General features: G+C 40.0%; 3 protein-coding genes and 1 non-coding gene across 6 annotated transcripts; 3 read left to right on the forward strand and 1 right to left on the reverse strand.

Annotated features, from left to right (window-relative positions):
* The first annotated feature begins 13,086 nt into the window (after nt 1–13,086).
* LOC136863162 (transmembrane protein 17) lies at nt 13,087–59,621 on the forward strand. 2 transcript variants are annotated; one of them, XM_067139514.2, is made up of 4 exons: nt 13,087–13,289; nt 24,951–25,054; nt 54,661–54,774; nt 58,854–59,620. In XM_067139514.2, exons 1-4 carry the CDS (start codon nt 13,187–13,189, stop codon nt 59,127–59,129), a joined length of 597 nt encoding a protein of 198 aa, XP_066995615.1. In that variant the 5' UTR covers nt 13,087–13,186; the 3' UTR covers nt 59,130–59,620. The 2 variants fall into 2 exon arrangements, with proteins under 2 accessions (XP_066995615.1, XP_066995616.1); XM_067139515.2 differs by lacking the exon at nt 54,661–54,774 and having other exon boundaries at nt 58,854–59,621.
* Nucleotides 59,622–161,966: 102,345 nt separating this feature from the next.
* On the forward strand, nt 161,967–688,819 carry Cht6 (Chitinase 6). Its single transcript, XM_068226058.1, has 19 exons — nt 161,967–162,095; nt 352,524–352,584; nt 422,872–423,072; nt 438,575–438,834; nt 495,301–495,425; nt 515,102–515,231; nt 520,611–520,796; nt 542,014–542,139; nt 551,038–551,177; nt 552,134–552,462; nt 563,053–563,175; nt 571,995–572,363; nt 580,620–580,782; nt 602,695–602,814; nt 608,596–608,922; nt 643,565–645,180; nt 672,283–672,570; nt 682,205–682,444; nt 686,253–688,819. Exons 2-19 carry the CDS (start codon nt 352,524–352,526, stop codon nt 686,765–686,767), a joined length of 5,319 nt encoding a protein of 1,772 aa, XP_068082159.1. The 5' UTR covers nt 161,967–162,095; the 3' UTR covers nt 686,768–688,819.
* LOC136865069 (U6atac minor spliceosomal RNA) lies at nt 654,470–654,572 on the reverse strand. The gene has a single exon (XR_010859454.1). It is a non-coding gene; the product is annotated as a U6atac minor spliceosomal RNA (small nuclear RNA).
* A 64,506-nt stretch (nt 688,820–753,325) lies between the features above and the next one.
* Nucleotides 753,326–854,758, forward strand: LOC136863164 (protein-L-isoaspartate O-methyltransferase domain-containing protein 1). 2 transcript variants are annotated; one of them, XM_067139517.2, is made up of 6 exons: nt 753,326–753,464; nt 753,981–754,333; nt 780,472–780,606; nt 819,655–819,758; nt 852,346–852,493; nt 852,580–854,758. In XM_067139517.2, the coding sequence occupies exons 2-6, from the start codon at nt 754,027–754,029 to the stop codon at nt 853,749–853,751; spliced, it is 1,866 nt and encodes a 621-aa protein (XP_066995618.2). In that variant the 5' UTR covers nt 753,326–753,464; nt 753,981–754,026; the 3' UTR covers nt 853,752–854,758. The 2 variants fall into 2 exon arrangements, with proteins under 2 accessions (XP_066995618.2, XP_066995619.2); XM_067139518.2 differs by lacking the exon at nt 753,326–753,464 and adding an exon at nt 753,567–753,868.
* The last annotated feature ends 298,675 nt before the right edge of the window (nt 854,759–1,153,433 follow it).

Below are 1,153,433 nucleotides of genomic sequence, written 5' to 3' on the forward strand. Positions count from 1 at the left end.
TTTTCAACGGTGAATTCTGATTGCTAAATTCTCTCATAATACTCACACAGGTCACAGATACATATATTGAGCAATTACCTTATCGGGTTCAGTTGGTGAAAGGTTTGTTTACAAAATAAGCTCGGGAGGGAGGGGAACAAAATATTCAAGGCCGGCGCGCATAAGATAATACAGTTCCAAGGTTGCAGGAAAGTCATTTTATCAGGAAATTAGCACCTAAGTGTTGGAAATCCAAACCTCAGAGACATTGAATCCTGTGTTCAAAACACGGCGAAAAGAAGACGTCAGTGTACTGTTGCCAGGAGTGTGACTTGAGTCCCTGTCTCCAAGAGTGCTTCGAACTCTATCACACGGAACTAAATTACTAAGGAAATGTGAAACTATTATGTAATTATCTGCATGTACATAGTTCTGTCATAAGGAATTCCAAATTTCGTGAAAATCGGGCTACTCTTATACTTGTAGTAACGCTTTAAGTGAATCGATGTATTTCTGTCGCGCGTAGTTGAAATCTCATCCGGCCGCGGGATAGGAAGCTATTTAAATGGCTGCGACGCTGAGGGGTTAAGTAAATATTTCGTCGCAAGTATTTTTCTACGTACTTGTAAGGGAGCTTCGCAGGATTCGACTAAAAGTGCATTGGTAGGTGTGGACTTTAAAGCTCCAATACAGGAGCGTATTGCTTTATATTGACAAGTGTTAAGAATATTCAAGTTAGTATTCGATGCCAAGTCAAAAATATGTGATCCGTAGTCCAATATCGATCTAATAGTGGTTTTGTACGAAGACAGCACCACAACTGGATCTGCCCCCCATTGCCTACGGGTTACAGCTTGTATTACCTGAATATACCGTTCACTCTTCGAACGCAAATATAAAAAATGATGTTTCCATGTAAGTTTTTGATCGATAAATAACCCAAGATATTTATGGTGACTAACCACTGGTATTTCATACTGATCAAAAGCAAGTGGCGATCGGTCATAGGTTCGGTGATGTGTAAATATCATCGCTCGACATTTCGCTATGGAAAGATTTAACCCATGGGCCTCTAACCATGTTCTAGCTTCATGAAGCGTGAAACTAATATGTTGTCTACAGAGCTGTAAATCTTCATGTGTATAATAAAGCAAAAAATCGTCAGCATACGCCTGTAGTCGAGGATGACGTAAAATGACCGTTTCGAAATCTTTCATGAAAAGAGCGAAAAGAATACCACTCAGAATATCGCCCTGTGGCAACCCATTACTTACCTGCCGGGGCTGGATTGTATAAGGTGTCGATTTAAATCTGAGTGTTCGATAAGTCAGAAGTTGTCTGAGAATGATAATAAATCCCTCAGGAATCTTAAGAGTTGCAAGTTTTTCCCATAATATGTTCAAAGGTACGGAATCATAAGCCCGTTGAATATCAAGGAAAACCGCTATGGTACTATGTTTTCTATGACGAGCTAATAGTAAATCGATAACAAAACTATTAAATGCATCAGATGTACTGCGTCCCTTAAAAAAGGCATATTGATATCGAGGCGTCAAGTTATAGTATTCTAATACCCATATGATTCTTCGAAGTAAGATCTTTAGAAAGACTTTACGGAGGTACGAACCGAGTACTATACCGCGATAATTACTAACCTCAGTGGGTAACTGCTTATTTTTAAGAATGGGAATTAGAAAAAATTCATTCCAACTAACAGGTGTACTATGATTGCGAAGAATATCATTATACCTGTTTAATAATGCCTTCTTTGCTCTAATAGGTAATAATTTGAGCATTTGATATGATACATTATCTGGACCTGGGGAGGAATTTGAGCACGACTGGATTACTGCCTCTAATTCCTGATAATCGCAGGGTTGTAGCAATACGGAAAAAACGTGCGTCTAGTGGGTCTTGGGAATGAACATACTGTGGTACAACAAAATCTGGCGTCTCTCTAACAAGAAAATCAGATAATACCTGACCTGGGATGGTCTTGGCAGGGGAGTGCTGCGTAACTCCTGTGATTGCCCTGATGGCATTCCACAAGTCTGCAATTGGAACCTGACGCTTGAAGGACGATATAAACTCCCTCCAAGCGACACGACGTTTTTGATGGAAAATTCGGCGAGTTTGTGCTATGTGTCGTTTGATCCGGAAGTAATTTTCAGGTGTTGCGTGCTGCCTATATTGTCGAAAAAGTACTTTGCGGGTTTGAATCAGCAAATGACATTCCTCGTCCCACCACTTAACGTGCGCAGGTTTCCTAGAAGATAAAGGGGGTGAAACGATGATGGGGTGGTGAAGATTAATATAATCTGTTAAAATCTGCAGTAAAGTTTGATATGATAAATTATTTTCCGGTATTTTTTGTAACGCATCCTCAATGTAAGCGGTATATATTTGCGGTTTAAATCTCCTCAAAGATCGAATCATGTTATTTTGAAATGTGTGCTGCGGTGGAGAAAAGGGTCTGCCTACACCATAAGAAATAACAATAGGGAAATGATCACTGGAATAAGTATCACTCAAAGTATGCCATGTAGTGATAGACACAATATTTCGCTTACACAATGTTAAATCTACTGCGCTAGGAGGGGCAGAAGGCGTAGTCAAACGCGTAGGAGAGCCATCATTCAATATAGCAAGAGCATGGTTATTTACTGCATTAAGGAACTGTGTACCTTGAAGTGTATCCAAATTTCCTCCCCACAGTGTGTGATGAAGATTAAAGTCCCCAAAGATAAAAACATATGGTTCGGTAGTAAATTGTTGAAAGAATTGGTTCCATTGTCTCTCATTAATGGAAAATTCAGGAGGACAGTAGATATTCACAAGTAAAATATGCACATAATATAATCCTATAACATATGTATGGGGTATGGCCTGAATATTCGAATGAATGCGATATGTCACGGACGAGTGGACCAAAAAGGCAACCCCACCGTAACCGGGTCCATCATTACGTAAAACTTTGTAATTAGGATACGTACTGCGAGTCTCAAGATTAAACCAAGTTTCTTGTATAGCTAAAAAGTGAGGTACTGTTTCCTGAATTAATTTAAATAGCTCATGACGTTTGTTCATGAGACTTCTAGCGTTCCATTGAGTGATTCTGATCATAGAATTGAATAAAACTGCAAACCCTGTCCCTTAACTGGAATACATTATGAGCTAACGCGGGGTGATCACCCAATAATTGTACCAATTGCTGAATAGATTGATAAAGACCACTTTGAAGATATTCTCTTTGCCTATGAAATGACGAAAGCTGTTGCGCCATTGAGGCGCTACTCGTGGCAACAAGTTCGTCCAAAGGTGCCTCCATCCGCCGGCTTGCTCCACTGGAAACAGGTGTAACTCTTGAAGCTGCCAGCTCCATGCGGGGAATCTCTCGAACCAAATTTTGATAACCTTCCTTATCATATCCTGGGGCTGGTACTGGTCCCGGTGATTTTAAAATTACTTGTGTGAATTTTCTCTTACGGGGATTCGACTGTGTAGGAGTCTGCTCCTCCCCAGTTAAAGGGGGAAAATTTTGGGAATTGTATACTACATTATATTCACTAGGTTGGACTTTTTGTACAGTGTCCTTGAACGATAAGTTCTGATGGCTCATGATCTTTTTAATGTGGACTTGCTGTTGGTGAGTTGGACAGTCAACATCAATTGGACGGTTATGAATACGTCACAAAGAACCCAAGAGTTGTCATGCTTTCTTTCCAAACCTATAGAAAGGATATTTATGCTCCTTCTTCTCTGTTCGATCACTCTAATATTCACTTCGTTACCGTATTCTTAAATTCAAACTTTTATCCATATGAAAATGCTGTGGCTAATGTTAACAATGGCGATTGCAGTGAATTGTATGATATGTTCATCAAGTTTCGTAAAGCGTATTATCAGCTTGACGATAATCGTTCTGAACCGAATATATCACGAAGTGATTTTCAATCGCATTGTCCTATTGTTATTATTAATTGCATGGAACAGCTAGAATCGATCAAATCTTCCTCTGTAGATGTTCGCATTGAAATTGAAACAATCCAACATATTCCAGCCAACACTACTCTACATTCCATCATTATTCATGATCGCATAATAAATTATAAACCTCTAACGAATGAAGTATTTTTCTTCCAATAACCTTGCACGAGTTTTTCTCCCTTTTCCTTTTCCTAACATTATATATAAACGATAGAGAGAGGATTCTCAACTTCAGTTCTTCAATATCGGTCACACTGTGGGTGCAAAACCTAGAGGAGTGATTGTTGATATTCAGAAATTACATACTGGAGTTACGAGATAGCTTGTTGTAATATCGATTCGCCTGCAGATGTTTTATCTACAGCAATATTAGGTATGAGTGTACCTAATTTTGATTTCACGCTTACGTCGTTCTTCATTCTTCTCAGTGATCAACAATACCAATATATGGTTGTGTGCAACTGTGTTAATGAATTACGTCCAATGGCACTGCGAGAGTATTTTCGTTCATGCATAATTGACTTTAACACTATGGAAGGATTGCCCGACCTAAAAACAATGCGTAACGTGTGTTTAACTGTTGATTCTCCGCATCATTTACCACATGTTGCAAGGCATTCAGGCAGTTGTGCTATATCCAACGTTCACGCAGTTCATAGTTGATTAAAATAATCAGATGGTGTGACGAGAATGGTGTGTTCAGTAATAAACAAATTAAATAACAGAAGGTGTGAGCAGATTCAATAAATTTGAGTCGGGTTTCCTCCCTGAAAACATATTAACTATTTACGAACATCAGTTAAGTGCACTCTGGCCGTTTCTGCCAGATCATCTTAAGGCATACTTACACCATCCCTGTCAGGAACTACTATTAACGCCCGAGCTTGACATCAGCTACTAATTCAACAATTATTAAGGTGAAGAAAGTAGATAATGGCTTCCTTTTTCTTACTTGATTTTTCTGTTTTATTCTGCTATCAACTAATTATCTTTTTCTTCTCTCCAGGTCTCCTTGTGGTACAAGAAGTGCGAAGAATGTACAAAAAATTATTTTAAAAATCCTTTACTTATTTCTGTAGTTTTATATTTCAAATAAATTAGTGTAATTTAAAAATAAATATATATTTTTAAATTCTCCTACACCTACTTTAGTCAGAGTAAAAGGAATAAAAGAGAGGTTGTGCAGTAACTAATAGGGTAGGATAGTTGAAAAATCTAACAACTTTTGATCATCTAGTTTGGTTTTCATTTATCGAAAAAAGATTAATAAAATTGAGGTTTACAATTAACTTTAAGTAAGAAAGTAGCAATACAGTACAATACTTTAAATAAAGAAAGAATGAAGGTTTACAGTGCACTTCGAAATTGAAAGTATGAATACCGTACAATAATTTGAATAACGGAAACTCAAAAGTTAGTTTAATGATTATCTAGTTTGTAATCCTATAAGATTACAATTCTCTCTAAAATGAAAAGATTGATAAATTGAATACAGAGGAAACAAAAATAAGTTTTTATGTTTAACTAGTTTGCAATTCTATAAGACTGCAATTCTCTTAAAGAGATACCGGTACGTGATAAATTGGAGATAGTGAGGATGCACATTTTTCTACTATCACCTACAGAGTAAATAACATTCTTTTTGCATACGGAAGGGTAAACTGATGAGGAAGAGGAGGAGGTGCTTACAAGGAAAAGATTCACAAAAGGGGGCCTACCATGCAAGATAGCTCCCTCGTGCCAAAATATCTGCAGTTCATTGGTTATAATTTGTTGATTTAAGATTTTCTCCTTCTTCATTTCGCCTATTCTTCCTCTGCAAGACTGTAGTGTCCAAATGGTAATGTATTAATTTTGTTGTCTGTGATGTACCTTTTGTCATCATTACATGAGAGTTCTAGTTTATTTGGACTAACCGTGAACACGGAATGAGAAGTAGAAGTAATGCACACTTGTAGTTTGGTCAGTCGTTCACATTCATACAGACAACGTCTATACTGATCAACTGAAAGGTGATCTACATTTTTTGACACCTTTAGCTTTACAAGTAGGTTTCTCTTTTTCACACAACTTAATAGCATACATCTTTGGTCGCAAATCTACAAATTCTTCAACGATACTTCCACCGTTTTCATCCTTCATTAAACCTATTTCAACTATTTTTTCTTTCAATTTGGAAAGGATTATTTTCGCCATAGTTTTCTGTGTCAAAAACTGATTTTTCCTTCACAAAGTCGTACATATTAAATGAAAAATTGTATCTTAAACTGTCGGTGTCAGTGTATAGTATTTGTCAGTATGAATCAGTGTTTCTCAAAATAACGTTGTAGTGAAAATCATTCATTTTCATTTTTGACAATTCTAAAAGTGTAGCACCGAGGGAAGCCGGTTGATTGTGAAGAATTTGAAGTTTCTCCATTTCGATAATCATACACTGATCGTCCACTATGATACGACGTTTGAAGTTTGCTTTTTCGATCGACGTACGAGCACCAAAACGACCCTCCCACTGTGTGACCCATTTGATGTAGCGTAGCTTCCTTACGTTCATGAAAGAACGACCAAAATTGGCGTTATTCATTAATTCATAGAAACTTTTCTCGAACTCATTTTTTGATAGCTTACGTTTCTCTGTGTTCAAACCAATGTACCATTTTAACCATGCGCTCTGATTAAATTGAATCGCTTTGTAAATGCTAGCTACTTTCATACCTAATTCTACACACTCTTTTAATAGTCTACAATGAAGAACATACCGTTCCTTGTTGTAAAGAATGCTCATTAGTTTCGTGTATTTTTTGGGCACAAAGGATAATCGGCATGTGTATCATGAAGCTGTGGGGGTAAATTAATTCAGCCTCCAAAATATACCTTATATCTGCTTCATCTCCTACATTCATAATGTCCAAATTCTTGACGTTCTTTACCTATTGAAACCCGCCCGTTGGAAGAAACTGTTGCATAACGAATCCATACAAATTTTTCACGTCAAAGTACATTATGTATGATTCCGGTTTTGACTCATCGTATGTTGACATGTAGGTACTTGTTATTTGCTACTGCATGCCGCGTAACGCATTGCACATTGCCACCGCGTATATAGTGTTCGAAAAACTGTCAACATCTTGAAGTAATTCTAGCTGAACAGCTGTTATTTTTTGCATAGCAGTCCAGGCCGTAGACGGTGCCGTATAGAAATGAGCGGCATCAATACCATATGTCTCTTTTCCACTCAATCTAAAAATTTCGAACACATCAGCCAAGAGTAATGTGTCAATTTTCAAGTAAAGATCGGAGTATTCACCCAATGATTTACAGTTAAACTTAATCCACATGAGGTGAATAAACGCGTAGTTTTCTTCCGACACAATTTCACCCTTTGCAGAGCTGAAGAATGAACTCCTTGGCGGCAAACTACTGTCGTCTAACACCTCCATACTAGTGATGTATTCGTATGGAAGCATTCCTTTCCGAGAAGCAAGTTTAAACTGTAAATCATCGGTGAAATACCGTCTCTTTATAAGGTTTGAGTCCTCACTAAGTAATAGTTCCATTTTGTCCATCGAAAAAGGAATAAAGTTGTATGTGTCTATGAATCTTAGTTCAACTCGTTGTCTTGGGTTATAACGTATAAAATTTGAAAATCTCTTGTATCGCTCCAAAATTTGGCGCAGCATCCCCTCTCTTCCTATGCAGTTCTCTACTTATAAAATGACAATCATAGGCTGTCAAATTATGGAATGCTACCGGCAATGTAGAAATTTTACGATACTGTAAGTTACACAATTGATGTGCTGATCACCTGTAAACACCCGTTAAATGACAATGATCGCAAACTTTAATTTCATTATCTGCGATTTCCTTATCAGATATGTGACACAATGTAAACAAGAGGAAATCATTTTCTTGCTCAACAGTTAATGGTAACATCGGTTTCGTTTCAAAACAATTTGGTCTAAGCATGTCTACTAAGTTATACATCTCATCTACGAACCATTTAACACAATCACTACCTCGATAGAGTTTGAAAGAGCACAAATCTCTGTCAGAATTACAGTGTAAATAATATGGCAGGCCGTATGGCACATGTTCGTTCATTGGAGTTGAATGCTATGTGTTATCATTTGGGAAACAAGTAGACACAGGTTTCAGTATGCATTCTGTGTCAGCATAAAATAAAAGGCACTGTCTCCTTAACCTTATACTCTGCAAAGTGAACTAGTCGTTCACTATCCGAAGGCATTATACTTCTTATCACCGGAAATTGTTTACAGTCATTACTGTGCATATCTAATGTTTGCTCATTACGGAAGTAAGGCAAACATCGTCTGCAAATATAAATTTTATTTTGACGCTTCAATGAGCGCACAAGACGTGAAAGATTCTTAATTAAACAGAAGTGATACTTCTCACTGTCATCAGTCTGAAGCATTAGTAAATATACTTTCTTTTCACACGTTTTCTGTGAAACGTAAAAAGGTACAAGAGTAAACTCTTTAGTAACTTCTTTCTGTCCTATGTACGTACACCCAGTTGTCTTCATCGTACTGCGCTCCAAATACATTCACAGAGATTTCGTTTTGATCTTCAAATTTTCTAATATATCTCATTTCCATCGGGGTTGGTATGTCTTTTAAATTTAAAATTAAATTATAATGTGGATAAGAAGAATTGCGATTCACATTATGTTTAGCTGGAACTAAGCTAGCAACTACACTCCATGCAAAGCAAGCTACCGTTGTGTTCTACAGATTAATAACTGCATTCTTGTCTCTAATTGCTGAAGGTAAAGTTAGACTACTCTGCGACTTGCCCACGTGAAAACCAATATATTTATTAATGTTTATCCGCAATTCATAAATTCGTAGCAGAGACCAACCCGAATCACGAGCCTCGAACTCTGTCAATTTTTTCAGAATCGGTTTAGTTACACGCTCGTTGTACCACTCTCTTAAATTCGTACCTTCGTTAATTTCTGCATTCCTAGTATGAAAATAATTGTTAGAAATTTTATCGCGAAGAACATGTTGTGTGCAGAGAACAGTATTTACTTTTAATGCTTGTATGTTAAGTGCTTTCTTCACACATTTATTAAACCACACGTATGATTTATCTAGGAACTCTTCGGGAAGTAAGAAATCATTTTTAACATTTACCACCTCTAGTGTGTACACTCTGCGACGAAAGGCTTCCTCAATTTGCTTACACTGGAAAACAGACAGATCTTCTTATCTGAAGAGATAGCCCATTAACGGTGGGAGCGTGTCAATAAATTTCTAACATCCGATTACGCATTTCCTCTAGCTCGTTGAGATTTTCAATCAGCTCGAACTGAGCTTCTCCTTCTCGCTCCTCGCTGGGTTCGAACTGATATGAAATTAGTATTGATCCATTTACCTCCCTCATAAACTCACGAATGCGTTCAAACGCTCTATCAAAATGAGCTTGTATTCTTCCGTCATCTTCATCTGTCTGTAAATTAATGTCTAATTTTCTACGTTTGCTCGAAGGAAACTCCATGACTAAAAAAATGTCGCCACAAATTACGTTTTGGTGCTAAAGTTTTCTGCGTTCTCGAGACAAGTTCTACAGTTGCTGCAGCAACGACTTATCAAGAATGTACAATCCGTTATCACACAGTATAACCATCGAGCCAGCTCACTCCCTACTACATCTAGTGAACAGTGAACAGCTTCACTTCGAAACTTGTCCTGAAGCTTTCCTAACAATGTAGTCTGATACTAAGAAATTTTTGTCGATTCTTGTGAGGAAAATAAAAATTCAATTTTGTATATTTCATCGAGTGTGTTGTAACCAAGAAACAGTAAAAATGTTCATTACTTGAAAATTCGGTTACGTGAAATCGCCCTACAGCAGCTGTTACCTCCTGCTAGCTTTCATATGCTTTACTAAGATTCGTCACATATACTGTGAAATTAAAAAGTGCACACCCTCTGTTCCATAGTTCAATACAATTACCAGACAGTTCATGCTGTTGTTCTGCGCTCAAATGTCCCGCTTCGCCTTGATCATACTGTGCACTTGCGTCGACTTCCTCCCCTCTATGTAACTGAAATCGTTGACTCTGTACGATTAGATATGCTTGATTTTCGGATCTAGCCTTAATCTCCACTTTCTTCCACTTCGTCGTAGCATCATGGACCTGAAAAGAAGCAGCACATTCTATTTTAAATTAACAAAACTATTATACACATAAGGATAAAAATACGTTACATATAAGAAAGAAAAGACCTTCTGCATACTTAGTTAAAATAATTGTTGTAACTGTCGACATTCTACTGTAGGAAGCACTCTTGATAATACCGCGCATCTATGCCTTTATACATCATTTTCAGGTTATTTGTTAATAAACTCATTTCTTCTAATTCTTCTGCAGAAAGTTTCGCAAATTGCACTGGTAGGAAATCACTCACGGTCTCCTCATCTTCAACCTCAATATCGGCTATTACGTGTTTCTACGGCTCTCAGTTCTTTAACCTTAAAAGGATGGTTAATTTGCAACTTGCTTAATTTTCTGTTATGAAACTGAGGTGCCTTTGCTATCTTATTTAATTTCAGTAGCATATCCATTCTGCTGAAATTGGCAGGCTATTGCTTTTTAGAAATAAAAAACTAAATAAACTTAAAACTCACTTACTGAAGAGGAAAGAAAAGTAGTGGAGAAATTCTCTTCCAACTAATGATGGTTAGCATGCCGTGCTCCGCTCCTTAAATACTCCCTGCCACCACCTTCATTCCTCACCAGTTGGGTGGAGTCGTCGCTGGTTAGCCTTCACTCAATCTTACAACTTGCCATAAACATCCTGTTCACCTTTCGCGGGTAGATGACCTTCAACAAGCTGCAAAGCAGATCTTGCCTATTAACAGCTGCACTGCACTTCTCCTTTTTCCCTCACCCACAGTAGGGGGGGCCTTCAGTACAGAACAAGTTGCTTCTTGCATAAAATAACATCCTGTTCACCTTCCACCAGCAAGTGAACTTTAAAACAAATCCAGTCGCCCCATGGTCACTGCACCTCACCCGCAACAATAACCTTCAGGAAATAATTGCCTCTTACATAAAGACCCCCGGTGTGTAGTTAATATTCCGCACACGCCTAGCCTGGCCAGTAGCGGGCCCCCAAAGGGAGCGCTAACGCCCGTGCTTGCGCAGAGGTTGAGGTGAGCTGGATCCATTCATTCTCACCTACTATTAGCCCTGACATCTAATACGTTTGTGCTCAAGTTTTAGTTACTTCATGAATATCACTCCGCACACCTGCATGGATCAAGCCGAATGCCAGCATTATCCTTTCCGTATGATTCGCTACATTCGTATCGGGACTCCATACTAAGAAGTCTCACATTGCCTTCTCATACCTTTTCTTTCCCCCATACTATTCTACACACCCCACATCATTATTCCTTCCGCTACTAATTATAGCGGAGCTAGAAGTGCTAAGGAACATACAGAGGTGGTAACAGAAAAAATGAGATTTACCCATTCGGAGTGCGGTATAGACATCTACAGTATACGGACGGCTCCAAGACCAAGAATGGTGTTCGAGCGGCAAATATTCAAGTCACTGAGCAATAAAGTTTACCGAATTATTTGCCATACGGCAGGCCCTCTTATTTGCTAAAAAACACGCTTTCCCTAAGGTTACCATTTATACAGATGCACTAAGTGCCTTGCAATCCCTATCACCAAAATGGTACATCTATAATGTTAAACACCTTATTTATATGTTAGAACATTCGGGGGTTTGTCTCACTGGGCATGTTGGAATACCCATCAATGAAAAGGCAGACTGTTTAGCAACTAATGCTGCTAGGACTTCTACATCTCACATTATCGTTGCAACTCCCCCAATGGATTATATTCCAATCATAAAAGATGCGGCATATCATGACTGGCAAGAGGAGTGGCAAAATGTAACCAAAACCAAAGGACGATATTATTATAATTTATAACCTCGTATCCCACAGAAATCCTGGTCCTTGAAGGGTTCTTATTCTCGCCGTCATATCACTAATATAATTCGTTTACACTCCAATCATGCTCTTACACTCCAATATAAATATAGGTTTCACATTGCTAACTCACCCTACTGCGCCTGTGGTGAGAGTGACGGAGACATCCATAATTTATTTTGTCAATGTCCATCGACTCATTCTTTTCGTCAGAAGCTTCTGCAACATCTCGTACATCTCAAACACCCTTTCCCTACCCGAGTTTCTTGTTTGTTATATAATCCTACCAAAGATATAATTGTTCTGATCAATAAGTTTCTTGACAATTCGAACCTTGAGTTATAACAAGTTGTACCGTTATTACCTTTTCCATGCAGATACACTCCTGTTCCCACTGGTGATTTCTGAACAATATATTTTTACGATACACCTTCTGTAGGTAGTTAAATATTCAGGTAACCAACACGATCAACGAGTGTAGAGGACAATTTAATACCGGTATATATATTTCGGGTGTGTTTTTTATAGAACCCAAGAGTTTTTTACCTGGCGAAATATAGGATCCCATAAACATCAAGAAGCAGCTGCAGAAGAAGAAGAATTGGGTGTTCACGTGCTGCTGTGCTCCTGAGAGCCCACAGCCACTGGTAGGGAAGATCACAATATGACCATAAATTTGGAGGTCAAGAGGCGAATTGGGACAATATTCCTTTATAAGAATAGGAGTGAATGATTGCAATAATTTCCCAAGGAAGAAGTTGGATAAATTTCAAAATGCTTTGATATTATTAAAGGCTAGGCAAAAATTGATAGGAATTTGCCATTAAAGAAATTTTTTTTGCTTGTGGGTTTACGTCGCACCGACACAGATAGGTCTTATGGCGACGAAAATTTGCCACTTGAGCGACTTCCCTAAATGCAGATCACTGTCGAGTGATTGATTTATATACCGTATATCATTCAGCTGCATTTAAAATATTGACTGCTGTTATCTTCCATTAATTTATTCACCTCGAGGAATAGTTAATTTTCGGAATATTTTGTTCCTATTAAGACTGATAGTTAACGAGGCTCGAATGAATTGCAAAACATCCGATTGGCCGACACTGTTTCTCTCAACCTACCATGGTTTGTTTAGAATGGAGGCATATCCGAAAGTAGTTTTAGGTTGGATGTAATGTATTGTTAAATGTAGCGTTTATAGCCGTTGTTTTTTTATGTTCCTCGAAGTGAAAGTTAAATAAATATGTCGGAAATGTTAAAGCGTAGTGTTACGAATATGTCAGAAACGTTGTTTCCTGGAATAACGCACCAGGAAGTGAGAACTAATACGTGGTTTATAAAACCAGGTAATGCAGAACCGAGTTGGCCTGAAAACTTAGTTGTTCTATATATTTATCCTTAATTATTTTGTACCATACTGTATATCTTAAATTACTTCGGCGTCAGGAAATGTACGTGGAATACGTGTGGCTTAATAGTAGGCCTGAATATTATTGTGAACCGACTTCGCATGTTCTGCAGTGAACTGAATATTGTCAAACTCAAGTGACGTCTTAGACGTTGAGGGATAAGGATGGAGAAGTGAGGTGGTCTGAGCCATGCCACGTTGGATCTTTAACCTATTCTTCAAGGGAAGGGTCAAAATCAAATCAAATCAAAATCTCTTTATTTGCAAATGAGGTGTCTACCTCGGTGGCAAATGGTACACTAAAATACATTATTGTCAAGCACTAAATATTAAATTAACAAGAGAAGAAAATTTTTCCTATAATACAATATTATACAATTTACGCTAACAATGTTTTCTATTAAACACACAGCTCATCCTTAATAAATTTATATTGTTTACAAAATTCTACTTATAATATATCCTGTCCTACTTACAAATATAGTCAACTGATATATAGTATGTGGAATTACTTCAAATGATACTATACAACTGGTATAAGATTAATATTTACATTGCATTTATTTATTTACTTTTTTTTTTTTTTTACCCGTTCTGGATCCTAAGTAGCATAACGACCTGCTGCGTCTTAATGCGTCCCGAAGCCTTTCCCTCGAGTTAATGACCATTGACTGCCCTACACTATGTGACTTTATAAAAAAAAATCGTGAATTTCACACCTTCTGTACTTAATATGTTTACGTCACAGATACAGCACTCACATCTGGCACATGCCATGTTCAAACTTTGGGGTTTAATTATTTTCATCGAATGTAGCAGCCCTAAGGAGAGATGTGATTCAAGCTCTGTCGGAGTCAATAGCAAACATTTCATCATCACATGGCACCCAATGCAGCCAGTACATTTCGTTGATTAATTTTTATATTTCTTATATAAGTAAGTAAGGGGCAGGTTGATGGGTCTCTGGCAAGCATAAAAGAAGGATCTAACCTCTCTGCTAATTCAGGTGTTGTTTCACATAATTTTTACACATGTTTCTCATTACTAAACTGGCACCCCTGTCTACCAAACAAGAAATCCCATGGATATAATTCATTATGCAGAAGAAAATACCATAACTCATACGTAATTATAGAGTGCGATTATTATAGAGTAATTATAGAGTGAAAAAAGAAAAGTCTCTTCACCACTATCGTAGATATTTTCACATTAGACTGTCGTTCATGAAATTATTTATCTGGAACATGGCATGCTATGTGGGTGTAAAAACAGATGGTAACTGTTGCAAAATGAAAGAGAACATTGGCTTAAGGGAGATGGGTCGATCGGATCCCAGTTAAAGAGGTGTTGAACCATGTAGGTTTGAAGAAAATGTTTGGCGATATTTGACTCGAAGGAGAAATAGTCTTGTTGCAGGACTTGTTCATTTAGCTTTCAAGGGAGGCATATGGAATAAAAATGGAAACCAAGGGATCAAATTGATAAACAGATTAAGATCATTGTAGCATGTTCTAGGTATGTAACATTAGATATTGGCATAAGATAGGGAAGTGTGAAGAACTGCATCAAACTAGGCCAGTCAAACTATACCTAACATTCATGTTATTTGGTAGAATCAAGGAATAGGCCCTCCCTGCGTCACTCGGGTACACTGCAGTGGCACGCACATGGCACGGAGGACTATGCTCTGTTTTTGCTAGCACCTTACTGAGTTGGTCATAGTGCTACCAACTTTTGTTGAGGCAGTCTTTCTTTATTGGCCTCTGCATGTCCTGACTGGTGACAAAACCCATTTGTCTAACATGTGAGGGGTACACAGCATAGAGCATCTCGAAGGGAGTGCTTATGGGGGCACTGCTTCATGTCAGACCATTGTCTTAACAGCGATACATTATTGAAGAGTTTTTAGAGACATCTGCCTGCATTGAATTCTGGGAGTGATGCTGTACCAGTATGCAATGAATTTCAGCCAGTGGCAGTGGCTTTTGACGCCAGAGGTGTTGAAAATGTAATACAATTTCTGATATTTTCTATAAAGGTAGATAGATAGATATGGTTTATTTTAACTGGCAAAGTTAGGGACACGTGTCCTTGTCTTACACTTAACCAGTGAAATACATAGATAAACATAAAAATGTATAAAATACTGAATAAATGAAAAAAGAGACTGAAACAAATGAAATGAAATTAAAATTAAATTAAAAAAACAAGGTAAATACATTCCTTGGGGTGGGTTGGTGGTTCCTGTTGTGTTTGTCAACTTCGGTAATTTTAAAGGAGAAGGGTAGAGGAGAAGAACAGATCCCATAAGAAAGGTATTGAGAGATGAAATACTACGGTCTTCAAATACAATCAGAGTTTATTCCTTCATCGGTAGATTTTCTTAGGGAACAACAAAACAAGTTTCAAAGAAAAAGTCAGAGTAGAAATATCAGATGCATGCTTTTGCAAGAAAAGATAATAAATAATGTTATGTTATAATGTTATTATTGGTTTTTTATCCCACTTACTACTTGTATGGTTTTCAGAGATTCAGAGGTGCTGGATTTTTGCCTGCAGTTCTTTTACGCCAGTAAATCTACCAACATAAGGCTGACGTACGTGAGCCACCTTCAAATACCACCGGATTGAGCCAGGATTGAACCTCCTCAGAAGGCTAGCGCTCTACCGTCAGAGCAACTCAGCCTATCTACAAGAAAATGAGTTTTAACAAATGATAGTCAACAATAATAACCATATTGGACCTAGTTCATAGCAAGAAGGGTGGCGATGGGGGCAAGGGATCCAGCCTTAGATGCCAGGACCTAACAAGAACACTACTGTACAAAAATCATGTATATTACCACAGTTGGTCAGCAGTAGTAATACCATATTCGAAGGGAAAAGAGATATGTACCAGGCGTATGCATAAGTTTCTGCCAGTTTTCGTGGTAAAGGAAACACGTAATTTTCAAGGGAAGTTCATTTTCTGCTCATTTGAAATATAAACCATCAGCTTCTACAAACTTCACCCATCTTTCAGGTAAGTTATGAATACCATGCCAGAAAAACTGTTTGTCTTCTGCAGCAAACCATTCATCGAGGCATTTTCCAACTTCCTCGATTGCTGAAGTGCTGCTCTGCAAGCGCATGCCCCATTGATTCGAAGAGGTGATAGATAGATGGCGCCAGGTCGGGGGAGAACGGCGGGTGCGGAAGGATGTCACACCCAAGCGATTTCAAGGTGTCTTTCTCTGGTTTTGCTATGCGAGATGGTGCATTGTCATGTAACAAAATCACTTTGCCATGTCTTCTGGCCCATTCTGGTCGTCTTTCGATCATTGCGTGATTTAAATTAATCATTTGTTGGCAATAGCATTGTGCATTAACGGTTTTGCCATAGTTGCTCGTCGCACTTTTGTGGTCTTTCACATTGAAATCACCACATTTAAATTGTCGACCATGTCTCACGTGTACTAATTGATGGAGCGTGTTCACCATGTTTTTACCAGCAAACGATGACTTTCCACAGCCATTTTCTTTTGATTAAATAAGAAAATCAGTGCGTGCCACAAATGTTCTTTTTCAGGCACAAACGTCGACATGATCATTGAATGATACAACACAGATGCCAGTGTTTGGCGGACTCAACTTGTGTGTGTCAGTAGGTTAATGTCAAACAAACTGACGTAAGTTTCAAATTCATACGCTGCGTACTGTTCGTTGGTGCCATCTCTTAGTGAAACTGGAAACGCGTAGACCTGTTCTAAAATACCACATTTTTAGGATAGCCTGCTATAAAATATATTGCAATAAAAATAAGGTACCCTAACAAACTTCCTAAATCTTCAGTTCATCATCATCATCATCATCATCAATTCCTCTTTACCAGCTGACCCTGGGTGGGGGCAAATATAGTTTCTCTCCACTTCGTCGTGTCTCTCCACCATTCCTCATCCAACATTGTGTTCCAGACCAGGTTCCGTTGTCCTATGCTGTTCTTTACAGAGTCCATCCATCGTAACCTTGGTCTCCCTCATCTTCTCTTCCCTGTCACCTGTCTTTCCAGTGCTTGTCTTGGCACCAAGCTCGATAGCTGCAGTCGCTTAAGTGCGGGCAGCATCCATTATTCGGGAGATAGTGTGTTCGAACCCCACTGTCGGCAGCCCTGAAGATGGTTTTCTGCGGTTTCCCATTTTCACACCAGGCAAATGCTGGGGCTGTACCTTAATTAAGGCCACGGCCGCTTCCTTCCCACTCCTTGCCCTTTCCTGACCCATCGTCGCCGTAAGACCTATCTGTGTCAGTGCGACGTAAAGCCAATACCAATAGCAATAGCTTGTCTTGGTAGTCTTTCTTCTTTCATCCACTTGACATGTCCAAATCACCTCAATCTGTTGTGTTCCAGTTTCATTTAGTTTTTGCACATTTAGCTCCTTTTTGTATATATTTATTACTCTATCCCCCCTTGTCTTCTGTGCCATATTCCTCAAGAATTTAATTTCAGCTGCCTGTATTCTACTCTCATCTCTCTTGAGTCATTGTTCAGGTTTGTGCTGTATGTCATTATTGGTAAGTAATATCCCTTTTACATTACTTCCTGATCCTTCATTGGCACATCTTTATTCCATATTAATTTCTGTACCTGGTAGTAAAAGGCACTCCCCAGTTAATTTAATTTTGTGTGGCTATTTCTAGCCGAGTGCAGTCCCTGTAAGGCAGACCCTCCAATGAGGGTGGGCAGCATCTGCCATTTGTAGGTAACTGTGTGTTATTGTGGTGGAGAATAGTGTTATGTGTGGTGTGTGAGTTGCAAGGATGTTGGGGACAGCACAAACATCCAGCCCCCGAGCCATTGGAATTAACCAATGAAGGTTAAAATACCCGACCCGGCCGGGAATCGAACCCGGGACCCTCTGAACCGAAGGCCAGTACGCTAACCATTCAGCCAACGAGTCTGACACTGCCCAGTTGTATCCTCCTAGTCATTTCAGTATTCAGTCTTCCATTTTCTGTCACTTCACTTTGCAAGTATTTGAAGTGTTCTACTATTTCCAGTTTTTGGCCTCTAATTTTGATAGCTCTTTTTCCTTCTTTACTTCCTATGCACATCACCATGTCTTGCTCTTCTCCACATTGATTCTCGATTCCCATTGCTCAATCCTTCTGTTAAGTACATTCAGCTGTTGTACCTCCTCCTCATCTTCTCCCCAGATCACATCATCATCCGCAAGCTTCATTACATTCATTCTTTTCCCTCTATAACCTTCCCTTGCTGTGCCTTTGCGATGTCATTCATCACCATTATTTATAGTATAGGTGACAATACATTCCCCTGTTTTAACCCATTGCCAATTCCAAACCCTTTTGTGTTATCCACTGTTGTATTCACACAGATGTAACAGTTATCATTCATATAGTGTTTGTTCCTTGCCAATGCTGCTGTGTGTCAGGCTTTCCCAAACTTTTGATCTGGGGTTGCTGTTGTATGAACTTTGTAAGTCTGTAAAAGTCATTACTATATCCTTCCCATATTCCCAGCTCATTTTCATGATCTGTCTCAGAATGAAAATGGGTTCTGCTGTTGGCCTTCCACTTCTGAATTCAAATTGTTCCTCTTGTAACTGACTTTCCACCTTTTCTCTGATTCTTTTTTCCATTATCCTGGCAACATGGGAGAGGATGGTGATTTCTTAGAAGATACTGCACATCTTATTTCCTTTCTTGGATATTGGTGTTATAACCCCGTTTTCCCAATCATCGGGCAGTTTTTCCTCTCTCCAAACACACTTTACAAAAAATGGGGGTGGGGGGGGTGGCTTATTCTGAGTAAACCTAATCTCTAGTATCAAAAAGGTTACACAAGATAATTCAGTACAATTAGTCTAATTGCTCAATCTGAGCTCTACACAGAGTGATTAATGTTTTTAACTCATAGAGTGAGAAACTAGATCAGGCATTGCTTATGAAGAAACCTTGGTGCAATACCATGACAAGATTGAGCTACAGAATAGTTAACCTTGAGCCTCTGACACCAGACCAAGTATGAGCAGGTTGGACTGCATAGAGTAAACTTTTTTGAGGCACAGATTAAAGATTCATGTTCCTATCTTAGGGATATTTAAAATTTCAGACATAACTACTCATATTACACCATTGACTGAAGTACATTAATAGTGAAAGTCTACTTCCTCCTGTTTTCAGAACATTTGGAGGGAAATATTAGAGGGATGCACAAACAAGCAAATACCCAGATTTATGCCTGCATTCCACTGGATTACTGCGCCACCCAGCCGCTAACATAAAGTTTTTAATGACTAAGTTTATAACTTATCAACTGGCCAGAAAACAGCCGACAAATACACTTGAAAATAATTGGCCCGACCGTAAATGAAAAAAACTAGCGAAGCATATGTTACTGAAGTGACAGACTGATATTAGCGTCTGTGTTTACAATTCAGTTCTCAGTCATTATATGGCTCTAGTATACATAAGTGGTCTAGGACAGTGCTGGCCAGCCACGAACCTGCTACGCAGACGTAGCAAGGGGACAGGTGATACTCCCACGTGGCGCGTCCGAGGTTGCGGATAGGGGGGTCCTAACCGGCTTGCCGGCGGACTTGAGGGAAATAAAATACCTCTCGTGGACCAAACACACTACCCCCTGCGGGTGGGGGACGCACATGTAGAATACACCCGCGGTATCCCCTGCCTGTCGTAAGAGGCAACTACAAGGGGCGACCAAGGGATGATTGAATTAGAACCATGAAACTACTCTTGATTCGTATCATCATGCGGGGAACACCATGAGTTGCATGTACTTGCGAGTAGTATCACAAAATTGGTACGAAATAGGTTTGTGATTAGTTGCAGTAAAAAGCCTGGCCTTGTGGATTCCAGTACCCATGTGTTGTACCCATGTGGGCAATACCGCGGGTCTGGGCGTAGCCTGTGAGTTGTACCGCTATATGAGCGGCACTGTGGGTCAGTGTTGCCTGTGATTGGTACCCGCTATGTGAGGAACACCACGGGAATACCGGCGCCCGTGACTAGTACACCTAGGTGAGGAACCTTACCGGTTTGTATTGGCTATGAGTGGCGCCATTGTGTGAGAATTTCTTAATGGACTTGACAATAACATTACCTTCACAAAGGAAGATGAAACCAACAACTTTAAATTTCCTAGATGTAACCATAAATAGAGCCAGTAATAAATTCAAATTTTAAATCTATAGAAAACCCACTTTCGCCCCTCTATAAGAAATGAATTTATGCATGCGCATTCTCAAAAAATTAGCAACTTTCTACAGCTTAATCCATAGAGCATTCAAAATTCCCCTTTCCAATGACAACTGAAAAAAAAGAACTACAATATATTAAAGAACTGGCTAAACTTAACGGCTACAAACCAAACACGGTTAATACAATTATAAACAAAATCAAATTAAAAACTGCTACTAACCTAGCCCCTGAAAGACCTAAAAAACCCCAACATTTTGCTGCTTTTACCTTCACAAATCCAGCTCTATATCAGATCACCAACCCAATCAAGAAAGCAAAGCAAAGTCATCTCCGTACAGGCCATGAAGGCCCTGGGAGTGGTGGAAGGTAAAGGCTTCCACTATTTGTAACCGCGGCACTTGATGGGGTAGAGGGGTTAGCTCTACGCCCGACCGCCTTTGCCCCCAGGAATTAACTTGGTACTCATTTTTGGTGTAGGCTAAGTGACCTCAGGGCCATATGCACCTCCGGAGTGGAAATCGTATTTCTTAAATTTTACGACTTCCTGACGGGGATTCGAACCCACGTCCTTCTGGGCGAACCGAGTACGCCTTTACCGCCTCAGCCAGGCAGCCCCTACCCAATCAAGAAACAGGACATCCAATATTGCATTCAAAACCCGTAATACTAACAGAAATATATTCTTTAACTCCCATACAGTAAATTCAACACACAACCGATACTCCAATTCAGAAAGTTAGACTGAAATGCACCCAATGTGAATTTCTTATGTTGGACAAACTGGATGCAGTTTTCATACAAGATATTTAGAGAATTACAACGCATCTAAGCACAACAGACACTCCGCTATGAGTATTATGAAAGAAACAGGGCATAACTTCATTGTTTTGTTGTTGCTATTTTGCTTTACGTTGCACCGACACAGATATGTGTTACGGTGATGATGGGAGAGGTAAGGCCTAGGAATTGGAAGGGAGCAGCCGTGGCCGTAATTAAGGTACAGCCCCGGCATTTGCCTGGTGTAAAAATGGGAAACCACGGAAAACCATCTTCGGGGCAGCCGACAGTGGGGCTCGAACCCACTATCTCCCGATTACTGGATACTGCCCGCACTTAAGCGACTGCAGCTATTGAGCTCGGTGGGCATAACTTCACTACTATAGACCAGGACCTTCAAATCTTAAAGATCATTAATGAAGGTAGTCTAATGACTGAATTTGAAAATACCAACATCTTTTTAGACCAAGACTTCAACAAAAATCAGAATCTAAATGACATCGTGGAAACAATGAGCCCGGTCACGGAACAAATTCCTAACTTATTGTCATCTCTTAACATAAACAGTAATAATTTTTTTTAAATCTTCAACTATAAATCCAACACTAATACCCATATATCAACAGCAGCCATTGCTCCCTCGCCCAGCTACACCCCTTTCCCCACTTGCACCAATAACGATTTTAACGCCCCGCCCAACCCACTCCACCCAACACACTCCCGGCCAACTATGACACGCCCCTAACAATACGAGAAGCAGAGATAAAGCGACTGTTCAGACCACCTTACATAAGCTACAGAACCAGATTTCCTCCTAACGTCTAAAGGGTAAGTGTCAAGAATATTAAATCCACTAATAAACCATCCTAATATAGCACTCGCACACTTTTTCATTTTATTCCACAGATTTCAACACACTCGCTAGACGCACACTTACATCCAGAATCCAGTTTAACTCCTCTTCAGGCTTACACGGAATAACTTCAAAAGCTTCACAACATAAACAACATACAGCTTATTTATACGGAGATGAAATAATCCGTTATTTAATGAAACTCAATCAAGCTCTCTACCAGCATTCTTGCCATCCAACCGGCATCCAACTTTAATAGCGATTCTAATTCTTCAAGGAAGTCATATTACTATAGAATATGTAAGCCATCCCGAAACCATATAATCTCAATGTGTGTGATCTCCTACTAATGTAAAAAGAAATGTTTAAATGTTATGATCCAATAGACTACAATTGCTATTCTAGCATCGGCCGTATGTGTGTTGATATTTTGTTTTATCCCCATACGACGTGGACATGAGTAGGGCGTCCCATTGAAGCTTTATGACGGGATCAGCCAGTTCATTTCCAAATTGTACCATATGTTGTATATATTAGTGGAAATTGTGTAAAAAAAATAGTTTTTAAGAATAGTTTTGGTACAAGTTAATCTCCTAATAGACTGTAAAAATGTACAGATGTTTTAAATCCCACTTGTATCATTCCGTTCTCATTACCGGCATATGAGAGTTGACAGTTAATATTATTTCCATTGGATGTGAACTTATGTTGGACATCACATTAGAACTTTAAAACAAAACAGCTTGTTCACTCCAATATGACCTAATGTTCTTGTGCTTCAGTGCAAATTGTTATAAAAAATATTTTAGAATAATCCTATTAAGCATCCACTCAGAGCTCTGACTTGGAGTTAGAATTCATGGCTGACGATGCTTGCAATGACAGGCGAAACATGTACCATACTTAAACTTAATATAATGACAATGTTGTAGTCCTAAAGACTACTAGTATTGAATAGGTGGTTTCAATAAATTAATTGTTTAACGTTCAATAATTAAATTTCAATACTGTCAAAAGGAAAGTAACCACTTGTAAGTGATATGTTTTGAGCTGTCAGTGGAGAGATGGCGTTGAATGATATTAGTAGACAAATAAGTTTAAGTGGTGTCTTTAAAAGTAGGAAAGATCACAATATGAAGATAAAGTTGGAATTCAGGAGGACAAATTGGGGCAAATATTTGTTTATAGGAAGGGGAGTTAGGGATTGGAATAACTTACCAAGGGAGATGTTCAATAAATTTCCATTTTTTGCATCCGGGAGATAGTAGGTTCGAATCCCACTATCGCCAGCCCTGAAAATGTTTTTCCGTGGTTTCCCATTTTCACACCAGGCAAATGCTGGGGCTGTACCTTAATTAAGGCCACGGCCGCTTCCTTCCAACTCCTAGGCCTTTCCTATCCCATCATCGCCATAAGACCTATCTGTGTCGGTGCGACGTGAAGCAACTAACAAAAAAAAAAAAAAAAAAAAAAAAATCCATTTTCTTGGCAATCATTTAAGAAAAGGCTAGGAAAGCTACAGGTGGGGAATCTGCCACTTGGGCATCAGCCCGAAATGCAGATCAGTAGTGATTGATTGAACTACTTTTATGGTTTTTCAGAGATACTGACGTGCCAGTAAATATACCGACACTAGGATGACATATTTGGAGACCTTCTGTTACCACCTGACTGAGTCAGGATCAAACCTGCTGGGCTCAGAAGGCCAGCGCTCTACCATCCGAGCTACTCAGCCTGACAATATGAAGATAACATTGGAATTCAAAAGTACAAATTGGAGCAGATATTCATTTATAGGAAGAGGAATTAGGGACTGGAATAATTTTTCGTGGGATATGTTTCATAAATTTCGAATGCCTTTGAAATCATTTAAGAAAGGACTAGGTGAACAACTGATATGGAATCTGCCGCCTGGGTGACAGCCCTAAATGCAAATCAGCGGTGACTGATTGTGTGATCCCTTGTCAGATTATACACTTTCTTCAGTAGCTTCCTGTGATTCACAGTGTTGTATGCAGCTATGAGATCAATAGAAACCAATTACTTTAAAGGTTTAAGGGATTCCAATTACCAAATACCAAAATTTTAACTTGCAGGAATGCTTTCACATGCTGGTAAATCTACTGACATGAGGCTCGCACATTTGAACACTTTTAAATAACACTGTACTGAGCTGGGATCGAACCTGCCTACTTGGACTTTGGAAAGTCAGAGCTGTACCATCTGAACCACTGAGGCTGGCATATGTATACCTAGCTGAAATCAGGCGAGTGAGCTTGTAATTATTATTATTATTATTTTTTTTTGCTATTTGCTTTACGTCGCACCAACACAGATAGGTCTTATGGCAACAATGGGATAGGAAAGGCCTAGGAGTGGGAAGGAAGTGGCCGTGGCCTTAATTAAGGTACAGCCCCAGCATTTGCCTGGTGTGAAAATGGGAAAACACAGAAAACCGTCTTCAGGGCTGCCGATAGCGGGGTTCGAACCCACTGCTCCCGGATGCAAGCTCACAGCTGCACGCCCCTAACCGCACCGCCAACTCGCCCAGTAGCTTGTAATTTAACATGACTTGATGTTGGGAACATAGCTATGGGACCCTCAATTTTACATGGAATTTGAATCACAAAGACATGACTTTTTATTTTTAAAATATTGTATATGTATTGGACAGTATTTGAATTGCAGCTGCCCCCACATTTATAGTTCACCTGTGTGAAAAATTGACATAAATTTCAACTGTTTCAGGCTATGAAATGGTATCATCTCTACCTTTGCAAATGGCATTGTATTTCAACGTCATCCTTTTTCCATTCTGGCTTGCAGTTATCATCTTTATGGCTTATGTGAAGGTAAATCTAAGCCAATTGTTAATACTTATCATTTAAATGTTCAATTTTCGATACAAAAATTGATTGACTCCTTAATATAGGCTGTTGTTTTCATGATATTGTAACAGATTGTTGTTGCTTCTGAACAATCATTCTTAATCAAAAATCCTAACTGATCACTGGGCATGCTATATTAGAATCTTATTCTGGCTGATACATTCAATTGAAAATTTTCTAAAGTCATTGACTCACGAGAAGGAGATATCGTCATTCATAATTTCGGCCTTTCAAGATAGTGCACTAGATTTTTGTGAACAAGTGTCTGTAATCCTCATTGTTTATCTTGAGAGAATCTGGTGTTAGGTTTTACTCAGAATTTGAGAAAGATAATTCCTTTCAGCCATTCAAATGTGATGTGCAGGTAATACCTCCCTCTGGCCAGATATCACAGAGTTAGTAAAGAAACTAATGTCTTGTATGTTTTGGGATGCAACTTTACCAAACGGTAAAGCCTAGGCCTCGCATAAAGCCTGCAGAACATGCACTTAATGATCGGGTGATATGCATAAAAGTGAAGTGCTTACTCGGATTTTCTGCTCACTAGCGAAAAAGGAGAAATACTCAACTGAAAAACAGTAAACATCTTGCTGTGTTGCTAAAGTCTTTACTCAGTGGTCTGAGAGACAGCAGTGAACTCACTGCTGCCCAAACTTGAGGCTCATTGAGGCAAGGTGAGGTGAGGTTGTGGTTTCCAGGATGCACTCAGCAAGTGGAGGAGGTGGGCACTAAATTTCAGGCAGGTTTCATCTTATTTTCTTAATCTCAGCTACCAGATATTTGATTAGAAGAGAAAACAGCAGCATTACAGATAATCATCTAGGAAACCAAAACTAAATTTGGAATTGAATTATCGGAAGATCAAATGTCAAAAAGAATCATGTAAAGAGGATTAAAGTAAAAAACAGATTGAAAAAACTGAAAACAAACCAGTTCATGTACAATTGTGGGAAAACACTTGATTGGATATAATGGAGAGCGACTCAAATCCATCAATAAACGGACCACCAGGTAAGAGAAAATGTTATGAAATAATAAATTATTTTACTAAAATTAAAATTATTTTTATTACAACATGAATCCTTTCTTCTTTGCAAAGATCACCACCTCATGTTTCATAATTTTTGTCTACAAAATATTGCACCATCTACTGCATCTGGAGCACCCATAAAATAATTCATCATCACACACACACAGCCCTTATAATTCCTTGTGAGTGAACTGCAGAGGTACCTCTCTGATTTTTTAGTATAAACTATCACCATTTGATCTTTATGCACACCACAGTGAAGCAAGCACTTCCAAGCACAGCACCTACCTGTCCCCACTGTACTGGGTGACATCACACACAGTGAGCGAGACTTCCCATTCATTCTTTTGCATGTGACTACAAGTTAAAACTTCAATTACGTGAGTAGAGAGTATTTCCTCTTCTTTATGCATATCACCCCTTGTCTATAAATTGACAGTAAAAATACATTTCATTTGTAATAGCAGTAATTTGGTGTGGTCTTGCAAATAATTATAACTCCTACTCATGAGGTATGAAAGGGAACAATATCTTATGGATCTACCTACTCTAGATTCTGATGTTTGTCTTTGTTGTAGACTTTTGCTACATGGTTTGGTAGATTGTATCTTATTTTAGTAAAAATATGTGCTTTCAATGTATTATTGTCCTTACCTTCCCTCACTTCAGAAAAGAAAATATTCTGATTTCCTAGCTTTGTGTAGAAAAAAGTTATTTAATATTAAAAACTTAATATTTGGTCCATATTGAAAGGAGACTAACATACAATAAAGGAGAGTACAAATGATCCACCTTATATCAATACAAAATATGTTGCTAATACAAGATCATAACATTTTTATTACCTACTGGTTTCGATGTCTTTGGACACCACCATCACCCACAATAGGTCAAATGAACGAAGATATATATATATATATTATAATACAAAATATAGGCTATTAGTAATAAAATGACATTAATTGGATGAAATATACAATGTGATGGTGCTTAAAAGTCATTCTTACAAAATTTACAAGTTAGGAACTTGATGGTCAAATAAAGTAAAGTTATGCATTCTTAATAGCCGAAAATGTAATGCTGATAATGTATGTTTGGTCATGTTTCTTCAACTACTGAGTCTTAAGAGAATCGTACAAGAAAGGGCATTTAAACATTAAGACCTTAAGTAGCGTTAAAACTTGCTGCGTAATTAAATGGGAGTTATTTGTTAATGTATCAAATGCTTTAATGGATTCTTCCTCCAGAACGGAGATGAACTGTATTTTGCTCAGTGTTCATGAACCTTGAGGAATTGCATAAAAATCTTGAACTACTTTTTATCAAAAAATAGTGAAGATCTAGATAACTGGCAATCTTTTGGTGACTTGGATTGAACTGCAAGGTCTACATAGGAGAAATAACTGCAAAATAAATTGAAATGAATATAATAAATATAATCAGTTTTAGTAAAGTTCAAATAATATTAATGCTGGCATGGTCAGCATACTGTGTCGGAATGTAGGGTGGCCAGACATCCTTTTATTTTGCAGGATTGACTCCTATGTCATTTAAGTATCTCCCCCCCCCCCAAAAAAGTCCCGTATATTATAATGTACCGTATTTGAATTTTGATTACTGCAAATCATTGATGTATATTTCTCATTGTGTAAAGTAATTACAGATTGTTTGGTTGGCAGTAATGCTAACAAGAGTGTCTTTTATGGATAATCTAAAAGCATAATTCCCATTTCTGCAGTTGGAAGAACAGAGTAAGAAATAATTTTGCACGTTGTGTATGTGTTTTTCAATCGACCATGAAAGCAGATCAGATGTAGTTCAGCACATCAAAGTGAAAAAAAAAAAAAAATGCTTGAAAGTGTTAAAACTGATTATATTAGACACTTTTGCAAAATTACTAACTGGTTTGATAGAAGGCAGTTTGAATTTAGGAAGGTGAGGCTCAACTTGTAGGATTCCAGCAAGACATAGCAGATATTTTAGATTTAGGAGGTCAAATGGACTGTATTGATATCGACCTATCTAAGGCTTTTGATAGGGTAGACCGTGGGAGATTACTGATGAAGATGAGGGCTATTGGACTTCACAACAGAATGTTTGAATGCATGGCTAAATTTCTAGAAAATAGAATTCAGAGAATTAAGGTAGGTGAAGTGTTATCTGATCCTCTAATGATTAAGAGTGGGATCTCATAGAGCAGTATTATTGGACCTTCATGTTTTTTGCCTGTTGTGAAAATGGGTAACCAGAGAAAACCATCTACAGGGCTGCTGACAGTGGGGTTCAAACCCATTATCTCCGTAATATGGTTGTAAGTTTCAGTGATGATAATGATGTTTATTGTTTTAAGGGACCTAACAGCTGGGTCATCGGCCCCTAATGGTAAGAGGTGCAACGAAATGAAACGATAATTAAAACTTGAAAATGTATCCACTGACTAAAATATAAAATGAATGATGATGAAAAAATGACCATGAATCCAAAACAATCAGTGGATCCAATTCACAATGCCTTCTTTTCTGAGATGATGCTTGTTATAAAAAGAAGTCCAAAATTCAGGTCACTGGCCCCTCATAATAGTACTAATCACTAGTAAAGCAGAATCATTGTGTTTCTCCTATAGTGGTACTAATCACAGGTAATTTAGACTCGTTGTTCCTCGTGTGGTGGTACTAATCACAGGTAATGCAAACCCATGGTATGTCACACATAATGGCACCACTCGTAGGCAACACAGACCCATGGTGCTCCTCACATAAGGGCACCACTCCCAAGCAATGCAGACTCATGGTGTTCCTCACATAATGGGACTAATCATGGGCACTGTTATTCCCGTGGTGTTCCTCACTGAGTGGAACTAATCACAGGCCACGTATACTCTTGGTGCTGTTCACTTGGTGGCACTAATCATAGGCAATGCAAACCCATGGCATACCACACATGGTACTACCCACAGGCAACACAGACTGATGTTTTTCCTCACATAATGGTACTCTCTCAGGCAACGCAGACCCATGGGGTTCCTAACATAGTGGTACTAATCAGAGACAACGTAGACCCGTGGTGTTCATCATACAGGCTCCGTGCTTATAGCAATGTGCTGCTGCGGGTGGAAATTATGAGAACTAATTAGGGGCAACTTCATCAACAGCTGACCATAAGAAGCTGAAATATGTGTGATATTTACATACACATATTCAATCATTTTATAGTGGCCCTCTATCTCTGAATCCCTTTCTATGTTTTTGTATAAAGCCATTATTAGAATCTAAGACCACATTCCCTTTGTGTTGATCTGATCATGTTTGTGATATAGATAGCCGCCATGATGGATCACACTGGCGTGAAGGGTGGAACCTTGTGTCCCTGTACATTCTCTATCCCAGGTTTTGTTTTGTTTTGGACACAGTATATGATACCAATGTATGCTTTTCAGGTCATTTCTTATCTCCCCCTCCTTTTACAATTAATATTATCATCCTTCAGAGTTTTGGCTTTACTCGATAAAACGACTAGTGGCTGGGTATAATGTGAAAGCGGAACCCAATAAATAAATTAAGAAGGAGAATAAGTAGAAGAAGAGGAGGAGAAGAAGAAGAAGAATCATTTTAAAATGCTGTCTTCAGATGATTATTTTTTAATGTCATAACGTTCAGGTATAACTATATGCTTGTTGCCTGCATTAATAGATACTGTGATACAAAGGTTTTCTTCATGACCTCATGAAATGCATTTGAAAAGACGGTGGATCATACCAGTAAATAGCAGGAAGTAATTAGAGATTTATACATTTTAATTAATACAGAATAACTCCTTAGAACATGTATTTTAACCATTTCACAAATAGGTTAATAATTAGAAACAAATTATTATAGCAGTCTTATATTTGCAAAGGAAGCTGCAGTAGGCCATCTTTTTAGAGCACACACATCATGATAGATACACACTGTATTGTATTGCCATAGTCTTAATTATAGCCAGAATAATAATAATAATAATAATAATAATAATAATAATAATAATAATAATAATAATAATAATAATAATATTTGCTGTACTGTACTACAGACAAAAGTGCAAAACTTAACAAAATGGATTTGGAAAGGCAGTAGACAAATATAATTACACAAATAGGCCTCCATTAAGCAATATCAATAGCTCACAGAAATACCGTATTTTATTCTTTTTCTTAATCCGCTTACCCTCCAGGGTTGGTTTTTCCCTTGGACTCAGCGAGGGATCACACCTCTACCACCTCAAGGGCAGTGTCCTGGAGCGCGAGACATTTGGTCGGGGGATACAACTGGGGAGAATGACCAGTACCTCTCCCAGGCTGCCTCACCTGCTATGCTGAACAGGGGCCTTGTGGGGGGATGGGAAGATTGGAAGGGATAGAGGGAAGGAAGCGACCATGGCCTTAGGTTATGTACCATTCCGGCATTTGTCTGGAGGAGAAGTGGGAAACCACGGAAAACCACTTACAGGATGGCTGAGGTGGGAATCGAACCTACCTCTACTCAGTTGACCTCCTGAGGCTGAGTGGACCCCGTTCCAGCCCTTGAACCACTTTTCAAATTTCGTGGCAAAGCCGGGAATCAAACCCGGGCCCCCGGGGGTTGCAGCTAATCATCCTAACCACTACACCACAGAGGCGGACAATGCCATATTTTACATCCGTAAATTCATGTCCTCATTCCGAGGTGAAGCATTTCTTTCCAAGCACATCCCTATTGGAAATGAGCTGTATGCACCGTTTTAACCACATACCAACCCTCATGCCAATCTTAAGTTTCTGGCAGTGTCAGGATTCAAGCCCGGGCCCCTGAGGAAGGCAGCTAGTAGTGCCAACCGTTATATTACAGAGGTGGACTTGATCATGTTATAAATACAGATACAATATAAATAATCACTTATTGGCAACTGTAAGTGATTCTGAACTTTTGTTCTCATGCATAATTTTTGATAGTGTACATGCAGTTACAATATCAGGAATTTCAATAGGTCCAACATCAAGCCTGAGCCTTTTTAACAGAAAAAGTTCCTCTACTTTCTTCCCCCTGTTGTAGTTCTCTTTCCCTACGTTTGAGATGCGAGGTCGAGACCATTCATACGGTCAATCAGTACACGAGGTGACATATTCTGAGCAAAATGCATAAACAACAGCTGAAATATGCTCACATTTCATGGAAACATTTATTCGCCTTCATGAAATAATAACGATTGTTACCAAGGCCTTCCGTAGAAAACATGGTTATGTTTTAAATTAATTTAAATTAATAATTAATTGCCTCCCTAGCAGCATTAACCTATACTAACATGATATCATATTAGAAATAGACCAAGGTTAATTTTCTGAAGACAGCATTGCTGAATGTGTATATGAAAATTAATCTCGTTATCACCACTACTAATACATAAATTACTATGTTGCCTCTATCGTGAAATGGTAGGATATTTAGTGAACCAATGTTTCTTTCTGATCACATTTGCAGTTATTGATCTGTTGTTATTTCCTGTGAACTGTTTTTCTTGTAAATTGATTACATGACCACTTTCTGCAAGTTTGGAATAATGTGGCCAATTGTTGTTGCATAAAACACTCTGAAATCCCACTGTTATTATTTAGTTGGCCATGGCAGCATGCAGTGAAACAACAGCGGATATGTGTGCGGTGAAATGCATTAACTTACAATGTTCGCCACTCGCAGCGCAGCGGTGCATTTCTCCCATCAGCGCACGGAGCCTATAGTGGTACTACTCATAGGTAATACAGATCCATTCTGAACATAGGGGAACCGACACATTCCAGCGCAGCATACGACATCTTTCCTCGCATGGGCATTAGTCCCAGCCAAGTGCCTCCACGCCCACCTGCCTCGGTGGGATACACACGATGGTACTAACCACAGGCAAAACCCAGACCTGTGATGTTCCTCACACAAGGGTACTACTCCTAGGTAATCTAGATCCATGGTGTTTCTCACATGGTGGTACTAATCACAACTAACGTCGACCCATGGTGTTCCTCACGTAATGGTACTAATCACAAGTAGTCTCATGGTTCTAATTTCATCATCCCATGATCGCTCCTTGAGTCACCTCTTAGGACAGGGGGTGTATTCTTCGTTTGTGTCCCCGACCCACGGCGGGTGTTGTAAGTTTCACCAAGAAAAAATGTCGTCTCAGTAAGATCCAAATTAGAGTACCGGTATTGTTCTAGCGTATGGGACCCACACTAGGACTGCTTGATATAAGAACAAAGATCCAGAGGAAAGGTGCAGGATGTGGCCTGGATTATTTCTGACACAGACGAGTAGTGTTACGAAAATGTTACAAGCTTTGGGCTTGGAAAACTTGGGAGTGAAGAGACGAGCTGCTCAACTAAGTGGTGCATTCTGAATTGTCAGTGGGGAGATGGTGCAGAATGACATTAGTAAATGAATAAGCTTGAGTGGAGGTTTTGAAAGAAAAGTAGGAAAGATCATAATTTGAAGATGAAGTTGGAATTCAAGAGGAGAAATTTTGGCATATATTCATTTATAGGATGAGGAGTAAGAGATTGGAATAATTTATCAAGGAAATGTTCAATCAATTTTCAAGTTCTTTGAAAACTTTCAAGGTAAGGCTAGGTAAACAATTGTTAGGGAGGGAATATGCCACCTGGGTGAAAGCCTAAAATGCAAATTGATTGATTGATTGATTGATTGATTATCAAAAAGTTTAAACCCACCTTAAGAAAACTCCAGTTCTTGTTATTTATTAGGCAGTAGATATGTGATATTTCAAATGACATATATTTTAAATTAAAATACAAATATAGGCATCCATTATATACAAACTGACTCATTATAAAGCAATTTATGGTTAAAATAACAGAAAACAATGTGTTTTAGAGCTACACTGTTTAAGCTCTGTGCTCATCTACTTGTCCTACTTCTGCTCCGATTACTGCTCGACAAATACATGGCATTCTTCTGGTTAGTTGTTCGACCATCTCTGTGGTTATAGTTCCCCATGTTTGCAAAAGACACTGCCAGAGATCTTCACATTTCTTGACCGGAGAATGTTTTGCTGTATAGTCGAGTTCACCCACAACTTGACAGGTGATAAATTGGGCGAGTTAGGGGGTCAAGTCATTACTTGTTGAACTGCTGATGATTCTTTGCTTCTTACACTCCTTCGACATGAAAATGTATGCCATTGTCTGTTTCCGTCTACTTGATAATCCACCCAGCATAAACACGAAAGCATGTGTAGTTTACCCATTGTGACCAGTTAAGGTGACTTTCTCAGTGAATGCATAGCATGAATTGTCATATTTATTCCCTGGAGTAACAGACATTTTCTCCATTAATAGATCACATTGTTTTCTTCACTGCTAAAGAGATCAGCTTTTATTTTGAGGGACTTAATAACACCCTGTGGAATGCCAGGCTGTAAAGGAATATTTTGAACTTTTCATCAAAGTATGAAGGCTTTCACAGCCGGTGTCAATATAATAAAAATCTTCCGGGCTATAATGGCGTGGTCCACTCCTCTCATTTTGTCCAGACGTTTCGACTACTGCTGCGGTAGTCATCTTCTGTGGCGTCGTGTAGTTACTCTCTCCTGTATCCCGCTGGCGACTGTGACAGGAGAGAGTAACTACACAACACCACAGAAGATGACTACCGCAGCAGTGGTCGAAACGTCTGGACGAAATGAGAGGAGTGGACCACGGCATAATAGCCCGGTAGATTTTTATTATATTTTGAACTTTCCTACGAAGGGTTCTTAGGGAAGGTCTTGGATAATTTTGCTATAAGAGCACTTCATAGCCTGTAATTCCACAAGAAAATTCTCATTTGTTTATTTGAGAGAGTTTTTGATTGTCACATTTGTCCAGAATGTCTTTTTCCCACTTAATAAACAAATCTGATCACTCAGCTTTTTCTTTATGCTGTGCTTATCATTTGTTTTGCTTTGTCTGATAACATGTTTAAATTTAGAACATGTGTGTTTCAGACTGTGATTTTGCTTCTTGTGCTTTTTGTAATGGTTTTCATACCACTGCAACTTCTCATTCAAAGATTTGATTGAGGCAGGCTGCAACTTGCTATTGTAGGCTCGTTCGGTGAAGCAGTTGTTGAGTTAAAAATTACAACATTCTCCTCTGTACCTATCAATGCAGTGTCTGATAGATTAGAACATGTATTCTCCTCTCTTCCTGCATGTTTCTTCTTTTTTGGACCGTATGGTTTCTGAGTGGTGTGAGGCTTCCTTCTTTTCGGAAACTCTCGGTGAGGGGAAAATTTGTGGGGACGGTATTACACCTCAGAATTATTTTGCCATCCTCTCGTACATTTTCCCACATATGCAGCTCACAGTGTTCCTTGTGAAATAAAATAACATGCCGGTCATTCCAGCCAACTATATTGTGGGTACTTAGATTGCCTTTAAAAATATTAAGTATCATGGACTTGCTTCACATAAACACAATGGGCAGTAGGAAACCACCCTTCTCTTTTAACCAATGCATCCCGTTGCTTTCTTTGAATTGGATCTCTGGAAAATACCTTCATGACATATCCTTTCTCTGGCCGGTTGGTATACCCGAAAGCACTACAACCTGGCATTTTCACCAACTCTACTAACTACGACCGTTAAAACAATGTGTTTACAATACAGTGCTAGGGACGAATATGGCAGATCAAGTGCAGCTCCAGGCACAGCCAGTCAGATATCAAACCGAGTTGGCCGCACTATATATAATTACTGTACCGTAGGCTATGTGTAACAGAATTTATTTAGATTAGGATTGGGGAAGGTGCCTTCGTAATTGAAAATTCCAGTGTTTACATTTTCTGGAACGATTGTGGAAAAGTCTAGCTGGAAATCACAGGCAAGACAGCCATTCACAATGCCAGCAATCAAATCTCAGATCACCAAATAGTGCATCTGTTCTATCCTGGAGAACGAGTTAATAAACTCGGCCAGAACTTGGATGTTATTGCATGTGTCTGCTAGTTTCATTATTAGCCTGTTTTAAGTAATGAATATGTAATAGAAATTCTGTGTGTTGTCTTAATTCATATTTTCTTCACTTTCTTTGCCCCTAACATTACAGTGATACAATCAGCTGTTGGAATGGTTGGCCACACGGACTTGGCCACATTTTATTAAATATAGTCACTGTAGCCTACGGCCACAAATTTCACACTGAAACTAGTGGAGTTACTTTCTAATCATAGAAGTAAGTGAGACTGATGACTAAAAGACATCCCAAGTTCCGAATTGAAGATCTTCAAAAGGTTTCTTTTTTATTTATTTTTTATTATTAGTTGCATTATGTCGCACCGACACAGATAGGTCTTATGACAATGATGGGACAGGAAGGGGCTAGGAGTGGAAAGGAAGTGGCCATGGCCTTAATGAAGATACAGCCAATTTGCTTGGTGTGAAAATGGGAAACCACGGAAAAACATCTTCAGGGATGCTGACAGTGGGGTTCAAACCCACTATCTCCCGTATACTGGATGCTGGCCGCACTTAAGTGACTGCAGTTATCGAACTCGGTAGAAGTTTCTTTAAATACTGTCTCAGTTGCAACCAGGTCTTTTCATGCCAGTCATTGTGAGCTTGAGATTTATCTCACTTATAATTTTCATTATTGTACTCATCTGGTGCCCATGATCATAAAGGCGTAAAATCTTTATGGTCTGACACCATGGTTAGCTGGTTTGAATCCTGTTGGGGGAAAATTGTCCTCGTCAGAATGTTGCCAAGCAGGGTAGGAGAGGTGGTAGTATACAGTTTCTAATCCCCAGATTGCATGCCAAAAGTCTGGGTTCACTTCTAAACCTCTCTGCAGTGTTCATATGGCATGAAAGCACGTGACTCTGTTGATGGTGATTCATCCATCAGAATGGGACATTAAACCTTGAGCAGACCAATTTGTGTTATTCAACAGGTGTAGGCTATATGCCGACACTGGGTTTCACCCTCTCCCTACATCATCATCATCATCATCATCATCATCATGACCATCATCACCACCACCACGTACTCAGATGCACAGGTTGCTCATGGGCGTCTAATAGAAAGACTTGCACCAGGCCTCTCCAGAGGCCACACACAATCAATCAGTCAGTCAATCAATTTTTCATTATTGTCAAACTAAAATAACATCCTGTTGAAATGTTGTTAGCTCCTGAATAAATTGCAAATGATATTATTATCAATTAAACCTCATGAGCCTCCCACAAGGGAAACTTCTCGTCCACGTCGTGGGAGGTAGGCAACGGCATGAAGTATGGGACTGCCTGTAGGGGTGATGTACTGTGGGGACTGTGTGTGCCCCATGACTGCTACGGTAGCTGTGAAGGCCCTACAGGAACCCTGAAAAGTGACGGCTAATGGGGCTCTAGTGAAGACGTCAATGGCAGCAACGGCGGAGAAGGAGTCTTTTGGTACGGCGAAGCTGGCGGATGAGGCAACCCTTCTTCTTGGTGATAAATAAAGAAGAAACCACTGCCTTGTGGTAAAGAGGGATCTAATGGCTAAGGGAGATAACCCCTACAGAAAAATCCTGTGGTCTAGCGCAGACAGGAGGCAGCCCCTCAACTGGACTTAGGGTGCTGTGGGCTAATAACTCACACGTCTGAATTAAACTTATTACAGAAACCAGACGAAATGTATACCGACCGGATTTTATGGAGACGACTTTTGCAATGAAATACAGGAGACGAATCGGATTCTGGAATGTGAAAACTATGTATGAAACTGGCAGACTGAGAGAAGTAATGGCAGAAATGAAAAGGTATAAACTGGAGATACTTGGGTTGAGTGAAACAAGATGGACAGGCTACGGAGAGGTGAGGACAGAAGAGGGAGGTGTCTTCATTTACTCTGGAAGAGAAGAAAATGATCAGCATTCAAGTGGAGTGGGTGTCTTCTCGCAAAGAAAGCAAAAAATGGCATAATGGAATGGACCCCTGTAACACGCAGGATAATTACAGTACGAATAAGAACCAAAGTTAGACCTGTGACAGAGGTAGCAGAAGAGGAAGAGAAGGAGGAGTTTTATGATAGGCTGACATCAAGACTGGCAGGGATAAAGAAGAAGGACATTGTGGTATTGATGGGAGATCTAAATGCAAAAATTGGTAATGAAAATGAAGGAAGAGAAATCATCATGGGTAGACATGGATTAGGAGAAGTAAATAATAATGGCCAGAGATTCATAGACCTATGCAGTAATTTTGGACTGGTTATAGGTGGATCATTGTTTCCACATAAGAACTGCCACAAGATCTCATGGGTGTCACCTGATCTCCAGACAGAAAACCAAATTGATCACTTGGCAATAAGTAAAAGATGGAGACATTCACTCTTGGGATGTGAGGAATAAACGTGGAGCAGATGTAGGGAGCGACCATCACCTTATGATTGCTGATATTAGATTGAAGGTGGCAGCACCAGTAAAACAGGCAGCAGTACGAATGAAACGTTTCAACTCCGGGAAATTTGGGAAACTTGAAGTGCAAAATGAATTTAAGATACATTTGAAGAACAGGTTTGAAGCCCTCGCCGAACAAGCAGATGAAGATGTAAATACCAAATGGAACACAGTCAAGGAACTCTTTCATGACACATGTGAAGAGATAGTGGGGCTACGGAGAGCCAGGGAGGAAAGAATGGATATCGGATGACACTTGGGAATCAATCCTAAAGCGAAGAGAGTGTAAGGCACTTGTCAATTCCAGTAGAACAAGAAACCAGAACGCAGTAGCAATGGAAAAATACAGGGAGGCCAACAAGGAGGTTAAGAAGAAAGTGAGGAGAGATAAACAAGCATTTACAGACCAACTGGCAACACAAGCAGAAGAAGCAGCAAGAGTCGGCAACAGCAAAGAAGTATATGCCATTACGAGAAAGCTTTCTAGGAGGAACTTAATCAGGGCAGAAACCAGTCAGAGATGCAAACAGAGTAGCCTTGACATCTGAGACACAACAATTGGAAAGATGGAGACATCACTTTATGGAAGTACTCAATAATCTTGGTGAGGAATCGAGAACTGAAGAAGTTGAAACCATTTTGGAGAATCCAGACATCTCCGTAGAATCACCAACACGACAAGAGATTGCACAAGCAGTGAAACAAATGAAGAGTGACAAAGTACCAGGTGTAGATAACATTATCCCAGAAGCCCTAAAGGTAGATACAGATTTAACAGCGGAAATCATGGAGCCACTTCTAACACTAATATGGAACGAAGAACACCTTCCTGAGGAGTGGAAGAAGGGTGTCCTCATCAAGATACCGAAGAAGGGTGATCTCTCAGATTGCAATAACTGGAGGGGAATAACGTTGCTCTCATATGGGGGAAAAGTTATGTCAAGAGTCATACTGAACATAATAAGCATAGCCGTTGACAGGAGACTACGTCAAGAACAGGCAGGTTTCAGAGAAGGTCGGTCTACTATGGATCAGATTAACACACTAAGGCTAATCATTGAACAATTTGCTGAGTATCAGACATCTCTGTATATACTTTTCATTGATTTTGAAAAGGCCTTTGATTATGTCAATCGGAGGAAAATGTGGAAAGCTATGGAAAAGTTCGGAATTCCACAAAAGATAGTCCGTCTTACACAGGCAATGTATGATGGATATACTTGTCAAGTAGAACATAAAGGGAAGCTGTCTGAACCTTTTGCTGTAAAATCTGGGGTAAGACAAGGATGTCTATCTGTCGCCAATCTTGTTTATCATGACACTGGATTGTATGCTGAGAGAGGCAACGAATAGAAAGCGTGGCATTCAGTGGGGATTAAATAATTGATTGGAAGAACTGGATTATGCGGATGATCTCTGTCTTCTTGCAGAATGTTTTCGGGACATGGAAATCAAACTGAATGACTTAAAAATAGAAGCTAAAGAAGTTGGCTTAATGATTAATAACAAAAAGACTAAAGAAATGCGCATAAACCACCGTAACAATTGTAGCTTGACTAGATGGAATGGATATATAGAAATGGTAGAGGAATTTTGCTACTTAGGAAGCATGGTAAGCCCGGATGGAGGTGCTTTTAGAGATGTGGTGAGTCGTATAAATAAAGCCAAAGGAGCTTTTGCACAGTTACGACCAATATGGAGATCCCCTCACATTTGTATAAAAACGAAACCAAGGATATTCAACTCACCCCCTGTGGGTGGGGGACGCTCATGAAGAATACACCCGTGGTATCCCCTGCCTGTCGTAAGAGGCGACTAACAGGGGCCCAAGGGGCTCTCAACTTGGGAGTGTGGATTGGCGACCACGGGGCCCTTAGCTGAGTCTTGGCATTGCTTCCACTTACTTGTGCCAGGCTCCTCACTTTCGTCTATCCTGTCCGATCTCCCTTGGTCAACTCTTGTTTTTTTTCTGACCCCAATGGTATTAGAGTATTCGAGGCCTAGGGAGTCTTTCCTTTCACGCCCTTCGTGGCCCTTGCCTTTCTTCATCCGTTACTTTATCTTTCGAAGTGACGGATCCCTTCTTTCTTCTTCTTTTCTCTCTCTCCTTACCCCCTGTGGGTGGGGGACGCAGACGAATAATACACCCACGGTGTCCCCTGCCTGTCGTGAGAGGCGACTAAAAGGGGCGACCAAGGGATGATTGAATTAGAACCATGAAACCACTTTTGATTCGTACCATCATGCGGGGAATACCATGGGTTGCCTGTACTTGCGAGTTGTACCACTATATTCGGTACGAAATGGGTTTGTGATTATTAGCAGCCTGGCCGGGGGGTTTCCAGTACCCGCGCGTCGTACCCATGTGAGCAACACCGCGGGTCTGGGCGTTGCCTGTGAGTTGTATCACTATATGAGCGACACCGTGGGTCTGCGTTGCCTGTAATTAGTATCCACTATGTGAGGAAAACCACGGGGCCTGTGGGACCGACACCCGTGACTAGTACGCTTAGGTGAGGAGGCTCATCGGTTTGCATTGGCTCTGAGTGATGCCATTGTGTGAGAAACACCATAGGTCTGCATTACCTGTACGAAGTACAATACTTGTGAGTAGTACCATCTTGTGTGGAACACCGTGAATTTCGCTACTTTTGATTAGTACCCCAACATGACAAATACCATGGTTCTACTTTACTCGCGACATGTACCATTCTGTGGGGCCTTAGACATGGATTTTGCACCCCCTTAGACATCAAGCATCATTGTGCTTTATGAGTGGTCCCTTGGTCAGTAATTCTATTATTTACGATCTTTTTTTTTTTTTTTTGGTTCATGTCCATCCATTCATTCTTCATGACATTTTTTATTTTATTTTATTTTGGTCAGTGGATGAATTTCAACCTTTTGTTATTTCATTTCGTACCATTAGGGGCCGATGACCTCGATGTTAGGCCCCTTCAAACAACAAGCATCATCATCTGATATTCAACTCAAATGTTAAATCTGTGTTACTGTATGGTAGTGAGACCTGGAAAGTGACCAAAGACATTACCACAAGGTTACAGACTTTTATAAATCGGTGTTTGAGGTACATTATGAGAATATGGTGGCCTAAAACCATCTCAAACAAAGACCTTTGGGAGGCCACAAGTCAAAGTCCCATACAGGAACAGATAATGAGAAGAAAATGGAGATGGATTGGGCACACCCTGAGAAGACCACAAGAAAGTATCACAAGGCAGGCATTGAGTTGGAATCCACAAGGCAGTCGCAGACAAGGCAGACCGAGGATTACCTGGAAGAGAACCATAGATAAGGAGATTGCTGGAGTTAACAAGACATGGAGGGAGGTGAAAGCATTGGCGGCAGATAGAACAGGCTGGAGAAATTTCGTCAAGGCCCTGTGTTACCTGGAATTAAAGGAAATAAGTCAAGTCAAACCTGATGATATAACAGAATTAATCACAGAGTTTTTATTTTATCAAAAGTTTGTCATTGGTGTCAAATGTCAAGAGTCATGTAAATATATTTTATTTCATACTGTGCTCAATATCATATGATTACATTCTTCAAAATAATTTTGAAAGTGGAATTTTTTAATACTGTAATTTACTGCACTCACTGTCTACTTACATAAAAAGCATACCATCAGAAACTATTTTCAGTGCATGTAAAGCAGTTATTTAGATACATACCCGATGGTGAAATGTTTGCTTTTTACTTCTGTTGGTTAAGATGATGTAGAAATGCCAGTCAGGTAAAGTTAAAATGAGCCAGGGAAGACCACAACCATTCTCATTCTCAGCTGTAGTAACATCCAACAGTTAAGTGAACAGTATGAACAGTACTTAAAAATTGTAAGAATAATCCACAATGTGCAATCATAAATCATTGCCGAAATATGCTGGGCAATTTATAGGACTCCATGGAGGGTACATGGATAGAGTAACTTACAGGAAATAAATAGTTAAACAAAGGAAGAAGAAGTTCTTTAAGACATTATCTTATGATTTGTAAAAAGAACGAATGAATACATGCCTCATAACTTTTTATGATTTAGAAACATCAGATGCTTGTATAACAAGGCCATTTATTGCAGAAGATGTTTAAACATAAGAATAAATACAGTGGATGACCACAAAAATTTCAATAATGTGATTAGAATCTAATAAAAATCTGAACATTAACAATTAACAACATTCCTAGACTAGCAGAAACAAATGTACAAATAGAGTATTCTTCAGACCAATTAATGCATTAATAAGATTGGCAAACATTATTAGGCTGTACCTGTACTTGAAACATCATTTGAAGACCAAGTATTTACAAGATTCAAGAGAAAAGGTTAATTTTGAAGAGAAGTAAAGAGGATGGGAGAAAGACTCTGTAGGGCCATGAGAGAAGGGATTGTCCCTAGAGACATTTAACACCATAAGCTAAGTGTTACTAGAATTTAAAATCCAATTAACGGAATAAGTAACTAAGATCTTCCAACTGCAGAGTCCATTTCATAACATTATTTGAAACAACTTCACAAAATTATATGTCAACCACTCGTAAATAATATGGAACCTTTTCTAAATATATTCGACTTGAAATTGAGGTATAAATAATAGTGTCTCTTTAACTCACCCCATTATTGAGTCCATAAACAAATTTCTCAGATATATGGGGAGAACCGAGCGAGTTGGCCGTGCAGTTAGGGACGTGCAGCTGTGAGCTTGCATTCAGGAGATAGTGCGTTTGAACTCCACTGTTGGCAGCCCTGAAGATGGTTTTGTATGGTTTCCCATATCCACACCAGGCAAATGCTGGTGTTGTACCTTAATTAAGCCCACGACTGCTTCCTTCCCACTCCTAGCCATTTCCTATCCCATTGTCATTATAAGACCTATCTGTGTCAGTGCGACATAAAGCAGATTGTAAAAGAAAAAATACAGGGAATGAACAAGAGAGGAGCAGCACCCCCCCAACCACATTGACGATTAGGGCGGACTGTCTTACCAAGTGGTTGATCGGGCATATTTATACCAAAGTGCACGGAACTCACTGGAACACTGATGGAAGGTTAAATCATCTGGAAGTTTGGAGAAGAGTGTGACTTCACAGGTAACGTAGATCGTAAACTCATGCCCCAGTAGTATTGGTTCAGTTTGTGATTCACGTCAACGAATGCTTGTAGTTGTCATTGATGCTTTCACGGCCCGTACTTATAGACATGATACAGGCTTTTGGGCTTATGCCGTGTCAAGAAAATAAGGTGAAATTCTTTATGTTTCGCAGAGAACTTTGCTCTGCGTCATCAGAATAAAATCTCGACTGTCTCCGAGAAAGGCTTCTCGCGATACGTAAAGAATTTCACCTTATTTTCTTGACATGGCATAAGCCCAAAAGCCTATACCAATGCTTGTAGTATCAGGGAGTGATGTGATTGCACCAGTTTTATTCACTATCGCATAATTTGTAATGATATTTATTTACTATCTTTAAGGTTTCATATCCTAATCTGATCTTTCCTCCATCAGTTGACCAGGCTCGTAAACACATCATTCAACAGGGAAAAGAAGGCAATTATCTCACCAAGACATATGTAATTATGCAGTGGCGGCGCGTGACTTTCATCGCTGGGGGTTCAAAAGAAGAAAAAGTTACCTCCCCCCCCGACCTCTCCTCTCCCCCTCTCAGCCAGCTTCTCTTCCATCGTGGGCCGTAACCTCCTAAACTAAGATGACATAAGTTCTAGAAATGTGATCAAATACGAGAGGAGTAGAAAATACGGTAGGCCTACATGCCGAGTTTTACCACATGCAAAATAAGAAATAACTGCTTCATTGAAGTCCGCAGAGTCTCGAACAAAGTTCCTTTCAATTGACAACATAGCAAGAGCAATAAGTCTATCCTCGGTCATTGAGCTATGCTAGAAAGTCTCTTTATTCTCTTCAGGGTAGAGAAACAACTTTTCTGGTTCCGATGTCATGGGAATAGTAACAACTATATTTAAAAATTTTCATTGGTATTACCTTGCCACTCTATTCTTTGCCTCAATGATTTTTGAGTTAAGTTTCTCTCCAAAAGGTAATTATTCCAAAGAAGGCAAATGAATAGATGTTTAGTAAGTAATGATGTATTTGGGACAAGATATTAATTGGAATTTGACAGTTTAATGTGACTTTTGGTAGTAACGATGCTTTTCAACACTAGCGCTAGTTACGTGCACTATTCTCTGTTGCCTAGTCAAATTCCCGTAAGGCCAACAGATGGCAGGCACATACCCCAACCCCAACAACACGACTAGCTAGTCTTGAGACAGTGGCCTATTGCGCATGCGTAAAGAACAGAGATCCGTTTCTGCGATATCCTGGTCTTGCCTTAGTGCTGGCTTTCGTCCCCCCGCACCTCGCCACTCCCTTCGCCTATGTACGGACGGAGAGATCGCCTTTGCAAGGGGGTTCATTCCAGACAAGTATCCAGCCACAGACCTTGCGCAGGTCATATGAATTGAAAGCCAGTACGAGTATATTACGGATAGAGGGACTTAGCAAGAGCTTCGAGACTGACAACGGAGTTATGAAAATTACGTAGTTGAGTACAATTTGATATAAACTGGAGGTTCATTGCTCCATTGCGCTATACCAGAAACCGCCACTGCAATTATGGTAATCTTTATTGACAGCTAATCAAATCACAAAACATTGATTAATAATCAGATACTGCCTAGTTCAATAAGCAGCTTTTTCCGTAATAAGAACATTTTAACATTCACATCATTCTTTCTTCACTTTTTCAATGTTTTTTAACTGTGATGTATGTCAATTTTTAGCAATCTATTGAAGATGACCCAATTAGGATAAAAACTTGTGTAGTTGTGACAAATCTGAATTTTAAGTTTTAAAAATTCACATTATACCATATTGAATAAGGAGGATACTATTTAATAATAAAACATTGCTATAGTGATTCAAAGATTATTAGTTTAGCTGTCAAGACGGAAACATATTTGTATTTTGTGGTATATTTTTGTTGATGCTGGGATGAGATAGGACTAGGAAGGTAATGCCCATGGCCTTAATTAAGGTACAGTCCCAATATCTGCCTGGTATGAAAATTGGAAAGTATGGAAAACTGTATTCAGAACTGTTAACAGTGGGGTTCAAACCCACCACATCTCAAATGGAAGCTTATAACTTAAAACAACCCATATTGCATAGACAACTTGCTTAGGGCAATTTGTGAGTGGAATATTTTAGTCCGTTTCCAGCAATGGGAACTCCTGACTTCCGTTCATCTCTGGCAGTTACACAGTAGAGGGGATATTAAAGCAACCCATGTACTTTCTGAAGATGGTATCATGCATTCTTATAGTATAGTTTGATGTGTTAGTGCGAGATAAAACCACGAAGCTATACTTTTGAAAAGAATGTGATGTGCCCTCCAGAATGTTGATACAGATTGAACTGACACCCCGCAGGGGGACTGTGATTGATGAGTCCATTCTACGAACTGAAACCAAGCCTGTGCGCAAGTGCCACAACTTCCTGGCTGAGCTCTACCTCCAAGGGTTGGCATGACCTTAGACCTGATTAGATTAGACGATGTCTCTATAGATTTTTGATAGCAGCAGCAACCAACAGTGTTATGCCTGCTAAAGGCTACATGAAATCAGGATGGCTTACATTGTATCTCTGTGCAGAACCCATGATTGTGATGTTTCAGAGACTATTTTGAAAGAGAGCAATTTCACCGTGAATGGGAGGAAGAAGAAGAATTGTCATAAGACGATGAATATGTATGCAAATGCATAATTATTTAGTTTTCATATATTATGTAGAAACATGATACAGTTTATAATCCCTGGCACGTAAGCCTATACACTAAGGGTACAACATTACTCTTTCTCCCCTTTTAATACTGAAGGCAGTGATTTTTAATTATTTTCTAACTGTTGGGTTCACCGAGCTCGATAACTGCAGTCGCTTAAGTGCGGCCAGTATCCAGTAATCGGGAGATAGCGGGTTCGAGCCCCACTGTCGGCAGCCCTGAAGATGGTTTTCCGTGGTTTCCCATTTTCACACCAGGCAAATGCTGGGGCTGTACCTTAATTAAGGCCACGGCCGCTTCCTTCCCACTCCTAGCCCTTCCTTGTCCCATCGTCGCCATAAGACCTATCTGTGTCGGTGCGACGTAAAGCAAATAACAAAAAAAAAAAATCACTAATGCTACATTTGTGGGTGTAATTAAAGAGTATTTTCATTTTCTGTGGGATTGTAAGTCTGTTTGGGTAATACCAGGTAAGTAGAATTGTGACATATTCGAATAATGTGTTTAATGACATAGTTGGTGTGAAATGACAAACTCAGCATTGTATAAATTACGGACTTATTTCGTCCAATACTTATGTAAATATTTCTGTTAGGATGTCTAAGAAGCATGAAAAATCTGCAAGAACTCCTCCAAAAAGGAAAGCAACATTACCTCCTCCCTAAAGATCAGTTCAGTTCAAATGGAAGGAAATTTTATCAACCTAACTTAACCTAACCTTGTTTTGTCACGACTTAGGTATGATTTGCAGACTTAGCCTTTGTGTATTCTCATTTACTTACAACATATGTACATATTTGCTTGTGTATGTTATTAAAGTGTGGTTTCTCTTCAGTCCAATAAGTAATAGCAAATTTCAAGAAGGGAGCTGAATTATTTACACAAGGCAAACACCGAAGAATATGGTTTTAGTAATTTGTATATCAAAATAGAGACAGAAATATACGAGGATTGGGGCTAAAGTCATGGCAACAATTTTTTTAAATTGTAGATATGTGTAGGGATCACAAACACATATGTGTCGTGTGGAAGTTCTGCAGGCATAGTGTGTATGCAGAACAACAAATGGCTCTGTGATAGCTGGTAGTAGCGCAGCAAGGGCTGTGAAATCAGTCAGTTGGTGAGTGTCGTGCAAGATGGAAGTAACCCGTGTTGAGCACCGTGCTTACATCAAAATAGCCGTTCTCCGAGGGAGAAATGCGATGGAATGTCACAGTGAATTAGTGGAAGCCCTTGGGAATAATGCCGTACCATACCATACAGTAACACGGTGGGTAGGAAACTTTCAGCAAGGACGTATGTCAACCAGTGATGAGCAACGTTCAGGACGACCTGTCAGTGTGCGGACCGATGTGGCACGTGCCGTCATCGAACAGCTCCTGGGTGAAGACAGACGATGGACGCTACTCTGGAGTTAGAGAGAGCAAGTGGCATCGAGAAACGCACCGTCCACAGGATATTGCATAATAAGCTGCAACTGCACAAAATCGCGTCGCAGTGGGCACCGCATGCACTGACAAAAGTTCAAAGGTGGGGGAGCTATGCAATATATTCTGACCACCTTGCACGCTGACAACAGGACGGCTATCAATTCTTGTCACGAATAATTGCCATCAATGAATCTTGGGCCAGGGTGTACGAACCATAACTGAAACGTCAGTCCGCAGAGTGGTGACATGCTGGATCACCAAGGAGGCAGGTCCGTCAGAATCCTTCCCCAGTCGGATTGATGGTGATCGTCGCATATGATGTCAGGGGTGTCATTTTTTGCCACTTTGTTCCACATGGCAGAACAGTGACCGAACAGTACTACAGGGACTTCCTGGTGCGACAGGTACGACGTGGCGTTTGGGAGAAACGCCCGGATCTTATGGACAGTGCAATAATCCTGCACGACAATGCAAAACCACATAAAGCAGTGTGTGTAGGGCAGTTACTGCGACGTTGGGGGTAGGAAGAATTGGAGCACCCACCGTACTCTCCCGACATATTGCCCTGTGACTTTGATCTCATTTGAAAGATTAAGGAACCACTACGTGATAGGCGGTTTACAACATGAGAGGACATTGCTAATGCTGTGCGCCAACAGGTGACCCGATTCACACATGGTGCGGCAAATGCTGAGGCAGATGGTATTCTGCGCCTCCCACAACGTTGGCAGCGTGTGGTGTCAGTAGCAGGAGACTACTTTGAGGGTCTTTAGGCCCAGGTTTTTCCTGTCAACTTTGTGTACGGTGTTGTCATTCTTTTGCACCGGGAAGGCCATATTGCCCTGTATACTACCGTAATAAATTGGTGTGTTACGTTATTTCAGTGCTATTCATTGTCCACACATGTAGTTAACACCTTGTCCTTTCGTCTGTATATGTCACATTTTCTAACCAGACTGGTATCTTCAAGAAAAAAAATTGTTGCAACGACTTTTGTCCCAACCCTCATATAACATTAAATTGAGTGAGGTGTAGGTGTGTGTGTGCTGTGTGCGTGCGTGCATGCATGCGTGCGCGCGCGCACGTGTGTGTTTTCCCCTTAATTCCTCATTAAGCCTAAAAACTGACTTCTTATGAATATCTTGATTGATCATTTATTATCATTTACTTGGGTAAGGGAACCTCCATTATTGATACTTACATTGAGGTTAGTTTGATGATTGTTATGTCTCGCGATTTCAATATGTAACTAGTCAAGTTGGCAGCAGTGTTGAGTGATTAAAAAAGAAGAGAATAGGGTGGCGATATTTACCTTTTTGTGTATAGCCTTATGTGACAAGTACTATATAAATTTTTCTGTTCAATGTGTAAAGTTTTATAGACCACATACAGTATTTCCATATTTATGATATTGTTGCATATTTTCTGGTTCTTCCATAATAAAAAGGTTAGATGTTTTAAAAATAGAAATAGGAAAGGAGAGTAATTACGAATTTTACATTATTGAGAAATGGAGGTACCATGAATGTCTCGAGGTGCTTGGTGAAATGCCAATAACTTCTTCACTAAAAACATGTTGCCGTGTGGTTACGGGTGTGCAGCTGTGAGCTCACATCTGGGAGATAGTGGGTTTGAATCCCACTGTTGGCAGCCCTGAAGATAGTTTCTCGTGGTTTCCCATTTTCACACCAGGCAAATGCTGGGGCTGTATCTTAATTAAGGCCACAGCCACTTCCTTCCCATTCCTAGGCCTTTCCTGTCCCATCGTCGCCGTGAGACCCATCTGTGTCGGTGCAACTTAAAGCAAATAACAGAAAGAAGAAAAGAAAACCTGTTGATCCGAAATGATGTGTCAGCCAGCCACATCCCAGTGAATGGAACTTGATCTATTTGGCAGCCATTATTCATGGACAGTTTACTTAGCTCTCCGAAACCTATGATACTTCAGTCAGTGACTCTATAAAGTAGGGTAGAAGAACAAATACACTATTATACCATGTCACAACGCCACTAGATTAACTCTCTAAATGTGCTAAATTTTGTCAGTGGATTAGAGACTTTTGGCTAACAGATTTTACAACTGATACAGAGTGGTGTATTTTTGTCATTTGAGTGATAAAGTAATCCACTCACCTGGAATATGACATCCTAAATTATAGTCTGTTAATTGCACTTGAAATATCTTTGTTTCCTCCCTGGTCATGATAGCTACAATCATATTGGGTGGTATCATGGTGAAAAGACGAGTCTTCCATTATGCATTATCACCATACTAGACCACAATCTGCCCTTGGTTCTCATAAGCACCTAGTAATATCTATGGTATTTTGATCAGCCATTATTACATTTTTGTGGTGTTAGAGCCTATTTTTATTCCTTGCATTCTGGACAGTTTACTTTTGATGAGAGGTGACATGCAGAGATTACCAATTTCATCATGTTTCATCTTGTTTTTAGTCCTGCACAGTCACCAGATCTGCCGACTGTTGAGGTTGGAAAGAAAATATTTCTAAATGTAAGCAGTCACCTATAACCCATTTCTATATAAACCAGCATAAGAGGTTGCCTGGATGAATAGGATTAAATTGAAAAAACCTTTTAAATGTGTATGCTGTAGAGTTTAGTACTGCAGAGTGTGGGCTCCTACCGAGCTAGTTACCCAAGCGTTCAGGTCACGTAGCTGTGAGCTTGCATTTGGGAGATGGTGGATTTGAATCCCACTGTCAGTGGTCCTGAAGGTGGTTCTCCTTTATTTCCCATTTTCACACCAGGAAAATGCTGGGGCTGTACCTTAACTAAGGCAACGGCTACTACTTTCCCAATCTTAGGCCTTTTCCACTCTTTCGTTGCCAAAAGCCTCCAATGTGTTGCTGACACATTCAATCATTAGTTAAAAAAGGAAGGCATGTGCTCCAAGCCAGCAATAAAAGATTGTAGTAATTTTGCAACACCACATTGACTCTCTAATAACACCAGTCAACACTATTTTTGTGACTCAGTTCTCCCTGTGTATAGCTTGGTCCTTTTGTCCTAAAATGAAGGAAAATCAATGGTATAATGGTCCTGATTTGATTTGCTTGCAGGGCATTAATTTTTATGCTTTCTTTTTTTAACCAAGGTTTGCTCCGGACAACCAATAACATTTCTCTCCAGCCTAGGAGGCCCGAGGGATTCCCTCTACATTAGAAAAGGCATTGTAGAACTGTTGCGGAGTGAAAATGAAATTTTATGACCTTTGGTTTTTGAAAGAAAAGACAACAGTTGAATGGAAAGATCTTCATTGGGATAATCACATTAATGAGGTTGTACATAAAGGTTACAGATCTCTTCATATGGTTATGTGAGTATTTAGGGGTTGTAGTCAAGATGTAAAATAGAGGGTGTGTAAGTCACTGGTAAGATCCCAATAAGAGTATGGTTTCAGTGTATGGGACCCTCACCGGGATTACTTTTACGGGAACTAGAAAAATTGAAAGGAAAACAGTTCGGAAAACAACCCGTATTGAACTTAATACTAATTGTTACAATTCTTGGTTTATTTTCCGCCTAATTCAATACACCTAATTTGAAGCTCTAGGTGGAGAGATTGCATGGAACGACATTAGTAGACAAATAAGCGTGAATGGAGTTTTCTTTAAGTAGTAAAGATCGTGCTATGAAAATTAAGTTGGAATTGAAGAGGACAAACTGGGGTAAATATTTGTTTATAGAAAGAGGTATTGAGGCTTGGAATAATTTACCAAGAGAGATGTTTGACAAATTTCCAAGTTCTTTGAAATCATATAAGAAAAGACTAGGTAAACAACTGATGGGGAATCTGCCACCTGGGATGACAGCCCTACATGTATATCAGTGTGATTGATTTTTTAATTTGAATTATTCTTTTTTGCTAGTGGTTTCATTTTGCACGAACATATTGAAGGTTTTCAATGACACAAGGATGGGAAAGTGATAGGACTGAAAAGGCAGCGGCCATGGCCTTAAGGTACAACACCAACATTTGTCTGGTGTAAAAATGGAAACCACGGAAAACCATTTTTAAGAGTTGCTGACGGTGGGATTTGAACCCACCATCTGCCAAATGCAAGCTCACAGCTACACGACCCTAACCGCATGGCCAGCTGACTCTGTAGGTGATTGATTGATTGATTGAGTGATTGATTGAGTGATTGATTGATTGATTGATTGATTGATTGATTCACTACTTTCATTGGTCTTCTCTTCTAGTACTGTATGTGATGTCAAATGTGTTCATAGAGATATGATTTTCGTCCAGATTGACAAGATTCACATCAAGAATGTGAGCTTGTTAATTGTATACATAAGACTGTAATTCTTCTTGTGAATGTCATCAGGATATTCCTGTCTTGGAATCTTACAATTTGAAAAAAAAAAAAAAAAAAAGGAAATATATTCATAGTTGAAGGTACCACTGTTGATTCGATGCTGTTAGCTTCAAGGTTTCTGACAATATATGCATGCATACATACATACATACACACATACATACATACATACATACATACATACATACATACATTATCATTAGAGACTGCTATGCCTTTCAGCGTTCAGTCTGCAAGCCTCTGTGAATTTACTAAACGTCGCCACAATCCTCGATTTGCAACTAGTGTTGTGGCCTCATTTAGTTCTATACCTCTTATCTTTAAATCATTAAAAACTGAGTCTAACCATCGTCGTCTTGGTCTCCCTCTACTTCTCTTACCCTCCAAAACAGAGTCCATTATTCTCCTAGGTACCTATCCTCCACCATTAGACTCACATGACCCCACCACTGAAGCTGGTTTATGCATACAGCTTCATCCATCGAGTTCATTCCTAAATTAGCCTTTATCTCCTCATTCCGAGTACCCTCCTGCCATTGTTCCCACCTGCTTGTACCAGCAATAATTCTTGCTGCTTTCATGTCTGTTACTTCTAACTTATGAATAAGATATCCTGAGTCCACTCAGCTTTTGCTCCCGTAAAGCAAAGTTGGTCTGAAAACAGACCGATGTAAAGATAGTTTCGTCTGGGAGCTGACCTTCTTCTTACAGAATACTGTTGATCGCAACTGCGAGCTCACTGCATTAGCTTTACGACACCTTGATTCAATCTCGCTTACTATATTACCATCCTGGGAGAACACACAACCTAAATACTTGAAATTATCGACCTGCTCTAGCTTTGTATCACCAATATGACATTCAATTCTGTTGAATTTCTTACCTACTGACATCAGTTTAGTCTTCGAGAGGCTAATTTTCATACCATACTCCTTGCACCTATTTTCAAGTTCCAAGAAATTAGACTGTCAGCATAGGCTAGACTGCTTACTACATTTCCACCCAACTGAATCCCTCCCTGCCAGTTTATACCTTTCAGCAGATGATCCATTTAAGCTACGAACAGCAAAGGCGAAAGATTACAGCCTTGTCTAACCCCTGTAAGTACCCTGAACCAAGAGCTCATTCTACCACCAATTCTCACTGAAGCTCAATTGTCAATATAAATGCCTTTAGATTGATTTTAATAATCTACCTTTAATTCCATAGTGCCCCAGTATAGCGAATATGCTTTCTCTAGATCTACGAAACATAAACACAACTGCCTATTCCTCTCGTAGCATTTTTCAATTACCTGGCGCATACTGAAAATCTGATCCTGACAGCCTCTCTGTGGTCTGAAACCACACTGGTTTTCATCCAACTTCCTCTCAATGACTGATCGCACCCTCCCTTCCAAGATGTCAGTGAATACTTTGCCTGGTATACTAATCAGTGAGATACCTCGATAGTTGTTGCAATCCTTCCTGTTCCCTTACTTATAGATAGGTGCAATTACTGCTTTAGTCCAATCTGAAGGTACCTTACCAACACTCCATGCTAATCTTACTACTCTATGAAGCCATTTCATCCCTGCCTTCCCACTGTACTTCACCATTTCAGGTCTAATATCATCTATTCCTGCTGCTTTATGACAATGGAGTTTATGTACCATCCTTTCCACTTCCTCAAGCGTAATTTCACCAAAATCATTTTCCTCCTCTCCATGAGCATCCACCAGGATGATTTCCTTGTACATTGAGAAGATGTTCAAAATATTCCCTCCACTTCTCCAGTAATTCCCTGGGATCTGTTATGAGTTCACCTGAATTACTCAAAACACTGTTCATTTCCTTTTTCCCTCCCTTCCTAAGATTCTTTATTACTGTCCAGGATGGTTTCCCTGCTGCTTGACCTAGCCTTTCCAGGTTATTGCCAAAATCTTCCCACGATTCTTTTTGGATTCAACAACTATTTGTTTCGCTCTGTTTCTTTCATCTACGTACAAATCCCTGTCTGCATCGGCCCTTGTTTAGAGCCATTTCTGATAAGCCTTATTTTTATGTTTACAAGCTGCTCTCACTTCATCATTCCACCAAGATGTTCGCCTTTTCCCATCTTTACACACAGTTGTTCCTAGGCATTCCCTTGCTGTTTCTACTACAGCATCCATACAGCATACAGTATCCTTGTACTTCTGTCTAATTTCCTCGTCCTGGATATTCTACCCTTATTCGTTTGCAGACAGATTTCACTTTCTCTACCCTAGGCCTAGAGATACTTAGTTCACTACAGATCAGATAGTGGTCTGTATCATCGAAAAATTCCCGGAAAACTCGTACATTCCTGACAGGTTTCCTGAATTCGAAGTCGGTTAATATAATATAGTCTATTATGGATCTGGTACCCCTAGCCTCCCACGTGTAGCAGTGAATAGCCTTATGCTTGAAGAATGTATTCATAACTGCTAAACCCATACTAGCACAGAAGTTCAGCAAACGCTTCCCATTCCCATTAGCTTCCATATCTTCCCCACATTTACCGATCACCCTTTCGTATCCTTCAGTTCTATTCCCAACTCTCGCATTGAAATCGCCCATTAGCACTATTCTATCCTTGCTGTTGACCCTTACCACGATGTCACTCAATGCTTCATAAAATTTGTCAACTTCATCCTCATCTGCACCCTCACATGGTGAATACATGGACACAATTCTTGTCCTAATTCCTCCAACTGACATATCTACCCACATCATTTGCTCATTTATGTGCCTAACAGAAACTATGTTGCATGCAATGGTGTTCTTGATATAGAGCGCTACCCCAGACTGCCCTTCCCTTTCTAACACCCGTCAAGTACCCTTTATAATCTCCTATCTCTTCCTCGTTATCTCCCCTTACCCGAATATCACTTACTCCTAGCAGATGCATCCTCTTTGCTGACTCAGCCAGTTTCTTCCATAAGCCCCATTAATATTGATAGCTCCCCATCGAATTCCATTTCGTTTGCCAAGTTGTTTCCAAGAAGTCCCTCGCCTGTCAAACGGGAGTGGGACTCCGTTACTCCCATAGGTCCGAGGCTTGTTTAAAATGTTCTGAGCTTGGTAAATTCATGAAGCAGGATGCTACCGTACTTGCACATAGTCCAAGTGATGATCTCTCCTCTAACGGGTATGGACCAGCGGTGAATTGTATAGTCCTAGCCGCCTGAGCACAAGGGGGGCCATGACTCAGAATATGTCCGAGTTGCCCACTCCCATTCCATAGCAACTGGTATCCCGACTCTCAGGACCACTTACTAGGCCACGCAGCCGTTGCCCATGGTTCACGAACTGGGACGTGACTACAGTAACCCACACCATGAACCATGCAATTAAATAAATTGAAGTTGCTGTAATGAAATATTGCTGGTATATATTTTTGTAAAAGGAGTATCCTGTTGTCATTTTGGGAACAGCACCTTATGATTTTTGGGTTAAAACAATGAATATGTTCAGATTCTCATTTAATTCAGTTATTTCCCATTCCAGTTTGAATGCCTTACGTATGTGAGTCGCTTCCTCCTGGTCACTGTGTTAATTGCAGTAATTTTAAATGAATGCCTTCGGCTATATCTAGGATACTTGGGAAACTTACTGGAAAAGGTAAGTGCACATACAAAAATGTTATATTTCAGAAGTTTGAACATGTTATGAAGAGTAAATTTTAACCCTTATCATGTGTATAGATTTTTTAAACACAGAGGGAGAATCATTTGCAGCTATTTTAGCAGTTCATTAGAACAGTTGTTACATAATCATTGGGAGTTTGAATGAGCAGATATTTTATAATAGTTCAGGGAAGAAAACTGTGAAATAATAGTCATACTGTTGAGCCCCTCTCTAATTTGCATGGCCTTCTTAATAGATACCCCTGTATATAACAATTATCTGAACTTTATTAGGTAATTAATAATGATCTACATAATTACAAAATGGAGGGTAGCAGCTAAAACAAATCATAGTCCAGTTTTTGTTGAAAACAAGTTTGTACAGCCTTTGTATAGCTTAATACAGACAGAATGCAAGTACAATTAAGTTTGTCTAAAAACAGTCGTAGCCTGCTAGGACAGTAAATAAAGTGGAAAGATATGAGGTAACGGCTAAAAGTGATCAAGGTCCACGTGCTGATGAGCAAAACCAATTGGCATCTGAATACCTCCCCTCCATTTTTAATGTATTGAAGTACTGTTGGGGGAGGGGGGAGTGGAGGGAGGGCAGAAAAGAAACTTCACTCACATTGAAGTTCGAAATATTATTCTTGAACAGAAAATCCAGAAAAGAAACTATGAAGAAAACAGAACTTGAGGTGGTTACTCAGAAGATCTTGCCCACTCCGAATATTACCTTTTGTCAGATTTCGCATCATTGTTTTGCACATATGATCAGAGTAATGCTCGAAAGTGTGACTATGTTTGCTCAACATCTGAGCACTTTGAGAACAATTTTCTGCAATTCTTGTGCTGGCCAAAACAAAATTGTAGTTTGGCACTTTCTGCACTACCTACTTCACTAGAAAACCGTTTCAACAGTGTGAAAGTTCGATTCCCAATATAGGGACATTCATATATGGCAGGAGACAATAATAAGAGCCTTGTTAAAGCAAAATCGTACTCTGACACACCAGATAACTGGGGGGATGTGCTCAGAAAACTGTGCTTCTGAAGTCAATTTTAAAGCCTCTATAGACTTTTTGTTCAAGCTATACAGACCAAAATGCCCTATGCCTGCAAGACCCATCAGAGTTATGAAAACTGATGTAGAACAGCCGATGTTCATCTTACATACGATGTTTTTGGCAATGCACAGAAAGAAGATGCAGATACTGAGTGTGCAGATGATCCTCTCACAGATGACAGCACCTAACTGGCAAGAAAGATCAATGTCCTGTATTTTTTTTCTGATAAACATTTGTTTTTCATTTTCTATACATAAAAACTAGTTTTATTCACTTTGTCTGTAATAAAATGAGTTGTGTTTTGCATTATGTTTAATTTTTTCCCCCATACTTTTAAGATTAGGTTATAGAGTTACAACCTTAAAATTTAAATCCTGAAGAATGAGCAAAATATGACTGATTGTATTTAGACTTCACCCTTAAAATGACAACAAAAAAGCTGATCTTTATAAGTTTGTAACAACTTGTTGCAACAGTAAACAGGAAAGAAATAGAAAGAAAACAAAAATGGGCACAGTGAGCCGTGTAATCTTACTGTGGTTAGTGCAAGCTTGGCTTGAAATTTCCCCCTTATAATATCCTTATTATAGAGATTATTGTCTCAAGTTCCCAATTCAGGTTTGTTTATCTCAAACTACTGTATTAGAATATGTTCTAAGGCATGTTGAGGTAAATTAATGTAGAATTCAACAATTCATTTTTATATTCTGAAAGTAGCTTAAGTCATAGAATTGAAAAATAATATTTCAGACTTCTGAAAATGTCTTCAGATATTAGTTCACTCCACTTTCTTGTTCTCCCTCTCCCATTTACTGTCAGTCTTAATCTTCATCACCCCCTTCCCCACATAACCCTCCTCTCACCTTGTGACATGGCCAAACAATCACAATCGTGCCTCTTGAATGTTCCCTGCTCTTTATGCAACCTAAACTGTCCTTTGGATATGTTCGTTTCAGGCATGGACCAATCTGGTTACTCCGCACATCCATCTCAATGTCTTCATTTCAGTCACGCTCATTCTGTTGATATGTCCTTTATTCAAAGGCAAGGTTTCAATGCCATACATCATTACTGGCTTCACCACTGTCTTGTAATCTCCTCTTTTAAGCCTGACTAGCACCCTTCTATCTCAAAGCACCCCTGTTATCTCCTTCCAGTTCTTCCAGCCAGCCTGTATTCTGCTAGTTAGCTCCAATTCTACATTTCCAGGTCTTCCAAGACTGGCTTATTCTGTTGATGTCTTCACCATTCAGCTGCAGGTTTTCTCAATTTTCTTGTACCACATGAAGAGGCAGATATTCTGTTTTTGTCCTGCTGATCCTCAACCCTCTCTCTTCCAGTGCTGAGGCCTATTGGTCCAGTTTCCTAAGAACTCCTTCCTTAGTCTATGAACACAGTACCACGTCATCTGCATACATCATACACCATGGTGCCGCTTCTCTCACCATCTCGTCATCACATCCATTACTATGTTAAATAGGAATGGACTCAAAGCGATCCCTAGTGCAACCTGACATTTATTTCTGTGTCTTTAAACACCAATTGAAGATTTCTTTACTTTTCCTGAAACCTGTCCATGATTTGCCTCAGTCCAATGATTGGGTCTGCTGTGATCCTGCCAGGCACATAGCCAGATTGTTCCTTTGATACAGTGAATTCTTCTCTAAGTCTTTAATCTATAATCCTTTCAGAGAGCTTCATAGTGTGAGATATGCCTCTATAATTAGAAGAACAATTTTGGGCATCTCCTTTGCCTTTAAAAATCAGTACATTTGTGCTGTTCCTTTATTCATAAGGCATTTCTTCTTGCTGGTAATTTTTTCTCATCAGGTCCTGCAACAGTTCAACACCCTCATCACCTAGTGCCTTCCATGCTTCAAGTGGATTTGCTGTCAGGGCCAACCGCTTTTCCACTCTTTATTTTTCTCAAGGCCCTTATCACCTTTCTTTTCTCAATATCTCCTGTCACCCCTTCGTGGAGTGTCCCATTTTCTCTGTACCTCCTTTCATTTTCTTCATTCAGAATTTCCATCTATTTTGAATATCTTGTTCTCTTATTAAAACTGCTTCATTTGCCTCCTTGGTTGGTTTCACTTGGGATATGTCCTTTGTTGTTCTATTCCTTTGCTTAGTCATCCTATAGATCTTCTTTTTTCCTTCCTTTGTTTTCTGCTTCTGGTATATTTCATTATAAACTCGGGCTTTTGTTTGAGCTACCATTTTCCTTGTTACTCTCTTCTTATTCCTATACTGATCACGATCTTCATCTAGACAAGTTTCATGCAATTTTTTTCGCTCTCTTCTTCTCAAGGTCTGCTTCCTGCACATTTAAGTTCTACCACCAGCCTTTCTTTATTTTTCCATAACTTTCCAGATGTATCTCCAAGGATAGCCACTGCACAGGATCGAATAACCTTTGCATTATTTTCCCACCATAGCTGGACATTTTCCAACTCCCTGGAAATACTTACGAGAACTTGCTCTTTAAGTTTGGATCTTTTAGTTTAAACCACTTTATTTGCTTCTTCATGTTTTTCACTGTAGTTTTCTTTATTTCCTTGATTTGTACCTCAAGATGTAATAAACGTTTGTTGTGGTGCCATGTTGTCCAGGCATAACAGTGCAGTTCTGTACTTCATTAATCTGAAGGGGCCAGTGACCTAGATGTTAGGCTCATTTAAACAACAAGCATCATCATTAGTCCGAGCTCATCTGTACAGGGTATAATCAATCAGGGATGTATTTCCTCCATTTTTATTTATTTATAAGATATCCTTGAAAAATGAATTAACAATGGCCATATCAAATGATATTGTAAAATCTACTATCTTCTCTTCCTCCTGGTTTAGAATTCCCTGGCCATGTTTTCCATGCACCCTTTCTGCTCCTAGATACTGCATCCCTATGTGCCCATTCAGATCTTCTCCAATCTCCAATCTTCTCTTGATTCTCTACCATTCTCATTTCTGTTTACAAATCATCAGTATACTTTTTTTTCTTTTTTCAGGTTCCTGAATTAGTGGCATTCTGGATGCTGTCACTGCTATTGCAGTTACCATGTCAGTTATTTATCTTGTTTAACAGAGCTGCTCCACTGCTCCCAGGTGAAAAAACTGTTCATATAGTCATGATATTGTTACTTCTATCTCAGCTTGCCTCGGGATATACTGCCCTACGATCATTATGTGGTCAGCAAGCAAAACGATACCAAATGATGCAGATCCGCTTAGCACAGCAAAGGAAGGCATCTGGAGCAGCCAAAGAGCAATCACAGAATAATTAACAGGAGTGAGTAGTGATAGTGATTTGGAGATTGTTAACCATTAACATTGTCAAAATGCTAAATTCTGACTTACTCGTGTGTATTCTTTACCCAAAGCATCCTACTCACATCTAAGCATCATAAATCTCATAAATTAGTCGTTCATGACAAATTGCTCCCCAAAGAAGTACAATCTTCAATGCTGATGTCCATTACATAGTGCTAATGAAAATGAATATGAATGGCAAAGACTCCACTATTTTACACCAAGCAAGTAACCTTGTTGTAGGTTGTTGATTTTTAAAATACTTATTAACTGCATGATGTATGACACTGTGGGAGTATTTTATTTTCACCATAACTGTTTATTAGTGCAGTGGCTATTTCAGATTTTGTACATTATCTATACTCTGTAATAAACTATAATTTGATAATCAAATCTTTGAATTACTGGTATTTGGAGTTTTGCTGATGTGAAAGTTTAAGTACAACACTTTTTACTACTTTGGACATGTCTCAAATAAAAAAAGTTACTATTTTCTCAGCTACACAGAGTAACATTTAATCATGGATATGTTTTTAGGCATAGAAGACAAAGTAATTTGCATTTTTCTACAGCCTCTCTCTATAGGTCTAATATATCCAACATCAACATTTTCCAAAAATATGTCTACCTGACTACCAAAATGGCATCATCCTTCCATCCATATGATGTACACAGATTGCCTGGTTACAGTGTTGGATTTTTGTCCACGCAAAACTGTCCGCTCTAATTTCAGATAGACCCCAGCCCGAAAACGTATCCCTGTTAATAAAACACAACTTTCACTTCATTTTTCGAAGTATTTTTATTCCTCTTCAGAAAAAAAAAATTACATAACTTTGTTAAAATCTGCAAAACTATAGGTATATTCCGTAATGTTAAAATGTCCAGGGTCTGCATACGTGTGTTTCAAGATTTATTATTTTGGTGGGCGAAGCTGTAGACATAAACCAGTTTCAGTGGTAAGGTAATGTGAGTGAAATAAAGGAGTATAGGTTACCTAGGAGAATTACGGACTTGGCCATGGAGGGTAAGAGGAGAAGAGGGAGACCAGGGCAAAATGGGTAGATTCAGTTTTTATTGATTTAATGATGGATGGTGAGGAAATAAACAAGGCCACAAAGCTAGTTAGTTTTATGAATTACACTTTTTACTGAGGGATCTCAAGCATGCATAAAGAGCAATATGGTAAATATCTTTCAGTTAAATGTTGTTATTGCCATTTGAGGAGAGAATCCCTATCTCCTTGCCTCGTAATCATAAAATATTGTGCATGCTTAAGTGAGGTCAGTCTGGTATAAACAAACATGGATCACATTTTTTAATCTACACTTGAATATAGATTTCACAAAATGTGGACAATGCACAATTTTTGCACTTCCTTTGAATGTTCAGCTTTTGGCAACTGACCGACCAAACACACAGTGGGCCAAATCCATATGAAATCTCGACCCCTATAAATTGCGAAAAGGTTGAGGAAGTAGTAGTAAACGATCGCAAACTTCTTCATCAGGAACTTTAAAATAATTATCTTATTATTTCACTAGTTTATGTATTTCTTTCCAGTACTGTTCCTGTCCAAGAGTAGTGGAGTTATGCACAACTGCTGTCAGGTAAACATTTAAGTATTCAAATCTTTTATCTTCCTTAATCCATTGACAATGGCAGAATTGTCATCCATGTGCACGTGTCTGTGTTTGCCTATGTTTGTTTAGCTCATTATCATTTTGTTCCATTTGTCGTTTCACACACATTTTCTACTTCATGTATTAAAATGTTCTAGCCATAAAAGAACACATTTACCAGGCGAGTTGGCCATGCGGTTAGAATCGTGCAGCTCTGTGAGCTTGAATCCGGGAGATAGTGGGTTCGAATCCCACTGTCGGTAGCCCTGAAGATGGTTTACTGTGGTTTCCCATTTTCACACGAGGCAAATGCTGGGGATCTACCGTAATGAAGGCCATGCCCGCTTCCTTCCCAATCCTAGGCCTTCCCTATCCCATCGTTGCCATAAGATCTATCTGTGTCGGTGCGACGTAAAAAAAAAATCACTTGCCTGCATAAATCTGGTAAGTGCATATACCTTCATCTTTGAATACTGTTCATTTACTGTACATCAAACATTTTGTTGTCTTACCAAACTTGGAACGGACAAGGGGGGTCAACAACAGTGTGCATGGTTGTGAATCCTCCCATTGAATAATGAATAATCGACTGTAACATTGTGCTTACATGTTATTAATAACCAACATCTGTAGCTTTATTAATGGACAGTCGTCATACTACACCATCTCGAAATACACCCCCCCCCCCCCCGACTAACCGCTTCATTATATGTTTTAATTTTCAGTGTTGAGTCTGCAAATCTCTCTGAATGAACTGTCTCCACAGTCTTCCACAACTCATACTTCAAATCATTACAAACTTAAGTCTAACCTCCGTCACCTTTGTCCTCCTCTGCTTCTCTTTCCCTCCATGACTGAATCCAAATTTCTCCAAGGCAGCCTAGTATCCTCCATTCACCTCACATGAAGCTGGAAGCTGGTTCTTACCCGCAGCTTCATCCATCAAGTTCATTCTTAACATAGCCCATATGTCCTCGTTGCATTTGCTGTCCTCAAAGCCTATATCTTGGAGCTTGAAAAGAGGTGCAACAAGTATGATATGAAAATTAGCATTTTCAAGGCTCAAGTGATGTCAGTTGGGAAGAAACGTAAGAGGATTGAATGTCACACCAAGGATATAAAACTGGAACTAGTTAATCATTTTGGGTATTTAGGCTTTGTATTCTTCCAGGATTGTAGTATACTAAGTGAAATGGAATCAAAAGTGCAGCAAAGCAAATGCAGTGAGCTCGCAGTTGCGATCATCAGTGTTCTGCAAGAGATAAGTGGGTTCTCAGACGAAACTATTCTTACATTGGTCTGTTTTCAGACTGACATTGCTGTATGGCAGTGAAAGCTGGGTGGACTCAGGATATCTTATTTATAAGTTAGAAGTAACAGACATGAAAGTAGCGAGAATGATTGGAGGTACAAACAGTGGGAACAATGGCAGAAGGGTACGCGAAAAATAAGGAGATGGAGGCTAAGTCAGGAATAAACTTGGTGGGCGAAGCTGTAGACATAAACCAGTTTCAGTGGTAAGGTAATGTGAGTGAAATAAAGGAGTATAGGTTACCTAGGAGAATTACGGACTTGGCCATGGAGGTTAAGAGAAGAAGAGGGAGACCAGGGCAAAATGGGTAGATTCAGTTTTTATTGATTTAATGATGGATGGTGAGAAAATAAACAAGGCCACAAAGCTAGTTAGAAATAGAGGATTGTGGAGGCACTTAGTTAATTCACAGAGGCATGCAGACTGAGCGCTGAAAGCCATAACAATCTATAATGGAGGTGTATATATGTATTTACACTGTAGCAATGTCGTCAAACTCACCTATCCAGAGCCTACGAGGCAGACTTATGTCGAAGTTCCCAGGAGGAATCTTCTAAGATAGTGAAGGTCATCAAGGAAAATGCAGTTGTGGAATCTTCTAGAACATAGAAACTATAGAAGGTGGTATATAAACTGTTGGGTCAGTCTTCATCCCGTCTTTGAGTAGTTGTAATTGAGGAGTTAGTGAGACCCAGCTTTCACTGCAGTGACGAACGATCAAAATTAATTAGTTTTAGGCAAATAGGAAGAGACCAGCAGAACTTGTAGAGACAGAACACTAGTGAGAATACGAGAATGATAAATATTCCAAAGGAACTGGGAACCTTCAGAAGCGTATATGTTATTAATGACTTCCAACCTGAGCATCATCAAAGAAGGAAAAGAGGATGAGTAGAGAGGACTAGGGTATATTCCTACTAGTCTAGTATATTAATATTAATAATTCCTTTAAATAATTTTACTAAAAAGAACGTGAAAGACATTTCCTACTCCAGATGTTGTATTATAGTGTTGAATGTAATACAGTGCACACTGCATTCTGTGATCACAGATAATGTTGTCATTTGAATACTCTTATCACTTTCATGAAGACCCATCTGGACAAATATTAAAACATTGAAAAATGTTGTTTATTGTAATCAATAATTTGGTTTATGTTTTCACATTTTTGCCTTCATTACACTTTTGTCTGAGAATATCTGAGGTGACTTTTGCATTCACACCTGTAATTCTTTGTCCCTCTGGTCAGTTTGTTAACAAGTTCTGAAGAACGCAGTGGAAGAGTGTGCAGTTGGCTATTCACCCACTCATCTTTCACTTTCGTGCAATGAATCCATGTTCAAACCTTCAGTATAGCTACACTTTTTTCATTCTGAACTTTACGTATTGTAGTGAAATTATGGCTGGTATGAAGAATAAACGAAAACATTTCATCCTTAAAGAAAAAATTCAATCCTAGAACGCTATGACAAATTGCCTAAAACGAATCAGTGCAGCTGTGCAGTTACAGATTTTGCAACCTCTTCTGTGCATATTGCTAAAAAATTGAGACTGGTATTGAGAGGGCTGGAAAAGAAAAGCAAAATTTGAACTGTCAGAGATTTTATGGTGGAAAAGACTATGAGGTTGAATCAGCTTTAAAACTTGGTTCAATAATGTTCATGAACAAGATGCTCGTGTTGATGGACCTCTGATACAACAACAGCAACAATAACAAAAGAGCAGAACTTGCTAAGAAAATGGGAAAAGATGATTTTGTAGCAACAGAAGGATGATTTCATCGTCACTAGAAATGAGAGAACATTGTATATAAACGATTGCATGGTGAACAGTGGGATGCCCATTTCTCTGGTGCTAAAAGGTGGATTTGAAGCAATGTTTATGATATCAACAATGGCTATATTGAATAGCAGGGGGCTGAGTGGATCACCTTGCAGCACTCTATTTGTTTGCATTATGGGACTGAAGGGAGCCTCCGTGCTCAGACAGCAGCGCGTCGGCCTCTCACCGCTGGATACCGTGGTTCAAATCCCGGTTACTGCATGTGAGATTTGTGCTGGACAAAGTGGAGGCGGGACAGGTTTTTCTCCGGGTACTCCGGTTTTCCCTGTCATCTTTCATTCCAGCAACACTCTCCATTCTCATTTCATAGCATCTGTCACTCATTAATATGAATCACTTTGGAAGTGGCGACCCCATCGTAATAACAGCCTATATATGATTCATTCATTACATCCCTGACCCGGTCAAAGACTGGAAAACAGGTTGTAGGTTTTCATTTTCATGGGACTGAAGGTGTCTTGAACTGTGACTATGTTGTGTGCCAGGATGTTGTTTATCATTATGGTCAGCGGATTGTCTGATCCAATTATGCTTTCCAGTTTAGCAAGGAGTATTTCTCTATTTAGAAGGTCAAAAGCTCTCCTAAAGTCAACAAAGGCAGCGTAAAATTTCTCGTTTGGATGTCTTGTTGCATTCTGTATACTGTCGATGAAGTTTTGGATTGCATCAAGAGTTCCCCTACCTTTCATTAAGCCGCACTGCAGTTCGGGTATCAATCTTGCCGTTTCTAAAACGAGTCTGTTCTCTAGAATCTTGGTATATATCTTGAAGATGTTATTTTCAAGAGCAATGCCTCTATAGGCGTCAGGGTCCTCTCTGTTTCCCTTGCCTTTATAGAGCATCCTTATATCAGCCTGTCTCCATATTTCTGGTATTTCTCCTGTTGTCAAGCATGTGTTGAACAGGGTGGTACATATATATATCACCGGGCGAGTTTGCCGTGCAGTTAGGAGCGCACAGCTGTGAGCTCGCATCCGGGAGATAGTGGGTTCGAACCCCACTGTCGGCAGCCCTGAAGATGGTTTTCCATGGTTTCTTGCGAGACTTACTTATTTAGTAGATATATCCAGTCACTTGAATGAATCAAATTCAAATCCGCAAGGAACACAAGTCTTAATCTTCACAGTCCAAGACAAAACACATGGAACAATAGCAAATGAGTAAAGAGGCATGCAGAAACAGCAAAACTGAATTTGATTCTTCACCAATACTTCATGATTTCCTGTCTGCTAATGAAGAAATACTACCACACAGGGTAAGTGATGTAATAGTGAAACACCTTTCTCCTATACCCTGCCACTTCTAGATTGGCAATACAGTGTTTAATGTCTTTCATGTAACTTCACTTAAACCAGACCTAAAACGTGTTGTCTCTGGAAAACAGCACCATCTGTCCAATTATTCCAACAACTGTATGAAGTGAATTTTCTCAATTAAGTTTCCATTTCCAGACTGTTGTAATTATTAGCTAAGTGTCACATTGTTTTATAACATTTATGTATTTAGGAAGTATGTTTAAAGTTTAAAAGGAAAGTAAGTACTAGGCATATATTATAAAATAAAATTAAACATGGAAACAATATGCAATTCTGTCTTTTGTTTACTGAATTAAGTATTATGTTTTGTGGCTAGGGGTTCATTGGACATGCCATGCAATGTGCCGAGGGGGCCTTAAACATACAAAGTTTTGGAAACCTTGCTGTAAGACATGAAGGGAATGGTGAACTGTCTTGTGGTGCATAAATATGCATGGTGACAAAGAAGGGCTTCTGTTAAGTGGCAAAAGCAAGAACCCACAATGTTTTAAAGGTGTGAAGAAATTTCCAGTAGACTATCATTGAAACTCTAATGCATGGATGACTGCATTAATGTTCAAGGAATGTTGTTTGAGTCATCAGTCTATAGACTGGTTTGATACAGCTCTCCATGCCACCTTATCCTGTGCTAACCTTGTCATTTCTACATAACTACTACATCCTATATCTCCTCTAATCTCCTTGTCATATTTGTACCTTGGTCTACCTCTACCATTCTTACCACCTACACTTCCCTCAAAAACCAACTGTACAAGCCCTGGGTGTCTTAAGATTTGCCCTATCATTCTATTTCTTCTTCTGGTCAAATTTAGCTAAATCGATCTCCTCTCACCAACTCAGTTCAATACCCCTTAATTCGTGATCCTATCTACCCATCTCACCTTGAACATTCTTCTGTAACACTACATTTCAAAAGCTTCTATTCTCTTTCTTTCTCAGCTAGTTATTGACCATGTTTCACTTCCAAACAGTGCCACGCTCCAGACAAAAGTCTTCAAAAAACATCTTTCTAATTCTTATCAATGTTCAGAGTGAACAAATTTCTTCTCTTAAGAAAGGTCTTCCTTGCTTGTGCTAGTCTGCATTTTATGTCCTCCTTACTTCTGCCATCTTTAGTTATTTTACTACCCAAGTAACAATAGTCATCTACTTCCTTTAAAACTTCATTTCGTAATCTAATATTTCCTGCATACCCCGACTTTGTTCGACCGCACTCCATTGTTTTGTTTTGGACTTATCTATTTTCATCTTGTATTCCTTCATCAAGACCCTGTCCATACCATTCAGCAATTTCTCCAGATCTTTTGCAGAGTCAGATAAAACAACAGTATCATCGGCAAATCTCAGGATTTTGATTTTCTCTCCTTGAACTTTGATACCCTTTGCAAACTCCTCTTTTATTTCCTTTATTGCCTGTTCTATGTAAATATTGAAAAGGAGAGGGGACAAACTGCAGCCTTGCCTCACTCCTTTCTGGATTGCTGCCCCTTTTTCAAAGCCCTTGATTCTCATCACTGCAGACTGATTTTTGTATAGATTGCAGATGATTCTCCTTTCTCGGTATCTGATCCCGATCACCTTCAGAATCTCAAACAGCTTGGTCCAATCAGCATTATCAAATGCCTTTTCTAGATCTACGTACGCCATGTACATGGTCCTGCCATTCTTAATTTGGTCTTCTAAGATCAGACATAAAGTCAAGCTTGCTTCACGTGTTTCCACATTTCTTCGGAAGCCAAATTGATCTTCTCCCAACTCAGATTCAACTTGTCTTTCCATTCTTCTGTAAATAATATGTGTTAAAATCTTGCAGGTATGAGATACTAAACTAATGGTGCGGTAGTTTTCACACTCGTCAGCACCGGCCTTCTTGGGAATAGGTATAACAACATTCTGCCGAAAATCAGATGGCACTTCTCCTGTAAAATACATCTTACTCACTAAATGGAATAACCTCTCCATGCTGGTTTCTCCTAAGGCAGGCAGTAATTCTGAGGATATGTCATCAATTCCCGGTGCCTTGTTCCCACATAGGTCTCTAAAAGCTCTGTCGATTTCTGACCACATAATAGGATTCCCCTTTTCATCAGCATCAACAGCCTCTTCTTGTTCCAGAACACTATCATCTACTTCTTTACCTTGATACAACTGTTGGATATGTTCCTGCCATCTTTCTAACGTGTCTTCTTTCCCTATAAGTGGTTTTCTATCTGAGCTTTTAATATTCATACACCTACTTTTCCTTTCTCCAAAGGTTTCCTTGATTTTCCTGTATGCAGCATCTACCTTTTCTAGGGCCATACAACCTTCAACTGGCCAAGTTAGCCGTGCAGATAGGAGCGCGCGGCTGTGAGCTTGCATCCAGGAGATAGTGAGTTCGAATCCCACTGTCGGCAGCCCTGAAGATGGTTTTCCGTGGTTTCCCATTTTCACACCAGGCTGTACCTTAATTAAGGCCTCGGCCGCTTCCTTCCAACTCCTAGGCCTTTCCTATACCATCATCACCATAAGACCTATCTTTGTCGGTGCGACGTAAAGCCAGTAGCAAAAAAAATAAAATACAACCTTCAACATCCTTGCACTTCTCTTTCAGCCATTCTTCCTTAGCTGTCCTGCACTTTCTATCTACTTCATTCTTTATTCACCTATATTCTTTTCTGCCCTCCTCATTTTTTGCATTCTTGTACTTTCGTCGTCCGTCAATCAGGTCTAGTATCTGTTGAGTTATCCATTGTTTCTTAGGTGATCTTTCCTTTGTTCCTAACTTTTCTTCAGCAGCCTTACTGATCTCATTTTTCATGACTGTCCATTATTCTTCTACTGTGTTTCCTTCAGCCTTTTCATTTAGTCCCTGTGTTACATATTCCTTGAAACAATCCCTAACACTATTTTCTTTCAACTTGTCTAGATCTCATCTCCTTGCATTCCTTCCTTTCTTCAATTTCTTCAGATGGCATTTCATGACCAACAGGTTGTGGTCAGAGTTGACGTCTGCTTCTGGGAAAGTCTTGCAATCCAACACCTGGTTTCTAAATGTCTGCCTAGACATAATTAAGCCTATTTGATACCTTCCAGTGTCTCCAGGTCTTGTCCATGTATACAGCCGTCTTGTGGTGTTTGAACCAAGTGTTAGCCAGGACTAAATTGTGATCGGTGCAGAATTCAACCAGCCGGCTTCCTCTTTCATTCGTTTGTCTCAATCCGAATTCTCCTACTGTATTACCTTCCCTTCCTTGGCCTACCACTGCATTTCCGTCTCCCATCACAATTAGATTCTCATCACCTTTTACATACTGTATTAAATCTTCTATCTCTTCATATATTCTTTTGATTTCTTCATCATCCGCTGAACTAGTAGGCATATAGACCTGGACTATTGTGGTGGGCTTGACTTGGTGTCTTATCTTGGCCACAATAATCTTTTCACTATGCTGGTCATAGTAGCTTATTAAACCTACTCCTGCATTTCCCCTGTTTGATTTTGTGTTGATAATTCTGTAGTCGCCTGACCAGAAATCCTGCTCTTCCTGCCAACGTACTTCACTTATACCAACTACATCTAACTTTAGTCTATCCATCTCCCTTTTCAGATTCTCTAACCTACCACAGCAATTCAAACTTCTAACATTGCACGCTCCGACTCGCAGAATGTCAGTATCCATCTTCCTGATGATTGCTCCCTCTCGTGTAGTCCCCACCTGGATATCCGAATGGGGGACTATTTTACCCGGGAGGAAGCCATCATCAGTACATCATTCATACAGAGCGACCTGCATGCCCTCGGGACTTAGTTACGGCTGTAGTTTCCTTTTACTTTCAGCTGTGTAGCAATATCAACACAGCAAGCCATGTTAAGTATTATTACAAGACCATATCAGTCAATCATTTAGACTGCCGCCCTTGCAATATCCGAAAGGCTGCTACCCCCCTTTCAATGAACCATTCATTAATCTGGTCTCTCGACAGATAGCCATCCGATATGATTGAACCTACCGCTCGGCTACCTGTTTCATTGGGACATGCAAGCCTCCTCACCGCAACAAGGTCACATGGTTCACAGGAGGATTCATGGAATAGGTATTAAAATTTGATAGTAGGTTAAACTGGAAGATTGTCTTGCTGATTGATAATTGTACAGCACACAGTGTAAGCTGCGAGTTTAACAACAGCAATCCTGTGTTTTTACCTGCCGACACGACTTTACTGATACAACCATGCAACCAGGAGATCATTTGAACCTTAAAGGAAAGGGATATTATAACCATGAGATGCGCACAAGAATCTTAGAAAACATGGATAATACAAACAAAAAAAATTAGTGCAAATGACCTTCCAGAACAAATGTTCTTGAGGCCCTGCATCTCCTGACCATGCCGTGGAAGTACAATTCAGAACTGTATCACGCATGGGCGGTTTTGAAAACGGGGTCCCAGAATCTGAAGATACAACAGATATTTGTCCATTGAAAATGACGACATGAATTCCAAGAATTGTTGTTGATCGACTAAGATATAATTGTTGCTACACAAGGCTGAAGCAGAAGAAGATGATGCTACTGGATGTCCTCAACCTTCGACGAATTCAGCACAGGTCAGTCGATTTTCAGAAACATTATGAGTATGAACACTTCAGTCTCAACCAATCACTACTGATCTGCATTTAGGGCAGTTGCCCAGGTGGCAGATTCCCTATCTGTTGTTTTCCTAGCTTTTTCTTAAATGATCGCAAAGAAATTGGAAAATTATTGAACATCTCCCTTGGCAAGTTATTCCAATCCCTAACTCCTCTTCCTATAAACAAATATTTGCCCCAATTTGTCGTCTTGAATTCCAACTTTATCTTCATTTTGTGATCTTTCCTACTTTTAAAGAGACCCCCCAAACCTATTCGTATACTGATGTCCTCCCACGCTATCTCTCCACTGACAGCTCGGAACATACCACTTAATCGAGGAGCTCATCTCCTTTCTCCCAAGTCTTCCCAGTCCAAACTTTGCAACATTTTTGTAACGCTACTCTTTTGTCGGAAATCACCCAGAACAAATCGAGCTGCTTTTCTTTGGATTTTTTCCAGTTCTTGAATCAAGTAATCCTGGTGAGGGTCCCATACATTGGGACCATACTCTATTTGGGGTCTTACCAGAGACTTATACACCCTCTCCTTTACATCCTTACTACAACCCCTAAATACCCTCATAACCATGTGCAGAGATCTGTACCCTTTATTAACAATCATATTTATGTGATTACCCCAATGAAGGTCTTTTCTTATATTAACACCTAGGTACTTACAATGATCCCCAAAAGGAACTGTCACCCCATCAATGCAGTAATTAAAACTGAGAGGACTTTTCCTATTTGTGAAACTCACAACCTGACTTTTAACCCCGTTTATCATCATACCATTGCCCACCATCCATCTCACAAAACTATCGAGGTCACCCTGCAGCCGCTCACAATCTTGTAACTTATTTATTACTCTGTACAGAATAACATCATCTGCAAACAGCCTTATCTCTGATTCCACTTCCTTACACATATCATTGATATATATATAAGAAAACATAAAGGTCCAATAATACTGCCTTGAGGAATTCCCCTCTTAATTATTACAGCGTCAGATAAAGCTTCGCCTACTCTAATTCTCTGAGTTCTGTTTTCTAGAAATATAATCACCCATTCAGTCACTCGTTTTTCTAGTCCTATAGCACTAATTTTTGCCAGTAGTCTTCCATGATCTACCCTATCAAATGCCTTAGATAGGTCAATCGCAATGCAGTTCATTTGGCCTCCTGAATCCAGGATATCTGCTATATCTTGCTGAAATCCTACAAGCTGAGCTTTAGTGGAATAACCTTTCCTAAACCCAAACTGCCCTCTGTCAAACCAGTTATTAATTTTGCAAACATGTCTGATATAATCAGAAAGAATGCTTTCCCAAAGCTTACATGCAATGCATGTCAAATTGACTGGCCTATAATTTTCAGCTTTATGTCTATCACCCTTTCCTTTATACACAGGGGCTACTATAGTAACTCTCCATTCATTTGGCATAGCTCCTTCAACCAAACAATAATCAAATAAGTATTTCTGATATGGTACTATATCCCAACCCATTTCCTTTAGTACCTATATCCCCAGAAATCTTATCAGTTCCATCTGCTTTTGTATTTTTCAACTTTTGTATCTTACTGTAAATATCATTGTTATCATAGGTAAATTTTAATACTTCTTTAGTATTACTCACCTCCCCTATCTGGACATCTTTACATACTGCTGACTGAATACTTCTGCCTTTTGAAGATCCTCGCATACACACTCCTCTTGTTCATTAATGATTCCTGGAATGTCCTTCTTTGAACCTGTTTCTGCCTTAAAGTACCTATACATCCCCTTCCATTTTTTACTAAAATTTGTATGACCACCAATTATGCTTGCCATCATGTTATCCTTAGCGGACTTCTTTGCTAAATTCAATTTCCTAGTAATTTCCTTCAAGGAACTTCATTAGAGACCTATTGGGCTGAGGCAAACAACAATAACAGACTTTTTTAATTGATGGTGATGCAGTTGACCTACAGTTAAGTCTTTGTTGTACTGTACTGTGTTTCATTATGTAGTGTACTAGCAAGTACATTTTCAGAAACATTATGAATATGATTGCTTTGTTGATGACTCTTGACGAGTTACCTTTTTTTAACTAAAAGGTCTTAATAACCAGCAGCTTTACTGCCTACTCTCCATCCCCAGTCTCTTGGTTATCTAGGATCATTTTTTAATGTCATATGGCCTCCAGAGAAGCTTGGTGAAGATCTTCCAAAGATTACATGAAGGAAGAATGCAAAATTTAATTAAGGGTAGTGGGAATGAAACAATAGAACAAGCTTCTACTGTAGCACAGAAGGAAGAAATTATAATCCCCTCCAATCAAGCAAAGCATTAACTAATCATCCAAGAATGGAAGCTTAAAGTGAGCACTACACGTCAACGGGTACCACAAGGATTAACCGTGCACAAGCCAATTATCCAGGCTAATATGAAGGAAGTATGTATATTATAGGTTTAACCATGAAGGACATGTGGCATGCAAATGCAGAGCTCATACTGTCTTGCGGAAAGAGACAGAAAAAAATTGGGTCACACAGAACAGGTGTGTTAAAAGAAACAGAGGAAATTAAATGCAAAGAAATACAAAAATTGGACAAATATTTCAAGTTCTCTATGGGAATCAAAATCTATATCATCTGATGGCCTAGCAGGCATCAATTTTTGTAAGTGAAAACCGGGTGTCTCATAGTGCATTGGCACTGCCTATGGCTCCAAGTAGGTAGTCTTATGCAGTGTCATCCACTATATGGACTAGCCTTGTGTATTGGTAGGTGAGCTAGTTACCAACTGACAAGCCCAAATTTGCACACGGCCAAAACGCTCATGACCTAAGAATGAATTAGCTGGAAAATTTATAATTTCCTAACAGACCATTTATATTGTAATTAGAGGTGTTGGTTGTCACTAATATCTCATTGGAGTCTGAAAGAGGAGTGGTTGTTGAGTCGGAGTGTCGAGTGAGTAACTGGATTGAGGATGGTTGTTCGCTGCCGCCATTGTCCCACTGGAGTCAGGGTATCATCCGGTACAGAGCGGAGGAGAGAGAGAGTGTGTGTCTGTGCACATGCGTGCTTCTGTGGAATGAGGACAGTCATAGAATCAGCAGCTGGAGCAGCCATCATGAGTGTAATTGGAACAGTGTTAATGGTCGTTTTGTGAGGTGTATTGTCCTGCTGTTTAGCACTGTTAAACAGTTGCTGTTTAGTTGTTCATTGTATGTGACTGGAGTTGCTCAGGAGATGAACCAAGGAAAGTCATCGTGTGTTGTGTGGCCGGTAATCCTGTGTTCAAACCTAGCCGTCGGCATGCACCTGCATTATGGGGTGAGTGTAAGTGAAAGGCCTGTCAATCAGGATTATGGCCTGCTTCAGGTAACGACTCTATACCTGGAATCTCTGCTGTGAGAGACTTGTAAATAGGCAGCAATTAGCGAGTGTGGTCATTCGTGGTTGAATGGAATAAAATTGTGTATGTGGATATATGTATGTGTGCATTTATTGGGTCACCCTGAAATAAATAGAGAAATAAAACATACAGTGTTTTATTCATAACAATACATTTTTGAGGTGCTCATTGCAAATGTCATCTAAGCCTCATTCCCTTTTGTCCTTGGAAAATGCTGATGACTGTCTCCACTTTCATAATGGTGAACAGCATAATATATGTAAATAACAATAACAACAATAAATAATAATTAACCATTGCATTATGGTCAAAATAATCAAATATGAATAGCATAAAATGCTTAAGGGGGACGTATGCGATGTTGGGTCATAAATGCGACTTTTTGAAAACAGTGTTATTATTTAGTTAGGTTGACAATATATTCCCAAAGTTTCGTGATATTCAGCCTACAAGTGTGTCAAAAGTAATATTTTGTTTCGACGTGCATAAGGCCACGCCACCTTCGTGGTAGTCATCATGACATAAACTGAAATATTTTGTCCATTTGGACGGGCAAAATTTGAGACAATTCTTACTGGGCGATCAAGAAGGCTGTGACAACTTCCGCCGTATTGCCGCGTGTGCATAGCCCACTTCCGCTGTAAACAGAGTTGCAAATTGTTGTTGTTGCCAGATTTTAAACCAATTTCTGAAGTGAGCTGAGTGAGTTGAGTTTTATTACTTTTGTGGGTTTCTTCGCCTTTTATAATGCCCAGATTTAGTCCGCGAGTTTTTAGAAAAGTGAAGAAGGCCCGCATTTTACGAATTCGAAAGGAAAATACAAACGTCGTGTGCCAGGAACCAACTCATGACTGTGAAAATTCACCTGTGAACAATGGTAGTGCATCAAAGAAGAAACTTGGATCTCGTATATCCTCATAAGACAGCACGGGACGTAAAGCAACTAGTGGTTAGAGATTTACAGATTTAGGAATTCTAAGCAGTGTTAGGTATATCTTCTTCTTGTACATGTGCTGTTTGTGGAAAAACATCACTGAAACTCTTTGACAGTGAAGACAACATCGGTGTAGTATGCAAGTTACATCTATTTTGTGAGACCTGTCAGACTGATATACCATTTTTTACATCTACCTCACACAATAAGGTTTTTGAAGCAAATTTGAGGTTATGCTATGCCATGAGATGCATTGAGGTGGGGAGGGAAGGTACAAATTTGTTTTGTGGTTTGATGAACATGCCACCACCATCAAGCAGGTTCACTACCCTCAACAATCACATTCTTGGTGCCCTAGAAATTGAAAGTAAAGAGAGTATGGCTGATGCTGCTAGAGAAGTAGTTATCTTGAAGAGGGAACTTTTAGATAATTATTGTCCTGCTACTGATCTGGCCGTTTCATGTGATAGTACTTGGATGAAGCGTGGCCACACCTCCCTTCACTGTGTCACCTCTGTAATAACCATAGATACTGGAAACATTCTTGATCTTCAGGCAATGAGTAAATACTCCAGTGCATGTGCCTTGAGGAAACCATCTGAAGATAAGGTGGAAGAAGGAAGGTGTTGGAGAAACATAAAATGTTTTGTGCCCGAAACCATTCAGGTACGAGCTGTGCAATGGAACCTGCTGGTGTGAAAATAATTTTTCATCAGAGCCAGACACTTCACAATGTAAGATACACAAGGTATTTAGGAGATGGAGATCCTCTTCTTTCAAATCTGTATTTGAAAGTGAACCTTATGGTTCAGATGCTCCAATCAAGAAACTTGAGTGTGTAGGTCACATTCAGAAAAGGATGGGGCCGATGACCTTCGATGTTAGGTCCCTTAAAGAAACAAGCATCATCATCAGCAGCAGAAAAGGATGGGTGGTAGACTGTTGAAATTAAAACGTGAACTGAAAGGCAAAAAGCTTGAAGATGGGAAACCAATTGGAGGCTTACACAGGCTCACAGATAAAGACATACACAGTCTGCAGGTTTACTATGGAAAGGCCATAAGAGACAATGTTGGAGATGTCAAAGCCATGCAAAAAGCAGTGTGGGAAATATTTCTTCAAAGCTCTCTACTGATGAACATACAATACATACTCTTTGCAGCATAACCTGGTGCAAATATAAACAAGCACGGGCAGAAGGAAGATCGTATAAACATAAACACAATCTTCCTGAAGCTGTAATGAATGCCATCAAGCCCACATTGCGGATTCTAGCACACTCAGATCTGTTAAAAAAATGCACCCATGGCAAAACTCGAAACGCGAAATGAGAGTTAGAACCAGTATGGAAAAGGTGTCCAAAAACAACATTTGCTGCTACTGATATTGTTAAAATTGCTGCATATGATGCATGTTTGGTGTTCAATGATGGAAATAATGGAAGAATCAAGGTCCTTGAAAGGCTTCGTTTTGATGCTGGTGCTTACACGCGGACAATTCTGGGAAAGGTAGACGACCAACGCATTGCTGCTTCAGAACTATCAGGGGAAATGCGTATCAAAGAGTCCAGGCAAATGAAGCAGGTGAAAAGGAGAGGTTTAGAAGAGTCACAAGAAGAAGAGGAATATAGTTGTTTGTTTCTGGTAAATAACATTTCAAATTTTCTGTCTTCATTTCCCGTAAATTACATATTGCAACATATACCGGTACGGAACAATTTCTCCTAAACTAACAGGGCTATTCTACTGAAATTTGGTACAGTTATTTCAAATAACTAGGTCTACAATACCCTCGGACAGTTTTTTACCTAAATAAATTTGGAAAGAAATTGTGCATTTATATATACCTATAAAAGAGGTCAATATTTTTTCTAGAATTGAAAATATAATTTATAAAAAACAAAAACATTTTGACTAATTCTGTTCGAGAGAATTTTCAACTGCTTTCTTAGAGTCTATATACAAAAGTTCAAGATCATAGCAAAGACAATTTTTGAGTGAATGTTCCTTACATCATGACAAACTTTTCAAATTTTGAATTTTCAGAATTTGAGAAATATTAAATATTATATTTTCATGTTGGTGGAAAACATTCCTCTGACACCTATTTATGTGTATACAAAGTTTGGTAAAGCTAACTCTAAAATGCCCTGAGTTATAATAAAAATGCTGTTATACTGTTATATCGCATACGTCCCCCCTTAATCGTCTCATGCTTGGGCGTAAATTGTAAACTAATTAAAAATATATGAATAAATAACTGAATAGATTACTAAGATAAATTAATAAAAAATATTGATCGAAATATCCGTAGTATAGGCACCAAAGTTCACCAGAATTGATCCCTCGAATTTTGATAGAGCATGATAATTCTTTCTCTGCTAACCTTTTGAAAACGACACAATAGGTAGGAACTGCACTTAGGTTCATCAACAACTCCACTGATTCGTAAATAACTAACTATATTCTAAATAACATCCGTGCATGAGCTCCTCATCAACACACAAAAATATATAAAATACACTCACAAACTACCGCTGGAAGACTCCATATTTACAACAGCAACAACAACGAAAACAGTGGGAAAACAAAAGCAAGGACCAAGCTACCATTTGTAGTCAGACCATTGAACAAAGCACATATATGTAGATAAGTAATCTTCTCTGTCTGTGTATCAATACGACTTGCAGATTCTCATAATTGGCACTTGTTATATCACATAGATACTGTAACTTTATAATACTGTGTTAACTGAGTCTAACACTTGGTTTAAAGATAGATTCACTTGAGCAACACACACTTGTCGTTCTAAAACGTAAATTCTGGAATGTCTGAGATACAGCACCCCACAGCTTTCACAAACACACAATACCAAGCCGCCACAAGTGATAATATAGCCAGTGCCTAAGCACTCCACAGTTGTAGGTCAGTCACATTCCACAAACATAATAAGACCCCGTTCCACCAAAGTTTGAAGTCCAGTCCAGTATCGGAAGTTGTAAGTCACTCCAGTATAGTGTCTGCCCGCCATATGATCACATGCCTATATAGATCTCAGCTTCCCCTTCCTCCCACATGATACGTCTAGATTGGTCCCAGCCAGCCAATCATGAGTAGATCCTCTTGTAAAGACCACGCCCTGAACCTTATCAGACTGGGCTATTCACGAGTTATACAAAGTCTCCGACTACAACATCAACAACGCCACCTCATCGGACTCAGGGCCGTTCCGTATGAATCATAGAAAGTTCCCGAGTTGTAATTAGCACTGGTTTTTCATCCGTTTGTACAAAACAAATTACTCATACCACCTATGGAGACCTTCCGTCTTACAATATTAAGAATAAATATACAAATGCAATAATGATAATAATAATAGGATTAATGACAATAATATTTCTCTCTTTTGCATACAGTGCGAGGGTGTGATATGTGTACTATCACGTAACGCCCCCTTGGTGAATCGATGATATCACATATTGTAGTTCACCACAAAACAGAACGTCATCAGTAATCCTAGAATGACATAACTGAACACTTTAACTACTGTGATAAAGATATATATATATTGCATCGAATTCGTTATATTCGCACACGAAAAAACAATGTGTCCAAACAATAATAATAATATGGCTATATACAAACATATCATTGTTTCATACTTCGTTGAATATGATCCCTTCTTACTACTGAACACATAAATTACTTTGATAAAGATATGTACATCCAATGTGCAGATCCTGTCTCTTATATCTGCGAAGACTATAGATATATGTCCCGAGGACGTAGTTGTCAGAAGTTAGAAGCCGCTAAGCACACTTGCCTATTATACTGTCCACAGTATACTGACCCTGATATACCTGAAAAACTTTACATAAACTTAATTTCAGCATCGAAAGACGAGGAATGCGTACCGGTACCGTAATAAAATCTGACTATATCTAGAATCCAATCTATGTCACACACAAACCTTAATCCCATCCTGTCACACAAGAATCATTCAAGATTTCATTTGGAACATTCATAACAAAGTTCACGTTCAAAAAATGCCTATTTCTGAAATGCGCAGGAAGTTCACTAGGTTTTCTCTTCCACAAACCCATAATTAATGCAGGCAAACAGATCACATTATTTTTCTCACATCCCACATCGACATCATTCAACACGTCATTCAAATCATTCACACAACTCTCAGCATTAAATAGAACATTAAACACTCGCTTACAATTTTCACACATAATCGGCCTAACCTAAATCTTCTCACGAACACTTACATCAACAAAAACATCCTCGTTCTGATGTATTCTCCGTAAACACTCTTCACTCACTAAACAACCTTTATCACTTTTACGAAAAATTCACTTTCAATTTCAGTAACTTCCACAAGATTGTCGATCGCAACACCGCTATTACCATCACCTCTAGCTCAGAGTAACTCATCCGACACATCTACCTTAATTCCGTCACGCCTCCTATTCTCAAAATCTCTCTGATCACAAAACCATAATTCAATAATTCCTCTTTCACGTCTACATCGTACCGGTACCTTACCTGTTGCATCGCGTAAATAGGAATTTCGGTATCGGACTGCCTATCTGACCCAACTAAGAATTCCGATTCCGTTTTAAATTACCGGTACTTGACGTGGCTGATCACACTTACCATGCCTCTGCACTTCATCTGGAGGTCTTTGATCCGTACGCCCTCTACTTTCTGATTCCCCTTGATTAGAGTGTATGTTTCCCCTTCCGTAATTACCACGCTGATTCCCTTGCCTAGAATGACTGAAATTCTGATTATTTCTATCTCCCCCTAGCTGATTACCTTGTCTCCCATTATCCCCATAATTTCTACCTTAACTTTGCCTAGTCCTCCCCTGCCCTTCCAAAGCATCAAACCTCTCTAAAAGCTGCTCTAATTCCTTAATCGTAACGATATTCTGCATTCATACAACTAGCCCGACCTTCTCAGGAAAATGCCTCAACATCTGGCGGACTGTACCTCTCTCCGATGTTAGACCTTCAATATTCAGGCTGATCAGAACATGCGCCAAGATATACTCCGTCATAGACACACCTTCGTGAGGTCTATATTTGCCAAATAGCACGTGATCCTTTTCCCTTCCCTGAATAGCTTCACCTTCACTCCAAAATTTGGAACTAAATTTCTCACTAAATTCCTCCAAGCTCGAGATACCCTGTCCATAGACTTGAAACGAAGATCTCGCTTCTCCAACAAATGCAACATCCAACATCTCATCAACCATACTCCACTCAATCAAACCATCTTCAAGATTCTTGGAAAACCGTTTCTCCACCATTTTCAAGAATTCCACCGGATTAAACTGCTGACCATTAAACTTAGGTAATTCAGAGTTCTTCGTACAAGATACGTATTGTGACCGTTCGTGTGGGACGCCTGGTTCGAAGATATTAATAAATTTCATAATGTGCTCAGCTAGAATTCAGTGGTTTACATGATCCTCCACTCAGGGCATGGCCCTTCGGAGAGAAAGCGGTCACATCCTATCAATAGTTAATCCGATAATGATCCAACATCTGTTCAATACACCAAGTTCACTTAAATTAGGCATAAAATGAGAATTGCAATGAGAAATTGGAAGGATAATAACTTTAATTAAAATAAAATTAACCAGCTATAATCAGACAACTGGATAAGCAACGTAATAACAAATATACTCGTGCATTATGAATCGCACTGCACTGGAAAATCAAGTCCTTCTTGAAAATTGTCAATCATTAAATTCAAATCTCATCATCGCACAACACTTTGATTCATTTTAATAATTATGAAATATAATGGAAATCAGCAGTTTAAGTCTATTTTCCTTCATCTTGTTTGTTCATTCACTAACACATTTATTAGCCGAACCTGTCCTCCCTGCTCTACCTTTTTCTTTCCTTTTGCTTCATTATAACCACCTAACTAACTAAATAATAACTTGAATTTCCTAACGGCTCTTTGATAAACATCGAAAAACATTCCAAATACACAACAATAACATTATCGTTCCATAATTAGGTAACTGCATGTCATCATCCAACCTACGGCATCGCATGGCTGCACCTGAAATCAAGTATTAACTACTGACATATACAAGGAAATGATCAAATGCCAGAAGGTCTGCGTTGCATCTACATCTCTCCAACCTGCTAAAAAACAACTCTACAGCACCAACTTACTACCTCAAGCAATGCTACAAGTGTTGATATACAGTACAGGTGTCAATAATCTCAAAATCCAACTAACGTTGTTTAAGATACTACTTATGTGTTCACTCAAAACATTCCGCTATTTATGTGATATTAAACTTAACTCAATCTCTTCGTACGCATTCAATCAATGCTAAATAAATCGCTCATTTATCATACTCAAATATACGCGGCGGAAATACCTTTCAATAACACTATCCTAACCTACTGGTCATCTCGAAGAATTAATCTATTACCGCAATACACAATTCAATAAATCGTTCACTAATTATACCGTCAACTATACCTTTAGATGACCCTACATATTTACGCTACACAATATACACCGCATAATGAAAACAATCATCATTCCCTAAATAAACAAGCAAACGTCATTGAAGAGCTTCACTATTATTCATACAACCAACACTGAATCTGATTAAATAAACATATCACAACACTTCGCGGAATTATTTATATCAAAGGATCACCACATCAGTTATCTCACACACTGGTACATTGAAACTTACCTGTAATATTCATGATCACTCATTCACTCCACAGTTATTCTATAATACGGAAACAACACAGGAAAGATCGCCTAACTCAAATATTTTCCGACGGTGGACGATATTCTAACATACGCAGACGTATAATACAACGTTAAACTAACACCGTTAACACGTTAGAATATTCAAGTTATTTCACTTTATATCACCTGTGTGATATTAAAAAAATCTACGTCTACTATAAGCAGCTACTAGTAAAGCAAAAAGGGCAAGGTTCGTCTACTCATCTGGTCTTCACTTCATCGTAAGGGTATTGGTAGTCAGGTTATTTTTCCAACCATCTCATCCATTTCGGCAGAGCACGGATCCACCAGGATCCTATCAGTTTACTCGAACATTTTCTCCATATAGCTTTCCTGGTTCACAAATGTAAGTGACATCTTTGGCTTTAACCTGAAACTCGTATAGAAACGGTTAGAACGAATTCATACAGATTTACAAGTCCACTTTCATAGATTAATACTGGCCTGTATAAATTAACGTCGTTTAGAGCTATTTTAAGCTTGTTAAATATTATTTAGCCCTCAACTTTACCAATCTTGGGTGTTTAAATACGTATACAAGAGCTGTGTTCACTATTTGCTTCTCGATCTTTTTAGTTATTCAAGGATTGGCATAAAAACAAAATTCTAACGTCATTATTTACAACAATAATAACAAGGTTGCTTTCCATGAACCAGAGAGCCACTATCTTAACTTCATTACATGTGATTTTGACATTTGAGGAACTCGTTATCACAGAGATTCACAAAGGAACACACGCTACTATTGTTTATTCTTCTCCACATGAAGTACGTCACACCATACGCCTGTTAGATGGTTAGCTGCATATAATTCCAAGTCACTCCATGGCCTTCTTAACGTCTCTAAGGCTAGATATGATGCCTGGCCTTTCTTCTTCTCAGTTGTTACCGTAATTATTTATTGATACCCGCTTGTGACTAAGCTGTTTTTCATGTGGTCCGCTGTATACCACGGGGTTCTGAGCTTGATCTTCCGATTCTCGTCCATAAGATCTACCATAAATTTGCGAGTTGTGTCGACTCATATATTACGAACATATAAATTTGCCGTGCGTCGACAATTTATCTTACTTCCATGCCGTCCACATGCATCTATTTAACTTATGACCTTCAATGACTCCCTGACATATAATTATACGTCATTGAAAGGTAATAGTATCTACTACATATACTGCTACCTACTATACATGACATGCTTTAATTCCTTCTTCCACTACCATTCCGGCATTTCCTTCTACTGCATTGAGCTCTTTCTCCAATTTCTCAGTCTTCTCATCTATTCACTTCGCTAAACATTCTGACTGGTTTTAATTCTATCTAGTTCTTCGACTTTATCTTCCACTATTTTGAGGCTATTCTCTTATCACATTCCTTGTTGTTTCCAACAAATTAATTCTTAACTACATTAAATCGGCATTCAAATTTCTCGGTCAGTTCCAAGCATTGAGCTTCTACTCATTGTTGACTTCCTGAATTTCCCTGCTTTGATACTCAAACTTCTGGTTTAATTAACCTATTCTACCATTCACAGCACTGCTTAAACTATCAGTCTTACTAAACAGTTCAACACTCACTGAATTTAACTCCTTACTCTGACTATCACTCTTACTGGACAGTTCCGTACTATTTGTGCAGTAAATGGCCCTATACATGCATCTGTACATAGCAAATATCAAGTAACTTTCTTTATTACGGTATATTTTAAGTTGAGTAGGCTACTATTGGCTGCTTTTAGGGGTTTTCACTGTAGATATTCCAACATATTTTATGAAGGTTACATGTGTGTATATCTTTAGACTGTCATGTGTAGAATTTTGTGGGGGTATGAAGTACTCATTATATCCTAAAATAGAGAAGGGTATATCCCTAATGAGTTGGGTTTCAGATAGTATTATAATGTCTGGTTTATGGTCCAGTTGATGTAACATAACTAGCATGCTTTCAAAATTTGTTATCATGCCACTTATATTCATGTGCATAATTCTCATTCCTGCAGTATAGTGGATTAATTTGTTCAAGTCTTCAGGGGTGTTTACAATGCCTGTGGTGATATCATCTTGTAAGGTAAGCCCTAACTCATGATCTGGTTTCATATCCATAGCCTATTACTATTTGTAACTGCTTGCTGCACACTTCGAGAGAGAACTTCAATGTAAGTATACAGTATTTATGAATCACTTGGCTCAGGTATACATACCCTAACTTGAATCGTCAGTCTCTCTGATTCATAGGAGCTGCTGGTAAGTCCGCTGCAGTCTTGATTTGCAGTATGGGGCTGTCCTCGTTTTTCCTCATGAAGATCTTCTCGTTCTTGGTCCAAGCGAATTTGTAGTTCATGGAGTGTTTCGTACTTCTGGCTAACCAATATAGATTTTGGTTCTGTTTTGTTAGGTGTTCATTTATATATACAGATGTGTCGCCACTGACTTTAATCAAATACAGTAGAGACAATATGCGACACTCAGCGAGATATCGAGGGACAGCTATTAGAGCTCTCTCTAGCGGGTAGACCTGAGAACTACTGATTCTGTCATAAGAGCACGTGTATTTGTGTGTGAAGTTGTTGGTGTTATTTATGCGTTTTCAGTGAGTTGACATAATTAAATGGTAGCGTGTGTCATTCCTTGATATCTCCTCTCAGCATGAGGGGAAAGGTATGCGCTGTGTTTGGCTGCAGTAACTATGAGGTAGAGAAGAATGCACGGTCTTTCTTTCGCTTCTCTCATGACAAGAAAATGAAAGTAATATTGTGTTTGCATATATATTCTTCCAGTGACAAATAGATTTTTATAGTACTTCATAATCTTCAGACCTGCTCGACCCATATTTTAATTGGCTTAAAATATAATAGGCCCATTTTATTGTATAGTGCAGCAGTTAACCTTCAATACCGATGTGTTGTTGTAGGTGTGATCTGTGGGTTTTGAAATGTCACAGAAGTGATTTGGATAAGGTGTACTAGAAAGAAGGGACGTTACGCTTATATAAGAATTATAAGATCTGTTCAGATCATTTCCAGGCCAGCGACTTTAGAAATCCTCTACTTTACAGCCAAGGGTATATTACATTTTTAATCTAATTGTACGCAAATATTCCTCAAAGCATCACTATCGACAACATGTTCATACTTTTCTTTCTTTTATCCCTCTTCTCAGATTAAAGCCGGGATTTTATAGATTTTCTTTCTGTTAGTAGGCTTCATGTTGAGAGGAAAATTGTCCAACCTTTAAATGTTAATTCATGGCATCACGTGTGCCGATATTTTTATACAAGTGTCTTAATGTGATCATACAATGTTTTTTTAAATGACAAAAAAGACAAATCTAACCGTAAACGTTCAGGCAGGAATGCTAAAGCAAAAAAGTAATGCATAAATGAAAGATCATGCCATATCACATCTTGTTTATGTGTCTAATTTCAGTCTTTAAATAATAACCTTTTAAATAAGTCTTCATTAATTTATCCAGAATTGCTTTAGCTACTTCGAAGTTAATATCTCAATAATACTTTCTTTCTAGACGTAATTTATTTATCCATTTCCGTACATACATTTCCATTGATATTTGAATTTAGCGCGACTTTTCAGGTCAAGTCACTATGAGCCCCACCGTCGAATTGTCTCCCATTTTAACAAGGCTAAATCCGTAAGTTTCGCGTATTGTCTCTACTGTATTTGCTTCAATATCTGCACAGAGAAGTTTCCCATGCTTTCTTTTTCGTCCATGATCATGTTTTTTTGTTTTAAGCGAATAGAATTTCGCAATTATGAGAGGAATCTTCTCCCTTCCGTTCTTATCTGTTGCCGCTGGGAGTCGGTGGCAATATTCAATGTCCCGGTCAGGTTGAATGTACACTCCAACTGCACCTGCAACTTGAGTTACTATGTCATACACATTCTCATCCTTAGAGACGGGTATGCCGGCGATTTCTAAATCATAATTCTTAGAATACTGTTCAAGATCATTGATTTGATCCTTCAAATGATTATTTTGTTCTTTGAGAGCACTATTTTCAGCCTTGCTTTTGTTCACTTCGCTGGTTAAATGGTCTATGCACTTTTTAGTTCAATGTTTTGCTGTAGCAGGTCATCAAATTTTCTGGACTGAAATTCCACTGAGCTGCAGACATCTTTCAGGATTTTCTGCATGTTGTTCACAGCTTCACATTGGCTTGTATTGTCCGCGTTGACTGTATTCTGCTGAAAAGGGTATGAAGGCGGTTTAAACGAAGTAGGGTTATGTTTGCATTGTTTACAATACCACAAAATTTCCCCCGGATTTGACAACATTGCCTTAAAAACAGCATTTGAAACACGCGCACAGTTTAAATGGAACGTTTCACAACACTTTCCGTCACACTGTACATAATTCTCGGTCTCCTTGAGTAACACTTTGCAGGAACTGCTCATAACATTGCTGGTATTACTAAAATAAATTAAATTAATGAATATAATTGATCGAAATATCCGTAGTATGGGCGCTAGAGTTCACCAGAATGGATCTTTCAAATTTTGATTGAGCATGGTAATTCTTTCTATCCCAGGGTGTGTACATATAGCTGCGTACTGGTACACTGGCTTCAGGCCTTACCTAACCTTCTGAAATAGGTAGGAACTGCACCTAGGTTCATCAATAACTCCACTGATTCGAAAATAACTAACTATATTTTAAATATTGTAAATAACATCCGTGCATGAGCACCTCATCAACACACAGAAATATACATAAAATACACTCACAAACTACCGCTGAAAGACTCCATATTTACAACAGCAACAACAACAACAACAACAACAACAACAACAACAACAACAACAACGAAAACAGTGGGAAAACAAAAGCAAGGACCAGGCTACCATTTGTAGTCAGACCGTTGAACAAAGCACATATACGTAGATAAGTACCCTTCACTGTCTCTGTGAATCAATACGACTTGCAGTTTCTCATAATTGGCAGTTATTATATCACACAGATAGTGTTCCTTTATAATACTGCGTTCACTGACTCTAACACTTGGTTTAAAGATACATTCACTTGAGCAACACACACTTGTTCTAAAACGTAAATTCTGGAAAGTCTAAGATACAGTACCCCACAGCTTTCACAAACACATAATACCAAGCCGCCACAAGTGATACAATAGCCAGTGCCTAAGCACTCCACAGTTGTAGGGCAGTCACGTTCCACAAACAAAATAAACCATGTTCCACCAAAGTTTGAAGACCAGTCCAGTATCGGAAGTTGTAAGTCACTCCAGTGTAGTGTCTCCGCGCCGCATGACCACATGCCTATATAGATCTCAGCTTCCCCTTCCTCTCACATGATACGTCTAGATTGATCCTGACCAGCCAATCATGAGTAGATCCTCTTGTCAAGACCACGCCCTGAACCTCATCAGACTCTGGGCTATTCACATGAGTCATAAACATTTTCCGACTTCAACATTAACAAGGGTACCTCATCGGACTCAGGGCCATTCCGTATGAATCATAGAAAGTTCCCAAGTTGTAATTAGCACTGTTCTCTCATCCGTTTGTACAAAACAATAATAATAGGAATAATGACAATAATATTTCTCACTTCTGCATACAGTGCCAGGGTGTGATATATGTTCTATCACAACAGTTCTGAGTTTTCCTAGATTCTGGATGAAGTTGCTTTATCATTGAGTGGTCAGACATCTATCTCCTGTTGGACAGTACTTAACTGATTCTCCCATACCTATGGAAAATTTGTAGCTTTTGATTCAACACTCTCTATGACACTGTTCTGCCTCCTCCATTAGAGCATTTTTCCTCTTCCTGATATAGTTTTTCCTTTGTACTTTATCCTCATTTCTGCATAAACATGTTGTTGTAATTTGATACTCTTAACCAAATTGCCTCCTGACTAGGAATGGGACGAACGGTTACTTTTCAGTATCATGTTCCTGTGTATCCATTACAGTGTAGTATTAGGTTGGAGTATTAGGATATACAAGTGACAATACAAGTTGCAGGTCAATTTTTTGGAGGAACATCCACTATACCTGCTGCCTCTTGCAGCCCCTAAATGCACCTTAGTAAGTACTTAGCAATAAGATATACCAATACTATATTTTCATTTTGCTTTCTTCCCTCCCACTCGCCTTTCGCCAGCTCGTTACTCAAATTCTTGACTATTCCTGGGAAATGTTTGTAACGACCCGTCTCCCCTCCGAAAACTAATACCACTTCGAAACCTTCGTTTGTAAATATCTCCGTCCCTCTGTGTATTCCTAGAGTCCAAGGATCTGTATTTAAAAAAAGACTCGAACCTGACATTTTAAAATATGTTGATGAACGAGTGTCATATACGCTTCAGATGCTGCCGGAATAAGATATGAGAAAACAGTCATATCAGGCAAGACGTAAGCAGAGTTTAATTCAGAACTCTTTTTTGTTTGTCCTTTTTTATGTTTCACCGACACAGACTGATCTTATGGTGACGATGGGAGAGGATAGGACAGAACTAGGATGGCAGCGACCGTGCCCTCAAGTGAGTAACAGTCCCAACTTTTGCTTGGTGTATACATGGGAAAGCACCGAAAACCATCTTTAGGGCTGCCGACAGTGGGGTTAGAACCCACCATCTCCCGAATACAAGCTAACAGCTACGTGATGCAAACTGTGTAACCAACTCGCTCTGGAAATTCAGTATAAAAGTCTCCAAAATCTTCGTCTTCCACCATAGGATGAAGGTTGGGAATATGCGGTCAACAGTGTGTAAGTGGCTTGTCCAGCGTTTTATTCTGTATTGTGTATTCTGTATTCTGTATTCCCTTTGTACTGGTAAAAATTATAAGAGCTGTTGCTGCACTGCCTTCCAGATTGCAGTCGACGAGAAAGTTTCAGGAGGGACAGATACACGTGATAGCACTTACAATGACTTTTCAGGACCTGATATTTCAGTACCATACGCATTAATGAGAACTACATTAACCAGTTAAATTTTTAAATTATTATTAATATTGTGTACATTCTTAAAACGCGTTTATAAGAAACCGCTTCCCTGTAATTGAGTTTTTGTCCACATCAATCGTATCGGGCTTTTAGCTCTCTGTCCACAATACGGCGTGAAACATGAGATGAAAAGTGGGAAGACCACCTGTAACAGTTTCGAGGAACTACACTTCTGTATGTATCACCACCTGTAAGCCTTAAGAGAGCACTCTGAATAACTAAAGAATATCTGTAACCAGCCAGCAAGTAACGGGGAGGGGCAGTCTTTGCTGAGCTGAGCTAGTGAGCAAACGTGAGTGGTAACGGTCCGGAAGTGCAGGGAAAGCAGTATGGGCGTAACAGTGCAGCAATATAGGAGTGTGATAGGGCGATGGCACAACCGGGTCAAGTGGATCAAGAAGGAGTGTAAATTAGGAGTTAATAAAGGAATAGGACTGACAGAACTGTTGATGGCGGCAGCTATAGTGGCTACTCTATTAGTCATCGGAGGCGTCGAGATGAACCCAGGCCCATTGACATGGGAGGACATGGAGAAAATCAAGGAAGTTGTCCGCGATGCTTCTCAGGCTGACCAGACCAAAGAAATTTTCGAAGCACAGTTTCAACAAATCAACGATATGAAGGACAGCATAACCAAAGATCTAACAGAAAGAAAGGTGAATATAAGAGAATACAAGGAAGAGAGAGCTATAATAAATCAGAGAATAAAGGCGCTAGAAGAACAAGTTCAGGTACTTCAACGGCGAGATACCAGAAGAACGAAGGAGGAGAAGGGAAGAAATATTATTATTTACGGACTGGATGAAACGGAAGGAGAATCTACGATGGAATGTATGAACTCAGTCCTTAAGCTAATGAGAGAGAAATTGGGCATTGATTGTACTGAAAAGGAGATAGATGATTCGTATAGGATGGGAAAGAATAGAATTTTGTTTCCTTATTAATGGCAAGCCGAATTTTGAATAGTGCGAGGAACTTGATGGGCAGCAGAGTTTGGATAAAAAGGGATATGGACAGAAAAAACCTCCAAGAGCAAAGAGTTCTATAATTCCATTTACGACAAGCAAGAAAATCGAATCTACGGGCATTTATATGAGGAAACCGATTGCATATGACAGGAGATACCTGGGCGAGAACGTGGACGGCCAGTGATCTGGGTGATATGTTCAAAGAATGAAATAAGCAGTTTGGGTCATCAGCGAAAGTGCATCGTGAAGGAGTGATATCACAAGGGATTCCTGAGTATACGTGCGATGTTGGTGTTGATAACCCTGGGCAGGTGATTCAACGGTCTACGTCAGATCTTCCAGTGGAGTTAAATAACAGTGGGAGGAACGACGAGGCGAGCTGGATGTCAACAGCGGCGCCGCGTGGAGGAGCTGAGGATACTTCCTATATTGCTGCACTGTTACGCCCATACTGCTTTCCCTGCACTTCCGGACCGTTACCACTCACGTTTGCTCACTAGCTCAGCTCAGCAAAGACTGCCCCTCCCCGTTACTTGCTGGCTGGTTACAGATACTTACTTTTTTTCGGAAGAAGGGGATGGGTTCAGATAGTAGATTAAAAATCACAGAAGAACTATCTGAGAAGGACGTTACTTGCTCTCCGGAGGGGAGTTATAATGGAAGTGGAAAGATCTAGAATGACTAGAAGTAAGTCAGGGAGTTTAGAACATAGAAGTAAAAAATAACTAGACTTAAAGGTATCATGTGTTAATATTGAAGGAATATGGAACAAAATAGGTAACGAAGATTTTAAAGAGCTACTAGAAGAAATGGACATCCTTGAGCTTGTAGAAACTTGGGATGATTACAAGAAAGACTTAAAGATAGAAGGGCGTATCGTATGGAGTCAATATGTAGCAAGGAGATCCAATAGAAGAAGGATATCGGGCGGAATTTCGGTGGTAATAAAAACAACTTGAAAATAGGATACAGCTCTTAGAATCTGAGTTTAAGGAATTAATCTGGATAAGAATATTAGATAGGGTCAATTGCAGGAATGAAATATGTATAGCTTTTATATATAATCAACCTCTGAGCTCCTCATTTGCGCAGAATGATTTTTTTTGAAAATTTAGCGACAGAAATTAGACGAATGAGAAGTACGCATGATCAGGCAAGCATTGTTATTATTATTATGGGCGATCTTAACGCGAAGATAGGGGACAAGAAGCCAGTTTACAGCCAACTTGAGGACGGGGTGTAAGTAGTTAATCGAAATAGCCAGGATAAAGAATGTAACAGAAATGGAGAGAAACTACTGGAATTATGCGCAGTAGAGGAGCTTTATATATTGAATGGATGGTGGTTCGGAGATGAGAGTGGAAAACTAACCTATATAGTAGAAAATGTGGGCAGTACAGTTGACCTAGTTGTATGCCCTAGGGATAGTTTGCAAATTATCAAAGAGATACGCATTAGGGATTGGGCAGAGGAAAACCATATGCAAGTATCTATAAAATGAATGGTTCAAGAGACAAGAACGCAAGAGATCGTTTACGATAGCGTAAAATAGAGGAAAATATCTAGGTATCATTGAGGAGAAGAACTAGGGAATGAATTCAGAGAGTACCTTAATGGAGTAAATTTTGAGATTTGGAAAATAGGTATTGTAAAACTGATAGAAGAGAATAGAGTTGAAGAAGCCCTAACCAGGATAGAAAATTTAATAGGAATGGCAGGAAAATGTACGAGGCATAATCTAAGTAAAACACAGATAAAATGTGGATGGTATAAAACAGAATGTGTAAAGAAAAAGTCACTAGTTATGAAGTCACTTAGGGAGATACAGGGTGGATGGTGGTCAAGTAGCTAGAAACGAATTTTGTAAAAAGGAAAGAATACAGAAAATTCTTAAGAAAGACGAAGTCGGAATGGCGACAAAAGATGGCTGCAGACATAATAAAATGTAAGGACAATGATAGCAGGAAAGTATGGGATAAAATAAATCAAATAACCAAGAAGAAGTCGGGTTCTGGGGGGACCAATGTAAGTCACAGTACATGGGTCCAGTATTTTGAGAAATTATTGAATAAAGAAGACAAATGGAGAGTTCATCTTGAGGTGATTATTGTTTCGGGGGGTTTGAGTGTCGCTTTGCCTGAATTAGATGAGGCTATTTTGACACACGAAATAAGGAACCTGTTACAACGGGCCAGAAAAGGAAAATCAGGAGCTATTTCGGGTATCACATATGCATTTTGGAAAGAGGTGGGAGAGCGAAACGGCATGTCGGAAATTTTGACAAGGATATTCAATAAAATCTTCGAGAAAGTTATATTTCCGAAAGCTTGAAAGATGGGTTAATATGCCCTATATACAAAAATAAATGGGATAGAATAAATCCAGGAAACTTTAGGGGAATTACCTTATTAGATACATTGGGGAATGTGTATACGGGTATACTAGCAAATAGACTAAGGAACTGGGCAGAGAGTCATTCAATCCTGTCGAAATTTCGAAGTGGTTTAAGAAGAAGGAGAACAACACCAGATAATGTTTTTATTGTGAGAACTCATATATATACAACTAGTAAGATACCCGTGTTTCGCTACGGTATTATAATGACATTCATAATTGAATGCTTAACGTTTTATATATAATCCGTCGAAATTCGCGATCTAACTCGTTTTCTGACAGAATCCGCCAAAATTCGTTATCTGGCTCGTTTTCTGAGAGATTACGGCAAAGTTCCTCCCATTTTTCAATCTTTCTTTCCAGCAATCGATTTCGTACTTCCCGGGCTAGGTCCAGGTATTGCACTCGGCCAATTGCGCCCCTAAATCATTGCCACCTTTTCCTATAAGCATTTTAATATGGATCAAATCCTTGAGGAGATCCGGCGTGGTGTCGTCTTGGGTGCATTAGCGGTACTGAACCCGCGGCCGGACTGCAGTCGTAGTCATTACCTGGTCAGGACCCGTTTCCAGCGCGGTCCGCACTTTTTGACGACGGTCCAGAACATTATAATAATAATAATTATTTATTATTATTATTAGGGTGGGTGATATTAATTGAATTTACGTTGTTATTATTATTATCCTGTGTCACTGTCATTGCTGACAATGTGACCAGCACCATCGTCGCGCGTAGGTAAGTGCGCGAGATTACTGGCGACACGAATGATATACTTCCGTGAATTATTGACCTTATTGTTGATTTACCCCCCCCCCCGCAAAAAGGCGTGTTTCCTTATGTTTAAAGGAGATTTCAAATACCAATGTTCACGTCTGTTATCTTCATTTCAGAGATATAAGTATCCCCATGAAAAGATTTCACTTTCTTCGCTTCCTTTCACACTCCCCCATCCCCCTTTGTGAATTTCCCGTTAAAAATACTTGTCTCTTTAATAGTAAAGGGATCTTCTAAAAACCAATTATCATACTCTAACATCTTCAGTTATTGAGATATGTGTCCACATAAAAGGAATTCAACTCCTTTCACCCCCGCCCCCAAAATGATTTCGCCCAAAAACGCTTTTTTTCTTTGCTTTTAAAGGAGATCCAAATATCAATGTTTACGTCTGTAACAACTTTGGTTTTTATTAGGTGTAAGTAATCTCATAGAATTAATTCAATTAATTTTTCAATTTTTCACCTCCGCCCCCCCCCCCTTCATTGGAATTTCCGAGAATACGTGTTTGTTTAATTTTAAAGCAGATTCCAAATACCAATTGTCACGTCTGCAAAATCTTTAGTTTTTGAGATAATAGTATCCTCGTACAAATAATTCAAATAATTTTTCAATTTCCCTCCTCCCTTTAGGTGGATTTCCGAAAACAAAAAATACATATCCCTTTATTTTCAAAGGAAATTCCAAATGCCAAATTTCACGTCTGTAACATCATCAGCTTTTGAGATATCAGTATCCTAATTAAAAGAACTCAACCCCATTTTCAGTCACTTTTACCCCTCCGTCCAAGTGGGTTTCTTCAGAAAACAAAAAATACATGTTTCTTTATTTTCAATACAGATAAAAATACTATTTTTCACTTCAGTAACATGTTAAATTTTGGAGATATACTGAAGAAATGCTCATTTTAAAATTTCACCCCTTTTTTGTTCCCCTTAATTGGAGTTTGCAAAAACAAATCACCTACGTTTCTTTACGTTTACAGGAGATTCCAAATACCAATTTTTACGTCTGTAAAATTTTACGTTTCTGAGATATACTGTAGATATGGTCTTTCTAAAATTTCACTCCAATTTCTCACTCCTGTTTAACCCCCATTAATTAGATTTTCCCAAATCAAAAAGTACGTGTTTCTTTATTTTCAAAGGAGATCCCAAATACCCATTTTCAGGTCTGTAATATATTCTGTTTCTGAGATATAAGTATCCTCATTTAAGGCATTCAATCCCTTTTTCACCCCTCCTATTGGGATTTTCCGAAAAGAAAAAATATGTTTTCCTTTATTTTTAAAGGAGATTCTAAATACCAATTTTTACATCTGTACTCTTTAAAAGTTTTGATATATATACACTGATTTTAAAAATTCACCCCCTTTTGAACCGCCCATTAATTGGATTTTCCAAAAACGAAAAATATTTGTTTCTTTAACTTTCAAAGAGATCCCAATACCAATTTTCAGGTCCGTATTTTCTTCAGTTTCTGAGATATAAGTATCCTCATTAAAGGCATTCAACCCCTTTTTCACCCTTTTCCACCCTACCTATTGTGATTTTCCGAAAACAAAAATACGTGTTTCTTTATTTTTAAAGGAGATTCTAAATACCAATTTTTACACGTATAAACGTTAGAAATTTTGAGATATAGATACACTCATTTTAAAATTTCACCCCCATTTTCACCTCCTCCGCGACAGAATATCCATGAATCCTCTCTTAGCGAGTACCTGCATCTTAATATGAATGTATCCCCAAAGTTTCATTTCTTTACGCCCTGTAGTTTTGGCTCGGCGATGATGAGTCAGTCTGTCAGTCAGTCAGTCAGGACAAGGGTGAAAAACTGGTTGAATGCCTTTAATCAGGATACCGGTACTTATATCTCAGAAACTAAAGATATTACAGACCTGAAAATTGGTACTTTTGATCTCTTTAAAAAATAAAGATGCATGTACTTTTTGTTTTTGGAAATCCAATTAATGGGGGAGGTGAAAACGGATCAAATTTTAAAACGAGTGTATCTATATCTCAAAATTTTAAACTTTATAGGTGTAAAAATTGGTATTTAGAGTCTCCTTTAAAAATAAAGAAACAGGTACTTTTCGTTTTCGGAAAATCACAATAGGAAGGGTGGAAAAGGGTGAAAAACGGGTTGAATGCCTTTAATGAGGATACTTATATCTCAGAAACTGAAGATAATACGGACCTGAAAATTGGTACTGGGATCTCCTTGTAAATTAAAGAAACACGTATTTTTCGTTTTTGAAAAATGGAATTAATGGGGGTTCAAAAGGGGGTGAATTTTTAAAATCAGTGTATGTATCTCAAAACGGTTAAAGAGTACAGATGTAAAAATTGGTATTTAGAATCTCCTTTAAAAATAAAGGAACACATACTTTTTGTTTTCGGAAAATCCCAATAGGAGGGGTGAAAAAGGGATTGAATGCCTTAAATGAGGATACTTATAACTCAGAAACAGAAGATATTACAGACCTGATAATTGGTATTTGGGATCTCCTTTGAAAATAAAGAAACACGTACTTTTTGATTTGGGAAAATCTAATTAATGGGGGTTAAACAGGAGTGACAGATTGGGGTGAAATTTTAGAAAGACTATATCTACAGTATATCTCAGAAACGTAAAATGTTACAGACGTAAAAATTGGTATTTGGAATCCCCTGTAAAAGTAAAGAAACGTAGGTGATTGGTTTTTGCAAACTCCACTTAAGGGGAACTAAAAAGGGGGTGAAATTTTAAAATGAGCATTTCTTCAGTATATCTCAAAAATTTAACATGTTACTGAAGTGAAAAATAGTATTTTTTATCTCTATTGAAAATAAAGAAACATGTATTTTTTGTTTTCTGAAAAAAATACACTTGGATGGAGGGGTAAAAGTGACTGAAAATGGGGTTGAGTTCTTTCAATTAGGATACTGATATCTCAAAAGCTGATGATGTTACAGACGTGAAATTTGGCATTTGGAATTTCCTTTAAAAATAAAGGGACATGTATTTTTTGTTTTCGGAAATCCACCTAAAGGGAGGAGGGAAATTGAAAAATTATTTGAATTATTTGTATGAGGATACTATTATCTCAAAAACTAAAGATTTTGCAGACGTGACAATTGGTATTTGGAATCTGCTTTAAAATTAAACAAACACGTATTCTCGGAAATTCCAATGAAGGGGGGGGGCGGAGGTGAAAAATTGAAAAATTAATTGAATTAATTCTATGAGGATACTTACACCTACTAAAAACCAAAGTTGTTACAGACGTAAACATTGATATTTGGATCTCCTTTAAAAGCAAAGAAAAAAAGCGTTTTTGGGCGAAATCATTTTGGGGGCGGGGGTGAAAGGAGTTGAATTCCTTTTATGTGGACACATATCTCAATAACTGAAGATGTTAGAGTATGATAATTGGTTTTTAGAAGATCCCTTTACTATTAAAGAGACAAGTATTTTTAACGGGAAATTCACAAAGGGGGACGGGGGAGTGTGAAAGGAAGCGAAGAAAGTGAAATCTTTTCATGGGGATACTTAAATCTCTGAAATGAAGGTAACAGACGTGAACATTGGTATTTGGAATCTCCTTTAAACATAAGGAAACACGCCTTTTTGCGGGGTGGGGTTAAATCAACAATAAGGTCAATAATTCACGGAAGTATATCATTCGTGTCGCCAGTAATCTCGCGCACTTACCTACGCGCGACGATGGTGCTGGTCACATTGTCAGCAATGACAGTGGCACAGGATAATAATAACAACGTAAATTCAACTAATATCACCCACCCTAATAATAATAATAATAATAATAATAATAATAATAATAATAAAAAAATAATAATAATTATTATTATAATGTTCTGGACCGTCGTCAAAAAGTGCGGACCGCGCTGGAAACGGGTCCTGGCCAGGTAATGATTACGATTGCAGTCCGTCCGCGGGTTCAGTACCGCTAATGCACCCAAGACGACACCACGCCGGATCTCCTCAAGGATTTGATCCGTATTAAAATGCTTATAGGAAAAGGTGGCAAATATTTAGGGACCCAACTGGCCGGGTGGAATACCTGGACCTAGCTCGGGAAGTACGAAATCGATTGCTGGAAAGAAAGATTGAAAAAAAGGGAGAAACTTTGCCGTAATCTCCCAGAAAACGAGTCAGATCACGAATTTTGGCGGATTCTGTCAGAAAACGAGTTAGATCGCGAACTTCGACGGATTGTATATAAAACGTAAAGCATTCGATTATAAATGTCATTATAATACCGTAGCGAAGCGCGGGTATCTTGCTAGTAGACAAATATGTAAATAAAAATTGTGGTAAGCTCTATATTATATCAATAGATTTAGAAAAATCATTCAATACTGTGAACAGGGGTCAGTCGTTACTAGATTGAGACAAGTAGGAGTGTCATGTAAAATTATAAGGTCTATAGAAAAGATGTATGTGTACTGTGAGAGTGAAAGAAAGAGTAGTAGCAGGAGAGATTATCTCTAAAATGGATCTGAAACAGGGGTATAAATTGTCACCGACTTTATTTCTATTGTTCATTAACGATATACTAGTATTTGAAGTTGAGGAAAGATTTACACTGCCATGTTTATAAAATCAGGATATTCCTGGTCTTGTCTTTGCTGACGACATACTCCTGTTCATACTAACGCTAGTTGCAATGCAAAAAAGTATTGATGGTATCGAGAAGTACTGAAAGGAATGGAATATGAATATTAACGCACAGAAATCTAGGGTAACGGTGTGCAAAAAAGGGAACAAATTAGTAAAAAGGAAAAATGGTATCTTGAAGGAGTAAATCTGGAAGTAGTTAACAAGTTAGAATATTTAGGAATTATCATATCAGGAAATGGAAATTTGTCTGAACACGTCAAGAGGGCAAAAATGATTGTTGCAGCAGCCCTAGCTAGTATAAGAATATTAGATAATAAGATGCCTAATATTGATTTTAGGGTATAAAGAAATGCATTCAACGTTGTGATTAAATCTAAAATGTTATACGGTGCAGAAGTATGGGGCACAGAAGAGAAAATAATAATGCTCGATTCAGTCACTAGTAGATTTATTAAAATAATTACAGGCTTACCAATATGTACAGTGAATAGTGGAGCAAGATTACTGTGTACAGACATTAATATACAAGTGGATATAATTAAGAGACTAATAAAATATTGGTTTAGGTTAAAAAGGGGAAGAGAGGATGAAAAAATTCTAGTTATAGGTTACCGACACCAAATGAGGTACCAAGATGTGTACTGGGCGGGCAACTTAAAGAAAATACTAGAAGGAATCGGTATGGGGAACTACTTGGACAACGATGTAGAAGAAAGAGAAGTCTGCAGGAAAATGGCACAGAGGGTAGCAGATATAGAAATACAAAGGTTAAGAGCTGAGGGTAATAATAAGAGAACTCTGAAGGAATTCATGAATATATATCCAGGTATGAAAATAATGCATGATAAATTAACCAAAAGAGAATACAGGAGAATGATATGGTGGTTGATGGGAGTTTATAAAAATAAGGCATTTACAGAAGTTGCAAATACATGTTTATTGTGTGAGGAGTTAGGAAATGCACATTTCTTGAGACAGTGTGAGAGTGTAAGAGCATTATGGGTTAAATTCTTGCAAGCGGAAGAGATAAATAAAATGGAAAGAGAATCTGAGTACTATACTCTTGTCAAATTAATAAACAGGGAATGGAGAAGGCCAGGGAAACTATCGAAATTATTGACAATTGTAAAAAGCTTGTGGGAGAAAAATTAAAGTGGTGAATGAGGAAAGGGGCACATGCTGATGAAGATGCGAAAAATATTAAAGTGGGAAAAGAGGGAATAGTACATGCTGCAGAAGAATATGAAACAGCGAAATCAACACGAGTACACATGGTTAAAAGGATATTATGGGACATTTAAACTACACATACAGGAATGTATGCTAATATTTCAGGATGAACCATGTCTCGGCTCTCCTACCTCGGACAACCGAAGTTGGAAGAGGGAGACTCCGAATCGATCAGTTACCAGTACACTAAATAAGCAGTTTAAAATTGATTATAGTGAGTAGAAAGAAACACGGAAAGCATTTATCTCTGAAGTATCATCTCTGTATGGGCTAATAATAACGAAGTTTTGTAACCATGTATGCATATAAAGCAACTTTGATACACAGATATGGAACATTATAGAGTTCAAGTCACTAATAATACAATCAATACTGATCTGCATTTAGGGCAGTCGCCCAGGTGGCAGATTCCCTATCTGTTGATTTCCTAGCCTTTTCCTAAATGATTTCAAAGAAATTGGAAATTTATTGAACATCTCCCTTGGTAAGTTATTCCAATCCCTAACTCCCCTTCCTATAAATGAATATTTGCCCCAGTTTGTCCTCTTGAATTCCAACGTTATATTCATATTGTGATCTTTCCTACTTTTATAAACGCCATCCAAACTTATTCATCTACTAATATCATTCCACGCCATCTCTCCGCTGACAGCTCGGAACATACCACTTAGTCGAGCAGCTCTTCTTCTTTCTCTCAATTCTTCCCAACCCAAACATTGCAACATTTTTGTAACGCTACTCTTTTGTCGGAAATCACTCAGAACAAATCGAGCTGCTTTTCTTTGGATTTTTTCCAGTTCTTGAATCAGGTAATCCTGGTGAGGGTCCCATACACTGGAACCATACTCTAGTTGGGGTCTTACCAGAGACTTATATACACTCTCCTTTACATCCTTACTACAACCCCTAAACACCCTCATAACCATGTGCAGAGATCGGTACCCTTTATTTACAATCCCATTTATGTGAATACCCCAATGAAGATCTTTCCTTACATTAACACATAGATACTTACAATGATCCCCAAAAGGAACTTTCATCCCATCAACGCAGTAATTAAAACTGAGAGGACTTTTCCTATTTGTGAAACTCACAACCTGACTTTTAACCCCGCTTATCAACATACCATTGCCTGCTGTCCATCTCAGAACATTTTCAAGGTCACGTTGCAGTTGCCCACAATCTTGTAACTTATTTATCGCTCTATAGAGAATAACATCATCCGCAAAAAGCCTTACCTCCGATTCCACTCCTTTACTCATATCTTATATATATGTAAGGAAACATAAAGGTCCGATAACACTGCCCTGAGGAACTCCCCTCTCAACTATTACAGGGTCAGACAAAGCTTCACCTACTCTAACTCTCTGAGATCTATTTTCTAGAAATACAGCAACCCATTCAGTCATTCTTTTGTCTAGTCCAATTGCACTCATTTTTGCCAGTAGTCTCCCATGATCCACACTATCAAATCCTTTTGACAGGTCAATCGCGATACAGTCCATTTGACCTCCAGAATCCAAGATATCTGCTATATCTTGCTGGAATCCTACAAGTTGAGCTTCAGTGGAATAACCTTTCCTAAAACCGAATTGCCTTCTATCGAACCAGTTATTAATTTCACAAACATGTCTAATATAATCAGAAAGAATGCCTTCCCAAAGCTTACATACAATGCATGTCAAACTTACTGGCCTGTAATTTTTAGCTTTATGTCTATCACCCTTTCCTTTATACACAGGGGCTACTATAGCAACTCTCCATTCATCTGGTATAGCTCCTCCGACCAAACAATAATCAAATAAGTACTTCAGATATGGTACTATATCCCAACCCATTGTCTTTAGTATATCTCCAGAAATCTTATCAATTCCAGCCGCTTTTCTAGTTTTCAACTTTTGTATCTTATTCTAAATGTCATTGTTATCATATGTAAATTTTATTACTTCTTTGGCCTTAGTCTCCTCCTCTATCTCGACATTATCCTTGTAACCAACAATCTTTACATACTGCTGACTGAATACTTCTGCCTTTTGAAGATCCTCACATACACACTCCCCTTGTTCATTAATTATTCCTGGAATGTCCTTCTTGGAACCTGTTTCTGCCTTAAAATACCTATAGATACCCTTCCATTTTTCACTAAAATTTGTATGACTGCCAATTATGCTTGCCATCATGTTATCCTTAGCTGCCTTCTTTGCTTGATTCAATTTTCTAGTAAGTTCCTTCAACTTCTCCTTACTTCCACAGCCATTTCTAACTCTATTTCTTTCCAGTCTGCACCTCCTTCTTAGTCTCTTTATTTCTCTATTATAATAAGGTGGGTCTTTACCATTCCCTACCACCCTTAAAGGTACAAACCTGTTTTCGCATTCCTCAACAATTTCTTTAAACCCATCCCAGAGTCTGTTTACATTTTATTTACCGTTTTCCACCTATCATAGTTTTTTTTAGAAACTGCCCCATGCCTGCTTTATCAGCCATATGGTACTGCCTAACAGTCCTACTTTTAAGACTTTCCTTTCTATCACATTTATTTTTAACTACCACAAAACAGCTTCATGATCACTAATACCATCTATTACTTCAGTTTCCCTATAGAGCTCATCTGGTTTTATCAGCACGTCATCCAGGATATTGTTCCCTCTGGTTGGTTCCATCACTTTCTGAATCAGCTGTCCTTCCCATACTAACTTATTTGCCATTTGTTGGTCATGCTTCCTGTCATTCGCATTTCCTTCCCAATTTACATCTCCCAAATTCAGATCTCCCGCTACAATCACATTTCTTTCCACGTCGTTTCCCACATAGCTGACTATCCTATCAAATAATTCCGAATCCGCGTCAGTGCTACCCTTTCCCGATCTGTACACTCCAAATATATCAAGTTGCCTATTCTCTTTAGAAATGAGCCTTACACCTAGAATTTCATGTGTCTCATCATTAACTTTTTCGTAGCTTACAAATTCTTCTTTCACCAGAATGAACACTCCCCCTCCCACCATTCCTATCCTATCTCTACGATACACACTCCAGTGCGGTGAGAAAATTTCTGCATCCATTATGTCATTTCTCAGCCATGATTCAACTCCTATTACAATATCTGGTAAATATATATCTATTATACTCCGCACGGCCTTACTTCTAAATTGAAGTTTCGCAAAACAAATGAGCATCGCCTTCCCTCTGTTGCCAGCGCGCTACGCCTGCGAGAACAGCTGATGCAATATGACCGCGGTAAACAGCCCTTTTAAATTGTAATACAGTACTCAGAAAAACGAATGAATATGGATTGAAAACAAATTCACAAGAACTACACTTTCTAACAATATCTGGCACTAAAAGAGAATATATTATTAACAATAAAAGAGAATGAGGAAATAACACATCACTAACGGTTAATGGCTGGCACAGAAAGGAGGTTATGGCCTACAAAGGGAACACTCCACTGATCTCAGAGTCACTGGAACCCTCCAACAATATGAAAAACACACTAAATATTGAAGGAAAATGCAAAAGATCGCGAACCGTACCGAATACCATACACGCTGAGCGAGATAGGTTAACCACGTGGCGAATGTAAATATTAGAGTTGGCAACTAGGTTTCGAGATCGTGCTGTGCCGATATAAATCGATATGAATGACAGCTTGGGATTGGTTGGATGTCTATGCTTCAGCGCATAACCACCAGACAGAGCCAAAATCTGCTGAAACGTCAATTTAGAAGTAGAGCCGTACGGAGTATAAATTACTTAATTATATTCCTTTCTTTACAATACTTCTACAGTTCAACACTAACAATTTTATGTCATCCCTACTTGATTTCCAGTTCCCTGTTCCCTTAAAACCGCTCCCTAGGCCATCCCGTTTCCCTGAATGTACCTCCCTATTACCCTTCCAAACAAATTTCCTAACTTATACGTACCACTGCGGTTTAAATGAAGGCCATCCGAGTGCAGATCCCTATCTCCTACCCACCCATTAGGATCTAGAAATTTCACTCCCAGTTTCCCACATACCCACTCCATAGTCTCATTTAAATCCCCAATCACCCTCCAGTCAGTATCCCTCCTACACAATATTCCACTAATAACAATCTCCGCTTTCTTAAACTTCACCCGTGCTGCATTTACCAGATCCCACACATCTGCAACTATGTTGGTACTTATATCAGCTTGCCTTACGTTGTTGGTACCAACGTGAAACACTACCACCTTCTCCTTCCCCCTCCTCCCTCTCTTCTACTTTCCTCAACATCTGCCTCAACCTAATTCCTGGATAACATTCTACCCGTGTTCCCTTTCCTCCACACACTTTCCCCACGTGTCTAACGATGTTTCCCCCATGACCAGAGCCTGAACCCTACCCACCTCATTTGATCCCCTCCCCTCCTGGGCAGCCCTGTCTTTCCTGATAGCTGCAAAAGCTACTTCCTCCTCCCTTTTCTCCTTCCCATGACCCTGTTCTACCTGTCTTTTCCTATCCTCTACTCTACATTTCCCTTTCCTACTTTTTCCCTTCCTCCTACTTCCACGCATCTCAGCAACAGTTCCCTGTCCCTCATCTTCCCTCTGTTGTTCTACCTGGAGTGACTCGTACTGATTTCGCACAGACACCTGTCCTGAATTCTGAAGGGCAACAATAATTATAATTTTAGTACGAAGTATTATGTTTCGTTCTTATACTGTTCAGTTTTGTTCCTTTGTTCTTTACGTATTGTATATTTTCTAATTAGATTCAGTTCACTGATATGTAAGCCGTACTGTATTCCTTCTAATGAGGTTGTTTGTTGTTTGTCTGCCTTTTTCCGTTTGGTTTTGTTAGTTTGTTTTGACTGCTGATGTACAGTAGAGCTGGAAGAGGGTGAGATAGACCTGACCTATCTCAAGCGAAAGTGTTGATTCGGTACGTCTGCACATGTAGAGTAGAGTAAGGTAGGGAATAGTGTTAGGTTAGAGGAATTAAGTTGTCAATGAGACAGCGAAAGATGAGGCGAGTTATGGAATCCGTCTCGGCAGAAGAATACAGGCGTGTCAGCCTACATGTAGAGCTGGGTGATCCGCACACATATGGGCTGTTACATGAAGAAGTGGTGAGGAAATGACATTGACAGCTTAAGGGGTCTATGAGGTATCGGTTTCCGAGCCTCATGAGACATGTCTGGTCTTGACAGCCCAGGGAAGGGTGGTAGCAGTTCCTCACCAGGGGTGATGTCGCGGACAGACAGATTTAGAATAAAATTAGTATATATTTAATGTAGTAAAGTAGTTAGTTTAGTTATAAGTAGAGGTAGCGTGTTGCATGTGGAGCTGGCTATCCGCCCATGTGCAGGATGCTACATAGTAGATTTAGAGGTAATTAAGTAGTTAGTGCTTTGCTAATAAATAGTCTGTAAGTGTTTATTTTTGAATTGCATATTTGGAGCATTGTAACTTGGCGAAAGCCTGTTATGTTCAATTGAATAATGTTCAATGTTCAAAGTAACGGGGTAAGAATGTCAATGTTGCCTCTAAACTGTTACAAAATTATCGCTCGCGCCTGCGCAGGAGTGTGTCCTTAAAGCGAGCTGTTATGCTTCCTAATATCCGTTAGCCAAACAGAAACTCCTACCCTCCCCTTGGTTTCGCTCAGACAGTTACTTTTGTGTTAGGGTCTCCGGTGGAACATTATATTTCTGGAACAGCTTACACTGACGGAATAGGATACAGTATCATGGTACGATATGTAATTCCCATCTCTACTCCTGACTAATGCTGTTGACCGATACATTACAACGTGTTATGTCAGAAGCATGCTTACCCTTCTCGAGAGTCTCACGAGAAATGTCTCATCATTAAACCATCGGCAATTCCTCAGGCTTCTTGAGACATGACCCTCTTTTCACATCGCTACTGTCCCGCGGTTATATTAAGCAAGGAAAATAAATATTCCTTCCATGTCATTTCTTGAGATATCTGAGACGAGATATTAAGTACCGGTACTTGTCTTCCCCAAATATTATCTCTACAGTGTTAGTAATTCCTTCCCTGCGAGGTTGAGAGCAGACCTCAAAAATGCTTTCCTTCCTCAAATATTATCATCCCAATGAGGTCATTGATTCATTTCCTGCTGCACATGCCACTGTACCGCACGATAAGTGACGGGGAATTTTCTTCCAATTGTAACCAGGCACATGCCTTGCAAAATGCATTTGGAAATAAATGTTTTTAGTGGGACATAAATGTAAAAAAATCCTGCAAACGTAAAATTTGTTTATTTATATTAAATTATCTATCAGAAATTATATTTTAGTTTAATGCACTCCGTTTTTTTGCTAGTGGGATTTACGTCGCACCGACACAGATCGTTTTTATGGCGACAATGGGAGAGGACAGGCTTAGGAGTTGGAAGGAAGCGGCCGTGGCCTTAATTAAGGTACAGTCCCAGCATTTGCCTGGTATGAAAATGGGAAACCACGGAAAACCATCTTCAGGGCTGCCGACAGTGGGATTCGAAACCACAATCTCCCACATGCAAACTCACAGCCGCGCTGTGCCGTTTTCACGTGACATTCATATGAAATAATCACAGTAAAACAGCACAAGTACTGGTGCATGGAACCAAGATCTGCTGGACTCACAAACATGGCGCTGGAGTAGCCTTGATATGACAATATGTACACTGACTGACAGAGCAAATGCAACACCAAGAAGGAGTGGTTCGAAAGGGATGAAACTTGGAGAAAAAACAGAGACGGCACGGACGAATAATTGATGTTTATTTCAAACCGATATGCAGGTTACACAATGCGCACGGCATCGACTCAGTAGGATGTAGGACCACCGCGAGCGGCGATGCACGCAGAAACACGTCGAGGTACAGAGTCAATAAGAGTGCGGATGGTGTCCTGAGGGATGGTTCTCCATTCTCTGTCAACCATTTGCCACAGTTGGTCGTCCGTACGAGGCTGGGGCAGAGTTTGCAAACGGCGTCCAATGAGATCCCACACGTGTTCGATTGGTGAGAGATCCGGAGAGTACGCTGGCCACGGAAGCATCTGTACACCTCGTAGAGCCTGTTGGGAGATGCGAGCAGTGTGTGGGCGGCCATTATCCTGCTGAAACAGAGCATTGGGCAGCCCCTGAAGGTACGGGAGTGCCACCGGCCGTAGCACATGCTGCACGTAGCGGTGGGCATTTAACGTGCCTTGAATACGCACTAGAGGTGACGTGGAATCATACGCAGTAGCGCCCCAAACCATGATGCCGCGTTGTCTAGCGGTAGGGCGCTCCACAGTTACTGCCGGATTTGACCTTTCTTCACGCCGACGCCACACTCGTCTGCGGTGACTATCACTGACAGAACAGAAGCGTGACTCATCGGAGAACACGACGTTCCGCCATTCCCTCATCCAAGTCGCTCTAGCCCGGCACCATGCCAGGCGTGCACGTCTATGCTGTGGAGTCAATGGTAGTCTTCTGAGCGGACGCCGGGAGTGCAGGCCTCCTTCAACCAATCGACGGGAAATTGTTCTGGTCGATATTGGAACAGCCAGGGTGTCTTGCACATGCTGAAGAATGGCGGTTGACGTGGCGTGCGGGGCTGCCACCGCTTGGCGGCGGATGCGCCGATCCTCGCGTGCTGACGTCACTCGGGCTGCGCCTGGACCCCTCGCACGTGCCACATGTCCCTGCGCCAACCATCTTCGCCACAGGCGCTGAACCGTGGACACATCCCTATGGGTATCGGCTGCGATTTGACGAAGCGACCAACCTGCCCTTCTCAGCCCGATCACCATACCCCTCGTAAAGTCGTCTGTCTGCTGGAAATGCCTCCGTTGACGGCGGCCTGGCATTCTTAGCTATACACGTGTCCTGTGGCACACGACAACACGTTCTACAATGACTGTCGGCTGAGAAATCACGGTACGAAGTGGGCCATTCGCCAACGCCGTGTCCCATTTATCGTTCGCTACGTGCGCAGCACAGCGGCGCATTTCACATCATGAGCATACCTCAGTGACGTCAGTCTACCCTGCAATTGGCATAAAGTTCTGACCACTCCTTCTTGGTGTTGCATTTGCTCTGTCAGTCAGTGTATATACGTTACGATTGGAAAATGTTAATCGCGAGGAATAGACCATATTAATATTTTAAAATTCAATATTATATAATATTTGTTATTTAATGGTAATCTTAGGTGTTATACGTACTGTAATTCGTTTATTTCATAAGACGAAACTAAAGGAGATGTATGTAGATAAACGTCACACATGGTAAGGTATCGATATCATGAAAACACAATGGTGGCGATATCTATGTCGCAACTAGCGAAGTGGGTTTCCTTGAAATAGTACGTAGTAGATGTTATTAAGTTAAAGATTCCGTTGCATGTCACTATCAAGGCCCTACACCGCTGGCTGCGCAGAAGCCTGTGACTGGGGAAGACATGGCCATGCGCGTACCGCCATGTTGCGGGCGCTCCTCAGCTTGACGCAGGAATCGTATGGAATTCATGCTTTAACTTGCATTTTGCACACATGAAAACATTCGCCTTATAAAATTAATGGCAGCCTACACCGACTACCGTGTACACACGCAATAAATATACATAATATCAAGACTGTGGTAATATTAAAATATACTTCTGTATAAAAAACTGAACAATCTACACAAATCCTTTGCATAGCCTATAGGTGGCGCACCTAAAATAAGAAACCTTTAGCAGACTGAATAAGAAGACTGAAAAATACGCTACTACAAAAGTACACTTGCGGTACCTCGAAAATGATCATGTCGCTCACTTTAATATAAGGTTCATGTTTGTAACTGATGTGCTTGAACATTGTACGTATGGCTAGAAGGCCAGACTCAAAGGACGAGAATCACGTGGCAATCTGTCTCTTGAGAAACCTAGGATCAACAATTATTTAGCTTTATTGAATATATGAAGACATGTTCAAAAAGCGGTCTACAACTTAAGTATGATTTTACATATCGTGAGATAAAAAAATTACCTGTCTCTCAGCAGACTAGCGAACACATAAATTAAATATTGACAAACTCCTGTACCGGTACCGATAATAATAATCTTCAATATCAACAAAAAAAAAAAAAAAAAAAAAAGAAACCTGTGAAATAAAATCTTTCTATGAAAGGTGAATAGCTTATGATTCCTCTCAGATATGTTTTTGCTAGTGGATTTACGTCGCACCGGCACAGATAGGTCTTACGGCGACGATGGGATAGGAAAGGCCTAGGAGTTTGAAGGAAGCGGCCGTGGCCTTAATTAAGGTACAGCTCCAGCATTTGCCTGGTGTGAAAATGCGAAACCACGGAAAACCATCTTCAGGGCTGCCGACAGTGGGATTCGAACCCACTATCTCCCGGATGCAAGCTCACAGCCGCGCGCCCCTAACCGCTCAGCCAAACAGCAAATTTTACTCAATTATCTGAACAGATTGTTTAAAAAGTACATGACTGCAGAAATATTTCTAAAACAATCAGATACATGTTTTATCATTTTCTGAATATGAAATACCGGCTCTGCGGTGTAGGGTTAGCGAGTCTACTTCTTACCCGAAGTCTCCGGGTTCAATCCCCAGCCAGGTCAGAGATTTATACCTGGATCTGAGTGCTGGTTCGAGGTCCACTCAGCATACGTGATTACAATTGTGGAGCTATCTGACGGTGACATAACGGCCGAGAGGATTCGCCGTGCTGACCACATGACACCTCGTAATCTGCAGGCCTTCAAGGTGAGCAGCGGTCGCTTTGTAGGCCTGTTGTGCCATGCGGTTTGTTTGGATATGAAATAACGTAATTGGATGAGTAGAAGTTAAATTATCATGTTTGTGTGATTTGGATTTAGGTAAATTCTGCCTGACATTCGTTACACTGGTGCTAGTCTTCTGTTGTGTATTTCTTAAAGTGAAATTAATGTCGGGTTAGTTTGAGTTTCTCTGCGAGGTTTAGGCTTAAGTTTTATTTTTTACAATTTGCTTTACGTCGCACCCGCACAGATAGGTCTTATGGCGACGATGGGGTAGTAAAGGCCTAGGAATGGGAAGGAAGAGCTCGTGGCCTTAATTAAAAGTACAGCCCCAGCATTTGCCTGGTGTGAAAATGGAAAACCACGGAAAACCATCTTCAGGGATGCCGACAGTGGGCTTCGAACCCACTATATCCCGGGTGCAAGCTCAAAGGTGTGCGGTCCTTACCGCACGGCCAACTCGCCCGGTTAGGTTTAAGTAAGAATGTTATCATTTATGATGTAAAATCCTCCTCATAATATTATCTTCTTAAATATTACTGCTTTTACAAACTCATTCTGAATTAACATAATCTGAGCACATACAAGTTGAAAGTGCGTTCTAATTTTTCTCTAATATGAGCACCATGGTTTACACAAAAAAAAAAAATGAAATTGAAAGTGAAGCACTTGCAAACAAAAAAGATTAATATCATAGTGAAAAGTTAATTTGGTTAGCGTTTTCTAATGCAGACTAGGATTGACAAGATTGTAATGAGCTTTGTTTAGACTTTATATTGTCAGATTTTTCTGGAATAGCGTATTAACAATTGTATTCTTTTATTATAAAGCAAGTGGGGAAGAACTGGAGAAAATAAGACATATGATACTAATAAATCATTTTTCAAGTAATTGATAATTTGAAGCAATACCTTACCCTACATAATATTAGAAGGTTTTATCAAGTTGTATCAACCATATCTTACAGATTCTATGCCCAGGTTTATCAAATTTGTAATACCGCTACACAGTTTGTATAAAAAATATGTAGTCTTTTTCAGAACAGCTTTTTAGTTCTAAAGAATTATCCCCGTTGAATTGGAAAAAGGCAAACAAGAAAAAGAAGCCTAAATGTGCTAAATTTCATGTCCATTCGTTCTCTGAATCAACCACCCTATAACCTGCTTAGTTCTCGATTATGGTAAATGAAAGTTATTTTTTAACAGTTCAGTTTCTACTCACATGTGAAAAGAAATACCAGATCCCTTCTGATAGCAGTCTGTACAAATGAAGGCTGCACACGAATACACCCTCGTGAATATCTTTCCATTCCATAGGTAATGCCTAACTTTAGGCCTAATATAGCCGATCAATTTAACTAACGTAAAGTATCAGCTCTCACATTCCTTGAAAATATTTGACAATATATTATCACTCCGTCACATATAATACCAAACCAGATCCACTAACAGGCATGATTCAAATCGAAAATATGCAAGGGTCTGTAAACATTACCACGTGCTAGTCATGCATTCGAAGCTGAAGCGCCCGCAACATGGCGATGCGCGAAAGTGTTCAATATTCCGCTTAGCATCAGCGCGCTCTGTGAGTCTAGATAAGTAATATTAAAGTCTTTGGTCACTATTAGGATGAAAAAAATTGTAATGTAGGTGATTATTGAGAGGTTATTAAGGTAGAAAAGGCTTTTGAGTTGGCAGTGAAGAGATTTATGACAAGCAGAAGAGTTAGAATTACCCAGTAAAACATACTGTTGTATATGAATCTAATAATCTCAATCAAGATTGTTACAGGCTCATTCTACTCAAGAAGAACGCATGTTTGGAAAATAAGCCGAAGTAAAGAGATTGAGGGCTAATAGGTAGAGTAAGCCCTGACCGCAGAAAATCATGGGGATACGAAGAGGAAATACCGGTCCATGGCAATTCTAACCCTGGTCCACAAGTCAGTTAATCTTTGTATATTACTTCGAAACAATTTTCTTTCTCGAAGTTTATATTTCTCTTTTATAGACGTAGTATGTAATCTCATGTAGATTTAGATGTCCTGAAGTAGTTCGATCCGATACGGAGCAAACACATAATGAGCAATGGCAAATATTGTTTTGACTGAACATATTGCGACGTGTATATATTCGAGTGTGTAATTCATATTTTAACAAGTATGTGCGGGATTATTTATTGAGATGTTCCGACTTCGATGGTCTTAATAACGGCTATTATTATTATTATTTCTTGTTGAACAGTGCAACGTAAATACGTGTGATGTGCAGTGATTTAACGATAATTTATATCGATATTCCTTAAGAAGTGCTAACAATATAGGAGGAAATGATGATGTGCCTTATGATATGAGTCGTTATATGCGAGTGCTAAGAACTAGATTATTGAATTAATTACTTAATATTACTCGAGGCATGGCTTGTGATGATACAATTATGTCAAGTGTCACATACTATATGGGGTCAAATTTATATTACGCGGGTAAGTCGTGTATTTGGTGTTGATTTGTGGTTAATACTAGACATGTGCATTTATATTAGTTGGTCTACGTTGAAGTAATGTGTGAATGATAATTGAGTATCGATGGATGGTGATGTTAATTCAAGTATATTTTAGAATAGGTTGATTCAGATTTTATTTCCTTTTTGAGTTTCAATCGCGAAAGAATATTACTGATAGGATCATGTACCGAAAGCAAATGTCAACTACCAAAACTTTTATACATATAAATTAATAATCTCGATATATGTAACGGAATAATATTGAGTTGTGAGTGACCATTATTAAGAAACAGTTTATCATATTTAGGTTTATTAATATCTGACGAAATAATACATCGCATCAATGGTAATTGAAAAGAATATTATTAATGGTTATTGTGAACTAGTGTTCGTTAATGAATGTGATGACTGAAATTCAGTAGACGACATATAACATTGTTCTCTGCATTACATTGAGATAGGTTTGAACTGACAATGGATTTCAATCTTAACGTTTTAATTCTTATATATTTGGATTTCATGTCGATCCTTGGTTTCGTTTAAACTTATTCAGGGACGTTTATTTTAATAAATGTGTTCCAATCCAGAATATCTCAGTTGTTATTAATGTAATTTAGACATTCTCAACCATCCCTGGTAATTCATTTTGATATTGTATTCGTTATTATTTATTAGCCAACACCAATGTTATGGGCCTTAACAATCTTGAAACGAATACCAAATATGCGATTATGTGGGATATGAATAGAACAGTGAACTCGAAATTATATACTACACGAAACCAATTTGACTGGTTTGATGAACCGAATTCCTGATTTGACATTTCGATCTTCTAATAGGATTATCAACCATTGTTATCGTAATTTTTCGTCGTCAATCAACTCAGGAATGTAAATAAACACGTTTAATCACCATTCGGGCACCATAGCTAGCTGAGGCGTTTAACTTACCCGATGTCATCTTATAGTAAGAAGAACCTGTTAAGGCCCTGATGCAGAGTGCTCGTGACTCTGACGTTGTAAAAGGGTGCAGCGCGCCCCTAACCGCATGGCCAACTCACCTGGTATAAAATTTAGAACACTACAATTTTGCTACAGTGTGGTTTAGTACATGCAATATGGTCTGGTATAACAGCATGTCCTGAGCCATGCTATGTAAGGGAAGTGAATAATAATAATAATAATAATAATAATAATAGCCCGAAACAGAGAATTCAGATGGCTTTTGTTTATTTACAGGGGCTTTCAGTCTCTATGACAATGGGCAGGAAAAATATTTGTACGTCTTTCCTGTCCTGTCCAAAGAAATCTGAACTAACCATATGCGTTTTTCTGAACGTTTTCAGCCAAACTTAGTCTACAATCTACTTCGACAAAGAGCAGTATTTACGAAAATTTTGCTAACTTTGTTCTGGGAAGAATTAGGAGTAAGTAGACGAACAGTTCTACTAAGTGGTATGTTCCGAGTTGTCAGCGTAGAGCTAGGGAAACAGCCTGTGGGATGGGTTTAATGCAATTGCTGAGGAGTGTGAGAGTAGATGTGTACTTTTAAAGGTGGTAAGGAATGGGAAAGGCTCAGTTTATTATGGCAGAAAAATAAGGAGTTTAAGAAGAAGGTGCAGATTAAAAAGAAAGGGGAGATTGAAGAAACCCACAGGAAATTAATTTAGCAACAAAAAAGTCAGTTAAGAATAGCATGATGAAAAACATAACTGACAGTCATATGAATTTTAGGGAAAAATGGAAAGGTTTCTACAGATACTCTAAGTCGGAAACAGATTCCAGGAAGGACATTCTAGCGATCTTTAACAAATAAGGGGAGTGCATATGTGAGGCCGTACAGAAGGCAGAAGTATTTAGTCAGCAGCATGTAAAGGTAGTTGGATGTAAGGAAAATATCTAGGTAGATGAGGTTACATATACTCGTGAAGTACTGAATTTTACGTATGAGAATTAAGTTATGTACAGAAAGGTACAAAAGTTGAAACCTGTGATCAGCTGGGACTGATAAGATTACTGGGGATATAATGAAGGCAATGGGTTCGGATATAGTGGCGTATCTGAAATATTTATTTGATTACTGTTTGCATGAAGGAGCTATACCTAATGGAAAGAGAGTAAATATAGTAGGCGCAGTGCACAAGCAAAACGATGATCAACATTAACCATCTTACTAATAAAAAGTCCTTATACAGTTGTTTAACACTTGTATAGTTATACAGTGAATACTCCCTGTATAAGCGTTTTATATTTTTCCTACTAATAAACGTGGTATACGCATTGTATTACTATACAGCACGTATACACTCGTTCCAAGGCGTAGGAATCTCTTCCTGCAGTTCACTGGCGTTTTTCGCACGTTCACCGCCTGTATGATCGCTTCTGCTGGTTGTGTACGAGCAAAACTTTCCTGAAAGTCGCAGAGTAGCACGGCATATCGAAAAGGTAGTGGCAACACGAAGTGAGACAGCTGGAAATTGGCTTATACTGACTGGTATCAACATTTCTTCAGCTTGCTTGTGTAATGAACGCCAAAAAAGAAATGGAAAAGCTTAAGAAAAGATCGAAAGCTCCTACCTAGGATATTTCGGAAAACGTAAGCAATTGTAATTTAATCGACGAATTGAAAAGGGTACGGCACACATTCCAAAATCCTTACTTTTCAGGAGAAAGGAAAAACTGTTTTGTAGTTTAAAAGAAGGGTTTGATCAAAAAAGTTTCTATTAGGCATTTATACATCATATTTCTGCGTATTCAACTACAAAGTATGGAAATCATATTTCGTACGGTTTTCAAGTTATACCATTGTTTATGTCGAGGAATATGTCCCTTTTTAGGGTACTCAAATTTGATAAAGATCTTTGTAGAGGAAGATAATGTATAAGTTAATAAACTCGCAATTTCAAAAGTCTATTAAGCAGTAACGCATTATTACACAAAAATACGCCCAACCATCATTTCTTTTATAGTCATTCATTGTCATGCCGTCTCTTTAAATTGTTTTACTTTATGAAGATGTCTAGCCTCCATAACCTCTGAATGGTGTATGTCTTCTATGTTTAAAATACCGTGAAGATCATCAACGTTGTCGTCCATTATTTTAATGTGTGTTCAATGTTATACGGATAAGCCGAATATTTCACCACGATTATATTGCTGTAGACAATAAATACCACGAAAATAAACTGCTCACTCATTTCATTTTCCGCTACTCGCTACTATACAGCGCTGATACAAGGGTCCTGGTCTGTATAAGCAATTCAATGAATAACTATAACAGATGTATACACAGGAGGCTTATACGCGGTTTATTAGTAACGAATGTCACATAAACGGTGTTTAAACCTTGTATAAATGTTATACACCGTTCATTAGTAAGACGGTAAGCAGATAATTACAGGCCAATCAGCTTGACCTGTGTTGCATGTAAGCTCTGGGTAAGCATTCTTTCTGATTATATTAGACACATTTTCAAAATTACTAACTGGTTTGATAGAAAGCAGTTTGGGTTTAGGAAAGGTTATTCCAGTGAGGCTAGACAATAGAACTCTGAGAATTAGAACAGTTAAAGCATTATCTGATCCTCTAACGATTAAGAGGGTGGTCAGGCAGGGCAGTATTATTGGACCTTTGTATTTTCTTATGTGTGTGTGTGTGTATAAATTATGAGTAAATAACTGGAATCACAGATAAGGTTAGTTGCAGATGATGTTATACTGTATAGACGATAGAATAAGTTATAGGATTGTGAGAGACCCCAAAAAGACCTTGACAGTGTTATGATATGAACAACAGACAACGGTATGATGATGGTAAATGTGTGTTTCACCAAGATTCTCAGATTTCATTACAATGTTGATGGGGTAAAAGTACCTCATGGGGGTCGCTGTAAGATATTTACCGGTAGGTGTTAATACAAGTGTTACGGTAAAAATGAAATGGCGTATGGCTTTTAATGCCGGGAGAGTCCTAGGACATGTTCGTCTTGCCAGGTGTAGGTCTTTTGATTTGACTCCCGTAGGCGAACTGCGCGTCGTGATGAGGATGCAATGATGGTGAAGACGACATATACACCCACCCCCGTGCCAGCCGAATTAACCAATGATGGTTAAAATTCCCGACCCTGCCGGAATTGAACCCGGGACCCCTGTGACCAAAGGCCAGCACGTTAACCATTTAGCCATGGAGCCAGACAGTGTTACGGTAATATCGTGGATTGCAGTGGTTAAGAAGGTGCGGGCGTGAATGGGTGGACAGAGGAAAGTTAAGAGCATAATTAAAAACACTAAAATTTGAAATTTCATTTCTTTCCTTCTTTTTTTCTGACTTTAAACAATTAACAGTTAAGTAGAATTACGATGAACTCGTCAGCTCTGGTAACAAGAAAAGCTTAAGTCACAATTCAGATACACAGTAATTTACAAAATGAGCTTGTACCTCGAAAGTTACACTAGTTCAAAGAGCACTTTTGCTCCACTCAATTTGCACTCTAGGAGACTGAACTCCAAAATTTACTACAGTTCGGCCTCTCAAAGGCACAAGTTTCTTATCCAAATTGTACACTAGATAAACCTTGAAAACTGTGTTCACTGTCAATTCAGCTCGAAAGTCTATTACACACTCATCCATAATTAATGACACTTTAAACTGAGGCAATAAGTGCCCATTCTGAATGGCCTTAGAGGTCAAAAGAAAAGGTTTAAGAAATCGGCCATGATCAAAATGCTAGGAGGTGAAACATTTGCACTCCTTTTGAAATACACTTTGAAAAACATTTAAGATCCTATATGGGCTTATGGCCCGAAGTTACAGAGGCTAATACTATAAGCACTAGCAAATTCCCTTCGAGAAATTGTCTGTCCTCTCACCAGAGGGGGCACATAGGTCAATAGTAGAGACATCTGAAGATTAAAGTTCCAACTTCTTCTAATACATAGTTTCAGAGTGATAACACAGATGGCCTTCTAAAAGGCGCTCAGCTCAAGTGCGCGGAGAAGTTGTTCCTCCGGTACAATAAGGAATGATCTTCATTGGGGTAATAGCATTAACGAAGTTGTATATAAAGGATACGGTACAGATATCTTGATATGGTTATGAGAGGGTTTTTCCTAGAAATTGTTTCACATCGCACCGACACAGATAGGTCTTATGGCGATGATGGGATAGGAAAGGCCTAGGAGTGAGAAGGAAGTGGCCGTGGCCTTAATTAAGCTACAGCCCCACAACTTGCCTAGTGTGAAAATGTGAAACCACGGAAATCCATATTCAGGGCGGCCGACAGTGGGGTTCATACCCAGTATCTCCTGGATGCAAGCTCACAGCTACGCGCCCTTAACCGCACGGCCAACTCGGCCAGTATGAGAGTATTTAGGGGTTGTAGTAAGGATATAAAGGTCAGGGCGTATACGTCTCTGGTAAGACCTCAGAGTATAGTTCCAGTGTATGAGACCCACTCCAGGATTACTTGATACAAGAACTGGAAACGATGCAAAGGAAAGCAACACGATTTGTTCTGGGTGATTTCCGACGAAAGAGTAGTGTTGCAAGCTTTGAGCTGGGAAGACTTGGGAGTAAGGAAACAAGCTGCTCTACTAAGCAGGAGCTGTCAGTGAAGAAATGGCATGAAATGACATTGGTAAACAAATAAGCTAGAGTGGAGTTTATATAGGTAGGAAAGATCATAATATGAAGATAAAGTTGGAACTGAAGAGGACAAATTGGGGCAAATATTAATTTATAGTAAGATGAATTAAGGAATGGAATAATTTATCAAGGGAAATGTTTGATAAATTTCCAAGATATTTGAAATTATTTAAGAAAAGACTAGGTAAACAACTGATAGGGAATCTGCGCCAGCCTAAATGCAGATCAGTGGTGTCTGATTGATTGGTAAGTAAGCTTAACTGACGTCAATAGCTGATGACCAATATTGTACTTAAATCTTCACTTTGAAGAGGGGAATAAATTACAAAATTTCAAAAGAGAAAAGTTTTTTGTAGTCGTTGTATTTAGGCATTAACTCATCCATCAGCTTTGAGTAAGCAGCGAAAACCACGCTTGCTGCGGATTTACAAGCCTAGAATCATACGACAGTTTCTTTTTTTATATTCCTGTCTATAACCGCCAGATGACAGCACACTCAGTAAGCGAATCACGCTCGGTGGCCATGATCGTTAAGGCGTCAACTCTAGATGATCTGACACCGTGGTTAGCCGGTTCGAATCTTGTTGATCGAAAATGTTCGCCATCAGAATGTTGGGCGTCAGGCAAGGGTGCCCATAGGATAGTTTGTAGGGGAGGGCCTCGACCTGAGGGTATGTAGTATTTTTAATATTTTGGAAGATGAATGGCGACTTGTATTCCACGGTAGAGTACCACCCACGGTATCCCCTACCATTTCTACGTAATACCGACTTTTAAATAATTTTCTTGAAAGAAACACACCTGACTACATTAGAATTGTTCTTTTCCCTGAGAGCTAGTGGGGAGTGGGCCCTAGGCATGGGCGCCCTTGGCGTCAGGGTAGGAGAGGTGGTGGTATACAATTTCTTATCACTAGATTGCGTGCCAGAAACTTGAATTCAGTTCCAAACCTTCCCGCAGTGTTCATGTGGAGTGAGGGCATGTGACGCTGTTGATGGTGATTCGTTCGTCGGATGGGTATGTAAAGCCTTGAGATGATCGCTTGGTGCTATTCGACTTGAGTAGGCTATGTGCCGGCACTGGGTTTCACCGCCTCCTTCAGTCATTCCTCACGCCATTCATTTCATCTCCTCTGATGAGGATGATGTCAGGAAGGGCATCTGGTCGTAAAATATCGGTACGAAGATTCATCTCTCTTCATACCCGACCCCGTAGAGAAACGGGAGAAGGGTTGGACATGCAATCATAACCCGACTGTAACGTTTCTTATATCACTAACGGTGATACGTGATCGTTACTAAAATCATTGTGAGTCATGTAAAGCACGAGGGGCTGCGTCAGGCTAGCAATAACCACACGAAATTATTATTTATTTATTTATTTATTTATTTATTTATTTATTTATTTATTTATTTATTTATTTATTTGTTGAGCATCAGTTAAGATCAGTAGCGGTTAGAAAAATTGCTGTATGAATAACGGTATAGATATCATATTTTTTGAAGTGCATTGTAAAACTATTGTTTCAAAGTATTCAAACTACAGTACTCGCTACGAGAGAAGGCTCATTCAATGCTCTTTATATCAAAGGTACGTCAGCGTTCGAAAGCAGTAGCCTACTCCAGCTCACAACCTCTATTACGGTATCGCAGAGTTTTGGCATTCTCATCTACGACACACTTTTATACTCTTTAGGTCATCGACCAGCTTTCAGTGGAGACTGATTATTGGCCCTGGATTGACTATTGTCGGTGCCATGGACAAATTCCCAGGCCAAATGTAGGCTGCTCAGGACTCCCGTCAATTTTCAGAACATTTTTTTTCTACCAAGCATACCTGGCAGTGATGTGTTTTATTATTAATGCTTATTATGCTCCCTCAGTGGTTCAGTGACAGGGGATCGGCCACCAGATTCCAAGGTCGCGAGTTCAAATCCAATAGAGGTAGTTGTATTTTTGACGGGTGGAGGTAAGTTCACTCGGCACACCTTGTAAGATTTCAGCATATAAAATATCTCTGGTGACATATTCGGTGTTTACCCGACATTTTTGTTTTTTTACGTCCCACTAACTAGACCTACTTCCGAAGGCTTTCAGGGAAGCTGAGGTGCCGGAATTTTGTCCGGCAGGAGTTATTTCACGTGATATTAAATCTAACGACACGAGGCTGACGTATTTGAGCACCTTCAAATATCACTGGACTGAGTTAGGATCGAACATGTTAAGTTGGGGTCAGAAGGCCAGCGCCTCAACCGTCTGAGCGACTCAGCCCGGCCCCGACAAAATTAATTGAAACATGAATGGGACACCAATAGAGTTCCGGTATCTCTGCCATCTAGCAGGTAAAACGGAACGTCGAAATTAACACGCCGGCAGTCTAAGTGGAGTCAAATGAAAATGTCTGCTACACGATAGCTGAAGCTATCCCCCCCCCCACCCGAACCTCATGGCACTACAGACCTGAAGGGCAATGGCCTACCAAGCGACCGCTCTTCAGCCCGAAGGCCTGAAGATTACGAGGTGTCGTGTGGTCAGCACGACGAATCCTCTCGGCCGTTATTCTTGGCTTTCTAGACCGGGGCCGCTATCTCACCGTCAGATAGCTCCTCAATTCTAATCACGTAGGCTGAGTGGACTTCGAACCAGCCCTCAGATCCAGGTAAAATTCCCTGACCTGGCCGGGAATCGAACCCGGGTCCTCCGGATAAGAGGCAGGCACGCTTCCCTTTACACCAAGGGGCCGGCTGAAGCTATACGATAATTATTAATATTATTTTTTAGTCTTTATGGGAATCGTAGTTAAAAGCCTCATACAATTAGAGAGAACATTTTGGATTCGAAGAAACAACTTTTGCACCACAAAGTAGGCATAGATAATTTTCTTATTTCTGAAATCAATGATAACATTCATTTATCTGTAAAACTCTTCATTTGTCCGCTATGTTATTAACATCATTATTCTGCCAGCACCTTGACGTCGCAGTAACACTGATAGGTTTTCGGCGACGATGGGATGGAAAAGTGCTTGGACTGAAAACGAGGCTTTAATATTAAGGTATAGCCCAGGCATTTGAGATATCACGGGAGACCATATCCACGCTCAACCGCTTGTAGATAAACGGCTCGTTCCTCGTAATCAATTCGCTTAGTGTTAGAGACCTGTTGAATTGGCTCGAATAGTTTCACTGATTTGGATCCTTTATTGAGACCAATATGGACATCATTCCCAGAAAATTATTGATGTTCTTTTGAATTTCGAAGTGAAATTGCCTAGAGTAATCTCCAGATGACGTAATTTATTGGCGCAAATGATCCGCATCTCACTAACAGAACCATAATTTGTTATATAGCTGTTACGTTCTGCAGTCTGTCGGAACTGATTTATGGAAAAATATATGAAAAAGAAAACATAATAATAACATTATGCCTGAGAAAGAAACAACTTAATTAAATTAGAATGATATGTTTCTTTCTTAAAATAACATCCGATTTTGTTAAAACCTGTGTCTACTCTTACAATAATTGTCCTTCTTCTTCTTCTTCTTCTTCTTCTTCTTCTTCTTCTTCTTCTTCTGCTTTGTCTTTTTACCCTCAAGTGTCGGTTTTTCCCTCGGACTCAGCAAGGGATCCCACCTCTACCGCCTCCAGGACAATGTCTTGGAGCTTCAGACTCTGGGTCGGGGGATACAACTGGGGAGGATGACCAGTACCCCACCCAGGCGGCCTCACTTGCTATGCTGAACAGGGGCCTTGCGGATGGGAAGAGTGGAAGAGATACGATACACAAGGGAGAAGGAAGAAAGCGTCCGTGGCCTTAAGTTAGGTATCATCCCGGCATTTTCCTGGAGGAGAAGTGGGAAACCACTTCCAGGATGGCTGAGGTGGGAATCGAACCCACCTCTACTCAGTTGACCTCTCGAGGTTGAGTGGAGCCCGTTCCAGCCCTCGTACCATCAAATTTCGTGCCAGAGCCGGGAATCGAACCCAGGCCTCTGGGGGTGGCAGCTAATCACACTAACCACTACACCACTGAGGTGGACTCGAATGTTGTAACTTATATTAATGAAGCACTCGTTAATGTGGTAATTGATGTAACTGAACTTTCGAGTTTTCGAGCTGCTCGATCTGTCCAGACTCGTTTCTACTCATTGTAATCAGACATCATGATCATTTCGGTAGACTAATTTGTTCAGTGAAATTGGGTGCCTTTCCGAGTTTGGTCCTTGCAGACACTCATTGAGCAGGAAGTTCTGATAGAATCTATCCTGAGTGGGGCCCATTTCTTGTAAACGACGTTGAGCTAGTCTACACGTCGTTTTGCACAGCTCTATCACAGATGTCAAGATACTGGCAGAGGTATCGGCCCCCAATTCTTGTTCAAGAATTCATGACTACTAGCAGATTCAGAATTCATCTCCAGAGACACGAACCTGTGTTAAGTAGCATTACGTAATATAAGTAGAACATAGTATAGAGTGATTACTTTGGAAACTCAATCTATAGGACTGTGCTAACTAAGCAGCCATGTGTTGGGGTAAAAGGAATGGAGTAAAAACAGAGTCTTGTGAGGTCAGAAGGTCTTACGAGTAAGTCGATACACGCAATCTAAATAGTCATTCATTGGTACACTGTTGCCTTATGTATTTCTTCGAACATCTTTCTTGTACAGTCACTGTTTATAACACTCGTAACGCACACACGTGGAGCAGAAACATGGCAACAACTCGCAATTTGAACACACTATCGAGTGAATGATTTATTGAGTGGTCTATAAACCGAGTTTCAAGTTTAGGTCGACTCACACTGCTCATCGTTCAAATATCGCCCATTTCGACTGAACAGCATTGAGTCTGGTTCGAGTCTGTCGACACTCGTTAATTTATGAGTCTGTCTGTTCGTTCTAGTGGCAGGCTCGTTTTCTGCTCTAGTCTGAGCAGCGTTGGCAATATTTATAACTGTCTTTACTAGGGAGTCGTCGCTAACTTGGTATAGTTTGTGCAGATATTTTGGCGTGAGGTAATGCCTACGAAGGTGCAGTGGTAGTTCCAGAGTTTTCACCAGTATATCGTTGGTTGGGAGGGAATTCATCGCTCCGATACACGTTCGAAGAGCTCGATATTGGCATTTGTCAAGTTTACTGTGGCAGAAGCCGAGCCGAAGCATACACTACCATAGTCGATATGAGGGCGCGTCCACGTTCTGTAGAACAGGAGTGTTTTCCTGGGATCACAACCCCAAGATGAGCCAGCGATTGCATAGAGTTAATTCAGAGCGGTTTCGCATTTATTAACAGTATGTATTATGTGGGCAGACCAAATCAGTTTGTTATCAATCAAATGTCCTAAATATTTGACTGCTTTTTATAGGGAAAGTTTTCAACGTCCAGTTTCAAGCTCTGTAAGTCTGGAAAGAACCGTCGAGAATAGACGGATGCTGTTGAATCGCATGGTGGGATGATAAGACCACGTTTAGGAAGCCATGACTGAAAGGTTCGCATCTTCCTGTCGGTTCTTCTTGACATCGTTCGTTAGATCTGGCTGCTATGTGTAACTATACCGCGTGATTCAGTCGCCCCTTCCAATGTGGTTTTATGCAACCCACAATATCCATTCCGTCCTGAAAATATCTGCCCTGCCGGTATGCTCAGAAAACACAGCCGTATATCTTGGTATTTACCGCCTCAGCATTATAGGACGCCGTAATGTTATACCTATTCACATTAAACGCTGGAAGACATGCATGTGCCTTCTAGAATATATGAACCTGACACGCCGGCGAAACACTAAATTGATATTGTGACCGCAGTAAACCTAATACTTGTTATAAGCTGCCCAGTGTGCCGTACGGAACCGTAGCGTAGTTGGTAAAGGCGTGGGGGAGCGGGCTTGCATGTCAGGTGGGAGGTTGGAGTCCGGGGCGAAGATTACAATTTTTGAAATATTTATCTAATACATACCCCATGCAATGTAAGTTCAATACCCGCTGCCATACAAACTGTGTGTGAATAAATGTGTTGCTGGAACTGGTCGGGGTTTTCCGGCGCTTGAGTGTAAACGACGTTCTTCAAATGTCCCAATAAGAAGAAGTCTAACGGCGTTAAATCCGGTGATCTGTCGGGCCAAGAAATAGGGCCTCCTCGTCCTGTCCATTTCCCTGGCTGTTCCTCCTTCAGATGGTTACGAACGGGCAAAGTCGAATGTGGTGGAGCTCCATTCTGTTGCAACCACATCGTCAAACGATCGTGCAAGGACACATCCTCCAGCGGCAGTGGGAGTTCCTGACGCAGAAAGTGCAGGTAGCGTGGACCCGTCCAATGGCCCTCAAAGAAATACGGTCTAATTAGGGGATCCCCCAAGATTCCACACCAAACATTCACCCCCCCCCCCCATCGTACTTAATGGGCCGCCTGTCGCACCCAGTGACGATTGACCAGACTTCAATAGTGCATGTTATGGCGATTGATGTTCCCATTATTGTGGAAGCGCGATTCGTCCGAGAACAAGATATGGCATACGAATGTTGTATCATTGTCCAGCCTGCCTAATAGCCACCGACAAATCATTCGAGCTTCGAAATCCCGCCCATGGAGCTCTTGGTGTAGCTCAAATTGGTATGAGTGAAATTTATATTCATGCAGTATTCGCCAGACGGACGGCTGGCTGGTTTTCACCTGTTCTACTATCGCCCTTGTACTGATGTGTAGATTATTACGAGCTGCCTCCAGAATAGCGTCTTCTGTTTCACCCGATGTAAGGGGCCTATCGCGGACTGGTGGCTGGTTGGAAATCATGCCTGTTGTCCTTAGGGTTCTTTCAACACGGCGGAATGTCGTAGCAGCCGAGTGTCGCCTGTCTGATACCGTTCCTTGTCCAGACGTAGTGCCTCACACGCGTTTTGTCTTGCTTCCCCATAAATGAGGAGCATGTCAACGTATTCCTCTGTGGAAAACATGCCGAATGACAGCAGAGATTACAGTACATTCAGGCCCTAACCAGCGGAGTATGCGCAGGGCGCAAGATGAGTAACAGCGTCATTCTACTGTTTGAATGTGGCAAACTTTGGCCTGTGTTTACGTATTCAAACATCATACCGATGCAAAATTATTAGAACGATGTAGGATTCGAACCGCCGCTGGCACATTCCGTCGCTTGCTAGGCGAACGCCTAACCACACCGGCTACGCTACACTGCTGGAAACATGCTGGTAGTACGACGAGAACAGAGTACATACGCCTCCCGTTCGGTGACTAAGACATTAATTACTGCACTGTCACCTAGTTTTATGCATTGATTCCCCTCTTCCTTACACCCGGTCACGAAGCACGACACATTAACATAGTTACATGGTAAAATGACTTGTTACATGATTTCAAGGTGTCATGTTTTGCGAACGGATATGATATAACATTCCGCTAGGTTTCACAATAGTGTGCAAAATATTCTAACTGAACATTAGTACCATACAGTACGCCTGCAGGTGAATAGCACCCATCTAACCATGTGCACGTTAGTTGGGCTGCAGCAAACTCTATTGGAAGGGGCTGCTGAATCACATCTGCATATTGAAGGATGTGTATATCGTGGTGGAGTATGCAAGAAATATCTTCAGTATATACGTTAACTAGAAGGGGTGCCAAAATCAAACCTTGTATTAAGCCGATGGAAGTAGTTCTTGGGCCGATGGTTATATTGTTGTACATAATAATAACATGCTGGTCGCTGAGCAGAGCAAAGAGATTTCCTGCGAATGCTTTTGGAACTCCAGACGTTCGTCGTTTGGATTCTAAGACAGGAAAAATGACACAGTAAGCCGCGGTGAGGTCTCGGTATAAAACGGTTTCACAATAGGGAGCAGGCGAATTAATTTGAAGGCACTCGGATTTGAGCGGTCTGGCCACAATCTATTTAACAAGTTCAACAGATATTTATGACCATACAGAGGCATTTGAAAAAATCATTGGATAATGAGTGCTATCGTGTTCAGGGGCGGTGCTAGAACTTGTTTTCAGTGCTAGAAGCAGTTATTCTACGTCGAAAGGGCATAAGCTGCTCTTTGCCATGCCGAGAGGCAAAGAGTCATACAGCAGTGATAGTCTGATGAGTGTTCCCACTCCACCATAACAGTCAGTCCGATCAGAGCGAATGAAACTGTTAACCGGAAATCGAAAAGTGGCTGTTGAATTTAGCCATGCTTTTTACACTGCACAAACAGGTACTGAATGTTGTTGTAAACGAACTTCTAAACTATGATTATTCGACCGAATATACCACGGGTTCTATTGCATCAAACATTGAGTGTTACGTTGTGTCGCCATATTGGTCCTTGGAGAAGATAGAGGTGATAGTGTCGTGAATTAGGAGAAATATTTTTTTTCCTATTTGCTTTACGTCACAGATAGGGCTTATGGCGACGATAGGAAATGCCTAGGAAGTGGAAGGAAGCGGCCGTGGCCTTAATTAAGGTACAGCCCCGGCATTTGCCTGGTGTGAAAATGGGATACCACGGAAAACCATCTTCAGGGCTGCCGACAGTGGGGCTCGAACCCACTATCTCCCGATTACTGGATACTGGCCCCACTGAAGCGACTGCAGCTATCGAGCTCGGTTTAGAAGAAATCCCCGAGTCTGTTGATTGAATGGCATTTGAAACTATCTCTACCAATTTATTCGCAACTGCAGTACCGTGGCATACCCAGGACCGCATGGGTTATATCCTAGTGGTGAACTAGGAGGATTTATTTGTCCATTGTAAAAAGTTGTCCATGAATTGCGAGCTGTTTGTCGTAGTGGGTGAGTTATCTTTAGAGGGTTTAAAATACGCTTCGGAACGATAGCAGATGCTACTGTACTAACCGCCCTTTCGACCTATATTGATGTGGTCGTTAATGGGATATCAGACCCCAAAGAGTGAGCCTGTGGGGCCAATGGTGGGGACACTTTAACATAGTCTTGAGGAGATGGGATGTTTTGCCGAGTAGTATTGGAATCATGTATGTCCCGTAATATTTGGTTGTGATCTCTTTCTTCAGACTGGTTTAATACTTGATTCACTTAATTCCTCCGTTCATTTTTATTTTTTGATATACGTATACCATTAGTAAGCTATCAACATATTCCTTTCAGCACACCCCCTGTGGGAGGGAGACGGAGATGAAGAATACACCCACGCTATCCCCTGTCTGTCGTAAGAGTCTACTAAAAGGGACGACCAAGTGATGATAGGATTTGAACGATGAGATTACATGTGATAACACCATCACGCGAGGAACATCATGGGACGACTATACTTGTGATTAGTGCCACTATGTGAGGAACACCATTGGTCAGCGTTTCTTTTGATTAGTACCATTATGTGAGAAACATCACAAGTCTGGGCTGCTCCTGTGATTAGTACCACTATGTATGGAACACCGTGAGTCTACGTTACTTGTGATTAGTATGGGTCTGCGTTACATATGAGTGGTGCCATTATGTGAGGAACACCATTGGTCTGCGTTATCTGTGAGTGGTAGATTACCTGTAATTAGTACCATTGTGTGAGGAACACCGTGAGTTTACGTTACTTGTGATAAGTAGAGCTACAGGGGGAACATCGTGGTTCTACTTTGCCAGCGATTAATACCATTATGAGGGTCGGTGGTCTGGATTTTGAACCCCTTTAGCCAACAAGCATCATCAATTTAGGATTTTGCTTCGGAAGCAGTCCCTTCTTCAGTTTATATCGTTATTTTATTGAAAGGTTGGGCAGTGCGGGTCGGATCCATAATCATTGTTCGTCGCAGTTTTTTAAAATTCTGGTCAGTCGATGGATTATGGAATTATTTTTAAGTTTCAGTACTGTGAGTTGAATCCGCTGCTTATTTTAAATTCATATTCATCCATTTATTCTTCATCATCATGTTTTGAATTCTGGTCAGTGGATGAATTTTGGAATTTTAATGGTCATAACATTTCGTCTCATCTCGTACCATTAGGGGCCGATGACCTAGATGTTAGGCCCCTTTAAACAACGGGTATCGTCATCACATCACATTCTCAGCATTTTTCAAAATGTCCTCAAGATTAGGTTTACTGTATTAGCATCCAAACTGATCAAATTGCTAAATTATATAACTGTTCCCTCTCGTCAAAACACTTGGGGAGATGAAAGTTATTATCTTGGGACACATGAATATTAAATAAACTATTTGTGGCTTGCCCGCAAATTGCCACGCAAATAGAAACAATTAACATTCCATGGTTCCCCATTTTTCTATGTAATGTTTGGGCGCCATGGTTACAGTTTTAAATAAAACTGTAAACCAAAATTTATATTTACTAGCATAGAGACTTATACTTATATCACAGGGGTAGGATTTTAAATAATTAACTATTAAGTATCGCTTAAGAAAGAAAATTAACGCAATATAATATACAAATGAATTTATTATACAAAAAAAATGAGATGAATCGGAAAAGTTTCCTTAAAGCGTGGAGGAATTTATAATTTACTGAATTTACTATTGCTTGCTTTATCTAATTGAAGCTCACCAATTGCAGCTTCCGTTGAAGTCATCTGGTTTCCGTGGTTACTCGTTCTCTTCTTCTCGATGTAGACTTTGCTCCTTGGATATTCTTCCTTCCTTCTTTGATATGGTACGGGCTATCTGGACTAGCACTCCCTACATGCCTAGTCTTTAAATTAGACATTGGCCCTATACTTGTAAAAACTGATCAGCTTTGATCGTAAGAGGAGAAATTTCAGAGATATGAATTTTTCCATATTAGTAGAAATCTCAATCCAACTGAGCTATACTATTTATACGGTACAGACTTGTACCAAAATTCCGTAGACTTGAACTAAACATAGTTCTTCGTCCACAATATTTACTGAATATCACACAAGCCATAAGCTTGTTTCGTTTCTCGTAGATCCGATAACATAACCGAAACGACAAAACATTGTACACAAATAACTATGTCGCGGAGCGACCACACACTGTTTCAAATATCAAATCACGTCGTTCAAAGTAGATTTCACAGTAGAAGTAGAAGTGATGGAGTATCCGTAGTTAGGTTGCAAGGTTGTAAGGTCGTAAGGTCCCGTTCTCGTGTTGAGAATCAGTATATATCCGGGCTCACCCCCACTCTTGGTAACAGTTCAATCTCAAAAACTCATATACAACGAAGTATCTGATTCGATAGATCGAAGCATCAACTCCCTTTCTCTTCTTCCCCGACAAGTCCAGAAGGCGTGGCGATGATATAGCTGACCAGCTTGCAAGCCTCGTACACGAGTCGCTGTTTACTAGCCTTGATCATAAAATAAACCCATGACTCACGCAAAATCCCAAGCTTCAAGAATAACCCTCCGTATACACAAACATGAGATGAAATGAAAACAACTATGTCTCAACATATTGACCGTATTTACAACATAATGAATTCTTATCCTACATAATATAATAATTTAAATAATAAAAGGATGTTATCATATATACAATACGATTCCAAAATGCCTTGATTAAAAATGATTGACGTTGAATAAATATGGTATTACAAATAATTGCCGATGGCGGATAAACTTGATATCAAATGATATCGCGTAAAATGATATTATATTAAATTAGTAGGGCTGGAGAAGCCTGGACGGTTACAATTAGTACAGGAATTTTTCGATTTTATCACTCCTACGCTCGAACGATAAAAGATGTTAAAGCTCATATTGATCTCAGTGATGCTACTCCTGTTCGTTCCTCGCCATATCATTTGATTCCTCACAGGAAGAAAATTGTAAACTAGTTAATTGGAAAAATGTTGGCTGACAGAGCATTATTGTTCTTTCTTCTTCTTGTTTTATTGTTGAGTATATAAAAGGTAATTGTAAAATATTCTATGATGCCTATCCAATGCCAAATTTACTAACCGTATTTCAGCATTTTACAATTGCAAAGTACTTTTCTATCTTAGACTTAAATTCTGTGTATCACCAAATACCTCTTGATGATACAAGTCCTAAATACAATGCATTCATTACTCCTAATGGTTTATTCCAGTTTCCAAAGTTTCCTTTGGGTTAAATTTAGAATCACACATCATACAGCGTTTTGTTGATTCTCTTTTTGCTGACATAAAATACCAATACCTCTCTCCGTATGTGGATGATATTCCTGTATGCAGTCCCAATTTTGAAGACCATATCCTGCATTTGCATTTGCGAGAAGTTCTTTCTCTTTTACACTTTATTAATTTGACCGTTATTGTGATCCAGTTTTATGCATCCCTTCACATTTACTACATTTCTGAAAGACATCGGTCCTTATGCCTAAACCTGGGTAATATAACGAGATGTGTGTTTATGGGTTAGAAGACAGCAGGAATCATGAGCGCCACTATTAATTTATTATGGGTACCTCGAATGAACCCGTAAAACTGGTAGAGATACGCAGAACACGTACTTTAAAACAGGAGGTGGACGCACAGACCGGGAGCACGGTACTGTATAGACCGAGAAGTGGGTGCCGTAGGTCAAGTGTCGCAGTAGCTCATATGGCAAGCGGGCGGTAAGATAGTGGACAGTGCTCCAGGTAGGAGGTTTGAATCCCACATAAGGATTTTTTAACAGTCACTTGCCCAGGATGTGGTGAGGTTGCATACTTGATAGCCTCCAAGGACTGATTTGTTTATTTGACCCTGTAAATGACCGTATGTATCGTTGAATTGGGTAAAATGTAAATTTCTTCCTCTTCTTAATCTGCTCACCCTCCAGAATCGGTTTTTCCGTCGGACTCAGCGAGGGATCACACCTCTACCGCCTCGAGGGCAGTGTCCTGGAGATTCAGACTCTGGGCTGTAGGATACAAATGGGGAGAATGACTAGTACCTCGCGCAGGCGGCCTCACCTGCTATGCTGAACAGGGGCCTTGTGGAGGGATGGGAAGACTGGAAGGGACAGGCAAGGAAGAGGGAAGGAATCGGCCGTGGCCTTAAGTTAGGTACCATCCCGGCATTTACCTGGAGAAGTGGGAAACCACGGAAAACCACTTCCAGGATGGTTGAGGTGGGAATCGAACCCACCTCTACTCAGTTGACCTCCCGAGGCTGAGTGGACCCCGTTCCAGCCCTCGTACCAATTTTCAAATTTCGTGGCAGAACCGGGAATCGAACCCGGGCCTCCAGGGGTGGCAGCTAATCACACTAACCACTACACCACGGAGGCGGACAAAATGTAAATTTCTCCGTTGTTGTAAATACGTTCTATCGTAATTTTCTCTGTCTTTTATAGAGATGACATGCTGGCGCTTTTGTGGTGTGATGCTGAACTAGGATCCCACCACTCGGTATTTGTTGATTTGAAGTTGGACAACCTGAAGCTGCGTTACAGTTGTGACCGTACATGGTCTTGAGAATCCACTTCCAGAAATTTCAAGTGAGTTGTGTGTCACACCAAGCAGCCTTGGTGCCGGGATGTGTCCGAGGACTTCGGCTCGCCAGGTGCAGGTCTTTTGATTTGACTTCCGTAGGCGACCTGCGCGTCGTGATGAGGATGAAATGATGATGAAGACGACACATATACCCAGTCCCCGTGCCGGGGGAATCAACCAATTATGGTTAAAATTCTCGACCCTGCTGGGAATCGAACCCGGGACCCCTGTGACCAAAGGCCAGCACGCTAACCATTTAGCCATGGAGACGGACACTCTACGAATCATTATGGTACATGCAGTCTAATATGGAAGCCCCTCAGGAAATTAAATTATGGTCTCCAAAGCCAGCGTTTCTCATCATCGTTGTTATTATTCGTTGTTTCTAATGGAAATGTATGAGTTCGTTGATCAGCTGATGTGAAATGTCATACGTTTTCAGATTTCGTTTCAAATGTTCAGTAAACCTACACTTTTAAGTTAAACAGTCGTCGAGTTCACTCATTGTAGACATTAATTTTAAATGACTGAAACCTACCTCTTACCCAAGCAAGTGACGAAGAACCCGTAAGCGATCCAAGAGAAAGATCTCATGCCGATTGCTGATAGGTAAGGAAGGTAGGTATCCTTCAAATGGCCTTAGAGTACCTCAACATCACGCAGACAGTTAATAGAGACACGTGCCATGTGTGAACGAGCATTGTACGGGTGAAAAATGACAACACGATAGTGTCGCATGAGAGGTAACACATGAAGACGCAGGATGTCCGTGACGTACCGTTGTGCCGTCAGAGTTCCCTCGATCACTGCCAGCCATGACCTGAAGTCATACCTGATGACTCCCACACTATGACGCCAGGAGTAACACCGCTGTGGCTCTCCAAACATAGGAAGAATGGGACCTCTTCCCAGGTCACTACCATACTCGCAGACGACTGTCATCCGGGGTAGTGCAGAACCGCGATTCTTCGCTGAACACAATGCGACGCCATTCATCAGCAGTCGATGCTTCCCGGTCACGGCACCACGGTATTAAGGGCAGCCTACGTGTGGGACGGTAATTCCCTTGTCCGGTTGCTGCTAGTCTCCGATCAATGGTCCGGGATGACATAGAATGTTGCAGGGAGCCCAGTACTTGCTCTCGGATGGCAGACGCAGATGTGAATGGATTACGATGTGCTTGGTTCACAATACGGCGATCTTCCCTTATGGTGGTCAGACATGGTCGACCGGAAACTTGACGACGAGCATGCCTGTCCTCACGTGCCCATGCAATCCAACAACGGGCTACTGTCACATCTGAATGCCCCACAAATCTGGATATTGCACGATTCGACCAACCGGTCAAATTGAGATCCCACAATGAGGCTCCTTTCAAACTTTATCAGGCGCTGATTACACTGTCTCACACGAGTACGTGGTATCTCCCTGTCCTTCACAGGGATCACTCAACATCTGATGCGGTTCACGCACCTTATATACACTACCAGTCCTGGTAACAACACTGAATACGAACACGAATGCACTCTGGTGGCCGTTCTACCTGTCACAGAGAATTGCAACTCTAATTATTTACATACCCGCCAATGGTGTCCACGTGTACGAAGTTACATTTACATCCGACCATTTCTTCTGGGTGCTTGAATGTTTTTGTCAGGCAGCTAAAGTATATACTAGCAGTTACCCGCGACTTCGTTCGCGTGGATTTTGTATTTTGATAAAAGTAATCATTCCTCGGTACTGTACTAAGACATTATCAGAAAATCCCTAAAGTATAAAAACTCACCGAAAAACTGAGTTTCATTTACCCCAGAAACCCTTTGTAAACCAGGTTTGTTCTATTTCCTTTTGGGACTAAGAAGACCATATGACATAGAACTGTACATGAGAGAAACAGTCTTCTCTCAAATCGAAGAAATAAAACCAACGTGTTTCTTTATTTTTAAAGGAAATCCTAAATACCTATTTACATGACTGTAACACATTTTTAAAAGATATAAGTATCCTCTTACAAATAATACAACTAATTTTTCAATTCTTTCACTCCCTTCAGTGAATTTATAGAAAACAAAAGACGACGTGTTTATTTTTAAAGGAGATTCCAAATACCAATTTTCAAGCCCGTAACATCTTACGTGTTTGAGATATAAGTATCCTCATACAGAGAATTCAACTAATTTTTCAATTTATTCAACATGCTTGGGTGGATTTTCCGAAAACAAAAAAGTGTTACTTTATTTATAAAGGAGCTTCCAAATACCAATCATCACGACTGTAACATATTCAGTTTTTGAGATGTATGTATTCGCATAAAATGAATTTAACTCCTTTCTCACCCCTCCCCTACCCAAATTGATTCCCCCCCACAAAAAGTGTGTCTCTTTATCTTTAAAGGAGATTCCAAATATCAATTTTTACGTCTGTAACGTCTTTAGTTTTTTATGTAAGTATCCTCATACAAATAAATCAGCTAATTTTTCATTTCTTTCACACCACCTTAAATGGATTTTCCGAAAACAAAAGAATACGTGTTCCTTTATTATTAAAGGAGATTCCAAATACAAATTTTCACATCTGCAACATCTTTATTTTTGGAGATATAGGTATCCCAATACAAAAAAATTAAACTAATTCTTCAATTCTTCTCCCCCCCCCCTCTAAGTGGATCTTCCGAAAGCAAAAAAATACGTATTTCTTTATTTTTAAAGGAGACTCCAAATATCAATTTTCACCACTGTACATCTTCAGTTTTTGAGCTATCAGTATCCTAATAAAAATAACCCGCTTTTCAGTCCTTTTTACACAAAAGTACATTTATCTTTATTTTTAAAAGAGGTTAAAGATACCAATTTTCACGTCTGTAACATGTTACGTTTCTGAGATATACTGTATATACAGTATTTTTAAAAATGTGTGCCCTTTTTCAGTTCCCGTCAAGTGGATTTTCCGAAAACAAATTATCTGTGTTTCTTTATTTTTACAGGAGATTCCAAATACCACTCTTCACGTGTGTAATATGTTACGTTTCTGAGATATAGTGCTGTAGATATAGTGCTTTTAAAAATTCACCCCCCTTCTCCGTTCCCCTAAAGTGGAGTTTCCGAAATCAAATTATCTGTGTTTCATTACTTTCATAGGAGATTCCAAATACTAATTTTCACGTCTGTAACCTGTTACGTTTCTGAGATATACTGTGGATATAGTCTTTGTAAAAATTCACCTCCTTTGTCACTCCTGTTCACACCTCCCCTCATTAATTGGATTTTCCAAAAAACAAAACGTACGTGTTTCTTATTCTTAAAGGAGATTCCAAGTACCAATTTGTACGTCTGTAAACTTTTAAGTTTTTGAGATATAGATATACTTATTTAAACAATTGACCCCTCTTTTCACCTCCTTAGCGACGGAATATCTAAAAATCCACCCTTAGTGAGCACCTAAACTCTAATATAAATATATCCTCAAAATATAATTTCTTTGTGTCCAGTAATTTTGGCTCGGCGATGATGAATCAGTCAGTCGGGAAATGTTATTTTATATATATATATATATATATATATATATATATATATATATAGATAAGAAATCATAAGGTCCAATAATATTGTTGTACGGAACCTCATTTTAATCACGGCAGGATCAGATATTGCTTCACCTACTCTAATTCTCTGAGTTCTGTTTTCTAGGAATTTAGCCACCCCATTTAATCACTCTTTCGCCTTGTCCAATAGCCCTAATTTTCGTAACTACTGTAGTCTTCCATGATCTACCCTGTCTGACCCTTTGTATAGGTGACTAGCGACACAGTCAATTTTACCCCCTGAATCTAAAATATCTGCTATATCTTCCTAAAATCCTTCATGTTGAGCCTCACTTGAATAACCTTTCCTTCTATCAAACCAATGAGTAATTTCGCAAACATGTCTAATGTAAGAATGCTTTCCCAGAGCTTACATGCAACACATGTCAAGTTGACTGGTTTGTAATTATTCACTTTCTCTTTATCACCATTTCCTTTGCACACTGGTCCTTTTTTTAAGTGCTATTTGTTCGGGGCGTCGACCCATGTGGATCTTTTGCCCCTAAACACTGGTCCTACGATAGCAACTCTCCATTACTTTGATATAGCTCCTTCATGAAAAAAGTAATAAAATAAGTATTTAGATATGGCACTACAGTACATCTCGTACATCTCCAGAAAACTTATTGTCACAGAACAATAATGTACCATGGAAGGGAGAAGCCCACACCAAAGGAAAATCATACAAAGGCCGTGAACTAGTACTTACTAACTGCTTCAGCCCTCCTTGCCATGTCATATGAAATGAGGCACACTGTAAAACTTAAAAGGTTTTAATAAAAGCATTCATAATTACGGATAATAAATAAAAACATACTAAGGTAAATGAATAAATTAAATAACTAAATATCTTGGCAATTTAATTAATATTTGTAGAATTAATAAAATCTGTAGGTTGAAATAATTATAAATAAGAAAATAATTCAAGGGTGAGGTACCTCAATATTACCTTAACTATGATAATAAAAACTTATTACTATGGGTTAGTGTACCGTATCCGGAACCTCAGAATCACAACAGGCCTTGGTTAAAAAGAGAAATAATGTAGTTAAGTGCAATTAAATATTACTTCTTGAACCTGCACGATCCACTGGGAAATAATAATAGACTGACTAGCTTAAATAAATCAACACACAGGATCCACATTTAACTGACTAGTCAGCAGAATAATATATATATGGTGATCAGTCAACCATTCCATCCTTCAGTTACATTCGAAGACAGTCATCTATTTTTCAACAACAGAGAGGGTAGAAAAAAAACAAATCATCATCAAACAAACATCGTCATCAGGCAACAGGCCATAATAATAGGCAAGGCAAATAGCACAGAGAGAAAACTAGCCTCATGGCCACTAATAATTTTGAGGTTTCGTTTACATTAGAGAAGAATAGCTCGAAATGCCGTTTTACATTTTTAGGCCTAAACTCACCATACGACGTTCACATAACACCTTGAATAAACTTAACCACGAATTAGAACCATAATATAGCTTTTAAAACTTACTAGAAATGATGTTTACCGAATTAAGGTAATCATTTTAGCAGTTTTTTAAGGATTCCAAACAGAATAATTGTGAATTACAGGTATAGTTCATTTGACGATAGGGCGGCCACCGGAACCAGTTCCACACATAATTTTGATTTACAGCATACAAAACGATTACATATATATTGAGGTTCAGGCTACCATACTACTTAATTAGAAATAAAAAATAGAATAAAACTAGGTTACCACATGGGCACGCGAAAACTGATTTGCCCTAAAAAGTAACCGTAGTAAATCAAATAATTGCGACTTAAAGAAATCATCTTGAGAATGATGAAACCTTTTCTGTCACACAAACCAATAGATGTCCGACTGAACTTCCATCTTGACCTCGACTACAACGGTCATTATTCACTTGGCCAATTCAACTATTTGCTTCATTGTCGCAGTTCAGACTGCCAGCCGCGAGGAGCGCCACCAACTGGATGAGGCTTTATATTAACGAGTTGCGCCAACAGGCGGCGCTGCGATGCACACTGGCTTACATCCATTCTGTGATACGAATTTTAAATCACTTGCCAAATGAGTCCAAGTTCCTTAATAATGTCACACTTATCAATTCCAACTACTTTCCTAGTTTTCAACTTTCGTATTTTTAAGAAGTATTTTCATTATTATATTTAAGTGGCATATCCTATGCTACTACCGTTTAGCCAACCGGAATTCTATCTAGTTGGATACTTTCGACCAATAGTAGTTCACGTTTGCTTCCCCTTGAGGCAATGGCGGTGCTTCAGCGCTCCATGCGAACAGTATGTGAAGCTTGTCAGTTATGAGCGTAGTTGGCGGTAGTTATACGTATAACAGACCAGACTAAAAGAAATTCGTGTAAGTCTTCCTGTCTCTTTGCCTTCGTCTCTACACAAGTAGGAAGACTGATCCTTCGTCTTATATCACCTCCTTACCTGCACGCAAGTGAGCTGAATTGGCCGTAAATGAAGCACGTGTGATTTCTTAAACACTTCCTAAATCGTTACTGCTGATCGAAGATACATATTGTACCATAATTATATCATTTATCACTATTAAATTATATTTGTTGCTGTATCCGTTTCAATGGCTAAGTAGTTAGCGTGATGGCGTTTGGCCCAAGAGACCCCGGGTTCGATTCCCGGGCGGGTCCTCGATTTTGACATTCATTGGTTAATTCCGATGGTTCGGGGACTGGGTGTGTGTGCCGTCTTCATCATTAGAAATCGTTATTGGTAGGGCCTCATTCTCATAGACACGCAGGTCACGTATCAGTCGTCTACTCGAAAGATCTGCACCAGGCCTCTCCGGAGGGAGGCCACACGCCATTATTATTATTCCTTAGGTTTTAGTTCATTTGTATAAGGTGTTAGAGGTTTTTATAATATTGGTCCATGCATTTTACCTACAGTTTTCCGATTCCGCGGTGGATGTGTAAGCGCCTTCGGCCACATGCTCGAAATACTCCTTTAACACGTAAAATAGAGCAATTTTCGGGCAAATCATTAGAGTTACGAAGAAAAGGCATGTGAAAATTTGTATTGGAAATATAATTCTAAAAGCTGTCTGTCTGCTCCTCTTGGTTGCAAGACTAGCAATCTACCCATTATTTTGGTTTTCATCGGATGAAGCATGAGCCGAACGCAGAAAAGGTTTTTTCCTGGAAAAAAGTTTCGAGTCACGGAGAAAGTACATAAACACATTTTTTCTAGCAAATGGATTTCTAGGTACACAAATTTAAGTTTTCATGTGAACTTACCGGCGTAGTAATAATAATACATTGCTCCAATGTCTGTACATGAATTCCGTGACACTATTCCTTATTGTGCATGTCGTCTATGTGTCTCTCCAAGGTGGTTTCCGACTGTGCAAAGTAGAAAACTCGTCTATTTGAATTGCACTGATGTTTGTTTTTGGGACAAAACTATATTTTAAAATACATTTTGCCTTTATTGTCGGACAACGAACTACAGTTTGTAGTTTCGATTCATGCTAAGGAAATCCTTTTAGTTGCTATTTTATTATGCTTCTCGGCATACGAAGTGAATTTGTAACTAAAGACAACACGAACGCTCATGCTTCAGGCTAGACACGAAGTGGAAGCACACGTGTTTCGACAGTTTCACAACTTCACTCCTTGACCCTGAACTGTACATGCCGGTGAACGAAGATTATGCCTAGTGTTTGGTCAGTTTCCCTCCGAGTCCCTTTCCGACGCTCCGATCTGGCCCCGTGACGCGTTCCTTTCTCCTCTGCTTTCTTGTCCGAATTTATTTGATCAGCGGTCATAGGTTGTCGAAGGCCCACCTTACCGCGTTTCATGGCCATTTTCTCTTCATGTTATTTTTACCTTATTTCTGGTAAGGGTTGCATGTTCGATTGCACTTACTTTATTCCCTGCTTATCTGAGATGGTGACGTATGGGTGAAGGTGCTGCAGTCCATCTCATTATGGTGTACACTGTAATTACACCCGTAAGAGTTGAGGTTTGGTGTCTTCAAAACGTGGCAGCTCAGCATAATTCCTAAGCTGGGGCCGTTCCTTCCTTATGCAGGGACCTGGCATCGTTTCTATGCTACCTACCTCATTTGTTACTATTGGCTTTTAATTCCCTAACCCCCAGTCTCTTGAGGATGAAGAGCCTCTCATTTATTACTTTCACCCATGGTCATCCTCGTTACCGGGAGCCAATAACCACGATGTTAGAGCCTTTAAATCAACAATAATCAACATGATTCTCGTTTTAGCTATTCCTTGTAATAATAATAATAATAATAATAATAATAATAATAATAATAATAATAATAATAATAATAATACTGAGTTTCCGTCGCACCAACTACTGTTTCACAGAGCAAGTTGGCTACTTGGTTTGGGTCACGTAGCTGTGAGCTTGGATCCCGGAGATGGTGTGTTCGAACCTCACCGTCAACAACTCTGAAGATGTTTGATGTAAATCCATTTACACACCGCGCAAATGCCCATAAATAGGCCTAAGATCATGGTCGCTTCCTTCCTAATCCTAGCCCTTTACTGTTCCATCGTTACCATAACACTTGTCTGTGTCCGTGCAACGTTGGAGAAATAGCAAAAGAAAGAACTATTTTTACGGTTTTCGGAGACATGTCTATTTCGTGTAATTCTGAAGATATCTTGAATTTATCAGTTTCAGTGGTAACACTTTCCTTACCTACGTGTTATTTAAAAGAAAGAAAGAAAGATTCGTATAACGACAATTATCAGTAATTATTAGTCCAATAAAAATGGCTGGACGCAAAGATGAGTTCGTCCATAAAACCGGGTGACTCGATCTTAGGCTGCGATGACTTCCGCTGACCATCAGAAGATTGAATCTCCCCCCATTTCTCCTCTTCTTACAGTCGTGCTAGCTTACTGACATAGCGCCTCATCATAAGCTTCCTAACACTACCCAATCCTAGGCTCAAATCTTTGCAGAATTGTCGTTGACTTACCTGCGTGTGATTGAGGTTAATTATGCCGACTTTGTTTGTAGGCTTCAAATTTTTACCTCTTACCTCGTTTGTTTTAATCTCGGATTAGGTATACAGTACAAAAGTCGAAAGTAGATTCTTCTCCTTCTCCTTTATCCGTTTACACTTCAGGGTCGGTTTTTCCCCCGGACTCAGAGAGGGATCCCACCTCTACCGCCAAGGGCAGTGTCCTGGAGCTGCAGACACTGGGTCGGCGGATACAACTGGGGAGGATGACCAGTACCTCGCACAGGCGGCCTCACCTGCTATTCTGAACAGGGGATGGGAAGATTGGAAGGGATAGACAAGGAAGAGGGAAGGAAGCGGCCGTGGCCTTATGTTTAGGTACCATCCCGGCATTTGCCTGGAGGAGAAGTGAGAAACCACGGAAAACCACTTCGAGGAAGGCTGAGGTGGGAATCGAACCCACCTCTACACAGTTGACCTCCCGAGGCTGAGTGGACCCAGTTCCAGCCCTCGTACCACTTTTCAAATTTCGTGGCAGAGCCGGGAATCGAACCCGGGCCCCCGGGTGTAGCAGCTAATCACACTAACCACTACACCACAGAGGCGGACGAAAGTAGGTACAATTGGAATTTTGTCTATCTGTTAATTTGCTTGTTTGTTTGCTATGATATCGCTGGAAAATGACCCAACAAAATTTCTCGAAACTCGGTATTTAAGTTCAGGAATTGCCGGGTTGGGCACGAGGCAATATGTTATATGATTAGTATTCAGTGGCACAACAATATTAAGAGAATCAAATTAGGAAATGTCAAATGTCTCCCTTAATATTAGCTGTACATAAGAAACGTTGTGCAAAATGTAATTCCCCACCTTTTATGTCTGACATGTTTCTATCGTACGAGGAATAATAGCGGAGATATTCGTGATTATCAGCTTTTCCACAAACGTCAACCAGAAATATTAGGTCGATCTAAAACACATCTATGCAACAAAATATGGAAAACTGCGCGAATGGCTACGCGGTTTAGGTCAAGCAGTTGTCACCTTCCATTCGGGAGATAGTAGGTTCGAGCCCCACTGTCGGCAGTTCTGGAGATGGCTTTCTATAGTTTCCCATTTTTCACAAGGTAAATTTAGTTGACGGTTGCTTCATTCCCACTCTAGCCCCTTCCTATTCCATTGTCACCATAAAACATGTCTGTGTCAGTGCGACGTAAATCAAATTGTACAAAAATATACAAAATGTAGTTTCTAGTGTTTTATATCTGATAATTTGTTACCGTACGATCTATAATAATGGAGGTGTTCACGAATTTAGATTTACATTGAAAATCCGTCAACGGTGAGCATCGCTGATTTGGAAATATTGCCTACTGGTCATGATAACGAACTAACTGGCGATGGTAGTGGTTGTTGTGATTGTTTTTATAAGCTGACGTGCAAGATAGCCGTGCTTCGCTACGGCTTTTAAATGAAAGTTATTATTCACAGTTTTACTTTTTGGAGAGTCCACTGTCAGCTGAGCCTGTAAAATACCACCACATTCCGTACTGTACCCGCTCAAAGCCTGAGTCCCAACCAACATTTATCCCAAGGGTGTTACGGTTCAAATCTAACGCAACTAAATAAACAACAACAGATATATGAAGATACGGAATCTCCAATTTAAAATCTGGGTGCATCTAATTAGTACGACAGGGTTGAACGGGGCACTCAAATTATTAAATTTAAGGCTCATCATAAAAACAAACAAAGTACATTAAAACAGATGAAAGGGAAAAATTGGAGGCTCCGTCCTAGGAAAGTGGACGGATATTTTAAATGGTCACCAAGGGTTTACTATTCTACAAGAACAAGAACTTGGAACTGTTTCCTTGTAAATGCTTAAGGAGCACTTTATTAAAAGATGAACTGGAACATACACAAATTTGTTTTGACCCTTATCTTGCCCATAATTTGGCAAATCATTCCTGAAAATTTACATATAAATTTCACACTGTAGACCACCCATCCACTTGGGTGGTTGAACCGTTGGTTGCCGAGAGTTGAAACACGACCCTCGTGACAACACCACGACTTCTTATGGTCGAGACCCATTACCTGTTGGCAAGGTGGGCGCGATCACATGAATTATGTCATCGCCTCCACCTTACTTGAGATGAGACCGACCTGGGATAGCACAATACCATCCCCGGGTTCCTAACCAAGATATGCTATCGTTAACTGAAGGAAACGGAAAAGAGACTCTAACCTAATGATCCAGATGTAGGGATTTGCCATCACATTTGACATCACAAACTTAGCTTATTATTTACAACAAATCGACATTATTACGTCATTTCGCCAGCTGACTTCCCTAGTCTCCGTCCACATCATCATCTGGAGTAATTTTAAAAATTATTATTATTATTATTATTATTATTATTATTATTATTATTATTTTCATCAGTGGAGATCATCATTAGTAACACTTAATCATCATTGATTTAATATTTTAATTTCATTTTTCACCATTATTCTTCTTCTCAGAAATAATATAGTAAATTCTTCTTCTTATGCCTCTTCAAATTATTATTATTATTATTATTATTATTATTATTATTATTATTATTATTATTATTATTATTATTATTATTATTATTATTATTATTATTATTATTATTATTATAAATTAATTTCACTTGTTACACGGCAGTTAACTATTATTATTTTAAATGCATAGCCCTTTACGGTTCCGGTCTTGTTTGGCACTAAGCAATCAGTTAAGCACGATTTACTTGGATTATTATTACTATTATTAATTTGAATATTTGTATTTTAATTTTCAATCTTTATAATTTAGTCACATATGTTAAATCCCATATGAACAACCAAGATCCGATTTCACATGGGTCGGGACACAATAACGGTATTCGAAGCGCAACATTACTTCATTTCGTACTGTCATTAATTTATGGGGACACCATGTCCTCCCAAGACAAATCTCAAATCCGATGGCGCCTCGCGGCTGGTAATATCCATCCAGTCCCTGCGAGTGCTAAATTATTCCTACCTTCTCATGTGAAGTCCACATATTCCACTGGAACTCTTCAAAACATTTTATTTATTAATCCTCGGTGCGTGGACTTTTCTGCCACTCATAACACCGGAATCGGCATATAACATCGACGTAGGCCTTGGGATTCATCTATTTTATCACCAATATCAGTACGACTCAATTTTATCTCATGCCGGATGTTTGTCCAGTTCGACTTCCAAAATAAGAAATGGGCTTAACCAACTCTGGGCCTTCAACATAGCGTGATCATAATATACAAGTGACTCTATCGCTTCTAAGCCATGTTATTATGATTATTGTTGAGTCCAAAATCATTAAATCAACAAATAATATTAAATCAAATTTACTGCCCGAATTAAAGTCTTCCACGTGCCACGTGTTATCTCCCCATTTAAATTACTTTAACTTGCAATCATTCTTTAAAAACTAGGCCCGTGCCTTATTCACAAAGCATTATTATTAAACACTCGTTTAGACATATCCCGTCCATTATCACTCCGATATTTCTAACGATTATAATTATTGCTGTCCACTGGCGACACTTCGCGGTACATTGTCCCACAACATTTAAATTCACTGGCAACCCTATACCTCTCGATAATCTTACAACCTGCCTTAATATCTACACAATTTACATTAAACTGGCCTAAGTCAGACAAACACATCTGGAGCACTTCTAACATGAATCTTAATTTCTCTTTACGTGAAACATGCTCCTATACAATCAATCATGAACACTTCAAGCACTTGAACAAAACAAATCAACCCTAATTTACTCTACTAAAATAATTAAGAATATTACGAGTGCTTGATATAATTACAGTATTTACATATTAATTTTTTTGCTATTTGTTTTACGTCGCACCGACACCGATAGGTGATATGGCGACGATAGGATAGGAAAGGCCTAGGGATGTGAAGGAAGCGGCCGTGGCCTTAATTAAGGTACAGCCCCAGCATTTTCCTGGTGTGAAAATGGAAAACCACAGAAAACCATCTGCAGGGCTGCTGATAGTGAGGTTCGAGCCCACTATCTCCCGGATGCAAGCTCACAGCTGCGCACTCCTAACCGCACGGCTAACTCCCCTGGTACATACATATTAATTTGTCCCTTTGTCTACCTATATCTGAATTGGAGACGAGGCGTGAAGCGGCATCGCTCGACGTTCAAGTCACCATTTTAAATGATATGATTTTCCCGTGAACGTTAGGAATCTACATAATTTAATAGGTACTTATACTCATCTCAGCCTGTAGTCTGCTAGACCGGACGAAAAGCCTCATGGCCCTTCTCCGTCTAGCACTGCATTCTGTTAGCTGTCATGTCAGCTTGAAGAGGTAATCCAATGCACTTTGGAACTTTACACATTTTTACGTATTAAAATTTTAACATATGACAATTTTACACTCAGAACTTATTTAAATGAAACAACACCTCTGGCCTTATGTCTGACCCGCTTAATTAACACATACATATCCTCGTTCCTTCGCGGCACTTAAGAACTGGTGATATTAACGCGATCACCTTAACGGCCCGTAGCGCACTCGGTTTCCGAACTTGGCACTCCAGTGATATTGGCGTCCTTGTCTACTAATGTCCGTGAGATTGACCAGGACTGGTTCCGAATCTGCGAGTCTTCGCAAATGTTTACGAAATGCTATAAATTTTCCGTTAGGCAATTACTGCTGGTGACTCTAAACTTTATGGAGTCGATTGGTTACACTACTCTAAAGACGTAGTAACAGCTCGAACAAATGTTACAAAGTGTATTGCTTACACGCACTGACATCGTGGTCGCTCGACCAAAATTTTACAAGTGTGTACACGTACTCAGGTAGTAACTGCTCGAGGAACTTTTTCCAAGTGTCTCCTCAGTAACCTTGACCTGCTATTTAAGTGAATATTCATCCCCTCTCCGAGGTCACGAGAGGTCACTTTAGAGTGAGCAGTTCCATTTCCCCATTTAACTATATGCAGACCTGCCAGTGGCTTGAACTTGGGATCCACTGATGTGATTATACAATATGATTCTTGCCTCTATATCAAATTTCGACTCATTTCGATCGCTGGTAATTTTGTGAATTTAGCTCCTGTATTCTTGGGGGATAAATACGCGCCATTTGTGGCGTCACGAGCCTTCAACCTATCAGCGAATAGCGTTACTGATTTCTAAGAATTATGGCAGTCAATCTTCATTAATTAATAACTTCTAACATTTGGTCATGATTCTAAATTTTTCCTGATTTCGAATCTGTATTCAGTTTTCCTTTATAAATTTAATCAGTGAAGTTACATTTGATAGCGCCTCCTATAATATGATGTTGGCTTGCATGCTTCTCCGCAGAGAATTTTACTATTGGTCCATAGCTAAGCGGCAGTTTGAAATCTCATGTTAAAAAAAAAATACCAACTGCACGCTTCACACCCGTCTGCAGCCCTGGCCTTTCCCTGACGTCATTACCAAGAATCTTGCGCGCCGTAATTTTCTTTTTATAAATATCACTTGGCCCTCAGACTCGGGATTTTACATTGACTCGGAAATAAACATCCCCTTCTCTTTCCAGCTTGGCAAAAAATTCTGGGAATACTAATTTTGCTGGCCATTGTGTTTCATAATCTCTAGTGGAGACAGAAGTCTGTGGTAGGTTTCACAATATATTCCCAACTGGTCAGTAGGCCTACAATATTTAATGTAAGATATTCTGGCTTACCGAATGTGAAATATGTATATTCCATAATAAATAATTATAATTGAATGACGCAGCTGACACCCCACCAGGGTACAGTACGTCAAATGGTTTTGGGGGAATTATATTTATTTTACAATATAACACTCACTTGAACCTCGTACGGAAGAATTTGAATGTTTTAACCATATCTGATTTAGCATCTATGACGTAAAAGCGACCAGCCTTTGATTTTTTATTTCTACGTCGAACAATAATGGAGGAATGAATACTTTCTTAAGGGGTGAATGTTTTGAAATGTTTATTAACATCTAGGATATAGAAGACCACCCTTCTTAAAAAAAGTTATGTTCGTGCCTGAAACGGTTTCGGAAGAATGGATATTATGTTTCTGAGAGTCAGCCACCATCTAAACCTCTTAGGGGAAAAATGTCTTGAAGTATGTGTTATTTTACACCTAGGACATAAAAGAAGCCCCTTCTCGTAAAATTACAACATTGTACTTCAAACGGTTTTGGAGGGATGAATAATTTAGTTTACGGAGCTAACCTCATTTGACACTTAAGCGGTGGAATGTTTAAAAATATTTCCTATTTCACACCTAGGATTTAAAATATATACCGCTATTTGGAATTTTATCTCCGTACGTTAAACCGTTTCGGAGGAAGGAATTAACATATTTGTTTTTGGATCTTAACCCCCATTTAACTCTCGGTTGGGTTAAATTTGTTCCAAACCTTCTGTTATTTAACACCTAGGATATCAGTTGACATTTTTAACTTCGTAATTCAAACGGTTTCATATAAACGTTTATTTTTGTCATCATTCCTCATCCCCCAGTCAAAACCCCTTAGCGGTGTATTGTTTTAAGTCCACTTCTCTAGTCATAAAAATAATTCAACTCTTATTACACCCCCTTAAATGGACTTCCTCCCCACCTCCAACAAAAAATGTGTTTCCTTTTTAAAGTAGATACCAATAACTATTTTCAAGTCCATAACATCCTTCGTTTTTGTGATATAAGTATCCTCATACAATGAATTAAACTCATTTTTCAATTAATTTACTCACCCTTATTTGGATTTTCCGGAAACAAAATAATGCGTCTTTCTTTATATTTAAAGAAGATTCTAAATACAAATTTCGTGTCTGTGACATCTTCAGTTTTTGAGATATAAGTACCCTCGTAAAAATAATTCAACCCCTTTTCAGTTCTTTTTACACCCTCTTCAAGTGAATTTTACGAAACGAAAAAAACGCGTGATTATTTTTAAAAGAGATTCCAAATACCAATGTTCACGTCTGTAATATCTTCAGATGTTGATAACCCATCTTTCAGTCCTTTAGTTGATTTTTCCGAAAACAAAGAATATGTGTTTCCCCCTCCCCACTCCAAGTTATTTTTCTGCAAACAAAGCAGTATGCGTTACTTTATTTTTAAAAGAGATTACATATCCCAATTTTTACGTCTGTAAGATGTTCCGTTTTTGATATACTGTATACTCATTTTAATAATTCACCCCCTTTGACAGTCTTGTTCAGCCCCACCCCTTAAGTAGGTTTAAAAAATGTGTTTCATTGCTTTTAAAGGAGGCTCCAAATAAATCTTTTGTTGACAGTAAAATATTCAGTTCTTGAGATATAAGCATACTAAAAAGGTATTCGATCCCTTTCTCAAAATGTTCACCCCGTTTAGAGGATTTTTCTGAAAACAAAAAATACGTGCTTCGTTATTTTTAAAAGAGATTCCAAATAAAAATTTTCACATCCGTAACATCTTCAATATTTTATGTATAAGTATCCCTATAATGAGAATTCAACTAAGTTCACTTGTCTTCACCCACCCCACAATTTAAGTGGATTTTCCAAAAACAAAAACAAAATACGTTTTTCTTTTTTAAAGGTGATTCCAAATGCCAATTTTTATGTCTGTAACATCTTCAGTTTTTGAGATATAAGTATCCACATAAAAAGAATTCAACCCCCTTTTCAGTCCCCCCCCCCACCCACTGAAATGTTATTTCCGAAATCAAACAAATACGTGTTACATTTATTTTTAAAAGAGATTAAAAATACCAATTTTCACGTCTGTAAGGTGTTAAGTTTTTGATATATATTGTATATATGCTCATATTAAAAATTTACCCCCTTTAACACTTTCCTTTAAGTGGATTATTAGAATACCGAGCTCGATAGCTTCAGTCGCTTAAGTGCGGCCAGTATCCAGTAATCGGGGAATAGTGAGTTCGAACCCCACTGTCGGCAGCCCTGAAGACGGTTTTCCGTGGTTTCCCATTTTCACACCAGGCAAATGCTGGGGCTGTACCTTAAATAAGGCCACGGCCGCTTCCTTCCCATTCCTAGACCTTTCCAATCCCATCGTCGCCATAAGACATATCTGTGTCGGTGCGACGTAAAGCAAATAGTAATATATATATATATCATAATACAAATTATGCGTGTTCCTTTACTTTTACAGGAGATTCCAAATACAAATTGTTTCGTCTGTAACATGTTACGTTCTTCTGATATACTCATTTTAAAAATTCACCCACTTTGTCACTCCTCTTCCCACCCCTTAAGTAGATTTCCAAACACACACAAATTCGTGTTCCTTTATTTTCATAGGAGATTACAAATACCAATTTTTATGTCTGTAACATCTTCAGTTTTTGAGATATAAGTATCGACATAAAAGGTATTCAACAACTTTTCCCCCTTTTTCACCCCCCTTAATGGGATTTTCCGAACACAAAAAATTCGTATTTCTTTAGTTTATAGGAGATACCAAATACTAAATTTCATGTCTTTAAGCAGTTCAGTTTTCGATATATAGATATACTCATTTTCGAAATTCACCCCCCCCCCCATTTCACCCCGTTGTCGACGGAATATCCAAAAATCCTGCCTTAATGAGCACCTGTATTGTAATATGAATTTATCCCAAAATTTCATTTCTTTATGTCCAGTAGTTTTGGCTCGGCGATGATGAATCCGTCAGGACAAGTTATTTTTTATACATGCTAGCAAAATACCCGTGCTTCGCCACGGTTTTGAACAGGAAGTTATTAGTCAAAGTTTTACATTTTGGAGAGTCCACGTCTGGCTTAGCCTGTAAAATACACCCTCAATTCGTACGTCAAACGGCTTTGTGGGAATGATTATTTATTTTCTGATCTAACACTCATTTAGAAACCCGTGCAGAAGAATTGGAATCGTTTAAATCCTATTTTATTTAATATCTAGAACGTAAAAGAGACCAACCTGTGAAATTTTTATTTTCTACGTCGAACAGTAGTAGAGGAATGAATGCTGTTTTAGGGGGTGAATGGTTTAAAATATTCATTAACATCAAGGATATAGAAGACCAACCTTAAACAAAATTTTAAGTTCGTGCCTGAAACCGTTTCGGAAAAGTGGATATTGTGTTTTTGAGACTCAACCACTATCTAAACCCCGTAGGGGAGGAATATTGTTAAGTATACGATATTTTACACCTAGGACATGAAAGTAGAACCTTCACGTAAAATTACAACTTTGTACGTCAAGAGGTTTCGGAGGGATGAATAATTTCGTTTCCGGTCCTAAACCCATTTTAACACTTTATGTGTGGAACGTTTAAAAATATTTCCTATTTCACACGTAGGATTTAAAATATAGGCTATACCGTTATTTGGAGCTTTGTCTTCGTATATTAAACCGTTTGGGGGGAAGGAAGGAATATATGTTTCCAGATTTCCACTTCCTTTCATCGACCACCCACATTATGTGAATTTTCCGGAAAAAATGAGGGTGTTTATTTATAAAGGAGATTCCAAATACCCATTTTCACGTTTGTATTGTCTGTATTGTCTGTATTGCCCGTATTGCCTGTATTTCTGTAACATCTTCAGTTTTTGAGATATAAGTATTCTCGTGAAAAAATTTAATTCAATATTCACTTCTTTTTACCCACCCCTTAAGGGGATACTCCGAAAAGAAAAGAATGTGTGTTTCTTTATTTTTAAAGGAGATTCGACCTTCTGTTATTTAACACCTAGCATATCATATGAAATTTGAACTTTGCAATTCAGAAAGTTTCATATGAATGCATATATTTGTCATTATTCCTCACTCCGCAGTTAAAACCCGTTACGGGTGTATTACAGTGTATTTGTTTATTTAAAATCTAAAACAGAATTTCATATTTATAGAGGGCAGCACCGATCTCTAATAAAAATCGAGATTATTACTTAGGCCTAGTATATGTATTAGGCTTGTGGAATTTGATTGGTAATATGTGAGGTTTAAATCTTTAGAAATGAGACATTCAGTGTGCGCAAGAATACGTAGGTTCCCACAGTTATGTACTAAGTTTAAAATTACGTCAGTTAAACCCCTAAGTTTAATAAATTAATAATTTTTGCAAGAAAGATGCGAAATCGGAAATTCGGTTGAGTACCTTAGCTGTTGTGAAGACTTAGTTTTATAACTTCAACTTCTACATGGTCCAATAATTATATACTTGAACTATTTTGAATTATATCATAATTGACACCTATGATATTCACGAGTTTTCACCCCCCACCCCCACCCCAGCCAAAATCCCTTACGGGTGTGTTGTTTTAAGACCTGTATTATTTAAAATCTTAAACGTATAGGAGAAACCATCACGTGGAAGTTTAACATCTTATGTCAAACGATTTCAGAGAAATGAATATTTACGGCATCAGGACTACCGTGCCCCCTCCTCCCTTCCAGTTAAAACCCAGTAAAGGAGTGTTGTTTTAAGGCCACTCCTTAGTTAAACTGTAAGGCAAACAGGAGCAATCATCATGTGAAGTTTCAACCTCGTACGTCAAGCGGCTTCAGAGAAATTAGCATTTTATCATCAGGTCCCAAACCCCGATCAAAACCCCAGTAGCATATTAAGTTTTTGAGATATACTGTAGATATGCTCATTTTTTAAAAAAAATCACCCCTTTTCTCTTCCCCTTAAGTATATTTTCCGAAAACAATTTATGCGTGTTTCTTCACTTTTACAGGAGATTCTAAATACAGAATTTTCATGTCTGAAATATGTTACGTTTTTTACATATACTGTAGATATACTCATTTTTTTCAGTAGTCAGGATATGTTATCTATTATATAAAATAACACGTCCTGACTTACTGACTGACTGACTGATTCATCATCGCCGAGCCAAAACTACTGAACATAATGAAGTGAATTTTTGGTGATACATTTATATTAGGGTGTAGGTGCTCAGTAAGAGAGGATTTTTGGATATTCCGTCGCTAAGGGGGTGAAAAGGGGGTGAATTTTTAAAATGAGGATATCTTTATCTCAAAAACATAAAAGTTTACAGACGTAAAAATTTGTATTTTGAATCTCCTTTAAAAATAAAGAAACACGTATCTTTTTGTTTTCGGAAAATCTCATTAGGGGGGATGAAAAAGGGGGAAAATGGGTTGAACACCTATTATGAAGAGACATATCTCAAAAACTGAAGATGGTACAGATATGAAAATTGGTATTTGGAATCTCCTTTGAAAATAAAGAAAGGCGTATTTTTGTGTTTTTGGATAATCCGACGAATAGGGGTGAACAGGAGTGACAAAGGGGGTGAAATTTTTAAAAATACTGTACCTGCAAATTATCTCAGACACGTACCATATTACAGATTTGAAAACTGGTGTTTGGAATTTCCTGCAAAATTAATGAAAAATATTTTTTTCGGAAAACCCACTCAAGGGGAAATGATAAAGGGGGTGAATTTTGAAAATTAGCCTATCTACAGTATATCTCAAAAACTTAACATGTTGCAGACGTGAACATTGGTGTTTGGAATTCCCTTTAAAAATAAGGAAACACGTATTCTTCAGTTTTCGGAAAAAACCTTAACGTTGGGGTGAAAGAATTGAAAAATTAGTTGAATTATTTGTATGAGAATGTATGTACATATACCAAAAAATCTAAGGATGTTACAAACGTGAATACTGGTATTTGTAACCTCCTTTAAAAATAAAGGAATACACATTGGTGGTCGGGGGGATCAACTTGGTAGGAGGTGATGAAAACGGAGATGAAATCCTTTTACGAGGATATACTGTATATATCTCAAAAACTGAAGATGTTACAGTCGTGATAATTGGTAATTGGATACTCTTTTAAAGAAACGGGTACTGTTTGTTTATAGAAAATACACTTGAGTGATGGGTGTGAAAGGAAGTAAAAAAATGAAGTCTTTTTCTGGAGAAACTTATATCTCAAAACTGAAAGTTACAGACGTGGAAACTGGTATTTGGAATCGCCTTTAAAAATAAAGAAACACGCATTTTTGGGTGGGGGGAAACGAACTTAACGGGTGGAGGTGGAGTGAAAACGGAGTTGAATTCCTTTCATGAGGATACTTATATCTCAAAAACTGAAGATGTTATAGGCATGAAAATTTGTATTTGGAATTTTCCTTCAAAGTAAAGGAACACGTATGTCTTTGGAAAATCCACTTGGGGGAGGGGTAAATTCATTGACAAATTACTTGAATTCTTTGTACTAGGATACTTATATCTCAAAAACTAAAGATGTTACAGACGTGAAAATTAGTATTTGGAATTTCCTTTTAAAAATAAAAGAACCCGCATTTTCTGGGTGAAATCAACTTGTGGCGGGGGCGGTGAAAATGACGTCTAATTCCCTTTTACGAGGATACATATACCGGTATCTCAAAACTGAAGATGTTACTGTCGTGATAATTGGCATTTGGAGGCTCCTTTATAAATAAAAGAACAAGTATTTCCGGTTTTCGGAAAATTCACTTAAGGTGTGAGGGTAAAATGAAGAGAAAAATTTTAATTATTTTTGTGGAGAAACTTATATATAAAAAACTTTCGGTTACACACGTGAAAATTTTTATTTGTAATCTCCTTTAAAAATAAAGAAACACGCATTTTTTGGAGGGGGGAATCAACTTAACAGGTTGGGGTGTAAAATGAGTTGAATTCCTTTTATGACGATACTTATATCTCAAAAACTGAAGATGTTAGAGGCAGGAACATTTGTATCTGGAATCTTTTTTCAAAGTAAAGGAACACGTGCTCTTTTCTCTTCGGAAAATCCACTTAAGGGGACTGAAAGAATTGAAAAATTTGTTGAATTCTTTATATGAGGATACTTATATCTCAAAACTAATGATGTTAAAGACGTGAAAATTGGTATTTGGAATCTCACTTGAAAATAAAGGAACACGCACTTTGGAGAGGGGAAATCAACTTAGCGGCTAGGAAGGGTGGGGGGAAAAGGAGTTGAATTACTTTTATGAGAATACTTATATCTCAAAACTGAAGATGTCATAGACATGAAAATTAGTATTTGGAATCTCCTTTAAAAATAAACAAACGCACATTTTTTTCTTTCAAAAAGTCGACGTAAGGGGTGTGGGGTTAAAAATAAGTAAAGAAGGAGTTGAAATATGTTTATGAGGATACTTTACTTAAAAACTGAAGCTGTTACAGACGTGAAAGTGGGCAATTTGAATTTCCTTCTAAAATGAAGAAACACGTATTTTTTGTTTTCGGTGAGTCCACTTAAGGCGGGAGAGGGGTGGAAAGAAGTCAAGAAGAAGTTGAATGATTCTCATCAGTATACATTTATCTCAAAAACTGAAGGTGTTACAGACGTACAGACATGAAAACTGGTATTTGGAATCTCCTCTAAAAATAATGAAACATGTATTTTTTGTTTTCGGAAATCCAGTTAAGGGGCTGAAAAGAATTGGAAAAGCGGATGAATTTTTAAAATGAGTACCGGTATATTTACATTATATGTCAAAAACTGAACATGTTAGAGACAAGAAACTTGGTATTTGGATAGTCCTTTAAAAATAGAGCAACATGTACCTTTTTGTTTTCGGAGAAGGCACTTAACCGGGGGTGAAAAGATGTGAAATGTAGTCGAATAATTTTTATGAGGATACTTATATCTTAAAAACTGAAGATGTAACAGACGTGAAAATTGGTACTTGGAATCTCCTTTAAAAATAAAGAAACATGCATTCTTTTGTTTTCGGAAAATCCACTTACGGGGGTGGGGTGGATATATCAAATACTGAAGATGTTACAGACGTGAAAATTTGTATTTGGATCTCCTGTAAAAGTAAAGGAAGACGCATAATTTGTTTTATGAAAATCCACTTAATGGGAAGTGTTAAAGGGGGTGAATTTTTAATATGAACATATATACAGTATATCAAAAAACTTACCACATATTACAGACATGGAAACTATCATTTTTAATCACTGTTAAAAATAACGTAACACACATTTTTTGTTTCGGAAAAAACACTTAAAGTGTGGGGGTTGTAAAAAGGACTTTACAATAAAAGGGGATGATTCCTTTTTATGAGGATACTTATATCTCAATTATTGAAGATGACACAGACATGAAAATTTGTATTTGGAATCTCCTTTAAAAAAAACACGTATTATTTTGTTTTCGGAAAATCCAACTAAGCGGGAGAGGGGAGATAAATTAAGTGAAAAATGAGTTGAATTCTTTGTTCGAGGATACTTATGTCTCAAAAACGAAGGATGTTACGGACGAGAGAGTTGGTATTTGGAATTTCCTTTACAAATAAAAACACACGTATTTTGTGGCGGGGGAGGGGTGTGGAATCAACTTAAGGGGGCATAAAAGAGTTGAATTGATTTTATGAGAATACAAATAAGACGTGGACTTAAAACAATGCACCCCAAAGGGGGTTCTTTCTGGGATTGAGGAATGATGGCAAAAATATGCATATATATGAAATCGTTTTAATAATGAAGTTAAAATTCCATATGATATCCTAGGCGTTAAATAACAGAAGGTTTTAAATAAATTTAATCGCTCAGAGAGTTAAATGGGCGTTAAGATCCAAAAACAAATATGTTCATTCCTTCCTCCGGAACGGTTTAACTTACGAAGACAAAATTCCAATTCAAAATCCTAGGTGTGAAATAGGAAATATTTTTAACATTCGAACTCTAAGTGTTAAATGAGGTTGGCTCCATAAACGAAATTATTCATCTCTCCAAATCTGTTCGACGCACAACGTTGTAATTTTACTAGAAGGGTGTTCGTTTATGTCCTAGGTGTAAAATATCGTATACTTCAAAATATTTCCCTCCTAAGGGGTTTAGATGGCGGTTGACCCTCCGAAACCCTTTCAGGCAGTAACATATTTTTTTATGAAATTTGGTCTTCTGTACTCTAGATGGTAATAAATATTTAAAAACATTAACCCCCTTAAAAAGTAGATATTCCTCCATTACTCTTCGACGTACAGAATCAAAATTTCACAGGATGGTCGCTTTTACATTCCAGATTTTAAATAAGATAGGGTTTAAAACATTCAAATTCTTCCGTATGGGCTTCAAATGAGTGTTAGATCAGAAAAAAATGATTATTCCCCCAAAACGTTTGATGTACGAACTGAGGGCGTGTTTTACAGGCTTAGATGACAGTGGACCCTCCAAAAAGTAAAACCTTGAATAATTATTTTCAGTTTAAAGCCGTAGCGAAGCACGGGTATTTTGATAGTTTTATATATATAGACTAGCAGTTACCCGCGGCTTCCCTCGCATCGATTTCGTAATTTGATAAAAGTAATCGTTCCTCGACACTGTACTAAGACATTATCTGAAAATCCCTAAAGTATAAAAACTCACCGAAAACTAGAGTTTCATTTACCCCGGAAACTCTTTGTAAATCACGTTTGAGGTATTGCCTTTTGGGGCTAAGACGACCATGCGACACACAACTGTACATGTGAGAAACAGTCTTGTTTCAAGTCGAAAAAATACACGTTTCTTTATTTTTAAAGGAGTTTCCAAATAGCAGTTTCCATGTCTGTAACATTTTCATTTTTTGAGATGTAAGTATCCTCAAAAAAGAATTGAACTTTTTTCAGCCGCCCTCAACCTCGCCCGTTAATTTGATAACCACCCCTAACCCCCCACTAAAAATGGCTGTTCTCTTTATTTTTAAAGGGAATTCCAAATACCATTTTCACGTCTGTAACATCTTCAGTTTTTTAGATATAGGTATCCTCATAAAAAGAATACAATTCATTTTTCACCCCAGCCCCCACCCGTTAACTTCATTCCCCCTCAAAAATACGTGTTTATTTTTTAAAGGAGATTCCAAATACAAATTTTCACGTCTGTAACCTTCCATTTATGAGCTTTCTCCATAAAAATAACTCAACGTTTTTCACTTTCTTTCACATTCCCCCCTTAAGTGAATTTTCCGAAAACAAAAAAATACATGTGTCTTTATTTATAAAGGACTTCCAAATACCATTTATCAGGTTTTGAGACATATTTATCCTCACAAAAATATTTCAACACCTCCCCCCCCCCCTTCCCAAGTTGATTTTCACACAAAAATACGTGATTCTTTATTTTTTTCAAAGATATTCCACTTACCTGTTTTAACGTCAGTAATATCTTTAGCTTGGGCCGATGACCTTCGATGTTAGGCCCCTTTAAACAACAAGCATCTCATCAATATCTTTAGATTTGTTTAGATATAAGTACACTCATACAAATAATTCAATTCTCTCATCCCCTTAAGTCGATTTCCCGGGAAAAATAACTACGTAATTATTTATTTTTAAAGAAGACTCCAAATACCAATTTTCACGTCTGTAACATCTTCAGTTTTTGAGATATCACTACCCAAATAAAAAAATCAACCCCCTTTTCAGTCCTTTTTACCCCCCCCCCCCTATGCGGTTTCTTCGGAAAACAAAAATACATGTTTCTTTATTTTTAAAAAATATCGATTTTCACAACTTTAACATGTTAAGTTTTTGAGATGTTCTGTAGATAAGTCCATTTTAAGAAGTCACCCCCTTTTTCAGTTTCCCTTAAGTGGACTTTCCGAAAACAAATTATCTATGTTTCTTTACTTTTACAGGAGATTCCAAGTACCACCTTTCAACTCTATAACATGTTAAGTGTCTGAGATATATTGTAGGCCTAGATATATTTTTTTTAAATTCCACCCCGTTTGTCACTCCCGTTCACCCCTATCCATTAGAATTTTCAAAAACAAAAAACTCCGTGTTTCTTTATTTTGAAAGGAGATTCCAAATACCAATTTTTATGTATGTAACATCTTCAGTTTTGGAAATATAGGTATCCTAATAAAAGGTATTCAACCAATTTTCTTCCTTTTTTCATCCCTGTTAATGGGGTTTTGCGAAAACAAAGAAACACGTGTTTCTTTCTTTTAAAGGTGATTCCAAATACCAACTTTTACGTCTCTAAACGTTTAAGTACTTGAGATATAGATATCCACATTAAAAAACTTCACCCCCTTTTCACCCCCTTAGCGACGGAATACCCGAAAATCCTTCCTAAGTGAGCACCTACATCCTAATATAAATGTATTCTCAAAATTTCATTTCTTTATGTCCAGTAGTTTTGGCTCGGCGATGGTGAATCAGTCAGTCAGTCAGTCAGTCAGTCAGTCAGTCAGTCAGTCAGTCAGTCAGTCAGTCAGTCAGTCAGTCAGTCAGTCAGTCAGTCAGTCAGTCAGTCAGTCAGGACATGTTATTTTATATAGATAGAGAGAGCAAAATACCCGTGCTTCGCTACGGTTTTAAACTGAAAGTTATTAGTCAAAGTTTTACATTTTGGAGAGTACACGTTTGTTTGAGCCTGTAAAATACATCCTCAATTCGTACGTCAAACGGCTTTGTGGGAATGATTATTTATTTTCTGAACTAACACTCATTTTGAAACCCGTACAGAAGAATTGGAATGGTTTAAATCCTGTCTTTAATATCTAGGACGTAAGAGCGACCAACCTGTGAAATTTTTATTTTCTACGTCGAACAGTAGTAGAGGAATGAATTCTCTTTTAGGGGGTGAATGGTTTAAAATATTTATTAACATCTAGGATATAGAAGACCACCCTTTAGTAAAATTTCAAGTTCGTGCCTCAAACGGTTTCGGAAATATGGATATTGTGTTTTTGAGAGTCAACCACTATCCAAACCGCTTAGGAGAGAAATATTTTTAAGTATACGATATTTTACACCTAGGACATAAAAGTAGAACCTTCTCGTAAAATTACAACTTTGTACGTCAAGCAATTTTGGAGTGATGAATAATTTCGTTTCCGGAGCTAAACCCATTTTAACACATTAAGGGTGGAACGTTTAAAATTATTTACTTTTTCACACGTAGGATTTAAAATATACGCTATACCGTTATTTGGAACGTTGTCTTCGTATATTAAATCGTTTGGGGGGAAGGAAGGAATATATGTTTCCAGATCTTAATCTCCATTTAACTCTCTGAGGGGTAATTAGTTTGAATCCTTCTGTTATTTAACACCTAGGATAGCATATTAAATGTGAACTTCACAATTCAAATAGTTTCATATAAATGCATATTTTTGTCATCATTCCTCACCCCGCAGTAAAAAACCCCTAGGGGTGTATTTTATTGTATTTGTTTATTTAAAATCTAAAACAGAATTTCATGTTTATAGAGGGCAGCACCGATCTCTAATAAAAATCGAGAAGAAACCTCCATTATTCCGGTCTAGAAAGCCAAGAATAACGGCCGAGAGGGTTCGTCGTGCTGACCACACGACACCTCGTAATCTGCAGGCCTTCGGGCTGAGCAGCGGTCGCTTGGTAGGCCAAGGCCCTTCAAGGGCTGTGGTGCCATGGGGTTTGGTTTGGTTTAACCTCCATTATTACTTAGGCCTAGTATACGTATTAAGCTTGTGGAATTTGATTAGTAATTTGAGAGGATTAAATCTTTAAAACTTAGACATTCAACGTGTGCAAGAATACGTAGGTTCCCCCAGTTGTGTACTAAGATTAAGATTATTTCAATTAAACCCCTTAGTTTTATAAATTAACATTTTTGGCAATAAAGATGCGAAAAAGGAAATTCGGTTCAGTACCTTAGCTGTTGTGAAGACTTAGTTTTATAACTTCAACTTCTACAATGTCCCAATAATTATATACTTGAAGTATTTTGAATTATGTCATAATTGACACCTATGACATCCGTGAGTCTTCGTACACCCCCCCCCCCCCTCAAGCCAAAATCCCTTACGGGTGTGTTGTTTCAAGACCTGTATTATTTAGCATCTAAAACGTATACTAGAAACCATCACGAGGAAGTTTAACCTCTTATGTCAAACGATTTCAGAGAAATGAATATTTATGGCATCAGGACTACCCCACCCCTTCCCTCCGTCAGTTAAAACCCGGTAAGGGAGTGTTATTTTAAGGCCAGTCTTTAGTTAAAATGTAAGGCATACAGGAGCAATCATCATGTGAAGTTTCAACCTCGTACGTCAAGCGGCTTCAAATAAATTAGTATTTTATCATCAGGTCCCCAACCCCGGTCAAAAACCCTTAGGAATATATTGTATCAAGACCACTTCTTAATCTAAGATATAAAGGAGCAACAATCATGAGAAATTTCAACCTCTTATGTCAAACGGTTTCAGAGACATAAATATATTTGTCATCGGGCATAAACCCTCCCCAGTCAAAACTCCTTAGGGGTGAATTGTTTGAAGATGACTTCTTATTTAAAATCTAAGACATTGAGGAGTAACCACCATGTGAAAATTCAACCTCGTGTGTCAATCGATTTCAAAGGAATGGATATTTTTGTCATCGGGCCTCACACCAATCCCCAGTCAAAACCCCTTACGGGTTTATTGTTCTGTGTTTCTTTATTTCTAAAGGAGATTACAAATACCAATTTTCACTTCTGTAACATATTTAGTTTTTGAGATATAAGTATTCTCATGAATTTTTAAAATTCATTTTCACTTCTTTTACCCACCCCGTAAGTGGATATTCCGTAAACAAAAGAATGTGTGTTTCTTTATTTCCAAAGGATATTCAAAATACCAATTTTCACGTCAGTAACCTTCCACTTTTGAGATGTAAGATGGAATTCAATCTTCCACTTCCTTTCACCGGACCCCACCCTTAAGTGGATTTTCTGAAAACAAAAATGTGGGTGTTTCTTTGTTTATAAAGGAGATTTCAAATACCCATTTTCACGATTGTAACATCTTCAGTTTTTGATATATAAGTATCCTGACGAAAATAATTCAAGTCATTCTTCCCCCTCCCCCCGCTTAAGTGGTCTTTCTGAAGACAAAGCACGTGTTTCTTTGTTTATAAAGGAGATTTAAAACACCATTTTTCACGACTGTAACATTTTCAGTTTTTGAGATATAAGTATCCCCATAAAAAGAATTCTTCATTTTCGAAGGAGATTCCAAATATCAATTTTCACGTCTATATTATATTCAGATTTTGAGATATCAGTATCCTAATAAAAGACGTTTGACTCTTTTATCATTCCTTTTTATCCCCATTTAAGGTTTTTCCGAAAACAAAAGGTACTTGATTTATTTTTAAAGGATATTCCAAATACACATGTTCACGTCTGTAACATGTTAAGTTTTTGATACATACTCTAGATATGCTCCCTTTAAAAATTCACTCCCCTTTCTCTTCCCCTTAAGTGTATTTTCCTAAAGCAAATTATGCGTGTTTCTTTACAGGAGATTCTAAATACAAATTTTCATGCCTGAAATATGTAACCTTTTTAGATATACTGTAGATATACTCGTTTTTGTAATTCACCCCCTTTTCTCGCGTTTGTGTTATTGATTTTTGGGCCTAAGATGACCATCCAACATAGAACTGTACATATGAGAAACAATCTTCTCTCATATCGAAAAAAGTTTACTTTTAAAGAAGATTCCAAATATCTATCTCCATGTCGTAACATTTTCAGTTTTTGAGATAGGCTATAAGAATTCCCATAAAAAGAATTCAATACCTTTATCAGTCCTTCACCCTTAAGTAGATTTTACAAAAGAATACGTGTTTCTTCATTTTTAAATGAGATTCCAAATACCAATTTTCATGTCTGTAACATCTTCAGTTTTTGAAATATAAGTATCGACATAAAAGGTTTTCAACCACTTTTTCACCTTTTTTCACCCCTCTTAAGGGTATTATCCGAAAACAAAAAAAATACATGATTTTTAATTTTTGAAGGAGTTTCCAAATGACAATTTTTACGTCTGTAAACTGTTAAATTTTCGAGATATAGATATACTAACTTTTAAATTTCACACTTATTACCCTCTTACCGAAGGAATATCCAAAATTCCTTCCTTAGTGAGCACCTACACTGTAATATAAATGTATTCCCAAAATTTCATTTCTTTAAGTCCATGATGAGTCAGTCAGTCAGTCATGACATGTTATTTTATAAATATAGACTAGCAGTTACCCGTGGCTTCGCTCGCGTGGATTTCGTAAAATAATAAGAGTAATCGTTCCTCGGTACTGTACTAAGACATTAAAGTATAAACATTCACCGACAAATTGAGTTTCATTTACCCCGGAAACTGTTTGTAAACCACGTTTGTGTTATTGATTTTTGGGCCTAAGATGACCATGCAACATAGAACTGTACATATGAGAAACAGTCTTCTCTCATATCGAAAAGAGTTTACTTTTAAAGAAGATTCCAAATATCTATCTCCACGTCGTAACATTTTCAATTTTTGAGATAGGCTATAAGAATCCCCATAAAAAGAATTCAATCCCTTTATCAGTCCTTCCCATTCTCCGAAAACATAAAGAAATACATGTTCCTTTACTTTTATAGGAGAATCCTAATACTAATTTTCGCGTCTGCAACATCATCAGTTTGTGAGATATAAGCATCCTCATTAAAAATTATTCCCTTCTTTTTTCACTTCTTTTCACCCCCGTTAAGTGCTTTTTCCGAAAACGAAAGGTGCGTGTTCCTGTATTTTTAAACGACTTTACAAATGCCAAGTTTCATGTCTGTAACATGTTAAGTTTTTGACATGTACTGTAGATATACCGGTACTCATTTTCAAAATTCACCCACTTTTTAAATTCTTTTCAACCCCTTAAGTGTATTTTCCGAAAACAAAAAGGTGCGTGTTTCTTTACTTTTCAAGAGGATTCAAAATACTGTACCAACTTTTACGTCTGTAACATCTTCAGTTTTTGAGATATACTGTAAGTAACCTCATAAAATGAATTCAACTTCTTTTTCCCTTTTTTCACCCCCTCTCCCTTTGTGTGGACTTTCCGAAAACAAGAAATATGTGTGTCTTTATTTTTAAAGGAGATTCAAAATACCAACTTCCACGTCTGTAACATCTTTAGTTTCTGAGATATAAGTATCCTCTCAAACAGAATTCAACTCCTTATTTACTTATTTTCACCCCTCCCCCAAGTCGATTTTCCGAAAACAAAAGAATACGTATTTATTTTTAAAGGAGATTCCAAATACCAAGTTTCATGTCTGTGACATCTTTAGCTTTTAGAGATATAAGTGGATTTTCGAAAACAAAACAAAAGATGTGTTTCTTTATTTTTAAAGGAGATTCAAAATACCAATTTTCACGTCTGTAACATCTTATTTAGATATAAGAATCCTTACAAAAATAATTCAACTCCTTTTTCAACCCACCCTCGTTAAGTTGATTCCCCAAAAATGCGTGTTTCTTTATTTTTAAAGAAGATTCCAAACACCAATTTTCACATCTGTAACCATCGGTTTTTGAGATATAAGCATCCACATAAAAAGAATTCAATTTTTCACTTCCTTTCACCCTCCCTCCTTATGTGAATTTTCCGAAAACAAAAAATGCGTGTTTATTTATAAAGGATCTTCTAAACACCAATTATCATGACTGTAACATCTTCAGTTTTTTGAGATATGTGTCCTCATAAAAGGAATTCGATACCTATTCATCCCCTCCCCCCTAGTTTATTCTCCCCCTAAAATGCGCGTTTCTTTATTTTAAAGGAGATTCCAAATACCAATTTTCACGTCTGTATCAACATTAGTTCTCGTAAGATATACGGGTAAGTATCCTCATACAAATAATTAAATAAAATTGTCAATTCTTTCACCCCCTTAATTAGATTTTCCGAAATCAAAGGATTATGTGTTATTTTATTTTTAAAGAGGACTGGATACCAAAGACCAATTTTCATGTCTGCAACATCTTTAGTTTTTGAGATATAAGTAGACTCATACAAATAAATTAACTACGTTTTCAATTTTCACCCCCGCCTAACTGGATTTTTATAAAACAAAAAAATATGCATTGCTTTATTTTTTACGTCTGTAACGTCTTCAGTTTTTGAGATATAAGTATCCTAATAAAATAATTCAACCCGCTTTTCAGTCCTTTCTACCCTCCCCTAAGTGGTTTTTCCGAAAATAAAAAATACGTGTTTCTTATTTTTGAAAGTGATTAAAGATACCAATTTTCACTTCTGTAACATGTTAAGTGTTTGAGATATACTTTAAATATGCTCATTCTAAAAATCCACCCCCTTTTTAGTTCCCCTTAAGTGGATTTTCCGAAAAAATTATCTATGTCTCTTTACTTTTACAGGAGATTCCAAGTACCATTTTTTAATCTGTAACATGTTAAGTGTCTGAGATATATTGAAGGCCTAAATATTTTTTTAAAATTCCACCCCATTTGTCACTCCCTTTCACCCCCTATTTATTGGATTTTTCAAAAACAAAAAATACGTGTTTCTTCATTTTTAAAGGAGATTCCAAATACCAATTTTCATGTCTGTAACATCTTCAGTTTTTGAGATATAAGTATCCTCATAAAGGTATTCAAACAATTCCCCCCCCCCTTTTTCACCCCCTTAATGGGATAGATAAATAAACCTCATGGACACTAGGCCTTGTTATTCAGGAAGATAATGACCACGTGAGAAGAAAAACGTGAATGAACAATCACTCAAAGGATGAGGAATTATAAGTGTGGGGCGAGGGGATGGTTGAAATCATAGGCTCCGTCTTGCTGGAGGTAGCAGATGATACACAATGGCCCCAGCCCCGAAAACTTACCACCAGTAACAGCGCACTCACTGACTATTGTTAGCTGAGATGCGTTCTGTCTTTTCTGCTGCCTCATCTCCGCTGGATGGCTTTGCAAGAAGTAACCCGTCAACGACGGATTCTACAATAAGATTATATATACATTTATTTCTGTTCTGTAAATAGCTTCTTAGTATCGAAACATCAAGTAAAAATAAGATTATACGGTACGTATTATCCGCGATATACGTATACATTTCTTCAGCCATTATTGTAGAACGTGATAGCGGGAGGTTTTTAACTGCACTTGTTCATGCTTGCGAGAATGTCAAGGAATTGTAGCTCATCCCCTCCACAATAAGTACCCAACAATGAATTCCCCTCGATTTCTCTCGTGCATCCCCTCCCTCCCTGCCCCGCCAAGCCCACAGCGGCTTGGAAATCGCCTCGCCAGTGCCTAGCCAACGACCGTTCATATCACCACGGGTTCGGTCTTAGAATGTGACAGTTCTTGTCAGACACGAGTGAAATACGGTAAGACACTAGTGAAAAGGAAGTGTTTGCGGGAGAGATCTTCACGGCGCCCTACAAGAACCTACGGAACAGCCAAGGTAAGGAGCAGACAGAAAACTTAATGGGGCGAAAGATCAGCGTTAACTTTTACTTTCTGCAACAGCGGAGTGCCTTGCTCAACTTAACTCATTGTATTACTTCGTTATGGGAACTGTTTGGATCAGGGAACCCACGGATTAGTCTATAACTTTGCTTGGAAGACCGGCCGATGGGCTCCCTTAAGTAAAATCCAGTTCCATATACTTAACATTTAAAGTTTACGATTAGAAAAGGAAAGATTGCCCTGAAAAGTTATAAATCAAATTTTATATATATTTATATAAATGAAAGAATTGAAATGCAAGGCAGTCGTTGTGTTCCGTGACATCTCTGTAAATAGCCACATTGATCTTAACTGCAACAATTCATATGCGCGCCTTCTCTGCAAACCCACCGAAGTATGCGAGCTTCCGTAATTAGATTGGGAAGTCTTCTCTACAAATTTGAATGCCGCTTATCAACAGAAAGTTAGTAAAATTCCTCCTCTTGTAATTTCTATAGCTTTTTTCCATATACATGCTCGACAGAATATTATTAAAACTCTTAGCTTCTTCCTTCGAATGTAAGAGACTAAAGCACTCCATCAGGTATATATGGTCATAAAATGGCTGAAACAAACTTGGTAACACTAATATTGGTATGCAACTCGTTTGGGAAAGGAGCAGATAAAGTACGAAATATTTTTATCGTGTACGAAGCTGATTAGTAACGACGTTAGAATCTGGCCTAGTTTCTCTCTTGGAATTGAAAGGGAAACTGAATTGCCTCGGGTAGTTTTTGGAGCGTGTACTGAGAGCGAAACTGCAGTCAATTTAAGATAGAATCTATTCACTGAACTGTTGCTTTTTGCTTGGAGTATACCAGAATGTTCGGAATATAGAGTAGTTTCAATTATCACTGCGGAGATTGAATGTACAGTATTGTTAATTCATTCTGGGGCATGGTTAGTCATCATAATCGTAACTGGGGAATACTAGGACCTACCAGTACATTGAGACTAGAAACGTGGCTAACTTCAGCACGAAGAACGATGTGTATAATGCTATACAGAGCAGACTGAAATAAGGTGAGAGTATTTTGTTGTGGCGTCTCGAAATACCGTTATATGCCAGTGTTGAGGGGAGAAGTATTGACCCGCAGAACATGTATCACAGACCGAAAATTCGTTGATATAGTTCTTGCAATACTGAACGTTAGATGACAGAACCTTTCCGATCAGTTCTAAGCAGAAATATAATCACATAGCGGTCTTTCTAGGTCCAACGACGATTTCTGTTGTCAAAGATGTCCTATATTGCATGTCCCATCAGGGCAGGAAAGCATGGGAAAATACGGCTCCTCTTCCTTAGCATATCAAGATCATAGCGGCTTACTACCTTTGAAATTTGTCATTTTCAGTGTGATGAGGATCTCTCTCGATGTAGTATCGTGCGAAGGAGAACGTTTTCTTATGTTCCACGAATGATTTATAACTATTCCAGACCGAGCTCGATAGCTGCAGTCGCTTAAGTGCGGCCAGTATCCAGTATTCGGGAGATAGTAGGTTCGAACCCCACTATCGGCAGCCCTGAAGATGGTTTTCCGTGGTTTCCCATTTTCACTCCAGGCGAATGCTGGGGCTGTACCTTAATTAAGGCCACGGCCGCTTCCTTCCCACTCCTAGCCCTTTCCTGTCCTATCGTCGCCATAAGACCTATCTGTGTCGGTGCGACGTAAAGCAACTAGCAAAAAAAAAAAACTATTCCAGAAGTAAAGTTTAGCTCCTAGCCATTGTGCGAACACATGCCTAGTTTCGAATTCATACTGAGATTAAAAACACAGGCAGTTTCAGTATGATGCTGAATTTGGAGTTTATTTTCGGGGAGGGTTTTAGAGTATCGACCGAAGAAGTGGAGTCTCCAAACGTGTCTCTCTCCGCGCCATCCCTGCGCTTCAAACTATCTTACTGAAAGTTGACTCAAGTGGTCATCATGAAGTACAAGCCATGTCACGGAAACCTGATGTTGACGGCGGCAACGCTCGCTATGTTGACTGCGTGATACATAGTACAGAATTAGGGCAGGAAACTGTCATTGAATTTTGATTACAAGTTGCTTTACGTCGCACTGACACAGATAGGTCTTATGGCGACGATGGGACAGGAAGGGGCTAGGAGATGGAAGGAAGCGGCCATGGCCTCAATTGAGGTACAGCCCCAGCATTTGCGTGGTGTGAAAATGGGAAACCACGGAAAACCATCTTCAGGGTTGCCGACAGTGTGGTTCGAACCCACTATCTCCCGAATACTGGATACTTGCCGCACTTAAGCGACTGCAGCTATCGAGCTCGGTACTGTCATTGAATACAGGGCTGTAAAAGTCACATTTTATTTTTCGCACAGAGAACATATTTGCTGGGTTCAGAGCTTAGAAGGCTTTGTCTAGAAATACCCTACCTCCAGCAGGGCAGCCTACAGCAGATGTTTCCTGTGGCATTACTTGTGGAGGCACTCTAGCCCAACTGTAACGTGCGATTAGTAATAAGCATGTACAATTGAACCGTATTACATCACTTACTGACCGTAGGGGACGGTGGATTCTAACTTACGGAGGCCCAGATATATGAAGGATTGTAATTAACCTGGCCGAATTAAAATCAGAACAGTTATAACTTCCGGTGGGAGAGATCAAGTTTAAATTAAATTAAAGAGAATTATTTTATAATTATTCCTACACATTTTGACGGTAACAAAGTACTTCTTCCAAACTGGCTTCCTCGTATCTCTTCTCTGCATCATATACCATCCGCGACTCTATATTCATTGTAACCTTCATATTTTGTGTCTCCTCCACCGAATTCTTACTACTGTCCGCACACTTTATCTTGATGCATTTGTGTACGGTGGTGAGGAGTAAGGAGGGAGCTGTCCCGGTATCGATAGTGCTGCCTGGTGCTGCCAACTGAATGAAAATGAAATCTGAATTGAATCGAGAATATGATCGATCGATATGAAATTTCTAAACCGTTATCATCTTAAGCCAACAACTATGTCACATACACATTATATAACATTATAAAACATATCTCTCGATGCGAATCTTGTTCCTAGCATGAATTCTAAACTTTGGCTTTGATGTGTAAACAACAGTACGAGTACGTAATGTGTACGCCAGATGTCGCACAACGATGCTTAAGCGATTCATAGTTTGTGTTTCAAAGGTTGCCAGTACGAATCTCGAAGATCGCCGAGGTCGACCGATTCAGCACTAGGATGTAAATGCACCAAGATAAAGTGTGCGGACAGTACATCTTCCCAGTCTTCCCTTTTTCGCTTTCCGTTACTTTTCGAATGTTCATAACAAATATACAAGGGCTCAAACATCAAACCTGCTCGTCATTCCTCGCCATCGAACTGCCATATATAATAACGTATTTTCTGTGTCTGCCGCACGAGAATGGAACCGTTTACTGGACGACATCATAATCAGAATACCAGTCAGAATGTCATTTAAAAGAGCGTTAAGAGGTACAGCAGGATTAATTTTACAATCGTGTAAATATGTATGTCTCATTGGGGTGGAATTTAATTTCAGTTATAAAAAAATTTGATTGTTTTAGAGTAACTGTGCTTTATTTAGTATTATTTACGATAATTGGTTGAGTGTAAGAGAAGGCCCAATTGCCTTAACTACGCCAATAAAGCCATCCATCCATCCATCCATCTATCTATCTATCCACCTATCTTGAGTTTCCTTGTTGGTTATAGGCTGAACAGCTGCTGTCCTGGAGACAGTGACGGAGTTTTCAAAACTGACCCTTCTTGCACCATACCATCACTCACAAGACATTCAACGGTATCTCTCACCGAGGGACTCGAACCATTTCCGATACAGCACTATACCGTCTCGATCGTAAACATCTTTTAGAGAAACGAATTATTATTAGAATTACAGCTGGTTCCAACTGGGTGTGTTTTAATAAATCTAAAAATTATAATTAGGGCTGCTGGCCTATCCTGTCTCCTCCTAAAATCTCTCACGGTGTCACTGAAAAATTTCTTTAGGTAGACATGTTCAGAATTATCAAGAGATTCTCTGTGGCGCACAGGATCGCCCAGGAGGAAACCTCCCCTGTTGATGTGACAGGCGAATTTTCTGATGATCCTATCAGTTCTATTACGGTCGGAAATATCGTCAGTGTGAATATAGTTTTTTCCAATTCAATCAAGTGATAATTGGTTCTGAGTAATAATGTGACATTTTAGGTTAATATTTTGACGTTGTGAATCGGTACTAGTTTCCACGCTGTGAGATACGAGGTGGGGGAAAATATTAAGGTGTAATATATGAGTTAGTGACTGTAGTATTTATATCTGAAAGATTCTTGATATCTGATTTCGGGATTAGATAATTGGTTTGTATAGAGACCAGCGTCTTATCACAGTCGCAACTATGTGGTCAGATCAATGGTCTGAATTGTTATGACGTGGATACTTTCTTTACCGACATGCGCGAGCTACCGCATATAGTGGACAGAGCAACTGATGACAGATGTCGTAGAATACCGGTACTCCTATTTCTTCCTGATAATAAACCTCAACAACACTCCGTCTTCTTGAAATCATCAGTTGAAGATGTGAATGGCAGTACAAAGTGCCGATGTAGGACGCGGTAGCCTAATCTCATTTCTTATTATCCCTGACCCGACAAGGAGAAATAAATTCCATTGGTTACTTTTCTCCGTTGTCTGGCTCTTAAAGACATAAGGACATCATTCAATATTTCCAAGAATAGTGCTGAAAGGTGTAGGTTTCTGGTTGCTCAGACACTGAGGTTAAGTTACGGTCCAGTCAAAAATGCCGATCATTATGGGGTCATATGGAATGGGAATGTTCGGGCACATTTTACACCTAGGACGAAAATAGTCATAATATAACTGGAGTGTTTCATTCTTCTTAAGGAATGAACGGTTACAGATACCCATCAATATGACCTCATCGTTAAGCGGTTAGGTATTGCACCTCTAGAGATATTTAATAATGAATGAAGCTGTAAGCAGCAGAGCCTCACTATGTCAATGATTGCACAAGTGCCGCTCTAACGGGGATCCGTTAGCTCATCGCTCAAGCAAGGTAGGCTTGGTAGGGGAATACACTTGCCCTTTCGTGAGGCAGGCCCCACACAACATTCCTGCGCGCCCCAGACAACCTTCCTCTGAGACAAGGAAGGAGAAAGTTAGCAGGTCGAACACTGCTAGACCATTTAAAAGGTATTTCCCATATTACTGAAAACTGTGTATTATGCCAAAGACAAGAACACCTTGTCTTGTTGAATCTTGAGAAAATTCATCTGTAGTTTTCGATTATTGAGATGAATACTAACCTGTTCTTATAGAAGATACGGAGCTGTACTGGCAGCAGTGTTGGTGGACAAGGTTGAGCCAATCACGCCTGCATAAAGTCCAGGAACATACATAGAACTGTAGTTCCATTCCCGTGCAGACGGTGGTTCATCGCCGTAGGTAAACCATCAAGATTATATACTAGCGAGCAGAACATATGCTCGGACACTTCCGGCACAAAAAGAAACGATAAAAGAGCCCTGTATATTACGATACTGGTATTACCTGCATGTGCGACGATTGGCTATTGGATGATAAATAAAGTGAAATGGGTGGGGATTATTAAGGAGTTGTGGCTTATATCCCCGTGAAAGTCATCAAGAACATTATCAAGAATTGTGAAGTATCCAAACAAATTTTCATAGTAAATGTATTCTATGCGCTTGAGTTCGCGGGTGCTCTTCTGTTCCCTCGCCACCAAATATACTCGCGAACACACCACCACTCGCTTTCTCAAATTTATGAACAGTTGAGATCGTTCCTTAGAGATGAAGGATGGACAGCGAGTCTTAAGGTTCGGTTATATCAGCTGATCTTCGGCAAGCAAGGATCTGCTCTGTTATTGATACTGGCTCCTAGGTGACCAGAATACAGACGGCTGCATTTGGAGTAGTACGGTAACCGGGATCAATGTAAAGATGACGAGTGACGTCACATCAATTTCAGCGACGAATGACGCTTATGCATTATCACAGGTGATCATCGTGTGAGAGTACTGTGGCACCGAGATAGAGAAAACATCCCGCCAGTGATGTGGAGAGACAGACTGATATCACTACTGGCATCTTAGTGTTTGTAGCCATAGTGTATGACTTCATTTATCACCTCTGGTAGTGATCTGGGAGATCCTAAAGGCACAGCAGTAGTCAGTGACATCCAAGCGTCATCATGGGCCACCCCTCACGAGACAGAACCATAAAACCGAATTTCAACAAGGCAACGCTCGTTCACACACGGTACATGTGTCTATTGACTGGACGCCTGATTACGTTGTATGGTGATTGAAGGGACATTAATCACATAGCATGTATATTGCTAGCTTACAAAATATTTCATAATTTCTGGTCGAGTCACCTGTTACTGCTTTCTGACATAATCTATTTACGGTCCTCTTTCCATTCGTAATTCTATTATTATTATTATTATTATTATTATTATTATTATTATTATTATTATTATTATTATATGTCCGCCTATGTGGAGTAGTGGTTAGTGTGATTAGCTGCCACCCCTAGAGACCCGGGTTCTATTCTCGGCTCTGCCACGATATTTGAAATGTCGTACGAGGGCTGGAACGGGGTTCACTCAGCCTTGTGAGGTCAACTGAATAGAGGGGGGTTCGATTCCCTTCTCAGCCATCCTCGAAGTGGTTTTCCGTGATTTCCCACTTCTACTCCAGGCAAATGCCGGGATGATACCGAACTTAAGACCACGGTCGCTTCCTTCACTCTTCCTTGTCTATCCCTTCCAAGATTACCATCCCCCGCAAGGCCCCTGTTCAGAATAGCAGGTGAGGCCGCCTGGACGAGGTACTGGTCCTCCTCCCCAGTTGTATCCCCCGACCCAGAGTCTCACACTCCAGGACACTGCCCTTGAGGCGGTAGAGGTGGGAACCCTCGCTGAGTCCGAGGGAAAGCCAACCCTGGAGGATAAACAGATTAAGAAAGAAATAAAAAGAATTCTATATTTTAAAATTGCATTTAATAATTTATGTTATACTGATTAGATTTTTAAAATATTACTTTCATCTTCCAAAGCTTTCCTACCGGGCGAGTTGGCCGTGCGGATAGGGCCGCGTAGCTGTGAGCTTGCATCCGGGAGATAGTGGGTTCGAACCCCACTGTCGGCAGCCTTGAAGATGGTTTTCCGTAGTTCCCCATTTTCACACCAGGCAAATGCTGGGGCTGTACTTTAATTAAGGCCACGACCGCTTCCTTCCCACTCCTAGACCTTTCCTATCGCATCGTCGCCATCTCTGTCGGTGCGACGTAAAGCCAATTAAAAAAAAACAAGCTTTCCTATGTTGTCTACTAAGTTCACTTGATATCCGAAACGCTATTCACTTCCATTTCCCCTCTAATATTATTTAATACTCTTCAGGCACGTTTCCCTAACACGTGATTACCTTCAATTTTTAGGTTATTTTCTAAGTTTTATTTCGGTTTCTCTCCTGTTATTTATTTCCTCTGTTATTCACTTTGCGTGGAGTCCAGTCTACAACGAATTTTTCTTTAGCCGATTTTTTAATATAAAAGCGAAAGCTAAGCAAAGTTATCTTTGTACAGGCCATGAAGGCCCTGGGATGGGTGGAATGTAAAGGATTCCACTATCCGTAACTTCGGTACTTAGCGGGGTAGAGTGGTTAGCTTTACACCCGGCCGTCTTAGTCCCCAGGAATTAACCTGGTACTCATTTTTGGTGTAGCCTGAGTGAACCTCAGGGCCACGTGCACCTCCGGAAGTGGAAATCTTGTGTCTTAAATTTTTCGACTTCCTGACGGGGATTCGAACCCACGTCCTTCCGGGCGAACCGAGCACGCCTTTACCGCCTCGGTCAGGCAGTCCCTTATTAATGTACAGCGGGGTTATAAAATGACTATTTTGAACGGTTATGATAGTGCCTAGTGTATTTAGAGGTTTTCTAGAAAAAATATGCAAGCAGGAAATACGTAACCTAGCAATATTCATTGCTTTTCATTATGCTGGTACCGAGCTCGATAGCTGCAATCGCTGAAGTGCGGCCAGTATCCAGTATTCGGGAGATAGTAGGTTCGAGCCCTGAAGATGGTTTTCCGTGGTTTCCCATTTTCACACCAGGCAAATGCTGGGGCTGTACCTTAATCAAGGCCACGGCCGCTTCCTTCCCACTCCAAGCCCTTCCCTGTCCCATCGTCGCCATAAGACCTATCTGTGTCGGTGCGACGTAAAGCAACTAGCAAAAAAAATTTTAAAAAATAGCACTATGCTGGTTATTTACAGGAAAACTTTGTAGGATTGTTTCATACGCATCAATCTACAATTAGTCGCTGCCTTAAAAAACAAAACAGAGAACAGTGTGGTAATCAACTTGTGCAAAGAGGTGGACAGGAAATACATATATATTAGTGGAGAGACAACGTAGAAGTAGAAAATTAAAAGTGATTATAAACTGACGAACTGAAGGTGAAATAAGTGCACCGTGCACAGTATATTGGTTATATGCCCATAACAGTGACATAAATGGAGCGCCCGAACAGGAGCCACAGCTAGTGGTAACCGGCACCAGCAATCTACTAGCAGAAGTATAACTATGGAGAAACGACGCAGAAAATGTCTGAAGTACTCACTCCTATTCTGTAACAACAGGTATTCCGACTCTCAGGACCAGTTACTGAGCCATCGGGCCGTTGCCTATCGATCACGAAATATGACGTGACTACAGGAACCCACGGCACGTACACGTGGAACAAAAGAACATTCAGGAACTGCAGTTGATTGGTGCTTAGAAAGAATAGAGACATAATATTGTGAAGTGATGTTGACGCACTACAAACTGGAGAGCGTCCTTCCATCATTCATAAACAAAGGCAATTCGGACGCTTTGAGTTCATAAAATGTCTTGTCGCCACGGCCGGTTGATATTCGCTAGATTTAAAAGAACACACATGAACAGCGAAACAGGTAATACTCTGGAGTGGAACTGGGAGAATATGCGAGCATCTCGTTGGCAGAGGACTCATCTAATATTATATACTATAATTACATATTATATATTAGAGAGCATATTTGTCTCTGGTGAGACCCCAACTAGAGTATGGTTCCAGTGTATGGGACCCTCATCAGGATTACTTGATTCAGGAACTGGAAAAAAATCCAAAGGAAAGCAGCTCGATTTGTTCTGGGCGATTTCCGACAAAAGAGTAGCGTTTTTTGGGCTGGGAAGACTTGGGAGAAAGGAGACGAGCTGCTCGACTAAGTGGCATGTTCCGAGGTGTCAGTGGAGAGATGGCGTGGGAGGACATCAGTAGACGAATACGTTTGGATGGTGTCTTTAAAAATAGGAAAGATCACAATATGAAGATAAAGTTGGAAATTCAAGAGGACAAATTGGGGCAAATATTCGTTTATAGGAAGGGGAGTTAGGGATTGGAATAACTTACCAAGGGAGATGTTCAATAAATTTCCAATTTCTTTGCAATCATTTAAGAAAAGGCTAGGAAAACAACAGATAGGGAATCTGCCACTTGGGCGACTGCCCTAAATGCAGATCAGTAGTGATTGATTGATTGATTGATTGATTGATTGATTGATTGATTGATTGATTGATTGATTGATTGATACTCAGATCATCGCTCTGGTGATCTCATACGAGAATTCCAACCCAGAATCGACCTGGGTTCGAACCTCGGCCGTCTGGACGGACAGACAGCAGCTAAACCACTCAGTAGAACTAGGCGTGGGGTAAGATGAATATTCTGTACATTCCATTACAACCTTAGTTCGCTAGGCTCTTTTGTTACACATATAGATTACTCTATATTTCGAACATATTTAAAGTGTTACAATTGCCTTTTAACGAAACAGTGACTTGAACACCCGTGAACACAGAAAATATTCAGACACTACTGTTATCACATCTTTGATGTGGACTCCGAAAATAACTGGTGTGCGTATGTTTCCCTCTTTTCTGTTTATATTTAATGTCTACCAATGCATTAAGGATACCTATAAGTGGTACAATCGCGATGAAGCTTGTCTGTAATGGTGCGGCTCGCATAATTGGCCTTCGGATGGTTGGGGCTCTGAGTAGCCTAATTCATATCTGGGCCAATGTGCAATAATAACATGGAACATTTATGCCACCAGATTACAGAAAATAAATATTATTGAAAAGGAGTGTACAAGACAATTCATGTCACAAACTCAACTATCGCATGATATCCTACGGATAATTAGGATAGCGAAACCTTGGTTCTGGCCCAGAAGTGGGTAGATCAGGCGACCTGGGCAATACGAAACGCGTGACAATTACGTCAGAGCAAATTTCTAACCCCTGGAACTAGGTCTCACTTGGATACTTCAAGGTGAGCTGTGGAGTGGCCGGCTGACCTTGCTACATACTGATCAGCCCGTTCCTTGGTAAGTAGTCCGCCGTACGGCCATCAGGAGAATCTGTTATAATTAATCTGTAAACCTTTGTAGGTCAAGCTATGGCAGTTCTGAAACATTAAGGCGATTACGGTGATATGAAGGAACAAATCTTCTCTGATGAACCAGGTGCAGAATGGTAACACTTACACCTTCTGCGTTATTCACACGTAAGCACATCTTTAATGTGGACTCTAAAACATAGAGATGGTGTCAAGAAGGTCATCCGGCAGTAAAACTTGGCCAAATACAGGTCAATTCCGACCCCAATAAGTTGGAAAAAATGACCACATAGAAGAATAAGAATATGGACTCAGTGAAATAACTGCGACTTCTTCCGTTTGAATTTAAGAACGTGGACAACTCTGTCGTACTGTACTTATCCTGGAGGTCAATATGTAAACCAGATGGAGGATAGTATACTTATTGCTTTCGAATTCAACACTAGTTTGATTACTGCAACACTAAAAAGGGAACTGCTTGCATTGGACCACACCGACTGCGATGATATTTGTCAGAATGATCAATATAGACATAATAAATTTAATGTTAATAGTAATTGTGCCGTAAAATAATATATATTTTTTTCTATTTGCTTTACCTCGCACTGACACATACAGGTCTTATGGCGACTATGGGATAAGAAAGGCCTAGGAATGGGAAGGAAGCGTCCGTGGCCTTAATTAAGGCACAGCCCCAGCATTTGCCTGGTGTGGAAATGGGAAACCACGGAAAACCATTTTCAGGGCTGCCGACAGTGGGGTTCGAACCTACTGTCTGCCGATTACTGGATACTGGCCGCACATAAGCGACTGCAGCTATCGAGCTCGGTATTTATTTATTCAAAAGGCAGTAAATTGTTGCTGAAGATTAAAGTGGAACGTCGTGCATTGAAGGTATCGATTGCAGAGAAACTTGGTAAGATGATCAATTAAGTCATTAGAATCTCGCTGCACTCCTGCCGTTATTATTGGTGTCCACAGCATGACAAAATGAGTGATTCTGTATAGGAATAGCCTGAGTTTCCTCATTTGTGCTAATAAAATGTTATATTATTAACATGCACGTTTACACACGATTGACCAATATTTCATTCTAGGTCAGCTGTCATTATAAACGATACAGAAGTATATTTTAATATATTAATATACTGTACGTGTTAGCAAAATATTGAGTTGTCAGAATCTCATTTATCGAAATGAGGTGCTTACTGCAACTTTAAAGTAAAACTATTGGTACATTTCTACAGTGCATACGCTGTTCTAAGTCATCATCATACCACTGTCTGCTGTCCACCTTACCACTTCATCGAGGCATTATTGCAGTCGCTCACAATCCTGTAATTTATTACTTTACACAGTACAACAAAGTGAATGGTCAGCGTTGAGGCCTTCAGTTCAGAGGGTCCCGGGTTCGATTCCTGGCCGGGTCAGGGATTTTAATCGTGTTTGATTTTTTTGCTAGTTGCTTTACGTCGCACTGACACAGATAGGTCTTATGTCGACGATGGGACAGGAAAGGGCTAGGAGTGGGAAGGAAGCGGCCGTGGCCGCGGCCAGCGTTTGTCTGGTGTGAAAATGGGAAACCACGGAAAACCATCTTCAGGGCTGTCGACAGTGGGGTTCGAACCTTATATCTCCCGAATACTGGATACTGGCCGCACTTAAGCGACTACAGCTATCGAGCTCGGTGTTTGATTAATTCTTATGGCTCGGGGACTGGATACTTGTGTTTGATCCAACACTTTCCTCTTCATATTCAGACAACACATTGCACTACCAATCACTACAGAAACACGCAATAGTGATTATATCCTTCAGTATAAGATTGGCGTCAGTAAAGGCATCCCGCCGTAAAACAAGGCCATATCCACATGTGCGACACAGTTCGCACCCGCAACACCACAGCTGTGGAAAAAGCGGTAGACGTAGAAGAATAATAATAAGCTAAAGTATAGCAACGTTTGCAAAAAGCCTTGTCTATGATCCCAATTATTTACTCGCATCGTATATATATAAGGAAATATAAAGGTCCAATAGTATTACCATGCAGAACGCCCCTCTTCATCATAAAGGATCAGATAATGCTTTACCTACTCTAATTCCCCGAGATTTGCTTTCTAGAAATTTAGCCACTCATTCAATCAGGCTTTTGTCTAGTCCAGTAGCCTTCATTTTAGTCAGTAGTCTTCATGATCTACCCTGTCAAAAGCCTTGGATTGGTCAATTACGATTCAATCCATTTGACTCCCTGAATCTAAAATATCTGCTATGTCTTGCTGGAATCCTACAAGTTGAGTCACATCGGAACAACCTTTCCTAAACCCGAACTACCTTATATCAAACCAGTCAGTAATTTTGCAAACTTGTCTAACGTAATCAGAAACAATCTTTCCCAGAGCTCGCATGCAACACATGTAAAGCTGACTGGCCTGTAATTACCCGCTTTATGTTCCTTTGTACACAGGTGCCACTATAGCAACTCTATTCGTTTAGTGTAGCTCCTTAATGTAAACAGTAATCAAATATGTTGTCCTACTTCAGATATGGTTATTATACCCCAATCCATTGTCTTGAGTATATCCACAGAAATCTTATCAATTCCAGTCCTTTTCCTCTATTCTCAACTTTTGTACATTGTTGTAAATATGCTGTATTTGTTATCATAGGTAAATTTCAGTACATCGCTAGTATTAGTCGCTTCTACTGGACATTATCTTCATATCCAACTATCTTCACATACTGCTGTCTAAACATTTCTGCCCTCTGTATAACCTCATAGGCCTATATACACTCCTCTTTTCCATTAAAGTTTCCTGGAATGTACCTCCTTTAACTTGTTTCTGCCTTATAGCACCTATACATACCCTTCCAATAATCGCTAAAATTCATTTGACTGCCAGTTAGGCTTGCCATCTTGTTGTTTTAAGCCGACTTTTTTTGCTAAATTTGCTAAACTCAATTTCCTGGTAAGTTCCTTCAATTTCTCCTCACTTCCACACCCATTCCTAACTCTATTTCTTTCCAACCTGCACCTCCTTCTTGATCTCTTTATTTCTCTGTCATAATACAACGGGTGTTTACCATTCCTATGGATCTTTAAGGGAACACATCTGTTTTCACGCTCCTCAACAGTAGCCTTAAACCCATCCCATAGGCTGTTTACATTTATATTTACCATTATCTATCGGTCGTAATTACTTTTTTTTAAACTCCCTTATCCCTGTCTTAACAACCGTGTAGTACTGCCCAATAGTCATAATTTTACAACATTCCTTTCTATGGCATTTACTTTTAACTACGACAAAAGTAGTTTCGTGATCACTTATACCATCTTTCACTTCGGTTTCTCTATAGAACTGATCTGGTTTTATCAGCACCATGTCTATTTTTTAATTTTGTTTTACGTCGCACAGACACAGATAGGTCTTATGGCGACGGTGGAACAGGAAAAAGCTAGGAGTGGTTAGGAAGCGACCGTGGCCTTATTTAAGGTACAGCCCCACCATTTGCCTTGTGTAAAAATGGAAAACCACGGAAAACCATCTTCAGGGCTGCCGACAGTGAGGTGCGAACTCACTGTCTCCCGAATATACGTCTAAAATATTATTCCCTCTAATTGGTTTTATCGCTTTCTGATTTCCTCTGCCCTTCAGATTAACTTATTTACCATTTGTTGGTCATGCTATCTCTTATTCGAATGTCCTTCCCAGTTAACATTTGGTAAATTAAAATCACCCGCTACAACAACGTCCGTTATTTGATCATTCACCCAAGTTTCATTGAAATTTGTCTGGGCCAACACAAACATTTCCCTTGTTAAGTAGGGTGCTATCTCTGGCAATGACATCATACCATATACGAATTTAGATTTTTTGCAGTTTTTTGGACCCAGTATAAAATGAATAATGCTATTTGTCTAATGGCCCATAACATTGCTATACATTTTAAGAGACACTGGAGTGTTGGATGTTTGCCCATAGGAGTTCTTTAAGGTGGCGGGAGCCAAGCACACGGAGTTGTCCCACTTTAACAGCCACCGACTTTATACGAAATCGAACCCACTATGTAGGGAGTAGAAAGACAACGGCTAATCAACTATGCCGCTGAGAAGACAATCTATCGGATCTCCCGACGACAATCGTGACGAAACTGTCTGTTACGAACAACCAAGAAACCAAAGTAACTGGTGTGAAGTGTGACATTTCGCAATTTCCCGCAACCCCTAAAACAAGGCTTATGAAAGTAGGCCGCGCGGCTGTGATGTTTGCGGTCATAACGTGCCAAACACACTGTATTTGTGAAATATGAGAGATGAATAATGTAGCTTCAAAGAATAAGGTAACAAGAGCTCTCATAAAAACAGTTTATTTTACAGGCAGATTTAAGGATACACAGTAGTAGAATACTGATACACATTGCTATCCTACAAGTCACCATTCTTGTCCATGCAAGAGATGGAAATCAGTGGGTACCAGGTCGAGACTGTATGGAGGATGGTCTAGATACTCTAGATGGTTTATTTCCTCACTGGGGAAGCGATAATGAATGCTGTCTAGGGATAGCAGTTCGCTAGAAACGACTTGGACTTATTTCAACATGCATCGTGTTGCTGTATGACAACCCCGGGCCACACACAAGCAACAGAAGTCGTGAATTGTTGTGGTGCTTCCGGTGGAAAATACTGAAACGTCCTCCCTACAGCTCCGACCTGGTACGCAGTGATTACCGTCTTTTCGGACCGTTGAAGAAGTACCTGAGTTGTAAGCGATTTAATGACGATGCGGCCATTTAGAATGCCGTCAGGATGTGGCTTCAGAGACTGGACACAGGTTTTTTCCATGCCAGCATCGATGCCTTGATGTGCCGTTAGATCTAGTATCTGTACCCTTAAGGTTTATCCTTATATCTGCCTGTAAAATTAAGTTTCCACATGCGAGCTCGTGTTACCTAATTTTTGAAGAATAAATGCTGAGATCACACACAACATTTTCATTTTCAAATGTCATACACACACCTCGTTCTACATCATGGTAATGTGATGTGAGAAAACAGTTCTGCATACAAAGTTGCATGTGAGTGCTGCATGTGCCACGAACAGCTACATTGCTAACCAACATATTACGAAAAGGAAACGGCGTGTCCCGTGACACGTATCCAGACGCCTTCCGCGCGTAGTGAAACATTGGCTGGTTCTGTGGTGCACACAATTGATTGTACAGGGTGGGAGGAATATAACTGGCCCGGGAAATATTTATAAGACTGAAGGGAAATTGACCCATGTTAATGAACAGGAGAACTGCCCATCACAGGAAATGCTGGAAACCGTGACTTCGATGCACCAAACGGTTGCTGTCGCATGTCTTTGTGTGCACCTCCCACATCTCCCGAGTACGTCACTATGGCATTCCGTGTGAGTGATTGAGAGGAGCAGAAGTGTTTAGTGACCAGTTGAATGCAACACAAAATGGTGCCCACGGTAAAACAGCGTGTGTTCATTGTCGAGTGTATTGCGAAGTATGATTCGTGGAAAACCTGTGCGGAACTGTTTGCACAAGAGTTTAAGACTGGAAGTGTTTTGGCAAAATCTCCAGCAAAGTCTGCAATGCAAAACTTAGTGGCAAAATGGTGTGAAACGGGCTCTGTAGCGAATAAAAACAGTAACTATATATAGAAAAAGAGTTCGAACACCAGAAAACTTTGCTGGAGTAAAAGAAAGCATGGAAAGAAGTCCGACGAAATTTCAGCGCCGTTTATCTGTGCAAGTGGGATTTAAGAGATTATCGTATCGATGCATTTAAAAAAAGACCTGCATCTGCATTCTTACAAATTTACTGTTGTGCATACGTTAAAGCATGCAGACGAACCCTCGTCTGTTAATTTCCCCCGGTGGTTTCTGAGTGAAGTGGAGTCAGGACTTTTGGATCCTCAGTTTTTCATTTCTTCAAATGAGGCCATTTCCAGCATCTTCTGTGGTGTTCATTAACAAGGGTCAATACCGTGTCAGTTCTATTGTAAATATTTTCCAGGCCAGTTTCATTTTGCCTACTCGGTATAAAAAGGAATGAAATTTGAACATGGTCCTATTATGCAAGCTGACGGCATTCTTCTCATCACGATTTATCTAGTCTTCCATGCATCGTGCAAATAGTTTGTACTGGAGAAAGAAATGGACGTCAACAGCTGGACAGTATTTTATGATGTTAGGTGGTATGATTTGTGTATGCAAATTTCCATCCCTGTGTCCGAAGGCTTTGATCAACAAATTTGCATCAGTTTGACCAGACCATGAATTCAGTAACAGGAACGATAAGAGAGCTGTTGACATCTTAACTTCTGATGCTGCAGTCGTATTCTATATTTGGAGATTGGTTACGTTGTTTTATGTCTGAAACGCGTTTGACAAATTTACCACCCGCTTTTTGAAAGCATACGTACAGTTTCCTTGCGAGGCGTACTGGCATGAAAATAAGCACCTGACTGGTGTAAGACTGGGCAGTAGATGAAACGATTTGAACAGCAGCTTCAGTCGTCTTTTCCCCGATCATTGATAGTGTCCTATTGACCTAAATTAATACATAAGTCGACTTTGTTTCTTATTGAACACCATGTCGGCATGGATTGCATTAGCAGAAATAAAAGCCGTAACTTCACGAACAAACCCCCATGCCATGGTCCTTAGGGTGGTGTCAAGAATAACAACCCGCCTTATAAGGATCTTTGTGATCCTGCATGATGCTATTTTATAGCGGCGTTTGAGATCGTGCTGGAAATAACTATTGGCTTTAAAATTGGGAATATCCAGCAAGATAGCTGCTTCTTTCGGCCACTTATTTAAATGTCAGTAGCGAAGCGTGTATCTCATGCCACGCGCATTCCGGAATTTGGTGTACGTATGTTCATACATTCATGTGTTCTCGTGTCCCTTCTCTCTCAAGCGCCTTTATTATTTGCCTCATTTCTTCCGTTGATATCTTGAATTTTCGGGCAGTTGTTGCACGGTTTTCTTTACAATCTTGATACTGTAAAGATTGTTCGAGAATATATTTTCGTTTCACTCTGGAGGTGAGGGGTGATGTTTCAGAGGAACTGGGATGGGAACTGGTTGCCATGTTGTGTGCTGCAGTTGTCGGCTTATCACTGTCTTAATATGAAGTGTTCGATGTTCCATCACTATCACACCAAAATGCCCGTCCTTCATACATGACAGCGCCGCCATGGACATCTTACTCCAATAAGTTATATATCCCCCGTGCAATGTGTCTGTCGATGTAGAGGTAATAATAAAATTATTTAGATAGTTACTTATTATGAAATTTATTCAAAATTTTAGTCAATATCATTAAACGAATTTCTGTAGGAATAGGAGATTAAGCCTTAGAATACATTACTATTGAAGGAATCTATATTATCAATAGAACTCCTTGTTATTTTAATCCTCCAGCAGGCGTGCGTAAACATGATACTGTACGTGCCCAGGCGCGTGATGTACTTTATACCCTACACTATAATATCACATATTAGTGGAATATAACTAATTTTCACCAAACTTTATTCACGTACATCACTAATAATTGCATATTTTATCTGTAACAAGTGAAAGTCCAACAATAAAAATATTTACACGCTTGAAACCTATTCGATGAAGATGATCTGTTTCAATCAAGCAACTGCCAATATATATGAAGTTCCGTCTATCAAATCCATGAACTAACTTTAGGATGAGTATTCATCGTCTTTTTCACTTTTGCAAGTATCACACTTGTACATACATTTTACGTGTTTCTTGCAAGCAAACTGTTTACAGGAAAAACACTGAATGGTAGTACAAATGTATTTTGCTCGACTACATAAGCAACATCCTCCATGTTTCTTCTTCACTGGTCCGTCAAGGCTTACTTCATCTACTGCAGGTCTACGATATGTCAAGGATTGCCCTGACAATGTATGGCAGTGAGTTTATGGTTGCTCTTTGTATGAGGAGCGGCTTCATAGCAGATGAAGACAATCACTTCAGGAAATTTATCCTGGTTATCTTACAATTTTTCGATCTGATCAGTAGAGAGCTTGAATTTTATACCAGCTATGTTCAACAATGAGTAAAACCCTGCCATAGGCCATCACCTCATAATGCGTGAAACACTGAAAATGTTGCTCATTTGTCGTGTCTACGCCTCCTTTGGTCATGTAATAATCCATTATTATCACAGATTTCCCAGACTCGGTATCAATTTCTGGTTTATCGTGCATTGTAGATATCAGAAACCGGTCCCGTGGTGTAGGTTTAGCGTGCCTGCCTCTCGCCCGGAGGTCCCGGGTTCGATTATCGGCCAGGTCAGGGACTTTTCTCTCGACCTGAGGGCTGATTCGAGGTCCACACAGCCTACATGATTAGAATTGAGGAGCCATCTGGCGGTGAGATGGCGGCCCCGGTCTCGAAAGCCCAGAATAACGGCCGAGAGGATGCGTCGTGCTGACCACACGGCCCCTCGTAATCTGCAGGCCTTCGGGCTGAGCAGCGGTCGCTGGGTAGGCCAAAGCCCTTTCAAGGGCGTTAAGTGCTGTGGGGTTTAGGTTTGGTTTGGTAGATATCAGAATTACAGCTCGATTTTTTTATGAAGTGAGACCCTCCTACTCGGATTCAGTCCCATTGTCACTTCTCGTGATGACTTCACATTTTTCATCTGATCTGTGTCCAGGTTGTCTTCCTCTGACTGCTCGTGAAGTAATTTGGCTATATCTTCGGCGTCAATGACTTAAGTAAGCAGAAAAATATTGTAATTGAAGGAATAGTTGTTAATAGTATGTTTTAAACGCTGATTTGTTTGAAAATATTGAGAAATTCACTTAGTCGAAACACTTACTCCATCGGGCGCGTGGGGTATATTGTAGCTCACCTGTGACTCGTTCCGAATGAATGCAACAATAGAGCCGCTCAGGTTCACCCACAGAGAGTCCAGCTATCACATTCAAGAACCAAGTTCACACCAGCAAACAGCACTTGGAAGACTACAGTGTTGCCAAGTTGGAAAAGTTATTAGTAGTGTACTGTATACCCCAGTGCGCCTCTTGGAGGGTTAATTAATAAACAAACAAACAAACCCCATGGCACTACAGCCCTTGAAGGGCCTTGGCCTACCAAGTGACCGCTGCTCAGCCCGAAGGCCTGCATATTACGATGTCGTGTGGTCAGCATGACGAATCCTCTCGGCCGTTATTCTCGGCTTTCTAGACCGGGGCCGCTATTTCACCGTCAGATAGCTCCTCAATTCAAATCATGTAGGCTGAGTGGACTTCAAACCAGCCCTCAGGTCCAGGTAAGAATCCCTGACCTGGCCGGGAATCGAACCTGGGGCCTCCGAGTAAGATGCAGGCACGCTGCCCCTATACCACGGGGCCGGCAAGGTTCATTAATATAGTAGTAAATATAGATAAAATGATGAGAAACGACATTCTTAACGCAACAAAATTATTGGGACACTGTTTCTCATCCTGCTTTGTTCAGCCCCGGAGGGTAGTGCCCGTGAAGGTACAGAGTTCCAGCAACATGTCAGTGAGCTTAGTAGGGTTGACTTTGCTCTCATTGAAACAGTCGTATGTTACGGAAGGCAAAGGAGACGACATTTAATCAAAGACATTCAGCAGTATGGCATCACGAGAAAGGCAAAAGCATTAGAAACATTTGCCGAAATGCTGCGAATGAACACAAGTACAGTGGCCAATATCATCCATAGATATAAGAATGAAGACAGGATAGAGCTGAAACAACACACTGGCCGTCCCAAAGTTTTCACAGACAAAGAAGAATCATTAATTGTTAGACAAATGAAAATAATTCTAGGATGCGTGGTCCACAGTTGGCTATCGAAGTTCAATCAGCCACTGGTAAGAGAATCCACGCCCAAACAATTAGGAGAACACTATAAAAAAAGGACGGCTGCAATGGTAGGGTCGCACAAAAGGAGCCCTGCATATGCAGGAGACAGGCGTAACCTCGCAAAGGAGTATGAAGATAAACAAGAACTTTAGTGGGAACATATTGTTTGCAGATGAGAGCAAATTCAGCTTGCATCGTTCATATGGTGGGCAATTAGTCTGGAGAAAACCTGACCAAGAGCTAGCAACCAGCAATTAGATCGGGACTGTGAAGCACGGCGGTAGACGTGCGATTGTACGGGGCTGTATGTCACCGTCGGGTGTGGATGAGCTGGTGTTTATTGAAGACATCTTGAAAAAGGAAGGAGATCTAAAACATTCTTCAGCAAAATGTATGAAAAAGTGCAGAAAAACTTGGAATTGCTAGGAAGTTCATGTTCTATCAAGACAACTCAAAGTATAACTCCTATATTGTTCAGATGTATCTGCTGTACAATTGTCATAAGGTGCTCCATCCTCCACCACAAGATACAGATATGAACCCTACCGAACACCTATTGGCTGATTTCAACGACAACCTAGAACTCCAGTATCAAAAGAACTGAAAAAGGGACTTCTCGAAGAATGGGAAAGAACCTCCTTAGAAATAAGAAAACCTTTAATGCACAGCATGCCTCGACGTTTCAAGGAGTTATATAGCGGAAGGGTGGCGCAACCAGTTATTAATCTGGAAGTATGAAAGTGAACTTTATTTTCATTGATGTGTGTCCGAACAATTTCCTGGTCAGGAATTTATTGTTATTTATTTTCGGATTTCGATTATTATCGGAAATGTTAAGTAATTTAATTTTATCATGATTATTAGCCAATAGAGAGCCTCCGTGGCTCAGACGGCAGCGCATCGGCCTCTCACCGCTGGATACCGTGGTTCAAATACCGGTCACTTCATGTGAGATTTGTGCTGGACAAAGCGGAGGCGGGACAGGTTTTTCTCCGGGTACTCCGGTTTTTATCTTTCATTGCAGCAACACTCTCCATTATCATTTCATAGCATGTATCAGTCATTAATATATCACCTTGGGAGTGGCGACCCCATTGTAATAACAGCCTATATCTGGTTCATTCATTACATCCTTGACCCGGTCAAAGACTGGAAAACAGGTTGTAGGTTTTTTTTAATTAGCCAATAGAAGCACACAATATCGATGAGATATATTAAATGTTCATTTTGTTTACAAAATGTGTATAAATATATGGCAATGGCAGTATTAAATAGCACGTGTCCGAATAATTTTGTTATTATCTGTATGTTGGAGGCGTGTAGGGGCTGCCTGGCCGAGGCGGTTCGCCCGGAAGGACTTGGGTTCTAATCCCCGTCAGGAAGTCGTAAAATTTAAGAAACGAGATTTCCTCTTTCGGGGGTGCACATGGTCCTGAGGTTCACTCAGCCTACACCAAAAATGAGTACCAGATTAATTCCTGGGGGCAAAGGCGGCCGGGCGTAGAGCTAACCACTCTACCCCATCAAGTGCCGAGGTTACGGATAGTGGAAGCCTTTATCTTCCACTCCTCCAAGGGCCTTCATGGCCTGTACGGAGATGACTTTGCTTTTTTTTTTTTTTTTTTTTTTTTTTTTTTTTTTTTTTTTTTTTTTTTGGAGGCGTGTTGTCCGCTTGGTAATTCCGCATAACCCCATTCACAAGAATCTGTACCACAGCTTGAGGGTTGCAAGTACAGTAATTTATTTTAAATACACAATAGTATACACGTATTTCACACATTATTCGCTATCGTACGAACAGGCCTACGCCCTGAATCAGCTTAGGGACTAAAAATATGAAAGAGCAAGTGAACAATAATCAAGGATTTACGAAAGCGCACGCACGCACACACACACACACACACACACACGTGCACAGTAAATATATGGGGCTGCTGACCACTACCAACAACATATTTAACAACATATTTCTAAATGATTTAACCTCGTACTAACTCAGAAAGGTTTTCGGCGACGGTGGGAGAGGAAAATGCCAGGACTGGGAAGGAAGCAACTGTTGCGTTAGTTAAGGCAGAGCCACAGAAATTGCCTGGTGTAAAAATGGGAAACCGCGGAAACCCGTCTTAAAGGGTTGCCGACAGTGGAATTCGAACATACCATCTTCTGAATGCCAGCTTACAGCTGCACGGACCGTACCACGCAGCCAACTCACTCGCCAACAAGAAGTTACACCGAGTTTTAAATATGATAGTACCGCAGCATTCTTCTGAAGTGAGCGTGGGGGAAAAGCATACGCAGAATAGTCGCACTCATCTCCACGATACGGACTATAGCTTTTCGAACGGTTACAGCTTCCCAGCTCTACCGTAAAGAGCGACTTACAGTGATATGATAAGCTATGGTTTAGTTGCTTTAGCTTTACAGTAGGTAGAGAATCTGTGTTTGTTGATATGTAGGTGTTTTTCATGTACTTGATTCGTGTGAGTGTGTGAGGAGCTGGGAGGAGCATGCAGGAACCGAGCTCACTCTTCCGGACATGTATGTCAATATTTGTTGTGTTGTAACAACGGTACTCCATATTTTGGATGTTTTAACTTCAAGCTCCTGGGATGTGACCTTGGCTGCAGCGAGTGGGAGCGCCTTCTCCAACAACAGCCTTTGAAGGTCAGCGTAGTCCATCGCTATAAAATAATTGAGGAGGCCCCGAGGTTCTTTCAACTATTCAAAAACATCTGAAAGACTAAAATGTGGCTCCACCGCCATGTCCTAGTTTCCCTTACCATAGCTATATAGAAGATAACTATTATATCATTTATTCTGAAATCATCGTTTTAGTTAATAAGTAACCTTTTGAGAGCTGGATCTGTGTTTGAGAACACATTTATTTATTTATTTATTTATTTATTTATTTATTTATTTATTTATTTATTTAGGATTGGCGTCAGGAAGGGTATCCGGCTCTTAAACTGGGCCAAATCCATATCATGTGCCAACCCCAGTAAACTGTGATTAAGGCCAGGAGGAGAAGAAGAAGATATTACACATCATCCCATCTGTGTTGAACTGGGTTGGAGGCTAAATGCGTTTCGAGAGTGTTGACAACTCCAAATAATAACGACACGCAGTAGAGACATAAGTATCAGGAAATCGGATGCTAACTGACTAGTACAGTTGGTTAGAGGCTTGTTTTCTCTGTTCAAGATTGTATGGCATGTAATTTGCACACAATCGTTTGACATTTAAGAATACGCTAGCGCGAAATTTTATTATTATTATTATTATTATTATTATTATTATTATTATTATTATTATTATTATTATTATTATTATTATGTAGAAGCGGATGGCACATGTCCAGTCAAGACATCCTTATTGACCTGCAATTTTCTGCAGATGGCACGGTGTGAGACCTCACATTGTCTTGTTGAAACACAACGGAGTTTGTGTTCGTCAGTTCTGACACCTTGTATTGAAAGGTATTGGTGTAATTTCTCTAAATGAAGACTAATCTTTGTAAAGAAGCTAAGTACCATTTAGCTCAAAATTGACGTTCGACTTTCTAAAGTGCATATGCATATGGCTCTAATAGTACATTAAACAGATCATAAAGAATTACAAACCAGTGTTTCACAATAATACAAGCATAAATGGGTGAAGGTAAGTCTGCACTGAGATCTTTATATATCTCACATGCCAAGATAAACTTCGGTAATATTAGATGTCCTTACAAAGTCAGGGAGAAAACTTATCAAAACTTTACAGAGCCACAGTTAGCTAGTACATCGTTTCCCAAGCATTGTTGCGAAATTCTGGAAAGGTTCGCCACAGCTTTTCCATAATGGCGGAGTTTGAGGTTATTGCTTGTTCTTGTTACAATTACAATTTACAACTGGAATATCTAACTGTGGCTTCTATTACTCCATATTGTTTAGATATATTGTTTTCAGTTCTTTGAAATGAAGCGTGTGTTTAGATATTTAGTGACGAGTAGTTTCCTTAGTCTGTTAATAAGAGAAGACATAGGTTGTGGACTAGGAGATGCGTGCCGGCCGATCGCAGGGAGGAACAGATGAGCAGGTACAAAACCATGATTTGGTTTTATGCGATTGAATAATGACAGGGAGTTTGAAACGACAGTCTGTCATAAAGACCAGACTTGTTTGTATAATAATGTGACTTTAAAGATAGGAAAATGTGCTATTGTATTCTTCTTCTTCTTCTTAGTCCGTTTACCATCCACGGTTGGATTTTCCCTCAGACTCAGCGAGGGATCACACCTCTACCGATTCAGGGGCAGTGTCCTGGAACGTGAGACATTGGGTCTGGGGAAGGAACTGCGGAGGAGGTCCAGTACCTCGCCCAGGTGGCCTCACCTGCTATGCAGAACAGGGGCCTTGTGTGTGTGTCGGGGGGGGGGGGGGATTGGAAGGGATAGACAAGGAAGAGGGAAGGAAGCGGCCGTGGCCTTAAGTTTTTTTTTCTAGTTGCTTTACGTCGCCTGTGGCCTTAAGTTAGGTACCACCCCGACATTTGCCTGGAGCAGAAGTGGAAAACCACGGAAAACCATTTCAAGGATGGCTGAGGTAGGAATCGAACCCACCTATACTCAGTTGACCTTTCGAGGCTGAGTGGACCCCGTTCCAGGCCTCATACCACTTTTCAAATTTCGTGGCAGAGCCGGAAATCGAACCCGGGCCTCAGGGAGTGGCAGCTAATCACGCTAACCACTACACCACAGAAGCGGACTACTGTATAATTATCTTACATATTTAATTTCGGCTTTCGTGTTTTAAATGTAAACTTAATGCATAATTATTTGAACTTGCAGTATTTAGTTACAAGAGTTTAAAAGTTTTGCGTCATTTTGGAGGGAGGGTCCTAAAGTAGGCCTCTCGCCACCCCATTGTGCTAGGTTAATTTGAAGTTATTAAATATTACGTTTAATTGTAATAATGGCATGTGGCCTTCGAAAAGGCCTGGTGCAGGTCTTTCGAATTGATGCCGTGCGCGTCAGTGAAGACGGGGCCATACTTATGATGAATTCTAATGATGAGGACGGCACAGATATCCAGTCCTCGAGCCACTGGAATTAACCAATAAGAATTAAAATCCCCGAGCCGGCCGGGAGTCGAACCCCGGACCTCTTGGGCCAAAGGCCAGCACGCTAAACATTTAGCCATGGAGCCAGACATGATGTTGACTAATGAGGGGTTCGGACAACTCAGATCTTTGTGAAAGGGATACGCCAGTAGAAAAAATTAGGAATCACCCTACTGAAATGACGAATCCACCGCCTCATTGAGTCTCTCATGATACAACAGTCCAAGGACCAGCGTCGATGTTCTGTGGCGTAGGTGACACTCTCAACCTAATGCTTGTCCCCCATATACAAAAGGTCACCCCGCGTGCGATGTCACTCTTCGGTTTGTTGTATAGATTTTCTGACATCACGATTAACCATGCCCTCAGAGCTTACTACTTATCTTGTACCCTACCGATTATTGAATTTGCATCTCTGATTTGGTTTACCTCTTCACCCACTAATCATAGTTGCGTTGACCACGCACAATCATTCTTCTGTGCCATTGTTAGAACAAGCAGACTTTAAATTCCTACATAACGCAGTTAACGGTTTATTTCGTTATTCTAAACCAGAATCCTTCTTTTCCATGCATGCCTCGACTCGCAAAACGCGGATACATCCACCTCTTCATATTCCGTACTCCCACCTGTCTCTTGCTGAAAGAACTTTATTTATTCACATTCCAACTCTCCTTAACTCTTTTTCTTCTGACAGGAACTTGGACGTTTTTTCTTCGTATGCCTCCTTAACTTAACCTACAGTAGCTCCTTTCCTTCATCTTCCCTGTTTTTCCTCTTCTCAATGCTGTCCCCTCTATTGTACAAAATGTATTCTTTTACTAAACTGTACCGTTACATATGCGTCATATCAGTAGTTATCTTACTGTGCCTAGCTAACATTTTCCTTTCAGTTTTATTTTCAATCTTTAAATTTCCTCATTCTTCTCATTTCCTATTATTTGTGTTGTTAATTGTTGTTTCACTGCATTTGTCATGTTTTTAAATTTCTTCTGCTGCCTTTGCTGGCGAGATGTAGTGTTTACAGTGCACTACTATGTCTTCTGGTATGGGCTAGAATAAATGTGTTACTTTAACTGACCTGTCTCAGTCTCATCCTTGGCTTTGACAATATGAAAGTGACCGAGGTATGAGCGATGCTAGTAATACCATTGCTTATGCAGCTAGTCCCTGTTATAAACGATGCGAAAATATCGCTCATAGGGTCGGTTGGTGCATGCATTTCAGTGGGCTTGGCAGACTGGTATGTAATAGCAACTTCTGGCTCTGCGAGGAAAGCAACGGGAAACTTACCTCACTCCTCATTTCCTAGCATGCCTCTTCAGTGACGCATAGGCTATCTATGACAGCTGTTGGCGGAGCTGTGGAGGATCAAACCAGCCTTCGGGCTGAATACCCATCATACATACACTTTTGTTATTAGTTGATTGTTTTCCTTCGTTGCTCTTTCATTTATATTTTTTAAGTTTGCATTGTATTACTTCATTGTAAATATTGTCCGGCTCCATGGCTAAATGGTTAGCGTGCTGGCCTTTGGACACAGGGGTCCCGGGTTCGATTCCCGGCAGGGTCGGGAATTTTAACCTTAATTGGTTAATTTCGCTGGCACGGGGACTGGGTGTATGCCTCATCACGACGCGCAGGTCGCCTACGGGTGTCAAATCAAAAGACCTGCACCTGGCGAGCCGAACTTGTCCTCGGACACTCCCGGTACTAAAAGCCATACGCCATTTCATTTCATTTTTCATTGTAAATATTTATTTTACTGAGGAACTGTATATTTCGACATCTCGCTGTTTTAGTTTCCCAAATAAATAAATAAATAAATAAATAAATAAATAAATAAATAAATAAATAAATAAATAAATAAATAAATAAATAAATGCTGTTCCTTCGGCAATGGTCTCTCTGCTGCTCATCTGCTACCGAACTCCATATCGTTCACTGTGTGTTGATTGATGAACTGAGCGGTAGCGACATTGAATTAGGATGTAATTCGATATAAGCTGCACTTTCATTGACGAATTATCGTCCTCAGTCGCTGATGGTTCCGTTATTACATCACCTGTGACCGCCCACAGTATTCACGTACTACTGATGCATGCCTAGAATTTACATATTCTTGGCATTCCCGTGCCACTTTACCCGCGAAAATAACAAAAGAGTATAGGTAACCTCGAAAACAGATTATCCAGTCCTTCGAATGGTGATAAATTCTGTCCATCTTCCATGGTAACCACTAACACATACCGTATGGCGTAGCTATTTCGTCATACTTGCATTTTCATTTCACTGGCATATCTCAAATTTTGAGCTCCAAATGCTCCAAGTATCGAAATTTAACCGTAACATAATGAGTATAATACATCATTCCACATTCCGGGAAATACTGAAATGATTAGTTACCTCGTCCGCCTCTGTGGTGTAGTGGTTAGCGTGATTAGCTGCCACCCCCGGAGGCCCGGGTTCGATTCCCGGCTCTGCCACGAAATTTGAAAAGTGGTACGAGGGCTGGAACGGGGTCCACTCAGCCTCGGGAGGTCAACTGAGTAGAGGTGGGTTCGATTCCCACCTCAGCCATCCTGGAAGTGGTTTTCCGTGGTTTCCTACTTCTCCTCCAGGCGAATGTCGGGATGGTACCTAACTTAAGGCCACGGCCGCTTCCTTCCCTCTTCCTTGCCTATCCCTTCCAATCTTCCCATCCCTCCACAAGGCCCCTGTTCAGCATAGCAGGTGAGGCCGCCAGAGCGAGGTACTGGTCATACTCCCCAGTTGTATCCCCCGACCAAGAGTCTGAAGCTCTAGGACACTGCCCTTGAGGCGGTAGAGGTGGGATCCCTCGCTATGTCCGAGGGAAAAACCGAACCTGGAGGGTAAACAGATGATGATTAGTTACCTCAATGTTGCAATTAACACATTTGTCAATACTAATCTCAAATTCTTCCGAATACACATGTTCGAAATTTCACAAAAACAAAACTTAAGATAGCCACCGTAATTCGTCATAATCCGAAATCAAACTATTTAGTTTTTGATTTCATTGTCCTCTCATGGTACAAGTCTTACTATGATTTACCATAGAGATAGGCCTAGGTAAAAAATAATCCTGAAATAGAATTGTTGAAATGAAATAAAATGGCGTGTGGCTTTTAGTGCCGGGAGTGTCCGAGGACAAGTTCGGCTCGCTAGAGATGCAGGTCTTTTGATTTGACACCCGTAGGCGACCTGCGCGTCGTGATGAGGATCAAATGATGATGAAGACGACACATACACCCTGTCCCCGTGACAGCGAAATTAACCAATTATGGTTGTTACTTAACGTAAGTAAGAAATACTCGTACCGTCTTGCTGTAGGTTTAGTGTTGAGCGAAAGTCCAGGCACTGCGTCTGCTCCCAGCATAGCCCTCTGATTATTGTTCACAATGAACGACAGCCTCGTGGCCACACTTGGTGCATTTAGACATAATCCCTCCATGTCGATGATATTAAACACAATTTTTTTAAAACTAAAGCAGGCAATACCAGTTTGACGGTTAGACCGTTAGCTCTGGGAGGAACCTAAGACCAGGGTGAATAATGCTACCCACTTGCCCGGAATTTTGCTAACAAGACGTCCAGTGATTCCTGAATCATCTACTGTTATAAGTTGGTCGTTTGAGAGTTACAAAAAGTCCGTTTGAAGTAAGTCATTACTACGGAAAGGTCCATTCCTACGGCATATTAGCTGACATTCGGCTCCCATCCATGTTACCCAACCGGAAGACAAATCGCCGTTTTAAGTAATTATGTGGAATCTGAGCGTTAGGCCCACTTTCCTTGGAGTCCACTTTCTAAATACCTCTGAGATCCTTAGCATTCTCTGTTGGAAGAAGCTGATAACGATATGATTTCTACAACGCAGGAGTATATTATTACATTTCACTTGATTGGATTATTATTATTATTATTATTATTATTATTATTATTATTATTATTATTATTATTATTATTATTATTATTATTATTATTATTATTTCGTTGCTAAGACTCCGGCTGTTTGATGGTCAGCGCAGTGGCCTTTGTATCATAGTGTCCAGGGCTCGATTCCGGGCGGGCCAATAATTTTAACCGCGTTTGATTTATTCCTCTAGTACAGGGACTGGGTGTTTGTGATCATCCTAATGCATGTCTTCATTTACATACAACACATCACACTACAAACCCCCTACAGAAACACCAATAGGGAATACCTACATCCTTCCACATAGGTTTGGCTTCAGGAAGGATATCCGACCGTAAACATGGGCTTATTAGTGCCGATCACAGATAATTGGGGAAAAGGCAAGGAAATAAGAATAAGATGATGATGATGATGATGATGTTTTATGTGCCAAGACAAGATGAAATATTTCATTCTCTGGGACGAAATATTTTACTCCGCTAATCTGAAGAGGATTCCCCCCTCCATGGCATAACAGCCCCGAAGGGCCACGGCCTACCAAGCGACCGCTGCTCAGCCCGAAGGCCTGCAGATTACGGGGTGTCGTGTAGTCAGCTGGACGGATCCTCTCGGCCGTTATTCTTGGCTTTCTAGACCGGGGCTACCATCTCACCGTCAGATAGCTCCTCAATTGTAATCACGTAGGCTGAGTGGACCTCGAACCATCCCTCAGATGCAGGTAAAAGTCCCTGACCTGACAGGGAATCGAACCCAAGGCCTCCGGCTAAGAGGCAGGCACGCTACCCCTAAACTTTGCTATTTGCTATTTGCTTTACGTCGCACCGACACAGATAGGTCTTATGGCGACGATGGGACAGGAATGGCCTAGGAATGGGAAGGAAGCGGCCGTGGCCTTAGTTAAGGTACAGCCCCAGCATTTGCCTGGTGTGAAAATGGGAAACCACGGAAAACCATCTTCAGGGCTGCCGACAGTGGGGTTCGAACCCACTGTCTCCCGGATGCGAGCTCACAGCTGCACGCTCCTACCCCTAAACTACGGGGCCGGTTGAAGAGGATGCTTAATTATATAATAACCCATTCGAGTAGTAGTAGTAGTAGTAGTAGTAGTAGTAGATTTTCGTTGTTGCTTCATATGACAGGCTTGGGACATCGCGTACACTGAATAAGTTAAGAGTCTGCCTGGTATTTGCTCATCATTCTAAAGTTAATATGATCAAAGTATGAATTTCCTATCTCGCAAGTCTGGTTTTCTAAGAGAAAACAACAACAAGAATGTGAAACTTTCTCTGTTGTTGCAGCAACTTCTTACAAATGATTTGGAATATCGTGGTCAGCTTCTCCGTACACTTTCGAGGGAACATCGGCAATGGTTAAGTCTCCGATCGCGATTAAACTTGGAAAACACATTGAGGTACACGTAAAAATGATGTCAGCATCAATTTTGGGTGCTGACATACATTAGGGCGTTAACTAAGGGGCCTAAAATTAGCGACATTTCAAGTTCTGCGCGAACAGAGATGAATACCTGCTGGCCAATGCTAAGTCTGCCTTATGCCACACCTCTGCACCTCCTCTCCTCTCCTCTCCCTTTCTTCTGGTTTCTGCCACACGTTTCCTTTCTCCCCGCACCTGCCCGTCTGATTAGCTGTTGAACGGGACCTGTGCTACACTTTGCGTACTCTATCAGCCTTCCTCATAGCTAGAGGCATGACTTTTCGCATTAACGATAAACGCGACGAAAAATATTTTGAAGCGATTTTGAAATATCTTAGCGAATCATATGGTTCTGGTTAAAAAATTAGTGATTTTGGTTTCGCGAATTACAGCGAATTAAAGCGACAAGGTCAGTTTAAAGCGAAATTGACTTATTTTGCGATAAGTGCGAAAATGCAGCGAAATTCAAGGAAAATAACGATCTTGAAATTGTATTCCAATATCACATGTGTGAAGGGAAATAGAAGACAGAATAAGGATTTCTCGTTCCGACAGAAGCATTTCTTCACTTTAATATTCTATAAAATCCCTTAATGGTATGATCATATAAAGTGAAAGGGTAATTTGTTATGTAATCATGATTAGGGCTATATTATAGTTGTAATTAAGAATACATAGGGAATAATGAATGATTATTATCGATATTGCTTGTCTATATTTATTTACCTTTCACATAAATAATTCAAAACTCTCACAATTAAAACTTTTGATGAATACTTTAGGAAAGGATTAAAGCGATGGGGTCAGTCCTATTTCGCGAAATCATCATCATCATCATCTGTTTACCCTCCAGGTTCGGCTTTTCCCTCGGACTCAGCGAGGGATCCCACCTCTGCCGCCTCAAGGGCAGTGTCCTGGAGCTTCTGACTCTTGGTCGGGGGATACAACTGGGGAGTATGACCAGTACCTCACCCAGGCGGCCTCACCTGCTATGGTGAACAGGGGCCTTGTAGGGGGATGCGAAGATCGGAAGGGATAGACAAGGAAGAGGGAAGGAAGCGGCCGTGGCCTTAAGTTAGGTACCATCCCGGCATTTTCCTGGAGGAGAAGTGGGAAACCACGGAAAACCACTTCCAGGATGGCTGAGGTGGGAATCGAACCCACCTCTACTCAGTTTACCTCCCGAGGCTGAGTGGACCCCGTTCCAGCCCTCGTACCACTTTTCAAATTTCGTGGCAGAGCCGGGAATCGAACCCGGACCTCCGGGAGTGGCAGCTAATCACACTAACCACTACACCACAGAGGTGGACTATTTCGCGAAATAATACGAAAAATTGTTTCCTTCTCGCGAAACCGAACAAAAATTAATGCGAAAAAACCATGCTTTTACTCATAGCTCTCCTTTGTAATTCCCACATTGTATTTGTCAGTTTACTTTTTCTGAAATGATTATGAAAACATTTGCGACGATTACTTAAGCGTAATGTCGTTGAGCCTGTGCTCCACAAGGCCTGTTCAGCATAGCAGGTGAGGCCGCCTGGTCGAGGTACTGGGCATTCTCCCCAGTTGTATCCCCCGACTCAGAGTCTGAAGCTCCAAGACACTGCCCATAAGGCGGTGGAGGTGGGATCCCTCGCTGAGTCCGAGGGAAAAACCGACCCTGGAGGGTAAACGGATTAAGAAGAAGAAGAAGAAGAAGAAGAAGAAGAAGAAGAAGAAGAAGAAGAAGAAGAAGAGTTACTATCGCTTCATTTCAATAACCAGGAATGTCTTTGGTCGTAAATTCATATAATCACAGAGTAGCAACAACCTGACAAAGTTTTCTTTTGGTACAATGATAGTTTTTTTAACTAACAATTTTAGTCTAGGATAAACATAGTTGTTTGCTCCGGCTCCTTGGCTGAATGTTCAGCGTACAGGTTTCCGTTTCATAGAGCCCGCGATTCAATTCCCGCTCGGGTCGGGGTTTTTAACTGCGTCAGGTTAATTCCTCTGACTCGGGGCCCGGGTGTTTGTGTTTGACCCAACACACTGCTCTTCATCTACACACAACACACTACCAACCACCACAGAAACACGCAATAGCGAATACATCCCTCCACATAGGAATGGTGTCAGGAAGGGCATCCAGCCGTAAAAATGTGGCCAAATCCACATCAAGAATCGATTCCAATAAATTTGGAAAAGGCCAGAAAGAACAGAAAAATAGTTGAATCGGGTTCGGACCCACCCTCTCCTGAATACAAGCTAACAGCTACACGGCTCCAATCTCACAGCCAGTTCACTCGGTATAAATGTAATTATTTGGACCCAGGATTCTTATAGTTGATGTGAGGACCTATCTCAGCATTTACTCAGCGTAGGTGTAGAAGTCCCGGTCTAGAAAGCCTAGAATAACGGCCGAGAGGATTCGTCGTGCTGACCACACGACACCTCGTAATCTGCAGGCCTTCGAGATGAGCAGTGGTCGTTTGGTAGGTGAAGGCCCTTCAAGGGCTGTAGTGCCATGGGGTTTTTGGTATGGTTTAGGTGTAGAAGTATCTTGATGAGAAATTGCACTCAGGCTAGCCGTCGAAATTGAGTGCAACCGGGATCGAACAATCGAACCTGGACTACTAGTCCTATAATAGTGTGTGTGAGGTGATAGAAGAACAGGTCATTATACCAGGCGGAGTGGCTCAGGGGTAGAGAGCTGGCCTTCTGAGCCCAAGATTCCGGATCATTCATTAGTGTTGGGATGTGCACAAATACACAAGCCTCATGTCAACAGTCACGAAACAGAACTCCTATGTGATAACATTTCGGCACCTCGGCGTCTCCGAAAACTGCAAAAGTATTTAATGGGACGGAAAACCAACAGCATTATTATTCATGATCAAGTTGATCTATCAACATTGATAACAATGCTGATACCCGTAGTTATTGATACCAATACGCTAGATAAATAGTGCTCCAAGAACGAATAAAGTACTCGAGTACCTTTGTGTCTCTAAAGTGAAATTTGATAAAAACTAAGAAGTTCTCTTAAATATCCCCAACTTTTTAAATATCCCTACTTTATAAAATTATTACGAGGTCTTGAATCAACTTAATTATTCAAAATATAATGAAAATTCGACTTTTACACAAATTAAGAATTCTCCGTCTTTCCACGTAATGCTGGAGTGAACTCGTGCTGGGCCGACTGTAGAAAGTAGAGGTGGTCCTGCATTTGCTGGTAATTGGCCTACATAGCAAGCAAACAACGTTACCGTGCATTCAGTAAGAACAAGTTCAATTCGTTACAAACGACTGCTTCATGTCATCGGGCTGTCATTATGTAAATTGCTACAAAGACTTATTTCATTGATGAGTGAGACAGCTTTCTTAAAACTAATTCGGGTTCATTGTAAGGCTAGATTTATGGTGCAGTGATCTGCCAGAAGTCTGCGTCGAGGAGTTGGTCACCAAAAGCTTCTGAGAAGGTGGTTCAGTGTCATAAGGAGCAAGCTACCGTATAACTCCCTCCTCTGAGAGTAACTTAATGTACGGTAGTAATGACAAAGCCGCCTCTGTGGTGTAGTGATTAGTGTGATTAGCTACCACCCCCGGAGGCCCGCGTTCGATTCCCGGCTCTGCCACGAAATATGAAAAGTATTTCGAAGGCTGGAACGGGGTGCACTCAGCCTCGGGAGATCAACTGAGTAGAGGTGGGTTCGATTTCCACCTCAGCCATCCTGGAAGTGGTTTTCCGTGGTTTCCCACTTCTCCCCCAGGCAAATGCCGGCCACGGCCGCTTCCTTCCCTCTTCCTTGTATATTTTTTCCAATCTTCCCATCCCCCCGCAAGGCCCATGTTCAGCATAGCAGGTGAGGCCGCCTGGGCGAGGCACTGGTCATCGTCCCCAGTTGTATCCCCCGACCCAGAGTCTGAAGCTGCAGGACACTGCCCTTGAGGCGGTAGAGGTTGGATCCTTCACTGAGACCGAGGGAAAAACTGACCCCGGAGAGTAAACAGATAAAGAGAGAGACAAGAGAGAGGTAATGACAAAAGTCTCTGTTGTTTATGACTATGGCAAACAGGAGTGCGCCAGCCTGTGGTTAGGAAAGAAATTCTAACTGGCCCAGGCGGTAGAAACGCTGGTCTTCTGATCATAAGTTAGTGGGTTCGATCTCGGTTCTGTCCAGAGTTGTTTGAAGGTGTTCAGCTAAATCGGCTGGTAGTCGGTACATATACTGGCACGTAAAAGAACTCCTGTGGGACAATATACTAACAGGTAGGGCACTAGACTACAGTACTTTCCAGTAACAAATAGAGGCACCTAGCATGTGACTCCAACCGTGCGTTAAACAAAATGGATTTACTGTCGCCCGAAAGGTAGTTATCGATATTGCATTAGCTTTGTGATTGGTTATTCTTTCACTGTTGTTAGTATTGCACAAGGGAGTCGGCAGTGTGAAGAGTGTAGGCACGATAGCCGTGCCGTATCGTCGCTAGCTTTTCACCAAAACACTCGTGGATCGAATCCTGGTCAATGCGGCATTTATGTGATGTAAAGTCGCGTCACTATGGTTTGAATTCCACGTAAATCTAAGCTTGCTTATTTAGCTGTAGGGAAGTGCGATAGATCACGTTAGTGGTAGCAAATATCTGACAGTAGGTATCACTTTACCTGACTGAAGTGAAATGCATTGTGCTACCAATTTTCAGTTTTAAAGTCTGCGCGATGTCCACTGTACAACTTTGTACGTGGGATGTTTTTTTGGCTGAAGATTTTTTGAACTGACAACTCACTACGTTTCTTCATAGTGATCAACCAGTGTAGCTTAGTTCAAGCCTCGTGAGCACATAAAGTATTGAGGAGCTACTGAAACGATGGGTTCGAAAACTGACGTAACGGAAGTGGGATCCATAATTCTCAGTATTATCCCGAAAACGGCACGCGTCAGTTGGTTGACTGTCCAGGACACAAATGCCGAGCTGTTTAGCTTTTGTGTGCTAGTTACTCTACATATCTCTGCTTGATATCATTGTCTTGTAAATGAACCCGGATGTCTCATTCTGTCGTCTCGGGCTTTTTAAACCTTAAAAATGCTTATTACCTACTTCAGTACAGAATATTAAACAACGAAATTAGAAACGAGAAGTTAATTTAATTCTTGCTACGTTCCCGAATTGTATTTGTGTTTCTTTAATATCATGAGCAATCACACTACTTGCCTTATATGCCGAGCAAGTGGCCGCACGGTTAAGGGCGCGCAGCTGTGAGCTTGTATTCGGAAGATAGTGGGTTCGAACCCCACTGTCGGCAGCTCTGAAGATGGTTTTCCGTGGTTTCCCATTTCCATGTATGTGTTTAGTCATCAGCCCGAAGGCTGGTTGGATCCTCAACACTTCCACCATGAGCTGTCATAGATGGCCTAGGCATCACTGAAGAGGCGTACTAGGGAAATGAGGAGTGAGGTAGTTCCCCATTGCTTTCCTCACCGAGCCAGAAGTTGCTATTAGATATCAGTCTGCCAAGCCCACTGAAATGCATGCACCAACCGACCCTATGAGCAACAGTTTCACACCATTCATACCCGGCAAATGTTGGGGCTGTACCTTAACTAAGACCACGACTGCTTCCTTCCCACTCCGAGCCCTTTCCTACCCCATCGTCGCCATAAGATATATCTGTGTCGGTGCCATGTAAAGCACACTGTAAAAAACTTGCGTTATAATTTCAGCTTAAAATAATATGTGTGCATATGGAACCAAAATACTTTTATATATTGGAGGGTGTTTGAGTGTCATTATATAAGGTTCTTGTAAAATACATTTGAATGAAAACCGGTCGTTGACTGGGTCAGGGATGGAGGCGAGGATAGGAATTGTGCCGGCTGCCGAGGCCTGTCGCACTCCTCTGGGGCAATGATTAATGACTGACAGATGAAATGAAATGATACTGTAGACTGTTGCTGGAATGAAAGATGACAGGGAAAACCAGAGTATCCGGAAAAAACCTGGCCCGCCTCCGCTTTGTCCAGCACAAATCTCACATGGAGTGACTGGGATTTGAACCACGGAACCGAGCGGTGAGAGGCCGACGCGCTGCCGCCTGAGCCACGGAGGCTAGACATTTGAATAACATTTAAAATGAAATCGGCTATGATTTTGCCCCTTAAAATAACTATCTTGTTCATCATCATTATCAACATCTGTCTGGAGTTCGTCATTTCGTACGCAAGTGAATATTTATTAAAGCTTTAACCCCCCACCCCTACCAATAGTGGAGGTGGGAGCGCAGTGCTCACATGCTATCTCCCCGAGTTACCAACAGATACTAAAATTTTGTTTTCACTTGCTGTGCCATCTACTTCTCAGTTTCATTTACAAACCGCAACTTACCTCCACTTTAACTGTTAATTCCTAATGTTTCCAGACTTTTAATTTCTTTTGTAACACGCTGCATACTACAGAAGATCCTGGAAGGTTGTTGGTACTGTCAGTCAACTCCCAAAATATTTTTTTGGACAGCTAGAAGTATTTAGAATGGCTTTTATTCCTTTAAGGAACGATATATTGACTAGGAACCTTATAATGGGACTATATAAAGAAGACAAGTAAGCTTGTAGTTTTACGTGATTGTGGGTACCGTTATCATTGCCACGTGAAATCTGAACCACAAGGATGTGACTTTTAATTTCAAAAGATATTTATCAAATTATTTATTTTTCTGTCAGTTTGAGAAAATGAAATGGCGTATGGCTTTTAGTGCCGGGAGTGTCCGAGGACAAATTCGGCTCGCCAGGTGCAGGTCTTTCGAATTGACGCCCGTATGCGACCTGCGCATCGTGATGCGGATGAAATGGTGATGAAGACGACACATACACCCAGCCCCCGTGCCAGCGAAATTAACCAATTATGGTTAAAATTCCCGACCCTGCCGGGAATCGAACCCGGGACCCCTGTGGCCAAAGGCCAGCACGCTAACCATTTAGCCATGGAGCCGGACTCAGTCTGAGAATTCTAACATCGTTTAACTGCGCTTCTGGACCTGGCCAGACTGCCAGGTCCAGACTGCATATGTGATTGCTGTAGAAATCACTGTGACCGTTACCATGTGTACTGTCAACTCAGAGGAAAATCTTTAATGAAATTCTGTTGTGACTGCTCTGTAATGTAGTGTATCATTTTAATTTATTTATGGCCATTGGCTGCAATGAATGTTTCATTAACTGCGCTTCAAGAAACTACAAGGGGAGATTTAACGGAAGGATTACAGAAAGAAGATGATTCCTGTCAGTGGGCGATATCAGGAAATGACTACTCCAGTATTACTCTAAGTATCTGTACGAGAGGGCGTTGCCCAGTTGCATGCTCTCACGGATTTGTACACCAAGCATTTCGCTGTAGAGGGAGTGGCTATTCGTATAGAATTAGTCATATCCTGGAATTTTAACCTCAGTTCCATCGACCAATTATCTTTCTTTTCATCATGCAATAACTCGTGCATGTCATCCATATTAACACAGCATGCTCAACACTGAGGCCTCATAGTGTGTATGCTTAATATCTGCCTGCTTGATATGAAGTACAGCGCAAATCTGTGAAGATATTGGATATTTAATTAAAGTCTGTTATTTAGCACATTCATCTTATTTTGATCAACCCAGTTGTGTAGAAATAGCGTGGCTACCCTTTTCTGGTGGCCCTGAATTCGATTCCTGAACAATCCTACGATTTTAGTACTCGAATGGAAGTTGAAATGGGTTTCGTAAAGATCGTGAAACCAACTGAGGAGCTAGGCGATATGAGAAACATTGGACCCGGTCATGTAAACCAATGAATACCGTTGAGGACATTGTAACACTGACGACGAGGCACAACAGCATCTGCAGGCGAAAGTCTTGAATTGGGCTGTATGTGCAATGCGTTCGTTCATCTTGATTTGTTGACCGTGTTCCATTAGAACGTTTTACAATGTATACAGGTAAAATATGAAAGGTTGGAATCAACCAGATACGTCTAGAATTATATTACAAGAAACATAACTTTCAAGGTATTATTTCTTCATGGATCACTTCCGGATTGATGGTTTCCTCATAGAAAAAGACAAGTGTGGGTCGATTTGGATTTTTTCTGAATAAATTTTAGTTGTACTGCACACGGTACGGCGACAGGTGGTCATTTCAATTCACCTGGACATTCTACACGTTGCGCATGCCATGATGTAGCTAGGTAGAACAGCACCTCACAGGTTCTCTTGCGACCCGGGTTCGTTTCAGGGTACTTTCAGAAATTGCCCGAAGGCAGGTCCGAACCTCCGCAGAGGTGTTCCTGAGCCGGAGTTTATGTGCGGTAGGGTGACCAGTTCCTTTCCGCTCCTCCATTCCCTTCCCCCTCCCCAACAGCGCGTGGTAACCCATCCAACTCCTGACCACGCCCAATGTTGCTTAACTTCGGAGATCTCACGGGATCCGGTGTTTCAACACGGCTACGGACGTTGGCAAGAGATGTGGTATGCGGTTAAAAGTGTACATGCAGCTCACCTCCATCGGAGTCTGACTGGTTGGCTGAATGGTCAGCGTAGTGGCCTTCGGTTCAGAGGGTCCCAGGTTCGATTCCCGGCCGGGACGGGGAATTTTAACCTTCATTGGTTAATTCCAATGGCTCAGGGGCTGGGTATTTGTGCTGTCCCCAACATCCCTGCAACTCCCACACCACACATAACACTATCCTTCACCACAATAACACGCAGTTACCTACACATGGCAGATGCCGCCTACTCTCATCGGACGGTCTGCCTTACAAGATCTGCACCCGGCTGGAAATAGCCACACGAAATTAAAAATTAAAAACCTCAATTGCACCACTTCGGGACGAGGACACGTGGAAAACCATATTACACTGGTCTTACAGTAGAAACTTCAAATGCTCAGATGGTTGACAAACTACTGTCTCTCATTCTCACCACTAGACCAAATCAGCCCGGGTTTTGGAAACAATTGCGAGAAGTCAAATGAGCATCTAGAAACCAAAGCAGAGACTAAAATATTAAAATTGCTCGAATACCACAGGACGATCCATGTAAACATTTCAAATTTTAATTACTTATAACTTCAGAACAAATAATAGCAAACGTGTTTCCGCGTCTGATTCTTTCAATTCAGTTCGTCTACTCCTACTGCATGCACTCTGCACGGTGTACTCGTAAGCCCGATTCTTTTCACCTCTCTGGCATGTGCGATATGAGTGGCCTGTTTTCTAGCTCAATAGACGCAATGCTTTCTGTGGCGAGTTTACTAAGTGTCCTCGGCTCCGTCAACAACACAATGCTGACTTCTTCCAGGTCTGTGGTTTCCATTCTCGCTGAGGAACGATCCAGTTGTCTAGCTTTTTTACCATCGATAATATTGTTTGCCTGGGTGAAACATTGCGCACAACGAAATCTCTTCGAAATACCCATTGTGTTCCAATTATGGAATTTGCCTTCCAATACATTTTTGGTTGCATTCGGGCGGGCGGTTCGAATTCCACCGTTGGCAGCCGCGAAGATGGCTTTTCGTGGTTTCCCATTTTCAAACAGGGCTGTACCTCAATTAAGTCCACGGCTGCTACCTTCCCAATTCTAGCCTTTCTCCATCCTCCCGTCGCCGAAAACCTTTTATGTGTTAGAGGGACGTTAAACCATTAGCAAAACAAGAAAAAGTAAGAAAGTTACATTTTCACGTTAAAACTCGCTGCCGAAGAAAGTACTGCATGTTCGTGTAATAATTGCAAAAATTAGAGACTCTGATAATAATAATAATAATAATAATAATAATAATAATAATAATAATAATGAAAAATGAAATTAAATGGCGTATGGCTTGTAGTGCCGGGAGGTATCCGAGGACTTTGGCTCGCCAGGTGCAGGTATTTTGATTTGACTCCCGTAGGCGACCTGCGCGTCGTGATGAGGATGAAATGATGATGAAAACGACACATACACCCAGCCCCGTGTCAGAGGAATTAAACAATGTTGGTTAAAATTCCCGACCCTGCCGGGAATCGAACCCGGGACCCCTGTGACCAAAGGCCAGCACGCTAACCATTTATCCATGCATCCAGAAATAATAATAATAATAATAATAATAATAATAATAATAATAATAATAATAATAATAATAATAATAATAATATCCAACAGTAGTCAACAATGGATGGAAGGGGTTCCAATATAGATTCTCCCAGAGCCACTGAGATGATTAAACTCAATTTCAAGTTTACACTAGCTTCCAGAGGGAAATTATAACTCATTACAATGTTAAACGTTTATGTTGATCGCCTCGTACTAGACGTGTTTATAGCTTACAAAAACCCAGCCCGAAGCCTGAACCCTGGGTATCTAGTATGCTTATTAGCCTGAAAACAGGCGGAGATAGAAAATGGAAGGACGTTTCTAGTTTTATGTGCCTGTTTATATCATGATCATAGCCACAGGACTTCAATCTTACGTGGAATCCGAACCACATGAACGTGACTTATTTCAAAACTGCCACAGGCACTGACTGGTATTCGAACTGCAGCCGCCTTGGTATCAAGCTATTGCCAATGATACTCGACTATCACGCTTCCAAAGACACAATTTTCAGGACAAAAGGCATATTAAAATTGGGCTTAAAGATAGTCTCGCTTAAAACGGTCATATATTGTGAAAGGGTTAAAAATGTGACCACAAGATGCTCTCCTGAAGGGTTTCTCAAAGACGAGCTACGCACGAGATGTTCATAGAACCGATTCTTGGTTTAGAATACCCCTCTCTGGTGCGAAATCGACCTATTCCCCTTGAAGTATACCCCTCCGTGGAGATACATCTTCCTATTCTTGTTGTAGAGTACCCCTCCGTGGGGAGAAATCTACCCATTCTTTTTGTAGAATATCCCACCATGAACCCATTCTTGTTGTAGATTATCCCTCCGTGGAGATACATCTTCCTATTCTTGTTGTAGCGTGCCGGACTGTGAAGAGAAATCTGCCTGTTCTTGCTGTACAATATCCCTCCATGGGGAGAGCAATCTTCCTATTCTTGTTGTAGAATACCCCTCCATGGAGAGAAATCTTCCTCTTCTTGTTGAAGAATATCCCTCCATGAAGAGAGAAATCTTCCTATTCTTGTTGTTGAATACCCCTCCATGGAGAGAAATCTTCCTATTCTTGTTGTAGAATACCCCTCCATGGAGAGAAATCTTCCTATTCTTGTTGTAGAATACCCCTCCATGGAAAGAAATCAACCTATTCATGCTGTTCAATACCCCTTCATGGAGAGAGAAATCTTCCTATTATTGTTGTAGAATACCCCTCCATGGAGAGAAATCTTCCTATTCTTGTTGTAGAATACCCCTCCATGGAAATAAATCTTCCTATTCATGCTGTTCAATACCCCTTCATGGAGAGAGAAATCTTCCTATTGTTGTTGTAGAATACCCCTCCATGGAGAGAAATCTTCCTGTTGTTGTTGTAGAATACCCCTCCATGGAGAGAAATCTTCCTGTTCTTGTTGTAGAATACCCCTCCATGGAGATAAATCTTCCTATTCTTGTTGTAGAATACCCCTCCATGGAGAAATATCTTCCTATTCATGCTGTTCAATGCCCCTTCTTGGAGAGAGAAATCTTCCTATTCTTGTTGAAGAATATCCCTCCATGGAGAGAGAAATCTTCTTATTCTTGTTGAAGAATATCCCTCCATGAAGAGAGAAATCTTCCTATTCTTGTTGTAGAGTACCACTCTATGGAGAGAAATCTTCCCATTCTTGTTGTAGAATGTCCCTCCATGGTGAGAAATCTTCCTATTCATGCTGTTCAATACCCCTTCATGGAGAGAGAGATCTTCCTATTCTTGTTGTAGAATATTCCTCCATGCAGAGAAATCGTCCTATTTCATGTTGTAGAATACCCCTCCAAGGAGAGAAATTTTCCTATTCTTATTGTACAGTACCCCTCCCTGGAGAGAAATCTTCCTATTTATGCTGTTCAGTACCCCTTCATGGAGAGAGAAATCTTCCTATTCTTGTCGTCTTGAAAGTGGAAGAATCGAGGTTTCAGTTTCGAGATTGGTTACATTTTTAACTCTCTCGTTTTACGTTAGACTAAGTAATACTGTGCATTTTCTTCATCGCCCTTAACTTGGACAGATGACTGCAACTGACATTTTCTCATTGTTAGCGTGTTGTCTCTTGTCTCATGCCACTCCAGTAGTTTGAGGGATTATTTTTTCGAGAACTGCGTATTAATTAACACGCACGGTAGCACCTTTTCTGTCACGGATGCGCTTCTCAGAATTATCGACAAATGCACTTCTCAACCCACGGAAGATATTACGAATGACAAGCCTGATATTGTTACTGTTGTTTCATATAGGAATTCGAGAAATTATAGTTACCATCAGCGTGTACTCACTATGGAAAATCGGTCTGTTATTATTACTGAGTTATTTTGTGTACCCGTAATTTAGACAAGAAATCTGAAGAACGTCGCTGTAGCCACGGAAAAAAAGCACTATCTCAGCATTTTTCCTGGAGTTAGACTATTTGAAACATAGCCTACATTGAAATTCGAGCTTGCTCCATTCAAAATCCACGTATAGTAAAAAACTGGCACTGAACTGTCGTTGTTGGGGTCTGTTGTTGCATGGCTGGTGTAGTAAGTTTATTGGTATACTGACATTTGTTTTCTTTTGCCTGGAATTATTATTATTATTATTATTATTATTATTATTATTATTATTATTATTATTATTATTATTATTATTTTACAAGTTGCTTTACGTCGCACCGACACAGATAGGTCTTGTGGCGACGGCGAGGCAGGAAAGGGCTAGGAGTGCGAAGGAAGCAGCCGTGGCCTTAATTAAGGTACGGCCCCAGCATTTGCCTGGTGTGAAAATGGGAAACCACGGAAAACCATCTTCAGGGCTGCCGACAGTGGGGTTTGAACCCACTATCTCCCGAATACTGGATACTGGCCAGACTTAAGCGACTGCAGCTATCGAGCTCGATTATTATTATTATTATTATTATTATTATTATTATTATTATTATTATTATGATTATTATTATTCCTTGGCACCGAGCGGAGTGGTCGTGCGTGTTAACGGGCTACGGCTATGGAGCAAAGCTCTGCATTTGGGAGACACGTGGGTTCGAGCCCCCACCGTCGGCTGTTCTGAGAATGGTTTTCTGTGGTTTCCAATTTTCACCTCCAGGATAATGCCGGGCAGTTCCTATTCATAGGCCGTAGCCTAGTCCTTCCACCTCCTTACCCAATTTCATTCATAATCATGCATTTCATCTTCATTAGCTCTGCAACTGAGGTTGGCGTCGAGAAAGGCACTCGGCCGTAAAACACGCTATATACATTCCTATCACCTCATCCCCAACCCCGTATCAAGAAACGGGACTAAGCGGGAGATATACATGATTATTTCTTGGACTTGGGGTCGACACTTCGGGTAGATTATAGCCGGATGCTTTTACTGACGCCAAATCTATGTACAGCGATGTATTCACTATTGCGTGTTTTCGTGTTGGTTGGTTGTGTATAAATAAAGAGGTTCGTATTGATGATGGTGGATGTGCTTGTTTTTTAAAGGGGCCTAACTCTAGGTCACCGGGCAAGTTGGCCATGTGGTTAGGGGTGCACAGCTGTGAGCTTGCATCCGGGAGATAGTGGGTTCGAACCCCACTGTCGGCAGCCTCGAGGATAGTTTTCCCTGGTTTCCCATTTTCACACCAGGCAAATGCTGGGTCTGTACCTTAATTAAGGCCACGCTCGCTTCCTTCCCACTCCTAGGCCTTTCCTATCCCATCGTCGTAATAAGACCCATCTTTGTCGGTCCGACGTAAATACAAATAGTAAAAAACGTCTAGGTCATCGGTCGAGATTCGTCTTAGGACAAACGCAAACACACGACGGGATTTCATACAAGACTGACTGCCCTGTGACTTACGATCATAAGCTTAACAGTCATGTAAAATGAGCTAGAGGGATTAACCATATGTGGTTAAAATCCTTAGCCCAGTCGGAAATCGACCGCACGGCCCTCTGAACCGAAGGCCATGACGCTGCCCATTCAGCCGGATTATTATCATCATTATTATTATTTATGGTGGAAAGAGGAGAAAAATAGATAAAACAGCAATGAATCCTTTCTGAACCAAACAGACAATTAATTTGTCCTTTTACATGACTTAATCTTGTCATCTTAAGCCACGGGATTCAAGCCATGGTTGGAGGCCAGTAACGATATCACCGAGCTCGATAGCTGCAGTCGTTTAAGTGCGGTTTTCCGCGGTTTACCATTTTCACACCATGCAAATGCTGGGGCTGTACCTTAATTAAGGCCACGGCCGCTTCCTTCCTACTCCTAGCCCTTTCCTGTCCCATCGTCGCCATAAGATCTATCTGTGTCGGTGCGACGTAAAGCAACTAGCAAAAAAAGTAACGATATCACTGAACTATGACGCTCCTCTTACTTTTCTAGGACAGTGGCTGAAATTTTTACGACTTCGTTCGTACGCCGAGTGCGATAGAGTAGTTGACACCCCCATTTGCACCCAGAAATTTAGCCTGATACTCATTTCTGTAGTGGGCTGGGTGAGCCCCTGAGTCATGTGTCTCTCCAGAAGAGGGAGTTCCATTCCTACATTTCTGGACTTGTTGATATCCTTCCGGGTGGACCGAGCATGCCTTCATCGCCTCGGCTTATTAACGTACCCAATGGAATAATAATGGCGTGAGGCCTCCGGTGAGGCCTAGTGCAGGTCTTTCGAGTTGATGCCCATGGGCGACCTACGCGTCTGTGAGGATGGGGCCCTAACCAGGATGGAATGTAATGTTAAAGATGGCACACACACAACCCCACCCAGTCTCCGAGGTCGATAATCGAATCCTGAACCCCTTTGACGGAATGCCAGCATGGTGACCAGTTAGCTGCGGAGACGAACTACTCACTGGTAATATTTCAAACTAATATGGATTATGATCTTGTAAATACACAGTATTTCTTCTTGGTTCATTTCCAAATGCTTGCGGCATTATATTTGAATTAAGCCCTGTTTTGTCCGACTCGTTGGCTGAATGGTCAGTGTACTGGCCTTCGCTTCAGAGGGTCCCGGGTTCGATTACCGGCCGGGTCGGGGATTTTAACCTTAATTGGTTAATTCCAATGGCTCGGGGCCTGGGTGTGTGTGTGTGTGGCATATTCAGCATTAGAACTCATCCTAGGTAGGGTCCTCATCTTCACAGACATGCAGGTCGCCTAATAGGCCGTCTACTAGAAAAAGACCTGCACCAGGTCTCCCCGGAGGCCATACGTCATTATTATAAGCCCCGTTTTACGGTCGGATGCCTTTCCTGATGCCAATTATACTGTATGTGGAGGGATGTATTCACTATTGCGTGTTTCTGTGGTGGTCGGTATTTTTTTACAATATGCTTTACGTCGCACCGACACAAATAGGTCTTATGGCGACGATGGGATAGTAAAGGTCTAGGAGTGGGAAGGAAGCGACCGTGGCCTTAATTAAGGTACAGCCCCAGCATTTGCGTGGTGTGAAAATGGGAAACCGTGGAAAACCGTCTTCAGGGCTGCCGACAGTGGGGTTCGAACCCACTATCTCCCGGATACAAGCTCACAGCTGCGCGCCCCTAACTGCACGGCCAACTCGCCCGGTTGGTAGTGTTTTGTGCAAATAAAGATGTGTATATTAAACACAAGCATTCAGTCCTCGAGCCGGAGTAATTAACCAGACATGGCTAAAATTCCCAGGCCAACCAGGAATCTATCCGAGACCTTATGAACTGAAAGCCTTTACGCAGACCTTCCATTCACGGTGCTAGACGATTTTTTTTGCTATATGTTTTACGTCCCACCGACACAGATAGGTCTTATGGCGACGATGGGATAGGAAAGGCTTAGGAAGTGGAAGGAAGCGGCCGTGGCCTTAATTAAGGTACAGCCCCGGCATTTGCCTGGTGTGAAAATGGGAAACCACGGAAAACCATATTCAGGGCTGCCGACAGTGCTAGACGATTTTGAATGTATGTATGCTACCTCTTAGTCCCCTTTCCTGATACAGGGGCGGCGTGTGAGGTGAGATAAGATTATATGGCATGTTTTACGGCGAGATGCCCAACCTCAGCTGAGGAGATAATGGAGATGCATTGAATGGTGTTGATTGAAATTGAGGTCTGCGAATAGGAACCCTCCCGGCATTTGCTTGGAAGTGAAAATGGGAAACCACAAAAAAGATTCTCAGGACAGCCAATGAGGGGGTTCGAACCCATTAACCTCCTGAATACGGAATGCTTCGTTGCAGAATTGTAGCAAGTTAACACGCGCCGCCACTCCTCTCGTTACAGACGTTATTGACCAGGAGATAAAATACGTATTTATTATCTAATGACCAGTAACGTAATAATGGGGCTCACAGCTACTTACAGTACGTGTTGTTTTGAAATGTAGAAAAATGTTTCAGGAATGTACTACTTCTAGGTAAAATTGCGAAAGGGTCAAGCTAAGATTTTGAGGGTGTAAAAGGGCACAGTTGACTTATATTTGAATTCAAATGCTGTAAGGAGTGCCATCAATACTTTTACCCGTTGGCTGGACATTGCTACTATCTGGTGAGTCGCCTGGGTTCATAATCTTAGTGTGTACTACAACACACTTACTGTAACGGGAATGTTATATCGTGTTACGAGCCTTTGACACCTGACTCTACTACAGTTTATATAAATCAAAAAGAGAGCGCAAGTGAAAGTTGAATGGTCCAGATTACTTACGCTTAGAACAGCCTCTCAACGTAACATCAATAATTAGCAACGAAATCTGACCCGACAGCTTAGAAGAACTTCCTTCCGCAAAGATTGAGACTGATAACATGGGCTGCTAATCTGAAGTGTTATTACTCTATATTCTCATTTGCAATAAAATTCAATGATGATATTTTTTAAACAGCCGCTGGAACTCTGTTGTCATCTGTGATACAATAATAGATCATTAACAAAATTTGTAGGTAGTTATTACTGTGAGTTAACTTAAGGACTGAGAACATACGCGCAGAACAAGAAGTGTTCGTACACTATGTGTTTTCGATGTAAAAAAAGCCAGATTTAAAGTTTCCTTATTAGCTTAATTTCATCTGAGGCGTGTCTTGAAATAAGTTTTTTTACAATTTGCTTTACGTCGCACCTACACAGATATGTCTCATGGCGACGATGGGATAGGAAAGGCTTAGGAATGGGAAGGAAGCGGCCGTGGCCTTAAGTAAGGTACAGCCCCAGTGTTTGCCTGATGTGAAAATACGAAACCACGGAAATCATTAAATAGTTACTACCATTATGCACATATGCATTGCCGTCTTTCTCCTTGTGCACACTTTCTGTCTGTATTACATTGCATTATTTATAAAACGTGGTGTTGATGCAGCACAAAATGTCTTCTTTCACCTAACGTACAATGTAAACAAATAAGGTGCAACCCCACCCTCTTTTCCCAGTACAGGCTGTGTTGTACTGCTCGTGCGAGTTGACCGTGCGGTTAGGGTTGCGTAGCTGTGAGCCTGCATTCAACACCATGAACTAAAAATTATCGGGTAAAACTCCAAAATGTGATACGATTTTTGGAGCGATAAATTGCGGGCTTCTGTGATGGTTAACTTTTATACCACTTGGTTTCGTTCATATATCTTTTGCTGAGGTTTTCTCTGTATTGTGGCAGGCAGACTATGTTTCGAGATTAAGCAGTTCACATTTCTGCTTATTTTGCAAAAACCGGGCGAGTTGGCCGTGCGCGTAGAGGCGCGCGGCTGTGAGCTTGCATCCGGGAGATAGTAGGTTCGAATCCCACTATCGGCAGCCCTGAAGATGGTTTTCTGTGGTTTCCCATTTTCACACCAGGCAAATGCTGGGGCTGTACCTTAAATAAGGCCACGGCCGCTTCCTTCCAACTCCTAGGCCTTTCCCATCCTATCGTCGCCATAAGACCTATCTGTGTCGGTGCGACGTAAAGCCCCTAGCAAAAAGAAAAAAAATATTTTGCAAAACAATTACATCACTGAACTTGCCGCTCGATTCTTAGTTGTTCTATTGGGTGAAGTTAGGTCCTTGGAAAGCAAAAAGCGGAGGACACTGTAGGCAACCCACGTTATACAGTGTTTTAACTATGGAGAGAAATTCCTTCTTACGTGAAGAATATGGTTTCTTTGAATTCGGTCTGCTTTTGACGTCCTAATTTACTATTTGTATGTTATACCGATATGCCATACCGCCCCAATTCGACCACTGGCTACAGGTGAATTTTTTTTTTTACAAAGTTACTTGCTTTACGTCGCACCGACGCAGATAGGTCTTATGGCGACAATGGGACAGGAAAGGCCAGGAGTGGGAAGGAATCGGCCGTGGCCTTAATTAAGGTACAGCCCTGTCTGGTGTGAAAATGGGAAACCACGGAAAACCATTTTCAGTGCTGCCGACAGTGGGGTTCGAACCTACTATCTCCCGAATACTGGATACTGGCCGCACTTAAGCGACTGCAGCTATCGAGCTCGGTACAGGTGAATTTTGAGCACGTACTGTGAACGTAAATTTTCAGCGCTAATAAATAGGAAAGGTTCCAGAAATGTGTACGTGCAGTGCCGTTGCTCCTGGAGATGGAATGGCGATGCTCTTTTTTCACGTATTCTTTCACTTACAGGAGATTTGAGTTGAAGTCACTATTTTAATATGTACTCGAATACGTCACCATCAATCGCGATGCACATCTGCAACCTTCTGGCGAGAGATGCGCCAACTGAAGTGATTCCCTCGATATCGTACGACATGCTGCAACGATGCAGCGCTTAATGTCACCTGGAGTCGTCAGGGCTTGCTGGTAGACTTTGTGCTGCAGTGTGCCTCAGAGAAAAATCTAAAGGAGTCAGATCGGACGAACGTGCTTGCCAACTAATTGTGTCTCCTCGCCCAATCCACCGGTCGGGGAAAGACCTGTTTAAGGCTTCCCTAGCAACGAGTGCGTAGTGAGCAAGACACCCGTCATGCTGAAACCACATGCACTTGTGTATGTCGGGTGGAAGAACTTCGAGGAGAAAGTCCGTAAGAAGATATGCGTATCTGTGACCTGTTAATGTACCTTCCATAAAGTATGGACTGTACACAAAGTTTTCCGGTATCCCACACCACACACCAACACTCCACTGCCTCTGCTGTACCACCAGCCTCAGCCATAGCGGGTTCTCCGTAGCCCAGTTTTGCATGTTCCTCAGGTGTACGTTGCCATGGTTGCTAAACGTGGCTTGGTCGGTGAAGAGAAATCGCTCGAGGAATTGCCTAGTGTCTTGTACTTGCACAAGAAAGGACCGACAGAATTCCACCCTCCTTTCATAATGACGATCATACATTTGCTGGTGAAGTGATATGTGGTACGGTTAGTAATTGTGTCTCTACAAAATACGAGCGACACTTGGCTGGCTTATTCCTGTGCTCCTCGAAATGTCCGTTGTGTTCATGTGTGGATTGTGCGCAACTCCCTCAAGAACTTCTATTGTCATCGTTTCACCTGTTGCTGGTTTCTTTTGTTTCTTTCCCGAAGCATCCACTTTCCCTCTCATAACAATTTCCTACACAATACTCGAAGGGCAGTTCGTGATGAACACTGCCGCAACGGATAACTCTCCGCGTATAACGCTACCGCTGACGTCGCACTTCTTTTACATTCGTCATAAATAAGAAGCATGCCCAAAATTTTCCCGTTGCTGTCGTACATTTCACTCCACTCCAGCAGTAGCCTACATAGAACATAATCGTACAATGGTAGCAATTTTTTTCCGGGTATCTCCCGAAGTTCGCATTCCACGCGTGGTGATCATCTCAAGCTACATCGCCTCCGGCATGCTTTTATTTCTATGAAGAGAAAGACGCAGCAGGAAAGATTGGAACTGTGTGATACTGCAAGAAGCACCTGCCTGTCCTTATGTCAGACATGCTACCAGGCCAGATGTGGTGATGAGGTATGATAGTGGTGTAATCGGGCAGTAAGGGCCAGGAGAAAACCACATAGACAAAAATAGAAAGATGCCTACATGTAAGACCTGAAAAACTGCAGACAGCACATGCAAGGATGAGGGCTGGAAATGTCCAGGTAGGCTAATATTGTTAGTTAGGAACAGGTAACATGTACAAGTCAATTGTCTATTGTCTTGTACATGCACAAGGAACGACCGACAGAAGCCGGTCAAGTTATTCGGGGGATCAGTCCATCTAGGTACTTCTGTAGCTAGCGTGGACCTTGCCGGTTACTAGGCCATTCCGCGAGAAATCCAAAGACCTGCTGCACAGCGTGGTCCCCTTGGGGTCCATGGTGCCTAGTCTCCGATCCCGGAGAATGTGGCCGTGTCCGACTAGGCTGAGACCTAGTGAAGGGGCAACCACGTGGCGACGGGCCTCCTTCCTCATTGCCCGAGCCATGGCTCTATATACCGGGTAACTGCGATGAGAGGCTGGATGGCCCACCGCGCAGTTGGCGCGCACAGGCGCTTCCCTAGGTACTGTGCAAGCTTTGTGGTGGTGATCACCTAAACAGCGATTGCAGCGTACCTGGAGCCCACAGCTAACCTAACGATGGCCCTACCTCATACAGCGGAAACACTGCCAAAACTGTAGAGGGGACGTTTAAATCTTACCTGATTGTTGTGGTCCGTTGAGTCTTCCCTTGACTGGTCCGTGGGTTGACTGCCTCTTCTTCGTTTTCCTAGTGCGGGAGTGGCGTCTGCTTCCTGACAACAGTCTCTTCTAGACAGAGGAAGCGGGGGAGGGGGTGGAGAAGGAGGCCTCATCCTGGTATTGGCCCTTATCCCGGCCTGGGAACCGTGAGGGGGCGGGTAGCCCAGCTGGAGTGCCCGCTTCTCCTTCCTGGCTGGCGGTGTCGTCGGCGTCGGTAGATGCTGGCACCTTAGGGTTTGCGCTGCTCTGTAGGACACACATTGATGTTTGCGTCATGAAGTTTGTGCTATCAAGCCTTGAGGCCTGGGTAGCAGCCTCGGAACGCCAGAGGGCCTACGTCTTCAATTCCGTGTGGCCATCCGCTGTCCGGAGCTCCGCCTTCCTGCTTTGCGTCCGGATGGCTCGTGCAGGTGGTTAACGTTCCGGGCTAGCGGCCTTGGGCGTATCCGTGCCCACCTCCTTGTGTCTCTGCCTCCTGGTTTTCTGCGTGGTGGTCGTCCTCATCGTCTCAGGCCTGATGACGTCTGACGTCTCTGGTTTTCCACCCGCTCTGGACAGCTGATTCATCTGCGTGGAACAGGAGGGTATACATTTGCCCGTAGTCCTCACGGACTGGAATGCGGGGGATGCTTTTCTCGTAGTGTAGCATGTGTGGAATGTCGTCTCTTACGTACGTATGCATTTCCACCTCTCCAACTTGCCCTGTAACCTAATGGATATATCAGGAACCACCTGGAGTGCATAGGATAAATAATAAGCAATGTACTCTTACAGTATTGGCGAACATGAGAAAATTGAATTAATTTACACATTAAAAATAACATGAAACAAAACTCGCCCATTTAGTTTATTGTGAACGTTTCGTCAAATTTTAATTCTTACGAGTCTGGTTAACCATCAAACACTTCGAGAATGTACAGTACCATCACAGTATGCTATGTATGGAATACGTTCTACATGTGTGTGTATCAACTAGGCGTGAGTCACAAAGGAGAACCATTCCCCGACGTCACAGCGAGTAGCGCAGCGCTTTCTGTGTAGTGTCCCTTAATATTCCAAAAAGTACTTGTCGGATTTGCAAAATAAGCACATCACTGGACTTGTCGCACAATTCCTAATTGTTCTATAGGGTCAAAAAAGTGCAATCCTATTTTTCTTAAACGAAGTTGCTATCGGTTACTCGGTAATTACGTAGGTCATGGAGACGAATTGGACAGTGTTTTATGAGCCCCTCATTACAATTTAAGAATTTGAAAACAGAATGTCTAGGGTATATCTTTAACGGATCAGAAGATATTTGAGGTGGACAACGTAATCCTGTATATCTGAACTGAAGTTTGAGTCATGTTCTACGGAGCACAACAGCCACAGTGTAGCTAACACTGGACAATCTCAGGGAACTAGGAGCAAGTCCCTTCGTGCTTGCAAAATATTGTCTTATTAAAATGTACTGTATTAGTTTAAACGTTCCTAGGATCAACGCTTAGGGTTTTTCGCTTATAGTGTTAAAACATCCCATGTGCAAAGAACCTGAAACATAAGGCATTTCTTTTGTAAACCTGAATTACATTCTGTATTTATAATGAAGCGCATGCCATCACTCTGTGCCATGACTCACGACTTCATGCTCACAAAATGTGCTACCGTGATCAGTCATGTTGAAAATTTAGTACAAATTCCACCTAGATGTGCATAATTCTCGTCATTGAGTGAATATCTTCTTCCTGGATATCTCAGTTGTCCTCAGTATCTTGTGCCCCGCCTCTAGCGCTCTACTCTGAGATCATGCTCGATTTGCGCTGATAACAGAATACGTGGACCCATTTCCTGGTGCAACTGACATTTATCAGTTCTCCTTGCATGTAGAAGCAGGTGGAGATATTATTTGTCCTTACCCAACAGACCTTGACGCAAAAAAAGAAAGAAAGAAACGAAATGCACATGCCTTTTATTTTCACGACTTCTTGCGGGAGCCGCAAACTCTATGGCTTGACAATTGACCATTGAAAGTTATTCAGGCAGCAATACTGTGCAAGGAGTCGCCGTTATCTAAACGTGAACATTGTTGGCTTTCATTTCGAAGATTACCGGCCCAGACCAAGACCTAAGATTGGACAGAAACACAGCTGAACCTTAACTCAGGGGATCATTTCCAGGCAAAAAATGTGAAAAATGTCTCATTAAAACATAGACTTTCCTAGTTAAAATTACAAATAATCTATTACAATAATCGCGTCAGATCCATTTTATTTGAGTGTTTAAATAATTATCTGTATTCTGGTAAACGTTTCCAGTTTTGACACCCCACCGTTCAAAACTATTTTTGGAACTTTTTCATTTAGAAACCTGTGGTTTGTTGCTACCCCTAGACAATTCTATTGTCTTTGCGTTGCCTACGCTGTTAAAGGCAAATGGCTGCCGGTTGATGGTTTGTTGTTGAGTTTTGAAGCTGTACATTTTCAATTGCTGTCAACTTCCAACTTCAACTTGCTTTTCTGAAAATTTACGTTTTTCAAAACATATTCTTTATTTGTGGAACCATAAGACCCAGACCTCTGAAACTTTTATAGCAGTTTAAGAATACTTCAGAACATAAACTGAACATGTAAAGATTGATAATATGGAAAATAAAAGGGAATTGTGTCTTAATTTTTTCTTCAAAATTTAGCCTGTCATTGAAAAAATTCTAGATTTGGAAAACCGCCAAGACATGACGGTCAATGGGGTGAATATTTAGTGCAGGATTTCCTTCTAAACGACATTCCTTGTACTTCTACTTCATATTATTTTACATTTTTCCTTACGACACAGATAGGTCTTACGTCGACGATGGTGTAGGAAATGGCTAGAAGTGGGAAGGAAGCGACCGTGGCCTTAATTAAGGTACAGCCCCAGCATTTTCCTGATGTGAAAATGGGAAACCACGGAAAACCATCTTCAGGGCTGCCGACAGTGGGTTTCGAACCCACTATCTCCCAAACCACGCAGCCACTTGCTCGGTGCATTCCTTATACATTTACCTTTTGGCACTATTGTAACTTTAAAAGATCGCTCTCTTGACATTGCAACATTTAAATGCTGAAAACTGCCTGAGGTAAACAGAGACCTTCGCGTCCCTTGAGGTTTTTTGTTGCTATTTTGCTTTACGTCGCACGGACACAAATAGGCCTTATGGCGACGATGGGATGGGAAAGGCCTAGGAATGGGAAAGAAGCGGCCGTGGCTTTAATTTAGGTACATTTGCGTGGTGTGAAAATGGGAAACCACGGAAAACCATCTTCAGGGCTGCCGACAGTGGGGTTCGAACCCACTATCCCCTTGAGGTTTATTTATCGTGGTACAAACAGCTAAGCGAATTGGAAACTGATCCCTCTTGGAAGAAAATGGAGTGTTTTATCGGATGTTGTTAAGTCAATTCGAGGCATTAGAGCTCTCTGTCATTGTTTATCTCCACTTATTACTTACAAATCTAATTAATTTTCGAACATACTTCTTACAATTAGGCCGTAATCTGGTTTCGTTTAGGAACCGCTGGGAAACGTTCCGGTTTCTAAGCAGTATAACTATGGCTCCAATTTTGAGAATAAGGATATGTGGAGGCAAACCATTAATTCGAAAGAATTCAATAATTATGCAGGAGAAAAACTAGCTATCTTTCATATTCAGTATTAACCTGTTGACGCTAGTGTATGGTTTTGAACCACCCAGTATAAGCCCAATTACTTTCAAATTAATTAAGAATGGCAACTTTCGAAAAAATGACGTCATCTCTCGCAGAAGTGAACATTTTGCTATAAATTTCAATCACGATATCATCATGTGCTAAAAATCTGGTTGGTAGTTCAATAACATTTGATCCGTCACCATTTACAGAGGAGTAGTCGCCGTTACTGATTTCTTACAAACAATCAGCGAATTCCATTTTTATGTGATTTTGCGCGCATATTTTTATGTAAGGGGCGTGCTTTGAAGAAGGGTCAAAGAGGAGACTGTTTAATACTGTTATACCTAAACAAATGTTTGACGATAAGTATGTGGCAAAACAGGCAACACCATTATGAAATCTCCCCCAAGAACAATAATTTGCGCACCGGAAGGAATAGAATGTCGTTACCTATGATATATTTTGCAAGACGATCCACACAAATTAATAAATAACTATTTGGCATTGGGGCTTTAATCCATATTGAGCCATGCTTATCGATTACCGTCAGCTGCTTTGGAATTAAATTTTAATCCAGACACCGAACTCTCATTTTAATTTAGAGGAATTTTGAATGTAATATGCACTGTTCAACTGCTGGGGAGCAAAACAGCGACAATTCCTGTCCACGACGTACAGCTGACCAGTAAGATGTCTGACTGTGCATGCGTGCCTTCCCTCTTCGACCTCCTCTATCGTGCCACCAGCTCAGCGCTCACATGGTTCAGGCGGCCTACAAGTACATGCGAGCGCATTGGCCAGTGAGAATATTACTTTTTCTCTAATAATTTAAACATATACGGCAAGAGATTTTTATGATTTTAAAGACCTCTGAAAATCTACAGGCCAAGAGCTTTCGTCAGAATACTTTACGATGTCAATCGGTTCAGACGTTCTCTCAAATTCGATATAACAAAAATCAACGTAGTGTTTAAATATGTAGATATATCAATTTTACATTTGAAACGTTCGGTATAATCTAAAGATAACTTTAAAATGACTGCAAAATTCTTAGAACACTACCACTCAAAGATTACGAGAAAAAGTATGTTGACTATGACTATTTTAATATTATCGATATACTGTAGGTGGCACAGTCCTTTTAAGACAAGTTTGCGTAACCACATATTTACCGGAGTTGTGCCTCAGAACCGAAAGGTCCAATAGGGCTGTGGAACGAATAATAATAATAATAATAATAATAATAATAATAATAATAATAATAATAATAATAATAACAATAATTGGTTTTGCGTTCCACTAACTACTTTTAAGGTTTTCGGAGACGTCGAGATGCCATATTTCCCCCCACAGGAGTTCTTTTGTGTGACAGTAAATCTATCGACACGAGGCTGACATATTTGAGTACATTCATATACCACCGGATTGGTCCGGGATTTAAACCGCCAGATTGCTGTAGATCCATTAAATAAAGATCCTGACATAAAGTTCGTTTTATTGAGAGAGATAGAGCTATCACATTCAGGAAGAAACCCAATTCGTCTCACACAAGCCCACCATGTGGTCATTTTTGTTTTCACCTGTATTTTTTTATTACATACACCTTCCAGGTGTAGTTCTCACTACAAGTCAGTTTATGCATAAGATATCCTAAGTCTACTCATCTTTCTCTCCTGAAAAGTTACAAATTCAGTCATATCTGCCAGTTAAGAGTACCGCACTGTGAATGCCATTCAAGACAGGATGCGACTACGGGTTTCTTGTCCAACAGTGGAACACTTGTTGATCTCGAAATTCACCTGTTGCTGGTGCATTAACCGCCACGCCCTGCCTCATAGGCGGCCTCGACTCATTCCTACAAAACTGCTCAACTCTCACTGATTACAGGATCCTTGTAACTACTGAGTTGTTGAGGTACGAAGTGCTTTATTATCATGCAAAGTTTAAGGCTGGAATAAATCTCCTTGATTACGTAGCTACTACCCTGAGAACGTAGAGATGATGTTCTACCAACCACAAGTCAGAAATCACCTTAGGACTGACTAAGTAGATCGGGATGATACAACCGGTATCCGCACAAGTCAGTACAGTATTTAGCACCACACGTTTAAAATAATAATAATAATAATAATAATAATAATAATAATACCGAGCTCGATAGCTGCAGTCGCTTAAGTGCGGCCAGTATCCAGTATTCGGGAGATAGTAGGTTCGAACCCCACTGTCGGCAGCCCTGAAAATGGTTTTCCGTGGTTTCCCATTTTCACACCAGGCAAATGCTGGGACTGTACCTTAATTAAGGCCACAGCCGCTTCCTTCCCATTCCTAGCCCTTCCCTATCCCATCGTCGCCATAAGACCTATCTGTGTCGGTGCGACGTAAAACAACTAGCCAAATAATAATAATAATAATAATAATAATAATAATAATAATAATAATGGCTTCTCACCAGGGTGGCTGCGGTTCGAATCCCAGCCTATGCATGTACGATTTTTTAAATGAAATATCACATCCTTGTTGTTCGTATTTCAATTAGGTTTAGCATTCCTTCAATTACATAGATATTAAGAGATCCTACGTTGTCGGAATTGTGTCCCGCTGGAGTTCTTTGACTTGCCGGAAACACAACAACACGGGGTCGTTGCGTTTAGTTGCTCTCAAATGCCACTGACCTCAGCTGGGATCGAACGCACTATCTTGGGATAACCACCTGGGCCACCGAGAGCGGTGCAAATGTGTGGCGGGGATGTGTAGATATACCAAGCAATCACTGATCGATTAAAATACAACGAATAATACCTTGCTTGTTGACTACGTGGTATAAGTCTTGTAGTTATAAGCTTCCATTCGGGATGTGGTTAGTTCGAGCCTCACTATCGGCAGCCCTAAAAATGAATTGTTGTTTTAAACCAGGCAAATTGGGGTATTATACATCTAATTTAGGCCACGGCTGTTACAATCCCAGTCCTAGCCTTTGCTGTAGTAGCGTCGCTCAAAATCCATCTGTGTTAATGCGATGTTTAAGTTGATGTCAAAAAATTAAGTTACTGGAGCTAGTTCCAATGCAAATTGTTTTATGTTATCCTGAGTGGACGTTGGAGTACGCGTCTATCCTTTTTTTCAATTTGCTTTACGTCGCACCGACACAGATAGGTCTTCCGGCGACGATGGGATAGGAGAGGGCTAGGAGTGGGAAGGAAACGACCGTGGCCTTAAATAAGGCCTGGTGTGAAAATGGGAAACTACGGAAAACCATCTTCAGAGGTGCCGACATTGGGGTTCGAAACCATTATTACCGAGCTCGATAGCTGCAGTCGCTTAAGTGCGGCCAGTATCCAGTAATCGGGAGATAGTGGGTTCGAGCCCAACTGTCGGCAGCCCTGAAGATGGTTTTCCGTGGTTTCCCATTTTAACACCATGGAAGTGCCGGGGCTGTACCTTAATTAAGGCCACGGCCACTTTCTTCCAATTCCTAGGCCTTTCCTATCCCATCGTCGCCATAATACCTATCTTTGTCGGTGCGACGTAAAGCAAATAGCAAAAAAACAAAAAAACAAATAGCGAAACAACTATCTCCCGAATGCAAGCTGAGAGACGTCTATCCTTAATTTCGTTTTCAGTTAAAAGCAATTTGACGTCTATTCCGTGAAATAACTTTATGGTGTAATTGTCTTCACATACTGCGTATACTGCTCGTTTCTCTCTTTCAACTGAAATAGCCTGTTCAGGATCATTGTTTCCGAAATGGATAGCGGGTCCACAGTGCGATCTTCCGATCCATTTTACGAAAAGCTACAATATCACTGAACCGACTGTACCATCACAATCTACTGTGATGACTTTCTCACAGCAATCAAATCCTACATTAACCAGTAGTTTCTTGAGTTTGACTCTATGGTGGCGAGAGTGAACAAGTAACCCATTATGGGATCAGCTTCCGTTTACCTGCTCGATGCATTTGCGGCAGAGGGTTGATTCGCTGCTCACGCCAGGCACTCCACGAAGGTTTGGCATGACTGATATTAAGTTTCATTGCTGCAGTCCATTCTTAATTTGAAAGTGTGTCTTTCAGTGATATAATACTGTTAGTCTTTGGGAACACTTGACACTTTGTAACACCTATTCCCTGCCTTTTTTACTACTCCATCTTTGGAGTGATTTAATTCTACGATCCTGACGCATCGTTTTAGATGTGTTGAAATAGGTACCAAATGCTTCTTGATAAAATAGTATTTCACAATCAAAGTCTACAATTTTGACTACCAAAGGGTCCGCTAAAGCCTTAACCTCTGCATTATGGAGAAATGTTGGAGATATTTTTCCCACATACTATTTAAAATTCCTGGACATCTTAGCCGTCGAAGTGAATAGAACATGGAGTAGATATATTCGCTAGAAGCCCAGTTATGTTTTTGAATCTGCTTAAATGGAATTGAAAGGTTTGTGTAAGGATATTTAATTGACGAGCTCCTTTTCAAACATCTCCTAATTCATTTGTATTAATTGTTTTGGTAATAATTCCTCCTACAGCCAACCAACGATTTAACGATTGACCGCGAGCTGAGAATCAGCGTAGTGGCTTTATCGCACAAAGAAACAAATCCCGTTGCCTACAACGTCGCTAAAAACTGGCGTTAGTGCCATAACAACTTAACAGACGATACTGTATTATGTTCCCTAGCCCAGTACACTTCAATCGTTGCCAATTAAGTCTAACTTGGACATCACTCATTTGTTTTTCTAAAAGGAGCTGTTCAGTTTTGCTGTGTTGTTTTCAGTTTTCAATTCACATGTAAAGTATTTTCAAAATGAGGCAGTAAAGCTTTACTTACGTTCCTTTGTAATCAATACTATTATTTTTCTTTTAAAACTATAAACCTCCCTGTACAGTATTTAGTTCGCCTGTTATAAACACATAGCAAACTCAAGGGATACATCACATTGTATTTAGGAGACATGCTTGTACTTACTGTATATTGCGAGGATCACAACAAGGAAATAGCCACTAGAATCGCAAGTTGAAGTACAGTATTGCTGATATTGATGAATGAATTCATTACATGTATTAAGTCGTATTAATACGAATTTTTCTGCTAGTGTCAGAAGTCACTGTAGTTCCACTTTAAAAACGAAGTTGGTGCTGATATCTCCGTTGTTGATGATCCCGTGAAAGAATGAAGCACAATGTTCCACGAGCCCCTTAATGCCATTTAAGAACAATAAAACCGAATATTGATGTCTTCAATAGATTACAAGTTTTTCGAAATAACAACTTCGGTGAATAACCATGTATAACTCACTACGAGCTTGGCCTACCAGGACGGCTGCTACTCATTCAGATGTCCTTTAGATATCGGAGTGTCACGGGTTCAGCATGTTTTGCTTGGCTCTCATATCAACAACTCCTTTGCTGGAATCACGAAAATGAGTGAACCTGTTCCGACCCTCAGTCCAGGACTAAAATCCTTGAACGAGCCGAAAGGAAAGCAAGCCTCCGTAACTGAATAAACGAAAGGTTTGATCCGAACTTCTTTGCTTGCCCTTGCTACTGACAGTTTCATATACTATCTCGAATTAAATCGTGGAGATACGCGATATTGCTCTAACATTCATGCCTTCTATTCCGCGGTATTGCAAAACTTAGTATTCCCGGTCTCCTATTGGTCTATTTAAAATGCCACTTTATCCCACTCCCGCGCACCTGTTCGGTAGTGCCAATAGTACAAAAACCTAAAATTGAGATTTTTCGTCAGATGCATGGTATTACAGTCGCAAGGAAGCTATGTAATTTCTGAAAATATTTCTCCGTGAGTGCTGAGTAACTAAAGAATAAAATATGATTTTGAACTTGAAATGTAAAGAGAGTTCTACAAACAAAACAAAAATAATCTTATAAATCCTATTTCAGTGAAAGAAGTGCAAGGATTCTAAATGTCGAGGGATAAAAGATATCTTGTCTGTCTGTTTAATCATCATTTCAGAGACTAAGCGGTTCCTCAAATAGCACCACCGAAGCTTGTAAGGAAACCGCGCTAAAATTCGACGCACTGCGCAGAGTGAGATTAATGAGGTAGTTGCCATGGCTTTCCTCAATGGGAACTTAACAATCACTTATTGAAAAGAATTAATGATAATCACTTATTAAAGGATAATAGCTATATCGGTGCAGGCTATGAAGGCCCATGGAGAAGTGGAAGTTAAAAGTTTATTTTTTCTGTTTTACGTCGCACCGACGCATAGAGGTTTTATGGCGACGATGGGATAGGACTAGACGAGGAATATGAATGAAGCGACCGTGGCCTTAATTAACGTACAACCACATTATTTGCCTGGTGTGAAAATGGGAAACCACGGAAAATTACCTTCAGGACTTTCGACAGTGGGGTTCGAACCGACTTTCTCCCGAATGCAAGCTCATAGCTGCGTGACCCTCACCGCACGGCCAACTCGCTCGCTAATACGAAATGAATAATCATTGTAACACATTTCATCGTTCTGAGCGTAGGTTATGTAGGTACTAAATCAGTCGGGTTCGAATTCGCCATCTTCCGAATGCAAGCTTACAGCACAGTCAGCTTGCTAGGTATGTGAATGTTATCCACTATGAGGGACAGAGTAGTCGCCTTAGCCCTCAGCAATTAAGTTAACATACAAATCATTTTTGTGTTAGACACAGTGATCCTTATGGCCACTTGCCTCTACAGAATTGCAAGTTATGTTTCTAAGCCTTCTTAACGAGGATTTTAAGCACGTTCTAACGAACTATCCATGACGTCAGTTAATAGACACAGACCATTTCTTTGTACTCCAGCTAGACCACAAGTGCACAAATGGTTGTCATCTACCTTCTGAAGTTAGACGATTATGCTGGATTTCTGCTACTTATCCTGGAAGGTTTAATCAGATGTGCGATGTAAACAAGATTTGAACCTACTACACAGAGCTACGCAATCAGCATCTCATCCTATATAACAAATTATTATTAACTATCATTCTTCGTGCATAAAGAGCCAACAACCAACGCGAATCGTGAATGTCTTGAAATTCACCGGTCGTGAATCTCTCAATAATAGTACATTGCAACATTGAACACGATGAGCCATAATATTACAGAGAGTATTATGTTTATTATAAGGGCTATTTAAGTGACACATTATCGTGATGAATAAGTATTGGGGAGAAAGTTCACAGATCACAGTTGTGGTGTTTTCTGTGGACCCATGTGCACTTACACTTGTTAGGACTGTCCGTGTGTCGCTCACCAGAGGTAAACTCCATAGTTATTGTTGCTTGTCTTCTCATAATTGATAGGTGCCCTGCGACTTCAGGTATGATACCATCTAGAATGAGTGTTAAAACCCTCTGGAGAAATTAGGGCTTTGATATTTTTACGTTCGTTTCATGGAAATTAAGCCATTCATGGAGATATAATGAGGCTTAAAAACAAGAATTCACATAATTTGGACACGGACAATTGTGAGAGTCAGCTCAAGCAATTACAGATTTGGGGAGAGGGAAGATACCGTGTAGCGCAGTTAGTGGGTCAGCTAGTGCAGTGCGTAACCCAAGAAGGCAAAGCATGTGGTAGAATTGTTAAGCTAGAAATGGCCGATGATGTGTTTGATTAATAACAAGAATAAGAATACATGTGCTATAATTTCGGTTTCAACTTAATAAACATAAAATGCAGTGATCTACTTCTGGATATCATAATTTCTCTGTTACAGTAATATACGACCACCATGCCACGAGGTATATGACTTTTAAAGTACATATTTAGTAATTGGCTGAATGGCCAGCGCAGTGGCCTCCGGTTCAGAGGGACTCGGGAATTTTAACTGAGTATCGTTAATGCCTATGGCTCGAGGCTGGGTGTTTGTGTTCGTCTCAGTACACATTTTCATCTATACACAACGCATTACACCACTAACAACAACAGAAGCACGCAATAGTGATAACATTGCTTCGCATAGGGTTGGCGTCAGGAAGGGCATCTGGCTGTAAAACTGGGCCAAATCTTAGTACGTGCCGACCCCTAGAAATTGGGAAAGTAGCAGGAAGAAGATGATTATTTAGTAAAACATCACTCCTCCTACCCTGGCCTCCATAGCAGTGTGTACCAACTAACATCAAGGAAGGACTCGTAATCTAGAACAAAGAGACTTTCGGAGACCACCCTGGGCTGTTTGATATGCGTCAAGGAGCTGCAAGGTTGCATTTGACACAGGGTAGTTTCGAATTCCCCAACATCGGCAGCCCTCAAGATGGTTTTCCATGGTTTCCCATTTCCACACCAGGCCCAGTCCAAGTATTTTCCTCCCCTATTGTCACCGAAAACCAATCTAGGTTAGTGCGGCATTAAACTACTTACCAAAAAAAGTTAATTAAATAATTTCTTAAGGAATACAGATTTTCTAGAATTTTGTCCTCAGATGGGTTCTGTAGTATATCTATTGATACTGATTTGCCGATTTTAGCACCATAAAAGTACAATGGACTATACCAAGATTTGATCCCACAAAAGAATAGAAGACGAGTCCCAAACCAACTGGGATCTACAATGAGTTCATCTGATTTACTCGAGACGCTGCTCATTTCCTTTTTTCCTCCAAGATTCTTTATTACTGTCCAGAAAGGTTTCCCTACCGCTTGACCTAGCCTTTCCAGGTTATTACCAAACGTCTTCCCATGACTTCTTCTTGGATTCAACTACTATTTGTTTCGCACTGTTTCTTTCACTTACGTACCATTAATTCTCTGTCTACATCAGTGCTTCTTAGAGTCATTTCTGATACGCCTTCTGTTTTTACATTTACAAGCTACCCTGATTTCATTATTCCACCAAGAGGTTTGCTTTTTCCTGGGCATTCCCATGCTGTTTCTACTACAGCATCCCTGTGTGCCACCCATTCTCTTTCTATATCCTGAACCTGCTTACTGTATATCGTTTGGAACTTTTCACTAACCATATCCATGTACTTCTGTCCAATTTCCTTGTCTTGGAGATTTTCTACCCTTATTCATCTGCGGAAAGATTTCGCTTTCTCTGTCCTAGGCCTAGAGATACTTAGTTCACTGCAGATCAGATAGTGGTCTGTATCATCGAAAACTCCCCGGAATATCCGCATATTTTCTGAATTCAGAGTTTGTAGTCTATTATGGATCTGGTGCCTCTACCCTCTCAAGTGTAGCGGTGAATAGCCTTTTGCTTGAAGAAGTATTCGTAATTGCTATTCCCATACTAGCACAGAAGTCCAGTTCCATATCTTCCCCACATTTACCCATCATCTTATCATATCCTATCCTATCCTGCAGCTCTATTTCCAAACTCTCGCATTGAAATCGACAAGTAGCATTGTCCTATCCTTGCTGTTGACCCTGACTAGGAGGTCACTCAGTACTTCATAACACTTCTGAAATTCGTCCTCATCTGTACCCAAATATGGTGAATAGACTGAGACAATCTTCTTCTTCTTATACCGCTTTTCCCACATCTGTGGAGTCGCAGGTGCGAACTGTGTCGCGCATGTGGATTTGTCCTTGTTTTATGGCCGGATGCCCTTCCTGACGCCAACCCTATATGGAGGGATGTAACCACTATTGCGTGTTTCTCTGGTGGTTGGTAGTGTAGTGTGTTGTCTGAATATGAAGATGAAAGTGTTGGGACAAACACAAACACCCAGTCTCCGAAGCAGAAGAAGTAATCACACGTGATTAAAATCCCCGGCCCGGCCGGGAATCGAACCCGGGACCCTCTGAACCGAAGGCCTCAATGCTGACAATTCAGCCAGTGAATAGACTGAGGCAATTCCTGTCCTAATTCGCCCAACTGTTAAATCTACCCAGATCATTGGTTCATTTACATGCCCTACAGAAGCTATGTTGAGTGCAATAGTATTCCTGATGAACAGTCCTATCCGACACTCTGCCCTTCCCGTTTTAACAATTGTTAAAATAATACTTTATAGTCTTCTACCTCTCCACTTAACCGACTGGAAAAGGGAGCATCCTCTTTGCCAACTCAGCCAATTATTCTTTCCTTTCTTCTTTGTTTCTCCCATATAATCATAGCTCGCCATAGAATTCCATTTCGTTCGCCAAGTTGTTTCCAAGGAGATACTCGCCTGTCAAATGGAAACGGAACTCCATTACTCCTATAGGTCCGGGGCTTACATAAAACGTTCTGAGCGTGCTCAGTAAAATATCTATGAAAAAGTACGCTATCCTACTTGCACACAGTCCCAGTGAGAATCTCTTCTAACGGGTTAGGGAGCACGCGTGGACTGTATAGTCTAGTCGCCTAAGCACAAGGAGGGCCATGACTTTTTTACTAACACGTACATTTGAGTACATAAATATATCAAATGCTTTAATACTTCTGTATTATTTTGTATTGGAAGCTAAAATATAGTATGAAATAATTATCACCATTATTATTATATTTTAAGGGGCCTAAATTTTTTTCACAACTTGCTTTACGTCGCACCGACACAGATAGGTTTTATGGCCACAATGGGATAGAAAAGGATCAAGAGTGGAAAGGAAGCGGTCGTGGCCTTAAGTTACCAGCATTTTTCTGGTGTGAAAATGGGAAACCACTGAATGGTGTTCGAACCCACTATCTCCCAAATGCAAGCTGATAGCTACGTGACCCAATAATGATGATAATAATAATAATAATAATAATAATAATAATAATAATAATAATAATAATAATAATAATAATAAAAATAAATGTATTTAACTTCACCCCATTCGCTAAAGATTTTGAAATACGTCAACATGCCCTGAAAAGTGGTTCCTTAACCTACCAGTAAATTAACTGACAGAGTTTTCTCGCATTTAATCACTTGCCAATCCGTTCGTGATATAAAAGACTCATGTGTCTGACTTCTAGAATTCCTTACAGGAAGTACAATTTTCTAATTATTGAATAGATCCTATCATTAGTGTATTAAGTATGTTACTATTTGAGTGGCAAAACCGTATAAAATAATACACGAGCAGTGTGACATCCGGGATTCAATGCGACGGTGGGCTGATGCATGTAACATTGCTAATGGAGAGCATTTTGAATATTTCATGTGATATGCCGGTACCTACGTTCTGTTCCCGTGTGTTTCCCATTATTAATGCACTATGTAGTGTTGTTCAAAATGAGTTCTATTGTTGTTTGATTCATCAGTCCATAGACTGGTTTGATGCAGCCCTCCATGCCATCATATCCCGTACTAATCTATTCATTTCTACGTAACTACTACACCATACATCTGCTCTAATCTGCTTGTCATATTCACACCTTGGCCTACCCGTACCGTTCTTACCGTCTACACTTCCCTCAAAATCAGCCGAACAAGTCCTATGTGTCTTACTCGTAAGATATGGCCTATCATTCTATCTTTTCTTCTCGTCAAATTCAACCAAATCCATCTCCCCTCACAAATTCGATTCAGTATCTCTTCATTTGTGATTAGATCTATCCATCTCACCTACAGCATTCTTCTGTAACACCACATTTTCAAACCTTCCATTCTCTTTCTTTCTGAACTAGTTATCGTCTACATTTCACTTCCATACAATTCCACGCTCCAGACGAAGGTTTTCAGAAACATCTTTCTAATCAATAAATCAATGTTCGAAGTCCGACTCGTTGGCTGAACGGTCAGCGTACTGGCTTTCGGTTCAGAGGGTCCCGGGTTCGATTCCCGGCCAGGTCGGGGATTTTAACCTTAATTGGTTAATTCCAATGGCACGGGGGCTGGTTGTATGTGTTGTCTTCATCATCATTCCATCCTCATCACGACGCGCAGGTCGCCTACTGGAGTCAAATAAAAAGACCTGCACCTGGCGAGCCGAACCCGTCCTGGGATATCCCGGCACTAAAAGCCATACGACATTTCATTTAATTGCGATGTTCGAAGTGAACAAATTTCTTTTCTTGAGAAAGGCCTCCCTTGCTAGTCCTAGTGTGCGTTTTATGTCTTCCTTACTTCTGCCGCCATTATTTATTTCACTATCCAAGTAACAATATACATCTACTTCCCATGAGACTTTATTCCCTAATCTAATATGTCCTGCGTCACCTGGCTTCGTACGACTGCATTTCATTACCTTTGTTTTGGGGTTATTTATTTTCATCTTGTAGTCCTTCTCCAAGACTGTGTCCATACCATTCAGCAATTTCTCCAGATCTTCTGCAGACTCAGATAAAATGACAATATTATCGCAAAATATCAGGGTTTTGATTTCGTCTCCTTGTATTGTGATTCCCTTTCCAAACTACTCTTTGATTTCCTTTAACGCCTGTTCTATATAAACACTGAAAAGGGGGAAGGGGACAAACTGCAGCCTTGCCTCACTCCGTTTTGGATCGCTGCTTCTTTTCCAAAGCCCTCGATTTTCATCACTGCAGACTGATTTTTTTACAGATTGTACATAATTCTTCTTTCTCGATATCTGATCCTGATCACCTTCAGAATCTCAAATAGCTTGGTCCAATCAACATTATCGAATGCCTTTTCTAGATATACGTGGTCTTGTCCTTCTTAATTCAGTCCTCTAAGATCAGACGTAAAGTCAGAATTGCTTCAAGTGGTCCTACATTTCTTCTGAAAACAATATTGATCTTCCCCCTACACAGGTTCATTCATCCTGTCTTTCCATTCTGCTGTAACTAATACGTGTTAAAATTTTGCAAACATGAGGTACTAAACTAATGGTGCGTTCATTTTCATACTTGACAGCACCTGCTTTCTTGGGAATAGGTAAAACAACATTCTGCCTAAAATCGGATGCACTTCTCCTGTATCATACGGCTTACATACTAAATAGAATCACTTTGCCATGCTGGTTTCTCCTAGGCAATCAGTAATTCCGAGGGTATGTCATCAATTCCAGGTGCCTTGTTTCTATTTAGATCTCTCAATGGGCAGTCAAAATCTGACCTCAAAATTGGGTCTCCCATTTTATCAGCTTCAACATTTTCTTGTTCCAAAACCATATCATATACTTCTTTCCCTTGATACAATTGTTTAATATGTTCCTGCAAACTTTCTGCCGTGTCTTCTTTCCCTAGAAGTGGTTTTCGATATGAGATCTTAATATTCGTACATCTGGGTTTCCTTTCTCCAAAGATTTCCGTGTTTTTCCTGTATACCGCATCTACCTTTCCTAGGACCATACAACCTTCAGCATCCTTCCACTTTTCTTTCAGCCATTCTTCCTTAGCTCTCCTGCATCTTCTATTTACATTCTTTAATCGCCTGTATTCATTCCTGCCCTTCTCACGTTTTGCATTCCTGTACTTTTGTCGCTCTTCAGTCAGGTCTAGTATCTCCTGAGTTATCCATTGAGTCATAATTGACCTTTTCTTTCTTCCTAACCTTTCTTCAGAAGGCCAACTGACCTCATTCTCCACGACTGTCCATTCTTTTTCTGTTGTGTTTTCTTCAGCCTTTTCATTTGGTCCATGTGCAACATGTTCCCTGAAACAATCCCCCACACTCTTTCCTTTCAACTTGTCTAGATCCCATCTCCTTTCATTCCTTCCTTTGTTCAATTTCTTCTACTTCAAATGGCATTTCGTGACCAACAAGTTGTGGTCAGATTCCATGTGTGCTTCTGGGAAAGTTTTCCAATCCAGCGCCTGGTTTCTAAATTTCTGCCTAAGCATAATGAAATCTATTTTATATCTTCCATTGTCTCCAGGTCTCGTCGACGTATACAGCCGTCGTTTGTGGTGTTTGAACCAAGTATTAGTGAGGACTAAATTATGACTGGTGCAGATTTCAACCAGCCGACTTCCTCTTTCATTCCTTTGTCCCCAGTCGAATTCTCCTCTTGCATTTCCTTATCTTATTTGGCCTACCACTGCATTCCAGTTTCGCATCACAATTAGATTCTCGTCACCTTTTAGGCCAAAATGTTGTATTCAATCTTCTATATCGTCGCTGTCGGAACAAAACCTCCTATGTGAAATACTTTAGCTTAGAACTTTGGCCGGTAAGGTTCTGTCATCTAAGCTGCAATATTGTGTGAATATGGTCAATGCATTCTCGCTCTTCATAATGTACGTGCCGCGGGTCAGTATATCTCCAAAAATATTATCACATAGGAGGTTTTGTCCCAGTAACGACGATATATTATTTCGATTTTTTCATCATCCACTGAACTAGCAGGCATATAAACCTACACTATTGTGGTGGGAATTGGCTTGGTATCTATTTTGAGGACAATAATCCTTTCACTATGCTGGTCGTAGTGGTAGAAGTTGTCAGTTCGTAATATAGTGCATGCCAAGTAAGATCTATGCTCCCAATGTTTGTATTTGAGGTTACAAGAGATTAATATCTTTCTTTCCAGTTGGTATACCCGTGGGCCGTCTAAATTACCAACCAAATATGTTTTTCAAGGTCATAAAGTGGTGTTTCTCCTGGTTGTTTCGACGATAAGAATAATTCTGTTGGCGTTTACGTGCTATTGTAGTTATATTTCCATGTGTACTACCGAAATATCTTCCGAAGATATACATAATAGGTTTGGGATTGAAACTTTACGGAACTACTTGCTTTTACTGTCTCGATTCACCAGTGGAGTTAGAGTGTGAGAAGCAGTTCAGGGGGAGATTGAGGGCATCATTGTTATTCAGGTGGGGTGATGTGATGGCCATAGACCATAAACCGCGGGAAAGTGCAACTTTCGGCCCTAAACCGGGGAGAAAGTTGGTGAGCTTCGGGCACGTTCTCAAATCAGTCGTGGTCGCTAGTGATTTAGGCTTGTACAGTAACTGTCCAGCTGGTACGTGCTTCCGACATGGCACGGTAGTCGCATGTACCACACAATTTAATTAAGAATATTTTATGTACCGTGATAATATTGACGTGTGGCCTCCGGAGAGGCCTGGTGCATCTCTTTCAATTTGACACCCTATAGGTAACCTGCGCGTCTGTGAGGATGGAGTCTCTACCTAGGATTAATTGTAATGTTGAAGACGCACAAACACCCAGCCCCGAGCTGAAGGAATTAATCAATTACGATTAAAATCCCCGATCCGTTCGGGAATCAAACCAGAGACCCCTTGGACCAAAGGCCATTTAGCCACGGAGCCGGACATATACCGTTATTCACTCCGACCTCCATTATTTGCACATGAGCATCCCACCAGAGGAGTATGAAATCAAATTTGAGAAGTTCAAACCTTGAACATAGCTCTGCTTCCACCCTGTATCCCTTTCCTTGGGACTTTCTCCTTGAACGTTTCACAATAAATTCGTGGGATGAAAAATATTTAAATCCAAATCATCTTGCCAAATCCTGAAAATGAAAACCTACAACCTGTTTTCCAGTCATTGGCGGGTCAGGGATGTAATGAATGAAACATATATAGGCTGTTATTACAATGGGGTCGCCACTCCCAAGGTGATTTTTATTAATGAATGATAAATGCTATGAAATGATAATGGAGAGTGTTGCTAGAATGAAAGATGACAGGGAAAACCGGAGTACCCGGAGAAAAACCTGTCCCGCCTCCACTTTGTCCAGCACAAATCTCACATGGAGTGACCGGGATTTGAACCACGGTATGCAGCGGTGAGAGGTCGACGCGCTGCCGTCTGAGCCACGGAGGCTCTTCCCGAATCCTAGTCCCTATAAAACACGAATACTCCACGAATAATTCAAAGACTAGTGTGCAGTATTAGCATACCACGGGAGTAGCCATAGGTTGTGACAGGACTTCATGAGAAACAATTATTTTTATTCTGCTGCTGTCACTACAGCCCGCTGTGAACCTCGGGTTCTTTCAGTACTGTTCTGCCGACATCATGACCCCGTGATTTTCTTCAATACATCCTGATGTCAATTGCTCTCGGGTCTCACCCCACCAACTTCATCTTCCTAATTTTAGTTTAACTTTTCTGACTTCTGGAGCGTTTACATTTTACAGCGAGCCTGATATTAGCCATCCATCTGTCTTAATGTCTGATTTCCCCCCCCATGTCACGTTCATTGATGAGTTAATTTAACCCACTGCTGTATTATTTTCTCTCCCAACATCTCCGTTTATCGATCTATTATTATAATATGACAGGCTACGATGGCCTACATGTTACGGTCCGTAAAACAACACCACCACCACCAACAACAACAGCAACTACTGCAAATAATAATAATAATAATAATAATAATAATAATAATAATAATAATAATAATAATAATAATAATAATAATAATAATAATAATGTCAATCATAACTTAAACTTTATTGTCCATTCATGTACACGTAGAAAATGTCGATCTTATTTCGTAAAGGTCTTATTATCATTGCCAGTATGTCCTTATAGATCTGATACGCATTTTATAGACAATTTGTTTGTCCTGATAATAGAACCCGACAGGATGACAGATACCGTTCTTGTCATTCGCCAAAATGTTGATCTTCACTTGACTAGTTTTATTGGGTAACATTTGATAACACTCCAGCAGTCCTCATGGTAGTAGTGCAGGCCGGCAGTGCATACGAATACCATTATTCAAATGGACTAGTTTCGATCTTCCCACGCTCGTTCTATGCTACTGAATATTTCAGTCCGCAGAGGTGGTCAGTAATTCATATCTGAATTTGACTACGTAGGCAAATGAAGAACATATTCGGAACTTTTTAATGTGCCAGATTTCAGCTTCCTTCAGTACTGTAGTAGGTTATCCCTTAGGGGCCGTGATAGCCAAGTGGTGGTGTCACTAGGTTCGTTCCCAAGCGACCGCGATTCGAATCCCAGTCAATGTACGTGGTAGTTTTGAAATGAAAAGTAATATCCTTGTGGTTCGAATTCGACGTAAATTTGGAGGTCTCGTCCTATGACCGCCACATCAACAATCAATTGTCCAAGATAGCGGGTTCGATTTCATTTGAGGGTGTTAACTTCCGACACGGTAAATAACTTCTCTGGAATAAAATCTCGACACGTCGGTGATTCTTAAAATCTATTGCAATTGAAGGGACGTGAAACAATTCTTCTTCTAGCTTATTATTATTATTATTATTATTATTATTATTATTATTATTATTATTATTATTATTATTATGTCAAAAAGCTTCCGTGACTCAGGTGGCGGTGCACCGGCCCTTCACCGCTGTGTTCCGTGGTTTAAATCCGGTCACTCGATGTGAGATTTGTGCTGGACAAAGCGGTGGCGGGACAGGATTTTCTCCGGGTACTCCGGTTTTCCCTTTCCACTTTCATTCTAGCAACACTCTTCAATATCATTTTATTTCATCTGTCAGTCATTAAGCATTGCTCCAAAGGACTGCGACAGGCTTCGCTATTTGCTATTTGCTTTACGTCGCACTGACACAGATGACGATGGGATAGGAAAGACTTAGGAAGTGGAGGAAGTGACCGTGGCCTTAATTAAGGCACAGACCCGGCATTTGCCTGGTGTGAAAATGGGAAACTACGGAAAACCATCTTCAGGGCTGCCGACAGTGGGGCTCGAACCCACTATCTCCCGATTACTGGATACTGGCCGCACTTAAGCGACTGCAGCTATCGAGCTCGGTGCGACAGGCTTCGACAGCCGGCAAAATTCCAATCCTCGCCACTAGATGGTGGCTTCATTCATTCCTTTCCTGACCCGGTTGAATGACTGGGAACAGGCTGTGGATTTTCATTTCTTTCGTTATTATTATTTCAGGGAACTAACTTTTTTTTATTATATTTGATTACTCTTAACTTAGTTCACTACTTACGTTCCCTTCGTCATTATCAATGATACTGCTCGTGTAAAGAACTTAGCGTAGTATGGATATCTAACGTTTAGACTCGCGGTAACTTGTTCATTGCCGAGCTGTTCTGAATAAAATACCGATTGCAAAATTCTCTGCTCTCAAAGTCTCATGACCTCTAGCCTGTACCCTATCACGTTGTGGCTGCCCCTGAAGATGTTCCTCTCGCTTTTCTCCCTTCTATATTCTACCTACGATTACATGTTTTTCATTTTTTAACATTCATTCTGTCGAAATCAGCGACACCCTACCTACCGCATCATCCTGAACTTTTTTCTTTTTCTTTTGGATAGCAAGGAAGAATTAGCGTCCCAATCTCCACATTTACCAAATTCTTTAGAAAGTTATTGTTACATCCTCTTGTACTTACTGTGTGCGAAGTTTGTTCTAGTGTGTGTATTTGTATGTAACTAATAACTAATTGGATCTATGATCTGGAAAGAAGCAGCCATTAGGTATCATCGCATTATTTTTGAGGAGTGGGGAAAAAGCCCTGTTGATACTCTTTGTCGTGTGAAGTCGGCATATAAAAGATGTCTGGTGACACATTTGGCGTTTTCCCAACAAAATTAATGAATAAGGCAATTAATAATAACAGTAGTCTAATAATAATGGTGTGTGGCCTCTGGAGAGGCCTGGTGAGGGTTTTTCGGGTTGACGTCCTGTAGGCGACCTGCGCGTCTAAAAGAATTAATTAAATATCAGGTATAGATCGCCCAACACAGATCCTTCTTCCTCTGTCACGTGGCAGGGTAAAACGGAACGTCGAAATTGACGCACAGGTAGGCTAAATGGCGTCAAACTAAAATGTCTGCACACAATAACTGATATCATACGATTAGTAGATGAATATTATTAGTATTTTTATTGTTTTTGTTGTTCAGCTACGCCTGATGATTGATTAGGGAAAAAGAGCAAGTTTTTGGCTTTACGTGTATGTAAGTATCGCGATAATAGCCACAGGATTTCTAGTTCTGCATTAAATGCATAGGACAGAAAACATTCACGACAGACATTTCACATGCACTGATCAGTATTCGAGCCACGACAGTCTAGGAAAGAATTGAGTGATTCTGTCACTTACCTATCGCGCTCATCACGAAAGAGGAACAGCAAGAGAGTGTGAGCTGTGCTGAATCTCCAAGTATAAACAAAGTACCAATATGAGATACATAAAGACACATTATTAAAGGAATAATCCGGCAGAAATTCTATGGCTGGCTACTGAAATTCGCTGTGGACCGGCATTAAATCACTCAAATTTGGCTCCTTAATCTGCACATTATACACATATTTGAGAGCAGGTCCTATTTTACTAAATAAGCAACGAGGAGTAACCTCATAATGTTCTCAATTACTTTCAAAACTTTGTCGTAGAATGTGTGTTTACGTGAGGTCAGCAAGACTACGATGTGGCGTAGTCGACCCAAGAGGAAATTTACACCCGATGTGTCATTTCACTCACTTAACAAACATCCAGCAAGAAATTCCTGAAGTATGAAACCTTAACGACATCCTGCGTTTCAACAACGTCGCTGATTCTGGTCTGAATGAATGAAAATGAAAACCTGCAACCTGTTTTCCAGTCATTGACCGGGTCAGGGATGTAATGAATGAAGCATATATAGGCTATTAGTACGATGGGGTCGCCACTCCCAAAGTGATTTATTAATGAATGATAGATGCAATGAAATGATAATGGAGAGTGTTGCTGGAATGAAAGATGACAGGGAAAACCGGAGTACCCGGAGAAAACCCTGTCCCGCCTCCGCTTTGTCCAGCACAAATCTCACATGGAGTGACCGGGATTTGAACCACGGTATCCAGCGGTGAGAGGCCGACGCGCTGCCGTCTGAGCCACGGAGGCTCCTGCTGATTCTGGTCTATAACGGAATATTTTCAAGGCTGTTGTTGGCTAGGATGTCCGTTAGTGAAGGAAGCGCTGTTAGTTTGAGGCTTCTGCAACGGTGTGTTTCGATAAATATATTGCCATAGCTTCTCCCATTATTTGCCTAAAGTGATTGCGGAGGAAACTACAGAAAAATCTCAAGATATATCCGTGTTTGGACCGGTGTTTCAATCCGAGGTCTCTAAACAGTGCTGTTTCCCAATCGTGTCGTTGAACCGAATTTAATGGAAAGTTCTCTATTTCCCGAGTTCAAGAGCACTTGTCTCATAGGCTGCTTATCTTAACATTCGTGCTAAATTAGCCCACGAGGGAAATCCATTCTCACGTTGAGTATTCTTCTTAACAGGAGCAAGTAGTTCTAGTGTTGACGTCGGTGATGTTACTTCCTTATTAGAAAACATTCCAGGTATTTTCTTACGTAATAATAAGATATCGATTGTGCAGTTCAATTTGCTGCATTTCCTCGTTGACGTAGAACAGGTTCTTTCGTAAAAGGGGGAGAAAGTGCGTGAGTGAAGTAGCACACGCGTCTACTTCAGCTATTATCCGTTCACGTAAGGACTTTGAGAGTTCATTCTGTGAACGAAAAGCACAAGTTCAGTAGTACAGTAGTACGAATATGTATATATATAAAATTGGTTTTACGTCCCACGAAATATCTCTTATGTTCTTTAGAGACGCCGAGGAGCTGACATTTTATCTCGGAGGAGTTCTTTTTTTCTTGCTATTTGTTTTACGTCGCACGGACACAGATAGGTCTTATGGTGACGATGGGATGAGAAAGGGCTAGGAGTGGGAAGGAAGCCGCCGTGGCCTTAATTAGGGTACAGCCTGGTGTGAAAATGGGAAACCACCGGAAACCATCTTCAGGGCTGCCGACAGTGGGGTTCGAACCCACCGTCTCCCGGATGCAAGCTGGAAGAGTTCTTAATTCGCGTGGCGATAAATCTACTGTCACGAAGCTGCACCTTCAAATACCAACGGACCGAGCCTGGATCGAATCCGCCAACATACAATAGGTCCAGAAGGCTAGAGCTCTACCCTTTAAGCCATTCAGCCCGGCTTCGCTGTTACTAGAGCAAGCATAATTTCTGTCATTGTGTTATTATAACCCAGATCTATGTTATAACTTACATTTAGTGTTAGCTGTCTGTCTGTCTGTCTGTCTGTCTGTCTGTCTGTCTGTCTGTCTGTCTGTCTGTCTGTCTGTCTGTCTGTCTGTCTGTCTGTTAAGTCTTCAGCTCGGAGTCTGGTTGGATCTTCTAAATCACCACCGGCACTAACTGTTATGCGATTGTGCGATTGTCCTGAAAGTGTGTGGGAAACACCAAGGGAGAAGCCACATTCAGGCTATTCCGTGGTTTCCCATTTTCACACCAGGCAAATGCTGGGGCTGTACCTTAATTAAGGCCACGGCCGCTTCCTTCCAACTCCTAGGCCTTTCCTATCCCATCGTCGCCATAAGACCTATCTGTGTCGGTGCGACGTAAAGCCCATAGCAAAAAAAAAAAAAAAAAACATTCAGGCTACAATCTATCAGCGTCAGGTTTGAGACCTCGAATACCTGAACGTACAACTTCCCAGTCCTACTGTCGAGCGGACAAATCTACTCGACTTTGAAACGGAATTAGAATATTTAATCGTGTCTCATCAACTTTAATATACAGAGCCAAACCAAACCAAACCCCATGGCACTACAGCCCTTGAAGGGCCAGGGCCTACCAAGCGACCGCTGCTCAGCCCGAAGGCCTGCAGATTACGAGGTGTCGTGGGGTCAGCACGACGAATCCTCTCGGCCGTTATTCTTGGTTTTCTAGACCGGGGCCGCTATCTCACCGTCAGATAGCTCCTCAATTCTAATCACGTAGGCTGAGTGGACCTCGAACCAGCCCTCAGGTCCAGGTAAAAATCCCTGACCTGGCCGGGAATCGAACCCGGGGCCTCCGGGTAAGAGAATATACAGAGCCATTGAGTTGAAATCGTTGGACTCACTCACGGTTGTGAGCGTTTGTGAAGATCACCTGCGATTGTAAAACATTTCTGGCTTAATCAGCAGAATGGTTACGAGCCTGACTAGGAACTGGGTGTAATTGAGTGGATAATATACACAATTTTAAAGAAATTAAAGCTTGTTTCTGTAAATATAGTATTCACATCTATTATTATTATTATTATTATTATTATTATTATTATCTTGCTAGTGGTCTAACGACGCACTGACAAATGGAAGGTTTTCGGTGACGCAAGGATGGGAAATGTAGCGGACTTAATGAAGGTGTGAAAATTATAAAACATTAAAAACCATCTTCAGGGCTGCCGACGGTGTGGTTCGATCCCACTATCTCCCGAATGCAAGCTCATAGTTGTAATCATACATCTATTACCGCATACGTCTATTACCTACCTCCATAAGTGCACTCTCTGGCTTTCGCGGCTGAGCCTCTGCTCTCAGATAGCCTGTCTGTCATAGATTATTTTAGGATTTAATTTTCTGTATATATGAATTGCTAGTAAATACCGAGCAGAGAAGGATCCAGTGTATCGAATTTAAGTTGACTACTGAGCAGCAAACTGCATCATTATATTTGGGAGTTCGGTGCTGATGAATTCTTTTAAATAGACGGAGTTATGTAAAGTTTGTGAAAAAACAGTGAAACTCGAAAGAAAGTACGTTTTGACAGAATATATTTCTACGACCAGGCATAAATCTCTGCATTGTCATGTTCTTATTTAAGCATATACAATTAGCGATAATGTTTTAAATTGCCCTTTTCATAATTTGAAGTGCCTATTTTACATACTTTCCCTGCTCTTCTTTGCCTGCCTATTTTGACAACTTTCAGTCCCTAAACATCCAGACTCTAGTAAAAATAAACAGTTCTGGCGCTGACGAAGGGCGCATGGGGAATCAGTTGCAGTTTTCTACAATAATAATAATAATAATAATAATAATAATAATAATAATAATAATAATAATAATAATAATAATAATAATCATGTTACTCCTTTTACGACCTATTGACTACATTTTACGGCTTTTGGAGATGCCAAGGTGCCGGTATTTTTCCCCACAGGAGTTCTTTTACCTGCCGGTAAATATACCAAAACGAGACTGGCGTAATTGAGCTCCTTCAGATGCCACCGAACTGGGGCGGGATCGAACTCTCCAACATACAGTAGACTCAGAAGGCCACCAGAGCTCTACCGTCTAAGCCATTCAGCCCGGCTTTGCTGTTACTAGAGCAAGCATAATTTCTGCCATTTTGTTATTATAACCCAAATATGTTACTACTTACATTTAGTGTTAGCTGTCTGTCTGTCTGTTAAGTCTTCAGCTCGGAGGCTGGTTGGATCCTCTAAATTACCACTAACTCTTATGCGATTGTAGGGAAACCGCAAAGAAACCAATGGCGGTGCCATGATAAGGCATACGAGGTATGATGAGTGAGGTAGTTTGTCATTGGTTTCTTTACTGGTTCAGAAAGTGCTATTGGAGCACGATTAGCACTATCAGTATTGCCTTTCATAACATTCATTCGCACTAGCCGTGCTTCGAATGTCATTAGTGAGCACCACTCACGCCTCAGCAGCTTCCGTATTGTCGCAGCCATAAATGAGAATGAAACTTCACTGGAAGCTACATTTTGCTCTAGCCTGTGCCAAAAGGCGGATGCAAAAATATTTCATCCATCCAGCAATAACAACAGATTAACATGCAGTGTTATTACAGTCAATTGCTATTATTACCTGGAGTGCATTGGCCGAGTGAATTTTACTGGAGTGTATTGAAACTAGAACAGAGAATTTTTATGTAAGACTCCTATGTAATAACAAGTCCATATAGGTAGATATGTGGATGATTTTTAGATAGAGAGCGAGTTCAAAATAACAATACACAACGAAGATTAGTTCTTAGAGTTAGGAAAACAAGAAAACTGAACGACAGAATTCCTAACAGACGGTGTCATCCCGCTGTAGGAGTATTAGACTCTTCTCCAAATATCAGGGCATAAATGGGAAGAGCCACGGAAGCAGAGCTCTTGTGGGTGAATATAAATTGCATTGGAATTTGTCAGGATTGCACAGCTGCTGATGGATACCATTTCGTACCATTCCGATAACACAGGTCAGCCCTCAACACGAAATAGGAAAATATGGTGTACATCCTACTCGTCATTATCAAAAGAAATTCTGTTGTTGAGAAGTCTGTTGTGGGACACACTTTTATAACAGGGCTAGAATTACCCGGGATATGAAGTTAGGAACTATTGAAATACTTGCAGGAGTGACGTAAGGGGCGTAAATTACCTACTCACGTGTCAGAGAACAACCGCCGCCGCCCAGATTCGATTCACTCAACTATGGTTTAGTAATTCTCGCACGGATTTGGAGGTTCGCAGAATGGACAGTATATGGCTGGAACAGTTTTGTAGCCTCACATGTCTACTAATGTTGAGGTAGGTCCTTAGAACCATCATTCAGACCCACTATAAGTGTGCAGACGCCGCTGCAATGCTGGCCCGGTTGCGTCACGAGCCAAGGTGAATAGCAGCAGGCGAGTAAGAGCGACTAACGGGCCCGAACTCGTCCCGACACAGATCGAAGAGCTCTCCACCGCGTCGCGTCGAGAGCGAAGTGATCTGCTTTTTGCGCGACCCGGTTACATACTTAGCAGGAGGGACAATTAACAACTACAGTTCCTCCATTCTGTATGGCCGTAAAAACATGCCATAAATTTAATCTCGGCTCATCCCCAACCCCGTATCAGGAAACGGGACTAGGGGAGAGGGGATAGAGATAAATGTTGATTAAAATTCTCATCATGGTATGGCTTCTCCAAGTTTTAAACCTACAAATCCAAGCTCACAGCTGCGCACTCCTAACCACATGGCGAACTCGCTCGGTCAGCATTTTGTTATTTTGTTTTTGAATCAGAAACACAATTTATGCGGATGATTCATTTAATAAAAGGAAACGGGAGAAGGTGAAAATTTATTTATTTATTTATTTATTTATTTATTTATTTATTTATTTATTTATTTACTTATTTATTAGATACAGCCTATGGAGAGACATTTTACACTAGTAATAATAAGTTTAAATAAGTATAAAAGATCAAGGTAAAAACAACAATATTAAGTAACAACAATAAATTAACAGTTTTAACCGTAACAATGTCACAACAATGACAACGATAACTGGCAAGTGTCGGTTACAGAAATTAGGAAGAAAAAAGGTCGAGGGTTGGAGGGACGGAAGAAAATGGAAACCTGGAGAGGACTTCAAAGGAATCTCTTAATTTTTTGTTTGAAGGATGCGAAAGGTGTGAATATGTCGATATTGGGTAGTGAGATAATTAATGTTAATTCTATTAAAAGAGTTCTTCAAGTGGGAAAAAGAAGTTTCATTCTATTGGTAAGGGTTCAAAATATTCTGTTTTCAAACTGAAATTATAAAGTGCGTTTTTCCAAGTTGAGAAAAAGAACGTTCATTCTACTGAAAAATGATTCTAAAAATAAAATATATTCTTCTTCTATTTTTAACGTACTTTCTTAAATTATGTATAGGAGAAACTGAAATGAATATTTTTCTGAAAATAAAACTAAATTAATAGTTCCACGTCTTCGTTACTTACAGGAACATGTTTCTTCTCTGGTTCAGGCCTCAAAAATGTGATGCATGGGTCTGATGATTTCCAATGCAGCCAGCCAGCTTAAAACGGCGTTGCAGCTACATTTTGTGGCATATTGCGATGAAAACACCAGAAAATGTAGTTTATTGCAGTAGTTTGACGACAATGTTTTAAATACACCGGAAATAAGTGGAGCTTTCTTTATAAATCTAGATGTGTGTGAAATTCCACGAAAAATTCACTACTTTGGTCAAATTATCCCTCCTAGATAATGTCCCTTTCGCCAAGCAACTGTTTGTCGCGTGCTTGAGTGTATTTACAACAGCCATGTAAGGGTGGCTAATTTCTTGAATAATGTAAAAAGGTGCATTCTTCAAGTGGGAGAAAGAAGTTTCATTCTATTGGTAAGGGTTCAAAATATTCTGTTTGCAAACTGAAATTATAAAGTGCGTTTTTCCAAGTTGAGAAAGAGAACGTTCATTCTACTGAAAAAGATTCTAAAAATAAAATATATTCTTCTATTTTTAACGTACTTCCTTAAATTGCACAGCTGCTGATGGATACCACTTCGTACCATTCCGATAACACAGGTCAGCCCTCGACACGAAATAGGAAAAATATGGTGTACATCCTACTCGTCATTATCAAAAGAAATTCTGTTGTTGAGAAGTCTGTTGTGGGACACACTTTTATAACAGGGCTAGAATTACCCAGGATATGAAGTTAGGAACTATTGAAATACTTGCAATAGTAGTGAACTTCATGTAGTTAAACTTTTCTCCTTTTAAAATGGAATTTACGCATTACAAACAATTTTTATTCGGGACACCACTCTCACTGCCGGATTCTATGGCTCATTTGCTGTAAGAAAGAGAACCGGCAAAATTGACACTATCGTGAAATTTGATTTTTCACTGTGCGTCGGGTTGCCGGAATTTTGTCTCACATGAGTTCTTTAATGTGTTGGAAGCCAACGACACGGAGTTTTCACATTTAAACACCCTCAAATGTCACTGATCTCAGCCAGTACTGAACCCGTTATCTTGGAAAAAGGAGAGCAGTGGCTAACTGAATGCACTACCGAGGTCGGCTTTCTATTTCTTAATTCCAAATTTCATCTGAGACCGTGGATACTCTGACCCAAATAGTAAATCTGCCAATGTCGGCACTAAAAGAAAGCGTAGCAAAGAATATATGGGAAGTTTTACCAGAAAGTGTGTTTGAATGCCAGGTATATGTTTGTCACCGAGAGGGCAGCGCCGATCAAGGCTAGTGGTTATGATGCAACCTCCGTGAAAGGTGATGCTAGGTAACGGTCTTCCCCGGCGTGGCGTCAGTTAAGAGACTGTATTAGCGTGGGCAAGGATGTGTTGGATTTGGTCGTGGCAGTGTGGGATATCATACCATGCTTTTTTTCATAATATAATTATGAGAAATGGGAAGGAAATTAAATGGGGTAAAATGGCATATAAAAATCAAAGACAGAGACAATACTTACATGAACCACAGCGTCCAATTTTTATATATTTTGTACGGTGTATTTAGTGTAATTAATAAATTAGTCATGAAATGTAAAGTATCTTGGCCTTCCCTTTGCACTGAATGAAGAATATTTATTTGGAGTGTGGAAAGAGCTAGGCCTCGTGCGGTATGGTCTACTAATTCGAACACGAGACCGAACAAGGGTCTTGTAACCTTGCGTTAATTAAGGACTAGCGGCCAGAAATATTAATTTCAGGCAAGGAAATCTGTACAGCCCTGAGAACGCCCAGCAGAGATATACACTCTCTCTCATTGGGTAGATTAATCTAGAAGTGTAACACATGTACGTATTTGAAGAGCGAGGGGTGGTGGAGAGAGAGAAGGACAGGAGATCTAGTAAGAACCAAACACGCGTAGAGGTAAAGGTACTTGCTTCGCCGCTTGCTCGCACGATCCCTTGGCTCGACTTTGAAGATGCGCTAGAGAAGGGAACGAGGTGTGAAGGAACCGCACGGACTCCTTGGAGGTAACAGACGTAGTGTCGTATGTCAACTCATTAGGGGTCAAATTACCCTGTTTCTTTGTAATCCTTGTGTGCGAAGGTCGGCTGAAATGTTAGTGGTCTCGACCATTACTTTATTATCAAATGGCACAGTGCTCAATCATTGTAAGAAAACTGGCCCTTGTTTTCGTCAATATAGGCCCCATTAAATTAAACTACGTTAATACTTTTCAAGCACTGTCAAAATAATAATGTATTTTGCACTAAAATGTGCACGTATATCAAATTGTGATTCAAAAAATTATGATAAAAGAAGGTAACCTTTACTAAAACGCGTAGTAACGCGATTTGTATTTCATTTAAAGACACACTCATTTACTGGGATATCATACCATGCTTTATTTCATAATATAATTATGATAAATGGGAGAGAAATTAAATGGGGTAAAATGACGTATAAAAATCAAAGACAGAGACAATGCTTACATTTACAAATACGTGTAAATGAAGAATATTCTTCAATATCCAAAAAATAATAGTAATGATAGGTGATATTTTAATAAATTTAATTTGCATAATATAATAAGCTGCCTTAAAGAAATAAAGGAGTACATATTGTAAGACGCCTCCGTGGCTCAAACGGCAGCGCGTCGGCCTCTTATCGCTGGATACCGTGGTTCAAATCCCGGTCATTCCATGTGAGATTTGTGCTGGACAAAGCGGAGGCGGGACAGGTTTTTCTCAGGGTACTCCGGTTTTCCCTGTCATCTTTCATTCCAGCAACACTCTCCATTCTCATTTCATACCATCTATCAGTCATTAATATACATCACTTTGGGAGTGGCGACCCCATCGTAATAATAGCCTACATATGATTCATTCATTACATCCCTGACCCGGTCAATGACTGGAAAACAGGTTGTAGGTTTTCATTTTTCATTTTGTAAGACATAAATTAAATGAACGATTCCTGCGCACGAAAATAATTAAAATGACCTTAATCAATGCGGTAATTTTCCACAAAAATAATAATTATATAACCATTCAAATAATTGGAGGAAACTAATCAGGGAAAATGGAAACTGAATGGTTCTTCATCACTTGATTAATGGGAAAGGATTTCCATTTCTGGCTTTAAAAATAGCTCTTTCTTGCTCCCTTGTTGTCTTCTTGGGTTGCCCCGACTTTTTGCGAGTTTTAAGGCCCTCCGTTCCCTCTTCCTGGTATATTCTTATCCAAAACCGAACTGTATCTTCTGTGTGACCGACCACTTCAGCAGTATTTGATATTGGACGACCACCTTCCCATTTACCTACAATGCGTTCCCTGGTAACCTCTGATGTATAGGACATGACGGATGATGTGTAGGAAGTGGTAGGAGTAACGCAGGTATACCCCATTCAGTTCAACTTGGAGGGAGTGTTATTTCAAACTTCCACTCGTTGCAGAGTTTATGCACTTTCATACGATTGGTTGTGTCCGTGTTTTTCCACACCTCTTTCCCCCTAGCGCATGGATTGTGAAGAGAGATGGCAGAAAGACGGTAGAGTAAAAGCACCGAGAAATGACAACTGTCACTGACTACTGAAGCACTTCAACGCCTGTATGCAACTCCAATATTTTAGAAATTTGGAAATACTGAACTTCATGAGATATTGCTATTGCTATGAAAATGAAAATCTACAGCCTCATTCCAATCATTTGACAGGGTCAGGAACGGAATGAATGAAGCCCCATGTAGCGGCGAGGATAGAAATTGTTCCGGCTGCCGAAGCAGTGCTATTGATAATTTGCCGCAAATACATTGCAGGTCCATAAGTTATTCACAGGCGACAACGTACTAAGTAGGTCAGTCTTTTCTGTCCTTTTCTTTTCGTTTCCTTTCATTTCTTTACACGAACTGCCATGTGATATAAAAATATTCTTTCTTATTATGACCATTTGTCTCCCTTATAACGCGGTTGAATTTTAAATAATTGCTGAGTTTATTTCCCAAATGGTGTATTATTATTATTATTATTATTATTATTATTATTATTATTATTATTATTATTATTATTATTGATGGTCTGGAACCCATAGCAAGATGCAAGACCGCTACTTGGCGGGAAATTATATCCTCTGCCATTGTCGTTGCTGACAATGTGACCAGCACCATCATCGAGCGTAGGCAAGTGCGCGAGATTTCTGGCGACACGAATGATATACTTCCGTGAATTATTGACCTTATCATAGAGGTGAACAATTGCGCGGTCAATATCATTCATATCGTTTATTTCAAATGTGTTTATATTTTTATTTATATGCCGGGAGAATCTACTGTAATCTAACTTTATGTACTCCAAAGGAAATGATGGTTCTTGAAAACGAACCCAGGAGAGATTAAAAATGATCAGTTTATGATCAGAATAAGTACATTATGAACAGTAAAATCAATTGGTCTCAACTACTCCATCACAGTGTCGTTCCGTTGATCTACCCCCTCCCCCTCCCAAAAGAAGGCAAGTTTCCTTATGTTTAAAGGAGATTCCAAATACCAATGTTCACGTCTGTTACCTTCAGTTCTGAGATATAATTATCCCCTTAAAAAAGAATTAACTTTTTTCACTTCCTTTCACACTCCCTTCCTCCTTAAGTCATTTCCCATTAAAAATACTTGTCTCTTTAATAGTGAAGGATCTTCTAAATACCAATTATCACGACTCTAACATCTTCAGTTTTTGAGATATTTGTCCACATAAAAGGAATTCAACTCCTTTTCACCCCCGCCCCCGAAAATGATTTCGCCCAAAAACGCTATTTGTTTTTGTTTTTAAAGGATATCCAAATATCAATTTTTATGTCTGTAACAACTTTAGTTTTTATTAGATATAAGTATCCTCATACAATTAATTCAATTAATTTTTCAATTTTTCACCCCCCCCCCTTTCATTGGATTTTCCGAGAATACATGTTTGTTTAATTTTAAAGCAGATTCCAAATACCAATTTTCACGTCTGCGAATCTTTTGTTTTTGAGATAATAGTATCCTCATACAAATAATCCAACTAAATTTTCAAATTCTCTCCCCCCTTTAGGTGGATTTCCAAAAACAAAAAGATACATATTCCTTTATTTTTAAAGGAAATTCCAAGTACCAAATTTCATGTCTGTAACATCTTCAGCTTTTGAGATATCAGTATCCTAGATGTATTCTTTCTATAAATTCACCCCAATTTGTCACTCCTGTTTAACCCCCCATTAATTAGATTTTCCACAAAATAAAATATGTGATTCTTTATTTTCAAAGGTGATCCCAAATACCAATTTTCAGGTCTGTAATATCTTCTGTCTATGAGATATAAGTATCCTCATTAATTCAATCCCATTTTCAGTCACTTTTACCCCTCCACCCAAGTGGTTTTTCAGAAAACAAAAAATACATGTTTCTTTATTTTCAATAGAGATAAAAATACTATTTTCACTTCGGTAATATGTTAAGGTTTTGAGATATACAGTACTGTAGAAATACTCATTTTAAAATTTCACCCCCTTTTTAGTTCCCCTTAAGTGGAGTTTCCAAAACAAATCACCTATGTTTCTTTACTTTTACAGGAGATTCCAAATACCAATTTTTACGTCTGTAACATTTTACGTTTCTGAGATATACTCTAGATGTATTCTTTCTAAAAATTCACCCCAATTTGTCACTCCTGTTTAACCCCCCATTAATTAGATTTTCCACAAAATAAAATACGTGATTCTTTATTTTCAAAGGTGATCCCAAATACCAATTTTCAGGTCTGTAATATCTTCTGTCTCTGAGATATAAGTATCCTCATTAAAGACATTCAACCCGTTTTTCACCCATTTTCACCCCTCCTATTGGGATTTTCCGAAAACAAAAAAAATACGTGTTACTTTATTTTTAATGAAGATTCTAAATACCAATTTTTACATCTGTAAACTTTAAAAGTTTTGAGATATAGATACACTCATTTTAAAATTTTACCCCCCTTTTCATCCCCTTAGCGACGGAATATCCAAAAATCCTCTCTTAGCGAGCACCTACATCTTAATATGAATGTATTCGCAAAATTTCATTTCTTTACGTCCAGTAGTTTTGGCTCGGCGATGATGAATCCGTCAGTCAGTCAGTCAGTCAGTCAGGACAAGTTCTTTTATATACATAGACTAGTAATTACCCGCGGCTTCGCTCGCGTGGATTTCGTAATTTGATCAAAGTAATTGTTCCTCGGCATTGTCTGGCATTGTCGACATTATCTGAAAATTCCTAAAGGATAAAAACTCACCCAAAAATTGAGTTTCATTTACCGCGGAAATTCTTTGTAAACCATGTTTGCGGTATTACCTTTTGGGGCTGAGACAACCATGCGACATAGAACTGTACATGTGAGAACCAGTCTTCTCTCAAGTCGAAAAAATAAATACGTGTTTCTTTATTTTTAAGGGAGATTCCAAATACCTATTCCCACATCTGTAACATCTTCAGTTTTTGAGATATACATAAGTATCCCCATAAAAAGAATTCAATCCTTTGATCAGTGCTTCCCGCATCCCCATCCCCATCTAAGCGTATTTTCCGAAAACAAAATTGCATGTTCCTTTATTTTTAAAGGAGATTCTAAATACCATTTTTCACGTCTGTTACATCTTCAATTTTTAAGATATAAGTATCCTCATAAAAATTAATTCAACTACTTTTCACTTCTTTTAACCCCCCCCTTTAAGTGCCTTCTCCGGAAACAAATAGGTACATGTTCCTGTGCTTTTAAAGGACTTTCCAAATTCCAAGTCTTTTGTCTCTAACATGATAAGTTTTTGACATGTAATGTAGATATACAGGTACTCATTTAAAAAATCACCCACTTTTCAAATTCTTTTCAGCCCCTTAACTGGATTTTCCGAAAACAAATAAATACGTGTTTCATTATATTTAAAGGAGATTCCAAAACCCAGTTTACCGAGCTCGATAGCTGCAGTCGCCTAAGTGCGGCCAGTAGCCAGTATTCGGGAGATAGTAGGTTCGAACCCCACTGTCGGCAGCCCTGAAAATGGTTTTCCGTGGTTTCCCATTTTCACACCAGGCAAATGCTGGGGCTGTACCTTAATTAAGGCCACGGTCGCTTCCTTCCCACTCCTAGCCCTTTCCTGTCCCATCGTCGCCGTAAGACCTGTCTGTGTCGGTGCGACGTAAAACAACTAGCAAAAAGAAAAACCAGTTTTCATGTCTGTACGCCTGTAACACTGTCAGTTTTTGAAATAAATGTAAACCCATAAGAATAATTCAACTTCTTCTTCATCTTCTTCTTCTTGACTTCTTTCCACCCCTCTCCCGCCTTAAGTGGACTTTCCGAAAACAAAAAAATACGTGTTTTTTATTTTGAAACGAAAAACAAAATACCAACTTTCACGTCTTTAACAGCTTCAGTTTTTAAGGTAAAGTATTCTCATAAACATATTTCAACTCCTTACTTACTTATTTTCAACCCCACACCCCTTCGTCAATTTTCAGGAAAAAACAAATGTGTGTTTCTTTATTTTTAAAGAAGATTCCAAATACTAATTTCACGTCTGTAACACTTTCAGTGTTTGAGATATAAGTATCCTCAAAAGTAATTCAACTACTTTTCCACCCCCCTTCCTACCCGTTAAGTTGATTCACCCCTCCCCAAAAGTGCATGTTCCTTTATTTTTAAAGGAGATCCCAAATAACAATTTTCACGTCTTTAACATCTTTAGTTTTTGAGATATAAGTATCCTCACACAAAGATTCAACTACATTTTCTATTCATTCACCCCCTTAAGTGGATTTTCCGAAGACAAAAGAACACGTGTGTCTTTTCTTTGAAAGAAGATTCCAAATACAAATGCTCATGCCTCTGACATCTTCAGTTTATGAGATATAAGTATATTCATATAAAGAATTCAACTACTTTTTCACCCCAGCCCATTAAGTTGATTACCCCCTCCAAAAAATGCGTGTTACTTTATTTTTAAGGTGATTCCAAATACAAATGTTCACGTGTGTAACCTTCATTTTTGAGGTATAAGATTCTCCGTAAGAAGAATTAATTTTTTCACTTCCTTTCACTCTCCCCCTTAAGTGAATTTTCCGAAAACCAAAATGACTTGTTTCTTTATTTATTAAGGATCTTCCAAAAGCCCATTATCACGACTGTAACATATTCAGTTTTGAGATATAGGTATCCTCATAAAAAGGGTTAAACTCCTTTTGCACCGCCCCCGTCCCTAAGTTGATTCCACCCCCCCCCCCTTCCCACAAATGCGCGTTTCTTTATTTTTAAAGGAGATTACAAATACCAATTTCCACGTCTGTAACCTTCAGTTTCGAGGTATAACTTTCTCCAGAAAAAAGAATTCATTTTTTTACTTCCTTTCACACTCCCTACCCAGGTGAATTTTCCAAAAACAAACAGTACCAGTTTCTTTAAAAGAGCTTCCAAATACCAATTATCACGACTGTAACATCTTCAGTTTATGAGTTATACGTATCCTCGTAAAAGGAATTCATCTCCGTTTTCATCCCTCCCGTACCAAATTGATCTCCCCCCAAATGCGTGTTCCTTTATTTTTATAGGGGATTCCAAATACCAATTTTCACGTTTGGAACATACTTAGATTTTTTGGTATATATACATACATTCTCATACAAATAATTCAACTAATTTTTCAATTCTTTCATCCCCCCCCCCGTTAAGGGATTTTTCGGAAAACCAAAGAATACGCGTTTCCTTGATTTTAACGGAGATTCCAAATAACATGTTGCAGACGTGAAAATTGGGAAGTTTTTGAGATATACTGTAGATAGGCTAATTTTCAATTCCTTTTCAGTTCCCCTTAAGTGAATTTTCCAAAAAAATTATGTTTCTTTAATTTTACAGGAAATTCCAAATATCAGTTTTCAAATCTGTAATATGTTACGTGTCTGAGATAATTTGCAGATATAGTCTTTCTAAAATTTCACCTCGTTTGTCACCCCTGTTCACCCCCTATTCATCGGATTAGCCAGAAACACAAAAATACGTGTTCATTTATTTTCAAAGGAGATTCCATATACCAATTTTCATGTCTGTAGCATCTTCAGTTTTTGAGATATACGTCTCCTCATAATAAGTGTTCAACCCCTCTTCCCCCTTTTTCATCCCCCCTAATGAGATTTTCCGAATAAAAAATACGTGTTTATTTATTTTTAAAGGGGATTCCAAAAACCAATTGTTACGTCTGTAATCTTTTAAGATTTTGCAATATAGATATCCTCGTTTTAAAAATTCACCTCCCTTTTTCACCCCCTCAGCGACGGAATATCCTAAAATCCTCCCTTAGCGAGCACCTTCATGTTAATATGAATGTATCCCCACAATTTCATCTCTTTATGTCCAGTAGTTTTGGCTCGGTGATGATGAATCAGTCAGTCAGTCAGTCAGTCTGTCAGTCAGTCAGGACAAGTTATTTTGTATATATAGATAGGAGTTTTGTCTGTACATTGCTCAGAATTTGAAATGAATGGTATTTCTTTATCCGTCATGTCCATAGTAACAAGGAAATGCAATTTTTACTTTTCCGTAATTTCTGTCTGTATGTCTGTATGTATGAATGTATGTACACGCATCACGAGAAAACGGCTGAAGAGAATTTAATGAAAATCGGCATGTGAAGTCGGGGGATGAGCGACTATAATCTAGGCTATAAATCATTTTACTGACACTGAGTGAAATGGTAGTTTAGGGGAAGACCTAAAATGTAGTTCTCAAATATGTATATTATTAGTGGTCCTATCGATAAGTACTACATAACTAAAGTTATATAGAATTTAATTTCCAATCATTTATGTCATACATTGTTACCGTACCGGCTTTGATAGCACAGATATTCATGAATTTGTCTTTTTGTTGCCAAGTCCATATCAACGCCGAGCCACGAGAAAATGGGTTACCAGAACTTGATGAAAGTCAGTAAATAGAGTTGGGGAATAAGAAACTACAGTCCAAGTTATAAACAATTGTATTCGCCCTGCATGAAATTGTAGTTCAGGGGAAGGTGCCTAAAATTTAATTTTTAAATACCAATGTTATTGGTCCTATCGAAAAGTACTACATAACAAAAATTATAGAGAATACAATTTCCGACCAGCAACAAGCAACGTTTACAAGAATTACCCGATGTTCTATAAAGTCACAAGTCTATTGACTACACGGCAGAGCTTTGAAAGCCTTGGAGTCACCTGGAGTACCCTCGAGCATCTTAGAGCGGACGATTGTGGCACCAATTATCCTTCTTAAGAATAAGAATCCTGCCCTCTGCAATGAACACGACTCGGAAACTGATGACTAATACTATTGAAGCCATTCTCATGATTGGGTATTCCGCGAGCGAAGTAATATTCATTTTATTCAGTTTTAACGCACAGACTATGATAAGAGTGGTATTTCAGAGTCGGAGGAAAACTAAATATGAAGGCCTACAATATTGAAAGCGCATGACATTGATCAACAATAACATTACATTGACCATTGTTTGTGGTGATGTTCTGTGTCTCTTATGCTGCCGCTCAACTCCGATAGATGGGATTACTGCTGCGTACCAAGTATAACAGCCTGACTGAATATTGGCAGGAAATAGTTTGGGAGTCAGAAAACTTTCTTCTTTAGCATGTCATTCCTCTGGTTCATACATTTTCTGATAGCGTAATGCTGGTACGTAACTCACTGGTTCATCATAGTATTCCAGCTATTCGATTCCTACTCTGACGCGTTGTTTTGAATGAGCAGTGTGCACTCTTACGGCAGAGGATCACTTAGTAGTAGTAGTAATAGTAGTAGTAGGGTTGTTCTGTGAGTAGTATGACCTGGTCTAGAATTACAATTTAGGCATATTCCAAATTATAGCACCACAGGTCACTAAATAACGCAAAATTCAACCCTGAAAAGAGCCGTTTGTTAAAGAGAGCTTCTTCCTCTTCACTTTTATTCAATTCTACACTCATTGTATTCAAAATTAGCAGTGAAGAGGGGGTTTCTCCTCTGGCTTGGAGGAAAAAAATTGCCTACAAGTCAGATAAATTTTTCCGCCGCCAGTATATTGAATTGAGATTTTCCGACTCATCGGGTACTCCTAGGAAATAGATTAGTAAAAAGGGCATAGTTTTTGCCCTAGGACTCTCCACTATTCGAACCCTCCCCCCCCCCGAAGAAAGACTAAGAGTGTTCACGGATCACGGCTGTCTGCGGCCTGGTCATTCCAGCTCTGGAACTTTGGACTGTTAGATCGGCAGCGTAGTACTGTTCATTAAAAGTGAGAAAATGTGTGGTTTTTCATTTGATCGAGTATTTCATGTGAAATCATTGCTTTTACTCGCGCAATTCCTACTGGCGTCATTGTAATGACCTATGTTCATTTCAGTCGGGAAAAGGCAGGTGGAGTGTGTGTCTGCCATTACAATGCAATTACCCAACCTGATTGTGACTGACGGTAGGGGAGCGGGCCTACCATTACAATGAAAATTCCCTAACACAATCTTCATATGAGAAAAGACTTTTGGTGATTTCTCCGTCGCGTTTGTAGGGTAACGTTAAGAGCTATGAAATTTAATACTGTCTTGCTCACAACGCGTACACTATCTAACCTAGAATTCTGTATAGAATGTAGAATTCCGTAGCGAAGCACGGGTACATCAGCTAGTAAAATCTATAAAAACTGAAACTAACAGGTATGCTGCTGTGAGTATTTCAGAAATGCGGCGAGCTGGAACATTGAAGCCGAGTTCTACCTGGAATAAGAAGACCACAGTGAAATTATGTGAACTGTATTATTTTTCGGCATAGTACTTCATATGTGTATAGTGAAATTGCCAAAACTAAGCGATTACTGGAGAAGGCCTAATCATCCCGTAATTCAAACCGCATTCGGTAGGAATTTACTGAGCAGGGATCGATTTTTCAAATTCTAAATGTGCTAAAAAGCACAGCAAAAGCATAGTCACCTCCGTACAGGCCATGAAGGCCCTTGGAGGAGTGGAAGGTAAAGGCTTCCACCATTGTTAACCTCGGCACGTGATGGGGTAGAGTGGTTAGCTCTACGCCCGGCCACCTTTGCCCCCAGGAATGAACCTGGTACTCATTTTTTGTGTAGGTTGAGGGCCATATGCACCTCCGGAACTGGAAATCTCGTTTCTTAAATTTTACGACTTCCTGACGGGGATTCGAACCCAGTCCTTCCGGACGAACCGAGCACGCCTTTACCGCCTCGGCCAAGCAGCCCCTCTAAATATGCTGCACGTAAACAATAATGACACTTTTATACTCAGAAATCTTTCTCACAAATTACGCCCATTTAACAATGTTTTAGTTGCAAAATGCCGTACATCATTCTATCCAGAACGTAACTTGGCAATTGATAATGGTCTGGATCCATTTCGAGGCAGAATTTCATTTCGCGTGTACATGAAAAACGAACCCCGTAAATACGGGATACAATTTTACATGTAGTAAACATAAAAATGTACTCGGGAGGGGCCGGAAACGAGGATAATTCCATCACAACATTGGTTAGTAAACTTTGCGGCAACCTATTAGGGCAAGGTCATGTCATCTATATGGACGCACAAGCCTGGCATTATTTGATGAGGTATGGAAGGAGAAAAAACATTGCGGTGGGTAGCGTAATGAAAAATAGAAGGGGGATTCCAAAAGACCTCATGAATTTCCCACTGAGGAAAGGAGAATTTTCTTTCCGTAGAAGTGATCACTTGTTTTGTTTGAAGTGTGGGGGATACGCGTGATGTGTACATGTTGTCGACAGCACATAGTGTTTCGGCCTCGACAGTTAACGTAAATACTAGATTTGCTGCAACAGAAAAAGTGAAGCCATACGTTGTCTTAGAACATAATGAAAACAAACCTGGTGTGAACCACAACGACCAGCTACTAGCTTACTATCCATTTGGTAGAAAAACTTTGAAGTCGTGGAAGAAAGTCTTTTTTAATCTCTTCACCGTGGCAGTGGTCAATTCCTTCATTCTGTACAAGAAATCGGGAGATAGCAATAAGATTTGTCATCTGTATGAGTACATGAAGGCTCTTTTAGCTGCATTTGCGGAGAAAGGAGGAGAGGAATTTCAGAAATATTTGCCGTTGCCACCATCTTCTATCAACCGCTTCGCAGCTCGCCAATTTCCAACGAAAATACCATCAACAGAACGTAAGGCAAGACCTACAAGAGTGTGCAAAGTTTGCTGAGAAAGATCACTAATAGAGACGATCTAGGAAAGAGACGCGATGGTATTGTGAAAGCTCCAGCACGCCTCTCTGTTTACCTAAATGTTTTGAACTTTATCACTCGAAGTCAAAATTGTATTAACTGGGACTGGTAAGAAAATATTATATTGACAAATAACATCCTCTATTCTCTTATATAAGTGCAGTAATAGTGGACCAAGGTAAAAATGTTAGATTTTACATATTACAAACAAACAAAATATTACAAAGATGATTTGAAATGTTAAAAAAGGTTCAAAAACGTTATAAATATATTGGCCCCCTTCATATTCCCCGGTGCAATAAATACAAAAACTAAATTAGGTCAGTGCCGAGACAGATAACTATAGTTTTAGATAAAACAAGAATAATTCATTTATCTCAACAAGTGTTGAAATTATAAAGTCTCAAAGTATGGCTAAAATGTTCAGGATACGTCAGTTAACAAGTTCAATGTGTTCAATGTGTTAAGCCTGTTATGCATGATTTCATATTAAAAACCATGGCTAATGTGCATATGGTTTGCCCAGTCCCTCGTCTGTTATTCAGGATCATATCACGCACTTGTTCAGTATTGGCGTCATGTACGGCTGCAGATGGTCGTCCGCCTCATCCTTCACGCTCGTGCAACCCCTTTTGAACTGTTCAATCCACTGTAAACATTTTGCTGTGGCAAAACATTGTCCCCGTATTGTGCTGAAAGTCTTCTATGAATCTACGCTCCTGGTACACCATCAGACCACAAAAAAACCGATTGAGGAATGCTGTTCTTCCTTGGTGCAAACAGAAAGTGGCGCGGTCATCTTAAGGTCGCAACAGCGCAAGCTGTACTCAAGGTTCTTAAGCACTACTAAAGGTTGGGTCCAACGCGAGACGAGCTGCTATTGTTTAACGAAATTACGTCACCGTAGGAGCAAAACAGCCGAGCCCTGAGCGCGCGACACGCAAATCAGCAGGAAACTCATAACGAGAACAAACAAACATTACAGTTTCTCAGAACTCACAGCAGATCATGCAGATTACTGCTGTTATAAGATGGAAAGATGGTACAGCATAGTTAGTTTTCATTATTTATATTACGAATAAAGCGTAAAGGTAATATGTGAATACCTGACGGTACACTGACCAACGGTCGAAATTTATTAACATCTTCAAGTTCTTCTATAGTTTAAGGAAGGTTACGTGGTCTCAAATCTGTAAACATAAATATTTAGAGATATGAAATGTTTGTAATATTAAATGTTGACAGTAAAAGCTTGGGAAATGGAACTACCGTATGTTAACATACGATATACTGACACACTTCAGCAGGTATCGAGTTTAAAGCTAAAACTTATTATAACAGCAGCAGAAGCAAGTTCATATTCGAAACCATGCATAGATGTTTCTACTTTTTTAAATTACAGAATAAGAAAGAAAAAGAAGACTGTGGAATTGACGATTTTTTAGGAATGCTTGTGCACTTACTGGACTACTACTGAAAAGATGTTCCCGGGAAGGTTCTCTGTAGGTACTGCATCTGTTTTCAAGATCGTCTTGGGAGAAAAATGCAGCAATTCTGCTCTTAAATCGCGAACATAACTGGCTTCCGTAAAATGCCGTGAACACACAGCAGATGTAGCTACATTGAAGACATCCAAGATATCCAAACCTTTTGCAGGTTTGAATCTTTAGGGAATGCACGATACACGCTATCTCTTCCTTTCGTCTGCTGTATAACAGACAGCCAGTTACTGCACATCCAGGCATTGTTGTCAGTTATTTCGAACAGTTATCATCTGTTATCATATATTGCTCCTATGATGACGTCACGAGCAGGACGAGGGGAGAACTAACATCTACTGCTCAACCAGTCTGGGCCACCCGTGGCTGTACTGATCTGATAACGCTGAAGTATCGCAAAAAAAAAAAGAAACAACAACACGTAAATATCTACACTACAGTGATACTATGAACGCAGAGAAATTTCACTCCAGCTACTATTATAATGTTCACGCAACTAACGAAACGAAAATAAGTTCTCCTCGCTGCACGAAACACAGCAACTTATCAGAGATCTCATAGAAACGAACTACAACACACACACTACGAAAAACACAGTAGACCACTATTCAAACCAATTGCAATATTAGGAAGGAAATTACATATAGGTATTACGTGGAAATCGTTTTTTTATAAGACAGACAGCGGTAAACAACATGCGCGGTTGTATGCAGTCACGGTGCTCCTATGATGATGTCACGAGCAGGACGAGAGGAAAACTAACATCTACTGCTCAACCAGTCTGGGCCACCCGTGGCTGTACTGATATGATAACGCTGAAACCTACCACAGACGTAGACAACGGTGCCATCTAGCGGATGGTGAGCACACAACGCCATAGAGCCAATCTAAAGACAATGAGAGCAAAATTGCAGGCACTTACTGACTTGCCTACGTATTTAGTATTGCCAGTCATCATAAAAAACCAAAGTAAAATAACCTGGCATTAAATATTTATCATCAGAGACGCAAGGGTGTTTGAAAGTTGTTCCTATCGAATTATTATCAGCGCTGATCAAATGCTGATCACATCGTGCACATTTCTTCACAATAAAATTACAGTTAATTTACTTCCTTGATTAGGAAAAGCCAGCACAGCCAAAATGAGTAGACAGAGTGCAAAACACACATAGTGATTTGATGAACAAAGAACAAAGGAAGGGGAAGCGGGTTGAGGGAGCAGTAAGAACACAAAGCCACACCTCCTGAAAGACGATATCCGATTTTACTTACCTCTTCTCCATCCTCATGTTTGCCAAAAAATTACGCTCAAACGTTACTCGTTTCCCTTTCCACCCGGAATTCTTTTGATCATGAGTTTACATTGCGATTTAATCAATCTTTTGCTTAGCTTTCTCCTGCTTCAATACACTTTTAAGTCCAGCTCCTTGTCTGAATGGTCCTTCATTTCAAATAGCCCTGGGTTCATTTCTTGGCTGATCTTTTTATTTTGCCGTGTCCGCTTAATTCCTGTAACCCAGGAGTCTTAATAGACAACTTCATTTACATACAACACATCACACTACTAACCACCACAGAAACACGCATTAGTAAATATATATCTCCAGATAGGGTTGGCGTCAGGGAGGGCATCCAACTGTAAATCTGGGTCAAGTCCACATCAAGTGCCGACCCCAATATAGAAAGATTAAAATGCTAGGAAGAAGAACAAGTAGTAATTTCGATGTTGCGTCCTCCGTCTTCAGATAAGGGCACATTCAGTTCAACCAGAGCCAGAATTTTGTTGCAATAACATTACAGTATATTTCCATTCTACGCGGAAGATGTTCTGTTTGTAAATAATTAATGAATATTTGCACTGTCTACGTACTAAGGAAGACCTCTAGCTTCACTTTCACCCTTTTAAAATATAGTTTGCTTTTCGTATTACAGTTGAGGCTAGCAGCTTTCTCTTTCTCTTGTTGATTATTTTGTTTGTGCTTGCTGTTTGTCAGCGCGTCACTATTGCTACTGCGAAGTTACACGCTGTCACGAAAGAGCCAAAGCGTCTGCGATACAGGTCATGAAGGTGGTTGGAGGGTTGGAGGTTAAGCCTTCCACTAAGCACAACCCCGGGACAAAGTGGGATAGAGTAGTTAGCTCTGCGCCATAAGAGAATACGCACTGATAAAGCAATTATTATGGACATGATGCACTTTATGTGAATAATTCTTGCGGTTATGCATACATTTCGAAGAACCTAAACACCTGTATCAAAATAATTAACCTTGCCTCCTTCTCATCTCACACAGGGGGCTACTGACTCGCGTATTAAGGTGTCATATTTTAAATAGATGGAAAGAAGTCCTGGTAATTATTTATCATTTCATGAACCTCAACAATATTTGAGCTTGTATATGGCAATAATTCAATCCTCAATAATGTTTTGTTTCAGGTTTATGAAGGATAATGAAGGGTGTACAAAAACGAGTTCAGTGCTAAAAATCATACTGAAGTGCTTACACTATTAATAAGCGCACTCGGAACAAAGACGTGCTCTATGCTCATCACACATTGTCCTTTTACAACTCTTACAACACATTTTTCTCTTTCTGTCCCTTTGTCTTGAGCACAACGAACATTTTAGCGGTTCTGGTCTGTCAGGAGCAACATAGTCGATTTGCATTATTTCTTGGAGAGTTCTCCAGAGATCTCTCCTGAGTGTGGGTACAGTCGGTTTGTTTCTCAGCTATTGTTCAATTACATTCCTCGACAGGTCATTGAGAAATTTCAACTTGGTTTCAGTGTTGTCACCGGTGAACAGCACCATGGCATTTATACCATATTGATCCAAAATGCCGCAAAAAACCCCTCGTATGCCATCTTCTTGTTGCACGTGTTTTACAAAGCTGATCGAAAGTGTCTGTTACACATTTGTTCCATTGTTGCCTAATAATAATAACAAGAGATAGAATTTTCTTAATGCGAGTTTAAACTTTTTGGTACTACACCACATTTTTGTTTGGTTATGAACGACATCATACTTCGGGAAGAACAATGGCTTGAAAGACCAAGCTTCAATCAATCAACCAACCAACCAACCAACCAACCAACCAATCAATCAATCAATCAATCAATCAATCAATCAATCAATCAATCAATCAATCGCATCTAGGGCTATAGGGCTATTTTCCAGGTGGCAGATTTCCTATCAAATGTTTACCAAGCCTTTTCTGAAGTATTTTCAAAGAACTTGGAGGTTTATCAAACATTTTCCGTGATAAATTATTCCAGTCCCTCCCCGTCTAATAAATGAATGAATGAAAACCTACAACCTGTTTTCCAGTCATTGACCGGGTCAGGGATGTAATGAATGAACCATATATAGGCTACTATTACAATGGGCTCCCCACTCACAAAGTGATTTATTAATGAGTGATAAATGCTATGAAATTATAATGGAGAGTGTTGTTGGAATGAAAGATGACAGGGAAAACCGGAGTACCCGGAGAAAAACCTGTCCCGCCTCCGCTTTGTACAGCACAAATCTGACATGGAGTGGCCGGGATTTGAACCACGGTATCCAGCGGTGAGAGACGGACGCGCTGCCGTCTGAGCCACGGAGGCTCCGAATAATTGAATATTTGCCCCAAATCGTCCTCTTGATTTCCAGCCTTATCTTTATTACGACCTTTCCTACTTTCATAAGCTCCAATCAAGATCATTCGTCTACTAATGTCATTTCACACCATCTCTCCACTGACGGCTCGGAACATGATGAGCAGCTCATTTCCTAACTTCCATGTCTTACCAGCCCAAAATTTGCAGGTAAAACATCAAGAAGAAATTGTGCTGCTTTTCTTTGGATCTTTGGATCTTTTCCAGTTTTCCTATCAAATATTGCTGGTGTGGGTCCCGTACAATGGAACTATACTCTAATTGCTTCATTACCAGAGACATGTAAGTCCTCTCCTTTACATTCTTGGTACAACCGCTAAATACCCTCATGACCAAGTGCAGAGGTCTGTAATTTTTCTTTACAACCTCGTTAAAGTGATAATACCAATCAAGATCATTCCTTATATTAACATCTATGTACTTACAGTGATCCCATGCGGTACTATCAGCCCATGAACATAGTAATTTAAAACTTACAGGACTTTTCCTCTTGGTGAAACTTACAACCTGGCTTTTCATTCCGTTTACCATCATACCATAATCTGCTGTTCATCTCACAACCATGTCTAGGTCTTTTCCGTAGTTACTCGCAATCCTGCAACTTATTTATTAACCCATACAGAATAACATCTTCCCCAAATAGGCTTATTTGTGATTCCAGTTCTTTAGTCATATCATTTATATATGAAAAAATTGAAGGTCCAATAATACTACCTTGTGCGATCCCTCTCGTAATCATTATAGAATTAGATAACACTCGACCTACTGTAATTCTCTTTATATTTTTATAAATGTATCCACTCATTCAACCACTCTTCATTAATGATTTCTGGAATGTCCTTCATGGAACATGTTTCTGCCTTAAAGTAACTATGCATATCCTTCCATTGATCCATAAAGTTCATATGACTGCCAATTATGTTTGCCATCATGTTATCCTTAATTGACTTCATTAACCGCAACAATTCCTAACTATTTCTCTCTAGTCTGCACCTCCTACTTAATCTCTTTATGCCGGGCTGAGTGGCACAGACCAGGCACTGGCCTTCTGACCCCAACGTGGCAGGTTCGATCCTGGCTCAGTCCGGCGTTATTTGAAGGTGCTGAAATACGTCCGCCTCGTGTTGGTAGGTTTACTGACACGTAAAAGAACTCCTGTGGAACTAAATTACGACACCTCAACGTCTCCAGAAAACCGTAAAAGTAGTTAGTGGGACGTAAAGCAAATAACATTATTATTCTCTTTATTTCAGTGTTATAATGCAATGGATCTTTACCACTTATAAAGGGCATATGCATGTTTTCACACTCTTCAAAAATTGCTTTAAGACCATCTCATAGGCGGTTTACATTTTTATTTGCCATTTTCCATTGATCATAATTGCTTTTTGAAAATTTCCCCTTGCCTCTCTTATCAAACATATGATATTGCCTAATAGTCCTACATTTGCAATATTTTTTCTGTCACATTTTTTAAACTACGACAAAAACAGACTCATGTTCACTTATACTATCTATCAGTTCAGGTTCTCTACAGAGCTCATTTGGTTTTATCAGCACCAGTTGGTTCCGTCACTTTCTGATTCAGCTTCTCCTTCCCACATTAACTTATTCACCATTTGTTAGTTGTGCATTCTGTCGTTCACATTTCCTTCCCAATTAACATTCGGTGAATTGAGGTAACACGCTACAATAATTTTCGTTTCTGTGTCGTTCCCCACATAGCTAATTATCTTATCAAATAATTCCACATCCGCGTCAGCCTTGCCAGCTCTGTACACCCCCAAAACTTCAAGCTGTCTTTATTTTTAGAGATAAGTTTTACACCTAGAATTTCATGTTTCTCATCCTTAACTTTTTCGTAGCTTACAAATCTTTCACCAGTAGGAATACTCCACCCGCATATCGTTCCTAGCCTGTCTCTACGATAAACGCTCCACTTCCGTGAGAAAATTTCCGCATCTGTAATATCAGTTCTTAGCCATGATTCAATTTCTATCACATCATCTGGTAAATATATTCTATTAAATTACTTAATTCTATTCCTTCCTTTGCAATACTTCTACAGTTCAACACTAACATTTTTATATGTCCCGCCCCGCGGTTCGATTGCCGGCTGGGTCAGGGTATTTAAATTGTAAATGGTTAATATCCCTGGCCTGGGGACTGTGTGTTTGTATCGTCCTTAAAGTTCCTTTCCTCACATTCAACACTTCCAGATCCCTGTAACTTTATCACCGCTCCCTATACCACCCCGTTTCCCTGAGTTTACCTCCATATTACCCTTCCAAACAAATTTCCTAGCTTATATGTACCACTGCGGTTCAAGTGAAGGCCATCTGAACGTATATCCTTACCTCCTATTCACCCGTTACGATCTACAAATCTCACTCCTAATTTCCCACATACCCATTCCATAGTCTAATTTAAAACCCCAGTCACCCTCCATTCACTATTCCTCCTAAACAGTATACCACTGATAACAATCTCTGCTTCCTTAAACTTCTTCCGTCGTTCCGTGACCAGATCCCACGCATCCCCAACTTGCTTAGTACCTATTGCTGCTTACCTTACGTTGTGGGTCCCAACGTAGAAAATTACCACCTGCTACCTACCTTCAATTTTCCTCCACATATGCCTTAAAGCTAATTCCTGGATAACACTCTACCCTCGTTCCCAGTACTGTCCAATACTCCGCGCACTTTCCCCACATGCCTAATAATTTAGTCACCCATGACCAGAGCCTCAACCCCACGCTCCAAATTCTCCTCTGCTGGTTTTCCATAACTTCTCCGACGCCTGAAGAACCTACTTCCTCATCTCCCTCTCAATACTCTGTTCCACATCCCTCTTCCAATCCTCTACTCTACGTTTTCCTTTTCTACCGTTCTTGTACTACCTCCCTCTTCCAATCCTCTACACTACGTTTTCCTTTTCTACCGTTCTTGTACTACCTCCCTCTTCCAATCCTCTACTCTACGTTTCCCTTTCCTACCGTTCACTTTCCTCCTTCCATTCCCCTCCTCTGCAATACTTCCGTGATTTCCATCTTCCCTCCGTTGATCCACCTGCAGTGACTCGTATCGATTCCTCACCGTTACCTCTCGTGGGCTCACACCTCGAGAAAACCCTTAGCCCACATTTTCTTTCGCCTTTAAAGATTAGTCCACCTGTCTTCCACACCATCTCCCCTTCCTTCCTCTCCCTCTTCCCCACCTACCGTATCCTGTACATTCATTGAGGCAGACCTATCTTCATTCCCGTCCTCCGTTACAAGCATAATTATCTGCCTCAGACTCGCTCTCTTTTCCTTCATTTTTCTCAATTCCCACTCACACGAACAGTCCTTACACCTTCCTCCCTCAGCTATTCTTTTATATCTTCAAATAATATTGGAATATCAACAGAAATAATATAGCGTATTCTACGAATAGAAGCATATACAGGGAGGCTCACCAGCCCCTTATTTTTTCGGAGGTAGGCAACACAACTAACGCGTATGTCACAGTCATCCGGAAAAAAATTAGTACTTGCTTTTTTTATCGCCTTAGTACAACCATACCGTTTATATAATACTCATGAATATGATAGAAATCATTAACGGCAGTGTTATTTCTATTACCTAAATATTATGAATGTGGAAAACTATCACAGCCGCGAATAACAGCATCTTACGTTTGGACACGAGCAGCGTACCGTGGCTCGCGCTAGCTAAGGTGGCTAAACCGCGCGTCTCTGCTGTTGCGTTAGCCAAGCTGTGTGGTAGTACGTTAGAGTCGCAGGCTGGTACCCTTTTTTAAATATTATTAACGCCGTTTATAGTGACTGTTATATGGCCGCATATCATCCTGTTCCAAAGAGTGAATTTTTGTTTGGTCCTGGAAAGGACCGTTTTAATCCGATGTTACATAACCAGGTTGGACTACGACATGATTGTCTGTAGGTAGGAAGTAGGGTACCCTGCATATTTAGAGTAACAAGTGTTTGGAATGTTGACCACTTTACCATTATGGCGCATGTGGCCTACATTTTAATTTGACTGTACTTCTTTATATATTCATTTATTCCTTAATCCGTTATCCTCCAGGGTTTGATTTTGCCTCGGACTCAGAGAGGGCTCCCATCTCTACCGCCTCAAGGGCCGTGTTCAGGAGCACGATACTTTGCGTCGGGGATAAAACTGGGGAGAAGGACCAGGACTTCGCCCAGGCGGCCTCACCTGCTATGATGAAGAGGGTCCTTGTTGGAGGATGTGAAGATTGGAAGGGATAGGCAAGGAAGAGGGAAGGAAACGGCCGTGGCAACATCCCGGCATTTGCCTGGAGGAGGTGGAAAACCACGGAAAACTACTTCGAGGATGGCTGTGGTGAGAATCAAAACCCTCTATTCCACCTCCCGAGGCTGAGTGGACCCCGTTTCAGCCGTCGTGCTACTTTTGAAATTTCGTGGCAGAGCCCGGAATCGAACCCGGGCCTCCAAGGGTGGCAGCTATTCACACTAACCACAACACCACAGAGGCGGACTCGACCGCACTTTCTCAATAAATATGCAAGAATTCAACATACTTTTCATATGAATACATCGTGAGGAAATCAATAAGTGCTGTGATGTGACCTGGTAGGTGTGGATTATAATTTGTGTGCGTTCGATTCCGTAGGTTGTGGATTCGAATCCCATGCTGGCTGTCGTGGAAATGGTATTCTTCGATTTCCCATTTTACCACCAGGCGAATGCTGGGACGGTAACTTAATAAAAGACCAAGGCAGATTTCCTTCCCAATCCTTCCCCTACCCACCTTCAAGGGAAAGGCGCCAAATCAGAGCGAACCCCCCTAAAACGAACAGCAAAAATTATTGTTCTTTCTTTCTTAATCTGTTTATCGTCCAGGGTTGGCTTTTCCCTCGGACATAGCAAGGGGTCCCACCTCTACCGCCTCAAGGGCAGTATCTTGGAGCTTCAGACATCGGGTCGGGGGGTACAACTGGGGAGAATGACCAGTACCTCGCCCAGGCGGCCTCACCTGCTATACTGAACAGGGGCCTTGGTGGGGGATGGGAAAATTGGGAAGGATAGACAAGGAAGAGTGAATTAAGCGGCCGTGGCCTTAAGTGAGGTACCATCCCGGCATTTGCCTGGAAGAGAAATGGGAAACCACGGAAAACCACTTCCAGGATGGCTGAGGTGGGAATCGAACCCACCTTTACTCAGTTGACCTCCCGAGGCTGAGTGGACCCCGTTCCAGCCCTCGTACCACTTTTCAAATTTCGTGGCAGAGCCGGGAATCGAACTCGGGCCTCCGGGGGCGGCAGCTAATCACACTAACCAATACACCACAGAGGCGGACAAAAAATTATTGTATTATTTATTATTGTATTATTGTATCCCCGCTGAAATGGAGCACCTCTGTCGTTCCAAAAATTTGCCTTCTGCTGGATTTGAACCACTACGATGCCGATGCTTGCACCTCTTGTGCTCCAGCCCTTAACTGATGAAGCCACGAAGATAACACGCATGACGTGTGCTAGAGGTTTAGTACTTAAAGTACGGCCGCTTCACCTCCATTGTTAACATACGTGTCAAAGTCTTCAATGAAGGTTGACAGTGTTCATTTAACTTCTTACATTACAGAGCACGTGGCACAAACTATTAATTCGATCTATTACGGGTACCTGTGTTATTTCAAGGCGCAATAAATAACATGTTTGCAGAATAAACTTTAGTATTGGGCTCGCAATTGTGCATAGTATTTTATCTTTTGCTAGGTTCATGGATCAATTTACAGTGATGATACACAGGCAGGAGAGAGCCTTACTGACCTTAAGGAGAAATTTCAATTATTTGGTGTTAATGAAACTAAATTATTATTATTATTATTATTATTATTATTATTATTATTATTATTATTATTATTTTTGCTATTTGCTTTACGTCGCACCGACACAGATAGGTCTTATGGCGATGATGGGATAGGGAAGGGCTAGGAGTGGGAAGGAAGCGGCCGTGGCCTTCATTAAGGTACAGCCCCAGCATTTGCCTGGTGTGAAAATGGGAAACCACGGAAAACCATTTTCAGGGCTGCCGATAGTGGGGTTCGAACCTACTATCTCCCGAATACTGGATACTGGCCGCACTTAAGCGACTGCAGCTATCGAGCTCGGTGAAACTAAATTACATGGATCTTTAGGTTATATGCGTTTTTTGGGTTGCCTATCTCCGAAAAAATAAGGGGCTGGTGAAAAACCCGGTATATCAGGGTTAGAAAATAATTTATACTACTCGAAGATTTCGGGACAAAAATTCAAGCAAGAAACTAACTGATAAAATAACTTCTTCTTCTTCTTCTTCTTCTTCTTAATCTGTTTATCCTCCAGGTTCGGTTGTTCCCTCGGACTCAGCGAGGGATCCCACCTCTACCGCCTCAAGGGCAGTGTCCTGGAGCTTCAGACTTTGGGTCGGGGATACAACTGGGGAGAATGACCAGTACCTCGCCCAGGTGGCCTCACCTGCTATGCTGAACAGGGGCCTTGTGGAGGGATGGGAAGATTGGAAGGGATAGGCAAGGAAGAGGGAAGGAAGCGGCCGTGGCCTTAAGTTAGGTACCATCCCGGTATTTGCCTGGAGGAGAAATGGGAAACCACGGAAAACCACTTCCAGGATGGCTGAGGTGGGAATCGAACCCACCTCTACTCAGTTGACCTCCCGAGGCTGAGTGGACCCCGTTCCAGCCCTCGTGCCACTTTTCAAATTTCGTGGCAGAGCCGGGAATCGAACCCGGACCTCCGGGGGTGGCAGCTAATCACACTAACCACTACACCACAGAGGCGGACTGATAAAATAACTACACTACAATTATTCTACTTAGATGTATCATAATTATACAGTACTAGGAATAACAGAATAAATATAGAAATATGTAGTTACACTAAGTACTGTACGCACATGTATAGACAGATTACTACTACTACTGCCAGACGGAAAAAGCAAGGAAGAAAAAAAGCTACGCTGCAATAGTAAACTGAATTGAACCTATCCTAATTACAACAGGTTAACTGAAACAACAGAATTCTAGTAATAGCTAACTTCCTAGAGATATTTTACCCTACTACACAAATATTACGCAATAACAAAATAATCACGGTAATTTCTAATCAAACAACTGCAATAAAATAATTCCAAACTGCGTTTACACGTATCCTAATTTTGATTGGTAAACTGAAACAGCAGAGATGCAGTTAAAATTAAATCCTTATTAGAAAGTTTTCTTTTTATTCGTACAAGCTAAGAGAAATTATACTGCCTTTAAATGCTGAAATATCGAGGGTGTAAATTATAAAGTATGCCGGAGACTTGAACTACCTACTCGTAACTGCAGATACGTTATCGGAATACAGTAATCACCTGATTATTATTTTTGTTTTCTCGAGTACACTATAGCCCTTGAACGTATGCCTCATGATCATGAAAAAGAGAAATATTTCATGAAGTGATGAATTGTTGACTGTAGAAAATTTTGAAATTGGTAGTCGCTTGCAAATTCTCCTCTTCTTCATGGTCATAACTGGTTTTATTATTTTCCAATTTTGCTGAAAGATCTGGAACTTTAACTACAGGGATTCGTACCACCAAATGCAGCATTTTGTGAGATTGATGCACCTTATCTCTGAATGCTGCAACGTTCCAATCCGTTTGTAGGGTGAACCACGGCTATAAAAATTCGTTTGCACCCTATATTATAATAATAATAATAATAATAATAATAAATAATTATTGAAATATCGAGGGTGTAAATTATAAAGTATGCCGGAGACTTGAACTACCTACTCGTAACTGCAGATACGTTATCGGAATACAGTAATCACCTGATTATTATTATGATGATGATGATGATTATTATTATTATTATTATTATTATTATTATTATTATTATTATTATTATTATTTACTACATGCATAATTCGTTCATCTTATAGTGATACCTGGACGATGAAGCAAGGAATGTGTGAACCACTTGAACACTTGTCCCGGTGAACCCCCTGAGGGTAAGTAGAACATGTAAGTTACGTGAGGAATAAGAAGTAGGTTTATCTCCTCGAACTTTGGTATATTGAGAACGTGGCCTTGCTCTATGGCCCTCCCACTTCTGAGCATTGTTACGCGGTATAAAATAATCCACGTCAAAGCTATGTAGTAGTTTCCATTTCATTTATTCGCGAGCATAAGCCACCCTTCAGGAAATAAGAAAAAGGAGTTGTGAACAGCATCTCCGCTTTATGAGTGTGTTGCCCCCTAATAATGATAATTCTCTTGTAAGATGTTTGGAAATTTGAATCGGAGGTAATCAAAACGAGGTAAAATCCGTACAGGCCATGGAAGCCCTTAGAGGAGTGGAAAGTGAAGGCTTCTACTTTGGAACTTCGGCACTCTCTCCTCCTGACCCGGTTGAAACTGGAAACAGGCTGTAGATTTTCATTTCATACAGTGTAATATTTGTAGGAGGTTGCCTAGTCTACCTGGTGGGTGTGATCGTTTCAATCGGAAGGACACTAACTTCAAGCAAGACACACGGTCCTGGTTTTCACTCAACAAAAATTAGTACCAAGAGAATTCCTGGAGGCAAAGGCGTCCGGACATAGAGCTAACATACTTTTCTGTTCAGTGCCTAGGTGTTTTTTACCTTTCACTCTTCCTGGAGCCTTCATGACTTTTTCCTTGATGTCTTTTCTTTTGTTTTTCATGGGCCATTTTTATAAATTAGTATTTTGCGTTAAATACAAACCACTTCTCTCGAATTCCGTCGTGGTTTGTTACCTGTTGACTTATGAAAAATAATTAGAATACATATTCTAGGACAGATATACCATCACATGTTATGGTACTTGAGTTTGGTTCACTCCTCTCTCGTATCACTAATACTTGGGTTAAAATTAAGTTTAGTTGACTTTGGACCGGGCGAGTTGGCCGTGCGCGTAGAGGCGCGCGGCTGTGAGCCTGCATCCGGGAGATAGTAGGTTCGAATCCCACTATCGGCAGCCCTGAAAATGGTTTTCCGTGGTTTCCCATTTTCACACCAGGCAAATGCTGGGGCTGAACCTTAATTAAGGCCACGGCCGCTTCCTTCCAACTCCTAGGCCTTTCCTATCCCATCGTCGCCATAAGACCTATCTGTGTCGGTGCGACGTAAAGCCCGTAGCAAAAAAAAAAAGTTGACTTTGGAACATGTTTCAACTGATGTAGATATTTATAGTTGTTAATTTAGGACTTCTGTGAGATCGCATCTGGGAGATAGTGGATTCGAATCCCACTGTCGGCAGCCCTGAAGATGGTTTTCCGTGGTTTCCCATTACCACAACAGGCAAATTCTGGGGCTTTACCTTAATTAAGGCCACGGCCACTTCCTTCTTATTCCTACTCCTTTCCCGTCCCATCGTCGCCATAAGACCTATCTATGTCGGTGCGACGTAAAGCAAGTAGCAAAAGAAAAAAACGGACTTGTGAAAATTTTAGTCGTTACATCTGCACACTTAAAATTTGTGACTGATGTCTAACAGTTGTTCTTATCGCGTTGTGTGTTAATATAATTATTGTGATGTTAGAATTGGGGAATCTCTCCCATAATTTGAATTGTGCTTCTACCGTCGACATTTGTCTGGAATGAATGTAGAAAGCCTTGGTAAAATCATATTATGTTTCTATGTTAGCATGAAAGTCACTGGAAGCGACCGAGGTCCAGGATCGATTTTCTGATTTCCTTAAGTTCGTTTCTTCAATAACTGCACTGCAGTAGAGACAGATATTAAGAAAGAAGAGTAATATGAGTATGAGGAGCTGACTGTAAAATAGGAGCAACTAAACCAGTGCTTGTAATGGACCTGTACATCTTTCTTAGATTACTGGCTGCACGCTATTATCTACATCGACCAACATAAATCGATTTTCTTTGAGCATGGTCTGACTAATGGGATCCAAGACAAACAGAATATAGGTAGTATATATTTCTTGAACAAATGAAACTACAATATAAACTACATCTAACAAGCTAGACCAAGCCAAGCGAAACAAAGGAAAGTAAGAGTGTACGGATACATTTATTACCTCCTAACTTTCACACCAGATTTCATTTAATGAAATAAAGAAATAAATGTTTCTTAATGGTAAAAGTATAACGGGTAATTATTTCGTAACCCTTAGAGGACTTCATTTTATGCACATCAGATTAAAATGTAAAAGGTTTTAATTCCTCCAGTGGGTATAATTCATTACATTACTTTCATGTTTGTATGTCATAAGAATTCCACAGTCTGTGGTTTAATCAGACTGTGCTCAACTTTGATATTTAATCGATATATACAAACTGCATGTCCCATTGTTATTCCTGGTTTCTGAGGCGTGAAATTTAATATTTGCCTCTTACAGAGATGGTTACTTTCAAAGTGAAAGGTGTTTGACACGGTAGCCACACGACTATAATAATAATAATAATAATAATAATAATAAGAAGAAGAAGAAGAAGAAGAAGAAGAATATCCACAAATTTATGAAAAAATCAGATACATGCTTCATGACTGCATACACTTTTTTAATATCTTGAAAAATAAACTTCTACTTTCTATTTTGAAAATATTAAAAAATACACTTTAAAGCAGAATTACAGTATGCTTCTTGCAAGCATGCTAAATTCTATTTCCACAGGATATGTAGATGCCGAAATGTAACTTGTCAAATACCACTCGCTTTTTACTATGGAAGTGGCGTTATGTTATATGTTATGTTATTGAAGGAACTTGTAAAATTTGCGAAAGAATCGGTCGTGAATGTGTGAATATTTAGCATGTCGTTTACACGGGGATTTATCTCCACGTGCAATCCTGCACTCATCCTCAGTTTTTATACCAATAGTTACGCTTGTCTTGTCAGGAATAGTCTTTCAACTCTCGATAGTGGCCTAAAACCATGGCCATGGTTAATTACGTTTTGAAAACGCGCTAGTTCTCATTTTCACATTATTATTATTATTATTATTATTATTATTATTATTATTATTATTATTATTATTATTATTATTATTATTATCATGACAATTGTACAGACATCGAAGGAGGACCCTTTCCTACGCTACAATGTTTTTGTGTATCGTACGCATTGTGAATAAAAGAGTGATTGATCTCTTACATAGGCCTACTTTGTCGAAGGAACGTCTGGGGAAACGTGTGCAAGAATAACCAAGTACTTGATATCCGAGATCATCAGATAAAGATAGACTAAATGAGCGATTGTGTTTAGAGGAATAAAAGAAAAGATAAGGGGGAACGTGAATACCATAACCGGACTCGGAAAAAATGAAGATCTTGCCCTACCAAACACTACATACTGTATTTATCATTGTTGATAAAGATATGGCACAGAGTGAGTTGGCTACATGGTATGAATCGCGTAGCAATTAATCTTACAGTCGGGAAATGGCGGGTTCGAACTCAATCGTCGATAGCTCCGAATGTGATTTTCAAGGGTTTCCCATTTTCACACCAGGCAAACGGTGGGGCTGTTAAATTAAGGCCACGATCACTTCCTTCCCAATCCATCGTCACCGGCTATCTATTGATTGAAGAAGGACGTTAAGCACATAGCAAGAAACGAAAGAAAGATATGCCTAAGACACTATTTATACCCATACGTCATATCTTAAAACAATAACATTCTTATAAGGGATCTTCATTTCCCAATCGTTTCTGATACTACACCAGTTTGTCTCTTTCAGAATATCCACAGGTCACAGAGTGACCTACAGCATTAGAGCTATAAAGTGAAGAGGTTCCTTTCATCTGCTGGGAGATGAAAGACTCTTACAATCTTCATAAGAAGCTGATGCTTGTTGTTTAAAAAGGACCTGACATAAGGGTAATTGGCCTTTCTTCATAACAAGTTAGACATCAGCCTCCATTGAAGATTTGTGATAGATACTTTAAAAGAAGTAGATTTCATATGTCACTTGCCTCTATCACTGACGAAGGCTGCCTTCAAGAGCAGTAACTTTTACCATTCCTGAAAACACATTAGATTGTCATTAATAATTCTACTTAACCAGTCACAGTTGCTCGGGTCTGAACCACTCAACCTTGATATCCTAATTTTCTCATAGCACAAGGCGAAGACTGCTTGGCAGCGAAGGGGCAGCGATAGTGGCCTAAAACCATGGCCATGGTTAATTACGCTTTGAAAACGCGCTAGTTCTCATTTTCACCTTATTATTATTATTATTATTATTATTAGTATTATTATTATTATTATTATTATTATTATTATTATTATTATTATTATTATTATTATTATTATTATTATTATTATTTACACGGCGTGTAATTCAAAGCGTAATTAACCATGGCCATGGTTTTAGGCCACTATCGAGAGTTGAAAGACTATTCCTGACAAGACAAGCGTAACTATTGGTATAAAAACTGAGGATGATATCAAGTACTTGGTTATTCTTGCACACGTTTCCCCAGACGTTCCTTCGACAAAGTAGGCCTATATAAGAGATCAATCACTCTTTTATTCTCAATGCGTACGATACACAAAAACAAACCTCCCAATGGAGGTGAGGTACTCATTTGGTCTATCTCTATTCCCCGGAGATTTGTTTGCTGGTGGTTTATAATTGAAATAACAGTCCGACTCGTTGGCTGAATGGTCAACGTACTGACCTTCGGTTCAGAGGGTCCCGCGTTCGATTCCCGGCTGGGTCGGGGATTTTAACCTTCATTGATTAATTCCAGTAGCTCGGAGGCTGGGTGTTCGTGTTGTCCCCAACATCCCTGCAACTCACACGCCACACATAACACTATCCTCCACCACAATAACACGCAGTTCCCTACACATGGCAGATGCCGCCCACCCTCATCGGAGGGTCTGCCTTACAAGGGCTGCACTCGGCTAGAAATAGCCACACGAAATTATTATTATTATTATTATTATTATTATTATTATTATTATTATTATTATTATTATTATTGAAATAACACATTGAAGGTTGTCAGCGACGCAAGGATCGGTAAGGGCTAGGCTTGGGAAGGTAGCGGCTGTGGCCTTAATCAAGGTAAAGCCCAGAATGTGCTTGGCGTGAACATGGAAAACCACGGAAAACTATCTTCAGGGCTTCCGACGCGACGCGACGGTGGGATTAGAATCTAACAACTCCCGACAGCAAGCTTACAGTAACGCAATCCACACCGCGTAGCAAACTCTCTGGGTACTGGGGAAATAAAGTTAATGAAATCTTCCTGTGCTTGTATAGGCAGCACTGATCCGCTGAATGGACTTCTAGTCGCCAGGAGGGTAGGATCCAGTAAGGTGTAATTTAACCTCATTTTTCCTCTAAATACATCAATTCTCTAATTATTCAACGATCAGATGGCCTAATGATATAAATAAGGACCTCAGAGTGAATGCGATCAGCACAAAAGCCTCTGCTCACCCAGATTTACTGGCTGTGACAGCCCGTTTAAAAGGTACCTATGAAATATCTCGTCAGTCGTGGGTCAAGATGTGCCAACTATGACGTTGTTTTCCTTCCCATCGCTGTCATTCTTCTTGACTTGCCCAATCATTTCGTAATCATCAGTCTCATTAGCTCTATTCTTTTCAATTAAGTTATTAATAATATCGTAATTATACACGTAATTGAGCGCTGTTACAGCATGTCCTATTTGTTCCTTCCACCACAATTGCTTACGTTCACGATGTACAGAGTGTCTCTGAGATGAGACAAATGGGCTATCTACACTTCTTGACAAAAAATGTGTTTCTTAGTCCCAATTTCATTTTTCTACAATTGGCTATAGAACGCACGACACAGATAGGTCTTATGGCGACGATGAGACAGGAAGGGGCTATGAGTGGGAAGGAAGCGGCCATGGCCTCAATTAAGGGACAGCCCCAGCATTTTGCCTTGTGTGAAAATGGGAAACCATGAAAACCATCTGCAGGCCTGCCGACAGTGGGGTTCGAACCCATTATCTCCTGGATGCAAGCTCAGAGCTGCGCGGCCCTAACCGCACTGCCACCAACGCCTTAATATTCATGAAGATACTGATGAAGATGATGATTATGATGCTTGTTGTTTTAAGGGGCCTAACATCGAAGGTCATCGGCCCCTACATGAAGATACTCAACCCATCTAACATTGCTAGTCCTTAAGGCTGATATTGCTCTGTTTGCTACCTACATGTAAGTAATGTAAACCGAGCTATATGTTCACAGGAAAAATGACTTTATATACAATCTTCGTGCCAAGACGAATGGACCACTCAATATACGTACTGTTTACTGCGTGTTCATATAATACAAGTACTGCGAATACGATGGAGTTAGAAAATTGTTTAAAGTGATAATATTGTGATAGAACCTAAATGAACGCTGAATATTATGAATGAGGTGTGACACGGAAATTAATGCATAGGTGAAAGAGGCATGCATAAGCAGCGCGCTTCCTGCGAACGACGAAAAATGAATCCACAATCTGTTTCCAGTCATTCGACTGGGTCAGGAATGGAATGAATGAAGGCCCCATCTAGCGGCGAGGATAGAAATCGTGCCGGCTGCCGAAGCCTGTCGCACTCCTCTGGGGCAATGATTAATGAATGACAGATGAAATTAAATCATATTGGAAAGTGTTGCTGGAATGAAAAATGACAGGGCAAACCGAAGTACCCGGAGAAAACCTGCCCCGCCTCCGCTTTGTCCAGCACAAATCTCACATGGAGTGACCGGGATTTGAATCACGGAACCCAGTGGTGAGAGGCCGGCACGCTGCCACCTGAGCCACGGAGGCTCCTGCGAACGATAAATATATCGTAAATGTGGATGAATCTGTAAAGTACCAGTGATGTATCTGAGATTTGAAAATTGATTTAAGGTTCGGATCCTGTTCTATGTAGATAATCTGGATAGTATTTACAGCTTTATTGTACCTAAATACGGCAATGTGCCTCATTTGAGACAAAGTGTTATGTCAAGCACTTGTGCTGCATGAATTCCCCAGCTATTGATAAAGTTCACAGCATAAATCTTATTCATTCACTCGTGTAGTAGGAGCGAACATTCACGACGTATTCCAGTGACAAATGCGTCGATATATTACTCATCTGTGGAGATGCATGACAAAAGTCATTACAGTTGCAAAACCTGCATCATAAGGGATTTCCTTAGAGAAGGAAACCTGCAGCCAGTATGTCCCGCAGCCTTGAACGACGTTTGTATTCAGCAGGGGAGGAAGGAAACCTCCTGTTTAGAGATACTGCTGTAACGTCTGGTCAGAATGAAGAGTACGCTGTTCGGAATGTCCTTCATATTTGTTGGTGCACAGGCACTTGTTCATCAGCCGGACATCTGGTATGCGAATATTACCTAACAATATATTATTTCATCCGCACCATGCTTCGGGAATATGTTGCAAAGGATATTACACAGAGTGAGTGGTGATGCAGTCTTTTTATCGGATGGATCACGCTACATAACATCCATGGACCTTTTTAGGGACAAATAAAATATCGTTCGTATGTGCTGATACCGTGTTCACAGTAATAGGCAGTTGAAAAATTACTGCCTGGGATTTAAACAAATCTCTGCACAGCCTAGTTTCTTTACCATACAAGTGCGTGCTTTTGCCGCCTTAGCTCGGTCGAGGCTTAGCAGTCAGGAGAAGTTCAGAGTATATTGTATCTGTTCATAGGCGTAATGTACCCTGCCTGTTGTTACTCGCAGCTGCGATCGTTACAGTTTCTATACTTTGGCGCAAACGATTCCGTCTGTATTGTCGAGATTAAACCCAAACATATCGCTGTACGAACAGGGACCCTTATGTTTTAGGTTGTCTATAAACTACCTGTTGTATGAAGGTGCTGGTGGACCGCTCTGTGTATTCTTAAACTTGAAGTCTATGGAAGGACGAATGCATTTTTGAACCACTGTATATAATATACAGATGCTTTAGTTTTTTTTTTAAATCGTTCACTTCTGGAGTACTGAACTGCTCAAACAATATTGCAATCCCGGCTATCCTACTGAATGGTAACAGTAAAACAGCTAAAAATCTCGGCGTAATTATGAATGAAACACTTGATTGGTCTGATCACACGAAAATCATCTGTAAAATGATTTTTGGAGCGCTTCACCCTCTTAAACGGCAAAGGGATGTATTTCCATTTGAGCTTAAGGCCAAACTAATACAGGCACTGGTTCTCCCTATTCCTGATTATTGTGACGTTGTTCTAGTTAATATGACAAGAGAAGAAACACTTAAACTTCAACGAGCACTGAATTACTGCCTGCGATTTATTTACAATATCGGGTACGATGTTCATATTACCCCATACCATAAGGCTCTCTCATGGCTGAAGCCTGATAAACGTCGGCAGCTACACATTTTAACGATGGTGTTTAGAGTACTAGCGGAAAGCCAGCCACTGTATATTTCTTCTAAATTCACCTTTTTATCATCATTTCACAACTTAAATACACGTCCCAGGTCCTCTCTTTCTATTCCAGTGCACCGCACAAATAAAATTAATAGATCATTTGTAGTGACCGGCGCCAGATTATGGAATTCCCTGCCAGCTCAGGTCAGAGAAACTAGCTCTTTATAAAGATTTAAGGTCACCTGCCGAGACTACTTGCTGAGGACAGCTAACTGAATGGCTGAAGTATGAATGTGTGCGTGCCTGAGGATTAGTCATTGTTAAGAGTTCATACTATTAAATAGTTTTATTATTAACTTTTATTATTTAAATTTGTTCTCAATTCTCTTAAATTTGTGTTTGGTTTTAACTATTTTAAATATCTCAGTATTTTATTTATGATTTTGATTAGTATGTGGTTAAGTGGAAGAGAGGGCCTCGAGCCCTAACTTCGTCACTGAAAAAAGGCATTAATAAATAAATAAATAAATAAATAAATAAATAAATAAATAAATAAATAAATACATTCTGCCATAACCTTGCACCGCTGTACCTTCCTCACGCAGGCCTCGTCCATGGCACTTCCAAGCACTGGAGCAATTCAAACAATGTGATCCTAAAGTGCCCTGCTTTTACATTACCCTTACGGAAAGCTTCCAGAACTCTTTACAGACAGGCTGGATTCCTGTACACACCTCCGATTTTAATTTGCAAGAGAACGTATTTCCAAGCATCTGATAGGTTGATTACAGTATTGAGGAGGAACCAGCTGAAGTGTTGACAACTTCGATATTAAAAAAAAAATCCTCAGAACCAGTTTTACAAACTTCCAAATAAACAGTACTCTATCAAGTAATACAAATCGATGGTCTAGCCATCTAACGGTAGACAACAAAATCTTTGGAAGTTTACAAGTTCAAGTCCGTTGGCATAGATGGCCTTAGAGAAGGCGCGCAGTTTGACTAGCCGGCGAAGGTCTACCCCTGGTACAACATTCACTGCAACACGCCTTAGTTATCGTGTCCGTGTGCACGAAGTTCCGTGTAACAGGCATTAAAAGCAGAAAGTATTAGTGTGCCACACCGTCCTCGAATGGAACATGACCAATTAAACCGGTCTGTATGGTTTGTGTATGTCAGAGACGTCTTGGCCGAGCCTAGACAGCTGGACGTATAGTATGTAGAGTTGTTCAGAAAAGATTGAGCACATGTTCATCGCATTTAATAATTCATCAGACTTAATTTGAACTAATTATCAAAATATAATTCACCTTCCATGTAGATACATACCCTGTGGATGCCCACAACAAAAATCATCTCTCTAGGTTCAGTTGTTTCTGAAAAATGTGTACTTGCAATGAACTTATACAATACAATGCGCTCATTCTTTGTTTTGAGCTACTGTACAATTCTAAGGCACGGTATTGGAAGGGTCAGTTTGTGTTAAGTGCTACTAAACAAGTACATTTCATTCCTTGGGGTACATCTGCGCATGGTTCTGTTACTATCTAACCGCCCGAGATGGCCGTGCGGTTAGGGACATGCAGCTATGAGCTTGCTTCTGGGAGACAGTGGGTTCGAGCCCCACTGTCGGCAGCCCTCATGGTTTTTCGTGGTTTCCCATTTTCACACCAGGCAATTGCTGGGGATGTACCTTGATTAAGGCCACGGCCGCTTCCTTCCCGTCGCTATAAGACCTATTTCTGTCGATGCGACGAAAAGCAAATTATAAAAAAAATACCTAAGTACCGTTTAGAGACCTACAGAAAATGCCGGAATCGTTTTGTTAATCGATTAAAGATGTGTATTTAGGCATCTTCAAGATAAAATGGTTTCTTCTGAAATGTTGCAACAACTTACTTTACCTCATTCAATTAGATTTGAGTCACATGTAGAACATGAACATAAAAAAAAGGCTAATCCTTTCATCAGGTGTTCTAGTCCTTGGAATGCAGCTGTTTTGCCATATGGAGTGACTGTTCACATTCTTCAGTCACCTTTCCCGAGGAATGGAGCTTAAGTTAATTTCTTCAGTTCCAGATCTATACGGAGGAAGTCTTGCAGTAGGCTTTCCTCGACGTTCATCCTTCCCTATAAAACGGTGAGACGTTATTTTAAAAGAAGCAGTTCATGTTTGATGAAATAATAATAATAATAATAATAATAATAATAATAATAATAATAATCATCATTATCATCATCGCATACCGAGCTCGATAGCTGCAGTCGCTTAAGTGCGGCCAGTATCCAGTATTCGGGAGATAGGTGGTTCGAACCCCACTGTCGGCAGCCCTGAAAATGGTTTTCCGTGGTTTCCCATTTTCAGACCAGGCAAATGCTGGGGCTGTACCTTAATTAAGGCCACGGCCGCTTCCTTCCCAGTCCTAGCCCTTTCCTTTCCCATCGTCGCCATAAGACCTATCTGTGTCGGTGCGACGTAAAGCCAATAGCAAAAAAAAAAAAAAAAAAAATCGCATGCGGAGTTGCTTCGGGCCCATCTAGGAGGCCTGACTAGACATTCCGACTGTGCTGCTGTCTAGCAGCAAAACCGGAATTCTATTGGACGGTTTCTATGGTTGAGTTAATTTTATTCGCTAACACTGAGTGCGCCACCAGAGATTTATTTTGCTATTTGTTCTACGTCGCACCGACACAGACACGTTTTTGGTGACGGTGGGATCGGACAGGGGTAGGACTGGGAAGAAAGCGACCGTAGACTAAATTAGAATACCCCAGCATTTGCCTGGTGTGAAAATTGGAAACCACGGAAAACCATCTTCAGGGCTACCAACAGTGGGGCTCGAATCCAGTATATCCCGAATGTAAGCTCTCGGCTACGTGGCCCAAACCGCGCAGCCAACTCGCTAAGTCCAGAGATATTTAACACACCATGAACAATGATATGGAGTGCTAACATTTTTGATTGCCCTTCAAAAATTGACTACCCCAGCAAGGATTGAACATGGTGATCATGAGTCAAACACTCATTAACACTGATCCAACGAATAGAGAATATGTAAGATAAACTTAAATATATAATAAACAAGTAGTCCGCCTATTCAATACAATTTATAATTTATTATTATTATTATTATTATTATTATTATTATTATTATTATTATTATTATATTCTTAATATAATATATGTAATATAATAATATTATATATAATGCGCTCATTCTTTGTTTTGACAACTGAAGAACGTAGTATGGATGTATGTGTACAGTATGTAGAGTTGTTCAGAAATGATTGAACATATGATCATCGCATTTAATAATTCATCAGACTTAATTTTAATTCTTCTAATTATATTATATTATATTACATTATATTATATTATATTATATTATATTATATTATATTATATTATATTATATTATATTATATTACACTGACTGACAGAGCAAATGCAACACCAAGAAGGAGTGGTTCGAAAGGGATGAAAGTTGGGGAAAAAACAGAGACGGCACGGACAAATAATTGATGTTTATTTCAAACCGATATGCAGGTTACAAAATGCGCACGGCATCGACTCAGTAGGACGTAGGACCACCGCGAGCGGCGATGCACGCAGAAACACGTCGAGGTACAGAGTCAATAAGAGTGCGGATGGTGTCCTGAGGGATGGTTCTCCATTCTCTGTCAACCATTTGCCACAGTTGGTCGTCCGTACGAGGCTGGGGCAGAGTTTGCAAACGGCGTCCAATGAGATCCCACACGTGTTCGATTGGTGAGAGATCCGGAGAGTACGCTGGCCACGGAAGCATCTGTACACCTCGTAGAGCATGTTGGGAGATGCGAGCAGTGTGTGGGCGGGCATTATCCTGCTGAAACAGAGCATTGGGCAGCCCCTGAAGGTACGGGAGTGCCACCGGCCGCAGCACATGCTGCACGTAGCGGTGGGCATTTAACGTGCCTTGAATACGCACTAGAGGTGACGTGGAATCATACGCAATAGCGCCCCAAACCATGATGCCGCGTTGTCTAGCGGTAGGGCGCTCCACAGTTACTGCCGGATTTGACCTTTCTCCACGCCGACGCCACACTCGTCTGCGGTGACTATCACTGACAGAACAGAAGCGTGACTCATCGGAGAACACGACGTTCCGCCATTCCCTCATCCAAGTCGCTCTAGCCCGGCACCATGCCAGGCGTGCACGTCTATGCTGTGGAGTCAATGGTAGTCTTCTGAGCGGACGCCGGGAGTGCAGGCCTCCTTCAACCAATCGACGGGAAATTGTTCTGGTCGATATTGGAACAGCCAGGGTGTCTTGCACATGCTGAAGAATGGCGGTTCACGTGGCGTGCGGGGCTGCCACCGCTTGGCGGCGGATGCGCCGATCCTCGCGTGCTGACGTCACTCGGGCTGCGCCTGGACCCCTCGCACGTGCCACATGTCCCTGCGCCAACCATCTTCGCCACAGGCGCTGCACCGTGGACACATCCCTATGGGTATCGGCTGCGATTTGACGAAGCGACCAACCTGCCCTTCTCAGCCCGATCACCATACCCCTCGTAAAGTCGTCTGTCTGCTGGAAATGCCTCCGTTGACGGCGGCCTGGCATTCTTAGCTATACACGTGTCCTGTGGCACACGACAACACGTTCTACAATGACTGTCGGCTGAGAAATCACGGTACGAAGTGGGCCATTCGCCAACGCCGTGTCCCATTTATCGTTCGCTACGTGCGCAGCACAGCGGCGCATTTCACATCATGAGCATACCTCAGTGACGTCAGTCTACCCTGCAATTGGCATAAAGTTCTGACCACTCCTTCTTGATGTTGCATTTGCTCTGTCAGTCAGTTTATATTATATTATATTATATTATATTATATTATATTATATTATATTATATTATATTATATTATATTATATTATATTATATTATATTATATTATATTATATTATGTTATATTATATTATATTAGGCTATGTTATATTATACTGCATTGAATAGCCAGACCACTTGTTTATTATACTTACGTTTATCTTAAATATTCTCTATTTGATATATAGTCAATACTGGATTATTATTATTGTTATTAGAAATGAAGCTGTTAAAGCTTGTTACTTGTACCGATCCACCGAGGCAGCTATAAAATTCAAAATTTCGATGTGGTTAATACATTCGAATGTTAACTACTTTCACCATTTTTTTCTATTCGGAATCAACTTGCTAGAATATAACCGACATATACGGTAGCACCTAATACATGGACCACCGGGCGAGTTGGCCGTGCGATTAAAGGCGTGCGGCTGTGAGCTTGCATCTGGAAGATAGTGTGTTCGAATCCCACTGTCGGCAGCCCTAAAGATGGTTTTCCGTGATTTCCCATTTTCACACGAGGGAAATGCTGGGGATGTACCTTAATTAAGGCCACGGCCGCTTCCTTCCAACCCCTAGGCCTTTCCTATCCCATCGTCGCCACAAGACCTACAGTATCTGTGTCGGTGCGACGGAAAGCAATTAGCAATACATGGATCTGGATTGTAGTGCTGGAATCAAGAAGCGTCGTATACATACTTCTTCTGTTTCTTCCCCTGGGCTTTTCCCCAATTTATCGGGGCCATAACTTGATGCGGATTTGGCCCAGTTTCGTGGTCGGATGCCCTTCCCGATATCGACCCAATGTGAAGTGCTATGTTCAACACTTCGTGTTTCTGTGGTAGTTGATAGAGTGGTGTGTTGTATATAGACGAAAGAATGTGTATGAAGACGAACACTAACACTAAGTGTCGAAGATAGAGGAATTAACCACATGCAGCTAAGAATCCCCTGGCCTGGCCAAAACTCGAACCAGTAACCATATGAACCGAAGGCCAGTACGCTGAGCATTCAGCCAAGGAACTAGACTACCGTTTTCTAACTACCAGTATGAAGCAGCCTGATCAGTTTGGTTACGGTAGAGTATGTATGTGTTAGTAATTAATTGAGGAAATGAGGAGAGTAGCCTTAAGAATGATTCCATCCCAGCTTGGTTATTGAATTAAAAGAGAAAGCCACAGAAAACTATTTTGAGTTTAGCTGATGGTGGATTTGATATCACGTGTTTTGATCCATTTCCAATATACATGCAGGTCGTGGCGAGAACTTTCACCGGTTCAAATTGCAAAGCGCAACTCTCAGCCAGTTCCGAGAAAATGAAATTTGAATATTTCGGGAGTGCTTCACAAGACCAGCACGCATCAAATTTCCAAAACAAACGTTTAGCGCAACGAGAAATCTTTTTCACAAACTTGTGATCAACGGATCGAATCTCGCTTCCATAGGCGTTTTAATTAAATAGTATAAATTATTGCGTCTCTTGTCTTGTGATCAGTACCACCCAGGTTCATGTAGCAATCTGTAGTCGAAAACACAACTTTACAACAAGGCATACCGTATTATAAATGACAGACAACGAATATATCGACGAAGATGAGTGAAAAAGATTTTGTGAAAGCTTTGGTCAGAGCCCTTTATCAATACTCTCAACCATCAGCTATAACTGTACCTACGTAGTTCTTGAAAAAGTCACCACTTAACAAATTGGTTAATAATAATATTATACCCTGCGAGTTGGCCTCGCGGTTAGGGGCGAGCAGCTGTGGGCTTGCATTCGGGACATAGTGGGTTTGAACCCCACTGTCGGCAGCCCTGAAGATGGTTTTCCGTGGTTTCCCATTTTAACACCAGGCAAATGCTGGGGCTGTACATTAATTATGGCCACGGTCGCTTCCTTCCCTCTCCTAGCCATTTCCTGTCCCATCGTCGCCATAAGACGTATCTGTGCCGGTGCGACGTTAAGCAACTTGTAAAAAAAAATCGTTTCCATGAAACAGAACGTCTGGCAGAATGGGTGAAAGCGGTGTTCACAAGTTACGCCCTCCATTTGTATGATAAGTGATCATTTGACACGTCAAAAATTACGGGAACGTCTCAGTGATCAGGTAAGGAAGACAAACAACTATTCATACAACATTGTATCGAACGAGTTGACCGTGCGGTTAAGGTCGCGCAGCTGTATGCTTGGAATCGGTAGATAGTGGATTCGAACCCCGTTGTCGGCAGCCCTGAAGATGGTTTTCCGTCGTTTCCAATTTCCACACGAGGTAAATGCTGGGGCTGCATCTTAATTAAGACCACGGTCGCTTCGTTCACATTCCTGGCCATTTCCTATCCCATCGTCGCCGTAAGACCTGCCTGTGTCGGTGCGAAGTAAAGCACCTTGTAATGTTGAACTGCTGCACAATATGGTGGTAAACAGCTTTGAAGGAAAGTCTAGACATTGCACAAAGAGCATGAATTGCGCTTGCGAGCCGGCAGTGACCCAGTAATAGCATGATGCGAGTATGTCACTAGCTCACAAGAGAATCATGTCATCTATCAGGACTTCCTTCCATTGTTCTATTGTTGGAATCCCAGCCCAATTTTACTCCTAGATGTGAAATTGAAAGAAAATGATATTTGAGCTGCATTCGCACGATTCTTATAGGCCTACTGAATCCTTAATTTCTACGGATCGCTATGCTGAAAAATTGACTAAGTGTAACTTTTAAACAGATCTGAATATTGGAGACTAGTATAACATTTACAGTTAACACAAGACGGGAATGTAGTTTCGTGCTGTCGTCGTTAACAACCAAAAGTTCAGAGTTACGAGTAGATAACTCATGATCTCATGAACTATTGTAGTTGAGGTCGCCACAAATAAATTCTTGAGTAATTTGAGATGCTGGCTATGTAAATATTTCAAACATTATGTTTGTGAACGCGTTACGATCACAGCCTATTCACACTAGGCCGTCCTTCCTGACGCCAACCCTGTTTGGTGGGACGTATTCACTACTGCGTGGTTCAGTGATGATTGGTAGTGTGGTATGTTGTATGTGGGTGATGATAAGTGTGTGAAGACGAACGCAGAAATCCAGTCCCCAAACCAGAGGTATTAACCAGACATAGTTAAAAGCTCCAGCACGGTCGGGAACTGAACACGGGCCCCTCTGAACTGAACAGGGTAAGCTACACTGACCACTCAGCGAAGAAGCCAGACAAACACTCGCCCTCTGGAGTACAACTGAGATGGGACGTCGTCCTAAAATGTAACTCCAGGTGGACACAGGATTGGTTCCTACAAACCTACAAACACACAACAGGCACACGGAAGCTCCGTGACGGTGATGTTACCATGAGATCTGCAATTGTGTACTTAGTTGGACCAGGACTTGTGTAGGTGGCCCGGGACTTAAATGCAGACCGAGTGAGTTGGCCGTACGATTAGAGGCGTGCAGCTGTCAACTTGCATTCGGGAGATAGTGGGTTCGTACTCCACTGTCGGCAGAGCTGAAGATGGTTTTCTGTGTTTTCCCATTTCCATACCAGGAAAATGCTGGGGCTGAACCTTAATTAAGACCACGGACGCATACTTTCAACCCCTAGCCACTTGCAGTCACATCGTTCCCATAAGACCCGTTCTGTGTTGGTGCAACGTAAAGTCAATTGTAAAAAAATATTTTTTAAATGGAGGTTTTCCTTTTTGCTATTGGTTAACATCGTACTACCACGTACAGATTTTCGGCGACATTGGGATGAGAAAGAGCTAAGATTGGAAATGTAGCGGTCATGGGCTTGATTGGCCTAGTGTGAAGATGGAAAACTATCTTCAGGGTTGCCGATTATTGGGTTCGAGCTCCTCATCTTCCGAATGCAAGCTTACAGCTAAGCGCTTCTTACCTTGCTCGGTTCATAACAAGGCACGCTCCCGGACTGGCTTGAAATATAGTCATAAAAAAATCCTACCTCGTATCTCAGAACAGCGTAGGAACCCAGTGCTATCGAAGAGCATGAACTAATGGAATTGGCTGCAAATACTGATACAGAGCGAGTTGGCTGCGTGTTTCGAGTCGTGTAGCTGTAAGCTTGCATTCGGTAGATAGTAGGTTCGAGCGCAACTGTCGGCAGCCCTGAAGATATTTTTCCGTGGTTTCCCCACTTTCACACCAAGAAAATACTGCGACTGTACCTTACTTAAGGACACAGTCGCCTACTTTTCAGTTCTAGCCCTTTACTATGCCACCGTCGCCAGAAAAGCCGTCGGAAATGATACGACGTTAAACCGCTAGCAGCACCGAGCTCGATAGCTGCAGTCTCTTAAGTGCGGCCAGTATCCAGTATTCGGGAGATAGTGGGTTCGAACCCCACTGTCGGCAGCCGCAAAGATGGTTTTCCGTGGTTTCCTATTTTCACACCAGGCACAGCTTAAGGCCACGGACGATTTCTCCCTACTTCTAGCCCTATCCTGTCCCATCGTCGCCATAGGACCTGTCTGTGTCGGTGCGACGTAAAGCAACTTGTAAAAACACACTAGCAAAAATAGTTAACAAAGGCGGGTTTGTTTGATATTCCTGTACAAGTTTTGGTTACCGTTTACACATACGTGATCAGAGATTACAGATTGTCATGTCCGCCTCCGTTAAGCGCTGTATAGCTCCTGTACTCCGAACCCCGGGTTCGTTTCTCCGTACTAGCAGAAGCTGAGATTCACACGAGGACTGGTATGTGGTTAAAATGGTACTCGCCACTTACCTACAATGGGGGTGTGCCTAAGAAGATTTGCACCACGTCGGGATGAGGAAGCGAATGTTGTCCGGCTCTATGCCAAGTGGTTAGCGTGCTGGCCTTTGGTCTAAAAGGTGTATGGTTCGATTTACGGTCGGGTTGGGGTTTTCAACTTAATTCCTTTGGTTCGGAGACTGGATGTGTGTGTCGCCTTCATAATTAGAATTCGTCATAGGCAGGGCTCCACCCTCAAACACACGCAGGTCGTCTATAGGAGTCAACTCGAAAGACCTGCACGAAGCCTCTCCGAAAGTTTACGCCATAATTATAGATAGCGTCTTGATTCCCATATACGATACAGTGGTAATAAGATAAGTTCCTACAGGCTTGGGTGTTAGCTTTACATTACCATTCATTTCATACAATATGCCTACAGTTCATCTAGTATTTCTTATACCTTGCCTCTACGGTACTACGTGTGCAGATCACAGATTCAGATCTAGATCGTGTGAACGCTGGGTGCTAGAGGCGAGAAAGTTTCACCTGTGGAACGTTAACGTGGATTACACAACACAGTTCACATTTCTCGTAGGAAGGCTCTCTCGGCGCCACTGGACCGTCGTCGTGTAGTCGTCAACACAAGTAGGGATAACGTGAAACTTTGAAGGCGGCAAAATTATATGTATATTCTCAAAAGAAGTTAAACATATACCAGATCTGTTGTGCTGAGGTGGAACAGATATCATATTATTTAATGTGAAACTCAGAGTAGTAAATACAGCCAAAACGTACATTTCTCGGTAAATTTGCACCCAGTATGAAAAGAAAAACAGACAGTATTGAACTAAAGCAAACAAATTAAGGAACCTCCTCCGTTAGGACGAAGACAGATTTCAATGCAGTCACATGAATTAATAACGTATTGATCGTCCACGAACCCTGAGATGCTCTTGAGCATGAGGTAAGCGGTCCCTCTCCTCGATGGCAGCATATTTTAGGGCCTGAATCACTGGTGGCGGATGTTGGCGGTTGGAAATTGCTCTTTTAAGAAATGTCCACTTATTCTTTATGCAGTTCATGTCCGAGGAAGACATTCTACAGATTCCATGTCCCTCCACGTGCCCATTCACGGTTGCTGGACGATGTGGACGAGCGTTATCGTCCTACAGTATAAACCCATCTCCTACAGTCTCTGCAAAGGCACTGAGAATATTGTGTTCGTACACTGCGGCCATGTTTCCTTGAATGTAAATCAGTGGTCCACGGCGGCCGAATATTGTATATGCCAAAATAGTGCTAAACCTTGAAGCTGTTGGTGACGTTCTATTGAGAATGATTCATTGCAACGTTCCCCTCTTGCCCTCCATATGCGCCGAGAGTTTGTCATTAGGGTGTAAACCAACTCGTACTTCATCAGTGAAAACTGTTCTGGATCAATGATATCATTTCCAAGTCTGATGTGCTCTAGCCCATCAAAAGCGAGCCATCCTGTCATATCGTCGAAGTGGAGGAGTCCTGAGGGGTCTACTTGAATACAATCCCCCTCATCATGGAGTCCACTGTAGTGCGCACAGTGTGCGTCTCGAAGCTCGTGGCGCAGAGTAGTAGCTGTGCGTGAAGGGTGTCTATGTGCAGATATGCGTATATACCGGTCTTGAGCTGCTGTTGTTTTACAAGGATTGCCCGTGTGATGCCGATCTGCTGCTGATTGGGTGTCCTGGAACTTTTTCCACATCCTTGAGACAACACTCCGATTCACGCGAACAGTGTTGGCAACGTCAAATTGTCTCATGTTCGGTCGCATCAAAGTGAAGATTTTGATGTGATCTGCCATAGACAGCGTACGATGAGGTATTTTATTGTACAGTGCATAGAAGCGAGCTCTAATGTAATTGTTTTCCAGTCGTAAGTCGAATGCCCCTAGCTGTGACTAAAACATGGTTGCCATGATTTAAACAACGTACTTACTATTTAACCATATCAGAAATATAAATATTAGACCCTGATGGGTGAACTGTACATATGCCTAACTTATTTATCTCGTCAACCTTACATGACTGGCGGGCAGCATTGTAGAGGTATTGCTAACATCTTTACAGTTGTGTACGGTCGTCCATTCTTGATGTCCGTCATAAAATCTTTTCTTAGTCTTCCTCCAACTTCCCTCTATCAGACTGGTGCACCGGCTCGAATCTCTTAGCAGGTGCCCTATGAATCTATTCCTTCTACTTTCTATTTTTTTACCAGCCGGTATTTTCCACTCAAACTTTTCAGCACTTGTTCATTGCTTACCCTACTGGTCCAGGGTATTTTTAGCATGTGGCGCCAGCACTACATTTCTAAGGCCTGGATTTCCTTTTTATCCCTCTCCATGGGAGTCCAGCCATCTGACCCATGCAGTCCTACACTCCATACAAATGTTTTAATGCATTTCTTTCGAACATCTATGCTACTTGCCTTAGATGTCAGCAATTATCTCTTCTTATAGAAGGCTTCCTTGGCGTGTGCTCTTCTGCTTTTTATCTCCTTTTCTCTCCTCCCATCAGATTAAATTAAGCTGCCAAGGTAAGGGAAATGTTTCACCTCTGGCTGAGAGAAGTAGACCATCAAGTCAACCAGTGAAATTGCTCGCTTCTGAAGTAAATATAACTCTTTTCCCTTTATTTTTAACTGTCGATTATTATCGTCAAAAGTCCGGCTCCTTGCTTGGTTGTTTTTAAGTTATTTTACTGGATTGGACCCTGTTGTTTTGTTATGCACCTATGTACAATTTTGCCGACGTTTTGAATACATTGTAGTATGTTTCAAGGCGGATGCAGATTCTGTAGATGAAGATACGTACAAAGACGAACTCAAATTCCAAGCTCTCGAGCTGGAGACTTTAACAATATGGAATTAAAATCCCGACCAGGCCGGGAATCGAACCCCGGCCGCTCTGAACTTACGACCAGTGCGCTGACCATTCATCCATGAGCCGGACATTTGATGATAAAAATCGACTGTTAAAAAAGGAAAAGAAGTTCTATTTACTTCAGAAGTGAGCCATTTCACTGGTTGACTTAATGGTCTACTTCCCTCAGCTTGCGATGCTTGGCATAAGAGTTAGCAAGAAAGACAATATTCTTCTCTACAAATAAATATAACAACGCAATGAAAGTTACTGTAAGAAATCTGGACCAGTCAAAGTGTGTGAATGTCACCGACTGCGAAGTGAAAAGATCATTGTATAGCTCGCTTCGTTGAGGCAACTTTCCAATAAAGTGCTTAATTCTGTTATATTACGTTATGTTATGGAGGGGAGAACGAGAAAGTATTGGGATCTAAGTATCTGAGTTCGACTTCGCATCATGACCAGTTGCTAGTAGGTGATGGGAGTTACATTTTGCAAAGTTAGACTTCATAAAATAATCAAAGCATATTTTTAACTTGCACGTGAGAAGCGCATGAAAAATAAGTCCCTTCACTAATAAAAAACGTGTGGTGTGGTGCGGTGTGGTAAAACATTCATGACGATCAGACGAGGGATCACTCGTGAGGAATGCATATTGAATCACCTCAATCATCCTGAATGGTTCACCATACTGAGGGAGTTCGCCTTTGATAAAGATGAACTTTTGCAATGACTCGTTCTGTAGGTTATAAACGAGGAGGACGTCTCGTACCTCGAAATATCCAGATCAAAAGCGTTGTGAGGTCAATGAGGAAGTCACCTTATCCGATTGATTTGATTACGAACCAATCAGAGGCTGTGAAAGTATCAAGGTGCCGTTCATACGTGCTTCTAGTATTGTTATCTGTCCATCAGCCGCTGGACTGGCGTTAAAGGAATGAGGCCAAGATCCATTACGAGTTGAAGGACTGAGTGGACTGTGATAAACTGTACAGTATCCACTAGGGCCCGGATTTTGATGACATTCATCTCTTAATTGGTTCATGGCCTCAGGATTACAGAAATGCATATTTGTTAAGTCATATTTTCGTCATTTTTGTATTTTATATTTAGGTTATTTTTCGCTCATTGTGTCGTAATTTTGTCATTTATAATTTTTGTTTTTTCGTATTGGTGATTTTTAAGTATTTCTCCATTTTTACGTCATCTTCCAACCAGTTTCTTTTTCTACGTACTAGAACGTTAACGTGAATGTTTATCTTCGGAAGTTAGGAGTACGGTTACCTTTATAGGAAAGTTATTTTCATTCTCAGATCATTTTTCTTTATGGACTTTTAACTATGTTTGTAATATTTATCTTTGTGTATTCACGTTCTCTTTTTTTTTTACTTTTAATTTGATTGAAATATACGTTTTCACTTTAAAGGCAATGCCTTATTTAATTGTATTACATTGTAATTTATTTTTAAATAGTTGTATAGCACAATAATGCATTGAGAATTAGATCCATTGATTATTTTAAATACTTAATCATTCTGTTCAGCATTCGTTTTTAACTCCTGGCCAGTGGATAATTTTAAATATTTTATTATAATTTCATTTCGTCTCATCTCTTACCATTAGGGTCCGATGGCCTGGATGTCCCCACATTTTGTTTCTAAGGAAAACTGAGGTAAAAAGAAGAAATGAGAACTGAAATATTGTAAAAAAAATACAAAAAGTATAGATTATGTATAATGTGCATACCTCTACATATACATAATACAGTTTTATTTTTTAACAACAAACCGTTGTCATAGGTCATTTTTTGTTAGTTTTAGGACATTTTTTAGCATTGTGAGGTCATTTTAAGTCACTTTTTTTAACATTGTTAGGTCAAAGAAATCCGGGAGTGGGGATTTATGATACGAAACGCCTTTGAGAGACATTTGTCAGCTTCTTCACTCCATGGTAAATTGAGTGTTGTAATATCTTTGGAGTCGATGCCCTTCCTTAATTATTCTTTGATCCAATGTTATTTCCACTTCCACCATGTCAGGAGTAGGTGATAGTAACAGTTCTGTTCTTCTCTTTTTTTTTTTTTTGCTAGGGGCTTTACGTCGCACCGACACAGACAGGTCTTATGGCGACGATGGGATAGGAAAGGCCTAGGAGTTGGAAGGAAGCGGCCGTGGCCTTAATTAAGGTACAGCCCCAGCATTTGCCTGGTGTGAAAATGGGAAACCACGGAAAACCATCTTCAGGGCTGCCGATAGTGGGATTCGAACCTACTATCTCCCGGTTGCAAGCTCACAGCCGCGCGCCTCTACGCGCACGGCCAACTCGCCCGGTGTGTTCTTCTCTAATTCGATAATCATTATCTGTATATTCACTTCTATACTGCCATAAACACTGCTTTCTTCATGCTAGTTGTTATCTCTGAGTCACGGTTGTTGTCTTCCTCCGTGGAAAGGTAGATGTAGGCAACTGTGACACTGGTTCGGAAGTAAGCCAGCAGCGTATGTCTTGGGACATCTGGGACTATCTTACATATATTACGTATAATAAAATTTGGTTGTGACGATGTGGGATGTATTGAAGAAATTTCCTTCGTCATCCTGAAATCTACAACATGCACCAACCAACCAACCAACCAACCAACCAACCAACCAACCAACAAACAAACACCGGGTAAGTTAGCCGTGCGGTTAGGAGCGCGCAGCTGTGAGCTCGCATCCGGGAGATAGTGGGTTCGATCCCCACTGTCGGCAGCCCTGAATATGGTTTTCCGTGGTTTCCCATTTTCACACCAGGCAAATGCTGGGGCTGTACCTTAATTAAGGCCACGGCCGCTTCCTTCCCATTCCTAGGCCTTTCCTGTCCCAACGTCGCCATAAGAGCTATCTGTGTCGGTGCGACGTAAAGCAACTAGCAAAAAAACAAACAAACAAACAAACAGACAAACAAAACTGAGGCATTGGTTGCTCCTTCAAGTGAATTTCAAAACGCAGGTCCAATATCGATATTTTAATATTGTCTTGCTGGCCCTTCAAGTATTTACACTCTACTTGCTCCTGGTTTTATTTGCTGGGATATTCTGTGAGAATGTGGTAGCCAATTATATCTCTTATTGCTGATGTGTAGATCCATTCTACTCCTTGTAGGCCTACTTGGCTGAAGTGCGATATTCTCTGTAAGAATATTTGTAATTAATAATTTATGGATCTACAGTAAATGTAAAGAAAAATTAAAAATATAATTATCCTGGCGAGTTGGCCATGCGGTTAGGAGCGCGCAGCTGTGGGCTTGCATCCGGAAGATAGTGGGTTCGAGCCCCACTGTCCGCAGCCCTGAAGATAGTTTACCGTGGTTTTCCATTTTCACACCAAGCACATGCTGGGGCTGTACCTTAATTCCTTATCACTGCTAGGCCATTCCTATCTCATTGACCTATCTGTGTTGGTGCGGCGTAAAACAAATTGGATCAGAATATAATTCCGTTATTTTTTGCGATACCAGAAATGAACTGTCATCGCATATACTGTAGCTGCATCTAACCAGACAAGTCATTACAATTTTTATTAAAATGAACACCATCTAATTGTTAACAAGTCAACTGTAAGCTGCTGCACTGCAGTAAACATGATTTGAAAGTGATACGCCTCTATCTACAAATTTATTTACTAGTTTAGAAACCATAGCTTTAAAGGAGATATTGTCTATTTTCTCTGGCTTTTTGCTTGCGGTGATCGGAGAAATCCATGACATACCGTTGGCTTCATAGCACTTCTATCAACATCTCAGAAGCCACAGCCAATTTCTTGGTCTTTCGAATGAAACTGAAGAAAGTTCAATCGAGTTTGGCTCATTGTACCAGTCACGACTTGAAATCAGGACCGCAGTTCATACATATTCAAGCGGCTTTCCTCCTGCCTTATATCCAACTTGAGGACATGTAATGAATTCGCAATGAGTCCTCTTATGTATTAGACTTTAGCTACAAGTGTCTGAATTAATTCATCCCGTTAATATCTACGTTAACATCAGTATTTAAGACCCCAGAATGGTGCCCTCAAAACATTTATGTGAGGTAGTTTAATGGACTGTCGTTAATACCGCCGTTAATTGACTTTGATACGAGGGCTATATTTCACAATATATAGTTGTTGCTGTTGCTTCATCATAGAGTAGGGAGGCCGTTGCCATTAGCAACAACATTTGAATGAGTATGTGGAAGTTCCTAGATAGTTTGCCTTAGTAGTGAACGTGATGGTGTGAGTAGTGTCTGTATGAGCGTAGAAAATGCCACGAAACACCACAGGTTTACCAAGTACGTCCCGACTGTCGAGGAAAAGTCTATATTCTGTTTCGGAAGGGAGAAATATATCCTTTGGTTAAGTGTAATGGATCATAATATATCTTGTCGGTTAGGGACGCGCAGCTGTGGGCGTGCATCCGGGAGATAGTGAGTTCGAACCCAACTGTCGGCAGCCCTGAAGACGGTTTCCCGTGGTTTCCCATTTTCACACCAAGTTAATGCTGAGGCTGTACCTTAAATTAAGGCCACGACCGCTTCCTTCCCATTCCTAGGCCTTCCCTATTCTATCGTCGCCATAAGACCTAACTGTGTCGGTGCGACGTAAAACAAATAGTAAAATATATACATTTTTTGGCCAGTCTGAAGTTCACTCTCGAACTTAGGGCGACAGGTGAGTTTGGATTATTTTTAAAATTATTATTTTCCTCTTTTTTCCTCATTTCAGGAACATAAATACAGGCAGACAGACAGATAAATAAATAAATAAATAAATAAATAGATTATTTTGATGAATGGACTTAAATCGACTTTCCGTAATGCTCCACGAAGACTAATGAAGCAACTTTCAAAATAAGCCAGTAAAATTCAAATATGCTAACGTAATACACTAGTCGTAGGTACCGGAGTACGAAATCTCTAGAACTTCGAAGTTATGCAACGTTGGATATAGAACTGGGACGTGATTGGGACCTATCTTACGATGTAGGAGATGGAGGGGCAAAAGTAAATGGCCACTCTGCCTCTGGCTCGCAGCGCTCGGTCGTGAATGTGGTAGTGACTTTGACCTTTTTAGACTCACTTTTCATGCAGAGTAGAGTAGTTTTGACACGTGTGCCGCGTGCCACTGTTAGCTGCTGAGAGAGGAAATGGTTTTGAAAGGAGTGCGTGGATCGAATACTACCTTGTTCTTCTCTACGAAGGGAAGGAAGGAGTTAATCTCACTTTGGATAATTGAAGATACTTCTTTCAGGTGTGGATATATGACCTGACATGTATTTTCTGAGAGATCGTTTGAGGGATCTATTGCTATTTGCTTTACGTCGCACCGACACAGATATGTCTTACGGCGACGATGGGATAGGAAAAGCCTAGTAATTGAAAGGAAGCGGCCGTGGCCTTAATTAAGGTACAGCCCCGGCATTTGCCTGGTGTGAAAATGGGAAACCACGGAAAACCATCTTCAGGGCTGCCGACAGTGGGGCTCGAACCCACTATCTCCCGATTACTGGATACTGGCCGCACTTAAGTGACTGCAGCTATCGAGCTCGGTGTTTGAGGGATCTAGAAGCAAAACGGGCAATCTCCACTTTTTGGCGAAAATGAGTTAATGTATGGATAGCATTCTGCGAGGTAAGTGCCATCTATGGCGAAATTGTTGAATTGGGTAACTGACAAAATCCTCATCAAATATAACGTTAAACATTGCGGTTAGTTGCAGGGTAGCTTTGAGTTGCCAAGTGTTTCTTTGTAACTGGAGTTAAAACAAATCCGATAAGCAATTTGTTAGTCCGAGGAGAGTCTCATTATTGAAGTGACGTAGGGGTGGCTAACAGTGTTTGTAAAACTGGCAAAAATATAAGAATTACTAATCCCACTGTAATTGAACGAGGCGTTAAAGTGAATGCTTTGAAACTGCGAGACGTCGGCAAATTGTTGATCAAACATTACGCCAATCAGTGGAAAACGTTTGACAGCCACCAGTTTTACACAAATTTTCTGGACACGATGAGGAATGATGTGACAGCGAATGAGGAAGAAGTCATTGAGGGAGAGGAAGATTTTGTAGAATCAGATTGATTTGATGGCTTAAATGCTCTATTAACGTGATTAAACGCAGCTAATATGCACTGAAATCTTATTTGATCATGATTTTCTGTTATTTCACTTGCAATTACGGCAGTCTCCTAAGAATGTTGGATGCAGAAGTGGAAATCTCCACCTGTTAGTTGCAAACCTGCCAGTTTCCAATTTTACTAGCGTCAGGGCTCAAAGTTTATCATAGATATTAGATTATGCTGCATTTTTAAATGTGTAAGAGTAGAAGGGTGATATTCTGTTAAATAAAATCGTACGTGTATCTCCTCCAGTTACAGAATTCCAATACATGCCTCTCTCCTGTAAAATTAGGTTGATTGGACATTGCCAGATTTGGTTCTAGATCCCCCTGCCCGACTCGTTGGCTGAATGGTCAGCGTACGTTCGGTTCACAGGGTCGCGGGTTCGATTCCCGGCCGGGCCGGGGATTTTAACCTTCATTGGTTAATTCCAGTGGCCCGGGGGCTGGGTGTTTGTGCTGTCCCCAACATCCCTGAAACTCACACACCACACGTAACACTATCCTCCACCACAATAACACACAGTTACCTACAAATGGCAGATGCCGCCCACCCTCATCGGAGGGTCTGCCTTACAAGGGCTGCACTCGGCTAGAAATAGCCACATGAAATTATTATTATTATTCTAGATCCATAATTCATTCTACGGTTTTGATTATTAACTGATGCTTAGTGCTCCCCTTGTCCGACTCGTTGGCTGAATGGTCAGCGTACTGGCCTTCGGTTCAGAGGGTCCCGGGTACGATTCCCGGCCGGGTAGGGGATTTTAACCTTCATTGGTTAATTCCAGTGGGCCGGGGGCTGGGTGTTTGTGCTGTCCCTAACGTCCCTGCAACTCACACACCACACATAACACTATCCTCCACCACAATAACACGCAGTTACCTACACATGGCAGATACCGCCCACCCTCATCGGAGGGTCTGCCTTACAAGGGCTACACTCGGCTAGTAATAGACACACGGAATTATTTATAGTGCTCCCCTTCAGTGTTCAAGGTTATAGTATAGGTCTTCAACACAATCATCATCATCGTCATCATCATCATCATCATCATCATCATATTATTATTATTATTATTATTATTATTATTATTAGTATTGTATCACTTTTCCCACACGTGTGGGGTCACGGGTGAACATATGTGGATTTGGTCCTGTTTTACGATCGGATGCCCTTCCAGACACCAACCCTCTATGGAGTGAGGTCACCACTATTGAGTGTTTCTGTGGTGGTTGGTAGTATGGTGTGTTCTTTGAATATGAAGGGGAAAGTGTTGGGACAGACGCAAACAACCAGTCCCCGAGCCAGAAGTATTAATCAAAAGCGATTAAAATCCTTGACCCGGCCGGGAATCGAACCCGGGACCCTTTGACCCCACTGACCATTCAGCCAAGGCGTCGGACCGGTTTCAACACAATCCGTTGTTGTTTAAGGGTAATTTAATGGAAAAAGTCCATATCGGTAGATTTTCAGGCACACAGTAAAAGTCAAGACAAACTTCTGATGTCCATAACAAACACATAGTCGGTAAATAATTACATAAATATATGAATAATAATAATAATAATAATAATAATAATAATAATAATAATAATAATAATAATAATGCATGTGTGTACAGTTAACAGTGTTAGCAGATACCAGAAATTGGAAATTGTACTGCAGAGTTACTGAACGTACGTGTCACATCTTTTCTTGACTAGTGGTTTGATGTCCTTCTAACTCATCGAAGATACTCAGCGACGCAAGGATGGGAGAGGGGTAGGTATGGGAAGGTACTGGCCATGGTCACTTAAGGTACAGACAGCCCCAGCATTTGCCTGATGTGAAAATGGAAAACTAAAGCAAAACGATGTCAAGGGCTGCTGACAGTGGGATTCGAACCCACCATATCCCAAATGCAAGCTAACAGATATGCAACTCGAACCACACAGGCAGCTCGTTCGGTGCGGTGCACGATAAAACACCTTGAAATACCAATTAATTCAGGAAGGATCAAACCTCTAACAGAAGGCCAGCAACTGGTCAACTGGGCCAGTGAGATTGGTTGTAAACTATTATTAATAATGTTATTTGTTTTTAAGTCCCACTAACTACCTTTTTACGATTTTCGGAGATGCCGAGTCCCGCAGGAGCTCATTTACGTGCCAGTAAATCTGCCGAAACGTGACTGATGTATTTGAACACCTTCAAATACCACCAGACTGATTCAGGATTGAACCTGCCAAGTTGGGGTCAGAAGGCCAGCGCCTCAACCGTCTGAGCCACTCAGCCCGGCAAACTATTATTATTATTATTATTATTATTATTATTATTATTATTATTATTATTATTATTATTATTATTATTCACGAGTTGATACCTTTCAAAACTGTTGTTCAATCATAAGTAAAGGGCCACTTTGTCTTCGCACCAAGGAGAAATCTGTTTATCTGACAGATCATTTCTACACCCAGAAACGTACCATGGAAAAAGTTATTTGGCGAAATTTCATCTGCTTGCAGAGAATCGATTTTCTCACCAAAACGTACTTGATAGTTTTGTGACATCGTCGCTAGCTTTTTACCAAGGTGGCCACCGTTCGAAACTCGTTCTGTGCAAGGGAGATTTTCGAACAAAACAAATTGACGCGCACAGATGTAATTCGGTTTCCACCTGAAACTGCCGAAGTTACGTCTTCTGACTATTTAAACCCAGATAAAACTAAGCTTAGTTGCACAATTAAGAATGATATCTGCCTACACGGGCACCATTTTGTGATCATACTGAACTGTAGGGCAATGGTAATATTCCAGTTCATAACAAGTTGTTTGAAACAGATTTATGAATGGATGTTAAGGGACTTTTTCTTTACTTATGACACTTCATTAACAAGAACACACTAATATGTCGGACTTTTCTAATCCTCTTGTAGCTGCAGATGTTCCGCATGCCTAGGTGGACTCGATAGCGTTCACATTAAGTAGGTTGTGGGGCCCCACATGAAAGTTGTGTTCGAAGGTAAAGCACACGGAATGCTATAGTGAGCTGGAATAGCTAAGTAATCTTATAGTTTCTCTAGGCCCATTGTATTGAAAAAGGCACCATCTGTCACAAGAGTAAATGTGACCAACATGTGGTCATTATCCTAGACCTAGACAATTAATGGATTTAGTGAAATGTACAAAGCAATTCGTTGCTTCGTTTAATCATTCTAACTGATTGTCAACCAGTATGCCTTACTTTTCTTTGTGTAGAAGAGTGACCATGCTTTAAGCTCGAGAGTGTATCTTAAGGGACATAATGTCAAATTGGCAATGTATATCACTCTAGTTTCTTGATGTTAGTTGGGGCTGTGATTGTCTCTTAGTGAATTACGCCTCGATATTACTAAGAATCAGGCCAAAAACGTTACCGAATTCTGAATGTTTATATTTAAGTAATGAATTCGACAGGCATGATTAAGATATCGTTTACGGGTCAATAGTCTACTCATCTTACAAGCTTTCTGCTGAAGGAGGTACTGACTCCTCCACTTTAATTGAATTTACTATAAGAGAAAGGAAAAATAAAACAATTATATAGGATTTCAGCAAAAGATAATTATACGCTAATGCTCTTTAAGATAATTTTTTAATTCTTAGGTCGTATGATAGAAAAATAATACGTTTTTACGTTTTGGAATTATGTAAACCTTCAATAAGGAGTATATATTTTAGAAAAAATAATTTATTTTCTTTGATAATAATGTTTATTATATATTTTGTAATAATAATAATAATAATAATAATAATAATAATAATAATAATAATAATAATAATAATAGGTACAGAATCGCCCAGTTTAACTATAGAGAGAGCTTTACGACCCACGATTGCTCTAAGATATAGACCTCAGTTGTAAAATAAATACAATGCAATGATTGGGATATGCACTACTACTTTAATAATATTAATGATCGTAATGACCTTAAATTGAACGAAATACAGCTAAGAGGTGTCAAGGCTGAGAAAAAATATCTCAGCCACCACTGTCTTTCTACGCATTGAGCAATGTAAGTTAATTTTTAACAACCAATCCATGTCAATTAAACGATAAAAAATATTACAAACTACTAGGTTTATATGTTAGATTTTAAGTTTCAATCAACATTTGTCTTCGTGAATAAATTCAGTTATACGCTGTGGGACACACAAAAAAAATGCAAACATTCACTTACCTTAGATCAAGATGACTTAAAACAACGTTTCCATGTCTAAAATTTTCAAAAACAAAGCTGAATGAATCTAACTTACAACACAGTTGTGAGCTCCACTGAGACTTGGCCTTCGAATTCTCCACACGATGGCACCATCAATCGAGCAGATAAATGACGATCGCTTTGCCCCGGGGGATCATTTAGCCCTTGTCTCCCCTATCCTTCTTAGTTATTGTTTTGATTATCGCCAGGCTGAGTGGCTCAGACGGTTGAAAGCGCTGACCTTCTGATCCCAACTTGGCAGGTTCGATCCTGGATCAGTCCGGTGGAATTTGCAGGTGCTCGAATACGTCAGTCTCGTGTCGATAGATTTACTGACACGTAAATTCCGGGCTGTTGACCACAATATTTCAAGAGAAAACAACGGGAGCACTATGATATCGAGTTGGAAGGAGAATAGAATAATTTGCCAATTACGTACAGTATATTCAACAATCAAAAAATACAGCTTATCAGGGGTTTGCTCTATAAAACCAGCGTGTCTTAGGCCTGACACTAGACTCATCAGAATGGAATGTGTCAAGCACTATCCACTGACTGACTTTTCCCCCAAAAGTTTTATTCCCCACCCTCAAAAGGTGGGATGGGCCACCTAGAGGGTGTCGCCCTCTCCCTGGCCAGGTGAATGAATTACTACTACTACTACTACTACTACTACTACTACTACTACTAAACGTTTTCATTCCTCCCCTAAAGGGGGAGGCGGGCCTCCTAGACGGTTACGGCGTCTCTCAGGCCGGAAGATTTGTTACGGTGAAGGAGATGTGTGGAGAAGGTGAGGGGGTTGGTGGCCGTGGCCTATAATACGAACTGTCCCGGCATTCACCTTAGTGCAGGAGAGTGGAAAATGACTGAATGTATCAGAACCCCATTAGTAGAGGCACAATCTGATAACTGCATGCGAGAGATAAATCTCCACAATGGAATTATTTCCCCCTTAGCAATTTCTAATGGAAAGTCTAAGTTGCTTAGTTGGAAACACGTGAAAAGATGCAGGGCAACCGCCAGGCCATTAGCTGCTGATGTAGGGTGATAAATAGAATGAATGACATTCTCATTAAGAGTGACACAAATGTGATCTGTTTCCCAATAAGATGAAGATGGCAACCGAATTTGGAAGGTAGTAAGTAACCGTGGAAGTAGGCAGCGATTCGTGTGACCCACGCCCAGAGCGTGACTCTCGAATAGGCTATCAGCTGGAAGTTGTAATCAGGCAAGATCTTTGAGTGGCATTCAGTAAATTATTGGTCATTATTTGAACAATAAGAATCATGGCAGATTGGTTAGTTTGAGGTTGACCACGGTCGTCATCGTCCACAGGTTCAGTAACTGGTTAGGTACAAATATCTCCGTTAGCTATTTTTGAAATATTCTCTCCGTGGATTCCAGGTTTTCACTGAGAATGTGGCAGAAGACCCCTTTGTGACAGAACAGCTGGTCCTTCCACATGCTGCTCTAACAATCCTAGTTCTCACCCTGGGCTGAGTGGCTTATATGGTAGGGCGCAGGCTTTTTTGGGAGTCCGGCTCCTTAGCTGGATGTACTGGCGTTCGGGCCGGAGATGTTAACTGTGTGTGATTAATTCTTAAGTTTCGGGGCTAGTTGTCTGTACCCGAACACATCACACTACCAACCAACACAGACACACGCAATGGGATGGAATACCAGCCGGGCTGAGTGGCTCAGACGGTTGAGGCGCTGGCCTTTTTATCCCAACTTGGCAGGTTCGATTCTAGCTCAGTCCGTTGGTATTTGAAGGTGCTCAAATACGTCAGCCTAGTTTCAGTAGATTTACTGGCACGTTAGTGAACTCCAGAGAGACTAAATTCCGGTACCCCGCTGTCTCCGAAAACTGTAAAAGTAGTTAGTGTGACGTAAAAACAGGAATATTATTTATATTATGGAATGCCTCTTCAGTGACGCCTGGGCCATCTATGAGAGCTGATGGTGGACCTGCTAAGGATCAAATCAGCCTTCGGGATGAATACCCAACATACATTCTGTCTGGATATTTGAGGTCACGAAGATTTGCGGTCACCGCAAAATCACGGACATTTGCGGTCACTGAGATGTGATTGTTTCCGAGTTGGATCGGTAGAGGCGCGAGAGATTTGCGGTCACGGAACTTTGTGGTTTCCAGAAAATCACGGTCTTTTGCGGTCACTGAGATGTGTTCGTGCCCGGGTTGTGTCGGCCGAGGTGCGAGAGGTACCTGCCTTCGGAGAAATGCGCTCATCACTCTAGTCGACCAAAATATTATGTGTACTCCAGTTTGGAGGTCGTTTATGAAATAACCAATAAGCTTACGGAAATTCCAATAACACCAACATTTTCCTCGTTTTATTTCAGGTTAGTTCATGCAGGTTTGGAATCTCTAACGTATATTTTAATATTTTTTTATCACAGGTGGAACGCCAAAAGTGCCGGTTTTTAACCGTGTTTGAACCATGCGTCAACTTTAAGACATGGTTTTTCTAAATCCCGTCATGTACCTGGAAAATTCAAATTATGCAATTTATAAACAAAATATAAACCATCCCAATGTATATTTTGTTAAAAGTTGGATTACAACAGATGATGGTTTTTTTATAAACAATGCCTGAAAATTAACGCATGGTTGAAGCACATTTAAAAACCGGGCACCAGACCTACATGTTTTCTCACAGAAAGAAAAAAATGGCTTCTCAGAGAAGATTTATAAAATTGCTTTGATAGACCTGTCCATATTTAAATTGCGCTGAAATGTGACTTTGCCTATTTTTAGCCACTTGCGACTGTTTGTTGCACAGAGGATGAATAAATTATATCCGATTTAAATATTTTAAAACAAGAAAATAAAATGTATTTACTTAAAAATAGAAAAAATGAGACTACCTAACACGTTAAAAGTTTGGATTCTTATATTCGCTAAGTCCTGATAGACGACACTTTGTTCTCTGAAGAAAACAGCGGTTACGTGAACGAAGCCGATCCACGTAATGTCACTGTAATATTTGTCCCAAATGAAAGATAATAATTGCTTTTACTCAAATACTGTGTAAAATCTGCGGTAAATTAAGAAATGGAACGAAATATTTTACGTGGAGAATAATATGGATACATACTTCACTACTTTACAACCATTGTTTCTGCTACGTCGCAGCGCTTCCGTATGTATTTTGTTTGTCTAACACTTTCGTGTGTGATGTCTTTGCTCACTGAAGTTGTTTGAATTAATTAGGTGTCTTTTTCTTCGTGTTGCTCATTCGTATTGTGCTCTAACTCATTCATTTATTAAGTGATATATTTATTGGTCCACGGATCATGCTAATTTCCTTTCAACAATGCTATTTTCCTTTCAACAAAAAAGAAATATACTTATTGGTCCAGGGATCATGCTACAACTGCCCACGCTAGTCATATAGACAATGATAATGGGAATGCACAGACATAGCACTCCCATTCGTCGGTGCTAGCCCTGGACCTCAAGAAAGAAACAAAAGACGGCACGAGCAGCGGAATGCAACATAAGGGGAGTACTGTCTACAGTCTGTTAAGTACGTATACATATTTCTTTTTCATATTTCTCTTTTTTTTGCTAGTTGTTTAACGTCGCACCGACTCAGATAGGTCTTACGGCGACGATGGGACAGAGAAGGCCTAGGAGTGGGAAGGAAGCGGCCGTGGCCTTAATTAAGGTACAGCCCCAGCATTTGCTTGGTGTGAAAATGGGAAACCACGGAAAACCATCTTCAGGGCTGTCGACAGTGGAGTTCGAACCCACGATCTCCCGCATATTTCTCTAGTAACGACGGTATTTCTTCCTTCACCGCCGATTTTACACTTTATTTGAGTAAAAGTAACTATTATTTTCCATTTGGGACAAATATTACAGTGATATTTCGCGGATCGGATTCGTTCACATAACCGAAAACAGGCCATGAAGTCGTACAAACCAAATCAAACGGTATATAAGGTGATGTAAAGTAGGAATATACACAAAAAGCTGTGTAAATTAAAACGTGCATTGGGTCTGAATGAACATAGCTGCAGTCCTCGAACGGACAAAATGTGAGCTGGGCTGAGCAGGGCCCCGCTGTTGTGACGGAATCAAAAACACGCACTCATATGGTAGCTATATGAAAGATAGAGAATAGGTGGACCAAGTTACTGAATCAATCAATTACTACTGATCTGCATTTAGGGCAGTCGCCCAGGTGGCAGATTCCCCATCTGTTGTTTTCCTGGCCTTTTCTTAAATGATTACAAAGAAATTGGAAATTCCAAGTTTATCTTCATATTGTTATCTTTCTTACTTTTAAAGACACCATTCAAACTGATTCGTCTACTGATGTCCTCCCACGCCATCTCTCCACTGACAGCTCGGAACATACCACTTAGTCGAGCAGCTCGTCTCCTTTCTCCCAAGTCTTCCAAGCCCAAACTTTGCAACGTTCTTGTAATGCTACTCTTTTGTCGGAAATCGCTCAGAACAAATCGAGCTGCTTTTCTTTAGATTTTTTCCATTTCTTGAACCAAGTAGTCCTGGTGAGGGCACCATACACTGGAACCATACTCTAGTCGGGGCCTTACCAGAGACTTATATGCCCTCTCCTTTACATCCTTATTACAACCCCTAAATATCCTCATAACCATGTGCAGAGATCTGTACCCTTTATTTAAAATCATGTTTATGTGATTACCCCAATGAAGATCTTTCCTTATACTAATACCTAGGTATTTACATTGATCCCCAAAGGGAACTTTCACCCCATCAACGCAGTAATTAAAACTGAGAGGACTTTTCCTACTTGCCTACCTAGCTGAGTTCGGTGATATTTGAGGTGATAAAATACGAGAAACTCAGTGTCGATAGCAGGCTGAATTCTGGCCGAGGTCGGTGATATTTGAGGTGTTAAAATACGAGAAACTCAGTGTCGATAGCAGGTCGAGCCTAGCTGAGCTCGGTGATATTTGAGGTGATAAAATACGAGAAACTCAGTGTCGATAGCAGGCTGAATTCTGGCCGAGGTCGGTGATATTTAAGGTGTTAAAATACGAGAAACTCAGTGTCCATAGCAGGTCGAGCCTAGCTGAGGTCGGTGATATTTGAAATGTTAAGATACGAGAAACTCAGTGTCGATAGCAGGTCAAGCCTAGCTGAGGTCGGTGATATTTGAGGTGATAAAATACGAGAAACTCAGTGTCGATAGCAGGCTAGAGCCTAGCTAAGGTCGGTGATATTTGAGGTGTTAAAATACGAGAAAATCAATATCGACAGCAGGTTCCAGCATAGCTGAGGTCGGTGACATTTGAGATGTTAAAATACGGGAAAGTGTCGTTGTGTTTCAGCACGTTAAAGAACGTCTGTAGGAAACATTTCGGACATTGTAGCGTTTCTTAAAATCTACATAATTGAGGGGACGTCAGACAAATATTATTATTATTATTATTATTATTATTATTATTATTATTATTATTATTATTATTATTATTAATATTATTATTGATTAATGAAACTAGTCCATAGAGATGTAAATCTGGACACGCCGCAGAGCGAATGAAGAGGCCAAGATACGTGACAGATCGGTACTTCTACTGACTGTACTTCATTCATTATAAACAAAAGATGTATCTTTAGTCCTCAGTCCGGAGGCTCTTTGGATCCCCAACAGTTACACCATCAGCTTTAATGAGGTGTAATGAGGGGTGTAATGAGAAGTAAGGTCGTTTTCCGTTGCTCTCCTCCCTGATCCAGAAGATGGTATTACATATCCGTCCGCCAAGCTCATTGAATGCACACACCACCAGACAGCGAGCAACACTTTCACACTTAATAAGAGGGAGTGGCTGCGTAAGGAATGGCATCACTCTCTTGTCACTTTCATATTGACAAAGCCAAAGATGAGATTTAGACAAGTCAGTGAAAGTAACAAACTTCCTCTAAGTCCATACCAAAAGACAGCTGTATCTCACCAGGACTAAAGATAGGCTTGCGAACGAACTAGAATATGTTAATTTTGATTGACTGTACATATTTTCATCATTGGTGTTGTCATATCGTAATTAATTTGAGCAACACGGTCTATAGCTACATTTCTAAAGATAACACTCGATCGGCTGTAGCTGTAGAATAGTGAAAACTTCTGGAGATGAAGTTTGCATACCTGTGAGTTATGTTACACGAGGTCCTCGTAACACTTCATTACGTGAAATATGTATTTCTTCGTACTGTACTACTTCCATACGGCGTGATAGCCGAATTGCATGATTAACGTCTTCTAACCAAGGCAGTCGAGATTCGAACCCCGGCCAATGTATGTGGAATACTTTAAATGAAGAATCATGCCCTTGAGGCTCGAATTCGACGTCAGAATTGAGGCCACGTGGCAATCATCACGAAATCAGCAGTCATGTAAAACTATAAGCTTGGCCTTTCTTTGGCTACTTCCAACTGTACTTTCATCTTCAGAAGTTCTGGTGCGTTATTTCTCAGTTCAAAGCTTTGACTTCGAAATCTTCAAGCTCCAACTTTACGATCGTGACAATATGTTACATTAAGATTAGCGCATTGCGGAAGGAAGGATAGTAGCAGACTGCTACGATTGACTATGAATGGCTACAGCTGGTAAGAGGCAGACATTGTTTTAACGTCTGTTGTTACGTTTGCATTGGTAATGCAGTCTGTTATGGAAAGTGCCGTCAGCAAACGGTGACGTTTCAAGGTCATACACCTAACTGTATACGGAACGTTACGGTAGAGTAACACGGCGTTCTTTCACGGCTTGACCATCCCTCTCCGTGTGGGCTTCTCAACAGAATTATACAAAATATGATTCCGATTTCATCACTTATACGTAGCAGAGTTTAACTTGTTCCCTCTATGATGAGAACGTCACTGAAATGGTGCATTCCCTGACCTCTCACCCATGTGACGTAAAATGTCAAGGAAAATCTTGTACGTCAACTAGAAGCTCACTCTTCCGAGGTATCTTAAGACCGCTGTCTACTTCCGTAGCATAACGGTTTGCATTGTTAGCTGCCGTCCTCAGAGGACCGGGTTCGATTCCTGGTACTGTTAGAGATATAGGAAAAGCAGGAGGGCTGGTATGTACTTAAAATGATACGTGGTTAAATTAGGTAAAATGGTACTATATACCTCCATTGGGCTTATACATGAAAGGAGCTGTACCACTTCGGGAGGACACACGTTTATTTTAAGACCGCTTAGCTGTCGGGGATCTTATACATCGACTATAACACAGCGTGTTCCTGCTACTGCTACTGTTTCATGTAACAAAACTGGATCATCAGACCCGTGAACTTCGAGTGAGTCAACTAGAGTGGTAAGATGAATGAACGTGGTGTCACCACAAGTTCATTCGTAATCAGCTGGGGTTAGGACTGTGGACCAAGTATGGATGCAGTCCCGATACTCGCCTCCCATTGATGTCTACTAGGATGGCACGAGTGGGATTTTAACCCAGTTCCTTTCTCAATTACGTTGCCTAAAACTGAATTCACTTAACTCAATTCTTTCACACAAGTCTAAAGTTCGTGCCATGGAATGGAACGTCTGTCAACTGTGTGGTTAGTTACTTTGATAACCCGTTGACCACTCCTCCATTAAATTATACAAAATATTTCCAAGGAGTTGAGCCTATATTTCTCTCTGTTGTGGACATAGGACACAGAGATCAATGAGTCCCATTACTACCCTCTCTGCAGGAGAAAATTAATCGACATTTCTTCAAACGTAACACAGTATTACTAGCAATATCCTGTTAATAATCCCGTATGCTTTGGCTTACCAAGACGACTTCTCCCCGTCCAGATGGCCTGCAGATATTGGTGTGTCACGTGATCAGCGTACCGACATTCTCAACCATATTGCTTGGCTTTCGTGACCGTTTCCACTGATTATCGCAATATACTGCGCTTCAGTTGGCCTCATGAAGCTGACAATGAGTGAAACACGTTCTAGCCCTCAGTCCAGAATTAAAATATCTGGACTGACAGCGAATCAAACCTGGAGCCTCCAAGGTAAAAGGCAGGCAAACTACCCATATACCACGGTGCTGGCACGACACAATCCTATAGACAACCTCAATTCTTCCGTCCTCGGCATGGATAAAATTCTTGAGCCGTGTATAACTTATCAGGGAAACTACTCCAGCTGCAGCCGTCTGAGTGCCAGCGAATGGCGCTCTACATTTTGTAAAATTGTTAAATTGCGTGCTCGACCATACCAATACCACTCATATGAGCCTGACACTAAATTAGGGAATTCGTTTTTAATACTTCTGAAACATTCGTAATGATTCTGAGCATTAATAATAGTCTGTCTTACATTGTGCATAACTCTTGAGAACTTTTACTAGCTTACGTACTGCATCTCTCAATAGCGTGATTTGTTATTAAATTATAATCTTCCTCTGTATCAAACGCATTTGGTTTCAACCGTCATACTTTACGCGCAGGGCTATGTATTTGTGGAACTGCTCGTGTCGCTTTCTGAGCGGTGACATTTAAAGTAATAAGATTTTAATGCAAGTTCATAATGCTAATTTTAAGGCTTAATTGATAATGTACAGTCGCTCAAAAAATAAAGAATGAGGTCATGGTATTGTATAAGTTCCTTGCAGGTACGCTCTTCTCAGATTTTATGTTTGTTGTGGGCATCTACAGGGCTTGTGGGAGATGAATTATATTTTGATAATAGCTTTCTTTACAAGTTGCTTTATGTCGCACCGACACAGATAGGTCTTATGGCGACGATGGTATATTAAACACACTATCTCCCGAATGCAAGCTCACAGCTGCGCGCCCCTAAGCACATTGTCAACTCGCTTGGTTTGATGTTAGATAAAAGTATGATGAAATATGAAATGCGAGGAACATTCAGTACCATACGCTCATTTTTTAACAACTATACAATAAGGGTGATGGAACTTGCCATGGATTACTACTTAATATCCTTGCTTTGTAGTCTTTCTTATAGTTTGAATAGCTTGTCCTTTCTGAGAGTGCAGCGATTTCCTACTCCACTGGTAAAAAGTGTTAAAGAGGCATGAATCACAAGGAGCAATTGTTTAGGAAACCGAGAAAATATTTATTACACAAGTGGTTGCTAGTGAATAATACTTTGGCAACATATTTAATCTGTGGCATTAGTTTGACCATGTGGAATGATGAAATGCATAGTGTGGTTTAAAATGTGTAGACTGATGCCCTTTTAAGTTTAAAGTGAACTAAAATATATTATAAAATGATTTTTAATAAAAATACAGTATCATTTGTTTTTTATTCCTCTGTTCTTTTGCAACTAACTGAAATAAAAATGTATGTAATGAAACTCATTACAATCTCAGAGATAGCAAGACATCTAGCACTCTTAATTACAGGATATTCTCATAGAACTCAGTGTGATCACTGGGCACGTAATACCTTAACTTTCATATCATATCTCAGTTTTGCTGATTTTGTGGGAATTCTAACAGTTGGGTGTACACTCCTGTCTGGTAAAGGAACATGTACTCTTTGAAAAATGTAATTAAAATAATAAAAAATTACATAAAAAAGTTACTGACTACTCTTTCCTGTCTTCCTTTGTTCTTGCCTTCTTCAGAACAAGCTACTTCTTGTAGTGCATCTTCCACGACTCTTTGAGGTGCGAAGTCTCATAAGTCTTTACTTTCTTCACCATAGACTCTCCTGACTTGTTAATTTGTAGGATATATTCAGTGACGTCTTCAGTACTGTATAAAATTTTACTGACCGACACATTTTTAAATAAAGGCCCAATGTTATCTCCCTTTGAGAATGATGCCTTGTTAATAATAATAATAATAATAATAATAATAATAATAATAATAATAATAATAATAATAATAATAATAATAATAATAATAGTTTTACGTCCCACTAACTACTTTTGACGGTTTTAGGGGACGCAAAAGCGCCGGAATTTTGTCCCACAGGAGTTACTTTGCGTGCCAGTAAATCTACCGATACGAGGCGGACGTATTTGAGCACCTTCAAATACCACCGGACTGAACCAAGATCGAACCTGCCAAGTTGGGGCCAAGAGGCCAGCGCCTCAGTCATCTGAGCCGCTCAGCCCGGCGATACCCCGTTAACAAAATACGATTGTTCTACTAACATCGTTCGCAATGTACTAAGAAACCGAGTATTGCCAAAGTAGTGATTAAGCCGAAACTGGGTTTCTGGATAAGAAACTCTCGTTTGAACGAGCCAAACGAACGCGAGGAACCGGATCAGTTGTCACTGTTTCCTTATCCAAATTCAATGATCAAAAATAAAAATAAAATAGAATAAAATTCATATGTGCACTCTGTAGATGAGCATAAGTTTATTGCATTGATTGCTAGGCATTTAGAATTTTTCGGTAGAGAAGAGAGCTGAGGTGGACAATGCAAACGATATGGCTGCCTGTACTTTCGTTTTTACCATGTTATCATTAGCAAGTCTTTCTACTGTGGAATTTCCCAAACACACTACTTGACAATATCTATTTAGTTCAAGTACCAGGCGCAGTGTCTGACGTCTACAAGTCTAACTGCAGTTAGTGATTGTGTCGGCTTTACATTTCCTCTCTTTGAGAAAATGGGGAATAAATACATGTTTAAACGAAGATTTAGTTTTTACACAATGTCTGTACATTTATAAAAGTATTGACGCAATTTATATAACTTGGAAACAATATTCTCTCACCCATGGGTAAATAATGCAAGTATCGAGCTCCAATTATTATTATTATTATTATTATTATTATTATTATTATTATTATTATTATGACCTGTGATGTGCATCCACTTATTCGTATCATTATTGGTTTACGATCGCATTATTTGTGAGGTTATGTCCTGAAACATTTGTTGTATATAGATATTTATATGAGTTCAGTTTATATACGAACTTGTAAATAATTTATTATTACCCTGGATATATGATTTGTAATCCACTACAGAATTGTGAAACACACTGTAACATCCAGAATGGAACTGGGTAGACGAGAACTCTGTACGTTATATCTGGGCCTTCAGCACTCTAGAATTTACGAGAAAATGTATCTTTCTAGAAGCCTGGCCAGGCACATGTATAAAGAGGTGGTCTTGATGGTAAAGACGAGTTACTGTTTAGTTGGAATTATGGTTTAACAGGAGTATACATGTGCCCTCGTGTTGTGGGTGACATGCTGTTAGCAGTCAACTGTTTCAACTGTGTTTTAAGGTTGCAATTTCCATGTAGCGTGTGCTCAGTGATAGACATTTGTTAAATATGGCGGTGTGTTGATCTGTATATTTTGTTTTTGACAGCCATTGAACTGTAGGTAATACTGGAACGCTGACTGTATGGGAGCGAAGTGCGGCTTCCGGGGCGACTAGCTGTACGGCATGGAGCCATGATTGACGTATACGTACATGCGACGAGACACAGGTATCTTAGTGAACTTTAAACATTTAGGCGGAATGTCTCTTGCAAATTTCGCCTCATTTACGGTGAAATATATATTTCAGAGGATTAATAGCGATTTGAAACTGAAAATGGCTAGGAATATTAGATAAAATGAAAATATATTCTAGGCCTGATTATTCTCAAACATTTTTTTCTTTAAGAGATCACAATACAGTAAATGCGTATATCTACACTAAAAAGTACCAAACCGCTGGCGCAACAGCCTCGAAGGGCCAGGGCCTACCAAACGACCGCTGCTCAGCCCTAAGGCCTGCAGATTAGGAGGTGCCGTGGGGTCAGCACGACGAATCCTCTCCGCCCTTATTCTTGGCTTTCGAGACCGATACCTACATTAGAAAGGCAATAAAATAGACGCCATAAAACGAAACATATGCATACAAAAATATAGTCTAGTGATTTTAGACGGGAAATATCTGCGAATGATGGTCAATTGAAAATTCATTGTAATCAGGTTTTGAACCATATTTATTATCAGGACAAAGGCAGCATACGTAAATACGTATGCATGTATATATTCATACTCAATACACAATTTCACAGTGGAATATACACTTAATAAACAAAATATATACCTACACAATACAAAATAATCAATCACTGTTGATCTGCAATTAGGGCACCCACCTAGGTGGCAGATTCCGTATCAGTTGTTCCTTTAGTCTTTTCTGAAATGATTTCAAAGAAGTTGAAAATGTATCGAAGATCTCTTTTGTTAGGGTCCAATCTATCCTTCTCACAGCTATAACCCACGTTTTTAATATTTCCGGACGTTTCCACGTAAATCTGCAATTGAAGTTATAAATTCTATAACAATATCATTCTGTCTATAACCTATTAAACGTAACGTACGACATTTAATATGCCAAAATATCATGTGTGATATTTCCATAAACATAGAATACTTAATGACAAGAGCCAAACCGGAATAAAATAGTAATTATCCTTTTAAAATACCATATTTATTGCTTTGCAGTGAGATAGTGATTAGACTGCTTACCTGTGGAAACGAAGCTTTTGTGAGTTCACATCTGTGTTTTTCTGCTGCCTGTTAGTGTAACCGCATGGTACACAAGAAATAGGCATCTTGATTGTATCACAAATTTGACGTACGGTCAGATATTACCAAAAGAGTCCATCAAACACAACACATCAGCTAACTTCCAGGCTCTGTATCTTGTCAACTTTGCCGTACACGAGGGGGCGTGACTAGCCAAGGAACAGGAAGCAGTTTTCTGCGAGCGCTACCACTACAGTCAGCATTCCAGTATTACCTATAGTTCAATGGTGACAGCAGTAATTAAGGTTATGTGTACGTTTATGTGAAGTTAAGGTGTAAAATAAGTTTACCAACTGACAGCATTTTATGTGCGTCTTTGTGGATACTTCATTATTAACAAACATAAATGTAATGATTTGCAAATTATAAGATATTATATTCTAACTTATAAATCTCAGAACTAGTAATGTTTACATACAAAGAGCATACTCAGATACTCTCAAATAGTTCCTTAAAATAATTATTGTTAATGTTATCTCTTGTTATGTTGCTTCCATATGAACAATAGAAAATTGATTCGTTTCTCCAGTGTCCAAGAACTACTTCAAAATCACGATGTAATAATAATAATAATAATAATAATAATAATAATAATAATAATAATAATATTCGCACGTGATCTATCACTTACAAATTAAGAACAGAAAGTTCATTGAACTTCTCCTGCGCTCCATAACTATTATAAAATGCCATATTTTGTCTTGTTGTCTTGAGAAACTTTCTAAAGTAGTGTACAGAGCATCTATCTTCGGACTGCGCATAATGAAGGAACCTCATTGATAGCCACACTAGGACGAAATTATTTTTCCCGTTAGTAATATCCAAAATTGACAAAATACGGTACTGCACCTGCACCTGTCCCGGGCTCGGCAGGGCATTAGTTATCAAACAACACTTCACAAATAAATATTTGGATGGAAATCTTCTGGATGAGGAACTTCGGAATTCGATCCCGGGCATAAAAGTCTCATCCTCCCTACTTTCATTGGCACGACGACTAAGCTTAAGAGCATACGGGTCGATGGTCTGTTCGCAACTAAGATCTAATATATTGAGAGTAGTTTGTTCTATAATAAAAGAGAGGAATACACTATCCTATGGAATAAGAAGAATGTTTGTTTCCGATATAAAACATAAATTTGAATAAACTGTTAGAGTCACAGAGAAATCGATGCACACGAGAGAATGCCATATTATTAAACACAAAATAATCAATTATATGGGAAATGCCGTTAACGACCATATCAGTCTACTTTTCTAAATATCATTTTGGCATTCCCAAAGGTTATATTAACACTGGACACACATATCCTGCACTTCATAATAAAATAGGGGTATATCCTTTTACCTAATACCGGTACCTGCTGGTTTCCATAATATTTACACCTAGCAACACATACTTTATACCCACAGAGATGGCATTTCTCGTGAAGCAACAATATTAATTAACAACATTCATCATGGTTTTGAGATCTGTTTCTTTTTCTTTTTCTTCTTCTTATCCTTTTCCTACCGCTTTTTTCTCACACCTGTGGGGTCAAGGGTGCGAACTGGGTAGCACATGTAGATTTGGCCCTGTTTTACGGACGGATGCCCTTCCTGAGGCCAACCCTATTTGGAGGGATGTAATCACTATTGCGTGTTTCTGCGGTGGTTGGTAGTGTGGTATGTTTTTTGAATATGATGAGGACGGTGTTGGGACGGACACATACACCAGTCCTCGAGACATAAGTACTAATCAGAAGCGATTAAAATCCCCGACCCTCCGGTAATTGAACCCGGGACCCTCTGAACCGAAGGCCAGTACGCTGACCATTCAGCCAACGAGTCGGATCTTGAGATCTTTTTATAAGCTACAAATCCTCATACTTCTATAACCATGAAAATCATGTCGTCGCTCGCTGCAAATTAATTCTACTTAATTATACAAGTTATATATCACACTATCGCGTATACGCATGTCTGCGGGGTGTCGTCTTATCTTAATATTTTACAAAGCGGACTCACACAACGTTAGTATCCTCTAAGTCACCATAAATCACCATACAATGATATAACACGTAAATACAAATACATAAAAATGAAGCAATCGCCTATAAATACATCAATATACGATATACATACACTTAAATGCCTTCAGAAAGTGTGACCCTTTACAGGTCTGGTGTCGATCTAAGGCCGTCGATACCACACTGTATCGAACCCGTGTTAGTCGAACGTTGAGGTGCAGCTGAAAACCCTATTCCTATCTCATTTGAATATAAAATTGGGAAGATTACGTCACCTGTCAGATCCTAGAACATACAACGCTGATGGCAAGAAATAATGGGCTTGTGAATAATCAATACAGTGTTAAAGTTAGGGAGACATTTTATGTGAATGTTTCGAGCATTGGCAGACAACAGGACCAACCTCTTAGGCCTGATATTCCCTTCCTTTTGAGGGACAAAAATCTTTCTCTAAGAAGCAGCCTGTCCTCGTCAGCTGGGGGAAGATTTTCACTTGGTCCTCAGACATATGGACGTAATTCTCTTTCAATACTCTCGCATTTTTCAGGCAGATAATCCTTCCTGGCTGACTTCAAATATCTTTTATCAATATTACGACCACATTCAGCCTTTCTCGTCTCATCGCTGTGATTATTATTCACTCTGTCATTTTAACACTTTCACACATATCTTTTTAACCTTCACTTTACACACGTGTATCGCATACCCACATTATATGCGCATTAAGATGACTCTAAATCGACAGGTAATTTAATTAGTATTCACTCGCGTAACTATATAAATCATGATTGCACCTCGAGCCATTATATCTCTTTTCCAGGAGTCAGCATCCTTAAGATTAAAGGGGGATATCTGGACACATGCATTAAGTCGTGAAGCATTGAAACAATATACATTTGGCAATTTATGAAGATCCATCTCAATTAATAAAACTCGGACTGAATTATGAAGTCTGCTGAAGTATCAATTCCACCCTTAAACATGTTTCACTCAATCAAAAACCTTATGGGGCCTTACATACTAATTCATGCAAAAGAAATCCCGGAATAAATTCGTGATTTTCCACAATCACAGATGAAACCCATAACAATCAAACTACTAAAAATGTATCCCCATTGAAACACGCATATTTCGTCACCTATACATTCTTAAATTACATGCTGGAAATTATATATTTTTTACAGAGTTACGTTTAATTTTACCCTTGTGATTTTTATGCCTAGAAATATGATGGATTGTACTTATCATTGCTGTGTGTAGCCTCGTCGTCATCCGAGGGTACACCTATGGGTTTAAGCCTCCATCACTGACGCCTCGTTAGCTAAGAGTCTGAGGTTTATCTTCTTCGGGGTCACGTCCATGATGCCATGATCTGCAATCACCTGCTGTCGGAAATTCTGGATGATCACTGAATGAAATATTGCAGGCACAATGTCGCGTTCTGGTCTAGTATAATCCAACACTGCAGGCACAATGGCACGCTCTGGTACAGTAGACTTCGTGGTTCGACGAGCACTCACATACATTTGGACAAATAGGAAACTGGTTATTGAAGTACTGTTTATACGCCTTCATATAACATAATATGGCTAGACCCACTCACAAGCTCGAACGGACTACCCGAGTAGCGGTTGCAGTCCTTGTAGATCACTACTCGATTCCCTTTTTGTATTGTAACATGACACGATTACTGACTTCTATTATTCTCACGTGAGCGTCACTGGTTCAATTACACATCATTCCCTGGTTAATCTAACACCTCCTACTGGTTAGAACGACATGTCCTATTACTGCACATGCCTTAATTACGGAAAAGTAATTATTGGTAGAATATAGTAACTAACTCACTAGCGCCTTGGCGATCATTGGAATCTCATCCGTTCTTTGAATATTATTCGTGTGAGCCGATACTAACTTTAATAGTCTGCATTCCCTTAATATATATTGGGATTAGAAACACCTATATTCACACACCACAATTATTCCTTCCACACAAGAAGTATCTGATTACGTTATACGTGTATCGGTCTGACTTGGAATAGACCTCTTGTCTAACACGCTTATTTCAACGCTGAATAACACAGAATATTAATTGAGCAACAATGGTTCATAATGAATGACGAACTCTCATCAACCAATGAGCGAATAATGGCATACTCAGGGCTAGTCTGCGTTCCTTTATAGTAAATCTGTGTCACCGGCTGGAGAGAGGTAAACTACGCCCACAGGTAACAAATCGCTCCGTTAGCAATGATCCTTCAGAGTCGTGTGAATATGCATTGTGTAGATCTTGAATTCTTCTTTTCACTGATCTAATTTCATGTCAATCGCATTGCTGAATCTCTAGTAACTTTAGAAGCTTCCTCTTGGGAATTTGCGCACGAGCCAGTATAAGATGGAGACTCCCTTCTTCCCGTCACGATATGAGCATCCGACATCTGGTTCCTTTTATGGACATTTGTCTAATGTGCGTCATTACCGATAGGTTCATTAAGTAGTACATCTTCTGACATCATTAAATAGTGTAAATTATACTAATTCCAACGTATCCTTACTCGTAAGTTTCTAAAGCTTGTACCCAAATTTTTATTATTATTATTATTATTATTATTATTATTATTATTATTATTATCATTGACGCGCGAAAATAGTGATCTGGCATCAATGAATATACAGGGAAATCGCTGAGAATCTCCATTTCTCAAGTTAAAATCCTGTAAAACAAACTCCACCTCTTGACTCATGCGTGCTTTGCCCATCTCTCTTGCGGAATAGAGAGCGTCATTTCAAGATTTTGCTGTACTGAGCTCCCTCTACCTCTGTGTTCAGTGTCACAGAGGACTGTTGACGTTGTCATCCTTAAACAAATACATAAACTCGTATCCTCGTCCCGAGATGGTGCAACTCTTTTCAGGAACACCCCCAGTGGAGGTGAGCTGCACCTGTCATTGTAACCACATACCAGCCCTTCTGCCGTTCTGAAATCTCTGTCAGCACAGGGAATCGAACCCTGGCGTTCGAAGACGGCGACTAATAATGCTAACCGTTACGCTGCAGAGGGGTTCCTATTTAAGTTTAGCGTATCAACGTGCTCGATGAATTTTAGACAGTCCCGGTGATTTCAAATCCTAATATTTTATTTGTATTATGGGACTATCAACTTAGTACCATAGCGTTTTGATTTGGATGATATGGTTTAATATTTATTGGCAATTTGGGATCAGATCGCGAATTGAAGGACCAAGATATTTTTGTGTCGTGTGATAATGATCTGATCAAGCTCTTGAGTTTTCTTGTAAGTTTAAAGGCATTCATAGTATTGTTATGAATAAAACATTGACTGTTTTATTGGACTAATTTAATCTAGGATAACTCAATCAGTACACACACACAATGATAGCACTTCACTAAATAGCGGCTATTAACAAAAGTCTCTTGTCCTCACAGCGGGTGTCCGGCTGGCTGTTATTTACCTGGAACGACGATCATTCCACAATCCTGATTACCAAGTCTCACCTTTCACTCGGCTTCGCACGCACAAGACACGTCACGCAACAGCTCCGGACAGGCAGGTTTGAACACACAAATGTTGGCTACCACGACGACTGTACACTTGGCTCGAATCCAGAGAAGACTGATAACTCACACAATCAATTCACACTGAACTACTGAACACATATCAGTCGACGAGACAACACCAGCTCCATTAAACATTGGGCCAATACTTCACTACCGCTCAACACTCCAATACTACTCAGCGATAACAAACTGTTTGCGGTGAGCCTGCTTTTATGTACCTACTGATGAAGTTCTCATACCTTAGGGGTTCGTCCGAAATTGGAACGTTCTAGTTTGCCTTCCAGAAAATCCACAGATACCAGACGACAAGCACAATACAAACAGTGGCCGTCACGTGCTCTCAAACCGACTGCGACCTTCCATGCCTGACTCACTCATCCCTTCCAGTAAATACCGGAGGGGGCTTCCAGAGGACTGGCAGTCACATAAGAACGTAACATTATTTAATTTGTAGTGTTATAACCCCTTGAAATATATAATTTTCCCATATAAAATATGCTAGTTGTCCGTTGTCTGTCTAAACTCCATAGAGATGTTTGCGTTCTGTGGAAATTTACACCAGGAACGCTTCCATCATTTGGTAAGCACTGTGTTTGGCTTCTTGGCTGAATGGTCAGCGTACTGGTCCTCGGCTCAGAGGACCCCGGGTTCGATTCCCGAAAGGGTCGGGGATTTTAACTTTGTCCGGTTAATTCCTCTAGCTCGGGGACTGGGTGTTCGTATACATATAAATACTCATGTTCATTTACATACATCTCATTACAAACCACCGAAGAAACAGGCAATAGTGAATACTTCCCTCTACATAGGGTTGGCGTCAGGGAAGGCAACCGGCCGTACAATTGGGCTAAATCCACAAGAGGTCCAACCCCACGTAATTGATAAAAGGTGAGGAAAAAGGAGATTTGATAAGAACTGCATATTACGTGTGAAAGTAATGGGTACATTTCTGAGCCTTTCAAAGGGTTTTTCGTGAGTATAGTCCAGGCCAGTCATTGTCCGATTTTTCAATGTCATTCTCCTATTCAGTCACGGGTCTGCCTTTGCTAGCGAGACCTGGTGTAAGCAGTAACCGTCCAGATTTGGTAAACATATTAAGAAAGAAGAAAGGAAAGGAAGAAAGACAGACAGACGCTGAAAATTTTGATGACAGTTACCTAAAAAACGTTAGACTTAATCAGTTTGATCCAATAGACGTTAAAAACCGAAGTGTGGTTCATTGACAATGATATGCTCATATTTAATTTACATGCAGAGTGCGAAGTGCTATGACGTCTAAGTTCGATTAATATGTTGTCATTTCCACTCCCTCGACATTTGAGAAAATCGTGCGCTTATTTTGAAGTATCTCCTTCAAAAATTGGGAATACGCATTTATTCAAGCATGTCATTCAACTTACTGAGAGCGAAAACGTCGTTAATATTCAAGTTGTTGAAATTCATGTAAAAGGATCTGTGGAATAAAATGGACGGTAGTTTGAGGTTGCTGGGAATGAAACAGCGTTTCTTTCTGGTTTTGGTTATTTCAGAGGTAATAAGGCTTATACTGGTTAAAAACTTACAGCGTCAGATTTAGTAATAACGTGTAAAGATGTCTTACGAGAAGTACATTTATGTCGATTGAAAACATTGTGTGTCATAACAGACAATAGTAGGGTTAATCGCTTTATACTTCGTGAACGCAGCCGTACTAAAGATTCAGGAGTAGGCACTCTTCAAATTGAAAACTGTACCATGAAAACTTTTGTTCTCTACGGCAGCGCACACGTAATTAAGGGCATTCACTAGGAAATTACTCTAAAACAAGTCTAAAAACGAAATGGAATTACAGATAACATCATCATAAGGCCATCAGACAAACTAATACGGTAAAGTATAAATAAGGAAGTATTTGATGACATTGTATTCGTTTTAATTTCTTGACTGACCTCTTAAATATTAAATTTAAGCTTACAAGACAATGTTCACGGCGACGTAAGTCAAATATCATTCATCATTGTTTTGAGATACAAATGGCTGAATCTTGATTTTATCCCCAGCTTTGTCTAGTTAAAGGCGGCGATCACTTCCCTGTGCGACATTGCTACATAGTGTGGGCCAGGCCATGACAAGAGATGGTCGTGGTTCTTGTCTATACGCACTGAATTTGTGAAATAGATCATTCTTACTGGCTCTACCTCATGGTAGAGATCTTATCCAAAGAAAGTTGATAGAAAAACTGTATTAAGTTAAAGGTGTAGAAAGGGAGCAATTAGGGACCAATTAAGGAATTAATGTTCGTGTTTCAAAAGGAGTGAGTTCTCTTGACCGTAACCACTTAATTACGTCTTATCCCATTACTGTCTAGTTGTGTAACATGCAATGTTGTTAATATTGAACAGCATGTACTTTTGATAGAGAAATAAGCGGACAGGACTAAACTGTTGCTCTTACTTCGCATCTCCATTGATTTTGGTATCTTCTGACAGTTGTCATCAGTCACATATAGCCCCAGATGGACTATGAATCCAGCTCCTTGGAAGAATGGTTAGCGTCGAGGCCTTCGGTTCAGAGGTTCCCCGGTTTTTGATTACCGGCCGCGTAGTGAACTTTATTCGCGTCTGTTTAATCCCTCTGATTAGGGGACTGGGCGTTTGTGCTTAATCATAGACGTTCTTCTTCCTATCAACAACAACAGAATAAAGGAATACTAGACAGCTGGAGAGGACCCAGAACAATAATAACTTCCTGGTTGATGAACTTGAGAGTGTGGTATAATTTGAACTCTGCTCAACTTTTCAGATCTGCACTCGACAAACCAAAGATAGCCCTGATGACAACCACCATCCGAAACGGATAAAGTAAACAAAGAAGAATAGACTGAGGCAAAGTAATAAGAACATTGCGAATGTTTCTTTACTTTAATGATATATAGATATATATGTCAATAAAGCCAAGTCAAATCAAATCGTGTCCTCGCATTCCCCGAGGTGGTGCAGCTCCTGACAGATACACCCCTAATGGAGGTGAGCTGCATCTGCAGGTGAACAATCAATAATTATCGCATCTTTGGAGACGTGAAATATAAGACGTCCACTTAGGATTGGCGGCTTTGTACAGTCAGCTGGATGCGTTTTGCAACACGGCCCGTAGTTCTCACACATTGTGTCAGTCACTCGCACTCTACCCTCATCCCTCTCCATTCTCAATCCTCCTTGCATGCAGCACACAGCATGCTCGCACATTGCACAGTGGGTCAGTTGTAGGCTACAAAATTTGTGCCTACCATAGCAGCTTACGTTCGAATCCCAGTGTGAGCAACTTTCTCCCCGAATGAATACACCGTGATGACGTCAGGCAACGAACAGGCACCAAATTTGGCCGAGCTAACTACGATGCTTCACTCCATTCTGACATGGCACATTGTCCACAGGCGTCAACGGAGCAAGTGCTGGCTCTCGTCCAACACGGGAATTTGAGCATTAGTGAGGCAGCGTTTTGCCCAGGACTTTTCAGAGGTGGATACAGCACCAGGCACTGGACGAAGTGTAAATATTCAATTTGAAGTATATTTAAAGCTATATATTTATATCAAGGATGGCGTAATAAGGCCCATTAACTTAAAATGAGCCATAAAACACCTCAACTATTCTTATTCTGAACCGTAGTAACATTCAAAGTTATGTTATACACGTACCAATATTGAAGGAATAATCCAAAGTGCGCAATCACAACGTATTAGCGAAACATGCTGGACACATTAGAGGTCTCCGTGGAGGGTGCATGGATGAAGGAACTTACAGGAAATAATTCATGAAGGAAAGGAATAGCAAGTTCTTTAAGACGGTATCTTATTATGACCTGAAAGGGAACAAAGTAAAGCATACCTCATAACTTTACGTATTATAGAAAATCAGATACTTGGATAACGAGGCCATTTACCGCATAAAATGTTTAAACATAACAATAAATACAGTGGATGATCACAAACATTTCAATAAACCGATTAGGATTGAATAACAAATCGAACATTAACAATTAACAATGTTCCTAGACCAGCAGAAAGAATATAGCTTACAACTAGAGACTTTTTCAGACCAATTAATGCTTTAAAAACTTGACAAACATTATCAAGATGAACCTATAATTAAGACATAATCTGAAGAAGACCACATGTTTACTAGAATCAAGAGAAAAGGGTAATTTCAAAGAAAAGTGAAGAGGATGGGAGAAGAAATGGGCAGGGCCACGAGAGCAGATTATTTAGCACCATGAGTCAAGTGTTACAAGAATTTAAAATCCGATTAGCCATATACGTGAATAGGCTGTGAATTTAGATCTCGCATCTCCAGAGTCCATTTATTAACATTATCTTAAACAACTTTCTCAAAATTAAGTGTCAAACCACTCGTGAATAGTGAGGAATCTCGTTTAAATATATTGAAATTGAAACAAAGTCCTTCGCCGCCTATCTTAATAACCCTACAACCTATATATCAACGGCCACCTATCGCCACCCTTCCCCATGTCCCTAGGTGTACCTCAAGGTTCCCCTCTCTACTCAACACCCTACGCTTTATTCCCGTCGTCGCCGACATTCCCCAAACAGCACCACCTATCCATATGCTTCAATTGGCCACTCCTATCCAGAGCATCAATCAAAACCTGAAACCCCTCCTGGATACCTTTACTTCCTGGCGTGACAAATGGCACCTCCGCCTCAATCCTTCCAAAACACAATCCAACCTAAACCGACCTCCTAAAAGGCGCTTTTCCATCATCCGCAATTCTACCAGCCTCCGACTCACCATCCGCTCTTAGTCTTCCCACAAATACCTTGGCGTTACCATAGATCAGCACCTTACGAGGACTTACATCAAAGGTAACTAAGTTCCATCTATCCTTATAAGTGGTATAATCATGTAAGAATGTATCGTTGGGGAAATAGAGCCTATGGCAGCACCCATTTTCTTTGATCCTCGCCGCTTCAAACTCCCACTTGGTTACATTTGTTTATAGAACTGTGATTGGCGGCCATTAATTATTTTCAGAGGGCTTAATTCACCTTCAGTGAACTCTGGCATTTCTTTAACACATGTGCCTTTTTATTGCAGAAAATCGGCTTCCCCTGGGTATCTTTCTCCAATATATTTTGCGTTACTTTTTAGACACACGATCTTGTATCGAATTTTGAATTTCTTCATCCATGATATTAATACATTGAATTTAGTACTATTTAGCTTCTTGTCCTTGAGATGCTATGCTGAAATTTTAATTCCACATTTATCAATCATCCCATGCCGCTTTTTGGTATTTTGAAATTGTAGGAAGCCATCTCGTTATATTTGTTTTTACGTTTACTTCACATATTCTTTTTCCAAGACTGTGGATGATGTTTCATATATTTAAAAGACCTGTCACTCTTGATCAAGCATTTATTCTTAATAACTCTCCTAGTATTAAGGGATCCTCGAAGATTGCCAATTGATCTTCCAGGGCCGCTAGCAATCGGAGATTTAAAATATCCTCTTGGGTATGGCTGCAAGGTCCATGAGTTAAATGTATCCGCCAAATATTTTTCGGAAAGTCGACGGGAACATTCTTTGATGATGATGAAGCATATGTCTAATTACTAATTTTTCATCACTCACTTGATGGTATATAACCTACTGTGTCGTCATCCCGAAAAGGAACACTTTCATCGTCACGTAAATCCCTGCGATCGTTATCGTTATCACTGTCAGATGAATTATTATCCATTACAAGGCTATGATTTAATTTTAAGAACCTATTTCTTCAATCTGTTCTGCTGTCAGATGTTCATAGATTGTTGGTGAACCATCAACTGTTGCGAAATAATCGGCCAACAATACAACAATGACTGCTTGGGGCATCTTCGCTACACACAAGTGATGAGACCACCGTCACTAGATTAAAGCCAGTCATACGCTGCACCCCACAAATATACCGTCACATACAGATCTGACAATGAAATGTATATTAGTGTCCTGAAAAACAACCAGTCAGCAGTGCGTTTTATTTCCCACTTAAATGGAGTGTAACGGGGTCCTGTGTAGACGACGGTACCTCATGCTTTGTGAATCAAGACTTTTTTTTTTTCAAGACTTTCCGATAGACGTGATGATCGTGCTCCCAATGTCAAAGAACCGTTTCCTTCCTTGTTAGAATCAGTAACGGTCCATGCGTTTTGAAATCAAAAGGGCAAAGCGATTGTAATTTTCGAGAGGACTTGATGACTTTAGGAGCATGTATGAGTCAAATGCACACCCGGTTAAAAATAATTGTTGTGAATCTCTTGTGAAGCGTGGAAGTCATTTCGCTGGAATTTACTGGTCAAACTCTTGAAGGGTCTAACGTCATACATTTTTCATGTTCACTTAAAATGCAGAAGAATTCCACGAGCGATGTTCAACAAACTATGTACTATGATAATTGTTTGCATCTGCGTATTGAGATCTTTTAATTTATAAACTGACAATAAAATGTTTCTATGCGATGTTGATTATCTTTGTTATTGATTTACCAGAGGGGATTCATTTAAAACCATTATGAAGCATCTTCTCTCAGCCACAGGCAAGTACTGTTTCTGCTCAGCTCTGTTAAAAACATCCGTTTTAGCAGTACTTCGAATCCTCCAAATTTCAAGGAATGAATTTAACAGCTGGTTTCTGCTTCACGTTCTAGTATTGACAAGTGTTACTTCAGGGTTTCTCTTTTTAACAACTCTGTCACTGCATTGTTTGTGATGCAGTATACAACAACATAAATTAGCCATTCTCTCGACTCACTTCCATCACGTTGACAGTCGGCCGAAAGTAAAGGACACGTTCGAATTATATAATATCGCGCACTCTTATAATTACGAAATTAATACGTTTGTACAGTTGTGTGGTTTTGCAAACGCTCTTGTAAACTAGGCTATGAGTGTCATGTGGTTTGTGATCATTAATAGAGGGACACATGGCCAGATGGTATATATAAATACTACGGAGTATTGCCAGTGGTTTAACGTCGCACTAACGCATTAAGGATTCTCGGCGGCGGAAGTTTGGGAAAGGGCTAGGATTGGGAAGGTAGGGGCCGTGGCCTTAAATAATGTATACCTGGTGTGAAAATGGGAAGCCACAGGAAACCATCTTCAGGGCTGCTGACGGTAGGATTTGAACCCACCATCTCCCGAATGCAAGCTTATAGCCGCGACCCTAACTGCACGGCCAACTCGCTAAGTTCTTAATATTCTCATAGTGTATCTGCCCCTGTCTCAGAGCCACTCTTCCTCCTGCTTTCATCATCAACACTGTGATCACGATTTGAATCCCAGTCAATGTATGTGAGACTTTCGATTTGGAACGTCATTCCTCTAGAGTTCAGACTGAAAGGTCTCAATGTAACGATGATTGTTCGCTTTGTTTGCCCTCGTCTATGTGTTAGTCTTCCCTGATTGTTTCTGTCTCTTTGCATTGTTTGCTGATGTGCGTCAGACCAACAGTGATGGTAAAAAAAACGGGACTACCATACTTCCGTATATTTGATGTGAGTGAAATCTTTAAGGGAATGCATCGCTGCGTGTGACATTCAAGGCCGAGTTTGGCCACACGACGCTGACTGCACTTTCTCTCCCCTAACTGCCCACTGCCAGCACTCTTGGTCCAAAACGCAGGAAAGTGAAGAGATTTGTGTTCTTCCTCGGAACTTTCGTTCTCTGATAACTTTCTAAGAACCATAAGTGACAGAGAAAAGAGCTTTGCTTGTTTCTGCAGGTCAAGGTCAGTGTACGATGTTCGTAACAGGGCAAATTCGAATTTCATGAGGAAGTATCTAGAATCATGCCATAGTTTCTTGTGGTTGACATAGACTGCCGAAAGTAAAGCACACATTCAAATTATATAATAGCTGTGCGGTTAGGAGCGCGCGGCTGTGAGCTTGCATCCGGGAGATAGTGGGTTCGAATCCAACTGTCGGCAGCCCTGAAGATGATTTTCCGTAGTTTCCTATCACGCGACCAGACATATTTTAAATACATATATCCACGATGCACCGAAGACCAAAACTGTTGTTCGTGGCACGAAAAGCTAATAGCAATATCCACGATGTGGAGAGACATGACTTTTTTCACCCGTCAGAAGTCCGCTTCCCTTTGCTGATAATACTACTACTAATTCGAAACATGATTCTACTAAAGCGAAACGGTGCTGGTGTTGGAACCGGGAGAGTTGGCGGTGCGGTTAGGGTCGCGCAGCTGTGAGCTTGCATCCGGGAGATCGTGGGTTCGAACCCCACTGTCGGCAGCCCTGAAGATGGTTTTCCGTGGTTTCCCATGTTCACACCAGGCAAATGATGGGGTTGTAACTTAATTAAGGCCACGGCCGCTTCCTTCCCACTCCTAGGCCTTCCCTACCCCCTCGTCGTCGTAAGACCTGTCTGTGTCGGTGCGACGTAAAGCAAATAACAAAAATAAGCTAGTGTTGGTTTATTGCAATGGCTAGAAGAAAGCGGGCCAGCAACTGGTGTGTGAGTGGACGGTGCAGTCATCACGAGTCTCACATTATCGATAGGTGAATATGAGTTTTAGAGAGGAATTTGTGAGTTCTAAACTAAACGACATAAAAATGAACAAACGAACAACACAGCGAATATTAATCGACAGAAAGTTGAAGCGAAAGGAACCAATGAATCACCAACGACTGACAGACTGACTAATTAACGGTGTCGGAATTTTGTCCCAGAAGAGTTCATTATCATGTTGAAAGCTAACGACACTTAGTTGTCACATTTAAATATCCTTAAATAATAACAACTTCATCTGCAAGCGAACCTGCTACCTTAGGAACGGAAAGATAACGACTAACTGCCTAAACCACGATATCGACTAGATATGTCTAAAATATGACGAGCACTCTGGTCCGAGCACCCTTAATCCCTGAATTTGGTTTTCCGTGGTTTCCAATTTCACACCTGCTAGTACTGTACCTTAATTAAGACCAGGTCGACGAATATCCCTTCGGGAGCGAGTTCATGTATCCTTAAACAGAGACTAATTCCTCACCGGGGTGAATTCATACAACTTTTCTCCCGTACCATCGCGACCTAAAAGCCGGTCAGTTGCCTGAGATGCCTACGAATACTGACCCGCAGTACATGTTTACTCTTAGGTTGAAATCGCCTGCATTTTGTTGCTGTTTCAACGTACAAATTACCTACACTCTCCGCACGAGGTTCAGTGTGTCCCATTTTCAGCCCATGTACTAGAGTTTAAATCCTCCATGACATAGCCAAGAAGCTATCACGATAAGTCCTAGACCACGACGACGAAGACCAGTTCATACTTTTTTCTGGGTCAGTAGGAAGCAAGCAAGACCTCGTAGTTTTACGTGACTATTGACATCGTTATTACAGCCACAGGACCTTCAGCTGTACACGGAACCCAAGCCACAGGGATGTAGCTTTTTCATTTCAAAAATTCCATATACATGGTCAGAATTCGAACCATTGCTGCTTTTGTGAGAAGTCAATGACGATGCCTCATGCTTATCACACGAGGGAAAGTAGACATATGAAGATCATTACCATATAACCGTAGTACTCCATCTGTTGTCCTATACATGGACTATGTTTTACATTTTCAAGGGATAACACGATACGATTTGGTTACAAGCACAGATTTCAAACTTATCCTGAAAAGAAAAAGAACTGCTGCTGTTATTTCACTTTTTCGCTACTTGTTTTACGTCTCATCGACACTGGCAGGTCTTATGGCGACTATGGGATAGGAAAGGGCTTCATATCTGCCGACAATGGAGTTCAAACCAACTATCTGCCGAATGCGACCTAAACCGTATAGCCAAGTATGGTACATTTCCTTAATGCATTTCTATGTTAGATAGTTCTTTTAATGACATACTCCATGCATTCTCTTGTATGTTATTTAAATATACCTTTCACATTATCGTACTGGACAAAGTACCTTTTACTATTTCCTTTTTATTCCCACTGACAATCGTCAGAGCACTGATCACGTTATGATACCAGACATTTTAAATCTTAGCGGTAATAGCTTATCAGCTGATAGACGTAAGTCTGCTTGAAAGGGGAATGAATTTTTTTCTAACTGGACGAATGGGAGCAAATACATGCGTTAATATGCGAATGAGATAGAAATCCCAGGGGACGAATTTATGAATCGCTGGGGGCGAATTCATGTACGATAAAGACGCTTGGGATCGAATTCATGAGACCCCAGTTGACTATTGGACATATACTGGGAAGACCAGTTATGTTTCCCATCCTTAACAGTATCATTGATAATATGAAACAGGGGTGCTCGATATTTTTGTGTTCGGGAGGATAACCTTTATAAACTGTAGGTTGTCTGATTAACTTTTAATAGATTCAAATAAATATCAAGTTACGTTCGATCCTTTGCTGAATTGTCAGCATATTGGCCTTCGGTCCAGAGGGCCCTCAGTTCGATTCCTGGCTGGTCTGCGATTTTAGCCACTTCTGGTCAATTCCTTTCGCTCGGGACCACGTTTTTGTTTTCGTATTAATACATGTCTCATAATTTATGCACGACACAAAACAACACATTCCAGAAACTTGTCATAGCTTAAAACATCCCTCCACGTACAAGGAAGGCGTAAGGAAGGACGTCCGGCCGTAAAATCTGGCTTAATCCGCACATAGTGCCATAAATGTCCGGCTCCATGGATAAATAGTTAGCGTGATGGCCTTTGGGCATCGGGTTCGATTCCCGGCAGGGTCGGGAATTTTAAAGATAATTGGTTAATTCTGCTGACACGGGGGCTGGGTCTTTGTGTCGTCTTCATCATCATTTCATCCTCATCACGACGCGTAGGTCACCTACGGGCGTATACTCAAAGACCTGCATCCGGCGAGCCGAACTTGTCCTCGGACACTCTCGGCATTAAAAGCCACAGGGCCTTCACTATTTCAGTGCCGTAATGGACTCTTATTATGCAGGACATTTCTTTATATATAAATCACATAGCAGCAATAATCAGGAGTTGATTTGAAATTCAGTTCGAAATAATAATAATAATAATAATAATAATAATAATAATAATAATAATGAAAATGAATAATCTGTTTCCAGTCATTCGACCGGGTCAGAAGTGGAATGAATGAAGCCCCCATCTAGCGGCGAGGATCTGCCGGCTGCCAAAGCCTGGGATATTGATTAATGAATGGCAGATGAAATGAAATGATATTGGAGAGTGCTACTGGAATGAAATATGGCAGGGAAAACCGGAGTACCCGGAGAAAAACCTGTCCCGCCTCCGCTTTTTTCAGCACAAAACTCACATTGAGTGACCGGGATTTGAACCACGGAACCTAGCGATGAGAGGCCGGCGCGCTACCACCTGAGCCATAGAGGCTCTATTATTATTATTATTATTATTATTATTATTATTATTATTATTATTATTATTATAACACTATGTATTTAACGCCCGTTACCTTGAAAAGAGGTGCCGTAACGTATCAATAAATCTACTGACAAGGCCTCCTAAATTGAGTTCGAAGATGATCAAGTGACTACGACCTTGTTTCTCAGTCCATGACGGTGCTGTTAATAAGCAAGCTCTCCCGCTAAACAAGTGCTCATGGTGAAGTCTTAACATTTTTCGGGAGCACGGTGCTGTGTGTGGGTGTTAACTTGGTACATATTCAGGCTGTAGTTCTATTGTATTCTCGACAGCACTTGCGAAACACGATGCCTGAGAAGCACAGCACACACCTCGGTGTCCAGTAGGATGTGAGATAGCAGGCACTTCCTGTACTTTCTCTCCTTGGCCTCACTCCCAGCATGCCCCGTGGCCGGCAGGAAACCCTCATTATTTACAACAGGGCCGCAGTGAGGTTACATCTCCCAAGGAGCCACAAACATCAAGATTAACAACACATTCTTCACTTTCTATGTCACTTTACAATTTCGCTATTCTATATCCCCGATTCTTTAGATGTTGCACTGATTTGCTTATATAGTGTCGTATACTTTTACTTTGAATTAGTCCGGCTAAATGGTTAGCGTGCTGGCCTTTGGTCGCAGGGGTCCCGGGTTCGATTCCCGGCAGGGTGGGGAATTTGAACAATGATTGGTTAATTCCGCTGGCACGGGGGCTGGGTGTATGTGTCTTCTTCATCATAATTTCATCCTCATCACGACGCGCAGGTCGCCTACGGATGTCAACTGAAAAAAATACCTGCAACTGGCGAGCCGAACTTGTCCTCGGACACTCCCGGCACTAAAAGCCATACGCCATTTCATTTTTCACTTTGAATTAGGCGTTCGTGTCAATCATTTTGACAGGAGGAGTTAGGAGTTCTAAAGATAATTTTACCACTGCTATTAAGTTGCTACCCCAAGAGACAAGTCAGTATTTAGAATTGGAAATAATAATAATAATAATAATAATAATAATAATAATAATAATAATAAGTACTAAAATATTATTAACAAGTGTTGAAAAGGGAAGGGCAGATTGTATCAGAAATACTATCGCACGCAACATAGTTTCTGTTAGGGATGTAAATGTGCGAATGTTATGGGTAAATTTAGAAGTTTCAAGGAATTAGGACGAGAACTATCTCAGTCTACTCACCATGTGAGGGTGCAGATAAAGAGAAGGTTGACAAGTTTTACGAAGCACTGAGTGACATCCTTGTTAGGATCAACATCAAGAATAGGAAAATGGTAATGGGCGATTTCAATGCGAAAGTCTGAGAGAGAACTGAAGGATATGAAAAGACGATGGATAAACGTTTACTGGACATCAGTGCTAGTATGGGATTAGCAGTTATACATTCCTCGAGGATAAGGCTATTCAACGCTACACATGGGAGGGTAGGGGCATCAGATTCATAACAGACTATATCATAAACGACTTCAAATTGAAAAAAATCTGTTAATGTGTGGGTTTCCGGGTATTTTTCGATGATACAGACCACTATCTGATCTGTACTGAACTAAGTATCCCTAGGCCTAGGACAGAGAAAGTAAAATCTGTCTGTGTACGAGTAAGGATAGAGAATCTCCAGGACGAAGAAATTAGACGTAAGTACGTTGGTATGATTAGTGAAACGTTCCAAACAATAGCCAGTAAGCAGGTTAGGGATATAGAAAGAGAAAGGGTGGCATACAGGTATGCTGCAGTAGAAACAGTAATCGAGTGCCTAGGTACAACTGTGTGTAATGATGGGGAAAAGCAAATATCTTAGTAGAATGATGAAATGAGGGCAGCTTGTAAACGAAAAAAGATAGCGTATCAGAAATGGTTCCAAACAAGGAGTGACGCAAACGGGGAATTTTACGTAGGTGAAAGAAACGGAGTGAAAGAAACAACTATTGAGTCCAAGAAGAAGTAATGGGAAATGTTCCGTAATAATTTGTTCAAGTGGCAGGGAAACCTTTCTGGACAGTTATTAAGAATCTTAGAAAGGGAGGGGTAAAAGGAAAATCAAGTTTAAAACATGGATAAATCAAGTGTGAACTCATAGTAGATATCAGGGAACCAGGGGACAGGTAGAAGGAATATTTTGAAAACCTTCTCAAGGTAAATGGACATCTTCCTGTTGACGTCGCAAACAACCGAGCTCATGGAGAGGAAGGCAATGATGCTAGTGAAATTACGCGTGAAGAAGTGGAAATTGTGATAAATAAATGCCATTGTCATAAAGCAGCAAGAATAGATGAAATTAGACTTGAAATAGTGAAATATAGTGGGAAGGCTGGGATTAAATGGCTTCGCAGAGTAATAAGTTTAGCATAGAATGTTCGTAAGGTTGCCTTCTGATTGGACGAAAGCAGTAATTGCACCTATCTATAAGTAAAGGAGCAGTAAGTATTGCGACAACTATCGAAATATTTCATTAATCACTATACCAGGCAAAGTGTTCATTGTCATTTCGGAAGGGAGGGTACGATGAGTGGTTGAGAGTAAGGTGGATGACAACCAGTGTGGTTTCAGACCACAGAGGGGCTGTCAGGATCAGATTTTCAGTATGCGCCAGGTAATTGAAAAACGTTGCGAGAGGAATGGACAGTTATGTTTCGTTGATCTAGCGAATGTGTATGACAGAATACCGAGGGAAGGCATGTTAATCGTAGTGAGGGACTGTGTGATTAAGGGTAGATTATTAAAAACAATTCAAGGCATTTATTTTGACAATTGGGCTGGAGTGAGAATTTATGGTAGAATGAGTTCTTGGTTGAAGATACTTACAGAGGTCAGACAAGCTGTAATATTTCACCTTTGTTATTCATAGATTACACGAATCATCTAATTAAAGGTATCAAGTGGCAGAGAAGGATTCAGTTAGGTGGAAATATGGTAAGCAGTGTGGCCCCTGCGGACGACTTGGTCTTAATGACAGATTGTGCTGAAGGCCTGTAGTCTAATATCTTGGAACTTGAAAATAGGTGCAATGGGTATGATACGAAAATTAGCCTTACCAAGACTAAAGTGATGTCAATAGGTAAGAAACCTAGGAGAACTGAATATCAGGTTGGCAGTCGCCTGGATTGGAAAGTGAGCACTGTGGTGAATCAGAAGTTTTTCAACCGGAGATATGTTCGCTGCCGCAATATCGTAAATCACTGCTACAGTACTTATTTCAGTTTTATGCAGTTTCCTACGATACTGTTCTGCTAGGTTCGCTTTCATTGAAGCCGAGATGCCATTTACAAAGCAGTATCCAACTGGTATCTTCCATGTACGGTTTAAAGCGGTTACCATGAAACAAGAGCTTCAGGGCAAACATCATTGTACATAGATGCCTGGCCGAAATCCACATGACTACAAATCCTTCTACCGTCCCAGACGATCACCTTTTTAATGACCATATCATTGAACATGAGAACACCAAGAATAGGGCCTACACTACCCTATACTTCCGAAATCTTCCTGAAAGCCTCCTGTATGAAGCCAGGATTCCCATCAATTGCTTCAGCCCAGCGTCGGGAAGTCCTTGGATGGGGTAACTTAATTACCTATCATTTTACGTAGGAATCTATATGCATTGGCAAGAATAAAAGTGAAGGGTAATAGCGAAATTCTTTAAGCTGTCACTGTAACATAGTTCATTATCCTTTGCACTTAGTTGGAAAATGTCTTTCAACACTTCCGAGGAAAAATAGTCTACCATTCCCGATTCCGATTCCGTTTATGACGTGTTCATAAATCAGAATGTGCTTTTTCTGCCTGACTACAATCTGATTTGACGCCTTTAGTTTCTTCTTCAAGTCATCATTTTTGCTCACTACGTGGTTATGTATCTTCTTAAGCTTTTTGGGTATCGGAAAGGCAGTAATTATGATCTTCATTACTCCCCTCGCGGTTTACTGGAAAAGAAAAGCAACAGACGGGAAATAATTAAAATAAAACTCGTATAGTTTAAAAATATCATCAAGTACACTGCAATTAAGATCTTATTCAATTATAATAAAACATTTCCCTGGCTTATATATGATATTGGGAGTATCAGTTTGAGAGACACTGGCTGTTTCTTCGAATGCTCGTTTCTTGGCAGGTTTGCTGTTACTGTGGTTTCACTGTAAATGGGATGAGAAATGTGAAGATTGTCGGCACTGCCTTGGGCAGTAAGCGTACCCTATCATTAACTAAATACATTTAGTGCTCATCAAAATGTTCGGAAGAGAGAGTACTTTGTTGCTTGGTATGCCTCTTATCTCCCTTCATGTTATTCATCCACTCTTTTGTCAACTCTTTGTCCTTTAGTGGGAATCTGTGCCAAGAATTTGTGCATTGTAATGGCGGAATTTGAGATATTTTAATGTAGCCTTCTTATAATAGAAAACAAATGAACTACCTGAAATAAGATACACTGTTTGTTTCGCTGCTTTTGTTCCAACAGAAGGACGCGGAGCAGAATGCAGGCATATTCACGGTACAATAAATAAAGCCAAACTATGAATAATGCCTTTCAATCAAGGATGAAGTTGACGTACATGCGAGATTACTGAGATTCAGATTGCTGTTGTCGTCAACTGGTACATTTATGTCATCGCTGCTGTAGTGTTACTTGCCTCCAACAGGAGCGCTAATCGAGCTGCTATAGCCACTCTATGTATGGTATTCTAGCTCGTTGGTGGACACACATGCGTGTATTTGCTGGTTATTTCTGAATGGACCAGGGGACGGGCATGCACGCATTTTTCTTTCTTTTTTCTTCTTTTCTGAATGGATCGGTGGACGCGCACCTTTGTACTTGCTTGTGTCTCTTTTTGCTGACCATCTTGTTATTCCCCAACAGAGTGCACGTTAAGATGAGAATTTTGTGTATTATGAAATGCTTAGCAAAATGGTAAATAGTTACTGACGGGTACAAGTTTTACTTAAAGCACGAAGAAGAAATTATAATTATAATAAAAAATGTTTGTAAATTTTAGTTCATAGCCCGCCCTAAGTCTGGAAATTAAAAAGAAAAATCAGTTTATTTGTGTGTGGTGGAGCTAATACTATCAGAAGGAAGTTCCTGCGGCAGAGTTAACACTAACCCGTGGGAGAGATGACGAGGTCTCCTATAACTGTGGTATAGTTCGTATACGGGCAAAGTAAACACTGCTGCCTTAATTATGATACAGTTCCAGCATTTTCCTGGTGTATGAAAGTGGAAAACCATGGGGAACTACAAATAAGCCCATTTCCATACCGCACTATCTACCGAAAGCAAGTTCTCAGCTGCACAGCCGGCACTGCGTGGCCACCTACCTCGATTTGTAATAATTAATAAATTATTTTTATAATTAAATTACGTTTCTATGATATCTACTGATATTTTATAGAGCCAGTAAGGCAGAACTGTGTAAACTCATACTCAATCCGGTTTGATTTCAATGAACGACTAGATTGACTTGCCCCGAATTTGCTTCATATTCGGGTACATATCTAATTAGACCGAGTCTCAAATGAACATGTACTGCGTGCTTGATCACAGCAATGAGCAGTAATTGATTGAGCTACGTATGTAAAGCTTTCAAACTGATACGATTACTTTGTGAGTAACATTACTGATCAACGGAGTTCGGGTCTCCAAACAATTAATTCTATAAGATTAATGGTTAGAACGATGGCTGTCTACAGGGTAGATTACAGCTGAAAGGTGCTAAAAAACAAACAGGCAGTGTTATAAGTATGTGTGGATATTGCAGAACTGAATCGAACCAGCCGAGAGGGTGACAATCCGAAAGAGAATTCTACATCAATCATGACGGTAATATTGAAAAATATATTAATATTTAGATGGCCGTAATATTGAAAAACATTAATATTTAGATGGCGGTAATATTGAAAAACATATCAATATTTAGGTGCTAGAGTATAATAATTACAGGTTGATTATGATCTTGTTTTAATGTACCTGATGTCGAGGTGTTTAACTCGGAGTAGATCATACTAGATCATTCTCGATCAAAGGACTTATACTGTAGCAAGTTATCTAAGAACAAAACAACATATTTATGGGGACCATGACTGAATTAACGACTTAATTTTCAAGTCTCAAGGTTAAACCGGTCTACAACGCAGAGTGGTGTTGGCCTCGAGCCGAAAGTTTCTAAAATGATCAGGGTGTAGCAATGCAAGCAAGAAAGCCTGGCCGTTTTGCCAAAGCACCCGTCACTTTTCCTTCTTTCAGGATGGCTATTTGCATTTATTTGGTGTATTGAAAGAGAGAAGAAATGATGGGGGGGTAGTAAAAGCTCATGCACTTTCACTCTGAAAGTTTACATAAATGTAGAGCTCTGGCCGAATTAAAGAAGAATCAACTGAGACCTGTGACACAATAGCTCAGAAATGTGAGTCTTTGTATGAGAGAAAGTTTAATTTTTTTTTGAAGGAGTCAGAATGATGTTTTGAAGGATTGTTTAAAGGCACGCAGAAAAGTACTCCATTTGGCTATCTGAAATACATGAGCTGCAATTCTTAACAGGTTCTCATAGTCAATCGTGTACTCAACACAGAGGTCATTACTATGCCTCCAGTCAGCCAGCTATATCACACAAACCATGGTATAAAGCCGTCAGATGGACTAGACGCCAAGTAACAACCATCATCTGGATGAGATTCAACCAAGATTCATTCCCCATTGACCTCAACAGGATTGGAATACTCCATTCAGTACAATGCCCGTGTGGTGCAAGAAACACAGGAGATGTGAACCACCTCATCTTCGAGTGCAGTATAACTGTCTCCTGTCGCACAGAACTGTTTGATACACTTGTGCACCTTCGTATTCCCTTTCCAACACATAACCAGCTGTTACTGGCAACCGGAGCTCTACACATGTACAGTGCAATTGCCAAATACTTGACGAAAACTGGTGTAAATATCCATAGAAACAAGTGTGCTTATTTCCAGTGTGTTTTATTTTTGCTGTTTTTTTCTCATTTACTGTATGTATTTTACTTTGTTGTCTAACTGTTTTATCTCTTTTCTATAACATGTTCATCATTCTAAATTGTCGATGAGCAAATGCCCTAACGACGAAGGCCATAATGAAAGAAAAATATAGTCAGTCGTAAGGCGGACAAGAAATCCACCACACTTCTAATATCCAGGATCAATCTGTCATTCCTGAAGATTCGACTTGTTTAACGTCGCACTAACACATCAAAAGTTTTCGGTGACGAAAGGACGAAAGGTAGCGGCCGTGGCATTAATTAAGGCAGATGTAAAAAAGATCTGATGTAAAATGGAAAACCACGGAAACCAATCTTCAGGGCTGCTGACTGTGGGATTCGAACCCACTATCTCCCGAATGCAAGCTCACAGCTGCGCGACCCTAACCGCACGGCCAGCTCGTTCGGCTCGTTCGGCTCTTGTCGGTGCTTAAGACAAAAGTGGCAAGCTCACCATTATAAAATCTCACTTCGGCTGCTGACAATTCATGAGTATGACTTTAAAACAACGTTCTCTTGAAACCCCGTCGCAAAGGCATAAAGTACATTCGACATTCTACTGAAAGCTATAGAGACTGCTAACAAAGAAAATAAATAACTGATTATTCTGAGATTCACTCTCTGCTGGGACTGGAAATCCAATGTTCTTTATCTTGTTTCTTCCTGTTCACGTCGCACGGACACGGATGAAATAGGAAAGGCCTAGTAGTGGGAAGGAAGCGACCGTGGCCTTAGTTAAGATACAACTCCGGCATTTGCCTGGTGTAAAAATGGGAAACCACGGAAAACCATCTTCAGAGCTGCCGATAGTGAGGTTCGAAACCACTATCTCCCGAATGCAATATGATAGATACGTGACTCAAACATGTTCTTTATCATCATGGTCTATGGTTTGCAAAGTTGCTGCCTGCCTGGTTAAATCAAGTTCAATTGCCGGCCCTGCCTCGAATTTAAGAGGTTAGGGAGCAATCTCGGAAACACAACTGGGAGTTACAATCCCATTTTCAGACTCTCAGAAGTTTCTTTTATAAGGTTTTCCACTTAACTGTAGGTGAATGTCGGGATAGTACCAAATGTACGGGTATGGCCGATGCCTTATTAATTCTAGCCTCAATTCAGTTACCAATAGAGGCCGATGTCCTCGGTATTTAGCCACCAAAAACAGCAATCCCTGTAATCTAATTATCAATACGCGTAACTAAACGGACATAGATACCACATATAAGTAGATTATCGGAATAACTCACGTCAACTTTGCTCATGAGGCTTCTGGTTACGGTATTCCTAAGACCTTTGCATGAAACAACAACAACAACAACAACAACAACAACAACAACAAAAACAAGAGCCCAAGTTCATTGATCTGACCTCGGACTGATAGGTATTTCGACGTCCATCCTGAGTTTCCTTACATCAACCTCCAGATGCCAATCCAAAATCTAGATCGAAGTGATAAGAAAGGCACCTTACTACAACATAAGTTAGCAGGCAAAGTACATGAGTGAAAATATCTCTAACCACTAAAATCGAATACATTTTTCCAGGTAGCCTGTAGTAAAATAAGGAACGGGTGGAGGTGAGGTTGCACAGCGGCCTAGCTATTCGTCTCATAACCATAACTCTAACGCCTCCTGTGCGAATTCCGAAGGGCGTTCGACCTCAAAAGCCCCCTGAAGGAGTTGGAAATAGATTCAGAGTACTTGACGAACCCATACAAATATGGGAGGCAGCGTTGAGGGTAAAGAAAGGAATGTAAGGTTGTGTGCACTTTGTCAAGCGATTCGTTGATTCAAACCATAAACCAAACCCCATGGCGACCGGGCGAGTTGGCCGTGCGGTTAGGAGCGCGCGGCTGTGAGCTTGCATCCGGGAGATAGTTGGTTCGAATCCCACTGTCGGCAGCCCTGAAGATGGTTTTCCGTGGTTTCCCATTTTCACAGCAGGCAAATGCTGGGGCTGTACCTCAATTAAGGCCACGGCCGCTTCCTTCCAACTCCTAGTCCTTTCCTATCCCACCGTCGCCATAAGACCTGTCTGTGTCGGTGCGACGTAAAGCAACTAGCAATAATAAACCACATGAAAGGCCATGGCCTACCGAGCGACCGCTGCTCAGCCGAAGGCCTGCAGATTACGAGGTGATATGTGGTCGGCACGATTAATCCAGTTGGCCGTTGTTCTTGGTTTGTAGACCTGGGCCACTCACTCACCGTAAGAAAGTCCCTCAATTGTAACCACGTAGGTTGAGTAGCACTCAGATCCAGGTAAAAATTCCCTGACATGGCCGGGAATCGAACCCGGGGCCTCGGGGTAAGCGACAGGTACGCTGTACCTACACCGCGGAGGCAGCTGACTTATACCATAGTCGAATTAAAATGGATAATTTTAACTTTGTTTTGTCTCAGCGAAATCAGATCCGCGTCTTACTTCTATATACATATTTATGGTTCTCTTAACAATAAGACAGGACGTGATAGCCCAGTAGTCTCTGGATTGCAGTTCGAATCCCGTACAATTATTTGAGATGTTCAAAATGAAAGATAACAACGCTGTGGTTCGAATTCCAGGTAAAACTGGACATCTCGTGGCATATTAAATTATGAGAGGTTTAACAATAACGTTAACTCCCATGGTTGGATGCTAAACCAACCTAAATCTTCTTTCGGTCACACTGGAGTCTTGTTACCTTGGAGAAAATGAAAAACCGATATAACGTTTGTAACTTTTTATATAATTTCTTTGATTTGTGCTTGCTGATCACATCGATACCGAGAAGAACACTTCATCGTGGCTTGCGTTGTTCACATTACGATATTATTAAACACAGTTGACGAAGTCCATAACATTGTTATTGTCCATTTCGTCTCCCTCAGAAGTACGTGCACGTATTTGAACTCGTTTGTATAGGTGCAATTTGCTTGCCGTGAGAATGAGGTCTCATCGTTGGGAAACACACACAAAATGAAACTAACGTCATACTTTCACACCATTAAGATAAACTTAGTGTAAAAACAGGCGTTTTATCCTGAGGTATTAGTAACTGTAGAAAAGCAAGTGATACAGGTGTGGGTGGGAAGGAAGAAACAGTGTTTCTTCTCATAATAAACTCACATCTCACTTCCTCATTCTCTGTTGGAAATTAGTTATTAATCAGTGACTTTACGATGTCGTATCTCATCTAAATATCACTATTAATGTAACTCGCGATGGTGGAATACAGTGAAGAAGAGAGAGAGAAATAGTTTATCCGCACTAACTTAAGAAACTGCGAGACAACACTTCAGTCTCTTCAGTCCTGGGACATGGTTGCTAAAATGTTAACGATAAAGAGTTATTGGATCAGTGATACCCAGATATCAAATGTTTGCCCGAGCAAGTGGCTGTACGACGTCGCGCCGACACAGATAGATCATATGGCGACGATGGAACACGAAAGAGCTACGAGTGGGAAGGAAGCAGCCGTGGCCTTATTTAAGTTACAGCCTGGTGTGAAAATGGGAAACCACGGACAACCATCTTCAGGGCTGCCGACAGTGGGGTTCGAACGCACTATCTCCCGAATACTGGATATTGGCCGCATTTAAGCGACTGCAGCTATCGAGCTCGGTTGGTTTGACATTTAAAACTGGATGGATTTTAAGTACATTCTCTTGTTAGAGTTGTTTATAATTTATAGGGGAACATACTGAGCAACATAACTAAAAACAGCCAAAAACGGACTTAGCAGTTTTTGAATCCATCTCTTCACGCTTAAAACTAAGTTCCAATACACTTCTTTAGACTATATAGTACAGTTTTCATGAAGTGATAGCGGAAAATCGTGGAGAGAGACTATACCTAGTATTCGGTAGCGGCTGTTTGTGCCAGATCCCCAAATGGTGAGATTACAAGTCCTTCAGTGAAGCGTCAATTAACGTTAGTGCGTTAATAGCGTATTGTGGTTAAGTATTTCGAGTGCTGATAGAAGAATACATAAGCAATGTCGACACTTAAAATGTTAATAAGTTTGTTAATGTCAGGCTAGAAAGTCGATAGCTTGTACGGGTTAACTTTTCTCATATTTAATATGGCAAGATCCCCAGGACGCTGTTGAAACAAACTTTCTACTTTAAATATATTCACGTTTAAATAGCTTACATATATATTTAGGTTATTAGCCCTGTACGTCAAAGATTAACAATTTTTTACTTTCCTATATCTACTGTATATATAAAATAACATGTCCTGACTGACTGACTGACTGACTGACTGACTGACTGATTCATCATCGCCGAGCCAAAACTACTGAAACCGGGCGAGTTGGCCGTGCGGTTAGTAGCGCGCGGCAGTAAGCTTGCATCTGGGAGATAGTGGGTTCGAATCCCACTGTCGGCAGCCATGAAGATGGCTTTCCGTTGTTTCCCATTTTCACACAGGCAAATGCTGGGGCTGTACCTTAATTAAGGCCACGGCAACTTCCTTCCAATTCCTAGGCCTTTCCTTTCTCATCGTCGCCATAAGACCTCTCTGTGTCGGTGCAACGTAAAGCCACTAGCAAAAAAAACTATTGAACATAAAGAAATACAATTTTGAGGATACATTTATATTACAATGTACGTGCCCACTAAGGGAGGATTTTTGGATATTCCATCGCTAAGGGGGTGAAAAGGGGGTTGAATCTTTAAAATCAGTGTATCTATATCTCAAAAATGTAACAGTTTAAAGACGTGAAAATTGGTATTTGGAATTTTCTTTCAAAATAAGGAAACTTGTATTTTTTTGTTTTCGGAAAATCCTCTTAAGGGGTGTGAAAAAGGTGAAAAAGGGGTTGAGTACCTTTAATGAGGATACCTATATATCAAACACTGAAGATGTTACAGTCTTGAAAATTGGTATTTGCAATCTTCTTTAAAAACAAAAAACACGCATATTTTGTTTTAGGAAAATCTTCTTGAGACGGAGTAAACAGGAGTCACAAATGGGGTGAATTTTTAAAATGAGTATATCTACGTTATATCTCAAAAACATAATATGTTACACACGTGAATATTGGTATTTGGAATCTCCTAAAAAAGTAAAGGAACAAGCATAATTTGTTTTCTGAAAATCCACTTAAGGGGAATTGTTAAAGTGGGATAATTTTTAAAATGAGCAATCTGTTGTATATCTCAGAAACTTAACGTATTACAGAAGTGAAAATTGGTATTTTTAATCAATTTTTAAAATAAAGCAACACGTATTTTTTGTTTTCGGAAAAAAAACACTTACTTACTTTACTCCTCGGCGCTACAGCCCTTGTAGGGCCTTGGCCTCTCTGACGATTGTAGCCCAATCTTCACGATCTTCTGCACGCCTCCTCCATCTTCTTATTCCCATCTTTCTTAAATCCTCCACATCATCCAGCCATCTTTTCCGGGGTCCTCCTTTCCATCTTCTATCACCTGGATTTCCTTTGTAGATCTTCTTGACAGCCCTATTATCTGACATTCTCTCCACGAGTCCCAACCACCTTAATCTGTTGCTTTTTATATCGGTTACGATACTTGGATGTCCATAGAGTTCTTCCAATTCCTTGTTTTTCCTTATTCTCCACAATTCCCCTTCCTTCACTGGGCCAAAAATCTTTCTCAGTATTTTTCTCTTCGATCTGTTCAACAGTTCTTCATCTACTTTGGTCATTGTCCATGTTTCAGAACCATAAGTTACCACTGGTCGTAATACTGTTCGATAGACTGCCAACTTTAATCTTCTACCAAGGCTGCGTGATCTAAACACTTTCAGTAAAGCTAAGTAAGCCCTATTGCCTGCAGCAATCCTCGCTTTTATTTCCTCTTTCATGTCATTATCTTTTGTCACTAGCACTCCTAAGTACTTAAACTTTTCACATTTCTCGTAGTTAATCCCATTCAATTTTATGCACTTCCCTAACTATGGTCCTCCTAGATGCAAACAAGTAATGAGTTTTGGCATTATTCACTCTTAGGCCCATTTCTCCTCCTTCCTTTTCTAATCTATCCAGCCCTTCCTCTAGGTCTTTCAATCTTCTAGAAAGCATATCAACATCATCAGCATAAGCCAGATTCTGTGTTACACGGTTCAACAGCGTACCGCCTGGATTACTGACCTCCACCTTTCTCATCACACGCTCCAAAACCACATTGAAGAGTAGGGTAGATAACACATCCCCTTGCCGCAAAACTTGGTTTAGTTCAAACTCTTTAGTAAGATTTCCTTATATTTTAAGCATGCATTTAGTACCCGTTAGGGTCATTTGTACCCGTCTTATCAATTTAGTTGGGAACTCCATGTCCATCATTGTTTGATACAGTTTCCTCCTTTTCCCACTATCATAAGCCTGCCGAAAATCCACAAACAGCTGATACACATCCACATTATATTCATAGCATTTCTCCATTATTTGCCTGACAGTGAAGATGTGATCTGTTGATCTACCCTGTCGAAAGCCACTTTGATAGTCTCCTAGTATCTGCTCAACCAGTGGAGTGAGTCTCATAGAGAATACCTTGGCTAAGACCTTATAGACCACACAAAGCAAAGATATACCTCTATAATTTCCACAATTTGCTTTATCTTTCTTCTTATGAATTGGGCAAATAATTGCTAAGCTCCAATGCTCTGGCATTTGTTCTGTTTCCCAAACTTCCACAATTAGTTGGTGAACAAGTTGCGTCAACTGTTCACCCCCTATTTAATCATCTCAGCTGAAATGTTATCACTTCCTGGCGCCTTATTATTCTTCAAGTACTTAATTGCCGTCCTCACTTCTTCTATAGATGGTACAGGCACTGATTTTAAATCTAGGCTAGGATCCTGCTAAGGCTGCCCATCCTCTTCTTCCTCTTCTTTCAATCTCACCGTCTCTCCAGCCATATTCAACAGTTCACTAAAGTATTCCGCCCATCGGTCAAGAATCCGGTCTCCTCCCCCAATCATGTTTCCTTCTTTATCTCTACAGAATACAGCATGTGGTTGAAAACCTTTCTGTAAGTCCTTTATTTTCCCATAGAACTTCCGTACTTCTTGCATATAATATTGTTCCTCCAAATCTGTAATCCATTTCCTCTCCGCCTCTCTCTTCTTTCTCCTACAAATTCTGCCTGTCTCTTTCCTCTTCTTCCTAAATTCTTCTACATATATTCTTGTTTTCCTGCTAAACATTTTCTTCCTTGCTTCATTTCTCTCCTCAATTGCTCTTCTGCAGTCGTCATCAAACCATCCTTGCCTTTCAGTCTTTACTTCCACTCGTAGTACTTCATCCGCAGTTTCCTGCAATGCACCCCTCAATAAAGTCCACATTCCTTCGATGTTTTCCACTGCCCAGCTTTGTTGTTTAGCCTCCAACTTCTTCTCCATCCTGGATTCATATAGCTGAGCAGTTTCTTTATCTTTCAATTTTGAGACCATATATCTCCTTGGAGCTTTCCCTTTCTTAGCAGATCTGTAAGTTGCAATACGTTGCCTGTATTTTACCCGTACCAAGTAATGGTCTGAATCACAATCAGCTCCCCTACAACTGTCAACTTGTAGTATATCAAATGCATGTCTCCTGTCGATTACTGCATGGTCTATTTGATTAAAGATGACACCATCTGGCGAACACCAAGTGGCTTTCCGTATATTCTTTCTCTGAAACCATGTTCTCTTCCGCACCATCGACTTTCCCATGGCAAAATCAATTAGCCTCTGTCCATTATCATTTGACTCATCATGCAAACTTTCCTTCCCAGCTGTCTCCCTATAGGCTCCTTCCTTACCCACTTTAGCGTTGAAATCTCCAAGTATGATTTTTACATCTTGTCTTGGGATGCCTTCTATTTCTTGTTCCAATTGTCCATAGAACATATCTTTCTCTTCATCCTCAGCCTCTTCTGTTGGTGCATACACACACACACACACACACACACACACACACACACACACACAAAGGTGATATTGAAAAAATGGGCCTTCATCCTTAGAGTGCATATTCTTTCATTTACAGGTTTAAAATTCAAAACTGCTGACTTATATCTGTCATTCACTAGAAAGCCTGTGCCACCTATTGTACCTCTGTCTCCACCATTAAGCAGCACTGTATATCTACCACTTCTACAAACACCATTTCCTTTCCATCTGACTTCCTGAATTGGTGCTATTCCAATATTATATTTCTCCATTTCTTGTTCAGGGTTCGTACATTCCAGGTTGCTATATACATATCATATTTCCGTTTGCATCTTCCATTTCCTCGCGTGGGTCGTTCACCATTATCATCAGGCCGGCTATTCTTGTCTATGAGTTTCGTAACGAGTTGTTTTTTTCCGATATAGGGTTGTTAGCCCCATGATCAACCCCCAACCTGGAGGACCACGGTATCCCTCTTAGTCTGGCCTATCACCTGTGACCTGTCCGGCTGGGGTGGCCCTACCAGGAGCTTATGCTCCCGCCAGTATAGCTCTCAGGACCACTTAGGCACGCAAGCTCCCACATCGCGACAAGATGAAGATACCAGCGTGGGAGGAAAATCAATTAACGGGGTTAAAATGACTGACGTATTCGGGAGATAGTAGGTTCGAATCCCACCGTCGGCAGCCCTGAAAATGATTTTCCGTGGTTTCCCATTTTCACACCAGGCAAATGCTGGGGCTGTACCTTGATTAAGGCCACGGCCGCTTCCTTCCCACTCCTAGCCCTGCCCTGTCCCGTCGTCGCCATAAGACCTATCTGTGCCGGTGCGACGTAAAGCAACTAGCAAAAAAAAAAAGACTGAAAGAGGGGTTGAATTATTTTATTAGGATACTGGTATCTCCAAAACTGAAGATATTACAGACGTGAACATTGGTATTTGGAATCTCCTTTAAGAATAAAGAAACACGTATTTTTTCGCAAAATTCACTTAAGGGCGTTGTAAAACGGACTGAAAAGTGAATTGAACTCTTTTTTTTTTTTTGAGGATACTTATGTCTCAAATGGTCAATATGTTACAGACATGAAAATTTGTATTTGGAATCTTCTTTAAAAATAAAGAAACACGCATTCTTTTTTTTCGGAAAATCCACATAAGGGATTGGGGTGGGTGAAAAGAACTGAAGAAAGTGTTGAATTCTTTTTATGAGGATACTTATATATCAAATACTGAAGATGTTACAGACGTGAATATTGGTATTTGGTTCTGTAAAAGTAAAGGAACACGCATAATTTGTATTCTGAAAATCCACTTAAGAGGAAATGTTAAAAGGGTGAATTTTTAAAATGAGCATTTTTACAGTATATTAAAAAACTTACCACATATTACAGACATGAAATTTGGTATTTTCAATATCTTTTTAAAATAAAGTAACATGTATTTTTTTGTTTTCGGGAAAAACACTTAAGGAGGTAAAAATGACTGAAAAAGTGTTGAATTATTTTTATTAGGATGCTGGTATGTCCAAAACTGAAGATATTACAGATGTGAAAATTGGTATTGGGAATCTCCTTTAAAAATAAAGAAACACGTACTTTTTGTTTTCGGAAAAATAATTAAGGGGGTTAATATGACTGAAAAAGAGGTTGAATTATTTTTATTAGGATTCTGGTATCTCCAAAACTGAAATATTACAGACGTAAAAATTGGTATTTGGAATCTCCTTTAAAAATAAAGAAACATGTATTTTTGTTTTCGGAAAATTCACTTAAGGGGGTTGTAAAAAGGACTGAAAAGTGAGTTGAACTCTTTTTATGAGGATACTTGTATCTCAAAAACTGAAGATGTTGCAGACATAAAAATGTGTATCTGGAATGTTCTTTAAAAATGAAGAAACATGTATTTTTCATTTTCGGAAAATCCACTTGAGGGGGTGGGGTGGGTGAAAAGAACTGAAGAAAGTGTTCAATTATTTTTATGAGGACACATATATCAAATAGTGAAAATGTTAGACGTGAAAATGGGTATATGGAACTCCTGTAAAAGTAAAGGAACACGCATAATTTGTTTTCTGAAAATCCACTTAATGGGAAGTGTTAAAGGGGGTGAATTTCTAAAACGAGCATATCTACAGTATATCAAAACACCACATATTACACACATGAAAACTGGCGTTTTTAATCTCTTTTAAAAATAAAGTAACACGTATTTTTTGTTTCAGAATAAACGCTTAAAGGGTGGGGGTTGTAAAAAGACTGTAAAAGGGGATGATTTCTTTTTATGTGGATACTTATATCTCAATTACAGAAGATGACACAGACACGAAATTTTGCATTTGGAATCTCCTTTTAAAAAAAGAAACGCGTATTCTTTTGTTTTCGGAAAATCCAATTAAGGGGGGGATAAATTAATTGAAAAATGAGTTGAATTCTTTGTTCGAGGATACTTATATTCGAAAACGAAAGATGTTACAGACGATAAATTTGGCATTTGGAATCTCCCTTAAAAATAAAGAGACACTTATTTTCTGGCGGGAGGGGTGGTGGCTGGAATCAACTTAATGGGGCGTAAAAGGAGTTTAATTATTTTTATGCGAATACAAATAAGAAGTGGACTTAAAACAATACACCCCTAAGGGGGTTTTGTCTGGGGGTGAGGAATGATGACAGAAATATGCATTTATATGAAACCGTTTGAGTTATGAAGTTAAAATTCCAAATGATATCCTAGGCGTTAAATAACAGAAGGTTTGAAACAAATTTAACCGCTCAGAGAGTTAAAGGGGGTTAAGAACCGAAACAAATATGTTCATTCCTTCCTCCAAAAACGGTTTAACGTACAAAGACAAAATTCCAATTCCAAATCCTAGGTGTGAAGTAGGAAATATTTTTAACGTTCCAACCCTACGTGTTAAATGAGGTTGGCTCCGTAAACGAAATTATTCATCCCTCCAAATTTGTTTGACGTACAATGTAAAATACCGTATACTTCAAAGTATTCTTCCGTTCAAATGAGTTTGCCAAGTTGTGCATGCCGATGATGTCGGCAGCAGGCTGACCAATAATTCCTGTTAGTGCAACCATCAACATAGTAATCAATGTCAAATAAATCGCAGATTAGTTCTGCATTGGTTGCTAATCTTATACCTTCAAATAAACTGATGCGATATCATGTGAGATCATAGTAAAAGTAAGATCTCTTCAATATTGCATTCTTACCAAGAATAATATATTTCTTGCTTTCATTTCCACTGTTCCATTTCTGTGACTGTTCACTTGTATACAGCCGAAGTGGCATCCGCCATTCTGGGCCCATTCCAAGCAGAGCGATGATCTCTTCTAATCGATACCGATGTACTGATTGGTATGAGAGACATGGTATTTGTTCTCCTTTATTTGATCCACTAATTACTAAATGATGCATGTTCTGTTGGATGTAGGGTTGGGGTTGGGAAGGGTAACCATCCGTAAAACTGGAATTAATTATCATTTGTCCAATCTCCAGGAAACTGGGAGCAATAATACGAAAAAGGAATAGATTACCATTGTTATTATTGCTGTGTTTTCAAAGATCACATTATTAATCGTTATATAGTAGTCTTGGGTAAGGAGTACAAGATGAAAATAAATAAGTCCAAAACAAAAATAATGGAGTGCAGTCGAACGAAGGCAGGTGATGCAGGTAATACTAGATTAGGAAACGAAGTCTTAAAGGAAGTAGATGAATATTGTTACTTGGGTAGTAAAATAACGAACGATGGCAAAAGTAAGGGAGACATAAAATGCAGACTAGCGCAAGCAAGGAAGGCCTTTGTTAAGAAAAGAAGTTTACTCACTTCAAATGTTGATATAGGAAGACTTCCATCTGGAGCATGGCATTGTATGAAGTGAAACATGGACGATAACTAGCTCAGAAATAAAGAGAATACAATCTTTTGAAATGTGATGTTACAGAAGAATGCTGAAGGTGAGATTGGTAGATGGAATCACAAATGAAGATATGCTGAATCAAATTGGTGAGAGGAGATCGATTTGGCTAAATTTGACGAGAAGAAGGGATAGAATGATAGGACACATCTTAAGACACCCAGGACTTGTTAAGTTGGTTTTTGAAGAAAGTGTAGGCGGTAAGAATGGTAGGGGTAGACGAGGGAATGAATGTTATAAGTAGATTGGAGCAGATGTAGGATGCAATAGTTACGTAGAAATGAAAATGTTAGCACAGGATAGGGTGGCATGGAGGGCTGCATCAAACCAGTCTATGGACTGATGACTCAAACGACAACAACAACGACAATATAGGAAGGAATCTTATAGCAATCCCGTCGACATTTTAAGCTACGTGTGGCGTACACACGACAGTGCGCACTTGAAGCTCACGTGTTTCAGTCCGTATCACCAAGGTAGTGTATTGTCCCTTTGAAGAAGGTCATGGATCTCAGTTCGAATCTTTGTTCGTGTCCATGATATTAGCGAGACCTTGTGTTCTCCACCCATGTACCGTTGCTTTCATAAGACACCGCGGATTGGAATGCGGCCGGGCGTGGTTCTGACCACTTTCTACTATCCTGGATACGATGGGACAATTCCTGGGCAGCACTGTGAGTACCCGACAAATACGGACCCACAATGCCGTCAGCCTAACGAGATCTGCCCGAATCACATACAGGGCTGATGCCGATCTCCTGAGCAAATAATGTCGTACTGTTTTTAACAGCAGGCTGTGTCTATCTGGCTAATTTATTTACTACTTCTGAGCATAAAGTTCTTGTTCTTCCAGCCTGGTCTCAGTCCAAATAAATTGTATAGCGTTTCGCGAATATTCCACTAAATTTCGAGCTACACTCGCTGGTAGTGTTTTAAATTTCGTGTGCTTATTGCTAGCCTAGCCTATTGTAAGGCAGACCCTCCCACAGGGGTGAGTGGTATCTCCCACGTATGAGGAACAGCATGTTTTGTGGTGAATGATAGGACTGTGTGTGTTGTATGAGTTACATGGATGTTGGGGACAGCACAAACACCTAGTCCCCGAAACAAGAGATTAGACTCTCCGACCCGGCGGGGAATCATATCCGGCGTCCTCTGAGCCGAAAGCTACTACGCTGACCATTCAGCCAAGTAGCCGGAGGCGGGTAGTACTGTGAACATGGATTGCGTGATTCCATTCCATTTCTCCGTACCTGCTCCACTTTGATCTAAACACCTTCTTCCACTCCTGGGACATTTTAACTTACTCTTGACAAACCTCCGATAGTTTCTTACATCACAACTTATCACAATCCCGTACAGAGGTAATTACAGTTACACTGCTGATGATAGTACAGCAGTGCAGATTTTGGTACTAGTTTCCCATAATAAAATAAGATAAAATAAAATACAGCGGACCAACAGCCAGAAGTAGTCATGGTCCTAAAATATATCAATGGCAACAGTAACAACTATCAACAACAAGAATTCAAACACTACAACCAACTTCATCTACAATAATACCGAACACAAAAACAACATCCTGTTCTATTTTTAGAATAACAATTTCAAATCTTGCTTCAGGCCGCGGCTCGATTCTCATCAGTGTACTGTATGTGGGACTTGTGAAATAGGAAGTACGTTTCCATGGATCGGATTCTGCGTAAAACTGTAGATCACGAAAACTAAAAACTTGCTTTTTCCCCGTTTTGTATGTTCCTTTTACTTACATGTTCATGCATTTTACTTCCGCACCATGTTAAATATTAAAAGAATCATAGTATACGTCATTATACTGACTCTGTCCGGTTTCTTGGATGAGTACTGGCCTTATATTCAGAGGGTTCGATTCCCGGCCAAATCAGGGATTTCAATCGCGTAAGGTTAATCCCTTAATACACATCTTCATTTCTATAGAACACATCGCATTACAAAACACCACTGAAACACACAATAGTGAATATAGGGTTTGCATCAGGAAAAGGCATCCGTTCGTAAAACTGGACTAAATTCATAGAGTGCCAAATCTAGGTAACTGGGCAAAGGCCAAGATGTGGAAGAAGAAGATCTAATCATATTAGGACGCTTCATCTCTTGTCATTTTAGAATAATAAGGAAGCTATTTTGGTTTCAGTGCGTACATTCCTTCTAATTTTACGCCACAATTAAGCACAATTAATCCATCTTGTTTCAGGACTTTCTGATACCACACCTTACACCTACATTCCCTTGAATAACATCCACTTCGAAGTCACGTTTCAACCCCTCCCTACTGAGTATCTGGTTCACCTATTGCCGTCTGCAAAGAGAATAAAAGGAAAATCTGGGCGCAGCCTAACTCCACCCACGAAGGCTATCAGTGAGGTATAAATAGCTTAAGAAATGACCTTTATTGCCACTCAGGTAATAGCCTGATACATTCTTTAAAATTATTTCCTCCTTGGGCATATCATTCTGATAATGTCCCTCAGCCTTGCTATGTCGAGTCATTAAACCACATACCAATGCCAGAGCACGTAGACCTGTCTGGAGTCTTAAACTGGCTTTCAGTAAAGCCCTGTTCTGCATATTTAAATAATAATAATAATAATAATAATAATAATAATAATAATAATAATAATAACAATAATAATCTGAGCTAATTCATTCAGTTTATATCTAGTAATTCGAGGAACATTATAGTTCCCCTTCAGGAAGACGCGTCAGTCTCCAGTATCTCGAGCTATTCGATGTGTCGAGAAAGGGCAGTGAGTGAGAAGAAGGCGCCTGAGGCCTTAATTACGGAACAACCCCGGCATTTTCCTGGTGTGAAAATGGGAAACCACAGGAAAACCATCTTCAAGGCTGCCGACAGTGGGGTCCGAATCTACTATCTCCCGAATGCAAGCTCACAGCTACGTGGCCAAAACCACGCAGCCACTTACTCGGTGAGAGAGAAGTTTATTTACTTGAAATACATGGTCAGTCACCTAACAACATGCACCCGAAATATTTCTGAAAGGTAAGGTGCTATTGACGTGCTGTTTTCACAGAAATGAAGTGTAACGAAGGGCTCATAATTGTAGCCCATACACATATGTTAAGGATTACTAAAATGTTTATTTATTTTAGAAAGTTACATTTTTCAAATGGATAAATGTCTATTGATATTAACAAATTAAATTAGACTAATTAGAATGTCAGTGGTATCTGTTCATAAAATTCTGTGCATGGTCTACAGTTATGAGCCCTCGGTTACACTTCATTACTGTGAAATAGCACCTTCCATTTCAGAAATGGTTGGGGTGTAAGTTTTAGGTTAAAGCTTCTTCTTTTTTTTTTTTTTTTGCTATTTGCTTTACGTCGCACCGACACAGATAGGTCTTATGGCGATGATAGAATAGGGAAGGTCTAGAAATGGGAATGAAACGGCCGTGACCTTAATTAAGGTACAGCCCCAGCATTTGCCTGGTGTGGAAATGGGAATCCACTGAAAACCATCTTCAGGGCTACCGACAGGTTTGCATAAAGGAAATATGAAATATTCACTAAAAGAAACCTGATTATTTGAACTCTACAGGCAATTCAAAAACCAGTGTAGAGAATTGGACATGGCTTCGAATATAACATTCATTCGGTGTGCTCCTGAAATATAGATAAACTGAACTGTTCAAGGAGAATTAAGAAACCAGAGATGCCTGGAACTTCGGAAAGGTCAAATTCGATTCCCAGTTCTTTAAAATGTTGTTTCTTGACAGAATTCACAAAGCTATTGTTTTAAAGGCATTCTGTTTGTTTCCAGATGCTGTTGCACCTCTTGGTTGTCTGGCTGACCGCCGTCTCTGTCAGACTTTCAGATGGAGGTAAGTCTCACTTTTTATATCACAGGTACAGTATGTCGTCCTTTTCTCTGCAGTGAAGAACACCATGGACAATGTTTGCTTAATAGGCTTAAAACGCAGAGTTCGGAATGAATAGAGCTTCGTGTCTGTGTTATCTGAATAATAATAATAATAAAAATAAGAATAATAAATAATAATAATAATTTCGTGTGGCTATTTCTAGCCGAGTGCATCCCTTGTAAGGCAGACCCTCCGATGAGGGTAGGCGGCATCTGCCATGTGTAGGTAATTGCGTGTTATTATAGTGGAAGATAGTGTTGTGTGTGGTGTGCGAGTTGCAGGGATGTTGGAGACAGCACAAACACCCAGCCCCCGCGCCACTGGAATTAACCAATGAAGGTTAAAATCCCCGACCCGACCAGGAGTCGAACCCGGGACCCTCTGAACCGAAGGCCAGTACCCTGACAATTTAGCCAACAAGTCGGAAATAATAATAATAATAATAATAATAATAATAATAATAATAGTAATAATAATAATATGGTTCATGGTGTGGGTTACTGTAGTCACGTCCCAGTTCGTGAACCATGGGCAACGGCTGAGTAGCCCTGTAAGTGGTCCTGCGAGTCGGGATACCAGTTGCTATGGAATGGGCGGGAGCATCTCGGACATATTCTGAGTAATGGCCTTCCTTGTGCTCAGGTGGCCAGGACTATACAATCCCCCGGCGGTCCCTAACCCATTAGAGGAGAGATCCTCACTTGTACTATGTGTAAGTAGGGTAGCATCCTGCTTCATGAATTTAGCGAGCTCAGAACATTTTAAGAAAGCCTCGGACCTATGGGAGTAACGGTGTCCCACTCCCATTTGACAGGCGAGGGACTCCTTGGAAACAACTTGGCGAACGAAATGGAATTCGATGGGGACCTATCAATATTAATGAGGCTTATGGAAGAAAGAAAGTAGAACTGGCTGAGTCAGCAAAGAGGATGCATCTGGATGTGCTAGGAGTAAGTGATATTCGGGTAACGGGAGAGAACGAGGAAGAGATAGGAGATTATAAAGTGTACTTGACGGTTGTTAAAAAGGGAAGGGCAGGGTCTGGGATAGGGCTGTTCATCAGGAATACTATTGCACGCAACATCGTCTCTGTTAGGGACGTAAACGAGCGAATGATGTGGGTAGATTTGGCAGTTGGAGGAATTAGGACTAGAATTGTCTCAGTGTATTCACTATGTGAGGGTGCAGATGAGGATGAAATTGACAAGTTTAATGAAGCATTGAGTGACATCGTAGTCAGGGTCAACAGCAAGGATAGGATAGTGCTAATAGGCGATGTCAGTGCGAGAGTTGGAAATAGAACTGAAGGATACGGAAGGGTGATTGGTAAATGTGGTGAAGATATGGAAGCTAATGGGAATGGGAAGCGTTTGCTGGACTTCTGTGCTAGTATGGATTTAGCAGCTACAAATACATTATTCAAGCATAAGGCTATTCACCGCTACACATGGGAGGCTACGGATACCAGATCCATACTAGACTATATCTTAACCGAGATCGAATTCAGGAAGTCTGTTAGGAGTGTACGGGTTTTTCGGGGATTTTTCCATGATACAGACCACTATCTGATCTGTAGTGAACTAAGTATATCTAGGCCTAGGACAGAGAAAGTGAAATCTGTCTGCATACGAATAAGGGTAGAAAATCTCCAGGACGAGGAAATTATACAGAATTACATGGATATGATTAGTGAGAAGTTTCGAGCACTGGACAGTAGGCAGGTTCAGGATATAGAAAGACAATGGGTGACATGCAGGGATGCTGTAGTAGAAACAGCAAGGGAATGCCTAGGAACGACTGTGTGTAAAGATGGGAAGAAGCGAACATCTTTGTGGAATGATAAAGTGAGAACAGCTTGAAAATGCGAAAAGAACGCTTATCAGGAATGGCTCCAAACAAGGGCCGATGTAGACAGGGAATTGTACGTAGATGAATGAAACAGAGCGAAACAAATAGTTGTTGAATCCAAAAAGAAGTCGTGGGAAGATTTTGGTAATAACATGGAAAGGCTGGGTCAAACAGCAGGGAAACCTTTCTGGACAGTAATAAAGAATCTTAGGAAGGGAAGGAAAAAGCAAATGAACAGTGTTTCAGGTAATTCAGGTGAACTCATAATGGATCCCAGGGAATCACTGGAGAGGTGGAAGGAATATTTTGAAAAATATTCTCAACGTAAAAGGAAATCTTCCTGGTGGTGTCGCGAACAACCAAGCTCATGGGGGGGAAGAAAATGATGTTGGTGGAATTACGTTTGCGGAAGTGGAAAGGATGGTAAATAAACTCCAATATCTTATAGCAGCAGGAATAAATGAAAATAGACCTGAAATGGTCAAGTATAGTGGGAAGGCAGGGATGAAATGGCTTCATAGATTAGTAAGATTAACATGGAGTGTTGGTAAGGTACCTTCAGATTGGACAAAGGCAGTAATTGCACCTATTTATAAGCAAGGGAACCGGAAGGATTGCAACAAGTATCGAGGTATCTAATTGATTATTATACCAGGCAATGTATTCACTGCCATCTTAGAAGGGAGGGTGCGATCAGTGATTGAGAGGAAGTTGGATGAAAACCAATGTGGTTTCAGACCACAGAGTGGCTGTCAGGATCAGATTTTCAGTATGCGCCAGGTAACTGAAAAATGTTACGAGAGCAATAAACAGTTATATTTATGTTTCGTAGATCTAAAGAAAGCATATGACAGAATACGGAGGGAAAAAATGTTTGCCATATTGGGGGACTATGTAATTAAGGGTAGATTATTAAAATCCATCAACCGAGCTCGATAGCTGCAGTCGCTTAAGTGCGGTCAGTATCCAGTATTCGGGAGATAGTAGGTTCGAACCCCACTATCGGAAGCCCTGAAGATGGTTTTCCGTGGTTTCCCATTTTCACACCAGGCGAATGCTGGGGCTGTACCTTAATTACGGCCACGGCCGCTTCCTTCCCAATCCTAGCCCTTTCCTCTCCCATCGTCGCCATAAGACCTACAGTATCTGTGTCGGTGCGACGTAAAGCAACTAGCAAAAAAGAAATCAATCAAATGCATTTATGTTGACAATTGGGCTGCAGTGAGAATTGATGGTAGAATGAGTTCTTGGTTCAGGGTACTTACAGGGTTTGGACACTAGACAAGGCTGTAATCTTTCACCTTTGCTGTTCTTAGTTTTCATGGATCATCTGGTGAAAGGTATAAAGTGGCAGGGAGGGATTCAGTTCGGTGGAAATGTAGTAAGCAGTCTGGCCTATGCTTGACGACTTGGTCTTAATGGCAGATTGTGCCGAAAGCCTGCAGTTTCATATCTTGGAACTTGAAAAGAGATGCAATGAGTATTGTAAGAAAATTAGCCTTTCGAAGACTAAATTGATGTCAGTAGGTAAGAATTTCAACAGAATTGAATGTCAGATTAGTGATACAAAGCTGGAACAGTTAGATAATTTTAAGTATTTAGGTTGTGTGTTCTCCCAGGATGGTAATATATTAAGTGAGATTGAATAAAGGTGTCGTAAAGCTAATGCAGTCGCAGTGAGCTCGCAGTTGCGATCAACAGCGTTGGAGGAGGATGGGTTACCTAGGAGAATAATGGGTTCTGTTATAGAGGGTAAGAGAACTAGAGGGAGACCAACACGACGATGTTTAGACTCAGTCTCTAACGATTTAATGATAAGAGGTACAGACTAAATGAGGCCACAGCACTAGTTGCAAATTTGGCGACATTTAGTAAATTCATAGAGGCTTGCAGACTGAACGCTGAAATGCATAACGGCCTATAATGACAATGTATGTATATATGTATGTATATATGTATGTATGAATAATAATAATAATAATAATAATAATAATAATAATAATAATGTTCTTACATCCCACAAAATACCTTTACGGTTTTCTGATATAGCGAGATGCCAGAATTGTGCACCTTTCGGTAAATCTATCGATACGAGGCTGGTGTATTGTATCAGTTTCAAATACTATTGAACTGAGCCAGGACCGAACCGGCCAACTAGAATCAGATGGCCAACGTTTTTACATCTGAGCCTCTCAGGCTGGCTTTGTTATCCGACTGCAACAGTCTGAGATTTCTTCGTATGTTCAACGGTTGTCTCTGTGGACTTGTGTGAAATAGGCTCTATGGTACATTACTTGGCCTACGAATGGTGCAGATAAAATCCACACCATATGAGGTAAATTGTCCTTCATGTAATGTCGTTCCATTGCTTATTATCGAGAATGTTATTTTGTATAATTTTTTTTGGGCGGGGGTGATATTTTAATACTTTTTAAAAGTTGACTCTTTTAGCTCTTATATTTATTTGGGTTCGTGGAACACTCCCTCGGTTCCGCTATGATAAGTTAATGTACTTGGCGTGAACGGCCTATTTGCCTTTGTCATTGAATTTGTTATTACTTTTTAGGATTAAAGGTTTTTATATTTTCTCTCCTTATTTTTTGTATTTTATTTTGTAAAGTTAATAAAAAAAATTAAACGTCGGTCTTATGCTTTCAAAACATACGCTTTCATAAGCTTAATAACTAGTTTACTAGACTATCTCAAACATAAAATGTTAGTGGGTTTAATATATAGTAAAAGAAGTATAAAACAGTGAGGATTTGGCCTGTTAAAACATACGGGTCTTCTACAGGTCGAGCACCAATAAATTCATGTTGAAAGGATGACAATGTATAGGCTAATATTGATCAAAATAAGATCTGGTTAATAGTGTAGAATCGAATTCCACGAAATTTGTTGTTAGCCGTTAAAGGTAGGATAAGAAGAATGGCAATAGATTATACTTGTTAGGAATTGACCGTAGAATAGCATAAGCAAAGAGAATATATCATTCTGATTGGATGTGTACTGGTGTTACTAACGGGTTGGCAGGAGTCAAGTTGTCAGGACCTCCTAGTATGTAAGGTTCTAAAAGAGTCAGCAGTAGTAAAATAGCTACTACAATAATGAAACTAAGGATGTCCTTAAAGGAGAAGTAAGGGTTGAAGGGTATTTTATCTGAATTACTATTAAGACCTAGAACCTGCTTGATGAGGAAAAAGAAGGTGTATTATTACTGTTATAGTTACGATGAATGGTAAGACGAAGTGAGAAGTAAGGAATCGGGTAAGTGTAGCAATGTCAACAGCAAATCTCCCTCAGACTCATTGCACTAAATCGTAAGTTAGAGCTGATAGAAGGTTTGTAATAACTGTAGCTCCTCAGAATGATATTTGCCCTCAAAGTAAAACGTAGCCTATAAAAGTTAATTCTTCCAAAGAAATACTCAGAATATTTGCGGCTGTTGTGCCAGTCGATCAGAATTTGACTACGCAGGCATTCCTAATAACTGATATATATATGTGTTTCCATGAAGTATTGTGTGCCACATATTCCAAGCCCTAGTGACTTGAAACAATTGATATATTTTAACATACTTTTTACTAGCAGTGAATATTTCATTTTGACTTAAATTGACATTTGATCTCAAATTATTCGCAACGAAATTCTAGACTGTGCCTACTCAAATATCCAGTAAGCACAGAGAACACTAAACACGATTTTACGGCAAACTCAAGCGAGGCGCACACAGCGAGCTGATGGGTAGAGCGCTGCACGGATATCCGCGAAGTTAGTGTCTTGGCGGATACAAACTGTATGGTAGTGCGGATAATTTTGCTGATAATTTCTAAATAATGACGTTTATTGATTTTCACTCATTGTTTATGCTTGTGGTTAGGCGACCCTTGACATTGGTATGGGGGAATGGTGATATATAAAAGAGCATTGAGACCATAAAGCCTTTAATCTGACCTAAGCCTACCTGGCTCCTGTCCGCAATTAGTGGAAGGAAGGTCAATACGCCAATAGATGTCTCAAGAGAAAATCCCTCATAAACCTGCGACTGTATTTGTTCTGATGCCAGGTGTCAGGCCTATTGTATTATGTTAACACATCTATCCGTTTCAATACCTTGGGTGTAATATATTGTAGTTAAATATTTACAATATCCGCAGATAACCATTTTGTGAATGCGGATAACCATTTTGCGGATGCGAGTGTGGATGAAGTAAGTGCGGATGCGGAGCGGATATTATTTTGTATATCCGCCCAGAGCTCTACTGATGGGAATGGGAGGCTGTCTATCGGTCCTTCCCGCAGCAGACAGTCTCTGTTCTGCTTAACAAGAAATTAGAAACCAGCCTCATTATCATTAGAAAAAGAAAAAGAACAGAAAAGAAACGGAAGCAAGCAATGATTTTCCTTTTCTTACATTCATGTCTTAGCAGCTGCTGAAAATGTTTTTCCTTTTCGTTTATGCAGACCTCGGATCTTCGAAGGAAAGTCTGTGAAACACGTCGAAGTTCATTTTCTTTCTTTTTACCTAGCACACTCCCAACTTCGTTTTCCAGGGCCTCGTCTGTACGCGGATTGTTCCGACAGACTTTATTTTTGAAATTTTCCCATAAATAAAAGCCACATATGCTGAGATCTGTAGAATGAACTGGCCTTAATCCCCTGCTAATTATGTGACCACGTGCAATGTGGGCTGGAGCACTGACTTGTTGAAAATAAGCGGAGACACTCTCTTCCTCAGTCAAAATGTTGAAGAAGGGATGCAAAAAGTTAAGGTCCAGTTATTTTTCGTTCACTAACTGCATACCAAATACCCACTTTCGTCTCATGAAGGGGTACCTCGTGTCCCAGTGTCGAGCGTGAGAATATTCATGTACCTACTGACGTGAAACTAACCTTCGTCAGACATGATCAAAAGCGAGGGATCTAAATCTCCGTCATGCAGGGATTGTAGCACCCACCGGCAGAAGTTAATATGAGCCACAAGATCTACAACAGTTAACTTGTGAACTACGGAAACGTTATGGGAGAAAACATTCAGAATGTTAATAATGTTATTTGCTTTACGCCCCAGTAACTACTTTTACGGTTTTCGGAGACGGCAAGGTGCCGGAATTTAGTTCCGCAGGAGTTATTTTACGTGCCAGTAATTTTTTTTTGCTAGTTGCTTTACGTCGCACCGACACAGATAGGTCTTATGGCGACGATGGGACAGGGGAGGGCTAGGAGTGGGAAGGAAGCGGCCGTGGCCTTAATTAAGGTACAGCCCCAGCATTTGCCTGGTGTGAAAATGGGAAACCACGGAAAACCATTTTCAGGGCTGCCGACAGTGGGGTTCAAACCTACTATCTCTCGAATACTGGATACTGGCCGCACTTAAGCGACTGCAGCTATCGAGCTCGGACTTCAGAATTTTAAGACCTTTGTCAACACAGAGGTGCGTGAGATACGATGCTTGACGGTTTACAAGGGCTGGCTGGCTGGCTCGCATATCTTCAAGTTTTTCTTCAGTTAAGACCCTCTTTTTATAATGACCTTTTTCTGTTTAAGGTGGATCCAGATGCGCTCTACATTCCAAACAAAACATGAGCATATTGCTCTGAGGGTACAGAACTTTCTGGAAGTCGTTTTGCAGTACTTCCGAATACACTTACTATGCGATTTCGTTTCTGAAATAGACTATGTTTCAACAATAAACAGTGGTGTACTTCAGCATAATGAATAATTGACTAGTAGCCAATATGAAACATCAGTGATATTTATAATCTCAATCACTATGCGCGTCATGTCTCGCTGGCACAAATACAGAACTCTACTAACAACCGAGCCTTACAGGACAGAGAATGAGGATGTTTTCTTCCGCCAGGTAGCTTCTCGCTCTTCCCTTGAGTAGGGAGTACGTCAGCTCGTTATGTGCGCCTCAAACGCTCGTTTGATTGTTGCTATATAACACAAACAATATACGGTACTGGATTTCCCCCAAAAATATTTCTGACGGCTAGAAATATTGTCTGTGCAGGACTGGTCCAGAATTGTTGGGTGAGTAATGGAGTAGTTTAGATATTGTGACCGCACTACGAACATTAACAGAATGTTTCTGTTTTTAAAATATACCAATACCTTCAATTGTTGTTATGAACATAACTGTACATCGAGATGATCATCTGACGTTCTTAAAATGCGTCTTTAACCTCCTTAAATAAATCTCCACGCAAAAAGTAGTGATATTCTTTGATGTAAATGACTTGGGACACCGTGATAAGCAGCCTCATATACTTACTGAGTACTAAACTTTATTTAATAATCTGTCCCGATGTGGTGTCGTTATTGGTGCGTGTGTATGTAATTAACAGTCGCAAAAGTAGATAAGGAATCTGTCGTTGCATATAGGTGATTGGCCACGGGGGGGGGGGGGGGGGGGGGTCGAATCTCACCGTCGGCAGCCCTGAATATCTTTGTCGATAGGTTGCCATTTTCACACAAGACGAATGCCAAGACTGTGCTTTAATTAGTGCAACGTTTGCTACTTTCCCAGTCCTAGCCGAAAAACTATATGTGGTAGAGCGACGTCAAATTACTAGGTAAAACAAAAACAAAAAACAACGGGTGTGGCTAAACGTTAGGTACCTACCACCCCGACACATTCGCTAGGAGTTAGAGTGGAGAACCATGACAAACGACTTCTAGGACGGCGGAGAGTGACATATTATCCCACATTTTATGAATACTACTACTACTACTACTACTAATACTACTAATAATAATACTAATAATTGTAATGTTACTGATTTTACGTTCCACCGACTACTTTAACGGTTTGCAGAGACGCTGAGGTGCCGGAATTGTGTCCCGCAGGAGTTCTTTAACGTACCAGTAAATGTACCGAACACGAGGCTGACGTATTTGAGCATCTTCAAGTACCACCGGACTGAGCCAGGATCGAACCTGCCAAGTTGAGCTCTGAAGGCCAGCGCTGTACTGTGTGAGAAACTCAGCCCGGCACTTCTTTTTAACGAGTTACGTCAACTGTGGCTAAAGGTTCCCTGTTATAAACCCTCTTATATTCGCGGCTGTCGTGTTACTAATGTTTCATATTGGCTACAAGTCACATGTGAGCGGTGGGTCTATCTACTGGTTATTGCAGTGAGTACTACAAAGCAAACCGGCCTTGTAAATTTACGTGCGTTTCGATGTTATCGTAGCCACGGGTAACTGTAACTATAGTTATAATAATCAGTTAGGTGTGGGACTGGAAGAAGGTGAAATAAATATTACTCATAAGCGGCTGAGGAAGTTCCACAATGCACTTTGATCGTCAATGAAATGTATCGTTCTTCAGTGCCGAAACACTGTACTTTGACTCTTCGGCTCTGTCAACGTCAGACAGGATGATAATCTTTTAAAGGCTTGTAGTTTTATGTGACTGTTGACACCGTGACCTCCAGTTCTAAGTGGAATCCGAACCACATACGTTGGATATTGTATTATTTCAAAAATCCCACATGTATTGGTCAGGAGCAGATAATTTTCAGGATGCATCTTGAGTGCTAACAGCAACCTTGAAATTAGATTCAGTTCCCAGCCAGACCTGTGGCTATATATGTCCAAGGAGTTGACCTTCAACTGAAGATTACCGCTATTTTTCACCATTAAACTCTTTTTTTAACGTTGGCATTGCGTCACATCATTACTTCATTGTCACTTTCAATTAGTGTATCTGATTTACATTGAGAAAATCAAACAGAAATTGTCAAACAACTAGACATCGACGACACTGTACTGTTTATTAAATTATTAGATATGTTTTTCTATGACGTATTTTCAATTAAAGACAATACTTGAGGGAGGCCAACTACCGTTTTTTTAAATATTTCTGCGTAGTGACTGCGAGGCTACCCGCTACCATCCTCACGTGACGAAAGTCACGGACGTCTATGATCATTTATTTCACACTCTTTTCGCCATACCTCGCCTCTTGATCGGCTCTGCTCCCATAATATTTTACTTACCGGTATCGATTTCACGTTATGAACGTGTCGTCAGTGATTTCCCACCATAGTGGCTGCGGTTCAAATCCTGACCAGCGCATACAGAAATTCTGAAATGGAAGCTAGAGGTCTCAGGGCTATGATGATGATACCGACAGTCAAGCTTGATTGCCATTTATTGTCGCGAAAAACCTCAAAGGACTCCCCTAGGTTGGAATGGTCTGACCCATTACCTGTGCATAAAGACTACGAACTTGCTATATTGTGGTTATTATAGATGGATACAGCCCTTGCAAGGCAGACCTTCCGACGAGGGTGGGTAGTGTCTGTCATTTATGGGGAACTGCGTGTTATTGTGGTGGAAGATAGTATCGTTTGTGGTGTGTGTGTTACTGGAATGTTGGGGACAGCACAAACACACAGTCCTTGACTCAAGGGGACTAACTGTTTACGATTACAATCCCACGACCCAGCCGGAAATCGAACCTACGGTCCCGAGACCCAAGAGTCAAAACACTGACTAGAGCGTGTGATTCCCGGGTACTCGGGTACCCAAGCAATTCCTGGTGCGTTCGGGTAGTATCCGGTACCCGTTCATTCAAAAACTGATTATCGTATTAACCGGGTACTCGTTTGATACAATTTTGTCATCTATAATCGTATGTTGAGAAGGATGAATAAAGCCCAGTTGTTTCGATACGTTCATTTCATTTCATTATCCGTTTAACTCAGCGAGAGATCCCACCCCTACCGCCTCAAAGGCAGTGATCTGGAGCGTGAGACATTGGGTCGGGGATACAAATGGAGAGGAGGATCAGTACCTCGTCTAGGTGGCCTCACCTACTATGCTGAACAGGAGCCTTGCGAGGGGATGGGAGGATTGGAAGGGAAAAGCACGGAAGAGGAAAGAATGCGGCCGTGGTCTTAAGTTAGGTATCATACTGGTAATTGCCTGGAGGAGAAGTGGGAAACCACGGAAAACCACGTCGAGGATGGCTGAGGTGAGAATCGATCCCTCTACTCAGTTGACCCGAGGCTGAGTGGACCCCGTTCCGGTCCCCTTAACACTTTTCAAACTTTTCAAAACTTCGTGGCAAAGCCGGGTATCGAACGTGGGTCTCCGTGGGTGGTAGTTAATCATACTGACCACTACACTACAGAGGCGGACCGATATGTTCATACTAAGTTAGTCTTCTTCTTTGCCCTTGCCCAAATTTATATGAGTCGGCAATTGGGGATGATTTGGCCCAGTTTTACGGCCGGATGCCAATCCTGATACCAACCCAGTGTGTAAGGATGTGTTTACTATTGCGTGTTTCTGTAGTGGTTGGTAGAGTGTTGTGTATTAAGACGAACACAAATACCCAGTCCCCAAGCCAGAGGAATTCACCGTATGCATTTAAAATCCACTGTCCGGCAGGCATTCCAACACGGCTCTCTAAACCGAAAGCAAGTATTCAGCCAGGGGGCCGGACATATGAGTACAGTTAGTGTTCTAAAATAAATGTATCTCATGTAATGACTGTGATATAAATGGCATTTGAATACCGACGTAAAGTCCGGCTTCTTGGCTGAATGATCAGCGTAATGCTCTTCAGTTCAGAGAGCTCCGTTTTCGGTTCCCGGCCGGGTCAGAGACTTTAACGTAAAATGGCTCGGGGAATGGATGTTTTCACTGTCCCCACATCTCTGCAACTCACACACCACACACAACACTATCCTCTACTACAATAACGCTCAGTATTCTGTACGCCCACACTCTTCGGAGGGTCTGCATTACAAGGGCTGCACCAGGCTAGAAATAGCCTACGAAAGTATTATACCATTGTAAAAGAGGCTGGATATATTTTTCTCCTGCGTATCCATCAGTTTGAAAGAGGGGGATTTCCTTACGGGAAATGCATATGGCCTCCCCCCGCCTCCCTCTTAAAGTTGGAATGCTTGTATTTTTGTCATAGATATAACTTAGTGTTCGGAAGAAGTTCCTGTATTCAAAAAAAGTTTTATTTAGGCCTTCAATCGAGCCTGACGGCAACATATTAGATCTTTTTGTTAACAAAGGTAAGGCATAATGAGCCAAGAATTTCCAACCAGTTGACGGGTCTGTTGAAAAGCTGAATTGAACATTTCTAAAGAAATTGTTTTGTTTTGTTAAGAAGGAAAGACATAATTTCCAGTCTCGACTTAAAATTAGTTAAGTGTTTTATATTATATTTTGAACCTGTGTGTTCGGCAGACTGCAAAGCTTGTAAGTTGCAATTTCTAAACATACTGTAAACAAACCAATTTTTTCACAAAACTATAAATACCCTATATTTTTAAATAACAAAATAAGAAAAATTACTCCTCTCAATTTAGGCTTAAAAATAGGTTTCTGTGTAAATATGCCGGACTAAGTGGCTCAGAAGCTGGTCTTCTGACCCCTACATGGCAGGTTCGATCCTGCCTCAGTCCAGTGGTATTTGCGAGTGGGCTGGAACACGGCCCACTAAACCTCGAGAGGCCAACTGAGAAATGGGGGTTCGATTCCCACCTCGGCCATCCTCGAAGTGGCTTTCCTTCGTTTTCCACTTCTCCTCCAGGCAAATGCCGAAATGGTACCTAACAAAAGGCCACGGCAGCTTCCTTCCCTCTTCCTTGTCTATCCCTTCGAAACTTCCCAATCCCCACAAGGCCACTGTTCAGCATTGCAGGTGAGGGCGCCTGGGTGAGATACTCGTCCTCCTGCGCAGTTTTATCCCCCAGACCCAAAGTCTCACGCACCAAGACACTGCCCTTGAGGCGGTAGAGGTGCGATCACTTGCTGAGTCCGAGGAAAAACCAACTCTGGAGGGTAAACCGGATTAAGAAAGAAGTATGATGAAGTTATTTTCCAAAAACAAGTAATGATAGTGCTGTATGTCTGAAACCCTGTCAATCACCATAGTATTCGGAGTATCGTGGTTCTTAAACGAGCAGTAGGAACATGTCACGCAGACCACATGCCACTCCAATATCTGCAGGCTACCTGACTGGACAGCAGTCGTCTTGGTAGGCAAAGGTCAGTGAAGGTCTAAATGTGCCACGGATTCACTTTTCGGCAAATAATCTACTGACACGTGTATGCCACAGTTAAATGGCTATAGCCGACTGCATCAGTCTCCTGTTCTGTAACCTTGAGCACAGGAGGCGGGCGCTTAGCGCTACTCCCTCAGTCGAATAAAATGAATTATCTGTGGCCCTCTGCTCACTGGAAGTGCAAGCGTTCAATGTTCAACATTCTTTCTCCAGAAGTAAGGCCTATCCCACTACCGGGGGACAAGGTGTCAGCTCGACTTTTACGTTTCCATTTTTTTGATAGGAGATATTATTAGGTGTTCAAAGACACGTGGAGTACTCGTACCACGCACCTGACTGGTCAGCACTTATGGAGCTAGTAATTCTTTACAGATGCCGTTATTACTTTATCACCTGGGAAGTTTTCTGCTTTGTTTATTTCGAACCCACACATTAGTGTGCAAGGTCGACAAGAAGCCACATCAAGTGCTACCAAAGAACATGTCCGTGAAATACTGTATGTAGACTTCCAAGTTTGAATGATAATTTATACATTTATATAAATTATAATTAAATAATTGTTACTTGAGTTGGACATATGTAATGTTCAGGTTAGTGGTAGTTCTCCAAAGAAATGGGACATCTAATACTGTAGATGGCGCTGTATACGGCTGCGGTCAACGTATCTATCTTGTTCAAAACCGGTGACAGATCATGTCTAAATTCAAAAGTTGTTCATTTGTGATGTCTTGTCACTATCACTGAAGGCAAGCTGGGTTTGTCTGTGTGTTCATGTGCGTGTATAGTAACGCGCGCTTGCCTTTTCATGGCGAAGTTCACGTGTTTATTTTAAGTCTAAGGTCAGATCGGAGAAAATTAAACATATAATAAATACATAATAAAATAAACTACGTGAAAAGTACAGAAATAAACGCAGTATATTCGAATGCAATTATGGACCTGTTACATCCAAAGAGAAAAAAATGATAATAGTACTGGGTTTACGTCCCACTAACTACTTTCACGATTTCCGGAGGCTCTCGAGGTGCCGAATGTTTATCCCGCGGGTCTTCTGTATATGGCGGTAAATCTCCCGATACGAAACTAGCACCGTGAAATACCACCATTTTCTTCTTTTACGTTTTGCTTTACGTCGCACCGACACAGATAGGTCTTATGGCGACGATGGGATGGGAAAGGCTTAGGAGTGGGAAGGAAACGGCCGTTGTTTTAATTAAGGTACAACTCCAGCATTTGTCTGGTGTGAAAATAGGAAACCACCGAAGACCATCTTCAGGGCTGCCGACAGTGGGGTTCGAACCCATTATATCCCGGATGCAAGCTCACAGCTGCACGCCCCTAATCGCACGGCCAACTCGTCCGGTGAAATACCACCGGACTGAACCGGGATCGAAGCCGCCAACTTGTGTTCAAACGGCCAATGTCTGAGCCACTCAGCCCGGCAAAGAGAAGAAAAAAGAATTTCTTATCTTTTCATTACTGGGTATTTATCTCAATATCGATACTGCCAGACATACGCGATAATGAGTAAACATGTTTAATACAACTAATCTTTGGGGTACGTATTGAGAATCTAGTTCCTAAGTTCCTAGGTTCGATTAGCAGCTGCGCCAGAGATTTGAAATCTGCCGTCAGGGCAGGGAAACGGTGTGCATCCAGTCTCATAATAATAATAATAATAATAATAATAATAATAATAATAATAATAATAATAATAATAATAATAATAATAAAGCCGCCTCTGTGGTGTAGTGGTTAGCGTGATTAGCTGCCACCTCCGGAGGTCCGGGTTCGATTCCCGGCTCTGCCACGAAATTTGAAAAGTGGTACGAGGGCTGGAACGGGGTCCACTCAGCCTCGGGAGGTCACCTGAGCAGAGGTGGGTTCGATTCCCACCTCAGCCATCCTGGAAGTGGTTTTCCGTGGTTTCCCACTTCTCCTCCAGGCGAATGCCGGGATGGTACCTAACTAAAGGCCACGGCCGCTTCCTTCCCTCTTCCTTGCCTATCCCTTCCAATCTTCCCATCCCTCCACAAGGCCCCTGTTCAGTATAGCAGGTGAGGCCGCCTGGGCGAGGTACTGGTCATACTCCCCAGTTGTATCCCCCGACCAAGAGTCTGAAGCTCCAGGACACTGCCCTTGAGGCGGTAGAGGTGGGATCTCTCGCTAAGTCCGAGGGAAAAACCGAACCTGGAGGGTAAACAGATGATGATGATGATAATAATAATAATGATAATAATAATAATAATAATAATAATAATAATAATAATAATAATAATAATAATAATAATAATGTCGTGTGGCTATTTCTAGTCGAGTGCAGTCCTTGTAAGGCAGACCCTCCGATGAGGGTGGGCGGCATCTGCCATGTGTAGGTAACTGCGTCTTATTTTGGTGGAAGATAGTGTTATGTGTGGTGTGTGAGTTGCAGGGATGTTGGGAACAGCACAAACACCCAGCCCACGGGCCATTGGAATTAACCAATGAAGGTTAAAATCCCCGACCCGGCCGGGAATCGAACCCGGTGCCCTCTTAACCGAAGGCCAGTACGCTGACCATTCAGCAACGAGTCGGACATCCAGTATCATAAGGGCAAATGAGTAGAGTCGGGTTAAAATCTCAGTCGTTGACATCCTCGAAGTGATTTTTTGTGGTTTCGCGCTTATATTTCAATGCCAGTGTAGTACCTAACTGAAGGTCCCTTCCTCCATATCCTAGCCTGGGTTGGTAAGGGTTCGAATCACGGCTGCCTTGGTGAAAGGTCAGATATGTCATTAAAGTACCAAGTCTCTCGAACATCAAAAAGTTCCTAAGTTCTTCTTCAGTAGTGATTTTTGAGATAGAAAATATTTCAGATGGAGCAAAAGTCGTCCGTCTTCTAATGCGCTGTGGTGGATGGTTCAGGATCTGTCTGATAGAATATGGCGTGGAGTCGTGGTGGCCCTGACTCATGTTGCGCTTCAAGGAGACGGTTGTAATGAATATAACATTGCGGAATTACCACAAGACAGTTATCCGCGTCATCCGCTGCGTTCACTGTTGAATCATCCGAAGGGCATTTAAAAATAGAGGCCAAAAGATATTGGATGTGTGAAGAAGTGTCATAGAGTACAAAGAGAAAGAAATCGAAGGTATCATCATGACAAATTAAAGAGAGGATAACAAGTGGAAGAAATCGTAGACATCACAACGATATAGTCCGGCTCCATGGCTAACCATCATTGGTTAATTTCTCTGGCACGGGGGCTGGGTGTATGTGTCGTCTTCATCATCATTTCATCCTGGTCGCCTACGGGCGTCAAATCGAAAGACCTGCACCTGGCGAGCCGAACATGTCCTCGGACACTCCCGGCACTAAAAGCCATACGCCATTTCATTTACAATGATGTAAAAAAGACAGTAGAAATTGTGAAAATCTTAGCTATTATCATCGCAATGTGCAAGAGAGGATAAAATTGGAGAAAAACGTGAATCTTATCACGGTGTGCAAGAGAGACAATATAAATCGGTAGAAATCATAGCTATAACCACGATGTTTAAGAAGGTGGTAGGAAATGGAAGAAATCCTAGATTGCCATGTTGTGCAAAAGACAGGCTAGAAAATGGAAGATATAGTATATATCAGCCCAGTAATGAGCTGCATATGGGCTAAAAAGTGGAGGGAATGGAAGATTCGTCGCCATAAGACCTATCTGTGTCGGTGCGACGTAAAGCCCCTAGCAAAAAAAAAAAAATAGATATGGAAGATGTGCTATAATGTACAGTCTACACGGCTGTTCTTCGGACAGCGGAATTCCGGATTCTATTTCAGGCCGCGTTATGGGATTTTAACGATGTGGACACGATCTGAGCGGTTGTTCTGTCTCTTAACATTCCTACAACTCTCACACTGCACTCCTTACATTCCACAGATACGCTGCTTTAACTCCACTCCCCCCACCCCGACCCTCCTCACGGTGGTCACTACCCACCCTCATCGGAGAACCTGCTTTACAAGGGCTGCTTCAGCAGCAATACCTATACGAATTATTATTATTATTATTATTATTATTATTATTATTATTATTATTATTATTATTATTATTATTATTATTATTATTATTATTATTGGAGGGGGCGTGGTTTTCTCAAGCCGGCCCCGTGGTGTAGGGGTAGTGTGCCTGCCTCTTACCCGGAGGCCCCGGGTTCGATTCCCGGCCAGGTCAGGGAATTTTACCTAGACCTGAGGGCTGGTTCGAGGTCCACTCAGCCTACGTGATTAGAATTGAGGAGCTATCTGACGGTGAGATGGCGGCCCCGGTCTAGAAAGCCAAGAATAACGGCCGAGAGGATTCGTCGTGCTGACCACACGACACCTCGTAATCTGCAGGCCTTCGGACTGAGCAGCGGTCGCTTGGTAGGCCAAGGCCCTTCAAGGGCTGTACTGCGATGGGGTTTGGTTTGCTTTGGTTTGTGGTTTTCTCAGGGCTTTGATTGCTGGCTTTCCAACCGGAAGGCTAAAGTTCAAGTCCTGGTTGTCCGGAAGGGCGGCCTTAATCCCCCGGCTAAAACCAAAATAAGCCTGAGTTGTCCCTGCGACTCGAGAAATTGCTGGGATAAGCTGATAAAAGTTGTTTATTATTATTATTATTATTATTATTATTATTATTATTATTATTATTATTATTACGATTTGCAAGAAAGAGCTGCATATTCTACAGGATGGAAAGTGAAATATATCATAAATATCACCACGGCGTGCAAATTCTGAACAGAGATTTACTGATACCGTAAGCGAGTACTCCAATTGCAGAGAGTAGAAGAGAAAATAATGATGTGAATTGCTCGATTTTTCGTGGGAAGCAAAATAAATGTATCCGCATGTCTGGTGGTTAATTCTGTGGGAATAAATGTGTTGTTGTTGTTGTTGTTCTCGTCGTTTGTAGTAGTTTTGGTATTGTTAATCTATTTTAGGTGCTTGTAACATCGTTACATCAGGCACAGATGTTTAGGATGTGCGAATTATTTCCGATGATATCTGTAGCTGTGATATCTGTGCTGATGTGGGTATTGTAAATAATAATAATAATAATAATAATAATAATAATAATAATAATAATAATAATAATAATAATAATAATAATAGTAATAATAATAATTTCGTGTTTCTCTTTCAGTCGAATGCAGCCCTCCGATCAACAGCCTTTTATACGGAGATACATATTGACATAACGAAACATAGACCTCATTCTCGCCAGTTAGCCATGCAGTTAGGGCCGCGTAGCTACGAGCATGCATTCATTAGAAAATGGGTTCAAATTCCACCCTCGGCAGCCCTGAAGATGGCTTTCCATTTTTACACCAGGCAAATGCTGGCTTAAGCTTTACATTAATTAACACCAAGTCCCCTACCTTCCCAGTCCTTGCCCTTTCACATCCTTGCATCGCCGGATACCTTCGATGTGTTGGTGCGACGTTTGACCACTGGCAACACAATATCACTTCGAGCTTAAGGACATCGTGATCTTTAGTCCTACTTATGTACCTCATGTATTCAGGGGATGGTTGCCTAATTGTACGTCCTCCAAGAACAATAATCACCACCATACCTCATGTAAGAAATTTGTCAGTTATTGTGTCCGTAGTGGTGAGTATAGTTTTGAAATACAGCTTTATATACGAATTTATCGAAAATGCCTTCGGAAAACCCGCGGGAAAACAACACTAAGAATATCCATCAGTAGAGTGCAGGATCGAACAACTCCACTTCGGCCTCGAAAACTTGTCGAGGTACATCACAGTGCATACATAGCGCAGCTATAAAACGAGGTTTTTCTCACTGACCTCATGGGAATATACTGAAGTTTAGAGTAGAATAAGGAGGGACACTACAACGGAAATGGAAGGTTCCGTATCTTCTAAAACTAAATTATCTCACTCGTAACCCAATTCTTCAGCGAATGTCGTAACTGTTACCTGCTGGCTACCTGTTCTGGGAGCGGCGTCCCCCAAGGGAATGTACTTGGCCCTCTTCTATTTTCACTTTTAACTGGCCACCGGTTTTGCATAACTGTCGCGTGGGCTACTTCCGCATGCCAGATGACTTGGCGAATCACACCGTAATTACTACGTAACTAATAGCTTTAATACAAATATTCTGGTGTCTATAAATCTAATTGATTCACATCAGGTTTGGTAAGCTCTAATTTAAGGAACGTTATTTAATAGTTCCCAGGTGTCGACTATCACTGTTTTGCAGTTTGAGAAATTATCTGGTGACTACGTGGTTTGACAGGTTATGTCGGAAGCTTGTTAGGCTGCCTTTGCGTTCCTGTCTCCGCGTGTAGTTAGATTCTCGTAGTTTCCCTGCACTATCAGAATGCTGCTGTAAGACTACACGGTACAGTCCACATAGATATATTTTTGTAAGAAATATAAAATGTATTCGTTTACAGCCTCTTAAGTACATTATTATTATTATTATTATTATTATTATTATTATTATTATTATTATTATGACCGTTATGAGTAGCTCAGACGATAGAGCACTGACCTTCTGAGCTCAAGTTGGTGGGTTCGATCCCTCTTCCGTGCTCAAATACTTCAACATCGTGTCGATATAATTACAAGCATGGTAAAGAACCCCTACAGGACAAAATTCTGACACCTAGGTGTCTCCGAAGACCGTAAAAGTATTCAGTGGAACACAAAACCAATAGCATTAATCGTCATCAATCCTATGGCTTCAGCTAGTGTGTACGGACATTTTGATTTGACGGCGTTTAGGCTGCCTGCATGGCAAGTTCGATGTTCCGTTTTACTTTACCAGAAGCCTGAGAAACCAGAACTCTTTTTTGGAAACTTATGGCTGAGTATTAAGCAATTTTGTCCAGTTAACACCGTATATGTCACCAGACATTGTTTACATGTCTACATCGCACGACATGGAGTGCCCTTTAGATTTATTATCACCTTTCAAAAATCCAAGGATCTCTGCTGGGTTTGAACTCAATATCCAGAGACCGATCCACATAACTCCTTAATTATGCAAATGAATCTAAACTTACTTACCACGTGGCCATTGTTGTAATAGTGAAAATGTTTATAATATTTTGGAGACATGCTTGCATTTTATGCCTCCCAGACGTGAGAAAATTCGTTTATATTGTAGAGCAGAGGACAGGATCGTTGTACTTTTTAAGTTCGTGAGAAATATTCGTCACAAGTAACATTTAGGGCAGCAACTGTCTTGAATTTTAGACAGAAAATGGCCTAAATCCATTATGTGGAAAATGATTGAAGCAGTAAATAAAATCGTTTCGCTGTCTAGAATCGTGATGGATGAAACTATTCGTGTTGTGCCCCATGTGTTAATTTTGTTTGTCATAACCTACGTCACTGAGTAATTTGGAAAATAATTCTTGCAATTGATGCTTTCACGGCCCGTGCGGTTAGGGGCGCGCAGCTGTAAGCTTGCATCTGGGAGATAGTGGGTTTGAACCCCACTGTCAGCAGCCCTGAAGATAAGCAGCCTATATCATGTCTAAAAGAAATCTTCTTAAGTGAAACACTAAAACGAGGGAATAATATCAGCATAAATCACAGAAGGGGATGCTTGTCCGAGGCATTATCGATTCACCTAGAAGGACGAGAGTTCGATTCCTGTTAGGAAGTCAAATAATTCAGGAACGAGATTTCCACTTCTGGAGAGGCACATAGCCCAAATGTTCACTCAGCCTACACAAAAGTAAGTACCAAGTTAATTCCTGGAGGACCGGGCGAGTTGGCCGTGCGGTTAGGGGCGCGCAACTGTGAGCTTGCATCCGGGAGATAGTGGGTTTGAGCCCCACTGTCAGCAGCCCTGAAGGTGATTTTCCGTGGTTTCCTATTTTCATACCAGGCAAATACTGGGGCTGTACCTTAATTAAGGCCACGGCCGCTTCCTTCCCACTCCTAGGCCTTTACTATCCTGTGTCGGTGCGACGTAAAACAAGTTCTAAAAAAACATTTCTGGAGGCCAAAGGCAATCGCACATAGAGGTAGCCAACCGGACTGAGTAGCTCGCACGGTAGAGCAATGGTCAGTCTGGTGGTACTTGAAGGTGTTCAAATATATCTGCCTAGTGCCGGTAGATTTACGGTACGTGAAGGAACGCCTGCTGGATAAAATTCCGGCACCTCAGCTTTTCTAAATCCAGTACCATTATTATTATTATTATTTTCTCAAGTACAATTCTTGACAACAACAGCATCAAGTGTTCTCTTGCTATTACATTCTGTTCTTATTGTTTGTCTTTCGGTGTATTTCTCCCTTTGGACCGCCTTCTTCCACAATCCCATATCATCCCTTGATATTCCCAGTGGTACCCCATTCCTACGTCATCCAGTAGTTTCTTCACCCCATCCACCCAGTAATCTTTATTTTGATTATTCATTTGGTGATGGTAGGCTATCCTTTGAATTTCATCTCCTGCATCCGTCTTTAGCCTCAACCAATATTTAACTGCCCGTATTCTCACCCCTTCATACATAATTCTCACTCCACTGTTTGCAGTACAACTTGGCAATCTCATGATTATTTTGGCACATTTTCTTACGACTACATCTAATGCTACAATTCCATCATCTACTCCCCACATTTCTGCTCCATATAATCATTTCGTTTTAACTACTGAATTAAATACATTTTTTCTTCAGAATTTTGTATTCGATGTTCGGCATCTTTCAATCCAGTATTTTTATACTAGCTAGAGCACTTACTCCCTTCATTTTTTCTCTCTCTATCTGCTCTGTCCATCTGCCATTGCTGCTTAATATCGTCCCTAGGTATTAAATTTTGTTAAATTCTAGTTTTGTTTTGCCCATCTACCACTGTTCACTTTTCGAGGCTGTGTCACCCATTTTACACGCCATTTAGATGTCCGGCTCCATGGTAAATGGTTAGCGTGCTGGTCTTTGGTCACAGGGGTCCCGGGTTCGATTCCCGGCAGGGTCGGGAATTTAAACCATAATTGGTTAATTTCGCTGGCACGGGGGCTGGGTGTATGTGTCGTCTTCATCATCATTTCATCCTCATCACGACGCGCAGGTCGCCTACGGGAGTCAAATCAAAAGACCTACATCTGGCGAGCCGAACATGTCCTCGGACACTCCCGGCACTGAAAGCCATACGCATTTCATTTCATTTTTAGATCCCAAAAATATTTTATTATCTCATTAATACTATTTTGCATATTGACAGGTGTTAATGTGGATAGAAGGATATAGTCCGCGAAGATCAGACCCGGATTATCTTGATTCTCGAGACATGGAGATGCTCCTTCGGATTGGAAGATATTATTAATAAATAATAACAATAATGTTGGTGACAATTTGTAACCCTGTTTGCGACACAGTTTTGAAAATACCTCCCCCACTATTAACATCTTCAGAAATGGCTCTCTGGATCATTGGTTTTCATTCTTCTATAACAAAACTAATGAGCAACTCTTCAGAAGGGTTAGTTGAAACGTTACAAGGTCAAGTAGAAATGAACTGGGCTAAATGTCACCGTGTCCGTTATCTTTCAAGGTTGCTCAGACATTGGTATGCCGTGTTAGGCTCAAGATGTGTCCCTGGTATTTTGTACAAGTGTGACGATAGAAAGTCTTTAAACGTGATGAGACCATCAAGTGTCTGCAGTGGCATCCTACCCTAGCTGGGAACATTCCAAGCACTTTCAAAACTAATCGTTCCATCTCTGTTCCGTACAGATTTAGTACCCTGACGGTTACTAAGGAAGTTGTTTCTAAGTCACAAGCTCCTATATTTGTGAATGTGCATGCCATTTCACATCAGACAAATTAAAAGCGAGAGTCATATCAATACCCCCGAGTGAAATCAACATCAGTAGCCAAGTTTCGATCAAGTGAAGCTCCAGAAAGATCCACTGTAAACATATTGTTTGTGGAGGTTTTCTGCACTCCTATTAACCACAGTCTTTATGTATTAGTACTGAAAATGAAGAGATGAAGTCAGCCTACCCTGTCTCATTTGTTAAGTACTCAAGTTTGAACCTACAACAACTGTGCTGACATTTTACTGTTTCGCTGACTTATTTATAATGACACTGTCTTTATTATATCTCCCCAAAATCTATAAATGCAATCGAATTTCAAATAATCGAACAATATCTCTATGGATCCCAGGTCAAGAAAGCCAAAAATGACGGCCGAGAGGATCCGTCGTGCTGACCACTCGACATCTCATAATCTGCACACCTTCGGGCTGATCATTTACGTCTTCAGAAAGTAGCGAAGTTAGGGCTCTTGGCCCTCTCTTACACTTAGCCACATATAATTTTTGAGATTTTTGCTGCATTAAATTTAAATATAATGGTATTTATTTACAATTAGCGAAAAAACGTAGGCCTATTAGTTAAATAGAGAGTAAACAATAATACAATAATTACAATTACTAATGCCCGGATTTCTAAGCATTAATTAGAATGCAGACTTATGTATGCGACTACCAAGTGTCTTCTAACTCCTACAACAGTTCTCCAGTGAGATTTGCTAAATATTAGGGATACGATCTATTAGAATCCATACAAATTATGCAACTCGCCTAAATAACTTAAGAGCGGAATGTACGCAACTTGCTACTCACTTTTTCATTCTAACATATTAGTGCTTAGAAATTCGAGCTCTAACAATTACAATTTATGAAAAGGATATAAGTTAAATAGGGAGTAGCGGCGTAGCCAAGTTTTGGGGGTTACCAGAGGTTATACCCCACCCCACCAATGGAATTCTTACGTAAGAAAATAAACAGAAACTGGCAATGAACAAGTGAAAGTCGACTCAATTGGTTGGCCCTTTTTGACATTCACAGGGACATAATTGTAAAACCAATAGATCTCTCTCTTGAATTTATTTTCTTATTAGCCCCGAAAGTTCGATTTTAGATTGTAATCAGAACATACCGTTCGCTGTAAAACTGTTGACCTTGATCATGCTGTTCTTGTTCTCTATTTTAATGTAAGATTTTGTAGTATACCGCAGTCTGAATATTAACATAATTCACTTGTATGAGTGTCATTATAATGCTCGTACCACACATGCACAAGCACCTTAATTATGTTCTATCATCATTTAGTAACTATAACCCCCCGCCCCAATTGGTTGGTTCTGTCTACGCTACTGATAGGGAGCAAACAACAATAGAAATATACAAAAAATGTAACTGAAGAATGTGTAAATTAACACTACAGTATCTACTAACTAGATTAATCTAAAACTGATTAAATATTGATTATGTAGCATAAAGAAACGAACTGAATATTACTATGTTACAATCTCTACTCTTAGGAACCAATGTATAGTCTCAAATTAGGATATCAAAACGTAGATGGGTAAGTCGAGATAATTAAGTACGACGTTAAAAACAACTGCTAGCGAAAAATAAAAGGATTTCTAAATTATTTCTAGAAAATTTAACGTCACCTTTGATGTTGATGGTCATCGTCTTATTTTCAGCTTGTCTCGTCACCTCATAAAAGATTGGCAGTCATCGCCTGAAATCGAACTCATTCTCTGCATGTTTAAAGCTGACGGTCGTCACATAAACCCGTCGGACCACGCTGTCTACCTATTTGAAGTTGATGGTTATCATCACATAAACTCGCCAGAATGCATTGCCTATGTCTTTCAAGCTGATGGTCGCCATGTAACTCGTCAGACCACTCTGTGTAGCTCTTTGAAACTGGCGGTCGTCACGTCGGCTCGGCATACTCCACTCCGAGAAGTTTAAATATTGATAATGATGATGACGCTTGTTGTTTAAAAGGGCCTAACATCTAGGTCATTGGCCCCTAATGGTACAAGCTGATAGGTAATGATAATTACAATCTTAAGATGTATCCACTGACTAGAATTTTTAAAAATATGTTGAAAAATGAATATGAATTTAGAATATTCAGTGGATCCCATTCACAATGCCGTATTTTCTTATAAAATTCATTTAAAATAGATTAATATGTAATTCAATGAAATAAGGCATTGCTTCGGAAGTGAAATCATATATTTCATGCAAATTAAAAGTTTAAAAAGCACATTAAAATGCACAAAGAAAGACTAAAACAGAGCCAGTAGAATAAAGCTGTAGTTAACAATAGAATAAAAATTAAAAACAAATAGAAAATTTACAAACACGATAAAACTGGCCACTATCCCTCGTAAAATGGATGGCGAGGTTTGCTGACTGCTCGTCATATCGTAGAGCCACAAGCCGCTGTCCAGTGGGGCTTCCTAGCGAGTGTGCTTAAACAAAACCTGAAAAAATAAAGAAATAACGGCAGCGGTATGTTTAATGACATCATTTTGTTAAAGTGCATGGACTTCAAAATACATCGCCGCAATAACATTCTGCGTATTCAGTCGTCACGCACAATCAGCTCGTATCCTAGGATTGAATGCATGAGGAAGTACAGTTGGTACAAACCCTGTACAGTTTAGTTTTAAATCCAGTGATGTTGGTACAGTGTACGGGTGATGGTTGACAAAAGTGCGTGGTGTAAAATAATCTTATGCATTGGTCACGTTTTCAAAAAATATTCATATGTGTGACGATTATCAAGAATGGATACAACAAAGGAGTACAAAGTGTTTTGCACTTACCACTGTATTAATAATATTCATCTCTCTAACAAATACCACTAGTAGGCGTAAGAAAATGAAACGGCGCTAGGACGGAAAAGAGCTAGGAATGGTCGTGGCCTCAATTAAGTTACAGCCTTTTTACATATCTGGCATGAAAATGAGGAACCAAAGAAAATCAGAGAAATTTTCTGAGAAAGACCACACAGTTTTCAGCAAGCTTTGGATTTATACAGACTTGCAGACTGAACACTGAAAGGCATCGGTCCGTAATGAAGTAGAGTATGTATGTATGTATGTATGTATGTATGTATGTATGTATTTTTTATTTTATTGTATTAAAATTCACTACACATGCTCCATTATAGCAGCAATATTGGATGTAAAGGTATTTTCTTAATCTATGTTCTATAAATATTGTATGTTTCTTCCTTAATTGCAAGATAGAATATGTATAAATACTGTAATACTAATCTATTATTTAGTTAAACATAATTTAGTCCTTTATACTAGTTATTAATTTTACGAATTTGTCTTTCTATTTACTTATAAGCCTGTTTGAATTTACTGGCCCGTTCTCTTCCGTCACTATTACTCCGATTAACATGTCTTTTTTATCTATTAGTGTATAATCGAAAATAATATGATCTATCGTTTGTTCACCTATAGTACTAGGTTACATTGGATTGTCTATAGTTTTGAATCTGTTTAAATACGACCTGATATGAATATGTCCTGTTGGCATAGTTGTTAGATATGGTTTAGTATCAATCTGTCGTGTATGTTTGGAAACTATGATTTTGTGATACTGTACTAAAATCACTCAGATCATTGTACACTGCAGATTTCGGTACACGCTTATAGCACTCCACGATGTCTTCGCTAATCGCGGCGTCTTTCGCTAGCTGGTCAGCAAGCTCATTTCCTTGGTGTCCTGTATGTGCCTTAATCCACTGGAATTCAACTATCCAGTATGTACCTCAAGAATTTAAACGCTGTTCTTAATTTCTTTTATTTGATATGGGTGTTTCTTCCTTTTCTTAAACAGTTCTAGCGTTATGCGGTTGTCTGTATACGGTAACTATTATTTCATCAATATTCATGGATGTTATTTATTCTAGGGCTTATAGTATCGCAAGCTGTTCTGTCTGATTATTAGAACATTTTTTATTTATCTTTTATTTCAAGTTCTTAAATGATGTGTTATCTTCAATATTGCTACACCGGAGCCAGTTCATTGTTCACTTTTACTCCCGTCAATGTTAACTTGTAATTTGAAATTGTTGTTATGTTTTTCTTGTGCAATTTTTATTGAATCAGCTGGGCGAATCCAGTGCATTGGTTCAATTTACATATCAACGAGGTTATTTTTAAGATAGTAGTAGAATATAACATTTTCTTCCAGTAATTACACATAGAGCTTCATTCGAAACTGTACGGTATGATTTTGCAATTTTTTAATGTTAATTAGTCTTTGAACATCTAATAGTTTAGCTTTATAACATTCTTTGTACAGGACATGTATGTATGTATGTATGTATGTATGTATGTATGTATGTATGTAGGTAGGTAGGTAGGTAGGTAGGTAGGTAGGTAGGTAGGTAGGTAGGTTGGTTCCAGGGAAGAAATGCTTGTTATGAGACATGCCGGTGTGTTGTCGAGTAGAGCTTGCTAGCGAGAGTAAGTAAACAACGAAATCCGGAAGAAAAAGACGTTACCGGTTTCGTATCATATTGATCCATAACTTCATTTTGTTCCCCCATTATTCAAAGAAGGTGTACTTGAGAGCCCGATGTTTTGGCTTGATGAATCTCTTGAAATAGGTCATAAATTTAAGGGTGCGTGGTACTATTTTGAGTTGGCTTGTTGAAGTTTTCCAAATCGTTTCTCGCTTCTGTAAGTATGATTATGTTCTGAAAGTGATGGGATAGACCATATTTTATGGCAGCAATGATGGCTAGAGTTTCAGCGGTAGAAATAAATGTTTGTGTAGGAAATTTGAGCTGGCCATGTTCTTCTGTGAGTGAGCAGTAAAATGTACACTCCGTTCCTTCAGCGGTTTTTGAGACATCGGTGTAAATCTGAACGAAGTTGGATTAGATATTAACAAAGTTATAAACGGCATTGTTCAGGGTGTTAGATTGTTGTACCAGATTGTAAAACCAGAAGACTGAGGTTATAGTCATATTGGAAGGAAATGTTTAGGGTACTTTAAAAAAGTATCCTTGTTTTGTTTCCGTTGTAAACACTAAGGAGCAAGTTTGCGTAGTTGGGGCAATCGTCCTTCAACGATTACCTGTGTCAGGTTCTCCAATTTGTTCCGTAATGAGTGTTCTGACATTGAAGCCGTACGAAGTAGGAAATTTTAGCTGGCCATATTCTTCTGTGCGTGAGCGGTAAAATGCACACTCTGTTCATTCAACGGTATTTGAGACATCGGTATAAATCTGAAAGAAGTTGGATTACATATCATTAACAAAATGTCAAACGGCATTGCTCAGGGTGTTAGATTTGCTGTACATATTGTGGAAGGTGATATACAGAAGGCTTCAGAAGACTGAGTTTATAGTCATATTGGAAGGCAATGGAAGGCATTTCTGTTGCCTCAATCAGCAAAGCTTTTGTGGGAGTTGACATCATTGCTCCAACACATAGCCGAATGGATCGGAGATGGACTACGTTCAGTTACTGTAAAATATTCTTGGTGCGCTTCCGAAGAAGTAATAACCATAATCAAATATTGAACGAATTAAACTTCTGAAATCAGTAATGCCGCGGGATGAGCTCCTCACCACGTAAGCCTACGTGTTACAGCCCGTAACACATTCAATGATTTGCTAATCTTCATTAGTACATGTTTGATATGCCGTTTTCCATGTTAATTGACTGTCGAAATATAATCCAAGCTGTTTTGCTGACGAGACAATGGGAAAGGTACATAGGCCCAGTCGAATATTTATTTCATCGTATGCAAGAAATTTTACTAGTGAAGACAATGACCGAGCACTTCGATAGAGAACGTGTCAGGCTATGTTACGAAGACTACGAAGAAAGGACTGCTGGTTCTTCATTCAACCAAAATCTTGTTAGCCAAAGTATGAAGGTGTTTCGTAGATCCAAAGATCATCGGCGTATTGGAGTACTCGAATATCTTTCTTTCTCAATCTGCTTACCCTCCAGGCTCGGCTTTTTCCTCGGACTCAGCGAGGGATCCCACCTCTACCGCCTCAAGGGCAGTGTACTGGAGCTTCAGACTCTGGGTCGGGGGAAACAGCTGGGGAGGATGACCTGTACCTTGCCCAGGCGGCCTCACCTTCTATGCTGAACTGGGGCCTTGCGGTGGGATGGGAAGATTGGAAGGGATAGACAAGGAAGAGGGAAGGAAGCGGCCGTCGCCTTAAGTTAGGTACCATCCCGGCATTTGCGTGGGGGAGAAGTGGGGAAACCACGGAAAACCACTTCCAGGATGGCTGAGGTGGGAATCGAACCCACATCTACTCAGTTGATCTCCCGAGGCTGAGTGGACCCCGTTCCAGCCCTCGTACCACTTTTCAAATTTCGTAGCAGAGCCGGGAATCGAACCCGGGCCTCCGGGGTGGCAGCTAATCACACTAACCACTACACCACAGAGGCGGACGTACCCTAATATATGGTTTGAAAATGTTTTTAAACTCCGAAATGTACGAAGTATACAATAGCGGACTCAAAATGTCCCCTTGTTCTCGAACGTAAATGATTTGTTTGCGGAGTGGATTAAAAATGCCTAAGTAGTATCGAGCAGGAACCCCTAGGTTCTGAAGTTTATCAATGAGGACCTCAATATGAACGCTGTCATTAGGCTCTAACTATGTCCAGAAAAATTGTTGTGAGGCATCCTTTTACCACGAACATTCTCTCTATACCGGTGGTTATGATGCGAAGATGGTCGAGTATCGTACGGGACTTTCTAATTCCGAATTGGTTTTTGGTATCAATTTGTTACGCTCTAACCACCATTCTACTGGTAATTGTCATCATCATCATCATTATCTGTTTACCCTCCAGGGTCGGCTTTTCCCTCGGACACAGAGAGGGATCCCACCTCTACCGCCTCAAGGGCAGTGTCCTGGAGCTTCAGACTCTTGGTCGGGGATACAACTGGGGAGAATGACCAGTAACTCGCCCAGGCGGCCTCACCTGCTATGCTGAACAGGGGCCTTGTGGAGGGATGGGAAGATTGGAAGGGATAGGCAAGGAAGAGGGAAGGAAGCGGCCGTGGCCTTAAGTTAGGTACCATCCCGGCATTCGCCTGAAGGAGAAGTGGGAAACCACGGAAAACCACTTCCAAGATGGCTGAGGTGGGAATCGAACCCACCTCTACTCAGTTGACCTCCCGAGGCTGAGTGGACCCCGTTCCAGCCCTCGTACCACTTTTCAAATTTCGTGGCAGAGCCGGGAATCGAACCCGGGCCTCCGGGGGTGGCAGCTAATCACGCTAACCACTACACCACAGAGGCGGACACTGGTAATTGTACAAGGCGTTAAACGTTTTAGCGACCCACGATGACTGTGCTATGAACCCGATAGGACGCTGGATCAGTGGGGTCCTTTACCAGGTTCAAAATCGGAACAGCAATTTGTGTAATCCAGTTTTCTGAAAATGTTAATTATTCCAAATTTTGTTGAAGAGGTTTAGGACCAGCTTCTTTTCATTAATTGGGAGATTACAGATCGTATTGTAGTGTATGTGGCCGTAGCCCGGTGCTTAATTTGAAGACTCTTTAGGACAGTCTTGAGTTCATTAAGTGTAAATGGCACCAGCGAACTATCGTGTGTTCCACAGTGCAAGCCGATAGTGTAATGTAATTCTGAGGGGCGACAGTAGAAGGAGCGATGATGTTCGCACGAGTGGACTGTTCGAGACAGTGGTGTTTTCTTAGTTTACTTATCATGGTCCAAATTTTTGAGAGGGGAGTCTCTTTGGAGAGAGTTTTACAAAATTGTTTCCGGCAGTTCTTCTTCCGGTCTTTTAGGAGCCATCTTGTTCCTGTGTCTTTTCTCTTGAAGGCTATAAAGTTGTCCCAGGTAGGAGATCTCCTGTAAGTACTGAAGCAGAGTTTTCGTTTAGATATCATTTTCGAACATTCAGGGTTCCACTAAGCCATTGTTAATTCGATCGAGAAGAGAAGATTTATGAGCCAACAGCGAATTATTAAGAAAAAACGTGTATAACTTCAGAAATGTTGCCGCTCTCTACGACTTCTGGTGGGATGCAGAGGAACAATTCCTAGATATTTGTCTGACTCTTGTGCCCGATTCAGTATAAGTAATCAAATAGTTCGGACGTAGGGATATTGGCTCCCTTCAGATTCTGAGAAATAATTTGTACAATCTTCACTAGTAGACTGTGAAAATCACATTTCGAATATTTCCTTTGCATGCAGTTAAAATATGGCCACGCGGTGTAGGGGTAGCGTGCCAGCCTCTTACCCGGAGACCCCGGGTTCGATTCCCGGTCAGGTCATGGATTTTTACCTGCACCTGAGGGCTGGTTCGAGGTCCACTCAACCTACGTGATTACAATTGAGGAGCTATCTGACGGTGAGATGACGCCCCCGGTCTAGAAAGCCAAGAATAACGGCCGAGAGGATCCGTCGTGCTGACCACACGACACCTCGTAATCTGCAGGCCTTCGGGCTGAGCAGCGGTCGCTTGGTAGGCCATGGCCCTTCGGGGCTGTTGCGCCATGGGGTTTGGTTTTTTGTGTGGTATACTTCGTTGTGATGGCAATCCATCAATTGAAAAGTAGGTAAATTAAATTACATCACAAGCGATTTTGTGTTAATTCTATTTATTTGCTAATAATTCACACTTTCTATGGCTAAGAATAATACCAATTTAATCGTAAATTTCTTGTGTGAATACTATATGTTCCTTCTATACATTTTTATGAATTATCACAGGAACTTTCAAGCGTCCGTAAAGCACACCTTGCTTACATAATTATGTACTGCACAATACACTGAAAAATTATAATATTTACACATTAACATAAGAGTCCAATGAGGACATTTCTTTCTCCAAGATTCTGCGGATGGCACTTCCTGCAGTCCCTTCTCTTCTTTCAAAACGCACTCGTGTGTGAAGACAGACTGCCAAGTCCTTTCTAACTCGAGTGAATTATCTTCAGTATTGGAGGAGCAATATCAGACATGAATGGAGCAGTGAAAGTTGTGTACAGGGTGGGGCTCCTTCGAGAAAGTCACACGTGCCTTACAACTCGAGGAGGCTCCTTAGCAGAAAGGAATGTAGGGTAATCAAATTGAGGGAATTCATAAGAAAATAGCAAAACGATTTAATCAAGTTCACCTGATTTCAGGTAAGTAGATATAGGATAGCCTACTGCTATTATGGTAGTAAAACTCCTTTACTGATCCCTACTTAAGCATTAAAGTGTCGAACAACGGTAAATCATTGCTTGTGCGTAAAGTGTCAGCAACGGTACATCGCTTTTTGAACAGTGCGCCATACTAAGAGCATTTAATGTAGGCCAGGCTGAGTAGCTCGGGTGGTAGGGCGCTGGCCTTCTCTGCCTAACTTGGCAGGTTTGATCCTGGCTCAGTTCGCTAGTATTTGAAGGTGCTCAAATATATCAGCCTCGAGTTGGTAGATTTACTCCTGCGGGACAAAATTCCAGCACCTCGGCATTTCCGAAAACCGTAAAAAAGTATTTAGTGGGATGTAAAATCAAGAACATTGTTGTTATTTTTGTAACGAGCGTTAAAAACTGGGTATCTGATAATGCTCTTCCTAACCGTTATTTACCTTACTTTACCTTACCACCTACGTATATGCAGTCCATCAGAACAACTTTCGATGTATTCATTTTCATAGGTCTATGTCTACAGGATCGGTAAAGGCGTGCTTGGTTCGCCCGGAAGGACGTGGGTTCGAATCCCCGCAGGAAGTCGTAAAATTTAAGAAACGAGATTTCCACTTCCGGAGGTGCACATGGCCCTGAGGTTCACTCAGCCTACCCCAAAAATGAGTACCAGGTTAATTCCTGGAGGCAAAGGCGGCGCAGGCGTAGAGCTAACCACTCTACCCCATCAAGTGCCGAGGTTACGGATAGTGGAAGCCTTTACCTTCCACCCCTCCAAGGGCCTTCGCAGCCTGTACGGAGATGACTTTTTTTTTATGTGTACTGGAATTTTAACCTTACATACAGTACATTATAGTGTAGGAGTGAGTCATGCGTATACATTCCTACGGCAACATGCAGTATTTTATACGATTTCGGGACCTGGGTATCAACAGGAAGAAATGCCAATCGGAAAAGATGGCTTTACAACAGGGATCCTTATGGATGAATCAACTGATATTTGAAGAATAAGAAGAAAAATCGGATTTCAATTATTGCTACTGTTTACTTCAATATTACAGTAACTATGAAGCCTCCATGGCTCAGGCGGCAGCTGAGTTCCGCGGTTCAAATCCCGGTCACTCCATGTGAGATTTGTGCTGGACAAAGCGGAGGTGGTACAGGTTTTTCTCCGGGTACTCCGGTTTTCCCTATCATCTTTCATTCCAGCAACACTCTTCAATATCATTTCATTTCATCGCACCGACGCAGGTAGATCTAATAGCGACGATGGGATAGGAAATGCCTAGGAGTGGGAAGGAATCGGCCATTGCCTTAATTATGGTACATCCCTAACATTTGTCTGGTATGAAAATGGGAAACCGCGGATAATCATTTTCAGGGCTGCCGACAGTTGGGTTCGAACCCACTATCTGTCGAACGCAAGGTCACAGCAGCGCGCCGCTAACCGCGCGGCCACTTGCTCGGTCTCAGTATTTGTGTGGAAGAGCACATTCCGAAGGTTACTGTTAACCATGGGATCTGAATCCCGAAACATCGAATGCTCCAATCCACCAGTGGCGTGCACAGAATTACGTGAAGTTGGGGGGGGGGGAGTTCATTTCCATATTATTAGCACTCAAAGACAAGTGTGTTTGGAATCCTGAAGTGCATTATTATTGTTATAATAATAATAATTATCATTATTATTATTATTATTATTATTAGGCTATTTTTATGTATGGTCTCAGGTGTTACTTTGAATATCTAGACGACACTAGGTACAAAAGCACCGGATGCAAGGACTTCACGTTTGATTCCTCAAAGAGAGCAATTTAATTAATATTTTGTTTATAACATTATGAAGTTGAAGATATCTTGGTCTCGGTTATGTCTTAGTCCTCTATGGAGATCATATGACGTTCTCCACTTATATTTTCTGGCTTGAAGTTCCTTTAGGACTTTATGGCACACATTGCGATTAGAAAGCTATTCTCTAAATGGTTTTACAAGAGTCCTCATAACTTGCATTCCTCCCATTTTGATCCTTCAGGAGGTACCTGGTTATTAATATGACTTGTTCTCATTCCCTGAAGACGTGGCTAATTTTTAATTAATGGGTTATTAGACTCACGTCTTACTCTCTCACTTAATCTGTTTCGATTTCGTTCCTGATCTTGTAAACTCTTCGTTCGTAATGCTGCCTGAAGTTCCTGATCAAGCTTTCACAGCGTTCCTCAGTCTCGACTTACTCCTTTTACTTCATACACACCACATACAAATACATTAATCGCACTTTATGCGAATTATAAGGCAGTATTTAGATAGAGCGTGCAAGCTGAAAGTATGCATAAAGGCTTTTAAACATATCCTATTAATTCTGTGGGTTTTGGCTGGCGGTTTAAGGGAAGAGTGTAACGAACTAGATTCCCAGCACGTCAGATCTTCCACTGAATGTTCGTTTAACCTTTTCTTCAGGAAGTTTTTATTTTACGGTTTTCGGGGACGTTGAGGTGACGGAATTTTGTTCCGTAAAAGTTCTTTTACGTGATGGTAAATCTACCGACACGAAGGACTCATACTTGAGCACCTTCAAATACCATAGGGCTGAGCCAGGACTGAACCGCCAACTTCGACTCAGGAAACCCGCGCTGTAGTCTTTGAATCACTCATCCCGGCATATGTATGTATGTATGTATGTATGTATGTATGTATGTATGTATGTATGTATGTATTCTTATTGTAAACTGTATGTAAGAAATCACCTATAGGGATTTATCGGATGTGACCAAATAATGTGGTAAACGTAACATCCGCAATAGCATAGGAATGTAAAAAGGAACTACTAGCGAAAATAGAGCAAGCAAGGAGAATATCCAGTTATCTTAGTATCAATTAGAATATTCAAAGTCCATCATTCATAGATTATCTGAACCATTACCCAATGGGTACTCTCGGTAAAGCATTTCGGAAGATCGGGGAAGGGGAGTAGGTAATGAACCACAAAATGGGCCATTTCCTACAACACTTTTATATCAGGTTACCATAGAAATAATTGTAATATCAACCGACGCAGAGTACTTTCCACAAAAGAAGCCTATTATTGTGAAGTGACTTAAACTCGTATTTTAATATGATTGTGGACTAATACCCATGACGGGTCCAGGGATAGTACAAAGCAACCAGGTTAAATAGTAGTAGATTCAGAAACCTACAGACAATAAATTTATTATAAATATCTAAAATCGAGCTAAGAAAAATATGGATTTATTTGTTTTAGAGTGGAAATAATACAATAAATTTTATCATATGTCCATTTACAGAAGCTAAGATTGCAGCCTGATTAAATAACATGACACTTTGTTAAAATTCCCTTATCCTCAGTACAAGGGAATTATGACAACTTCCATGAGAGATAAACTAAGTTACAACTTCCTCTTCATTTGATAGCAAGGTCGATAAAATATACCAGAAATTAACTTTTTATCACAAGGTAGCCTAACATCAAACTAAGGTTAATAATTCATCACTAACTTTTCTTTTAAAATTTGGATACATGGTATTAATCCACAAGAAGATAGTCTATTTCAAAAAATTTATTACAATATTTACGAGTTAGACCTCATATGCACAATACCAATATCAAATAGCATTGATATTGTGAACTTTTGCAATTTTAAATACAGTTCGCTCGTAATAGGACTATAAGGACGATCTGGGAGCTGATTGGTCGATAATGACATAAACAGGCAGAAGTCAGTACTGGCAACTTAGAAAAAAAAAGACTTTAGCCAAGTATGTTCCACACCAACACAGAAGATATTCTCAACTATGTCAAACACAATTAAACAAATGATGAAAATTTTATCGCCTTCACTACGCTCTCTTGCTTTGCAACGCCATTCTCTGTTCACCGTGTACGGTATGTTTATGGTCTGAGCGTTTATTCGTTTGATACTTGCATGCCGAATGTCTGATAACTAGCGGCACTCAGAAACAACAGTAGTGACACATCTAGTAATGACCCAGTGGACATAGTTCAGTTCAGCTTGTTTCCGAGAGACTTCACCACTTTCAGGCGTTAGAAGGTTTGCCTATAACTAGGGAGAGGCCGCACTACTTTCAGAATAATAATAATAATAATAATTATTATTATTATTATTATTATTATTATTATTATTATTATTATTATTATCCTCGTCTTGGATTTCGAAGGGCTCAGTGCTGGCGTGTTTGCAGTACCTAGAAACCCAGCTATAATGATACGGGGCAATATATTCTGTAAGGATCGTATCAGCTAACACAAATAAGGATGGGCTCATTTGCCTCCCGAGCTGGTATTGTACTGCACGGAGAGGAAGGACTCTCCGCTTGCCATACACGGGAAGGATATTGCAGCACATTGCACGCAGATGGCCTCAGCGATTTCGGGAGTTCACCGAACCTCCTGCCTACGTCTTCCACGTAACATGGTCTTCGCAACACTACACATAGGAAACAAATCTGCAACAAGAAGCCAAGTACCGCAGAACAGGAGGGAAGTGTATCCTACTTCGCTGGCCAGGGGATTAATGTTCCGTCTAGCATAAATCTCCCGTGGATTCATTCCTTTCCAAAAGGGCTTTATTCTGGTTTCCTTTCCTGCCTTGCTTTACAATATAAGTTGCACACAGGAGTGCCTGGTGGGTCGATACCCTGCTATGACCTGTTGGAATATTTTCTAGCTATATTTAGACCGTGAAGATTGCCTAAAACTACGGTTTGATATTTATCCCATTTAACTTGGGAATTAGGGGGTTAACTTGGGGGTTAGGTGGTCTGATGATAATTTGATCGCCGGGCTGAGTGGCTCAGACAGTTAAGGCGCTGGCCTTCTGACCCCAACTTGGTAGGTTCGATCCTGGCTCAGTCCGGTGGTATTTGAAGGTGCTCAAATACGTCAGCCTCGTGTCGGTAGATTTATTGACACGTAAAAGAACTCTTGCGGGACTAAATTCCGGCACCTCGGCGTCTCCGAAAACCGTAAAAGAGTAGTTAGTGAGACTTAAAACAAATAACATTATTATTATTATTATTATTATTATTATTATTATTATTATTATTATTATTATTATTATTATTATTATTATTATTATTTGATTACCTCCACGATGCACTCTTGCTTCGCAACGCCATTGCCTGTTCACCGTGTACGGTATATTTATGGTCTTGGCGTTGATTCGTTTGAGGATTGCATGCTGATTGTCTGATAACTAGTAAACTCGTATTTTCGTCCCGAAGTGAGAGCAGCACTTTTGTGGCACATTCATAATGGAAGTGAGCTGCATGTACAGATACTAGTCCTCCTACCATTCTTAAATCTCTGACAGTACCGGGAATCGTACCCGGGCCTTCGAGGATGACAGCTGATAGTGCTGCGGAGGCGAACTCATGCAGTAATACTATAGGTTAGAATGTAAACGAGTCTGACTATGAGATGTTCAGGCTGTAGATATTTAGGGTGCGGCCTGTTATAAACCCTACTCTTTGCAACTCACCCTGCAAAACCACAGAGCGGGCAAGGGGATACTAGATACTCGTTTGCATTTAACGTATTACCACTTGAGATTCCTGGGCTACTGATAACCTGTGTTTGTTACGTCGGGCTGAGTGGCTCAAATGGTGAGGCGCTGCCCTTCTGAACCCAGCTTGGTAGGTTCGATCATGGCTCAGTCCGGCGATACTTGAAGGTGCTGAAATACGACAGCCACGTGTCGGTAGATTTACTGGCACGTACAAGAACACCTGCGCGACAAAATTCCGGCACCTCGGTGTCTCCCGAAAACCGTGAAAATGTAGTTAGTGGGACGTAAAAAGAATAACGTTATTATTATGTTTTTATTGTAAGGTTTAACTCAAATAATTTAGACCTAGAGCTGGAATTTACTATTTAAATAATGAAATAAATAGAACACAAATATTATTCTGACGTAAGTGTGAAAAAATCGTGGGGGAGCGAGAAAAAGTATACACGGTCTAGCTACTTACTGTGTTGGGATTTCAATCGTGGGTTGATGAACCTTCCGAGCTCATTTATAGATAGTAAGTGAACGTGTCCACTATAAATGTGTCGATAGATCTCTAGTGGGTTACCCCCTTTAATGATTACAAATATCTAAGCGCTCTTCGATTGGTCAGAAATTTGGTTATGATGCTCTGTTGCCTTGTACAGGGAATTATGAAATAAGCGGAAAATAAACAAATAAATAAATATTTTAATTATCAACTGTGTATCTTTCTATGTTCAGTTTGTAAGCCGCTGGGAATGAATGAAGCTCCTCAAAGAGCGCCTCTTCACTTCGAATTCTTCTGATTTCACATCTCATAACCTTGGTAAGAGTATTATGATTCTTGTTCTGCGGGGTCTGCTTTCTAGATCATCGGCCTCTGTAGTACCATCCCATTTGGTATAGTGATAGCGTCTTTGCCTCTTTCCTGATAGTCCTGGATTCGATTCACGATTCGTCCAAGGAATTTAATTCTGCACTGGGCTAAAGCGATGTTCGCTCAGTCACAGGAGGTAAACTGAGAGGTTGACTGATATGATGCGCAGCGAATCCGACGGAGAAAACTACGTAATATGCCTTAAAAAGTTTGACTATATGACATTTCTGTTTCCATTGACATCTAACTTGGCAGGAGATGATTTGGCAGACAAAGGCCCTTAACTCGTTGTTATGTGTTTAATCTTACTTCAGTCTTCAAATGTTTGTACATAATAAACAAAACATAATTTCAGCTGGGCTGAGTAGATCAGGCAGTAGAACGCTGCCTTTTGAGCTCAGGTTGGTGTGATCTATCCTGGTTCAGTCCGGTAGTATTTGAAGGTTCCCTAACATGTCAGACTCGAGTTGATATATTCACAGCCACGTAAAAGATCTCCTGTAGGACAAAATACAGGCTTCTCAGTGTCTCTGAAAACAGTAAAAAGAGCTAGTCCGACACAAAGCCAATAACATCACTATACATAAAAATAAATATATACCACGTGGCCGTCCATGCCCTTACTTTCTACTTACGCGTGGTCCTACATGCACCAATGGTGAATGGGATGCCTAATCATTGATTTACAAAGGAGCTGTATTTCGGATGTGAAACAAATAGTAATTTTACTACACACGATCCATAACAGGGTGTATTTGCAAACACGCCAAGGATGCAGAAAATAATATTTAATAATTCATTAATTTATACACGTACAGACATTCCAATGCCTTAGCTTGGCAGGACCTAGTGTTTACAGTGCACTATGTCTTCTGGTATAGGCTAGAGCTATTTTGTTACTTTCATAGATCTGTCTGTGTCTTATCCTTGGCTTTGACAATATCAAAGTGACTGAGGTATGAGCGACGCTAGTAATGCCAATCCTTATGCAGCCAGTCCCTGCTAGGAATGGTGTGAAAATGTTGTTCATATGGAAAAGGAAACTACGGAAAAGTACATCAAGAACTTTTGACAGTGGGATTGGAACACACCCATTCCTTGAGTACTGCAAGCCTTGCTCCATAGCTGAATTAAACTGGGCCGGAAAGAGTTACAATATGGACACAATGGGCAGACGGCAATGGAAGCTTTGCTATTTGCTTTACGTCGCACAGACAGAGATAGGTCTTATGGTGACGATGGGAGAGGAAAGGCCTAGGAATGGGAAGGAAGCGGCCATGGCCTTAATTAAGGTACAGCCCCAGCATTTGCCTGGTGTTAAAATGAGAAACCACGGAAAACCATCTTCAGGGCTGCCGACAGTGGAATTCGAACCCACAATCTCCAGGATGCAAGCTCACAGCTGCGCGCCCCTAACCGCACGGCCAACTCGCTCGGTGCAGTGGAAGATGTGACTTCAATATTACACATACGTTTCATACATACATTATCATTATAGACCGTTGTGCCTTTCAGCGTTTAGTCTGCAAGCCTCTGTGAATTTATTAAACGTCGCTACAATCCTCTATTTGCAACTATTGCTGTGACCTCATTTAGTTCTAAACCTCTTATCTTCAAATCGTTAGAAAGTGAGTCTAACCATCGTCGTATTGGCATCTCTCTACTTCTCTTACACTCCACAACAGAGTCCATTATTCTCCTAGGTAATCTATCCTCCTCCATTAGCTTCACATGACCCCGACACTGAAACCGGTTTATGCGTACAGCTTCATCCATCGAGTTCAATCCTAACTTAGTCTTTATCTCCTCAGTCCAAGTACCCTCCTATAATTGTTCCCACCTGTTTGTACCAGAAATCATTCTCGCTACCTTCATGTCAGTTAGTTCTAACTTATGATTACGATATCCTGAGTCTATCCAGCTTTCGCTCCCGTAAAGCAAAGTTGGTCTGAAAACAGACCGATGGAAAGATTATTTCGTCTGGGAGATGACTTCCTTAATACAGAATACTGTTGATCGCAACTGCGAGCTCACTGCATTAGCTTTACTACACCATGATTCAATCTCACTTACTATATTACCATCCTGGGTGAACACACAACTTAAAATATTCTACCTGTTCCAGCTTTTTATCAACAATCTGATATTCAATTCTGTTGAATTTCTTACCTACTGACATCAATTTAGTCTTCGAAAGGCTAATTTTCATACCATACTCATTGCACCTATTTTCAGGTTCCAGTATATTAGACTGCAGGCTTTCGCCACAATCTGCCATTAAGACCAAGTCGTCAGCATGGGCCAGACTGTTTAGCAACATTTCCACCTAACTGAATCCCTCCCTGCCACTTTATACCTTTCAGCAGATGATCCATGTTAACTACGAACAGCAAAGGTGAAACACTAGAGCATTTTCGAACCCCTGTAAGTACTCTAAACCAAGAACTCATTCTACCATCAATTCACACCGCAGCCCAATTGTCAAAATAAATGCCTTTGATTGATTTTAATAATCTACCCTTAATTCCACAGTCCTCCAGTATGGCGAACATCTTTTCCCTCCGTACCCTGTCATATGCTATCTCTAGATCCACGAAACATAAACACAACTGTCTATTCCTCTCGTAACATTTTTCAGTTTCCTGGCGCATACTGAAAATCTGATCCTGACAGCCTCTCTGTGGTCTCAAATTACACTCTCAACCACTGATCGCACCCTCCCTTCCAAGTTGCCAATGAATACTTAGCCTGGTATACTAAAAATGAGATACCTCGATAGTTGTTACAATCCTTCCCGTTTCCTTGCTTATAGATAGGTGCAATTACTGCTTTTATCCAATCTGAAGGTACCGTGCCAACACTCCATACTAATATTACTACTCTATGAAGCCAGTTCATCCCTGCCTTCCCACTATACTTCACCATTTCAGGATTAATTTCATCTATTTCTGCTGCTTTATGACAATGGAATGTATTTACCACCCTTTCCACTTCATCAAGCATAATTTCACCAACATCCTTTTCCTCCTCCCTATGAGCTTGGCTGTTTGCAACACCACAATGATGATTTCCTTTTACATCGAGAAGATGTTCAAAATATTCCCTCCACCTCTCCAGTGATTCCCTGGGATCTATTATGAGTTCACCTGAATTACCCGAAACGCTGTTCATGTCCTTTTTCCCTCCCTTCCTAAGTTTCGTTATTACTGTCCAGAAAGGTTTCCCTGCTGCTTGACCTAGCCTTTCCAGGTAATTACCAAAATTTTCCCACGACTTCTTTTTGGATTCAACAACTATTTGTTTCGCTCTGTTTCTTTCATCTACGTACAATTCCCTGTCTGCATCGGCCCTTGTTTGGAGCCATTTCTGATAAGCCTTCTTATTACGTTTACAGGCTGCTCACACTTCATCATTCCACCAAGATGTTAGCTTTTTCCTATCTTTACACGCAGTCGTTCCTAGGCATTCCCTTGCTGTTTTTACTACAGCATCCTTGTATGCAACCCATTCTCTTTCTATATCCTGAACCTGCTTTCTGTCCACTGTTCGAAACTTCTCATCAATCATATCATGTACTCCTATCTAATTTCCTGGAAATTTTCTACCCTTATTCATTTGCAGACAGATTCCACTGTCTCTATCCTAGGCCTAGAGATACTTAGTTCACTACAGATTAAATAGTGGTCTGTATGATCGAAAAATCCCCGAAAAACGCGTACATTCCTAACAGACTTCAAGAATTCGAACTCGGTTAAGATATAGTCTAGTACGGACCTGGTACCCCTAGCCTCCAAAGTGGAGCGGGGAATAGCCTTATGCTTGAAGAATGTATCGGTAACTGCTAAGCCCATACTAGCACAGAAGTCCAGCAAATGCTTGCCATTCCCATTAGCTTCCATATCTTCCCCGCGTTTACCAATCGCACTTTCGTATTCTTCAGTTCTATTTCCAACTCTCGCTTTGAAATCACCCATTTACACTACCATATCCTTGCTGTTGACCGTGACTACGATGTCACTCAATGCTTCATAAAACTTGTCGACTTCATCCTAATCCGCACCCTCACATGGTGAATACACGGAGACAATTCTAGTCCTAATTCCTCCAACTGCCAAATCTACCCACATCATTCGCTCGTTTACGTACCTAACAGAAACTATGTTGCGTGCAATAGTATTACTGTAAAACCAGCCCTACCCCGCACTCGGATTTTTTAACAACCGTCAAGTACACTTTATAATCTCCTATCTCTTCCTCTTTATCTCCCCTTAGGCGAATGACACTTACTCCCAGCACGTCCTGATGCATCCTCTTTGCTGACTCAGCCAATTCTACTTTCTTTCTTCCACAATCCCCATTAATACTGATAGCTCCCCATCGAATTCCATTTCGTTCGCCAAGTTGTTTCCAAGGAGTCCCTCGCCTGTCAAATGGGAGCGAGACTCCGTTACTTCCATAGGTCCGAGGCTTGCGTAAAATGTTTTGAGCTCGGTAAATTCATGAAGCCGAATGTTACCATATTTACACATATTCCAAGTGAGGATCTCTCCTCTAACGGGCTAGGGACCACCGGTGGATTGTATAGTAATAGCTGCCTGAGCACAAGGTGGGCCATAACTCAAAATATGTCCGAGATGCCCACTCCCATGCCGTAGTAACTGGTTTGCCGACTGTCAGGACCACTTACTAGGCCACTCAGCTGTTGCCCATGTTTCACGAACTAGGACGTGACTACAGTAACCTACACCATGAACCATCAATATTACTCATCATCTTAGTTATTTTCATCCGTTTCTAACACGATGATTTGGTTAGTGGTGGAGTGCTTAATTTCTTGGATAACTATGAAAAACATACAACCTGTTTTCCAGTCAATGAACGGGTCGGGGATGGGATGAATGAAGCCTCCAACTTGCGGCGAGGTTACGAATTGTGTCGGCTGCCGAGGCCTGTCGCACTCCTCTGGGGCAATGATTAATGACTGACAGATGAAATGAAATGATAGTGGAGAGTGTTGCTGGAATGAAAGATGACAGGGAAAACCGGAGTACCCGCTTTGCCCAGCACAAATCTCATACGGAGTGACCGGGATTTGAACGGCGGTATCCAGCGGTGAGAGGCCGGCGCGCTGCCGCCTGAGCCACTGAGGCTCTTCTTGGATAATTGCATCGATGTTAATATTACTATGAATGACTTTCTAGTAATTAATTTGTAACTGTGAACTTTCACTTCGACCTTTCTAGCTGACATAACCCCGGTTTACTTCACAAAACATTTAGTTAGACATGCGAGCAGTAGTGAACGTAACATTTGTACCTAATTATATTATGACAACAACAACTATTACTACAGGAAATGCTGTATATCCATTTAATTTATCCAACTGAAGTTAGGTGCCAGAATCTTCGCAACAGCTACCCGTGGGTTCTTTTCTGTTTATACTCTCTAATGTTTTATAGCAACATCATCGAAGCAGTTCCCAATGTAATAAACTTTTAAAAAATCATCTAAAAAGGTTTCCACGCCAGAGAAGTGTCAAACTCGGTCGTAAAACTTAATTTCCTATTTTCCTTCCCTATGTTAGATCCTATTAGTTCTTCCGCAACACAGGTACCTGCGAGGAGTCAGTCAGTTGGGTATGATTTTTTTACAAGTTGTTTTACGTCGCACCGACACAGATAGGTCTTACGGCGACGATGGGACAGGAAAGGGCTAGGAGTGGGAAGGAAGCGGCCTTAATTAAGGTTTTCCTGGTGTGAAAATGGGAATCCACGGGAAACCATCTTCAGGGCTGCCGACATTATGGTTCGAACCCACTATCTCCCGGATAGAAGCTCACACCTGCGCGCTCCTATCCGCACGGCCAACTCGTTCAGTAGTTGGATATGATGATAGTCATGGAGTTATCAGACCAATAACTACAGTCGGCAGCCTGTCAATCATTCACCTTCTGTGTATTTTGTCCCTTTTTCAGAAATTATATCCTAGCACTGTCGGTCGACTTGCGAGTATAGCGAGTGCTTAAATCTGAGGTATCCGTGTCACTAGATATTACAGACATATTAGATAACGTATCTCAGAGTAAACTTCTGGTACTCCACCGTCTTCTAAGAACATCAGTAGTCGAAAAGAGAACCCTTCAAACATTCACAAATTGATTGATCTATACTGCAATTAACACATTGTTTAATAACTCCTAATTGTATACAGGAGTTAAACAAAAGCGCCTGACCCAAGACATTTCATCACTTTCAGGTAGTTTCCAGTACGTGGCTGTTACAGTAAATGTCATCTTGTCTGAGGCCTCGCTCATTCAACATGCCTGTGCCATTTAGCTGTTCTGAGTCGCTTCCAAGGCTCAAATGTCGAACACTATTCCCCAACAGCACACTACATTTCCCTTGAAGAAATACATCCCTGGATGTCAAGAGGCAACATGTTCGTATGTTGTCATTTCTAAAAACCTTGAGTGTTTAGCACCTAACGCTGTCGCTATCAGATATACTGTAGATTGAGGTATATAAGGTCGAGAACCCCTCCCAACTCCTTCAACTTAACACATCTCCATCCTTCTCTTCCAAATCCATCAAATCCTCCAACCCCGCCAAATCTCCTGTCCAGAGAGAAGGCGTAACCTTCTAGGTGGCCCGCCCCTTCCCTTCGGGGAGGGGAATGAAAACATTCCCCTTGGTCCTTGTGGGTATAATACTTATACCATAGTGCGATATTCCGTAAGTGATGGTCATACTGCATAGGTGTAAGGTATTAAATTAACATTCTAGGTCAGGTTGGCTAGCAGAATAACGTGTGTTACGAAAGTATTCACTTATTTGGGAGTAAACGAGATCCAGTTTCGTGTATGTAATCTTATAACCTGCTCGTTACGCGGTCATCTAACACTGTTGCCTTCACACAGTGGCCCGTTCGTCGTCATCATCCGTTCAACTCTGTATTCCGAGTTCAAATATCGGTGACTGCTTGAGGTTAATAAAGTTTTATTCGATATGTCCCGTTTATTTACTCCTATTTAGTCTCATAATGTTGAAGACATTGTTCCACCAGTCACCATGGATTTGTAGCTCTATGATAGTTCGAGCTTTGGACTCTGTATTTGGATGGAACCTGGTTAAGTGGATTTTACCGTCATTCAGTAGTCAAGTACCTGAAACAGACAACGTATTAATCATTAATGAGAAAATGTCCTTTCTTCGGTGGAATATTGAGCTTTTCATTGAATAAAATTCTTTAAACAAATGTCATCTTCATGGCAACAATAATGGCGTATAGCCTCCGAACAGGCCTGGTGCTGGTCTTTCGAGTAGACGTCTTATAGATGTCCTATACATGATGAATTATAATGCTGAAGACGGCACACGCACACACCCAGTCCCCGAGCCGTCAGAATTAAGCATTAAAATTTAAAATCCGCGACTTGGTTGGGAATCGAACACAGGGCACCTTGGACAACAGGCCAGCACGCTAACCATTTAGCCATGGAGCCGGACAACCTCATGGTGAAGTAAAGGAAGTTGTGTTCATACAATTTTTCAACGTTTCAAAGCATGATCGGATTGTCTCAGGTGCTTGGGACAACAGCAGGACTGAGTGGTTCAAACGATTGAGGCGCCGGCCTTCTGACACCAACTTGGTATGTTCGATTCTGGCTCAGTCCGGTGGTATTTGACGGTGCTAAAATACATCAACCTCGTGTTGGTAGATTTACTAGCACGTAAAAGAACTCTCGCGGCAACTAAGCGTCTCCGAAAAATCATAAAAGTAGTGTAGGACGTAAAACAAATAACACTATTATTATTATTATTATTATTATTATTATTATTATTATTATTATTATTATTATTATTATTATTATTGGAGCACTACAATTATCAGTCCAATACACTGACTAATTCTGAATGTTTTTTTAAAATGTTTATTCTGTGGTGGGCGTGTTAGCCGAGTGACTTAATCGCAAACTTCTCAACATAGCGGCCTTGGTTTTATTCGCTCGATTACAATGTAAAATTGTAGATCCCTTGACTTTGGATTTGGCTTAAAATTCAATAGTCACACAAATTTCCAAATTTGCTGTTCGTTCTAGTGTATGCAGCTTTAATCGTATGGAACTAGGGATGGAATATACCATCTGCCTAGAGTGAGAGTGGAATAACCAAACTCAGGATGGTTATCTAGACCTCAGACAGAACATTTCAATGTTGGTTTCCTAGAAATTCGTAATGTGCGAGTTTCTCGCCTGTACAAAGATAGTTTTGTTTATTAAATGTTGTTTTCCCCCAAATACCGATCAGAGTAACTCGGACACGACGAATAACCTAGACACGACGGTACAGATCATACACACGCTCATCCTTGATTTTCAACTGCTTATAAATTCAGGTATGATACCATTCTCTAAGACGACTGCTGCTATAGTTTAAGTTCCCTATCCAAATTACTGACAGCTATAAAAATTATTCAGCTTAGTAAACAACATAACCACCGAGCTCGATAGCTGCAGTCGCTTAAGTGCGGCCAGTATCCAGTATTCGGGAGATAGTAGGTTCGAACCCCACTGTCGGCAGCCCTGAAAATGGTTTTCCGTGGTTTCCCATTTTTCACACCAGGCAAATGCTGGGGCTGTACCTTAATTAAGGCCACGGCCGCTTCCTTCCTACTCCTAGCCCTTTCCTGTCCCATCGTCGCCGTAAGACCTATCTGTGTCGGTGCGACGTAAAACAACTAGAAAAAAAAACAACATAACCATAATGTCAAGACCTTCTAAATGAAAAAAAAATGCACAGCAAGTCTTGCCTGGATCTTGGATGTTCACAAAACGTGCGTAAGTTACAGAACAATCATCCTTAATTTTCCTCCATACCAGCCCTCCTTGAGTGAGGTCCTTCCATTTTTAGGTAGGAAAATTATATTAATAGTCATGTAACTTTTATTAGTTAGTGAATGTCGTTCCTAACCGGAACTGTGTACAAGGAACAACAAAAGAAACTGAACATCCTAAAAAGTTAATCGTTTGACCGTGTCTCTTTCGGATTTTCGAAGTATTCATTATAATCACATAACCTCTAGAAGTGCACCTTGGGAATGGCCGGCTGAATAATTCTATTTGGTTAGGCGCTCGCCTCCTGTGCTAATGGTTACAGCATCACGTCGCATCTTGTTTCCATGATAAAAAATACTTTAAACGCATGCAAACAGATTTCCTGGCACGTTACAAACATCTCTCCAGGTTGGAGTTCTAGCACTCAAGTATTTCTTAAAACCAATAGCAGCTGAAGAGACGTTAAACAAACAGTATTATTATTATTATTATTATTATTATTATTATTATTATTATTATTATTATTATTATTATTATTATTATTATTTCTCTACCATTTTCCCCACACTTGTGGTCACGGATGCCCTTCCTGAAGCCAACCCTATGTGGAAGGATGTGTTCTTCTTCTTCTGCTTATTATTATTATTATTATTATTATTATTATTATTATTATTATTATTATTATTATTATTATTATGTCTTTCTTAATACGTTTACCCTCCAGGTTTGGTTATTCCCTCGGACTCAGAGAGGGATCACACCTGTAACGCCTCAAGGGCAGTGTCCTGGAGCGTGAGACTTTGGGTCAGGGATACAAGTGGGGAGGAGGACCAGTACTTTACAAGGTGGCCTCGCCTACTGTGCTGAATTAGGGCCTTGTGTGGGATAGGATGATTTGAAGGGATAGACAAGGAAGAGGAAAGGAAGCGGCCGTGGCCTTAAGTTAGGTATCAACATGGCGTTTGCCTGGAGGAGAAGTGGGGAACCACGGAAAACCACTTCGAAGATGGTTGAGGAGGGAATCGAACCCCCCTCTCTGCTCAGTTGAATTCCCGAGGTTGAGTATACCCCGTCCCAGCCCTCGTACCACTTTTCAAATTTCGTGGCAGAGCCGGGAATTGAAACCAGGCCTGCGGTGGTGTCAGCTAATCACACTAACCACTAAACCACAGAGGTGGCGTATTATTATTACTAATGTCGTCTATAAGATCCAGCCAGCCTTAAAACCAGATGACATAGTTCTACTACATCCTATACTAGAGACCAAACAAGAACTTTACATTGCCTAACAACCTTATTATCTTATTATTTGCGTTTAGTACTATATCTATATAAATAAAATTGTAGGGGGTCCGCTGTCTGTAATTTCTTTTGTTTTGCCAATTTTTCAGATATTTATCCGTTTTAGGTCAACTCAAGACCGAATCGGTGGTTTTTACGTTTCGTGTCTGTTTGTTTGTCTGTTTGTCTGTTTGTCTGTTTGTCTGTCTGTTTGTTTGTCTGTTCCACCATCACGTCGAAACGGCTGGATAGATCTCAACCAAACTTCATATTTAGAGTAAACTCATCCCGGGGATGGTTTCGATATGCATATCATTTTAAAATCTTTCAATACTCGGGGGGTTTATAGGAAAACCAGAATGGTTTTTCCACCATCACGTTGAAACGGCTGGATAGATCTCAACTAAACTTCATATCTAGAGTATACTCATCTCGGGGAAGGTTTCGATATGCATATTATTTTAAAATCTTTGAATAGACCGGGGGTTTATAGGAAAACCAGAATGGTTTTTCCACCATCACTTCGAAACGGCTGGATAGATCTCAACCAAACTTCATATTTAGAGTATACTCATCCCGGGGAAGGCTTCCATATGCATATCATTTTAAAATCATTGAACAGACGGGGGGTTTATAGGAAAACCTGAATGGTTTTTCCACCATCACTTCGAAACGGCTGGATAGATCTCAACCAAGCTTCATATTTAGAGTATACTCATCTCGGGGAAGGTTTCTATATGCATATTATTTTAAAATCTTTGAATAGACGGGTGGTTTATAGGAAAACAAGAATGGTTTTCCTCCATTTTCTCTTATACTATTGATTTTCTGTAAACTTCGTTTACCGTACGTGAAACGTCTCTTCATTATAAACAACTTTCGTTATGTTCATAATTTACCTTACTCTTCACATGACGGAGAAATTTACAATTTTCCGCTGGTATCATGCTCTGCATTGAGTGACCGACAGACCGACAACGAACCTACAGGTTACCATGGCAACGTCTCTGACTGCATGCCAGCAGGGAAGTAACGTATTGCCATTTTCCTCATCATGCTTTTAAATTCGTGGTTGTTCCTTGGGTAGAAGGCAAGAGAGGCGTCAATCGGCCTATCTGCGGGATATTGGCGGAATATCGTTGGATATTATAACCGCCCTCGAATAGATTAAGTAATAACGCCATTAGTCATCTTCTTATTATTTGTTTACCTAAGAATCACTGACCTAAATTTCTCCTCTGTTACCGCTTTATTATATCCATTACTCACACTAGCATAATTTATTGAGGGGCATTTGATTTTCCAATACATTCACTTGGCATTTACATATTTGTCGTTATCCGGCTGTCCTCAGTTATAATCCATTTTCTATTACTTTCAACTTTCTTAACTGTATTATTTCTTCCTTAATTACGCCGTATGTACGCGAGTGCTACAAACTACTGGATGTATTTCCACCAAGACTCTTATTTAGAATACACCTGTCCTTGATAGGTTTTAGGGCAAATATTGTTTCTAAATCCCTGAATTGACTGGGGGTTTATACGAAACCGAAACAGTGATTTTGCACTTTCACAAAATATACACAACCAAACTTAATGGAAATCTACCTACCTTGGTAGATAATAATTTCTAAAGCTTTTTTCTCATGTGCATCATTTCGATACGAGGATTAATAAGGGAGATATCATTAACGGACCGTTTTTCTGTACAAGTCCCATCGGACTTAACTCCCGAGCGGGTGCGTGTAAAGCGTACTCCTTACAATTTGAAAACTACTGAAGACATTCGAACCAAAATTTATATTTAGCATCCACCTGTCCAAAGGTAGGTTTTAAACGTAAATAACATTTCATGTTCCGGAATGGACTGGCGGTTTATAGGGAACCGAAATGGTGATTTTACTCTTCCACAACATATACAGAACAAGACCAACCTGACTGGAAATCGACCAAACGTGATGGAATTCCACCTCTAAACCTTTTTTTCATGTGCATTCTTTCGTCAGGAGGATTACTAAGGGAGATATCATGAATGGTCACTTTTGCAGGTTAAGTCCAGAGGACATAGCCCAAAAGGTGTTTTACATGGAGCAGATTCCTTATCTATATAAATCAAATCGTAACGACTGTGTGCCTCTACATTGACTATTTTGGCGAAATTTTCGTACAGCTTTCCGTTTAAGGGGTAATAATGACCATCTCCATAATTTTTGGTTTAGTTTCCTGAAAGTACTAATTTTTACCCGCCTCGCCCAAAATCCAAATTGCGCCATAATCTGCCAGAAGAAAAAGAAGATAATTGAAATTTGACAAAATTATACGTTTTAGCCTGTAACGAACGGAAAACATCCTAGATCATTAAAATTTTCACTTTTTATCCCCGAAGAATATTGAAATATGCAGGCAATTTTAATGATGGTGCACACCTTCGGAAATTCCTATCACATAACGGATTGCACAATCTCCGTTCAATTTGGAATGATCTACAACCGTGGTCTTATGACTTTTTGCCGTATCTGTATCCCTTTTACGTTTGATTTTTCTCTTTAATCGATGTTAAGTCAATTTGGAATTTTCACATGCATAATTCATACTTTCAATTACTTATATGAAATACAGAATCATTAAACTCTTCACGAAAATTGGCCCACCCAGTAGCCATATGTGAGCCAAAAGCTATGTATGTATCCGAAAAGTAATGTAATGTGAGATAATCTTACAAAACCTTTACCCTTTTCCACGTTTCTAACTCAATCTGACCCAAGAATAGATGACATATCATAGGACCAGCCATTTAGGCCACTAAATCCCGCGTGTCTTATGGTATAATCCTTTGTCGATATGACGTACGTTTAGTAGCAGTTAATCTGTAAATTAAGGTCTTCAATATTGTAAACACGCATATACTTTCGTATGTCGACCTATATATATTCACTGATGTCGATTTTTAGCGATCGAGAAAGGGTGGGTCTGCTATTGTAATCAGTACTCCCCACACCGACTTTGACTGACAGTAGGAAAGGGTTCCTTCTCCAACTCCTGTGTAACTGTCATTAGTAAGGAAAGCCTACAATTATAATGAATAGTTCCCTTCTCGATTTGACTTGCAGAAGGCAAGTGAGCATGCAGTTTTGTTTAAAACTCCCCTACCCGATTGTGTTTGGCAGTAGGCAAGGGTGCCTATCATTATAAAGAAATGTCCTCATCTAAAATGTGACTGGCATTAGGCATAGTGGCCTGCTATGGAAACTCACCAACTTGGTGTGACTGGCAGTAAGCTGGCTGGCAGTAGGAAAATGGGCCTGGCATTATAATGATAACTGCATAACTCAATTTCGAGTGATAGTAGGGTAATTGCCTGCCATTATAATAGAAACTCCTCAACTGTAATCTGTCTGGAAGTAGGAAAGGGGGCTGCCATATTAACGAAAACTCCCCAAATCGATTCTGTCCGCGTAGTAGGCAATGGGGCCTGCAATTATAACGTAATCATCCCAACTCGATTGTGAATGGCAGTAGGCAAGTGAGCCTGCCGTTATATCACAAATCCGTAACAAACACTTTACATTGGAAACAACGTACGGGGAACTCCCCATGCTCTTTCTCGGATAACGCTAAGAGACATGCAATTTTAAAACAATCTTATTTACTGCATGTACACTATTTACTTCGATAACCGAATACAATGTAGAATACCGTAGCAAAGCACGGGTACATTCGCTAGTTATTATTTAAGACAGAAACTCGTCCAGGCACTTATTTACTTGATACAATAGCTCTTTTGTTAAAATCACTTTTTAACTGGAATTATTTACTTCTGGGAGCAGACTTTTCGGAAATGTAGAATAATTAGTAATAACGTAATGTTACGATGTAATGTTTCGCCTCGGTCTTTGTGATTTACTTCATGAACGTATAAATAATAATTGTTCACTTCATTCATCAACACGGTAAACGAATTAGACCTCATCATTCTCGTGAACACGTTTTTCGACCAATCCATAACGCATTTCTTCGAAATAAAAGAGGTTACTGCGTAGCACATTACCTCGAGCGCCACTCACGAATCACAGCTTAGCCACCCGGAGAGTATATATTCCCAGATCACATAAGTCGAGAAAATCAGATCATTTTTATTACAATTGCCCACCTGCAATTTTTAATTTACATACTTTTTTTAAGTTTCTCGCACGTTCAGTTATAAGAATTTTGAATGCTGTTTACATGATAGTAAATGAAATGGCTTATGGCTTTTAGAGCCGGGAGTGTCCGAGGACATGTTCGGCTCGCCAGGTGCAGGTCTTTTGATTTAACGCCCGTAGGCGATCTGCGCGTCGTGGGGAGGATGAAATGATGATGACACATACATTCAGCCCCCGTTTCACCGAAATTAACCAATGATTATCAAAATTCCCGACCCTACCGGGAATCGAACCCGCTAATCCTGTGACCAAAGGCCAGCACGCTAACCATTTAGTCATGGAGCCGGACTACGTGATAGTGAGGCTTTAGCATCGCGAAATACGACATCACGTGGGTAAAAATGAAGTTCTAATGCCACCTGTTAATATAGGCAGACCCGCTAAACAAGCACCTAGGGTGAAGGAAAGCTCCAGTTTTTCACCAACTATTTATAGCTGTTTACCTAAGGGAAGATGCTTCAATCACAGCCATTGACATGCAAATAGCAGTGCACGACACCAGCTCACCGAACTCAAGCCACTCACCAACTCACCTGCGAACAACGTCTTCTTGTTTCTCTTCTGGTACATTTCTTCTACAGTTTGCTTTTACGTCGCACCGACACAGATAGGTCTTATGGCGACGATGGGACAGGAAAGGGCTAGGAGTGGGAAGGAAGTGATCGTGGCCTTAATTAAGGTACAGCCCCAGCATTTGCCTGGTGTGAAAATGGGGAACCACGGAATACTATCTTCAGGGGTGCCGTCAGTACAGTACGAACTATCTCCCAAATGCTAGCTCATAGCTACGTGATCCAAACCTCGCAGCCACTCACTCGGTCCTTTCGAGAATGAGGCCGAGAATGCAACGAAAGTTGATCTAACAAATATAGTAACTGTAGACGTCATAACCGAATAGATTTTAAATGCGTGGTCAGTAGAACATAAGAGAACCAACTACTGTATTTGAGGGTGACGTTGCACTATAATACATGAAGGAATTATGACGATGATGATGATGATGCTTGTTGTTTAAAGGGGCCTAACATCTAAGGTCATCGGCCCCATCAAGGAATTAGAAAGTATGTAGAAAGACAATTATTAAAGCTAGCCATAGCCTGTCAGCATATACGTTGTTGAGATGTGCTGCTTGAAAGACTTTTGGGCCCATTAATGTGAGACGAGGACAATAATTATAATAATTTCGTGTGGCTATTTCTAGCCGGGTGCAGCCCTAGTAAGGCAGACCCTCCGAGGAGGGTGGTGGACATCTGCCACGTGTAGGTTACTGCGTGTTATTGTGGTGGAGGATAGTTTTATGTGTGGTGTGTGACTTGCGGGCATGTGCCGGACAGCACAAACACCCAGCCCCCGAGCCATTGGAATTAACCAATGAAGGTTAAAATCCCCGACCCGGCCGGGAATCGAACCCGGGACCCTCTGAACCGAAGGACAGTACGCTGACCATTCAGCCAACGAGTCTGACATAATAATAATAATAATAATAATAATAATAATAATAATAATAATAATAATAATAATAATAATAATAATAATAATAATAATAATAATAATAATAATAAAGATCCAGTCTAATTCCTGCTCCTGGCTCAGTCCGGTGGTATTTGAAGGTGCTCAAAAACGTCAGGCTCGTGTCGGTAGACTTACTGGCACGTAAAATAACTCCCGCGGGACTAAATTCCTACACCTCGGCGTCTCCGAAGACTGTAAAAGTAGTTAGTGGGGCGTAAAGCTAATAACATCAATTCCTGCTCCTTAGCTGGATGGTCAGCGTACTGGCCTTCGGTTCAGAGTGCCGTAGGTTCGATTTCCGGTCGGGTGGAGGATTTTAGCTATGTACGGTAACAAGTCTGGCTCGGGGACCGGAAGTTTTTGTCTTAATACACCTCTCCTCATCTACATGTAACACACCACAGCACCAACCACTCCAGAAGCACGCTAGTGAATAGATCCCCCTCCATAGTGTTAGCATCAGGAAAGGCATTCGACTGTAAAACTGAGCTGAATCCATGCAAAGTGCCGACCTCTAAGATGAGATTTTAATAAATATAGCATTTATATAGCATTGTGACAATAGAGTACCTTAAATGTTATGATTAGTCTTGAATCCCTGTGAAAATTGAATTCAAGCTCAGTTTTTATTTTCTTTACTGCTTGTTTTACGTCGCACCGGTACAGACAGATCTTGCGGCGGCGATGGGATAGGGAATGGGAAGGAAGCAACCGTGGCCTTAATTAAGATACAGCCCCACCCTTTTCATGGTGTGAAAGTGGAAAAACATGGAAAGCCGTCTTCAGGGGTGCTGACGGCGGGGTTTGAACTCACTATCTCCCGAATGCAATTCTACAGTTGCGTGGCCTATACCGCGTAGCCACTGGCTCGATAGCACAGTTTTCTGCTTGGTCTTCAGTTTGATTTCGTCATGGCAGTCGAAAGTATACCGGGCGGAGTGCCACGTCTATGGAGCCAAGCTCTGCATTCGGGAGACAAGTGGGTTCGAACCCCACCGTCGACTGTCCTGAGAATGGTTTTCAGTCGTTTCTCATGTTCGCTTCCAGACAAACGCAGGGACAGTTCCTATTCATGGGCCACGGTCGATTCATTCCACACCTTCACCCAACTTCGTTCACCATCATTCATGTCACCTTCATTAGCTGCTCAACTGAGTTTGGCGTCAGGAAGGGCACCCGGCCGTAAAAACATCCCATACAACGTCATCCCACCTCATTTCTGACAGCGTACCAGGAAACGGGACTGGGGGGAGACATACAATCATGACAGAAAACCTTACGAACAATGTTTTAATAGTGAAACAAAAATAGAAAATAGTTATCGAAAGAAGGGAGAGTCGGTTGCTAAGCTGGTGGCAGGAGTAAAAACTGTGCACTATTTTAAGAATAGCGAAGCAATGCTGGAGGATTTTTTTCTTTTTGCAATTTGCTTTACGTCGCACCGACACAAGTAGGTCTTATGGTGACCATGCGATAGGAAAGGGGTAGGACTGGGAGGGAAGAGGCCGCGGCCTTAATTAAGGAACAGCCCCAGCGTTTGCCGGGTGTGAAAATGGGAAAGCACGGCAAACCACCTTCAGGTTCGTCGACAGCGGGGTTTGAACCCACTATCTCTCGAATGCAAGCTCACAGCTGCGCGACGCTAACCTCGTGGCCACTTGGACGGTCCGGATCATTTTGTTTGAAACAATGACAGCAACGATAGTCCTTTAAGACGTTTTAGGTTTAAAATGTATGTTGTTCAACGTAAATCTTGTTTTTCCTTGCTGTGTTTTAAATTGCCTTACAATGTTTCCATTAAATTTTTCATTGATTGGGGTGATCTGTTCTTTGGATCTTTTATGCATGTTATCCCTTTCATTTGCCCGAAGAACGAGGAGTTTACAGTATTGCATTTGCAAAATGTGCAGAATACTGACTGGGGATTATTCAGCTTCATCAACTAAAGAATGTCATGGGAACACGCCTTCTCCAGATTACGAATAAGTTACTTCTCTGTACGGAAGCACTCACTGCCGTGTCGTGTGAGTTACCTAACACAAACCCTATTACTTGTTACATAATGCCGGTACATAATCGGGTCTTCAAATCATTACTTTGTATTAGTGGCAGCGATTATAATACAGATTTCTTGAGAATTTCACACAGCATAGAACTCTCATTTTCACATGAACAATGCATAATCAGGCGTGATAGAGAGGAGAGAATTCAGTGCCTTTCTCGTATTAGGAAGCCTTCGCTGTACAGATTTCACGAAACAGAAATGTTATCTTCAGATTCTCACGCAAGCACTATGAATCCATTACCCAAACTTAGCAGTAATAGAGTTGGGAGGATTTGAAAGCAGAAGACTTCCAGCAATTGATGGGGGCTATAGAAAAGAACAAAATTGACACTGGTATATATTTCGGTGAAGTTTTCTCCAATGGGAGTTATGGTTCACACCTATATCCAGAATGCAAAGGCATCACATACAGTATCACTGAGTTTTTACCAGATATGCTAGCTTGAATCGCATTTTCCGAGATTGTACAGACCGAGCGAGTGGCTACATAACCATGTAGTTACCGTGGAGCTTGCATGCGGAAGATAGTGGGTTCGAACCCCACTGTCGGCAGCCCTGAAGATGGATTTCGATGGTTTCCCATTTTCACATCAGGCTGTACACCAAATAAGGCCATGATTGCTTCCTCCGCAGTCCTAGCCCTTTCCCATCTCATTGACTGTCTGTGTCATTGTGACGTTAAACAAATAGTAGGGGATTGTACAGAACTTTATGGCTTCTATTATTATGGTTTTCTTGCAAGTTGCTTTACGTCGCACTGACACAGACAAGTCTTATAGCGACGATGGGAGAAGAAGGAGCTAGGCTAGGATTGGGAAGGAAGCGGCCGTGGCCTTAATTAAGGCACGGCCCCAGCATTTGCCTGGTGTGAAAGTTGGAAACCACGGAAAACCATCTTCAGGGCTGCCGACAGTGGGGTTCGAACCCACTATCTCCCGAATACTCGATACTGGCCGCAATAAAGCGACTGCAGCTATCGAACTCGGTTATTGTTATGGTATTAAAATGAATTACGATACTCATCTTGTACAGAATTCGCCCACTATCTCCCGAATCTTCGCAACTAGCCAATCTGTATCACTGTATAACTGTCACTGGTCATTGCAGAAGGAACATTGCCCGTTCGATCGCAAGTGTGACAAGAAGACACAGACTGACACTAATCCATTTAATAACATTGCAATTTTGTCTGCAATAATACAAATTCATACTTCGTTTTTGTCTCGGATATGGTATACAAAAGTCGAAAGTGAGTTCAGTTGAATTTTTGTCTGTCTGTTTATTTGTTTTTTTATGATATCACTGGGAACAGGTTTAACATAATTTCTCAAAATAAAATGTTTAAGTTCAAGGACAGTCGGTTTGTACACTAGGCTATACATTATTTGATTAGTGTGCAGTGTCGCAGAAATATTACGGAGGACAAATTGGAAAATGCAAAATTTCTTCGTCAGTATTAGTCGTATCGAAAAACTGTACATAATAAATGTTGTGTAAAATAAACTTTCCCGTATTTTACTTTTCATGCGTTTCTACCGAACGAGGAACAACACGATGATATTCGCGATAGTATTTTTCACAAGTTTCCAAATAGTAATTCTATCAGAAACGTGCACATGACCAATGTGGTAGAAACTGCAATGTCCAATATTTTGTACAACACACATTTTTAACGTAGGAGGTAAGGGATTGGAGGAAGCCACCAATTTATATTTTTATTGCTAAGTCCGTAAAAGCCGAGAAGCGCTGGCGTAGAAATATTGTTCAGTCGCCATGATAAACGTGATGATGGTAGCAGTTGTCGTGATTGGTCAAGGTGCGAAACTGCGTGGTGAAAAATGAACTTGTGCGTTCCGTGGTTTACCATTTTCACACCAGGCAAATGCTGCGGCCGCTTCCTTCCTTTGCTGTCCCATCGCCACCATAAGACCTATATGCGTCGGTGCGACGTATAGCAACTTGTAAAAAAAAATTCGTGTCCTTGTCTTGAGGTGGTGCTGCTCTTACCAGGCACGCTGCATGTACCATTTTAATCACAAACAAACCCTTCAGCCATTGTTAAATTTCTACCGTACCGGGAATCAAACATGGGCCTTCGAGGAGCGCAGCTGATAATTCTAACCGTTATGCTACGGAGATGGGCACAGCGATTGATCAGTAAGATAATGAAGATGACTGTCGAAATGAAAAGGAATGGTTACTGGAAGAATGTAAGAAATGAATTTTTAAAAAGGAGATTGGAAGTCTACACCTCGAATACACTTACATCGCCGAGGTGGTAGAAAATATAATGTGATGGCCTACAATGTCCTAAGCTCCTACAGCTTACCAACAATAACATTGCACTGACTATTGTTTTTATATGAGGTGTGCTATATCTCCTCATCTACCACTCATCTCTACCAACTCGTAAACGACGGATACATAACAGCTAGTCTTCATATAAACCACACACATGTGTAAGGTTGCAGCTGGTGGTCACTTTGGGCCGATGACCTTAGATGATAGGCCCCTTTAAACAACAAGCATCGTCATCATCATCATCATCATCATGGTGGTGACTGTAGTTTATGTCGTGATTGTTCGTATAAGGTGCAAGACTGCGTAGTCATTAGCCCATGTGTATCAGGCAAGATAATATTAATATTATTATTATTATTAATAATAATAATAATAATAATAATAATAATAATAATAATCACAACCAATATGAAGAAAATGAGATTGGCATTCTATGGACATATTAAAAGGATGAATGAAACCAGAAAGGCTCGACAACAGGATTCTCACTCTTGAGGAGAACTGAAAACCTCAAGGCCCATAGGTGAAAGAAGTCCTCGAGATCTAGAAAAGCATGGAATCAGGCCAGAAGTGGTACGAAGCAGTGAAGTGTCGAGAAAAAAGTTTTCGAAGGTGAAGGATCTAATATAGAGCAATAATGTTGTTGTTTGGGTCATCAGTCCATACACTGGTTTGATGCAGCCCTCCATACCACCCTATAGTGTGCTAATCTTTCCATTTTTGCGTAACTACTACATACTTAACACCATATTTCAAACTCTTTCCTTCTGACCTGGTGTTTTTCACTTCCATACAATGCCACGCTCGAGACGAAGTTCTTCAGAAACATCTTTGTGATTCCTATGTAAATGTTCGAAGTGAACAAACTTCTTTTCTTAATAAATACAGTCCTTGCTTGTTCTAGTCTGCATTTTATTTCTCCCTTTACTTCTGCCATCGTTAGTTCTTTCACTACCCAAGTGACAATATTCATCTACTTCTCTAAGACTTCATTTCCTAATCGAATAGTTCCTGCATCACCTGAGTTCGCTCGACTGCATTCCATTAATTTTATTTGAACTTACTCATTTTCATCTTGTACTCCTTTCCCAAGACTCTCTCCATACTATCCAGCAACTTCTCCAGATCTTCTGCATACTCAGATAAAATAACAATATCATCAGCAAATCTCAGGGTTTTGATTTCCTCTCCTTGGATTGTGATTCCCTTCCCAAATTCCTCTTTGATTTCCTTTGCTGTCTGTTCTATATAAACATTGAAAAGTAGGGGGAGGGGAATTGCAACCTTGCCTCACTCCTTTCTGGATTGCTTCTTCTGTTTCAAAGCCCTCGATTCTTATCACTGCAGACTGATTATTATACAGATTGTAGATAATTCTTCTTTCACAGTATCTGATCCCATTCACCTTCAGAATCTCAAATAGCTTGGTCCAATCAACATTATCGAATTACTTTTCTAGATCTACGAAAGCCGTGTACGTGGGCATTTACATTTTCATTCGGTCCCCTAAGATCAGACGTAAAGTCAGGATGGCTTCACGAGTTCTACATTTCTTCTGAAGCCAAACTGATCTTCTCCCACCTCAGTTTCACTTTGTCTTTCCATTCTTCTGTAAGTAATGCGTCTTAAAATATCGCAGGCGAGATAGATACTAAACTACTTGTGCGATAGTTTTCACACTTGTTAGCACCTGCTCTCTTGGGAACAGGTATAATAACATTCTGCCTAAAATCTGATGGCCGGACTGAGTGGCTCAGACGGTTGAGGCCTGGCCTTCTGTCCCCAACGTGGCAGGTTCGATTCTGGCTCAGTCCAGTGGTATTTGAAGGTGCTCAAATACGTCAGCCTCGTGTCGGTAGATTTGCTGGAACGTGAAAGGACTCCTACGGGACTAAATTTCGACACCTCAGAGTCTCCAAAAGCCGTAAATGTAGTTAATGGGACGTAAAGCAAATAACATTAAAAATTATTATTATTATTAGTATTATTATTATTGTATTTATTATTATTATTATTATTATTATTATTATTATTATTATTATTATTATTATTCCTGGGTATCTGTGGATCGCAGAGGTGAAAGAAGGTGCCGAGATGAATGGGTCTAACTACAATGTCAAGAATTGAATTTAAAACATAAACTGAAGGTTATATTTTCAAAAATTTCAAACTTAACAATGTTTACGGGTACAAGTATCAATCATTAAACAAGTCTAAGAAGGACAAGATTAGTGGTTTTAACAGATCGTGGGCTTCAAACCCTCGCTTTACTTTTCCTGAGCTCCTAGCTCAAATTTACAAAAGAGCACAAATTTATACAAGGGCAGAAATCCCCTAATTCAAAGAGCACTTGCTCCTAAAATTACAACATCTAGCCTTCAAGAGGCATACAGTAATCTTACTTTTATCGTCGCCATAAGACCTATCTGTGTCGGTGCGACGTAAAGCCCCTAGCAAAAAAAAAAAAAAATCTTACTTTGAAAAAGAGCTAACAGGCTCTCAGTTTTCCAAGCCTACTCAACGCAACATTGCATGAACATCTGATAATCTCTGGCCTTACAAGACACTATTTACACATAGAAATCTTACTACACAGAGGTATCTAGTGCCCAACCTACAGGGACTTAGTGAAAAAAGAACAGGTTAAATTAACGGCCCGTGTACAATTTGAATGGAGTCGAAGACTGAGCTCCAAAAAAAAAAAAACTTTAAATCCTATAGGGCGCTTGGCCGACGAAACAGGGGCTATTCCCAAACTACTGAGGTTGCTCGCATGGAAATAACTTTAATACATTGCAGAAACGAAAGATTACAAAAACGTGGCACCTCAGACCAAAATGAAGGGGAGCTCGAGAGGGTACTTCACTCTCTATACCCGATTTACAGTTAAAGGTTGTATGCAGTTTTTACATTAGCCGACAGAGAGTTACATTTTTAGAAAAGTAGGTTACGTAGTTAATGATTTGGACCTTTCCCTCGGGTTAAACTGCGGAGCTAGCAAGAAATGAAGATGTTATGTGGCCATTACCTTGTAAAAGTTCTAGCAGCTGAAGAAGAGGCCGCCCGCCTCCTGTTTAACACACACACACTCGATAAGATGACGATCAATTGGCCAAGAGACGTAAAAATCCGCAGTTTATAAACCCTCGGGGAAAGTTCGAGACCATTCAAGATTAAACTAGCCACACCCTCTCACTTTTATTGGCCACTTTAAAAGTTACACTAAAAATCGAAGAATAAGAAGAAGAAGGAGAAGAAGAATAAGAAAGAGGAGGAGGAGAAGAAGAAGATGGTGATTGGTAGAAAATTAATTACAGAAATTAGGGATTGGCTAGATTCAAAACTGGCGGAGATAAAAGGGAAATATTGCCAACCCAAAAATAAATGAGCATCAAACAGTAAAAAGAAAACTTATGAATGCAAAACTTCTTTGAATTATAAGTTCTTGTACCTAGCACCAAGGTGCATGATCATAGTTTTTTGGTAGTGTCATCTATGAGAGAATGTCCAAACTTCTTGATGAATGGAAAACAAAACAAGTAGAAATTCACACAGTTCAGGAAACTTCACAATAACAAAATTACATCAGATTTTAGTGGTGACATCTTCTAAGTAAAGTTCTAAGTAGGTATAGTTTCAGTTTCACTGTTTTGCCAATAGGAGTTCTTTAGGCGCTGATTTTGAATGCGCGACGTTGGGGTGTACCTCCCGGTACAATTATTAAAATCTGATGGCACTTTTCCTGTATCATACAGCTTACCCACTAAATGGAATCACCTCGCCATGCTGATTTCTCCTAAGGCAGTCAGTAATTCTGAGGGTATGTTATCAATTCAAAGTGCCTTGTTCCTATTTAGGTCTCTCAAAATTCTTTCGAATTTTGCCCTCAAAATTGGGTCTCCCATTTCAACAGTATCAACAGCCTCTTCTTGTTCCCGAAGCATATCACCTACTTCCTTCCTTTGATACAATTGTTGAATATGTTCCTGCGATCTTTCTGCCGAGTCTTCATATCCTAGAAGCGATTTTCCATCTGAGCTCTTAATATTCATGCACCTAGTTTTCTTTTCTCCAAAGGTTTCCTTGCATTTTCTGTGTGCAGGATCTACTTTTCTTACAAGCTTACAACCTTCAGCATCCTTGCACAACTCTCTCAACCATTATTTCTTAGCTGTCGTGCAATTTCTATCTGCTTAATTCTTTATTTGCCTGTATTCTTTTCTGCCCTTCTCATTTTGGCATTTTTCTATTTTCTTTCCTCGTTCAATCAGGTCTGCTATGTTCTGAGTTGTCCATTAATTCTTAGTTGATTTCTCCTTTCTTCCTACTCTTTCTTCAGCAGCTCTACTGATCTCATTCTTCTTGACTTCCCGTTCTTCCTCTGTTGTGTTTCCTTCAACCTTTCCATTTAGTCCTTGTGCAACATGATCCTTGAAACTATCTCTCACACTCTTTTCTTTCAATTTGTCTAGATCTCAACTCCTTGTATTCCTTTCTTCAATTTCTTCATTTCATGACCAACAAGTTGCGGCCAGAATCCACGTCTGCTCCTGGAATAATCTTGCAACCAAACACCTCGTTTCTGAATATTTGCCTAATCATAATGAAGTCCATTTGATACCTTCCAGTGTCTCCAGGTCTCGTCCACTTATGCAGCGGTTCTTTGTGGTGTTTGAACTAAGTACAGTATTAGCCAAGACTAAAGTATGATTGGTACAGAATTCAACCAGCCGACTCCCTCTTTCATTCCTTTGTCCCAATCCGAATTCTCCTACTGCATTATCTTCTCTTCCCTGGACTACCTCTGCATTCCAGTCTCCCATCACAATTGTATTCTCCTCACCTTTTCAACATATTTTTTTCGATTACTTCATCATCCGCTGAACTAGTAGGCATATAGACCGTCACTATTGTGGTGGGCATTGGCTTAGTGTATATCTTGACAACAATAATCCTTTCCCTATGCTGGTCGTAGTAGCTTACACGCTATTTCTTATTCACAGTTCAGCCAACTCCTGCATTTCTCCTGTTTGATTTAGTGTTGATAATTCTGTAATCCCCTGGCCAAGAATCCTGCTCTTCCTGCGAAAGTACTTTACTTATACCATCTACATCTAACTTTCGGGTATCCGTTTCCCTTTTTAGATTCCCTAACCCACCACAACGATTCAAGCTTCTAACATTCCACGTTCCGACTCGCAGAATGTCAGTATCCATCTTCCCGATACTTTCCCCCTCTCGTGTAATCCCTACCCGGAGATCCGATTGGGGGCCTATTTTACCTCCGGAATATTTTACCCGGAAGGAAGCCATCATCAGTACATCATTCATGTAGAGTTAGCTACGGCTGTAGCTTCCCGTTGCTTTAAGGCGGGTAGCAGTATCAACATAGCCAAGCCATATTAAGTATTATTACGAGGCCATTACAGTAAATCATCTATACACTGCATCCTTTGCAACTTCCGAAAGGTTGTTCAACAGTGCAAAGCATAAAGAAGGTTGGACCCACCAAATATCAATGTCCAATAATAGGAAACGTGACACGTGAAAACTCTCTGTGCAATTTCAGATAGGTGTCCGGATACTTTTTGATGATGTAGTATATATCACTCATCCTACTTTTTGTTATGGAACCTTTCCGATGTATCATTCGTTAGTCTGGTCTCTCGACACATACCCATCCGATATAGTTGCACCTACGGCGCGGCTAACTGCTTCACTGCGACGCACAAGCCTTCCCACCGCGGCAAGGTCACATGGTTCGCCGGGGAGGAATATAATAATAATAATAATAATAATAATAATAATAATAATAATAATAATAATAATAATAATAATAATAATAATCTGGTTCCCTGGTCTGCTGGTTAGAGTGGCTCGTTGCAGTCCAGATGGCTCCGAGTTTGTTTCCTAACTCATTTACATAATATGAGGATCGAGAATAGGGTTAATTTAACATTGTGAGGATAATATTGAAATTATCTGATAGAATACTGTGACAGATAAAAAAATTTGAAATTTGACGGCGGTAGAATTACTCACTTCGCTTAAAAATCAGTAGGAACCGAACGAAGTTGAACTAGAATAGCAATGATGTTAAGACAGTGGTTTGATCCTGAACTCTACTGGAAGCTCAGTATTTTTATTTTTTTATTTTATTATTATTACTTTTTTTGCTAGTGGCTTTACGTCACACCGATACAGATAGGTCTTATGGCGACGATGAAATAGGAGTTGGAAAGAAGCGGCCGTGGCCTTAATTAAGGTACAGCCCCACCATTTGCCTGGTGTGAAAACTGGAAATCACGGAAAACCATCTTCAGGGCTGCTGACAGTGGGATTCAAACCCACTATCTCCCGGATACAAGCTCTCAGCCGCACGCCTCTAACCACACGGCCGACTCGCCCGGTAAGCTCAGTAATCCAGTCAACGAGATCATGTTTACAATTCCTTCTGATACCTTTAAGGAAACACCTCTAGTATAAACATATCCATACATAGAACCTGGACGATTAATTTCGGATCCCTGCTCTTACATCAGTGATCCCATATACTAGTTTAAAAGCGACGGCGGAATATATGAGTGCACTATGAACCTAGTATTACTTCCGTCTACATGGTATTGCACGTTACAGGACGTAAACTCGCCTGAAGCTTAAGTGAAACATTATAATAGTAATTCAAAGGAGAAAAATTCCCATCACATTTCACTTTAAGGCATTTTATATGGGCCATGTCAAATAAATTCCTTCTGTATTATATGGCTTACGAGAAGTTTGGGGCAAACATCTGGTAATTACATTTTATGACCTCATTAGAAAGGAAGGTGGAGAAATCGACTCTACCGCATAAAACAGATGCAGTTCTAACGCATTTTCCTGTTGTGAAACGTAGTCACCTACTGTCACTACGTGGTACACTAACAGCGTATAGTTCTTTCATTTAATAATATTTTTTTATTTGCTTTACGTCGCATCGACTCGTTGGCTGAACGGTCAGCGTACTGACCTTCGGTTCAGAGGGTCCAGGGTTCGATTCCCGGCCGGGTCGGGGATTTTAACCTTAATTGGTTAACTCCAATGGCACGGGGGCTGGGTGTATGTGTTGTCTTCATCATCTCATCCTAATCACGACGCGCAGGTCACCTACGGGTGTCAAATAGAAAGACCTGCACCTGGCGAGCCGAACCCGTCCTGGGATATCCCGGCACTAAAAGCCATACGACATTTCATATAGGTCTTACGATGGGATAGGAAAGGCCTAGGAATGGGAAGGAAGCGACCGTGGCCTTAATTGAGGTACAGCCCCAGCATCTGCCTGGTGTGACAATGGGAAACCACAGAAAACCATCTTCAGGGCTGCTGACAGTGGGGTTTGAACCCACTATCTACTGGATGCAAGCTCGCAGCTGCGCGCCCCTAACCGCACGGCCAACTCAACCGGTAATAACAATGATAATAATAACAATAATACCAATAATAATTATAATAATAAAATAACACTTCCCCACTTGTGTTTCTGAACTGGGTGTAAACTTGTTACTTGAGAGAGTTGTTGAAACATATTTAAGTTCAATTATTGGCTATAGGTAAACGTACGTCGGCAAATTATTATTATTATTATTATTATTATTATTATTATTATTATTATTATTATTATTATTATTATTATTATTATTATTATTATTATTTGTATGTTACACAGCAATACTGACTGGACATGATACCTATGACTCTATTTAGAACTGAAAGGCAGTCACTGGAAATCAATCCCACCCCTCATTGTCTTGTTGAACTGGGTGTTAACTTGTTACACGAGTGAGCTGTTGAAACATGTTAAAGTTCAATTACTAACTACAGATAAAATACTTCAACGCAGTTGCGCAAGTATCCCAAGCTGTTCCACAAAACAATTTGTTATACACTGACTGACAGTGACAATGCAACACCAAGGAGGAGTGGTTCGAAAGGGATGAAAGTTGGGGAAAAAACAGAGTCGGCACGGACGAATAATTGATGTTTATTTCAAACCGATATGCAGGTTACACAATGCGCACGGCATCGACTCAGTAGGATGTAGGACCACCGCGAGCGGCGATGCACGCAGAAACACGTCGAGTTACAGAGTCAGTAAGAGTGCGGATGGTGTCCTGAGGGATGGTTCTCCATTCTCTGTCAACCATTTGCCACAGTTGGTCGTCCGTACGAGGCTGGGGCAGAGTTTGCAAACGGCGTCCAATGAGATCCCACACGTGTTCGATTGGTGAGAGATCCGGAGAGTACGCTGGCCACGGAAGCATCTGAACACCTCGTAGAGCCTGTTGGGAGATGCGAGCAGTGTGTGGGCGGGCATTATCCTGCTGAAACAGAGCATTGGGCAGCCCCTGAAGGTACGGGAGTGCCACCGGCCGCAGCACATGCTGCACGTAGCGGTGGGCATTTAACGTGCCTTGAATACGCACTAGAGGTGACGTGGAATCATACGCAATAGCGCCCCAAACCATGATGCCGCGTTGTCTAGCGGTAGGGCGCTCCACAGTTACTGCCGGATTTGACCTTTCTCCACGCCGACGCCACACTCGTCTGCGGTGACTATCACTGACAGAACAGAAGCGTGACTCATCGGAGAACACGACGTTCCGCCATTCCCTCATCCAAGTCGCTCTAGCCCGGCACCATGCCAGGCGTGCACGTCTATGCTGTGGGGTCAATGGTAGTCTTCTGAGCGGACGCCGGGAGTGCAGGCCTCCTTCAACCAATCGACGGGAAATTGTTCTGGTCGATATTGGAACAGCCAGGGTGTCTTGCACATGCTGAAGAATGGCGGTTGACGTGGCGTGCGGGGCTGCCACCGCTTGGCGGCGGATGCGCCGATCCTCGCGTGCTGACGTCACTCGGGCTGCGCCTGGACCCCTCGCACGTGCCACATGTCCCTGCGCCAACCATCTTCGCCACAGGCGCTGCACAGTGGACACATCCCTATGGGTATCGGCTGCGATTTGACGAAGCGACCAACCTGCCCTTCTCAGCCCGATCACCATACCCCTCGTAAAGTCGTCTGTCTGCTGGAAATGCCTCCGTTGACGGCGGCCTGGCATTCTTAGCTATACACGTGTCCTGTGGCACACGACAACACGTTCTACAATGACTGTCGGCTGAGAAATCACGGTACGAAGTGGGCCATTCGCCAACGCCGTGTCCCATTTATCGTTCGCTACGTGCGCAGCACAGCGGCGCATTTCACATCATGAGCATACCTCAGTGACGTCAGTCTACCCTGCAATTGTCATAAAGTTCTGACCACTCCTTCTTGGTGTTGCATTTGCTCTGTCGGTCAGTGTATTATTCTGCTTTCTAATTTTACCGACCATTTTTCTTCGACTATGTCTGAGGATCTTGTCACCGGAAATAATTTAGAGAAAACTACTGACCCATTTGCTATTTCGAAAAAATAACTGGTTAAATCACTTTTTGAAGTAATAAACGAAAATATGAAGTCGAATGGTCCCGTATCATTTATTATCTTACGTTCTGTCACAAAAGCTATGGCATTAGCAGGGTAAAACATTTTAAATTTTCCTGATGGAAGCTTTAGTGCAATCTTCAGGGTTAAGGGCCATCCTACATATTATTTTGCATACCATCACTTATACTTGTGATTGTTAATTTCAAATCTTTTCCAACTTATTTGTCTACTTTCCAAGTTCATCCTTGACACTATGAAGTATTGCAAGTGGAGGGAAGCAGTTTTGTTTATGAATTCATTCTCTATTTTCTATTACTCACACTATGATTACTCTAGCTCTTAAGTGAATCATCAACATCAACATCAACATCACCATCATCATTATCATCATCAATGGCAGCATGATTTCTATAAGGTGGGCCGGCGTACTGTAAGGTTGCACACGACAGCTGTGCAAAATGTTGGTCACCCTACAATGGCGCCTGAAGCGATGTTGTCGCCATAATAACAGCTGATTACACAAAACGGTGAGTTTTTAGAAAAATGGGGAAAACGCTACCAGTTTCTTCGGGATGGCACACAGTACAAATGAAATCGGCCGACAGCAATCGCACTTGCAAACCTTCGATTAAGTTTGTAATAAAACATATTATCCCACAAAATGATAAATCTACAACGCGGTTCTTATTATCACGACGTTACAAATTACGGAAGAAATCGGTTAAACATTACAGTAAAAATAAATTCTTATATTTTTTGTAAGTATATAAAAGGTTATAAGCACTGTACGAAGTATAGAATATGTATAGAATGTATAACTCTATCCGAAATAAAGAGTTGTTGGTTAATTTGAAATCACGGTAGTGGCAACTTAGATGTAACAAGCAATCGAGTGCCAACCTCTTAACAGCTACAATTCTCTGCTAAACCAAATTCATACCAAGCCCGTAGGTGGCACTCCAAACCGAAAGTAGTGACATCTATTAATAAACTAGAAAATGACGTGGTTTTCATTAAGTTCAGACTGTCTCTGCGAGACTTCATCACATTCAGGTGTTTACAATATTGCCTACCACTGGGGAGAGGCCGTATACATGTTACAATAATAACAACGCTTCCTGGGCCTAAGTCATGCGCCTCAGGCATTCCCTATTATGTGCACTAAACATTTGTCTCTAGGTAAACTTTAATGTCACGTTCCGTTTTTTGTGTTTAATTCTAGTATTGCTAACGATGTCTCAAGCTGCAATGTAAACTACGGTACCTGTAACAGATTTATTGACTTACATTGTAATAAATTATGCGAAATTTGAAAAAGAAAAGATGAAAAATAAAAAAATAAAAAATGAACAACTAATGCATTACGCGAAAAATACCAGAATGAAAAAATGTAGGGTGTTGTATGAAGTACAACATGTGACAACTCATATGTCAATAACAGGCGTGGCTGGCGGGAAGGCATACACTGATTAATGAAGTCTCATTATACTTGTTTTAAAAATAGATTTCGGATGAAAACATCCAAGGGACGTTTAAAGCATTAACGGTTTTTTTCTTAAATCTGATCTCTGCAGAAACCATCAGTTTTCACCGGCAGTACCGCTTATAATATGAATATTTGGCTTCTTCGATCGTATTGTACTTCAGACAAACTCTCAGTTTATTAGGTCATGTCGGGTCGTACAGTACTTTGGCATGTACTAAATGCACCTACTTGACAAGACCAAACAAGCTGAAGGTTTATTTCATGCTCTTGCAATTTCTTCCATAGAACATCTGGCAACATCTTACACAGCCATAAGGAATTCCTCGTAACTTCTTAACGATCTCCCATGGAATCCATAGAAAACCCCCGTGAAAACGCTATTTAAAGTTTATTTCATCCTCACAACTTGTCCTCCCCTTCACATGGCCCAAGAGTTACATTGTTTAGCTTGAGGTGTGGGAATGAAATAACTCTTTTGATTGATTGATTGATTGATTGATTGATTGATTGATTGATTGATTGATTGATTGATTGATTGATTGATTGATTGATTGATTGATTGATTGATTGATTGATTGATTGATTGATTTGAAAACGCCAACAGTTTCCCTGCAAACATTTTTCAGTCTCTCACGGAACCCAGAGCGATAGGCTCGTGTATTATTATTATTATTATTATTATTATTATTATTATTATTATTATTAACTTTCTAAAACATTTGAAACGATTTGAGGGTGGATATTTCTTAACCAGTCAACAGAAATCACCATAATGTCTTTCTCGATTTTCAAATCACACTCGCACTAGTTATATCGATTATTTTCTGTTTTCAGCCAATACAACGCGCCAGGATGACTCAGGCAAGAGGGTGGTTTGTTACTACACGAACTGGTCGGTATATCGACCAGGAAATGCCAAATTCACGCCGCAGAACATCAACCCATACCTCTGTACGCATCTTGTCTATGCTTTCGGAGGACTTACTCGAGAGAATGGACTGAGGCCATACGACAAGTACCAGGATATTGAACAAGGTAAGAACTATGATCTTCTTTTACGCCACAGAGTAGTGAGTAAAATTTAAGGCGACACTCCGGAGATAAAAAATATGTTTTGGTCATTTTGGTGTATTTTTTAATGATTGAAATTGAAAGGATTGTGTTTCTTTTTTCTTTTCACGAAGTTATTCAGCTGAATTCAAACAATTTATCGCCGCAATAATGCTTTGTTTGCCAATTGTAATTTTACATTTAAATCCCATTTTCTCCCATATTATTCTGCCGAATATAAGAAAATTTACATGGTATACGTATCATAGCTATATTAAGAAACCTGCATATGGAATTTTTGATTGCAGTATTTTTTTCAGGTAGTAGGGATTTTAAAGTCCAAAATTTTAGAACGTAAAAGCTACACAAACTTTAGTACGAGATAGCTCCTTACATAAATTATCTACAGAAAAATCGATACGCAGTGCTTTTAAAAGAAGTATTATCTCCCTAATTAAGGAACTTACATTAAAATGTTAATTGTATATGAAAGAAATGTTCGTGATATTTCTACTTTTATGTAGGTGACATTCCCACAAAGTTTCGTGAAAATCTATGCATTAGGTAAAAATATATTTTTATCTCCGGAGTGTCGCCTTAAGCCATTCACATTCAGCTGTTAAAAATGCTAGCCAGAGTGAAAGCTCACGAGCAACGGGACTCGTATCAATTCATTAGAACTAAAGTAATGTAAATTATTCAAAGTTATCTTGTTCAGAATGAGTCTCTTTCATTAGGCAATGGTTTACAGTGAACCATTCAAATGCCGTAAAGAATCACTGCTTCTTAGTGGCAAAGGTATAGGCTACTCACTTCTGACACACGTCACTCAAGAACATTGTTCAGCAAAGATAATTGAGATAATCGTCGATTTTATCTCCAAGATCCTAGTTTTAGATTAATTATTTGTAATACATACTGGGATAACATTTTACGTCAACTGAATATCAGAAGAAAATAAGCCCTTAGATATCGCGTGACTCACTGGCATAGCTCATCGTGCCGTCTTCACTGTAACGTTCACGAGTTTTAGTCCCACTCACACTGCATACATTATAATATGATATTTTATTTCTAAAGCCTCCGTGGCTCAGGCGGTAGAGCGCCGGTCTCTCACCGCTGGGTTCCTTGATTCAAATCCTCGTCACTCCATGTGAGATTTGTGCTGGACAAAGCGGGGGCTGGACAGGTTTTCCTCCGTGTACTCCGGTTTTCCCTGTTACTTTAATTCCAGCGCCATTGTCCAATATCATTTCATCTGTCAGTCATTAATCATTGCCGGCACGATTCCTATCCTCGCCGATAGATGGGAGCTTCATTCATTCCATTCCTGACCAGGTCGAATGATTGGAAACAGGCTGAGGATTTTCATTTTCATTTGTTTCTACGTCGTGTATTTCATTCTCAGTGATAGTCCTAGAAAATCTTGAAACTGCACTTATCATACTCATACAGAGGATTATTAGCGTACTTTATGCATATGATGCTGGTTAGAATATTACGTCTTGTCCCATTATTATGAAAGGCCATTACTTCCCCTAGAGCTGTAAGCTACTTCAATAAGCAAAGTGTAAATCTGTATGAAGAACACTTTTACAGCGATTTATTTAATTACTGTTTGTATTATACTTGCTTTGTGCGAATTATGCAAGATTTTGTAACTGAGTCGTGATAATTTAAGAACCTCCATATTTCTTGAGGCAAAATATTTGGCAGAGGTTGGAATTATATAATTACGCAAATTAATGGAGAGCAACAAACTATACGCACCACTGGTTTGTTAACAAATATTATGAATAAGATATTTTTAACTTTCTTTTTGCTATTTGTTTAACGTCATATTAACACATCGAAAGTTTTCGGTGACGGAAGGAGAGGATAAGGCTAGGATTGGGAAAGTAGAGACCGTGGCCTTAATTAAGGTACAGCCATACAGGCTGGCGTGAAAATGGGAGATCACGCAAAACCACCTTCAGGGATGCCAGCGGTGGAATTCGAACCCTCTATCTCCCGAATGCAAGATCACAGCTGCATGAGACATAACCGCACGACCAACTCGCTCGGCAAAGATGAATATGAAAACACACCTAAAAAACCTTAATATATCTGTAGTGGCTTCAATCCGATAACTGGAGGCGAGTTTGGAGACAAAGTTCACTTATAAGGACTTGACAGGAAACTTACCGTAAGTTACAATTTCTAGTGTAATCTTTATGCAAATCAAGAATAATTTTACTTGTACTAGTTTACCGACCAATATTAATTCGAATTGTGATTATGTATGGGGGCAGAAATTTGGACCCTATCCACAGATGAGAATGTGGGAGAGGGCGATATTGCGCAAGATATAGTATTTGGTGCAGCGAATGACCATCGAGATTGGACAGTTCGAACGAATCCATATAGAACGCATGAAGGCTGACTTGAAGGATGGAGAAGCGGAGGTAGACCAAGGAAGAGATGGGTGCATGATTTGGAGGAAGATCTACGTCAGCTGGGGTGGGCCGAAGTTGACGGAGGAAGTCATCAATGAGGCAAATGCCCTTCAAAGGCTGTAGAGACGTAGAGTTAGTACGTGAGATTTCAGTTCATTCTTAATCTTAACAAAGGATTCTGTACAATAGTCAATACACGACATGAATATGCTTGGCAGGGAGGAAGTGAAGACGATTACTGTCACGTACGGTACAGAGCCGGACATACATGGAGTTTCCGGAAATGATCTTCCAAGCTTGGTTGGGCGGGACAGGTCAGTGACTACATCGCTTGCTGAACACGAAGACGGCCGTGATTCGAATCCGGAGGAAACATGTGAGATTATTTATATGAATTTATGTTCCTGTGAATAAGGTTCCTTTCATAACTGTTATAGGTTTTAAGGGTGCGTTAAATGAAAAGCTTTCTACAAGGCATGTTCCACTCCTGACACCGTGATCAGATTGAACTTAACGTTTACATACTCACACGTTGTGGAATTTGAGGGCCGTGGTTTATCTTGTAGCAGTATTTAGATTAGTCCAAGGGACTGCTCATCAGACAGTCATTCAGCATCTGGAGGTGAAAACACGATTCTACGTTCGTGAATTGACCTAACAGAGGTTAAAGCACGTGTTCGAGAGCAAAGAGAGTTCAGGTTCGAACCCTGAATTCGTTCATATTTTCAAGCTCTTTGGAATTCACGGGCTATCCAGATCTTGGTTTGCTTTTTCCTCAGATGGCACTTAGGGAAACTACGTTTAATTATGGTGTGTGGACGCTAAAATGGTGAATTCCAGTTGCGACCGATGGAATTCTATAAGAAAAAGGTGAATTCGAAGACCAAATAATAATCCTTGCACGGTGTTCTTTATAATCCCACCTTGCTGTAAAGGAATGAGAACTGGATGTATATCGCAAATCTTCCACAGGCTCTCTTTGTGACCTGAATGTCATTACTCGTCAGTCTCATCACTACCATATCACAACCACAAACGAGACGGAGATACAGTGAAAGCTATATTATCGAGTCAAGAGCGTATACATAAGGAGATGGCAGCGGGCTGCAGAATAGGTATACTGAACGACCACGGTGAATGTGCGTAAGTAGGCTTCAGTGGTGGAGATGCGAGGCGAACGCAAGATACTCGAGACACAAGACGTGTATTTAGACTCAGAGGGAAAGAGAAGTAGTCGGAGACTTGGGAGACTGTATTCAGTGATTTACTGGAAGGATGAAGAGACCACAGTTCTGTTCAGCGTTTTGAATGAATGGACAGAGGGCCCCGTCAGAGCCGAGAATTTTACTCGCATATGGTTAATTCCACTAGCCCGGGAGCTGGGTGTTTGTGATGTTCGTATTGATACCGTCTTCAAATACATACAACACACCACACGACAAACCACACAGAAACATGAAATAATGAATGCATCCTTCCATTAAAGGATTGACGTCAGGAAAGAAGAAGAAGAAGAAGAAGAAGAAGAAGAAGAAGAAGAAGAAGGTGACATAGTACTAGCTGGGATTAGGATGACGTTCAGTTCATTCACTGGGACTTAAGTAAGGATTGAACACAACCACTTTTGTCGGCTACGCGGACCTAATCATCTGGCTGTGAAGTGATGTGTTCAAATCCCACCATCTGTCCGGCTCCATGGCTAAATGGTTAGCATGCTGGCCTTTGGCAAGGAGTCCCGGTTTCGATTCCCGGCAGGGTCTGGAATGTTAACCATCATTGGATAATTTCGCTGACACAGGGGTTGGGTGTAAGTGTCGTCGTCTTCATCATCATTTCATCCTCATCACGACGCGCAGGTCGCCTACGGGTGTCAAATCAAAAGACCTGCATCTGACGAGCCGAACATGTCCTCGGACACTCCCGGCATTAAAAGCCATACGCCATTTCATTTACTTTCATTTATCCCACCATCTGCAGCCCTGAAGATGGTTTTCCGTGGTTTCGTATTTTCACACCAGGCAAATACTGGAGCTGTACTTTAACTAACATGGGAGTTAGCGCAAGTTGTGACCGCAATTGCAGTTGAGTTGTGGTTTGTATGAATATGTTTGAGGTGCTGATTACAAAAATGTATAAACAAAGTGCCATCGTCAATTACACTGTAAGCTACGAAGATTCGATATTCCGCTCACAATGGACCATACCTAACATGGTATCGTGACTTTAGTAACTTCAGACATCGTAAACATTGTTTTTCTAGCTAATGTAGTTATTTTCAGTGTCGACACACGTCGCGTCGTACCGAAGGTCATCTGACGAAGTGTCCGATGTGACATCTAGGGGAGCCAGAAAGACATGACGCATAAGAGTAAGGAAACCAGTGTAATAATGACTCCCATCTGTGTTGCATCAACCTCGGCAGCTAAGCCGTCCGTTTGTGGTGTTACCGATTTCGTACTGAGTCACGTAGCTCTCGCTGTGAACGTAATCATGTGACAATGAAACCTGCAGATATAGTGAGCATGATTGTTAGCCCTTGCAAACACCAAAGAACATCTACATAAATTACAGTAAAGGAGAGAAATGCAGCTGCATTCATAATGAATGTGATAGATGAAACAGTGGCAACCAATGGTAATAATATGCATCGCAAGAATACAATAGACTATATTGAAGAATATGAATACGCAGAAGAAGGCTTGTCTAATTGTGAAAAAAGTATGGATGATCCAGAACCTGGCAGTGAAGAAGGGTTGATAAGAAGTGATGGAAGCCAGCCGTCTGTTTATCTTCCAAGCCCACCGAAGAGGAAAAAGTGGGGAGATATATCTTTTGAAAATGCAAAGGAGATCATTGCATTCCAGGATTGTGGGAAAACTAAAAGATTAAGGTTCAATACAGTACAGAAACGATATCGTATGGTGCAAGACATACATCATCTACGATATTTACCTCACGTGGTAAAGAAAGGTGAGAAAGACCAGCATTCAAGGCTTCGCGTGCTTGACGATTAGGTTGCTGAAAAATTCAGGTTGGTGGGAACTGCTCTAGGTGCTAATGTTTACGACAGAGATAGCCGTGTTTGGGGTTTGGAAAAGGACCGAGAAATAGGACTGACTCGATTCACTGGATCTATCCATGGATGGGTTGCAATTATTAAACAGGGACACCATCTTGGCTCACGGGCAATAACGAAATGTGTAACCACTAAAACATGGAATGCATATAGTGACGTGAATGAAAGATGTAACGAGTTTCACAGTGAGGTGATGTCCTTAATGAACACCATGGAACGTATACAGATTTATAATACCGATCAAAGTGGTATACGGAAAGAACTCCACTCATCGCGAACTCTGCATTTCAAGGGAGAGAAGTCGGTAAGAATTTCGGTGCAGAGTGATCATGCAATAACTCATTCTTACACCATGCAACCTGTTACGTCGGCAAATTGATGCGTGTTTCCAACGATGCTGGTAGCTTACCAGGAACCTATCGGTCAATTTGGAGTGCGGGTAGTGCAACACATGTTGAAACCGCAAAATTTGATTCAAGTTGCCTTGAAGTCCGGCCTATTCACGAAACGAATCCTGACGCAATTCTTTCAAGATGTCTACACCCCATATGCAGCGAAGGAGTCTCTTCTTCTGGTTGATTCGCTCGGGACATATCGTGTCAAAACTCATATCCATGCTATCCGACCTCGAAATGTCCGACCATCCCTCCTGGATGCACACCTTGCATTCAGCCACTTGATGTGCTATTCCTCCGACAGTTCAAGGCGGTGCTGAAGAGGACTGGAGATCACAGTATCCTTAACGACTATCATTTCACACCATCGTGGAAGGATTCAATTTAGTTGCTGATGTGTATTCTACACAATCAGTTCTGTTCTTCAGTCTTCGCAGTTTTTGTGTCCTGGATTGTACAGTATCTGGTTATGGTGACTTCAGACCAGAGAGTTTTAAAACACCGCCCGAATGTTGTTTTGATGTTCAAAAGCAGTGTGACCTGGAAGAATGCTTAATGCAGGCATTCATGAAGTGCTCCTACTGTGATAAGCAACTCTGATTCCGGCACTTTATACTCTGTGAACATGTTCACCCTCGTAACTGTAGCCAAGAGCTACCAACAACCCATGTTTGAATTCGATGACTGAACATTCGCATGATTGTAAAGTGCCGTTTAATTGTCAATGGCGCATATTTGTAATGGACATGTAAAACTTTGACATGCAAACCAAAGCTCTTTTGTAATTGCGATCGCAACTTGAACTAACTCCCTTGTAAGGTCACGGCCGCTGCCCTCTCAGTCCTAGTCATTTCCCATCCTTGCGTCGCCGAATACCTTCGATGTGTTAGTGCGACGTTAAACCACTGGTAAATAAGGAAAGACTGAACACGAAAAGTAATTGCCATAGAAAAGAAAACCTCGTGATCCATATAGCCCATTGAGGACACTGGAGCAGCCACTATCCAACACCCACCCAGACGGTCTGCAGATATCGTAGTGTCCGGTGGTCAGCGTGACGACTGCCTGAGCCATATTATGTAGGAAATCAATAACATGTTGGATATTTGCTCGACAAGGGGCAACAACAAATCATGAAATAAACATCTACATGGCAGATTAAATACCATACAGTCTTGATCAGCATCAATGGCCCTTCCCAGACGCTCCAGAAGACGTTATCGGCAGACCTCCGAGCGACTTGAATTAGGGAAGTTATCCTTTGCGTCTGTCACCTCGTCGAGGATATGTGTATTTCATTAATGGAATACATTATATCTGGAGGTGACGGCGTTGGAGCAATATGCTGTATTCATCAATGTTTTTCAGCCAAGGTGGACAAAGATGTCACGACGGGTTTAGTTACTTTTCTGCAGTAGAATTGCGTCGTTTCCGCCTCTGTGGTGTAGTGGTTAGTGTGATTAGCTGCCACCCCCGGAGGCCCGGGTTCGATTCCCGGCTCTCCCACGAAATTTGAAAAGTGGTACGAGAGCTGGAACGGGGTCCACTCAGCCTCGGGAGGTCAACTGAGTACAGGTGGGTTCGATTCCCACTTCAGCCATCCTGGAAGTAAACCCTTGAGGCGGTAAAGGTGGGATCCCTCGCTGAGTCCGAGGGAAAAACCAACCCTGGAGGGTAAACAGATAAAGGAGGAGAAGAAGAAGAAGAAGAAAATGAGGTTACTTTCTTACTTCTGGGCGCGCGATTCAAATTGACGAACTCGCCGTATTCGCTATGCTAAAGCGCAAGCCGCTGCCCGCAGCTATGCTTCAAGGAGGGGAGGGGGAATTGAGTTGTATGATAGATGGAGACACACCCTGTATTTGTAATTCATTGCGGCCAAGTTTGTGAAGGAAGCAGGAAGAAGGAAGGAAGCGACCGGATTTTGTATGTTAAGTAGGCCTGCAGCCCAATTTCATGGCATTTGTTTCAAGTGGGAAAAACCAACAGAAAAACACATCTAAGATGGCTGGTGGAGGAAAGTAACCTACTTCTCGTCTTAGTATCGTAAATAGTCATAAGTCTGAGCACAGACTGGCGGGTTCGTTCTTGGTTCAGTCCAGTGCTATTTGAAGGTGCTCAAATACTACAGCCTCGTGCCGGTAGCTTCACCAGCACGTAAATGAACGCCAACGGGACAAAATTCCGGCATCTAGACGTCTCCGAAAACCGTAACAGTAGTTGGTGGGACGTAAACCCAGTGACATTATATGTTATAAGAACTGGTAGCTAAGAAAAATTAAACAATTCATGAAGACACTAAGTGAGATGAAGTGATTAGCTCTACACTCGGCCAATTTGGCTCCCAGGAACTGACCTGGTACACAGTTTTGGTGTGGGCTGAGTGAACCTCAGGGCCATGTGCCTCTCTAGAAGTGGAAATATCGTTTCTAAATTTCCTTCTTACCGACGGGGAAACGAACCCACGTCCTTCAAGGTGAACTGAACACGCCTTTACCTTGACTATGCAGCCCCTTGCTAAGGTTCACTCAGTTTCCTTTCAGAAAATAATAATATTATCTGTATGTTAACTCCATTAGGGAAAAAATAACATGTCCTGTACATACTGTACTGTATATGAAAGACGATGGAATGTTTTCATTATATAAGAGTAATATTTTGTGAGAAAGTGTGGAGCAAATGTGACCTGTGTAATTACAGGAACATACTAAAGGAGAGAGCGGCTATGGTATAATATTGCACTCAATACACGATACTCATGTCACGGTAGAATACCTCTTTTATGTAATCTACAAAATCGAAGTATTGTCGTTCACGGTGAAACGCGATCAAACTACAAGAAAGAAAATGGTTTATTTTCCCTTCAAAGAACGAATTTGACGTCGTCGTAACTAAATTTGTATTTGCCGTGGAAACATACCACGAATTGAATTAATACATAGGCCTACTGTATGTGTATGTTTAGTCCTCAGCCCGAAGGCTGGTTGGATCCTCAACAGTTCCGCCAACAGCTGTCATAGATGGCCTAGGCATCACTGAAGAGGCTTACTAGGGAAATGAGGAGTGAGGTAGTTTCCCGTTGCTTTCCTCACCGAGCCAGAAGTTGCTATAACATATCAGTCTGCCAAGCCCACTGAAATGCATGCACCAACTGGCCCTATGAGCAATAGTTTCACACCATTCATAGCAGGGACTGGCTGCGTAAGGAATGGTATTACTAGCATCGCTCATACCTCAGTCACTTTCATATTGTCAAAGCCAATGATAAGACAGAGACAGATCAATGAAAGTAACAAAATTGCTCTAGCCCATACCAGAAGACATAGTGCACTGTAAACACTAGGTCCTGCCAGCAAAGGCATTGAAAACAAAAGCAAGCTCCCAGTTTCACGTTTACTGTTGATATCGTGATCTTAGCCACGAGATCCTCAGTTTTACGTGGAATTTGAACCACGGGTAACTAATACTTCATTTCAAAAATCCCTCATGCATTGGCCGGAACTTGAACCGCCATCACCTTGGAAAGAATCCAGTGAGAACCATCCGGCTACCACGGCCCGTAATACACACGGATACGTAATCGAATTTCAGTTTTCAAATATCACTGCACAGATACAAAAATTGTCACACGTGATCTATGACATTCATATTACAACAGGAATGGCGATTCATATCAGTTATTCAAATAGAACCGGCTGGCCGTCGTACTTCTGTTAACAAGTTTGAAGGGAAATGGATACTTATTATTAGACATACAATGTATTTTTACACAAATTTTATTTTCACCAATTTCAAGGAATCTCTTCACGCCGTTTCGGGACACTGGCATCATACTGCCATCACTCTAGGTCGAAGTACTGGAGAGTAGATTTTGACAGGCACGATCAGACGTGCTTCTTCGTTCCATCACTTATTTCCTGGTGTGAAAATCGGGAACCACGAGAAACTACCTTCAGGGCTGCCGACAGCATTGTTCGAACCCACTATCTACCGGGCTGGCACTTTCCCGGTCACAACGCTATAGGTGTTCTATCAGGCTTGCCTAGAGCTCCTGTATACTGTAGTTCCTGTTTCACATAGCTAACCCTATTTCCCTTTTCTTTTCCTTAATAGGATTCGTTAGGCATGCATCTCATTGCTATTTACGGCGTAATGGTACCTCACCATGTTGTACCCACGAAGGGAGAAGGGTCGTGTTTTTTTTCTATTCCCTATCTTAGTATACGGCAGTGACTAGCTGGCCGAAAAAGATCCTCTCACGCCTGAAATCGATACCACAGCAAGTATCCATGATTCCTTATTGAACAAACTTCCTACTAAGATGGTGAGATATAAATCTGTGGACTCCATGGTGAAAATAGAGAATGTGGTCCACTACCGTGTGGAGTTCCTCCACCAGATTTTCCACCTCAAGAATCTTAGTCTGAATGTTGGAGCGCCCATAATGCTGCTACAGTATCTGATATCCCCTAAGCTTTGTAATGGCACCAGGCTGCAAGTGAAGACTTTATTTAGTAACGTGATCGAGGCAACAATTTTCACGGGATGTAGTACGGGAGAAACAGTTTTCATCCTCCACATTCCTTTGATTCCCTCCGACTACCACTTCCTATTCAAACGACTGCAATCACCCGTTAAACTAGGCTTCGAAATGACAATAAACAAAGTTCAGAGGCAGTCTTTAAAAGTTGCTAGTGTGGATTTAAGAAATAATTGTTTTTCCCATGGCCAGTTATACGTGGCCTGTTTACAGGTAAGATCCATGGACAGCCTTGTGATTCTGCAGCCACGGGGCGAACGAAAAATGCACTTAACAAGAAGGTTTTATAAAACAACCTTAATTCAACAACAACTATGGACAACATAATTTGAACGGCAGTAAAATTCAATTGTGAATGGTTGTAGACAAAAGTGCCTGTCATAATAATAAGGATCCTCAAGTCGAGCGTGGCGGGCAGTAGGCAAGGGGCCTGCCATTATAATGAAAACACCCCAACTCAGATATGACTGGCACTAGGCAAGGGGACCTTCCATTACAGTGAAAACTCCCCAGCTTGATTGTGGCTGGCAGTAGGAAATGGACGCCTGTCATTATGATAAAATCTCTCTAACTGGAATGTGAGTGGAAATAGGAAAGGGGGCCTGCCTCTGTAATGAAAACTCCCAAAGTCGATTGTGACTTGCAGTAGACAAGGGGGCCTGCACTTATAATGAAAACTCCTCAACCCGCACTTTGCATGAGAAACGACGTGTGGCAACCTCCCCGTGCTGTTTCTCGGGTAACACTAAGAGCAATGCAACGTAATAAAAGTTTACGTCACAACGTGTTTAGTATTTTACCTAGAATACTGTATACAACGTGGAATTCCGTAGCGGAGCACGGGTTCATGAGCTAGTGCTTTATAAAGGGCACAAAAGGAATATATGTGCGACCTTAATATAATGAGGATCTCGTGGGAGTTCTTGTGCTAAGACAGTGAGCGGAAAGGTACTCTACTCCAAATGATTACAAAATTCGGCACGAAATTAGAAGGCCCGAGATTCCATCATAAGGCACTGCGTACATATAAACAAACAAACAAACAAACAAACAAACAAACAAACAAACAAACAAACAACATAATTGCTTAATAAGGTCCAATTTGTTAAAACGTGTGAAACTGATAAGACATGCTTTGATTCACAGTGTTTCCTAAAATGGAACCTTGCCGTTCACGTTTTCATCGCCGTTCTCTTCGACATGAATTTCGGTACTCCATACATTGTGTATTGCCTATTACGAATCGTTAAGTAGAGGTATAAACTCATTATTATAATTAGGAATACTAACTAGACAATGTTATATCAATTCGTATTTGACATTGGAAATCATATATACAGGATGAAGCGTAATTCGCGCACTCGGGCGTCGCAGCGCGACTCCTCACATGCCAGCAATAAAAAAATGTCTCTTACAAAATTTCGTCTTGCGAGTATTTCCGGCAGAAAAACGACGCTGAAGAGTAGCAATCTGGCAACACTGTAACCACATATAGGGTAACTACCTCTGTCAGCAGAAGCTAGTCGTATTGTACAGTTGGTGCAGTGGATAGAGTTTTGGGTTAGCATGCAGGAGGTCGAGTGGTCGATCCTGGGTTGAGGCGTATGTTTTTCATCATCTGTTTACCCTCCAGGTTCAGTTTTTCCCTCGGACTTAGCGAGGGATCCCACCTCTACCGCCTCAAGGGCAGTGTCCTGGAGCTTCAGGCTCTTGGTCGGGGGATACAACCGGGGAGTATGACCAGTACCTCGCTCAGGCGGCCTCACCTGCTATGCTGAACAGGGGCCTTGTGGAGGGATGGGAAGATTGGAAGGGAAAGGCAAGGAAGAGGGAAGGAAGCGGCCGTGGCCTTAAGTTAGGTACCATCCCGGCATTCGCCTGGAGGAGAAGTGGGAAACCACGGAAAACCACTTCCAGGATGGCTGAGGTGGGAATCGAACCCACCTCTACTCAGTTGACCTCCCAAGGCTGAGTTGACCCCGTTCCAGCCCTCGTACCACTTTTCAAATTTCGTGGCAGATCCGGGAATCGAACCCGGGCCTCCGGGGGTGGCAGCTAATCACGCTAACCAGAGGCGGCGTATGTTTTTTATTTCGTAAATGTAGTTCAGGTGGTATGGTATCTGGCATCTTAATCGTCAACAGTGATTGCAGTGGGTCCTCTAGAAACCATTTGCACTTACATACTACGATCCTAGAAATGGACGAACAATCGTTTTCATTGGTCAGCTTTGAAAGGCGCCCTTTCCACGTCGTGGACGTGAATTTATTCGCACCACTTCCTCTACTAGATGTGTAACCTGTTTGTTTCAGCTGTCTATTTCTTATTAGTCTAACCAGGTATTTGTTGTTTCAGCGTTACAAAATGTTGTAAATGTAGGATGCATGTGACCTCAGAAACGGTGTCTTACTGTATTACAGTAGGTAATGTCAGATGGAAATTAGCAAATAAAAAATGCTCCTCAACCCAGGATCGAACAATCGACCTCCTGCATGCCAACCAAAAACTCTACCCACTGCACCAACTGTATGGCAAGACGAGAACGTGCTGACAGCGGTAGTTACCCTACATATGGTTACAGTGTTGCCAGATTGCTACTCTTCAACGTCCGTTTTCTACCGGATATACTCGCAAGACGAAATTTTGTAAGAGACATTTTTTTATTGCTGGCATGTGAGGAGTCGCGCTGCGACGCCCGAGTGCGCGAATTACGCTTCACCCTGTATAATCAATAAGTGCCACTAATAAAATAGCCTATCGATATTAATTCTGAAATTGTGCCACTCATATATATATGTGCTATTAATAACGATGTCTACTCTTATTTCATCTACCGCTGTGCCAATTCTTCAACGTAATATAATTCCTCAATCTACATTTTATTCTGGGAGACATTCTCGTTCTGTAGGGCGATAATTCCTAATGTTCCTACATATACATCAATAAGTATCCTAAAACTCAATAACCACGCCTAATGTTCCACATTATATCACCAATCGACATTAAATTAGCTGGCCTGTAACTCTATGTTCTCATCAACATGACTTAACCTCATAGCTTTCATTTTATTTATCATGGATTATCCATATCTACCACATGGATCAGTTACAACAACTTCCTTTAACCTTACGACGAAAATAACACATTATATCTTCAACACTCTGATTTCTCATATATCTCTTCTTATTAATCTACCTGAACATATATTCTCATTTCGCTTCCACTAAATATTATTTCTGTTATGGTTCGATACTCCTTCGACGATATATTCTTCTTATAAAGCGCGTATTCCTAATATAATCCATTTCTTCGTGCAATAAAGTCATTACAGCCATGTCTGTCGATTTAGTTTACTCAAAAATTAGGTTATATTCTGTAATTCATGTCTACTCTTCTCAATCTCTCCCCATTTCACAGTAAAATAAACTTTCCGTGTAGATTGGAATGTTAAAATCGATATACACACTTCACGTAGGTTGACAATAACCTATAATTGCATTTTGGTTATATCTGCTACTTAAATTGGTACACACTCGCGGATAACTGCTTAAGATCTAACACTGACATTCACAATTTAGCACATATAATTCGTTTGTAGGTAACACTCAATTGCTTTTAATTTAATACAGCAACTACTATATTAATTTTTAATCTATATCGGAAACTTATCTCTTATCTCTACTCGAGTTGGTCAGCTGCTGGCTCCTGGTTGTACGCTATGCCATCTCTGAGTAGTAAGACTCCATGTCCGGTCACGTCACAGCTGGTTACTGGGCATCGCAGTCTTGGCCTCCGTCATAGTAGCCTGGGCAGTCTTCCTCCATCAGCTTAAGCGATTCTCATTATATTGGCGGTGTCCATGCAAGAAGAAAACAATATTATATGTGCAGAATAATTAGCTAATTCTTTCATTCTAAACATTACCAGATATGAATGAATGCTAGTATTTTTTTATATATCTCGAAATTCCGCTCTTATATTAACTCAAATGCGGCTTATTCTCATTAAATAGATCTTTTTCTTCACGTTGACTAGTGCTTCTAGATAGTATTTCCTTTATTCTCGATTATATTCAGCCTCTTATAGTGCTAGAATTCGCCCTTTCTTTTCAATCTTGCACTGGTCCGTATATTCCTTTTTCTCCCATATTTCAAATTGAAATATATATACGTTTCTCCACGCCTTGACTAATTCTTTAGCTGTGAATAATTGATATCTTCACCAAAATTTATGTTTTTAATACTCAGTTCTCTTCCTGTCTGTTAATCAACGTTTTCTTGGTTCCGAGTAGACTACTCTTTTAATGCGATCTTCTTTCTCAAGATAGTAAGAATTATTTGAATTCAATTATTTTTTCAAGACAATAGTTGTTCCAATATGAAACTCTTTTCCGATGGTCTTTCAAAAGCCTCCGCCTTCTAAACTGTGATTAACTTGCCTCTTGGTGATAGTTCATATGTGTTCGCGTTGCAGCCGGCGCACGCCATTTTGTCCGCTACATCTCCGTGAATAGGATCGCCTCGACTGTAGCGTAATGGTACAAATGGTACCAACCCAGGATTTCTCTAAAATTACAATGTGGAAACTGTGAAAAACCATTTTAAAGGTGACTGATGTGGGATTCAAACCTACCTGTCCGAAGAGTCTATGGATACTCGTTGGTTGCTGGTTGAGATTTTGAAGATGTTTTCTTTCATTCCGTACACTGAAGGGGTAGAGTGGGGCACTTAGAGGGTAATGCCCTCTCTCTGGCCAGGATATGTGTGATGATTTGCGGTGCAGCGAAGGACGAAGGACATGGGATCGGCCGTGGCCTATAAATCAGAATTGTCCCAGCATATTCTTGGAAGTGAGAACGGGAAACAGTGGAAAAACCATCCATAGGACAGCCGACGGTGGGGTTTAAAACCCACTGCCTCCCAAATACAGAGGTGCTAAGTCGTAGCCACTCTGCTTGGCGTGGTTGAGATCATAGTAAAAATGAACACATGTTGCTATTTTCTTACGAGGGTTAACTGATTGTAGTGGTGTTACTTTCTAGGTGGCTACGCCAAGTTCACGGGGCTCAAGACATACAACAAGAACTTGAAGACACTTCTCGCAATTGGTGGCTGGAATGAAGGCTCTTCACGATTTTCACCTCTCGTGGCAGATGATGAGCGCCGCCGGGAATTCGTACGCAATGTCCTCAAATTTCTGCGTCAGAATCACTTCGACGGGCTAGACCTTGATTGGGAGTACCCTGCCTTCAGGGATGGAAGCAAATCCAGCGATCGAGAGAACTACGCAGAGCTCGTCAGGGTAAGTTTAACTTTTAATACGGGTACTTGAAGTTCTTGTGAAATTTTTACTTCCTAAATTTATCATCTGAATGAAAATAGCCCTTAAAACTACATTCAGTAATGCTCTCTTATAATGCTTTGGTATTGTTAATGATATCCTGGTAATCACCTACTTTTACTTACGTGTTTCAAATCTGTTATTATTATTATTATTATTATTATTATTATTATTATTATTATTATTATTATTGCTAGGGGCTTTACGTCGCACCGACACAGATAGGTCTTAATGCGACGAATTTCAAATCTGTACTTTTAATTCTTTCTGTATTTAAGTGTGTAGTGATCGTTATTTGGGTCTAAGAATTACCAAGTACGACTCCCGACAATCTGTTTCCTATGAGAGGATATTCAGCTGCCAGAGGAGAGGTGTGCGATCATAGTACTGATTTTCTCTTTTGTATATATTCACACTGTAAACGGAAGAAGGGAATTGTCTGTGCGCTACCCATGTGCTCATATATTGTCAATATGAAGGCAGTTCTCACTAAACTGAGTATCATAAACAGGATCAGTGTATCCAAGTTGAATGATTCATTTACGAGCAAACCCGACTATCCTGAAGAGGGCTGAATTATTAACACAAAATGCAGGCATTTACATTTTTATCCGTACAAACAGTTTGGAAGTACTGAACGGAATAATGTATTCGCATGTACCAGGAATAATAATAATAATAATAACAATAATAATAATAATAATAATAATAATAATAATAATAATAATAATAATAATAATAATAATAATTGTGCCGGGGTATCCCGTGGAACGCAGAGGTGAAAGAAGGTGGCGGGGTGAATGGGTCTAACTACAATGTCAGGAATTGAATTTCAAACTTAAACTGAAGGTTATATTTTCAAAAACTTCAAACTTAACAATTTTTACAGGTACAAGTAACAAACATTAAACAAGTCTAGGAAGGACAAGATTAGTGGTATTAACAGATCGTGGGCTTCAAGCCCTCACTTTACTTTTCCTGAGCTCCTACTCAAATTTACAAAAGAGCACAAATTTATACAAGGGCAGAAATCCCCTAATTCAAAGAGCACTTGCTCATAAAATACAACATCTAGCCTTCAAGAGGCATACAGTAATCTTACTTTGAAAAAGAGCTAACAGGCTCTCAGTTTAACAAGCCTATTCAAGGCAACATCAACATACAATTTCTGGATTATACAGGGGTATTTAATACCCAACCTACTGGGCCTTCATGGAACAAGAATAACGGCTAAATAAATGGCCCGAACACAAAATGAATGGAGGCGAATACATGCACTCCTAGATATGAACACTTAAAACCTAAAGGGCACTAGGCCGATGAAACAGGGGCTATTCCCAAACTATGGAGGTGACTCGTATAAGAATAAATTAAAACATTACAGAAAGGAAGAAAACCAGTTACAAAACGTAGTCACCTCAACGCAATATGAAGGGGAGCTCGAGAGGGTACATCACTCTCTATCTCCGATTTACAGTTAAAGGTTTTATGAAGTTTTTACATTAGCTGGCAGAAAGTTACATTTTTAGGAAAACTAGGTTACATAGTTAATGATTCGGACCTTTCCCTCAGGTTAAACTGCGGAGCTAGCAAGAAATAAAGATGTTATGTGGCCATTACCTTGTCGATGTACTGCTGCCTGATGAAAGAGGCCGCCCGCCTCCTGCTTTGACACACACACTTAGTAAGATGACGATCGATTGGCCAAGAAACGAGAAAATCCTCAGTTTATAAACCCTCGGGGGAAGTTCGAGATCATTCAAGATTAAATTAGCCACACCCTCTCACGTTTATTGGTCAATTTAAAAGTTACACTCAAAATCGAAGAAGAAGACTGTGATTGGTAGAAAATTAATTACAGAAATTAGGGATTAGCTAGATTCAAAACTGGCGGAAATGAAAAGGAAATATTGCCAACCCAAAAATAAATCAACATCAATCACTAAAAAAACTTATGAATACAAAACTTCTTTCAATTATAAGTTCTTATACCTCGCACCAGGATGCATGATCATAGTTTTTAGTAGTGACATCTGTGGGAGAATGTCCAAACTTCTTGATGAATGGCAAACAAAAGAAGTAGAAATTCACACAGGTTAGGAAACTGCACAATAACAAAATTACATCATATTTTAGTGGTGATATCTTCTGAGTAAAGTTCTAAGTTGGTGTAGTTTCAGTTTCACTGTTTTCCAATAGAGGAGTTCATTTAGGCGCTAGATTTAAATGCGCGGCGTTGGGGTGTACCTCCCGGTACAACAACAACAATAATAATAATAATTATTATTATTATTATTATAATCAGTGCTCTTTTTTCTTGGAAAAAACATGCCGGTACTCACCATGTAGGTGCTATTGTAGCAACTTCCGTACTTCTGATATACATCCGAATTACCCTCGTCGTTTCTATCCACTCCTTTTTCGCGCAGAAGCCATTTTTTGCCAAACTGTCCAACGTTCTGACCAGTCATAACCAGAATCTGATTCCTTTTGGTCCCGCGGATCTTCGGTCTTCGTGATCTTTTTCACCACTTGTATTTTTGATGCTAGTTTTGTGTTTTACAGGATCACAAGTAGGCTTGAAGATTTCTCTCTCTTTAACCTTCCTTATTCTACTCATTGACATAAAGTGAACTACTTACTATACTCATTTTGAACACCAACTGCACTGGTTTAACTTACAGAAGATTAATTCAAAACTCACGTGAACTAGAATTGGTTATCTGACACAGGGCACAATCGGAAGAGAACAGAACTTCCTGTTACCAACCCCTGAAGCCTATGAAACATGTAAGCATGGTACCAACTTGCGAGAATCAAAACTGAAAATGTAATTCGTGAACACAGTACCATCTTTTGGAATATTTTTGATTCATTTCTCTGTGAATAAATAGCAATTCTTTTTTAGCTTGAGAAAAGAAGGTGCTGGTACCAACAGGAAAAAACTCTACTACTACTACTACTACTACTACTAATAATAATAATAATAATAATAATAACAATAATAATATGGTATCTGGTACGTGTGCAGGCATTTTAATGTGACATGATTTAGACTGTGGGTTGCCTAGGCGGTAAAGGCGCACTTTATTCACTTGGAAGGACGTGGGTTCGATTCCCCGTCAGGGAGTCGGAAAATTTAAGAAACGAGATTTCCAATTCGGGAACGGCACATGGTCCTGAGGTGCACTAAGCCTACACCAAAAATGAGTACCAGGTTAATTCCTGGGGGCGAATGGGGCCGAGCATAGAGCTAACCACTCTATTATGCCGGGTTACGGATTGTGGAATCCTCTATCTTCCACTCCTCCAACCATTTTCATGTCCTGCACGGAGATAACCTTGTTTTTTTATTTTTTGCCATCTAGATTAACTACGTGTTAATAATAATAATAATAATAATAATAATAATAATAATAATAATAGTCTAATAATAATAATAATAATAATAATAATAATAATAATAATAATAATAATAATAATAATGGCTTTACGTCCCACTAACTACTTTTAAAGTTTTCTGAGACACCGAGATGCCGGAATTTAGTCCCGCATGAGTTGTTTTACGTGCTTGTGAATCTACTGACACGAGGCTGACGTATTTGAGCACCTTCAAATACCACCGGACTGAGCCAGGTTAGAACCTGCCAAGTTCGGGTCAGAAGGCCAGTGCCTCAGCCGTCTGAGCCACTCAGCCCGGCGTGTTAATTTTGACGTTCTGTTTTGCTCTCCCAGATGGCAGAGATACGAATCTCTGGCTGAGTTGTAATTACTTTTGTCGGGTAAGCACCAAATGTGACACCATGAGGACATCGAACACCGAATGAACTTCTCTCCCCGTCCTTCAAAAATTCGACTACCTCTGCTGGGTTTGAGCCCATAATGTTGTGACTCGGAGGCCAGCTCGCTACCATTGATCCACAGTGATGAAGACGATTATATTTTCTCTCACCTTAAGAAAACCCATGCTGGCCTCATGGTCTGTCTCATCCAGAGGCCCCGAATTCGATTCTCGACCAGGTTAGTAATTTTTACCTGGATCTGAGGGCTGCTTCGGGGTCCAATCAGCCTACGTGAGAAGAATGAGGAGCTATGTGACGGTTAGATTGTGGCCGAGAGGATTCGTTGCACTCACTGCGCATCACCTAGTAATCTACAGGTTTTCGGGTTGGGCAGGGTTTGTTTGTTAGGCCGAGGCCCATCAGAGCAGTGCTACGGGATATGTTTTTTAAGACAAGTCATGTTTTACTAACGAACGTTGAAAAAGTTGCAAGAGGGACATATATTAAACAAGACAAAGATTGCAGTGTTTCGCATACAGGGAAACCATATACATGGTGAACCCGAACTCCACCGACAGACTTTCGGAGTTTGTTCAGTGATAACTTCTGAGTATATTGATATAAGGGACACGTGGTCTCCGGTGGTTCGTCATAGAGTAATACCGGTAATATAATATTATGATTTATTCGGGTTGTTACCTCAATCACACTTGTTTCTGTAAAAACACCTTCACAACAACAAAAAGTTTGTAATATGCCTATAAAGAGTGTGTAAAGGTAGCAACTCCGTATCGTTGGCTTTGTCACGTTAAAGAACTCCTGCAGGACAAAATTCCGACACCCCGGAGTAAAAAAATAACATTTTTAGTGCAATGCGGACACGAAGCTAATTGGGTCAACAAATCAAACAAAATGCAATTACTGCTTACAGTGGTGCGTTGATTGACTAGTCGTTGCATGATCTGTGTCCTAAAATCTCACAATCGTGGCAGAGTTCAAAAAATCACGCTCTGATCGGGAAGCTACATCGTTGAGAAATCCATTATTCGAATCCCTGTTCCGCCCGTAACGATTTTAATTATGGTTCGTTTCATACACACGTTACGAAATGCTAGGGAAGTGTCTTGTTTCAAGTGCTGGGACACCCAAGTCTTTTCACACTGCTACAGAATTCAATAGGCATACAGTTCTTATGCGGAGCTGAAAAACAATTATATTCCAAGCCGGCTACAAGAACAACATGCACTGCGTAAACAGGTACATGCACATTTCTTCACGTGAAAGAGCTGGTACGTGGGTCGTTCGAAGAAAGTATGATGTTGAAGAAGACCTTGCGGCTAACCTTCAGTACGTGTTGAGGCTTCAGAACTCTCCCACAAGAAGAGGTGTGGATACAATATGCGAACATACCTTTTCTGTCCGTGAATACCTTTCCTGGCTTGACCAGATAACTTTTATGTTTTAACTGTGATACAACCTACGGACGATACTATAGCAGATGCGAAGGTCATGATTTGGACTCGCAGCCACAGCTGCACGTTTGGTGCTAACTCAACTTACGTTGACCACCCTCGCATCGGTTGGAAAACTTCTCACGGATATGAAATGCTGTGTGGCCTCCGGAGAGGCCTGGTGCAGGTCTTTCGATTTGACTCCCGTAGGCAACCTGCACATCGTGATGAGGATGAAATGATGATGAAGACGGCAATCGAACCCGGGACCCCTGTGACCAAAGGCCAGCACGCTAACCACTTAGCCATGGAGCCGGACTTCTCCCGGATACTTTGTACTTATTCAAGACAAGTGCCGTAGGGTACCATGTGAAGGACTTCAGGCATCCTTGCTCTTTCACGATCTAAAATGTACTCGCCACTCACGCACAGTGCTCATTACATATTCCACGCACTTGTGTTAGATGGAGCTCGTCTGCTGATAACAGGAACATGCCCATGAACATGGCCATGATCCCTCTAAAAGTTCAAACGTTTCACCGGTGTGGTGACCTCGGGGGCGTAGCTGAGTCAGATATTGCTCTGCTTATTGTATCTGGCTCCTCTCTTTCATCGCCCTTACCAAACTCCATATCCAACATTCGTTTTCTTCCGAACCTGGCGGTATTAGTTTTGCAAGACCTAGGGAGACTCTTATTCATCCACATTTCATGGGGCCATCCATCCGGCCCCTGAGCTGATTGGTAACAGTTCTGGCCTTTAGTTCAGAGGGCCCTGGGTTGAATTCCTGGCTGGGCTAGTGTTTTTAACTGCATATGGTTAATTCCCCTAGTTCGGGCTGGGTGTCTATGTTCGTCTTAACACACGTTTCTTCATCCATACACAACCACCACAGAAACACCCAGTAGTCAATACATCCCTCCACTTAGGGTTGGCGTCAGGAAGGGCATCCGGTCATAAAATTGTGGCAAAATCCCATCAAGTGCCGACCACAATAAATTGGAAAAATGGTCACGATGATGATGACTTCATAGAGCCATCCCTGACTTTAGCTGATACCCTCGCATTTCTTCATCCTTCAGCTGTGACAACGAGGGACTGGTAACCTCGCCGTCTTGCCTCCTAAAACTGCCATCAAACAAACAAATTAACTAAAACGCGGTGAATATTCCAAATTCCAGATTCGGCAAATCGGCCGAAATGTCAAAAGATGTACACAAAGCACATCACACTGTTGCAAAACAAGGAATCTGAATTTGTTAACCACTTACTGGACACGAACACGCAGACTTCAACATAATGATACAAATTCCCCACATCAACCATCACACTCTTAATCTTGCTAGTTGTACGTCCCACTAACTACTGTTACGGTTTCGGAGACGCTGAGGAACCGGCATATTATCCCACAGTTCTTTTACGTGCCTGTAAATCTAACGACGCGAGGCTCCCGTACCCGAGTTACGCTAACGCAGTATCAATATATAGGCTACTGTATTTTATACAGCATATAAAACACTCCCTATGAACCGGAATACATATAGCCTGCTACGCAGCCAGATGGCCTGCAGACATTGGAATGCATATGGTCAGTGTGACGACCTCTTCAACGGTCTATATTGAACAGACCCGCTGGCTCTCATATCATACGACTCCTCCGTTCAACTCTCGAGGCTAGTGAATCCCATTTCAGACCTCAGACCAGGAACGTACCAGCAATCGACCCTGGAGATTCTGGGTTAAATGTAGGTAGACACGCTTTTTTTTTTTTTGCTAGGGGCTTTACGTCGCGCCGACACAGATAGGTCTTATAGCGACGATGGGATAGGAAAGGCCTAGGAGTTAAGCGGCCGTGGCCTTACTTAAGGTACAGCCCCAGCATTTGCCTGGTGTGAAAATAGGAAACCACGGAAAAACCATTTTCAGGGCTGCCGATAGTGGGATTCGAACCTACTATCTCCCGGATGCAAGCTCACAGCCGCGCGCCTCTACGCGCACGGCCAACTCGCCCGGTCCTACTCTATTATTATATGGTTATCACTACATAATGAACATCAACTTTCAGGAATATAATTACCTGTTTTAAATAACTTCGGCAGGGCTGAGTGGCTCAGACGGTTAAAGCACTGGCCTTCTGGCCCCAACTTGGCAGGTTCGATCCTGGCTCAGTCCGGTGGTATTTGAAGGTGCTCAAATACGTCAGCCTCGTGTCGGTAGATTTTTTTGGCACGTAAAAGAACTCCTGCGGGACTAAATTCCGGCACCTCGGCGTCTCCGAAAACCGTAAAAGAGTAGTTAGTGGGACGTAAAAACAAATAACATTATTAAGTAACTTCGATAGATTCATATGGAAGTTGAATAGACGTTTTATTGGAGATTAATTACCCTTACCCTTACATTAGAAAAATAAAGTTAAAAATAGTAGGTATATCTAGATTACTTCATCACCATTGCTCAGTGTGTGATATTGACTGTATGCCTCACAGCATATTTTTTGTATAGAAGTAGACCCTTCTTACACTGTCAAATACAACATTTTCCCCAGTCATCTTTAAGAGACTACGAAATTCCTTATTTTAACGTCTTAATAACGAATTCTCTCTACCATTCTTGTAACAGAATAGTTTGGTTTAGTCTGTAGACCCTTTACATAGGCTGTAAAGTAAGTTGCACAATCCTATATAACGACGGGGCTTAAAAAGATCTTGGATATGTGGAACACAAGCAATAAATAATGCTGGAGGGAGTTCAGGTACCCTGCAAAAACCCAAAACTATCCTATAATATAAAGAAGGAAAGAAATATGCAGGCCTATATTACGTTTGGTAGGATTTCTAAGATATGATATTAAGCTGTGACGTGCTAGTCATCAATTTAGACGCTCTAACCTAGTCTGTGTTATCGAGTTTAATAATACGGATTTGACCGAACGAGTTCGCCGTGCGGTTAGGGGCGCGGAGCTCTGAGCTTGCATTCGGGAGATAGTGGGTACGAACCCTACTGTCGGCAGCCCTGAAGATGGTTTTCCGTTGTTTCCCATTTTCACACCAGACAAATGGTGGTGCTGCACCGTAATTAAGGCCACGGCCGCTTCCTTCCAACCTCTAGCCCTTTCCTGTCCCTTCATCGCCATAAGACCTATTTGTATCGGTGCGCTGTAAAACAACTTTAAAGACACAGAAATTGTATCAAACATAAATGTCATCCGTGGTATGGATATGAGCAGCGGTCGCTTGGTAGGCCAAGGCCCTTTAAGGGCTGTAGTGCTATGGGGTTTGGGTTTTTTGTGGTATGGATATGGGAAAGCGCCCAGTACTTTTTTCAGCGTTTAAATCGCCAAATGAATTTTCGTGTGGGCTACGGAAGACTCATAAGACCTCGTATTTCTTTCTGCCTGCTTGTCCTGGTTTCTTCTGATCAGTGTTTTGCCCTAACTGGTTGGTCTGATTTTATGGGATGCCTCTTACTAAAGCTTAAATCTCAGTGTCTTATCCATTCTTGGACGTTGACGACCAAATCAGTGTCTCCGGTAAGCCAAAGGATCACCTACAACACATCCATAGTGAGCAGTAGGGGGCCTAATTCCCTTCTCTTCCTCCACCAGGCGACAGTCCGCGGTACAAATCCCAAGTACTGATCTCTAGAGCGCAGATGAAAAAATGCATATTGGCATATGCAAACCCATATTTTGAAGATTAGTGCATATTTTGAAGATTAGTGCATATTTCTGCATATGTATTTGAAGTCACGGATCATTTTAATATTCCTAACGTCCTGAATTGATAGTTTCAAGTGTATTGAATTCCTACTTTCTAGCATGTCTTTCAAACAGAACAACCCTCCTCATGATCTCAGGTCTAATGTCTGTTGTACACCATCTAATTTATCTTTCAGTTCAATACTTCACAAGAAAAATTGTCGAACGTTGTCAAAGATTGTTCAACACTGCTAAAGGTTTGACAAGATTTGAGAAGATTTGGCAAGGTGTGATATCATTTTGTTTTAAAATGGAGGAAAGGTAATTAGCAATTGTGGTTCTTGGACTAGTAGTGGGATGTATTCTTAAAACGAAGAGAAACGTGCAATAAATCATAATTTACATGGGAAAAGATTAATGTGGTTACCTTCAACATATTTTTTTAAATATACTGTATTTACTGTCATAACATCATTTGCAGATATTTATTGCAGCCAGTGGCCAAGAAGGGTTTAACTTTACATCAATCATTTCGTATGTATTGTTTTGTGCATTTATTATTTTACACATTTTACATTTACTGTTATTGATTTTGACCTTTTGTACACCACTGGGTGTGATATTTTCCATATTCTCGCCCGCACAGTTCACATGTACACTCGCTGGTGGGTTCATGGAATAGCTTAAGTGAGGTGAAAACCATGGGCACGTAATCTGGTCACTACATATCTTAGTTTATAATAGCTCTCGTCCAATTTCAGTATAGCATTGCATCTTAAGAGTAAAATTCTACGTTTACACGGGTCAATTTCCCTTTTCGTCTTTGAATCGTTCGATCCCATGCCTCTGTTACCGGTAGCTAGAGGCGATTCCTCAGATCTTTCAGTACGAAAAAAATTCTTTAGCCATTAGATGTACAAATCTGGATAGGGTGATCTTCGATATACATAGTGCTTTTTTTCAAGGCTGTCGCTTTTACTTTTTCAGTTTCTTCTATGTTGTATGTTGTATACAGTCAGGTGTTCCCTGTCAGTGTTAGATCGTAGGTGGTGATAGAGATGATCTTTAATCGGAACAGCTGTATAGACGTCTCCAGGGATAACATGAGAGGTTCTTAATGTCGTACATGGACTGTAATTCATATGCGGTCCTTTCCTTCACATGGATCGTAAATTGTTTTTCCAAACGGTTGCAGTGTTATACCAAGGTACTTACAGGATGGTTACACCTGTAGCTCTTCTCTGCCAAGAATATGTTCTTATCGTGGAGTCCTAGCTTTCCTCCGATTCTGAACACCAAGTCGCAAGATTTTCCGATGCATCCTGTAGGTCCTCTCGGTGTTTAGAAGCAATGACCATGTCTTCAGCGTATATATATATTATTTTAGTTGATCCTTTTGACTGCATTGACTACGTCCTATGTTGCTATGTTAAATAGGAGAGGGCTTAACGGGTCGCTCTGAAGGGCTCCATTCCATTGTGCTATTTCTTCTGAGGTCGTGACGTCGTCATTAACAGTGACATACCTGGCTGGTGTTCGGCTCCATGGTTAGCATGCTGGCCTTTAATCATAGGGATTCCGGATTCGATTCCCGGCAGGGTCGGGAATTTTAACTAGCATTGGTTAATTTCGCTGGCACGGGGGCTGGGTGTATGTGTCGTCTTAATCATCACGTCATCCACATCACGACGCGCAGGTCGCCTACCGGCATCAAACAAATACACCTGGCGAGCCGAACATGTCATCGGACGCCATTTCATTTAGATGGCTGCTACAATGTTCAGTATGATTTGGCCAGTTGGGTGCTCTTGTTCAATGAGTTCATTTAATTTGGTCACTAAAATGCTTCTGTCCAACAAGTCTAAAGCTTTAATGTAATCAACAAATACCGCGAATAATTTTCCTCCTTCTTCTCTTTTGGCGTCCTTGATGTCCTCCATTCGATTTCTAACTGTATGCAATATACAGTACATCTATTCTTACGGAATCCGAATTGCTCAGCAGGTAGTTGGTAGTCGACAAGATTGGTTAGTTTATTGGTAAGAATCTAGGTAAATATTTTAAAGACTGTAATTTCTAAGGATATTTGCTGATATTATGTTATGTCATATTGCATTTACTCACATGAATAGAATAAATATTGTAGCAATGGAACGGAAAGGCACGTCCTATTACATGTAAACATATAGGAATTCTGTAATAATAATAATAATAATAATAATAATAATAATAATAATAATAATAATAATAATAATAATAATAATAATAATAATAATAATAATAATAATTGGCGAAGATCATCATAAACCAAACATTGCTGATAGTGTTTACATATAGGTTACCATGCAGTAATAAACATAAAAGCTGTCCACTACCTTGTGATGTTTCTCTTGCGATCTCCTCGTACGTTGCTGTTTTCTTCATTTTAATGTGGTTCTTTACGGAGTCCAGTGAATATAGGCAGGGATGTGCCTCATACTTAGCAAAAACACCGAGCTTGATAGCTGCAGTCGCTTAAGTGCGGCCAGTATCCAGTATTCGGAAGATAGTGGGTTCGAGCCCCACTGTCGGCAGCCCTGAAGATGGTTTTCCGTGGTTTCCAATTTTCATACCAGCCAAATGCTGGGGCTGTACCTTAAATAAGGCCACGGCCCCTTCCTTCCCACTTCTATCTCTTTTCTGTCCCATCGTTGCCATAAGAGCTATCTGTGTCAGTGTGACGTAAAGCAACTTGCATACTTAGCAATTAATGCACACACAACATCCCTCAGCCATGAAGAGGAAGCCATTTATTGCTGCATTGATTCCCAGCAATCCCAGCATGCCTAGCGGCCTACCGCGCATCGTTAATACGTCTTGCATTCCATTAGTCAATTCTGTTAAAGACTTGACAATTCTTTGACCGATTAAAACATGTTTTCTAATTTATTTCCAGGACCCTGAAAACTTATAAAAACTTTTCAAGTTTTTCAAGCGATTTGACAAGTAAACATGTAAAGTTTTGAAAATTCTTGTGAAGTCTTCAATTTGACAAATACATAGGTATTTGATGGTGTACAACAGGCTTAAGTAACGGGAATACTTTATCCTAGCAAACCAAAGAATCCCCCTCACTTCCACAAATCCTCACAGCCGCCATACACAGACTGACTAGTAGGGGGTATGTGGGAGGGTTTAGTGACAACCCCTCAAATTACCAACCACCTGCTAGTCAAGTATGGTAGTGTGGTTTTCAGCCTTACCTGCGATAGTGAGGTGTGAGAAAGAATTTCAACTTGAACAACATTCTACGACGACAGCACGCGCCAGATCGAAGGAGGACAACACGCCACAGGTAAAATCCAAATCTGAGATTAACGTATTTTCAACCGACCTTTGGAAAGTTTTGGTATGTAGCAATATCCCATTATATAAATTAAATAATCCAGCTTTACATTCACTTCTGGAAAATTGCTGTGTAAGTCGGAAGGTACCAGATGTATTAGCACTTTGGAAAAACTACCTGTCGTCACTGTACAACTCAACCATTGATTCAGTTCGAAGTGACATTGGAGAGAGCTATATCTACATATATGAGTAGATGAAACAAGTGACGCAAGTCGTCGAAACATAGTAAACTTCATAGTTGGTAAGCTTTGCCTACATAAATCTGGAAGAAACCTCATCTTCTAGAATGCAATGTACTTGAACTAATCATAGTACAATAGCAAGATTATTTAAAAATTCCCTGCGACTACTGCGACCAACCGAGAGCTAGAATAATTGTTCTAAGGTGCTTGCGATGGTCACAGATGCAACTACATATACTGTATGCTGAAAGCACCTAAAGCCCTTCAAGTGTTTTATCCTAATCAAGTTCATAGTACTTGCTTGGTTCATAGACTACATCACATTGCAGAAGAAATACGGACACACTTTCCAGCTGTTAACAGTTTAATTTCAAGTGTGAAACAAGTGTTTCTTAAAAGCTCCATCCCGTGTCCACTTCTACAAAGATCGTCTTCGCGAGGTACCTCTGCCACCAGAACCTGTCCTCACTAGGTGGGAGGCATGGCTATCTGCAGTTCGTTTCTATCAACATCGTTTCTAAAAGTGAAGCAAGTGGTTACAGATCTCGAAGGTAATCAGATTTGAAAATGATACAGAGTATCAAGTAATTAATTTCATTCATATACATTTTTCGACAGTCGTTGTAACAATTAAGCGTTTGGAGGCTCAAGTTGCATCCCTCTACGAGTCATTCGAATTAGTTAAGAAAACAACTACCTCTTCAAGTACTGTCCCGGGCGAAACTGATAAAAAGGTTAAAGAAAAGTTGGATAAGGTGCGTACTTCAAATCCAGTATTAGGAAAGATAGAGTCAATCAAACAGTATATGTGTGGAGTCAGTAAATCTTTCCATCTTTCTCAGATGAGTGTTCCTAATTTTCTGTGCCAATGTACAAATATTGTCCTATCACGTATCATTATTTTTCGGCTGACAAACTTGTTTTAACAGATTATAGACGAAGTTTGACTCCTGAAAACCTTGAAAATCTCGCACTAATGTACTGTGAAAATTCATTCTGGCTTCTCCGAAGTTGAGAATTACTGTGCGTGATCAGTAGGGCCCGGGTTTATACGGAAGTGAAACAAACAAGTGAACAAGTGAATCTGAAATAAATGAGATCTTCCTTAAGCGCATATTATTCTATTCATAGTGCATTTACCTATTTCCATGCATATCCTTAAGGTTCTTTTGTGGCGGAGAAGCCAGAGTATTCACTGTTCTGAACACAGCTATGCTGCAAGCCGCATATTAAGAATCTCGCCAAATATTCTCCTCCGGTGCACAATTCGCTACAATCCATTTGCCAGATGAAAATCTGGGCCATAATATGTGTGTCCCAAATGTAATTGTGAAAAGAGCACCCAAAATTCACTATCGGAAATCGAACTCAGAACCTTCTGAACCGAAGGCCCAAATGGTTGGCTATTCAGCCAATGAGTCCGGCAATACCAAGCTTTACTAAATGTTTATAAACGGTTCGGAGTCTCTATGAAGTACCTAGTTATTAGCTTTGTTTTAGCCACATTATATGACCGTATGAGATCGTCGTCTATTGCTGCAGTTCTTCAAGGGCAAATCGCGACTTGTAAACTGAAAATACCGACTTCGGATTTTCCAGACCACCTCCGAACCGTTTGTCGGGCGTCATCACTCTACCCATACACTTCATAAACGTTTTAAATCTTCTGCGTAGCATCTTTTAAAATCCCATTTTTGATCCTCCATGTTGCAAACTCTATCAAAAAACACAGCTTCAGTTGACAGCGAGCGATCGTAAAATGCTGTGAGGTACGTGGTGAAGTAAGAGATTACATTGTGTAATGTTTTTCCAAAACAGTGTGACTTGGTAGAGAATGTCCACACATTTGATATAAAACGCTCTTGACTTTTCAGACAACCTTATGTTGTTAATACAGTATAAGCGTGTGCACACGATGGACTAGGCTATCTGACATCACTTACGTGAGCACCTATGTACGAAACAAATTAGGCATTTGGAAAACAGCGCAAGAGACGTTCAAGCAAATATAAGCGCATCTGTAGAGAAAGGGGACAAAGAAGCGGTTTGCGAACAGAAATATTCCGTAATTTTGTTTTAAAACGGATATTCAGGAATACTTTCTTTGAGAAATCTATCATGAAATCCCCCAGAAGAAATATTCAGACAAGTCTGGAACGGTGATGTCGTCATCGCGAAGGTTAACTGGTTGATAGGGACAGGTATTGCGGACACTCGCCTTGGCAATGGAGATTTCTCTCCTGAAGCCTTCGCCAGTGCTTTTCTTCATTTTTTGTTTCAAATATCTGCTTGTTATAAAACGTCGAATTCGGTTGTAAGCGAGTTTACTCATAAGATTCGTCACATACGCAGATTGAAGACTTGGCGTATCCTTTTAAGAATATATTATATTTATTTCTTTTGAATAATGCCAATTGCAAGAAAGATGTCTAGCATGATTAAATTAAAAGGGGCGCTATAGCGGAATAAACTACAAGCACCTTTAGAGAGAAAAAATATTTACGCACACACACACACACATATATTCTACAAGAAATGACTACAATACATGGAAGTATGAAATCAAGGGCTCCACGGTTCCATGGAAACCATTTTGTGTAGCTGGGTTACGTAGTAAATCCAAATTCTGTAAGAGTTTCGCTTCGTTAAGATTTCAGCTATTATATATTGTTCTTCACAGAATTACAATACATTTGTGACTGAACTTTAATAACACACTTATCCAGTCTCAACTGAAGAACAATGAAATAAAATTCGAAATCTTAACGAAATGAAACAGCACTTTTTAACAAGCGGTGGTTTCTTCCAAAATTAAATAAAAATTATGAATACCAAAACAAGCGTTTGAAGGATGACTTCTGCATCCCGATAGGTCTTATGCAGGGATTTGTTGAAAATGACGAACATTCACAAACATGAACTCTAATGCTTCCTAGATAACCGGTACACTTGAACAACTTCTGTAACACTTTCAGCACATGATGGACACTGCTGTAGGTACATAGAATATGAATTGTAACTTCCATGTCTAAACTAGTGCAGTTACATGTAACGTTTAACAAGTGAATACACTGACTAAACGACTGTATTACAAATATATTAAAAGTATGTGAGTAACATTCATAGATCCTAATGAAATCTACATATTTTCCGGGACAAAATATGTTTATTTTTAACAGATAACGCGCAATAAGCACTTTTTATGTTAATGCAGCAAAGTGTACGTACCCATAGGCCAATCGTAAAAACTTCAAGGATTTAATGAAAATGAAGCACAGCAAGGAGAGAATTTAATAACGTTCCATGATATATGTTGTAGTATATACTTTTCAATCAGTAGTATGAATTAAGAAGTGTTTAAGGAAATAACATCCAAACAAAATACATGCACTCGGGTATCTACGCTCATGTAAGTCACATAAAGTTCGTATGGAGCGCTGATGGGCTGCAGTTATAAAGGATGTTACCTTATCCGGATCCGGTAGTTAAAATAATCAACATATTGTAATGAGTGTTGGTAATGCAAGTTAAAATGTAGTGTACACAAGCATTGTGACTTCATTGTATTCATCGAAAGTATCCTTCACTGCAGAGTGTGTCTCGTTCCAGCGTTTCTCGAAAACTACTGAATACATTATGATACAATTTCCAGCGTCCATTAACTCTATAAATGGTCCGACTTATTGACTGAATAGTGAGCGTCCAGGTCTCCGGATTAGAGGTTTCCGGGTTCGGTTCCTGGCCGGGTTGGGGTTTGTAATCTCGTCTGGTTAATCCATCTAACTCGGGGACTGGTTGTGTGTGTTTGTCACAACACTCCCCCCTTCATACACACATAGCGCACACCACACTACCAACCACCATAGAAACGCGTAATAGTGAATACATCCCTCTACACACGGCTGGCGTCAGGAAGGAACCAAGTTAACATGTGTGACACTTCGCACCCACGACCCCATTAGGTGTTGGAATAGTGATAGAAGAAGAAGATTAATTCCATGAATGGACACAGTAATACATTTTATGCAAACGAAGCCGCGGGTGTAACCTGGCGATAAATATATGAGTTTAATTTCACTATTATCAACTGACAAGGAACGTGCATGCAGTTCCCGGTTACGAACGTGATGAAACTTTCACATATGAAAGAGCATGTCTGAGAAATGCTAGATTTCTCAACCTCTACAAACGTAAACTGAGTTGTACGAAATTCCTCACCCTGAGACCTGGACGATAGTCAGAATTTTATGTTCCTGAGTAGCTAACTATATATGTTTCTTTCTCCAGAAGAAAATTTTAATTATTTTTATACCATATTGTAGAGTTATAACTGTATTTACAGTACTCCTATTTGAGTTTGTGATCAAAAATTAGTGTACAAAAATGACAATAACTTTTCAAAACGATATAGGCTATATACTTTGAATATGTAAATCTGTCATTGGTGTTGTTATTTTGTATATACTCGAATTGCAACAATACAAAATGAACAGATTTTTTATTCCTTACTGTTATAATAATAATAATAATAATAATAATAATAATAATAATAATAATAATAATAATAATAATAATAATAATAATAATAATAATTCTCTTACCTTGTGATGAAGATGGTTATTGCTTTAAGGGGTCTGATATCTAGGTCATTGGCCCCTCTTTTGCGTTGCAGACCTAAGTATGCTAAAAATATGGATCAGATGATGAACAAAATCAAACAAACAAACAACTTCGAATTTGTATATAAAACTGAAAATACTGCGCGGCGTATTCACTCCATATCATGATCATGGACTGGTAGAAACACTGCTATTTCCTGCACCAGGAACACACAATAAATACACTGTCTTCCCATTCAGGAATTAACAATTATTGTACTTGCTTGGAAGTCATTACAATCATAAAATCACATTCTCATAGCGATAAACACATACATTTGTTGGGCTGTCTCTGTACTTAGGAAACACATATGCCATATTGCCTCGTTTCTATTTACTCACCCTAGTTTCTAATATGTAGTCCTCTTTCAACTTTGAGATGTTCATCAAAATCCTAAGTGGAAATTTCATGCACTTGTCCTGTGCGATATCATTAAAAACAGAAGTGAAAGAAGGCCATCTTAGTACTTCTTTTACTAGCTGCTTTACGTCGCACCGACACAGATAGGTCTTATGGCGATGATGGGATAGGAAAGGGCTAGGAGTGGGAAGGAAGCGGCCGTGGCGTGGCCTTAATTAAGGTACAGCTCCAGCATGTGAAGTGGGAAATCACGGAAAACCATCTTCAGGGTTGCCGACAGTGGGGTTCGAACCCACTATCCGCAAGCTGACAGATGCGCACCCCTAACCGCATGGTGAACTCGCTCGGTCGCTTTACTGTTAAAAGATCTGTATATGACATAGAACAGATCTGCACTGATTGAAAATCTGTAGAGTGGTAATAGCCTCTAGATCAATTGAAAGGCGAGGCAAGGAGGAGGATATTCCTCCATGGAAGAGAAAGTTGCAGCATCAATCAGTAGATGGGCCTTGCGTCCTGGTCTTCAGGCAATGAGTGTTACTTCGAACCAAATGACTTGCTGTTAGGCAATATGTTCATCGGAAAGTGATAGTCAGTTATTAAATGTTACGTGCTCGAGTGGGAGGAATGTCACTTTCTTGAATAACTCTCCGGCCAACAACAGAAAACGAAAGTGATCATTCTCAATAGCAGTACACATACTGTAATAAGGAATAAAGGAAACAATTTAAAATCTTACTCAGCAGCTCAGATTCTGTAAGATGAAGAGGTGGGGAGAATTTCGTTTCACTGTGACTTGTAAAGAACGCAGGTGAAGTAACATTCAGGTTCTTTTGCTTCTACTGAGACGGAATTTCCCCCTTAGAGTCTCGTTGAAGTTCATGCAATCTATTTCAAACCTGGTGCAAATTTTCCCAAAGAATATGACATTTGGGCTAGACAAAGCTTTGAAGAAGCTTACCTCGGGATTCTACCACTCCGGAGATGTGTGAGAAAACTCACCAGCTGACCCATTTCAAAATCTTGAGTTACATCTTCTCATCCAGCATTAACAGTCTGAGCAGTGTTTGAGAAGGTTATCTCTGCAGTCGTGGATTCCAAAATGGTTACTATAGCAGGACTAGGAAGTCAATGGTGAGTGGTCCTATCTCTGGCCAGGGTTCATTTAATGAGTAACGTGAGGTGAGTTAGTAAATAAAGACTTCCAAAGTGCCTTACAGAGATTCAGTACAACTCTATATCTCTCTGAACGGATTTATTTTGCTAATGGTTTAACGTCGCACCAACTCAGGCAGGTTTTGGCGACGATTTGAAAGGAAAGGGCTGGGGCTGGGAAGGAATGGACCGTGGCATTAATTAATCTATAGCCCCAGCATATACATGGCGTGAAAATGGGAAAACACAGGAAACCATCTTCACGACTGCTGATATTTGGGTTCAAACCCACCATCTCCAGAATGCCAGCTGACAGCAACACGGCGAGGCCCGTGCAGTCAACTTGCTCGATTTAGAGAGTAGACTCTAGTAATATTCATAGTGGGACATCGAATGACCTATGGAGCTTCTCCAAGGGTGTTTAAATTCGGCAACCGGAGGTAATTGGCTCCCGGCCCGTTAAATAACTCCTGTGATACAAAACTTCGAGGCCCGAAAATATATTGCAACTGGAGAAAAGTTTGGCAAATAGCATTATTATACCTTATTTTTTGTTAGGGGTTGCTTATCCCAAACCGAATAATCTCTCTCTCTCTCTCTCTTTCCAGACAGCACAATGACGCTGGTTAAGATAAGTTTCACACCCAAGAATAATTAACAAATAAGAACATAGTCTAGAAAGTATTAAACCGGAAAAGGTTTTTGGCACGTGTTCTGCAGAATTCTTCGAATGGAAAATCATTTGGCGATAACCACGTGTCAGAAACATCGTACCACATGAACCACTTGAAAGTTTAAATTTGAGGACGCGTCTCAGTAAGGTCGGGTCACCGTCAGCTGAAATTATGTGCTTTTCTTTCTAGTGTGAAAGATACATGTGATGGTATAGTGTATAGGGAAGAGGCGGCTGGGGAGACAAAGGCTCAATAGCAATGTTTTATTACAATCAGCGCCTGATTTTGGAACGAAGCTGGTGAAACCAGGGCTCGCTTTCAATAATAATTTCGTGTGGCTATTTCTAGCAGAGTGCAGCCCTTGTAAGGCAGACCCTCCGATGAGGGTGGGCGGCATGTGCCATGTGTAGGTAACTGCGTGTTATTGTGGCGGAGGATAGTATTATGTGTGGTGTGTGAGTTGCAGGGATGTTGGGGACACCACAAACACCCAGCCTCCGGGCCATTGGAATTAACCAATGAAGGTTAAAATCCCCGACCCGGCCGGAAATCGAACCCCGGACCCTCTGAACCGAAAGCCAGTACGCTGACCATTCCGCCAACGAGTCGGACGCTTTCAATATGTTACTGCGGCCAATTCGACTGTATACTCCAATTATTAAAAAATATTATAACATAGAAATACGTAATTAGTGATTATGAAGAGAGCGTGAGGTCTCCCATACCTTTGAACAAGCGCAAACTGTCCTATAAGAGTAGCTGCGATGCCTTACCACATCCTCCATATCAATTGGACTTCGAGACATTCGAGGTCCTGATTCCTAGTCTGCAGAATTCTGCGAATGGAAAATCCTTTGGTGATACCCGCTTGTCAGAAAACACTTGGGTGACATATTCATCTCCAAGCTAACTCATTTTTATGAGGACAAAATTACAGATCTGCCGAAGAGACGGAATTGGCCGTGAAGAAATAGGAATGAAAGGTGTTCTTGAACACATTCCTTTAATCTCCAACTAAGTTAACGCTCAAAACTTTTTGAACAGCTCAATGAACTGCCAATTACCAATAATGTTTAGTTTTATACAGACATCCGCACTTCCCAAAACAATCATAAGCTCTCAGCAGTTTGAAGCAAACGTTAAACATAGAGTTTTACATGACTGTCAAATCACAACTGTAGGATCTATAGTTCGGCATCGAATTCGAATCAAAGGACGTGACATTCTGTTTCGAAAATATCAATGTTATTGACCAGGATTTGAACCACGGCTGCCTTAGTGACAAGCAGTGAAAATATTTGAAACAAAGCAATGGTTAGCCACCAATAGGCTATACCTCAGTCTTTCGCCTCAGGACTATCCATGGCAATCTTTAATTTCTGTGTGTCTACCTAAAATTCTGTTCCTTACAATGGATTTGAACAGGTGGATATGTGGATGTGCATTACCCCGTGATTATTTCTTACTTAGCGTTATTTATTATTATTATTATTATTATTATTATTATTATTATTATTATTATTATCATCATTATTGGTAGTAGTAGTTGTTGTAGTTTTTTCTTTAAAATTTTGCTTTAGGTAGCACCGACACATGTAGGTCTTATGGCGACAATGGGATAGAAAAGGGCTAGTAGAGAGAAGGGAGTGGCTCTAGCATTTTCCTGCTGTAAAAATGGGAAAACACGGGGAACCATTATCAGGGCTGCCGACAGTGGGGTTCAACCCACTATCTCCTGAATGCAAGCGGACAGCTACATGACCCAAACCCCGCAATTACTTCGTCGGTAGTAGTAGCAGTATGGGAAGTCATACGAATGGGCACACACGTGATGATAAAGTCCGTAACCAAAAGGAGAACAGTAGTCACAATATGAATGGTATTGAAAGTTGCAATTATGACCTTGCCTCTTAAGCATCCGGTTCGCTTACGTCAAGTTGTCCTAGCCACTAGGCGTCCGAAGGCACGTTAGGTAACTGTATGTCGAACACCTGGAGTATTCCCATCAACTAAATTTCACAGGAGTGCCAAAATCTCAACCATGTGCTTGATAAAGTGTACCTTTTACTTTCCGTTTACAAAATGTTTGTCACATAGCTTACTCACGGTTCAAAATAATACCTACTGCCAGAGTCATGTTACCTTGGTGTTAAACGGTTCAAAACATTTTCTTAAAAATACCATACATTGTGTCCAAAATTCAGAACTATTCACAAAAACATCCCAACTTTTCACGTGGTTATATCTTTAATTCGGCTCAAAATATCCATTAATTCTGAATTTGGATACGTTCTATTTCACTACAAGACTATAAGGTGCAGTAATTGCTGAAAATTTTGCCTAAATGATCGTCAGGTATATATTGTACTAGCAAAACCCGACATACGCTGTCCTGCCTGTGTACACTTATTTACCTCAGCATTTATAAAAATGGATGATCTATATGTAATCTCACACCCACTTTCCCACATACTCATTCCATAGTATCGTTTCAATTCCCAATTACCCTCCAGTCAGTATACAGATTATTATTGCAACTACTTGCAAACAGAAAAAGCAAGCAAGATAATGTGTAATAAGAATAGTTATGCTACAATTATAAACTGCAGTTAAACTTATCAAACACTTGATTCTACTTACGGTGCTAATACTACATTCAATTGCTCACACACACATCGACCCGTACACAACAAAACGTTCTTCAAGGAGTGCGCTCACGTTATTCATCTCAGCGATCCAGAAAACCATGGATTCTACATTAATAATTCATCCCCCTTTCAACTCCACCCCTAGGGGTGCTATTTGGGATGAACTTGACTTAAACAGCATATTTAGTGTCATAGTTCATCTCAGTGATCTCGAAAACTATGGATACGACACTAATATCGGTCTTTTCCGATACTTTTAAATTTCATCCTCTCCCCTTGGGCTGGGAGGGGTGTCCTACCCCCACACTATTTGATAAAAGCAGAAATAAGTTTTAAGGAACGCATCATAATCTTCACATACTGTTGGGTAGGCAACCCGCTGATCGGACTAGTCTTGCGGTTTGCTTATCTTCCCCTATTTCATTTTTTACCCCTTAGTGCCGAACTACCAATCAGATTTCGTTCAAACCACTTCATAATCCCTCTCAGATGTAATAAGAACAACTGTGAAAATTTCAGCGAAATCGGTCCAGTAGTTTTTGAGTCTATTAGCTTCAAACATACCAACATCCAATTTTATATACACTGACTGACAGAGCAAATGCAACACCAAGAAGGAGTGGATCGAAAGGGATGAAAGTTGGGAAAAAAACAGAGACGGCACGGACGAATAATTGATGTTTATTTCAAACCGATATGCAGGTTACACAATGCGCACGGCATCGACTCAGTAGGATGTAGGACCACCGCGAGCGGCGATGCACGCAGAAACACGTCGAGGTACAGAGTCAATAAGAGTACGGATGGTGTCCTGAGGGATGGTTCTCCATTCTCTGTCAACCATTTGCCACAGTTGGTCGTCCGTACGAGGCTGGGGCAGAGTTTGCAAACAGCGTCCAATGAGATGCCACACGTGTTCGATTGGTGAGAGATCCGGAGAGTACGCTGGCTACGGAAGCATCTGTACACCTCGTAGAGCCTGTTGGGAGATGCGAGCAGTGTGTGGGCGGGCATTATCCTGCTGAAACAGAGCATTGGGCAGCCCCTGAAGGTACGGGAGTGCCACCGGCCGCAGCACATGCTGCACGTAGCGGTGGGCATTTAACGTGCCTTGAATACGTACTAAAGGTGACGTGGAATCATACGCAATAGCGCCCCAAACCATGATGCCGCGTTGTCTAGCGGTAGGGCGCTCCACAGTTACTGCCGGATTTGACCTTTCTCCACGCCGACGCCACACTCGTCTGCGGTGACTATCACTGACAGAACAGAAGCGTGACTCATCGGAGAACACGACGTTCCGCCATTCCCTCATCCAAGTCGCTCTAGCCCGGCACCATGCCAGGCGTGCACGTCTATGCTGTGGAGTCAATGGTAGTCTTCTGAGCGGACGCCGGGAGTGCAGGCCTCCTTCAACCAATCGACGGGAAATTGTTCTGGTCGATATTGGAACAGCCAGGGTGTCTTGCACATGCTGAAGAATGGCGGTTGACGTGGCGTGCGGGGCTGCCACCGCTTGGCGGCGGATGCGCCGATCCTCGCGTGCTGACGTCACTCGGGCTGCGCCTGGACCCCTCGCACGTGCCACATGTCCCTGCGCCAACCATCTTCGCCACAGGCGCTGCACCGTGGACACATCCGTATGGGTATCGGCTGCGATTTGACGAAGCGACCAACCTGCCCTTCTCAACCCGATCACCATACCCCTCGTAAAGTCGTCTGTCTGCTGGAAATGCCTCCGTTGACGGCGGCCTGGCATTCTTAGCTATACACGTGTCCTGTGGCACACGACAACACGTTCTACAATGACTGTCGGCTGAGAAATCACGGTACGAAGTGGGCCATTCGCCAACGCCGTGTCCCATTTATCGTTCGCTACGTGCGCAGCACAGCGGCGCATTTCACATCATGAGCATACCTCAGTGACGTCAGTCTACCCTGCAATTGGCATAAAGTTCTGACCACTCCTTCCTGGTGTTGCATTTGCTCTGTCAGTCAGTGTATATAGATACGCTCATACATACAGACATGTTCCCTTACCGCTAGTACTTTTAACCATCTTATCGTAAAGGAACACTTTATGGTTACTACGAAGAGTATGAGCCCTGAATTCATCCCGATGCTCACCAATACTGAGCTGCATATCAGCGGTAAAATAAAAGGTTACCATGTTTTCAGGTGGCATTACGTGGGGGTACCGTGCGCTTCTCCTTGATCATTCAGATCAACCTAAACGTACAACATTCTTCCACCACATTGTGGAATCTTATCGCCGGTGGTCTGAATGCATCGTGCAAACAATGTGAACGTGGTTTCCCATTTTCACACCAGGCAAATGCTGGGGCTGTACCTTACTGTAACGGTCGCTTCCTTCCCACTCCTAAACATTTCCTATCCCATCGTCGCCATAAGACCTGTCTGTGTCGGTGCGACGTAAAGCGACTTGTTAGGAAAAAAGTTCATAAAATTTTCATCGCTAATCTTTGACGTCTTATGGTGGGGGAAGTACATCTTTGCATTTACTGAAAAGACGTCCTACAGGAGCACTTGGAGGAATACCGGTGTTTAGTTCTAAGAACATCGTTGGAATGTCTTTGAAAGTACTGGAGAGATAAGAATTGGTAAAGTTACTGGTTCTGCTGTACAGTAGTGGAACTGAAAAAGTAATTTTCATCATAACTTATTTTTTCACGTTTCCGCTTCCGTGCGATGTATATCAGTTACTAAAATGTAACGAGTACAATTTTATTTCAAGAAGGAAATTACAAATAAAAATTATATTTCGTAAAAAATATCGATTATAAGAAAAAATTACATTTCTTAAAAAGTATCGATTACAAGTAAAAATGACTGAGAATGTAATCGTCACAAATACTTCGATTACTTTTACTCAGTTACTTCCCAGCTCTGATTACCGTTATTCGGGCCGTGACAACTGAGTGATATCGTTACTAGCTTCTCACCAAGACAGTTGCGTTTCGAGTCCCGGCCGATGCATTAAGAATTCTTGAAATGAAGTGTCATCTCCCAGTGGTTCAGATCCTATACATGTCGAGAGACCCTCGCTATGGTCACGGCATCAACATTATTCATGTAAAACTGTAACCTAATAATATATTTGTCTTACGCTTCCCTAACTACTTTTCCGGGCTTCGAAGATGCCAAGGTGCCGGAAGCGTTGCCCCACAGTAGGCCTACTTCTTTCACGTGTTGGTAAATCTACGAGAAATACCCTGGCGTACTGGAGGACTTTCAGTTATAACTGGAATGAGCCGAAACGGAAACCACCACCGAATACCGGCAAATTCGTACAAAGGACATTCCATACCACCGGACATTAGTAGGTTTATCACATGACCGGCTGACTACTTGTGATGTGTCACGTAATGACGTTCAGATATTTAGGATAGGACATTCCGTACCACTTGCAGGAATGGAAAGTATTCCGAGTGCATTACGGCCGTATTTGCGTCTTAAATGTACGTTACAGAATATTCAGTCATCTATGAGAGAAAATGTCCTATACACCATTGGTTTACAGTGAGTGCAATTACGATTTACCGTTGCCGCGGTCCTGGAGACGGACAGAAATTCTACTTTATAGAATTGAGCGTTAGCGAAAAACTTCGATGTTTGTTGTAATATTTTTGTGGCATCAATAGAGCTGTAATACTTTGTCGCGAAATCGGCTGATGACCCTGTCGTTAAATTTAGCATGGCAGTAGTGCCGATGATTTACAAGGTTCATATTGAGTAATATGTTGAGAAATAGTGTTGAAAAAATTAAATACAGCAATCAAATCTAGATGCGTGGTAACGTGATGGACTTTAAAAATTATTTTTCCCGTAATCAACGTCAAAAACGCTAAAAATCACTGATTACATTTGAGACAATTTTTCTATCGCAGACCTGTGTTCTCTGAAATCAGGTGATAGGGATTGTCCTGGTACAAATATTGGAGAATTGCGGAAAAACACTTTGCAGGTAATTAAATACATACGTGGTAAGAGATGTCGAGAAATAACAAGTGGTACGGACAGTGCCTGGTACGAAACATCCAGACACCACCACCACCACCTTGGCCTCAGAAAACTAGAGCTCTGGTCACATGTCTCCTTATCTGGAATGGGCTCTGCATAAACGATACTTCTGAGATGGCCCCATAACCAGAAATCGCACGGGTTGAGATCTGGTGAACAAGCAGGCCATGCAACTGGACTTCCTGGTCCAATCCATCGACCAGGGAAGACACGATTGAGATGCGTCCGGACGTTCACGGCGAAGTGGGTTGGTGCACCATCATGTAGCAACAACATAACCCTGCGAATCATCAATGATACGTCTTCCAGCTGGAGAGTCAAAGTCACCCGCAAGAAACGCCAATAGTTCCAGCCTTTTAGGCGACGTGAAAGAAAGACTGGTCCCAAAACACGGTAGCCAATTATCCCGGCCCACACATTCCTGCTGAACCGCTGCTGATGATTCGCTGGCACCAAACCTTGGGGGTTCTGCATTCAATTCCACATGGTTGCCTGGTGAATAAACCAGTGACAAAACCACTTCCGATGTGGAAAATCTGTTGCTAGTAAGCCCTGCACACGCTGTAAGTGATGAGGGTAGTAACAATTGCCATGGAGAATGTTCCACATGGTCGTCTGGCTTACCCTGTAGTGGCGGGACAATTGCCTGGTACTGACACGGCGGTTGCCTTCCACAGTGTTGATCACATTTTCCTCCACGTCTGGTGTCCGAACTGGGTGGGTACGTCCTTCTGGATTTCCTGCTCCCTTAAACGACTCTGTCTCAGACAAACGGCCGAACACTGTTGCAAACATTGAATGCTGTGGTTGTTGTCGGCGGGGATAGGTCTCCCGATACAACCGTGCTGCCCGCCGCCCGTCGCCATTTGCCTTGCCGTAAGTAAACACCATGTCGGCAAGCTCTCGAGTCGAATACGGAACCATTGTGCACAACGCTGTAACACATCCACTACCCGGTGATTCAGCACGAGAAGTGACTTAGACACAACGACACCAATGACTATGGCAGGAGAGGGCGCTACAGCATAACGTATGAAGAACAGTACCACCCTCTAGGAGGAAACCACGCATACTGTAACTGTGGCGGCATGGTACAGCGCGTATTGGCCTGCAGTCTCTGTAGCGAAGTATAATTGAATACATGGTCACTAGCATGGGTACCATGCATTTCCGGACATACGTTCATTAGACCATTTCTGTTCCGTGTCCTCTCCGCGATCAATCCTTAGAGTTTGTACACGGTGGAAGAAATCACGCTGTATATTACAGAGGGTGACTAGATGCGAAAAATTAAGGTTCAAAATGGTAAGAAGAATTTACAGTTTTAGAAAATCAGTGTCACCCCCATACCAAATTGAATGGGAATTAATAGAGAGTGAACATTATTCCCTAAGTTACATATTTCCCAGCAGGGATTTTAATAGAGTCCTTAGACTTGCCCGAAAATTTACATTTAAAATGTGGCATCAACTTTGGAAAATCTACATTAAGAAATAATTTTGAAACCTTCCCCTCAAGTTAACTTTCTGGAGCTATCACATATTTAAAAGATGTCTGCCATTACCTTGAGCTGGTGGGCCTTCCGACGAGGTCAAGGCTGCCCCTGCCTCCACTTACACCGTATGCACTCCAAGACCGAAGCGACGAAGATGACAAAATGGCCCAAAAGCGCCCAGCTTATATAGCAACTCAGAGGGAAGGTTCCAGAACTCTCATGACCTAGGCAGAATGCCTGTACACACCTCCAATTTTAATTGGCTACCAAAATATATACAAACATTTCTGATCGGTTAATAACATACGGAAGAATGAAGACGAAGTAATGCTGACAACCCCAGCACATAACAAACAATCTACAAACACTTAAGGTTTACCAACTTATACGATAGAAAATTCCCTTAAAATTTAAATGTCCGTCCTCCCGCCAGAGGGGCAGAGGGGGCAGATAAGTCGATAGTAGAGACATCTAAAGAATAAAGGTCCAAACTTCTTTAGATACACAGTTCAGGGTTTAGGGCCTACATCACAGATGGACTTCTAGAAGGCGCGCAGTTCAATTGAACGGAGAAGGTATACCTCCGGTACAATTATTATTATTATTATTATTATTATTATTATTATTATTATTATTATTATTATTATTATTATTATTATTATTATTATTATTATTATCTAAAGCATTTAGGCATGATTATTGTTTTCGATTTCGAAGACAGGAGTTCATAAGTCTTTAGCGCTATAAGCTAAATAAATAAATAAATACATAAATAATCAGGCTTAGGATATCCTCTCTCATTTTGTTTCCAAGTGAAACTCACTGCTGAGCGCCTCGTGCACCTTGAATGGGCAGTGGCGCTACTGGTGGCATTCCTGTAAATCAAGACGTGTGCCAGTCACTCACAGAGCCGACTACACCTGCCATCTATAGGCAAAGCAAGGAATTTTCAACTCTGTCACAGTCAATATTTTTCCTCTTGGTGTAGAGATGGCATTGCTTCATTTTGAACCTAATTTCTTCTCTAAAGCAAGCCAAAAGAACGGCTAATTTTCGGAACTGTTGAACGTAATCAAATCGAGCAATTCGATGACTGAGGTTCGATATGTTCACAGTATTCCGAAATTAATAATCCGTTGTTAATAGAATAGATCAGAATATCACACTTATGGAGGGTCGCGCAGCTGTGAGCTTAAATTCGCGAGATAATGGGTTCCAATCCTACAGTCAGCAGCCCTGAAGATCATTTTCCGTGGTTTCACATTTTCACACCAGGTAAATGTTGGGACTGTATCTTAATTAAGGCCACGGCCACTGCCTTCCCAATCCTAGCCCTTTCCCATCCCTCCGTTGCCGAAAACATTCGTTGTGTTAGTGCGACGCTAAACAAGTTGAAAAAAAAAATCACACTTACTGTACTTAAAATAATGAATATGAGCGTTCGGTCCTTCATTGGACAGGTTAATTCAATACTCTCATAAACAACAACAGTGAAGAAGTCATCAGCGTTAACATCTGAATTAATATCAAATCTAGTAGACTATAATTTGTGATATTTCGAAACGCTTATTATAAGAATTTGATCAACAACGGCTAATCTTGCAAATATTGAATCTTTTCACAGGATGAATCAGTTAAAATGTCCGAATTACACACCGTATCATCATTACTGAGTGGAGTGGCCGCGCTACTGCTCTGGAGCCAAGGTCTGCATTCGGTAAACAAGTGGGTTCAAATGGTTTTCTGTGGTTTTCCATTTTCACTTCCAAGAATATGCCGGGACAGTTCAAGTTCGTAGGACAGAGCCGATTCCTTCCACCTACTTACCCAGCTTCACTCGCCCTCTTGCATGTTACCTTCATTAGCTCGTCAACTGAAGTTGGCGTCAGGATGGGCATCCCGTCGTAAAACATACCCGTATGAAGGAACGGAACTAAGGGGTAGACAAACAACAACAACAACAGCAACGACATTATTATTATTATTATTATTATTATTATTATTATTATTATTATTATTATTATTATTATTATTATTATTATTATTATTTTACGGGCTGGTAAATCCAACGACACGAAACTGACGTATTTGAACACATTTAAATACCATTGGACCACCAACTTGGGGTCAAAAGGCCACTCAGCCTGGCACCAATCATTACTTACAGGTAAAGTGTAAGGTGTAAGCCTTACACTCGGGTGAAGGCTTACTTACTAGCAGTATTCTCTGATCTGAGACCCTACGATTGCACGGAATTGTGAGAAGTTGTTTGGCCAGAGGATCGAAGTTACAGGACAGCTGTCCCACCAGCCTATGTAAAGATTGCGGTATTGTGTTATACTTATTTTACAGTGTTGAAAATGTGATATTGTTTGGCATTAAAATGTTCCAAATATGTTAACACCACAATAAATTTGCCGGCCCCACGGTCTAAGGATAGTGAGCCTCCCCCTTACCCGGTGGCCCCAGGTTCGATTCCTGCCAGGTAAGTGATTTTCACCCGAAAGTGAGAGCTGGTTCGAGCCCACTCAGCCTACATGATAACAGTTGAGGTGGTATCTGACGGTGAGATAGCAGCCCCGGTCTACAGAGCCAAGAATAATGGCCGAGAGTATTCATCGCGCTGACCACGCGTCACCTCGTAAAATACAGAACTTCCGGTGGTCGATTGGTAGGGCAAGGCCCATCAGTGCTGTAGCACCATGGTGGACCATAAATTTATCACTGTCCTCGGTAAAGGCCTTTGGCATTAGCCACTGCGGACTCAATCCTTCTACAAAATCTCGGGCTCTACTCTTGTTTACTTCAGGCAAGAAGAACATATTAATCATTTCTCTTAGGAGGAAGAAAGATGACATTTTTTAAGGGAGAATCAGAACTGAACTATGCATTTTTACCTACGAAGTTACTTTTATTTTGTTTATTAAAGGTATCAAGTCGTCTGTCTGTCTTTAAATGAGGCCATTGCAATCCCTTTTCCGTTTTCTACGTCTTTGTAGCCTAGAGGACAATGCATAGTATTTACGAGTCCATCACACATCGTCCCGGTTTGGAAATTTCCATCGTTTTCGCGAGTACAAGATGCTCCGTGACATTGCATTATTATTTTCGGAATCTTGAAACTTCATTAGAAAACATGAGAGTTAAAAATGTATTCTTGAATATACACAATCCACCCGATACTAAATATCAGTATAATTATAATATAACTACATGCCCTAAGTTCCAACGGTGAAGCCATGTTGAAACACCGGATCCCTTGACATCTCTGAAGTTAAGCAAAATTCGATGTGGTCACAATTTCGATGGGTATCCCACGTGCTGTTGGATAGAGGAGGAATAGAAAGGAACTAGCCACCCCACCATAAGTAACCTCCGGTTTAGGATGCCTCGGCTCGGTTGGAGGCAATGAATAGGTCTCTAACGTCCAGATCTGGATAAGGGAGTTTGTATTATCCTTATTCTTACGATTATTATTATTATTATTATTATTATTATTATTATTATTATTATTATTATTATTACAGGGATTTATCGCGGAACGCAGATGTAAGGAAGAGCATGGGGTGAATGGTTGAACAGGGGATCACTTAGAGCAAAAAATTTACTTTAACAAAAATTGGAAATATTATTTCTTTCCTCTCTTAAATCCCAAATAAGGTAATCTAATGATTTAACAAGAAGTAGTTGAAAAATTACTTGAGAATATTCACATTTAACAACGAGTTCGTCAACTCCAGCAATACATTAGACTTAGAAGTCCTTAATCAGTACCCGCAAAACCATAAAGAATATACAAGGGATTATTACCCATTCTACTGGGCCTTAAGGAGGAAAAGAAAAGGTTACAACAAAAACAGGCCGTTAACAAAAGGCAAGGAGGCGAAACACCAGCACTCCTTAGAAGAATGTTCTGGAAAAGACAAGAACCTAAGTGGGTTTAAGGCCCCATGACACAGAGGCTAATCCCATGCTAAAAAGGGTGACGTTTACAGGAGAACGTTTAAAGGCCGAGACCAGTTTCCAAAATACAGAGATTGAGAGATTTTAGTCTCCCAGATCAAAAGAAGTAAGGTGAGTTCCGAGGATCACCACTCGTGTTCCCTTACAGGGCGAGTTCCGAGGATTACCACTCGTGTTCCCTTACATTAAATATTATCCCAGTAGGGAATATAAACTGAGTCCAAAAACTACGCAGAAGGTCCTATATGTCAGCGAAAAATGAAAGGATTACATATTATATTACCGGGCGAGTTGGCCGTGCGCGTAGAGGCGCGCGGCTGTGAGCTTGCATCCGGGAGATAGTAGGTTCGAATCCCACTATCGGCAGCCCTGAAGATGGTTTTCCGTGGTTTCCCATTTTCACACCAGGCAAATGCTGGGGCTGTACCTTAATTAAGGCCACGGCCGCTTCCTTCCAACTCCTAGGCCTTTCCTATCCCATCGTCGCCATAAGACCTATCTGTGTCGGTGCGACGTAAAGCCCCTAGCAAAAAAAACATATTATATTTTAAGAAAACCCGCTGAAATCATCCTCTCAAAACACACGTCGGCATAATCACATATTTAATTAAATTCTGCCGTTATCTGCCAGCACTGGATCGTCTTCAAGCCGGCCACTCTCTTCCTCCTGCCCCCTGCCCCCTCTAACCGCCGGCAAGTCGCACTGTCAATCACCGGAGCAAATCAGACAAGACAGCTCTAAAGCGCTCTCCTTAAATAGATCCTCAGGGGAGCGTTCTAGACTATATTAGAATCCAGAGCGCTGATAGACGGTTTCCATTCACTCCCCTGAGTTCTGATTTGTTAGAGAACTTGGTTACAGGGATGTGATAGGCAGATTACATTAGAGGTGGAACGAGTTAAGGTATAGACAACTTCGGCAAATTAAAAAACATTAACCGGAAAAAAAGTTAACCAACTATGACAAATTAAATTTCTTCGTAAATTAATTTGGGCTTAGCCCACCAGAGATCGCTAGAAAATACATGCCAGAGCCATCTAACCATCGAAGAAGAAAGTTTTGGAAAGTCTTAAAAGTTCTCAACCACTGTCAGAGATGGCCATAGTGGAGAAGGCGCACAGTTTAAATAGATGGGGAAGGTGTACCTCTGGTACAATTATTATTATTATACATGCATACAATGGCAGGAGGGAACTCGGAATGAGGAGATAAAGGCTAATTTAGGAATGAACTCGATGGATGAAGCTGTACGCATAAACAGGCTTCGGTGGTGGGTCATGTGAGGCGAATGGAGGAGGATAGGTTACCTAGGAGAATAATGGACTCTGTTATGGAGGGTAAGAGAAGTAGAGGTAGACAAAGACGACGATGGTTAGACTCAGTTTCCAACGGTTTAAAGATATGAGGTATAGAATTAAACGAGGCCACATAACCAGTTACAAATAGAGGATTGTGGCGGCGATTAGTAAATTCACAGAGGCTTGCAGACTGAAGGTTGAAAGGCACAACAGTCTATAATGAAGTATGTATGTATGTATGTATGTATGTATGTATGTATGTATGTATGTATGTATGTATGTATGTATGTATGTATGTATGTATGTATGTTCATCGCACTTCAGTATCTAGAATTTCTACGGCGACAGTTATGACTCTATGAGTGACTATGGCGAACTTTGTTTTCTGGCCTAGTAGAGGAAGTGTCGAAGAAACTATGCCCTCAGAATTTCGAAATAAATATCCCCTTTGCAGAGTAATAAGAGACTGCATAGAAATAAAGAGTTAAACCACCAAGCAGAATTTGGTCATAAAATATGTCTGTATTCACATTACAAGGGATGTTACACAGAGAAATTTCTCATAGGAATCACACCATATAGGATATAGTATGGTCGGCTTTAAATCTAAGTGCTACGGCGGAAAGGCCAGTGACACATTTGTTACAGTGGCGTATCCTGAAATCTCCACTGAGGCATGCAACTAGTAACCATGCAGTTAACACAATGTATTAAGTAAATTTCAATTCTACTCACCCTAATTACATGTAAGTGAACTCGAGCCAAACAGTTTTACTGTAAGTTCCTGGATTGAACGTGCGTACACAATTCTTGTTTTCTATTTTTAAATTTACGAGAGTCCGCCTCTGTGGTGTAGTGGTTAGTGTGATTCCCGGCTCTGCCACGAAATTTGAAAAGTGGTACGAGGACTGGAACGGGGTTCACTCAGCCTCGGGAGGTCAACTGAGTAGAGGTGGGTTCGATTCCCACCTCAGCCATTCTGGAAGTGGTTTTCCGTGGTTTCCCACTTCTCCAGGCAAATGCCGGGATGGTACCTAACTTCAGGCCACGGCCGCTTCCTTCCCTCTTCCTTGTCTATCCCTTCCAATATTCCCATCCCCCGCAAGGCCCCTGTTCAGCATAGCAGGTGAGGCCGCCTGGGCGAGGTATTGGTCATCCTCCCCAGGTTTGTCCCCGACGCAGAGTCTGAAGCTCCAGGACACTGCCCTTGAGGCGATACAGGTGGGATCCCTCGCTGAGTCAGAAAAGCCGAGGGAAAAGCCAACCCTGGAGGGTAAGCAGATTAAGAAGAAGGAGAAGAAGAAGAATTTTTTTTTGCTACGGGCTTTACGTCGCACCGACACAGATAGGTCTTATGGCGACGATGGGATAGGAAAGGCCTAGGAGTTGGAAGGAAGCGGCCGTGGCCTTAATTAAGGTACAGCCCCAGCATTTGCCTGGTGTGAAAATGGGAAACCACGGAAAACCATCTTCAGGGCTGCCGATAGTGGGATTCGAACCTACTATCTCCCGGATGCAAGCTCACAGCCGCGGCCTCTACACGCACGGCCAACTCGCCCGGTAAAGAAGAAATATACGAGGGAAGGTAGAGGTCTCCCGGCTTGAACTATTTGAATCTTTTCATCAAACGAACGGCCAGTAAACTGATTTACAATTACATCCGTTTTAGACTCATCCATCGTTAATACCACAATAAGCGCAAAATATAATAAAAGACCGAAAACGACGAATAGCACAGGAACAGCACACACAGAATGAACTCACAAATCAGCAAAACACACAATGAATTAACTCACTAGTTAGCCACAACTGAAGCACTGGAGGAAAGTCACCTCAGTGGCATTGGTCAGTTTCGTCACGTTGGGTTCTCGCTGGGGGATAATCTGTGGGTCCCGTTCGCTGTAAACATGTCGACTTTCTCCAAGTTGCTAACAGATGGCAGAGGGTAGCACGGGTATGGGGCAAGGTCTGTCTAGGGAGGTCAAGTCACGAATGCTTCTTATGGAGCCGCCATATTGGGTCTTTAAGCGAGCGTAACCAAAGGCAAGTGTATTTGAATTTAGAGGATTTCGGTGCCGTACATTGAAATAAAAACAGAGCATCAATTATTTTTCGTAAAGAATTTTAATTGGGCATGTACTGTTCTTGTATATATAACTGTATAACACCTAAATTATATTAATACATTCACAGCTATTTGAGTAGGAAGATAATTAGCAGAGCCTGAATTTTTTTTTAAAACAAGAATCAACAGGAAAGCTCATGTCCTACTCTTTTACTTCCTTACAACTTGGTCTTACTGTGTTTCCTATTAATATCATCTGTCAAATACGTAATCTTATTGACAGAAACATAGAAATCTTTACAGTACCTGTGTCATAATAACGGTACATGAAATACTGAACTTGTACTATACTTAAAGTACTAAGAGGCAGTTGTAATAAATTACCTTCAGCGTTTTCTTTATTAAGAAAGTAATTACCGATACTGCGTTTGTAAGGGGTTACCCCAGTGTGTTGACAAACACTGAATGCCTCTTGAGTTGAGTGCATTAAATGATGTATTGTAACTGTTGTTATCCATTCATGTGGTATTTCTTCGGGTTCTAAGGCAAAAATACTCTGTACATGTGCCACAAGAGTGATGTTCTTAGCTACTCTTAACTAGTTTATCGATAACCCATGCAGCTTATATAGTACCAAGTGGTGCTGGTGATTGTTGTTTTAAGAGGAAGTACAACTGGGCAACCATCGTCTATAAACACTAATCAGAAGAAAACAAATGGAAGGGGTCCAACACTTCGAAAAATGAAGGTATCGGCAAAAGAAATATGAAGGCCACAAAGTGCGTGGAAATGAAAAACTTCCTAGGCCTCGAATGCGCTAATGCCGTCGCGGTCGGAAAAGAATAAGTGTTGACCAGGGGAAGTCGGATGGGATAGAATAAGTGAGAGCCTAACACAAGTGAAAGCAATGTCAAGACTCAGCTAAGGGCCTCGTAGTCACAACCCAAATTGATTTTCCCCTCTGGGCGGGGGCAATAGAATAACACCCACGGTATACCCTGCCCGTCATAAGAGGTGACTGAAAGGGGCGTCAGGAGCTCCTAACTAGGGAGCGTGGGTTGGCGACCACGGGGCTCTCAACTGAGTCCTAACGTTCATGCATATAATAATAATAATAATAATAATAATAATAATAATAATAATAATAATAATAATAATAATACTGGGGAAGAATTAAAGCTCAAGGATGCAAACGGTTGAAATAACGTGGTCCACAGCAGCCGAAACGAAGAAAGAAATAATAATAATAATAATAATAATAATAATAATAATAATAATAATAATAATAATAATAATAATAATTAAAAAAATAATAATACCGAGCTCGATAGCTGCAGTCGCTTAAGTGCGGCCAGTATCCAGTATTTGGGAGATAGTGGGTTCGAACCCCACTGTCGGCAGCCCTGAAGGTGGTTTTCCGTGGTTTCCCATTTTCACACCAGGCAAATGCTGGGGCTGTGCCTTAATTAAGGCCACGGCTGCTTCCTTCCCATTCCTAGGCCTTTCCTATCCATTCGTCGCCATAAGACCTATCTGTGTCGGTGCGACGTAAAGCAAATAGCAAAATAATAATAATAATAATAATAATAATAATAATAATAATAATAATAATAATAATAATAATAATAATAATAATAATAATAATAATAGTGGTTAAGAAAATTACAGCCATTCGTAGACACGATTACTTAAGAAATAGAAATTCAGTCACTATTAAGTTGAGTTAACTTAGGTTAGGCTATTTTAGGGATTACATTAGGATATTATGTTAGGCTATGGTACGTTAAATTACAGTAGTTGATTAGTGCAAGTGTTGTGATCTTTAAGTATTTGTCCAGCCAGATAATGTACTCCATAGAGCATTTAAGGTGAATGAAATATAGCTGTAAATAATAACTACAGCACCGTAAAAATTGATATTAACAATTATTGTTGTAATGATTACAAGCTGGACACAAATTGTTGGTTTGAAGAGGTAGGCCAGCGAAATTAACCAATTACGGTTAAAATTCCTGACCTTGCCGGGAATCGAACCCGGGACCGCTATGACCAAAAGGCAAGCATGCTAATCATTTAGCCATGGAGCCAGACGCATGAAAAGGAAATTTTCATAAACAACAATACTACTATTACACATTTCCTGTTACTTTCCTTGTTTGTTTTGAAAGACAGTTTCCTTTCTTTGGGAGGTTTCCTATCATATGTCAAAGACTTGAGTGGATTAGGGACGTTGAAAATTGTTGGGATGGAAGAGTAGTTTCCGTCCATCTGCCCTCTTTAGTTCAAATAGCGATTCTTCAAAATTATGCTAGAAGAAAATACATAATAAGACCTATAAATATAAAATATCGTTCAGCCAAACATATTACTGTATTATTCAGGAATAATACGAGTGTATAAGTTCACAAAACCGCGCACAAGACGGAATTACCTGTAGATTACCATTTGTCATGCCTACAGTTTTGTACCCACTGAGCTCTCCTTTGCTTAACTTTCGAGAAGCGAAAAACTCTAATTCCGTCAGTTGTCTTATTTTGACAATTTGGAGCGGCACAGTATCCCATTTTCTTTCAAAATACAAGTAATAACTCACATCATTACATCGTGCACGCCCACATAACAACGATATTTGAGACCCAATATGGCCGCCACCGCAAAGGATTGTGGTAGCGTGACCAGACCTCCCTAGACAGACCTTGGTATGGGGTGACAAATTCTGACCAAGTTTCAATTGCAGCGACATCGTTCGGAGGGTTTCAGAACTACGTCTGCCACCGAATGCAATTTTAAGATTGAATGCCTTGCATCCTTAACTCCGCCATGCTGTCTCTTTCTTCCTAGAGAGGAGTAGACGGCGAGACTACACCAGCACCACACGTAGTCAAGCAACGGAACTAGTACAGTTGCGCGGACCTTTTGAACTTCTGAGAGATGAAATCGTTAATATTTGACTTAAAACAACCTAAAATCGTACATCAGACAGTTCTTTGTGTTATCATAACGCATGCAGTGAATGCCTTGCATTCAAGGAGAATACGCCCCTGATTTGTTACTACTAATGATAGTGGACTGCTGTCAACTTTAGAAGCTGGTGATGAGGTAATGCCTGACGAAAGGTTTCCTGGAATAAAAATAAGCATGGAAGGTCGCGCCATATTTGCTGTAACGCCATGCTTCTTACATTGATGGGAGACTGACTATTGAGGAAATAAACAAGACTCACAGTATTGCTAGCGTCAGATTTCACATCAAAAGATGTATTCAACCTATTAAAATATTTCAGAGTTTAACTAAATTGCCTATCGAACTTCTCCCACATGTGAATGATATAATTCACAACTGTTGCGTGTTAACTAATCTTCGAAAACCAATACTTAAAGTAACATTATTTACTTAAGAATGTACTTAGAATTTAAGAACAAGTGGCAAGTAATAATGGTAGAACTTTGTGGCAAACTTTTCTTGGAGAAGGAGCATTCATTGTTGATATAATAAAATACAATTGCAATGTATTTACATGATCCTCCTCCTGCAGGCCATGGACATTCTCCACTTAGAAAACTGCGCTCCGAATCAGTCGAAACAAATTCCAACAAAAATAAAAATTAGAAGTTTCATACTTAGTGCAAGTGGAATGCAAGTGGAGTGCAAATGGAATGGATAACATCAGCATCATCAAATGCTTTCATTCCCCACCGTGAAGGGTGGGGAGGGCCACCTAGAGCTAAACACCCTCTCTCTGGCCAGAAAAATGGATAACAAAAATATACACAATTATATAGTTACCTGGAGTTTACTGTATACGGTAGTTTGGTCACAGACATTTGCCGTATCACATTTGCATAAATAACTGATACATCATCTCTTCTTATTTCCTTCACTTCATTCACATGTCCACTTACGCACAATGTTTCACACTTAGAAAATGTTATACCGTTGATGGGAAAAAATCCGCATTCAATGCCCAGATTCATAATTTATTAAAGCCACTCCGAAACTCCTCAGTAGACACAAGGTCCACATTTACCTCTCCTCAGTAACGCTGTGCGGCGCCACTAGCACATCCCGCGCGGCACCTTCAAAATCTTCCCAGCTCTGAATAATGATCGCAGCCATCAGTGGCTTATCACGATCCTTTGTCGCTCCTGGGAGGGAAAAATGTTTATGTGAAAAATCTGTCCAATTGTTTAGTTCTAACATAAGGTTGCATGGGGACTACCTAATCAAGGCAGTGAGGGCAAGTTTAATTCAGCCAGGACACGTAGGTTCCACTTCCTGCTAAGAAGTCGAGAGATTTTGGAATGAGAAATCCACTTTTGGAAAAGCATGTGCTCCTTGCAATCACTCAGCCTGCACTATAAACGAGTCTCAGGTCAGTTCCTGGGTCCAAAGACAGCCGGACACAGAACTAACCTATACATCTCACTTAATGGACGAATAGTACAAACCAGGCAGCATCAACGCAATGTCCTATGACGTCATGCCGCCCGATATTCTGCGATGATAACGTTAGCAGTGCCGGCCCGTTGCATTTCTCATCATTGTTGTTCACACTTAGGCAAATTAACCTCACACTAATGTTAACATTAATATTCCGTTCGTTCATTTCAAGACTTTCCGCCTTGATAAAAGTATGTCGATTTTTTGTTATTATTAAAAAATGTCGATGGTACAAAAATTCAGTCAGCAGTGGTTTTCAGCTTCTGAGTCTAAAACTAAATTGTCATGATTTCCTCAATAAAGAGAAGGAGATAATAATAATTGATTTTGTTAATTGATTCAACTTGGAACATTTTGGAATACACGCACGATATATTAGTGACATATAAAACCAGCTGATTGCAAATTCAATATCAACCAAATTAATCATTTTACTCCAAACTTATTCTTGAAAATTGAAAATTAGTGCAGCGAGTTGTTGCTTGTCTACGGGGTCGCGGATGAGGTGAAATATACCAGACAGCATGGCATGTTTTTCGGCAGGATGTCCTTCCTCTGTTGAGGTGCTAATGAAGATGAAACGAATGATGGTGAATGAAATTGGAAAATGAGATGGAAGGAATCGGGTGTGGCCTATGAATTGGCTCTTGGCATTTGCCTGGAAGTAGAAAAGGGAAACCACACAAAAACATTCTCAGGACAGCTGAACCCACTCGTCTTCCAAATGCAGAGCTTGGCTCCATAGCCCTAGCGCGTTAACACGCGCGGCCACTCCGCTTGGTAATTTGTGCGCTGGGTATGGCATGAAATTTCGCATTTCCAAGACTAACATGATGTCAGTAATGAAGAAACCTAAGAGAATTGAATGTCAGGTTGCAAATACAAAGCTGGAACAGGTAGATCATTTAAAGAATTTAGGATGCTATTTGCTTTACGTCGCACCGACACAGATAGATCTTACGGCGACGATGGAAGAGGAAAGGCCTAGGAATGGGAAGGAAGAGACCGTGGCCTTAATTAAGGTAGAGTCCCAGCATTTGCCTGTGAAAATGGAAACTACGGAAAACCATCTTCAGGGCTGCCGACATTGGGGTTCGAACCCACTATTTCCTGGATGCAAGTTCACAGCTGTGCGCCCCTAACCGCACGGTCAACTCACCCGGTGTGTATTTAGGATGTGTATTCTCCCAGGATAGTGGTACAGTAAGAATGAATCAAGGTGCAGCAAAGCTATTGCATTGAGATCACAGTTGATATCAACAGCATTCTGTAAGAAAGAAGTCTGCTCCCGGAGGAAACTATCTTTACACCGGCCTGTTTTCAGACCAACTTTTCTGAACGGGAGTGATATCTTGTTGGATCCAGAATATCTTATTCATAAGTTAGAAGTCATCATCATCATCATCATCAACATCATCTGTTTACCCTCCAGGTTCGGTTTTTCCCTCGGACTTAGCGAGGGATCCCACCTCTACCGCCTCAAGGGCAGTGTCCTGGAGCTTCACACTCTTGGTCGGGGGATACAACTGGGGAGTATGACCAGTACCTCGCCCAGGCGGCCTCACCTGCTATGCTGAACAGGGGCCTTGTGGAGGGATGGGAAGATTGGAAGGGATAGGCAAGGAAGAGGGAAGGAAGCGGCCGTGGCCTTAAGTTAGGTACCATCCCGGCATTCGCCTGGAGGAGAAGTGGGGAAACCACGGAAAACCACTTCCAGGATGGCTGAGGTGGAAATCGAACCCACCTCTACTCAGTTGACCTCCCGAGGCTGAGTGGACCCCGTTCCAGCCCTCGTACCACTTTTCAAATTTCGTGGCAGAGTCGGGAATCGAACCCGGGCCTCCGGGGGTAGCAGCTACATAAGTTAGAAGTAACAAACATAAATGTAGGGAGAATGATCGCTGGTACAAATAGGTGGGGACAATGGTAGGAGGGTTCTCTGAATGAGAAGATAAAGGCTAAGTTAGGAATGAACTAAGCGGTATGCATAAACCGGCTTCGTTGGTGGGGTTACATGAGGCAAATGAAGGGGGGTAGGTTACCTAGGAAAATAATAGACTTGGTCATGGAAGGTAAGGTAAGTAGAGGGAGAACAAGACGACGATGGTTAGACTCAGTTTCTAATGATTTAAAGATAAAAGATATAGAACTGAGGCCACAGAGCTTGTTAAAAATAGTTGGATTATGGGGGCAGTTGGTAAATTCAAAGGGGCTTACTGAAAGGCATAGCACTCTATAATGAGATGCATGTATGATGTAACACATTTTCAATTTTTTATAAATAAATAAATAAACAAGTAAATAATTAAATACATAAATAAATACATATTTTCATCATTAATAATTCAACATTCTTGCCTCTTATTAAACTATAGAATCACCCAACATTTATTCTTGGATCATTGGAGAAGAAAACTGAATACAGTGAAGTAATAGATTGTCTTTCAGAATTCCATCGCATTCGCTTATATTATGATATACGCCGACATCGCACTCTAGTTGCACGTATCCGCTGCTGCTGAACTCCAACAAACAACTGTCATGATGGCCACTCGCTAGCACAGAATGCGCTGACTTCGGCTGGTGCAGAAAATCAGTTGTGTGCTGTAACCCATCCCCACTCCAAAAAAAATAAAAATATTTAGAAACATACCGGTATGTGGTTTTCAAGAGGCTCTCCACTGAGTTTTCCACACTGAACAAACACGCAAACAACCCCAACACATATACACATTCCTCATAAAAAAACTATAAAACTATATAATTAAACACACAATAACACATGCAATGGCAAAATATTCACGATCTCAAACACTATCAGTCTTGGGGAGTTTTCATTATGATGGCAGGCCCACTTTCCTAGTGCATTTAGTCGAGTTGGGCAGTTTGATGATAATGGCAGACACTCACTCTCCACCTGCCTTTATACATCCTCAGAAATACTGTTTTGTGGTTTTCCCAACTGAAATCATCATAGGTCATTACAATGAAGTCAGTAGGAAAGTCGCGATTACAAGTAATACTAATCATATGGAAAACTCGATCAAATAGAAAACCGCAAATTTTCTCAATTTTAACGAACAGTGCTATGCTGCCGACCTAACAGTCCAAAGTTCCCCAACTGGAATGACCAGGTTGCAAACAGCCGTGAACACTCCTCTGCCATTATTCCTTTAAGTATGCACACTGTTTATTCCAATCAGCGCCTCAGAGCAGAGATCAAATACATGGAATACTATGATAAACCAGTGCATTGCGTACCAGTTGTATCAGAAAATCGATGAACCAGAGGAATGTGATGCTAAAGAAGAAAGTTATCTAACTCTACATCCCCCTGTGGGTGAAGGCAGTAGAATAACACCCACGATATTTCCTGCCTGTCGTAAGGGGCTCTCAACTTGGGAGCGTGGTTTAGCGACCACGGGGCACTGAGTTGAGTCCTGACACTGCTTCCACTTACTTGTGCCAGGCTCCTCACTTTCATCTATCCTATCCGACCTCCCTTGGTCAACTCTTGTTCTTTTCCGACCCCGATGGTATTACAACTTTCTAGGCCTAGGGAGTCTTTCATTTTCACGCACTTCGTGGCCCTTGTCTTTCTTTCGCTGATATCTACATTTTTCGCAGTGTCAGGTCCCTTCCATTTTTTCTCTCTGATTAGTGTTAAATAAGGGATGGTCGCCTAGTTGTACTTTCTCTTCAAACAATAATCACCAACACCACCACCATATTAACACGTAGCATTTCTCCTCTAATGGTTGGCGTAAAGAAAAGCATCCAGCCGTAAAATTCTGTCAAATCTGCTACAAACCCTGACCCGCAGTAAGAACCGGATAAAGTGGAGAGTAATAGAAACAAGCCCAGAGGCATCACTGCTCGCTTTCCACCAAGGCAGTCCGGGTTTGATTCCCGGCCAATACGTGTGGGATTTACAAAATGAAATGCCACGTCCTATTGGTCGTATTCCGCATAAAAATGGAGGTCCCGTGGCTTATGATCACAAAAGTAAAGGTCACGTAAAACTCTAAGCAATGTCCTTTTTTAATAGAAAAACATTAAAACAACGACAAAGCGTTTATGTACCTTTTAGAGAATACCACACTTAACCAGAATGGCAGTGAAAAATGGTTTACATTGTTACAGCAGTATTCGAAAACAACATTGGCGGTAATACATGCTCGGCACCTTCGGAGAAAATTCTCTTGAACCCACCTCAGTACCAGTGGCGGCTGGTGCAGAAAATCAGTTGTGTGCTGTAACCCATCCCCACTCCAAAAAAAAATAAAAATATTTAGAAACATACCGGTATGTGGTTTTCAAGAGGCTCTCCACTGAGTTTTCCACACTGAACAAACACGCAAACAACCCCAACACATATACACATTCCTCATAAAAAACTATAAAACTATATAATTAAACACACAATAACACATGCAATGGCAAAATATTCACGAACTCAAACACTTGGTGTGAGCACGCAAAAACAGAACTTCCCAATGTTACCAACATCATTGAAATAAAACCAGCAACGCCGTAATGCAAAATTATATGTTATGTTTTTATAGTGTCATTTCTAAACTAGACATATTAATTAAAGAAAATCACAATATCATGTCCTTATTTTGACAACATAAAAAGTACAATTTTTATAGTTCATCGATTTACAAATGTGACTATGGAATAGGCAAGTTGGTAGTATTCTATCCTCTTTGGTATTAAAAGACCTGGCGCGAACAGCTCTATAGCATTTCGTTTTCCCGTTTGCTTTGAGCGATCCTCTCTTAAATACTACCGCTGAGTCAAGAGGGTGCCAGCTGCCACGTTCTCATATCGGTCGTAATGCAAGTGTACCTAGCGCATGTGCTGCCTGTCTGTGGTCGAACGAAGAATCGCTGTGAAGTGATGGCTGTTGTTTCCACAGCCTGTCGGAACCGATCGGAACACATTCTCTTTGTATCGGAAAAGTTCGGCATGCATGCGCAAAAGGCAGAGTTCCTGGTTTCTGTGAGCTGTGATCGCACAGCACCCGGCGTGGAGCGCACCAGTAGTTGCCTGCAAGGTTGATAGAGAAGTTGCCTGGTTGTGAGGGGAGTTGAATAATGTCCTATTCTTTGGCTGACGTCTTTTTCAATGCACTGTACAGTACAGTATTTGATTGTAGATAATATTTTAAAACTAATTTAATTTTCCCAAAAGGCAATGTGCTGCAGCTCTTCAGCACATAAGGTACGGCCGCCCCTACTCAGTACCTTGTTCTTTTGATTAATGTCCTCAGCAGCTTCCAAGACACATTCCTGGAACTCTTGCAGAATTTCCACTTCTCTGCGATAAACCTTAGATTTCATGAACCCCCAAAGAAGTAATCTAAGGGGTTTTGATCGGGACTTCGCGAATCCATCGCTGCGGATAGGCGGCATCCAGGTGGCGGCGCACTGCGTTGGTAATGTGCGGGGTTGCTCCATCATGTTGCAACCTCAGATGGCGTCGCGTATGGAGTGGAACATCCTCTAGTAGTAGTAGTAGCGTGCCTTCTAGAAACTAGATAAGATACGCTAGGCATTCTATGAGATAATACCATAGGTCCTCTGATAATGCTCCCCAAAATCCCCGTCCAAACATTAATGGTAAAACCGGAACTGATGGTGGGAACGTCTCATAGCATGAGGATTATTCTCCGACTACACATGCGTGTTGTCAAAAGTGAAGCTGCCATTCCTCGTAAACGAGACCTCATTTGTGAACAAAATATGATTCATGAAGTCTTTGGGCTGAGATGGCCCTATTCACAGAAGGCCATCTGCGGTGCATAATTTCTTTCCGATCATTGATCTGTCTCAGCTTTATCCATGGCTTTGACAAAATGAAAGTGACTGAGGTATGAGTGATGCTAGTAATGCCATTCCTTCTGCAGCCAGTCCCTGCTATGAATGGTGTGAAAATATTGCTCATAGGGTTGGTTGGTGCATGCATTTCAGTGGGCTTGGCAGACTGATATGTAATAGCAACTGGCTCGGTGAGGAAAGCAACGGGAAACTACCTCACTCCTCATTTCCCTCGTACGCCTCTTCAGTGATGCCTAGGCCATCTATGACAGCTGATGGCGGAGCTGTTGAGGATCCAACCAGCCTTCGGGCTGAGGACTAAACATACATACAGTGCTGAACACACTGCAGATGATACTGATGTTGCCGGTCTTCCCGTGAAGTTCGTAGGACGGTCCACTCCTACCACTGCCGCGATTTGGCGAGTACTCCTGCTGGAGGTCCTCTGCAGAATATTCTAATATGCGGTCCTCTGTACGAAGATTAGGCCTAGGCTCACCAGCTTCACGCATGGGTATGACGTTTCCAATGTCAGCTATTCTCTGTAGGACCTATACCTGCTACAACACTTCTCACTAGAAGATACAACAAATCATTGATTGATTGATTGATTGATTGATTGATTGATTGATTGATTAACATTTCTTTTTTTAGCATCCGGCTTTTAGTGCCAGGAGTGTCCGAGGATGTATGCTGTGTGAGGGTGTTGACTGTGAGTGTAATTGCACGGGCTAGACATTGTAAGGAAGGCCATTGGCCTTGAGGAAGGTACCACCAAGGTATTTTCCTGAAAATGAAAATGGGAAGCCAAGAGAAACCATTTTCGAGGACGGCCGACGGGCTATTCAAACCCAACAGCCTACCGAAGTAGCTGCAACTAGTCGTGCCACAACGCACTGACCTAACCTGCTTGGTACCTTCTCCCAGACATGGAAACGCAGCTCCGTATGTGGACATATTTTAGGAAAAGACGTAAACGCATCACCACATTTCGTGTTGTAAAACAACGAGTTTCCCGCAGAAGTATTACGTAAAGTAGGGGCAGTAGCTGCTTATAGGACTTGATGAAATGACATTGCACTTCGTACTAGTACCTCACAGTAAAGTTCTGAAAAGCAACTCTGTCATGTCTGTTTCCCGAAAATCCAGGGACTGATCCTTACGATCCCCAAGAGCTGTACTTATAGATCAGTTAACTGTGAAACAAATAAGCTGTGTTAAAATGTAACCGAACTTGTGTTATTCTAGTATTCAGTAGAAAATCACCTGATTGTACATTTCACCCATTTTTTAAAGGATTTTGACTTTAATATACTGTATATCTTGTATTATGCCTATTTATGACCCATCTATGTTTTCTTTGGGGAAGGAATACCTCGGTTTATGGCATTCCAAATTATACATTACACGGACATATTTCAACAACGAGTTCTTGAATAGGGTTTAGATATTACGTATGTGAAGTACTGTATGTTTTATTTAAACTTTCGTAAAGAAATGCACTCATTCATTATTACTGTATTTGTGAGCCTTTCATGGAATTGTTCTCAATTTTTGGCCTTTTTTATAACTTTCTTTGGTTCTGATTTAGCTTGTCAACGCCGGTCGCTAGTGGCACGGGTCGCATGCGGCACGGTCGCATCTGGCACGACACCATGTAAAAAAAAAAATGGAAGTAAAGTACACTAAACGACAACGTCAAGCGGCAACTATTGTTGAGTAACTAACGCCATCCTTTCCATTCGAGAGGAGATAATTACTGGTAAGGACATTTGCTTTCTCTCGGCAGCAGGAACCACTCTCTTTGCGCGAAGGCCACGGGATGTTATCAAGAATACAAATGTTTATACTGGCAGTGATTAACGTTTGTGAACTGTACCATTCATTGCAGTTACTTGCTGGAAAGTTCCCGACTTTATACACCGCCATAGATGCAATGTTATTTTCTCGATCGTCTGGTAGGTCGTCTCCGGCCCAATGTCTCTCATATCAACAGCTTCTCAGTTGATATGACGAGGCCGAATTAACCCAGTTCCAGCTGTCAGTACACCACGGAGCTTTCATGTACAGTATCTATGTATCGGAAATAAATATATAGAACAAATGAGTTTATAAATGAGATTCTAATTATATTTCGTCGTGAGCAATACGTCGAGATTTATTTTTTCAGACGCATCTGAAGCCCCCTAGAGCTGAGTTATTTTGAACAACGTGTAGCTAAGATCCTGTGTACCCTTATTCTAAACTTATATACCAAGGTTCATGAAAATCCACCTATCAGTTTACTCGTGGTGCTGAAGCAAACAAACAAAAATTAAACTGAGCCCTACATAGGCCATTGTTTTTCCTATCCAGCATAAAAACCAAGTATCTGGTTAATATCAAAAAGTTCAGATAGAAAGGCGATTATATGTATGTACGTACGTATGAGCACTCAGCCCAAAGGCTGGTTGAATCCCCGACAGTTCCACCACCAGAAGTCGCTGAAGGGTCGTACTACAAAATGGAGTGTGGGAATTTTCACACTGCTTTCCCCACTGCACCAATCTATCAAACGGATATGTGTAAAGAAATTGCCTCTACGAACCATAGGTTCACACCATTCATAACAGAACTGGCTGCGTAAGCAGCATCACGTATGATTCTTTCAGATGTCAAAGCCAGAGATGAAACTGAGACTGACCAATGAAGATAACAAACTTCCTCTAGCCCATACATTGAAGATATGGAGCACTGCAAGTACTACATCTCACCTCAGTTGGATTTGGACTACTTCAAAACAGGATGATGATAAATCAATATGAATCATTTTAATGACCCAACGTACCTTAGGATAAATGAAATGAAATGGCGTATGACTTTTAGTGCCGAGAGTGTCCGAGGACAAGTTCAGCTCGCCAGATGCAGGTCTTTTGTTTTGACTCCCGTAGACGACCTGCGCGTCGTGATGAGGATGAAATGATGATGAAGACGACACATACGCCCAGCCTCCGTGCCAGCGAAATTAACCAATTAACCCTGCGGGAGTCGAACCTGGGACCCCTGTGACCAAAGGCCAGCACGCTAACCATTTAGCCATGGAGTCGGACCTCAGGATAAATTCAAAGAAGACCTGATCTTTTGCTATCATTTATTTACTTTTCACGTTCCACGTTTACGGACTGCTGTTAATATCCGATTAAATTATTGAAAATTGTAATGCGTTGTGTAATGATTATTGCCTATTTTAAAAATTCGTATCAGAAATATCGTATAATGTCACCAGTTTTAGGTTTGCCTATCTCGGAAATTATTAGAATTTGTACAAAAATATGATGGGTTAAATCAATATAGAATACGTCCTTAAAGTTATGCACATTGATGTACGTCCATCCTGTGTACTGTATACAGGGTGATTCAGCTAAGTCGTCCACCTCAAATATCTTCTGATCTGTTAAAGATATAGACATTCTGTTTTCAAATTCTTAAATTGTATTAAGGGACTCATAAAATACTGTCCTATTTCTCTCGATCACATACGTAATTACCGAGAAACAGGTAGCATTTTTTCTTTTAAATGATACTATACTAATTTCACCCAATAAACAATTAAGAATCGAGCGACTTTTGGGAATATTAAAGGGTTTCAAATGTGTGGATATTAGACAGAATGCGATGCTCCACTCGCTGTCATATCCAGTGTATTTTCCTCGTGCATGACCCATGTTTTGTTGATACACACATACCGAACATATTCCATACATAGCATATTGTGATGGTATTGTGCTTGTCAGAATGTTTGATGGTCAGCTACACTCGTAAAAATCAAATTAGAAGAGACGTTCACAAGAAACCAAACGGGCAAGTTTTGTTTCAGTTTACATTTTAATTCAATTTTCTTACGTTCATCAGTACTGAAAGACTACAGTAATTATTTCAACTCGACCACTGCCTGTTGCTAACGTACATGTTGGCTTTAAGGAGGACCAAAGAGCTCAACAATATTGTTTTCCGTTAAGTTTGCATTCATTGTTTCCAATGACTATGCCATTTTGAAGTTGTTGATTTCATCTCATGTGCTATGTACGGTACCGTACTCGTGAGAAGTACACTGAAGCACTTCAATTATTAACATTTCACTGAGTTATCTGGTCTTTTTCTAATTCAACGGCAATGAAACAAAAGCTTTGTAACTCCGAAATGCTATAGAACTACATCATACCGTTTTTCTCCGCCCCCTCGGGATAATGGCGAAGTGTTTATCAACACAACGTAAGTCAAGCACGAGAACTACGCGCCCGACATCAAGGGGAGTGGCACACCTCCTTCTGTCTAATGCCTACACATTTGAAACCCTTGAATATCCCCGAAAGTACTGGTCGGATTTGCAAAATAAGCTCATCGCTGAATGTATCGCTGGATTTTTAATTGTTCTCTTGGGTGAAACTAGTATAGTCCCATTTAAAAAACCAAAGTTGCTACCTATTTCTCGGTAATTACGTGCGTGATCGAGAAGAACAGATACCGGGCGAGTTGGTCGTGCGGATAGGGACGCGCAGCTGCGAGCTTGCATCCGGGAAATACTGGGTTCAAACCACACTGTCGGCAGCCTTGAAGATTATTTCCCATTTTCACACCAGGCAAATGCTGGGCTGTACCTTAATTAAGGCCACGGCCGCTTCCTTCCCATTCCGAGGTCTTTCTTATCCCATCGTCGCCATAAGATCTATCTGTGTCAGAGCGACGTAAAACAAATTCTGAAAAAAAGAGGAATAGGATGGTATTTTATGAGCCTCTTAATACAGTTTAAGAATTTGAAAACAGAATATCTATATCTTTAACGAATCAGAAGATGTTTGAGGCGGACAACTTGGTTGAATCATCGTGTATACAGACAGTGTGAGTCCCGCAAGAGTAGCCATCCTTCCTGCATAAATGAGAGAGCGGTTACCGTCACACCGTTCCCGTACGCCCGTAGGAAATCCACCAACGATCAATTGATAATGAGATTAAAAAAACAGAAAAATAATAAAACTTATCTCATTACAGTAAGTGTTGTAAATACTCACCCTCAGCCAGTAGACAAACGTTGTAGTGTGTGATGATATTTCAGTTCACTCTTGCTATTCAACCTCGTAAATATACAATTGTATGGTGCAAATTGTATTTAAAAATCTGCGACACACGAAAATATGCTGTTCAGCACTTACTTCAGAAGCCATGAAACGCACTGAACCAATCAATTACTGCTGTATAAGAAGCAATCACGTTGTACGCTGTACGGGAGCTTATCGCAGACTAGCTGAGACCATGAAATCACTGGATGAACTATATGGGTCAGGCGGCTATTGCATCATCCACTCTCCCGGACACGGCACAGGGAATAACCGGCAACTCTACTGAGACTCGCACTATGAACAGTAAACCTCTGTGATATGTGGGTTGCATTAATGTTTCCCGAATGTTATAGGACTCTATGTTCGTGACAAATGAACTGATCACAATGAAGCAATCGTCCTTGACTTCAGATTTGTTTTACATGCTATTGGTTCTTGTTGTCACCCTTATGTTCACAGTCCATGGGGAAAGGCTGGGTGGCTTAGTCGCGATACCAGTTACCATGGACCCAGAGTTGGTAACTGTGACATATTCTCAGTCGATCGCTGATGACTGGGACTTCATAGCTCACGGACCAGTTCCAGAATTGATTTAGTTTATATTAATTGGAACTCTCTGTGAGTAAGGCTAACAACCTTATTTACAAGTACTTTCCCAAACTTACAAACAACAAATAAAATACAAGAGATTCTATTATTCTCCATTGTCCTTTGGATTACTTTCTCTCAAACGTTTGCTTATATGCGATTACTGCCCACAGACAAAGAGTACATTTATATACTTTTTCATTCTCTCAGAATTTCGTAAATTCCTTTATACACTAGAACAACAAAGTAACATACGCAAGAAGTTACTGATGACCGTGTTGTAAATAATTGCTACATCAGATTATCTTCACCAAATGACAGAGTGGCGTTGGATCGTGTGTATGTTTGTAATCTTGAGTTCAAACCCGAGCAGGTAAGAGGTAGGGACCGTCTTAGAGGCAGCCCTGCCCAGGAAGTGGCGCCCCTGCCTATGTGAGCCCCAGAGCACACTGACACGGTGTGTAACATCTGGTAAAAGGTCCCAGCTCAAGGTAACGAGTGAAGACCTCAACGGCAGCTAAAGCGGAGTATACGATTCGGTACGATGGAGCTGGCGGAGGAGGCAACCCATTCCTCTGGGGGTAGTACAGATGGAACCCACTGCCTTGTGGGATAAGGAGGGATTCTCAAAGGCTAAGGGATTAAACCCCCAAAGAAAATCCTCAATTACGTTATGCCTAACAAGCCAGTAAAAGAGCTTATTTGTAGTTGCTTTCAAAACACATAAGAGACTCGGAACGCATTTATCAACTAAATTAAGGCGCCAGCATGAGCAGACTCATGTCAGGGATGATGGTTCATGGCCTGATGATATACAGGGTCTTGCATAAATGCAAACATCCCGGAGGAGACTAACACGGATTGGGACCAGCAACTTACTCAGTCTCACAGGAAAATGTGAAGAACTAGTGGACTTCATGGAAAGGAGGAAATTAATGATCCTGGGGCTGAGTGAAACCAAATGGAGAGGGAAAGGAACGAAGAAATTAAGAAAACAGTATACACTGTATTGGAATGAAAATGACAAAGATATTTTTTTTACAATTTGCTTTACGTCGCAGCGACGCAGACAGGTCTTATGGCGATGATGGGACAGGAAAGGGCTAGGAGTGGGGAGGAAGCAGCCGTGGCCTTAATTAAGGTACAGCCCCAGCATTTGCTTGATATGAAAATGGGAAAACACGGAAAACCATCTTCAGGGCTGCCGACAGTGGGATTCGAACCCACTATCTCCCGGATGCAAGCTAACAGCCGCGTGCCCCTGATCGCACGGCCAACTCGCCCGGTGACAAAGAGATGAGGAATGGTGTTGGTTTCATCATGAGTGAAGATCTAGAAGGAGTTGCTGACATTCAGCATGTCAGTGAGAGAATAATAAAGATGACTGTGCATTTAGGGAAAGAAAACTTAACTTTGGTACAGGTGTATGCACCTCAAACTGGGTGTTATCAAGAGGATAAGAACCAGTTTCTTGATGATTTGGAAAAGTTATTAGTAAAGAGAGAGTAATCATAATAGGAGATCTGAATGCATAGATTGGGACGGGTAGAAAAGGATATGAGAACGTAATGGGACCTCATGGATATGGTGGACGAAATATAGAAGGTAAATACCTCCTTGACTTTTGTATGAGGAATGGGTTGGTTCAAGAATAGACAGAGCCATAAGATAACACGATACAGGTGGGATGGACTACAAAAGACTGTAATTGATTATGTAATCTCAGATGAAGGAAGAAGCAGAATGGTAACAGATATCAGAGTAATACCCAGCGAGAGCCTTGACAGTGACCGCCGTCTGTTAGTAGCGGATCTGAGAAACGTCTGTGTACCAAAAGTACAGAACAGGAAAATGCCAAAAATCAAAGTATGGGAACTCCAGAAAACAGATAAGTGAACTGAGTATCAGAACCGGATAAAAACCCTGTTACCAAGAGATGAAAGGAAAATTTGAGAGGCAGAATGAACCAGACTAAGGGACACATTGGTTAAGGAAGCAACTGAAGTTTGTGGATAGACAAGTATGAAAACAAGGGAGAAGGAAACACCTTGGTGGAATGAAGCAGTGAGAGCAGCAATCAGGGAAAGGAATCTCTGGCTCAAAAGAAAGGGGTCGGGAGAAAAATAAACCGATCTTACCAGAGACGAGGCAAAGACTAGAAACCTCGAACAATTATACCGAAACCAGAAACTGGACGTTAAAAGAACAGTTGCAGAAGAAATCCAAGGCATGGAATATATTCACTCAGAAACAGGACGAAGACAGCAGAGGCAATAAGAAACTACTGTATAGTGTTATCAGAGGTAAAAGGAAACCAATGAATACCAAAAAGCCACTTGAAGATGAAAATGGAAATCTGGTTAGGACAGGAAGTGACATGAGAGAAGTCCTGAACAACCATTTCGACCACCTACTGAATAGACCAGTTCAAGAACAAAATACAGAACCGGAAATCCAAGCCTACAATGACGAACCTCCCATCATTTGGACAGAAACTGAGGCAGTCTTAAAATCTATGCTTAAGGGAAATCTTCAGGTGCAGATAAAGTGAATGCGGACATGATAAAGGCAGCAAGGCATCCAGGGTATACAGTGGCCGCACAGAGTACTAAATGCCGTATGGACAGACTACAAAATACCTGCAGATTGGAGCAAAGGCGTTATAATTCCCCTGTTTAAGAAAGGCAGCAGACGGAAACCCACCAACTATAGGGGAATAACACTGCTGTCTCCATGGGCTAAACATGATAGAGAATATCATATAAAGGAGATTGAGAACCATCATTGAACCACAGTTAGAGGAGGAGCAGTTTGGATTCGGAGGTAACAGATCAACAAAGGATCCAAGTTTTAGCACCCTCATGCTGATGGAAAAGTATTAGGAGAAAGGCAAGAACCTGGTCATTGTATTCCTGGATATAGAAAAGGCCTATGATAGTGTTATAAGAGATAAGATCTGGGAGTGCTTGAGGAAAAGAAATGTGCCTGAAGGACTGGTAAGGGAAATTCAGATGTTGTACAAAGTCTGTACTAGCTGTGTACAAATTGGGGAGAGCAGGAATGGAGTGGAGTTCAACAAGGAAGTGCACTGTCCCCACTACTGTTCATCACTGTTATGGACAATATAATGAAGAACGTCAAGGAAAAGTTAGGTGAACTGAATGCAGTGAGTGGCCTTTGCTGATGATATCATAATTTGGGGTGAAACAGAAGAGGAAGTACAGACCAGACTCAACGTATGGAAAAAAAATTTCGGGGGGGGGGGGGGGGGCGAAGCCCGCTACCCCCTGCGTGACAATCGACTCAATCTACATGGCCTCCGACATGCTATTAATTTCTAAGAAGAAAAGAGATAGCAGGGATGAGTGGGAAGTGATACAAGAAGTATCTGCCGGTTTCCGAGTTAGACTCGCTACCACGGCTAGAGTTTGTGTTGGTGAGGTGGTGTTAAGGTGTGGTATTAAGGGTCAGGGAAAAACCACATAGGCAGAAAAGAGAAGGAGCCTACATGTAAAACCTGACATCTTTTGATAGCACATGCAAAGATGTAGGCTGGAAAAGTCCAGAGGTTGTGTTAGTTAGGAAGATGTGTACGTATGGAAATCCCAGTTCCAGGAATATAACCTCAACGTCAGCGAGACCAAGACAGTAGTGATGGCAGTCAACAGAGAAGGACGTCCAGCAAGTGCAAAACTAGGAGACCACCAGCTAGTGTGTGTGTGTGATTTTCCTTACCTTGGAAGTGTAATCTCCAATGATAATTATAATTTGGTCAAAAAGGAAATTACAAACAGAGTGCAAAAGGGATCAGAATTCTACCAACAAGTAAGAACACTTTTATGGGATAACATGAATCCAAAACCGGCCAAACTGATGATGTTTAACAGCTATTTCATACCAATATTGACCTATGGTATTGAAGCGTGCACCCTCGCAAAAGCATATTCATCAAGACTGCAAGCATCAGAGATGACATTTTTAGATCCACCATCCAGAAAACCAAGATGGACAAGTTAAGAAATGAAGAGGTGAGGAAAGAAGCCGGAATGAAGACATCCTTATTAGACCGAATCGGCATATCCAGATTACGGTGGTATGGGAATGTGATGAGGATGGAGCTTACAAGAACAGCCAGAATAAATTTGGAAAGACAGGTGGAGGGAAAAAGATCTGCAGGAAGACCTAAAACCCGATGGATGAATACGATCAAGGTTGATCTAGTTACCAGATATGGACAGTGGATGATCTCCATGACAAGTTGTATATGGATAGGAAGAAGTGGAAGAGGCTTATTAACAGTACCAGGGAAACTGGAACTGTACAATGATGATGATGATGATGATGATGATGATGATGATGATGTGTTCAAACCCGGCTCTAGTCCACGGTATGTGGGATTTTAACTCCAGCTTACTCGCATCGAAAGGATTAACAAGTTTGTCAAAGAACTCAACTGGCACAAAATTACATTATTCAGACTTCTCTGTGGGCCATTAATGGTCTTTGGTTCCTTAATCTTCCATTATCGACTTATACTTACAAACCTGTAATGAAGGCTGCTTTTCCTACTATCATTTACCTGCAGATAATGTAGAGTTAAGATTACATGCAAGCAGATGCTATAAGCTACATTCTACTGCTCGAGGGGCCAGGAGTGATTGATATTATTCCTTACTGAGTTCTTTGAAGAAAATTTATATTTCATTTTTTGTTGTCTCATTAGAGAATAGAGTGTAAATATAGTTTACTCTTTCTCTCTACACCGTAATGTGGCATATCGTTTTAAATATCTACGAGAAGTTGAGTGAAAAATTACGTGTATAGATAATAAGGTTATTTTATGGAGAAGCAGCTCAAAATAAACTTTGTGCTGCACATTATTTTACTTTTTTCGCTGTGGTTTAACGTCGCACTAACACATCGAAGGTTTTTTGGGCGACGCAAGGATGGAAAGGGCTAGGATTGGTTGCGACCGTGGCCTTAATTAAGGTATAGCATTTGCGTGGTATGAAAATGGAAAACTATGGAAAACCGTCCTCAGGGCTCCTGAATGTGGAACTCGAATCAATCATCTCCCGAAAGTAAACCCACAGCTAAGCGACCCTATCCGCACGGCCATTTCCCTTGATGATTATTTCACTGCTTCCATTTTACAGAATTAAGAGCAGTGATCAACTTGGAAGATAGAAGTGTCTGGCTAATGATTCAAACACGGAAACTTACTGGAGAGCGGAGTATTAGATTTCAGGTATCAATAGGAAGCAGAACTACATTCTAAAACCGATTGAAATCAAAGTTAACACAGTATACATTACAAAACATCTAGATTCTAGGATATCCCATATTACTTCTGCATTAGGAGATTTTTATTTACTGAAGTATTTGACTTTGTGGCATCCTTGGTTATGAAATAATTATGAAGGAAACGAGGTCAGCACATTCAGAGTGCAATTTGGAAATATAACTTGGTGCTTTAATTTCTTGTCAGGTAAATGTGAAACTGTAACTTGGTTTTTGAGTGAAGTATAATTCTTAAATGTTAGTCTATAAATTTGTTCTTATCTGAATACTGTATGTTTTTTATGTGCATGTTGTTTGAAGTAACTCATTCATTTTCTTGCAGGAAATGCGAGAAGAGTTTGACAGGGAGTCCAGCAAGACCGGAAGACCTCGCCTGCTCATCACTATGGCGGTTCCGGCAGGTATCGAGTACATTGATAAGGGTTTCGACGTGCCCACACTTAACAGGTAAGCTTGCTCTGACACATTTGTATTCAGGTTTCGTACTCTGTTACTAATTCATTTCCAATTTCAATGGTTCAGAATTAGATTTTGTCCTATCCTACAAGAACTGCTACAAAGGTAAATGTGTCGTAGAGGTTATCGGATGTCCTAAAGATAAGAGAGCATGCTACATTAGAATTTAACTTTTTGCACTTTCGAATGGTCTTTCCACCAGAGCTGAAGAACGAGTTACTGGCTATTTACAAAAGTCTACTGTTCTCACATTGGGTCTTCGGAACCTCAAAATCGGCTGTTAGTGGGTTCGGATCCCTCTGATGTCCTGGTAGCCATTTTCTCTGTACTTAACAATTCATATGTACTATATGTACTGAACACGACATATTAATTTGAATTTTTTTTTTTTCGAGCATAATGCGGTCGTGGAAATGAAATATTAATTGAGTTGGCCCTCAGCGGGCGATTTGCACGTCCTCGCTAATGTGATGGCAGTAGTGCCAGGCCTGGAGCTTAGATCCTTTCAACAACTTCGGGCCAGACCACCATAGAGCATCCAACGAGAAATCAGGAGGTTGTGGGATCGGGTACCATTGATGTCCGGTTGGCCTTAACATCTCCTCGACGGCTGCTCACCAGTACGATACGATATAGCGATAGGCCTAGGGGAAAATTATATGATATTGTTGACATCGCTCGTGAGCGTGCAAACTATATTGAAATGACGAAACCGGTGTACGACATGTACCGAGACACACGTGCTTTAGCAACATGCTCTGCCAGTCTCTTCACTCAATATGTACGATACTTCAAGCAAACGACATGTATACAGGTAGTGCAATCAAGGCTGATGATACTCGAATTTTCATGCCATACCCACCGCACCAGTTACCGAGCAGAGTGGCCGCTCAGCTTAACGCACTATGGCTATGTTGTATTCGGAGATGCAGAGGTCGGCTCTCCTGAGAGTGGCTTTCGGCGTTGTCCCATTTTCACTTTCAGGCAAATGCTCGGCCACAGCCAATTCATTCCCCCCTCCTTACCAATTTCATTCATCATCATCATCCATCTTCATTAGCTGCCCGACTCCTTGTCTGAATGGTCAGCGTAATCGCCTTCGGTTCAGAGAGCCTCGGTTTCGATTCCCGGCCGGGTCGGAGTGCATGCACATCACCTCCCTCGGGAATAAAAGAACAGGAATTCACATCTACAGTTAACTGAGACGGACACACATTGCGAGGCAACTTGGTTTCACACCCGAAATAATTCGTATAAAATCATTCCCTTCAATACGTATGAGAAATGAACCCTTATGGCATACTCGTTGGCGAAGGATTCCTCAGTCTTGCTCCTGAAGCACTGTTATTCAATGGGATCAGACTGTATGTCAGCGTCGGATTTCTGGATTCATTCATTCTTCTGAAAACATGAATCAAGCATCAACTTTTGGAAATGCAGTTGAATTAAATGTACCGTATCTTTTTAGGATGAGACAACGCATGTAGAAAACTAATCAAATAAAGAATGTGAGAGGGAACATTATACTAGCATAGTAACATAAATTAGATATAAATGTTAATTGCCAAGTTTAGCCTATCTGTTCTAGAAACAAAGTTAGGTTGTAGTTTTACGTGACTGTTGAGAGCGAGATCATGGCCAGGGGATAATCCAATCTTACGCGCTATACCAGGTTTTGAACAACTACCGCCTTAGTGAGAAGCCAGTGACGATGCCATTCGGCTATCACATCCCCCTCAGCCTCTTCCGCCATTAAAACATACACCATGTATCGGAAAACCTAAAACCACTCGATAAGTGTTCTTCGGAATAGAACTCAAATATACCCATTCTTCAGGATTATCCGTGGGACGCCCAATGTCACATTATCCATTTTATAATATAATATTTGGGTCCCTTGCACTGAAATGAAATTGTTGTCCAATAATTATCCATTATAATGGAAATATCAAATAACTAATTCTTTTCTGCTGACTTGCTGCATCGAAGCATGAAGAGATTGGTCAGCTTGGGAAAGTATTGGCTGCAAGATGCTCACGCCAAGTCCGCTACAAACGCATATCATCATGATATGAAGCTGATGACAAATGGAGTTGGATTGCCGGTCTGGCGTCATGAGGTGGAGACAAATGCCTAGCGGTAACCATTGGCGTGTGCAAGGGCGTGTGAAAGGGAAACAACACGACAGCTTATCTTTTAAGAAAATAAATAAAAAATAAAATAAAGTGTCATTATTGCGACCGCACTGAGCTCTCGACTTGGGAGCGCGGGTGTCGACCACGGTGTCCCTAGCTGAGTCTGACATTGCTTCCACTTGTGTTAGGCTCTTCCCTTTCACCTCTGTTACCTGGCTAACTCTTGGTCCCTTCTGACCCCGGCGGTATTAGGTTTGCGAGTCCTAGACAATCTTTCTTTCTTGACGTTCGCGGCGTTTCCTTCTCTTTGCCGATACCTTCATTCTCCGAAGTGTCGACCTCTTCCTTTTCCTTCCGATTAGTGTTAAGATGCGATGGTTGCCCAGTTGTACTTCCTCTAAAAACAAAATTCACCATCATATAATAATAATAATAAGAAGAAGAATATGACCTCTACTCCTTAGCTGAACGGTCAGCAGAGCGGCCATTGGTTCAGAGAGTTCGATTTCTGGTCAGCCGGGAATTGTAACTGTACCAGGGTAATTCCTCTTGCACCGGGACTAATTGTGTTCGTCGTAGTACACATCTTCCACGTCGAAACATTATGACGATGATGCTTGTTGTTTTAAGGGGCCTAACATCGAAGGTCATCGGCCCCTACGTCGAAACAACGCGATATTTACACACATACCATTTGTTGGGGATGGTGCTACCGGATGCTTTCATAGTTGTTTTTGACGCCATGTCTCTGGTTCGTACAGGAATTTCTCTCCTGTGACCATTGTTTACTCCTCTCCTGTCCTTCCCTAGGGGTTAGGACAGAGAAGGAGAGAGTTTTCGTTGCCGGTGAATCTAAACGCTCTAACGAAGTCTGTAGTTGTATTAAAATGTTCTGTAGCCGATTTTGGTCCAGCCTGCGCTACAGAATAAGTGGACAGTGATACTATTTAGGAGTAGAACTAAACTTTACTCATCTGTTTCACCGCATATGGGCTGAGTGTCAGCACGAAATGTCATTTGCAATGTGAGAAGCTTTGTGCCAAGCAACCAAGAACAAGACCTTTCGTCTGTGATCTCTGGGTTAAACATGTTACTCCATCTAGCTCATGTGACTAGTGGCGAGTTTTAACGCCCCCGTTACCTTTCACAGTGTAATTGTTTCGTGTGTTTAGTGTTCTGAAGGAAAAACTGAAAGACTACAGTTTTGCACCGGGCACTTTTCTTTTTACCACTTGCTTTACGTCGCACCGACACAGATAGGTCTTATGGCGACCATGGGATAGGGAAGGGCTACGAGTTGGGAAGGTAGCGACCGTGACTTTAATTAAGGTACAGCCCCAGCATTTGACTGGTGTGAAAATAGGAAACTCGGAAAACCATCTTCAGGGCTGCAGACAGTGGGGTTCGAACCCACTATCTCCCGAATGCAAGCTCACATTTACGTAACGCTAATCTCACTGCTAACTTGGTCAGTGCTTCACGCACAGATGTGCCACCGGCCCTTACAGATATTTTACACGAACCAATCGGGCAGGAAAGTGACCCAAAGACCACAGCAGTGATCTGTAGTAAGAGAAGGAGAAAGTCCGAAAGAGTATTGGAATCGGGTAAAGAATATGCTGTAGTTACTTTTCCGCTGTGTTTCTTTCTAGTCGCTCCGTCGAGAAAAGGCATGTGAAGTCTGCCTACGATTGCTAGGCGTACTGTAAACAGTATACCGAGGAGCCCTGCACTATTTTATTATAACACTATTTCATTTATATACCTCCTGCAGCTTCTATTGAAAAAAAGAGTAGCTCGGTGTGGAGAGGCGGGGAAGGTTATTTATTCTTAGATCGGTTGTGTAGCTTATTTGGTTCAGGCACTCCCTCTCTGAGCTTCAGATTGCGATATCGAACCTCGGTAAAATCGACTGTGATTTAAGAGTGCTTAAATGCAAGACATCCTTGTCAGCAGTAAATTAAGAAATCTCTTTTCAGGGCAAAATTCCAACATTGCGGTATCTTTCATAATACTAATAATAACAGTAATAATAATAATAATAATATAAATAATAATAATAATAATAATAATAATAATAATAATAATAATGTTATTGATTTTATGTCCTACTAACTACTTTTACGGTTTTCGGAGACGCCGAGGAGGAAGAAATAAAGTAGAACAGGCTGAGTCAGCAAAGGCGATGCATCTGGAAGTGCTAGGAGTAAGTGATATTCGGGTAAGGGGAGATAACGAGGAAGGGATAGGAGATTATAAAGTGTACTTGGTGGGTGTTAGAAAGGGAAGGGCAGAGTTTGGGGTAGGGCTGTTTATCAGGAATACCGTTGCACGCAACATGGTTTCACGCAACATTGTTTCTGTCAGGCACATAAATGAGCGAATGATGTGGATAGATTTGGCTCTTGGAGGAATTAGGACGACAATTGTCTTAGTGTACTCACAATGTGAGGGTGCAGATGAGGATGAAGTTGACAAGTTTTATGAAGCAATGAGTGGCATCGTGGTCAGGGTCAACAGCAAGGATAGGATAGTGCTAATGGGGGATTTCAATGCAAGAGTTGGAAATAGAACTGAAGGATATGAAAGGGTGATTGGTAAATGTGGGAAAGGTATGGAAGTTAATGGGAATGGGAAGCGTTTGCTCGACTTCTGTGCTAGCATGGGTTTAGCAGTTACGAAAACATTCTTCAAACATAAGGCTATTCGCCGCTACACATGGGAGGCTAGGGGTACCAGATCCATAATAGACTATATCTTAACCGACTTGGAATTCAGGGAGTCTGTTAGGAATGTACTAGTTTTCCGGAGATTTTTGCATGTTACAGATCACTACCTGATCTGTATTGAACTAAGTATCTCTAGGAATAGGATAGAGAAAATGATGCTGATGATGCTTGTTGCTTTAAGGGGCCTAATATCGAAGGTCATCGGCCCTAGAGAACATGAAATAGGTCTGCAAAGTGATAAGGGTAGAAAATCTCCACAGCGTGGAAATTAGACAGAAGTACATGGATATGATCAGTGAGAAGTTTCGAACAGTAGACAGTAAGCAGGCTCAGGATACAGAAAGAGAATGGAATTTGCTATTTGCTTTACGTCGCACCGACACAGATATGTCTTATGGCGACGATGGGATAGGAAAGGCCTAGGAATTGGAAGGAAGCGGCCGTGGCCTTAATTAAGGTACAGCCCCGGCATTTGCCTGGTGTGAAAATGGGAAACCACGGGAAACCATCTTCAGGGCTGCCGACAGTGGGGCTCGAACCCACTATCTCCCGATTACTGGATACTGGCCGCACTTAAGCGACTGCAGCTATCGAGCTCGGTGAGAATGAAATTAGGACGACAATTGTCTTAGTGTACTCACAATGTGAGGGTGCAGATGAGGATGAAGTTGACAAGTTTTATGAAACAATGAGTGACATCGTGGCATACAGGAATATAGTAGTAGAAAAAAGCAAGAGATTGCCTAGGAACAACTATGTGTAAAGATGGGAAATAGCGAACATCTTGGTTCTTTTAGAACGTATAAAGAAGGTTTATCAGAAACGGCTCCAAACAAGGGTCGATGCAGACAGGGAATTGTACGTAGATGAAAGAAACAGAGCGAAACAAATAGTTGTTGAATCCAAAAGGAAGTCATGGGAAGATTTTGAAAATAACCTGGAAAGGCTAGGTCAAGCAGCAGGGAAACCTTTCTGGACATTAATAAAGAATCTAAGGAAGGGAGGGAAAAAATAAATAGTGTTTTGGGTCATTCAGGTGAACTCACAATAGATCCCAAGGAATCACTGGAGAGGTGGAGGAAATATTTTGAACATCTTCTCAGTGTAAAAGGTAATCTTCCTGGTGGTGTTGCGAGCAGCCAGGCTCACGGGGAGGAGAAAAATGATGGTGAAATTACGCTTGAGGAAGTGGAAAGGATGGTAAATAAACTCCATTGTCATAAAGCAGCGGGAATAGATGAAATTAGATTTGAAATGATCAAGGATAGTGGGAAGGCAGGGATGAAATGGCTTCATAGAGGAGTAAAATTAGCATGGAGTGTTGGTAAGGCACCTTCAGATAGGATAAAAGAAGTAATTGAACCTATCTACAACCAAGGGAACAGGAAGGACTGCAACAACTATCGAGGCATCTCGTTGATTATTATACCAGGCAAAGTATTCACTGACATCTTGGAAGGGAGGGTGCGATCAGTGGTTGAGAAGAAGTTGGACGAAAACCAGTGTGGTTTCAGACCACAGAGAGGCTGTCAGTATCAGATTTTCAGTATGCGGCAGGTAACTGAAAAATGCTACGAGAGGAATAGATAGCTGTGTTTATGTTTCGTAGATCTAGAGAAAGCATATGACAGGGTACCGAGGGAAAAGATGTTCGCCATACTGGGGGACTATGAAATTAAGGGTAGATTATTAAAATCAATAAAAGGCATTTGTGTTGACAATTGGGCTTCAGTCCGAATTGATGGTAGAATGAGTTCTTGGTTCAGGGTACTTACAGGGGTTAGACAAGGCTGTAATATTTCACCTTTGCTGTTCGTAGTGTATATGGATCATCTGCTGAAAGGTATAGAGTGGCAGGGAGGGATTCAGTTAGGTGGAAATGTAGTAAGCATTCTGCCCTATGCTTACGACTTCGTCTTAATGGCAGATTGTGCCGAAAGCCTACAGTCTAATATCTTGGAACTTGAAAATAGGTGGAATTTGTATGGTATGAAAATTAGCCTTTCTAAGTCTAAACTGATGTCAGTAGGTAAGAAATTCAACAGAATTGAATGCCAGATTGGTGATACAAAGCTGGGACAGGTAGATAATTTCAAGTATTTAGGTTGCGTGTTTTCCCATTGGGTTAATATATTAAGTGAGATGAATCAAGGTGTAGTAAAGCTAATGCAGTGAGCTCGCAGTTGCGATCCACAGTATTCTGTAAGAAAGAAGCCAGCTCCAGGACGAAGCTCTCTTTACATCGGTCTGTTTTCAGACCAACTTTGCTTTACTGGAGCGAAAGCTGGGTGGACTCAGGATATCTTATTCATATGTTAGAGGTAACGGACATCAGGCAGGAGGGTACTCGAAATGAGGAAATAAAGGCTAATTTAGGAATGAACTCGTTGGACGAATCTGTACGCATAACATGGCTTCGGTGGTGGGTACATGTGAGGCGAATGGAGGAGGATAGGTTACCTAGGAGAATAATGGATTGTGTTATGGAGGGTAAGAGAAGTAGAGGGAGACGAAGACCCAGTTTCTAACGATTTAAAAATAAGAGGTATAGAACTAAATGAGGCCACAGCACTAGTTGCAAATTGAGGATTGTGGCGACGTTTAGTAAATTCACAGAGGCTTGCAGACTGAACGCTGAAAGGCATAACGGTCTATAATGATAATATATGTATGTATGTATGTATGTATGTATGTATGTATGTATGTATGTATGTATGTATGTATGTATGTATGTATGTTATTATTTCTTCAGGATTATCCGCGTAATTATGGGGTCGCTGGAGCCATCCACGCTCATTTTGGTTTCGTACTGGGGTTTAAGACCACGTGAGGCCACGTGATTTTTCTGGTGAAAATTCTAACCTGGTATTGGCCAGGATTCGAACCTCAATCTTCTGGTGGAAAGCCTGAAGCTAAATCACTGTGCCAAGGACGACCCCAATAATAATAATAATAATAATAATAATAATAATAATAATAATAATAATAATAATAATAATAATACATTTTATTGGAGCAACTAATGGCATTACATGTTATGTAAAATAATATTGCTTCTTCTTATTTTAACTATTGTTTAACTTGGAACAAAAATAGGAAGCATATTGGATACTTTCTATGATACATCTGTTGGTAGACACACAAGATTAATTCGAACAAATACACGCTGTGTCTGATTGTGGCAGGGGCGTATATAAGGGGGGGGGCCAGGGGGCCTGGGCCCCCCCGAAATAATGTATAAGCCTTGAAGAACCGGACCAAAATGATGGGAATTTTCGATCGTTGTTGAGATACCGAGCCAACAGTGGAGATAATATTCTTAAAGACCAATTAACGACCAGTGGTGGGAAGACGATGTACACAAGTTCTTTCATTCAAAACGAACTTATTAACACATTCGGTCACTTAATGCAATCAAAAATTGTAGAAAATATCAGAAAGTCTGTTTTTATTCGATTTTAGCACATGAAACCACTGACATCAGCCAAATCAAACAGTTTTCTCTCTGTGTACGTTATGTAGAGGAACAAACTTTCAAAATCAGAGAAGATTTTATGACATTCGTCCCCGTTTATGACGTCACTGGAGCAAGTTTGGCCAACACAATATTATAGACCTTGTCAACATTAGGGCTTGACCTAAACAAAATGAGAGGCCTAGGATACGATGGTGCTGCCACGATGAGCGGGCAATTCAGAGGAGTACAAGCTTCCATCAGAAAAAAGCTACCGTTAGCCCTGTATACACATTGTTCTTCACGCACTCTAAATTTATGTTTGTCAGATGAGAAAAAAGTACCCTCTATAAGAAACTGTATGGTTGTCATAAAATAAGTCTGTGGATTCTATCAGCCAAAAGAAACGAAATATTGAAATCAATGATTTCTGAATGTTGTCCAGAACAAAAGAAACAAACTTATTTCAATGTGCGAAACCCGATGGGTAGAAAGGGACAACTCAGTAATTTTATTTAAAGACATTTCGGAGCCTATCTCTCCCTTTGCAATATAGAAGAGGAATTAAGTGATTCAGCATCTAAGGCTCACACTCTGAATAGTGCTATTAGTCAATTTGCATTTCTTATTAATCGTTTTGTTTTGAGCTGCATAACCATGCATAACTTATCTGAGCAGCTTCAAAACAAAAATATAGATCTTCCACAGGCCTTGAATAACGTCATGAGTGTCTTCCACCTTCTATCGAAGGAGAGGGCAAATGCTGATGACTCATTTAAAGCCTTGTATAATCATGCAAAGTCATTCGCTGCCAAACTTGACATCAAAGAAGAGATTCCAAGAATTTGCTGCCTTCAAACAGCACGTAGAAACGACCCTTACACCACAGAAGAAGAATACTATTGAGTAGCTGTTTATATGCCATACCTGGACGATTTTTGTAACTCACTAAAAGAACGCTTTGAATCTCACAAGGAAATAGTTGCATCCTTACAAAACATCCTTCCACAATTGTGTATCATAACAGATTTCGGTTCACTGGAGGCTGCTTTTAGTTTCTACGAAGAAGATCTGTCACATAAAGAGATTGTGCAAAGTGAGTTTATGTTGTGGAAAGAAAAGTGGAGTCAGGAAAATCCTCCAAATCTTCCAAAAATGGCTGTAACTTCTCTAGAAAAATGTGATAAGACTTTCTTCCCCAACATTTATACCCTACTCAAATTACTCGCGGTTCTTCCTGTTTCTATCGCAACCGTAGCGAGAACTTTCTCTAGCCTGAGGAGACTTAAGACTTACTTAAGGAACAGCACATCTGAAAGTAGGCTTAACGGGCTTGCTTTACTCTCTATCCACAGAGACATTATAGTTAGTGACGAAGAAGTTCTTGATAAGTTTGCAAGTGTACCAAGAAACCTTGACTTCCTTTTGTAACCATTGGTGTACTGTATGTATGTATGTATGTATGTATGTATGTATGTATGTATGTATGTATGTATGTATGTATGTATGTATGTATGTATGTATGTATGTATGTATGTATGTATGTATGTATGTATCAGCCCAAATCAATGTTTCCTTTTTCCTTTCTAAAGTGTTTGAAATCGTCTGACCTCTTAAAATTACTTAACCTAACCTTACATCAATCTTGCCCCCCCCCCCCCTCCAAATATATTCTATATTCGCCACTGGCATTGTGGGCTAAAAATGACTAAAAGTTTCTCATGCTTGCCAACTTCAGAGTCTGTCAGAAACATAACTGTGAGTATATGACGGTGAGATTGTTAAAAAAGTATGTTTGTTACCTTCTGTCAGTGATGCTCGGTCCGTCAGACCTAGCGGCGAGGCATTTGCGTTTCAAATTTTATCCGCCAAGGTGGGTATTGTGTACGTTCGCCTATCTTCCTGCAACAGTCGCATGAACATCCGCTCCAATAATGTCATTGTGAATGTTCTCTGCGCTTGGAGTTATTAAGCATTTCGGCGTGAAAGCCTGAGGTCTCTATTCTGCTGTTTGTATTCGTTACAGTGTATTATAATTTTGTAAGGAAACAAGTAAAATTGTTTTTTAAGACTGGTTCTATCTCACTTGTTTATTAACAAGTAGTTGTCTAATCATGCCAAAGTAGCTTGACGTACATTATTAAGTTTTTATGTAGACCTAATTATTTTTATGGAAATGGCTACCATTCTAAAAACTGAGACGAAAAGGACCTAATAAACGTATTCTTTAGCATTTTATGTTCTAAAGAGAAATTATGGACATATATGTATATGTTATCTTAAATATTACCCTAAATATGTTAATAGATTAAAAAGTTGGTCTCGTCGCCATAAGACATATCTGTGTCGGTGCGAAATAAAGCCACTAGCAAAAAAAAAAAAAAAAAAAAAAAAAAAAAAAAAAAAAAAAAAGATCTGAGAGTTCGTAGCCACGACAGTAGAAACTAAACAACACACCACTACTCCATCTGACCATATATATGTATGAAATTCAAATTCGGGACTCTTGGTGTCCCGGGGAAAGGTTGTACACGGACTGTCCCGTTTTGTTTAGCGCATGGATGTTCGACTCGCCAGTCCTGTAGCTGCTTTTCCTGGCACAAACCATGTACTGCTCTGTAAGATTTTCTGTGGGTGTAGGTGTAAATTAAACGGGTTGGGAAGCGTCCATGGCCTGGAGTTGAAATGAGAAACCACGGAAAATCATTTTGAGGATGGCCGATGAGGGATTCGAAACTACCTGTCTCCCGAATACAGAGCTAGCAATCATAAGGCCAAGAACATCTTAGAGTTGTTCATCTCGCCACGCACCTCGCCGTGTGGCCTTGAGGGAACAAACCAACGGTAGCAAATGTTGGAGCTGCACACCGCGCCACGCATCTCGCAGTGCACCTCGCCGTTCACCAGGAATCAAATTGGTTTGATATTAAGGGTGCATGTGCCTGGGACTCGCGTTGCCACAAGGTCACATCATCATAATCATCATCAAATGTTTTCATTCCCCAGCCTGAAGGCGTGGGGCGGGACACCTAGAGGGTAACACCCTCTCTCTGGCCAGGAGATGCGGGCGGGTTCGGGAGGTGTGATGGAGGAAGGAGGTGGGTAAAGGATGTGAAGAAGAAGGAGATAGGAGGGGGTTTGGTCTCTTCGCTAACGACTATATATTATTTCGTTATCATTTACAGGAGTTTTTGGGTGCTTGCTTTTGCTTTTGCTTTTTGCTCTGGAGAATGAGCGTTGTTACAGAAAAATATTTACATTCTGTTCGGAGGAAAAGTAAAAAGGAAGAATTACATGACTGGATAAAATAATTAAATAATACAAAGTAGGAAAAAAATCGACCGATGATCCTTCTGGAACTGGAAGAGCGATGGGAGTTTGTCGCTGATGTGGTGCTGGAGCTTTCTTCCCCCATCATTGTTCTATTTGCTGACTGGATGCTGCAGTGTGCACTGAAGGGAAGAGTTATAGATGGGGGCGGAATGAGGTGCAGGGTTCAGACAAGTGTTTCCACTGGGGTGAAATGGAAGTGCGTATTTAGGCCGGAATATGAAGTTTGAAAGTGAACATTGAGGGTTTGGTTTGCGGCAGCTTGTAAGTGTGTCAGGACGGGAGGACGGTGGTACGGATGAATATTGTAGAGGGCTATGGTGACGAATCGAATTAAATCCTCGACGGTAGGAGATGGGAAAAAGAGCAGCTGGGACTGGCAGATGGATCAACTGTGCGGATAGGTGCGACGAGTTCGGGGTTATGAGGAGGAGGGGCGGGACGAGCTTTACATCTGTGAGCGTAGGTCGGATGTGCTTCTCCACAAGAATTGCAGACAGGAGGTTGGGCAGTGTTAGGGCACTTGTACGTTGGATGTGCTTGTGAACAATGCCCGCACATAGGGTTCGGAGCTCGACACTTGTTGGTCGTGTGTGAGTTGTATATCAGACATCTTTCGCAGCGAGTAGATTGCGGTAGCGGTGCACGGAAAAATTCAACTTTGTAGTGGTGTCGGTAGATGGACACACCCGAAGCCAGCACCCTGTCGAGATCTGCGGTGGTAGACAGTATAATTCTCACCATGTACGTTGGACCTGTTGCATTCCAGATTCGGTAGGCTTTACGAGCTGGAATACCTTCGAAGTTCAATTCGGTGATGATTTCCTCCTCGGTGATAGTGGGATCTATACAACGAACCACGCAGCTGAAGAGGCTATGTCTGGGAGGCGGAGGTGTCTTGAGCGCTGGTTGTGACAGAAGCCTGAAGGGAGTGGTGGAACCAAGTTGACCTGCTCCAATGACAGAGTGAGTTTTTGGGCGGCGAGTTCTCCATTCAGTTTGATGATAACGCCATTTATGGTTGGCCGTATGTCTGCAATCTCTTCACGGCGCATATTAAACTTAAGGAGGGTGAAACGGATGTTGCGTGGGGATCGGAATTGCTGAGTTGGATTTTCCGGGAGATAGACGTGGGTACCAGTAGGTGAGGTCTGAAGAGAGCGTAAATTGTTGAGAGAACGGCGGGCTCCTGAGACTTGAAGGGAGTCGCTGGTGGGAGGAAGAGGAGGTTTAGATGCAGTTTCCGTAGGAATACTTGGAGATTGATCTAGATTGTCCTGACGAGTATCTGGCATGTTGACCGCCAAGCGTCGGGTTGGTTATGCATCTTCTGGAGGGGTGGTTGGGGCGGACCTTTTATACTGAGGGCTGTTGGTGTCCCACGTTGGAGATGGAACTTGTGGTAGAAATCTCGCTTGGTAGTTGGGATCAGCGAAGGAGGATATGATGGCAGCATGGTAGGCTACGGTAGCGGAGTCGAGGACGGCTGATGCAACAGAAGTCGTCGATGTAGTGGTGGTACAGGTCTCGCTGGTGGTGGTGACGATGTAACGATACATGACGATCCAGTTCGCTGTTCTGCAATATTCGGTGGAGAAGGCAGAAACGTAGACTGTCCTCTTGGTGAGTGGGGAGCAGGAAATTAGTCTCCCTGAAGGAAGAATACCAGTCTTGAGGTGAAACCTCAATTCGAGCACCACTCAGTCCACCTGTCTATACACGTTTTAAGCGACTATAAATCGCCGTGTTAGAGTTTGGTGTGCGGATGTCGACGGACGTGAAGATTTCATGCAGTGGTATAAACCATCATTGCAGTCGACGAAGGATTGTCACAAGATCACGTCATCGTTCCCTCTATGCGATGACGCATTGCTGATATATTGATGATCATGGTGTGTCGTAACACTGTACCCGTGGATAAGAGGCGATTAATAAGCAATACTTTCCGCGAAACTGCTAAATGGATTTAGCGTCACAATTCGTACCACGAAAGATGCGTTCAAGATAAATGTTGAAAAGAGGTTGTAGCCAATTGTAGTGACACAGGTAAGAATTTGAATAGTTCTCTACATTAGCTTGCATTTATTTCGTTCTGTTTACTCATGCATGCAATTAAGGAAAAACTAAACGAGAAATTGAGTGAAAATGTAAATTAAAAGTAATATAATTTAATTATCAGCTGTAATGATATGACCTATTACACCCTATAGTTTCTACAATAGATACATCAAGCTTTTTCAAAATAATATAATAATTAATTATTACGTATTTGGTTTCAGTGATTATGCCAAACACAGAAACTTTGAATGCCTGCGAAAGTGCTGTATATTTAGAACTTCATGAAAATTGCACCTGATTATTGTAACTTTACTTAACAGGAAATAATGAATTAATGAACTGAACTATTCGAACTCGGACATCACCCTGGAGGATGGGATCTCTACAATGTCATTTGTTTATTCTCTCTGTCAATTACAGTATTATGGAGAAATCAAACAGCTTTAACAATAGCTTCTGCGGTTCCAGGACGTTTCTGTTGCTTGGTAAAATATTCTCATTTCGTGGATAGAATTCCGAAGTTGCATTCCACCGTTTTTCACGCCACCGACAGTTTCTTATTAAATAGCTCCTTCTCTTCATCTAGATGTTTGGGAGCATATGGTTTCAACAAATTCTCATATTTGAACGCGAGAGAAATTCTTTAGAAGGGATGTTTGTAAATTACTGAGCTCCAGAAAGTTCCACCATCACTCTGTTTTGTATATGCTCCAGTTTCCTATTTCCCTGTTGACTAAATATTATTACTCAATGTATTAAACGGCGGGAAGAATGGCGAGGAGAAATGCTTCAGTATGTTCTGCTGAGGCGAGATGCGCGGCAAGGTGAACAACTCCTATATGTTTTTGCCCTGACCGTGCCACAGCGCGCTGAGCTAACCTGTGACAATGTCCCGCGTAAATGGAGACTGTTGGTCACCTTAATGGGAAGAAAATTGTTGTTTACTGGCGAACCAACTCTTATACTGACCCTTCAACAGTTTGGGAACCAACTCGAGTGCCTCCTCAAAAAATTGTTGGGGAACAACTAATAGATTATTCTATTGGTGGTGCCAGCAAATGTAAAATTTGTAAACAAATCTTTCAAAGTTGCAAGATAGATAATGCATATTTACTTATGCTATAAGTTACATGAAGTCACATGATTTAACTGTGTTATTGTACAAAACTGTTCTTTTAAAGAAGTATCAATTGAAACGAATTTATAAATTGTGGAAACTAATACGAATATTTAGTTTAATCCACTTGCATTTTTCTTAGAATTCCAGTTTTATGAAAATTATTGAACAAATTAACAACCTCTCAGAAAAAAATATGCAGGAAACATAGTAGGGCCTACTCACCAAAAGCATTTGTTCCAAAACTTCGAACGAAATCTTCAAATGAACTAATAAGAATTGTACTGAAAGTAACGCGTGCTTGCCTCACATGGGAATAAATAACCATAGCTACTGCCAACATACGCGCACACAAACACTTGGTCACAATTTCAGTTGCCGCGAAATTGAAATTTACAAAATACCTTACCTTCAACTTCAAGGCTACTTTACACAAGTGTATAAATTTGTAATGAATATCCGCGGCACCCTACATGATTACACAGAAAAAAAAATATAAGGACGCTATTCATAAACGCATGAAATAAACACCAGAAAGTTAGTAATTTCGATATTTTGTGCTTGCGTTATGGTAAATAAAGGTAATTGTATCGCCAACTTGCATTAATGAAACTGAACAAAATTAATTGAAAAATCCTAGATTGTTACATTACAAATAGAGAAAAAAATTATATCAATCAATCAATCAATCAATCAATCAATCAATCACTACTGATCTGCATTTAGGGCAGTTGCCTAGGTGGCAGATTCCCTTTCTTAAATGATTTCAAAGAAATTGGAAATTTATTGAACATCTCCCTTGGTAATTTATTCCAATCCCTAACTCCCCTTCCTATAAACGAATATTTGCCCCAATTTGTCCTCCTCTTGAATTCCAATATCTTAATATTGTGATCTTTCCTACTTTTAAAGACATCACTCAAACTGATTCGTCTACTGATGTCCTCCCATGCCATCTCTCCACTGACAGCTCGGAACATACCACTAGGTCGAGCAGCTCGTCTCCTTTCTCCGAAGTCTTCCCAGCCCAAACTTTGCAACATTTTTGCAACGCTACTCTTTAGTCGGAAATCGCCCAGAACAAATCGAGCCTGTTGCTAATACGATTTTTAATGAAAGGTTGTTTGGTCTCTATTTTAACACGAGAGAACCTTATCGTTAGAAGATACATAATATTCATCAGATATGGTGATAACATCGCTATATTGGTAACGCTGGGTGGTGTCCACATTTTGCCTGCCGTGGTTGAAATATAAATCAGTTTTGACTTGTGCGTAGACTGTCAATGCTTGAGTTTGTTGGATGAAATTGAAGCGTTGTGTCATGCAGCCACTAGCACTCCCTCAGCACTTAACAACACATACAAACCCAATCCAAGCAGTCTTTTGTACAGTGCCTTATGTTCAGAAGCGGTGCCCGTGAGATCTGTTGCACATACTGAGGCTCGTTCAGATGAAGGCAGAATAAGGTATGCATACATTTTCTTGAAATTTATATTTAATACAAACTGTTCTTTGGAGGAAAATAATGTCGTATTATCTCTTTATTACATTGGTGGTGTCATGGCACACCGGCACTATCTCACGAGCCGCCCCTGAACAGATCTGGGAACCAACTCCTGTCTAGCCATGTAGTAATAACAAGTCAACGCGAAACTCACTCCTGTCAGATTGTACTGTGCCGAGCAATCTGTGCAAAACTTCTCATGCTCCACCAACCAAATGAATCATCTACAATCACACGATTTTATTGTTCACTATGGCTACTTACAGTCGAGTGATTCGACGACTGTTCCTTATTCTCTGGTAGTTAAGAAATTAGACATGCAAAGGATTCCAGTCATCTGGAAAATATCCATGCTAACCACTGAAACGTTCGATTACGTACTCGAAATTAATATATATACACTGACTGACAGAGCAAATGCAACACCAAGAAGGAGTGGTTCGAAAGGGATGAAAGTTGGGGAAAAAACAGAGACGGCACGGACGAATAATTGATGTTTATTTCAAACCGATATGCAGGTTACACAATGCGCACGGCATCGACTCAGTAGGATGTAGGACACCGCGAGCGGCGATGCACGCAGAAACACGTCGAGGTACAGAGTCAATAAGAGTGCGGATGGTGTCCTGAGGGATGGATCTCCATTCTCTGTCAACCATTTGCCACAGTTGGTCGTCCGTACGAGGCTGGGGCAGAGTTTGCAAACGGCGTCCAATGAGATCCCACACGTGTTCGATTGGTGAGAGATCCGGAGAGTACGCTGGCCACGGAAGCATCTGTACACCTCGTAGAGCCTGTTGGGAGATGCGAGCAGTGTGTGGGCGGGCATTATCCTGCTGAAACAGAGCATTGGGCAGCCCCTGAAGGTACGGGAGTGCCACCGGCCGCAGCACATGCTGCACGTAGCGGTGGGCATTTAACGTGCCTTTAATACGCACTAGAGGTGACGTGGAACCATACGCAATAGCGCCCCAAACTATGATGCCGCGTTGTCTAGCGGTAGGGCGCTCCACAGTTACTGCTGGATTTGACCTTTCTCCACGCCGACGCCACACTCGTCTGCGGTGACTATCACTGACAGAACAGAAGCGTGACTCATCGGAGAACACGACGTTCCGCCATTCCCTCATCCAAGTCGCTCTAGCCCGGCACCATGCCAGGCGTGCACGTCTATGCTGTGGAGTCAATGGTAGTCTTCTGAGCGGACGCCGGGAGTGCAGGCCTCCTTCAACCAATCGACGGGAAATTGTTCTGGTCGATATTGGAACAGCCAGGGTGTCTTGCACATGCTGAAGAATGGCGGTTGACGTGGCGTGAGGGGCTGCCCCCGCTTGGCGGCGGATGCGCCGATCTTCGCGTGCTGACGTCACTCGGGCTGCGCCTGGACCCCTCGCACGTGTCACATGTCCCTGCGCCAACCATCTTCGCCACAGGCCGTGGACACATCCCTATGGGTATCGGCTGCGATTTGACGAAGCGACCAACCTGCCCTTCTCAGCCCGATCACCATACCCCTCGTAAAGTCGTCTGTCTGCTGGAAATGCCTCCGTTGACGGCGGCCTGGCATTCTTAGCTATACACGTGTCCTGTGGCACACGACAACACGTTCTACAATGACTGTCGGCTGAGAAATCACGGTACGAAGTGGCCCATTCGCCAACGCCGTGTCCCATTTATCGTTCGCTACGTGCGCAGCACAGCGGCGCATTTCACATCATGAGCATACCTCAGTGACGTCAGTCTACCCTGCAATTGGCATAAAGTTCTGACCACTCCTTCTTGGTGTTGCATTTGCTCTGTCAGTCAGTGTATATATATATGTACACAGAAGAGAGAACAACGAAGAAGACAATACATAATATTGGCTGCTTATTGCAAGCTCTTTATTCGGACGGCCCCTGGGCGAGTATGCATCAAACTTGATGTTCTGTTTTCCCCAACAGGTTACGCTGTACTAAAAACTGTGCAGATCACAATGTTTGGAGTTAGAATTTTGCCGAACGAGCACCATATGTGTATAACAGGGTGTTTCACATGTTGACACGAAGAGCTATGGATTTTCCTTTTCTTAAAATTTCAATTGACGTTGGAAGCGCGCGATGTTCAACACAAGCTCACTCGTGTCAGCCAAGTTCTATGATTTACGTAATGCACCAGTCACTCTTCGCTTGCTCACTTACAACAGCCGATATCACGAAAGAAGTGTGTTGCCTGGCCGAGGCAGTAAAGGCGTGCTTGGTCCACCTGGAAGGAGGTGGGTTCGATTATCCGTCAGGAAGTTGAAACATGTAGAAACGAGACTTCCACTCGTCAGCCTACAGAGGAATAAGTACCACTCTATCCCAGTTTGTGCCGAGGTTCTGGAAGCCATACTTGCCACTCCTCCAGAGGTCTCCACGGTGATGACTTTACTTTGCTTTGATGCCATGTAGACAATAACTGCATTAATAATAATACAGTTATAATAATATATGCTTAGTCTTCGGCCCGAAAGTTGGTTAGATTCGTAACAGATCAGCAGTCTCATAAAGCTGAGACATCGCTGAAGAGGCTTACTAAAGAAATGGGAAAAGATATAGTTTCCCGTTGCTTTCCTCACTGAACAACATTATGTTACATGCCATTCCCAAGTCCACCGAAGAATACACACTAACTGACCCTATAATCGACATTTTCATCCATTCTTCATCCGGAACTGGCTGTATTAGGAATATTTCACTAGTACCACTCATACCACTGTCACTTTCATATAGCCAAAACCAATGGGACTGAGACGGGTCAATGAGAGTAACCATTTCTTTCTTCCCATACCAGGCGATATAGAGCATTTGTAGCCATATTTCATCATAGATTTACGCTTAAACTGCCGCACTTGGAAGGATAGAGTCGACTTTCTGAATCAAAAGTAAGGGTACGAATTTTCCAAAATATCCTCCTTTATAATTTCATCACACACACATATACGCGGTTAAACAACTTAACTTGATCTGGAGTGCCACATTTTTCATTGTGGATGATTAAAATGTCACACGCTTCACTGTCTTTCATATATAAATCCTCCCCCCCCCCCCCCTTCCACCCCCGTCAAAATGAAAATGCTGTAGATATTACGGTAGAGAGTTCAGTTCTGGAAATTTGGTTCAGAGCATTTGCTGATGTATTGATCCAGCCGGACTGTAACAAATCTGAATTATTCTGTTTCAGATACTCGGTATTAAAATGGTGCCTGTTCTCTTCCCCTTTGCAAATGATGCAATGTTATTATTTTTAAAAGTACTTTATTCGTATATTACATCTTTCACCCATTACTATAAAATAACATCTATTAACATTTGCAGATACTTGGACTTCATGAACATCCTCACCTATGACTACCACTCAGCATTTGAGCCAGCCGTTAACCATCATTCACCACTCTATTCCCTGGAGGAAGACAACGAGTATAACTTTGATGCGCCTCTCAACATTGTGAGTACTGTCGATATTATTCTTATAGTGACTTGACGCCAGTTAAAAATTCATACGGTACATAATTAACGATAAAAAATGTACGTATAATGATTCTTCATGAGGAGCAACATAGATGAAATATTTAAAAAAATGAATACATTATTTGCTCTTACGTCTAGATTATATTTTCTTATTAAACCACTCATTCAAACGGTAGTCATTACTACAACGGCATAAGGTGATTTGATGCCCTAGCATGGTGAGTGCGTTGTAGTGACGTCTGTGGTAATGAGAAAACAACATTTCACCTTTCTGAGTCGGAAAATCTTCTGCAGGTTTATGCTCTCTATATTGTTTACTTTGTTTCAACAGATAATTAAATGGGCATTTAACCAATTGTTTCATTTTAGAGACGGTAGCATTTCCTAAAATGATCAATGCCATAATCCTAATTCATTTGTTGTAAACGAGTCGCTGAAGGAGTGTACCGTACGAAAAAAATCTTATACTAAAACTGTGATGTTGCAGTCAGATAAACATTGGCTTCTGTTCCAAAAATTGTAGGTTCCATACCTTCTCAGATCTGTAACATTTCAGGCTGGTTAAATGTGGCAGCTCCTCAACTGTAATCACATGGGCTGAGTGGACCTCGAACTAGCCTTCAGATCCAGGTTAAAAACCCTGACCTGGCCGGGAATCGAATCCACTTCTGTACGACAAGATTCAAATCCACGATGTCCCTCAGAAATCTACAGCAATTAAAGGGACGTTTTACCAATGCCATAAAATTGTGCTTAATCTAATTTAATACCGACGCCATGTAGTTCGGAAAAGACCAGGAAGATATTATATATATAATTCGCTGGGGCCATCAAGGACCACGTTAAGTCTTGTTGCATTTGACACTGAACTTGGCCTTCTTTAGAGCCCAAATTTCCCTCATTCTTTGTGAGTGGGCCTGCTTACGCTCCTCTGTCCAAGGGGCACCGTGTCTTCTCTTCGGTTGCTCGTCTCAGTTTAGCCCGTTCGTCAATATTTTCTTGCGAAAGAGATCTCTGTTAAGGGCATCTTCAGCTGAGATCTGTAGCATTTACAGGTCTTCTTTTGGTATTTCTAAACCAGGAAATTGTGGTTTTGGGGTTTGAATCAAAAAAGTGAAAGATTTCTTTAGTTAACTTTCTTCCGTCCATTCTTTTCAGATGACCGTAAAATCGTGCCCGTCTTTTTCTGATTGTGTCGGTAATTTCCTCTATTTTGCTGTAGACTTCCTTGTTGGATCTCTTTTGATGGATTCCATTTTTGTACTTTGATCCCAAGATTCCTCTCACAATTTTGCGTTCTCTTTTCTCCAGTTCTTCAAGGAGTCCTTTGTTGGCATTCAGAGACAGGGTTTCGGCTGCATATAGAACTACTGGCTTCAGAACTGTTTCATAGTGACGTATCTTGGTGTTTTGGGAAAGGCATTTTTTGTTGTAGATTGTGCAGGATGTTTGGTAGGCTATTTCCAGTTTGCGTACTCGCTCCTGAAGTGCTTCTTTGTCCAGTCCATTTTTCATGATGATCTCACCCAGGTATTTGAATTTGTCTACTCGGGTGATGTCCCCGTATTTTGTATGGAGTTTTGGTGGAGCCTATTTGATGTTAGTCATTACTTCTGTTTTCTCAAACGATATCTGCAAACCAGTTTGTTCGGCAATTTCCTTTAAAATTTCAACTTGAGCTCTAGCGGTTTCTATGTCGTTTGAGAGAACAGCAATATCATCGGCAATGCTAAGCAGTCTGTTGCGATCCCCTTGGATTTGGTTCCTATTCTCAATGGACTGTAGTTGGTTTCCTGTAATCTCACCCGCCAGGTTCTGATGATCTTTTCAAGAACACAGTTGAAGAGTATCGGGGATAGCCCATCACCTTGTCGGACGCCTGTTTTGATGTCAAAGGAATGCGAGAGACATCCGTGGAACTTCACCTTGGATTTTGTATCGGTCAGGGTGGCTCTAATTAATGCCAGCAGTTTCAAATCAACTCCAAATTCATTTAAGATGTTTAGCAGGACTTCCCGGTCAATGGAGTCGTACGCTTTCTTAAAGTCCACAAAGACAGACACATACTGCTTGGACCTTAGTGTACAATATCTGATGATCGTTTTGAGATTTTGGATCTGTTCAGCTGTTGAGCGACCTTTTCTGAACCCTCCTTGGTATTCACCTATTTGATGTTCGACTTGTGCTTCCAAACGCTCCAGGATGGCAAGTGATAGAATTTTGTAAGTCACGGGTAGCAAAGATATTCCTCTGTAGTTGTTGATGTTCTTCATGCTGCCTTTTTTGTGTAGTGGATGGATCAAAGCTATTTTCCAATCTTCGGGTAGGGTCTCCTTGTTCCAAATTTCTTCTATTTGCTTTTGCAAGATATCAAGTGATTCCTCTGGGGCATATTTCCATAGTTCTGCTACTACTGAGTCTTCACCCGGCGCTTTGTTATTTTTGAGACGGGCAATGTGGCGCTTGATTTCATCTCTGTCGGGTGTTCTGGAATCTGGGTACCTGAGTAAGGGTTCCTTGGTCTCAATGGCGCTTTGCAGTTTAGAGCAATTATGTAAGTTAAATTCTTGAAGTAATCTGCCAGAATGCTGCAATTTTCTTCATCTGACGTCGCCAGTGTGCCGTCCTTTCACTCAAAGCATAGAGATGGTGGTTTATAGCCAGTAGTTTGCGTTCGAAGGCTCTGTAGTACTCTCTGCTTTCATTCTCCCTAAAGTTTTGTTCTATCTTTTCAATGAGAGATTTTTCGTATTTACGTTTCTCAGTTCTGAACAACCTAGCTGCTTGGGCACGTTGGGTTTTGTAGGTTTCCCAATCATTTTCTGATTTCGTAGAGTAGTACTGTTTCCATGCATTGAGTCTTTCTTGGAGGACTGATTCACAGGTACCATTCCACCAGGCATGCTTTTTGCTTCTCTTGATTTCTGCAACGTCTTTGGCGGCCTCAACAAGGAGACTTTTGCCGTTGTTAAAGTCACAGTCATTTGGTCTAGCCTTCTCCTGGAACTCCTCGACCCTTTGCCGAAGTTTATCATTGTCGAAGCGTGTGATCTGTTTGGTTGTCTTCCTTGTGTTTGCGGGAATTGGTTTGAATTTGATAAGAGACATATAATGATCTGAGGCCACATTGATGCCTTTCTTTACCTTGACATTCATAATCTCAGGGCTGTTTCTCCTGGAGATTGCAACATGATCAATTTGGAACTCTCCGAGAGCTTGGATGGGAGAACGCCAAGCCATTTGCTTTCTGGGTAGATGGCGAAAGTGGGTCGACATGACCTGCAGGTTGTGATTTTCGCAAATGGACACCAGTCTTTTGCCGTTGGGATTGGTTCTTTTGTGAGCAGGGTAATGTCCTATAACTTTCTTTTACTTCTGTTCACGACCTAGTTGGGCATTGAAGTCACCCAAAAGAAGCTTGACATGGTGTTTGGGGATTTCGTTTAATTTTTCATCCAGTTGGTCCCAGAAATTATCAACTTCGTCTGGATCAGACTTGTTCTTATCGTTTGTAGGAGCATGTGCGTTAACTAGGGCGTAGGTTTTGTTCGCGCATTTAATTGTGAGTATAGACAATCTGTCATTCACAGGTTCGAAATTTGCAACCGATTTAAGGATCTTGGTTCTAACAGCAAACGTGGTTCCAAGCATCACAGCTCCATTGAGGATTCCTCTTTGTGCTTTGCTCTTGAAAAATCGGTAGCCTTCGGAATCAAAAATCTCTTCATCTGGGTACCTTGTTTCCTGTAGGGCCATTATGGATATCTGATTTTCATGAAGAGCTTTGGTGAGGGTTTTCAGCTTGCCAGTTTGTGTAAGTGAATTTATGTTGAAAGTTGCTAGAAAGGTTTTAGATTTTGGCCTGAGTTTTTGACTCTTCGGGGTACACCGAGACGCTCCGACTCGTCTCTTGCATGATGTCGAGTCTCCCCCAGAATCTGAATGAGACTCGTGCGCCGTGGCATTCACGACGAGGGATTTATCCGAAGATTTACCCCCTGGGGTATGTTTCTTGAAATGTTGTGCCATCATGCCTTTTGACTTGACTTTGCTTTGGACGGGTACCCATCCTTTTACAACTAGGGTTGTTAGCCCTAGAGGTTGCCTCAAGATGTTTTCTGGCTTCTGGTCATTTACCAGTCTTTGTCGTAACCCTGGCAAGGGACCAGTTTTTTTTCACGATGGTATTTTATTTCCCTACTACCCTCTGACTCTGCTGGCGGCAGAGCCAGCGAGCTTCCCCAATTCCAACGGGATGCGCCCGATGGAGGTAACCGGTAAATCCCCACACGGGTATTATTATTATTATTATTATTATTATTATTATTATTATTATTATTATTATTATTATTATTATTATTATTATTATTATTACTAGATGGAAGCTGTCAGTTGTCGGTCCCATGTTGTAGGAGTAGCGCCCCTGCCTCTTACCCTAAGGTCACGTGTTCGATTCCCGGCCAGGTCAGGTTTTTTTACCTGGATCTGATGGCTAGTTCAAAGTCTACACAGCCCAGGTGATTCCAGTTGAGGAGCTATGTTACGATGAGATAGTGGCACCGGTCTAGAAAGCCAAGAATAGCGGCTGAGAGGATCTGTCATGCCGATCAAACGACACCTTGTAATCTGGAGACCTTCGGGTTGAGCAGCGGTCGCTTGGTAGGCCAAGGCCATTCTGGGGTGTTGCGCCATGGGTTTTTATAAGCTATCAGTAAAACCAGTACTGAGCAAGTTGGCCATGTGGTTAGGGTCGTGCAACTGTGAGTTTGCATTAGGGAGATAGTAGGTTCGAACCCCACTGTCGGCAGACTTGAAGATGGTTTCCCATGGTTACTCATTTTCTTTGAAATCGGTTTTATTTTTAATTTTTTACAATTTTTTTATGTCTCACCAGTACAGATAGATCTTATGGCGACAATGAGTTAGAAAAGGTCTAGGAGTGGGAAGGAAGCGTCCGTCGGCTTGATTAAGGTACAGCCTTGTGTGAAAATGGGAATCCACGGGAAACGTTCTTCAGGGCTACCGATAGTGGGGTTCGAACCCACTCTCTCCCTAATGCAAGCTCACAGTTGTGTGTCCCTAACCGCACGGCCAAGTCGCTCGGTCTTATTCGGTGTGACTGTCAGTCTTTACTTTTGATGTTGTTATTAAGTTCTCAGAAGGATACCATAATTTAATATCATCACTTACGAATATTGAAGTATTCAAGCACTTTTTTCCATTTGTGAAATTACCAGCATTTACTTCTGGGAACTATTCTTGTGATGTTATCGCTGCAAACATTTATTTGCAATCTTCCGTTGCTTGCCATATTATACCAAATCATTATTCAATGACCATTTTGTTGTTATTACAGGACCATACTATAAGCCATTATCTGGAGATGGGAGCTGATCGGGAGAAACTGGTACTTGGAATACCTACCTATGGACGCTCGTACACTCTTTTCAATCCTCTAGCCACTGAACTTGGTTCACCGGCTGATGGACCAGGAGAACAGGGTGACTCGACGAGGGAGAAGGGTTATCTCGCTTACTATGAGGTAAGTAACTACTGTACACCAGCGTAGCTACCGTAAACAGCTGAAATGAAAAAAAGCATGGATTAAGTGTATTAATATGTTTGATATGCAGTAGTGTATCCAGGATCGGACAATGGTGGGGGTTATAATTACAAAATGACGACAGAACACAATTAAAATCACGAACGTGTCACGGCCGACTACGCGACAGTCACTTCTATTTTACTTCAGTTACAGTTGTCTGCATCATACCATTGTGCAGTTCTTGACCTAAACCAGATTTAAGTGAAGATTTTTAGCAAGCAAGCTGCAAGTAGCAGATCTTATGATACACTGCATGATAATTTTACAATTTAGTATACAGCTTTGATTAGTATATTACTAGACCAAGGTCCAACATTATTTACATGATTACACAGAGGCCTGAAACAAAATAGGATGGGATATGACATTTATTGATTAACTCGTATTTACTCAAGTCAAATGAAGAGCTTATTTTCAAGGTGTCTTAAATCCGTGAAATGACAAACTTCAAAAATCACTTTTTAATTTCACACAAACGATTTGAAATAGAGTTACCATTATAAGTTATTATAATTTACAACTGTACTGTCAACATTAACACTCACTTACCAAAATCCCTGACCGTTAGAAGTAGTAGTAACAGGATCACGACATGGAGTTAAGACACTTTGGATGTAAAAAATCGTTTTAGGATGTCTTTTTAAGAGGAGAATGAAGTCTGATACATAATAAACCGTGAATTCTATTACTTTGCATTAATGTTGCTTACATGAAGGTAGTACAGTGTGCCATTCAGACTTCATTACTAGGAGAGTCATCTGTTTGTCCATTGTTTGTGTTTCCAAAAATGCCATTGCAGAATGCTGATGAGTAATGCCTAACGTCTTTAAAAGTGAATTAACATTTTCCAACTTTCCCTCTTTTACTAGATGGCCTAATGTTTTTTTTGTGGTTTCAGTGTTGACCATTTTCCCCCTCATTTTATGATTGTGAGTATGCATTTTTATACCCGAATAAGCAGTACTACAAGCTATATCGCTGCATGTTACCACAATGCTTTCCACATCTGTTATATTGAAATCCATTTTGGATTCAATAACCTTCCTGGCAGAGAGATTCCACTCATAGGTAACCCAGTCTTTACCTAGCACAAGTACACACCCAACATTTTCAAAGATACTGTGATAGTCTGTTGTCAAAAGACCTTGCTCCATTTTACGCAGCTTTGTCTTGTCTGCACTCCTCCAAAGACACCATTTATAGTATTGAGCTGGATAGCTGCAGTCACTTAAGTGCGGCCAGTATCCAGTATTTGGGAGATAGTGGATTCAAACCCCACTATCAGCAGTCCTGAAGATGGTTTTCTGTAGTTTCCCATTTTCACACCAGGTAAATACTGGGGCTGTACCTTAATAGTGCCACGGCTGTTTCCTTCGCACTCCAAGCCCTTTCCTGTCCTATTGTCACAATAAGACCTATCTGTGTCAGTGCGATGTAAAGCAACTTGTAAGAAAAAAATGATCTAAAGGTAAATAACTTTGTCCCCGCACAAGAAATGTTAAGTTAACAGTGAGATCAAATGTATCAGCCAGTTTGCTAAGCATTGCTAGTATAGTATAATTTTTGGTCTTCATTCATCACAAAACAGATTGATTTTCTTTATTTGCGGATTTGAAGTAAGAATGTGAACGTAGACGCGCACTACAAACCTGAGAACTATAACTGCATTGCATAATTTTCTCCCGATGTGTAAAAATGATACATCTGTTTTATTTTGTTGTGACCTTGCACCGTAGTGACGAACAAAACACAAATGGTACTTCCAAAGCTGGTGACAGTAAAACGCCTCAGCCAACGCAGTACGTGGGAAAGGCTGATTTTGCATCATATCAAATGCGAAACAAGCCGTGTCATGACACGTTATTGTTTAATTCATTAGTTCATAAAATCTCTCAGCATGACGTTTATACGAGCAGTTCACAAACTATTTTCTTGTGTTTCTCTTCATCTTGTCTGTACTTCGAACCAAAGTCCTGCACAGTGGCCCAGCCCATGAGCTGCTTCATCCGTTGACGGCATTGGGCTTTAGAAGGCTTGAACTTAAAAAGTCTGTGACGTCAATGCACGGCACAGGCTGGGCAGCGCTATGTCATTCATACCGTGATGCGAGTATAATGGTGTGTCAGTGAGCATCCAGTCTACCGCAGTGACGTCACGCTGGTAGCAAAGCAGGGAAGGCAGTAATATTCCTCACACTGTGAAGAGAGTGCATTGTTCAAAATGTATTTATTTACAATCAAGAGACTGCAATGTATGTTACTACCGTCTAGTGATGCAAATTCCAGTGCCTCTGCTGGCACTGGTGTGCACAGTGCCAGTGCCAAACGTGTCACCGTGCCAAGACACCGGTGCCGCGGCACTGTCAGTGCCACGATGACTACTTATTCATTGGACTCGTATAAAAACGTTTGTACTTTATGTATTGACAAAAAGGGAACTCCACGTAGATATACCATAATTTGCATTAATATTTGCGTGCAAAATACTACAAAATAACCCTCAAATAAGTTTTCCATTCACATTAAAGGACAGTATTTTTTGACTTTATTTGCTAACAGTCTGTTTCGTCTGTTAGTCAAAATTTACAAACAAAATACTACAAATTGCCTCTGCTAACACTGGTGTGCGCAGTACCAGCGCCAAACGCGTCACCATGCCAAAACACCGGTGCCGCGGCACTGTCAGTGCCACGATGACTACTTATTCATTGGACTCGTATAAAAACGTTTGTACTTCATGTATTGACAAAAAAGGAACTACACATAGATATACAGTAACTTATATTAATATTTACATGCAAATTACTACGAAATAACCCTCAAATAAGTTTTCCATTCACATTCAAGAACAGTAATTTTCACTTGCTTAGCAGACAGTCTGTTTCGTCTGTTAGTCAAAATTTGACCAGCTTTCGAAAACACCCTTTCGGCAGCGACGGATGTTGCTACAACACACATCTTCCGGACAGCTAAATAGTAAAGGTTGGGATACTGAAGCTTTCTTCCCAACCACCATTTTAAAGGATCTACCTGCCTAGCTATTAAGGGGTCTTCCAGGTACCTGTAATAAATAAATATAAACATTATTTCTCTAATCCGAATGTTCAATAACCGAATTTGTGTGCTAGTAGAATGTCACTCTGAATATTTTAAAGTGATTGAAATAATAGCAGCTATAAAAATATACGTAGTTTGCTTACCTGTTTACTTCTATAATAGCCTGAGACATAGGTGTTGAAATTTGTGGTTGCTGACATCTAGCTAAGTCCTCGTTGTAGGTAGCCCATGGTGAAAATTCACCTAGTTCATCTTCATCAGGAACTGTGTCTGTAGCAAGAGGACCTCCAGTTCCCCACGAACACTCTTCCGGATGGGATCTTAAAATTAAATCTGCTACATCGGTGATGACATCTTCTTTGATCTTTCTGGCATCAAGAAGATCGTAAAACATGCTTTCTTTCTTGAACCTAGGATCCAAGAACGTACAGGTTGCAAATGTCTTGTTCTTCTCAATGTCTCCGTAGTATTTGGTTAAACCGACCACTAGCGATTGTATAATTTGCGTCACGGGAGTATGAAACTTCTTTGAATCGATCATTTTCTGGCAGGAAGAAAGTAATCCCTTTCTTAAAACAATCACCTTCGACGCTGATACATATTTGTCCGCACTCATTTCGCGTGTCACTATTTCGAATGGCTTCAAAACTGCACACATGTCCCGAATAATGAGCCATTCTTCCACTGCAATGGCAGGAACCTTAGCATCCAGTACAGCAACCGTGCTTTTCACAGCACTTGAAAGTTTATGGAAGCGTTCGAGCATGTAAAATGTCGAGTTCCACCTAGTTGAAACATCGTGGATGAGTTTTTCAATTGGGAGGTCGTTCTGCTGTAAATAGTTTCTTAGGGCTGCCATTGCTACCGTGCTTCTTTTGAAGTACTCCACGGTTTCCCTCACTTTTTTCAGAACAACTTGTAACTCACTCTGCTTCAACGCAAACTGCACTATTATGTTCAACGTATGAGCGAAACAGCCAAACATAGTAAATTTACTTCGTTCGATTGCACAAACAATATTCGGAGCATTGTCGGACACAACAATTACAACCTTCTCGTCGATGTTCCATTCATTCGTGATGCGCTTAAGTTGAACACATAGATTTTCCGCAGTATGTCTCTCTGTATACGAGAAACACTCTAACAAGACACTCTGCATGGTCATAGTGTCTGGCAAAATAAAATGGCAGGTGACAGCCATGAAACTTTCTGTATTAAGTGATGTCCAACAGTCAGTAGTTAGACAGACAGTGGGTGCAAGATGAAGGTATTCTCGTACTTTAAGCTGACAAGACTCGTACAGAGAGTTTATCAGCGAATGATTTAAAACATATTTTGACGGAAGTTCATAGTCAGGATTCAGAGCTTGAGTGTACTCCACAAATCCAGTGTCCTCAACCAAACTGTACGGCTGTAAGTCCGTGTAGATCATTTTTGCTAACGCAAGGTCTATTTTCTTCTTTTGAGGAGCAGTTAGTTTTCTTCTGACAAACGCAGTTACCCTCATCTGGTTGTTAGCCTTTGAAATAGGTACCTCTGAAAATGGAGTAGCCTGTGATGTTACAGGTGAGGCAGCTAGATCAAGAGACCGACTAGAACTCGAAGCACTATTTCGACACTCAACTTCCCGTTGTTCATCACTCTTGTTTCTGTTTTCCGGCATCTGAGTCACTTCTCCACCTTGAGGCAAAATCACAGTCGGGTGGCGACGAAGCATATGCCGTTTTAAACATGTTATCGTTGATTTGAACGATATGTAAGATTTACAAATATCACACACTGCTATGTACTTGTTTTTAACATCTGGAGTGAAATAGCTCCACAAAGGGCTAGATTTTCATCTATCTGCCATTGACACGGAATTCAAGACAATCGATAATATTACAGAAGAGAATAAAGCACAGCGTGGCACGGTCCGGCCGCACTTGGTAGCACGGGGTGACCAGTAGGTACTGTAGAAGCGATCTCTCCTGGAAGACTGGCACGGACACCGGCACTGCTCCGAAAAGCACTGGCCTGTACGTGCCGTGCCGTTGACACTAGACAACGGCCGTGACATGCACAGCTGAGGCATGAGGCGGTCACGTGGCCACACACAATAGTGCTTCGTTCGGTATCAGTGCCAGCCACCAGTGCCCGCCATACTGTTCGATGTACTCATGGAAAAACAGACTTGTTTGATGTATGTTCTTGCCCTTACAAACAGTATAAATAAGGAGTTGCCCTTCAGAGTCAATACTCACGTCACAAACCTAATTATTCATGTAAACGTTTCACAGAGTTACTGTATTTTTATAGCAGTGCCACTGGCACTGATTCATTTTAAATCGTGGCACCGTGCCTACCGTGCCGCCTCTGGGACCAGTGTCAAAGCACGGTGCCAGTGCCTTCCTTACATCACTACTACCGTCAATGTATGTAATGAATGCCTTGTACATAAGCATTTTAGCTCTGGCAGTTGGTAAATTTTGACATTTTCTTGGACGTTTTTCTATGTGAATATAAAAGAACGTTCTTCCTGTTTAATTGTTTTAAGCGAATATAAGATCTTGTGCGCGCTAAGATTAAAATAACTTCTCGAGGAATTTTCACTGCTGGTGGTAATTGCTTCATGGTTAGTTTGTCAAACATGCAGGGTTCCCTGCAAAGGTAGTTACCGTGAAGGTCATTAAATTCTTTCTCCAGTATATTTGTAACTTCCAGTAACACATCACTGGAACTCATTAAATTTCCTCTTGATGTACATTGGAGCCAGTATGGTTGTTTGTTTGCTGCTTCTGGCTGCTGAACAATTGTGCCTAAGTAGGAATATTTGTTGCAAAACTTGTGAGCAATATAGCCAGCAACATATTTCAAGCCTTCCTGAGTAATTGTTCCTTTTGATAGTATATCTTCAAAAGCTTCAAGCACATTTGCGTGTTCTGGAGTCATATTCAAATATTCCATGTCCACCTCATTTACACTCTGTTATTCAGACTGAATGAAACTATTAGCACTAATTTCCTCTTCTTTGTAACTCTGTCCATTTTCATCATCCAAGCTTTTGCTTAGCTGAACCAGCATGGTTTGTGTAAAACAATAATCATCGTTGTTGACATCATCATAATGTAAATTATCACAATCACGTAGTGATTTAATTAAACACGATTCATTGTTGTCCACTGTGTTCTTATTCTGAGTAAACACAGCAGCAGAATGTTTACCCAGAATGTACCACCTTAATCTATGTTTGAAGTCCAAGGGACTTGGATGATCATGAGGACCTTCCATTCCTCTTATATATGAAAATAAATATTCAACAACGTCCTGATTCAAGCGATATGTTAATATATACAAGGCGCATTCCATAAATAATGTGACCAAATTCATAAAAAATCATTTATTGAATATATTCGTACAAATAATCAAAAATCTTCAAAATAGCACCCTCTTGCATCGATACACTTCTGGAGGCGGTGTTTTCATGCCTGGAAGGCCTTTTCCGGAATGGCCTTTAGAAGTGATAAAAATCATTGTTATCCGTATTGAAGATACTGAATGTAGGATGCTAAAAGGTTTGTTTTGTCACCTATTCAATACATATAAATTTTACAATTTAGGAATTTATTATTGATTCCACTTGAGACATGTTTCGCCCTTCATTGAGGGCATCATCAGTCAAATTATCTCCTCAAGGCAAAAATCAGGCACCTGGTTAGTAGTTGACATGCACAAATTAATACATATTATTAATACACATTACAAAAATTAAGTAAGAGAAACAGTTGTACAATAGTGATGATTCAACATATAGGTTTATAGAATAAGAAGTCAGCACCAATGCGTAAAATTAAAATAGTAGAGTTCGGCAGTGGTGCTCTGGAGAACAGTTGACGCAATCATAGGAAAATATAAAGTTTTAAAAATATTGACATTATAACAATCAAGGGAGAAAGGGTGTAGTGCTCGGCGTCAATGTTTGTAACCAAAAATTAATGTCAATGGTTGGTAACTATACAGTATTTACATTGTCCAATTGAACAGTTGAGAATAAAGTTTTAAAAATATTTACATTATAACAATCAGGGGAGAAAGGGTGTAGTGCTCGGCGTCAATGTTTGTAACCAAAAATTAATGTCAATGGTTGGTAACTATACAGTATTTACATTGTCCAATTGAACAGTTGAGAATTTTACAATTTATATATATATTTACACAAGAGCAGCTTGGTGAGCAAGGATATAAAAAAATCTAGTACCAAGTGCGTCCTGTTGTTTTAAAACCAGCACTACACCCTTTCTCCCTTGATTGTTATAATGTAAATATTTTTAAAACTTTATATTTTCCTATGATTGCGTCAACTGTTCTCCAGAGCACCACTGCCGAACTCTACTATTTTAATTTTACGCATTGGTGCTGACTTCTTATTCTATAAACCTATATGTTGAACCATCACTATTGTACAACTGTTTCTCTTACTTAATTTTTTTAATGTGTATTAATAATATGTATTAATTTGTGCATGTCAACTACTAACCAGGTACCTGATTTTTGCCTTGAGGAGATAATTTGACTGATGATGCCCTCAATGAAGGGTGAAACATGTCTCAAGTGGAATCAATAATAAATTCCTAAATTGTAAAATTTATATGTATTGAATAGGTGACAAAACAAACCTTTTAGCATCCTACATGCCCTTTAGAGCCGATGTAACATGCGCCTGGATTCTTTCAATCGTGCCCCAGTGTTTTCCTTTCATGACTCCTTTTAACCGAGGAAACAAAAAAAAAAAGTCAGCGGGAGCCAGGTCAGGACTGTAGGGAGGCTGGGGAACCAATGGGGTGTTGGTCCTGGCTAGGAAGTCGTTGACAATGAAGGCGCTGTGACTCAGCACGTTGTCGTGATGAACTTTCCACGTGTCCTTGATGTCGCTTCGGCAGTGCGAGACCCTCCTTTTCAGTCTTTTGAGCACTTCCAAGTAGAAAGCTGAGTTCACTGTAGTCCCGGTAGGAACGAATTTGTGGTGGACAATGCCTCTGACATCAAAGAAGTCAATCAGCATGGTTTTGATCCTGGACTTGCTCATGAGTGCCTTCTTAGGATGGGGCGACGATGGGGTGTGCTACTCTGAACTCTGCCTTTTTGTCTCAGGGTCGTACTCAAAAATCCATGACTCATCGCCAGTGATAACTGAGTTTAAAAAAATAGGATCATTTTCACACATTTCCAACATTTCTCGGTTCCGAAGGACTCGCATGTCCTTTTGTTCGTCGTTCAACACTTTTGGGACCAGTTTGGCACACACCTTTCTCATGTTCAAATCTTCGGTCACAATGCGGAAAACGGTTGTTTTTGCCATGTTTAGATTTTGTGCTATCAATTGAAAGCTCAGCCGTCTGTCAGAGTTCAAACAATCGCGCACACGCGTCACATTTTCAGCGACTCGTGAGGTTGATGGCCGTCCACTGCGAGGTTCGTCGGTGATCTCCTCTCAGCTCTCCATGAACGACTTGTGCCATCGGAAAACTTGTGATTTGGACAAGCAATCAGTCCCGAAGGTCTGCTGAAGTAATGGAAACGTTTCGGTGGCGGACTTCCCAAGTTTAACGCAAAATTTAATAGCGTACCATTGCTCTACAGAACGATCCATTGTGCCATGTTACATGAACTCAAAACGGGCTTGTCGGAAACGCACGTCTTGACTCTCTGGCAGCAAAGATTGTTTGAAGCTAACACTCCCCTCCACCTAGTCCAGCAGGTTAGAACACGCTGCGGTGTACAGTTGCGTCAGAAAAAATTGGTCGCATTACTTATGGAACGCACATTGTACTCCAGACTGTATTTAGAGAACAGGTACTGATACATTTCTATCAGGGACGCATTGTTAAGTAGGATTCCCTTCTGGAAGGGTAACAAAGACTTATGCTTTCCAACAGTCATTGCTAAAACTTGTTCTGTCACCTTGCTTAAAAGAGCAGCCTGATTTGTCAAATCTGTGCCAAAAGCATCGTTGATGATGCAGGTGAGCATGGTGATGGGGAGGGTGACTTCCAACTGTCAGCCTATGTGTTTTGTTGAAGTCGGCGAGGTAGCAGATTTAAAGACGACGAGCCATCTGGCTAAGAAAAAACTAAGAGGAGTTGCTTTGGAGAATTGCAATCCAGCTTAGAGAGGTCGATGAAATACCACCCCGTGGAGGTGGAGGTGGCGGTGGCGAAGAAGTTTTTCATTCCCGACCCGAAGGGCAGGGCGGGCCCCCTAGATCATAAAGTGATCTCTTGGGCCAGGTGCACTGAAGAGAACAGTGTGATGCATGTAGATGTAGGAGATGGGTAAGCGATGTGAAGATTATGGAGGACGTTATGGTGGTGCCTCTTGGCTGGGGGAAATGACTGTAGAGGGAGGTTTACACCAGAGAGTCGAGGAGGAAGTTGCGTTGAAGGGTAAGGTGGTGAAGTGTTGAAGCAATGTGGTAAAGGACAGTTATGAGGTGTTGGAGATGTGCAAGGGTAGGCGGTGGTGGAATGGAGAGATGAGCAGAGGAAGGAGGTGGACGGACATGGAAAGAACACGGAAAGCGGGGATGATAAAGCCGGGTATGGTGACAAGATGGGGATGGGGGATGACTAAGTTGGGAGGTGAACAAGAAGGTTTGACAGTATGATGATGGCCGTAGACAAGTGCACCTTTGGAGATCAGGTGGGCGACAGCTGTTGCGCTGGGAAGCTGAAGTCAGATTAAGTATGTCGGACCAGTGGAGTTGTAGATGCGGAATGCCCTCTTGACGGGTATGGCTTGAATGCAGAGTTGTTCTTCAATGGCGGTTGCCGGGATGAGTGCGCTTATGCCGCGGATGATGCAACTGGGTCAAAACCCTGGCAACCAGGAATGAGTTAGATGGAAAATTTACAATGTCCAATAATGGGCCAACTATATTGGTATTATAAATTTACTCATTCGGAACAAATATTTCAGGTACCCTTTGGGAATCAACATCTTTATCATCTGATGGCCAGGTAGGCATCAATTATTAAAAATGAGACAAAATCTCTCTTAGTGCATTGGCACTGCCGGTGGCTCCAAGTAGCCTACGCAGTTGCTTCCTCCTCGCTAAGTGGAATGGCTAAGTTCTCCAAAGCAACTCCTCTCAATTTTTTCTTGGCCGGGTGGCTCAGCAACCTTAGTCTGCTACCTCGCCGACTTCAATAAAGCACATGTTTGATGCCTAGTTGGCAGTTAGCCTCCCAACATCAGGCACACCTGAATAATTCGCGACGTTGATACCTCCATTATCCGCCCAATCCATACTCAATGAACTCCACCTGGTTGGCGTTCCAGTTCACCATGTCTCCAGGATTACCAAAGGCTCCGCACCATCAACTCTTGTCTGCCTCTACTTTGCCTTTGAAGATGACGTCTTGGAACTCATTCGCAACCGGGTGCATATCTTCCGCCAGCTCCATTCAGTGGAACCTAGTCAATGGTATACAACTTCTTTGCCATCTGCTACCGCATCTGCTAACTCCTGCACCAACAGCGTGGACAGCGCAGCCATCAACTTCATCCAATACCACCACCACCACCACCACCACTACCACCACTACCATCACCATTACCACAGCGCAGCCATCAACTTTACCTTGCCTCTCTACTATCCCCAACACCACCACCACCATTACCACACCATCTGCATACACCCTTCCTCAAGTTCCTGTCACTACTATTGTAATGTCTTATACTTCCCCTATTATAACTCCAACCCTTTCTATCCTTCCCACGCCTGAACAGCCTCAGCAACTGAACATACCATCCAGCCGCTCAAGAAACCTCTATAACGCCTCCCACCACTGAAGCATCTGCCCACACAGTACGACCTCCATCGCAACCAACACCACCACCAGCCCACGTCACTGTGTTCAGCTGCGTCGACCGTGGCGTCGACCCTGACATCCATGAAGATGAAATCGTCCAAGAACTACGCTCAGGAAGGCTTACCTGTCTGGAAAGCGTTCCGAATATACAACGTCCATGGACCAACCTACCTCGTGTGCCTCCATCTTCCGCATAAAGACGACATAACCCACCTCATCGCCAACGGAGCATGCTTTTATGACCGTCACTATAAAGTGGAATCATCTTGCTCCCCTCCCCCACCCTCGACCCATCATCCCGCCAATCCAACCTGACGTCGCACCCGACCTGCCTCTTCTCCCTAACAACCTAGCCATCAAGTCCGTTTTAACCCTCCCCTACCTAGTTTCTTCCCTCCACTAAAGCCACCATCCAAACTTCTATGACTCCTCCTAACTTCTCTTGTTAATTTTGTTTCCATATTTCACATCCTTGCTCTTCACCTTACCCATAACACTGCAGTCAAAATCTCCAAATCTTTCCGTCTCACTAGCCAAGAGGACCCATTGCATCATTTCTCCTCCTTTTTTCTGCACATCCTATTCCCCTCTTCTTCATTCCACACATCTCCTGCTTTTCTAGTTTTTTGCTAGTTGCTTTACGTCACGCCGACACAGATAGGTCTTATGGCGACGATGGGACAGGGAAGGGCTGGGAGTGGGAAGAAGGAAGCGGCCGTGGCCTTAATTAAGGTACGGCCCCAGCGTTTGCCTGGTGTGAAAATGGGAAACCACGGAAAACCATTTTCAGGGCTGCCGACATTTGGGTTCGAACCTACTATCTCCTGAATACTGGATACTGGCCGCACTTAAGCGACTACAGCTATCGAGCTCGGTTCCTGCTTTTCTCACTTTGCCCGGCCAGAGAGAGGGCATTACCCTCTATTGGCCCGCCCAGCCCTTCGGGCGGGGAATTAAAACTTAAAGAGGAAAAAAAAGGAAAAACAAAAGGCCTCCACGGTATGCACTAAATGTGCATCTTGGTAGGTGTGCTATTTACCAACTGATGAGCCCACCTTAGCACACTGGGGCGAAACACTGGCGACGGGGAATGAGTTAGCTGGAAAAAAGTAAAAAAATAAAAAAATTATATTGTCCAATAATGGACCAACTATATTGGTATTATAAATTAACTCATTCGAAATAAATATTTCAGGTTCCCTTCGGGAATCAACATCTTTATCAACATACCAATTAGGCAAGCAGCTCATCTTCTTTCTCCCAAGTCTTCCCAGCCCAAACTTTGCAACATTTTGGTAACAAATCAAGCTGCTTTTCTTTCAATTTTTTCCAGTTCATGAATCAAATAATCCTAGTGAGGGTCCCATACACTGGAACCATACTCTAGTTGGGATCTTACCAGAGACTTATATACCCTCCAATTTTCATCCTTACTACAATCCCTAAACACCCTCGTAACCATGTCCAGAGATCTGTACCCTTAATTTACAACACCTAGATACATACAATGATCCCCAAAAGGAACTTTCACCCCTTCAACACAGTAATTAAAACAGAGAGGACTTTTCCTATTTGTGAAACTCACAACCTGACTTTTAACCCCGTTTATCATCATACCATTGCTTGCTGTCCATGTTACAACACGATTGAGGTCATTTTGCAGTTGCTCACAATGTTGTAACTTATTTATTACTCTATACAGAATAACATCATTCGCAGGAAGCCTTATCTCTGATTCCACTCTTTCATCTATACATATAAAATAACATGTGCTGACTGACTGATTCATCATTGCTGAGCCAAAACTACTGGAGATAAAGTAATGAAATTTTGGGGATACATTTAATATAGGGTGTAAGTGCTCACTAAGGGAGGATTTTTGAATATTCCGTCCCTAAGGGGGTGAAAAGGGGGAGTGAAATATTTAAATGAGGATATCTATATCTCAAAAACCTAAAAGTTAACAGACAAAAAAATTGGGATCTGGAATCTTCTTTAAAAATAAAGATACGTGTATTTCTTTGTTTTTGGAAAATCCCATTAAGAGGGATGAAAAAAGGGAGAAAACTGGTTGAATACCTTTTATGAGGATACTTATATCTCAAAAACTGAAGATGTTACAGACATGAAAATTGGTATTTGGAATGTTTTTTGAAAATACAGAAACATGGATTCTTTTGTTTTTGCAAAATTCATTGAATAGTGGGTGAATGGGAGTGACAAACCGTTTTAACCGTTTTAACCCTCCCCTACCTAGTTTCTTCCCTCCACTAAAGCCACCATCCAAACTTCTATGACTCCTCCTAACTTCTCTTGTTAATTTTGTTTCCATATTTCGTATCCTTGCTCTTCACCTTACCCAAAACACTCCAGTCAAAATCTCCAAATCTTTCCATCTCACTAGCCAAGAGGACCCATTGCATCATTTCTCATCCTTTTTTCTACACATCCTATTCCCCTCTTCTTCATTCCACACATCTCCTGCTTTTCTCACTTTGCCCGGCCAGAGAGAGGGCATTACCCTCTATTAGTGAATTTTAAAAAGTATACTGTATATGTAGGCCCACAATATATCTCAGACAATTAACATGTTACAGACTTGAAAACTGGTATTTGGGATCTCCTGTACAAGTAAAGAAAGATAATTTGTTTTCGGAAAATCAACTTAAGGGAAACTGATAAAGGGGGTGAATTTTTAAAATGAGCACTTGAACATCTCAAAAACTTAACATGTTACAGATGTGAAATTTGATATTTTTAATCTCTTTTGAAAAAGAAACATATTTTTTTGTTTTCAGAAGAAACCACTTTCGAGGGGGAAGGGGGAAGGACTGAAAAGGGGGTTGAATTTTTTTTATTAGGATAGTGATATCTCAAACCTAAGGATGTTACAGATGTGAAAATTGGTATTTGGAGTCGCCTTTAAAAATAAAGAAATCCGTATTTCTTGGTTTTTGGAAATTTCCCCTTGGGAAGCGGGGTGGGGGTGAAATATATATTTTTTTAAGTTTAATTCTTCATATGAGGATGCTTATATCTCAAAAACTAAAGATTTTGCAGACGTGAAAATTGGTATTTGGAATCTTAAAATATAAAGAAACATGTGTTCTTTTGTTTTCAGAAAATCCATTTAGGGGGGTGAAAGAATAGAAAAATTAATGGAATTATTTGTATGAGGGTACTTATATCTAAAAAATCTAAAGATGTTACAGATGTGAAAACTGACAATGAGAATATCTTTTAAAAAAGAAACTCACATTTTTGGAGGAAAAACAACTTGGGGTGTGGTGGCGGGGGAGTTGAATTCTTTTTACGAGGATACATTTATCTCAAAACCTGAAGATGTTACAGTCATGATAATTGGTATCTGGAAGCTCTTTTATAAATGAACAGGTAATTTTTGTTTTTGGAAAATTAACTTAAGCGCGAATTGTGAAAGGAAGTGAAAAATGTTGAATTATTTTTATGGAGAAACTTATATCTCAAAAACTGAAGGTTACAGACGTTTGAATTTGGAATCTTCTTTCAAAGTAAAGAAATTTGTATTCTTTTGTCTTTGGATAATCCATTTATTGGGATGGGGGTTGTGAATGAATTGAAAAATTAGTTGATTTCTTTCTATGAGGATATTTATATCTTAAAAAGGAATGATGTTACAGACGTGAAAGTCTGGGAGACGGGTGGAAAGAAGTGATGAAGAAGTTGAATTATTTTTATGAGAATACTTATATCTCAAAAATTGAAGTGTACAGATGTACAGACGTGAGAACTGGTATTTGGAATCTCGTTTTAAAGGTAATGAAACACGTATTTTTTAGTTTTCGGAAGATCCACTTAAGGGGGAGGGGGAGAAAAGAATTGAAAAAGAGGATGAATTTTTAAAAAGAATACCGGAATATCTACAGTATATGTCAAGAACTTAACATGTTACAGACAAGTAACTTGGTATTTGGAAACTCCTTTAAAAGTACAGGAACATGTACCTTTTTGTTTTTGGAAAAGGCATTTAACGAGGGTGAAAGGAAGTGAAAAATGAGTTAAATTATATTTCACGAGGATACTTATATCTGAAAAAATGAAAATGTTAGAGGCATGAAAATTGGTATTTGGAATATGTTTTTTTCGACTTGAGAAAAGACTGTTTCTCACATGTACAGTTCTATGTCTCATGGTCATCTTAGCCCCAATGGACAATACTACAAACGTAGTTTACAAAGAGTTTCTGGGGTAAATGAAACTCAATTTTTTGGTGAGTCTTTATACTTTAGGGATTTTCAGATAATATCTTAGTACAGTGCCGAGGAATGATTACTTTTATCAAATCGCGAAATCCACGCGAGTGAAAGCATGGGTAACTGCTAGTCTACATATATAAGGAAACATAAAGGTCCAGTAATACTACCTTGAGGAATTCCCTTCTTAATTATTACAGGGTCAGTCAAAGCCTCAACTACTCTAATTCTCTGAGATCTAATTTCTAGAAATATAGCAATCTATTCAGTCATGCTTTTGTCTAGTCCCATTGCAATCATTTTTGCCAGTAGTTTCCCATGATCCACCCTATCAAATGCTTTAGACAGGTAAATCGTGATACAGTCCATTTGACCTCCTGAATCCAAGATATCTGCTATATCTTGCTGGAATCCTACAAACTGAGCTCCAGTGGAATAACCTGTCCTAAATCTGAATTACCTTCTATCGAACCATTAATTTTGCAAACATGTCTAATATAATCAGAAAGAATGCCTTCCCAAAGCTTGTATATAATGCATGTCAAACTTACTGGCCTCTAATTTTCAGCTTTATGTCTGTCACCCTTTCCTTTATACACAGGGGCTACTATAGCAACTCTCCATTCATTTGGTATAGCTCCTTCATGCAAACAATAATCAAATAAGTACTTCAGATATGGCACTATATTCCAACCGATTGTCTTTAGTATATCCCCAGAAATCTTATCAATTCCAGCCGATTTTCTAGTTTTCAAATTTTGTGTCTTATTGTAAATTTTAATACTTCTTTAGCATTAGTCACCACCTCTATTTGAACATTATCCTTGTAACCAACAATCTTTACATACTGCTGACTGAATACTTCTGCCTTTTGAAGATCCTCACATACACACTCCCCTTGTTCATTAATATTATTCATGGAATGTCCTTCTTGGAACCTGTTTCTTCCTTAAAGTACCTATACATACCCTTCCATTTTTCACTAAAATTTATATGACTGCCATTTATGCTTGCCATCATGTTATCCTTAGTCGACTTCTTTGCTAGATTCAATTTTGTAGTAAGTTCCGTCAATTTCTCCTTACTTCCACAGCCATTTCTAACTCTATTTCTTTCCTATCTGCACCTCCTTCTAGTCTCATTATTTCTCTGTTACAATAAGTTGGGTCTTTACCATTCCTTAGCACCTTTAAAGTTACAAACCTATTTTCACATTCCTCAACAATTGCTTTAAACCCATCCCAGAGTCTGTTTACATTTTTATTTACCGTTTTCCACCGATCATAGTTACTTTTTAGAAACTGCCTCATGCCTGCTTTATCAGCCATATGGCACTGCCTAATAGTCCTACTTTTAAGGGCTTGCTTTCTATCACATTTATTTTTAACTACGACAGAAACAGCTTCATGATCACTAATACCATCTATTACTTCGGTTTCTCTATAGAGCTCATCTGGTTTTATCAGCACCATATCCAGGATATTTTTTCCTCTAGTTGGTTCCATCACTTTCTGAATCAGCTGTTCTTTCCATATTTGCTTATTTGCCATTTGTTGGTCATGCTTCCTGTCATTCGCATTACCTTCCCAATTGACATTTGGAAAATTCAGATCTCCCGCTATAATCACATTCCTTTCCATGTCGTTTCCCACATACCTGATTACCTTAACAAATAATTCTGAATCAGCATCAGCGCTACCCTTTCCCAGTCTGTACACTCTAAAGACATCAAGTTGCCTATTATCTTTAGGAATGAGCCTTACACCTAGAATTTCATGTTTCTCATCTTTAACTTTTTTGTAGCTTACAAATTCTTCTTTCACCAGAATGAATACTCCCCCTCCTACCATTCGTATCCTATCTCTACGATACACACTCCAGTTCGATGAGAATATTTCTGCATCCAGGATATCATTTCTCAGCCATGATTCAACTCCTATTACGATATCTGGTAAGTATATATCTATTAAATTACGTGATTCTATTTCCTTTACAATACTTCTACAGATGATATAGATGTTGATTCCCATAGGGAATCTGAAATATTTGTTCCAAATTAGTAAATTTATAATACCAATATAAATGGTCCATATTGGACATTATAAACTTTCCAGCTAACTCATTCCTGGTTGCCAGCATTTCACCCCCATGTGCTAGGCTGGGCTCATCAGTTCAACACCGAGATTTTTATGTCATCCCTACCTGACTTCCAGATCCCTGTAACCTTATCACCGCTTCCTAGACCACCCCGTTTCCCTGAATGTACCTCCCTGTTACCATTCCAAACAAATTTCCTAACTTATACGTACCACTGCGGTTTAAGTGAAGGCCATCGGAGCACAGATCACTATCTCCCACCCATTAGGATCTAGAAATCAAAGCCCCACTTTCCCACATACCCACTCAACAGTCTCATTTAAATCCCCAATCACCCTTCAGTCAGTATCCCTCCTGCAGAGTATTCCACTGATAACAAACTCTACATCGTCGCTATAAGACCTGTCTGTGTCAGTGCGACGTAAAGCAAAAAAAAACAAAAAAAACAAAAAACCTAATCTCCACTTCCTTAAACTGCATCCGTGCTGCATTTAGCAGATCCCACACATCACCAGCTATGTTGATACTTATACTAGCTCGCCTTATGTTGTTGGATACAAAGTGAAACACTACCACCTTCTCCTTCCCCTCCTCCTTCTCTTCTACTTTCCTCAACATCTGCCTCAACCTAATTCCTGGATAACACTCTACTCTAGTTCCCTTTCCTCCATACACTTTCCCCACATGTCTAGCAATGGAATCCCCCATGACTAGAGCCTCAACCCTACCCACCTCATTTGATCCCCTCCCCTCCTGGTCAGCCTTATCTTTCCTGACAGCTGCAGAAGCTAATTCCTCCTCCCGTTTCTCCTTCCCATGACCCTGTTCCACCTGTCTTTTCCTATCCTCTACTCCACATTTCCCTTTCCTACCTTTTCCCTTCCTCCTATTTCCACACATCACAGCAACAATTCCATGTTCCTCATCTTCCCTCTGTTGTTCTACCTGCAGTGACTCGTACCGATTTCTCACAGACACCTGTCCTGAATTCTGATCCTAAATGGAGCCCTTAGCCTGCAATCTCCTTCCCCATAGAATATTAGACCACTTGTCTTCTACAATTCCCCCTTTTCCTTCCCATCCCTCTTTTACACCTACTGTATCCTGTACATTGTCTGAGGGAGACCTATCTTCCTTTGTGTCTTCTGAGAGAATCCTAATTATCTCCCTCAAACTCTCCAACTCCTCCCTCACTTCAGCTAGACTACGGTGACTCTATATGTATATATGGATGTAGAATCACTGTAGCCAGGACCACCTGATAGTGCTCACAGTAGCTTTAGTTATTTTTTTTGCATGTTAGCGAGGCAGAGCGAGCAGGAAATAAGAGACAGAAATATACGCGAACCTTTTAATATTATTTAAAGACTTTCCATCAATCATTTGGCAGTTTTATGATTTTTTTAGTAAACCTATGATCTAGGGGAGATACATAAGCAAACTTTGAACTTCTAGTTCATTTATTTATTTATTTATTTATTTATTTATTTATTTATTTATTTATTTATTTATTGTGCTTCAGAAAGGTAAAAACCTAATTATATGAAATATATGTATGCATACTATTACATTAGTCTTAAAAAGAAGGAAACTTAATATAATATTAACTACAGTAGAAGTCCTGGTAAAAATAAAGTCAGGTATAAACTAATAGTCCCTTGGGCTGAGCAGCGGTCACTTGATAGGCCATGGCCCATCAGGGCTGGTGCACCATGGAAAAGAAACTAATAGTATACTTTTTCTTCAGTAGCATAATATTAGCGGTCGACAATAATAGTACAAATGTTCAGTTATAAATGCATGTAATTTAACAGGGTATTTACTAACAATGTGTAAACGTGTATTGTTACTATTATTATAAATGGTGATTGTAGTGATGTTATCGATGGTGGTGATAATGATGATGATGAGGAGGAGGTGGATATCAATTATAAATGGTGATTGTAGTGATGTTATCGATTATGATGATGATGTGGTAGATATCAATAGAAAGAAGGAAGGGAACCAAAACAATGAGCTTAACAATTAGAGACAATAGAGTGAGATTAATTTAGAACAGAAAACAATGAAGTTCTATACTTAAATACTTACATTGTTTTACTATGGAAGAAAATGTAGTTGCAAATATATCTAGACTGTATTCGATATGTATATATGTATGTATGTTGAGTATTCAAACCAAAGGCTGGTTTGAACCTCAGCAGCTCGACCATCAGTGGTCATAGATGGCCTAGGCGTGACTGAAGAGGCATAGTAACGAAATGAGGGGTGATGTACTATTCCCGTTGCTTTCCTCACCACGCAAAAAATTCTTATTAAATACTGATTTGCCAAGGTTAATGAAATGCACACACCAGCCGACCCTATTAGCAACATTTTCATACCATTCATTGCAGGGACTGGCTGCATAAGGAATGGCATTACTAGAATCGCTCATACCCCAGTCACTTTATGTTGTCAAAGCCAAGGATGAGTCTGACACAGGTCGTTGAATGTAACCAATTATATCTAGCCCTTACTAGAAGGCATGATTCACTGTAAACATTAGGTCTCGCCAGCAAAGGCAGTTCATTACTTTATTTATTAAATATTACCATTGAGTTGCTCAGCTTCCCAGTCCACAAATGCATCATCCATCCAATGTGCTAATTTTCACTTACATTTGTGTTATTTAGGTTTTGTGGAAGGATTTGGGAGATACAAGTTGATTAGAGAGTGAAATAGGGTTGCCAATAAGATCATTAAATACTTTATAGATAAATACAAGATCTGCTATTACTTGCCCTTTTGTCAAGGATTTATAGCCCAGCTGTTTCATTAAATTGTCATAGGAACCAAATTTACGGTAATTTTTAGTTATTTTGTACGTAAGGTATCTAAGAAATGTGTTTTGCAACTTTTTAACGTTGTTGTCATACATTTTATAGCTGGAATTCAAAACGAGCAATGCATATTCTAGCCGGCTCATCGGCTAGTTGATAAAAATACTTGGAAAAAATCACAGCTGGGCAGAAAGCATAGCAGTATACATGGAGGTCGGAAACAACATGAACGAGGTATAAAAGCTTTAGAGGGTTGGTCATGCTGACAAATAATTTGGAAACAACAATTCTATATCTCACACGGTTGTTGTTTTATCATCTCCTGAAGTTAGCAAATCAGATCACTTTGAGGGCGAATTGAAATGGGCTTCAGTGAGTCGGTGTTGTTAAATCTGAACGTGGCTTAAGACTGGCTTGAGGGCCATGCCGAGAAATCAGCATCAAATACAAACACAAGGCAAATTCTGGGGCCATGGTCGCTTTCTTCCCACTCCTATATATATGTATACACACACATATATTTCTTTGACTGGTGCTCTGAAGCTGGTCTTAAGCCAGTCTTAAGCCAGTGCAGATTTGGCAACACCGCCTCGCAATGCCCATTTGAATTCGCCCGCGAAGACATCTGACTGGCTAATTTCAGCAGAAGATAAAATGGCAACGGCATGAGATATCGAATTATTCTTTACAAATTATTTATCAGTATGACCAACTCTCTAAAGCTCATATATGTTCACCTCTTTTTCCCGACCAACTTGTATAGGCCATAGACAGATCTATGTGTATTATGAGCTTTCTGTTAGTTCTCCATTTTCAGGCATTAAAATTTATAACATACACTGCAGAGTGACTATTCGTGTGATGATGATGATGTTGATTATTATTATTATTATTATTATTATTATTATTATTATTATTATTATTATTATTAGTGATTTAACAATGAGTTTATCAGTCTTTGTTATTCATGGCACATATTTTGTTCCAGAGAGGAACGCGGATGGGATATAGACGTGATAATCTTCCATTTCAAATTAATTTCCTGAAGAATACCCCAATGAGGATGTTCATTTACGTACTGTTTTCTTTGCCAACAGATTTGCGAGAATCTGAAGTCCTCTGACTGGAAGGTGATTCAGCCTAACCCGAGTGCCATGGGGCCCTACGCATATAAGGGCAACCAGTGGGTCGGCTATGATGATGTAGACATCGTCAAACGTAAGGTAAGTAAAGGTTGTACCTGGGGAAATGCTGTCTAAAAGGTATCTCTCTTTGGAAGCAATTCAAGAATAACATTGAATTCAACGCATGAAGTAGCCTGTTGGAGAAAAATATCTCATCATACTCAAGGATGCCACTCCAGATGTTGAAAATCTTGTTGCTAGGAAATAGACGTAGGCCTATAACAAGTCAAAACTTACGTCTTTCGTAGAGCAATTTTTAATTTTAAGTTTTAACCTTCTAAATTGAACACTCTAGTTTTTATTATATGGATTTGTTCTATTTTGTTTCAATTTCTTTCACTTACTGTTTTTGCCTTTGTTGTACATTATTAACAGTCCTCATATAGCAGTTTATAATGAACAAATATTTAGTGGTCTATTACAGTCGTTCTGAATTGCCCTATTATCAACCTCTCTCTAGGTAACACAATTAGGCCCTGCTATTTTACCGCTAAAATCTGGATTCAGATGTGGTTAACTGCACATTGTAATGTGCCCGACCAAGTTTAGAATTCCGTCCAATTCACCTTTCCAAATTTGCTCCTATACTTCTCTGTCATTCATTTGTTATCTTCCCCGGAGGTGTACCACAGACAAAGACAGTTGTCTTACTCATCCTCAACGTTAATCAGGGCACCAGTAGTGGCAATTAGGGGGGCAAGGGGGGCAGTTGCCCCCACTACCATTTTGTGGAGAAAACATTATACTTTTATTGACTTTTATATAGCTGAAACTAGGAAATATAGGGATTATTTAAACAAAAGCAATTTGTACAAGCCCTGTTGTATTATCAGGTAATTCTTTCACTTAATTTCTTTGATATTAAGAGAATTATTAGCAGAAATACGCACAAAATATCGTTCATCACGGCTAACTGATGTGTATAGCACCACAGCACGTAGCGGAAACTCGCGCAGCAGCGTATACCATATGCTGTGAGAAGGGTAGCAGGGTTTTTCTTTTGCAAAGGTCATGGACACTAAAGTATGATTCACCCGTTTGGCGCGCACATTCGTCAGTGTCGCAGTCTCTTTAGTGTCTGTTAGTTTCTTAGTGTATAGTCAAATAGGCTACTCGATGACTTTTAATTGTATAATCACGCCATGCTTCTATTTATTTGTAATACTTGTGTAATATTGTTCCTTTAGTAAATTTTTTATTGTATGGTACTGAATCAAAATCTTAAAAAGCTGTTATTACTGCACTTAAGTTGGTAAACTGTCAACCTTTACCTGTCTGTCCAAATTTGCTCAAAGAGCATCAGAAAACTTACAGTTTTGTAGCTTTTTAAAAGTTTGGATGTATATACCCCCAACTCCCACCCCCACTCCGCAAGCCCAGGTATATTGTGTTGTCTGTAAATTTTTTGCCCCCCCCCCCATCCCACTTCTAATTCCCAGTTGCCACTATTGCAGGGCACCATCCCTTGACTTGGCTGTAATGTAGTTAAACAGTTACCGGGCGAGTTGGCCATGCGGTTAGGGGCGTGCGGCCGTGAGCTTGCATCCGGGAGAGAGTGGGTTCGAATCCCACTGTCGGCATCCCTGAAGACGGTTTTCCCGTCGCTTCCCATTTTCACACCAGGCAAGGCTGTACCTTAATGAAGGCCATGGCTGCTTCCTTCCTACTCCTAGGCCTTTCCTATCCCATCGTCTCCATAAGACCTATCTGTGTCAGTGCGACGTAAAGCCAATAGCAAAAAAAAACAAAACAAAAAACAGTTTATATAGTACAGACATCGTAGTCACTCATGTGCTGTACATAATCAGGAAGACTTCAAGTAGGCCTACACTTCAGACATGAGCAAAATTTGATCACGCTGTCCCTAGCCCCTTGCATAAACTACAACCACCAAATCATTCTTCTTCTTATTTTATTGGTTTAACATCGCACCAACTCAGACAGGTCTTGATTATTTTTTTAACCATGTTGGTTGATCCTGTTTTCCATAGAAATCAGACAGGTCTTACGCTAACGATGAGGAAAGACAGGACTAGGACTGGAAAGGAAGCGGCTGTGGCATTCACTAAGGTACATTCCCAGCATTTGCCTAGTGTGATAATGGAAAACTACCTAAACCATATTCAGGGCTGCCGACCATGGAGTTCGAACCCACCATCTCCAGAATTCAACTTGCAGCTACGTGACGCGAACCACTTCGCCTATCATTATTATTATTATTATTATTATTATTATTATTATTATTATTATTATTATTATTATTTCTTCTTTCTTCATTTCGGCCTGCTGTGGACCACGTTATTTCAACCGTTTGCATCCTTGAGCTTTAATTCTTCCCCAGTATTCACGCATTCTCGTTCTGTGAGCCTCCTTTCTTTCATCAGTCCACTTTTTGCCTGTCTTCAACTTTGGCCTTTCTTAGAACCTCTTGTATCCCTGGAGCTTTTTCTGGAGAGGAGCATGTTTCTGGATGTCTTTGAGTGTGATTCCTATTTCTTGAAGGTCTTTTTCAACTTTGATAAACCAGGGTCCCTTGGTTTTCTTGTTAAGAAAGTAAGAAAAGATCCTATTGGTCTGTCTCTGTGTGCTCATGCATGCTATATGGCCATAAAAATTAATCCTCCTTTTCCGAATCGTGTCCGTTATCCTCTCCATATGCTGGTACAGATCGCTGTTGTGACATCTCCTGTACTCACCATTTTCTTTGATTGGTGCAAGAATCTTTCTCAGGATTTTTCTTTCTTTAGCTTCTAGCTTCTCCATCAGACCTTTTCTGTTCATTGCAAGGCATTCTGCTGCATACAGTGCTTCCGGGCGTACAACCGAACAATAATGCCTAAGCTTGGCGTTGATGGACACTGATCTTTTGTTGTAGACATTCCTAGTCAGCTGATATGCCACCTCCATCTTGTTGATTCTGCACATGATTGCTTCTTTCTCAGAGTTGTTAGGTACTATCAACTCGCCTAAGTACTTAAAGTTTTCCACCTGCTTGATTTTTCCCTGTTCCACAATGAGCTCTCTGAGAGCTGGCTTGATGTTGGTTATAAACTCTGTCTTTTGGAAAGAGATTTGGAGGCCAGCTTTTGCTGCTTGGATTCTCAGTTGGTTAATTTGTTTTTCAGCAGTATCTAGGGAATCAGAAAAGATTGCTAGGTCATCTGCAAAAGCTAGGCAGTCTATGATAAGATCATCTTTCTTATATCCTATTCTAAGGCCATTCTCAACCTCTTCCTTGCACATCTCCTTGCGCCATTCCTGAATGATTTTCTCCAGAATGCAGTTGAAGAGAAACGGTGATAGTCCATCCCCTTGCCTAACACCAGTCTTGATTTTGAAGACGTTAGAAATTTCTCCCCTGAATTTCACCCTGGACGTAGTGCCGGTTAAGGTCTGTTCAATGATAGCTCTCGTTTTGTTGTCTAAGCCCATTTCATTCAGAATGCGGAGGAGTGTGTGTCGATCTATGGAGTCGTATTTTTTATTATTATTATTATTATTTTTATTATTATTATGGTATCATCGTGAGAAGATACTGGGTTTTTCGCTCCCACAAAAACAGTAATTTCACTCCCAGCCTAATCAGATGAACATCTTATTATGGAATGTTGAGCGACTGAAGAGCACCATAACATTGACAAATATTCACCTACTGTGTTCACAATTTTTACACATGCTACTAAAGAATCTGTCGACCAAACTGACAGACATCAATGGATTCAACTTGCAGGATATGCCAGCAAGACGAGGGCCAAAAGGGAGACCGATGCGCAGCATTTCATGCTATTACAAACCTAGCCTAGGTAAAATTCAAAGCTTACACCAAGACCAGGACACAATGATATTAAACTTCGAATGCATCTCAGTGATAACCATATACTCAGGCCCACTAATACCTATTGAAGAGCTAATAGCAACTATCATGTTCCATAGGTCACTTAGCTCCAGAAAGAGACATAATACTAGCTGGAGATTTAAAATGCTCAATGTACCTCGTCAACCACAGAGCAAAAGACTACTAGATTTAATGACTGAGGAAGGTTTCATCCTCATCAATAAGGTTGAAAATAGAACGTACTTTACACATTCAGTGATCAGCACTATAGATTTAGTTTTTTATAAAGGCCACAACATCAAGCTATTAAATTACACTGTGTGTAATGATAAATGATAAAGAAACATTGCCCGGATTCAGCACAATTTACCGTCTCAAGAATAGAGAAGAGAGAAAAGCCTGAAGATACTTACCCCTTACGGCAGATCGACAAAGATATTCTTCAGCTGAAAGCTGAGGAATGTAAAGAACTTGATAAACACATAAATAACAATGACATAGACACAGCTTCCCTTTTCTTGGAAAAGACAATCAGTTTAGCAATTATATATAAGCAGAAAAGAAGATCACGAATATGGTTTGACAAAGAGTGCTATATGATGAGAAAGAGCATCATAGATGTAATGCATGTAGCAAAATTCAGCATGAGCCAGGAGGCAATAAAACAATACAGCATCTTCAAGAAGGAATACAAAAGGCTACTGTTAGTAAAACGCAAGGAACACTTGGAAAAAGAGGTGATAAGAATAGTAGAAGAAACTGTCAATGACCAATTTGTAGCACTGAACTCTAGGAAGACACAAAGTAGTGGAAAAATCGACATGGTTACTTGGGAAGAGCACTTCAGGAACATACTAAATTTAGACAAAGATTGCTGCTATCTTGAGGTAGCAGCATCAGGTACATATGAAAAAAGAAACAAACCCATTCACAACAGAGAAGGTATATAAAGGTATCAAATCACTAAAGAGCAATAAGGCCATAGAGCGTGACGGCATTTGCAATGAACATGTTAAAGACACAACAGAGACGTTACTTTCAGCGATCTCAGCCCTAATGAACCTATGTCTCCCAGAGTGTAACATCCCCGCAGCATGGAGAATTTCGACTATCAAAGTAATGTTCACAGGGAAAGGTGACCAATCAGATCCAAAGGGATAGCTTTGGAAAAGAACATGTTGAAGGTTTTGACAAAACTTACCACAAAAGGATTACAGGGAGCAGTTGACCATAAAATCCCAGATGAACAGTTTGGATTCCGCAAAGGTCGGAGTACCCTCCATGCCATTAACAACCTGATCAGTGACATCGAAGAAACTTTACGACATCAAAGAGGCAAATTTCCTGTAACGTTTGTTGATTATGCAAAACTTTGACACGCTAAGCAGGCCGTTAATAATTGCAAAACTGGAAGCCATAATGGGCGAAGACAACATACTCATGAAACTCATTAGCAACATTCTGATGACTAACTACCTACAAATTGATGACTGCATTACAACTTTGAATTTGATAATGCAAACTAATGGAGTACTGCAAGGCGACCCACTCAGCCCCTGCTCTTTAAAATAGCAACGTACGATGTGGTGATGGCAATTAAGCTTGGAACAGTAAATGTTAACATATGCAGATCATATGGTCATTGGTTCGAGTTCCCTACCTTATCAATCATAATAACTTATAAATAATAATCCCTACCTGAATTGCAAAAAGCCATTGACAATCTGTGCACAGGAAAACAAGATGAAAATCAACACTGAGAAAACTGTAAAAATCAACTCTCCCTCTCCCTCAAGTCAGCAAATACATTGACATATCTTGGACTGACATTCCAAACAATAGCTAGAGTCTACAGAGCCCACATAAAGTCTCAAGCAATGGCGGCAACCAAAGCCATATATGATATTAAAACAATCACGAAGCTTTTACTGGGACCGCTATGAAATTATTTGACATGAAAACAGCTCCCATCACCATATACGGGCTGGAAATCATCTGGGAGAAACTGACTATGGCGGACTTGATAACATTCAAAGGAGCCAAGTCGCATTTTCTGAAAGCTACCCTGGGAATACTGAAATGTGCAAAATCTCGACTAGCATATGAACTTGCCAAGGAGACCTTCTTCATCGAGGACCTTCAGATGCCTGGAAGAAACTAATGCAGGACAGAGTGAAGAAAAGAGAGGAAATCTGAATCGACTTTTATAGAACGGAGGCCATGATGAATAGGGCAATGAAAAACACTAACCAAGTCCTGCGTCACTTTGTTAACCAGATGGCGGTACATGGTTACCGCCATAAGCTGTGTAATATTGAGTACTTCCATGACCCAGGTGAATCTTGCGTATGTAAATTATGCATACAATGCAGCCGATCCATGTACTCACTTGGGCAAATCGTGAATCTTTTGTAAATGTGAGTTTACACTAGAATCAGAGAACGATAAAAAAATCAGTTATTTAGATCTGACAATCATCAGACAACCTGGTTCATTGAGCTACAATATTTTTTGAAAATCAACGCAAACCATTAACACAATCCATCAAGATTCCATACGGCTACATGCCCATAAATGTGCAGCATACCATAGTATGGTACACCGCACTTTTAGCATCCCGCTGTCTAAAAAAAGAACTTAAAAATGAATTAATCACCACTCGCAGTATAGCAAAATTTAATGGCTACAAGAGCTCCCTTATAGAGAAAATCATTAATAAACATACACACCAACCTTCAACCACCTTAACAAAAGAAAAACTCACAACAACATTTTATCTACTTTCACATTCAATAATAAACAAGTCTACCAAATCACAAACATATTTAAAAAGCATGATGTCAAAAGAGCCTTCAAAACTTGTAACAGAAACACAGATATTTTACACAATACCAATTACACTAACCATAGCAATAAGTTCACCAAGTCAGGTATTTATAGACTCGATTGTAATAATTGTAACACATCTTATGTCCGTCAAACAGGTAGGAGCCTCCATACAACATACTTAGAGCATGTTAATGCCCTGAACTATAACAGAATTTCAGCCATGGGACAGCACATGGGTGATACTAACCTTAAGTTCGCTAATATCAACCAAGACATGAAAATTTCAAAGTTATACAAAAAGGCCCCCTGCTCAATATTATGGAAAATTGTTTTATCCACCTGGAACAGTTTTTCAATCCTAAATTCAATCTAAATGAAATTTCAGAGAAATCAAACATTTTATTTTACCTTTTAATTCCTATCTTTAGTAATCAGGTCTCAGATAAAAATAATTCTTTCTTTTATAATATCTTTAAATTCCCCTCTCAGCAACAGTCTTTTTTTCCGTACCCTTCTGCCCCACCTTAGACACCCCTTCTCTTCTTCTCCTCTCCCCTCCTGACCCTCCCCTCCCACCCCCTTCACTTCCCATCAATTCTTTACCTCCTCCCCTCCTCTCCTTATCTACTCCTTTGTTTACATTGCCTGCTTCCTACAACAAGTCAATGCTTGTTCCCTATCCACTTCTTTGTTTACATGGCTTGCCTGCTTCCTCCAACAAGTCAGGGCTTGTTCTACGTCAGATGTTAGAGGCGAGTCTCATCAATCAGTTTTCTCCTTTTTAATTTATTTTCTGTATGGTTATTCATTCCTAATTCTGGCTATCATTTCCAGACTTACTTCTAAGCCTGAGGTTCTAAGTCAAATTAAAGACATCATATTATGACAAGAAGATCATAACCATAATTTTTGTTATTACTCATATGTATATTTTAATGTTATAATTATTCCTTCAACATTGTCTTTGTCTGGTATACATATGTTTTAGTTATCACATAATCTGTTTAATTTTATTTGGCTGAAGATGGCCACTAAGTGGCTGAAAATAGTCCTAAGACTGATGTAATATTATTTACTTGATATATTGTATTGAAATTTATTTCTTATAAAGTGAGTGATGTCAGTAAATCTAGTTTGTTCTCAACTCAATGCACAATTTGTGCACTGTATCTTCAAATAAAATTATTATTATTATTATTATTATTATTATTATTATTATTATTATTATTATTATTATTATTATTATTATTATTATTATGCCACCTTAATATACTATGATCATACTCTGATTTAAAAATGACTCTTCCTGGCCTTTCTCATTAAGCTGCGCACTTGATGGGACTAGGAAGGTGCACTGCTCGTAGATTCATGGTTGAATTCCTGGTCATATTAGCGAGAATCTTTAGTAGCCTATAGTATCCTCATGATCGTTTTCTAAATTCTCCACTTTCAAGTAGAGTATAATAGCTCAAGCTTCATATCACATACTTCAGTGGCTTCAGTCCCAGATCAAATAATTAGTTATGGTACACATAATTCAACAGATCTCACAGTACAGCAGGTTATATGACAGTTTGTAATCACATACAATACAGATGACCGATGATCAGAGATCTTCCTAGCCTCCAAAATGATGTAACAGCAGTAATAACAACTAGGAAGATGGCGACGAAAACTGATATCACCGAAGAAGTGCTATTTTCATTTGCTGAACAACTGTGAAACCTATCACAATGATTTTCTGCGTTGTATTATTTCATTTCAGGGATCTTTAGCTAGCAGGCCACATGATTGATGTCATTCTTACATTAGTTTTTCTTAATATTCATAGTTCCGTTATATCCTTTTTTTGGTGAGAACTTCATATTTCAGGTCCAATTTGTTGTAGAGTTTCACCATTTATTGGCTACCTACACTAACTCCTTCACAAACACAATTTTTTTTGTGAATCCTTCCCGATCCCATACAAGCAACTATGAAGTCAACGTTTGGTTACCGTGATATGCTATGTAAATACTAAACAGATAGGCCTAAACCCTATACTTGGGCACATGTACTTCTGTGCATGGGTATTTTACCCCTCTTTCTCTAGTTTATTTTTGCTGCATCTCGTATCTTGATCATACCTTACTATGGCATAAAATGCTGGAGAATTCTGTATACTTTTAAGATACTAGGCAACTTAACTCTCAAATAACATAACAGAAGTCAAAATATTCCAATATCTGGTCACCTCAGAATGTTCTCAAATGGATTGATTGATGGAATTCCAGGCCCGGTATGCGAGCGAGAATGGACTGGGAGGCATCATGTTCTGGGCAATCGACAATGACGACTTCAGAGGAAAGTGTCATGGCCGGGCATATCCACTTATTGAGGCTGGAAAGGAAGAGCTGCTGGCTTCAGCGTCAAGGTAGGTTTTCAAATATTACTTGTGCTGAGTAGTCCTGTTGGTTAAGGCTCAAGGTTTTATACACTCCAAAGGCAGCTGATGACAATACAACGTTCAGATATGTGTAGCAAGAAGAGGGAATTGTTATCATATTTTGACAAATCTCGATGTAGAATGCCTCCTTTAGTTTATCAGATGAACTGTATCTTTCAGTTTTGTCCATCATGAATCCAAATATTCTTATCAATGTTTATTTAGATTATTAACTAAACAGATAATGAGTGTATAAATATACCATCACTATCACTTATTACAGGGATGGACACCAATCAGAGAGTTTCTGTTCATCCTCTATGAATTTCAAGCTTACTTTTGGGTCTGTTTAGTCCTATTCTTATTGTTGAACCTTAAACATTAGTGTCACACATATCCCATTCACTCAGCTATTATTAGTGTTCATGCCTGTAAACTGTACATTGCCCTTCAAATTTCTTCAACAATTTGGGCAGTTTTCCTTTTCCTGTTTAACGGTTAGGATTACTGGATGTGGTACTGACCAGTAACTACTACAACATATCGAGCTGGCTTTCTGGTGTAGCTAATATCGAGAGATCTCTATGTTAAAGTCCAGAGGGTGTTGACGATTCTCAATTCTAATGAGAATATTACAAATTTGGAAAGAAGTAATACTCAAAATCAGACTCTCAAGAAATACTTTTAGTTGCAGTTTCTGAAGTAAATGAGGATTTACAATTAGTGTTAGTCAATATTTTAAAAATAATAATACATTGACCTTCAAAATGATGTTTCTTCTTTTTTTGTGTTAAGCGGTTTCGATATTGGGTCCACATTTTTCAAGTATTCTATTGCGATTCTTAACAAATTTACATTAGCAAAATCAAAATTTTGAACTGATTTTTTAAAAACTCTCCTAGTATATTTTGAAGAATCCATCTTAATCTCTATGTTTTGTACAGAAGCTCTAACGATGTGGTCCCAAGCACCAAGCGGGTGTCTAAGCCCCGAAGTCACCCTCGACCCCGTCCTGCAGTCAAAGAGGAGGAAGATCCTGCCGTGGAGGTAGAGGAGAGACCCAAAAACAAAGGAACCACCTCGTCATCAGGCCGCAGAAATCGCCGACCCAGCTCCAAGTCCAGATCCCGTCAGAGGAATAGGACCTCAACCACCAAATCGACAACTACCACCACTACAACAACTACCACAACCACTACAACACCAGCTCCAACATCGACCACTCCCGTATGGAATACGCCAGAGCCTCCCACTACCCCAGATCCAGGAAGTGGTGAGTGCTGATTATGTTTTATCAAGAGATTCACTCAGTTATTATTAGTGTTCATGCCTGTAAACTGTTACATTGCCCTTCAAATTTATGTATATGGGAAATATATGTTCATGAGAGCACCACATGTTTAAGGTTATGTTCTGTTAAGAGATTCACCTAGCTATTATTAGTGTTCATGCCTGTAAACTGTACATTGCCCATCAAATTTACGTATCTGGGAAATACACGTTCACTAGAGCGCCACATGTTTACCGTACTGTTTATTTTCCTCCAGACTGATCCATTTTTCGCTCTATGCACTATGTGCCCTATCTATCTAACTAAAGAAGGAATCTAAAGAAGTTACACGTGATTGAAATAATTCACGGTCTTTAAGTTGCAGTGAACTGTAATGTGCATGTCTGTGGTGATTGGCAGAAGGCACCATTCCTTCGTTGGAAAACAACAAAGGATCTACATAGAGAGAAGTCTAAAACATTCATCACAAACATTTAGCCGGACGAATGTCTTGACATATTTCTACATTATACCGTGAGGCAAGTGGTCACAGATAGTTAAATGGAAGAATTTGGATTTTCCCAAGCGTAGCTAACAATGCTCACAGGAATGAAATATTCAGAAGGGTTCTTTTGTCCATATAACATGTCCATAGTCATCCCCCTTGATTTCCTTTGCCCTTCTTCAGAGAACTCAGGGGGTGGTAACAACACAGAGGAATCTAAAGAAGTTACGCGTGATTGAAATGATTTGCAGTTTTTTAGTTGCGCTGAACCATAATGTGCATGTCTGTGTGACTGGCAGAAGGCAGCATTCCTTTGATGAAAAACAACAAAGACTGGCAAAGGATCTACATAGGTAGAAGTCTTCACATACATTTAGCCTGACCGATATCTATGGCATGTTTCTACATTATTCCCTAAGCCAAGTGGTCACGGATAGTTCGACTCATAGCTGAATATTTTCAGACTGCTCACACGCAAGGTACATTTACTCATGTAGTTCTTTACTTGAGTGGATACGGAATATTGATTCAGCTGAGGTATCTGAGGAGGTATGGGTAGAAGCTGGACCAGGGAATAATGCACAAGATGGCAGCCACTCACAACCTAACCTAACCTACAGTAACTCCTCAGTCCTGTCTGGCTGTCCCACCCTAACATAATATAACCTAACTCTTCAGTTTTCACTGGCTGCCCTTCCATAACCTGAGCTAAACTAACCCAACTCCCCAATCCTCACCAGCTGCCTTTCCCTAACTTAAGCTAATTTTTCAAGTGTATTCAGTTTTTGATTTTGTAAAGATGGCGGCTTCTCCTTCAGGTATATTGCTGAAAGTTAGGGATTTTTCCATTATAGATTGGTAGTCTGTCTAGAGCATTATCTAGCGGCTCATTATGTGAGGACCCAACCAACCTGCAGGTTCATGAAACTCAGTTTGTACACCTACACATGGAGAGTAGACGGATATGAGGATCCATCCAACCAACCTGCAAGGTCACGAAACTCAATTTGTAAACATGCAGAGTGAATGCGCTCAACCAAGTGGTTAGTTAAATTAAAAACATTTGAACCTAAGGTACTTTCTGAAATATATATTGTAGGTTCAGTTTTATAATAATGTGAGAGAAGACAAAGAGAGAATTAACTAACTTTGAAACTGACTGCACCACCTTCCTTCTACAATGTACCTTAGGTGTAGACATTTTTTAATCGCATGTTTAACTTTGAAACTGACTGCACCACCTTCCTTTTACAAAGTACCTTAGGTGTAGACATTTTTTAATCGCATGTTATAAATCTCATTCCATATTGACGATTATCACTTTACAAATAAAAAGTCTTTTATTATCCTTCTTTTCAATACAAAAAGTGACATTTTAAAATTCATTCACCTCTGTGTTTTGGCTGTGTTTTTAATCACTAGCTGAGAGCTGATCACGATTCCAGTGCAAGTTCATAAAAGCTGATTTTTGGAGTGGTGATGCAAGTCTAAACCTGTCTCGTCTGTGGTTTCACTGTGTTTTAATCACCAAACGAGAGAAGAACATGATTAAACATCCGTGACCAGCGGAGCTCTTTTCTGGTTGTATCTATAACTACGAGCTGCTTTTGGGCTGTGTTTAATCACGGCGACCATATAGCAGTGTCGGGCGGCACTATGCTGCTACGCTACCGGCAGTTGCTGCTTACGAGGGGAGACCTACTATACCACTAGGCTGCTGGTGTGTGGTCTGTATAATACTTCTTTAATGTTAGTATGATAGTAAATGAGTGACTTAACATCAAAGGTGGACATTTTTGAACGAATGATTTAGAGTAACTTTCATAAAAATTGATACCTACCATCACATCTGTATCAAAAGCGGACATTCATTCATTTTAGTTTCAAAACCGGACAACTGTATTTTCAAAGCATCGAGGATGACGAGCTCCTTCCCCTCACCATTGAACACCTCTCTGCACCATGGAACCGCGTAATCCCTTGGTGGTCAACGGCCCTGGAAGTTCTGGTAGAGGCGCTCGAACCAAGGAGTCTGATGACAGGTGAAGTGCAGCGTGGAATGTATAGTTAATGATTGAATTTCACTTAAGTCCCATGAAGGAAGTAAAGAAGCATGTAACACCGAACAGAACGTCAATAAAATCTGAACGACACTTCCTTACAGCACTTCACTGGAGATAATTGTGTACCACTGTTCATACGAGTTACGAGTTCCACTGTTCGTAAACTTTAGCACACTTAAATAAGTTTCAAGTGATGCCTTTATCGAAGAGATTAAATCAGTTTTACAATCTACGATGAAAGGTAAATTAACATAGTTCAAAAGTGAAATAGTAACTGTCTGATTCATTTGTTGGAAAAATAGAAATGAATGGAGTAGTGTGAAAAACACAGTTCGTAACCTTCTCCATCACTAAGGTTAACACTGTTATTTTTCTAAGCACAGTCTAATGGAATTCAAAGAATGTTATTGAGACTTAGTTTTATTGAACACTTGAAAGTATGACAAGCGTCATAATGAAGTACAGTCCCATTAACATACTACAGCACTATTTGTGAAATGAGAACGATCGCTAAGACAAGATCGAATGAAAGAAAGCAAAGTCCTTTCTCGATACACCGTCTTTTGAAGTTTCCTAAAGCACACAGTCTTTCAAGGCACAATATCATAAAACTAACACAGTTCTTTCATTGAGAATACTCATTCAAAATTAAAACAGTTCTTTCATTTAGCACAGTCTTTAGAAGTACAAAAAAAATTAAGATCCCGTACGGAAACACAGTCTGAAAGAGAACAGTTCTTACGGAAATAAACAATTCATTCACTGAGCACAGTCATGAAGGTAAGTTAAGATATAGTCTAACGCAAGAGACGAAGTTCCAACACTGAAGCGCAATCAATTCATATATGATAAGGCACAGTTTTCAGAAAATAAAGAACAGTTTTGTAAATGCACATTTGGAGCGTTACTCAAACAAAATAATTTGAATTCACAGTCTTTACGAGAACAACTACATTTTCTTACGAAGCACAGTCTTTCAGAAAAAGAACTGAGTTCTCGTGAGTCACTTCGCGAATATCTGTTCGTAGAATGAGTTTCAGATAAGGATGAGTGGTACCTTCATGAGACAAATCCTGTCACACTCGTGTCACAGTTAAATATTAGTCTATCATTATAAATGACTTGTAATATTTTAAACATCTCTTCTCATACTTGAAATTTAGAGTTCCACCTTCGCACCTTGGACTTAGAAAATTTACTGAGCATTCGTACTTTGTGCGTAGAACATCGGTGTTTTGCCGGGCAGAGTAATGATGTAGAATCAAAGTCCCACAGTTGGTCCGTACATGAGATGGCTGGAACAACATGAAGATACTCATTTACTACCGACCTCGTGGCCCTCTTTTATACGTGAAGGTCGGATCACGGGCTTCGAAATTTATGTAAATCTAACTTCTAATTACTCGGCTATCTCGCCGCCGATCTTCTTAAAACTTGGTATATCACCATATTCGATACTGGGCTACGTGATGGTGTAGTCAGAAATTTTATATCACGTTTCATTCAAGAGATAGTGACATAGAATATATAGAAGGTTCTATTGTGACATCATTTGTCCTTGGCAAGCTCAGAGCAGCGAGCACCCGCATGACTCGCCGTCATATCCGTTCCCTGTGCATATAGCAGTAGTTTCAAATCACCTACATGGGTGTTAGCTTGCGTTGTCTCAGAAATACTTTGGGCTGAGAATGTCTGCACGGCATTCCCGTTTCAATATACATATAATTGGAAAAATTCAAAAGAAATTATTATGGTTTATTTATTATAGGAAGCATAATCATTCAGCATTGAGGTTGAGAATGTCATACAGTCAGTTACTAGAAGAATTTGGTACATTTCATTAAACGTTTGCTGAGAATTATATAAACAACTGTTTCTGCACAAATTTATAAATAGCATTATAGATAGTTGTGATCTGCTACACAGAATGCATTTCAACATAAGCAAATCCAAATTACGTACCCGGATGTACTTTTACAATTCCTTATCCAACATTAAATCATAAAAATTTACCATTATTAAGTATGTGTACTGTGTTTAATAACTCATTCAAACCCCATGATATAGATCTCTCCGTGTTCCTACCAGACATCAGAAACTGTTTATTGAACTACTTCAGTGGATATACTTCATCTATCTTCACAAAAATCAAATCTATAAAATGGAAATTGTATTCATTATACAATATCTTTGTCAATTACACAGACAGACATCAGTTGTCTGAAAACTTCGAGATTTTACTTCTACACTATTAATCATTCACCTGACCTGTCAGTATATACCCATGCCTGCACATAAATATTTAGCTATTTCTCAGTAGCCAGTAATTGCAACGTAGATAGAATCTAATTCTGGTCTGTATATATAAAAATTTTGATAACCTAATGTTATTTCTTGTTATTTTTTGTTATTATAATTTTAAAAATCTATTTTGGTGATTTTTTCTAAATTTGGATTACCTATTATAATATATTAAGTAATGTCTGTTGTAATTGGAGTGCACCTCCGTTACAGACATGTTTCATAATTAAAATAATATAAATAAATGTGCCGTCGGTATTAATCATGTACACGCGTTTGTAGACTTGGGACACCAATCTACCGTATGAAGGGCTTTGCTTGCTTCATTCCTGTACAAAACATAAAGTTTCATAGCACTTGTAGTACCAACGTTTCAAGTCTGCCCAGATGCATCTCGTAAAGTAGGAAGGTTAGTGTGTGGTTAATCAAAGTCGATGTAGCTATAGTCCTGTCCACTTTCATGAGCTGCCGCTCTCATGCAGTAGGGCTGCCGCTCTCATGCGGTAGGGTGTAAATATCTTGTTGATTTCTGACAATAGGAATTCCGTATTTACTATTCAGATCTTGAGTAAAAAGGTTGATAGAAATTATGTTCAATTCTTACGACACCTTCCCGCAAATCGATCGGGTTTGTCACCTCCAGAATCAAATTCATGGTGTATGGTAAATCCAAGCTGCTGAAGACTTGTTTTTATACTCGTGATAGCTTTCACTGTCAGCAACTGACAGCGGACTTCACAAAAGGTTTTACTCTATGTATGGTGCGATCTACTGTATACACTTTCTTCATGCTGGCTGGCATATTTTGTACGTAATGGGTGTGTGATCTACCTGGATGAGACGTTTTTCTTATTCAGCAGGTGTAAGCTTCTCTCTCTAATGTGGGTTGCACTCACCGGATGTAGAGGACCACAGTTGGAGTTTCACGTATGCTACACCCACTAGGCGAAGTAATGATAAAATCGTGGATCGAATGTGAAGGTTCTTGATTGACGTATACGTCTGTGATGGTATTACACGTATTAGATACGATATAATCTTCGAATAATTTTCTTGGCTGGCCAGACTGATGTGACATGTTCGATGTAAGTTCCCATGCCAAGAAATGAACCAGCAGGCCGATTGAATCTGGTTGTGACTTAAACTCGATTGTAAATGTGGATAGAATATTGCAGCGATGTATCACATTGCAAGCAAAAAGTACAAACGTATATTTTCCTGGAAGGAAATTTTTTCACTGAATTGTCTAATGATGACCTTATAGACATGGTCGTAAATATCGTCTGTGGAATATCTAATGATGTTATTTGCTTTTCGTCCCACTAACTACTTTTATGGTTTTTGGAGTGTGAATTATCTACTGGGCGATAGATAGAGTTAACAAAGTTTTGTCGTAGTCAACTTGCCGTTGATTTCTCAATTTTTGTCACACTACCGGGCACGCGGTTGACTTTGTCAACCAGTTACTTTTTCAGTTGTTTACAGGCTTCCAACGGCATAAACATTTCATTTAAGGGCATTTTATCTTTTTATTCAATCTTATTCTCCAAATAAAATTAAATACTTGTATTAGTGATTAATATGAATGTACTTAAAATGGATAATCTTGAACACGTGAACTAATTCCAATAGGGACATGAATACTGCGCCTATTTAAAATGAGTTAAGCAGTAGATACACAATTTAATTAAAATAATGGTCATATTTTAATATTTGCACAATTATATAATGATATGATCAGATACAATAGCAAAGAAACAACTTAATGAAAAATAAACTTTGTTGCCATGTCCAAGAAATCTTTAACACCTTATCCCCGAGTAATGCCATAATGTCACTGCGGTTCACAAATTTAGCATCGCACTCACGGCTGTAATTCACTTCCTCTCGCTTCCTTGAAATGTACAATTTAGGCCAGTAAAATAGTTCATCAACAATCTCAGCGTTTATCAACTGCATGAAACAGTCAGTTTCTGTTGATACCTTCCTCATCTCCCCTTTCGGTCCTGGCAGTACTTTTACAATAATCCTTGCTTTTACCCTCGAACTAGGATTTGAAAAGTCCACCATGGACCACATTGTTCCTCCATCTTTCCTGAAGATAAATTCCCTTTCGTTATTGTCTTCATAGATCTCACTGTCCGAATCGGCCTCCTGCTCTGTATCACTGTTATGATCCTGATCCGATATGTTTATAATTTCCTCCTCCCCATCCAAAAAATTCGAGGCAGAGTCCTCTATTTCATCGGACAACTGGCTCAAAATATCAGGTATGTTTTCGTCATTGACAAAACGATACCTAAAATAGAAATATAATACATGTAATTACACCTGACTTTGCCTAATTACTCGAAAAGTACAGAGGAGAGGAAATTTTAAAGAAATAAATTTTACTTACATGACCAGGCGCGCGGTTGATTTTGTCAACCAACTTCGGGTTCCAAGAGTTTGCTCGAAATAATTACACACATATCGCTTCCACTGTTGTCAAAACTCAACTGAACTGAAGGTCAAGAGTGAGAGGAAAGGTATTAGTTGCGAGGTGGTGAAAGACTGACAGTTCAAGGAATTACGGCGTAAAATAGCGCGCTGGTTGTTTTTGACAATTTAAAAGAAATAAATTTTACTTACATGACCAGGCGCGCGGTTGATTTTGTCAACCAACTTCGGGTTCCAAGAGTTTGCTCGAAATAATTACACACATATCGCTTCCACTGTTGTCAAAACTCAACTGAACTGAAGGTCAAGAGTGAGAGGAAAGGTAGGGTTAATAGGAATGGGAAGCGTTTGCTGGACTTCTGTGCTAATACAGGTTTAGCAGTTACGAATACATTCCTCAAGCATCAGGCTATACACTGCTACATGTAGGAGGATAGGGGAACCAGATCCATAATAGACTATAATCTTAACCGACTTCAAAATAAGGAAATCTGTTAGGAATGTACAGGTTTTCCGGGAACTTTCGATGATACAGACCACTATCTGATCTGTAGTGAACTAAGTATCTCTAGACCTAGGATAGAGAAAGTGAAATCAGACTGCAAACGAATAAGGGTAGAAAATCTCCAGGACGAGGAAATTAGACAGAAGTATACGGATACGATTAGTGACAAGCTCCGAACAGTGGACAGTAAGCAGGTTCAGAATATAGAAAGAGAATGGGTGACACACAGGGGTGCTGTAGTAGAAACAGCAAGGGAATGCCTAAGAACAACTGTGTGTAAACATGGGGAAAAGCAAACATCTTGGTGGAATGATGAAGTGAGAGCAGATTGTAAACCTAAAAAGAAGGCTTATCAAAAATGACTCCAAACAAGGGCCGAGTCAGACAGGAATTTGTACGTAGTTGAAAGAAACAGAGCAAAACAAATAGATGTTGAATCCAAAAAGAAGTTGTGGGAAGAATTTTGTATTAACCAGGAAAGGCTATGTCAAGCAGCAGGGAAACCTCGCTGGACAGTAATAAGGAATCTTCAGAAGGGAGGTAAAATGGAAATGAACAGTGCTTAGTGTAACTCAGGTGAAATAATAATAGATCCCAGGGAATCACTGGACAGGTTGAGGGAATATTTTGAAAATCATCTCAGCGTAAAAGGAAATCTTCCTGGTGGTGTCACAAACAATGGAGCTCGTCAGGAGGAGGAAACTGATGTTGGCGAAATTAAGCTTGCGGAACTGGAAAAGGTAGTAAATAAACTCCATTTTCATAAAGCAGCAAGAATAGATGAAATTAGACCCGAAATGGTGAAGTATAGTGGGAAGGCAGGAATGAAATGGCTTCATAGAGTAATAAGATTAGCATGGAGTGTTGGTAAGGTACCTTCAGATTGGACAAAAGCAGTAATTGCACCTATATGCAAGCAAGGGAACAGGAAGGATTGCAACAACTATCGAGGTATCTCATTGATTAGTATACCAGTCAAAGTATTCACTGGCATCTTGGAAGGGAGGGTGCGATCAGTGGTTGAGAGGAAGTTGGTTGAAAACCATTGTGGTTTCAGACAACAGAAGAGTTGTCAGCATCATATTTTAAGTATGTGACAAGTAATTGAAAAATGCTATGAGAGGAATAGACATGTTTATGTTTCGTGGATCTAGAGAAAGCTTATGACAGGGTACCGAGAGAAAAGGTGTTCACCATGCTGGGGGACTATGGGATTAAGGGCATATTATTAAAATCAATCGAAGGCATTTATGTTGGCAATTTGGCTGCAGTAAGAATTGATGGTAGAATGAGTTTTTGGTTCAGGGTTCTTACAGGCATCTGCAAGGCTGTAATCTTTCACCCTTGTTGTTCGTAGTTTACATGGATCATCTGCTGAAAAGTATAAAGTGGCAGGGAGGGATTCAATTAGGTGGAAATGTAGTAAGCAGTCTGGCCTATGCTGATGACTTTGCCATTAAGGCAGATTGTGCCGAAAGCCTGCAGTCTAATATCCTGGAAGTTGAAAATAGGTGCAATGAGTAGACTATGGTATTAAAATTGGCCTTTTGAGGACTAAATTGATGTCAGTAGGTAAGAATTCCAAGAGAATTGAATGTCAGAGAGGTGATACAAAGTTGGAACTGGTGGATAATTTCAAGTATTTCGGATGTGTGTTCTCCCAGGATGGTAATATAGTAAGTGAGATTGAATCAAGGTGTCGTAAACTAATGCATTGAGCTCGCAGTTGTGATCAACAGCATTCTGTAAGAAGGAAGTCAGCTCCCTGTCAAAACTATCTTTACATCGGTCTGTTTTCAGACCAACTTTGCTTTACAGGATCGAAAGCTGGGTGGACTCAGGATATCTTATTCATACGTTAGAAGTAACAGACATGAAAGTAGCAAGACTGATTGCTGGTAAAAACAGGTGGGGACAATGGCAGGAGGGTACCTGGAATGAGGAGATAAAGGCTAAGTTAGAAATGAACTCAAAGGATGAATCTGTGCACATAAACCAGCTTCAGTGCTGGGTCATATGAGGCGAAAGGAGGAGGATAGGTTACCTAGGACGATAATGCGCTCTGTTATGGAGGGTAAGAGAAGCAGAGGGAGACCAAGATGATGATGGTTAGACTCAGTTTCTAACGATTTAAAGATAACAGATATAGAACTAAATGAGGCCACAGCACTAGTTGCAAATAGAGGATTGTGGCGGCATTAAGTAAAATCACAGACGCTTGCAGACTAAATGCTGAAAGGCATAATGGTCTATAATGATGCTTTATGTATGTTTCTAATAATCTGAGCCATTTTGTCAGATTCTCCCGGTGTAAGTAGTAATAAGCAAAGGATATTTCACTTTGTTGAGGGAACGAATGATTCCCTAAATTCCACGTTTCTGGCAGACTCGTTACCTGACATTTTAGTTAGATATTGTAACAGTAGATAAGTATCTCTATTTAAAACAAACAAATCTTGTTGAAAACTATTATTATTGTTCTTTGTACTCATTTTCATTTCCTTAACGAAGAGGGAAATTGCAACATCTATCATCTGCATGCCCACCTGTTCCACAAATAAAGCACTGTTGACTTATGAGAAATAATTAATTTGAAAGGGTGAAATGCTAACTATTGCCCTTTACTTAACAATTCCATTACATTGCCATGTAGAGGAATTAATCACAGTGATACTTAAGACAGATAGGCTATTTCAGTTTTCGATCAACCTTTTAAGTGCCTGCCAATAAGAAATTTAAATGCTGTTCATAAACATTATTGTATTGAATTATCCTTTCAGATTTCAAGTGTAAGGATGAAGGATTCTTTCCACATCCTCGAGATTGCAAGAAATACTTCTGGTGCCTTGACAGCGGTCCATCAAATCTCGGCATTGTTGCTCATCAGTTCACCTGTCCATCAGGTTAGTACAATGTTCACAATATGTCAATATTTACTAGTGTTAGGGCGCCACTTGGTAATTAAAATCACTGTTCCAGGAAGTACATAGCCATTTTTGACTCCTGGAACAGTGTTTCTTGGTGACACAAATGACTAATCTAAGTTGAATATCACATAAACTCAAGGGAAATTATGCAAAGTGTTGGTTCAACAAGAACTCATGCTTGAACAGTTTCTGTATGCCATAATTAGCCCCGTTAACTCTATAAATTTCCCTAGGAGAGCTTCGTGCTTTTTTGTGGCTTGACACTACTACAGCTGCTTCCTTTTAAGTTCCCTAAACTAGGCTAACAACCTTCTCTATTTAGAAAATTACCTTACTGCTTAAAATGCAGTAGAAGTCTGTTATAGCGAGGATTCAAAACGGCGAAAAATGTACTCCCTATAATGGTTGTCGTTATATCCGATTGTTCGTAAAAGTCGGAGGAAAAACAACACACATTAAAATTGGTATGAAACGGCAATCAGGTTGTTCAAAACTTGTGTTTTTGCCGATTTCCATTCTGCGACTTACCTGTTAGTTATATTCTAATTCCGAGAAACCTTAACCTGTAATTTCAATTTCTTTCTGAAAAATTGAGCTAGTATCACTCCAGTGGGGTCTGTGACAAACGTTTCGGTTTACTTATTCAAATTGCATTATCTAACCTAACCTTTTATACGTAATGAAAACAAATTTCATGCACCAGTAAAGTAATGATTACCTATTCACTATAAATTTACATGGGAATAGTCTTTCCATACTTAACAACGTGCAAGAAAATACGGAGATATCTTGTTAGTGATTTCCTCATTAAGGAATCAAGATCATCAAGACAATTTCTCATTTAGAATGCTGTAAATTTGAACTACCGTTTCACATCGTATAAAAGCTATGATATAGATGTTGATTCCCATAGGGAACCTGAAATATTTGTCCCGAATGAGTAAATTTGATGGTCAAGCAGGCATCAACTTTTGGTAATGAGACAAAGTTTCTCATACTGCATTGGCCCTGCCGGTGGCTCCAAGTAGCCTACGCAGTGGCCTCCACGGTAGCACTAGCCATGCGTCTTGGTGGGTGTGCTAAGTACCAACTGATAAACCCAACTTAGCACACAGGGGCAAAATGCTGGTAACCAGGATTGAGTTAGCTGGAAAATATATAATGTCCAATAACGGACCATTTATATTAGTATAAAAGCTATATAAAAATACCACACTTACTGCATCACAAATTTTCACTATTACCGCTTTGTACAATCACATTTTTCCTAACCCTGAAAACGATCTTTGTCATCTCTTGTGAAGGGAACGTGATTTCGAACACAGATTAGAGTATTCACCAATGGAGGCCTGTTGCAGAAAGTTACGTGAAAATGAATAATGGCCTTGAAATCCTGATCTTTACAGGGTAAATTACACCTTCAGGAAGCAAGCCATTAGCCTCATATAAGTTCAGTGTTGCTCTCCGGTTTTCACTGATATTGCTGAATAACCCAGAAAGCCTCTTTGTGCTTGTATGCCGCATTCCATTCAGAAGTTAGTAATTTATTGTGTTAAGTTATACAGTGAAGGGTACCGAATATTTGTCACGTGATAACCTACGTACAGATTAGGAACATAATCGTGTGAAGTTGACTAGCATGGTCATATTATTGTGCAGACCAGTTATGGATACTGAAAAAAGTCTTAATATTGCTTACTAATGAAGACAAAATTAAAATCCAGGAAGTGGACAGGCATCCACATCTTTCAACGGTAGCACGTGTGTTGAAACTCGCACCTTTGAGTTTCAACTCGAGTTGATCCAAGTGTTGTCACTAGTGATGGGCGAATGATACTCAAGTTTGAGCAGGCTCGAGCCGGCCCGATACCCTACGTAGGCTCGATGCGGTATCGAACCTGTTCGAACTGTCAGGCGACACCCCACATAGACTATGCGGAACTCTGATGGACCAGTTGTTGTATTAAATTACTACACTCAGTATATTTATGTGTGTGGGGTGTTGAACACAAGGTTCTCTGTGCAGGGAAGAAGGATTTGTTCAATAGTCTTCCTCATAGTATGAACAACAAATTGGTAAAAGCAATTTTATGGTATGCTATTTATTTAATTAATATTTAACTTTGCATTTTACATTTCTTTCACTCTTCAGAAAATCTTTGTTTTATAACTTTGTTGTGTTTTGCAGGCTTAATGTTGTTAATCATCACTTTCAAGTACTGACAGTCAACATGTTTTCCATATACTAAGAGTTATTATTTTCTCATTAATAATATGCAAACTTGTTATTATTTCTGACAGAGCAGACGATGACTGGCAGAATGACAATGACTTGGGACTACTTTGAAAAGCTTCCAGACAAAAAACTAAAATGTACACGATGTGATAAAATAATTTTAAAAAATGACAGTAATAATACATTGACGATGATAAGGCACTTAAAAATTCATTATGTTTGTCCTTCGTTGAATGAGACAATTCCAAATGAGGGAGAGACATCTCCACCTTAAACGACGTTGATATTTGCTGGTAAAATATCCTTAATAGGCTCCCTTTTCATAAATATCACAGTTGATGGCTGCTCGCATTAAAATGGTGAAGGGCTCAGAATATCTGCCTGGACAGCGTCTACAAAATTACTCTAATATTGAGGTATACTGTTTATACTGATTTTACTTACATAAGCATTACATTACGAAACCATCAATAATTGACGATTAAAGAAAATATCTCCGAAAACCGAAACAGTAGTTAGTGGGACGTAAATTCAATAACATTATTATTAAAGAAAATAAAAAATGGAGTTCTTTATTGCTAAGGCCATAGCCCAAACAGGAAATAAATACCACTTACATCCTCGCTTTAAAAATGCTGGGAATATCGGGCAGGAAAAAACAGTAGGGCCAAGAAATAATAAATGTATTATTGGCTTTACGTCCCACTAACTACTTTTACGGTTTTTGGAGATGCGGATGTGTTGAAATGTAGTCCCGCTGGAGTTTTTTTACCTGCTGGTAAATCTACCGACACGAGGCTGACATATTTGAGCACCTTCAAATACTACTGGACTGAGCCAGAATCGAACCTGCCATGCTGGGATTAGACGGCCAGCACCTCAAGCCTCTGAGCCACTCAGCCTGGCACCAAGAAGGACATCAAGAAAGAGAAAGAATGAGCATGCTCCCAAAAGCAGGGCAAGAATATTGCAAACCCACCCGGGCCTAGGATATGTCACTTCCCTGTACACAAGACATGAGTTCCTGTTGTCCCTTTTAGTCAAAACTTGTGGCAGGCAGAAAATACCATGAGTCTATTCTAACCCTTACTTACAGAGTTTGTATTAACCGCAGTGCTATTAAATTCCATGAATTACTCAGCCTTTCACAATCTAATGGCAAGCTACTGTCACTGGAATGTTGTTATGGATCATTTGAATTGCGACTGAAGTGTACCACGAAATATTTTAGTTAAGAAATATCAAGGAAGTCGAATAAAAAGACGAAACAAATTCTAGTGTACTATTTATATCTTTCTTAATAATGTTAATTTTATTTCAGATACTTCTCCGAGGCAAAGGGAACTTGAAAAAGCATTATTTTGTATGATAACGAGAGATCATCAGCCCTTTTCGATAGTTGACGATACAGATTTTCGAGATTTTGTGCAACAATTTTATCCGCGGTATAATATTACAACGAGGAAGAGGCTGCGTCAAATGATGGAGGAAGCTTACGGCCACAGAAGGAAAGAAATTGAGATGGAGATAGCTGCTATTGAACACGTATCGCTAACTGTGGGCATGTGGACATCTTCAAACACTGAGGCATACTTAGCTGTAACATGCCATTTTATAGACAGTACATGGACCTTGCAAAGTTTGTCACTTACAACTTTGCGGTTTAGAAGTGTTTAGACCTCATCTCTAATGAATGAATGAATGGCAGTTAAATGCCAATGTCATGAATATCGTAACAGACAATGCTGCGAACATGAAGGCTGCTGTCAGAAGCATCACGAACGTTCAACAATTGCCATGTTTCGCTCATGCTCTGAATTTTGTAGTGAAGCAAGCAATGTCTGCAGTTCCCGAAATAGAGAAGATCAGGGAGAAGGCTCGCTGTATCATTGACTTTTTAAATCCAGTTGTTATGTGAAAGGAAAACTTGAAGCTCTTCAGCTGTAACTGGATAAACCATGCCATAAACTGATTCAGGAAGTGGAAACTCGTTGGAACAGCATGTTTTCAAAGTTTTTGCAAATTTATGAGCAGAAACAATGTATCGCTGTGACCTTATCCTGTTTTTCACATGCACCAGGAGGTCTGAATCCACAAGAATGGGAAATAGTGTCACATGTGCTTTCATTACTGCCACTGTTTGAATTTCTCACACGCGAAATATCATCAGAAAAACATGTTTCCCTTTCAAAGGTTTTTCCGATGAGTAAAGTACTACACAGTGCATTCCACCATCATCATAGTAGCAAATCTTGTGACCCTGTGAAAAGTTTGAAGATAATCTTCTTCAGAGGATCCAAACTAGGATTGTTTTAGTAGAGGACATAAAACACATGGCACTTGCAATGCTATTAGACCCACATTTCAAGAACTTAGGGTTCAAGAGCAAAGAAAAAGGGGCTTCTCAAAAAACTTTGCACGATGATTTTGAAAGAAGAACACAGTCCTCAAATTGACCTCTTGTGCCGGCCACTGTAAGATCATCAGTGACCATCTACTAGTGTAAGTCCCACACTCACTACTACTTCGTCCCTCTGGAAGTCATTCGATTGTGAAGTCCAGCAGCACAATGACAAGCAAACTGCAACTTCCGATGCAATTGTAGAGGTTCAGAGGTGTATGGGTGAGGTACTTCTGCTGCGTTCCACGAACACTCTGGACTGTTGGAAGAAGAATGAAGAAAGATACCCAAGTCTGGTGCTACTGGCAAAATGGTATATTAGCGTGGCTATGTCTGTACCAGCAGAAATAATATTTTCCTGGCAGACAAAATTGTTTCTTTGAACACGAATGATTTGTAAGAGTTTCTTGCCTTATTTTCACTAATTTTCTTATATATTATATTTAATTCTTACTGTTACCGTGGCCGCTTCTACTTCTTTTCTTTCATCCTGGAAGCTCAGCCTCACACTCAAACTGTGCGTAGGATTGAGATCTTTAACACCCTCTTGGCAGTTCTTAGAGCTATGGTGTTCTACATCAGGTCTATCACCCACCTGGCTGTGCGATCATGTAGAAAAGCAGATAGCATATGAAATAAAAATTAGAAGTGTTTAGATAATAATAATAATAATAATAATAATAATAATAATAATAATAATAATAATAATAATACCGAGCTCAGTAGCTCCAGTTGTCTAAGTGCGGCCAGAATCGAGTATTTGGGAGATCGTGGGTTCGAACCCCACTGTCAGCAGCCCTGAAGGTGACTTTCCATAGTTTCCCAACTTCACACCTTAATTGAAGCCACGGCTGCTTTCTTCCCACGCCTAGCCCTCTCCTATCCCAATGTCGCCATAAGACCTATCTGTCTTGGAGTGAAGTAAAAGCAAATTGTAAATAATGGTCTAGTAAGTATCAATAATAGTATGCAATAATAATAATAATAATAATAATAATAATAATAATAATAATAATAATAATAATAATATAGATTATCCCCCCTCACCTTCTCTGATACACCTCTAACTTCTGGTCAGGATGTAATAGTGTTTAGGACAGTAACAAAAATATGTTCCTGCAATGGTACAAATTAATCGCATATACACAAATAATGTTGCCCCAACATTGCATGAAGAACTTGGTGTGACTCGTCTCTGTACTGTGCATTCAAATGAAGTTCTGGAGGCAGTTTGTATATTCTGGGGAGGCATTTGCAATGAATCATTGCACATACACAGGTTTTGGCTGTCTCCAAATTACAGATACAGTTTATACGCTCAAAATATACTGAACTGCACAGCAAACACAGGACGAGGCGGTACCGCCTAGCTCAATAATCTAACACAGCCTTCTTGAGCTTTCTGGGTGATGACAAGCAAGCCACTAGGTCACTACGTGCACAAAAGCTCTAGCAAAGCTCGAACTTGTTCGAACTCTGACGTCATCTGCTCAAGCAGCTCAAGCTGGGCTCAAGCACAGCACTAGTTGTCCCATTTGAGATAACAGTCAAAATAATCCTCTCGTACATGGCCGAGTTTAACCTTCAAATAATTCATGATCGAAGAGTGTGATCAGAAAACAATATTTAATAACATATTGGTCCAAAATATAAGGCTTCAACTGACATTTGTTTTAGAAAGAGAGTGATCTGCAATGCAAATAATGTGCTGATACTTTCATGGACCCCACTGCAAATGTTTTTATATTTGTTGTTTGGTGTTTTACACCTTTTAATACACTGTTGTTACCGGTATTTAATAAGCCCCAGCAGAAAGGATTATCATATTTGTTCTCTCGTCTTTTTCACGCCTCTTAATACTCTCATCTTTAGAAATGGTAGATAGTCTATATTTTTCACTGTACCCATACATACACAATATAAAATACATGCATCTCGGAAATAAAACCATATCAAGTGTTTATATATTACTGTTGTCTAGTTCTGATTCGTGTTTTCGATAGTACATTTTCTTGCTTAACATATTATCTTTCCTTGTCCCCTGTGGAAACGTCCAAACAAGGTTTTACTGTATAAACTAAACTCTAGGTGTATCCCATTCTTACTCCATTTCAGTACATATCATTAAATTAAACAATCGTTTACTTCAGCCTCTATTTCTAAAGAGTTAACTACTGCTATCAGTCATGTTATTTATGCATTTATTATGGAAACATATTCTCTTTAATGTTCAAATTGTGTTTACAGAAAACCAGTCAACAAGTATTACTAATTAGACTCCGAAATCCTCTTCAAGTTCGAATGTCGATGAGAGAGCTCACTAGTGCACATAGCGCGAAAACTATACGTAAGATGATCGTTTGCATTCAATATAATCACTGTAGTGCATAAATAAACATAACAGAAAAAAATCCATGCTTAATCGCTCATAATAAGGGATGTATCAATGATAGGATTCTCGTGGTACCGAACGATAATACACAGTTTAATATAGGAATTTTCAAGGGACAGAAAATATCTGTCGTTACAATAGAATTCTCGCTATATGCCTTCCTCACAATAGTGGACTTCTACTGTAATGGACTACCATAGAATCTTCTAGGAATGACTGTGGAAAATTCCAGAGAATGTTCTATGATTGAATCACAAAATACCTTCCTGTTGTTTAAATAACCTCTTTAGTCCATCAACGGAGGATACATTTCATAATTAATTTAGATGAGTTTACTATTACTGTTTCTTAATGGATGCTGTAATTTTACTTCTGGCTGTTGACACAGGCCAAAGAAAATGTAGCTTCTGCCAAAGCCTGTCTTATTTACGGTGGTGGCAAGACGGAATTCGCTGAGGTGTGAGTGGTGCTGAGTAGTGACATTCGGACTACGCCTATTTTTATGAAAGGTGTTAGTCATAGGGCCGATCATGCTACGATAGCACTTTTTGGCCCAGTGAGAAAAGCCATAGCTGACTACTTCACTCTTCATCATGGCTTGTACACCTCAATATTGCACCATCATCAGGTTCTTATGACAACATACTTTTTTGTGGTGATCTTTGAGGATCCAACTGGCCTTCGGACTGAAGATTTAACATACATCAGTTTAAATACCTACTGTAAAATCACTACTTAGATGGAAAACTTGACAGCACTGATTGTTTAATTAACTGATAGGAAACTGAAATGAAAAATGAAAAAGTGTGGGAGACAAAATAAATGGCACAAAAGTGATGACAGACCGGAAGAGAAAGACATGCTTGTAATTTTTGAGTGTTTAGTTCATTTTTTACAATTTTTTAGACCATTAATTTCATTTTCTCATCAGTTATCAAAACAACCAACATTTTAAATTTTATGTTTAATTTCTATCTAATGAGTTTTTACTTTGTTTGAATCAATTACCCGTCAGCATTCATTCAGAAATTTACCATATGTCGGCCGGTGGACTAACTCTAACTAGGTAACACTAAACATAATGATCTCTTCAAATGACAGGTGCTATAGTATTGTGTGCCAGTGGAAAGTGTGGGGTGAAGGAGACACAGTAATGCAAAATCATATAATTTTATTTTGCAATATTAACATTTACCGCACTTTATCTGAAGAAATATTTTCCAGAAAATATTAATTGATTGTTAAATGAAAGAGATTTTGCATGCCACAGAGCAATATTCTCGAAATACCCAACTGCCTGTTACATGCATGTTGTCCCATCAAGAGTTTTATGTCACTGGTTGTGGAACTATAACTTCCTATTAGTGAGAGGCTGGTAACAATTCCAGCATTGACAGCTGGGAAGATGATTTTCCATGGTTTCAGATTTTCACATCAAACAAACGTTTATCAAGAACCATGATATAACCTATGTTATTGCAATGTTAAAACAACTAAAACAAGGAGAGCACAAATGTTATATACGGAGTTAGAAATACAGTGGGCACTGTGGTCCTCACTGTATTATTCATGATATTCTAAAAGTTTAAAATATGTGTAGCCATGTCATTATTTAAATCCTCGCAAAGTGTATATAAATTGTAATTTCTTTGAAGTTACGTCTTGGCACATTTGGAATGATTCTTCTATGTCCTGTTTTGCCATTTCTTTTGAAGTTACGTCTTGGCACATTTGGAATGATTCTTCTATGTCCTGTTTTGCCATAGGTTTATTCTTCAATAAGGCAGCTGACTCTTGTGATTATGCACGCAATGTTGTGTGTAAAAAACCAAAGGCAGCAAGTACTACGACAGCAACACCAGCAGCAGCTGGAGCAGTGCCCACGGAAACCTCAACTATACTGAGTACATCAAGCACACGAGCTCCGATCACTGCTGCCACGTCCAAAACTACCCGCTTCAGTACAGCCACTCGTCCTCCAACCACAACCACCACCACTACTGAACCACCTGAAGAGGATGAGGAAGAAGATGAGGAATACGAATATGATGATGATGAGGAAGTGGAGGATGAGGCAGAGGCAGAGGAGGATCCTCAAGCCATCAAGGAGCTTATCAACCTCATCAAGAAATTAGGTATGTACCTCAGCCCTGTTGCTTTCATTGTAGTTGCCTTGCAGTACACGCTGTTCATCCTGAATAGTGGTGAGACTCTAACAGTGAGACTCCTGTTCGTTGAAATGGGAAACGAATGACAGCTTGGGGAATAAGTACTGGTATAGGTTTGATAGCTTACAAATTGTTGTTACCATGTAGAGAATGTTACCGTTATTAAGGAAGAAACATATCATCGCTTAAGAAACAATAGAGACTATCTGACAATGCTCTTCCTATCCATTATTTTCCTTAAGACTGGTCAGGCCTTCCAGCCCCATATGGATATGCAGTCCATTAGAACAATTTTCTTTGTGTTATTTTTGTTTGCTTGTGTATAAAGGAAAATGAACCATATATACAATATACTTCAGGAGTGGGCAAATACGTCATGCAAGCATGCATCCCTACAGTACAGTGTGGTAAGAGTCACTTTCCTTTACACGTATCCATAAGAAAATGAACAGAGTGAAAATTATTCTGATGGACTGCATATCCATATGGGGCTCGAAGGTGTGACCAGTCTTAAGGAACATAATGGATAGGAAGAGCATTGAGAGACAGGCGGTATTGTTTCTTAAGTGACAATATTCTAAATGATCCAGCACAATAACTAATGTGACCGTATTTTCTGAAGCTGAAAACGGGATACTCACCAATACTGAGAGCTTTGCAGCCCCGATCTTCCCTTAATTGTGCAAAATTGTAGCATACATTTTTTTAAATATTGTAAATAGAAAAACTGTAGACCTGTTTATTTAATACATACATTCATCTTCATTATAGACAGTTATGACTTTCAGCATTCAGTTTGCATGCCTCTGTGAATTAACTAAGTGCCTGCACAACCCTCCACTTAAAAAGTAACATTGCTGTCTATTTGACTATTTATCTTCTTAGTGTAAGCACAAGGAAACTGACACTTATCTATTTGACTGTTTGTCTGCGTACTATGAACATAAAGCAAAAATATTACATCACTCAACAAATAAAAACACTCTTGTGTATTTAATTGGTTATCTACTTGCCTGAAACACAGGACAACAATCTTACGGCACTCAAAAAAATAAGACTATTGTGTATTTGACTGTTTACCTGTTTACCATCAACATAAGAATGGGACAAATAGGCATCCCAACAAAACCTTGAGGCGGCTGTCACTTTAAAATAAAGGTAACATAACTGGTGTAATTTTAAAATGAAGAAACTTAGCTGAGTAGAAATAAAATCAACCAGACAAAAACTCTCAGTACCATTAAAAACAGTCAAGTCAATACCTAATTGAATATTCACAAACCATCTTCCTTTAGTAACTTGTTTAGTTATTCAGATTAACCCTGGCAGTGGCAAGATAATTTTTGCTACACTCATTAGCAACGATGATGGGAGAGTAGGGGTTGCACAGAGGCCCATAGAGAGAACTTCAATTTAGCTTCACTCATAAAAGTGAAATATTTTAATATATTATACTCCTTCCTGTCGATGGATTTTATTATCTTCTAAATTGGTTTCTTGCAAACTAAACATTTCAACTTTACTACTCTGAGTTCTCAGCAGATCTCTAGTTACTTGCATCAGTCTTCATCGTGCTCTAGTTGACGCATAATACTTTTTCAATCATACCTGTATCACAAATATACCTCTCTTTACCCTATATCAGGCTTATGAATGTTTACTTTTCAACAGCAGCAAAATCTCTAACAACAAAAAAATGGTTAACTTAAGTACATGGATGTGTAGTATAAAGACTCAAAAGTTATAAAATATCTTTCTTAATATGTTTCCAAAATTGTTCTTTAGTATTACCAAAGGGACGCCCTCTGAGGCCCATTAATAATAATTGAATATACATTGTTTAGTAATGGATTTATTTAATACATTATTACGTTGTGTTGCTTAGTTATTATAACTTAAAATAACAATGTTTCAAATTCGTATATTGAAGGATGCAGTTACAATACACATAAGGTACATCAATGGGCTTTTAACCCTCTCTCCACCTGGTATGACAAGTCTTTCTTACTGTGCAAGTTGGCCGTGCGGTTAGGGACGCACAGCTGTGAGCTTGCATTCAGGACAAAAATGGGTTCGAATTTCAATGTCGGCAGCCCTGAAGATGGATTCCCGAGGTTTCCCATTTTCACGCCAAACAAATACTGGGGTTGTACCTTAATTAAGTCCATGGCCGCTTCCTTCCCACTACTAGTCCTTTCCTATCCCATCATCACCATAAGAAATATCTGTGTCGGTGCTATGTAAAGCAACTTGTGAAAATAAAATGACAAAACCTTCTTATGGATCCTTGATTGTCTGTGTGTTAACTTAGTACGTAATATTGCTTTACTAGAAAAACTATGACATTAAGACATCTGGAAAGATAAAGGATACCCCACATATATAAAAAATGGTGTAAAACGACCATTCCTTGCGTTGAGTTTGAATCACGTTTCTATCATTATAGTTTTTCCTTTAAATCACATTACATTGTTAGACAGTTTTCTTGACATATACAGGGTAGTATAGATATAGATGTTGATTCCCATAGGGAATATTGGTATTATATACAGAGTGGCCGGAAACAACCTAAACCAAGTATGTGAGCATTAGAGGGTTGATCATACTGATAAATAATTTGAAAAACGTAATTCGATATCTCGCGCCATTGTCATTTGATCAGCTTTTGAAGTTAGCCAATCAGTCTGCTTGGTGGGTGAATTGAAATGGGCTTTGTGAGGCGAAGTTGCTAAATCTGCACAAGACCGGCTTGAGAGCCACATCAAACACAACGGGGGTTTCAGCTGGTATCACCGTAGCTCACTTGCTATGGTGTGATCGTGTCAGCTCGGAGGTTCTTTTTTAAATCCCTCCCTGAGTGAAATTTTTTCTTCTGGTGGTGCTCTCACATCAGTCTTAAGCCACTATGCCATGTGAAGATTTAGCCAGACCACCTGACAAAGCCCATTTGTATTTGCCTGCAATACGATTTGATTGGCTAAGCTCAGCAGCTGATAAAATGACAATGGTGTGAGGTACTGAATCATTTTTCAAATTATTTATCAGTATGACCATCTCTCTAATGCTCATATACCCGGTTCACGTTGTTGCTGACCACCATGTATATTGACTGAATTGCAAGGTACCTGCTATGGTAATAGGATAGACCTCACAACCAGTAATTCACTGTCGAGTGTTGAGTGGCTTTAAATAATTCGATGCTAGAGAGACTAACTTCAACTGGAGGAATATCACTGAAAGCTGCCGTGCAGCACCTGTTCTCTAGGTTAGGGGTGGATGGAAATGGTGTCTATCAACATGTTAGGAACGGCCTAACTAGAACACAGTACAGTAGTGCTTCCACATGTTTGGCCGAAATAATAGCCTGTAAGGAAAAACGAACATAGTAGTGGATGAAAAAGTAGAAAGACAGAGTAAAATGGAAAAGAATCTGATTTATCCCAACACTGCATCAGAAAAGGCAAAATTTTGACAATCTCAAATGGTATTCTGTAGACCAATAAGTCAACTATTCAACTAAGTTAATAATATTCATATAATGTATACTCTACACAGCACACAGCATGCAATGCTAATAATAATAATAATAATAATAATAATAATAATAATAATATATATATATAAACTCATGTCCTCGTCCCAAGGTGGTGCAGCTCTTTTCAGACACACCTGGAATGGAGATGAGCTGCATGCACAATTTTAACCACATACCAACTCTGCTGCCATTTTTAAATCTCTGGCAGTAACACGAATTGAATCCAAACCTCTGAGGACGGCAGCTAATAGCGCTAACCATTATGCCATGGAGGCGGACATAATAATAATAATAATAATAATGAATTGTTAACATCCGCTCTTAAATGATTTTGTCTCACAGGAGTTCTTTAAAGTGTTGGAGTAGAATTATATTGATTTGTTACATTTAAGCACCCTCAAATGCTTTCATCTCAGCTGGGCCCAAATCAGCTATCATGGGTTAAAAAAACCAACAAATAACCAAGTATGCCACTGAGGTGAGCTAGAAAGTCACAATATCATTGTTTAATGGACTCTCTTAAGTGAAAATTCTAACACATACCATGTTTCCTTTTAACCTACAATACAGAAGTGCAAATTATATTCTTTATTTCAGGCTGCAGGTGTAAAAGTACCTTAGAACTCCACGTCAAACATTAAGTTTAGGTTATTTTCAGCTCAGTTAGCAAGCATTTCACTATTTTGTCCGTAATTCTGCTGTTTGTGGTGGTTTTTGAAGTTGCCAACACACATAGCACAGTGTGCAGAGAAAGGAGGGTGACAGGAGGTCAGTTCATTACTTGTGTATTGTAAACGTTTGATATTGTAATGTCTTCTGCTTCTATAGTTATTGTGTTAATATGCCCATCATTTTGAGCAGATATCACGTGAGTGTATTGTTGTGAATGTATCACATTCATAAATATGATGAAATAGGGCTCCCAGAATATCGTCTCCTGCTACTTGTTCCATAACACATTTAAAATTTTTTACAATTGAGTTTACGTCGCACCGACACAGATAGATCTTATGGCACTGGTTGGAGAGGAAAGAACTAGGAATGGGAAGGCAGTGGCCATGGCCTTAATTAAGGTAAGATCATAGCTGCGGGCTCCTAGCCGTACGCCTGTTCCATAACTCTAAACCTTCTTCACTATTTCTGTGTGTCCCACGTAAGTCAGCCACTTCCACATAATTGTCTCGAGAGAATCTAAGAAAGTTATTAATTTTTAGATGTATTGAGTTCTTCCAGATTTAGTTTCCAAAAACTCAAATTTCTTGCTGACTGGTCTTGTAAGGATCGATTCAATGAAGATTTAGAATAAATGGTTTTTCCTTCAAGCCAGTAGATTTTAAAGCATAAGTGTAGTTGTCAGTATTGTCAGTTGTTTAGCACCACCTTCTAGAAATTCTGTGGATGCCAATAACTCCATCCTCTGAGAATTCCTAAAGCAAGCAAGTAAGCTTGTAATTTTTTACATGACTATTGATCTTGTAGACATTGAAAAAGCATATGATAGTGTTCCTCGAAACAAGATATGGGAATGTCTCGAAGACCTAAAGGTTCCAAAGTACTTAACTGACAAAGTGAAGATGCTATACCAGAAGTGCTGCAGCTGTGTCCAGATAGGCAACGGATGATCAGAATGATTTGAAACAAAGAGAGGTGTCCAACAAGGAAGTGCCCTATCACTACACCTGTTCATAATAGTAATGAACAAGGTCATAAAATCTATCAAGAAAATGGACGGTGAACCAAATGACCTGGTTTTTGGTGATAATGTGCTTTTATGGGGAGACACAGAAGCTAAAACTCAGAAAAAACTTAACGAATGAAACAATACATTCAAAAATTTTGGAGATGAGCAAAACAAAGACGGTGGAAATGACCATCAATAAGGAAGGAACAAGCGCAAATATATTTCTGGAAGGAGTAAAAATTGAATCAGCTTCCCACTTCAAGTACCTCAGAAGCACAATCGCAAAAGACAACACTGTTAGGCAGAAAATACTCAGCAGGACACAGAAAGCATCAAACTTCTACAGTCAAGTCAGAAATCTTCTCTGGGACTGCAAAATGCCACAAAAAGCGAAACCAATCATGTACCACACTTACTTTGTGCTAATCCTCACGTACAGTTTAGAGACATGTACCCTGCTAACCAAAGACTGCAGTAGAATCTAAGCAACTGAAATGAAATTCATTAGAACCATGAACCAAACTACCAGAAAGGATAAGATAAGAAAAGAAGTGAATAGGAAAGTAACTGGTATCAAGGTTTCTATTACCAGTGTCATAAAGAAATGCAGGCTTCACTGGTATGGCACATAATGAGAATGAACAGGGAAAGACCTGCCAGAAAATATTTTGACCTTATTCTGTTAGGAAGAAGACCACAGGGAAGACCAAGAAAATGCTGGATAGACACTGTAAGATCAGATGTGGAAGAAAGCCAACACAAATGGGAGGATGTACTGGAACAGAAGATGTATGAAGACAGAAGGAGATGGCGAGCGCTTGTACACCACACCCTGGACACTGGAGTTGGGAAATGATGATGATGATGATGACTGTTGATATTGTGATCATAGCCATGGGATCTCCAGTTTCTCATGGAATCCAATCCACAGGAACAGGACTTTCATTTCAAAAAATCCTACTTGCTCTGGACAAATTCGAACCACAGCCATCTTGGTGAGAACCCAGTGATTATTTATTTTGAATATTGGTTTGTGAGAATTTACAAAATATGAAACTAATACATAATTAAAATCAATGGCAAGATCATATTACTCAATGCTGACGTCCGTTATGTAATAATGATAATAATTATCAATGACTGCCTTTAATGAGAACTAAATTACCTCACTGGAGGACTATCAACCATTTTTTAAGGACTGGCCTTGCTATTCTTGTCATCTTAAAAGAGCACTGAAATTTATGTAATTCTTTGATGGTTCATATTCCCTTTGGACCAATTTATATAGAAATGGGTCAGTGCTGCAAACACAAACTAGTCTAGGGATGTCCCGGCCAGTTGACTTGTGCGTCGTGATGAGAATGAAATGACGTTGACTTTGTTTCATTTTCAGATTCTGCCATGAATTTAAAAACTTTTTTGAGGAATTGAAAGTGGGGTGGACTCAGCCTTGGATGACACAATTGAGAAAGAAAGTGGGTTTAAATCCCACTCCCATTCATTCTAGAAGTCATTTTGTACTTCATTTCCAGGCAAATGCTAGGATGAAATCTAACATCGGCCATGTTCGCTCCCTTCTCAACCCCATCCATACGTATTTATAAATAAAGAACGTAAGAATAGACACTATAGCCACACAGGTTATCAGACAACTTCTTCTACAGTAAGTGAATGGGGCTATTGGCCATGATGACCCAAGAACCTGCCTGGCTCCATGGCTAAATGGTGAGCATGCTGGCCTTTTGTCACAGGGGTCCAGGGTTCGATTCCTGGCAGGGTCCGGAATTTTAACCATAATTGGTTCATTCCCGTGACACGGGGACTGGGTGTATGTGCCGTTTTCATCATCATTTCATCCTCGTCACGAAGCGCAGGTCACCTACGGGAGTCAAATCAAAAGATCTGCACCAGGTCTCTCTGGAAGCCACATGCCATTATTATTATTATTATTATTATTTACCCAAGAACCTTACATGAAAAGACAAACAAACAACGAACATTGAATGATGATGTCTTGATACCACATTATTTCAGTCTTCATGTGTTTCTGATAGACTTCTTTATGTTTCTTTGAAAACCTACAACCTGTTTTCCTGTTAATGGCTGGGTCAGGGATGGGATGAATGAAGCCCCCAACTTGTGGCGAGGATAGAAATTGTGCCAGCTGCCAAGGCCTGTCGCACTCCTCTGAGGCAATAATTAATTATTGACGGATGAAATAAAATGATAGTGGAGAGTGTTGCTGGAATGAAAGATGACAGGGAAAACTGGAGTACCCGGAGAAAAACCTGTCCCAACTACGCTTTGTCCAGCACAAATCTCACATGGAGTGACCGGAATTTGAACCACAGTATCCAGCGGTGAAAGGCCGGTGCATTGCGGCCTAAGCCATGGAGGCTCTGAAAATTGAAATGTCGTATGGCTTTCAGTGCCGGGATATCCCAGGAAGGGTTCGGCTCGCCAGGTGCAGGTCTTTCTATTTGACTCCCGTAGGCGACCTGCGCGTTGTGATGAGGATGAAATGATGATGAAGACAACACATACACCCAGCCCCCGTGCCACTGGAATTAACCAATTAAGGTTAAAATCCCCGACCCGGCCGGGAATCGAACCCGGGACCCTCTGAGCCGAAGGCCAGTACGCTGACCGTTCAGCCAACGAGTCGGACGTGGAGGCTCTTATGTTTCTTTATAAAAGAGAAATCCTTGTAATTCAGGAAGTAGCCAAATATACGCTGTTACTACAGGAACATGTTCAGATGTACAGTATATTTTATTCTTTCCTTAGAATTTACTGTACCCATATATTTTATTTTATCTCTCCTTTCGGGGCTAATGCAACTTTTGTGGGACTTATTTCATTTTCTCATGCATGAAAATTTGGCCTAGTACCTGAAAATGGACCTTTTTTTGAGCAATGCTGTTTCCTGATAAGCCACTTAATTAGGAATCCTGATCATTAACAATTTAATTAATGAAGGGAAAGTAAATTTTTGATGTTTTTGCAGGTGGCCTGGAACAGTTGGAGAAGCAACTGAAGCTACAGGAGAGCGGTAGGCAGACCACGGCTGCTGGCTTCAGTAAGAGCCTCTATGACAGAGTCCTCAATCGCACCACAAATAGAAACTTTGCTCCTAACCCCACCGTTGCTGTAACCAGCACCACCTCAAGGTAATGAGATTTTATGTTCTGCTTATAACTACCAACACAGTCTCTAGAGTCATATAGTGTAGTGGCCTTCTAGTTCTTTGTGATGGGATCCACTTCAAAATGAAAGAACCAACCTTTCAGTTTGCATGCTGAGATCACTATCCAGCTGAATTTTTATGAGGATGTGGAGGAGAAGGAAGCTTGCAGTTTAGGATCACTAACATATGTGTCAACAATAGAATTATCTGTGCTTTTAGGTTAAAGATGGGTTAGTCCAAAACATAATTTGCTTTTATAAAACTAAATCTTACAATATTAAAAATAAATGGTGGAATATATACTTACAAAAGAAGTTAAGCAATCAGAAGTATTAGTCTAGTTTGGGCATAATTTGGTACACTTGCGTACCTTCGATAGATGTGTAAACAATTAGAGTTGCAATGATCTGTGGCATCAAGAACAGCCCCCAAAGTGCATTAAGAGTGTGCTCATTATTATATCGGTAGCATTACCAGCCATGTGCGGAGGGTCGATCAGTCAACGCAACGAGAGGTTGCCAAACTCGGAGGTACAGTATGTCTCATAGATGCATTACCAACACATGGCAAAGTTTGACAGTGGCCATATTGTGGATCTGCATTAGGCCGGTGATTGTATCACACAATTGTTAAGCATGTCGATATTCAGATGTCACAGTAGACCGGTATTGGAACCAATGGGTATGTGAATGGCTCCCGTACACATCGTTAAGGTTGCGATAGACTAATACAGATCACACCAAGGGAGGATCACTGTGTTGTACGTCAAGCACTATTCAACTCCCTGAAATCTGTGCTTACCATCTGGAAAGAGTTATTGGCTTTCTGCAACAGTTCCTGTCATCTCGTACCATGTCTTGACAACTGTAATAATAATAATGTTATTTGCTTTACGTCCCACTAACTACTTTTACGGTCTTCGGAGATGCCGATGTGCCAGAATTTAGTCCCGCAGGAGTTCTTTTACATGCCAGTAAATCTACTGACATGAGGCTGTCGTATTTGAAAATACCACCGGACTGAGCCAGGATCGAACCTGCCAAGTTGGGGTTAGAAGGCCAGCACCTTAACTGTCTGAGCCACTCAGCCTGGCTCTTGGCAACTGACTGATGTTTCCTTGTGTTTTTCCACAATTTTCTTAGAGTGGAAGTAGTGCCTTTTGAAGAGATATTCCTCAATTATTAAGAAAATATTTAGCAGAAATATGCACAAAATATCGTTCATCACAACTAACCGATTTGTACAGCTCCACAACAAGTAGTGGAGACTCATGCAGCAGCGTGCAGCATGTGCTGTGAGGAAGGGTAGCAGGAGTATATTTTTTGTCAAGGTCATGGACACTGAGGCATGATTCACCCGCTTGCCATGCCCATTCGTCAGTCTGGCAATCTCCTCATTCAATATGTCTGTGTAGTTCTGTCTAATATCTGTTATTTTGTTAGTGTGCAGTCAAATACTAAATGAGTTTTAATTGCATAATGTATTTAATAGTAATACATGTGTAATTATTGTTCCTTTGGTGAAAGTTTTATTGTATAGTACTGAACAAAAGTCTCAAAATCTATTACTGCACCTAAGTTAGTAGGTTGGTAGACTGTGAATCTTTACTCAAAGAGCATCCTAAAAAAAGAAAAGAAAAGAAAGCATTTTGTAGCAAGTTTTCTTCAATTTTGATTTACTCTTCGTCCCCTGCCGCTATATTCCTCAAACCTGGATACTTTTGTTTATCTATACATTGTTGTTGCCCCCCCTCCTCCCTCACCTTCCAAATCACTGGAGCGAAAACAGGTAACTGTAGAGTTGTGCTGTAACGGGTAGTTGGGATAATCTCTGTTCTGACTACCGTGGACAACCATCGTGTGTGAGTATTGCGGTGCTGAGAGGAGGGAATATATCCTTTGAATGTTGTGGACACATACCAGCCCTACTACTTGCATCATGGTATGGAGAGCAGCAATTGAATGACATTCTGCATTCTTGTGTGTTAATTCTCATGACACAGCTCTCTGGTACAAGCTTTCAACAAGACAACGCCCGTCCACACATGGTAAATGTATCTGTGGACTGCCTACGTCACGATGAGATACTTCCATGGCCAGCAAGGTCCCCTTGTCTGTCCCCAATGCAACAAGCATGGGAGCAGCTTGGATATCAACTTTGATCGAGTGCTGATTTGTAGCATATCAAAATCCACCTATAGCAGATGAATTGTAGACTGACTTTCCTCAGTAGAGAATACAATGGCTGTTCCCATCCGTACTGAATTGGTGCATATATCCAGGCCCGAGTGGGTGCTAAATTCTACTGACGTGGATGGAACAAGCAGATGTGTCCATTCTGCCAACACAGTGCCTATCTGTTCAGGGATTGTCATCATTGCAATACAGTCACATAACCTTTCAGCATATGCATTTTCATTTCATTTCCACTACTCAATGTAGGTACTTAGTGAGCTTTTATTCCTTTATCAGCAAGTGTATTTGCAAGGATTAGTATTTTAAAGTACTGTACCTTCCTGAATACCTCATGCAAATCAATAAAAGTCTACTTATAATTAACTTAACCACTTAATTACTTTTGTTTATAATAACAGAGACTGTATACAAGGTATATCGGAATTATATTGACAAAAAATTAGGAATGCCCTTCGTGTTATGTTGAGAAGGATGGTGTGATCGGATTGACAGAGAAAATGATTCTTTTCGGTAAAATGAGGTAACATTGTTACTTCCGAGAGCGATTCAAATTGATGAACTTGCCCATATTTGCTATGTCAGAGAACCAGCCACTGCTTGATGCTGTGTATCAGAGGAGGGAAAGGAAGGGACGGGAAGTGCGAAGTGGGTGTCAGAGGTAATGCTCGGTGCGAATGCACAAGATTCTCGTTCGTTTCCCGCAGTTGCTTCCCAGCCCCAGCAGGAAATGTATAGTTTGTTCTGCACACATTGAATACCAGACGAACCCGTAGAAAGAGAAGAACCGGGCGAGTTGGCCGTGCGCGTTGAGGCGCGCGGCTGTGAGCTTGCATCCGGGAGATAGTAGGTTCGAATCCCACTATCGGCAGCCCTGAAGATGGTATTCCGTGGTTTCCCATTTTCACACCAGGCAAATGCTGGGGCTGTACCTTAATTAAGGCCACGGCCGCTTCCTTCCAACTCCTAGGCCTTTCCTATCCCATCGTCGCCATAAGACCTATCTGTGTCAGAGCGACGTAAAGCCCCTAGCAAAAAAAAAAAAAAGAGAAGATGAACTTGTATCAAGAATACAGGCAGCTTTCCAGGTCATTTGCGACACATCACACATCCTGAACAGAGTCCAAGTGTAACTACTACACCGTTGTGAACTGTGCATCGAAGTAGGAGGGGGCCGTATTGAACATCTACTGTAATCAAAGCATTGGGCATATTGTTTCCTTCGTTCAGTATTTCATTCCATTTATAATGTAGTGAGTGAAGGAATACACAATGTTGGATGACAGAATTACATCTTCGAGCATGTTAAATAATAAAGAATGTTACTGCGACCAACAGACAAGATAGATCTGGTGCATTCCTTGTCTGGCAAGCGTGTCTTAATTACAGTGTATTCTTGTACTGTGTGTGCAGTTATGGCTGTTTGCCTGTAAGAGACAAGGACAATCCTGTGCGACTCAAATGAGGTAACTTGTGCATATGTACGGAGCATTATCTCTGTCTCTATCAAACACCCCACTTCCCCTTTCTCCCCTTCTCTTACTTGAAGCATGGCAGCGGCTTGTGCTCTGGAAGAGCAAATACGGTGAGTTCGTCAATTTGAATTGCGCTCCCGGAAGTAACAAAATAACCTCATTTTCTCGAAAAGTAAAATGTTCTCCACCAATCCGATTGCACCATTGTTCTTAACATAATACGAAGAGCATTCCTTATTTTTTTGTCTGTATAGTATTTATACACACTGTATATCTGGATGAGTAGTTCTTGATAAAGCAAATATTTTTTACAAAATCCAGCAAAGACCACAGAGACTATTAAATACAGCAGCATATCATGATTCATGTCTTTAAAACTATTCATTAAAATAATGTTTAAGATTATTTTAATGCCGGCCCCGTGGTGTAGGGGTAGCATGCCTGCCTCTTACCTGGAGGCCCCGGGTTCGATTTCTGGCCAGGTCAGGGATTTTTACCTGGAGCTGAGGGCTGGTTTAAGGTCCGCTTGAGAACATGTTTCAAATTCTTTTTCTTTCTACAAACTGGACAGTACACAACTACACCATCTGTTGAATAACCACAATAACCCGACACTGATCGATTTAGGTGTGATATAACTAGTGCAGGGAAGTCCCACCCCTACCCTTTCACACAATCATTCTTTATGAAGTGGAATGGCTATGGCTATGGAGCCAAGCTATGCATTTTGGAGGCGAGTGGGTTCAAAACCCACCATCGACTGTCTTGAAAATGGGTTTTTATCGTTTCCCATTTTCACTTCCAGGCAAATGCTGGGGCACTTTCTGTTCATAGGCCACAGCTGATTCGTTCCACCTCCATACCCAGTTTCATTCACCATCATTCATTTCATCTTCATTAGCCCCTTAAATGAGGTTGGCATCTGGAGAGCCATTGGTCCATAAAAAAAGAAAAAAAAGCCATATAATTTCATCTTGCCTCATACCTGACGCCGTATAAAGAAGCATAACTAGGGTGTAGACATATACACTGAAATATCCAGTTATGTTGAGAATGTGCAATGATGCCAATAAGACCGAAAAGTGCTTTTGTGTGTGCACATATTCATTTTAAAATATCCACATGCTAGAACAAGCTGGAAACATATTTCCCCTGAAATGTAATGTAACTTAAGTGTGATACAGAAGTATTTTTTGGTATTTGATCGCTTTGTGCCTGTATGTCATCAAGTCATATACTCATTACATTAATATAATTTCTCCAAGGTTAAAATAAATTAATTAGCAAGTGAGTTGGTTAAGCGGTACTACTCATATAGAGGGAGATGGTGGGTTCAAGCCCCATCGTCATCAGCTTGGAGCAAAATGTTCAGTGGTTGCCAATTTTCCAACCAGGAAAATGCCAAGGCTGTTCCTTGAAAAAGGCCATGACTGCCTCCTTCTCAGACTTAACCTTTACCTTTCCCAGGTCACTAAAATCCTATATACTGCTAAGGATAAAACAGCATCTCTTTTGTTACTCTAATTTATTTCAGGATGACCCAGTTAATGCACACACACACACATAATTATACAATATAAACCCAGACCATCCAACAGCATTTCTACTCTCTGAGACCTAAGCAGCTATATGGGAGGCACGTGCTTAGTTGTTTACCTTGCAAGGAGCATGCACATGTTTGACCTAGCATCAATAGCCAGTCTGAATCTTAGCTGTTAACATGGAGAGACAGTTACCATTGCAACACCTTATTTTCATGTAAGAGTTATTTTAAGCACAAGTCGCTCGACAGGTACGTGATGCATTTGTTCAGCAATTTCCTGGTGAAGTGCCAACTTCATGAGCACAGATTCATGTAATTGTAAATAAATTTGAAAATACTGGCTCAGTGCTCAATAAAAAACATGCACGCACACGAACAGTTTTAACAGAGGAAATGCCAGATGACATTGGAATGAATCTTGAACAGTCACCAAATAAATCACATACAAAATTAACACATAGGTTTTGATTTCTTCTATACACAGAGCTAGAAAGCTGTTACGCATCAAACTGTACAGGTTTACACAAGCCCATTGCTTATGATCGAGCCACAAGAGCGAGATATTGTGAGTGGTTTCATGCATCATTGAATGATGTTCATTCAACAGCAGAACGATACTCAAGTTATAGATTTTGGATGGTTCAGCACCACCATAAGCCCCTGGGAGAGGCCTCTGCCTCAAGGAATATGCTGACTAATAATCATGACATCACAGCACGGGCGGTTTGAAATGCAGACCGCTGGCTAAGAATGCACCCTTAACCTCACATAATGTGACGCTGGATATGTGTTTCGGCCCCAGGCATACTTTACAGGGGTGTTAACATTGCAGAACCAAGCTCGATGCCCAAGAATGCAAGCTTAACCTAATAGCCAGCGTCATCATGAATAAGAGTGCAAGCTTAACCTAACAGGCATGGATTCGACTTCAGGCTTAACCTTACAAGGGTGTTAAGTTTACAGACTATTGTTTGAAATTCGATCCCAGGCTTAACTGAACTACACAAGATGGTAATAATACATTGTTCTTATGAGATGTGGTTTAGGACTACTTCAAGGGCTTTGGAGCTGAGCTAATACTTTTGAACATTGTGGTGGTGACACATTGTACTAATGGGAATAGCGAGATGGTGTAATGCTAAATGCGTATACATTGCTTATACATGAATAATGTTAGAAGGCAGCCGGAGGGTCTTGGAGTTGATGGACCGCATAACAGGCTAAATGGCAAAAGGGCTTAAGGGCACTAAAGTGCTAAAAAGCACTAAAAAGTTGAAGTGCACTCAGGAGCACTAAAGGGCAAAAGTGCTGAAGAGCAATGAAGGGCAAAAGGTTAAAAGGTATAAAGGATTAAAGGCCAACAGGGCTAAAAGGCACTTAAGGACTAAAGGGCACTAAAGGGAAAAATGATTAACAGGCAAAAGGGCTACTAGGCTAAAGGGCTGAAGGGCACTAAAGGGCAAAAGGACACAAAAGCAAAAAGGTGCTCAAGTCTGCAAGAATCAATTTCTGATTTTAGTTTTAGAGCTTATAGTTTTGAACTCTAGAAACTTATAGTAACCGACAGTACTTTTAGCATCGTTTAGAGATTAAAACTTTGTGTTCAGAACTGAAAAAAACTGTCCGCACTGCAACTGTAAGGGAAGTGTGGATGTTTGATCCATGAGCTATCCTAAGCTATTAGCTATACAGCATACATGTATGTGTATCTGGTAACAGATATTGACATGGTATACTTAAAATCATTTATAGACGATAAGGCTGAGTGAAGTACGGTAGGTGCAATATTGTCTTCTGAACAAAAGAATTAACTCTACGAGCAGGCTCATTTACCTTGAAAGAATTTTACTGAAGCAGGAAGTACAAAGTTCCTTTTTTGTATTTAGTCCAGAGCTCATAGTTATCATGCTATCTAGTTCTGAATATGGTACACATGTCTATCCATTTTCCAAGTTTATAACAGTCTAGCTGAGGGGTAAGTTTTTATGAAAAACTTCATGGTTATGAACAGTGTCTGGAACACTCAATTTTTTATTTTAACTTTTTGAGCCTTTATATATGAACACTAGAAACATTTAATTGCCTACACAAATGTTTACATCGCTTAGAGATTTAAACGTTGTGTTCAGAGCCCAAAAAAGTTTGCGCTACACCTGACTGGGAATTGAATCTGGGTCTCTTTCCTTTGGATCGCTGACTGTCATGCTAACTAAATGATTGTGCAATAAAAGCATGCATTTAATTCAAAACACCTGACCTTCGAGCTACAAGAAATTAAAATTTAAAATCTCCGACCCAACTGGGAATCGAACCTGTGACCTCCTTGGATTGAAGACTAAATGCAGTTCAAATGTCTAACTCAAAGCCACAGGAAATTAAAAGTTAAAATCACCGACCCGACTAGGAAAAATTCTCGACCCGACTGGGAATCAAACCCAGAGTTCCTTCCCTTGGTCTGCAGACCATCTAACCAGTTAACTAAATGATTGTGCATTAAAAGCTACAGGAATTAAAAGTTTAAAATTCCCAACCTCCCCGGGAATCAAATCTTTGGACTTCAGACTATTAAAGTAACTAAATGATTGTGTATTAAAAGCTTGAACGCAATTCAAACACCTGACTTTTGAGCTACAGGTATGAATAGTTAAAATCCCCAACCCGACTGGAAATCAAACCCAGGAAGCCCTTGGACTGAACATTGAAGAGCTTAAAGGTAATTCAAATATCTAACCTCAAGCTAAAAGAAAATAAAATTTAAAATCCCGATCAGACAAAGGTGGAATAACTCACTTATTATTTTATTTGGTTTAATCTAACACTTAGCTAAGAAAAAATAAAAGGTAAAATCCGTGACTTGACTGGGGATCGAAAATGGGACTCTGTATTAAAGTTTAGAACTGAATCTTGGCATTGACACACACACAATCATTAATTTTCCTACCTTAAAATTATTTCTCAACTCAGGTGGTTGAATGTTAGTATTTTGAAAAACTGTTTATGCATCTGCTCAATAGGATGAGTAGCTCAGGCCTCAATGTGCTAAATTTTTGAGTAATGAAATACTGCATGGTCATCAGCCTAACAGGCTGAATAGCTCAGGCATCAAAGCGCTAGCCTTTTGAGTCTCGATCTGCATGGTCATCAGCCTAGCAGAGATTATCATGAAGTTAGACTTAAGCTGAGTTGTGAGAAAATGGTTGAACAGATTCTAATAAAACACATAATGTAAAAGTTAGGAATAAGCTGCTATCACATATAATGTAAAGAATTTGTTCATGCAGGTTGAAATGGTAGTTTAAGGGGAATGACTAAAATTACATTCTTGCATAACAGCATTGGTAGCTGTTCTGTCAAAAAATACTACATAATGAATGTTGTAGAAAATACAGTTTCTAATTATTTTTGTCTTAATATGACTTTTTGCACATGCTATAATAAGATAGATAATCATAAATTTTGGGCCTTTGTCGAGTTGTGAGAAATTTTCTGTACAGAATGTAATAAAACTGGAATGTAATGGTTAGGAATAAAACACTATCATGTAGACAATAAATTATTTTTGTTCATGCTGAAGTAGTGGCTTTTGAGGATCAAATCTCTCCCTCATAACTCAAAGATTCAGGGTTTGCATTTGTTAAGAGGTCAGAGAGCAGTGGCAGTGGGTTCTCAGAAGCACATAAGCACGTGAACACCCAGTTCTAATGCATATTCATCCATTCATGGATAATTCAAAATGTTTCAATTGATCACTAACAGTTGTTCATTTCGGCTGACAATCCAGGGAGCTCACTGGAGGTAGTGCTACATGCCCAAAAACAATACACATGAGTATGCAGGTGATATCATGGTTTGTCCACAGATAACCCCATAAGCAAAAGCACTGTAAGGTATGTGTCTTTCCATGTACAACAACCCTCAAACCAGAGACAGTACACTGTTCACACCAAGGGTGCGCCACCTCCCCTGTTACTGTTTGTCACAGCTCCCAGAAGTTACTATTGCATTGCATCACCAGAAGATTTTGCCAGCAGGTAATTTTAAACAGGCATTTGTAATCGCGGAAAGATATTTTCTTTATATTGTGGATGGAGAATCGTTTTAAGTAAAACTGAGATGAGTACCGGTAAATGTGGTACGGTATGCATTATTTTTGTGGTTGTTGTCATACCTAGGTGTACTTTGTGCTATGTAATATTTGCTACAATACAGCATTGTTGCAATGTTTCTGTGAATTTTACTTTCACCGAGCTGAGTAGCTTCTACTAACAGTGGCCATGGCTTTACTGTGGCTTTTCATATCTGCATTCAGGAGGCGTTGGTGTTGGTCCCCTCTCCACTGTCCTGAGAATGGTTCTCCATGGTTTTCCATTCTCCTCACTAAGGCGAATACCAAGACAGTTACTGTTATGAGCCACGGTCGCTCCTTTCTCACGTTCTCCTCATCTCAAATCAATGCAGCAATCTCCAGACCTGAGAAAGGACATCACCCTCTATGAGACCTATCATGAGGGTACGGAATGAAAACATTTTAGTAGTAGTTGTAAATTTTATAATAATAATAATAATAATAATAATAATAATAATAATAATGTTATTGTTTTTGCTTCCCACTACTTTTACACTAGTCCCGCAGGAGTTCTTTTAAGTGCCGGTCAATCTACCAACAAGAGGCTGACTTATTTGAGCATCTTCAAATACCACCAGACTGAGCCAGTATCAAACCTGCCATGTTGGGGTCAGAAGGCCAGCGTTTATCTGTGTAAGCCGCTCAACCCAGCAGTTGTAGTTTTGTTGCACACTCACAAATTAGTCTCAGAAAAAAATGCATCCTCATTTGTAGGGTTTTAACATATTACGATTGGAGAAGGAACCTTACAAGGAACTTTTAGCAAAATGATTTAAGTAAGTACTTTTAGTGAAATGATTTAAATAAGTTACAGTATTTTATACTGATTTGCATTCTACTTTGGTACATTTGAGACATCAACAAAAATGTTGCTGTGAATCCTCACATAGCCACACAGATGCACACGAGATGCTGTCAGTTGGTACAATACTTTTATTTACATATATTCACAAATTAATACACACATAACCTTAATCACCGTATCACAAAACAAAAACACTTCACTTGTAGGATATCAACAAAGCCGCCATCTTCAAGCAATTGACAACTGACACAGAATACCACAGAGGTTACACTTTGAAACACAATTGAAAACAGATGACTACCGGCCAATTCAACATGGAGACTGCCTGGCTCGGCATGTCAGCCATATGCTACTAAACAATAACTCTCTTCCAATAACTTCCAAACCACAACTCGTCCAACAACTGTAACTCACTTCACCGTCAAGATTGTCATTTTATATAGGTGCCTGGACAGACTTCCAGAAGGATGCGTTACAAGAAATATCTTCGTGAAATTTCTAGAGTGCATAATACTCAGTTGATAATGTATGGAACATTCTCAATTGTTCTAGTGTCTATACCATTCTGGAAGTTACAGTGTGTTTCACAATTATGGATTACAATTTATATAGGGGCCTGTAGTGGTAACAATAAATTATAATATTAATTTACAGGTATTTACATTAATGGAACTGATATCAATGTCTACGTACAACACAGGTTTCATGAAATAACCTCACACACAATATGATCATTCAACTACATAAACAATAATAATGCAAATACTAACATGATGTAACACTTAACAGCCATACATACAAGTAGTAATAATAATAATAATAATAATAATAATAATAATAATAATAATAATAATAATAATAATAATAATAATAATAATAATTCAAGCTCGATATTTGCATTAGTTACCCATGGGGGAGAGAACATTGTTTCCAAGTTATACCTGTCATCGCACTTGCATCAAACCCCTGAACATTTTATTACGAGCTGCCACTATCGGAGAAATATATATAAGGTTTACTTAACTTTTGTAACAGAAATGAGTACATATGTTGACCAGCTTGATGTGAAAATGTGAAATCACGTAGGACTATCTTCACAGCCGGGGTTCAAATTTAGTATCTCTTGAGTGCAAGTTCATGGCCATAAGACCTAAAAACCATGTAGCTAACTCTGTGTAAGGAGAAAGCATGCTGAATCCAACTTAAGGAATCAAACAACTTATGTATGATCTGCCGATGCAGCATCAGGCTTTGAAACATTGACTTAGCCTTGCAAGACAAGGTTAGAAAGAGCATTAAGGTAAGTCATGGAACTTAGAGTGGAGTCAACGTGATGCCTGATGCTGCATGGATAAATCACAGGTAAGTTGTTTGCATCACGGAGTCAGAGGCAGCGTGCTTTCCTCTTGCACAGAGAGAGTTAGCTACAAGGTTTTTAGATCATATGAGCATGAACTTGCACTCAAGAGGTAGTCAGTCTGAACCCTGCCTCTGAAGATAGTTTTACGTGGTTTCGCATTTTCACACCAAGCTGGTCAACATATGTACTCATTTCTGTTAAAAGGTTAAGTAAACCTGAGATATCTCTCTCTCATTCCTTATAGCTCATGTAAACCCTGTATTTTTGAGTTGTGAGAGAGAGATTTGAACCACAAAAACTATTTCAGCATGAACAAAAATCATTTATAGTCTACATGATAGCATTTTATTCCTAACCTTTACATTCCAAGTTTTTATTACATTTTGTTGTAAAATACTCTCACAACTCAGCTAAAGTCTAAATTTATGGTTATCCCTGTTACAATGGCTTGTACAAAAAGTCATATTGAGACAAAAATGATTAGAAATCGTTTTTCTTATAACTTTTGTTATGTAGTACTTTATCGGAAGTACAGCTGCTAACGTGATTATACGAGAATGAAATTTTAGTCATTCCCCTTAAAGTACCATTTCAACAAGCAAGAACAAAATTCTTTACAGCCTAGGAGATAGCGGCTTAAATGCTTAAACTTTTACATTCTGAGTTTTATTAGAATCTGCTCAACCACTTTCTCACAACTCAGCTAAAGTCTAATTTCATGACTATTTCTGTTAGATGGATGACCATACAGTTTTCAAGGCTAAAAAAATAATGCTCTGATGCCCGAGCTACTCAGCCTGTTAGGCTTATGCCCATGCAGATTTTTCAAGACTCAAAAGTCTAGTATTTTGCCGCCTGAGCTACTCAGTCCGTTGAGCAGATCATTAAACAGTTTTTCAAGACTCAAAATGCTAGCATTCTACCACCTGTGTTGAGAAATAATTTTAAAGTAGGGAAAGTAATGATTGCATGTGTGTCAATGCCAAGATTCAATTCTAGACTTTAATATTGAGTACCGAGTTCGATGCCTAGTCAGGTCAGGGATTTTACCTTCTATATTTTCCTTAGCTCAGTGTTAGATGTTTGAATTGCGTTCAGTCTTTAGAGTTAATTCTTTTTCTGATAAGACTGTATCGCACCTACCATGCTTCACTCAGCCTTGTCGCCTATAAATGATTTTATAAAGTATACCAGATTCACATGCATGTATGTTGTATAGCTAATAGCTTAGGATGGTTCATGAGTCAAACATACACAGCCCCCTTACAGTTGTAGTGTGGACAGTTTTATTTCAGTTCTGAACACAAAGTTTTAAACCTTAAATGATGTAGGAAAATACTGTTGGATACTACATGTTTCTAGAGTTTGAAACAATAAGCTCTAAAATTAAAATTAAAACTTCAGTGTTCCAGATTTTAGCAATTTTTAGCCATTATGTCCTTTTGCCCTTCAGTGCCCTTTAGCTTTTAGCCTATTAACCCTTTTGCATTTTAGCACATTACCGGTATTGGTACATCACAGAGCTGAGGTGAAGTTTTTGTTCGACGTAGATACCAGCTAATTTGGTATTGTGCGTGTCCTGCCTCAGGTCGTGGACCACGAAGAGAGGGTAAAAGCATACTTAAGTAAGGCCCTCTCTAAACTGGAAAGAAATTACTGCATCACCCCAAAAAGAGCTGCTGGCCATTGCGAAGACCTGTATGGCCAAGAATTCCTCATCAGGACTGAACATGCATCACTCAGGTGGCTTCAAAATTTTGAGAACCTGGAAGGACAGCTCGTACAATGGCTGGAGAGACTGCCGCAGTACAACTATGGGATCGAACACCGCAAAGATCACCTACTTTCCAATGCTGATGCTCTGTCCTGAAGGCCATGTCCAGAAGACTGCAAGTTCTTCTGCAAGAGGGAAGGTGAACACGTTCCCTGCCGAAGGACCATCGTGGAATCCGAGGGAAGATGGAGTCGCGATGACGAGAACATCGGCTGCTGGCCGAGTTCAAAATCGTCCGTGTTCCAGGGCCTCGATGGATAAACGTCAGTAACCTCAGCCACAAAACTAAGTCGTACTGCTCACAGTGGGACTCATTGGTGACTAGAGATGGATTGCTTAAACACGTCTGGGAAAGCGGCGATGGGAAGGCTCTCCGGGAGAAGGTGGTTGTCCCATGCACTATGGTGGCAGAAGTCATGAAGAAGCTTTGGGAGGGCACCTCAGAATCAAGAAAACCTTGGAAAAGATCTAAGAGAGGTTCTACTATGTGTGGTGTCGTTTGGACGTGGAAGACTTCTGCACTAAATACAAAATGTGTGCTGCCAGCAAGGGACAAGTCTAGAGACATAAAGAACGAATGAAGGCTTACAACATGGGTGCACCCCTCAAGAGAGTGGCAGTTGATGTAGTCGGACCATTCTCTGCCAATGATGTGGGAAATCGCCATATACTCATCGTCACTGACTATTTCAAGAAGTGGCTGGTGGCATATGTGCTTCCAAAACAGGAGGCGATTAGATGGTGGAAACCCTCATGAACGAGCTCGTCAACAGATATGGTGTACCATTAGAGCTGCATTCCGATCAGGGAGTCAGCTGTCTTCCAATATCTGTGCCATTTTTTGGGTATCCAGAAGACCAGGATCAAGCCTCTACATCCCCAATCGGATGGAATGGCGGAACGATTCATTAGGACCATCAAGAATCACCTACGAATAGTCATCAGTAAACATCAGAGGGAGTGGGATCATCATCTTCCCCTGTTCCTCTTGGCGTACTGGTCTGCAGTGCATGAGGCCACTGGATGAATACCGGCAAAGACATTGTTTGGGAGTGAAATGCGCCTCCCGGTGGATTTAGCATTTGGCCAACCAGATGATCACCCTATCCCTACCGACCAGTACTGCCTTGATCTAGCAAGGAAGCTAGATGATGTACATGCTGCTGTCCAGAAGAGATAGAGTAGAGAGCAACCAAATGAAGGCACGATAAGACCAACGAGCAGATGCTACCAGATATCATACAAAGACCTGGTATTGTATGGCTGTATAACCCCATAAGTAAGGAAGAGGAGCTTGTCCCCCAAACTACAATTGGCATCGAAAGGCCCTTACCATGTTATGAAGAGAATAAATGATGTCATCTATTACACTCAACAGAGCCCAAGAAGCAAGATGAAGGTGGTGAATCGGACCAACTGGCACTTTACCAGGGAGCAGCTGAAGCAGATAACTGATAGAGATGATCACCTCTTGAAGAGGGGCAATATTACGTTCTCAAGCGACAGTCAGCCTTGTCACAGCCCCTTCGGTATTACCTGATCAAGATTTTGGCCATCAGTAATCCCTTTGTTTGAACATTCTGATATTCCAGCTCCACAATGGCCGTCAAAACTCCAGCAGCTCCATCCACATCCACAGCAGCATCCATCTCGGTCCTTGCTGGAATGGTCAGTTCCTCTCCCAGCCTAACCTGGTGTAAAGCAGTGCTTTCCCCTGCTGATCGCATGGCGATTTCTTCATCCCAGTACCAAAGTGTGTTGGCGCTCATATGCAGAATGATTTTATCATCATTCAAAAAGTTGAGTCTGATGATTCTCTCACCCACAGTGTCTGCCAGAAGAACCCGGTGCTTCACTGTCCGCTACACTACAGAGAATTCCATCACTGTCTTGCCATGGACATGCGTCGTCTGTCCTATGGCTGTAGCTAGGCTAAGGTTCACCTGCAAGGGTTGAATTCTCCACCGTCATGCAACCTCTGGCTTGATGATGGTCCTCGTTGATTCAGTGTCAATCAGCATGCTGCACGCTATCCGGTCGATGACTTCATCCACCATTAGGCTGCGTTGTCTTGTTACTTGGGCATTGGATGTTGGGGCTTGACGACTGTCCTGAGCCAACATTCACACTCGAAGGCTGGCTAATATTCGTTTCCCTGACCACTCGTGATGTCATATGAAGGCTTTCATCTTCAGCAGTCTTTGCTATTCCGGCTTATGTGGTCCTTGATACCACAATTCCAGCAGGTGACACATCTTCGAGGCATTCGATGGCTTGAGCGTTGTTCTATTGCCTCATCCGCTGGGTTCCACTTGGCTTTGCAGAACCTTTCCACGGCTTCAAGGAAGTTGGTCAAGGACATTTCATCCTCTGGTCACAGAGTTTTGCATACTTCCAGCTGACGCACCCTAGTTTGCAGTCTCGATGCCTGCTTTGGGCTTCAAACTCAAACGCGTGGCTGAGAGCTCCTACTAGGACCTAGTGGCGGGCAAGGCGAAGGGCCTGTTGAGTATCTGGGTTACATGATCCATCTACGAATGTCTGCCTACCCAGCTGTTCGAGGAACTCTTCCGGTGCTGATGGGTAGGCCAGGTGGACGAGAGGGGCACCATCTGTCTCAAATTCCTGGAGTATCTCCTTACTCCTCTGAGTTCTGGTTCAAAGCTGTGTTCAGTTAGCCTGTTGGAGGTGGTGATCTCCATAACAGGCATCCATGAAGACTGCTAGCATGGTGTAGTTGCTCTGAGTGCCTTCTGGTAATGCCTGTGGTACAATGAGGGCTTCCCCTTTCAGAGCTATGATGAGAGGTGTAACTTTGTACCCTTTGCTCCAGTGGTTAACAGAACAGGTTGCCTCGAACTGCTGCAGGTATGTACTCCATGGTACCTTGCCATTGAACGTTGGTGGCGTTGCCTTGGTAGAACTCGGTACTGCAGACGATGGCTCCACCACAGAGGTCCTGTCTTGTACATTATCACATAGCTGTGTGACTTCTCGCTGAGGTCCTGTCAAATAGCATTAAACGTTTGGTCAACCATGTCTATTTTCTCATCAACCTTTTGTTATATGGTGCTCATTTTCCATTCAAGTTTGCCTTTTACTTTTGCTATCTCTGCCTGCAAAATATCCTTTATCTTGTGGTGACTCTGCTGGATCTGTCTGTACGTTTTCTACCTTCTTCTGGCCTTCTTCCATCATTATATTTTGGCCTTCTTTCATATCCTTTTGGCCTTCTTCCATCTTCTCCTGTATCATTTTCTGGCCTTCTTTCGTCTCCCTTTGATTTTCTTCCATCTTCTTCATAATCATATCAAAGAGCGCATTTAGCTGAGCCTCCATTTTCGTGTGGCTTCTGGTCTCAAGTGGCATGCAGTAAATAACACAAAATGAAGACATGAAGATATATATATATCTGTTTTTATTCACTGTACACCGACATTCAGGAATGCTCCCAATGGCAGTCAAAACCTGTAGTATCTGGTCCGCTGATTCATGCTGATTACAATGATGTATCACACATGGGGTCTATTCTAACTTCTGACACCTGTTTGTTACAAATAAAACAGCATCTGTTTTATTACTCTAATTTATTTCAGGATGAGCCAATATGTGCGTGTACACACACACACACGCGCGCGCGCGCGCGCGCGCGCGCGCGCGCGGTACCCTCAGGTACATAGTCTTCTATTCCATGTGCCATTTTCAGTCCAGCTACTGGCTGGGCACTCTGACACAACAACAACCTCGCTTGCAACTCCCTTGTATTTATACCTCGATGATGGGTTACTAGAACATTCAGGGTTTGGCTAGAGATGGAACATTCCTATTGTACTTTCCAGAAATTGCATGGATAAACTAGATGAAGGGAACAATAGAGAAAGGGCTGCTGCATGTCCTTGGGTAGGCTGGGAGGTCTCCGGAGCTGGCATAGTCATCATTTCCAGGTAATACCAAAGGGCCTGTGACAAAGCTGATGGTCACTTGAACACGTAACAATACTTTAGTGCAATGTTCAAAACCCCCAGTTAAAATTGTAATGTGTTACTTTCTCATAAAACTTGGCACCTTATGATTTACAGGTTAACAAAAAGTTCCAGACAAACCCATCTTTTAATGTTTAAAGTTAAAAGTGAAATATTCAGAATTTGTACTTAGGCCTACTTTGTAGGCCACCGGGCAAGTTGGCCATGCGGTTAGGAGCACACAGCTGTGAGCTCGCATCCGGGAGATAGTGGGTTCGAGCCACACTGTCGGCAGCCCTGAAGATGGTTTTCCATGGTTTCCCATTTTCACACCAGGCAAATGCTGGGGCTGTACCTTAATGAAGGCCACAGCCGCTTCCTTCCCATTCCTATGCCTTTCCTGTCCCATCGTCGCCATAAGACCTACCTGTGTTGGTGTGACGTAAAGCAAATAGAAAAAAAAACCACTTTGTAGGACTAATAGTGTATCTTGGGAAAGGAGTTCAAGGTGAAAATAAATTAATCCAAAACAAAATTAATGGAGTGCAGTAGAACAAAGTCAGGCAGTGCAGGGAATATTAGATTGGGAAATAAGTCTTAAAGGAAGTAGATAAATATTGTTACATGGGTAGCAGAATTAATAAGGATGGCAGAAGTAAGGAGGACATGAAATGTAGACTAGCACAAACAAGGAGGCCTTTCTTAAGAAAAGAAATATGCCCACTTTGGATATTGATATAGGAACTAGAAAGATATTTTTTAAGACTTTTGTCCGGGACATGGTATTGTATACAAGTGGAACAAGGAAAATAACTAGCTCAGAATGAAAGAGAAGAGAAGCTTTGGAAATGTGTTATTACAGAAAATGCCAAAGGTGAGATGAGTAAATCAAATCACAAATGAGGAGACACTGAATCGATTTGATGAGAGGGGAACAATTTGTCCAGAAGAAGAGATAGCATGATAGGGCACTTTTTAAAATACCAGGACTTGTTCAGTTGGTTTTTGAGGGAAGCGTACGCAATAAGAACTGTAGGGACAGACTAAGGCATGAATATGACAAACAGATTAGAGTAGATGAAGGATGTATTAGTTCCGTGGACATGAAAAGGTTAACACACAATAGGGTAGCATGGAGAGCTGCATCAGAGCAGTCTATGGACTGATGAATCAAACAACAACATGGTTAAATTCTCTGGTTCGGAGATTGGACTTTTATGTTTGTGTTAACATACATCTGCATCTACGAACATCACATCTAACTACCAACACCCAGAGAAACATGGTACTGTAAAGAGATGAAATGAAATGGCGTATGGCTTTTAGTGCTGGGAGATCCCAGGACAGGTTTGGCTCGCCAGGTGCAGATCTTTTTATTTGACTCCCTTAGGCGACCTGCACGTCATGATGATGAAATGATGAAGACAACACATGCACCCAGCCTCCATGCCAGGGAAATTAACCAATGATGGTTAAAATTCCCGATCCTGCTAGGAATCGAACCCAGAACTTCTGTGACTGAAGGCCAGTACGCTAACCATTTAGCCATGGAGCTGAACGGTATAGTGATTACATCCCTCCACAAAGGCTTCGTGTTAGGAAGGGCATCCAGCCATAAAAACCAACCAAATCTGCATGAAGTGTCAATCCCAACAAACTGGGAGAAATGTGAGGAAGAAGACGATCTCAGAGACTTATTGCATGCAAGAAATAATTTGTGGACTACTGGACTCGAAATGAGTCTATCCATTTCAACTACATATTATGAGCTTGTCTCATCATATCGTATCATCATACCTGTAAGAGCTCACCTAATCAGGTGTTGGTAATATGAAGTGGGATAGTCGTTATCCTTCTATTCTAAAATTTTATTCCCTACAAGGTTAGTGGTATTTAGGAGGGTTGAAATGCGACATCTGTTTGATTTTGGCTTCTAACAGGTTGAAGAACTTCTGTTGGACAAAATTCCAATAGCTCGGCGTCTTTTACGACCGTTAGAAGTTATCATTTTATCAGATATTACCAGTCTTCAGTGTATTGATTTGTTTCTCTTCATTGGGTTAATGTTCGATCAGCATCTCTTGAGAGAGATACAATTGTAATTTTATTACCTGTTTGACACCACTATATCATCTGAAGGTCTTCGATGACAGTGAGAAAGGAGGGGCTTTGACTGGCAGGGTAGCACCCGTGGCTTTATATGAGGTACCTCTCCAGTGTTAGCCTATAGTGAGAAAATGAAACCATGGAAAACATATTCAGATCTGCTGACTATGAGACTCGAACTCACCATCTTGTGAATGCAGGATTGCAGATACACGGACCTGAATGCATAACCAATTAAGTCTGTAGAGGGATCTGAGTTCTCTTGCTTGGGATTATGCCTAGGATTATAGAAGAAGGATGTAGCTGTATTGCTCTGAAAAGAACACCATGTTTTCCTTTGCTATGATCAGTCTCCTAATCTTGGAAAAGTAAGACCATCTCTCTTACACTGATTCAGTGAGATGGTTGCTTTCAGCATTGTGAAAGTAAGGGCAGAGCTGGGGGTTTATTCATCTTCTATTAACATTTCCCATTAAGGAAATCGAAAATTTTGAGAACCGTGAGTTCCACTTCTGGAGATGCACATGGCCTTGAAGTTCACCCAGCCTACAACAAAAAATGAATAAAGGGTTAATTCCTGGGGACAGAAGTGGCCGGGGATGGAGCTAACCACTCTATCCCACTTAGTACCAAGGTTAGGAATAGTGAAAGCCCTCCTCTCCTCCCAGTTCCTTCACAACCTGTATGGGAATGGCTTTTTTTTTTTTTTTTTTTGTTCTTAAAAGATACCTGAGTGATGAAATAGTGTTTGAAAATAAATCTAATAATGGGTCACTCGGATGTAAGCACATTTAAGTATGTCTAACCCTTAGTCCCATTTCCTGAAACAGGGTCGGGAAAGAGGTGAGATGAATTATATGGCATATTTTTATCACTGGATGCCCTTCCTGTTGCCTACCAGAGTTGAGGAACTAATGAAGATAAAATGTATGATGGTGAATTAAATTTGCTAAGGAGGTGGAAGGAATTGGATGTGATCTATGAATAGGAACTGTTCCAACATTTGCCTATGAGTGAAAATTGGAAACCACAGAAAACCACTTTCAGAACAGCAGATGGTGGGGTTTGAACTCACTCGTCTCCCAATTGCAAATATGGCTCCGTGGCCGTACGGTAGTGTGTTAACATACTCTGCCACTCGGCTCAATAAAATGTTTTCTTTATTATTCGTAATTATTTTTTATGTACCACTAATAGATTAGGTATTCTTAGCTGCCTGAGAATAGAATCATTTTATTGTCGTTAAAGAACGTACGTTTATAACTGACAGTGTCAGCCACATAGTAAGATAATTGAATCTTTTATGCAGATGTAAACATGGTTTCTTATTCTACATCAATACTAAAAGCTATGGCATACAGATTATTGACTGTTTTGAAATTATTAATTATATGGTCACCATTGCTGTTTATAATTGTTATGCATGATATCATGAGGAGCAACACAAGGAACTTACAAAGCTACAAGGTTCAACAGAATACTGTTTGTTGATGAAGTTGTCATTTGAGTAAAAGATGTGAGATGAGTTGAAGAACAGACTAACGTAAATGGGAAGTTGGAAGATTGAAGAATTAGAAACAAAAAAGGCAGATGAATATTATGGCAAGAGGAGAGGAAGAAGAGAGAAGGTCAATAAAAATTATAGATAAAGATATTAAAATGTAGAAAGTAATGAGAAAGTAAATCAGCCAGCAGATGTATGTATGAAAATTTGTCATTGTGATGCCCAACGCATTTCCAATTTTTATATCGTCGCAAGGACTGTGAAGTCATTTGTAATTTATTCTCTTCTAGAGCCTGTAATGAAAAAATGTGAATGTTTTTAAATCATACTCATTTATGCGGGAGCCTCCGTTGCTTGGACGGCAGCACGTCGGTCTCTCACCGCTGGATACCATGGTTCAAATCCCGGTGACTCCATGTGAGATTTGTGCTGGACAAAGCGGAGGCGGGACAGGTTTTTCTCTGAGTACTCCGGTTTTCCCTGTCATCCTTCATTCCAGCAACACTCTCCATTATCATTTCATAGCATTTATCACTCATTAATAAATCACCTTGGGAGTGGCCACCCCATTGTAATAACAGCCTGTATATGTTTCATTCATTATATCCCTGACCCGGTCAATGACTGGAAAACAGGTTGCAGATTTTCATTTTCACTCATATATCCCAAGAGTCTTGTAGCACACCTTGAAAATTCTCCAAGTCCATAGTTGAATAATATAATCATGTACAGCATGGACTATTGTAGCCCTTCTCTAATACAATACTAATTAGCTCCTTCTGCTTCCTAGCCTCAACAGGAGGATGGGCACCAACACCCAATGAGGAGCCATCTTGACAGATCCTGTCTCTTGAAATTCGGTACAATAGCCTTGGACAGAGCAATACACTCTACTACTGAACTTTTACAAGAAGATAGTGCTCTGACACAGTCAATAAATATCCATGTGTATTTACAAGATTTTAGCTGTTATTTACAATGTATTGTATAATTCACCTGGAATTAGACCCCTTAAATATTATTTGATTAATTTGATTACTATTTTCAGATACACATCTGCAGTAAGGAATCGTCCTGCCAGGCCACAGAATGAAGGTCTTGACCAGATTGATGACTTCACAGTGCCACGATGGGAGAAGCCGACCTATGTGAACATTCGAAGAGAGAGGTATTTTTAAAATTTCATACTTTTAGACCAACACAAGGGGTTGTTGTCTGGTCCACCCTGTCAATATTTCATATCCTTCAATAATTTAGTAATTAAATTTTGTACATGTTTCGAGAACTACCATTCACTTCTTCAGTGAATAAACATCACAAGTAAAATTTATCTTATTTTAGGAACCTCTTAAACTTAATTACATGCATATTGATATTAAAACATGAAAACATGAAATAATTACACATATGACACTAAATTGTATCCATCTCTTGGCAGAGGCCAGAGTAAAGCGTAGCTTCCACCGAAGTCCCAGTCTCATCCATGGCTGTGACAATAGGGAAGCTGCTGGGGTATGGGTAGTGCTGAGTAATGACATTCAGAGCACGACTAGTGCATCTGAGTGTTATGAAAGGTGTTGCTCATAGGGTCAGTCGTACTGCAATAGCACTTCCTGACCCAGTGAGGAAAGCAATGGCAAACTACCTCACTCCTCGTCTTGCCTAGTACGCCTCATTTTGGTGCTGCCATTGGTTTTTGCGGTTTCCTTATAACCGCATAACCTTTGGTGGTGCTATTTGAGGATCCAACCTGCCTCTGGGCTGATGACCTGACAGACAGACATGACACTAAAAAGTTCTTGTGTAGAGTAAAAGTTTGCACTTAAATTATTGACAAATCAGTTTATATAGCTAAACACTGAAAGTTCTTATTAAAAACATCTTTATTATTGTAAGCCAACGGCCATAGCCGTGTTTAAACACCGGATCCTGTGAGATCTCCGAAGTTAAGCAACATTGGGTATGGTCAGGAGTTGGATGGGTTGCCACGCGCTGTTGGTTGGGGGTAAGGGAATGGAGGAGCGGAAAGGAACTGGCCACCCTACCGCACGTAAACTCCGGCTCAGGAACACCTCTCCGGAGGTTCGGACCTGCCTTTGGGCAGAATAACCTTTACCTTACCTATTATCGTAAAACAAAACATTAACAGATGAAACCTTCAAAATCTTGCCAGTTATTCAGAACTAAATGTAGTTCTGCTATGGTTATCATTTCCTTTGTCATCTTATAAATAACTGACCCTCATCTCCTGACCCATTGGATTATACAGTCCCCTTATACCATACCAAATAGAACCCAAACTGGTGCCAGTCCAATTAAAAACAGCATGGATTAACAACTCTCACTGTGTCCTTGAAAAGTCGAATTGGATACTCTTTTACTGTAATGAAGTAATTCAGCATACACTTGTTTAACAGCCAGGCACATACTCATTTTTTACTTTCTACTTTTAATTAAAGATAGTACTCTGACACAATTAACACATATCTATGTGTATTTCCAGGATTTTAAGTGTTATTTTTAATTTATTGCATAATTCACCTGTGCCTGGCTGTTGAGCAAGTTTGTGCTGATTTACAATAAGAATTACAAATAGAAGAGTATTCAATTCGACTTCTCAAGGACACACCGAGAGTTGTTAATCCATGCTGTTTTTAATTAGATTTGCACCAGTTTGGGTTCTACTTAGTATGGTATAAGGGAACTGCATAATCCAATGGGTCATGAAACTCAGTTAATTATAAAATGTTGAAGGAAATGAGAACTGTAGCAGGACTACATTTTAATTCTGAATAATGGGCAAGATTTTGGAGGCTTCATCTGTCAACATTTGGTTTTATGATAATGAAAATGTTTTTAATATGAACATTCAGTGTTTAACTATATACTGGTAAACTGATTCATCAATTTAAGTGCAAACTTTTACTCTACAAGAGAAATTTTTAATGCCAAATGTGTACTAATTTAATGTTTTTTTCTTTTTTTTGACAATTTGTTTTACGTCACACCGACACAGATAGATCTTATGGTGATGATGGGATGGGAAAGGCCTAGGATTGGAAAGAAATCAGCCATGGCTTTAATTAGGTTACAGCCCCAGCATTTGCCTGGTGTGAAAATGGGAAACCATACAAACCATCTTCAGGGCTGCTGACAGTGGGGTTCGAACCCACTATCTCCCAGACACAAGCTCACAAATGCGCACCCCTAGCCGTATGGCCAACTCCCTCGGTTTTAGTGTTTTCATGTTTTAGTATCAATATACATTTAATGAAGTTTAAGTGTTTCCGGGAATATGAGAAATTTTACTTGTGGTGTTTATTTCCTGAAGAAGAGAATGGTAGTTCTCAAAACATGTAAAGAAATTGAATATTGAATTATTGAAGGATACAAAATATTGACAGGGTGGACCTAGCAACAAACCTTTGTGTTACGATATGAGACTGTCAATACAGACCAATTTGTGTGGGGTTTAATTTTAATAGGATTGCTAGTTTCTTTCTGCTCCTGTTCTACATTACTGCAGATATGATACACATTCAAATGATTAACAGGTTTGATATTGCTTAATTTTGGAGATCTCATGGTATCTGGTGTTGCAACATGGCTACATCAAGGTTCTTATATACAACACAGCCTTCATACATTTCCTGCAGTCCAGCCACATATCTCCAGAAGAAACCATTTAGTAAAGTGGAGAAAGGCAATTTGTTACTATTCATGTGGTTAAAGAGTCTTTAAAATAGCTTAGGTTAGTAAATATATGAGAATATGGAATTTAAGTGATTACTTTCTTTTCTGAAAATTTTGACAGCCAATTTTTACAATTTTATAAAACCAGATAATAATCTCTGAAATACCATTATGAATAAAATGTTATCTGTTTAATCAATCTAATTTAATGTTGGATGACCCAGTTAGTACATACACACAATTATGTAAGAATTATGGAAAGAAATAGAGTTAGAAATCATTGTGGAAGCAGGGAGAAATAAGAAGGAACTTACTAGGAAATTGAACCTAGCAAAGAAAGCAGCTAAGGATAACATGATGGCAAGCATAATTGGCAGTCATACAAATTTTAGTGAAAAATGGAAGGGTATGCAGAGCTACTTTAAGATAGAAACAGGTTCCAAGAAGGACATTCCAGGAATAATATTAATGAACAATGGGAGTGTGTATGTGAGGATCTTCAAAAGGCAGAAGTATTCACTCAGAAGTATGTAAAGATTGTTGGTTACAAGAATAATGTCCAGCTAGAGAAGGTGAGTAATGCTAAAGTAGTATTAAATTTTACATATGATAACAATAATATTTTAAAAAAGATACAAAAGATTCAAACTAGAAAAGCAGCTGGAATTGATAAGATTTCTGGGGATATACTAAAGACAATGGGTTGGGATATAGTACCATATCTGAAGTACTTATTTGATTATTGTATGGTTGAAGGAGCTATACCAAATGAATGGAGAGTTGCTATAGTAGCCCCCTGCGTATAAAGGAAAGGGTAATAGACATAAAGCTGAAAATTACCTTTGGGAAGGCATTCTTTCTGATTATATTAGACATGTTTGCAAAATTAATAACTGGTTCGATAGAAGGCAATTCGGTTTAAGGAAAGGTTATTCCACTGAAGCTTAAATTGTAGGACTCCAGCAAGATATAGCAGATATTTTGGATTCAGGAGGTCAAATGGACTGTATCGCGATTGACCCGTCTAAAGCATGTGATTGGGTTGATCATGGGAAACTACTGGCAAAAATGATGCAACTGGGCTAGACAAAAGAGTGACTGAATTCTAGAAAATAGATCTCAGAGAATTAGAGAAGGCAAAGCTTTACCTGACCCTGTAATAATTAAGAGGGGAATTCCTCGAGGCAGTATTATTGGACCTTTATATTTTCTTATACATATATAAATGATATGAGTAAAGAAGTGGAGTCAGAGGTAAGGCTTTTTGCAGATGATGTTATTCTGTATAGAGTAATAAGTAAGTTACAAGATTGTGAGCAACTGCAACATGACCTCGATAATGTTGTGAGATAGAAAGCAGGCAATGGTATGATGATAAACGGGGTTAAAAGTTAGGTTGTGAGTTTCACAAATAGGAAAAGTCCTCTCAGTTTTAATTACTGTGCTGATAGGGTTAAAGTTCCTTTTGGGGATCATTGTAAGTACCTAGGTGTTAATATAAGGAAAGATTTTCATTGGGGTAATCACATAAATATGATTGTAAATAATGGGTACAGATATCTGCACACGGTTATGAGGGTATTTAGGGGTTGTAGTAAGGATGTAAAGGAGAGGGCACATAAGTCTCTGGTAAGACCCCAACTAGAATATGGTTCCAGTGTATGGGACCCTCACCAGAATTACTAGATTCAAGAACTGGAAAAAATCCAAAGAAAAGCAGCTCGATTTGTTCTGGGTGATTTCTGATAAAAGAGTAGCATTACATAAATGTTGCAAAGTTTAGCTGGGAAGAATTGGGAGAAAGAAGACGAGCTGCTCAATTATGTGGTATATTGATATAGACAACCTGAAATATTTGTCCCAAATGAGTACATTTATAATACCAATATAAATGATCCATTATTGGACATTATAAATTTTCCAGCTAATTCATTTCTGGTTGCCAGCATTTTGCCCCAGTGCGCTAAGTTGGGCTCATCATTTGGTAAATAGCACACCCACATCTACAGTACATGTCAAAAACTTTACTTGTTACAGACATGACACTTGGTATTTGGAAAGTACTTTAAAAATACAGCAACATATATCTTTTTTTTTTTTTTTTTTTCAGTAAAGGCACTTAACGAAGTTGAAAAGAAGTGAAAAATTTGAATTATTTTTTATGAGAAAACTGAAGATGTTACAGATGAGAAAATTGGTATTTGGAATCTCCCTTAAGAATAAAGAAACATGTATTTTATGTTTTCAGAAAATCCACTTAGATGTGAGTGGGACTGATAAAGGGGTTGCATTATTTTTATGGGGATACTCATACCTCAAAAGCTGATGATGTTACAGTCATAGAAATAGGTATTTGGAATCTCCTTTAAAAATAAACATGTTTTGTTTTCGGACTTGAGAGAAGACTGTTTCTTACATGTACAGTTCTATGTTGCATGGTCATCTTAACCCCAAAAAGCAATAAAACAAACATGGTTTACAAAGAGTTTCTGGGGTAAATGAAACTCAATTTTTTGGTGAGTTTTTATATTTTAGGGATTTTCAGATAATGTCTTAGTAACGGTTACTTTTATCAAATCATGAAACCCACACAAGCGAAGCCGCGGGTAACCACTGGTAATCCAATATGTGGCAAAACAAACAGTGCAGAAGTTACAAATATGCACTGAACACCAAGACACGACATTATAACATGCAAAGTGAGAACAGCAACACATATCTAATTGAGTCGGTACTGCATGCTTTCAAAATGTGCACCCTTACGTCTCATACCTTGTTCATAAAGCTCCTATAGATTTTCAAACATGTTGATGAACACGAGTTGTGATACAAACGCAAAATGTAACATAATTCAGAACATTTCTAGGTTGTCGTCTGATCAGAAAACGGATTATTTCAACATGCCCCCTATGTAGGCATCTGGGGGCATGAGATCTGGGAAGTGGAAAGGGTACTGGAAATTAAACAATTTCCAAGGTGTTGTAGCAGAAGAGCAAGTGAACCCTCGCAGTAAGGGCTGTAGCCTCCTTGTTGTTGACATGGCAGATTTCTGGCAATATTCAGTATTGTTCAGTACAGATTGTTTTTCCGCATACTGTAATAATGATGATAGCAATAAAAAGTAAGAAAAGGGACAACATAAAGTTTGTATAGTAAGGATAAACTTGAACACAAAGATAAAATTAGTCATATTTTTGGGGTAAAATCCAAATTTGAATTCATTTTAGCTCTGTCTGAGTGTTTTGTAATGATGCAGGCCATCAACGACAGTGGCACCCGACGACGAACTGGAAGCCAGGCAGCCTCTAAATGAGGAAGAATTAGAAGATGAGGAAGAAGAGGATGAGGAGGATGAAGATGATGTGCCTGAAATCACGAGACCCAAAGCTCGACCCATTCCAGAGTATGTCACCATACAACGCAAGAAACCAACGTCAACCACTGCTACCCCCAACGACGAGACAAGCGAAGAAGATGAAGACGACGACATTGAAGAAAACGATGATGGATACAGGAAATATGCCAGCATTCGACGTGCTCGACCAGCCACGCCAGCTAAGGTAGAGGAGGACACAAGACCAAGGTAAGAAAATCTAATTTAATTTTAAAATGTTTTTAGGAACAGACATGGAAATTTATACATTAGTTAAGAATAGTGGTTGTCAGACTGCTGTTCTAAGCATCACATTATAAATATGTATTCTAGGCAATATAATCATGTCTGTACAAGAATTAAAAGTATGTAGAATTTAGATCATACATATATGTAACTTTTACTATATTTTAAAACTATGCATGCAATATTTTTCATTACAATGTCAGTTGACAGTACAAGCCTTGAAGGCCCTTGGAGAAATGGGAAGTTAAGGCTTCCACTATCTGGAACCTTGGCACTAAGTAGAAAGAGTGATTAGCTCTATGTCTAGCCATGGTTGCCTTTGTCCCTGGTAATCATTTTTGGTATAACCTGAGTGAACTACAGTTCCAAGTGCCTATCCAGAGATTGATATTTCATTTCTACATTTTTCAACTTCCGGATAGGGAATCTTTCTCCCTTTACTACCTTGCCTAGACAGGTTCTAATATATGGTGAAGGGAAAGAAATAGGTTGGAAATGTGAAAGATACAAGTAAATATTAATATTAATCATGTGTTTACTTTTAATAATAATATTCCAACATCCTATTGTACATAACCTTAAATATAGATATTAATATCAGGTATTACATTACTTCAGAGCCTGTAGATGGTACTTATTTTTTAGTGTATGGCTTTTAGTGCCAGGAGTGTTCAAGGGCATGCTCAGGTCGCCAGTTCTGTAGGTACATTTCCTGGTACACCCCATGGAGGTGAGCTTACTGTACCACTGTGTGAGGGTGTTGTGTGTGGGTGTAATTTTTATGTGATAGGAATGGAAAAAAAAAGCAACCATGGCTTCAGAAATGTACCATCCAACAATTTTCTTGGAGAGAAATGGGAAGCCACTTCGATGATGGTCGACAGAGGATATTCAATCCTGTCTGTCTCATGAGAACAGAGGTAGTAACCAAAACTGGCCTTCCTAGAACTGGATTTACTTTCTCTTTTCATTTTATTATTATAACATTTTTATTTACATTCTCCACAGGCATTTTATAAAAAGTATAGGAATAAATTAATTCAAAGTAAATATACTAAAATCATTACAAGCACAAACTGAAAACAAGAATGCAAATTCCAAACCAAAATATTCTGTTTGAAATAACCTTGAGGTTAGTAAAAAAAAAAAAAAAAAGTACATGGTTTTTAAAACCCAAATATTTATAAATATTCCACTATCATTACATTTATAAGGTCTGAATTTAAAAAAAAAAAGTGACTCTGCATGAGGAAAAATAAGAATAATTTGGAAGAACGCAAGTTGTTCACGTAACTGTTGAACTGAAAATAATCACTTTTCCCTTTTCACACTAGGAACAGAGAAATATACATCTGTCATCTTCATTATCATTATCATTCTACAGTATAGGCCTATTTACAATTGTACTAGACACTAACAATTCATCACTTCAACATAAAAATTGATAGATGTCACACAAAATGCATAATATGAAGGCATTTCAGAATTGGAAGAGGTGTTTACCAAAAGCTTCTGGAGGACACTTCTGTCTGACCATCTTGTTGTGTTCTTTCCTGGGATGTGATCAAGAAATCCAGTTAATTTTGGATTTGTAGGCTGAGTGTACGCCTTGATGATGTACTGAAAGGCTCCGTATATTATCTGTAGGCAAGTGTTTCCATTCTCATTCTATCCATGTTTTAGCTCCAGATTCATTATTTAGGCTGTTGACATAGATGTTAGGCCCATTTAAACAACAAGCATCATTATGTCCCTCACTCTGTCACTGGTTGTTGATACTCCTGATATCTCTTTAGTGATTAATGTCCATCTCCAAACTTTTGTCACATTTTTATGTGTCATAATTCGACACACAATATTACCATTCTGATGACATACCAGGCATTTGTCATAAGATACTTTGTTTGCTTTATTTTCACAAATTTTCTTACAGACTCATTGTGAATATTTCTGATATTTCATTTAAATTAAAGTTTGGAATAAACCTTTGGTGTTATTTTACACTTGCTTGAACTTCTCTTAAAAGTTTGAGAGCTGAAATTAAAGTTTGGAATAAACCTTTGGTGTTTCTTTACACTTGCCTGAACTTCTCTTAAAAGTTTATGAGCTGAATGCCAGGCACGGTTTTGTAAAGATGTTAAAGAGAAGAAACCTGTGAAAGGAAGAAGCAATTGTTTTTGATCCAGAAAAATTAATTAATGAAGTGATATTTAGGGAATGTAGGTGTCTAAGTGCTTACATCCTCGCCGGTCTCACATCAGATTTATTTCCTATTATGATCAAGCCAACCAGGCAAAAATGCTAACAACTATTTGAATTTGAAAATCAAAATTTCAAAAATTGGCAAGAATAGGGTATATAGGATATAGAGCATTACCAGAAATTAACAAGAAAGGAATTCCCATAAGATCCATTGTTAACTTAAAAAATAGCCTGACTTAAAATCTTCAAAATTTACTCATAATTAAAAATAACACTATGCTTTCAAGAATAAATATACCATTAAAAACTCTATAAATTTTTGTAAAATATCTAAGAACTTAAAATTACAACCTCACCATAAATTGACATTGACATTATCATTCCAGTATATAATGAATACAAAAATAATAGAAATAACAAACCCCCATGAACATAGAGATATCCGTATACACCTCCAACAATCCCCCATCCCATTGCTTCCGCCATATCCACCTTAGTACAACATTTTCCTCACTTCCCCATCCTTTACCTTTCTCCTCACACACACTCTCATCAGCAGTCAGTTGAGTTTTAGTCTGTACAAACAGCAGTGACGGTGCTACTGGAGGTGAGTCCCGCAAAACACGTTACTCACACATTTGTCCAATGTTGCTTCACAAGCCTCATTTTTTCCTTTACTTTCCCTTTCAGATGGTATCTTCAACAAACCATATTGGCACAATTTACAAATTCATATACAGGTATGAGCTTCTACAAATGTAAACTATCCACACCTCATTCAGACTTCCGGAAAACGATAGAAGTTCACAAATTAAACACACGTTACTCACCCATTTGTCCAATTTATGGGTTTTAACTGACAGTACTTATATGACAATTCATCATTATACTATTTTATTCAATGTGAATGTCATTAAAGGTAATTTTAATGTTAAGAATTTATATCTGTAGTGACATCACCAATGCAAATTTTACTTTTTAAAGACACATTAAACATCACTACACAACTCATGAGCATATAAATATGTGAATATTTATATAAATAAATATGTATTGAATAGGTGGAATCCTTAAGTCTGTCAATTGTAATTGTAATTGTAATTGTATAAGTACAGACCAATATGAAGATAATTGCATATGATATTGTAGCCAAACAGGCATGAACACTAGCCTTTCATTATTTAGGTTTATAAACTAAAATAGCAAAAACTGTTTGAAACAATGTATGGAACAAAATTTAATTCCAACATTTTTGAGAACCCATCAATTGAGGCACAGTTCTTAACCCTACTTTGCCAAGACACAAGTTCACACCAATAAGATATGGTTAAGAGAATAAATTAGTTTCATGTATAGAAAGAAATCATTTATCAATGGTAAACTTTATGAGGCTCACCTACAGGTATCCAATAGCTTATTCAAAACACAATTGGACATGTTTGAAATGAATGAAAACCAAAGATTACAAACATCTTATCTACTAAACAACCGGTCCTAAATAGAAAATTGGATAAACTAAAGGAATCAACCAATAATTCTAGAGCAAACAAAACAACCATTACAAAGAATAACACTAATAATAGTTTTCATCTGTTTATTAGGAATTTGAGCCAAGTTAACCTGTATGAAACTTAAATTTCAGTTTTAAGTAGAACTCATAAACACAATTGGCCTCACCAACACAAACTTGAAAATATCATCACCACCACTAAAATTGAATTAGCCTTAAAAATAAACACCAACAGACAAATAAGAAGAGGTAAGACACAAGGTGAAAAAGAGACTAAACAACATCAATAAAATACGAGAAAGAAACCAACCCAAAAATAATGACAATCTTCAAACTCAGATTGAAAAACTAAAAAAGAAAATCAAAGACAGTAATCTCGTTGTAACAGAAGTAGACAAGGGCAACTCCATTGAAATTATGGATAGGGATGAATACATCAACAAAACCAAACACTTTCTCACAGACAACACATTTTCGATAATTAGCAGGGATCTCACACATAAAATTCAACATCGATTGAAACAGACTCTGAAGGATATAACATTCTTGTTAACTGAACAAGAAAGTAAAAAATTACCGTAGTTAACATGAAACCAGGATTGCCTAAAGCCAAAGGTTTCCCTAAAATCCATAAAACCAACATACCCATGAGACCAGTCATAAACTTTAGACCAAGACTTGTACACAAATTATCTCAGTATATTCAGAAAATCCTTGGAAATTAATACCACTTTTTGCCCAATAAATCAATAAAGAACACTACTGAATTTTGGAGAGAATTAAAACTCCAGAATTCAAAATAATCATTCAATACATTCTTTTGACATAATTAATATGCTCCTTAGTATCCCCATAAAAAAGACATACGAAATCATTATTAACAATTTAAATAAATACAGCAGAATGAGTCAGAAAGAAATCCAAGAATTTAAAGTTTTGCTTAAATTGGTTTTGGATAATAACTATTTCAGTTTCACTGAAACAATTTACCAACAGAAATGACTGTCCATGGGTCCACCAGCATCTGGAATACTAGCAAAAATTTATTTAGGTCATTTGCAACACAAAGAAACCATCAACAACACAAAATTTGACAATATTCATCTGTGGGCTAGATTCATAGACGAAGTATTCATTATAATAGATGAAAACATCAATAACTCTAACTCTATCAACTTTAAATGCAATAAACCCACATCTATGGTGGAGAAGGTGGACTTCGCTCTGGTGGAGGTGGCAGAAGGGGCAAACCTGTAGCGTCTTTACTCCAGAGGAGCGGCTACGAAAGGCATCTGTCTCTATGTATGGATGTCATAATTTTGAACCTGGCAATAGGTATAAAATGCCATTGGTGTGGCGAGCCCATCGTAACAATAGTGTATATGGATAAAGCAGATATGGTGCCTCGGAAAAGGTTAGGGCATTCCCTGCTAAAAGCGGTGCGCAGCTCTTCAGGTTCTGGGGGAACTGTGAGAAGTAGGTAACCAGCACGAAACTACATCAAGATTGCAACAGTAAATAGTCCTGGGGGGAAAAATAGAAGAACTGGTTGACTTCACGAAAGAAAAGGATATAATCATACTTGGACTGTGTGAGGAAGAGCAGTATGCGAGAGATTCCTATGAAAGAAGGATACAAGCTGTATTACAGCGGAGGACCTCAGGCAAAAAATGGAGTGCCCATCATACTTAGAAAAGAAATCCAAGAATATGTTGAATATACAAAATGCGTCAGCGATGGGATAAAGGGGATGAGACTCTAGTTTCAAAATGGCATGAGAGATCTATTTCTGTTTTATGCCCCACAAGTGGGTTGCATAGATGAACATCTAGAGGACTTTTTAGAGGAAGCGGAGAGACAGATAGAAGATAAGAAAGTGCTATTGATGGGAGATTTAAATGAACAAGTTGGAATGGAAAGACAAGGAAAGGAAGATGTTGTAGGGCCCTTTGGATATGGAAATGTAAATCCAGAAGGCGACTTGTTGGTGGACTTTTGCATGAGGAACCAAATGATTCTTGGAAACACCTGGTTTAAGAGGAAGAACAATCAGAAGATTACAAGGTATGGTTGGGGAGACAAACGAACAAAGACCATGATTGATTATATAATCATAAAGAAAGAACACCAGAGGAAACTTTTAGATGTTACAGCCATGCCTGAAAAAGCCTTTGGTTGAGATCATAGAGTTGTGATAGGAAAATTGAAAGTGGGAGAGATTGAAAAACTGCCATTAAGAAGAGAGGAAAGAATTCAAGCATGGAAGTTGAAGGAGAAAAGCATACATGAAGAATTTCAAGGGGAAATAATACCCCTGGTACCCAGGACAAAGATGGGGAACGTTGAAGATGAATGAAAAGATTTAAGGAAGCACTGGTTGGATTTGCAGAAAAGGTATGTGGTAGAACATCACAAAATGTGACAGACAAAGAGACACACTGGTGGAATGATAGGGTAAGGATTAAAGTGAAGGAAAAGAAAATCACATGGAAAGCATAACAAAACATCTAAGACTGAAGAAAGTAGAAGAAAATATGTGGAGGCAAAGAATTTGATCAAGAAAATAGTGGAGGAAGAAAGGAGGAAAAGCTGGGCCCTTACTCACACAGAAATTGAGAGATGATATGCAGAGCAGCAAGAAATTACTGTATGGTATTTTAAGAAGCAAAAAGAGAGATTGAGTAAACACCAGATTTATGAAGTACAAAGGCAGCATAATATTAATAAAGCCAGAAGAAATAAGACATAGATGGAGAAAGTATTTTCAGAAGTTGCTGAACATGAGAACTAATGGCAGTCATTCAATGGATGACCAGGAAAGGCAATTAGTTGATGAAGAAATGGATAAAGAAATTACAATGAATGAAATTGAAATGGCAGTAAGAAAGATAAAGAGTGGAAAAACTGCTGGAATAGATGAAATTTCAGTGGAGATGATAAAGGCAGCATGAGCTGTAGGCCTGCAGTGGATATATCGAGTTCTCAGGATTGTCTGGCAGAATAAGGAGGTCCCTGATAATTGGCAAAAAGGAATAATCATCCCAATTTTCAAGAAAAGCAATAATAAGGTATTGAAGAACTACAAGGGCATTACTCTGATATCCCGTGTTGCTAAGATAATGGAGAGGATACAGGAAAGTAGGATATTGTTGAGGGTTGAAAATTAGATACAGGAAAATCAGTTTGGTTTCAGAAGTAGAAGGTCAACAATAGAGCCCATTTTCATTATGAGACAACTAATGGAACAACAATAGCAGTATGGGAATGATATGGTGATGACATTCATTGACATTGAAAAGTCATATGGCAGTGTCCCCAGTACTAAAATTTGGGACAATCTGGTGCAAAAAGGAATTGGACAGGGATTAATAAAAGTGATCATGGCAATGTACAAGGAATGTTGTAGTTGCATGCAAACACAAGTTGGCAGGACAAGTTGGTTCACAATCACCAGAGGGCGGAGACAGGAAAGTGTTCTATCACCAGTCCTCTTTACATTAGTAATGGATGACATCATGAGAACAGCAAAAGCAACATATGGAGGAAGAGAAATGTACATCATATTATTTGTGGATGATATTGTGATTTGGGGAGAAGAGGACGTGAAGGTTCAAGAACAGTTGGATGTGGTGAATGGGATGATCGAAGAATATGGATTGAAAATAAGTGGAGAAAAGAGTAAAACTCTTGTTATGACTAGAGGGGAGAAAGAAGGGAAAGGTCAGATTAGACTTGCAGACATTCAAACACCTGGAGAGTGAATTAATGGTGAATGCTCGACTGGATGCTGAGATTAGTAAGAGGATTCAAGCTGGAAACTGTTTCTATCATAGTGTAAGATACATGTTATGGGACAAAGGTGTGCCAATGGAAGCAAAGGAAACTATGTACAAGATATATTATGTACCCATAACAACTTACGGAGTAGAAACTTGGACAATGACAAAGAAGGATGAGAGTCGAATACAGGCAACCGAAATGAAGTTCTTGTGGAGTATGGTACAGAAGAGTAAAAGAGACAAAATAAGAGATGAGAAAATCCGGGAAGAAATTGGAATGGAAAAAATGAATGATAAAATAGTGAAGAGCCGGCTAAGATGGCTTCAGCATGAAAGAATACCAAAAAAGGTGATGGAAATGCAAGGAAGGGGAGGCCATGGTGACCACAATTGAGATGGATGGACACAATCCAACACAGTATTATAGAAAGAAACCTGGACTGGGACACAGTGTTGGAGAAAAGTAGTTGGAAGACCGAAGACAGTGGAGAGGAACCATATTTGCCCTTACACGGCTAAAGCTGGGTAAAGGGAAATGATGATAATGATGATTAAATTTACAGTGGAATCTGAATCCAGGTGCTGCCTTAATAATCTGGACCTCACCATCAAGAGATACTCAAATTCCCTTAGTTTCAACATTGACAGGAAACCAACCCAAACAATCAAAATCATACATGATAATTCAATACATTCCCCGCCCCCAAAAGAGAGCAGCTTTTGACAGCATAATTCACCAGGCATTCTAGACGCCATTATCTGATAAAGATCACCAAACAAAATTTAACACAAACCGATTCATTCATAAAAAAATCAACAAGTTAAAACATAATATTCAAACATCTTTATCTAGGGAAAAAACAACTAAAGCCCCAACCTCTGCCTTTACCTTTAATATTAATAGCATATACCAGGTCTCAAACATCTTTAAAAAATATGACCAAAGCATAGCATATAAAACAAACAACAATAATGCAATTAATTTTCACAATGCCCACAATGTCAATTGTAATAACAAATTTGCCACACCAGGTGTACACAAAACACAATGTAATAGTTGCAAAATTACATATATTGGACACACAGGCAGGAATTTCCCCACCAGATATCAGGAACACACTAATGAAAATAATTATAGCAGATTTTCAGCTATGGCCCAACATATGTTAAGAGAGCGGACATAAATTCTCAACTATTGCACAAGACTTGAGAATCAATAAGGTGATAAACAAAGGGGCTCTTTTGAATATTACAGAGAATGTTTTCATACATTTGCAACTATATTTCAACCACAGTTTCAATATAAATGAAATTTCAGAAAAATCAATACATTATTTGATGGTATCATTCCAGTATATAAGGAATACAAAACAAATAAAAATAACAAACCCACAAACATAGAGATACCCATATACACTTCCAACAATTCCCCACCTCGTTGCATCAGCCAGATCTACCTTTGCACTACGTTCTCCTCCCTTCCCCATCATTTACCTTTCTCTTCATACAGTCTGTGTACAATCAGGAGGGACGGTGCTACTGGAGGTGAGTCCCACAAAAACACATTATCCACACATTCATCCAACATTCCTTCATAGGCCTCATTAAGTTTTTCTTTACTTTCAATCAATCAATCAATCAATCAATCAATCAATCAATCAATCAATCAATCAATCAATCAATCATTCGCTACTGATCTGCATTTAGGGCAGTTGCCCAGGTGGCAGATTCCCTATCTGTTGTTTTCCTAGCCTTTTCTTCAATGATTGCAAAGAAATTGGAAATTTCTTGAACATCTCCCTTGGTAAGTTATTCCAATCCCTAACTCCCCTTCCTATAAATGAATATTTGCACCAATTTGTTCTCTTGAATTCCAACTTTATCTTCATATTGTGATCTTTCCTACTTTTAAAGACACCATCCAAACTTATTCGTCTACTGATGTCCTCCCACGCCATCTCTCCACTGATAGCTCGGAACATACCACTTATGTCTCAAATATTATTACAATATTATACGTCCACCTGTTCAATACAATATGATCTACTATTTCATATGGTCAAAATTTTATACATAATACATAAAAGTCAATGGTACATGTTTCACCCTCCTTACGGGCATCATCAGCCTATATCAATCTTAAAAATAATACATATGGAGTCATTCTAATCTTATAAATTATAGGTTAAAATGTTGAAAAATGATTTCGTAAAACATTATACAATAACATCTAAAACAACGTTAATGCACCAAAGTATGTTAAAAAAGAGTAAATTAATTGTTTTTGTAGATTATGTATAAAATTTTGACCATATGACATAGTGGATCATATTGTATTGTATTGAACAGGTGGACTTATAATATTGTAATAATATTTGAGACATACGTCAACTTCAATACGGAACCAAAATGTTACTTGTAACTTGGTAGCCAACCAGGCAAAATCCAAACTAAATAGGTTCATCAATCTTAAAATTAAAATATCCAAGTTGTCTAAAGATATAACATTTAAAAGCAATGTTTAAAACTAAAATTGATCCCAAAATTTTTTAAACCTACACAAAGAAAGAACTTAACCGTCCCAAGTATGAACAAAGTCCAAGATAAAGTAAATGTAATACGGTTAAGGAATGAAATTAGGTCACTATACGGTACAAGAAGAAATCCCAATTGAACTTACAACTATATAAAGTTCATTTAACGGTAGCTCAGACATTAACCCCATTAGAATGGAACTCTTTCCAACTTCACGTAGACTACAAAATGATGGTTTTACTTGACAAGAAACAGGCTACTTTAGACAAGATATTATCACTTTTAAAAGAATCTCAAACGCAATCCATTGTACAGAATACAGATAAACAAAGAACAAGTACTTCAAATGTCCACACACCCACAATTGTTAATTTAACCAACGTGCAGTTTTCTGGAACAGAAACGGAACTCCTGAATAAAGGTCCAAAGTATAACTGGCCTAGTGAAAAAAAGGACTTAGACATTATTACCACAGTGGCTGAGGTAGAAGCTAATATCTCTAAACTCCCCTTTGAAGTTCAAAATGACATTAGATTTGACATAAAAAAGAAATGACCTACACTAGCTAAAGAACTTAATGCTAAATCCGACTCTAATCAAAAATATTTAATACGTAATTTGAGAACGAAAATAGAAGATAATAACATCATAGTCACAATAGCTGACAAGGGAGGGTCTATGGTGTTAATGGATAAGGACAATTACATAAAAAACTGAAGAATTTTTTAAGGATAAGATTTATATAATAGTTAGCAAAGATCCTATCGTAAGAATACAACGTAATTTAAAATCTATAATTAAGAACTCCACATTCCTTCTAAATGAACAGGAACAACAGAGACTGATCAACATGAACCCCAGCATTCCAACAGCCAGAGCCCTACCTAAAATCCATAAAAACAACGTTCCCGTACGTCCGGTTATTAATTGCCGTAATAGCCCTACCTATAAAGTTTCCAAATATATCCACGGTTTTTAACAACATTAGAAGTTTAATCATAAACTTCCTTTAAAGAATTCAATCAAACTTTGCGACATTTTAAGTAAATTTGACTTACAACCTAACCATATAATGTGTTCCTATGATGTCATAAACATGTACCCAAATGTACCTACTAAAGAAACAGTCAAAATTATCTATGACAATATTTCAAAACATAGCAGCCTGAGTAAGCTGGAAATTAATGAATTTATGAAGATCCTGAATTTTGTATTGAATAACAACTTTTTCTCCTTTAATGGTAAGATTAATCAACAGACTGGCTTAGCCATGGGTGACCCTTTGTCCGGCATCTTGGCTGACATTTACATGGACTCAATAGAATACACGAAAATCAAAGAACATATAAAAGGTATATGTTTATGGCTAAGATTTGTAGACGACACTTTTGTAGTTATTGACAAAAATATTACTAACAGCGACGAAGTTTTAGAGAATTTAAATAAAATTGACCCTAATGTAAAATTCACTAAAGAAGACGAAGTTAAACAGTCCTTAAATTTTTTAGATATAACGATCACGCGCGCCAATAATACCTTCGATTTTCAAATCTACAGAAAACCCACACAATCTCCTATAATCATAAAAAATTCCTCTTTACATCCTAAATCTCAAAAACAAGCGTCATTCTATAATTTAATACACAGAGCCTTAAAAATCCCACTTTCCCCTAACAACTTAAAAATAGAATTAAACTATATAAGGAACTTGGCTAAGCTTAATGGGTTCAAAGTTGAAATGATTAACCACTTAATCAATAAAGTTAAATATAAACTATCCACGAATCTCATTCCTGATAAACCTAAAAAAAATTGTTTCGCTACGTTTACATACAATAACCCAGCCATCCACCAGATCGCCAACACGCTGAAGAAATACGACACTAATATTGCTTCCAGAACAGTAAATACAAATCAAAGTATATTTTTTAATCATAATAAAGTCAATTATAAAAACAACCGTTTTTCGAGATCTGGTAGTTACAGACTAACTTGTGCTCAGTGTGGATTTAGTTATGTTGGACAGACTGGGCGCAGCTTTTATACGAGATATATGGAGCATTACAATGCCGTAAAGCACAACAAATATTCAGCGTTGAGTTCACACATGAGTGAAACAGGACATCAGTTTACATCAATTGATAAAGATCTCACTTTTCTAAAACGTACAGGCAAAGGAAAACTTATGAATGAATTAGAAAATCTTTACATCTTTTTAGACCAAGCCTATGACAAAGACCATAATCTTAACGATGCCACGGAAGCAAAAAATCCTTTATATGAGCTAACTCCAAAGTTATTAGGCATGGTGAATTCAAAACATAATACAATCCCGCAAACTTTTAGAACTTCTTGTTCTAAAGCTTCCACCACCTCGTCAAATGTTAGGCCCGCCCATCTTGCTCCTAACAGCCCTCCAATAACAACACATGCGCGCAAGGATCCACCCACCATAACCCCCCTCCATGTCCTTCACTGCCTCAGCCACACCGTTATAATACTAGAAGTAGAAAGCTCAGTCAAGCTAGCGTTGCTAAAACAACCCGACGTACTTAATACGCACCGTACGAGTAAGTACCGCCTTAGGCATTTCTGACGTACGGGAAGTCTCTTGTACAGTACGGTATTATTTAACCAACTTTCTTTTACATTTTGTTTCAGAAAAAAACTTGATCATTTCTTCCAACTAATGTCTTGACTGTCTTTTAAATCCAATCGACTACCAACATAATTACTGACATCCGCTAGCTTTGACATACGTTTTATCACTAGCAACGCCTCTACAAGAAGTTCCATTTTCTTTTCTACTTTCAGATATACCAACCGTATACATTTTAACATGTTTATTACGTTCACACTTCCGTTTTAAATAACTGACAGTGATTTTACCATCTTGGATTCAAACTATGGGAATTGAAGAAACAGCCCCCTTTGATGATTGTGTTTACACTCAAGGCCATCACAGTCTTAATGATATTATAAAAAAAGTATCCATTTTAGTTTTAAACTCTCAAAATTCATGTTTAACCACGTTTTAATCTTCAAAAACAGTTAATTTACTCTTTTTTAACATACTTTGGTGCATTATCGTTGTTTTAGATGTTATTGTATAATGTTTTAGGAAATCATTTTTCAACATTTTAACCTATAATTTATAAGATTAGAATGACTCCATATGTATTATTTTTAACATTGATATAGGCTGATGATGCCCGTAAGGAGGGTGAAACATGTACCATTGACTTTTATGTATTATGTATAAAATTTTGACCATATGAAATAGTGGGTCATATTGTATTGTATTGAACAGGTGGACTTATAATATTGTAATAATATTTGAGACATACGTCAACTTCAATACGAAACCAAAATGAGAATAGTTACTTGTAACATACCACTTAGTCGAGCAGCTCGTCTCCTTTCTACCAAGTCTTCCCAGCCCAAACTTTGCAACATTTTTGTAATGCTACTCTTTTGTCGGAAATCGCCCAGAACAAATCAAGCTGCTTTTCTTTGGATTTTTTCCAGTTCCTGAATCAAGTAATCCTGGTAAGGGTCCCATACACTGGAAACATACTCAAGTTGAGGTCTCACCAGAGACAAATATGCTCTCTCCTTTACATCCTTACTACAACCCCTAAATACTCTCATAACCATGTGCAGAGATCTGTACCCTTTATTTACAATCATATTTATGTGATTACCCCAACGAAGGTCTTTCCTTATGTTTATACCTAGGTATTTACAATGATCCCCAAAGGGAACTTTCACCCCATCAACGCAGTAATTAAAACTGAGAGGATTTTTCCTATTTGTGAAACTCACAACCTGACTTTTATGCCCATTTATCATCATACCATTGCCTACTGTCCATCTCACAACATTATTGAGGTCATTTTGCAGTTGCTCACAATCTTGTAACTTATTTATTACTCTGTACAGAATAACATCATCTGCGAAAAGCCTTATCTCTGATTCCACTTCTTTACACATATCATTGATATATATAAGAAAACATAAATGTCCAATAATACTGCCTTGAGGAATTCCCCTCTTAATTTTTACAGGGACAGATAAAGCTTCACCTACTCTAATTCTCTGAGTTCTATTTTCTAGAAATAGAGCCACCCATTCAGTCACTCTTTTGTCAAGTCCAATTGCACTCATTTTGGCCAGTAGTTTCCCATGATCTACCCTATCAAATGCCTTAGATAAGTCAATCGCAACACAGTCCAACTGACCTCCTGAATCCAGGATATCTGCTATATCTTGCTGGAATCCTGCAAGTTGGGCTTCAGTGGAATAACTTTCCCTTTCAGATGCTATCTTCAACAACCCCAGTTTCTCCTTAGCATAATATTATTACCAAATTTATAGGTGTCAACTGACACTACTCCTGTGCCAATTCATCATTATGTGAATGAAGAAATTCTTATAGATCAATCAACTAATTAAATGAGGTGAATTTGACATTCATCAATATACTATTTTATCCAATGTGAAAGTCATTAGAAGTAATAGTACATCAGAGGGATATGTGATGATAAAAATTGGTTCATGAGGAGCCAGTATGGATTTAGAAAGAAATTTTCTTGTGAGGCACAACTGGTGGGATTTCAGCAGGACATATCAGATCAGTTGGATTCAGGAGGCCAGTTAGATTGCATAGCCATAGATCTTTCCAAAGCCTTTGATAGAGTGGAACATGGAATATTATTAAAGAAATTGGAGGGAATAGGATTGGATGTAAGGGTTATACGTTGGATAAGAACATTTCTAAATTCAAGGGTTCAGAAAGTGAAAGTAGGAAATAATATATCACAGGAAGAGAAAGTTTGGAAGGGAATTGCACAGGGTAGTATAATCAGTCCGTTACTTTTCTTACCTATACGCAAATGATTTAGGGAACAATATAACATCGAAAATAAGATTGTATGCAGATGACATAATTGTTTATAGGGAAATAAATAACATTGAGGATTGCTCAGAATTACAAAGGGGCCTTGAGAGTGTCCAAGAATGGGTTGAAGAAAATAATATGAAGATTAATGGAGGCAAATCAACTGTTACAACATTTACAAACAGGAGCTTTAAAACTGAATTTGAATATACTTTGGATGAGGTAGTTATCCCTAAAGATGGCAAGTGCAAATACTTAGGTGTGAGATTTGAAAGTAATTTGCACTGGAAGGGTCATGTTGATGACATTGTTGGGAAAGCATACAGATCGTTACATGTCATAATGAGGCTACTTAGAGGATGCAATAAAGAATTAAAAGAAAAAAGTTACTTCGTCCATTATTGGAATATGCAAACAGTGTTTGGGATCCTCACCAAGAATACCTAATAAAAGAAATACATAGTGTGCAGAGGAAAGCAGCAAGGTTTGTAACAGGGGATTTCAGGAGAAAGAGTAGTGTATCAGAAATGTTAAATGAACTTGGTTGTGTGACGATTTATAGCAACAACGTATAGGTTGATTAAGATTCTTTGACAAGACGTTCAAGGAGAAAAGAGCTGGGACCAATTGGAGGTTAGTGGATGTAATAAGAAGAAGAAAAAAGGTTAATCAAAACAGTATATTGTTTCTACAAAGGAAATCAATTTTAAATTTTACAACTCAATTTTGTAACCTGACACACACAAAAGAAAACACTCATCGTGAATGACGTACATTAGAATAGAATCCCTAGACCATTTACAAATTATAATATTTGACTAATCAAATGAACGCGGTAACCTATAAAGCCTCGGAAAATATGGACATTTATTTCCAAAAGGGTAAACAAAGAGAGAAGAAAGGCACGGGAAGGACCAAGGACGGGGATCACAATAATGGGAGTCGCCTGAGTATAAACATTGCCAAATGCAGGAACAGTTTTATGTGATAAGTTGTACCGTCCAGGCCACAAGTTCAATCACTCACCAACTCTTGAAATTGGATATTACTCAATGTTCATTTGTTAAGAAAAAATATCACTCATATCATACTTAAAAGAAAACCGGCCACAACAATGAAGATAACTCCAAAATCCATAGGAGGAGAATAATAATGGTAATTATAAAATAAATACTCTGTTGCTCACCCAATGCAGCAAATAAAAGAAGTGGAGCTTCCCAGCAAATACTGGGAAGTCCTCAGACGACCCTCCAACCACACTCGGAATCAGTGCTGGACTGAAGACCGAGTATGTGGGGGAAGCCTTTATACCGCTGCAGAAAGTTCCGGAAAAAAGTACACAAAACGTCCAGAAATATCGGACACTGACGTAGCAGATGACGTAACGCAGAGGAGACTCAGTGTGTAATTAGCAGTTCACCAGGACGGATGCACGGCGCGGCAGCAGAGAAGGTCCAAGGCCGGTTAGATGAATGAAGTATCGGCGAGTATATGAACATAGATGAAGTTCCAGATGACGGTAGCCGAAAATAGGTGAGTGATCGTTACATATTCCCCCGCCGGCCAGGAATCGGAAGGATTCCGGAAATCAAGATGGACCCGACGAATGGCGACGGGCGAAGAGGAAGGAAGAAAAAGAGGAGCTGGAACAAAAGCAGACTCGGCAAGAAACAAAGTTTAAATAAACATAATAAAGGCACAAGGAAGGGAAGGGGGGGTATTAAAAATTTACAATAAACAAACACAGTATGGTCTAGGGTATTTAACATACATAATATATAAAAAAAATAAAAAGAAGGGGAACATTCCCCAATGTTCACCAAGATGGGAGAGTCCAGTTGACCCGGGTGGGGTTGAAGGGTCACTGGGTAGAGCAAAAGAGAAAAGAAAAAGAAAGAAATTACTGAAAATACTGTTTCAACTGCGAAACATGGGCCTTTTTAACAATGGAAGGATCATTTGCATCCTGTAATAAAACAGAAACCGGAGTAGAGAAGTGAATGATTGAAAAAGGGCCTGTCCAACGAGGGCAAAGTTTAGCAGATATATGATCATTCGCGGAACTTTGAGGATGATTCTTTAACAGTACTTTATCTAAAAGTTTAAATTTTGATGGACGGTGCCCACGGTCGTGAACCCGTCGATGGACCTCCCGTGCCTGGTGCAATTTAGTTAAGGCCCTTTTCCACTCCGCTTGAGTGACTTGATTAGGGGGGCAAAGGAGCAAAGAAGGTAGATCCCATGTTAAATCCAAAGGAGTTTGCAAATCTCTACCCAAAAACAATTTCGCCGGGGAAAAAGAGGTGGAGTTATTGATGGCAGAATTAAGTGCTAGGGCAAAGGCAGGTAATTCAGAATCTCAATGGCGTTGATCTTCGGAATGAAAAATGGACAATAGAACTTTCAAATTTCTATGATATCGTTCGACGAGATTGGCTTGAGGATGGTAGGGGGAGGTAAAGACCTTGTTAATACCATTCATAAAGCAAAAGTTGTAAAAGGATTGTGAGGTAAAAATGGTAGCGTTATCCGAAACTAGGTATTTCGGTAGACCAATAATAGGGAAAATTTGGTCATTCAAAAGCCGAATAATAGTCTGAGCAGGAAGCGTACGCAACGGACGCAAAATCAAAAATTTAGAGAAACCATCAAGCAGAGTAAAAATATATGCATTGCCGTGGGAGGATTTAGTGATAGGTCCGACAACATCAATATAATACCTCTCAGCAGGATAAGTAGAAGGTGTGGCGGAATGAGCACCAAAGGACAATGCGTTCCGGGGTTTGTATTTTTGGCATAAAGTACAAGATTTAACCCAAGTGAAGACATCCTTACGCATATTGGGCCAAAAGAATTGAGATGCCAACCGAGAATAAGTTTTAGCGCGCCCAAAGTGTCCCCCTGTAGGAGATCCATGATAATACTGAAACAGCATCGAACGTAAAGGGGAAGGAATGACTACTCTAGGGGTTGATTTAGGAGTTGGTTTAAAAACCAGCAATTCATTATGGATCCGGAAAGGTCCGTCATAGTTAGTAGCAGAAAGAGAAATCTTAATATCTTTACAGTAAGAATCGGTAGATTGATGCTGATGACACGAGTCAAAAGATAATGGAAAATCAATAAGAGAAGAAATCGCATTGATTTCATAAGAAGGAAGTTGATCTAAAGCTGAAGAGGGAGATTGGTCAAAAAGGCGAGAAAGAGCATCAGCGACTGAATTTTGATAACCTGAAACGAATTTTACAGAAAACTTAAAACGAGAAAGGCGGAGCAGCCATCGACCGGTCCTGCCTATTTTAGGGGCATTGTTGAGTAGCCAGGATAAGGCCTGATTATCAGTTTGAACAAGAAATTGCCGATGGTCAAGGTATTCCGAAAAATGCTCAATAGTGAGGATTAACGCTAATGCTTCCCTTTCATAAACAGAATACTTACGTTCAGTAGGCGAGAGCAAGCGACTAAAATAAGCAATAGGAAGAAGTTTACCGTCTCGGTTTTGATGTAAGACTCCTCCAACCGCAACGTCAGAGGCGTCCGTAAAAACTTCAAAGGGTAAATCAAAGTCAGGTATTTGAAGAACAGGGGCTTTGGTTAAGGCAGATATGAGAGAAATAAATGCAGTTTGTTGCTGTTCTCCCCAGTGAAATTTCATGCCTTTTCGTTTAAGTAAATTAAGTGGCTCAGATATGCGAGAATAGTGAGGGATAAATTTACTATAAAAACCAACCATACCTAAGAATGTTCGCAAGTGCTTCAAATTTTTCGGTGGAGGAATGCGATCAACTGCAGAAACCCGATCCGGATCAACAGAAATGCCATTATGGGACAGAATATGGCCCAAAAATTTAATGGAAGTCTGTGCTAAAATAATTTTAGAAGGATTGACGGTAAGATTAACAGAACGTAACCGAGAGAGTACTTCACGAAGATGTTTAATATGAGTGTCAAAATCAGGACTATAAATCAAAAGATCATCCACATATGGAAATAGATACTGATATTTTATATCAGAAAAAAGATTGTCAACAAATCTTTGCATGATTTGTGAGCCAAGGTTTAATCCGAAAGGTACATTCGTGAATTGATACAGCCCAGTAGGAGTAATAAAGGCAGTATACTTAGAGCTACTATCATCTAAGGGTATCTGATTATAGGCCGAATTGAAATCTAAAAGGGAAAAATACTGTGCATTGGAAAAATGTTGAAACGCAGTTTGAACTTTAGGCATGGGGTAAGCATCGTAGAGGATCTTAGAATTAATTTTACGATAATCAACTACAAAACGAAAGGACCCATCAGGTTTATCAACAACGAACGCGGGAGAGGCGTAGTCCGAAGTGGAAGGTACGATGGTATTATCAACCAGCATTTTCTCTACAAGTTGATTAAGAATTTTCATTCTGGGCGGACTCAAATGATACGGGGGAGATCGAACAGGCGTGGTATCAGTGAGATCAATATGAGCTTGAAAATTGGAAACTGTTCCAAGTTTAGAGGTGACAACATCAGAAAATTCAACTAACAAATTATCAAGTTGGGCAGATTGAGAACGATTACAATACACATGGTCCTTACGAACCGAAGGAAAATGTGAAAGAGGGAAATCAGAACAATTCACTAATGGAATCCTAATATCCGAAAAGGTGAAACGAATAGAGGAAGAAAATGAATCAAGTACCAAACCAGTATGACGAAAAAAATCATATCCTAGAATTAATGGATATGATAAATTTTCTACAACATTAAAAGAATAGGTCCACGAAAAATGTTGAATTTTTAAGTTGAGCTTGACTTGACCAAGAGTCTGAAGTAGATTATTTGATGCAGAAGTACAACGAAGGGAAGACTGAGAAAGTTGAAGACGAGAAAAATTAGTCTGAAGAGATTGGAAGAGTTCTAAACTAATTAACGAAGTCGTTGAACCAGAATCTAAAAGTGCAATAGTAGGAATATTGTGGAGCAAGACTACAATATGTGAAGTTTTGGGTAATGAGCAAAAAATGTGAGAATCATATTTGACGCTCGGTTGAGTGTAAGAAGATCGAAAAGGTTGCCGAGTGGTAAAGGTGTGATGAAAAGCAGGTATTTGATCAGGCAGATTTGCCCCGTGAACGCGTCCACTGCCTACGGACGAGGGTTGGGGGCGTTTCCCGAGATGGGGGAGGCACAAAATTTAGCTATATGTCCTGTACCTCTACAGCGGTAACAGATAATAGGTTTACTGACTGTAACAGAACGAGATATTGGTAATGATAATGACACCGGGGGAGAGGTAGTAGCAGAAGGTAAGACTGGTGGTGGTGGTGGGACACGAGCATAGTAGGAAATATTTGCATACGAGTAAGTCGTATGAGCTTGTGCTGCGGTATACAATTGTAGCAAAGAGGTAGGGGGGGAATGTATCTGAAGAAGTTGTCGGAAAGAAGGTACAGCATAAAATGTAACAATTGAAATTAATTCCGATGGATTATTAGCGATATTAAGAACATCACTAAAAGTAAGAAGTGAGTCTAAATAATCATGTACAGGTTCGTCAGAACGTTGATGACGGCGGACAAATTCCAAACTCAATGTATGACGTACCTCATAAGGTAAAAAGTAATTATGGAGACATGTGCGAAATTGAGCCCAATCCTGAAAATGTGCCATATTTTCAAGCCAAAAATTCGTTAAATGTCCAGTAGTTTTAGACGTTAATAAACTAATGAGTTGGGAAAATGGGGCAAGGTTAATTTTAAGAAATTTACGGACAAAAAATAACCATATAGTTAAATTTCGAGGATTTGTATCAGTTAAATGAGGCACTTGTGTTAATGACTGTTTAATAATCTCTAAATTTAATGTAGAAATGAGTGGATTTGGGGAGATAGGCGATGAGGTGAGTGGCCTAGAAAATTCAGGATGTAAATGATAAGCGGTACTTGGAAGTTTTGGTTTTAGGTCTTGATCAGATAAGTCTGAAGTGGAAGAATGCGAAGACGAAGAAATGGTGGATGAAGGTTCTGAGGACGAAGTGTCATCAAAAGTAATTAAATCCGTATGAGGTGGATTAGGTAGAGACCGGGAAAACGGGGATAAATATAAAGAATTATCAGAAGAGTTTAATGGAAAATTATCGGAAAAAGTTGCCATGTTGAAAAAGAGAGCACCGTAACAAAGAGTAAAAAAAGAGAAAAATTGAAAAAAAGACAACAGTAAATAGATCGGGTGAGTTACTCTGCTACCATTTTGTGACGATTTATAGCAACAACGTATAGGTTGATTAAGATTCTTTGACACGACGTTCAAGGAGAAAAGAGCTGGGACCAATTGGAGGTTAGTGGATGTAATAAGAAGAAGAAAAAAAGTTAATCAAAACAGTATATTGTTTCTACAAAGGAAATCAATTTTAAATTTTACAACTCAATTTTGTAACCTGACACACACAAAAGAAAACACTCATCGTGAATGACGTACATTAGAATAGAATCCCTAGACCATTTACAAATTATAATATTTGACTAATCAAATGAACGCGGTAACCTATAAAGCCTCGGAAAATATGGACACAAATTTCCAAAAAGGTAAACAAAGAGAGAAGAAAGGCACGGGAAGGACCAAGGACGGGAATCACAATAATGGGAGTCGTCTGAGTATAAACATTGCCAAATGCAGGAACAGTTTTATGTGATAAGTTGTACCGTCCAGGCCACAAGTTCAATCACTCACCAACTCTTGAAATTGGATATTACTCAATGTTCATTTGTTAAAAAAAAATATCACTCATATCATACTTAAAAGAAAACCGGCCACAACAATGAGGATAACTCCAAAATCCATAGGAGGAGAATAATAGAGGTAATTATAAAATAAATACTCTGTTGCTCACCCAATGCAGCAAATAAAAGAAGTGGAGCTTCCCAGCAAATACTGGGAAGTCCTCAGACGACCCTCCAACCACACTCGGAATCAGTGCTGGACTGAAGACCGAGTATGTGGGGGAAGCCTTTATACCGCTGCAGAAAGTTCCGGAAAAAAGTACACAAAACGTCCAGAAATATCGGACACTGACGTAGCAGATGACGTAACGCAGAGGAGACTCAGTGTGTAGTTAGCAGTTCACCAGGACGGATGCACGGCGCGGCAGCAGAGAAGGTCCAAGGCCGGTTAGATGAATGAAGTATCGGCGAATATATGAACATAGATGAAGTTCCAGATGACGGTAGCCGAAAATAGGTGAGTGATCGTTACAGTTGGGAAACTTAAAGTAAGAGAAGGGAGAAAACTAGACTTATAGGATTATATAGAGCCTATACAGGAGAAGAAGCATGGAGAGATATCCGTGAGAGGCTTCAGTTGGAAAATAATTATATTGGTAGAACTGACCACAAGTACAAAATTAGAAGGAATTTTAGCAGAAGCGATTGGGGTAAATTTTCATTCATTGGGAAGGGCGTGAAGGAGTGGAACAGTTTACCAGGGGTAGTGTTTGATCCTTTTCCAAAATCTGTACAGATATTCAATAAGAGAATAAACAACAACAGAGAAAATAAATGAAATGTTAAGAGGGCATTCGACCAGTGCAGGATATTGTAAATAAAAAATGTGTGTGATTAAATTAATTCCATCCCCTTGTCTATGGAGTTTGGACAGGCCAAGTAGGGGACTGCCTGTAGGGGTGAAGTACAGTGGGGACTTCGAGGGCCCTGGGACCGCTACGGTAGCTGTGAAGGCCCTTCAGGAACTCTGAAAAGTGGTGGCAAAAGGGGCTCTGGTTAAGACGCAGCAGGTCGTTATGCTACTTAGGTTCCAAAATGGGTAAAATGTAAATATGTAAATAAATTCAATGTTAATTTTAATCTTATACCAGTTGTATATTATTATTAGAAGTAATTTCACATACTGTATATGAGTTGTCTATGTTTGTAAGATATTATATAAGTAGAATTTTGTAAACAATATAAATTTATTAAGGATGATTATTAGCGTAAATTGTATAATATTGTATTCTAGGAAAATTTTCTTCGTCTCTTTGTTAATTTAAAATTTAGTGCTTGACAATAATGTATTTTAGTGTACCATTTGCCACCGAGGTAGACACCTCATTTGCAAATAAAGAGATTTTTGATTTTTGATTTTGAACTTGAGTGACCGTCACGGCTGTTGTCCAATTACCTGGACCCGCAACTGTATTTCATTTGCCTCCAGTATATATATTAAAAGTTAAATTAAATACGTCACTCGTTCAAAAATACTGGTCCAAATATTAGCGTCCAAAATATGAAGTAAAGTAACGCTCCTTTAATATTTGGCCAGTCCTAAAATTCCAATATGGCTTTGCCATTACTTTGCGCCCATATTGCAAATGTCAAAAAAATAGAAATTGCAAAGAAAAGCCTATGAAAATGCCGAAAAAGCCTGTAAAATTGACGAACACGGTGGGCGCCAAGATGAACCCTTTCTGGCCTGGGATACGAAACCACAGTGACAGCAAAATTCAAGTACTCATGACAACCAATGTGGCAACGCCCAGGGCCTGTGCAGGATTCGAACACACTTCTCCGCACCCTTGATCTTAACAATTGGATCTCCTGGGGTGGTTTGTCCGGATCTATAAATTTATATCTAGCTAACAGACTTAAGGGTGGGGAGGATATTCAGGACGCACTATACTACGGCAAAATGAAATTCTTCCAATAGGAACAAATTAAATTTTAATGTCCTTGGCGAAATCAATCAAATTTTAAGATAATATAATATACAAGTCCTTGGGGACCATGCCACCGATTACATGTGATTACGAACTACATAAATTAACAAAATAATATTAATTTCCCGGAGAAGATGATTGTTAGTCTTTAGTCAGATAAATGCATCCCCAATATTGTATCTAACAGGTTACTGTAATTACGAATGCGTCAGCGAAACCTACATGACATTCCCTTCGACACTGGGAACAAATTACAATTAAACAAGAAACAAACTTGAAACTAGTTGAGTTGTTAATCCCCCTTTACCATTAATAGACAAAACAAACAAAAAATGAAATTACATACACAATAAAATGATCAACTACTGGCGCAAAAAATACGAACCCAACATCATTACATGAGTAAAGTCAGAATTTACTCATAACACATAATCAAATCATTTGTATAAACCAACAAGAAACACAAAGGAAACAATTAAAAGAAAAATACACATTCAAACACAGGATGTATGAATACATATCTGTCCAGGTCAAAGGGACCCGGGCGACTCCACGTTGGATGTGCCGGGATTCGAATCATGGGTCTTCTAGTATCGTAGCGGGTTGCTGAAAGAAAAACCCTATCTATTTTATTTGCAAAGGGATCCTATCGGCTAAATTCATTAATTAATTACCTGGCCCTATGGCAGAACAATTTATTTGTATATGACACAAACATAATGCATTTTAGAACTCCTTGTGACAGATAATACGATTCTGGTCGAAGGTCTGTATTTTACCATAACACTGTTCTCCCCTCAGTCATCTATTTCAGAGTGACAACCGATACAAATGGGACACGACCCACCAATCGGCCTTCCTTCGCTTACAACGCCCTTCTTTAAAATCCCTGTGTGGCCCTCCATACTATTCTTAACTTCTCATTCTATTGAAAACAAATCATATGCTTTTAAACTTCTCATATAAATTACCGTAGCAATACCCTTTGGTAAGATAGCAAGTCAAAACGTTAATTAATTAGATCATTAACAAGGATCTTCTCACTATTTAATTCACACTGACACAGACTCAAGAAATACAGACCCGGGTTCTTGACCTGGGCACGCCGAAGAATAACAAAGAAACAATGCTTTTAAAACTCGATACTTAGGCATAAAAGAAACATTACACTTCTTTGCAATGCAGGGGAATAGTAGAATTAACATACAATGCTTCCTTCCGGAAACCCCTATCTAAAATGGAGGTTGTTGATTCGAATCCTAGCGTTGTTCATCATACATCACACAGAATATCTGTATCCAAAGACCTTATACTATAAATCTACTACAAATTTGATATTTAAAGTAAAATGTATTCAATGCATACCTACTTCTAGAGAAAATACATGCATTAATTATACTATATTTACATGTAGTGACTATAGGTCTACGATATATATTCCACCATCTTCATCTTTAACCTAATGCACTCATAAAGTAAATCTTAAAAAGCGTCTATTCAAAAAGAATAAAAACTTTACAACTAACCTGCTCCCAAAATGAATTACGCGATTACTGTTACCCAATGGTGAAAGTGGATTAATTACACAGATTCCACCATGTTTTCTAGCAAATCAATTTAACTCACTCAACAAGCTTCCTACATAAGCCGTGAAATATAATTCCTTTTTAAGATACATCCTACTCTACTATTAACTTATTTACAAGATACGCATTCATAATTACTAAAAAAAGGAATGCACTTAGCTGGATACTTCGCGGAATGTTGGCTATCCGCGATTTTCTCCCCCACTGTATTATCACGTGGTACGGGATCGAGGCCTGCCCTCTTCTGTTTTCGTCACACAGATATCTCCATTGCATTCGCTCCTTGGATAGAACTTCCCCAGGCTTTCAATCCTTACGCGTTTTCCTTGGATCCGCGCGCACCGAATACAGAACATGTTTAATAAAATTTTGAATGTATGTGCCTGGATCACTAATTCATGGCTCTGATACGGCACAATACGAAATGCTCAATCAAATGAGAAACGGGGCACTTTTTTCCCTTTTCACGAACAGTGGCTAGTTACAGAGCTGGAATGACCCTGCCACAGGCAGCGCTGAACACTGCTCTGACGTTTTCTGATAAATACGCACCCTGTCCAGTCCTATCAGCACCTCATAACTGGAATACTGTGAAGAATCAGTGTTCACGTATCGGTAGTTATCAGAACATGTATAAACCAAAGGAATGGCAAGCTATGAAAGAAAGATATGTAATTCTCCAGCTACTTCCCGCCAATATTCAAGTAGGCTGCTCTACAGGGCATACGGCAGTTATACAATCTGTTGGAAATGAGTGGGAGCAGAGGAGACAAAGCACATCATAACAAACAATAGTCACTGTAATGTTATTGTTGATCAATTTTATGGACTTTTGAATAATAGTAATGCTATTTGCTTTACGTCCCACTAACGACTTTTACGGTTTTTGGAGATGCTGAGGTACCATAATTTAGTCCCGTAGGAGTTCTTTTATGTGCTAGTAAGTCCACCGACATGAGGCTGACGTATTTGAGCAACTTCAAATACCACCGGACTGAGCCAGGATCGAACCTGCCAAGTTGGGGTCAGAAGACCAGCGCCTCAACCGTCTGAGCCACTCAGACCGGCAGAAATTTGATGTTGTAAGCTTCCTTATTTAGTTTTCTTCTGACTGTGATATTAGGATATCCAATATAAAGGGAGTCTTTCTTCCTCCTTTCAAGATGTTCCTTCATGATTTTCTCTCTTTTTGATAGTCATCTTTACAATTGTCCTTGCTGATATGGGCTGATGAACACTCAGTAATCACCTTAAGACAGTCACAACCAACACCACTACCATCACCAGTTAACAAAATTGAACAATATTTCCATGTTAGCAAGGCTACGTCTTGACATGGATTAAGCAACAAAAGTCTAAATTATGTATATTTCTTATTATTGACATGCCAAAACAATATGACATAAATAATCATAAACTTTTTCATGTAGTAAGGTATTCATTTTTTATTTTTTTCTTCTTACAATTTGCTTTAGGTTGCATCGATAGAAATAGGTCTTACAGCAGCAATGGGATAGGAAATGGCTTGGAGTGGGAAGGAAGCAACCGTGGCCTTAATTAAGGTACAGAGTTTGCCTGGTAAGAAGATTGGTTATTACGGAAAACATCTTCAAGGCTGCTGTCAGTGGGTTTGAACCCAGTATCTCCCAAATGCAAGCTGACAGCTACGTGATCTGAACCACACAGCCACTCACTTGTTAGTATTCATTGGTATGACCACTAATAACACAGATATTTGAGAATTACATTTTAAGTCTTCCCCTAAACTACCACTTCACTCAGCGTTAATCAAATTATTTATAGCCTAGAGCTTGACTATAGTGCCTTATTCTATGACGTTGTAGGCTTATATCGATTTTCATTATATTTTGTTTGGCCATTTTCTCACGACTTGGTATTGATATGGGCTAAGCAACAAAAGTCTAAATTCATGAACATCTCTGTTATTATAGGCAGTATGGTAAAACTGATCAAAATGATCAAAAAATGTGTTTTCTATAACTTTTGTTATGTAGTGTTTATTGATAGGATCACTAATAACATAGATATTTGAGAACTCCTTTTTAGGGCTTTCCCTAACATTCCATTTCTACCATCGTAAATCAAATTACATATACTGTAGATTTTAGTGCCTCATTCCCTGACTTTACATACCAATTTTCAGTACATTCTGTTCAGCCGTTTTCTTGAGATGCACTTACAGATGGACAGACAGACAGAAAATTCTTCTTCTTTGAGTCATCAGTCCATAGACTGGTTTGATGCAACCCTCTATGCCACCCTATCCTCTTCTAACCTTTTCATTTCTACGTAACTACAGCTTCCTACATCTGGTCTAATCTGCTTGTCATATTCATACCTTGGTCTACCTGTACCGTTCTTACCACCTACACTTCCTTCAAAAACCAAGTGAACAAGTCCTGGGTGTCTTAAGATGTGTCCTATCATTCTATCTCTTCTTATCATCAAATTTAGCCAAATCGATCTCCTCTCGCCAATTCGATTCAGTATCCCTTTATTTGCAATTCGATCTATCCATTTCACCTTCAGCATTCTTCTGTAACACCACATTTCAAAAGCTTCTATTCTCTTTCTTTCTGAGATAGTTATCGTCCATGTTTCATTTCCATACAATGCCACGCTCCACATGAAAGCCTTCAAATTTTTTTTTTCTAATTCCTATATCAATGTTTGAAGTGAGCAAATATCTTTTCTTAAGAAAGCTCTTCCTTTCTTGTGCTAATCTGCATGTTATGTTCTCCTTACTTCTGCCATCGTTAGTTATTTTACTACCCAAGTAACAATATTCATCTACTTTCCTTAAGACTTCATTTCCTAATTTAACATTTCCTGCATCACCTGCCTTTGTTCGACTGCACTCCATTACTATTGTTTTGGACTTATTTATTTTTATATTGTACTCCTTACCCAAGACTTCGTCCATACCATTCAGCAGCTCGTCAAGATCTTCTGCAGTCTCAGATAAAATAACAATATCATCAGCAAATCTCAAGGTTTTGATTTCCTCTCCTTGGATTGTGACTCCCTGTCCAAATTCCTCTTTGATTTCCTTTACTGTCTGTTCTTTGTAAACAATGAAAAGGAGGGGGGACAAACTGCAGCCTTGCTCACTCCTTTCTGGATTGTTGCTTCTTTTTCAAAGCTCTCAATTCTTATCACTGCAGAGTGATTTTTATACAGATTGTAGATATTTCTTCGTTCTCGGTATCTGATCCCAATCACCTTCGGAATCTTAAATATCTTGGTCCAATCAACATTATCGAATGCCTTTTCTAGATCTATGAATGCCATGTATGTGGGTTTGTCCTTCTTGATTTGATCCTCTAAGATCAGACGTAAAGTCAGGATTGCTTCATGTGTTCCTACATTTCTTCTGAAGCCAAATTGATCTTCTTCCAACTCAGCTTCAACTTGTTTTCCCATTCTTCTGTAAACAATACGTGTTAAAATTTTGCAGGCATGAGATGCTAAACTAATTGTGCGATAGTTTTCACACCTGTCAGCACCAGCTTTCTTGGGAATAGGTATAACAACATTCTGCCGAAAATCAGATGGGACTTCTCCTGTCTCATACATCTTACACATTAAATGGAATAAACTTGCCATGCTGGTTTCTCCTAAGGCAGTCAATAATTCAGAGGGAATGTCATCAATTCCAGGTGTCTTGTTCCTATTTAGGTCGCTCACAGCTCTGTCAAACTCTGACCTCAAAATTGAGTCTCCTATTTCATCAGCATCAACAGCCTCTTCTTGTTCCAGAAACAAATTTTCTACATCTTCACCTTGATACAACTGTTGGATATGTTCCTACCATCTTTCTGCTTTGTCTTCTTTCCCTAGAAGTGGCTTTCCATCTGTGCTGTTAATATTCATACACCTAGATTTCCTTTCTCCAAAGGTTTCCTTGATTTTCCTGTATGCAGCATCTACCTTTCCTAGGACCATACAACCTTCAACATCCTTGCACTTCTCCTTCAGCCAGTCTTCCTTAGCTACCTTGCACTTTCTATCCACTTCATTCTTTAATCGCCTGTATTCTTTCCTGCCCTCTTCATTTCTAGCATTCTTATATTTTTGTTGTTCATCAGTCAGGTCTGGTATCTCCTGAGTTATCCACTGATTCTTAGTTGATCTTTTCTTCCTTCCTAACATTTCTTCAGCAGCCCTGCTGACTTCATTTTTCATGACTATCCACTCTTCCTCTATTGCGTTTCCTACAGCCTTTTCATTTAGTCCTTTTGCAACATGTTCCTTGAAACAATCACTCACACGCTTTTCTTTCAACTTGTCTACATCCCATTTTTTTTTTGCATTCTCTCCTTTCTTCAATTTCTTCAGATTCAGATGGTATTGACAGAAAACATCTTTCTTCAAATACATCTTTCGAATTCCTATATCAATGTTTGAAGTGAGCAAATTTCTTTTCTTAAGAAAGTTCTTCCTAGCTTGTGCTAATCTGGATTTTATGTTCTTCTTACTTCTGCCATCGTTAGTTATTTTACTACCCAAGTAACAATATTCATCTACTTCCTTCTATTTCTTTTCTTAAGAAAGCTCTTCCTTGCTTGTGCTAATCTGCATTTTATGTCCTCCTTACTTCTGCCATTGTTAGTTATTTTACTACCCAAGTAACAGTATTCATCTACTTCCTTTAAGACTTTATTTCCTAATTTAATATTTCCGGCATCACCTGCATTCATTCGACTGCACAGAAAATTAAAATTTGAATTTCCTTCTTACTGTGCACAAGGCTGATGCAGAAATATTGCGTTCTCTTTAAATGTTGAGCATTGAACAGACAACACTCTTATTATATATATATTATATGCCTGGGATTTTCTTTTTTTAGACATGAGCTCTAAGTTGTTTTTGATGCTGTGTTTAGGTCTGAACTGAGTTTTCTCTTGGAAGATAGTATTCACACTGTGGGCTAATTTTGCTGAAGGTGTTCCAAACTATAATCATTGGCCTGATGGGAATTCCAGGTTTGTGGAGTTTTGGCTGACAGTATAATCATGGAGGATCAAGATTCATTGGCACTATAGTTTTCTTTTCTTGGTCACTACGAGATAATGTACATTTCTTACTGTAACACTGGTAACAATGAGATAACGGGTTATTGTGAAGCAGCCTGAAGTTGTTAGGGGAAATGAACTTTTCAACTTTCTCCACATAGTCAATATATTTTTTCTCTCCAAAATAACACAGGAATTCCCTTTATTGGCCTTGAAATCCAATGAGACAACTGGGCAGTTCTGCTATACTATGGTCCAGTTTTTGAAAAACTAGGAACTTTTCTACAAAAGCAGTGTTATTCTGTAGCATTTACATGTAATTCTTACTTTTCAAAATTATTGATAAGAAATGTTACTATCAGTAAGGAAAATAAAATTGGTTTATGTCAGTCAGAGAGGATTCAGTTTTAAAATCAGTACAAAAGAACATATTAGATCATGAAAATAACATCAGCCCACAGAGTTGCTGTTTGTCAAGCACCTACTTATAACAAATAATCATTTCTTCAATCCGGACCAGTCCGTCAAAGTTCTTCACATTGTAATAAAGGGCTACATATTAAATTCTTTGGAAATAATGGAAATATAAGTGTGCAAAAAATAACAAAGAAATATGTATAAATGAACAAACTTTTCCTTCCCATTCTGTGATTAAAAAATTGTACGGTTCCACCCCATAGCTTATTTCTGGTTCCCAATTCTCCTTTGTACTTTGCATTGACAACAAATCTTCACTTTGCAGAAGGCTGCTTAATTTTTAGTTGTACATTTTTTATAATGAAATGTATGGTACTTTGGTTTTTAAGATTGGATATTGCATATGAAAACTACATCTAAATCTTTACATAATGTGTTAATACCACAAAATCTTTGCTACAAGCATTAAATATTTTAATAATGTTATTGCTTTATTTGTCATACTAATTAAATTTATGGTTTTCAGAGATGTCAAGGTGCCAAAATCTTGTTCTGTAAGAGTTATTTTACATGCTAGTGAATTTAACAAGGTGAGGCTGGTATATTTGAGCCCCTTCAAATTCTACTGGAGTGAGCCAGAATTGAACGCACCAACATGGGCTCAGAGAACCAGCACTCTACCGTCGTAGCCTCATATTAGCAACTGAGGTTTAAATGGATCTGTTTATTTTACTATTGGCCCTATTAAACACCGGAAAGCCTATGACTGTAACGAACCATAACTACATTAATCTATACTGCCTGACAAAAAAAGTTAAGCACCAAGAAGGAGTGGTTGAAAGTGAATAAAATTAATTACATATAATTACATATGTTGAAAGGCCGTGTACCTTTGCTGAACTGATTACAATACGGGATGAAAGAGATAAGGCCATTGGCAGTTACAGGTGGAATGTTGGCACCAGGTCAGTAGGGTGTCGCCACCCACTTGGCCGCAATATATGCCCTTATGCAGTTCGGATCTGAACCTGCACGATGTGACTGGGTGCCCTCACGTACCCATTGAGTCCAACATCGGTCCGCTGTGACATCTGAATGGCCCACATGCCTGGCAATTGCACGATATGACCAACTAGCCTCATACAGTCCTACAATATGGCCTGTGTCAAATGCTGTCAATTGGTGGATAGGCTGTCTAACGCGTCTGCAAGGCATCGTGTGCGCTTCATACTGTACGTAGTCCTCTCTGCACATTTTGTTTAACTGTCTGACTCATAGCAGTTGACTGGTAACAACTTATCAACAACAGGATGGTGCCATCACGAATGCACTCTGGTGGACGTTCTATACATGACAGATCCTTATAAATCTAATCATTTACTCACACATCAGTGGTATGCATGTATACCAAAATGGGTTAATATTAGACAGCTCCTTCTAGTTGCTTAACTTTTTTGGCAGGCAGTGTATAAATAAAAGAAAGTATTATGCACAAAACAAAGATAAGGACCTTGATCCATAGTTTTTAATTTCAAATACAGCCAGTGCCTATGCTGTTCCTTAATTAGTGCTACAGTTGCTACCTTCCCAGTCCAAGCCCTTTTCCTACCCTATCGACATGGAAAACCTACCAGTGTTAGTGTGCCGTTTAAATACATACTAAGAACCCTTTTAAGAAGGAATAAATTTCAAGCGATTTTTTTTTTCAAGTATGTTCAATGCTTATCATATATATATATATATATTCATAAAACAATGCTAGTGGTACCAAAGAATGTATCATATTTATCTGCTCTGAATATGGTTTTGGCTGCTTCACAGTTTAAAGTTTCTCATGGACTAATTGAACACTTTTTGGTCAACCAAGGTTTCTTCTAATAATGTAGAGTTTGAGGGATGTTCCACCATTCAACACATTGCAAGAATATATTAAATTATAAGAAGACCGGTTTTGACTCCCTTGGAGTCATCATCAGTTCTTGGTGAAAATTAAATTGAGAGGAATCTGACAACAATCCACTGAATCCACCAAAAAAACAAACATTCTTTATGAGGCTGTTCATCCCCTCATCATCAAGACTTATCTAGACAGAACGGCTCAACAACAAAGCACTTCTCCCCCCCCCCCCCCCTCACACAACCCTTCCACACCTCAACCAACCAAAAGCAAGCCACACCCTTTACCTCCCTCTCCCAACCAACAATAGCACCACACACACACACACACACACACACACACACACACATGAGCACAGTTGAACAGTTCGCAACCGACTCTTCAAACGGCTGGTCAGCGCGAGCGGATACAGAGTGAGTGAATTAATACAAATAACATTTCAATTTAACTTGAACACACACACAAAACAGTTTCTCATTCTGTCTTTCTCTTTTTCCTCAGACACCTTCAATGCATGTTTCCATAAGCCAAGGTCATATCATCACCATTCTACAACAACAATAGCTGATGACAGTTACAACTACATTAGCAAGTATTTCATATTGAAGAATGTTCCCCCAGCTCTTTATCCAACTTAAATCTTCTAATAAGTTAATTCCATCTATCCTATAACACTGCAAGCTCATGTAAACTAAAACCAGCAAGTAGTTTGAATCAGGGCCGACAATCAAGTTCCGTGTTCCACTAGCACACGGTAACAATTCTAATTTAGACCCAAGATCTCTCTTAAATACAAAGCATCTCAGGCCAGTGTATAATTTCAGCTGTTTACCAAACGTTTCATGTAATGTGTGGATGTAATAGTCAACAAATCTTTTTTTTTTTTTTTTTTTAAAGGATCACATATTCTGGTTGATTGTGACTAGACGGCTCGACAAGTCTATGCCAAGTTGTGTAAACATACAATGGCATTTTTACTCAGATCCAAGAACATTAAAGTGCCAAGTGTCTTGCATTGGTGTATAAACTTTCAATCATTAATTCTAACTGCGTTAATGCATTAGTTTCCAGTAGATAGAAGCAGGACCAGCAGTTCTATTCTGTGTTCCACAAACACATGACAGTTTTTGAAACCAAAAACCTGAACTTTTAAATACCAAGTGTTTTATCTTTGTACATTCAATGTATATATATTTCACTAGTTTAGTCAGGGGAAGCAGGACAGTCAAACCCATAAACGTTCTTGTAACGCCAATATTTCATATGGTTATAAGTGTTTTCATTCATATGTGTGGGTTTTCAAACAATACATGTGTTCCCAGTGCTCTGTGTACATAAACGCACGACAGTTTAGGCTAGAACTATATCTTTGTACATTTTGCTTCATTGTGCGTATTTCATCCAATCTTTTTTCAGACAGAAACAGGACTGTCAAATCCAAGAATGCTCTTAGAGAGCCAAGTTTCCACACCATTATAAGTGTCCTTCTTGTGTTTTGTATATATTTGCAACCAGTACATGTAATTCCAGTGTTCCATGTTCTATGAACACAAGACTCTTAGAGCCAGAACTGGGAACTTTCTAAGCTCCAAGTTCTGCTTGCCAAGTGTACGTTGCATTTCAAGGTAATGTCTATCAACTCAATGATGTGTTTCCATGCAATCACCTATAGGTACATGGTTTTTCGTTATGATGATTGTTATCACATTCCCCTCAATTTAATTTTCACCAAGAACTGATGGTGATTCTTCTTATAATTTAATATATTTTTGCAATGTGTTGAATGGTGGAACATCCCTTAAACTCTATATTATTAGTTTAACGTCAACACGGAAATGAAGATCATAACTTATGATACAAGGTTTCTTCTGTCGCAATGCTGCAAAAGATGGGGATACAGGCCAGTGTACAACAGATGAAATCTATTATTATTATTGTTATTATTATTACCATTATGATTAATTGCAGCCATTGGGGTGGTTTTATTATGGCTCTAAAATTAACCAGTAGTATATAACAGTATATCTATATCTTTTTGTATTTCTTTTTCAGATATGTTACCATCAGCAGGACAAGACCAACCTCTGAATCGAATACTGTCAGTTCGGATGACGAGGACGTATCAGATCAACCAGAAGTTTCACTTAGACTCGCTACAACCACAGAGGCCAGCACTCAGCTTGTGAATTCTCCTGCCGTGTCAAAACCACGACGTATATCCATCAAAACAACGGAGAGGCCTGAGGTGAATGGGACTGAAGAGGATGAAGAAGTAAGTAATAGACCCATGAGCATCTCAGAATCTCCAAATACCAGCACAGAACCTGCTGAAACAATACCAATTACAAAACTCAATCAGGGTAGTACTAGACTAACGTTTAAACCAAAATCAAGAGGTACTACAACAGAGGGAGATAATACTGCTCCAACTGAAGCAACTAAGGGCCAAAGAACCTTCAGGCCATCCACGAGCACAGCAGAGACAGAAAGTGAAAAAGCGGACATAAAATATTCTACAAGATCGACCTTCGTCCCTCGTACAAAAATCACTGCAACTGATGCTGGAAGTACAGGCCTTGTGACAAAGTCTAGGAGAATATTTAGACCATCCTCAACTGTAGCACCGGAGACAGACCAAACAGAATTATCTCAAGGATCCACCAGACGACCATTTACTCCTAAACTCAAGCTTTTAAATTCTGGAACTGAAGTTGCAACAAAGGAAATTCCAGTCACTAGTACGCCAACGACAAGTGCTTTAGACATAGAATCAGTATTTACTGAAACCAAGGCCTCAACATCAAGAATGATATCCACAGAAAATAATGGCACTACTCAGGAGCTTTATCCTACGTTGAGGCCGACAGTAAGTTCACAGTCCGTTAGTGTAGGTACTGAAGCAATCGATAGCGAATTGGAATTGAAGTCATTAGTGGGCTCCACAAGACAATTCTTAAGCACAGAAATCTCTGAAGCCAATGATACAATACAAGAACGGCGAGTTACATCTAGATCATCCACTGTAATCCCTGATTCAAGTACATCAGCACCTGAGTTATTTGAGACACTAACTTACACGAAGCCATTGGTAGGATCTACAAGATCAGATTTCATCCCCAGATCTACACCAAAAGTTGTTGATGATGTCTCCACAACGCAAGTTCATTACACATCAACATCAACAAATCTAGAATCAACAGTGGATGGTACTCTATCAAGTGATACTGTTCCAATTACCAAAGAATTCTTGGAATCGACAGGACAAACATTCATTTCCAACTCACAAGTTCCCAGCTCAACTACTTCAAGGGAAAATTTGAGTTTCAGACCTTCAGGTCTGGAAACTATAACAACAGTTAACTTCAGTGATGACACTGTCGAGGATAAAGCGCTTTTAACCACATCTCGATCAACTTTTAGACCTAGAATAAAATCTCTAACTGTGACCAATAATGAAAACCCGATACCTGTGACTGAATCTCTTCTTGATGTTTCCAAACCACAGTTGGTTTCAGAAGGTGAGAAAGTACCTGGAATTTCTACTAAGAGCTTGCCGGCAGGAGTAATTGTAGGACCAAATACAGAAGATGAAGTGATCAGAGTCCTACACGATGAACTTGAAGACGAAGAACCTGATACTTCGAATGAAAAGCATGACCTGAAGGCAAGTGATGTTCTCATTTAAATGCTTTATCACTAACCAAACTAGCTTGCAACCTGCAGAAAATAGGAGCTTTGTTGACACTATTATCTCGCAGTTGCTTTATTCTTACCCTTCCTCACCTCAGAAGTGGTCGCTTATGTAATCAGAACACCATTACTACTGCTACAGGGATGCTTTTTATCAATGTGATATACGGTGAAGGATGAATGGTACATTTAACCACATAATTGGAAAATATCAAATCATACATAGCTTCAGGCTGAATCATGGAAGGTGTATTTGTTCTGGGTTACTTAAGGTGGGGTGTTGCTGTACATATTTATATTTGTGGGCTTTGCATTTAGTTACTATTCTGTTCTGTATAGTGTACAGCTTATATGTGCAGACATTAGTACGGTATAGGTTATATTGGTTATTACAATAACCCGTAATATATTGTACCAGGAAAATGTCTGTAGCCACTGATACTAGTTTGAAAAACATGGAATATTTCTAAGGGGTGGAACATAAACATTTGAGTTGGTACAGAGAGGGGTATTTGTTCATTGAATTTATATTCTTTTGAAAATCTGGTTTTATTGTTCATTTGAAACAAATTCATACCACCTTTTGCACTAGTTGAGTTGATGTGTTGTAGTAGCTGGAACCTACGGACTCCAGGATGTTTACTGGACTCAGTCTGGACAGGGACCATGCCCATCCTTCATGCGAAGTTCTCGACGTTCTAGAATTTCTCAAATTTCTCGAGGTTCTGGAAGTTGTAAAAGTTTCAAACAAATTTATCTGGAAGTTATCTGGAAGTTCTCGAATTTCTAGGTGCACACATTGCAGGGTTCAATATCGCGTGAGAATACTGAGAGGTGAGGCGTGAAGAGCACACGAGTCTCCCGTATGGTATTCAACTCACTTGTATCACTGTTGAATAAATTAATTTTGCTCTAAAGACTGCATTGATTCATTATAAGTGGAATACGTCAAATGTTAATGAAATTGACACTTGAATCTTTGACTCAAACACCTTGTTGAATCACACATGTCAAAGGTTCATGAAATTGACACTTGAAAGAAAACAATTGAACTGAGTAACTGATCACATTTTGCATGTCAGCCGGATTGATACTTGGGAAAATTGTGTACAAATTTACAATGACAAGTTTGTAACGTAAGTCCACTGATATTGGCGCGACTGTCGAAATATTCTATTAGGTTGCTAACTTATATTATCACTGTTTCTAAGTGACTGACTTCATCATTTTTATGATTGGAACACAACTCTCAACGTAATATTTACAGTTCATGCATGTTTGTTATAAATTAAACAAGTTTAATGTCACTCGAAGAATGTTCAATACTGTCTATAAATAATTATTAAAATTTAACTGCACTTGAAGAATGTTCAACACTGTCTGTGGATAATTATTATGAAGTAGAAACTATAAGCTTAAATGCAGCACTGAAAATTCTATGTTCTCTCAGAACTTCACGAGAAGAAAACACAAGTTCAAATATAGCATTAATATTCTGTGTTCCCACAGTTTGTTCCAAAAACACAGGTTCAAATGTGGCACTCGAAAATATTCTATGTTCCCACAGTCTGTTATGACAATATAAGTTCAATATGACACTTGGAAAATTACAACACTTGTAAAAATTGTAACACTTGGAAAAATTCTATGTTCCTGTGGAATGCCACTGTTTAAAAAGAAAACACAAGTCCTAATATGGCACTTGAAGAAAAATACTATGCTCCACCGGAACCGAGCACTAGAGAGTCAGAGTGCCGTCTCACCGAAATAGCGAGTCCTGGCTGGACATAGCTTCGGTCTGCTGCAGTTGTAGAGCTCCACCTGTCACCGGTATCGCAGAGATGGTTGAGTATTACTGTCTCTCTGTAGCTTAGATCGCCATGCTTTTATACCTGGAGCCGATGAAGCTTCTCGAAATGTGGATATTATCCACCTCTATAACTCCTAAGGTACTAGATAGATTTGCTCAAGAATTTGATATTTTGCAGCCGTTGTTATGGCCTCAAAGTTGGCAGTGGAAAAAAATTGTATCTTAACTCCAAATAGACTTTTTACAATGGATTAGAACATTATCATATATGCTCATGCTCACTGAGCGAGGTTGGCCCAAGACAGCCACGTCGCTGATGTGTACATCAGCCGAGTTTGGCAGGCTTGCCTATCCTTCACCTGATGTGAAGTTTAACTCTCATACTTCAAACTTGCTTTCTCATAGTGGTGTTTCCGGTACATGTTCCCCCTTTCAGGACAAAGAGAATTCAATCAGGATTTTCTTTATGCGCCTCTTTTAAAGTATTTCTTTTCATAGAATTTTCGGATGATGTATTTAAGTAAAGGAGGGTGGTCATACTCCATGACCAATCTCTCATTTAAAGTTCGAGCGCCTAAGCATACCTGCAAACTGCCGTTAGATTTTCAAACTCTAGCCAGAAGACTGACATATGGTGTGATGCACTTTGATATTATCCCATCTTGTTCCATCTGTTTGATGAGCGCTCTTGCCTCTGCTCTGTATTTTTTCTGGTATGGGATAGGGTCGTTTCTTGTATGTGGCGATATCCTTAATATCAAGATGGTATCTAAAATCTTGGATCTCTCCGGGTTTATCAATTAATACATCTGGGTAAGTTCTGATAATTTCCTTGACTGTGCCTGGAACGTCCTTGTTGGCCGCTGCCTCTTCAGTTACACTGACTGTGGATGTGATATAGTCCGGTCCATCATCATACATCCCCTTCAATCAGCTTTAAATTTACAGGGTGAGCATTGTAAAATGCAATGACGTTTGCAGCATAATCATTCACTCCTTCATGTTTAAGAAGGAAATCAGAACCAAGGCTAATATTAAATTTAATCTCAGAAAGCACTAAAAAAATGTTCTCGAATTGAACATTTCCCACAATGAATTCCACAAAAATCTGCAACTTACATTTAATGCATTTAACTGCGATCCCTTTAATCCTCAGTTGGGCAACAGGCATCAAAGTACATCATATCTTTCCTTTATGGTTTCCAATAGTCTAGTTGAAATGAGGGAGGCTTGAGCTCCTGAATCTACTAATGACACAATTCCAATGTTACTGATCCTAATGGCAATTACTGGTAAGCTATGCAGGATTCTTGGCCTAGATGGTGATGTGTTCTCGCGGAGTAATTCTGAGTCCTCTATGTGCCAATAATATACCTGGGTCACACAAAATGTCTCTCCCTTCCTTCTGCTTTCAGGCAATCTTTCTAAGAGAAAATTTGAGTCTTTTTTGTACCTCTTGTGTCGGAGTTCAGGGCAAGTGCTTTGTTTCTTTTATGAGAAGACTCCTGATACTCTAATAAGGTGTCCCCTACTTGATCATCTCTCTTCCACTGTTCTTTCATGTAATCTTGAGTATCTCGCCATCGTCTATTCAATTCTTCCCAATAGGAATCTCTGTCCTCTTCTTGCTGGACCTCTGTTGGCTTCTTCCATCTTGATCCATTTTGGTACGGTAATTTCCCTCAATATGGTTATTCTTTTTACCCTCGATATTGGATAGGTGTGGTTCGTTGTACATTCTGTTCCTCTGATATTTACGGATTTGGGCGTCCTTGTGTCACAGTGGTGTCAGGTAAACTCTTTAGTTTTACCCCTCTGGGCAAAGACTGAGCATAGTCGGTGTCCAACCTATGAAGCATCCCATCCAATTGTTATAAAGACTGTACATTAGCAGCTACCCAAATCTCCTGGACTTGGGCTGGGAACTGTAATGTGATCGCTTGGATCAACTCTTGTTCAGGCAATGGTGGGCACAAGAATTGCATTTTCTCAAGCTGCCCAATAAAGTATTCTGAATAACATGACATATTTATGGAAGTATTATACTTCTTAGCATACAACTGCAATTTAATTAGACGTTGTATCACCGAATTCCAGAAGCACTTAAGTAGAGCCTCTTTAAACTCTGAATAGATATTAAAACAAAATCTGAAAGCAGAATACCATGATAGGGCACATCCCTCTATGAGTTTAGAGACAACAGAGCTGATCTTGTTCTCCTGAAAATATTCCTCTGTGTTGAATAGAAATTCCTTAGCGGTGTATTCCTCCTTCCGTGAGAATTTGGCAGGTTTTACATCTATCATTCGGGTGACAGTCATGATATTCATGTTTTCGGTAATCCCTAGTAAACTTGATGAAAATAGGGGAGCATCTCTTAGTTCTAAAATAGAGACTTTACTACCAAGAGTTTCTATTTGTCCTTGTAGTTCTGTTTTAACATCTTCCACCTTTTTATTAACAGTGCCTTCTACCACCTTGTACCTCGTAGGTACAAAGTAGACTACAATCATAGAATTGGGTAAAATAGTTTTTTTTGTTAGAAACATTTTAAATATTGCTATTCAAATTTTCTCAAGGTTTTTAAATATTTTATGGCCTATTTTCCATAGTCGAAAACTAGAAAAGCGGCTGGAATTGATAAGATTTCTGTGGATATACTAAAGACAATGGGTTGGGATATAGTACCATATCTGAAGTACTTATTTGATTATTGTTTGGTCGGAGGAGCTATACCAGATGAATGGAGAGTTGCTATAGTAGCCCCTGTGTATAAAGGAAAGGGTGATAGACATAAAGCTGAAAATTACAGGCCAGTAAGTTTGACATGCATTGTATGTAAGCTTTGGGAAGGCATTCTTTCTGATTATATTAGACATGTTTGTGAAATTAATAACTGGTTCGATAGAAGGCAGTTTGGTTTTAGGAAATGTTATTCCACTTAGGCTCAACTTGTAGGATTCCAGCAAGATATAGCAGATATCTTGGATTCTGGAGGTCAAATGGACTGTATCGCAATTGACCTGACTAAAGCATTTGATAGGCTGGATCATGGGAGACTACTGGCAAAAATGAGTGCAACTGGACTAGACAAAAGAGTGACTGAATGGGTTGCTATATTTCTAGAAAATAGATCTCAGAGAATTAGAGTAGGTGAAGCTTTATCTGACCCTGTAATAATTAAGAGGGGAATTCCTCAAGGCAGTATTATTGGACCTTACAGCTTTATGTTTTCTTATATATATAAATGATATGAGTAAAGGAGTGGAATCGGAGGTAAGGCTTTTTGCGGATGATGTTATTCTCTATAGAGTGATAAATAAGTTACAAGATTGTGAGCAACTGCAACGTGACCTTGAAAATGTTCTGAGATGGACAGCAGATGGTATGTTGATAAGCGGGGTTAAAAGTCAGGTTGTGAGTTTTACAAATAGGAAAAGTCCTCTCAGTTTTAATTACTGTGTTGATGGGGTGAAAGTTCCTTTTGGGGATCATTGTAAGTATCTAGGTGTTAATATAAGGAATTGGCAGTCATACAAATTTTAGTGAAAAATGGAAGGTAGGTATTTTAAGGCAGAAACAGGTTCCAAGTAGGACATTCATTGGGGTAATCACATAAATGGGATTGTAAATAAAGGGTACAGATCTCTGCACATGGTTATGAGGGTGTTTAGGGGTTGTAGTAAGGATGTAAAGGAGAGTGCATATAAGTCTCTGGTAAGACCCCAACTAGAATATGGTTCCTGTGTATGAGACCCTCACCAGGATTACCTGATTCAAGAACTGGAAAAAATCCAAGGAAAAGCAGCTCAATTTGTTCTGGGTGATTTCCGACAAAAGAGTAGCGTTACAAAAATGTTGCAATGTTTGGGTTGGGAAGAATTGAGAGAAAGAAGAAGAGCTGCTCGACTAAGTGGTATGTTCCGAGCTGTCAGCGGAGAGATGGCGTGGAATGACATTAGTAGACGAATGAGTTTTAATGGCATTTATAAAAGTAGGAAAGATCACAATATGAAGATAAAGTTGGAATTCAAGAGGACAAACTGGGGCAAATATTAATTTATAGGAAGGGGAGTTAGGGATTGGAATAACTTCAATAAATTTCCAATTTCTTTGAAATCATTTAGGAAAAGGCTAGGAAAGCAACAGATAGGGAATCTGCCACCTGGGCAACTGCCCTAAATGCAGATCAGTATTGATTGATTGATTGATTAAAGAAACACATATTTTTTTGTTTTCGGTAAATCCCAATAGGAGGGGTGAAAATGGGGGAAAAAGGGGTTAAACGTCTTTAATGAGGATAATTATATCTCAGAAACTGAAGGTATTACAGACTTGAAAATTGGTGTTTGGGATCTCCTTTAAAAATAAAGAAACATGAATTTTTTTGTTTTTGGAAATCCAATAAATGGATCCAATTAATTTTTTTTTTTTTTTTTTTGGAAAATCTAATTAATAGGGGTTAAACAGGAGTGGCAAATTGGGGTGAATTTTTAGAAAGACTATATCTACAGTATATCTCAGAAATGTAAAATGTTACAGATGTAAAAATTGGTATTTGGAATCTTCTGTAAAAGTAAAGTAAAAGTAAAGAAACATAGGTGATTTGTTTTTTGAAACTCCACTTAAGGGAACTAAAATGGGGGGGAAATTTTAATATGAGCATTTCTACAGTACTGTATATCTCAAAACCTTAACATGTTACCGAAGTGAAAAATAGTATTTTTTATCTCTGTTGAAAATAAAGAAACATGTATTTTTTGTTTTCTGAAAAACCACTCGGGTGGAGGGGTAAAAGTGACTGAAAATGGGGTTGTATTCTTTTAATTAGGATACTGATATCTCAAAAGCTGAAGATGTTACAGGCATGAAATTAGGTATTTGGAATTTCCTTTAAAAATAATGGAATACAATTTTTTTTTCGGAAATCCACCTTAAGGGATGGTAGAAATTGAAAATTTAGTTGAATTATTTATATGAGGATACTATTATCTTAAAAATGAAAGATTTTGCAGACGTGAAAATTGGTATTTGGTATCTGCTTTAAAATTAAACAAACATGTATTTTGGAAAATCCAATGAGGGGGGGGGGGGAGGTGAAAAATTGAAAAATTAATTTAATTAATTGTATGAGGATACTTACATCTAATAAAACTAAAGTTGTTACAGACATAAAAATTGATATTTGGTTCTCCTTTAAAAACAAAGAAAAAAGCGCTTTTGGGCAAAAACAGGTTGGGGGCGGGGGTGTAAAGGAGTTGAATTCCTTTTATGTGGACACATATCTCAAAAACTGAAGGTGTTAGAGTAATGATAATTGGTATTTAGAAGATCCTTTACTATTAAAGAGACAAGTATTTTTAATGGGAAATTCACTTAAGGGGGGGGGGGGGAGTGTGAAAGGAAGTGAAGAAAGTGAATTCTTTTTATGGGGATACTTATATCTCAGAACTGAATGTAACAGGCATGAACATTGGTATTTGGAATCTCCTTTAAACATAAGGAAACTTGCCTTCTTTTTTGGGGGGGGGGGGAGTAAATCAACTTAATGACAGTGGAGTGAAAAAGGAGTTGAAATTAATTGATTTTACTGTTCATAATGTACTTATTCTGATTATAAACTGTTCATTTTTAATCTTTAATCTTTCCTGGATTTGTTTTCAATATCCATCTTTTCCTTTGGAGTACATAAAGTTAGATTACAGTAGATTCTCTCGGCATATAAATAAAAATGTAAACACATTTGAAATAAATGATATGAATGATATTGACTGTGCAGTTTTTCACCTCTATAATAAGGTCAGTAATTCACGGAAGTATATAATTTGTGTCACCAGAAATCACGCGCACTTGCCTATGCGCGACGATGGTGCTGGTCACATTGTCAGCAACGACAATGGCAGAGAATATAATTTACCACCAAGTAGTGGTCTTGCATCTTGCTATGGATTCCAGACCATCAATAATAATAATATTAATAGCAATATTAATAATAATAATAATAATCATCATCATCATATTCTGGACTGTCGTCAAAATGTGCGGATCGCGCTGTAAACGGGTCCTGGCCGGGTAATGACTATGATTGCAGTCCGGCCGTGGGTTCAGTACCGCCAGGGCACCCAAGACGACAGCACGTCAGGTCTCCTCAAGGATTTGATCCGTATTAAAATGCTTATAGGAAAAGATGGCAAAGATTTGGGGACCCATCCGGCCGGGTGGAATACCTGGACCTAGCCCGGGAAGTACGAAATCGATTGCTGGAAAGAAAGATTGAAAAATGGAAGGAACTTTGCCGTAATCTCTCAGAAAACAAGTCAGATCACGAATTTTGGTGGATTCTCTCACAAAACGAGTTAGATCGCGAATTTTGGTGGATTATATATAAAACGTAAAGCATTCAATTATAAATTTCATTATAATACCGTAGCGAAGCATGGGTATCTTGCTAGTCATGAATATAGCTCTTTATTAATGAAAATAAGGGCAACAAAAATTTCAACAAAATTGAAAAACAATATTTGAACATTTCTTGATAAGAAATTATTTTATCAAATGTCTTGAAGGTAGTTTACTTTGCACCTACATGCTGTGGGAAGTAGTTTTAAAACTTTAGCTTTAAAACTTTTGTTCATGTCACATGAGAAGTTTCCAAGTTTACCCTTCTGAGAGTTTGGAGTGAATTTGCAGCCTTAAAAAATATCGCAAGGAATAAACTCTCATAAAAAATTCAATTATGAAGTATAACCAGTAATTAATGAGCTAATAACAATCTAAAAAATTCATTAGTTGCACATGATAATTTTTGTCCACCTAGAATAAGTATTTGTGTCCAAATTTTTATGGGAAATATAGTAATTTTCTACTACTTTTTTGTGTTCTCCACAGACATGTGCCTTTGGAGTATTCATAAAACAAAATACACCTCTTTTCCAGAGAATTTTTGATAATGGAGATACTGATATCAAGTTCATAGTTTTTGAAGTAGAACTCTACAGGTTTCATCCTTCAGTACAGCTGTGTTATTTAGGCAAATTCATTGGTGTACTTGTTTCTAACATACGTTTTTGGGAGAAACTAATTAATCCAAATTTTAATGCTTTAAATGCAGTGTGCATATTGGATGTTGCTAAGACCTTGTTGAAGGTCACTACATACTGTTTGGATACTGTGTTTCTCCAGCAGGACTTGTAGAATGCTTGAAATGTTTCTGCATTAACTAACATTGTAGAGTTTTTATTATGCCCTCCCCTGCCCTATTCGAGGAATTAATGTCACCACTGATCTGCATTTAGGGCTGTTGCCCAAGTGACAGATTCCCTATCACTTGTTTAGACTTTTCTCAAACTATTTCAAAGGAATTGTAAACTTATCTAAGATCTCTCTTGGTAAACTATTCCAATCTGTAAGCCCTCTTCCTATAAACGAATATTTGCCCCAATTTGTCCTCTTGAATTTAAAATATGTGGTCGAGTGCTGAATGGTCAATACTGCCTCAACCATTATCTGTGTAATTCCATCCTTTTGTAGGGGAGTGCTGTTTCTCCTTTCATACAACAGTGTATCATAGTGTATTTATGTACAATAGTGCGACACATCTGACTACAGATGCCCCAACTGAGTGGAACACAGCACCTGCTTATCAGTGCCTTGAGACTTATACCTGCTTCCCAAGACCTCCTTTTGCTGAGTCGCATCCAAAATACGTGCCACATTCGAAAGTATACAGTTAGTGATTGTGGAGGCTGAAAATACTTCAGTTTATTTAAAATTCAATGTATAGAATAATGCTGCAAGAAATTAACTTCATTACTTCAAGTCCCATATTGGCTATAGAATCTATGTATTTTTTTTTTTTTTTTTTACTATTTACTTTTATGTCGCATCAATACAGATAGGTTTTATGGTCATGATAGGATAGGTAAGGGCTAGGAGTAGGATGGAAGCAGCCATGGCCTTAATTAAGGTATAGCCCCAGCATTTGCCTGGTCTGAAAATGGGAAACCACAGGAACCATCTTCAGGGCTGCCGACAGTGGAATTTGAACCCACTATCTTCTGAATGCAGGCTCACAGCTGCGACCCTATCTGTGTTAAGGTATAAAATTTTCACCTCTTTAATACTACACATTATAATCTTATGCATTATTTAATTAAGATTATATTTTAAGTTTGTACAGGTTTTGGCTCAATTGAGCCATCATCAGTACTGGAAAGACATAAAAACTGAGTTTAACTCAGGATTATGCTATAATGATTTGCTCCCAAAGGATTGATTATACGTTATAAAAAAGTAGGTAAACCATTGAATTTGTAAAATTTAGCTGTTGTGCTGGTAAATGAAACTTTGTGTATTTCCAATAAAAACAATGCAGTTGATACTAATATCTCGGGTATTGATAATCCTCCAGAGAAGCAGGAGCACCTTAATACCACATGACAATATGAAAATACAATGTTTATATCTGGAAATATTCAAGGTATATGACCTTAAAATCTCACCATCTATGTCACTGACAACGTGTTTCAAAGGCAAGAGATATAAATAAATTCAAGCATCAAAAGAATATAACACATAGAAAAAGTACACAAATCAAGAATCATTTCATTATAAACAAAGGTGCCATAAAATATACACAAATAACAATGTACAGTAGATATGGGGCTCATTATAAGTACATTATTTTGAAGTTCATGTTCACTCTTATCACCCTTTCTCCAATTTGTTAGAAAATTTGATTTGAACTGTGCTTTCCATTCACCTCCAGCCAATGCGCATCAGAGAAAGGTGAGAGGTTGAACATTAGAATTAACAAAGGGTAATGAATTGGTTTGGGGTTTATAATATGTAAATAACGAAGCAGTCCTAGTTCTTTTAGAGTTTTCCTAATGGTTTAACGTCAAACTAACACACAGAGGTTTTTGGTGATACTGGAATGAGAAAGAGCTACAACTGGAAAGGTACTCACTGATTTCTTAATTGAGGTTCAGGCCTGGAATTTTCCTGATGTAGAACGTAAAACCATGTAAATTTGTATTCAGAACCGTCTATGGTCAGGTTTGAGCCCATCGTATCCTGGATGCAAGCTTACCGCTACATGACCCATACTGCATTGCCAACTTGCTCAATGGCAGTTCTTAATCTTCTTTTCAATGTTTACAATAGGAAAATCATTTTATGAAATCACTGTGTGTTTTATATTTTGAGTGCCTAACCATATATGGACCATATTTCATGTACAGTACATCACATTGCTTTGGCACAATTCTGAAATATTGATCTTTACCCAGACGTTGATTTACCACTAAATTTGTTTCAGCTGTAGAACAACAGGAGTTAACCTTACCTCAGATGGATTTACAGGATAATGATTTTTTCAATGCCTTAACAGTGAAACATTATAATTATCTCAACCTCTTAGTTTATTTGCTTTAAAACTAAACCAATTCGGATGTCTTGCTCACGTACGTTTTCAACAGTGTGTTCATAAACACAGTTCATACAATTTTTATATTTTGCTACAGACATGCCATTTAAATGTCTTTGTTTCCATCTATAGAATTATTTCATGAATTAATAGCTCATAATTGTAACTGATGTTTACAAGAACTTCCTGTTACTTGTTTTCTTGAGCACTTAGTCACTTGACAGGGAACATTGTCCGACATATTCAGTCCTATTCGTCTTCTGTAAAATATCATTTCCGTCTTCTCTCAATTTGGCCTTTGTTGGTGCAGAGTTTCTGAGAGATCGATGAGTCTGCCTAGAGTAGTATACCATCCCTGCCCTTTTGCCTAATGAGTGATGCTGTTTCAGTATTCCATTGGTAATGTGTATATAAGCTTCATTTTACAGTTGCAGTGGTTCAACTTCACTGACACTGACACTTTCAGTAACTATCCCATTCTTGTATATAAAGAGTTGTCGTTTACTGTCGTTAGTGCATTAGAAATGATAGGATATATTCCACCATTTTTATTTACAGTACTACATCTTCAAATTGTCCTGCCTTCAAGAAACTGAAGAAGAAGGATTTGTTTGTAGAGTTAATCATTATCCACTAGGCTGATGAGAGTAGTGTGTTACATATCGAACATAATGTATGTGTTTGGTCTGGGTATAACTGCTATCTGAACTGTTTGAATCCATGCAAAAAGTAGAACTGAACCTCTGCTGCCACCACTTCTTCAGTGACTTGTACGCGAAAATCAGTAATAGAAAGTTTGGAGATCATGCTCATAAAATAGATTACGAACAAAAATGAGTACAGTGCCCATCTTTACTTTAGGAAAGTCTGATGGAACAGATGTAAAGTAAATCTGTGTACTTTTTAATACAATTGTTCTGTTATAGAACCTATACTCTACCACTGCCATAGTTCCGTAAGTGAAAACACCTTACTTAGTAAGTTAAGTAAACTGACAAGTCCCATGTAGAGAATAACACCAATAAACACTAAAATTTCAGTAAATGTCACCTTTGTCCATTTCCTTCATGTAGACCGAGGCTTCATTGTAGGTGTCAGTTTACAAATTTTCTCCTTAGTATATTTATTAGTTTCATTGGCTATACCCTCAACAATATATTTGTTAGAAAACAAGCTAAAATATTCCAGTGGTTGTGCATCAACTGGTAGACTGACGTCCTGTAAGCCTGTTTGTTTGTGGAAAGGATATTCAATTGGCCCTCCATAGTCATTCAAAACATTCTGTCATAGCATAGCACCTGCATTAACATTTGTATCCATATCACTTTCGTCATCTGAGGATTGTACAATGCTTGATTCACCAGCACTAAACTCAGAAATGTCTGATAAATCACTGTCACTATTTAGTACTGTTTCCTCAATGTTGCCATCGGGAATATGCATACTTTTATCCTTCCGTAACTGACACGATCTACTTGTTGATGCCACAACAGCAGGACTGGTGCACAGCAAGATTTGTACTGGGGAAAGATTACTCATAGATTTTCTGAAGTTAGATGAGAGAGTTCGGGACACATGTAGCTACCTTTCTGCATAGGCATTTGTTGAAATGGCTCGAAATTCAAGTTTTCAAGCAGTCAGATATCCCAATTTTTGAAGTAGAGAGCACATGTCTAGCTGATCTCGATATTCAAGTGGAAAGGGTTAACTTAGTCCAGCCCCTATTCATATATATTCCTAATATCCACCATATTAAGCCTCTTCTCTCCACCCTGTTCAATTTACCACTTTCATATTCCATACCTGATTTAAGCTCATTAATATCTTCAGGGTAGCCTTCTTTCTGCATTCGGCTACCAGCTCTTTTTCTCAAATATCTCTTGCCCTTTTAATGACATGTTTCCAATAAACGCCACTTCTCCTCTCCTATTCAGTGTTATAATACTCACATAAAACCCAGCCTATCTAAAGCATTCTTCACCTTATCAAGCCAATAATTACCACAATTGCTCTTCTTTGGATACTGGTAAGCCAACTGTAGAATTCAGCCTCCACCTTTTCTCAATCTGCACCAGTAACTAAGCACTGTTTTTAAAATATCAATCTTGATATACTCCTGTGAGGGTAATATTGTACAGTGTATCATGGGAAAAGGGCATTGGTTGGTATTTATTATTGTGAGGATAATTAATAATAATGATAATTATTATAACAATGAAAACTAGAAGAAGAAGAAGAAGAAGAAGAAGAAGAAGAAGAAGATGATGAAAAGCTTGGTATATTTGCCACTTGGCCTAAATGCCCAGAGAAAATAGAGTGCTAGGCCTTGTCACTCCTAACACCTTTATAAGCTCTACTTCAATCTATTTGATGTACTCGATATTCAAGTGGAAAGTTTGGCTGCTGAGCAGTGTGTACAATGTGCTGATTTTAAGGATAATAATCGCATCATACTACTACATATGTCTCATTCCATTTTTCTTCAGACTGATATCATAACATGCACTCGTTTCTCTCTGCTTCTATGAACTTTGGATAGAAATGAGAGGATCAAATGATTAAATTATAATGATAATACTTTTGTATAGCCATCACTCTGAAAGTCAATCTGTAGAACGAGTGAGTTAACTATGCAGTGTAGGTTGTGTAACTGCAAGCTTACATTCGGGAGAAGGTGGATTGAAAATTCATCGTTAGCAGCCCTGAAGATGGCTCTCTGTTGTTACCCAATATCACACCTCCCAAATGTGAGGGCCGTACCTTTAATTTGGGTACCTTTCCTTCCCTAACCCAGCATTGCCAAACTCAGCTAACAAAAAGGCACTCATTCTGTAAACAACATTGTTGGTGTGTTGTACAGTCACCAGTGTTGGAGCCTTTACACTGACAGACATTGTGAGGGCCAGAAATGATATCTCAGGAAAATGGTGTTCACTAAGCCCGAGTTCCAAGGAGGAGCAGATTTGAAAATGACCATTACCGAATGTGAATGAGAGACTGGTGAAGCAACGGCTTGAGTGACCATTGAGATTCTTACAGAAAATTAAAAAAATAATAAACAAACAAAAACCCATAGTACAACAGCCTGTTAATGCACTGGCCTTCAAAGACAACTATTGCTCAACTACATGGCCTGGACTGGCCAGGAATCAAACCCAGGACCCAAGAGCATTAATGCTCTTTGCTGTAGACTGACATTATTTAAATACAAAAGTAAGCTCTTTTGAAGTAAATTATATTAAGACTGATTTTTGAATTTCATATAAATATTATCCTATTTTTATGTGATTGTGTATAAAGTGGATGATTTAAAGGCAACATGTAAATGTTTAATACAATCATAGTGTTGTCATTCGACATGCAACCAGGTGAATTAGCTGCTTCTACTGTAGTTTCATTTACCGTGCGAGTTGGCCGTGCGGTTAGGGGTGTGCAGCTGTGAGCTTGCATCCAGAAGATAGTGGGTTTGAACCACACTGTAAGCAGCCCTGAAGATGGTTTTCCAGGGTTTCCCATTTTCACACCAGGCAAATTCTGGCGCTGTACCTTAGTGAAGGCCACGGCCGTTTCCTTCCCATTTCTAGGGCTTTCCTATCCCTTCGTCGCCATGAGACCTATTTATGTTGGTGCAACGTAAAGCAAATAGCATTTTTATGAAAATCCTGGAAACATCAAACCTTCTGGTCCGCAAAGTAAGCACAGTAAAATGGATATGTTTATTTATGGCTTACATAAAAAAATAGGAGTTTTTTTTATAATTTGTTTTACGGCGCACCGATACAGATAGGTCTTATGGCGACAATGGGATAGGAAAGATTTAGGAGTGGGAAGGAAGTGGCCGTGGCCTTAAACCATGGAAAATCATCTTCAGGGCTGCCGATAGTGGGGCTCAAACCCACTATCTCCTGGATGCAAGCTCACAGCTGTGCGCCCCTAATCACAAGGCCAAATCGCCCGGTAGGAAACTTTTATATCACAATATTGCTAAATAATAGAAACCACAAGTGCACTCTGTAAATGATCTCATATGTCAATGAAATGTCTGTGAAACACGAAGTAAACATTGTGATCATGTTAAAACTATCACATGAGCTGTAATCTACAAGAACTGTGCTGCAGTACAATATAGTGTAGATGGTAAGAGCAAGCTGAATGCTGTGATGCACCAGTCATACATGTGATAGGTTAAGTGTCTGGGGCAGGGATACTCTTTAATTTCTTACTTATTTATTTTTTATCATCTCTTAATGTAAAACATCCTCTTTTGTGCAAATTTTCAGTGAATAAAAATGTATGTCACCCTAAGAAGGGCCGTTATGTCATCAGGGTTGGACAAAGTTGGGAACAGTAGTGGGGGTATCCAGATTGCACTAATAATGGTTAGTTATGTTAGCAAGTTCTCGAAGTGATGACCTGCTTGGTTTACGCACATCTGGACACACTGCTGAATGAATATTCTAATGCGCTGTAGCATAGCCAGTGTTATTAATCTACAGGTTCCGGTGACGAGTTGTGGAGGGTGCATGGGATTTTCTGGTTCTTGTGTGTAAACAGTTTGTTTTAGATGCACCCAAAGGAAGAAGTCTAATGGCTTTAAATCCGGTGACCTGACAGGTCAAGAGACAGGTCCCCCTCTCCTTACCCATTTTCCTGGATGTGTCTCATTTATATGGTTACGGATGGCTGATGTCTAGTGTGGTGGAGCTCCATTTTGTTGAAATCATATTGTTAAATGTTTTCCAAATGGCACATCCTCCAGCAGAAGTGAGAGTTAATGGCGTAGAAAGTGCAGGTAGCGTGCGCCTGTTAAATGCCCCTCAAAGAAATACAAGCCGTATATCCACTCCCCATTGCACTAGACAATGTGTCTGTCACACTCAGTGTGGATTATCAACACAATAGTGCATGTTGTGGTGGTTGATGGTACCATTATTATGGAATTGCGATTCATCCCAGAACAAGATTTTCGACAGGAATATTGTATCATTTTCCAGATTTCCTAACAGACACTGATAGAAATTAATTTGATTTCAAAATCCCACCCATAGCTGCAGATGGTAGGGTGATATTTATGTGCATGCAGCATTCTTAGTGAGGAAGCCTGGCTGATGTTCACCTATTACGGAATTGCCTTTGTACTCATGCGTGGTTATTATGAGCTGTGTCCGTTACGGTCTTCTCTGAGAAAGTTGGGTTTGTCCAAAGTACCCCTGCTGTTTGTAAATTGCTTTGAACAAATGCAAAAGACTGTCACCTGTTTAGGTACATTTCCCAGTACAGATAGTGCCTGCAATGAATTCTCTCATGCTTCCTAGCAGATAACAAGCATGTCAATGTACTTGTCTGTGGAATACATGGCGAATGTCTGAAGTGACTTCATTCCTACCATATAGTAGCGCAGTGTTCACAGTGCACAAAAACGAGAAGAGAAGCATTTTACTGCTTGTGTATGGTACACACTGGCTTCTGTTAAAGCACTGAAGCTTCATATTAATGTAAATACTGATATTCTTTAACGATGTAGAATTTGAATTATCAATACTGTGTTCCAACATTAGGAGGGTAGCTTATGAACACATGCACTATGCTACAACTGTGAGTGAGATTTATATTAAGGATCCTTAGAGTATGTTACTCCTCCAGTTCACTGCTTCATACACTCTCTGCTTCACTGTATCGTAGTTTTAAGCATTAATTTCACGTTTTGCTATACCTGGTCTTTTCGCACAACATATTAACATATTTACATGGTAGACTGATATACAATAAATGATTAAAAAGATGTCATATTTTTTAAATGGTGCATAGGCACATCATAGGAAAGATAATATTGTTCTGAATCATTTGCAGGATGTGTTTACAGAGCATTAGTACCATACAAGATGCTAGCAGATAAGTATCGATCTCATGATGATCAAACACATTTGTTGGACTGCAGAACAAAATATTGGCAGAGACATTCATATCATCTGGCATATCTCTTGATACTGTAATTAGTTTTCATTTTGGAACACATGCAAATTAGATGGAAAAAAATATAACTTGAATCAAACAGCTTTATAAACATCATCATACCCTGCCAACATGATGTTGAGAAAACTACATTAGGAAAACCATTTGCATGTTTAATTACTGAAATAGCTGTATTTCCTCAATAATTTTAATAATTATGTGCTTCATATTAATGATCGAGCGAGTTGGCTTTGTGGTTACAGTCGTGTAGCCATGAGCTTGTATTTGGGAGATGGTGGGTTTGAATCCCAACATCGGCAGCCTTGAAGATGATTTTCTGTGGTTTCCCGCATTCACATCAGGCAAATTCTGGGGATGTACCTTAGTTAAGGCTATGACCACTACCTTTCCACTCCTAGACTTTTTCCACCCTTGTGTACCTTTGAGGTATTAGTGTGACATTAAACCACTAGCAAGAAAAAAAAAATTCAAATTGATGGATGGTCCCTAAATAATGGTGGTGCTCCAGCATGAACTTATTTTATTACAAAATGATGACTAGATAACAATATATAGTTTTTAGAATACAACACGACAGTTCTCCTTCTGCACCTGCATCAAACACTTAGTTAGACTCTGAGGCCCAGAATTTTGAGAGCCCTTATGTTCATGAGATTATGTTTCTTAAATCCTAACAAGCAGTAGAATTCAACTCGTAACATCAATCAATCGGTCGGTCACCCAAATAATAATAATAATAATAATAATAATAATAATAATAATAATAATAATAATAATAACTTAAAAGTAAACAAGTAATAAATTAGCCATCAATGTGAATTACGCTTCAAGTACTTTGTTTTTTACTCAAATCCTACAATTGAAGTTTTGTTAAAACATTGGACATCTACACCCCTCTGCCACAGATAATAAATTTGATTTTCCTTCGAAGGGACTGATTTCTTTCTAATAAATCCAAAAATCTCATTTTATGTTGGATTGAAATTCCTTCGAGTGATGTATCATGTGTGTCTTAAATTGGTTTCCAAGTAGTGTATATGATCTTAACAGGCTTCAGATACCAGTTTTTCTTACATAACTCTACTTTGAACATTCTTCTTTGTTTTTATGTTCTCTTTCACCAGCTGATTAACATTGCACTTACTCAGATAGGTTTTCGGTGACACTGAGATAGGAAAGGGCTGGAACTGGTAATATAGCAAATGAAGCCTTAATTAAGCTACAGAAGACTGTTGCACCTTGAGCATAATGTACCTTGAAACATATTTTATTATGATTTATACTGTTATCTATCAAGCTCAAACTCAACCAAACTGTAAAAACTGCCAGTGGATAGATGTCACGGTAGTTCTGATTTGTTATGTTAACAAGCATGGTTGCTGTAGACAAAAAACATCAAAAATTAATATTTCACTTGTTTTTGAATGCTTTATGACATAAACTAAATTGTTACTTCTTAAACTTTAGAGGAAAGGGTACCAGGGTAGAGTGTTATCCAGGAATTAGGTTAAGGCAGATGTTGAGGAAAGTAGAAGAGAAGGAGGAGGGAATGGAGAAGGTGGTAGTGTTTCACGTTGGTACTAACAACGTAAGACAAGCAGGTATAAGTACCAACATAGTTGGGGATGTGTGGGATCTGGTAAATGCAGCATGGATGAAGTTTAAGGAAGCGGAGATTGTTACCAGTGGAATACTGTTTAGGAGGGATACTGACTGGAAGGTGATTGGGGATTTAAATGAGACTATAGAGTGGGTATGTGGGAAACTGAGAATGAAATTTATAGGTCCTAATGGGTGGGTAGGAGATAGGGATCTGTGCTCAGATGGCCTTCACTTAAACCGCAGTGGTACATATAAGTTAGGAAATTGGTTTGGAAGGGTTATAGGGAGGTACATTCAAGGAAATAGGATGCGCTAGGGAGCGGTGTTAAGGGAACAGGGAACTGGAAATCAAGTAGGGATGACATAAAACTGTTAGTGCTCAGCTGTAGAAGTATTGTAAAGAAAGGAATAGAATTAAGTAATTTAATAGATATATACTTACCAGATATTGTAATAGGAGTTGAATCATGGCTGAAAAATGATATAATGGATGCAGGAAATTTCTCACGGAACTGGAGGGTGTATCATAGAGGTAGGATAGGAATGGTAGGAGGAGTAGTATTCATTCTGGTGAAAGAAGAATTTGTAAGTTACGAAAACGTTAAAGATGACAAGCACGAAATTCTTTGGGTAAGGCTCATTTCTAAAGATAATAGGCAACTTGATGTCTTTGGAGTGTACAGACCAGGAAAGGGTAGCGCAGATGCTGATTCAGAATTATTTGATAAGATAATCAGCTATGTGGGAAACGATAAAGAAAGGAACGTGATCGTAGCGGGTGACCTCAATTTACCAAATGTCAATTGGGAAGGTAATGCAAATGACAGGAAGCATGACCAACAAATGGCAAATAAGTGAATATGGGAAGGGCACCTGATTCAGAAAGTGATGGAACCAACTAGAGGGAAGAATATTCGGGATGTGGTGCTGGTAAAGCCAGATGAGCTCTATAGAGAAACCGAAGTAATAGATGGTATTAGTGATCACGAAGGTGCTTTTGTGGTAATTAAAAATAAATATAAAGAAAGGAAGGTCTTAAAAGTAGGACTGTTAGGTAGTACCATATGGCTGATAAAACAGGTATGAGGGAGTTTTTAATAAGTAAGTATGATCGCTGGAAAACGGTAAATAAAAATGTAAACAGACTCTGGGATGGGTTTAAAGCAATTGTTCAGGAATGTGAAAATAGGTTTGTACCTTTAAAGGTGGTAAGGAATGGTAAAGATCCACTATATTATAACAAGGAAGTAAAGAGACTAAGAAGGAGGTGCAGGTTGGAAAGAAATACAGTAGAGTTAGAAATGGCTGTGGAAGTAAGGAGAAATTGAAGAAACTTACTAGGAAATTGAATCTAGCAAAGAAGTCAGCTAAGGATAACATGATGGCAAGCATAATTGGTGGCCACACTAATTTTAGTGAAAAATGGAAGAGTATGTATAGGTACTTTAAGGCAGAAACAGGTTCCAGAAAGGACATTCCAGGAATAATTAATGGACAAGGGGAGTGTGTATGTGAGCATCTTCAAAAGGCAGAAGTATTCAGTCAGCAGTATGTAAAGATTGATAGTTACAAGGATTATTGTTTGCATGAAGGAACTTTGCCAAATGAATGGAGAGTTGCTATAGTAGCCCCTGTATATAAAGGAAAGGGTGATAAACATAAAGCTGAAAATCACAGGCAAGTCAGTTTGACATGTATTGTATGTAAGCTTTGGGAAAATATTCTTTCTGATTATATTAGACATGTTTGTAAAATTAATAACTGGTTTGATAGAAGGCAGTTTGGGTTTAGGAAAGGTTATTCCTCTGAAGCCCAACTTGTAGGATTCCAGTAAGATATAGCAGATATCCTGGATTCAGGAGGTCAATTGGACTGTATTGCGATTGACTTATCTAAGTCATTTGATAGGGTAGATCATGGGAGACTAATGGCAAAAATGAGTGCAATTGGACTAGAAAAAAGAGTGACTGAATGCGTGGCTCTGTTTCTCGAAAATAGAACTCAGAGAATTAGAGTAGGTGAAGCTTTATCTGTCCCTGTACAAATTAAGAAGGGAATTCCTCAAGGCAGTATTATTGGACATTTATGTCCTCTTATATATATCAATGATATGTGTAAAGAAGTGGAATCAGAGATAAGGCTTTTTGCAGATGATGTTATTCTGTACAGAGTAATAAATAAGTTACAAAATTGTGAGCAACTGCAAAATGACCTTTATAATGTTGTGAGATGGACAGTAGGCAATTGTATGATAATAAACGGGGATAAAAGTCAGGTTGTGAGTTTAACAAATAGGAAAAATCCTCTCAGTTTTAATTACTGCATTGATGGGGTGAAAGTTCCCTTTGGGGATCATTGTAAATACCTAGGCATTAATATAAGGAAAGATCTTCACTGGGGTAATCACATAAATATGATTGTAAATAAAGGGTACAGATCTCTGCACATGGTTATGAGAGTATTTAGGGGTTGTAATAAGGATGTAAAGGAGAGAGCATATTTGTCTCTGTTGTGACCCCAACTAGAGTATGGTTCCAGTGTATGGGACCCTTACCAGGATTACTTGATTCAGGAACTGGAAAAAATCCAAAGAAAAGCAGCTCAGTTTGTTCTGGGCAATTTCTGACAAAAGTGTAGCGTTACAAAAATGTTGCGAAGTTTGGGCTGGGAAGACTTGGGAGAAAGGAGACGAGCTGCTCGACTAAGTGGTATGTTCCGAGCTGTCGGTGGAGAGATGGCGTGGGAGGACATCAGTAGACAAATAAGTCTGGATGGTGTCTTTAAAAGTAGGAAAGATCACAATATGAAGATGAATTTGGAATTCAAGAGGACAAATTGGGGCAAATATTCGTTTATAGGAAGGGGAGTTAGGGATTGGAATAACTTACCAAGGGAGATGTTCAATAAATTTCCAATTGCTTTGCAATCATTTAAGAAAAGGCTAGGAAAACAACAGATAGGGAATCTGCCACTTGGGCGACTGCCCTAAACGCAGATCAGTAGTGATTGATAGTGATTGATTGATAATGCTGTTGACTGTGGTGCTTTGGGCAGTTGTACCATGTCCTGGGTTGGTGAGTGGGCTATGTTTCACCATAATTCCAGTGGCTTTGTCAAGGATAACAGCAAATTAAATTGTGTTTGTTCCTATAACTAACTGGTGTATATTTCTTATATGATGGGTAAATGTATACATTGAATTTAGTGACTGATTATAACCTCCAACTTGGGAAGCCATTTGTTGGAGATGTAACCTAGATGTTAAGCTCCTTTAAACAACAAGCAAACCATATTTGTTGAAATGTGCATCCTATTATTCTTTCAAAGGTCAGTAGATGCAGAGTGGGCCTCGGCCCATAAGTGGCCACAGGTGCTCCCTGGTTCAAAAACTCTGCACTCTGACTGGCCAGCCGAGCAGAGGAGGGGTGGCCATGCCTCTCCCATGGCTCTACGCCTCTGCATTCGGAAGACAGGACAGGGCTGGACCTCACGGCTAGCCCCATCCATCGGCTGTCCTGGTAAATGGTTTTCCCTGGTTTTCCATTCTCCTGGACTAAGGTGAATGCCTGGACAGTTCCTAGTATAGGCCACGGCCGCCAATCCCCTCACTTTCTCCGAACATCTCCTTCACCCTAACAAATCTCCCGGCCTGAGAAACAGCATCACCATCTAAGAGGCCCTTCAGGAGAGGATTGAAAACATTTTAGTAGTAGTAGTAGTATATTCAAACACAACGTTGTATACCATGGAACACGGTACACAGTGCTACCATCTCTTTCATCGTAATGGGTGGTTTCCTGTCCCATCGTCACCATAAGACCTACCTGTGTGGTGCGACGTAAAGCAACTAGCAAAAAAAAGTGGTAGTTGGAAATGGAACTGAAGGATATAAGAAGGTGATGGGTAAATGTGGGGAAGATATAGAAGCTAATAGCTTTTACTAGAATAGGATTAGCAATTCAAATACATTCTTCAAGCATAAGGCTATTCACCACTAAGCATGGGATGATGGGGGCAGCAGATCCACAATACCTAGATAGACTGTATCATAACCGAATTTGAATTCAGAAAATCGGTTATGAATATGTGGCTAGTCTGGGGATTTTTCATTAATACAGACCAATAGTTAAATAAATATCTCTAGATCTAGGATGGAGAAAGTGAAATCAGTCTGCAGATGAAAATGGGTAGAGAATCTCCAGAAAAAGGAAATTAGAAGTACATGAATATGATTAGTGAAAAGTTCCAAACAATAGACAGTAAGCCAGTTCATGATATAGGAAGAGAATGTGTGGTGTACAGGGACATTATAGTCGAAATAACAAGGGAATGTCTAGGAACAACTGTGTGTAAAGATGGGAAAAGCAAACATCTTGGTGGAATGATAAAATGAAGGCAGCTTTTAGACGTAAAAGGAAGGCATATCAGAAATGTCTCAAAACAAGGACTTTGCAGACAGGGAATTGTATATAGATGAAAGAAACGGTGAAACAAATAATTGTTGAATCCTAGAAGGAGTTATGGGGATATTTCAGTAATAACCTGGAAAGGCTAGGTCAAGCAGCAGGGGCATCTTTCTGGACTGTAATAAAGAATCTTAGAAAGGTCAGTAACAAGGAAATGTAAGGACGATATGGAAGCTAATAAGAATAGTATTTTAGCTAAATCAGGTGGATTCATAATAGATCCCAGGGTATCACGGGACGGGTGGAAGGAATATTTTGAAAATCTTCTCAACATAAAAGGAAATCTTTCTGGTGATGTCATGAGCAACCGGGCTCATTGGGAGGAGGAAAATAATGTTGGTGAAATTACGCTTGATGAAGTGGAAAGGCGGCAAATAAACTCTATTATCATAAAGCAGCAGGAATAGATTAAATTAGTCCTGAAATGTTGAAATATAGTGACAAGGCAGGGTTGAAATGGCTTCATAGAGTAATAAGATAAGCATGGAATGTTAGTAAGGTATCTTCTGATTGGACAAAAGCAGTAATTGCACTTATCTATAATGAAGGGAACAGGAAGTATTGCAACAACTATCAAGGTATCTCGTGGATCAGTATACCAGACACTGGGTGAGTTGGCTGTGCGGTTAGGAGCACGCAGTTGTGAGCTTGCATTCGGGAGATAGTGGGTTCGAACCCCACTGTCGACAGCCCTGAAGATGGTTTTCCGTGTTTTCCCATTTTCACACCAGGCAGATGCTGGGACTGTACCTTAATTAAGGCCAAAACCGATTCCTTCCCACTTCTAGGCCTTTCTAATCCAATCATCGTCATAAGATCTATCTGTGTCAGTGCGATGTAAAGCCAATTGTAAAAAAAAAAAAAAAGAAAAGTATACCAGGCAAGGTGTTCACTGGCATATTGGAAGGGAGGGTGCAATCAGTGGTTGAGAGAAATTTGTATGAAAACCAATGTTGTTTCAGACCACAAAGGGATTATCAGGATTGGATTTTCAGTATGCACGAGGTAATTGAATAACGCTATGAGAGGAATAGACAGTTATGTTTAAGTTTCATAGACCTAGAGAAGGCTTATGACAGAGTGCCAAGGGAAAATATGTTTGCTGTACTGGTGGATTATTGGGATTAAGAGTAGATTATTAAAATCAGTCAAAGGCATTTATGTTAACAATTGGGCTGCAGTGAGAATTGATTGTAGAATGAGTTCTTGGTTCAAGGTGCTCACAGGGGTTAGACAAGGCTGTAATCTTTCACCTTTGTTGTTCATCTTTTACATGGATCATCGGCTGAAAGGTATTAAGTGGCAAGGAGGGATTCAGTTAAGTGGAAATATAGTAAGCGGTCTGAACTATGATGAAGATTTGGTCTTAATGGCAGATTGGCTGAAAGTCTGCAGTCTAATATCTTGGCACTTGAAAATAAGTGCAATGATTATGGTATGAAAATTAGCCTTTCCAAGAATAAAGTGATGTCAATGGGAAAGAAATCTAAGAGAAATGAATGTCAGGTAGAAAATGCCAAACCCGAACAGGTAGATCATTTCAAGTATTTAGGATACGTATATTCTAAGAGTGGTAGTATAGTAAGTTAAACTGAATCAAGATGCAACAAAGCTAATGCAATGAGCTCGCAGTTTCGATCAACAGTGTTCTGTAAGAAAGAAGTCTGCTCATGGACGAAACTGTCTTTACTCTGGATTGTTTTCAAACCAACTTTGCTATACGGGAGTGAAATCTTGGTGGACTCAGTATATCTTACTTGTGAGTTAGAGGTAACAAACATGAAAGTAGTGAGAATGATTGTTAGTACAAGTAGGTGGGAACAATGGCAGGAGGGTAGTTGAAATGAGAAGATAAAGGCTTATTTAGGAATGAACTCGATGGATGAAGCTTTATTCATAAACTGGCTTCAGTGGTAGGGTCTCATGAGGTGAATGGAGGAAGGAAGAGTACCTAGGAGAATAATAGACTCAGTCATGGACGGTAAGAGAAACAGAGGATGACCAATATGATGGTTTGACTCAGTTTCTAAGGATTTAAAATTAAGAGGTATGAAACTAAATGAAACCCCAGAGCTAGTTACAAATAGAGGATTGTGGAGGCGTTTAGTAAATTCACAGATGACTGACGATGGAATGCTGAAAGGCGTAACAGTCTATAATGTGTGTATGTATGTATATATCTTTATTTATTTCTATCTATCTCTCTTTGCTTTTATAGAACATGCCGAGAGATAAGTAAGGAATCTAAAAGGTTCTGGTTGATCAGGATACTTTGAAAAAAGCTGAAGCAGTTATGACTCCTCCAGAAAAAATAATTTATCTCAGATAAGCTTGCAAATTATGCAGTGTAAATTTAGCTTCTCTATCAAGGCATCTGTCAAACGTTTGGAACTCTGAAGTTGAAAATCTTGGCTATAACCCAAGGTCAGGTAGTACAAAAAGACTAGAAGAAAATTGTTTGTTGATGTAAAAGTAGTTAGCGGGGCGTAAAAACAATAACATTTTCCGGTTAATCCGAAAATTCTGTAATCCGAACAGACTCCTGTCCCAATTAGTTCGGATTAACGAGACTCTACTGTAGTTAATGATTACAATTACATTTAACATTTATTTAAGGTATTTTACAGGTATTTTTCATGTAAATTCCCTGTGTACCAGGGTACAAGAGAGTCTGTTCTGTGATTTAAGACCATATTGCACTATGGAACACTATATCTCACTGCATTTTTTCTTGCCCTTAATAGAACTGTAAAACAGAGAAATATAAACAGGAAACTATGAAGAAAACATTGATACTTATTGTCAACATGTGTAGGATTAAACTCATTACTACTCAAAAATAAAATGTAAAAAAATGTTCTACGGTCAATGGTCTCTCCTATACCTCTGGCATTCACCTTGTGAGAAAGTGGTAAACTACAGAAAACAACTTCAAATCTGCCGATGGAGGGATTCAAACTCACTCTCTCCCAAATACAATTTTATAGTTGCTTGATCTGTACCATGTAGCCAGCTTGCTCGGCCTTCTTCTTCTTCTACTTGTAACTGAATGGTTAAGTTTGCTAGTCTGTGTGGAGATTTAGAAGCTGCACCACTCGTATATCCAAGGTTCCAGTCATGACATAGCAGTGGCTGCTGTAGTCGATTTTCTTTTTAATTAGAGGGAGAGCTTGGTTATTGGCCCCATGTGCTAGATAAATGTGATATTCTAGATTCCTATTGTGTTTAGTAGTTTAACTGTTATTCTTTAGGTCGAACTTTGGTGCATGTACTGTGAGATTTGGAAAAAGAAGGAACCTTGGAAGTAAAAGTGAATATCCGTATTCATAACAGGTGCTGAATCTGATACCAGAATACTTAGCTTTGGTTTCTCATTTCTAATATGCTAGGAATCTGAAAACAGTGTAAGATACATAGCTCATCTGCCATCATGTTTAGTACTCATTTTTTTACCACTAGTTTGATGATGGAAGTACAGAACGGTAGAGATATTAGGTAACAAAATTTAAAGATATTACTGTATATTTAAGCAAAGATTCATTTCATAGTGTTAAGTAGTGAAATATATAAAATAATGTCAAATATTATTTTATCCAAGAGATTTAAATCAATTTCTATTCCTTATATTTGTTTCTTATAACTCTAAGCTTTAAAAAATAGTCAGAATGATTATCTTGTTCAAGTGTACCACTTTTAGTATGGGGTCTTTGGACAAGTATGGTTCCCTCGCAGATTTAAATATTGATTCTACTCTAAGAATTCCAGTGGTATTTATTGTTGTAATGTATCACTCCACAGGGAGCTACCAGTCTACCTGCTGGAACACTGCTGACAAGCAAGAACTTACTGTCTGCACCTGCCTCTAAAATAACTGTGGCGCCTTCTCCGTCTATCAACCCATCTTCAGTTACTCCTTCTTCGCCAGCTAGTCTCACCTCCAGCTCCAGCACCGGAGCTCCTCAAGGGAAGAAGAGGGTGGGAACACGCGTGATCAGGCGCCGGAAGTATGGACCTGGTGCAAGAACTAGTAACATTACCAGCACCACTGAAGCTACCACCATCAGCTCTGTCTCTACTGCTACTGAAGGAGGTGAGTACAAAGTCTTTCTTCTTCCTGGCCATTTTCTCAATTTTTTTTTTTGAGTTGGCATACTTGACGTGGAGTGGTCCAGTTTTATGGCCGATTGCCCTTAACATTATGTGAAGTGATGTATTGACTGTTGTGTGTTTCTCTGGTGGATAGTAGGGTGATGGTATGTGTAGGTGAAGAAGTGTATTAAGACAAACACAAGTTCCTAGTCCCCGACCCAGATGAATTAACCATACACAGTTAAAATCTGAAAAGGAAAGGAAAAAAAAGAAAATGAACTGTGGTTTTTATGAAGAGGAAATTAGAAGATATGTATAATACGAGACTTACCTCCCTTAAACAGCTTCATGGGTGTCTTTCACCAACAGCAGAGAGTACCACACTGATTGCTAAGTCAAAGCAGAGACTGGTGGTAGGAGTTCAGGTTGTGGGAGGAATGGAGGAGGGGAAGCAGTAACAGATGTAGGGGTGGAGAGAGGCCAGTAAGGCTAATAGAGCCTCTGTTCTTACTAACTTCATGTTTGTTAAAAAAAAAATGATTATGTCAATATTAGGCTTTTCAAGTATTTCAGTATTTCATTTAGGTTGTAATTAAAATTGAAGTATTATTCTAAGTGAACAAAGCAATTTTTGAGAGTAATGAGCAGAAAGCCTTTGTCAGTGACCTTCAAGATATCCGTATCTTGAGTAATGGATGTGAACTGATGATTGGCATCAGTCATATGTCGGCTCATGGCAGAAAACTGATTGTATTTCTTAGCATTAACATGCTTTAAATAATGCTTGTGCCTGTCTGACCCACATGCATTCCATCACATTTATTACGGTACACTTCAGTTTATAAACTCCAGAATTGAGAAAACTGTTATGTGGCTTGATTAAATATGTGTTGTAAATTATGGATGCATTGTTGTTATTAGTTTTGTGGGCTATATTCAAATTTTATTCTTTAAACATATTGATCTGATATATGTTGTTGTTATTATTATTATTATTATTATTATTATTATTATTATTATTATTATTATTATTATTATTATTATTATTAAAAATGTGAAGGATGTGTATATATTTTAAGGTGTCGTTTCTTTATTTAAGGTGGACAAAGATTGGTTCTTTAGCTTATTCATTATTTTGTCAATAAACTGTCCATTGTAACCGTTATTTCTAGCCATTGCTCTGATAATATACAATTCATTTCTAAGATCTATTTTGGATAAAGGGATAGTGAAAGATCTATGCACCATGCTGTAATAAGTGGCTTTTTATGTGAATTGGGATGTAAAGAATGGTGCTGCATAGAATTAGCAGTTTGTATGGGTTTTCTTTAAATGTTATAAGACAAATGATTAGCATGTCTGATGATTCTTAAATCTAGATAATTCAAAGATTGGTTGGCTTCAAATTCTAGAGAAAAATTAATGTGCAGATCTAAAGCATTAAACATAGCAAGAGTGGCAGTTTCATCGGTAGATGTATGATCTATTTTGACAAACACGTCTTCAACATATCTGGCCCAACAGCATATGTTGTTGAAATCAGTATTATTAAGAATTCTGTCATATTCAAAATTAACCAAATAAATGTCTGCCAAATTCCCTGAAGCCAGAGAACCCATGGGCAAATTGTTTTGCTGATAAATGATGTTGTCAAAGTAAAATAATTGTTGTATAAAACCATTTTTAAAATGCTTGGAAATTGTACGATTTGAAGATGGCTCAATTTGCTAGATTTCTTTAAATTATTGCTAATTATGTCTATTGTGTCATTTATGGGAATGCTAGGATACATATTAGATATGTTGAAAGAGTGGATGGAATGGTATGGTTGAATTTTATATTTTTACAGTATTGCACTTCTCCATGATTTTTTAATTGATTTTTTGGCACATTTGAATGTTCCCCATAGCCTTACTTATATTTTAATTCAATGATCCTTGTGGACACTATGAAGTTTTCAACACAATATCACCAATATTATAATCTAAAATCAAGAATGCAAGAAACATAACTTCAAGGAGCAGCTCAATGTATGGACTCACATGTCAGCACAGTAATTTCACCTATGTGTTTTGCTGATCATTTCATTTTATTTCCATCTAACATCTGAAAGACTGAGAAACAGTTTAAAATACATTCAATACATTGTAATATTTTATTTGCACCCTTTTTTTTCATATATCAAAGTATATCATTCACAAAAATGTTTTAAAAATTGTTTTTATGCAGTCATGACAATATTCTGAAGGAATTCTTGACCACACAGTCATGTTTTAATATTTTAATTAATTGTTTTTCTGAAGATGGTGCAAACATAAGGCCAAAACATATGTTGATTATAAATAAAGTATTATTGAAATGAACAGGAGAATAAATAAGAATTAATAAAGCTTATACAATAATTAGCTGCCAATTTTGATAGATAATGAAGTTTATATTTTGTAATGAGCAGAGACAGGTACCGAACCCTAAACAACTGGGGGAAGGACACATATCCAGACCTATCAAAATTCCTTCTGAATATTGTTTCAAAGGTGGACTTAATGTGCAATCATTTTCATCAAAACCAGAAGTAACTACCTTAAAAACTGATCACTTTATGTAACTTCAAAGTTGTAAGGTAGAATTTATTAAATTCTGACAAAATAGATTTGTAAATGGAGTATAGTACTCCGATAATATATTAAGGATTCAAATATATTAAGGATTTAAGAAAATCTGACTATTTCAGTGGATAAAGGAATATCAGCTTTGCTTATTAAAATAATTTTGATAAATATTTAGGAGTTTTAAACTCCAGGAATTAAATATGTAAATAGCTTCAAAATTTGAAAAAAGTGAAAAAGGAAGTTTTTGCTCTTGTGGCACACATATATAATTGTTTTCACAGTAAAATGACTGAGAGATGTGATCTAAGGAACTCTTTTTCCAACCATGTTGCCAGTTGTACATATTTATTAACAGCTCACCAGTTTCTCTCCCAATGATGACATATTTGTTAAGTTTTAACTTAGCGGTGCTATCTTAAATGACCAAGACAATATCTGCCACGCAGTACTTCCTTTTCATGAGACCAAAAGTCCAGTCACAAAAAAATTAAAAAGTCGTATGACCCACTGGCAGAAAAGAAATTGTTATTTCTTCATGTAAACTTGACATAACTCTGCACATAGCAATGTTATTTTTATTTTTTACAGTGTAGTTGTCAGCATGAAGGAACAAATCACAACACCTATGACCAGACTCCTGTGCAGGCAGTCGACTTTAGTTAAAATTACCAGTTATAAAATATGCAGCCAAGTAAATGTCTATAATTGTAACTATGCATTATCTTGCTGCCCAAGCTGGTTATTTCATATTTCGGTACAAGAAGACAATGCATGAACTTCATTTAAGAAACTTACCTTAAGCTGCCAATGTTAAATTCCCATTGCAACTTAAGGTATGATTTTGTTAGACTACAGAGCTTGTTTCCAATGTTACATTGAAGACTTTTCCATATGGTCACATCACTGTCACTCCTTTAATCACTTAGTTCCAGGATCAGGCTAACAGATGATGCTCAAATCTAAAAATAAATTTTGTTTGCCCTTCTTGCCTTTTACCTTCATAGTATAAAATTTTGTCATGAAACTTAGGGTAGGGTTTCTTGGAGAGTGTCACATATAAAGAATGGAAAGACAGGTAGAAACCAAGTAGGAAGGAGATCTGTTTGGCTTCTGAATAAATGTAGGAACACTCATTGCAGTATGAGATAATCTTTTCTGATCGCTGAAGACAGAATAAAGAAATGCAAGCCCAAATATAAGACTTCTTTTAGATCTGAAAATTCCTTTGATAATGTTGAGTGGGCCAAGAAGAATGATCCACAATCAGTTCAAGCATTAAACAGCTCTGGGAAAGAATTGAGTGGAATGAAATAGAAGGAATTATCCAGAGAGGAGTGAGAAAAAATTGAATTGTACCTCACCAACTTTCTAATGTATTTATGGAATAGAAGATGCTGGTAATGTAAATCAAAGATAAATTTGGAGAAAGATTCATAGTTCAAGGGGAGAAAAATAAAACTAATTAAAATTAAAAATTAAAATTAAAATTTGAACCTGAAATGGATGTGAGAGAGTTAATTGGTAATCTATATTGAGATATTTATGTACCTTCCTCTTCTCTTCACCATTTTTGCTGAGTTGTTGTCCATGCCACAAGAGCCTCTCTTGCCATGTTTGAAAGCATTTAACTTGAAAATAACAATCTTATCCTCTCACCGGAAAGGGCTAGGATGTGACATGTTCGTGCATTTAATATTCTGTTTGACACAGTGGGTTGGTCATAAGTGACATGGCGTATCTTGGCATCTGGTGTTTGCATATTTTAGGCTTTTATTTGTGCTTAATCTAGCTACATCATCTACAATTCAATTATTAGAATGTTAGATCTTCTTGGATGGTGCAGATGACAGGCACTGGCAGTTGTAGTGTCCTTCCATCCTACGCTTAAAACAGAAAGTCACGTTGGATAAAATAGGAAACCACCAGACTAGACAGTAGGGGTTATCAAATTGGAGCTGGTAGATTCTTTGAAGTACTTCAGTTTTGTATACTTCATCCAGGGTATCAGAATTCAGAAAGGCAGCAAGTTTAATGCTGGATAAAGGCAAGTTTTATGAAGGAGAAACATTCAGAAGTGAAGAGTATGTTTATTCGTAAAGTTACAGCTTGAAATTTAACTTTGATAAAGCACATGTTCTTTACCAACCTGCACCAAGCTACAATGAGGCAGCTCATTCAAACATGGTGAATGGTGTGTGGCCTCCGGAGAAGAATGGTGCAGGTCTTTCAACTCAACACTGTATAGGCGAATCATGGTGAATGATAACACCTTGCACATTATCAAACACTTTACTTACCTTTGTAGCTACCTCTTGACACTGAAATACAGCATCATATCACATGCACTAGTACAGCGTTCAGTTGTCTCCTTAAATAACTCTTCGACAACCATGACCTCTGAGTCCAGACAAGATTTAGATTTAATGACATCAACACTTTCCAAGACTTGGTATAATTACAGAAGACACTTCTGGAAAAGTATCACTGTCTTAAGGCAGTACCTAAAGTAAACTGATAGGACCGATGAACAAGCATCGTTATCTTGGAAGAGGGCATTGAGGTAATGATTATCAAACAACACAGCACCCACATGCCTAACATGCCTTCCAAAGCTGGTGATGTATTCTCAATTGAAGGATGGATAACATTATTAGAATGGGCAGCGAATATGATACAATGATGTTCTAGAGTCTAATATACAGGAGGGCCAAACTGATGAAGTATTAAGTCTGATGAAAGTGATCGTAGAAAATAATGAGAAAATCGGAGGAGGAATTAGGGAAGGACCTTTAGCAGTTTTGATTCACCTGCATTGCAGTACAGCACTTGGTTCTGGTATTAGACTTTTCAGCCATTTGGGAACCCATAATGGGTGACCTTCATGGACTCACCAGTGAGTAAAAGCCTATGATGTGCTGTTTCTTTGGTGAAATTCATTGTCACTTTGTACCTGTGACTTTGATAATTGGTCACATATAACCGCAAGGGATAACGTGCATGATAGTTCACATGCACATAGAAACTGTTTCATAGTACTCAAGAAAAAGTATATGAGAAATCTGCTAAGTAAATTTTTGATGACGTTAGATCTTCTTGGACTGTGTGGATGACAAGCACAGGCAGTTGTAATGTCTTTCCATCCTACATTGAAAACAGAAAGTGATGTTGGATAAGAGTTGAAGGTCCTATTAATACATGTTGTTTCTGTTCTAAATTATTTATAATTTGATGTGTGTTTTGGTTCTCCCGAAAACAAAAACTAGATGATGCCATTAATTCATTTTTCAAATCAAATCAAAATCTCTTTATTTGCAAATGAGGTGTCTACCTCGGTGACAAATGGTACACTAAAATACATTATTGCCAAGCACTAAATTTTAAATTAACAAGAGAAGAAGAACATTTTTCTAGAATACAATAATATACAATTTACGCTAACAATTTTTTCTATTAAACAAACTGATCATCCTTAATAAATTTATATTGTTTACAAAATTCTACTTATAATATCCCCTATAATTACAAACATAGTCAACTCATATACAGTATGTGGAATTACTTCAAATAATACTATGCAACTGGTATAAGATTAAAATTTACATTGCATTTATTTACTTCTTTTTTTCTTGTCTTGTGTGACCCTCTTATTAAGCATTTTTAGTACGAGTCCTACATCCATTAATACAGCCTTATAGTCACCTATTCCTTCAATTACCTCAGTTTTATCAACAAATTCCCATGGTTTAACCAAGAATACATCTAACAAGTTACTGAGACGAGTCGGTTCTTGTACTACTTGTGTAAATCCTTCCTCCCAAATTAACTTATTTACCAGTTTCTGTTCATGGGCTTCACTTGCAGCTCCATTCCATTCAACTTCAGGCAAGTTTAGATCTCCCCCAATTATTACCATATCATTATTATTGTTTTTATGAGTAAAATCTATTATTTTCTCAAATATTTCCATGTTTCTTTCCTCTCTTCCAGGCCTATATGTTCCTATAATTCCCACCTCCATATTATCACAAACTAATTTTATCCCTAATATTTCATCCCTTTCATCGGTAAACCATTCATGTGTACAATAAGTTTCCTTCACCAGAATAAACACCCCCCTCCCTTTTTATCTGCTCGGTCTCTACGATAGACTGTATACCCTTCTGGAAATACTTCTCTATTACCCACCCCTTCTCTCAACCACGATTCCACTCCTATCACCACATCAGTCTCATAAGATTTCATCAATGTACCGAATTTTAATTGTTTATTTACTTCTCTGACAGTTTACTAAGAGCAATCTCAGACCCCCTTCTTCCCTAAAACTTGAATTGTTGCAGTTGGGTAACCCAGATCTTTGTACATAGATCTTGATTTAAGGATATGCCAATTTAATGGTATGGGTTTTCTTAAGTGCATATTAGTTTGCAAATCTCTGTTGATAATTGTAGCAATTTGTGTACAGAGAGTTGCTTTTCCATTACCATTCAGCTGTAACCCATGCCTAGTGAACATTTGCCTGCCAAGACCTAAAGTATCTACTACATAGACATTTCTAAAACTCTTACATAATCTCTTGATTTTTATATTTACATCATGTACAGCTTTGTTCACACACGAGTCCTCTATAAGGTCATACCTGGGTGGTACGTTAACTACAAATTTTATTAAAGATGATTCATTGACTGAACATTTGAAGACATGTGGCAATTCGGCCAATATTTCTATTATGAGCAGTCAATAGAAAGAAGAATCTGTAATCAAATTTGTAACAAAACACATGGCACCTAACTACTTATCAATATATTTGCTCGATTATTGGACATTATACATTTTCCAGCTAACTCATTCCTAGTTGCCAGCATTTCACCCCAGTATGCTAAGTTGGACTCGTCAGTTAGTAAATAGCATACCTACCAAGACGCATGGCTAGTGCATATAAATTTACTCATTCGGAAAAAATATTTCAGATTCCCCATGGGAATCAACATCTTTATCACCTAACTACTTCTCGATCAGTGCAGACTAAACACTGGAAAATTAACCGCAAGATACATGAAAAAGATGACAATTTGTAGAACTGTGCCTTCTTTTTTTAATGCTATTTGTTCGGGGCGTCGACCTATAAAGATCTCTTTTGCCCCTGCTTGCACCATATATGAGGAACCTGCATGTATTATTTAAATGGCGGAAGCATAAAGTGTTGAATGTGAGGAAAGGAATGTTAAGGATGACACAAAGACCAAGTCCCCAGGCCAGGGATATTAATCATTTACAATTTAAAACCCCTGTCCCAGCTGGGAAACGAACCTGGGAGAACTGTGCTTTTATAAGATTTCAAATGCTGGGCATAAACTATCTGGACTTGTCGATACTATGTTCACAATCTTATCAAAAACAAATCGAGGACAAATAATTGTATTGCTTGAAATATAGTAGGAAAATACATTACAAAAAGATTGAATTTCCTTACATTCTACTTATTTGACTCACTCTTTTAATCTTGAAGAGCCTTGTGCTGATGAATGCTTGATGAACGTAAGTGACCTTTTCAAACATGTTTAGTTCCTCAATACACATCACTGGCAACTCATACAGATACAATTCAAGATGAATCGCTGGACATTTCCTATTTCATAATAAAAGGTTCCTCAGGTACCAAGTAAATAAATAAATAATTAAATAAATAAATAAATAAATAAATAAATAAATAAAAAATCTGAGAAGAAAAATCAGCATGATGTGGATTTTTTGTTTGTTTTGCTAGTGGCTTTACGTCGCACCGGTACAGTTAGGTCTTATGGCAACGATGGGATAGGAAAGGCCTAGGAGTTGGAAGGAAGCAGCTGTGGCCTTAATTAAGGTACAGCCCCAGCATTTGCCTGGTGTAAAAATGGGAAACCATGGAAAACCATCTTCAGGGCTGCTGACAGTGGGATTCGAACCCACTATCTCCCGGATGCAAGCTCACAGCCGTGTGCCTCTATGATGTGGAAAGATAGGATTTATTGTCAAAGGACAATCTAATGTAACAAGAAATGTATCATAACAAGTGAATCTTAATACTACAGTAAGGCACTTCAACAGTTTCAGATATTTGAAGTTTAGATAAGGGAAGTACCTACGAAGTCAGGCTTTAAGAGTCATGATGGAGTGATCAAAGTGGATTTTTGAGGTTGGCAGAACACCTTAATAAAAACATAAAAGAGTTTCAAGAAACACTTGGGAATTGAAATGTCGTATGGCTTTTAGTGCCGGGATATCCCAGGACGGGTTCGGCTCGCCAGGTGCAGGTCTTTCTATTTGACACCTGTCGGCGACCTGCGCGTCGTGATGAGGATGAAATGATGATGAAGACAACACATACACCCAGCCCCCGTGCCATTGGAATTAACCAATTAAGGTTAAAATCCCCAACCCGGCCAGGAATCGAACCTGGGACCCTCTGAAGCGAAGGCCAGTATGCTGACCATTCAGCCAACGAGTCGGACCACTTGGGAATCATCAACTATCATTACAATACAGCTAACAAAAATAGGGCAACTTCATTCAATTTAGCAAGAAGTTGCAAATCAAACTATGAAAGTGAAAGAAATATCTTGAAGAAAGCTGTTGATGATTGTCTTCGTCATTATGAATAAAAAAGTGAAAAATATGTTGTAAGATTAAATTACGTTCTGCATGAAGGCAATGTGTGAGAGATGTTCGTAATGCATTTCCGAGTTCAGTCATTCAGTAGAAAGTTCTTTCTCGCTTCTCATCAATCCCCCATAGGGCAAGGGCGTTTAAGTGATTTTTGTTTCTCTAGATACTGGATGAGAAGTGATGGATATGTTTGAATACAGTGAAACATGGTTCCCAAGGAAATGAAGGGGTTAAATAGGACATGAGATTCGATAAATTTGGGGCTGACTATAACCTATGCTATTTAACAGTGCAGATCTTATGGAATCTGTAGTTTAATCGATCTAAGCTGATATATTTCTGTCAATATAATTTATTAATATCTCTATGATGGCTCCCTTTCAGGAAGTACTGCTGGTAAGACACGTAAGTTCAACTTTCCTCGCCGAAGAGTTACTCCATTGCTAAGTTCTCTTGGAACGACACCTCTGCCTCCTGTGGTTCCCATCTCCTCAACAGCAGTGCCTGATGATATGGAGCTACTGGAGTCCATTGAGTACCCGTCTACTGGGCTAGACAATCAACCAACTGGATTCGACATATCCATCAGTGCCACACCTTCTCCCAGCAGATTTAAGACACTGGGTGAGTATTAGTACCTAGCACCATATTCTTCCAATTTGCAGGAATACGATGGAATTAACAGGGAAACTATTCTATGACTTGACTGAAAGCTTGCGAGAGGACAGAGTAGAATTGGAGAGAAACCAACTGTCTGTAGTAAGTAATAAAATATCCTCTAATTAGAAATCGACTAATTTAGTTGGATTAGCTGGACACTTGGAGGACTCACTGCAGATGCTGAACAAAGGAGCATGCCATCAATGCAGATGAACCACATTCAAAGTAAATTAAAAAATTAGTGGCACATACAGTCTATTAAGGGGCTTGGCCTGCTAAGACAATTGCTACATATCCAGATGATCTGCCAATATCAGTGGAGGGACGTTCTCTGCTGAATTACTTTTCTTACATGCCCAAGTCCACTGCCTGTCCTCAGTTGGCCTCACAGGACTGAGAAAACCCTGTTTCAATACTGAGTTCAGGATTAAAATACTTGCAAAAGCAGGGAATCGAAACTGTGGCCTTTGGGTATAAGGTAGACATACTACCTGTTCATCATGGGGACAACTCCAATTATTCAAGCTAAAGTTGTTGTTTCTTCTGATTCATGTTAGGACCATAGGACAACAACAGACCTAAGTATTTCTAACGAGGAAAGTTCGCTAAGTGCCTTACAGATATCAGTATCATATTGAAAGGTGTAAAATTCAGCTGTTAATGGTGTTTTCAGAAACAGTTTTAGCATCCCATACACGCTTATGGGTCTTAACAAAGAAACAGGTGGGACTCAGCTAAATCTGCAATATTAAGGCAAAATTGAAAGTAAGACACATCCTGAATGGAAGTATGATAAATGTTGAGAATGATTACCAAAATTATATTTATACACTGGAACAACTGTTACTTAACTTCAAAACATTTATAATTTACTTTTTCATTCACTTAATTGTAATTGTAATACTTTGGCTAAAACCTACTGCCATAGTTTATGAATACACTGCAAATAATACTACTTGAAAATAGTAATACACTCTTCCGAACATAGTACAATGGGTAAGTACTGAAATTTCTTTACGCTTCCAACAAAGGGATCAACTGCATAGATCACAACCTTTATTATCATAGTACAAGATGTTCAGGGGACATAAAAATCTGGTCAGACCTTCTCCTCATGCTGGGTTAAAGCCGCATTCAAGTTATACTTCAGTTACTGTGGAACTAGCTATACTGCAGGTTTAGCAGAGCCTTCCCTATTGTAAGCATAAGTGATGAGATATTGGTCTTGGTGGAATAAACTATTGTCAGGTTCTTGAGACATTTTCACTCTATCTACAAATCTCTTTGAAATGAAAGCAATGGCAAGCTACCTCACTCCTCATCTTATCTAGTACACCTCACTTAGCGCTACCATCATTTTTGTAGTTTCGATAACTGCATACCTCCAGTGGTGATATTTGAGAATTCAACCAGCCTCCGAGTTGGAAACTTAACAGATAATCATTCTTGTTCACCTCTCATACATCTGTCATCTTACAGCATTAAATGCATCTCCAAATTCTGTTTAATTTCAACCGAGCGGAGTGGCTCATATGGTAGATCCAAGGTGTGGGTTCAACCCTTCTCAGTCTGGTGGTATTTACAGGTGCTCAAATACATCAGCTTTGTGCTGATAGATTTACTGGCACATAAAAAATTACAGTTAGACAAAATTCTGGTTCTTTGGTGTCACCCGAAAACCATAAGATTAGTTAGCAGAACGTGAAAACATTATTATTATTATTATTATTATTATTATTAGTATTATTATTATTATTATTATTATTATTATTATTATTATTATTATTATTATAATATACACCATCTTCATGCTGATAGAATTACTGGCACATAAAAAGCTCTAGTTGTGGCAAAATGCTGGTTCTTCAGAGTCTTCCAAAAACTGTCAGATTAGTTAGCAGAACATGAAACCATTATTATTATTATTATTATTATTATTATTATTATTATTATTATTATTATTATTATTATTATTATTATTATTATTATTATTATTATTATTACTAATTGAAATGTGACGGTCAATGGGGTAAATATTTACTGAAGGATTTCCTTACATATGGCATTCCTTGTACTATTTTTTTAATTTTATTTTTTTACAATTTTCTTTACATGCACCAAAACAGGTAAGCCTTATGGCGACGATGGGATAGGAAAAGGTTAGAAGTGAGATGAAGTGACCATTGTCGTAAGTTACAGCTCCAGCATTTGCCTAGTTTGAAAATGGGAAACCACCGAAAACTATCTTCAAGGCCGCCAACAGTAGGGATCAAACCCAGTATCTCCGGAATGCAAGCTGATACCTACATGACCCAAACCACGCAGCCACTTGTTCAGTGCATTCCTTGTACAATTAACTTTTAGCACTATTGTAACTTTAAACTATCCCTCTCTTGACATTGCAACATTTAACTTGCCATGGCTGAAAACTGAGTTAAATAGACATCTTCACGTTCCTTGAGGTTTACTGATCTTGATACAAAATGCCAAGCGAATTGAAGGAAAATGGAAGTTTTTTATCAAATGTTAAGTCAATTTGAGGATTGGAGCTCTCTGTCCACCTCTATCTCAACTTATTATTTGCAAATCTAAACAATTTTTGTCAATACTATTTAGAATGCGGCCCTAATCTGATTCCGTTTAGGAGCTGTTGGGAAACGTTCCAATTTCTAACGAGTATTACAGACTATAAATCTCATGTCACCGAACTCGATAGCTGCAGTTGCTTAACTGCGGCCAGTATCCAGTATTCGGAAGATAGTGGGTTCGAACCCCACTGTCAGCAGCCCTGAAGATGGTTTTCCATGGTTTCTCCTTTCCACACCAGGCAAATGCTGGGCCTTTACCTTAATTAAGGCCACAAATGCTTCCTTTCTACTCCTAGCCTTTTCCTATCACATTGTCGCCATAAGACCTATCTGCGTCTGTATGATGTAAAGCAGCTTGCAAAAATAAAAATCTCACATTTGATCCGAATTGACGGTTGCACCTTTTACAAATTGTCAGATTGTATTTAATTATCCTCCTGACCAATACATAATATGTATTTTGAAGAAGGGTCAAAGAGAAGAGAATACAGAAATGTTTGGCGATAAGCATGTGGCCAAACAGGAAAACCTATGAAATTTTCCCACAAGAAGGAATGGAATGTCTTAACCTGTGATACATTTTAGAAGACAATTTACACACATTAATGAATGACTCTTTGCCATTGGGACTTTAGAGGTGTATCTCACATTCAGCTGTGCTAATTGAATATCGTCAGCTGCTGTGGAATTTAATTTTAATCCAGACACCAAAATCTCATTTAAATTTAGAGGAATTTTCAATCTAATGTGCACCGTTCAACTGCTAGGCAGCAAAACAGTGGCTATTCCTGTCCATGAAGTACAGCTGACCAGGAAGACATCTGACTGTGCATGCATGCTTACCCCTTCCACCTCCTCTATTGTGCCACATGCCTTAGTGCTCTCATGGTTCAGGCAGCCTTGAAGTGCTGGTGAGCATTTTAGCCAGTCAGCTTGCTACATTTTTCTTTAATAATTTAAAAATGTAAGGCAAGAAATGTTTATGCTTTTAAAGAAGACACTCTGAAAAATCTACAGGTAAATCTACAGCTTTCCCCAGAATGCTCTACGATGTCAACCGGTTCAGCCATTCTCTCAAACTTGCAGTTACATAAATCAGCCTGGTATTTTAAATATATAGATTACTCCCAAGATGTGATAATTTGTTCTGACATCAAGCTTATGATTTTTCTTTTTCTTTTTAGGCTCCATTGAACTTGAAGACGATGTTCTGCCCAATCGCCCGCTCTTCTCCAGCACTGCGTCCATCAGCCCGTCTACCACTCCTGCTGCTCCTCGGCGAGGCACCTTCCCTCGAACCAGGGGAAAAGCAAGTAGCCCCATCAGTATCTCGACAACTGTAGAGCCACGCCTTCGACCTCGGCCCTTCACCAAGGTAACCGCAGCCAGTAGCTCTGCAACACCGCGACCTCGTCCACGGCCTAGTGTGGTGGATTACGAGTACTATGATGATGTAGATCCTGCTCTTTTGGATGTTGCTCCTCTCTCTAAGAAAGTGAAGATCCACACTGATGGCTATATCGAGTGTTTGGACCAAGGAAACTTCCCTCATCCATTTTCTTGTAAGAAATTCATTTCATGTGCAAAGATGGAGAATGGGGACCTCCTTGGATGGGAGTACACGTGTCCACGGCAATTATCTTTTGATCCCATTGGTGGGATCTGTAACTGGTCAGCTGGACTGGGTTGTAAGGAGTGAGTTTCCTTAAAAGGCGCAAACACTTGGGAGCTCAATTCAGAAATGCAGAACTTGAGTGAAAAGTCGGCAATATCTATGGGTGAAACCAGGCAGTGCACTCGCTGAAAAGATGGATGTTTAAAATGGTGTTTGTGTAAATTTCACCTTTAAATGTAAGATCTATAATATTGTTTCGGTATGACTGTTTTCATTCTCTAAGTGGAAAAATCACATATGCAGGAATTCAACCAGTGTGAAGGAAGGGCATTTGAACTGTCCAAAAATGAGAATGTGAGTTGTTAGCGGAGAGTAAACATGTGTGATTAAGACAGTTCATCCGAGAAAATGAAGAGTAAGCGGCCAGATAAACGACTTTGCTGGCCCCGATACGATCTCATCAGCTGTCAAATCAGGAATAATGTAGATGGCTGGTCTACCTTTTCTCATTCCATTGCCTCCCTTCATGTGATGTGTTTCTCTTAGGAGATGCTGTGTTGTATAAGGAAACTTTTATTCCACTGATATTGAAATACTGGACTGCAACAAAAGCACAAATGGGTACTATCTGCAAGTGAAACTTTTACATTCAAACAGCATAATTCCTTAATAGCAGGAAGATACAATATTTGGTGCTTTTTAATTTTATTTTTTACATTTTCTCATTTTAGCTGTAAGATCTGAAATATTACCTTGTTGAACCTTTCCATAATTAAAACTAAACTGAGAAAGGGAAGATATTATCATCAGCAGTCATTAAAGGACCAATGAGTGCCAAATTTTCATTACCAGCAGGTGATAAAAAAACCCTTTATTTTCAGAACATTCAACGTCCTAGATGACTGCAGATAGAGAGAGTCAACTTAAAATGATATAATGTTTGTATGATAAAGGAGTAAGGAGCAGAATACAATCATATTTCACTGGCAGATTACATCTTTTCCATAGCAATAATGTCAATGAATGCTGGTAGCACAGTATACAAACAAACACAAAAATATCTGCTGAAAATAAGGTTACACTGTTCAGCTTCATCCTGTCAACTAAATTTGTCTTAAGAAATATATATAGATATTTCTTACTTTACAGTAACGATGTCTCGTCAAAAATATCTGATATGAACTTTTGGAATGATGAGTCCTGTGTTACCAGTGATTTCAATGTGTGAAGTGCAAATAAAATGTTGCTTTGCCTCCTTTTGGATCTAGGGCCCAACTTTAACTATATAACTCCTGGGTCTAGCTTTGCTATGGCCAACACTACTAAAGTTGGAAGTCTGTTAGCCGATAAAGTAATTTATAAGACTATTTTCACTGCTAGCTTACAAATCCGTTACTTATACCTAGTTTGCATTTTTGCAAGGCCATAACCACAGATATATTTGGATGGAGCAGTCAGTTTTAATACTGATGAAAGTTTCTTGCCCAATTTTTCCTAATGTGATTGAGAAACAATGATATGTTAAAATATCTAAGTAACAGAAAAGGTAAATATATTGCAAATGAAAATATGGTGAATTCTCAGAATGCTTCAGTTATCATGAACTTTTACGTTATGGTAAAGTTTGGATGACTTGTCTAAACAGCTAGGATTTTGGTTTCATGTTAAGAAATTACCTTCCTACGGACTTAAAGCTAGCTTTCATCAAACAATATATGTTTAGAAATACTGCAGTGTCAATCTTATGAAACATCACAAACAGAATTACCGTACATGTTATCTTTAATCCTTATATTCACTGTCCAAACCTTCCTCTCATTTGCAATGTGATAAACTTTTACCTGATTTGCAACAGAAAGGGACTAAAATCTTTTCTCAGTGGAATGGATATAAAGCCATATATTTTATGTTATCATTATTTAAATGATTTTTAGTTATGTTTTAGTTATTTATATATTTCTCCACAGTTTCACACTGATGTACCACTACTTGTATTCATAGAATCCTTCCTTGTAAATTCAAACAGTTTGTGTTTGTTGTACTTCATCTTGAGGGAAGATGTTATGTAGTATTATAGTACATAAACACTGTTTAATTTTTACTGTAATCTATGTACATACTGTACACCTTCCAAAATAAATTTGTTGATGTAAATAAATATTTTTATTTTACATATATTGTGTATCCAGCTACAAATACCAGTCCATGTCCCATGATTTTTATTCTTGTTGCTTCCTTTTATCAGCTGAGAACATTTTTATATTATCTCTGGTAGTCTGTTATGGCCATGTCTCTACTTGTGCACATAGATCTCATTATTAGAGTATTATTTTAAGTACTATCCTAACATTCATTTCCATACCCAAACATTTTGAAAGTTGACAGCAGTGCTCTTATATAATGCAACTGTTCGATGTCAGACAATGCTTCTGATGAAAAGGATACAGCTCAGGAACAAGCATATGAAACACCTGATGGAGATATTATGATCCACGAATAATGTGTCTTGTGGCTGACAATGGACATTTTAATATTTTATTATATCTCCCTTAACTGGATAACCAACTCCATTTGCTCTTCAATACAATAACACACAATTCCATGTTCTGTGAACAGAATGACACAAGCAAATATAAGATGACACCACAATCACTGGTGTGTGCACTATATCTGCATTAAATTGCAAGGTTAGTTTCTACCGAACTTTTGCCAGGCAAATTGTTAAATGTTTTTTGATGCATAGTGATTGTGATTTCAGTGTGTTACTGCATTCATTCGGATGGTATATCACTGTTGGAGCAGTCATTGCCAAACTGTTCGCAGGTTAGCTCTGGACAATGAGTGATTAATCAACAACGATGCCTGACTGCCAAACAAATCTAAGAGCAGTAATCAGAGAAATAAACTGATATTGTGGAGAAAAGGACACTATTGGGATAACAAACATTAAAGATGACAAGGAAAATATTCACAGTGATGGGGGCCACGTTGTCTAGCCTGACAATTACCCAGAGGACTTGCGTTCAATTCCTGGCACCTCCAAGAATTGTAATCCTGGACTGAGGGCTTGAACGGTGAATACTTAGCCTCATGAGATTAACTGAAAAGCTGTCTAATATAAGGCCATACCCAAGAATTTTTCTCTTTTATGGGGGGTGAGGGGGGTGGGGAGGGGTGTTCCAAAAGCAAACATTGTAGGAGCAATAAAATGCCCTATGAATGTGGGTGGCAGAATACACCCAAGATATCCTCTGCCTGTCATATGATGTGATTAAAGGGAGACCTGGGCTGTCAACTTGGGAGCATGGGTTGGCTACTATGGTTCCCGTAGCTGAGTCTGGCATTGCTTCCACTTACTTCTGTCAGGCCCCTCACTTTGATCTTTCCTTTCCGACCAGCCTTGCTCAACACTTGTTCTATTTTGACCCTGGCATTGGCGTATCTGAAGGACTGGGGTGCTATTCCATACATGCCAATCGACAACGTTCGGTATCGGTTACTCGACCTTCCGACTGCTTGGCGAGCGCTATTCTGTACTCTTCTTTAGCGATAATAGTAGCTGAAAGCTGTTGCTTGGACCAATATTCTCGGTTGGTGACTGTCGGCTTGTTGACCCGTCGTTTGTGTGTTAACGACAGCAGTGTACACGTAATTACGCCTATTAATAGCATTTGTAAGCAGCAGAGTAAAGAAATTATTGTTTATGAAGATATTTCATCAGTTAATAATGAGTAATGAGTTGCATTTTATTGTCAGATTAAAGATTGTGTAGCATTTTTACATTTTCTAGTTGAGCTAAGAGGATTAGGTTAAATAATTGTACGAAAGTTAGAACTTGTAGGATAGGAAATGATACTTTGTTTAGGATTTGTAAGTGTATATTAGGTTAGGTTAATTACTGAGGGCCCTTTAAATAAACAGTTCAGCAATAACAAACAAAGCTGCAATTAATATAGAAGAGAAATCTTCGAGAACTACATGATGCACCTTTCAGATCACTTCGAGCTAAAGATTGGATCAAAACATTAAACCATGGGATGGAACTGTCCTATTTAACAGACATGCAAATGGGTTCAATTTAAATCAAAGCTAGAAGGATGAGTGATCTACGAGAACATTGGATCTTGCAAAGAAAGCAAAGGGTTTTGACCTGTCAAGAAAGCATTGGTACCAAGCCAGTGGCTGCGTAAGTTGAGCCACATAGCTGTCAGCTTGCATTCGGAAGAAAGTGGGTTCGAATCCCGATGTCGGCAGCCCTGAAGATTGTTTTCCGTGGCTTCCCATTTTCATACCAGGCAAATGCTGGGGCTGTAATTTAAGGCTACAGTTGCTTCCTTCCCACTCCTATCCCTTTGTCACCATAAGACCTATCTGTGTGTGTACAACATAAAGTAAATTGTAATTTTAAAAACAACTCTTTGGTGCTCCCTCAACAGGCTTAGGACTGGACACAGCTGTTGCAACTACTTCCGGCACAAATAGGGCTAGATCAGCTAAGCAGTGTTTGATTCTGGTGTAGAGGAGCACGGTATCGAACACCTTATCCAGTGCTGCCCTCCCATTCTTACCTTGGAAGCCCTAACAATCTGTTCAGTCTCACTGCCAGACCTTGAGCAATAAAACAACGTAGCAGTGGCAACCCCGCACCTGCAGCCAATTGTTCACGTTTCACTCTGGCATTTGAAACCCGAGCAAAAATATAACTTACTTGAAGCCCTCCTCCCTTATCATCACTCTAAATAGCTCGAGCTTACACCACTCCTGTACTTCTTAGAGACAGTGTGTTTCCTATAGGTAGCCAATAAATATTCACTTACGGAGTGTACAAACTGACAAATTTGTTTAATCAGCACATTGCTCTGGTAGAGGGAGGTTCCACTAATAAGGCAATAAATCAGGACAAATCGCAACTCGTCTGACCCTTCTTAAGAAAGGGATAGTCTCTTGTGGATTTCTCAGCCAATTGGAATAACTTTCTAATGTTTACCATTCTTGTTATAATAAACAGAATTCAAACAAAAAGATTTAATATGTACATTTTTCTGGGGAAGAGGTTAATTTACTTCAGCAGCGCATCGGTCTCTCACTGCTGGGTTCCGTGGTTCAAATCCCAGTCACTCCATGTGAGATTTGTGCTGGACAAAGCGGAAACAGGACAGGTTTTTTTTGGGTACTCTGGTTTTCCCTGTCATCTTTCATTCCAGCAACACTTTCCAATATCATTTCATTTCATCTGTCAGTCATTAATCATTGCCACAGGGGAGTGCAGCAGGCCTTGGCAGCCGGCACAATTCCTCTCCTTGCCACAAGATGATTCAGGTTAATTTACTTACAGGGGAATTATATACCCCCTCTCCCACCAGGTATTGCCTGAAATTAAATACTAGTGGTTAGGCCCTATGATCCTTCCCACCATTACTTTCTGATTTTGCACCCTGGTGCTGAATGTTGACCTAGTGTCGTTTTGTATTTTTATTATCCAATCATTGTGATTTCTATATGATTAAATAAAGCATAACTCAATAAACTGATCCTTATAACATTTTACTCATTTACCAAAGAGCAGGGTATTCATGAGAAGACTCACGCCAAGTGAGGATAAATAGACATGATGAAAACGTCCTTAGAGCTAGTTTTAGTAGAGAGATTGCAAAGGAATATGCAATTACTCAAGAGAATAAATGATTCAACTACCATCAGTTTATATATTTCTTCTGTAATTAGGTAAATTATAATTAACTTTTATTGTCCCACTATAATAATATATTATAAACAATTTTATAATAATGCTTTCTTTTTAATGTCCCACTAGCTACTTTTGAGACTTTGGGAGGTGCTGGCATATTCGAGAACCTTCACATGCCACTGGATTGACTCAGTATCGAACCTGCCTACTTGAGCTCAAAAGGCCAGCACTCTACCACCTCAGCTACTCAGACCAACATAAATACGAAGGGCATACTATATTGTTTTACACTTTATTTTTTTCTACCCAAACGAAGTACATTACACATCAGTTGTTACATCCACCTTCTCTACATAATCTCCTTGTAACTGTATGCACTTTTGCCATCGATGTGTCAGTCTCTCCAGACCTTCCTGAAACCATTCTTTCAGAGTGTTGCATACCCATACTTTGACAGCTGTGTCGAGTTCTGCAAAATCCACAAAACGGCGACCAGGCAGAGGTTTCTTCATGTTTCCAAACTGGTGATAATCAGTTGGTGCCAAGTCAGGAGAGTATGGTGGGTATGGCAGCACCGTGAATCCCATTTGTGGCTCATGTTAATGGAGCCATGTCTCATCACAAGTCACAAGCCTAGCCATGAAGTCGGTTGGATCTTGATCATGGCATTGCAAAAGTTCTCTGCACACGTCCACAAGCCCCTGCTTTTCATTTGCAGACAAGAGTCTTTGCACCCACGTGGATGAACACCTTCCTCAACTGTAAGTGGCCGTGCACGATCCGCTGCAGGGTGTTTTGGCTAATTCCCGTGACTGCCTCCATTTCCATAAATATGATGTATTTGTTTCCTTGGATGGCCTGCTCGACCCGGGCAATGTTGGCTGTTTTTAACACTGTCATATTCCTTCCAGAACTGGTTCCCTTCTCCACCGATGTGCGCCCTGTTTTCCAAACTTCCACCCAGTTTTAAACTGTTTCGATGACAGCGCATGTTCTCCACAGACTGCCACCAAGCGCTGATGTATTTCTGCAATGGTCACGCCTTCCTTCCATAGGAACCAAGTGGTATAGCGCTGTCCCTAGCGGTTGCTTTCTAGGTGTTCTGCTCCTACGCTGACAGTGTTGTTATGAAATGGCTATGACGAGTGCATTTGTTGGCCCCTGTGAGTGTGCTGCTACCAAGCAGTGGAACAAGACACTACTTACACATCACCACCTTCAAAAGTGAAATGTGAATCATACCCAGATGTACAAAAATAAAGTGTAAAACAATATAGTACGCCCCTGTAATTTTTAAATTTAGCATTTATCACCACATATTTACATGCTTCGTCATTTGGTAACCTCTGATGAGAGGAAGTTATGTAAGATTTCTCTTTGCTGGATTTCAAGCTTGGAAGATGAAACCACAATCCTAATTATAAACAGAGGTGTTTAGTTCATTTGCATGTTTTTACCAACTGAGTACTGAAAGGCATAAGTCTAAAATGCTTTGCTTTTTACATTGCATTGACACAGATGGCAACGATGATGGTAGAGGAGAGAACTAGGTCTGGGAAGGAAGCAACTATGGCCTTAATTAAGATACAGCTCCAGCTTTTGCCTAGTGTGGAATATGGGAAAGAATGGAAAGCAGTATTCAGGGCTGTCGACAGTAGGATTTGAACCCATTATCTCCCGAATGTAAGTTCACAGAGAGTCTGAAAGGAAGCAGTGTGAAAACTTAAGTAGTCTAAGAGCCATATTACACACCAGAATCCGTAGAAAATTCTGATTGGAGACTAGGAGTTGCTACGTCCTACTGAATGAGAGTACAAAAAGAATAGAGAAATAATCACTTTAGTCTAGATATTTATTAATGTTTTCAATAACAGTGAGGAATCGCTCCAAAACTACAGACTGATTTTCAATTTCTGCAAAAGCCTCTCTGTTATTTTGTTCTGTAAGCGTCCATTTTCAGCCTGCTGTAGAGAGCCTTGGCCATAAGCATTGCTGCCTCAGCCTGCTGCTTTGCAGTTTCACCATTCATCTGCAAAGAAAGAGAACAATTTAAGTTTAATATTTTATTCATAAAAAAATTTCTTGCTACTGGTTTTATATTGCACAGACTCAAACAGGTCCTATCCCATTGTTACTGTAAGACCTGCCTGTGTCAGTACAATATAAAAGAGATTTTAAAAATACCCATATGCCATTGCTTACGTGTCAGTAAACTCAAATTATAAAATATATGAAGCATTTGCCAAGGAAATCCAATTGGTAAAGTATGTATATATATTAGCGGGAAAGAAAAGGATGAATTGTGTCATACATTTCATGCATACTGCATGTTTGTGGACAGCTGGAGTAATAGTCATTGGTCACAATATTTAAATAGGAAAAATCTGCTGTAGACATTAATGGTAATTTATAAATTCATCTTGTTTTGCAGATATAGCCAGTTATTTCCTCAACAAGTTAGTATTTTGTATCAATAACTTTTGAAGGGTGGCCTATATTAGAATTTGTATAGCCAATCGCATCAGATGTGTGGAGAATAAATTCTTAAATATCTATGCTTTGCAGGTATATTTGTAACCAAAGCAAAAAAAATACATTACTTGTACACTGAATTCTTCTGTCAAACTTCTGTTTATAACAAAAATTATAATGAACAGTCTGCTATCCTTGTGTTCACTTGCCAAGAGCAAATGGCACATGTCATAGAGCATGTGCCAACTCTTTATCACACTGCATAATTAATATGTACATGGCATAAGCAATTACTTGATATAAAATTGTAAACCAGCAGCAAATTTGGTAAGGACATTTTTGATGGACCACAACCTGACATATCACCTATTTCTATAAATTAAATTCCTCTTTATTCTGGCACTCTTGTAAATATAACTTAAAAGCTTTCCAGGCTTTTGAGCACTAATTGTAACACCTACAACACTATAACATACCTGTTTAAAACACCCAATGGTTTTATATGTAGCAGGGGCATATTCTCCTTGCATACAAGGTATTCATTGCATGCATTATGATAGCGCGATGAACTGTCTGAAGTACGATTTGAGGTTGTTTCAAGTCAAGTATTAACAATTACATCTCTCAGAAGTTCAAACGTTCCGCGCAACTGCACTAGATCTGTTGCTTGACTACATGTGGTGCTGGTGTAGTCTCGCCATCTAATCCACTGTAAGTAGAAAGAGAGAGCAAATGGAGAAGTTAAGGACGTAACGCATTCAATCTTTTAAATCACATTCGGTGACAGACACAGTTCTGAAACCCTCCAAATGATGTCACTGCAAATGAAATTTGGTCACCATCCATGTGCTACCCTCTGCCATCTGTTAAGAACTTGGACAAAGTCGGCATGCCGAAGCTTACAGCCAGCGGGAACCACAGATTACCCCTAGCGAGAACCCAGTGTGACAAAAGCGACCAGTGCTATTGGGGTGATTTACCTCCATTGCTTGAGGAGTGGCTGACTACTCATTCATTGTGTGTTTTGTTGATTAGTGAATTCATTGTGTGTTGTTTCTGCACTATTCTTCATGTTAGTTGTTTTATGCATTAACGATGGATGAATCTAAAATGGCCTTCCTCTGTGGTGTAGTGGTTAGTGTGATTAGCTGCCATGAAATTTGAAATAGGTACGAAGCCTGGAACGGGGTCCACTCAGCCTCGGGCTATCAATTGAGTTTGATTCTCACCTCAGCCATCTTGAAGCCATGGCTGCTTCCATCCCTACTACAAGACTCCTCTTCAGCATACCAGTTGAGGCTGCCTGGGCAACGTACTGGTCCTTCTTCCCATTTTTATCCCCGACCCAAAGTCTCACGCTCCAGGATACTGCCCTTGAGGCAGTAGAGGTGAGATGCCTTGCTGAGTCTGAGGGAAAAACGAACCCTGGAGGGTAAACGGATTAAGAAAGGGAAAGAAAGAAAGACTCTTTAAAAAGTCATTGACAACCCATTCATTTGATGAAAATTTAACATTTAAATTTAAAATGAGAAAACAAGAATTGTGCACGCACATTCTATCCAGAAATTTACAGTAAAACTGCTTGGATTTGCGGCTCTGTGCTGCTCTGAGTCACTAAACAAATTATTCTGTTGGCCTTGTTTATTGTTAGTCGCTGAAAATTCCCCTTGGAACAGCAAGATCTGAACAATCTGCACACTGCTATTGCGAGGCACAGATTCTCATATCCACGTATGGATATCCTTAGGTACCATTGGTAAAACTAAGACAGATTTGCAGTTGGATAAACAGAAGCAGGAAAGCGTTCTAAGGCACAAAGAATCCATTAAAAAAATAGGGAAATTCCAAAATGGCTGACTGAGGTGACATGCTTTTTTGGAAAGCAAGAGTTACCATTCTGTGAGCACACTGAGGCTGGTGAGTCTAATAACAGAGGAAATTGCATTGAACTAATTAAACTGTTATCAGAGTTTGATGAAAAATTGGACAGTAACTTCACAACAGCGAGAGTATTTACAGAACTTTCCTCCACTCATACAGAACCATTTAATTTAAAGCATCTGCACCGTAATGACCACTGAAATAAAGATCCAGATTCGGGAAGCTAAGTTCGTAGGAATTATGATCGATGAGACTTCCAGTGTTTCAAACTTTTCACAGTTGTCTATTGTCTTCAGGTACATTCATAATGGTGATGTTGAAGGATTTGTAGTTTTCTATCATGTGAGTTCTGATAGGACAGCGGAGTGAGACTTGGAATTGAGTGTCTGGATCAATTTGACTGCTGCGATATATTAGTTGCGCAGACTTTTGATGGAGCAGTGTTGCTTGTAGATCAACTGAAAGGTGTGCAAGCTAAATTAAAAGAAGTGGTTCCTGATGCTGTATTCACCCACTGCTACATGCACAAGCTTAATTTAGTTCTCTCTCAAGCCATGTCATGCACGAAAGAATGTTGTATATTCTTTGCAATGATGCGTGGTTTTGCAGCAATTTTTAACAGTTCTTCTAAGAGAACTAACCTGCAGGACAATGTCCTCAAAAAAAAGGTTTCCTAAGCTAGCTTCAACAAGGTGGAACTATTCCAGCCGATTAGTACAGACCATTGCAGAATATCGTGCTCCTCTCCAAGTGCTTTATGAATGTATTTTGGAGGAACTTGGGAACTGGGATAACATTACAATCAATGAGTCAAGCAGGTTTCTTGCAAAGTTAATGGAATTTCAGTTCAATATTCTTCTGAATATTTTTAATGAAATGTTTTTGTTACCATGGTTTGGTGGATTAGCAGAGGTGAAAGAAGGTGCTGGGATGAATGGGTCTAACTATATAATCAAAGTTAATTTTAAAATTTCAAATAAAGGTTATATTTTTTAATTTAAACAATCAATCAACGACAAAATCTTAACAACATTTACTTTGGGAATAACAATTATTGCCAACTTAAAAATGAATGCACTAAATTTAGTAAAGAACAAACTTGCCAACCCAAAAATGAATGCACTAAATTTAGTAAAAAATAAACTTGCGAATACAAAATTTCTTCAAATAAAGTTCCTTCACTTCGCACCAGGGTGCATGATCGTAGTTTTTTGCAGAGGCATCTATGAGAGAATGTCCAAATTTCTTGATAAATTGTAAACAAAAACACGTCGAAATTCACACAGTGACATCTTCAGAGGAAAGGTTTAATTAGGTCCAGTTTTAAGTTCAGAGTTTCTCCTGTAGAGGAGGATTTATTGGCACAAGATTTAAAGGTGCGGCGTAGGAGTGGACCGCCCGGTACAGTTTTCATTGACTGATGTTACATATAGGCCTAAAATCCTTTAATCTAAGACCCTAGAGAAGTGAATTCATTAGAAACAAAAGTATCAATAATGCAAAACAGTGAATTTGCTAATGCCTGGGACAGAATAGAAGAGAAATTTGAACCACCAAGGAAAAGGTGGTGGTGGTGGTGGTGGTGGTGGTGGTGGTGGTGGCAGTGATTATTGTTTTAAGAGAAAGTGCAACTAGGCAACCATCCTCTATGCAACACTGATCAGAGAGAAAAACTGGAAGGGATCCGACACTTCGAAAAATGAAGATATCAACCGAAGAAAGACAAGACCCACGAAGGGCATGAAAATGAAAAACTCTCTAGGCCTCGAGTGCTGTAATACTGTCGGAGTCAGAAAAGAACAAGAGTCGACCAAGGGAGGTTGAATAGGACAGATGAAAGTGAGGAATCTGGCACAAGTAAATGGAAGCAATGCCAGGACTCAGCTGAGGGCTCCATGGTCGCCAATCCATGCTCCCAAGTTAAGAGCCCCTGGGGCCCATTTTAGTTGCTTCTTACAACAGACAGGGGATACCGTGGGTGTCATTCTACCGACCCCACCCACAGGGAGACCAATGAAAGGAAGAAAGTAAGAACCTTCATTTTCTGTAAAAGATGAGTAAAGGAGGGTTCACCCAGAAATACATGATATTATTCTAGCACAGTCAAAATATAGCTCCTGTTTATTAGGAGATTTTCTTTCACTGAAACGCTTGATTGTAAGACATTTTTAATTTTTTCTGGCAATTTTCCTGAAGAGCAATTCAGTAAGTTGATTGAAGTCTAAGGAATATTTTTTTTTATAGTACAACTTAAATACAAATTGAGATCAATGTTCACTTATGAACAGTTCAAAGATAAGACTGTGGCTCAAATCCAGAAATTCCTATTGCCAAGTGCTCTCCATAGTGGTCTTCCTGAGCTTTATAAGTGAGAATCATCTCTCTGCCTTAGGAATGATGTCTATAGAAAATGATCTTCTTGTTGAGATGAAATCACATGAGGACTTTGCAGTGACGTCATCAAGGAATTCTGCAAAGAGAATTGCAGGGTCGAGTTCACCTACATGTAGGCTAATTAGGGTGAGTAGAATTGGAATTTACTTAATACATTGCGCTACTATATGGTTACTAGTTGCATGCCTCAGTGGCGAATCCAGGATATGCCACTGACATGTAGGTTATAGTGTTACAGGTGTTGTAATTTGTGTTTGACAGACTGAAAAGCTTTTAAGTTACATTAACTGAACCAACATTGAAAGGCATGGTTTCATTCTTCAAAAAACTCTTGCAAATGGAACTTACCAACTGAGTTTTATTATTATCTCCCTGTAAGGCTGTAAGTTTCTCATATGCCTCCATCAGTTGAACTCCAATTCTCTCCCTACTTGGATTCTTGCAATTCTTCACAGCTGAAACATAAGACTAATTAAATCCAACAAAATAAAAGAAAATGTTTCTAGCAAGTATTCCAACAGAGGGTTGTGCTTGTACCCTGTGCAATATCTTCTGCAATCGCTTATTACTTCCAAAACTGTAAAAGCAGACAGAAGTCACTGATTGAATATAGCAGAGTGAATTTTCAATAAAACTTAATTGTCATTTAAATGCTCCTTATTATTATCAAACTAAAGCATACTTACAATTGAGTACCTGGGTGCAACAAGAGAATTAAACGGCTAACACCGTTATTGTGTAAATGCATGCATTCCATTCTTCAAACATTCAACTATAGTCTGTGCAAAAATTAGTTCGGTATGGTGTCGCTTTATGGCAGGAGCTCTTTGGAAAGAAGATAACGTGCAACGTTGTCGTTGCACCCATGACAAAGCTGTTCAGTGTTCATACATGCGGCATGATGCGAGTGACGAATATGTGACTTCGGAAGAAGAAATTATCGTTGATGACAATGAACATATTTGCCCTGTTAGGGGTCACTCCTACAATCAATGTGACTGGAATTTTGGAAAATATGGTATGCTGGTATAGAGGGTTGAAAATATTGAAGTTCCTACTGAATATGTGAAAATGATGGCAGATTGTAGAGTGTCCCCTAAACCTTTCAGTGTAATTAATACTGCTTCCCTAATAAAAGACAGGTCAAAGGATCTTGCTCCAATACTTTTTAAGACACCACATGCCAAAGGTTACAGATTTAGCTTTCAGAAATATTGTCGTCTACGCTACTCTCCAATGAGTGTGGTATCAGTATCAAATACATATACTGCAGTATATCAACCATTTACTTTTTTCTATCGTAGTTCCCCTTTTCTAAGTTTTAGAGCCCTTACTTGAGTAATGAGCCAAAACCAGGAGTAAATCTCACTAAAAAAACAGACATATTATCATTATGTACATTTTTGAAACCACAAAATGCTGAGTGCCTTACTTGTGTCCTAAACATGGAATGTGTGAATAATGATGCCCCAAATAACATGTCAGATGCTGAATCAGAATCTGAGGACTAAAGATTGTGCTGTTACCCTTAATGTATTAGAAATAGAACATTTATATAACAAAAAGGCTGACCAGTACCTATTCTATGCAATAACAGCATTAATCAAGTTTCTATAAATGTCAGTATTCACATTTGTATTATTTGTTATGCCAAAACATTAGACATTTGCATATTCTTGATAGTAAAGCTGTCTCTCAGTGCATTAGTATTTTATTAAATGTTTCCTACATTTTCAAAACTTTGAAGCCATTTATCTCAACATGCCATTTTTCCACTAACGCTTTTGCTGCACTCCGGTACTCAATTCTACCATGATCCTGAGCTGTGAGTAGGTGTTCCTGGTGAAGGTATTTCCAAACATACCCTTCCTTCAATTGAATTTTCCAGTTCAGGAGGCACCTAACTTCTCTTGATGATTACCTATAACTAAATCACTTACTATTATTACTGCAAATTTCAAATAATGCACAGAATAAGAACAATATTTCAGTTTGTGAGAAAACTTGCCAATATCAGCATTTACCACTTCTAGTGGTAGCACTGTAGAAGTCATTGTCACATCCTGCAGCATACAGTGTGTGTTTGAGGAACAGTCTGTAGGAGTGGATACATCCCTTGTGTCGAGTTGATGGGAAGCAAGGCCTAAGTGGGTGGAAAGTTCTGACAGACATCATCAATAGTGCTCCCAGAGGAACTGTCAAAGACAGTACACAGTGGCAAGTTGTGCATTTAATTACATTTATAATAAATATTCTTTTATTTGTGTTTGTGTTTTCATGTACAGGTTTGGAGGGATCTTAAGTTCTTTGCATCTAAAAAAGCAGCTACTACCAGGTGCCAAAGAAATGCAACTGAAATAAGCCCATCACTACCACACCTCTTACAGCTATTGAACTAAGGGTGTTGGAAGTGATTGGCTTTGTGTATGTGGAGGGAACTGCATGCCCTGATAGCTTGCCAGAAGAAGAGGTAACTATTTACGGTAGCATAATAAGCTGGTAAAAAATAACAGATATATTGTCAGTGCTTTGTAGATACTGTGTGTTTTCTTTTAAAGCAAGGATTACCTTTCAGGGGTCATCGAGAAACTGAATAATATGATAACAGAGGTAATTACACGGAGTTACTAGCATTAATAATTGCTAAGAAAGATGATGTATTTTGGCACCACTTAGAAATATCTACAGTTTTCTCAGTACTTTCAACTGATGTACAGAATGATATTATTGAAGCCAAAGCTACTTTTATGACCAGCAAAATTAAAGACGAGTTTATGAAAGCGAACTTAATTTCCGTTATTTTGGATAAAAGTACAGATATTTCTAATGGAGCACAACTCTCAACTTTATTTAGATATGTTAGTCCCGAAGGCGAAATTCAAGAGAGATTTTTGAGATTCAGTGATGTAAGCGGTGACCGTTCTGCTGTTTCTCACTCTAAACATCTCTTTGGAGTGTTACAAGAATTTCAGTTTGGTGAAAAGTTACTAGCAGAAACATTGATGGCACAGCAGTAATGGCAGGACAGCACAGTGGGTTGCAGAAGTTAATCAGGGATAAATATGACCAGACTATATTTGTTCACTGCTATAGTCATAGGCTCAACTTTGTATTACAGCAATCTGTTAACCACATCAAGGAATGCAAAGTATTTTTTCAGACCTTGTCTGGGTTAGCAAGGTTTTTTCATCATCCCCTAAAAGGGCAGCTTCTCTTGACAAAGTAATACAGAGACGATTACCAACTGTAGTGCCTACCTCATGGATATATGCTGGTAGGCTCATTGAAGTTGTGTCCTCTCTCTATACAGATCTCCTGAATTCTTCAGAGAAATGAAAGATAACGCAGACGAATGGGACTGTGGAACGAGAATTCAAGCTAAGTGTTACTATGTTAGCCGGCAAGACTTTGATTTCTATTTCTTATTAAATTTATTTGCTGAAGTGCTTCCTCAATCTGATGTTCTGTATCACATCCTTCAGAAGAAAATATGTGATACTGCCTTGTCTCCAATGAGATCCAGCAATTTAAAGCATTTTTGCAGACAACCAGAAGTAATTTTGAAACTATGTAGTCAAAGTTGCAAGACAATGAAGGGAGGCAAGATTACCCTCGAAAGAGCCAGAAAATTGATTTTATAGGAACTAAGAAAACGTCATATCTCTGATCGTATTTGGAAATAATTGACATCGTACCAATGCAACTATCAGATAAATTTGATGATATTAACAAGCTGGATTTCCTTCAGTCAATTGATATTGACCAGTTTAACAATTTCACGAAGGAGTTTCCAAGCAGTGCCTATCAGTCATTAGTGAAGACCTATGGATGAAATTTTGACTGCATGAAACTTAAAAGTGAACTGTCTGTCCTCTACATGAAAAAAATAACGCAAATGACCTCTACTGATATTTGGCACACCAGTGGTCTTAAAAATGCATATTCAGAAGCAACGAAATTATTGACCTCATTCTCACCATCCCGGCAACTAGCACTTCTACTGAAAGAAGCTTCTCGGACTTGGAAAGGATATACACCTTCCAAAGAAATTCACAAGTACACGACAGGCTCTCTGCACTTTCTTCGATTGCGACTGAGAAGAAAGTTTTGAGTGACTTAATGAAGAGGCGTAATTTCTACATTGCTGTGATAGATATTTTTGATGCCACAACATGCCATCATATCATCGTTGGTAAGCGTTTTTGCAGACAACCAGATATAATTTTGAAACTATGTAGTCAAAGTTGCAAGACAATGAAGGGAGGCAAGATTACCCTCGAAAGAGCCAGAAAATTGATTTTATAGGAACTAAGAAAACAAATAGGAAATACTGAGGTAAGCCTTGAAACTCCATTAGAAATAAACTTTCTGTTTATGAGAGTATGAGTAGCCTGCCATACGTTTTTCATTATATGAACTATTTTCAATTAGTGAATAATCGAGACTGCTAGTTTCTATGATGTTGATGCTCACTACTGTTCAATATATTATGTGCCATTTCATCATAATCATATGATGTTATCTTATACAAAAGTAATACCTATTATAAAGTCTTTCACTTTTATCAAATGAGATCTGTACTGCTCATAAAAATGCTGCGGTGCGAGTGACAATATACTCTCAGAAGGAGTGTGGTAACACTTTTCAAAACATCGTGCGTCGCCACTGGCACCTCCACACTCCTTAATTTGCAACTGGCTATGTAGCCTTGTTTCATTCCTATTAAAAACTGAACCTTTTCGTCTCCCTGTACTCATATTCTTCTAGACAACATATCCTCGTCCATTCTCCTGAGAATAAAATAAGTAATAATAATTACATGGCCTCAGGATAAGCATATACATATACAGGGTGAAGCAAAATTTGCGCACTCGGGCATCGCAGCGCGACTCCTCACATGCCAGCCATAAAAAAATGTTTTTCGTGAAAGTTCGTCCTGCGAGTATATCCAGCAGAAAAAGAACATTGAAGAGTGGCAATCTGGCAACACTGTAAACACATGTAGGGTAACTACCTCTGTCAGCACATACTAGTTGTGCTGTACAGTTGGTGCATTGGATAGAGTTTTGGGTTAGCATGCAGCGGGTCAAGGGTTTGGTCCTGGGTTGAGGTGCAGTTTTTTATTTGCTAATTTGCATCAGACATTACATACTGTAATACAGTAAGACATCATTTCTTAAGTCACATGTATCGTACATTTACAAAATTTAATAACAATGAACACATTGTAACGCATCTAGTAGATGAAGTGCCAATAAATTCATGCCCACGACGTGGAAAGGGCGTTTTTCAAAGCTGACCAATGAAAACGAATGTTCGTGCATTTCTAGGATCGTAGTATGTAAGTGCAAATGGTTTCTAGAGGACACGCTGCAATCGCTGTTGATGATTAAGATGCCAGATACCATACCACCTGGAGTACATTTACGAAATAAAAAACATACACCTCAAACCAGGATCGAACCCCTCGATTTCCTGCATGCTAACCCAAAACTCTATCCACTGCACCATCTGTATGGTACGACTAATATCTGCTGACAGAGGTAGTTACCCTATATGTAGTTACAGTGTTGCCAGATTGCCACTCTTCAAAGTCCTTTTTCTGCTGGATATACTCGCAGGACGAATTTTTGTGAGAGATATTTTTTATTGCTGGCATGTGAGGAGTCGTGCTGCGACACCCAAGTGCACGAATTTCGCTTCACCCTGTATATGTTAAACAGAAAGTTTAATAAATTTAACAGCAATAAAAAAGACACACCTACATCAAAACAGACTTCCAAAATACTATCTCATTAGCTGTAGTTACCCAAAATCAATTACGATTTATTAAATCTGTACCAGCAATTTGCCCGGTAGCTCTTTGAAAAGAAGCAGTGGGCCTTAGGAGCTGAACAGAAAGGCACGGTAAGATAATAATGCCCGAAATTTATTTCATTAAAGGGACTACTTGCTTTACTTCGTTAACAAAATTCCTTAAGAATCTGAAATGATACAACAAGCATCTGCATAGTAGTACAATCAGACAAGTTCTCACACATACTTAATGTATTAACATAGTAATATATAACAGAGGGATCCAGCCCTCATAAAATAAGTCTTCATCATTTCACAATATTCAACTCAGAACGGTTTCCTAAATTCCTCAATAACAAGTTAGAACCCAGTAATTCTAGGAAAATCTGGCATTAACCATCTAGTTAAAAACACTTTGTATAACAAGAAGTAAGAACAAGCCCAGGGCTAAACACACCAAAGGTAGTAAGTAAAAGCTAAGACCTTCCAAGATGCACTAGCACCTTTCATACTTCGAGAGAGTAAACATTTTTTTTGCTAGTGGCTTTACGTCACACCGACACAGATAGATTATATAGCGACGATGGGATGGGGAAGGCCTGGGAGTTGGAAGGAATTGGCCGTGGCCTTAATTGAGGTGCAGCCCCAGCATTTGCCTGGTGCGAAAGTTAAAAACCAGGGGAAACCATCTTCAGGGCTGCCGACAGTGGGATTCGAACCCACTATTCCCGGATGAAAGTTCATAGCCGCGTGCTCGTGACCGCACGGCCAACTCGCCCAGTAAGAGAGTAAACATATAAGAAGCATATAGTCTTTCACAAAAGTTAATTACAAGCCTTCGAAAGTAAATCTGTAAGTACAATTTAAGGTCAGTTTAATGATATTTACATTTCTTTGTCCTCCAATTCAATAAGGACGAAAATACCTAAAGAAAATACAAGTTGAAGTAGAGTGAATAATAGTAGAATCTGAACAAGTCTTAACTTACACCGAACCGGGCTTCAGCCTTTAAAGCACTTAACTTAACGAGGGCTTTACTCGTACAAATTATGTTTACACATGGTCAATAAAATCATTTTCGACTACCTTAGGCCCTTCCCAACATCTAAATTGCTTGGGGAAACGTAAATATCTCACTTTCTTACCTCCACACTGGAGATTGCCCAGTTCAAGCCGCTGCAGGACCAGCCCGCAATGTGCAGCATTCAGTTCAACATGAAGAATGACCACAGGCACAGTCAGCTGTCACCCTGCCCGAGCTGGCCAAGTGACGTGCTAAAGCGAGTCGCCTCTCATTGGACAGCCAAGAGGGGTGAGGAGCTTTGCCGTAGGGCATGGAGCCAAAAGAGGGAGACCAAAATGGAGAGGGCAAATACTCCAGAGCGGGAAAAAATTCCCAATTACCCTGGAGCTATGAGAGACAAGGGCAAAAATCACTTTATTATCAGTAGGGACGAATAGAAGCCAGTAAAACATATAAAATATATAAATTCAAACACATACAAATTAAGATAAACAGTTCACAACACAGCTTGCAAGCATAATACAATGGCCAGGGCACATAAATGATGAAGGGGAGGAGAGGAAAGTTTTGCACGGTACAATATCTACACACTGTTACCATCCCTTCCAATTCATTGGCTGAATGGTCAACGTTGAGACCTTAGGTTCAGACGGTTCCGGGCTCGATTGATGGCCGGGTCAGGGATTTTAATCACGTCTGATTAATTCTTGTGGCTCGGGGCTTGGGTGTTTTTGCTTGTCCCAACACTTTCCTCTTCATATTCAGTCAACACACTACACCACCAAGCAGCACAGGAAGGGAAGGGTATCTGGCTGTAAAGCAGGGCAAAATCCACATGTGCAACGCAGTTTGCACCCGAGACCCCACAGATGTAGGAAAAGAGGTAGAAGAAGAAGAATACTGTTACCTACCTGCAGTGGAGTAACAAATAGTATATTGGTAAAATCACATAAAAAGGAATGGAAGAATATTTAAGGTACCACTCACAAATAACACTAATTCATTCACCAGGATGTAGTAATATAGAAAGGAAATAAAAAGGGTAGGGTGGCATGTATCTAATGAAGTTCATCATAGACACTTAAATAACTAACAAAGTATATCTCAAAGACCATTCCCTTCTTCTTCAGTCAACTGTACATTATCAGTTTTCTACCAAAGGATTCAAATATGTGAGCCTACTTCCTCTTCAAGATGTGTATATTTTGAAAGCAAGCTTACAGAATAATTTTCCAGCACACTCACTGTGACAAGTTTACATAATGACGTTGCTGAAGTAATGTATGATTTAGTCTTAAACATCATGCCAGTGGTCTGATCAGTAGATATGCGGACTCCTTTCTCGTTGCCATGGTTTCATTCTATACTTTGAAATCCAAAGCTACAATGTTCATATTTCATAGCATATTTAAGTTTCAATTTAGCCAATGTATTGCTCTACATAGAAATCAGAATTACGTGTTAAAACTTCAGACCCTACTTTTTTCAAAACAGTTGTGGTATAGGAACAAAACACTCACTTTTCGCAAAACATTCGTCCTAACCTTGGTCTTCCTACAACTTTTAGGAAAAGGGAATGAACCCCGAATGTATTACTCTATGTATCTTTAACACTCATAGAACACAATCAGCAAACTATAACATTTTGTATTTTCAGCACATGGGTCAAACACGGCTGGAATTCCAATATATTTTACTGTAGAACAAAGAGCTTAAGAACATCGGATTAGCTTTGTCCATCAGTGATTCAACTTACGAGTAGATTGAATAAGTAGTTGTCAGGCCTAATACATTTTTGTTAGGAACATTGTGGATCAGTTCACATGGGTAGGAATATTATCTGAATGCTTATGCCTTAATGGTGTCTATGGTACTGAATAAAACTGTAATTACTCGAGGCTGAACTGAGATGTGTGCGCGGAATTTGAAATAAGGTTTTAAACCCTCATTGCCCAGAAGTTACCATTGGATAATCCTATGAGATGTCCAGTGAAGGGAAAAGAAACAAAAAGTAATTGAACTAAGCTGAAATTGCCTGAGAAATATTTTTCTCAGTTACAATTTTAACTACGTTTTCAACAACTAATCAGTAATATTACAATTATTTCACAAAATGAGAATCTTCAGGAAAAATAGTATTATACTTTTAAATAGACTTAACTTCTAAAAGTAAAGTATACATATGTATTACGCACATAAAAGGAAAGCTAGTTATACAATATTTCCTTCACCGAGCTCGATAGCTGCAGTCGCTTAAGTGCGGACAGTATCCAGTATTCGGGATATAGTAGGTTCAAACCCCACTGTCGGCAGCCCTGAAAATGGTTTTCCGTGGTTTCCCATTTTCACACCAGGCAAATGCTGGGGCTGTACCTTAATTAAGGCCATGGCCGCTTCCTTCCCACTCCTAGCCCTTTCCTGTCCCATCGTCGCCGTAAGACCTATCTGTGTCGGTGCGATGTAAAACTAGCAAAAAAAAAATATTTCCTTCTGTAAACCGGAACATACATGCACTGTTTTAAACATCTAGATATTCTAGGTAAATCCTGCTTCTGTTGAGGGCCAAAAGGCTGCTGTCTTATATCATCTTAAAGTGAGGAGGCAGAAAAACGACAAACTCCTAGCAGGTACAGAGTAGGCGGGGACCGTACTGCATGTTGAGCTTTCGTAGTGAGGTGATAGGAAATGGCTGATTGGCAAGTCCCTCAACCGCTTTGTGTCTAAACCTGCGGATTGACGGAGATTGTTAAATTCTATCATAGGATTGATGTTGTATACTAAAATTAAAAAGGAAACCAGTATTTAAGTCCAGACATTCTCATAGTAAGCTTTGACTAGGTTCAATCAATCAATCAATACTGATCTGCATTTAGGGCAGTCGCCCAGGTGGCAGATTCCCTATCTGTTGTTTTCCTAGCATTTTCCTAAATGATTTCAAAGAAATTGGAAATTTATTGAACACCTCCCTTGGTAAGTTATTCCAATCCCTAACTCCCTTTCCTATAAATGAATATTTGCCCCAGTTTGTCCTCTTGAATTCCAACTTTATCTTCATATTGTGATCTTTCCTACTCTTATAAACGCCAATCAAACTTATTCGTCTACTAATGTCATTCCACGCCATCCCTCCGCTGACAGCTCGGAACATACCACTTAGTGGAAATTCTAAATTCCCACGGAGGGAATAAGATATTTTTCCACCAATAGAGCATATCAAAAATCAGATCAAAAATTAGATGTATGGCTTTTCAGGCGTTTGCTCTATTGACCAGCATTTCGTCTTAGGTCTGACACTAGACGCGTCAGAGTGGGATGTGTCAGACCCTACCCACTGATGCTGGGGTGTATGCAGGTGAAACGTTTACCCGTTTTCATTCCCCACCCTGAAGGGGTGGGGCGGGCCACCTAGAGGGTGACGCCCTCGCTCTGGCCAAGAGTTGCGGGCGGGTTGAGGAGGTTTGATGGATGAGGGAGGTGGGTAGGAGGATGTGAGAAATAGAGGGGATGGTAGTGGGTTGGGCTTCTTTACTGAGCTTTATTGAATGTGCTTTTACAAATGTTACAGAGAGGAATTTATAAACATAAACAATATTTTTCATTATTAGATAGTTTTAAAGAGTTTAAGGGGTGTTTTTCTTTATTTTTTGTCTATTTTTTCTTTTTTCTTTTTCTTTTTTTTCATTTTTTCTTTTTTTCTTTTTTTCATCCTTTGCCTGATGCTGTACAAAATATTATGCTATAAATACATCTAAGAAGGACATTTGCAATACAAGAATTTGGTGGTTCTAATAGCATGCCGGTCTGAAGTGATTCTGGATCTTGGGCATTACATTGCATCATTGAGATATGATGCTATTGTCCATTTCATGATGCTGAGAGGAGGTTGAGGGGATTTATACGAGAGTTTCTAAGGGTGTGAAGTTAAAATGAGTATTTAAGCCTGAATGGGTAGTGAGAAAATGGAGATTGAGGGTCTGATTAGCAGCAGCCTGAAGGTGTGTGAGAACCAGGTGTCGATTGTATGGATGGATATTTAACAGGGAGTTTGTAACAAATCATGCAAGTGAAACTTACTTACTTACTTACTTACTTACTTTACTCATTTTCATTCCCCACCTAGAGGGTGATGCCTTCGCTCTGGCCAAGAGTTGCGGGCGGGTTGGGGAGGTTTGATGGATGAGGGAGGTGGGTAGGAGGATGTGAGAAATAGAGGGGATGGTAGTGGGTTGGGCCTCTTTATTGAGCTTTATTGAATGTGCTTGTCCAAACATTACAGAGAAGAATTTATAAATATAAACAATATTTTTCATTATTAGATAATTTTAAAGGCTTTAAGGGGTGTTTTTTTTTTTGTCATCCTTCACCTGATGCTGTACAAAATATTATGCTATAAATATATCTAAGAAGAAGGACGTTTGCAATACAAGAATTCAGTGGTTCTAATAGCATGCCGTTCTGAAGTGATTCTGGATCTTGATGCAGGTGAACAAACAAACAAACAAACAAACGTAAGTTATTTCATTCCCGCCGCAAGTGCGGCGGGCGGGCCATCAGCCGAACTAGCAGCTCTTAGGCCTTGCGAAAAAAGGGGAGAGTGAGATTAACAAGTACTAGCGGGTATGTTATGCACATACGTAAAATAATATGTAGAATGTCCCAGCACAGGAGGCTACAATTGAAACAGAAAATTTTGCAAGTCCTGCATCATTGCTTACACTGCGCAACTATAATGAAAAGATATACAACAGAATCGTCCTGCAGCTCTTCTTGCGCTGCTATGGTAACACTAGACACAACTAAAAATATGAGTAAATTAGTAGAGATTGTTCAATTGTCTTACAGGGTACTTCGGTAGCAAGCACGAAAAGAAACCATAGAGACGTAACGAATAGAAATAAACACTGAGAGAAAGAAACGTGCTTGAATTACACTTTATTGCACTCGATAAAACACTCATTGAGGGTGCTTGTGGCACCGGATCGTCGGTGGTGGACATGAGTGGACAGTTCGTGGGTCGGTTGAAAAGTTTTACTGAGACGGAGAAGGGATAGTATATGGCTGTGGAAGGAAGTGTGAGTAAGGAGTAGGGTAATGTTGCAAGAGAAGGCAATAGAGGGTGGTGGTCATGTTGGTGATAGAAGTAGCAAAGAGACGGAGAAGGTCCATGATCTGAAGCGGGGGTAATAGGAAGTTGGGCGGTGAAGCGGGGAGGTTAACTGAAGGCGAAGGGGGGTTGGGTGGCGAGGCAGACGAAGAGCGGGAAGAAGGGGTACAAGGGAGGGAAGGGCCAATACGGGGAGGGGAACGAGAAGGTTCCACTCGATAATGTTTTTGACGAAAGCGGACCCCAGTGGTGATGAGTTGGTCGATAGCAGTAGCTGATGAAAGTTGCAGGCGAATCATGAAGGTCGAGCTGTCGTCATTAAAGATGCGAAACGCCCGTTGTGCTGGAACGCCGGTCCGTTGGAGCTCATGGAGGATGTTGCTTTCAGGAATAGCGGGGTCAACCCCACGGACAACGCAGCTCGGAAGACGAAGCAGTCGATCGGCAGATGAAGAGACGTCGGCATTGCGCTGGGAAGATGGCGGAGCTGCAGTTGTGACAGGCTGGGAGTCAGTTGGAGGTAGCCGAGTACTAATAGCAAGGGAAGTGGTAGGGGTAGACATTATAGGAGAAGGATGGCTGGACGTTAAAGTAACAGGAGAAGAAGACGGAGAAAGCTCGAGAGAGGTGGTGACTGTAGTGGTTGTAGTAGTGGTAGTAAGAGTGATGGTAGTAGAGGTAGTAATAGTGGGAGAAAGTAGTGGTATGAGGAGGTGAAGTAGTAGTCGGTGGGAGACAGGAAGGCGGGATTTTATAAGGGAAGTTAGGATCAGAGGCTAATTGTAGTAAAATACGGTCAGGAGTGGGGGCAACTGCATATTTTTTGCCGAGGAGAGTGAGGTAGCCTTTCTCCAGGAACCGTGGACCTTGAAATTTATATTCAAAGAAGAGCACAATGTCAGGCGAAGGTTGCCCAGAGAAGGCATCCTGGAGGCGAAGAACCCACTGAACTGCAAGGTCTTCGTTGTGAAACAAGGTCCGAATTTCCCTCGGGGAATAGGTAGTCTCCACATTCTTGATGAGGCATGTAGACATAGTGGATCAGAAGGCGACAGCCAACTAGGCGTCTGCCCGTTGTGCTGGTTCTTGGGCCGACTGGGAATGCGAAGAGAAGAGCGCCACCCAGCCGAAAAAAGTGGAGACGGCGACGTGCGAAGAGAGACGGAGCCTCAGCGACAAGGGAATCCCCTCCTGTGTTCATGTGTGCAGGTGAAATTTATCAGAAGCCTATTATGAGGCACAGTCTGATAACTGCATATGGCAGATAAAACTCCAGAATGGAATTAACGCCCGCCTAGCAATTCCAAATGGAAATTCTAAATTCCCATGGAGGGAATTAGATATTTTTCCACCAATAGAGCATATCAAAAATCAGATCAAAAATTAGATGTATGGCTTTTCAGGCGTTTGCTCTATTAACCAGCATTTCGTCTTAGGTCTGACACTAGACACGTCAGAGTGGGATGTGTCAAACCCTACCCACTGATGCTGCGGTGTATGCAGGTGAACAAAAACAAACAAACATACGTAAGTTACTTCATTCCCGCCGCAAGAACGGTGGGCGGGCCATCAGCCGAACTAGCGGCTCTTAGGCCTTGCGAAAAAAGGGGAGAGCGAGATTAACAAGTACTAGCGGGTATGTTATGCACATACGTAAAATAATATGTAGAATGTCCCAGTACAGGAGGATACAATTGAAACAGGAAATTGTGAAAGTCCTGCAGCATTGCCTACACTGCGCAACTGTAATGAAAAGATAAACAACCGAACTTTCCTGCAGCTCTTCTTGCGCTGCTATGGTAACACTAGACACAACTAAAAATATGAGTAAATTAGTAGAGATTGTTCAAGTGTCTTACAGGGTACTTCGGTAGCGAGCACGAAAAGAAACCATAGAGACGTAACGAATAGAAATAAACACTGAGAGAAAGAAACGTGCATGAATTACACTTTATTGCACTCGATAAAACACTCATTGAGGGCGCTTGTGGCGCCGGATTGTCGGTGGTGGACATGAGTGGATGGTTCATGGTTCGGTTGAAAAGTTTATTAAGGAGCACGGGGGTAATGTTGTAACAGGAGGTAGTAGAGGGTAGTTGTGATGTTGGTAATGGAGGTAGCAAGAAGATGAAGAAGGTCTAGGATCAGAAGGGGTGGCGGAAAAGGTGGGGGTTGGGGAGCAGGTAGGAAAACCGTTTGCGGGAGTGGGGTGGGTGGCGGGTCCGGTCGAGGGCGACGAGGAGAACTGATGGGTGGGGAGCACACAGTATGGGGTGGGGAACGAGAATGTTCCACGCGGTAGTGCCGACGACGGATGCGGACGCCAGAGGTGATCAGTTTGCGGATGTCTTCATCTGATGGGATTTGGAGGCGTACCATAAACGTTGGGCCAGCAATGTTGTAGATACGAAACACTTGAAGTGCTGGGACGCCTACCATGTGGAGTTCCCCCAATATGTCCTGTTCAGTGATGGTAGGGTCGATGCCACAAAGGACACAGCTCGAAGACGGAGGCCGGTGAAGAACTGCGGCAGTGGCGGACTCTCCTTGGGAAGCTGGCTGAGTAGTGGCGGTGGCAGCTGTGAAGGTGGTAGGGGCATCCAAGTTGGTGACAGGTGGATCCTGGGGAGTGAGTAGGGAGGCGGGGATGGAGGTAGTTGGAGTAGACATAATAGGGGAAGGGTGGCTGGTCGTGGTGGTAAGGGTAGTGGTATGCAGGAGAGGAGGAGTAGAAGTGGTGAAGGTAGGAGTAGTAGTGGTGGTGATTTGGGACGTACTGATGGTGGGGAGCGGGGGAAAGTGTTGGAGTGTACGGGGTGGATGTCGACAGTACGAAGAGGGTGAAGGTCATGGAGGGATTGCTTGATGAGAGACTCGGGAGTAGGAACCACCTCATGAAGCTTGCCATTGATGGTCGCTCCGCTGTTGATTAAGGCTGCCGTGGCATCGGCATCCGGGAGACAGGCCAAAACCGCAGGTGAAGGTGGAGCATCTGGAGCAGCAGTAGGTCCGTCACGAAGGCGAAGAATATCAAAGACTGGGATGCCAGTTTGACGGAGTAGGAGGCAGAGGTTATCGTCGGTGTATCCTAGGTCCAAGTCCTTGATGATACAAGTATACATGATATGAGGGAAGGCAACAGCCAACTAGGCAGGCGTCTGCCCGTGTGCTTATTCTTGGGTCGGCTGAGGATGCGAAGAGGTGAGCGCCACCCAGCCGAAAAAATGCGTGGACATACGAAGAGAGAGAGTGTATATGTGGGCCCTATGCAGGTGAAATCTATATCTATTTCTAGTTTTCATTCCCCTCCCTGAAGGGGAGGGGCGGTCCACCCTGAAGGTAACGCCTTCGCTCTGGCCAGGAGTTTCGGCGGGTTGGAGAAGGAGTGATGGTATGGGGAGGAGGGTAGTTTGATGTATGGAGTTAGGAGGTGTGTGCGGATGGTATTTAATTATCGGGGATGTGTGCAAGGATTAAATATAATGGGAAAGGAAGGTGGGTAAAGGAAGGGTTTTTTGTTGTGGGGGAGGGCATATAATTTTTATTTTCATTTTTATTTTTTCAATTTTTTTTTTGAGGGGGAGGGCATATATATATATATATATATATATTTGTTTTTGTTTTTTGTACATTGATATTTAAATATGGTTTACAGTTTGACAGTACTTGAGATATTAACATGAATTAATGAGTTTTATTTTTACAGTCACGTATGAAGTTCCAAAGTTTAACACAGTGCTGATTAGAAATTTTCCGTTGATTCCTTCGCCATGATGATCTCTTCTGAAGATAGAGGGGCCAATGTGTGAAGAGTAATATTAATTTCGTGATGCACTCACAAGACGACATTTAACAGGATGTAAGTGTATTCAGTGATTAAAAATATTGGGGAGGATGCAATACTAGGATGTGGGTGCAGGAGCTGAGGGGGCTGGGGATGTGTTCAGACAAGGGTTTCTAATGGAGTAAAGTGGAAGTGCGAATTTAGGCCGGAATGGGTGGTAAGAAAATGAAGATTGAATGTCTGGTTTGCTGCGGCTTGTAAGTGAGTGAGGACTAAGGGACGGTTGTAGGGATGGATATTTAGTAATGAAATGGTGACAAAACGAATTAGATCCTCTACTGTAGGTATTTGGAAAAGGGAACGGCTAGGTGACGTAGGTGGATCAATGGTTCTGATAGGGGCTATCTGGTTGATTTCGAGGTGGTGCAGGGCGGCGACAGCAGCGGCGAGAATACACTGGATGATTACCTCCACAGGTAATTACCTCCACAGGGGTTGATGCGTGTTGGGGCACCGGGGTGTAAAGTGATCTTGATTACAATGTCCACATTTAGGAGTCTTGGCGATAAACTGTATGGTGGTATGATTACCGTAGATGAGACAGCGCTCACACCGGATGGCTTGTGGTGGTGGGGCACGAGATGGTTCCACTTTATGGTTCCTATGTATAGAGACCCCGCTGGCCAAAATACGGTCGACATCTTCGGGCGGTGGCAGAAGAATTCTCACCATATAGGTGGGACCCGTGGAGTTCTTGATTCTGAATGCCTTCTTGACTGGGATGCCTTCCGAGTGAAGTTCGGAGATTATTGTTTCTTCCGTAATTGAGGGGTCAACACCGCGTATTACACAGCTGAGAAGGCGGTAGCGTGGTGGGGTCGGGGGAGTTTTGATGGGTTGAGGAGAGAGGAGTTGAAAAGGGGTAGTTGATCCAAGTTGGTGAGCTCCTATTGCAGTGGTGAGTTGAGTGGCCGCGATGTCCCCATTAACTTGAATGATGACTCCAGTTGTTGTTCGTCGGATATCTGCTATATCCTCATGGAGCATATTAAATCTGAGCAGGGTGGAGAAAATAGCGTTGGGAGACTGGAACTCGGGGGAAGGATTTGAGAGTTGAAATGAATGCGTTCCTGAGGGCGTAGGTTGAAGCAAATGTGAATGAACGATGGGACGTCTTGTGCCAGATACGGATGAAAGTCCAAGTGTAGAGGGGGTAGTGGTGGCAAGTGGAGAATTGGCAGAAATGGGCTGATTGATGGCGGCCATGGACTGCAAAGGCGCATTTGTATTGTCTGTCGATGGTGCAGGGTTCGGGTCCAGAGCAAGGCGTCGTGGGGCTTGTTCTTCCTCCGGAGCAGAATGTGGAGAACACCTCTTAAACTGGAAGTGAACTGTAGTGTTGTCCCCCAGCGAAGCTGTAGTCGTGGGAAGAAGTCTGGCCTGGTGGTCATGAACGGCAAAACTAGACAGTACGGCTGAGTGGTAAGCTGCTGCAGCTGTTTGATTGAAGTCAGTGGCGGTGGTGGTAGTGGCTGTCGTGGTCGTTGCTGTAGAGGTAGCTGGACGATAAGGTTGATAGCGATGCATAACGAAGAGTGGTGTTACGGTCGTCTGAGGAAGTGCAGTACGATGAGCTCGCCCTGAGGTGATACCTCTTGGAATTTCTTCTGTCCACCTAGTCAGAACACTCTTTTAACAGGGAATGCCCTGCGTGCCTGAGTTACGGTGTAGAAAAACCGTCGGACGCCGAAGGATGATGATGCCCGCAGGGGAAATTTATCAGAAGCCTATTATGAGGCACAGTCTGATAACTGCATATGGCAGATAAAACTCCACAATGAAATTAATCCCGCCTAGCAATTCCAAATGGAAATTCTAAATTCCCATGGAGGGAATTAGATATTTTTCCACCAATACAGCATATAAAAAATCAGATAAAAAATTAGATGTATGGCTTTTCAGGCGTTTGCTCTATTAACCAGCATTTTGTCTTAGGTCTGACACTAGACACATCAGAGTGGGATGTGTCAAATCCTACCCACTGATGTTGCGGTGTATGCAGGTGAACAAAAACAAACAAACATACGTAAGTTACTTCATTCCCGCCGCAAGCACGGTGGGCGGGCCATCAGCCGAACTAGCGACTCTTAGAGGTGGTGAAGGTAGGAGTAGTAGTGGTGGTGATTTGGGACGTACTGGTGGTGGGGAGCGGGGAAAAGTGTTGGAGTGTACGGGGTGGATGGATGTCGACAGTACAAAGAGGGTGAAGATCATGGAGGGATTGCTTGATGAGAGACGCGGGAGTAGGAACCACCTCATGAAGCTTGCCATTGATGGTCGCTCCACTGATGTTGAAGACTGCCGTGGCATCGGCATCCGGGAAATAGGCCAAAACCGCAGGTGAAGGTGGAGCATCTGGAGCAGCAGTAGGTCCATCACGAAGGCGAAGAATATCAGAGACTGGGATGCCAGATTGACGGAGTAGGAGGCAGAGGTTATCGTCGGTGTATCCTAGGTCCACGTCCTTGATGATACAAGTATACATGATATTGGTTCATGAGGGGGCAGTATGGATTTAGAAAGAAATTTTCTTGTGAGGCACAACTGGTGGGATTTCAGCAGGACATATCAGATCAGTTGGATTCAGGAGGTCAGTTAGATTGCATAGCCATAGATCTTTTCAAAGCATTTGACAGAGTGGAACATGGAATATTATTAAAGAAATTGGAGGGAATAGGATTGGACGTAAGGGTTACACGTTGGATAAAAGCATTTCTAAATTCAAGGGTTCAGAAAGTCAAAGTAGGAAATAATGTATCTCAGGAAGAGAAAGTTTGGAAGGGAATTGCACAGGGTAGTATAATCAGTCCGTTACTTTTCTTAATATACGCAAATGATTTAGGGAACAATATAACATCAAAAATAAGATTGTATGCAGATGACATAATTGTTTATAGGGAAATAAACAACATTGAGGATTGTTCAGAATTACAAAGGGACCTTGAAAGTATCCAACAATGGGTTGAAGAAAATAATATGAAGGTTAATGGAGGCAAATCAACTGTTACAACTTTTACAAACAGGAGCTTTAAAACTGAATTTGAATATAGGGCCTACTTTGGATGAGGTAGTTATCCCAAAAGATGGCAAGTGCAAATACTTAGGTGTGCGATTTGAAAGTAATTTGCACTGGAAGGGTCATATTGATGACATTGTTGGGAAAGCATACGGATCGTTACATGTCATAATGAGGCTACTTAAAGGATGCAACAAAGAATTAAAAGAAAAAAGTTACTTAAGTATGGTTCGTCCGTTATTGGAATATGCAAACAGTGTTTGGGATCCTCACCAAGAATACCTCATAAAAGAAATAGATAGTGTACAGAGGAAAGCAGCAAGATTTGTAACAGGGGATTTCAGGAGAAAGTGTAGTGTATCAGAAATGTTAAAGGAACTTGGGTGGGAAACTTTAAGTAAGAGAAGGGAGAAAACTAGACTTATAAGATTATATAGAGCCTATACAGGAGAAGAAGCATGGGGAGATATCCGTGAGAGGCTTCAGTTGGAAAATAATTATATCGGCAGGACTGACCACAAATATAAAATTAGAAGGAATTTTAGCAGAAGCGATTGGGGTAAATTTTCATTCATTGGGAAGGGTGTGAAGGAGTGGAACAGTTTACCAGGGGTAGTGTTTGATCCTTTTCCAAAATCTGTACAGATATTCAAGAAGAGAATAAACAGCAACAGAGAAAATAAATGAAGTGTTAGAGGGTATTCGACCAGTGCAGGTTATTGTAAATTAAAAAAATGTGGGTGAATAAATTAATTCCATCCCCTGGTCTAAGGAGTTTGGACAGCCAAAGTAGGAGACTGCCTGTAGGGGTGAAGTACAGTGGGGTCTTCGAGGGCCCTGGGACCGCTACGGTAGCTGTGAAGGCCCTTCAGGAACTCTGAAAAGTGGTGGCAAAAGGGGCTCTGGTTAAGACGCAGCAGGTCGTTATGCTACTTAGGTTCCAGAACGGGTAAAAAAAAAAAAAGTAAATAAATAAATGCAATGTAAATATTAATCTTATACCAGTTGTGTAGTATCATTTGAAGTAATTCCACATACTGTATATCAGTTGACTATATTTGTATGTAGAACAGGATATATTATAAGTAGAATTTTGTAAACAATATAAATTTATTAAGGATGAGCTGTGTGTTTAATAGAAAACATTGTTAGCATAAATTGTATAATATTGTATTATAGGAAAATTTTCTTCTCTTAATTTAATATTCAGTGCTTGACAATAATGTATTTTAGTGTACCATGTGCCACCGAGGTAGACACCTCATTTGCAAATAAAGAAATTTTGATTTGATTTGATTTGATTTGATTTGATTTGATTTGATTTGATTTGATTTGATTTGATTTGATTTGATTTGATTTGATTTGATTTGATTTGATTTGATTTGATTTGATTTGATTTGATTTGATTTGATTTGATTTGATTTGATTTGATTTGATATGAGGGAAGGCGACAGCCAACTAGGCGTCAGCCCGTGTGCTTATTCTTGGGCTGGCTGAGGATGCGAAAAGGTGAGCGCCACCCAGCCGAAAAAATGCATGGACATACGAAGAGAGAGAGTGTATATGTATATGTATATGTATATGAGGGCCCTATGCAGGTGAAATTTATCAGAAGCCTATTATGAGGCACAGTCTGATAACTGCATACGGGAGATAAAGCTCCACAATGGAATTAATGCCCACCTAGCAATTCCAAATGGAAATTCTAAATTCCCATGGAGGGAATTAGATTAGTTTATCTTTGATAATAACATAATTGTCACGAAGGCTGACAAGGGTAACACTATAGTTTTAATGAATAATGATTACATCAGTAAAACGAATGATTTCTTGAAGGGAGACAACTTTTGTCAGATAAAGAAGGACCCCACTAACAACATGCAAAAGACTTTCAAACAAATTTTAGCTAACACTAATTTTTTGATGAATTTGAATGAAACAAAACGCTTGGTAAATATGAACCCAGGATTACCGAAATTGAGGGCTATGCCTAAGGTACACAAAGAAGGAATACCTATTAGACCGGTTGTAAACTTCAGAAACAGTCCTAAATATGAAACGGCCAAATTTGTACACACGTTTTTAAAGAAACATTACAGATTTAATGTAGATACAAGTCTCCGGAATACCATAGATTTTTGTGATAGGACAAAAAATTTAATTTTATCGCAATATAATACTATCCATAGCTTTGCTGTGAAAGATATGTATTCGAATATTCCAATCACGGAGACTATCAACATTGTTAAGAACAACTTAAACACACATAGTTCGTTGAGTAAAGTAGAAATTGATGAATTCATCAACTTATTAAAGTTCATATTAGAAAACAACTTTTTTACTTTCAACAACAACGTGTACAAACAAGTTAATGGGTTGGCCATGGGATCACCAGCATCTGGTATCCTTGCAGATATATTTATGGACAATATGGAATCTAATAAAATAGTCGGTAAAATAAAAGGATTAGACTTATGGTTAAGGTTTGTTGATGACGCGTTCGCTATCATTAACGAACAAGAACTCAAGCCAAACGAACTGTTAGACCAATTAAACAACCTTGATAAACATATAATGTTTACAATCGAGTCGGAAGATAATAAAAGTCTAAACTACCTAAACGTAACAGTAACCAGAGACAATAAAAACTTTATTTACCAAGTATTCAGAAAAACTACACACACAGATGTTGTTATTAGGAAAGACTCGAACCAACCAGGAGAACATAAGAAAGCGGCATTTTACAGCTTCATCAATAGAGCAGTAAGAATACCATTAAACAGAAATGATTTTAATAAAGAGATAAACATTATACAAGATATTGCCAAAAGAAACGGTTACCCCAAAAGCTATGTCAATAGGATAAAGAGTAAGATCGTGAATAGACCTAACACTCTACTTGTAAATAAGGAAGAAAAAAAGAAATTCGTTACATTCACTTACATTAATAAACAATCATACAGTTTGGTTAAACTATTTAGGAAACACAATATCCATGTATCCTTTAGGACAGATAATAATAATAATAATAATTTATTGTTCAATTCAAATAGCGTAAACACCAACAGTAGGTTCAGTAAGTCAGGAGTATACAAACTGTCGTGCCAAGATTGTGGAAAAAAATATGTCGGACAGTCAGGTAGAAGTGTGGTGGTATGGTATAAAGAGCACGTCAATGCACGAAAACATTCTCGATACTCTGCAATGTGTGAACACATGCATGAAAGCAACCATCATTTCACAAATATTGAATGTGATATGACTTTATTACATTCATTAAGCAAAGGCAAACGAATGAATGCCCTAGAGAAATTAGAAATATACAAATTGCAAAAATTCGATAATGAGAACAGCCTAAATGAACACATTGCAGAAGACAATCAGTTGTTTAAATTGGTAACCCAATACCCTAGTAAGAGGCCAAATGATTTCAAGCGTGTAAGGGGGGAAGTATGACTGTAGTATCAGGGGCGGTTCCTTCCACTCCTCTTTCCATCCACCACGCAACCCAATGTAATTCCGTAACCAGTTGCCATACAACATCAGGTGCCTTCTCATCTATCCAACACATGCATGCCACACGTAATATTTACATCATCACACTGGTAAGGTTTAATATTTTTGCCCCGTTGTATTCTCATTTGTTCATGTCGGAGCCTTTTATTAATTTCTATTTCATTTCCTTTTCATAGACCATTTTAACCTATTTTCAACCTGGCTGCATAATACATCTATCAACTGAAGATAATGGCAGGACTCCAAGTTTTAACGCAACTTCATTTAATCTTGTACAAATCCAATTGAACTTCGCAAGATAGTATTATAATTCCAAGGACACCGTAAATTCACATCATTATACAACGCTGTGTCCAATATTTTAATTTAAATAGACATCATTTTAACACCCATTAACGGTGGATATTGGCAGGACTTCAAGTTTTAATGCAATTTCATTCATTCCTAACTCAACCTTTTGAACTACGCAAGGCAACTTCAAGGATACTGTGAATTCATATCATCACAAGACGTTGTATTTAATTAGACATTTCTATATTGTGTTTTTAATTTGTACTTGACAAAATAGGCTTTTAATTCTATGTTTGTACCATCCAAATTTTTAAGTGTTACATTGTAATACTCATTGTTTTGAATTTTTAATGGGGGCCCCCCCTATTTTAGTAAGGTCTTATTGTATACTGAATTTTAATCCACTAGCTGAGGAAGAGAATGTATAATATTCTCAAAACATGTACTAGATGTTAAGGTGAAAGGTAAATAAATAAACAGTATTGACTAGGCGGACCATCTTCCAACATACACTGACTGACAGAGCAAATGCAACACCAAGAAGGAGTGGTCAGAACTTTATGCCAATTGCAGGGTAGACTGACGTCACTGAGGTATGCTCATGATGTGAAATGCGCCGCTGTGCTGCGCACGTAGCGAACGATAAATGGGACACGGCGTTGGCGAATGGCCCACTTCGTACCGTGATTTCTCAGCCGACAGTCATTGTAGAACGTGTTGTCGTGTGCCACAGGACACGTGTATAGCTAAGAATGCCAGGCCGCCGTCAACGGAGGCATTTCCAGCAGACAGACGACTTTACGAGGGGTATGGTGATCGGGCTGAGAAGGGCAGGTTGGTCGCTTCGTCAAATCGCAGCCGATACCCATAGGGATGTGTCCAAGGTGCAGCGCCTGTGGTGAAGATGGTTGGTGCAGGGACATGTGGCACGTGCGAGGGGTCCAGACGCAGCCCGAGTGACGTCAGCACGCGAGGATCGGTGCATCCACCGCCAAGCGGTGGCAGCCCCGCACGCCACGTCAACTGCCATTCTTCAGCATGTGCAAGACACCCTGGCTGTTCCAATATCAACCAGAACAATTTCCCGTCGATTGGTTGAAGGAGGCCTGCACTCCCGGCGCCCGCTCAGAAGACTACCATTGACTCCACAGCATAGACGTGCACGCCTGGCATGGTGCCGGGCTAGAGCGACTTGGATGAGGGAATGGCGGAACGTCGTGTTCTCCGATGAGTCACGCTTCTGTTCTGTCAGTGATAGTCACCGCAGACGAGTGTGGCGTCGGCGTGGAGAAAGGTCAAATCCGGCAGTAACTGTGGAGCACCCTACCGCTAGACAACGCGGCATCATGGTTTGGGGCGCTATTGCGTATGATTCCACGTCACCTCTAGTGCGTATTCAAGGCACGTTAAATGCCCACCGCTACGTGCAGCATGTGCTGCGGCCAGTGGCACTCCCGTACCTTCAGGGGCTGCCCAATGCTCTGTTTCAGCAAGATAATGCCCGCCCACACACTGCTCGCATCTCCCAACAGGCTCTACGAGGTGTACAGATGCTTCCGTGGCCAGCGTACTCTCCGGATCTCTCACCAATCGAACACGTGTGGGATCTCATTGGACGCCGTTTGCAAACTCTGCCCCAGCCTCGTACGGAGGACCAACTGTGGCAAATGGTTGACAGAGAATGGAGAACCATCCCTCAGGACACCATCCGCACTCTTATTGACTCTGTACCTCGACGTGTTTCTGCATGCATCGCCGCTCGCGGTGGTCCTACATCCTACTGAGTCGATGCCGTGCGCATTGTGTAACCTGCATATCGGTTTGAAATAAACATAAATTATTCGTCCGTGCTGCCTCTGTTTTTTCCCCAACTTTCATCCCTTTCGAATCACTCCTTCTTGGTGTTGCATTTGCTCTGTCAGTCAGTGTATTTACTGTTACTAAGTCAATATGGATCAAATCCCGACCATCATGGTCAAGATTATAAATAACCAGTGAGGTCTCACCTCAGGACGTGCCCATCGGTAGCACTGCACAATAGGAGAATCGTCAGCAGCTTAGCCCTGATCCGAGTCTACCAAGGCTTACTTATTTACGCCGCTCCGGGGTCTGAAGCAAATCACAACCATGTACCCCTACAAGCCATATTCTCCTGCTAATACCACAGCTGCCACCCGCAGCACCACCTCCAGCTTCCGACCATTCGCCGTAGACACCGCCGCCGTAGCCACCGCCGCCGTAGCCTTCCACACGACTCTCCTGTCCAGTTATGCAACTCTGAATCACGCCGCACGCTTTCTGCCAGCAAATCCAGCTACGCATCCAGACAATCCGCGGACTCAGTAGCAGAGGATGACGCATCAATCGGCCCCTGAGGGAGCACGTGCTCCGCATTACCTGGCAGTGGACTCGGCACCTGTCCCACGGACTTCTACAGCAGCCGTTACATCTCTTCCAATGGACACCACCATACAGCATATATCCCCATCTACTACCATCACTACACCCACCTCCTCTCGACTCGAATATTCCTCCACGTCTGGCACTAGACGACCCATCAACCATCTCCGATTTCTCCAGCAAACGCCTTCCGGCACACATGCATTTCTCCTCCTTAACCCTTCTCCACAATTTCGGACACGTCAAGCCATCATCTGCACGCATCTTCGCTACAACATGCGCTGAGAGGACATCGCTGATATCAGGAAGACTTCAAAAGGAATCATCATTCAAATCAACTGGGAAGTAGCAGCACACCAACTCGCCACCACAATAGGATCAACTCCGTTTGGATCAACTATCCCTCTTCAACTCCTCTCACTACCACCCACTCCACCACCCACCATCACGTTAAATCTACTAAGTTGCATCATCCGTGGTGTGGATCCTTCACTTTCAGAAGAGACGATTCTTGCCGAGCTCAGTGCGGAGGGAGTGCCTGCTCGGAAGGCCTTTCGCATCCGGAATGTGGAGGGTCCAACATTCCTGGTGCGGATTCTTCTGCCAACACCAGCTGATGTGGACAGACTGCTTGCCAGTGGTGTATCAATACATTGACACCATCACAAAGTCGAACCTTCTCGTGCTCCACCTCCACAGTCAATCAGATGTGAAACATGCCTCCTCTATAACAATCACACAACGGCTCAGTGCAAAGCAAATCATCCAATCTGTGGTCATTACACACAGCATCATGTCACTACCGAGTGCCCCAACACCCTACACCCCGCCCGCTGTAACACTTGCGGGGGCAGCCATCCAGTCTATTCTCGCCGCTGTCAGGGACGTCCGACACCTCCCTCAAATCACCCAGAATTCATAGCCCTGATTCGCACTATTGACCCACTAACCACGCCCACCCGTTCACTTTTTCCCCACCCTACAATTGAAGATCTTGTCAGATTTGTTACACTCTCCTTGTTGAATATCCATCCATACAATAGACCCCTGGTTCTCGCACACCTTCAGGCTGCAGCTAATCAGACCCTCAATCTCCATTTTCTCACTACCCATTCAGGATTAAATACTCATTTTAACTTCACACCCTTAGAAACACTCGTATAAATCCCCTCAACCTCCTCTCAGCATCAAGAAACGGACAATAGCGTCATATCTTAATGACGCATTGTAATGCACAAGATCCAGAATCACTTCAGAACGGCATGCTATTAGAACCACCGAATTCTTGTATTGCAAAAGTCCTTCTTCTTAGATGTATTTATAGCACAATGTTTTGTATAGCATCAGGCAAAGGATAAAAAAAAAAAAAAGAACAACCCACCCCTTAAACCCTTTAAAATTATTTAATAATGAAAAATATTGTTTATGTTTATAAATTCTTCTCTGTAACTTTTGGAAAAAACATTCAATAAAGTTCAATAAAGAGGCCCAACCCACTACCATCCCCTCTATTTCTCACATCCTCCTACCCACCTCCCTCATCCATCAAACCTCCCCAACCCGCCCGCAACTCTTGGCCAGAGCGAGGGCGTCACCCTCTAGGTGCCCCGCCCCACCCCTTCAGGGTGGGGAATGAAAACGAGTAAAGTAAGTTTCACCTGCATACACCCCAGCATCAGTGGGTAGGGTCTGACACATCCCACTCTGACGAGTCTAGTGTCAGACCTAAGACGAAATGCTGGTTAATAGAGCAAACGCCTGAAAAGCCATACATCTAATTTTGGATCTGATTTTTGATATGCTCTATTGGTGGAAAAATATCTAATGCCCTCCATGGGAATTTAGAATTTCCATTTGGAATTGCTAGGCGGGCATTAATTCCATTGTGGAGTTTAATCTCCCATATGCAGTTATCAGACTGTGCCTCATAATAGGCTTCTGATAAATTTCACCTGCATCAATCTCACATTCCAGCTACTTGTGTACTGTATGGCAACAACTACGAACGGCAACACCTGTATATCAGCAGCAGATCAACAGATCATTCGTCGAAAATTTACCACCTGCGGGTAAAGCAACATTCATGGCATCCGGAAGTACTTCACCACCACCACCACGAGGACAACAAACCGTGATGGACGAAGAAACAATAAAACAAGCAAGGAGTCTTGAATCCAACGATTCTCCGAGTCCCACTCATCGTAAGAAGATCGCCATTGCTCCTGAGGATGACAGGTCCCGAGCATCGACTGGCAGTACTTATACAACACTGTCAGCCAATCCCGGAGTGTCTCCAAGCGGCATATCACTTCTCAACATCAAAGAGAGTGATATTATAACACCGTTCCATTTACCACCTGGGAACCAGTCTCCGGAATTTTTGCCATCAAATATTAGAAGCTATGCAGAGGCAGCAAAAAATCCTGCACTGCCCTTCCAAGTACGACAGCGCAGTGGCACAGCAAAAAACACCGGTCTACCTGCCCCATTCTACATTGTGAAGTTGAGGCATCTGAACCCGGACATCAACCATCCGAAAGCAATCTACCATATTATAACCAAGTTTCTGCCCAACGCCATACATGAATATAATCTAGAAATTCAATGGAGCAAAGACGGCTACAATATCAAAACTTCTAGACCATTCTACCCAGTCCTAGTCAACTCTATAGGAATGGCGCACTTTGGAACGCACACTGCAGCACAACACCTGGCTCATCAACCACGGCGAAACCAGCCACCTTCGCGTCCAGCCCCCACCTTGTCAGTGGTGGCATACGGGGTCGATCGCAGTTATACTGAGGACGAGGTCGCTGCCCAACTTCAACAGCAGGGACATCAAATCTTCCGGGTCATTCGTATCCGGAATGCCAACGTATACTAATGCCATTCCACGCCATCTCTCCGCTGAAAGGTTGGAACATACCACTGGGCCAATGACCTTGATGTTAGGCCCCTTTAAACAACAAGCAACAACAAGCAACATACCACTTAGTCGAGCATCTCTTCTTCTTTCTCTCAATTCTTCCCAGCCTAAACTTTGCAATATTTTTGTAACGCTACTCTTTTGTCGGAAATCACCCAGAACAAATCGAGCTGCTTTTCTTTGGATCTTTTCCAGTTCTTGAATCAGGTAATCCTGGTGAGAGTCCCATACACTGGAACCATACTCTAGTTGGGGTCTTACCAGAGACATATATGCCCTCTCCTTTACATCCTTACTACAACCCTTAAACACCTTCATAACCATGTGCAGATATCTGTACCCTTTATTTACAATCCCATTTATGTGATTTCCCCAACGAAGATCTTTCCTTATATTAACACCTAGATACTTAGAATGATCCCCAAAATGAACTTTCACCCCATCAACGCAGTAATTAAAACTGAGAGGACTTTTCCTATTTGTGAAACTCACAACCTGACTTTTAACCCCATTTATCAACATACCATTGCCTGCTGTCCATCTCACAATATTTTGGAGGTCATATTGCAGTTGTTGACAATCTTGTAACTTATTTATTACTCTATAGAGAATAACGTCATCCGCGAAAAGCCTTACCTCCGATTCCACTCCTTTACTCATATCATTTATGTACATAAGAAAACATAAAGGTCCGATAATACTGCCTTGAGGATTTCCCCTCTTAATTATTACAGGGTCAGATAAAGCTTCACCTACTCTAATTCTCTGAGATCTATTTTCTAGAAATATAGTAACCCATTCAGTCACTATGTCTAGTCCAATTGCACTCATTTTTGCCAGTAGTCTCCCATGATCCACCCTATCAAATGCTTTAGACAGGTCAATCGCGATACAGTCCATTCGACCACCTGAATCCAAGATATCTGCTATACCTTGCGGGAATCCTACAAATTGAGCTTCAGTGGAATAACCTTTCCTAAAACTGAACTGCCTTCTATCGAACCTGTTATTAATTTTACAAACATGTCTAATATAATCAGAAAGAATGCCTTCCTAAAGGTAATTTTCAGCTTTATGTCTATTATCCTTTCCTGTATACACAGGGACTACTATAGCAACTCTCCATTCATCTGGTATAGCTCCTCCTACCAAACAATAATCAAATAAGTACTTCAGATATGGTACAATATCCCAACCCATTGTCTTTAGTATATCCACAGAAATCTTATCAATTCCAGCCAATTTTCTAGTTTTCAAATTTTGTACCTTATTGTAAATGTCATTGTTATCATATGTAAATTTTAATACTTCTGTAGCCTTAGTCTCCTCCTCTATCTGGACATTATCCTTGTAACCAACATTCTTTACATACTGCTGACTGAATACTTCTGCCTTTTGAAGATCCTCACATACACACTCCCCTTGTTCATTAATTATTCCTGGAATGTCCTTCTTGGAACCTGTTTCTGCCTTAAAATACCTATACATACCCTTTCATTTTTCACTAAAATTTGTATGACTGCCAATTATGCTTGCCATCATGTTATCCTTAGCTGCCTTCTTTGCTAGATTCAATTTTCTAGTAAGTTCCTTCAATTTCTCCTTACTTCCACAGCCATTTCTAACTCTATTTCTTTCCAGTCTGCACCTCCTTCTTAGTCTCTTTATTTCTCTATTATAATAAGGTGGGTCTTTACCAATCCTCACCACCCTTAAAGGTACAAACCTGTTTTCGCATTCCTCAACAATTTCTTTAAACCCATCCCAGAGTCTGTTTACATTTTTATTTACCGTTTTCCACCGATCATAGTTACTTTTTTAGAAACTTCCTCATGCCTGCTTTATCAGCAATATGGTACTGCCTAATAGTCCTACTTTTAAGACCTTCCTTTCTATCACATTTATTTTTAACTACGACAAAAACAGCTTCATGATCACTAATACCATCTATTACTTCAGTTTCCCTATAGGGCTCGTCTGGTTTTATCAGCACCACATCCAGGATATTTTTCCCTCTGGTTGGTTCCATCACTTTCTGAATCAGCTGTCCTTCCCATATTAACTTATTTGCCATTTGTTGGTCATGCTTCCTGTCGTTCGCATTTCCTTCCCAATCGACATCTGGTAAATTCAGATCTTCCGCTACAATCACATTTCTTTCCATGTCGTTTCCTACATAGCAGATTATTTTATCAAATAATTCTGAACCCATGTCAGTGCTACTCTTTCCCGGTCTGTACACTCCAAATATATCAAGTTGCTTATTATCTTTAGAAATGAACCTTACACCTAGAATTTCATGTGTTTATCTTTAACTTTTTCAAAGCTTACAAATTCTTCTTTCACCAGAATGAATACTCCCCCTTCCACCATTCCTATCCTATCTCTACAATACGCACTCCAGTTCCATGAGATAATTTCTGCATCCGTTAAATCATTTCTCAGCCATGATTGAACTCCTATTACAATGTCTGGTAAATATATATCTATTAAATTACTCAATTCTATTCCTTTCTTTAGAATACTTCTACAGTTCAACATTAACAATTTTATGTCATCCCTACTTGATTTCCAGTTCCCTGTTTCCTTATCACCGCTCCCTAGGCCACCCCGTTTCCCTTAATGTACCTCCCTATTAACCTTCCAAACAAATTTCCTAACTTATACGTACCACTGCGGTTTAAGTGGAGGCCATGTGAGTGCAGATCCCTATCTCCTACCCACCCATTAGGATCTAGAAATTTCACTCCCAGTTTCCCACATACCCACTCCATAGTCTCATTTAAATCCCCAATCACCCTCCGGTCAGTATCCCTCCTACACAGTATTCCACTAATAACAATATCCGCTTTCTTAAACTTCACCTGTGCTGCATTTACCAGATTCCACACATCTCCAACTATGTTGGTACCAACGTGAAACACTACCACCTTCGCCTTCCCCTCCTCCCCCTCTTCTACTTTCCTCAACATCTGCCTCAACCTAATTCCTGGATAACATTCTACCCTGGTTCCCTTTCCTCCATACACTTTCCCCACGTGTCTAACGATGGAATCCCCCATGACCAGAGCCTCAATCAACCCTATCCACCTCATTTGATCCCCTCCCCTCCTGGTCAGCCCTATCTTTCCTGTTAGCTGCAGAAGCTACTGCCTCCTCCCTTTTCTCCTTCCCATGACCCTGTTCCACCTGTCTATTCCTATCCTCTACTCTACATTTCCCTTTCCTACCTTTTCACTTCCTCCTACTTCCACACATCTCAGCAACAGTTTCCTGTCCCTCATCTTCCCTCTGTTGTTCTACCTTGAGTGACTCGTACCGATTTCGCACAGACACCTGTCCTGAATTCTGATCCTGCAATCTCCTGAGCCTGCAATTTCCTTCCCCTTAGAACATTAGACCACCTCTCTTCTACAACTCCCCCCTTTCCTTCCCCTCCCTCTTGTACACCTACTGTAACCTGTACATTGTTTGAGGGCCTGTCTTCCTTCCTGTCTTCTGTGAGAATCCTAGTTGTCTCCCTCAAACTCTCCAACTCCTCCCTCATACCCCTCAATGCCTCGCCACACCCACAGTTCGTACACTCGCGCTCTTTTGCCATTCTTTACGGAAAAAAAGAAAATGAAAATAAAATAACTTATTTGCAAAAATAAATGAACGGCGGGATATATTGTCTGTGATAGGACTCAAAGATCACACAACAATAAGGTAATCAATATATGACTACACTACAATACTGTTTAGTTGTACTCTATTTTTTATCCTACAACCCCTAACAGGATAAAAACTGCTGTTAATTACTGAATATCGAAAGTAATACACAAATATTTTACAATAATAAAATAAGCACACTAAATTCTAATAGGATATTAGTCGTATACTACTGTACAGTACACTACAGTAATTTTTAAACTACTTTCAGACGTATCCTAATTACGATACTGGTACCTATGTCACTACTAAGCACAAACAGAAATGAAATTTGCAAGAATTACTGTACTCAAAGATTACCAACAAAGCTAAATGCTTAGACAAATTATTATTAGTACTATGCTCTAATAGATACACACGAAAGATAACACATGAATACAGCAGGCAAGATACAGCACTATCTAAATGTAATGTATCTACACTACAATTTTCAGCTGAAGTGTGGTTATATGAACTTTTACCGCTGGTGGATTAGTATTATTTTCCCTACTACGTGGGATGGAGATTAAAAGTGTCCTTAAATGCTGAGAATAAGAGGTTGTCTACTATAATTTCTGTCAAAACCACGCCGGGGGCTTGAAGTGAAATATGAAATGAAATGAAATGTCGTATGGCTTTTAGTGCCGGGATATCCCAGGACGGGTTCGGCTCGCCAGGTGCAGGTCTTTCTATCTGACACCCGTAGGTGACCTGCGCGTCGAGATGAGGATGAAATGATGATGAAGACAACACATACACCCAGCCCCCGTGCCATTGGAATTAACCAATTAAGGTTAAAATCCCCGACCCGGCCGGGAGTCGAACCCGGGACTCTCTGATCCGAAGGCCAGTACGCTGACCGTTCAGCCAACGAGTCGGACAAGTGAAATATTATTGGGATATAGGAATTTGATTATTAACTTTTACTCAATGAATAAATGTAAAGGTGGAACTTTCACTTGATAAGAAACAACAACTGCTTACCATGTGGTCTCTTGTTGATCAGTTGCATCAGAATGCACACTGATATTCTCCCAGTTGCTGTCTGCAAAGGGCTCGAGTCTACTAGCCATCACCTTGAAAAAGATCTTGTAGGCCACATTGAATATTCAGACTCCTCAGTAGTTGCTGCGGACCATCTTATCGCCCTTCTTGTATCAGTTCATGACTATGGGTTTGAAGTCTCCACCTAATACAATATCATTATGTGTATTTACATTTAAAAATACATTCAAAAATACTTTACAATCACAGTACCATTTTCATCCTGTTATAGAACATCTTCAGCTGTTAGTATATAAGTAACACTAATAGTCAAAATAGCAAGAACATCAATTAAAACGTTACTCTACCTAAGATTTATATATAGAGTTCTAATAATAATAATAATAATAATAATAATAATAATAATAATAATAATAATAATAATAATAATAATAATAATAATAATAATAATAATAAATGACACCATAAATTCAAAATAGTAATTTCATTAGTTTGAAATATTGTTCTGCTTGGAGTTCACATGCACAGTCATTGCCATAATAATTAGTGGTGACACCTTCTTTTATTTTATGTCACTATTTTAATAGGTAGATTAAGAAACCTTTTTTGTACCAGTTTGTATCAGGGCATGCATGCTGTCTACAAGTTCTTCTCCTCCATACTTGAACAGCTTTGCCGGTAGGCCTTCCTCTCCTGGCATTCTTTTATTGCGCATGAGGTTGATTGCTTCCTTCACTTCATTCCTCATCACTTCGGGGACCGGCTCACACTGATTGTTATTAGGTGGTTGACCGAGCTCGATAGCTGCAGTTGCTTAAGTGCGGCCAGTATCCAGTATTCAGGAGATAGTGATTTCGAACCACACTGTCGGCAGCCCTGAAGATGGTTTTCTGTAGTTTCCCATTTTCACACCAGACAAATGCTGGGGCTGTACCTTCATTAAGGCCCGGCCGCTTCCTTCCGATTCCTAGCCCTTTCCTTTCTCATCATCACCATAAGACCTACCTGGTCGGTGCGACGTAAAGCAACTTGCCAAAAAAAATAATGGTGGTGGTGGTTGGCCAACTGCCATGTGATCAGGTATACTTGCCTCCACCTCCACTGTGTCCAGGAACTCTTTGAAATGCTCTGCTCATCGTGACAGGACCTTCTCCTCTTCTCCAACCAAAAGGCCAGTTGATCTTTGTGAAGTGTTGTACCTTACTTTGGTCCTACTTGGATGGCCTCCTCACATTCCAGATCAAACCATTCGGATCTTATGCGTGCCTCTTGAAACCCTACAGATTCTGTCACAATGTACATGATGTCATCCTGGATTGTTCCCCATAGATCAATAAAAATGTTATTTTTCTTACATCCCACTTACTTTACAGTTTTCGGAGACCTCCATAGATCTTCTACGGTGGTGCCTTCTTGTCTTCTCCTGTGATTTGCAAGCTTAGCCTTGGCCATCCTGCTGTACCCTTCCTTGATGACGGTGTTACTCTTCAAGGTTCCGATATCGAACTTCTTCAGCTTCTGGATGTGAGCTTTCCTGATGTTGTCTGTGTATTGTCTGTACTTCATGATCACCAAGTAGTGACCCAAGTCGATGTCTGCACATCTCCTCATCCTCACATCCATAACATCTGAACCATGCCTCTGGTCAATGAAGATGTGGTTGAATTACTTGTTGTTGCTTGCTGATGATGCTTGTTGTTTTAAGGGACCTAACATCAAAGGTCATTGGCCCGTGGTTGAATTAGTTCTGTGTCTCGCCTTCAGGGGTTTTCCATGTTACCATATGGATCCTCTTGCACAGAAAAGTAAGTGATGCTAATGCTCATCTGATGGTTTATGGCAAAGTCCAGTAGTTTGAGGCCATTGCCATTGCTCTCTGTGTGTGCGTTCTCCTGCCCAGCAGCTGGCCTGAACATCTCCCATGGCGTCTTACTGTTCATGTCACCAAGGATGATATTGATGTCATGATACAGGGCAGCAGGGTACTCTCAGTGAAGGAGTAGAAGGAGTCCTTTTCTTCTTCAGGGGCATCTTCTGTATGTGCATGTGTGTTGAACACTGCCGCATTGAAAAGGGAGAACTTCAGTCTGAAAGAACACAACCTCTCATTCATGGGCTTGAACTCCAGCACTTCTGATTTGAGTCCTCTGGCAACCGCAAATCCCATATCAAGCTGGCTCCTTGGTCTTCCACTGCAGAAGTTATAATCTCATGAGTCCATGTTGTCAGCGTCTTTCCATTGAATTTCCTGCAACGTGGGTATTTATATAATGGTAATAAAAGGCCCAAGCAAAACACTTTAGACAAGAATAACTTGGTCTGGAGTGTAAATAATTGAATGATAGTGAAAAATCTATCTTTCAAAATAAAAAACAAATAAATCCCACCAAAATCAAATTTTAACATTATTTTTTCAGTAATTTTTTAAAACTATACTCATAAAGAAAGACTGCACAGTTTTAGAATTTAAATTCAATTGTTCGGTTTAAAAATTCATGATTTAATAATAGATTTGATTTATGGATTGAATTTTCCAATGCCCGCATATGCTATTTAAGTTTGACACGTTTGTTTCAGTGGGTGTATGTGTTTGTATGAAGCCCATTAACCCCCACTGGATATGGCCTTGTTGATAACAATCACCAGTTATCTGGAAACAGTGCATAAGCCTCCACAGTCTGTCTTCTGGTGATGGTGGAATAGGAAAGGGCTAAGAATGGGAAGGAAGAAACCGTGTCCTTAATTAAGTTAAAGCCCCAGCATTTGCCTGGTGTGAAAATAGGAAACCAAGAAAAAATCATCTTCAGAACTGCTGACAGTGGGTTTCAAACCCACTATCTCCTGAATGCAATCTGACAGCTGTGTGACTCAAACCACACAGCCGCTCACTTGGTCAGTGCACTGAAGAAAAATGACAGAATGAAATGCCACAGAACCATCGTAAGAAAATTAACCAGCAGTGGTCATAACTGAACTCCAATTATTTAGTTACAATGAAAGTGAAGTGATTCATTTATGTGATTTTGAAGTTACCAAATGATTTGTTAAGGGTATGTTACTTCTTGGTGTTGTTTACTGTAGGACTGATAATTTTTCCTCTTCCACTCTCATTTCTTTTGGTGTGTAGCACTGTAGGAAAATGACCTGTCTAACTGTGGATGCAAATTGGACCATTCTAAAAGCAAAGGAGGTTGTAACCTACTTTGGGGGAGAGCAAAAAATCTGACTCCCTTGCTGTGCTGCTCACATTCATCTCTCAATGAGAACAACAGCGTTTCCCAATTTTGAGCCCCCATTTTACTGTATATGGTCTTAATTAAAACCCAGCATGTCTAGCGTACCTTTGCATCTCTCTTGTTACCTCTACGAATCTTCCTGTCAGCCACAGTCTTTGTACATTCCATATTCTAACTTAAGTTTTCATTTAACAGAAAGAGTTAGAAACAATTAAAATGCCTTTTGTAAGTCTGGGACACTTGCAGCTATGATTGAGTCATATACTACTAATAGCTTTGTTAACACTAGAACCATCATTAGTGACCCAGCTATTAGTACTTTCTCCCATATACTCTGGAAAAAAAACCAAAAAAAAACAAAAAAAAAAACTATTTGTACCAGTACCTGCGTTAGATATTTTGTTTGAAATTTAATACACATAGTGTATTCATAGTGGTTCATGGTGTGGGTTACTGTAGTCATGTCCTAGTTCGTGAACCATGGGCAACGGCTGAGTGGCCTAGTAAGTGGTCCTGGGAGTCGGGATACCAGTTGCTATGGAATGGGAGTGGGCATCTCGGACATATCCTGAGACATGGCCCTCCTTGTGCTCAGGCAGCTAGGACTATACAATTCACCGGTGGTCTATAACCCGTTAGAGGAGAGATCCTCACTTGGACTATGTGTAAGTAGGGTAGCATCCTGCTTCATGAATTTACTGAGCTCAGAACATTTTAAGCAAGCCTCGGACCTATGGGAGTAACGGAGTTCCACTCCCATTTGACAGGCGAGGGACTCCTTGGAAACAACTTGGCGAACGAAATGGAATTCGATGGGGAGCTATCAATATTAATGGGGCTTATGGAAGAAAGAAAGTAGAACTGGCTGAGTCAGCAAAGAGGATGTATCTGGATGTGCTAGGAGTAAGTGATATTTGGGTAAGGGGAGATAACGAGGAAGAAATAGGAGATTATAAAGTGTACTTGATGGGTGTTAGAAGGGAAGGGCAGAGTCTGGGGTAGGGCTGTTTATCAGGAATACCATTGCACGCAACATAGTTTCTGTTAGGCATGTAAATGAGCGAATGATGTGGATAGATTTGTCAGTTGGAGGAATTAGGATCAGAATTGTCTCCGTGTATTCACCATGTGAGGGTGCAGATGAGGATGAAGTTGACAAGTTTTATGAAGCATTGAGTGACATCGTGGTCAGGGTCAACAGCAAGGATAGAATAGTGCTAATGGGCGATTTCAATGCGAGCGTTGGGAATAGAACTGAAGGATACGAAAGGGTGATTGGTAAATGTGGGGAAGATATGGAAGGTAATGGGAATGGGAAGCATTTGCTGGACTTCTGTGCTAGTATGGGTTTAGCAGTTACAAATACATTCGTCAAGCATAAGGCTATTCACCACTACACACGGGAGGCTAGGGGTACCAGATCCATAATAGACTATATCTTAACCCACTTCGAATTCAGGAAATCTGTTAGGAATGTACGAGTTTTCCGAGGATTTTTCGATAATACAGATCTGTAGTGAACTAAGTATCTCTAGGCGTAGGGTAGAGAAAGTGACATCTGTCTGCAAATGAATAAGGGTAGAAAATCTCCAGGATGAGGAAATTAGACAGAAGTACATGGATACGATTAGTGAGAAGTTTCGAACAGTAGACAGTAAGCAGGTTCAGGATATAGAAAGTGAATGGGTGGCATAAAGGGATGCTGTAGTAGAAACAGCAAGGGAATGCCTAGGAACAACTGTGTGTATAGATGGGAAAAGACAAACATATTGGTGGAATGATGAAGTTAGAGCAGCTTGTAAATGTAAAAAGGAGGCTTATCAGAAATGGCTCCAAACAAGGGCCGAGGCAGACAGAGATTTGTACGTAGATGAAAGGAACAGAGCAAAACAAATCGTCGTTGAATCCAAAAAGAAGTGGTTGGAAGATTTTGACAATAACCCGGAAAGGGTAGGTCAAGCAGCAGGGAAACCTTTCTGGACAGTAATAAAGAATCTTAGGAAGGGAGGGAAAAAGGAAATAAGTAGTGTTTTGGGTAATTCAGGTGAACTCATAATAGATCCCAGAGAATCACTGGAGAGGTGGAGGGAATATTTTGAACATCTTCTCAACGTAAAAGGAAATCATCCTGGTGGTGTTGTGAACAGCTAAGCTTACAGGGAGGAGGAAAATGATGTTGGTGAAATTATGCTTGAGGAAGTGGAAAGGATGGTAAAAAAACTGCATTGTCATAAAGCAGCAGGAATAGATGAAATTAGACCTGAAATGGTGAAGTATAGTGAGAAGGCAGGGATAAAATGGCTTCATAGAATAGTAAAATTAGCATGGAGTGTTGGTAAGGTACCTTCAGATTGGATGAAAGCAGTAATTGCACCTATCTATAAGCAAGGGAACAGGAAGGATTGCAACAACTATCTAGGTATCTCATTGATTAGTATACCAGACAAAGTATTCATTGGCTTCGTGGAAGGGAGGCTGCGATCAGTCGTTGAGAGGAAGTTGGATTAAAATAAGTGTGGTTTTAGACCACAGAGAAGCTGTCAGGATTAGATTTTTAGGATGCGCCAGGTAACTGAAAAATGCTACGAGAGGAATAGGAAGTTGTGTTTATGTTTCGTAGATCTAGAGAAAGAATATGACAGGGTACCGAGGGAAAGGATGTTCGCTATACTGGGGGACTATGGAATTAAAAGTAGATTATTGAAATCAATCAAAGGCATTTATGTTGACAAATGGGCTTCGGTAAGAATTGATGGTAGAAAGAGTTCTTGGTTCAGGGTACTTACAGGGGTTAGACAAGGATGTAATCTTTCACCTTAGCTATTCATAGTTTACATGGATCATCTGCTGAAAGGTATAAAATGGCAGGGACGGATTCAGTTAGGTGGAAATGTAGTAAGCATTGTGGCCTATGCTGACAACTTGGTCTTAATGGCAGATTGTGCCGAAAGACTGCAGTCTAATATCTTGGAACTTGAAAATGGCTGCAATGAGTATGGTATGAAAATTAGCCTATCGAAGATTAAATTGATGTCAGTAGGTAAGAAATTCAACAGAATTGAATGTCCGATTGGTGATGCAAAGCTAGAACAGGTCGATAATTTCAAGTATTTAGGTTGTGTGTTCTTGTTGTTGCTTGTCGTTTAAAGGGGCTTAACATCTAGGTCATCGGTCGGTTGTGTGTTCTCCCACGATGGTAATATTGTAAGTGAGATTGAATCAAGGTGTCATAAAGCTAATGCAGTGAGTTTGCAGTTGCAATCAACAGCATTTTGTAAGAAGGAAGTCAGATCCCAGACAAAGCTATCTTTACATTGGTCTGTTTTCAGACCAACTTTGCTTTATGGGAGCGAAAGCTGGGTAGACTCAGGATATACATGAAAGTAGCAAGAATGATTGCTGGTACAAACAGGTGGGAATAATGGCAGGAGAGTACTTGGAATGGGGGAAATAACAGCTAATTTAGGAATGAACTTGATGGATGAAGCTGTACGCATAAACCGACTTAGGTGGTGGGGTCATGTGAGGCGAATGGAGGAGGATAGGTTACCTAGGAGAATAATGGACTCTGTTATGGAGGGTAAGGGAAATAGAGGTAGACCAAGATGATGATGGTTAGACTCGGTCTCTAACGATTTGAAGATAATAATAATTTCGTGTGGCTATTTCTAGCCGAGTGCAGCCCTTGTAAGGCAGACCCTCCGACAAGGGTGGGCGGCATCTGCCATGTGTAGGTAACTGCGTGTTATTGTGGTGGAGGATAGTGTTAAGTGTGGTGTGTGAGTTGTAGGGATGTTCGGGAGAGCACAAACACCCAGCCCCTGAGCCATTGGAATTAACCAATGAAGGTTAAAATCCCTGACCCGGCCAGGAATCGAATCCGGGACCCTCTGAACCGAAAGCCAGTGCATTGACCATTCAGCCAATGAGTCGGACGATTTAAAGATAAGAGGTATAGAACTAAATGAGGCCACAACACTAGTTGCAAATGGAGGATTGTGGCGACGTTTAGTAAATTCACAGAGGCTTGCAGACTGAACGCTGAAAGGCATAACAGTCTATAATGATAATGTATGTATGTATAGTGTATTCTGATGTAGAGTATTAACCATACAAATAAGGAACATGTGGACAATAGGATTGCCCTACATCGCTGACCACATTGAGTCCCATTCTAAGCCCTTGCTCCTATGGCATCGCGAATGTACAGTATAGCAAGAAAGGCTTCCATCTCCTCAATTTTTAGAGACCAATCATCTGACATCCATGCACACGATATACATTTGCTGCATATAGTTTATTTGTAGGAATGGCACTTCACACGACACATATGTTGAGAATACATAATATTGCTTGGCTCTACGCATGCTACAAATATTCTTTGCAGAAGATAGGGAAGAAAGAAATAACAGCTGGGACACAAATAACCCAGCCGCAGTTCGATTGTTAAGTCATCTGCAGATATTGTCAAGGTGATTTCTTTTATCAGACCCTTTTCTAAACCTACTGCATAGTTTTGTGAATTCAGTGGATTAATCTTCCACAGCTATCATAGCAATATGAATCTATTTGTCAGAAGCAGAATTTACAGACTTTGGCCAAGATGAATATAAGGCATATCTTGTTGTGATGGGAGATCTGAATGACAAAGTGAGTGATAATCACAAGGTCTCAAGAACATTATCGGATGACACAGCTTTGGTAGAAGGAACAACAAAGGAGAACAATTCAATGAACTATGCAGCAACCATAGAGTACAGATTAGTGGCAACATCTTTTTTCACAAAAAAATACAGCTACAAGGCAATTTTGATTTCTCCATACTATTGTATGAAGAATCAAACTGACCATGTCACTTAGCGCACCTCCCTGTTAGATGTAAGGAACAAGAGATTAGCAGATGTGGGCAGTGACAATCACCTAGCATTAACGACTCTCCAACTTAAAATTGTTGCAACTCAGCCCCCTTGTCAACAAGGAATGATGAAGTACAACTTCTCCATATTCACAGACTAGCAAGATACCTGTGCTTTGCTACGGTATTATACTGAACTTTATAATTGAATGCATAACGTTTTATAAATAATCCGCTGGTATTTGCGATCTGACTCATTTTCTAAGAGATTCTGCCAAAATTCGCGATCTGACTCATTTTCTGAGAGATTACGGGAAAGTTCCTCCCATTTATCAATCCTTTTTCCAGCAATTGATTTCGTACTTCCCGGGCTAGGTCCAGGTATTCCACCCGGTCAGTTGGGTCCCTAAATCTTTGCTACCTTTCCCTAAAGGCATTTTTAATGTGGATCAAATCCTTGAGGAGATCCGGGGTGGTGTTGTCTTGGGTGCCTTGGCGGTACTGAACCCACGGCCGGACTGCATTCGTAGTCATTACCTATCCAGGACCCATTTCCAGCGCGATCCTCACGTTTTGACGATGGTCCAGAGCATTATTATTATTATTATTATTATTATTATTATTATTATTATTATTATTATGGACCCCACAGCAAGATTCAAGACCGCTACTTGGCGGTAATTTACATTTGCTGCCATTTTCATTGATGACATTATGACCAGCACCATTGGCGCCTGTAGCCAAGTGCGCAAGTTTTCTGGCGATACAAATGACATACTTCCGTGCATTATTGACCTTATGAAAAAAAATGTCGTATGGCTTTTAGCCGGGATATCCCAGGATGGGTTACGCTCGCCAGGTGCAGGTCTTTCTATTTGACACCTGTAGGCGACCTGCGCGTCGTGATGAGGATGAAATGATTATGGAGACAACACATACACCCAGCCCCCGTGCCATTGGAATTAACCAATTAAGGTTAAAATCCCCGACCCGGCCGGGAATCGAACCCAGGACCCTCTGAACCGAAGGCCAGTACGCTGACTGTTCAGCCAGCGAATAGAGGTGAACAATTGAATGGTCAATCTCATTCCTATTGTTTATTTCATATGTGTTTAAATTTTTATTTTTATGCCAGGAGAATCTACTGTAATCTAAGAAGGTGCTCCAAAGGAAAAGATGGCTCTTGAAAACGAACCCAGAAAAGATTAAAAATGATCGGTTTATGATCAGAATGAGTACATTGAAAATCCACAGCCTGTTTTCAGTCATTCAACCGGGTCAGGAATGGAATGAATAAAGCTAACGGTGAGGATAGAAAATGTGCCGGCTGCCGAAGACTCTCGCACTCCCCTGGGGCATTGATTAATGAATGACAAATGAAATGAAATGATATTGGAGAGTGTTGCAGGAATGAATGATGTTGGGGAAAACTGGAGAACCCAGAGAAAAACCTGTCCCGCCTCCGCTTTGTACAGCACAAATCTCACATGGAGTGACCGGAATTTGAACCGCGGAACCCAGCGGTGAGAGGCTGGTGCGCTGCCGCCTGAGCCACGGAGGCTCCTTGTAAGTACATTATGAACAGTAAAATCAACTGGTCTCACCTCCTTTTTCACCCCACCGCGGTTAAGTTGATTTACCCCCCTCCCCCGCACCAAAAAAAAAGGAAGGTGTGTTTCTTTATGTTTAGAGGAGATTCCAAATACCAATGTTCACGTGTTTTACCTTCAGTTTTGAGATAAAAGTATCTCCATAAAAATAATTCACTTTTTCACTTACTTTCACACTCCCCCTTACCCCCTCCCCCCTCTTAAGTGAATTTTCCGGCAAAAAATATTTGTTTCTTTAATAGCAAAGGATCTTCTAAATACCAATTGTCTTCAGTTTTTGAGATATGTGTCCTCATGATTCGAATTCAACTCCTTTTCACACCTGCCCCCAAAGATGAATCCCCCCACCACCACACACATAAAACCACGTTGTTTTATTTTTAAAGAAGATCTAAATACCAATTTTCACGTCTGTAACAACTTTAGTTTTTATTAGATGTAAGGATCCTCATACAATTAATTCAATTAATTTTTCAATTTTTTTCACCTTCCCCCTCCCTTCATTGGATTTTCCGAGAATACCGGTTTCTTTAGTTTAACAGGAAATTCCAAATACCAGTTTTTACATCTGTAACATTTTACGTTTCTGAGATATACTGTAGGTATAGTCTTTCTAAAAATTCACCCCAATTTGTCAGCCCTTTCTAACCCCCATTAATTAGATTTTCCAAAAACAAAAAAATAGATGTTTCTTTAATTTTAAAGGAGATCCCAAATACCGATTTTCAGGTCTGTAACATCTTCAGTTTCTGAGATATAAGTATCCTTATTAAAGGCATTCAACCCTTTTTTCACCCCTTTTCACCTCTCCTATTGGGATTTTCCGCAAACAAAAAAATTACATAGTTTTGAGATATAGATGATCTCATTTTAAAAATTCACCCCCCTTTCAATCCTCCACTATTTGGACTCTCCAAAAATAAAACGTACATGATTCTTTATTTTGAAAGGAGACCCCAATACCTATTTTCAGGCCTGTAATATCTTCAGTTTTTGAGATATAAGTATCCTCGTTAAAGGCATCCAACCAATTTTTCACTCCTTTTCACCCCTCCTATTGGGATTTTCCAAAAACAAAAAAATATGTGTTTCTTTATTTTTAAAGGAGATTCTAAATACCAATTTCTACATCTGCAAACTTTTAAAGTTTTGAGATATAGATACACTCACTTTAAAAATTCACCCCCTTTTTGCCCCCCATTATTTGGATTTTCCAAAAACAAAAAGTACGTGTTTCTTTATTTTTAAAGGAGGTTCCAAATTTAAATTTTCATGACTGTAACATCTTCACTTTTTGAGATATAAGTCTCCTCATAAAAGGTGTTCAACACCTCCCCCCCCCTTCATTGGATTTTCTGTAAACAAAAAAATACGTGTTTCTTTATTTTTAAAGGAGATTCCAAATACCAATTTTTATGACTCTAAACCTTAAAGTTTTTGAGATATAGATATCCTCATTTTAAAAATTTAGCCCCCTTTTCACCCCCTTTGCGATGGAATATCCAAAAATCCTCCCTTACCGAGCACCTACATGTTAATATGAATGCATCTCCAAAATTTCATTTCTCTATGTCCAGTAGTTTTGGCTCGGCGATGATGAATCAGTCAGTCAGTCAGTCAGGACAAGTTATTTTATATATATATAGATGAGGTTGTCCTGCAGGAATTCTAAGTTGCACTTGACCAGCTGTCTGGAGACGAAGAGGGAAAGGATGTGAACAAGCAACAGAAATGTGGAATGTGTAAAGAATATTTTCGACACTTGTGAAAAGGCACTAGGCAAGAGGATATACGGCAAGGAAGAGTGGGTTGGTCAGGAAACATGGCAAGCAATGAGAAGCGGAAAGAATGTTAGACAAGTCTCAACATTGCAAAGACAAGAGAAAAGAAAGTCTGCCCCAAAGCAAAGTTCAACCTTTCCAATTGGATTGTCAAGAGAAGCTTCAGTGAAACAAGGGAATATTCATTGAACAGACTGATGATGGAAGAACTCTCTGACGTCATAACGAGACTGTCAAGATCATTCTCCAGGTTAGATAAAACAGTGAATACAGATGTTGATTCCCATCAGAAATCTGAAATATTTGTCCCGAATGGGTAAATTTATAATACCAAAATTTATAATGGAAAATAATTTATAATTTATAATGGAAAATTTATAATGTCCAATATTGGTATCATAACAGTGAAGTCTAAAGATGGTAAACTGCTGACCATCCAAACTGAACAGCTGGAATGATGCAGGGAACACTTCTCTAAGGTTCTGAACTTTATGTTGCCAGAAGTGAAAAAGGTATTAGAGGCTATTAGCTTAGAGCTGCCATCAAGATTGGAGAATGTAAAGGCCATCAAACAACTTAGAAATGGCAAAGCTCTAAGTTTAGATAACATAGGTAGCTACTGAAACAATGAAGGCCAATCTAGAAGTTTCTGCAGGTATTTTGCTTCCAGTGTTCAGCGAAGATAGGAACCATGAAAAGTTACTTATGGACTGGAAGAAGGGTCTGCAGATCAAGTTGCCAAAGAAAGAAAATCTGACCAATTACAACAACTGGCAAGGCATCACTCTCCTTTCTGTCCCAAGTGTGGTCCTCTCACAAGTGATTCTGAATCGTATCAAGCAATTAGATTAGTGCTGAAGTTAAACATGCTTGAAGTGATAAAGACGTTATTAGATTTGTGCCGAAGTTAAATGTGTGCAGTTAACTGAAGTAAACTAACAGTGTTCTACTGGAAAGTTTTCATAATGGCTCCTAAGAAGCTTCCCTAAGCCAGCCCGCTGCATGGTGCCAGCATATAAGAACTCATTAAGCAGGCCGTAGCTGAACAGTTATAGCTCCTAATGTTGCAGCTCCAGGAACTAAGAGCGGAGTACAAGGAAACTGTCAAACTATTACAAGATCAGCTTCAGGCTAAGGACAGGGAACTTATGAAAATTATAAGTGACTTTAAGAAAAAAAGCAAGATGAACTGAACTTAAGGGAATAAGATAAGGGAGGATCTGACTGCAACAAGGCTTGCAGTCCTTAAGGAGGCAATTTTGAGGTTTGGTGTATGCCACGTATGGAGCATTGATGGAGTAATTAACATTATAATTGGATCAAATATGTATAAAGTGTGCACTACGGAACAGTTAAATGAACTAAAGTGATATGCAGGAGAAATGGTCACAACATATTTGTAACTTTCTATTGTAATTTAATTTTATAGTTATCCTTGTAGTTTGTAATAATTTTTAACTTTAACTCTCTATAAGAATGTAATTAGTAATATAGTTTACTTTTGCTTGCCATAGTGGTAGATTGGTGTTAGTAGCAGAAGACTACGTCCAGTGCCTTATTTTTGTCGTATTTATTTCCACTTAGATTATAGCTATATTGCCATTATCGTATTGATCGCTGTAAATTGTTATTTCCATTCCCATTGTTGTCATAATCATCTTCACTATACCGGTAACTCAAAAAAACGTAAGTTATGTAGAAAATATAAATTGAAAGTGGAGAAATTGGATTCAACTGAGCTTAGTCCTTCTGGTAACAAACTTGTGACAAACGAACAAGCTCCTCTCTTCCTTCCAAACATTCCTCAAAACCTTTCACTTTCTCCACCCTTTCCCAATGTCCCTGGAACCAGCTGTGCAGGCAACACACACCTATTGTCATCTGAGCTTTCTTGCCATTCCCTGTCCACAAGGGACATCATTAACCACCAACTTTTTCCGTACAGTCATGCTTTAAAGATTTGTCATATAAATGCTCAAAGCCTCCTTGCTGAGGTGCGAATGGACAAAATTAAAGCCCTATTTATGCCTCCCAGTTTCCATGCAATATTAATTTCCAAATCTTGGTTAAAACCACACCATACAATAGAAAGACTGCAGCTGGGGGGTTATACATTGCTTAGATCCGACAGATTAAATAATCCCTCCTGGGGTACTGCCGCATATGTTATGACCAGTCTATGCTGTAAAATAATCTGTAGGTCTCCAGGTCCGTACCAGCGAAAACCAGAGTTTATGTTCCTGGAAATAGTTCTGAGTAAAGTAAAATGTCTTCTGGGTGTAGTATATAAGCCACAGAATAAAGGTTTTTATGTGATCTTGAGACTAAAATACAAGATTTAGTCACTGATTACACAAATATAATTATAATGGGCAACTTCAACATAAACCTTCTTGAACCTAACTCTCCGCAGACAACCCAACATTTAACTTCTTTTAAAACTTGCAACTTATTGTTTCTCTCTATCAATGCTACACATCACACAGGCACATCGCACACTTTAATTGATCTCATTGCTAATAACCAACCTGAATTAATTCTTCACCATGGTCAAACAGTCAGATAAGTGTCCCAGGTATATCGCGGCATGATACCATATTTATGGCCAATTCTATTAAAAGTCTAAAGTTCAAACTGAAAATAATTTCATATCGAGATCTACGAAGAATTGATAAGAATAAACTTTTACAAGATGCAGTTACAGTACCATGGCATAAAATATTTAAACTTAGAGACATAAATGACAAAGTGAGTTTTTTCAATCAACATATGACTGAGCTGTATGATAAACATGCCCCTGAAAAGAAGGCTCGAGTTTCATGGAAGCCAGCTCCCTGGCTCTCAGATGAGATTAGGGCACTAATGGCTGAACGCGATGCTGCTTATGAACAAGTTAGAAAACATTGCTCTCCTGACAATCTTCTTAACTATAAGAGACTGAGAAATGCTATGACCCAACAGATTTTTTTTTCTCTCTGTGACACACTCACGGGTTAATTCAACCAAATGTTTCAACAGCTGTGTTGTGGAAATCCACAAAGAGCTTTGGCATTACCAAAGCAGGAGGGCAACGAAAAAAAAAAAAAAAAAAAACCTCCTGGAAAAACTGAACGATTATTTTTATTTAACTGCACATTAAATGCGGTCCTGAAACAGGAAGTTCTAGATGGGAATAATGCAAAGACGCGAACAGATAGAGAAAACACGAAATGAAACATGAAATTCTGGGTGTAAGGCTCTTCTCTAAAGATAATAGGCAACTTGATATCTTTGGATTGTACAGACCAGGAAAAGGTAGTGCTGATGATGATTCAGAATTATTTGATAAGATAATCAGCTATGTTGGAAATGATATGGAAAGGAATGTGATAGTAGCAGGTGATCTCAATTTAGCACATGTCAATTGGGAAGGTAATGCGAACTACAGGAAGCATGAGCAACAAATGGCAAATAAGTTAACATGGGAAGGGCAGCTGATTCAGAAAGTGATGGAACCAACTAGAGGGAAGAATATTTTGAATGTGGTGCTGATAAAACCAGAAGAGCTCTATAGAGAAACTGAAGTAATAGATGGTATTAGTGATCACGAAGCTGTTTTTGTTGTAGTTAATAATAAATGTGAAAGAAAGGAAGGTATTAAATTTAGGACTATTAGGCAGTACCATATGGCTGATAAAACAGGCATGAGAGAGTTTTTAAAAAGTAACTATGATTACTGGAAAATGGTAAATAAAAATGTAAACAGACTCTGGGATGGGTTTAAAGCAATTGTTGAGGAATGTGAAAATAGGTTTGTTCCTTTAAAGGTGTTAAGGAATGGTAAGGATCCACTATATTATAACAAGGAAGTAAAGAGACTAAGAAGGAGGTGCAGACTGGAAAGAAATAGAGTTAGAAATGGATATGGAAGTGAGGTGAAATTGAAGGAACTTACAAGGAAATTGAATCTAGCAAAGAAGTCAGCTAAGGATAACATGATGGCAAGCATAATTGGTGGTCATACAAATTTTAGTGAAAAGTGGAAGGGTATGTATAGGTACTTTAAGGCAGAAACAGGTTCAAAGAAGGACATTCCAGGAATCAGTAATGAACAAGGGGAGTGTGTATGCGAGGATCTTAAAAAGGCAGAAGTATGTAAAGATTGTTGGTTACAAGGATAATGTCCAGATAGGGGAGATGAGTAATACTAAAGAAGTATTAAAATTGACCTGTGATAACAATGACATTTACAGTAAGATAGAAAATTTGAAAACTAGAAGAGCAGCTGGAATTGATAAGATTTCTGGGGATATACTAACGGCAATAGGTTGGGATATAGTACCATATCTGAAATACTTATCTGATTATTGTTTGGTTGAAGGAGCTATACCAAATGAATGGAGAGTTGCTATAGTAGCCCCTGTGTATAAAGGAAAGGGTGGTAGACATAAAGCTGAAAATTACAGGCCAGTCAGTTTGACAAGCATTGCATGTAAGCTTTGGGAAAGCATTCTTTCTGAATATATTAGACATGTGTGCATAATTAATAACTGGTTTGACAGAAGGCAGTTTGTGTTTAGGAAAGGTTACTCGACTGAAGCTCAGCTTGTTGGATTTCAGCAAGATATAGCAGATATCCTGGATTCAGGAGGTCAAATGGACTGTATTGCAATTGACCTATCTAAGGCATTTGATAGGGTAGATTATGGAAGACTACTGGCAAAAATGAGTGCAATTGGACTAGAAAAACAAGTGACTGAATGGGTGGCTATATTTCTAGAAAATAGAACTCAGAGAATTAGAGTAGGCGAAGCTTTATCTGACCCTGTAATAATTAAGAGGGGAATTCCTCAAGGCAGTATTATTGGACCTTTATGTTTTCTTATATATATCAATGATATGTGTAAAGAAGTGGAATCAGAGATAAGGCTGTTTGCAGATGATGTTATTCTGTACAGAGTAATAAATAAGTTACAAGATTGTGAGCGGCTGCAGGGTGACCTCGATAGTGTTGTGAGATGGACGGTGGGCAATGGTATGATGATACATGGGGTTAAAAGTCAGGTTGTGAGTTTCATAAATAGGAAAAGTCCTCTCAGTTTTAATTACTGCGTTGATGGGGTGAAGGTTCCTTTCGGGGATCACTGTAAGTACCTAGGTGTTAATGTAAGAAGAGACCTTCATTGGGGTAATCACATAAATATGATTGTTAATAAAGGGTACAGATCTCTCCACATGGTTATGAGGTTATTTAGGGGTTGTAGTAAGGATGTAAAGGAGAGGGCATATAAGTCTCTGGTAAGACCCCAACTAGAGTATAGTTCCAGTGTATGGGACCCTCACCAGGATTACTTGATTCAAGAACTGGAAAGAATCCAAAGAAAACCAGCTCGATTTGTTCTGGGTGATTTCCGACAAAAGAGTAGCGTTTCACAATTAAGTATTTATTTATTTTCCACCTAGTCGATACAATGATTGCTTAAGGCAATTTTTAATGGTCAAAAGTGGTACATGTTTCGTATATTATCAACATCTTCAGCCACATAACACTGTTTAGATGAAAAATATATAAAATTGACAAAGTAATGCTTTAGAGGAAGTGTCCTTAAAAATTAACATAAGATTGACAAGATTAAAACAAACAAATAACTCAAGAGAAAATATATAAATTATTTCTACAATAGAAAGCAGTCGTCAAGGAAACACTTGTACAATATTCCATAGAGAAATTGTCCTAAAAAATTTTCTTTTCTTAATAATTCATGAAAAAAGATCAATTTATAAATTAAAAATTATACAATTTATAAGTAATTATCGAAATGAAGAAATCCTGATATCACAGTGCGGCTCTTATTATTAATGTAGATGAAAATATAACTAATTCCTAGTTGTCAAATCTTATTAAGCCTGCTTTCCTTTGGAAGAGTAACTCCTGTCATTCTTTCACAGTTTTGCGCCGGGTGTAATATTGATGATGCGTTCTTCCTTGCTCTTGCACCTGAGGAGGTGGAGGAGCGGGGGATATAGGTGTGTCAAGAACTTCCTTGCTGTCACCTATAGCTTCAACTGAGGAGGAATAAGTTGTAGGGCTATCTGTAGGTGGAGAAATTCCAATTCTTTTTTCTTGAACCTTCTCAAGCATTTTCAGATATACTAGAATTTGATAATATAATGGATTCTTATATTCTACACCCGGCGCAAAACTGTGAAAGAATGACAGGAGTTACTGTTCCAAAGGAAAGCAGGCTTAATAATATTTGACAACTAGGAATTAGTTATATTTTCATCTACATTAATAATAAGAGCCGCACTGTGATATCAGGATTTCTTCATTTCGATAATTACTTATAAATTGTATAATTTATAATTTATAAATTGATCTTTTTTCATGAATTATTAAGAAAAGAATATTTATTAGGACAATTTCTCTATGGAATATTGTACAAGTGTTTCCTTGATGACTGCTTTCTATTGTAGAAATAATTTATATATTTTCTCTTGAGTTATTTGTTTGTTTTAATCTTGTCAATCTTATGTTAATTTTTAAGGACACTTCCTCTAAAGCATTACTTTGTCAATTTTATATATTTTTCATCTAAACAGTGTTATGTGGCTGAAGATGTTGATAATATACGAAACATGTACCACTTTTGACCATTAAAAATTGCCTTAAGCAATCATTGTATCGACTAGGTGGAAAATAAATAAATACTTAATTGTGAATCTATTGAAGTGCGATACGGACCATGATTTTATGTAAAAGAGTAGCGTTACAAAAATATTGCAAAGTTTGGGCTAGGAAGATTTGGGAGAAAGGAGATGAGCTGCTTGAATAAGTGGTATGTTACAAACCATTATTCTTATCATTATTCCGTATTGAAGAATAGCTAATCACAAAGTTGATACAAGGAGTAATTTAATACCGCCTATTCAATACAATTTATTCCACTATTGTGTGGTTAAATACACATGGAAATCACCAGAAATTTGCGGGGTACAGTGGGCGAAACATGTACCTCGCAAATTTCTGGTAATTTCCATGTATATTTAACCACACAATAGTGGAATAAATTGTATTGAATAGGTGGTATTAAATTACTCCTTGTATCAACTTTGTGATAAGTGGTATGTTCGGAGCTGTAAGTGGAGAGATGGCGTGGGAGGACATCAGTAGACGAATAAGTTTGACTGGTGTCTTTAAAAGTAGGAAAGATCACAATATGAAGATAAAGTTGGAATTCAAAAGGACAAATTTGGGCAAATATTCACTTATAGGAAGGGGAATTAGGGATTGGAATAACTTACCAAAGGAAATGTTCAATAATTTTCCAATTTCTTTGTGATCATTTAAGAAAAGGCTTGGAAAACAGCAGATAGGGAATCTGCCACCTGGGCGACTGCCCTAAATGCAGATCAGTAGTGACTGATTGAACTTCTCCTTCCATCCAGCAACCCACTCACAAGTAAGGTTTGCTATAAATTGGATAACATCAATGCCGAAAGGAAATGACAGTATAGGAATAGAGATGATAAAATTCATTCTGGATGTGATATTACCTGCACTAATTAATATATTTAACTCTTCCCTTGTAGAGAGCACATTTCCCGAAACATGGAAATCGAGCATTCTATGTCTTCTAAAAAAGTAGCTTCCCCTTCTGAATTATCTGACTACAGAGCCATCTGTATACTTTCTGCTTTATTAAAAGCACTAGAGCTCATCGCTCATAGACAAATAACAGACTACATGATGAATTACAACTTAGTTGACCCACTACAATCTGGTTTTTTCAAGCACACAGTATTACAACGGCACTACTGAAGGTCACAGTAGACATTCGAGAAGCAATGGACAACAAGGAAGTGACATTATTAATACTTGTATACTTGAGCAAAGCTTTTGACTCTGTTGACATTGACATTTTGCTCTCGAAATTGTATTCCCTCCATTTCTCGGACAGCGCCCTCCTGTGGTTGCATTCCTACTTGCATAGCCATCGGCAGTGTGTTACAGGTAGGATAAACAAATCAACTTGATGGTCCGTGCTGTGTGGTGTGCCCCAAAGGTAGGTGTTAAGACCCCTTCTTTTTTCTATTTACATTAATGATGTCTCCCAAAACCTAACACACTGCAAATACCATATTTACGCTGATGATGTACAAATGTACCTCCATACATCTCCAGATCCAATATTTTTGGCCATAGACAAAATCAATCAGGATCTAACATCGTTTTCTTCTTGGTCATTGAGATGTGGTCTTACGTTAAACCCAGCCAAAACGCAAGCCATCATTCTTTGATAGCCGAAACTACTCATGAAGGTCAATTGAGCAGAGATAACATCTATAAGGTTAGGTAATACTAATATACCATTCAGGCCATCAGTAAAAGTCCTAGGTGTTACTTTTGACAATCACATGTTACGGAAAACACATATTACAAACATCATCCAGAAAACGTTCTCTGCATTGTACATACTGCGTGGGTATAAATTCTTATTTCTGGAAAAACTATAAAAAAAATTGCTTGTAGGAGCTCTGGTTTTCCCTCATTTCGCCTATTGTGACGTGATTTATAGAGACGCTGGGTGCAAGTTATTGAACAGATTACATTGTGGTCAAAATGCATGTGTGAGATACGTCTGTAACCTTAGGTACTATGACGATGTAACTCCTTAATATAACCACCTATCTTGGCCCCTGCTAGAAATCCGTCTCACTGTGCATACCCCGTGCCATCTCCATAAAATCCTTCATTCTTCACAGCCATTTTACCTTACTTCATATTTGAAATACCTCTCTTCTTATCACAGTCTTAACACCAGATCTACTAATAATTCCATCCTTGCTTTGCCTACCCATAGAACTGCCATCTATGATAAATCGTTCACAGTACTTGCCTGCCGTGAGTGGAACCTCCTTCCCGAAAGTATCAGAGGGTTAAGCGCTATTAGCACTTTCAAGGAAGCACTTTGGAGACACTTCATGCACCAGTAAGGATCATCTGTAAACCTGATTTTGCTACTCACAATCGTTGTGGTTTCATGGATTTCCTGGTAGAAGATTAGTCTAAAACTCTTACACCCGATTTGTTTTTCAAATGTTATTAAATTTTATGTACTGCGTCTTTTTTTACATTTTACATTTTTCCTTTTATTATACCTATCTAACATTTTTCATCTTAATTTAATCTCATCATTCTTGTATTGAAAATGAAAATCTACAACCTGTTTTCCAGTCATTGACCGGGTCAGGGATGTAATGAATGAAGCAGATATAGGCTGTTAGTACGATGGGGTCGCCACTCCCAAAGTGATTTATTAATGAATGATAGATGCTATGAAATGAGAATGGAGAGTGTTGCTGGAATGAAAGATGACAGGGAAAACCGGAGTACCCAGAGAAAAACCTGTCCCGCCTCCACTTTGTCCAGCACAAATCTCACATGGAGTGACCGGGATTGGAACCACAGTATCCAGCGGTGAGAGGCCGATGCGCTGCCGTCTGAGCCACGGAGGCTCTCATTCTTGTATTACAGTAACTTATTTATTTAATTTGTGTTAAATGTAATTATTGTAAAGTAATACAATGTAATATGTGTAAGTTATATTTCAGTGCTTGGTTAGATGGGAGAGAAGGCCTTAATCTTGCCAGATAAAATAAAACATTATAAACTAACTAACTACGGTGACGATGGGATAGGAAAGGGTTAAGAGTGGGAAGAAAGCGACCGTGGGCTTTAAGTAAGTACTTCAATCTTCAAGGCTGTCGACAGTTGAGTTCGGACCCACTATCTCCCGAATGCAAGATGAAAGGTATGTGATCTAAACCACACAGTCATATTATTATTATTATTATTATTATTATTATTATTATTATTATTGTTATTATTATTATTATTATCTAGAATTGTTCGTACTTTTGTTTGCAAGAGGAGCGTTTGTCATGAACATTTTAAAACAGAAGCGGAATTTGTTGAATATATACTGTTTTTTCATTTCGTTTTTCGTTTTTCCCGCAATTTCTACTATCGACAACCAATAGATGAAATCGTATCGATCAAGTGTTGCTGGACCTTTTTTTTTTCCTGCGCCATACGCCATGTAGCGAGCGATGTTCGTCTGTCAGTTCTCTACCCAGCAACTGTCAGTGGTTGGTAGGAGGAGGCGGTTGAACTCCCTCAGCTGATGTTTGTTTCGTAGATTGAGCAGGCCTTCGTGGGAGCTTCCGAACGATTCGTCGCTGGAAAATCAGTGCGTAGTTGTCAGATAAAAGGTAGTACGGATTCAGCACAGCCGTATAACATTAATTAATTTAATAAACCGTGAAATCAGGATATACTGTTATATACATAGAGAAGTATCTTTTTGTTAGTTTGTAATGATTACGTTTGCTTTGTTATGGCGTCCAGAAAGTGTTTTTGTTTGCATCCGTTCATCTCGCCAGCTGATTGTCCTTGAAATCGTACCCATGCACTATTTTTGCTTGTAGAAATAGTGTGATTGTAGACGTCTGGATGGAGAATTATATGTGCTACTAATATCTCCATCCGTCGTGTGGTGTTGTAAACTTGTAGTTGTGGAGTACGAATCAAGAATCAGCTGGTGTGATTTATTTCCATTTATTTCTTAGTCATTAGTGCCGACACTTGAAAATGAGAAACATAATTATGTGTACAGGTAGACGTACTGATCAACTTGTTTATAGTAATAAGAAAAGGTTATGTTGAAGGCGTACACGTTGGATTTCCTTTCTGAATTCTAAATTGGTAACTAATGGCCTGTGTTTCAGATAATCGCTGTTGACCATCTGTTTTGAATTTGATTGAAGATAAAGAATGGGTGGTGCAGTGAGTGCAGGAGAAGACAATGATGATCTCATTGATAACCTTTTGGAGGCCGATTACATTAAAACACCATCTGTTGAACGTGTGTTTCGTGCAGTAGATCGTGCTCATTACTTTACGCCAGAATTTCAAGATAATGCATATAAGGACCTAGCATGGAAATGGGGCAATTTACACCTTTCAGCACCTTGTATATACAGTGAAGTCATGGAGAGCCTTTCTATTAAAACTGGGCTGAGCTTTCTCAACTTAGGATCTGGTACAGGGTATCTGAGCACAATGGTGGGATTGATCCTAGGTAAGTGTATTTTTTATGAATGATCCCTGTTGAACATTATTACTTTATTTCTCGCAGCCCAGTACTCGCTACATTCAGCTGCGCACTGAACGACTGTCGTTTTTTTTACATGCTCGTGGCCTTCTCGGGAAGGATGTTGTGAAGCTATGCTCAGAGCTGCCAACCTCTGTTCTGAGGAAATAATGAGTGAGGTGCTTCGATAGCTGGTGGTGGTGATCATTGTTATACGATTGGTCTGGACTGGTTCTTGCCGTGCGGACGGTTAGGATAAGATCTGGACAAGACCATTGGTCTGGACAGTTAGAAGCCGCGAAGCAGCCCTAGGCCCCTAGTTTCATGAGGAAACACGATTGGTCTGGACGGTTAGGATTCTTGCCGTGAACAAGACGATTGGCCTGGATGGTTGGGATTCTTGCTGTGGACAAGACGATTGGTCTGGACGGTTGGGATTTTTGCTGTGGACAAGACGATTGGTCTGGACGGTTAGGATTCTTGCCGTGGACAAGACGATTGGTCTGGACGGTTAGGATTCTTGCTGTGGACAAGACGATTGGTCTGGACGGTTAGGATTCTTGCCGTGGACAAGACAATTGGTCTGGACGGTTAGGATTCTTGCCGTGGACAAGACCATTGGTTTGGACTGTTAGAAGCCGTGAAGCGGCCCTAGACCCCTAGTTTTGTGTGAAAACATGATTGGTCTGGACGGAAGACGATTGGTCTGGACGGTTAGGATTCTTGCCGTGGACAAGACGATTGGTCTGGACGGTTAGGATTCTTGACGTGGACAAGACCCTTTGTCTGTACGGTTAGAAGCCACGAAGCGACCCTACGCTCCTAGTTTCGTGTGGAAACATGACTGGTCTGGACTGGTTCTTGCCGTGCGGACGGTTAGGATGGGATATGGACAAGACCATTGGTCCGGACAGTTACAAGCCACATTGTTATTTTACATGGTGTTTTTTTTGTGCTTTTATTTAGCCGGGGTTGGTAACGCAATGTATTTATCAGCATTGTTGGCAATAACGTCACATTCTGTTGACATTGACCAATGAGAATGCAAGAAGCTACTTTGGCCATGGATGATGGCGGCTGCTGCTGCTCTTTATTAGGTTATAAAAGTAAATGTACTTCTTGGAGCGGGATGGTGGGTTCCTGGACATGGCGATGAGCACATCTCTCCTCTAAAAGGAATTCCAAGTAAGATTTGCATTATTTTCACTTCCTTATAAGCCGGGCTGAGTGGTTCAGACGGTTGAGGCGCTGGCCTTCTGACCCCAACATGGCAGGTTCGATCCTAGCTCAGTCTGGTGGTATTTGAAGGTGCTCAGATACGTCAGCCTCATGTCGGTAGCTTTACTGGCATGTAAAAGAACTCCTGCGGGACTAAATTCTGGCACCTCAGCGTCTCCAAAAACCGTAAAAGAGTAGTTAGTGGGACGTAAAGCAAATAACATTATTATTATTACTTCCTTTTAATGTTATAAACGTTGGGCTGCGGGATGTAAAGTTATACCCAAATACTTTTCAAGCTGTATTTCATGGATTGCATATTATGATTTTTAAGCTCAGTATTTGACCTCTGTATGTAGTTTCTGGTGGCATGGATAAACCACAGCATGTTCTTAATGAGTGGTACAAGGATAGAACCTGAAGTTTACAAGGGAGACATTGGTGAAGCTTCTAATAAAGTTAGTGATAAAATAACTGTTATTACCTATTTAAATGATTGATTTATTTTCCATTTGAATAGCTTTGAATAACAAATCATTACTGGTTAGTTTCTTCATTCATAGTAAAAAAAAAAAAAAGAAAAATTTGTTTGACAGTGTCACTAATCATTCATAATATGTTTTCAGTGCTCACTTGTTTGAGTGTTACATTGATTTCTTGTGCAGCATCTTCTATTGGGAGATTGGTTCAGAGAGACAGGATGGATTTTATAGTAGTTAGTAATGCAAAAAGATACCTACTGTTGTAACTATGTGAAGATACATGGTGTTGCTTAATATTTATTTGGTATCATATGGTGCTATTTATTACATCTATACCTAGCAGTTTGTTGTGCTTGATCAGAGTAGGATCAGTAGCTGAGCTTAAGTTTATGTTGATAAGCAGATATTCATGGGAACAAATAGCTCACTACAGTTAGTTGTATTGAATGGTTTGTATGTTGTCTTCAATATTGAGCATTATTAAATGTTGATAATAGTTGGACATACTCTACTGACTGTATCAATGGGAAAGGTGGGTACAGACATTGTGAAAAATGGAAGATTGCGTTGCAAAGCTGCACCAAGGCTGATATGCAAATTAGGAATGAACAACAAACAGATAATTAAATTTGATACAAACCCAATATAATCATTGGTGCGTTTTTGAAAATACGCACCTGTTGTAATGTTAACTATAATAATAGCTGAACTGTTGGCTAAAAAAGTGATACAGGTTACGTGCACAAGCCAACCATTACATTTCACTTGTAGATGCCATTGAATGCTATTAGATATACTCATTAGGGCACGAGGAATGAGTAGAGGTGCGAAAATGCATTGTTTTATTTATGAATTTTTAAAATGTAAGACAACAAGGGAATATACTGGGTGGTACAGCTGCCAACATTTTTTCCCAAACATATGCAACCAGCTAGGAATTAAATGTCTCTTAGTCCTATCTTGCGCAACATCTTACAGCAATTTTACATACAGCTAGTCCGATATAGACTTCCTTGCACAATGCAAAAACGGTACAAGAGGCAGTAAGTGAGGCCCGAGGCCCATCTCAAAACCACTGTACCATTCTACGAGGGCTGTTTTTGTTCAAGTTCCGATAGGCCATAAATAATAGACGTATTGAGATAAAAAGATGATTTTATTACCAAAAGATTTGTACATTCTTACTTATTTTTCTACATAGTCACCATGAAGGTTGACGCATTTGTCATAACGAGAGACCAGCTTTCCTATACCCTCTGCAAAGAAGTCTGCTACCAGTGAGCTCAGGTAGGTCCTTACAGCGTCTTGAAGCTCTTCGTTGGTAGCGAAGCGTTGTCCACCTTACCACGCCTGCATTTCTCGAAGGAGGTGATAGTCGCTGGGTGCTAGGTCAGGACTGTAAGGTGGGTGATCAGACTTCCCACTTGAACGTTTGGAGAAGTTCTTTTGTCACATTGGCACTATGCGGTTGTGCATTGTCATGGATCAGAACCACACCAGATGAGAGCATGCCTCTTCTTTTGTTTTATATTGCTCTCTGGAGGCGACGTAGGGTCTCATAGTAGTCTTCCTCATCTGGCATAGACTGGCAGTAGACTTCTTTGCAGAGGATATAGGAACGCTGGTCCCTCGTTATGACAAATGCCTTGACTTGACTGAAGTTTCAGATATTCTTCTAAGGAAGTTATAATGATCAGACATAATAATTATCGACATGTAAGTGCCGAGTATGGACAAACTCATTGTGAATACCACCTGAAACATAATGCTGGACTCATTTAACCAAGTAATAGGTACATACTCTACTCGTAGGAAATTTTTGCAAAAATCTGGGCTTCAGAGAGACCTGATTCTTTAGCACGCTGTAGTGTTTGCAGCAGGGTAAACCTGTCTGCACATTTGAGTTCAGAACTTGTACCATTAGGGCACAAGGAACGAGTAGAGGTGCGAAAATGCAGTGTTTTATTCATATGAATTTTTAAAATGTAAATGTGGTCACAGTATCATAGAAAATGTGATAGGTTAGGACCAATTACAGCCATGTCAATTCACCGTCATTTTGTATAGTCTCATCACATCACAATTGATAGAAATGCATTTTTCACAGTATCATATGGTGCTATTTATTACATCTATACCTAACAGTTTGTTGTGCTTGATCAGAGTAGGATCAGTAGCTGAGCTTAAGTTTATGTTGATAAGCAGATATTCATGGGAACAAATAGCTCACTACAGTTAATCGAATTGAATGGTTTGTATGTTGTCTTCCATATTGAGCATATTTAATGTTGATAATAGTTGGACATACTCTACTCACTGTATTAATGGGAAAGGTGGGCACAGTCATAACATAGATTATTCTGTTAGTACAGAGATATGAGAAATTCTTTGCTGTCTGGAGTAGCTACATGGTACTAATCGCAGCCAGCATTTGATTTTTCTGACGGATTCACAGTTTGAATCTAGCTGCAAGCTTTTCATTTTTATTTTTACACTCTTATGGCATTCGTAGTTACGATTTAACTGCCTTGAGTCTCAAAAGTCAGTTTTCACCCTTAGAAAGAAAGCATACATCAGAAGGGAATAAATACATACAACTTTTATGTGGCAAACAAGCTACAACGAATGAAGCACACTGCACTTGTTATTATGGCACACCCATTTTACCAAACAACTGCTCACGTTCAACTGGAAGAAAGACTGGACTTCACACGCAGGGCACATCAAACAACACATAGTAATCTTTACAGCAAAGTATAATCAGGTTTGAACACATACGCTGCAGCAAGCAAGAATGTCTCACTTTTACCGTACTCAGATATGCGTTAACAAAGGAGGTGGTCATTTTGAACATTTTCTTCATTAATCAAATGGCCATGTACAAGTCCATTGCACCTCTGTTGGTAATAGCTTATTTGACTGCAAATAGCTCTTTCAAGCGCTACTTAGAAATGAACTTAACAGAGTACCTGTAACATGAAAACTGATCACGATTTAGATTTGTCTTCAACAACGCGACTCACACGATCATTTAACAGCGAAATAAAGAAATCGTCCTTTATCGGACTCGAACCTCCGACTAACAAACACCGATTTCCTCCTCTTCAAGCATGCTCGGCAATCACAAGCTGTCGTTTGCCAGCGTTTTATCAACACTACTTCTAGTCATTCAGCCATCATATTCTCTGTGCGAGAATGCTTTCCAAAGTGCTGGTTTACACGGCAGCTTATAACTGGTGTAAGAAAATTTAAACGTTAAAATCTCGTGATTTTATGCTCAAATAGGTATTGACTTTGAACCCACGTAGTTAGACGTCACGAAAGCTTGACATATGTAGTTCCGTAACTCTGCCGATTCCCCTTGTTAGGTTTGTTGGTGATAATCAGCAGATGCAAGCACAGGAAAATAAGATAATTGAAATGAGCTTCATTCATCTGACGATAGATAGCACCTCATTTTAAAACAAGGAATCGCTGAAAATCAATCTAGCCATCCTCATATATCGGTGTCTAGCTCCGGGTAAGTAGCTACTTAGCACTTACGCGGAGGTGGTAAGCATGCTAGCCAAAGCACCAGGTGATTTACACACCCAAGTACTGCCCCTCCCATATACTTGCCATCTAGTTTACCAGCAAATGGTTGAACTGGCCCATAGCTGTGGTGATTCTGTCTGGATATTGTCCTGGTATGTTGTTGCTGTGGGTTTGCCATACAGGAAATTATATTTCTGAACTAAATACATTTTTGTGTCCGTTATTTGTAAGGTGAATAACTACCATGAAACATAAACTTCCTGATTGTATATAAAAAACAGCTGATTTTCCAGCTGATACACAATTGCTGCCAAACGGTGGTACAAAAGATCCTGATCGTTAATGAAATTGTGCGGATATTGATAATTCTGTTCGATTCCATTCCTCTAAAAACAAGGATGAGAAGGTCCACCTTTTCAATACTGTTTACAGTGATAAATCATCAATACAGACCAAAATGAAATTTATTTCATATGATCCACTCCGCTAGTCAAAAAGTATTCTATCTCCCACTTAAACACATGGGAGCAGCCAATTTCTGTAATATTTTTAGCTATTACCTTTCAGGTGTCAGACAAGCGTCTCGGTATAACACTGCGATAATACGACCTGGCCAATCACAACGCATTCTCGCAGTGTCTGGCCGTGGCCGCTTTTATTCTGATAATTCCCTTGCTTTGGTGATGGCAACTTCGCGATTAGTTTGTTTACGATGATCAGCTGGTGAGGGCATCAGTGATCGAATCCAGCCTGATAAACTAAAACAAGAATTAAATTTATCAGAGTAATAATTTAAACTCTAATACGAAAGGATAAGATTCTTTTCTTCGTTTTACTACGAATGATTTCAGGTTAAGTTGCACAGAAAGCTGAGGCAGTGTTTTTATAGTCCACATTCATAATTATGGAATTATTTCAGGTTGTTACACAGAAATCCGAGTCAGTACTCTTATTTGTCCACATTTAGAATTACGTAACCAATAGTTTTGCATAAGGATTCAACATTTCAAGCTATGTTAGCAGAAAAAACGAGAATTAGGGGTGTTCTTTACACATGATAATATAACTGATGAATTATGAAGGATTCTTTGAAATTGATCATCACTGATCTGCATTTAGGACTGTTCATACTTCGAGGAATTCGTGTCGGTGCATTCATTATTCACATAGTTTTGTACAATTTATTAGACTTTTCAAGCTTGGTTAGCAGAAATAATGAGGATTTGGGGTGGTTTTTTTTTTTTACGTTTTATAATTTCATTGATGAATTATGAAGGATTCTTATTAAGGCCGTGATCAGTCCAATTGGCAGATACCGTATCGTTTTACCTAGTCTTTTCTTCAATGATTTCAAAGAACTCTGAAATCTGTCAAACATTTCCCACGATAATTGATCCAATCCCTAACTCGTCTTAATAAATATTTGCCCTGATTTGTCCTCTTGAATTCCAACGTTATCCTCATATTGTGATCTATCCTACCTTTAAAAGCTCCACTCCAAGCTTTTTCGTCTACTAATGCCATTACAGGCAAGTTGCAGGTCAACTTATGGGAGGGGGGCTTAAAGTTACAAAATTATGATAGAACATAATGAAGGTGCTTGTGGGTGTGCACCTTGTGTGCTCAGTGACACATGCTTGAGTGTCATCATAAAGACATTAATACAAATGAATTACGTTGAGATTCAGATTGCAGTACACTACAGAATCTTACATTAAAATACAGAAAAAAAAACAATACGATCAAGCTCAGCAGTTTTACAGCTCAGTTTACAATCTAAAATCCAACTTTCGAGGCTTCTTAGAAGACAGATTCAAGAGATCTGTTGGTTTTACAATTATGTCTCTGTGAATGTTCAAAAGAGCCAACCCATTGAGTCGACTTTCAATTGTTTATTATCAGTTTCCGTTTATTTTCTTTTATAAAATTTCCATAGGGTTTCTAAACCCCAGTAAACCCGTCCCTCCTGGCTACGCCAGTTACACGCCATCTCTCCGCTGACAGCTCAGAGCATCTTGTCTCCTTACTCCCAGGTCTTTTCTTTGCAACATATTCAAAAACTACTCTTGTTGGAAATCACCAGAAGAAATTATGCTGCTTTCCTTTGGATCTTGTCCAGTTTTTGTATCAAGTAATCCTGGTGGGAGTCTCACACACTGAAACCATCCTCTGATTGGGGGTCTTACCAGAGACTTACTGTATATGCCATCTGGTTTACGTCCTTACTACAACCCTTAAATACCCTCATAACCATATGAAGAGATGTGTAATCTTTATGTACCATCTCATTCATGAATCTTTCTTTGTATTAAGACCTAGACCGTGATCCCCATGAGGTACTGTCACCTGATCAACAGTGTGATTAAATCTGAGAGGGCTTTTCCTCTTTGTGAAAATTACAACCAGACTTTTCATCCCATTTACCATCATACCCTTGTCTCCTGTCCATCTCACAACATTGTTGATCTCTTTTTTTTAGTGGCTTACAAACCTGTAGCTTATTTAATATATACATTGTAACATCAACAGCATAAAAGTCTTATCTTCGATTCCAGATAACCATTTCAGGATCAGGTAATGCTTCAACTACTCTAATTCTATGAGTTCTTTCTAGAAATGTAGCCAGCCATTCAACCACTCTTTTGTCCATTAGCCCTCATTTTCGTCAGTAGTCTCTAATGATCTACCCTTCCAAAATCCTTGAATCAATACCTCCTGTGGTTGGGGGCAATAGAATACACCCATGGCATCCCCTGCCTGCCATAAGAGGCAACTAAAAGGAGCCCAGGAACCCTAAACTTGCAAGCACGGGTTGACGACTGTGGGGACTTTGGCTGAGTCCTGGCTGTGCTTCCCTTTACTTACACACCAAGTTCTGCACTTTCATTTATCCTATCCGATCTCCCTTGGTCATTTCTTGTTCTTTTCTGACCCAATGGTATTAGGTTTTTGAGGTCTAGAGAGACTTTCACTTTACAAGTCTTCATGGCCCTCACCTTCCTTTGGCCGCTACCTTCTTTTTTTTTTCAAAGTGTCAGATCTCTTCCCTCTGATTAGTGTTAATAGAGGATGGTTGCCCAGTTCCTCTTAAAACAATAATCACCACCACCACCATGGATGGATACCTATAGTCCATTCGACCTGAATCTAAATTATCTGCTATATCATGTTGGAATCCTACAAGTTGAGCTTCACTGGAATAACTTTTCCTAAACGTGAACGGCCTTCTATCAAACCAGAGCTTATATGTGACATATGTTAAGCAGACTGGCCTGTAATTATCTGCTTTATGTTTATCACCCTTTCCTTTATAACAGTGGGGCTAGAGCTCCTTACAAACAGTAAACAAATAAATATTTCCAATATGGCAGCATATTTCTACTGATTACCCTGAATTCATAATAAAGCCAGCTGCTTTTTTTAGCTTTCAACTTTTGTAACATTTTTGTAAACATCTTTATCATAGGTAAATTCCACTACTGTGCCTGTATTAGTCACCTCCTCGACCTGGAAATTAATCTTACATCAAAGTATCTTCACATATTGCTAACTGAATTCTTATGCTATTGGAAGTCCTCACATATACAATCTCCTAGTTCATTAATTTTCCCTGGAATGTCCATCCTAGAACTTGTGTCTGCCTGAAAGTACCTATACATACCCGTCCATTACTCACTAAAATTCATATGGCTGTCAATTATGCTTGCCATCATGTTATTCTTAGCTGACTTTTTTTGCTAAATTAAATTTCCTAGTAAGTTCTTTCAGTCTCTCCTTACTTCCTCATATATTCCTATTTCTTTCTGACCTGCACCTCTGTTATAATACAGTGGGTCTTTACCATTACTTACCACTTTAGAAAAATACCATACCTGTTTTCAAACTCCCCAACAATTTCATTAAACTCATTCCATAGTCTGTTTATATCTTCATTCACCATTTTTAACTAATCATAATTAATTTTTTTAAACTTCCCTATGTCTCTCTTATCGACGTTATGATATTGCCTAATAGTCTTATAGCATTCTGTTCTCTAACATTTATTTTCAACTACAACAGAAAAGATCTTCATGATCACTTCAATTTTTCTATAGTGCTCATCTGGTTTTATTAGCACCATGTCTGGAATATTTTTGTCTCTATATTGTTTGTTCCATCACTTTCTGATTCAGCTCTCCTTCCCAGATTAACTTATTCACCATTTGTCGGTCATGTTTTCTGTCATTCGGTCATGTTTTCTGTCATTTGCATCAGTCACCACTGAACTGCATTTAGGGCAGTTGCCCAGGTGGCACATACCCTGTCTGTTGTTTACTCATCTTCTCTTCAAGAATTACAAAGAATTTTTAAATTTATTAAATATCTCCCATGGTAAATTATTCCAATCACTAACTCCTCTTCTTATAAAATAATATTTGTCCAAGTTTATCATCTTGAATTTTAACTTTATCTTCATATTGTGATCTCAAACTTATTCTGTTACCAATGTCATTCCACACCATCTCTCCACTGACAGCTCAGAATGTACCACTTAGTCTCCTTACACCCAAGTCTTCCCATCCCATACTCTGCAACATTTTTGTAATGCTCCTCTGTGAGAAATCACCCAGAAGAAATTGAGCTGCTTTTCTTTGGATTTCTTCCATTTCTCGTGTTGAGTAATCCTGGTGAAGGTCCCATACACTGGAAACTTACTCTTAAGTGGGGTATTACCAGAGACTTAAATGCCCTCTCCTTTACATCCTTACTGCAACCCCTGAACACCCTAACAACCATGTGCAGAAATCGGTACCCTTTATTTACAATTACATTTATGTGATTACCCCAATGAAGATCTTTACTTATATCAACACGTACGTACTTACAATGATTCCCATGAGGAATTTCCACCCCATCAATGCAGTAATGAAAACTGAGTGGCCTTTTCCTATTAGTGAAACACACAACCTGACTTAACACCATTTATCATCATATCATTGCCTGCTGTCCATCTCGCAAGATTGTTGAAGTCTTCTTGCAGTTGCTCACAATATTGTAACTTATTTATTACTCTATACAGAATGACATCATCTGCAAAAAGCCTTATCTTGGATTCCAGTCATATTATTTAAGGTCCAATAATACTGCCTTGAGGAATTCCCCTCTTAATGATTGCAGGATCATTATCAGCATTGAAACACCAACTGCATTTTACAGTAATATGTAGAAATTATTTTCAATAAATGTTAACTCATTTTTTTTTTATATACATTCATTTATTAAAATATTAATACAATAGTACACAAGAAAACATGTCAAAATGATACACTCCTCATCTTGAGCCATTAAGAACTCATTGATACTGTTTTATGTTAAAGCTAAGCAGGGTATTTTGGAAGGCAAAGAAAGGTAAAATGCGATTAAATAATTATGTAGAGGACACATTGAAAAATAATTGCCAATGACAAATTCATTAGTTCCAAAAATAAATGCATGGCTGCTTGTGCTGGAATAATGAAACTGGTAGGAAGGTAACAAAGGAGCCCGTAGCCATTGTGCCAAATATACTGAATGATTCATTTGAGAATAGTGTAAAAAAACATGTCTAAACTGGAAAATAATTTTGACTTACGCAAGGAGAATGAAGATATTGTACCGGGAAATGATTGTGGGGTTTGAGCATGGGAAGGATCTCGGGTAATGTTCGGTGTATTTTGGAGCAGGTACAGAGACGGATAGTATCGCAGGGCAAATAATAGATGGTAATTCTTTTTTGTAAAATTTATTAACAATATCCACAGATATATCACCCTGCAATCTGAATGGAGAACTCAAATTTGTAGTTAATATTTGTAAAAAATGTAAAATCGAAGATTTATGTTGTGATCTTCTTGAAGTCTGTTTGCTTGAGAATATCAAGAATAATTATCACTCTTCCATAGAACATGAATAACCTACAGTCTTTCTAATTTGAATGTAAACACAAAATATCAATTTGCACCTGGGATCAGTTCATTATTTATGGTGCTGACCTACAGTCTTTCTAAATTTTAAACCACAAAAATGAACACACACTTGTCATGGAAAAATTAAATAAAATATTTAATCTCTTGCTGAATGTCTTTCAGTTCATTTGAATTAAAAAAAAAATGGAATTAATAAAGCACTTGAAAATCCTAAAGTTCATCTAGGTAATGTGAAAATGAATTTATAGCAAAATGTGAACTTCTTTAAATGACGATAAAGTTATGAATTAATATCCAAACGAAGCACTTGTAATAGCACTGTACTGGACTAAGTGCTTTGTAAAGAAAAAAAAAAAAGTCAGTCAGTTGTGATTACTCGCTCAGAATACGAGAAGATCTGCTTAAGAGTGTTGAGTTGGTGACTTGGTGTCTGGAACATTCCGCGGAGTGCGGGCGAAAACTCAAACTCAGCACCGGCGATGTCCAGTGAAGATACCACGTCGACGTCCTTCGATGTATCAGATGTAAGGCTTTTCAGGCGTTTGCTCTATTAACCAACGTTTCGTCTTAGGTCTGACACTAGACTCGTCAGAGTGGGATGTGTCAAACCCTACCCACTGACGCTGGGTGTATGCAGGTGAGCTTATCAGAAGCCTATATCTGAGGCACAGTCTGATAACTGCATACGGGAGATAAATCTCCACAATGGAATTATTGCCCGCCTAGCAATTCCAAATGGAAAATTCTAAATTCCCATGGAGGGAATTAGATATTTTTCACCAATAGAGCAAAATTTCTGTTGTTTTTGGTGGAAATATCGGAACACGGAAAGTTCAATTGGGACTGTTGAATTCACAAATATCACAGATATTAATACTACACACCGTCGTAATGCACAGTTCTATTCTTACATTGATTTTACGATGTTAAATTAACATTCACAGTGCATGCTGCAGAAAACACAGTTCTTATATACACAGTTCATGGGTTTGAGAATTAACACAGTTCATAATCGTCACTAATTACAGTAGAACCTCGATAATTCGAAATCGGTTAATTCAAAATCCCGCCTAATTCGAAGAAGCTCTCGTTCCCGGAAACATGAGATACAGTTTTGCATGTTATTTCAATTTTTTAATTCAAAATACGGATAATTCGTAATTCGAAATACAATGTCGGCCCCATTACCGAAATTCAGACTTTCTCATCTTTGAATTGTGCGATTTTTTTTTTTCTTTCGTTGCGTGAGGTTATGTTTGTCAGTGATTAATCCAAGTGCATTATTTGAACATTGTAAATGCACCTTGTTGGATACCTTTCGGAAATAGATTTTTTCCATGGCATTTGAAAGGTTTAAACCGTGAATCGAGGTGATTGCATGTATTAATGGGTCTTAGATGTCCTTGGACACTCCCGGCACTAAAAGCCATACGCCATTTCATTTTCAATGGGTCTTAGAATACTTTGTGACGCGGCAAGTGTTCACATTTCTGAAGTACGAGAGAAGTGCCATGGCGGGAAATCGTACAAGGATAGAGTCATAGGAAAATTCGATTTTAAGGGCGTCGGGTACTTTCTGTGTAAATACAAGGCATCTAAAATGCATACAGTATAGTAATCCAATTAATAAAGCACTTCCACAGGGGAGCCAGCATAGATATCTCATCGTCTTTGAATCGTGCTTTTCTCTCTCTCTCTCTCTCTCTCTCTCTCTCTCTCTCTCTTTCGTTGCGTGAGGTTATGTTTACCAGTAAGATATCCGAGAGCATTATTTGAATACTGTAAATGCACCTTCTTGGGTACATTTTGGAAATAGTTCTTTTTTCATGGCATTTGAAAGGTATAAATTGTGAATCAAGGTTAACTGCATGCTGTAACGGGCCTTAGAATATTTTGTAACGCGGCAAGAGTTGGCACTTCTGAATTGCGAATTGGCGGTTAATTCGAAATCACGTAATTCGAAGTCCCATTTTTGAGTCCCAACGACTTCGAATTAATGAGGTTTTACTGTATGTCTGAAATACGATTGTAAAGTAGTGAGCACAGTCCATAAGCACTTGAAAATGTGATTTGTAACAGTCTCTATCACAGTCTCTGAACAAATATTATTAACAGATTATGGCAATTTTATGGTTGTATTTACATCACACTAGTCTGTTCTACTTAATTTTATTGTAAAAAGTCCTTCATGTTCACTGGGTTTCTCACAGTGGTGATTGAAATATCGAGAAAGTGCACTAGGAAAATAGTTAAGTCTTGCCCTTGTCGAGTAAATAAAGTTACACACAGTTCACTGATATATTATTGTAAAAGAAATATGTCTTAGAATGATTGAAGTTGTTGTAAATTATGATTTCAGTTTGCCACACACAATGATTTAGGATATTGTCATAGTTCACAATTATACAAAATTAGTAAAATTCACGATGTCGTGTACTAGTCCATAAAATATTGGACTCTTCAATTCTCTCTCCAAATTATAGCTTTACTCTGTTACTAAATTCACAAGTACCGAGCTCGATAGCTGCAGTCGCTTAAGTGCGGCCAGTATCCAGTATTCGGGAGATAGTAGGTTCGAGCCCCTCTGTCGGCAGCCTTGAAAAATGGTTTTCCGTGGTTTCCCATTTTCACACTAGGCAAATGCTGGTACCTTAATTAAGGCCACGGCCACCTCCTTCCCGCTCCTAGCCCTTCCCTGTCCCATCGTTGCCATAAGACCTATCTGTGTCGGTGCGACGTAAAGCAACTAGCAAAGATTCACAAGTGTTATATTACGATAATTCACCTTGAGAAACGTCTAGAATCTTACCGTCATCGCGGCGCGTCGGAAACTTCACGTACGGTATGACATTCTTTCACTATTTCAACAGCGTTCGATTACAGCCATGATTATGTCCTCGCGAATCACGACGGAGCATACTTTCTGCACACACACTAGTCTGTACACGGGACTGCACTGGCTATGGCCTTGACCCAGTGGCCTATATATACACGTCTGGTGGGCAGCGCTTGGAATCAGGTGATGAAGGGGCGAGTATTCCTCCCAGACTTTAAATTGTCATATTTTGGAAACCGGCGGATGGATTGATTTCAAATTTGCAGGGTTTTGTTTCCAGAACATTGGCTACAATTCAGCATTGGTCTCGTGTTAATCGGTCCAGGCATTAAAAAGTTCTTGAAAATAGCCGAGAAACTTCGGTAGGGGAAGTATGCTGCAAGCGGCAGTGATGTCACTTGACCTTGCTTGACTTGCGTTCTCGCTCGCGGAGTGCAGAAGGTACGAGAACATTCTCTCGCACAGCTGTTCACGTATCGGAACTGAATTGTATGCTAGAAAATAAAATTTGTAATTTATATGTGCCAGGGCCTATGCCTTCCTGGTACAGTACATTTACAGATATGCTGAGTAAACTATAAACTACCATGAACAAGTGAAATAAAATATACATGCCATGAAGTTGCACCTAGGGAAAATTTTCAAAATAGTTAAAGAACTCAGGAACTCCAGAACAGATGAGTACAATGGGCTCTCCTCAAAACCAAATGAATATGTTTGCATATTGTAGAATGCAAAGAATAGTCACAGCATGTACATGGATACTCATGAATACATCTATATACACTGACTGACAGAGCAAATGCAACACTAAGAAGGAGTGGTTCGAAAGGGATGAAAGTTGGGGAAAAAACAGAGACGGCACGGACGAATAATTGATGTTTATTTCAAACCGATATGCAGGTTACACAATGCGCACAGCATCGACTCAGTAGGATGTAGGACCACCGCGAGCGGCGATGCACGCAGAAACACGTCGAGGTACAGAGTCAATAAGAGTGCGGATGGTGTCCTGAGGGATGGTTCTCCATTCTCTGTCAACCATTTGCCACAGTTGGTCTTCCGTACGAGGCTGGGGCAGAGTTTGCAAACGGCGTCCAATGAGATCCCACACGTGTTCGATTGGTGAGAGATCCGGAGAGTACGCTGGCCACGGAAGCATCTGTACACCTCGTAGAGCCTGTTGGGAGATACGAGCAGTGTGTGGGCGGGCATTATCCTGCTGAAACAGAGCATTGGGCAGCCCCTGAAGGTACGGGAGTGCCACCGGCCGCAGCACATGCAGCACATGCTGCACGTAGCGGTGGGCATTTAACGTGCCTTGAATACGCACTAGAGGTGACGTGGAATCATACGCAATAGCGCCCCAAACCATGATGCCGCGTTATCTAGCGGTAGGGCGCTCCACAGTTACTGCCGGATTTGACCTTTCTCCACGCCGACGCCACACTCGTCTGCGGTGACTATCACTGACAGAACAGAAGCGTGACTCATCGGAGAACACGACGTTCCGCCATTCCCTCATCCAAGTCGCTCTAGCCCGGCACCATGCCAGGCGTGCACGTCTATGCTGTGGAGTCAATGGTAGTCTTCTGAGCGGACGCCGGGAGTGCAGGTCTCCTTCAACCAATCGACGGGAAATTGTTCTGGTCGATATTGGAACAGCCAGGGTGTCTTGCACATGCTGAAGAATGGCGGTTGACGTGGTGTGCGGGGCTGCCACCGCTTGGCGGCGGATGCGCCGATCCTCGCGTGCTGACGTCACTCGGGCTGCGCCTGGACCCCTCGCACGTGCCACATGTCCCTGCGCCAACCATCTTCGCCATAGGCGCTGCACCGTGGACACATCCCTATGGGTATCGGCTGCGATTTGAAGAAGCGACCAACCTGCCCTTCTCAGCCCGATCACCATACCCCTCGTAAAGTCGTCTGTCTGCTGGAAATGCCTCCGTTGACGGCGGTCTGTCATTCTTAGCTGTACACGTGTCCTGTGGCACACGACAACACGTTCCACAATGACTGTCGGCTGACAAATCACGGTACGAAATGGGCCATTCACCAACGCCGTGTCCCATTTATCGTTCGCTACGTGCGCAGCACAGCGGCGCATTTCACATCATGAGCATACCTCAGTGACGTCAGTCTACCCTGCAATTGGCATAAAGTTCTGACCACTCCTTCTTGGTGTTGCATTTGCTCTGTCAGTCAGTGTATATAAAATAACTTGTCCTGACTGACTGACTGACTGACTGACTGATTCATCATCGCCGAGCCAAAACTACTGGACATAAAGAATTGAAATTTTGGGAATATATTCATATTAAAATGTAGGTGCTCGCTAAGAGAGGATTTTTGGATATTCCGTCGCTAAGGGGGTGAAAAGGGGGGTGAAATTCTAAAACGAGTGTGTCTATATCTCAAAACTTTAAAAGTTTACAGATGTAAAAATTGGTATTTAGAATCTTCTTTAAAAATAAGGAAACACGTATTTTTCTGTTTTCAGAAAATCCCAATAGAAGGGGTGAAAATGGGTTAAAATGGGTTGAATGCCTTTAATCAGGATACCGGTACTTATACTCAGAAACGGAAGATATTACAGACCTGAAAATTGGTACTTTTGATCTCTTTTAAAAATAAGAAACACGTATTTTTTTGTTTTTGGAAAATCCAATTAATGGGAGGGTGAAAAGGGGGTGAATTTTTAAAATGAGTGAATCTGTATCTCCAAACTTTTAAAGTTTGCAGATGTAAAAATTCGTATTTAGAATCTTCATTAAAAATAAAGAAACAGGTATTTTTTTGTTTTCGAAAAATCGCAATAGGAGGAGTGAAAAGGGGTGAAAAAAAGGGTTGAATGCCTTTAATGAGGCTACTTATATCTCAGAAACTGAAGATATTACAGACCTGAAAATTGGTGTTTGGGATCTCCTTTAAAAATAAAGAAACACATATTTTTTTGTTTTTGGAAAATCCAATTAATGGGGGGTAGTGAAAAGGGGGTGATTTTTTAAAATGAGTGTATCTATATCTCAAAACTTTTAAAGTTTATAGATGTAAAAATTGGTATTTAGAATCTCCTTTAAAAATGAAGAAACACGTATTCTTTTGTTTTCGGAAAATCCCCATAGAAACGGTGTAAAAGGGTGAATAATGGGTTGAATGCCTTTAATGAGGCTACTTATATCTCAGAAACTGAAGATATTACAGACCTGAAAATTGGTGTTTGGGATCTCCTTTAAAAATAAAGAAACACGTATTTTTCCTTTTTGGAAAATCCAAATATTGGGGGGTGAAAAGGGGGTGAATTTTTAAAATGAGTGTGTCTACATCTTAAAATTTTAACATTTACAGATGTAAGAATTGGTAGTTAGAATCTCCTCTAAAAATAAAGGAACACGTATTTTTTTGTTTCCTGTAAATCCCAATAGAAAAATCCAATAAATGGTGGTTAAACAGGAGTGATAAATTGGGGTGAATTTTTTGAAAGACTATATCTACAGAATATCTTGGAAACTTAAAATGTTACAGACGTAAAAAGTGGGTGTTTGGAATCTCCTGTAAATGTAAAGAAACATAGGTGATTTGTTTTTGGAAACTCCACTTAAGGGGAACTCAAAAGGGGTGAAATTTTAAAATGAGGATTTTTACAGTATATCTAAAAAACTTAACATGTTACAGAAGTGAAAAATGGTATTTTTTATCTCTATTAAACATACAGAAACGTGTATTTTTAGTTTTCGGAAATACCACTTGGGTGGAGGGGGGGTAAAAGTGACTCAAAATGGTGTTGAATTCTTTTAATTAGGCTACTGATATCTCAAAAATGAAGATGTTACAGACGTGAAATTTGATATTTGCAATCTGCTTTAAAAGTAAAGAAACACGTATTCTCAGAAAATCCAATGAAGGGGGGGGGTGAAAGAATTGAAAAATTGACTTAATTGTATGAGAATACATACATCTAATAAAAACTAAAGTTGTTACAGACGTGAAAATTCGTATTTGGATCTCCTTTAAAAACAACGAAAAACGCGTTTTGGGGGGGAAACCATCTTGGAGGGTGGGAGTGTAAAGGAGTTGAATTCCTTTCATGAGGACACATAAATCAAAAACTGAAGAAGTTAGTCATGAAAATAGGTATTTAGAAGATCCTTTACTATTAAAGAAACAAGTATTTTTTTTGCGGGAAAATTCACTTAGGGGGAGGGGGTAGTGTGAAATGAAGTGAAAAAAGTAAATTATTTTTATGGGGATACTTATATCTCAAAATGGAAGGTAATAGACGTGAACATTGGTGTTTGGAATCTCCCATAAACAGGCGGCAGCGCGCCGGCCTCTCACAGCTGGGTTCCGTGGTTCAAATCCCGGTCACTCCATGTGACATTCGTGCTGGACAAAACGGAGGCGGGACAGGTTTTTCTCCGGATACTCCGGTTTTCCCTGTCATCAGCCATTCCAGCAACACATAATAATAATAATGTTCCAGACCGTCGTCAAATGTGCGGACCACGCTGGAAACGGCTCCTGGACGGGTAATGACTAAGAATGCAGTTCGGCCGCGGGTTCAGTGCTGCCAAGGCACCCAGTATGACACCACGCCGGATCTCCTGAAGGATTTTATCCATATTAAAAATGTTTATAGGAAAAGATGGCAAAGATTTACGGACCCAACTGACCGGGAGGAATACCTGAGCCTAGCTCGGGAAGTATGAAATCGATTGCTGGAAAGGAAGATTGAAAAAAGGGAGGAAACGTGCCACAAAATAATAGAAAACGAGTCAGATTGGGAATTTCGATGGATTCTCGCAGAAAACGAGTCAGATCGCGAATTTCGGCGGATTATATATCTAAAACAATAAGCATTCAATTATAAATTTCAGTATAATACCATAGCGAAGCACGGGTATCTTGCTAGTATTTTATATTCAGAGCAAATCAATGGGCAGCAGAATGACCTGTTACACATTCTTTCCTGATGCAATAAAACTCATCTGTCCTCCTGCTTTCAACCTTACATGATGTGGAACTTTCCACTGTCATATCATCAATACACATTTCTGGACTGTTTTTGTGTCTCCACCTAATATGTTGCACAACTTTGGTAAGTTTTCCTTTATTTACTTTTAGCAACATATCAAACAGTTTGTGTTTTGCCACTTACATCACAGCATTTATGCTCTTATCCATCCTACTGACTCAGAAACCTCTCATTACCACTTGTTTTAGGATTTGGTGGAAGGCTTCTAAATGCATACTGGTATTAATGTGCATTTCTAATCGGTAGGTAACAATAGGCCCACTGATCACACCTACTAGCATATTCCTTTTCGAAGTACACACCAAACTTTATACATGTGCCATCATTTTCACAAGCATCTAGGAAGTTGTTGACTTTACTGTATTTTTGAAGCCCACACACAAGTTTAACTTATGCAGGATTCACATTGTATCTTTTACTACCTTTGTATGTATATGTAAGGTATTGATCGTGAATAAAAATGTTTTTGAAAAATTTAAAAATCTACATCTTTACACTCCAACAATATCGTTAGGTGTTTGTACACAGTTGCTTTGAATTTCTGGCTACCATGAATTTTAAAGGAAATGTTCCTTCTCCAAGCCCTATCCACATGCCACGTGCATAAAAGTTTCTTCAAAGGGGTGCCCGTGACTTCAAACCATGCCTTAGAGAATGAAGCCTAATTATCAGTTATCAGTATCTGCACAGGAAAATCAATTGCAGATATTGATTATTTGACAACATTAAAAAAAAAAAAAAACATTTCAGCACATTGCAGTCTGTTTGATTAGAGTAATAGAATGCAACAGAGAATCTCATTGTATTAATCTAACATCAATAATTTTGTAAGTGAAAAGTCACAAGCATTTGTCCCATGAGTACTGTCCATACGAATGATTTTTTTTCCAAACTCCACAAGCATTTCTTTCTGCACATCAGTCATAATTATTAATACAAAATCATTCTCTGTCAATCCATATTCTGGGTTGGAAATCCCTCGGAATTTACCAAACCGGACATACCGGTACTCATTACCTTGTTCTTTTAACCTACGGTATCTATCCAAATGCATACACTTCCTACATCTTTCTGACTCTGTTTATCACTATCTAATCTAAAACCACAAACAATATCACTCAGGTCACGTCATTGCAGAAGGTGTAGCCTGGTAATCTGCTTAGTATCTAAATTTTCTCTGATATTTTTCAGAACAGTGTCAAAGGGAACATTCTGAGCCAACTGGCCAGCAATCTGCTCTTTCTTCTTTTGACAGCAGGATATGCCCAACTTCTCTGCGATGTCCACAATGTACATTATTGTAAATAACATGCACACTCAATTTATTTATTTTACATGAACCCTGAATTTTCATATGCCGTATTCCCTTTCCTCTTCTTTTGACCAATCCACTGCGATAACAGAAAGAAGTAGATACAGTTGTCGATGTCCTCGTATGTCTTGGTGGACGAGTTAGAATATATCTGGATTGAGTGTCATTTTCTTCCTTTGATTTCCATACCTTAAATTCTTGAAAAGAATAGAAAAATTGAATTACTAGTTAATAACATTAAGATGATGATAAACTCATTGCACAGCTTAACTTGTGTTATGGTAAGGGTCATTCCATAAAAACTCTCAAACTACAACAAATTAGACATTTACTGTTTTTTTTTTTTTTTTTTTACTAAACTTGTTTGTAGAGTACTCGTGCCCACCTGGCAGCCATAACTGTTAAGGCGTTGAAGTCTACATGGTCTAACACCGTGGTTAGCCGGATCGAGTCCCGTTGATCAAAAACATTTTGGCCATCAGAATCTTTGGCCACCAGGGTAGGAGAGGTGGTGGTATACAATTTCTAATCACTAGAATGCATTCCAAAAGCCTGGTTTAAATTCCAAACCTCTCCGCAGTGCTTATATGGAGCGAGGGCATACGATGCTGTTGATGGTGATTCATCCATCGGATGGGGACTTTAAGCTTTGAGCAGGTCCCTTGGTGCTATTTGACAGGAGTAGGGTATGTGCCGGCACCGGGTTTCACCCTCTCCCTTCCCACTATCATATGTCATGTCATTCATTTCATCTCATTAATTCCTCTGATGAGGCTGACGCCAGGAAAGCCATCCGGTCATAAAAACCCACCACGATTGATTAATCCCAATGCATTCCCGACCCCGTAGATAAAACGGGACAAGGTTTGGGCAAACAAAAACCTTGTTTGTAGAGTACTATTTTGGTGATCTAATGTTTATTGTTGTTTGTTCAACCCTTGTCCCTGTCGCACTCCTCTGGGGCATTGACTAATAACTGACAGATGAAATGATACTGGAGAGTGTTGCTGGAATAAAAGATGACAGGGAAAAACCAGACTACCTGGAGAAAAACCTCTCCTGCCTCCTATTTTCCAGCACAAATCTCCCAAGGAGTGACTGGGATTTGAAATACGCAACCCAGCAGTGAGAGGCTGGCACGCTGCCGCCTGAGCAACGGAGGCTAGAAATTACTCTTCAAGTGCTACTATTGACTCACTTACCAAGACTTGTATAACTTGATCCAACAACAGGTTTATTTCTTTGGAAACAAGCTATGTGGAAGAAAAGTAGTGGTTATAAATTATTTTCCGGAAAACTATACTTCTATTCTTCAAAATGCAATTCTTTACATCTGGAATAAACCATTCACTATTTAATTTCCTTTTCCAGAGTTTCAAGTAGGCTTACTGAATGACAAAACAGTACAGTATTTCCTTAGCAGTTACTAAAAAGATATTAAAGTATATATTTTTTCAGAGAAAGTTGATGAATTACATCAGAATGTGACAAATATTAGTTCGTAAATTTATGTAAATACCTGGAAGATTTTGGCAAAGTAATGAAGACTATTCTTGCCACTTCAGAAAGACAAAAATAATTGAATGGTATTGGTGATGCTGTCAGTGACTTTTTTTGAATCTAAAAGTTGATAAAACAGATCTTTAACTCACACAGGAAATATATTTGTGGACAAAATAGATTATTGAAGATGTAGCCTAAACATTCAATATGTGTGGAATGGAGCAAATAAGGACAGATTATAGACAAGATTAAGCAAAGTAGGTTTTCAATCTTACTATGCAAACATTCCCATCTCTAAGTTATTCCTGAAAATTAAAATAATTATTTTTATCTGAGAATGAAAATAATGATGAAATATTGCATAAAATGCAGGTTTGTGCTAGATCAATCGGTGTGACATCAATACACTGACTTCCTATGCTAATTCTAAAATGGAAATCAGGATTCACTTCAGCCACTTCAGCCTTGCAACAATTATATTTCACAGGGGGAAGTAATCATCCTATATTCAAAACAGACATATAATTTAAAATGTAGGGTTACATCATGGACTAATATGTTGGAAATTTTGTGCACATTCTTTCCATGGATATAATGCTGTAACTGCTAGAACTAGATAAGTCTTAACAGAAAATTCTTAAAATAATACTTTATTGAATTCAGCAAGAACCATAGGCGGCACCCTTTCAAAGAATGATAAAATGTAGTTAGTACCAATATAACAATTTTAGATGACACATTAATGAAATCTGAAAGTTCACCCTAAGGGAATCTTCTCCTCATGAAAATAATTTATTTCAAATAAATACTGAAAATATTAAGGAAAACCTCTCTGAAAGCATGACTTTTGGTGGCGAGTACATTTCGAGCATCATTAGGCCTAATGGAGCTATTAATAGGAACAGAAAATTATACTGATTTAAAGAATATTGGTACCGGTATTTGATGAGTATGTGAGGAAAATGTCATAACTTAACATTTTGTGAAGAGCTTGTAGCAGGTTGTGATATTTCATGGAATACCCTTAATAAACTTTAATGTACATTTAAAGAACATTTATGCATTCAAATATCTCCATATGGATTGCCTAACTAGATACAGTGAACAAAAATATTAATATGAATATCTGTTACATAACTATTATAATAAAATGGTTGAACATTCTTCCTACCTTTCATGTTACCAAGATACATTTCTGTGATAGAACATCCTTCAAGAATTAATTCACTGTGGTCACGCAACACATGCTGACTCAACTCTTGGTGATTCACAGTGATATACGGACAATTCACAACTGAAATGTAAAAGACAGGCTTTTGAGTAAGAACATACCAATCCATTACCTCTAACCTATTCAGCTCCTAATATGGAAGTCATCAGCACTTACCAGGGCAGTCTATATGAATTTTGAATCTTCTGACTGAATGTATGACGCTTATGTCCCGGCAACTCTCGTTCGCTGGATGTGTCCCAGCTACAAAATTTACAAGTAAATCCAGTTCCATTGGGCCGCTCACGCTTTAGTGATTGAGATGACAACTTGTGTACTTGTAACACTAGCCTGCAAAATAAAACTTTTTTTGTGTGGTAAAAACGAAACTAGGTGGGTTTTGTGAATTTCTTAACGCAGAATTCGAGAAAAAGTTAGTTTTGGCGAATCACGTCTGGTTTGGTGGCAATTTTACAAAATATTATTTTGTTCTTACGTAAAATTGTTGATACTTAGTATTGATTAAATGTGATGTATTAATGTAAATTTCAGCTTGCAAAACGTAATCATATTTTTCATGCATTGAATACACATAAATGCTGCTTTGTAAGCAAGTAGATAGTATGTATTATATTTTAATGTATATTGAAGTTCGTGAAACTGAAGCATAAAGTGCCTATTTAGTTTCGACTGTACAGTTGCTTTTAAATTAATTAAACCGTACCTTAAATAAAAATTACATGGTTAAACATACATAGTTTTGTTACTTACATTATGTGCAGGTTAGATTCACACCTTTGTCTTTTCCCGTTTTCCGTGGAATTTCCGGGTTTTTGAAGTTCTTGAATGATCTCTAGAAGGGTCGTCTCGTGCAATCGACCAACAGTAATCGGCCATCATATTCACATCCCAATGTCCCTGATAGCGTCGTTCTGCATCTTTGAGATCCTGGTGAAACCTTTCACCTTGTTCTTCACTGACAACTCCTAAATTTAGAGGGGAATAATCCAGATACAAAGCTAAGAAATGAAACTTAAGGCTCATATTACAACCGAGTTCCTTAAACTTTACCAACATTTTCCTTACAGTTTCTTTGTATTGAAGGTCCTTAATGTTGCCAAGGAATTTAGTCACTACATCTTTGAATGCGTTCCATGCCTCTTTCTGAATTTTGGTCATCGTGTCTGTGAAAATTTAAATCCTTCATCTGTTTACGAATCTGTGGTCCATCAAATACGCCTTCCTTGATTTTTGCATCTAATAATGAGGGAAATTTAGTGGATAAATATTGGAAGCATAGGCTACTTTTATCTAATGCCTCGACATACAATTTCATCAATCCAAATTTGATGTGCAAGGGTGGAAGTAGAATTTTTTTACGGTCAATAAGACTTACATTCAAGACATTTTTGGATTCTGGTTGTAGTTGTTTCTTTTCTGTCCAATTCACTGTATCCCAATGTTTATCCCGTGCCCTGCTATCCCATTCGCATAGGAAACAGGGAAATTTTGTATAGCCTTTTTGTTGTCCCAGCAACAATCCAATGATCTTCAAATCACCGCAAATTTGCCACCCATGCTCATGATATTTAATTTTTTCAAGCACCAACTTGTTTCAGACATTTTTGTGGAGTGTGCAAGTGGACGGATGCCAGAACATTTGTATTATGAAACAAAACAGCCTTTAAACTTATTTTGGAAGAGTCAGTAAAAACACGCCAGTTACTAGGATCATACTCTTTCTCTCCCAATCGACGTAGAAGATTTAAAACATCCGTACAAAATACAAGTTCATCTTCTTGAGTATAATACTTTTGGACTGTTATCTTTGAAAGGAAACTGCTTTATCAGTCCATCATAAACATTGCATAAGGGCTGGGGCTTTTAATGTGTCTGATTATTCAAGTGGTCTAAGATGAAAGACACACTCTCAACTGTCTTATCTTCAATCATACATACCTCACGGTCTATCGCGTATCTGGGGGAGTTTGTTATGAATTTACCAGGAAATCCCCAACTACAAAATGAAAATTTAGACAGCGATAAACCTATAATAAAATGTAAACAATAACAAATCAAATCACATAATTTTATTCTAAAAAAAGTTGCGCGAGGACATCTCTCAACATTACATATTACGAATTCATGCAGATACTAAAACACCGAATTGCATCAAAACTAGACGTGATAGGAAAAAAATAGCATCATTTTCGGAATCAGGGCAGCGATTTCCATAAGAATTACATATTTTCTATTTTACTGCAAAATCATGTTGGCTAGTGTAATTTATGTCTCTTTACCAGATAACTCGTGGTAAAACACATATCGCAGATTTCACAGGTTTTCATGATTCCTAAATATAATTTTGCATCGTGTAGATAGCAGAAATGATCCAAATGAACGCATTGACCACACTAGAAAGGATCCAAATGAACTTATTGACCATGTGTTGATGCAATTCAAGCAAATATTAAAAATTATTCACACGAACGTATTGAACACATGTTAAACACAATTCAAACTACATTTTTTCTTCCACTTACGCAAAAACAATTGGTAATCACTTGTCATATTTACTACGAATCATACCAGATGCCACACTTTCGTTAAATGCTGAGGCCATCAGCGGCCATACTTTTCAAGAATGCATTCTGATTGACCAGGTCATATTATCGCAGTGTTATACTGAGACGCTTGTGGTGTCAGTAGTTTTGAGTTAGATGAGCATATTGATATTAGATGTGTATGTTCTCCGGACCCATGTCAGTCATTGCCACTACGGTATGATGATGCTAAGTTGAATGGGTTGTGTTACTACTTGTGGAAGGTACTGTAATGGTAATTTAATCTTTTCTATTCAAATACTCATTCCTCAGCTCTATTTTGGTATATGGGTGTGTGTGTTGCAATTTATTTAAATTTCTGTGTGAATTAATTTTGTTCTGTTTACATTCAATCTGCAGTGTGTTAGAATTTTGGTGCAAGATGCATGAAAGTTTTTCATAAGGTTAATTTGTATGTTATGATGGTAATATCTCATTTTTCCAGGGCCCTACGGAACTAATCATGGGATTGAAATCCACAAGGATGCAGTTCATTATGCCAATGTAAAGTTGGAGGAATTTAAAAGGACATCTCCTGCCATGGATGAATATGAGTTTTGTGAGCCCAAGTTCATTCAAGGTACTACCATTTATAGTTTTTTCTTTATGTTGTTATTTAGAGTCTTAATGTCATTTATATATTTTTCCATTTTTGAAAATCTTAAGGTAATGCATTTTTTGCAGTCGTTGATCCATTTCCATGCACAGGGAGTGCCATGTTCACTTGTGTATCCTGCACTCATATGCACTATATTTGCTCCATGTTTTAGGAACTCATTTTGAGAAATTTTTATGTTGCGTCATTGAATTTTGTTTGTTTACAATGTACTGTGTACAACTGAACTAAAACTTAGTGATGCTGGACTGAGTGGCTCAGATGGCAGGAACACTGACCTTCTGAGCCCATGTTGGCAGTTCACTACCACTCAGTCCGGTGGTAACTCCCTTTTCTAATTAGGAAGCAAACCCATTTATGTTGTAAAGTTTGAAAGCCTGATATTTCTTGTTTCATCTCTCGCCTCTTGTTTATTAAACTTATACGCTGTGTGTTGCTTATTGACACTTGGTTCCTGAGTATGATTTCATTTAAGAACTGTTACATCCTCTCTTTTCTATATTGCATAACTGTTATACTGATTTTTCTTCCCCCCCCTCATTTTGAATATAGTTTAAGGAGCTTGTCATTTGTGTTGAACCTTGCGACACATTCAATATTATAGATATTCTCTAGCATCTGGCCATTAAACACTCTGATGGCATGTGCGACTTGGTTTTACAAGGAAGGTTAATATTCCCTTTCACTGCTTCCATCATCTCTCTTTGGACTTCTGATATCTCTACTGCTTGCAGTGAAATATTCATCTGTTGACTTTTTCTGTGCCTTATTGTAGTATCGTAGCATTCTTTAGGTTTTTCAAATATTATTTTCTAGAAATTTTAATTTGAAGTTAAAATGTTTGGCAAGAACATGAACAAAATTATAATATTTCTGATTTTCATCCTCAGATCATTATACACATACCATTTTAAGTTCACTGAATTGTTCATAAATAAATTTATATATACATACATTTTAGGGAGGATAGAAAATACGTATTGATTCTGAAACAATTATTCTTTTATTATTTTAGGTGAGTTGACAAAATTTGTTTCTCATTAAGGCAGCTGTGGTTGAAATCTGTCAGTACTTGAGATTTTCTGAATGTAAGTCAATATATTGCAATTCACGTTGCATAGAAAACCATTGATGAGAAAAACTATCATGCAATACTCCAATCTCATTTTTATATTCTCTTGTACGTAATGCCTTGCAACTTGTTCAGTTGTGGCTAATTTAAGGGCTGTATATTATTACTGTATAGGTCTGATGATAATCCTCTATCATCCTCTGCATCAAATGTGTTATCAAATTTTCAGGTGTGCAGATCTAAGGGAAAAGGATTGGTACGTATTTTGTCGCTAACATGGGAAGTTAATGGTAACTTTCTATTTTATGTTTTTTTATTCCTTTTATTAGCTGGTTTCATGGATCAGTGGTAGTGTCAGACTCATTATTACTTTCGTTGTAGTTTCTAGTTCTAATATGTAAATAAGGATGATACGGTATGATTTATGACCTAACAAAAGAAAGCAAAGTCATCTTCTTATGGCCATGGAGGCACCTGGGGGGGGGGTTGGAAGGTGAGGGCTTGAACTATCCATAACCTCGGCACTTGGTAGGGCCTGGCCACCTTTGCTGTGCTCAGGAATGACCCAGGTACTCATTTTTAGTGTAGGCTGAGTGAACCTCACGCTCATATGCACTTTTAGAAGTGGAAACCTCCTTTCTTAAATCTTTTGACTTTCTGTTCGGTAATCGAACCCACATCCTTCCGGGTGAATCAAGCACACTTTTACCCCCTTCGACCTGGCAGCTGAGAGCCGTCTGCAGGGTTAACTGAAGTACCTGTTTGAAAAAATTAATAATGAAGTATTTTAAAAACAGTAGCACAATTAAGTAGGTCATTGTATCATTACCTTATGTACACTGCTAATAAGAAGTACAATATAAAACTAGGGACCCCCTGTCGTTGGGGGATGCAGACGAAGAATACATCCACGGTATCCCCTGCCTGTCATAAGAGGTGAATAAAGGGGGGGACACCCCCTGTGGGTGGGGAATGTAGCTGAAGAATACATGCACGGTATCCCTGCCTGTCGTAAAAGGTGACTAAAGGGGGCGACCAAGGGATGATGGATTTGGAACCATGAGATTACCTATGATTAGTACAATTACACGAGGAACACAATGGGTCTACATTACTTGTGATTAGTACCACTATGTGGGGAACACTACAGGTTTGGGCGTTGCCTGTGATTAGTACTACTATGTGAGGAACACCATGGGTCTGCGTTACCTGTGTACCATTTCCCCTTTACTTAATCAAAGAGAGAGACCCAGGGGGTAAACTAACTAATAATCATATGCTAAGCAGAAATCGCCATGCAGTGGAAGCGTGAGAATGCTTATCCCAAAAAAAAAAAAAAAGTACATGATACCCAATGGATCCATCCAGATCGGACAGAAATAGTCTGGAGCTGAACCTGAGCCTCATAAGCCAAAGAGAACAAGCAAATGAGGCAATTATATCAGTAACATCAACAAAAATTAACATGAAATGAATGGTTTATTCATAATCAAAGAATAAAAATGTTTTTATGAACCTCGTAAGAAAAACCTTAAAGACAATAATAAGATCGAAGGAGATTACTCACATCAGTTTCTTCGAACAGTTCTGTAGGCCTATAGCCAAGACCGAGCGGCCTTACTGCTCTAATAGTTTTATGTGATACGTTACGTGATATATTTTAGGTTCACAATATTCCATTTACCGAGTTCGATAGCTGCAGTCGCTTAACTGCGGCCAGTATCCAGTATTCGGGAGATAGTAGGTTCGACCCCCACTGTCGGCAGGCCTGAAAATGGTTTTCCGTGGTTTCCCATTTTCACACCAGGCAAATGCTGGGGCTGTACCTTAATTAAGGCCATGGCGGCTTCCTTCCTACTCCTAGCCCTTTCCTGTCCCATCGTCGCCGTAAGACCTATCTGTGTCGGTGCGATGTAAAACAACTAGCAAAAAAAAAAATTCCATTTATGAGGAATATTTGACAGGTTTGAACCAATTAAACGTTGACCTTTCCCTTTTCTACTGACTTAACTCGTAGTCAAAAGATATCTCCTTTTTTATCTTTTACCGCAAACATGGTAGGCCTAGAACATTTTCTTCTTGATAACAATCCCCCTGGAAATCTCAAGGAACACCAAAGAAAATAAAGCCACTGGCAAAACACAGGGGCAGAGGGTCATAAGCTAAAAACTAGAAACATGCAGAGCGCAATTGACCAGGAAGTGGATCACTGATAAAATCGCTTGTTGGCATAGCTACCTCGAAAATAGAATAAATAAAGAACCAAACGAGAGACATACGTTGGAAATAAGGCATTCAAATGGTGAAATAGGCCAAACATAATAAAGCGAAATGCACGCAAACCAATCAAAGGGAATCATTGATACACATCCTATTAAAACTCTTTCACACACCCATACATCCACGGACACAAAATATCAAACTCGATGACCGAAATGGCAGTTTGGTGACAAAACACATCCAGTCGGTCACCACTATGAGGAAAATCAAGCAAAACTCTCATAGAATTCTGTCAAACAGTGAACCATAATGCAAGGCAGACGAAAAGGGATCTTTCACCAATCAGAATCATTCGAGAACCAAAGATCTATGGAGCCACCACAATAACACATTAAAATCAGACCTCTAGGCGCAAGCAAATATAGTCCTCATACACATATATAAAATATTGTCCCAGATCCGTTCCAGCACACACACCAAAATAACAGAACGTATACCTCCGATAATTCCCATAATCACTAGGGAATTAGACTCGTTGAAAAATAAAGATGATAATCTGGCTAGATTCAGCCAACAAGAGTTAAATACGAATAAATAAAATAGCACAAGATAGCTATGACAAACCTATCAATAATAAAAAAAGTTAAGATAACATTACCTTGAGACGTTGTAGGAGATAAATAATATGGAATGCCAAAAATAGATGAGTGCTCCAATAGAACACATTTGAGTGATAAAAGTACCGTCGGTAAGTTAAGGAAAAGAGGCGAATACACATAGCCTCCATTTTGATATAAACAATTCCAGAGAGTCAAATCAAGGAAAACATCAAGGGAGGGCAGGAACGAAATACATTTCTGATAGATATTTGCACGGAGCACCATCTGTCATTAATAGTGCCAAATAAAGAATCAATTACCATTTTATGAGTCCGATGAAGCCATTATTGGTCAAGATACAGCAGCTCCAGGCCAGCATGCTCTCATCCACACAAAAATAGCTGCAGAATCCATAACACTGGCTCATCTTCACACCACTTCCTCAAAAAATGAGTTCTTTCCTGTTGATCACACAGGAAGAAATCATTTTTACATGGGAGTAAAAAAACTTAAAACTAATTATGCGTGTGCATGTACTACAAATCAAGACACATCTAAATTTTAACCTAATCATCAATAACAAGTATATACAGGTAGTCACATCTTTGAATCAAAACATGCACTTCATAGTCTTATTTCAAAGATTGTCGCCTTTTTTTACGAGTTTCCTTTAAAATTGACGGGCCAGGCAAGTTGGCCATGCGGTTAGGAGCGCGCAGCTGTGAGCTCGCATCCAGAAGATAGTGGGTTCGAACCCCACTGTTGGCAGCCCTGAAGATGGTTTTCGGCTGGTTCCCATTTTCGCACCAGGCAAATGCTGGGGCTGTACCTTAATTAAGGCCACAGCCGCTTTCTTCCCATTCCTAGGCCTTTCCTGCCCCATTGTCATCATAAGACCTATCTGTGTCGGTGCGACGTAAAACAAACAGCAAACAATAAAATTGATGGCATTTGAATTTCTTTTAGGATATCTCTCCACATAAATTCCAAATATCTTCAACATCCCATGGCCAATAGTACAGACCTTGGTACCGAGCTCGATAGCGCAGTCTCTTAAGTGCGGCCAGTATCCAGTATTCGGGAGATAGTAGGTTCGAACCCCAGTGTCGGCAGCCCTGAAAATGGTTTTCCGTGGTTTCCCATTTTCACACCAGGCAAATGCTGGGGCTGTACCTTAATTAAGGCCACGGCTGCTTCCTTCCCACTCCTAGCCCTTCCCTGTCCCATCGTCGCCATAAGACCTATCTGTGTCGTTGCAACGTATAGCAACTAGCAAAAAAAAAAAAAAAAAAAAAAAAGAGACCTTGGTTGGTCAATTTGTAAACACACTTTATTTGAAACCCTGCAAAAGAAAATCTCTCTTAGTTTTGGTTATTGTACTTCACATAGTAAATATATTATGAGTAAAAGGTTTAAGATAATTCATCACCTCTAGGATGATAATGTTTAAAATGTGAGACGTGAGTGCTGGTAATTCGATGATTATTCGAGTGTCTGAGTCGTACCGACACCAGGCTAAGAAAATCTACAATTTCCGTAGGTCCTGCCCAACGCTAACAAAGTTTGGCACTGACTTGATTTACAGCACATTACCAAATCTCATATTTTAAAATGTACAGGATTTCTTCCTTTGAGTTTTTTCTCAACACGTTGCTATGCCTTTCTTTTTAGATTTTCGACTGCTGTTGCTCATTTAAATGTCAAGATGGTGAGATCTTTCTGACAAGTGCTTGGATGTCCCACTGAAGACGTAGTGGGTCAGTGATATTTCTGCCAAGGAACAATTCACCACGTGTATAGCTGCTTGACTTGTGTACGGCAGTATTAAACCTTATAACAAAATGAGAAAAATTAACATCCCACTTGTGTTGGTCAACACACTGGTAGGCAGTCAGACAAGCCTTCAAATTTCTGTGAAATCTCTCTATATGTGGTCCATTGCACCCTATCCAATGACTTGCAAATGTACAGTCACCATATTCATGCTTACCACATTCCTCATGAAATGGGCTTCGTTTGTGGCTGGCACTTGGATGTGGAACAGTGACACTTGTGTAGTTTCAACTAGAAACCGCGTACAGAATCCCCGCCTGTTTGGTAAAATTCTAGTCTTGCAGTTACTGTACACATTGCACATAATATGGTCACAGGTGCTCTGTACGTAGCACCCGAAGTACGGTCCACTGGGACACGCCAGCATCATGCCCAACACTTCACTTGCTTCTCGTTGGGCGCTGTTCAGTTATGTCCAATATGTCTGCTATTACTGCTAACATTTGGATTGATCTTTGCTGACCACAGTTGCAATAGGATGGTAAGATGCTACCAGCGTCACATACTTGCTGGTACGTAGCAACAAATGTTCGGCAGTTGGGTCAGCTGCGATCAGAAGGCAGCTTCTGAATTGTGATGTGCTTGACCGTAAATAAGAAGCATATTCACCAACTTGTTTCTAGAAAACTCCCTCTTTCCATGCATTTTTACTGTGCTTGTAGTTCAGATAGATTGCGTCCTTTATCAGTCAGTCAGTAATCATTTTCATGTGCTTGTTGCGATTCACGATACTACTCTGACCTTGGTCCAGGTATGTTGCGTTTTTCACAACAGGTCACTTTACCTTTGAGGAGGAGTAACTCGTAGCATACAGAAGCAAGCTGCTGTACTGCTGCGTGTGTTCTTACCTATTGTATTGCCCTATTTAAAAGTATAGTGTCTTACAGCGTCATGTTTGTACCATCAGAGTACATGCAGCATGTCTGAAAAGTAAAATGGATTTCACGTATGTCTTGCAATTATTGTTCTCTGCTATCCTATATGATCGCAGTACAACACTCCCTCTTTGCCTGTAGATTAAGTACTCCTTTGTTTGCTCTCTGGTCAGTGCAAAAATGACTTCATTTTGTAAGAAGAGTGAAAATTATGGGCTAAATGCTACTGATCAGTCAAATATTTATTCCATGTGATGCTACTTATTTTTAGAAAGAAACTTCTACACTTACACATTGTGATGGCTGAGTCAAGAAAGGAACATTGATCTTATCATTGCAGCTGTTCAGAAGACCAGAGAGAAGTCTTCAGTTGGAGACCCGTAATTCATTGCTCTTATGGATCATTTGTCTTGAAACAACCTGTAGGTTTTTTTTTGTTGTTGTGCAGACATGACTGTATTAAGCTTAATTCTTACATGTATATGGTCAAGTTGGACAGAATATATAGAAAGTTAAAAATTAAATTCATATATGTATGTGGATATCTGGAAGTGTGTAATTTGTAGATTTCTTTCAGTGAAGTCACAAAGCACTAGAGTATCACTCTTGAGATCAGGAAATAAAAAAAATTGAGGCAATTAGACAAGTCATGGTTTTAAACTCTAATGGTCTGGGATATTTTCTCTGTTTGTACCAGGAATGCTCAGTTCATTCTTATGTAGAAACACATAGGAAATTAGATACTAACGTACAAAGTCAATAAAGACTGATTAGACGTATGAGGGCCTTGTCTGTTTTTGTGGTAACAGACAAGGGAAAGTATCTGTTATCAGTAAGAAACACGTGTAGAATCATCCTTCAGATGCATGACAAGTTTGGTGGGACCTAAGTGTCTCGTACCACACAAGAGAAAAGGGTCGCAGATTAGAGACTCGTAATTCATTGCTCTTATGGATCATTCGTCTTGAAGCAACCCGTAGGGTTTTTTCTGTTGAAGACATGACTGTGTCATCTGTTTCATTTAAGGGTATATCAAAAGCAGAGTTAATATTAGAAGGGACTGAATTTCCAGGCAATTGTTTGTAACCTGAACAGCAATTGAGGAATGCAAGTCTCTGTGAAGAGATTGGTTCATTGTGTATTGGTCAGTTTTAAATTGTTCTGAATTCAGTCCAAGTGAGTTGATGTGAAACTGCATGAAATGGAATGTTGCTCAATATTTGAAAGCTTTGTTTCATTGGCGAGCTCACTGATATTCTGAATGCAGTGTGTCTGCTGTAGTTTCAAGTGTATACGGAGGTAAAAAGGGAACGTGGGCATTGGGTGCCTTGTGTAATATCATCGAACCGCTTAATTACCAGTTAGCCAACTTCACACTGGATTAGGGTGGGACTAGTGGTTAGTTAATACAGATGAGCTTTTATGAGTTCTCAGGATTGAAAGATAGTCTATCAAAGCCACTAGGAATATCTTTTGTAGTAGGAGTATATAGAAAATCCTTCCGCTACATTAGATGTTCTTCGTGGCTGATGTTATCAACAAAATTTAAGTGTGTTATGGAAAGCAAGCTGGACATAAATGTGAGTACAATTGGCATCTTAATTATTTCACTTAGCTTTATGCAGTATGTATAGTTTCCACGTTATGGGAATGTTGTGATAGATCTCAAACTTTATGCTTGATAAATCAGTAAGCAGCTGCATTTTTGCATTCAGTATCTTCATAAATTTCCTCTATCCAGATGCAGCTGGATCAAGGCAAATGCAGTGCTCAAGAAAGTTTTGCATATGCTGGTTTAGTGTTCTACTACTACTACTACTACTACTACTACTACTACTACTACTACTACTACTACTACTAAAAGTATATACAGGTGAAAACAGCACGCAGTCAGTTATGCAAAAGCAACAGAAACACACTAAAACCATGAAGTTGGTAATGAGGGAATTTGAATGCAAAATTATCCTTCATTGTGTGGCAGATCAGTACCGTGTATAGCCACCTCGGGCCGTGATTTATGCTTGAACATTTTAAGGCATACTCAAGAATCCAACTTGTTTTGGGGCAGATTATCCCATTCTGGGATAACAGCTTCAGCCAGTTGCTCAATGTTAGCAGGAGGATTTGTACGGTTGGTAATTCATGCCACATATGTTCAACTATCACCGTCTGCTATGCTTATAATGCCATGCCATTTGCCTCCCCTTCCATTTTAAACAGCAAACAGCTTGTAGTTGACGTTCTCCTCACAAAGCGCTAGTAGGATGTCCCTCTTGACAGCTTAGTTCCAGTAGACAAGCATTCTCGTTGTTAATACACATGTTTTGGTAATTAATGAAGTGTTTGTGATTGTGAATGAGTTTCTTATTGATTAGCTACGTTCGAATAAGAAACGCTTTAGAAACCTAAGGTATGCACTTCTGTTGCGCGTGTTCAGTTATATTAACTGTGTTTAATTTTTTATTATTTTAATTATTCTGTGTGCGTTAGCAGGCAGTTTGTATCCGGGAAAGGTAATAATGCTTAATTGTTGTAGGTTGTGGTTGGCTAATATGGTATACTGTTGTGTGCTCTACTGGAGGAGTAAGAGTGGGAAAGTAAAGGGGATTTCATTTCACGAATTTCCATGCATTTCGCAGGTCAGACAAAAATGGCTGAGTGATATTTCTAGGTATGTATTTGTATCCAATTTTGAGGCAAGAACATCTCTCATATGGGCGTCATTTTCTTGAATCTGATTTTTGCCCTGGGCTGAAAATAAATCAAAGGATAATGTTTTCCCCAATGTGTTTGAAGATTACCCTGCACATAAAGACCCTACAATAATCACAGAAAGGAGAACAATTTTGAAACAAAATGTGAACTGTTTAATGAAGAGGAAGTTAGGTGATGAATACATAGTTCTAGGCAGTAATGACGTTACTGCTACATCAGGCACTGGAAGAGGTGATGAAAACCCACATGATGTGCAATCTACCAATCTGACTGATCATAATAGCAAGTTCATTGAAGTTCAGATGGATTATAATAACAGTATTTTAAGTACTGAAAAGCATTCGTCACTAAGAATAAAACTGTGGTGTGCAAATAAGAAAATTTAAAGATTTAGAGATAGAGGCAGGTGCACCAATATGAAAACCAGTACTACACAGGTTTAAAAACCATGCTAGAAAATACTAGTTTATTTTGGATTAAATTGTAAATTTTAATACAAATCACCCAGATTGTCAGAATATTGTTTAAAACAATGTGTAATTTCAGAATTTATTCACCTAAAGGGTACAACTTTGCTGAAAACAATGTTTAAATTACAATCAAGGAGCGCACTGAGTCGCTATACAGCGGATATATAATGTGAAATAGGTGTAACAGACCTAGTGACAACCAGGCTTCATGTAGAATGGGAAAGGCTGAATGAAATCTAAAGGATGTGCTCCCTAATTATTGATGAGCTGTTTATCAAACAGCAGCTATAGTACGATAAGAAACCGGATACATTTTTTTGGTCATAAATACTCTTCAGTACATACAAAAGCTCTTGGATGTGAAAGTAGATCTGATGACATATCTATTCTTCAAGATGCAAGAGAAAATAGGACAGTACTTGAGAACCATTTGTTGTGCTTCCCGATAAGTGGCTTATCACGCCTTAATGCTGTCGGTAATTAATCAAGTGGAGGCTTGTGGTTTTCTAATATTGAGGTTTGTTACTGACAAAACTAATGCAAACATGATGAGACAATTGTCTGCAGGAAAAGCAGTAAAGCTACAAATATTTCAGATGGAAGACCAAATCAGACCTCTATTTCCAGCTTTCGACCAGTGTCTCATATTGAAGAATGTTAGAAAATTTCTAGAAAATGACAGACTGACATGAAGAAATAGCAGGAAGGCAGCTAGAAAATTTGTATGAACTGCAATCAAAGGAAATAATTAAGCCTTTCCTTTCTTAACAAGGAAATATGCACCTATGTACTTCGAGAAGATTAATATAAAAAGAGCAAAAGATCTACTCTCTGCAGAGGTTATCACTGCTCTGGAATATTTGAAGGAAAATTCTTCCCATTAGAAAGCTCAAGCTTTCAAGAATTGCAGTGGAACTATTACTTTTTGAAATTCATTAAGAAATGGTTCGATGTTCATCGTATAAATAGCACTAATCCAAGTCACCATAAAGAGTAAATGCACTTGTTTGACATAAACAACCAGAGACTATCATTGTTCGTAAATGAACTTCCGGCGTATCTGGAGGAAATGAAAGGCAGTGAAGAAAAGGCTACTGAGTTTCTGAGTAAAACATATGAAGCTGTTCTATCTACTACTTCTTCGACCATTAATTGTATCAAGTGGGTACCTTCTGTTCTGGATTTCATTTTTTTACTAACGAGAACATTTAACAGCGATTCAATAGAGAATTTCTTCAGGAAATTCAGATATGTCAGGGAGTAATGATATGCTGGATTGTAGGGCAGTAATATTCAACATGAAAAGGATATTTAAAACAGGCTTATTTTTATTTTCATCCTGCACACAGGGAAAAATGACACATGGAAACAAAGATTACATCAGGCAAGTATGTGCAGTGGAAAGAGGTTTTGCAGAGTGCTATTCCAAGCTCAGTGACATATCTTAAACAACCTTAATGAACCTCCACCTAAGTTCAATTAAGATATCTAAAATATTTTCCCATCTGTTCTATTATGTTTACTGTAATCTGCATGCATTCACAGTTTATCTAAATTTCAGGTCTTGGATTCGTTACTATAGAATAATCATAGATAACGTACGTTGGAGGTTTTACAGTACAGCAAATGCAGAAGGAAACTCTGTGTTAACTGTGCCATCAGTTGATTGGCAAGAGAATTAGTTCCCCACCGACAGATTTAATTTGTCAAAGACACTTCAGACAAGCTGTTATCCAAATGAAGAACTAGTGTGGATAATGACCGTAATTTTCCAGTTCATGTGTGAAGTTGAAAGTTTATGTCTACCAAATGTGTGAAACTTTGACTGACATTGTCCAAATCAAATCAAAATCTCTTTATTTGCAAATGAGGTGTCTACCTCGGTGGCAAATGGTACACTAAAATACATTATTGTCAAGCACTAAATATCAAATTTACCGGGCGAGTTGGCCGTGCACGTAGAGGCGCGTGGCTGTGAGCTTGCATCCGGGAGATAGTAGGTTCGAATCCCACTATCGGCAGCCCTGAAAATGGTTTTCCGTGGTTTCCCATTTTCACACCAGGCAAATACTGGGGCTATACCTTAATTAAGGCCACGGCCGCTTCCTTCCAACTCCTAGGCCTTTCCTATCCCATCGTCGCTATAAGACCTATCTGTGTCGGTGCGACGTAAAGCCCCTAGCAAAAAAAAAAAAATTAAATTAAATTAACAAGAGAAGAAAATTTTCCTATGATACAGTATTATACAATTTACGCTAACAATTTTTTCTATTAATTACACAGCTCATCCTTAATAAATTTATATTGTTTACAAAATTCTACTTATAATATCTCCTGTACTACTTACAAATATAGTCAACTGATATACAGTATGTGGAATTACTTCAAATGGTACTATACAAGTGGTATAAGATTAAACTTTATTTTGCATTTTTCTTTTTACCCATTCTGGAACCTAAGTAGCATAACGACCTGCTGCGTCTTAACCAGAGCCCCTTTTGCCACCACTTTTCAGAGTTCGTGAAGGGCCTTCACAGCTACCATAGCGGTCCCAGGGCCCTCAAAGTCCCCACTGTACTTCACCCCTACAGGCAGTCTCCTACTTTGGCTGTCCAAACTCCTTAGACCAGGGGATGGAGTAAATTTATTCACACACATTTTTATTTTATTTACAATAAACTGCACTGGTCGAATGCCCTCTAACACTTCATTTATTTTCTCTGTTGCTGTTTATTCTCTTCTTGAATATCTGTACAGATTTTGGAAAAGGATCAAACACTACCCCTGGTAAACTGTTCCACTCCTTCACACCCTTCCCAATGAATGAAAATTTACCCCAATCGCTTCTGCTAAAATTCCTTCTAATTTTATATTTGTGGTCTGTCCGGCCGATATAATTATTCTCCAACTGAAGCCTCTCACGGATATCTCCCCATGCTTCTTCTCTTGTATAGGCTCTATATAATCCTATAAGTCTAGTTTTCTCCCTTCTCTTACTTAAAGTTTCCCACCCAAGTTCCTTTAACATTTCTGATACACTACTCTTTCTCCTGAAATCCCCTGTTACAAATCTTGCTGCTTTCCTCTGCACACTATGTATTTCTTTTATTAGGTATTCTTGGTGAGGATCCCAAACACTGTTTGCATATTCCAATAATGGACGAAGTAACTTTTTTCTTTTAATTCTTTATTGCATCCTCTAAGTAGCCTCATTATGACATGTAACGATCCGTATGCTTTCCCAACAAATGTCATCAACATGACCCTTCCAGTGCAAATTACTTTCAAATCTCACACCTAAGTATTTGCACTTGCCATCTTTTGGGATAACTACCTTATCCAAAGTACAGGGAGAACAATATAAGTGTTCCGACTTCTTCTCGCATGCCGTGGGAAGTCCCAAGCGAGCGCCATATGGCTTCTGTCAACACGGCGAGATAAGAAGTGTTCACTGCAATGCGCAGCTGTTTAGCACTCTGTCCGTCAGTTAGTTAGAAAATATTGGACTTTTAAGGTGTGTTGTGAGGTTATTATAACGATGGTTAAATACAGTATAGAGCAAAGAATATTTTTGATCAAGTGTTATTTGCACAAGAAGAAGAAACCAGTTAAAAGGTGCCTTCGAAAATTCCGTAGACAATTTCCTGGTGCGACAGTACCATCAAAACGTTACGTGCATCAGCTCGTTTACAAGTGGCGTAGTACTGGTTCTGTAAGCAATAAGAAAAAGAAGCGAAGGAGAACACCTCTCACACAAAAGCGGTTAGAAGATATATAGGCAAGACTCCAGGTCAGTCCACATAAGTCGCTTCGGAGATTATCTCAGGAAAGTGGTATTTCACCTTCTTCAGCATGTAATGCAACAAAATTGTTACGTTTCTGATCTTATCGGACTCATTCAGTCCATAACATACTGCCTACAGATTTCAATGCAAGAATACAATTTTGCAATTGGCTAATAAATAGTGTCCACCGCGGTATTGTGGATCCGAACTTTCTTTTTATGAGCGACGAAGCCTGGTTTCATTTGAGTGGGTATGTCAATTCACAGAACAATAGAATCTGGGATACAGACAACCCGCACATTTTACAGCCGAGACCTCTGCACGATGTGAAGGTGGATGTGTGGTGCGCTATCAGTGCCCGACGAATTATCGGTCCGATATTTTTTCAGGACACGATTACTTCTGACTGTTATATTCACAACGTTCTGGAACCAATTTTTTGCTTAACTGACTGAAGAAGAGAAAAGGTACGGCTATTTCCAGCAGGATAGTGCAACGGCCCATACGGCGCGTAGCTCTATGCGACGGTTACGGGAAATGTTCGATGATCAGATCATCAGTAAAGGCTTATGGCCCCCTTGTTCGCCTGATTTAAGCACATGTGATTTTTATCTACGGGGAAATTTTAAAGGAAAAGTTTACAGGAATAATCCTCGAACTGCAGAAGAATTAAAAACTGAAATTAGGAACATTGTGCGTTCTATCGGTGTCCATGAACTACAAACTGTGGTTCGAAATCTAATTACAAGATGTGAAGCTTGCATTGCAGCTGAAGGAGATCACTTTCAGCATCGTCTGTAAATACTGGCGAGTTCAGTTTAATTTACTAGTTGATTGATTGATTTATTTATTTATTTATTTATTTATTTATTTATTTATTTATTTATTTATTTATTTATTTATTTGTTTCTAGATTTATTTATTACTGGTAATTTCCTAGTTAAATTATTTATTTGGTTATTCATTTACTTATTTGTCCAGAGCATCTATGTAGCCGGCGAGTTCAGTTTCGTTTAGTTACTATAGGCGTAATCATGCCGCTTCTTTGAGCCGACTAGGCCTACTTGTCACGGCGGGCACCGCGCTCGCTGTCTCCGCTTCCCAGCGCGCCTAATCCTCGGCACTCCACTCTGTACTTTCAAATTAATCACCCTGTATATTCAAATTCAGTTTTAAAGCTCCTGTTTGTAAAAGTTGTAACAGTTGATTTGCCTCCATTAACCTTTATATTATTTTCTTCAACCCATTGTTGGATACTTTCAAGGTCCCTTTGTAATTCTGAACAATCCGCAATGTTATTTATTTCCCTATAAACAATTGTCATCTGCATACAATCTTATTTTTGATGTTATATTGTTCCCTAAATCATTTGCGTATATTAAGAAAAGTAACGGATCGATTATACTACCCTGTGCAATTCCCTTCCAAACTTTCTCTTCCTGCGATACATTATTTCCTATTTTGACTTTCTGAACCCTTGTACTGACAAAGTCCCCTTTAATAATGTGACCCTCATCTTCTGATAGCGGTCATAATAAGCAATAAGCAAGCTGATTTGTAAAATAGCTGTTCCTATCTTTCTTGAAAAAATTGCTTGCAAAACAACAGGGCGATTTGAACATGTTATGTACCTAAATGGAAAACCTGTAAGTCGAAAGGTGTTGAGAGTTTCAAGCTGCCTGTTGCAGACGGGATGAGGCATTATAAGCATAGCGGATGGTGATGGTTCGACACAGTTCATGTCTGCAGAGTGTGCTGGCCACTCCATTTGCTGTGTGCTGTCCGTCTTGAGGAACCAATTTACCACTCTGCATTGTCATCTACTGCTGTAAAGCCCTAACCCACAGTGGCGGCAAATCCTGGAACTCCACGAAACACTACACTGGCGTAGCAGGGGGAGAGGTGATACTCCCACATGGCACGTTCCAGGTGGCGTATAGGGGGTCCTAACCGGCTTCCCGGCGGACTTGAGGGAAATAAAATACCTCTCGTGGACCAAACTCACACCCCTCTGTGGGTGGGGGACGCAGACAAATAATTCATCCATGGTATCCCCTGCCTGTTGTAAGAGGCGACTGAAAGGGGCGTCCAAGGGATGATCAATTAGAACCATGAGATTACTTGTAATTAGTACCATCACGCAGGGAACACCATGGGTCGCATTTACTTGCGCGTAGTACCACTGTTAGGTACGCAATAGGTTTGTGATTAGTAGCGACAGCGTGTGAATCAGGAGGTGGGTCCTACAGTACCTGTGATTCATACCCCTATATGAGCGACACCATGGTTCTGCCTTACCTATGCTCAGTTCCCACTATGTGAGGAATTCCATGGGATAATACGAGTCCCTGTGGTTAGTCCACTTACGTGAGGAACGCCATAGGTTTGCGTTGCCTGTAAATAGCGCCGCAATGTGCGAAACACCATAGGTCTGTGTTACATGTGCACATTACACTACCTGTGAATAGTACTATAATGTGTGGAATACCGCGAGTCTCCGCTACTTTTGATGATTAGTACCGCAACATGACACATAGCATGGTTCTACTTTCCTAGCGATAAGTACTTTTATGAGGGGCCAATGATCTGGATTTTGGAACCGATTCGACTATAAGCATAATCGATTCAGCATCGTGCTATAGAAGCAGTCCCTTGGTCAGTAATACTATTGTTTTGTGCCAGCTTCTGTGCATGTGAGGCACTGTGGGTTGGATCCACTGATCATTTTAAATTCATATCTGTCCATCCATTCATTCTTTGCCCTCACGCTTTGAATTCTGGTCAGTGGAGGATTTTGGACTTTTTTAAGTTGTCACTTCATTTCATACCATTAGGAGCCGATGACCTCGATGTTAGGCTCCTTTAAACAACAAACATCAATCAATCGTGGAACTACAGGTTGGAGGATGTTGTCAAGTTATGCCAGATAGGAATTAGAAGGCATACATTGGCCAAACATGATCCCACCCCAAGACAGGAATATGACTGAACTCTGTTGCTTTTGACGATTCTCCAGGATGTTGTGTGCTTCCAGTGGTTTCTGATGTCATGAGCTGCCCTATGGTGTGGTTTACAGTAAGAGGAGCTTTTGGCACAGGCACGCTTAATATCAGTCTGTCCTCCATTGTGCAGCCAATTTCGCACTGTCTGATCTGACACATTGACTCTGGTGGTCCTCTGAAGATCCTGGTGGAACAAGCTGGTAGTAACACTGGGCCTATGACGCGACATGATGTAAGCAACAAATACCAATCCTCCCTGTGTGAGTTGTTTTGCTAGGATGTCTTATCTGTTGATGGTCAGCAACCATTTGTCTCCCCCTGAAATTTTTTCCAAACTCTGGAGACATCACTCTGACTCACTCCAACACGAGTGGCGACGGGAGTAATGTCACAATTCGAATGGGATCAGTAGCAGAAATGGTTACTCTTGTCTTGTTCATCACAGTTCTATATGTGCTGTCTGTACACCACCAACCTTACGAGGTGGTGATGTTAAACTGACACTGACACGACAAATGCCTCCTATCTACGAATATCAAAACTGATCTGGGTTTGGTGTCAAGTATCTCAGCGTACTGTGCATACTGTGAACATGTTTGAGATACTGTGGCATGTACGGGGTGAAAACAATATGCAAAACATTTTTTGAGCACTGTATGATGTCTCTGTTTTATGTAATTTCTTTACCACTCCTCCCATTATTTCCATTGCCTTCATATGTCTTATAATTCTCCCTCCCCATCCCCAGCAGGCGATTGCGTAGAAAATTCCATGCCCATATCAACTGAAAACTAGCCTGCTTGGCATGCATTTTTCACCTAGTCCATGCTGATTGGCTGTGTGGAGCCAGCCAGTTTTTAAGTTGATCACCCTATAGAATAATTGTGTTTCATGTCCCTTCAACTGAGTTTTAAAGATGCTGGAGTTCTGGAACTTGACCTTGAAATAGGATTTTTCATCACAATTGTAAATCCACCAACATAGGTTCTCCTCACCTTTAAGAACTCTTAAATGCTAAAGGATTGGAATATTATCTCACAATCTTTATCATGAAAGACTAATGACTGATCAACCTCGCTATATGCCATTGCTGGAGAGATCTATTATGTACAGTGTGCTATGTCTTCTGGAATAGGCTGGTTCAAATTTGTTACTTTCCTTGACCTGTCTGATTCAGTTACATCCTTGACTTTGCTGATATGAAAGTGACTAAGGTATTAGCAATGCTAGTAATGCCACTCCTTATGCAGTCAGCCTCTGTTATGAATGGTATAAAAATGTGTGTCATAGGGTTGCTTGGTTGGTACATACATTTCAGTGGGCTTGGCAGTCTGATATGAGGGGGTCCCAAAAATAACCGGAATAACATTGCCGTGGGCAAAGCTTGTGCAGTACCCATTCCTACTGCTAGGCGTGTATAGCGCAACTCATTGCCAGTTCAGTGCCGCCTGTGTTGTCGACCTGGCTTGTTCTGTTCATTTGCAGTGATTGTTTATGCTAGCGCTGTTTTGTTCTTGTTTCGTTTTTTTATGATATCAAGTTTAAGTGAACAGTGGGCAAACCTTTTATTGGGAAGTTTTAAAAAGATTGCGCAACGGTGTTAGTAAAAAGAGACCCGATTTGTGGCAGATAGGAGACTGGTTTGTCCACCACGATAATGCACCTGCACACACAGACATCTCTGTTAGACAGTTTTTTGCTAAAAATGGCATGGTTCCGCTGCCCCACACCTGATGGTTCCGCTGTCCCACACCTGACCTGGCTCCATGCAACCTTTTCTTATTTCCATGCATGAAAAGGGGCATGAAGAGACACCTTTTTGACAACATTGAAGAGGTCAAGAAAAAAATGAGGGAGGAGCTGTCAGCTATTTTTAAAGATGACTACAAAAAATGTTTGAACAGTGGAAGTACCGGTGAGACAAATGTATTACTTGTAATGGAATGTGTTTTGAAGGAGATAAGGTGGCTTTGTAAAAAAAAAAATAAAAAAAAATGTATAGCTTTAAAAAAATAATTAAGTTTTTTTGGGTACCCCCTTGTATGTAATAGCAACTTCTGATTCAGTGAGGAATGCAACTGGAAACTATCTTGCGCCTAATTTCCCTAGTATGCCTATTCATTGACTCCTAGGCCATCTACAACAGCCCAAGGGTCAAAGCAGCCTTCGGGCTGAATACACAACATAACCTCACTAAGCAGTTGGACTGTAAAAGGGAAACTCTCCAGGGGTGTTTTCCTGCTGATTTCCATATTTTATCTTTAGTTTTTCATTAAGTCTTTTCTTAATTACTGTATTTACTCACATATCAGCTGCACTTTTTGTGCCAATTTTAAGGTCCCAGAATAGCAGATATGGCTCTCGTGCAAAAATTATTCCGATTAAATTTTTAAAAGACATGGGGATGTATTGTAGTCATTGAAACTATTATTAGAGAGGTATTTATATAATAACAATGTGATGCAGCGCTATTGCGAGTATGGCTTTCGACTAGTGCAACATTCTAATGGGCTGAGACTGTTACATCCACCATAAAATTAAGCATGGTAAATATTGTGCCCAAACATAGTTAAAATGAGTGGCATTTTCAATACAACTTCACTAAAGTCCATAATGGAATTTGATGGTCCTTCATGACGTATGACGATGTCAAACTGGGAGCAGACGGTGATGATGTCGCTTTTTACATTGCTTGCTGTGGAAATACAATTCTATAGTATCCAGCCTATTGTGTTCAGTTACTTCAAACAAGTTGCTATGTGCCTTTAACACAATAATATGAGGGGTGTACTATATTGTTTTACACTTCATTCTTTGTACGTCTGGGTATGGTTCACATTTAACTTTTGAAGGTGGTGATGTGTAACTAGAGTCTTGTTCCACCATTTGGGAGCAACACACGCACAGGGGCCAACAAATGCACTCGTCATAGCCATTTCATAACAACACTGTCAGCGTAGGAGCAGACAACATGGAAAGCAATTGTCAAGGACAGCAATATACGACTTGGTTCTTCGGCGCTTGTTGGCAGTCTGTGGAGAACATGAGCCATCACGGAAAACAGTTTACAACTGGGTGGAAGGTTGGAAAACATGGCCCACATCAGTGGACAAGGGAACCAGTTCTGGAAGGAATGTGACAGTGTCAACACCAGGCAACATTGCCCAGGTCGAACAGGCCATCCAAGGAAAAAATGCATCACATTTACGGAAATGGAGGCAGCCACGGGAATAAGCCGAAACACCCTGCAGCAGATCGTGCACAGCCACGTACAGTTGGGGAAAGTGTCATCCACGTGTGTGCGTAGACTCTTGTCTGCAGATGAAAAGTAGAGGCTTGTAGATGTGTGCAGAGAACTTTTGCATCACCATGATCACGATCCAGCCGACTTCATGGCTAGGCTTGTGACTGGTGATGAGACATGGCTCCATTACTATGGGATTCACGGAGTTGCCACACTCACCATACTCTCCCGACTTGGCACCAAGTGATTATCACCTGTTTGGGGACATGAAGAAACCTCTGCGTAGTCGCCGTTTTGTGGATTTTGCAGAACTAGGCACAGCTGTTAAGGCATGGGTACTCAACACTCCGAAAGAATTACAAGGAGATTATGTTGAGAAGGTGGATGTAGCAACTGATGTGTAATGTACTTCATTTGGGTAGAAAATAATAAAGTGTAAAACAATATAGTACGCCCTTTGTAATTGTACTACATGCCAAGATAATAATCAAAACTTAAAACTTTGCTTAGGCAATATCCTCAGAAAGACAACAGGTTTTGACCAGCTTGCTTGCAGATCATCACAAGAAAAGGAGAGTGTAATTAACTTCAATCATATTTATTTTTCTAAACCGCAAATCTGATTTCAAATTTGTAGGTAAACTGATGAACTAATAAGAGATATTCACGCTGTGTTCCTGCATCAGCTGGTTTGTGTGCCTGGTCTGCAATTCATCCTTCACTTTGTTGTGTGTTGTCATGAAGGCACTGGAAGCTCGATCACATCCCCGTGCTGAGCTAGCATTGCGTCTCGCATTTATGTTATTAATACGGCATTGTCACTTACACTATAATGCACCGAGCTCGATAGCTGCAGTCGCTTAAGTGCGGCCAGTATCCAGTATTCGGGAGATAGTAGGTTCGAACCCCACTGTCAGCAGCCCTGAAAATGGTTTTCCGTGGTTTCCCATTTTCACACCAGGCAAATGCTGGGGCTGTACCTTAATCAAGGCCATGGCCACTTCCTTCCCACTCCTAGCCCTTCCTTCTCCCATCGTCGCCATAGGACGTATCTGTGTCGGTGCGACGTAAAGCAACTAGCAGAGAACACTATAATGCACACTGTATGAAATGAGTATTGCCTGTGTTGTTGAACTTATCTCGTGAAATATTTTACCGAATACACTCAGAAGATTTTAACTTATTTACAACCTTACAAAAACAAAGATTGCCGAGCTGAGTGGCTCAAGACGGTTGAGGTGCTGGCTTTCTGACCCCAACTTGCCAGGTTCCATCCTGGCTCCGAGTTGTCCGTGCGGTTAGAGACGCGCGGCTGTGAGCTTGTATCGAGGATATAGTGGGTTCGAATCCCCCTGTCGGCAACCCTGAAGATGGTTTTCCGTGGTTTCCCATTTTCACACCAGGCAAATGCTGGGGCTGTACCTTAATTAAGGCCACGGCCGTTTCCTTCCAACTCCTAGGCCTTTCCCATCCCATTGTCGCCAAAGACCTATCTGTGTTGGTGCGACGTGAAGCCATTTACAAAAAATATAACATCGTGGCTCAGTCCGGTGGTATTTGAAGGTTCTCGCATACGTCAGCCTCATGTCGGTAGATTTACTGGCACATAAAAGAACTTCTGCGGGACTAAGTTCCGGCACCTCGTCATATCTGAAAAGCATAAGAGTAGTTAGTGGGAAGTAAAAACTAATAACATTATCATAAAAAAACAAAGAAAGATTAAAACTGTACAAAGAGGCTATTTATTAGTTCATATTCCATTCGTAATTTACCAACATTGTAGGTCATTCACTTCCAGAAGGGCTAGATTATATTCATTTTAAAATGTGGGAGAAAAAACACATAATCAACAGTACCATGTCATTAAAAACCACTGCTTACGTACATTTACTCGGAATCACAAGCAGAGTGACTAGCTTCACTTTTTGTCTATGGCCTGTATTATTCTTGTTTCCATCATTCTGTGTAGCATAATCTGTGCCGTCCAATGCATTGGAAATCCCAGGTTTTATGAAGCTGTTAAAGATGATAACTTCAGATATGTTACCCCAAGTCTGAATAATCCATTGGCAGATCAGTTGGAGCAACAGCGGAATACTTTTGCCACAAATCATCTTCATATAGCTTGTTCACTGACATGTTCATAGGTTACAAGATCGATTTAATGTTAAGAATTACTGTTACGGTATTACTATAAGACACATGATCAATGTATTTTATTGTCTTTATATAAGTTGTCCTAGGCTGATGATGACATATAGTTTTGTCGAAACCGGTACCAAAAGTTTATAAACATGATGATTTAACAGAAATGTAGAAATTTTCACGTAATATATAGTATTGAAAAGGGTGGATCTTATTATTTTCTTTGTTTATTATGTACAAGATCAATGTTAGAATACCTGGAATCGCAGCATGATCAGATTTATTAGCTCTGAGTTCTTGCTTCACATCATCAACAAGGTGGCCTCTAAAGCTCTCCAGCACAATTAAGGACTACTTTCGGAGCAGTGCACGAAGTTTTTGCTGCCACACAACGTGTTCAGTCACACATAATTTTCTGTCCATTTAACCTTTCACCTGACCACGTAAGTTAGGTGGATATCAGTCTGGAATACGATGTTTTTCGATAATGTTTCGTGTTTAAATATAACGTACATAGGTAGCTTACGGCCATCAGCAGTAATGGCTAACATCACCGTACAATGTAACTTTTCGTTGCTGCTAGTTTTAATTAGAACTCTTCCTGTTCCCTTCACAGAATCAATAGTGTTCCTCAGCATGTCAAAATACACAGGGGTTTGGTCAACATTGCCGATTTGTAAAAGGAGATAAGAGTTCTGCTGCCTTTACCTGATCATATGTTTGTAAAACTATGTAACCTTATCAGAGCAGTCTTCAGGCATTTTTCAGCACAAAGACATTTTATGCTGCAATGACAGATTATAATGCTGCATAAACAGTCATCTACCTGTAACTTGCCTTGAATAAGTTTCCCAGATTATTGTGGATCGTGCAAGTACCCATGCTTTTCGTTGTAACATTTTGTGGGAAACACTTGCAGCCATTGTTCCACATCTTTCTCACCCATTCCTGTAATGCTTCCTTGACACCTGGGAACTTGTGCTGTTTTGGGCCACAAAATGCATGCCTGGATGAACTAGTGCTCTGTTACCATTTTCTTCCGTGAATTTCACCCTGACAAATACTTGTTAACAAGCTCCACAATTGTTGAGATCAGACTGTGCATGGCTGTGGCCTTTTCAGTTTGTTACTGCAGATGTACATTCTTGTGGTAAGCCTATGAATTGGATGTGCAGCGCAAAAATTGATGCGAATATTCGGTAGAAAATTATTGGTGTGTCTGATGTGCAAGTAAATACGGTAGCCTACTTGAATTTCTCTGTGAGAAAAATCCCTGATTTTTGTTCCTTATTTAACCTTGTTGTCTGTTGCCTTACTTCACTCCCCATTAACTTTTATTTCCCATAGTTCAATCTTCTCATTTCCCGTATCAAGCTGCTCATGGACTCTTCTCTCATACTTCTCCCTAGTCACAATATTAACAGCAAATAGAATTTTCATTCTTTCACTTTCATTTGTTATATTTTCTTGCTGGTCACCATTGAAGTTGTTGGTTAAACATCACTTTCTTTGTCCTGTATCGGTTTCAAACTTGTTTTTTGCCTCTTGTGTCTCAACAAAACTGCAGTATTTAAATAGGTTTCTGCCAATTTTGTTTCTTGTTCATTATTTACAGAGTGAGTGGCTACGTGGTTTGAGTTGCATAGCTGTGAGCTTGCATTCGGAATGTGGCGGGTTCAACCCCTCACTGTCGGCAGCCCTGAAGATGGTTTTCCGTGATTTCCTATTTTCACATCTTGCTGTGCCTTAATTAAGGCCATGTTTACTTCCTTCCCAGTCTCAGCACTTTCCTATACCGTCATCGCCATTAGTCCTGTCTGTGTTCATGAGACATAAATCAAACGAAAATGTCCAATATCTTTTGTACCAAATTTTCCAAAACAACTGTTCTGTCATGTTATCATACCCCTTTTCTAAATTAATAATGAGGAGTATTGGACACAGAAAAAACTCCACATGAAGAAAAAGAAATGAAATTGTAGCATTATTCTTAGTGGTCCATTCGCTTCTAAAAAAAAAAAAAATCATTACCATGTCATCCTTATACTAAACGGTAATTTTTCATAATGAACATGCCGGGCTGAGTGACTGAGACTGTTGAGCCACTGGCCTTCTGACCCCAACTTGGCAGGTTCGATCCTGGCCCAGTCCGGTTGTATTTGACGGTGCTCGAATATGACAGCCTCATGTCTGTTGATTTACTGGTACGTAAAAGAACTCCTGCAGGACGAAATTCCGGCACCTCGGCGTCGCCGCAAACCGTAAAAGTAGTTAGTGGGCCGTAAAACAAATAACATTATAACATAATGAACATAGGTTCAGCTAGTGTTTCTCCTTTTGACACCAAGCTGTTGTATTTTTATTTCTATGTTTTCATTCTCAAACTAATACAGTCTTGTTAATTGTTCCAAGAACATGTTGCAATGTAGGCACTTCCTTAGGTGGAGAAGTATGTGGAGTTTGCTTGTTGGAGGAAAAAGTGCAATTATGATTTATGGTCAGCAACATATTGACATAAAAAAATGCCTGTTTAGTGAAATAAACATGTTTCCATTCTGTGAACTAGATTCTTATTGAATTTTTACATGCCATTAAACTTCTTAGGACACAAGATTCTTCTCTTGGTAACTTCTTGCACTATAATAAATTCGTGTCCTTGTCCAGAGATATTGCAGCTTTACTCAGGCACTCTCCTTATGTAGGCGAGCTGCATGTACTGTACCTTTTTAACCACATACGAGCTCTCTTACCAGTCTTAAATTTCTGGCAGTACGGCGAATCGAACGTATGTCTCCAAGGACAGCCGTCGGTAGTGCTAACCGCTACACTATATGGATGTGGACACTACTTCCACAGTAAGATAGAGAAGGTGATGTTCATTGACTCAACCATGTTGCCTGAATTATGGAGTATTGGCTCTACAGCCCTGTCTTTGAAAGCATGGCTATGGGGCCAGGTGGGTGAAAATCTACTTTTAACACATGTTGATATCTCCTTGGCAGTTCAATTCTACGACATTACCTGGAGTGATTTATTCATTAAGGCAAGTAACAACAGTTTGACAGAGTTTCATTCATTTCAGTTATATAGATGTCTTTAGCCATACTTACTTTCAGGGTTCTTCAGGAATCAAATTCATTATAGAGAATACATGCTACTTTGCAAGATATCGCGAGACATTGATTGCCAGCTCACCTAGCGTGACGGCCTTGATACTAAGTGTAGTAGTGCACTATACACTATGAATTATGTTGAAAGTGTCAGGTACATTAATGTTACAGAAAGAGATGGTAGAATCTTTGCACATCGATTACTCTTGATTACTTGAAATTGTCAGTTTCTGAAAAATAATTTTCTTAAGAAGTGTACAAAATCTGTCCTGCACTTTTATAATTTGTGCAACATGTGCTGTTATAAACATTGTATGAACCTTTAAAAATCAGTACTCAATGAAGTCTGCTTTAATGCATGTCAAAGTGTCTTTTCCACTAACAAGACTATTTTCTGTAATATTTGCTGTTGTTAAAAGATAGAAGTGATACTCTCTTAGCCTGTCAGATATATTTATTACCTTCCACTCTTGCAATGTAAGTGTAATTTACTTCTGTTCCACATTCATTCTTCAGTATATTCCATAATGTTTCTCATAATTTTCCTGTAAAGAAAATGTTTTACAAAATTTAACAGACTTTTTTCTATTTTACAATTTTTACAATTTGCTTAATGTTGCACCAACACATACTGTAGGTCTTATGGCGACAATGGTATAGGAAAGGGCTAGGAGTAGGAAGGAAGTGGACGTGGCTTTAATTAAGGTACAGCCCCAGCATTTGCCTGGTGTGAAAATGGGAAACCGCGTAAAACCATCTTCAAGGCTCCTAACAGTGGGGTTCGAACCCACTATCCTCTGAATGCAAGCACAAAGCTGCGCGATGCTAACCGCACTGCCAAGCCACTCGGTTTTAACAGACTTCATTACTGTGTGTTAATGATGAGGATGATTATGCAGAAAACAGTTGATGGATTTGTGGAAAGCAATTGAAAGCACTCCAGTGATTTAATTTGGTACAGTTTTAAGGGATGCCACCAGTGAAGAAATGCAGAAAAAAATACTTCAGGAGCGGTGGAGTTAATGACCTAGAATGTAGGCCCCTCAAGACAATGATCATCATTAGTACCACTTTTGGAGTGACAGTAATTACTTCTTGCAATTTCTTTGGATATCCATGCGATAAAGTCGATAGCTGACCCCTTTTTTAGGATCTTAAGTTTGTCTGTGGGAGTGGTGGATTTATTTGAAAGGAAAGGAAAAGCCACAACTCTGCAACTTAATTAAATGAACCTTTGCAGTATGTCACTGAATCCATTTGTGGCTCAGAGTTTGGAAGATTAGAATTTGTTATGCAGAAAAAAAATAAAAATAAACAGAGTTTGGCCTTGTTTACCATCTGAATAAGAGCAAGTGGTTTGTGTGGTGGCGGTGGTGGTTTAACGTCGCACCAACACGTTGAAGCTTTTTGGTGATTTGTGTAATTAGTGATTTGCTGAAATCAAATTTCCATATACGATTACCAGACAATTAAAATTTGTAAGTAGTCAAACTGTAAATACTAAATTAAATTTCTGACCACTACTGCTTTGAATGGTAAATGTATTTACCTTGGTGGAGCACTTTCTATCATTTGATAAGTCTTCTTCAACCAAATATGTGGACAAGCACACTTATCTTGTGTCCATTGTCAGCATTGTGATTGGAATTGTATTTTTGTACGATGTGGTAGTTTAGATCATACGATTTGAATTGTGTTTGTTGGAATGTTGGTACTTTGAGGGAGAGTGCATATTTTTCTTCATATATTTTGAGTGTGTTAAGGATGTGTCTTTGAGTGCTCATGAACAATTTCATGTTTGAGGTGATGCCTGGGTATCATGCCCTGTGTACAGTAAGAGGTAAGCAGATGCATAGTTTGAGTGCTCTATGTACCTCATATTTAAAAACTGATTTGATGCAGAATTTGAGGTATTCACTGCATTACAGTTTTTAAGCACCAAGTAATTTAATATGTGTATGTGCTGAATATTGTTTCTGCATTGCATTATATTAAGCATTCTATTCATTTTGAATACTATGTGGTACCCAGACTTTTTGAATTTTTTGGCAAGTTTGTTATGCGTGGATTGAAATATATTCTAGCTTTTGGATGTACAGTAATTTTTGTTCATTTTGTGTGGGAGGTGTTTTATAATTGTATGATTGCGTAACCATTAGGAACTGCCGTGTACCTTTAGGGCCGCTTCACACTACGCGACTGGAATCGGCGACTAGAATCGGCTATTGAGTAGCTCAGGTGAATTCAGTGTCGCCGTGCGGTCGCCGGTAGCGCTACTTAGCCGCCTTCCCCGGCCTAGAACCAGTTTTCATCATGAGTTCCCAGGCAGAGGAGTGTCTATTGCTACTCTTGTTGTTGTCTAAAAGAAAGAAGGAAAGAAAGCGTCGTTGGTTTCATTCACATCCTATGTTGAAAGATCGTTTGGAAAAAGGATTTTTCTATAAAGTGTTCGATTTATGTGATGATGGTACAAAGCTTTTTAGTTACTTCAGAATGTCAAAGAAATATTTTGATGAACTCTTCGAAAGTGTGAAAGAAGATATTACCGGAATGGATGCCAAGTTGAGAAAAGCAATACCGGCGAAAGAAAAGTTAGCCTTAACTTTGAGGTAAGTTGAACTGAGATGCTAGTAGTTTTCCAGTATAAGGTTCCTACATAGAAGCGTATTTAAACAAATTGCCCAATCCTTTTCTGTATAATTGGGATATAGTGGAGTCGGGCCCCACTGTCGACAGTCCTGAAGATTGGTATTCTGTGGTTTCCCATTTTCACACCAGGCAAACGCCGGGGCTGTACCTTAATTAAGGCCACGGCCGCTTCCTTCCAATTCCTAGCCCTTTCCTATCCCCTCGTCGCCGCAAGACCTGTCTGAGTCACTGCTGCCTAAAGCACATTGTAAAAAAAGAACACGACCCGACCGGGAATCGAAGCCAGAACCCAGGCCCCTCTGTACTGAAGGACGTAGTGCTGAACATACAGCCAAATGAGGCGGATGACAATATCTCAATTATATTGAATATTTAATAAAAGTGAGGTCACGAAAAGGCTATTTGTAAAATTTTACTTACAGAGCTCGTTTCTTTCCTGGGATGTTCTTCCTTCAAAGTCACTGAAGAACTGCGTGATTACTTCAGACCATGTGTTTTACTTTTCAACTTTATTGCTGTACTCGTTACAGTTTCGGCTCCAGATGGCTGGATGCTGTTCAATTTGTAGAATTAAGTCTTCAGTTTTAATTTGGCCCACCTTTTTTAGGTAGATCTCTCATACCGAGAACGTACAAGAAAAGCGCAATGACACTGAAGGGTGTTCTGAAGGCGAGTAACTGGGCTGCACAGTCGCCTAGTGTGAAGACTCCAATACAAAACAATGGTTCACCAGATGTCGCCAGCCGGGGTTGTGCAATCTGCCTCGGCGACCGGTAGTGGGACTGAGCTACTGCAAGGTCAGTCGCCAGGCTTCTTTCTGTAGCTCGGTGGCTGGTCGCCGATTCCTGTCGCCGATTCTAGTCGCCTAGTGTGAAGCGGCCCTTACTGTTTAGTTATTTACTGTAATCTTATGTTTAGAGTAGTGTATTGAGTCTTTGTATTGGGTGTGCTGTATTGGGTGGTTTTTTGAATTGCTGTGGATCAAGGTGTTGGACATTGTGGACTTTGACCATATGCATACAGGAAATGTACGTGAAGACATGGAGCTGAATACTGACATGCCTCTGTAAGGAAAATCCTCAGTTGATTGTCAAGACAAGTGAACCACAGAGTCTGTTTTCATTTGTACATAACTACAGTACTGTGTCCTACATCTACTCTAATCTGTGTGTCATATTTATCCCTTGGTCTACCCCTACTGTTCTTACTGCCTACACAAACTGAAAAAGTCCTGGGTGTCTTAAAATGTGTCCTGTCATTCTATTTCTTCTTCTGGTCAAATTTTGCCAAATCGTTCTCTCACCAATTTATTTCAGGATCACTTCATTCATGATTCAGTGCACCCATTCAACATACTTCTGTAACACCACATTTCTAAAACCTCTGTTCTTTCTTTCTGAGCTAGTGATTGTCCATTTTTCACTTCTATATATAATGTCACACTCTGGACAAAAGTCTCAAAAACATCTTTCTAATTCCTATATCAGTGTTTGAAGTGAGAACATTTCTTTTCTTAAGAAAGGCCTTTCATGCTTCTGCTAGTGTACATTTTATGTTCTCCTTACTTCTGCCTCCAAACGATGTAAAATTTATTGTGGTATGCTGTATGATTGTTGGTAATTAATAAAATGTCACCTTCCTTTGATGCTATGTTAATGTTTTCTTACCCTCCTAACTCCACCTTCCCTTTTTCTCTCTTTACTTAAGATCTTAGGTAACTTACCTCTCGCAATATACTTATCTTGTTATAGAATCTTGGTAGTGATTTCTTACTAAAAAACTGACCGTTTATTGCTAGAACAGTCAAGTGTTAGGATGTCAGGTAGTCATAACTACTATTTTATCTAAATCTGTTTCCTGATTTGTATTGTACATTTCACTCTTATGAGATTCTCCACCAACGGGCTCAGTACCTTAGGACAATCTGCTCCTATCTCATATGCCAGAGGTCAGGAACTTCAGTTCCTTGGCACCTCCATTGGAAATTATCACAACTATGTAGTTTTATGTGACCGATTGTGATTGTAGCAATGGGATCCCCAGTTTTACATGGAATCTGAACGACAGAGATATAATCAATTCTCAAATTAAAGTGTCCACTTGTTCAACACCATCTCATATATTGAGTTTCACACAGAGTGGTCAAAAGTCATGGGAAGACACTGAATGTGATGTTAATAAAGAGTTGCTCATCTGCGGCCGGTTGGTATACGCTTGGACAGCAATCACAGGTAGTTTGATGTACCTTCAGTTCCTTGTCTTGTCAGATGACCAAGTAAGGTTCTGTGGATAATATGACGACATGGAATAATCCTGGATCTGCACACCGGTCCAAAAGAGATCACGGACCCCTTATTGGAGACTCTTCCTATCCGTTGTTAGTCGGCATCCAGTTTCAGTAGTCGTTTACACACGATTCAAGGGCATAAGTGAAAGTAGGCTGTGGATTCATTGTTGACAATAACGGGTTTCTTTTTCCTCTGCCAAAAGCTTGGATTGTGTACTCAGGAAAGGGAAGGAAAGGAAAAGCCACAACTCTGCAACTTAATTAAATGAACCTCTGCAGTACGCACTGTCCATTGAACGCCGGCACTTTCTGCTGAGGACCAACTCCTTGAGCTCGCTACATTCTATTGATATATGTTTCCCTCGGCACCCTCTGATGCAGTGGGTCCAGGACGTGTTGACTGGGTTTAGGGATGCTAGCACCAGAATCTTGTTCATGTGGCTCCCAAATCATACGAGTGTAGAGGGAAACTCGTTAGTCGGTAGGGCTGTGAAGGAGGCTATCATATTGCCCCCATTGCCTTAGAAGGTTTCAGGTAGTGATATTTATTCTCAGCTCAGACATTTGGTTATGTCCCATTGGGAGATGGAGTGGCAGGCTACCCCTCTTCCAAATAAGCTGAGAGCAATAAAAGGAACTATGAAGGTATGGCAGACTTCCCTTTGGGCTTCTTGGAGGGAAGCAGTGGTATTACTGTGTGTCTTTGGATCGGCCACAGTATAGCAATGCACTCCCACTTACTGAAGGGTGAAGGCCCCCCCCCCCCCCCCCCCCTCTACTGTGTGTATTTAACGGTGGTCATCTTACCGTAGTACACATCCTTTATGGAGTTCGTGGACCTGGCCGATCTGCGCTGTAGTTTAAAGCTTCCGGGTTTCATCTCCTTCATCTTACGAGATGATGAGCAGTTACAGAGATAAGTTTTAGTAAGGTTCAACCTTTTCAGTGCAAATTACAAGTTGTATAAGATGTTATCTACAACATTTATTCAAGAGTGGTACCAGTTGTTGTTGATAACATCTTACACAACTTGTAATTTGTATTGAAAAGGTTGAACCTTATTAAAACTAATCTCTGTAATCTCAGTTCAATGTGGAAAACAATGAAGTTTATATCTTTGAATGATGAACAGTTAGCAGACTTAGTCATCCTTTTAATGAGGTATAGTGGCCTGTTTTATTGTGTATAAAGTGTATTTTCTATTAGTTTTTATTTTGTTAACTGTGTTGACTCTGTTTTAGTTTGAATAATATATATGACTGCACTTAAAGAAAATGCCTTATTCTAATGTAATCTATATTTTGAATTAGATCCATTGATTATTTTAATCATCATTCGTTTTAACTTGCAGTCAGTACATACATTTTAAAATTTTACTTATTTTATTTCATTCCATTCCACATTCCCCTTTAAACAAGCATATAATAATAATAATAATAATAATAATAATAATAATAATAATAATAATAACACTGTTCTGCGATGGTTTCATTTCTGTGATCCTGTATTGCTATTTAGGATGACTTCTGCATCGTGAATCAGGATCCGATGTTAATTTTTCCCAATCACATAACTTTTTCTCAAAAATCCTGTCATACGTTTATTTCATCACATGCACTAATGCACTTCTTAAGTTGTTAGGCAGAGTGTTGCTTTATTTTAGATTTCCATAATCTTTTATTAATTAATTTTATTATTTTGTTAATTCGACGTCCTCCAGCCATCTTGTAGTCCTGTATTATCACGCTCAGAGTGTAGAGCCAGCAACTATATACAACATAGCCGGCAATGCACGGTTTTGGCTGAGTGGCGTCATTTTCTCGTTGTGCTTCGTCCGTGACAGTCTGAGTTGTGTTTTGCTTGCTAGTGAAGAGATTTTTGTCTTCATAAGCATTCTATATGTGAGTGGCGTAGTGTGTTAATATTTTTATTGAACTTACATCTATCAACATGCTGATGAGACAGCAGCGCAATATAACCAAGTTCGTTAGAAAGGCCTACTATGCCTACTTTGGCTTGAAACTTGGGAGACCAGGACAAACTGTGGGCACCACTTAAGGCTTGTAGAAGTTGTATAGAGCAGTTAGTTCAAAGGGTGAACAGTAAACGAACTGCATTGCCATTCAGTATTCCAGTGGTGTGGCGAGAACCCCCAGACCACAGTACTCGCTGCTACTTTTGTTCTGTGAATGTGAAGGGATTTAACAGCAGCAACAAAGGTAACATTGTGTATCCAAGCAATATTCGATCTGCAATTTTACCAGTTCCTCATGGCCGCAGTACACCAGTACCACAGCGTCCAGAACATTTACAGGATTGTCCCTCTTCTGAATCTGACACAGAAATGGTGGGCACTAACTCTGACTGTGATTTCTTCCCCGAGTGTGTTGAAAAAGAACAGAAACTGTTTGAGCAAAATGCATTAAATAACTTCGTTCAAGATCTTGGCCTTGCAAAGGAATCTGTCGAAATACTCGGGTCTAGACTTTTTGAAAGGAACATGTTGGCACCAGGTATGACGTACTATTGGTACAGACATCACAAACAAGAATTTCACCCTTCTTTTCTGAAGAAGGAGCCTTTGTTTACAGCAACAACATTCTGGAGGTTATCTTAAAACTAGGAGCACCGCAGTATGACCCTATTGACTGGAGACTTTTCATCGATGCCTCCAAGCTTAGTTTGAAGTGCGTCCTCCTTCACAATGAAAACAAAGTTGCATCCATTCCTGTTGCTCATTCAGTTATTATGCGAGAAACATATGGAAATCTTGAAATGCTGTTGTGTAAACTGAAGTACCAGGAACACAAGTGGCAAGTGTGTGGTGATTTCAAAGTGAAAGGTATTCTGTTAGGTTTACAAGGAGGTTACACAAAGCACCCCTGCTTTCTGTGTGAGTGGGACAGTCGAGCAAGGTTACATCACCGGACTCAAAAATAATGGCCACGTAGACAATGGATTGTAGAGTCGAAAAGCATAAAACAAGAAACTCTTGTTCACAAGGAGAAAATGCTGTTGCCCCTTCTTCATATCAAACTAGAGCTTATGAAGCAATTCGTAAGGCCCTAAACAATGAAGGTGAATGCTTTCAGTACCTGTGTCATCGATTTCCAGTCATCAGTAATTCCAAAATCAAGGAGGGTATTTTCACAGATCCATATATAAGAAAACTTCTTTCTGATGCTAATTTTGAAGACGTTATGTGCACTGCAGAGCGATCGGCATGGACAGCATTCCAAAATGTGGTCAAAAAACTTTCTTGGAAACACAAATGATTTAGATTGCAAACAAAGGGTGGATAGATTGCTTGTTTCTTTCCAAGATTTAGGCTGCAAACTGAGTTTGAAAGTGCACATGTTACATTCTCATCTGGACTACTTCCCTGAGAACCTAGGAATGCTGAGCGAAGAGCAAGGAGAAAGGTTCCATCTGGATCTACAGGAAATGGAACACAGATGTCAAGGGAAATGGAACGAAAATATGCTGGCAGATTACTGCTGGTTACTAAAGAGAGAAGGTCCAACTACTACTCACACACGAAAAGCAAGGTGAAGACGTTTCTTATACTAAGGTAGGCCATTATAAAATTGAAACCGTAGATTTACCATTCTCAGTACGTTATGAGGCTTGATGCGTGGTAAATGTTTGTCCATTTGGCTGTGTTTTTCTACAGATCTGTTAACACAATACACTACATATCTTTATTTTATGTTCATAAGTATACCAGTGTAAGATAAGAGTGTTCAGATGGGTGAAAATAATAAGAATCATTCCTTACATGTGATAATAGTAATCTTGCATATGCGCGTGCTGCATATTTATCAAATTTTCATTTTGAATTTGCACAAAAACCTGATGTGATAGGGGAAAACTGACTTCAGTTCCAGAATCAGCATGCCTGAAATATAAAAGATCACTATGTAAACTTCATGCAATGACTGGAAAGTTTGAATTCGCAGGTCATTGTAATCAGACTTGATGCCCGACTAATCAGTATGTTCCAAGCTGTCAGTGGAGAAATTGTGTGGAATGACCTAGCTTTAGTGGAGCTTTTAAAAGTAAGAAAGATTGTAATATAAAGTTGGAATTAAAGAAGGAAAACTGGGGCAAATATTAATTTATAAGTTGGGGAATAAGGAATTGGAATTATCACGGGAAATGATCAATAAGTTTTGCAAGTTCTTTGAAAACTTTTAAGAAAAGGCTAGATAAACAGTTGGGAATCTCCCACCTGGTTGACAGCCGTAAATGTAGATTATTGATTGATTGAAGTTGCTAAATGCAATAAAAGATTTTTTACAATTCTTACTACTAACAAGACTCCCTGGAAAGAACACAATTTCATAATTGAGAGAAAAGCAGTAATAAAATTTAGAAAATTTACATTCACATTTGCTTCTGCAGTTGACTAGGATTAGTGTTTGTCACCCGTTGGAAGCATTTCACTACTATTTAAACATTAACATTGTTCTATAAAGTGAGAGATTTCTATTAGTGAAAAGTGACTTCAGTCACTACAATGAGGTATATCTAGTCCAAATTTTAATGACTTAACATAGCAGTCCATTGGATTGCCTTTCATATGAAAAACAATGCAATGTTCACAGCGAGGAAAAATTGTGCTAAAGAAGTTTAACAGGCCTTGAAGAATGAATGCAGTGTTCAACGTGACAGAATTAAGCATGCCCCACAAAGTTTCCAAGTTCATTAGGCCTTGAAGAGTAAAGGAAAACTGTAACAAAATCCTGCATGCCCATCTTAAGTTTCCATAGATTGTTTCTGAAAGCTAAGCCTGCATGTCCAATTAGGTTGCAAGGCCCTGAGACCCACTTTGACAATCGGGCATTCAACAAGACAGAAGTATAGGCCCATAAAACTTGAGTTTTGGGCCAATGACCTTCGATGTTAGGCCCCATAAAACATCATCATCAAACTTGAGTTCCTTAAAGAAGTTTTACCCAGAGATGTGACCATCACATCAGTTAAACATTAGGTCAAATCAGAAAGTAATACACAAAGAATTTTTATAATGAAAAATATTTGGGTCTGGATGTCCAAACCTGGCAGATAGTAAGTTTGAATCTTTTGCTACAGGCACTAATGGTTCGATCCGGTGCTACCCTGGTGGGGTGAGCGGTAACTAGTGAACAAAAATAGTGTGTGTGCTAGCATCATACACATGCAATGAGCAGTGTGGTGTAGTGCATCTCGTGGATGAGAAGAAATGTGCCTAGTGAAATTCGCAGATAAATGTTCGCAATGTATGTTGCTGATTGCCTGAATTGTAATAACATCTTCAAATGGTGCAGATTCTTTGAAGAGGGCTGACAGAACCGCACTGATTATCCGCACATCGGCCGACCTATGACTGTTTCAGCACCATCCACTGTCAAAGGCATTAGACGGATGCTTTTGGGAACATTAACACAACAGTTTAACATTTCATATGGCACAGCATACAATATTGTGCACGATATAGTGGAATTTTGCTAAGTCATCATGCACTGGCTGCACAATGACTTGTCCGAAGGGCAGAACGACCAGGGAACAGAGTTCTGTAATGAGGCATATTCAACTGGGTGTCATGATGGGAAGAATGTCTCTAGAAACTAGTTTCATATGTTGGAAAATTATTAAAATATGTGGGTTTTTGTTTCATATTTTCTTTTTTCTTTTTTTTTTTTTTTTTTGCTAGGGGCTTTACGTCGCACCGACACAGATAGGTCTTATGGCGACGATGGGATAGGAAAGGCCTAGGAGTTGGAAGGAAGCGGCCGTGGCCTTAATTAAGGTACAGCCCCAGCATTTGCCTGGTGTGAAAATGGGAAACCACGGAAAACCATTTTCAGGGCTGCCGATAGTGGGATTCGAACCTGCTATCTCCCGGATGCAAGCTCATAGCCGCGCGCCACTACACGCACGGCCAACTCGCCCGGTCATATTTTGTTTATTCATACAATTCTTTAAAACATTTTGTAAAAAGATGTGCGTTATTTTTTGATCTGCCCTCATTATTTTGGTGTCCAATAATAGACTTTGTTTTTCGTTCATGAAATTTGGCCTCCATGCCATTACAAACCAAATTGCCGGGCTGAGTGGCTGAGACTGTTGAAGCGCTGGCCTTCTCACTCTGTGGCAGGTTTGATCCTGGCTCAGTCCGGTGGTATTTGAATTTGCTCAAATACGTCAACCTCGTGTCGGTAGATTTACTGGTACGTAAAAGAACTCCTGCAGCACTAAATTCTAGCATTCCGGCATCTCCGAAGTAGTTAGTGAGATGTAAAGCAAATAATAATATTATTATTATTATTATTATTATTATTATTATTATTATTATTATTATTATTATTATTATTATTATTATTATTACAAACCAAATCGGAGACTTAAGACAAGACTTAGAAGTACTTTTCCCACAGGGACAGAGCGCCTTACCTTTGCGCTGAGACCAAACATGCAAAATGTGGCAGTGAGCACAGACATGTTTACAGGTGTATGTTCAGTCACTTCTAACACAGAGAACAGAGGCATTTATAGCTGGGAGTGGGGCGACTCCTAACATAGAGTACAGAGACTATGAAGTTCACTTCTTAAGCCACTACACCACAAGATTGCTAGTAATTGTCCAGCATGCTGCAGGTGAACTTCGTGATGCAATGTGATGTAGTTCATCACATGTTGCTGCCACTAGCTTGAGTCCAGAGATACATATGCTTTATGAGAGGCTGAAATGAACACAGTGTTGAAGTTGCAGGGTGGCAGGATGGGGTGGTCTGTTAAATCTTGTACTGACACTTGCTAAATGAACAAATATATTTGTTTTTTAATCAGGCAGTGACTGGCAGAACCTGCTGTTCTCTACAATATCACTTTTCTCCTGACCACCCATTTACGAAAAATGGTTTCTTAATACATTTGTCTATAATGCACACTTCAAACAACTGTCCAGTATCCATCTGAATGCCTTGAAATTTACAATAAACTAATAAATGCAGTAATTTGCATACTTAGTCCCTCGCCAAACTCTCCTTTGTGATTTTCTTCTTTTGCTGTTTGTCACACTAACACAGGTAGGGCTCCATCAATGTTGGGATACGGTTTGGTAGATAGCGGCCATAGCTTTTACTAAGACCCAGTCTTGGTTTTTGCCTGCTATATAAATGGGGGAACTATGGACAACCATCTCGAAGGATGCCGACATTGGAATCTAGGAACTGCCGGTTGAATCTTGCTGACCAGAGCTGCATTAACCCCTTTTGGTCTGTGTTTAAAGAACAGGTTAAAAGGAGTGAAGGAAGCAGAAATGGCTGTGCGTGTGCATGAAATCACAGGGCTTAAGTGAAAACTTGGAAGCTCCCACAAATGAGCATGCATTGGCCTTTGATACACAATGCCAAAGTCAGTATTGCTGTACTCACTCGAGATGTCTTCTGTCTAGAAAATATAATGGCTTATATGTAATACTTAAATTACATGGATGGAGCGAGTTGGCCGTGCAGTTAGGGTAGTGCAGCTGTTAGCTTGCATTTGGTAGATAGTAGGTTCATACCCCACTGTCGGCAGCTCTGAAGATGGTTTTCTGTCGTTCCCCCTCTTCGCACCAGGCTGTACTTTAATTAAGGTCATAACCGCTTCCTTCCCACCCCCCTAGCCCTTTCCTACTTGTCGCCATAAGACCAACCTGTGTCGGTGCGATGTAAAGCACATTGAAAAGTAAAAATGCATGCATGTCTCAGATAATGAGTTTATGCTGGAAACATTGGAAGCATGGAAAATGCACCTATGTCCTACACCGAATAGGGAACAAAAGAGAAAACACACACAAGGACGAGAATAAATATCCGCTTTCAGTTGCTGTGGGATATGGCTTGTCCAAATTGCATGTTAAAACATCAGCACTATTTTAAAAAGTAACAGCTGATTTGGAAAATATGTCTGAAGTTGTAATAATTTGAACTTTTAAGGTTATATTAATTAGTATTATTTCCATTAAATAAGTTGGTATCGATATCTTGGTTATTAATCATCTCGTGGGGAAAACGTATTACAGCTTTTTATGAGCCTCTTACTACCATTTGAGTATGTGAAAACACATGAATACCTTCAACGGATTAAGAGTTATTTGGCTGTCGCACGCCGAGCAAGTGGCTGCACGGTTTGGGTCACATAGCTGTCAGCTTACATTCGGGAGATAGTGAGTTCGAATCCCATTGTTGGCATCCCTGAAGATGGTTTACCATGTTTTCCCCATTTTCACACCAGACAAATGCTGGATATAGAGTTAATTTGTGCACCAATTTCCTTACTAAGCAAGCTAGTAGGATATCATCTAGACAGCAAATATTCATTTTTTATTATAGATTGTTGTGCCTTTTATTGTTTGTAATCGAGCTATGTCATTATGACATTGTGTGTTGAGCTTATGCTATAATCCTGTTTTTTTTTGTTTTTTTTTAATTCTTACTGTGAAGTTTCACGTGCCCTGAACATTTATTTTCGTAAGTTTCCTGAATAATTTCTCTATTCATTTGCAACACTCAGCTCTGCAAACACTTGTAGTTTCATGCAGTATGTTATCAAATTTGACCAATAAATATAACTTCGACTTCTCTCTCTAGTTTGTGGTACAAATGGTAAAATACTTCTCACTACTTGCAGATCATTTCTATTTGACAAACAAATAAAATCTTGTAAATCTATGTAGCTTCTTCATAGGAGGTGCTTCCTAGAACTAGTACTTTTTTAATTCCAAGCTAAGAAGTATGGAAGCAGAAGAGGTTTTGAATACAAAGGTCATAGACATGCTAAATTTGTTCAGGTACTTGCAGAATGAACATTTAACAGCGTAACAGTCCGTAATGAGAGTAGCTTGTATGTATGTATGTATGTATGTATGTATGTATGTAAGACTCTCGACTGGTGTAAATTATCATTTATAGTTTTTAAATTTTGGATTAGCTTCAGAGTTTATTACTTGTCTTACGTTTTGTTCTTTTTATATTGCAGGCAATTGTCTAAAACTTGGTTCTGATGTGCGGCAATATGACAGGGTATATTGTGGTGCTGCATGTCCAGATTATCATGAGAACTATATGAAGAATCTAATCAAGGTAAGATACTAGATCATGTTTTGTGCTTGTACAGAGATGCCAACTACTGTGGATTTTCCATAGTTTCTATGGATTTTTCGCACTATTATGGCAGTATGGAAATGGGACTGATTATTATGGATTTCACAAATTCGATGGGTTAAAACTTCGCCATAGGTGTAACGTATTTTATCCTGTGTAAATGTGAATTAAATGTAACTTGTAAGAGGCAAATGTGCTGATTCTGGGAGCAAACGACCCTCCAGTCCAACCCTAGTTTGTATCTTTATAAGAATTGCACGACATTTTCCATCTTCACGAACATACAGATGTAATGTCGTTGGCTGAAATTTTGAAGGAAGCAGCATTACTCCAGGAATCCATTATACCTGGTTCTATACAAACTCTGAGACACTAAAGAGTCTTCAACAAATAAAATGGTGAAATAAGCAATGGTAATCCATTACAAGCAATAACATTAAGAACTTATTTACCTTAATGCAACGGACTGTAGAGTTCACCAGCTGCCTCAAAGAAATTGTGCGCTCTTGTGTTAATAGGAAATATACTCTTAAACAGAAATTCCATTACGACGACATGCTGCTATGGGTAGCTGTATCATGAATGAGGAGTGTATTTCTTTTTTTAGGTCTTACAGTGACGATGGGACAGGAAAGGGCTAGGAATGGGAAGGAAGCGGCCATGGCCTTAATTAGGGTTTTGCCTGGTGTGAAAATCGGAAACCATGGAAAACCATCTTCAGGGCTTCAGACAGTGGGGTTCAAGCCCACTATCTCCCGAATAATGGATACTGGCCGCACTTAAGCAACTGCAGCTATCGAGCTAGGTGGGAGTGTAATTCGAAGTGTTGTTTTAAAATTCTTTTTCTGTTTCCTCATGATATGAAGAATTTAAGTTTTGTAAGATACAGCACATAGGAGACTCACTATTAAAAGATAGTTAATGAAAATATTAAGAGATGGTGACATTTGTTTACAACCTTTGCCGAACGCATTCCGTGCATGTGTGTTTAACCCTCAACTACTATTGTCGGGTCAACAATGACCCAATAGACTTTCATGGTGTTATATTTTTCTCCACTTTACTTCTGCATTGTTGTGGCGGCAGGTATTCCTCTTTGATTGTTTCCTTTATCAGTTACTAACAGAATTCGGTCTCAGCAAGTTGTGATTTGAGCTGGAGAAATAGTGGAGGATAGTGTTAACATACTTGTTTATTCATTTTCTAATTGGATGTTAAACTGAATGTATGTGCAATGAGTGATCAGCAGAATAGTGAGTGGCTTAATGATGAAGACTTAGACGATCCTAGTGATGGTGAAAGTGTGTTTAGTGAATATGATTCTGAGTGAACAAGAAATACAGGGTGAAGTTGCTGGTGAGGTTTCACAGTTACTTCCAGGACCCAGTAATTTTCGCCAAAGTGAAGATAGTGAAGATCTTCCAGAACAACGAACTCCTCGTTTATGCCCCAAACAGGCCGAAGAAGGGATTCTGGATCAGAGTTATGTCCTATGACAAAAATAAGATCAGCCAAAGGTATAAAGGTAAAAATAGTTTCAAATGGAGCACCCTGCCTTCCTGCAGCTCGAAAACTAGGCAGCATAATGTAATCAAGGTAAAGCTCAGAGGGGTAGCAAAGACAGTTCAGTCTAATGACCTGTAGGTTTTTGGCAATTGCATTTTGATGAGGACATACTGAATAAAATTGTCAATCATACAAATGCCAAAATAAGAGAGCAGTGCTCGAGCTATGGTGGTACAGCTTCGTTTATCAAGTATACCGACCTTCTTGAGATAAAAGCTTTGATGGGTTTGCTGTATCTGTCTGGAATTTTTAAGTCAGGGCATGAAGATTTGAAAGGGCTATGGAAAGCAGATGGTGTAGGTAGGGACATGTTTAGAGCCTCAGTGTCTCTGGAGCGCTTTCTTTTTCTTTGAATTGTTTTACGGTTTGATGATGCTGCAGAGAGGGAAGTAAAAAAGAAAAATGGAGACCGAACTTCCCACATTTCTGAATTATTTCAGAGTTTCATTAAAAACTGTCAGACTACCCTCCTTCGGAATATTTAACTGTGGATGAAATGCTTGGTTGGATTCCGTGGGTGCTGTACTTCCTGTTTGTACACGAAGCACAAACCTAACAAGTACGGCCTAAAAATACAATGTTTGTGTGATAGAAAGAGGCACCTTTTGCTGAATGCTTGTGTATACAGTGGAAAGTGGAATCAACCCAATCCAAGGACATGCAGCGTACCGTCGCTTATTATTAGTTGTACCTTATGCTCGGACAAATAGAAAAATTACCGATGACAACTGGTTCGGTTGTGTTGAGTTGGTTGATGAACTGCTTAGGTTTTGACTGACTTATATTGGAACATTGCAAAAGAAGCATGAAATACCTCCCTGTATCTTTCCAACTAAACAAGAAGGAACCAAGAAATTTGCTTTCATCAAGTATAAAAGCTTGGCAAGTTTTCTTCCAAAAAAAGGAAAGGTAGTCTTCCTCATTTCTTCCATGCACCACGATACAAGTGTTGCAGAGCGCGGAAGACCTGTAATTACTAAAGCCAATAACAGTACAAAAGGTTTTATGCACTGTATCAGAAAAGAGAAAATTATTCAGTTCAGAGGAGAATGATGAGATGGCTACTTGCACTACTGGACGTTGCATCTGTAAACGCGCACGTGCTCTTCACGTCAAAGGACATTGACACTTGAGATGAGCCATTTAGATTTCAAAGCAAGTGTTGGCAAAGCTTTAATCCTTCCACATATAAAACATAGGATGTTCCAAGATAGAACCACGTCAATAGAAAACCGAATGAAGAATATTCTCAGTGAGAAAACTGAAGCTGAAAAAGTTGCTGTAGAAGAGATTCCAAAGAAACGCAGGTGCTGCTAGATTTCTACAAATATATTTAATACGTTTTTTAATTAAATAGTTTTTCACTTGTAAAGTGATCTGTATCGATTGGGTCAAACGGACTGTATTGCGATTGACCTGTCTAAAGCATATGATAGGGTGGATCATGGGAGACTACTGGCAAAAATGAGTGCAATTGGACTAGACAAAAGAGTGACTGAATGGGTTGCTATATTTCTAGAAAATAGATCTCTGAGAATTAGAGTAGGCGAAGCTTTGTCTGACCCTGTAATATTAAGAGGGGAATTCCTCAAGGCAGTATTATTGGACCTTTATATTTTCTCATATATATAAATGATATGAGTAAAGAATTGGAATCAGAGGTAAGGCTTTTTGCAGATGATGTTATTCTGTATAGAGTAATAAATAAGTTAAAAGATTGTGAGCAACTGCAATGTGACCTCCAAAATGTTGTGAGATGGACAGCAGGCAATGGTATGTTGATAAACGGGGTTAAAAGTCAGGTTGTGAGTTTCACAGATAGGAAAACTCCTTTCAGTTTTAATTACTGCATTGATGGGGTGAAAGTTCCTTTTGGGGATCATTGTAAGTATCTAGGTGTTAATATAAGGAAGGATCTTCATTGGGGTAATCACATAAATATGATTGTAAATAAAGGGTACAGATCTTTGCACATGGTTTTGAGGGTGTTTAGGGGTTGTGGTAAGGATGTAAGGGAGAGGGCATATAAGTCTCTAGTAAGACCCCAACTAGAGTATGGTTCCAGTGTATGGGACCCTCACCAGGATTACCTGATTCAAAAACTTGAAAAAAATCCAAAGAAAAGCAGCTCGATTTGTTCTGGGTGATTTCCGAGAGTAGCTTTACAAAAATGTTGCAAAGTTTGGGCTGGGAAGAATTGGGAGAAAGAAGATGAGCTGCTCGACTAAGTGGTATGTTACATGTTATAAACCTCATTATTGGTCCGTATTGAAAATTTACAATTCAAGAATAATAAAGGTGTTCACTAATCCACCTATTCAATACTTTATTTCCACTTAAAGTGGTTACATAAACACAATAACACTTAAATGGGAAATGTTTCACCCTTAATTTAGGGCTTCTTCAGCCTAAATAATATTCAAAAGTACATACTGAATAGGTGGATTAGTGAACACCTTTATTATTTTTGAATTAAGTGATATGTTCTGAGCTGGCAGCGGAGAGATGGCGTGGAATGACATTAGTGGACGAATAAGTGTGAGTGGCATCTTTAAAACTAGGAAAGATCACAATATGAAGATAAAGTTGGAATTTAAGAGGACAAATTGGGGCAAATATTTATTTACAGGAAGGGGAGTTAGGGATTGGAATAACTTACCTAGGGAGATGTTCATTAAATTTCCAATTTCTTTGAAATCATTTAAGAAAAGGCTAGGAAAACGACAGATAGGGAATCTGCCACCTGGGCGACTGCCCTAAATGCAGATCAATATTGATTGATTGATTGATTGATTGATTGATTGATTGATTGATTGATTGATTGGATCAACACCTAACATTGTTTCTTAGCTGCTACATTTGTCAATCTTCTAATGACAACAAACACTCCTCAGTCTGCACCAAGTTTAAAAGTACAGTTTGTAAGCATCATTCAGTCGTGAAAATCATCTGCCTTCCGTGCAGCGAAGAGATTTCTGTTAGTGAGACAAGTATGTGCTGAAAGTGAGAAGAAAAAGAAAAAGAAAAAGAACCTTCTTAAAATGACTTAACCTTAGCGAGATACTTCATTAGGCTTAATTTGCATTTATGACTATGTTAAATAAATATCTGTGTTGTAATAGTTACAACAATAGTAACAGGAAGAGAACTCTCCACTGCCCTTAACAGTTCCAGATGATAACATTATTTATGAAAGGGTTTCACTGTATTGAATAACCGCAGTTTTATTGAAAGATCTTTTGTATTGTTGTATTTTTGTTGTATTGTTGATGTACCATGTAAATAATATTTTAGTATGTTATGTCTGAATTATTAGAGTAAGTGCATTATTTCACAAAGTGGTCACACGGCTTCGTATGAGAACAACTTTAAAGTGGTGTTGCAACTTCACAATAAAAAAAAAATACACTATTTTCTTATCTATTTACTTCAGAGGAAAGGACCCATTTATTCCAACAGTCTTAGAGTAATAATTTTGCAATACTTCTGCCTTTTGTTTTTGGGATTCACACAGTGATACACACTGACTTAGCAAATGTCATGGGATAGTCACCTAATAGCGTGTGGGGCCTCCTCTGGCTCTGCAAACTGCAGTGAGACGCCATGGAAGTGAGTCGACAAGTTGCTGGTAGTCCTCTGGACGCAGCTGACACCAAATCGTTTGCAGAGCGGCCGCCAATGCTGGTCTGTTCGTGGGTGCAGGATCCATGGCACGGAGCCTGCGTTCCAGGACATCCCAGATATGTTTGATAGGGTTCATATCGGGGCTCCTGGGTGGCCATGGCAGTCATTGGACCTCTGCTGCATGTTCCTGGAACCATTCTCGGGCGACGTGGGAGCAATGTGGCGGCGCGTTATCATCTTGAAACACCGCAGAACCGTATGGGCGCTGGAAGGCCATAAATGGGTGGAGATGGTCTCCGAGCAGCTCAACATACCGCGTACCATTCAAAGTCTCTTCTAGAACAACTAGGGGGCCCATTCCATACCAGGAAAATGCACCCCAGACCATAACAGAGACACCAGCGCCCTGGACCACACCTTCCAGGCAGGCGGGATCCATCGCTTCATGTGGTCTGCGCCATACACGGTGCCTCCCATCGGCACGGTGCAGTTGAAATTGTGATTCGTCCAATCATATCACGTTACGCCATTGTTCCAGTGTCCATCCCTGGTGACTGGCGACAAATGCTGTCGTCATGCCCGATGATGTTGGGTTAACAGTGGCACCCGTGTGCGGCGCCGGCTCCCCTACCCCATAGAAGCCATGTTCCTATGGATTGTCCACTGGGAGACGTGTCTAGCACGGCCTGTGTTGAATTGAGCCGTGATTTGTTGCACGGTTGCCCATCTGTCACTATTGACAATCCGTCTCAGATGTCGCCGGTCACGGTCATCGAGGGTGGCTGGATGGCCAGTCGTTCGTCTGTTGAGGACGATACACCCTGGATACGGTTGATCGTGTGAAGCTGAATTCCCGCACCACTTCCAAAATCACACTTCCCATCCGTTGGGCACTGACCACCATACCCCATTCGAACGGTGTCGGCTCACGACGATGTTCCATGTTACACCTGTCACATGCACAGCCACTGCTCACAAGGTCTCCTATACAACTGCCGCTGACACAGGGGGCGTGTGGTGCGCAGACAACACACCTGCGCATCAGTGCTCCGTTATCCCGTGACATTTGCTCAGTCAGTGTATTTCAGGTCATACTAGACCTGAGAATAGTGTTCATGTCAAAAAATCCATGATGGTAGCTAAGGGTTGATTCTTGTTCTATTATCTGTGGTGTAGCAATGAGTTGCCTGGCTTTTGTTACAAAACAGTGTGTTACAAAGTGATGCTGATGTTGCATATTGCAAGCCTATTTCTTTGTTAAGTAAGATGCTTAAGGATAAAAGCCAAATGACGATTGACAAAAATGATTTGCAGCAAATCAGCATTACTGAAGGCAGTATATAGAAGAGTTTCCATGCCTCCAAACGTTCACCCAACTACGTGTTTTGTGAAACATGCAAGTGTGATTTTGCACTTAAACATGGAGGTTGCTATGAATATCGACACGTTTGAAATCCAAAAACAAAACAAAACATGAGTACAGGCTTATCAAAGGGCGATGCAAGATGCTCTTGTCTTGTTTTACTACAAAAAGTGACTAATAGTGCTACAGCGGCTGAATGTTATTTCACACGGTTTTTGGGAGAACATAACCTTCCCTACTCTGAAATTGCTAGAAGGTATGGAACTGGCAGAACCAAGACAACTCCAATAGTGAGAAGCATGTCTTGAGTCAGCAGTATCTGAAATAGTGAAGTCTTTAAAATGCACCTTACTCATTGTCTACTGATGGTAGTAGTGATAACAATGACTGCAAATTGTATCCCTTGATGTTTACTTCTTTTTGTGTGAAAAATGAACGGATTGTTACTCTACCGCTTGCTTTGGTGAAACGTGATAACACAGGAGGAGAAATATTTCAGGTGTTGTATAGCGAGATTAAGATTAATATGCTGAAGTGGGAAAAATTGTTCATATGTAATGGAAGGTAAATTTAAGGAAGTGTCAGCATTTTTGAGGAATCCATCAATTGTTATACCTGTACTGTCACCTACTTCACTTACCTGCCCAGAAGGCTACTAAAATGTTGAAAGGAAGTGCAAACGTGGAGACATTGTTAGTAGACATACTGTACAAGGGGCAATCAAGTGAAAACCGAACACCTGCCATAACACACATTCTGTGCGAAAGGTGGCAACACTTTCGTAATGTATCGATACTGCCATCACTGTGGTAGGAGAACTGCATAGTGACAACTCACAGGTGCATGCATTTGTTGGGTTATGTCTTTGTTGGTGCGCAGACTGGTCTAGTGTGTTTGTCCAGCTGCAGAAATGGAGGCAAGCAAAGAAGAGCAGAGAAGTGTGGTTCATTTTCTGGTGGCTGAGGGTGCTGGAGTACGTGAAGCTCATTGCATGTCTGCTGTGTATGGCGAACTCTGCATGTCCGTGTGAGTACGCATGAGTGGCGTAGGAGATTCCTGAAAGGCGCACATCACTGTAAGACGATGCACAGCCAGGACAGACCCATCGAGCCATTACTCCTGATGTGATAGAGTGGATTGATGGTCTCATCTGGGAAAACAGAGGAATCGTGGAGGAAGAAATTCGGGTTCAGGTCGGCAATAGTTATGGCTCCGTGCATGCCATTATCAAAGATAACTTGCATTTCCGTAAAATTTGTGCGCAGTGGGTTCCTCACCGACTGATGGAGGGACAAAAGATTGAATAGAATCGCATCATGTCTGAGTCGTCTGCAGCAGTACCATGAGGAAGAGTATGCTTTTCTGTCCTGTATAGTCACAAGATGAAGCATGGTGCCACCATTTCGAACCCGAGAGCAAATGGCAGAGCCAACAATGGAAACATCGTTATTCTCTCCGCCAAAGAAGTCCAAAGCTGTTCACACAAATTTTGGTTAATTCCTGATGACCTTCTTCTTTTACTGCAGGGGCCCATTGTCACACACGATTGTGTGTTCGACAGCATTCCAGGGCGTTTTGACTTTATGGTGCGTTGCAGTTTCTGCAAAGTGTCTTCATACCGCTGTGCACTGATTGTGGTTCCATGCTCAAGGAAGTGGACAGTTTTCGGATCTGGACATCCTAAAAAAGCCTGGGAATATCAATCCTGGCAAGTAGACAGTGTTCGGCGTAGGAGCAGCTCAATCTATCTTTGAAGTAGTGGACTCCGGAGCAAAAATTTTGGAGATACTTAAAGGTCAGAAGGAAGCACATTGAGCTAAAATCCCAAGAATCTGGCGCCACCTATGCAGCAGAAGGCTTTTAAGGAGTAGAGAAATAAGTGACTTTACTCTTTGTGTACCTCAACTTTAAGGGACTTCATCTCAAATTTAATTTTTTTTTCACTATTTGTAGAGTGGGGGTGGGGGGGGGCAATGTGGTCTAAATGACAAAAAAGTTTTTTAGGGAGGAGTGAAAATTACATTTGTGGAACACTGTTGATACAGACTTCTATTTTAAAACACAGAAGAAACCTGGGAAACATGAATAATATATGCTACCTAAGAAACTTTCTGAAAAAAGAATTAACATTATTTGAAAAAAGTGGGGTAACTTTGAAAAGATCTAAGTCTAAAAGAAATATTATGCAACAGATCTAACTCCTTGTTTATCATCACCATCAGTAGGCACCTGGACTGACAGAATTCTTGAAAATTATTGTTTAGTTTCCTCACTCATAAAATCAATCATTTTCCTGTATCTCTTTTCAATTTGCTGGTAGGTATCTCATTATTCTGGTTTGGAATTATGTGATTGTCAATGATGCCTGCCTTCAACACACATTTCCTAAACTGCAATATCATTATAGTTTCTTTTGTACAAAACTATTCCTGTATGGTCTTTGGTGATTCGCAGCCATGTAGCTTTGGTGATCCCTAGTTTGGATGTGTCAGTGTACTTCGATGAGACATGGTTGAAATCAGAAATGTTTTTATTCCCCACGTCCAGCACTTAAAAAGAGTTCTGAGGGTCACTCCATACACACAGATTCTGTTCATCAGTACTAAGAAGTCCCATATTTCATGCCTGTAGTATGTAGGATGCCGCCTGGTTCAGTCTTCTTCCTGACTGGCCTTCATGTCACAGACTATGAATCTCATTTTAAATCCATATTGATGGTTGAACTTACAAAATTGTACAAAACTATTTTAATCCTCCTAGTCAATACTATATATTTTACATCCAATTAAGACTAAACTTTACACATAGACATGTTTTGACCTGTATGTATGATGTGTTCTGACATGGGCTGATGTACATAAGCATTATTGAAGTTGAACCGTCTGATTTTTAGTGTTATGTGGCCCACTTGTATCACCTGTGTTCTCTGACTACGGAGCCCAGTTCTTGACAACCAAATCAATAGTATACAGATACCAGTTGAACCACACCAAAGGACAATAGAAACATTGAAACAGAAAGACCTCCAACTCAAGACTGTTTTAACAACCAAAATTTAAAAATAATTTTCATCATGCTTTTAATGAACTTTTTAAGTAACATTTCATTTTGTGTGTTTCCTATGTTTTTAGTTCATCATACATTTATTACTGAGGATAACCCAATGCCGGGTCGAAACATGTCTATTTATGTGTAAAGACATAAGAAGATGGCCTTCGTCTCTCTCTCTCTCTCTCTCTCTCTCAATTGGCCATGTGAATTCTGAAATTGTAAAAGGAAATTTGATGGGAATAGTAAATGATGATGTGGGCAAGTCTTGGCAGAGAAAACACTTTTTGTAAGTCTGTTGTATAGTACACGTATCACTGTCTGGTAGAGTGTAATTTGTGGCATTTTTTAATGGACTTTAATACAACCTCCACTTGGCAGTGATGTAACTAGAGCACATGTTGCTTATCTTGTGATACTGACGTCTTGATTTTTTGATTTGATATGCAGCGAATCATACGTTTTGCATATATTGACTCGTGGTCTTTGAAAAGATAAGTTTGGAAAATCTTTCAGAAACACAGCTCTTTAAAACTTACATGTGACTGTTTTTTCTGAATTCTTTACTTTGAATGCTTCATAGGGCCTCTGTACATCAAGGTCTGGGATTATGGGATTAGGTATTCCTATTGTGACTTCAGGTAGTTATAGTGACTTTCCTTGCAGGGAAAGCTATTAATATGTTCTTGTACAAACATTCCATCACTGTAAGAGTACTTGTATTTCCTCACACCACCACAATTGTCCTTGAAGGTTGTATTTCCACATTTTTTCTCTTGATAAGTGTTGTAATCTTCTGAGGGCTGATGTCAAAGATTTCTGTGAGTGTGCTTTTACACACATTCTTCAGATTTCATTCTGCATGTGGAACCATGTAACTTACGGAACATTGCCTTTGGCTGTCTGAGGACTCAAGTACCATGGTGACGTCTCTGTACTGGTAAAATATGTATCACTCCCATCAGGTAACTTGTTCATTGCTTCCCAGTTTGTAAAATGTTCCAAATAATTTCAACTTCAGGTCTGCCACATCCTTACAGCCTTTTTTACATTTGCACTTCACCTGAGACAATTTTAGAAAAGCCAAACGTATTGTCCCCTACTACCTCCCCTTTTCGGTGTTCTGGCATTTCGTAAGAGGTGTATGGTTCTAGAGGGTGATATAAATTATCATGAAGGGAAGGGGGACAGGGAACAACAAACCACTACAAATGGAAAGTGGACAAGATAATCTGGTAAAAGGGACTTTATTGCACCCCCTTTTTGGATGTTAAATTGGCTGAATTGAAATTATATTGACACTTATTATATTATACATTGTTATGCCCCAGGGTTGAACTCCTGCGCAATAAATTCAAATGTCATATTTTTCAAAATTTTTATTCATCAGTTGTTTCATTTGTGTTTAAGATGCTCTCGTAAACTATCCCAAAGGCGATGTTAACTATATAATATTCTATGCAGGTAATTTTACATGACAAATCCCGACGACACTGGGATTAGAAACAATGGGAAACAATATTGACCCGAATTGATTAGAAAGACTTTCCTAGATCCCCTACAAAATACATCAGCGTGAAATAATAACAACACAACGTCCATTATAAACATCACTGTGCCGAGGGAGTTGAGCACAGTAGTCAAAAGAAACACAAGAACTAAATACAAAACAGCAATACAACCCAACATATATCTGAAATGCAAATAACGCTATATAACACTCGCTATATATCACTAAACGAAGATACCACACATCCACATGGAGCATGGATGCGTAGCAGAGCTCTCCACATAGGGCGGGATTCTTACGTATGACCTCCTGGTCAGTCAGGTTTGGGGCATCTGAAAATCCCTGACTAAAACATTATTATCTTTATAATTTGTCAAGACTGAAAGTGGAGTCCAGCAAGGCAGTGCACTGTCCCCATTATTGTTTATCACAGTTATGGATGACATAATGAAGAACATCAAGAAAATCTCTGGTGAACTAAATGCAGTGGCCTTCGCTGATGTTATGATCTGGGGAGAAACTGAGGGAGAAGTACAGTCGAGACTCAATGAATGAATGAATGAATGAATGAATGAATGAATGAATGGATGGATGGATGGTTAAGTTCCAGGAGTTCAATCTTGAGATAAGCAAACTCAAAACAGTAGTGATGGCAAGAAACAGAGAGGGACGACCAGCGAACATTGTGCTAGGAAACCATCCATTAGAAAGTGTAGAAAACTTTACACACCTCGGCAGTGTAATATTTCGAGATACACTGGCCACAAAGGAGGTGGCAAATAGTCCAGAAGAGCTCTCACTTTTACAAGCAAGTACGAACACTCCTCTGGGATTCCAAAGTACCAACAGAATCAAAGCTGGTGATGTTCAATCAGTTCTTCATACCAATCTTAACCTATGGTATTGAAACCTGCACCCTCACTAAGAAAGACTCATCAAGGTTGCATGCATCAGAGATGAAGTTCCTCAGGTCCACATTTCAAAAAACCAAACTAGACAAGTTAAGGAATGATGTGGTTAGGAAGGAAGCTGGGATTGTTACATCATTGTTAGATTGGGTCAGCATGTCCAGATTGAGGTGGTTTGGGCATGTAATGAGGATGGAACCAACAAGGACAGCTGATGTTAACTTGGAGAGACACGTGGCAGGGAAACGGATGATGGGAAGACCAAGAACCCACTGGATGGACATCGTAAAGATGGACATTACAGATTGGGGAAGGACACTGGATGACGTCATTAGCAACAGAACGTATCTCAAGAAGACAGAATGGAAGAGGCTCGCCAACAGTACCTGGGAAACCGGAACTGTGAATTGATGATGATGATGATGATGATGATGATGATGATGATGATTGTATTACTGACACTCCTGTCGTTTAATTCTCATTGGACACTTCTAAATGACTTCCATTCCTTGTCCTAGTAGCAATATATAATTGTGTGTTTTTCAGAATCAAGACACTCCATCAGCTGTTTCTCTGTATACATTTAAAGGAACAATTCCTCGTGTCCAGCCTGTCTACTTCCCTTCAACCACAGCCATATATCCTTCACTGGCTGTCTAAACATTCCAGCCCCCTTTGGGACAGATCCTGCCAATAACCTGGATTCTTGAGTCCTACACTTTTCTACAATCTTCTCATTATTCGCTCAATTCTCATTATACATGGCAGTGTTATTCTATATATTCTCATTCATATTTCCTTGTGATTCCACAGCTATTTATCCTTATTTCAAAAAAACACACATCGTAGCAACTCTACACTACTCCGTCATTAACAAGGCTAAAGTCTTGAGGATTTCTAGTCATATGGGGAATCTTTCTGCTCTCACAAAGACTACCTAGCTATTGTGTCTGGTGGGCATGGTTTCAAATCTTGTCGGCCGATCTTCATAGGAGTTGAATACAATAATATTTACCTTAAATTTTGGTCACACATATAGGAAACTATGTTAATAGATAAGGAGTGTCCCCTTAATCAGCCTATCCGTTATGAGCACTCAGGTAAGGGATAGAAGATTCTATTACTTTATCCATAAAAAAACCTTCAGAAATACCCCCAGTCTTAAATCTGAGATGATGTCTATTTCACCGTTCAAAAATCTCGTTCCCTTCCGCGACAGTCCATAAACTAGCAAGCCTATTTGAATTACATTATCCCTTCCATGAAAATATAAATATAATGAAATCCCCAAAGAAATTATTACTCAAGAATTGAAATATCTACATGAAGGTTATTTTCTAATCAGTTTGCAAATGTACTAGCATTTAAGCTACACCTAGCTTATCCTGGATTCTAAGATTTATTTACAAATCTACAAAATTTATTTAAGTGCTCATGCATAGAATATATATTGCTTAGGGGAGTACTTATCTCATCACGGAGGTTCGGACCATTGGAAGTCCATCGGTATGGTCTTAGCAGGTCATCTCCGGAGTCCTGAGTTCCACGAACGGATGACTTTTAAAGCTGCTTCGATCCTCTTCCTGAAGTATTCCTTGGTTGAATGCTACACAGTCACAGATAAAATGATAAGCATCTAAAAAAAAAAGAACCAACAGGAGAAAAAAAAAAAAAAAAAAAAAAAAAACCATAGACCCCCACGCTGGTCTGGAATGGTATTACCCCCTTTTATGACGGAGTTCGTTAACTACCAAGTCTCAGGCACTCTCAGCTCTGCTTATACTTAATCCTGCCTGCGTGTCCCTGTATTCTCAATTCAAATGTACAGTTCATCCAAAATCACTCGCGTCAGCTCAATGTGCAGATGGTACTCTGGTCCACAATTGTAGATTAACTTTGTAGTTCACAAAAAACAAAAATACTCGCGCCGACAGAGATACGGATAGCTCCGTAGCTTCTCAAAGATCGAATCTGGAGGTGGGATTGGCTTCTCCTTTTATCAACCTGGGTTCAAAATGGCTGAACTTTTAACCCTATACTGCATAACTTTTCACCTGTGTAAATGGATACAGATTGTGGACAGAGGTAGTTTTACGCCACACCTTCAAGTGTACAGTCAATTAAACACATATACCAGTGATGCCTTGTTTTTTTTTTTACATAACATATGACAAAACAGCCCTACAACCAAAGGTACTCCTTCCACCCCGTCAACATCCACGCGTACCAACCACTGTTTATTTTACGTGGGCCCTTCCTATCACATTACCACAGGCTTCAGGAGCATAAAATCGTGAAAAATCGTATATGTACCTCATTATGGCAATCCACATCACATATGAGTGTTAAGCTATTAGCCCCAGTTAAGAATTGCTGGTATATCTAAAACACTGAACGTAAGTTGAACATTGAAGCTTGAAATTTTCTTCACCAAACGAAAATGAAAAATAATTCATGCAGTACAGTGTTAACTTCTTGGTTGAGGATAACATCTTATTCCACTGGTATTGCGGAGATCAGTGAGGCAGTATGTTCCAGAGGCAGCTAGTATGATTTTATGATTTTTGATCACCTGTGGGAGTGAATTTCGTCGTGTGTTCTCCCGTAATCAGTCCAGAATTACTTCTGCATTCCAGGCAAGCGAGTGAATCACCTGGTTGGCCATGTCGGTGGCAGATGTTGCAGTGAAGCTTCCTTGGTAGACTTTATGTTCCCACTGCATATTTAGCTTAAATCGGGAATACCTAGCACATGTTTTCTGGTAAATTTTTCTTCTGAATTATGTAGATTCATAGGGTAGCACTTGTTTCTCTAATTAAATTGTAGATGTAGGTACTAATTTAACGTTTTTGGTAAAAACTGGGCTAGCATGCCTGGAAATAGCTGTGCAGGATGTTGGTTCAGTGCAGTCACATTCCTTGTGGCAAAGTGACACCTTGAAGCCCATCTACGACTTTACTTTCCATCACTCTCACACAAACTCGGGCTATCTCACTCGCTCTTTGTGTGGAAAATTCCATCCCATCTGACTTCACGTGACCTCCTTACATAACAGTGCATGCCAAATGAAAAATACATTATATTCTTTACCAAATTAATGTACCTGGGTCACTGGTTCGTGCCTCTGATGCGGCACAGTATATTATTCAATGGAAGATATTAACCTCATTTAATGGCTGTATTTTAACACACTTGGTAGCTGTAGCGGTACTGCCCATTGGTATTACTGCCCATCTCAGCGGGTCAGTCTTGGTCCAGTGAGTGTATATATTTCTTCATGTTGAAGCATTGTATTTGTGTTATATAAAAAAATATACTCGTACAAGTAGTTGGTGACGGTAGTGGTTTTATTTTGCTACATCACTGCATCTACATGAAGTTTTGGGTACTGCTTCTTGTAACACTGTATAAATATACATTGCCAAAAATGTTAGGTATTTTGAGGAGTGATAATGTTACAGAATATTGTTTGTTGTACCACAAAGAATGGTTCATGGTGTGGGTTACTGTAGTCACATACTAGTTCGTGAACCATCAGCAACGGCAGAGTGGCCTAGTAAGTGGTCCTGAGAGTCTGGATACCAGTTGCTACGGAATGGGAGTGGGCATCACAAAGTTTATACAAGGAGTAATTTTAATACCACCTATTCAATACAAATTTATTCCACTATAGTGTGGTTAAATACACTTGGAAATTATCAGAAATTTGAAGGGTACATGTTTTGCTCACTATTTATTGGGCATCATCAGCCTCAATCAATCTTAAAACACACATGGTCTAAGGAGTCATAATAACTTACGTAAAACGTATTGATGAATATTTACAAGTGTTAATACTGTGGATGCAAAATGTTTACAGTACCAAAATATTGAATAAAACAGAACTATACTAAAATCACTTTGAAAAATTGAAATGTTCATCTAAAAGTAATAGTCACACATTGTTTTTAAAAAGTAATCCATGTCTGACACTGAAATGGATCTTTTTGATGAAAAGCTTGAACAATATATATTACATTAGGAAAACAGAATATAAAAAATAAGGCGTCAACAGGGTAAGAACAAGACGGTTAAGAGATAGTATATGCTCATGTTTGAGGTCAATATTTAAAATAAGGATGGAAATAAGTAGTTGAATTAAGGCGGTATAGTTTAAGACGTCTTGGAAAGTTGGATAAACATCGTGGTATGTCGTGAAGTGCTAAAAAAACATTGAAGAATTTGCCTTAAAACGCTGCTAAAATATCAAATAATAGAAGGTAGGCTGGATGACAATTTCGTGTAACCAGAAAATGCCTCCTGTAGACGTGGATGTCCATAGTAAACAATGTTGTCAATCTGGAATGAAACGGAAAGCTAACTTAACGAAGGGAAATTAGGCCGAGGATATATCACTGAAAACTATATGTTTAATAATGTGTACTTACTTATTCTCAAGATGTAATGTATGTCCTAATGTATCTGCAGCGTTAGTCTGTTTGAAGTTCCTACTTTTAGTGTAGTATCGACGCTGTGCAGGTGTTGGGGAATGCTGAGGGGAAGAGGGGGTACCGGTAGACGGAGCCTCATGTGTTGTAGCCAGTATAGGAGGGGCGTTACTTGAAGGAGCAAGTACGGCGTCGGTATTTAACGAAATAGAGGGAGTCTTTAATTCTAAGGATTTAAATATCTGAAGGACTTGATTATGGTTTGGGTTGACCGTATTCAATAACTTAGGCATTAAAATATGTAGCGGACTTCTGACTTCCGTGTCATCATTAAGAATACGATCTTTATTATATGTTCTGTCCAAGAAAATGTAAATACTCTCTTATTCATTCAAAAGTTTACCTTTGCCTGTATTCCTGATTATTGTAAGATCTTTTTCTATTGTGAACCGGTGTCCAGTTTCCTTCATGTGGGTGCTCATTGCCGAGTATTTATTATGTTTTTTGGCATTGAAATGTTCCATGTACCTTATATAAAAGCTGCGCCCAGTCTGTTCAACATAAGATTTTTCACACTGAGAACATGTTAATCTATAAACTCCTGAACCTGAATATCTATTATTGTCGTAATTAATCTTATTATGATTAAAAAATATATTTTGAGTTGTGTTAATTGTTCGAAAGACTATGTTCATATTATGTTTACTGAAAGTATTCGCAATTTGGTGTACCACTGGGCTACTATAAGTGAAAGTGGGGTGCTTGGTTTTTTTTGGTTTGTCGGGTATGAGATTCGTGGATGACTTATTTTTGATTTTGTGAATTAAGCGGTTTACCATCTCGACCTTAAACCCATTAAGTCTGGCTAGGTTTCTTATGTATTTCAACTCATTCCTTAAGTTAGTAGGGGAAAGAGGGATTCTTAGTGCTCTATAAATTAAACTGTGAAAAGATGCTTGTTTCTGGGAGCCAGGGTGTAATGAGGAATTATTTATAGTTATCGGAGAATGTGTAGGCTTTCTATATATTTGAAATTCAAAAATGTTATTGGTTCGTATAATTAGCTATTTTTCAATACGAAATAATGACGAGAATAATGGTTTGTAATGGGAGTGGGCATGTTGGACATATTCTGAGTCATGGCCCTCCTTGTGCTCAGGCGGCTAGGACTAAACTATCCACCGGTGGTCCATAACCCGTTAGAGGAGAGATCTTCACTTTGACTATGTGTAAGTAAGGTAGCGACCTGCTTCATGAATTTACCGAGCACAGAACATTTTAAGCAAGGCTCGGACGTATGGGACTAACGGAGTCCCGCTCCCATTTGACAGGCGAAGGACTCCTTAGAAACAACTTGGTGAACAAAATGGAGTTCGATGGGGAGCTATCAATACTAACGGGGGTTATGGAAGCAAGAAAGTAGAGCTGGCTGAGTCAACAAAGAGGATGCATCTGGATGTGCTAGGAATAAGTGATATTCGGGTAAGGGGAGATATGTGGGTATTTAGTCCTCAGCCCGAAGGCTGGTTGGATCCTCAACAGCTCCGCCATCAGCTGTCATAGAAGGCCTAGGCATCACTGAAGAGGCATACTAGGGAAATGAGGAGTGAGGTAGTTTCCCATTGCTTTCCTCACTGAACCAGAAGTTGCTATTACAGATCAGTCTACTAAGCCCACTGAAATGCATGCACCAACCGACCCTATGAGCAATATTTTCGCACCATTCATAGCAGGGACTGGCTGCAGAAGGAATGGCAGTACTAGCATCACTCATACCTCAGTCACTTTCATTTTGTCAAAGCTAAGGATAAAGCTGAGACAGATCAATGAAAGTAACAAAATTGCTCTAGCCCATACCAGAAGACATAGTGCACCGTAAAGACTAGGTCCCGCCAGCAAAGGCACAAGGGGTCCCCAAGGGGAGATAATGAGGAAGAGATAGGAGATTATAAAATGTACTGATGGGTGTTAAGAAGGGAAGGGCAGAGTGTAGGGTAGGGCTTTTAATCAAGAATATTATTGCACGCAACATAGTTTCTGTTAGGCATGTAAATAAGTGGCAGTTGAAGGAATTAGGACGAGAATTGCCTCGTGTATTCACCATGTGAGGGTGCAGATGATGATGATGATGATGATGATGATGATGAAGTTGATTAGTTTTATGAAGCATTGAGTGACATCATAGTCAGGGTCAACAGCAAGGATAGGATAGTGCTAATGGGTGATTTCCATGTGAGAGTTGGAAATAGAACTGAAAGATACGAAAGGCTGATTGGTAAATGTGAGGAAGATATGGAAGATAACAGGAATGGAAAGCGTTTGCTGGACTTTTGTGCTAGTATGGGTTTAGCAGTTACGAATACATTCTTCAAGCATAAGGCTGTTTACTGACTCACACAGGAGGCTAGGGATACCAGATCCATAATAGACTATATCTTAACCGACTTCGAATTCAGGAAATCTGTTAGGAATGTACGGCTTTTCCAGGAATTTTTCGTTGATACAGACCACTATCTGATCTGTAGTGAACGAAGTATCTCTAGGCCTAGGATAGAGAAAGTGAAATCTGTCTGCAAACGAATAAGGGTAGAAAATCTTCAGGATGAGGAAATTAGACAGAAATACATGGATATGATTAGTGAGAAGTTCCGAACAGTGGACAGTAAGCAGGTTTAGGATATAGAAAGAAAATGGGTGCAATACAGGGATGCTGTAGTAGAAACAGATACGGAATGCCTAGGAACAACTGTGTGTAAAGATGGGAAAAAGCGAACATCTTTGTGGAATGATGAAGTGAGAGCAGCTTGTAAATGTAAAAAGAAGGCTTATCAGAAATGGCTCCAAGCAAGGGCTGATGCAGACAGGGAATGGTACGTACATGAAAGAAATAGAGCAAAACAAATAGTTATTGAATCCAAAAAGTAGTGTTGGGAAGATTTTGGTAATAACCTGGAAAGGCTAGTTCTAGCAGCAGGAAAACCTTTCCAGACAGTAATAAAGAAAGGAAGGGGGGAAAAAATGAAATGAACAGTGTTTTGGGTGATTCGGGTGAACTCATAATAGATCCCAGGGAATTGCTGGACAGGTGGAGGGAGTATTTTGAAAATCTTCTCAACATAAAAGGAAATCTTCCTGGTGGTGTTGCGAACAACTGAGCTCATGGGGAGGAGGAAAATAATGTTGGTGAAATTACGCTTGAAGAAGAGGAAAAGGTGGTAAATAAACTCCATTTTCATAAAGCAGCTGGAATAGATGAAGTTAGACCTGAAATGATGAAGTATAGTGGGTAGGCAGGGATGAAATGGCTTCATAGAGTAATAAGATTAGCATGGAATGTTGGTGAAGCACATTCAAATTGGAAAAAAGTAGTAATTTTCCCTATCTGTAAGCAAGAGAACACAAAGAATTGTAACAGCTTTCGAGGTATCTCCTTGGTTGGTGTACCAGGCAAAGTATTCACTGGCATCTTGGAAGGGAGGGTGCTGTCAGTGGTAGAGAGGAAGTTGAATGAAAACCAGTGTGGTTTCAGACCATAGAGGGGCTGTCAGAATCAGAATTTCATTTTGCACCGGTAATTGAAAAATGCTACAAGAGGAATAGACAGTTATGTTTATGTTTCATAAATTTAGAGAAAGCATACACAGGGTACCAAGGGAAAAAATGCCTGCCATACTGGGGGACTATGGGTTTAAGGGTAGATTATTAAAATCAATCAAGGGCATTTATGTTGACAATTGGGCTGCAGTGAGAATTGATGGCAGAATGAGTTCTTTGTTCACAGTACTTACAGCGGTCAGACAAGGCTGTAATCTTTCACCTTTGTTGTTCGTAGTGTACATGGGTCATCTGCTGAAAGGTATAAAGTGACAGGGAGAGATTCATGCAGGTGGAAATGTAGTAAGCAGTCTGGCCTATGCTGATGACTTGGTCTTAATGGCAGATTGTGCTGAAAGACTGCAGTCTAATATCTTGGAACTTGAAAATAGGTGCAATGAGTATGGTATGAAAATTAGCCTTTCGAAGACTAAATTGATGTCAGTAGGTAAGAAATCCAAGAGAATTGAATGTCAAATTTGTAATACAAAGCTGGAACAAGTGGAAATTTCAAGTATTTAGGATGTGCATTCTCCCAGGATGGTAATACGGTGAGCAAGTTTGAATGAAGGTGCAGTAAAGCAAATGCAGTGAGCTCGCAGTTGCGATTTAGTAGTATTCTGTAAGAAGGAAGTCAGCTCCTGGACGAAACTATCCTTACATCAGTCTGTTTTCAGACTAACTTTGCTTTACAGGAGCAAAAGCTGGGTGGACTCAGGATATCTTATTCATAAGTTAGAAGTAACAGACATGAAAGTAGCAAGAATGATTGCTGATACAAACAGGTGGGAACAATGGCAGGAGGGTACTCAGAGTGAGGATATAAAGGCTAAGTTAGGAATCAGCTCTATGGATGAAGCTGTACACATAAACTGTCTTCAGTGTTGGGGTCATGTGAGGCGAATGGAAAAGGATAGGTTACCTAGGAGAATAATGGACTCAGTAATGGTGGGTTAGAGAAGTAGAGAGAGGCCAAGGCGACAATGTTTCTAACGATTTAAAGATAAGAGGTATAGAACTAAATGTGGCCACAGCACTAGTTGCAAATAGAGGATTGTGGCAATGTTTAGTAAATTCACAGAGGCTTGCAGACTGAATGCTTAAAGGCACAATGGTCTATAATGACAATGTATGTATATCACAGACACAAGGTGAAAATGTAAACTTTTACAAACTCAAATGCTTTTCTTCCAATAACTAATGCAAATAAACAGTAATAATGAAAAAGGTTAACATTTTTAAAAGTTAAGGTTGCCTTAGTATTGCATATGGCCTCCTCTAGCATTGTGCAGGTTTCTAATATGCTGTGGCATGCTTCCGATCAGTACATAGAATGTCCCATTCCATCTGGGCACGTCTAATGAGGTCTGGGAGTGTCTGTGGAGATAGTGGACGATCATAAACAATCATTTTCACCCTGTCAATGCAGTTCCTGTTTAGTGAATTAGGTGGCCAATTCATATGGTTTATACCTGGCCTCTGTCATGAAGTGCCTCACTAATGCCTTTTGACGAGGGCAAGCAGTGTCAACGATGAAAATAAATTCAGCACCATATTCATCTCTTGAGGCTTGTATAAATGGTCAGAGAATCCCATCAGTATATCGATGGGCAGGTAATGTCCCTTGAATTGGTATCAAAGGTGTACAACGACCATGCATTATCCTAGACCAAGAAAGTTACACTGCTTCCTCCAAATGCATGCACCTTGAGAACGTGCTGGTAATTTCCATCGCGGCTTTTACATCTCCACACTGGCCTAAGTGATATCGGTGTTGCATTTGCAAACATGACATTACACCATTCATCCAACCCCCAATTAAGGTGTTGAATGGCCCTTCTTCTCTCAGCATGATGATTATTCTCTAGTGGAACACGTTGGATCTGTTAAAATGACTTTAATTGGGCACTTTTGAGCCAGTTGTTTAGTTTGTATGGATAATCAGACCCTGGTTGCCCTCAAGAAGTCATCTCATTGTTGATTTGTTGCAGTTGATCTCCTCTGCGCTCTTTCACGGATTAACTAATCTTAATGGAATGGAAATTCTAAGTTCCCGAGGAGGGAATTAGATATTTTTCCACCAATAGAGCATGTCAAAAAACAGATCATATGTAAGGTTTTTCAGGTGTTTGCTCTCCCATATGAAGTTATCAGACTGTGCCTCTTATATAGGGCTTCTGATAAGTTCACCTGCATACCCCCCCCGGTGTCAGTGGGTAGGGTCTGACACATCCCACTCTGATGAGTCAGACCTAAGACAAAACGCTGGTTAATAGAGCAAACGCCTGAAAAACCTTACATCTGATCTGTTTTTTTAACCCATCTTGACGTGTTGTCACCCTTGGTCGACCTTCCCTCAGTCTCTTAGGAGTGCAGCTTCCACGGTCTGTAAAGTTACTTAGTTCTTATTCCAGGTTGAACTGTGTTGTTGTTTTCTGTACATCCTGTACAGTTTTCCAACGTTTCAAATACATTGCAGTATTCTTTGTCAAGGCGACTGAAATACCTCTGCCGGGCTGTGTGGCTCAGGCGGTTGAGGCGCTGGCATTCTGACCCCACTTGGCAGGTTCAATCCTGGCTCAGTCCGGTGGTATTTGAAAGTGCTCATATACGTCAGTCTTGCGTTGGTAGATTTACTGGCAAATAAAAAACTCCTGATAACAAAATTCCGGCCCCTCGGCGTCTCCGAAAACTGAAAAAGTAGTTGGTGGGACATAAAGCCATTATTATTGAAATACCTCGGATTGGGTAGAGGTAATGAGTTTCCCAGGCAGGTAATCAACTGCGAGAGTAGTTATTGTGCTTGGCCATAAATAGCCTCTCTCTGGCTGACGTAAGCCCTGTGGAGGGTCATGAAAGGTCTGGAACGTGTCACTTGCCAGATAGCTGGGGATTGCTGGTAATATTACGTTACAAGGGTTTGTTCTGTATGTTCATGTTGTGGCTTTTCTTTTGAGATTCCAGGGAATAGCTGTGAAGTTTTTAGTTCTGTCAAATGAAATTTCATATCTTGTATTGCAGGAATACTTGGCTACAGCTGAAATATCTATGTCTTGGTTCTTCATCTCCTTCTTATAATTGGCATTACGTCGTACCAACACAGGCAGGTCTTATGGTGACAGTGGGTTAGGAAAGGGCTAGGAGTGGAAAGGAAGCAGCCCCAGCATTTGCCCTGAGTGAAAATGGGAAACCACGGAAAACCATCTTCAGGACTGCCGACAGTGGGGTTTAAACCCACTCTCTCCCAAATGGAAGCTCACAGCTGCGCGAACCTAACTGCACGGCCAACTTTCTTGGTTCGTGATGTGACTGATATGTTTTGTAAGTCAGTAGAAATCAGGCGTTTCGTTTCACCTTCATAGCAGATACGTTCAGTGTGGTAGACTCCGTGGGCCTGTAATTTATTGTCCTCTATGGATGGGGGACGCAGATTGCACCCAGAGTATCCCCTGCCTGTCGTAAGAAGCAACTAAAAGGGGCCCTAGGAGCATGGTTTGGCGACCATGGTGCCCTTAGCTGAGTACTGGCATTGCTTCCACTTACTTGTGCCAGGGTCCTCACTTTCATCAATCCTGTCCGACCTCCCTTGGTTAACTCTTGTTCTTTTCTGACCCCAACGGTATTAGAGCATTCGAAGCCTAGGGAGTCTTTCATTTTCACGCCCTTCGTGGCTCTTGTCTTTCTTTGTCCAGTACTTCGTTTTTGAAAGTGTCTGATCCCTTCCAGTTTTTCTCTCTGATCCCTCTGTGGGTGGGGGACGCAGATCAAGAATACACAAATGGTATCTCCTGCCTGTCATAAGAGGCGAATAAAAGGGGTGACCAAAGGATGATACTTTTGAAACTGTGAGACATTCTGCGATTAGTACGATTACGCAATGAACACCATGGCTCGACTTTACTTGCAGTTAGTACTGCTACATGTGCCTGGTTGTGCTCCTCTTAGAGCAATAATCGCTATTACCTGAGGAACCGCTATTGCCTACAGCTGGTTCTATAATTAGTATCATCTGGATAGGATTATAGTGGGAGGAGTGCCATTATATGTAGAACACCATGGGTCTGTGTTGCCTGTGGGTGGTGCCATAATGTGTGATACACCATGGGTCTACATTGCCTATGATTAGTATCACTAATGTGAGCAACAGCTTGAGTATACGTAGCCTGTGATGGGTACCGCTGTGCAAGCAACAGCACGAGTATACATGGCCTGTGATTAATACCACTATGTGAGGAATAACACAGACCTAGCTGGCGCCTATGATTAGATAGATAGATAGATAGATAGATAGATAGATGTCTTTATTTTCCTCCAGATCTACAGCATTGAAACCTTATTGATCTATTAATGGAGAAAAATAATAATGCCCAACCTAGGCAGCTTAAGCTGACATACACATATAATAATTCTCGTAAAATAAACATAACTAACACCAAAACAAGGGAAAAAAAGCAATATTGATGTAAATAATAATAATCAAATGGCAATGAGGCAGAATGGTCTGTTGGTCGTAATATAAGGCAGTATGGCAATAAGAAACTAAACTGGTAGCATATTACTGTGTAGAGTACAATGGTGTGTCGGATTGCATCTGCACTTCAAACAAAGAGTATATCACTTCCGTCCGGGTTCGCACACAGCGCATTCTTTCGTGAACAGTGACCTCTCTGTTTTTCTACTTAAGTTGCAAACCTGGCTTCGTATTACCTCCACTGTAGTGCCAGTGTGCAATTTTTCACCTTACGTTTCGTTACTGTTGACCACTATTTAAACTCTATTATCTCATTATATTTATTATCTTTAGAATCCAGACAACTCACCACATTAACTGCAACCATATTCACTCACAGTTAACTTGGACCCTCAGCTCATATACCATCCATCTCCACATATTAGCTTTATCCTTAACACCTGTCCAATTTACAATCACTCTCTTCCTCATTCACTACACACTTTACCGCCTACTAATTTAACTATTTAATCACTCGTCACAGTTACGAATAACACACAGACTCCGCTATTCTCATGTGTACAGCAATTTACTTTCTACTGCAGATTGCCTTTTTTGCTTCTTGTCACTATGCCTTCGTCCAATTTGTTCTTCTTACCCCATATCTCTCTTAGGATCAAACTTCTCCCTTTCGCCAGGGCACCTCTTGCTTCTTTTTCCTGCCTCCCAGCCATATTTTCACTTCGTTTTTGTGTTCTTATCATATCTTGTGTTTCCGCCCCCACAATCGCTCCCTGTATCTTCCTTTCTTCTCTCACACAGGCCTCCGTCCTCAGCTCCTTAATTAATGCCCTCGTCTCCCTGGTCTCCTTCCTTATCTCCCTCCTCATCTCATTCGCTACCTCCCTGGCTCCTTCGTCGATCGATTTGAAAATAGCATTCACGTCTTCTTCTGTCAAGTTAATTTATTCTTGCTGCGAGCTTGGATCCAGTGCCTTATTTTCTTTGGTTCTTTCTTTATCTCCAGGTCTGTCTTCACCCACTTTACTGTCTCTGACTTGCCTTTCTTTCACTCTCTTCCCCACTACCCCTTCGTCTTTCCTGTTCTCTTCCATTTCCCGTAATTTCTTCGCTGTCCACACTCTGGTCCATAGTCCATTGGTTGCTACTAATTGTTGACCCTTAATGTAGGCTCTTAACCCTTGTATTTCAGCCCTGACCAAATGTTTCTTCAGAGTGTTTATATTCTTTACCCCTTCTCTTCCCATGTCTCTTTTAATCCAAATTTTTGTGTTACGTATATTGTCTGTGCTTCTTATCACTACTTCCGCCGTCAGGGTGGAATACATTTTCAGTTTTATTGGCCTATCATCCCGTTTTTTACCTATCCTTTCCATATCATCAATATCAACTTCATTAAAGTTAATTCTCATCATTTTCTGGATGACTTCCACAACTTTGTAGGTTGTCAGCACTTTGTCTTCCCCTTTGTCTTCTGGCACTCCATATATAAATAAGCATTTCTTCCTGCGTTCTCGGTTACTGTCTTCAATTTCTGCTTTCAGCTTCACCACCTCTTCCTCCATCTCCTTTATTTTTGCCTTGAGTGATATAATTTCTCTCTCGCTGATTTCCACCTTGTTCATTGTCTCATCTGTTTTTCCCTGTATCCAACGTCTCATATGTTCAAATTCCTTCATTTGTTCCTTCATCATATTTTTAATCTGCTCAAACGGACATACTTCTTCCACCACTTCTTTCACCACTCTTCTTATGACCTCCACGTCTTCCCAGTTCATGTTGCCACTGGAAGTCGGGCCGGGGTTCACCTCCACAACTCCTATAGCTAGCAGTACCATAATTACCGCTGCCACCAGTATCATCTCGCCCATCATTCTTGTTTCCACTTTACCTCCTTTATTTCTAGCTGTTTCCTTTTTCCATCTCCCCTGCCATCTTCCAATAGCTGCACGATATTGATGCACGCCTATCATCTTCCTCTTCCCTCCCATCTTACTTTTCCACTCACTGGTCACACTCCACACCGGCTCTACCGACACCTCAACTCAGCACGTTTGTCACTGATCGCTGACTAGGTTAGACTGCCTATGATTAGTACCTCTGTGTGAGGATAACTGTGGGTCTACAATGTTTGTGAGTAGTACCCTTAGGTGAGGAATCTTATATGTCTGTGTTGCTTATGAGCAGTACCCTTATGTGAAGAACACTATGAGTCTGTTTTGCCTGCATGTAGTGCCATTATGTGCGACATGCCCTGGTTCTACATTACCTGTGATTAGTACCACCATGCGAGGAACATCTTGAATCTTTGTTACTTGTTATTAGCACTACTATAGGAGAAACATCATGGTTTTGCTTTACCAGTGATTAGTACTATTACGAGGGGCTGGTGACCTGGATTTTAAACCCCTTTGGACAACAAGCATTATCCAAACAAGTATGGCGTTGTGAATCAGATCCACTGATTGTTTCGGATTCATGGTCATTCTTTCATCATCATTAGTTTGGGATTCTAGTCAGTGGATACATTTTGAAGTTTTAATTGTTTCATTTTGTTGCACCTTGTATCATTAGGGGCCAATAACCTAGCTGTTAGGACCCTTTACACAACAGTCATCATCATCATATAATTCTGTTGTGCCCTTGATTGGTGGCAGATAACATTATCTTCTGTGTGGTCTTTATGTTATTTGTTTAGTATCTGAAAATCCTGTCTGTCATGTTTCTCATGTAACGAAGTATCTCTGTTTTCAGACAGATCCGTTCCTCCTCCCTTTTGTTCATTTCTACTCCATCCTTCCCTTTGCTTTCTTCTCATTTTCTAAATTTTTGGATGTTGTTGAATGAGTAGCCAATTTCTCCTGAAGGTTCCCGTGAGATGTTCTTCTTCAAGGTGTTCTGCATCGCATATCACTATGGCCTTATTAATGAGTGATTTTAGAACAGTCTGCTTTTGTGATGGGTGGTGGTGAGAAGAGGCGTGCAAGTACATAGCGTATCTTTGTGCGGGTTTTCTGTATACTGCATGGCTCAGAGTCCTATACTGCATGGCCTAGAGTCCCATTGGCGTTTTGTTTTACCAGGACATCCAGGAATGGTAATTTCCCCTCTACGTTGATTACCATGGTGAACTGAATATTCACATCAATGGAGTTGAGATGGTCGAAAATTAACTGCATGTTATTGCTCCTGTGAGGCCAGATGACGAAAGTGTCATCCACATAGCGAAGAAAGCATTTTGGTTTCAGAGTTGATGTGGCTAAGGCTTTCTGTTTGAAATGTTCCATGTATATGGTTGCAATTATGCAATTATTGGAGAGAGAGAGTAGTGATCCCATCACAGTCCCTTCTCTCTGTTCATAGAAAACTTTGTTGACATAGGCATTCATTGGCAAGTGTTGACAGGTCGTCTGGCAATTTCTGGTGTAGTAGTGGAAATGCATCTCTACATCTGTTAGCGGCACCTTAGTGAAACGTGACTTGATGTCTGAACTTGCTAATAAATCCATGCTTTTGATGGATTGAGCCTTGATCCCTCGGTCTGTCAGTCACATAATTGATCTTACGGTACCTTTTCCACTTTTTTTTACACTGTACTTTGGGTAACCCCTACGATGTATGATACTGCTGTTTGTGTATGTCCACCCTGAATCAGTGCCACAGTTCTGGCTCTGTCAAACTAGGAAATATGCATTGCACGTGAAACATAAACACTTTTTAGCTTAACCTCGTACAGCACTGTATACACTACTGCCAATCTTCACCTGCAGTGGTGTAGTTCACCCCAGGCTCAACACAGACTGTAGGTAGCAACATCTGATGTATTGTAAACAAGCCATTGAATTACTTGCGTGTATGCAGTGCTCTTTACCATTTAGAACATTACTACACACCTTACCATATAAAGTGTCATTCCAAACTTTTCGAGGTGTACATTATCTTAAAATCTATCTACGTTAGAGCATTTGTAAATTGATTCCCAGTTACAGTCTCACAATCCAGAGTAAAGTTGTTCAAAGTTTGCCCTCTTAAAATTAAATGTTATATTGTGCTTGATGTTAGATTGGTCTCTGCATGAGGACAGAGGCACTTGTACATTCAGGGTGGGATGGTAAGGATCTCGTGGCAGTAATGGGTCCATATTTCTTGTTACACTAAATGATTTTGATTACTTAACACCAGGCTGAGAGATCTTCCATTGCAATTACAGACTGGGTTGTATGAAGTAAAGTTAAAAGATTCATGAAATTACCAAGTTCTTTGCTGTATATGACAGACTATCAAGAGAAAATATGTTGGTGCCTGCCAAGTTGTCTTAGGCAGAAGAGCGCTGGCTTCCTGAGCTGAGGTTGCAGGTTTGAACCGAGCTCTGCCCAGTGGTATTTGTAGATGTACACATACGCCAACTATGTCTCTGGACATTTACTAGCCTGGCAGCTTATAAGTCTCATACTTTGTCCCGTATTGACTCAACACAACTTACTTACTGTACTTACATTGGGCAAACAGGACGTAATTTCCTACTAAGATACCAGGAACATTTTAATGCTGAGAAACATAGGAAATATTCGGCCATGAGTCTTCATATGACTGAATATAAACATAATTTTACGACAATAGAAAAGGACTTGACCATTCTGCGAACGTTAAACAAAGGTAAATTAATGAACATTTTGGAAAATATCTATATTGAGATTGATCAGAAACAAAACCCCAGCCAGAACATTAACAAAATAACGGAGAATATCAATATATTGTTAGAAGAGGCTACCAAATTAGATTTATCTAGAAAAGCCATAAAGAAGGACCCGGGAAAACATCCAACACACCTCCTGTCAGTTAGCTCCACCCTACACAACATTCCCCCTACTTTTCCTACCGTTTCCCCTTGCCCATCACAACACCACTTCTCAGTTAGCTCCACCCTACACAGCATTCCCCCTCCTTCCTCCACTTTCCCTACCTCTCCTTCCGCTTCTCCTCGCCTACTGCAAGCTCCTCATACACACACAGAACTTAGTCAGTTGACAACACGGCATAAGGGAGGACGCTAAATATAACACGACTGACTATGAGGTAAACAATTTCATATATCCTTATGTACCCCACCAACACACATTGTTACAAGGTTTTCTCCTTTAAAATATCTCCCTCCTTACTTAATTTCTTCTTGTTTTAGACTCATTTTAACAGTCTAACTTCAAAGCTCAGCTTCAACTATGGTTGTTTCAAGAGTTCCCCTGACAACCATATTTTAAGAAAATCTTTTATATTCTCAATTTTATCTTAAAGATCAACAAGCATACACGTTTCCAGCATAAAGAAGACCCCTTACGCCGATTTTATTCGTTACCTGGACATTAACTTATTGGAAATTTTAACCCAACATGAATGAACATTTTATTTCGTCACCATAATCATTACATGTGTTTTAATTGTCCTGCCATTTTTTGTCAAATCTTTTAGCTGAAGATGTTCCATAATCAAAACAAAACATGTTCTATTTTGTATACACCTAGAGATTAAACTGGATTATATCATGTAAGCAATAAACTAGCTATAGGAAATTGACAAGTACTTGATGGTGGGAATCTCCTTATAACTTAACCTTAGTTAGTTAGTTTACTAGCCTGTGGGACAAAATTTCAGGCTTCTCAATGTCTGAAAAAACCTCCTCTGTAAAAACAGGTAATTGGTTAACATATGTTGGCCATACTGAGGGATTAGGGGATCAAGGACCAGGTTCATCATCGTCATCGGTTTGCCCATCCGGCTCCATGGCTTAATGGTTAGCGTGCTAGCCTTTGGCCACAGGGGTCCCGGGTTCGATTCCTGGCAGGGTTGGGAATTTTACCATAATTGGTTAATTCCCCTGGCACGGGGACTGGGTGTATGTGCCGTCTTCACCATTTCATCCTCAACATGTCGTGCAGGTCAGTTCAAAAGAACTGCACCTGGCGAGCCAAAGTCCTTGGACACATCCCTGCACTAAAAGCCATAGACCATTTCATTTCATCGGTTTGCCCTTCCAGTGAGCTGGATAAGGTGTTTGAAAACGAGTGTCTTCCAAAGTTGCCTATTCAAAAAGATTTTGTTGTCCATAACAGATTCCCAATTCCATCCTCTTCTCTCCAAGTCTTCTCTCAGTTGGTCCATCCATCTTCTTGGTTTTCCACCTGGTCTTCTACCTGTTATTCTCTTTTCCAAATAAGCACATGGTAACCTTGTGCTATTCATTTGTTTAGCATGCCCAAACCATTTAAGTCTAGATGACCTATGGTAAGTCTTTCCTCCATCGATTCATTTAGATCTAGGTTAGATCGGATCTCATCATTTTTCACGTGATCAAGTCGTGCCTTTTGGAGGGCAGTTCTAAGAAATTTCACTTCACAGGCTTGAATCCTACTACAATCCTTTGATGTTAGGACCAGGTTATTGGAAGGAATTAAATGCATATATGTTGACAGTCAGGCTGCTGTGGGAATTTGATAGAATTTGTTGTTGGTTCAAAGTATTTGCAGGTTTTAGACAAGGTTATAATCTTCCACCCTTACTGTTCATAGCTTCTGTGGATCTTTTAAGTATGAAATGACAGGGAAGGTTCAGTTGGGTGGGAATGTTGTAAAGAGTTAAGTCCTTTGGCGATGACCTTGGTTATCCTTAAATCACTGTTTTTCCAGGCTGATTTTGCTGTATGGGAATGAAGGCTAGATGGATATGGAACAATTTATTCATAAACTGGAAGTAACACATATGAAAGTAATGAGAATGTACCAACTGGTGGGAACTCACAATGAGGAGATAAAAGCTAAGTTAAGCAAGCTCAGTAGATAAAATTGCACATATGATCTGCCTTCCATGCTGGGGTAATGTGAATCGAATAGAGCAGAATAGATTATCTAGAAGAATAATGGATTTTATCCTAGAGGGTAAGAGAAGCCAGGAGAGACCTAGGCAGTGGTACTTTGACTTGCTAGAAGTAAGTTATCGAATTTTTTGTATGTGGTAGATGCAGTCTGTATGAAATAATGAGAGAGGGTGTCTATTTGAAGACACGTTTGTGGAGATGTGGCGATTATCTTGTCGTTCTGAGTTTTCAAGTTTGTCCCAGTCTACTTTTCTGTTGCTCCCTCTTCCAAAACTGACCTGTCATTGTGTTTATCCTCTTGAATGTTCCTGTTCATGCTCCTACCTTCCTGTGTATGACTTGGAATGTCACTGGTGTGTTCCTTTCCATTACTTATTGAGCCATTGGGTTCCTTTTCTCCCTTTTGTGTTTGTCCTGTTTTCCTTGTCTTTTACTTCCTAATATTCATTCATTTTGATAGTTTTCTGTCTTACCTTTCCCTGTGTTTATCTGGCTTTGTTCTTATCCCACACTTTCTACCTCAAGACTGAAGATCTGTTAAGATTGGCCAGCAGTGAGTGTTGAAACCTGCCCTCCTGATAAAGGTGGGAGACAGAAATGAGTTTGTCAGGGACTGGAAAGAAGTGGATACAGAAGAATTGGGATTGATTAGGAGGGAGCCTGTGTATTTGAAGACGGCAACATATTAGTGTGGAGAGTGTCCTTGTCCTTTTATGTTTGTACTCGGTCTCCTTTTCTATTCTTCCATCTTCGGATGCTGACGGGTCATTGTATTTATCCTCGTGTGTATTCCTATTCATGCTCCTAACTTTTTATATATGACTTGATATATCACTTGTTTATTCCTTTACTTTACTTATCTGTAAGACTTAGGTTTGTTTGTGAATTCTTCCTCCTGTAGAACCGGCCAGATTTGGAAAAGTAATAAAGTTCATCTTTTGTTACTTCTCATGTAGTATGTGCTGCAATTGATCAGAAATCTGTATGCACTGGGGAAGAAATAATTTTTGCTAGGTAATTGTGTTATGTTAGCAGTTGCTACAAAGAAGTATTGATAGACATTTGTAACAGAAATGCTGTGTGGAGACAGCCTAATTAACTAGCCTTCTGTAAATATGCATTCATAAATTATCTTGACATGTCAGTCACACCATAATGTTGCTAATTTGAGAATTTTCTGTTGTTAGGTTGGAGGAATCCTGGTTATGCCACTGAATGATCAGTTACTGCAAATTAATCGTACCTCTGAGACGACTTGGACTGTGAAGTCTGTTCTGCCTGTATCTTTTGCTCCATTGGTATTACCTGATCAGAATGGTCCTACAGTGATTTTGCGTGAGTGATATTTATTCAATATTTTTCTGGCATGTTTAGTTGTTTCTGACCATATTTGTAATGCATATTTTTTGAAAATATTCCAGCGGACAATGAGCCGTTATCACTGCTGGACTTGTGTCGATCTACAATCCGTACCATTCTCCGGCGAAATGTTGAGGCTGAACATCCTGCTGTTACTGCTAGGCGCCAGCGACAACCAAAGAAAAAGTACAAGAAGAAAACTTTGAGACGTTTAGTGATCCCTATTTTTGAGGAATCTGATAATGAAGATTTTGCTGCTATAATAACAGAAGATGAAGCTGAAAATAGGGAGTATGGAAGAGCTAGCCTTATCTGTGATGTTCATCGTCAGCGTGCCGGTGAATTTACTGCAGTTATTGAATTGGCTCGAAATCTAGCAGCTAATCGCACTGGTCCAAGGCAGGCATCTGATGGAACATTGGAAGGAGCTCAAGGACCTAACAGTAAAGAAACTGTTGATGAAGCTAGTGCACTCAACAGAGACAAGGTTGAAGAGCAGCCTAGGGTACCCAGCATTAATGATGTAATGGAGGAAGCAAGGACTGCTAGCATTCAAGAAGAAGAAGATGATGACGATGATGGAGGAGAAGTGGAGGAGGAGGAAGAAGAAGATGGAGAAGAGGAATGTGTTGCCAATTTTAATGAAATAGTGACTGTTATCGAAGAAGGACCTGATGAAGCCACAGTCGTTGAACAGAGGGCCACAGTTGCTGAACAGAGGAAGAAAATTCCCAAAAGGAAGAAGTCTGATAGTGGGATTGGAGATGAAATGGAAAATGGGAAAGGTTTGAGCTCAGATTCGGATCATGAAGATGAGAGAACATTTATGGAAGTAGATTCTGATTCAGATTTCTCTGATGCTCTACCTGCTGTGAAGAGGACATATCAGGCAGATACTAATAGTCATGGTGATAGCTCTGAAATTCCAAACCAGGAGAGTAATGGTGCATCTCGACGATGCAGAATTGGAGCGCCACGGCGGGACACAGTTATCTGGAAACGCTTGGCATTTGCAACCGATGAGGAATGTGATGAAGAGGAATCTACTGAGACTGTAGCAACTAGTGCTGGTGCTGGTGGTGCTGCTGCTGCTTCTGCTGCTGCTAGTACTGTACCTAAGGAAACTCCAGCAACTCCAGTGGATACTTACTCCATATATATGCGATTAAAAATTCAACAACTTCCACTTCCTCCTGCCCTGAAGAGTTATCTGAACTTGAACAGGGAGTTCTAAATACTCTATGGATGTTTATATTATGATACTCAGCTCTTATTGTAGATTTGACATGGGAGGTGGGGAAGTTATTGACTATTATTCTTTTCACCTTCATAAGAGCTTCATTTGATCGATTGTTTTTATTCCTCTGAAAATCTCTTGGGATTGTGGTAATTTTCCATGCATAGTGATTACCTTCTCTGCTCCTGATCTATTATTCACACATAGGTAATGCAGTGGCTCTAGATTGCACATATCTCAACTACTCATTTTGACTTCTGGGCTGCTGTTATTTACTGTGATTTGAATAGACAATAATGACATTTCTTTAATGTTTCTCAGTCGTGTATTAATATTTTCTTTCTTTTATAATATTTTCTAAGCTCTTTGTTCTACAGTTGGAATTAACTTTCCCATTTCCCCTCTTTTTATTTTTGATCGTAGAGACAGGTTTGTTTTACTTTATTGTGTGTTGATACATTGAACATCTTCAAAGTGGGAGATACTGTTTCCGACTACTGAAATGAAATTTTTGTGGAACACAATGTATATAAGATTGGACTACTGCTATTATTAACACAAATGAATTAATATACTGTATTAGTTAGTTGAATAACATTCAGTTTGTAAAGGGAACAAACAGAGTTGTTAATTATGAAAATGAAAGGGCCTTATTTTTAGTATTGTCATCGTAAGTAAATACTAATGAAAGTATTTTAAGAGGAAATTTGTAGTTTGTAAATTGATCAGCTTAATGAGGTATGTACTAAATGTTGTAAGTTCCTAAATCCCTCCATTTTCATAAACCTGAAAAATTGCTTGCTGTATGTAAAAGAGAAGTATTTTATGCAGGTAGTATTTGTCATGTATGAAGTATAATTTTTTTCTCTTATATTTTATGTTCTATGATACTCCAGTCACTTTTAAGGGAAAGAAATTATTTATAATTGTTACAAATCACAAATGTATTTTAATTACTGTGTTGTTTTAATTTTAATCAATAAAGAGTTCCACATTCTTATATTTCCAAGATAACTTATTACATTTTAATTTATTTTATTGTTTCAAAGATCCCATGAGCTAATGCTTGTATTGTGACAGTGCATTCTTCTATTCTTTCTTTTTTGTTGTTCTCTCTCGGGAAGAAATCTGTGTGTTGTATAGACCATCTATACTTCAAAGATTGAGTAGCTTCCAAAATATTTAATTACTGAAGATGCTTAACAACACCTAGTATTTAATGTACTATGACCAGTTACCTATTAATGAATATGAACAAAATCAGGATCCACGAAGTGTTGAAAACGTGTGGTGGTGGTGTCTACCAAACCAAACCTTGGGATATCAAACCAGGAGAGTGATGGTGCTTCTTGATGATCCCAAAATGGAGAACCATGATGGGACCCAGTGATCTGAAAACACTTGGCATTTGCAACTGATGAGGAATGTGATAAGGAATCTACTGAGAATATAGCAGCTTCTGACGAATGTACGAGGGCTGTTTTTTTTTTCAGTTCTGATAGGCCATAAATAATAGACGTAATGAGATAACAAGATGATTTTATTAACAAAAGATTTGTACATTCTTACTTATTTTTCTACATAGTCACCATGAAGGTTGAGACATTTGTCATAACGAGAGGCCAGCGTTCCTATATCCTCTGCAAATAAGTCTACTGCGAGTCTATGCCAGATGAGGAAGTCTACTGTGAGACCCTATGTCACCTCCAGAGAGCGATACAAAACAAACGAGGAGGCATGCTCTCATCTGGCGTGGTTCTGATCCACGACAATGCGCAACCGCATTCTGCCAATGTATAATACCAATATAAATAGTCCGAACCAGGAATGAGTTAGCTGGAAAATTTATAATGTCCAATAACGGACCATTTATATTCGTATTATAAATTTACTTATTCGGGACAAATATTTCAGGTTCCCCATGGGAATCAACATCTATATCATAGTGCCAATGTGACAAAAGAACTTCTCCAAAAGTTCAAGTGGGACGTCTTTGACCACCCACCTTACAGTCCAGACCTAGCACCCAGTGACCATGGTTAGGTGGACAACCCTTTGCTACCAACGAAGAGCTTCAAGATGCTGTAAGGACCTACCTGAGCTCACTGGTGGCATACTTCTTTGCAGAGCGTATAGGAAAGCTGGTCTCTCGTTATGACAAATGCCTCAAACTTCATGGTGACTTCATAGAAAAATAAGTAAGAATGTACAAATATTTTGGTAATATAATCATCTTGTTATCTCAGTATGTCTCTATTTATGGCCTATCGGAACATGAAAATAAAAACTGCCCTCGTATCTCAGCTCTGTAGTGTGTACAATGGAAATAGGGTCCTAGGATGTAGATGTTAAACCATTTAAAACAACAATAATAATCATAATCACAGTTGGGACAGTAAATCCCATGGTGAACTGTGAGATATTTTTCTTGCAAAAAACAGCAGCTAAATATGCCAGTTGTTTTTATCTTTGCCTTTTCACTGCCATGCTTTGATGACCAGGCAAGCCCTCTGGGCCAGATTATTTTAAAGGCAGAAGCACTTTTCTGGTACGTTTTTACTGAGACAAAGACTGGAAGGTTTATATACCTATTAGTCCCCTTTCCTGATACGGGGTTTGTGGATGAAGCAAGATTATACATATATAAATATTTTGCTAGTGGCCTTACGTCGCACTGACATAGGTCTTGTGGCGTCGGAAGGGATAGAAAGGGCTAGGAGTTGGAAGCGGCCGTGGCCTTAATTAAGGTACAGCCCCAGCATTTGTCTGGTGTGAAAATGGGAAACCACGGAAAACCATCTTTAGGGCTGCTGACAGTGGGATTTGAACCCACTATCTCCCGGATGCAAGCTCACAGCTACGCGCCTCTAACCGCACGGCCAACTCGCCCAGTAGATTATATTTTACGGCATGTTTTTATAGCCAGCTGCCCTTCCCGATAACTTTAGTTGAGGAGCTTATGAAAATGGATTGAATGATGGTAAATGAAATTGGGTAAGGAGTGGAAGGAATCGCCTGTGCCCTATGAATAGGAACTGACCAGACATTTTCCTGGAAGTGAAAAAGTTAAACCAAAGATGACCATTTTCAGGACAAGGTTCGAACCCAAATGCGTCCAGAATACATATCTTGCCTCAATAGCCATAGTGTGTTAACGCGCTGCCACTCTGCTCGGTGATACTGTTACTGGATTAGTGATTCCAGAACTGGTGTTGTCAAAATCATGAACATTTCAGAAAAACACAGGAGGAGGTGGCAATCCCTCATGAGATTCATCACTACTACACTTTCTGGTAGTTTAATATCACACCCATATATTCTCCATCTTCCTTTACAGAATCGCTATTAACACATTGGAGACGGCCATATTTGAATGTGCTACCCTACAGAAATTGCAGGATTTTTAATGGTTTTTTAAAACTTTTTCAATGCTCGGGTAAGCCATGATTATAACTTTTGGAATATTTAGAATGATCACACTGTTTTCTACACAAAACTGAGTTTTAATTGTAATAATAGTGCAGCAATTTTTAAATATAAATTTATGAAGATAAGTTTTACAAACGAAAAATATCTGACGCAGCTATGGATGCCAGCACTGGCGTAGCCAAGGAGGGGGGCCAGTTCCCCCAAATATTTCCTGAGACTAGAGCGAGGATCAGCCGTTGTTTTACGTACGGTACGAACAACTTAAAAACTTACGCCGAAATGTTAAGTTAACGTAGCGGCAAAGAATCTACTAGCAAGGCTCAATAGGGCCATACATAATTCTCCATATTTGTATTGCTTGAATAAAAGGAAGACACTAAGGATTGTGATGCGCGGGGAAATTTCCCTATAGAGGCCTCAGTATTGGGAATGTAACCGTGTGTTGACAAATGTCAAAACATGAAGAAAGGGACAATAAGCAAAGGATTACTCAGTAGGGGACCCGGGACGTGACCACCGAGATAACGGGGGCCACGTCCAGAAACAGTTGCAAGCTTACAACATCGTGTCAGATTTTGCATATCGGTTCCAGGAAACAACAATGTCCTAGGGATCCTCGGGTTGAAAGATGTGCTGTGTTTAAGTTGCAGAGCTGGGTAGACTGTGACAGGATTGTGAACTGCACGTTAGTTCCTCATTTTGTGGCATATAAGTAACCGTTTTTTAAGAGGGACCATTTTGTCACTGAGAAGCCAACACTATGTGCATCCTCGGTAAGTTATGAAAAAGTTTTTTATTCTTACAGTAGAAAGACAATCGCGGTTGCGTGTCTAAGTTCGATAGGTAGGCCTATATATTTTGTCAAATGCCCGGGGGCTGAATGGAACCTCAAATGGCACCATCAAAAGTGCGGGTAACTATTTTGTAATTGACGGGCGTGATAACTCGGTTCCAATGGTTCTATCTTCTCATCAAGACGGCCCCGGCATGAATCGCAGTCGATACATGAAACATTTTTAAAATGGGAAGTTACGTTCTATTGATACGGATTCTACTTAAAGCACTAGATCCCGTCCCTTACCTTTCCTTATAGCCTACTTTTGAGCAGAACTGCAGCATTTATGATAGTGTATTTTGAGTATCCAACAATTCTTCGGGCTTACATTGTACAGTGAAGGGTGAGTTGAGTGGATGCAGTGGCGTACCCACAAAATAATTTCAAAATAAGTCCCGGCCAGTAGTGTGGATACAACTTTTCCTTGGAAGGGGTTGTGAAAATATTTTTAAATTTTTATTTAGAATTAGCTTTACATCGCACCGTCGGTCTTATGGCGACGATGGGAAAGGAAAGGGCTGAGATTGGGAAGAAGCGACCATGGCCTTAATTAAGGTACAGCCCCAACATTTGCCTGGTGTGAAAATGGGAAACCACAGAAAACCATCCTTAGGGTTGCCGACAGTGGGGTTTGAACCCACTATCTCCCGGATGCAAGCACAGAGCTGTGCGCCCCTAACCGCACAGCCAACTCGCCGGGTGGATATGAAAAGAAAGCGGTGACGGATCTTCAGTAGATATTGTTGGTATTGATTGTTACCATGTACAATCATACCTCCTGTACTCTTAACATAAACCGGCTGCGTTATTGAAATTGTTCGTAAAATTGATAATATCGTTCGTTCTTCGTTTGTGAGGAAGTAGAATCTTCTTTAATTTGTCTTATTAAAAAAGGAACCACTTTAGTACTACACCTCGTCAAGGTGACTACCTTCCAGGGCGTAGATATTTCGATTACGGGAGACTCAAGGCCAACTCTATTGCACCCACAAACAAGGCTGTATCCTCCCCATCCCATGCCTTTCTTTGTCAGTGCCGGGAATCGAATGCAGGATGCCTTAAGTTAAATTCTAAAATGAGAAGACCTAAAAGTAACCAGCCGGCCCGACGGTGTAGGGGTAGCGTGCCTGCCTCTTACCGGAGGCCCTGGGTTCGATTCCCGGCCAGGTCAGGGACTTTTACCTGGGTCTGAGGACTGGTTGGAGGTACACTCAGCCCACGTGTTTATGATTGAGGAGCTATCTGACGGTGAGATGGCGACCCCGGTCTAGAAAGCCAGGAATAACGGCGGAGAGGATTCGTCGTGCTGACCTCACGATACCTCGTAATCTGCAGGCCTCCGGGCTGAACAGCCGTCGCTTGGTAGGCGATGACTCTTCGGGGCTTTTACGCCATGGAGTTTGGTATGGAAAAGTGAACAGAGAGGGAAGAGACACCCCTGCAAGGCTCTTTAGCTTCCAGCTAGTTCTTCTGTCCGGCCTCGTGCATTTAGGACAGTAAGAAAACGTACGCTTTAATAAATGCTCACCGGGCGAGTTGGCCGTGCGCGTAGAGGCGCGCGGCTGTGAGCTTGCATCCGGGAGATAGTAGGTTCGAATCCCACTATCGGCAGCCCTGAAAATGGTTTTCCGTGGTTTCCCATTTTCACACCAGGCAAATGCTGGGGCTGTACCTTAATTAAGGCCACGGCCGCTTCCTTCCAATTCCTAGGCCTTTCCTATCCCATCGTCGCCATAAGACCTATCTGTGTCGGTGCGACGTAAAGCCCCTAGCAAAAAAAATAAATAAATAAATGCTCCTCATAAAACCTTTGTAAAAATACTAACTGCATCTATTTATAAGAATAATCACAAACGCCTTCTTTTCATGTGGCTCAGTTGGTTGTGTCTCTGTCCTTCTGGGTCAGAGTTCGCCGGTTCAATCCCGGCTTGGGTCGGTGGCCCTTAAAACGGTGTTGAAATGGCAACAGCTCAGTGTCGTTGGTTTCTGGCACGTTACAAAAAATACACATACGAATATTAGCGTCACAAAACTCTAACGTTATACTACTATATTCTGTATCCCAGGCTTGCGGGGAAAAGTAATTAACAATTTACTTTACGTCGCACCGACACAGATAGGTCTTACGGCGACGGTGGGATAGGAAAGGCTTATGAGTGGGAAGGAAGCGGCTGTGGCCTTAATTAAGGTACAGCCTCAGCATGCTTAGTGTGAACATGGGAAACTACGGGAACACATTTTCAGGGCTGCCGACAGTGGGGTTCGAATCGACTATCTCCCAGATGCAAACTCTCAGCTGCGTGGCCCTAACCGCGAGGGAAACTAATAGGACAAGGTAAACCCTACATAGCATATGTTGTGACGTGTATTTTTCTGTACCAACTAACAAAATATCTATACCCATAACCTTTACATTATTTATATATATATATTAGTGCCTTCAGTACAGTGGCGAAGTTAGGGCTCCAGGCCTTCTTGTACACTTAACCACATAGGCCTACTAATCAGAATCTTAAATAAAATACTGAGATACTTAAAATAGTTAAAACTACATGAATTAATAGAATTGAAAATACATTTAAATAAACTACTAACTAAATTAATGTTAGAACTAATTAATATTAAAAACTCTTAAAAATGACTAATCCTCAGGAACGCACACATTCATACTTCAACCGTTCAGTCAGCTGTCCTCAGCAGGTAGTCTCGGCGGGTGACCTTAAATCGGTGACCTGAACTGGCAGGGAATTTCATAATCTGGCGACAGTCACCACAAATGATCTATTAATTTTATTTGTGCGGTGCAGTGGAATAGAAAGAATGAATCTAGACCATGTATTTAAGTTGTGAAATGATGATAAAAAGATGAATTTAGAAGAAATATACATTGGCTGACTGTCAGCTACCACTCTGATCACCATCGTTAAAGTGTGTAGCTGCCGACGTTTATGAGACATCAGCCATGAGACAGCCTGATAGTATGGGGTGATATGAACATCGTACTCGATAATTTAAATAAATCGCAGGCAGGAATTTAGTGCTCGTTGAAGTTTAAGTGTTTCTTCTCTCGTCATGCCAACTAAAACAACGTCACATTAATCAAGAGTAGGGAGAATGAATGTCTGTATTAGTCTGGCCTGTAGCTCAAATAGAAATATATCCCTCTGCCGTTTAAGAGGGTGATGAACTCCAAAAATCTTTTTACGTATTTCTTTCGTGTGATCAGATCAATCAACTGTTTCATTCATCATTACGCCGGGATTTTTAACCGTGTTACTGTAGGGAATAAGGTTACCATTCAGTAGGATAGGCGGGATTGCGACATTGTTTGAGCAGCTCAGTAATTTTCGTGATCCAATTATAATTGAAGGCCCCCCCGGAAGAAGGGTCTAAGTCACATTTTTCAGCAAGTTGAGTTTTTTGTGGAATAAGGGCCTATATCATCTCAGGTTGTTGCATGCGAACTATGATAGTCATACCTTTAACAGAAATAGGTCATTTGTCTGTTAAAAAACTTCTTTGCCTGGAAGAAGGGTCTATGCCACTCATTCAAGATGGCTGCCAGTGTGTTTAATCTTTCGTCCAACGAGTTAAAAAACTTGAATAAAACCAGAAAAACTAAGATAAATATGGAAAACTGGAAGGATAATGAACGTAAAAGGAAACGAAATAGGGGTGAGGCTTATACAGCAACGAAAGGCGTTATAAAAGAAGCAAAAACGGGGCCACAACAGGCGAGTGGAATAAGGGTCTATAATAAATGGGTTATGTTGTGCTGAGGAAGGTCCTTAGAATAAATTTGGTAATTGTTTAATACATAATGCATTATACAAACCATTCATTTAATTATCATTACGGTAAAATGGTACAGGGTATAACATTATAATAATTTTCTGCCTCTTCGTTGTTTCGGGGCCGTGTGTATGATCCGGAGTTCTGTAACAAGAATGGGTGTATTCAGCTCACTGGCTATGAAAAGGAGGAGTAGTGTACAGAACACTATACCATGGACCTTAATGAGCAGTATTTGTTTCTTGTGAATAAGTGCCTCAAAATCTCTGAACCGAAAAGGAGGTGTAATCAGAGAACTGATCATTCTTTTCAATACCACGTTCTAGCAAAAGGTAGTAACAGTAGTTCACTGCAGGTTTGTAAAATAACTTTTTCAGACATGTTTTGTCTGTCTGTCCAGAGTTCTGACTACAAAGACGCGAAATGTTGGTCAAAGACCCTAAATTCAAGGTTACTGAAGCAATGTGACTGAAGTTTTCTGAAGATGACCCCACATCTGTGTTTATGGGAAGATGCCACAATTTGAATGTTCCTCGAGAAAGATATACCTTAGTTAAAGGTGTCAAGAACAGACGGAATCAGCCACTATTCCTGCCGCAAAAAATGCCACAACTCTACGGCTCAACGCTGCCCATTAAGAAAGAAGAAAGAATGACCTACTGAAGATGTGTAACTATATGTCCCAAGAATTCAGAGGATTCTATAATGATTTGAAGTGATTCATTTCCAAATAAGTAACACTGTATTAAACTGTGAAAATGTGGTTTAGACCCTTATTCCATGGTTTCAAAATGAGAAATGGCTTTTTTACTACATTAATAAGGTTAATTTGTAATCATTCGGTTTTCAAGTGGTATTTGAGCATTCTGATTATTTTAAAATATACAGGGTGAAGCGTAATTCGCGCACTCGGGCGTCGCAGCGCGACTCCTCACATGCCAGCAATAAAAAAATGTCTCTTACAAATTTTCGTCTTGCGAGTATATCCGGTAGAAAACGGACGTTGAAGAGTAGCAATCTGGCAACACTGTAAACATATGTAGGGTAACTACAGCTGTCAACACGCTCTCGTCGTGCTGTACAGTTGGTGCAGTGGGTAGAGTTTTTGGTTGGCATGCAGGAGGTCGATGGTTTGATTCTGGGTTGAGGTGCATTTTTTATTTGCTAATTTCCATCTGACATTATCTACTGTAATACAGTAAGACACCGTTTCTGAGGTCACATGTATCCTACATTTACAACATTTTGTAACGCTGAAACAACAAATGTCCGCCTCTGTGGTGTAGTGGTTAGCGTGATTAGCTGCCACCCCCGGAGGCCCGGGTTCGATTCCCGGCTCTGCCACGAAATTTGAAAAATGGTACGAGGGCTGGAACGGGGTCCACTCAGCCTCGGGAGGTCAACTGAGTAGAGGTAGGTTCGATTCCCACCCCAGCCATCCTGGAAGTGGTTTTCCGTGGTTTCCCACTTCTCCTCCAGGCGAATGCCGGGATGGTACCTAACTTAAGGCCACGGCCGCTTCCTTCCCTCTTCCTTGTCTATCCCTTCCAATCTTCCCATCCCTCCACCAGGCCCCTGTTCAGCATAGCAGGTGAGGCCGCTTGGTGAGGTACTGGTCACTCTTCCCAGTTGTATCCCCGACCAAGAGTCTGAAGCTCCAGGACACTGCCCTTGAGGCGGTAGAGGTGGGATTCCTCGCTGAGTCCGAGGGAAAAGCCGAACCTGGAGGGTAAACAGATGATGATGATGATGATGATGATGATGATGAAACAACAAATACCTGGTTAGACTAATAAGAAATAGACAGCTGAAACAAACAGGTTTCACATCTAGTAGATGAAGTGGTGCGAATAAATTCACGCCTACGACGTGGAAAGCTGACCAATGAAAACGATTGTTCGTCCATTTCTAGGATCATAGTATGTAAGTGTAAATGGTTTCTAGAGGACCCACTGCAATCGCTGTTGGTGATTAAGATGCCAGATACCATACCACCTGGACTACATTTACGAAATAAAAAACATACGCCTCAACCCAGGATCGACCACTCGACCTCCTGCATGCTAATCCAAAACTCTATCCACTGCACCAACTGTATAGTACGTCTAACTTCTGCTGACAGAGGTAGTTACCCTTAATGTGGTTACAGTGTTGCCAGATTGCTACTCTTCAACGTCGTTTTTCTGCCGGATATACTCGCAAGACGAAATTTTGTAAGATACATTTTTTTATTGCTGGCATGTGAGGAGTCGCGCTGCGTCGCCCGAGTGCGCGAATTACGCTTCATCCTGTATATTTTTCATTTTCTCATTATTCAGACGTTTTTTCTGTTTCCTGAACATTTTAGTTTTGTGGCATAGACCCTTATTCCGGGGGGGACCTTCAATTGTCTGAGATTTTTTGCAGTTTAGTATAAGAGAGCTTCATTGTGCATATACACTGAGTCGTCGGAGGTCCCTGTTAATATCTTGTCTTGCAGTATCGATATATTTGAAGATCGTCAGCACAGAGGTCATGTGTGTTATTTCCTGTCACAGGTGGTATGTCATTGATATAAATACAGAAAATTAGGGACCGTAAAATACTGCCCTGTGGGGCAACACTAGGTTTCATTTTCCATTTAGAGGCCTTGTCATTTACTGTTACACGCTGTTGACGGTTACTCGAATAAGAACTAAAAACCTTTAGCGCAGCCAGGTCGAAATTTAGCAGTTCCATTTTCTTTATCATAGTCGGAATAACTATAGTGTCAAAGGCGCTACTGAAGTCAAGAAGGATAAGTATAGTGAGCAGTCGTTTGTCCATAGCGTTTCTAATGTCTTCAGTAACCTTCACAAGTGCTGTCGCGTACTGTGACCCTTCTCAAATCCAGTTTGCAAAGGGTCCGAAAGAGCACTTTTTTAGGTATTCCAGAATTGCTCGTATACTAAACGTTCAAAGTCTTTAGAAAGCGCAGGGAGGGTGAGTCTGGGTCTAAACTCTTAGGTACCGATATAATATTAGCTGTTTTCCAGACAGCAGGGAAAGTTCCGTTTAGTAAACAGTACCGGTAGTTCAGTATGTGCGTCAGTATAGGACAGATAGCACCCATAATGTTATGTATAAAAGTAATAGGAATATCATCTACACATGTAGTCTTTGATTTAATCGAGTACACAGCTTGGTTTTCTGTGACACTGTGAAATGTGGATTGGCTGGAGGGGAGGGCGGTGAGTCGGTGCAGTTAATTTGGATAGGTTGAATATTTATTGTACTAAAGTAATCGTTCAGTTCGTCAAGTGGAATGTCAGGAGTTGTCTGTCTCTGTTGATGTTTTCCTATTCCCAGAGTTCTAAGTTGGTCCCATGCGCGATTAGAATTTAAGTTGTTAGCTAAGTTCCGGAAATATACCATTTTTTATTTCTGGTTAATTGCTTTGTGCGATTTCTTAAGATGCGGTTAGATTCGAAGTCTGTGTCATCTGGGGGTTTGTTTATAATGTCGAAATAACGACCCACGGTGGGCCATCATCCTCTTAATTTTTTATATATTTTTTTAGGTGGTAGTCAGGGGTTGGGCTTTGGGTAGTTAGTAGTGCGGTATCGTCCTGCATGTGTGCTGGCTATCCGCATACGTGTGGGATGATACTGAGTAGATGTAGAGTTAGTAAATGTAGTTGAGTAGTTTTAAGAGAGATGTCGTTGCTATTATTGCTTGTTTTCCTTTGTTTCGCTCTGTCTGTTTTTATTGCCTGTAAGCCGATGGTGTACACTAGGGTGGGCAATAAAGATATGTATGTATGTATGTATGTATGTATGTATGTATGTATGTATGTATGTATGTATGTATGTATGTATGTATGTATGTATGTATGTATGTATGTTATAGCATACGTTGGTTACATTCCTACCTTACCTCCGAGCATGTGGACTCGCCCTTCTCATATCACCCGCGTGCGAGAGAAACACAGTCACTTGTGAGCTAGTGGTCTAACGTAACGTTGTTACTATGTTTTCCAAACAGGAACAACGGAGTTGGATCAAGATTGAATGTGCCAGATGTCGTACAGCACGACAGTGTCATAAAGATCTTCAAGAGGCTTGTGGGGAATCTGCATTGCCTTACAGAACAGTGGCACGTGGGTAAAAGCCTTCAACGATGGTCGGCAAACTGTGGCGGACATTCATCGGGCAGGTGAGTGAAGAAGTGTATGCTCTCGTCACGTTACTGGACAGTGATCGGATCCAGACGATTCGTGAGCATTCGCTTCAGAAGTGTTGCAGAGTTTCGACAGGCAGTAGTTCGCTCCATTCGCACCATCAACAGAACAGGCTCTGCTAAACTTATACTACGACTTCCAGATCGCTGGCAACGGGTTATACACAACACTGGTGACTACATTGAAAGACAGTAAAGGTTGCTAACATGTAACTAATTTGTATCTGTTGTAAATGAACAGTTGCCACTATTTAAGTTCCAAACTTCGTATAATGTTGTAATTAAAATATGATACTTGGTATCAATTTTCATTGCTGTATTTATTTTAAGATTATTTGGCGTGGTGTTGCGAGAGACGGCAAGGGCAAGCATTTGTTTATATCTGTGCTGTCTTACACTCAACACAATAAACTGCTGCTAGATGCAATCATGTGACAATTCCTTTACGTAAAAATTGTAAAAGTGAACGAACTATTTCGATTGATTCTACAAAATCGCCGTGATCATTTTCGTTCAGTGTGACATTAGACTAGACATATATTATTTTTTCGTAAGTAGACCGCGGGGTCCCTTAATGGCCTGGGTCCGCCTGCACTGCAGGCCATGCAGGCTCTAACGTTACGCCCCTGTCCCTAGGTACTTAGACCCTCATCCAAATTCATTTGCTGCTACAACCTCGTCATCGCTTCCGCTTACGCTCTGGTCACAAGAGTGAAATTCTCTCCTGGTATTATATTAGCCAGTAGCAATTGACTCGTTCGGCCGTTAATCCACGTTATGTTGTACTTTAGTCACTAGTCAGTACGGACCGTTGCATTGAATTATAGCATGGACTGGACTTTGTTGTTTATCAACTCATACAGAATTACATGTTTCTTATACATAAGTGAACACTGTGGAATTACCCTCCACTTCTGTCTAATTGTCTCACTAAGTAATTAGATTACACACTGTGGATTAAACCACTACCTGCAACTTACAAGAACGGCTGGGTTCTGAAGAATTTGCGGTAGGCCGAACCACCACCTCTGATGGACTCCTCGAACAATTAAGGCTGTCAGTCTCTGTTCACTTGCACTTATATACCATTCCACCCTAATTTTACCTAGGCAGCTCTTAGTGCAGTAACGGCTAAAGCTGACTCACCTGTACATGTTATAGCGTTCTTTTATGAAGGAAGAATTATGCAGAATACGAGCAACAAATACACCACCTTTGTTTACATTCTCTCTATTGATTTCCATTTTTACCCGTCCGTTCCAAAGAAAAATCTTATGAAGTACGATCTGGAGACCATGGTGGCCATTGAATGTGACCGCAGCGGCCAATCCATCTTTCGGGCATAGATAATATATCAATTCAGGTTAGAATGTGCAGAGGCTCCTTCATACTGGAAGAACATGACCTGTCTTCTAGAGAAAGGATCCTCTTTCCATAATGAAAGAAGTTTGTTCCACTGTAAATTTACATACTAGGGCCCTGTGCATCAATTCGATAAGACGTTAGACCCAGCTAACTGACCACACGTTTAGAGACAAATAATGCTGAAAACATGATTCCACAATGCCATAAGGATTGTCATGGAGCCACTGATATCCCTCATGGAGCCGCCCGAACATTTGCAACATTATTAGTCGCGTGGGGTGCTGACAACACCACCAACGCTCATTTCATATTAATTCCTAAAAATATAACTTTTCCAAAATAAGTAATGTTACTATGTGTTATATAGATTTACAATAGACAGAAGCATTTGAAAAAATTAAATACAGTAATTTCTCAATTTATGCCGTTCAGTAAAAAACAAGTCAATATATGAATATTTTTGAATTGCACCCAATGTTTCTGTTATCAGGTTGACGTAAAGACATGTACCAATGCACTCGACGTAACACTAAGTCAGAAACTTTGTCTGTAGCACTTCGTAGTGCGCCAGATTGTTGGTAACTTTTTCACACATGTCTCTCGTATGTTTCTGACACATAACTCTACAACAGCGATCAGATTGGAGTACGGTTCAGTCTTTAAATCTTTATTGATAGGACACTTTTGCAGCGTGATTGCTTCGGAGCTCGTTCTCGGACGTTTGTCACCTTGCTGGGGTCATCAGATTTTTCGCTTTTTTCACAAATGGTCATCGTTAGGCTTTCAGTATAGACTCTTTTACGCATTGTTTTATTCATAACTTCCCTCCCAAACATTCGTCTTACAGGTTTCTTTTAGGTTGTTTGAAGAAAATATGATCTGCGCGTTAACTCTTACAATTCAAGAATTGTGAAGAATGTTGAAAAATACATGCTAGTATCAGAATACTAATCACATATTTTATTTTAGATACATCGGTATGCTGAGCATCGCAATCTCTCGAGCAATTTCCAGCAATACTGTCAATGTAAATGTCTGTACAATTAGTAAATAGTTCTGAACATTACGTCATCCACGAATACTGAAAAATAAGCGAACACTGACTTAGTACTTTAAGCACGGGCAGGGGTGGATTCACAGGAGGAAACTGGGGGATATTTACTCCTAAAATGCTCAGATGAAAACACGAAAAAATGTTAAATTTACAGAAATGTAAACAACAGCAGCTGTGTCTAGGGTTATATGATAATATACACGTGACCACTCTGAATTGTAATGACTGTGCAATTTACTTAGCAACAGGACACGCAATGTGCGTTAGGAATTGAAATGCCAGTAGGCAAATGCCTCACACTCAAGTGAGAAAGCATGGCTTCCACCGTTCGGGAGGAAATTCATAAACTAATTGTATGTGCCAATTTTTTAGTTTTTGTGATACCATTAGCTGTTGTTACCATTGGCACATTGCAGCTCACAAAATGGCGTGCACTAAGGCAAAATGCCTATATTAATACGGCAACGGCATTATTGGTCATTGTTGCCATTGTTGGTCTTTTGTATCTGCTCTGGGTTTTGCATACGCATAAACATATAAACATTGAAGGGTTACTTTGAGAAATCGTATTCTTCCAATAGCCATGTACCGGAAGAGGTTACAGGCACATGGCCGACGATGATGTGATTTTATGCCGGGGATGCTAAATCGGTTTAAAGCAAAGCAAGCAATGTGATTGATTGGGCCTCAAGCAACTAACGCTAACGACAGTGGGGGAGAAGGGCGGGTTCTAAGTCACCTCGTCAGCATTTTTTGTGCTGAGTCCGCACCCGAAGTCATTGACCCATGCCAAGGACATTGACCCCATGACGTCATGGCCACGTGACCGTGACGCAACGAGCACGTGGTCTTGTTTGTAAACGAAAGCACGTGCCCTTGACAGCTGTCAAGATGACAGCCGTCATACTGACAGACACTAACCTCATTTTTAAGCACGTGGGCGTGGCTAACTTTACTGCTGCCATCTTGGCAGGTCCTAACCATACTTTTTGCCCACGTGGGGGCACGGAATTTGAACATGTGAACGTGGCTAACCTGACAGCTGCGTTCTTGACAGATCCTAACCTCATGCACTTGTTTTGGCGCGAATTTTGAAGAACAAGTGAACGTGGCTAACCTGACAGCCGCCAACTTGACAGGTCCTAACCTCGTACGGCACGGAATTTTGAATGAGTGTGCATGGCTAACTTCACTGTTGTCATCTTGACAGGTCCTAGCCACGTTCGCAACTGCTGCTAACTTGACAGGCTGGGGCGGAATTTTGAACAAGTGAACGTGGCTAACCTCACTGCTGCCAATTTGTCAGGACCTAACCTTACCTTTTTTGGCTACGTGGGCTCGGAATTTGAACAAGGGAAGAGGTTAAGCTGACAGCCATAATCTTGACAGGTCGTATCCACGTGCACTTGTTTGGCGTGGAATTTGAACAGGTGAACGTGGCTAACCTCACTGATGTCATCTTGAAAGGTCCTAACCACGTGCACTTCGGCGTGGAATTTTGAACGATCCCTAACCTCCCAGCTGTCATCCTGACGGGACTTAGCCACGTGCTTTTGACAAGCAGAATATTTGAACGACCCTAACCTCACTGCTGTGAGGGACTTAGCCATGTGCGACACCATCTTAGAAGGTCCTAACCTCAGAGGATCCTAGTTTTACAGCTAGCTCCACTTCTCGACACCATCTTCGGGGGGGCGTAAGTACCCTCGTTTAAGGCATGCTGCCCTTCTCAACATGTACCACCTTGGATGGGATCCTAACCTCAGAGGACCATAGTTTTCTGGCTAGCTGCCCTTTTTGACATGCCACCATCTTAGAGGGGCCTAACCTCAGAGGATTTTAGTTTTATGGCTACCTGCCCTTCTGGACAAGCCCCTGCCCGACACCATCTTGGAGCGTTCTAAGGTTTATTGTTTTATGGCTAGCTGCCCTTCTCAACGAGCTCCTTCCCAACATCATCTTAGAGGGCCTAACTTCAGAGGATCATAGTTTTAAGGCTAGCTATCTCTCTCGATATGCTCCGATGCCCTCCTACGCCAGATGGCCCTCCTCCTCTACTATTTTTGGAGGAAGCCTAACTACACCGTCGCTAAGGCTTATGTTTCTATCCGATGCGTGAACTCCCCTCCTCAACACAATTAATCATGTTGTTAATCAATCTTGTTACAGAGGACCGGAATAATGCATTGTGCTGTGCTACTCTACCAAGAGAAACGTCTTTTGTGTTTAGAACATACTGTATATAGTCTGTTGTTGTCTTACAGTAAATATTTGAATACAGTGATTTTAAATATATGATAGGAGGGCGCAATAATTTTGATTACCTGAGTTACTTACATGTGAAAAAGTCATGTTATTAGGGAGAGAGTAGCAACACATACCCCTTCTTCCATCGATTAGCATTATGAGGTTAGCACAAAGGCTTTATGTCTTTATCCGACAAACAAAATAACTGTGAAAATCGTCCTCTCACTGCGGAGATTATTTTAAAAAATTTCATCATTACACACACAGAATGGTATATACTTACCCTGTTACGCTGAAATGGCATAGACGGTACTGCCCTTCTCTTCACAAGAAAACTGGTTGAATCTTGTTTTTAGCTGTATGGGGTAGAGGGAGGGGAGAGGGACAGGAAATATATTCATATATTGTCTGTTTTAACTTACCCTGTCTATAAAATGATTTTACCACCACCACTACTATTGATGTTAATATATGATTAGTGCACACAACCTACACGCCAAAAATAGATCATTATTTTTACTACTGCAGATAAAAATTCACTACTTACGACAGGTAGGCGATATCCTAAAAAAATCTCTAATCTGGCTAGAAATCGAATATAGTTACACAAAAAATTAATCTGTTACGTTGAATAGCTCGGACGGCTACTCAGGCGCCACCCTCTCCCCTCCCTTTACTCCACACAGCTATAAAATATTGAACCAGTTTTCTTGTGACGAGAAGGCCAGTGCCGTCTGTGTAAGTATATACCATTCTGTGTGTGCCATGATTTCCTTTCCGCAGAGAGAGGACGCTGTTCATAGTTACTTTTTTGTCGGATAGAGAAGTAAAGCCGTTGTGATAACCTCATAATGCTAATCGATAGAAGAAGGGGTATGTGTTACTACCCTCTCCCTTATAACATTTCCTTTTTCACATGTAAGTATCTCAGGTATTCAAAATTGTTTCGCCATCCTTCTATCATATATTTATAATGAAGGTAAATTTTCTGTTCGCAGTACGATGGGGAATGTATGCTGACTATTCAAATCGTTACTGTAAGATAACAACAGATTATATATGTTCTAAACACTTGCCCTTGGTAGAGGGCACAGCACAATACATTTCCCGGTCCTCTGTTACAGGATTGATTAACAACATGCTTTATCTTGTTGAGGAGGAGAGGTCACGCGTCGGATAGAAACGTAAAGACTTAGCGACGTTGTAGTTAGGCTTCCTCCAGAAATAGTAGAGGGGGAGGTCCATCTAGCGTAGGAGGGGCATCAGAGCATGTCGACAAGGGTAGCTAGCCATAAAACTATGATCCTTTGAGGTTAGGCCCCACTAGGATGCTGTTTGGAAGGAGCATGCTGAGAAGGGCAGCTAGCCATATAACTATAGTCCTTAGACCGCTCCAAGACGGTGTCGGGAAGGGGCATGTCGAGATGGGCAGCTACCCATAAAATTATGATCCTTAGGCAGTTCCAAGATGGTGTCGGGAAGGGGCATGTCGAGAAGGCAGCTAACCATAAAACTATGAACCTCTGAGGTTATTCCCCTCTAAGATTGCGTTGGGAATGGGCATGTCGAGAAGGGCAGTATGCCATTACTAGGGTCCTTACGCCCCTCGAAGATGGTGTCGAGATGTGCAGCAAGCCTTAAAACTAGGATCCGCTGATGTTAGGCCCCTCTAAGATGGTGTCGCACATGGCTAAGTTTCGTCACGATAACAGCAGTGAGGTTAGGGTCGTTCAAATATTCCGCTTGTCAAAAGCACGTGGCTAAATGCCGTCAAGATGACAGCTGTGTGGTTAGGGATCGTTCAAAATTCCGCGCCCAAGTGCACGTGGCTAGGACCTGTCAAGATGACAGCAGTGAGGTTACCCACGTTCACTTGTTCAAATTCAGCGCTAAACAAGTGCGCGTGGTTACGATCTCTTAAGAATATGGCTGCCAGGTTAGCCACATTCACTTGTTCAAATTCCGCGTCCACGTAGCCAAAAAAGTAAGGTTAAGTCCTGACAAGATGGCAGGAGTGAGGTTAGCCACTATCACTTGTTCAAAACTTCGCACCGACCTGTCAAGTTAGCAGAAGTTGCGTACGTGGTTAGGACCTGTCATGATGTCAGCAGGGAGGTTAGCTTTGCGCACTAATTCAAAGTTCCGCGCCGCACGAGGTTAGAACCTGTCAAAGTGGCGGCTGTCAGGTTAGCCACGTTCACTTGTTCAAATTCCTCACCAGACAAATGCACGTGGTTAGGACCTGTCAAGATAACAGCAGTGTGGTTAGCCACGCACAGTAATTCGAAATCCGCACCAATACAAGTGCATGAGGTTAGGACCTGTCAAGATGACAGCTGTCAGATTAGCCACGTTCACTTGTTCAAATTTTGTACCCCCACGTGGCCAAAAATGTAAGGTTGGGACCTGTCAAAATGGCAGCAGTGAGGTTAGCCGCGCCCACGTGCTTAAAAATGAGTTTAGGGTCTGTCAAGATGACATCTGTCAAGAGCACGTGCTTTTGTTTACAAACAAGACCACGTGCTCGTGACGTCACTGTCACGTGGCCATGACTTCATGGGGTCAGTGACCTTGGCGAGGGTCAATGACCTCGGGTGCTGACTGAGCGCAAAAAATGCTGACGAGGTGGCTTAGAACCCGCCCAGTCTCTCTACTAACGACTACACCAGAAGGCAGTGAATTAATTTTATGATCACAATTATACTCGAAATTTAGAGAATATCTCCTGTGAGGCCGTCTTTATCCCTAAACAGCTTTACTTTAAACGCTTCCCCTATCACAAAATAATAGGCTACCTAACGGGGGCTGCTCGCGACGCCCAATGCCACCTAGCATCTACTTGCTCGTCCTTCCCGTACGACGGGGCTACGGAATTTCTTGTTTCTAGGGAGTGATAGCTTATTCTTGGCGTGCTGACTTCATACCAAAGTGACCCGCGGATTGCAGTGCATGTGACGTTATGTTTGTTACGTGTCCAATATCACACTAACAACTTCAGTTTTCGTCGATGGTGTGAAAAGAGAGGACCAGTACTGCGAAGGTAGTGACTCTGGCATTAATTAAGGTACATGATGTGAAAATGGGGAACCGCGGAAAACCCTTTTTATGGATGCCGACGGTGAATCTCAATCCCACATTCTGCTGAAAGCTGGAGCGTGTGAGATTTTGGAAACGGACAGTCACGTCTGGCTGGTTTATATTCAACATAAAACTATTATTCCCATGACTTACGATCACAGAAATCACGTAAAACTGCAAACAAATTGGCTTTTATTATTTTTGTTTCCATTATTACATATACTTTTGCTCGAGGCGGTAAATGGCTAATACGACTCAAGATTTGGTATAGAATATAGATTAAAATTACGATATATGTACACGTTTTATGCAAATGGACATGTTTAAAAGGTGCTGTTAGAAATGGTTTTAACATTTTGAAATATCCCGAAACATTTTTGTAGGTTCTCATATTCGAAGGAAATTATTATTAACCCTCGAATATATTACTGCTTTATAGGTATACATTTTAAGACCCACTAACGGTAGCAAATCCGCTTAACAGTACTGAAGGAGATCAAAACAGACCTACTATGTATTGCCTAAAATGTGTTAATTTAATTATGACGTCTGATTTGAACTTTCAGATTTCACTATTTATTTTCATTACACTCCGGTGGCCCCTTCGTGTTTAGAATGGTTAGACATCGGCCTTTAATGCTGGTCCTGGATTCAAACTTGGTGACTGCATGTAAAATTTGTACTGGGTAAAGCAGAATTCGGACAGGCTTTCACCAGAATCTCCGGTTTCTCCATGCCCCTTTCATTCTAACGATGCTCCATTTATTCTTTAAATATTATCCCCTCGCATGTGCGTGACAAGTGAGTCCAGAACCGGCAGTTGTTTTTCTTCTTCTTGTCATTTGATGTGGGGTCTGCCTTCGTGCATTTCCCCATTTTGCCCGGTCTTCAGCGTCTGCAGAATGAACACCTGAAACTGTCATACCCTCCCTTACACAGTGCATCCACCGATTTTCAGGCCGGCCTCGAGGCTGTTGTCCATGTGGGCTGAGTGTATGTGCTCACTTCGCAATGGATTCTGCGTCAGCTCTGCCCACGTGACCATATCTCCTCAATCTCGCCTCCCTCATTTTGTTGGGAATCGGGGAAACTCAGTGTTTCTGATCTAGTTCTTAGTGTTAGTCTACTCCCGTTACTACTGTCCATCTAGGCATGCACATCTCTGTTACACTAGGATCTGCTTAAGTCTCTTTGTCGCCGACAAACATTCCACCCCACTCATATTTCTATGTGTCACTGTGGGTACGGAGCGAATTACACATGAGTTCATGGAGGATCCGGTCAAATGCCTTTCCTAAATCTAGAAAGGTTATATGGAACGTTCTTCTCTTCTCTCCTCTTCTCTTCTCTTCTCTTCTCTTCTCTTCTCTTCTCTTCTCTTCTCTTCTCTTCTCTTCTCTTCTTTCAGTGCCTTTCTAACAGCAACCGGTTAGCATGGATAGCATCTTTTGTTCTGCAGCCTTTAACGAAGTCACATTGGTTTGATTAGACAGTAATAATGCTTCTGTTCGTGTGTTTATCACCCGCTCAAAACTTTTCAGGGTGTGGCAGAGGAGACAAATTGGATGGTAGCTGGCGCAGATAGTAACATCACCGTTGCATTTCCAGATTGGCACGGCGATACTCGTCTTGCAGTTGGATAGTAGCCTATGTTATTATCTTAAATTGATGTGTTGGAAAATGGTGTTTGTAATTCAGTCCCACATTAGCCTATCTTCTTCCAAACTTCCGCAGGGATACCATAAGGTCCAGTTGCTTTGCTACCTTTTATTCTGCGGATGGCAGCTGCAACTTCGGCAGGCCTCATGGGTGACTTTGTAGTCGGCACTGGTTTGGCTGAGGGGATATTTGAAATTGGGAATTCCTCATTAAAAATAATATTAAAGTGTTCATGCCAGCGTCTAAATATTCGCTGGGCTTCGAAGAAGCTGTCCATGTTCGTCCTTGATGTGGATTACATGAACAATATCTTCAGTGGTACGATGACGATATCTGATGATCCTATAAATAGAGTAGTATTGGTTCCTCAGGGCAGATCTAACCGTTCATATATGTCATGAAGGTATTTGTACTTGGCGGTTGCTACTGTTGTTTGGTGACAAATTTGAGGTCCTTATAGCGCACCATACGGTCTAGGAAACCAAGAATAACAGCCGAGAGGATTCGTCGTGCTGACTATATAACACCTCATAATCTGCAGGCGTTTAGGCCGTGCAGCGGTCGCTTGGTGGACCATGGTCCTTCGGGGCTGTTGTGCCAGATTAGTTTCAGTTCTTTCTGGCGATCTCCTTTAACTTCACTGCGCGCTGGACTTCGTCATTCCACTACCAGACCTCCTTATCAACGAAATGCATTCTTGGTTGCGTCACTCCTACTATTTATTTCGCACTCGATCGATACCACACGTATCATTCACATCGCTTTCGGTATTCAGGAGGGAAATGCGGTGTCCATTAGCACTGTTGCTTTGTCATGGACCTTTCACCACTTGATGCATTGTATTGTGGTGACAGATCGGAGAGGTGGGCGAATATGAATCTGAAATTCACGAACCGGGAGTCTATGCTGAGGAGCGATATTGACTGATGATATAATTTTACAGTCCATTACTATCCGCGGATCCTTCCTTTCAACCATCCAGTAATCGATTTGTGACTTGCGACGACCACTGCCATATGTTAATGTGGGAACGGCATTTCTTGAGGAAGGTACTTACTTTTGCCAAATCGCATTCCCAAGCGTCTTCACCATCTTGGTTACGCACGCCAAGCCCGAATCCGCCATGCACTCATGCATTACCGGGAACGATGATCTAGAATTTATTCCCCATAAAACAACAAACATCATCTTTCGGAACCGGTCCTTGAGTAGCCAGTATGGCTGTTAATGTCTTCACCAGTTAATAGATGTTCGCTGGCGTTAATAGAGTGGTTGTATGACTCCAGTTCTGTCCAAAATCCATCTAGTTCCTCTACCACGTGTGAGGTGCATAACTAGAGACTATGCGTGCTATTGTTGAGCTGGTAACAACTGGGATGCCAGTTAAACTATTGGGTGTACGGTCAACGATGGTGATGTTACCTCACACTCCCCGTGACGGCAATTGCCATGCCGTTTTGGCAGGATGTTGTGCCGTAGTACGAGAGCTTGCATCCTTCACCAATGGCACAGGCTTTGGCACCTTCCCATATTGTCTTAAGGATACAGGCAATGTTTGCCCGTCATAGCTTGAGTGGTTCGGCTAACTCGCGGCTCATTCCTGTCGTTGTCCCAATGTTGATCGCCTCAAATCGGATAACTTGGCCTCGTTTCTTTAACCTTTTTCGGCCTGGAGCAGGTGGCCCTCGTACGTTTCTCATATCGATCGAACGGCATACGATTTCTGAAGACTACAAAATAAATCGTCGGTACCCCATTTCATACAATTGTTGAAAGTTAAGAACGTCTGGTGGCACGATTTATTACTACCAGACAAAATCCAATAAAAACTCGATCATAGGCCACCCAATAGAGTTTCGGTTCACTATTACGATCTGGCGGAGTAAAACTGTATATCGAAATTGACATGCTGGCAGCCTAGTTGGCGTCACCTTACTATACTAGCATCTGGTGGCTGATACAATTCAATTATTATTTTCGTTATTATTTGACTTGAAATTTGCCACTAGGGCTAATACCTCTATTTGCAAATAAAGGCAAAAGATTGATTAATTAACTGATTTAACTTTCTGGTGTCCAGAATCACTTTCAAACACTTTCTAAATTTAAGGTTAATTACATTTCGAGATTGTCCTGAATTCCACCTCCTGCCAAATTTTCATAACCACTAGGACTAACGGTCGAAGTTCTTCTGCTAAAACTGCTCCCTGGATCCACCCCTGCTTGGTGGAAGACCTTTCTTCCACTTTGTTTATCTTTACCCAAGTAATTATTTCGTCCATTATAGTGAACTGAATCGTAATTATCATTTTCGTCATTAACTTCTTCACTGTCAGTCTCTGTATAACTATCTTGGGTAAGTTCCTCACAATTGTCACTTTCTTCTGGATCTGACTCATCAAAATCTTTCTCACAACTGTAATTTTCTAAAAGATCCCGTATTATGGCCTCCTGTCCTTCATAATTACACAGATAATGAGGCTTTCATCATTCAAGCGAGAAATAAGCACTGAGCTGGAAATATTACGATAGTGGTCGCTCGGTGGTTTGACTACAACCCACGTATGAAGAAAGAGTGCTAACAGCTGTCACAACAATTCTGATTATACGCATTCGCTCAACTCTTCAGGTCAAGGTCACTTTGAGAGGTATAATCAGGCTAAATATACTCGATCGCAAGATACAGATTGTCACCAACGCCCCACGCGTCTCTTTGAGGGATGTGACTTGCGATTGGTGTTCATACCATCACCGGTAAAAGTTGCTTTATCGATGAACAGCATTAATGGAATTAATCGTCAATTAGCAGTAAAGTATCGACTAATTTCCAGTATTCTGCCTTCATCGTCAGAGAGTTATGCATGCTGCTGGTTATGAAAATGATACAGGCCATTGAGATGTTATTTTTGCCATACATGAATGTGCATGTACACCAATACGTGTAAACATTCTTCGGTTATGTACTGCTATATGCTAACGACTGAAGTATTGTTTCCTCTCCATACACAGGCTGTTCATTTAGACTGTCAAAGGAAATGCGGCGGCTGGTAAATGCGTCACTCACACATATTTCGAAAACAAGTGTAAACACTCTTGAATCCAGCGTTCTTCGCTTCGGTTAGAAAAGCATCAATAGTTTCCTCTACAAGTAGTAAGAGCATTTTCATAACAAGAGCTATGAAAACTTGCCATATCAGCACATTCAGCACGTATAAATATATACAGCATTGTTCGAAACAAGACTAATACCAAACGCAATAAGGTAATGACTGCACGCACAGTTTAGTCAGTCTTGCATGGTTGTCATCTGCTTCCGAGTTGCATGCACAACGGAAATTAAAGCGCTCAAGTCAAATTGCCGTAACTCCCTACCCATTGAAAATGCTTCCGATGGATGTACGTTTTGTTCATCAGTAAATCATTTGTGCGCATTAAATAATTTTTATGGATGATTTTATCAGGGGCGCTTTCTCTATAAGGTTGCAGGTTTGCGCTACCCCCATTCATATTTTATGTTTATTTTAGCTAAAGTTTTATAATTTAGATTACTCAACTACTGTATTTTCATTCAACAAGACAAACCTTTCTAGAGCTAAAGAGCAATAATATTGGATATAGGAGACTTTAAAATCCGATACTCTTAGATGTTCACTGCAGGAGTCGAAAAGTTTGCAGTGGAGAGTCAACCTGAGGTAGAATGAAACCTAGGCTGCTAGAGGGGTGCGCGGGGCTGCAAGAGGGATGCTCTTAGTCCGCTAGAGGTGTACGCGGGGAGAGGAAAAGATAGGCGTGGCTTCTTATACATTGCTTAAATAGAGGTTTATCAACCTGGCTCCTCCTATCACGGCCGACTGGATCCCTCGCTGTGCTCCGAGCTAGCTAGAGCGATGCATCAAATCGGCCGTGCTCTTACGTAACCAAATATTAACAAAGGCGCTAGAGACCGTTGCTGCTCAATGTGAGAGTCTGCTATAGAACAGGGATGTCATCTGGCGACGTTAGATGGAAGTTCATCTGCTGGATCACTGCCGACTTAATGTGTCGCCCTAGCTAGCTCCGAGCGCAGCGAGGGATCCAGTCGGCCTTGACTGGATATATAACTGATGGATTTAAATTTGAAAATAAAAACCGCCATTTCTTTCAGTATAGTCTGAGCTTTGTTATGTGCGTACAAGCTAAGTAGCTTATTGATTTCATTGTGTAAACATTCGTGTCAGCGTGTGTGTTTTTATTATTGTGCATTTTTATCAGTTAGTGGCATTTTGCCAGATCATGAATTCGGTGCAGTTTTTAATGTCTAGGCCTTTTCCGCAACGGACTGCCGAAGAAAAATCCGAAGTGAAACGAATAGCCTAGGTAGGCCCACGCGACGTTAAATTTCGAAACCAGACACATTACAAAAGGATTTTTTTCAATACCGGAATTAGGCAACTTGAGAGTGTTTCACTCCAATATGGTAGAAGAGTTTTTAAATAAAAATGTTAATGCTTTGTAGTAATAATACTGAAAATAGAAATGTAAAACGACTGTGTAATTTATAATAATGTATCAGGATTTGAAAATTAGCCTGTAATCCTATTATATCATTGGTGAAAATTGTGCACCACTGAACTACGAAACCACCAGCCGCCACTGGATTTTATGCGTACGAAACGAACACCTGACATTCGGCGAACGTTGCAAATTTGACACATGTTCAGGATAATTTTTCTACTTGAAATAGTCCGAATTACTGCCTCCCGAGAAACATACTATTCCTCCTGAAACATCTGTATAGTATAACATAGTGAAATTCAGTTGCAATTTGATGATATAAATGAACATTCGCTTAACTCTAATTCAAATTTGAAGCTGATGAATGGCAAATATAGTACAGTGGTATATGGCAAAAAAATTGTTCCGTATGTTTTTCGCAAATTTCGCCCGCCTCATTCGGGGTACGTCTTGGCTACCTGGTAGCGCCTTTAATATTTACGTTTTGCCTTATAACTGCTATATTTGGCTTTTACGGTTAATATTTCTTATTTATATGCTTAGAATGTGTGTCTATAACTTTCTTTGGACGTGTTTCAAATATTTGATATTCTCTCTTCCCCCCTCCGGCGCACAATTGTCTTCCGTATGATACTCGCGTTGTTTCTATAGCAACGTGCCTTCCCGTCTTATCTAGCTAATTATTATTATTAAGGAAAGAGCGCACAAACGTGCATAAAATTAGTATACACTGATGACTGAACAAATAGATACAAAATACACTATTCTTTGCTGTATTCCTTTAGAGTCTTGTGTCTCTGTGTACAAATTGTAATATGATAACGCTCACACACTTTGTTGCATAGTTTGCATAAGCAGTCTTCATCTGTGTCATGGAAGTATGTTTTCATGCACAATTTATGGTGAAATCCATGTACGGCTAGTCTAGTAATGGCACTACGCAAAACCTGGTTTGGTCCACTCCATCTTCGGTCTAGCATGGCTTCTGTCGTGAAAACTTCCGGCCATATTTCGTCTTGTTTTTCCTTTCTTTTCCTAAGGACTGCTTCTGCTTGTGGTGTAGATGGTAGCTGTAGGATGCACCTCATATCTTCTATGAAAAAGCGTTCTTTTGCAAGCATATACGCTAGTCTTGACGGCGCTGTTTTTGCTATCCCCAGTATTCTTTTCAGGAATCTGGCTTTTACTCTTTCTAGGGTTTCTAAGTCGGTCTTAGTAAGGTGGTCCCAAATGAGATGAATACCATAGGTGAGAGTAGGGAGAATTTTGCTGCGGAAGAGAAGCATTGCTGTTTCTAGTGAGATCATGGTGGGGTTTTCAATGTCGTAGATCCCTCGTATGGCTGCTGCCGTTCTTTCTCTTATGTGTATTCTGTAAGAGGTATCATTAGATTGAAGAGTGATGCCGAGGTATCGGAAATTACCTACTCTTTTCAAGTTCTGTCCTGAAAACGTTTTGTCTTTATTTAATTGTAGGTCATTTTCGTCAGCCCAGATCTGTAACTTGTCCATTGCTTCCTGGAGGACCTCCCTGTTTCTTGAGCCTAGTATCATATCATCAGCATAGGCGTATAGCACGACTGGAGAATTCTGTATTATCTTCGTTACATCTGCTGTGGCGATATTGAATAAGATTGGGCTTATTGGATCACCCTGGAGGACCCCATTGGTTTGTGTGATCGGGGACGAGGTTGATACCCCGTCTTCGATTTCAACGAAATTGAATGCTATCAAATTATTTATTGCAGTGACCAGAGGGTTGTTTTGTCCAATAATATGTTCTAGCTTCTTTATTAACTTGGCTCTGTTCAGGAAATCGAAGGCTTTCGTATAATCAATGAAGACAACGTGAAATTTTCCTCCTCTGTGCCTTAGTGCCTCATGTATGTCGTTTAGTAGATTTGCAATTGCGTGCAGGGCCCCTCTCTCTTTCCTGAATCCAAATTGCTTCTCCGGAATGTGGATTTCAATTTCCCTCTCAAGTCGCCGGGCGAGAATTCTTGTGTAAATCTTGAAGGAGTTGTTCTCTAACGCTATTCCTCTGTATGAGTTTTCATCATCGGCTTCTCCTTTTCCTTTATAGAGGATTTTCATTCGTGATTGCCTCCAGCTATCTGTAATAAATCCGCTTTCAAGACTTCTGTTGATGAGTTTTGTCCATACGGGACCTAGTATTTCCAAGGAGTGTTGTAGATTTTCAGTATATATCCCGTCTGGCCCTGCAGCCTTCCGCTTTCTCATGGTAAATACCATCTCTTTTACTTCTGTAAGGGTTATTGCAGATATTGTTGTATTGTTCTGTTTTCTGATGCCAAGAGCCCGGGTTCTGTTTCCTTTGTTGAGAATTGTTGTGAAGTGGGTTTTCCAAGATTCAATGGATATATGATTAGACTGATGTTGTACTTTTTTCTTCAAGGCTATGTAGGGGTCTTTAGGAGCTTCCTTAGCTTGTATCTTTGCATGATCTTCCATATATGCTGATTTCTTGAGAGCTAACAGATGCTTATAGAGCTTTCTTTGACGAGCGTACATTTGAAGGTTTGATTTATTCGATTGTTGTCTGGCTTGGCGCATTAGTTGAAGTGTTTTCCTTCGTTCTTCATAACACTCATGGTCAAACCAAATTTTTGAGGTCCGTTCTGTTTTGGGTATCATGGCGTTTTTAATGTAGTGGTTGATAATTTCTAGAGCAGAATCTGTTTGATCTGCTTCAATGAGCTGTGATGCTAATTCTACCTTTGTTTGGTTTGCCTGTAGATTATCGATGTCTAGTTTCCTTGATCCTATTTGTGTCAGTTTTACTTTGTCTTGGCAGTTCTTTCGCATAGAACAAATAGATTGGTAAATGTTTCTTGAGTACTGAGATGTTTTGTCGTTTTGCTATTTGGTGATCCATAAAGGTGATCCCTTTGCCTCGGAAGAAGATGAGATCGATAGTGCTAGTTCCATTCGGTGCAATGTGTGTAATTTCCTCTTTTTTATTTATCAGATTGTATCCTTCAGCTGCTAAGATTTCCAAGAAGAGATCCGTCTTGCTGTTCGGTTTGTCGAGCCTGCAGTTAAGGTCGCCGGTAATTATAACATTTTCTTACTTTGCTACATATGTTATTGCCCTAATGACTTGTTCCATCGCGTCATCCATAGCTTTTGCAGGGCTGATATAAATTATTACGAAAGATATATAGGCTGTTTTCACAACAATTGTATTTTCTTCAATATTGATTTCTTTGATCACTCCTATTTTATCATTATAGAAGCAGGATACGCCTCCTTCTGGTCTTCCCCGGCTCTTTTGGATTGCTAGTGCATGTTTGCTGTAGTAGTAAGGTATGTCTAAATTTTCTGTGATCATTGTTTCTGTGGTAATTATTACATCTAGTCCGTTCCATAGGTCATCAGGTGTTGTTTCGATTAATTTTCGTAAGACTTCTACGTTCCATAGCATGACGTTTATGTCAAGAAAGTTCGTGTCCTTAGTCTTTGCTGGTTCATCTTCTGCACTGATCCACATGTCAAAGTTCGACCCCAACTCGCCTTTCTCGGCGAAAATTGAACCTTCTGACTATTACTCCTTTTGGCCAAAAACCTGGTGACTTTACTTTGTCGAGTTCCCCGGAGGAGAGACCAAGTTTAAACGACTTATTTATCCCTTTTGTTTCCAGCATTTCACATTGAATGTCGCTAGTTATCCCATTTTTCCTCAGAAAGTTTACGAGAGTTTCTTCTTCCGCGCTGTGGTGAATGCTTCCTATTTGTCCTGATTTTAAATCGAAGTCCTCATCGGTTCTGGTCCCTCTGATGACTGATCCATCTTTTCGCTGTCTAGTTCCTTCTCTTTGGTGTTTGTCTTTAGGTGTTTCGGTCCTTTCAGATACCTTAATTTGTATTGGGTTCCTATGTGTTTCAGTTCTTTCATATTCCTTAATTTGTATGGGATTCTGAATGGCTGTTGAATGTGTGTTCGTTATGTCTTCGCTTGTTGTTGAAGTTGAAGTTTGAGAGATTGCTCTGGCATAATTTAGTAGTTTCCTGTTGCTTTCGAGATAGTCCACTTGTTGGAGTTGTGCTTCTAGGACGAGAGTCATTTTAGTCATGAGCATGTTACCCATCTCGTCAATCTTTTTCTTCAGCTCCTCACATGACTTCTTATTTTCTGAGATAGCTTCCTTTATTTCTAGGTCAGTTTCCCTTCCCTGTGGCAAGGTGAGTACTAATTTACATTTCTTACATAGCCAAAGGAGTTTGCAGATTTTCCGCTTTAAAATCTCGAATTCTCCCGTTGTCAATCTGGCACAGTCCTTGTGCTGCCATCTGTTGCACACGCCGTCACACTGAATCGATATTTGATCGTCTCTAACTTCTCGGTCACAGGCACCGCAGAAAGAAGTTTTATTATTCCTTGGTATGTCTGTCATGTTTCGGTTCACGTCCTTCTTTCGTTTTTCAAGATGTCTTCCTCTTATGTCTGGAGATGCTACTGTTTTACTCTAATATAGATAACTTGTCAATAAGATTCCTTGCGAATAATACTTCTACACGTTCTTCGTATAATTTAAGTCTCTGTAATAAGTTTCTAAGTGATTTTACCTCTGTGTTATATCTTCTGTCTGGTCCAACTTCACAGCTCTCTGACTTACGACTTGTTGTTCATCACTGCCAACACTTGCTTATCTAGCTAATTGGGCTGTATTTCCCTCTCCCTCCCCGTCTGCCGCTCGCCATGCTGTGTCGAGCAGCGGACGAGGTCGGGGACTTGATTTGTTGCCAGCGGCCTGGGAATAACACTGTGCTTGGTGTGACAGCGGGCTGGTCCCGCTCGGGATTTCGAACCCTTGCCTGTCCATGGTGTTGGAGGTAAGAAGTTAACTAAATAAAGATTGGAGTTTCAGCGCGGGGTAACGAAGGGAGGATATCGCTATATGATTTGTGAAATGTTCAGTAACTTAATAAGAGATAATTGTATCCCTGAGCACATTAAGTGAAAGAACACGTCCTGGCACTTTGAAATTTGCTGCCACCTTTGTGGCCAGTTGGGTTAAAATGTTGAATTGTAACTTGTTTATTCCCTGTTAAATATGCGGCGAGCCGAGTTGTTTATTAACTCATCTCCCTTTCTTGAGTCGCAGTCTAGCGACCTTGGGTTTACGTTGCATGTTAATGCTTAAATACTACCTTACGCCTTGCCTTAAGCAAATCGGGAGTAAACCCTGGTTAGAGGCAGCTCCCATATGTTAATATCTCACTGTATTTAGGATTTATTTTGACCCTTCATGTATGATTCGTATTGCGATGCTGAGAATAATGAAAATTTGTGAAGTCATAGAGAAAATAAGCAGAGGTGTGAATCTGTACGTGTAAGCAACTAGAGTCACTGTGTGCACGAGGTGCCTTGAAAACTGAAGAGAGCATTGAAGAGTTAAAACTCACTTTCATATTTTTATTGTAATTGTAATTTTTATATTATAATTTTGGGCATGAAGCCCGGCCTTTATGTACTTGTTCTACAGTCTGAGGCTGACTTAAACTTTAAAACATGTATCTTTTACATTAACTGTATATGTTAACATGCCGAAGGAAAACCCAGCAAGGGAATTGCATCTGTAATAAATGTGTTAATTCTTTGAAAGGTACGCTATCTATAACTAAGCCCGGGTCCGTACGCTTTTTGCTTTACCTTCCCCTGTGTGGGAATGATAGAGAAACTACGCAGGGGTACAGACTGGTGGTAGAGCGTGGTTGTATGGGCCGGGTTTCAATTCCAGTATTGTTCCGTTTACCTTGATGTGTACTCTTGGATTTCTTTCGATCTGTGGGTCTAACGGTATTAGAACATAATGGCGGCTCGAGATGTCCTTTATCCGGCGTCCTTGCGAAAGGAAGAATTATTATACGAACTGCTCATCAGGAACCTGGAGTCAAAATGAACTGTGAAAAGCGATGAGAATTTACTAAGACCGAACCTTGACAAACCTATTACTGTGCCTGATTATACTGACAGCCAGGTCGGTGGGGCGACGTCCTTGATCCGGGCAATATGACAGAAATCATTTCGGTCGTACATTTCTTGGAAATTGATATTGATTCGGTTCATCAGTTAAAGAGGGTTCAAGGTCGTTTGAACCACTATTTACAAAGTATCGAAGATTTGCGCTCATTAAGGGTCAGGTTGAGGCATTGGGATCGGAAGCCTCCGTATTACTAGAGAAGGTTGATTCATGGTTGATGAGGGTCTCGACTAAAGCTAAGAACGCCTTCCCCCCTACTACTCCTGCTGAAAGTGAGTCAAATAAGGCAGTTGACGGAGTCGAGTTAAACGGGCAGTAAGCCCCTTGTCTATGCCTCCATTAAGAGATCGCGACGGCCTTTCATGCAAGGATCAACAGTCGACTTCGGTGCTCTTATAACGTGGGGTTTGCTAGTCTTCCTCACCCCTTGAGTCTGGTGTCAAAAAGGCTTCTTTTTATTCGGTCAGTTTGGCCAGCGAGGTTGTGTTGTTTCTTAGCTTTGTGGTCTAATTCCAGGACCATGCATTGGTCTTCGGAATGTCGAACATACAATTCCTCCAAATAATTTACCCCTATGCCACTGGTGTGTTAGCTGATAAAATCGTTGATGCCATTGCGGCCCAAATTTCCTTGCACGAATTTCATTCGAACTTGTTGACATATTTTATTCCGGCACGTGCTCTTAATTGAAAAACATTATTTTAGAGTGCAGCGCTTAGACGAGAGGTTGTCTGATTTTATTTCAGACATTAAATTTTAGGCTCGGTGGTCGCACTTGGTTATTCCGAAGAGCAAATGGTGTCCACGATCGTGGAGGGCATCTCCCCTACTTATCGGTCCTATCTGTGCTTTGCCACTCGCCCTCGTAACTTTATTGAACTCGAGGCTGTGGTTGTATCTGCCTAGGTATTTCGGCAAGCGGACTCTCTCAGCGAGTCGAATGAACCTTTGTCGAACCACCGTACTCAGCCACCATCGCCTTGGAAACCTGCCCCTGTTAGGAAGCTTTACGCTTGTGGCGCATTCGATCATTTGCGTAATCGATATCCTTCACTTACTTCCACCTATACCTCGCCTAGTGCCGGTGGTAGTGAGAGGAATAATATGGGGTTATCTGGTGGCGTCTGTTTTCGATGTGGATTTAAGGAGACACATGGCGAGGCGGTGCCCTAAACGTTCAGCAGAAAGCTGACTAGGCCAGGAGTCGGTCTCCGTCCGAGCCGACCGTTCTTCCCTTTGATGTAGAGAGACGTGATTCCCGTCTCCCCCTTCAGTCAGCGTTGTATTGCCCGCCCGAGTGCTTGAAAATATCGTGCGATATTAAGGGTTTTGCTCCTTTTATTCCCATCGAGCTAAATAATGAACCCGTCCAAGCCCTCTTGGACTTGGGGAGTGTTCTTACTTTCGTGAGTGAATCTTAGGTCATTTCACATAAGACTGTCTGTAAAATTGCTGATATTCAGCCTGTATCTTTTTCATGTATTTCGGCCAAACTGATTACAGTAAACTTGAAGTAATTCGTTTAATCAAATGTAAGATTCGCAAATCCAATTTTACGTGGAAGTATTGCTTTTATGTGGCCAAGGATTTATCGTGTCCTGTAGTTCTTGGGGCTAATTGTTTGGTTATGCTGCACTTATGTTAGACATGCAAAATAGCATTTGCTGGTTCAAGTTTGCTGAGCAGGAAAAATCTGTTTTTCCGTACGTAATTCTGCTTTAGCTTCGAGTGTGGCGCCCTCTCAAGGTTAAATGGTCTCCGACCTTAGCCATTTACCTGAGGGCAAGTCTCAGTGCATTAGGGAGATATGTGATGCGTTCCCTTTTGTTTTTACTGAAAAAATTGGCAGTTACTAACATACTTGAGTGTAAGATCGAAGTCACTGATTCCTCCCTGTGAGGATTCCGCCTCATCGGCTTTCGCCCCCTAAAATGCAAGCGTTGAAGCAGATTATTAACAAGATGCTTGATGACTGTACCATACGTCCTTCCAGTTCGTCATACTCCTCTCCCATTCTTCTAGTACCCAAACCGCAAGGTGTGTTTAGGCCTGTCCTTGACTACAAGGTATTAAATAAGAAGATCGTATTACAACCTGTTCCTCTCCCAGATTTGTACTCGTGTTTTTCATGGTTCAAACGAGCCAAGCATTTAACTGTCTTGGATTTGAACCAAGCTTATTATCAGAGCCCTTTCGCCGAAGAATCTCGTTATCTGACAACCTTCGTGACCGATTGGAACCTGTATGAATTTTTACGCGTGCCCTTCGTAATTTCCACTGGGGCAACAGTGTTGACTAGGCTCCTTGATCACTTGTTTTCGGACATTAAATTCAATTATTTGTACCATTATTAGGATGATGTGGTCGTGTACTTCGAAACCTTTGAAGATCATCTTCAGCATCTCAAGGAAGTCTTGTCTCGGTTGCGTCAAGCTGGGTTGACGGTCAAGCTGTCCATGGTCTCTTTTGCTTGGCCCTAGATGTCCTTTCTAGATCACATTGTTTCACCTAGTGGGGTGTACGTAGACCAATCTCGCACTCAGGCTATTCATCAGTTTTGGGTCCCTACGGACGTTAAGGGCGTCGCTCAATTTGTCGGGATGATCAATGTCTTTCGCAAGTTCATCCCCAACTTCGGTAATTGTGCTGCCCCGCCTAACTCGCTTCGTCGTAAGGGAATCAAGTTTGCATGTGGGTCTTCTCAGCAGGCGGCTTTTGAGGACATGAAAATGGCTCTTTCTAACGTTCCTGTGCTGACTATGACAGATTTTAGCAAGCCTTTTTAAATTCAGACCGACGCCTCGTCTTCCGCTGTTGCGGCGGTTTTGTTGCAGGATGCGGAATCGGGTAGGCGCCCCATTGCGTACGCCTCTAGGACTCAGTCCCCGCTCGAGTAGAAGTATTCGGTTTATGAGCTTGAGGGTTTGGCGGTTTTATTCGCCCTAGAGAAATTTAGAATTATCTGGAGCATGTTAAGTTCCTGCTTGAAATAGATAATCAGACGCTTATCTGTGTCCTTGGTAAGCCCAGAAGAATGGATCGCTTAGCCAGGTAGGCTATTCGGATTTCCGCCTTCCAATTCGATGTCCGCCATATTCGAGAGACGGAAAATTTCATCGACGATTCCTTAAGTCGAATGTTCTCAGACCACGATGTTAGTTCTTCTGATTCTTCAGGTTCTGAACCCCTGCTTTCGTTACCTCTCTCCGGTGGCATCCAATCGGATACCCCTTTGTTGTATCACCAGATTGCTAAAATTCAGAGGGAGGATCCGGTGTTGGCCACTATTATTCACGATCTTAAAAACGGGCAGAATATTGCCCCCCACGTCCTGAGAAACGATGTTCTGTGTTGTTTTTCTCGGTCCGAAAAGAAAATGAAAGGGGTCATCCCCTCGGTCTTGGTTCCGGTGATTTTTAAGTATTATCACGAAACTCTTTTAGGTGGTCATCTAAGAGTGTTCAAGACTAGGGAGAAGATTCGGGAAAACTTCATCTGGAAAGGCCTGGATGGGGATGTTCGGGAGATGGTTAAGGCCTGTAAGGCCTGTGGACTTAGCAAGCCAACTGCGAATTCGAGAGTGGGTCTCTTGTCGTCCCACATAGCTACTCGTCCCATGGAGCGAATGTATTTAGACTATGTGGGCCCCCTCCCTCGGTCAAAGTCCGATGGGAATTGATTTATTCTTGTGTGTTTGGGCTGGTTTACCCGTTTTCTTGGCTATTCCCCAGCAAACTTGCTACCGCCGAAACAACTATTAGGTGTCTCAAGTCCATCTTTTCATCCTTTGGGCCTTGTGAACTTTTGGTATTCGACAATGCTAAGGTATTTACCTCCAATTTGTTTAGGTTTTGTTTCAATCTTTTGATTTCCCAGGTGACGACTTCCCCATATTACCCACAGCCCTCGAATGCTGAAAGGGTCAATCGCAACCTTCGTTCGGCTCTCATTGCTTTCCACCATCAGGATGTTTCGAGATGGGATACCTCCCTTCTTTTTCTCGCCTTCGCTTTCAACTCCGCGGTCCATGAAGCTCACAAATTTTCTCCGATTTCCCTAATGTTTTCTTTTGTGCCAAATTCTCCGATTACCAACTTATGGAACATAAGTGAGTTGCTTCCCGAGAAGATCGATCCTCCTAACATTAGGAAGCTTTGGAAGAAAGCCAAACATAACCTTAAGGTATCGTATGAGCTGAAGCGGGTCCGCTACGATAAAGGACCCCGACCTACCGATTTGCTCGTCGGTGACAAGGTGTTTATTAAACATTTTGTGCCATCTGGGAAATTAGTTCCTCGTTTCAGAGGCCCCTGTACTATTCTAGATTTCCTCACCCCTCCCATTTTGCTGGTCAGTGACTCGGAGACCGAGAGAGTTTTGAGAGTGCATCTGTCCCAGGTTAAACCCGCTTGAGGGTTGGCCTTCGTGCTCTTCCTGTTTCTGTTAGCTATTATATCTTGGTTTTGTTCTACCTTGGTGGGTTTTCCTTTTCTTAATGGGTGATTTTATTATCTTGGCAATTTCTTGCCCTTAGTTAATTGTTTTATGTGAGAATGTTTCGTAAATCCTCCTAGAGTTCCCCCTCCTCGTTTTCCTGACTTCCACACCGTTGGTTGAGCCGCCGTTGCGCCTCGACTGACGTTCCGCCTTATCGCTTGCCTAACTACTTGCTTCGACGTGCTGCTGGCTCTCTGCTTTGTGTTTGTAGTGTCGGTGGGATCGTCCCGTGACCCAAGCTTCGAGGGAGGGCATCCCGCTGGAGCTGGTTCTTGGGTATCTTACTCGCCTGATGCCGAGTGCCATCGGTAGATTCTTGCTTAGAGCAGCGTGTGTCTCCTCACTGCAAGTTACGATTTTGGGAACTATCTCATCTGTTACAATTGTTCGGGTGGCGTGCTGATCCACCTACTCCAAGGTCTTACCATCCTGTGGATATGTCGGCCACGCTGGCCAGTCTGGTCCAACAACATATCTATTTCATTTGTCATCGTCATATCTCATCTTTGATCACTTCAAGAAAAGAGCCTGTCGAAACCAGAAATTATGAAGATAGTATATCAGGATGTATATTTATGTGTAAAATTCTTGTATATGTGTTTGTTCAAAAAAGGAAAAAAATGATGCCCCTTCCTGGTGAAGGGATCCCAACCCCCCACCCCATGGTAAGGGTCTTGGGAGGGGAGATCTGAGCCGTATATTTTCCGCAAATTCCCCCGCCTCTTTCTGGGTACGCCTTGGCTACGTGGTAGCGCTTTTAAAATTTACGTTTTGCCTTATATCTGATATGTTTGGTTTTAACGGTTTAATATTTCTTATTTATATGCTTAGTATGTGTGTCTATAACATTCTTTGGACGTGTTTCAAATACTTGATATTCTCCCTTCCCCCTCCGGCGCACAATTGTCTTCTGTACGTTACTCGCGTTGTTTCTATAGCAACGTGCCTTCCCGTCTTATCTAGCTAATTGGGCTGGCTTTCCCCCTCCCTCCCCGTCTGCCGCTCGCCCTGCCATGTCGAGCAGCGGACGAGATCAGGGACTTGACCTGTAGCCAGCGGCCTGGGAATAACCCCGTGCTTGGTGTGACAGCGGGCAGGTCCCGCTCGGGGTTTCGAACCCTTGTCCGTCCATGGTGTTGGAGGTAAGAAGTTAACTAAATAAAGATTGGAGTTTCAGCGCGGGGTAACGAAGGGAGGATATCGCTATATGATTTGTGAAATGTTCAGTAACTTAATAAGAGATAATTGTATCCCTGTGCACTTTAAGTGAAAGAACACGTCCTGGCACTTTGAAATTTGCTGCCACCTTTGTGGTCAGTTGGGTTAAAATGTTGAATTGTAACTTGTTTATTCCATGTTAAATTGGCCGCGAGCCGAGTTGTTTATTAACTCATCTCCCTTTCTTGAGTCGCAGTCTAGCGACCTTGGGTTTACGTTGCATGTTAATGCTTGAAAACTACCTTACGCCTTGCCTTAAGCAAATCGGGAGTAAACCCTGGTTAGAGGCAGCTCCCATATGTTAATATCTCACTGTATTTAGGATTTATTTTGACCCTTCATGTATGATTCGTATTGCGATGCTGAGAATAATGAAAATTTGTGAAGTCATAGAGAAAATAAGCAGAGGTGTGAATCTGTACGTGTAAGCGACTGGAGTCACTGTGTGCACGAGGTGCCTTGAAAACTGAAGGGAGCATTGAAGAGTTAAAACTCACTTTCATATTTTCATTGTAATTGTAATTTTTATAGTATATTTTTGTGCATGAATCCCGTCCTTTATATACTTGTCGTACAGCCTGAGGCTGACTTAAACTTTAAAGCTAGTATATGTTACATTAACTGTATATGTTAACATACCAAATGAAAACCCAGCAAGGGAATTCCATCTGTAATAAATGTGTTAATTCATTGAAAGGTACGCTATCTTTAACCAGGCCCGGGGCCGTGCGCTTTTTCCCTTTCCTTCCCCTGTGTGGAAATGATAGAGAAACTACGCTGCGGTACAAAAATGGCATTTTCTTCAAAATTGTTTCCGCTTACATTGTTTCCTAAATTCAGTTCAGTTCATTTTATTCTTCATTAATACTTATTTTAAAATGTTATTCTAATGGAGGGTGAAGTCCAGTGACAAATATTGACTAAAGGAAGTAATTTTATACGAGTAGTGGCATTTAATACATTGCTTCATAATAATCTTCCGTTGATTGAGAATCCATTTTTACCTCATTGGTCTAAATATTCATTACGATAGTGTAATTATGAACTCACAGCAAACTAAGGTATGGTCTTACATGCGACACGGGTTGTCAGTTTAGAGTTGTAGGAAAGGTTTAGTCTACTGAAAACCGTCATAAGAGCAGAATTAAAATAATGTTCATTAATTTGTCTAAGCGACATTTTATTTTTTGTAAATACATAGTTACATTATTCATTGAATTAGTTTCAACAATATACCACTGACAATTTTGGAGCATCCATTAATAAATTAACATTTTAAGTAACATAATGAAAAACTACTCATTTTGGACCTAATGTTAATTATTCAGAGTCCCAATCGGGGTGGAGGACCTACATATGACTTAGTGGAATCATCAAGGTCTTCTTCATCATCATCCTTTTGGTGCTGGGCCAGTAATCCCCGTATGAATGGGTTAGGTGCCCAAACAGTTGTTTTGGTCAGATCCGCCTTATCTGGGGTATCAAATAGTTGAGGAATTGCAGGTTCAGAAGCAGTTTTTCTAGAGCGATCCTGACATGCTTTGAAATTCTTTTTCCAGAAAGGTGTAGTTATATTTAACCAGTCCTTTGTTTGAAATCGATCAAGTTTCCGCTTTTGCTTGTCCTTCTTCTTAGATCGAGATTTCTTGTCTTTTTCTTCTTTTGGAATCATAGATTCCAGGACCTGTAATTCCGCGAGCTCCTCACGCTCTTCTTTTGATAATTTTTTCCATGCTGCTTTTAGTTTTAACTTTTTAATTCTTTCTCGTTGACGTTGTCGTCTTACGATTTCTTCGTTTTCTTTGTCTATTTCTGGACTTACCAGGAATGCATAACCACGAATTGTGACCTCCTGTTGCTCGTCTTTGAAGAAAGGGTTGTAAATGTAGAAGGTTTCAGCGTGAGGACCAAGAGTTCTGAAAAAAAGCACAATGATCGTGAAACAAAATATATCAACTCATATCTGATAGTAGGATAAACACAATGGAAATTCATTTCATCAACATTTCATGAAGTATTGTAATGAAATTGAAATATAAGAAATAATTCCTTAATGTGCAAATAGCAATTAAATCCTCACTCATCAGAAATACAAGCAGAATTGTTTGATAGAGGTTAAAAATATAACTGAAACAGTAATGTAATTTGACATTAAAATAATATTTTGAATGGAATCATCTGAATAATATCACGTCATAAACAAGGTGCTGAATGGTTCTGATATTATTACGATATATGAAATTTACTTTAAAAATATTAGAATTTTAATACACATGAGTGCGGTTGTTTGATTATCTTCAACGTAAGAGACCTAAGTAGCTTATTAACCACTTTTCAAGCAGTGCAACAAGATAAATAACGGTCTTCTGAATGGCGTCTTGAGATACATACTACCATTCCGCGTGAAGCTACCTTCACTCGATATTGCAGATGATTTATATAAAAATATCATTCCATCTTTTCGCAGATGTATTCTACATATCATTCAAATATAGGAGCAGCTGGGCTATAGGAAAGAAGAGTGTACTTCAAATGGTATCTGTTCTAAAATCGGGAACGTAATCCCACTGAAATAACTAAAGGGAATTTTGGGGAAACTGTTACTGTCAAAGGGCATAAGGATTTCCTTAACAAAATACTGAACACATGAATGTTAATACTAGAACAGACGTTCTTTTTAAACCTCAGATAAACTCTTATAGCATGGTTAGATATTAACCAATATTGTAATAATAATAATAATAATAATAATAATAATAATAATAATCATAATAATAACATTGATAATAATATTTAATAATAATTGTACCGGAGGTACACCCGCTCCGTGCATTTAAATAAGGGCCTTTTAGGAGGCCATCTATAACACGAACAATGAAACTCGTTTAGCAAGAAGTTTGAACATTCACTGATAGATATCTCTACTATCAACTTATGTGATCCCTCTGATGAGAGAATGGACAATTAATTTTCAAGAGAAACTATGTAAACGTTGGTTTCCTAAACTGCGTTGTTTGTAGATTGTTTTTGGTGTTCTAAGTTATCAGCATATCTATCTTCTCTTCCCGCCAGCTTAAAATTGTAGCCAATAGGAAATTTTGTACTTTTATTTAAGTAACTAATCAGAGTTTTTGATATTTATCTGATTGTCCAATGTAAATTAGGGGCGTGCCCAGGGCTTGCGCTCAGAGATCTCTGGAACCTTTCTCTCAGCTATAAAATCTGGTACCTTTCGGGCCATGTTTTCTTTCGATCGGTCCAATCCATCATTAGAGTGTGTTAGTAGAGAAGGCACGGGAGGGCTTGCCTTGTCCATCTCCGGAAGGTCCACCAGCTCAAGGTAATGGCAGACATATTTAATCATGTAATTTTCTCAGGAAGTTAACTCAAGGGGAAGGTTTCAAATTATAAAAATGTAATCCGGCCATGTAAATTCTACACCTGGTTTAAGATCTTAATTTAACTTAGGGAATGAAGAGTGGGAACCATCTTATATTAGCGTTCAACTTGGTCTTGAGTTGACTATCACTTCGTAAATTTTAAATTTATCTTTTCCTTGTAATTTAAACTTTCTCCTCATCTAGTCAACTCCGTAGTATAGGCTTAGCCTCTGTAACTTAGGGCCATCAGCCCAAATAGGGTTTTAAGTATTTTTTCAAGTGTATTTCAGAGGAGTGTAAGAGTTCGCCTCCGAACATTTTGATTTTCGGCCAGTAACTTTAACCTTTTCATTCGTAACTAAGGCCATGGAGAATGGGTACTTGTTACCCCCGTTAAAGTTAACTTCCTTATTCATTTCTTTTTAAATGTATCTGTTGAACAGATAAGACAGTGAATACTGTTTGGTTTTGGTAAAAGGTAGATTGTGCCTTTAAGAGGTCTGAACTTGTAAAATTTTGGATAATAGTCCCCTAGAGAGTAATTGTATGAAGCAAAGACGCTCTCTTACTGTTGTCAATATTGTACCTCAGTCTCCTTGAGGAGTTATTGAAGGGAGCAGTAGTGCTCTTGTTAAAGTTGTAACTGGGGAGCTTCAAGCCCATGGTGTATGTCATGTTGTCTGTTCTAGAATTTTCTCGAGCTTATGAGCTAAACTTTTGTATCTGACTATTCGTTATTGCTTAACAAAGTGTAAAAACTAAAAAGAAAAGAAAAACATAGGAAAGAAATATATTCAGAATTTTAAAGTTTTGAATTACTGTTGAACCTTTTCTCTATCCACACAATCATGCCCACAGCTTTCACTTTTGCTTTCCACAGAATCTCCGGAACAAATGGTCGCGGAGCGTGGTTGTATGGGTCTGGATGTATCCCCTTTTGATGGCTTTTCATATAGTTCGAAACCGAACTCTAAAATTTTTTCCGTTTCTGGAATTTTCTAAATTTTGTTAGTTTCTGGTTCACTATGTCTGGTCCTAGGAAAGTCCTTGCACCATGGTATCTGCGCAAGGAGGAATTAATTTACGAACTGTTAATCAGAAAATTCGAACCTGGTGGCACGGTTGCGATAGATACAGGGTAACTTAAAGGATCTTTAGAGCTTCCAATTGGTATTCCGGCATTTGAGGAGAAGGAAATTGAGGAGGCTCTGTCCACTATCACCGGTAATACTACTGAGGTAGCCTCTGTTTTAAGTTTTTTGAAGTAGGTGAACCTTCTGAAAATCAGCTAAAGCATGTTCAAGCTAGATTGTTCCATTTTTACAACAGGGCTAAGGACATATTGTATCTGAAAATGAAGAACGAGCATGTTAAGGAAGCTAGTAATCTAGTGGAACCACTTTCCGTAGTGTCAAAGAAGGATAATCAATGGTTGTCAGGAGGCGTTAGCGCTAAAAGTGACTATGTTCTAACAGTAAACTTAACAATGGAAAAGACCCTAGTAAATATGCTGAGAGTGGGAAATCTATTGCCTCACAACAAACTTCTGCCCCATCCGAGCGAGTGGCTAATCATTCACAACAATTTCCACCTTTCTTCATCAGTAACGCAGCGTTTGAAACCCCTCAAGTTCCAATGCTGTCGCCTATTATTTCACCAGGTTTCAGTAGCTTGCCGCACCCCTTAGCCATGTTGCTTAAGGGCATCTCAAGGTTTTCGGCAAATTCAACTAACGATGTGATTTCCATTATGAGATTTTTAGTAGAATTCCAGGTTCATGCTTTGGCGCTTTTTCTGTCTCATTCTCAAATTTTCCAAATGATTTACCCATACTCTCTATGCGTCCTCTCAGATAAAATAATGAAGGCAATAGCTGATAGATGTTCTATGGAAGACTTCCATGCCCATCTCTTGGCCAATTTCATTCAAGCTAGAGCAATGCCATCCTTAATACAGAAGTCCTATTTCCGAGTCCAAAGGTTGGACGAGAAGTTTTATACGAGGGTGTTCGCCCTTCAGTACTCAGAAGGTCATATGTTACAAACCACCGTCGAAAGGATTTCTCCATCCTACAGGTTGTATTTATGTTTCGCTTCTCGAACTCAAACCTTCTCTGAACTTGAGGCTATGGTAGTGTCAGCAGTGGGAATGAGGTGCGATGACAACTTACGAGTCACTAGGGAGCCTCCTTCGTCGTCGAACAGTTCTCGGCTACCAGCTCGCTGAACCTTCCCTCCACGCACGTGTTATGCGTTCGGATCGGCAGAACATCTTCGCAATAAGTGTCCCTTTGTAAAACCTAGTGGAACTAGGAATGGAGCAGGGCCATCGCAGGGATGTTTTAAGTGCGGGTCGTTCTCCCATCTGACCAAAAATTGTATGTCACCTTACAGCACACATTCCTGTTCTACGTCTGATGCTGCCTCCACTGACTTAGGCGACAGGAAGTGACTAGCGCAGTCAGCTGAGTCAACAAGTTCAACTTCACGAGGCTCAGCCCACGTTAAGTCGGGCACCGAACCCCTTGAAGAAGAAACCCTCTCTAATTTATCTTTTGAAACCCAAGGGAATACCTTAACATTGCTTCTGAGACCCCAGGATTTGTGCCCTTTCTCAGTATTGAGATAAATAGTGAACCCGCCACTGCTCTATTAGACTGTGGAAGTGGGAATTCTATTATTTCTGAGAAATGGTATTCTAAATTGAAAGTTTGTTGTAAAGTTCCTGATTATTGTTTCTCTTCCGTCAAATGCGTTTCGTTCATGCTAAAGTTCGAATTTCTAAATTTATTTGGAAAGTGAAGTTATTCTTGGCTAAACAGTTGTCTTGCCCTGTAATATTGGAGGCCGATTTCATGCCGCATTCTGGTCTTGTGCTCGATCTTCAGAGCAAGTCCTGCACATTCAAATATAATAGTAACTCCTCTTTAAAATGTAATTCTGCGCCATTTTCACCTGTTTCGCCTACTCAGAGTGAGATGTCGTTAGAGCTTAGACATCTACCTCAGGACCAGGCTGAGAGTGTTCGAAGGTTATGTCGTTCTTTTCCCGATGTACTTTCGGAAACACTTGGTATTACTGACCTAATTGAGTACAAAATTGAGGTAACCAATTCGATCTTGGTAAGGTTTCCTCCATATAGGCTATCTCCATTTAAGATGAAGGTCGTTAAGGAGATTATCGATCAAATGTTGAAGGAGGCCATTATTCGACCTTCAAAGTAGGCGTATTCATAGTCCATTTTCCTTGTACCGAAACCCCAAGGTGGTCTTAGGCCTGTCATTGATTACAGGGCTTTAAACCGTGAGGTCGTATTACAACCAGTGACCCGTCCTGATCAACATTCATGTTTTTCATGTTTTCGTGAGGCTAAGTTCTTCACCATTCTAGATCTTAACCAAGCGTATAACCAGATTCCCCTGGCGGAAGAATCAAAACATCTGACGGTTTTCGCTACAGATTGGAACTTGTACGAATACAACCGCGTGCCTTTCGCGCTCCGCACGGGCGCGGCCTTCCTTACTAGACTACTGGATAGGGTCTTCTCTGATATCAAGTTCGAATATCTTTACCATTGCCTTGACGATGTCGTGGTATTTTCTGAAACCTTTGAAGAACACTTAGATCATCTTAAGGAAGTCCTAAATCGCCTTCGTAGGGCTGGGTTGACAATTAAATTATCTAAGGTAGCTTTTGCTAAGCCTTCGATGTCTTTCTTAGGGCATATTGCGTCACTCAGTGGAGTTTCTATCGACCATTCTAGAACGCAGGCAATTCGTGACTTTAAGCCTCCTAAAGGTATTAAAGGATTCGCTAGATTCATTGGCATGGTGAATTTATTCAGGAAATTTATTCCCAACTTCGCTAATAGGGTGGCGCCCCTTAACCCAATTCGTAGGATAGATGTCAAGTTCGAATGGGGGCCATCGTAGCAAGCTGCGTTCGAAGACCTTAAGTTAGCTTTCTGTAACGCCCCAGTTTTAGCTATGCCAGACTTCTCTAAGGAATTCATCGTTTAAACCGACGTCTCATCATCTGCAGTTGATGCGGCCCTTCTTCAAGAAACCGAACTCGGAAGGCGACCTATTGCCTATGCGTCTAGGTCTTTTTCAGCTCAGAAGCTAAGTACTCTATTTATGAATTAGAAGGACTTGTGGTGCTGTTTGCCTTGGGAAAGTTCCGCATGTACCTGGAACATGTTAAATTTGAGTTAGAAACTGACAATCAGGCTCTAAGTCCTGTCTTAGCTATGCCCCGTCATTCACGACGTATTGCCCGTTGGGCTATCCGTATGTCGGGTTTTCAATTTGACGTGCGACACGTTAGGGGATCGGAGAATGTGGTCGCGGATGGGTTAAGCCGCATGTTTTCTGGTAACGTTGAGTCCATTTATCAGGAGGAAAGTTCGTCTCCTTCTATTTCCATACATTCTTGCGTTGGTGAAATTTTGACGGATGCCCCTATGTTATACCGTGATATGGAGAAATATCAACGGGAAGATCCAGTGCTGGATCCTATTATGAAAACTCTTTCTTCTGGGGAATATGTTGTTCCTTGTGCTCTGATGAATGGGGTTCTCTGTTGCCCTTCGTTGCATGATCAGAAGATGAAAGTTGTAGTTCCAGCTGTTCATGTGCCCATGATCTTGAAGTATTACCATGAGACAACATTAGGGGGACATTTAGACTTCTTCAAGACTAGAGAAAAATCAGAGACATGTTCATCTGGAAGAGTATGGAGGACGAAATCAGGGAAATGCTTAAAGCCTGAAAGTCTTGCTTGCTTAGTAAGCCCACCTTGTCCGCTAAACTAGGGCTCTTGTCATCTCATCAAGCATCACCCCTATGGAGCGATTGTATATACATTACGTCGGACCCTTCCCTCAATCTAAGGGGAACGGGAACAAATTCATCTTCGTGTGTGTAAATGGTTTCACCAGGCTGTCATGGTTATTTCCGTCTAAGCTCGCTACCGCTCAGTCTACGATTTCTTGCCTTAATACTATTTTTGCTTCTTTTGGCCCTTGTCAATGCATAGTCTCCGATAATGCCAAGGCCTCTAATTTATTTCGCAAATTTTGTTTTGACTTATCCATTTCACATGTCACATCAGCTTATTACCCACAATAATCCCTTCCTGAGCGGGTTAACCGTAATCCTCGATCTGCTTTGATAGCTTTTCATCATACCACATTTTAAGTGGGATACTTCTCTGCACTGGTTCTATTGAGTTAAATTCGGCTGTTAACGAGTCACACACATTTACTCCTCCTTCCCTTATGTTTAAGTTTGCTCCTAACACACCGTTGTCTAATCTATGTTCTATCAATGAGATATTGCCAGAGACAATAGATCCCGAGAACATCAGGGACTTGGGGAAGAAGGTCAAAATTAACTTGAAGGCTTCTCATGAGAAAGTTAAAGAGAGATATGATCGTGGACGGAGACCCACCAATTTAAAAGTGGGAGATAAAGTCATGGAAACAAATTTCGTTCCTGCAGGCAAGCTTGCCCCCAGATTTCATGGACCGTGCATTATTTTGGATTTCTTAAGGCCGGTCACCCTTTCGGTGAGCAATCCAGCCACCGAAATATATTTTAGGGTTCATTCGTCACAAGTAAAACCTGTATGACATATCTGTTGTTCAGTGTAGGCCACAAGTCATGCCATTGCAAAAAGTAATTATATTTCTTTCCTTAACAGTTCAGAATCTTAAATTTTCATATATAAGTTGAACGATGAGCCCTTATGCCCTGTTAATATACATCTATGGTATTCCTTTTTATATAACAACCTTTGTACAAACCTTCCCCTTTAGAAAGATTTTGCTTTTCCTTCCGTTTCCTGTCTGCCATTACCTTGCCCCTGACTCCTAAACCGAGCCCGCATTCCACACCCTCATCCTCGATGCCCCCCGCCGTATCTGCACCACCAACACAAAGTATAAAACAAACTCTCTCCATAAAACTGTCACTGTCGCCCAGAAAATTATTGTTTCAGTGTCCTAATTGTCATCTGGGGCCGTGTCACAACAACTGACGAGTAATGCTGGCGCAGGATAAGGGCCCACCGCGCTCTGGTTCAGTCTCTTTCACGACGGTACACTTGAACACTATCATTAATTGGGGCAAGGGCTGAGGTGCGGTTTTACAACCGTCAACTCCATTTGGGCAGAACTTCAATAGTTGGTCCTGGGCGACCATCACCATGGCTACCCCTCTCAAGGTAGTGGGAGAGATGTATCTGAGGGTACTTGGGGGTCCAGGGGACCGCGCCCTGGCATTGGCAGTGGCGGCCACTCTTTACGTCAAACTTGGACATTACTTACCGGATTCCTACAAGATGATAAACACTTCAAGACTTATTTGCGGCGAAATAATTTACAAATGAACTCTCCGTCAAGACAATTTCTGACTTTAATCTTCAAATTCAAAATGTTCTAAAACGTAAAATGTCAAAACTATGTCAACCGTGGAAGGGGTGGAGATCTGTACCGCAGGTACACCCGCTCCGTGCATTTAAATTAAGCGCCTTTTAGAAGGCCATCTATAACATGAAAAACGAAACTCATTTCGGAAGAAGTTTGAACATTCATTGGCAGATGTCTCTACTATAAACTTATGTACTCCCTCTGATGAGAGGATGGACAATCAATTTTCAAGAGAAATCTTATAAACATTACTTTCTTGAACTGTGCTGCTTGTGAATAGTTTTTGGTGCTCTAAAGTTATCAACTCTTCTATCTATTCCCACTGGCTTAAAATTGTAACCAATAGGAAGTTTTGTACTTTTATTTAAGTAACTAATCAGGGTTTTTGATATTTATTTGATTGTCCTATGGAAATTGGGGATGTGCCCATGGCTTCGGCTCAGAGATTTCAGGAACTTTCCTCTCAGCTATAAAAGCTGAGACCTTTCGTGCCATGTTGACTTTCGATCGCTCCAGTCCAGCAGTAGTGCGTGTTAGTAGAGAAGGCAGGGGAGCGCTCGCCTCGTCCATCTCCGGAAGGTCCACCAGCTCAAAGTAATGGCAGACATTTTAATCATGTAATTGTCTCCGGAAGTTAACTCGAGGGGAAGGTTTCAAAAAAATTGGAAAAAATATAATCCGGCCATGTAAATTCTACATCTGGTTTAAAATATTAATTTAACTTAGGGAATAAAGAGTGGGAACCCTCTTATATTCCCGTTCAACTTGGTCTTGAGGTGACTAAGATTTCGTAAACTTTAAATTTATCTTTTCCTTGTAAATTAAACTTTCTCCTCATCTAGTCACCTCCGTAGTATAGGCTTAGCCTCTGTAACTTAGGGCCATCAGCCCAAATAGGGTTTTAAGTATTTTTTCAAGTGTATTTCAGAGGAGTGTAAGATTTTGCCTCCTAACATTTTGATTTTCGACAAGTAACTTTAACCTTTTCATTCGTAACTAAGGCCATGGAGAATGGGTACTTGTTACCCTTGTTAAAGTTAACTTCTATCATTCATTTCTTTTTAAATGTGCCTGTTGAATAGATATGACAGTGAATACAACTGTTTAGTTTTGGTAAAAGGTTGATTGTGCATTTAAGAGGCCTGTACTTGTAAAATTTGGATAATAGTCTCCTAGAGAGTAATTGTGTGAAGCAAAGACGCTCTCTTACTGTTGTAAATTTTGTACCTCAGTCTCCTTGAGGAGTTATTGAAGGGAGCAGTAGTGCTCTTGTTAAAGTTGTAAGTGGGGAGCTTCAAGCTCATGTTGTAAATCATGTTGTCATTTCTAGACTTTTCTCGAGCTCGTGAGCTACACTTTCGTACCTGACTTTTTATTATTACCTAGGAAAGTGTAAAAACTGAAGGAAAAGAAAAACTAGGAAAAACATTATGCAGAATTTTGAAGTTTTGTATTACTATTTAATCTTTTCTCTATCCACCCATTCATGCCCGCACCTTCTTTCACCTCTGCGTTTCACAGAATCCCCGGAATAATAATAATTGTTACGGTGTTTTTGTGGATCACAGAGCTGAAACAAGGTGCGGGCATGAACGGGCACTATTGCTCCATACACCCAAAAGTTAAGGAGACAGGTCTCCCCATTTCTTTTATAGAGTATATCTACAAGAATAGGAAAAGCATCTATGCTCTATGAATATTATAGGAGACTGAGCTCCGAACCTAATACCATTACAACCCGAGCATGTTTTGCTCACCGAAAATTTACAGTTTCCAGGCCTCTCGAGGCACAACGTACATTTAATACTTCAAACAGATTTCACGGTCTTCAACACTCAACAGTTTAACCACTTAACAGAAAAGTTTTACAGAAGTATAGAATACTCATTCTATCGGGCCTTGGTTGAAAGAGGAAAAACAGTTTAAAGTTACTGGCCCAAAAATCAAAATGATGCGGCGGCAGATATTTGCTCTCTTAGAAATGTGCACACCAGATTAAAACTCTATTTGGGCTTCTGGCCCAAAGTTACAGAGGCTAATCTTATTCTACTGAGGTGACTAGAAGAAGAAAATTTAAGTTACAAGGCTACAGATAGAAAATGGTTACAAAAACATAGTCACATAAAATACAAGTTGATAGGGAATTCAAGAGGGTGTCGCACTCTCTATTCCCGAATTTCGGCTAAGTTCCTAGGCTAGTTTTGAGATTTACATTTGAAGATGATGTTTACTTTAATGAAAATTGGAAATTAAAGCTTACATAACGAAAGTCAGGAAACCTTCCCCTCGGGTTAGATTTCACCGGCTATTACGAAGTTAGTACATGGCTGTCATGGCTGCCATGGCTGCCATTACCTTATTGCGCTGGACTGCGAAACGCCCTACCTCCACTATTAGCACACACTCAGTACACTTGACGATCAAGAAGACAAGGAAGGTCGAAAAATTGCCAGCTATTATACCCGATAATAATAATAATAATAATAATAATAATAATAATAATAATAATAATAATAATAATAATAATAATAATAATTGTACCGGGCGGTACACCTTTACGACGCAAGTTCAAATCTTGCGCCAATTGAAACTCCTCTACAGGAGAAACTCTGAACTTTAAAAAAAGGAATCAACTCAACTGTTTATCAGAAGATGTCACTGGGTGTGTTTGAATTGCTTTTGTTGATCAAGAAGTGTGGACATTCGCTAACAGATGTCTCTACTAAAAACTATGATAATGCACTCTGGTGCGAAGGAATGAACTTTCATGGAGAAATTTTGTATCCATAAGTTTTGTCTTTACTAAATTTTGTTCTTTCATTTGAGGGTTGGCAATATTAAGCTTCCTTTCCGCCTGTTTTGAATTTAACCAATCCTAAATTTCTGTAAATATTTTCCCACCAATAAGGTGTTTCTTCATCGATTTGTGTGTAACTTTCGCTGTTAACCAATAAACGTTTGTGGGCGGGTCTTAATAATTCATGAAAGGTCTCGAATTTTCCGCGAGGGTATAAAAACTACTGATTTTCTTGTATCCGGGCCACTTCAATAACATCTAGCTTCGCGTGTGGATATGTAGCAGGGGGTGGGAAACGCCTCTTTCTTCGGGCAACAGATCTTCAACAAGGTAATGGCCATTTAACATCTTTTCTTGCTAGCTCAGCAGTTTAACTCGCGGGGAAGTTTCGAAACCTTTAATATGTAACCAACCTTTTTAAAGTGTAAATCCCATTTCTGTCTATGTAAAAACTACAAACCTCATTAACTGTAAAGCGGGGATAGAGAGTGCTTTAACCTCTCGAGTTCCCCTTTATTTTGAAGCTGAGATGACTACGTTTTCAAAACCGTTTCTTCTCTTCCTTAATGTATTAAAGTTTTCTCATACGAGTCACCTCCCTAGCTTGGGATTAGCCCCTGTGTAATCGGCCTTGCGCCACTTAGGTTTTAAAATGTGTATTTAGGAGTGCTAATTCACGCCTCCATCCCTTTTGCGTTTTGGGCCATTTAAATTAACCTAGTATTTGCCCACTATGGCCCAGTAGATTGGGTACGAGATACCCCTGTTTCTTTATAAGTTGTGCCTTGATGGCAGTTTAATGTAATAGTCTGTTATTGCCTTTATAGGCTCGAAAGATCGAGAGCGGGTCAGCTCATTATGGTGTGTGGTAAAAGTGCCTTAGAGAGGCTTGAGATGTGAAGTTGGGAGCAAGTGCTCCATGTAATGAGGGGTTTTCTGCCCTTTGGTAATTTGTGGTTGTGAGCTGAGAACTCAGACTTTGGGGCTCGTAGCCCAGAATTTGTAATATCCTCTTAACTTGTGCTTTCGTTTGTAAAGTTGCATTGTACCTGATTTTTCTTTGTTATTTAACCTAGTGAAAATTGTTAAATCTTGTTATCAGTTGAAAATGTAACCTTTATTTAAATTTTAAAATTCATCCTTCGAACTTGTAGTTAGACCCATTCCAGCCCGCACCTTCTTTCAGCTCTGCTGATCCACCAAAACCTCGGAACAATAATAATAATAATAATAATAATAATAATAATAATAATAATAATAATAATAATAATAATAATAATAATAATAATAATAATAATAATAATATAATTACTAAATACCAAAAATTTTATTATTATTATTATTATTATTATTATTATTGTTATTATTATGTTATTTACTTTACGTCCCACTAACTACTTTTACGGTTTTTGCAGACGCCGAGGTGCCGGAATGTTTCCATGCAGATGTTCTTTAACTTGCTAATAAATCTACCGACATACGGCTGCTGTAGTTGGCCACCTTCAACTACCACCAGACAGTGCCAGGATCGAACCCGCCCACTTAAGCTCGGAAGGCCAGCGCTCTACTATCTCAGCTTCTCATACCGGCAGTTTTGTAGAGCCAACAGACTTACAATGATTTTCTTCCAAAGAAACCAAACAACAAAAAACAAACAAAGAATTAAAATGGAGCAGAATGGAACAGACAAAACTTATTGACCTCCTACGTGTTAGAAGTGTTCTCCACTGATGTCATAACATTTTGTTGCAGGACAAAAAGATCCATCGCACACACATAGCAGCAGTGGTTGACGATGGAATCTGCATTCTGAACTCTCACAATTGCATCTTCTGAATGAAGTGAGATAATTCCTATTGATGTCCCCTCTAAGATGCAGTCCAAAGGGTTAGAATCTGGTAACGTTTCTGGCCAGGAAATGGAAATGGAGCCACTGCAAACTGATATCTGATGAACAAACACACTGAATACTCTATCCGTCAATATGGCTTGGATAAGGGTTATGTTTCAACTATTCTGATACCAATAATACCAGTCCAGTCATCTAATGTCCAACATACATGATGAATCCGTTTCTGCGGCACAAGAAGATCTTGAAGTTCCTAAAAAAGGTTTTTGTTGCTTCAGCATATCTTGAGTAAAGAGTGCGTCTTCATTCATCCACAAGAAGACTGTGTTGAAGGATATTCATGCCTTCCCATACATTATGAGATAATGAGCATGCCATAACATCTGAGCTCTTATGCAGTGATATGGCTAGAAATTATCTACTTGCAGGAATCAGTGCATTGTTTGACGGTCTACACGAAACTCTCGGACAACTTCACATCTATTGAGTTGTGATTTATCTGCACAAGGTAGCGCCTTACAACGGCGCCAGTCGACTTGATGAGCCCAATGCTGGGGGTGAAAAACACACACACACACACACACACACACACACACACACACACACACACACACACACACACACACACACACACACACACACACACACACACACACACACACACACACACACACAAGAGATGGAGAAAGGCTAATAACAAAAAAAATGTTCTATTGCTGTGCTGATACTTCTTTCTATGGCCGTGAAAATCTTGATTAGCATTATAAGTCAGTGGGGAGCACAATTTTCTTGATACGGAGAATCATTTCTCCTCTAGCAGGTTAGTAATCCACAACAGATAACTAGGACTCTGTAGTCAGTCGGGTCGGTAGATGCAGAGTGGTCTCGGCCCATAGGTGGCCGCGGCTGGTCCGTGGTCCGACAGCTCTGCACTCTGACCGGCCAGTCGAGCAGAGGAGGGCTGGCCACCGCTCTACCGCGGCTCTACGCCTCTGTATTTGGGAGACGGGACAGGGCTGGAACTCACGGCTGGCCCCAACCGTCGGCTGCCTGAGGATGGTTTTCCGTGGTTTCCCATTCTTCTGCACTAATACGAATGCCGGGAAAGTTCCTAGTATAGGCCACGGCCGACAACCCCCTCACCTTCTCCGTGTATCTCCTTCACAGTAACAAAACTCCCGTCCTAAGAGACGACGTTACCATCCATGATGTCCGCTTCCCCCTTCAACGTGGATATGAAAACGTTTCAGTAGTAGTAGTAGCCAGTCGGTCGGTAGATGCAGAGTGGGTCTCGGCCCATCATTGGCCACGGCTCGTCCGTCGTCCAATAGCTCTGCAATCTGACCGGCCAACCGAGCAGAGGAGGCCTGGTCACGGCTATACCGCGGCTCTACGCCTCTGTATTCGGGAGACATGAAACGGCTGGACCTCAGGGCTGGCCCCAACCGTCGGCTATCCTGAGAATGATTTTCCGTGGTTTCCCATTCTCCCGCACTAAGGCGAATGCCGGGGCAGTTCCTAGTCTAGACTATATCAGTAGTATAATACAGGGATTCGGCGGCCTCCTCCTACTCCCGCGGGAAATTTGAATTTTGGCGGGAAATTTGAATTCTGGCGGGGAAATTTGAATTTTGGCGCGAGATTTGAATTTGTAAACAAAGCCACGTGCTTTTTGACAGCTGTCATCGACAACAACGCATCGCTAACCTCACTGCTGCCATCTTGACGGGTCTAAACCTCAGTGGTATCAACTTAACCTAACTAGTGCGAGGTAAATAAAGCCACGTGCTTTTTGACAGCCACGTGCTTTTTGACAGACAACAACGCATCGCTAACCTCACTGCTACCGAGCTCGATAGCTGCAGTCGCTTAAATGCAGCCAGTATCCAGTAATCGGGAGATAGTGGGTTCGAGCCCCACTGTCGGCAGCCCTGAAGATGGTTTTCCGTGGTTTCCCATTTTCACACCAGGCAAATGCCGGGGCTGTACCTTAATTAAGGCCACGGCCGCTTCCTTCCACTTCCTAGGCCTTTCCTCTCCCATCGTCGCCATAAGACCTATCTGTGTCGGTGCGACGTAAAACAAAATAGCAAAAAAAACTCACTGCTGCCATCTTGACGGGCCTAAACCTCAGTAGTACCAACTTAACCTAATTAGCGCGAGGTAAACAAATCCACGTGTTTTTTGACAGCCACGTGCTTTTTGACAGACAACAACGTATCGCTAACCTCAGTACTGCCATCTTGACGGTCCTAAACCTCAGTAGTACCAACTTAACCTTACTAGCGCGAGATAAACAAATCCACGTGTTTTTTGACAGCCACGTGCTTTTTGACAGCTGTCATCCACCATCTTTAAACTACAGAGGACCGTGCTGCCCTCTTTATCGCAGTAGCTGCAAATACGTCACCTGTCATCGGCAGTGCTGCCATCTTGGCGGGCGTAAACCTTATTGCTTCCAACTTAACCTCACTAGCGTGAGATAAACAAATCCACGTGCAGCTGTCATCCGCCATCTTTATTCCATAGAGCACAATGCTGCCCTCTTTAGCTACTTACCTTTGAAATGTGGTGGCGGATAATTTGAAAAATGCTTTTTGACAGCAGCCATCTTTGAGCACAGTGCTGCCCTCTTTAGCTAGATACCTTTGAAATGTGGTGGCAGACAATTCCACGTGACAGCAGCCATCTTTGAGCACAGTGCTGCCCTCTTTGTGGTGGCGGTAAATTCCACGTGCTCTTGTTTGGAAACAAACTCACGTGCTTTTTCTGACAGCTGTCATTCGCCATCTTGCATCACAAACCTCAGTGCTGCACTCTTTAGCTAGATACCTTTGAAATGTGGTGGCGGTAAATTCTACTTGCTTTACAAACCCATGTGCTTTTATGACAGCTGTCAACCGCCATCTTTAATCCAGAGAGAACAGTGCTGCACTCTTTAGTTGAAATGTGGTGGCAGCAAATTCCACGTGCTCTTGTTTGGAAACAAATCAACGTGCTTTTTTGACAGCTGTCATCCGCCATCTTTAATCAACAGAGCACCGTGCTGCACTCTTTAGTTGAAATGTGGTGGCGGCAAATTCCACGTACTCTTGTTTGGAAACAAATTCTATATGGTCTTCAGCTGTCATCCACCATCTTTAATCAAGAGAGCACCGTGCTGCCCTCTTTGTGGTGGCGGATAATTTGAAAAATTCTGTTTTGACAAGCAGCCATCTTTAATCCAGAGAGAACAGTGCTGCCCTCTTTAGCTACTTACCTTTGAGGCGGTTAATTTGAAAAATTCTATTTGACAAGCTGCCATCTTTAATGAAAAGAGCATCGTGCTGCTATCTTGCGGGTAATTTTTACGCCACAGCTGTCATCCACCATCTTGCATTGCTAACCTTAGTGCTGCCCTCTTTAGCTACTTACCTTTGAAAAAAAAATCTATTTGACAAGCTGTCACCCGTCATCTTGCATTGCAAACCTCAGTGCTGCACTCTTTAGTTGAAATGTGGTAGCGGATAATTTGAAAAGATTCTTTCTTGACAAGCAGCCATCTTTGAGCACCGTGCTGCTATCTTTATCGCAGTAGCGAGCAATTTAAAATCTAGATGCTTTTTTCTAACAGTTGTCATCCGCCATCTTTAATCTAGAGAGCACCGTGCTGCCCTCTTTGTGGTGGTGGTAAATTCCACGTGCTTTACAAACCCACGTGCTTTATGTCATCCGCCATCTTTAAACAAGAGAGTGCAGTGCCGCACTCTATGTAGTAGCGGATAATTTGAAAAATCTTTTTAACAAACAGCCATCTTTATTCAACACAGTTACCGCTGTCTTACATCGCATACCTCGGTGCTGCACTCTTTAGTTGAAATGTGGTGGCGGTAAATTCGAACAAGTCTAATCATACATCGGGGGAGCTACAGTAAGCACGTGCTGCAGTGATGACGTCATCATGCATGTTTAGACTTGTCCGTTTTCTTAAGAGTAAGTCGGTGTAAAGGAATGCAATAAGTATGCATCATAAAAACAAGAGTTTGCATGTGCTGCAGTGATGACGTTATTGTGCATGTTTAAACCCGTTCTTTGACTAAAAGATTTAGTCTTCGAGAAACAGTGATAGAGAGTGGAGTGCAAACATGACGAAAACATTAATAGTTGATGTGCAAGGCTTTAAAGTAAACGGAAACAAATTTGTGTTTAAAGAGGTGGCTGTGTTAGATTGCAGTGTGTTGTGGGCACCAAAACTTGTTAGTTTAGTATTTAGCCCACCGTTCCCTTACTGTTTGCAAACAGATGAAGATAAAAAGCAGACTCAGTGGATTGAAAACAATTTAGGTTTGAAGTGGGAAGAAAAAGGAATACCTTATCGTTTTCTACCTTTAATGATGAATGCACATTTGTCAAGAGCAGATCTTGTTCTTTTAAAGGGTTGTGAAAAGAAAGAATGGTTGCGTGATTTTCTACCATCATCGTGTGAAATTATCGACATGTATGAATTGGGGTGCCCATCATTTAAAACTCTTCTGAAAGACCATAGTAGAGAAACAAGTAAACAGTCTTTACAACATGTATGCATGCTCTTTGATTGGTTGTGTTGCAGTGCATGCCGGGAAGTGAACAACATATGTAAACTGCAGTGTCGAAATAACCTTAGTGTAAAAGAAACATTTGTAGAGTAAAGATATCATGTCATTTCTAACAGATACTAAGGGTAACGCAGTTGAAAAGGCGATCGTAAAGTTTTATGCATGCAAAAAGAAGCTAAACACTTTTACTGAAGAAGAGTTAAATGCATTACCAAAGGCATTTTTGGTTAATGTAGCTGCGAATGCTGTAAAGAAGATTTGGGATAAGGTGCCTCGTGAGTGGACTCAAGATCCTGTTTTGTCAGAGCTTCAAACGTGTAGTTTACATCATGAACACGTGAGTTTAGGTAGACGACCTTCTGTGAGACAGTGCGCTACATGTCAACTAATTAAACTGTATCACGGACCTAAAACTAACGAGTTGTCTTCGCTTATAAACACTTATCATGGCTGTGGAGAGAGTGAACAAGGAAAAGGTGAAGAAACGTGCTGGGAGAAAGATGAGTAAGCATGTTGGGCATGGACTCATCAATAGAGTGATTGATCTTCTTTTCTTCGTGCTTCATCTCCCCTGCGGCCCTAGAACACGTTCGCCTGACACGTAGTTACATGCTGCCTGCATAGAGTATGTCGTGTAGCTGTTAAAATCTGTTTCGTAAAGTTATGCCGTGTGTGTGTGTGTGTTATTACCTAGTGCTTTAGCCTACGTGATGACGAACAGTGAAAGAACGTTTGCTGTACGTGGAGAAGGACCTGAAACAACCGTCTATTTTAATCCACCAATCGAACTTGGTTATCAGCCGCATAGTCTTGGACTAGTATCGTTTGAAAGCTACAATAAAATCTTTAATGTGCGTGATAGTGTAAACAAGTTCTATTACGATGAGTATGTGCTAACACTACCTTCAGGTAGTTATACAGTAGACGATATTCACGACTATATTGAAAGTACGTTAATTGATCAGTTTGGGGAAGATAGTTTTAGTAATCATAATTATAAGTTCTCAATCACTATAAGCAACATTACACATAAATGTGTTATTGAATCATCATTTAAGATTGACTTCAAATCACAACCTGATTCGATTGGACCACTGCTTGGATTTTCATAGAGGGAGCTCCTACCGAACGTACGTTATGAGTCTGATCAACCTATAAAACTCTTCGATGATTATAATGTGAACATTACTTGTAATATTATTACAGACTTGAATAGTAATCTACAAACTTCGCACGTCCTGCACGACTTTATTGTTACAGAGGAACGTGGATATACTATTTGTGAGAAACCAGCAGTAGTTCCTTATCATCCTGTGTCTGTAAAACACATTAGCAACATTACTCTTAGACTTGTAAATAAACATAATCAGCTTATTCATTTAGATCAGCACGCGTACGTAGCTTACAAACTACATCTGAAACCAGTATGAAAACCATCTATAAAACACGGTGTACATTCTGAAGACATACTACATGTGTGCAGAGACTCATCGAGTTAACGGATACCCATAAGCAGATACTCCAAGATTTAAGATATACACTACTACAACAGAATGGAAGAAATGCTAGACATTACGAATACAGTAGAAAGTCGTGAAGGTGTAGTACGAAGTGAGCTTCATTCCTATCAACCTTTTACGTTTGGATTAAATAACAATGATGAAATTCATTTTATTATTAATCAGCAAGATGTTTACACCTTACCACACGAAAGCTACCTCTATATTGAAGGACGACTAGAAAAGTCTGATGGAAGTGGACCAAGCACTTCACAACTAAACAACCATGCTCTAGCTTTTCTCTTTTCTGAAGCGCGATGTGAAGTAAATAATGTTGAAATAGATCGAACGAAGAATGTTTGTATTACAAGTGCAATGAAACTCTACCCTTCTTTCTGTGATGAAGAAAGTAATCTTTTGCGGATGGCTGGATGGTGTCCAAAAGCTACTAACAACTGGATGATTAATGAGGATGGAACTTTTACGGGTATGTTATCACTGAAACATATTTTTGGATTCGCAGAAGACTTTACACGTATTATAATCAACGCAAAACAAGAGCTTATTCTAATCCGTGATCGAAGTGATTACAATTCTCTTAAAGCGGTAGAAACACCAGTAGAATCGAAAATAACACTGCATCGTATACTGTGGCGGATTCCACATGTAACCTTATCTGATCGTGAAAAACTTCGATTGCTCAAAATTGTAGAAAATGATACACCATTACCTATACGTTTTAGAAGTTGGGAGCTGCATGAATATCCTGTGTTTCCACCTACAAACAAGCATAGCTGGGCTGTTAAAACATCACGTTTTACTGAGAAGCACTTGTACATTATTTTTGGATTTCAAACTAATCGTAAATTCAATCACGAAAAAGATAGCTCACTGTTTGATCACTGTAAATTAAGACACGTTAGACTATATCTCAACGGAATTACGTATCCCTACGAAAACATAGACATTAACTTTGAGAAAAATAAGTTTGGGATGCTCTATGACATGTTTTGTAAATTTCAATCATCGTATTATCAGAAAGAAGATCGTCCGCTATTTACACCTCAAGAATTTAAAAATAAAGCACCGATTGTAGTTATAGACTGCTCTTATCATGAAGAATCTATAAAAGAATCTCCAGTTGATATTCGTTTAGAATTTGAAACATCTGAAAACATTCCTGCTAACACAGCAGCCTATTGTCTTATTATTCATATGAGTGATGTTACTTACCATCCGCTAACGAATATTGTTACGAGACTATAAATAAGAATAGATCTTTATCATTTTCATTAGTGTGTGCTTCGACATCGTACGCTATGGAACAAAACTGTAAATATGCATGCTGTTTGCATGCTCATACGCAACATCTTATTTATCTTACACGAGTGAGTGAGGCTATTAAGATGTTCTATAAACATAGATCGTCGATGCCGAAACATCTTATTCAATACTTACCACCAGGATTTTTATATACGTACGCTGCCTCTTACGTACATAATTTTTGGGACATCCTTCCTCTACACAGTAAGATGTCGATCGAAGTAGCTTTATGCAGAACTTGTGAACGACATTACAAGCATCGAGGAGAAAATGGTGATGATGATTGGGATGGACCAAATCCGAGGATTGAACACTGTACACAGTGTATGAATGAACTTTCTCTAGTACCTCATGATAATGATGATGATTCCGAAAAGGAATAAAAATAAGGTAAGAAGTATATGATCTTCTCTGTAAAGCATAACATACTTAGTATAATATATTTCTAAATGTTTTGTTTAATTTGAATGTTGCAGGAGGCATTTCAGAAGCATACGTTGTTAAGAAGCACACCAACCTTGCCAGCAGCAAAAACGAACACTGTTGTAGTACATTTGTAAATAAATATTTGATCGCATTCAAAAATGTTGTACTTATTGCATTGCTTTACTCCGACTTACTCTTAAGAAAAACGATCAGGTCTAAACATGCACAATGACGTCATCACTGCAGCACGTGCTTACTCTAGCTTTCCCGATGCATGTTTAAACTTGTTCGAATTTACCGCCACCACATTCCTTTACACCGATTTACTCTTAAGAAAACGGACAAGTCTAAACATGCATGATGACGTCATCACTGCAGCACGTGCTTACTGTAGCTCCCCCGATGTATGATTAGACTTGTTCGAATTTACCGCCACCACATTTCAACTAAAGAGTGCAGCACCGAGGTAAGCGATGTAAGACAGCGGTAACTGTGTTGAATAAAGATGGCTGTTTGTTAAAAATAATTTTTTCAAATTATCCGCTACTACATAGAGTGCGGCACTGCGCTCTCATGTTTAAAGATGGCGGATGACAAAAAGCACGTGGGTTTGTAAAGCACGTGGAATTTACCACTACCACAAAGAGGGCAGCACGGTGCTCTCTAGATTAAAGATGGCGGATGACAACTGTTAGAAAAAAGCATCTAGATTTTAAATTGCTCGCTACTGCGATAAAGATAGCAGCACGGTGCTCAAAGACGGCTGCTTGTCAAAAAAGAATCTTTTCAAATTATCCGCTACCACATTTCAACTAAAGAGTGCAGCACTGAGGTTTGCAATGCAAGATGACGGGTGACAGCTTGTCAAATAGATTTTTTTCAAAGGTAAGTAGCTAAAGAGGGCAGCACTAAGGTTAGCAATGCAAGATGGTGGATGACAGCTGTGACGTAAAAATTACCCGCAAGATAGCAGCACGATGCTCTTTTCATTAAAGATGGCAGCTTGTCAAATATAATTTTTTCAAATTAACCGCCTCAAAGGTAAGTAGCTAAAGAGGGCAGCACTGTTCTCTCTGGATTAAAGATGGCTGCTTGTCAAAAAAGAATTTTTCAAATTATCCGCCACCACAAAGAGGGCAGCACGGTGCTCTCTTGATTAAAGATGGTGGATGACAGCTGAAGACCATATAGAATTTGTTTCCAAACAAGAGTACGTGGAATTTGCCACCACCACATTTCAACTAAAGAGTGCAGCACGGTGCTCTGTTGATTAAAGATGGCGGATGACAGCTGTCAAAAAAGCACGTTGATTTGTTTCCAAACAAGAGCACGTGGAATTTGCTGCCACCACATTTCAACTAAAGAGTGCAGCACTGTTCTCTCTGGATTAAAGATGGCGGTTGACAGCTGTCATAAAAGCACATGGGTTTGTAAAGCAAGTAGAATTTACCGCCACCACATTTCAAAGGTATCTAGCTAAAGAGTGCAGCACTGAGGTTTGTGATGCAAGATGGCGAATGACAGCTGTCAGAAAAAAGCACGTGAGTTTGTTTCCAAACAAGAGCACGTGGAATTTACCGCCACCACAAAGAGGGCAGCACTGTGCTCAAAGATGGCTGCTGTCACGTGGAATTGTCTGCCACCACATTTCAAAGGTATCTAGCTAAAGAGGGCAGCATTGTGCTCAAAGATGGCTGCTGTCAAAAAGCATTCTTCAAATTATCCGCCACCACATTTCAAAGGTAAGTAGCTAAAGAGGGCAGCATTGTGCTCTATGGAATAAAGATGGCGGATGACAGCTGCACGTGGATTTGTTTATCTCACGCTAGTGAGGTTAAGTTGGAAGCAATAAGGTTTACGCCCGCCAAGATGGCAGCACTGCCGATGACAGGTGACGTATTTGCAGCTACTGCGATAAAGAGGGCAGCACGGTCCTCTGTAGTTTAAAGATGGTGGATGACAGCTGTCAAAAAGCACGTGGCTGTCAAAAAACACGTGGATTTGTTTATCTCGCACTAGTTAGGTTAAGTTGGTACTACTGAGGTTTAGGCCCGTCAAGATGGCAGTACTGAGGTTAGCGATACGTTGTTGTCTGTCAAAAAGCACGTGGCTGTCAAAAACACGTGGATTTGTTTACCTCGCGCTAGTTAGGTTAAGTTGGTACTACTGAGGTTTAGGCCCGTCAAGATGGCAGCAGTGAGGTTAGCGATGCGTTGTTGTCTGTCAAAAAGCACGTGGCTGTCATAAAGCACGTGGCTTTATTTACCTCGCGCTAGTTAGGTTAAGTTGGTACCACTGAGGTTTAGGCCCGTCAAGATGGCAGCAGTGAGGTTAGCGATGCGTTGTTGTCGATGACAGCTGTCAAAAAGCACGTGGCTTTGTTTACAAATTCAAATCTCGCGCCAAAATTCAAATTTCCCCGCCAGAATTCAAATTTCCCGCCAAAATTCAAATTTCCCGCGGGAGGAGGAGGCCGCCGAATCCCTGTATTATACTACTTATATCCACCAACCCCCTCACCTTCTCCGAGCAGCCCCTTCACCGTAACAAATCTCCCGGCCTGAGAGACGGCGTTACAGTCTAAGAGACCTGCGACCCCCTTCAGTAGAGGAATGAAAACATTTTAGTAGTAGTAGCCAGTCTGCACCGAGCAGATAAGGTTCGGAAGAGAGCTCTGCATTCAGAAGGCGATGAGTTGGTACAAACTATGGCTGTCCTGAGAATGCATCTCCGTGGATTCATTTTCTCCCCACTAAGGTAAATGCCGGGACAGTTCCTTTTCTAAGCAACGGTGGCTCGTCACCCACATTCACCTAAACTCGAATCACCGCTACACGAGGGCGTTACTCCCTTGCAGCCTACCGTCACGAACCTGCTACGCAGGCGTAGCAGGGGGAGAATTGATACTCCCACGTGGCGCGTCCCAGGTGGCGGATAGGGGGGTCCTAACCGGCTTGCCGGCGGACTTGAGGGAAATAAAATACCTCTCGCGGACCAAACACACTACCCCCAGCGGGTGGGGGACGCACATTTAGAATACACCCGCGGTATCCCCTGCCTGTCGTAAGAAGCGACTATGAGGGGCGACTAAGGTATGATTGAATTAGAACCATGAAACTATTCTTGATTCGTACCATCATGCGGGGAACACCATGGGTTGCATGTACTTGCGAGTAGTATCACTAAATTGGTACGAAATAGGTTTGTGATTAGTTGCAGTAAAAAGCCTGGCCTGGTGGATTCCAGTACCCGTGCGTTGTACCCATGTGAGCAACACCGCGGGTCTGAGCGTAGCCTGTGAGTTGTACCGCTATATAAGCACTATGTGAGGAGCACCACGGGAATACCGGCGCCCGTGACTAGTACACCTAGGTGAGGAACCTTACCGGTTTGCGTTGGCTATGGGTGGCGCCATTGTGTGCGAAACACCATAGGTCTGCGTTCCCTGTACGAATTGCAATACTTGTGAGTAGTACCATCTTGTGTGGACCACCGTGAGTCTTCGCTACTTTTGATCAGTACCCCAAAATGACAAATACCATGGTTCTACTTTACTCGCGACATGTACCATTCTGTGGGGCCTTAGACGTGAATTTAGCACCCCTTCAGACATCAAGCATCATTGTGCTTTATAAATGGTCCCTTGGTTAGTAATACTCTATTAACTACCTTCTTTTTGAGTCTGATCCACTGTTTTTGTTTGTTTGTTTGTTTGTTTGTTTGTTTGTTTGTTTTTGTTCTTTTGTAGGGTTCATGTCCATCCATTCATTCTTCATGACATTTTTTATTTTATTTTAGTCAGTGGATGAATTTGAATTTTTTGTTATTGCATTTCGTACCATTAGGGGCCGATGACCTCGATGTTAGGCCCCTTTAAACAACAAGCATCATCATCATCATCCATCCATCCGTCCGTCCGTCCGTCCGTCCGTCCATCCATCGGATTTTAAACTTCGCGTGCTGACGTAGCATAGCACGTGACCGTGACGTCACGACCACGTGCACTTGTTTATAAAAAAAAGCCACGTGCTTTTTTGACAGCTGTTATCTCGACGGACCCTAACCTTACTTTTGAGGACAATAGAGCATCGCTAACCTCACTACTGCCATCTTCACGGCAATAAACCTCACGGCTGCCACTTTATACCTGTCGTAGTGCGGAATTTAAAATCCAACAACAGAACATCGCTAGCCTCACTGCTGCCATCTTGAAAGTTCAGTGTTCCAAACACTAAAAACTATCAAGTAGTTACTGATTTCTGTTAGAAAAACGCAACTCATTGCACCACTAATAGGTCAGGGAGTTTTATTCTTTCTTAGTTAATTCTGATAAGACGTGACCCCTGGGTTCCATTCCCTGTTATGTGTGGCATGAATTTCTTCGGTTCTGAACACAAAACCATTTACCAATAGAGATTAATTTGCTACACTTAACAAAGTAGAAGCGTTCTTGCAGATAACAATCGATGAGGGTGCTGCTGCTGTTAAAAATGTACCAACTTCATGTAACTCCTTCCAGTAGGAGGAGGGCGTAGTGAGGTGGTGGTGGAGGAGGAGCCCTTTAGCCCTTTATCCCTAGGAGGAGGAGGAGGAGGAGGAGGGGGAGGAGAAAGAGTCCTTTTATCCTTTTGCCCTTCTGATAAGATAGAACACTTAGGTCCTATTTTCTATTATGTGTGTAACACAATTATTTTTCGGTTCAGCATTTTGCAATTATCTTGCATAGTAGCCCTCTCGTGCACAATCTACATGCTTGTAACCCATGCTAACGGATTGAAATAATATATTTCCCAACCAATATTTCATGTTACATGTTTATGCCATAACTTGTTCAACTGCTAGGGACTTAAATGTAAGCAGTGTACTTCTTATAGCACTAGGCGTTCTGTTTAATTTTAATTTCCGCATAAGTCACATGCTTGTAATCCATGCCAACAGATTGAAGCAATATATTTCTGAACCGATATTTCAAGTTACATGTTTATGCGATAACTTTTTCAACTGCTAGTGACTTAAATGTAAGCAGTGTATTTCTTATAGCACTAGCGTTCTGTTTAATTTTATTTTCCGCATGAGCTACATGCTTGTAACCCATGCCAACAGATTGAAACAATATGTTTCCGAACTGATATTTCATGTTACATGTTTATGCGATAACTTGTTCGACTGCTAGGGGGCTTAAATGTAACCAATGTATTTCTTATAGCACTAGGCCTTCTGTTTAATTTCACTTTCCGTGTTTGCGATAAGAGAACAGGGTTTGAATCTATGATTTTTCTATTGTAACTAAATCAGATTATCTTTTACCGAGCGAGTTTGCTACGCAGTATGGTTTTTGTTCTGTACTTTTTGATTTTTCGCACAAGACAAATGATAGGAGGCTAATCATTTGAAGTTGTACGTTTGATATATTCATATTATCGTTTACCGAGCGAGTTGGCTACGCAGTATGGTTTATGTTCTGTACTTTTGATTTTCGCACAAGATAAATAATAGAAAGCAAATCATTTGAAGTTGTACGTTTGAAATATTCATATTATCGTTTACCGAGCGAGTTGGCTACGCAGTATGGTTTTTCTGTAGTTTTTGATTTTCGCACAAGACAAATGATAGAAGGCAAATCATTTGAAGTTGTACTTTTGTTGTATTCATATTATCATTTACCGAGCAATTTGGCTACGCAGTATGTGCACTGCCTTATGCACAAGATCGCGTTGTATATTCGATAGAGATATGCCTTAACCGAGCGAGAAGAGGAGGAGGACGTTATAACAGCCGCTATCTTACACAAGCTGTTCAGAATTCTTGTCTTATTATTTTTCTCTGTTCGAATCCATCTTCTTAGAACAGGGGTATCCTCTGACATGTTCTGAACACATGTTGTAAGTAACGTCGTCGTGTATCGTGTTCTATTCTAGTCGTGTTATGATTTAATCTCTTATTTAGTGTTCTGAACACATCAATCAATGTCCTGATCACATGTTGAAGTTAACGACATCGAGTACAGTGTTCGATTCTAGTCTTGTTATGTTTCAATCAGTTCTTTTGTGATCTGATCTTCTTAGAACGAAGGTATCCCCTGACATGTTCTGAACACATGTTCTAAGTAACGACAACGAGTGCAGTGTTCGATTCTAGTCTTGTTACGTTTTAATCACTTATTTAGTGATCTGAACGTATCAAACAATGTTCTGAACGCATGTTGAAGTTAACGACATCGAGTACAGTGTTTGATTCTACTCTTCTTATGTTTCAATCACTTCTTTTGTGATATGCAAGTCTAAACATGCATAATGATGTTATCGCTGCAACACGTGCACACTCTTGTCTTCGCGATGCATGGTCGATAGAGATATGCCTTGAGAGAGGAGGAGGATGAAAAGGAGGAGGAGGCCTTAACAGCCTATGTATAGTCGCCATTGTTTAAAGATAGCCGCTGACAGCTGTCAAAAAAGCACGTAGAATTTTTCAAATTACCCGCCATCACATTTCAAAGGTATGAGGTTTAGTGCTGTAAAGATAGCAGCACGACGCTCTGTCGATTAAGGATGGGAGCTGTCAAAATAGCACGTGGAAGTTTTCGAATTTCCCTCCACCATATGTATAAGGATGAGGTTTAGTGCCGTAAAGATAGCAGCACGATGCGTTGTTGTTTGAAGATGGCGGCTGGCAGCTGTCCAAAACCATGTAGAAATTTTTCAAATTGCCCGCCAGCACATTTCAAAGGTAGTAGCTAAAGATGGCAGCATGATGCTCTGTTGATTAAAGATGACCGGTGACAGCTGTCTAAAAAGCACGTGGAATTTTTCAAATTGCCCGCTACCACATTTCAAAGGTAGTAGCTAAATATGGCAGCACGGTGTTCTGTTGATTAAAGATGGCAGCTGTCGAAAAAACACGTGGACATTGGCGCCATCACATTTCAAAGGTAGTAGCTAAAGATGGCAGCACGATGCTTTGTTGATGAAAGATGGCCGCTGTCAAAAGGCACGTAGCTCAGTTTACAAACAAGAGCACGTGGAATTTCAAATTGCCCTCCGCCGCATGCATAAGGATCTTCATAACAGCAGCCGCTATCTTGCGCAGTAGTCTCTACGCATCCCTAGGGCGTCTCATATGAGCCTATGTATAGCAGCCATTTTGTGCGAACACCCCTAGGTCGTCTCATAAGGAGCTGTGTATAGCCAAAATCTTGTAGAATTGGATAGCCGCCATCTTGCGCAAGCATCCCTAGGGCGTTTCATAAGAACCTATGTATAACAGCCATCTTGCAGCCACCATCTTGCGCAAGTACCCTTAAGGTGTCTCATGAGGAGCCGTGTATAGCCGCCATCTTGTGCAATTGATGTCGGGAAGGGCATCCGGCTGTACAACTGAGGTTAAGCCCCTCCATAAGGGTAGGCTAGCTCTCTTACGCATAAAAAATTAGGTTAGGCCCCTCCAAGATAGCGGATGTGAGGTTAGGCTCGCGCTCTTAGCCAGCGCAGTCAATGAGCCGGAGGCCTCTCCCGAGAGCGTGTGGAGGCGGAGGCGGAGGAGGCCTCTCCCGAGAGCCTGTGGAGTTGGAGGTGAAGGAGGCCTCTGCGGAGGGCGCGTGGAGGTGGAGGCTGCAGAACCCGTAACTTATACTACTTAAATGCATTTATCTGGGTAGGAACTGCACCATGGTTTCTTCGAGGCCTACTTATATTGTATAAGTATTTATACAATTCTAATCAATTATGTTGCGTCTTTATTGTGTATTATTTTATTCTGTAGCCTATCCCTGTAAAACTAAGGAGCTTGTACAAGATCCCTGCAAATTGTAAGATATTATCTGTCAATATATCCGGCTCCATAGATAAGTGGTTAGCGTGCTTGCCTTTTGTCACAGGAGTCCCGGGTCCGATTTCCGGCAGGGTCGGGAATTTTAACCTTTATTGGTTAACTTCGCTGGCACGGGGCTGGGTGTATGTGTCGTCTTCATCATCATTTCATCCTCATAATGACGCGCAGCTCGCCTATGGGAGTCAAATCAAAAGCCCTGCACCTGGCGAGCCGCACTTGTCCTCGGAAACTCCCGGTACTAACAGCCATCTGTTAATATGACCACTCCAGAGGTTTTATTCTCTAGTGATTCATCCTTCAGTCTAATGACAACACACATCAGTAGAAGAGAATGTTCCTAGAAAACTTCATGAGCCACATATCAAAGGAATTTAAAGCTTGTAGATGGCTACACATGAAATTTTGCACATCACAATAACCACTGCGGCTATTCTAGTGTTAAAAAGGCAAAGACTGGAATCGGAAACTGAGTTAGCGGCGATGGGATCGGAAAGGAAGGAAGGAAGCTCCCGTGGTTTTAATAAAGGTACATCCCCAGCATTCGCCAGGTATGACTGCCGACTGTGGGTTTCGAACTCACTTTCCCCGAATACGAGCTGAATTCTACGTGACGCAAATCCCGTAGCCAACTCGCTCGGTCGAAGCAAAATTCACTCACTATGCTCTTCATAGGGAACCTCTACTTGCCGAGAGGTCCAAACAATATGAAAATAATATCAACAGAAGAGAGGAGGACCATTTCTCGAAAACGAAAGCGTGCTATTCCAAATTACTAGCAATCTTATGTGAAAAAAACAGTAGGAAGCATTAACATCTTGTCTTCCATATGGACGTAAGGAACGCTTTCCTAAGGAAGATGCCTTGCTTTTATTATGAATTGAGAAAAAGGAATTCAAGTTTTCCTGTCTGGTAGGGTGTGTGAATTGAGAGACGGATTTACAGATGAGCAATGCCTGTGCAGTCTTTCTTGGATGACATCTTGCAATGGCTGAATAAGCTAAATAAAGTTCTACAGGGTACAGACACCATATAATTTATGGCTCTTGATGGAATTAATGCTCTAAAAAAAAGGAACTTGAAATTGCAACTACGAGTAAGAAGCCGTGAGCTTGCATTCGGGAGATAGTGGATTCAAACCCCACTGTCGACAGCCTTGAAAATGTTTTCCGTTGTTTCCCATTTTCACACAATAACCATTTATCTGGGCAGGAACTACTATTTCTATTATATAAATATTTATACAATTCTAATCAATTATTTTGTGCCTTTATTGTGTATTATTTTACTCTGTATCCCTGTAAAACTACGGAGCTTGCACAAGATCCCTGCAAATTGTATGATATTACTAGCAAGATACCCGTGCTTCGCTACGGTATTATACTGAAATTTATAATTGAATGCTTATTGTTTTTGATATACAATCCGTCGAAATTCGCGATCTGACTCGTTTCCTGCGAGAATCCGCCAAAATTCGCGATCTGACTCGTTTTCTAATACATTACGGTATGTTTCCTCACATTTTTCAATCTTTCTTTCCAGCAATCGATTTCGTACTTCCCAGGCTAGGTCCAGATATTCCACCCCGTCAGTTGGGTCCCTAAATCTTTGCCATCTTTTCCTATAAGCGTTTTTAATATGGATCAAATCCTTCAGGAGATCCGGCGTGGTGTCGTCTTAGGTGCCTTGGCGGTACTGAACCCGCGGCCGGACTGCATTCTTAGTCATTACCCGTCCAGGACCCGTTTCCAGGGGGTCCGCACATTTGACAACGGTCCAGAACATTATTATTATTATTATTATTATTATTATTATTATTATTATTATTATTATTATTATTATTATTATTATTATTATTATTAAAAGAAGTTCTGAACCCCACAGCAAGATGCAAGATCGCTACTTGGCGGTAAATTACATCTGCTGCCAGTGTCATTGTTACAATGTGACCAGCACCATCGTCACGCGTAGGCAAGTGTGCGGGATTTCTGGCGATACCAATGACATACTTCCGTGCATTGTTGACCTTATTAGAGAGGTGAACAATTTGACGGTCCATCTCATTCCTATCGTTTATTTCAAATGTGTTTAAATTTTTATTTACATGCCAGGAGAGTCTACTGTAATCTAAGAACGTTCTCTGAAGGAAAAGATGGCTGTTGAAAACGAACCCAGGAAAGATTAAAAATGATCGGTTTATGATCAGAATAAGTACATCGAAACTATATAGCCTGTTTGCAGTCATTCGACAGGGTCAGGAATGGAATGAATAAAGCCCCATCTAGCGGCGACAATAGGAATTGTGCCTGCTGCCGAAGCGCACCTCTGGGGCAATGATCGTTGAATGACAAATGAAATGAAATATTGGACAGTGTTGCTGGAATGAATGATGACAGAGAAAATCGAAGTATCCGGAGAAAAACCTGTCCCGCCTCCGTTTTGTCCAGCACGAATGTCACATGGAGTGACCGGGATTTGAACCACGGAACCCAGCTGCGAGAGGCCGGCCCGCTGCCGCCTGAGCAACGGAGGCTCCTTAAGTACATTATGAACAGTAAAATCAATTGATCTCACCTCCTTTCACACCCCACCGCCGTAAAGTTTATTTACCCCCCCCCCCCCAAAAAAAATAGAAGACGTGTTTCTTTATGTTTAAAGGATATTCCAAACACCAATGTTCACATCTGTTACCTTCAGTTTTGAGATATAAGTATCCCCATAAAAATAATTCACTTTATTTTCACTTCCTTTCACACTCCCCTCCCCCCACACACCGTAAGTGAATTTTCCGGCAAAATATACTTGTTTCCTTAATAGTAAAGGATCTTCTAAATAGTAATGATCACGACTCTAACTTCTTCAGATTTTGATTTATGTGTCTTCATGAAAGGAATTCAACTCCTTTTCACTCCCGCCCCCCAAACGCGTTTTTCTTTGTTTAAGGAGATTCAAATACCAATTTTCACGTCCGTACCAACTTTAGTTTCTATTAGATGTATGTATTCTCATACAATTAATTCAATTAATTTTTCAATTGTTTCACCACCCCCCCCCCTCATTGGATTTTTCGAGAATACGTGTTTCTTTACTTTTAAAGCAGATTCCAAATGTCTAATTTCACGTCTGTAATATCTTCATTTTTGAGATATCAGTAGCCTAATTAAAAGAATTTAACACCATTTTCAGTCACTTTTACACCCCCCCTTCCACCCAAGTGGTATTTCCGAAAGCTGAAAATACACGTTTCTTTATTTTTAATAGAGATAAAAATACCATTTTTCACTTCTGTAACATGTTAAGTTTTTGAGATATACTGTAGAAATTCGCTTTTTAAAATTTCACCCCTTTTTATTTCGCCTTAAGTGGAGTTTCCAAAAACAAATCACCTATGTTTCTTTACATTTACAGGAGATTGCAAATACCCACTTTTTTAATTCTGTAACATTTTACGTTTCTCAGATATTCTGTAGATATAGTCTTTCAAAAAATTCACCCCAGTTTGTCACTCCTGTTTAACCGCCATTAATTGGATTTTCCAAAAACAAAAAAATACCTGTTTCCTTATTTTTAAAGGAGCTCCCATATACAAATTTTCAGTTCTGTAATATTTTCAGTTTCTGAGATATGTGTATCCTCATTAAAGGCATTCATCCCATTATTCACCCATTTACACCCCTCCTATTGGGATTTAAAGAAAGCAAAAAGTACGTGTTCTTGTATTTTTAAAGAAGATTCTAAATACCATTTTTTTACATCTGTAAACTTTTAAAGTTTTAAGATGTAGACACACTCATTTTAAAAGTTCACCCCCCTCTTCACCCTCCATTATTTGGATTTTCCAAAATAAAAAAATACCTGTTTCTTTATTTTTAAGGTAAATCCCAAATACCAATTTTCAGGTCTGTAATATCTTCAGGTTCTGAAATATAAGTAGCCTCATTAAAGGCATTCAACCGCTTTTTCACCCTTTTCCACCCTTCAAATTGGGATTTTCCGAAAACAAAAAAATACGTGTTTCTTTATTTTTAAAGGATTCTAAATGCCAATTTTTACATCTTTAAACTTTAAATGTTTTGAGATATAGATAGACTCATTTAAAAAATTCACCCCCTTTTCACACCCCCCATTAATTGGTTTTCCAAAAACAAAAAATATGTATTTCTTTATTTTTAAAGGAGATCCTAAACACCAATTTTCAGGTCTGTAATATCTTCAGTTTCTGAGATATAAGTATCCTCATTAAAGTCATTCAACCACGTTTTCACCCCTTTTCACCCCTCCTATTGGGATTTTCAGAAAACAAAAAAATACGTGTTTCGTTGTTTTTAATGAAGATTCTAAGTACCAATTTTTACATCTGTAAACTTTAAAAGTTTTGAGATATAGATGCACCCATTTTAAAAATTCACCCCCTTTTCACCCTCCCATTAATTGGATTTCCCCAAAACAAAAAAATACGTGTTTCTTTATTTTTAAAAGAGATCAAAAGTACCAATTTTCATGTCTGTAATATCTTCAGTTTCTGAGATATAAGTACCGGTATCCCGATTAAAGGCATTCAACCCCTTTTTCACCCTTTTTCGCCCCTCCTATTGGGATTGTCTCACAACAAAAAATACGTGTTTCCTTATTTTTAAAGAAGATTCTAAATACCAATTTTCACATCTGCAAACTTTTAAAGTTTTGAGATATAGACACACTCATTTTAAAATGTCACCCCCCTTTTCACCCCCTTAGCGACGGAATATCCAAAAATCCTCTCTTAGCGAGCACCTACATCTTAATATGAATATATCTCCAAAATTTCATTTCTTTACGTCCAGTAGTTTTGGCTCGGCGATGACGAATCAGTCAGTCAGTCAGGACAAGCTACTTTATATATATAGATCTGTCAATATATCCGGCTCCATAGATAAGTGGTTAGCGTGCTTGCCTTTTGTCACAGGAGTCCCGGGTCCGATTTCCGGCAGGGTCGGGAATTTTAACCTTCATTGGTTAACTTCGCTGGCACGGGGGCTGGGTGTATGTGTCGTCTTCATCATCATTTCATCCTCATCATGACGCGCATGTCGCCTACGGGTGTCAATTATTATTATTATTATTATTATTATTATTATTATTATTATTATTATTATTATTATTATTAATATTATTATAGAAATAAGAGGGTAAACTGGAGATCATTGTCTGGACAAGACTGAAAACTTCGGTGAATATTTTCGTGAAAATTTAGACAGCATGTTCAGTATGAGAAGAAGAAGGAGAAGAAGAAGAAGAAGAAGAAGAAGAGAAGAAGACCAGTTTAATGAAATAAAAAATATGCGATTCCAGATTAATTGCAATCTTACGTGATGAAACCCCCCCAAAAAACCTAAACATTTTTCAAGAAAAATTGTAAAACATGTACAATTTTACACCTTAGCATTACTATATACATACATAATTCACAAACTTTCCTGGTTATCTGATACCGTACCTGTCTAAAGATACTTCCCCTATCTTAATGCATCTTAAGCGCGGCCAGTATCCAGTATTCGGGAGATAGTAGGTTCGAACCCCACTGTCGGCAGCCCTGAAAATGGTTTTCCGTGGTTTCCCATTTTCACTCCAGGCAAATGCTGGGGCTGTACCTTAATTAAGGCCACGGCCGCTTCCTTCCCACTCCTAGGCCTTTCCTGTCCCATCGTCGCCATAAGACCTATCTGTGTCGGTGCGACGTAAAGCAACTAGAAAAAAAAATCTTAATGCATCTTATTGATATAAGAGGGTAAACTGGAGATCATTGTCTGGACAAGACTGAAAACTTCGGTGAATATTTTCGTGAAAATTTAGACAGCATGTTCAGTATGAGAGACCCATTTTGTGTAGTAGAAGACGCAAAGCTGCCAGATTTGTTTTCAACAACAAACATTAAAAGAATTACATCAGAAGAAGAGAAGAAGACCAATTTAATGAAATCAAAAATATGCGATTCCGGATTAATTGCAATCTTATGTGATGAAACCCTAAAAACCAGTTTCAAGAAAACATCTTTGGCAGACCGGTTGTAAAGACGGAATGAGTTTCCTCATATCACCGACCATGTCATCAAGTTTGTGATACTCTTATGTCTGTGCGAGAGCGTGTTGTCATCCACGGAGCCTGTAAATAATGAGTACTGCAATGTTGGAGCCGGACATCCACTTGAAAATTTCACTTGGGCAACACCACATAAGATAACTGTGTCAGTCCATACAGACACATCCATCTCATTGAGAAACGTGATGATTCATACTCTCAAGAACTCAAGAATTAATAATTAATTATTCATTTTTAGTCATTATTTCTTATTGAAAATAATGCCTAGTGTTTTGTAAACATTCACACACAACATCAATTGTTGTGTTATTGTATTATCATTGTAATATATTTGTTACAGACACGAACTACGAGGTATTAAAAACTGTTGAAATGTGTTATGATCATTGTATTTCCTGTTAAGATCTTATATTACCATTTGAAATGAGTATTTAAAAGAACTGTTTTGATCAATTAAAAACCGCTTCAAAACTGGACCTGTATTCGCATTGTTTAAACTTGCCATTTATTGTTATTATTATTTATTTATTTATTTATTTATTTATTTATTTATTTATTTTTCAAACATTTTTGCTACAATTTGTAGACATCAGGCGGAGAAAGAGCAAACCCCACATACACAGAAGTGTCCCCATCTCCGTTAATTAAATGTACTTTACTATACATAATAAAATCTGCGTATGTTACATGTAAAATTTTACACCTTAGCATTAATCTATATATATAAAATAACTTGTCCTGTCTGACTGACTGACTCATCATCACCGAGCCAAAACTACTGGACATAAAGAAAAGAAATTTTGGGGATATATTCATATTAAGATGTAGGTGCTCGCTAAGAGAGGATTTTTGGATATTCCGTCGCTAAGGGGGTGAAAAGGGGGGGGGTGAAATTTTAAAATGAGCGTATATATATCTCAAAACTTTAAAATTTATAGATGTAAAAAATGGTATTTAGAATATTATTTACAAATAAGGAAACATGTATTTTTTGTTTTCAGAAAATCCCAATAGGAGGGATGAAAAAGGGTAAAAAAGGGGTTGAATGCCTTTAATCGGGATACCGGAACTTATATTTCAGAAACTGAAGATATTACTGACCTGAAAATTGGTACTTTTGATCTCTTTTAAAAATAAAGAAACACGTATTTTTTTGTTTTTTGAAAATCCAATTAACGGGAGGGTGAAAAGGGGGGTGAATTTTTAAAATGAGTGCCTCTATATCTCAAAACTTTTAAAGTTGACAGATGTAAAAATTGGTATTTATAATCTTCATTAAAAATAAAGGAACACGTATTTTTTTGTTTTCGGAAAATCCCAATAGGAGGGGTGAAAAGGGGTGAAAAATGGGTTGAATGCCTTTAATGTGGATACTTATATCTCAGAAACTGAAGATATTACAGACCTGAAAATTGGTGTTTGGGATCTCCTTTAAAAATAAAGAAACACATACTTTTTGTTTTGGAAAATACAACTAAAGGGGGGGGATGAAAAGGGGGTGAATTTTTAAAATGAGTGTATCTATATCTCAAAACTTTTACAGTTTATAGATGTAAAATTGGTATTTAGAATCTCCTTTAAAAATAAAGAAACACGTATTTTTTGTTTTCGGAAAATCCTAATAGCAGGGGTGAAAAGAGGTGAAAAATGGGTTGAATGCCTTTAATGAGGCTACTTATATTTCAGAACCTGAAGATATTACATACCTGAAAATTGGTGTTTGGGATCTCCTTTAAAAATAAAGAAACACGTATTTTTTGTTTTTGGAAAATCCAATTAATGGTGGTTAAACAAGAATGACAAATTGGAGTAAATTTTTTGAAAGACTATATCTACAGAATATCTGAGAAACGTAAAATGTTACAGACGTAAAGAGTGGGTATTTTGAATCTCCTGCAAATGTAAAGAAACATAGCTGATTTGTTTTTGGGAACTCCACTTAAGGGGAACTAAAAAGTGATGAAATTTTAAAATGAGAATTTCTACAGTATATCTCAAAAAACTTAACATGTTACAGAAGTGAAAATGGTATTTTTTTTATCTCTATTAAAGTAAAGAAAAGTGTATTTTTAGTTTTCGGAAATACCACTTTGTAGGAGGGGGGTATAAATTGCCTGAAAATGGTGTCGAATTCTTTTAATTGGACTACTGATATCTCAAAAATGAAGAAGTTACAGACGTGAAATTTGATATTTGGATTCTTCTTTAAAAGTAAAGAAACACGTATTCTCGAAAAATCCAATGAATGGGGGGGTGGGGGTGGGGTGAAAGAATTGAAAAATTAATTGACTTAATTGTATGAGAATACATACATCTAATAAAAAGTAAGGTTGTTACAGACCTGAAAATTGGTATTTGGATCTCCTTTAAAAACAAAGAAAAACGCGTTTGGGGGGGGGGGGGACCATCTTGGGATGGGGGGAGTGAAAAGGAGTTGAATTCCTTTCATGAGGACACATAAGTCAAAAACTGAAGAATTTAGAGTCGTGATAATTGGTACTTAGAAGATCCTTTACTATTAAAGAAACACGTATTTATTGCCGGAAAATTCACTTAGGGGTGGGGGGAGGGGAGGAGTGTGAAAGGAAGTGAAAAAAGTGCATAATTTTTATGGGGATACTTATATCTCAAAACTGAAGGTAATAGACGTGAACATTGGTGTTTGGAATCTCCTTTAAACATAAAGAAACACGTCTTCTTTTAATTTTTTTTGGTGGGGGGGGGGGGTGAATAAACTTAACGTCGGTGGGGTGTAAAGGAGGTGAGACCAATTGATTTTACTGTTCATAATATACTTATAAGGAGCCTCCGTTGTACAGGCGGCAGCGCGCCGGCCTCTCACAGCTGGGTTCCGTGGTTCAAATCCCGGTCACTCCATGTGTCATTCGTGCTGGACAAAACGGAGGCGGGAGAGGTTTTTCTCCGGATACTCCGGTTTTCTCTGTCATCATTCATTCCAGCAACACTGTCCGATAATTCATTTCATTTGTCATTCATCGATCATTGCCCCAGAGGAGTGCGACAGGCTTCGGCGGCCGGCACAATTCCTATTGTCGCCGCTAGATGGGGCTTTATTCATTGCATTCCTGACCCTGTCGAATGACTGGAAACAGGCTGTAGATTATCGATGTACTTATTCTGATCATAAACCGATCATTTTTAATCTTTCCTAGGTTCGTTTTCAACACCCATCTTTTTCTTCGGAGAACGTTTTTAGATTACAGTAGATTCTCCTGGCATATATATAAAAATTTAAACACATTTGAAATAAACGATAGGAATGAGATTGACCGTCAAATTATTCACCTGTATAATACGGTCAATAATGCACGGAAGTATGTCATTCGTATCGCCAGAAATCCCGCACACTTGCCTACGCGCGACAATGGTGCTGGTCACATTATCAACAATGACAACGGCAACAGATATAAATTACCGCCAAGTAGCGGTCTTGCATCTAGCTGTGGGGTCCAGAACATCTAATAATAATAATAATAATAATAATAATAATAATAATAATAATAATAATAATAATAATAATAATGTTCTGGACCGTCGTCAAATGTGCGGACCGCGCTGGAAACGGGTCTTGGACGGGTAATGACTAAGAATGTAGTCCGGCGGCGGGTTCAATATCGCCAAGGCACCCAAGAAGGCACCACGCCGGATCTCCTGAAGGATTTGATCCATATTAAAAATGTTCATAGGAAAAGATGGCAAAGATTTAGTGACCCAACTGACTGGGTGGAATACCTGGACCTAGCCCGGGAAGTACGAAATCGATTGCTGGAAAGAACGATTGAAAAATGGGAGGAAACTTGCCGTAATCTATTAGAAAACGAGTCAGATCGCGAATTTTGGCGGATTCTCGCAGGAAACGAGTCGGATCGCGAATTTCGGCGGATTATATATCTAAAACAATAAGCATTCAATTATGAATTTCAGTATAATACCGTAGCGAAGCACGGGTATCTTGCTAGTATATACATATACACCTAACGTCTACACATAACCCCATAAACTCGTAGCTTATAAATAAATGGGGTAGCGTCTCACTCGCACGCATACAGAAGCACATAGGTTACTTTATATAAACACACTCGCTTCCTTGCTCTATGTGGCCCTTCGCAGTTTTACTTCGTTTTGTATTATTGCTAATCTGATTTTATTTCTTCCTTCCTTCCGGTATAAAAGAAAGCCTGGCATCGGGTTCCGATATTTTAGGCCTTCACATCAAGTTTTCTCTTGACTGTGTTATTAGGGCATCCAAATGTTCCATCATTATGTTCCTTGACGACTTTCTCTCATTTTGATAGTCATATTTACAATTTTCCTTGCCGATATGCGCTGATGAGGACGCGTTCTTTCATTTTAAGATAATGATGACAAAAGCACCACCATCGCCAGTTAGCACGACTGAACAATATTTCCATGTCAGTCACGCTCGGCGATGACATGGAGTTAGCAGCAAAAGTCTAAATTATGAATACCACTGCTATTATAGTTGGTACGGTAAAACTTTATGAGACATAAATGATCGGGAAGTTTTATTATCTACACCGTTGATTATGTATTACTCATCGATAGGACCACTAATAGCAAATATATTTTTAAACTTTAATTTTAGGCCTTCCCCTAAACTACCATTCCACGCAGCGTGAATAAAATTATTTATAGCCTTGACTGTAGTCCCTTATTTCCTGACTTTATATTCAGATATTCATTCAAATCTCTTCAGCCATTTTCGCGTGGCTCGGCTTGGATATGGACTAAGCATCACAAATCTAAATTTCATGTTATCATAGCCGGTACGGTAAACCTGTATAAGACATAAGTGATCGCAAAATTTATTATTTATAACGTTTGTTACATAGTGTTTATCGATAGGACTACTAATAACAATATTCGAGATTTAAATTTTAGGTCTTCACGTAAACTACCATTTCACCCAGCCTCAATAAAATTATTTAAAGCCTAGATTGCAGTGCCTCATTCCCCGATGTTACCTACCGATTTTCATTAAATGATGTTCATCCATTCTCTCTTGTGATGCACGTACAGACAGACAGACAGACAGACAGACAGACAGACAGACAGACAGACAGACAGACAGACAGACAGACAGACAGACAGACAGACAGACAGACAGACAGACAGACAGACAGACAGACAGACAGACAGACAGACAGACAGACAGACAGACAGACAGACAGACAGACAGACAGACAGACAGACAGACAGACAGACAGACAGACAGACAGACAGACAGACAGACATGACGGAAATTTAAATAAATGTATTTTCTTCTTATTGTGGATATGACCGATATAGAAATACCATTATTTATTATTTCTGAGCAATTACAGACACAATTCCTTTTTTCATAAATATTGATTTTCAATTTACGCGGGTTCTGACGCCCTCAAGAAACTTAACTTTGCAGCAAAATTGTTGTAGAGGAAGGTCCCTTTTTTGCGAGGAAAGTTATACCAGAGTCGAACAGAGCTATTATAAAATCCGGTTTAGTATGCTGTTGTTCTTGCGAAAGGGGAAAAGAGAGTGACACTTTGTGCTCTATGGTCTAATAATAATAATAATAATAATAATAATAATAATAATAATAATAATAATAATAATAATAATAATAATAATAATAATAATAATAATAATAATAATAATAATAATAATAGTAATGTCATTTGCTTTATGTGCCACTAACTACTTTTACGGTTTTCGGAGACGCCGAGGTGCCGGAATTTTGTCCCGCACGAGTTCTTTAACGTGACAATAAATCTACCGGCACGAGGCTGACGTATTTGAGCACCTTCAAATACCACCGGACTGAGCCAGGATCGCACCTGCCAAGTTGGGGTCAGAAGACCAGCGCCTCAACCGTCTCAGCACGGCGCTCTCTGGACTGGGCGATATGATGGCTGGAGGCGTTGAAAGGAGGATATTGTAACACTGCCAGACTGAGATTTTTCGAGAAAGATTAGGTCTGTGTGATTACACACGTCGTTAATAGATATTATTGGTTTAGTTTCAACTTTATTACCTTGATTTTAAATGAGTCGCTCTGCTCGATGTTGGACAGCGCTTAAATTCTTCATGTTTTCCTCACTGGTGCGTTGCCAGGCAAGGCCATTCAGAGACCGGGTCGTATCATGGGCATATATATCACTCGGAGGGCACGACTTCTTCACCCTTAATATTTAGTGAAATTTTATAATGGGGGTTCATTAAACTTTCAGTCATAAGTGAGGAATACTAGTTTCAAAAGCATCTAAGAATCTGTAATTGAGAGTACTGAAATTCTGTTTCGGTTGTTGCTTCATTTCATTTTGTCAGTTTAATTAATCTACGTATCCTTTCATTAAGGTTCAGTCAAACTGAGTCTAAAATGATCACGTGCTATTTGGCCTTCATGAAGGAAGAAATATTATTTGCTTTAAGGTTATCTACAAGAGAGGACGAGCTCTTTGATTTTCTTGTCTCCAGGATATTTCATAATTAATGTTATTGGTTTTACATCCCACGAACTAATGTTACGGATTTTCTGAGACGCCGAGGTGCCGAGAATTTGTCCTGCAGGAGCTTTTTAACTTGCCAGTAAATTTACTGCCACAAGACTTACGTATTTAAGCAACTTAGTATACTGAACTTACCGTGGATGGAAGCATATCTTAATGCTAATTTCTCTCATTCCATCTAGGACGGTGTTTTTATTCCAAATTACAAAATTTTTTACGTTAGTGGTGTCAAGGTCATACTCAGCGGGCTGATCTGTAAGAGGAAAACAGTAGTTATTATAAACTAGTTCAAGCACTGGCTTTTATAAGGGAATATCTTTGACTTGGAGCAGAAGGAAAGATTTAAAAAATTTGGAGAATAGAAACATCAACAAAAATTTTTATTTAGAAATCGCAAGAAATCACAAATGCTTACCAATACAAAGCAAGGCATAACTGATTTATTGGATTTCATCTTTTTTAACTTATATATACCTTCAGTTGATGTTGTTAAAAGCTTTGGAACGGTAGTATATATTGATAGAAATGTTTATTCATTCGATACAAGTCTACTGTATGTGCAAATTGTTCTGAGTATAACTAGTTATGGTTGAAAAATTGTTAAAGAATAATTGTTAGTCATTCAAAGTGATTGTTATTGAAGTTAGTATAGGCATCTTATTTTTTAATAGGGGAAAATGATTTGACGGTACTTTACTCTGCAGCCTATTAATATGTTGAGCGCAAGGCAAAAATATGAAATTTTCCTCCTTGGACCAAAAATTACATTTGTACTCCAGGTCATTTCAGTAGCAATATTTCATCATGCATTTAACTGAAAAAAGTAACATCAAAACTGAAATAAAGGAAGGCCTACACCTCAGCCATAGCCTCTTGGGGAACTTGTGAGCGTTGAGGTCATGGCGTTCTCGCAAGTGGCCAACTACTTGTGCTCGCCAAATACTCGCTCCTGTGAGATGAGAAAGGGTAAGCATGAGTAGTATAAGAACACTGGACTACTTTCTTTCGGTCTCTCATCTTCCGTTTGCGTGTTGACACTTAAATACTGGAGTAGGGTAAGTAAAGTACTTTAAACTGAATAGTAATACTAGTAGCTGAATTGTCACCTCTCTGTCGCCTCAGACTGTTAGCACTTCCTCAATACAGTTTCCTGCATTCGTGCATTTCCAAATTACATTGTCTAATTTGTCTGTTTGTTCTAATATTCTCTTTATGTTTACATGGGAGAGTGAATCACAAGCAAGCTGAAAACTAAAGAAAATGATTTTTCCCTTATCTGAAGCCCTTGCGTAAGTTCCCAGAAGTTAGGTCGACGGAACTAATAGGTCCTTAGTTACAAGTTGTGAGCCCCTCAGGTAGTTCGCCAGAGTTAGGCCCATAAAAATAATGTATAGCTGCCATCTTGACTAGAAGTCATAGCTCAGCTCCGTGTCCCTGACTTAGCTCTGTGAAATTAGTCCGATAGCAGCAATGGATACATATTAGCCCTTACACCAACAACCTTGTTCAATTAAAGCAACGTAAAGCCGTTATCTTCTTCAGAATTCCAAGCCTAACTCCGAGTTCCTGAAGTAACCCTATTCATGACTCATAAGAACAATGTATAGCAGCTATCTTGCCTAGTTTGGCAGTTAGGTTAAGTCTGGGAATCCAAGTCTTTAAGGTTACATCCGGACATCGAAATTTGAGACTTGGGGGTTAACGACCCTGTCATGTTATGCTTGGGGATTGAATCCGGAACTATAAGTTCTGTGGGGTAATGGATATAATTTTTATTCCTTATTATTGGCCCCGATGTGCGGAGAAGGACTCACTTCTACCGAGGTAAGTGTGCACAGAACTTTACAATCACGGCCCCGATCTGACTTTAAATTCTGAAGCATTTAAATTTTGTTATATCGTCTAAGGAATGCTTATTAAGTTACTACAAATCTTCTACCAAGAGATACACATCAAGTGTGCTATTTACAACAAATGATATTTTCAGATTTTATAAGCAAAACTGGTATTTCCCAAGAAGGTCAACAAGAGAAATATGGACAATTTAACTGTTTTATCTGTCTTATGACTTGCAATTTTTAAAAAATTTCGAAGATCTTATTTTAAATGTTAAAAAATTTTAATGTGTCTTTCCAATTTTAATAATATTTATTTCTGATATATTAATGTTAATTTATTATTAGCTGATGATATCCCTTAGGGGACGAAACATGTACTATATATAATAAATTATATATTGTACTGAATAGGCGGACCACTTAATTGCAATATTTAAGTTTATCTTGAATATTCATTGATTGATTATAGTCAATACGGGATTAGTATTACTTGAAATGAAGCTGTTAAAGCTTATCACTTGTACTGTGACCTTATTGACGCATTAAACCGGATTAAATTAACGATTAAGAAGCAGGAATAATTATAAAGGGAGATATTAATGCAAGTGTGCGTGAAAAATCCAGTATACGATGGAGAAATGGAAGACATATTAATAGCAAGAGAGAAAAGTAGAAAACGCAACAAGAATGGAGCAAAACTGCTAAAAGTGTGTGCAGTTGATCAAATATATATACTAAATGGTGGGTGACTGGGAGATGAAACAGGGAATTCAATGTGTATAATTGATTCAGGAGGGAGTACTATAGATTTAGTTATGGCAAATAGAGGGGCACTGAACTATATTATAGACAAATAGGTAAATATGTGGACAGCTTCTCATCATTTCTCAGTGGTTATTTGTCAGATATAAAGTGAAGGAAAAGTAAGAGAAACAAAGCAGATTAATTATACTGGTAAACAGTTCGTAAGGAACAGGTGGACTGAGGGACATAGAGATGAATTGAGAGATTATTACAGGGGGGAAGAAGCATTTGAAATTCTGAATGTAGGCATTGAAAATATGGTAGAGAATAATGATATAGAGGCAGCAATAACAATTATTGTAAGATCGATAGTAATAACTGGTAAAGGAATGATGGTAACGAACAGAAAGGAAAACAAACAAACCCTGTGGTATAATGAGGATTGTAACACAAATAAATCTGAAGTGATAAGGGCATTAAAAGCGCACAGAAGTGAGGGATCATAGGAGCTACGGATATATTTTTGTTGATTAAGAAAGGAATACAAACATCTATTAGGTGAAAAGGGAGGGACCTGGGGGAAAAGAGAGGCACAATTATTAAACAAGTATCGTAAAGAAAACGAAACTAAGAATGATTGGAATATAATAAACACAATCTATAACGAAAATAAAAGTAGAGAACAAGCAAATATAAGTGAGGAGGAGTGGATAAGGTAAGTTAAGGGGATACTAGGGGGTAAAGATGAATGGAAAATTAATAAAACTACGTATGGTATACTGAGAATAATGGAGAACATCATGTCCGTACTACATGATCCAATAACCATGGGTGAAGTATTAGAGACATTGAAAAAAGGTAAGGGAGGTAAATCACGTGCTACTTGCGGAATTATATACGGATTTAGGAAAGAGCTAGCTAGAACGAACAGATGTAGGAAATAATAACTAAAATATTTAACAAAATTTTTTAGGGTAGGAAAATCACACAATTTTGGCAAGACGGAATAATATGTCTTATATACAAAATGAAGGGAAACAGACTGGATACAAGTAATTGCAGGGGTATTACTTTGTTGGAAACACTGAGTAAGATATATACCGGGATATTAGCAAAAAGTAATTGTATAATGGACAGAGGATTACTTTGTACTCTCCGTATACCAGTCGGGATTCAGGAAAGTAATGCGAACCACAGACAATAACTGATAAATACATGAAAAGAAAAGGTGGTGATGTTCAGTTCATTCCAAATGTATGTTGTAATTGTAGGATAACTCTGTAAAGATTGAGACTCAAAAGTAATCACTAATACAACATAGAAAGTGTAAGTTATATGTACACTGACTGACAGTGACAATGCAACACCAAGGAGGAGTGGTTCGAAAGGGATGAAAGTTGGGGAAAAACAGAGACGGCACGGACGAATAATTGATGTTTATTTCAAACCGATATGCAGGTTACACAATGCGCACGGCATCGACTCAGTAGGATGTAGGACCACCGCGAGCGGCGATGCACGCAGAAACACGTCGAGGTACAGAGTCAATAAGAGTGCGGATGGTGTCCTGAGGGATGGTTCTCCATTCCCTGTCAACCATTTGGCACAGTTGGTTGTCCGTACGAGGCTGGGGCAGAGTTTGCAAACGGCGTCCAATGAGATCCCACACGTGTTCGATTGGTGAGAGATCCGGAGAGTACGCTGGCCACGGAAGCATCTGTACACCTCGTAGAGCCTGTTGGGAGATGCGAGCAGTGTGTGGGCGGGCATTATCCTGCTGAAACAGAGCATTGGGCAGCCCCTGAAGGTACGGGAGTGCCACCGGCCGCAGCACATGCAGCACATGCTGCACGTAGCGGTGGGCATTTAACGTGCCTTGAATACGCACTAGAGGTGACGTGGAATCATACGCAATAGCGCCCCAAACCATGATGCCGCGTTGTCTAGCGGTAGGGCGCTCCACAGTTACTGCCGGATTTGACCTTTCTCCACGCCGACGCCACATTCGTCTGTGGTGACTATCACTGACAGAACAGAAGCGTGACTCATCGGAGAACACGACGTTCCGCCATTCCCTCATCCAAGTCGCTCTAGCCCGACACCATGCCAGGCGTGCGCGTCTATGCTGTGGAGTCAATGGTAGTCTTCTGAGCGGACGCCGGGAGTGCAGGCCTCCTTCAACCAATCGACGGGAAATTGTTCTGGTCGATATTGGAACAGCCGGGGTGTCTTGCACATGCTGAAGAATGGCAGTTGACGTGGCGTGCGGGGCTGCCACCGCTTGGCGGCGGATGCGCCGATCCTCGCGTGTTGACGTCACTCGGGCTGCGCCTGGACCCCTCGCACGTGCCACATGTCCCTGCGCCGACCATCTTCGCCACAGGCGCTGCACCGTGGACACATCCCTATGGGTATCGGCTGCGATTTGACGAAGCGACCAACTTGCCCTTCTCAGCCCGATCACCATACCCCTCGTAAAGTCGTCTGTCTGCTGGAAATGCCTCCGTTGACGGCGGCCTGGCATTCTTAGCTATACACGTGTCCTGTGGCACACGACAACACGTTCTACAATGACTGTCGGCTGATAAATCACGGTACGAAGTGGGCCATTCGCCAACGCCGTGTCCCATTTATCGTTCGCTACGTACGCAGCACAGCGGCGCATTTCACATCATGAGCATACCTCAGTGACGTCAGTCTACCCTGCAATTGGCATAAAATTCTGACCACTCCTTCTTGGTGTTGCATTTGCTCTGTCAGTCAGTGTATGTCCCGGACTATACGTAGTACAGTCATTAAGTTCTGAGACTTGAGGCCTCAATATCCTTCACTCTAATCCTTACATTTTTGCACCATTTCTTGTCATTGTTCTGAATATTTCCATCCCAGTATTCTCCAATTCCTATTCCATTGTATCTTTTTAACTGCTTGTATTATTATACTTTCACACAGTGATTATATATCACAGCTATAAATCTGCAAAACTCTTTTGATTCGGTGAGCAGACGGGCTGTCGCTGCGAGGTTGGTCAGAATAGGCCTATCGAATAAAATGATTGAGGCAATATGATATCTATATGCGGAAGTGATAGCACAATTAAAGTAAGGGAAGATCTAGCGATGGGAGAGATACATTCCAATATTAGTCTCAAGGAGAGATATGTCAATTATGACCAATATTATTCATACTTTCTATTAACGATATTTTGGATAATGAAGGGGAGGATAGGATATGCTATGTCCGAAAACTAGAGAAATTCTTGGCCTAATTTTCGCTGACGACATCCCTCTGCTGTCTTTGACACTAGCCGGTATGCAAAATAGTATCAAGGAAGCTGCTGAATATTGGAGAAATGGAAATTTTAAAATCAACATTAGAAAAACAGAAGTAATTGTTTTTAAACAGGGAAACAAAATAAAGAAACACGAAAGGTGGTGATCAGAAAGCGTAGAACTTGAAGTGGTCAAAAGATAGAATACTTAGGTGTTATAAAACATCAAATAGAATGCGGATTCAACACGTAAGGCGAGCTAGAAACAAATGTTTGGAAAGGAAGATGCCAAACACGGGCTATAAGCTACATGAAAGTATCACTCTTGTGATATCAAGAGTATTGTATGGACAGAAATATGGGGTATTGAAGTTGATAAAAAGAACTTGGCGTAATTAGTAATCAATTCTGCAAAATAAAAATGGGTTTACCAGAATGTACAGCCAACAACGGAGACAGAATACTATGTGAAGGTATAATAATACAAGCAGTTAAAAGGATACAATGGAATAGGAATTGGAGAATACTGGGATGGAAATATTCAGAACAATGACAAGAAATGGTGCAAAAATGTAAGGATTAGAGTGAAGGATATTGAGAAGAAAATTATTATGACAGAATGTAAGACTTGTTGTTGTACTGTAGTGTCCGTATTATTTCTTCTTAAGTCAATGATTAAAATACATGTGGATTGAAGCAGAAAATTCATTCATCCATTCAGTCATGAATGCTATCTCTCCAGTTGGTGGCTGTCCATGACAGGATGAGAAGAGGATTCATTTATGTACAGACACAATTCAAGCATGAAATCATTCACTAACCAATTCATATAGTCACTCATTCGTTCATTCATTCAGTTCATTCAAAATGTATGTTGTAATTGTTGGATAACTCTATAAAGATTGAGACTCAAAAGTAATCACTAATATAACATAGAAAGTGTAAGTTACATGTATGTCCCGGGCTATACGTAGTACAGTCATTATGTTCTGAGACTTGACGCCTGGAGCATAGGCACCCACACGACTCTGCATGTTGCACAGGATGCCGCATTACACGGAGTACACCTGCACAGGATCACATCCATCCTCAAAATAGTCACCGTTGGCCGTTAACCACTTAAACAGAACCACATCCACCCTCAAAATAGTCGCCATTGGCCGTTATGCACGTATGGTAACGTTGGTATAGCTGATGGAAGCACCGCTGAAAGCAGTTGGCAGGAAGGTCCCGTACGGCTTCTCTTGTGGCAGTCATGACCTCTTCGGACGAATGAAATCTGCGCCCACGTAGGAGTGCTTTCAGGAGAGGAAAGGGAAAAAATCGCATAGTGCGAGATCCGCTGAGTATGGAGGGTGTGGCAAAACTGTCACCGGTAGCCTTGCAAGTTCCTCTTGGATAAGGACAGAGCGATGTGCAAGGGCGTTGTCGTGTAGCAACAGCCAATTCTTTGTACGCCAAAGCCCAGGTGGCTTACGGCGAATTGCATTCCGTAAACAGTCAAGGAACTCCTTGTAGCGGGTTTTGTATACCGTTGCACCGTCTGGGAGGAATTCTATGTGAACGATTCCATGTTGTTGTTTGAGTCATCAGTCCATAGACCTTTTCATTTCTACGTAACTACTGCATCCTACATCTGCTCTAATCTACTTGTCATATTCATACCTTGGTCTACCCCTACCGTTCTTACCACCTACACTTCCTTCAAAAACCAACTGAACAAGTCCTGGGTGTCTTAAGATGTGTCCTATCATTCTATCTCTTCTTCTCGTCAAATTTAGCCAAATCGATCTCATCTCGCCAATCCGATTCAGAATCACTTCATTTGTGATTCGATCTATCCATCTAACCTTCAGCATTCTTCTGTATCACCACATTTCAAAAGCTTCTATTCTCTTTCTTTCTGAGCAAGTTATCGTCCATGTTTCACTTCCATACAATGCCGCGCTCCACACGAAAGTCTTCAAAAACATCTTTCTAATTCCTGTATAAATGATTGAAGTGAGCAAATTTCTTTTCTTAAGAAAGCTCTTCCTTGCTTGTGATAATCTGCATTTTATGTCCTCCTTACTCCTGCCACCGTTAGTTATATTACTACCTAAGTAACAATATTCATCTACTTCCTTTAAGACTTCATTTTCTAAATTAATATATCCTGCATCACATGCCTTCGTTCGACTGCACTCCATTACTTTTGTTTTGGACTTATTTACACTGACTGACAGAGCAAATGCAACACCAAAAAGGAGTGGTCAGAACTTTATGCCAATTGCAGGGTAGACTGACGTCACTGAGGTATGCTCATGATGTGAAATGAGCCGCTGTGCTGCGCACGTAGCGAACGATAAATGGGACACGGCGTTGGCGAATGGCCCACTTCGTACCGTGATTTCTCAGCCGACAGTCATTGTAGAACGTGTTGTCGTGTGCCACAGGACACGTGTATAGCTAAGAATGCCAGGCCGCCGTCAACGGAGGCATTTCCAGCAGACAGACGACTTTGCGAGGGGTATGGTGATCGGGCTGAGAAGGGCAGGTTGGTCGCTTCGTTAAATCGCAGCCGATACCCATAGGGATGTGTCCACGGTGCAGCGCCTGTGGCGAAGATGGGTGGGGCAGGGACATGTGGCACGTGCGAGGGGTCCATGCGCAGCCCGAGTGACGTCAGCACGCGAGGATCGGCGCATCCGCCGCCAAGTGGTGGCAGCCCGCACGCCACGTCAACCGCCATTCTTCAGCATGTGCAAGACACCCTGCCTGTTCCAATATCGACCAGAACAATTTCCCGTCGATTGGTTGAAGGAGGCCTGCACTCCCGGCGTCCGCTCAGAAGACTACCATTGACTCCACAGCATAGACGTGCACGCCTGGCATGGTGCCGGGCTAGAGCGACTTGGATGAGGGAATGGCGGAACGTCGTGTTCTCCGATGAGTCACACTTCTGTTCTGTCAGTGATAGTTACCGCAGACGTGTGTGGCGTCGGCGTGGAGAAAGGTCAAATCCGGCAGTAACTGTGGAGCGCCCTACCGCTAGACAACGCGGCATCATGGTTTGGGGCGCTATTGCGTATGATTCCACGTCACCTCTAGTGTGTATTCAAGGCACGTTAAATCCCCGCCGCTACGTGCAGCATGTGCTGCGGCCGGTGGCACTCCCGTACCTTCAGGGGCTGCCCAATGCTCTGTTTCAGCAGGATAATGCCCGCCCACACACTGCTCGCATCTCCCAACAGGCTCTACGAGGTGTACAGATGCTTCCGTGGCCAGCGTACTCTCCGGATCTCTCACCAATCGAACACGTGTGGGATCTCATTGGACGCCGTTTGCAAACTCTGCCTCAGCCTCGTACGGACGACCAACTGTGGCAAATGGTTGACAGAGAATGGAGAACCATCCCTCAGGACACCATCCGCACTCTTATTGACTCTGTACCTCGACGTGTTTCTGCGTGCATCGCCGCTCGCGGTGGTCCTACATCCTACTGAGTCGATGCCGCGCGCATTGTGTAATCTGCATATCGGTTTGAAATAAACATCAATTATTCGTCCGTGCCGTCTCTGTTTTTTCCCCAACTTTCATCCCTTTCGAACCACTCCTTCTTGGTGTTGCATTTGCTCTGTCAGTCAGTGTAAGAAAAGACCTTCATTGGGGTAATCACATAAACATGATTGCTAATAAAGGGTACAGATCTCTGCACATGGTTATGAGGGTATTTAGGGTTTTTAGTAAGGATGTAAAGGAGAGAGCATATAACTCTCTGGTAAGACCCCAACTAGAGGATGGTTCCAGTGTATGGGACCCTCACCAGGATTACTTTATTCGAGAACTGGAAAAAATCCAAAGAAAAGCAGCTCGATTTTTTCTGGGTGATTTCCGTCAAAAGAGTAACGTTACAAAAATGTTGCAAAGTTTGGGCTGGGAAGACTTGGGAGAAAGGAGAGGAGCTGCTCGATCGTCGCCATAAGACCTATCTGTGTCGGTGCGACGTAAAGCCCCTAGCAAAAAAAAGGAGCTGCTCGATTAAGTGGTATGTTCCGAGCTGTCAGAGGAGAGATGGCGTGGGATGACATCAGTAGACGAATAAGTTTGAGTGGTGTCTTTAAAAGTAGGAAAGATCACAATATGAATATAAAGTTGGAATTTGAGAGGACAAATTGCGGCAAATATTCGTTTATAGGAAGGGGAGTTAGGGACTGGAATAACTTACCAATGGAAATGTTCAATAATTTTCCAATTTATTTGCGATCATTTAAGAAAAGGCTAGGAAAACAACAGATAGGGAATCTGCCACCTGGGCAACTGCCCTAAATGCAGATCTGTAGTGATTGATTGATTGCCTTTTGACCTGTCTTGTCGTGATTTATTCTGTCTTGGTGTTTATGGCGTTTTCCAGGTGGCAGATTGGCGTTTCCGTTGCGGATTACAAAGGAAACAACATGTTTCTTTTCCAGTTATTACCCGGTTGAGAAACATCGGACCATCGTCAGCACTACTGATAAGGTCACCACAAATCGTCATTCGGTCATCACGTTGGTCTTGCGACAGGATTCGTGGCACACTGTGCTGGGTAACACGAGGTATGTTGAGGTCATCCGTCAGAATTTTGTGGCAAGTACGATGGCTGACCCGTATTGCTGCTGCGAGAACTGCTTCCGATTGGGAGCGGTTAGCACGCACCTACGTTGCAACTTCTTGGATCTTGCTTTCCGTTCGAACTGTTTGTGGCCGACCAGTACGCACATCATCTTCCAAACTGTCCCGTCCTTGCACAAAACGTCGATGCCACCTAAACACAACACTGCGACTCAATGCGTCCTCCCCGTAAACCTGCCGTATCATTTCAAACGTTTCGGCAGTGTTTTTGCTTAATTTCTGGCAGAACTTGATGTTTGCCCGTTGCTCAAACTGTGATATGTGAAGATTCGACAGGCGCATTCAAATCACCGTCGCAGCAACGACCGTACGTTTGCTTCCTGTGCATGCACTCAACTGTCTCTTGCAGGGACGAGAGACTAACTAGCATGGCACCATACCACGGCACGACCTATGCGCAATAGTGCACCATAGCGCCATGATGCGGCCAGTCTCTGAACTTAATGACTGTACTACATGTAACTCTGTTAACGTGCAGGAAAAAATAAATAAATAATGTTTAAAGAAAAAACTGCAATTTAGAAACTGAATTGAAATAGTTAATATGTTTAATTCTAATCTTTAATGTAGTAATCGGAAAAAGAATTCTTGTATCAAAACACATTTTGGATTACAATAAATCATTACACCCTACCTCGTTTCAGGTGATCCGAAACTGGGGGATGGGATTATTATATTCTATTCTACTAAAACTCAAACTGCAAGTGAAAAGTTGTATGGAATATTCGAATATATTATAAGAAGGAAAATATATGTGTTATGAATGTTCCGATGCTAGTTAGCTTTTGATTAGCATTACCAGGGTCCAATGTAGACGTAGACCACATTTTAAACTCATTAATGCAAGTTAGGCCGACGAATGAAACAAAGCCATTATTGAAACTGTAAAAGCAGTAATAATGCTGAAAAGCAATTTTAGTAACTTAACGTGTGTTGAATTTTTCAATGTAATTTTGAAAGAGCTCAAACTTCTTGAATAAGTACACAGTTCTTTTAAATATAATATCGACTGTGAATCTACTTCAGTAGACCGGACATGCTTTTTTGAAAATCAAATACAATTAGTAGGTACTTGTTTAATTAGTTCATATTCCTTTCTATGTAACCCGTTTTCTTTTTACAAAATGAACGATATTTTGGCAAGGTATTCTTCAAATGCCCCGGTTTTGAAATAAAGTAAAGTGTGAAGCCCATTAAAATAATATAAGCAGTACAATTGGTAGGCCTCTAAAATAAAAGGTTTTCGTGTGTGGAAACATTTAATTTGTTACACAATACATCACATATTTTACTGAAAAACCAATGGAATAGGCGTACATGTGTACATCCTTGCAAAGTGTATCATACTAACCTGAGTAATTTCGGAGCAAAATCCACATTTCTTTGTGTTGCATAATACTGACATTAGAAAAATTAACTTCGTATGTGTTCACTCGAATGGTCGGATACACAATCTCCAACTGAAGTGGGAAGTGCTGAAAAGAAGAGAACTTATGAGAATATTTGGAGCCATGATGGTACATATTAATTTCCTCCTCAGCAAAGATATACTACTTAATTACTTAATATAGGGTTTTCCGTATTGAACCTGCCCCTCGCAGCACGCGGATGAGCCAAGGCCGGCCGGCCCGCCTGGCCGCAGCTGGTCTGTTCTCTGTCTTCGATTCTTAAATATGTAAATAGAGAACCTGACTTATACGTATATCAAGGGGAAGAGAAAAAACTACGTGTAACTCAGAATTACTTAGAAGTCAGACTTACACAATACATCACATATTTTACTGAAAAACCAATGGAATAGACGTACATGTGTACATCCTTGCAAATAATACATACATTAAGAGAGAAAATATTACTTTGAACTTGGTCCAGCCTTAAAGAAATTAGACAGATTGGCTTGTTTCAATTTTCTTGCATTAAGATTGTAAACCTCCTTTTGCAATCTTAGTAATGAATTCAAAGCATTTTCACTACAACTTTTTGCACTGATTTAACGCTACACACATCGATTGCACTTAACACTTCACTCAGTTCAGGTGTTTCAAGATTCAAGTCGTTATCTCCATCACTGTTAATTCGCTTGTAGCCGGTCCATCACCACCGCGTTGTTGGCATACATTAGCAATAATCTCTTCATCCAGTAGTTCTCCACATACAGCCAGATTATCATCGAAATGCACAAAAGTATCGAATTCTACACCCTCCGGTAGCGTTAGCTCATTGCCAGACCAAAGTTTGTCCCCATAACCGTCATTAGAGGCAGCCTCTTCTAGTAAGACATCAGCTTTGCGGAAGCAAGTGCTGATTGTGAAGGATGACACCAGCTTCCAGGCAGCCGAAATCCATGGCTTGTAGCAAATTAATGGAGGGAGATTTATTTCCTGCATCACTCAGTGTTATTAAATGTTGAACCAGCATTTTTCTATAATGCACATTGAAATTTGCAATGATGCCCAAATCAAGTGGTTGTAGGACACTGGTACAGTTAGCAGGGAAAGATTCCACTCGGACGTTCTCCAGAATGATTGGAGATGGATGTGCTGCACATCGATCCATGAGAAGAAGGATTTTCTTCTGTTTGTTTTTCATTTTAATGTCCAGATTTTTCAACCACCGTTCCATTAGAAGCATAGTCATCCAAGCATTTCTGTTGGATTTGTTTTCACACTCTTAAAACACCTCGGATTCTTCGATTCTTCTATCACAAGTAGAGGAAGTTTGTCAGATCCATCTACATTGGTGGCGGGAAGTACTGTTACACGAATTTTACTTCTCTTCCCTCCATGGGACGAGTCACCTTTTCAAGCTAATGTTTTATTAGGAAGGAGATTGTAGAATAGGCCGGTATCATCACAATTGTAGAAGCTTGGAGGCTGATCATAGCTTACAATACACGGCAGAATCTCTTCTTTCTAGTGTTGCACTGTGACGTCGTCCACAGCTTTTGAGTCACCGCAAATTGTTCTCCCTGTGATTCAATGACGATCTTTAAATCCTTGCAACCATTCTGATGAAGCCTTGAAATCTGCAGCGATTCTCATCATTTTAGTTCAATCTGTCGCTTTTGCCTTCAAGATGTCTCCACTAATTGGTAGAGCTGCAGCCCGCTTTTGCTGGAACAATGTGAAAAGTGCTTTCTCCAAATCTACGTACCTTCCTTCTTGCTGACGGCTGCGCTTCGCTGATTTTCAAGCCAGTTTTAAGAAATCATCCAAAATAACGTTCCTTTTCCTGATGACTGTACATAGCGTGGTATAAGCAATCCCTAAGTCTGAAGCAATTTCAGTTTTTGTTTTGTGTGGATTAGCATCCACTTCTCGTATTAATTTTACTTTTACATCTAGGGTATAACGTTTCCTTTTTTCTGTTCTCCATGGCTAATCAAAAGCAACTAAATGACAAAACTACTGTTCAACAATAACACCAGATACCGGCCCCGTGGACATTTTATTTCTTCCTTGTTCCCACGAAATAAATTCTGATATTCAAACAAATTTACTGTATTTTCTTTTGTTTCCGCACCGAAACCGTCCTCTTTGCTTGTAATGTATCTTAACCTTTGGCGGCATCGTGAAGGTCAAAAACGACGAAAGTAGAGGAGTAGCGAGATAGAGAGCGAAGGGGACTCGCTCGGTTGGCCTTTGTTACGCACCGAGCTCGATAGGTGCAGTCGCTTAACTGCGGTCAGTATCCAGTAAACGGAAGATAGTGGGTTCGAGCCCCACTGTCGGCAGCCCTGAAGATGGTTTTCCGTTGTTTCCCATTTTCACACCAGGAAAATGCCGGGACTGTACCTTAATTAAGGCCACGGCCGCTTCCTTCCAATTCCTAGGTCTTTCCTATCCCATCGTCGCCACAAGACCTATCTGTGTCGGTGCGACGTAAAGCAACTAGCAAAAAAAAAAACCTTTGTTACGCCGCCAATGAGTAAGGGTCAACAATGTCACTAGACGAAACTCTTGGTCTTCTGCTTCAGCACCGAAACCCGAACGCGCTCTACTTCCGCCTACGCCGACAAAGAGGAAACTTCATAAATACAGCAGTTTCTTTTAAAAAAGCTCGTGCTGATTACAATTACGCACAACTCAGTTATATTTCACTGACACTTAATACGTATAACAGCGAATTACGTATAAACGGATTACGTATAAATAAGGTTTAATTAACACGCTTTTAAATTACATTTTGCCGGGACCTAAAGGATATTACGTACAAATACGAATTACGCAGAACAGAGTTACGTATAAAGCAGGTTCAACTTTATGCGTATACAGTATAAGAAACTAAACTAAACTCTCACTTCATGGGAAATGTAGAAATATCGTCCGTCTATTGCTAAGCAGGAATTGTACTGGGTAAGCATATTTTGATTGACACGATTTAGCTCTGCCACTGTAATGTTTCTTATTGCAGTTCGTATGTATTCCTTAGCTTCCTCCAATGTGCCTGGATTTGTTCGGTACACTTCGTCCTTGACGGTACCCCACAAATAAAAATCAGAGATCTGGGGAGAGAGAGGGCAATAAACCAGCGCTTATCACTCTCTTTTCAAACACCTTCGCAAATGTATCGCTGGACTGCTTCTCTATGAGCAGTTATGGAATCTTCTTGCGACAACAGATTGAAACATGGAGTACAAGTGGATTTTCGGTAACGCTCTCCATTTATTGCGTCATCATAAATAAATGGACAAATCAGTCGAGTTTCGCTAATCGCACATCAATCTCCGATGTTTCTATCATGAATAGGAATTTTCTCCTTACAATGTGAATTTTTAGTACGGCAATAGGGCGTGTTGTCATTTTTGATATGCACAGTTAGGTGGAAATACGCCTCGTCCGTAAAGAGCATGTGATGATGGTCGATGGAACCTGATGACAGAAACTACTCGCAATAACGCAGACATGCTGCGGATCAGCTCGTTTTAAATTATGAACACGTGTGCATTTGTAAGGTTTGAGTCTTAATAAACGTTGTTGCAGTTAGCGCAGAAGTCACTGAAACCCCTACTTGACGTGCTAATTTCTGTAGTACCGAGCTCGATAGCTGAAGTCGCTTAAGTGCGGCCGGTATCCAGTATTCGGGAGATAGTAGGTTCGAACCCCACTGTCGGCAGCCCTGAAAATGGTTTTCCGTGGTTTCCCATTTTCACACCAGGCAAATGCTGGGGCTGTACCTTAATTAAGGCCACGGCCGCTTCCTTCCCACTCCTAGCCCTTCCCTGTCCTATCGTCGCCACAAGACCTATCTGTGTCTGTGCGACAAAAAAGCTACTAGCAAAAAAAAATTCTGTAGTGATTTTCTTGGCGAACGTTGAAGTTTTGCGCCAATTTTGTCTAATTTTCCTTCTCTTAACACTGTGCTTCTTCGCTTGTGCTTCTGGTTTAGCACTGAAGCATTTGTCTCTAATTTATTCACAAGATCACGAAATTAAGTTCTGGAAGGAGTCAATTGCCTGGGAACCCCTTGATATTCTCCTCGCGACCGTGATGATCCAGTTTGTACATATAATAACATTTACATACACCAAGTACGTTCCTATAAAGGTAACTGTCTTCCTGTCTTGGCAAACGAAAGTCGACTAGTGACTAGAGTATGGGATGTGAAAGGCAAGGAGCAAGTCAGCTAGCCAGGAGAGCCGAGGGTATGGGGGTAGCCAGCCAGCCGTCCGGTCTTGGTTCAGCTCAGCCGTGCGCGGCTGGTCGGGTTTTATACACAAAACCCTGTATGTCTTCAGAAGTGGTAGATTAATTACTGAGGCTATCATTAACATTAATATGAGATAAGATCTGGAAAAACATTAGGATTATGGAAATGATATAGCACTTACAGATTTTGATTAGGAGAAGGCCTAAGATTGTCTCTCCTATTCTTGCAGAGAAAGATTCTGGAGAGGAAATAGGAATAATAATGGCAGAAGTAATGTAAGTGGGGAAAACAGGATGGGTTAGAAGTGAAAGCGGACTAAGGTAGGGAAATGTACCATTACCTACATAGTTTATAAAGGTGATGTATGATATCATGATGGCAGCAAAATTATAATGTAGAGGTACATAGGTGAATAAAAATTGTGATTTGAGGAAAGGATGAAAGTGAAATGCAACGAATACCCAACTCAGTACGCGGAAAGATTGAACAAAGGGGTAGAAAAATCAGAGTGGAATAAAACAGAACTATAAGAAAACTCAGCGTGAGAAATAGAACTTTAAAACGTAAGAGGGAGTGATCCTCGGTGAGAGTTTCAAATAGTTAGGAAAATAACAAAATAATAAAAATTTCAAAGATCTATTTGAAAATCACCAGGAGGGTAAAATTTTGAAATGCTTTCTATCACAACGTACATAATATGAGTACCTGTGAATGCTGAATAAATACCATAATTACCCATAATTAACCACATAATTTCCGCCTTGAGTGATTTTCCCACTCTTGATTTTGAAATAAAAATTTTGGGAAAATAAAAATTTGCATAATTTTCGCAACATTACTATGCAAAATATTTCTATAATCAGTAGAATTTCTATTTGCTTTTTTATTTTCAAAAAGTTTGGTCGTGGATGTATTAAGGTTACGGCTAGACGGGCATGTTTAAACGCAATGTACGTCCGTTGAATAATGGTAGAAATATGTACTTAGCGCTGTGCGATAGACGTAGCTAGACGCCAAGTAAGTTATCGCCCAATATCGAGTTACAAAGCTGCATTCAAGCTCGCAATGCAGATAAATGGATCACAGCCGAAAATTTTCCGGTAAAGGACCTAAATCTTAGTGGCAAATTGGGCTACGCGTATGCTTACCAACGTAGTGTACGAGCAAGGCGATCTCAGCATTTGCAGATGGTCTTGGTACGAGCAACCGGGACGATTACAAATTGTTCATTGTACGACCACGCTGTTGTATTGTTCACGGCGCCATCTGATAACAAATAATGAAAACAATTGCTTTTGATGTTATTCTCAAGTCCGTTATGACTTAAAAGCACTAACTTCATTCGAAAATGCTCTACATAGAGAGCCTACACAAAAGGCAACTATGTTAAAACACTTTGTGTAGCCGGAGCGTTTCGAAACCTGTCTCATTTAAGTACTAGTGTTCGGACAGCTCTCCGCCGCATGGATGTGCTGATGCATAACATTCCTTCCTTCTTGACGTCATACATAACTTACGTTTAACCTAGCAGTCCAAACTAACCTCACAGGATTGGGTTCGTCTCCCAGGCTAAATTTTACCTCATAGGGTCACAAGCACCTGGATAAATTTAAACTAACAGTCCTACCTTAAATTTACAGGCTCAGGTTCGACTCCCTGGCTAACCTAAACCTAACAGTCCTACCGTAACCGCACAGGCTCGGGTTCGACTCCTTGTCTAACCTTAAATTAGCAGCCCTACCTTAACCTCACAGGGAACGGTGGTGAAAATATAGGAAGCAGGAAGTCAAGTAAGGATGACATAAAATTGTTAATGTTAAAAAGTAACATTATGGTTAAGAAAGGAATAGACGTAAATAATTTCATAGTAATACGAGTATATTTACCATATATCACAGTCGATTGGAGCCCTGCAAGCGAAGAAGACGTATGTGCGGGAGTGCCGAGTGTTTGCTGTGTAAGCGAAATGGGGATAGGCTTAGAACTCTACGAAGCGGTCATCGGCCGATGGAACAACCGCATAAATTACCGGGTATGTGGTCTAAAATGTGGTGTAAAATACTTTGACATGTTGTTGGCAGCGATAGTGATTTGGGTGCTATTAGTAATTAGAGGAGTGGAAAGCAATCCTGGGACACTGAATTGGGAGGATGTTGAAAAGATTAAGGAGGTGATGAAAGAGGTCAGCCAAACAGACACAACGAGGGAGCTCATCATGGCGCAGAATAAGGACGTTAAGGATATGAAAGATAGCCTAAGGGGTGACATGGCAGGTATAAAAGAATGCCTGCATGAATACCAGGAGGAAGTGGAAATTGCAATGGAACATCGCTTGGTGTTGGAGCAGCCCACACGGGAGCTGGAGATGCAGGTCCGGAGGGCAACGCTTGCCCAATGTAGTAGATGCCTGTTCATATGTGGGATTAAAGCGAATACGAATGAGGATAAATTGGCATTATTATCTTCTGTTTTGGAAGTGCTCATGGCATGAGTAAAAGTAAATTGCCGGAATCCGATGTGGATGACGTGCAGAGAATAGGTAGGACCCAAGGGAATAGGCCGATTATGATACAATTGGTATCCGAGATGAAAGCCTATCAAATCCTCCAGAATGCCAGGAATTTAAAAGGGACGGAAGTCTGGATACAGAGAGACTTGGGAGTTGAAGAAATAAAGGAGATGAGAGTTCTTCGATTCCACCTGGGGAGAGCAAGAAGAGAGGGTCTTGCAGCGTTCATAAGGAGCAAGAGACTTTTCGTCATAGGCGATGGTTGGAGAAAGAACTACTCGTCATCCCAGCTGGAAGCCTTGGCGCGAGAAGGAAGAGCAGTACCAGCACAACATGGAAGAAGGAATGATGATATGCAAGAAACAGGAGCGGAGCACGTGCCGACGAGTTTGTTGACAGCTACTGAGAACGAGGGCGTTGTCACCAGTAACGAGTGGCGACCTGTGAGTAAACGCTTAACACCTGAAGCTGAATCGGGGGCTAGCACTTGTAGTACACCGGTAGCTATAAAACTCAGTAGCAAAATACAAGATCACAAAAAAAAAGAAACAAGGGCAGAACATGAAAGACATATAGACTAAGAAGAGAGATCTCGTAGATGGAAAAGGAAATAAAAAGGGAAGGAAAGATTCTTGGGGGAATTTATAGCTCTTCTCATGGAAGTATAGTCCAAACTGATAAAAAATGAAAGCAGAAAGTGTTACTGATAACAGAAAAGCGAAATAACTAGTGTGGTGAATTGGCTTTTTTAATATACAGTAGCAGGCTTATTAAGCAAGCTGGGGAATGATGGAGTGTTTGAGCTTGTGGAAAAGTTTGAGATATTTGCCTTTTTAGAAACATGGATGCCCAAAGGGAATATCTTATCGTCAATCTGGTATGTTACGAGAAGAGTAATGAAAAGAAAGAGAAGGGCACGAGGGCGAACTCCTGGATCACTTTTGATAAAGAAGGAGGTTATTAATCAGATAGAATAATTACCTAACAATATGGAAGATGTAATTTGGATTAAACTCAAACTGGAAGGTAGTAGAGATATATATACATAGAAAATCTATATAACCATCCTCTAGGTTCACCATATACGAACATGAACTTTTTTGAGGATTTCATAGAGAAGATTAAGTTAATAGGAGGTAACTTTGAAGAAGCAGGAATTATTATGTTGGGAGATTGGAATGCACGAATTGGGGAGTTAATTCCAGCATATAGTAAAGAAGGAATAGAGCCAATGCTAGGTAGCAGAAATATTCGGGATAAAGAACGTAATGTATTTGGGGATGAACTCTTAGAACTGTGTGCCGCAGCAAATCTAAATATTCTAAATGGATGATGGCGGGGGGATGAAACGGGAAAGCTAACATACTTCACAACGCACGGAGGCAGTGTAATTGATTTGGTTGTGTGGACAGGAGATATTTTAGAAATGGTAAAGATAATAGAGATAAAAGATTGGGCCGAATCACATCATTCCCCGGTATTTGTTACTTTAAGTTTGTATGGGGAGGAGCGGGAGAAACGTAGTATTGAAAGAAAAAAGAGGATAATAGAATTATGAATAAAGATAAGTGGTGCAAGAATACCCTCAAAAGAAAAGAATCTTATTTAGGAGCAGAAGTATTTCAGATAATTAAGAGTGGAACAGAGGTAGCGTTATTGAGTATAAATGTGGACCTAGCGATATAACTAGTAGAGAAAACCTTCAAGACCATACTTCACGTGAAAAGAAAACAGACTAATAATAAAGATAAGGGAAAAGGATGGTATAGTTAAATATGTAAAACTAGGACAGTAGAGGTGATTAGAGCCCTAAAGGCATTCAGGAAAGAGGGTAAACTTGAGGCTCGTGCACAGTAATTTAAAATAAGAAAGGAACACAAAGTGTTATTAGTAGAACAAAATATGGCAACAGGAGAAGACGAAATTAATAAACAAAAAATGGTAAAAATAATCATAGTGCTAAGGTACGAAATAGAATTAACAAAATAAGTAGAGGTGACAGAGGTTACGCGAATATTAAACTTGCTAATGGCGTTTGGGTTGATTATTTTCACAAATTGTCAGGATAAACAATAGAACGTGTATGGATATTTCGAGGTGTCTGGAGATACGTATCCCATGCTTAGATGAAGAAATATTAGAATACGAGGTTTTAGAAATGATAAGAAAGGCCAAATGTAGGAAAGCGGGCGGGGGTGGGGGGTTATGTGGTATAAAAATGAGCTTTGGAAAGGAACAGTCAATAGTCAACAAATGCTGGAAATATTAGTAAAACTGTTTAATAAGGTATTTGATTCTTCGGTATTTTCTAAGTCATGGCGGTTAGGTACCATATATCCAATTTATAAAAAGCGTGGGGAGCGAAGTAATCCAAGTAACTAGAGAGGCATAACACCATATAAATTACACTGACTGACAGAGCAAATGCAACACCAAGAAGGAGTGGTTCGAAAGGGATGAAAGTTGGGGAAAAAACAGAGACGGCACGGACGAATAATTGATGTTTATTTCAAACCGATATGCTGGTTACACAATGCGCACGGCATCGGCTCAGTAGGATGTAGGACCACCGCGAGCGGCGATGCACGCAGAAACACGTCGAGGTACAGAGTCAATAAGAGTGCGGATGGTGTCCTGAGGGAAGGTTCTCCATTTTCTGTCAGCCATTTGCCACAGTTGGTCGTCCGTACGAGGCTGGGGCAGAGTTTGCAAACGGCGTCCAATGAGATCCCACACGTGTTCGATTGGTGAGAGATCCGGAGAGTACGCTGGCCACGGAAGCATCTGTACACCTCGTAGAGCCTGTTGGGAGATGCGAGCAGTGTGTGGGCGGGCATTATCCTGCTGAAACAGAGCATTGGGCAGCCCCTGAAGGTGCGGGAGTGCCACCGGCCGCAGCACATGCTGCACGTAGCGGTGGGCATTTAACGTGCCTTGAATACGCACTAGAGGTGACGTGGAATCATACGCAATAGCGCCCCAAACCATGATGCCGCGTTGTCTAGCGGTAGGGCGCTCCACAGTTACTGCCGGTTTTGACCTTTCTCCACGCCGACGCCACACTCGTCTGCGGTGACTATCACTGACAGAACAGAAGCGTGACTCATCGGAGAACACGACGTTCCGCCATTCCCTCATCCAAGTCGCTCTAGCCCGGCACCATGCCAGGCGTGCACGTCTATGCTGTGGAGTCAATGGTAGTCTTCTGAGCGGACGCCGGGAGTGCAGGCCTCCTTCAACCAATCGACGGGAAATTGTTCTGGTCGATATTGGAACAGGCAGGGTGTCTTGCACATGCTGAAGAATGGCGGTTGACGTGGCGTGCGGGGCTGCCACCGCTTGACGGCGGATGCGCCGATCCTCGCGTGCTGACGTCACTCGGGCTGCGCCTGGACCCCTCGCACGTGCCACATGTCCCTGCGCCAACCATCTTCGCCACAGGCGCTGCACCGTGGACACATCCGTATGGGTATCGGCTGCGATTTGACGAAGCGATCAACCTGCCCTTCTCAGCCCGATCACCATACCCCTCGTAAAGTCGTCTGTCTGCTGGAAATGCCTCCGTTGACGGCGGCCTGGCATTCTTAGCTATACACGTGTCCTGTGGCACACGACAACACGTTCTACAATAACTGTCGGCTGAGAAATCACGGTACGAAGTGGGCCATTCGCCAACGCCGTGTCCCATTTATCGTTCGCTACGTGCGCAGCACAGCGGCGCATTTCACATCATGAGCATACCTCAGTGACGTCAGTCTACCCTGCAATTGGCATAAAGTTCTGACTACTTCTTCTTGGTGTTGCATTTGCTCTGTCAGTCAGTGTATATACAGGAATTTTGGCAAATAGACTAATGAAATGGGCGGAGGAATTTTCCATCCTCTAGAGATATCAGAGTGGTTTCAGGAAAGGTTTTATGCTAGTTGCTTTACATCGCACCTACAGTACACAGATAGGTCTTATGGCGACGATGGGAGAGGAAAGGCCTAGGAATGTGAAGGAAACGGCCATGGCCTTAATTAAGGTACAGCTCCAGCATTTGCCTGGTGTAAAAATGGGAAACCACGGAAAACCATTTTCAGGGCTGCCGACAGTGGGGTTCGAACCCACTATCTCCCGGATGCGAGCTCACTGCTGCGCGCTCCTAACCGCACGGCCAACTCGTCCGGTAAACAACATTTTGATTGTAAAAATAATAATAGATACATACACAGAACGGAAAGCAGGAAAACTATATATATATATATATATATAACGGCTATATATTTTGAAAAAGCCTTTAACATAGTCAGCAGGGTCGCATTGGTGGCGAAATTACGCCTATTAGGGGCGTCTATAAATATGACACAAGCGATTGAGGCGATGTATGGATTCGTGCAATACAGTAGAAGGGTAGGTGATAGGGGTATTGTGTGGTCAAATAGAATCTAAATTGGGTTTGAAACAAGGGTGTAAGCTATGTTCTATTTTATTTTTGTTATTTATCAATGATATATTGATTGGACATGGAGGAGATAGGTGGGAACGTCCAGTTTTAGTAAATCATGAAATACCAGGCCTAATGTTTGCGGACGATGTCCTGCTGATGACGTTAACGGCCGGAGGCATGTGGCAGAATTTTCAAGAAAAGATCATTAAAAATTTACAACTCCAAGACGAAAGTTCTGATTCGTAAAATGGACTGTAAACGAGTGAAGAATGAACAATGGACGATTGATGGATGTCAAGTGGACGTCGCGAATACATTAGAATACTAGGGAATGAATATAGCAAATAACGGGAAAAGAGTCCACCAGATAAAACAAGCAAGATGGAGAGGACTGACAGCATTATCAGTAGTTCGAATGGTTGAAAATAATTCCCAAATATAGATTATAAGGTTCAGAAAAATGTCCTGCAAGCTATAGAGAAAAATTGAATGTTATATAGAGCTGAACTGTGGGGAGTACAGAAAGAGTCTAAGATGTTGAATGAAGTAATAGGTATGTTTTGTAAAATTGTAATGGGGTTACCAAATCGTAGAGCAAACTGTGGAGTAAGATTAATATGTGAAGAAAGTATTCATGTAGATAAACTATACATGATTTTGAAATATTTGTTAAGATTGCAATGAAGAGAGGGTGGCGAGCTTCTGCACATTGCATATCAAAAGCAGAGAGAAAATATTCAGAGAGATTACTCTCTAACTGAAGTTAAAAGTGTACTGGATAGTTTGGTATTCGGAAATTATTGGGAGAAGGATCTCGAGAGGTTGGAGGTACCGACGACTAAACTAATTATTATACGACTTACAGGTATTGAAAGACAGTGGTTGCTATCCGAATGTAGGAACAGGGCGACCCTCTCAGACTTCAATTGGATAAGGCAGGTTATGGGCATAAATATTGTGAATGTAAGTAGAAGAGGTTTGATATGGTTTGATATGGTGGATGATGGGAATTTGTAAGAATAAGGTATGGATTAGGGAGAAGGATACAGTAACGTGCCTTCTCTGTAGTGAACATAGAGAGGAATTTCACATGCTAAAATCCTATTAAAAACTCTAGCGGTTAGAAGGAAATTTTTGAATAGCAAAGAACAACGTATGATAAGTGAGGACAAGAATGGCTATAGAATTATTAGGATGATACGCAAAGAATGGTATAAGCCTAGTAATCTCACTAAGTTATTAATTGTAATTGGAAATGTATACAGAAGAAAGTTGCAAGATCCTGTAATGCGGGTAGAGCAGATGACGGATAGATAGATGTTTGAGTTGTGAATCGGTTAGTTAAGAATCTGTCAATATTGGTAATTAGTATAGTGAGTATTAGTACCATTTTATTGTCGTTGTTGTGAGTACTCCGTAATGTAATCTATTGTTAAATTGTGTATAATGGGTCAGGGTCCAATAGGTTGAATGTTTCTTCCTCAGCTGCTGGTGATCCGTAGGTGTAGGATGAGAACATTCACTCACTCATTAAATCATTCATTACTCCATCCATTCATTCATTCATTCATTCATTCATTCATTCATTCATTCATTCATTCATTCATTCATTCATTCATTTATTCAGCCATTCATTTATTCAATTATGAGGATCCACTGCACAATTACTGGTGATTCGTTACCGGGAGTGAAGGGTTTTCTTTTCTTTTCATGCATGCATGCATGCCATTCATTCACTCTGAATGGGATAGTCTCTACATAGCTGCTGGTTGTTCGTAGCTTAAGGCCGAGTGCATTTAAATCATCCATTCATGCATTCATTCATAAATCCATCCATGCATTCATCCATCGACACATTCAATTAGGAGTGCTCTCTCCTCAGTTGGTGGTTATCCGTGACTGGGAGAGAAGTGTTTATTCATTCATGCATGCATGAATAAAATTCAGCATAGTGCCTGTTGAATGTGGAGAACTCTGTACAGACTTATTTAACACATATTGTAATAGCTATTGAATCATGGCTGGGAACTTATATTATGGATGCAGACATTTTCTCACGTAACTGGAGGGTTTACCAGAGAGACAGGTTAGGAACAATAGGAGGGGGGAAATTCGTACTGGTGAAAGAGGAATTTGTAAACTACAAAACAGTTAATGATGAGATACATAAAATTCCAGCTGTGGAACTTAGCTCTAAAGATAAAATGCAACTTGATGCTTTGAGGGTGTACAGACCTGGAAAGTCTATCGTGGATACAGATGCGGAATTATTTAATAAGATAATCAGCTAGGTAGGGAATGTCACAGAATGGAAAACTATTGTAGCGGGTGATCTCAATTTACCAAACGGTAACTGGAAAGGGAATGCGAATGGAAGATTGCATGATCAATAAATGGTGAATAAGTTACTGTGGGAATGACTACTGAATCAGAAAGTGATGGAACGAACTGGAGGGAAAAATTTCTTGGCGTGATGATGATAAAACCAGACGAGCTCTATAGAGAAATTGCTGTGATAGATGGTATAAGTGATCTTGAAGCTGTTTTCGTCGTAGTTAAAATAAATGTGATAGAAAGGAAGGTTTTAAAACTAGGCCTATTAGAAAATACCATATGATTGATAAGACAAGCATGGGAGAGTTCTTAAAACGAAATTGTGATCAATGTAAAATGGAAAATAAAAATGTAAACAGTGTACACGATGGGTTTAAACAATTGTCAAGGATTGTGAAAGGTTACAGATATCTTCAGTTTGCTATGAGAGTATTTAAAGTTTGTAGCAGGGATGTAAACGAGAGGGCATCTAGGTCTCAAGTAAGACCCCCAATTAGAGTATGGTTCCAGTGTATGGGGCCACGCCAGAATTAGTTGATAGGAGAACAGAAAAATATCCAGAAGAAAGGAGCATGATTTGTTCTTGGTCACTTCCGAAAAAGAGTAGTTTTACGAAAATGATAAAAACTTTGGGCTGGACAGATCTTGTAGTAAGGAGACAAGCTTCTCGACTAAGGGGTATGCTCCAAGCTGTCAGTGGAGGGATGGCGTGGAATGATATTAGTGGACGAATAATATTACAAATTTTAAAAATAGGAAGGATCATAAAATGAAGTTAAAGTTGGAATTCAAGAGGAAGAATTGGGCAAATATTAATTTATAGGACGAGAAGTAAGGGACGGAAATAATTTATCACGGAACTTGTTCAGTAAATTTACAAGTTATTTGAAACCATTTAAAAAAGTCTATGAAGTCAATTGACAGGGGATCTGCCTCCTGGGCAATAGTCCTAAATGCATATCATTGATGAATGATTGATCGAAAATGTGAGGATTGTATTCGACTCTCCGGCTACGCTCACAGGCCTGTTCGAGTGTCTGGCTAACATTGACGTGACAGACTTGCCGTAACCTCACAAGCTCAGATTCAAGGGTATATTCCCGGCTAAATTAGAATAGTGGTCAGAGCTTATTAGTGTTCATGTTGACGGGCTCGATTCTGGCTACGTAGTTGGTGCTTTCTCGGGCTCATGTTCAATGGTTCGGTTCTCGCTATGTTGCCAGCGCTTTCTGAGTTGATGTTCAAACGTTTGATACCCAGGATACAGAAGCTTAGTGGTCATCTTTCCTTAAAGCTCGAGTTTAACGATCTAATTCTTGCTGGATTCACATAATTCTGTTGCTCGACGGGGCTCTAGTTCAATCTTCAGCTGAAGTCGTGGACTTATAATGTATTGGGATCGTAGCCTAGGGGCTAATATACAAGACTGCTACTGCGTGCAACTCAATATTCTTCAAGTTCTTATAACTAGCTGAGTCTGGCATTAACTTTATTTGTCTAAACTTCTCGACTGTGTTGTGGATTTGGACTCTTCTGACGTGGAGACTTGGTCCTTTTTGAACTAGCTACTTCCTGGAACATGTACGTATTGAACTCAGCAACTGTAACGTTATGCTTACTTGTAGTAACAAAAATACAATTAGCTTTCATATATTTACGCACTCATTCCTGCTGATGGGTAAATTAAACCCAGAGCCTCATGTCTCTTTGACTCCCTGACAGAGAATTAAACTCACATCCTTTCAAATAGACTGAAGAGAATCACTGGTAAGCTTTCTATCTCATCCATTTGGATTAGGCCAGAGATTAAAAAATGACTTCCTCTTGATGAAAATCCCCACTGCCACTAAGAATCGAGAGAAGAGACTTGATTTCTTTACTTCTAAGTATGTCTTGCTTTGATAATACAGTGCTAACGTTGCTGAATTCCGTATTACCCCGAGACACGTGAAACTGTAAGTCAACATTTAATTAAGGTTCGCACTGTGGCGGGTGGTATCACAATGGCCTTATAATCAAGCAACCACCATGTTTCATTCCACTATCCGTTAGCCAACCTAAGCTTAAACTTAAGATTTCTTCCCATTTTAATTGTCTTTTACGAGAGGCTTGGAATATGAACTGCGAGCTCGCTGAAACTTGAACTAGTGTCAGACATACGGAGGTTAGAGTCGAACACAAGTCCACAGATAAAGACCACACAGTCTCTGGCGAGAGATTAATTTATTCGTAAACCCCTGTGTGTGTTGAAATATTTTCCTTATCCTAACACTAAAAGCATAAAGCTGCCTTTTCCTTATAGAAATCATCGTTACAGGAATAAATAAGATTTTATCAACGTTCCAAATTCATGTTCCTGAAGCGTAAAAATGGTAGGGCACGTATTCCGTTTATCTTAGATCAACATATAGCATGCAAACTCGACACTATGATTGATGCACCCATGAAGACATGATTTGCCTAGTGGTAATATAGTCACGTGACCTTGCAAAGCAAGCAAATCTTCTCCTTACACTTTCTGATCTCATGATACTATCTTCGTAGATTTACCCCTCACCATATCACTCGAGATAAGTAGTTAGTACAGAAAGAACCAAGTCTCTGAGTCAGAAGATTTCAGATCTGCAACCAAGTCGAGAAGGTTAGACAAAGAAAAATTAATGCCACGCTCAGCTAGTTGTAGGACCTTGAAGAAATTTCAGCCGAAGATCGAACTAGAGCACCTTTAAGTAATAGCATTACCTGAATCCTACAAAAATCGAGCCCTTAAACTCCAGTTCAGAGGGAAAGTTGACCTTTAACCTACTGTAGCCAGGGGATCAAACCATTGAACATGTACTCAGAAAGCGCTGATTACTTTAACCAAAATCCAGCCCATGAACATAAGCTCCAGTAAACGCCGGCCCCTAAACTAATTTAGCCGGGAAACACTTGAATTTGAGCCTGTGAGGTTAGGGTAGGCCCGTTATGTTAACTTTAATCGGGCAGTCGAACTTAAGCCTGTGATATCGTACAGGAGTCGAACCCGAGCCTGTAAGTTTAGGGTAGAACTGTGATATTAGCCAGGGAGTCAGGCCTGAGCCTGTAGGGTTAGGATAGAACTGCTAGGTTAAGGTCACCCATGGAGTTGATCTTATGCCCGTGAAGTTAGGGTACGACTGTTAAGTTGAAGTTAACCAGGGAGTTGAACATAAGCCTGTGAGGTTAGCCGGAGAGTCAAACCTGCACTATGAGGTTAGGGTAGCACTGTTGGGTTAAAGTTAACTAGGGAATTAAAATTAGGCCTGTGAGGTTTGTGAGCCTGTAAGATTAACGTTAGCCAGGGAGTCGGACCCGTGCCTGTGAGGTTAGGATATACTGTTATGAGTCAGCACATCTAATAGTCGGAGGTGGCCTTTCATGCGCGTGTGGTGATGGTAGCTGCCGAACTGTTAAAAAAACACTCTTTGCATTATTTAACATGCGGTACAGCCGGGGTGAATGTAATGAAATGTTATGTTCTTTTCCATAATAAAAAATCTCACAGTTTAAAGCAAGCAGAGGATGGCTGTGTAGGTTCATGAAGAGGAGCAACCATTCTCTGCAAAGGAGACCATCTTTATGCCAGTGACTGCCGAAAGACCATACCGAAAAATGGCGGAATTCCATCTTAAATTAGATTCAAAATTAAATTTTCAATACTTAACCTCCTCGTTTTTTGGGTTAATCATTGCTTAACAAGTGTGAACATTATGCGTGTAAGTATGGCAATATGCAAGGCATGTTACATACTCTAATGACTTTTGAACGTACAAAATGTAAAAATAACGTTAAGAGAAGTGATAAGAAAGTCAATGAAAACCCACGTTGCAAAGGATGGAATCAATTCAGAACATCATAAGACAACACAACCTAGATGGAAACAATGTATAAATGTCTTTCCACGGATTTGACACCATTCTGTATTTGCATATTTTAGCATTTATGAATTATAATATACACGGGTGATTGTTTATCCGCCCTGTCATTATATTACAGTAGTTGATTTTTACCTTGTTTTATACGTCCGTATTTCGGGAGCTTTAACTTCCTTCATCGGCGTTACAACATTGAAATCAACCTTCCCCAAATATATTATTGACAGGGCGGATAAACAATCACCCGTGTACATTATTGTTAGGAGTCAATACGGAACAAACAAGGACCGATAATGGTCAAGTTTGTCGACTTATGAATTAGATCTCATTCTATAACTGTAATTATCCTGACATATCACTGTTCGGTGAAATATGAAATTACGAATTTACTTGTCTCATTCCAACACTCTCACATTACATATCACATACAATTGCAATGTTCCTGACCACGAAACAAGTTAGGATATCATTATCTCCCAAGTGTTCACTACGAAAAGATAATAAAAGGCATATTTAATACCTAGACTGTTCTACACATAGATAAAGACATTTGAAGGGTTTGAAGGAGTGATTTAACAGTCTTGAAATAACCTAGGATATCCTAATGACTGGTATTTCTCGCAGACGTTCTCACTACAACAGGAAATTACCGTGTCTGCGGACATGTTCTCTTTCTGAACTAGGGGAGGAAGGAGAAAATTATACAAAGAAATTGTATCTAATTGATAAACAAAAAAGATATGGGGATATGTATACAATACAATGTTGCAGTAAGACACTTACCTGCTTCACTTCTGGAGTGTGAATAATGGAACATCTAGAATCCACTGCAATGGATTTTAGATTGAGCTCAGGATATACATAGCATGGTAGAAATTGCTGCTGAGCCTCAACCATTACAGCACGTGCCTTGTAAACGTGAAAAGCTGTGAGTTTACACGTTATCTCTATCTGCAATTTGAAATATATATTGTATTACTGTCCAATTAGAAGGATGAAAACAATGCATGTACAAACACACACACTATGCATTAGACTGAGAAGCTCCACAGTCATTCACAGATTTGTAATAATGAAAAGAGTCTTAATGTAATTTGGGACACTATTTCATTCAAATAAAAAGAAAATTTTCTCTTGTCTTTTACTCTCACTGAAATCGATTTTGTTGCAGATTTCAGGTGAAGCCGAATACATTGATCAAAAAGTGTTACCGGAGGAACAAGGAAGCATCATTTTTTAGGTGAAAAGCTTTCACATTATACGTAAGTGTAGAAGCAAAAAACGGGACGTTTTGGAAGCGAAAAATCTTTAGGTTTTATTTTTAAATGATTGGCCCAGTGCTTTATTCATCACTTAGGTTCCAGATTGCTTTTCCCCAAGTTGTAGTTACATGACTTAGTTTGCAATTATTGGAGGGTATTCAGGAACAGAGAGCAATAAGGTGAAACCTCAAGGGCTAAGTTTGATTCCCAAACAATTACATTTTTCTAAATTTTACCTTCCTCCAAACAAATGCCATAGCTGGAAGGCCCACAACATAACAAAAATGTCTACCTAGTGTAATAGCCAGATGTAAGTTGCAGTATACTGTTATTCATAGGTAAATTGCATTTAGAATCAGATAAATAAACAATTATGATAGTAGAGTAAGACAAAAAGCCATTGAATTACATTACCATATTTACTTGTGTAGACACTCTGACTTTTTGAGACAAATGAACCGAAAGGGATTGAACTTCACATACAAGGTCTACCAAACATAATTCGTGAAAGAGGAGCATGGATTCCGCTTCTTAGTGGAGTCTTTCAAGGCACTGCATTTTAAACGAAAAATCGTATCTCACAGCTTAACGAATCGTCAATAACAACGCTATAACTTCATTTTATTATAGTGACCTATATTTTGCACAATAGCCTGCTGCTAAGGAGAAGCGTGTGTGTGCGTAAATTACGAAGTTATATAACACGAAACACAAGACAAAACTGAACTAAAACCGACTGAAACTAAAATCTGTGTCTTTTACAGAAAAAAGGCATGAATCCACTAGCCAGAGAAAGTACCGTGAGCCTTACATGCTCATATATTGGAGAAACCTAACGAGAAACTGGAAGTGGCAAATAAAAATTGCGTGGTATATTTAGTGTGCCGAAGAATCGTAAATACGAAGGGCGTACTATATTGTTTTACACTGTATTACTTGTACGTCTGGGAATGGTTCACATTTCATTTTTGAAGGTGGTGACGTGTAACTAGTATCTCATTCCACAGTTTGGTAGCAGCATACGCACAGGGGCCAACTAATGCACTCGTCATAGCTATTTCATGACAATACTGTCAGCGTAGGAGCAGACAACATGGAAGGCAACCGTCAGAGACAGCGCTATGCGACATGGTTCCTATGGAAAGAAGGCGTGACCACTGAAAAAATTCATCGGCTCTTGGTGGCAGTCTGTGGAAAACATGCACTGTCACGGAAAACAGTTTACAACTGGGTGCAAGGTTGGAAAACTGGGCGCACATCGGTGGACAAGGGAACCAGTTCAGCAAGGAATGTGACAGTGTCAACAACAGCCAATATTGCCCGGGTCGAACAGGCCATCCAAGAAAACAAATGCATCGCATATACAGAAATGGAGGCAGCCACGGGAATTAGCCGAAACACCCTCCAGCAGATCGTGCACAGCCACTTACAGTTGGGGTAGGTCATCCACGAGGGTGCCTAGACTCCTGTCTGCAGACGAAAAGCAGAGTCGTGTGGACGTGTGCAGAGTAATTTCGCAACGCCATGATAAGGTCCAGCCGTCTTCATGGCTAGGATTGTATATGATGAATAGACATGGCTCCATTACCATAAGCCTTGTTTTTCTACCTTCCCGCCCAGTTGTAAACTGGTTTCCTTGACGGCGCATGTTCTCCACAGACTGCCACCAAGCGCCGATGCATTTCTGCAGTAGTCACACCTCCTTTCCATAGGAACCAAGTCGTATAGCGCTGTCCCTGACGGTTGCCTTCCATATTGTCTGCTCCCACGCTGACAGCGTTGTTATGAAATTGGTATGACGAGTGCATTCTATGGCACCTGTGCGTGTGCTGCTACCAAACGGTGGAACAAGACACTAGTTACACGTCACCGTCTTCAAAATTGAAATGTGAACCATATCTGGACGTACAAAATACGAGGCACGTCCGGAAAGTAAGTTCCATTTCAATTTATCTCCGCTGCATCGCTGCAATCGCAGTTCCGCACATGCACGGTAGACGCTCTGTATCAAGGAGAAAAAGCGTGTGCCATTTTGAGATCGCTGTCAGCAATGTACGCTTTGTTGTGCTTGTTTACAATGTCGGTGTTGATTGAAAATCCCGCCGCTTGTGAAATAAGATCTGTGATTCGTTTTCTGAATGCTAGGAAAGTGAAACCAATTGAAATTTATCGGCAAATTTGCGACGTTTACAGACAAAATGCGATGAGTGATTCAATGGTGAGAAGGTGGGTCCGACAGTTCAATGAAGGACGTAGTGACGTGCACGATGAAGAACGAAGTGGGCGTCCATCTTTGGTTACAGAAGAACTGGTTCACGCGATTGATACAAGATCCGGGAAAACCGCAGGTTTACAATTAGTGCTCTCGCTATGGAATTTCCCCAAATCTCACGATCACTAATTCATGAAATTGTTACCGAAAAACTGAAATTTCGTGAACTTTGCTCACGTTGGGTACCAAAGATTCTTACTGAGCAACACAAAACAAAACGGATGGGTAGTGCACTTCAGTTTTTGACCCGTTATAATGAAGGCGGCGAAGAATTTCTGACACAGGTAGTCACAGGAGATGAAACTTGGCTTTCTTACGACACCCCTGAAAGTAAGCGGCAATCAATGGAATGGAGGCACACTTCATCCCCAGCAACGGTTAAGCCCAAACAAATCTTGACACCTCGAAAAATGATGTGCACAGTGTTCTGGGGCTGCAAAGACATCTTATTCATTGATATCTTACCGCGTGGTCAAACAATGAAAGCAGATGTTTATTGCGAGACACTTAGGAAATTGCGCCGCGCAATACAGAATAAAGGCCGAGGATTGCTGTCAAAAGGTGTTATTTTCCTTCACGACAACGCACGACCACACACTGCAAATGTGACGAAAAACCTCCTACAGGGATTTGACTGGGACGTGTTTGACCATCCTCCGTACAGCCCTGACCTCGCTCCTAGCGACTTTCATCTGTTCTTACATCTCAAGTCTTTCCTTGGCGGTCAACACTTCAACAGTGACGAAGAGCTGAAAGAAAATGTTTCCAACTGGTTGTAGACACAGGCGGCAAACATCTATGAAGAAGGTATACAAAAACTTGTGCCCCGCTATGACAAATGCCTGCAAAATTTCGGCAGTTATGTGGAAAAGTAGTTTAAGAGTTGTAGAATATTGTGCAATAAATATTTTTTCTGCATCTGTACACAATTTAGTTTTATTACCAAATGGAACTTACTTTCTGGACGTACTTCGTATAAAGTGTAAAACAATATACTACGCCCCTCGTATCCTAAGATCGATACTGAAGTGCCACAATTGACTATGTAACTGAGTGGAGGAGAGGTAGTTTTGTAGTAACTCATGATATAATTTAACTAAAAGTGTTGAAAGTGGCATAACATTTCAATCTTAGTCAGCAACAATAAGTGCACTTTTCTTTCAAACTGTATAAAAAATCTAGGGAGTGTCTTTTAAGTGAGAAAGAATTTCAAAAATAATTCGACTTAATAAAAACATTTACCATCTGAACGTGAAATCATCATTAACATGAATAGTGATATAGCAAACCAGTAGTGACTAAGAACGATGCATTATTGGTCTCGCCAAGACCGACTAGTATATCTCAGACCGTAATATCAAAACCAAAATGCACCGAAAACCGTAAAATTAGTTAGTCGGACGTAAAACAAGTACACTGCCGGAAAAAGTACACCCTCTTAGAGTTTTTCAATTCACTCAAGATTTAGTGTTGAAACAGTGCATATGGAGTAGATGAAATGATTACATTTACAGATCAATAGCTCAAGCGATACTGAGGTACCAGGTGTCGAACCATGCTGAAAGACCCATATTAGTACGCGGTGTACCCTCCACGGGCGGCATCCTTTCGATCATACATATGGTGAATACTGTCTTGGGATATATTATTCCACGCCTGTTCGACCTGTTCACGTAGTTCTGCAAGAGTTGTGGGATGACGACTCGCACGGGTCAGTTGTCATCCCATCATATCCTTCACGTGCTCGATGGGAGACAAGCCCGGAAATCGTGCTGGTCAAGGAAGTTTCTGCACGTTTTGCAGAGCACGTTGAGTTTCATGCGCAGTGTGTGGGTGAGCATTATCCTGTTGGAACAACACATCACCTTCCTGTTGCAAGAATGGCATAAGAACGGGTCTTACAACGTTCTGCACGTACCGAGCGCTGGTCAGCGTTCCCTCCACAAACACCAAAGGTAAACGGGAGTTGTAGCTTATCGCACCCCAGACCATAAAGCCTGGGGTGGGGCCAGCGTGTCTTGGACGAATGCACTCTATGAGACAGCGCTCGCCAGGGCTACATCGTACACACAAAGGACCATCACATGCGTGAAGGCAGAATCTGCTTTCATCGCTGAAGACCACGGCCCGCCATTCCATCTTCTAAGTAATCCTCTGACGGCACCAGTCGAGCCGTGTTCATCGATGCTGTGGCGTGAGTGGAAGACGGGCTAGAGGTGTGCGTGTCCGTAGTCCCACTGCTGGTTACTGGTTGGCAACGGTTCGTCTCGACACTTCTGTGCTCACAAACCCTTTTATCTGTGCTGTGGTAGCTGTATGATCTGCCACTGCTGCCCTTACAATACGACGATCTTGGCGGACCTCATTGCTGCGAGGACGTCCAGAACCTCGTCTACGGTGTGAGAATGTTCACGTGACCATTGCAACCAGCATTGTTACGCAACTGACGCAGCACGTCCAATTTGTGTGTCAATTCTCCGAAAAGACCATCCCGCGTCACTCGGAAGACCGCAATTTGACCCTGTCAAACTCGCTCAGTTGGCTGTAGAAAGCACTAGTGCGTCTCCGTGGCATGGCGCCTGTATACTTCACACGTTTACATCGCACTGCGCTTTATAGCTGTAAAGATTCCCTATTAAATATTGCACACAGATGGCGCTCTGGGCAGCCATGTCACTACGCTATTTGTTGACGGTCGACGTTGAAACTATTATCAGTACATCTACTATCCCCCAGGTAGCATCTGCCGTCGTCGGATCAAAATCGATGTCGTCTTTCCAGGTGTACTAATTTTTTCCCCGGAAGTGTAACATTAAAACCAAAATGGTGGGCGTCAAAGGGGGATCAGATGCCAACTGTTAGGTTAAAGTCTCATCTTAATGACTTAATTTCGATTCAAAACATTCGCATATTACATTATTTTCCTCCAGGAACTCCAAGGTTGAAGCAAAAAATAGGTTACAAACGAATGCATTAGTGAGGTTAAGTCAATACTTTGGTATCGTTTAGAATATGAATAATACAACACTGTTACAACGAACATGAAGTAAATTAAATAAACACCACATGCACTAGATAAATCTAATCTAGCAAACAGATTCGTCTGAATGAACAGTTATAACTATATTATGACAGAATTGCTAGAGAAGTCGAAGTAAGTTAATGTAAGCATATAGGCACATCTCTATTAACCCGCTGTTTAGGTATTCATTCCAGAAATTGGATAGTGCCCTTAGATATAATAATATAATTATTTAACATATCTAATGCCAGAATAATTGTATGGTGGATGCTCAGTGCTAGAGCAACTTTGTACCTCTCAATAGCTGTGGGATACAAGGCTTTTCTGCTCAAATTTAGAGCAAGTTTTAACGACATTCTTACAAATTTATTCTATCAAAGATATATATAATGCGGTAGAGTCATTTTATTCGTTTTTCGCAATGATTTATAGGGTCCTGGATATGTGTAAGAAATTGTGGCAGGCCATACCGGAAATTCTGACGAATACTGTACATGAGTTTAAACTGACGATTCCAGTCGTTCTAAAACAAAAGAAAATATTTTCCTACTTCACACTACATCCATATCACTATCAACAACCAAAGCATTCTCTAAAATATTCACGAGCATAAAAATCCTATCAGAGGTAGAAATATGTTCACATTGTACTGTAATTTGAATGATGACTCACGAAATTCTCCAGCTTACTCTAACTGTTACACTTAAGATCCCCTCTTTCTCTGTACTGCAATATCTATTTCAATTTCTCGGTAGATACACAGACTCTTATAAAACACTTTCACATCCATTGAAGGTACATAATCAAATCTACAAATATAGTTTATTTTGGTAAACAGGGTGCTATAATCCTCCATTACAACATTTTAAGATCCCGTTATTGTTCGTGTTGCAATGTCCTTTTAAACGTCTCGTCAGGCACACACATATTCTTATAAAACACTTAAATATCCAAGGAAATCGACTCTTTAAAAACACACATTCATTGAAGGCACATTATGAAATCTATCACTATCATCTACCTTAATAAAAAGGGCACTATCATCCTTTACAACAATACATGGAGTCACCTGTTTGCTTCCCAGCATTCTCCTGAGGTCATCGAAGGAAGATGTTAAATCGCGTTCCCAGCATTTCGCAAAACTTTCCTTGCCCAACACATGCTATAACCGTTCTTCAGGATTTCTCCTATATTTTGGGAGTTTTATCATGTTGTAGGAGGGTTGATTTGGGATAATTGTAGAAATTGAATCAGTTGTTGATTTAAGAATCTTTTGGGGGACGAATAGACTTACCACTTTCATTTGGAAAAAGACCTCCCCTAACCACAAATTTAGTTTGAAATGTTGAACGTTCACAGAAGTTTGGTCTTTGTCTTTGAGGTTTCCGCTGTTTATGTTTTTCGTTCACTTTTCCCTTAAGGTTTCATCTTTAAGAAATGTAATAGGTGAAGTGTCCGCCCGGTAAACAGGGCAAACGACCTATGCTATTGGAATAGCACTTCTTAACTACTATGTACAATGTAAACATAACCATATGCGGTACCGCACGCTCCATACGACTACCTAGGAATTCCACTCCTTTACCACTACACAATATTAATAACTTGTTAAAGACTGCGTGTATACTATACAGGATGAATCACTAAAAATTGTACCGCAAATATTTCTGAACTGGAATGTGCTACTGATGTGCTGTTTCCACTGAAATGTATCCAAGGGCTTTTAATTGTAGCCCATACACAGATTTTAATAATTATTAGAACGTGTATTATGTTTAGAAAGTTACATTTTTCTAATACAGCCGTGAATATTGATATTGAAGAACTTGGACACGAGTAAGTTAGAATTTCATTGGCGTTTTTTTATCATTCGAGTGCAAGTAACTTATGAGCTATCGTAGTTTAAAAATTCTAAGTACCGACAGTTGTCTGTCCCCTTCAGATGCTTAGTTACTAGGCTAAGATGTTCTCATTTTCGTTTCCTTTATAGTATACTGACTGCTTTGCTACTTCATTGTCAGTTCCTTTGTGACAGTTCGAGATGTAGGACGTGGTGTGGAAGATGGTATTTACCAATGATGAAAAAGCAGAAATGGTAATGGTGTATGGAGAATATAGGAAAAACACTATTCGGCTGTTCGTTCTTGTGCTCTGTATGCGAAACGATATCAAAATAGACGTCGCCCATCTCGACCGTTATTTGTGAACCTCTTCAACCAACGTAACAGAAACAAACGCGTGACTGGAGAAGAGGGTAAAAATAATGTTCTAGCTGCTTTTGCTGTAGATCCGCGCGTTAGTTCCCTTGTAATCGCACGAGGAATTGGCGTGTGTCAGGTATGTGTATTACGCATTCTCAACCATCATTGTTTCCATCCGTATCATGTCCCTTTCCATCAAGGGCCTCATGGAAACTATTTCCAGAATGGTGTTAACTTCTGAACATGGACATTAAGACGAGATATACAAGATTTATCATGTATCGTGTTTAGTTTCTTTTGATAGTGGTTTTACATTGCACCGAAACAGATAGGCTTTACGGCGACGATGGGATAGGAAAGTCTAGGAGTTCGAAGCAAGCGGCCGTGGCCTTAATCATCGTGTTTAGTGATGAAGCAACACTTACAAATCATGACCAAGCAAACCTCCAAAACATGCTCTAATGGTCCGTAAACAATCTCAATTGGCTCTGTCAGGTGGAATGTCAACGTACACAGAGTTCAAATTTGTGATGTGGAATAGTAGTAGGCCCTTTTATCATAGAAGAATTACTAGATTCTCAAAAGTATATCAACCTCCTAAAAGACCAAAACCCCCACAGATATTACAAGAGCTTCCGCTGAAGACTAGAAGATGTGGCTGTCCAAAGCATAGTGCACGATGTACTAGAGCTCATCTTAACTGATTTTCTTAAAGATCCTTGGTTTCGACGAAGTGGTCCTATACCTTGGCCTGTCCGTTCACCATATTTGACTCATTAACATTTTTTTTACCAAGAAGAGCCAAAATACACTGTTTACAAGGACATGTCCTTTTGTGGCAAAATTCAAGCTGGCGAGCCGTGAGTTCTTAGGTATGGAGAGTTCAATGCAATTTTAGTGCTCATTAAGAACCCAGGAAATGGATAAGCAGTAACAGGACGAATAAATAATAAAATTATAATATGTTACTACTGCTAATTTACTGAAATGTTTGGCCATCCCTAGCAGGGGCGTAGCCAAGCGAGGTTACTGGGGGTTAGAACACCCCCATGGAAAATTTACAAGAGAAAATAAACAGAAACTGATAATAAACAACAAACTATCAGTTGAATGTATTTTCTAAGAAGCCTCGGAAGTTGGATTTTAGATTGTAAACTGAACATAACATTCGCTGTAAAACTGTTGACATTTATTGTATTGTTCTTGTTCTGTATTTTAACACAAGATTGTGTAGTGTCTGCAGTATAATGTCAACACAATTCACTTGTATCAGTGTCCTTATAATAACAAATCTTACACGCACGCACCACACACGAGCCACACACGCACAAGCACCTTAATTGTGTTCTATCATCAAACTATAAACCCCCGCCCATGAGCCAATCCTGGCTACGCTACTTATCCCTACTATGTGAGGTTCTGGATCACGATATGCACAATAGTTTCGAACATTAAAACAAATCGGGTTGATATCATTTAAACCATACCCTTTCAGGAAATCACACATTATTTCATTACAGACGTTAAATTAATGTTGTGACATCATATGTTTAAATTGTGCCTCCAGCTATACCACTTGTGTCTACTTGATAAATCGTCAACTCCGTTCTGTTGTTACGTGAACATGCTACAGAAACTCTTGAATTTACGCCGCACGTTACATATTCTACGCCTGCTTGCTTCGCTACCTACAATGCACACATTCACAACCACCTGTGTATGGTTCACCTGCTGTCACCGGAACTGTTACGCCACTACATCGCATGTCTGACTCAACTTAACTCCGCTTATTTCTCGAACCATCTCGTCTTCTCTATGCCCTGCCGTGGCTTGTATGAATACGGGGCTAATTAGACAGTAAAAGCAGGTCGGAAGTGACACGGCCGGGGCTTGCAATGTGAGGTTTCCTCAGTTGGAGATGAAATTCTCCTTGGCTAGTCTTTCCACGCAACCTGTGCTTTAACTTCTCATGTTCATGTCGAGGCAGGGGGGAAAGAATGAGGCAACTGTACTTTAACTAACTTCATCAAGCTAAAATGTTTTTCTAAAAACTTGCCTCCAACTTCTGTCTTATGTTTTTGGCGATTCAATATCTAATGGTGAAAATTGGAGTTGAACTTGATTAACTCCTTTTACCATTGCCCCTGGTTGGGCTTTTTGCAGCCTGCTCTTTTGAACATTTTCTAAATCACTTTTCTCTTACTAATCTATTTCAGATGGGAACCTATAGGTGTTTGAGTGTCTTTGAAACTTAATTCTGATTTCTGTTTAAGGTTTCTAATTTTACTAGTCCTAAATCTTCCCATCATGGGAAGTTCAGTATTTTAGAAAAGTCATTGTATTTTATATTTAATGATTTGAATTAATTGCCAGTTTCGTAATTAAACGCGGATCTCCACATTTTATTGGACGAGGCAATTTTTCTGAGCACATTAACATTCTTCTAAAGTGTCCCTGAAAGTACTGTAGGCTTAAACGAATATTCCTCTTCTTTATTCCAATAGTTTATATGTTCTTTCCTGGGATTCACGTGCTCGTCTGCATTAATGCGATCATATCCTCTCACACCATTTTACGCTAGTCATTTGCAAATGAACTTCCCAGTCTTATATAATTGTTCATAGGGACCAAAAAGTGTGGTAATATTCGTTAGTTATTGTGATCTTTCCTGCAATCCTCCATGTTCTTCGCATAATACTATTTCATTATAAGTGAATCGAATAATTATTTTCTTAAATATTAACCCTGTCGTGTCATTACATCCCCTTACTGAGAGTATATTTTGATGTACTACTGTAATGTTTTGAACATCACAGTATGTACATAAAACTATGAAACTGTGTATTTACTTTGAAAGACGTAAATATTTAATTATTTATTTAATTATTATGCGTATTCTTGGAGTTTTTAGCCATTTATTTCATATTATCATCTCATTTCTTTGCATTACGGCAATGCACCGAAAACTGAATGAGAGGTCTCGAGAGCGCTGTCCCCACTTTGCGTGGTTAGCAGTGTGTCATAGGCCTACAGGTAGTCGAAGTTGAGTGTTGTTTGTGCCGAGTATATGAATATCAAGCACGGGCTTTCTCCATTCCGTAAATACGTGTCTTATTTGCTAGTGGCTTTTACGTCGCACCGACAAAGATAGCTCTTATGGCGACAATAGGATAGGAAAGGCCTAGGCTTTGGAAGAAAGCGGCAGTGGCCTTAATTAAGATACAGCCCCATCATTTGCCTGGTGTGAAAATGGGAAACCACGGAAACATTTCTTTTGCTAGAGGCTTTACGTCGCACCGACACAGATAGGTCTTATGGCGACGATGGGATAGGAAAGGCCTAGGAGTTGGAAGGAAGCGGCCGTGGCCTTAATTAAGGTACAGCCCCAGCATTTGCCTGGTGTGAAAATGGGAAACCACGGAAAACCATCTTCAGGGCTGCCGATAGTGGGATTCGAACCTACTATCTCCTGGATACAAGCTCACAGCCGCGCGCCCTAAACCGCAAGGCCAACTCGCCCGGTAAAATACGTGTCAACAAGCGACTAGGGCGTTCATTTCCTCCATTTCTACCGAGATCTCTTTTGGCGCAGCATAACATAATTATAAAGGATACGCATTGTATGCTGTGGGAAGTACACGAATGATTAGGCTAAGTACAGAAACTGACGGCTACTATAGGTACACCTACCTGGATATTCGAACTCGAGACGGGGCAAAATGCGGATTGCTGCATATGCAATCACCATTGCGTGTGAGTGGAACGTGTAATCGAAAATGCCTCAGTTTGCCCCAATTCTTTCGACAGGGAAGTGGTGGGCAATGTTCGTGAGAAATTTACCGGGTTACTGGCGCATGATGATTGGTGGAAGGTTTTTCCTTATTCAGCCTAACAGATGCGTTTTAAAACGAAGAACAGCATGGCTATTTCAACTCATTTGGTCAAAGAAGTGGATTCTTCCCCTTATTGGTCTCTCCGATTCATATATATTGGAATTTTTATATGGGTACCAGTTTGAGCAAGTTATAATTAATATTCAATTAAGGCGACCCGGCACGTCACACTAGAAGAAAAAGCGAAACAAGAACTGATTTGGAAATTTCAAGGTCTGGAACCATAAATACATTGTAGTGACAAATAATTTTAATTTTTTACATGGAACGTCTTTCGTAGTACGTTGTTGCCTCTTTGATACTATATTTATTTGCTTCCCTTTCGAGAGAGCTGTGATCGAAACCTTGTCATTCAAATATTCCCCCTTTTTTCTGTTGTACCATCCGCTAAATCATCCTCGTTGACCTACTGACATTATTTCGGTTACCTTCCCTGCTTTTTGAACTGTTTCTTATTGATTGCACTATGTTTGCTGATGTTGGAACGGAAACTTGGATCTTTTATTCTCACTTCTCAATCGTTAATTCTGATAAATTTTGAATATCTAGTTTACCTAGAGAGTCACATTGTAGCAGAGTAAACATATTCTTCACGACTCATTTTTTATTTCCAGAAATTCTTAATGGTTTATTTTTCGGAAAATTTCCCCTTATCAAATTAGATTCTGAATCACCTCCAGTACCATAAAAATGTTCTTTACCAAATGCATTTTTTTAGGATCTAATCTATTTTTTCTGAGTCGTAAATGCCAATTCCTTCCTCTCCACCCCCTTCCACTTACACAACTTCTGCAAATTACCCTAACAATTCTACTTCCACGTCACCGTATGATTTCTTATCTCCAAAACCTCTTAAGGAGTTACGAGCATCTCACAAATTTTGACCAAAGCCACACCAACATCTTCCTTTTTCTGTACCACAACACAGTCATGACAATACTTCACTTAATTTACAGATCATTAAGCAATCTCTCACCCAAGTACCAAAATTATTTATAAGATTCAAGCAACAAATTAGTAAATTGGCCATTTTCTCTTAGAAATGTTTTGAAATCGGAACTAGCCGCCTTTACACAAATTATTAGCGTGTTAGCTGTTAAAACTACTGGACATCTAACCAACTTTTGGTCGGGAAATGCGACCAGATTTCAAGATCAGATGTAGTTTAGGACTGACATCCATAATTATTTTCTCCCGTATGAAGTACGCTACAAATTAAGCTTAACATTTGTGTGTAACACAAACGACCAAATGACCAAGTCATGACTATTTGGATTCGATTCTCTCATAGAGTGATGTCTTTGATATAGCTCAGAATGTATCTGAACTGATTTAGTTTATACTATTTTATGCTTTGCTGCCTTTTAAGCACCTAATCAGTCCATAAGCGTTATATGTCTATATTTATCGAATTTTTAGCACATATTTCAAATATTTGTAGTGATATCTCATATTATTCTACTGTTCCTCCACCGAATTATTTACAGTTATCCACAAATATCCCCGTGGAAACTGCAACGCAGCTTCCAATTCATATCAGTAACTCTCGGGTACAGCCCTCCTTAAGATGCATTCGATTTCAAAAAAAAGCCATAGATCAAAGTATTGCGCTAATCCGGTACAGGGAAATTATTTCAGTGAATAATTTCGCTGGTTTTTCAACTGTTTCTTCTAGATCGTATGAAACGTACTAATGTAGTAACGACAACTTTGGTCTTTAATTCGCAATCACTAATTCTGAAAAATATGAATTTCTACTTAACCCAGAGCATAACAATATCCATAATTTATTGGAATGTTTGCCTCTAGAATTTCAAGTAATAAAATAAAAATTAAGGAGAAAAACTATCTCCAATGAACGATAAATGGATGTTACACTTCTTAAAATCACTTATTAAGTCCGATGAATTTAACTCTTGAAGTCACAAAGAAAAATTCCCTGTTAAAATCACTTTAATATTGCATTCATAGGCCTACTTATTTTTACCAAAAAATTTAACTGAATAATAAAATAAAGTTGATATTAGTATGATTGATTGTAAATCAATTTCCTAAACTAATACTAGTCTCTGAGAGTCTATAGATATACAAAGAACGTTGGAACCTCAACAACAACGTTTATTATATCGAAAATATTAAATTAGCACGAAGAAAATCATCAAATGAAAATGTCACCGCAATGGCAATGCTGAATTAGAAACTGATATCATGTCCAAATATTACCGACTAGAAACAAATCTGCAAACAATAAATAGAGGTGAGGGTAACCACGATTAGCAATTAATGATACTCTATCGTCATGATTATTCATTTAACCGCAATCTCAAACGAAATATATGCCATAGCTTTCATTAAGTATAATGATCTACTTGATTACACGTATTCAAATATCGGGGAACCCTGACAACATTGAACAGAACAGTCACTTTCTTAAATGTATATCTGACATGTGACTGAGCGTTAAATTCGTGGCAAGAAGCAACTCGGCATAAAATCACTGACGAATTGGCACTAAACGCACCAGTAAAAGCATTCTATATAACTTATAAGAAGACATTTCTTCCTTAAACGAATAAGATTGTGACCCTTTTACCTATCTATTTGAATAATATTCGTGGGTAAATATATGGAATTTATGGCTCTACTTTGATAAAGAACAAAGCACTACATGTATTCATTCACACCGGGACTCACATGACTAGAGCAGGAGGAGGCAATGTGTAAGCACAATACATCACAGCTGACGTGAACGTCCAGACATGATAAGCTGACTGTCTGATTTTGAATTAACCCGTGGCATATAGGGATAAGAAAACAAGTCAAATACAGAAATTGGATTGTAATATCCGGGAGAAAATTTTAGGCCAAGAAGAATTTATTAACAGCAAGCTGTAGTGATGAAAATTATCAAATAAACCGGTGGTTGAACTATATAGTTCCGACTTCGGTGACGTACGTTTTGTTGGCGCTTCTGCAAGATTGAAACATAAATTTAATGTTTAGCACCACTGTTATGCAATATAATACAGGGAATGGAGATTAGAAATCATGAGAACAATTAGGTGCTTTTAAAGCGGAAAAGGTTTAACTGGAACGGGATATTGGATCATTGTTGTGTGGATGTTATGGTGTGGCTTGAGGACACTCGCAGGTTGCTGGAAGAAAATTGTATACCAAGAATATTGGGAATTAAAGTGGATAAGTTGCTCATTTTAAAACTTTCTTGTAAATGGAAGCATATGTGGGACTGAGATAATTACAATATCGCAAAACACGTGTTGCACATGATTGCAAAGGAGGCATGGTGTTAATTTGCATTAGGAAATCGCGTTACGAGATGATAGATGTGTTTATACGTGGAATATTGTGAATTTGTGTTGGCGATACCTGGCTCATTAGTAACAAATTCTATTTGAGATGTCAGGTATTCAGTTACCCAAGCATGTATCCATACAGCAAAAAGAATACTACATTAATGACAGAGACGTTTTAAGCATGTAACTGAGGTGAGGGACGATGGACGAAAACTGGGAAATGGGTACAGGTTAGCCTCATGTAATGGCTCATGGTTCAGCCTGCAGCCAGAGTTATTTTTCATCTTTCTGCAGCAGGTAAGTGCAATATCTAATTCATTCATTCGTTTCCGTTCGATTGCTATATCTGCGTTTCGTTCTTATTAATTTTAAATTTTTAGTGGACTTGGCCGCAGAAATTATTAATTATTTCATGCCTTCCATATTGACTGAAGTAACGCAATGCTTGTAAAGTTAATTAGATATTAATTACATGTACAGTAACTTGAGAGTATAGTTAAGGTCTGCAAAGCAACAAAAGTTCATGTTATTGCGTAGAGTCTGCAGATAAATGATTAAGGTGGTACTCTTTTGTGTGTATTTATTATTGTGTTTGCAGATATGAAGAAGAAATAGAGAACCCCAAATGAATATATAATGTGTCAATGTATAGTCTTCATGAAAGAAAGGAATGATTATCTCAGAACATAGTAAATTGATGTGCAATTTAAGCATTGTGAAAGTAATCACAATAGACATAATTCTTCGGAGTAGTACTCAAGTGTGAAGTCGGCACTTCATTATTAGTACAAACATGCGTAGGAGTTCAGAGTACGGTCATCTAGCTGATAAAAATGAATGTATACACGTGTTGATAAGGTGTTCAGCACGGATGCAACAGACTGTAAAGTACCCCATGAAGAAGATATTTTGGGAGTTTTTCACGCATGAGGGACGGGGACCCTTGGTTTCAGTTGATGGTATGAAGAAATCTGACCAGTACATCAAAATATTAGAAAGAAGAATATTTGGAGAGCTGCAAGAGGAGATTCCAGACGATGACGCATGTTTTTTGGTTCCTTACCAGATTTCAAAGAAGTTAACAAATTATTCAGTGAGAACTACAATCCTTTCTTAGAGTGGGCCATGAAGCTCCTCTGACATTAAACAAATAGAAAATAAGTGGAATTTCTGCAAAGGGAAACTCAAGAAATTTGAATGTTCCACAAATATATGCATGATAGAATCTCAATCAATCAATCAATCAATCAATCAATCAATCAATCAATCAATCAATCAATCAATCAATCAATCAATCAATCAATCAATCAATCAATCAATCAATCAATCAATCAATCAATCAATCAATCAATCAATCAATCAATCAATCAATCAATCAATCAATCAATCAATCAATCAATCAATCAATCAATCAATCAATCAATCAATCAATCAATCAATCAATCAATCAATCAATCAATCAATCAATCAATCAATCAATCAATCAATCAATCAATCAATCAATCAATCAATCAATCAATCAATCAATCAATGATCTGCATTTAAGGCTTTCGCCCAGGTGGCAGATACCTTATCATTGTTTACTTAGTCTTTTATAAACGATTTCAAAGAACTTGGAAATTTATCGGATGTTTCCCTTAATGAATTATACCAATCACTAATTATCCTTCCTGAAAATTAACATTTCCCCAATTTGCCCTCTTGAATTACTTTATCTTCATATCATGATCTTTCCTGCCTTCAAAACGTCCACTTATGTTTATTCATCTACTCATTTAATACCACTACTACTACCAAGCCAGATCATAGCGCTTATTCGAGCAGCAAGTCTCCTAACTCCCAAGTCATCTGAGCCCGTGGTTTGCAATATTTTCGTAACACTACTCTTTTGTACGAAATCACCCAGTAAAAGTGGTGTTGCTTTCCTTACAAGTTACTTATAAAACCTCTCCTTTATATACTTGATACGAATGCCAAATACCCTCATAGCCATATTTACAATCTCGTTAATTAGAAAACCCCAGTGAAGATCTGTTTTTATATCAGTACCTAAGCACTTTCAGCAATACTTTTGAGTTACTTTCCCAAGTAGAGTAAATAAAATTGAGAGGACGCTTCTTAGTGACTTTTCATACCACTTGACTGTTCACATCACGTATCATCATGACGTTGTCTGCTGTCCATATTGCAATATCGTCGAGTTCCTTTTCAATCACTCACAGTCCTGTACTCCATGCAGCATAACATCACCCCCGTACCTGTGATTCCAGTTTCTTTATCCATATGATTTATGTACATAAGAAAATACAAAGGTCCAATATTTCTGGCGTGTGGGACACAACTTAATCATTGGAGGATCAGAGAAATAACGCTTCACCTACTCTAATTATTTGATTTCTGTTTTCTAGACATTTGACCACCCATTCAAACACAATTTGTCTAGTCCATTGTCCCTCATTTTCGTCAGCAGTTTCCCAGTATCTGCCATATCAGAAGACTCGGATAAGTCAATAGCCATACAATCTCCTATGATCTACCTTATCAAAAGCCTTGGATAAGTCAAAAGCCATACAGTCCATTTCATCTGTTGAAAGTAAAACATCTGCTATATCTACTGGAATCTTAAAATTAGAGCTTATGTGGAAAATCCTGTCCTAAATCCGAACTTATTTTTATCAAGCCCGTTCGTAATCATGCAAATACATTGAGTATAATCATAAATAATGCTTTCTCGGAGCTAAAACTGACACATGTCAATCTGCCTGACCTGTAATTGTGCGCTATATGTTTATCACCCTTTCTCTCGTACACCGGAGCTACTACAGCTTCCCTCCACTCTTTTATTATAGCTCCTTCACGAAAAGGATAAACATATAAATATTTCAGATACGGCACTGTATACGAACCCAATACCTTTAGGATATCCCCAGAGCTTTCAAAGTTTCTATGTCTTAGAAAATGACTTCATTATCTCAGGTAATTTTCAATACTTCCTTGGTATTAGCCATCTCCTCTACCTGGACATTATCCTTAATCAAACTCTCATTAGGTCTACATACTGCTGATTGAATACTTCTACTTTCTAAAATTTCTCACATATGCACACCTCGTGTTCGTTTATGATTCTTGGAATGACCTTCCTGGAAACCGTTTCTGCCGTAAAGTACCTATATACACCCATACATTTTTCCCTAAAATTAATATGACTGCCAATGTTGGCCATCACGTTATCGTCGGCTGACAATTTTGTAAAATTCAATTTCCTAGTGAATTTGTTTCATATTTTCTCACTTCCACAACCATTACCAACACTATTCATTCCTAATATGCGCCTTCTTCTTAATCTCTTTATTTCTCTATCATATTTTAGTGGATATCTAACATTACATACCATTTTGAAAGATAGATATCTGTTTCCCCTCTGCACAAAAACTGCTTAAACTCATAAAATAGGTTGTTTAAATTTTTATTTATTATATTCCACTGATAACAATTACTTTTCTAAAAGTCCCCATGCCTCTTTTATCAACCATTTAGAGCTGCTTAATAGTCCTACTCTTCCATTGCTTTTATTTTTAACCACAATATGAAGGGATTCGTGATTTCTTAAAGAATATATCACTTCAGTTACTCTCTAGAATCCGTCTTGTTTTATCAGCTACCCGCCAGTTGTGCTGAAGCCATGATGGGGCTTGGCTAACAAAGTGACCTCTGCTCAGCCCGAAGGCCTGTAGATTACAAAATTATGTGTAGTCAAGAACTTCATTTTGTTTACAGTATCTAGAAATAGAGTCATTCAGAAATTGATTTAGACTTCGTTCAACTTCGACCGGTCAGCAAACATGATGCAACGGTTGTTCTCGGTCAAACATATCACAGCTGATCGAACTTGCCTCTGCAACTATCATAAGTTTATAAACAACACTGCGTAGCAAACAAAATAAAGCTAAATATCGCGATTAAATGTTGCGTAACTAACATACAGTACACAAATACATACATAAATAATTTTTTCCCCATTACTTGCAAATTCATTCATTCATTCATTCATTATAAAAGACAAATTCCTAAGACTTCTGGATCAATGCTTAGAGATGTATATGTTTCTTTTTTCCTCATGGTGTAAAATTTGAAATTTATACTAACGTGTTACTGGTTCTTAAGCGATGATATACGTCGTGTCAATAGACATTTACATTTTGTAACTCATAACAGTAAGATTATTGCTACAAATGGGAATATCTATTCTTCTTTTAATTTGTTTTAAATATTGTACATTTTGCATTCTCATAGTGTACTTAAGTCCAAGAGAATTTTCCCACCCTAGTTTTGCACCGTAACGGGCGGGTAAGGATCTTTTAATATAGCTAAATATCGCGATTAAATGTTGCGTAACTCACATAAAGTACACAAATACATACAGAAATATTGTTTTCCCCATTACTTGCAAATTAATACATTCATTCATTCATTCATTCATTCATTCATTCATTCATATAAAAGACCAATTCCTAAGACTTCTGGATCAATGCTTAGAGATGTACATGTTCCTTTTTTCCTCATGGTGTAAAATTTGAAATTTATACTAACGTGTTACTGGTTCTTAAGCGATGATATACTTCGTGTCAATAGACATTTGCATTTTGTTACTCATAACTATAAGATTATTGCTACAAATGGGAATATCTATTCTTCTTTTAATTTGTTTTAAATATTGTACATTTTGTGTTCTCATAGAGTACTTAAGTCGAAGAGAATTTTCCCACCCTAGTTTTGCACCGTAACGGGCTGGTAAGGATCTTTTAAAATAGCATTAGTTTTAGTTATTAAAATTTTTATTCAATGAAGTCAATGCTTGATATATTTAGATTAATTTACCTCAACTTTACTTCCTATGGGTTTCCTTGAGGGACTGAATCCTTTTTGACATAGAGGGAATAAAACGTTCACACAACGTAGGCCCAGTGGTACCAGACGTGAACAATGTTCTCTATCAGCTCAAATTTGAGTGCACAGCAATATTGAATAAGCCTTTATGAAACCACTCACCAGAGGTACTGAATGGGGTTCATTTCTGAAGAGTTTGCTGCCCATCATATTCTCTCCAATTCCAAAACAGCCAAACGCAGATGTACAACCCATGATCGGTGGCAACTGGCATTGCCATCTTTCAGAATATACTGCCCAAGGTTTGCATCACTGAAATAATCCCTGGCTGTGTTTATTACCTCCTTTTCAATGATTTTGCAGTATTCTACACCTTTGATTGTACTTGTACCTACATATCGTGATCCTTCCAATACCTTTTGAACAAACTGACTGCACAACACAACACTTTCAGAAACAATTTTGGTTCCAAGAATACACCCATTGTTCAGTTCTTGTCCTGTCTCAGAACAGAGTTGCAAACGAGCATCGCTGCCATACACATTAAACTTCTTTTTTTATTAGAGAATATCACCCTGCCCCAGTCTTCTGCGATCCAATCAGCATATACACTGATATTCATAAAAACCACAACACCTTGAAATAATAGATATAGGAAGTTCATATTCACAGAACATGTGCATTAGTATGTTCTGAAGAAATGGTTAGCATTTCAACCATGTAGACCCTCAGATTCAAGGCCCACATCGATATCTCGGCACAGCACCACCGACTAGTAAAATGTGTCTCCGGCTCTTGTCGCTATAATCCGAAGGTAATGGATCAGTGTGACTTCAGCAGACGTTCAGGATGCCTCGCAGACGTACGAGAGAACAGTACCGTCAAATGAGTGAGTTTGAAAGAGGGCGCATTATTGGCACGAGAGAACGTGATGCATCCATCCGGGAAATTGCTGCTCGTGTGGGACGAAGTGTGTCGGCAGTGCAGCGAGTGTTTACAGAATGGTTCACAGAAGGCCGTAGAACACGACGAGATGGGTCTGGTCGCACTACCCAGACCACCCTCTGAGAAGATCGACACCTCATCCGAATGGTATTGCAGGACAGATCTGCGTCCTCCTTGGCTCTGGCGCAACAGTAGAACAGTGTAACATATCGTACACTATCAGGAGTGAGCCGTTTATTACGGTCTGGGTTACCGGCACGTCGTCCACTTCTACGCCTTCCTTTGACTAACGTGCATAAACATGTTAGACTGCAATGGTGTATGAAACGACATCACTGGGGACAGGAATGGCAGCAGATATTGTTTTAGGACGAATCCAGGTTCGGTTTGTTTGAAAATGCTGGCCGAATTTTGGTTCGCTGCAGACAGGGGGAGAGGCATCACATTGACTGCATTCGCACAAGACATACAGCGCCAACTCAAGGCCTAATGGTATGGGGTGTTATTGGGTGCAACCAAAAATCACAATAGGGAACATGCATGATCCGGGGTTTTAATTAAAAATATGCTAATCTGATTCAAAATTTCATGCAGAATTCAAAAATGTGATCAGAATGTACAAATAATAACTCCAAACATGATAAAAATCTACGAAAATGTCACGTCACGCAAGTACGCGATCTCATTGGTCTGACGTCATCGTACAGGTTGACTGAATTAGCAGACGAAATAACACATAGTGTGCTGTGAGAAGCAGGATACACTTCGCGTATTTCTACTTTATGTTAGTGTCTGGTATGGTTAAATTCGAGGTCTATACATTGGATAATAATCTGAGTGGTATATTTTAGACTTAAAATGAATCCTGCACAGACAGTGAGGCTGAAAACTTATAAATGGTGTATAGTTCCGATGTGCAATAGCACATCGCATACCATCCCAAACAAATTGTTTATAAATGTTCCAAAGACGCTAAAACTAGGGAGAAATGGATTTTGGCGAGCCGGAGAAATGCTGGTGAAATATCGGAAAAGTCTACAGTTTATTTTTTTGAAGATTTTCACGTAAGATGAATTTGTTTGAATTTTCAAATCACTTTTCCATGTCAGCTGTTCTAGTGGTAAAACTTTAAATTTTAATGTATGATGCTTTATTTAAATGCTTCAATTACATCTTGGAATATGAAAGTAATAAACATTGCATTAAATAATGCTGATTATTAAAGTATTCTCCAAACCTAACCTATGTTTTGGGTGATCCATGTCAAGCTAATAAATCAAAGGGGTTATGAACCATTTTGACAGCTCTAATTCTACCAATATATCTTGGCATGGGACAGTTATGTATGTCTTTATTGAAGAGCTTAATTGGTAAAGAAATTTAGGCTATATCTAAATACTCTATAATGTAACAAAGAATAGGCGTGTACATCATGAAAGGAAACAACGTGAATTTATGTATAACTCTACACTAAACCAATGCTTGTCTGTTGGGGTCTTATAAGTTAACAATGCTCAATTATAATAATTATCATAATATTAATGAAATAAATAACATAATTGCACACAGGTGAAAATAGTGATGTGTCTAAAATATTATGCAACTTAGCCTAAGTTTTAGGTTATACAAGCCAAGTCAATAAACCGAAGGGTAAAAATACCGCGCGAGTTGGCCGTGTGGTTAGGAGCGCGCAGCTGTGAGCTCGCATCCGGGAGATAGTGGGTTTTGAACCCCACTGCCGGCAGCCCTGAAGATGGTTTTCCGTGGTTTCCCATTTTCACACCAGGCAAATGCTGAGGCTGTACCTAAGGCCACGGCCGCTTTGTTCCCATTCCTAGGCCTTTCCTGTCCCATCGTCGCCATAAGACCTATATGTGACGGTGTGACGTAAAGCAAACAGCAAAGCAAAAAAAAGTAAAAGTCACAGCACCCAAAGACATTCCTGTATTGAGCGACTAAAATGTCTCCAGGACACTTTTCTTTCCTGATATGCTCAGCTTGTTAAAAGCCAAATGTAATTAATGTTATTGGCTTCACGCCCCGCTAACTACTTCTACGATTTTTGGGAGACGCCGATGTGCAGGAATTTAGTCCTGCAGGAGTTCTTTTACGTTCCAGTAAATCTACCGACACGAGGCTGACGTATTTGAGCACCTTCAACTACCACCGGACTGAACCAGGATCGAACCTGCCAAATTGCGGTCAGAAGGCCAGCACCTCAACCGCCTGAACCACTCAGCCCGACTTGTGAAAACTAGATGACGTCATATTTATCTTTATCATGTTTAATTTTTTCCCTCCACAAAGATATTTAATTCTCTTTCATGGGCCCCGGAAGTGGGTAGGCCAGTTGTCCCAACCATAAATATATATATATTTTTTTTAGGAATGATAGATTAGATATAGCCCTATAGTACTATGATCTTTCTTTCTTTCTTAATCAGTTTATCCTTCAGGGTTGGTTTTCTCTCGGACTCAGCGAGGGATTTCACCTCTACCACTTCAAGGGCAGTGTCCTGGAACGTGAGACTTTGAGTATGGTGATGAAACTGATGAGGAGGGCCATTACAGTACCTCGCCCAGGCGGCCTCACCTGTTATGCTCAACAGGGGCCTTGTTGGAGGATGGGAGGATCGGAAGGGATAGACAAGGAAGAGGGAAGGAAACGGCCGTGGCCTTAGGTGCCTGGAGGAGAAGTAGGAAAATACGAAAAACCACTTCGAGGATGGCTGAGGTGGGATTCGAAACCGTTCTACTCAGTTGACCTCCCGAGGCTGAGAAGAGCCCGTTCCAGCCCTCGTACTATTTGTTTTCAACTTTCATGGCAGAGCCGGGAATCGAAACCGGGCCTCCGGGAGTAGCACACATTAACCACTACACCACAGAAGCGGACTAGTACTATAATGCTACCTATATGTTTATGTTAGTGCTGAAATCCGATTTCTTACTTTACTAATGCTGAAAGCCCGAAAATGTAATGTTATTCTTTAATAGGGGAATCAGTCTAGAAGGAAATGTTGAAAGTGATGTGATATCTATCCAGGTTCGTTGTTATCCTAATACTATGGGTTACAGTGCATTGCACGTATATAAAAGACGCCACTTACAAACTTGCTTGTTATCCGCGAATTTCTGCGGCCACAAAAGTCACATTTTTCAAGAATGATGACATCTACACATGGTAGATTGTCTGACTGTGCTGTTTTGAACGTTTCTTCTGTCATTTCGAAGTTATTCGCGATCATGAATAATAAACAATCGGCTTTTAGCAACGGCTGATGCACAACGGCTGGTAGAGCTCCATGCGGTACTGGATCGTGACGTCACAGCGCGCCGCTTACGTCAGAGGCCGTTTCACTCGCCTTGCGGAAAGGCACTGTTAAATATTTTTTTAATGGTAGAAAACAAGGCAACATACCACAATGTAATACGTTTACGTACTATTTCATTGGTGTACTTTTCAAAAAAAAATTTTTGAAAATGATGCATGTTCCCAATTGGTGCGTATACAGGGCACTGTGACCAGTTTGACCTACGTGAATTACATCTTGCGAACCGTAGCCATACCTTTTCTGCCCGACACCCCAAACGCCATATTTCAGCAGGACAATGCGGGACCACATGTTGCTGCACGAACACGTGCCTTCTTGTTATTGTCACAGGATGTCAGACTGTTGCCCTGGCCCGACTGATCACCGGGCTTGTCGCCAATCGAAAATGTGCGGGATATGGTGAAACGACGGGTGCGGCGCTGTGAGTCAGTGCCAACCACCAAAGAAGAACTATGGAACGAGGTGGATGTAGCATGGATGGCTATCCCCCAGGTCGCCATTCGCGCCTAATACGCGTCGATGCCATCAAGCATGGAACAAGTTATCAGTGCCCATCGAAGGCGCAATACGTAGGCAAAAGGACACATGCTGAACCTAGGTGACTGAAATGCTAATCGTTTCCGCAGAACATTCTAATGAACATGTCCTATGAATATGAACTTCCTATCTCTAGTCTTTCAAGGTGTTCTGTTTTTTATGAACGTGAGTACATATTTCCAAATCGAATCCTGTCAGTGATGTGTCTTTTAGTCAGCATAGGCTTCTTCTTAGGAGCCTGCTTCTTGATGTCTATCTCTGAAAGTTGTCCAAGCAAAGTTTGATGTAAAGTACTTTTTGGAAGCAATTTGACATGCATTTACACAATACATCAAACTGCCATACGGTTATGTAAAAAGTACGTGCCAATCATGAGCTTTGAGTAGGATATGAAATGAACGCTAAAAGCGATGGCATACTGATAGAAAACGCGTGTGCATTTGTGAAGCGGAAGTAGTGTCCATCTAGTAGGCTTTCTGGAATCGCCGTGGTGCTACAGGTTAAGTGCAAGTGCTGTGTTTGGTAGGTGGGTTCGAATCGCACTTGAGCCTGTAAACTTTATTCGCGTTTTGTACTTCGACAACCATCCACAGAGCCAATGTATTCGAATGTCCTCACGTCGTGGGTTATTTCATTTATTTATTTATTTCCTCTGCTTCTTCTTAATCTGTTAACCCTCCATAGTTAGTTTTTCCCTCGGACTCAGCGAGGGATCCCACCTCTACTACTTCAAGGGCAGTGTAACGGAGCGTGAGACATTGGGTCGGGGGATAAAATTGGGGAGGATAACCAGTGCTTCGCCCAGGCGGCCTGCCCTGCTATGCTGAACAGGGACCTTGGTGGGGGATGGGAAGATTGGAAGGGATAGACAAGGAAGAGGGAAGGAAGCGGCCGAGGCCTTAAGTTAGGTACCATCCCGATATTTGTCTGGAGGAGAAGTGGAAAACCACGGAAAACTACTCCCAAGATGGCTGTGCTGGGAATCTAACACACCTCTACTCACTTGACCTCCCAAGTCTGAGTGGACCCTGTTCCAGCCCTCGTGCCACTTTTCAAATGTCGTGGCAGAGCCGGGAATCGAACCTGGGTGTCCGGGGGTGGCAGCTAATCACATTAACCACTATACCACAGAGGCGGACTATTTATTTATATATTTATTATTTGGCACTGTTCTAGGCCATTAGGGCTGCTTATGTGGATGTTTTATAAGCAGGGCTGGGCGACGATAGAATAGTTGGTGGTTTGAATCCGCTTGACTAAGCAACAGTTTGTTAGCGCAGTAAGTGTTCGAATAGATGGCCGTGTGCAGTAATGCACGTTTCAGCACGTCGTTGAACTGCCATTCGGGATCGTTGTAGCATTGTAGGTGTTACGGATTCACAGGCCTCCCTAACAAGGTTTCGAAGGCTTTTTAAGATTTTCCGGCTGCTGAGCGTACACTACATCCTTCAAATAGCCCCATAGGAAGAATTCCAGTGGCGTCATATCGGGCGATCGAGCAGGCCAGGTGACAAATCCTCCCCTTCCTATCCATCAATCGGGATGTGTAACATTCAGGTAGTTGTGAACATCTGCTGACATGTGAGGGGGAGCTCTGTCGTGTTGATACCACATGGTTACACGCTCACCCAAGGGCACATCCTCTAGCAACAGTGCTGGTTGTCTTGAAGAAACTGTAGGTACCGGGCTCCTGTCAAATGATCCTCAAAGAAATATGGTCCAACTAGGTGATCATCCAGTATACCACACCAGACTTTTATTCCCCATCGCTCATGAAATGCTGCTTTCTTACCCAGTGGGGATTTTCAACACTCCAGTATTGCATATTATGACGATTCGCAGAACCATTATTATGAAATCGCGCCTCGTCCGAAAATAAAATGTGAGATACAAACGCTGGATCATTTGCACTTGCGTCAGTATCCACTCACAGAAATTAACACGAGTTTCGAAATCTCATCCGTGGAGTTCTTGTTGTAGTTGCAGGTGCTACGGAGTAAAAGAACTGGAATGCAATATTCTTACAACAGACGACTAGCTGATGATGGCCAGTTGTTGTACTGCCCGGGTACTCGCGTGAGGATTCTCCCGGAGAGTGTCCAAACCTATCTCAGCAGTTTTACCGGACATAACTGGTGCCTCACTAACAGGACCTGTTCGGAAAGGTGACGAAGTTATACGCAAATGTCGCTCCACCTTCCTAAACGTACAGTAGTTGTGTTCGGTTGTTGTCTCTGTGGAAATCTTTCCTGGTACAGGCGCTGTGCTTCCTGTGCATTCTGTATTGCTTCGCCACAGATGAGGAGCATGCCAACATATTGATATGCTGAATACATAGCGAAAAAATGACCAGGGCTGTTAGGCTATACCAAGTGTCAGACCATTACACATTCAACATGAATGCTATTGGCCGAATGTGACACGAATGGTCTCTTAGTTGATCGTCGAAGTTTAAAATGTGAATAAAAATGTTTATCACTCGAGTGCTCCGAACCCTCCTACCAACACAACACGCGTAATCACGTCTGTGGTCAGTCCACTACACCACGGTGACTGTTGCCTCCTGTTTATCAGAAAGCTTACTTGGTGTAAAACTACGTCCCGCTTCACAAAAACACGCACGTTTTCTATCACTATGCTATCACTTTTAGCAATAATTTTATAACCAATCGAAAGCTTATAATTGGCATATAAATTTTACATAACCGTATGACAGTTTGATATGTTGTGTAAATACCTGTTACATACATGTTTTTGCATAGGTCGTCCATTGATGACGCAGTAAGTGTTCTAAAGGCAACTGTAGCCTGGTATACGACAAAGGAAAATCGACCATCACCCCACTGACGTTCGTTGGAATGCCTAATAGCAGAAACGTCAGGCGCGGCTGACACACCCGGTATATCGTACCCATAGACCTTTGCAATGTAACTCACATCTGTACGATTAATGCTGCAAATGTCTAGATCTATTATTGTTCTGATTCTTTAACTGTTGCACATTTTGTATTCTCACAGTAAACTTGAGACCAAAACAAAATTACCCAACGTTACTTTTTACCATAATGAGTAGGTAATTTACTTCTAAGATAGCATTCGTTCACTTCTTGTACCACGCAACTGAGCCTACATTGTGTGAATATTTGGTTCACTCAATGTCAACAAGGATTCAGTCTCTCAATAAAGCCCATGGGAGGTACACTAAATATTGAATGGTTGATATTTGTGAGGTAAATTAATCTAAATGTATCTAATATAAATTTCATTCAATACAACTAATTTTTGTATTTTACTGTATTGTATTCTCACTGTGTTAACTAACATACTTATATTAAATAATGGCTAGTGTATAAAAATCACAACCTAATTATTTTATCACTCGTAATGGCAATTAAAGCAGAAAAATAGAATTATGTATGATATTGTTTCTGACGGAGTACTGGCATTATTCTACAGTAAACAAGGGTAACCAGAAGGGACATATTTCACACAAAAGCAAAGAACCGAATATAAAGTGACTCAGCCAAATATTTCATACTCCATCATAGTAAACAATACTGCCTCACGGGAAATCCTGTTTAACTCCATGCCACATCCTGACTGATGAGCAACTTACATCTCTCGCGGACAAAAACCTTACACTATGGTTTTGAGGAGGGGCTTAACATCACACTTCGTTTAAGTTTGATGCCTTAACCTCACGTCTTCACTAAGGGCTTAACCAAACACCCTGGATATAAGCGGGGGATTAACCTCACTCTGTCCACATGTTCACCCAACATAGCCCAACCCAACCAACCTAACCTAACTCAACTCAACCAAACCCAACCCAACCCACCCCAACCAAACCTAACGCCAGCTAAAAGTGCAGACTTATTGTTACGCTGAATATGTGTTAACCTAAACGGCCGCTCTTCAGCTTGTTGTTGTTAGAGATTTGCAACATCGCGGTTATCAGCCCAGATAACCTGTGGCATTGTAGTAGTGTGTTGAAATGTACTAGTGTTAGAGAGGGGCCTGAAAAACCCTTAACTTAAAAAGTTCAATGTCTGCAGAACCGGTGGTCTTAGAAAATTGATTTTCATGTTGAACTTTATCAGGGATTATCCTCTAACTTTTGATATATAACCACTCACCTTCGACTGTTTCCTTCCAAAGTTAAAAAGTGGCGGATGATACTTTATATGACTTTTAGGGTATAAAATATTTTAGGGTTGGAAAAACCCATTATTAAAAAATGTAATGACTCCTTTAAACCGATGGTCCTAGAAAGTTGATGTTTTGATAAAAATTTATCACGAATGTACCCCTAACTTGTAATATCGATCAACTTACCCACGAATGTTTATTTTCAAAGTTTGGGAAAAATATTTTTGACTTTAAAAAGGTGTTGGAAGATACATTAAATGACGTTTAGAAAAAATATAGGTTGGGGTGAAAACAACCCTTAAATTAAAAATTCAGTATCTCCTAAAGTGTTAGTTACAGAAAATTGATTTATAGCTTAAAATTATCAAAATTATTGTCCAACCGGACATATATATCAACTCGCCTCCGACTGTTTCTTTTCAAAGTTTTGAGGTAAAAATGACTTTTAACGTTAAAAATGTTGAGAAGGATACTTTAACTGACGCTTACAGTAAAAAGTACGTTGTGTGTGGAAACAACCCTTAATTTAAAAATCCATAATCTCCTAAAGCCTTGGGTACAGAAAACTGATTTTAGCTTAAAATTTATAAAAAAGTATATCCTCTAAACGGTGATATAGATCAACTCTCCACCGACAGTTTCTTTTCAAAGTTTTGTGGCAAAACTTAACTTTGACGTTTAAAAGTGTAAAAATGAACTCTACTGAGGATCACCTGCTTCTCACTGTAGCGATTGAGTTTCATCTGCTCCTCTCAATATCACTTGCTTCTGATTGAAGATCACCTGCTCCTCACTGTACTGTCACCTTCTCCTCACTTGCTTTCGATCCGATCTACTGAGGATCACACGCTTCTGGCTGAGGATTACCTGCTTTTGACTGACTATTACTTGCTTTTGACTTATGTTTACCTGCTTCTTTTCTGAGGACAATGTACGTTAGGCAGGGGAGGAGTTTACATACAACACTTTAATACAAGATGGTGAGACTGATCACGTACACATGTTCAGACTAACAGGGACGGAGGCTGAGGCTGAGGCTAAAGCTAAGGCTCGGGAGGAGGTAGCACCCTCTTCTTACTGTATCGGCTGAGGATCACGTGCTCCTAATTGCTTTTGACCCAATATTCTGAGGATTACATTCTTCTGACTGCATCCCCTGAGGATCATCTGCTTCTCACTAGATCCTCTGAGAATCAATTGCTCCTCACGTACTCCACTAAGGATTACTTGATCCTCACCAAATCATCTGAAGATCATCTGCTCCTTACCTGCTTCTCTGAGAAACACTCGCTTCTCACTGAACTTTCTGAGGATCACTTGCTTCTCACCTACTCACTTAAGGATTAATTGCTCCCCACTAAATCCTATGAGGATCACTTGCTCCTCACTAGATCTTCTGAGGAACACCTGCTCCTCACCTGCCCATCTGAAGATTACTTACTCCACAGTAGATCCTTTGAGGATTACTTGCTGCTCTGAGGGCCATCTGCTTCTCACTTACTCCTGTAAAAATCACTTTCTCTCCACCCAATCGTCTGAAGATCACCTGTTCCTCTGAGAATCACTTGTTCCTCACTAGATCCTGTGAGAATCACCTGTTCCTTACCTACTCCTCTGAGGATCACTTGCTCCTCACTATATCCAGTGAGGATCACTTGCTCCTTACCTACTCCTTTGAGGATCACTTGCTTCTCACTAGATCCTGTGAAAGCATCACCTGTTCCTCTGCGGATCACTTGACCGTCTCTTCTGAGGATCACCTGCTTCTTACTGTATCTTTTGAGGATCACGTACTCCTCACCTACCCCTCTGAGTATCACTGGCTCCGGACCTGCTCCTCTGATGATCACGTGCTTCTCACCTACTCCTCTGAGAATCACCTGCTTCTCACCTGCTCCTCTGCCGATCACTTGACCGTCACTTCTGAGGATCATTGTATCTTTTGAGAATCACCTGCTTTTGACTGACCGGACGAGTTGGCCGTGCGCGTAGAGGCGCGCGGCTGTGAGCTTGCATCCGGGAGATAGTAGGTTCGAATCCCACTATCGGCAGCCCTGAAAATGGTTTTCCGTGGTTTCCCATTTTCACACCAGGCAAATGCTGGGGCTGTACCTTAATTAAGGCCACGGCCGCTTCCTTCCAATTCCTAGGCCTTTCCTATCCCATCGTAGCCATAAGACCTATCTGTGTCGGTGCGACGTAAAGCCCCTAGCAAAAAAAACTTTTGACTGACTTTTTTGAGGATAGCCTGCTTCTGACCGACTCTTTTGAAGATCTGCATTTCATAACTACCTCAGTTGTGAGAGGCCTCGACTACGTGTGTGGCTTAACCTCACGTGAGAGCAGTCGGGCTTAACCTAACTAGGCATCATGGCTGCTATATGTTAATTATGTGTCACTAACTGACCTAGATGCTAATATATATTAGCTTAATTCAGCGGTTTCATCCTCCTAAACGGTTGCCCTTCCTAATTTTGAGGGTGATGAAACTTTGTTTTCAGGAGTAATAGTAGTATAAATAGTAGCTTTTAAAAATGTAGCCAGGCTTAACCCAACTAGGTAAGATGGCAGATATATACATTGGTTATATAAGAATAACTGGCTTATAAGCTAGTGTATTTATCTTTTTAACAGTATGCGATTGCTATCCTTTAAAGTAATGAGTGGTAAGCGTGAGGGTAGTAGAATACTGGCGACTAGCTCTCTTTTTACATGCTGTATCATGCAAAAGAGAGATTTCTAGACTTCTTAAAATGTGTTAACACTCGTATCTACTTAGCAATCAGGTTTGCTAATAAGATAAAGTCAGTTATTCTTAATATTGTTTGCAGCTACACAGCAGAATTACCTAAAGTGAACGATTTAATACTAAAACATTCATTACTTTTAAATGTGATTTGAATGCAAATATTTTTCAAGGTGAAACAATTTTCAACAGAATAAGGCTGTCAAGCATAACTTCCCAGCGTTTGCACGCAGCCAGTGTTATGCTACATTTAACAGGTGTGTGAATTCTAAACAAATTTGCTCAAGTAATCTACCATTTAAATGCTTAAAAGCTATGTCTGGATGTCGGCAGCGTAATATAAAGGATATTCTAAACAATACAATGTTGTTTGAGCCTACTACAAGTTCTGTTACACCTCAAGATAAGGAGAAGCAGGAATAATAATGCAAGAGGTCAGCGTTTCCTTACTACCAGACTTCTTAATTCTAAGCATACTACACGTTCTGTCGCTGTGCAAACACCGCAAGAAGAAAAGCAGCAAAATAAAGTAGAAAGCGAAGATGATTTCAACGTTTCTTTACTATCAAAACAAGTAAAGTTTGTTCCAACAAACGCTACACCTGCTATATGAAAACAACCACCTACACGTCAACGGTCTGCACGTAGTTTAAACAAGCCTCTGTTACCCTATGTAGATGTAAGATATTGTAATGACACCAACTTAGTCATGGGACGTTTGAAAGTGCTAAAAGCTAATCAGGATAGCGGTTAGGATATGACCTAAACATTCTAGAAACAGAGCAGGAATTACGTCGTATAGGTATTATTGAGTAATAGCCCTTCAATGCGAAGACCTTACCTGTAAACATAAGCACATAACCATCTCGTAGCAGACGTGTCATCACACGTACGGATTTATAGCAAGTTCCTTTAGTAGATTTCTTTTTGCTTCTAGGATATATGTATCCATTTACTGTTATTGATGTGTACACTACGTTTGGTTTATAGCATCAATAAAATTATTTATAGTCTTCACGATTGCACTTTACTCCTAACCTTTACATTCTATTCAACCATTTTTCTAGCAACTCAGCTAAAGTCTAAATATACTATTATTTATGTTATAGCCTGTACAGAAAAAATGTTAAGATAAAGTGATCAAGAAATGTATTATCTACAACCTTGGTTATGCTGTATTTTTCGATGGAGCCCTTTATAACGTGAAGATAAATTTTTAAATTTTACTCTAAAGAGCTATCTTAGCTAGTATAAACAAAATAATAAACATTATGTAAATTCATGTGGGGCCATGCCTTTTAGAGTATTAGTTAGGAGTGTGTATTATTTGAATTAACGAAGGCATATCACACAATACGTGAACCCTTTGTTTTTGGGATTTTAGTAACAAAAAGCAAAACTCCTCATTACTGGATTAATGCCTAAGTGACAGATCGACTTCCATTAGTCATTTAACAGTTTCAGAATTATGATGTTCTGTTGATGCAACCTTAAAAAAGCAATATGAAGAACTCCTTGAAGTACATATTTTTCTATGATGAGAGATGAATTCACAAATGTAAATCATCAGAGTGAATTGTCACCACTGGTAGGCCTACATGTCATGTTGTCCTACTCCAATTACTGAAGATAGAGCATTTTATACGCGTGGTGCAGTTAGAAAAACAGGCAATGAGCCTGGTCCAACCACGCTGTAGCATTAGAGTGCTTACCTCTTAGGCGAATGGCCCAGGTTTGATTCCCGGCCAGGTCATGGTTTTCTACCCGGATATGAGGGCTGGTTCGGGGTCCACTCAGCCTGTGCGATTACAATTGAGGAGCTATCTGACGATGATGTTGCTTCATAGGTCTAGAAACAACGAGTAACGTCCGAGAAGATTCGTCATACCGACCACACGACACTTCGTAATCTGCAGGTCTCCGGACTGAGCAGCGGTTGCTTGGTAGGCCATGGCCGTTCGGGGCTCTTTCGCCATAGGGTTTGGTTTGAATTAATACTTAAGACTGTCAATTATGCTTTAAAGAAATTCTTATGATAAATTACATTCAGATATAACCTTTAAGATTTTAGTACAACAGCAACACTAAGAAATCCGTGGAAAGTATCTGGAAAAGGAAACATGTTATTAATAAAAAGTATAATTCTGGGATTTAGACAGGGCTTTAAGATTGAATGCCTTCTTCACATGATCTTTTTATGCGAAAATTCCAACTTGAGATCCACCAGGATTTGAGTCAGGGCCAACAGGTAGGAAGCCAGCAGTTAAGCTACTTCACTAGTAACATACATCATTCTAATGATGTCACTGGACAATGTTTAATGCGGAAATTCCACATTATCGGCCTGTACAAAGAATTATTTCTTAAGTAACATTGTAATAATTTAGTTGGGATATTTAAAAGAATAATAATAATTTTTACCTATACTAATATTAAATATCTCACTAACCTCAACACAGGATCTTGGATATATCACGACGATGTCCTTCTCATATAATGATATTTCCTCTTCTGAACCTTGTAATGAGGCGGTGTTGGCATTTTGGCAAATAAGATTATATCCAGCGATATAGAAAGGTTTCTTCACACGCAGCTTCACAGAGACCAATATATCAGTGTCATTCGACAAATAAAATTTTTTGGTGACGATTTCGCTACCCTCTACTTCGTGCAAGATGTCCATAGCTTTAAACATAAAGCTTCGATTATCTTTATCTATTCCACACATGGTCAACCGAGTGAATGGGACTAATGCTTGTAAATGCAGCAATGCAGGTTGGGTATTAAATTCTGCACCACGGAAGCATTTCTCTGCAGGTACACTGGAACAAGTCAAACAAATAAAAAAATAAAGTATATCAAATAAAAACAAAGTAAATAAACTCGATTACTAACTGAAGAATTGAGGACACATAAATACGTTCTCCCATAAAAATTCTTCCTATAAGGTCATCGCAAACTTTAGTAAATGAACACAGCATAAATTTGATCATACCTGGTAAAATTTAAAATTCAAGAAATTCAATCGTAAGATTACCGGTGTTTACCTCGAATGAGTCATGGGCTCTTCAGTTGGATATCGCAACTTCTGCAGACACTGGCCAGCTAACACGCCGGAAGCGTCACCCTGCAAGCTATCATGTGATAAGCACAATGCAGTGCCGACGTACTAGGGGAGAAATGCATCTCCACATGCTACATATGCCCTTCCAGGCTAGTACCACACCACGACTTGCAGTGGTGTCACTTCCGGCATGCTAGTCGGCCGATGTCTGATGAACCCATGTGGGGCGAAAAACTGGTGATCTTCAGATTGAATTTCCTGAATTGATTTTTAGCTACCATAATCGGAAGCCATATTTTTTTTTGCTATATATAAAATGTTTATTATTATTATTATTTATTGATAAATAGGGTTCCAGAGAGCAAGAGCTCTGTCAAGAGGAACAATACATAGATAATCACAACAATGGCGGATTAACGCATAAGGTCTAAAAGTGAAAGAGTAATAATAGTGGTTTTACATATACTTTAAGTATCACAATTTATCTAATGGATAGGATTATATTAAGTGGATTATCATCAGAGTAACAATACATGAGGAACAACTTTTTGACTTTTAAGATTTGGAAATGAAAATATCAGAGAAATAACTGTTACACATTTATAGTGCCTAACAGGTACTTCTTAAGCTTATTACGAAATGGCACAGTTTTAGAGATGATTGCTATGTTGTCAGGAATGCTGTTATATTCAGATATTAGTAAGTGTTGCACTCCCTTACTTGGTAAAATGTTTTTGCAAAACTATCGACTGAAATTTAACGCTGAGAGTATATACACCCAAGTGACGAAACTACAAAGAAAAGCAAAGAACATATACTGGGAACAAAACAACTTGGAGTGGCACACAGCCTGATGTGTTTTAGGATAGTCTCTTCCACATACTTTGAAATTATCTGTGCTAATTATGTTCAAATATTATACTTAAGAATGAAGAACTGAAATCTCACATACAGTATTTGGAAAAAGAGAAAATTTGAGAAAAATATCAGTGTTTCAACTTTGGATATTGCTTTACAGCTTCCTTCACTGTTTCACTTTTTTGAGAAAAAGGAAAAGCTTGAAACTAGACAGAGGCACGATTCACTACACTTTATCCCCTAATGTAGCCTCGATATATTTTTCATCTAATGTAGTCTCTCAGGCAATTAGGTGGTTTTCTTGCTCGTTCACATCGGAGAAAGATTTATTTTTTGACAGTTGGATTGAGAGCAGGCATCTCAACTTGTGCAGTCTTTGGTTCCTTTGATCATATAACCTGGAGTAATACTGAAGGTGACGACGGATCGATTAGATGGAATTTCCAAATTCCCAATATCAGGTTGACGTGAGACCAATCTTGTTGCATTTAGCTGACTTATGTGTCGCTTCACAATCTGTCTTGAATCCAATTTCACAAGGCAATGACGTTATTTTAAATGACGAATTACGACACCAAACCATCACAGTGCTGAAGTGTTCTTGTAGACACGAGCTTGAATTCTCTCCTCCACTCGAAGTGAGTGCAACTGATCAGTGTAAAGCTAAGTCTTCTTCACTGGTTTGGGGAAGATGGTATCCAGTTGAATTCTTAAATTTCAAACAAGGTACAATTTTGCAGAGGGCAGACCACAATCTAATGGCGTGGCATGTTAGCGAAGGAGTTTCCAGACGTTTCAGACAGTGTTCCTCCCTCTGAGGTCATTGCTTTCACGCACTGTTTAAAGTCTTGCACAAATTATTCTGCCAATCTATTGATAGCCGGATGGCCTGGGGCTATAAGCTTCAGAAGAAATGGTGATATACCTGGAATAATAGCTTTCGTACTCATCACTCATAAATACAGTGGCGTTATCAGGAACTATTGCGCCTGGAAAGCCTGGAGAAATATTCCAACAAGTTGATAGCTGTACTTGAAGTACGAGCATCCCTTGAAATACGAATTTCCACCTATTTGAATTAGCATCTACTTAGATTAGGACGTGATGTTTCTCAAAAGGTTCATCAATCAACATGGTCATGCTAACTCATCCCATGGATGAACAATAACCTTTGAAGAAGTCCTGCGGAGCTATGGACATTCTTCGCAGATTTAACTACATGTTCTATGTCACGGTCGATACCTTCCCAATAGATCTAACGTTTGGATAGTTGCTTCATGCGAGTGGTGTCAAAATGTGTAGCATGCAACTCACTGAGAATCGAATATCTGGGGGTTTTAGGGAAAACAATCCTGTCTTGTTGAAATAACGATGTACCGGAGATCGTCCATGGTGAACATACAGAGGACAACTGAAGACCCTTGGTGGCTTTTTGAAGTTGAGAGTCCTTCGATGTTCCATCAGCAAAAAACCTGAGGAGTAATCATAGCACTGGAAATCTGCGGAACAGACTCTGAGTATATCTTATGAACTTCTTAATTGATAGGGACATAAAATGTTTCTATGGTGTATGTGATTGGTGCACGCGATAAACAATCAATATTCTGATAAATCTTTCTTTTCTTAAACTGAACTTTGAAGTAAAATCCTGCCTAAAATGAAGCATATTGCAACAATCATGCTGAGATCATCTCAGTTAGAACTCAGTTCTGTTCGAAAATACAGGTTAGTTGGTAGGTTGTCAGTAACTAAAACAAAATGTCCCCTAGATTTATTTACAGAATCTTAAAACAGTGAAGATTATTACCAGTGCCTTTTTTGATAGTGGCTTTTGGCGACGACAGTGCCTTTCTATCCAGTTCGCTGTACTTTTTATCTGTGACAGACAATGACTTCGGTAAAAGGATATTGGACGTTATCTTCCATTAAAGAACATGACTTAGTACTGCTGCAGTTTCCAACAGGCTGGTATCTGATATAAGGTTAATGAGAACAGTAGGGTTGTCAGGCATCAATATACGGTTGCTGCACAACTCCAATTTCAGCTTAAGGAAAACTGATTCACAAGACGATGTTCACACGCAATGCTGTCTTTCATACAGTAGTCTTCAAAGAGAGTGTATCACTGTTGAAAAGTCTGGTAAGAATCATAAGGATTTTCAGGTACTTGCATTTCTTCTACAGCTCGTACTTTCGCAGGAGACTTCATGAGATTGTCGTGTTCAACCACTTGACAAAGGTATTCAATTTGCAATTGAAGGAAGGAATGTTTTCTCTTGTTCACATGAACGTTTTATGAAAGAATTAGAGTTGGCTAATTTATGTTGAAGAGTGGCCACATATTCGGCCATAGTTTGATTTTCGTCTTGATACGCTGACAAAAAATAATGTTCAAACGCAGCAGGGTGTTTTTGACATTTGCAGGCGAGACGTAGTGTTTACCGTGCACTGTGTCTCCTAGTATTGGCTAGAGTAAATTTGTTACTACCACTGATCTGTACCAGTGACTGTGGTATGAGCGATGCTAGCAATGACATTCCTTATACAGCTAGTCACTGTTATGAATGGTGTGAAAATGTCGCTCATAGGGTTGGTTAGTGCGTGCATTTCATTGGGCTCGGCATACTGATACGTAAAAGATACTTCCAACTAGAGGGGCTGATGATCATAAATGTTAGGTCCCTTTAAACAACAAGCACTATCATCATCAACATCATCATTATCATCATCATCATCATCTGGGTAGGTGAGGAAACCAACGGTAAACTACCTCACTCTTCACTTCCTTAGTATGCCTCTTCATTGACACCTAGGCTATCTATAACAACTTTTGGCGGAGCTGTTGAAGATCAAACGAGCCTCCGGCCTGAATACACAACATTCATAAGCATTTGGCAAAGGGATTTGACAACATTATCGTAAGAAAGATCCTGCAAGTATTTTTCTGGACCCAAGAATATAGATGAATTATTATAGTGAACAGAGTACACAATAACAGAGACATTTTCTTGATATTGGGAGCGCTTTTTTTACAGTGTGGTGATTGTCAAATCACTCCATATAACAAGAAAGCTGTTCATTTTCTCGATCATAATTTGCATAAGCTACGGTACTACTATGTTACATACAGAGTAAGTATCAGATACCACGAGTTTGTTGGGAGATCTTAGTTGTTCAAATAATTGCTTCCAACTTGCTGTGGTGGTTCTGATAAAAGTCGCGACCTATTTATTTATCTGTTCGTCGTTCATTTTTTCCTGACACAAGGAACACAGCAGGGACATGATTAAGCTGCGGAAATCAATGCATGAGTACTTGCTTCACGGAGAATGTGACATGGAGACAGTGAACTTGGTCATGCATGTAAGAACATTACATACCATGCGAGTCCACTCCTTCCTCTGATCAGGAACATTTACACACGCTTACTAATAACATCACCTCATCGCCACTTTTGTCGTAATCGTTAGGAAAGTAACACAGCACAAATTTTATCAGATCTGAGAAACGACTAACGCGAAACTACCTACTGAAATGTAATGTAGAGGACATATATACAAGAACAAACAAAAGCAAAGAATACATATAAGGAAGTAAGCATCTTGGAGTTGCACACAGCCTAATAAGATCTACTGCATGACGACGTTTTTACTAAAAATCGCTTGAGCTTATCATTGGCTTTTCGATACATTTTACCCAGAGATAACTGGAAAGAAAAATTAAGTTGCACGTTGGTGTTTCTATATATTTCACATTTTTGCTGAAATTGTATCTTAGCGGGGCAAGAAGTACTTAAACATAATTTAACTATAGACAAATGTAACATTATTTACCTGTTGAAGAGGTTTCTGTAATATGAGAGGTGAAAAGCATGATCTCTTCTTTGCTATGAATCTCTCATATTCTTCTACCGCAGTTATAACCTTCCATCATTATCTTTTATGTATTTATCCTTAAGACACTGCATGTTTCAATTGTTGTATTTTTCATTAAAGTGCATTGTACACACTAATTCATATTGGTTATCTTATGATTTAGTTATCTAGTATTCCTAGCCTAATTTTTATACCCATTACTGTTGAATGACGTACTTTTGGATTGTTCAGACTGAAAATTGTCAGCGAATTTTCTATATTAATATTTCTTCTGCCTTTAATTACCATGCAGGTTTTTCTTGATTCTCTAATAACTGGATCAATAACGTGTATCGCATTACTCAAATGAAATCTTTTATGACAGCCTTCAAAATTTATGATACTAAAATATCAGAATTATTTAACAGACTAAGTTATGCTTGAAAACTTATAGTGTTATACTTACATAGGTGTATCAGTTGCACTTGTAATTAATCCTATCAAAACTGCTTGAATCTTCATATCTCGACGACTGCCTATATCCCAGCCAATCGCTTGATAACAGAAATGGACCCAGCAAAATTCATTCGGTAGTATGAGGGTGCTCTCATCGAGGACCTGGAAAATAACATAATAATGAAAGTGATATAAATTGAGTTCATTATACACTACCTGACCGAAATTATCCAGACACTCCTATGTAATGCGTAATTGAATACTAGATGTCACGAGAGGTAGACCCACTAGTGTAAAAGGAGGCGGGGAGTATTGTGTTGTCAGTGGAAAAGGAGTAACCAACAGAATGGGTCGGTCAGAAGAGCTCAGTGACTTCGAAAGTGGAATAGTCAAATCCAACAGGGATATTTCAACCCTACTAAAGCTGCAAAAGTTGACTGTAGGTGATGTTATTGTGAAGTGAAAACTCGAAGGCACAACAGCAGCTAAACCAAGACAAGGCAGACCCCATTCCATGACAAACAAGGACCGACGAGCATTGCCGAGGGTTGTAAAGTATCCCAAGGAATCAGCGGAAGGAATCACTCGTGAATTCCAAAGTGCTACCAACAGTCCACCAAGTACAATGACTGTGTATTCGAAGTTCAAATGATTGGGATACAATGGTCGAGCTGATGCTCATAAATTAAACGTTTCTGTAGTCAATGCTAAGTGACGCTTGAGGTGGTGTAAATAGTGACGCCACTGGACGTCGGATGCCTGGAAACGAGTGGTTTGGAGTGATGAATCACTCTATACGCTTTGGCAATCCGGTGCAAGGGTTTAAGTTCGGTGAATGCCTGGAGAACGTTACCTTCAATCATTTGTAGTGCCAACAGTGCAGTACGGAGGAGGTGGTGTTATGGTATTGGATGTTTTTCGTGGTTAGGGTGTAGTCCCGTTGTTGATCTTAAGAAAACCCTAAATGCTGAAGATTATGACCACATTTTTAACCATTGTGTGCTGCGTACACTAGAAGACCATTTCGGAGACGGTAATTGTATCACCATGACAATGCACCCTGTCGGAAAGCCGAATCTTTGAGGTGGAAAATAAAATTCCTCAAATGGACCAGTCAGCACAGAAGTAGTTGGCTTATGAGAGATCCAGACCACATTGGCTTCTGATCGGCTCAATTGAAGCCACCGAGGCTTGTGAATTGCAGTTGGGGGTAATTTGAAATCAAAATGGCAGCCTCAGCGACGACCCATCGAATTATGCCGCATTATGTTAGGCTTGATAATCAAAATGGCGGTATTAGGCCTGCCTTATTGGTAACACTTTGCCATGGTTACAACACGTATCATCGGCTTCCCCCACTGTTGCTATTTTATAGCATGTAGCAGTGTGATGGGTTTAAAAAGAAAAATGGCACTCTTGGTTCCTACCTTATTTATAACATGTTGCCATAGTTATAGCACGTATCATGACCCGTATATGATGTCCTTCCTCGTACTGTTGCTTTCTTGACCTGGTTTAGAATTCCAATCGCCCGTATTGAGGAATATACACACTTCTACTCTACGTGGAGAAATCTTGCTTTTGAAATATATTGAGACATATCATATGTGCCTCATGATTATATATTTGAATATTGAGCAACAGTGCGGGCTCGTTATATTGGAAAGCTTTGTGTGAGAGGCGGTTAGCCAACGGTTTCATTCTTGACCGCGCGGAGTTACAAAACAGTCAGTAGAAGGCTTTGAAATTGTGAGTAATCTGGAAGTTTGAACGAGTCTGCAGGGAGTGTTGCAGTATCGCCTGATGCGCAGCGTGTTCAAAGTAAGCCAATCGCGAACTAGAAGGCGTGGTTTACGGTCATGGTGAACCCCAGGACAACATTTTCCGGACTACCAACTTCATCCAGCGCAGTGCTGACCTACTATTATCTTACGGGAGAAATCTGTTATTTAACCTACAGTGGTCTGCCAAATTATTATACTCAGAGTGAAAATACATAGATTTGCTAACATTTTGGCAAAATAGATATATTTCTGGTAAAATTTCATTCATTTTCTTTATATCATTTGTATTTCACATATTCTATTTAACCTTTTCTACAGAAAAAATAGTTACATACATACATACATACATACATACATTATCATTATAGACTGTTATGCCTTTCAGCGTTCAGTCTGCAAGCCTCTGAGAATTTACTAAACTCGCCACAATCCTCGATTTGCAACTAGTGTTGTGGCCTCATTTAGTTCTGTACCTCTTATCCTTAAATCGTTAGAAACAGAGTCTAACCATCGTCGTCTTGGTCTCCCTCTACTTCTCTTACCCTCCATAGCAGAGTCCATTATTCTCCTAGGTAACCTATCCTCCTCCATTCGCCTCACATGAATCCACAACCGAAGCCGGTTTATGCGTACAGCTTCATCCATCGAGTTCATTCCTAAATTAGCCTTTATCTCCTCATTCCGAGTTCCCTCCTGCCATTGTTCCCACCTGTTTGTACCAGCAATCATTCTTGCTACTTTCATGTCTGTTACTTCTAACTTATGAATAAGATATCCTGAGTCCACCCAGCTTTCGCTCCCATAAAGCAAAGTTGGTCTGAAAACAGACCGATGTAAAGATAGTTTCGTCTGGGAGCTCACTTCCTTCTTACAGAATACTGCTGATCGCAACTGCGAGCTCACTGCATTAGCTTTACGACACCTTGATTCAATCTCACTTACTATATTACCATCCTGGGAAAACACACAACCTAAATACTTGAAATTATCGACCTGTTCTAGCTTTGTATCACCAATCTGACATTCAGTTCTGTTGGATTTCTTACCTACTGACATCAATTTAGTCTTCGAGAGGCTAATTTTCATACCATACTCATTGCACCTATTTTCAAGTTCCAAGATGTTAGACTGCAGGCTTTCGGCACAGTCTGCCATTAAGACCAAGTCGTCAGCATAGGCCAGGCTGCTTACTACATTTCCACCTAACTGAATCCCTCCCTGCCATTTTATACCTTTCAGCAGATGATCCATGTAAACTACAAACAGAAAAGGTGAAAGATTACAGCCTTGTCTAACTCCTGTAAGTACCCTGAACCAAGAACTCATTCTACCATCAATTCTCACTGAAGCCCAATTGTCAACATAAATGCCTTTGATTGATTTTAATAATCTATCTTTAATTCCATAGTCCCCCAGTATAGCGAACATCTTTTCCCTCGGTACCCTGTCATATGCTTTCTCTAGATCTACGAAACATAAACACAACTGCCTATTCCTCTCGTAGCATTTTTCAATTACCTGGCGCATACTGAAAATCTGATCCTGACAGCCTCTCTGTGGTCTGAAACCACACTGGTTTTCATCCAACTTCCTCTCAACGACTGATCGCACCCTCCCTTCCAAGATGCCTGTGAATACTTTGCCTGGTATACTAATCAATGAGATACCTCGATAGTTGTTGCAATCCTTCCTCTTCCCTTGCTTATAGATAGGTGCAATTATTGCTTTCGTCCAATCTGAAGGTACCTTACCAAAACTCCACGCTAATTTGACTACTCTATGAAGCCATTTCATCCCTGCCTTCCCACTATACTTCACCATTTCAGGTCTAAATTCATCTATTCCTGCTGCCTTATGACAGTGCAGTTTATTTACTATCCTTTCCACTTCCTCAAGCATAATTTCACCAACATCATTTTCCTCCTCCCCATGAGCTTGACTGTTTGCAACACCACCATGATGATTTCCTTTTACATTGAGAAGATGTTCAAAATATTCCCTCCACCTCTCCAGTGATTCCCTGGGATCTGTTATGAGTTCACCTGAATTACTCAAAACACTGTTCATTTCCTTTTTCCCTCCCTTCCTAAGATTCTTTATTACTGTCCAGAAAGGTTTCCCTGCTGCTTGACCTAGCCTTTCCAGGTTATTACCAAAATCTTCCCACGACTTCTTTTTGGATTCAAGAACTATTTGTTTCGCTCTGTTTCTTTCATCTACGTACAAATCCCTGTCTGCCTCGGCCCTTGTTTGGAGCCATTTCTGATAAGCCTTGTTTTTACGTTTACAGGCTGCTCTCACTTCATCATTCCACCAAGATGTTCGCCTTTTCCCATCTTTACACACAGTTGTTCCTAGGCATTCCCTTGCTGTTTCTACTACAGCATCCCTGTATGCCACCCATTCACTTTCTATATCCTGAACCTGCTTACTGTCTACTGTTCGAAACTTCTCACTAATCATATCCATGTACTTCTGTCTAATTTCCTCGTCCTGGAGATTTTCTACCCTTATTCGTTTGCAGACAGATTTCACTTTCTCTACCCTAGGCCTAGAGATACTTAGTTCACTACAGATCAGATAATGGTCTGTATCATCGAAAAATCCCCGAAAAACTCGTACATTCCTAAAAGATTTCCTGAATTCAAAGTCTGTTAAGATATAGTCTATTATGGATCTGGTACCCCTAGCCTCCCATGTGTAGCGGTGAATAGCCTTATGCTTGAAGAATGTATTCGTAACAGCTAAACCCATACTAGCACAGAAGTCCAGCAAACGCTTCCCATTCCCATTAGCTTCCATATCTTCCCCACATTTACCAATCACACTTTCGTATCCTTCAGTTCTATTCCCAACTCTCGCATTGAAATCGCCCATTAGCACTATTCTATCCTTGCTGTTGACCCTGACCACGATGTCACTCAATGCTTCATAAAACTTGTCAACTTCATCCTCATCTGCACCCTCACATGGTGAATACACGGACACAATTCTTGTCCTAATTCCTCCAACTGACAAATCTACCCACATCATTCGCTCACTTACGTGCCTAACAGAAACTATGTTGCGTGCGATGGTATTCCTGATAAAGAGCCCTACCCCAGACTCTGCCCTTCCCTTTCTAACACCCGTCAAGTACACTTTATAATCTCCTATCTCTTCCTCATTATCTCCCCTTACCCGAATATCACTTACTCCTAGCACATCCAGATGCATCCTCTTTGCTGACTCAGCAAGTTCTACCTTCTTTCTTCCATAAGCCCCATTAATATTGATAGCTCTCCATCGAGTTCCATTTCGTTCGCCAAGTTGTTTCCAAGGAGTCCCTCGCCTGTCAAATGGGAGTGGGACTCCATTACTCCCATAGGTCCGAGGCTTGCTTAAAGTGTTCTGAGCTCGGTAAATTCATGAAGCAGGATGCTGCCCTACTTGCACGTAGTCCAAGTGAGTATCTCTCCTCTAACGGGTTATGGACCACCGGTGAATTGTGTAGTCCTAGCCGCCTGAGCACAAGGAGGGCCACGACTCAGAATATGTCCGAGATGCCCACTCCCATTCCATAGCAACTGGTATCCCGACTCTCAGGACCACTTACTAGGCCACTCAGCCGTTGCCCATGGTTCACGAACTAGGACGTGACTACAGTAACCCACAAACCCTTAACTAAAATTGTCTTTATGATGATCAAAAGTTCAGTATTTTGTGAAGTCACCCTTAGCCGCAATCAGTGCAGAGGCCATTCTTGGCATACTTGTAATGCATTTTCTCGCCTGTTCCTCCATATGTGGACTGTTCCAAACCTCATTAAGTCTTTCTAGGAGCATGTTCTTGCTTGTAATGTCACCTTTTTAAAGTAATTTCTTTATTTAGTGCCTTCCAAATATTTTCTGTTTGATTCATGTCAGGTGAGTAGGCTGGCCAAGCCAGTACATTAATTTTCTGAATCTGTAGGAATGCTGTTAGCGATTTAGCCTTGTGGCATGCTACTGAACCATGCATGAAGGTAAAATAATTTTTCGGGAACCATTCTTACACTTGAGGCAGAACTTAGTTTCTTAGCACTATCTCGTACTGATCCTTCCGCATTGTGCCTTGAACAATATACAGAGGCTCATTACCCTTGCTGCTAATCACAGACCATATGATTATGGAGTGAGGATGTTTCACCCGTTCTACAACACAGACTTCATTTAATTTTTCATTGGTGCGGCGTCGAACAATCCCTGTTTTATCATCGATGATCTGTATGGAAGATTCATCTGAGAAGCAAACATGAAAAATACAATGCCAGTGTAAAAAATGTATTGATCAATATTTTCTTATATCATGAAAACACATGAAATTGCATGTACAATTTTACAAACCTTATTCCGATCTTCCTCTGACCAATTTTTGTGATCTTTAGCCCACTGAAGCCTTTCTTGCTTCATAGCAGTTGTCAACTTTGGTTTCTCTAAAGGGCGGTGGCACTTCAGATCCATCTCTCTGAAACGCCGCTCTAAAGTTCTTTGCGATAAAGCAATCCCAGCATTCCGAAGTTTATTGGTTCACACTTTAACAGATGTACGACGATTTTTATTGCATAACTGTGAATTATTCTGTCAGTTCTGGGCGATGTTATCCTCTTCCTGCAATACCGACCTTTGCGGTGTGAGTCAAGAGGTGTGCTTGTTTCATGTTTATGGCAACATTTCTCACCGATGAGTGTGAAACTCCTCACGATTGATGCAGTCTGCTGTTATTTATACTGACAGTGGGATAATAATGTAGAAATTGGGGCTTTCTTATGAGGGCTTAAGTCAAAACGCTTCCCCATCTCAATTTGTAGGTTAGAATCCCTATACGGAGAATAACAGCGGATTTAATGCATTGTTCCACACGGCTTCTTATTACTAAGCACTCTGCATTCCTTACTGAAGTAACTTGTAATTACTAACCTTAAAAGAGAACAGATATACCACAATAAGCATAGGACATCAACGAACAATAAGATACACAACTTGCGCGCCAATAGTGCTGAAGTTCCAGGCTGACCAACAATGACACGACACTATTTCAGGACGTGCGAACTTCTTGATATATGTAGCAGTCTCCAGAGAATAAATAACTCATAAATGGACAAGCTGTAGAACTAACAATAGAAAATATAACAACTTTGCTCTTCAAAAAGGCAAATACTTGTCCTGAGTATAATAATTTGGCAGACCACTGGATGCTCCACGGTTTTGATATGAATACTGAGTTGTAGATGAATTTACAGACACATATATCTTCATATTTCGGCTAATTTCAATCAATGTGATGAATTGCTGTTTTCGAACGATCGTGCGCCTTGTCTTCAGAAAGCGGTTGAGCCCTCAAGCCATAGTCCCAAGGGAAACCCCCTCTTTTGAATAAGCCCAGTGAATATATGAAGCCACGAGCAGCAGGGGAAACATGGCCATTCTTTTCTCTGTTGGTCGGCAGTGTCCACGTCAGTCGGGACTGCCGGGTTTCTTTGTCTGTTATACATTTTAACAGTGACGCTATTACTAATATAAATTTGAGAACTGAATGTAATGAACAGTAAATCTGTTTTTGAGAACTGTGTTAATAGGCACCGTCCTGGTGCGAATTAAGTCTGATAAATCCAGGAGTGAAGAGTACTTTATTGTGGCAGTTATCTCTGCCCGTGTAACAAAATACAGTAATGCCAAGTGCGCGAGGCACAATATATGTTGAAAATACGAGATATGGTATAATACGGTAAATGCATAAACCTATATAACTTTCGCGAACTGATTTAACAGTATTTACATGCAAACATTTATCGGGTCACGTATAGTGATCGCGGGAGTAGGGCGTGCGTTCGATACGATTATTGCTCTAACATACGAACTGGTACGGGATCCATTCCATTGAACATTAACTCTGAACGAAGCTCAATATTCTATTGGTTTGATTATTTGTATTGAGTGATATTTACGTATGTAAAGTACGCGGGTACATAGAACATGTGAAGAATTATTAACTATTCATTCTAGGAGTGTTATCTACGAGGATTATCATGGCATAATCCAGTGTTAATCCAGTGTATTGTGACAACAACCAGTGTGTGATGATGGCAGAGTAAATCTACAGACGCAGCAGTCACTGTAACTGGTGTGGAAGCAGAGATCGACAAAGCTAAGTGAAATGCCAATATTATAAGTAAATTCTTAGACAGTTTAGACAGAGTCAGTTTAGTTTCATCCTATGTAGGTTTTATGTTAATATTAAATGTCAGCTCGTTAGAGCTGAGCTGTGCTTCATTTTAGGTTACGTAATTGGTGATCCAAGGCGAATGCATGCTAGCGCCCTTATCTTTCTGTGTTAGTTTAGTATTGGGAAAAAGGGGATGTGATTAGGTGTAGAGAGGTGTGTGTTTCAGTTGATTTTGTTTCAGGGTATTCCGATGTGTGTTTTAGATGTAAAATCAGGAGGTAGCTTCTTCATTACCGAGGCAATGCGCCCTTTATGTTGTGAGGGATAAGAATATTCAAAGCAGTGTAGGTTTCTTTAATTAACATGCAAGAGCAAGTTTTCAGGTATATTTTGGCCGCCGGAGAAGTTTTAGGTGTCTTTGAGATGTGAGAGTCTTTTATTTAAGTGGAGAAGACAGACGATTTTGGTAGGAGTGCAATAAAAGTGCAAGGAAAAACAGATATCGCCTAAAACATAATGAGGGTATTGAAACAGGAATAGAGGCCTGTGAAAATTTCAGCGAAGGGAATATATGAGTGATGGCTGCTTATGAAGAGACGGGCTTGAATACGCTTAGATATTCGATGATACAGTTGAGATTCGAACTCCCATACCACGAGCAAAGAAGATCTGAGTCACTTCTTCTTTGATAGAGAATTCCGCGGTCATTAAATTGTGATATGGAGGCCTAGTGTTTCTGTTAAGCCAGAATATTTTGGTAATGGGAGAAAGAGATATTTTGTTTGTGTGTAGCGAGGCAGCTAGAGTAATAGAGACAATGCATTTGAAGTTTCCCTTGTAATGAGAATGGTCGGCGAGCTTGGAACCGCCGTGAATGAAAGTAAATGCCCTTGATAACCCTCGTAAGAATGGACCCCACCTCACTCGGTCAGTTATCTTCCTGCTAGGTAGAATTCTTGATATGCTCACAGCTGACGTACAGTTAGAAAGAAAGTGAAATCCCTACTGTGCCCGTAAGGCGTAACACACCAAGCCCAGGTCTGACTGAGACAAGCGTTATCGGGACCTCAATTATGATGAAGTGTATTTCCGCCGTATATTTATCTCAGGTATCCAGTGATTTTCGCCTTGTCAACGTTGTTTAAATTATTTGCATTTTTAATTTTTAATTTAGCTCGGAGCTAATTTTTTAAGGGAAGTCAGCGTCAGTGCTGATCCACTTGTGACAGAACGGTCTGTCAGTAGAAGCAGTGTAGTTTATAAGATTAGGAACCCTGGATATACCTTGTTGTGTTTAATTAATCTCTTTATGTAAATATGTAAATAATGGATTGAAACTAGCGTGATTTTCTTTTGTCGAGGAACATCTTATCAGACAATTGTGTAACTGCACCCCTTCGGGGATACCGGAGTATTCACTTAGCGGTGTCGTTCTAATGAAAGATGTAGATCTTGCCAAGATTTAATTATGTTTTCATTTGTTCGGCATTTGGTCCGACTAACGTTATTTGTATTAATTTGTAATTCATTTCTGGTGTGCTCGGCACATGCTTGTAATTTTATTGACACTGGAGTCAAGTTTACTTATTTTATTATTTCATTTTCGTGGAGTATGGATAATTTTATCATGTGCTTAGTTAAATAAATTAATTTTACCCCCGAATTTGCTTCTTATTCACACTAAATGACACTGTTTCTCATTCATATACCATTGGCATTTACATCTTAGGAAGTTAGCTTTAGTTTTATCGCCCAAATTTTGACCGAATGTACCGCGAAGCTCACCGACTTAGCCTGGCATATTTACATTTTGGATGTGAACGGTTCAGTATTAGAAATTGTTGTTAATTTTTCCACAAAACTTCAAACAAGATATTTCTGCCACCGAAAGTAAGTTAGAACTATGGATGTTTCACTTTCCTGCAGCTAAAACAGTAGTCCAGTCCCTGACACACAGAATGTGTTTGATTTCACTATGATTTAAGAATGACTTGCATTAATGTAAACGTCCATCAAGCATTTTCTTGCATCTTAATAAACAAACATCAGAATTTCCCTTAAGTTGCATTTTTTAAAATGACCCGTATTTGCAAACATCATTTCTCCATCAATAATGTAGATCTTGGTGTTATTTTGAAGTACAAATTTAGGTAGAAATTTGACTTAATTAGAAATCCCCAGCAAAGTAAGTCAGCCCTTTCACGCCTGCTTGTAACATCATGGTCATCAACTTAGTACTTGTAGGTATGTAGGATTTGTTTGATACTCACGTGAACATTCCTCCTTTTCACAACCCATTACAAACATTAGATCTGCTCCTAACAAATAAGCATTGATAGTTATAGGTAGAAAGTGATAAGGATTACATTTTCTCTCCCACTGCAGCGCAAAATTATTTTTAATCCACTGTGTCTGCTTTCTATCATCATATGTTGCAAACAGAAGGAAAAAGTTGATTAAATACTAAACCTTTGGTGCCCAACACAGTGCATTCCAACACAGCTACTTCTTTAAACACATTTTTTTCAATTACTTTGAAACCTTGCACATAAACTACCAATGCTATTGTCGTGATGAACTAAAAGCTGACAACTCCTTTGCATATTTTCTTGTCGACAAAGTGAAATAATTCCAATCATAGCATGTATAAACACATGAGTTCAGGAAAGGGTGTGTTAGAAAAACAAGTCTAAACATGCATAATCATGTCCACGTGATCATTCTGTGGCTTACTTTGGTATGAAACCTGATTTGCACTACATATTTTGTTCTACATGTTAAACATAGCTGTAGATTAAAGTTGTTTGTGTGTGTGTGTGTCTGCTAATCACTACAAAAATACACTATTGTAACCGCTTTCTTCTACGTAAAGTCTTTATCAGGAAAGGCATCCAGCTGTAAAATATACTTTCTTGCTTCACGTTAGTTAATGAGGCCTTATGTTTGATGCGCGTTACAAATCACTATAAAACAGATAATTACAATTGCATTCTTCTGCACAATGTTTGGTGTTAATAAGAGCATCCCACTGTAAAACGAAACATAATTACTTCACGTTAGTTAAGCAAATTTGAATACCATTTCTCTACATAAATTTGGTATCAGGAAGGCATCCAGCTGTAAAACATGTTTCATGTCAAAACACATAACCTTAACACAAAACTACTTTCTTGCGGTAACAGGATGTTGAGTAATAGAGACTCTCATACTATGCCAAATATGTGGTTTGTTTTACAACGTTAACAATAGTTTTCTAAGTATTGTATGTGGTACACTCTTATTGTATTATTATTATTATTATTATTATTATTATTACTACGATTATTATTATTATTATTATTATTATTATTATTATTATTATTATTATTATTATTATTATTATTATTATTATTATTATTATTATTATTATTATTATTATTATTATTATTATTATTGCAGGTGAAATTTGTGCTGGACAAAGCGAAGGCGGGACAGGTTTTTCTCCGGCTACTCCGGTTTTCCCTGTCATCTTTCATTCCAGCAATACTCTCCAATATCATTTCATCTGTCAGTCATAATCATTGCCGCAGGTAAGTGCGACAGGCTTCGGCAGCCGGCATAATTGCTATCCTCGCCTCTAGATGGGGGTTCATTCATTCCATTCCTGTCCCGGTAAAATGACTGGAAACAAACTGCGGTTTTTCATTTTCGTTGTTATTGCAAATATAGAATTTTTGGTAGAAAATCATAGTTGCCCACTTAATGTAAAAACATATGGTTATGTTTATGTAAACAAAATCATGTGCTTTATAGTACAATATAATGGCTGCATTCCCACATTCGCAATGCATGCAATATGTTACCTACGCGTCCTAACTGAAGTCATGAATCCATGTCTACAGCACTACATATTTATTACCCAAACGATATTTTTTCCTGAAGGTATATTCATATGATAGAACAAAGCACCTGTTTTTATGTTAAATTTGCTGAAAAATCTATGTTCTGTTATCTGATACAAAATGGCGATTATCCTTACAATGCCACCTGATTGATAACAAGTTGCCATGGTGATAGCTCGTATCATGCGCTACTTCTCTACTGCTGCCCAGTTGAAAATGGCGGTTGCCTGTATTAAGTATATAATTTTATTCAAACGAGTTAAAACTTTTATGTTGTCTTGCATTTAAGATTAAAAAAGTCTCTGTTCATAATGATGTAAACGAAATTGTTTTTAAAGAAAGTAATCTTATACACATCAAACTTTAATAATATTCCTATGCCACATGAACACTTCTACTATCAGGTGGACCAACCTAAGCAACTTCGTTTCTACATGAACCACGCACACACATCTCCACGTAGCAAACGTTTACTCATTTTTTCCCACCAGAATGCAGCTGAAACTTATTCCCAGGTTTGACACACTGCCAACATTTAAACCAACTATCCTATGTACTACATATTCATTTTTCACAACAACTTAACACCACCACCACCATGATGTTGGTCAACCTGTGCGGCTCTGTTTTCCATATCTACTCTCAGAGACTGCCACACGTCGCTACGTGCCACTGACACCTGTCAAATTCCTCTGACAGCCCACCAACATTTCAAATTACCGCGCTGTGACGTCACATGTCTCTTAGCCAGCCAGAAGCCTCGGTGGCTTGAATCCAGTAAATCAGAAGCCAATGCGATCTGGATCCCCCCACGGCCTCACTACTCACAGAATACCGACCTGAACCTAATGGAACACCTGTGGGATGAGTTAGAATGTCGACCTCACTTCACATCCTAGAGTCCACCATCACACCATCACTACCTTTTCTGCTGTTGGCTCTTGAGGAAGAATGGGCCAGTATTTCTTCACAGACATTCAGGCACTTCAGTGGAAGTGCTCTAAGCAGAGTCAAAGCTCTCATAAGTGTGAAGGGTTGACCCACCCCTATTAATGTGTAATATGGGTAAAGTCTAAGTGCAATTTAGTTAGGTGTCCAGATGCATTTGATCAGGTAGTGTATTATATCTAAGTGTTCTTCCTACCATCTAAAAAGAAATGAAGATGTCTTTATATAAAATATGAGCTCAGGCAAGTAATATTTGGTCTGCCTCAGTGCTCCTAAGGAAATACTAACACACTATAATAACAAAAAATGAATCCAGTTATTTCCAATTGAATTGTTTGAGAACATTCTATTTTGCCAATAGACTGCCATAATGAAAAACATGGACAAACCTGAACTCATTTGTTCTTACTACTTGCTCTTATGAAGATAAAGAATGTAGAGGTAAAAATTTGATAACAATAACATTGACTTACTACCATAATTCCAGCGCTCGGTATGAATGTCCTCTTGTGTATAATTGGAGGAAAGAAAATACCTAATTGTTGAAATTCATGTAATGGTAGCTTTTGTCAGTTATCCTGAAATTAGCCTTGTTTTATACTGCGTGACCAAAAGTCACTGCAAGGGGTGTCCCATTAGTAAATGTGCGGTGTAAGACCCCTGAGCGTTGCAGCTATGTGTGGTGTAGCTGAGCAGTCTGTCACAGACACCAGTGTCGTGAACATGGCAATACGTCACGAGTTAACCGACTTTGAACGTGGGATGATCATTGGCGCACGGCACATGGGTCATAATATTGCGGAGATTACATGCGAATTCGGGTTTCCGAGGTCAACAGTGTCGAGAGTGAATCTTCAGTATCCCAGAGAAAATGTTATCACCCGCGTAAACTGCCGCACGGGAAGACCACAGGTTTTTAACGAAAGGACATCATGTTGCCTCCGCAAAAACATTCAGGGCGCTCGAAGGGCTAGTGTGAGTCAGATTATCGCCCATTTGAATGTTGGGAGTCAGGAACCCATTTTTACCAGGACTATAAGGAGGCAAGTGCAACGCATAGGCTTCACCAGCCGATGGCCAACTTGTGTCCCTTTGCTGACAACTCGACACAGAGCTCAACAACGAGCATGAGCACTCGAACATCGGCAATGAACCATAGAACAGAGGCAGGGTGTGGTATGGTCCGATGAATCTCGGTTCCAGTTGTAACGAGCTGATGGGCGCGTGAGAGTGTTGTGTATGCCTCATGAAGCCATGGATCCTGCGTGTCAACAAGGTTGTGTCCAGGCGGGAGGTGGCTCGGTTTTGGTCGGGTTGGCGTTCTCATGGTGGAAATTAGGCCCCATTATTCGGCTGCAGGGATCGCTGACAGGTACACGTCACGTTGACATTCCTTCAGACCATCTGCATCCCTTTATGGCCTTAGAGTACCCTCATGAAGATGCCATGTTTCAACAGGACAACGCTCCATGTCACCGTTCTGTGGTAGCACGCTGGTGGTTGGAGGAGCACTCCAGTGAAGACACGACCACGGATGGCCCTACAGATCCCCCGATCTTAATCCGGCCGGCCATTTTTGGATGCTTGCGGATGCTGGTGTACGCTCCATGAACGCCGCACCAACTACACAAGATCAATTGTGGGTAGCAGTGCAAGGTGCGTGGGTCTAGATCCCTCCAGAATGATTTCAATACCTTGTAGAATCGATGCCTTGCCGTATTTATGCCATGTTGAGAGCTTGGGGAGGAGCAACTCGTTATTAACATCACATTTAGTGTCTTCCCATGACTTTTGTCCAGTCAGTGTACTGTATCTTTCACTCCAAACTGGTACTTACTGCAGGAAAACGCTGGGATATTATCTTAATTAATGTCCCAGGTCTGGTTTACAATTCAGGTGAAGTTAATAACATTTCTAACATTTTCACAAACATCTCAATAGTACAGGATATCAGATGACATATACAACTAGGTACATGCAGTTCATGACTGATCTCAATAGTACAAGACATCAAATGACAGAGACAACTATGTGCATCAGGTTTGTGACTCATAACTCTTTAATCACTAAAATTGTTCGCCTGTAGAAAATTTCTATTTTAGAGTTTGACTAAATTTTCACTAAAATATTTCCTAAACTAATTTAGCATTTAATCACATTGAACATCATTCAAAAGAAGGTTAAATATCATAACATATTATGCTTATACATGTACATGGCCTCCACAAATATTCATTGTAAGTTTGAAATATAAGATGAAGAACTTTGGGAAGTACGATATATTGCGCCTCCGTCTGACTATGAGACTGATAGGAAACAAATAATTTTATTACATACACATTCAAGTAGCATGCTTCTCAGCAGGCAGACAAGTAGGTGCTAAGTGCCTACATAATTAAAATATATGTTTAGTTCATATTCTAGCATGTTATTTCCACAAAGTTTATCTGTTTATTAATAGGCCTACACCAAAAGTATCATCACATTGTTAAATCTGTACGAGAAATTATTAAGAAGTTTGTCTCTGCCTTTGCTTACTGTCATGTTTCAGCATATTTATTTAACAAAGAATAATCATTCTAAGAGTTATACTTCTTAATAATCTGCTTTATTCTTGCCAGTATGCCATATGAAGCCACGTAATATTTGTTTCCTTTGACATCATGCCAAACGACAATTTTTTAAGCAATACCAGACTAAATTTTTAATTATATTTAAAGGGGACAAACACTTAATTACCTTTACAACACACTGGTAATCAACAGCGAGCGTTCATCTGTTGCCAAGATAAATTCTGATATCCAGGGTACAAAATTTGTTCCCAATCAGTGCCATTTGATCTCTAAAAATTCCATTCGACCACCTTTCTGGCTTACACTTTCATATCACCTCTCAGTGTCATTATGGGCACTTTTGTTTTGCCACTTGGCTGAAAAACTTAGAGTCATTGTACTACCCTTTTCTATGTATTTTCGCAATGTGCGGTCTATTTTCCACGTTCTTTTTGATGTTATAAACTTAATGCTCAGCAGTGTATTATTTTCTCCTCTACTAAATCAGTGCAGTTCATTCCAATATTGGTCTTTCCTAATATTTTTCTCCTTCTATTTAAAAACCATAGTATGTCTTGGCATTTTTTCTCCTTTCAACACTTTGATATGTTCATTTCATCTCAGTCTGTTCTGCATTTTATCATATAACCTGTCCACATTTAAATCTTCATCTCTTTCTCCATCTATCACCCCACATCTTATGCAATCTACTTCTTGGAAATTTCAATTCTACTACCCAATTCTAGTTTAATTCTTCTTTACTACTGGCCAGGTTTCAGCTGTGTATTTTACAAGGTACATTTTTGTATTTATTCAAATATCAAAGGACTTAAATTACCGAATTATGAACTTACATTAGTAATTAACTGCTTGTGATAGTAAAATACATAGGCGGAAAAATATCCGAACACCATGAAATAAGGAGTGTATAATGCGGAAATTTTGGCAATACATTTGTCAAGGTTAGTTGACTAAGGGTACAACACTACAGGTTGATATCCACGCGAGAAAAGCCACGGCAAATGTGCCATGTTGGTCCGATAATGACTGGCTTATTCGCATAACTGTTGAATGCAGGTATGCAAACGTGCATGCATTGTCTCGTACAGGTGCCGAATGTCAGTTTGTGGGATGCAGTTCCCTGCCTGTTGCATTTGGTCGGTCAATACAGGGACGGTTGTGCTGGGTGTGGATAATGCTCGAGTTGTCGTCTAATGATGTCCCATAAGTGTTTGATTGGGGACAGATCGGTGAATGGAGCAGACCAAGGCACCAAGTCGACACTCTGTATAGCACGCTTGGTTACAACAGCTACATGGGGGCTTGCATTATCCTGTTGGAAAATACCACCGGGAATGCTGTTCATGAATGACAGCCCAAGAGGTCGAATCACCAGACGTACGTACACATCTGCAGTCAGGGTGCGTGCGATAACCACGAGAGTGGAAATTGCTTCCCATACCAGAACTCCCAGTAGAGGTCCAGTTTGTCGACGCTGCAGACAGGTGGAATGCAGGCGCTCACCTGGCCTCCTTCTAACCAACACACGGCCATCACTGGCATCAAGGTAGAATCGTCTTTCATCGCAAAACACAATTGACCTCCACTCAATTCTCCAGTGAGCTCTCGCTTCACACCACTGAAGTCATAGGCGGCGGTGGTTTGGGGTAAATGGAATGCATGTCGCTGGGCGTCTGGCTAGGAGCTGTCCTTCAAGTAACCGATTTCGAACAGTTCGTTGCGTCATGGTGATGCCAACTGCCGTTTGAATTGCTGCTGCAGACGTAGTCCGCTGCGACACAGCCATACGCCGAATACGGCGGTACTCCCTCTCTTTGGGGTCACAGAGACGTCCGGAGCCCGGCCTTCTTGCCAGCGTACCTTCTCGTCACCACCACTGCCAACACGCATGCACAGTGGAGACTTTACTACCAACTCATTCTGCAATAGCGCGGGAGGAACACCGACATTCGCGTATCCCTGTTTTACGTCCTCGTTCAAACACACTGAGCTGTTGACACTGGTATCTTCGTCGTCGTAAACGCATTCTTGACCCATTCACAGTTACTCGGTCCAATATCACAGGTAACTAACACTCTAGCACAGTACAGCCCATATTTAAAGCAAACCTGATGTGCAACGTCATGGGTCCGCTACTAGAGCCACGCTAATGCGATTTGCGGGAAATTTTAATTAACTTCATCTTTCAGATATATAAACACGCCTACCAACGTTCATCAATCTAGCACAACACCTTCTTGGTGTTTGGATATATATAAAAGAGAATGACAGGGGTAGACATAAGTTAATGACACATGCACAATAAAATGTTTTATAAATAACAAAATTCACCAGTCTGGATAGATGTCAATTCAGGAAATTTGGCATTCAGTCTACAGCATTAATCTAGCTCTCTACTAATCAAAAGGTGTTCTGGATCCTGCCGGTTTCCGCTTACACAAAGCTCATCAGAAGGTTTATAGTTCCAACTTTTGAGATTGGCTTTACTTTGAGACACACCAGTTTTGAATCTAATAGGTTACTTTCCTGTTGTATACAGTAGGTTATAACTAGAAGCATATTTTGCACGGATCCTCATAATATATCAAACTGTGCTACAGGTCTACTTAGAGATCTCCAGGTGATGGAAGAATTGGCTGTGTTGCCCTTAAAAGTTTTTTCGTTGCCTTTTGAGGCCCATATCTGAATGCAAGATGTTGAGAATTGCTTCCCTTGATTTTATTTTCAATTTTTGTTGTTGTTCTTTCTCTAATATTGAGAGGTGCTATGTCCATAGTAAGCGTTACGTACATTTTGCAGACAGAAGTTCGTCTCAAGCTGCCTGTTACAGTGTGTCCTGTTTCTTAGAGAGCAATGTCAACATGCTTTGAATGGGCAGAATTTCCAGCAATTGTGAATTTATTCACTCCGGAAAAATATTTAAAGTTCCCTATGGGAATCAAAACCTATGTCATCTGATGACCTAGCTGACTTCATATTTTGTAAAGGAGACCAAGTACCTCATAGTGCACTGGCACTGTCTGTGGCTCCATGTAGCCTGTAGAGTGGCCTCAACTACATTCACTAGCCATGCGTCCTGGTATGTTTGCTAGTTACCAACTGATGAGCCCGAATTAGTACATTGGGGTGAAATGCTTGTAACCAAGAATGAGTTGGATGGAAAATTTCTAATTTCCAATAATTGTACAATTATATTGGACTTATGAATTTACTCATTTAGGACAAGTAATTCAAGTTCCCTTTGGGAATCAAACTCTACATCATTGTACTTTTCCCTCATCCTTTCCACAAATCACCAATTATCAGCACATAACATTATAGTAATTCTTATACCTTTAAACACTCCTTGTCAGGCCTCATGGATCATCCATTGCAATGATAAAATTGCGGAAGCGACAGTATCCTCCTTACCCAAGTCCAGTGTCAAAGTCATCTTTGCCTCCATCTCAAATACATTGATTCTTTTCCAATAGCCCCCTGTACAAGACTTTCCTTAAATTTTGTTCCTGTGATAGGATTATAGTCTAGGCTTTTACATAATGATTAACTGTCATGTGTATATAATTCCTTAATCCTGGTGCCCTTCCATGTTTCGTCCCTTAAGGAAAATGGGATAGAAATAAGTTGCATCTTTCTTGCATGAATGTTGTAGTCAAAAATATTAAAGGTGAACCGATCATTTGGTTTCTTTATATACAGTGTTTCTAGTACATAGGTTAATATTGATGAATTTATTCTCAAAAATTGCGCGTCATTACTTACCCTATAGTAGTTATTTTCATTTTCCTCAGGCAGTGTCTCATTTACTTGGTATTCATTGTGAAGGATCTCATTGCACCAGTCCAATAGTGTAAACATCACTTCTTCAGTTTCCTGTAAATGAAAGTTACAGTATGCAAATTGTTCATTACAGATACAATGTTAATTTTCTAGAAGAAGAACTGATAGATAGGTTATAGGTAATACCAAACACACTGCCTTGGCAATGTATCATCTTAACCTTTGCAGTGAAAACTTTAGAATTATTTCTGAAGTTATAAATTGTTTCGGATTGTCTTGAGTATTTAAGTGGATAGGTACACAACTTATAAGTGAAAACTTGTTTTCGTTTTCATGTTTTATTCTGTAGCATAACTAACTGCTCATTAACACACATCATGTCTAAAGTGTTAAATAACCAAACACGGTGGCATATAATGCTCATATAGAGCCCAGGTCTGCGAAGGAAAATAATGCATATCCAAACAGCCTGCCGATATTGGAGTGTATTATGGTCAACATTAACACTTCCTCAGCAATGTTGTTGGGATTATTTTGACTGGGAAAAAGAGTTAAATACATCATGCAAAGCAAGTGTTACCTAAGTCACAAAAATTGCATGGTTAGTACCAAGAGGATTTTCAGACTTCTATGATACCATTTGCTGATATACAAGGTTTGACTGACGTATGCTATCTTTGATCTGCATGGAAACATTCGTATTCTGCTTAATCCTACGACCAGAGGAGAATATTAAGGAATAATTATGAGATTGCACAACCCTTGGTACCACTTAACACCATTACAAGGTCATATAATTGAAGAACATCGACCGGTGAAGTTGGTACAAATGCAGCCCTTGGCAGATATGGATGATGACTGATGGCTGACTGGAAAACTTTCTTTTTTTACTAGTGGTTTAACGTCGCACTAACACAGCAAAGGTTCTCAGCAATGCGAGGACGGAAAAGAGCAAGGTTTGGGAAGATAGCTATTATTGTGCTGAACTACTTGTAATTGGATGTATTGTGAATTTTGGGTGAATTTCTTAGTGACTGCATTGTAATTAGGTTATGCTACATGTAAGGTAATATTTTAAGTAATTGTCCACTAATTTTGTACTAATATGTATGCAACTTCTAATTATTATTTCGTTACAATACTCGTATGCAATTTTTAAGTGACTGACATCCCTTTTATTCCTTGATATAATGGACATCTTTTTTATTTTCCTTTCGTTATCATGAAATTCATTGCCTTATAACATTTCTTGTTCTGATATAATTTCTTGTAATATTTTGTTTTCATGTAATTGTTCCTCGTATTATTTTGCTGTCCTTATGTAATTTAAGTTTTAATTGGATTTTTTAATAGTAACCATTGCCACCACGATACCTCCCAATATCACCATACATGCACAAATATATATATATATATATATAGTACCAGGAAGGCATAGGCACTGGCACATATGTGTTACAAAATCTTCATTCATGAAAGAACGGCAGAGTTACTATGTCCGAGCAGCTGTACGAGAGAACGTTCTCGTCTCTACTGCTCTGTGTGAGGAAGACAACATGAGAGGGGGCAAGGTAACTCACCTCCCCGTAGAAACGTCTCGAAATAATTATTATACTTCTTAACGACTTGACCGATAAATATGAGACTAACACCAACTTGTAGCTCACATTTTAAATATACGACGTTGCAAATTTGAGATTAATCCGCCTAGTGTTTTAAAAGATATATGACGAATTGAAGTTTGGAATGTATAACCACCCCTCTGTCGCCTAACTCGGAGAGTTTGCTTCCAGCCGGATATAAATAAGTCGACGCCCCGAGGGTATAGTCAGAGTGTCTTGAACTCTGCGACTCGATCATGACTAGACGTCATTATGCTCCGTCGCGCTTCGCGAGAGATATGAAAGTTATATTCTAGAACTTTGAATTTGTGCGAGGTCGTAGTAAGTGAAGTTTCAACCGCGTCGTGGTATGTGAAATGTTGTAAAGTTTTCTCAAACTGAGTTTTCGTTGTATAAGGTTTACAAATATCTTAACTAAGTAATTTTACGATAGAGACTGTGCATTGAAGCATAATTGAGAATACCAGTGTTTAATTTACTATTCGACAGTATTGTGGACTTCGTTAATCTCTCATATTTTTGAACTTTGTCGTGATCATTGACAGTGACAGCATACTAGGAAATTGTGCGTGATAAACTGAACTTTCAATTTATGGCAACTTCATTAATTTTGACACGCATTTCTCGTAGACAATTACGATTGTGAACTGTTTGAAATACCATTCCACTCGAATATTCAATACTTAATAGGACTAAATGTGACTATTTTTCACGTATTTTCTCGAACTTTCGATTATTACCATAAGAAACGAACTGAATGTTAAGGACATTTTATGGCAATATTAGGTCATACGAACTCGTGTGATGCAAACTCATTCATAAATACCTCTAGCTGTGAACATTAGTATTCAAGGGACTGTTATAGGAGTGATATTAACTGCATTTTCTCGAGTGTTTTACGGACCGTGATACTGTAGTTATTCTACGATTGAATTTAAGACATAATCAGTGATTATTATGAACTGTGATAGTGTTCAATTCATGTTTTATAAACTGTGAGTGAAAGACTGTGCTTTCCATTTTGAAAACGACCTTAGGTCATGACTGCATTAACTTGACTTACGGTTCAAATTGTAGCATAGACTGTGATATTCTGAGTCACGTATTTAATATCGTAGAACAAAACTGCGAGTACAAACTGTGCATTAAGACTTATGTCAGTGTAAAAAAAACTCCTTAAAGATAATTAAGAGTTCTGCAGATCGTTATATTGTGCCAGTTGAACTTTCCGTGTTTCAACAATTCTCTTTAAAAGAACATCGGAAATCTTGGCTAAGTGTCGTGATATTACACTACGTAGAACGTCATCTCCAACGTGGGATTAATCGTGGTTTCTTCGTGGGTTATTCGTGGTATCCAGCGAGGGATTGATCGTGGTTTCTACGAGGGATGATAACGTGGTGTCTTCATGGGATGGAACATGTTACGCTGCTGGTGCCGAGTTCAAGTTCGGGCTGCACGCTGCAGAAACTTCCAGTCACCAAGCCGTAGGACAGTACTTCATCTATCCTTATGAGCAGATTACAGGTGATATAAGTGCATTTAATGTATTTTGAGTGAGTAATTACACTTAGACTCTAACTGACTTTTTAATAAAGCACTCAATCATTCACAGTGCTACATTCGTCAAAGGAAAAGTGCTTCGTGTGGATTCTAATCCTACTGTTTATAATAATTGCAGGAGATTATTCAAGAAGACGTCAGGTCTTATTTTGAACTGTTGGTGTCTCTTTAAAGTTTGTGTAAATTGAAGTCATTTCACTTAGATGAACTATAGGGCTTGCCATAAAACACGCGCACTATTTTACCGTCTTATATAATTGGTTTAGATGAACTGTAGGAGTTTTTAGCAAGTGATTGAAAATATTTATTGAACTATCAAATTGTTAAAGGAAGTTTGAGTTAATGTTATGTTTAATAATCTTAGAAAAACTTTAGGTTTGCATCATAAGTGTGGACTTAATTTCTATTCACTCTAGAAATTTGGTTAAATGAAGTTCTATGTACAAAGTGTTATTTTGAATTTGAGTCTATATAAGAGATCCTAGATGAACTGTGGGGTGTTTGAGATCTCAGAAAATTGGTATTCATTTTGGAAATTATTAAGATCAAGTGAATGTCTCAGAATAAAACAGCGCATATATTTCATTTTTGCATTCTGAAAAGATCGATTGAAAATTTAATTTTGATAAATCAACAGCAGGGTGATTTACTTGAGAGTATCAATAAATATTGTCAAAAATTTTAGTTACCATCTATTATTCGCTCTGCGAAATTATCCTTCTCTGTACCTGCTCCAATAGTAACCGCACATAACCTGAGATCCTTCCCATGCTCTGGCCCCATAATCATTTCCCGGTACTATATGTGCATCTTCATTTTAGATTGTAATGCCTTTCAGCGTTCTGTCTGCAAGCCTCTGTAAATTTACAAAATGCTTCCACAATCCTCTACATGTAACTTGTTCCGTGTCCTCCTTTAGTTCTATACCGCTCATGTTTAAATCATTCGAAATTTAGTATAACATCGTCGACTTTTTCTTCCTCTACTAAAGAGCGAGTCGGCCATGCGGTTTAGGGTCACACAGCTGGGAGCTTGCGTTCGGGAGATAGTGGATTCGAAACCCTATTGACGGCAGCCCTGAAGATGATCTTCTATGGATTACCTTTATCACACCAGGCAAACGATGGGTCTGTACCTTAATTGAGACCACGGCTGCTTCCTTTCCACTCCTAGCCCTTTCTTACGCCATCCTCTTCATAAGACCTATCTGTGTCGGTGCGACGTAAAGCGGATTGTAAAAGAACAGTCTTCCTCCCTTCTCTTACCTTCCATGACCGAGTCCATTATTACTTTAGGTATCCTATCCTATTCCAATTGCCTCACATGACCCCACCACCGAAGACGGTTGTTGCGTACAGTTTCATCAATCGAGTTCATTCTTAAACTAGCATTTATCTCCTTATTAAGATTACCCCCTGCCATTGTTCCCACCTGATTTTATCGGTGATGATTCTCGCTCCTTTCATGTCTGTTACTTCTAACTAATGGATAAAATATCGTGAGTCCTCCCAGCTTACACTCCCATACAGCAAAGTTGGTCTGAAAACAGGCCGGTGTAAATGTAGTTTCGTCCGGGATCTGATTTTCTTCTTAAAGAATACTGTTGATCGCATCTGCGAACCCACTGCATTAGCTTTGCTGTACCTTGATTCAATCTCACTTACTACACTACCATCCTTGGAATATACACATCCTAAATATTTTAAATTAGCTACGTGTTCCAGCTTTGTATTTACAACCTGATATTCAATTCTCTAACGTTTCTTACTGCTGTCATCACTTTAATATTGGAAAGGCTAATTTTCATATTATACTCATTGAGACTATTTTCCAGTTCCAAGATGTTAGAATGCAGGCTTCAGCACAATATCCAAAAAGACCCCGTAATCAGTACTTCCACCTGATTTAATCCCTCCCTTCCACTTTATACCTTTCAGCATATGAGCTACGTAGACTATAAACTAGAAAGGTGAGTATTGCATCCTTGTCTAACCCCTGTAAGTATCTTGAACCCGGAACTCATTTTACCATCAATTCTCACACAATGAACCATAATTGCGATATTTGCTTAATGTTAACATTTATATCACATCATCATCACCGTCGTCGTCGTCGTCATCATCATCACACCACTTCAAGATCACGAGTGTATGCATAGCCAGGTAGATGACAAGAGCCGCGCAAAGTTAACCGCCGATAGTTCGTGATTTATGTCCTCACCTTCTCAATGTTTTCGTCATAGACGGCGGTCACCGGTCCTCCGCTACGGGGATTGTCAGAAACACTTTCCTGGCCTCCTCGAAAATGGGCGAACCACTCGTACACACACTCCAAGGACAGTGCTTGATCTTCATAAACACGTACCAGAATCGCATGCGTTTCTTTCCGTGTCTTGCCAAGCTTAAAATAAAACTGTACATTGATCGTTTTGTCGTTCATGTTCCTGTTCGCAGTTCAGAACCAACGCACTAAACACGCAATGTGTCAAACAGGTCTTACACGGTACACACACGATGCTCAACTGAACAACGTTGGGAGCAGGTGGTCAAAACCTGCTGCTACGCAGGTGCAGCGTTGTGTTTCGCCAGTGTTGTCGGTTCGACCATTATGACTTCATTCACCGATCTTTACTGTCACAAGTTGAAATAAGACAATCGGCTGTAGTGTTAGAAAGAATATTTTCAGAAATATAAAATTTTAGACGAATATGGAGAGGAGATTATCCTGTAGACTCTTCATGGTATGAACAGTCTATAAATTCAATTGGTGCTTTATTTTTAAATTCTTCATGAAAAATAGCATACTATATTCTTTCTGGTAATTCGATGATTGAAATTAACAAAACATCTCATAGAGCAAACAAGTTTTATTTTTCTCGAAACTAATGTCCATGTTTTCTCCGTCGATGTTAGACGCACCACTGCTTGGATTTTCTTCAAAAGAACTAATACCAAACATGTGTCATGAATATGATCAACCTCGAACACTTTTAGATGACCATCATGTAAGCATTACGTTTAATGTTATTACAGACATGCATGGTAATCAATAAACTTCGCCAGTCCCGCACGACTATATAATTACAGTGCACACGGAGGAGACATACCACAAGTTTTTGAAGTGTCATCGAGATGTGTATAGGCAAATTCCCCAAGTTTTAGTTTATACACTACTACAGCAATATTTCTTAATTTGCAGTGATTGAACTGAGAGCTATTTTGAGAAAGGTTGTTTAGTTGGGGCATGCTTGGATCACTCCCACTCGCTTTATCTATGCGTCCCTGATACAGAATTGACTATTAAAGGGTAGGTTGTATATATCCTGCTGATTGATATTAATGCGTATTTCATCATGGTTATTGAATTCAAACATAGAATGTTGATAAGAATGGAGCTCAATTCGCATCATATCTTCTTGAGTTTCTACCACGCTTATAATGTCTAACACATCTTCCATATTGCTGTAGTAGTGTATAAACTAAAACTTGGGGAATTTGCCTATACACATCTCGATGAAACTTCAAAAACTTGTGGTATGTCTCCTCCGTGTGCATTGTGTCTTATAGATTTTTTCATACTGGTTTAAGATGAAGGTTGTATGTTACACACGTATGACGATCTAAATTATTGAACTGACTATGATTATTCACAAGCCTAAGGGTGTTGCCACTAATGTTGTTACAGTCAGAAGGTGATAAAGCACTACTGTCGATATCCTGGAAAGTGACAAAAATTTGCGGAAGTGTTACATTTGTATTTACCAATCAATATACACACACGTTTTGTTGGTAATGATCTTATTTCTCTTCCAAATTTGCACTGCAAAGAAAATGGGTCGCCGAAACAACGGAGTTGGAAGCCTAGCCATTACCAGTGCTGCCAACGTAGACCGCCTCGTGAGGTGCGCGCTGGAGGACTTCATTAACTCGGACAGCTTCCTTGAAAAAATTGTGCAGGTCATTTCGACCCGCATAACAGAAGTGGTCATAAAAGAACTTGAAAAAAGTTTGAAATTTAATATCGAAGCGTTGTCAGAGTTAACTGAAAAACTTGATAAGAAAGAGGCGGAAATCCGCAAACTGAAGGAGGATATGGACGCTAAGTGTGATTCATTGGAGCAATATAGCAGGAGAAATAATGCACGAATTTTCGGCATTCCTGAAAATTCGAACGAAAACTGCGATGAACTAGTACTCAACGTGTGCAAAGCAGTAGCTGCAGATGTGAGACTTAATGACATCGACAGGTGTCACAGAGTAGGACCTCGATCTCCAGGAAAAACACGACCCATCCTAGTGAAATTTGTGTCTTATCGCTCACGGCAGGACGTCTTCACGAAGAAAAGGAAACTGAAAAGATTATCTACAACAGTCCGTGAAGATCTTACGGCTATCAGAATGTCCGTCTTGAAGACAGCAATCCAGCGTTTTGGACTTAAAAACACTTGGACTGATTCAGGAGACATCATAATCAAGAAGGCGGACGGGATGAAATTAAGATTTTGCCAGTTAAAGGAACTTCCTACGGCATAAGGTTCTGTTGCAGTGCTGCTTTATCACTTGACAATGTGAGCCTACTCCCAACCTTTACCGAAAGTCACAGACGAGAAGCTATCTTTTTATTTAGTTTAAGAAACTCTATCTATCTATCTATCTATCTATCTATCTATCTATCTATCTATCTATCTATCTATCTATCTATCTATCTATCTATCTATCTATCTATCTATCTATCTATCTACCTATCCCTCCATTTACCGTATTAATTGATCTAAATATCTATTACCTTATCTGTCTTCTTATCCTACCATCTGTCGATTGACCTCTTGAATCATTTTCCTAACTGGTTCTAATTTAAGTCAGGCCCCCGTATTTACGTCTACATAGATCTAACATCAACACTACGTAGAACAAGCTCCTACTCGAGTTATTCTGTACGCCTAATCTGCTATTGCACGTTACCATTATTATTATTATTATTATTATTATTATTATTATTATTATTATTATTATTATTATTATTATTGAAAATTTAGTTATCTAAAATACGTAAATTGCCGATTATTCATTGGATGTATTCGCATGCTGTGTTCTACTTCTAGTTAGTTTTCATTTTAGCAATTGGCAATGCATACCACTAACAGCAGTAATCCCTCTGACCATAGCAATACTTTTCCTTGTCACACTTCCCCTTCCCCACCCATCCCTTCAACCTGTCTACCTGCTAGTCCATTGACCCGAACCCCACCCCTTTAAGCTACAACACACATTCTCCAGTCAGCACTAAATAGACATAAAAGCGCACTTCTCATATGTCACCCTAATGCCCGTAGTTTAGTTTCTCAAACTCGTATAGATGAACTAAAAGCGATTTTCATTCCACTGTCCTTTGATATCATCTTATGCAGTGAATGTTGGTTGAAAGTCAAACATCAGGCTAAGAATCTGAATGACTTAGAGACTGATATTAACAGACTGTTACCTATGTACGAACATTTTATAATGATGGGAGATTTCAATACAAACCTTCTATATGCAGATTCTTCCGAAGCCACCCATCTATTGAATACGTTTCAGGCATGCGGCATGGCGGTCCTCCCACTTTCTCCCACTCACTACACTAAAACTTCACACACACGACTGGACCTAATAGTAACGAACAACCCTGACATAGTATTACATCACGGCCAGACATCTGCTCCCGGACTGTCAGCCCATGACATCATCTTTATGTCTTAGGCACTGCAATGCCCCAAAGATAAACCTAAGTACGTGACTTACCGAGACTATAGCCGTATTAACGACGAAAAATTATTGGAAGACGCTTTTTCGATGCCGTGGCTGGAGATAACTCATAAAATTAATATTGACGATATGGTCACCACTTTTAATAACATGATACTACATATTTTTGACAAACATGCCCCTATACGAACAGCACGCATCTGTAAAAGACTCTTTCCGTGGCTAAATGATGATATCGGAGCAATGATGGCTAAGCGGGATGCAGCTCATAGGAAATATAAACATTACCCGACAGAGGAAAACTTTATCTATTACAAACGACTACGTAATAAAACGACTCAGACAGTAAGAAACGCTCGACTACGGTACTCCCATGACCTTATAAAACCTGACGTAAGACCCGCTACTTTATGGAAGTCAATCCGCCATTTTGGACTAAATAAACCGGACAAGGTAGACGATTTGGAAGTTTCTCTTGATGAATTGAATAATCACTTCGTATCCTCTTATGTACAATTAAACGAAGAAGCAAGAGAAAATCTTTCGTGTGCAAATTAAAACACACCACCCGTAGGCAGAGACAAATTTTATTTTAGCTATGTCTCACCCCTTCAAGTGAAAGCGGCTATCATGCGGATTAAAACTAAATCCACAGGGGTGGACAATAAATGCATTATAATGCTAAAGAAAATTATCGACTCTATTATTCCAGTATTGACATTCATATACAATTTCTCCCTTCAAGATAGTGTATTTCCAACTGTCTGGAAAATGGCCCTGGTGCATCCTTTACCGAAGACAAAATCTCCTAGACTAAACAGTGACTACCGACCTATAAGTATACTGTCAATAGTAGCCAAGGGACTCGAACACATTGTGCATAATCAAATCACCAACTATCTCAACGACCGCGACATATTAGACCCACACCAGTCAGGTTTCCGACGCAATCACTGTACATGTACCGCCTTACTAAGCGTGACTGACGATATAAGACAGGCTATTGATGAGCAAAAACTGACTACCCTAGTATTATTGGACTTCAGCAAAGCATTTGACTCTGTAGACCATGAGTTGCTCCTATCCAAACTTTATCACCTAGGGTTCTCCTACAGTACTCTGAGATGGTTGGGAGCTTATTTACACGAACGCCAACAACGTATCATCAATTAAGCTACATTTTCTTCATGGCAATATGTGAAAAGAGGTGTCCCACAAGGGTCAACCCTTGCTCCTTTGCTATTTTCTGTCTATATCAACGACCTAGCTAAACAGCTGACACATTGTAAACGTCACATCTATGCTGACAACGTACAATTGTACATCAATGCAAAACCAACAGACGTTTCGACAGCAATCGAGCAAATTGACATGGATCTAGAGGCCTTAAGTAAATGGTCTTCCCAGCATGGACTTATTTTGAACCCAAAAAAGTCCCAAACTATAGTAATTGCCCACCCAAGACTTATTTCCAGTAATTACCGCATGTCCATCCCTGACGTACAACTTCAAAACCAAGCTTTGCCCTTTTGCAAGAGCGTATAAAATATCGGAGTAACCATTGACCAGCACCTCTCGTGGACGGATCAGATAATATCTGTGAGTAGACGAGTTTTTGCTACGTTGCACACATTAAAAATTTCAAATTTACTTTTCCGTTCAGTTTAAAGAAGAAACTAGTTGAAACCCTCGTTCTTCCAATATTCGATTATTGTGACGTAGTTTACAAAGATGTGAAAACCGAGCTCCGAGATAAACTACAACGTGCACAGAATGCCTGTGTAAGATTTATATGTAATCTGAAATTTTCAGATCATGTTACCCAGTCTTACGTCGACCTCGGATGGCTACGTCTTGAAGACAGACGCAAGCTGCATACCCTGATTTCATTGCACTGAATCCTTACCTTACAATCCCCATCTTACCTGTATGAACGATTTCATAGCCTTTCTGAACACCATGATAAAATCACCAGAGCGCTGAGCTCGACATTGCTCGCTGTTCCTAAGCATAAATCCTCAACCTACAACAATTCCTTCACTGTTGTGGCCAGCCGTGAATGGAATTTCCTTCCGCAGGAGGTCATAGGGATATCAAACCACAGAAGATTTTAAAGTATGTGTTCAAAATATCTCTATGAAACGAGCTCGTAGTGTGACAGTCTTTTCTTCTTCTTCTTCTTTTTCGTTTTCTTCTCATGGTTCTTCTTCTTATTATTATTATTATTCATCAATAGTGTTAGAAAGTATTCAGCTGTGGTTTCCTGCGTAGTTATCCCTATCCCCATTTTGCAATGTTTTTCACCCACAGTAAACACACGAAAACTGTAACATTCGTCAATGTGATATATTTCTGGAATTGGACAAATTAATTGTAAATATTAGTAGGTTTATCTATATTATTATTATTATTATTATTATTATTGTTATTATTATTATTATTATTATTATTATTATTGTTATTGAAATTGTACTTCGTTGCATGTTAATTTCTTCGTAGGAAGCAAAATGTTAATTTATATTGTGTATTATAATAGTTATTTTTATGTACAGCAGGATGGCATAGTACCACAGTAATTTGTTTCAGTCTCTTTTTTCATTTATTCAGTATTTTGTATATTTTTATGTTATTTATGTATTTCACTGGTTAAGTGTAAGACAGGAACACGTGTCCCTAACTTTGCCAGTTAAAATAAACCATATCTATCTATCTATCTATCTATCTATCTATCTATCTATCTATCTATCTATCTATCTATCTATCTATCTATCTACCTCTCCCCTCTACTGTTGCTTCAAATATCATAAGATTAAACTTGTTAATCAGCATCATTACTACTAGTTAAATTAGGACTTGGAGTAGAATAGGATTAACATAACAAGTAAAAGTCTCAAATGTCGTATTTTTGTCAGCACGTGCGCCGTTTTCTTTCATCAACGGAATCTATTTAGTCCTTTCTCACTTGTATTCTAAAGCCTCCAACTATTAAGAGTTTCCCTTTCATTGCCCGAGCACCAAATATTCCTGTTATCTTCTAGGCGAGAGTTGTTTTATGTGACGTCACACGCTGCATAGCTTTACGAAACGGATTTCCATCAGCTACACGCCTCAGTTTAGGTTTGTTTTCATGTTTACTAGCAAGTAAGCACGATCATACTTTTTGCAAGTAGCAAATCAATTTCGCACCAAGCGAACATCCATTCTAGTGGTTGGCCAACAGTATTGGTAGCTATAAAGTTGAAGCTCAAAAGGAAAAAGATCGGTTGTTTTACTGATGAGCCCATGCCCAGCATGCTTCCTCACCTCTCTCCCAGTACTTCTCTTTATCTTTTTCTGCGTCCGGCCGCTCTCTTCGCAGCTATTTTAAGTTTTCATAAACTAAGTCATATCGTTAGTTTTAAGTCCGTTGTCACGTAAGACATTGTCTTACTCAGGGTCTCTTAGATAAACTTTCTTATTGATAATATAGACTAGACGTTTGTAGCTCTGACAGAACAGGATATTGCGTCCACTCAAGAGGCACTTTCTCCCAGTTATTTTTTACAGCATTCGTTGCCACATTCCTTAGAACATCTTTTAGTAATGCCTTCAACTCTTCTTCAGAAAAGTGTTTAGTCCCTTATTGCAAGCATAAAACTTTACGATCGCCCTTTCAAAAGCGTCACTCTTAGTATCAGACATGAATGAGGTGATGTCCTTACTGTACGAATGTATCCTTCTCACTGACGAAATTTGAACACCGCAATATACATATGTAAACAACGAATCAAAGAGCATACACACATGGCGTAAATATTATTTAATCGGACCCGCACTATGCCCCTGGAGAAAAGTTTGAAATGATAGATATCCTACTTCATGCATTTCGATCGCTTCGCATGTTGACGGTAGATACTCACGCAACCATTCCTTATTTTCATAATTCAGAAGCACCAGAACGGCTCCTGACAAATAAGCGTTCATAACCATAGACAGAAAGCGATAACGAATACTTTTTTCTCCCATCGCAGTCCTATTTTTAAAAAATCTATTGCTCCTGCCTTTTACCTTCACATGTTAGCAAACAGTAAGGGAAAGGTGGGCTAAATACTTAACTCACAACTATTGGTGCTCACAACACAGTGCAATCCAACACAGCTACCTCTTCAAACACAACCTAGATTCCTTTCATTTCAAAAATTTGTACTTCAACTATCAATGTTCTTGTCATGATGAAATGAAGAGCATGCAATTCTCTAGTACAGTATCATACCGACTAAGTAAAACATTCCTACTCATATATATATATAAAATAACTTGTCCTGACTGACTGACTGACTGACTGACTGACTGACTGACTGACTGACTGACTGACTGACTGACTGACTGATTCATCATCGCCGAGCCAAAACTATTGGACATAAAGGAATGAAATTTTGGGGATACATCCATATTAACATGTAGGTGCTCGCTAAGGGAGGATTTTTGGATGTCGCTAAGGGGGTGAAAAGGGGGGGGTGAATTTTTAAAATGATGATATCTATATCACGAAAATATAAAAGTTTACAGACGTAAAAAATTGTATTTCGAATCTCTTTTAAAAATAAAGAAATACGTATTTTTTGTTTTCGGAAAATCTCGTTAGGGGATTAAAAAAGGGGGAAAAGGGTTGAACACCTATTATGAGGAGACTTATATCTGAAATCTGAAGATGCTACAGACTTGAAAATTGGTATTTGGTATCTCCTTTGAAAATAAAGAAACACGTATTTTTGTGTTTTTGGATAATCCGATGAATAGGGGGTGGACAGGAGTGACAAACGGGGTGAAATTTTAAAAAGAACATATCTGCAAATTATCTCAGACACGTAACATATTACGGATTTGAAAACTGGTATTTGGAATTTCCTGTAAATATAAAGAAAAATTAAATATTTTTTCACCAAATCCTCTTAGGAGGAACTGAAACAGGGGGTGAATTTTTAAAAGCCTATCTACAGTATATATCAAAAACCTAACATGTTACAACGTGAAAATTAGTAATTGGAATCTCCTTTAAAAATAAAGAAACACGCATTATGGGCGGGAGGGAAAACTTGGGGGAGGGGACGGCGGAAAAGGAGTTTAAATCCTTTTTATAAGGATACATATATCTGGAAACTGAAGATGTTACAGTCGTGATAATTGGCATTTGGAAGCTCCATAAATAAATAGAGGAACAAGTTTTTTTGGTTTCTGAAAAATCCACTTAAAGGGGAGGGTGAAAGGTAATGAAAAATTTCATTCATTTTATGGAGAGACTTATATCTCAAAAACTTAAGGTTACACGCGTGAAAATTTGTATTTGGAATCACCTTAAAAATAAAGAAACACGCATTTTTGGAAGGAGATGGAATCAACTTAACGGGCTGGGGTGAGAAAGGAGTTGAATTCTTTTTATGAGGATACTTATATATGAAAAACTGAAGATATTAGAGGCATGAATATTTGTATTTGGAATCTTCCTTCAAAGTGAATAAACACGTGTTCTTTTGTCTTCGGAAAATCCACTTAAGGGGGGTGAATGAATTGAAAATTTAGTTGAATTCTTTGTGTGAGGATACTTATATCTGGAGAACTAAAGATGTTAAAGACGTGAAAATTGGTATTTGGAATCTCCTTTAAAAATAAAGAAACACGCACTTTTGGAGATGAGGGAATCAACTTAACGGGTAGGAAGGGGGTGAAAAAGGAGTTGAATTACTTTTATGAGTTTACTTAGGCCTATATCTCAAAAACTGAAGATGTTACAGACTTGAAAATTAGTACTTGGAATCTCCATTAAAAATGAAGGAACTCGCATTTGTTTTTTCGGAAAATCGACGTAAGGGATGAGTGGTTGAAAATAAGTAAATAAGGAATTGAAATATGTTTATGAGGATACATTATCTTAAAAACTAAAGTTGTTACAGACGTGAAAGTTGGAATTTTGAATTTCTTTTGAAAATAAAGGAACACGTATTTTTTGTTTTCGGAAAGTCCACTTAAGGCGGGATAGGGGTGGAAAGAAGTGAGGAAGAAGAAGTTGAATTATTCTTATGAGTATACATTTATCTAAAAACTGAAGGTGATATAGATGTACAGGCATGAGAATTGGTATTTGGAATCTGCTTTAAAAATAATGAAACACGTATTTTTTTGTTTTCGTAAAATCCAGTTAAGGGGCTGAAAAGAATTGGAAAATCGGGTGAATTTTTTAAATGAGTACTGGTATATCTACATTATATGTCAAAAACTCAACACGTTAGAGACAAGAAACTTCATATTTGGAAAGTCGTTTAAAAGTACAGGAACCTGTACCTTTTTGTTTTCGGAGAATGCACTTAACAGGGGGTGAAAAGAAGTGAAACATGGCTGAATTATTTTTATGAGGATACTTATATTTTAAAAACTGAAGATATTACGGACGTTGAAATTGGTATTTGGAAACTCCTTTAAAAATAAAGAAATATTTATTTTTGTTTTAGGAAAGTACACTAAGATGGGGTTGAGGGTGGGGGAAGGATTTATGAAGGGGTCAATTCTTTTCATGGGGATACTCATGCATATTTCAAAATCTGAATATGTTACAGATGTTGGAAAAGGTATTTGGAATCTCTTTTTAAAATAAAGAAACAGGCATTTATTTTTTCGACTTGAGAGAAGACTGTTTCTCACATGTACAGTTCTGTGTCGCATGGTCGTCTTAGCCCCAAAAGGTAATACCGCAAACATGGTTCACAAAAAACTTCTGGGGTAAATGAAACTCATTTTTGGGTCATTTTTTATACTTTAGGAATTTTCAGATAATGTCTCAATACAATGCCAAGGAACGATTACTTTGATCAAATTACGAAATCCACGCGAGTGAAGTCGCGGGTAATTGCTAGTAGTGTATATAAAGACGTTAGCATGCGAGAGAAAGCGAGCTTGATAACGAACATGTCTAAACATTCTTGTTCGCGTCCACGTGATTACTGCATGTCTGAACAGCTTGGAGGTTAGCGCAGCAGGTTTTACGAAAGTGGAGAGGTGGAGGTAGAGCCGGAGGTGTTAGCGGAGGTGAACGTTGCGGTGGAATTTGTCGATAGAGCCCTTTTGAGTAGCTGTATTAGTTGAAGCCTGAAGGAATCTTCCTCTAGGTAGAGTTCTTCCCGTAAGAACAATCATAAAAGAACCCCTATAAACGAAGAATAAAGATAAAGTGAGTAATTTTCTATGCACCCCCACTAAATATTTTTTTACAAATATACGGATAAAATAAGGAACGTTATGCGATGTTGTAGAGCAGGTAAATTGAAACATTTTAAGCTCAAGAACATTTTTCTAGAACCATAGGTTGAGGAGATATTTTTTAAAATTTAAGGGATGTTTTCACCCCCGACGTATTTTGACTCTGGAAGTAATTTAAAGTGCCATCCGAGACTGTATAGTTATGTTGGAGGTTCTTTTTACCACGAAACATTGAAAGTAAACACTTAGTAGTGAGTTGATATATATCGCATGTAAAGGATTATTTTTGATGAATTTTAACCTCAAAAACAATTTTCTAAGGTTACCTATTTAAGACATAATGGATTTTAAGTTAAGGTTATGTTTTCACCGGAAACTATTTTTAATCTAAAAGTAATTCAACGTATCACCCAATAATTGTTTTAAAGTTAGAAGCTATTTTTACCCCAAAACGTTGAAAAGGGACAGTCAAGGGTGAGTTTATATATATCACCTGTTAGAGGATATTCTTGATAAATTTTAAGCTAAATATAAGCTTCCTAAGACTATCAATTGAGATGATAATGTTTTTCAGGAACGTTTTCACCCCAAGCTATTCCTTATTCTAATAGTCATTTAAAGTATCATCCGAGACTCTTTTAACGTTATAGGTCATTTTTACTCCGAAGCTCTGAAAAGATACAGTAAGGGGTTAGTTGATGTGTATCACCTGATATTTTTGATAAATTTTAAGCTAAATAAGCTCACCGGACAAAAAATGAGTCACCTTATTGCGCACGCACAAATGGATCGTTAAGCTTATACAGATCACGCAGCGAATGTGTCCCATGCTCAACCGCACGCGCACTGCCTCTACGTGAGTATAAGCAGTAGCGATCAGTGAGGCATTGATTTTTCAAGCGCACAGTGTACTTCAACATGGGTAGATGTAAAGATGTGACAGAGTGGCAAAAAGGGGCAATCGTGTATGGCCTTGACCCTGGCCATACTGTGCGTGAAGTTGCTGGATTTGTTGGTGTTTCCCAACGTGTCCACAAGCAGTGGTGTACTACACATGGCCACGAAATGTGGTCGGAAAATGATGCTGACTAAGAGGGGCCCGGAGGCACGTTTCACGGCGTGTGAATCAAAATCGCTTCCAAATCCGACAGGGATTTCTGTAGTCAGTGAATGAAGGTCCATCCCAAACTGTTAGGGAGAGAACATTGCGACGAGAACTGCATGCACTGAACATTTGGAGTCGGTCACCTCGCAAGAGGCCATTGCTCACACAGGCACATAATGCTGCGCGTCTTCAATGGGCTAGAAATCATCGAACGTGGGCACTAGCTGACTGACGGAACGTAATGTGGTCTGAGGAATCACGTTCTTGCCTGTATTCCTATGATACACGTCGTCGAGTGCACTGAAGGCCAAATGAAGCATTTCATCCTAGATGTGTGCAAGATCAAGATCAAGTTCAAGCCGGAGGTGGGTCTGTGATGATTTGGGAGTGTTTTTCATATCATGCTTGGGCCCACTTACTGAGTTTCCCACTAACACGAACCAGCATGTTTGTTTAAATATTATCCTTCAATCAACATCTGCATGATGTGTTTGCCATTGACACCCAGATTTTTCAAGATGACAACAGCTCAGTTCATAGGGTTGGACGCATATGTGACTGGTTTTATGAACATTCCTCCACCGTGTTACATCTCGATTGGCCTGGAAAATCACCTGACTTGAACACCATTGAAAATCTCTGGAACATATTGGAATAGCGGATAAAACGCGGACATGAATATCCCCGCAATTTGGTGGAATTGCGCGATGAAATCCTCAGCGAGTGGCTTAATCCTTCTTCCACAACCTTGTGGACTCACTTTCTAATCAAATCCAGGCGGTTATCAAGTCCAGAGGTGGAGTTACACGGTATTAACTGATGCTTGGTCTGATTTCTCCAGGGGTGACTAATTTTTTGCCCAGAGAGCATATCAACTTTCTAAGACTATCATTTAGGGATATGTTTTCATCCCAACATAGCACTATTACATTTCAACACACTACTACAATTACGCAATGTAACGAATTTAATCTACGTACATATAAGAACACGGGGCTGATGACCACGATGTTACAAAGCTGTTAATGAATCAACAACAACTTAAAAGGACGCTTCGTTAATGAGAGTATGAAACAAATAGTTAACAGAAACGCGTATAGTTGCTCTATATGTAGTAGAAAACGTCAAGCATGCAATACACAAATATATATATATATATATATAATATGAATAAGAATAATCATCTTCTAGTCAGTAAGTTTAGTAGGTCTGTGAGGTTAAGCCTGAGACAAACCCAAGCATGTACAAGCCTAAGCACGTAGCCAGCCACCCTCCTTTACAATTCGCACTTTTAAATTCTCCCATTCTGTGACGTCACGTTCGCATGGTCGGCAATAGCCAATCAGTGTTTGATCTAGTTCTCTTAGTTCTCTTGTAGGTTCCTACTAGCATATTTTTACTATCATTTTATACAATTAGTTTTACGTTGCACTGACACAGGCGACGATAGGGTAGGAAAGGGCGTTAATTAAGGTACAGCGTCAGCATTTGCCTGGTGTGAAAATGGGAAACCACGGAAAACTATCTTCAACGCTGACCACAATTGGGTTCGAACCCACTATTTTCCGCATTCAAGCTTACAGCTACGTGCCCATAACAACACGACCCGCTCGCTCGATCTCTACAAACATAGAACACTTTTTTAAACACCGGGATAATTTCTGCAAAAGTAACAGAAAATATTAGAATTGTTAACATGCAGTTGCATGTAGAAGACATCGTATTCCTACCACTAAAATTTGCAATCATAATGGAGAAAAATCATGACAGCACTGAGAATGCAGGAGTCCGACTGAGATTCACAATTCTTCCGAGGTCAGTATAGTGAAATTTTCATCCAACAATGCTCGTTACTTACTAGCTCGTGTAGGCCCAATGCTCCCAGCAATAATTCCTTGAGGTCAATTTAGTTCCACTGCAGGGAAAATGCGCGCGATTGAGGAAAACTGAGATCGATTCTGATGTCTGCATTAGAAAGTGAGGTAATAACACGTATTCATTAACAATCACATGACATCATGCTGACTGGTAAATCTAAGACCACATAATTATACACAGAACAACAGTCAGTATGCAGTTCAACCAAAATGAAACAGAAATGTAAAAATGAGCACACGTTCAATTTTTAGTGACCGTTAATCATGTGGTCATTAGCCGAAAATCCTACAGTTTAACATGGTACTTGAACCTCAGAGATAGGGCATTTCATTTTAAGAACCTCAATCTTATAATAGAGATTTAAACTGTAGATGACATGGTGTGTAACTGGTAACAAGATCACTGAGATGACAGACTTCTGAAGACAAACTACAAAACAAACAAGTATTCATTGTATTAAACACGGTAAACCTGATAATTGTGAACTGTTGTGAACTACACTTTCTGACAAAATGTCTAATTTGACATATTCCAAGTTGAGGCTCCCTCCCGCAGGTACTGCCACCTTGACGAAGGCAATATGGCATTGCCGGGTGTTTTTGGAGGCTTACGTGCTGAAATGAACCTTAGAGCTATGCCTGCGGGAGCTACGGCTCCTGGTAGAGCCACCCAAGCTGGTCAAGTCTAAGGCGATGGGTCAGACTAAGAGCAGTACCCTGATCCTCCAGGTTGGGGGCTGGGCGTGGGGTCAACAACCCTAGCCCGGAAAAAACTCTCGTTACGCAACCAAAGGACAAAGGAAACCGGACGGACGTAATGGATAAACGACTCTGGCAACGGAAACGGCATATGAATTGGTATTTCGCTACGTGGAATGTAAGAACGCTGAATAAACCTGGAGACTGCGATGGTTGGGACATGTAGAAAGAATGACAGAAAACAGGACAGTAAAGAAAGTCTTTGATGGGAAACCAGAAGGACGTCGAATGAGGGGAAGGCCGAGGATCAGATGGTTGGATAGCGTGGAGGAGGATTTGAGACGGATGGGAGTTAGAAGATGGAGAACCAGAGTAGTCAACAGAGCAGAGTGGGTGGAGATTGTCGAGGAGGCCAAGGCCCTACAGGGCCTCTAGTGCCAAGGAGGGAGGGAGTGAGTGAGTGAGTGAGTGAGTGAGTGAGTGAGTGAGTGAGTGAGTGAGTGAGTGAGTGAGTAAGTAAGTAAGTAAGTAAGTAAGTAAGTAAGTAAGTAAGTAAGTTGAGGCTCAAAACTCTCTGGACTCTGAATACACGAAGGATATAACGTTAGCATCACACCTTCAGTTCGCCATTGAAGAGCTCTAAAGCTATGAGGCTAACCTCACGGGGTTTGGTTTGTTCATTTCATAAAATTAACTATTGGGAGATATAAACGTTAAGAAAGTTATTCTCAGTAATGTCTGCAAATCTATCATGCAACAAGAAATGTAAATACCATTCTTGGAGATAGCAAAATAAACAGTATTAAATGGACATTCGGTTGAAATGAAAGACAGAGATGGATTAAGAGGCATTTCACTTAATTTGCAAAGCAGGCTTACCGTATCCGTCACTGTGTCTTCTTGATTTGTACCAGGCTTCTTAACTGAAGTAGTTTCTACATCAGCTTTTCTGTTATAGAATAACTGACGAACTAATTCTTTGATCCTTCTTCTAAAAATTCCACTTATATATTGATTCTTCTCTTCACACAGTTTCCTTAATTTAAGCAGCATGTATCTTATGGCGTCAGGAAACTCAAAATCACTTGGTTCAATGACAAAAACATGCCATTCTACTGTAACTGGATCGTTGCTTGCATTCTTCACTGCTATTTCCATGTAATGTTTAGTTGCTAATTTCTCACACACATATCTGAAAAAGAAATATGCCTGTTAATTACAAACTCAATACAGCCAAAGATTGGATCCTGGTAGACTAATGATAGCAAAATAGGAGTTTCAGTTTATGTTAGACTATGGAATAATACATCCTTCGAGGTGCCAATAGGCCAGTTCTCTACACCCCATCACAAAAAATGGCTCCTGTAGAGTATGAAGAGAGTACAGATGGCTGAACGATAGGACCAGACAGGTAACCTATTCCTCGAATTAATGATGTCAGTCATAGGGAACAATGCCATCTTTAGTAAACTAGATATACTGCAGTCTTCACAATCAATCAGACATTCACTACAGATCTGCATTTAGGGCAGTCGCCCAGGTGTCAGATTCCCTATCTGTTGTTTTCCTAGCCCTTTCTTAAATGATTGCAAAGTAATTGGAAATTTACCAAACATCTCCCTTGGAAATTTATTTCAATCCCTAACTCCCCTTCCTGTAAACGAATATTTGCCTCAATTTGTACTCCTGAATTCCAAAATCATCTTCATATTGTGATCTTTCCTACTTTTAAAGACACCACTCAAACTTATTCGTCTACTAATGCCATTCCTCGCCATCTCTCCACTGACATCTCGAAACATACCACTTAGTCGAGCAGTTCGTCTCCTTTCTCCCAAGTCTTCCCAGCCGAAACTTTGCAACATTTTTGTAATGCTACTCTTTTGTAGGGAATCACCCAGAACATATCGAGCTGCTTTTCTTTGGGTGGTTTCCAGTTCTCGAATCAAGTAATTTATTACTCTATAAAGAATATCATCATACGCAAAACGACTTATCTGTGATTCCACTTCTTCATTTATATCATATCGTACACTGGAACCATACACTAATTGGGGTCTTACCAGAGACTAACATGCCTTCTCTTTACTTCCTTACCACAACCCCTAAATGCCCTCATAACCATGTGCTGAGATCTGTACCCTTTATTTACAATTCAATTTATCACAATGGAGATCATTCCTTATATTAACACCTAGTATTTACAGTGATCTCCAAAATGAACTTTCACCCCGTCAACGCAGTAATTAAAACTGAGAGGACATTTCCTATTTGTGAAACTCACAACCTGGCTTTTAACCACGTTTATCATCATACCATTGCTTACTGTCCGTCTCACAACATTATCACGGTCATTTCGCACTGTCGCCAGCCCTGAAGATGGTTTTCCGTGGTTTCCCCATTTTCACACCAGGTAAATGCTGGGGCTGTACCTTAATTAAGGCCACAGCCGCTTCCTTCCCACTCCTAGCACTTCCCTGTACCATCGTCGCCATAAGACCTATCTGTGTCGATGCGACGTAAAGCAACTAGCAAAAAAAAAAAAAACCCGCAGTTTCTCACAAATTTGTAACTTATTTATTACTCTATACACAATAGTATCACCCGCAAGAGCCTTATCTCTGATCACACTTCTTTGCTCAAATCACTTATATATATAAGAAGACATAAATATTAAAAAAATACTGTCTTGAGAAATTCCCTTCTTAATTATTACAGGGCCAGATAAAGCTTCCCCAACTCTAATTGTCGGAGATCTGTTTTCTAGAAATATAGCCTACCATTCAGTCAGTCTTTTGTCTAGTATATTTGTATTCATTTGTGACAGTAGTTACTCATGATCGTCCCTATCAAAACCCTTAGATAGGCCATTCGATGTACAGTCATTTTGACCCGCAGAATCCAAGATATCTATTATATCTTGCAGGAATCCTACAAGCTGAGCGTCTGTGGAATAACCTTTCCTAAACCCGAACTGCTTCCTATCGAACCAGTTACTAATTTATCAGACATGTCTAATATAATCAGAAAGAATGCTTTCCAAAAACGCACATTAATGCATGTCAAACAGACTGGCCTGTAATTTTCAGCTTCAAGTTTATTTATCACCGTTTCTTTTATACACAGAGACTACTGTGGCAACTCTCCATTAATTTTGTGTAGCTCCTTCATGCAAACAATAATCAAATAAGTATTTCAGAAATGTTACCATATTCCAACCCATTGCCTTTAGTATATCGCCAGAAGTCCTAACAATTCCAGCTGCTTTTCTAGTTTTTGACTTTTGTATCTTACGGTCAATGTCGTTGTTATCATAGGTCAATTTTAATACTTCTTTAGTAGTCACCTCCTCTATCTGGGCATTATCTCTGTAACCAACAAACTTTACATACTGCTGATTGAAAACTTCTGCCTTTTAAAGATCCTCGCATACACAATCCCCTTGTTAATTAATGATTCCTGGAATGTCCTTCTTGGAACCTCTTTCTGTCTTAAAGTACCTATACATACACTTCTATTCTTCACTAAAATTTGTATGACTGCCAATTGTGCTCACCATCATGTTATACTTAGCTGATTTCTTTGCTAGATTCAATTTCCTAATAAGTTCCTTCAATTTCTCTTTACTTCCACAGCCATATCTGAGGTTATTTCTTTCCAACCTGCACCTCCTTATTAGTCTCTTTACTTCTCTGTTTTAATACAGTATAGTGGGTCCCATAGTACTTGAATATTTCACAAGAAATTAAACTTAATTTCCCTTGAAAATAAGAATGAATACTGGCAAGAATGGCACTAATTCAGCTATTAATGTCAGACATCACTTCATAATTTTTCATTTGTCACACATTTATTTCTCAGTATATACATAAAACAAAGGCAATGATTCTAGAACACTAGAATAGTATGAGGAATTGTTAAACTTTGTTGAACAACCCATAGAAGGAAGAAAGGAAATTCGTATAACTCACTGATAAGAGATTTTAGACTTATTTTGATTGGGATATGTAAACTCAATGATGGCAGAATATGTGCTGTGCATGAAACATCACTTTATCCCATCATATGACTGCTTCAAGATATGTTACGCCCATCACTCCAACATGTCGGGTTAAGTACTCTAAGTTTAGGGATTGCTGCTGTTGCTTAATTTAATGGATTTAGGACAACTCAGTATATAGCCTTATTTTATATGAAGTCTACCCAATAAATTCCATGTACATGGTGCCTTTAACAGTGTATTTTCAGTACTTGTAATTGACTTGGGCAAAGTTTGAAAACGAACTAACCGTGGCCTATATGTACCATTCCATCATGAAGAGTGAACCTGTAGGAAACCGTTTCTAGGATTTAATATTTGACCTAAATCACTTCTTTTGTCATTGTCTTCATGAGGCTGAATATACCTAAAACGTGTACTTACCTGTGGCAAATCCAAGAATAAAACCCATGTCCTCTCTGTTGAAAGCTGCTGCGCTAACCTTAAGACCATAATTTTGGCAGAATTAAAATCTATGATGATACGAAGGTAAATTTCACAAACGGGATAATAATAATAACAATACTCCCAGAGACTTTAAATGTTAATTGATAAGAATGGAATCAGTTTGTTAAAAAAGTATCATTACAATACTACAGTATACACAAGAAGTTTAGAGTTATTATGCACACAACATTATATAAAAATGTGAATTCTGCTGCTGCTTTTGGTCTAGTAGTTAACATAATATCATCCCAAAAGATGGGTATGGGGCTGGTTTCTGGCTCTGAAATTAAATACACTTATAAGGGCTCTACTAAGGCATAATCAGACCCATGAAACAAAGCTTAATAATGTTACTTCATGAGTGAAAAGAATAATATGTATTTTGTATATCTATACCTCCTATGATGACTTTTCTGGTTATCTTAGGTTGCTGTAAGAGAAAATCTTGCTAATTACTAGCTCTATGAAATAATTTGTATTTCATACTGAAAATGACAGTATCAACGGAGGTTTGGAAATTCTCATTCCTTTAAGTTTGTTGAAAACGTTCGATTTTGACCAATTTGTTTCGAAATCTTCCAGCAGTATTTGCAAGTTGCTGTGATGACAAAGATTACCAAAAACATGCAGTTAGTTACTATGTAAAATTGTTTACTGGTATTTAGAAATCAAATTTTAAAAAACTCCGGGTGAAATCAATTCAGTGTATTAAGGTACAGAAGCATGGTTCCTAAATATGCAAATGGAACCTTTGTGCTCTGTGACGGCAAGTGTGTTTATGAAGACTTTTGTGAGTACAGACGATTTACAAAAGTTAGCAAAAAATTAGAATTGTTCTCTCTGGCTCAAATCATTAAGCCAGTCACAGTCAATTATACAAGGAAGTATTTATCAAGAAAGAAATCTACATTCGGCTCGTATATACGCTTTTTGGTGGTATACATTTCCTCAGACTGGCTTTCATGGGTCTTGAATTTCATAGTAGTATCGGTGATTTATCCAGAGGGAGAATTTCTATTATTATTATTATTATTATTATTATTATTATTACAATATTTTCATTCTTCCCCTGAAGGGCCTCTAAGGTGGTAACGCCGTCTTTCAGTCCGGAAGATTTATTACGGTGAAGGAGATACATGGAGAATCTGAGGGGATTGTCGGCCGTGGCCTATACGAGGAACTGTCCCGGCATTCGCCTTAGTGCAGGAGAATGGAAAACCCCGGAAAATCATTTTCAGGATGGCCGACGGTTGGGGCAAGCCATGAGATCCAGCCCTGTCGCGTCTCCCGAATACAGGGGCGTAGAGTCACGGTAGATTCCTGGCCACTCCTCTTCTGCTCGGTTGGCCGGTCAGAGTGCAAAGCTGTTGGGTCATCCCTGGCCACTTATGGGTCGAGACCAACTCTGCATCTACTGACCGGAGAATTTGATTGAAATGTAAGGATAAATGCCCGTTGATTACTATCAACATTAGAGTGATAGACAACTTTTGTGTTATTTTGATTTTTTTAAATATGCTGGAGTAGCCGATAATAATGGTGTTCTTTGGTAGAGTTGTTTTTACAGAGATGTATCACATTCATATGATGCCATTCTTGATATAAATAGCTTTTGCATTTTTCTAGTAATGTATCAGGGTTTTATATTGCGTAACCACTGGCGGCTATGACAGACCGAGTAAGTAAAATTAGGAATATTTGTAGTTTGAAAAGAAAACACGTTACTGTATGTACTGTACTTGCAAAAACTGCAGCAGCCTTACAAGTGTTGCTGGAGACCGGAGAAAAGGATTCAGTCGCGATTCAATGAAATCATACCTTATTTGAGGAGAAGGATAACCTCTAAGTGATTTGGGCCAGGAAATCTTCCAACACCTCATGAAAGAACAGTAAGTAGCAATCTTAACCTAATCAGTAAATATTGTCTTCCGAAGTTCGATTTTCAAATATTTAAGTGATTGTTTGGTTTTCTGGAATCATTTTCAAAAGATTGATGAGGACGAAGCGTTGAATAATACTTACATGTATGTATCTCATCCAAGAAACTTTTTCAAATTCCAAAGTCTGCGATATTGTTGACAGTTTTCCAGTCATCAGCGAAATTTATCCCAAGGCAATACTGAAACTTAAATCATATTTTGGTGAAGATTATTTGTTCGGAGGCGTGTATACAAGATAATTACTGACACTGATGAATTCCTGTAGACTTGTTGATGTCTCGTATTTTGATGACAGACTTGAGAACCAACTTACGGCTTTGGAGAGTCTTGGTGTAACTTCAGAAAAATATAAAATTATGTTGTTCTCTGTGATAGAGCAATGTATATCTGTGTATATATTACTTGCCTGGCAGAAGAGTCATGTTGGAAAGGAAACCAAACCTGGAGAGCATCTTAAACGTTTTATGATATTCATAGAGAATGGAGTAGAAAGTGCAGGAACGATCAAGCTTGCCGTCAACATCCCAAGTAAAGGACACATCGTTGCTAAACTTGACAAGTCAAAATGTTAGAAGAGAATAGAAATTTAAAATGAATATGAATTACCTTCAGCAGTTGCACTTGTTGTTTGCAATCCCAAATTAAACTATAGACTGTAATCAAGAAGGAAATCTCAGTTTGGAAGAATATGATAATATACTTTTTTATGTTTGAAGAAATGCCACATTTCAAAATTGTACAGAAGTGAGTTATAATGTGATTCGAGTAGCAAAAGACACAGCCCGCTAGTAAGTCTGCCCCCAACACATTCAACTGCTGCATTTAATGAGAAACTTCAATCTCACACTTTGATTTCAATTGAGAAGTGTAGTACTAGTGGAATACAATGTTGATGGAGAATCCTCTGCTGTGGAGGTTAGATACAGATACAGATTGTCAGAGGTCTTACGTTCCTCAATTATTTGCAAAGAAATTAGGTTACGCTAGTAATCGTAGAAAATCACTACGCCGTTCACTATTTGGTGGAGTAGTAACAGAAGAAAGGCCATAGGAACTTCTTATCTTATCTTATCTTATCTTATCCCTGTAGTTTTGAAGACAAAAAGTAATTACAGGGTACAATATAATGCAAAAGTTTCCATGGTTGCAAGAAGTAAGAAGAAAGGGTATCCAGATGAACGATACTGATGATCTCATTGAAATTTAAATACGTGCTGATGTAGCTGGGAAATTAATGACTGGATGAATTTTGAACACTAAGTAATGGTATTGTTTGTATTGTGATGCTGCTTGGATGGACCATAATGGGTAAGGTTGTTTCCAGCGATCATTCAACCATAACCAACCTTGTCACCCATCCCTACACCAGAGATACTTCGGTAGAAAATCTGTGGAAACTAGGGTAGCTTGATATCAGTGAACCTGCGTAAAAAGAGCTCGAGAATAATTGGCAGCAATGGAACACTTTCTAAAAACTGTGTCTCTTAATGAAGAAACTGCGTACAAAAACCTTCCCTGGAAGGAAGACAAGCCATTTCTTGTATCTAATGAGGTCGTAGTTGAGAAGAGGTTAGATAATGCCATGGAGAAACTGAAGAACTTACGAACCTTAGACTACAAGAGGAAGTATGAAAATATTTTCACTGATTGGGAAAGGAACAATACACGACAGCTCACACAGCTTCACAGACATCAAAACTAATGAAAGTTTTAGATATCTAAAATAAAAGTAGATCATTGAATGTTAAGGAAGCTTTAGAAAATCACACTGCAAAATTGACCAACCAGACCAACTTTGGAATACTTGAAAAACTTTCAGTTCAACCTCTGTTCTTCAAGAGTCTTCAGCACAATTGCCACGTAGACAACATTTTCACAAGCTTTGACAGTAAATCAGAGGTGCATGAGTACATCCAGAAAGCTAGTGTGGTGTTATCAAAAGGCAGTTTTCATTTGTCAGCATGGCAGTTCTCTCACAAAAGTAAACATTCTGCCACCCTATTACCAGTCCTGGTCCTCTTCTCAGATCGACAAGTTACATTGATCCTTAATTTGAATTGGTTGAATAATGTTCATATGGAAGAAGAGGAAAAAAGAGAAGTGTTTGCACTCGCACAAAGAATTTTCAAACCAGCCGGAGTAATATGTCATATCACCCTTTGTTTCTAACTGTTGATTTATATAACATGAAAGATTCATGTAGGATGGGATAGTGCAGTTGACAAGAAGTCCAAGGACGAGTTTCAGGCCCGGATAAAAGATTTACCTCACCTAGTAGAGATTAAGATTCTTCAGTGGTTTGGAAGAAGTGACAATGTGTAAATCTATACGTTTTGACATGCCAATGATTTTTTCCCATGCAGCGACGATATTCATAAGATGTGATTGCAACAATCGTGTATACAGTTATGTGAAACAAGATCTCCTGTGGCGCCATTTCAGGAAGTAACTATCTCCAGATTGTAACTGATAGAAACCAGCATTGGCACATGGATGCTTAAACGTGTCTTGGAATTTTTTTCTGTAATGTTTCCTCTGGCCTAACTCATCGAGAGTGGTAGCATAGATTTGTGGAATGGTTGGTGATTGTCCACAATTGTACCTGGTACCTGGTCGTATATTGGTATAAAACATCTCCCTGGATATATTTCTGTGCACTCCTAAAACAGGTAACCAATAAATAGTTAGCCTTCTATAAACACAATAATGACACCCAGGTTTCACCTTCTGAGTTCAGCAAAGCGGTGATGGATTTGCAACAAACATTTTCGAATGTCATGTATGATGGAGAAGTCCTTGTTTCCTTGCCCCCTCCTATTTATTTTACCATAGCATTTTCCTGAGACTGATAATTAGCACAATGCTCCTAGGCATTCAGGACACTCTGTGGTCAAGTGCTAGTTTTTTTACATAAGCTACTAACATGCATCACTCACAGAAATGTTACTTTCGACACTGTTCTTTGTTTCACAACAATATAAGGCGCAAGCTTTCGGCTATCAGCTGTTATAGCAACAATTGCAGTACATCGTTGTCTTTTTCTTCCAGTAGTGCGTACACTAACATTCGATATACCACTTGTATCAGTTGTTCGACTTTGTGGTATATTGAATTTGATAGGTGTCTGATATGCGTTTCCTATTTGGTTTCCAAAAGAGAAGTCCATTTATCTTCATAAAATTCATCATCCCACCTCGGCTAAACTTAAAATCCGAAACACTGATCCCATATACTGCAGGTGTTTCTCTTCGTTTGAAATGCAACACTTCACGAGAAACGGCAGCTTTGTCGTTGTGTAATGACATTACATATTTCTGCAGTTCCTCCTCTACTTACGGAAACTTGCCATGTTTTGGGCCAAAAAATGCTTTGCGAGAATTGTCGGTCGCTTAAAGTGGAGTTTTATGTTCCTGCCAGTAGCGCACTTTTCACTCGACGCAGATTACTTGTGGCCTGCTGTCCTGTTCTCATGTGTTTTGGTGTTACTGATCACCGAGAGTTTATGCGATGAGTTTTACTCGAATTCGTGCATATTGAGGATTAACAAACAACTTTGAGACCACAAAACACAAGTGTACCTGAAACACTTGTAAAATATGTTCGTTCCAGACTGGAAGAGAGTGTTACAAGTTGGGTCTGCTTGATTCACTCACTGAATTAGTGTCCGGCTCCATGGGTAAATAGTTAGGGTGCTTTTTCTTCTTACTGAACTAGTGCAGTGGTATTTCTTAACAGGTGATAACAAGAAGATGCATTGTATTTGAATTTCCAGGTTTCGCAATAGGTAGGCGGCTACTTGAAACCTTTATTTTGAAATGCATTCGGAACTGCACAGTGAATCATCGAGAAAGTCGGTGGGCCAAATACGCAAACATTCCTTTCTCCCCACTTTGAACCAAAAAATACACAGGTGCATAAATTATACAGGGTCGTAATTATGTGAGAATTATTCAATATATTTCTTAATGTCCAGTGGGTTGGCCAAGTCAATTTTCATTCACAGTAAATTTTCAAGTGGGACTTAAAGTTGTAAGCATAATGGAGCTTAGATCTATTCACATTTATAGCTGTTAAATATTTTCATGTTTGTTAATTGTAGATGATCACCAAGCTGAATCACCTTGTGATCTCACAAGAAGGGATTGAATCAAGAATTTTAAAAATAAAATTCTGGGATATCTTGTTCACCTTACAAGAAGTGTTGTTAATGGCCGATGCCCTAGATGTTAGGCCCATTTAAACAACAATCATCATCATCATCATCATCATCATCGTCGTCGTCATCGTCGTCGTCGCCGTCAGGAGTTTTCGGAATCTGCAGCTTTTGTCACACTGCAGGCCTCCACTCATCTCCCTGCGTTATAATATTTAAAAAACCTTTGTTGAAGATATTTTTCGCCAACACTGCACAACTCATCCATGAAGGGTTGTTTCATTCTCCACAGCAGTTACGTTTAGCTATGACTTTAAGTATCCTAATACAAAGAAGTTCAACAAGTTTTTATCAGGTGAGTGTGCAGTCCAAGCAATTGGTCCACTTCAAACTGTCCAGTGATCAGAATGACGTACAATAATGTGTTCACCTTCAGTAAACGTATTTTAGACGGACTTACTTATATGTACTGCACATTAATTAATGTTGCACCATTATATGTTATATAGCAATTAACGTTCCAGCGTAATATACAATTCCTGAGAGTCTGATATCTCAGAAACTATGAGTCTCCACATTTATGTTTTTATAACATTTTTGTATGCATTATATGTCAACTTCTCACTCCGAAAGCTGCTTGGATACTCAGCACCTACACCATCAGTGATCGTAGGTAGCCTAGGCATCACTGTAGAGGCATACTGGGGAAATGAGGAGTGACATAGTTTCCTGTTTCTTTTACCCACCAAGTCAGAAATGATATTATATATCAGTCTGCCAAGTCCACTTAAATGTACCATGTGAGAAATATTTTCATACCACTCATAACAGGAACTGGCTACGTAAGGAATGGCATTTCTAGGATGGCTCATTTCCTCATCAAGTTGGATAGTATCAAACCCAAGGAAGAGACTGAGACATGTCAATAGAAGTAGAAAAAAATCTAGCTCATACCAGTAGACACTCACTACTGTACTGTAAACACTAGGTATTGCCAGCAAAGGTAAGTAGGTAGTTGGGAAGAAAGGAGGAGAGAGGGAGAGAGAGAGAGAGAGAGAGAGAGAGAGGGAAAAAGAGAGAGAGTGCATGCATGTGGGTCTTCAATTTAGTTGTTGTATCTGCATGTGATTATGCATGAAATGGAAGTCGTACAAAGCTACTGCAGGTGAAACCAAAAGACTAAAAATTTAATCGTCAATGAAGAAGATGTTCAGCGTAACATCCTTCAGATCTTAAACATGTTTGGCACCTCCTGAACAGGGTTGCAGACATTTGGTGAATCTCATCCTATTAGATATTCCATATAACTTGTGAGATCTCCCGTTTAGCTCTTTATTTCTTTTCTGTGAGATATTTTGACATGCATTTTTCCTTTCAGAATCTCCAACAAGGGGACTTTAATTTGAAAATCGAATTGGCCAGTTAACCACAGAATCCTCGAATACGTCCCTTTTTAATATAGTAGATCCCACTAGAATTGTGAAGTTGCAATACCTTGCATGGTTAGCTCTTGAAAGAACAGTCTTAGAGAGCGTTCTATATATCGATCAGCATTTATAACTTCATACCAAAATATAGGCCCTATAAATCTGAGAGGACTTGTCACACAAAGACTCCAATCTTGATGCCACGGTCGGGAAGTAGGACTTCCTGCACTCAAGCAGTCAATATTCTGAGAATTTACATAGCCACTCAAGTGAATCCATGCCTCGTCACTAAAGCATAATAATTCCAGGTCAAACTACCCACCGAGTGTAAACAATAGTTATGGTACTGAATCGTTTAAACTGAGATTTAGAGGGGCTCCTTTGTAAGAGAGGTTCTCTTTCATCAAGCTCTAACACTGTAATATACTTCGCCTCCTATTTTTATTTATGGTAAGAACAGCCCCAGTGGATTGGAGTTCCTCACAGTACTTTTTGTACCGCACTCCTATTTGGAAGATGGGTACGAGGAGATCCACAGATGAATTGAAAGTGGTACTCTTTGAAAAATGAGTACTTCACGTGGCCCTCCACAATTAAATCACGTTTCCTCTACCACTTTTTATGGAACACTGCACTAATCATTACATTTTTCTGTGGCCTCCTGAGAGGCCCGATGAAGTTCTTTGAAGTAGAAGCTCTACAGGAAACCTGTGTGTCTGTGAGGATGGGCCCTTACCTAACAAGGATTATAATGTTGAAAACAGCAAAAATACCCTGGCCAGAGCGGGAGAAATCAAACAATGAATGTTAAAATCCTTGAAAGACAGAGATTTGCGTCCAGGATGCCTTGTACTGAAGGCCAGAATGCTAACAATTCTGCATGGAGCCAGACAAGACCATAGTGAAGTACATTCATTAGAAACTGCCAAACTTAACGAATTAACACTAGAGCAGTGGTAATTATGCTAAACTGTAGCCGAAGTCAATAAGGTGTCTTAATTTATCAGTGTCGCACATTAACACTACATTACCCCACTCAGCTGTAGACAACAAACCCGCTACGGAATGAGTAGAGGCCACCATACGACCAATATCGTACCTACACAGCACAAGCTTAAAATAACGACCCTGTCTTTGAATTCAGGAAATCCGTTGGGTTTTCCGGGGATTCTTAGTTTGTACAGACCACTATCTGATCTGTAGTGAACTGAGTATCTCTAGATCTAGGATAGAGGAAATGAAATCTGTCTACAGACGAATAAGGGTAGAAAATCTCCAGGACAAGGAAATTAGACAGAAGCACATAGATATGATTAGTGAAAGGTTCTAAACAATGGACAGTAAGCAGGTTCAGGATATATAAAGAGAATGAGTGGCAAACAAGAATGCTGTCGTAGAAACAGCAAGGTAATGCCTTGGAACAACTTTGTGTAAAGATGGGAAAAAGCGTTTAACTTGATGGAGTGATGAAATGAGAGCAGCTTGTAAACGTAAAAAGGAGGCGTATCAGAAATGGTTCCAATCAAGTCCTGATGCAGACAGGACAGGCAATTGTAGATACTAGGTGAAAGAAACAGGGTGAAAGAAATAGTTGTTGAATCCAAAAAGAAATCGTGGGTAGATTTTGGTGAAAATCAGAAAAGGCTACATCAAGCCGCAGGGAAACCTTTCTGGACAGTAATAAATAATCTTAGGAAGGGAGGGAAAATGAATTTTATTTTGAATAAATCCGGTGAACTCATAATAGATCCCAGGGAATCACTAGACAGGTGGAAGGAATATTTTGAAAATCTTCTCAAGGTAAAAAGTAATCCTTCTAGTGACGTCATGAACAAACGAGTTCATGGGTAGGAGAACAATGTTTTTGTTGGCGAAATTACACTTGATAAAATGGAAAGGATGGTAAACAACCTCCATTTTCATAAAACAGCAGGCTTGAAATGGTGAAATCTAGTGGGAGGCCAGGGATGAAATAGCTTCATAGAATAATAAGATTAGCGTGGATTGTTAGAAAGATACATTCAGATTGGACAAAAGCAGTAATTGCACATATCTATAAACAAGGGAACAGGAAGGATTGCAACGACTATCAAGGTATCTCGTTGATCAGTTTACCAGGCAAAGTGTTCACTGAAATCTTGGAAGGGAGTGCGAGTACTGGTTGAGGGGAAGTAGGATGGAAACCAGTGAGGTTTCAGATCACAAAGGGACTTTCAGGATCAAATTTCCAGCATACGGCAGGTAATTGAAAAATGTTACGATAGGAATAGACAGTTACGTTTATGTTTCGTAGATCTAGAGAAGCAAATGACAGAGTACCAGGGGAAAAGTTGTTCGCCGTACTGGGGGACAATGGGATTAAGTGTAGATTATTAAAATACATAAACACATTTATGTTATATATTGGGCTGCAGTGAGAATTGATGACAGATTGAGTTCTTGGTTCAAGGGTTAGACAAGGCAGGTCTTTCAACTTTGTTGTTCATAGTACATATAGAGCATCTGCTGAAAGGGATAAAGTGGCAGAGAGTGTTCTGGCATATGCTGACGACCTGGCCTTAAAGGCAGATTGGACTGAAAGCAGTCTAATATTGTGGAACTTGAAAATAGGTGCATTGAGTATGGTATGAAAAACAGCTTTTCCAAGATTAAATTGACGTCAGTAGGTAAGAAACCCTAGAAAATTCAATGTCAGATTGGGGATACAGAGACTGAACTGGTAGATAATTTCAAATATTTAGGATGTGTGTTCTCCGGGAATGGCAGTATAGTAAGTGAGATTGAATCAAGGTGCAGTAAAGCCAATGCACTGAGCTAGCATTTGCGTCTAACAGCATTCTGTTAGAAGGAAGTCGGCTACAGGACAAAACTATCTTCACATCGGTGTCTGTTTACAGACACACTTTTCTTTACGGGAGTGAAACCTGGATGGACTCTGGATATCCTATTCTTAAGTTAGTAGTAACAGACATGAAAGTAGCGAGAATGATTGCTGGTACAAACAGGTGGAAACAATGGCAAGAGAGTATCTAAATTAGGATATAAAGGCTAAGTTAGGAATGCAATCGATGGATGAAGCTGTAATCATAAACCGGCTTCGGTGATGGGTCATATGAGGCGAATGGAGAAGGGTATATTACTTAGGAGAATAATGGGCTCTGTTATTATGGTAAGGGAAGTAGAGGGAAACCAATACGACGATGGTTCCACTCAGTTTCTAACGATTTAAAGCTAAGAAGTGTAGAACAAAACGACACCCAAGAACTAGTTACAAATGTAGGATTATGGCTTCTTTCAGTAATTCACTGGGGCCTGCAGATTGAACACCAAACGGTATACCGGTCTATAATAGCCTCAAGGTTGTCATATCTGAGCAAAATCAAATGTGGATTCAGTCAGTATCATAGCCCACTAATTTTAGCTCAGAAAGTCAGCACTCTCCCGCATGAACCTATCAGGTCAGCAAAGCTATTTTTGACATGTCTTTTTTTATAACTGAATGTATGACACACCGACACAGATCAGTCTCATGGCGACGAGACATGTCATCAAAATGTATTTACGCTATTTTACTTTGTTTACAAATTAATCTTCCTCTTTACAGTACTGTATGCCTGTACGTTACACCTTTGCTTCAGATAACCTGGAGTTGCTTATTACCTAGTTTTTTTGTAACTTTTCACTGGTCACGTCCGTGTATTTCTGATTTTATATTCTGAATCATTTCCACTGTTATATGCAGAATATCTACAGACATATGTCATTATCTGCAATTTATACCTGTTATACAGTACTTAGATCACTAGAGACCAGATGGTGATAGGTATAATAGAAGGAAAACCTAATGATCTGGTGTTAATCATGGATTTTCTGAATACAAAAATATTTATGACATATCATAGATCTGGTACCCCTACCCATGAAGAATGAATTTGTAATGGTTAATGCCATATTTGCTCAGAAATCCAGTAAGTGTTTCCACTGGCGTGCGGTGAACATATTCATTACCCCAGCTGCAAAAATGCTTTCTAAATATAAACAATCGTAGCCCCACTACACTGTCTAAAGTCAACATTACCATTTTATAAAGTTGAGTTTTTCGTGGAAAAGTCTACGTGAGAAAGATATTTGAAGAATATTTTCAACCACACGCTCGCACATACTTCCAAATTAATATCCACGGCAGTGACGACACCATCATAACTTAATCTATAGCAGATTTTAAACACTCTACTTCCAGTTTCATCCGGTGACGCTTCGTGATAGTACAATTTATACCTGTTATAAGTACTTAAAAAATACAAAAATACAAAAATACACTGGGACTAAATATTTGTTTTTTTACTTAAAAAGCCTCATCAAAACTAATCAGGAAAATTTAACTGATATTTTACCATCGCTGAAGTTTTATAGTTTTACTCGCAAAATGAGTGTACATGAATCAACGACAAACGAGGGAAAATACTTGTCACGACGTATAACACACGTTATATTCATGAAGAATGCCACAGAACACGCGAAACCTTCACCTATAAACCAAGAAGAACACTGCAAAAATTCACTATATAGCACCATCACAGACACCAAATTTTACTTCACGCTTAACTCTGTGCTCATGCTGGGCAACTTAAATATTTTTCTCCGGCTATCGGAACACATACTTTACACGTGCCATCAATGAATTGCTCGAAAAAATTGTATACATGCCGAAATCTAAGACTAAAATATATTCTTCTATATTGCAATTGATTTCTTATACTGGCTCTACTTTTATTAGTTAGACGATCTGCAAGTGGATATACTGTTAAGATGTTGATAATTTTCTTGCAGTCTCTGGTGTGTGGCGTTGAAGACTTCGAGTGTCAAGTATTAAAACTAACATTAATTTACCTAAGCTAGCTGGTCTGTCGCCGTAAATTGCTGTCTGGGGAGGGCGTACAGCTCCGGCCAGCTCCCAGGACAAGGAAGCTTCAAGTGCATGCGTCACACAAGCGACCTTAAATTTCGCTGGGGTAGCTTTCTTTTGCGCCGGCAAGGAAACCCAGCTCGCTGGAGAAGCTGAACTGCGGTAGTGCGAGAAGATTGTTGAGACAGCTGTACTTGGCTTGGTTTAGATGTTCGCAATTTTTAAACATTATAAAAAGCGTTCTAAGGAATAATTAGAAAATGTTAATACAAAGTTCTTTACCCCAGCAGCGCTGGAGTATATGGGGTTCAGTGCACGCCACTGAGTGTTTCTGACTCCTGCTGGCTTCCAAACTTTCCTTCTTTGTTTCCCTTTCCACGCACTTCTTCTTTGTTTCTAATGGATTCATCCGTTAATACTTCTCCATTATTCTCTGTCGGCCCTCTCTACTTTATTACTCACTGCTTCATATAACTTATCTGACTTATATTCATTTGCTTCTTTACTTAGTAAATTTACTGATACAATATTACTTTAGTCCAAAATCCTGCAACCATGAATTCTGTCCACATCTCTGATTTGATTTATGAACCTGTCATTGCTTATTGTTTCATTGTCATATTAACACCAAGTTGATCCACTTTTTATTTCCATTGACATCATACCACATTAGGTTTAACTTACTAGAGGAGAAAAATATACATATACGATATAGTAGGTTGTATCTCTGAATTCAAGATACACGTATTCAAATATAACTCATATTACTTGAGAATGAAAGGCTCACTAAATAAACTATATGCTATGGATTTTCTAAGGAACTGACACATTCCATACCTTGCCTTGCCTAATTTCGCACCCTTAACGAACATCTTAAATTCTCATAGTTCTTCTTCTACTTATGTCTGTATTGATGATCAGTAAGTCAGGTCAAAAATATAAGGCTATTCACCACTACACATGGGAGGCTAGGGGTACCAGATCCATAATAGACTATATCTTAACAGACTTTGAATTCAGGAAATCTGTTAGGAATGTACGAGTTTTTCGCGGATTTTTCGATGATACAGACCACTATCTGATCTGTAGTGAACTAAGTATCTCTAGGCCTAGGGTAGAGAAAGTGAAATCTGTCTGCAAACGAATAAGGGTAGAAAATCTCCAGGACTAGGAAATTAGACAGAAGTACATGGATATGATTAGTGAGAAGTTTCGAACAGTAGACAGTAAGCAGGTTCAGGGTATAGAAAGTGAATGGGTGGCATACAGGGATGCTGTAATAGAAACAGCAAGGGAATGCCTAGGAACAACTGTGTGTAAAGATGGGAAAAGGTGAACATCTTGGTGGAATGATGAAGTGAGAGCAACTTGTAAACGTAAAAAGAAGGCTTATCAGAAATGGCTCCAAACAAGGGCCGAGGCAGACAGGGATTGGTACGCAGATGAAAGAAACAGAGCGAAACAAATAGTTGTTGAATCCAAAAAGAAGTCATGGGAAGATTTTGGTAATAACCTGGAAAGGCTAGGTCAAGCAGCAGGGAAACATTTCTGGACAGTAATAAAGAATCTTACGAAGGGAGGGAAAAAGGAAATGAACAGTGTTGAGCAATTTAGGTGAACTCATAATAGATCACAGGGAATCACTGGAGGGGTGGAGGGAATATTTTGAACATCTTCTCAATGTAAAAGGAAATCATCCTTGTGGTGTTGCAAACAGCCAAGCTCATGGGGAGGAGGAAAATGATGTTGGTGAAATTATGCATGAGGAAGTGGAAAGGATAGTAAATAAACTCCATTGTCATAAGGCAGCAGGAATAGATGAAATAAGACCTAAAATGGTGAAGTATAGTGGGAAGGCAGGGATGAAATGGCTTCATAGAGTAGTAAAATTAGCGTGGAGTATTGGTAAGGTACCTTCAGATTGGACAAAAGCAGTAAATGCACCTATCTATAAGCAAGGGAACAGGAAGGATTGCAACAACTATCGAGGTATCTCATTGATTAGTATACCAGGCAAAGTATTCACTGGGATCTTGGAAGGGAGGGTGCGATCAGTCGTTGAGAGGAAGTTGGATGAAAACCAGTGTGGTTTCAGACCACAGAGAGGCTGTCAGGATCAGATTTTCAGTATGCGCCAGGTAATTGAAAAATGCTACGAGAGGAATAGGCAGTTGTGTTTATGTTTCGTAGATCTAGAGAAAGCATATGACAGGGTACCGAGGGAAAAGATGTTCGCCATACTGGGGGACTATGGAATTAAAGGTCGATTATTAAAAACCAGCAAAGGCATTTTAGTTGACAATTGGGCTTCAGCGAGAATTGATGGTAGAACGAGTTCTTGGTTCAGGGTACTTACAGGAGTTAGACAAGGCTGTAATCTTTCACCTTTGCTGTTCGTAGTTTACATGGATCATCTACTGAAAGGTATAAAATGGCAGGGAGGGATTCAGTTAGGTGGAAATGTAGTAAGCAGTTTGGCCTATGCTGACGACTTGGTCTTAATGGCAGACTGTGCCGAAAACCTGCAGTCTAATATCTTGGAACTTGAAAACAGGTGCAATGAGTATGTATGAAAATTAGCCTCTCGAAGACTAAATTGATGTCAGTAGGTAAGAAATTCAACAGAATTGAATGTCAGATTGGTGATACAAAGCTAGAACAGGTCAATAATTTCAAGTATTTAGGTTGTGTGTTCTTCCAGGATGGTAATATAGTAAGTGAGATTGAATCAGGGTGTAGTAAAGCTAATGCAGTGAGCTCGCAATTGCGATCAGCAGTATTCTGTAAGAAGGAAGTCGGCTCCCAGACGAAACTATCTTTACATCGGTCTGTTTTCAGACCAACTTTGCTTTACGGGAGCGAAAGCTGGGTAGACTCAGGATATCTTATTCATAAGTTAGAAGTAACAGACATGAAAGTAGCAAGAATGATTGTTGGTGCAAACAGGTGGGAACAATGGCAGCAGGGTACTCGGAATGAGGAGATAAAGGCTAATTTAGGAATGAACTCGATGGATGAAGCTGTACGCATAAACGGCTTCGGTGGTGGGGACATGTGAGGCGAATGGAGGAGGATAGGTTACCTAGGAGAATAATGGACTCTGTTATTGAGGGTAAGAGAAGTAGAGGGAGACCAAGACGACGATGGTTAGACTCGGTTTCTAACGATTTAAAGATAAGAGGTATAGAACTAAATGAGGCCACAACACTAGTTGCAAATCGGGGATTGTGGCGACGTTTAGTAAATTCTCAGAGGCTTGCAGACTGAACGCTGAAAGGCATAACAGTCTATAATGATAATGTATGTATGTATGTTAGATAGACTGATAGATAGGTAAATGTCTTTATTGGCGTAGTTAAGTTCTTCTCTTACACTAAACCACTTAGTATACATTAGAGTTATAATTAATACTAGATAAAGCTTAGTTATTCACAATAAAAATATATATAACTGAAATAAAATTCCACTCCAGTGAGGCATATAATCAATAAAAATAATAATAATAATAATAATAATAATAATAATAATAATAATAATAATAATAATAATAATAATAATAATAATTGATAATAATAATAATAGCTAGTAGTGATATTGTAATAGCACGATCAATGAAAGATCAGAAATGCACAGTTCACTCGATTCTTGCTGTAACTCTTAATGCTATTTTAAATGACTCTGTGATTGGTATTCCTTTGACGTCATGTGTTAAACAGTTCCGTTCTCGTCCGGCAAACACAGAGAATGAGTTGTTATGTGCGGCAGCTCGATGGTGAGGGATGACCAGATTTGATGTTTTCGCCCTTGTATCTCTGTTATTAACATTTGAGAAGTAACGGAAACGCGACGAAAGGTAAGATGGGGAAGATGTCGTAAGAACTCGGTGAAGGAGAGATAAAGCATGATGGTCACGACGAACATGGGGCCGCGACCACTCTAGTTCTAGGAAAGATGGTGACACGTGGTCATATTTTCTTAAATTACATATATATCTCACACATGCATTTTGAGCGCGCTGTACCCATAGACAAAATTGTGGCCTTACATAATTGAAAATATCATCACAATAGTCAAAATGTGGCATTCAATTGCTTCGATTAATTGTCTTCTATGCTTTACTGGAAATGTACGTTTATATTTATATTAAGAACGTTAAGCTGAGAAAACTTGTTGACAGATATGTAATCATATGCAGACCACGTCATGCGTGCGCCCATGATAATGCGGAGATTCTTCACTTGTGATTCAAAAGGAATTGGAACACCTGCAGGATTACTCTTGGCAACGGACGTTTACTTATACTTGCCATTTGACTTTGATGGCCAAGAAGGATTACTTGCGACTTTGTAGGGTTCATTTTCAGGCCGTGTGCAGCAGACCAATCACTAACAGCCTGTAAGTCAATGTTTAATAAGTCCATATTTTCATGAAGGTCTTATGCTGTAGAGTCTATGTAGAGTCCAAGGTCGTTAGCGTACATATGATTATTTACAATGTCTTAAATTCGATGATACATCATTCACAAATAGTGTGAAAAGAAGAGGACCAAGTACGGAGCCTAGAGTGCTGCTTCTGTTCATCTGGCGCTACGAGGAAACGATTCAATTATTACCTTTCACACATTGTTAACGTCAGTGAAGACAGGAATGCATCCAAGCAATCGTACTCAGAAAAAAATATAGAGCCTTCAGTTTTACAAGTAATATGCCAAAGTCTACGCTGCCGAAAGGTTTACTGTAATTTACTGTAGTTGCACCAGAATTGTGAATCATCCTCTGTCTAATGCTTGTCTTACGTCCTCAGTCAATTTTGAGAAGTCTGTAGATTTTCTATGGCCTTGTTGGAAACCGGACTGGAAAGGTTTAAAGACATCGTGCGTTTGAAGGTATTCAGACATTTGTGTATAGAGTATGTATTCTAAGATTTTAGATTGATAAAATACAGGCTGAGCGATAGTCTCCCTCCTTCAAAGGTGTTTGACTCTTGGGAATAGGTAGCACAATAACCTTCTTCCAAAGAGACGGATATGTGGAGTATAGAAGAGGGAAATTGAACACATGAGTTAAGGTTGGTAATAAAAAATCAAGAATTAGTTTGACCACGTCAGTCCGAATGTTATCAATTTATTACAATTTCGTGCTTATTGTAATGGCTGCTTTTATAACCAGGAGGGCTGTCACGTGAACGAAATCGAATTTATCTCTGTCAAGGGTAGGGCGTGTATCGTAATGGTTCATAAGCCTCTGTTTGTCGTCAGGTCGTACTGCGAAGGAATTTGCAGTAAAGTAATCGTTATGAATCTCGAGAGGTACTGTAATTTATTCTCTGTTCTTGTTCTTCGTAAGTACAAGCTTATTAGTGGACTTCCACAATGTTGTCGCTGTTCTACCGTTAGGCGTAATTAAACGTAAGCGTATCGCAGTTTAGCATTTCGTATTTGTTGTGCTGTCTTGTTTCGTGACTTCCTATATTCTTCAACTTTTTGTATAATAGGGTCAAGTTTTATTGTCTTTAAGCGCAGTCTTTTTGTTCCATTTGTTGTCTAATTTCATCATTTAACCACGGGGAGCGTCCTTTGGATATTCTAACTCTCCGTTTTGGGGCATCGCCGTCAAATAGTTCCGTTACTTACCCATTAAAGATGGTGACTTCGTCGTATAGACTGTTATAGTTCGTTATGTCACGCCAGGATATTTTGCCTACGTTCAATTATCGATAAGTAATACATTTATGGGAGGGTTTCTGTGGCCAGAGGCTATTCGATATGTACGTAGGTGGATCAAAAGGTTAGTTGCACTAACGCGCCACAGCAGCGCGCTGTGTGTCGCAAACGTGGGCACAGCGGAGAAAGGTACAGACACTGCCCACACGTCTGTTAGGCAGGTCGTTGTGGTGTCTCGTCTAGTATTGTGTGAATAGCAGCCAAATGCCATGGCGCGTCAACTGGACGTTCACTCCAAATATGAGGTGCGTGCGACAATCCGATTCCTATGGGCCAAAAGGAAGAATTGCACGGACATCCATCGTGAAATTAGTGCTGTGTATGGGGAGCAGGCCATTTCCCGGCAAGGTATCGTAAAGTGGTGTCAGCAATTCGAAGCCGGACGCACGGATATCACGGACAACCATCGCGAAGGCAGGCCCGCAACGTCCAGGATCCGTGCAAAGGTCAACAGTGTGAATGCGATCATTAGACAGAACCGGTGCATTAAACTGAGAGAAATCGACTGAACATGTCGTATGGCAGTGTGTTCGCCATTGTTCACAAGGACCTTGGATATCGTGATCTGTATCAAAGATGGGTCCCACGTCTTATCACCTATGAGCACAAGGGACAACGTTTCCAATCCTCCCTGGCATTATTGCAACGCTATACCGCAGACGGCAACGGGTTTCTGCAGCGAATCGTCACAGGCGACGAAACATGGGTCCACCACTTCACCACCGAAACGAAACGAACATCAATGGAATGGGTGCACCCCTCATCATCACAACAAAAGAAGGCCAAGCTTCAACATTCAGCCGGTAAGGTTATGGCGACAGTGTTCTTTGACATGGAGGGTTTGCTGCACGTGGAATTCATGCCGAAAGGAACGACGATCAACGCGGCGTCGTATTGTCAAACGTTGCACCGGTTGCGTAAAGCGATTAAAGAGAAGCGCCCGGGGAAATTGAGCGCCGGTGTGATTTTGTTGCACGATAACGCAACACCTCACAAGGCCCGCCAAACGAGAGAAATGCTGCAGCGTTTCAAGTGGGAGGTCTGGCAACATCCACCCTACAGTCCCGACCTAGCGCCATGTGACTTTAATCTGTTCGGTAAGCTCAAAACGGAGCTCAGTGGTCGACGTTTCCAGACATATGAGGAGGTGAAGGCCGCTGTCTCCGAGTGGTTGCAGAACGCTGGAGGAAATTTCTATGCATCAGGCATCGACAAGTTGGTTGTGCGTTCGCAGAAATATTTGGAGTCTCTTGGAATCTATGTGGAAAAGTGACGTTACAGTGTATGTCGTTATAGTCGTGTTTCTGTTCTATAGGTGGTGTAATAAATGGCCATAACTGGGAAGTGCAACTTATTTTCTGATCTTCCCTCGTATATTGCGTCGTGTGGAGAGATGCCAGGTACAGTGATTTGAAAAACATTGAGAACTAGGTCTGAGTTGATGGTTATTATACGATCTAATAGATGTGCGAATGAGATGTTTGGTGAATCGGAGAGAGAGTTACGATGTCCATATCATTGGCTTAAAACATGGGAGAGGTAAGATGCCCATATTATTGGCTTGGAACATTGTTTTGAGTCGCGTGGATTCGGAAGAATTTCCGTCAATTAAGTCCGTATTAAAGTCTCCCGTATTTATTGTGTGAGGGTAGTCTGGCAGCATTTCAGATAAGTCAGCTTCGAAATCTCCTATGTGACCTGCATTCAGAGCTTCTTAAACTACACATACAAGAGCTTTAATCCCGTTCGCTGTTATTTCTACAGACATGTATTCTGGTTTCCTCTCATACCTGTCTAGTGAATGACTTAACAACTTGCGTTTGCGGCTGGTTAGGAAATATCCATACACCCTTCCACGTCGTTTGTGAGTGCGGTCATTCCTCAGAAGCGGATAGCCTTCAAGATGACACAAAGAAGACGGGCTCTTATCTGTTAACCATGACTCGGACACTAATAGGGCATGGAAAACAGCTGGGGTGAATATTTCTGAAACCTCGTCCATTCGGTTGGCTGCTAATAAGCTTTTCCCGTTTATATGATGGCTCTGGGATGTTGCGAGACGAAATTTATAAGAATACTAGTGGTACTTTGGCTTGGTTGGTGCTAGAGGGTGCGGGGAGTGGGGACAGTGGAAGGACAGAGAGGGTAGCTGGTCTGAGGCTACATAAGGTAGCTTTTGAAATGGACTAATGACGTCAGAGGAATATATTTTGTCATTCGTAACTGCTGCCAACTTGGATAGATGAGGATTACGAAAATGTACAAATAAACACGAGGGCTAGGGGGAACTTAATGTTAATTGAAGTAGTGAGGTGCAGGTAAAGAAAAAACGGTGCCTAAAATTACCTATCATTTTAAAGTGCGACTGAATTAGGCGTTTCGTGTCTAAATTAATAAAGTACAAATTAAAGAGAATTTAGAAATGACAGTTGTTAAATTAATAATTATCATAAACAAATAAGAAATCAAGTGCAATTATTTAGTTAAATAAAGAGATAATATAGTTGCCAAGTTAATTTTTTAACGAAGCTAAACGAGAATAAATGATAATTAACTAAACTATACTAAGATAAAATTTAACGATCTTGAGAGAAATAAACAGGGTATGGACTAATCTAGGAATATAAAAACTCAGTTTGATACACTCAGTTCAGTGAATTGCTACATTTGGCTGCTGCCACTGTCCTTAGGAAAATCACTCATCCGATTAATTCTAATTTTACTTCCATTCTAGTTTCTTAATAATATCTCCACTCGAGGTCCAACAATTGCTCTGATTAAAGCGGAGAATGGCAGCCGGACTGACAATCTAGTGAAGGTTACATTCTCTCGAATAGTTATAGGGGTACCTTTCAATTTTCGCTTATTTCGAAACACTATCTGCCTTGTTCAGTAAGATGTGAATTTGACAATGATTCTCTAGAGAATTAGGTCCGACTCGATGACTCGTGTCAAAGTCTTGCAAATACACATTTACAACTATCTCCCTTTTTTCACTCACACTTCCCTGCACCCAGAAAATTCTAACTTTACCTCTTCTACTGTATTGTTCCTGGGAGCCACGTCTTGCAACAAAATCTTCACTCATCTCGCGGATTACTTTATCCAGGCTCTACACTTTTGCGTTCAATTATGCCACAATTTTAGAACTGACCTAGAGAGATTTTTGTATTTCCTTTACGACGAGTTCTCGCGCACGCTTCGATATGGCGGCTACTACCTTTTCAAGGAACATACCAGAGATGTTGGTTTCGTTGAGTATCCTGGTGATTGCCTCTTAAACAGGGTTGGTACTACTGCTCAGGTCACTGGTGTTGCGCTTGCTGCGGCCCATATTGCTTTAGAAAACACTACATAACATTGGTGAACTGATTGTGACAATGACTGATAATCGAAGGTTTCACTCAACACTGTGTCACACACTCGGACACCACTTATTATATAGCACCTTCTAATTCACTTAAACTGAGGAGCCAGTCGTACGCACGTCCGTCACCCATGAGCACCAACAGCACCAAGTCAATTAGCCATTAACCAGTGAGAGGTCGCAAACGGAGGTTTCGTCCGGGCTCGAAATACGAATGTGTAATGTCATAGGATTGTGTTGGTTAATGATGGGGGAAGTTTTAACTTGGCGACAATCACGTTGTCTGTGTGAGCGTGCTTTTCGTGAACGCCTGGAGCATTCCTCCGTGTGCGACCTCTTATGTTAAGGAAATTACGCAAACATTTATACTCAGTGTGTAAATATTTCATTACTGTAGTGCTTTCTGACATTCTGAGTTCACACGGAAGAAGAAAACGAAATAATTTGGAGATTGTTGGTCAGTGTAGAACGTGAGGAGTGCAATAACTGCTAAATGCAAATAGGGAAAGTCCATTTCGAAGAAAGTTCTTAACTAAAGAGGCAGAAGAGACGCGAACTAATGATGATGCCGATGTGTTGGAAGACGACTCACATTCCGATGTTTGTGTTGCTGAATTACAGGATGTAGGTAAACTAGATAAGGAAGTAAATGCAATAAAACAATCTGTGTGGTACTGGAAGAGGTGTAACAACACACTGGAACGTTCACATATCGCCTGAAAATGTTAGGTCTCTTGCTCGCAATAAAATACGAACCCGTTTATCTCAAGTGCGGAGACAAGTCGTCGAAGCGTGCTCTCCACTAGATGTGTGGAAACTTTTCAATGACGATATTATGAGTGACATAACTAAATTTACAATCATACGGATAGAGAAAAATGAAAGTAATTACTTTCGGGAAAGAGGTGATGTGAACACAACGACTGCAGAAATTCAAGTGGTCTTTGTTCTTTTGTATATGTCAGGAATTCCGAAAGCTGCTCAGCTGTATTTGGAAGATATTTGGTCATTAGTTTGCACTGGCGTGGAATTCTTTCGAAATTATTTGGCTCTCAAGCTTTTCAAGTTCTTCCTACGAGCTTATTGATTTGACGATATAAATAGCAGAGAGGAAAGGAAATAGTTTCATATACTTGCACCAATCCGAGAAGTGTTCAAGAAATTCGTGGAAAACTGAAAGTGTAATAATGTAATTAGTTACGTCGCGCATGATTGTTAAAGTGGGCAGTTATTTTGTTTTCTTGTTACTTTAATTACGCCTTACTACTCCTGTAAAATATAACATAGCTTTATAAAAATTCTGTTACCGTTAGAATAAATTTTAATAATTCTAGTTTTAATTTTTGAACAAAAGGTACGAATAATTAATTTAACGCAGACGTATGACGGCTGTGAGTATTTATTTATGTTACTGTAATATTCCACCTATAAAGAAATATCAATTGTGACACAAATATATCACAAGTGAAGTTCTATTTGTCTTTATCATCGTCACGGAGGAAAACTCCGTGAGCGGCCTCTGACGTTTGAACATTCTACGTGCCCTCTCATGTGTTAAGATAAATTTCATGACTTCATAAATGCAGCAATAATTGTTTAGTCATACCTTAGTTCAGTATTTGAAGACTACATATAACAATTATTATTGATGAATATTCAGCAATTCATTTTGAAAATCCCACTATTTTGGCCTTAAAATTGTGATCACCACCGCCAACAACACCATTGACGAATCTATTTTCTAATTTTTGCAAAAGAAATTCTCTTCAGATCGAGACAATGTCACTGCATGGTACATACTCTCTGACAATATCATTATACAAAATGCCATTAATCTTTAAATGTATAATACTGTGGTAATGAGATGACGAATAAAGTGAAGGTTATAGTTTTAATAATAATAATGTTATTTGCTTTACGTCCCGGGGGCCGATGACCTTCGATGTTAGGTCCCTTAAAACAACAAGCATCATCATCATCATCATCATCATCATCATCATCATCATCATCATCATCATCATCATCATCATCATCATCTTTGCGTCCCAATAAATACTTTTACGGTTTACGGAGACGCCGAGTTGCCAGAATTTAGTCTCACAGAAGTTCTTTTACGTGCCAGTAAATCTACTGACACGAGGCTGACGTATTTGAGCACCTTCAAATACCACTGGACTGAGCCAGGATCGAACCTGCCACGTTGGGGACAGAAGGCCAGCGCCTAAACCGTTGGTACGAATAACGAGAGAAAGAATTTTAAAATATTTTGAAGTAGTAATTCCCGTATACAGCTGATGATCGGAGGTTCATCACACAGTTTATTATAATGGATTTCATATTCACCAAACCAATGCATTACGTATACATAATGTGCTATTCTTTGAGAGAGCTCTAAGTTATCCAGTATGAACACAATTTTTTCTTAAAGTTTAAACATTATCAACCAGTGACATAATCAGTAAACTTGTTCAAAATTCATTTATAAGCATAACATTTAAAACCATAAGTGAATTACCTTATTGTAGGAATATTTCTTATTGACCGTAGAATTCCTGGAAATACAACTGGTGAGTCTTCTACCTGGAATATCAGAGATATTTCACAAGGTTTCATCCCTTCCATATAGAACACCAGTCTCTCTTTGTAAATTCCCCACGTGCTGGCAGTGAAAACAATATCCACGTTTACAGTTCCCTTTGATTTAATTATCCCACGCTGTTTTAGAACGGTCAAACAGAAATCCTCCATCGCAGTTGGTTTAGCTGAAACAGAATCATACATTCATTTTGAAACTCAATACGGTACAAGAACTCAGACAGGTACTGTAGAAGAGTGTCCAGAAAAGTTCTTGGAAGATATAGAGCAGTGCATAGAAGATAAGTAAGTAGTTAAAGGGGATATGAATATTTATGTAGGAGCAAACAAGATAAACGATAGATTTTGGTACAAATGGAGGACGTATTCTACAGAAGGCAAGTACTTTTAAAAATGTGTGAATATTTGACCCTCCAGACTAGCTGTTGGAAGGAAGGATGAAGAAACATGGTAGAATAACAGCAAGGAAAAGACATAATCCATGCTAGAAGAAACAGAAGCGAAGGGGAAGTGTGACAAATCAAATGCAATAGAGTAGGTAGTTACAGATATTATAAAGGTAGTGGCCCCGGTAGGAATACAATGGTTGTATAAAGATTATTTAGAGGCATACCCCAATTGTGGTAAGATCTAATAATCCAGTTATTCAAAAAAGGTGATAAAGATCTATAACAACTATAGAGTAATTTAGCTTTTTTCACATGTCATATTTGAGGATGTAATTAGAAAAGAGAATTGAAGAACAATATGGCTTTAGGAGGATAAATCAACATTTGACCTGATTTTCACACTAAGATACATTATGGAGAAAACATGGGAGTTTGGGAAAGATCTGTTAATGAAATATATAGATATTGAGCAGGCCCTTTACACTAGACGAAGGCAGTTGGTTTGGGATGCAACGAGATAAAAACAAGAAGACAGAGCAAAAGCGCAAATGAAAAATCTTTGTACAAAAATGTGTTAGTAACGTAAGACCAAGATAGGAGAAACAAAAGGTTTGGGTTGGAAATATTAATTCGACAAGGAACTGTATTGTCCTTTGTACCCTCCATCGCAGTCATGAATTTAATCCACATTTAATCCACAATTGTGTGAAACAAAAGTTGTGAAGAAACACAGCAAAAGCCCTATTGTTTACAGATGAATTAGTGATAAGGGGAGGACATGTTAATGTATGGAATCAGGTGACAGAAGTGTTTAGAATTAGAATAGGCAGAAGAAGAGATAGGAAGGATGGAATGGGGACGATAGAAGTGAATGAAGAATCAATAGGAGTTATGAGAAGTTAGAAATTCTTGGGAAGTATAAACACAGAAGGGAAGGTGAGTACTACAAGCAAATGGCGTTTACGGGAGTGTGAGTGGAACTAGGAAGTTCCAAGAAAATGATGGAAAATTCTGTATTCGACCTATCTTGTACTAATATTGACATTTGCAGCAAGTAAATGCACAAAAACAAATCAAGGGGAGAGTAGAGTTAAGGTAGCTGAGATGAAATTCATTACGGTATCGTAGGGAAGACGAGAAAAGATAAGTTCCTAAATTAAGAGATCAGAAAGAATATAGGAGTATCAGAACTATAGTACAGATTAGGAACAAACAAGCTGAAATTGTTTGGACAATGGTTGAAAAATGAGTTCCACAATACGTATCGTATTTACAAAGAAAGCAACGGAAGAGAGACCACAAGAATGGCCTCAAAGGAGGTGGCTGGATACAATGGAGGAAAGTATAGAGAAGAGAGGAGGAAAGATAGAAGATATATTGGAAGTCGGAAAGGTGCATTAATACAGTCCCTATATAAGTCTGTTAACATACTACATTATACATTTGGAATTATTCAAAGTGTATCTGTGGTTATTGATGTTTCATTTACGAGGACTTGAATATCATTGTCAAGATTCTTATATGTATAGTGCAAGTGAAATTTCTCTGATAACATGTGAACCTGCAATATCTCAATAACTGAAAAGCAGGGTGGATTTGTATCATGTGTTTTATAAGGGAATGTTACACGCTACCTACTGTTAAGAAGTGATATTATACGGAGTACAGCAGAAATAACACCTAAATATTAAGTGTAAATAGCAGTTAGCTTATGGGAATTTGAGATCAAATCGGCCTCTGATTGGCCTATTTAATGCAGGAATGTTTGCGATTGTCTGTTGGGCGTGTGGTGAGATTTTGAAATGTGGTACGCGGGTAATTTGAATGTTTGGCGGGCTGTCAAATGTCTTTGATATCTGTCAGTAGCACATGGAGCTGTGTGTGGTGAGGTCTGGGGGTAGATGTGGAAACCAGAGCTGTATAGGGATGGCCAACCTGATGGTGTTGCTGTTAAGTTGTAGTGTGATTATGGTCATGGTATTGGAGCAGTGTGTTTAACTGTTATTAGTGTGTGAACACTGGAAAGATGTTTGAGCCACATTCTGGTGGAAAAAAGAGTAAACGTTTCTCCACATGAAGGTGTGTGTCTCTACGGCAGGCTCTGGTGGTCGATGTAGAAACGAAGATGTTTAAATTGGCGAACCTAAAGCGAGAGAGAGGCGTTTGTCAGTCGACGGAGCTATGTATGTCTGGTGGTTGATGTTGAAACAAAGCTGCGTAGTTTTAGCCAGAATTATGATGACGAGATGTTAAAGTATAGCCTAATGCTTCTATTAACATGATCCAGTAAACATTTAAATCCTGTATATTTATGGGTGAACCTTTGCTACATAGTGCTGTGTGTCCTACGGCTCTCCTCGGCGGTCGATGTAGAGTCGAACTTGCTTAGGTTTGGCAGAAGTGCTTATATGGCATAGGAATAATATTAAGGTTTGATTCGTATAAGGTTACTCTGTTTATAAATTATTTCTTTTACATTCGTATGCTTGAAAGCTTCCAGTTGTTGCATTGAATGTAAGACAACATAAAAGTTTAGTCTGTTTTAATACAAATAATTTGCTTTATTCGAAGCGACCACGATTTTACTATAGCAATGCATTATCAAAGAGGTGTGGCTACGGCCTCCGTTTTGTATCTTAAGCCTATCACGATGTGATGCCATATCAACACACAGCGCTGAAGTAGTGTTGCATCATTTCGCAATGGGAACGAACATGGTGCGCGAACTTACGACAAGATGACGCGAGAATAAAGTAATGAAGTCCAAAGTCACGGAGTAAATTCGTGAATTATCACTATCGTAAATGGCTGTAATCTGATAGGAAACATCAGATAATTAGCATATTGTTAATAATAATACTTAAGAAGATAGTAAAATGATAATATATAGTCTCATGTCTTGAACAAATTAGGAAACAAGGAATTAAGCTGCTGTCCGAGTAAAAAGTAAAATAAGTCTGTATTCATACGTAAGAAAAAGATCGTTTTGAAATAAAGAACAAAAGCCTACGACTAAATATTCTTCGTGTACGAATATAAGTGGAAATATTATTATATTTAGCCAATTGAAGAATATGCAACCGAACGACAGTACCAAGTTTCCAGGAAGTTATGTTAATTGTGTGATTTTTAAACGTCAGTTCCACCAAAATGGACAATATCAGTATAAAATCTAGTAAGTTGACGTGTATCATGAGTCACTAAATTTTGATATTGTGACATATCCACTCCTGCCAGCAGATGTGCGACAATATGTGATGTGCCAGGTCACCTTAATTTTAATATAAATACATACTTGCTCATATACTTCTCCCTAAGCAATATCCCATGGGCGCCAGCCTTCAAACTTATGGCTTGAAGATGATAGTTGATAATTAATAATAATAATAACAACAACAATAATAGGTAATGAGACTCTAAATATTCCCAGAGGTGGGGTCACGGAACACTAACCATTAAGTACTCACTAACTTGTAAATTTAGGATCGTTAAAAAGAATTCCTGAAAATACCAATTAAAATAACTGTTTATTAGGGTGGAAACCGTGACAGCATATTTACGAACCCTGAACTTACGGAATCAAAAGAAAAATTAAATTAAATGAAATTTAATAAACTGAACTGTTGCGAGGAGACTTGCAGTAATTTATGCCATCAGCTCACCATTTGTAAACTGTGTTATCTGGACCCGATCTATGTAGCAGCTGAAGTTTGATGGACCTTTCGTGCCGGCGTCGTCATCTCTCGTTGCAGGTACCAGTCCTATTTCTGATTCGTGCATAGCTCACTAATTGAACAATGACTTTCCTGACTTTAACACTTCCTACAGTACTCCTTACACAAAGTTGTAATGAGTCCTAAATTTAATAGGAAAATCCCCTTGGGTTACGTTCATGGAGAGAATACACTTGTATTCTTCCGGATTACAGAATTGTAGCGTAACTAAATGCATAACAAAATTTCTCCTGTCATATCTCGGCCACTGGAAATTTACTGCAACCTATTAATACGATTGATGCTGTAATACCTTACTCAAGAAGTCGTTCGTTCAAAATACGTTATAGCCGTGATAGAAAGAAATGAGATGATGATGTGACATGGATGACTAAAAACCCTATATACATGAAGATAACAATGTAAAATGACCTACCACTAATTAAATATATACAGCTTTCCAATGAATTATACAGTTCGATAATTTAGTACATGCTGCGATGTTCCAAACATCACAATATTGGCCAGACGTCACAGATGGAGGATTGTTAAACATATCCCTTCCTGAGAGGAAATCTAATCAGCTGCAGATAAATGTTCATTTCGTATTTTCAAGATGCTTAAGAATTGTGCTAACGTTGGACACGTAATTATTCTTGGCAATAATTAATATTTTCGGGGTAAAAATAATGTAATTTCAATGCTTTAGTACGAAACGAAGGTACTATTTATAAGTTCATCTCAGTGAATATATAGGTTACGGTATCATGCCGTGTTAAAAGGGAGATATCATTACGTACGGATTTGGATTGCTTTCCATGTTAAATATTCATCACCCATTTCGAAAGCTTGCGTGAAGCTTTGGTGGATGTTTGAGATTGTAAATCTCGCCGGATTTCTTTCATTCTGAAGAAAAATCGGCACTTGAGTTAATGATAAACAAGTCTGGGGATTATATCCATAACATGTTGAAGACAACAGCCAGCACCTGAAGGATCAACTGAAATTTTGTCTATAGAATGGATACAATCAAAAAATATTTCGCTCCACATCGATTTTGAGTTCAGTTTTTCACTAATTACTTTCTCGGCTTGGAAAAGAATGTCACATATACTTTTCGAAGGGCGCGTTAAAAACACTTCATTATTACTTGAACCGTAGTCTTTTATTTCGGAGAGAACTGAAAATGCACTTTGATTATTATCACGTAAAGAATGGGTACAGGGCGAACACTTAATAAATTTAGAAGAGTGCTTAACAACGTACCCAGTCAAATGGTACACTAAACACTTCTCAATCGAAGAGTTTCGTATAGCGCTATCAAATTCAGGTACAGAGCTTTCCCAGTCTTCGATATTTACTGCAACTTGAACCACGAATTTTTGCTCAATGGAAGTTTCTACTGATTGTTTCACTGTCTCATTATGCATTTCCACATTCCGGGCTAACATACCCATCTGATTAACATACGAGGTCAAGATCGTCTCCCGTTTAGTTTCGCAATTTCCTCCTACATTTAAAGCCTGCTGTATTCGGACGTAGACACACTGAAGTAGATGCAAATGAAGGAAATCTATTGTCGATGGATGATCATCTGAACTGAAAGAACGCATAATTCCGAAGTGCCGTTCCAAGGGATCCTGGGTGAGCTTTCCTTTTAACACATACTTATAACCTCTTTCCCAAAGCCATTCACACATATCCGAAGTACTCTGTAGGGTTACCATAAGTGATTCCAAGGTTCTGTTGGAGGCAAAGGTGTTATTAGTAGATCTCACAGTTTGAAGAAAATTAACAAGAGCTGTATGAGAAGGTGAACCTCTACGAAGAGCCTAAGAAGGGATGAATGCATTTAGTGCATTAACAACAATATTTGTATCACTGGTAAATGTTTCAGTGTCCTCACTACCTTGTAATCCTGCCAGTCCCATTTCGCGATAAAATTTCATACGTTTGGCAACATTGTCACTAAAAGGTTGGAAGGCAAGCCTAGCATTCATTCTCTGGAACGGTGATGGGTCTAAATGAGCAACTGTCAGCTTGGGGCAGGCTCTAAGCCCAGCATATCCTGATAGATCTTCTTTGAACAGTTCCCTATAGAAATTGAAATTAATGATTTTGTCGTTATAGTGAAGTTCTACTTTATCATGAAAGTGGTTTCTTATGCATATCAATACATGCACGAAGTCGGAGAAAGCCCAGATCTTTCTCTTAACATCTACAGGATTAGTGATGTGAGTTTGTAGAGAACTTGTCTTGCCACTGATTCCTAACGATTTCCAGGCCTTTTTTTTTGTCTGACTACCGGTACCATCACAAGTAAATCCAACTACCCTCCCCCCAGCCTATTATAACTGCAAAATCACCTGTATTAGAATTTTTGCGAGAATGTCTCTTGGAGCAGCATTTCTGCATGCATAAACAACACCTGGTTGCACCCAGTTATGCATAAAAGGTACGAACATGAACACTAGAGCGTGATTTGCAAGCAAGTTCTTCTAGAGGTCTAGCGTGTGTTCACCTAAATCAACTAATCCATCTACTTTATGGGAAAAACTATTGAACTGGATTTATTCTCTTAGCTTAACCTCATCAAAAATAACAACACCATAACGTGAATTATCATTTTCATCCTTAAGAAAATCTGAAATAGCATTTATGCTATGCGAATTAACTCTATAAGGGCACTTAAGTTTTATCAAGTGACTTTCTGAGGGCAGAGGCAAGAGGTCATGTCACCGGCAATGACGGAATCCTTTCGGTGATTTTATTCTCAACAATAAACTCTCTAAAATGAATTCTTTGCTATACCTCATTCAAATTAGAAGATTTCGCCTGGCATTTCTTAGGCATGGTATAGATTATCATCTTTTCCTTCTTATTAAGGTTTTCGTTATCTCTATAATTAAGTTCCTGTGTACTTCTAACCTGCTTCTCCAGTAAATTAATTCTCAATTTTGCTGAGTTTAGACTGGATCTAGATCGAATTAAATTTCGATTGGCATTTTTAGGCGCCTTTGGAGCGATAATATTGTGTTTTTGGCATCAGAAAGCACACTAGAATAACCCAAATTTTGATCAACATTAGACTGACCTTTTACTTCTCCATTCGCTGCTACACTCCCGTCTTCAATCTTCTTTCTTCTTCTCCTAGAGGTGTCTAGATTCTTTTTCCTGTTGGGAGTTTCACGGGACTTAATCTCACTTGAAAGGTATTTCGGCAAATTAGGGAAAATGTGAGGCACTGTTCCTGGACGTAATTTCCATCTCTCACGAGGCATAACCACTTTTTCACCATTCACTATAAAGTTGTATGATTTTACTATCAAATCTTCAGAGAAATGAAGTTGACAAATTCTACTATTACGCGTTAACACAGTATCCTTTCGTTGAATAGCTCTGGCCCATTTTTCAAATTTATTTCTATCCTTCGGTGGTGGAAAGAATCTTATACCATTAACTACTCTATAATAGCCTGACTTACAGCCAGGCACAAAAGAGTACGGCATGTTCAACTATTAATTTAATCAGGCCACATAACACACGTGCTTTAAGTGCACAACACACAATGAACTAAGTTTAGAAACTGAAAGTAAAAGAAATTCAACTTGTTGACTTCAAATATCTCGCAAAACAACATCTCCCGCACTTTTCAACACATGGTTTGCCGGTCTACTGAAGCACGTGTTGGACACCGACGTTTGCAGTGCTCCCAGTGGCGGGTCCACAAACTACCACGCTATATCAGTTGAGTCAACACACTTGGTTTTTATATTCGTCATGGTCAGAGTTTGACAGAGCTGTGAGAGACCTAAAGAAGAACAAGGCACCTGGAATTGATGACATTCCTTCTGAATTACTGACTGCCTTAGGAGAAAGCAGCATGGCAAGGTTATTCCATTTAGTATGTAAGATGTATGAGACAGGAGAAGTCCCATCCGATTTTCGACAGAATGTTGTTATACCTATTCCCAAAAAAGCCGGTGCTGACAGGTGTTAAAACTACCGCACCATTAGTTTAGTATCTCATGCCTGCAAAATTTTAACACGTATTATTTACAGAAGAATGGAAAGACGAGTTGAAGCTGAGTTAGGAGAAGATCAATTTGGCTTCATAAGAACTGTAGGAACACGTGAAGCAATCCTGACTTTAGGTCTGATCTTAGAGGATCGAATCAAGAAGGACAAGCCCACGTACATGGCATTCGTAGATCTAGAAAAGGCATTCGATAATATCAACTGGACTAAGCTATTTACGATTCTGAAGGTGATTGGGATCAGATACCAAGAACGAAGATGTTTTTGAAGACGTTCGTGTGGAGCGTGGCATTTTATCGAAGTGAAACATGGACGATAACTAGCTCAGAAAGAAATAGAATAGAAGCTTTTGAAATGTGGTGTTACAGAAGAATGCTGAAGGTGAGATTGATAGATCGAATCACGAATGAAGAGATACTGAATGGAATTGGTGAGAGGAGATCGATTTGGCTAAATTTGACAAGAAGAAGGGAGAGAATGATAGGACAAATCTTAAGACACACAGGACTTGTGCACTTGGTTTTTGAAGGAAGTGTAGGTGGTAAAAACAGTAGGTGTAGACCAAGGTTTGAATATGACAAGCAGATTAGAGCAGATGTAGAATGCAGTAGTTACGTAGAAATGAAAAGGTTAGCACAGGATAGGCTAGCATGGAGAGTTGCATCAAACCAGTCTATGGACTGATGACTCAAGCACAACACAATAAACATGAAACGTAGCCTTCTTTCATTGTACCGTCATATGATGCGGGTGATTAATGATTTTTTCTGACTCCATCAAATGGCTGATTCGACACAATCTTTTTCACTGCCATGTCATTCAGCTTGCTCCTAATATAAAATTTTCTGGTTATTTAATTCATTGTCGTTCATGAATAGTCATTTTAAGTATTTTCCTAATAATAATTATTCTCATTCTGAGTAGTTTATGCTTATACGGTCTCATATATATCATCATTACTTAAATCAACGAAAATTGACTATGAAATAATTCGAAATTTATATAAAAAGAAATATGAATCTACAAATTCACCCGAAGTCCATATTAATAACTTTACGACGTCTGAGAAGAATCTGTTGTCTTCTCCGAAGGCAGTTAGTCGAGGAATATTAACCGGGAGAAAATGTAGTGTGTGTCACACCTGCTGTTACCACAGTAACCCGTTATCAATAACGTAGATGTAAGACGGCCATTAGGTTTTCTAAGATTATCACTGCGCTGTGTGTTATAAAAAGGGTGGAGCTGGTAGTAGAGGTGGCCGGGAGCGTTTATGAAGCACATGGGTTTGTTTACAACACACAGCCATATGCTTTTGACATTAATCAAACATCTATAGTTTTCTACCAATTCTTCATATTTGCAAAATGAGAGTGCACTGCATACAATACTTAGGAAAACTATTGTTAAACAAGCTACCCTGTTTTTGATTCGTTAGGAGCTTGTATATCATGGTTATCAACACAGTGTACTTATAGGCATGTAGGTGTAATCTAACCTGATATAAATATTCTGGAATTTGTAATTCCCGGCTGGGAGACACACATACGATGAAATTTGAATCCACAAGAACAAGATGACGGAGACAGATCAGGTGTCAGACATGCACCAACAGGAACATGTTGGTGGAGCAGATCAGGTGTCAACAACGCAGTGATCACGTAGACATGGTTATACTTGTTCAGACGTGCTTGTAAACACAATTTTCATAAATGCTATGTGTAGAATTATTTTACTTAGCCGGTGAAATACTGTGCTAGAGGATTGTTAGATTTTAGTTCTTCATAACAAGAACGTTCTACACGACATGGTAACTTACTTTTGTTTCAAACAATGAAACTAGTTCTAGGTATCACTATGCTTGGATTAAAAACATATCCCATCTTATTTGTTCAGACTTGACGTAGGAATTATGATCCCATACCTGTGTGTGAAATAGGTTTGTCATAATTTTATTCTTATTTTTGTTTATTTATTGACTTATTTTACATGGCGTTGCTCAAGCTATGAAGACTGCTGTTATGCTAAACTATCTTCTATGTGCTACATTGTAAAAACCACAGAGTGTTAAGATTCATGATTACATATACCGTAATTAATTATGAAATTAAACTTAAATAATGGTTATGAACAAAAGGCAAATTTCTGAGAGTTACTACAAAAACATTGAATACTAATTTCTTAAGTCTATGTACCATTTAAAACATATTTAAAAACACATTTCTACTGTGTATGTCTCTAATTACAGCCGAAAGGGAATTCAAGAAGCGTATGGTTGCAGGTATGAATGTGTTGCCGTAACCTGTCGTGCGGTAAATGGGGAAGCTCAGTAGGGAGGAGGTTTCTGACCTTGTAGGTATACTATCTGGGGATGACGAGTATTTAAGATCCCTCCTCAGATAACTTGCTGTGTCTGTACGGAGAACGTTGTGGACAAGCGAAATTGAGTGAAGGTTCCTTCTCTCCGCCAAATATAACAACGATGGCTGTTCAGGACAGGGTGATACATGAAAATACCTGGGGATATTTAATAAAAACGGACTTTATTGAGCCCTTATTTAAGTGCTCATTTAATTAATCAGTCATTTACTCAAATATACAGAGAATATTTCATTTTATTAAGTACTAGTAACTGGCAGAAACATTTTATTCAGGAGCACATGTCGCAATTTCTGCAGGTAGCTTGGAGCTCGGGTTTGTTTGCTCGCCAGCTAAGTTTGGAAGGTGGAATTTCGACATGACGCACACAAAGCAGTACAGTGAAACAATAGAATTCCAACGGAAAACATTTCGGATGCCCGGCGAGAGGCTAGGGTCGCCTATGAGAGATGATTGAAGTAAGCGTCAGGTACGCGATGTGTAGAGGCAATGAAACGATAGAGCCACCGTCGATATGGCTAGGCATCGGTCTAGGGAAGAGATGGCCCCAATTGAGGATACGACGGCATCTTCGAGGACGAGTTAATAAAAACGATGACTGCGTCAGTTAGTTACCCTATTATTCGGCGAGATTCTGTGGAGGTAACATCGTAAGAAGGAGCATTTTTACGCGAGTGATCGTGTGAGAACTTGTAAAATTTTGTTGGAAGACGCTCAGTCTGTATTTGATATATTCAAGTTTTCTAATACTGGGAGAACTGCATTTAACTTACGATTACCAAAGGGAGAAAACAGTTCCATTTAATCATTTCAAAATGCATAGTAGCCTGCCTGTGTAAATTGTTTTCCGAGGGCATAAACTTTACAATTTCCAGTCCACCCTTTTATAAATGGGAAATATTTGACCTAGTTACGGGAGTAAAAAAGGGAAGCGGTTCCGCGACTGAACGGGAACTGGTTTCACGGTCAGTGGGAATTACCCCCGGCTGTAGTATTCTAGTAACCGGCAGGTTGATCTTGACCTAGTTTCTACATCGTGAACGAGGGAATGTTTCAGACGACATCCGGAAGCAGAAGCAGCAACGGAAATTACGACATCACCTTTCTACCCCTCGATAGAGACAAAAGGACTGATTCAAGTCTTTTCTGAAGGCAGCATCACCATCGATATGGCTGGCTAAAAACAAGATGGGGTCGGCTGTCTCCTGAAGACGAGCGGCGATAAGTCAACGAAACAGATGAGTACAGATTTTTTAATGTAATTATGTGAGTGTGAACGTGTTTGATGTTGCGAAAGGGGATAGGTTAGTTTGATATTCAATTTCAGTAGATGTAGCTTTGTTTGGATGGACTACGTCCTATTTAAAATAAATGATAGGAAGCTTGTTAATGTAAATATAATTGTAACGTAAATGCGGACCGTTTGCATGAAATCGCAGCTTGCTTCCTTACATTTTATTTTCATTTATTAGCTGAGTGGTTAGCGTCATTTCTTTTACGAGTCAGTCTTTTTTTGATTTGTTTTGCTTTGATGTTTGAGACGCAGTGTACGTCTCGGGGCTTAATTGTAAATGTAAATACGGGTTCAAATTAAAAACAGGAAGGACTAGATTAAAGTATTATTAATGGGAGCTCAATGTGTACGGAAACATGCCGTCACGTTTTCTGGGATTTATTGCATAATGTGTAAATGGGAGTGCGTAAGACGGTGGAGTATGGACCCACGAAGTTGATAGCGTCATCTTCACGACTATTTTGTATATCTAGGTTGTAAATTAGTAATTGATTCACGAGTTCCAGGAACGCTGTTGAGTATTTCGAGTTCCGAATATTAGAATAAAATTTCTGTTAAATTTATTATTATTAATTATTGTTATTATCAATTCGAGTTTCTCGCGATGTAGGATTGAGATATTTCAGTAACTTTCCGATGTTCAGTCATGATCGATTGTCAATGTAGCAATTTTTAGTTTCAGTTTATCATATTTATTACAGAGTTGGCCACTTTATTACTCATGTTTAATCTGAGCGCGAGTGCTTTGATACGTGACCAGCGCAGTCTTGTTTCTTTTCATGCGAGCGAAGGTTAGACGACGTCCTTCATATTTCTTCAGTTTTAGATAACTTTAGGACAAGAGATATTATTTTGTGTGATTTTCAGTAAGAGAACGCGTTCCTCATCTGAAAGGCCTGCATTTTCTTGATTATGTGACTTGCCTCGGTTAGACTGTTGAGCAGCGTGTGTAAAGGGTTGGACCCTGTGTTTTGGTATTTGCTGCTTTATTTTGGGAGACGTGGATCTCCACTTTGAGTCATTCCGCCGTGTGTTGGCGAGGGTGATATGTTTGTCTACCGAAAAGAGTTTTATTTGAGCGGCCTATACTTCGTGATTTATTGTTTCTGTCCATGTCTCTACGGTTTTTGCAGTTGACGAGAGTTTTGTTCGGATTTTCTTTTATGATATAACTGTGCTGAGGAATATTTTGTGTCATGTAATCTTTTCCAACGTTGAATTAGGTGTTAAAAGGTAAAGCCTATTCTGTAATTTTTTAAATGAATTTGTGTCACGTAATTTCATTTCAGAAATCCACGTTGATTTGTGCGTGATTTTTTAAGTCCACCAGCGTATTGATTTTGTCATGTAATTATTTTTCTGGAACCTGCGTTTAATAGGAAGTGTTGCTTAAAGTGTAATCATGTTTCCTTTTATTTCCATTGAGACTTTGAGTAGATGCGAGTTGCGTGAATGCCGCATGCTTTTCTTAGTGAGCCCTGGAAAATATGACATCATGTTTTGTTTCTTTGAATGTATAAATTTTGCCATTCATGTGATTTTGATTTTGTGTGGTTTCGATCTACATCGTTTGTTATGCTCATGAGATTGCTCATAGCTCGGGATGTATATATTTTGTGCGTAGGATGTTTTACCACTCAGCGTGTTATATATTGTACAGTTAGGTTAGTTTTGTCCCCTCCCCCTTTTGCGCATTAGATCACGTCTTTTCTTAAGGTTAGGGACCTACCGGGCGAGTTGGCCGTGAGCGTAGAGGCGCGCGGCTGTGAGCTTGCATCCAGGAGATAGTAGGTTCGAATCCCACTATCGGCAGCCCTGAAAATGGTTTTCCGTGGTTTCCCATTTTCACTCCAGACAAATGCTGGGGCTGTACCTTAATTAAGGCCACGGCCGCTTCCATTCAACTCCTAGGCCCTCCCTATCCCATCGTCGCCATAAGACCTATCTGTGTCGGTGCGACGTAAAGCCCCTAGCAAAAAAAAAAAGGTTAGAGACCCCACTGCAATGTCAAGTGTGCAGAAATGGGGAATGTACCCACTGACCTCGCTGTGTCCGTATTTAATTAGGCCTATATGTTCCCCACCATAATCCAGGGTGTATGCATTTTAGTGCTTTGTTTTATCATAGTTTGGACTGAGCATGCCTGGGATCGGCTGACTAGTCTGGGGCAAATTACCTTTATGATAGAAACGGGGACAGTATATGACATCATGATAATCGAAGATGGGTTCTCTACAGTCTCGTTTATTTGTGTTTGCGTCGCGTGGAATAGGATTGGAGTAATTTTAACACCTTTCAGTTTGGTATGATTATTTTTGGAACCTATTATGATTGCTTGCAATTCTCAATCTAAACTAGAGATACACACTATGTCTTGAAATCAGGTTCATTATGCTACTAAGAATTTGCCAACAGAAGCAGAAAAGATCATACAGTTCAATGTATTTCAACGGGAAAGGTAATCTTGTTTAAAAGAAAAGTGAGGATATTATGCATTTCTGTGTGCAGTATGCTGATTTTTATATGCTGTTGCATAAAGCTGTTCTGCAAAATCTGTTGGGTTAAGGTAGCTTTCTTAATCAGCACAGGTAACAAATGGTACTATGCTGGTCGTAGTAGCTTACCCGCTGCCATATTTTCTTATTCATTATTATACCAACTCCTGCAATTCCTCTGATTCATTTTTCGTTTATAATTCTTCAGTCACCTAACCAAAATTCCTGCTCTTCCTGCCAACGTACTTTACTTACACTAACTCCGTCTAACTTCAGGTTGTGATAGTACATATATCACACCCTCGCACTGTATGTAGAAGTTAGAGATATCATGTCAGTATCCGATTTTATTATTATTATTAATTATTATTATTATTATTATCAGTATTTCATTTGTATATTTTGTCATTTATATTTGTAAGCTGGGAGATATCCACATATGTAGATATGAGTAATTTGTTTTGAACAACGAGTGGGAAAACATTGCTATATTGGACCCAGGTAATTTGTATGACTTATGAGGACATCCCAGTGTTTGTTGAGATGTACTTGTTGTCTGGAAGTTCTATGAGTCACGTATATATCCCAGTGTCTGATGAGATGAGCTTGTTGTGGTAGTAGGAAAGTACTATGACTCATGTGGAACACCCGAGCGTTTGTTTATGTCTTGGGACCAAGTATGAGTTCAGGGCATGGTCTTGACTTGTGGTTCACTCATGATTGGCTGGCAAGGACCAATCAAGACGTAACATGTGAGAGGAAGGGGAATGCCGATGTCTTTATATAAACTTCGACATCACTGCGGAATGAAACCACTACTACTGAAACTACAACCAGTGACACTGTACTAGAAGGAAGGAACCACAACTCACAACCTGTACGGGAAGGAAGTGGTGCTGATACAAGGTACTGGAGTGACACGGCTACAATGAACTGGACTTCAAACGTTCGTGGAACGTAGTCTTGTTATGTTCGTGGAAAGTGGATGATCAACAAATTGCGGAGGGCGTACGCATTAAGTGTTGTAGTACTTGTGGAGGTCTGGCATTATATGTTGGTGAAAGCTATCTCAGACTTTCCATAATTTATGTTGAGGATCGACAGGCGTGTGTTGCTCAAATGTATATATATTTTTACAACAAGTATTAAAATATGTGAACACAGTATTACAAGGTACAGTACCTGTGTGATGTGATAACTACCGATTATGAGAATCGACAAGTCGTATTGATACAGAGACAGTGAAGGGTATTTATCTACATATAAGTACATTGTTCATCGGACTATCTACAAATGGTAATTTAGTTCTCGCTTTCGTTTTCCCACTGTTTTCATTCTTGTTGTTGTAAATATGGAGTCTTCCAGCAATCTTTTGTGTGTGTATTATATGTATAATTTTGTGTGTTGATGAGGTGCTCATGCACGGATTTTGTTAAGAATATAGTTGGCTATATTAGAATCAGTAGAGTTATTGATGAACCTAGGTGCAGTTACTACCTATTTAGTCGTTTTCAAAAGGTTAGGTAGGGCCTGCAGCAGATGTACCAGTACGCAGCATTATATACACGCCCTGGGATATAAAGTTTATCATGCTTTATCAAAATTCGAGGGATCCATTCTGGTGAACTCTGGCGCCCATACTACGGACATTTTGGTTAATTATGTTTATTAATTGTATTAAGTTTTTTGAGTGATTTTATTTATATATTTTTATTCATGATTGTATTTATCAGTAATCATCAAATGGTTATAAGTATCCATCTCCCTTTTCAGATCATCTAAGCTATCACAACGATTCAAACTTCTAACTTTCTATGCTCCGACTCGCAAAATATTAGTAGCTAACTTCCTGATGATCGTCCCCTCTCGTGTATTCCCCACACGGAGATCCGAATGGGCGACTGTTTTACCTCCGGAATACTTTACCCGCTGTCAAGTGATATGTTTATGTTCAATGAATTAACCAGAAATGCAATGGAAATATTGCCTCATATTAATATTCCATATAAGAGCTCGGACATATATATGGTTTCGTGACTTAAACAGAAAAATAATTCAAAGAGGAAACTGGACCGTAAAATGTGAAAATGTTGGCAATGTATGAAAATAATATATCTCGTAAACGGACTATTCATATTATTTAGAAGCACGGTGCATTCTCAAATACTTCAACATTATTAGTGTACAGGGTCTACCACATATGCACAGTATTATAGCAGATATGTTGTTATTAATGTCGTCAACTTATATTTTTAAGACGAAATGCGTCTCAAATGCTCCACGCTCTGTCACAAGACAAGATTGGAGCTCCGAGCGTGACGTCACCACTATGAGAGTGAGGAGCCGGTACTTGCGCATCACCTTACTACCATGCAGCGCCGTGTGGAACTGCTCCTGCGTGACTGCTGCAGCAGTCCACTGTCGACCCGGCGGGTCTCTCCCCGAATGCCACAGTGAAAAGGTTAAATATCCAACAATCGGTAAAAATTGTATGTATCCAGACGCTCTGTAGTCCCAATTATTCCCTTCACACTTAGAATTCTGCAGTATTTGCAGCTTAAATTAGAGCGATGACATTCCAATGTCGACTATTTAAGATTAAAACGGAAGTTAATTCATTTTACGATCTAATTGAGAATGGGAAAAATAAAATGAGTACATAAATATTCATATTTTTGCTTTAGATTTGACATCCTTGCTTTTATGAATATTTGTGATTTTAGTTGGAGGTAAAGAAGCATGCCAAAAATAAGAAAAGTGTGATTGCTAGTAACTTAATTTATTCCTTACTTACCCAGTGTAACGTGCAGTTTTGTAGATCTCTCTTTCGTAGGAAGATCATTGAAATATGTTGGTTTCACCACGTACTGCAGTGCAAACGGCGTACGATTCTTCAGTTTGATTGATATTTTCCTCTCTTGAAAGAAAAATAAAAGGTCATGTTAAGGCTCAATTGTTTCTTAAAGCACTAAATTAATTAAGTATAAACTCATGTATTGTTTGCTACCTGTTTAATGTGGCAGTAACTAAGCTGGTTTACGGTATCTTTGGGATAGGAAAGTGATAGGACTTTGAATATTAATTACGGTACAGTCCAAGCATTGGCCTGATGTGGAAATGAGAGAAAACATCTTCAAGGCGGCTAATGATGGCGCTCGAACGTACCATCTCCCGAACGTAGACCCGTACTGTGTGGCCAGACTGCTCCGCCATTTGTTGTATACTGATATAAAATGATGTTATGCAGTCATATTAAAGCACAATTCATAAAATGGGACTTGTTCAACTTAGAAACTGAATGGACAGTGAAAAACCAGCACGATGTTGTGATTGAATAATGACTTGATAGTAATGAAAAAGGAGCCTCCGTGACTCAGACGGCAGCGCGTCAGCCTCTCACCGCTGGATACCGTCGTTCAAATCCCGGTTACTCCATATGAGATTTGTGCTGGACAATGCGGATGCGGGACAGGTTTTTCTCCGGGTACTCCTGTTTTCCCTGTCATCTTTCATTCCAGCAACACTATCCATTCTCATTTCATAGCATCTATCAGTCATTACTAAATGACTTTGGGAGTGGCAACCCCATCGTACTAATAGCCTATATATATCGTCGCTCGACCGGTAAAATGTTGTATTCCACAAAGCTATTACTATCAATTATTCTCCTTAAGACTGGTCACGCCTCCCAGCCACGTATGGATATGCAGTCCATCAGAACAAATTTTGTTGTGTTCATTTTCCTATGCCCATGTGTAAAGCAAAATGAACCTTATAGTACCGTACTGTAGGAATGCACGTTTGCATTACGTATTTACGCACTCCTAGTGTACAATGCATGTAAGGTTCATTTTCGTTTAATCAACGACATAGGAAAACGAACACAACGGGCATTGTTCTGATGGACTGCGTATCCATATGTGGCTGGGAGGCGTGACCAGTCTTAAGGAGAATAATGGAGAGGAAGAGTATTGTGGGATAAAACCTTTTACCGGTCAAGCGACGATATGATTCATTCATTCTATCCCTGACCCGGTCAATGACTGGAAAACAGGTTGTAGGTTTTCATTCATTCAGTAATGAAAAAATATATCTAGCAATTGAGGGAGCTTTTAGAAAACCGTACTTTCAAAGGATTAGAAATAGTAATAATTTAGAATTAGAAGTAGGACGTTTCCCATCAACCAGACAAGTGCATAATTATAAATTATATAACAATAGGCTAGATTACGTGAGAAGGATGATGTACATAATTGTGCACACAGCTGTGCAAGACGTGTGCCAACAATACCTCCAGTAGCAGTTTTTTTTGCTATTTGCTTTACGTCGCACCGACACAGATAGGTCTTATGGCGACGATGGGATAGGAAAGACCTAGGAATTGGAAGGAAGCGACCGTGGCCTTAATTAAGGTACAGTCCCGGCATTTGCCTGGTGTGAAAATGGGAAACCACGGAAAACCATCCTCAGGGCTGCCGACATAGGGGCTCGAACCCACTATCACCCGATTACTGGATATTGGCCGCACTTAAGCGACTGCAGCTATCGAGATCGGTCCAGTAGCAGTATAAAAGGGAGCTGCTGTTACTGTACTGGAAGCATATTTGCTCCTTTTTCATGTATGCAGGAAGCTTGGGTATACCTAGTTCAGCCCACATAACTGCCTGATACCGGATTCTATGTCCTTCACATTGCCCATGGTAAGTTAAGAACCATTTCCATCATACTGTACGTTTGACTCTATTGCAACGTCACTGCCTTCCTCACAGTAATTAGAGCCCCACCCTCTCCACCAGTCAAATGCAAGGTCCACAACTCCTACAATAGTCCTATAGTGTCTTGTATCACACTGGAGTGTATCTCTATGTACGGTACATAGTAACAAATGATGCGTGCAGAGTTGCAGTTGTGTAAGTCGAGAATTGATACATTTTGGGATAGCTGCGTGTCTGTACGCAACATGACGTCCTCTTTTCAGAGGCAAAGTTACGTAAGTCCATTGTTCTATCTATTCCTCATTGAGTTCAGTAGTTTCCTACTGCAGTTATAAATTGGCACCATTTTTGATTGCATTAGTGAAGCAAGTCCATGCTATTGTGAAATATGGACTTACGCATCAAGATTCTGATACTGAACGTTATGAAGAGACAGAAAATGAACCACGCGATCACGATAACTCATTCGAACATGAATAGAATAGAGGTAAATTGGAAATACATGTATATAACTAGACTTGTTGATTTCAAACAGGTTGTAAAAGTTAGGGTAGGGAAGAAAGTTAAAGATAGGCCTTTACCTTTTATGCGCGTTCGCAGGGTTTTAATATAGTTATGTATGGAACTAGAGTTTAACTTTACACTCCATAGAGAAGTGCCCGTAGAACAAGTTCGTTTTACCCATATCTCAGGTGTCATATTCTCGAAGTCGACATGCTTTCTTTAGAAAATTTCCTGCCATCGTTAACACCAGATTAGATCAAGAACACCATGTCAGTAACAGTGAAATGGTGGAGATAAGAAAAGGTCAGGAGTGGAAAGGAAGCTACGGAGACCTTAATTAAGGTACATCCCCAGCATTTGCCTGGTGTGAAAGTGGGAAACCCTGTAAAACCATCTTCAGAGCTGTTAACAATGGGGTTAGAATCCACTGTCTCCCGAATGCAAGCATATGGCTACGAGGCCCAAACCATGCAGCCAATTGCGGTTGTTATGACATTCAATTCGTTAAATAATGTATTTCCAGTTCTGGTTCAAGTGGGATGTCAAACTTGGAAGAATTGTAATTTTCTATGCAGTACCGTTGCAGGTCCATTTAATCTTTTATATAATTGCATAATAATGTGATCTAAAATTCAATATCTTCAGTATTAAAATATACATTTGTTATTTGTGTGACTACCGTACCTAACAAATAAAACTGTGTACTTCTAAATATTTTTCATTTTTCATTTTTGTAAATTCCTACTTTTCTCCAAACCGTGTTTTCTGGACGTACATCGCTTCTTCTCTACACGGATCATATACCACCAAAGAGATTAACTTAGTGCATTGAAGCACAGCCAGTTATGGTTTCTAGCTCTGTACTCGGGAAGACAAGTGGGTTCAAATACCCCGTCAGCCAGCCACAAAACGTTTTTCCCACGGTTTTGCATTTCAACTCCAGGCAAATTCTGGGATGATATCTTCCTCAAGACCATGGCTGCTTCCTTCCTATTCCTAGCCTATAACATTACATTTACATGCAATGAAATCATCCTCATGCAGCGGTACATGTAGCTCACCACTATGGGGTGTACCATATAATGCAGCAACAAAACTGGCAAGCCGAACATGTACTGAGACTCACTCCTGGCATCAAGAAAGCCGTATAGTGACAGTGAAAATCCACATCCGGTTTCCAGTCATTTGACCGGGTCAGGAATGGAATGAATGAAGCCCTCATCTAGCGGCGAGGATAGGACTTGTGCCGGCTGCCGAAGCCTGTCACACTCCTCGGGGGCAATGATCAATGAATGACAGATGAAATTAAATGATATTGGAGAGTGTTGCTGGAATGAATTATGACAGGGAAAACCGGAGTACCCGGAGAAAAACCTGTCCCGCCTCCGCTTTGTCCAGCACAAATCTCACATGGAGGAACCAGGATTTGAACCACGGAACCCAGCGGTGGGAGACCGGCGCGCTGCCGCCTGAGCCACGGAGGCTCTTATAAGAAAGCCGCATACCATACTAAAAATGAATATACACCACGTTGTTGGAGGAACAGGGAGATGTCATGAGCAATACAAACAAAGAATTGAGCCACACAAATAGAAAATACAAGGTGGTAAGAAACGCAAATCCACTGTGGAGAAACCGCTTTCCTGTGCATCGAAATTATGATACCCCTATGGTGTTTAGGATGTCTTTAAGTGCTGCAGCAAGCCAAGAAGTACACTGTGCACAGAAACTAAGTAATTTAACACCAACACGGATATGGTGGTCTTCAGGGTGCCGAATGGAGGCGAACATATTCGAACTCAAGAGTTAAGTTACGATAGCACAGGTGCATACATAAACTTAGCATAGCTTTGTGACATTCTCAAAGAACTGTTGGCAGAATCTTGCTGAATTTTCTAATTAAAAGACAAAGGAAACTTGATGAAACACTAATATGATAATTACGTGATCGTACTCAAGTTGTTACATTGCTCTGCGAAGAACAAAATATTATTCAGTCACTTATTGAAGGTAAATTCTTAAGAAAAATCCTTGTAACAGCATCCCTAATACCGTATCTGGACCACCACGGATGTCTGAGGTTATTATTCTTTCAGCGATGTGTATATACTAATATATATATATAAGGCAACCTTGCGAAAAATACCGGAGAGTATCATAGGCAGAATGTGGGACCCTTCACACCTTATGCTTTTGCTCTTGATGAGAGTACAGATATTTCAGGTACTTTGCAGTTCGCTATCTACAGTATGTTCAGGACGAGAATGCAGATCTAATTTAAATAAAATGTGTATCCTCATCCCGACGTGTTACAGATTCTTTCAAGCAGAGCTCAATGGAAGTGAGCTGCATCTACCATTTTAAAAACATACCAGCCCTCCTGCCAATCTTAAAATTCTGGCATTCCGGGAATCAAACCTGGCAGCTAGTAGTGCTACTGAGCTGAACAACGCAGAACTTCTTAGAATTGAAGCTTCCACGGTGTGTAGAGTTACTTAGTTGAACCGTGTTGTTGTATTCTGTACATTCCATACTGTTCGCCAATGTTTCGAATACATTGCAGTATTCTGTGACAAGGCGACTGAAATACACCTACTCGATCCGAGGTAATCAGTCTCCCAGGCAGCAATCAAACTACGAGAGTGATTTCTGACCTATGCCTTATATATCTTTCCCTCTCTGGCTGACGTGAGCCCCCTGGCTGTCTCGTGAGGATTCTGGAATGTATGTTTCACAGTCAGGTAGTGGGACTTGTCCGCGATGTTATGTAATTAGAGGTTCGTCCTGCGTATTTGTGTTGAGGTCTGTATCCCTTAATCTATGTATGATTCGCATCCAAGAATTGCTGATTTTATAACCTTCTTCTGAATTCATATTGTTCGGGTGTTGCTTGATTTCGATAGCTTCACGGATTTTCTTTTCGAGATTCCAAGGGGTAGCTGCTAGGATCTTGGTCTTTTCAAATGATATTCCGTGTCTCGTTTCGTGAGAATGCTTGGCTACAGCTGAAATGCCTGTGTTTTGACTCTTGGTGTGACGGATGTGTTCTTTTAGGCGGGTGGAGTTCAGACGTTCTGTTTCACTGACGTAGTACATTCCGCAGCTACATTCAATGTGGTATACTCCAGGAGCCTGTGGTTTTATTGTGTCTTTTACTGGTGGTAGATAACGGGCTAACTTCTGGTACGGTTTATAGATGGTTTTTATGTCATATTTATCCAGTATCTTACCGAACCTGCCTGTAGTGTTTCTAATGTACGGAAGTATCGCTGTTTACGGGTGGGTCAATTATTCTTCCTCTTTGTTTTCTTCTACGGCGGCCTTTTCTTTGTTTTCTTCTGAGTTTCTAAAGACTCGTCCAATGTTATTGAGCGAGTAGCCATTTTCCTTGAGGGTTTTCGTGAGGTGTTCTTTCTCTTCTTCGAGGTGTTCTTCGTCTGATATCGCTATGGCCCTGTCAACCAGTGATTTTAGAACAGCTTGCTTCTGTGATGGGTGGTGATGAGGAGAGGCGTGCAGGTACCTGTCTGTGTGTGTGGTTTCCCTGTATATTGCATGACTCATATTCCCATTGATACTGCGTTTTACTAGGACTACCGTTCCTGGAGGTCCTCCAACCCCCTTCCATTCATTGCATAATCAGATAACGCTTCATCTACTATAATTCTCTTAATTATATTTCCCATAAATTCATCCTCCCATTCACTCACCATTTGACCTTCTGAATCCATAATATCCGCTATATCTCGCTGGAATTCTACGAATTGAGCCTCACAGGAAGAACCATTCCTAAGTCTGAACTTGCATCTATCAAACCAATTGGTAACTAAACAAAGCGTTTCTAATATAATCAGAAATAACTAGGAAGAGGACAAATGAAAACTTTCCAGTATCATGTTCCAGTTTATACGTTACACTGTAGTATTAGAATATAAAAGTAACATAATACAAATTGTAGGTCAACTTTTGGGAGGAAGAGTCACTATACCTGTTGCCTCTTGCAGCCCATAGTTTCACGTTAGTACGTATTTGTAAATAGCAGTACTATATCTCCATCTCGCTTTCTTCTCACTTATTGTCCTTTTTAATAGGTCTTCCCCACATTCTTAACCAAAGGTATCCCAAGATATTTTTGCAATGACACATTTACCCTCCCAGAACTAATACTTCGAAATCTTCATTCATGAAGAGCACTGCACAGTAAGGTAGCTCTGTGTGTTTATAGATATCAAGGATCTGTAATTAATCTTACACTGGGAACCGACATTATAAAATATGTTGACGGAGGAGTTTCACACACTGTTCAGATGCTGACGGTATGAGGGATGAGGGAACAATACTCCTCTCAAACAACACAACACATTTCGGCTCTTTGTTTTTATATCGCACCGATACACACTGGTCGTATGGCGACCATGTTCTAGGACAGCACAGGATGGAAGTGATCGTGGCCTTAACTAAGGAACTTTTGCCTGTTGGGAACGTGGCAAATCCCTGAAACCTATATTTAGGGATGCTGCTGTGTGGTTAGAACCCACCATCTTTCGACTGCAAGATAACCTGTACGTGACCCAAACTCGTTCGGTAAATATAGTAAAGAAGGCTGAACAACCTTCCCATTCCACCATTGAAAACAAGTAGGACATATGCGGTAAACATGGAAGGTGCTTGTTGACCAGCTTCTTTTTCTATCACTCATTTTCTTTTGTACTGGAAAAAATGATGATAGCAAGTAATGCTGCACTGCCCCGCAGATTGCGGTCGATGACAAAGATACACGAGCAACATCGCACTTACGAGAGCTTGTCAGTACCTGTTATTTGAATTCCACGAACACTGTCCGAACCACACGCACAGCTAGAAATTTTATATTTAAAAACCTTCCATTATTATTATTATTATTATTATTATTATTATTATTATTATTATTATTATTATTATTATTATTATTATTATTATGTGCGTATGGACCCAATGGATCACGCAAAGCTCTAACGATTCTGTTTTCTGAGTTGCCAAACAGCTCTCATCCTTTCTCCGTGGATCCTTTTTCGATCTTCTGTCCACTTTGCTCCAGTCTTCTTTTTCACTTCGTTCTCTGGTTGCACTTTCCATCCATTAACTTTTTCCTGTAGAGATTTCTGTCCGCGGTGCCAGTTGAGTCCATATGGGCTTTTTCCAGATCCTTCTTCACTTCCAGTACCCATGGAATATTTTTTAGATGTTCTATGTAGGTGAGAATCGTGTGTGTCAGTCTACTTGCCGGCAGTCTGCGAACGTGCCCATAAAATTTCAGACGTCTTTTGCGGATGTCTGCTGCAATGTTGGAAAGCTCTTCTGTCACTTTGCGTGACCTCAGTCTATATCCATCTTCTGTTTTTCGGGGGCCGAGAATTTTCCTCAGGATTCTTCTTTCTTCTTTTAAAATGTTTTCTAGGTCACCTTTCCCATTTAGTGTAAGGGTCTCACTGGCATATAAGACTTCGGGCTTGATTACTGTATTATAGTGTCTGATCTTTGCATGGCGGGACAAGCACTTTTTATTGTATATGTTGTGAACCCTACCATAGGCTTTCCGAAATTTTTGTAGGCGAGTTTTCTGGGCAGCCTTCTCGCCTCCCGTTGGTTCAAGTATTTCTCCCAAGTACTTGAAGTGTGGTACTCGGCTGATTTGCCCATATGTCGTGTTCAAATTTTGGATGTCACGTTTTGAACAGAAGAACTTGGTCTTTTCGAAGGAAATTTGTAGACTAACCGTTCCAGCACATTCACTAAGGGTTTCAATTTGTTTAACGGCTGTGACTACATCATCTGTCAGTATGGCAAGGTCATCTGCAAAAGCGAGGCATGATATCTCAATACCGTCTTTGGGTCGTCCTAGTCGTATGGGGCGCCAGTATCCTATGTCTTTCAATGCCTTCTCCCACTCGCGGATAACTTTGTCTAGGACGAGGTTGAAAAGAAGCGGAGATAAGCCGTCACTTTGTCGGACGCCAGTTTTAATCGGGAATGGTTCAGAGACCTCCCCCATGAATTTAACTTTGGAGATAGTGTCAGTGAGTGTTGCCTTGATGAGGTTGAGGGTCTTGGAATCAAGCCCCAGTTCCTCAAGAATAACGAAGAGAGACTGTCGATCAACCGAGTCGTACGCTTTCCTGAAGTCAACAAAAATGCAGATGATCGGTTTGTTCCTCAATGCTTTGTATTTAAGAGTTGCCTTCAAGTTGAATATTTGTTCTGCACTCGAGCGACCAGGGCGGAAGCCTGCTTGATATTCGCCAATACTTTTTCAAGTTGTTCCTGCGTTCTCGTCAAAAGGCAAGCTGAAAGAATTTTGTATGTCACTTGGAGAAGAGAAATGCCCCTGTAATGTTCACGTCAGTCTTATCTCCCTTTTTGTGTAATGGGTGGATGAGGGCACACTTCCAATCCTGAGGTAATTTATCCTACTGCCAGATATCTGTATAGATTTGAGTGAGTTCCTTGAGGGAGTTAGGTCCAAGATTTTTCAGAAGTTCCGCAATGATGCCATCTTCTCCGGAGGTCCTATTGTTTTTAAGTTTCAGGATGTGGCCGCGAATTTCTTCCGCTGTCGGTGGTGGAGATTCTGGGAAAGTGTGCCTCGGGGGTTCTTGATGGAATCTTGTAAGGGGCTCTGGACAGTTGAGGAGATCAGCGAAGTAAAGTGCTAGTTCCTGACAATTATCCTGATTACTGAGTGCAAGTTTTCCATCTGATCTTTTGAAAGCCAGGTTTTGAGGAGCATACCCACAGACTTGTCCTCCCAATTCCCTGTAGAAATCTCGTACGTTGTAGTTACGAAGGTTATCTTCAATCGAGTCCAGTTGTTGTTTCAAGTGTTTTCTCTTGACCTGCCTGATGATTTTGGCTACTCGTTTTCTGGTTTCATTGAAATATGTCTGGTTTTCTGGTGATTTCTTGCTGTTGTATTTCTGGAATGCTTCTTTTCGTTCCTTCAAGGCACGTTCACATTCAGAATTCCACCAAGGGTGTTTAGTATTCTTTTTCAGGGGAATTTGCTCTCGAGCTTTCTGGATGATTTTGTTGCGGATTTTCTCCCAGGTGCCTGCATGTTCCCTTTCCCACACTTCTTGCAGATTAGTGTTTCCAATCTGTGTCGTGTCAAACTTCGGTATGTGTGACCTCTAATGATGAATTTTCTTCGGGGTGAATTTTACCTTTATTCTCACGAGGTAGTGATCGGAATCGACGTTTGCTCCTCGACGTACCTGTACATCGTGTACCTCTCTCTGCATGGGATAAGATATGGCAATGTGATCGATTTGAAATTCACCGATCCCTGGAACGGGAGACCTCTAGGTCTTCTGTTTCCGTGGAGATTTTCTCAGAGAAGTTGACATGATTTTAAGATTGTTTTGTTGACACAGTTCAATGAGTCTCAACCCGTTTTTGTTAGTGAATTTGTGAGCAGGGAATTTGCCAACAGTTTTCTGGTGTTCTTTTTCTTTACCAATTTGTGCGTTAAAGTCGCCCAGCAAAATTTTTGTATCCTCTTTTGGAATCTTCGCCATAATTTTCTCAAGTTTAGCCCAGAATGCATCAGTTTTTTGCGGTTCTTTCTTATTGTCAGCGTTAGTGGGTGCATGTACGTTCACTATTGTATATTTCTTGTTAGCACATTGGATTCGCATTGTCATGAGCCGGTTGCTTATGGGAGTGACTTCTTTTATTGAGCCTACTATACTTTTATGTACCATGAAGGCCATTCCTAGTAAGGGAGTTCCCTTACCAACTCTCCTGTCCGTTGTACTCTTGAAGATCCGGTAGTTTCCATAATCATTTGTGTCCTCATCAGTGAATCTTGTTTCCTGCAGGGCAAGTATCTGGATTTTCTGTTGATCTAGTTCTGTCACAAGATTGTGCAATTTACCAGGTTGGATTAAGGTATTTACATTGAACATGCCAATGTATGTGAAGGTTTTGGATGTTAGTTTGCCAGAGAACTCCGACTTTCTCTGTGTTCGTGATTGCCTGGGTTCCCCAGATTCCGAATACCCAGTAGCCGTCTCATGGCGGGTGGATTGGTTACCACCTGGGGTAATGCTGATTTTACTCTCACGAATCATCATAGCTTGTAATCAAAGATTGGTCCAGTGTTTCCACTGGGGAATTAGGACCAGGGATTGCTAGTTCCTGGAACGTAACTATACAGCCGTACCTACTAGGTAAACAGACGCTGACTACTTCGCCGCTCGATCCGAGTCAGACGCGAGGTGGATTTTATTTTTGGTTCTTCCGCCCTCTCAGTCATTGAGACATATGTCCTCTTCTGCCATCGAAGCCGTTGACCACAGTTCTAGTTTCCTCAGCTGATCCGCGAGTGCTTATTTGACTACGTCTTATTCACACTTGTCCTGTACATCTACAGGAGACTTCCGCTATTAGCCATTGGGACGCGCCGTGTCGGGGTTGAGGGCCCCATCCCAGTGTCTCACGCAGGGTTATGTTTAGTTCGTACTCAGTTCGGAACTAAACCCCCACGTGAGCTGACAAGGTAATAATGTATTATGCTGTCCAATACAAATGCGTCACATTGCCAGTCTTAACAATGGCTGACAATAGTGGCCGGCAGTGTGACCTTGGCAACGCTGATAGTAAAAGGAATATAGCATATCTTATTCGTGGTTTCTATGGAATTGATGACAAAAGAAACAAAATGAGTGCAGTTATGTCAACTCTAGATCGTGTTATCTATGGAATAATTGTCGTATTTTCCAATATGGCGGACATTTACGGCATGAAATTCATATTAAATATTATTCAAAAACTCTGTTATACAACAACAAAATCACAAGATAACACTCACTCACTTATAACACCACAAGTAGAACCACTATTATTCCTCGGAAGCCATAAAAGAAGTACAGTTCTTCTGTATAAGCCGACAAATGACGCAGCACCATTACACATGATCTTACCCACTGGGCACGGACTATTATTATTATTATTATTATTATTATTATTATTATTATTATTATTATTATTATTATTATTATTATTATTGCTGGGTGCCTTCTTTCAATGCGTCTCTTTCACTTATAAATCGTTTCCCTTGTAAATTAATTTTTGTCCATATAAATCACAGCAGGTCATAGCGTGAAACACGTAATGCTAAATGTAAGGACTACGAGGAATATACCGAGAAGCTTCGCTACTGTATGTATTACTAGCAGTAAGCCAAACATGACGCATTTCAAATAACTAAAGAACACCAGTAACCGGTCAACAAGCAACAGAGTAGGAATGTCAGTAATACCTCTACACTGTTACAAAATTATTGCTCATGCCTGCCCACAAGTGCTCGCATAAGCGAGCAGCATTGCTTCCTTATGGAGCCTAACTTCTGTTGTCCAACCAGAAACTTCTTTCTATTCCCCTCGTTTCACTGAGACAGTTACTTTTGTATTAAGGTCTCCGGTGGAACATAATATTTCTGGAACCGCGTACTGTGATAGAGCAGGGTACGTAATCATGTTGCGTTATTTAACTCCCATCTCTAGAAGGAATGCTTTCCTAGAGCTTACGTGCAACAAATGTCTGACTGGCCTGTAATTATCGGCTTTATGTGCATCCTCATATCCTTTGTTCACTGCGGCAACTACAGTAGCTCTCCAGTCATTTGGTACAGCTCCTTCAAGTAAACTGTCATTAAATATGCACATGAGATATAATACTTTATCTCAACCCATAGCCTTTAGTTTATCCCCAGGAAACATTTCAATCTCGGCTGCTCTTCTAGTATCCTTTTGTAAATACGGTATCATCGTTACGTAATGTCCCCGTCAAGTTAGTTATATATGTGTGTGCTTGTGTATCTTATTTAGCAGTTACATTTATTTACGAATAGCGTATTGGTGACATCGTTTTACGAAGGTAACCTTGACCGTCATACTTCCAGCTTTTGTCAAGTCGCGTGGCGAATAAATAGACCACGACACACCGAGCCAATTAAAGGTTAGCGCGTGGTGTGAAGAAAGTGAGCTTGTTCAGGAATAATCGACACCCCGCATGAGAAAAGAACCAATAATGTGAATGATGACGTTACAAGTAATACAATCAAAATATACCGTGCAACACTCCTTCGTAGGAACATTTATTTAAGCCAGGTTAAGTAGACGTCAAACCCCCTATTTGAATGAGATCGAGAGGCAAGATAAGTGTCATTTTGTAGTTTGACAATTACTTCATAAACTGGTCGAACACATAAATGAGTTTTTGTCAGTTTCAGCTCTTTATCACAACTTCACCAAGAAGAGACGAAACATCCAACATTTTACATGGCCTGAACATCGCACACCTCATCATGCCAGAGTTACGAAGAGGATTTCCAAGCAGCGAGGAACCTGTCTTCGTCTGAAATGTGCGCTTAAAATGTAAGCACACCCCTTTGTTCTAAGGATGGAACATGGGGAACCATGAGCCATAAGAAGCCATCGTCCAAGGATAGAGTCTCATCATCAAAATCAAGTATCTTTTATACTGTAATCCATCAATCTTTCGTAGAATATAATACGGTCTTGCTTCTAGAACTAATATTTTATATTAGTTAGTTGTATTTAGATGATATTCTCACCTTTGGACTTCACTCAGGCGTTGGTAGTTTTTGAGTGTGAATGTGGAGTAGGTTCTATTTCATTAGAGATATTAAAGATAATGATACTTTCAAATATTATCTCTAAAAATCATTATTCTACTAATCTGTAGTCTACACGCTTTTTGAATTGATGCAGTAATAATTTATGATGGGTTAGACTTTTTCATCCGCAGATATATCAGAGCATGGAGCTATATTTATAGTCATCAAGGACCATTTTCAGTCAGTATCGCTGTAGTATCAAAGTAAAAGTCTGAAATAATAATAATAATAATAATAATAATAATAATAATAATAATAATAATAATAATAATAATAATAATAATAATAATAATAATAATAATAATAATAATAATAATAATAATAATAATAATAATAATAAAAAATTACGTCAAATGTAGATAAGAGTTGAAAGTAACGAAATTGTGTTCATATAAAGTGATATTGTCAGTGAAATGATAGACTTCCGAGTCAGAATTTATTGTGGAGTACTGTATTTGCTAGGATTAATATGCATGTGTGCTGTATTATGAGGAGCACATGTTGCTGTTTGCGACGATTCATTAACACTTAACAACCATGGAATTTATGTTAGCCATGAGTGTAAACCCAGGACATGTGCGTATTTACTGAACTGACTCCAGACTATGTATTCTTCTGATTTATTTGGAAACGGATTGAAACATCGTTGATTAATGATTAGCAGCATTCAAGTGATAAGTTATGGATCTGATCATTAATATTTAGATAGTTGATGGAATATAATTTGCTTAAAGTGAAGGTCATCCTGATGATAAATTTATATTAGTCACCCAGTAATAAGAATAATGACTAAACCTAAAGTCTAGGAGGCGGATGCAATTTCATATATAAATAGCGTGTACCCTGTGTATGAGTGGGGATTCATGGATGAGTAGTTAGAAATATTCTCCTCATGTCACTGCTCATGTGATGTGTTATGAAAATGTGGATTGTGATTTGACCTCATGTTCATCGTGGAGGGACGATCAATTCAGAGTTGTCAGTGTGTTTCGTTATCTCTGTTGATATTTATGTGACGCATAGTGAATTTAGACCAGTATTGATTTACTAAGTAATTAGTTAAATTGAGAAATACGATCGTAATATATTCTATAAAAAAGGAAATATCAATAGATTAACAGATTAAAAATCGACTGTAAAATAATAATCACAGCAGATTGTTGGATTCAAAACTGATGTCAGCAAGTTGTTCAAAATGAGGCATAAATTAAATCTGCTAGTTCAGGATCTCGTAAAATGTAATAGTGTCAGATTTAAAATCAATGGTGATGATATAGGAGAGATAACTTAACTGCTAGGAATTTCAAGTAATAATTTGAATCAGCTTACGATTCATTAATGAATGATGAAGAAACATTAATTAATAACTTTACGATGACGAATTGGGTCATATAAATTAATTTGTGAATCTAATGTTGACTACATAACTAGTGTATAATATAAATATTTGTAAATATTCCGAGATACGTTAATAGTGTGAGATTTTGGTCATCAATCACGTGTATCTATAATTTTAGATTTAATGTTGTGTTATTCAAGTCAGTGTACTCAAAGTTATTTGTCTCAAGGTAGAATTTTTGCTGCATTAGCATAGATGACCTATAATTCAATTCGTCGAGTTTGCGAATTAATTGTCATGAAGTAGGGATATTATTTTCAGTGTAATGCTATTCAGCCAAGGTTGAAGGCTAAATTTTGGTTCTTGTGATCAGTATCACACATAATGGAGGTCCTCAGTCGTCACCGAGTTTATTTTGTATTTATTGTAAAATATATTACTCTAAAAATGTAACAGGTAGGGACCCTCTTCAGAGGTAGCCCTGCCCAGGGATTGGTTCCCCTGCTTATGTGAGTTTCAGAGCACACTGACCCGGTGTGTAGCATCTGGTAAGGGTCCCAGCTCAGCGTTACGAGTGAAGCCCTCAATGGAATCTACAGCGGAGGAGATGGACTTCTGAATGGTGGAGATTGCGGAAGACGCAGCCCAGTACTCAGGGAATAATATGAGTACGCTTGGCATCAGCAGCGTCTGTTTCCCATGTTAGGGGCGGCTGTAAGGTCGTCTGTTCTCAGTAGTTCTAAAATGCCTTTGGGAGTGGCGACCCCATTGTAATCAACGCTCTTGAATAAGATTCGGAGTGGCTAACCCTGAAGGCGTTTAGTCTTCAACCCTAGTAAATTTCTTTACTAGTTCGCATACGCTGATATACAACGACGCAGATGTCACTACCCCAGGGAGTATCCAATCTTCCGTCAAAAATGGTGGCGCATTCAGGCCTTCGGATTCTGGGGAGCCTGACCTCATCGTGCGGGGAAAGTCGGAGCTCCCCAATATCACCAACCTATTGAGACCCAAAACTGTTGCACACTTTGGAACCGTCATATTCAAACCCTCTGTAAGACCGGAAAACTAGAAGCTAGAAAGCTAGAAGACAAGATCTGTAAGATCCCCGGTCACAATGCCAAAATCCTCGTAGGTGACTTCAACGCTCAACTGTGAAAGGAACGACGGTACCAAGATATATTGGGGCCTTACACTGCACATAGACGAACAAACACCAACGGCAAGCGCTTAATTGAACTTTGTAGGTTATATCAGTTGAAGATCATGTCCACAGTTTTCCCCAGAAATGCAAAATACCAGACCACCTGGCAGTCAACGAACGCAGCTATAGGATCATTTCAAATAGATCATGTTGCAATCAGTGTAAATAGCAGGAAAGATGTCATGAATATCAGAGTTCGTAAAGGTTGGAATGCTTATTCTGACCATTTCTTCACACAAATATAGACCAGATTACTGCCCAAACGAAAGATACCTCCTACCACAATTCCACCAAGGATTGATCCTCATTTCCTGCCGGAGAATAAAGAACGTTTTGCAACTGACATCTTCCAAAAAGGTATGAAAGACTGGAACCAACTGAAGTCCACCATATGCGAAACGACCAATACTCTCGGACAACCTCGAAGCATAGATGGTGGAATATTGAATCCGATCTTGTAGTTGATGAGCGTGCCGCAGCCTGGACGAAGTGGTACTCAACTAAACGATAGGAAAACTGGGAGAATTTAAGAATGATGCGGAAACTGTCGAGTAAGACCATCAGACGTGTGAAAAGATCTCACGATCGGTCAAGAATGGACATATTCGATGAAGAATTCAAAATATACAACACCAGAAACTTTTATCGGGCCTTCAAAGAGGAACTCCCGGGGTATAAATCACAATGACTTCACTTTAAGAATACAGACGGGGAGTTGGTTCCCTGTAACCGCCGCGACGTGGAACTTTTGGCAAACTACTTTGAGCAGTTGCTCAATTGCGAAGAACCCACGGAAAGGTTACCTGTTGAAGTTCCTCCAGAGATACACCTCCCATCTAACCCACCAACAATGCAGCAAGTTGCTAATGCCGTCGGATATCTTAAGAACTGCAACTGCAAGGCACCTGGGGAAGTTGGCATCAGAGCGGAAGTTCTCAAAGCAGGTGGAAATAAGGCCACATAGGCCATACACCAGATCCTGGTCGACTGCTGGGAGACTGACAGGAACCCTGATGACTGGAAATCAGCTATCATACACCCTTTACATAAGAAAGCTGATCGCAGTGATGTCAACAACTACCGAGGGACCGAGCTCAATAGCTGCAGTCGCTTAAGTGCGGCTAGTATCCAGTAATCGGGAGATAGTGGGTTCGAGCCCCACTGTCGGCAGCCCTGAAGATGGTTTTCGGTGGTTTCCCATTTTCACACCGGGCAAATGCCGGGGCTGTATCTTAATTAAGGCCACGACCGCTTCCTTCCAATTCCTAGGCCTTTCCTATCCCATCGTCGCCGTAAGACATATCTGTGTCGGTGCGACGTAAAGCAAATAGCAAAAACTACCGAGGGATATCTCTGCTGTCAGTAGCATACAAAGTGCTATCAAGGATTTTACTGGACATTGTGGAAAGCCAATGCGATCGAACGATTGGTGAATACCAAAGAGGATTTCGGCGTGGACGGTCCTGAACAGAGAAGATCTTCAACCTAAAAACCATTCTCCAGCTAAAACTAGTAAGGAGTATGAACATCGCTGTGGTTTTCGTTGACTTTAAAAAAGCTTATGATTCCATCTACCACCAGACACTCTTCTCTGTACTGCAAGAACGAGGTGTCGATTACAACACACGCACCCTCATCCAACAGACTCTTACGGATACAACATCTAAGGTGAGTTCAGGGAAGAACTATCTCGGAGTTTCAAGATAAAAACTGGAGTACGAAAGGGTGATAGCCTCTCACACATTCTGTTTAATCTACTGCTTGATAATGTCATCAAGAACTGGGAATGTACATTGAGGAGTCTAGAAATCAAACCAGTTGCCATTGGAGCCGGGACCCAAAAGATTGAGATCAGATGCCTAGCATTCGCAGATGACATTGCAATCCTAACCAACAACTCTAAGGATCTGTAATTGGTATCGAAGTCCTGTACGAGATAGCGGTGAAGGCAGGATTACAGACATCGTGCAACAAAACCAAGTACTTTGAGACTCGGCATCCCAGAAACCCCCTCTTGACGACCATACATTGAACGATTGGGAGAGTCAATCGCTTCCGCTATCTTGGCGAATGGGTCTACCCCAATGGTAGAGACGGTACATCCATCTTAGGAAAATTTAACAAACTCAATGCAGCGTACCAACTATCCCACAACCATTATAATAAGAGGTGCATTTCGAAAAATGCTAAGATCTGTCATTACAAAACTGTTGTCAGACCACAGTTTTTGTACGCCTCAGAGACCCTCCTGATGAACAAATTTGCACCATGGATTATCTAGAGAAAGCCGAACGACGTATCCTCAGGAAAATTCATGGACCGAGATTGATCCCAGATAGAAGCTACAGACTTAAATCGAACTCTGAGCTGTATCGATAGAATCAGCCAATACCAGCATGCGACGTAGGAGGCTTAAGTTCTACGGACACCTACAACGAATGGACAGCAACAGGCTTACCAAGAAGATCTTCTCTTTGGTTAAAAGCTACAAGACTGGAAGCTTGTGGCTTAATGAAGTACAGAAGGACTTGGATTGTGCTGGGATTTCAGAAATTGATATAGAAGACCGTTCCATATTTTGTGCTATGGTACAGTCTTGGACCCCACCACCTAGAGTCCCTAGAAGTCGGAAGCCCCTTTCGCAGGAGAGAAAGAAGAAATTATCAGCAGGGCTCAAGAGATATTGGGAACGAAGGAGAGCATCGAGGAAGAACTAGTCTTCAGCGCTTCTTAGTGGGCTTAAATCAACAATAATAGTACTCTAAAACCAATGTGAGTGATTCGAAGACTGGCATCAGCAAAAAACTATTAATTTTCATTCTCGATCAAAAATATGTTTGAAGTGCTCGTTTTATGAATACATGTCAGCCTTGTTTAAACTTATGTTGATTTTTGTGTTGTCGCCAGCCTTATCCTTAGATTTTGTCTCTAATAAGTGAACAGCCAGCAAACGAACGGTCCACCTTGGAAGCACGCTGAGTTAGTCAGGGAAAAAGAGGGCAGTAATTTGAGGGCCGAAGACCGGTTTGATCCTCAACAGTTCCGCCATAAGCTATCACTGAAGGGCTAAGTGTCACTGAAGAGGCATATTAGGGAAATAAGGTCGCAGGTAGACACATGCTGTGAATGTGAGATGTGAAAATCAGGAGCACATTCTTGAATGAAACATGTAGACGAGCTCTAGTGTGTGAAATAGTGATACACAAGAGACAGGCTAAAAAGAATGATGGTGCCTTGAAAGTTAACCAGAGACTTGCAACCGAAAATGAAGCTGATTTGTCCCCCTGAGTTTTGATTACATGCTGAATACACAACTTCCAAAAATCCAGTTTAAAATTTGTTTTACTTGCTGCAAATGACTGCCAGTATGTTTGGAATTAATAACATGAAATCCAACACATCATTCTTGTATATTTATCTTGAAGGATTATCTCTTAAAGGACCAAATGAGACTGCTAGGTTTTTCCAACACTATTTAACTACCTTTGTTTCTAATTATATTAAAGAACTCCATCTTTGTTGTGGAAACTGTCCTGCACAAACAAAAATTATTGTTTTATCAGATTATGTCAAGCTTCATTGGGCAGTAGGAGGTTCAACAAAGTAGAAATCTTTACAGTTAGAGGTCACTCCTATTTGCCATGTGACTGAGAAATTGTTTGCATAAAATAGAAGCTCCGAAGAACAGACAGAATCTACAGGGTGTCTGACGATAAATTACGAAACAAATATGGGCATAGTAAACCAAATAATGTAAGAGGATCCGCCATCCATTTTTCTTAAACAGTTTGGTGAATTACCAGCGGTAAGTGGTTCATATCTCTTATGTCCTGCAACGTAATGCACAGAATTGGATACAGAACGTTAGTGGTGAAGAATATTAATACTATCATTCAAAATTCCTAAGGAAAATACATGGGGTACGCAGAAATGATCAGAACCTTTACTTGTGAACGGAGTACAGATATGAGTGCGTGAATAAGGACCGCTATGGAATTGGCAAGCCATACGGTAGATTGCATTGGGTGACTCAGCACATAATTTGCAGGGGACTGGGTGTTTACAAGAGTGGAGGAAGAATTGAGATAAAAGGATGTTCTTGTGGATTCAAAGGACTACGAAGAAACTGTGCAGAAACATGGAATGCTTCGCAAGTTCGGTGATTATGGTGTGTGTGTTTATGACTGGAAAAGCGAAGCAAACGATTATTCGAAAGTATTGGAAGGTGGCATTTTAACTTCAACTCATGCTAGAGGTTTATACTACTCAAGACCAGAGGAAACATTATACTACAAGGAGAACCAAATTAACACGTTAATATAGGCGTAAAAAGTGCATTACTAAAACAGAGTTAAGGATTTCGACGTCCGTCCTACGACTGTAACACCAGCCAGATGTTTAAGTGCTGCAAAGGTAAATGGCACCCGAAAATTTTATTCAAACATTATGGACCACATTAGAAAGATTTAGAAAACCTCCAGTTGTATCTATTTTAAGCTCCAGGGGTTGATCTTCAGGAAAATGACTTAGTGTGTGGACCATTAGAATAGGACCTGTGCATAATTAAACTTTGTTTCCAAATTAAACTTCAGGTATTATAATTTTGTGTATTTTTCTGTGAAAACACAAAATAAAACTACTTCTATGGTAAAAATAATATTTTAAGTTGTTTACAAAACTAATGATCGATACATGCACTATGATTTTTTAAAATTAATGTACTACAATTTCCTGGTTGTATGCAAAATCCACTATTTTATGCAACGTTCACCATTACTATGTTCAAAACCCGCTATGGAAGGAAAGTAGTTTTAAATCTCCTGTACATTTTTTCATTAATTATTATGTTCAGTATAGTACCATTACTTATTATTACTGTGTTCAAATCAATTCAATTTAGGATAAAGTCATGTTTCCATAAGTTCTGTGTTTATAAATGCATTATTTCATGGAGTAACATATTTTGCCTTCTCCCGTAAAATTTTATAATAACCCTTAAAGGATTCACCTGGTCCGTATGGGTGACGAAAGAAAAGCTAAACCATTGCTTGAGGTGAGACATAAGCAAAACTGAAGAAAGGGGCGTGTGTGGATGGAGGGGGATCAGATGGTCAATGAAATTCCAAAGTACTTACTGTACCGAGGAAAACACTGAAATGAAGTATGGCAACTGGCATGCAATAGAATTGAGTATTCGTTGGCAGACCCAATGTCAGTAGGAAGAAGTGATCAGTTAATAAAAAGAGGAACAAGAAACCATATTCTAAACATATTTATTCTGTAAGAATGGGAAAAATATATTTTTAAATTTAATAAGTCAGATGCTGGAGATGTGCTGAACAAGGCAGAAGCCTTCTAGGTTATATGGTAAATCTGATATTTTCTGACATTTGGAGAATTTAATAACGCTTCTGAGAACAATGAGTTCATTGACAAATTCACTATCATTTAATTCTACACAATGGCCATTTAGCGTACCTATCAGTGTATCGAAAAGTCACTTCATCTCTCCAGCCAGAGACAGTGAATTTCGTGAGATGGGAGGACTCAAAATGTAACCACATTTTTGCGTATTGCATATTTTTAGCACCTCTTCTAAATATTTCTTCAAATATTATTTGATATGAAAGTCACTACACTCACCTTGGTATTTATATTTAAGGTTTCTATTAAAGAAATTTTAAATTGCCCTAAGCAATGTAGGTTGTGGTTAATAAATAATCAATTTATAAAGCTATAGACGTAACCATTTAGTTGTGCTAACTGCAGAGGCTGATCCAGGATCCCTAGGGGGGGGGGTAAACTTATGTTTTAAAACATACTTTACCACAAGGTGAAAAACGAGTATACATTTCGCAGCAAAGGCAGAAAGGAGAACCGTATTAAGAGGTTATATATCCCCTCCAATAAATTAAACTTTTGTGCTTCCATATATTTATTATTAATGTTGAAAACCTACAACCGGGTCAGGGTTGTAATGAGTGAATCATATATAGGCTATTAGTACGATGGGGTCGCCACTCCCACGGTTATTTATTAATGACTGATATATGCTATGAAATGCGAATGGAGATTGTTGCTGGAATGAAAGATGACAAGGAAAACCGGAGTACCCAGAGAAAAACCTGTCCCGCCTCCGCTTTGTCCAGCATAAATCTCACATGGAGTGACCGGTATTTGAATGACGGTATCCAGCGACGAGAGGCCAACGCGCTGCCGTCTGAGCCACGGAGGCATATTACTATTGTTATTGTTGATTATTATTATTATTATTATTATTATTATTATTATTATTATTATTATTATTATTATTATTATTATTATTATTTAACACACGAGTCAAACAAAATTACACCTGTCTAACATTATAATGTATAGTAAGTTTTTGCTTATCACTGACTAGCCACTTAGTGTTAATTGAAAACTTAATAACTAATATATATAGCCCCTGTTTAATATTTGCACTGAAATGATAGGAGGACATGTCCTTATTCATCATGTGCAGATCTTTCTATTTTTCAGAAGTATTCATGTCAACGCCACTAGAAGAAGCCTTATATGCAACATTTTGATATAACATCTGCTTCATTTTTTGACTTTTGGAAAATGATAAAATTGAAACACTACAAAATTTACGTTTGTTACTAGTCGCACATACAATAGTAAACTTTAAGCTAATACAGGGAGAATAATTTAAGTGTTCAGACTTCTTCTCGCATGCCGTGGGAAGTCCCGAGCGAGCGCCATATGGCTTCTGTCAACACGGCGAGATAAGAAGTGTTCACTGCAGCGCACATCTGTTTAGCACTCTGTCCCTCAGTTGATTAGAAAATATTGGACTTTTAAGGTGTGTTGTGAGGTTATTATCACGATGGTTAAATACACTATAGAGCAAAGAATATTTTTGGTCGAGTGTTATTTACACAAGAAGAAGAAACCAGTTAAAAGGTGCCTTCGAAAATTCCGTAGACAATTTCCCGGTGTGACAGTACCATCAAAACGTTACGTGCATCAGCTCGTTTACAAGTGGCGTAGTACTGGTTCCGTAAGCATTAAGAAAAAGAAGCGAAGGAGAACGGCTCTTACACGGGAGAGGTTAGAAGATATACAGGCAAGACTCCAGGTCAGTCCACGTAAGTCGCTTCGGAGAGTAGCTCAGGAAAGTGGTATTTCACCTTCTTCAGCACGTAATGCAACAAAATTGTTACGTTTACGATCTTATCGGACTCATTCAGTCCATAACATACTGCCTACAGATTTCAATGAAAGAATACGATTTTGCAATTGGCTAATAAATAGTGTCTACGACGGTATTGTGGGTCTGAACTTTCTTTTTATGAGCGACGAAGCCTGATTTCATTTGAGTGGATATGTCAATTCACAGAACAATAGAATCTGGGATACAGACAACCCGCATATTTTACAGCCGAGACCTCTGCAAGATGTGAAGGTGGGTGTGTGGTGTGCTATCAGTGCCCGACGAATTACCGGTCCGATATCTTTTCAGGACACGATTACTTCTGACCGTAATATTCTTAACATTCTGGAACCATTTTTTGCTGAAGTGACTGAAGAAGAGAAAAGGTACGGCTATTTCCAGCAGAATAGTGCAACGGCCCATACGGCGCGTAGCTCTATGCGACGGGACGGGAAATGTTCGATGATGATCAGATCATCAGTAAAGGCTTATGGCCCCCTCGTTCGTCTGATTTAAGCACATGCGATTTTATCTATGGGGAAATCTTAAAGGACAAGTTTACAGGAATAATCCTCGAACTGCAGAAGAATTAAAAACTGAAATTAGGAACATTGTGCGTTCTATCGGTGTCCATGAACTACAAAGTGTGTTTCGAAATCTCATTACAACTTGTGAAGCTTTCATTCCAGCTGAAGGAGATCACTTTCAGCATCGTCTGTTAATACTGGTGAGTTCATTTTAATTTCCCAGTTTATTTATTTATTTATTTATTTATTTATTTATTTATTGCTGGCGAGTTCAGTTTAATTTCCTAGTTGATTTATATATTTGTTTATTCATTTACTTATTTGTCCAGAGCATCTATGTAGCCGGTGAGTTCAGTTTCGTTTAGTTTCTATAGGCGTAATCATACCGCTTCTTTGAGCCGACTATGCCTACTTGTCATGGCGGGCACTGCGCCCGCTGTCTCCGCTTCTCAGCGCGCCTAATCCTCAGCACTCCGCTCTGCACTTTCAAATTAATCACCCTGTATTTCAAATATTACTCGTGAAGTAAAACTACATTTGAAACACATTCACTGTGAGTGTTAAAGCATTGCAATCCGCTAGCTCCTCGTAACCTGTTGTGAACCACTGTACTCGTACGATCGCTGAGGAAAACGGCACATGCGGACGTGCAACCTGTTGTTGCATATTGTTCAGTGGCGAAGCTATTGTTAATGAATCGGTAGGAAGTAAATTTTACATTGACATTTTTTGTAGAGTAGGCCTAGTTCCAAACGCCGAGTAAAATGGTCAATCACATGGTCCTTCAATATATGAACACTTATCAATTCCTTCGCAAGCTTTTCCTCGATAGAAATTGTACTAAGACTGCTGAGACTTTTCTTGTTCATTGTATTATGAAAGTGCGTGTTTATCCCATTGAGAACACTCGTAATCCTTTCAGAGGAAGCCGTGGTCACAGGAAATATTAATATTAAGCGAGTCGATTTTGACACTTTTACACACACACACACACACACACACACACACACACACACACACACACACACACACACACACACACACACACACACACACACACACACACACACACACACACACACACACACACACACACACACACACACACACTGGTTCGAGATCATCGAGGACAGTATATTGTAAAAGTTCTTGAGGGGACAACTGTTTTTCTTTATCAAAATAAATGTTCATCATTTCATTTCCCAATATTTCTCTATTAAAAGAGGGGCATATATTCATAAGATTATTAAGTTTAATAGCAGGGTTGTTCTCTTTGCAAACTGTGAAGTTAGATGCATACAAATCTCAACAAACTGGATGCTTTCAAAATCGTCAAACCGTATTTCCGTTAGCAAAATTAAGGTGTTAAGAATTTCATATGTTAACATTTTGGGCATTTGGAAGGTCCTGTCGTCTATGCTTGTCTCACCATTTATTTTACGACGTTTTCAACGCAAGAGGATACCGTGTTTTCTGATCACATGTCATTGACGGTACCAGTGGTACAACAGATGTGGATTAATGTTGCAGTAGAGCAAGAAGATGGTCTGTGTACGTTGACATTTCTCTATAGAGACAGCAAGTAAATTAATTGGGCTTTCATGTGTATATTAAGCAACGCAAAAGCAAAATTTGCTACTCACTCTCTGCGTTCTCTGTAATGTCTTAAAAAGCCTGCCTTAGATCGTCATAGTGTGAAAATATTGTGTGGACTGCTGTGAACATTGAGGAAGAACAATGTTTAACTTGTGTGCATAATAGTGTAGAAATTTTTCCCTCAGGAAAACTTGTTTAACGTAATGCTGAACACCTCCATGTTTTCCTGCCATTGTGGACCACCCGACATATGTCTGACGTTCGCCTTTAACTAGTACGCCCCACTTTCGCAGAATATTGACAATTAATTCCAATAAGCCTGACGCAGTCTCTTTTCTTTCTTAATCTATTAACTCTCCAGAGTTTTCCCACGGACTCAGCGAGGGATCCCACCCCTAACGCCTCAAGGGCAATGTCCTGGAGCTTTAGACTTTGGGTCGGGGATACAACTGGGAAGAAGGACCAGTAACTCGCCCAGGCGGCGTCACTTGCTATGCTGAACAGGGGCTTTGTGGGGGATGGCAAATTTGGAAGGGATAGAAAAGAAAGAGAGAAGAAAGCGGCCGTGGCCTTAAGTTAGGTACCATCCCGGCATTTGCCTGGAAGAGAAGTGGGAAACCACGGAAAAGCACTTCGAGGATAGTTGAGGAGGGAATCGAACCCCCTCTACTCATTCGACCTCCCGAGGCTGAGTCGGCCCCGGTCCAGCTCTCGTACCACTTTTCAAATTTCGTGGCAGAGCCGGTAATCGAACCCGGCCCTCCGGGGTTGGCAGCTAGTCACACTAACCACTATACCACAGAGGCGGACCTGATGCAGTCTTATCAATCGAAACTCCAGAAAAGCCTATTAATCTTTTTCTGGCAGCCTGTTTGAGCAGAACCGGAATATTACATTTACAAGAGATATACCGAGTGGTACAGCTGCCCCTATTCACTCAGTTTTATGCAACCCACAGATAATCGCCTAACTTAAAAACATTCACTTGGCTACTCATACGCTTTCTATAATTCGTTTATTCGTGTCAACAAAACCAGCAGTAACGATAAAATTCTGAATGGTTGTAAAGAATCGTGAAATTTCTGTATCACAGAAACTTCATGTACAGAGAATATGATGGTCGAATGACTAGAAGTAGTGTTGATATAACATTGTCAAACGACAGTGGTGCTCGTTAGTTGGAGGTACGCTTCCGATATAGAACATTACTATTTCGTAGTTAAATGTTCGTGTGAGTCGCGTTGTCAATGACAAATCTAAATCATGATCACTTCTCATGTTGCAATTACTCTGTTATATTCATATCTAAGCAGTTCTTAAAAGAGCTGTTTGCAATAAAATAAGCTATTACCGACAGAGTTGCAGTGAGATTGTGCGTGGCCATTCAATTAATAAAGGAAATGTTCTAAATGACCACCTCCTTCGTTAATGCATATCTGAGAACGGTAGAGGTGAGTCATTCTTGCTTGCTGCAACGTATGTGGTGGAACCTACTTGTAATTTGCTGTAAATATTACAATGTGTTGTTTCATATGCCCTACGTACGAAATCCAGTCGTTCTTCGAGTCGAACGTGCGCAGTTGCTTGGTTGAATGGGTGTGTCATAATGCTGACAGTAAGTGTAGTGCGGTCCATTCGTTGTAGCTGTTTGCCATGTGAAAGACCCATGTTATTATTCCTTTCTGTTGTATGCTTTCGTCTAAAGGTGAAAAGGGATTTTTGAGACTTAAGGAAGTTAAACCTTAATAAGTTTATACTTAATTACCAATGCCTTAAGAGTGTAAAAATAAAAGATGATGATGATGCTTGTTGTTTAAAGGGGCCTAACATCGAAGGTCATCGGCCCCTAAAAATAAAAGTTGAAAGTTCGTAGCTAGATTCGAACTGCGAATCTGTCGGGAAAAATCACATGCTGGCTGCAGTTAGTACCATAGAGCCACTCCAAGCGACGAAGACTTTGTCTCGTATCTCTGTACTAATGGAATAATCTACGCTATCGCTGCGAAACTGGTCTTGTATGTTACAAGCTCTGAACTCGAATGTGCAGGCAGGTTTACCTTGCTGAAAACACCACAGTATGCTAAAGGATAATGTCTCTCATAAGCCCAGATTGTTGTAACCATTCCCTACGAGTAGAGTATGCACCTATTACATGGTTAAATGAGTTCAGCATTATGTTTCAGGCGGTATTCACAATGTTTTTTCCGTAGTCGGTGCTTACGTGGTGATAATTATTATGTCTGTATATTAAAACTTCCTTAGAAGAATATCTGAGACTTCAGAAATGTCAAATCTTCGCAAAGGATGCCTAGAAGAGTACGAAATGAAATTAACAATGGCATGACTTAATAAGGTTACGAACGCTCACTGCTCCAGTAGCTTATCCAGGTACATATAACATGTCTAATTCCGCGCACCTACTGTACCATTCTGTTCATTCATTAATAAGCGGTATTTAACGCAGAAATAATATTGAGCAACGTGACGCCAACTGTAAGGGCATGATGCCATATAGAACGCGGGAACTCAGGAGGTGATTCCCTAGGCAGGGTGTGGTTATGCACAAGTGAAACAGAAGATTTGTGGGAGAAGGAAAGAGGGATAAGAATTTTGTTTTGGGAAGTACCATACCACCCTAACAATATTTTAAGCAGGAGTAGTCAGGTTCACCACATAAAGGGAATCAAGTGATATCTCCTCTATCTGAAGGATTTCCAGAATGATAAAAGGATGAAAATTATCTCTAGAATTTTATGAAGCTAATGATACGTTTAATGCTGTTAACAAGTAATGAGATTACTAACTGCGTAATAATCCGACCACCGTGGGAAACTGTTTAGTGGCTGCATACCAAACTCAAGAGCGTTTCGAGGGACTTTCCCTCGCGTCGCTTCGCTTTTTGCGCGCTATAAGAGCTGAGAGAAATGGAGGGAAGTTGTTCATTCGATGGGGAGATTGCTGCTAGTGCGTGTCGCGTGTCTGTCTGTATTTGCGCCAGAAACCTTTGTTTAGGACAAAGACTGTGAATACTTTAGTGCAGTTGTACTAACGTTCATTCGGTGGATCGGTGATCCATAAACTTTCCAATAATTATTCAATCGTATGATGGTATTTAGACGCCTTACAGTGAGGTCGCGAGTGTCTAATTAACAGACTGTAGGCAATGCCATACATGTAGACTTCATCATGAAGCGGTACGGGTAAACCCGCAGATATATTGTGAAGTGCGGAAGAAGTGCAAGTATAAACTAAAGCCATTTGTGTTATTCCCGCTAGACTTATGAGTCTGAATCATTCGGGCATGAGATAATGAAAATTTGTTCGACCGATCTGGTTGCTCATTTCAGATAGTAGATATATTGCCTATATTCATTCGTGCGCGGTTAAGCAGATAAAGGGAAACAATGATTTTTAACGCGCCCTGCCGAGTGGCTCAGACGGTTGAGGCGCTGGCTTTCTGACCCCAACTAGACAGATTCGATCCAAGCTCAGTCCGGTGGTATTTGAAGGTGCACAAATATGTCAGATTCGTGTCGGTAGATTTGCTGGCACGTAAAAGAACTCCTGCGGGACTAAATTCCAGTACCTCGGTGTCTCCGAAAACCGTAATAGTAGTTAGTGGGACGTTGGGTGAATAACGTTATTATTATTATTATTATTATTATTATTATTATTATTATTATTATTAACGTCGCAGATCGCCAGTACTGATTTCTGTCTCAAAAAAATAAAAGTATCTTGAGTGATATGCTGTTAATAAATTAGGCATTTAATTCTAGTGAAGACCTGTGCCGTGTTTCGAGAGACGTGTGATACGAGACCTTCCGACACAACAGCAAGAAGACGACCTCTTGAACGAGCCAGCCTTCGAGAAGACGACATCATGAACGAGCTACCTATGGAGACCGGACCCAGAGGATCGACCCAGGACCACATCGCTACCATGATGGGCTGAGCAGACACAGCCTAACCCTGACAGTGGGATGAGGAGGTCACCAAATGTCAGTTAAGTGAACCATAATTGTAGGCATGTGTTAGGGTTGGCGGTCGTTACGCAGAAATATAGTAATCAAATTTGTAAATATTAGTATAGGACTTGATTATAGCCTATCAGGCTATTTATTAAGTTGGTTTTAAAAGTACTAAAATTATAAAATATAAATATTTTTATGTAGCAAATAGCGACGTAAGTTATGTTAAGTGATGGGAAGAAGAGTGCCTAGTGTTATGTAAGCTTGTTTCGTGTGTATTAGGTCAGTATAGTCCTTAGTATCTTTCGGCGGATAATATTTCTTGTAAGTATAATTTGGATCAGTTTATCATTCTCTCTATTTGGGTGGATAGATCTGCGTAAGGTAGTGTTTGCATGCTACCTGAATATGATTTACATGCATGTATTTATTTGATTGACTCCGGGTGAAATTAAACCACATCGTAGGCTGTCTCATTAAAATCTGTGACTCCGTTTTACTCTGCCAAACATGGGCTTGAACCTTGGACCTCAAAGTTACCAAGAACACGTCATAAGGATAGACAGTGGTGATTTTATGAGAAATAATATGGTATAGTATTTTATATATGAAATAAATTAGGCCCGTGGTGGTCAGTTAGTTGAGCCAGTTATATATAATGAGAATGGGTTCCTCATTGTATTTAAAGCTTATTGGTTTGTCAAGTGTAGACGCGATTGAAAGCCCTTTTTGTGATGTTAGTCCAGAAAGCAGAGAAACTAGGTCGCTGGCTCCCTTGTTTATGTTTCTTGTGGATTGGGGGAGGCTGCACTGGCTAGACGAACAGGTCAATGTCCCAACCATGCACTCCGGGAACCCGCAGCCATTTTTAAAAGCCAAATGTTGCAAGGGAGTCTTTCTTCAGGCAGAGAGTTATTTATGACAACTATTCTTTCTTTTGTCTCCCTTTTCTCCCCTCTTACTTGTTAAAATGGAGGTGTATTAGTATATATGATATCTTGATAGTGGATTCAGATTATGAGTTTATCTAAGATGTATAAAGGTTACCCAGGATATATGGGTCCACTTCCATATATATATATATATATATTTATATGTGGTAGGGTAAGATATGGCTTTAGTGTTTGGTTCAACTTAGTCGTCGCTTGTAACATGCCGAGTGGCTGTTTACATGTAAATACTTCCCCAAAATGTGAGGAAACCTTTAGTGATAGCGTTATTTCTGCGAAACCTCCCTAATCCTGACATCATGTTATATTTTATAGGCCTATGGGTGCTGTTCCATATAAAGGACCTATTTTGGTTCACTGATCGACTCATACGCAAGGCACCATCACGCTATTTTATTTTGTAACGCCATTAATTCTATTCTGTATTTATCCTTACACTACGAGTGCGATCCATTGTAAAAAAAGGAATTGTAATAACTACATTTTTTAAATTAAAAAAAAATTAAAATGCTTTGTCTAGTAAAGAGTCAAATACTAATTGAGTTCCACATTACCGTAATTAAAATTTAATAGTGTACTATCCTTGTCCCATGATACTCTCGTCACGAGAACCCCAAATCGACCGTCTGCCGATTGCAGCTAGACTGGTGCAGTTATTTATCGACAGGTAAGCAGGTAAGTTCGATAATCCATTACTGTTTACGCCTTGTAGGGTATACTACTTCCTGATTGAACGTATGGCTCGTACAACTCTGTATTCACGACGAGAGCGAAAGTCCTCGCTTCGTTAAGTTACTGATGTGTTACAGTCTTATCGTCCAGTTTTATGACATAATTGAACGGTTTAATGGTAGTAATTACATGGCGTAAGGTATCACATCTGCTATACGGAATTTGCGTGCCATAGATTATAAAATACTGCGAAAACGCGTTTCTATAAATTTCCATGCGATGAGACTATACAAAATGGCGGTGAATTGACACGTCTGTAATTGGTCCTAACCTATCACGTTTTCTATGATACCGTGACCACCCTTTTCTGTCAAAAGATAATGGCCTCTTGTACCAATCAGGTGCACAATTCTATACCGACAGCTAAAGGGGTGGCTATGGTTTGTACTGTACCGTACCCAGGGGTAAATACCCTCTAGGACGATGCCTCCATTCCTGTATGAACATTCGACTAACTCAGGGTTGGGCAGAGTGTGGGTAGGTTGTCGGTTGGGTCAGGATAGAAAGTCGAAGTTCTACTCTAAAATATCAATCAATGACAGGAAATGGAGGTATAACACGAATGAGAAACAATCATAGGGGGTAAGATGGATTTATTGATAAATATCCCCGATCATATTACGAGAAAACAATTAAATCAAGAAAAAATAATATGTCAAAATTAACTCAAAAAAGTAGAAAATAAATGGAAATCAAAACGTTACTTGAATGATAAGACAAAATTTGAAATAAAAAATCAAGTTCAACAAAGAACATTATATACACTGACTGACAGAGCAAATGCAACACCAAAAGGAGTGGTTCGAAAGGGATGAAAGTTGGGGAAAAAACAGAGACGGCACGGACGAATAATTGATGTTTATTTCAAACCGATATGCAGGTTACACAATGCGCACGGCATCGACTCAGTAGGATGTAGGACCACCGCGAGCGGCGATGCACGCAGAAACACGTCGAGGTACAGAGTCAATAAGAGTGCGGATGGTGTCCTGAGGGATGGTTCTCCATTCTCTGTCAACCATTTGCCACAGTTCGTCGTCCGTAAGAGGCTGGGGCAGAGTTTGCTAACGGCGTCCAATGAGATCCCACACGTGTTCGATTGGTGAGAGATCCGGAGAGTACGCTGGCCACGGAAGCATCTGTACACCTCGTAGAGCCTGTTGGGAGATGCGAGCAGTGTGTGGGCGGGCATTATCCTGCTGAAACAGAGCATTGGGCAGCCCCTGAAGGTACGGGAGTGCCACCGGCCGCAGCACATGCTGCACGTAGCGGTGGGCATTTAACGTGCCTTGAATACGCACTAGAGGTGACGTGGAATCATACGCAATAGCGCCCCAAACCATGATGCCGCCTTGTCTAGCGGTAGGGCGCTCCACAGTTACTGCCGGATTTGACCTTTCTCCACGCCGACGCCACACTCGTCTGCGGTGACTATCACTGACAGAACAGAAGCGTGACTCATCGGAGAACACGACGTTCCGCCATTCCCTCATCCAAGTCGCTCTAGCCCGGCACCATGCCAGGCGTGCACGTCTATGCTGTGGAGTCAATGGTAGTCTTCTGAGCGGACGCCGGGAGTGCAGGCCTCCTTCAACCAATCGACGGGAAATTGTTCTGGTCGATATTGGAACAGCCAGGGTGTCTTGCACATGCTGAAGAATGGCGGTTGACGTGGCGTGCGGGGCTGCCACCGCTTGGCGGCGGATGCGCCGATCCTCGCGTGCTGACGTCACTCGGGCTGCGCCTGGACCCCTCGCACGTGCCACATGTCCCTGCGCCAACCATCTTCGCCACAGGCGCTGCACCGTGGACACATCCCTATGGGTATCGGCTGCGATTTGACGAAGCGACCAACCTGCCCTTCTCAGCCCGATCACCATACCCCTCGTAAAGTCGTCTGTCTGCTGGAAATGCCTCCGTTGACGGCGGCCTGGCATTCTTAGCTATACACGTGTCCTGTGGCACACGACAACACGTTCTACAATGACTGTCGGCTGAGAAATCACGGTACGAAGTAGGCCATTCGCCAACGCCGTGTCCCATTTATCGTTCGCTACGTGCGCAGCACAGCGGCGCATTTCACATCATGAGCATACCTCAGTGACGTCAGTCTACCCTGCAATTGGCATAAAGTTCTGACCACTCCTTCTTGGTGTTGTATTTGCTCTGTCAGTCAGTGTACATCAAGACTGAGCTGCTTCTTATAGTACATTGTTTATATTGTCTGGCAACAAGTGTACGCAAACACTGACATGTGGTATTTCCGTATGGAGTTACACACTATCGCATCACAACGATACGGTTTCCAAATTAAGTTAAATCCGAGAGTCGTCGAAATACTACCGATAAATAAAAGTTACATAATAAAGAAAAGTTACGACGAAAAGGAAAATAATTAAGACGCAATGGACGCTATGTAAGTTATGCAAAATACTAGGGGCATATCCTACACTATATTTACAACAATTCAAATAATCAAACTAAACACATCTATATACATCGGATATCGAGTAAAGTCTTAAATGCTACACAGATTCTAATGTGAAACCCGGTTCACTGCAAAAGATCTAGACAGAACTAGATAAACCATCAATACTTCAGCACTCGGGCTGTTCCCTTTTAAAACAACGAGACACGGTATACAACCACAAATAACAATGTAAAACATCAACCTGTAAGGGAAAGACATATAAATAACCCTTGATATCATGAAGAAAGCAATGGGCAATATTGCCTCCTTCTGCTGCATTTGAGCGCTCAACACCGCGGTCATCCGTCATGTCCTTCCGGGTAGATTACGAGCTGAAAAGTAATGTTGAACTCAACACTATGCTAAAGTTTAGATTCTGTCTCCCGAGGCTGTCACTAGGAAGTTTCGTCTCCTTCACACCTACAGATAAACACAGGCCAGAAATCAGCTTGCCATGAGATAACGCCTTTCGCCGGCTACACGGAAACTCACGTATATTCATACCTTCTTAGCATGCTTTTACCATTGAATATCATCAGACTCAATAGTCTGGAATTAATACTGTCCATTCTGATCACAATATACACTCAGAAGACACTTAGCAGGCACACAATCAGCCTGCATCAATACATTATAATTCGGAATGCAATCTTTATCTCATTATTTCTCATAAATCCATTGGCCTTCCACATTATGAGACTTAGTTCGTGTCCTTTACAGACCATCAGGCAAACAGAATCCAACTTAACTCAAAGATCTTATTTTAACAACGACGTTCTGCAGCTCCTTCAGTCAGCTTCCGTGAAATCATGCGTCATGCAGAATATCTATACCTGTCTCTCTGAATAACCGAAATGAAATGAACTAATACGTATGGAACGTTGTATAAAGATGAACCTGTCAATCTAGCCCTTCTAGCATATAAATAAGGAAAACTCGGAATATCCTATACTAAGTAACATACGTAAATAAACACCAACTAATCCTATCAATCCCTCATTTTCCCATTCATCTAATCATAAAGCAAAATTAAAATAAAATAAACATGCATTATTCTCGTATCCGAATCTATCATATTAACAAAATCAAACATACACATGCCTTCAGGCTTACTTTACATGAAAATTAAAATTCTATCTACACTGCCCTAGTACCTTAACATAATTTACATATCATGCCATAAATAACACATGCGTCTTAACTGAATTCCATCCAACTACTCTCGAGATACCAGGATAGCAGCTTACATCCCCGCTGATTGAGGGATTTACTCCATGTTAATCACAGCATTAACATGTGAGAATGCACTTCTTTCTTCTGCATGCATCGCCATCATCTTGCTGGAAAATACTCCACTGGAACACAGAAGACTATAGTTGGCAATATCTTCGCTGCTTAATGCTACGAGCCGAAATACCCTTTCTCTTTACAAGATCAGCTATACACACTGATACATTTATCATACACTTCACTTAAAGGGTGAGAATACTGTTTTAAAAGCAGCACACGGTTCGCTACGGAAGTTCCTCGCGAAACGCGCCCGTCGCGAAGTAGTGAAACAATAGCACGTTTCCACTACACTTGTTACACAGCGGTCACTAAACACCGTCTTTATATATAGAAAGTAAACTCTGCTAAAATATACTATTCCATTTACTCAAGAACAGAAAAATCTTCCAACTGCACAATTTAAAATATCATTTAGAACCAGATACTGTTACTGGAATCACGATCACCAATTCAGAGTTTGTGCTTCCGCACTATCCAAGCATTTAACACAGAGTGACGCTCTCCAGAGCTTGGGTTACTGAGGAGGCTTCGGTGACGCCATATTAATACTGGGGTTCCCGGGTGTCTGAACCAACCACCAATCAGAAAATTCGTCGTATATGATGACACAATATTCATTGTGATATATTTACAAAACACAGCTCAAACACTAGCAAATCGCTTCCACCAATTTTTATATTACTTTTCCAAATATATCTGACTTCTGAAACTGTAGAAAACCGATTACTGACAGAAACTGACTTTAACAACTGAGCACGTTGGTCATTCTGGAATTAAGATTTGGCGCGGTGTAGCCTCCATGTTTCCCAAATCCTTAATTTCCATTGGCTGAAATATATTGCTTAGTCAGCATCTAATATACGTGTCGATCCTTGCCAGCGCTTGGTTACGCCACCCTTTCTCACGGTCATACGGAAATATGAAGCAATGTCCAGCGACTCACTGTCTTGCTCAATATCCGGTATCAACTATCTTGGGATACGATGCTTTAACATGTTAGACTGTAACTTTTATGAATAAATTTTACATATTGGGTCAGATAATACTCTAATTATTATTATAGGCCGGCAGGATACGGCTCAGTACAGTAAAGTAACATTTCGTAACAATGGCTGGAGTATTGGACTACGCTCCACATAAAATGGTGCAGTGCTTTTAAGATGGGCCTCACTTACTGCCTCTTGTACCGATTTTTGCATTGTGCGGGGAATTCTACATCGGACTAACTGCACATAACTTTGCTGTAAGATGTTGCGCAAGGTAGGACTAAGAGACATTTAATTCCCAGCTGGTTGCATAAGTTTGGGAAAATAGGGGCAGTTGTAGCACCCGGTATTTGATACATCTAAGGTCTCATCCGCCTGAATACCAGTGAAATAACAAGAATCTAAGTCTGCTTTCATCGTCTCCTGGATTATGGCAATTGCAGACTCAGTTCATTCATTCTGTATTATAATATCAACAAGTCTCTCAAAAACAAGCCGACGTTGTTTCACGACTACATTATATTTAACGGCTTGAATATTTGGACCTTCAGAGAAAGAATGTTCTATTCTCCCGCAACCCATTTCAATTCGTAATTCCACGAAGAGAACGGTTTGTAAAATTATTTCGAAGAGTTTAAAGGATTTGTAATGTTCCGCAAGGGGCCTACTTCACTCATTATTTGAAAGCCAGTCTTGTTTTGCAGAGCTAACAGAAACTCAGCATTTGAACTGGTTGTTTACATGTGTGAACTGTCATAAACGACTCCGATTATACATTGATTGCCTACTAATTCAAAAGAATAGCACACGCACTTACACAACTAGCAATACGGTTCATTATTATCGCCTTCGCGCTGGGATTTCCTTCACACTCAAATAGCAAAAAAGTCACGCGTCACTGAGAGAGAACGAGCGGTGACCCGATTTTCCTTCGCCGTTCCGCCCCCAATCCCCAAGCTGGCGGAACGCAACATAGCAGAAAGTCCTGGGTAAATAAAGTAACGGCCTGTCTCACTTTCAGAACATGTAGTCTACTGTTACCAGCGAAGCACATAGTTCGCAGTCACCATCTAGCACATATTAAATAGAGGTAATTGTGGTTTAGCACAAAACAACAGCAGATAAATCTGTTACAATATATATATATATATATATAATTTAACCGCTTAAAATAACTCCAAGTAGTTTCGCCACTGCTATTGTCGCCAGTCCACCAGCCCCTGGTACGGCGAGTCCAATAGTTAATATTCAAGAGATGAATCCTCGCCCCCCGCGAACCTTGGTTACATACGTTTTCAAGTCAGAAACAAAACTGTTAGCATAGCGCATAGAAGAGAAGAAGTACCCCCTTCACCTGTTTAAGCCGATCATATTATTGAGCTCTGCAGTATAAGATAGTACCAAAATGTTTATTTGTGAGCAATTTTAATACGAACACGCCGCTTTTCTTATGCTGCACTCTAGGTAATTTCCTTACCAATGTAATATACACACATAAAACACATTCCAAGATGTTAAATTTAGTTCTAGACATACAAAAATTAAAAAAACGCAGTGTACCGAGCGAGTGGCTCCACGGTTTGGGTTACGTAGCTGTCAACATGCATTCGGGAGATAGTGGGTCCTAATCCCACTGTCGTCATCCCTGAAACAAGGTTTTCCGTGGTTTCCCATTTTTACACCAGGCTACGGTACCTCCCTAAGCGTTTATAGACCTTTCCTATCCCATCGTCGCCATAAAGCCTCTCTGTTTCGGTATGACAAAGCAAATTTCAAAAAATAGTAATATATTATATTATATTATATTATATTATATTATATTATATTATATTATATTATATTATATTATATTATATTATATTATATTGAAACAGGAACGCCCGTATTTCAATTGTTCGGAGAGCATGGATGACGTCAAGGCGTGGACGGCTCATGCTTAGAGAGTATGAGAGAAGAGTAGTGCAATACATTTATGATTAATGGGGAACTTGCTGTTTATTCAAGAGATAAGCAAAGGAATTATATCACCTTTTACAGATATATTGTGAGATTACCCTTGAAGGTGCGGAGGATACGTTATTCTGCGGCGTCGGCGTCGTTCCGCGTCGTTGTTGTTGTCTCAGCACTGGATGTTGACGACGACTCGAACCTGAGGCAGATCGTGCAGCGTGAAACAGATGTTAAGGAGCGGAGAAGTGAAGAACTCCCGCACAGAATGCCAAGGGGATCTGGTGCGACATTTTTCTACCGCACCGCGAATTAAGGCGAAGCACTTTTGAATAGTTTCCCCAGTAATAGTGTTGGACGCACTTTCGAAGATGAAATCAAAGTCACAGTAGACACTATCGTACTTGAAATAAACAATGAAAGCAATCTGGAACCTTCCGAGATGCAAAAACACTTCTCTCAATCTACACTGACTGACAGAGCAAATGCAACACCAAGAAGGAGTGGTCAGAACTGTATGCCAATTGCAGGTAGACTGACGTCACTGAGGTATGCTCATGATGTGAAATGCGCCGCTGTGCTGCGCACGTAGCGAACGATAAATGGGACACGGCGTTGGCGAATGGCCCACTTCGTACCGTGATTTCTCAGCCGACAGTCATTGTAGAACGTGTTGTCGTGTGCCACAGGACACGTGTATAGCTAAGAATGCCAGGCCGCCGTCAACGGAGGCATTTCCAGCAGACAGACGACTTTACGAGGGGTATGGTGATCGGGCTGAGAAGGGCAGGTTGGTCGCTTCGTCAAATCGCAGCCGATACCCATAGGGATGTGTCCACGGTGCAGCGCCTGTGGCGAAGATGGTTGGCGCAGGGACATGTGGCACGTGCGAGGGGTCCAGGCGCAGCCCGGGTGACGTCAGCACGCGAGGATCGGCGCATCCGCCGCCAAGCGGTGGCAGCCCCGCACGCCACGTCAACCGCCATTCTTCAGCATGTGCAGGACACCCTGGCTGTTCCAATATCGACCAGAACAATTTCCCGTCGATTGGTTGAAGGAAGCTGCACTCCCGGCGTCCGCTCAGAAGACTACCATTGACTCCACAGCATAGACGTGCACGCCTGGCATGGTGCCGGGCTAGAGCGACTTGGATGAGGGAATGGCGGAACGTCGTGTTCTCCGATGAGTCACGCTTCTGTTCTGTCAGTGATAGTCACCGCAGACGAGTGTGGCGTCGGCGTGGAGAAAGGTCAAATCCGGCAGTAACTGTGGAGCGCCCTACCGCTAGACAACGCGGCATCATGGTTTGGGGCGCTATTGCGTATGATTCCACGTCACCTCTAGTGCGTATTCAAGGCACGTTAAATGCCCACCGCTACGTGCAGCATGTGCTGCGGCCGGTGGCACTCCCGTACCTTCAGGGGCTGCCCAATGCTCTGTTTCAGCAGGATAATGCCCGCCCACACACTGCTCGCATCTCCCAACAGGCTCTACGAGGTGTACAGATGCTTCCGTGGCCAGCGTACTCTCCGGATCTCTCACCAATCGAACACGTGTGGGATCTCATTGGACGCCGTTTGCAAACTCTGCCCCAGCCTCGTACGGACGACGAAGTGTGGCAAATGGTTGACAGAGAATGGAGAACCATCCCTCAGGACACCATCTGCACTCTTATTGACTCTGTACCTCGACGTGTTTCTGCATGCATCGCCGCTCGCGGTGGTCCTACATCCTACTGAGTCGATGCCGTGCGCATTGTGTAACCTTCACATCGGTTTGAAATAAACATCAATTATTCGTCCGTGCCGTCTGTTTTTTCCCCAACTTTCATCCCTTTCGAACCACTCCTTCTTGGTGTTGCATTTGCTCTGTCAGTCAGTGTAAAAAAATAAATTTCTTGAATACAGTCTTTGCACTGTATACATAAGTACACCTCCTCTGCGAACCATGTGACCTTGCCGCGGTGGGAAGGCTTGCGTGTCCCAATGATGCAGATAGCCGAGCCGCAGATGCAGCCATATCGGATGGGTATCTGTTGAGAGATCAGAGTAACGAATGGTTCATCGAAAGGGGGGTAGCAGCCTTTCGGTAGTTGCAAGGGCGGCAGTCTAGATGATTGACTGATACGGCCTTGTAATAATACTCAACATTGCTTAGCTGTGTTGATACTGCTACACGGCTGAAAGCAACGGGAAACTACAGCCGTAACTACCTCCCGAGGACATGCAGCTCTCTCTGTATGAAGGATGTACTGATATGGCTTCCTCCCGGGTAAAATATTCCGGAGGTAAACTAGTCCCCCATTCGGATCTCCGGGTGGGGACTACACGAGAGGGGGCGATCATCAGGAAGATGGATACTGACATTCTGCGAGTCGGAGCGTGGAATGTTAGAAGTTTGAATCGTTGTGGTAGGTTAGAGAATCTGGAAAGGGAGATGGATGATTTTTGGTCAGGCGACTACCGAATTATCAACACGAAATCAAACAGGGGAAATGCAGGAGTTGGTTTAATAATGAATAAGAAAATAGGGCAGCGGATAAGCTACTACGACCAGCATAGTGAAAATATTATTGTCGCCAAGATAGACACCAAACCAATGCCCACCATAGTAGTGCAGGCCTATGTGCCTACTAGTTCAGCGGATGACGAAGAAATTGAAAGAATATATGAGGAGATAGAAGAGTTAATACAATATGTCAAAGGTGACGAGAATCTAATTGTGATGGGAGACTGGAATGCAGTGGTAGGCCAAGGAAGAGAAGGTAGCACAGTAGGAGAATTTGGATTGGGACAAAGGAACGAAAGAGGAAGTCGGCTGGTTGAATTCTGCACTGATCATAATTTAGTCCTCGCCAATACTTGGTTCAAGCACCACAAACGACGGCTGCATATGTGGACGAGACCTGGAGACACTGGAAGGTATCAAATAGACTTCATTATGATTAGGCAGAGATTCAGAAACCAGGTGTTGGATTGCAAAACTTTCCCAGGAGCAGACGTGGACTCTGACCACAACTTGTTGGTCATGAAATGCCATCTGAAGTTGAATAAATTGAAGAAAGGAAAGAATGCAAGGAGATGGGATCTAGACAAGTTGAAAGAGAAGAGTGTGAGGGATTGTTTCAAGGAACATGTTGCACAAGGACTAAATGAAAAGGCCGAAGGAAACACAGTAGAGGAAGAGTGGAGAGTCATGAAAAATGAAGTCAGTAGGGCTGCTGAAGAAATGTTAGGAAGGAAGAAAAGATCAACTAAGAATCAGTGGATAACTCAGGAGATACTAGACCTGATTGATGAACGACGAAAATACAAGAATGCTAGAAATGAAGAGGGCAGAAAAGAACACAGGCGATTAAAGAATCAAGTGGATAGAAAGTGCAAGGTAGCTAAGGAAGAATGGCTGAAGGAGAAGTGCAAGGATGTCGAAGGCTGTATGGTCCTGGGAAAGGTAGATGTTGCGTACAGGAAAATCAAGGAAACCTTTGGAGAGAGGAAATCTAGGTGCATGAATATTAAGAGCTCAGATGGAAAGCCACTTCTAGGAAAAGAAGACAATGCAGAAAGATGGCAGGAGCATATCCAACAGTTGTACCAAGGTAACGATGTAGATAATTTGGTTCTGGAACATGAAGAGGCTCTTGATGCTGATGAAATGGGAGACCCAATTTTGAGGTCAGAGTTTGACAGAGCTGTGAGTGACCTAAATAGGAACAAGGGACCTGGAATTGATGATATTCCCTCTGAATTACTGACTGCCTTAGGAGAAACCAGCATGGTAAGGTTATTTCATTTAGTGTGCAAGATGTATGAGACAGGAGAAGTCCCATCCGATTTTCGGCAGAATGTTGTTATACCTATTCCCAAGAAAGCCGGTGCTGACAGGTGTGAAAACTACCTCACCATTAGTTTAGTATCTCATAACTGCAAAATTTTAACACGTATTATTTACAGAAGAATGGAGAAACAAGTTGAAGCTGAGTTTGGGGAAGATAAATTTGGCTTCAGAAGAAATGTAGGAACACGTGAAGCAATCCTGACTTTACGTCTGATCTTAGAGGATCGAATCAAGAAGGACAAGCCCACGTACATGGCATTCGTAGTCTAGAAAAGGCATTCGATAATGTTGATTGGACCAGGCTATTTATGATTCTGAAGATGATAGGGATCAGATACCGAGAACGAAGAATTATCTACAACCTGTATAAAAATCAGTCTACAGTGATAAGATTCGAGGGCTTTGAAAAAGAAGCAGCAATCCAGAAATGAGTGAGGCAAGGCTGCAGTTTGTCCCCTCTCCTTTTCAATGTTTACATAGAACAGGCAGTAAAGGAAATCAAAGAGAAATTTGGAAAGGGAATCACAGTCCAGGGAGAGGAAATCAAAACCTTGAGATTTGCCGATGATATTGTTATTTTATCTGAGACTGCAGAAGATCTCGAGAAGTTGCTGAATGGTATGGATGAAGTCTTAGGTAAGGAGTACAAGATGAAAATAAATAAGTCCAAAACAAAAGTAATGGAGTGCAGTCGAACGAAGGCAGGTGATGTATGAAATATTAGATTAGGAAACGAAGTCTTAAAGGAAGTAGATGAATATTGTTACTTGGGTAGTAAAATAACTAACGATGGGATAAGTAAGGAGGACATAAAATGCAGACTAGCACAAGCAAGGATGAGCTTTCTTAAGAAAAGAAATTTGCTCACTTCAAACATTGATATCGGAATTAGAAAGATGTTTTTGAAGACTTTTGTTTGGAGCGTGGCATTGTATAGAAGTGAAACATGGACGATAACTAGCTCAGAAAGAAAGAGAATAGAAGCTTTTGAAATGTGGTGTTACAGAAGAATGCTGAAGGTGAGATGGATAGATCGAATCACGAATGAAGAGATACTGAATCGAATTGGTGAGAGGATATCGATTTGGCTAAATTTGACGAGAAGAAGAGATAGATGATTGGACACATCTTAAGACACCCAGGATTTGTTCAGTTGGTTTTTGAAGGAAGTGTAGGTGGCAAGAATGGTAGGGGTAGACCAAGGTATGAATATGACAAACATATTAGAGCAGATGTAGGATGCAATAGTTACGTAGAAATGAAAAGGTTAGCACAGGATAGGGTGGCATGGAGGGCTGCATCAAACCTGTCTATGGACTGATGACTCAAACACCCACATAAGTACAGCACGCACGTTCTCGTTGAAATAAACTAGAGCTTCGACGAAAATATAAAGAAATAGTTTATGACAGTCCAAGTTCTGTTACGTCGTAATTTTTCAGAGACAAGGTCATCACTGAGGCGCAATTTTTGAGAGTTTCATGAGGGGATTTGACATAGTCTTCGAATGAAGTGAAGGTTGGCACAGTTTATGCTAGGAAATATTAACACTTTTCACGCGGAGCGGTAGACACAGTCTTTGAGGGAGAAAATAAAGTAGGCACTGTTCCATATAAAATAACGTAACACTATTCGTAAAAGAACTGCTCAGTCGCTAGGACACAATTTTACGAGGTAGCTTAACACGGTAGAGGAAACAACTACAACACAGTTTCAAACGTACATTCTCTTTAAATTCACAGTCCACAAACGAAATACAAATGCACAGCTCTACAGACTGACAGAAACGAAATTAAGCTTTCGTTCACGCGCAAAGACCAAGTCCACGGAGAAAGCTTTCAACACTAACACTTTCGAACGCAAGTACCCATCCGGACAGAGTGACGAACCGTATAGCGACGTGCTTGCTTGCATACACACACTGAGTGACACACGCACTCACCGCATACTGCACACACACGGCTTTACTCAAGGCTAGCGACTGCCTTTTATTGCCGATGGTCGGAAGGCGTGGTTGCACATGTGGGCATCTAGAAAAATTTATATCTCGGCCATCCTTCCGCCGATTTACGTGAAATTTCGGTTAGCAGCATTTATTGTTCAGGCCTACAAGGTGACGTCTTCGAAATTATGATATTACTTTCCGTTCGTGATGAAATGTCATGGAACAGGAGAGAACTTTCGGTGTGACGTCACTTGGCCTTGGCTGGTACTCTGGAGCAGCACGAGCTTGCATGTTGTCTCCCACAATACCTGCGCGTTCGGCGCTCGTTTTGAATGCATACAGCCGGGTGTTAGTGAGTTCCTCTCAAGAAATGAATGAACGTGAATGCTCGCAGGGCATTCCCGTTTCAATATTATATTATATTATATTATATTATATTATATTATATTATATTATATTATATTATATTATATTATATTATATTATATTATATTATATTATATTATATTATATTATATTATATTATATTATATTATATTATATTATATTATATTATTATTAATAACAATAATTCGTTCGTGCTATTATTTCCGCAACGAACAGGGACGGGTCGACAAGCGGAAGCAGTTCTTAGACATTCACGCGATCAGGCCCAACGGGTCTCTCACTGCTGCATTTCTCCTCCATCGTATATCATCCATCGCTGTCTATCGCCATTTGTTCTTACACAATTGAAACATTTTTGTTCCAAAATCATGACCTAGAGTTTTAAGGGCTTAATGGATTACTTTAAGACTAAATTACCCTTTAAGAACAAAGCCAGCGAAATTGTTGACTAAAGTGTTGACTGCACGAACTTCTGATCAAGTACCACTTCTACTCCGACCGCGTAGGTACTGTAAGATGATTCGGCACACACGGCTACTTCCCCTCTTCGGACATGACGGCAATGGAAAGTCTTGGACTTTCGACTCCAGTCAGTTAAATAATTAAAAATATATTTTTGGATAATCTGTCCTCGGTACTTATTCTCTCCAGAAGCTAGTCGTTAAATTTGATCCTGCTCCTCATCCTTACGCTTCATGACAGCCGTCTCAGTCGCGTTAATCTCATCTCGTTTGCTGTTAATCACAAATTTATCAACAATAATGTACGGTTTTTGTCATGAAAAATGAACATTACAAACAGAACTTTGAAGTGAGAATTCTGTCCTTTCGGGGCATAGCATTTGTGCACTTCCAAAACATATCGCTCTTGTTTGAGCGGTACAAATATATGCCTTGCATCGTTACTGCTCCTTGTAACCCGACGTACAACCTGTTATAAAACAACAAAGCATGCCTCCTCCTCAGCAATAAGAATGTACTCACAGAGTATAGAAACTCATTAAAATGCAGTTCTGGCTAACAACGAAAGAGTGAACTGCACAAAATACCTGTACATTACATTGCAAAAGCGCCATATCTACCGTTGTCAACGTGAGCGGTATCTCACCAAATCTAGCCATTTAGAAGAGGGTCGTAAATGTAAAGTTTATTGATCGCCATTCTTACTGAAAAATATCGGGGTTTTAGAGTAGTGAGCTGGCATTTGTACAAGATTCGACCATGAAAATGCGTAAAGAAAAAGTAATGATCTTCGGATTTCCTTCGTTTAATAACGCCATATTGCGCCCATATGAATCGAGTCTGATTGAAATAAAATATTGGTTTCAATAAAAATTAAATGTGATTTTCGCCAATACAGCAGACTTCAGTTCCAACACAGCGGAATATCTTCAAAGACATCTGAAGTAGCGTGCTGAGCAACTCGAGTCAAGAAATGTCATGGTCGCCACTTCCGGTGCACATGCTCATGAAAGTTTTGGAACAATGAGCAAACGTGGGAACATTCCACAGAACAGTAGAAAAAGGAACAGAAGTTAGACAGAGGAAGAGGATCCAAATAGCCTGCCCAACTCCCCTTACTTTTTCCGTGGAATCGTCCAGACAGAAGAAAGTCCAACACTTCTCAGCAAATGAAAGTTCGCCATTTTTCCCATTTTAAAACTAGTGGGTAGAAATATTCAGTCGATCTGTGAAATGTGACGTAAGTTAGTGAAGCTTTTATGTGATCAGAACACTAGGTTAAAATATGAAAATTTAAGAGCAAGTGACAATGTTAACTGTGTAACAGGAAATTAGTAATGAGATAGTGCGTTGTAGCAAAGCACACGTTAGAGGCTACCGCCGTATCTTGACTACGTCAACAAGTCCACGAAGAAAAATATCACTACCCTTACCATCAAAGATACTAAAAATTGGACGATCGATTTCTGAGTCAAGACATTTCAATCGAAACGCAGTGATTTTACGAGTTACGCAAGACATAAAGTGAAGTGATAGGATTTATTGTATGGAAAATTGTTGCTATGAGTAGAGATAATCCCCTAATGTTGTAGTGGGATCCTCCGCCAGAACTCGAGGGGAAGTAGGAGAAGACCAGCTCCTGTCAAGTCAGTCGTTCTTTCAGCTGTCAACCAGTTAAGACGTGAATTGTGATCGCGTTACACCAAGTAAATAAGTGTTATTATACTTAGGAAATATTGGTGGGCTATAGCCACAGGACGACGTCCAATAATTTTACATTTGATACGGCACTGACAATTTTGCCGAGGAATGTCAAACAAACAATAGTACAAACTGTCTCTGATGGGGTAATGGAATATAAGTGAGCTAGCAGGGCAGAATTACCAGAAGCCTGGCTAACGACCAAACACAGTAGGGACTTTACGAGGCGACCTTGTTCGAAGCAAGTAAATTAGGAAACTCTGAATCGCATTTCTGCGACGATGGGATAGGAAAGGCCTAGGAGTTGGAAGGGAGCGGCCGTGGCCTTAATTAGGTACAGCCCCAGCATTTGCCTTTTCTGAAAATGGGAAACCACGGAAAACCATCTTCAGGGCTGCCGACAGTGGGATTCGAACCCACTATCTCCCGGATGTGAGCTCACAGCCGCACGCTCCTAACCGCACGGCCAACTCGCTCGGTAATCTAGTAAAATTATGTCATGTGTGTTATTTAAGAAAATATCCGGGAAAACCTACTGGGAAATAGTAAGTGTTATATAAACGGAGTCATTTAATCTACCTAAAAGTGCGGTGTTGAGTGACGAGGATTATTGAGTGTGGAAGAGGTTGATTTAATATATATGCCAGCGGACAAGCTGAAGGAAATATAGAGCATTATAATGAAGTATTCTCAATGGAAATAAGAGAGGAAAAGGAGGAATATCTATGCCAGGGGGTAAGCTGGTTTGAAAAATAATGCTAGCGGAATAACTTATGAAAATAATATGTCAGCGGATAAGCTGATGGAAATAACATATGTGAGGATAAAAATGAACGTAAAGTAAGTGCTCACAGACAAAAATGAGGGACGTATGTTAGAGAAAGGAAAACAAAGTAGTGCAATATCGTAGGTTAGTATGGTTACACGCCTAGGCCGTTAGACGGGATATTTGGATAAAGGATTTTATTAATCATGACAATGCTTGTGATTTGTTACCATGTGAGTTTAGGTTGACATCGCCTGTTTATATATTTGTTCTGTCGTAAGCAAATTTATTTCATTTATGAGTAATGACGCAATTTAATTTCATTATTGCTAACCCCAACAACAGGCATGAAACATCATTTCAGGTCATGGCAAGCGCTAATTTCAGTCATTAGAACTCCATGGACACTGAAATTGACAAGCCTCATAGAATCAAACATTCAAACAATTTGGTACTGGCGCGTTTATTGTACAGTCATGTGCGTGAAGAATCTGTGTGTAAATAAAATAGTGTTAGAAGAAGGATGTCTGTTATTTCAGATGTGTTTTGTTTATCTTTCAGTAGGCTAGTGTAGAAGATGTTTGACTGTGACACCCAGTGTAATAAAGTCTATTCTTTTCTTTTTTGAGTGGGAGAGTTTCCCACAGTGTTTTATTAAATGTGAGGGAAGTAGACGGCTCGCGTAAAAATAGGCAAACAACTTCATAAATTTGTTGATTTTACTCAAGCAACAACCAAAACAGTAATGGTATTACTAAACAGAAAATTTGCAAATTAAGTTTATATAGTAATAGAACCAATTTGTCGGTCAACGAATGCCAATTACAGCTGTTCAGTAACCTTTGGTTAAAATTAAGACATAAATTGTAATCTTCACGTGCTGGGCTTTATACAGTGATGTCAGTCTTCAACTGGAAGTTATGTTTTATTAATTGTTAAGGAGGAAATTTGCATGGGAGCAAGGACTCCGTCATTTTTGAATGTTGTGAGGTATTAAAATTCTGGAACCCACATTGTACCAGGTTATGTGTTATTTTGGTGGCGAATTTACTGCAATTGCCAGGCACATTTTGTGTTTTATAAATTTTTTAAACTTTGTTTGTTAGTGATTCATGTCATGGAAACCACGTCCTATAAGCAGTAATCGTCATATTGATATACAATCAGTGTAGGAGAATCCATGTCTTGGAAACCAATTATTTAGCAGGATTAATAATAATTGTTAATGAGTTTTTGAGTAACCTTTGCGATGTAAATGTTAGAACAATTAAGTTAAATTTCCATGGTTTGATTACTTAGCTACACTGTCACTATAATAGCTACTTTCATTTGATTTTCCTATTTTATTTTGTGGGTGAGGAAAGGTTTAATCCTATTAGTAAATTTATTATATTTTGGAACTATCAGTCTGTGTCGGAATATTATTTATTTGGTAGTATAGTGTAGCCTTCAATTTGGTAATCCCTATAATTGCACTCAAAGACGACATTGGACTGATCACTGCTGAAGAGAGAATCTCCACTAGCGGTAAGTATTTTATTTGAAGCCGCAGCCGTAGCTATACCTGTAAAGGTCGCAATATAAACATTCCCAGATTCACAAAGTGAAAAATAAACTGACCTTCCACGCGCAATATAAGATACATGCATTAGCAACCAATAGCAGATCGCCACCGCCATGGCACAATTTCCGCCAGATGCTTGGGTTCCTGCCGCGTAAAATGGCAATTGTTCTGGTGCGCAGAGAAATAATCGCACTTTCTCTTTCAAGCTATGCTCTTATGTTTATTTTTATTAAACAGAAACTATCTTGTAAATTTTTAAAGACAACTATGGAAGAAGAGGAGGGGGAAGGGAGGGGTACGGGCTCAGGCCTCTTGATCTTGATCCTATTAAAGGATATGCAGAAGAGACTGTTCATCTTCTTCGACCACTACATTTACGGAAATCACCTTAGTTATAATTTTTCTTTTCTTCCTCTTCAGAGAGAAAACAAACCTGAGTATATTTCCATTTTATTAGCAAATGCTCTAGAGCAGGCAAACAGAAAAAATTATCATACAGGACTATGCTGTATAATTGTTTAATGTGCTTTATCAATAAAGAGTATTTGCTTTGATGACACTTCTTTCTGGATGATGAGTACTCAGTTTAAATGTCCGGCTCCATGACTAAATGGTTAGCGTGCTGGCCTTTGATCAGAGGGGTCCGGGGCTCGATTCCTGGCAGGGTCGTGAATTTTAACCATCATTGCTTAATTCCGCTGGCACAAGGGTTGAGTGAATACGTCGTCTTCATCCCGGCACTAAAAGCCATATGCTACATGTATATAAGTTACATAGACTTTCAGTACTAGGTCTGATTCGTTGCCTGGTCACCGTACTGCCCTTCGGTTCAGAGGGTCCCGGGTTCGATTACCGGCAGGGTCAGGGATTTTAATCGCGTCCGATTAATTCTTCTGTCTCGGGGACTGGGTGTTCGTGTCTGTCCCAACACACTCCTCTGTATATTTAGATACACTACACCCCAACACAGAAACACACAATAGTGATTACATCCCTCCATACAGGGTTGGTGTCAGGAAGGGCATCCGGCCGTAAACAGGACCAAATCAGCATGTGCGACAAACTTCGCACCAGCGAACCCACAGGTGTGGGAAAGCGATAGAAGAAGAAGAAGAAAGCGTTTCAGTCCTAGAAATCTGACTAAGTTTTCTTCATTTTGGGTGCGTACCACCAATACTAATACCAATCACTACTGATATGCATTTAGGGTAGTCGCCCAGGTGGCAGATACCCTATCTGTTGCTTTCCTAGCCTTTTATTAAATGATTGCAGAGTTTGAAAATTTATTGAACATCTCACTTGGTAAGTTATTCCAACCCCAAACTCCCTTTCGTATAAACGAATATTTGCCCAAATTTGTCGTCTTGAATTACAAACTTTATATTCATACTGTGATCTCTCCTACTTTTTAAAGACACTAGTCAAGCTTATACGTCTACTAATGTCATTCTACGCCATAACTCCACTGGCGGCTCGAAACATACCACTTAGTCGAGTAGCTCGTTTCCTTTCTCCAAAGTCTTCCCAGCCCAAACATTGCAATATTTTTGTAACGCTACTCTTTTGTCGAAAATCACCCAGAACAAATCGAGCTACTCTTCTTAGCGATTTTTTCAGTTCTTGAAGAAAGTAATGCTGGTGAGGGTCCCTTGCACTGGAACCATACGCTAGTTGGGGTCTTACCAGAGACTTATATGCCCTCTTCTTCACATCCATACTATAACCCCTAAATAACCTCATAACTATAACTGAGAGGACTTTTCCTATGTGGGAAACTTACAACCTGACTTTTAACCCCGTTTATCATCATACCATTACGTACTGTCCATCTCACAACATTATCGGTGTCATTTTGCAGTTGCTCACAACCGTTTAACTTATTTATTATTCTATACAGAATAACATCATCCGCATTCCACTTCTTTACTCATATAGTTTATATATATCAGAACACCTAAATATCGAATAATACTGCCTTGAGGGACTCCCCTCCTAGGTATTACAGGGTCAGATTAAGCTTCGCCTAATCCAATTCTCTATTTTCTATATATATAGCCACCCATTCAGTCACTCTTTTGTCTATTGCAATTACATTCATTTTTCCAGTAGTCTCCCTTGATCCACCCTATCAAATGCCTTAGATAGGTCAATAGCGATACACTTCATTTGACCTCCTGAATCCAAGATTTCTGCTATAACTTGCTGGAATCTTACAAGTTGAGCTTCAGTGGAATAACCTTTTCTAAACCCGAGCCGCCTTCTATCGAGCCAGTTATTAATTTCGCTAACATGTCTAATATAATCAGAAAGATTACTTTCCCAAAGCTTACATGCAATGCATATCAAATTGAATGGCCTGTAAGTTTCAGCTTTACGTCTATCACCCTTTCCTTTATGCACATGGGCTACTATAACAACTCTCCATTCATATGGTATAGCTCCTTCATGTAAAGAATAATCAAATAAGTACTTCAGATATGTATATCCCAATCCATTGCCTTTAGCATATCCCCAGAAATATTATACAGTAAATCCCAGCTGCTTTTCTAGTTTTCAACTTTTGTATCTTATTGTCAATGTCGTTGTTATCTTAGGTAAATTTCAATACTACTTTAGTATTGGTCACATTCCCTATAAGGACATTAATCTTATAAGCAACAATCTTTACATACTGCTCACTTAATACTCCTTCCTTTTGAAGATCCTCGCATGCACACTCCCTTCTTCATTAATGATTCCTGGAATGTCCTTTTTGGAACCTGTTTCTGATTTGCAGTACCTATACATACTCTTCCATTTTTCACTAAAATTTTAATGACTGCCAATTATGCTTGCCATCATGTTATCCTTAGCTGACTTCTTTGCTAAATTCAATTTCTTAGTAAGTTCCTTCAATATCTCCTTAATTCCACTGCCATTTCTAACTCTATTTCTTTCCAACCAGCACCTACTTCTTAGACTCTTTACTTCTCTCTTATAATATAGTGGGTCCTTACCATTCCTTACAACGTTTAAAGGTAAAAACCTGTTTTCACATTACTCAACAATTGCTTTAAGCCCATCCCAGAGTCTGTTTATATTTTTATTCACCGTTTTCCACCGATCATAGTTACATTTAAAAAGCTCCCTCATGCCTGTTTTATCAGCCATATGGTACTGCCTTAGCCTTTCTATCGCATTTAATTTTAACTACGACAAAATCAGCTTTGAGATCACTAATACCTTCTACTGCTTCGGTTTCTGTATAGAGCTCATCTGGTTTTACCAGGACCACGTCCAGTATATACTTCCATTTGTTTTAGGTTCCATCACTTTCTTAAGCAGCTGTCCTACCCATATTAACTTATTTGCCATTTGTTGGTCATACTTCCTGTCGTTCGCATTAACCGCCCAATTAACATTTGGTAAATTGAGATCATCTGCTACAATCACGTACCTTTCTATATCGCTTCCACATAGCTGATTATCTTATCAAATAATTCCGAATCAGCGTCAGCGCTACCCTTTCCTGGTCTGTACACTCCAAAGATATCAAGTTGCCTAATATCTTTAGAGATGAGTCTTACTCCTAGAATCTCACGTTTGTCATCTTGAACATTTCGTAGCTTACAAATTCTTCTTTCACCAGAATGAAAACTCCCCTTCCTACCATTCCTATCCTATCTCTACGATACACACTCCAGTTCCGTGAGAAAAGGTCTGCATCCATTACATAATTTCTCTGCCACGGTTCCGTTGATATTACAATATCTGGTAAGTATGTGTCTATTAAATTAATTCTATTTCCTTTCTTTATAATATTTCTACTGTTCAACACTAACATTTTTATGTCATCCCTACTTGACTTCCAGATCCCTGTACCCCTATCGCCGCTCCCTAGACCACCCCGTTCTCCTGAATATACCTTCACGTAACCCATCTAAACGAAGTTCCTTACTTATGCGTACCAGTGCGGTTTAAGTGAAGGCCATCTGAGCGGAGATCCCTATCTTTTACCCACGAATTAGGATCTATAATTCTCAAACCCAGGTTCCAACATGCCCACTCCATAGTCTCATTTAAATCCCCAATCACTTTCCAATCAGTATCCCTCCTACACAGTATTCCACTGATAAACTCTGCTACCTTAAACTTAACCCGCGTTGCCTTTTTGGACATTTTATGAATAATATGACAGTTACCCGTGAATTATAATACTCCTTAAAGATTACTAATAGTGACAAAATGAACGATGTATTCCACGATTCACTGCAGCATTATCTGCACTGCAACATGATATGGTTTTTCCGTATCATTTGTACCGATATTTTCTCTGACAGTCAACCTAACTCAAATACTTTTATTGTTGCCAAACTTGGATCTCTCAAAGCCGTCAGTGAAGTGAAATTCGTGGACGATTACGAACCTTGAAATATATATGAACCTCAGGCCCAAGAACACACGCGTTTGTCACGCAGCCTAACTTATCTCCAAAAATATAACTACGGAGGCATGCTGTCTTGACTCTTGAGGAGGAAACTCGACTTTCCAGGCGCAAGATAGGAACCAACATCCCCTTGGAGGAGTTACTACTTTACCGTTTTTCAGCCACTAGACGAGGGCAAGATAAGCAGTTCATCGGCGACAGTGATTTATTTTAAATTTTTTAATGCCTTCATTCCATACCTGATAGGGTAAGACATGCGGCTGGCCTCACAAAGGGAAAACATCCCCTTTGAGGGAAGTGCTGGTGTAAGGGGAGTGGTCGTGGCCTATAAAAGAAACTGTCCCAGCATTTGACTCGGTGAAGAGAATGCGAAACCACGGGAAATCATTCTCAAGATAGGTGACTTTGGGACCAGCTCACCGCCTCCCAAATGCATACCTGTTCAGCCGAAGCCACTCTCCTCGGTGCAGTAATTTTTAATCTAATCTTATCAATAAGTAAACTCATTCCTGCCTTTATTTTTGAAGGGCAAGCGGGCTGACAGCTGTACGTATTAGCTCTTACGTCTCTGTTCATAAGCATTAGCGTATTAGTTTACTGTAGCAGAGGTTTTCCAACCCAAGATAGGCCCCAGAGCAAATCCGCCCGAAACCGCCAAAATGGACACTTGATATTCGATATTTATTTTTAAAATAAATTGTGATGTTACGTATTTCAAATCGTTTACAGAGGGTAATATTATGCTGGTTGTACATTTTCAGTCGGGGTATGCTGTGTCATACACTTGATCCACACTTGATAGTACCTACTGATATAGTATTGTATAGAAATAGTTCACTGTACATAAATGCAACTGAAATTTCACTTCTTATAATATAAATTACATTGAAATTTAAAAAAAATATATTAGGCGGTTTAAATATGAAAACAAAAACGAAATGAACACTTCCTGTTCCTTGAACTTTCGGCAGTTCTTAATAACAACATACAATATAGTAACCGATTACTGTTCACTACTACCATGTTCATTTTTTTTGAATTTACTACCATTGTCCCACCCATGGTTATTTCAAACGTGTTGGAAAGTAGACGTAAATCTTTTAATGTGCTCAACTTTGTCACCTCCGCAACTTTCAGGTGACCACAATAGATGGTTTACTAAACTATTTTTACACGTCGCAAGTTATTCATAGCGTTTATCTTCAAATTCAAACTACTTTGTATGGCTCATAGCTAAATGCCATACGTCAAACTTGTGCTCAGTGTGCTTGCAGCGTTTGTTAGATGGATGCCTCTGTGAAAGTTGGAGAGAAAAATGGTAACATTCAACTTGGTGTTCAGTGAATGTGGCTGCTGTTTCCATGAACCCCTTCGGCGGTTTCTTTTTAGATCAATTTAAAGTCTATAATACTGTCAGTTTTCAAGTCCAAGTGTGTCACAAATTTAGCAATAAATCGAGGAAATAATTAAATTCTGGCATTTACAAACTGAAATACTCCCAATGTGACGTCAGTTAGGTACGGAAAACGGAGAAATATTTCAATTCGACACATAGTACAAGGCAGCGCTAAAAAAAACACACAACAATTTTCAGCTATGAGTGATCATACGACTGAGTCTAATCACCCATTTTCTTCCATAGAACGGGATCATTTACTTAGCAAATAAGGGTATTTTACTTTACATATTGGATAATATATATCCTGATCAAAGAAACAACCACAATATTAATCTAAATGAGATACAGTTTCAATAAAGATTAATTCGACATCTAAAACCAATAAAGCTCCGGAACAGTCATCCGTTACTTCCCTCCTCTTCCTTCTTCGCCACCACCACTCGGTAACATCAGCGGCCGATCGCTGCGCTGCCTGCCAGTGTTAGTTCGAACGTCAACAGAACGTGATGAGGCAGCATATAGGACGGGACCGTGAGAAAGGGGAGAATGTAACTTAAATTTCCCTTCATCCGAATTGTTTCTCTTTCGTCTTTCTTCTTCTTTTCTCGTAGTATACCTATTCGTATTCTCTTTTTCCTAGACTTCCCCATTCAACACAGAATGAACTTATAAACACCTTTTTAACCAACACACCAGCGTTTCCGCATTGACATTAATTATTCAGAAGCTGTCCATACAAGTTCAAGGTCCAAATTGAGGTACGGTATGTGAGAAGTTTATCCAAAGATAACACATAAGGTATTTAAAATCAACGAGCGTAGTTTTAAAAACTATATTGCGAATTTTAAGAAGGACTGAAGCAAGAGGACACTTTCCTAAGTTCTTGTTAAATAATACCGACTTCTAAATCCATCAAGCTTCTCGGTATTCACATTACGGACAATCTAAAATGTAATAAGCGCATGAAGAAAGTGAGGTGTAAGGCATACGGAGCGCTAGGTTTTGTCGGTAGATGTTTCTCGGGAGGAAGAGGTAAAGCCCTATAAACAGCTCTTATTTCCCTGGTGCGGCCCATACTACTAAATGGTCTTCCTTCCTAACACCCAACGACAACGGAAAATATGAGTAAACTAGAAGGTGTCCATCGACGAGCAGAACATATAATTAACAAACACATTCCTCTAAACACAGCCAGGTCATTGCCGCCAGTGAACTCGTTATGTAAACACATAGACGTAGCCTTTCTTAAGAAATCCCTGACAGTCAACACACACACCTCTTCCCTTTCCACCGCCTGCAGCTTAATTACCTCTCTGTTAAGAGAGGATAAGGAGTTACTCTTGTCCCTGCCCTGGCCACAACAAACTCGTATTTAAATGGATTTTACGCAAGGTCTGCTCGTATCTGGAATCTTCTACCATATGACGTAAGACTGCTTCCTCTTCCTCAATTCCTCGATGCAGTAAAGAAAATGTATGTGCAAATAGAAACCCATATATATATATATATATATATATATATATATATATAACTTGTATAAATTAGAATTGCAAGAAAGATGTGTGCAAGTACAGTTAAATGTGGGTGAATGTGTATGCGTGCGCGTGTGGGGGTGGTTGTGAATGGATGTGTATACAGAGGTATGAATGAGGGTATAAATGATTGGGTCTTCTTACTCTAATATGTATGGAAGGAATCAATATAATTATTATTCTAGGAGTAAAGGGTTTATAGTGTAAATATGCAAATTTAAAATTGTCTACATATATGTATATATTCAGTAGAGTTTATCTACTCATACATGTGGGGATGGAGGCACTTTCGTGTTGCGAGGCTTCCCCTTTCTCCATCTATCACCCCTAAACTGTACACGTACAATTTCAGGAAAATGAATTAAAATAACCCTCATACTTATAAGTTTATTAATTCATTTATAGATTTTAAGATGTTATTACAATGTTTTTGTCATTGTATTTGCCTGATGATGGCGACAATATGTCGAAACATGTACCAAGGAAAATATGACTCAATTTATCTCTTAAAATGTGAATGTTATTCTATCAAGTACTGAAAGGCGGACACGAAACTAAAATTATTAAGAACTGAAACCGAGAGTTTGTCAGTCAATACCTAACCGTTATTAAATTCATTGTTTGCAGCTAATAACAAGAAATGAGGCCCTTAGCGCAAATGTAGTTCTAGTGCGGTCACAAGGATATGCCTTTCCGGAATTACATGACTAAGTTCTGGCCTTTTCTTGCTCATTGGCTTTACTCAACTAGTTATTTTCATCAAACTGGGTGTGCTTGGAGCAAGTTCCGATCTGACTGGGAAAGCCATGATAACTTAGGTTTATGGATATATTTATAATATATTTATATTTAGTCGAGTGGCACGGCAGCTTCTTAAAGGAACAGTTCGGTGAAAAAGTAATTTACCCTTAAATGACGGAGGAATTAATTTTATGGTCACACATTTCTTTTTCTGTCTTTGTTTCTGTGACGAGTGACCAGCGTTTGAAGTCGGGACACAGCTGTGCGTGACGTCATTACAGGTAGCCTCTGTCCGTGCCTGGAAGTAACCAGCGCGCTGCAGTGTCAACGTAGTAACAGAAGCGAAACCACACATTAATTACGTGAACAGTTTGTATATTACTGTAGTTGTTATCTGGAAGTGAAGTAGTTCATTGGAGTATTTAAATATGTAAAGAAATGCTTGAACAGTGTTCTGTTTACGAATATAATTCAATGTGTGACAACGATATCTCTATTCTTTCTTTCCACGAGTTCCACAATCTTGACAAAATGCCAACTAAATTGAATTCTAATTCTTGCAATTATAATTTATAAAAGATATGTACATCACATATGGGTTTCTATTTACATATACATTTTCTTTACTGCATGGAGGAATTGAGGAAGTTGATGGTAAATAAACAAGGTTATAAGCCTACAAAATACAGCGTGGTTTGTTCGAAGCATGTCGGAATGAATTATTTCGAAGGATCTTCTCTCCTAAATCGATAGTTGTTGAAAGCTCAAAAATTTCAGATATTTTTAGTTGAATTTTAAGGGAGAAAGTAAGGAAATATAACCAAATCGCACGTTAGTCTTCCCTTATTAAAGAAATAAAATAGTACAGTAAGCTATAGTCATCACAGCCAGTATTTTCACGAAACAGAATGTAAATAAATTGACACATAACCCACAGTGAAAATTCCAGACTTCGGTGGCAGAGATAATGAAGAAAGTATACACTCTGAATTCGGACTGAAAATGCTCCTTGAAGTTGACTCTTGCAATGAGGGTGACCCACCTGATATAGACACGTCTTTTAGCAAGATATTACTTCTGATGAAGGGAGAAATTAAAGTACAGAATCAAGAGGTGAGGGAAATGTTTATTTCGAAATACTTTCTGTGTTTTGGCAATGCTTAAAATTGATATTTTCTTCTTGTAATACACTTCATGCCCCACTAATGAATATAATAATACAAACCTTGTGTTAATTTCTAACAGTGTTTACCGAGTGCCAGAATGGTCACAAATATGTGTGGGAATCAGAAACGCGGAATAAGAAATACGACATTGGAGCCGTAGCAATTACGTAGGCAACTTACGTGTTTTAGGACTTTTCGAAATTTGTGTGCAATGCTAAAAGTGTGTTTCATTAAAGAAACTGTACTTTATTCAATAATCAAACAATTTGTTCAACCAACTATCAAGCATAATTTTATACAACACAAATAAAATTTAATGGACTCACTGAAAGGCACTGGTCTGTGGAATTCAGGCGATGTGCAATACAATTTTCCTGGACATAGTGCTAAATTTGTGGTAAGCACCGGTTTGAAAACTGACAATGTTAAGGACTTTAAAATGATCTAGAAAGGGACGGTGGAACGGTACATGGAAACAGAAGCTTGTAAAGCATTGCTACACTCACTGACCACCAATCTGAATTTTACTCTTTTTCTCTCCGATTGCGTCGGAGGTATAAGGTAACTCCTTCGAACAAGTGTTGCGAACATTTAACATCAGTTTGACGTATGCCATTTATTCAAGAACTTTACAATGTGGCTTAAATCTGAACAAAAACGCTGTGAACAACTTGTGAGATGGAAAAATAGTTTAGTAAACTATCTGTGCTGACCACCTGCAAATTTCAAAGGTGACAAAAATGAGCTCATTGAAAGATTTATGTCAGCTCTGCAACATGTTTGTATTAACCATGAGTGGGACGATGGTAGTATATTCAAAAATTTATAAACGGTGGTAGTGGCGAAAATAAAGACTGGACTAACCCTGCTTCGCACGATTATCATGTTTAATATATATTTGTAACCAGTAAATGATTTATAAATGATGACATAAATCAGGCAAATAATTTTTTCCATTCGAGAGCGCTGAAGTTCTTCCATAATTAATTTGTGAAATACCCCTTCAAAAGGACGTATTTTAATAACACTCAGTGGCACAAAGTCACGGGAAGGGGTGTCCTATTATAAAATGTGCCGTGTATGATCCCCGAGGGTTGCGGCTACCGGTAGCGTAGTTGAGCAGCCTGTCACAGACACCAGTGCCGTGAAGATGGCAACTCGTCGCTAGTTAACCGTCTTTGAACGTAGAGTGATCATAAGCGTACAGCACATGCGTCATAGCATTGCGAAGATTGCAGGCGAATTCGGGTTTCCGAGGTCAACAGTGTCGAGGGTAGATCTTCAATAACGCAGGGAGAATGTTACCACCCGCGTAAACCGCCACACGGGAAGACCACTGGTGTTTAACGAACGGACATCGCGTCACCTTTCCAGAACCATACTGGGAGTCAGATCACCGCCCAGCCGAATGTTGGGAGTCAGGAAACCACTTCTACCAGCACTTAAATAGGCAACTTAACCGCATAGGCTCCACCAGCCGACGACCAACTCGTGTCCCTTTGCTGACACCTCGATACAGAGTTCAACGACGTGCATGAGCCCTCGAAAATCGGCAATGGACCATGGAACAGTGGCGGCGTGTGATATGACCTGATGAATCCCGGTTCCAGTTGTAACGAGCTGATGGGCGCGTGAGAGTGTAGCGTATGTCCCATGAAGCTATGGACCCTGCGTGTCAACAAGGTTGTGTCCAGGCGGGAGGTGGCTCAGTTCTGGTCTAGGCGGCGTACTCATGGTCGCAAATTAGGCCACACTGTCCGGGTGTAGGGAGCGCTGACAGGTGCACGTTATGTGAACATTATTTGAGACCATCTGCATCCCTTTCTGGTCCTAGAGTACCCTGATCGAGATGCCATGATTCAACAGAATAGTGCGCCATGTCACCTCTCTGTGGTATGGCACTCAGGTGATTGGAGGAGTGCTTCAGTGAAATTAGACCATGGATTGGCCCTCCAGATTTCCCAATCTTAATCCAATCGAGCATTTATGAGATAATTTCAATGCTGGTGCACGCTGCATAAACCTCGCACAAACTACGCATGACCAATGGGTAGCCGCGCAATATGCATGAGTCCAGATCCCTCCAGAATATTTCCAACACATTGTAGATTCAATGCCTTGCCGTACTGCTGCCGTTTTGAAGGCTCACGGAGGAGCAGCTCGTTATTAACAAGACATTCAGTGTCTTCACATGGCGTTTGGCCACTCAGTGCATAGATAACAGTTTTTACAGTTTTTACAGTTAGATCTGCTGAAATGAAATGCAATATTTCAGGTTTAGTGTTCTCTTTGGTTGGTTCGGTTCGAACCCGTGATTACGGGTCGGACACCACCACTGATCTACCGAGGAAGCTAATAATCCGGTGAACGATGGGTGCGACCACTGTTAATGCCGTAAAATTCAAAATTTTAATTTAATAATAATAATAATAATAATAGTAATGGTGCATGGCATATGTATAGGCTTGACGGTGACCTAATGAGGATGGAATGAATGGCGAAAACGTTATAAACACCCACTCCCCAGGGGAATTAGGAGTTCGAGGGGTTTCAATCTAAGAATAGAATCGAGCCCATTGGACCAAAGGAAAGCATTATATCCATTTCGCCATAAAGCCAAACTTTAATTCATTAAACCTTACGCTAACATCTCCACTGATCAGGTGTTGATTATTGACAGTAGCAGAGACCAGGGAAGTAGCTTGTTAGGCAGCCTTAACAACACAGCAGGCTAATCCATTGGATATTGGCTGCAGCTCAAAACACTTAAGGTTTGACATTCACTAAACCAACTATCGAAAAGGGGTAACCTAAGTCTAGTGGTAGCCCAAGTCTTGATTCCAGAATACGTCACCGATTACTATGCATTCAAGTATGAGGGCGGAGGGTCGTCTTATTAAGAATTATAAATATAATTAGTAGATCGTCTACAAATTAAATTTGTATTTTGGATAAGAAGGATTTTGGATCATTCAGTGCAAAAATTATATAAAACAAGAAAAGAGAATGAAATTGTGACTATAGTGTTATAACAGAACACAGTAGTACAATAACAAACATTTCTTCTATCAGTATAATGATAATCACTAATAAATTAAACATTCCTGTGTATTTATCACATTCACATCCTATCGATCGACACTCAGTACTTGGGGAATCTCTTCCTTTATAGGCTATACTGCCGTACAATAGAACCAAATTCAACAATAAAACATAACTTTGTTGTTTCTAATCATGTTAGCAATGCATTACACTCTAAATTTGATACTTCCTCTTGAGATCCAACACAAGGAACTTCTATTTCATCAACAAGTTTGTTTACGTCTACCTCGGATGAATGTTGTAAGACAACAAGAAGCTTGAACATCAAACTCGTCCTGTTTGCTAATACCATAACCCTCTGTGTCTATGGGTATTGCACCCAACAGGGGCATGATCCAAGGACCTCTGGTTAAGACTGGTCATCTAAATTGCAGACGCAGTGCTATTTTGAGGAAAGAAATCTTGTAATTAATAAATATCAACATAATTGAGACAGATAAAATAAGTCTTTAAAATTTATTCTATAGATTTCATTATTTGCGATCTATTGCGCAACATCCTCCTTTGTCCAGCGCTGAGCCCGCAGAAGAGAGAAGGCTGTGAGGTCATGGGTGGGGTTGCATCGGTGGTTCACCATGACGCAACTTGAGATAAGTCCTCCCCACTTCACGTTCAAGAAAGCGAGGAGAGGCAAACTTTTTCGAAGCGAAATGTGGGAGCCATCTTTAAATTAGCTGGGTCAACTTGATCGCCTACGATATGAAAATTAATAAAATCTAAATTCTGGCGTCGCTTTTCGATTTAGAAGAGATAGTTATAATTGGGGCATTTATTTAGAGTGTGTAATATCCTCTTGGCTGATAACTTACGGATGGAGAAAGAATACTTCGTTATATCTGCGTGGAAAAGTACTGGGGCCATATGGTTAGTGTCAAGACACCTCATTGAGGCGGTGACTTACCCCAGAGTAGAGGGGAAATGAGTAAAAGCATTAATTATTTACAGGAGATCCTACGAAAAATAATCGCACGGATATGTCTCATTCAAATCAGGTGGATACTGGTCACCTAATGGTCGCACTATTTGACCTCTAGTGGGTCGTGGATAGGCCATCTGCATATTTTAAGTGGGAGGAACCTCATTGTGGTAAAAACCACTGCCAAGGGTGCAGTCTCTCATTCGGAACTTTCAGCTCACGGAGGGCGAAACTATGTTACCCGACCTCTTAGTAATTCTTTGTTTAATGATTTGAAACTTAGAATTCAAACACAGGGAGTAATTCGTGTTAATAGTTTATAGTGTTGACATACGTGACGCTAATAATTAAATAATTAAACTGTGTCGAATCGCGAACACTTAGTTCGACTTGTAAAATTATTATTATTACACCAGGAACATGACGGTAGTAATAAATGAACAGTGGCTGAGAGGTACAGGGTAACTCGATATTGAATCACGGACTAAAAGGTACTAATCAAACATCGTTGCTGGACGCCCGTGCGGAACGCAATCGAACGCATTGTGGAAATAGACTAGTGACGTGTTCTGTGCCTAGGAAACTGCGAGTGACATCATCGATCGAGGACCATGGACTTCCGTTTTGGTGGTGAAATGGAGTCATCAGAAATCGCTGTGGTGCTGATGGATCAACACTAAAACCCGATATGGACCACCCCACCTGACCGAGATGTCGTCAGAGGTTAGAGGATGAGTACTTTTCTAATTCAATGGCATAGCTAGAAGAGGTGGGAATTATTTGTCATAAACTGTACCTATCATGTTAGACATGTAAACTTATTTGAATGCAGAAGTGCCAAAGATGAGCACGTAGTTTTTTATTTTTTTATATAACAGGTCTGAGTGATTTTAATTGTAAATGTCGGACTCATTGGTCGAATGGTCAGCGTCCTGGCCTTCGGTTCAGAGGGTCCCGGGTTCGATTCCTGGCCGGTTCGGGGATTTTAACCTTGATTGGTTAATTCCAATGGCTCGGGGACTGGGGTGTTTGTGCTGTCCCCAACATCCCTGCAACTCACACACCACACATAACACTATCCTCCACCACAATAACACGCAGTTACCTACACATCGCAGATGCCGCCCATCCTCATCGGTGGGTCAGCCTTACAAGGGCTGTACTTGGCTAGAAATAGCCACACGATATTAAAAATTTCAAATAGGGGAATTTTTGATTATTAGAAATTTGTAGGCGGGAGGATATTCACTTATTTATATGATTTGGGAAACCCATAGTTAGTTAATGCGTCATAAGACCATTAGTTTAGTAGATTCAAGGACTGATAATTTAAGAGAGGCTGTAGTTAATCCAGTATTGGTAATTGCATGAATAGTAAGTACTGTAATTTAAGCTACGTGAGAAGTTCCAGAATTCCGAGAGATGCTCACAGGACTGATACCCCGACACCTCCTTTGAAATATTTAGCTAAGGAGTGTTTCAATTTAAGTTGGGTCGTTTTGATCAGTTTAATTGTAATTTACTTATGGTTTAATTGTGAGTTAATTACCGTGTGACTATTTAATTATGAGTTGATAACCGTGTAAAAATTTAATTATAATTTAATTATGAGTTAATTACCGTGTGACTATTTAATTATGAGTTGATTAACGTGTGACAATTTAATTATGGTTTAATTACGAGTTAATTATCGTGTGACTATTTAATTATGTTTTAATTATGAAGAAGTTAGCGTGTGATGATTTGATATGATTTAATTACCAGATATGACCTAATTTCGATGTGATTACCAGTGGTATGGCATCATTATTGCGTGTATGTGTAAGGTAAATCACGTAAAGAAGTCAGTGGACAGCTGAAACCAATAATAATAATAATAATAATAATAATAATAATAATAATAATAATAATAATAATAATAGTAATAATAATTACGATAATGATAATAATAATAATAATAATAATAATAATAATAATAATAATAATCGTATGGCCTCAGCTACCGTTTGCAGACATTTCGATTTGACGCCATCTGGCTGTCTGCTCGTCAATTTCGACGTTCCGGTTTACTCTGTCTGCCATCTAGCGGACCTAGAGTAAACCGGATCTCTCTTGGGCGTCTATGGCCGAGATTTTAATTAATTTTGTCGGGTAAATACCAAATGTATCACAAGAGATCTTTTACATGCCGACATCGTACGACATGGAGTGTCGATTGGACTTTTTTCCGCCCTTCAAAAATCCGACTACCTCTGCCGGGTTTGAACCCGCTATCTTGGGATCCGGCGGCCGACACTCTACCACGGATCCACAGAGGCAGCTACGATAATGATGATTATAATTATACGAATATAGTATTATAAACCGGTATCGTGATGTGAGAAAGGTGTGACATTTGTAGTCATTGGTTCTGCCAGGAGCAGAATACGTGTTGAATTGAGGTTCTTTTAATTGAAGTCAAGGCGGTTTGAAGTTTGAACTCACGATGTGAGTTGTTATAATTACACATATAGAGGGTATGAATGAGGAAATGACCTCAGTATTATCGAGTGTGTACCACGGAACGAGGTATCTTTAAAGGGATGGTTTGTTATGCCCGTGAAGGGCGAGGCTAATGACCGCCCGCAGTAGGGAGTGTTGCTCGACCTTGTGTCAGATGTATTTTTTTGTGTAGGAAGGGAACTTTGGGCTGAGAAGCAAGGCCTGAGTGAATATGGCTAGTAGTTGGAAATATTCAACATGGCAGAATAATGTATTTGTTAACAAGCGACACGGTAACTGGTACTAATTTTTGTTATATTATTATTTATTTCAGTATAAATTAGCTAGGGTTTTCAGCGCTACATGTTTGTCAATGGGGTCATCAGATTAGTCCTGGGCGTGGGCAATGGTATTCCGCAATGGTGGGATGAAGGATGTGTGTGTCACGTGATTCTTGTACATAATGTGTGACTATTTATGATGCTTTGTGTAACATGTAGTGAATGTAATTAGCGCCGGCGGTGGCTTCATCCCATCGGCACGGCGAATTGTGTATTCAAGTG

This window comes from Anabrus simplex, chromosome 2 (genome assembly GCF_040414725.1).
Source record: "Anabrus simplex isolate iqAnaSimp1 chromosome 2, ASM4041472v1, whole genome shotgun sequence".
Lineage (NCBI taxonomy): Eukaryota > Metazoa > Arthropoda > Insecta > Orthoptera > Tettigoniidae > Anabrus > Anabrus simplex.

Coding starts and splice junctions, on each gene's coding strand:
- LOC136863164 (XM_067139517.2), top strand. CDS start 754,027: ATGGGTGGTGCAGTGAGTGCAGGAGAAGACAATGATGATCTCATTGAT. Junction 754,334..780,471: donor AATGGTGGGATTGATCCTAG/GTAAGTGTATTT, acceptor TCATTTTTCCAG/GGCCCTACGGAACTAATCAT. Junction 852,494..852,579: donor TGGTCCTACAGTGATTTTGC/GTGAGTGATATT, acceptor AAAATATTCCAG/CGGACAATGAGCCGTTATCA.
- LOC136863162 (XM_067139514.2), top strand. CDS start 13,187: ATGTCGGAAATGTTAAAGCGTAGTGTTACGAATATGTCAGAAACGTTG. Junction 13,290..24,950: donor TACGTGGTTTATAAAACCAG/GTAATGCAGAAC, acceptor CAACTGTTTCAG/GCTATGAAATGGTATCATCT. Junction 54,775..58,853: donor TGGGAAACTTACTGGAAAAG/GTAAGTGCACAT, acceptor TTCTTTTTTCAG/GTTCCTGAATTAGTGGCATT.
- Cht6 (XM_068226058.1), top strand. CDS start 352,524: ATGCTGTTGCACCTCTTGGTTGTCTGGCTGACCGCCGTCTCTGTCAGA. Junction 423,073..438,574: donor GTACCAGGATATTGAACAAG/GTAAGAACTATG, acceptor GTTACTTTCTAG/GTGGCTACGCCAAGTTCACG. Junction 438,835..495,300: donor ACTACGCAGAGCTCGTCAGG/GTAAGTTTAACT, acceptor ATTTTCTTGCAG/GAAATGCGAGAAGAGTTTGA.